The sequence below is a fragment of the Triturus cristatus genome, chromosome 11 (genome assembly GCF_964204655.1).
Source record: "Triturus cristatus chromosome 11, aTriCri1.1, whole genome shotgun sequence".
NCBI classification, from domain to species: domain Eukaryota; kingdom Metazoa; phylum Chordata; class Amphibia; order Caudata; family Salamandridae; genus Triturus; species Triturus cristatus.
Genome location: NC_140594.1, coordinates 924,300,440 through 925,453,872, shown reverse-complemented (window position 1 = coordinate 925,453,872; position 1,153,433 = coordinate 924,300,440). Strand labels below are relative to the sequence as shown.

The window sequence follows — 1,153,433 nt, the reverse complement described above, 5'->3', positions numbered from 1 at the left end:
AGTATTTTTTAAGTTTTATTAAAAAAATAAAAAAATAAAATAAATGAGTAGTATTATGAGAGATTAATACTTGAGTATTTTTATCTTTCTAAATTGAAACGTAATTAATAATATAAAGTATTTAAAAAAAGAAAGAGTACTTTTGGAGTATTTAAAAAATAATTAATTAATATTTTATTATTTATATTAAATACTATATTTAAAAAATATGAAAGAGTAATTATTGTGTATAAATAATTTAATTATTAAGAAAAATTTAAACAAAAGAGTAGTTTAATAAAAGATTAATACTTGAGTATTTATAAAATATGAATGAGTATTTTTTAAGATTAATTAAATGAATAAAAAAAATATACTAAATGAGTAGTATTATGAGTGATTAATACTTGAGTATTTTTATGTTTCTAAATAAAAAAGAAATTAATAATATAAAGTATTTAAAAAAGAAAGAGTACTTTTGGATTATTTTAAAAATAATTAATTAATATTTTATTTTTTATATTAAATACTATATTTTAAAAATATGAAAGAGTAATTATTGTGTATAAATAATGTTATTATTTTGAAAAATTTTAAAAAAAGAGTAGTATAATAAAAGATTAATACTTGAGTATTTTTCACCTTGTTATTTAAAATGTAAATTATTAAATAAAATATTTAAAAAAGAAAGAGTACTTTTGGAGTATTTAAATATTAAATATTAATAATGTTTAAAAAAAAATAAAATAAAATATTATATTTTAAATATTAATAGAGTTATTATAAAATAATTTATCATGAAATTATACCAATAGAAAATAGAAGTAAGAAAATAGAACTTACTTTTAAAAAATTCCCACGCTTTTGCATTGAAGTCTATGTGCTAAATTGTCCTTCATTTATTTTGGCAGCTTAAGAAGATACAACCCGCGGAACAAGAAAAGAAGGAGAGAAAAGAGAAGAAAAAGCAAGTTTGAAAGGAAAAAGAAAATAGAGTCGAGGTAAGGAACACATTTAGTAAATTTACATATTATAATGTACATTTTACATATTTAAATAAAAAAATAATAATAAATAACAGTAAACAAATAAGGTTTATTAAATATATCTTTATTTGAAATAACATATAAAAAACATTTTTGATTTATTGTTTTTTATAACATAATGTACATATTTTAGAAAAATATACATAATTTATTATTAATTTTAAACATATATTTATTGAAATATTACATAAAATAGTCCTTTTTTAACATTGATGCACGCGATGACGTCATGACGTGAACGTAAACGTAAGGCGCCATTTTGAAGAGCATCGGAGGAGGAAGCAGCAGGAAGCTGATCTGCGTCCAGGTAGGAAACTTTTTCACATTTATTTATAGATATAAAGTTAAAACAAGATACATATATAGTAAAAAAAGAATAAGGAGAGGTTGCGGAATAACTAATTGATGTTTAAAATGTAAAAAAGCATGTCCACGTTCATGTCATTAGTGTATGCCTATGTCGGGTCGCGAAAATTTATTTATTCATAAAAAAATGTAAGTAACTGTAACAGTAATTAAAGTTACTATTAAAAATTATTATTTCAAAACTTCAGAACAAATAACAATGATTTATATCTTCATTTTTTTTTTTTTTTTAAATTCCGTATTCATAATTTGTGAAAAAAAAGATTGTTATTAATTTGGTGTTTATGCAGCAATGTGCATTTCGGAAAATTGTTTGACTTCTGAAAATTTGAAAAGGTAGAGTTTTTTTGGATTTTATGGATGGTTGTTAGTTAGGAAGTTTTCAAATATTTATTTACTTGCAATTGATCTTTGGAAAGTTGGTCAAATATTATGGAAAAGTTGTTTTGGATACATTGGTTGTTTGGAAAAAAAATGAAGATTGGGGAAAAAAAAACACAAATTAGGAGACCCGACTCGTAATTTTGAAAAAATGTTTGAAAAATATTTGTATGCCAATTGTAATTAAAGGATATTTAAATTTGAAGCAAAGCAGGAAAGTAAGTACATAACTATGTTTAGAAAGAAAGAATGTTAGCAAGATTTTCCAGGTAGTCTAGAGCCACACACAACCTAAATTGTTGTAAGATAGCCAATAGTCTCTCAGACATTTCCTTAGTTTTGACAGTTACTCGTGGGTTTAGACTACCTGCAAGTGTTTGGGCAAGTCTCATTTCTTGAAAACTTTGCTCCTTCTTCAAAGTTTCCAAGAAAGAGTAGAAATTTGGATGAGGTTTGCCAATTGTATGGTTGAAGGAGTTATGCCATCCCTCAATGGCATTATTTGTTTTTGCTTCTCCCTCTAAACAGCTCGTGTAACAGTTCCACCACTCCACATGGAAACGTGGCTTCCTCCTGCGACCCGATCTGCTTAGGTGCCCAATCCATGTGTCCTCGAAATAATTTAGGATGGGTGCCAATTTCTCTTCATTACTTGTATAAAAAACAGATTCTATAATAGCAGTGTAGTACTCGTCCACACTATCGGGAGGAAGAAAACAAAGTGCTGTTAATTTTTTTAATTCAAACTGTAGTTTGCTATCTCGACAATATTCTGCAACTAGGGATGTTTTTTGTAATTTACGCCAAAATGCCTGGGAAAAATGGAAAAAACATCCCTGAATTTGGGTATCCGTGTACGTTTTATTGATCACATTGATCATGCTCAATTCAAAATCTATTATTATTTTCCTAGGACTTTGAGAAGTTTTACTTTTAATAACTGATAAAAGTTCAGAGTATGTTGCAGAAGTCTTATCAGGTAGCAAACTATATACTAAGGGGATTACACTATTGTTAATTTTTGCATGTATAGTGTAAATTTGAGTGAAAGGATGGGGTGTACTTTTAAACGTCCCATCCATCATCCAAATTTCACTATTTTCTAACTTTGCTAGGTTACGTGGGGTACTAAAAATAAGAATTCGTTTCTGAGGGTTTTGGTTATCATGCAGAAGGAAAGGTTCATCAGAAAAAGAAATAGAAAGATCATGTGGAATTCTAATATCAGAAAAAGTATGTGGTGTAGATAATTGGATGTTACTTGCCTGCTTTTGTCTTTGAATAATTCGTCTCAAATTAGGAATTATAGGCATGTTACTAGCAACATGACTGGGGACATGCTATGCAACCTCTCTTAAAATGGATCCTGTAGAATCATTGGAGGTGCTTGCAATAGCTTTCATTTCATTAACAGTTTCTCTAATTTCTACCTCCATTGCAGAGGCAGAGTGGTTATGTTCTGTTGTTTTTACAACTAAATTATCTAGTGTAACCGCTCTGCCACTGCAATGGGTAGTGTAGTATTGCACACACCTCCAATGATTTCTAGGAAAACTTATTCTTTCCTTACTATATATGTATCCTGCATGGTTTAATAAATGTTTCCCTTTCTTTGATTTTATGTATTTTGCTGCCTCAAGAGTAGACATTATCTGTGAAGAGAAGAAAAGAAAAACAAATTAGGATGTAAAAGTAAATACACTAGCTCTAATGTTACCCCTACACCATCCAACACTTTCCCTACTGCTGCACCTTCCAGGAGTTAGAATAGTAAATTATACCCATACACCATCCAACACTTTCCCTAATGCTGCACCTTCCTTGAGTTAGAATAGCAAATATTACCCCTACACCATCCAACACTTTCCCTACTGCTGCACCTTCCTGGAGTTAGAATAGTAAATATTACCCCTACACCATCCAACACTTTCCCTACTGCTGCACCTTCCTGGAGTTAGAATAGTAAATATTACCCCTACACCATCCAACACTTTCCTTACTGCTGCAACTTCCTGGAGTTAGAATAGCAAATATTACCCCTACACCATCCAACACTTTCCCTACTGCTGCACCTTCCTGGAGTTAGAATAGTAAATAATACCCCTACACCATCCAACAGTTTCCCTACTGCTGCACCTTCCTGGAGTTAGATTAGTAAATTATACCCCTACACCATCCAACACTTTCCCTACTGGTGCACCATCCTGGAGTTAGAATAGTACATTATACCCCTACACCATCCAACATTTTCCCTACTGCTGCACCTTCCTGGAGTTAGAATAGTAAATTATACACATACACCATCCAACACTTTCCCTACTGCTGCACCTTCCTGGAGTTAGAATAGTGATTTATACCCCTACACAATCCAACACTTTCCCTACTGCTGCATTTTCCTGGAGTTACAATACTGAATTATACCCCTACACCATCCAAGACTTTCCCTACTGCTGCACCTTCCTAGAGTTAGAATAGGAAAATGTATTCCAACTACAAACCATATTTAAAGCATTGTGGGATCTTACTTAAAATAATAAATAAAAGGTTTGACTAATATATGGTTGGATTTATAACAGTGTTGATTTAAAATACCTTTGTTTTTGGCTTTTTTTCCTTGGTGAGGCTTCTGCTGTGGTTTTGCTCTGCTGGCTGGAGTTTTGAGTTATGTGTTAAACAGATTTCTTCCACAAAGTTGAAAACAAATGTCTGGGAAAATGAACATAATAAAAAAATAAAAATTAATCATTTTGACAACGTTGGTGACAAATGCAAATTTTGAAAAAATGTGAGAAATGATGACATTGTATATAAGTGTAACTACAAAACACTTTCCCTACTGTTGCACCCCCTGGAGTTAGATTAGTAAATTTTACCCCTATACTATCCAACACTTACCCTAATGTAGCACCCCCTGGAGTTAGAATAGTAATTTTTACCCATACACCATCCAACACTTTCCCTACTGCTGCACCTTTCTGGAGTTAGAATAGTAAATTATACCCATACACCATCCAACACTTTCCCTACTGCTGCACCTTCCAGGAGTTAGAATAGTAAATTATATCCATACACCATCCAACACTTTCCCTAATGCTGCACCTTCCTTGAGTTAGAATAGCAAATATTACCCCTACACCATCCAACACTTTCCCTACTGCTGCACCTTCCTGGAGTTAGAATAGCAAATATTACCCCTACACCATCCAACACTTTCCCTACTGCTGCACCTTCCTGGAGTTAGAATGGCAAATATTACCCCTACACCATCCAACACTTTCCCTACTGCTGCACCTTCCTGGAGTAAGAATAGTAAATATTACCCCTACACCATCCAACACTTTCCCTACTGCTGCACCTTCCTGGAGTTAGAATAGTAAATATTACCCCTACACCATCCAACACTTTCCCTACTGCTGCACCTTCCTGGAGTTAGAATAGTAAATATTACCCCTACACCATCCAACACTTTCCCTACTGCTGCACCTTCCTGGAGTTAGAATAGTAAATAATACCCCTACACCATCCAACAGTTTCCCTACTGCTGCACCTTCCTGGAATTAGAATAGTAAATTATACCCCTACATCTTCCAATATTTTCCCTACTGCTGCACCTTCCTGGAGTTAGAATAGTAAATTATACCCCTGCACCATCCAAGACTTTCCCTACTGCTGCACCTTCCTAGACTTAGAATAGTAATAGGTATTCCAACTACAAACCATATTTAAAGCATTGTGGGATCTTACTTAAAATAATAAATAAAAGGTTTTACTAAAATATGGTTGGATTTATAACAGTGTTAATTTAAAATACCTTTTGTTTTTGTTTTTTTTTCCTTGGTGAGGCTTCTGCTGTGGTTTTGCTCTGCTGGCTGGAGTTTTGAGTTATGTGTTTAACAGATTTTTTCCACAAAGTTGCAAACAAATGTCTGGGAAAATGAACATAATAAAAAATTAAAAATTAAACACTTTGACAACGTTGGTGACAAATGCAAATTTTGAAAAAAAGTTTGAAATGATGGCATTGTATTTATGTATAAGTATATAACACTTTCCCTACTGCTGCACCATTCTGGAGTTAGAATAGTAATTTTTACGCCTACTCCATCCGACACTTTCCATACTGCTGCACCTTCCTTGAGTTAGAATAGTAAATTATACCCAAACACCATCCAACACTTTCCCTACTGCTGCACCTTCCTGAAGTGAGAATAGTAAATTCTACCCCTACACCATCCAACACTTTTCCTACTGCTGCACCTTCCTGGAGTTAGAATAGTAATAGGTTCGACTATTACATTGTTGGATTTATAACAGTGTTAATTTAAAATACCTTTTGTTTTTGGTGTTTCTTATCTTGGTTTGGCTGCTGCTGTGGTTTTGGCCTGCTGGCTGGAGGTTTGAGTTTTTTGTTTAACAGATTTTTTCCACAAAGTTGCAAACAATTGTCTGTGAAAATGAAAAAAAAATTAAAACAACTTTGACAAGGTTGGTGAAAAAAGCAAAATGTGAAAAATTGTTTGTAATTCTGACATTTTATTTCAGTGTAACTACATAACATATCATACTTTCCATGGTGCTGCACCACACTTGAGTTAGAAAAAAAAATAGGATTGGTACCCCTAAACATACTAAACTTACAATAATGATGGACCATTAAGAACTAAGAGTAGTAATGGATAACCCTACACCATCCCTCACTTTCTCTTCTGCTGCACCTTCCTGGAGTTAGAATAGTAATTGTTACCCCTGCACCATCAAACACTTTGGTGCCGATCACGATCCGGTAAAAAATATCCCCGTGCGACTCGTATCCGGTCTTTTTACCGTACGAATCGTACAAGTGCCGTACGAACTGGCAATCACGATTCGCATGGTAAAAAGTCCATACGAACCGCATTGGGAATCATTCCCCACACGTCCTCGGGTCGGAAAATGTGTCCGACACGTCCTCGGACGATTTACCGTACAAACGTGAAAGGTGAAGTCCGACCGAGGAATCACGATCCATCCCGTGCGTCCGAGGTTACAACCGGATGGAAAAATCACCGTCCGCACCGAACTCCCATAGCAACCATGGAGACGTGCCCGCATACGCGCCCCCAGCCCCCGTAGGTACGCGCCGACCCCCCCCAGCCCCCATAGGTACGCGCCGACCCCCCCCCCAGCCCCCATAGGTACGTGCCGACCCCCCCAGCCCCCGTAGGTACGCGCCGACCCCCCCCAGCCCCCGTAGGTACGCGCCGACCCCCCCCAGCCCCCGTAGGTACGCGCCGACCCCCCCCCAGCCCCCGTAGGTACGCGCCGACCCCCCCCAGCCCCCATAGGTACGCGCCGACCCCCCCCCAGCCCCCGTAGGTACGCGCCGAACCCCCCTGTATGTACACCCGTGTACGTGTCGAACCCCCCGTGTACGTTCGAGTCGAACCCCCCGTGTACGTTCGAGTCGTACCCCCACCCGTGTATGTACGGTGCGTACCCCCAGCGCGTACGCACCGTACATACACGGGTGGGGGTACGACTCGAACGTACACGGGGGGTACGACTCGAACGTACACGGGGGGTTCGACTCGAACGTACACGGGGGGGTTCGACTCGAACGTACACGGGGGGGTTCGACTCAAACGTACACGGGGGGTACGCACCGTACATACACGGGGGGGTACGCACCGTACATACACGGGTGGGGGTACGACTCGAACGTACACGGGGGTACGACTCGAATGTACACGGGGGGTTCGACTCGAACGTACACGGGGGGGTTCGACTCGAACGTACACGGGGGCGTTCGACTCGAACGTACACGGGGGGGTACGCACCGTACATACACGGGGGTACGCACCGTACATACACGGGTGGGGGTACGACTCGAACGTACACGGGGGGGTACGACTCGAACGTACACGGGGGGGTTCGACTCGAACGTACACGGGGGGGTTCGACACGTACACGGGTGTACATACAGGGGGGTTCGGCGCCTACCTATGGGGGCTGGGGGGGGGGTCGGCACCTACCTACGGGGGCTGGGGGGGGTCGGCGCGTACCTACGGGGGCTGGGGGGGGTTGGCGCGTACCTACGGGGGCTGGGGGGGGTCGACGCGTACCTACGGGGGCTGGGGGGGGTCGGCGCGTACCTACGGGGGCGGGGGGGGGGTACGGTGCGTACCGGGCCACCTACTCTGGTCGATTCGCGCCGTACTTCGCTTTTGCGGCACTTTTTGGGTGCCGTGAAAATATTGCCGTCCGGACTGCTGTCGGTTCGAATCGTAATTCCTGGGTCGTGAAACGCTGCCTGAAAGCGTCCCGACGTCACGTCGCAGCATTCCCGGATCACATTCGTATGTATATTTTCGTCGGTCGGTGTTTATTACGATTCGTACGGAAATGGTGTTTCCGTGCGAATCGTAATTCCATGTTTGTAAAGTTTTACGACCGGGTACGAGTCGGACGGGGAAAACGCTCCGACCGACGGTTCGTACCCGGTTTTTACCGGATCGTAATCGGCACCTTTCTCTACTGCTGCACCTAAGTGCAGTAACCTTAGTAATTGTTACCCCTGCACCATTACACACTTTCCTTTATGATGCACCTTAAATGTGTAAAAATTATTATTTATCCCTACACCATACTACACTTTTGCTAATGCTAAAAAAAAAATTTTTAATAAAAAAAAATATACTAAATAATTTACCTTCACAATAACAAAGGTGAGTCGAGTAGGTTGAGGTGAAGATAAATTAGGCAAACGATATGTTGCTTTTCAATGAAAAACAAATTTCTGTTTTAGGAACAAAAAAAAGATGCTTTTAGTTGGTATATATTAAAGTTACTTCAAAGAAAAAAAATTGGTTAGAGTACATTTTATAAAATATTAAAATTATTTTTACATCACTGTTTGGATGGAAATAAAACATGATTTAGGACAAAACAAGGTGTTAAAATATAATAGTGACTTACTAGTAGTTGGAAAGATAGAATGCTTCTCCAAAGGATTGCAGTGTTCTCTCAGTCGAGGTCACAGTCTAGGTGTCAAAGGGTCAGGTTTTTGCGTCTGGTCTCTCTGGTAGTTGATAATCAACTGATTGCAAAATGGTGTCTTGCTGGTATTTATAAGTTTTAGTCAGTGTCACTATTAATTTTTTTAAAAACAGCGTTCGTTGTGTTTTTTAATATACTTTTATTTGCTGTGGAAAATGATAATTTAAAAAAGCATTAAAATATGTATTGTTTTCATTCATTTGCTCCGTTTTGGCATCCATTTTGGAACATGTCTTTTGCTATTGTTTTCATAGAAAGTGTTGTAGGACAAGTTTTAGAAGTGAGATGGTTAAAATGGCGACTATGTGTATGTGTCTTCTGTTTTAATCCATTTACTTATTTGCTGATATAATCATTATTTAAATGTATATGAACTGTTGTTTAATTATTCGTTATTTGTGTAAAACTTTTAAATGTGTTAAAACGGATTTTTTTGGAAAATAGGAGTATTAATTTTAATACTCGGGTATTAATTTTAATACTCACGCATTAATTTGGTAATGCATTTCAGTAGATTTACGTTCAGTTTTGCTCCACATTTTAATACACTTCCCCACCCTAAAACCCCTAATTTCCCTGCATCCCGTGCCAGATTTTATTGTACTTTTTATTAAAAAATATATTTTTTGGCGTTGTAATGGTATGCGTTGTAATGGTTTTCGTTGTAAAAGCACTTTTAAGTATTTTACTTAGTTTTGCATTGTAACAGTATTCGTTGTAAAATATTGCGTTGTAATAGTGTTTGCGTTGTAAAAAATGCGTTGTAAAGGTATGCGTTGTAATAGCATGCGTTGTAACGTCATACATCCATCTGGGGTGAACCCTGCACAAAGGGCCATGTCCAACAACCAATAATATTGCCAGTCCTGGGCCACCTGTAAAGCATTGGGAAATGGATTCAAATCACACTTGCTACCCTCCCATCTCAATGGCGGCCCTTCATCCATCATCAGACTAATTGCATCTGGATGCATAAATGCTGTCTCTGTTCCTCCAGCTTTTTATATTTTCTCGCTGGATTGAGGCACATCATTGTACAAGGACAGATACTATCACAATAGAGTAAATGCTAATCTGAGATTTTGTACCTAGGTTTGGGATCTCCCCTTGGCCATACAGTGACAAGGGCTCTAACTTTGAACCTTCAGTTCAGGATTTGTGCAAGGCTTTGGAGTTCAAGCAACACATCTGATGTGCTTAGTACCCCATTTTCTGATAGAATCTGTCCTCGTATAATGATTAGTTTAGACCTTAAATGAAGAAGCAAAGCAAGAGGATTTCATTTGCCATCACCCATTAGCACAGGAAGTGACATCACTGGATCTCTCATCATCCATTTGCACAGACAGTTAATTTCCCATCATCCATCTGGACAGAAAGTTACATTACTGGTTTTCCCACCAACTCCATCTTCAAAAGAAGAAGCTAAGCAACAGGACTTCCATCACCCATAACCACAGGAAATTACACCATGGCGTCTTGCACTCCTGCTCCCTCCCAGGAGGTACTAAAAGGCAGCTGCAATGTGGCTGCGTGCAGTGGGCGCACCATTGGTGCGTCTTTGGCACACCAGGGGCAAGCCCATGTGCACCTATCTGTGCATTGACCACCAGAACCCTGATCCAATCACCACCCAGCAATACTCTGCAGCACTCCTTAGGTCGCTAGACACTGGATGCCCTTCCCCCAACTGCTGCCATGTCGTGCCTCACACCATGGGTGGAGCTTTTACCTGTGCCCACTGTTGATTCTCCAGCAGCCACCGCTCACATCCCACACGCAAATACTAAAAATGTCCTTAACACCCCCTATCAACACATACACTACACACACACCAGCAACGCCTACACCCTCACCCTAGACCACACACCGCAGCAAATCCGCACGTCAACACCAAATCGCAAGCATGCTTCACAACACTTGATCACTCAGCAAACAGACAACCAAAATATGGGACCTGTAGAGCAGCAATGCACCCAACATCCTCTTCATCACAGAAACCTGATTCGACCCCTCATCGATGCCCAACATTGCCGCGACAATCCTAGAATGGCTACAAGTCCGCTCGACATGAGAGCCTTCCTCAGCCAGGAGGAGGATTCGCTATCATCCACAAGGAATCCAACAAATGCACAACCTCCACAAAGAATGCCACTGTTATATTTCATTGTAAGGCCCATGTAGTGAGGCAGCCTATTTCTTACATTATCCTCACAAAAACCTCTTCAGCTGTGACCTTTTGCACATATTTGCGTGCGCGACTATGTTGAATTAGTAAACTTGTTTCTACATCTAGCTTTGTACAACATTATCATAATGCCCCGAACATCATGTACAAGGTCTCTTTTTGCACTATGTACAAATGTCATCTCTATCTTCATCCACAGGGCGACAGGGCTAGCTACATATCCATACCATCACTAATCTATACGCACATCGCAAAGCTGATTTCTATTATAAAAGATGAGAATCCCGATAGATTAGCAGAGGAGGCTCTTCCGCTGACAAAGAGGGACCTTGCATGCTCAGACATCATCACGTGGTGGTCTGACATCTTGTGAGGGGTTTCCAGTTTGTGACCAAGACCGGGTCCTACATTCTCTCCCATCAGGTAATGGGGTTGGATCATCCCTTGGAGGGATTCTTGGCTCTACACCTACACTCAATCTAGGTACACTTAAAGTAGGTTTCTCATAGTAGGAGTTCGCTCGATTACTGTTTTATATGCTTGCATATATACATTGCTTTAGCACCATGGTAGAACTATATCTACTATTTATGCTTTTGGTACTTGCAATTACGTTTATCTACTTCTGTCTACTAATCATTGCAACAAATGTATTTTATGCAAGAATAACTTTGGTTCAATAAATTTATTGAAAACTTCCCACTGTGTATTCTCTATATACTTCTCTGAGAATGATGAAGCCCAGGTGACTGAGTGTAAGGTTCTGTACTGTTTCCACGATCCCTGGGGGGTCAGGGTTGTCATGTTCAGTGGTTGCCAGAAACCATTCGCTCCCAGGTAGGTTAGGGGGGGCTTATGGTAACACTGTGTGCTAGCTGGTCTAATACGCGAACATATCCAGCGGGGTGTCCGGAATCAGTCTTGACACTAAGCCCCTAGTTTATGTTGTCCAAACAATGTGCAGATCCTATGGATTAGTAGGAAATACACAATACCACCCCATTCATGGAACACCTGCACTTCAAGATGCAAATCTCTTAAAGGTTTACTCTGAACGAAACTTCACCTAACGATCACCTAGATCACAATCCACCTTTACCATCCCCATAACTAGCTTCATCGCTCCGCTCACCATTGACTCCAGAGCCCACATTCGCCTCGGTGACCTCAACTTTCACCTGGAAGACCAAAACGACCCCTTCTCCTTGAAACCTTGAGCAACATCGGACTCACCAAGCTCATCTCAGACCCAATACATAACGCAGGACACACACTTGACCCCCATCTTCACCACAAGCCACAGCATCAAATACAACTTCACCACACTGCTCACATGGACCAACCCCTCCATCATCCACTTCCAAATCAACACACCTCAAGGCAACACCCCTATCAGGTTCATCATTCCAAGCCACAGACGGGGCAAAATCACAGAAGCAGACTGGCTCACCGCCCTCAGCACAGATCCACCTAGCCCCACAGACAATCTAGCCAAGGACATCAACATATTCAACAAGTGGATCAAGAACTGCATGGTCCCCCTCGCACCAATCAAACCCAACTAGCATAGTAGATCAAGCAATCAGGCCAGCTGGTACACAGAAGTCCTCCCAGACACCAAAAGACACTGTAACCAGCTAGAAAGTGCACCACATTGAAGGAAGCTCCGACAGCTGCAGGGAGATCTTCTTGATCATTAAGGATTTCACCTTGCCCTCACTCACTGTCAACAACATTGCTGGCTCCCATAAACACTGTGACAACCTATCCAACTTCTTCCACAGCAAAATGGCAAATGTCTAAAGCAACATTGCACACTAACCCAACCCCATAGAAATCATTGCTAATCTGCACACCACCTACCAAGACAGTCACCTAACGGATTGGACAACCATAATCAGAAACGACACACTGGCAATCATACAGACCATCCACTCAGGGGCCCCAATAGATATTCCCCCACCACCTTTACAACCTGGGAACATCACAAATTGGCACCACCCTGACCCACATCAATAACACCTACATCACGTATGCCACATTCCTGGATGAAGCAAAACTTGCAGAAATCAACACCCTCCTCAAGATGCCAACAGCTGACCTTAGTCAACTGATCAACTTCCGACCTATTTCCCAGCTCCCCTAACCAGCCAAAGTGCTGGAGAAGGCCCCCAACAAGCAACTCACAACCTCGAATTTCACAATTTTTTACACAACACTCAATCAGGATTCAGAAAGAACCACAGCATCGAAACAGCACTCAATGAGACCACAAACAATATTTAAATCATTCTGGACTGAGGAGAAACAACATCTTTCATCCTGATTGACCTCTTCATCACCTTCAACACTGTCTCCCACACCACACTCATCAGAAGACTCCACAATGTTGCCATACAAGGATACACTTTCAAATTGATTTGTTCCTTCCTCAAGAGAAGAAACCAAAGGGTCAGGCTACCACTCTTTGCATCAGAGACCAAGAAATTGATAAGCAGAGTCCCACAGAGATTACCCCTCAATTCCACCTTTTTCAAGATACTCATGACACTGCTCACCAACATTATCCGATCACAAGACATCACCATCATCTCCTACGCCAATGACCCCTAGCTCATCCTCTCCCAGATGGACAAGACAACTACCACCAAAACCAACTTCACCAACTGCATGACCATGGTAGCAGACTGGATGAGAATTAACTGCCTGAAGCTCAACTCTGACAAGACGAAAGTATGGGTCTTCGGCAACAAAACCCCCACATGGGACTTCATCTGGTGGCAGGCTCAACACCCACAGACCATGCAAGAAATTTAGGGATCATCCTAAACTACAAGCTCAACATGACGGGCTTAAGTCAATGCAGTGTGCACCTCCTGCTTCCACATCCTATGCATCCTGCAAAAGATCTTTCTATGGTTGCCTCAGAACACCAAAGGGACCGTCATGCAAACACTCATCACCATCAGGCTGGACTATGGCAACACTCTTAATGCTGGCATCTCCAAACAACTCTGACATAGACTACAGATCATCCAGAACTCTGCCACAAGATTCATACTTGAACAACCATGCCACACCCACATCAAACTGCATCTAAGGAAGCTTCACTGGCTCCCCATTCAGCACATCTAATTCAAACTTCTCACACACACATACAAAGCCCTACACAACACAGGACCAGATTACCTGAACAGCCACACACACTTTCACCAACCTGCCAGATACCTACTGCCTCACTCTCACTAACATACACTCCCCGCATCCCTAAAAGCAAAACTGGAGATCGCTCGTTCTCCTACTTCGCACCCAAGACATGAAACGTCCTGCCTAAACACATCAGAGCCTCCTCCTCACTTCTTGAGTTACGCAAGAAGGTGAAGACCTGGCTCTTTGTATAACCGCCTTGGGGAATACACACCTATTCACCTGCCCAAATGCCTGGAGATCCTCTCGAGTGATTAGTGCACTATACAAATCAACAAAACATAACATAGCATAACAAAGGGCATCACTTTAAACTGATACAGCCCCTCTTGTGAAGAAAATGAAGTCTTCTCTTTAGCATTTGGAGCCAAAGCAACCTGCCCATGGCCAGTGGTCAGATCTAAGGTTAGCAGCGGTTCCTCCATAGGAGCAGAGGAGCGTCGCCCTCCAAACTGCTGCAGTAAGTGTGAAAAATAAAATGTTAATAAAATTGTTTTATTACCATGTTATTTTTTACTCCCTGACAAATGGAGTGTGGGGGCAGGGCCAGTGTGTCATTGCTGCTGATTAGCAGCAATGAGGAGTGGATACTTTCGTTTAAAGTGCGTATGTCGGCTTGGCAGGCTATCTTGCTACGCCCAGCCCGATATGCCCAATTCATACCTCCTCAGCCCAGTTGTCTTAGACAGCTGGGTTGGAGAGCAGGGACAGTCCTCCAGTGCCTTTCAGAGCGCTGAGCAAGTCTGCTCCGGCCAATCCAGATGCTTCACTCATACTAATTACTAATATAAGCAGCATGAAAGAAGCCCCTGGAGTGGTTAGGTTGGGAATGGGGTTCTGATCTGGGACACACTCTCGATTGTCGTCATACGTTTTCAATTGTTCAATTACCCCGTGGTACTGGCTGTGATCTGAAGTAAGGCTGAAAAAGAAATATCAGCCTAACTCTGAAAAAAACGGGACAAAACATGGAAATCGGACACAATAAACATAATTCATTTGAAAACAAAATCCACCAAGCCTGGTATGTTCTACTGCACCAGAATTTAAAATGAATGCACCACAAGTAAATAATTACAGGAAAAAAGAATCACTTGCAAAGCAGTTAACAAAAAAAAAAACCTATGGGGCATATCATCAAGGCGCCGCGTCCGGTTACGGGCGAAAAGCGGCGATCATTTTATCGCATTATCAGCAAGGTCACGCTATCACGTGAATCCTTGTCTTAGCGCCCTTTCCCTCAACGCCCAGCTTTGCATCTCTAATGAGATGAATAGCCCAGCACTTCCGATAGCAAAAATAATGTGAGAAATGTCGCTAACCGACATTTCTCTTATCAACAAACCTCCCGCTAACTTGCATGGTGAAAAGAAAATTAGCGCTAACCGCGCTTATCCCTACTTTTATTACGCCTGCTTTCAATCTGACTTAGCCATTATATCCAATGGAAGGTGGATATAATGGCTAAGTCATTACGGCTAAGTCTGCCCTATCAACAACGTATCGTCAATCGTTGTGCGATTATCACTGGATTTCCATCGATAATCGCACATTTGGCAGCTAACTCTGGAATTTTTATCGCTTTGGTGATAAGCGCCGCTGATAGTGCGCCATCTCCCCGATAAAATCCAGCAATAGCCGGCGATAATTATCCTAGAACTAAGCGCGCTTAGCGATAATTATCGTTGGTTGTTGCTGATATGCCCCTATGTCTTTAAGGAGGAGGCTGAAGTGTAAGAACTGTGAGCAGCCCCAAGGCTGGTTCCTGCGTGTTTATTCCTTGAATCTCAACCTCTTTGTGACATTTTCAATGGCCAGGTGCTCTCCATAGCGTCTGTGCTGCAAGAGGAGGCTGGCGTAGTGCTTGGTGTGAGACACTCCGAGTGCCTCCCCCACAGGAATCCATTGTAGCGTTCGAGACAAATGTTAATAATAAAGCGTTGTGTTTCATGAAGCCCTCACTGCATCACAAACGCACCTGCTCTATTTATGCTGAGCAAGCAGGGTCTGCGTCCTGTACCGCGAAACGTTTGGATGCAACAATCACTTCGTTCTGCATCAAATTTCAAGACTGAGTGTATTTTGAACAAATCAAGAGTTCTGATTGCGTGCAATCCCAGTTCATAAGACACACGGGTGTCACTTATCTCTGAAAAGTTATTCTGCAAGTAAAGTTTAACAGTTCTGTACATGGTGTTTGACACAACAGACAAAGGATTTGCTAAAACACACATTATGTAATTGTGGGGGCAGGGGCGACTCCTCCATAATGGCGGAGGAGCGTCGCCCCACTAGTCCGAGTCCATCACAGAAAAATAAAATGATATTAAAATAATATCATTTTATTTTTCTGTGAGGGGCTCTGGCTGATGGTACATGCATGTGGGGCAGGGCAGGGCAAATGCAGGCAGGAGTGGGGGGCACATAGAAGTGCATATGGAAGTTAGGCCGGCCAAAAAGACATGCGCACTTCTATTTCTCCAACCCATCTGGGTCCACAGACGGGTTGGAGAAAAGCCGCAGGCTCCAATGCTGTGTCTGAGTGGCAGACCAGGCTGCTCGGACCAATCCTGGAGGTGCTCTCATAGCATGAGAACAATGTTTGGATTGACTAGGCAGATTGTGCCTGCCCAGAGACTGCAGAGTGAAGCTCCAAGGCGGCCATCTGCATCGGTGCAGCCAGAGATAAACTTTTTTTAGATTTTATTTTTACCCTCAATCCCCCTCATCCTTCCCCTACCCCTGCTGCCCCCCCCCCCCCCAAATTCATTGTGTGGCAGCCTCCAATGTGTGGGAGTTCAGGAACGGGCTACTCTATTAATAACAGACACACTCTTTGTCATGTCTTAGCCTCTAGCTCTTGGCCCGGGTAGAGCTTGGTATAAAGGCAGGAATGTGGGAAACCAGGACAGTCTGACATGCTGCAGAAAGCCCTTCAAGTGCACTGAATCATGTCCTTGCCTCCAGCTGAGCAGTTTGGCTCCTAATTTTATTCAGCAACACCTGAAGCTTGTTTGTGCATGGGCCCCGGAACAATCCTACTGAATAAGATGCATAAATGGCAATTGGCACTTGGAATAAAACACAATGTAAGTTAAAAAGCACACCAACACAAAACAGAAAAGAGATGCAGGCTACAGGGACCTTAAGTGACCTGTGTTGTGCGGTCCACACTTTGCAATGAGCCACGTGGACAGAGAGTGCAGTGGTACTGGAGTGAGGGCACTGCAGGAAGAGGTTGCAAACCAAGGATGTGCCGCGGGCAGCTACAGTGAGGGAAGTAAATGTCAACATTTTTAACATTTAATTGTAACTTGAAAAAGTTCAGGTCACTTATTTAGTTCCTGTTTACATTGCACGTGTTAATCTTGCATAGTTGCATTCCCTAAAAGTGTTAGCTATTTTAACGATGTAGTTTCTGTATTTTTTTTCGTGTATCACATTATTCTTGTACAGTGCACACTTTGACCTGAATCGCACCATTTGAGAGCTCCAGCGCAGAGGCTGAGGGTACTGCAAGTTTCTCACAGTGCCTGTCAGTGAGTCAAAAAGCTGTTCAGGAAACGTGATGGTCATCCAATACTGGGCCTCTCTTCGAGGCGCCCAGGGCTGTGGTCATGTGTTCCAGTTCTAATTGTGATTCTGTGCATATGGGTCTGATGGGGTACACTTCTTTCAAAATAATGACATGGTAAAAGTAAAAGACAATTTAGTGCTCACTCACTACTTATAAGTCATCCCTAACTTTTACGCCCTATCACGTTCAAAAGTCAACAGACTACTCTGCCGAAGGTGCTCATGCACTTTGCAGCACCCAGCCAATCTATAAGCTCATCCGCTCTGGGAAGTGGATGGGCATTGGTGTTGGTTACGTCATTGAGAGCTCCTTCCTTCTGATGTTCTGTGACAGAGTTCCCATCGTGCTCTTTATTGCTGTGTTAAACTGCCCCACCAAACCATTGGCTTGTGGGTGGTAGGAGTGGGGAAGTGGTTAGTCACACTGGATTGTGCCCACATCTCTCTCATATAGGAAGAGATAAAGTTGGTTTCCCGGTCGGAAAATAGCATCCGTGGAAATTCGACCCTTGAAAAAATCCCCAGTAGAGCACTTGCTACCTTTGCAGTCATGCTCCTCAGAGGTAGAGCTTCAGGGTACCTGGTTGTGTGATCCACCACAACCAAGATGTACTGATTGCCTGACTGTGAAGGGGGTGTTAAATGGACCAACAATGTCTATTTCCACCCACTCAGATGGATCACCCACAACTGGTAGAGGCACTAATGGTGCCTTCGTCTTCCCTACCGCTCATCTGGGAAGCTGGACAGGTTCTACAGCACCTCTCTATGTCTCTGCGTATCACTGGCCAGTAGTACAGAGGGTCCAACCTATCCTGCATTTCTCTATTCCTTAAGTGTCCTACTAAGGGCACTTCATGGGCCAGCAACAACAGGACATTCCTGTGCACTAATAGAATCACTAGCCTTTTGCTAGTACCTGGCTCAGGATTTACCGGTTCACTATACAGTAAACCATCCTCTCAACCGACATAGTGTTTTCCGACCACTCCTATGCTGACCTGATCCTGGGCTTCCTTCCGGAATTCAACAAGCATAAGGCACTCCTGCTGTGCCTTGCGGAAATTTTCTCTTGTAGGCCCTCCAGCAGATAACAAACCCTGCAGTTCTGGAAGCGACCTAGACTTCAAACAATGGTCAGCTTCAGGAGCATCATCCTCCTCTCTCTCTGGAGTAGAAGTGATGACCTCCATGAACTCCACAGCCACTGCCTTCCAGAGTCCGCCTTTTCCTACAAACCACCTTGTCCTGGTTCCTGAAAATCAGAGGTGATCTCAGCGTCACTCTGAGACTCGGATACAGCCTTTCCTATAGTCAACACATCTGAAGTTGTCCAGGCCATAAAGGCTTCTGGTCCTGGCACCAAGCCTGGGGCAATCAAATCATTGCTTTTCCCTTGCTCCGACACCAATCATGGCCGCCTTGCCATTGAGTATAATCTCAAGTCTGGCAAGTAGTTACTCCATGCCCTCTTCACTGACAACCAATCCGGTATCCTTGGCTCCAGAGCGCATGTCCTCAGGCTTAAGGAATATCCTCTTAACTATAGTGTGGTAGGTTCCAGTATCACTCAGGGCAAGCACTTTCTTCCCATTGATACTTAACTCCTAAACAAAGACCATTGTATTCACAACATCTGGGTCCCTCTCCCACATGTCCATAGCTACAAGGTTGAATGCAGTCGACCCTTTTTGGATACCTTCACCCACATGTAACAGGCTTGCTATCACGGGTGATGCTGTGTCAACTTCCTTCTGTGGACAGTCTATATTGTAATGTCCCACCTTGAGGCACTTAAAACAAGTCACCAACTTGGATCAAGAAGGGTTCTCTTGCTTTGCCTTCTTATGATTCTCTTTCCCAGGAACAGCATTACCATTACCATGTTTCCTGGGCACTGCTTGAGTCCCATGAGAATTACCCAGGTCCTTACCATCTGATTTAGAGCCCCTCTATGGAGAGTTATTTTCCCTGTTGGCTTAGAACCATGCAGTACCAGCCTCTTGTGAACCCTGTTAGCAAGCCACAAGTTTTGTTGCATCCATCTCTGTAAAGATTTCACAGGTATTGCCTAAGTTGGGAAGAGCACTGTCACCATCAGCAGGTTAAGGTACCAAAAATCCTTGGACTTCATCCCTCTTATCCACTCATTCCAATCAAGTGATATACCATTAATCCAAGTCTCAAATGGAACACAATCAGCTCTCTTGCCGTATCGAACTCTGTACAGGTATTGAGCTGGCTTCAGCCCAAACATCCTAATGAGAGCATCCTTCATTCACTCATTGACCATCAGGACTGCTACAGGGGTCCTTCCAATGACGGTTGTCCTTTCCAAGGGCATGTGCACCATTAAGCCAGTTGCCTTAGATACCTCATTTAAGGCCTGCGCTTTACAAGCAACTCAAAGCTCACAAACCATTTCAAAATATCCGCACCTTCAACATACATATACACAAGATCTTTTGGAATCTTGACCAGAACCTTGGCTGAACTGAAAGTAGAGTCACTTATCCGAGATAGAGTTGTCATTGTTCCCGTCCTAAGTTTGTCTCTCTCTAGGGCTAACCTTTTCCTTTCCAACTCTCTTTCCTTTTTCTTCTGTTTCTCCTCTTTCTCTAGCAATTTCTCTTCCTGTGCCCTTTCCTCCTGTGTCTCCCTCTTCCTCTCCTCTTGTTCATGGCGAGCTAGTCTTAGCTTCTCCCTCTCAAATTCTCTGGCTTGCTCAACTTCCTCAGACTTAGCTTTCTATTGTGCCAACTGCAAGCTCAGGGTCTCAGCTGGACTCAAGTGTCCAAAGTGGTTTACTCCTGGAATTGGGCACAATGACACCATAGAAATTCAAGATGGTGTACACACCTGAGACATTCTAGAAAGAAAGGTGGTGAGTGTCTTGGTGAAACTATGGAAAATGCTTTAGGGGACATGCTCGGCGTGTGTCTGGGAGATTCATGTGCTAAGGCGATCCTGGAGACTGAGTCTACCATGGTTACCTCCCCCAAGGCAGATACAGCCTCCTCCCTTTCACCAACTATTGCAAACTGGTCCCTAATGAAACTAGCAAGGACCTCTCTGTCCCTACTCCTGGAAATCTTCGCCTCTCTCTTCCTACATAAATCCTTCATCTGATCTATGGACATGCTGCCGATGGCAATTCCCAAACCTGTGTTCTCTATTGTCTATGCATGTCACCTTTGTGCATAAAGGAAAAAAATGAACTTATTGCAGTACGGATGCAAATTGGAATGGGCAATGCTACCTCTGTATCTTTTGATACTAAACTTTAGGATGCCCACTGCTTGCTGCCAGTTGTCAGAACCCCTTTCAGAAGGCCAGGAACCATGCAAGAGCTACTGGGCCAAAACATGGAGGTTGACTTCTTTTTCTCCTGATGTCCTGGAGCCCAAACTACCATGGATCTCACTCACCTGGCCAAGTACCCCTTCTGCACTTGTCTCTCTGTGGTAGCTATGGACAAGCAGTCAAGGCTCCCTCGGGGTGTGGGATTGTAGATACAGGTCAGTGAACATGACTCATAACTCAAAATGCAAACAGTACAAACAATAAACCAATGCCCAGCCAAATACTTGCTTTTATAAGAAAAGTAGTATTTTATTTCTAATTCTACACATGCAAGGGAATATGACATTCAGAAGCAACAATACAACCCCCCATGAGGTCAGGGCTCTTAGAGTTGTCAGGCAAATCCCTGTTCCACCCTCCTTCATGTAACGTGTCCAGGGTTATTCCCCATTCACGGGTGGCCGCATCAGCGAATGCAAACTATTAGGCCGTGCTCTCCCTTCTGACCTTTTAGGAACTTAGTGCTCAGTGGCTATTGTACCGCAGCCCCATTAGAAGCAAGTCCTCCGGGACCCCAAAGACCCAGTTTAAGTCTTACCCATTTTGCAGTGTTCAGCGGTGTAGGGAGTGCCCTCTCCTCAGGTGCTTCCCAGTCTGTTTCCTGTACGGAAAAGTTGGACCGCTCACAATGGAAGCGCCAACACCTGGTCCAGCTGCGCTGCTGGTCGGTTTCCACTGATCGAAGCTGCTCCTGCTCAGTGGACAAAAGAAAACGTAAGTTACTCTACTTTCTAGTTGGGGGGATGCTTTTGTGATCCTCTGACTCCTGGCTGGAACTCCAATGAGGGTGCCACCTCCTGGGCAGAATCTCAGAGAACCTCAGGGACTCCTCAGGTGCAGATCATGGCATGCGGCCCAAGGGTCACAGCAGTTCTTATTCACTCCCGGGTAACAACACAAACTCTACACAATAGTGAAAATGGCAGCTCTTACTGGCATACATGATTGCCATGATACTCTCAATCATGGCGCAGACTCTCCTTAGGCGATTGTTCTTCTTACGGCAGCCCCTCCTGGCATACAGGGTCACCGATCTCAGCAGTCACAGGTTCTGGACGCATGGCATAAACTCAGTTTCCCCGGTGACCACCTCTAGCATACCTGGTCACCATGGCATGGCAGTGAAGCTTGGTGCTTCCCTCCTAGCACTTCAGATATTCCTTAGAACAAATGCAGCCCTATCCTTGAATACGTGGGACACAGGGCTGATACTGCACATGAACAACAACCTGATCTGTGAACAGCCTCACACCTTGCTGAGGGTATTGTTGTATAGTGTACCCCACTGGACCTTGCTCCCTCCAACCCTCTCCCTCAGAGGGCACACTGGTCTTGGGAAGCAGGCAGACAATGGTGCTCCAGGCTCCGCAACAGATGATCTTGGTATTCAGGGTGATGTCCCTTCACCCAGCAGGGAGACTAGAATGCCTTTGCCCCCAGTCCTAGGAACAGGCAGTAGTCTTGAAGAGCTTCCTCTTCTCATACAGCTCATCTGACTGCTTGGTAGATAACTATTTATGGGGAATCAACTCTTCTTATAGTTTTTTCCAGACCCAAAATGTGATTTAGGGTATGAGTCTTTGAAGTTTTATGTTGGGGTTCTTTTTCTTCTGAAGTGAGAACTTCTCCTTATCATTGCCCTTCTAGAAAGATGTCTGCCACAGCAAGCTTAACTCTGAAGCTGATTGTCCATTTCATAATTCATGGGAGTGACAAGAGTTTACACCTGGATGTTAGCCACTGTGATATGCTCACCAAAGGGTTAATCCTAGACCCCTGTCCTACTCTGTACGATACTCTTCTAAGCCCCATTTCCCATCCTAAGATGTGCCCAGGTCCCTTCCTTGTGATTTATCACTGAATGAAAGAGCAGTTTTTGAAATGCAAAGGGAGTCTGTTTCCTCTAGTATTTAACCACCCTGCTCACAGGAATGCAGCAATCCACAAATCTGTCTGGTGGGAAGCCTCTCCTGCTCATGTCTTCACCAGTCAGGCCCAGGCTTCCCAATATGGAACCCAGGGTACTCTATGTAATGTACCACTGCAGGCACACACACTCAGTGTACATTCATAGCACACTTTCTTTAATACATGCATTGCACCCTCACATGTACCCATGCATCCAGCGCACACACTCAATTTGCATGCATTGTTCAGCACTGAAGCTTTCCTATCTTTCACTATGTGCGTGCTGCACAACTCTTCACCCTTCATGTATTATACTTCAAGCAAGCACACATACATTCAGCAGATGCAGTCCTTGCGCATGCACTGCACAGCACTACATTTCTCATGTAAGGTATTCTTCTCAGACATAATACACCCATCACATGAACTAACCACACATGTACTGCACAGTACTTCACCGTCCTTGTACTGTACTCTTCCAAGGCACACATACAACTAACGCAGACTCACTACTCCTGCACTATGCAGCACTCCACATCTGCTTGATGTAGGCACATGCGATGTGTGAGTTAAGCACACAGCAGCGAAACTTTAAATAGGTGAGATGAGCCTGTAGGCCTCACTCAAGTGACACAGGGTAAAAAGGTCATGTTCACTACTACTGATCTTTACATGGTATGCTGCCACCACAACACTCATGCTGCTGAACTCCTGGTGAAGGTGATAGCCTTCCACCACTATGAGGGTAGCCCTGTGGGCGCCCCTCCCAGGTCCAACAATACCCGAGAGAGGCTTATTTAATGATGGACACGCATGATCCGTGCTCACCAACGACAAAAAAATCAGCAGTAGGGATCCAGAAAGCAGTACAATTGGGCGCTCAGAGCAACGGTACATGCCTCATACCATGCAGACAGCTTTTCCGTCCCAACAGTGTCAAAGCCTAACCCATTGATGTAGTGCTTTGGGCTGGCTATATACCCAGACCCACTTTGATTATGGTGTGAGGCTGTAGTTAAGTGCAAAGGTGTCCCCTTGCAATCGGGTCTTCAAAATGATAGGTGACCATTGTAATTTTAATTTTCTTGGTGTGATCCATATGACAGTTAGCAAATCACATGTAGTAAGTGTGTTGATGTGTGCTCACTGGTGTGTAAGTATGGTGATAGTTTTCCATAAGTGCCTCTCTGTGTTTTCCCTCCAGGAATTTTATGCATGCGCCTTATGGTGAAAGTGGTGGCTTTTGCACCATGCCTATTCTATGGCCTAGACATGAAGTTGACCTTCTATGAGGACTTTTAAACATGTTATTTCTGTAAACTTCTTGTTTGTATGACAATTTGGGTGTTGTCTGAAAGTAAGCCATTTTGTTATTTACAATTCGCCCTTGCGTGGAATGCAAATAGAAACTAGTTCATATTTGGGGCTATTATAGCCATGTTCATTTGTCCTTGGGGGATAACTTGGCAGTGACTTCAGTTTGTGCCTATGTGGTGATGTGCAGACATCACATTTTTACCACTAGGGTCAGTACAAGACGTTTGTGTGTATGAACCTGCACATGGCAGCTGACATTTGTTGTTTCTGATGTATGTTAAATGGTGCATTGGCGTGTCTCTAAAATCACAATATTTACTGTGATTTTGATTTTTTTCATGATTTATTTTCAAGCAGCTATTTAGTTCATTATGCACATAGGGGGCCTAATGACAAAGGCAGCACTGTTTTGTGCACTCTTATTTGCATTTATGAATTAGCCCCAAAATATATCTAACATGTGAACACAATTGGGAGTATTTATATACAATTAGTACAAATAGAATGCCTTGTGGTTTCTTTGCAGTTTTATTGGTTGGGGTTTGGACATTTTGGAGACGATTCACAAAGGCATGTAGGAGTATGTGAAACAGTACTATGGTAGGACTAATTCCCATACTCATAAAAATGCTTTTGTGAATCAGCTCCATAGATTTTAGACTTACATTTCTATTTAGTGAAGACAATCTTCACAATTGCCAGATAGTCTCAGATAAAAGGGCTCATAATGTTACTAAAAATCATGAGGTGAATTTTTATTTTATACTTTACAATTTACTTTCAAAGGAATTTATTAGTGAACGCCAATAATGTTGCTTTCAAAATTATTGCAAAGGCCTGAATTGAATCTGAAAAGCATACAAAAAGTGATGGATGGAATGCTTGAATTAATCTCAGCCACTGGTAATTACTGGGGGCCATGCCCCAGTCCATCGCTATTTTGCACACTATACCACCTCAGTTTGGACACATCCTTATGCAAATCAGTCTTGACCCTACTCTGCTGGGAATGCTCCAGCCTGAACTGCCAAGCCAGGTCCTCCCTGAACCGGAACACAAGCAACTTCGGACCATTTTGACCCAAGCTAGGGCTCAGCAGTCAGGTATAGCTTGGTTCCAATGACAGGAGCCATGTCTGGGCATACTCGCCCCACTTAAGGTGACACTTAAAATGATATAAAAGGTGATGGATGGAATGCTTGAATCAATCTCAGCCACTGGCAATTGCTCAGGCAACATCCCAGTCCATTGTTATTTTGCACATCATGCCACCTCAGTTTGGACCCAGCTATATGCCAATCAGTCTTGACCCTGCTCCACTCGGAACAGTTCAGACCAAACTGCCAAGCCAGGTCCTCCCTGAACCGAAACACAAGCAACCCAGGACCAGTTTCACCTTAGTTAAGGCTCATCAGCCAGGTACAGCTTGGTTCCAGTGGCAGTGCAATGGGAACCCATGTCTGTGCATACCCATCCCACATAGGGTGACACATAAAAGTATACAAAAAGTGATGGATGAAATGCTTGAATTAATCTCAGTCACTGGTAATCACTCAGCTGCATCACGGTCCACTGTTATGTTGCACATCATGCTACCTCAGTTTAGACCCAGCTAAATGCAAATCAGTCTTGACCCTGCTCCAATGGGAGCAGTCCAGCCTGAACTGCCAAGTCAAGTACTCTCTGCAGAATGCAGCATACTTAGAAAGAGGAAACAAATAGAAATAAAGATATTTCTCCTCGTTGCTCCTCTATCAGGAAGGCATATCATTTTGATGCATTCCCAGGCTTACCAGTCTTGGTAAATACCGGGAATGCTTCAGAACCCATTGGTGGATGCATGGGAACACCCATGCTCTACCCATGGATTTCCTATCAAGGGTAGAGTAATGCAAGGCAGCGACTTGTTCCACCTTGCTTTACTCCAGATTTACCAAGCGACACAGAACCATGCAAGGTGGCCTTGCTGGCTTGGTAAATCTGACTTAGGAAATGCATTGCCCTTGCAACCTCATGCATGAAGCAAGAACAAAGCAATCCAATGATAAATCTGGGCCTAGGTGTTAGCAGAAGTTATTCTTATGTTAGGCATGAAATAACCTATTGGGGAAAAGTGTGTAGTAAATGTGGTAAAGCTGTTTAAACTGCAGATTTACCACCACCGAATGGCTGTTGAACTTCCTGGTACATTTGGTCATCCTCTGCATAAATTCATCCACAGCCAGGTCGATCAGCAATAAAGAAAAACGTATTAAACATGTAACTGCTGAAATTGATACCTACTAATGAGTCACTTCCTTGTACCAAAGCACTTTGCTTTGGCTCTTTTCCAGCTACGCGAGTGTGGTGATTGTTCCTGCTGATGTCCTGCCCCTGCACTGACATTACATATGGGAACTTATTCACATGTACAAATCTTAAAGGGCCAGTCCATGTCATAGCATGAACAAAAAATTTCACCCCTTAGGTCATTTTGACAACTAAGCATTTTTGGTGGACTGTGGAGTATGAGGTCTGCAATGCAGGTAGGGAACATGTTTCCTCCAATTTCTACTCTAATTCTTCTATAAAAGTCCTGTGCTAGTTCATGACTGCTATAGGTTCTTGGTAGAGGAAGAATAGAGCACATCCAAGTGGGAATAAGGGACACACTGAAATAGTTGCCTGCCACAATTCTCGTGCATAATTTATGCTCAGGGAGGATATGTATGCAAAAAGCAAATAATATGCACATTAAATATTGCACAAGGACACATTTTGTTTGTTAATTAGCACCTGTAGAAAAAACACTTTTACCCACTCTGAGCTGATGCAGGTCAGTGGACTGTTCTTGTGGATATGGCTGTGGATCTGTATCATCTGGAAGATTCTCACCAGCATAAGGTTTATGAATAATAATTCTCATTGACATCATTTACTAATGAATTATGATATCTGTCTTTCAAGAGATGTTCTTTGCAATACAGCAGTAGTTTGTGGAAGATATATTTGACTTTAACTTCAGCACATGACATTTGTAGATATTTTGACAAACAATATAACTTTTGAAACAATCCTCTCTTATCTGTGTGGAAAAGTGTGTGTGCCACTGGTAAACCGCCCCAAAAAAAATATTTGCCAAGCCAATTCTTGTCATTCTTTTGCATCTTCTTGATATTTTATGGGTATATGTTTTGGTCAAGTCGGACAATGGTCATTTTTAAAATAATCAAGATCTTGATTGTTTTATGTAGAAATACCTCTGTCAGTTTGGTATTTAGACAAAATATCGAAACTAAAATATCGTCATACCAAATATCATGTCTAAACTATTGTGTTCTAGAAATATCGTCTTCAAGAATATCATTGCTAAGAATATTGATATTAAGGTAAGTAATATCGATTTCGAGAATATCAAAATCATTAATATCGTTTACAAAACTATAGTTGTTTCTAATATCGTTTTTTAGATTATTGTTATGTATTTTAGAATATATTTTAAATTTATATTTTATAAGTGTTTGGTATAAATATTATTTTTAATATACTTGTTAAATTTTTAATAGTTATTAAATTTAGATTAAAGCATTTTTGTTATGTTTGGTACCGTAGCGGGATGTGGGATTTATAGGGGTACTGGGTCAGAAGTAAATTCATTATAATTATTTATTAATCAATTTTATATTAATATGAATTATTTAATGGATAATTATGTTAATGGCGTGATTAATTTTTTTATGTAACATTTTAGGTGTGGGTTGTGGGGTTTGTAGGGTTATAGGGTGGGAAGTAAATTAAATATCATTAATTAATAATTCAATTTTAATTAATATTAATTACTTAATTACAATATTTATGTTAATTCTGTAATTATTTTTTTAAAGTTAAGTTTCAGGTGTGGGTTGTGGGTTTTGTAGGGGTGTAGGATGGGGAGTAACGTAATTTTAATTAATTAAAATGTATTTTTAAATTAATATTAATTATGTAATTGATGATTAAATATGCTAATTGTGCAATTCATTTTTTAATGTTACGTTTTACGTGTGGGTTGTGTGTTTTCTAGGGTTACAGGGGTTGCACTGACTGAAGTGGGAATAGTGAATTTTACCCCTACGCAATCCAACAATTTCCCTACTGTTGCATACACTAGAGGGGGAATAAAAGTTTTACCCCTTTGTAATCCAACACTTTCCCTACCGTTGCACTGACTGGAGTGGGAATAGTAAACTTTACCCCGCCACAATCCAACTTTTTCCCTATTGCTGCAGTGAGCGGAGTAGGAATAGTACATGTTACCCCTCTGCAATTCAACACTTTCCCTACTGTTGCACTGACTGAAATGGAAATAGTAAATTTTACCTCCCCACAATCCAACACTTTTCCTACTGTTGCATACACTGGATTGGGGATAATAAAGTTTACTCCTCCGCAATCCAACACTTTCACCACTGTTGTACTGACTGGAGTGGAAATAATACATTTTACCCCTTCTCAATCCAACACTTTCCCTAATATTTCCCTGAATATAGTGGAAATAGTAAAGTTTACCTCTCTGCAATCCAACACTTTCCCTACTGTTGCATAGACTGGAGTGGGAATGCTCAATTTTACTCCTCTGCAATCAAACAATTTCCCTACTGTTGCACTGACTGGAGTGGGAATAGTAAATTTGACCCCCTGCAATCCAACACCTTCACTACTGTTGCACACACTGGAGTGGGAAGAATAGACTTTACACAATCCAACACTTTTATTACTGTTGCACTGAATGGAGTGGGAATAGTACATTTTATCCCTCCACAATCCAACGTTTTCACTACTGCTGCATAGACTGGAGTGGCAATAGTAAATTTTACCCCTCCACAATCAACCACTTTCCCTACTGTTGCATAGACGGGAGTGAGAATAGTAAATATTACCCCTCCGCATTCCCACACTTTCCCTACTGTTGCATACACTTGAGTGGGAATAATACATTTTACCCCTCAGCAATCCAACACTTTCCCTACTGTTGCATACACTGGAGTGGGGATAATACATTTTACCCCTCCGCAATCCAACACTTTCATTACTGTTGCACTGACTGGAGTGGGAATTGTACATTTTACCACTCCACAATCCAAAACTTTCCTTACTGTTGCATAGACTGGAGTGGCAATTATACATTTTACCCCTTCACAATCCAACACTTTCCCTACTATTGCATACACTGGAGTGGGAATAATAAATGATACCTCTTCGAAATCCAACACTTTCACTACTGTTGCAATGACTGGAGTGGGAATAGTACATTTTACACCTGCAGAACACTTTTCCTACTGTTGCATATATTGGAGTGGGAATAATAACTTGTACCCCTCCGCAATATAACACTTTCCTTATTGTTGCAGTGCATGCTGTGTAAATAGTTAAATTTACCTCTCATGAGTCCAATCATTTCCCTACTCTTGCACTGACTGGAGTGGGAATACAAAATGTGAACCCTCCGCAATTAAACATTTTCGATACTGTTTTACTGCGTGCAGTGGGAGTAGTAAATTGTAACCCTCCTGAGTCCAACATTTTTCCTACTCTTGTATAAATTGGAGTAGCAATAGTATTTGTATTATTTTTTGAATTTTATAGTTTAGTTTACTTTATTTAAAATTAAATGATTATGTTTTTGTTTATGTAAAAATAAAACGATAATTTTTTTTTTTTTTTTATTATTGACTATATTTTTAGTCAATTGATAGTTTTGTATGTTGTTTACTTTTTCTAATTGGAATTAAATTGGTGTGTTTTTTATTTCGTTGTGTTATTAGGTGTGTGTATATATATATATATATGTTCATTTATTAAATTATTACATTTAAAATACATTTTTTAATTAAAATATAATTGAAAATATTAGTTTGAAACATTATTAATTATATATATATGTAGCTAAATATTTATAAATAATATATATGTGTGTTTTAAGTTTTTTGATTAAGTATAATAGTTATATTTAGTTCAAAATTATTTCAACATATTTAGTTTGCATTATATTAAGGTTGCTCATTAATATATTTAATAAACAATATTTATATTCATATATATTTTAAAACAATATTTTGTACAATGGTATTAATGACAGCGATATTTTAAGTTCATTATTTCGGTAATTTACTTTATAAAGATAGCATAATGATATTTATGTGGAGATATTTTGGTATGGCGATATTTCTAGAGGCAATATTTTGTCAGCGAACTGTCATTTTGTGAATATTTTTACTGTATATGTATTATAGATAGACTTACAGGTCAAAATCTGTTAAAGGCATTTAAAGTGGGACCCATATTTGAGAAACTTCATATTCCTTCATGAAACACAACAATAACATGGCTCTCTCCCATCTTCCTCATTCATTACTCCATAACTCTCTTATCCGCAGGGAGCCTCATGTACAATTGTGCTGGCACTATCTGAACTACCATGCCAATGTACTTCCACCTCCAACTGCACCTCCACCTCCACCTCATCAACACCTGTAAGATCTAGGTCCATGTCACATTCCCCTTGACCAAAGCCCTGATAGATTCTCTGGTACTGAAGAAACTGATTTATTAGGTTGAGCATTCAAGACCTCTTGTGTATACTTTAGTATATACTTTTATGTGTACGTACTCTGTGGGCTCAGGATATCATCCCTAGGACTTGTCTGCTTCCGCTTAGGGACTTTTTTTCTGTTCAACTGCCTCTATTTAACTGTCTTGATAGAAAACGACCAGTAGAGGTCAGTAAAATACCAGAATTGCTTTCAGCTGAGGGACTTACTTTTTTCAATTTTTCTAGCAACTGCCTCTATTTAACTTTCTTGATAGAAAACAACCAGCAGAGGTAAGTAAAATACCAGAATCACTTTAGCATTCTCTAGATTCCAGTCCATAGAAATTGTCTTCCATGAGCACCCGTAGACAATATTATTTTTTTCAAATCTTGACCACCGAAGGCCCTGAATTTAAATTAAAAACAGAGCTTTGGACTATACCATTTCCAGCTGAAAGGCAATATTTCTCGGTATGTGTTCCCATACCTGGCGTGTCTTCCCCATGTTAAAGAACAGTAGATGTTTCGGCACCCAGGCTAATGTGCTGCATAGCTAAATACAACGTCCCAAAGGCAAGACCGATTGCATTGCAAATGCTTGTTGAAAAGGTTATCTATTGACCTCCTGCAGCACTTTTCCTCCCCCAATAGAAAGTTCTCCACCTTTCCACCCGAACCCTGTTTTAATCTTGCATGTGCCACATGCTTTATGCACAACCTGATGATTAAATGCTCACAGAACCTTGCTAAAATTCCTTACCTTCATCTATAGATCCAAAATTGATGTTATATGTATGATCTGATTGATAGATGTACATATAGAAGACATGTGGTGACATTTGCATTAGTGACGTGAATTAATACATGCCATTAAATACCTATGACAATACCGAACTAATTGACAACTTGTGCAGAACTTTAGATATTTGCCATTTGTATGTAAAATGTAACCATACATTTGAACAGTAGCAATGACCATACCACGTTGTTTGTGTACAGCTATTTGTCAGTTTATGTAAAAATCATCAACAGTAACAAAAAAATATTTTTTTAATAAACAGTTACTATGTACAGGTAGTATTCCATATACAAACACATTGCAGCGATTGCCTGGATGCTATGTTTATCCTTCAGTAAGTTCACAGAACACTCGGACTTCTGATCGCCGCACACTGTGAAGAGAGCGAATGCTTTCACTCCTGGATTTGATACTAGATCTGTTGAACACCCTCTGTGAAAAGGATTTGCACATCAGAAAGTAAATGATAGGATCAAGACATACATTGCACGCTGACAGACAGAGCGTAGCTTCCTTGCAATAATACAGAATCCTGTGTGCAGGGTCACCTAAAAACGTATCTAGCCGGAGAAACATGAGTGGGATCCTACACACATGGTATGGCACAAAGCATGTGAAAAACACAGCCACAACAACACGGATACTTTGATTATGCTTACGCCGTCTACTTGATGAGCTCGAAAATTGCTTGCTGGATTTTCGGATATGCCGGGAAATTGAAATATAGCAGGCTATTAACACAATAAGCACTGCTATGAACACACACATGTCTATGTAAGTTACTGCTTCGTGCCATGCAACACCAATTGTGCTTTTAAACTGAATGCAGTCTTCTGGTTTGTCTTTGATTGGCCAGACGTTGGTTAGGATCACATTTGGTAAGGCCAGAGTGATCATGCCCACCCACACACATGCAGACACAATATTTGTGAAGCTCATGTTATACATCTTTGAACTTCTGAATGGTTTTACCACTTTGAGATAACGATCGATGCTGATCAGTCCAAGAAATATAATGCTGATGTACATGCAGGTGTAAAACAAGACCGTTGCGTATCGGCAGATAAAAAAATCCAGGTTCCATGGTCCAATACCTGCGGTTTGGATTATTTTAAAAGGAAATGTCAAGGTCATCAGAAGGTCGGCGACTATAATGTTTTTCAAATAGAAGATGAAATTTGTTGTACTTTTGATGTGGAAGAACACCCATGCTGCTTGACCATTTAGGAAGATACTTCCCAGGAATATGATGAGATAAAGCAAAGGCAACCCAACTCTGACTATTTCGCTTTCATGTGCAGAAATCCCACGTCGATCCACAGTAAAATTATATGCCTTTGTGATGACTTGGTCCATGTAATATGCTGCAGAATGTAAACAAGAAAGACTACATTAGTATATCTACCTCTTACGAACTGACAATAACAGAGATTTGAGGTCACACTAATGACAACGGTCCGCTCTAGAAATTAAAAAGACAATGCAAAGAAGAAACTCTCTGAAAGTCACCTTTATCAAGGAGGCAACAAAGCATTAAATGCACAGATTTACATTGTTTTGTATTCTTCAAATTGAAACGGCTGTTGATAGCTAGCAAAACTGTAATGTAATGGTGACTGGTGACATTTGAAAATGGTGGGCGTAAAGTAAGTGTTATACTGCACTGCGGCGAGCGAGCGCAGCGAGCGAGCGTGAACAACCTACGGGGGTTTTCCCCCCCCAAGAAAATTTTGAAAAAATGAGTGAACATATGGTGCATTTTCTAGCATATTTGAGAAAGCAGGAAGGTTAGTAAAGCAATTGTAGATTTGTTCTAACAAAGACAGTGATTGGCAAAACTGTCAGTCTAATTTGATGCATATCAGACGCCACGTACTCTGTCTATTTGTGTTGTACTCTGCAACACGACGTGTCCTGTGTCAATAAATATGCGGTTTCAAACTAGTCTGTTCACCTTTGTGCAAGCCTGTCAGGCGGCAGCTGTAGTTTTATTCCACGCCACGAGATATATTGTGCTCTTTTAGGAACTAATTCTTTCTGAAATCTCTGAAAGCTAGTGCTGTCAAATGCCAGCTCATTTTGGAGATTAATATATATCTTCTAAAAAGGGATTGTCGTGACTACTGTGTGAATAAACCACTGCAAATACTGTATTGTTCATGGCTCTGCCGAGGATGTGCATTTCGTGACCTCTGTGGGCTAGAAAACTGTAGTTCTGATAAAATGTCTTTTCAGATCAGGAGGTAGTTTTGAAATGTTAACAGCTCTAGCCTAACGCTGCCCACATACCGCCCAGAGTGTATTGCGTAGTGACGGGCGTCTGTGTTTAACTTGCAGGCCAGAGGTTCAATACTGAGTAAGACAGAAGTGGACTCTTCATGACCCCGCTCTGCACAAAATGAGAGGCGCAGAAGGGGCCATGCACCTCTTTCTGAAGAAATTACTCCAGCATGCACACGCTAAGATGGCTGCTAGATTTGGGCAATCTCAGAACCTACCATACCACTCTACCGGTTGTTGTGCTGATACTACCATCTCCTAATTTTAAAGGAACGATCCCTCAGAATCATGCAGTTACAGGTTTCCCTGATGTAGGTTATACTTTTGATGTTTCCTTTCTTATCCAGCACCTTCAGCACTTCATCCCATGGTCTGGTACATATCAATATTTCAATTATTAACTGTTTCTGGATAAATGTTTTTAATCGCACTAACAAAAATAAAAGTTAATGAAAACATACATTTAATGTGCATGTTCTAACCGGGGTGTCACGAGTCACCCTCTTAAGCAGCTTAGGTGGCTGGGGAGTGCATCTGGGCAGTTCAGATGAATGTAAAACAGAAAACGTATTGCTTATAGCTTATTTCCATTTGATTGGAGAGCACTGGTCTAGAAACGGGAGCTCATACACACCAGTGGGAGAAGATCGAATGATGCAGCTGTGTGGCGGAAAAATACATGAAAGAAAAGAGTATGGAAGAGAGGGTGCGATGACAGATAAATGGATAGACGGTGAGATGGATAGCTAGAAGGACGGAAGCAGAGATAGATGAAAGATGGATGGAGAGCGGAGAGAATGGGTGAAGACTGGATGAATGGAAGGAAGAAGGATGAAGGCGAGAAGTGTGGATGATTGCAGAGAAGTATGAGAGGATGAAGAGAAGGATGGCATGATTTAAAGTAAAAAGGAAGAACACAGATGGATGCATGGATGGAGGAAGAAAAGAAGGAAGAAGACAGAGGGATGCAAAGAAGGGAGGATGGTTGAAAAAATGAGGGCAAGACTGAAGGATGTATTGAAGGGTGGAAAAGGGACAGGAGGAAAGATGAGGGAAAGACAGAAAGAAGGATGGAGGATCGGAAGGACAGTCCCCTGAACAGCTCCTGAGCTCGCTCATCACACTCGCTCATTAATTGGTTTCAAGCAGGGCGTACTTTATTTCTATGGCTACTCCCTTATGGTCTATGATAACTCTTTTGATTTTGCAATTTTCTAAAGCATAGCATATCATTGATTTAAGAGAGATTTTCTCTCTAGAGAGACTTAGAGAAATTCACACACTGTATTGAAATGAGATGGTTTGGTTGTCCAGTTATTTGAGCGTATGTTATAGCAATGTGCGTTTAATCTGCAGGTTCCCATGTCATATGCTTATAGCAGGAGGGTGACGGTTTGAATGGTGGAAATGTAGGACGCTGTAACAAAATGAATTTTGCAGCTTGAAAATTGTCATTTTATTCAATTCACTGGGCATTGCTTTCACATGGAGTTGGATTGGCCATATCAATTGAGCCTGTGTGAGGTACCCAGAAAATCCAGTTTTTACCAATGAGACAGGCTTTGATTGCGTCGTCTTTTTCTAACATTTTACCTTTGTTATGTCAATAACAAAAAACATAATATTTTGGGACTGAGGGAGTTAGTACTGCAGAGGCGGCTCCCACTTGAGCACAGCCTCTGCTTTCCACAGATACATCCTAATCCCGCCACATTCTCACAGTCCACGACATGCAACGTGCACACTGGTAGCTAATCCAGATCAGGTTGCCTCTGAGTACCTGGCAGCACGCTACTGTGCAATGAGCTAATATCAGAAGAGATTGCTTTTAGCGAGCATCAGGTTAATCCACGCTGAGTGCCTGTCTCTGTGCGGCGAGGGCATTAGAGGTTAGAAAACGCTAAGTGCCTCACATTCCTACTAGCACAATATTCCCAGCTCCTACAGGGGTTCCTTTTTAATGATACAAAACATGTGTGAGGAAATTAATAATTTTCGGTATTCATGTTGTCACCCGATGAACTACGGTGATTAATGTGATATGGCGTGCGGTGCAAATTGTTTTCTGCTAGGGATTCAAGCACATGTCGTCCTGCGATAGGTCACCACTGGCAAAACAGACAACACACTTCAGGGAATCACACGTATTTCACCTGCAACTAAGAATGTTTGTTGTACAAGGAGTAAACACATTAGAAAGTTTACTGTTGTAATTGTGAGCTTAATGACTCCTATAACGCATGCGTGGGCTGGAGGGCGCGTGTCACTATGCTGAGTGCTGGTGTCTGCACACTGAGGCAGTGCAGGCCAGTGTCCATTACCCCTGCCCTCTGAAGCCCATTATTTTTTTTCGTGGTCACACGCACAGGCCACACTTCGCCAATTTCCTGGAAGCAGGACCCCGTGCGCTACGTCACTGTCCGAGGCCAGGAGCAGTGACACACTGGTGGCTTTGGGGGTGCCTGCAGGAGAGGGGGGGGGCAGTAAACAGGCTTCCTGAGTGGAGGTACCAACGCTTCAGAGATAACGGTGTCGCGTTCAGAGGAGGCTGGCGGCAAGCTCTGTGCTCAGGAGCAGGGCGGGGGGCAGCGAAGGGGGCACTGCCAGGGAGAACTGAAGGTGCGACCAGGAGGAGAGGGCACTGCCAGCTGGCTGCCAAGGCCGGAGCCCGCCTGCTCCATTAGGCCTCTTCTCGGCACTCGGAGCGGCTGTATTCGGAGCTTGCTCATAATCATACACACTGTTGTCGCCCCCTGGGGCCTGCTATAAAGTCCCCGCGTGCACTTCCAGAGTAAGAGCCCCCCCCTTCCCCCCATGTGTCTTGAGCCACACAACCAGAGCTCGACGCCGACCTTCTAGCTTGAATGCTCCACATATATTGTTAATAGCTGATTATACTGCTATAGAAGCGCCTTGTCAGTAAAGTAAGCGCAGTATAAATACAACACTGAATGTCCTCTAGAAGCTGCAATGAAGTGAACTAACATTATCCAGCTCCATAATACTCACTGTCTGTACAGTCAAGCTACCTCCAGGCCTGGCTACTTCAATCCTACGAGCTTGATGTTCTCTCGCGCTGGGCTCCGACTCCTGACTGAGTGCAGGAGACAGCGTGTCTCCCAATGACGCAGGCAAACTGGAAACTGCTGGATTAACCCCTCCCCCAGACCCCAGCACACCAATCACCTCAATAAACAAAAACTGTTACTGGGTCTCTCTCGAGGAAGAGGCCACTGCTACACCCCACTACTTTCCCGGAAGCGGACTGGCCTGCCCCCAGCCACTGGAATTAATGGGGAGCTTCAGGCTCCTCCCTGGGCTTTACGAAGAACGCCCAAATTAAAAGCTGTATTCTGGCAGTGATACACAGATCCTGCCTACCTGTGTGTCATCACTGCTCTGCTTTCTGGCTCCAGGTCGAAGAAATCTTCGCCCAGCCAAAAGCATGCGCAGCAGAGGCAGCCAAGAGCCCTCATCCCCAGACCCCCACCCCCTCAAAGAAAAACGTGGATTTGCCCATGTTTGTTCACCAAGCAGCCAGCACAATTTATTGCTAGCTGCTCGGTAGTCCTGCTCACATTTTTATAATCCCCCAAGGGTGGCAGGGCGGCGCCCATCTCGCCCATGAACACCAGCCGCACCTGTCACGATGGACACAAATGATTACTTTTTAGTTGTTCAAAACTCTTCCCACACAGATTTCTGCAGAGAGGTGTTGGGCTAAAATCTGTAGTTGCTCAGACTCACAAAGAAGACATTGAAGATCTACAGAACTGAAAAAGGTAGTTGCTTCCCAAAAGGAGGTTTTCAAAAAAAGTCTGGGCAGCAATTAGTGGTGACTGTACAGAACTGCAACTTAATTTTTAAAAGCGGACTATAAGTCTTGATATACTAAAACACAGAAGGAGGGCTTTAGTAAATACATTTCCATAGTGCAAATTGTTACATTAAATAAATTGTATTGTTTATAAAGCAGTCTATTACCTTATCCAGGAACTAGGGGCTTATTTACAAGCCACTTGTGTCGCTGGCAAAAGACACACAATTGATGGATGGAATGCAGAACAAATCAAAACATTCACCCCCAGTCAAGAGATCTGGGTTAAATCCATCATTCTTTTGCTCACCATGCCACCCCGGTTTAGACATGGCCATATGCAAATCAGTCTTGACCCTGTGCCTCATGGGAACAGTCCAGCCCAAACTGCCAAGCCAGGTCCTCCCTGGACCGGAAACAAGCATCCTAGGACAATCCCATTGGGCACAGGGTCAAGAATCAATTGCATATGGCTGGGTCCAAACTGGAATGGCATGTTGAGCAAAAAAACGATGGATTTAGGCCCCGATCTCTGTACTGGGGTGAATGTATGACATTGTTTTGCATTCTGTCCATCAATAATTCTTTTTGCACTTGTGTCGCTGGAGCGTCACTTTTAATATGTCCTAATGCTATGTTACTACAATACAAAGGTGTGTGAGATAGGGAGAATAAGTCAATTCTTAACATTCTCCTGAAGTGCAGAATGGAGGAAATAGTGCTGAAAGGTAGAGGCAATGAGGGTAACTGTTTTGTTATTGGGAAACTTGTGGGGAGTCCAGAAGTAGGCATTTATTTGTGAAGACATGAGCCTTCTTCTGTACTCCTCCTGGCCTCCCTTCTTGTATTTCAAGCGGGACCTGCGCTTGCCTAACACATTTGAACGCCAAAATAAAAGAGGGGATACGTGTTTCTCTCAGTTTCCCCGTCTCCACTTTTAATATCTGGACTAGATTTAAGGTCAATGACTACTTTCATTCAAACAGTTTTACTGCTTGGATTTTTTGCTTTATAATTGAAATATATTTTTGGAAAAAAGAATAAAATGTACAGACAAAAATGACTTTAGATGAATATTCATACACATTTTTACACATAAATGTTTGCCATTAGAAAAATCTCAAGTAAAGATCACACCATGCATACATGTTCCTCACTACAACTTAAGGTGAGAAAACAGGTGTAAACCCACCTCATGCCAGTCTTACAGTAAGCAGGATTTTGTTTTTGAAAATAAAAAAAACAATGACCCCGTGGCCTTGGGAGTCTTCTCTCATGGTGTGCGGGTAAATTTGCAGTTTTTACTGCCCCCTAGGATTTCTCCGATGGTGAGTGAAAACATGCCATTTGTCCGCCCACTCAAAATAGGGCAGGTGGCCAAATGGCAAAACCTCCGATAGCCATTGGTCGGTTGGGCCATTGGACGTGTATGTCAGCTGCGAAGTTGAAGTAGCCTCTGTGTCAACCGACAGAAGGGCCGCCCAACACAAAGGAGCCTATTACGATGTTGGACAGATGGGCCACCCAACACAAAGGGGCTTATTACGATGTTGGCAGACTTGTGTCTGTCCGACACCGTCTCGGAAACGGGACTGACAGACCTCTGGTCGGATGTCCCGACCACCTTGTTATGATGCGACCGCACATGGTGCAGTTACATTCCGACATTTCCCTAAGGGAGAATGTGTTACGGCCGTAAACCATTTAGTTTCACTTTTCTGGGAATGTTTAATTACATACTATTTTCTTAAACCAAATCTCATTATCCCAAACATTACATTATACATATCACTTTTTAAATGCTGCAGTGTGTATAACCAGTTCAATTTACAAATTATAAAATTTACAAGGTGATTTCCAAATTATAATAGCTTGAAAATCTTCGCCCAATGCATTTCGGGATGAAACAAGTCTCTTCATCTGGGGCAATACCTGTTGAAAAACACATGTACATAATATCAACTTAAAACGCTCATAAGTGTTCGGTTTACACAGTAATGCTATATTCAGTCAACGGTTAATAAAGTCACCCTCATGGGGAGTCCAGTTCCGTATTTTAGTCAAAGCTACGCTATTCAAATCTGGGAAACAAACAAGACAGTCTGATTTCCAAAAGATCTTCCACCACCGTGCCCCTGTGCCAATCACCTATTGTGCTTCAAAGAGCACTTATGTTAATATTCGTTAAACAACCTTAATGTTTAAAGCCACCAGGTCGATCATGCTCTGCCTGTATGTATAAAAATAACATACTTTGGTCACATACCTATATATTACGATGACTTCTTAAAAACAAAACGCTCGTCATTATGTGAAACAAATTATAGCTGTGAATTTACACAGTCATGAGGACATATCTTCGTGTGTCTACAACACTATCTCGGCATTTATCACCAGCGTGAACTATCAAATTCCTACGCCAACGGATAACGAAGCATGACGCCTCCCAGTACCGATGTAAAACATTCAGTGTTTCTGAAAAAATGCAAATGCCACCATTATCAGAACCAGACCGCTACACTTAGTCAGAGTAATCCCAATGTGCCTTCATCAAGCTTACCTAACGATTTCCATGTGAATCCGCCGCTTCACAAAACCGATGAATCCACGTAACGCCTTCTTCCGGTAGCTCGGCTATATGCAACGCATCGTGTGTTATCGCGAGACAAAATTTCCCAAGGAAAACCATCGGCATCTTAAAGTGTCCAATATCGTCTGTGAATAACAAGTGTACACCGTCTATAGCGTCGCCTACAATCCCTCAATAACACAATAACGTCAATGTCAGTCATGAAAGATGTCTTTTTAACCACTATGTTCTGTAAGAGACACACATCCGTGATCATACATAAGTTAACACATGCTATTTCTAACTGCTTATGTTATCATACACTGTCAGTATTTTTCTGTATGTGCGATTTTATTTATAAAAAGCATGACATCTCAAATTTGTGATTGAGTCCTGTTGGTGATAAAGAATGTAATTTTTTTATCCAGTAAGCTACAGGTAAGCTTGATGAAGGCACATTGGGATTACGGTCCGGTTCTGATAATGGTGGCATTTGCATTTTTTCAGAAACACTGAATGATTTACATCGGTACTGGGTGGCGTCATGCTTCTTAATCCTTTGGCATAGGCATTTGATGGTTCGCGCCGGTCATAAATGCCGAGATAGTGTTGTAGACACACGAAGATATGTTCTCATGACTGTGTAAATTAACAGCTATGATTTGTTTCACATAATGACGAGCGTTTTTTTAAGAAGTCATCGTAATATTTAGGTATGTGACCAACGTATGTTATTTTTGTACGTACAGGCAGAGCATGATCGACCGGTGGTTTTAAACATTAAGGTGCCGATTACGATCCGGTAAAAAAATTCCCCGTACGACTCGGATCCGGTCTTTTTACCGTACGAATCGTACAAGTGCCGTACAAACTGCCAATTACGATTCGCATGGGAAAAAGTCCATACGAATCGCATTGGGAATTATTCCCCACACGTCCTCGGGTCGGAAAATGTGTCCGACACGTCCCCGGACGATTTACCGTACAAATGTGAAAAGTGAAGTCCGACCGCGGAATTACGATCCATCCCGTGCGTCCGATGTTACAACCGTATGGAAAAAACACCGTCCGCACCGAACTCCCATAGCAACCATGGAGACATGTGCCCGCATACGCGCCCGACACTCCCTCCAGCCCTCATATGTACGAGTCGAATCCCCCTCCCGGCCCCCGTATGTGCGCGCCGACCCCCCCAGCCCCCGTATGTATGCGCCGAGCCCCCCCCAGCCCCCGTATGTACGCGCCGAGCCCCCCCCAGCCCCCGTATGTACGCGCCGACCCCCCCAGCCCCCGTATGTACGCGCCGACCCCCCCCAGCCCCCATACGTTCGAGGCGTACCCCCGTGTATGTACACCCATGTACGTGTCGTACCCCCCGTGCATGTACACCTGTGTACGTGTCGAACGTCCCGTGTATGTACACCCGTGTACGTTCGAGTCGTACCCCCACCCGTGTATGTACACCTGTGTACGTGTCGTACCCCCCGTGTATGTACACCCGTGTACGTTCGAGTCGTACCCCCACCCGTGTATGTACACCCGTGTACGTGTCGTACCCCCGTGTATGTACACCCGTGTACGTTCGAGTCGTACCCCCACCCGTGTATGTACACCCGTGTACGTGTCGAACCCCCCGTGTATGTACACCCGTGTACGTGTCGAACCCCCCCGTGTATGTACACCCGTGTACGTTCGAGCCGTACCCCCACCCGTGTATGTACACCGTGTACGTGTCGTACCCCCGTGTATGTACACCCGTGTACGTTCGAGTCGTACCCCCACCCGTGTATGTACACCCGTGTACGTGTCGTACCCCCCGTGTATGTACACCCGTGTACATTCGAGTCGTACCCCCACCAGTGTATGTACACCCGTGTACGTGTCGAACCCCCCGTATATGTACACCCGTGTCAAACCCCCCCGTGTATGTACACCCGTGTACGTTCGAGTCGTACCCCCACCCATGTATGTACACCCGTGTACGTGTCGTACCCCCCGTGTATGTACACCCGTGTACGTTCGAGTCGTACCCCCACCCGTGTATGTACACCTGTGTACGTGTCGTACCCCCCGTGTATGTACACCCGTGTACGTCCGAGTCGTACCCCCACCCGTGTATGTACACCCGTGTACGTGTCGAACCCCCCGTGTATGTACACCCGTGTACGTGTCGAACCCCCCCGTGTATGTACACCCGTGTACGTTCGAGTCGTACCCCCACCCGTGTATGTACACCCGTGTACGTGTCGCACCCCCGTGTATGTACACCCGTGTACGTTCGAGTCATACCCCCACCTGTGTATGTACACCCGTGTATGTGTCGTACCCCCGTGTATGTATACCCGTGTACGTTCGAGTCGTACCCCCACCCGTGTATGTACACCCGTGTACGTGTCGAACCCCCGTTTATGTACACCCGTGTACGTGTCGAACCCCCATGTATGTACACCCATGTACGTTCGAGTCGTACCCCCACCCGTGTATGTACACCCGTGTACGTGTCGTACCCCCCGTGTATGTACACCCGTGTACGTTCTAGTCGTACCCCCACCCGTGTATGTACGGTGTGGGTACGCACCGTACATACACGGGTGGGGGTACGACTCGAACATACACGGGTGTACATACACGGGGTGTACGACACGTACACGGGTGTACATACACGGGTGGGGGTACGACTCGAACGTACACGGGTGTACATACACGGGGGTATGACACGTACACGGGTGAACATACACGGGTGGGGGTATGACTCGAACGTACACGGGGGTACGACACATACACGGGTGTACATACACGGGTGGGGGTACGACTCGAACGTACACAGGTGTACATACACGGGGGGTACGACACGTACACGGGTGTACATACACGGGGGGTACGCCTCGAATGTACGGGGGCTGGGGGGGTACGACTTGAACGTACGGGGGCTGGGGGGGTCGGCGCGTACATGCGGGGGCTGGGGGGGGGCGGCGCGTACATGCGGGGGCTGGGGGGGTCAGCGTGTACATGTGGGGGCTGGGGGGGGTCAGCGCGTACATGCGGGGGCTGGGGGGGGTCGGCGCGTACATGTTGGGGCTGGGGGGTACGGCGTGTACCGGGCCACCTACTCTGGTCGTTTCACGGCATACTTCGCTTTTCCGGCACTTTTTGGGTGCCGGGAAAATATTGCCGTCCGGACTGCTGTCGGTTCGAATCGTACTTCCTGGGTCATGAAACGCTGCCTGAAAGCGTCCCGATGTCACGTCGCAGCATTCCCGGATCACATTTGTATGTATATTTTTGGCGGTCGGTGTTTTTTACGATTCGTACGGAAATGGTGTTTCCGTGCGAATCGTAATTCCATGTTTGTAAAGTTGTACAACCGGGTACGAGTCGGACGGAGAAAACGCTCCGACCGACGGTTCGTACCCGGTTTTTACCGGATCGTAATCGGCAACTAAGGCTGTTTAACGAATATTTATGTAAGTGCTCTTTGAAGCTCAATAGGTGATTAGCACTGGGGCAGGGTGGTGGAAGATCTTTTGGAAATCAGACTGTCTATTTTGTTTCCCGGATTTGAATAGCGTAACTTTGACTAAAATACAGAACTGGACTCATCATGAGGGTGACTTTATTAACCGTTGACTGAATATAGCATTGCTGTGTAAACTGAACACTTATGAGTGTTTTAAGTTGATATTATGTACATATGTTTTTCGACAGGTATTGCCTATGATGAAGGGACTTGTTTCGTCCCAAAATGCATTGGGCGAAGATTTTCAAGCTATTATAATTTGGAAATCACCTTGTAAAAGTTTATAATTTGTAAATTGAACTAGTTATACACACTGCAGCATTTAAAAAGTGATATGTATAATGTAATGTTTGGATAATGAGATTTGGTTTAAGAAAATAGTATGCAATTAAACATTCTCAGAAAAGGGAAACTAAATGAGTTGAAATTTTGATGCAATTGTTGTATATCGTAAATGCTGTGCTTACTTGTGTCCAGGTTAGTGACCACCTGGCCTTCACTTACTTTGTCACACGTGCCTGTCAGGCATAAGACAAGCAGTGCACGCTAATGTTTAAGGTTGTTTAATAAAAAGTTATTATTAGAGCTTGAGGAACAAAGGTAGTGCCGAGCTTTCCCCCACATTTTACTGAGTATTTTTCTGTCATTTAGTGAGTTCGAGCACCCAACCCTTAAAAAATGTATTTTGAATCAATAGCGAATATTACAGAGAACAGAGCCTTCACGAAGGCATACACTACAGTAGAAGCTGATGAGATTTATAATTTAATTAAAGAGACAAAAGCATTTGATGCTCAAAATGGCTCAATTACACAGCAACTTAAACAACTAGAGATTTTATCTAGAAGAGAACTCAACCAACGACTGCACGTGGCCACCCTCATCCAATATCATAAAGTTAAAAGGACCCTGTGTGGCTTACGCTTACCCATAAAACCAATGTTGTTTAGATTACAACACAATCAGTTATTCATGGAAAAGTGGTTTGCAATATTAAACAAGTGCTCTCTTAATTTGATTCTTTTATCCAAAACCATTCGTGATTTAGAAGAAGAGATCTTCAACACACGAAAAGATCTATCGGAAAGAATTGAGGAAGGTCCTTGGAAACAATTTTTAGACGACCTAAACAACAAATTAGAAAAATATGGCAAAGAATTACAAGAGACGAAGTTGAGGAAGTTTAAACGAGACACGATCGATTACAAATTGAATGAGGCCTACACATGGGCAGAGGTATACGCCCAAAAACGGTTCCGCAGGAGGAACCCAAATCTATCATCAGATGAGAGTGTGGCTTCGGACAAAGATATAGATACAGCTAGTCCACCATTGAGGACAGTCCCTAAACAAGGGGGCAGAACCGTGAATTTGGATAATAATGATAATACACCAGCAAGTACATCAGCTGTGTCTTTTTTAGACCAGATCAAGGATTCAGGACAACCTCCAGATACTACTCTGGAGAAACAAGATACCATAGGAAAAAGACAAGGAGAGGACAAGGAAAAAGAAAAAGTGAAAAAAGATTTAGGGAGGCAAAACAAAGCCTTATAATCAACATTTCCACAAAGACCTTGACTACAGGATAGGAATCTGTTTTGAACAAAGGAATGTCATTTGTTCCTACTTACCACAGTACACCATTGGAAAATGAAGTGTCCTTTTTTAAATTCATGAGAATTTTAAGACCCCGGAACTTCTTCACTAATGTGATTCCTATCAACACAGAACCTCCTACCACCAAGTTTAAGCCGAAAAGCACATTCATGGCGCCAGTATCTCAAAACATTTTAGATACTTTTGAAATATTAGTAAAAAAGGATTTTGAAAAATTAAATTACAAGAAAGCTCGAAGAAACCAAAGTAATTTCAGTAGGAGAGAATCCAGCATATTACATGAATTAGCTCGTGATGAGGGGGTTATTTTTCAAACAGCGGATAAAGGAGGCAGCCTAGTAATGATGGACAGATCTCTGTACAACAACAAAGTACATGAACATGTGGACAACATGGACACCTATGGGAAATTAGAGAATGATCCAACTTCTGAAATATCTAATCTTTTAAAGGATATTTTATCCAAAGCAGTGGAATTAAATTGGATAGATGAAACCACTAAACAATATTTAACTACTCAGCATCCACGTAGGCCGAAGATTTATATGCTCCGCAAGGTACATAAGAATCTGCAAGATCCACCATGCAGACTCATAGTATCAGGCTGTGGATCCGTTTTTGAAAACCCTGGGAGGTACATTGACGCATATTTGCAACCTATTGTGAAGAAATGGACAACATACATAGAAGATACAACAGACTTTTTAAGGAAACTGCAATTACTGCCACAGGAGGAGCAAAGAAATTGGATATTATGCACTATGAATGTAGTTGCATTATATACATCGATCCCCCATGCACTTGGTATTGAAGCGGTAGAATGGGCATTATTGAGAGAAAGTGATGAAGACATCTGAAAATATTTCATACCGGAATTATTGGAGTTCTGTTTAAAACACAGTTACTTCGAATGGAATACATAATTCTATCTACAACTGAATGGAACTTCAATGGGGTTTCCCGGAGCCCCAGTATATGCCAATATTTTTATGGCAAGATTTGAAAATGATCATATTTTAACAAATCCAGCATGGATGAATGGATTAGTCTTTTTTTGTCATTTCATAGACGATATTTTTCTAATTTGGAGAAGCACAGAAGTTGCTTTATTGGAGAACATAAGACAATTGAATGAACAAGATGACAGAATCCAATTCACTTATACAGTTAAAAAAAAGTGGATTATCGTTTTTGGGATGTTTGGATTGAGATGAGAGATAATCAAATGAGCACACAATTATTTTTAAAAAACCTACAGATCGCAACAGTGCATTATTGTTTCAAAGTTTTCACCCATCATCACTAGTGAGAAACCTTCCGTACCCACAATTTCTCAGAACGAGACGGATAACTACAGAAACATCGACGTGTGAAGAAACTATCAGTACACAAGAAAAAAACTTTATGGACAGAGGATATCCGACTGAACTGTTATCAGAACATAAAAGAAGAGCTTTATCAAAGTTAAGGGAGGATTTATTGATTAAGCAAATGAAAAATGAAGGGAATAAGATGGTATTCATATCCAAATATTCCACAGTATCAAGCCAGATCAAAAGGAATATATTGAATCGATGGGAACTGTTAGAAGAAGAAGAAGATTTCCACGGTTTATTTTGCCACAAACCTCTATTTGCGTTTACAAGATCAAAAAATAAATCCACAAAACCAACTAAGTTTAGTGGCACCACTAAATGTCCTAATTGCATCCACTGCAATAATGTTATACCTGGAGATACACTTACTCATCCCTTGACTGGAGAACGCATTAAATTAAGACACTCCACTGACTGCAATTCTTGCAACGTAGTGTATAGTATCAAATGCCCCTGCGGACTAATATACATAGGGAAAACAGAAAGGAAAATAAAAATCCGACTTTCAGAACATATAAGCATGATAAAGAACAAAAATCAAAATTCTAGTGTTGCCAGACACTGGGAAGTACAGAGACACAGCATAGCGCAATTAAAATTCCAGATCATAGAGCAAACACCTAAGCAGGAGGGTGTTGATAATGCCAAGAGACGTCTACAAAGAGAAGCATACTGGATAAAAGAATTAAATTCTTTATCACCAACAGGGCTCAATCACAAATTTGAGATGTCATACTTTTTATAAATAAAATTGCACATACAGAAAAATACTGACAGTGTATGATAACATAAGCAGTTAGAAATAGCATGTTTTAACTTATGTATGATCACAGATGTATTTCTCTTACAGTACATAGTGGTTAAAAAGACATCTTTCATGACTGACATTGATGTTATTGTGTTAAGGAGGGATTGTGGGCAACGCTATAGACGGTTTACACATGTTATTCAAAGACGATATTGGACACTTTAAGATGGCGGCGTTTTTCCTTGGGAAATGTTGCCTCGCGATAACACGCGATGTGTTGCATATAGCCGAGTTACCGGAAGAAGGCGTTACGTGGATACAACGGTTTTATGAAGCGGCGGACCCACATGGAAATCGTTAGGTAAGCTTGATGAAGGCACATTGGGATTACTCTTACTAAGTGTAGCAGTCCGGTTCTAATAATGGTGGCATTTGCATTTTTTCAGAAACACTGGATGTTTTACATCGGTACTGGGAGGAGTCATGCTTCGTAATCCTTTGGCGTAGGCATTTGATGGTTCACACTGGTGATAAACGCCGAGATAGTGTTGTAGACACACGAAGATATGTCCTCATGACTGTGTAAATTCACAGGTATGATTTGTTTCACATAATGACGAGCGGTTTTTTAAGAAGTCATCGTAATATTTAATTATGTGACCAAAGTATGTTATTTTTATACGTACATGCAGAGCATGATCGACCTGGTGGTTTTAAACATTAAGGTTGTTTAACGAATATTTACGTAAGTGCTCTTTGAAGCTCAATAGGTGATTGGCACTGGGGCGCGGTGGTGGAAGATCTTTTGGAAATCAGACTGTCTTGTTTGTTTCCCGGATTTGAATAGCGTAACTTTGACTAAAATACGGAACTGGACTCACCATGAGGGTGACTTTATTAACCGTTGACTGAATATAGCATTGCTGTGCAAACTGAACACTTATGAGCGTTTTAAGTTGATATTATGTACATATGTTTTTCGACAGGTATTGCCCCTGATGAAGGGACTTGTTTCGTCCCGAAATGCATTGGGCGAAGATTTTCAAGCTATTATCATTTGGAAATCACCTTGTAAAAGTTTATAATTTGTAAATTGAACTGGTTATACACACTGCAGCATTTAAAAAGTGATATGTATAATGTAATGTTTGGATAATGAGATTTGGTTAAGAAAATAGTATGTAATTAAACATTCTCAGAAAAGTGAAACTAAATGAGTTGAAATTTTGATGCAATTGTTGTATATCGTAAATGCTGTGCTTGCTTGTGTCCGGGTTAGTGACCTCCTGGACTTCACTTTATTTGTCACACGTGCCTGGCAGGCATAAGACAAGCAGTGCACGCTAATGTTTAAGGTTGTTTAATAAAAAGTATTATTAGAGTTTGAGGAACAAAGGTGGTGGCCGAGCTTCCCCTCACATTTTACGGCCGTAAACCACCCATAGTACATGCTCCCATAGTGAAATGTGAGGTGGCTTAACAGGGGGACACGGTCACCAACTGGAGGCTGCAAAGAAAAGGGGGCCCTGCTATGGGCTCCCAAACACACTTTCTGACAGGGTTTCCATGTTGGAAAGGACGGCATGAAAACCCTGCCAGAAACTGGGCATCGTAATCCAGATGGCGTAAACCGTTGTCCATTTGGATTACATGCCGGTTACGACTGTCCGATGGGCTCCTTGAGCCCGTAGGAAGCTTGCCGGAATGACCACCGGTTGCAATTCCGATCGTCTGAATCAAAATCAGCCGGTCAGAATTGAAACAATGGTGGTCATAAGGCCTCCGACATGAGGTCGGAGGCCTTACAACCGACATCGTAATAGGCCCCTAAATTGGGGGGGTAGACTTTCACTTTGGTGGAATGGGTACTCTGTCGCCACTGTGATTCAGTACTTTCTCGACCAAACTTTAAATTAAATCCATAATTTTTAACTAAATTTAATTCATAATAAAAATTAAAAGGTTAGTGAGGCAGTGGATTTTATTAGTAGAAAATTATCATTTATAAATTGAATTTATGTACTTAAATTATTTATTTATTTATTGTACATTTATTTTATTAGTTAAAGATTAAAATAAATATTGGAACTTAAATTTAGGTTACAAATTAGGATTTTTTAAAATAATCTTTAAAGTATAATACATGTTGATATTTTTTTCTGTATACTCTCCCATAGGTAGATCTCTGTCATTGTGATGGTGGGTCACTCCACTTATGTGTGCAGTATTACTAGTAGTAAATTCACACTTGTAAATCCTGCTGTAGGAGGCTTCACCCCTTGATTTGACGGGGTGTATCTACATCTAGGTGTAAATCTACATTGAGATGGATAGAAAATTACATTTTGGTGTGAAGTTGCATGTGGGTGTAGTAGTAAATGTGCATGTGAGTAAATACACATATTTACCTCTGTGAATAGGCCTTAAAGAGGCAAACTCATACTCCATGTTGCTCATGAACAAAAACACTATTACAACCTTAATTTGTGAAAACGAGTAGATCACGTACATCTTTGATGGCAGACACAACCTTACATATGACTAACAAATAACTCTCTTTGGTGCAATGCAACTAACATCAGGACAGCTCTGGTGTCAGCATTGTTTTTATGTACAGTCCACACAATTAAAATAATAGCAGTAGATCTGGCATTGATAAATTGCCTAGAACTATATCAGATTTATCAAGCTACTAGTTCCATTGCAGCATAGAGAATACAGACTTTGGGATCTCATACAACTTAGAGATGCTTTCGCAGGGACACACATAGTAGTTCCTGCTAGCCTCTACTATACCAAACATCTCTGTCTCTCAGACTTTCTCTTTTAGTTAATATCACTCTCTTTCTCTCTTGCTCTCTGTCTCAGCAGTGGCGGCTCCCCCATTGGGGCATGGGGGTGTCGTCCCACTACTTTCTCACGGTGCGAGAAGGCAGAAACATAAACGGTAATAAAAACTACCATTTATGTTTCTGCCTTCTCGCATTGCGAGAAAGCAGAAGTGCCTCCATACCTGGTTGGGGGCGGGTGGGCGGTCCTGCTTGAGGGCAGGGGGGAGTGGCTTGCCCACTGTTGTGGGTACTGACTGTTTGGTCGGCCCTGGAGCCGACCAAACAGTCAGTACCCACAACAGTGGGTAAGCCACTCCCCTCTGCCCTTGAGCAGGACCGCCCACTCTCCCTTTTTCTCAATGCACAGAAAATGTCCCAGCTGGGGCACTCTCCTGCTGTGACTACCAATCACAACGCTGCCATTGCAGCGTTGTGATTGGCTTCTGTAGGGGAGGGAAGCTGCCTGCTGGTTCCTTCCTGTTCCTGCAGCAGGAACACGTGACCCAGCTGCCGCTGAGAGCTTGAGTTTATATACAGTGGATCTGTTCTAATCAAAGCAAGTTTTGACGCTGCGATTCAGTGGCTGCCTGGCTAAAACATAATGTGCGCTTCGTAAACAAGGTAATGACGTGTATTAATGGGAGAAGGGAGTAACTGGGTTGGAAGGCCAGAGGCTGTCGTTCTTTACTGATGTGCAGTGGCATAGGGCAGTCTTAGCTCCATGACACCTGATATGGGGCAACCATATCTCCTTGCCACCCTCAGCCCCTCTAACAAACATTGTGAGAGGCTTCAGAAATTACAATATACCATGCACTAAGTCCGTAGGCCCAAGAGGAACCGCTGTGTCACAGAGGAAGCAGAGGCCTACATTATGTGCCGGAGAGGATCCTTTCTCACACATGCATTACACAATCGGAGCCTCGGCGCGCACCAAGGGGGTTGTGTTTATAAAGAGATTTGTGTGGTGCGTTTGTGATTTTCGACATGCCTCGCCGAGATTGAGACCCCGTACCCGACACTAAGGTTTTTTTTATTTTAATTGTTTTATTCCCCCAACACCCACCACCCCGAGGACAGAATGAAGCTCGAGAAACTCTTTGCAATATTACTTTGGATATTGGTGGGCGCGCTGTTTATTAACGGACAGAGACCAGGTAGGAACATTTTGTCAATAAGGAGTTATTTATTATCTGGAAGTCTTCGCATGCATACTTTTGAATGTAGCTAGTGCCTTGAAGGAAGGTTCATACGTCTCGGTGCCGCAGATACCTTGGTGCAGCAGGTGCAGAGGCCAATTTAACCCAGATAATTACAGTATGTTGCTACTCTATTTGCATGCATTATTGCTTCACTACTGGTGCGCGCGCGTACAGCTAATTCGTCTTTGCAATTTTTGTGTGAAAACCTGCGTGGAGCGACGGTGACATAGACATATTTTCTTAATTTTTATGCATCTGTTACTTTACTGTACACAAATGGAGGGCACTTCGAAACATACTGGATGGCACTTTCTAAGAGCGAATTGATTACAGAAACGGTAATACAAGTGAAATTTACTTCAAGTAAAAAAAAATGTTAAATATCTTGTGTTTGCATTTGGGCGATATAGTCGTAATATTAATAAGTGCCTCCCTTAACTGTTTTCTTTTTAAGATAAATGGAACTTGAATGGCACCACAGACGTTTTCCACACTCAGTGACTGGTCTGTGAAATGCGTGGGTGTATGGATATTTTCTTCAAATTATTTGAGTACATAAACTGCGCTGAGTGGAACTAATTTATTAAGAGAGTGCCAAATTAAACAGGGTTGGTGTACTGGTGTTTTGTCCAGTTTTGTTTTACAGAATTTGCAGTGGTATTTAACTCGCAGTGACGTATTTTGTGCATCAAGTACATAAGTAGTGTGTTTGGAAACTACAACTTTCAGGGTCACATAGTGGGGCATAAAGTTTGATTACCTTCTCCTTGTGTTCTTAATGCCCGCACGTGATTTTTTTTTTGTTTTGATTTATCATACGGCTATTGGATACGTTTCCGTTTAAAACCCCAAACCCCCTACCTTCGACCCAGGGGACATATATTTTTACTTTTCTGGAAGTCGCTGGGTGTATAGTTCAGCATTTCCGTTGTGGAAGGCAAAAAAATACAATATAGTAGAGCTGCCTTAGTATAAGAGTGACAGATGATTAGGACTCGGAGGTCTGAGGAATTTGCATTTATTAAAGAGATAATGGTAAATTTGTTATACTTTAATGGTTGCTCAATACCTTGCCTCATTTCTTCTCATATCGATCTGTTTACTCGTGAAAGGGACCACCAAACATTAATTCAGCTTGTCTCCGCTAGTACAGTATGTTTTGTGTTTAACATGTTCATTTATTTTGACAATTCATGACAACATTGCTCTGGGGTCTCCTTTTCTCTGTTCAGTGGGGGTTCCAGACTCCTCTTAATTGTTCACTCCTTCAGCACTGGTGCTGCCCATTCTGTAGTCAGTTCCTTATCAATTATTCATTTTAATGCTTGTGTAGCTGAACTAAGAGTTTAAAGAAACAATTAGCGTTGCGGGACAGGCCCAGCCCCCTTTCAGGCACCTGCTATAAGTGTGCCCCACTGTGTCTTGAGCCCTCTATCACCGTATTGCTGGTCAAGGAAGGAAATCAATATTGTATGTAAGCTTGTAAAGGTTCTGACATAGTTTATGCTTTTGTGTTTCATTAGCATGCTGCTAGCTGGCTACTAAAAAACAAAAGCGTAACACTTGTCAGAACCTTTATGCGCTAACACACTATGTGATGCTGTACAACAAGGTGTCCAACGCAGATAGGTACAAGGTCAAGTGACATAAATCACCCCTAACCACCCAGTACCAATTGAATCACCAGGTCACAAGTGACCTGAATGAGACAAAGTTCCTTGTAGGGTGCTCTACTGCCTTTTAATACTGTCTCATTTTGTCCAGTCTGAGAAATCCCAATAACTTCTAATCCATAAATAAGGAAATCTGTGAGGTACTCAGCATTGTTGCCTCAAAGTGTGGTATGAAATTCTCTGATAATACTGAATAAGCAGGACCCTTGAAGCTGTGAATAAGTGGTTTTACTGAAGGTACTGACCGGACCTGGGCCGCTGCTCTGGTTCCTTAGCCCCGCTGGTGTTGGCAAACTCAATCCACCGTTGCTCCTTGCCACACCCGCTTCGCGGGTGCCGCTTCGTGGGTGCCGCTTCGCGGCCTGGACATTGGGAGACGCTGTTTGGGGACTCTGCGTGCTTGTGGCGGTGAGAGGCTGATTCAGGGGTGGAGCGCTCTAGGGACTCACTTTCCCAGGAGTCCCTGCGCGGCCTTTAGACATCTGGTCAGCGCCCCCTGCTAGCCCCGCCCCCAGCACGCCACACTTCCTAATAAAACAGCTTACTTATACCGATGCGCGGGACGCGCGCGGGACGAGCCGGGCGAAGCCTGGGCAAAAGGTGGGCCGTCTGTGGCCGTCCGGGGCCGGCCAAGGCTGGGCTGGGCCACCCCCCTGATAAGTCGTCTGCGGATGTATGTTCAGTTAGTGATTTTCTGTGCTTTGTCGTCTTCCAGCTAGGAGGTCCTTACTATAGGTACATTCCATACATACTGGTTAGAGTGGCCAAGCTAATGTCTACCCGTTCGGGTAAGAGTTTGAGAGGGAGTGGTGGGGGAGGCCCTGCTTGTGTAACGGGTACCATGGACCAGTTTATTACCCGTGTTGTCACAGTTAGCGAGAAGGAAATCGCCATGAGAGAGCGGCGTCTTTCTCGGGAACATCTTGCTGACAAACGGTCATCGCTGGGTCCGCTGGCTCTAGTGCCATCCCCAGTACGTCCACTTGATCCCTTGGTGGCTGCTTCACCCACTTCAGATCACCCACGGGTTGCAGCTCTAAGGGCCAGCTTGGACAGGCTGGAGAATTTAACAGCTATAGTACAGCTTAACGATGATAATGCTGCATCAGACCCACTCCCTAGCGAGACCCTAGGCCCCATGCTCCCTCTTGTTATTCCCTCTAGCAATGGGGTCTCCCTCCCTCAGCCAGTATTGGCAACGCTGGCAGTAAATAATCCAGCCCTTAGCAAAAGAAAAAGAACTGCTAGCCCACGCAAAGGAAGTTATGCCAAACCCTATAAGAAGCCTAGGAGGTCAGGTGCTAGGGGGGGCGGGACCCTTAAGAGAGTAGGGCAGGGTGTTAGTTGCCCCCAGGGGGAGAAGGGGGAGGTACCCGAAGGTGTTATAGTAGAGAATACCTGTGTTGACCTGACGGCTGGTTCTGTTGAGGCTCCATCCTACGAATCTCTCTCCATTGCCAACCTAGAGAAAATGATGAATTCATTATTGATTCCGGTTCTGGAGAGAGTTAAGGGGCTCACAGAGCGGTTGGATAGGTTTGAACAGGTAACCCTGGACAATTTTTTCTCCATAAAATCCCTTATTAAATTACATTCAAGAATTAGGGAGATGGTCTAGAGGGGAATTTGTACCCCGGGAGACACCTACATCCCCACAAGGCCCCGCCACTGTAGCCGTATCAGTACCCGGGGTGGTTGTGGCAAATGTTCCCGTTGTACATCCTGTGGCTTCCTCTGGGGCCGTCCGGAAGTTAGGGTTGGCCAAAACGGATGGCATAGTGCGACCCAAGACACCTAAGGCTAGTACCATCCCTACTAAAAGGATCGCACGGTCAAAGGACTCTGGTAGCAGTTGTCCAGTCAATTCAAATAATTCTGGAAATAGTAATGGCCCTGAGACGAATAACGCTAGTATAGACAATCTGATGATAATCCCTACCCCACAGCCAGGAATGGATTCTGACACAGGGCCGGCCCTTACTGTCAATATACCCCCTGACTGCCAGCCTTTTGTGGCAGTTCTTACCGGGGTGCCAGTCCTTAAGCCAGGCAAATATGAGACTTATGCCGAATTTAGGAACAAAACAGTATTCTGGCTAAAGGAAAATAGACCCTTGCCTAGTTCGATGGGTGGCCGGGTCATCCACGTAAGGAGGGTCAGCTGGATTGGCACTAGGCCGAAAGATATAAGGGGGGACTGTATTATAATTAACTTTGATGATCCTAGGGTTGCCAGCTATGTGTGTAGTCTTTCCACTAGAGAGGGCAGTCCAATTGGAGGTAGTGGAGATATTGGCATATACGACCTCAGCAACTTTAATCCCCGAAAAACCTTTGCTAGGCCAGTCAGAACCCCCATTTGGGAGGGATGGGCTGGTAGACAAGCCCACCAAAACTTGTCACAATTTAGCCTGTTTCATAATAATCCATGTCCACCGCCCAATTGGTCATGGCATGGCTATTGACACGCTGTCTGCCAATCAACAGCGAAGCCATTCGCAGTGCTTGGGGAGGACGATTGCGGTAGTCAAGCCACAAGAATGGAAGTAGTGAGGCCATTTATTTACCATCTTTCACCTCCTGTTATTAATGTCGGCCTTTCAGAATGGGAGTGTACTGAACATCCTGAGCCTGCTACGCCCATCTTGGTGGTCCCTAGCGGGGAGGGCCTAGTTACAGGTGTGACATCTAACTCTGGCCCTCGGGATAGCTCTTTTGTAAAAGGGTCTTCACCGGGGCAGACTGTAGATGGCAACAGGGCCTTGAAGGTTGTCAGCTGGAACATAGCTGGTTTGGCACCCAACATCGACATACCCGAATGGAACTCATTTATTGAATCATTCGGGATATGCATGTTCCTGGAAACCTGGTGTTTGGAGCCCCGACACAAAGTGGGCTATACTAGTTACTTTGTACCGGCTATCCCATCGCCCGGAGGGAGAGGTCGAACCTTCCGGCGGCCTACTAATCTGGGTAAATATTTCCTTGGGCTATTCCATTTGGTGCATAGATACTAATTCCCTGGACTTACAGAGACTAACAGTTAGAGGACCACGTGGGGGGAGGGCGCTTGAGATTCTTAACATTTATGTTAGAGGTACTAGGGGTGGTATGCCGACTTTGTCCCTTACGGGCGTTGATGACGAGCTTGGATCTTGTGGTGCTGACTCGTTCGTCATGCTCGCTGGAGACTTTAATTGTACCTTTGAACCCCTAGCAGCGGAAGATATACTGGGCACCCAGGAGGACGACGCTAGGAGAGGTATTCCCCATCTCTCAGTATCACCAATTAAGAGATGGACTGAAAGCGCCATTGATCTTAATGCCCTCTCCTTGGAACACGATGTAAGGGCTGCAAATGGCAGGACGAAGTCAGATTCTTGCGGGGCACATACGTTCAACAGGGTAGGTCAATCCTCCAGAATTGATTATATCCTCTTGAACTATAAACTTTGGGGTCACTTGATGGATATGGTGGTTCTCCCCTCTACTGATAGCGACCACAATCCCCTGTCCTTGTCACTGTCCCTTTTGGGGTCGGCAGGGACTAATGAACAAACTCCACATGATTGGAAGTCAACACGCGAAGTATGCCCTTCAAATTGTGGGAGGCGGCTAAAATGGAGGAATATTGTTGGCAATGAGGACAAGATGCTGGAAGCAAGATCAACCATGGCAAACGTCCAGTCCAGTTTGGACCTTGCCACAATTAGCGCCCACCAGATCTCCACGTTGTTTGTCCAAACTACTAAAGCCCTAGGCGACCTCTTCTCAGTTCGCAATGTAAGCACTAGGGCCAAAAACAGATGTCGCCCTAAGGGCAATCCCGGTTGGTATTCGCTTGCCTGTCGTAACGCCAAAAAGGACCTAATTAATGCAGTTAAACTTAAGGACGGTGGTTTGATTAGTACTGCTGGGAAAAGTTAGAGAGGTGCCATCTCTAGGGCAAAGCTAGAGTGGGAGAACCAGTATTGGTGTGATCTGAAACTGGCAAGCTCCGCTAGGGACTCGAAGGGCTTTTGGGAACTGATTAGAGCTAGAGACAAACCTGTGGACTCGCTTATAACATGCAATATCCCTGAGGCCTTGGGGTTCGACCACTTTTCCCATCTATATAATGTGGTAACGGGTAATGGAGACGTTTCCATTGATGCCCCTTTATTAGACCACCTTGAGCTGAGTATAGACTCTTTGTTTACGGTCAAGGAAGTGGTGGACGCAATTAAGTGTCTTGTCCCCAACAAAGCTGCGGGGCCGGATGGCCTACCAGGGGACCTGTTACGCATTAACCCGATAGAATGGGGGAAACTTATTGCCTCATTATTAAATGCTAGTTTTGCAGACGCAGCTCTCCCAGAATCTTGGAGGGGTGCTGAGGTCGTCCCGATTTTCAAGAAAGGGTGGCGGGACGACCCAGCAAATTATCGCCCTATAAGTTTATTAGACTCCATGCAGAAGGTGGCAGGAAAGGTGGTCCTGGGGAGGGTTTTGCAGTGGGCAGAGGAGAAGGGTATCCTGTCCGATTTTCAGGCAGGCTTCAGAACAGGTACTGGGACCATTGAGAAAACATTCCGGTTGATGATGCTCTACTGGAAAGTGGTTGTACTGGGCAAAGGCAGTCTGTACCTTGCATTTATAGACTTGCGGACTGCCTTTGACCTGGTCCCCCGTAGCCATCTCTGGAGGGTGTTATCTGGGCTGGGTTTGCCCCCATATTTATTGTCCCTGTTAATCAAGTTGCACGCTGAAAATTTTGGGCAGATTAGGTGGGGAAACCAGGGTCAAAAGACATCACAAATACCTATAAACAGAGGTGTCCGTCAGGGATGCGTTTTAGCCCCCACTCTGTTTTCATTGTATGTTAACGGAGTGGTGGACCACCTTTTACAAACCCCTTCAGATGGCCCATCGTTGGCAGGCAGGAGGGTACCCACCCTTCTGTTTGCAGACGATACCCTCCTGATTTCCAAGATCCCGGCAGGGCTACAGAGCCTTTTAACTAGCTTCCAGTCTTTCTGTGATTTGAGTGGATTGGAAATTAATACTGGAAAGTCCAAGTATTTGGTCCTGAATCCCCCAAAGAAGATTGGTAGGCCACCCACATTAAAATCAGTCCCCCTAGAAAGGGTCAAAGAATTTGACTATCTAGGAATTCGCCTCTGTGATACCATGAGATGGAATTGCCACCTCCACAAGATGCTGTTGAGCCATAAGAGGGTGGCGGGGGCACTACTTAAAGAACAACGGGCCTCCTCCCTTAAACTAATCGCTCCGGTACTTGATATTTATAGGGCAAGAGGCGTGAGTGCGGCGCTTTATGGGGCGGAACTCTGGGGTGCGCAAAATGTGGACCAGCTGTCTTGTTCAGAAAATACAATTCTCAAGGACTTAATGGGGCTCCCATATAGCACTCCAACCTTACCACTACTGCTTGACATGGGTAGCTGTCCCATTAGTGATCAGGCAAGGTTGCGTCCTCTCCTTCTTTGGGCTCGCATTTGGAGAGTCCCCGAACTGGCCAGCTACACAGACGGTTTGAAAGAGGTCCTATTGATGCCTGGTTGGCCCAAAACTAGCTGGTTGAGGGAAGTTAAGCGACTACTGGTAGAATTGGGTCTAGAAGAAGCTTGGCAGTTAAGAACTGCTCCCCCCAAGTCTGTCTTGAAAAAACTGTACTGGAGATGGGTGTTAGACAGGCGAAACACTAATCCAAAACAATGTAGGTCCACTGCTGAATTTCTTTTAGTGAAGGAGGTCCCATTTTGCGAGCCCTACCTTGATATTATATCAAAACCCAGAGACAGGGCATTGTATTTTAAATTTAGAGTAGGAACACTTCCCGTGGGTGATCTAACTGCTAGGTGGAAGGCCCCGGCCCAGACGATTCCTTTTTGTCCGCATTGTATGACTAGGATAGAGTCAGTTCCCCACTTCCTATTCGAATGCCCTGCTTATGAAGCTCCACGTCGCAGGTGGTTGAAACCTCTTTGTAGAGAGTTAGGCACCAGACACCATAGGGAGGCCTTGCGAATTTTGAAAACGGATTCACGGCCCCTTTTTGCCTGTGGCTTGGCGAAGTTTTTAAGCTGGGCGTGGCTGATCAGATCAAATAGGCTTTTGTATCTTGTTTAATCCTGGTTTTACAATGTACCTTTTTATGTAATTTATTGGCGCCTTCGTACTATGAATTGTATGCATTTTTTGCTATGAACTGGCTCCTTTTATTTAAAAAAAAAAGAAAAAAAAATGTGTGTATATGTATTGCTTTTCAAGACATGCTCTTTGTCGAAATAAAGCCTCTTTGGTTGGTTGGAATAAGCAGCTACATGCGTCATTATATGAAATCTCTTTACTGATTTCATAACAACACTTTCACAGTTGCTTTATTAACCTTTTTGCTTTCTCAAATTTTGCTTAAAATGAACCATTTCCCACTCTTTTTTCAAACTTTTCTCAGGGGAGAGCCCCTACCCCCCCAAAAAAACCATCTTATAACAGCTGGGCTCACTTGCTACGCTTGCTCGCCACAGGCCACTCATCCTGAACCTTTACGCCTCACCACTTTCAAATGTCACCAGCCACCACTGTGTCTCAGCCACTGGCCTCTTACACACATGCATGAACTCTCTCTCTCTCTCTCTCTCTCACTCTCTCTCTCTCTCTCACACACTCACACATACACACACACACGCATGCAAGCACTCACACGCAAACACACATGCGGCCACACACACACAAGTTCTTTTGAAATATTGCTTAAATTATGGCACACTCCTGAGAGATATAAACTTCCTTTTTTGTGTTCCAAGGATCATTTTCCAGTTCCACCTGTTAGCACATGTTTTATAACTCCTGCACACTTGACGTCCAATGGCTAGTTCTGCCTACCTGTAAAGCCTGAAAAAAAACTCTGTTTTGGAATGGAAGTATCAAATGCAGCTCCCTAATGTGTGTATACCTGCATTAACATCCGCAAAAGAAATCCCCTTTTGTGAGCAAACCAAAGCAGCTAATTTTCATAAGAGTAGACAATCGCTGGCAAAGCTATTCGCTTCGCCATTCACTTCGCCATTTGTATCTAGTATTTTGGTTGTGTTGCAACAACGTTGTATGTATATGAAATCCTGTAATTAACCAGCCTGTTCCTCCCATTCAGGGAAAGACACAGAAAGGGTAGATTTGTGGATGTTTATTTCAATTGCACCATACATTAGAAGATTGCACATAGGCATGCATGGCTTAAGTGTTGTTACAATTTCTGGATGTTCATTATCGCAATTCTTTTGGACAATGTTGGAAAGCTTTTATCGCTTTCTTCGGCAATCAGAACTCTGTTCTTCATATTTTCGACCATTGCATCTGTTGAACTGTAAAATAAGATTTAGGGGCATATGTGCAAGCCCCTATTGCCATGGGAACGTTTAGCGTGAAAGGGGCGTGCAGTGGGTTTTGTGGTGGGCGTTCCACCGCAACATCCATTGTATTTGATGCTGCCCCCTATGTACAAGGGTGGTGTACATAGGAGGCAGCACCAAAATTAAGACCAGAAAAACCCTGGCCTTAATTTGGCGAAATGAGGAGAAATGCATTATTTCTCCTCGTTTGTGCTTTTTCCATGTGTGCTGCCTTGTGCAGCACACATCGAAAAACCAAAATGCCATGTTTCTTTTATGTACAGGAAGGTGTCCCTTCCTGTACATAAACAAACCTTTTTAAAAAATGTCATTTTCTAACTTTCATGCGTGCTGCATGAAGCAGCACACATGAAAGTTACAAAATGGTATTTTAGGATTGTTTATGTGCAGGAAGGGACACCTTCCTACACATAACCAATCCTCCCCTGCACACAGACACCCTTGCACTCTGGTGCAAGGGTGCCTGTGTAGGCACTAAGTTGTTAAACTTAGCGCTATTGCAGGGGGACAAGCAAGGCTGCACCACATTCTTGTAAATATGGTGCAGCTTTGCGTTTCCGAAGTGGCAGAGCGTGTCGTTAAGCCCACGCTCCGCCATTTCATTGTTCATATCCCCCTTAGTATCCCACAGGGTTTCACTCCTAGGCTATATCATTCTTCAGCTTATAACTGTTAAGATGTGCTACGAAAGACTATACTCTAGTTCAAAGTACTTACAATATTGAATTCAAGTTGCCTTCAACCTGATGGAAGTCCTTTTATGCACAAATCAATGTAGGCAAAAGAGTCACTTCTTAAAAATTACATTTATTTCGGCTCCTGTATAAAATGTTAGAATCAATAACACATGTTAGAACCCACATTGATTTAAAACCACTTTTAGTTTACTGTATGAGCTTGGAAAACAGATATTGAAGTGCTGAAATATGAATGTAATATCAATGGATTATTAAGAAATTTAGATGTAAAATTCGTTGAGCAGCCAAGAAACAGTTCAGCTTATGTCTATGAAAACCATTTCATACTATAAAATAAAGTTTGCTTAAAGCCCATTTGGCTTTTTCCTACCTTACTTTCTGTAGGAAAGGACTACCTTCATGTTGAAGGTTGCTTGAAATCAATCTGGTGAAAAATGTCATCCTAATTCCACTGCCCATATTTAATATCCCTTCCCTCCACCTTCAGAGGTACGATTATCCAATCATAAAATGACCTTCCATTTGCTTAGTAAGAGGATGGAGACAGGGTCAAAGGGAGGAGTGAGAGAGAGAAATAGAGAAAAGGTGGACAGAAAGAGCAGGAAACAGAAATCAGCTAAAGATAGAGAAAGAGAGAGAGTATGCGATGGAGACAAGTGGAAAGGAAAAGCAGAATAAGTGAGCTGTCAACAGGAATATAGACCGATTTGAGAAATGTAAGAAAGTGAAAATTGCCAAGAAGAGCGAAATAGCATCAATGGACGTCCAGAGTGGGTGGAAGCGAAGACCGCTGATTTTAGGCAGAGTAATGCAAAGAGTGGAGGCTTATGGGAGTTCCCTGGCAAATTGCCATTGCCATTGATAAACTTTATTTTCGGCTCTATGGCCATAAAAGCGACATAAATTATCACAGTACACAATATAATAAAAGGAAAGATAAAAACACAACCAGTCAATTAATATTTGGAAAATATTGCAAGTACATTCAAATAAAACAGGGAAATATTTGGGCAAAATGGTTAATTATAAAAATTTCCTACGTGATATCCATACAGCATTAAGGAACCGGGAAACTGCAAAGACTATCGGGGGTTTGGTATCGTACTTTAAGACTCTCATTGCTTTTTCGCACTCTCTGAAACCAAGATTGTTGCATAAGGGCTTGATCCAACGTTTTCTTTGGGGTAAGTATATTGGGCAAAAAAAGAAAACGTGTTTTTCATCCTCCAATATATGGCTACAAGCCCGACAGGCAGTAGTATTGTTGGCATCCCAGCCAGATGTGAATGATCTGAGCGGGAGACAACCCATTCTCAATTGGCAATAAAGCTTCCTCGCGGCCGGAGGACTAACCAGATCTAGAAACTCCTCTCTCCTGTAGTTGTCTTTAATTTGGAGGAACACAGCCGTCAGCCTGCCGATCTTAGGGCATTCATAAAGGCACGCAAGATGGTAGTTATTAAACTGTTCGACCAATTTTACTTTGGATAGAGCCGGGCATGAGACCTCCGGAGAGGTCCATAATTCAGGAAGGCCAATCTTAGTGCAGATATCCCTAACGAATCTCAACCAAGGGATATTCTTGCTCTTTAGTTGAGGCCAGACTCCCTTAAATTCCTCACGGTAAAATCCCAACTCATCATTGGACCATAGTCTCTTCCAGTGTATCAATGGACGCAACATTACCACTTGTTCCATGGGTAACAACCCACAATCCAGCCTGATAGGGGTCAACGGGGAGCTAGAGGGAAGACCCAGCAGACTCCTCACGAATGAATTTTCAGACCCAATCAGGCTGTGTATTCTAGAGTGGCCCCACAGTTCTGCTCCATAAATGGAGGCTGCTCTTACTTGTGTCCTATATATTTCTAGTGCTGGGGACACTGGTTTGGAGACCGAACCTCTGAATACTTGGGATATTCCCCCGGTAGTTTGGGCAAGTTTTAGCACAGAATTGGCAATTTGACCACCCCAACCAAAATTTTCTTGTAATAAAATCCCCAGATAGCCGAATGTAGTTACCCGCTCAAGGTGAACGCCATTCAGGACTGGGTTTGGCTGTGTGTGTTTGGGGGGATTAAGGATCATGTATTTGGTTTTAGCTAAGTTGATCTCTAAGCCTCTTTCTGCGCAAAAATCCACAAAGCCATCCAAGATACGCTGGATGCCAGTTGATGTTCGTGACAACAAAAGAGTGTCGTCAGCGAACATCAACACTGGCACCATGCCCGTGGCAAGTCTTAGCGCATCTGTGTCCCTAATACCTTCCAGATGTTTAATGAGCCCGTTGATATATAAACAGAATAGCGTGGGTGCCAACACGCATCCCTGTCGGACTCCACGATTGACGGGAAAGCGGGAAGAAAGCTCACCATATTTGCCACATCTAACCTGGGCGAAGTTTTGCATATGGAGTCTGCAAACAATATCCAAAAGATATAAGGGGACATTGAGGGCCCGAAGCACCTTCCACAGATTTTCTCGCGGGACCAGGTCAAATGCCGACCTCAGGTCAACAAAAATGAGGTAGAGGCTGCCACCCTCTAAACTCACGGTCTTCCAGTGTATGACCTGAAGTCGGAAGATCTGGTCGACAGTGGAGGTGCCCTTTCTGAATCCTGCTTGCAGGAAGCTTAAGATGTTATTGTCGGTCTCCCAAGCCTGGAGTCTGTCCAATATTATACGCCCAAACAGCTTCTGTGTGATATCAATTAGGCTGATGGGCCTATAGTTTGACGGTTTTAAAGGACAGCCTTTCTTGAATATAGGCACGATCTCCGCACCTAGCCAGGACTCTGGGAGATCACCACCCGTCACAATGAAATTAAATAGGGCACAAAGATACGGCGCCCAGATCATTGGTTCCGAACGGTAGAGGTCGCCAGGGATTTTGTCCAATCCCGGTGCTTTGTTGGGTATCAATAGATGTATAGCCATTTCCACCTCCTTTGTCGTTATCGTCGTTGTAGCTTCAGCTTGAATAGGGAGTCTGGGAGGAGAAATGGGCGAAGGTGGTACATTGTTGCTTGGGCTTGAATAAAGACCTCCATAATGAGCTTCCCATACCACTGGGGCTATGTTTGGGAATGTGATTGTTCCTGCTTCTTTCCTGCCCTTGCTGACAATAGTCCAGAAGCCCCTAAAGTCCTTCGCTACCAAAGTCGATCTTAGTTCTTCCCAGATATCAAACTCCCATAATTTTCTAGCCCTTTCTAAGGTTTGTTTGTGTTTGGCCCTCAATACTTTGATCCTGCCTCTATCTAGGGCCTTGATGGCGGTAAGTAACTCGCTCTTCGATTTCCTGCACTCGGCAGAGTACCACAATTGCCTTTTGGGCAAATGGGGCCTCGCGGACCCAGTCAGACAAAACGCCTTCGAGAGTTTATCTACTAACTGTAGGTGAATGCCTGTTGGTCCAGTTGCCTGTTCTGGTGGAGATCGAGATAAACCCACCTCAGACATTTCGATAAGATGAGGTAGGGCAAGGCTATAAATTTCTGAGATTTTATTTGGGCTTGCGGCGATACGGGGCCATCTCACCCTTCGTTTGTTATTGTGTAATATGGGGAGTTGTGCGGTGGTGGATGATGGTACATCATAGGTACTCATGCCCCCACAACCTGGTTTAAAAGTTACAGCTAAAGCGTTGTGATCGCTATCAATTCGATCTAACACCCTAAAATCAAGCACCTTGTCCCAAGATCTAGTTTCAATGAGAATATAGTCAAGGATAGAGGTATGTCTGGCCCTGTTAAAATTAGCTCTTCCTGGTCTGTCAGAATCAAATCTCCCGTTGCAAGCCCTCAATGACAGGGAAAGGGTGAGAGCGGAGATCTGGAGGACCAGAGGGGTCCATGCTTTGACCTTTAAAATCATTGGATCGGGGATATTCCGGTATTCATTCTCTGTGGTTGGATCGTCTAAAGTCGACACACAGAGTGGTTCGTATTGGCAATTAAAGTCGCCACCTACAACCACAGAATATTCTGGATCCAGAGTCGGGATAAATTTATTTAGCAGTTCCATGACCTCAGATTCCCGACCACCCTGAGAAGATCTTGAGTAGACGTTCAGGAGAGCCAAGTGGATATTATTTGGCAACTCAAGTAAGGTACATTAATTATCTTCTGAGTTAGTATGAATTTGCCTTGCCAAGGCACCCAAATGGAGTGCCACCCAGGTGGTAAGGCCCCCTGAAGGTCTACCCCTACCACTAGTTACATCCAATATATTAAAGGATACAAAGCCTACCCTATGTGAATTTTCCAATGCCCATGTCTCTTGCATTAGACAAATATCAAAATCGTCTATAAAGGCACCCCAGTCCTCACAGTCCAGTTTGCTCTTAAGACCTGCCACATTCCATGACAACAAACGAGGACTCGGCTTTGATTTACTTAGAATTGGGATCTGGTCAGCGACAGAATTAGTGGTAGATGGTGAACTCGTGACCCTTTCTATACTTTCCCGCGTAGGCCAATTTGCCAGCCCTTCCATTACTAGCTGTTTCCCCGGGACTAATAGCAGTTTCAAAATACTAGGGTTCGAGCGTCAATCCACTTGATCGAGGGTGCTATATCTATTAAAATGGTAGAAAGCTTCAAGCGGAAGTGGGCAGAGTCGGTCTTGGCCTTGAATTATATTAAAATCAAGAGGGGGTAATCCAACCCTACCAGTTCGCACATTGTCCACCCTTCCCCTGTTGAAATCATTAGTACTAAGGTACTGGGGTCCTTGGTAGAAATAGATAAGGGGGAGAGCTCTAATTACTGAGTGGGGACTGGAATTGGGGCCTGGCTGGAATGTACAGATATACCTAACCGTATTTGGGTTCCTAAAATTAATGACTACACAATCTCCTTGAACATCTTTGGCTCTGTGTCCAACCCAATTGATTCTCCTAGCGAATAGAATCTCACTTGAGCACTGTTTCGGGAGCGGTTTGTTGCAGTTTAACCAGTGCATACATTTATTCTTTAAATCGAGAAATGTCTCCCTTGATCCTTGGTTCAAAGTAGGAACACCAGCAAGGATCACCACATATGGTGCAGATTCAGGGGGGAGATCCAAACAAGGTAACTTCGGGTCAAGGGAGAGCTCTGGCTGCTTGTATGGAGATTGAACGAGCCCAATAGACTTTGTTAGTGGGATATTGGGTATATTGGTAGTTGCAGGGCTCGCTCTGTTCCTGGGACTCCCTGTACTAGCTGGAACATAGGGGACTGCTTGTGGGACAGTAAGCAATCCCTGGCTCTGACCCTGTACGATAAGTTGTTCTGCAGTAACTGTCAGAGCAGTAGGTGGGTTGGAGACAGAGACACCAGTTTCAGCAGAGCTTTCTATATTACCCCCTCTATCCCCTGTACCCTTAGTCCTGGTAAATGAAACAATCATTGATTCCAAATTAATGAGACTGTTTTCTAAGGAATCGAGTCTATTACAGATAGGGCGACAAATCGCGGTAAAAAGCTGTTCCATCTTTTGCCAAAAGTCATTGTTCCGTACGGGGCCCAGCGGTGCCTCGGGGCCTTCAGCCATCAAATCTGTGGTAGGCACGGGTTCAGATGCCCCATCGTTTGTCCGTTTTTGAATTTTAGATCTTTTGTTGGTCGGCACTGGGCCACCCCTTTTACGTTTCACCGCCTTCTCCGAAAGCTTAGTAGGAATAGCATCGGGGCGTATGGGTTGGCCAGATCTGGTAGTGCCTTCAAAGATCGTGGGTATGGAAGAGGCGGGGCAAGAAGAATCACCGGGTTCAGTCACAATACAAACGCTGTTGTTTGCTGCACCATCGACATTTTCATTTCCGCTCAAGGATGAAACATAGGTATCGTGGACTAATGTAGGTAAAGGGTTTGTAGCTACCGGTGATTTGACTGAAGCAATATTGCCCAATGAAGAGCGCTTGTCGAGCACTAGATCGAGAGACAGTCTTTTCTCAGTAAGTTCGATTTCCCTCTGTAAGACTGACGCAGCTCTAGTTATAAAATTATCCAGAGTTCCGACTACTCCGGACCCGCTCAGAGACTTCCGGCCCTTCTTGGTGCCGGCAGTGGCCATTATCAGTTAATGACGATTAAAAGAATAGCAGCAAATCAGCACTGTGGTGTGTCTACAAAATCGCCCGAGGTTGTTGTTTGGACTCAGACCGCTACACAATATAGTATAATAACTCACTGGCGCACGGCTCACCTGTTCACCTGTAGAACCAAGAGGTGTGTCCCGTCCCGGCCTCAGTCGGTCTCTGACGGGCTCAGACGGGCCCGCCCTTGTCCCGGGCTTCGCCCGCGCTGCGTTCCGCGCTGTGGAAATATGTGCGCGGAAAGATATAGTCACGCCGGGGGGCGGGTCCTGAGGAAGAGGCAGGCAGCAGCAGCAGGAAGTTGGAGGGCTGCTGGACCTCGCAGTCCTCGGTACGGGAATCCCAGGGCACCAAAGGTCAGTTTCTCCACGAGCGGCTATTGCTATATATGTGCTAACTCCAGTTTTCGCACATGTCGCAATTATGGATTTGACGGCAAACACTCCAGCCTGGAAAGTTTCTAAGATAATATTGGCAGGTCAAACCAGCTGATATTTTCTGGAGGAAAAAGGGCTGAAAAGTATTGGGTCTTGCATATTTTGATGGGGTAAGTGACAAAATCTGCATGTTATGCCCCCTTTTCACAGGTACAACTTATGATCAGATTAATATACTGCATCCGATATTTAACAATGCCCAAGGTATTGTTATTTAAGGGCTGCAATAAATAACAATGCAGTACTGTGGCACCCATAATCAGGCCTTAAAACATGATACTGCAACAGTCCACTTCTACACTCTGAGCCCAGGAGCCCTTTCAATCACTTGTTGGCTGTATCTTTGTCTTTGATACTATACAACACTATGTTGCCTTTGAGCTAGGTTCATGCCATGCAGATACCACTTACATACAACATCTATGTACAAGACCTGCACCTCTATTACTTTGTGGGCTTTCATGTCAAAGCTCAGTACAGACATCAGTGAAGCTAAAGTAAATTCTCTGTTTGTTTTAGAGCTTGACTATTGCCTATTGCATCTCTTGGTAGTCACCACATATCAAATCTTGTGGGTTTTTTCTGGTCTGAAGCCAAGTTTCTGTGCCGGTCTGCATTGTAATTGTCCTTGAGCTTCTGCTTCTCGAACAGATTAATACATGGCGTTATTCGTTTCCATGGAAGCGATAACAGTCAGTTCAAGTTGTTAGAGTGATAATGCATCTACAAACCAAAACACTCCCAAATTTAATAGCTCTGTTTTTATATTCTGTGGGTAGATTAACCTGATACCTAGGTGTAATCACTCATTACACTGATACTCAGCTGCCCCCAAACCACCCTTTTTCATTATTTCTGTCTTTTTTAGGGTCTTAAAACTGTTGTAGAAAGGAATGCAAAGCCAGACTAAAGCGGGGAGCCTTGTCAATTATTCATTTTTCTTTTAGTAACATTTTTGTCAAAAACCTGTTTTTAATTGCATCTTCCATTTTCCTGTACTTTTATTCATAGATGTATGGTAAACTTTTTTATGCATGACTTTGAGTATCTTTAACAATGACCAATGAAACTTACTTGGCCACAGGTCTTTGAGTGAGAGAGAGGATTCATGAGTAGGGAAGCTTTCTTTAAATCTTCAGAACTGCATTGTTTTCCCAGTGGCACTTAGTAAGAAAAGTCATGCTCCTGTTTCCCACTTTTGACTCATTGCTCGCGTCAAGGCAAAGATTGTGATGCCGTAATGATTTTTATGTGTCTCACATGGCACTCATGGGCAAAGACCTATTCCAGCAACCCTATGTACTTGTCCATTGTAAGGATTATCACTAATGAGACCCTAGAGAAGCTTACCTAAGGAAATTAAAGCAATTTTAATCTAACATAATTGGAATGTTTGGAGTTCTGCCCCTTCTTCCATCTTCTATCAAGAACGGAAGATTTGTCTGCGCCTCTTATGAATGCTGTAAAGGGCGATTGTATCAATCCTTGAATGATAGGACAGGTCTAACTGTTGTGCTGTGTGTGGTACACTCTTGAGTGTCTTCTCTAGGAAAGTTAAAGACAAAGCCACAATCTTGGACAGCCCCAGCATGGGATGCCCAATTGTCCATACAATGAACAGATATGTTGTACACCACAGAAGGGAGCATCAAAATATCACTGTAAGTAGGGATTGACAGACAGCACTTATTTTAAACGCACCACCTGTCTGGGTCTCTTAGTGTTGATCTCACATAAATCAGCTGAGTCAAATCGGCTATTTTTCAGCTTCGCCTGTGTTCGACATCTTTTGCGTGGTTTCCCCTGACGTTTTGCCTCTACTTCCTGTATTTTTGATGCTGTGCTGGATTTCGTTTTTTCTGGCTTAGATGCTTCGGGCACTTTAACACTGCTGATCAGTTTCAAAGTGCAAGTGCTCCCCATGTAAATTGTGCTCACAATTGGTTCTCCCTGATTGGCATATGTGATTTACTAGTAAGTCCCTAGTAAAGTGCACTGAAGTGTTCCAGGGCCTGTAGATCAAATGCTCTAATGGGCCTGCAGCTGTGATAGTGCCACCCACATGAGTAGCCCTGAAAAGGTATCTCAGACCTGCCATTGCAGTGTTTCTGCGCAGTTCTAAACTGCCATGTTGACCTGGCAAGTACACCAACTTGCCAGGCCCTGACCTTCCCTTTTCTTACATGTAAGGCACCCCTATGGTTAAAGCTGATTATCATGACCATTTTTTGAATGGGCAGTGAATACATCCTTCGCCGAACTTATTAAGCTGTATGTTTGTCTATTTGTGTATGTCAGTCCTTTTTAAAGGTGTGTGTCCAGAGAAGGTGACCCTTGACCCCTTCTTGCCCTGATGAATTTGCCACAAATTTTATTGGCAATGAAACATGTTGGCCGTCATTACTAAGGTATGCAACATGCTGTGTTTTTAACCTGTGGGATAGACTCCTATCCAGAATAAAACAATCATTTGAGAGTCTATATACCCACACTATTTTTCACTGTCTTTGTCTGCACAGTTTATGTGTTTCTCTGTTTTACACGACACCGTCTTGTGTTATGTGTTTTTCCACTGGACACTGCACACTTTTTTTCTTGAGAGAGAGTTGCCGATGATGAAATAAACGTGGGCAAGCTGGTGAGAACCAACCAGTAGCTGCTCTGGTGGTGCGCACGTGAGGTACTCTCTCTCTCTCTACACATTTTTTCACCTCTTTAACATTGAGGGTTTCTGTAGAGTGTATCTTCTTGTGGACTGGCTGCACATTCTTTTTCATTCTGACTTTTCCTACCCACTTAACTTTTTAATTTTGTAGCATTCTGGATGGGGTGTCTCCATATAAAACAAATGAGCGTTAGGAGGTTCGTGATAAAGCACACTTCCTCTACCTAGTCCAGAATAACAATAAAGTTATGCTACAGTGTGCCAGGACTTTTTGTGTTGAGACTATTGTTGATTGGAGGGCGTTCTGGCACGTTTTCCCTCTCTAGCTCCTTTGTGATTGAGAACCCCTATGGTAGGCCCAAGGTACCCCCCCCCCCCATGGGAAGGGTGCAGTGTATGTGAAAGATAGGACATGTACTGGTGTATGTGATATGTCCTGATAGTGAAATACTGTCAATTTCGTTTTTCACTATTGAAAGGCTAACTCTCCCTTAGGATAGAAGGGGAAATTCTTTGTAACATCTTACAAGTATAACTTCCCATTGGTACAAGATAGGCAAATACAGTTTTGTCTCTCTGAACTCAGAATAACACATCTTTTACTAAAGTAGGCCTTTTCTTGTTTAACCATTATGTGTGCCTCTCCCTGTTTGTGGATTGACTGTCTGGTTTTGGGGTGACAGGGGATGGGGATGTGCATTCACTGTAGACAGCCTTGGAGGGGAGTTGAGATGTGCCTGTCCCTTGCTGGATGACTCAGAGCTGAGCTGAACGGGCCTTGGCTGCATTTAGAGTAGTGGGAGGAGATTTCCTTGCACCTGAATAGGGCCTGTTCTCCCTTGCACAATGCTGTCTACACCCCCTGTGGTCATACTGCACCAATGAGTACAGAACCGGTTTGTAATGGGCTCACAGACCCTTGCACAAAGAGAACAAAGAGATTTGGGATATAAGTACTACATCTAAAACCCCAGAACTTTAGATCAGTTCTGGATTCAAGTGGAAGCTTTGCCAAGGAGAAGAGCTGAAGAGCTGTGAGAAGGAGTACTGCCCCTTTGCTGTGTGCTGTGTGGGGTTGGCCTGCATTTGCTGTTTCTGCCAAGGAGAGGACACAGACTGGAACTGTGCTTTGAACCTGCTTAAAGAAGATATCCAAGGGCCTGTGTGTGCTTGCCTCCTGTTCTGAAGTCTCAGGGACACAAAGACTTCAGCCCAGCTACCCTGAACTCTGCTGCTAAGAGTTCTGACCTGCCAGGAGGTGCCTGTTCCAGTACTGGGCCTCTGGTGGTTGTTCCTGATGATTGGGAGCTGGAAGAGAAGAAGAACTGAGAAATCAATGCATCGCTCTTCTTGTGGCTGTTTTTCTGACGCAGTACCGCTGTGCGAGAAGAATGTCCACGCTGCTGCATCGAGGGATAGCAGCTGAAGAAAGTGATGCAGCGCCACTATATGCCGCTGCATCGCTTGCCAACGCATCCCGGATTTCAACGAATTGTACCTGTGTGGCAAGTTTTCCCGACGCATCACCCATGGACGAGAATCGTCTTGGAGTCGATGTATCACTTCCCCCTACAGACTACATTTGTGCATCATTTCTCTTGCATGCAGCAGAACTGTCGCATCGCCTCCCCATGGTCTCAGGAACTAACACATCTCTTTGTTTCTTGATGCTTCCCATCTCTGCAGCTGTTTGGCCCTGTGAATTGTGATGCATCTACAGGTACTTTGTGAGAAATCACGCATCAATAGTTTTCTTTGGACCCAGTTGCTTGAAACCCTTCTAAAGTAATATTCTTATTACATGTATGTTGGATTTTTGTCGTTTTGGTCTTGTTGAGTTTAGATAAACATACTTTATTTTTCCTAAACTGGGGAGGTGTCCATTTGTGGTGTTATTACTATATTACTGTGTATTTTGAGTGCAAATACTTTACACATTAGTCTGTCTGCTCATGCCAAGCTAGCCAGGGGGTGAGCAGGGGTTATCTAAAGTGTGTATTCCCCTTACCCTGACTAGAAGCAAGGGTCCCTATTTGGACACAGGTACCTACCTCTGCCAGCTAGAGACCCCCATTTCTAACAGCCCTGAATATAGCCATTATGTAAAACAGCGTAATGTTCAAGGGTAGGTGTGGCAGAAACATTGTGTCCACCACACAAGGCAAGGTAACATTGAACACCTAGTGACACATTCTTGTCATTGCTCTGAAGATTAGGGTTATGCAGTTGATATAGTTGTGATCTGGAGGTAGGATATTATAGGACTTGGCAGTTAGGTATTTGAATGGAGGCTTTTTTAAAGTGACTAAGGTCAAATGCTGGCATCCATTGCAGTTACCTCTGGGCTGAGGACACCTTATCTCTGTGTCTGAGATCAGCTATTACGCTTATGTTGGTGTTTTGGTCTGGTTGCAGTAGCAGCAAAAGAGTCTAAGAGCAACACAGTGGTTCAACCAGGAATAGATATTTGCTCTGACAAGTACTAATATAGCTCTATGTTTTTAGATAGTTATGGAAGAATGGGACTTTTTGTTAACTGTCTGTGACATCTGCTTACCACTGCACTAATTTCTTGTTCCTTAGAGGCATTAGAAACAAAGATGACACTGAGATTTTTTACTTTTTCCTTAAGCTTACCGTTGAGTTTGATTAATTTGGGGGATGGTTGTCAGTGACAAATTCACCTTTACCCAAATATGATGAGAACTGTATTTGCAACATAAAAATGCAGATTTTTGAGTGGCATCCAGTCCTGAATGTCTGTGAGAAGACATAAAAGGTCTAAGCCTGGTATAAAACCTGTGGAGAATTTACTATGTACCTCTGTGTCATCAACATAAGCCTGAACTAACACCTGTGGTCTGTGAAAAGATTAAATATAGGATGCAGGGCTATCTCAGTGCCATGACAAGATCTGAAACCAGATTGAATTCAGGACAGTAACTAGTGAAAATCAAGGAAGTCCTCAGGCTGCTACCTAGTGTATTTTTGCAGGAAACTTGGCTAGAACTGAAAGATTCGCAGTTTGCTCCGAGTTAGACAGCTCAAAGGAGGAAAAGGTTGAAGCTCTTTAGACAAAAAATCACTATGTGTTCTTTGAATGAGGCAGGCACATGAGACTCCTTGATAGAAAAAACACTAAGGAATCGCCAGCAAGTTGTACCTAATTACTCATTAAATAAGTAAAGATGTTTCTGTGCCATAGAAGGGGTCATCAAAATATTGCTTGAAGACAGGGAGCAACAATCCATTCATCTGCCCTGTATTTCGAAGAACTAAAAGGATCATTATTAATGCATTAGCAGTCATCTATCCCTGGCATGTGCTGACTGGAGAGCAAGAAGATCTGAGGTGAAAGGAGCACAAGATAGATAAACAGTTGATGCCTTTTGAAATCATCTCCAGTGGTCATTTAATTCTGATGGAGACAGTAACTTCAGTTGTCACCACACATCCGAATTATGAGATGTTTAGTTTCAACCTGAGCTTTTCTGTTGCTGAAAGCTGATGAAAACTCTCAGTGAAAGTCTGGGCCAAAATGACGAAATATTTTGAAAGAGATTGTACTGCTTCATTCTGAAATTTTGTGATCCTTTGTGCACCTTCATGGTCCAACTTGTAACAGGTCTGATTTTCCCCCATCCCTGGAGTTAGCAGTATTCCTGCTATTGGTAACTGTGACATTGGTGAAATAACGGTCTATTTCTCTGTCTCTTTATAATAATGCTTTAAGAGCATAACTCTGCGGTGCAGAACAACCAATTGTGCTCTTTTCTGTAAGTGTCTAATGTGTTTAACTTTGCAACATAATGTTGTAGTCCGAAATATCAATTAGGTAATATTGTTACACATAAATATTGCAGCCAAAATATCAAGGACAAAAATATCAAAAGGTAGGCATAGACACAGAAATAAAGATTTACTCTTCTTACTGCCACATCTATGTACTTATAGATATATATTTTCTCAAGGTATATAATTATGGAGTCAGATATGGAAAATGTACACACACTTCCCTGTAAATGCTTTTGTCCTCAATAAAATGTGTACGATGTTGAGGTATGATGATATTCCCTACTCGATATTCAAGACCCACACCACAGCATACTTGTACCACTTTGACAACAGTCGTCATCCTAAGTCATCACCCAAGAGGCGGAAATATTTTGGGCTGTGTGGTAGAACTTACTACTTAAAATCAGTAGCAGCTGGCACGGATCAGGGTGGCAGGGTTGGGGGAGGGAAGGAGGAGGAAGGGGAAGGTAGAAAAAAACCACTTACCTTATCGAACCGTCCCGTGTCTCTGCTCCATCTTTCTTCCGTCTGACTTGGGCCGAACAGCTACCAGGAAGCACACCCAGGCCCCCCTGACCAATCACAATGCTGCAATGCAGCGTTTTGATTGGTCTGGGTGCCGTGGTTCGGCGCTTAGTGGGAGACTGGGGGCCTTGGCATGTTCCCCACACAGGCTGTAATGCAGCCTGCATGGAGAACATGCTAAATGTGCATGACTGTTTGGCGCATTCATGTGCACTTGGAGTGGGCAAACCACTCATACCCTGCTCTGAGAGCAGAGCTGCCCTGCCCGCAAAGCAGCTGGAAACAATAAAATGATATTAACAACATGTTATTTTAATTTTATTTTTCCTTTCGTCACACTGCTTAAAAGCAGTGTGGCGATGCTCCTCCTCCTTGCTTAAAATGACCCCTTATAATGCATAGACAGTGAGGATACCTGAAGTGAAGGTTAACATCAACTAAAAGCTCTTGTAGAGTGAAAAAGAACAAAGGAAAGAGGTAAGAAGAAAGGGTTTCTACAAAAGAATTGAGAAGAGCATCAAAGGTAGTTGTTTTGCTCAAAATAGCTATCGTTTGGATGTATCATTAGCAATGCCTCAAGAAGCACCGATTTTAGACTTGAAAAATCAAAGATCAGCATGTAAAATCATGGGTAGATGAAAAAAAGCTTAGTTCACGGATACAAACAGAGTTTAGTGCCAGCATGGGGACGGTAACGATTTTTTTTTTTAACTTTATTTACCGGTTTCTCAAGTAAAACATTGAGTATGTTAATACACATTGCGAATTACATAACATCGTTTGAAAAATAGACGTCAATAAAGTACATCCCCTCTATCTGACACATTTGACAACCACTGCAAATTATGATAAATGACAGCATCACTCCTCCGACCCACCAACCCGTCCAACTGAACGTATCCTACAGGCTACACCAGGACCCGCAAAGTAGCTTCTAGATACAGACATTGCACTAATTGACGGATCAATCGAATTTAGTGCCCACATCATATTCAGCCCACTCCCGCTGGGACAATCCCATGCTCCTGTTGTGAGGTATTTAAGGACCGTGATGCAGCTACATAGTTTTTAAGAGGACCCCAGATGTCTTTGGTCGAGATGACCTGGATAAGGTGCTGCAGTACAGTTCACTATTAGTATTACAATATGTAAGGCTATTTAACCAGCTGTGTAAAGTTGGGGCAGGCTTTATCCCCCACTTTAGTGCAATCTCCCTCTTTGCCAACAGTAACCCCAAAGCAATAAATTTGTGGATCCCCTTCGGAAAATTAACCACATAACCCATCAATGAGACCTCTGGAGAGGGTGTAATATCCATCTCCACCATGTTTACCAATGTTCGAAATATTTCTACCCAGTATGTTTTGACTTTGCCGTAAGACCATGTGAGGGAAGCAAAGTCCGCGTGTGGGGCCCAACATTTCAAACAAAAGTGGGGTCTGTTCAGGTCAATCTTGTGAATTTTCTCTGGAGGTACATAAAGTCTACGTAAAATTTAAAATGTATAAGTTTGTGCCGGCTGTTTAAGGAAATTTCCTTTGTCTGCATACAGCACGCAGTCCATTGGTCATCTGGGATCGGGTGTCCCAGATCAACCTCCCATTTCTCCAGAATTTTGGAACTGGCAGTTGGGATGATGTCTGTGCATGCCCTGTATAGTTTAGAAGTGAGATGTTCTCCCCCTTTGCACTCAAGAACTATAGAGAGTGGAGTGAATGGTTCCGGCACAAGTGGGAATACCGGAAGCAGCAGCCTCATTGCTAAACTTACCCGTTTAAGAATGAACTGATCCATGAACTTTGCCTCATTGAATTTTTCTTCCTCAGCTATAGGGAAAAGCTGCCCACCAGTAAACAAGTCAACGACATATTTGGAGAGCATTTTTTGCACCAGTTTTTCATCGGTGATTGGGATCCAATTTTTATTAATTATCGGGAGTCCAGGAGAGTATAGTATGGGGGCCTTCATGATTCTAAACAGTTTTTTCCAGGCCCAGCTGGTGGTTGAAACAGTTTGTATGTCATTAGGGTCTCGAGGGAGACCCTGAGGCAGCACCATGTTTAGAGAGTCAGGGAGGACTAAGTCAGTCTCCGGACGCAAGTACGGGATTCTGGCATCGGGATGGAACCAAGAGTGTGGGTAGCTGCACTGCGCTACTAAATAATATAACTGAAGGTTGGGTGCCCCAAATCCGCCTCTACCATAAGGAAGCATCATAACCTCCCAACTGGCCCTAGGTCTCTTGCCACCCCAGGTAAGCCTAATGAGGAGAGTGCGTAATGTCAAGAAGAAACTGTTAGGGAGCGGTATAGGAATATTATTAAACAAATAGAAAAATTTGGGGAGGATAACCATTTTAATTAAAGCAAACCGGCCAGCAATCGAAAGGGGGAGTTGTATCCATTTTTCAACCTGTGTCTCAAGATTGTACACCGCCTGGCCATAATTTAGTCAGATTATTTGGGCAGTATCCAGGTGAATATGTATTCCTAAATATTTTGTCGAGTTATTTCACCAATCCAGAGGAAACTCGCAATTCCAATGTGTAGTGCTTGTGGTGAGAGGAAATATAACTAACTTTTGCCAATTTATCCCCTATCCTGAAAAGCGCCCAAATCTAATGATTTCCCTTATCAAGGGTTCAAGGTTTGCCAGTGGGTCCCGAACTTACAGAATGACATCATTCGCATATAAGGAAACCAGCAGGGGACCCGTGCAGAACTGGAGTCCTCTCTGCAGATGCCTCTCCTGAAAGTGGCGGATGAGGGGGTCCATTGCCAGAATAAACAGGAGCGGTGATAACGGACAGCCCTGTGTGGTACCCCTCTCTCTCTCTCTCTCTTTCTCTCTCTCTCTCTCTCTCTCTCTCTCTCTCTCTCTCTCTCTCTCTCTCTCTCTCTCTCTCTCTCGAGAGAGAGAGAGAGAGAGAGAGAGAGAGAGAGAGAGAGAAGGAGCGAGATACGGTGCCATTTAAACGGATCCTGGCTGTCGGGCCACGATACAGGAGAGCAGTGAGGTTAATGAATCCAATGGGCATTCCCATCCTGCGCATAACCAAAAGAAAAAAGGGCCACTCCAGGGAGTCAAAGGCTTTCTCTGTGTCTAGGAGAATTGCCGCAGCTGGAGTCTCAGGATTAATTCTGTGCAATACTGCGAACAGTGTTCTCAAATTCAGGGAGGTGGATCGATGGGGCACAAACCCCAACTGACCGGGGAAGATTATTCTATCAAATAATTAAGAGAGCCGCAATACTATCATCTTTGCTAGTATTTTATAGTCTAAATTTAACAAAGACAGCGGTCTGTACGAACCACAAAGTAGAGGATCCTTCCCAGGCTTAGGGTGTAAAACAATCACAGCCTCTTGGAGCAATGGGAGTAACTCATTTTGCTCAAGTGCTTCATTGTAAATCTCTAGCAGTCTGGGAGGCAGTAATTCTTTGTAGGATTTGTAAAAGTCACCTGTGAATCCATCAAGGCCTGGTGCAGTGGATCTGTTTAGGGCCTCAATAGCGCTTATAATCTCATCAGAGGAGAAGAGTTCAGCTAGAAAATCTTGCATGTATTTTTCTAGATATACCAAGGCAATTTCGGAAAAATATTCTTCCTGTTCAGCGGAATTATGAGTGGTCTTGGGAGTGTAAAGTGTACTATAATACGTCAAGAATTCGTCCCGAATTTCAGTAGTATCAGTGAGTTGTTGCCCTGACAGGGATTTGAGTTCTGTGATATAGGAGTTACCATAAGGGGGTCTCAACAGACATGCCAAGGTGAGCCCTGGCCTCTCCCCCTCACCATAGTGGCAAGCTGTTGCATATTTACTCAGGAAGTGGATTTCCCTTTTGGCCGCCTCGCGGAATTCAGTGAGCAATGCTAGTCGTTTCCTGGCACCATCATGGTGAGGGGAGTGGAGTAGCTCTCTGTCTATAGCATCTAGTTGCTGTTCTAGGCGGGCCAGGGTCGTCCTAAGATCTTTCAATACCCCTGCATGCTTGGCAATGCACACGCCCCTAATGTAAGCATGAAAGGCCTCCCAAAGTACTGCCCAGGTGTCTACTGATCCAGTGTTTAATTCAAAATATTCAACTATGGCCTCCCTAATCTCGGTGAAAAACAGGTCATCATTCAAGGCCCTGCCCGAAATCGCCACTGTCGTTCGTGTCCCTCCGGCCTGGGGCCATTAACCTGTAACACCACCGGAGAGTGATCGTAATATGTTCTAGGGAGTGTCTTGGTGGTCTTGTACCATGTGGCTAAGCCCGGAGAGCAAAACCAGTAATCCAACCTGGGACATGTATCGCGTTATGCGGAGTAATGTGTGTAAGCATTGGAGGAAGGGTTGCGTCATCTCCAACTGTCAAACAGATTCAGTGAGTCACGCATTTCTATGAGGGCGCGCCGAGCACGTGGTTTAGTGTCAGGGGAGGCGGAAGATCTATCTAAAACAGGGTGAAGCAGTAGGTTGTAATCGCCACCCATTAATATAAGATCAGAGCCCATGCGGATAACCAAAGAATGGAGTTTGTGAAAGTATTCGGGGTTGTCAATGTTAGGGGCATATAGGCATACCAGTGTAACATCGTGGCCCATCAGTTTTCCCATTACTATAATGTGGCAGCTATCTACATCACATTGGGCCTTGTGAAAGTGAAAGGGGAGCCACTTATGTATCAGTATTGCTGTGCCCCTGGCATATGAGCTGTAATTTGAAAAATAGCGATGTGGACCCCAGCTAGCTGCAAAATGAGTGTCAGTGGACTTCGGGAGGTGTGTTTCCTGTAAAAACGCCACATCAATATGATGCCTTTGTAAGAATTGGAGAACCTGCTTCCCTTTTTTGTTGTTGTTGAGGTCCCTGACATTCCAGGTAATCAAGGACAGGCAAGATCAGTCAGATAAGTCAAGTGTCGAAGTCATTCAAGCAGTTTATATGAAAAAACAGTATTTCATCAGTGGAGAAATACATTTCAACATAGCAACAAGCCTTCTGCAAACTATAGCTAGAGAAACAAATCTGTGAATATTCCCCTGCCCCACACCTCACCTAGCCTCACACCCGCAGGCGTCAGGCACCAACCCATTCATACCATAACCAAATGCATCCAGTAAACATCCAAGTTGTAAATGCAAATGAGCAAACTGATGCATTATTATCAAGAAAACCGATAGCATGAGAAACACTCTTGGGGAGAGTCAACGCCCCGACAATTCCCAGCATTGTAAAGTAATGATCAATGATACGTATTCTGCCTGAGCATCCATGAAGAGATCTAACCAACGAAGCTTCAGCTTAGAAAAAATTGAAAGAGCTATTCCGTGGAGTAAAGCTCCACACTTGCAACCGAGCGACTATGTGGGGGGGACGAACCAGGCCCAGACTCTTTCAATTGGCTAATATTCTTCTTGTAGGACCTGCAGAATTCCTGCCCCGCAGTAGGGGAATCAAAGATGCGAGAACGGCCGTTGACATCAACTCGTAAGCGAGCTGGATATAATAGTCCATATCTAAGGCCTAAGTTGCCTTAACACCATTGTACTTTCGCCGTGCTTCCTGCACCATCGCAGTGAAGACTGGATACAGTGCAACTGTTGAGCCCTGCCAGATGGTCTCACCGCATTCCCGTGCTAGACGGAGAGCAATGTCCCTGTCACGGAAGGTCATTATTCTAGCAATAATGGGTCTCGGCGGGCATCCAGGATTGGGGCGCGGGCCCAGGTAGCAGTGAGCGCGCTCTACAACAAATCCCGGGGTGAAGCCATCTTTCCCAAAGAGGTCGGTGAGCATTGTTTCTGTGAAGAGGTCCATGCAGCCAGTGTTCGTGGATTTGGGTACCCCGAGAATGCGTGATTCTAAGTCCTCATTCTTGATAGCAACGTCTTTTAGGAGTTTTTCCATGCGCTCCAGATGTTTAGTAGATTGCACAGCTCCTTCTTCAAGGTCGGACACCCTCCCCTCTGCCGTGTCCAATCGACGCTCGTGTGCGTCGATTTTGGCACCCGAGGTATCCAGTCGAGTGTGTCGAACCTGCCGTCCAATGCTCTGAATCCGGCCCTCAATTCTGCCAAGAGGGAAGACTGGGTTGTGGTCAGGTCAGTAGAAGGGGCTGTGTCCTGACCTCACTCCGCCGTGTTAATGTCTAGCTCCTGTGTTTTCTCCGCAGGCTTTTCAAATGTGGGCAAATTTTGTTTGGGATCCTTGCGGCCCATTCCGCCCTGCAGGCGGAGAAGGGGGAGCCAGCACAGGCATGTATAGAGTAGCCGGAGGGGAAGCTGGGCCAGAAGGTTCAACTCCAGCAACTAATGCGTATAGCAAAGCAAGTGGACCATCCAAAAGCAACTTGAATAGAGAAGGGCAATTTTTAGTGCAGTGGTAATGAACCACAGGCAGTGGAGCGACTACAGTGGGACTCAGCAGGGCCAGGCACAACAAACTGATGGTGGATTCGAGAAGGCACGCCAAATGGGTCAGCACGTGCTTCTTACAGGTGTAAAATCAAAGGGGGTGGAGGCCGTTGCAGATCCAGTAATTCCCTTACTGTACCCGGATCATGTAAGATGGCGGTCGGACAGCATGTCCTCAACGGCCCATCAATTGGCACTCAGCATGTCTCCCAGCTCTAACCGCAGCTTTTGTTGGGCGCCGTGCTCCTGATTTGGTAGTGCAGAGTGCGGCCCGCTGGCGGTAGACCCCAGGGTGCCATGTCCCCCCCACCAGCATAGTGCATACATACGGATGGCTGTCTCCCTGGCTCTCCCGTGGTCCGTGTCACCGCAGGGCCTCCAGGAGTGGTGCAAGCCACTCGAGCGCTCGCCGGTCCCCGCCAGGAACCGGAGCGCGTCGAGTAAACTTCAACTGGAGGAGCCATGGGGGGATAGGCTCGCCAAGCACCACACTCACCAGGTCAACGTCCCGATTTGAAGTCCTGGAACCGCTGCCCTTTCGGCCCAGGTGTCACATGAGAGGCTGGGGACACAAGGCCATTCACAAGGCCGCTCTGGGAGGATGGATATGGCCACGCCCCAAGCCCATTCAGGGCCCGATAAAGTCAATTTTCTGGCATTTCGTGGAGTCCGCTACCACTCCAGGTCTTCCCCGCACAGTGGGGGTGGCAGGATCAGGTACAGATGGAAGCTGCAGTCGTCAGTTGGTAGACAGAAAGAGCTTTTGCTGAAAGAGCTTGGCGGAGCTTCAGTGCAGCGTGGCAATCGTGGTCGGCTGCCTGGCCATGCCCCGACGGTAACGAATTTAACAGCATTAGCTCTCTTAGTAGAGAAGGCCAAAAATAGAAAAACGCGGCTATTTGCATGTTTTGTAGATCTCAAGTCTGTGTCTGATCGAGTTCCTCAACGACATCTATGGTCAAAACTGGAAGACTGGGGTATGCCAAGCAGCCTATTGAGGGCAATTATAGAACTGCACACAGGAACCCAGGCCCTGGTCAAAATTGAAGATGGTAGCCGAGTGAGAAACAAAATTGATAAAACAGCCTTAAACAGGGGTGGATCTTGGCTCCAAGTCTGATTAATTTATACCTTGCAGATCTTACAGGCGCCCTTCAACAGGATCGGCTGCCACCTGCCAAGCTTGCTTGCCTTCAATATGCAGACGATATAGTCCTACTAAGTCAAACTCCATAGGCCTGCAACGTAGTATGAATGCCCTAAAAGTTACATGGACAAGCAAGCGCTAGAGCTAAATTTAAATAAATCAAAAGTGGTATGGTTGGTTGATTTTAAATTCACTTTCCTGGTTTATGGAAGGGGAAAAAGCTGAGGTAGCAGTTACTTATAAACATCTATGATTTAATGTGAAACAAAAAGGCCCTTTAAACATTATTCAGCCGCCATTCAGGCAAAAGCACAGTCGCGAATTTATGGTTTTAGATTATTATAGAAGAAATTGAGCTGTCCGTCATTTACGCATCTGATCACAGTCATGTGTACTCAGTGAATGCCAATGGTGACTTATGGTATGGAAATTATGCAGGGATGCAAAGCAGGCATCCTCAATAAGTATATAAAACCGAGCCAAAATCATCCATGCCAGCCCAGGTACGCCTCGAGTTTGGATTGAAAAATCAAATATTTCTATGCAAGAGTGCTCATATCAAACTGTGCTGCGCCTCTGCGAGAGGCTGCATCAATAACTTATGCTGACAGGATATTGAGAAGCAAAAACACAGAAAGTAAAAGGCTCCTGGGGGTTCTGTCTAAACCAGGCTATCAAGGATGTAGGCATGCAAGAAGCCTGGGGTGTGAGCATGGGAAAAACTTCATTTTATCAAGCGAAAAATGCTTCAACTCAGTTTTTGTCTTATAAAACAGATAAAAATGCTCTTGCATGAAGATGCCACGCCTGGGCTGTGATAATTTCAAATAAAAAATTACAGCCTCGGGAGTACCTCTCAGTGCACTTTTCACAGGCCCTAAAGCTTCAGTTCATCTTATTTCGTTTTGGCATCATGGAGACCAAATATCTTATCTCCACTTGGAAAGACCAGTCGCAAAATCAAGATTGTCGATGTTGCAGGTACAAGCAAGAATCGTTAGTACATATTTTGTGTGTGTGCCCGGGGCCCCTGGCGGAAAGGAAAAAATACTTGAAACCAATATTTATAAACTTGAAAATTCTCTCTTGCAGGCAAGCGGTAATCACTTGATTAAGAAGCACCTCAATTCCCCTGGCGCGCAAGGGGGTAACATTTTTATGCTGATTTTTAACAAAATGGAACAAGTGAATGAGCAATTTGTTGTCAGGGGTAAATAAATAAGGGCATATTTTATCAAGGAAGCGATATAAAATTATCACCGCTTTTGCGTCCGTTTTCGGACGGAACGCTGCGATAATTTTATCGCCTAATCAGCAAGGTCACGCTATCGCATGAATCCTTGCATTATCGCCCTTTCCCGTAACGCCCATCTTTGCATCTCTAATGAGATGCAAAGTCGGCGTTCCTGCCCTGACGTAACTGGAGAAATGTCGCTAAGTGACATTTCTCCAATTATCAATGGGCACGCTAACCTGCAGAGCGACAAGCAAAGTAGCGATAACCTCTGTTATCGCAACTTTCCTTCCGCCTGCTTCAAGACTGAGTTAGCCATGATAACCTTTGTAAGGTGGTTATCATGGCTAAGTATGCCTTGCCCTATCATCAAGCTATCGCCAAACTTTGTGAGATTATCGCTGGATTTCCAGCAATAATCTCACATTTGGTAGTTTGCGCTTGGAATTTTATCGCTTTTGAGATAAGCGTTGCTAATAGCACGCTATCTCAGCGATAAAATTCCACGTTACCCGGCGATAATTATCCTAGCGCTAAGTGCGCTTAGGGATAATTATCGCCGGTCCTTGATGATATGCCCCTTAGTAATTTCGTTTTCATTCAAGACAGTTGAAATCTACAAAGCATTAGCACTTTATTTACAATTGAGCTGTTTATTAATTTAATGTTGAATGGCTGGTTTCTAGGTTTGCACAAGGCTCCTGCACTTTAAAAGAGAGCAAGCACAGGGGTACATTATCTGCTGCTCAGGGGAAAAAGAATTAGCAAGGTGAGATGATGGGTTTTATCCATTACGTCATTTAAAGTTACATGTTTACAGGGGCAATATAGCTCGATAAAGGACATAGTTTTACATTTATACTAAGACTTAGATTTATTCTTACTAGATTCTAAATTTGCACAAGGCACTTGTACTATAAAAGGGAGTAAGGACAGAGGAAAATGATCTGCTGCTAAGGGGAAAAACGAATAAGCAAGGCGAGATGACGGGTTTTTCCATTGGCCTATTCAAGATGACTTGTTTATATTTGCAATAATGGTCAAAAATGTAAATTTTTTATATTTTTTCTCAGGTTCTACCTTTACTATAATTGAAATTTTATGGCAGGATAAATTGCATAGTTTGTAGCAAAAATCCTTAACAGATTTTAGAGTAAATGGCTTTTAGTGCTGCAATTTTGTATTTTAAATAAATGTATTAGAATGGTTTTATAGGTATGCAATGGTTTTAACTAACTATGCAAATACACTTCACTTGACTTGAAAGATCAATATATTTGTATTAACCTAGGGAGAACTCTGTTACAGAAACAAAACTAAACATCTACATTTGTCCAGGAGTATGTGCTAATCGGCCTCCACTGGTAGTTATTCCCAATTGTGAGACTTCTCAGCTAAGCAGGACACTAGGAAAACCATCTGTAACAGAGAATTTACCTCCCTTCTCCTCCTTCTGCCTCTGGGTAGATGTAGAGGACACAAGACACAATGCACCACAAAACAGTAATGGAACACCTAACAGTAATAAAACTAGGGGCCCTGACTAAGCAAACAATATAGTACCTGTGATCACTTAACAACTATGAACATTTCCACAATCCTGTTGAGTAAAGCACAATAGAACATGTGAGTTTACCGAAATATTTGTAAAGTTGAAAAATGTAATCAAACGTGTAATGATCAAAATCACTAGTTGACTTTGACCAACACACTGCAAAATGGATGATCACTGTCCTCCAGCTATGAAGCTTCTTTATTATGAATCAGTAACATTTAGGGGCCTATTAGGAAGTACGCCAACCACCCTAGCGGTGCTGGGACCGGCCGCCAGTGGTGCGGCAGTCCCGCACCAGCAATTAGGATGCCACCGCCATGGTCGCGGTGGCATCCAGCATACATTGCATTGTGGCGGGCGGTGCTGGAAGCAGCACCCGCCACAATGCAATATATACATGTTGCACATTTGCATGCACAAAGTGGCAGGCACCGTGCGGTGCCTGCCACCTGGTGCATGCAAATGCAGGGGGGCACCATAGGTACCCCCCATGTGCACCCCCCCAACACCCTGGGGGCCCGCAACGGGCCCCCAAAGGAAATAACGCATGCCTTTTTTAAAAGCTATTGGTGTTAGTCATCCAAAATGGGGATATCTAGCTATCTACCTAACTAGGATCCCTAGAGGTTGCAGGTCAACGTCTTCTCATTCAAGGAGTTTCAATCTTGAAGATGAAGAGAGCTGACTACTGTTTGGCCTGTGAATCACTTGTAATCTTACAGACGCAAAAAGTGTCTACTAAGCCACACACACAACTCAATATGTCTAGCTGGCAACTGACAACTCCATCAACCACTATGGACAATGAAGGAAGAAGAATATAAAAAGTTAGTATAGTGAGTTGAGCTTGTGAGTTTACTAGAGAGAGTTACGACTCAAATCACCTAACCTTGCAAAGTCTCATTCTTGTTGGACCCTCCTACCGATCTTTGGTGATTGGTGGAGATGGCTTTCAGGCACTGTCCATATCTATGAACTCCTATTATGTTTTGAGGATGTAGCTCTGCTGTCCCTGAATAACTACAAAGTGGACAGAGATAGACATGCTGCGAGTAAAATGGGATTCGGGGAGGGACAGGTAAAGGGACAGGGAAAGAGACAGAGAGAAATTAGGAACTGGGGCTCACTCCCAGCTGGAATTGTCTTAGTCAAGGTAAGGCACTGTGTAAGGTAGATGTTGTGGGATTAGTTTATTATGCACCTGCTGGAAAACAGAGCATATTGAACCAGCCGGTGAAAAGATGTGAATGCAGATAAAGGTACAAGGTTACCAGTTTTGGCAGCTGAAGTTGTCGAATTGAGCCTCAGACTTATCAAGAATCTATCCAAAAGCCCAGGATACTAATCCAAGCACATCAGTGAGTATGAACCTACACATGGCAAACACACAAAAGGAACTAGTGGGTCAAGAAGGGGAAAGACCAAGGGATTCGAAAAAGGAAACTACAGCAATTATTATGGACGGATACAAGTACAAACTAGTATGTAAACAGAGAGAACCTGTGCACCCAGCAACACTTTGCCAAGTGAAGACTCTGAACCTTGAATGATCTTAAATAGGGGTCTGCCACTGTTGATCCATACGAGACCTTAAATCAGGAAGAGAATGTATAAATTCAAGTAATCACTAAGGCTTCTGTCAAACTGTCCTACTTCCTAGCTCTAAGTCTGATTAATGTTGTGAAATTGGATGAGGTGGTCTCATTAATTTAATGGGGCATGCTTCATCATCGGCCACCTAATCCCACCCTGGTAAGATAGTACTACCAGGGTGGACTCGACATCAACCGGGGATATCTTGAGCAAGTTCTTAGATATTTGTTATTCTGGATAATTTACCTGGGATACAGTTTCTATCAGCTAACAATACCTCAGTGTAATCCACAAAGAATACTTTATTAGCAGGTACCCAGGGTATATATAAAAATACTGAAAAAGTATCCTCAGAGCTTGTTATTGGGTGCTTTGACCATTACGTATCACTGTGACTACAGAGTCGCCCATCCCTGGACAGAACATGAGGCACAGGGTCTCACTTTACTCTGTAAAATTACCTTGTGACTCTCAAGGAGAGGTAGGTCCTCTCCTTCATTCCTTTAAATGTTATCCCATCGAATAGCATAGGGATCCTTAAGCTATTCTATCCTGATGAATGCCTGCAACCAAGCGAGGCTAACCAAGGGCAGAAACATGTTGACACTACAGAGGTACATAACGGTCATGGTACACAATGACATCCTGTGAGGACCCCAGCTCCTTGTATTCTTTCTTATCTCCGAGGAGACTTACCGTCTTTTACGCCCCTCATGGTGGGGCCTGGGGAGTTCAGGATACTGGTCCTGGTTTGAGCGGTGCTACAGGTGGCTATGTCCCGAATGGTTGGCATGTTCCAGGTTCCCCAATATAGCAGGGAAGGAGCGCTGACAATTGGACACCATGACGGTGTCCGGCAGCCCTGAGGTGGGTGGGGCTGTGCTTCCAAGTCAGCATCTCAGCAAGGCTGGAAGCATTGGGGAAATGCTGCAAGGCACCAAATGCGGTATGTTTATGCTTCCAGGACCAGTAGGAATGGGTTTTGGCCCATTTTTCTTTCTTTTTCTGTAGTAAATAACTCATGGGGAGCCCCTGATTGGTTGAGGGGGTATGTTGTACAGCTTGGTAGCTACTTATTGATGGTTCTTGGAGTTTCATCCCATTTTTAAGGATTGCTGTTGGGGGGGTTGTTTCTCTGGTTTTGAACATGGAGAGAAAGAGGGTGAGGAATAGGAAGCATGTACTGTCGACTATTTCTTCCTCAGAGGAGAAAGTTCCTATCTCCTGCAAGTGGACTCGTGAGCTTCAGAGTCCTCATGGGGGAAATGTGCCTCTCATGTCTAGGGATGAGATGTAAACATGATTGAGGCGGCAGTGGCCAAAGCCCTTAATGTGTATCCTTGTAAGTCTAGTAATGCAGCTAGGCCTAACACTTTTGGGGCGGTTAATGATTCTTCTGCCTTGGCCCTTGGGTCTCCGTCAACATCTTCTGGTGGAAAGGATGTCTTAAGGGAGGATATTTGGGACATCCTGTCCATGCGTGTGAGAACTTGAGTTTTCCTCACTTCCAAGCTATGGGTGAAGGGGTGCTCTTTTTCCCTAATATGTTAAACACTCTAGACTTGCCATGCCCTATCAGGTCTCTGTAAGGGATATGGTTATGAGGGAATGGAAAGATATCAATAAGATGCATGTCCCTCTGGTTTTGTTAAAGTTGTTGTACACTTTTCCGCACTCTGTGGGTCTTGACTCTATTCAGGCTATCATGAATAGTAAGACTGCCATCAATCCGGAGGACTGTACTCTCGCTGATGCCATTGATAGGAAGGTGGACTCTGGTCTTTTGAGGGCTTTTGCGGCTGAGATTTTGCAGTTGAACACTAATCCTTTTTCAGCTTATCCTCCCCAATCTCAGGTAAAGGAATTTGATAAATTGGCTGTGGCTTCTCAGGAGGGTTGGGAGTGCTCTGATCTATTGGCAGCCATGGAACAGCAGGCTAAGTTGCTTGCAGACATTTGCTCCTTGGCCATGTCCATTGGCGCCTCGGTTGCGGGCAGTGGAAGGCAGATCATGGGGAGAAGCCTGCCTTGCCGAAGATTCCTTTTGAGGGTCAGGCTCTCTTTGAAGAATAGTTGCCTTCCATGATATCTAAAGCCTTTCAAGTGAGGAAGCATGTCTTGCCATATAAGGGTGGTTAGGCGGCGGGTAAGTGGTGAAATAAGTACTCCAAATCATCCATGGAACATGAGGCCTGTCACTCTTCTTTTAGGAGGCATAGGTTCCACACATACTTTTCCCTAAAGCATAATGTCCAAGATCAGAAGGGGGCATCAAAGAAGTGCCCCTGACAATCACAGACAGTGGCACCGGATCCTGCATTTTCTTTCTATATGGCAGCAGACTGTTTCACATCAATGGGTCCTGGACATTGTGGCCAATAGTTATGTAATCGACAGTGACCACGTTTCCCCAGATACTGGCATCCTGCCGACCCCGGTTTTGAAGGCTGAGGGAAAGACAGGGGATCTGCTATGGGTAGTCATGATGGGTAGTCAGGGACTTACTGCAAAAGGGTCCATTTGCAGAGTACTGGCAGCAGAGTTGGGCACAGGGGCCTATCCCAGCCTGTTTATAGTCTGGTAGATCTTAGGGGCATTTTAGCCAGTCCTGGGTCTGAAGTAGGTCAACTCTTGGATAAGATCTGTCATTTTCGAATGTGGACACTTCAGGCAATCTTTCCTTTGATAGGGCCGGAAGATTTTTGGGCATCATTGAATCTCAAGGATGCCTATCTTCATGTCCCTGTTGCACTTCTCTCTCAAAGATTCTTCAGGTTTGCAATAGGGGATGATCATTTCAAGTTCTGAGTTATCTCCTTTGGGCTCAACTCGTCTCCCAGGGTATTTACTAAGGTTCTGACTCCTCTGATGGCTATCCTTCATGCTGAAGGGGTGTTCGTTCATCCCTATTTGGACGATCTGTTGGTACAATCCCCAGAAGAGTTGCAGTTGGTGGCTCATGTCGACAGGGGCTTGCATGTTCTGCAGGGGCATGATTTTTGATAAACTGAGAGAAGTTGTCCTTGGTTCTGTCTCAGGACATGGTTTTCATGGGAGCATGGTTACTGACTCACAGGGGCCGAGTGACTCTTTCGAAGAGGCGATTGTTCAGCTTGCAGGATCAAGTGCAGGTCTGTCTTGGTGTTGTAGAAGGCTCCTCTGGCTGTGGAGTGGTTAAGGGTGCAGGGTCACTCAGAATCAACTCTATTTCTGGTTTCATGTGCCAGATTTCACCTGGTCAATTGGATTTTCTCCCTTTGGTCGCCAGTTACTCAGGGTCTTCTCGTCCATCTCCAGATGTCGGTGCAGGTCCAAGGGGATCTGTTGTGGTGGCTGCAACAGGATCACCTCATAAAAGAGGTTCCTCTGTCTCCCTGAGCTCTGGTGGTAGTGACGACGGATGTCAGCCTCTCCAGGTGTGGGGCTTGGCTGGAATTGGAGCAGGTCCAGGGGTTTTGATTGCTCTGTGATGGCACCGTGAGAATTGGTTCCCTCTTCTGGTGTTATTGAGGTGGGGTCACGGATGAGATCTTCCAGTTGTCCCAACTCCACTGTTCATTCTGGCTCTTCCAGAGGGCTCCTTGAGCAAGTTGCACTTGATGGCATGGAGGTTGAGCAGAATGGTTTAGCTTGTCTAGGTTTCCCTGGGAAATTGGCAGTGACTTTACAGGCGTCTAGGAGGTCATTTACACAGCATTCTTATGTCAGGCCTTGGAAGGCATTTTTGGTCTGCTGTTCGGAGAAGCAGGTGGATCTGACTTTGGTCAGTCTTTTTCTGATAATGCAGTTCACATGGGTGTGTCAATTGCTACTTTGAGGGTTCAATGGGCGGTGATTCAGGCATTTCGTGGTTCTTGGCAAAATTTGAAAGATGAGTATGGGCTGATGCCTAGGTTTTTCCAGGGGCTATTGAACTTGTTTCCTAGGACGGTGTGGTCTTTTCCTAGTTGGAATTTACAGTTGGTCTTTGAAGTCTTGACTGGTCCTCTTTTTGAGCCACGTGAAGGGGTTTATTTGAAACTCCTGACTTTTAAAGTTTGCTTTTGGTAGGTGCTTGAGAGAATTGGAGGCTTTATCTTGTAAATATCTTTTTTGTAAGGTGTTTCAGAAGAGGATTGTCCCGATCCTTTCATTGGTGCCTATGGTGAATTCAGCTTTTCATGTTAATCAGGAAGTCATTTTACCTGAATTTTGTCTAGAGCCTTATTTGGATAACAAGTGCAAATTGCATTATTTGGATGTGAAAAGTACCTTACTGTGGTACTTGGATGTGGTGAAACAGTTCCAGAAAGGGGACACATTATTTGTAAATTTTTGTCCTGCGAGGAAAGGGGAGTAGACATCTATGGCCAACTTGAGTAGATGGATACGTTCCTTGGTCTTGCTGGTATGTGAAGTAAAGTGTGTGGTTCCTCCCTTAAGAGTTCAGGGGCACTCTACTCACAGTATGGTGGCAGCAGTGGCTAAATTGTGACTGGTCTAATCCTTCAACATTTTTGTCTCCACTATAGGTTGCTGAGTTGGAATGCCTGGATAATGTGTTGGGTCACAGAGTTTTGTCCTCTATGAGGGAATAGATGTGTTTCTGTATACAGTTTGGGCAATGAATTAAAATTGGATGTTCATGACTCAGTTCTCCATCTCTGTTTACGTGCTATGTCTCACTGGTTAAGAAGGAAGGCGAGAGTGGGACAGGAGGTAATGCATCCATTACTTATTGATAATGGCATTACTCCTACTCCTACTCCCTCGCCTTCCTTTATGATGCCCCCTGCCCTCCCAATATGGAACAACTGCATGTCTGTTGGCTTGTTTATGTACAGGAGGAGGTGAGGGAGGGGTCTATTAGGGGCAAAGGAGCCTTATTGGTTAAGAAGGAAGGCGAGGGACTAGGGCTAGGAGTAATGCCATTATCTAATGGACGCATTACTATGGCATACAACGTGTGGCATGAGAAAGTGCCAGAGACACTCAGACAAGAAGAGAGTTCAAAATGATGGATGCTAGCAATGGTGAACAAAGCCCACCCTAATCACGGTGTGCAGACAGAATATCGAATTTAAAATATCGAGTTGCACAAATATCGAGTCAGAAATATCGTGGCTCTGAAATATCTACAGCAAGAATATTGTGGTCAAGAATATTGACTAACAGTAAGTAATATTGATTTAAAAAATATCAAAGTGTTTCATATTGTTTGCAAAAATATAGTTGCTAAAAATATCGATTTTTTTATTAGTGCTATGTATTTTAGTATGTTTTAAATATATGTGATGTATGTTTTTTGTATAAGAATTGTTTGTATTTTTAATATATTTATTAAATTTGTAGTAGTTATTAAAAAAAATTATTTGAATTTTGCGTTTTGAGTTCTGTAGCGGGTTGTGGGTTTATAGGGGAATAGAGTGGGACGTAATTTAATTATAATAAAATAATTGTTTATTTTTTATTTATTAATATTTGTTTGATCGGGATGTTATAGTGTTAAATGTGTAAAGTAATTATTATTAAATAATTAATAATTTGTTGTTAATTAATAATAATTCGTTGATTTATAATTAATTATGGTAATTATGTAATTAATTTTAGGTGTGTGTGTTGATGTTTATAGGTGTAAAGCGTGGGAAGTAATTTATTTCTAATTGATGAATTAATAATTGGTTGTTAGTTTAAATTAATTAGTTGGCAATTAATTATGGCAATTGTGTAATTAATTTTAGGTGCGTGTTTTTGTGTTTATAGGTGTAAAGGGTGGGAAGTAATTTATTTTTAATTGATGAATTAATAATTGGTTGTTATTTAATTATAATATTTAATTGGTAATGAATTATGGTAATTGTGTAATTAATTTAAGGTGTGTTTTTTGGGGTTTATAGGGGTAAAGGGTGTTGAGTAGTTTATTTATTTTTTATTAATAATTATTTGTTAATTGATATTCATTAAATTAACTAAAAATATAGTATGGCAATTGTGTAATTAATTTTAGGTGTGTGTTGTGCTGTTTGTAGGAAGGTGGATATCTGACTATCGTTACCCCCAACTTTTTGCCTAGTGTCTAGCTGGTTTTTCAACTTAGTTGGCCTGAGATCCTGCCATTCAGGGTCTCAGGCTGTCTGCTCTCTCTTTAAAATGGACTCCATGTACCCTAGGTACATACCCAATTGGTAAGGATCACCTTATTGGACCCTGTACAGTGTACCCTAGGTACCCAGGGCATAGGTGTACCCTAGGCCTACCAGGGGCTGCAGCATGTATTATGCCACCCCTGGCCTGGCCTTCCATTATGACACAACTGGCTGATCACTCAGCTGGGGCAAGGTCGTGTAATCACCCCTTGCTTAGGTGTAGTATTCCTATACCTACCTTATATATAGACACATGTGTACCTATCAGCCACTCCTATAGCAGGCCTTAACAATCCTGGAGGCAGAGTGCTTGGTCAAATGTGAGATGGTGCTCTAGCCTGAGCTGAGCCTGTCTGCAGCTTTCGGAACCAAGTCCTTGTAGCTGTTCTATGATATAGCCTACCATATACTCTTAAAGTGCCTTTTAATCTTAAACGGTTATGGTAACTATGGTTTGGCTTTATCAAAACATGTCATGTAAGGTGTCTAACACTTTGGAATAATACCCCCATCCTATTTCTGGGGATGAGGATATTATCCCTCCCTTCTAGAGGGAAAAGACATGTTGAAACCTACTTACCCGGTTAAAGTTAACCAGAGCCCCAACATCACAAAATGGATGCTGCTGACACGACACAAGTCTGACCTCCTGCTGCTGGGAGTGATCCCGGCACGGGAGGCTTGGACAATAGGTTTCCTGCCTTGGGAGGTGCGAGCACCACCCCAGACAGGCCTTAGTGTATTGGGGCAGGGAGGGATGAAAGAAACGAGACACTGCCTGGGGCACACAATGTGTCCCATGCATAGTCCAGTTCAAACCGGTGCTGGGGCACTCCAGCCCCAGTCCTGGCGTGAAACTGGACAAAGGGAAGGGGGTGTAACCACCCCCCTCCCAGGTCCCACCCATAAGTCGTGACCTAGCAGGCAACCCAGCCCCCCAGATTAGTATAAGTGTAGTAGCTGGGCCCCAGGAGATTAGATTATCCTGAACCTGCAACTTGAACAGAAACTCTGGACCTTCAACATTCGACGAAAGAAGAAGACTGAAGAATCTCCCTTGTGGCCAAGGAGTGGCTACCCTGTGCAAACGCGCACCATCAATAGACTTACCCTTTGCTTTGCTGAAGTTCTACGAGGGACCGACTGCAGAGCCCGACCAGAGCCTTGACTTCCAGACTTCTCCCACCCTGATCCACATCCACAGCCGAGCTGAGATCCGTGGAGGCGACGAGAGACGTGGGACCGGCTACCTGGGAAAAGTGGCAAGTATCTTCCAGCGCAGCTTCTGAGGTACCCTCGAAGTTGTGCACCGGGGATTGAGAAGCCCCAACCCCAAGCACCATCTGCACCAAAGATCAGCCCCCCACACTCCACGAGTCCTGCGTGGGGCCCTTCTGCATTTTCCTGCTTGCCGCATCTGTCCGGTTGCTTGCCCGTTGGCTAGCGGCCTTTGCGACGACACACCTTTGAATCTTCACTGCTGGTTTGGCTCCTCCAAACTGGCTCCCGCTCCTCTGCAAAACAGAAGTACCCCAGACCTTCCTGGTCTGCACCAGAAGCAAGTCCTCCATTCTTCGTGGGTTCCGCTTGCCAAGGCTTGGTGAATCCTAGTTCAACTTTGACGCCGCCGACAGCAAGAGCCTTCATGGGACAGCTCGCCTCCTGGTCCTGGTCGTCCTCGACGTCTCCTGGTACCCGTGGCTGCTGCGACAAGCTTCACCTCTTCACCTGCAATCTTCACGACATCGCCTGGTTCCTTCCTGGTTCCACGTGGTCACTGGCTAGTGACCCAGACTCTGTCCCTTCTGCTTGCAGGTATCCTCTCTTCTTGATCCCAGCCTTGGGATCCACTGGACACTCTTCACTGACTGCCTGTCAGCAACTTTCCTTCAAGCATCCATAGAAGTCCACGACGAAACACGACGCAAGTTCACACCTATGCACCCGCAGCCCGTGGGCTAGGTAACTTGGGTACTTCGGTGCTCACAAGGGTATTGACTATCCTAGGGTCTAGTTTCCGAGTCTCGACTTTCTAGCTGTACCAGAAGTGTCCTAAAACTGCTTATTACTAACTGCAAGTGATTCTATTGACTTTTACGCATTACGCGTGAGTGTTTCCACTCTGCACCTGAATCCCGTGGGCCTCCCACTTCCTAACTGTTGGTAGTGTAGTGTAGCCCCAGTGATTCCCTAGGCCTAGGCCTATTCTATTTCCGTGACAGTGGTCCTTATACCACTTCTTTAGTATATGGTTTGCGTGGCCCCTAGGGCCTAACTGTATTACTTACCTGTGTGACTTAATGTATGCTTAAATAAGACTGTGTTGTACTTACCTCGAATCTCATAAAGAGTGCTGAGGGTTTGACTAGAATAAATACACTTTATTTTATATATATATCTGTTGTGGTGTCCTTTCATTTGGTATTCAAGGGATTATATATGGTATCACAGCTGGCTTCACATGCCATTGAGAGTTTAGCCTAAGACTGCTCTTGTCCATGCTACCACTAGGATAGCTGGTCTATAAGGTTGACTTTACAACCAATCACCATAAGGGTTGTTTGGACTGATATAAGGTGTACACTAGAACTAGTGACATCATACATCAGGCCAACTTCTCACATTGGTGGCAGTGGTGGGATCTGAGCTTGCTGTTGTAATACCATTGTAATCTTGAGATACTAAATTGAAAGATCACATAAGATATTGTTTAGGTACATATAACATAGATTATAAATACTTAAGTTCTACTGGACTTAGTTGTTGTAGGTTGAAGGGCCTAGCACACCCTGACTACAACTACTAGAGAGGTTTAGTAGATACAACTAGTGTAGGTAGGTGCACACACCACACCCTCACTAGAATCATGTCCCTGAATGGAGATCACACTGATACTCCCTCAGGAGAGGAGAATCCTAGACAGATTCCCTCTAGATATGATGCATTCACTTTCCAGGAGATGAGACAAATGTGTACCTCCAGGAGATTAAAACATGGTTCCAACCCTACCCTTAGACAGCTAGTGGAGCTTCTGGAGGCCTGTGATGCTGAAAGAGCTGCCAAGTATGGTGCCATAGCTGTAGATAAGGGCCTCCCCTCCACAGAAGAGACCCCTGACTTAACTGATACAGATGAGTTAGAAGAGACCTCAGAGGAAGAGGGAGGTAGCAAGACCCCAGTCAGAAGACTTAGTCAGGCTAACTTAAACTTGCATGGGAGCTTGCATGGGAGCTTCCCTTACAGGCCCCCAAGTAATCTTAAAAAGAGAGATAGGAGGGGTAGATCTCCCTCAGGGGACTCTCTCCACTCCTATCACTCTAGAAGCTCCAATGCTTCATCCCACAGGGGGATGACTTCCCCCCAGAGGAGAGAGCCTGAGGCCAGAATGAAGGAAGCCAAACTGAGGATTGAAAGGGAGGAACGTGCCCTTGCCAAAGAGAAGCTTGCTCTGGCCAGAGAACAAAAATTGTGTGGGTCAGAACCCACTGGTGGCAGCAACATTCCTAGAGATAGGGATAGGTCTTATGACCATAGAAACCTAAGCAAGATAGTCCCCCCATATCAGAATGGGGATGACATCCACAAGTGGATGACTGCTTTGGAGAGGGCCTGCAAAGTACAGCAGGTACCCCAGAGTCAGTGGGCAGCTATCTTGTGGCTCTCCTTTTCTGACAAAGGTAGAGACAAGCTCCTCACAGTTAGTGATGAGGATGCTAACAATTACAAAGTCCTGAAGAGTGCTCTGATAGATGGGTTTGGCTTAACCACTGAGCAATATAGGTTGTTGTTCAGAGACACCCAGAAGACACAGACACAGGACTGGTCTGATTTTGTGGATTGTGCCACTAAGGCTTTGGAAGGTTGGTTAACTGGCAGCAAGGTGCAGGACTATACAGGATTGTACAACTTGATTATGAGGGAGCAGATCCTTAGTAATTGTCAGAACCAGCTTCTCCATCAACACCTGGTAGACTCAGATTTGACCTCTCCCCAAGAATTGGGAAAGAGGGCAGATAAATGGGTCAGGACCAGGATTAGGCCTAAAAATCAGGGTGGTGACCAAAAGAAAGATACCACCAAGCCTCAAGAGAAGGGTGGGGATAAAACAAAAGAGAAATCTTCCTCAGGGCACCCAAAACTCCACACAGGGTGGTGGGCCCCAAGCTCCCTCCTCTACCACAGTTAAAACGCCTTACTGCCATGAGTGTACAACTCCTGGGCATTGGAAAACTGACAGCAGTTGCCCAAAGGCTAAAAACAAAACGGTTCCTCCAATTATTCCTGTCACACCACCTATTACTGTCAGCAGTAATACCCCAGGTGGTGGGAGTGCCCCCAAAACTTTGGTTGGGTTTTCTTGGGGAACACAGGAGGACCCTGGCTTAGCCAATTCCCCTACAGCAGCTACTCTTGTCTGTGATGGTGGCATGGGGTTTGCCAACTTCACTGCCTGTCCCAACACTTTGGGTAGGTACAGACAGGAGCCCTACATCAATGGTAGAAAAGCTGAGGCCTACAGAGACACTGGAGCTAGCATCACTATGGTGGCCCATAGGCTAGTTCCCTCTGAGCAGCTTTTGCCTGGTTTCTCATACCAGGTAACTAACATTGATGGCAAACAAAACAGTCATCCCATGGCAGAGGTATGTCTCAGCTGGGGAGGTGTCACTGGCCCTAAAAGGGTGGCAGTGTCCCCAACCTTGCCTGTGGACTGCTTACTGGGGAATAACTTAGAACTCTCAGCTTGGGCTGGAGTTGAACAAGACACCCATTCCAAAATGGTAGGCCTTTCAAAAAAGGGTAGTGGGGTTGTGCCAGCCACAACCCCTGTCCAAGTAGATGTCCTCCCTGAAAAGGTTGGAAGGGCAGTGGTAGCCACAGCCCAGGCAAAGACAGACTTCCCTGTAGAGACTGGCAGAGCTGTGACAGTCACAGCTCAAACCCAAACTGAGTGCCCCCCTGAAAAGGTTGGCAGGACTGTAATGGTCTCAGTCCATACTCAGACTGACATAGGTGTAGTGAAGCCTGAAACTATGGATCACTCCACACAAACAGAGAGCAGTGGGGAGGAAGAAAAGTCTCCCTCTCCCCAGACATTAGGAAAAGGTCAGCCTCCTCAGGGATCTGACCTCACCCCTTGTGACGGAACTGCCCCAGAGGTAGCCAGGCCTGGCCTGGCAGAGCCTCTGATGTCAGTGGCCCCTTCCAAGGTGGGACTCAGTCTGGTGCAGGTAGCCTGCCTCTTTCTACCCTGCCTCAGTCAGCCCAGGGCTGCAGAGGTCAGGGAGGCCAGTGGACCCCAAGAGGGCCCCTGTCCACAAGAACCCCCCATCAAAAGAATGAGGATTGCCTGGCTAGTAGCCCTAGCCAGGTGATGGTTAAAAACATTCCTGAGGGATCTCCTTTACAGGTAGTTTGGGACCTCCCCCAGAGGGATTCTGTTGGGCCCAGGCAAACATGGGACATTAGGGCCCCAAACCTTACCTGTCCTTCCAGTAAGCCCACAAAAGGGACCCAGCCTCCAGCTTTAGGTAGCCAGAGGCTGACCCTGAGAGCACAGTGCAACTCAGTTAAGGAAAGAAAGGCATCCATGGTGGAGGATGATTGGAGGAAGCTGAGGCCTCACTTTGAGGACACTCACTTCAGTACTCCATCTCAACACCAGCCTTTTACTTTGCAAAGACACACCAAAGGTAGAGATTCCCTATGGTGGAGACCCTATGATACCTTTAGGGTGAGGGATTGCGCCATGAGACAGGGGGTAACCATGCCAGTTCTGGTTCTTCCTTATATGGCCACTTTGGCAATAGAGGCTTACCTTGTCCAGGACAGCCTTATCTCCTTTCGATTGGGTGGGGGGGGGGGGTTGTGTAGGAAGGTGGATATCTCACTATGGTTACCCCCAACTTTTTGCCTAGTGTCTAGCTGGTTTTTCGACTTAGTTGGCCTGAGATCCTGCTATTCAGGGTCTCAGGCTGTCTGCTCTCTCTTTAAAATGGACTCCATGTACCCTAGGTACATACCCAATTGGTAAAAATCACCTTATTGGACCCTGTACAGTGTACCCTAGGTACCCAGGGCATAGGTGTACCCTAGGCCTACCAGGGGCTGCAGCATGTATTATGCCACCCCTGTCCTTCCATTATGACACAACTGGCTGATCACTCAGCTGGGGCAAGGTCGTGTAATTACCCCTTGCTTAGGTGTAGTATTCCTATACCTACCTTATATATAGACACATGTGTACCTATCAGCCACTCCTATAGCAGGCCTTAACAAGCCTGGAACAACAAACAAATGATAGACGGAATGCTGACAATGCAGACATTCTCCCCCAGTCAAGAGATCTGGGTTAAATCCATCGTTCTTTTGCCCACTACGCGAGCCCAGTTTAGACATGGCCATATGCAAATCAGTCTTGACCCTGTGCCTCATGGGAACAGTCCAGCCCGAACTGCCAAGCCATGTCTTCCCTGGACCGGAATCAAGCATCCTAGGACCGGTTTCTGGCTATCAGCCGTCATCAGCCAGGATAGCTTGACTCCAGTGGCGTAGTGAGCACGGGTACCACGTCTGGGAATACCCATCCCACTTAGGGCGAAAAGCGTTACAACAAACAAATGATGGACGGAATGCTGACAATGCAGACATTCTCCCCCAGTCAAGAGATCTGGGTTAAATCCATCGTTCTTTTGCCCACTACGCCAGCCCAGTATAGACATGGCAATATGCAAATCAGTCTTGACCCTGTGCCTCATGGGAACAGTCCAGCCCGAACTGCCAAGCCATGTCTTCCCTGGACCGGAATCAAGCATCCTAGGACTGGTTTCTGGCTATCAGCCGTCATCAGCCAGGATAGCTTGACTCCAGTGGCGTAGTGAGCACGGGTCCCACGTCTGGGAATACCCATCCCACTTAGGGCGAAAAGCGTTACAACAAACAAATGATGGACGGAATGCTGACAATGCAGACATTCTCCCCCAGTCAAGAGATCTGGGTTAAATCCATCGTTCTTTTGCCCACTACGCCAGCCCAGTTTAGACATGGCCATATGCAAATCAGTTTTGACCCTGTGCCTCATGGGAACAGTCCAGCCCGAACTGCCAAGCCATGTCTTCCCTGGACCGGAATCAAGCATCCTAGGACCGGTTTCTGGCTATCAGCCGTCATCAGCCAGGATAGCTTGACTCCAGTGGCGTAGTGAGCACGGGTCCCACGTCTGGGAATACCCATCCCACTTAGGGCGAAAAGCGTTACAAAAAACAAATGATGGACGGAATGCTGACAATGCAGACATTCTCCCCCAGTCAAGAGATCTGGGTTAAATTCATCGTTCTTTTGCCCACTACGCCAGCCCAGTTTAGACATGGCCATATGCAAATCAGTCTTGACCCTGTGCCTCATGGGAACAGTCCAGCCCGAACTGCCAAGCCATGTCTTCCCTGGACCGGAATCAAGCATCCTAGGACCGGTTTCTTGCTATCAGCCGTCATCAGCCAGGATAGCTTGACTCCAGTGGCGTAGTGAGCACGGGTCCAGCGTCTGGGAATACCCATCCCACTTAGGGCGAAAAGCGTTACAACAAACAAATGATGGACGGAATGCTGACAATGCAGACATTCTCCCCCAGTCAAGAGATCTGGGTTAAATCCATCGTTCTTTTGCCCACTACGCCAGCCCAGTTTAGACATGGCCATATGCAAATCAGTCTTGACCCTGTGCCTCATGGGAACAGTCCAGCCCGAACTGCCAAGCCATGTCTTCCCTGGACAGGAATCAAGCATCCTAGGACCGGTTTCTGGCTATCAGCCGTCATCAGCCAGGATAGCTTGACTCCAGTGGCGTAGTGAGCACGGGTCCCACGTCTGGGAATACCTATCCCACTTAGGGCGAAAAGCGTTACAACAAACAAATGATGGACGGAATGCTGACAATGCAGACATTCTCCCCCAGTCAAGAGATCTGGGTTAAATCCATCGTTCTTTTGCCCACTACGCCAGCCCAGTTTAGACATGGCCATATGCAAATCAGTCTTGACCCTGTGCCTCATGGGAACAGTCCAGCCCGAACTGCCAAGCCATGTCTTCCCTGGACCGGAATCAAGCATCCTAGGACCGGTTTCTGGCTATCAGCCGTCATCAGCCAGGATAGCTTGACTCCAGTGGCGTACTGAGCACGGGTCCCACGTCTGGGAATACCCATCCCACTTAGGGCGAAAAGGGTTACAACAAACAAATGATGGACGGAATGCTGACAATGCAGACATTCTCCCCCAGTCAAGAGATCTGGGTTAAATCCATCGTTCTTTTGCCCACTACGCCAGCCCAGTTTAGACATGGCCATATGCAAATCAGTCTTGACCCTGTGCCTCATGGGAACAGTCCAGCCCGAACTGCCAAGCCATGTCTTCCCTGGACCGGAATCAAGCATCCTAGGACCGGTTTCTGGCTATCAGCCGTCATCAGCCAGGATAGCTTGACTCCAGTGGCCTAGTGAGCACGGGTCCCACGTCTGGGAATACCCATCCCACTTAGGGCGAAAAGCGTTACAACAACCAAATTATGGACGGAATGCTGACAATGCAGACATTCTCCCCCAGTCAAGAGATCTGGGTTAAATCCATCGTTCTTTTGCCCACTACGCCAGCCCAGTTTTGACATGGCCATATGCAAATCAGTCTTGACCCTGTGCCTCATGGGAACAGTCCAGCCCGAACTGCCAAGCCATGTCTTCCCTGGACCGGAATCAAGCATCCTAGGACTGGTTTCTGGCTATCAGCCGTCATCAGCCAGGATAGCTTGACTCCAGTGGCGTAGTGAGCACGGATCCCACGTCTGGGAATACCCATCCCACTTAGGGCGAAAAGCGTTACAACAAACAAATGATGGACGGAATGCTGACAATGCAGACATTCTCCCCCAGTCAAGAGATCTGGGTTAAATCCATCGTTCTTTTGCCCACTACGCCAGCCCAGTTTAGACATGGCCATATGCAAATCAGTCTTGACCCTGTGCCTCATGGGAACAGTCCAGCCCGAACTGCCAAGCCATGTCTTCCCTGGACCGGAATCAAGCATCCTAGGACCGGTTTCTGGCTATCAGCCGTCATCAGCCAGGATAGCTTGACTCCAGTGGCCTAGTGAGCACGGGTCCCACGTCTGGGAATACCCATCCCACTTAGGGCGAAAAGCGTTACAACAACCAAATTATGGACGGAATGCTGACAATGCAGACATTCTCCCCCAGTCAAGAGATCTGGGTTAAATCCATCGTTCTTTTGCCCACTACGCCAGCCCAGTTTTGACATGGCCATATGCAAATCAGTCTTGACCCTGTGCCTCATGGGAACAGTCCAGCCCGAACTGCCAAGCCATGTCTTCCCTGGACCGGAATCAAGCATCCTAGGACTGGTTTCTGGCTATCAGCCGTCATCAGCCAGGATAGCTTGACTCCAGTGGCGTAGTGAGCACGGATCCCACGTCTGGGAATACCCATCCCACTTAGGGCGAAAAGCGTTACAACAAACAAATGATGGACGGAATGCTGACAATGCAGACATTCTCCCCCAGTCAAGAGATCTGGGTTAAATCCATCGTTCTTTTGCCCACTACGCCAGCCCAGTTTAGACATGGCCATATGCAAATCAGTCTTGACCCTGTGCCTCATGGGAACAGTCCAGCCCGAACTGCCAAGCCATGTCTTCCCTGGACCAGAATCAAGCATCCTAGGACCGGTTTCTGGCTATCAGCCGTCATCAGCCAGGATAGCTTGACTCCAGTGGCGTAGTGAGCACGGGTCCCACGTCTGGGAATACCCATCCCACTTAGGGCGAAAAGCGTTACAACAAACAAATGATGGACGGAATGCTGACAATGCAGACATTCTCCCCCAGTCAAGAGATCTGGGTTAAATCCATCGTTCTTTTGCCCACTACGCCAGCCCAGTTTAGACATGGCCATATGCAAATCAGTCTTGACCCTGTGCCTCATGGGAACAGTCCAGCCCGAACTGCCAAGCCATGTCTTCCCTGGACCGGAACAAGCATCCTAGGACCGGTTTCTGGCTATCAGCCGTCATCAGCCAGGATAGCTTGACTGCAGTGGCGTAGTGAGCACGGGTCCCACATCTGGGAATACCCATCCCACTTAGGGCGAAAAGCGTTACAACAAACAAATGATGGACGGAATGCTGACAATGCAGACATTCTCCCCCAGTCAAGGGATCTGGGTTAAATCCATCGTTCTTTTGCCCACTACGCCAGCCCAGTTTAGACATGGCCATATGTCTTGGCAGTTCGGGCTGGATTGTTCCCATGGGGCACAGGGTCAAGACTGATTTGCATATGGCTGGGTTCAAACTGGAATGGCATGGTGAGCAAAAAAACGATGGATTTAGGCCCAGATCTCTGTACTGGGGTGAATGTATGACATTGTTCTGCATTCTGTCCATCAATTGTTGTTTTAACAAGCCTGGAGGCAGAGTGCTTGGTAACATGTGAGATGGTGCTCTAGCCTGAGCTGAGCCTATCTGCAGCTTTCGGAACCAAGTCCTTGTAGCTGTTCTATGATATAGCCTACCATATACTCTTAAAGTGCCTTATAATCTTAAACGGTTATGGTAACTATGGTTTGGCTTTATCAAAACATGTCGTGTAAGGTGGCTAACACTTTGGAATGATACCCCCATCCCATTTCTGGGGATGAGGATATTATCCCTCCCTTCTAGAGGGAGAAGACATGTTGAAAACCTACTTACCCGGTTAAAGTTAACCAGAGCCCCAGCATCACGAAATGGATGCTGCTGCCACGACACAAGTCTGACCTCCTGCTGCTGGGAGTGATCCCGGCACGGGAGGCTTGGACAATAGGTTTCCTGCCTTGGGAGGTGCGAGCACCACCCCAGACAGGCCTTAGTGTATTGGGGCAGGGAGGGATGAAAGAAACGAGACACTGCCTGGGGCACACAAGGTGTCCCATGCATAGTCCAGTTCAAACCGGTGCTGGGGCACTCCAGCCCCAGTCCTAGTGCAAAACTGGACAAAGGGAAGGGGGTATAACCACCCCCCTCCCAGGTCCCACCCATAAGGCGTGACCTAGCAGGCAACCCAGCAACCCAGATTAGTATAAGTGTGGTAGCTGGGCCCCAGGAGATTAGATTATCCTGAACCTGCAACTTGAACAGAAACTCTGGACCTTCAACATTCGACGAAAGAAGAAGACTGAAGAATCTCCCTTGTGGCCAAGGAGTGGCTACCCTGTGCAAACAGGCACCATCAAGAGACTTACCCTTTGCTTTGCTGAAGTTCTACGAGGGACCGACTGCAGAGCCCGACCAGAGCCTTGACTTCCAGACTTCTCCGACCCTGATCCACATCCACAGCCGAGCTGAGATCCGTGGAGGCGACGAGAGACGTGGGACCGGCTACCTGGGAAAAGTGGCGAATGTCTTCCAGCGAAGCTTCTGAGGTACCCTCGAAGTTGTGCACCAGGGATTGAGAAGCCCCAACCCCAAGCACCATCTGCACTGAAGATCAGCCCCCCACACTCCACGAGTCCTGCGTGGGGCCTTCTGCATTTTCCTGCTTGCCGCGTCTGTCCGGTTGCTTGCCCGTTGGCTAGCGGCCTTTGCGACGACACACCTTTGAATCTTCACTGCTGGTTTGGCTCCTCCAGACTGTCTCCCGCTCCTCTGCAAAAGAGAAGCACCCCAAACCTTCCTGGTCTGCACCAGGAGCAAGTCCTCCATTCTTTGTGGGTTCCGCTTGCCAAGGCTTGGTGAGTCCTAGTTCGACTTCGACGCCGCCGACAGCAAGAGCCTTCGTGGGACAGCTCGCCTCCTGCTCCTGGTCGTCCTCGACGTCTCCTGGTACCCGTGGCTGCTGCGACAAGCTTCACCTCTTCACCTGCAATCTTCACAACATCGCCTGGTTCCTTCCTGGTTCCACGTGGTCACTGGCTAGTGACCCAGACTCTGTCCCTTCTGCTTGCAGGTATCCTCTCTTCTTGATCCCAGCCTTGGGATCCACCGGACACTCTTCACTGACTGCCTGTCAACAACTTTCCTTCAGGCATCCATAGAAGTCCACGACGAAACCCGACGCAAGTTCACACCTATGCACCCGCAGCCCGTGGGCTAGGTAACTTGGGTACTTCAGTGCTCACAAGGGTATTGACTATCCTAGGGTCTAGTTTCCGAGTCTCGACTTTCTAGCTATACCAGAAGTGTCCTAAAACTGCTTATTTCTAACTGCTAGTGATTCTATTGACTTTTACGCATTACGCGTGAGTGTTTCCACTCTGCACCTGAATCCCGTGGGCCTCCCACTTCCTAACTGTTGGTAGTGTAGTGTAGCCCCAGCGATTCCCGAGGCCTAGGCCTATTCTATTTCCGTGACAGTGGTCCTTATACCACTTCTTTAGTATATGGTGTGCGTGGCCCCTAGGGCCTAACTGTATTACTTACCTGTGTGACTTAATGTATGCTTAAATAAGAATGTGTTGTACTTACCTCGAATCTCATAAAGAGTGCTGAGGGTTTGACTAGAATAAATACACTTTATTTTATATATATATATATATCTGTTGTGGTGTCCTTTCCTTTGGTATTCAAAGGATTATATATGGTATCACAGCTGGCTTCACATGCCATTCAGAGTTTAGCCTAAGACTGCTCTTGTCCATGCTACCACTAGGATAGCTGGTCTATAAGGTTGACTTTACAACCAATCACCATAAGGGTTGTTTGGACTGATATAAGGTGTACACTAGAACTAGTGACATCATACATCAGGCCAACTTCTCACAATGTTTATAGGGGTAATGGATGGGAAGTAATTTGTGTTTAATTAATTGATATATAGTTAATTAATGTTAATTATTTTATATTTATTTCGGGTAATTATTGATTTTTTAGTTTTAATTGTGTTTGATTATTTTATAGTTTAATCTAGGTGTGTGTTGTGGACATTATAGTGTTAAAGTGTGTGCAGTTAATTTATGATTATCATTTTTTTGTTAAATTATATTTTTTTATTGATTATTAATTATGTTAATTATGGAATTAAATATGATTTAAAATGTTGAAGTGTGTTTTTATTGGTGTGGTGTTATAGGGTAGGAAATAAAATAAATACATGTATGTATTAATTAATGTTTTTGTTTGTAAATAATTTCTAGTTGAACGATTTTTTTAATGTATTTATTATTTAATTTTATATCATATTTGTAGGTATGTGTTATATATAATTAACATTATAATATATTTTCTTTTTATATATTTAGTATATATTTTTTTCAATGTTCAAAATAATATTTATTTAGTTTTCATAATTTTTCTTAATTTTAATATATATATATAGATATATATATATTTTTTTTATTTTTACTGTTGGAGTGTGAATAGTAATTTTTGCCTCTCTGCTATCCAACACTTTCCCTACTGTTGAACTCATTGGAGTGGGAATAGTAGTTTTTACCCATCCACTATCCAACACTTTCCCTAGTTTTGCACTCACTGGAGTGGGAATAGTAAATTTTACCCCTCCGCTATCAAAACTTTCCCTACGGTTGCACTCACTGGAGTGCGAATAGTAAATTGTATCCCTCCGCTATCCAACACTTCCCCTACTGTTGCACTCACTGGAGTGGGAATAGTAAATTTTACCACTTCGCTAGCCAACACTTTCCCTACTGTTGCACTCACTGGAGTTGGAATAGTAATTTTTATCCCTACGCTATCCCTACTGTTGCACTCACTGGAGTGGGAATAGTAAATTTTACCACTTCGCTAGCCAACACTTTCCCTACTGTTGCACTCACTGGAGTTGGAATAGTAATTTTATCCCTACGCTATCCCTACTGTTGCACTCACTGGACTGGAAACAAGCATCCTAGGACCGGTTTCGGGGTTTCACCCCTCTTCAGCCAGGATAGCTTGACTCCAGTTGCATGGAGAGCACAGGACCCACATCTGGGCATACCTGTCCCACTCAGGGTGACAAATGCAAAAAGAACAATTGATGGACAGAATGCAGAACATTGTCATATATTCACCCCATTACAGAGATCTGGGCCTAAATCCATCGTTTTTTTGCTCACAATGCCATTTCAGTTTGATTTGCATATGGCCAGATCTAACGGGGGTGCAAAAGACACACTATTGATGGACGGAATGCAGAACAAATCAAAACATTCTCCCCCAGTCAAGAGATCTGGGTTAAATCTATCATTATTTTGCTCACCATGCCACCCCAAGTTAGACCTGGCCATATGCAAATCAGTCTTGACCCTGTGCCTCATCGGAACAGTCCAGCCCGAACTGCCAAGCCAGGTCCTCCCTGGACCGGAAACAAGCATCCTAGGACCGGTTTCAGGGACTCACCCCTCTTCAGCCATGATAGCTTGAATCCAGTGGCACAGTGAGCCCGGGACCTACCTCTAGGCATACCTGGCGCACTTAGGGCGAGAAAGCAAAAGACACGCAATTGATTAATGGAATGCAGAAGAAATCAAAACATGCTCCCCCAGTCAAGAGATTTGGGTTAAATCCATTATTCTTTTACTCATCATGCCAGCCCAGTTTAGACCTGGACATATACAAATCAGTCTTGACTCTGTGCCTCATGGGAACAGTTCAGCCCAAACTGCCAAACCAGGTCCTCCCTGGACCGAAACAAGCATCCTATGACCAGTATTGGGGTTTCACCCCTCTTCAGCTAGGATAGCTTGAATCTAGTGGCACAGCGAGCCCAGGACCTAAGTCTAGGCATACCTGGCACACTTCGGGTGAGAAAGCAAAAGACACACAATTGATGGACGGAATGCAGAACACATCAAAACATTCTTCCCCAGTCAAGACATCTGGGTCAAATCCATCATTATTTTGCTCACCATGCCACCCCAGTTTAGACCTGGCCATATGCAAATCAGTCTTGACCCTGTGCCTCATGGGAACAGTCCAGCCCGAACGGCCAAGCCAGGTCCTCCCTGGACCGGAAACAAGCATCCTAGGACCGGTTTTGGGGTTTCACCCATCTTCAGCCAGGATAGCTTGAATTCAGTGGCACAGTGAGCCTGGGACCTACGTCTAGGCATACCCGGTGCACTTGGGGCAAGAAAGCAAGAGACACACAATTGATGGATGGAATACAGAACAAATCAAAACACTCTCCCCCAGTCAAGTGCTCTGGGCTAAATCCATCATTCTTTTGCTCACCATGCCACCCCAGCTTAGACCTGGCCATATGCAAATCAGTCTTGACCCTGTGCCTCATGGTAACAGTCCAGCCCGATCTGCCAAGCCAAGTCCTCCCTGGACCGGAAATAATCATCCTAGGACCGGTTTTGGGTTTTCAACCCTCTTCAGCCAGGATAGCTTGAATCCAGTGACACAGTGAGCCTGGGACCTACGTCTAGGCATACCCGGCGCACTTAGGGCGAGAAAGCAAAAGACACTGGGGTGGCAAAGAGAGCTAAAGAATGATGATGGATTCAACCCAGATCTGTGACTGGGGTGGGTGTTTGAAAAGTTTCAGCACTCCGTCCATCATCTTTTTGTGTTTGCTTTGTTCGCCCTAACTTGGCAGGGTATGCCCAGACGTGGGTCCCTTGCTCACTTTGCCACTGGATTCAAGCTAGCCTGGCTGATGAGGGCTGTTAGCCTGAAACCACTCCCAGGATGCTTGTTTCCGGTCCAGGGAAAACATGGCTTGGCAGTTCGGGCTGGACTATTCCCATGAGGCACAGGGTCAAGACTGATTTTCATATAGTTGTGTCTGAACTGGGGTGGCAAATTGAGCTAAAGAATGATGATGGATTCAACCCAGATCTGTGACTGGGGTGAGTGTTTGAAAAGTTTCAGCACTCCGTCCATCATCTTTTTGTGTTTGCTTTGTTCTCCTGAAGTTGGCAGGGTATGTCCAGATGTGGGTCCCTTGCTCACTTTGCCACTGGATACAAGCTAGCCTGGCTGATGAGGGCTGTTAGCCCGAAACTGGCCCCAGGATGCTTGTTTCTGGTCCAGGGAAGACATGGCTTGGCTGTTCGGGCTGGATTGTTCCCATGAGGCACAGGGTTAAGAACTGGGGTGGCAAAGTGAGCTAAAGAATGATGATGGATTCAACCCAGATCTGTGACTGGGGGTGAGTGTTTGAAAAGTTTTAGCACTCCGTCCATAATCTTTTTGGGTTTCCTTCATCTTTTTGTGTTCATCTTTTTGTGTTTGCTTAGGTCTAATGGGGGTAGCATTGTGAGCAAAAGAAAGATAGATTTAAACCAGACCTCTTGACTAGGGATGAATGTTTTGATTTGTACTGCATTCTGTCCATCAACTGTGTGTCTTTTGCTTTCTCGCCTTAAGTGCACCGGGTATGCCGAGACGTGGGTCCCGGGCTCACTGTGCCCTTGGATTCAAGCTATCCTCACTGAAAAGGGGTGAAACCCTGAGACCGGTCCTAGGATACTTGTTTCGGTCCAGGGAGGACCTGGCTTGGCAGTTTGGGCTGGACAGGGTCAAGACTGATTTGCAGATGGCCTGGTCTAACCTGGGGGGGCATGGTGAGCAAAAGAATGATGGATTTAACCCAGATCTCTTGACTGGGGGTGAATGTTTTGATTTGTTCTGCATTCCATCCATCAACTGTGTGTCTTTTGCTTTCTCACCCTAAGTGCGCCAGGTATGCCCAGACATGGGTCCTGGGCTTACTGTGCCACTGGATTCAAGCTATCCTGGCTGAAGAGGCGTGACACCCCAAAACTGGTCCTAGGATACTTGTTTCTGGTCCAGGGAGGACCTGGCTTGGCAGTTCGGGCTGGACTGTTTCAATGAGGCACAGGGTCAAGACTGATTTGCATATGGTCAGGTCTAACCAGGGGTGGCATGGTGAGCTAAAGAATGATGGATTTAACCCAGATCTCTTGACTGGGGGTGAATGTGTTGATTTGTTCTGCATACCGTCCATCAACTGTGTGTCTTTAGCATTTAGGAAGAGGCACTGGCCCTAAAGCAGAAAGTTTAGCTTATAAAAGAGGCGTAACGTGGTGCAATGTGTTGTTCCTGTTTTCCCACGTAGATACCACATGATAGTGCTAAACAGGAATTCTATATATATTTATTAACTGTCTTAAAATAGTGCTGTTCTTACTCACTTTTTGTGTCCGTGCACTTAACATACCATATTCTCAATCTAAACTTGTCAGGTAATTTTTAGACAAGACAATTCACAGTAAAACTGTACAAGTTGAGATAACATACCATACAAAAAGGTTAGTGGCTGTAAGGTTTTGAAGTGTGCCATTTTGCTGTCCCAACATAAGTGCATGGAAACCCCACTGGTCATAAAATAAAGAGAGCGAGGACTGAGGATGTGCGCAGAAGGTTTCCTACCAACTAATATTTTTTGGTGATCGAGCAACATGGAGTTTACTGATGCACTGATCAAGAGTGCACTCACCCCATGAAAACGAGCTTTCATAAGGATGAGCTACTGACTGATTACATTATGTAACTGCCTCACTCGTGCTAGTGCCGTTATTGCCTACCTGAAGACCATATTTCAGACATGATGTTTCTGCAGTCTCATAGTAAACCCCTGACTTCAGTAGATGCAGCGGGAGTTCCCGCTGTTCTCCGTGTCCCACTCTGCTGGGACAAGCTTCGGGTCTGATTTAAAGTAAGGAGAAGAAAGACAATAGATGAAACTGGGGAGGAGACAGAGAGGGCGAGACAGAAAAGAAACAAAGACAAAGCAAGGAGGAGAGAAAGGGGAAAAGTGTGAAACAAAGCAGGGAAGGTTAAAATGCGGAAAAGGATGGAAGGTGCACCCTTTCCAAGCTCCCCGGTCAGTCTCTGCACATTGGCGGCATTTAAGGGTTTTTAGATTATTTCGTGAATATCCATTCAGAACTGCCTAAAACGCCTTTGTGTTTTGATCATGAATTTGTATTTTTTAATGATCATAGGAGGAGAACACCCCATCAACTCCAACACCCCCTTGTCAGTGCTTAATTTGTAAAAGAATAAGTGGGTGGGTCCGAAGTTTTGCTCTGTAGCCTGCAGTCGGCGCTATCGACGGTCGGCGTGGCGAATACCATGGCTACAAACTGTTTATTCTACCTTATGTCTCTATAATGCCCCACCAGATATATAGCCTTTCCCTTCATCTCACTCTTGCTTTTTGTTTTTATCCAGAGTCTCTCACTTTGCCTCTGTTTTCCAGTTTTTCTGTTACTCCTTTATTGTTTTTCTCTCTATCGTTTGGATAAACTTCTGCTGTACAAAAATAAGTGCTGGTTCCTAAAAAGTGCCGGTGGGCCCCACCTGCAACCACCAGCTCAAATTAAGAACTGCCCCTTGCGCAGTGCTTTAAATGGGCCGGTACTCACCGGTACTGAGTACCGGCACTTCTCATTTTTACCGCTCTGAGTACCGGCACTTCTCTGCTGCCAAGGAGAGTACCGGTACTCATCAAAGGTAGGGTCATTGTTGCTTTGGCTCAAGCGCACGAACGAGCCTGTCTGACAGCCAAAGCGCCTCTAGCCCAAGCTGAGCCACCTTTAAACAATTCAGTAGGGCTCATCGGCATAATGTCCTGTGTTCACCACCACTCTGTGTTTAACAGAGCAGGGTCCATTCTGGCCTTATGCTGTCAATCACATTCACAACATGGTGTGCATTTGTGCACACACTCGAATCCAGGCATCCCGCTGACAGCAGCAATAGCAGCAATTAAGAAATCCATGGGAGATAAGGGGTGTAAAATGGCCTTTATCCCACCTGAGTCTTTGTGTGAGTGTCTGTCTTTTCTGTGTTTGGATGTTTGCCTGCTTGTGTGTGCTTGTTTGTGTGTGTATGAGAGAAAAGCAAGTGAAAGAGGGAGAGAATCCACACTAGGGAGGTATTTTAAAGGACATTCTTGGAATGCTTTGTGTGAGCATTGCTGCTTGTTTCTGTGAGTGCGCACTCAAGAATATATAAGTATTCGGCCACATAGTAGAAGTGTCTTATGTCTTATCCTTAGCCCCGCCCCTAACCCCGCCCACTTGCTACACTCATTTTAAGAGTACCTGCACTTATTTTTTCCCATTTAAAGCACTGCCCTTGCGGAACGCTTCTATGGATGGTCAGGCTCTCTCACTTTGCTCATTCTCATACTGCCTTGGAGCTTTTTTCAAATGTGTGCAGATTTTAATTTCTTGGCCACTCCCTTGTCTCTCCGCTGAGGGAAGCTTGTCAAGTTGCTCTTTGTGAGTCATGGGAACTTTGTGATGTCAGCGCTACTCTTTAGAAACAGCTCCACATCCCAGGCTAAAGTGACTTCAAATCATTTGTGGTGACGTTTCATAAAAGTTTGAATGCCTGTGAGGTAAAACATATATAACTGGACCTTCATAAATGAAGAAACCGTTACGAACATTCGCTGTACTCAGACAAAACATAAACATCTTTAAATGACATGTTGCAGGTTTGAGCAACGTCTGTTCTCTTCACTGTAATTATGGGCGCACCGGGGCAGGATTACTGGGTGGGTGGAAGAAGGAGGCAGGTTTGCTTGTGTCACGTTTCTCCTGTTTGAAGCTTCACCATGGAAAAAGTAACTCCCCCGAGGAAAAACAGCGCGGTGGTTCCATTGTATTTCTTTTATTTTACAACTGCAGCAACTCATGGGATTAGCTTAAATCAGCAGTACGTGTTTCTAACTTTTTTTTGCCGGTAATCCTACTTGCCCTAACACAGGCAGCCACAGGACATATTTAAAGTGGAACAAAAGAGAAAAAAATCAGTGATGTGTGAATTGGTTTGGGTACACCTGCAGTGTGTGGAAGCCTTAATACAGGATTGGAAAATGCATTAAGGGCATCATGATGCGCTGTGCAGGCTCAGTGCCAGGCTGAACACCAGGGGCCGTATTAAGTATTGGCATTGTTTGCGCCTGGTGCACCTTGGACAGTGCCTAATTTGTAAAAGTAGAAGTGCCGGGGCTCTCGTCGGGAGGCCACTGCAGCTTGCACCTCACATAATCCATGCCAGCGCTGCCAATGACAGTACATACACAGCTACTAACCTTCACACTCCTACAAGTGTGACAAGTCAGACTATTCCAGGCCCTCAAAGCCAGAAGAACGGCTTGGGAGGCAGGTATTAGTCATTGTTAATCTAAATTGAACAAATAAACCGCTATTGTTGTGTTCATACCGAAATTAGGTGGACAGCGCCACCATGTGGCAGACTTTCATAGACCCGGTGCTGAAAATAAGGTGCAGGTGCGGAGCACCGGGAAGCACCGGCTCAAATTAAGCACTGTCATTGGAAAAGGTGCGCCGGGCGCAAACAATGCCAATGTGCCCCATTATAACAAATGCGCTGCTCCCAGGGCAGAGCATTCATGCGAAAACACGGAGCAGCCGCTCCGTGTTTACACAGTGCGGGCAGGCACCCGTCTGCACTTTCAAAGGGAATTAGAGATCCCCTTGCAGGCGGGTGTAGTCAGTGACTGCAACCGCCTGCAGGGGGATGTCTTGGATGACGTTGGGACCCCCTTTACCCCCTGCAGAGGGCTGCTCTCAGGGGGGACACTGATAGCGCGCCACCTTTTTTGACTCTTTTCTTTTTTTTTTGACACCTTGTTTGACTCTGCGCCCGTGTGTGTAATATCGCACCGGCGCAGAGTCAAAGGAATTCCCTCATTTGCAACACCCTCAGTTGATAGCGCTTGTGCTTTAAGTGCACCAGCCCTATCGGTATTATAGAAGGGGATGCACATATATATATATACCAAAGTGCTCCGGGGCGTGCAAAGCGGGCGCAAACGCCTGTTGCGCCCCGACGCAAAACGTATGTAATACATCGACCTTTAGTTTCACGAGAAATCTAAAACTCATACATATCACTTGGAATCGCTCCAAGCTAATGCACAAATTTGGGACAGAGGAAGCTGCAAACAGAGAGAGGCAGTCTCTGCTCACGGCATGTCCTGTTAAAATTTCATTCATTAATTCAGAGAAATGCCAAGTTATATGTATGAACTTTATTCCCCTCACATGCAAACAAGAGGCGCTCACCCCTATCCTGAGCCAATGCACCCGGTCATAAGAAGGCCCCAAGTATCTAATAGTACACTAATAAGAAAGTACTCCATTGTAGTTAGCTCTTGAAATCGTGGACGGTATCATGAAAATGTGCATTGGTGCGGCACAGACCTATACACTGAGGCCCAGATTTATCAAGCTTTTACATTGTCCTTGTGTTGCACAAGGCAAATGCAAGGGCAACGCAAAGGCTTCAGTAATATTTACAAAGCAATAGAAATGGTGATTTGCGCCAGCTTGCATTGCTTGGTAACGCAGCAGCTTGATCTGTGGTACATTACATTTCAAGCTCGCAGGCCTTCCATGGGTGTAGCATGGGCTTTCCCATGCATCCACCCATGGATTTTGCAGCATTGCCAGATTTACTAAAGCTAGTGAACATCGGAATGTGTCAAAATGCTACGCCTTCTACAGTGAGGCGTACAATAAGAAATATGTTTATTTCTCCATGTTACTTCCTCTTTCTATGCATAACATATTCAGCATCACAGCTAGAGATAGGAAAACGCCTCTAAGGATTGACTTTTTCCAGGAAGGTGCTCCTACCTGCACAAAAGTAATCCTGCCTGTAAGGCAAGGGTGCCTGCACTGGCACTAGGCTACACACAGCATGCCAGCAGAAGGGGAGAGCAGAAATGTTTCACATTTTTGTAAATATGGAGCATTTCTGCACTCTACCTTACACGCAATGCAGCACAGCAACTTTCCTTGCTGCCTTGTGTTGCATGAAAGTTTTGTAAATATGATCCTGAAATTTAAGACACTGCACTGAATCTGATAAGTTTAAGTTGCACATTTTCTAAGTGTGTACGTTTCGCACAATTCAGAAACAGAGAGCAGCAGTCAGCTTGTATGTTTACAAGATATGCTGTTGCAGGTCATGTACTAACTGAGAAATTCCAAGTTAAATGTATGCACTTTTAGACAGTGGAGTGCTTTAGAAACAGGTGTGCAGCTCTGCTATATGCCAGCGCCTAATTTCATGATGCGGCCCTGGAGATTTTTAGTTGCTCAAATGGCCTGATTTGGGGTCTAGCTCCTTTCAATGTAAAACATTAGCCACTGGGCAGATTCCCTAATCTTTAGTTGTACAAAGCTAATGTGCCCTAGTAGGTGCCAACCTCCCTATCATTAATATTGTTGGACCGGGAGATTGTCCTAAACCTCACTATACACATTAGTAAATGGTGGGACAACTGCCTTTATGGGACAGAAAGACCTTTGAGTCCATGCTCAAGTACAAAATGTCACTGCAATTCCTGAAGGGATGGGATCACGATACCACAAAAGTGGCAAATTGAAAACAGGACATTAGGGAAAATAGGCAGCAGACCTTTCGCTCAATGTCTGCTTGGGAGAAGGACCACTCATGATGTACGCTGGTGTGTGGAAAAGGCTGCTTTTTTGGAAGCAAGCAGAGCTCACAATTATTCACAATCCTCCAACTCAGTAGCACGCTAGACATCCTAACAATGTTGTGTCATCACGAACTGAACCCATCCCTGTACCATTAAACACTACCCTCCTATTATGACTCCTCGGTACCCTCCTGTTTTTAAGTTTCCAACTTAACGCTTAGCTAATAATCCTGACTTGCAACTCGTTTGACGTTGAATCTCCAATGTGTTCTTTTCCCACCTGTTGCACTATGCTCAAGCAGTATCCTGCTTCTTCCTCAATCAGATCTTTTCCCATACTTTTCTTCTCTTAACCTTCCCATCTCACCCCATGCGTTACCCTGAGCTCTCTATTTGTTCTACTTCCAGTGACCACATACATACATATGCACATAAACCCCCCATACCAGGGTCAATGATGGTGTTCCTATCGCGCTGTGAGACTGTATTATTACTCACATGCACAGAAACACGATTATGTGATGTCCAGGTGTCCAACAAATCCATATGCTCTTCATCCTTCCATAGCCTCTCCCAAACTCCCCGCATGGGTAGGGCACTTCCTGCTCCGTCCATGTAGGGCAATCCTTGGGAGAGGGATCACGCATGCCGCTCGCTTATTTATTAAAAAGACTGCTTTATTGGAAGTAAGCAGAGCTCACAATTATTCACAATTCTTAGGCATAGCTGCATATGCGCGACTCGCTAACAATGTTCTTATATCACAAACTGAATCCATTGCCCTACTCCTAAATATCATCCTCCCTTTATGGGTTTTAACTCCCCTCCCTTTTTAACTTTCCACTCTAACATTTTTGTAATAACCCCTATCTCCAATTCTTTTATCATTGAGTCTCCAACACTTTATTTTTCCACCTGCCCACAATGGGTCCAGGTGACCTCCTACTTCTTCGTCACTTATATCTTTGGCATAATCCTTTCTCCTAACCTTCCTATCTCTCTGCCGCCTTTATCATGAGCGCTATTTTCAGGCACCAGAGAACCCTCCAAAGAAGTGTTGTTTCTGTAGCCCATGCACTGCTCTGTTTTCCTCTACTTCTCCAACACTTTCCTCATCTTTATTTTTAAAACCTGTTCCTATGCAAAGACTAATGCAGCCTAGGCCTTACTCCCCAAACATTCTGCCTGTGAACCTCCAAATGCTATCCACTTTGCCAAAAGTCCTTCACTCTCTTGCCCATTCACTTGCACGCTGTGCGCCTGGTGGCCCATTTCCAGTCACTCCTCCATGCTCCTTTTTTCAACAACAGTTCCCTCAGTATTGGTACATTTCCAGCACCCACGTATCCTTGCCACATTGTCTTCCAAATTTCCCCTCTGTCTCTTTCTTCCAGGTTCACACTCACCAAACCTGTTTTCATCTCACCCCATTATCCCACAACTCCGCTTGCCCCTTGATCTGTCTTCTTCTTGCCCACCTCAGCCCCCCTACCGGTTATATTCATGTGACCTCCAGTTAACGCCTCCCCCCAAAATACTTTTCCCAACTTTCACAGTATTTCAATTACCTAGAATGGTCAAACGTTATCTTTCTCCAAAAAGCCATTTTCCTAGGTGGACGTGTGTGCATCTCTCTCCTGTCCCCATACTGCCTACTTCCTTGGAACCTCATTTCTGCTTTCACTGCCAGATGCCCTGAGTCATAATTTTAGTACTTTCTCCCCAAAATGTTCCCTTTCTCAGAAAACATTGTTTCACCCACTGACGAAGCTTTGGCAGTTGTGGGCTTCCTCTTCATTCACAATTTTCAAACCACACCCGTTAGCTTCTAATGTCTCTTCATAAAAGATGCCTCTACTGTACTCCAACACTAACCCACCACTGACTGAACCAGCCCGTCTGTAATCCTCCCTTGTCTACTCTGCCAGTAAACCTATGGACATGCTCTTAACACTCCACTTCCATCCATTCATCGCCTCCTTGATACCAACTTGTCCATAGGCCACCGTAACAGCATAAACACCCTGTCAGTTCACTACCTGTGGCTTTTCTGGCCATTTGGGGGGAAGCACTAGCTCTGCCTTCACCAGCACCCCCTTTCATGAGTCCTGCAAGACTAAAACCCACCACAACTACTGCGGCCTCATGGTGGTGAGGGGGCAGGGCACAGAGGCTCGGACCACACAGAAATCTTCCTTGATACTGTGGCCCAAATAAGGGGCATATTAAAGCGGCGATAATGGGCTTGATAATATGCCCTTGAGAATTCCAATAGAAGTGCATGTTCTGGTGTCAACATGGGCTTCTATTGGAATTCTCCAGGGCATATTATCAAGCCCATTATCGCCGCTTTAGCGGCAGTTTTCTGCCACTAAAGCGGCGATAATTTTAACGCCGTCCTTGATAATATGCCCCTAAGTTACTGTAGCGCCCACCAATGTAATCCTCTTTGGGTCCGTCTGTGGAGCCTCCCAAACTTATTAGATTGCGATGGCAGTTCCCATCCCATCTCTGCAGGACTTTTCTCGATGGGCAGACTCCGCAAACAGACTACACACTGGCAGAAATGGACTGTTTACACTTCTCTAAGGGTTAAAACCTGCTCTTTTCACTTACGCATAATGTGCTGAAATCGCAAGGAGGAAGGGATTCCTTCTGGGTCACTCATTTCCATTGCAACTTGCAAGGGGTTGAAACGAGTTCATTGCAATTCACAATGGCAATTCTGAATTACAATGCAAATTTGTGTAGTGCAAATTGGTACTTTTCTTTGACAAAATCAACTACGATTGATACTTAAGTTACATTTTGCATCAGACCAGCTGAATTTTTTTTTATTGCAGATTACCTGTACCTGCTATTCATTTAGCTTTGCACATTTACACTTGACCGGGTACATTTTATATATGTGATCATTCTGCTGCACTGACTGCCATCTTGTTCCTGCTCTTAAAAACCATGGTCACAAACAACGAGTGGTGGAAGAAACGCTTCAAGCCATTGGCGACCCTTGGAGCCAGAGACGTTTTAATGGGTAAAGTGGACTCAGGCCCAAGGCCCCAGCTTTTCAGGGATGGCCCAGATTGAGCCAACTCTCTTCTATAGAGAGTCTTGCCCTGATGACCTTGAATAATTCTGAAACAGATTGTTTTAAATAACATTTTCCTTTAATGTGTTTTTAGTGTGGGTGATTTGTGAAAGTCTGTTACAGACATTTTGCAGAGAAATGTTTTTGTTTCATGTAATATCCATAAAAAGTTTCTTTTAGATGACAATAGGCCCTCGCAGATGAGAAATGGGAGGGTGTCACAGAGATTATTTGCAGAAAGATTAGTGAACCTGCTACTCCTGAATATTAGCTACAATCACATTTAGTATTTTCACCAGTGTGCCTATGCACTGTCAGTGGCCTGGCTAAACAAGCATTGGCATAGCCAATAGGTCTCGCTTTTGGGACCTTATAAGTATTTAGTTATGTAGCACAATATCCTTGGTGCAATAACATCAACTGTTGCATGGCTATAAACTTATAAGGTCCCAAAGGCGAGACCTATTGGCTATGCCAATGTTTTTTTTGTTATGGGGGTGGCATAAATAACAGGAGGGTGAAGGTTATTCAGTCACTTATTTAGGTAGTTAGCGAGAGTGATTTTCGAGAGTAAGTCAGTGAGAGAGAGTCAGTGAGAGGGTGAGAGAGTTAGTTAGTCAGTTAGTTAGAGTGAGAGAGTCAGTCAGTGAGAGAGTGAGAGTCAGTTAGTTAGTGAGTGAGTGAGTGCCGCCGTTTCTAATAAAATGGGTTACATTTTGCACAAACTATACGTTTTCCACTGCAGAAAAAGAGGCGCGCTCAGAGAGCTATAAAAACCTTTGCCCATTCTGCTTCCTGGAATAACATCAACCCCGAAAGCTGCCAGTGAAAATTTACAGCCGTTGCCATCTGCTAAGCGGAGCCTGGGAAGCGTTCACATTGTGGATATGGTGTGTACGCAGGCAAGCTAAATATAACAAAGCAAAGGAACGACTACATGTTGAATGTGGAATAAAACACTGATGCGATTTTACTAAAAACATGTAAAATATGCGAAAACAGACCTCAGACAAAAACCAGAAAATAAACGTACTTATGCCCGTGCCAGACAAGTGTATTCCGCAAGGCAAACGGCCACATCTATTACGAACAACATAATACAGGGAACAAGCATTGGCACACGAGTGGTGCGCACGAAAGTGAAAGTGATTGCATGCTCTTAGGGTGCTGCGAGCGCTTAATGAGCCAGGATGGAGAGCCATGCGCGGGGACGTGGCAGTCTGCTCTTTTAACAAAGCACATACTCTTGCTTGTGGCGCATGGCTGCACACTCCCGCAAGCCGTATGCCGCCACAAGCACGAGTATGTGCTTTGTAAAAAAGAGCTGCACGACGGCTAAAGATCTCCTGTGCAGTGCATAGGCTCTGCGGAGGCGAGACCTAAAAAAAAGGGATGAAAGTGCTGAAATCGAATTATAAATTCAAAGTTGTTCCAAACAGTGGCCCCCAAAATACACTTGGCCCAGGGCCCCCAAAATCCTTCAGATATCACTGCTTGGAGCCACATTCCAGTCCACAGCTGCAGACAAATGTAGCACTCTTACGGTAAGAAATACATATGTTGTTCTCTTCTTAAGATACATGATGGAAACATGATTCGAGCAGTTAAAGTTCAACGCATTCCTCAATTAAATGAAGCGGGGCAGATATCTTTCAGACAAAATTTATGCAGAGAGGGTTGTTTGGATATGGCGGCCTGCCCAGCATGACATTTCGAAGGGAAATGCTCCACACGAGCAGCCAGAAAACTCACTGCTCTATAGGGCCATTGATTTATGTATGTGTTTTTTTGCTTCTCAAAAACAGTCCTCCTCAGCAAGTTTGATTCCGTGAAACAGTAAATCATGAGGCCGCCAAGGTACTACATTTCTGACCTAAATACGTCTACTGTATCAGAAAGCCCCCGTCTCTATGACAGGGTGTCACTTGATTTTAGGGGTGCCGTCTGCTGCGGGGCGAGTGGAGGTAGGGCCTCTGTTTCTTAGCCGTCTAGCTGGCCACCAGTTGAGGTCTAAATGTACCCAGAATCTTTAATCAGTGCTGCAGTAATGCAGGTAACCATTATTCAGTTTTGGCTTACCACAAGTTACTTCAAATAATTTTGGAAGATTAAAGTATATGTTCACCACATATAGTAGGTATTATATGATTTTTACAATTCGAATTCAAACTAAGATTGCATAAGGTTTGCCCTTGTCTATTTGTAAAAAAATAATAATCATAATTTTTGCATTCTTCATCAATGCCTTTCAAAGAAAAAACAAATAATGGAAGCAAACGTCTGCTAAATGGAAATTTGTTTAAGAAACACTGCAACAGAAGAAAAACATTTTTGGTTTGAGAATTGGAATTTAGTTAGAAAGTTGGACAGAGTTGTGAAACTTGGTGAACTTCACACTCTGCAAAAAAGGCACAGTTTACTCCCCTGTCTATAATACAAAGACTATAATTGTCAGAACATGAATATTTTCTTTGGAGTTTGGACCCACAGTATCACACACCTTTAATCCACTTTAAACCCTAAAATGTAATCTCTGATAGGAGTACGGAAACTCCTACATTCTTCACACTTTTTAAGACCTGCTGGAAAACAAGTATATAAAGTTTCACAACCATCAAATAAAACAACAAAGTCTAACTGTTGTCATGTACCAAGTAGGCACAGCTAAACTGGTTGTAAATTGGTAGAATATTAAGGCACAAACAAATGAAAATGGAGCAACGATAGATGTGGGAAGTTCTGCGGAGAGGCGTAGTTAGGTGCCAGGTTTGTTCAAAGTGTGATGCTATGAAGGGCTTAGAGTGCTGAGAAAGAGGAAGGGTGGTAGGTTGCCATGAATATTTTAAATATTTCAAAATATCTCAGGGGTAGTCTTAAAGATGTGGGGAGGAGGCTGTTGACCTCTATTTTAGTCTTTAAGAGTAGATGGATGTGATTAGGTTGGTGGAGGTTTGGCTCCTACACTCCTGATACCTCTCCTGGTCACTTACTCTTGAAAATACAATTGTACATTTGAAATTATCAATAAGGCAATATGTTCCACTTGTGGCGCCTTAGGAAACTCTGATTTCACTACTGGTGTCTGTGATATCACTTAATGTCTTCCTGCAAAAGATACCTGGTGTCGATACATGCCAATACACAATTATACAATGGCGAATGAAAATGGCTCACATGCCGTCATCCATCGTAGGAGCACAGACCTGTGAATAAGGGAAGACCTACTCTATTTAAGGGTGTTTTCAATTCTAATCTTTCTGTATCAGAATACATGGTGGACCCATGCTTGAAAAATTAGCAAATATGCCCATGAATGGCGAAGAAACTCCAAGCATGTAGGACCATTGTTTTTTTGCTTCACAGACACAAAACACGGGTTTGGCACCCCTCTCCATAGTCAGGGACACGCAGGCTCCAGGCACTCAGAGCAATGTGTTGCATCTAGTTTACTTGGAATGATATTAAAACATTCTTGAGGAGAATGACTGGTTTGGAGAAACTGGGCATGTGGCTGGCAAGCTCCCTCCTGATAGCTACAAAATCATTAAAGCTCTTCTACTTAACTGCTGCCTTGTTCTTTCGAAGGGACATTTCACTAGTGATGAGTGTCCCTTTACCAGGAGGAGAGAGTCTGAGTGAGGGACCACCAACAGTGCATCTTCTCTCAGTGCTCCTGTCCTGTTGCTGCAATAGCTGCAACTGGGGTTGCCACACCAAAGGTTGTTAAGCAATTACTTTTCAAAGGTTTATTGGCGTTTTCAACTAATCTGGCTCCTGAACGCTCTGCAACTGCTGGGCTAAGGTAATTTGCAAGATCCATGTTGGATGGTGTAGAACCTGGGTTACTGATTGAGGTGGGTGAAAGCCTACTCAAGAAGCAACCACGAATCCTGTCAGGGTGAAGTTAGAAGCAAGCCCCAGATTAACCTGTGCTTAACCTTCTCATAGCTTGGCACAAAGCAGTCAGGCTTAACTTAGAGGTAGTGCGTAAAGTCTTTTTGCAGTGCTTCAAACAGTAATACAGTGAAAACACGCTACAAACAAAACCACCAATTTACAATAATAGAGTAGAATTTATGAAATTATTTGAGACAAAATCAACACCAATATGTACAACCAGAGATATGCAATTTAAAAGATTTAAGTGAAAACAGTGCTTAAAAGCACAACGTGCCAACTGTGGTTATCTGGTCACACCAGACTGGGACAAAGTCACATGTTCAGTTTAACCACATTGGAGAGTGGGCCAGGCACAGGGACCAGGTTAGGCCAATCGAACAGCGTACCTTAAATTGGGATTGTGGAGTGCTGCGCGATCCCATGAAGAGAATTTGTCATGCATCAATGATTCCGATGGGCGGCAAGGCTGCGATGCAAAGTCCTGCATCAAATGCATAGTGCAGTTCCGAGGAGCTGCAGGGTTGCGATGTGAGATCTTACATTGAAATATGTCATGCAGGAGCAGTTTCAAGGAGCTGCAGGGCTGCGATGTGGAGTCCTGCATTGAGGATGCGTTGCGCAGCGGCAATTCCAAGTATGATCTGCGATGATACGCGTTATTCTGTGTCGGTTCTGCCCTCAGGACCACGGTTGGGCTGGCAGAGCACCTTTATGCCCGCTTCCAAGGGTCCAGGACTGGGGTCCACTACTGGGGGGGTGGGCTAGACCTGCAACAGACATAGTCCAGGTGCTGGGGTCAAGGTGGTTGGGGCCCTTTCTGTCCCTGCGGCTCTGATCAGAAGGACAGCCTATTAGTCTTTGAAGTCACTCTAGTGGTCCTGAGATTAAAATGCAGGTCCATTCTTTTTTACTTAGGCAGCAAGGCAGCAGGTCAGAAGGGCAGCAGAGTAGCAGGGTAGCAGATTAACAGTCCTTCTTGTAGCAGGGCAGCACAACAGTCCTTCTGAGTTTTCCACAAGTCCAGAGGTTTACTTAAGGGGTGGGTCTGAGGGTTCAATATTTATACCTGGGTCCAGCTTTGTCCCAGAAGAAGGTTCTAGAGGTCTCCACTCCAGAGGTGTCTGGCATTTTCTGCCTACCTGCCCAGGTCCCAGCTTTGCTGGGGGCAAAAAAGAATAGTGTTGAACCGTTTGTGAGTGTGCTCAGACACAGCCTTTGTGATGTGCAAGTGTAGTAAGTGACAGCACCTCTCATCAAGTCAGAGATGGCCCTTCCTGCCAGCACCTATTCCATTTTTTTCTCACTGTCTATGAGCAATACACCAAGATCAGCTAGCCATTACACCTAGTCATGTGACCCAGGATACAGCATTTAGGCACCAAATAGTTGGGGCAAGAAAATGGCAACTTTCTTGAAGTGGCATTTTAAGAATTGTGACTTCAAGTCTGAATTTACCATTAATGATGGATTTAAATTACAATTATTTAGACACAAAACTCTACATTACATCTTGCTCTCAAATGAGAGTTATCCTACGGGAGAGGTAAGCCTTGCAGTGCGGAACAACAAATGTAAAACCTTTTTATTACCAGGACATGTAAACGTTAAAGGTACATTTCCAAATGTTTTAATACGCTGCACTCTGCCCTGTGGACTTTGAAGGGCCTGCCCAAGGAGTGACCTATATGTACTGAAAAGGAAGGTTTAGGCCTGGCAAAAGGTTTATTTTGCCAGGCTGAAATGGCAGTTTAAAACTGCACACACAGGTTGCAATGGCAGGCCTGAGACATGTTAAAAAAGAAAAGAATATTTAAGTGGGTGGCACAATAAGTGCTACAGGCCAACTAGTAGCATTTAATTTACAGGCGATTGGTACATGTAGAACGACATTACTAGGGACTTGTATTTAAATTAAATGTGCCAATTGTGTGTAAGCCAATGTCACCATGTTTAAAGGAGAGAGCACAATCCATTTATCACTAGTTATCACTAGTTATCATTGCAGAGTACTAAAAGCCAATAAAAGCAGGTTCAGAAACAGTACGGTGAAGGCAAAATGTTTGGGCTGATCCTGAAGAAAGGACTAACTTCAAAAGACATTACATAACAACTTCCAAACTATGTTAAACACGAAGTTCAAGCAGATGCGTTTTGGGCTGTAATCAACCTCAGCTATTTTTCAGAGAGCAATGCATCAATTGTTCCATTGCAAGACAAACATAACTTATTTCCCAAATGGAACTCTAGTGTTTAGTGAGAGTGGAGAAATTCATGACAGAGACCTGAATAGGTTGTTAAACATCTTGATAAAAAGTGGTTTGACAATAACACTGGATACACGCAAAATAGGGGTGAAAGGAGTGAAGTATCATGGACAATGGTTGGATGAAAGTGGAGTATCCCCAAAAAGGAAATTTGCAAAAGCTATTGAAGAAGCCCCATCAACACACTGTAAGGATCATTTTTAATCATTCTTAGGACTAGTAGAATATTACTGCTGTTCCATTCCCATGTTTACAGGTAAGTTAAAATGCATGCATAAATTGATGTTAAAGAATGCTAAATTTGTATGTAATGAGTGCAAAAATTAAAATGTTGCTTTAAAGAATTATATAGCTGTTGCTACTACATTGAAAGCTTTCAACACACACTACAAGAGCATCATTAGCATGGATGTAAGTAATGTGGGTCAGGGGGCTCTGTTGGTGCAACACTCTAAACTAAAGGAGCGTATCATAGTGTACATGTACAGACCTTTGGGACACTGAATTGTCATACTCCACCATCGAGAAGAAAGATTTGGCAAGTTGGTGAAGAGTGAATCATTTCAGAGGATTTTATGGGAAACGAAATTCAAAATCCACACAGATCATCATCGCGTAGTGAATGTTCTCACTGTGAAATGGTTGACAGAACTTCTGCTAGAACCTCCCTTTGGGTAATAAGAATGAATGGCAAAAACTTACAACATGGTGTACATTTCAGGGAACAAGAATGTTTTGGTGGATTGTTTGGCTGTGTTATCAGCAGGGGATGCCAGTGAGTGCAGAGTAAAAGAAGATGGGTATGGCATGTGTAAATTAAGTCACTTCGGGACGCATTTCTCATGAAGTATGGGTGTGGCCATTAATTAACCTGATGGAACTCCACTGGCTCTCAATGGGTACCGATACACGAGTGCACACACTTTAAACTCCTCACCCACATCTACAAACCACTTCACACATTAACCCTTCCTACTTTAACAATCACATTTAATTTCACAAATCTTTCCAACACGCTTCCATTCTGCCAGTCTCTCACTAGCACTTAACCCACGCTTACACTAAAGCAGAGTTGGGCCCTTACCTTCTTGAGGGGTTGTGTGTGCATTTGGCTCATGAGTGATACATTGGGATGAGTGCTACTAAACGTGGAGTCAGAGCCGAGTATTAGTGGCCAAAGTTGAACTGTGACGTTAAAAGAAGCATAAGAGGATGTTTATCATGTGCATGGAGAGATAAATCTCAGAAAGTTGTGGAATATTCTCAGTAGAAACAGACCAAAGAGCTTTCCATGGAAAGAAATTGAATTGGATATAACAGCCATAAAAGGTGATAATAAGCTGGGTCTGGTGGCTCAGTGGTCTAATACATCCACTGTGGGGGCCTGTGTTTGACCTCATAGTTACAGGTTCAAATCCTGGTGGGTCTACTCAGCCTCTCATCCATCTGAGGGCAATAAAATGAGTATTTTTGAGTTAGGTAACAATATAACATCTGTTATTCATCACCAAGATACCTATGGGTGAATGTGCACTTTACAAATACATGTGTTAGGTGCTTTTCCCAAATATGCTTTGGTTGATCGTTGATTGTTATTGTAGCTGTCTAGAAGTCCTATTTACTAATCAAGTAACTATAATTGATGTGATAATGTTTCTAGGAGAGTTGTAGGAGAAGAAAGGCGTACCCAAGCTTACTGGAACTGATAATGGGTAACAGTTCAAATCTCAAGCCATGAAAGATTATTTTGGAGACAAATAGTGAGGAGCACATAAGCACTGCAGTTTATTATCCACTGAGTAGCAGATTAGTTGAGAGGTAGAATACAACATTGAAGGAAGGATTGCAGTTGGCTCTGTTTCAGGGCAACAACTTGGAAGAGAGCCGTAGGTAAGTTAGAATGGATATACCGCACCACCCATCACAGTGTTCAAGGTAAGATTCTGTTTAAACTCGCGAGAGGTAAAAAATAAAGAGTGTTGTTATCCAAGAGTGCGGAAAATCGCCAATCATGTAACAAGGATGGGAGAGATGGTCAGCGTGCTGTTCTAAAAGGTTTGTGTATAGGTGATGGTGTGTGCGCGAGGGACAGGTAAAGGAGGAGCAAATGTTAGAAAGGTACATTTGTGTACTGTTCTTTTACGTGAGTGTAATGTGTGAAACCCAAAACAAATAATGAGACTGCCATCACATCTCACCAAGAATATGAAAGATCAGTGGGGTAAAGACAAGAGTTCCCCTTAACTAACACACGTCTTGTCCCAGAAACGTTTGTGTTGAACTTTCAAATACATAGATGGATTTGTAAGATACTGATGCCAATTCTATGTACTTTTAGTGGTTTATAGTGGGACTCCATTTCTTTCTTTCTTTATTATTTTTTCTTATTTACTTTACTGTATCAGTGTTTGCTAACAATGTTCTTTTCTTAGACTATTGCATTACGTATTTAAATGTGTTCAATTTTGTTGATATTTAAGGAAGGGAGATGCGTTGCATCTTGTTTACTTGGAATGCTGTTAAAACATTAAAGCATTCCAGTGAAGATTGTTTGGGTTGGAGAAACAGGGCAGTTGGTTATCAGGCTCCCCCCTAGGAACTATGAACTCAATAAAGCTCTTCTACTGACTTCCTGCCTCTTTCTTTTGAATGGACTTTCCACAGTGTCATCCAGAGAGGCATGTTTGATGGTAAAGGTGATGATGGGTATATTCTTACATATAATGCCAGGCTATATTGTGTTCTAATTTGCATTTCTGTCTTGGACAGCTGGAACAGCTGAAAGTATTTGTAGTTAACACTGGGTGCATACTGTCTGTGATACGACAGTTTGTATTGTGTATGTGATACAATTGGTGTATTTTAAGGCACATAGGGCTGTTTATTGCCATGTTGACTGATCCATTGGCTTGCACATTGCTTGGTACATTTTCCTGCACATTATTTGCTATCTTCTATGGCAATGAAAAGCAGGGATAACATCCATGTTTGTACAATTATTCCATTAAAACAAAAGAAATCTGAAAACCTGTTGAAATGGCAATTTAAAAGCTGTATTGGGAGCTTCCAAGGCCAGTATGCAATGTATGTGTTACTTATATCAACGTTACAGATGTTTTAGTGAGTGCCATTGACTTCACTCAAGCTAGGGCCCAGTTTAAAAAAATTATTTTAGATTTACCTTTGTCAATTTCTCACTCAATATCAGTCATACTCTAACTTGTTTTAACTTTTATAACCTTTCCCTGCCCTAGTTCTCCAAGCATAGAGATTTATAGCTGAAAGACTTCCAGGACTTGCAGAAATAAACAACTGATCATTAGCGCTGATTTAATACTGAAAAAAAGTATTGCTCCTGCTTCTATTACAGAATTTATGAATAGCCAGTTTTCACTTGTCAGGGGATCTAAGCTCAAAGCAGCAGATGGAATATTAACTGCCAAGAACTGAGATGCAAATGTGTGAAATAATACACCATGCTTTGCTAGGCCCTACTGGAGGGAACTTCTAAGCTTCGATACTGGACTAATCTTTTTCCAGACAAAAACCAGGCATCCGACTGCTTTATTTATGACCTGTACTTGTTTTATGTGGTGGGCTGGTAGTCCTTGATTTAACACAATGCCTTAGTCCACTTTTGGAGTTGACATCAGGCCTGATTTGGAGTTCAGCAAACGGGATTACTCTGTCACATATGTGACCCATATCCTGTCCGCCATATTACAATTCCATTATATCTTATGGAACTTGTAATACAGTAAAAGAATATCCGTCACGTGTGTGACGAAGTAAGCCATCTACCAAACTCTTAATCAGGCCCTTAATTCTGCATCACCATCAAGCATGGAAGACAAATCACCAAAATGTCAGAGGGTGCGGATGTGACATCACAAATAATTTGACCTCAATGGCATCATAGGAAATGAAGTCATGTGACCTTTGACCCATTAATGTTTGGCGAACTAATATAATAACACATCAGTTACTAACACAAATGTATGTTTTAGGTCCACATTGTATTTCAATAGGGATGCTGGCATGATGTGCCTAGGAAACATTATGCATTTATTTTTATTTTAAGTACGGATATAGTGACACGAAAAATGTAACAACATTATATACCAAAAGAATGTCTACCAAAAACGGTTGTGGTGTATTAGTTCCCCGAGTGTACATCAAAAAAGGAAAATATATTCATACATTACAGGAAAAGGCTTTCAAAAAAGGATAACGTTAGCTGTTATGTCCACTTCTATTGATCTAAATGGAATATATACTGACTATGAATGATGTTATTGGCTAACAGTATTTGCTATCGTTGTTAAAACATTTTGATTTATTAAAGCTTAAAAGACACTGTCACTCTTGCTAGAGGGAAAGGGTAAGGTTTTGGTCAAACAAATAATTTTTTCATGTAGTCAAGAGTATGAAAAATGATACATTGCTTACCAATGTGCGTTCCTATTTCACTTTATTCTTTTTTTAGAAGAGTGTGATTTGCCAGTCTGAATTTATTTTATAGAAGTGGATGCTAGTCTGAGCAGCTGACAATAAACCGCGATCATCAGGAGAGTGTTTATCTTCTGCTCTTGCGACTGCTTTTGCCACCTGTGAGACCAAGGGTCAGAGGGGCAGTGCCAGCGCAAGGGGCAAGCCATGGGTCTCAACTGTGACCCCCGGCGACCCCTAAATGACTTGACCATACCATCAAGTGTAGATCTGTAGACATGTAAGGTAAAACCTGATAAAGTCCTCCAAGTCATGAACATTTCTCCTGCATAACAGAGTTAATTTGACCATTCCCACTAATTTTGGAGTCCTACAGTTGCCACAAATCTGTTCTTACCCTACTAGAATAGAATGTCAGATGAACAAAAAGCAGATAAGTAATTGGTTAAGGGAAGTTGTTTGCCAATTCATGGCCTGGCCCTAGCAGCAAACATTCCATTTAAGTAGTATTAATTCCTCACCAGGTTTCTTCGGAACAGAGGACCCAAGTTCTCTTGGTCCTATTTAACTAATGGACAAATCGGCAATTAATTTATGCTGAAATTGAAAAAAAACTCTGGACTGTTAGCTCTTTGTAGTTTCTTAGGTTGTGAGTGTCTGTATGTACTCTGTGTGCGCAACATAGTGGAATGCCGAGTGGCAGAGATCTGAAGCTTGAAAACCTGGTGCATGTTAGAGTAAAGGAAAGCTAGAGATGGTGTCAGATGGAGCCCTGCTGAGCCCTATTCTGGGTTTGCTGCTCCTGTAGACAAGAGTTACACGGCAGCTTGTCATGGCTAATTCCTATGTAGACTTTTAAAATATTTAGCTATTATAGAATTAGAATTTCATAGCAGTTGAAGATAAATGTTAAAAAGTAGGTGTTGGAACTGTAAGGAGGACACTGGAGACTTAGGACATTGCTCTTCTACTGCAAATGCGTTAAGCATTTTTGGGACAATATTTTTGACTTTTTCTCTAAACTTCTTTCGTGTTCCCCTAAAAGAGAATTCACCACATTGGTTTTTGCTCCCCTTACTATGGAGGATCTAAAGGACAATGATAGGGCCCTTTTAGACCTTCTCCTGATAGCAGCAGTTAAAGTTTTACTAAACAATTGGAAGGATACAAATAAGCGTTGTTGAAATGCTGGCTAAATTGAGGAACTCACCTTAGAGGGGCTGACACAATTTCCCTCCAAAATTCACCTTCGAGACCCCCCCTTAGACATATGTGGGATAGCCTTGACATATATTTTGAATCACACAAACCGCTGTGAAGTACACATTTACAATGTTGTAAATTTCAGTCTGATTGTGCTTGACCTGTACCAGCTCCCTAACTATTCTCTACTATAGATAATCACCTGCAATTTGTCACTGCAATATACATGTAGATGCTGATTGTTTTTATTTGCTTTATGTTCTCTTGTTTTATCTCCTCTTTCTTGATTTAGCACACTCTGCAGTATTATATTGCATTTAGTTTCTCTGTTTGATGCTGTATTTCTGTACTCCTATGTTCAAGAAAGCAACCAATAAAAACAGTTGAACCATAAAAAGTAGGTAGTTGCTTAAGGGTAGGGAAATAATGGGGATTTGTTAGGGACCACACAGCTGACCATGAGCAGACAATGTGAAGGATCCAATTAAGACACACTGATAGCAGCCCCCCTCCAAGAAGAACTTGATCCACCCAAGAGAACCTTGTATACCCTAGTCATTGAGGGCAGATGTTCTGACAAGAAGCACTATCCCTACAGCCGACGTTTACTAGCACAAATAGTCACTGTGACTAGAATTATTTCTACTTTAGGCAATACTGAATATTTATTCCCACAGTTGCATTCAGCAACACGTTTCAAATCAATAATATAAGTCTATTAATTTGAATCTTTTTATTTCATGCATGAAAGCGATTTGCACGCTTCCTGGTGCTGGGACCACAGTACAATTCATAATTTCAATTTAACCTGCACCATAAATCGCAATGAACATTGTGGAAGAAGTACAGCACTGGTACGACCAGTTGTTACAAATGTCATAAAAAGAAACTTAAATCTGCTTCCCCCAAATTACCCACCTGCCAAGAACCTACATTTGTTCACCGTGCAGCTACTACAACAATACGCCTTCAGACGACTGACACACGAGGAAGGCCAATGGACGTCCAGTGTTCCTGACTGTAATAGGCAATGAACCCTAGCCTGAGGGCAAAACAGTGTCACCTCTGGATCAAAATACTCATAAATAACACACTTTTAAGGTGACCATTCTTCCAATGATTTGTTTAAAAAGGGGCAATGACAGAGGAACACAGAATGGGCCTGGACTCCTAGTAAGGTCATACTAGATCGACCCTTTATAAGCCACCATGCAATGCATGTATTTTGTCTCCTAAGGACACTGCAGTCAGTGCTTAATTTGTGGGGGTGGTTGAAGGTGGTGGGCATTGTCACTCATTTTTTGGGGACCAGGACTTATTTTCCATCATCAAACTTTCACCCAGAGCAAGAGATGGAAAGGCATAAAAGAGAGAATGGAGGAAGATAAAGTTACGCAAACAGTAACACAGGGACAAGGAAGGGATGAAAAACAACCTGAAAGAGGGAGCTAAAGGCAAAAGAAGTGTAGGGTGGTGGAAGAAAGAGGCATGAGTTGGAATAATTGCTATTTCCCCTTGTTATTCCACTACCATGAAATTCAGCAATGCTGGCCACAGGCCCCTAAGGAACTGTGACCCCCCACTCCATTTATTTTCAATTGAACTCTGCCTGAATTGCCCGTAAGACAATTTGCTAAAATAAATAAATATTTAAAAAATAATGGTTTTTCTATAATATGCGATAGCCCTAAGGACCTTTAAATGATCATTCTTACGTTCTACGCGTTTCGGAGGGCTACTACACAACAGGAATTTGTGCTCATAATCGCAGAAAGGACCGGATTAAATGTACAACGACAGCACGTCAAAATCAACCGGCTTTTACGTTAAATGCTTGAAAGCGTTCTAGGCTTCCATTAATGAAGGCATTTACCTCGGTACAGAGACAGCGAGTCCCGTGCCACGCGCACCCACCAGGTGGCAAGGCCCGAACACAAACATGACAAGAGGCATTACGAAGAAAGAGAGACCCACCTCAACGTGTCACGATGGAAGTAATACAGCCCGCCTTAGAAACGTCGAGGAGCCCTCCGGAACATGATGCGTGTTGAATTCAGCCCTTGATAGCGACTGCCCGCGTGATCACGGGAGAACCGCGCCTCGCCCAACAGGTTCTGACATGATCTCGACGTGAGGAGAGCACGCTTAACTACCGGCTTTGCGCCACAGGGCTTCGTCTGTGTTATTAATGTGTTTACTCCGTTCTAACATCGCCATTCTTCCTTTCAGGCAGAATAAAAGTGTATATTTCAGGAAAGTACTAGTTAGATGTTGCGATGTGCATGCCTTTCCAAGTTTGAACTGGAAAAGTAGTCATATAAATAGTGGAGCAGCGAGGGTGCAATTGTCTCTAGAGCAAACAAGGAAAATCCACCCCTCGCCTGCTATTGCACAGTACAAGGGAGCCCTAATTGAGGTGCACTGGCCTTTCAACCCCACACCCTGCGCCCGGTACCGCTGCACACGCTGCACTATAACAGATGCCTCTGAATATAAAGCAGATTAGCCTTTCTTCATTCAATACATTTTTGGAAAACGGGAAGGTTTATATTTAGGTGAAACCACGAAACTAGAGTTTGAAGGATACAAAAATGTTGATTCGCCTTATAAAAAAATGTGGATCAAATTTAACTTTAATATTTTGTTCCTCCAGATAGGGATGGCAACATGCTGTGGAAACATGTCCAGACACATTTTCCCTGCTGTAGAACATTCGTAATATCAAAAGAGATGCATCATTTATTTACACACAAATTGCTATGTGAATGTGCCTGGTCATGTTAGTGCATTAGTGCTATACACCCTCATCTTTGTTAATTGGTTCTTTGTGATGAAGTAGATAAACTGCTGAATCATTTCACTGACGTATAAAACGATGTTGACACTTTTGAGAGAAAAATGACAAACCTGCATCAATTGTGCTAATTACACCTTGAAGAATTATGAGAAATAGATCATGAAACGACTTAGTTACTGCATAGTAAAGGCATGCAGATAAACTGTTGGTTAGATGGAAACATATACATTAAATAATATAGGTTCATAGTATAAACGTGTCAGGTGCTAATCTTATGTGTATCAATAAAAAGGGTAAATGTGATGCATTCAGGTGTTATAAGAATTCAAATCATGCTTATCAAAATAGTGATGTGGGTGGAGAATTAATGACATCTAACATGGTTTAGAAATATTTATGTGTACATTTGAAAGGTTTAATTCTAAAAGTCCATATTTGCATATGTGAAATTGTGCACCACATGAGAAAATGGTGCTGCACTTTTATACTAAAACCAAATGCTCTGAAACTTTCATAGACTGATCTTCATATATGTAATAATTAGAATCACTAGTAACGATAATAATTTATGTTTTGAAATAATTTTACACGTTGGTACCTTGAAAATGCAATAATATGTCATAGTTACATGTGCTGAGTTGGCGTGGTGAGCGTGGAGAGTGGAGCGGACCGAAGGAGAACTGCGTCTGAAACGTATGCGATTTCTCGCCCATTTTTCACCACGACAGCGATCCGGTTTTAGACACGGATACAGAAGCGGATGAATAAATCGGACCATGGAATCTCAGCCGGCCGGTCTTTGATATGCGTGGTGGTTGTGGGAGCTCGCTTCTGCCGTCTTTGCCTACGCCTCAAATTGCTGTCTACCGCTCGAGGGCAAATCTGTGGGATCCCATCCTGGGCCTGGGGGTCCGATGCGCTGGTGTGAGTTGAAGAGCCGAGGCTATTAACCAACAGCTTTATTGCAATCCCTACACCTTCATCGCTTAGTGGGGTTTGTTTTGCACTTTGGGGTTTCCCTCGGACTCCTGGTTGTTCGAGTAGCCGAGCTGGAGTGGGGAATTGTGTGGAGCTGAATGGATTGAGATCGTCGTCGCTTCACTGCCAAAGTCTGAGGAAAGAGCAGTTGGACTGTTTTCTGCAAGGTGAGGAGGGGAGGCGGTGTCAGGGAGGTGCAGTGGCAAAGTCGTGTTAGTGGAGTGGTTGAAAGAAGCCGCTCGAGTGGGAGTGTTTGGTTCAAACGGACTTATGCATTCGAGGACTGCGAGGCCCAGCAGCCCTCCACCTTCCTGCTGCCGCCTCTTCCTCCGGACCCGCCCCTGGTTAGCTCTTTAATCCTCGCGGCCCCCGCTTCGCGGGGGCCGCTCGAGTGGGAGTGTTTGGTGCAAACGGACTTGTGCATTCGAGGACTGCGAGGCCCAGCAGCCCTCCACCTTCCTGCTGCCGCCTCTTCCTCCGGACCCGCCCCTGGTTAGCACTTTAATCCTCGCGGCCCCCGCTTCGCGGGAGCCGCTCGAGTGGGAGTGTTTGGTGCAAACGGACTTGTGCATTCGAGGACTGCGAGGCTCAGCAGCCCTCCACCTTCCTGCTGCCGCCTCTTCCTCCAGACCACGCCCTTATTGCATCCTTATAATCCCGTTCAAGCACTTCCGCAGCACGGAACGCAGCGCGGGCGAAGCCCGGGCCAAGGGCGGGCCCGTTTTAGCCCGTATGAGACCGGACCGGGCCACCCCTATTGAGTTTGCTGTATGATTCGTCCCTGCTGCTGCCTTCTGTAACTGTACTTATTTTTTGACTGTTTTCATCTCCAGTTCATTGCTAGAATGTCAGCCAGGGAAACTCGTAGCAAATGTCCCCTGCCCAGCTCTTCCGTTTCTGGCACGTTAGATTCTTTTATAATAAGAGCTAATTCTTTGTTGTCTAACGAGATAACTATCCTCGAGAAACGCCTTTCAACGGGCATAGAAAACGCTAAAAGATCTTCTTTGGGTCACATTGCTAACGCTAGAACGCCTGTAAACGAATCCAGACCCCGTAAGCACATTTCTCCTACTGCTAACCCCCAGGTGAATTCTCCCCCAGATAATGAGTCCTTTCCTGATTCTATTCTTTCTGTGACATCTCCCGCAAATGGCCCAATCCCTACCTCTGTCTCAAGTCAACATTCTAAGGCTGGCCAGAAGCGCCCTAGAGACGCTAGGGAGGGGGCAATTCAAAAGAGGAAAAAGGGCCCTCCACCAAAGAGGAACAGAGTCCATAGGGCACCTGTTTTTACTACATACTCAGTTTCTCCTTGTAAGACCAGTGTAAACCCGATGGGGTCTCCTGTTGTTGTTAACGAACCTGAGTCTATAGTGGCTATTCATTCTGATCAGGTACCCCCTGTGCAATATTCTAATAGCACAACTAATACTGTTAACATGGGCACAATGACGGATTTTCATTTCCAGGATATAGAGGCCCTCTTTAAATCTGCATTGAATCCCCTTTTTACTAAAATTGATCTCCTACAAGATCGATTGGCAAATTTGGAAAGGGCTATTGAGTTGAATTTTTGCCCTACTCAATCTTTAGCAGGAAGGGGTCAGTTAAATATTGCTCTAAATAATGAACGACCCGGTACCAGTTCCTTACCATCTTTACAAGTCCCTGAACTTTCTCTTCCTCATCACCAGGCATCCACTCTTCCCACTAACCCTCCTATTTCTACCTCCTTTTCAGGGGCAATACCTAATACACCTACTAGGGTAGAGATAGAACAGCACCCGGATACGAACATAGTCCTTCAACCCACGGGAGAATTCCAAACCTTAAGTCTTCCCCCGGAGGCAGCACCCTTGGTTGTTGTCCTCGCAGGAGTTCCCAAACTTCCAGAGGGCGCAAAGGAATCTTTCGCATCACTTAAGAATAAAGTGGTATGTTGGCTTACAAAACATAGACCACTCCCATCAAAATATAGGGGTGAAATTCTTATTGTCCGAAGGGTTCAGTGGGTGGGACCAACAAAGAAAGGTATTAATGGGGACTGTGTGATTATAAATATGAGGGACAGGGGTGCTGTTTCTTTTATATTAAATTCCCCTCATAGGGAACTACCAGCCACTATTAGGACTTTCCCACTAGCTTTCTTTTATCCTCCTACTGTAAGAAATATGGATTTAGATTCTCATCAAGGCTGGACACGGGTTGGACGAAGAGGCTTTGCTACTAACAACCCAATTAATAATGACTTCGGGGGTTCTTTATCGTATTTTGGGGACTGTAATCGGTTCAGATGTCTAAGTGAGATTGACTGACTAAAACCTACGGACTCTCACACTGACTTACTTGTAGATAATAGTCAAATTTCATTATTTAAATCAAACCATAGTAATACACTATGCCCATGCGCAACCAGACTGGGACTGGCTAAAACTTTTTTGCCAATCCCAGTAAGCATTAACCAGCATCCAATCTCACCTAAAACAACTAATAGGCCCCCAATGGTTGAGTTGTTCACAATTCCAAACAACAATTCTCTCCATGTGAACCCTTTACCAGACTCTCTCATCGGAGAAAATTCGATTGATCAGTGCGTTATTGATCTTGCAATTCGAGGCGATGTCCAAACGGTCATTTCAGATTCATTATCCATCCCTCTTAAATTAAGGATAATATCTTGAAATGTAGCGGGTTTGCCCAAAAAATTGGGCTGCCCGGACTGGGGCAACTTTGTTGACTCCATGGACATCTGCCTCTTCCAAGAAACATGGGCAAGGGAAATATATTCCCGTAGCGGCTTTGCCTCCTTTTCAATTCCAGCACAGTGGCACGGACGGGGCAGACCATCGGGGGGACTGACTATCTGGGTTCGTACGCACCTCGGATGCATTGCGACCGAGGTGAATACAGAATCTCCAGATATTCAGTGTGTGATCTTGACCTGGCCGAATGACGTTGCTCTTACTTTGGTTAACGTTTACTCGAGACCAGTGAATCCGACCGCGGAGTCAAAAACTATTGCCCAGCTTTTGTCTTGGCTGAATACTCTCGCCGAGTGTTCTAACCTGTTAATAGGAGGCGACTTTAACTGTCACTTTGAGCCGCTTCCGGGAATAATAGATACTGACATCCAAGAGGAGGATGATTATTGGAAAATACCTCCTATAATGGGCAAGCCTCCGAGGGCTTGGTCTCCGTTAGTACTCCAGATTACGGCCCTAACATTGCAACTTTCTCTTAGGGCTTGTAATGGACGTTCTAATTCTGACGCCCCAGCTAAGTGTACTTTTAATAAGCCCGGCCAAGAATCCTTTTTGGATTACATATTTGTTGAGACACGCTCCTGGGACAAGGTACTTGATTTTAAGGTCCTTCATAGGACCGATAGTGACCATAACCCCTTGTTTTTATGGTTCTCCTTACAGGAGGTTGTCACAACCCTTGATAACGGAATTGATTTGAACACTTCTGATACAGGCCTTATCCTATCTAGTAATAGAAGAAGGGTGAGATGGGAGAAAGTGTCTAACATCCCTGGTGCAATTCAGGATTTGTACTCTAAGGTAATTCCGTCATTGGAAGCAGTAGGACACCTCCCTCTCCAATATCCCACCAAGGATACACTCAAAAAATTTGAGAATTTGAACCTTGAGTTAAACACCATACTAGCTAGCGTGTTCAATCCTGTAACAACTAAGGAAAGTAAAAGCTCTGCTCCACCAAAGTGGTATAACGCACAATGCAGGCAGGAAAAGATCCAACTCCTGAGTGCACTGAAATCCACCAATAATAAATCGTTAATAAAGCAGAGACGTTGGGAATACAAAACACTAATTGCACATGCTAAAGCAGATTGGGATACTGACAATTGGGATAAACTAACGCAGGCACTTAAATGCAATGACCCGCGAACTTTTTGGCAAATTGTTAACACGGGTTCGTCTGCCCCCACACCAGCAGTTGTTTCCAACATAGCTGCAGGAGTCTGGGAGGCCTATTTTTCAGCGCTCTATGCTTGCGCTCCTCCCTCTGACGGTGTGAGTACAGAGGCTAGTTTAGAGCTGCCCGTTGCACTCCAGTCCTTGGAAGAGTTCGGGGTTCATGAAGTTGTTGATATTTTGAACACTCTCCCCACCGGGAAAGCCCCGGGACTAGATAAGCTCCCTGGTGACCTTTTTAAAAACGAACCGTTAATATGGGCTCCCTATCTAACGGCACTATTTAATGCCATTTTAAATGGCATGGCAATTCCTACCACGTGGTTTGGAGCTGAGATAGTTCCCATTTTTAAAAAAGGCTCTCCTCTACTTCCAGTAAATTACAGGCCGATTAGTCTGATAGATGTACCTCAAAAAAATTTCGCCCGCTTGATCTTAAATCTTCTCCAAGACTGGATGGAAGAGTGTTCCATCCTTAGTCCCTATCAAGCTGGTTTTCGGAAGAAGGTCTCTACGACAGATCAAATTTTTCGGCTTATGCTTTTACATTGGAAAACTGTACATGTCGAGCTGGGATCATTGTATACCGTCTTTGTCGACCTGCGGGCGGCTTTTGATCTTGTTCCAAGATCAAAGTTATGGACTGTCTTAGCTAACTTGGGTGTACCTGCCCCGCTGTTGAATATCTTAATTCGCTTACATCAAGCGAATTTTGTTCAAGTCAGGTATGGGAAGTTTGGAACACTTACTCCAAGATTTGCTGTAGAGAAAGGAGTCAGGCAAGGATGTGTCCTGGCCCCTACCTTATTTTGTCTCTACGTTAATGGAGCCTTCCCCTACCTAGATAAGGTTATAGACAGCGATGCTCCCAAGTTAGCCAGCAGCAGGGTTCCGGCGATAATGTTCGCTGATGATACCCTTCTGCTTTCGAAATCCCCCTTTGTTTTACAGAGGATATTGGACGCGTTCGAATTATTTTGTTTGGACCATGGGCTGGAAATCAACACATTGAAAACTAAATTCATGATTTTCAACCCACCTTCTAAAACACGTCCAAACCCCTCTATAGGTGGTACAATTTTGGAGAGAGTTAATACCTTCGACTATCTCGGTCTCACTCTAAATGAAGGATTCTCTTGGGCCCTTCATCAAACCAAGGCCCGTTTAAAGCTAGCCAAGTCAATTGGTGGGATTATGAAGTTTTATAACTCTTCTTCTGCAAAACCACTAGCGCCCCCACTCGAAATATATAAGCTTCAAGCACGTGGTCGTATTTCTTACGGCGCTGAACTTTGGGATCCAAATGTTGCCCAGAGATTGTACGTGCGGAATGTAAGTTTTTAAGACACCTTTTATTACTTCCTCAAAGCACTCCTTTACTTCCTTTAAGACTTGATTTAGGTGTACGTCCTAAAGATGAAGTCCTCGGTCTGAAACCCTTGATCTTCTGGAGAAGGATGTGGACAACCCCGGAGTTACAGCCTTATAGGAATGAATTAGCGGAAATATTGAGTTTCCCGAGTGCAGGCAAATTTCCCTGGCTTCAGTATATTAGGACCCAATTTGATGCTCTTGGACTTTCTGATCTCTGGACAACTCCAGCGACAGTCTGTTTCACTATTTCCGCTAAACAATTGACTTTTATTTACTATGCGGCAAAATTAGCTAATGCTATTACAAAATCTCAATCTTCTACTTTAGCCAAAACATTTTTAACCTCAAAAGATGATTTTCACTTTGAAGAGGCACTCAGTGAGATTAGACCCCATCTTAATAGGAAATTATTTATCCAGTGGAGATTTGGCACACTTCCTGTAAGAGCATACACAGCCAATTGGTCTGTCTCCACTCTGGAAAATTGTCCTAGCTGCGATGCTGCATCAGAGTCTGACCTACATATATTGTTTTTCTGTCCGGCTTATAAGAATAGCAGGAAATACTGGATTATACCTATTTGTAGGAATCTTGGATTCATACACTGTAGGGAAGATTACAGAGTCCTTAAGACTGATTTATCTAGACAAATAGTGTTTGCAGTATCCTCATTTCTTGCATCAATGTGGAGGATAAGAAGACTAAATGTGCCCGCTATTTGATCCTATTTTGCTGGTCCTATGTTTAATATAATCTATGTGCTATCAGATATTTCTTATCTCCCATTTATGCTTTGGTAATGAAATATCCTTTGCATATGTTTGCCTTTTCATTGTAATATTTTATAATTCGTCTTTTACTGTTTTTGTTACATGTATGTGCTTTTATGACTACTGTGTCGAAATAAAGCTGATGATGATGATGACATGTGCTACTTTCAATGAAATTAAAGTGGTTTAAGAGTGCAAATAAGTTGAAAGAAAGTATATAAGGTCCGAAATTGTCTAAAGGAAATGTTTATTTACTTCATTTTATATTCTGTATTTCATTAACTGAATCCAACCTAAGCCTGCATTTGCCTTACTTTGCCTAATTTTGTTTTAATAACTTCATAAACTTCATAAACTTACCATGTGAAGTGAAACTATGTTTCATAGAGAGAGTTTCCATGCTCATACTAGGACTGCTCCCAACAATTTTGCTACCTTGGGAACATCTGCCCTGAGAAACTGTCCTCTTAAACTCACTTGTGCTTTTGTAAAGGGACCATTGTTGAAAGCTACATACTCTGAATGGTTCGACAACTTGCTTGATGATCACCACCTTTTTGCTATAATGTGTGCCTTCTTCACAGTGCATGACAATCACCCTATACAAACTACTAATGGACTGAGTGGTCTGACCAGCCGAGGTGACCCAGGAAGTGTCACCCCGGAACTTGAGGATTATATTATACATTGTATGGCGGAGAGAACTTGCTTTTTGCTGAGTGAACAAAACAACATTTGCGTTCTTGCGGACTATGTTGGCTGCCGCCTACGCTGTGGGTGCTGGTCCCAGACTGCTTTCCCTATTCTGGGAGTGTGCCTTTGAACTGTAGTTCTTGATCAGTTAGGGTCATATCAGTGAGGTTGATAATAGAGGCTTTGTTACTTTCCTCTACTTCCTGTGCCCTCTCGGTTTCTCCGGCCCTTCTTCTTCGGTTGGCACCTATCCACCTCTTGCTCCTCTGCCTCTTCCTCTTGGAGGTTTGATTGTCTGTATTGGTTGCTTGGTCTTAAATTGAACTGTCTCTCCTCCCGTAAAAAACAAACTCATCTATGACTGATGGGACTGGTCTATTGATTCTGACATTAACGTCATCCTCTAAATCTGTGTCTATTTCAGAGCTCTGAAGGCTACTTTGCCCTGACTGCACTTCTTGCAAAGGTTTGGTGGCAGTTGTTAATTCATGTTTCCGGATTGTATCGAACTTCTTTGCAAAAGTGTAGATTTGGCCTCTGTCATAGTCTAGCTTATCACGCAGAAATGTTGGCGCTTTTCTTTCTCTTATTGTTGTTTCCAACTTGCACAGCCTTTCTTTCTTTTCTGCTTTGAACTTGGTCACTTTCTCTTGGTCCGGGTCTGTGCTTAAAATTAACATAAGGGCATCTATTTCCACCAAAATTCTTTGTCTATCCTTAGCAGCATATTTGATTAGGATTGCAAGCATCCTACACGAGGAGTCATTGTTGTTAGCCGCCCAATCACGCAGCATTTCAGCATTTATGGGGCTACCATAATTCACAGCCCTCTCGGAACTCGTTGCACTTCCAGATAACTGTTATGAAATTGCAATACATAGTCAAAAGTATTTTACAAACAAAACATAGTGATTATTAAAACTCGGTGCTTTATTATGCCAGATTAGGGAATAACACACAAAAAACGAAGAGTCTGTTGTCACTTTTTATTGTATGGTAGTTTTCACGTGACACGCTGAAATCGCAAGTAGTACTGTTTTAAAAATGGCCGCTTTCAAAGCTTTACTGTCAGTGAGCAAGGAGCATAACACCCCGAAATGCGTTAGACTGAGGCCAAATAAAAGGACTTTATTGCACCACACAAGGCGTCGTCATTCCTGATTTGAAAGGAGTTGTGCACGGATATATATATACATACAGGACACCACAGACTTTCTAAGGCTGATGCATGATTTTAAATGGTAAGATGATTATGTGCTAATATCTATGGATGTGTCTAACTTATACACTTCTATCCATCACAGGGATGGGTTAAGGGCATTGTGTTCAATGCGCGGTAACAGCACTTTAAAAAATTCCGCTCCCTGCTTCACCATCAAGAGTGGTTGAAATTTATATTAAAGCCAGGGTTTGGTGCACAATAACGGCACTCCGTTCGCCTATTACGGTGGCTAAAATGGCTTTAATATAAATTTCAACCACTCTTGATGGTGAAGCAGGGAGCGGAATTTTTTAAAGTGCTGTTACCGCGCATTGAACCCTAGCATGAACACATAATTTTCACGAAGGTTGGATGGTGCAGCAGGGAATAAATAGAAGAAAGCGGCCTAAGGTGCTAAACCGCTTATGTGAGAGATATAAGGATATTACCCAATTAAAGAATCTTCTGTGTCGTGAAGTCTTTTTAGACTCGTTGGAGATACATCTAAGGTTCTCATATAATCACCGTGATTGACTCATTTTTAACCGCCGATTGAGGAAGACGGACTCAGCGGTGATACTTGCATGGACACAGCCTCTTATGCCAATAAGATTGTTGATTTTAATGTAACTACAATTGGGACTTTATGTTAATCTTTCCTGATGAAGGTGTTGGCCGAGAATTAATAGCCCACCGAAACGCGTCGATGCTCTAATACGAGGAAACCACACAAAATCTGTGACTATAATTCTTTGTGACATAATCATTGGGAAGTAACATTGACTAGGGTCACAATTAATGAATTGTTGGTTTGGTGATTTTCCTCTGTCAATAGGACTATTTTTGTCCTTTTTATGGTGTCCCTAATCTTACATTTTATGATATATTGTGTTTTCTTTGATGATGCTTTTTATTGTGTACTGATATGTTTATACTGTCATTGCTTCCTTAAATAGCCATATGACAATATATAATACTGTGTTTACAGTTTTTTTATGTATGAAATTGATAATAAATTATCTTGATTTAACAATTTTTTCTCTCAATTATTGTGACCACATCTGTGCTGTCCATTTTCGTCATTGCAGTGTGAAAGGTATGTTGATTGTTAGGTATTGATTGCTTTGTATTAATGACAAGGAGGCTCTGTTTTTTGACTACGGTCATATTTGGTACCCCTCTCCTTTGTCTTTGGGGTCCCTCTCTCCTCTTTTGAGGTAATGTGTATACATACAGGAAACAAAATCTAAAACTGCATACAGTCTAGTTTGGTAAAAGCAGAATTCAAACGGAAAGTCTGTCTTTTATATTTATGTTTGCACGTAATGCACGGTGTCACATTAAAAATGGGAGTAAAACATAAGCATGTCATGTGATCAAGGGCTCTGGTTAGCCCGAAACGCGTCATGGCGGTGAAAGCCCGAAAAAATTAAAATTATTGAATCACTTACTAAGTGGAGTCCGTTCCGTTTCTTTGGGATACAGAAGAAGGAGTATCTAAAAAAAAAAAATATATATATATATATGTATATATATATATGTATATGAAAACTCCATCCAACTCCCACAGAGAAAACCATCAAAGTAGGCACGGACACGAGGCTGTCTGGGTACGGCATCAGTTTATTCATTCAGGACACCCTCAACCCATGAGGTAGAAGAAGAGACGCGTTTCGGCTTTACAAAAGCCTTTGTCAATCTGTATATTACCTACTGGCAGTCGCCAGTAGGTAGTTATAGTTAGGACCTATTTTCCATAGGAAATCCGCAACATTCTATTTGGAATAACGTTGGCGTCGATTGATGAATCTTCGCGAAATTTTCCAAACTTTTGGCCAGCTCCGGTCTGCTTCTATCCTGAAAATTTCACAGTGATTTGTCAAGCGGGGGCCGAGAAAAAATGAGGGTCCCAAAACGCATTTTCCCCATGCATTTTCCCATAGGACCTGTTGACGCAGCTACAGCCCGAAGTGCTCAACGGAATTACACCAAATTTGGCAAAGAGGTAGTCCTCAGTTCTGACTCGTGCCTTTTGATTAAATGGTGTAAATCCGTTCAGTAGATCCTGAGAAAATCAGTAAAATCACATATATACCTGGGCGGAGCCTAACCACACATCTCATCATGAGATCTGATTGGCTGTCAGCACTTCATTCAAGAAGTGTTGGCAGCCATCTTGGGACCAATATACATGATAGCACCTCATTAAAAAGCATTGCAGTTAATAGAAGGTTTTAAGACTTCAGTTACATTATACATCATTTGTTGATGATACCATACTCATTTTTGGAATTGTGGTGTGTTGTAAGGTGATTTTACCATGTGAAAAAGCCTTCTGCTGTGAAATCATGAATCATGTTTGAGAGAAAACTATTTTCTCATGCTTTTCCCACAGAGGTTTGGAAGGTGATCTGTAAGCTAAACTGAGAGCATATTTTCTGTAAATTCACATTATCTTTCTCAGTCATGTGAGAATGAAGTCTGACATTCTCAGTAAAATATGTACATCCAACAAGGGCAGAGACTGTCAGTTGATTCCTTTGTGTTCTACTGCAGCTTCCCAGAGTGTTCTAAAGAACAACTAGAGCGCTAACAGTCCTACTTATGACAAACGTATAGCACACCTGAAGCCATCTTGGTTGGCATAAAGTGGTAACTCTTAAAACATTTAATTTAAAAAGGAACAAAATGAGGGGGTTCATTTTGCCATAGAAAGTATGATTAGTGCAGCAGAAAGAAAAATTAGGGCACATTTTGAGTGACTTCTCAAATCCTCTTCTATTTCATTAAAAAATTCTGACATGCAGCAGACTGAAACATGCACTTTCAATACCAGCAGCAGACTTCCCTGGTGAGCAGTAGCTTTACTACAGTGATCTAATGAGCAACTAGAGTGCTAACATTCTGAATTTATGGCAAATGTGTGACACATCTGAATTCCTTCTTGATGGAATCAAAGTAAAAAACTGAAAGTATTTCCTACTGAGGAGACTGTAGTAAATGAGGAAATTAGGAAACTTCATAACAAATAAATCTCCCAAGATGGCCACCAGAGACAAAAGAGCCCAAATGTAGCTCAAATATCACCCAGATGTAGCCCAAGTATAGCCCAATGACAGAATTTCCCAGAGTGTTCTAACGAACAACTAGAGCGCTAAGAGTCTTACTTATGACAAAAGTATGGCACACCTGAAGCCATCTTGATTGGAATAAAGTGGTAACACTTAAAACATTTAATTTACAAAGGAACAAAATGAGGGGGTTAATTTTGCCATAGAAATTATGATTAGTTCTGCAGAAAGAAAAATTAGGGCACATTATGACTTCTCAAATCGTCTTCTATTTCATAAAAAAATTCTGACATGCAGACTGAAACATGCACTTTGAATACCAGCAGCAGACTTCCCTGGTGAGCAGTAGTTTTACTACAGTGATCTAATGAGCAACCAGAGTGCTAACATTCAGAATTTATGGCAAATGTGTGACACATCTGAATGCCTTCTTGATGGAACCAAAATAAAAAACTGAAAGTATTCCCACTGAGGAGACTGCAGTAAATGAGGAAAATAGGAAACTTCATAACAAATAAATCTCCCAAGATGGCCACCAGAGACAAAAGAGCCCAAATGTAGCCCAAAGATCACCCAGATGTAGCCCAAGTATAGCCCAATGACAGAATGTTGCAGAGTGTTCTTAAGAACAACTAGAGCCCTTACTGTCTTACTTATGACAAAAGTATGGCACACCTGAAGCCATCTTGATTGGAATAAACTGGTAACACTTAAAACACTTAATTTAAAAAGGAACATAATGAGGGGGTTCATTTTGCCATAGAAATTATGATTAGTGCTGAAGAAAGAAAAATTAGGGCACATTTTCAGTGACTTCTCAAATCCTCTTCTATTTCATTAAAAAATTCTGATATGCAGACTGAAACATGCACTTTTAATACCAGCAGCAGACTTCCGTGGTGAGCAGTAGCTTTACTACAGTGATCAAATGAGCAACTAGAGTGCTAACATTCAGAATGTATGGCAAATGTGTGACATATCTGAATACCTTATTGATGGAATCAAAGTAAAAAACTGAAAGCATTTCCTACTGAGGAGAATGCAGTAAATGAGGAAATTAGGAAACTTCATAACAAATAAATCTCCCAAGATGGCCATCAGAGACAAAAGAGCCCAAATGCAGCACAAATATCACCCAGATGTAGCCCACATGTAGCCCAATGACAGAAGTGTGCAAAACACTTATTTTTTGTGTATTTGCAATTTTATATAGTGCAGACTTGTCAGGTATTGGAGTGCTTTACATGAGCATTGGTTGCATCACACAAGATCAAATTCATTTTGGTTGTAGACATGGGGAGATTAAGTGATTTGACCAGAATCACAGAATGTTGAGCTGAAGCAGAAACTCCAACCTGGTTCCCCAGTTGCAAAGTCTGAAGCTCTGGAAGTAACACCACATCCTCTCCCCTAGGTGCAACATTTAATCAAGTGGTCAACTGGATACAAAAACATAAAGATTACAAAAATTTAAAAGTTCTTCGTCGCTATTTGAAAACTCAGAAAATATGTCCTCATTTTAGTTTTTTAGAGCACTAACCATAATTTTGATGCAAATAAGACCCTCTCATATATGTAATTTCTAAAGGAAATTCTCTAGGTATTACAGTTTTGATTACATCAAGATGACATCAGGCGTTCCACACTTTTGTAATAAATATAGAATGTTAGCAATCTAGTAGTTCATTGGGATACTGTTGAGAGGCAGAGGCCAGGGGCACGGACTCTGAAAATTGAAGGCAGGTCGGAGAGTGCAGATGCAACAATTTGACCACACTGGGCAGGCAGGAAGGGCAGTGGCAGCACAACAGACTATGGAGGGCAGTGGAAAGGGGGGCAGGGGCAACAAACCAACAATACAGGACTGGCAAGAGAGGCTGTGGCAATATAATAGACCATTGTGGGCAGAAGGAAGAGGCAGTGGTAGTACAACCATACATGCCAACAGATCCATTTCAGCCAGGAAACGTCCAATGTTTTTAAGCTCAAATGGGCTTTATTTGATCTGTCTCCTGTCTACAATCTCCTCTTTTTCAATGTAACTCAAAGGGGAAACTCAATACCCCAGTTTGTTTTCAAAATCTCCCTCTTACCAAGTTCAAAATGTTCGCAAGTATGGTACATTGGATCATGGTAGGCAGGAGGAATTGGGGTAGGGACATGGACTCGGATAACAGAGGACAGGAGGGACATGGAGAGGTGCACCAAACTGACCCTACAGGGCAGGCATCAGGGTTTGCAGCAGCACAATACACCACACAGCGCATGCGGGACAGGAGTGCAGCACAACAATTCATGGAAAGCAATAGGGAGGGGACAGGACCATGCACATGGACAACAGAGAACAGAGGAGAAAGAGCAATGGTAGCTAGCTGACCATAATGGACAGACAGGAGAAATAGCTGCAGCATAACAGACCTTAAAGGGCAGGAGGGACGGATCAGGGGCATTACAATGGAACAGACAAGCCAGGAGGGAGGGAATAGGGGTCTGCACATGGAAACAGAGGGCTGGGGCAAGGGGGCAGGGCAGGAGCAGTAAGATGACCATGGAGGTCAGGCAGGTTGGGCACTAGAAACAAGACACACCATGGAGAGCAACAATGAGACTATGATGGCATACAAACAGACCATGGAGGGAAGGTGGGAGGGGGTCAGGGGCAGCTAGCTGACCACACAGGGAAGGTGGGAGGGGCCATGGCATCACAGAAGACCATGCATGGCAAGCGGGAGGGTTAGTGGCAGCACAATGGCTATGATGGGCAAGAAGGAGGGTGCAGGGGCATGCACAAAGGACCATGGAGGATAGATGGGAGGGTCAGGACCTGGGCACAGACAAGAGAGTTCAGGGGAAGGGGCCTCACAACAGACCGCACGGGGCAGGCAGGAGGAGTAGTTGCAGCACAACAGACCAGGGAGGGCAGAAGGGTGTGGCAGTAAAATGGACCATGGAGGACAGGAGGAAGGGGATAGGGGCATGGCATGTGAACAGGCAGGGTGGAGGTGCCAGGGACAGGTTACAGTCATCTGACAATGCTAGGCAGGTGGGGCGGAGTGGCAGCTCAACAGAACACTAAGAGTAGATAGGAGTGGCAGGTCCATGGAACATGGTGGGAAAAAAGGATGGAGCAGGGGCATGCACAAAGACATCAAAGGGCAGGGGGAAGGAGAATAGGGGCAGCAAGCAAAGCACAGAGGCTAAGCAGGAGGTCAATGATGGGCCATAGAATTGTGCAATGGAGGGCAGGAGGAGTGGACTGGTACATCATGCTAAATGGAGGGCAGTGGCAGCACATCAGACCATGCATGGCAGGAGGGAGGAGGCTAGTCCATGGATTCAGACAACAGAGGATAGGGAGGAGGTGGATGGGGCAGCAAGCTAACTGTTCAGAGAAGGTGAGTATTAGGAACTTTATTGATTTTTAAATGTGTGTCTGTGCGAACTACTTAAAATATGAACAAGTATGCAGCATAATCTCACTTTTATTCAGGAAGAAGAGGACGTTTGTGACTGTGACTCCGGGCTCACTTGGCAGAAAAAAACCCTGACCCTCCACCCCCCATCGCAAAATGTAATGCCCGTGAACAGGGTAGGTGGACACAGTGTTATATAGAACATGGTCCTGAGAGCACGATTGAAAATGAAAACTAGATATAGTATATGGTATAAACTATGCACCAAAAAGTGTGATATAAGATGAACAGGGGCGTGAAATATAATATGCAATACATTGTGCGCAATGACAGATTCATTGGAGAGCGCAAGATAGCACAGGCACTAGCGCGTGCTATGCGATATGCGCCTTGGAGTGTAATATGCACAGGGCAGTGTTGTGTAACCTAACTAGTCTCTAAAGTTGTAATATAAAATATGTGCTGGGGAGTGTAACGTTGCATATGCACTGTGACAAAGATATGGATCCCAGATTGTAATATGTATGGCATAGCGCTGTGCGTTATAACATAGGCATCGAGGAAGGCACGTTAGATGGGGCAATATAACCCGTGCGAAGGCAAGTGTGACATGACATATTCACGGGGTGGTGTTACAGTGCACATGGGCTAGAGAGTGTCATAGCATACGCACTAGCTGGTGGAATACAACACAGAGGTGTGAGGCACTCGGCGGGCACTGGTGGGTGTAACACAGCATTGGGCTCAGCCAGGAGCACGCTGTGACTCTCAAGTGAGGTTCGTCTCCTTTCCAGAGAGTAAAATAAAAAATATGACACATCCGGCGGTGGATGTGTGTTTTATTAACCGTGAGGGGTGGTTTCTTGCATAGTTTGGTCGAATTTTTGTCAAATCCCCTTTGAATGGCTTGGTGTGCGTGTATATTAAATTTGCCCGTCAATAGCTACCCATGTTTGTATAAATAAACGACAAGGGTGTCTACTTGGAGAGTACCCACCGGCAGGGGCGCCGGGATTAGGCACGGTAGGGGGTCAGACACGTCAGAGCTTCACTAGCGGTGTAAATACATTCCATGTGGATTCAGTCTATGCATAGTCACCTTTTAATGAATATCACGCAAATCGTCATGGTGATAGGTACATACGGTTTGTCCAGCATGTCCTAGGTGTTTCTATAAATATATACTTTTTTAAAATAATAAAAAACAAAGGCCGGACCCGGGGGATGGGGTCCCCGGGGCCATAAGTGGCCTGAGGAGGGGGGCAGCGCAGCCACCTCCTAAAGAATTAAAAAAAAATAAAGGCCATGACCCGGGGGTTGGGGTCCCCGGGGTCGATTAAGGCCTTGGGAGGGCCAAATTAAGTTTATTTCAACAAAAAAAATTAGGGTTCAGGCCCTGGGGATGGGGTCCCCAGGGCCAGTAAATTAGAAAAAGAAGGGGAGCCACACAGCCCTCCTTCTTAAAAAAATAAAACAAATAAAAGACCGGCATCGCGCCGGAGGCCACGCCCCCTCCTTGCAGCACTCTGCAAACACGCCCCCTGGCCAGTTGTAAGTTGGGGAATTAATTCCCCTTCAATACTGAGGGTCCCTGAGGGACAACTAGCCCAACAGGTATCTCCAGTATGTGCCAGGGAGCTACGTTGCAGACAGGTGTTCTGAGGCCACGCCCCTTTTTACACCTCTATGCAATGCAGCTCTGTGGCGCTTACTGAAGGTACCTAGTGGGCTAGTTTGACCCTAGGGACCCTTAGGATTCAAGGGGACTTAATCTCTCAACGTAGAACGGCCACAGGGCGCGTTTACACAGCGGTGAAGGGAGGGGACGGGGCCTGAGGTGACATGTGCAAACACACCCTGTGGCGCGTTTTAAGTTGGGGAAATAATTCCCTTTCAATCCTGAGGGACCCTGGGGGCCAACTAGCCCGCCAGGTGCTTCCAGTAAGCGCCACTGCTCTGCGTTGCAGAGAGGTGGTGCAGGCCGTGCCCCTTTTTACACCTCTCTGCAACGCAGCTCTGTGGCGTTTACTGGAGGTACCTAGTGGGCTAGTTGGACCCTAGGGACCCTCAGGATTCAAATGAACTTAATCTCCCAACTAAAAACGGCCACAGGGCATGTTTACACAGTGGTGAAGGGAGGGGACGGGACCTGAGTTAACGTGTGCAAACAAGCCCTGTGGCGCGTTTTAAGTTGGGGAAATAACTCCCCTTCAATCCTGAGGGACCCTGGGGGCCAACTATCCCACCAGGTGCTTCCAGCAAGCGCCACTGCGCTGCGTTGCAGAGAGGTGGTCTAGGCCGTGCCCCTTTTTACATCTCTCTGAAACGCAGCTCTGTGGCGCTTACTGGAGGTACCTAGTGCTCTAGTTGGACCCTAGGGACCCTCAGGATTCAAGGGGACTTAATCTCCCAACTTAAAATGGCCACAGGGCGTGTTTACACAGTGGGGAAGTGAGGGGACGGGGCCTGAGGTGACGTGGGCAAACACGCCCTGTGGCGCGTTTTAAGAGGTAGTTTTAATCCCCTGCCCTATTATATACTAGGGGCTTACTGAGGAGGTCATGATGATCACAGGGGGACCCCAACGCTTAGTGTTCCCTAGTGTATGTAGGTGTTTTCACTGTATTCTGAGTGTCTTTTAACATAGCACTGGCTCTAGGACTGGTTAGTCAGACTCAGTTACCACCAGTATCCGTCTGAAAAAGTTGAGGGTACAGGATGATTTTGCAACAAGGCTTCTTTCTGCTCTTCTGTTTGTTCTTTCTGCACGTTATCCTTCTTCCTGCACTTTTCTTCGTCTTTGAGGACTTCTGTTGCTTCTTTCTGCATTTCTTTTTTTCTTTCTGTGCGTTTTTTCTTCTTTCTTCACATGTCCTATCTCTGTAGGCATAGTTAGAAATTAGCATTTAAAAAACCTTTGAAATTCACTGAAAAAACCATAGGTTTCAGGCACGTTATAGTTAGGAATTAGCATTTAAAAAACCTTAGAAATTCACTGAAAAAAACCATAGGTTTCAGGGGCGTTATAGGTAACTGCACTTTTCACTCGTACAAAACCATTGAAATTCCCCCGTTATAGTTAGTTCAGCTAACTATAACTCGCTCGCCCGCAATGCACTGCTGATGACGTCACATATTACATCACTCATGACATGGTCAGTGACATCACTCATGACATCACTGATGATATCTCAAATGACATCACTGATGACATCATCCTTGTGATAGAGTGGCAGACCTCCTCTCCCCCTAATATAACCTTTGATACACACATTCAAAAATAGAAACTAAAATTTTCAAAACAATGGACATATCAATATCAGTTACAACAACCTATTCAGTAATTCTAAGATCCACATACATATCCACTCATTCACCAACAGTCCTATACAGTCACTCATACATGTACTCACTCATCATATGTACTCATACACCTATACATCCTGTTACACAACGCCACTCATCCATAGAGTTACTCACACACATAGTCACTCATAAAGAATCAAACATCCATTTACTTGCATATACAGTTATACACACACCACCACACTTACTTCTACAGAAACTTACACATACTTAGTCTTTTAAACAATCACTTATAGAAACACATACTTATTCATACAGGAACTCTTTCAATCTCTCACTCTCACATATACTCACTTATATACACCAATAGTCACATATACTGGTTTAAAACATATGTAGTTACTCATAAAGACACTATTGAGACAGTCATTCACTCAATAACACACCCATGCACACACTCATCCACCCATACAGTCCTGCACACATGCTGTCTTCAACACATACAAACAGTGAGTCACTCATTCATGCACCTATGCACTACGTAATACCCCCCACCGAACCATACAGACACTCAGACACTCATACTGATACTCAAAAAACCAAGTAATAACCTATATAGACACTCATGTAGCTACTCACCAACCCATGCAGCCACTTATACACAAAGTGAGAGACTGATACAGATATTTACATATTTAAACATTACTCACTAAGCCATGTATTCACTAAGATACACTTAATCAGTCAGTTATACAATCAATTTTTCAAAAACAAATCATCCATTTAGAAACTTATATACCCATTTATTCGTCCATCGACCTTGAGATATACATATATAAAACATATGTAATTTTCAGAAAAACATACATTCACTGGATGATGTCATCAGTGATGTCATCAGTGATGTCATTTGAGATGTCATCAGTGATGTCATGAGTGATGTCACTGACCATGTCATGAGTGATGTAATATGTGACGTCATCAGCAGTGCATTGCGGGCGCGCAAGTTATAGTTACCTGAACTAACTATAATAGGGGAAATTCAATGGTTTTGTACGAGTGAAAAGTCCAGCTAACTATAACGCCCCTGAAACCTATGGTTTTTTCAGTGAATTTCTAAGGTTTTTTAAATGCTAATTCCTATCTATAACGTGCCTGAAACCTATGTTTTTTTCAGTGAATATATATATACACAAACACATACATACACACACATATATATATATTACCTACTGGCGGTGGCCAGTAGGTAGTTATAGTTAGGACCTATTTTCCATAGGAAATCAGCAACATTCTATTCCCAATAACTTTGGCGCCGGTTGACGAATCTTCGCGAAATTTTCAAAACATTTGGCCAGCTCCGGTCTGCTCCTATCCTGAAAGTCTCGGGGTGATTTGTCAAGCGGGGATCGAGAAAAAAGGGGGGTCCCAAAACGTATTTTCCCCATGCAATTTTCCATAGGAACCTTTAGTCGCAGCTACAGCCCGAACTGCTGAACGGAATTACACCAAATTTGGCAAAAAGGTAGCCCTTGGCTCAGAGCTGTGCTTTTTGGTTAAATGGTGTAAATCTGTTCTGTAGTTTTAAAAATATTAATGGAAAAAGAAACATATATATCTGGGCGGAGCCTAACTACACATCTCATCGTGAGATCTGATTGGCTGTCAGCACTTCATCCAAGAAGTGTTGGCAGTCATCTTGGGACCAATATACATGATAGCACCTAATCAAAAAGCATTGCAGTTAATAGAAGGTTTTAAGACTTTAGTTACATTATAAATCATTTGTTGATGGTGCTATACTCATTTAAGGAATTGTGGTGTGTTCTAAGGTGATTTTACATTCTGGCATGCAGACTGAAACATGCACTTTGAATACCAGCAGCAGACTTCCCTGGTGAGCAGTAGCTTTACTACAGTGATCTAATGAGCAACTAGAGTGCTAACATTCAGAATTTATGGCAAATGTGTGACACATCTGAATGCCTTCTTGATGGAACCAAAGTAAAAAACTGAAAGTGTTTCCTACTGAGGAGACTGCAGTAAATGAGGAAATTAGGAAACTTCATAACAAATAAATCTCCCAAGATGGCCACCAGAGACAAAAGAGCCCAAATGTAGCACAAATATCACCCAGATGTAGCCCACATGTAGCCCAATGACAGAAGTGTGGAAAACACTTTTTATTTTTTGTGTTTTTGCAGTTTTATATAGTGCAGACTTGTCAGGTATTGGAGTGCTTTACATGAGCATTGGTTACATCAAACAAGAACAAATTCATTTTGGTGGTAGACATGGGGAGGTTAAGTGATTTGACCTGAATCACAGAATGTCGAGCTGAAGCAGAAACTCCAGCCTGGTTCCCCAGTTGCAAAGTCTGCAGCTCAGGAAGTAACACCACATCCTCTCCCCTAAGTGCAACATTTAATCAAGTGGTCAACTGGATAAAAAAACATAAAGATTACAAATAATTTAAGAGTTCTTTGTCGCTATATATATGAATCTAATTATGAGCTTGTAGGTCAGTTACCCAATTCCTGGTCCTCACTGGATAGCTGGAGTTGGATCCCCTATGTCCAACCTTCTCTCAGCACGATTCAAGCTCCATCGGAGGACCAAAGGAATGAGAACTAAATCAGTGATATATGATCAAAATGAATGATCAAAAGGTCCCAGTAATGCTACAGCATTTGTAAATGACAGCACTTCGTTTTAAAACAGCACTGATGTTTACGGCTGTATGATTTATTTTTTAATGTAATGAAAAATAAAAACAATCACTGCACTAAACAATTTTTTTTCCAGTCAAGTTAGGTTTGCGAATCATTTTTTTCCAGAAATCTAACTTTTAGCTACAATTTAAGTTATTTTTTTATGAATGAAATAATTTTGGGCACAGATTGACTTGTTTACACAATAATTGATCAATGATTTCCAAGAATTGATTGCTGTAAAAATCGCAGAGTTTTTACTGCAAATTTGATGCTTTTTTTTACATTTTCTAAATGGACTTTAGGTGAAGTGGAGGGTGATTCGTAATTTAATTTGAAGCAAACTTTACTCCAAAATCTATTTTGTTTTGTAGTCAATGTGATCGTTGGTCACTTTTTTTTAAGCATATTGACTTTTCAGGGAGTGTTTGAGAGGCAGAACAGACACAAACAAGAAACCACATTTCTTATAATGCTGTCTGACTAATTAGCAATAAATACAAATAGAACATTCCATTTTTAAGGCTTAATGTATTTTAGTTGTGGATTTGGAAAATTAATAAAATGATGTAAGTGCATCTAGAATTAAATCTGCTGTTACCTTGTTGGCATCGATTCCCATTAGCAGTCTCAAAACCCTCTTTAGAATTCTCCATTATGACACACATAATCTCTTTACTGAAAAAGATGACGTCAAAAGCCTGTTACTGCTGGAGATAAATCTTCCCTGACAGAGCACATTTACTGTGTTTCCCTACTGTTTAATATGGAAACCTGATCCATTATCTAACTATAATGCATAACAAGCAGTGGCAAAGCTAACAAGTCTTGCCTATGCAAGAGCTATTCGCTTAGGCAATGTATTTTAGCCATGTTGTACACCAGTGTGGATCATGTTCAGCACTGCTAAATGTTAGTGGTGTGGAGTGGGCTGGGGAGGGATAGAATGGTGTAGATTGGAGAGGGGTAGATTGGAATGGGGTTGATTTAGATAGAGTGGAGAGGGGTACAGTGGGTAGAATTGGTTAGATTGTAGTGAGGCAGAGTGAGGTAGACTAGAGTGACATAGATTGGGATATTATGGTGGCATAGTGTGGGGTACATTGGAGTGCTGTGGTAGATTGAAGTGAGGCAAATTGTATTGGGTAGACTGGGGTGGAGTAACATAGACTGGAGTGGAGTGGGGTAGACTGAGGAAGATTGGAGCGGAGTGGGGTGGGGTAGATTGGAGTAGAATGGGGTAGGTTGGAGTGGGTTTGAGTAGATTGGAGAGGTGTGGAGTGGTGTGATAGATTGAAGTGAGGCAAACTGAATTGGGTAGAGTGGGGTAGACTGAGGTAGATTGGAGTGGAGTGGGGTGGGGTAGATTGGAGTGGAGTGTGGTAGATTGGAATACAGTGAGGTAAATTGGAATGAAATGGGTGGAGAAGATTAGGGTTGGGTGGAGTGGGGTAGGTTGGAGTGGGGTAGATTTGGTGGATTAGAGTAGGGTAGATTGGATTGGAGTGGGGTATATTGGAATGGGGTAGATTGGAGTGAGGTACAATGGAGTGGGGTAGATTGGAGCGGGGTAACGTAGAGTGGGGTTGAGTGGTGTGGATGCAGATTGGGATGGAATGGGGTGAGGTAGATTGGAGTGAAGTGGAGTAAAGTGAGGTAGATTGGAGTCAGGTAGATTGGGGTGGGGTTGAATGTGATAGGGTAAATTGGTGTGGAGTGGGTGGAGTTGGTGGATTGGAGTGGAGAGGGGTAGATTGGGGTAGAGTGCAGTGAGATAGATTTGAGTGGAGTGTGGTAGATTGGAGTGGAGTTGGATAGATTCAAGTGGAGTGTAGATTGGAGTGGAGTGGAGTAGATTGGATTGTAGTGGATGGGTTGGAGTGGAGTTGGGTAGGTAGGGATAGAGGGGTGTAGTGTGGGGTACATTGGTGTGGTGTGGACTGGAGTGGGATTGATTGAGGTGGGGTGGGGTAGATAGAAGTGGGGTAGATTGGGCTGGGATGAGTTGGATTAGAATGGGTTGGATTGGAGTAAATTGGAGTAGAGTGGGTAAATTGGGGTAGATTTGGGTGGACTGAGGTAAATTGAAGAGGAGTGGAGGAGATTGGAGTGGAGACGATTGGAGTGGGGTGTGGTAGATTGGAGTGGAGTGGGGTAGATTGGCGTGAAGTGAGGTAGACTGGAGTGGAGTAAATTGGGGTGGAGTTGTATAGACTGGGGCAGATTACAGTCATATACATGCTGACCCTCGCACCAATTTCAAGGATAGTCTCCCGCCTCCCAAGTCCTCCATGCAGAATTCTGATTCCTGTGCGGACGACAGAGATTGGTCTTGTGTGATGTAGAGCATGCAGTGCCAGTAACCTGCTCCTGCAGGCCAGTACACAACCTATATGTCACGCTCTCTCTGCCTGCCATAGTGCTTTCTCTGTGCTCTGACAGGGAGGGCAAAAACGGTATGTTTGCATTTCAGTGAGCCAATCCTGCAGCTGCACAGTTGCCAGTCCCATATGTGCCAATAGACCAGATTCAGGTCATAATAGAAGTCAATGGGAGAAAGACATACTCCCAATTAAAACAAAATCTCCCACTTCCCTTTCCTAAAATGTTGGCATGTATGGTGTGGAGTGGGGTAGATTGGGTGGAGTGGGGTAGATTGGACTGGAGTAGATTGGGATAGATTGTAGTGAAGTGGAACGGGGTAGATTGGAGTGGAATGGATTGGGGTAGACTGGAGTGGGATACAGTGGAGTAGATTGGAGTGGAGTGGGTTAAGTGGTGTGGAGTGGCATGTTGTAGAGTGGAGTGGAATTCCATAGAATGGAGTGGCATGGTGTAGAGAGGAAGGACATAGAGTGGAGTAGTGTAATAGAGTGGAATGGTGTAAAGTAGAGTGGCATGGTGTAGAATATTCATGGTGCGATAGAACACTGCCATTAGAGACAGCACATTTTCAATAGAAATCACCATTACATTTGCACTGACATACAGTTTCACTGCGCACAAATGATAATGTGTGGGAATGTCATCACCTAGTGTATTGATGTGTTTTGATTGTATTTATATATTTGTTTCCACGACACTTCAGAATTACAAAAATGTGCTTTATTTGTACTGTACTAATTCTGATATATTCTGAAATATAATCACTGTTCATTTTGTTGTGTTAAAGAAAAAACAAAATCCTACATTCTCTCGTTTCCCATGGGAACTCAGCCAAATTGTCAAATAAATTATCTCACTTTGAAATCAGAGAAGGCAAAGTAAACATCAAGCTTCCTTGGAAGACAGAGCCCAACTTTGACTTCTGTCTTTGAATGCACAGCAAATGTAATAAGATAAGAACAAGATTAGAAAGCGAGTACTCAGAAGGATACAGTAAACAAGGGATGCTCATGGGAGTGACAAACGCAAGTGGTACAGTCTAAAACAAATAAAGTCAGAAAATACAAAGCAAACAACTGTGAGTGATAAACCACAAAGTCAATAGTAAGCAATGGGTGAAATGCATTCGCAGAGAAGCTTTCAGAATGCCCACAAGAAGTGTTAAGCAAACCAGACAGCTACACTTTCTAGTAGGCTTCATCCTAAAACAAAGTTTCAGATGTTTCAATGTGTACCATTGCTTTTCATACACTTGTTCACAAATGTCACATGAAATTGTCTTCGAAAAAGTACAAAATTAAAATATTTGTTCCCGCTTACAAATCACCCTGAAAGGTCAATAAACATCACCTGGTTTACTGCCTTTTTCTGTACAGGTGTGGGATCAGACAGATCATCTGGGAACTGCAACAAATGCTCTCACGCACACCATTTATGGCAAGACATTGGGCAGTACTTCATTGAGGAGTGTCAACCTCGCAAGACAGGCATACCTTACGTAGTTATCCAAATGTTTTCCAAAGGTATAGCCCTCCCTCTCAAGAGGCCCTTTCTTGTTTCAAAAGAAGCAGTGAAGGGAAGTGTTTCCCCCACAATATCCAGTGTAACCAGTACTTAATTTTAACCTGTGGTTTTGGTGTTTGGCACCTGCCCAATTATCAATCAACACCGGCACTTAGGACAGTCCACCACATGGTGGCGCTGTGTGTGCAATTTAGAAATTTGCACAGCGACAGTTGTTTTATAAATCAATATAGAATAAAAATGATTAATGCCTGCAGCCCAATTCATTGTACTAGCTTTGGGTGGCCTGGAATAGTCTGATTGTCACACTTATAGGAGTGTGATGGTTAGTACTTTTGTTGGTAATGTCATTGGCAGAGCTTGATGCTGCAAGCTACAGTGGGCTCCAGAGAAAAGCCCTGATACTTACATTTGACAAATTAAGTACTGAGTGCAATCTCCATAATCCAACGGCCCAGTTAGGCAGGGCACATCATAAGGTCAAAGATGAGGTCGGCAGATTTCTTTTCTTTTTTTTATAAAATCGAATTCATTTGTGTGGTTAAGATTATTGGTCTCATCATCAAATGTTTACTTACCCTTCTTTAATCACAGTTCTCACGTAATTGAAGATATACCTGAGTTATCTTCCTCTTTAAGGCACAGTCCACAGAAATGTAGCCTACAACCCCAAGTGCCTGCCAGCACATCTATTCTAAAGCAGGCCAAACTGGAAAAAACACAATAAATGATCTCTGCAGCTTGGAAGATAATGTCCTAGTGCCAAATTCTATGGGACTCTTTTCACCCTAATCCAGCAGTAATGGGGCATCATTTTATAGGCACAACAAGCATGACTGCATTAAAAATATCTGAAAGAGCCTTTAACTCAAATGTATCTGCCTTGGCCCATTTACGAAAGTGCGGTCTTTACATGTGTTAATTTTTTTTTCTCCTGTCCTCAGCTACTTAAGGTGAACTTTAAGAATCTGGTCCATTCTTAGATGCTCCAAAGTTAACAAACTAGTCATCGTAGAGACTGTAAGAGGCAAAGCAATCTCAGTAAATGTATACCCTCCTTTTCACAATTAGGCAGAGGAGCCTATATGTCTCCTCTGAGACCAACCTGGGAAAAAGAAAATGGCAGTCCTGTGAGAAATTGGGTTGCTGGTTGATGGGGCTGTGAACCTTGGTCAAGCAACAGCCACAATACATGGCAGGCTGAATCACAAAAAGTCACTAAATTAACCTGTGCTTAACCTCAGATAGCTTGGCACAAAAAGCATTCAGGTTTAACATAGAGGCAATGTGTAAAGTGTTTATGCAGCACACAAACAGCACTAAAGTGAAAATACAACACAATAAAAATCCCACATCTGACACGGAAACAACAAAAGTCAAACCAGTAGAACCGGAGTTAAGAATTCTTAAAGTTTTAGTGAAAACTAGTGACTATCAAAGCGCCAACCACGGACATCTAGTTATGCGAGATCAGGTTGAAGTAAAAAAATATGGCCAACCGTGATGGAGCATGGGTCAGACATAAGAGGTGGATTGAGCCCGGTTGACACTTACCTTCAGACTTAGAAGTATTCTCAAGAAAAATGTTCTGAGAGTGTAAAGTTCAGTGGGGCAAGGCTACAGGCGGTGTCTGAGGAGGGAACGTCAACATCGGGGTGCTGCTGGACGAAGCCGCGATGAAAATTTCTACTTTCTGACTATTTTGAAAGTCAAAAATGTACAGTAGGATGAGGCAGGAGGCTGCAGCTGAAGCAAGTTTCACGAGGTCCAAAACCCCTTTGGCAAAGGACTACTAACAGTATTTGCTGCTGTGGAGAAGAACAAAGCTGGAGCAGTCGCAAAGCAAGGTTCCTTGGACGAATTGACGAGCAGCTTGGTTCCAGTCTTCCCTGGGTTCTCAGAGCTTTTTTCAGCCAAGAACTTTCTAAATCCCAAGTATTAGATTGTGACTATCTGGGCGCCTTTAGCTCCACAACCAAGGGTCCTGGACTGGAGGGACACCACTTGTAGATACAAGATTTACTAAGGATGGGTTCATATACAGGTTCAAGATGGAGTGAGCCTTTTCTGTCCCAGTGGCTCTAAACAGGAGGCCACCAAAGTAGCCGTTGGAGTCACTCTTGTAATCCTGGGTTCAGGTGAAGATGCAGGGCTCAAACAACAGGGCTGGTCTCTGAGCGTTCAAGGCTGGATTCAAGCAGCAAAGCAGTCGTTCCAGCTGCAGCAAAGCATCTTGTGGCCTACACAGCAGGCCAAAGCAGGAGGCAGTCATCTGAGACTCCTTCTGTAAGTTCAGAAAACTGAACTTAGGAGTGGGTCTGAAGGCCCATTTTTTATACTAAGGGCTTCATTTGAAGTTAGGAGACATTTCCAAAGGTTTCTCCTTGAAGTGCTTAGATTTTGTGGACTCCATTGCCCTGGCACCAAGCTGGCTGTGGAGGAGAGAATCCCTTGTTTGAAGGCAGAGCACAGCCTATTCAGTCACAAGTTGGGCTGTGCCCAGCTCCACCCTCCATCTTGCCAGCAGATGGCCCATTCAGGCACACCTAATCGCTCATTTGTTTGACTGTCTGGGAGGAACTCGCAAAGTCTAACTGTCAGTTACACCCACTCATGTGACCCAGGAGAGCCTGTAGACACCAAATTACCAAGTCCAGGAAAATGCCAACTTTCTAAAAGTGGCATTTTCAAAATTGTACTTTAAAATCCAACTTTACCATTAAAGAGGATTTTTAATTACAATTTTATTGATACCAAACATGAAATACTTATTTATCCAAAACCAAAATGTAGCACTTATTGTATGTACTAAATATAATAACGCACCCCTATATTATCCTATGGGACAGATAGGTCTCACAGTAGTGAAAAACGATTTTTTACTACCAGGACATGTAAAACTTAAAAGTACATGTCCAACCTTTTATTTACATTGCACCCTGCACTATGGGTTACCTAGGGCCTACCTTAGGGGTGACATAAATGCAATCAAAGGGGAGGTTAAGGCTTGGCAAGGGGGTTGAATTGGCAAGTCGAATTAGCAGATAAAACTTCATTCAGGCTACAATACCAGATCTGGTACATGTGTATAAGGGGCTACCTAAGAGTGTGGCACAACATATGCTGCAGGCTTCTAGTAGCATTTAATTTACAGGCCCTGGATACATTGTATACCACTTTACAAGGGACTTATAAGGAAAACTAAATGTATCAATTAGGTGTAAACCCAATTAACCATGTTTAGGGAAGTGGGCACAAGCACTGAAGCACTGATTAGCAGTGGTAAATTGCACAGAATCCTATGGCCAACAAAAACAAATTCCAGCGGAAACATTGAGGCAAGTAGTCAAAAAAGTTTGGGGGAAGGCCACTATAAGGTTTAGAATTTTAGCAGTTCCCAACAAGCCCCCAGGGATGCACTGCCATCCTGCAACAAAAACTTTCCCCCAGGTCCCCGGAAACACAGCAGTCCTTTGGGCCATCACCCCCAATTCAAAGAAACTGGTTTTCAGGCACTTTAATACTGAAAGGAAGATTGCTTTTCTCTCCGAGCGAGTGCACCCCAAAATGGGGGCTATTATCGGAATACTGCAGCACTGAAAGCATGGATCAAGTTATTCCTGCTGGGAGCTTGTAATGGCCCTGAACAAGTTCCTGCATCCCCCGCATGAAGAGCCACCAGAGGGGACTGCCCACCCGAACAATAACAGCCCGAAAACTTCCACCGTGTTGGACTCCGGAGCACTGTGAGCAATGCTGAGGAATTGTGGAGCTGGTGGAGGCCCACAGTTGAATGGCAGTAGGACTCGCAGCGACATGCCACTCCACCCGTAAAGGAAGGGAGTGCAGCCAGAACGCAGCAATAATTAGACGTGAGCCTGCTGGCTGGGCTAGGTCCAAGGATAGGTGGTAACGGGAGGGGCCCTGGTGAGCCTGCAGGGCCTTCTGAGGTCACTTGTGATCTGCTTGGGAGAGACAACGTGTTTGGCCTGTGGTGGGGACCGTGCCTGGAAAGTTTTAACCCCCCGAAGCTATCCTGTCAATCCACTGTCTCCCTGTCTTGGGTTTTGCAGTTCAGGGCAGGCTGGTACACTGTTCCCTCACAATAGTGCCCCTGACACAGGGTGAGGATGGCCAGAGGTCACCAACATATTTAAGGGGGATCCCTTACACAGGTAATCCAGTGGTAAGGGAGATCCGAATCAGACCCGCTATCACCAGAGTTCAAAGCAGGCACCAGCAACATGGAATCTGGGAAAGATGTTAAATTAGGAAGTAATGTACGCTGGACGACACGTTTCGGTGGACACAGCCACCTTGATCACATAGCGCGGCTGAATTACAAAGCCTTTAAATACCACTTGACGATGCACGACAGGTAGTGCCCACAGAAAACATACTAGATTGTGTGCAACAACGGATAGTGAAGAAGCACACACGTTTCATTGTAAAATGCAAAGCATGAAACATTGTAACTTATCAATTTGTGGCAAATATGTCATATACATCAAATATATGATGTTACTTAGCACACCGTTACTCCGCAGGTATTTACTTCGAAGTTTTTACTTCGCAAATACCTTTACTACGAATGATTTTAGTGCGCATGCTTTTACTTCGCAAATATATACAAATACATAAAAAATGCTTTTACTTCACAGTTAATTATTACGCATACCGTTACAGCGCGTTATTGGTACTTTAAAACAAAACATTTATCGTAACAGTAACCTATCCCCTAGCATGCACCCTGAACCCTAAAAATACCCCCTACACCCCAAAACCCTATCTCACCCTAACCACTAAAAATATCCCAGTACCCTAAAACCTAAACACACCCTGAACCCTAAAATTACCCCATACACCCCAAAACCCTAACCCACCCTGACACCTATATTTACCCCAGCACCCCTAAACCCACCCTGAACCCCAAAAATACCCCAGCACCCCAAAACCTTAAACGCACCCTGAACCCTCAAAATACCCCATGCACCCCAAAACCCTAACCCATCCTGACACCTAAAATTACCGCAGCACCTCAAAACCTAAATGCACCCTGAAACCCAAAAATACCCCAGCACCCCAAAACCTTAAACTCATCCTGAACCCTAAAATTATCTCCTACCCCCTAAATCCCTAACCCACCCTGACACCTAAAATTACCCCAGCACTGCAAAACCTAAACCCACCCTGAACCCCAAAAATACCCCAGCACCCCAAAACCTTAAATGCACACTGAACCCTAAAAATACCCCCTACACAGCAAAACCCTAACCCACCCTGACACATAAAATTACCCCGGCACCCCAAAACCTAAACCCACCCTGAAACCCAAAAATACCCCAAAACCTTAAATGCACACTGAACCCTAAAAATACCCCCTACACCCCAAACGGTAACCAACCCTGACCCTTAAAATTACCCCAGCACCCCAAAACCTAAATGCACCCTGAACCCCAAAAATACTCCAGCACCCCAAAAACCTTAAATGCACCCTGAACACTAAAAATACCCCCTACACCCCGAACCCACCCTGACAACTAAATGCACCCTGAACCCCAAAAATACCCCAGCACCCCAAAACCCTAAACACACCCTGAACCCTCAAAATACCCCATGCACCCCAAAACCCTAACCCACCCTGACACCTAAAATTACCCCAGCACCGGAAAACCTAGACCCACCATGAACCCCAAAAATACCCCAGCACCCCAAAACCTTAAATGCACCCTGAACCCTTAAAATATCCCTACACCCCAAAACCCTAATCAACCCTGACCCCTACAATTACCCCAGCACCCCAAAACCTTAAATGCACCCTGAACCCTAAAAATACCCCCTACACCCCAGACCCTAACCCACCCTGAACCCTAAAAATACCCCTGTACCCCAAAACTTTAATTTGCACAGTAACTCCATTATGCGTAGTAAGTGCATGCTAAGTAATGGATCATGCGTAGTAAATGCATGCTAAGTAATGGCATCTGCGAACTGAAATATGCATAGTAATGGTAATACGAAGTAATGACCGTGTAGTAAAGGTAGAATACCCTATAAAAATAATAGAATTCTCAAATAATAAAGAAACACGCACACTGCACACACGCCTCCACGACGCCGGGATCCAAGAGAAGGCCCTGGACTGGACCACCTCCTTCCTCTCCGGCAGAACACAGAGCGTCCACCTCCCCCCTTCTGCTCCGAAGCCGTGGAGATCATCTGCGACGTACACCAGGGCTCATCCCTCAGCCCAACGCTGTTTAACATCTACATGGCACGGCTCGCCTTCGTCGCCCGGCTGCACGACCTCAACATCATCTCTTACGCCGATGACACCCAGCTGATCCTCTCCCTCACCAAGGACACCCACACCGCCAAAACCAACCTCCACGAATAAATGAAAGCCGTTGCCGAGTGGATGAAGAACAGCCGACTGAAGTGCCTCCTGGTGGCCGACCATACTGGGAAAAGCTCCAACACCCACCGACCACGCAACCAACCTAGGGGTCATCCACGACTCCACACTCTCCATGACAAAGCAGGTCAACGCCGTCTCCTCCTCCTGCTTCAACACCCTCCGCATGCTCCACAAGATCTACAAGTGGATCACCCACCGAAACGAGAAGAACGGTCACCTAGGCCCTCATCAGCAGCAGTTTGGACTAGGGAAACAACCTCTACACAGGAGCCTCAGCCAAACTCCTGAAATTACTTAAATGCATCCAGAATACCTCTGCACGCCTGATCCACGACATCCCTCGCGGCAGTCACATCACATCCCACCTGAGAGACCTACACTGGCCCGTCAACAAGAGGATAACCTTCAAGCTCCTCACCCACACACATAAGGCACTCCACAACACCGGACCAGCGTACCTCAACAGATGACTCAGCTTCTACACCCCACGCTCCACCGACCTCGCCCTCGCCACAGTCCCGCGCATCTGAAGAGCGACCTCCGGCGGCAGATCGTTCTCCCACCTCGCCACCAAGACCTGGAACACCCTCCCCATCCACCTATGGCAGACCCAAGACCTGCTGAACTTCAGAAGACTCCTCAAGACCTGGCTTTTTGAGCAGTAGCAGCATTCTCCCCCCCCCCCCCCCCCCCCCCCCCAGCGCCTTGAGACCCTCACGGGTAAGTAGTGCGCTTTACAAGTGCTATGATTGATTGATTGATTGATTATGAAACTTACCTTAAACCAGTGCAGAGCATGACAATTTAAGCTGCAAAATTACCTACATTCAGACAAACGCGCAGTCTGCCTGGAACAAACATAAAAGTTAGAGAACTCGTGATGTGGCATGGCCCAGCTTGAGAGTGAAAGAAAATACGAGAGCCTACGTAGGACACAATGTTACAAACAGGGATCACAGCTGCAGATAACTGCACTCAATATAATGCTGCAATGTACTACATGAACCAACAGGGCTGGATGGACCCTTGTAGCCAAAATGACTATGCGTCTGTAAGTTCCAAGTAGGCATATACTAAACAACCGGTTAAAAATGAATTATGCCAACATGCTGTGAAACATGGATTATTGAACAAGTGTCCAATACGTATCTCAGTGGTCCAGACATTAAAGAAATACTCCCCTGGACCGACCACACATGCCACAAGGTGTTCCATATGTAATACTGCTTGACAAAAGTGAAAAGAGTGAAAATCAGTGCTTGACAGGTATAGTGACACTAAACCCACCCAAGTGAAAAAACCTAAAAGGAAGAAAAAGGCCGGCAGAAAATTCTGCATGCAGCTAAAAATGCTTGAACTGGGCTGAAGGAACGCAGGGTGCACTCCTGGTGTAGCTGGAGAGAGGAAATCTTACAAATGAATGTACAATTCCTCATCTGAGTTCAGACCATTGGGGATGTTGCTATTAAGCAAAATGATGTAGCGGGACCGAGTCTACACAATTAAAGCTCCCTAGTGCCACCCCTGCTGTGACTGGGCACTGAATCTATGACAAAGTACACCAGATCTCCACTATTGCCCCCATGAATTTCATTGACGTGTCGTGCAACATGGTACGTCTTGTCATACTTGGTAATAGCACGTAAATGTTGGCGAATCCTGACGTGGGCCATGTGTTTGGTGCTGTCCACGTATTGTTTAGGACAAGAACATTGAAGCACATACACCACAAAGTCACCCCTGCAGTTGAAGGAATGACCAATTCTAAGAGTAGTATTACTCCCCTTACGCTGATGTCAATGCCGTTTATGACGAGTTCACCAACTGGTTAACGACACCCTTGGATTCTCTTGCCCCTCTTAAGAAGCACTATGTGGCAAGAAAGCGCCCTTCAGTTCCATGGTTTTCTGAGAGGTTGAGAAAGCTCAGACAGGTTTGCCGACATCAGGAAAGAAAGTGGCGCATGGACCCTACTACAGCTGAAAGGGATCTGCATAAACTCAGGCTAAGGGAATTAAGCAAGCTATTAATGAGGAAAAGGTCTCCTACTATTCAATGATGATGGAATCTATTAGATCCCCATGGGAACTTTTCACTATGATCATTTCCCTTTTAGCCCCCTCAACTAGTGTTAAAACTGAGGTCTCCCAGGACCTTTGTGATAAAATGGCAGGTTTCTTCTATGCTAAAATTAAGGACATTTACTCCTCTTTGGAGAAGTCAAACTCTGCGGGAGCTAAAACTAATCCCCTATCTGATCCTCTGGTAGTACCCCTGAAGGACTGCCGTTTGCGCTTTTTTCCTCCTATTTTTCAAGAGGATACTGAGTTGTTGTTAAGTGGGATTAGATCTGACTCTCTCCTTGAGCCCTGTCCTCTTAAGATTTTGAAATTAGGAAGCGAGGCCATCACACCTCCTCTGACGACTATCCTCAATACTGTTATCTCCTCTGGCCAATTTACCACCACATGACCCGACAGAATTAATAAACTATCGGCCTATTTCCCTGCTGCCCGTTCCGGCTAAGATCTTGGAAAAACATCTTAACCGCCATCTCAGTTCTTACTTGGAGGAACACCAACTGCTCGATGGCTCCCAGCATGGTTTCAGGAGTGATCACAGTACGGAGACGGCATTAACCGCTGTCCTTAACAACATCCGACAACAGGTTGATGCTGGTCATACCACCCTACTGATCCTCCTGGACCTGGCGGCAGCCTACGATACGATCTCTGGCAGGCAGGCTTCGGGAAATTGAGATAGAGGACTCTGCACTCAATCTGCTTTCATCGTTCCTCTTGAATCGCTCACAAAGAGTTAAAATGGGCCAATTTCTTTCTGCCCCATAACAATTGTTTTGTGGAGTCTCCTAGGGATCCTCATTGAGTCCTACCCTCTTTAAAATCTATGTAACCCCGCTCGCCGCCGTGGTAAGGTCTTTTGGCCTAGAATTGCTTTCCTACGCTGATGACACTCAGATTTTGATTTCCATCACTGAGAGTGTATCCGCCTCAGCAGTAAATTTTAAAAACTGCATGCGGGCGGTGGCTGCATGAATGGTTGAGAACTACTTAAGACTCAATGGGGATAAAACAGAGGTCCTAATTTTCGGAGACAAGATGGATATTTGGTCAGAGGCTTGGTGGCCTGACTCTCTTGGATCTTGACCCGGCCCCTGTCTTAGTGCCAAGAATTTAGGCATCATTGTGGACTCCTCTCTTTCCCTGGGCTTACAAATAAATAGAACTGTCTCTACCTGTTTTGGGATGATACGGACTCTCAGGAAGATCTTCCGTTTTCTCTCCCTTCCATCACGGAAACAGGCAGTGGTGGGCCTTGTGGTGTCTAGGTTAGACTACTGCAATGCCCTTTACTTAGGGATAAACAAGGGACTTCTTCATTGACTTCAATTGGTGCAGAATGCCACCGCTAGGCTGGTGATGGGTCTCCCTAAATTCCACTCAGTTTCAGCTACCATCAGAAGCCTGCACTGGCTCCCGTTGGTGAGGAGAATTGTGATCAAAGCCTTATGTCTGGTTCACAAGACCGTCCACAATAGGGGGTCAGAAGGCATCAACAAAATGTTTCAAAGATATCTTCCCGGCAAGGACATGAGATCTGCAAGCAAGAACCGGGTAATAGTTCCCAGGGCTAGGAAAGCCAGGTGGGGGGGGGGGGGTTTCTTGTTGATAGGGGCTAATCTGTGGAATTCCCTTCCTTCCCCAATTTCCACTCTGGAAACCCATTCCTCATTTCATAAGTCCTTGAATACTTGGCTTTTCACCTGTCCTTAATCTTTCCCCTGTCCTAACCTTTAAGTTCTGAACTCTATAGACATCTCTTACTCTGATCTCTTTCCGCAGCGCCTTGATGCCCCTGGGCTATGTTTGCGCTCTACAAAACCTATATTCATTCATTCAAGAACATTATAGCACATACACCACAAAGCCACTCCTGCAGTTGAAGGAATGACCAAAGGAAACCTGGGGGTGATGCCAACCACTAAAACCCACACGCTTCCCACAGTGCATTTCTGAATACAAGGGCACCACACCCTGCCACAATTGTGGTAACTGTAACAACATTATTAAAGGTAACAATGTACAGCACCCAACTAAGGGTCATAACATCAAACTCTTTGTGTCAGCTACCTGTGATTCCAAAAACGTCGTGTACATGTTGAAATGCCCATGCGGTCTTCCGTACATTGGAAAGACGGAAAGAAAGATGAAAACACGATTAAACGAACACAAAAGCAACATTCGCAATAACAATCTCAAATCCACAGTAGCAACACACTTCAATGAACACAAACACAACGTCAGTCAATTACGCTTCCTAGTGTGTGAGACAGTCCCACTAAGAGATGGATGTGACAACCGGAAATTTCTGATCCAAAGAGAAACATTCTGGATTTACAAAATGAACTCGATGGTACCACATGGCCTGAATGACCGCCTCGAACTCAGTTGCTTCATTTGACTTTGTATTTGATGCCTATGAGAAAATTCATCTACTAACGTTTAATTCCATAATGCTTGGATTCATTCCAATATTTTTGTCTCTTATTTTAATTGTCCTTTAATTCATTTTATTTTTATTTTGTTCTTGTTATTATATCTCAATTCACCAGTTGCTTTTAACCTCTCTTAATCTTCATTTTCCAACCCTCTTTTCCAACCTTTTTTTCAACCCCCTTTTTATAAATTTTTTCCAACTTTATTATTTTTCAACTTTATTTTTTCAACTTCATTTTTTCCAACTTTATTGCTTTGACATGCCTTGACATTTTTGACATCTTCAAGCTGCTTTGAAAACACCCTCATTAATCCTCCGTCATCAATTAACCGCTCGTATTATTCACGATTTGTTTTTTCACCGGCCACATATTCATTCACATTCGTTTTTAAACACTATCATAACAACTAACACACCTCGCGTCTTCAAGATGGCCGCTGCATTTCGAGTCCTCTTTTTCTGTCAATCACTCACTTCCCTATTTAAGATGGCGACCTTTGTAACCTACGACCTTCCCGATCGGCACACTTCCACCATGCCCGTTTAACCAACAAATCGAGGTAATTTTCGTCTTTTATTTTGGTTCTTTGGATCTCGCTTCGCTCACTAACTTGATTGAAGCGCTCGAGTACTTTCGTTACGTACCGAACCACCTTAGCGTTATATACGTATAACTTGACACGCGTATGCTTTGATCACCAATTGCACCAGGGCACTAGTATTCGATCTCACATTACCTGCCCAACGCCTGAGCACTTCGTTTATGTGTCGAACCTATTATAGCACTATATAATTTCATACGCGGTGTTTTTTTCATTAAATTTCACTCGCGCACCATCTGTTAAGTTCACCATCACTCGCGCACTATCTGTTAAGTTCACCATCTCTACGTATCACCTTGCCTTATTATTTACCTTAGCACTATCACTACGCCTCACCTTGCCTCAGCATTTACCTTAGCGTTGTTATCTTTTAGGACACTCTCTTGGGTGACTCCATATTATAGTGTGTTTCCACATTTCAATTTTGATTTCTTGGAAGGGACATGTCACACAGTTATTTACATGTTTTGTTAATCATCCAATCTTTAAGGGGGCTAGCAACATAATCTCCTATTTCTGTTATAGGATTCCTCCTGACGAAGGGTTTTCCCGAAATGCATTGAGGATATCCCTTGATATTGTTGTTATTGAACATATGAAGTTTACAATATGGCAAACATATATATTTTTCATCATGAATAAATGAACTCTTGATTCAATTCACATTTGGAAAGACTGGTAACTTCGTTACCCCACAGCATTGTAATCAAGCAACCGGCCTGCATTGTCAATTCTAAATCGTTTGCTGGAATTAATTGCTAGTCTCTTTAAGTCCATAGAGACCAGTTCAGAAAATACGTCCAAGCCATCTCTAGGCATGACGGCTGTGAATACTGAATTAGGCTTGATCGGTGAATGTACTCTGCACCCAAGATCAACCCCAAGGGTCGTACCAAGAGGTCTGTTGTCTGTGCGAATCTCTCTTTCTAGTTGGTCCAAATCTTGTAGGATTCCAAGTCTGCCACCTGCAAATTTGGAGACAGATTCGTAACCTCAGTTCCTGGGGTGTGGGAGTGGAAATGTTTCTGTAGTTTTAGTTTTCTTACATACTTGATCAAAGTCAATTTTTGTCTGCACAAAATTGAAATTAGTTGGTTTGCAGAATGAGAGACCTAAAAATAGAATGTCCTTTTCTTTGCTGCTTATTCCAGTTCGAAGAGATTGATCACTGTTTTGGCATTCTTCATACTCATTTCTTGGAGCGGGTCTGTCTTTAAGCGGGGGCTGTTTGGTGCTTCCTCCTTCTGTTTTTCCTCTGCCTCTTCCATTGGGATTGCCAGTTTTGTCTTTTCTCGGATGCCAGGGTCTTAAAATTAATGTCCGATCCAGCCGTAAAAAAACGCAACTCATCTGTATTAGACGTCTGTTCTCCACTAGGGCCCTCATCTAGGTCTGTTTGTACCTCGGAGCTTAGGTCCGAATTGCTAGCAGCAGTCTGTTTCTGGGTTGCTGAAAGTGTTTTGTCAGATAGCTGTTGACATCTTAGGTTGTTGAACCTGTGCGCAAAGGTGTAGACCTGTCCCCTTTGATAATCAAGCTTGTCTTTCAGAAACTTGGTGGCTTTATGGATGTTTATAACTTGCTCATGTTTTTGTAATCTAATTAGCATATCCTTTTCAAACTTGGCTATTTCATGTCAGGGTGCTGATTATTGTCACTTTGCAATGCCTCAATTGCAGCCAGGATCTTTTCTCTGTCACTTTGGGCATATTTTATTAGAATCCGTAGCATTCTTTGTGACGATTATGAGTTATTGGCTGCCCATTCTTTGAGCATGTCCTTATAAGGGTTCTATATATATATATATATTACTGGGCTGGTTTCCTTGATGAATGTGTGACTACAGGGACCGTCCTTTGTACTCCCTGGGACTGTAGAGATCCCTTTCGTAAGGTAACATATAGAATAGTGAACAATAGACACCAACGTCCTTGCATTGTGCAATTCTATCAAGGATAAGAACACCTTGAATTATACAGTGACTATAACTGCTGAGTAAAATACACTGAGAACATTAAAAGCGATTTTTGAAAATGTCAATAATGTATGTTTTAAAACAAAAGTACATACATATATACATACACATTATATGTATTATTTCCTTGCTGACAGTTTGTGGGCTCTCTCTGGAGAAGAAACACTAAATGACTTGCATTTGCTAATCTGACCGGACTAATTGGTGCTTACAATGTCACAGGGACATGTGTGCCTTCCTTGTCTTTGGGGATTACCTTGCTCTTTATTGAAGGATTTCTGTTCTTTTTATTTTAAGTTATGAATAGTCCTATTCAGCACATTATCAGTTTAAGGGGATTCATGAAAGAGATGAACAAGGAAGAAGCTTTCCTCCTTGTTCTCCTTGAGATATATAGCATTCTACTGAATATTCTGTCACTAGGGATTGAATGGGAAAAATTACAATGGTTCTACCTGGCCGAGTACTGTTAAGTGGTTGAAGTCTGTGGCATCCTCACCCTCAACTCCTTTGCCTTTCTGCATACCTTACTGTTCTATCCTTAGGTTGATCATCTTCAAACTGTATATCAAGTCATTAGGAGACCTTGTGAATGATTGTGCATCTTTCATCAGCAAGATAATGATTAGAATCAACCATGCCTATGAATCAATTACATTAAGTCAATTGACCACCTCAAGCATATGGCGACACATAGTCATAACGGTATAACTAAGAATACTCAAAGTGAATTATAAAAAATCAATTTCCATATCTGTTTTAACCCTAAAAATACCTTAGTTAATGCCTGGCAGGACAACATGTGAACATTTGGTATTTCCCAGAAATAATCTCCAGCACCCAATCGTTAGGTTGTATTCTGGACATCAAACTCAACTTGGAATTGTATGTGAATACCATTGTACACATGTCTACTCTCTACTAAGACTGTTGAGATCTATCAAATCCTTGATTTCATGAGGTAATCTCAACCAAGGCATACAATGATTGAACATTTCCTGGCTACATTTTGGGAACAAGCCACTCATGTGCCTTTGTCAGACTTGACTTGAACCTTTCGAGTCTATCCTATAAAGAGCAATGACACTGATATCTGACATAACTATGATCACATAACCCCTGAATAAAAGTCACTCATCAACTCAAACTACATAATTTAAAAAAACGTAATAAACAACACACAAAAGTAGCTGAAAAGTAAATTTAAAATCCCACAAGGAATGAGACTGCTCCTTAGCAAGGCACCTCTGAATCTTTAAATCCCTCTTTTCGCAATATGAAATCCATCATGACTGAGCCACTTTGTTTGTTGGTCTTTACGTGCAATCTGTTGAATAACATAACCATTAAAATAAGGTAAGCAATATCTTTATGTTCTTCCAACACATTCTAAAATAAATATCTACTTAGCACATAATTGTATTCACGTGCATAGCACCTATACCATGATCTCTACATAAATCAATGTCAGCATACCTCTGATAGCTAGAAAAACTTCTATATCTTCATGCATCTTGTTTCACCTACCTCCAATACTCTACTTTTTCTATTGATACTTTTTTCACAATATTTAAATGTAAAAATCGATACATAGACTGTGCAATCTCACCTTTTTTTAAATTTGTATATCCTAACTAGTTTTATCAGTACATATCAATAAATCTCCATCTGTTGTTTATGTTACTGAAATTCTAAACTGGATGCGTAATCCCACAATCTTATTATTTGGTGTATTAATGAAGATATGTTTGTATACTTGAAGTTATAGACACCTAGTCAATTAATTAATTTCACCCTGGAACGTTTCTCAGGACTTACAGGCACATGCATCATGCTAGGACTTTGCAAGTCCTTAATTGCGAATATTAGGGATTCGCAATTAAGGACTTGCAAAATCCTATGCATGTAGGAATCGCTATAATAATAGGGATTCCTACACATTCCTTATTTGCGACTCACAAATAGCGAGTCGCAAATAAGGAATAGCTTCCTATTAATTCCTATGGGCTTGTAGGCCCATAGGAATAAATGGGAAATTGCAAGCGCAATTTGCGAGTACCAATTGGTACTCGCAAATTGCTCACGCAATTTCAAGAGTGCAAGGGTGTCAAAAGGACACCCTGTTGCACCCCTGAAATTGATCTGTGCACAAATGTTGCGCACACACATGTCCCAAGGACATGTGTGTGTGTAACCTACAACTTTGAAAAATGCACTTTAGTGCATTTTTTAAAGTTTTTGCAAATTACCATGAAGTTCAACTTCATGGTAATTTGCGTCCCCTAGTAGCGAAATCGCTACTTCAAAGTGGTTCTTGCATTGCATTTAAGGTATGCAATCACAATTTGAGAACTCGCAATTAATTGCGAATTCTCAAATTGCGAGGGCCTTGATGCATCGCAAAAGCTAATTTTGCGATCGCAGACGGCTGATTTTTGCGAATCGCACCGCTTGCGATCGAAGAAAGCTTTGATGCTTGTGCCAGTAGGTGTATCTGTGCTATATAAAATATAATAAAGAGTAAATTAACTATACCTGCACCATCATCAGCGATTACTTTTACTGATGGATCCAGTAATAAGCTGAAAGGCAAAGCTGTTTTTGTTAAAACAATAGCATTATTTTCTCAGATTTTGATTTGAAAAGCACTTTGGGCACAAAAACAGGACCTACGATTGACAAATATTAACTACGATATTTCAACCATAGCAAATAATTAGCATACGTTGGAACATTAACAAATGTGACTCAGCATCCCACTCACTATTGAGCAATGCCAGGACATTGAAGAGTCTAAGGGTTTGACATTGTGCAATTTCCTGAAAGTCCACAGTGTTTTACCTTTTAGGGAAACACTGTTTGGCATTTGATCCTGGACTTTTCTATGGCATGCCTAGACTGATTTCCAATCTTGCTGATTGAGTTCTGTTCATGTGTCTCCCTCCATTCCATGCTTCCTGCTTTCAAGTGTGTTCAAATGACAATTAATGACTAAGTGGGGTATGGATAGCTCATTGCCAGTCAAATATCCTTTTATTCTGTTTATACGAAAATAAAGAATACAGGCACAATTAAAAACACAATGAGAAGAAAACAAACATAGTAAAAGCACAATAACAATTTAATGCTAAAAGCATGTTAAAATCCTATCCTTAATTTCGAACGAGGGATAGAAGGAACTATAAAGAATTGATGAAACAATCTTCAAACAAATCTATCAATAGTTCATTGAAAGCCTCAATTTGACTGCCCTTCTCAAGATACCGGCCAAAGAAAACACAAATATGGTCGGTTGCCAACAATTGTAGAAAAACTATGACGGTTCTTACTTGAATAAGATGTAGGCCTTTTAAAAGTGGGGCTATAAATTTACTCTTCAAGTGTGCATAAAACCTTCAAAAGAATATAAAGTGCAGTGTGTCTTGTTTGGAAATAGAATCGCATTTACAAGCGTGCAAACTGGCAGACTTATGCCAGCTACCTGGGAGCGCTAATAGCAGCAGCGGCCCGTGGAGGGAGTACCATGGGGCAGAGAGGCGGGGTGGCGGAGGGGCAGGGTGGGGGGTACTAAAAACCGGAATATGGATAATTGGAGCTAAGTAAACAATTAAATAAATAAAACGAATTTCGTAGCGCCCGCTGCATTGCATTTTGCGATGCAGCGCGCGCTACGAAATTCGTTTTATTTATTTAATTGTTTCCTTACCTCCAATCATCCATATTCCGGTTTTTAGTACCCCCCAACCTGCCCCACCCCCGCCCCGCCTCTCTGCCCCACAGAACTCCCTCCACGGGCCGCGGCTGGCTAATAGTCAATTTTAGCCTAAATCTGGCCAAAAGAATTTGCTGGCTCGAGCTACAAACCATAATCAAAGAGGGCTCCATAAACAGAGTAGATTTCAGGAGAGCGTGGGCAGGTACTGTAGATTTCTCTAGCTGCTCCGTCTCCCTTCAGTTATTTTTATAGACCACAAATGCAGACTTAATCCACTTCAGATCTGATCTAGTTGCACTTTCAGGGTTTTGAAATTAATTGGGGAGCCCAATAGCAAAGAACATCGCCTTAACATAACTCAACCATTCAATCCAAGTTTCCCCATCCAGCTCTAAATAGCTCCTTATAATATCTTTATTAAGGAAAGGTCCATTTGCTGCCTATACAGATAACCACCTAAGCAAAGGGTGGAGGGCAAGCACGTCCAAAATATAACCCATTCCTGATTCCTCATTGTAGGACTTGGCCCTTTTTGGCTTAAGTTCCAAAAACATTTAGCTTTCCCCCTAGACCTTTTTCCTAACAGGGTGTTGCCAACTTAGATGCTTTGGACACTTTGCCAATGCTGAACAGTGTCAAAGTGCAAGTGCTCCCTGTATAAAGTGTAATGGTAATTGGATGTTCATGATTGGTATGTTTGCCTTACTAGTAAAGTCCCTAGTAAAGTGCACTATGTGTGCCAGGGCTGGTAAATGCAAATGCTACTAGTGGGCCTGCAGCACTAATTTTGCCACCCACACAAGTAGCCTAAAAGGGGAACTCAGGCCTGCCACTGTTGTGCCTGCGTGTAGTTTGTTGAACTGCCTTGTTGTTTTGACAAGTGCACCCACTTGCCAGACCTTACCCTTCCCTTTCTATGAACATCAGACACCCCTATGGTATGTCCAGGGTACCCCCTGGGCAGGGTGCAGTGCATGTGAAAGGTAGGACATGTACTAAAGGTGTGTACCATGTCCTGACAGTGAAATAATCTCCATTTTGTTTTTCACTGTTGAAAGGCCATCTTGCCCATAGGATAGAATGGGAAGGCTATGTAATATGTTTTTCAGCCTATCTTCCCAAAGGCTTCAGATGGAGAGGTGAAGTTTAGTGTGCCTGAACTCACAATTTAATAACACATCTTTTTATGAAGGTGGTTTTTGCACTGTGTGTTTAGAAGCCACTCTTTTAGAAGTGGCTGGGTTTTTGTGCTCTAACTTTTTTGTGTGTCTCTGCCTGGTTGTGGATTGACTGTCTGGGTTTGAAAGTGATAGGATCTGGGGAATGTCTTGACCCAGGGAAGTAGGTGAGACAGCAACATGCAGACCTGCATCTGGAGTGTAGGGGGAGGAGTAGCCCCTAGAGGTGAAGAGGCCTGGGTTGCTGCTATAAAACAATTGTCCCATCTCCTGCTGAATGATTGAAAATCCAGATCCCCACTAATCAAAGGAAGAAGGTGTCACTGGAAGGGAAGCTCCCAGAATTGGTTTAAACAGGGGTCAGTGCCCCACTGAACACACAGACTTCAAAGCCATTGAGGGGTATACCTATGAGAGCTGAATCCCCTGAAATTTGGAGAATGGCTTTATCAAGATTGAACAAGACTGAAGCTACTTCATGGTCAAGAGGAACCTTTGAGAAGGAAGAAACAACTGAAGAGACTGAAGGAAAGGACTGACCCTTGCTGTGTGTTCTGGGGCTGGCCTGCAGTTTGCTGTTTTAACTAAGGAAAGGCTAAAGGGACTTTGCTGTGTGCTGTGTCCCCCTGCTTGAAAGGACTTTGCTGTGCTGTGTCCTGAAGTAACTTATCCCCAAGGGCCCGAGGTGAGCTGGCCCCCTGTTGCGGAAACTCAGGAACACAAAAGTTTCCAGGAGAGTCTCAGCGGCGCTGTGTGCATGTACTTGTTGCAGCCTGAGATTCTCATAAGAAGTGCCTTGTGATCGTGGGCACCCGGAGTCCAAGTGAGGACCAGCAACGGTTTTGAAGCCTGACCCTTTGTGAGGGTTGTCCAGTTATCTTGTGCACCGGAATCCAAGTGAGTCTCATCGACGCTGTGTGCATGTGCTTTGTGCAGCGTGAGACCTTCGTGAGGATTGCCTTGTTATTGTGCACACCCGGAATCCACGCTGTGTGCGTGTGCTTTGTGCAGTGTGAGACTTCCGTGAAGATTTCCTTGTTATCGTGAACCCGGAGTCCAAGTGAGTCTCATCGACGCTGTGTGCTTTGTGCAGCATGAGACCTTTGTGAGAATTGCCTTGTTAATGTGCACCAGGAGTTAAAGTGAGTCTCAGTGACGCTGTCCACATGTTCTTCATGCAGCCTGAGACCTTTGTGTCGAGTGCCCGGTGATCGTGCACCCAAAGCTCAAGGGAGTCCCAGCGACGCTGTGTGCATGTGCCCTGTGGCAGCCTGAGATCTTCGTAGCAGTAGCGGCCCGGACAGGCAGCCCCGAAGGAGCGGAGCCACCGGCCCGAGCCCGCCGTTGCCAATTCACAAAGATTGCATAGGAGGCCCAAGTCGCTGGACGAAGGAGAGGAGAGTGAGTTTGTGCCCCCCAGGTAACGTGTGTCGACTCCTGGTGTGGGGTGCGGACTCGGAGGGAGATGCTCTCGGCCTCTCTCTCATTCTGGCAGCGTGAGCCTCTGCTTCAGCTCGTATCATGGCCTGTATTGCTAAGGGAGTGGCAGTACCAGGGAAGGAGTGCAGAGCTGCACTTTTTGTTACACCATACCCGTGTTGGGGGCAACTATTGACAGAGGCTGACTGCGAGTCAGAAGGAGTGGCGGAGAGACAGCCTAAGGCACCGTGATCGGTGCCGGAGTGTATTACGCAATATCTTATTCCTGCATAACGGAGACCTGATTGTCGTATTACACATTGCATCATTTCTGCATAACGGAGTACCTGATTAGCGTATTACACATTGCATTATTCCTGCATAACAAACTACCTGATTAGTGTATGACGCATGGCATTATTTCTGCATAATGAACTACCTGATTGTCGTATGATGCATTGCATTGTTTCTGCACAACAAACTACCTGATTAGTGTATTACGCATTGCCTTATTTCTGCATAACAACGTACCTGGTGGTTGTATTACACATTGCATTATTTTACATTGGAAAGTGCCTGATTGTTGTGTTACGCATTGCATCATTTTTACATTGCATAGTGCCTGATTGTTGCATTACGCCTTGCATTATTGTTACATTGCAAAAGTGCCTGATTTTAGCATTACGAACTGCATAACATTTTTTTAGGATTACAGTGGAATGTTTAGAAGTGCTCATTAATATCGTCAGAACTTACAAGGGCTGGCTGGCCTAACGACCAGCCAGGAGAAATATTACACAAACTCATATGTTGGATTTATATCATGTGGTCTTATCATATATCTTTTTATATAAAATTTATACTCGTTTTTATAAAACTCATGTGGAGTCTATTTGTGGTGTCATCATTGGGTTGCTTTGAGCGTGGCTGCAAATACTTTACACATTTGCCTTGAAGATAAGCCTGGCTGCTCGTGCTAAGCTACCAACCTTCCTTTCCCTCACGTGGAAACGCGGGTCCCTATTTGGCCCAAGGTACCTACCTCAGCCAACCAGAGATCCCGGGTCTAACATTTGGTGGTCAACGGTGTGGGATTTGAATGTGTTATTTGCAAATTCACTCAGAGTGATTGGTGTACATCCCAAGTTTAGCGCAGACCACGACGCAACCACATATTGTGTTCTTGATTTGTTGGTTTTATTTTTGAGCAACCTTTAAGCCACACATCATGTCTTAGAGGAGCCAGGTAGCCAGTGAGGTTGCAGAATTGGAGTTCGACATTGAGGCATTGATTGCCTACAAAGTTGATCAATTGAGGCAATTCTACAGAGCTTTGGTATGTCCCATGAAAAGTAGCACCAAAAAGGAGGAGTTGCAAATGGCCTTGAGGGCCTGGTGGGAAGTCAAAGGGGCTCAGGAGGCGGGTGATGTTGAGGTGGATGAGGATGACCCAGGGAATGGATTTGGTCCACAGGATTTGCCAGTAGAGGGACCCGCTTCAGGGGCCGGTAGTAGCCATTCAGCGAGGAGTTTTTCACTCGAGGAGCTGGAGGAAAACCAAAGGGTCAGAGAGCATGAGTTGGAGGTTTTAAAACTTAAAACTCAAGCAGAAGAGAAGATGCTGCTCATTGAAAGTGAAAAGCGAGCAGAGGAGAGCAGGCACGCTCTCGCCTTGGAAGAGAAAAAGATTCTCTTAGCTCATGAGTTAAGCATGAGGGAACTGGACATTAAGGTTAAAAAGGCAGAGTCCAGTTTGAATGGTGGCAGCATACAGCCAGTGCCAAGTGTGGATAAGTACAAGCGTGCACTGGATGACTGGGTGTTGGTGAGCATGGCAAATGATTTAAAGGGGTTGCTCAACTTTACCCCTAGGGAGCCTAGGCTTAGTAATTGTTTTCCAGGATTGCACCAACCCGTGTTAGGGTGGGAGCTCTTTGATTCCCAGGAGCTGGCACAAGAGCCGGACCCCTAGTCATGGGTCCAAAGGCCTCAAAAGGCCCTAGAGAGGGAAGAGAGGCGACGTAGAACCATTAGGTCCCAGAGTAGTCGGGGGCATGTGGGCAAGCGCCCTGTCTCAAAGAAGAGGGAGGGAGTGTGAGCAGCGTCCCTAGGGGTTCACCACCCCTCCCCAGAGACTGGAGGGTTCCTTACAGGAGCACCAGGTGGGAGGCCTAGCACCTACTTGCCAGCTGTGCGAGGAAGAACCTCTAGCGTCAGGAGGGCATGGGGCGTCTGTCACCTGAGCTCTCCCGGTCCTGAAGTTGGTAGGTGCCATTCCTAAATGGCAGGCACAGAAATCTAAATGGAAGGTTAAGGGAGGAAGGTGTCCCCCCGTGGGATAACCAGTGGGACCGTGTCCAGCCAGTAGGGCTGGGTCCCCTAGGAGTGACCAGGGTACACCAACGTCTATCAAAAAAATCAAAGGGGGAGTGAAGAGGAAAAAAGTAGAATCGTCCTCCTCTTGATATTGTTATTCAACAAAGGGATTCTACCATTATCTACATAAACTTATATTCGTGCATATGTGTGTGCTTAATCTTACTGAGGGTGTTAAGCATACATAAATGATGGTGTCAGAAAGAATCTAAGGGCCTTCTTTTACTTACAGGAAGGGTAGTGTTAAAAAAATTATAAAATACCCCTCACACACTGAAACCTGATTCAGTGTCATGCATCATCATTGGGGTCTTCCCACCCCTCTACGGGACGAGGCGTGCTACAACCTACATAGACGCGGGAACACCTAATTTAGTGATTAGTGTATATGTGTAGTGCGTGGGATCGTGAAAAAATATGTGATGGTTTAAAAATTCTCTGGCTAGTGGAAAAAAATATACTTTATTGACTTCCCTAGCTGAGAATAGTAAAAATGGGGAGGTGTAGATGGTGTACTTTGATGAGTCACCCTCTACAAGGTCGACATGTTTCAGAAGCCATCTCCTTGGCTTTCTTCCTCAGGACGAAAATGATCCCTGTTGCACCTCACTGGGTGATATTATAAATGTACATATGCCTGCTGGTCACAAGTACTGTTCTCTGTACCCTCATAGGGCAGTTGACAAAATATACCATTAGTATATCCTGCAAAACAACATTCATATATTAACTTTATCGCTCCATGAGATGTCACAAGAGGTGTAAGGGCGGCTTCGCATAGACAATGCTGGCGGGTGCTCAGTCACCAGGAATTACCTTCTCGTGGCTCTCGTGGCGATCCGTTACCAGGAATCAGGGCTAACATTCTACATATAACTGAATCAGCCAAAGATAACAACATTAGAATGAACAAGGAAGCTCTATATCTGAACAATAGCCATCCACGCACACCTGTACTGTATGTCTTGCCTAAAATCCATAAGGACCAACAGAATCCGCCAGGCAGACCGATCGTATCTGGTTGCGGCTCAATCCTGGAACCAATAAGAAAATATATTGATAGCATCATCAAAGAGTTCGTGCCCCTAACTGATACCTATGTCCACAACAGTATGGATCTCATCAATCTAATCGAAGACACTCCCTTTATCCCTGGAACAGAATTGATGGTTGGTATGGACATCGAGTCATTGTACACAAATATCTCGCACCAAGAGGGCCTGGCGGTCATAAAGGAAATTCTGGACAAAAGACCACAACCGACTAGAATCCCAACTGACTTTGTAATGTCCCTCTTAGAAATCGCCTTGGGGAACAACTACTTTCTCTACAAAGATACGTACTATCTCCAGGTTAAAGGTGTGTCGATGGGCGCGTGCTCTGCCCCAAACTTCACCATTCTCTATGTACACCATTTGGAAAACACCATCATTCTCACTGACCTCAACCCATTCAGAAATATTATAACTTTTTGGCGTCGCTACATAGACTATATTTTACTTTTCTTGTCAGGAAATAAGACGACCCTCCTCCAATTCGTGGACTGGCTACATACCCAACAAGAACACCTAAGATTCACTGTTGACCCCAAAGAGAATAATTTACCATTCCTATATCTATCTCTTCAAGTAGAAGACAACAAGATTGGAATTGCATTGTTCCGAAAACCAACTGAGCGAAACACCCTATTGCACTATTCCAGCTACCATCCGCGAGTTTTACGTGATGGTCTACCTTTCTGACAATTTTTACGGATTCACCGTAATTGTAAGTGGAGAAAGGACTTCTTCAGGGAGGCGAAGCTCCTAACAGAAAAACTCATCACACGCGGCTACCCTAAAAAACTGGTAACAAGAGCGAGGAAACGCGCATGGTACAATCACCGTGAAAACGTACTCATACCTAAGGAGAAAATAATTAATTCCCGCATCCCCCTTGTCTCTACTTTTTCGCCTTCCAGTAATAAACTTTCAAAAGTCATCAGAGAAAACTGGAATATACTGACTCCCCTCAACATATTCAACGAACCACCATTGTTCTCATACCGGAGAGGAAAAAACCTCTCTGATCATTTGGTGCATGCCATTACATGGCCTGAAACGACTACCAAACAGACAACCGTCAGAGGACTATGGGATCTTCCACCTCTTGTTGGACACAATAAATGTCAAAGGTGCTCTGTATGCCCACTAACATTGAACACGAAATGCTTTGAACATAATGGACAAAAATATGATCTAAAATCATTCACCAACTGTAGATCACAGAATGTCATTTACTCAATACGCTGTCCATGCAATCTCTTATATATTGGACAGACCACCCAGATGGTCAAAGACCGAGTTCTACAACACCGCAGCCACATCCGATGCGGGGTAACTACTGCACCATTGGATACACACTACCAGGAACACAACCACAATGAGAATGACATCATCTGGATGGTGATCGACCAACCTTCCATCCCCAGAAGAGGTGGCGACATCCAGAGACTCCTAAATACTCTTAATATTATTGAACTGGGTTTGAACACTTTGGATGAATGGAATACGACACTCTCCTAACCTCATCCATACTCTTCACGTCCCTTTCGGTTGACTGAACTCCCTTTTCTGCAGCCCGAGGGAATACACGCCTCGCGGACACTCCCTCTGGCCTCCCACCCCGGATGGTTTTCCAGTACAGACATTGTGACTCACCAGTCCCCTTCCATTCTACTTGCTTTATCAGCTGTACCAATGTACCACATGGCTAAGAGCGCCAGTTTGATTCTATATGCTACTATCACCAATTGTCTAATTTCTGTATAATTTGTTATTACTATCCTTATAACTTGCTATTACATTCCTTTGCTCCTTATGTCACTGCTTCTTGTGGGGGCACCCAAATACCAACCTAAGTATTTCCTCTCGATCTAGGAATGTACCACAATGATGTATATTGCAATTTGTCAACAAAATTAATGTATGACTAGTATTGTCCGTCACCCACAGTGACTGTTAATAATTGTAATTTCAAATTACTTATTTAAAACTGCTTCATTAATAATTATGGCAACTCATGGAGCACCTCCCTATGTTTTAAACATCGCTTCTCTTCTCCTTTATTCTGTTTTCACTACTTCCTTCAACTCTACCAACGCGTGCTCTAGCTTTTCAACCCTGCCCCATCACATGGTTTGGCTAGGCGCTCTTATCGCGCCCTCCTCCACTTCCGCGTAAACTCAGCCTGACTCTTGCCAGCGCCCTGCAATGAATTCCTGACACACCAACAGACCCATAGGATGATCGCTTGCCCAGCATCCGGATATATCAGTAAGTAGTCCGCTGCTTGTAATTTCTCGGTTTTCGAATCCCGGCTGACTAGTAGCCCCGGGGTCCCCTGCATTATCGCGCCCCCTTGCCCCTGGCCGTTATCTATTGGTAGACAGCATACAGGCTTCCCGCCTTCGCGTTGTTTCACTCCAGCGCCCTCAACAATAACCACATGGTTCCCTCCCTCTCCCCTTGACCGGTACCTAGCGGTAGACATTACACACCTCCCGCCATCGCGTTGTTTAACTCCAGCGTCTTTAACGCTAAACACATGGCTCCCTCGCCCTTATTGTCTATACCGACAGGTGTCATTAGTACCCGCCAGCCCCTCGGCCCCCCGCTCCAGCACATGCATGGCTTTCACCCTTCCCGTTCACTTCATTCGCAACTACGATCATTACCGGTTGCTGTCTTCATCAGACATCTGCTGTTGTCCTTTGCTTCCAATAGACACACAACGTTGTCACGATAGTTATCGCCAACTCCCTTAACATCTCACTCTACACCACCATCATCCCCTTGATCCATTTACCGCTTGTCTGATGCCTCTCACACACATGCATACCCCTTGCCTGCTTGTCTGAGCGTTAATTCTTTTCCATAGATATCCTTTTAATTGAAGCTCTTCAGCAGCAATACCATGCTCTGCGAGAACTTAACTACTTCTTGGACTAATCCCTCCTTGGTATTATGAGTGAGTTCTTCTCATTCCCTTTCAAGCACTTTCCTACCCTCTTATTTTTTCAGGAGCCTAGACACGAGATTCTTCAAGCAGCGGTCTTTTTAACCCTTGTATCTATCAGAGCTCCACCTCTACCCCTCTATTCTCATTTTAATCTACCTCTCCCTCTTGGTCCACTGAGTATATGGAGCCCTCCATATTTATCCTTCTTTCCCCAGCACTGCAATTGAACTAATGTAACCTGTCCTGATGATGGACTAAGACTTTTGCAGGCCGAAACAACGTCGACTCCCAAAGTGGAACTCTTGGTCCCCCTACCCACGGATACCCTACACAATTAAATTTGATTTCTCATGTCATTTATTGCTGCGGTATCCTGAACATGTAAATCATAGTTTTTTTGTCTCACTTGCTGTTGCGCCCATCATTCTCACTGTTTGTACCACATCATGTGTCACTTGCGCCGTCACCACACTTCACAAGCACTTGTGCACAGTATTTTGTTGGTTACATGCCATTGAATGTAACGCAGTGTTACTGACCAATTGGCTTGAACATATGAAGTTAATATGTCCAACATGTCTACTAAATTAAATATATTCTACATTTACATGAAATGTTTCCCTGGTTTCTTTCCTTTACTAATTAAATCCTGTGTAAGTAACTGTGCCATCACACATGTATGTATAATTGTCCCTTGAAACAATACCCTTGAGACATTGTTGTTTGTTACAGATTATTGCCCTGGTCTTTTTGGGTTCATGGGCTACCTCCTGTAGTCTGTTACTGTTTACTTTGAAGATAAGCCTGACTGCTCATTCCAAGTTACCAAGGGGTTGAGCGGGGCTATCTCAGAAGGTAACCTTCCTTTCCCTGATGTGGAAACGCAGGTCCCTATTCGGCCTAAGGTACCTACCTCAGCCAACCAGGGATCCCGGGTCTAACGCTCATGAACTATAAAGCTAGCGGTACTCGTATACGTGCCTGCGTAGCCTCAGATGCCACTACCACATGCATTAGCTGATACATATTTGGCTTGGTATATCTTAAGTATAATCAAAAGTGGTGTGCAGCCCAAAACTGCTGCAATGTAATGAGGAAATAATTTTTTTTTAATAGATAACATAGTAGACCATGATCCTGATTGAACAAACTGGACTCCCAAATAAGAGACTGCAGATGTCCTCATGATTTAACTGCCAGATATATAATGCCAAACACACAAGATGATGGACGGAATGTTGCAGATTGGCAAAACATTTACCCCCAGTCACAGATCTGGGTTTAATCCATCGTTATTTTGCTCACCACGCCACTCCAGTTCAGACATGGCCATATGCAAATCAGTCTTGACCCTGTGCCTCATGGGAACAGTCCAGCCCGAACTGCCAAGCCATGTCTTCCCTGGACCAGAATCAAGCATCCTAGGACCGGTTTCGGGGTTTCACCCCTCTTCAGCCAGGATAGCTTGACTCCAGTGGCGTAGTGAGCACCGAACCCACGTCTGGGCATACCCTTCCCACATAGGGCGAACAGCAAAACACACAAGATGATGGACGGAATGTTGCACATTGGCAAAACATTCACCCCCAGTCACAGATCTGGGTTTAATCCATCGTTATTTTGCTCACCATGCCACCCCAGTTCAGACATGGCCATATGCAAATCAGTCTTGACCCCGTGCCTCATGGGAACAGTCCAGCCCGAACTGCCAAGCCATGTCTTCCCTGGACCGGAATCAAGCATCCTAGGTCCGGTTTCGGGGTTTCACCCCTCTTCAGCCAGGATAGCTTGGCTCCAGTGGCGTAGTGAGCACGGGATCCACGTCTGGGCATACCCTTTCCACATAGGGCGAACAACAAAACACACAAGATGATGGACGGAATGTTGCACATTGGCAAAACATTCACCCCCAAGGAGAACAGGGTCAAGACTGATTTGCATATGGCTGGGTTCAAACTGGAATGGCATGGTGAGCAAAAGAATGACGGATTTAGGCCCAGATCTCTGTACTGGGGTGAATGTATGACATTGTTCTGCATTCTGTCCATCAACTGTTGTTTTTGCAGATATATAATGCCAGCAACATTTTGTAAACTTAGGACCCACTATCATGATTAGGGATTTACTTGGATTTGTAGAGAGAGCCAAAGAAGTCATAAATTATTTAAAAGAAATCGATACATGTTTTAAACCGAGATGTCTGGACTAACAAGACTGCATCATTGGAATATAACAGTGCCAAATTGGGACTGGTGCCTACTCAGTGCAAATCTATAGCATTCTGGAGTAAAACCAACTCGAGGAGGTTGATATATTGTGTAAACAGAAAAGGGGAAATGATACATACGTGGCTAACTCCTCTCTTCACCCCAAATCTGACAGTGTATTGACCATTCAAGCAATGTCTTACTCTAGAGGACATGTGCTTGTACAAACCTCTTAGAAAAATTGAAAAAGGACAATGTCCACATGCACCCCGATTGAGATCAGCAAATCCCAAAGTTTTTCCCTATTGACACAATCGAAAGTGCATGTGGATCCCTAAAAGCCAAATGCAAAAGGCTCCTCTTAGTCACTACATATTTGTTAATAAGTTAACAGAGGTTCAGATATTGATACATGGTGCTTCGACCAGGTCTAAAACCCTAATTCAGATCTGCAAGAATCACATTGTCATCGGCCCAGGATGAAAGCCTGGCTATGACCACTTGGCCAATCACTTTGACAACTGAGTCAATAAGCGATATGGGTCTATAACACCATGGATCACCCATAGCCTCCTTTTTTATAAATAGGAATTATGATAGACTGCCCCCCAGAACTGGGAAGGTCATTTCTGACTGCAGTGTTAAAAACTGGAGTGAATAAAAGTGCCCAAACCAAGGGTTCTAATAAAAACAGATTGCCTCACACATCATCTGGGCCGGGCACCCAAAGAAAACAATATGCATGACCTCCTGGATCCAGCTCAGAAGCGGAAGTAGGGCTGCCGCTATGAGCCTCTTTATAATGACTCATCCACATATCAGGTGAGATATCAGGACATGTAGTGTTCCCAGCATCAGAGTAACCAGAGGATGATTAACAATTTCCCAGAAGAGGGTACTCTGGGAAAATGTACAGGTTAAGAGAAGTTGATCAAAAGCCTACTCTTTCACAATACTTTTCCTCTCCTTAATGTGCCATACATAAGCTTGAAGGCAGGTTGCAACCCGATTTCGGTCCCTTGGATGAAATTTAAAGCTTTCTCTAAATCTCTTTGGGCCATAGAACACTTACCATTGAACACCTTGGGTAAGGGTGAGATAGACTTAACGCTTTACTAGTTAGTGCAGAGTTCACTTTACGACAAATATTACTATAGGCAATCTGACAGTCCTCATCTCTAAAGCTCTCAAGGAGGCACTTTTGAAATTCCGTAAAGCAATAGGCAATCAGGGTACAAGAAAAGGTTGTTTGGGTTATTTTTGCCCACTTTAGCCAACACCCTTGATCTGTTAGAACTTGTAATGTATCCACCAAAGTAGGAGAGTTCAGGCCATATTTACTACCTCAGCTAATCACTTACAGGTACATGCATCAACTATTTTTGCAAGCGCAAACGGTGAAATTCGCAAAAAACGGCCGTTTGTGCCCGCAAAAAGAGCATTTGTGATGCATCAAGGTTCATGGCACTCGCAAATTGAGAATTTGTAATTAATTGCGATTTCTCAAATTGCGATTGCATTTAAGGAATCACATTTTGCTATTCCTTAAATGCAATGCAAGAACCACTTTAAAATAGCGATTTCGCTACTAGGGGGCACAAATTACCATGAAGTTGAACTTGATGGTAATTTGCAAAAACTTTGAAAAATGCACTAAAGTACATTTTTCAACGTTGTAGGTTACACACACACATGGACTTGGGGCATTTGTGGGCGCAACATGTGTGCCCAGATCATTTTCAGGGGTGCAACAGGGTGTCTTTTGACACTCTTGCACCCTTAAAATTGCATTCGCAATTTGCGAGCACCTACCAGTTTGTGAGTCGCAATTAAGGAATGTTTGGGAATCGCACATTTTATAGCGATTCCTACATGCATAGGCTTTTGCAATTCCTTAATTGTGATTCCTTAACAATCGCAATTAAGGAATAGCAAAAGCCTACATTGACGCATGTACCTGATAGACCTTCTTAATGCAAGAGGTATGGGATTGTGGTCACTTAGCCCTTGCTCTAAGGCTGTAAAATGTATTATTGAAGATGCTAAAGAGGAGAAGATAAAAATAAAATCAATTGCTGTAGATGTGTATCTGCCAATAAAAGTTGGAGAATGTACAAAAGCACAATCTACAGGATTCTCTTGCAGTGTAGTAAAAATTAAATTCCTTCAAAATTAAGGTAAGAAAATACCCCTCTGTGGAATGCTCCATATACGGGACATCAGCCATGCACCCTTCTAACCCTGACCTAAACGGACAGTTCTTCGTTCTGAAAGAATGCAAATTGAAGTCATCAACTAAGAGAATGGGAGTAAGCAAAGTGAAATCTTCTCTACAACGTTGTAGAATGGACTGCAGGGCCGACAAATGGATGGTCCTATTTCCAACAGAAGGCAAAATATAGAAATTGATAATTAACAATCTGTTAAGTTTTGTAATCCGCAAGAGGACAGCCAAGATTCACTGTGAGAGGGTAATCAGCTGTATTAATTCACACCCAAGCTTCAAAGAAATCAGTGTGATTAACCCCCCTTTATTTTATTTATTTTATTTTTAGTATATGTAATAGCTCTAATTGTTACATTCTGTGGATTATGCAAATTTAGTAGCTGGATGATTTTTCCTTTACTTTGATAGCTGCTTTCAATGTCAGCATGAGGAGGCAATATAACACTGGCAGACAAGTTTAGTCTATTGGATGACTATTGATATAAAATCTGCACTGTCTATAATTTCCCTCAGCCACTGGATCCTAATAAGCAGCGCAGAAAAATGATCAACTGTTGCATATAACATTTTATGTTAATGCTGTTCCACTGTAAAAACCTGAAAGGAGTTTGGTCAAACCACTTAATTATTGATACCTTTTTTGGGGGTGGGAACCCTTTCATGAGTGTTTGAAATGTCATAAATAAAACAACAATCAAAATGCAAAGAGAGCGTTATGACTAGCTTTGTGTAAGTTGGTGACTCATTACTTTTGGAGTGTGAGCAGTTATCTTGAAGGCGGAGCTTGGCCTCGACGAAGATGGACGGCTTTTGAATATCTCCACTGGGCCAAAATCCTAAAGATGCATAATAATCATGATACGGGGTGCCAGACCGATCACAACTGACAAGATTTATGATGGGGAGCCAGTGAAGCCGAAACAGATCCAGGATTAAAAAGAGAGTGCACCCTGCTAGCCGTAAACTCAACACTGCAGCAGTTGCAGCGATGCATGGCAGATGGTCAAGGTGGATTTGGCAACTCATTTCCTGGGCTGTAGACGTACTCCATGAGACGTTGTGCTAGAGTTGCTGGTTCTGCCATACTCTATTGTTACGGTAAGCCACCCCTAAGGGATTTACCATTCCCTGGCCAGAGACCTGCCGCAGCTCTGCATTCATAGACAAAAGCGCAAGGGGGACCTGAGCCGCATACCTACCTTCTATGTTCCCCACAGCACCATATCAGTACCTGAGGGGAAGAAAACAACAAGTTGCACCAGCTCTCCCCCACTTGAGGGAAGATGTCGCACAAAAACGTCAATCACGTTGGATCGGGACAAGAGCGGTAATAAACTTTTCAGATCAAGGGCAACATCTGCAGTTTGGCAGTCCCCCTTTTCACATGAGTGGTCATCCATCACTCATAAGAAGGTGCTGGTGCTACCACAGTCTATCTTCCATTGCATGCCACTTTCAATACCCCACACATGCCACAGATGTGCATCAAACTCCCCTAAAAAAGGATTGGCAACAGGAGAGGCCAATGAAGAGTGAGACCTGATTTAAATCAGCTCAGTGGCATACAACCTTCCGATCACTCTTTTGACAGAGTTAGAGACCAAACATGTTGTCATGTTTCAATCAGCCTCGCCATCACAAGGGACCGCAAGCCATAGTTGGCTGCCATATTGGAGGGGACTACCGCTTGGGCATCACGCTATGCCCAGGAAGATCAGGACATAGGTGGTCCACTTGAAATTCCAGAGAATCCCCAGCATCCAGCTCCACCAACTGAAAGAGTTGATATCACACTGAAGGCTACTTGGATTCACCGTCTTCAATCAATTTCTTTCCTTTCTACACTTCTGCCATGCACCTAAATGTTGAAACACAAATCACCCAGACAATTAAACATTTACAGAAGCTCTAACTGCCACAAGGGGAAACATCAACCATTCACTATGGCAACACATCAAAATATGACCCTAGATACACTAATGAAGGAACTTAAAGACATTAAGAGTTCGATGCAGACGGTGGAATACTTGTTCATAGCCAGGATGAGTGAACTGAAAAATATCCATGCTGAACTGTCCTCATTCAAATCCAAACTCAATATGTCAGAAGTGAGGATCACCAAGTTGGAAAACAGACTGTATAACTCGCCACATTGAGAGCAGGCACTCTGGCACTCACAATGGAAAGTTACTTACGCAATATTATCAGACTATATAGGCTACCTGAAAATTAAGAGGTCAATGATATCCATGGTTTCCTGAGCGGTTTCCTTCCATGCTTACTGAACACTGAATTCTAAACATCTCTTGAACAAACAAAAAAACAGAGGATGAAAAAATGCTTGGTAAATAAGGGATACACCCTCACTTGCTCCGCAGAATGTTCATAGAATGTAGAATACCAAATTGATTATTTTTTCCTGAGCACAACTCTCCTCCCGAAACTTCAATCTTGTGGGATAGGAACCCAATGAGTGTCAGACTATGCACCTATCTCACTAACATTAGATTTCCAAATACAAATTAGATGGGAAAGTGTGTGGAGGATGGATACTCTACAGTGTTGACTCCCAGACGAGAAACAGAAATAGAAACTTTTTGGCTATCTACGGGACTATGTGGAGCTTAACAAGGACTCAACTCTCTCCCCTCAAATTTTATGGGCCGCAGGAAAAACCTACATGAGGGGCTGATGATATGAGATTCACGGGCAGCCAAAAATCTGGTCTGTCAATGAAAACTTACCTTGGGAGGTGAAATTAATATCCTAATCTGTATCTTTTGGCATAACCCATCACATGACCCTCCCCAACCTTACAGCAAAAATAAATATGAACAAAATTTCCTAGTCACATCAGCAGTGAGGAAGCCGTTCTAAGACTTCAAAGCAGGCACTACAAATGAGGAGACAAGCTGGAAAACTATTTGCCTTTCAATTACATCAGAAAACAGCGCAATCTTCTATACCTGCACTGCGAAGGTGCAACAGAGGGCTTCACACGTGCCTGAGAATTTTTTTTTAATAATTACCTGAGTAGTGTTCCATCCGCTACCTCTCAGAAATTCCCCAATGACATGACAGAAGAAAAGCACTTCTACAAAGGCCATCTCTATTCTACACCTTACTCAGGCCAGTCAAAGGGATCTGTACCGTGAAATAGAGGATGAAGAGAAAGCAGAAGCCTTTAAGAACATACCCTCCTGCAAATCACCTGTAGTAGATGACTTCCTGATAGAGTTCTATAAAATCCCTGCTCAGCACTCATCCTATTTCTGGGGTAATTATTTTGAGGTGCTATTTCTGAGGGGAGCCCACTATTTGAATATACCTAAGCGTTGAGCTCTTTAATCTCATTAACACTGCAAGAACTATCATGTGATTTGACTCATCAATTCAGATGTGAAGATCATGGCCATGGACTTGGCAATTTGATTAAAAAATTCAGTCCATCACCTGCTCATAGCAATCAAGTGGGGTTGGTACCTAGCTATTCTTCTTGCAACCATCTGCAGACCCTGTGACACTTCATCTGGACAGCCCCTCCAAAACACTGAACAACAAGCATTAAAAATGCAGTAGGTCTCGCCTTTGATTAAGTTAAAGCCATTTGCTTTGTTATACAATACCATTAGCAAAGCAAATTGCTTTAACTTAATCAAAGGCGAGACCTATTGCATTTTCAATGCTTGTGCAGGGCATACTGTGCACAGAGTGCCTTCTCTGGGTCTGGATGTGCTCAACTGTCTCACGGTGTATGTCAGTAGGTCACATGACCTGATCATCCAATCGTTGGCCTCTCTGTGAGATTATTTTTTTCCTGGTGGCTCTGAGCCAGTGGGGCACTGCTCCTCCACTTTTGCGGTGGAACCGCCACTGTTCTCCTACGCTTTCCCGCAAATCTACACACTGTTCTATCACTGGGAGGACTCTGACAATATGTGTCTATGTTTGTTTCTCACCATTTGTTTATTTGTCTTTTTATCAGGGCCATTGGAACTATGGGGCAGAGGAGGGCTAAATTATACAGCACTGTAGACTAAATTACACAGCAATAAAAGCCACATTATGCGGCACATTTTGTGATAGTATTATTTCATTATTTGGTCATTTTTACACCTGGTAACAGTGTCTAAGAAAAGTGTTCACCTTAATTAGTACCAATACAACACCCAAATAAAGCAATAAGCAAATGAAAGCTGACCATTTAACCTTTGCGAAAAGTCTTCAGGTGCGCAGGAACACAAGTTGGCATATGTTTTATAACTCTTGATTAATTTGAGCTAGAAACAAATTTTTGGGGGTGAAGTCAGCAGATTATGTGGCAGATAATGGATTATGTGGCAAATGCAGCAAATCCATAATTAAGCCAAAATCGCCACAGCCGCATAATTCCAGTGGCCCTGCTTATATTGTACTTTGATATACTGCCTACCGTTTTATAACATACCTTCTACTACTATTCTTATAAAGCACTCTGTCATCCGAAAGGGTTTTGATCTCGCTATATAAAATGCCAAATAAATAAATACATTAAAAAAATCTTAAACCAATCCTGCTATTGTATGCAACAGGTGTACTGCATTTGGGGACTTGTAGTTTCGTATTTAACATTTTAAGAACAGACTCAAATATTCCAGCACGCAAAAAGTGTTTTTGGATGAAATGCCAGGACTAGATGGAAGGGTCACACATTACATGAGGATATTAACCACCTGGGTACAATAATGTAACACAACAAAATGCAACGATGAACATAAATGTTTGTCAACATTTCTTTTCACCCTTTACTCGTTTTAGATCCTTTGATCACAATGGTTTTTCAACATTATACATAGGGTTTTTTCCGAGACAGAAGCATGACAGAATTTATACCATTTGGATAATTCTCACTTGAAACGTTTGGCTTGCTAGGTTTTACCCTTCATGTATCTAGCACGCAAAGTTGAAACGCACCACTGCAAACCAGCTTTGTCTACAATTGTTACAAAGTGTGCGCTGAATTGAGGGACCCAGTGAAATTATTTTACTCAAGTCGGGCCGCGGGCGGCTATAAAAGGTTCTAAAACCATTACACTGGGGAGGAGTGTCGGGGTGGGACACTTCCACGTGTCATCTGATGGTGGACATCATTTATTCACGCCCATGATAAATAAAAAAAAAGTGTGATTGACCTTTCTTGTGGGTGCCAGGGACCCCCAGAACTACACCCTGTTTTAAATGACTTCACCTAATCACGACCCACGGTTTCCAAGAGCTTCCCAGAATGGAGGTCTGTAGTAAACGCAAATGCTCAGGTCAAGGAAAAAAAACACTGTCGTTGTTTATGACAACCACTTTCCCAACCTCCAATTATTAAACAATATGTCTTCAAAACTCATTTATTTTATGAAATCCATCATGCTTGCTCATGCGATAATCACTCTCAGCTATTTGGCTGAACGGCAGAGAACACGCAAGGTGTTTTGAAGTGATCTATAATCACTCTATTATTTACGAGTTTGTTTTTTTAGTATTTTCCCTGAATCCGCCTTTCTCACTTTTGAAGCTCTATCCCTTCACACGACGCATCCCTTGTGTGCGCGAGGGGGCAACCGAGGTCCCCACAGCATAGGGTAGGACGGAGGACAAAGCGGGACGCGCACTGAGGCAGCACGCAGGAATGTCCCAACTGGAATGGGAGTGGAGGCGGTGTGCTGCGTCGTGTCTCAAGGACCCCTGGGAGCAGCTGGGACGGGCAGCAGGGACCACTCCAAGCCAAGGCACGAGGGCAGATGCGGCAGCATCCTTAGCTTGCCACTGAGAATCCAACGTGAACAAATGGCCACATTAGGCATAGGCAGGGCTTTAAGTGGGCCGGGTCCCGCCGGGCCGGGTCCCTAATGGACAGTTCATTTTTGCCCTCAACCTCGGGGTGAAAAAAAGAAAAATCTTAACTCTGCAGCCGTACCACCCTTCACTGCCTTTGAGGTCACTTTAAATAGACTTGTTATAGTTCTTTCAGTCTTGTCATTTCATTACAGAAGCATTTTCAATATCATATCCAACAAAGCCATAGTTGTTGCTTATTTATCTTATACAACTAACGGCCATTGACATAGCCAATAACCCTTGCTTGTTGAAGGAGTAATAAAACTTGTTGTATTATATACCTGGATGCAATCACAGAAGCAGCAAAATACCAGTCAAGCGGTATACCATGCCTAGCACAGATTTTTATTTTATGCGTTTTAAGCCACGTTATAAACTATGCCCTTAATCCCATCAGCCACGTCTCTTTGAGAGACCCTCCAGTTTTTCCCCCCAACTTATGTCACGTCAGCAATCTGCCTACATGCAGAGAGGCGTAATCACTTAAAAAAAATGTCTCACATGATCACTATGCTAAGGATCAGCATGAAATGACCTTGTATGCCGCTTTCTCGCTTTTAAATTTAAATAGCTCAAACTAAACGGTCCTTTGTTTATATTAAGTTGTTTGAAATTTAACACTTTCCAAGATGGCGGCCCGGTTTTACACCCATTCGGCCTCATTTAAGGTCCTAATTGAATACAGGTGCTGCATAGGGGAACTATTTAAGGCTGAACTTCTTGCTAGTCTCATTAACACGAGGACCATGGCCTGGAAGGACTACTCTTGAAACTGGGAATTTAGAAGTAAGTGTTAATAGGGAACTTCCTTTGCTCATCTTAGAACATATAACTAAGTTTAAGTTTAATTTGAAGCTGGGGATTTTTGAAGCAACTGGTAATAGGGAACTTTCTTTATTTATCTTTGAACATGTAATCAAGCTCAAGCTAAATTTGAATTTTGCACTAGTCCTGCTAACTTAGGGACTATGTGCTGGTAAATTTTAATCCTGAAATCTGGAAGTTTTAACATATACTTATATGGAACCCTTTACAACCTGTTCTTTATTGATCAACTAATATTATCCTAGCTAACTTCTTAATGGGTTGCCCTGGGTAGCATGTCCACAGTTATCATGTTAATCTGAATGTACTTTATGCCTATGAACAGATCTTGCCCTTGCAAAACTACAATATAGAGCTTGAGCATTAACAGAAACCCTGCTGCTATGAGTATTCCCTCAAATCTGTGTGATATGGCTGTAACATAAAGATTTTCTTCCACACTCATCCCTGATAGATATTGAGTCTGCCCCTACATGGGATATGTCATATTGAGAATTCCACAAAAGAACACTCAACACGGTACACTCTATTTTGATATCAAAATTAACCAATGGATTAATGGATCATATTGAGAATATCGCTAAAGGACACATAATACGGTATGCATTGTTTTGATATTTTAAATTAGCCAATTGATTAATGGATTGGGTCCTTCTGTGTTTTTATCGCACACAATGAAGGAGGATCATATAAATAAGATAAAAATTTGATATTGATGAACACATATATATGGCCATATCATGTTGCCACTCATTGTATCTGTAGATCATAAACCACTTTGGTCCATATAAGAAAGAACGCACTTTGACTAAAGACTTGTGAGAACACATAAAGAAGAACTCGATGAAATAAGAATTTTGGTAAGAAAAATTCCCCATTCCGCCTATTAAGATATAAGTAATTATATGTAGATACCATCTAAACTAGACAAGATAGTTTTTTAAGATACCTTTGGGATAGGATTATTTCCAACCTTTGAAATCATTTTTTCTAACAAAAATCTACTCAACTCAAATAATATACTCTGTTCTCAGCAGGTTCTAAAGGATTTGTCTATGCTTCTGTTAATTATGTATGATGATGTATATTGTAATATAGGGTTTTAATTTGTAAATAAATTGTAAATATTATGCTGTTTAAATACAGAGCACCTTACTTATTGTTTACATGTATGTTTATGATTACTTGTAGGTACAAAAGGGGGTGGTGATGGATGGAGCATCAGAACCAATCAAACACTCACACCCAGTCAACAGATCTGGGTTTGATCCATCACCGTTCTTTAGCCCACTCTGCCACCCCAGTTCAGACATGGCTGAGCATACCCTGCCAACTTATGACTGGGGGTGAGTGCTTGCAATGTTCAACACTCCGTCCATCATTTCCTTTGGTTTTTGCTTTGTTCGCCCTAAGTTGGCAGGGTATGCTCAGACGTGAGTCCCTTGCTCACTTTGCCACTGGATTCAAGCAAGCCTGGCTGAAGACGGCTGAAATGCCAGAAACCTGTCCTAGGAAGCTTGTTTCCGGTCCAGGGAAGACATGGCTTGGCAGTTCGGGCTGGACTGTTCCCATGAGGCACAGGGTCAGACTGATTTGCATATGGCCATGTCTGAACTGGGGTGGCAGAGTGGGCTAAAGAATGGTGATGGATTAAACCCAGATCAGTTGACTGGGGGTGAGTGCTTGCAATGTTCAACACTCCGTCCATCATTTCCTTTGGTTTTTGCTATGATTACTTGTAGCCCTGAAGAAGTCCGTAAGGACGAAACACGTTGGCTACGCAGATTTTAAAGAAGAAAATTGAATAAAGGATTTTTTAAATGGAACCTGCTGATTGGACTTACCTTTGTTGGAATTTACTAAATTGTACTGTATATAACTTCTATGGTGTGCTGGATCAACTTATCTTTGTTTATGGTTCCATTGGAGATTTAGAGGTATTGAATCTCAGATCCTCAGCACCCTAAACAAGTCTTTTGACCAAACTCAATAATAGGTGCAGATAGAATTGCCTCATACCTCATTACCTGTGTGACTGTCTAGAATGATACACATTCTATAGCCCTGCACCATTATGCAACCCTAGTGAGAAACAGTATGGGAGGTACTCTTGAACTCCACAAACCTCCTCCTCCAACCTTCCCTGGATCTGATGCTCCTGCATGTTACACAGGAGTTACATGACATCACAAAAAGCAATGGCTAGCCACTTTTTTGGCGGTAGCTATGGCTTTAGCTATGATATGTATTCTAAACATTGGAAGTCTGCAACACCACAGACTGTAGAAAAATGGCTGATGGCACTGACAGACACATTCTCCAACTAGAAGGTCATACATAAACTGAATGACAGTTAGACATATTTGACAGTTGGAGGAGAGGAGTTTTGGCCTCAACTTAGAGTTACAGTAGGAGTGTATGATAATAACAGATAGTTTGCACTCACATATATTCTGTGTGACTAAGGTATTAAAAAGAAAAGGGGTATTGTATATATAAAGTGTTTCCAAAACTAATGCAAATCTTACATGTGTTTTAGAGATGTAACTGACTAAACTTGTGGTGCTTTACATTAATGTTTGATCAAAAGATTAACAAATGTGTTCGTAAATGTGTTATACTTATCACAATAACTTTGTAGGGGTTAACTATTCGGAAATATTGGAGTATATGTTGAAAGTATGGTTCATGTGCATGTAGAAGGGTGCGCATAATGTAATCTGTGCGTTAACTTAGCCTAATGGTAGGCCTGAAGCACATTTCTAATTCACTCTCCAGCTAACATTTTAATCCGCATTTTGCTTGCACAATGGACTGTTGCATGTATTTTGTGTTCCCACTGCAGGTGGACAAGGCTTCGTTAGTTGAGAGAAAGAGTAATTGTTCTTGGTAGATAGGAGGGCCTGAGGAGAAGAAATGCAATAAGGGATGAGAGACAAGTTCTCATGGGAGCAGATGGCACCAAAAGCAGCCAAAATAACTCATTGTGTGAATGGAGAGGTGGGGGAGGTAGCTGCAGAATGTTGGAATGGTGGAAATTTACTAGCAGAGTTCAGGGAAGTGCCTGGATTCAACAATTGCTTCTGTTGTGACATAGATAGGCATAGCGGGTACTTTTCTTTAGGATGCCCTGAGGTACAGAGCTCGTTCTTGACTATTATCGCCTTATGCTGCATGACCCATGTTGGAGTTTCTTCTATGGAATACTCTGAAATCCTGACTCCTTTTCATCTTTTCCTAAATTTCGTTTTTAGTAAGAACTGCCACTTTAGAATAGTGTAAGGACATACAGGGATTTTGTAAGGATTCCCGAATTGAGTATTGATGCAATCTAATGTACATGTTTGAATTCTTATTACTGATGTAGCTGTGATCAAATTAGTTGTTTTCTTTTAGCTGTATGGGGTGAAACGTTTTAGGAGATTTGGCTTCATCCCGTTTACTTTAACTCTTAACTTAGACAGTGGGGTGAGAGAGTATCATCCTTTACCTCTCATACTGCATAAGAAGAACCATTACTGAGTCGCTGACAAGAAGGGCCCCTGCTTCACCAGATGGTAGCCACAGAGGATAGCTGTGCATTGGCAGTGAGGACTTAGAATTGAATGAAATAATGCCTCCTCCTTTCAAAGCATGCTGCACTGAACCCACATTCGCTCTCCGCACCTGTACCGCTGTTAGTAAGCATTGTTTTGAGTTTATAGACAGTTTTTGTAAACCTGCTGAAATGCCCCCTCCTTGAGAAGCAGAAACTTAAAATTTTCAACCTGGACTTGTATTGACGCTGTGTCAAATTTGACTAATTCGACTACGAAACGTACAATCCTTCAAGCAATTTCCGTGGGGAAATTGACTCACACTAGCCAGAGCACTGCACATTTACTTTCCTCAGGCGGGACGGTACCTTGGAGCCGTAAATTGAGGAAGAGAAGCGCATTCTACTTCATTCAGGGTCGGGGCGAGGAAACGATTCGCGCGCTCCCACATCATAACACTTCTAACAGGGAGCGTCCTCAGTTATTCCTTCAACAGCCTGTTCTCTTAACATCACTCGAGGATCTGGTGGAGAGCACATTAGAGAAAACACTTTTCCCTTGCCTAAACCTCATAACTTGGGCACCATGGAACTGTAAGCACCCCTCAGACACAGTGAGAGGCCTCCTGTCAACCTTTCTATAAAAACACATAAAGGAACACTCATGCAACCTAATTTGTGGCTTAACTACTGGCTCATTGATTGAATGCAAGCCACAGTAGATTCCTTCTCCTCCTCCTGAGGCTGCACTCCCGCCTGCTCGCTCACAGGTGCACATGCACTGCGGAAGTGAAGCCACAGAATTACGGAAGCAGAGTGGAGGTGGGTGCTTTGAAGCATTGTTGTTCCTTCCCCCCCTGGACCCACAGGCCAGAGGCTCTTGAGCCGTCTATTCCAGCAACCTATTCAAGCCACCACTAACTCAGCTCCACCACAGCCTGATACAGGCATAGAGCCCGAGTGGCTGTTTGCTTTGAGCACCATTGTGCTGTCACATTCATTGCTGTGTCCTCCGCTCCATCACTGTGTCCATTCTAACCCTGGGTGTTGTTTGCGTAGTAGCGCTACGCGTAGCAACGCTAAGTGCACTTCGCACTACGCAAGCTACGCGAACTGCGTAGTGCACTGTGCAAAATGCTGTTCGCACTGTTTGCACAGTGCCGGATGCCTGTCCGCACTGTGCAATCATTGCAAACCGCATCTTGCGCAGAGGAAGCGGTCGTTTTCTGCCGCTCGAGTAGATGTGTTCTCGAGCGGCAGCTTTCTCAATCCGGACTGGTAGTTTCCCATCGCGAGCGGTCGCAAGCATACGCGACCCCTCGCAATGAGGAACCTGACCTCCCAGCGTTGAGAATCTCGCCAGGAGGTTTATTTTCCACGCTCGCGATCGCCAACTTGATGCTGCTGATCGCGAACCAACCAAAAAATGCTCGCTACGCATTTTTGCACTGTGCTATGTGCAATTCGCGTAGCGCGTAGTTGTGGAAACTAGCGTAGCGTAGTCCTATGCCCAGGGTTAGTCCATTCCACTTGCGGAGGCAGGTGATTTGGGTGTATGGCAGGATGAGGTGATGGGTGTGGGGGTGCCGGTAACTCGTACCACACTGAATCACTGCAATTGACCTTGACTCAGATTTTAGGGGGTATGCTTGCATAGTGAAATCTCTGGCCTGGCAGAGAGGCTGTTGCTGGGGGTGGAGAGAGAGCTGCCCTTAAAGGAGAATCAAGGAGGGCCTCGGATGCCTGGAGAACTAGATACTAGAGACTTTCATATCTTAAGTTCACGCCTAAGTTCCAGGCTCCAGCCTTAGCCCCAACTGTTCCTGTTGCCACCTATCTGATTATTCTACAATCAACAAACTACAGACCGCAACACAGCTTTTCCTTTCATGTGGGTGGTGGCAGCGGCACCATCAAGAGCAGGGGGAGGAGGTAAGTGGATGTCTGCTGGTCACTCACAACTCATACTACACTGTACCGCTTTGTACTGTATACTGCATAGCAACTTCATGGCGTGACTTCATGGTGCTGTATGGATGGAAAACAAGGTGTAGACCTCTAATAAATGCTGTGATCTGATCCTTGAGGTAAGCAGAGGCCTGCAGGATGCTGAGGAATTGATGGTCCCGTTAGTTCTCCCTAAATGTTGTTGCATTTGAGGTTCTTTATCTGCATTTAAGTCTTTTCTCCTGCCATTGACTCAGGGCAACATATACAATGGTAAAAAGGAAAGCCATGGGGGGTGCCTCTCCAATTTCTCTCACTCCAAAGACAAACTCGATAGACAGGAAGCTGCAGAGAGCTATGGGAGTTATCTCCATGGAAATAGAACTCATGTTGAGGAGACTGCCCCTGGGTTCTAGACACTCGCAAGCACCAATACCAGTCGTAGGCTCTATTTTCCCACCCATTCATAGCATGCCAGCATCTGATAATTTGACTGCACCTCTGGATTATGATGGAAGAGGGATGCCCTTCCCTGATTTATCACAAAATCCATATGTTTTCGAGGCACCACCGGAGGCAAGTCCCCAACTATTGGTGTGCGCCAAGCGACCTAGGTGGTTTGCAAAGGCGCAGTCATCACCCAGATACCTCTAAGAAGTTGTAAAACTGTTCCATTCCTGGCAGCAAGGACTCCAAGAGAACCACCAGACTTTCTAAAAAATGCTTCCGTATGCGAAGGGCAGACTCCACTCCTTCTTGGGCTGTCTACATAAAGAAGGACTGCATCACTGAGTTTAAAAATCTACTTGCTACTGCTTTCTCTCCACTTTAAGTTTGATTGCAGGTGATTGAACAAGGGCTCCAGGGTCTCATATCAAGTCAGCCCTATGCTCCCCAGGCCTCAAGTACTGCCCTTGGAGCTACAGCCAAGCCTGGCCAGCCTCCCTCCATAATCCCTTTGGCTTCCACTGTATCTGATGGAGTGGTAGTAAATAGCCCTATACCTATTCATCGATCCACACATGGCTCATAGCCCATAATTCCTTCCCTACCTCTCAGCTCAAATGAAAACTTGGGCTGGCATTAAGCTAATATGGGTAGTAACGGTAGTGTACTTATATCTAGACTGACCTTGGCAGATGGCAGTGCTCCGTTTCAGAGGCACCCACTGATTAACCTAACTCCAGCTTTCTGCCCCTATGTTGGAATATTTGTAGGGGTCCCACAGTTGCACGAGGGAGCTCCTGGGTGAGCTTACAATAAAGTATTGGATTGGTTCGTGAGCAATATAAATGTTCCCCTTTCCCAAGCAAATAAGATCATACTAACTCATAGGGTCAGGTGGTTGGGCCCTGGCAAGCCAGATACATTTGTAGACTGTGTGGTCATCAATTTTAGGCCTCCCTGTTTAGTGGAACACCTATTGATTGGATACCTCAGTAGACTGGTGGGCTATTCAGGTATTGATTTGATGCCATTGGGCTATTTTTAGAAACCCTTTAATAGGTCAGCAGACCCCCCCCACATCCCCTAACAGCCCCAAAGTGCTCAGTGGGTCTCTGCCCTGGTGCATTCATTGTCCGTCCCAGCTAGTGCACAAGGCATATTTGTCTTTTCCACTTCTTACCAGTTTGATGTGTTTGCTGATTTTGATTGACAACCCCCACTAGCTAGCTTTTATAGATATGTTCATTCTGAGATAATGCACATTGGAGGTTGGGGAGTTGTGATTGAACCGACGGGTTCCACTAGGTCATGCTTGAGCGATTTTACATCCCCAGGAAGTATGTATCCTGATACCATCATGACTGGGCGGCCTAAGCTGGTTGAACCGGGTGACTCTCTAGTTTTGAGCTTTCTGGGGGTAAAAAGAAGTTTAAGGCAGAGGGCCTTGTCAGAGATAGACTCAATCACAGAGTCACCCACACCCAAAGGGGTCCCAACTGATACTGTCTTCATACCAACATGGCACTGACTAGTCTAGGCCTAACTTTGCAATAACAAGTTGGATCCTCCTACTAGAGCATCCCCAGTTCCCAGTCCCTACAGAGAAAGGGAAGGGAGGGCAGAGTCTGACTTTACAAATGTGTCAGCTCTAGCTAGCCCAGCTCCCCATTTGCAACTACTGTCTTGGAATATTGCAGGGCTCGTTTCTAAGCTGGATTGTCCCAATTGGACTCAGTTAATTGATTTATAAGACCTCAGTCTATTTCAAGAGACTTGGTGTATAAAAGTGATGCGCTGGGTGGGATATGTAAACTTTTGTAAGGCTGCTATATTTTCTAGTAAGGGAGACCATTGGGGGGTCTAATTATCTGGGTGCATACAGCCATATCCTGCAAGATGGAGGAACTTACAATTCGTTCCGCAGACATTTTATGTCTCTCCCTGGTTTTCTCGCATTTCACTGTACATATTTATAATGTGTATCTCAGACCTGGAGCGCCAACAAGAGTTTCCCCGACCCTAGAGCTGTTAAGCACACATTTGGCATCAGCCACGGCTGGAGTTTGGAAATTAGTGGGAAGAGATTTTTATTGTCAATTTGAACCGCTAGAGGGCAATTTAGTGGCATTGACACAGGAAGAAGATAGTGTATGGTCCATTCCCAAGCTAGTAATTCCTCCAATTAAAAAATTATCATTTTTAGCTCTCCAAATTTCTGCCATAACATTAAACCAGGGCCTACGAGCCTGTAATGCCAGAATTGCATCTGATAGAGATGGTAAACATACTTATAACAGCCCTTCTAGCACTAGCCTTATCGATTATATTGTGGTGGATGTGCAGGCCTGGCCTTATTTAATTCATATGAAGGTCTTTCCGAAACAGGATAGTGATCATAATGCACTCTTTAGTATCATAGCTCTCAAATTCTGTAGTGTTGGACCCGGCCTCGTGGCGTGGTCCTTAACCCCCTGGATTGTGCCCGTTCCCCGCCCCGGCCGTCACGGGCCACCCGTCTGAACTGCACCAAGGCCCTTCACCCGGAGCTGCACGTGGACGCATACTCCTCGTGGCTCCGCCATCTTGTTGGCATCCACGTCACACCGTGCACCAGCCGGCGCGACCCCGCTCAACCCGGCCTCGACCCCAGCGAAGCCCCGACGTCGAGGCACCACGAACTAGCCAGGGGGTGCCGCAGGAACCATTCATCGCCCCCGGCGGAGGACAGTATCGATGGGACCCCCAACTGTCCTCCCCTCTCGAGGTGTGATCGCCCTGCAACTCCCATGGGCCTGGCGCCTCTCCTGCTGGGCGTCTGGCCACCTCCACCCGGCCACTCCGCCCCCTCGGGCGCATAGGTCCGGACATCAAAGGGCTCCAGACCTATATCTGGGGCGACCCCACCACAGCTCGGCAGTTGTATCCCGGAGTCGAGAGCCCTGCTGATTGAATCGCGGCTGACCCTACGGAGAAGAACTCTTGTCGGAACCATCACGAGCCCTGCTGACTGCGTCGCGGCTCCTTCCTGTGAACCCTTTCTGAACCACCTGGAACATCGGAGCCCTGCTGACGCCGTCGCGGCCCAACCTCGCTGAAACCTCCCTCGGAGCCCTGCTGACGACGTCGCGGCTCGAGCTGAGCAGAAACCATCTTGAGAGCCCTGCTGATTGGATCGCGGCTCTCCACGAACTGTACGCCAGAGCCCTGCTGACGCCGTCGCGGCTCAACCCCTCCGAGATCCGGAGGTCTTCCAGCTTGAGGATAAGAACTGGGCCCCAGGTACCCTCGTACCGCATTCCTGCCAAAGACTGTCCCGCTACCCCGACCCTTCCAAAGAGACACTGAGACTTTTGGTGGATCCCTCGATCCCTTCGTGTAAATATTGACCTCGTAACCTTTTTATTGCTGATAAAGAATTGCTTGTCACAAGACAACCTCCTTGAGTCCTGTGTGGTGGTGTTACTGTGCTAGGACGTGATAGGAGAAGGATCTCTCAGGAGACTTCTCGGCAGCGCTCGGCTACTTCGTGCAGTGTGAGGGCCCCCCCCCTTGGTGGTCGCACCGACTCCTCGGGGTCCGCCTTCCAACATTTGGTGGCCAGCGACGGGATCCGAGCCGAACGCAGTACGTACCAGCCAGAACCCACTAGCTACCCATCCAAACGAACAGCATCATGAGCAGCCAGGAAAACAACGCGACAATGGAGTTCCAGCCCGAACGGCTGGAAGAATATACGCACAAAGAATTGAAACAGTTCTGCAAAGACAAAGGCATTGCAACCACCAGCCTAGGTACCAAAGAGGAGATGCAGAAAGCTCTGAGGGCATGGTTGGAGGCCGGGGCAGGCCCCTCCCAGGAAGAAGGGCCCTTGCCCCTGACTGAGACCGCAGCAACCGCACGGACTCCGGCAACCGGAGGAAGAAAGAGCCTAGAAACCGGCCTCTCCGAAGAAGAAATACGAGAGCGGGAAAAGGTCCGGAGCCACGAGCTAGAGCTCGCCCGACTGCGGCTGGACGGTGAACTCCAGCTGGCAGAAAAGAAACTGGCCCTAGAGCAGCTGCGCCTTCAAGAAGAGATAGAGGAGAAGAGACGACACCGGGAGTTGGAGGAAAAGAAACTAACTCTTGAGCACGAGCGCAGTCTCAAGGAGCTCGAGATCAAGGCCAAGAACGGAGGGACTGACACCCCCAGTACTAGAGACACTCTACCGCCTTCCGAGGCCAAGGTACATATCCCGAAAGAAGTCGTCAAGGAGTATTACAAGAATGACGACATCCAACAATGGTTCAAGGCCTACGAGGTGGCCATGACCTCTCATCGGGTGCCCCGAAAGGACTGGGGCGCGGGCCTGTGGGGGTGGTTCCTGAGTGAGGGGCGGGACACGCTGCTCCAGCTACCGGAGGAGGTGATGACCTCCTACGATCACATGAAGGAGGCCCTGCTCACCCGCTACGGGCTAACAGCGGAAATGTACCGCCAGCGGTTCAGAGACTGCAAGAAAATCCCGGGTACCACATGGGTGGAATATGTGGACTTTTTCAGTCGGGCCCTAGAAGGGTGGATCAAAGGGAGCAAAGTAACCACCTACGGGCAGCTGGTCGACCTCATCGTGTGGGAACACCTTTCCAACAATTGCTTCGTGGAACTGAGACAGCACCTCCTCGACAGCAAAATGACCGACCCGCGAAAACTTGCCGTCGAGGCCGATCGATGGGTCAACTCCCGGGTCCCCCGGAACTCAATGGGGGAGTACCAGAGGAACCCCAACGGACCCCCCCGCCAGCGCGGTGGGGGGGAGGGCCGAACAGGAACCGAGACCCTCCCGCCGGGGCCCCCAGGAGCCCCCCTCGAGGGCCACCGCAGCCACAGCTCTCCCCGAGCCTAGCCCGAAAGGTGGGCCCGGCCCGACCCGGACCACGGCCGCCAGTGACCTGCTACGGCTGCCAACAAACAGGACACTTTGCCAGCGATCCGGCCTGCCCTCTGAACCGAAGAAACGGGGCCGGCGGGCACCCGCCCCGGCAGCTGACAGCCGCCGCCTTGGGGGGAGGAGAAGAGGAAGAGGAGGCACTCGACCGAGAGAACACTGAGTGGGAGCCGGCAGCCATGTCCCTGGTCTGCCTGGGTAGCCGAGAGATGGTACCCTGCACCCCCATCCCAACCAACACCCAGAAGTACCGGCAGCAGGTCACGGTCAATGGACAACGGGCCGAAGCCCTTCGTGACACAGGCGCCAGTATCACCGCTGTCCGCTGCCACCTGGTGACCCCTGGGCAGATTCTACTGAATGTGCTGTGCCCCGTACGGACGGCCGACAACAGTGAAAGCCTATGCCAGATGGCCCTGGTCCCCTTCGAGTGGGGAGGGGTGACGGGCCTGCTGAAGGTGACAGTGCGCGACGACGCCCCGGTCGACTGCCTCCTGGGGAACGACTTGGAAAGTTCCCCCTGGGCTCAAGTAGAGCGACGAGAGCACCTCCGAATGTTGGGACTGGCTGATTGGGCCTGCGCCATCACCCGGTCCATGACCGCCCAGGCCCCCCGCTCATCCTCGACCTCCGGGACCGCCCAGCCCGAGGGGCTCACACCCCCTCCCACCAGCCGCGAGGAGGAGGCGGACACCGACCCTGGACCCAGCGAATCCCCCCCCGAAGAGATGGCTTCTCCGAGCGCCCTCCCAGAGCTGACACAATGGCGACACGAAGGGGGCCCCACCCGAGAGCAGTTCCAGCAAGAACAACAGTCCTGTCCCTCTCTCGAAGGGGTCCGACAACAGGCGACCGCGCAAGCCAACGGTGACCAGACCGGCACCCACTGGATCTACTGGACCGAGGGCCTGTTGTACAGTGAACAGAAAGTAGCAGAACTCGGGGCCAGCCGCGTGTTGGTGGTCCCCCTCCGCTTCCGGGAGTTCCTTCTCCACCTGGCCCATGATGTGCCCCTCGCCGGACACTTGGGGCAAGACAAAACGTACAGTCGTCTGGTGACCCACTTCTACTGGCCCCGGATGCGGAGAGATGTGGACAACCACTGCCGGTCCTGCCAGACCTGCCAAGCCAGCGGAAAGACGGGGGGTCGGGTCAAGGCCCCCCTCCAGCCCTTTCCAGCCGTCAGCACCCCGTTCGAACGGGTCGGAATCGATATTGTGGGACCCCTGGACCCCCAAACCGCCCTGGGCCACCGCTTCATCCTGGTCCTCGTGGACCACGCCACCAGGTACCCGGAGGCGGTCCCGCTAAGAACTATAACGGCCCCTGTGGTAGGCCGGGCCTTGATGGGGATCTTCTCCCGAGTGGGATTCCCCAGCGAAGTGGTGAGCGACCGCGGCACGAACTTTATCTCCAGGTACATGCGGTCTCTGTGGCAACAGTGCGGGGTCACATACAAGTTCACGACCCCCTATCACCCTCAGGGGAACGGACTGGTTGAGCGGTTCAACCGAACATTAAAAGGGATGATCCAGGGCCTGGAAGAACCCCTCAGGCGGAAATGGGATGTCCTGCTGCCCTGCCTCCTGTTTGCCTATCGGGAGGTCCCGCAGAAGTCCCTGGGGTTCAGCCCGTTTGAACTATTGTATGGACACCCGGTCCGCGGACCGCTCAGCCTGGTCAAGGAGGGCTGGGAGATGAAGCCCCGAGGAGCCCCTCCTGACGTCTACCGATACCTCCTGACCCTCCGAAACCAGACCCGCAGGTTCCGAGCCATGGCCGAAGCCAACCTCGAGGCCAGCCAGGAGGACATGAAGCGGTGGTACGATCGCAACACCTCTACTATAGAATTCGAGCCAGGACAGAAAGTATGGGTCATGGCCCCGGTCGAACCCGGCGCCCTCCAGGACAAGTGGACCGGGCCCTTCAAGGTGGTGGAGAAGAAAAGTCCCGTCACCTACCTGGTCGATCTGGAGTCCCCCCGGAACCCCCTCCGGGTCCTACATGCTAACAGGCTAAAACCCCACTTCGCCCGGGCCGAACTGAGCCTGCTGCTGGCGACTGACGAAGGGGGCGAGGACGACTCCGAGCCCTTGCCCGACCTCTTGCAATCCGACATTCACGATGGATCGATCGAAGGGGTCCAACTCGCCTCGTCCCTGACCCCGGAACAGCGCAACGACTGCCAGCAATTACTGCGGGACTACGCAGCCCTCTTCTCTCTCACCCCGGGGGTGACCCACTGGTGCGTCCACGATGTCGACACCGGGGAGAGCCCCCCCATACGACACAGAGCCTACCGGGTGCCTGACCGAGTGCGGGCCTGCATCCAGGCCGAAGTAGCGAAGATGCTGGCCCTGGGGGTCATCGAGCCTTCCGACAGCCCGTGGGCCAGCCCTGTCGTCCTGGTGCCCAAGGCCGCAGCTCCCGGTCACCCCCCGGAGTTGCGATTCTGCGTGGACTACCGAGCCCTGAATGCAGTAACCAAGACAGACGCACACCCGATACCCCGGGCCGACGAACTCATCGACCGCCTAGGGGCCGCTCGCTACTTGAGCACGCTGGACCTCACCGCCGGGTACTGGCAGATCCAGCTCACCCCCGGCGCCCAAGAAAGATCCGCCTTTTCGACCCCGGATGGGCATTACCACTTTCGGGTGATGCCCTTCGGAATGAAGAACGCCCCGGCCACCTTCCAAAGACTGGTGAACAAGGTTTTGGCCGGGCTTGAGGCCTTCAGCGCGGCCTACTTAGATGACATTGCCGTGTACAGCAACCACTGGACCGAGCACCTTCTACACCTGAAGGCCGTCCTGGCCGCCCTTCAGCGGGCCGGGCTCACAATCAAGGCCAGCAAATGCCAAATCGGCCACGGATCCGTGACCTACCTGGGCCATCAAGTGGGGAGCGGGCAGGTGGCCCCTCTCCAAGCAAAGATAGATGCCATCCAGACCTGGGAACCCCCCACTACCCAGACCGCTGTCCGGGCCTTCCTGGGCCTCACCGGATACTACCGGCGGTTTATCCGGGACTATGGGAGCATTGTTGGCCCCCTCACAGAGTTAACGTCCAAAAAGCAGCCCAAGAAGGTACACTGGACACCCCGCTGCCAAACAGCCTTCGACACCCTAAAGACAGCCATGTGTACTGCTCCGGTGCTGCAGGCCCCGGACTACCAGAAGGAGTTCGTGGTACAGACGGACGCCTCCGAGTATGGGATCGGGGCCGTCCTATCCCAAGCCGACGAAAAGGGGCTCGACCGACCAGTGGCCTTCATCAGCCGACGACTACTGCCCCGAGAGCAACGCTGGAGCACTATTGAGCGTGAGGCCTTCGCTGTGGTGTGGGCCCTCAAGAAGCTCCGGCCCTACCTCTTTGGCACCCACTTCCGGGTCCAGACCGACCACCGGCCCTTGCAATGGCTAATGCAAATGCGGGGCGAGAACCCCAAGCTGCTGCGGTGGTCCATCTCGCTACAAGGGATGGACTTTGACGTCGAACACCGGCCCGGCAATGACCACGCCAACGCCGACGGCCTGTCCCGCTTCTTCCGCCTTGACGAGGAGAATCCCCAAGGAGATGGGTGACTCTCCATGCCTTCGGCTGGGGGGGACGCCTGTTGGACCCGGCCTCGTGGCGTGGTCCTTAACCCCCTGGATTGTGCCCGTTCCCCGCCCCGGCCGTCACGGGCCACCCGTCTGAACTGCACCAAGGCCCTTCACCCGGAGCTGCACGTGGACGCATACTCCTCGTGGCTCCGCCATCTTGTTGGCATCCACGTCACACCGTGCACCAGCCGGCGCGACCCCGCTCAACCCGGCCTCGACCCCAGCGAAGCCCCGACGTCGAGGCACCACGAACTAGCCAGGGGGTGCCGCAGGAACCATTCATCGCCCCCGGCGGAGGACAGTATCGATGGGACCCCCAACTGTCCTCCCCTCTCGAGGTGTGATCGCCCTGCAACTCCCATGGGCCTGGCGCCTCTCCTGCTGGGCGTCTGGCCACCTCCACCCGGCCACTCCGCCCCCTCGGGCGCATAGGTCCGGACATCAAAGGGCTCCAGACCTATATCTGGGGCGACCCCACCACAGCTCGGCAGTTGTATCCCGGAGTCGAGAGCCCTGCTGATTGAATCGCGGCTGACCCTACGGAGAAGAACTCTTGTCGGAACCATCACGAGCCCTGCTGACTGCGTCGCGGCTCCTTCCTGTGAACCCTTTCTGAACCACCTGGAACATCGGAGCCCTGCTGACGCCGTCGCGGCCCAACCTCGCTGAAACCTCCCTCGGAGCCCTGCTGACGACGTCGCGGCTCGAGCTGAGCAGAAACCATCTTGAGAGCCCTGCTGATTGGATCGCGGCTCTCCACGAACTGTACGCCAGAGCCCTGCTGACGCCGTCGCGGCTCAACCCCTCCGAGATCCGGAGGTCCTCCAGCTTGAGGATAAGAACTGGGCCCCAGGTACCCTCGTACCGCATTCCTGCCAAAGACTGTCCCGCTACCCCGACCCTTCCAAAGAGACACTGAGACTTTTGGTGGATCCCTCGATCCCTTCGTGTAAATATTGACCTCGTAACCTTTTTATTGCTGATAAAGAATTGCTTGTCACAAGACAACCTCCTTGAGTCCTGTGTGGTGGTGTTACTGTGCTAGGACGTGATAGGAGAAGGATCTCTCAGGAGACTTCTCGGCAGCGCTCGGCTACTTCGTGCAGTGTGAGGGCCCCCCCCCTTGGTGGTCGCACCGACTCCTCGGGGTCCGCCTTCCAACATGTAGCATGTTAGCTGGTTCTCCTGATCCTTTTAACAGCAGATTGAGGTCATCCAACAACATGGGCAGAGTGAAATGGTCTCAAATGTCTCACTCTGAGTAAAGGGTGGGGGCAGTCTATAAAACAGTAGTAGAACATTTGGAAAGTCTACTACTCCAGTAGAACTCAAGGTGAGTGCAGGCCATACTAAGTTGTGTGGAGATCTCTAAGACTCTCCCTTGTGAAAGCTAAAAATGTTGTAGGGCAGCAGTAACCAACAACATGATGTAATCGCTCATGTAGGCAGACCAGGGCTGCCTTGATGCAAGCCATCAAGCAGCAAGATAGGTTGGAGATCCAAACCAAAAGGGTTGCTTACAAAAAATACCATAGGCCAAGCCAAAAGGGAGTAGGAGGCAGCGGAACGGCAAGGGCTCCTAGAGGCAGTGCGAAAGGGGGATCAGCAGTCTTTTCTGGAATTTGGTATCATCAGGTTCAGCAGAGGGATTCCATATTGAGGAGTCCAATGTCCCTGCTGCTGATGGGGTCACACATTTTTAGATCTCACCTGAGCCAGCGCATGAGCTGCTCTGCGAGACATTCAGTAGTGTGCTTTGAAAAGTTCTACCACATGCTTTTTGCTGGTATGGAGCGTGCGGTTACGCGCGCATGCACGAGCGGAGGCGCCATTGCGCACGCACCACTCGTGTCCTTTTTTTTTCTTTTAGCGTGCGCATGCCCACAACTCCCGCTTCTCCCCCACCACATATCACGTCTCGCAGCCGCTCGCACGCGCCTGGCCAATGCTTGTTCTGTGTTCCAACCATGCAGGTGGTATTTTTACAGTTTGCCTCTTCCGTGTATGTGACTGTTTAGACAGTCATGTTATGTTTTTTGGTGGGACGTTTTCAAGCTGCACACTTTTTTAGTGTTGGCGATACATACCTATAACCAATGCCAGACACTGCCATGATCGTATTATCACTTTAAAAAAAAAAAAAATTAAAGCAGAAGATTGGCGCCATTTCGGACGTTATTCGTAATACCCTTCCCTCCACCATTTACGCCCAGGACAACAGCACTTGTTTTTTTGCGTGCCCGGGCTGATCTTTAATCCCAATCCAACCCTGTTCACACCCAATCAATACAGAAACTGTCTATGTCCAATTAAGGCAGCAACAGCTGCACGCGCTTCAATGCCCCCGTTTACACATCTCACCTTTACTTTTCAAAACATTTTCTGAAAATTGTAAGTGCTGACCTAGGCGATGGATCGTGCAAATAGCGGCAGAAGCTTGATGCTGAAAGGGTCTAAAAAGTGACTTCTCGCGCCAAACATACACAGGTTGACACTACAATATTATGTTAACAGCACAAAGCCGCACAGAGTAGATCACCAGACGAGAACCCCCAAAACGGCATATTTTCATAAATATAAAACTTAGAAAGCACCCTGATTTGTTCAGAGTCCACAACCAAAGCATTAATGCTTATACTTGTATTTTTTTCTGAATATACTTTATGAGATTAGCGGGATATCGCCTATTTGAAATTAAAATAATTTAACAATTATTCGACCATTATACAAGTCCAAAATCGGCAGGTGGCTCAGCCATCCCGATCAACTCATTCGGTTTAAAAAATGGACACGCTCATGTATTCAAAATTATTTTTGCTTATTTTTATGTGCTTTTATTTCTGTCATCTCAGCCGAGGTGGTCCTCGTGCCAATGTTGTCACACACACAAAAGTCAACACCTTTCTGTTGCTAAATCTCTTGGGTGTTTTTAAAAATGACAATGTTCGAAATTCGAAAGTTCCCATACATAAAAAAACAAACGCGAGTCATTCAGTGTTCTAAACACAGTTCGCCGCTACATTCACAGAACAAGTTGTACCATCATTCTTGTTTTAAGTGTTTTTTTGTTTGCATTTGTCGAGGTAGCACGTGTTCCACCGTTGTACCGTTAAACATCAGCCGCTGCATTAATTGCTTACAAAGTCATCAATAATTATATTAGTACAAACCCGGCAGATGCCAGATGACACACATGCCGAAAAATAGTCCTATTTAAAGAACGGGCTCCCTCTATTTGCAGCCACTTTAATATTTCCCTTTGTTTACTTTCTTTTAACAGATGGCCCCATGAATGACAAACACACTTTTCTTCCAGACTAACTCATGGCTGCCCCAAACGTAAACAAGATGCCTTTTTAGGTCGAGGACCGCCGGTCTGCCAAAGGCAGAACCGGAAGTTGGAAATTTAATGACTTGGAGAAGAGGGGATTGAACCCGCCCCTCTTCTCCCCTGTTCTCCATTGGCTGGCCTCTTCAATGCTGGCCAGCCATTGGAGAAGAGGTCCCGTCACTCCGATCAGGCCCCGTCCTTTTCGGATCGGGGGGCGTGTTTTTTGCAGAAAGTCTAAAAAACCCGCCCCCGAATCCGAAAAACTACGCTGCGTTTCTCCGAGGCATTTCTGCTCTGCCTCGGAGAAAGGCGGCGGTGTTCGATGACTGCTTGGAAATATGCTTTTTACAAAACGCTGCAAGTACTGACATACCGAAGATTCTCTGTTGCAGCAAGGCACTGAGTGGCGGTAAAAGGAGTTTGATGTAAATATACATGCGTCAGCAGCGGAGGTGCAATAGGTGTACTTGCTGATGGTGCAGTGTTGTGGATATATCTAATTAGTTGTCGATATTCCCTCTCGCCATGCCAGCCTATAACCCTCTAAATGCCCCCTGGTTCTTACTTGGTAAACTTCTCTGAGCCCGCACCAGGTCCTCAGGAGGTGCCCACCCCCAGCCGGTCGGCGTACCACCTCCGCAGCGTGGACATGGTCAGGTTCCACACGAAGCGGCTGCCGTTGAAGAGCAGGCCCCCCACGCCGCACATGAAGGCTGAAGCCATGGGTCGGGCGGCCCCCTCCTCAGAGCCGCGCCGCGCGCCTGTGCCTCCGCCGAGGGCTCGAGCCGCACTCCGCGCTCTCATAATTAGGATGAGAGTCAGAAGCTCCGTTGACATGAATTGGTTAAAAGTAATAGCATGCTGTAGAGATCTATATAAAAATTGTCTTTTCATTGTACTGCTGCTCTCCTTATTTGCTAACCTTTGTCAACATGCAGCATGCTTCCTCCGCCCTGAACGGACTTTCCCTTCGACCTACCTCCCAGTGGTATTTTTCATTGGAGCCTGCGATTCTTGCAAATAGAAAGCGTAAGCGTGTATCTCAAACAGAAACTGAAACTTCTCTATCAAGGGGAAACATCACTGCCAAAGTTCAGAGCTTGTGAAAAAGCGACCAGCGAAATCACTTGCTAGTTAATGTTCGGGGGGGGCTAAGCAAATATTTCGGGGGGGGGCTGAATCTTTAAACAGTAGGCAGAGTGGCGCTGATTTCGGGGGTGGGGGGGCTGAATCTAGGCAGAGTGGAGCTGCGGGGGTTCTTAGAAGGGGTGAACCAACAGCGAGGCCTCATTAACATGCAAATGGTCTTTTTAAAGACCTGTGAAGTGCTCGGGCGCGGCTTTGTGTCTGCCAGGGAAGCGGTCTCATCCCGGGCTGCCACACACAACGGGGGGGGCTGAAGCCCTTTGAGTTCAATGGGTGTTGCGCGCCTGATCACAGGTAAATGCGGGAGAGAACGGGGTTGTTGAGCAGGGCCGGGCTGGCTTGCCCGGGCATCGGGCGTTTCCTGTAGCAAAAGTGCTTCACAGTTAACCTCCCCCATGACCCTCCAGCTGGTCCGACATAATTGCCAGGCCTACTTTGGGGTTCCAGTTCGGCCCTGTTGTTGAGTATCCTACCCAGGGCTTTAAGTGGGATAAAAACAAAATGGATGGGGGTGGGGGGCGGTGTTGCGCGGGGTCTATACGACTTGTATTTTGCTGTCTCTTTTGTCATTGCATCCAGGCATAATGATACAACAAGTAACATGATACCTACAACAAGTTAGGACTATTGGCTTTGTCAATCGTTGTTAGTTGCATAAGATAAATTAGCAGTAACTGTGGCTTGTATATAATATTGAAAAAGCATCCACTTGAAGCCCTAGTGACACCACGACAATGTTACTGCTCCTGAGTTTCAAAAAGAGACAACAATATAATCATGCAGTGGCTGAACTCGACAGATTAAGAAAAATATCCCAAATTATATATAACAGTCGGTAGACGCATGCCTCTACAGTGTTCTCTTATATTTTGAAACCAGAATTGGTCAAGTTCGAATCCTTTCAAAGTTCCCCTTTCAAACAATCATTATCAACGCCAAGTCTGGCCCTGGCACGGTAGTGCGATTTTTGTTTAGTATTAATAAGATTTGACACTTCAGACAGCAGTTTCAGCAGAGAGGAATGGGCATGGAATCCAAATACTAATCATGCATATTAGTCTGGGCCACTGGCATTTTGCGATGCTGCAGCGTTTTCCTCATAAGTATAGATTTGCCAAACTTCCCAAATAATGCTCGCATAATAAATCTCGCTTTTGAGAGTGATTAAGCTATTGACATTGTAAATAACAATGCCGTTTCTTTAAATGTTTTAAAAACAAAAACATAAACAAAAATAATGTCATGAGCAATGCCAATAGCTCTAACTTTAACAATGCCGAGACCGTTGCATTGTAAATGCTTGTTCAAGCATGAGATGACGTGAAAACACAGAACAAGACAAGGGGTGCTTCAGCCCTCGGCCCTCTTAATTGGGAGCAGAGCAAAATGGAAAAAAACAAGCATTGGCATAGCCAATAGGTCTCACCTTTGGGACCTTATAAGTATTTAGTTGTGCAGCACAATATCATTGGTACAACAGCATCAACTGTTGCATGGCTAAATACTTATAAGTTCCCAAAGGCGAGACGTATTGGGTATGCCAATGCTTGTTCTAGTCTATATTCTGTAATAGGAGAGGCTATTTCCTCTCTGGCATCTTCTAGCTGTGATATCTCAGTGAGCGTGAGATATGTGCATGACAGAGAGGAGCTACCTAATATTACGCTGCAAGAAGTCAGATCTGTGATGCTTAAGATCATCTCCAATAAGGCTCCAGGCCCAGACAAAATCCCAGGTGACCTTTATCGCAGCGAGATGGATATTTGGGGTCCATATTTTACAGTTGTCTTCGAAGCCCTAGTCCTATTCTGGCCATTTGGCTGGGGGCAGAAATTGTCCCCTGCCCATCACTTCTGTCTAATTATAGGCCTATAGCCTTAGTGATTGTTCACAGGAGTTATTCAGCAGCATCCTTCTAGGAAGACTTCAAGATTGGCTAGCCGCTGAAGAAGTGCTGTTCCCCCTAAAGGCTGGTTTTAGGGACAGGATAAACACGTTGGACCAGGTCTTTTTCCTCCAAATTCTTTTTTGGAAGTCAGTAGTCCTGGAAGGTGGGAGGTTGTATGTAGTATTTGTAGACCTTCGGTCAATATTCAGCCTGGTCCCGAAGTACAAGCTCTGGAAAGTTATGGCCGATATTGGTGTCCCTAAATAGAGACTGAGCAATATTATAAGACTCCATGAACATAGTTACGCCCAGGTAAGGTGTGGTCCTTCAGGTGAGTTGACAGATCTTTTTCCTGTTAAAATAGGTATAAGACAGGGCTGTGTTTTAGCCTCCACTCTCTTTATAATTTATGTCCACGACCTGATTGATCATCTAAATGGGTATCAGGGTGATTCTCCAACTCCTGCAGGCATCAGGGTTCCCGCCATGATGTTTGCAGATAACACTTCATTAATATCTAAATCGCCCATGGGGCTACAGAGGGTTTAGATAGCTTTGATAACTTTTGCAACAAGAATGTACTGGAAGTGAATGCCTCTTAGACAAAGTACATGGTTCTTAACCCCTGTTCTATGACCAGATCTAACCCAAGGTTCAAAGGTTGAATATTGCAGTGTCTGCAAACCTTTGAGTATCTTGGAATAATCCACAATGAGCAACTGGAATGGCAATGCCATATCGACAGGTCCAGACTAAAACTTGAACCAAAAGCAGAGGATTTGGCCTAACGGCTAGGGCGGTCGAACTCGAATGTGGGGAACCAGGTTCGAGTCTCGGCAATGACGCTGAACATCCTGTGATTCTGGGCAAATCACTTAATCTCCCCATGCCTGAAATAAATGAATGTGTCCTCATGTAACGCAACTGGCGCTATGTAAAGCGCTTTGATACCCAATACCTTCGGGTCAAGTTTGCGGTATATAAAAATCTGTAAAAAAAGAAATTGGATGGCCTATCAAAGTGAAGAGCAGTTCTAGATTTTGTCCAATTCTACTGGCTCTGCAAATTCATAATTAACAGGCCATAGGGACTGTCCTCTATGGGGTGGAGCTTTCAGGTCACAAGAATGCAGTTGCCCTTACTCAAGTAAAACATCGATTTCTGTGTAGAATGACAGACCTTCCTGTTAGTACTACTTTACTCCCCTTTAGGTTGCGAGTCGGCATCCAGCCAATTTCATAAGAGATAGGGTTGAGACCAGTCCTTTATTGGCAGAGGCTTTGGGCTCCCAATGAGCTTATAACATAGCGGCAGGATTTGAAGGAGAGTTTGGGGCTGTCTGGTTCTAGTAGAATTCATTGGATAAGGGATATTAAAGACACACTGAGAAAATTGGAATTGGGGATATTGTGGGAAGATGCAATGACAGCTGGGTCCATCAGTAAGAATACTATTAAAGCAAATGATGGCCAGCATGAATTGGATCTAATGCAGTCACAATCCTCTTTCAGCCCCCTCTATGATGTCGTCCTTGCGGTACAGAATGAGTTTAAGAAGCTGTTGCTTGATGAGATTGAACCTGTGGGAACCAGGCATCTTTATCTTCAGTTTTCTTATGGTACCTTCCTCCTCTTTTCCTGCACCTCAAGCTAGGGCCGTCCTCAGTAATGAGAAAGGTGGGAATGTCACACCTGTGGTGCTAGTAAGGAAACTGTGTAACACATCTTATTTGTTGTCCTGCCTATGTCAAGGGGAGGAAAAAATAGATTTTCCTAGTATGTTGAATATTATGGGTGAGAAATCATGTTGGGGCCCTCCGCATTTTGAGATATTGCACAAGACAAAGTATTGTCTTTGCTGTCTCTTGATATATCCTGGTGATGGAGAGGACTAAATGCATGTTTCTCAAGTCTATTGTGGAGCCTGATATCACTCTAGAACAGGGGGGTTTCTACTGACCTTGTTCACCCCGCTATACTAGTGCCCTGAGAGGCTGTAGCATAAGACCGTATTTGGCCAATAGGAAAGCTTAGGGTCTTTTAGAGGCTTCTTCCCCTTTTATGAACTTGCCCTTTGAGAATCCATGGATTAAGATGTATTTGTTTACACCTAAAATATTTATGGTCCCTCTAAAGTCCTCGCTTCCCTCTTGTATTCATGCTTCGTGAACATATGGATTAAGTTTGTATTTATATCACTCTATGCTTCTCTTACTAAGGTTATGAAATACTTTGGCCCTACGGATTTTAAATCATATTTTCTTATGATGTTATTTTAAATAGGTTTTATTGTTTTTGTGGTATTTGCTTGCATGATTCTAGTGTTTTATTCTATATTATGTCTTCATGTACTGTTATGGCTTTAAGCTGAAATAACGATTTGAAAGAAAGAAAGAATTAAATCTAGAATATTTTGGAGCCCAACCCCAGTGTTCCTAGTCTAGAGCCCAAGATCAAAAATTGGACGACAAACTGAATTCCGCTGACATGTGGTGGAGAAGTGAGTATGAATAGGTTTGGTTGTGTGACAGTTATGTTAGATTGCAGGAAAAAATTGGTTCTGTGATGTCTGGCAGAGATGTGAGAGTGGTGTGAATGTGGTGATAAGTTGCTGTTAAAGTGTTATCGGTCCATCGTGGCGTAAGATCCCGGGATATATACTAATGTAAAGAAGACACTGTGTTGTATTTGTCTGCTAGGTTTTGTGGGGTTAGTCGTGAGACGTCATTGGCAGACCAATTGAGACAGTGAACTTTGTGTGAATGGCACAATTGTGAATAGTGTGGTGGATCTTTTGCTCAAAAGGAAAACTACACTGATTCAGGTGAATCTCCGCTGGTCCCAGTTTCATTCATAAATGTGTGTTCTTTGAGTGGTTGAATTATTTCAATTCTTTTAGTGATGAAGATTCTTGTTTGAGAGATACGTGTGTGTGCAAAGAAATTGTGATGGAGGGTGTTCCCTGCTAGGAGGAGCGAGAGTGATGTCAGAGCTGAGATAGGTTTGATTCATTGTATTGTGGTTGGAACTCCGAAAATTAAAATTTTAAAGTTGACTTCTTTATGCCGAATGAAAAGGGTAAAATAGGATGCTTTAGAGCAAACAGAGATATGTTTAGAGGAGATGTGGATGTGTTTAGAGAAGATGTGAAGGTTCCTACTAGAATGGGTGAGACAGCACCACCAGAGGGTGCACCAGCTCATTATATGGCAATGAACTTAGGGCTTTACACTATCACTTGGCTTAAAAATTGCCAAACACAAGGAGATAATGGACGGAGCGCTGAAACTTTTCAGACACTCACCCCCAGTCACAGATCTGGGTTGAATCCATCATCGTTCTTCATCTTACTTCGCCACCCCAGTTTAGACCCAGCCATATGCAAATCAGTCTTGACCCTGTGCCTCATGGGAACAATCCAGCCTGAACTGCCAACCAAGGTCTCCCCTGGACTGGAAACAAGCATCCTGGGACCGGTTTCAGGGTAACACCCCTCATCAGCCAGGCTAGCTTGAATCCAATGGCAAAGTGAGCAAGGGACCCTCGTCTGGGCATACCCTGCCAACTTAGGGCAAACATAGCAAACATAAGGAGATGATGGACGGAGCACTGAAACTTTTCAGGCACTCACCCCCAGTCAAGCATAATATTACAGAGAAAGAAGGTGCATTGACATTTCCATGCTATGGCACCTTCAATTTGAAAATAATTGATCATCTGACGGAAATGTTGTTTGGGATTAAGCCATTACCTAGAACTACACAGTTTGAAGCGATTAATGCATAGGAACGAACAGTACATGCCAAAATGAGAGACCAATATAAATGGAAAATGACGAAAGCAATGCGTGCATATGCAGATGCAAGGTGGGATGGACTACAAAAGAAGTGGAGAGTAGACATGATTGAGGGAGCGAGATTGTATCCTGCATTAGTGACCGATGGAGCCAACATGGGCAAAAAAGGAAAGAGGGAAATGAAAGGTAGAAGGGTAGAGGGACGAGAAGGCAGTGACAGTGACACTAGTGATAGTCTCTTGGATGGATAGTTGGCAAAACGCCCATCCCCGTATAGCCATTCGCATCGCGGGAATGGAGAAAGCATGGATACCGCCACTAACACTGTAAGTGCTTCAGGCAGGTGGCTCCTAACCTGGGTTATGTGGGGTTCATTTAGACAGGGAATTCTCAATTGAGAACAGGTGCCCTGGAAGTCTCAGGACATTGTGATCCTAGTCTTGCTTTGAGGATTCAGAATGCTCTTACAGTACCGGTTGGCATTGGTTCAATTATTGCCCTGTATGATCCAAATTTAACTAGGAATGAAACTCAAAAAAAGTCTGTAGTTGCATAGGGGGAAACACCAAAAGAAAGAACAGAGAGCCCTCATGCTAGATTTGTTCCATTAACTCCGTTGAATGTGAGTACCCATTGTGCAGCGACTGCAGATTCTACCGTGGATCAGATGGGGCCGAGACCCATAAAGTCTCTTTCTGGACTAACAAGGCTAGATTCACTTGTGTGGAAAACACTTCTGAGAGTGCGTAACAGCACGCTCCGAGAACCACTACTATGCATAGGCCAACTGAGAGTCATAACATATTTGATGTTTTAGATTTAGAGAAATGGTTGAAAGAATGTAACAATACTAATGAGAGTCAGAGCACTGAACTAAGTCAGAAGACAATTAAGTCAGATGTAAAGTTGGATTTAGTGGATGTGCTCTATCTAAAAACTGAGTTGGATGCAATGATAAGTGAAACTTCAGAGCTTTATTGAATAGAATCTTACCAACAGAGTGAATTATTGATCATGAGTTAAGATGTTACTAGAAGGGCAAAACAGGCACATGAAAAATTATCTGAATTGGCCAGTTATTATAATGTTGACATAGAACGAGCTAAGGCTTTGCAGAAGAACCACCGACTTCATTTAGTGATCAAGATATAGAGAATCTGAGAGTGCCGGGACTCAAACAGGAATTCGGTAGCTAATATTATACATTAGAATTTGAAGCACACTGGAAAGGTGGGAAGAGAGATCGGTGAAAAGGAAGAATGCCAAAACAATACTGGGAGATTAAGGAGAGGGTGTTCAAGCTATTCCTTTATGCGCGGGTGCCGCATCGCAGGAGGCGTAGGGAGGTCTTTGCTTGTGTGGAGTCCAGGATAGCCGAGCAGACTACAAGACCCAGCAGTCACTCGCTCCAGCCCCTCCCGCCAGTCACTAATTCACGCCCCGCGGCACCCGCTGTGTGGGTGCCGCATCGCAGGAGGCGTAGGGAGGTCTTTGCTTGTGTGGAGTCCAGGAGAGCCGAGCGGACTACGAGCCCCAGCAGCCACTCGCTCCAGCTCCTCCCGCCAGTCACTACTTCACGCCTCGAGGCACCCGCTGTGCGGGATGCGCGCGAGTGTGCGCCGGGCGAAGCCCGGGCCACAGGCGGGCCCGTTCAAGCTCATTCGAGATCGGGAAAGGTCGGGTCGGGCCCCACCCTCTGACACAACTACAACCATAAGGTCAGTATTTGTGACTTGATTTTTTTTTTTCGGCGTGCTATCACCTGCCACTTTGACTCAAGGTGTAGCTGTAGTGCTGGTTTCGCCTATGGCCTCTAAAGGAGGTAAGGGGAGGATCTCTGTCACAGGGGGGTCAGTGGTGGGGTCATTGGACCGGTTCATTACTAGAGCTACTTCAGTACTGGACCACGAAATTGCCTTGACTGAGCGGCGTCTATCATTAGATCCCACGTCCTCAAAGCGATCATCTCTGGGCGAGATCATGCATGTTAGGTCACCAGAGCAACATACCGCCATGAGTAGTAACACTTACCCTCTTTTTGAAGGAAGTCATCAGCCTTCACAGGCCCTAGAGAGTTTTACCATCATTCCGTCTCTATTGGGGCCTGCTCCTACCATCGAGTCTGTTGACCCGGCACTCAAAGAGCCTGTCTCTCGCTCACCCCCCCGTCCATTAACGAGGTCAATCTGTAATACCTCCACCCAAGTTGTGGTCCAACCTAAGGAACCTGCCACAAAGAGAAAGCGGGGTGGGGGTTCGCAGAGGAATACAAACTCTAAAAACCCGAAGATCCAAATACCCAGTGGAACGGGTGTGACGGAGCTTATAGCATCACCCCCTGGGATGGAGGCTCGACCATCTTCTCTTTTGACGGGTCCATTAAACTCTGTTACAATGGATCCCCTTGCACATCTAGTCGGAGAGGATTTCTTGGTGAAAATGGGAACTTTACTTACCTCTTCACTTCAACCACTTCTTGAAAGACTATCTCTAATTGAGGACAAACTCTCATATTTAGAACTATCTCTTACAAACAATCATTTGAACACTAATTTGTCACTGGGGGGGACATCCTGGGTCATCTGATGTAACCTCCAATTTAATTGCTAATCTCCCCACTCCATCTAGTTTATGCCCCCCCTTTCCCTCCCAATACAATATTAGCCCCTTCAAGGGGGTCTGTCGAGTTGGGCACCATTGGGAAATTTGGCAATGCAACACATGGTGAGGGAGCTTCTAATAAGGTTACAAAGCAAGTGACTTCTCCCCAGGGGGGTGGTCCTATGTTAGGCTCATCGAGAAATAATAAAGCTGATGAATCCGGTAGGTGCCCCCCAAGTTGTGATTCAAAGAGCTCTAGTTTGCCACGTGTAGACTTGCCGCCAGAATCAATCCCATATGTTGTCGTCTTGGCTGGTGTGCCGGGATTGGATCAAGGTAAAGAGGAATCGTATTCTGATTTGAAAAACAAGTGCACCCAGTGGTTAAATATCAATAGACCACTACCACCACAGGTGTACAGTGAAATTTTATTTGCTCGTAGAGTAAGTTGGGTAGGGCAAAAAAAGAAACATATTGAGGGCGATTGCATTCTGCTTAACTTTGCTAATTGATTATATATGCAATTGGCATCAGACGTGGGTGACTAAAGGGATACGGTCCCTTTCTTTAACGTATTTCTATCCCACCCACCCTCTCCATCTACCATTAAATAGTTGGGGGCAACGAAGGGAAGGGAATGACTTCATGCCGCAGGTGGAGAGAGTAATCAACAGACGATGTAATTATGCTAAACTCCCACATTTTGTTCTCCCTCTATCTAATAGATTTAGTTGCCTAGATCATGTAGATTTACTGACTTTGAACAGCCAAACCTTGCGAATTGATGAGGGAGATGTGGTTAATGTCCAGACATTCACTTTGAACAGGGAACCAGTGAGCAAAGAAACAACCAGGGAAAATATTGGTGATTTCGAGGCGGCTGTATATCACAGCCCACCTGGTAGGATGGGGAGTCAGCAGGGTATTAATATTATCATGGGCCAACCTACCTTTCCTCCCCAGGCTATAATAGCCCAATTATCCCAGGGAGTTATGGCGCTTGATAACTCTCTATTGATAAGCAACAATAGGGCATTTAAGGAGTATGCTAAAGGGGAATTAGTTAGTCACCAGGATGCTACTGTGGAAAACTTTGGTAGCTATGAGGAGATGACCCTGTCTGTGGCCCCTGAGAGAGGGATCTCTATCATGGGCCTGTAGAGTTCTAAGGCAGCCTCACCATCAGGGCTAAGTATGCTGTCTTGGAATATAGCTGGGTTAACCCCTAAAATGATTATTCCTGAGTGGGTTGAATTTATCGATACCCATGAGATATGTTTATTTCAGGAGACCTGGGCATTGAAGCCTTTGCATAGAGTATGGTTTGCCACTTATTGTAAAGCGGCAGTTCAGGGGCCTAGGGGCAGACCATTGGTGGCCTGGGTATGTGGATCGGTACACATCTCGGCTGCCTAGTTAAGCCGATAGAAACCCACTCCCCTGATATCTTATGTATTATTCTATCTCTTAATGGTTTCCCCAAAGTGGCTATCATTAACGTTTACTCCCTCCCCGTAAGGTATGGGCAGACTTCACAGACGTTAGATTGTCGTTGCCTGAGCAAGTTCTATCTATTATCGGTGGAGACTTTAATTGCCCCTTTGAACCTTTACACGGGTTATCCCACCCTATAACGGGTGATGAGGATTCAACATGGGGAATTCCAACGTGTAATCATTATTCGTTGAGGGGCTGGACTCCCCTAGCCCTACAGTTGACCTCAGTCACTCTTAATTATTCGCTGAGGGCATGTAATGGTCAAATATATGCAGACAATCCAGGGAAACACACCTTTGAAAGAAACGGTCAGGCATCCACAATTGATTATATCTTGGTGAAGGTGGATATCTGGCATAGGATAGTGAACTTCCTGGTACAGTGTCATCCTGAAAGCGATCACAATCCGCTGGTTGTTACCCTGAATTGGTGTCAATTGGGAGCAGGGCAAGCTGAGTCTACCGCGCCCCCTTCTAATTTACTTGTAGCAGAGGGAGGTAGAAGAATCCGATGGGGAACATTTTTACAAACACCGGAGGCAAAGGCTGCACTGTATAAATCTATTATACCCTTTTTGGTAAAGGCCAGCTCTATTACAGATAGATGCGGTGGTACTGATTTTTCAGAGGAGTTGGGGGACAACCACCAGGATCTGGTTGAAACCCTGGCAGAGTTCTTCTATACTACCTCAACCCACTAAAGAAAGGAACAAAGAGGCATTAGTCCCTGGTATAATAGGGCCTGCAGAGATGCAAGGAATGCTCTGTTGACTCAACTACGCAAGGGCGATATTTCACGCATTAGGGAGGCAAGGGCTTTCTTTAAGAAACTCATATTAGAAGCAAAATCTGAATGGGAAATCGACAGGTGGCAGGCCATCAAGAAAGCCTTGGACGTTAGGGACCCCAGAGGGTTCTGGAATTTGGTGAAGACAGGCAATCCTGATGGTAAGAATGCAATTGAGCCAAACCTCGGGGAGGAAGTCTGGCGAGCTCACTTCCAAGTGTTATACACTAAGTCCCAAATAGGAACCGCTGTAAATGGGCTGCTAGTAATTGATTCTATTTATGTTCCACCCACAGACATTTCCCTTTGTTCCTTGGCTGAGGTGAGAGTGGCCTTGGCCAAAGTCTTGCCAAACAAGGCACCTGGATTGGAAAGGGTTCCAGGAGATTTATTTAAAACTGATCAGGTAGTCTGGGATCCATACCTGCGGTCTCTTTTTAATGCAATTCTTTTTGGCCTGTCACCCCCCCCAAATGTGGGTGGGTGCCGAGATTATTCCCCTCTACAAGAAAGGTTCTCCTATAGACCCAGTAAACTATAGGCCTATTAGCCTATTTGATGTATCCCAAAAGATCTTCGCACGTGTTCTTTTGGGAAGACTCCAGATTTGGATGGAAGACCATAATATACTCACCCCTCTCCAAGCTGGTTTTAGATCCAAAACTTCAACTATAGATCAGTTATTTAGATTACAATTAATCTATTGGACAACCATCACGTTGGAGGGTGGTTCCCTCTACCTCACTTTTGTGGATCTCAAATCAGCTTTTGATTTGGTAGATCGAGATCAGTTGTGGGACCTCCTGTTACAGATAGGGGCTCCAGTTTATCTCTGTCAACAGATAAAACGCCTCCATGAAGGCAATTTCGCTAAAATTAGATTTGGGAATAGAGGGGAACTCTCTGCTCCGATTCCTGTAGAGAAGGGCGTGAGACAAGGTTGCGTCCTCGCACCAACTCTCTTCTCCCTTTTTCTAAATGGGTTAATTGAAGATCTCTTATCAGTTAAGGATATAGACTCCCCTAAACTTGCCAATCGTAAAATTCCTGCATTAATGTTTGCAGATGACACGTTGCTCCTATCTAAAACACCTATGGGAATGCAACGTGTCTTAGAGAAGTTTGGCTCGTTCTGTAAGAAAAGGAATCTTGAGGTAAATATAAAGAAAACAAAGTATATGGTTTTCCATGCCGACCCCACAATTTGCCCACACCCCAAAATGGACCAAGGGCCTTTAGAGAGGGCCCCAGTCCTTGATTACTGAGGCCTTACCATAAATAATAAAATGGAATGGGGGCCGCAGATTACTAAGGCGAACTTAAAATTTATTCAAGTTAGTAGGGGGATTCTAAAAGTTCATAGGAGCTGTGCCGTAAGGGTTATTGGCCCCCCTGTAGAAATGTATAAAGTCCAAGCAAGGGGTGCCACCCTTTATGGAGCTGAACTATGGGTTCACTGCCAGACTAAAACCCTGGCACTGACCGAAAAAAAAATTTTAAGGCAACTCTTGGGTCTCCCTCAAAGTACCCCTTTAGTCCCTCTAAGGATGGACCTGGGTATTTTCCCCATTACCGAAGGGATAGCCTCTCGCCCACTATTGTATTGGCGACGGCTATGTAGTACCCCTGAGCTGGTTATATACAGAGAGGAACTAGAATCAGTTATGCACATCCGGGGGGCGGAAAAAATCCCTTTGTTGTCCTATATTCGGGATACCTTTCGTCAAATCGGGAGGAGTGACTTGCGGTTTTCCCCCGAGGAATCTTGTCTTGATATCTCCAAACAGTCACTAACCTCTGCTCTAAAAGAATACCAACTGATGTGTATCAGTAGGGTGATTAAAATTGGAGCCAGCTCTAGATCTCATTCAACCCTTTTTAGCCAAGAAACTCCTTCTCCAATTCCGACACGGGACGCTCCCTCTTTATGCATTTACCAATAACTGGGCGGGGGCCAACAAACTATTATGTCCTGGGTGTAATGAGACAGATGAGACTGAGACCCATGAAATTTTTTTTTGTCCTGCATATAAGGCTGCTAGATCTAAATGGGTTTTTCAACTCTGCAGGAATTTGGGAATCAGAAATTTTAGAGAGGTTTTTAGGCTACTAAAGTATGATACACATCCGGTCCTTATCGCTGCTATATCCAAATTTCTTTTTGCTTTGTGGTGCAAGCGCAGATGTTTAGTGAAAAGTTAGGGTTGAGATTTGGATGGTGCTATTTTAATCGATTCTGTTAGCTTGATTTTAAAATGTTATTACTGACGCTTATATTTTAAATCATGTTTATCAGCTTATTTATATTTTTTAACGGTATTGTGCAAGAGGATGATATTTTTCCATACATGGTTGAAAATTGCTCCATTTAATATACCGCTCCTTGTCCAAAGATTGCAACGACTTAATATTTTTGTGGGAGTGAGAATATTTTTTATTGTTATCTTCCTGTTAGCAGGGTCTAAAATGTAAAAAGCACCATTATTTGTTCCTACGCCTTATCTTTTTACATTTTCAAGTTATATTACGATGCTGTATTTTTAATCCTATCTTATTTTGCTTTTATGGCAGTAATTGCCGAAATAAAGATTTTTTGACTGATTGAGGATGTAAGTTAATTGCTGGTTCCCAGGAATGTTTTTCTCTTCAACAGCCCTCCCATGATACCAGATACCATATTTTAGTACCTTTTTTTAAGGGAATCTAAAAATGTTTGCACTTCATATTCTTCTGCCCTTTTACCAACAATGGGGGTGGTTGAGACGTACATTTTTGTGTCACAGGTTTCAATAATGACGTATGGAAAACATGATGAATTTTCAGTTGAGGGTTAAGTTTCAAGAGATATGCAAAATAGTTATTTATCAAATGACTGTGTATGGACCAATATATTTAGGATGAAATGCCTTTTTATGACGAAAGGTAATATTCTTTGTGGAGAGCCAACCCTCATCACATGGTTTGTATCTGGCTCCTGGATCATGTCGCTTATCATAGGCAATATTATAACGTTTCTTTGCCTTTGTTAGGTGTTGTTGCACTTGAGCAAGGGTCTTGAGAATGTTCTTGATTCCAGTTGTTACGGTTGGAACTCTATCGGCTGTTGTTTTTGGGTATTGCACTGGTAAGTAATTAGGTTGGAAACCGTATGTACACTCCAAAAGTAAACTTACCTTCAATGCAGCTCTCCGTGAAGGCAACCTTGTGGGTCCCATGAGGGTTGTAACTACTGCCTTCCCTCATTTGCTGACCTGAGGGAAGACAGCAGTCCCTACCCTGTCACAAAGGGGATGAAGGTCAGTGAGACTGCAGACACCCCCCACTCTGTCACGCAATGTCATTGATTGACACTTGGCTCTGGACACTTTAGAGCTAAAAACTGAAGTGCCCAGGTCTGAGGCAATCAGTAGCCCTCCCCTCATCATAAGGGGGAGTGCCTAGATGCCATTATTAATGTTAATGCTAATGTTAGTTATGCTGGAGTGACCACAAATGTCAAAAGGCATGATTTGATCCATTTTAAGTAACATCTCAGGTTAATGATGATCTGTGTGACAGTTACATATTTACATGCATTGGTCGGACCCATATGTATAAGTAATACACTGTATTATTATAGAAATGTGAATTTTTACATATATGATGTTTTCTTTGGTTGGTCCTATAGTTACAATAAAATTGTGAATGCATAATTTTTTTCTCTCACTTCCTGATCAGTTTGTACATTTTAATGATAGTAGTGATATACTTTAATTAGAAATATAATGTGTCTCAATTTCAAATGGTTTCAGTAGTCATAGTGCAATACGATGTTGCTGGTCGTGCTGTACCTGTTCAGTATAACTTGACTGACTCTTTTAACTTTGCAAAAGCTGAACATTTTTGCTTTGTCAATGTGCATATTTGCAATTTTTGTGTTTTTGTATCAGGGACAGTTTAATGGCCTCAATTGTTGTTTGCCATCATGGAGGGTGTGGGAAGATATGGGTGGAGGAGCTCTGAGGGATTGATAAAACAGTGAGTCCACACCTCTCTATGGAAATGTTTGGTTCTGCGAAACAAGCATACAAAGTTGTGTGGGATTAAACTTCCATGCGCATAGCCGGGTGGAATTCAGACTTCTGCAATTTCATTAAAATGCCAATATTTTTTTTATTCAATAACTCCTATGGTGAGATTATTATATTTTTGTTTGCAACTTCTCCAACCCCATGTCACTTTGCTGGATTTGCTTTCAGTATCATAATTTGCAGAAAATCAATCTGCAAAAAGTAAATTTCTACAACTTAAAGTTAAATTTTCTCAAACCTCATATTTGCACACAACTTGGGGGCATATCAGCAACGAGGTGATAAAATATTATCGCCGCTTTTGTGTCCGGTTTCGGGTGAAAAGCGGCGATAATTTTATCGCCTAATCAGCAAGGTCACGCTATCGTGTGCAACCTTGGATTAGCGCCTGAATTATGAACGCCCAGCTTTGCATCTCTACTGAGATGCAAAGTGGGCATTTCTGCCCTGATATGACTGGAGAAATGTCGCTAAGCGACATTTCTCCTATCATCAAGCCCCACGCTATGAAGCATAGCGGCAAGAAAAGTAGCGATAACCCCTGTTATTGCTACTTTCCTTACGCCTGCTTCAGGACTGACTTAGCCATGATATCCTAAGGAAGGTGGATATCATGGCTAAGTTTGCCTTGCTCTATCATCAAGCTAACGCCCTACTTCGTGAGATTATCGCTGGGTTTCCAGCGATAATCTCACGTTTGGCAGTTAGCGCTAGGATTTTTATTGCTTTTGAGATAAGCGTTGCTAATAGCACGCTATCTCAGCGATAAAAATCCACGTTAGCCGGCTATAATTATCCTAGCGCTAAGTGCGTTTAGCGATAATTATCTCCGGTCCTTGATGATATGCCCCTCGATCTTCCATTTAAAACTGGAAATGCTTGGTTTTCACACAATTTCGTTAAATGCAAATATAATAACCTGTTAAAAAATCTTTAAAAAATTGTCCCTGCACTGCAGTGGGATCTTATGCTGATGCTCATTGCTAGGAGTGAAAGGTGCTTAACTTCCTTCTTGGTAACAGAATGTTCCCTCTCCTTTCCTTGCCAGTGCCAGCAGTCCCATGGTGTAAAAAACAAATGATGTGGCCCAGTGCAGCCACTGTGTTTCCACGTTGCCACTCTGGAACAGCGCAAATCCCTCTCTAAGCTAATGTCCCACGCTCATTGGGCAGTTTATAAGGGGCAGATTTACAAGCCCCTTGCGACACTTTTGCGTCACTTTTCCCATGTTAAAAGTGACGCAAAAGTGGCGCAAGGGGCTTGTAAATCTGCCCCGAAGTCTGCAGGGATGGGTAAAGTTTACCTATGCTGTCATGCGCCAATTCGGGAGCTTTGTCAGGAATGAAATTCCCCAAATTTGCCTAACTGAATCGGTGTAATCAGAACGATATCCACTCCTAGTTTTTTTTCTCATGTTATAGTGTACAATGCAACACAATTTTATATCATTTTCAGCCGTCTCATATGAAAAAACCTTTTGCCCGAGTTTACACTTTCGCAAACATTTTTCCAGAAAGCTCTTTTTAAAGAAGGCTAAACATTCTACTACACAGTGCGGCACTGTAGCTTGTGATTTATGAGTGCTAATCCGTACGTGGGAGAAGGTAAAAAACATTTGGAACTCTTCCTCCTACGCAGTAATTAAATATGCACTCCATCCAGGGGAAATGAATCATAAAATAATTGTTCCATATTTTTGACAGCAAAGGCTCTGTTTTTACTGTGTATGTGAATTGAATGATTGGGGGAGACCAGGGCTTACAGACATAAATGCACCACCACAGGCACTCAAGAAACCTGTTTTGGGCAAAAAAGAGAAAAGCATCACAAAAGGCGACAAGGCTAGAGTCAAAAACATGCCATGGAATATGTGACATTTTAGGTCGGCCGTTAGCCAAGACCTTTTGTTATTACGAAAATTATATGTATGATACACTTACTTAATGAGGCTTTCAGCCAACTCTCTTCATCCATTGGCCTGTTTGTGTGTCATTCACATTTTGCTTTCGCCCACTACAGTATACACCATGGGGCAGTGGGTTAGCCTACTTCAGCCACTCTCTTCATCCATTGGCCTGTTTGTGTGTCATTCACATTTTGCTTTCGCCCACTACAGTATACACCATGGGGCAGTGGGTTAGCCTACTTCAGCCACTCTCTTCATCCATTGGCCTGTTTGTGTGTCATTCACATTTTGCTTTCGCCCACTACAGTATACACCATGGGGCAGTGGGTTAGCCTACTTCAGCCACTCTCTTCATCCATTGGCCTGTTTGTGTGTCATTCACATTTTGCTTTCACCCACTACAGTATACACCATGGGGCAGTGGGTTAGCCTACTTCAGCCACTAGCTAACTTCACTTTGAGTGACTGCATTTTGCTTTTTCTCAAGGAGCATGTCCACAGAAAAGGTAGTTCCTTTCAGTGCCAGTGTTTTTGTTTGTACTTAACTATTACTTTAGTGTTCCCTTTGTGTTAGAGCCTGATGTGATAGCTGGACACTTTTTACCAGCTCCTCACGTCATACGGCACATTCCAGCTTTATCATATCCTGCCTCCTGCTAATGATTTTGTAAATTCCTTTTAGAGCTGCCTTTTCTGCTATTTCAGAAAATACCAGATTGTGCTCACTTGAATCTATTCTTTATAAAGGAATTTTCTTTTTAGAATGCATGCTATGAAATGCATTTATAACTGCACTCCTGTATGTATTTTAATTGAGGACTTCAGCTATACAGGTAGTCTGTATGTCCTGCTTGTGTGTCTATTTAGTTTGCTTTCATTGCTCTTGTTTGTATATAGATATTGAACCATTATATTAGATATTGAACCTGTATTAACTATCTATCTATCTATCTATCTATCTATCTATCTATCTATCTATCTATCTATCTATCTATCTATCTATCTATCTATCTATCTATCTATCTATCTATCTATCTATCTATCTATCTATCTATCTATCTATCTATCTATCTATCTATCTATCCATCCATCATTCCATACAACCCGCTCTGTCTGTCTTTGTAATCATCTGTATCTGTTTTGCAAGCCTCCATATTTATCTATCTTTTAACCTTCTCTAACTATGTGTAATACAGATTTACAAAATCTTTACAAAAACACATTAGCAGAGGTAAGAGGCTGGCAACCAACAAAGGTTGATAGACTTTTTGTGGTCGGTGTTAGGTTGACGTTTGATTTTACTCAAATTATGTGTATTAAATAGTTATTTATAGGGGCTTTCAGGCAGACATCATCCATAAGTCTGTGATGTGTAATTCACATTTTTTTTCCACCCGCAACCCATTTCAGCAATTTTCTGACTTCACTGTGAGTTACATGATTTTCTTTCACAAGGATTACATCTACACACAAAGTAGTTCCCTTTAGTGCCAGGGACTACTATTGGAAAGTGTGCCTTTTTGGACCGAATCAATATTTTTTCCTTTGCTCAATGGGGCATATTCTCAAGCCCCTATCGCCACGGGAACGTCACTATTTCTGATGTTTCCGTGGCGATGGGGTCAGCGCCTTATTCTCAAGGCAGCGTTAACCCACTTAACGTGGCTTTAAGCCATGTTAAGTGGCTTAACGCTGCCTTGAGAATAAGTCCCCTTTCACGCTATATTTAGCGTAAAAGGGGCGTGAAGTGGGTGTTGCGATGGACGTTTCACTGCAACACCCATTGTGATCGACGTTGCCACCTAATATCAAGGGCGGCGATAATAGGTAGCAGCGCCGAACTTAAGACCAGAAAAATCCTGGTCTTAAGTTGGGGAAACGAGGAGAAATGTTTAACTTCTCCTCGTTCTTGGTTTTTCCATGTGTGCTGCCTTGTGCAGCACACATGGAAAAAGCAAAATGGTATTTCAGGAATGTTCATGTGCAGGAAGGGGCACCTTCCTGTACATGAACAACCCTCCCCTGCACACAGGCACACTTGCAATCTGGTGCATAGGTGCCTGCATTGGTGCTAAGTCGTGAAACTTAGCGCCATCACAGGGGAAAACACCAGGCTGCACCTCATTCTTGAGAATAGGGTACAGCCTTGCGTTTACGGAGTGGCGGTGAGAGGCGTTAAGCCAAGGAGGCTGACACCTCTCACCGCCACTTCATTGAGAATATCCCCCAATGTTTTTAGATTGATGAGGGTCTACCAGCTTCCCAACAACAATAACATTTTGCAAAAACCAAGACAGAACAAACCAACACTTTCCAAACTCAAAAGGCTGGTGACAAATGCCAGACCTCTCGGCTTTGCCAATGCTTGTTTCCTAATGTGCACCATGAAGGTTTTCATCTTATTTTCTAAAATATGCCACTAAATTGATTGTGACTTTCTGTTTGTTCGGTGCATGCTTTTGCATAGGACAACAGCTTAGAGATAAGCCTTTTTAGGCCTCGTGCTACCCAGGACTTTATGATTTTAATAAATGTATATGCATATTGTACTTACTTTATATATGTGGGCTTTCAACAAGCCCTCTTCATCCATCGGCTGCTGTTGTGTCATTCAATTTTTTCTACCCTCAATGTCTTACAGCATAAGCCAAGTGGTCAGCTCACTTAAGCCATTGGCTAACTTCACTGTGAGGGGCAGTATTCTGCTCTTTCCCAAGGAGCACTTCAACTGCAAAGTAGTTCCCATTGGTGCAAAGGACTACTATGGCAATGTGTGCTTTTTGACACCAAAAATATACTTTATTTAGATTGGTGTGGGTCCATTAGCTCCACCCAAAAATAAAGTTTTACAAAATCTGTGACAAAATAAAACAAGCATGAGCAAAAGGTAAGCAGTCAATGCCAGACATATTGGCTTTTTCAATGCTTGTTTGTAGATCATATAAGTTTTGTAGCCAATGCTGCCAAAGCATGGAACGATCTCCCAATATACCTCAGAACTATGACCAATCTCCTGGCCTTTAGGAAAGCATTAAAACATGGCTTGTCACTAAATAATATCAGTGTACTTCTTCCATTTTCTTATTGTTGCGGCAGGACTTCATACAGCGCCAGGACACTTTCGGGTAGCAGTAGCGCTCTAAAAATGTCAATAACAATAAAACTAATTAAAAAGCCTATTACTTTACATCGAAGCACATGCTGACTTAAATTAGTCAGTGTTATGTTGTTCTACAACACCTTTTAACACTTTTAACTGTGTTTAGCAGATGTTTTCTAAGCCAAAAACCATATGTTGAAGGCAAAATTGTGCAATCCTATATTTAGAGTAAAACATCAGAACATAGTTTACATAATGCAGCCTACAGTTCCTGTATTTACTTGAAACAGGCACAAGCACTGATGCATCCCTGCCTGGTAGATTCTGGGAAGGCCAAAGATAGTACTTTTTTAATTAGCGCTGTAATATTTCTTTCCAAAGCACTTGAAATTTCGCTGTTTACGTTCTAATTACATTTGGCCAGTTAAATGCATTTTACTGTATCAATTTCTAAGTGGTCCAACGCTGAGTCAACCTTGTTGAGATCACATTCAGACACCCTCGGGTTTTGAAAGATGTCTTGACCACAGAACTTCCTGTTCTCCTGTGATATCACTTCCCTCTCTCTTCGGCGATTGCAAGCACTGCACAAACCATAAGGCAGCCTAGAGAAGAAAAAAAACATTTCAATATGCAATTGTTGAGATTGAATGTGCCACAAATCCCGAAGCTGGTCTTCTTAGCGCTGCTATTTTCTTGCCCTCCATCTTTGCCTTCTTTTCTCCTCCTCAGCTCTCATTATAGGAACTATCTTGGAATCCCCATCATCTTTTTTTGAACCACATTTTATAGCGTGTTTGTTGTATTCCTTTACCTGCATTTCAAAGCAGTGCGCACACAGCACTCAACTAGAATGAAAGGCTAACCACTTATTGGTGCATTTAAAAAAAGCTTTTATTGAACCAAAAGGGTGAAGGATTTTTTTATTAGTGCCTTGGTCGTGTAGTGCCTTCACGTCAGAGGAATTAGTAGGTAGTGCTCTGCACAAATGCTATCCATTTGTTGAACAGGCAATCTCGTGCGGTCAAGAATGTGGTCCGTCGGCTACGCTGTCGCCTCTGGTGCAGGAAACCAGGGTTCGAGCCTCGAGGTCGCGTCCACATCCTGTGATTCTGGGCAAATCACTTAATCTCCCCGTGCCTGAATGTGTACCTTCGGGCCGAGCTCGCGCTATATAAATATGCAAAAAAAGATGAATAGACGAACTGTTGCCAAAGTGCCTCGTACACTTACAAATTCAAAAACTGAGTGACAGGGTGGGAACAATCATACTGCAGACAGTCCAAATAAGAGTTTCTAGACCTGTAGAAGAGTTAGTATGTTAATGAGTTAGACAGGAGCAAAGGTGGAGACGATCGCCAATTGCACTGTTAAAATGTACAGAAAAGCTTTCAGGTTGAGTAATGTTTGTGCCATTTATGTGTGCCATTCAATATATAGAATTATAAATGGTGAATTACGAGATATGTTTTTCACCTAGGCGGGTTCTGAAGTGACGTCAAGTAGACAAGAGCGAAACTCGAGTTGTCTATGATGTCACCCATCCCCGTAATTAACTTTTAACCCCTCTATAACTTTATGTTATGTATGGCCCCCAAACTCATTTGCTCCTGCCTTCGACTACTGCGCAGGGGCAGAGGATAATGTGAGAGTTAAACATAACATGCCTTCTCCTCCCTGACTCAAATCTGAAAAATAAATATCTTACCTGCTATCCTTAACCAATACCCGTCACTTCCCACCACCTCCCTTGACTTTCTACGCCCTCCTGCAGCTGTGCTTTCTGCTTTCAGTCAAAGGAGAGAATCAGGGCTGCGCTGACAAGCTCTCAGAGAGCCCTGGCACCTGGCCTGGAGGGGCTTTATGACATCACAACAGTTGATAACCAGTTTTGTTATCAACTGTAGTGATGTCATAGAACGGAGTTATGACTTTCAGAAACAAAAAAACGATAAAGAGAGATATGAGAGCCACACATAACATCCTGGTTCAATGATCTGAAAACAATCTTAGGTTTGCATTCAGACACTCATTTTCACCCAGCTCCACACACTTCATTCATTCTTCATTTCCATTCTCATTACACATATTTTGATTCTTCTTATTTAACGATTTTCTCCTTAGTGGTCCAGGATAATACACATGCCAGGGTAACCAATATTTAGTCCTTTAATACTTGGACAGTGATGGAACCTCAGAGATGAACCTCCCAAAGGGAATTGTGTGAGATGTCACTGATGTTCAAAGCAGTCCTGGCATGCGCTTCAAGGTCCACTGGTAAGTCTTCACCAATGAATTACACAGAGGATGCGCATAGGCAGCAATCAGCTATTGCCATAGTGCCAAGTCAGCTATATTTAGAGGGCTCCTGAACTTTCAATAGATGTCTCCTGGGTGGTTCTGTACGGATTAGCATTAGCAGACAGGAGGTGGCTTGGAGAGGCTAGGGAATATCTGAAGTTCTCCAGTCATGAATGGAACTGTGACCTGACAGATTTAGGGTAGTCTCCCACCAAACATTTTGCCTTTCTCCTTCAAATACAAATAAGTCACCCTAAAGTAGGCCTCGGACAACCCAGCAGGCAGGGTGGAAAGTATTTAAAAGGCAGGACATGTAATATTACATTTTACATGTCCTGGTGGTGAAAAACACTAACGTTTGTTTTTCACTAGTGCAAGGTCTATTTCTCCCATAGGGTAAAATTGAGATTACCTTATTACATTTTATAAGTGTAATTCCCAATTGTGAAGAGACCGACATTTCAAGTTTAGTGTCCCTGGAATCACAAGTAAAAATCTTATTTTGAAATTGGATTTTAAATTGCAATGCTGAAAATGCCACTTTAAGAAAGGTAGTGTTTTCTTACTTTAACCACTTGGTGTCTGCTGCCTGTCTCCTTATCACATTTCTGAGGTGGGTGACAGTTGATGGGGATCATTACCTGTGTGGGGTTCCCCAAGGACGTTGTGTCTGACAGAGGCACTAACTTCATGTCCGCGTACATGAAGTCCATGTGGGATGAGTGTGGTGTTTACCACACCCTTTCACTCTGAAACCAATGGTCTTGTGGAGAGATTCAAAAAGACATTGAAAGGCATGATTATGTGTCTGCCTGAGCCCATGACACGTAGGTGGGATGTCCTCCTGTCATGCCTTCTTTTTGCCTACAGTGAGGTACCACAGAAAGGAGTAGGGTTTAGCCCCTTTGAACTCGTTTGTGGACACCCTGTTAGGGGACCTGTGAGCCTTGTCAGGGAATGGAGGGAGCAAGATCCAAGGAGTCCTACCCAGGATGTGGTCAGCTACGTGCTAGGCTTCCACAACCAGAAGCACCACTTTTGGAAAAAGACAAACAGTAATTTGGAGGTCAGTCAAGAAATCATGACGCTCTGGTATGGTTAGAAGGCTACTTTGGTGGAGATTCAGCTTAACCAGAGAGTATGGATCATGGAACCAGTAAAGTCCAGGGCTCACCAGGACCGCTGAACTGTCCCATATGAGGTAAAGGAGCAAAAGGGGGAGTCTACCTACTTGGTAGACTTCCAAACCCCTAGAGATCCTTTAAGGGTCTTCGAGAGGTCCAAAGTAAGCATGCACTTTGTGGAGAGCCTTCCTGGGACTCACAGGATACAACCAACAAATTGTTGAGGGGTATAGCACCATTGTTTCCCCTTAACAGAGCTGACTTCTGAGAAGCAGCCCAGATTGGTGATCTAGACAGAGGCTTGCCAGAAAGCCTTTGATACCCTCAAAGAAGCCATGTGCACAGCACCTGTACTCAAGGCATCTGATTTCTCCAAACAATTCATAGCACAAACTGACGTTTCAGCGCATGACATAGGAGTGGTCTCAGCACAGTTGAATGGAGAAGGCCTAGGCCCAGCAGGTAGCCTTCAGTAGCAGGAGGCTACTTCAACAGGAGCAGAGGAGCGCAATTGAGTGAAAAGCTTTTGCTGTGATCTGTGCATTGAAGAAGTTGAGACCATGCCTGTTTGGGACTCACCTCTTGGTTCAGACAGCGACAGGTGCTTCAGATGGCTCATGCCAATGAGGAGTGAAAATCCCAAACTGTTGAGATGGCCCATCTCCCAACTGGGAATGAACTGTTCGGGGTCAGAGCATGCCATTGGTGATGGTCTCTCCCTGTTTTTTGCCTTAGTGAAGACAGCTCCCAAGGGATTGAGTAGCTGTCCCCAATTTCAGCTGTGGGGCTGTATAGGGAAATGCGTTAGACCTGACAGACTTAGGGCAGTCTTCCCCAACCATTTGCCTTCCTCCTCCACTTTTCTGTTCTCATTTCTGTTGGTATGTGCACTTTACCAACACTATCCAGTGCTAAAGTGCCTGTGCTCTCTCCACTAAACATGGTAATATTGATTCAGTTCCAATTAGCATATTTAAATTACTTATAAGAGCCTAGCAAAGTGCACTACGTTTGCATTAAAGGCTACTAATGGGCCTGCAGCACTTATTGTGCCACTCACTTAAGTACCCTCTAACCATGGCTCCAGCTTGCCATTGCAGAGCCTGTGTGATTAGTTTACACTGACATGCCCACCTGGCAAAATATTCCTTTTACCAGGCCCTAACCTTCTCTTTTTTTACATATAAATCACCCCAAAAGTAGGGCCTGAGCAGCTTTGGTGGTGGAGTGCAATGTTTTTAAAGGGAAGGACATGTACTTTTAAGTGTTACATGTCCTGGTAGTGAAACACACTAAAATGTGTTTATAACTACTGCAAGGCCTATCTCTCCCATTAGATAACATTGGGATTCCCTTATCACATTTTATAAGTCTTATTCCCAATTGTGAAGCAATAGACTTTTCAAGTTTGGTGGCACTGGAATCACAGGTTAAAATCCATACTTGTGGTGAAGTCAGATTTTAAATTGCAATCCTTAAAATGCCACTTTTTGAAATTTCCCATTTTTTTACTTTACGCATTTGGTGCCAGCTGCCTGTCTCTGATCTCATATTTGAGGTGGGTGCAAGTTGAGCATTGTATATTCCCTCTAGGCAGCCACACATAATGGGAGCTTAGGTGTTACTTGTTTTGCCATCCTGGCAGGATGGTGAAAGGGAGGAGCTAGACCCAGACTCACTAACACCTGAATAGGCTGTGTCCTGTCTCCAAACAAAGGGCTTCACACACCCCTGTAGTGAGTCTGGAGCCAGAGTGTGATGGGAGGACCTCTATGCACTTCAAATGCCTGTTTTCAAAGTCTCCCCCACTTCAAAGGCACCACTGGGCATGAGTGCTGGACCTCAGACACCACCACTTCAGTATACTGTTGAACCTGCAATTATCCACCAGGAAGAAGGAGTTCTTGGCTGCTGAAAGACTGCCACTCTGCTGGACTGCTGCTTTGCTGGATGTCTTCTCTGCTGACCGGCTGCCCGGCTCCCCTCCTGTCTGGGTGAGAAGCACTGGACCTCCATTGCATGACCCCAGAACCCAAAGTGACTCCAAGGGCTAGCTGGCTGGCCTCCAAGTCTCAGGGACATAAAAGACTTCCAGCAAACTTGTTCTACACCTAGACTCTGCCAACTGTGAGTCTGCCGAGCTAAGTGGTGCCACCCCAGTCATGGACCCCTGAAAGTAGGCCTAAGATGTATCTCCAGCAGAACTGCTGATCAACGCATCCCTGAGGAGAACCGACACATCTCCTTGGCTGAGTGATGCATCTTCAAGCAGAAACGATGCTTGCCGCTGTTGCATCGATTGTGCCATCGCAAGAGACTCAAATCACAGCAGGCTCCTGCATCTGGGACTGACGCATCACCTTCAGAACCAACACTGTGCAATGTTCTACCTGGTGCAAGCTCCCAGCATCCCTCACTGACGTGCAGCCTTGACAACAACTATGGATCTCTTCATTGCAGCTTCAGCGCTCATCAGATCCCTCTGGGGCACCACGTTGTGCTGTTCGCACTGATTGTACAGTGTGGAACAAGTTCCTGGCTCTAAACATCTGTGTGAGCAGCACAACGTGCTGAATTCCACCAGCTCACTGAACTCTGTAGAATCTTGCAGAGTTTATATGTAACTCCCCAGATTTACGTGGAGTGAAACTCTGTGTGTTCCGCCCAGCCTTAATTTTTACTTCAAACTATGAAATTCAATAAAATTCAATATCTCAAGTTCTACTTATCGGATTTTTGTCATTTTGGTCTTGTCTTACTTATTAAATTGAGCTCCATTGTTCTAGCCTGGTAGGAATTTTGTTAGTGGGTGTTTTCACTGTTTTACTATTAAGTGTATTTCACAAATGCTTTACACATTGCCTCTAAGTTAAGCCTGACTGCTCTGTGCCAAGCTATCAGAAGGTGAGCACAGTTTTATTTAGGGTTTGCCTGCTTCTTACCCTGACAAGGATTGTGGCTGCTGCTTGGCCAGGGCTCATACCCCAGTCAAACAACTTCCCAACTTCTAACAGGAACCATTTGTAAATAAATATGGTGATGCACATTTTTCTAACTGCCACAAATAATTACTCTGTCTTTAGTCTCTTTCAAGCTTTATTTTGGTTATTAACCATAAAAGTTACATTAAAATACATGTCTCCATTTAAAACAATGGAAGAAAATAAAAACAGATTCAGATAAACAATTAATTAATTATTTAATAACTATCTTGGTTGCTCAAAGGTATCCTTTGCAGTTGTCACAATACACACGTGGGTAGAAGCAAAGAGGGCAAATAGTGTACAATTGGGCAATACCTTGCATGTAAAATTTGATGTAATCTCAGAAAAAAAGGGTGTGTACCCTGCAGATAGACATGGGTTGTGGTTACTGTTTTCTGATACATTGCAATAGTTTTTCAAATATATACGGTCACAATTGTGTAGAGTACAGTACGTGTGCACCAAGTAGTTGAATAGTTTCTTAAAGTTCACACACGTCACCCAAAAAGAAGCCAGTGTTATTTCTAATAGATTCTGAAGAAAAGGATTCCTATCACTTGAAATATCTTGCAAAATTATCTCATGAAACATTAAATGTCTACATTGCCTCATCAAGTATTGGAAAACTCTAAATCCCATGACTGAGAAAGAATGTATTATTGTAGTAAAGCATTTGTCTATGCATGAATCAGATAAATTACTGAAAAGGTTGTTATGATTGTTCATTGCTCCATGGCACAAGTAAATACATTGGAATTACAGGTGTGGTCAGGAAGAATATTGAGGCTCAATCTGCTCAGAAAGAGGAAAGGTTCAAAACAGTGATTACTGTCACTTGAAAGAAGAATTTATTTCTTAATGTTTAGCCCCATCATGGTTGCAAGGTAAAATTCAGAGAATTGGAATCTGAGAGTGTTATGAAAACATTCTCAGTATGTATCTTTTGGTGGGTGTCTGACATTTTCTCCCAATCTAGGGCTGTTAGGGACTACTGGAGAGTACCTTTAGTGAGTACTACCATTTATCCCTAGTGCCCCATGCCTAGCGGTATTGGTACTCCGATAAAGGTGAATCACTATTCAGTTTATGTGCTTAACTGTCAAATGGTAGTTTGGTAAAGCACTCAAGGCTTACATTAGGTGGACGGCAGTTTCTTGTTAAGCAGTTCACAGTTAGACCTCAGCTGTGGTCTCAATATCAAGTTGGTTTTGTACAAGCATGAGCCAGTGAGACAATCTTATCTTCATGCTGGCAGTCCCTCACTGGATCATGCTGTTTGCATGTCACACAGGCTTGGTCGGAGGCTGAAGGAGATCAGTGACTGAGTTACTGTCCAAGTCTGCTATTGCATCCCAGCTTCTTCCAGGGGCAAAGCAAACATGAGAAACAGCCTGCAGAGGATTAAAGCATGTCCAAATTTGTGGCCGTAGATGGGGAGCCAAAGTCCAATAAAGAATCGTGCCTTGTTTAGAATTCAAGCCCCCCAACCAAATAGAGCCATTTCCAGGACTTTCTACTCAACGAGTAGGTGGCAAAAGTTGTGACAAGAACAACATTTGCCAGCTGGATGTGTTTTACAAATCTCGGCCAGACCTAGGGCCCGATTTAGATCTTGACGGTAACGGTCCCACTGTCGATTTACCATCAGATGTCCCGCCCACCCGATTTAGATGTTGGCGATCCCATTGACGAAAGACCGCTGATGAACCGCCGTCACTGCCATGAATCACTGTCACCATCGACAGCGCCATAGGCAAAAGCGGCGGGCGGAGGGACTGCAGTTCCTTTTACCGCTGAGCCAATCACAATGTGCATTTCCTCCAATCTAACTGTGGCGGCTAAGCCGCCACAGCTGAGGTGGCAGATTGGTAGGGATAAAAGCACAAAACGTTCCTTTTCACTAATTTTCCCATTTCCCGCTGCCATGAATCTGATTGTAGAACTCCTGCCATTGCTTCTGCTCCTGGGCCAAGAGGAAAATCAATCCTGTGGTTTGATGTGTGACAATTGTCATGTTGATGCCAAATAACATTGCTGTAAATTGAAAAGGTTAAACAACAGTATTAGCTCCATACAATAACTCACCCGCTTGATGCTGCAGTTGGGCCCTCAACTACCATCAAGTTCCGGGTAGGCCACTACAAGGATGCAGACCATTAGGGTGGTCAGGCTGCGGTGCATGTGCATGCCTCATTGCGAGGCCTTGCCGAGCTGTACTTCTGCTGACTTCCTGGTCCAGTGACAGAGGCTCTCCCATCCCTACCTGCAATGCAGGTGTCTCCGCTTTAAAAAAAACAGGGTTTGTACCTTCTTCGCGATGGCCTCCCACAAATGCTGCTTCTGATGGGCATTGACTTGTATGGATGAGAAGAAAATACAACAAAAGTTGTTTTAAGTGATTTTGTCTGTAGTGCAGTGACACATTTTTTTGCGATCTCTCACATGCATTCCCAGTACAGTCAGTACAGATTATTTATAAACATTTCAAAGCTCCTAAGAAACACTAACTTGCAGTGATCTGTAGAGTAGCTTCAGGGATAAGAAGAAATGTTTCATATAGTGAGACCCACTCCATATTAGTCTAACTCATTGTTACCTAAGATAGGCTATACAACCGCTACATTATTTGCACATAATCACACGCACAGCTACATTTTCTTCATGCTTAACTTTCTAAGAGTCAGATACTATGGTGTGCATCACATACAGTTATTAAGGGCAGAATGAGAGGGCTGCCATGTGTCTATAAGAGTATGGTTTTGGGTGATGTATGAACAAGTGTGTGTTGTAATGGGACATACATGTCTGGCTAATTGAGAGGTGTTGTGGATAGATCTCAGGACACTTCTAGTTAGTTACATGTATGTTTATTGTAAGACACAGCTGAGAGCACACCTCGCCAGCTGACCAGACCATCAACTGACAAGAGTGGAACACTGGTACAAGATAGAACACACATAGGTATTCTGTGAGGCTAAGGCGGTAAGAACACAAAGGAAGGACTAACGACCACTGCCAGCCATGTTAGAGGAAAAACTAATTTACAACAAGAGGCATGGGTCATTTAGACTGGCAGCACAGAAAATACCTTTCTCCATATGTGGCACCATGACATATTTAACACATGAAGATACTCATGTTCCAAAATATGGGCTGTACATATACTTGACAGGACAGCATCTGACAACTCTATAACTTTAGAGATACTACTTGGACTTTACATTTCTCTCAATTCAACCTGGGCTGTATGTTTCCACTTATATGGGTGCTAAAGTGGCTACTAATCCCTGGAAGTAAGCTGCCTGCAGTTTGCCTACTAGAAACTGGAATTGTCTGTAACATGCACTGAAAATCAAGCTAATACCTTCAGGTGTATGTTCATTTCAATGCACAGACATTTGTTACATCCTCAAACAATACTGTACTTATCTAAATCATTCAGTTCACTACACACAAAAACGGAGCAAATAGCCTGTGGACAAAGAGGGAACAAGTTACTTTGGCAAACATTGACCATTCAAACATGTACCTGTTCCTCTGGGTCCCCATACAGCTGGCTGGACTGGGGCAGGACCTCCCTGGTGAGACCTCCAACTCCTGAGGGGAGAAGGCAGGGGTACTCTCACCTGCTTTGCCCAGCATCCTGGCTCCCAGAGGTCAGGAGCAGCAGAAAATACTGCATGGAGGTCTTGTTGGCATACACAGTGCACAGTGTACACAATCCGCGACAGAGGCAAGCACAGGTATTGACTTTCGTGTGCAGCTGTCACACACGTTAGGCTATGGGGCCGTCATGGAGTGTTCCACCTACTACATGGTTAACTCTGGCATGGCCGTTGAATAGCCAATGTCCTGATGGCACCGACCATTTTAGGACGTGTAGCTGTGTATTTTTAAATAGTTTGTTCATCACCAGCACTCAAAATGGTGGCAAATTTGTATACATATCTCAAGTATGTACAACACTATTTGTGGCAAGAAATGACACATAAAACAGTGAACCGTTACTGTGTTTGACATTGATAGTGCTGTGTTGTATGTAATACTTCAGCTGACAACAATTTTCCAAAGAACAAATCTAAAAAAAAATTAAAATTGCAAATTATACATTTCAAAAGTATTATTCACACATTATTTGTGACACAATAAGATCACTAATCAAACCTAGACATGAGATGTGTGTTAATGGTGAAAGTCTTATGTGACAATATTTATTGACTTACATGCAGACATATGAACACAGGGATGGGTAGAAGAGGGTGTCCTCAAGTCATCAGACTGTTTCCAGCCCTTATCACAATAGAGGAAAGGGACATAATCAAAAAGTTCAGATTGAATGGTCACACTATGCTGGATTTTTTATCAGCATCTGGAGCCTAATCTCATGTCTCACAATAGGAACACAACAGTAATAACACCAACAGAGAAACTCATAGAAGTACTTCATTATGTGGCCACTGGCTCATTTCAATGCCCTGTGACAATATGTGAAAGCATTTAACAACCAGCTTTCAGTAGTATTCTATAAGAAGTCATTGCTTCAATGATGAGACACATCAAAAGCTTCACCCAGTTTCCTAAAGCTCAGGCCAATGAGAAGGGAGAATTTTATGATTTGGGTGGCCTACTACATGTTGGAGCAATTGATGGCACACACATTGCCTTGGTGACACCACACACCAGGGAACAGGTCTTCATCAATGTGCAAGTTCTCCGCTTACCAGATTTATACATCTTATGTGTGTGTGCCCAGTTTCCTTGGTCAACACTGATTCCTTTCTACTACGGAACAGCACCATACTCCTGCAAATGTCACAGCTTGGACCTGTGAGGGCCTGGCTTGTTGGTAAGTACGAAATAACTTGAGGATCATTTTCTGTAATCCTACTTGAGGAATGCACAATGGTCTGATATGATATTATTCTATCAATGTATTCCTTACATGTAGGAGACTCAGCGTTTCCTAACCGAAAATGGTTGTTGGCACTGCTGAGGAATCTAACAATGCCATGGGAGGTCCACTTCTATGATGGCCATGGAAGAACAGTGAGGCCAGTGGAGCAGGCTTTTGGGCTCCTGAAGTTCCAGATTTAGGTATCTGGACAATACCGGTGGAGCCCTCCGCTGCTTACCCGATAAGGTGTGCCTGCCTGCAATGGAACATCCAAATCATCTCAGGGGATGGAAATTGTGATTGGTCAGTACAAATGTGTGGGTAATTGACTGGGGTCCCATTGAGAAAATTGTACTCTGTGTACAGAAATGTACGTTACTTTTGTTCACTTATAAAATGTATAAAGAAAGAAAAAATGGAAAAGATTAACAATTATATGTACAGTTTTTAACTCTTTTGAAATCAATAATGGAAACAAAATTATAAAAATGTTTTCATAAAGTGATAATGTTATAAGTAGCATGTCTCAGAGTATACACCAATCGCCCATCGGAGCAGATTTAGCCCTAAAACTAAAGAGAGAGAGGACAAGTAGGAGGTTTTTGGATATTGTGCTGAACAACATTGGCCTGCGACGGAACATACAAATAATCGCAGAGGATGGAAATCGTGAAGAGCCTCTGGGTGAGGATGTTGGAATGCCCAATGAAGATGACAATGGTGAAAGGAAGGAATTGTTCTACGTCAAGATGTCATTGACCACGTCTTCACCTGAGTGTAAGTGCACCCTTGTATATTGTGACATCCAATGTCAGAACAACTTGTGACATAGGGAACATATCAGTATGCGATGGGAATTTGGTAGGAATGGTCAGATCAGAAACATTTTAAACAAACATTGGAAAATACTGAATGTCCATGATGATGAGGAACAAATACAGCTCCCTAGAGCAGCATACAGAAGAAACCGTAACCTTAAAGATGTATTAGTGCACACTAGGAACAGGCTTGATACCAAAAATAACCAAAAGACCATAACTGGCCTACCACCTATTATGGGAAACCATAAATGTGGCTCCTGTCATGCATGTGATACAGCCATTGTGACTGACTGTTGGGAATATAATGGTAAGAGTGGCAAACTCAAAGATATGACTAACTGTAGAAGTCAGAACATCATCTATATATTGTTGTGCCCATTCCATCTGGGGTACATTGGGGAGACAGGCAGAGAATTCCGTGTGAGGTATAGTGAACATAAATCTGCAATCCGCACAGGAAGAATGTCTGCTCCTATTGTACAACATTGCTACGACAAAAAACACTCTGACACAGATTTAAAATGGTACATCCTGGAGAAAGTAAGATCAAAAGCAGGTGTATCCACAGAACAGATCGGCAAACAAAGGGAAACATTTTGGATTTTAACTTTGAATACAGTCAAGGAAGGACTCAATGAAGAAATTATCGGGAGCACTATCCAGAAATGAGATTGACACCATGTGTAAATAGGTTTTAGATTCTGGCTCTAACTCCACTGACTAAAATCTGATGCCATGAACTTTATATGTCGGCATCTGACCTTGCAATATGTATTATCAATCCAAAGCAGGCCCTTCCAATAAGTAGGCAGTGATCCTTAAACCACATTCAGAACAAACTTATGTATGTGGGTAATAGTAGGTTTCAGAGAACACCTTACCGACTAGCCTGCCTTTCTTTATCTAATTTATGTCAACAACACAGAAGATTATTACATAGATAAACACAGTATCTGCTGATAGGTAGCAAATACCATTACTACCATTTTCATTAGTCATATGCGTTACATGTGAAATAATAACGCATCTTCAATTGGATGTGTAAACTCTAACATGTATTACCCACTCCAAGATGTCACTCATGGAACACTGCCCTTATGTCTGTAGTGTTGGTGACTTTGTGGCCTAAAGGAAGACACAAATGCTCGGGACACAAGGTATGCTTACTGGGTAGTCGTGGACTGACTCCCGCCCAGAGCCCTGGGCACTTTATTTACTTGGTCACGTGGTCTCCTCTGGGGCGAGACCATTACCTACACCTTTAGTCACGGGGGTCTCCTTCTCCTGAAACACTCCCCCCTGCTACGGCGATGGGTGTGGGCTGACCCACGTCCCATCGCGACACTACATTCCTCCCCAACTCAATAACAACCAACACAACTGGTATAACATCATAACAAACAGTCAATTCTAGTCCATCAGTACCAAATGCCTTCAGCAGTCACTTTTGGCTCAGTTCCATTAGCGTCAGCCCACCCGCACCAAAATGAAACAGTCTTACTTGTGCCGTGGCTCCGGGCCACTGGTCCCAGCTGCGACTCGATCCCCAGTCGCCGATTAGCCACTGGTGACATAGTCCTTGTACTTCTGGGACGGCCTGGGGCAGGGGCGGAGATGATACCTGCTCTGGCTGTCTCTTGACTCTTGAGCCGGCGGCAGGGTGCCCCGCAGGTGTGGTGACGCGATGCCGGGGCGTGGTGAATCTTGGCCCGTCGCGCTGGTCTGTGGGTCCGCTGGTCGTCTGTCGGGGGCTGCTCTCTGGACCGGCGAGCTGGAGGGTGCTGTTGTTTCTGCAGGTGGGACTTTCTTGAACAACGAGACATTCCTGGTGATGACTTCAGGACCTCTCCGAGCCGTGACCATGGTACCTTTGACCGCCGTGACCGTCCACGGATCCTTCTCGTAGGGTGTCCTGAACTTGCTGGCGGGGTGTCGGTCTTGCACCAGGACTTGGTCCCCGACTGAGATATCCGGCTCTTTGGCGCCTCTCCGCTGGGACGCCGCTTCGTTGGTCTGGGCTCGCTTCAGATCCGATCGGTTCACAGGGGTTTCTGCTCGTTTCCACAGGGAGTGGTGGGGAATGGTGTCCGTCACCATCCGACCAAAATACAGGCGGCTCGGCGATATCCCTGTTGTGCAGTGAGGGGTGAGCCGGTATTCTCGCAGGAACTGATAGACAGATTGCTCTACGTTGCGGGACTCTGACACTGCGATTTGGATCGTTTTGTTCAATGTTCGCATTACACGCTCAGCCTCCCCGTTGGCTTGAGGCCATCGAGGTGTGATCTTGCGGTGCTTTGTTCCATGGGACGCGAGGTAATCGGCGATTTCCGAACTGGTGAATGGTGGCCCATTGTCCGTCCGCAGTTCTCCGAACAGCCCGTGGGTTGCTACCATTTTCTCGAGCTTCGGGATGACTTCTGCCGCCGTCGTGGAGGAAATGAACTCTACCTCCGGGTATCTGGAGTAGTCGTCGACTACCACCAGCATGTAGCGTCCACCTGGGAGGCTTCCAAAGTCCGCACTTGCCCTTTCCCACGGCCTCTTAGGTCCCTCTTCGGTGATCACCGGCGCTGGTTTACTCGGGAGACTGGTGGCCAGGCACGCGGGACACTGTTGTACTAGCGTCTCAATCAGGTTGTCAAGGCCTGGGAACCACACCTTGCTTCTAAGGCGATTTTTCGACTTGACAATTCCCTGATAGGTGCCGTGGGCTAGGATCGCCGCCCGTTTGGTAAGGTTGGCCGGTAGGACTAGACGTGGGCCTCGTAGGAGACAGCCTTCTTCTGACACCGACAGTTCATGCCTCACTTGGTACAGCGCCCTGAGCGTGGCCTGGGCAGTCGTCGTCCGCAGGGGTGACGGACTCTGGAGAGGATGCCAGTCCCCTGACCGGACGGCCTGTATCGCTAGTTGGAGGCAGTCATCGTCTTGTGTGGCTGCCACCACCTCCTGCAGAGACATCGGGAGCGGGCGGGAGCGCTCGACCACCATCCGGACGTAATCTTCCGTTGCCGCGGCTTCCGCTGCTTCCGGCGGCGTGACTGGCCTGGCATGCCGCGAGAGGAAGTCTGCTGGGTTCTTTGAGCCGGGCCGGTACTCCACCGTCAGTTGGAATTCTTGCAGCTGCAGGATCCATTTTTCGATCCTTGGCGGGGGCTGGGACGAGGACCCTTGGAAGAGCGGCACCAACGGCTTGTGGTCCGTCACGACCGTAAATGGGTGACCGTACAGGTAGATATGAAAGTGGCGGCACCCCCACAGAATGGCTATCGCCTCCCGCTCTATTTGTGAATACCTTTGTTCGGTGGGCGTGAGGGTCCTGCTGGCGTAAGCTACCGGTGCCCATTCTCCGCAGCTCTGCCGTTGTGCCAACACCGCTCCCAGGCCTGTGGGGCTAGCATCGACGACCAACTGAGACTCATGGCGCGGATCAAAGTATACCAGCGTGGTGTCCGCCGACAGCGCCGCTTTGGTTTGCTGGAACGACTGTTCCTGCGGCAGGCCCCAGGTCCACTGAGCCGTCGACTTGGTGAGTTCTCTTAGGGTCCTGTCAGGTCTGATAGGTTCTGGATAAAGCGGCCACAGTAGGTGACCATCCCTAGAAAACTCCGTACGCCGGTCACTGACGTAGGGGCGGGTGCTTCCTGGATATCCTTGACCTTGGCGGGATCCGGTCCATTCCCCTTATCCGAGAACCGATATCCGAAGAAACTGATATCTCTCCGCAGGAACTCGCACTTTTCGCAGTGGAGCGTTAGCCCCCGGTCTTGCAGGCGGGTGAACACCGCGTTGAGACGGGTGATGTGCTCTTCCAGAGAGGGGGCGTGGACAAGAATATCGTCACTCACATTGAGCACCCCTTCCAGCCCTTGGAGTACCGTCTTGATGATGTTCTGGAACACCTCAGCCGCACTGGAGATTCCGAAGTTTAGGCGCTTATACCGCCACAGGCCCGTGTGTGTGGAGAACGTGGTTATCGGGCGCGAGTCGGGGTGGAGCGGGATTTGGTGGTATCCGGAGCGGAGATCCATCTTGGAGAACCACCTGGAGCCGGCCAGTTCGCCTATTATATCGTCCACCGTGGGCGTAAGATGGCGCTCTCGCTTGATCGCTAGGTTCGGGATGCGCATATCGATGCATATGCGAACTGCATCAGGCTGTTTTGGCTTCTTTGCGACCAAGATGGGGGATACCCACGGCGTGGGTCCGGTCACCCGCTCTATGATCTCTGCCGCTTCCAACATGCAGAGTTCTGCTTCCACTTTTGGTCTGAGGTGGAATGCAATCCTTCTGTGCCTGAGGGCCACCGGGCTGATTGTCTTGTCAATGTGCAGTCGCACCGCAGGACCTTGGAGGCATCCGATGCCTTTGAAGAGGGGTGCGAATCTCGCGACCAGTTGGTCTAGGCCCGGTGACTGGAGGGCGCACGCGAACTGTATGAGGCGCAGTACTACTGCTGTGCGACAGCCAAGTAGAAACCCGGACCCTTCTCTGGACACATACACTTTGGCTGTTAGGCAGGACTCGTCGTGAGAGAGCTCCGTTTGAAAAACTCCGCACATCCGGAGAGGGGTATGGGTCCCAAAAGCGTACACCTGGACATTGGTGTGGTGGAGGGCCGGCGGATCGGGCAGCTGTTTGTACGCGCTGAGTGCCATGAGATTTATCGTGGCTCCGGTGTCGATAATGGTTGCTACTGGGTGGCCTTTCACTTTCACGGTACACATGGGCGCAGATTGTGGATTGTCCGACAGGGCATGCAACATGTGCACTACGTGCACCGTCGCGGCTTCATCGTCATCCATGTCGCTGTCCGATGATCCTCCGGGACCTTCTTCAAGAGCGCGTACTGGTCTTGCTGGGCCGTGCGCTCGCCGGGCTGGTTTTGAGCGGCACACCTTAGAGAAGTGGTTAACCTTTCCGCAGGCACTGCACGTCTTCCCTTGCGCTGGGCATGCTCCGTCATGCGGGAGTGGGCCTCCGCACCACCCACAGAGGCGAGGCTTGGGACTCTGTCCGGACTCTTGAGCTGCTGCTTTTTTGGGCTTTGGCCGCTGGCCACGAGCGTTGGAATGGATGGCGCACACCGGCTCTTCTTTGACAGTCACTGGGGCTTTCAGTTCCATGTGAGCGGCTCTCGCTTTAGAAAGCTCTTTTGAGCGTCCCAGGGTCAATATATCTCTCATTGGCATGTTGTGTTCTTCTAACACGCGCTCCCGTAGCTTGGACGAGGCGTACCCCTGGATGAACTGCGCGCGCACTTCATCATCCTCGTCGGGTAGGGTACACGTGCTTGCTAGTTCCCTCAGCCTGGCGTAGAACACGTCAACAGATTCCTCCGGAAGCTGCTTTGCTTGTCGGAGGAGGAAACGCTCGTAATCCGGGTTCGCATAAGGCTCGAAATGCGCCGTGATCGCATCCCGCAGCGTAGCGTAGGTCTTCGGGGGTCCAGCTTCGTTGACAGTTTTTGCGATCTTGTGGATACCCTTCCCTCCTAGGTGGAGCAGCATGGACCGTTGACGCCGTGCCTTGATTTCCGCGGCCTCGAAGAAGGTTTCTAGGCGCTCAACCCAGTCTTTCCACCGCGCCGCTTGAGACGGCGGCGGGCCCGAGACTTCAAACGGCTCCACGGGCGGGACAGTGGTCATGGCAGGGCCGGACTGCAGCAATCAGGCAGGAGGCAGGCAGCAGGACAGAGGCGGCGGAGAGCTGGAGCGGCACAGGTACAATGCGGCAGGCGCAATGCGTCCACTCAGCAGGGCTAGTCCGGGCGAGGAGCGGGTGTGGTGGCGACAGGGGCCACCGTGGCGCACTCAGGCAGGAGTGACGGTACGCCGGAGCATTCTCCCACTGGTGAGGCAGGGCCAGTAGCAGCGGTGCAGGGGCGTCGGGCCGAGCTGTGGGGCAGGAGCGCTGGAGTGCAGAAGCAGCACGTGGTGTAGGTGCCGGTGAGGCAGGCAGGGCCGGGCGCGTTACCACTGACGGCCACCAGGGGGCAGCGGAAGGCACACGCGCTCACTCACCGGGTCTCCCGGGACACCGCAGGTCTCCGCTGTCCACACACAGGCCGGACGGCCGCAACGAAACAGGCAGGCGAGGGGAGGGGGGCGCAGCGAGGCCGCCACGCGACACTCCCGCTGCAGTTGCGGAGCGGGAGGCACTCGAATCGGCAGGCGGTGCTCCGGGGACGTCGCTGACGCTGCAATGGAGGCAGCGTATGGACACGAGGAGCACGGCGGGTGATCGGAGTCACCACCGTCGTCGCCAGTGTAGTGTTGGTGACTTTGTGGCCTAGAGGAAGACACAAATGCTCGGGACACAAGGTATGCTTACTGGGTAGTCGTGGACTGACTCCCGCCCAGAGCCCTGGGCACTTTATTTACTTGGTCATGTGGTCTCCTTCGGGGCGAGACCATTACCTACACCTTTAGTCACGGGGGTCTCCTTCTCCTGAAACACTCCCCCCTGCTACGGCGATGGGTGTGGGCTGACCCACGTCCCATCGCGACACTACAATGTCCTTACTAACTGAATTGCACCTATGGTGGTCTAGTGATTCAACCTTAAATGGATCCTCGTTTGAGAACCAAAAAATGATTGCCATAAAATGATTAAACTGACTTTAACCCATATCGAGTTCTAGTGTTGTAGTTTGTATTATATCTAGGGTAGGTACCTCATTCTTCAAGTTCCATTTGTGAGAAATTATAGACCTATTACATCCGTATTCCATCAGGTTATTAATTACACTTCAGTAGAAGGAGGCTCCGATAATATAAAGAAATGTTTGACTTTAGCCTAAATTGTTTCGAACAGACCCTTAAGGTTTAAATATACATTCTAACATGGCGCCTTTCGTCACACCTAGCATCAAGCTCAGTATCTCCTACATACAACCACTGGCGCCATTTGATGTAATCGGCACAACGTAGGTTACGCCTCCTTTCAGGAAATAAAAGGCTGTGTGGCGGCAGGCGTCTTTGAACCACGGCGTATCGACCGTATTGGTTTCCGAATAACTGAATGCAGAATTGCCCGTGAGCACAGTTAAAGTTATTATACACTTTTAAATTGGTTTATGCAAGGATGCTCTATTTATGAGCGACATCCCTTTATGATCCCTGTATTATCAACACTCCAAAGACAGGCACCCATCGGGGGCTTAGGTTGATAGCTCTTAGTTGCCGACAATGGTTGCAAAAAAATTTCAGTCATTGACATGCTGATACGTAAGGATGGCAGGGCTGTATATACCGACAACCCGATGTTAACATAGAGTAATATTAAGATTAGTGGCATAATAATGGTGAAAACCCAGCATCAGGTCAATCGAGTGACCTGCAGACATATTATGTAAATACACTCTCTGTTTCAATATAGTATGCAATAATAGAATGGGGTAACAGTGTCCCCTTAATAACCACGTAGTGAGTCTTGCCCCCTTGGTATCTACCGCTATTTACAACCAAGCTGGAGGTGTCTGATGATATTTGCATTTCAATCAAAAGCCAATCCATGTTGATCCGCACAGCCACCCCCGGGTCAGGCATGCTGTGAATGATACACAGCTGTAACAGACTTAGAATATACATTAATCATGTGTTCTTATGGCAAATAAATACACTAAACCTCTGCATGCTTTAGCAAGAACATTTATGTACATCATTAGTAAACTTGTCGCATTAGGGCAGTACACTATCATTGACTGAATACCCCCTTTCTGTCTTTTTTGTACAAATTATGAACTAACTAGCGAGGACTGGAGACCTGGGAAATTCTCGTGATAGCTTCAACGTACACTAATATAAAGTCAAAGTTGATATGACTTTACAATCTATGTCTTAGGAAGAAGCACATAAACAGGTGTGTATGTATGTTCACGCATGAACTCAGTTACCTATACATCACCTTACAAGTGATGGTAGTGAGAGCTTGGATTTAGTGATGGTACACGACTTACCTCATGCATTTAATCTAATTATAACTGCATTTCCATAGGCATTGATGTTACTCCATACCAAGTATTGAGCGGTCTTTGAGAAAGACCGGACCAAAATTGTTTATTTGAAGTGAAACTGTGCAGTGGGATCTTATTGACATCAGGTAGACCAAAATAGGATGAAATATATAGGTGACTGTAAGACTCTGTTTTTAGATGTATGACGCCTCTAACATTTTCCTTTACTACTCATAGTGTAAAACAGATCCATACACATTCTGCGTAAATGGAGAGGCTCAATTATTACTCAGATGGCACGTTTACATCAGCGACTCAACAAGCAGTGGTGCCTCTTGGAGTTTTCCCCCCATTGTATTTTTTATGTAAGTTACTCACTTGTACCATCATGTGCCTTCCTGGGATACACGTAACACAATATATTAAGAGATCACTAAGGAGCTGAATCTGCATGTTTACAATGCTATCAGATTGGTCTTTTTACTAATTTATGCTACGGTGGCAAGGTAATTTCTGGGCACATCCATGTCCTTCTGCTTCTTCTTTCTCTGATTATTATTTTTAATTGCCTGAGCCCCTAAAGGCCAGCACACATTTATGGCAATTTTGGAAGGAGGATTCTGCACCCTATCTTTTTTGATTTTAATCACTTTTTGGAACTTTGTTTGGTTCAATCAATTCAGTGTATATTATGAATGGGTTTTCTGAGACATGTTATTTCAAATATTATAGATACCCCAACCACCCGACGAATGTTTGTGAACTCTGAAGGTCCTGAAGAAGGTGGTCAATACGAGACTAATACCACCGAAACTCGCGTCGATCCATTTGTGTATGCACCAAGCCCACAACACGGTCACGGAGACTTAAAACATCTTTGACCCTATATTGACCAGGGTGTGTATGTGCTCTTGGGTGGGTTGTTAGTGTGGATGGTATGGAAGAATATGACTGTGGATGTGATTGGTCAGTACAAATGTGTGGGAAATTTAATGGGGTCCCATTGAGAAAATTGAACTTTGTGTACACAAATGTACATGACTTTTGTTCACTTATAAAATGTATAAAGAAAGGAAAAATGGAAAAGATTAACAATTATATGTACAGTTTTTAACTCTATTGATATCAATAATAGAAAAAAATGTATAAATATGTTTTCATAAAGTGATAATGTGGTAATTAGCATGTCTCAGAGTATACACCAATAGCCCACCGGAAGCAGATTTAGCCCTAAAACTAAAGAGAGAGATGTTAAGTAGGAGGTTTTTGGATATTGTGCTGAACAATATTGGCCTGCGACGGAACATCCAAATAATCGCAGAGGATGGAAATCGTAAAGAGCCTCTGGGTGAGGATGTTGGAATGCCCAATGAAGATGACAGTGGTGAAAGGAAGGAATTATCCTACGTCAAAATGTCATTGACCACATCGTCACCTGAGTGTAAGTGCACCCTTATATATTGTGACATCCAATGTCAGAACAACTTGTGACATAGGGAACATATTAGTATGCAATGGGAATTTGGTAGGAATGGTCAGATCAGAAAAGTCCAGGGCAAAGATGTTTGTGGATCAGAGTTTCCCTAAATTGACTACTGTGTCTATTGACATAGATTACCTTTGCTTGTGCTAAGTATATGTGTCCTACTAACTTATAATTTGAGTCAAATTGTAGATGTGAAATCATACATTTTCTCTTGTTATTATGTTTCAGGGTCCTTCACCATGTCATCTTCAATTGAACATTTCAAAGTTATGACATTTGCAGTGATACGTTGCTGTTTGAAAGTACAAAGGGACCATGGGTTGATCCTGGGACAGACACCCACTTGAGATGGACAAACCATGTACAGGGACAACTTGCTCTGTGATTGAATGAAAGTTCTTGAGATTGTATCAGACCTGTTTTCTGTTGGATGTTGCGACAAGTGCAATATGTGCTGCTTAACTTGATCTAATCACATGTGTATGTCAGGGCATTGCATACTGGTTCAGTGTAGGAAGCTGTTGATGTATCGCCTCATAGTTGAAAGAATTGTTTTTAGCACACCACTGAGTGGTGGTTGTGACATGGATCCAGATACTGCCATAGTGTCAGAAAATGGCAACGTGGCCTCAAATGTATTTGCTGCCATGATGTAGACTATTGGTGTTGTTGATGCAGGATTTCTGTTGTGAGGGCAGGATGTCTGACTCCAGCTGAGTTTATGTACCATTATAGTTGGCCCATTTAATTTGATTCCATGTAATATCCCCTTTCTTCCATGGTGTTAAGGTTCTGGATTGTCATCTTCTAAATGTCACAGACTGTTTAGCTTCTGTATAGTTTGTGGAATGCATATTTGATTGTGTCACAAACTTGTTACCTAGATATGTATGCCACCAATACATTCAGATGTCATTGTTTCTTTTTCCATCATATTTAAAAATGGGAATCACATTACCAAGCTGGTATCTACTACGTGTTTTAGTATCGTATTGGTTGACAGATTTAAAAAATGATGATGTACAGAAGACATAGAAAATGAATTACCAAATAAATACACCACCAGTATTTCACTTTGTTTAATGTGCATTTATTTTGAACCCAAAAATGAGAGTAATAGCTTTGAAATCAGAAAGACAATAATAAAAAAAGGCCATCATGGTTGATGAAACTATATTTGTTGAGAACAACCAATTTACAAAATACATCTCTACTAAGAAAAGGAAAATGTGTCCACTGAGTGAATGATAGACACACACTGGAGGAAATTAGGTGCGTCGTCTCTTGGAGGTGGTGGGGCAGGTTTTGCCATCCTGTCCTGGTGGTTCGGATGCACGTCCCCTCTGGGAGGTGGGTGGACCAGTTTCCTGTGTCTGTGGCTGCAGAAGGTATATTGTGTCCTGATGTCGAAGGACCACAGACAGGGGTGGATTGTACAGGAAAAGTTTGTAGCTCAATATTGGGCTTCCTCTGCACCTGCTTAAAGTCCCTGATCTCTGTTAGGACCTGACCCAACACATTTTCAGACTGTTGTATTGTTTCCAAGACGTGGCCATGTTGTGGCTTTACTTATACATCTAACTCTGTTTCCTTTCCACTGCTCTTTTGCCAGTGCAGCTGGTTTGCATTCCATATTCTAATGGTCATTGGCCTGGCAACAGAATGCTGGCAGAGCAGAGTGGAAGTTAGTATTGGTGGAGGCGGTTAGCTGTTGTAAGGACTGGTGGTTTCTATCTGCAACTACTGGAATAAAGGTTACTAAATCCTACTGGAAGCGTTATGGATTTCTTGGACTTTACACTGGCGACGAGTGACCTGCTTGGGGACAGGAATTACCACCAGTCTCCCCATATCGAACCTACGGCCAAACGTTTTTTTTGTCGACCATCTCAACAAGATCAAGTTGCTGATGATGACAACAAGACTGTATCTGTGCTGTTCATTCGAGTATTGAGCCTGGATTGTCTGTGGACAAGAGGAGACCTTCGACTATATACCACTGGATGTCAAGTCTAAAGGATTTCCTCAGTAAGCGGATGTTAACGGCTGAGTTTTTTTTTTGTAGTGTTGCGCTGTGATTTTGCTGTACGATACTGCCATCCCATTGTGAACTTGTGACGAGTTTTCGTATTGAACGGAAGGAAGAAAACGGAACGTCAAGTTCTTGGGATTGGTGTTGCAGTTTTGCCTATCGTCAACGTTCATTTTGAAAACTAATAATTTCACGTGCTAGACTCACCTCTGCAGCGCGTGTACTCCTGTGGATTGTTTCTTGTAGAACGGAGAGTGAGCGGCAGCGTTGGAACAGAGAGTGAGCGGCAGCGTCGCCTAGGACCACCCGGCTCACGTTGCATCAGCGTCGAGGTTGACGTCACTCCTGACTTCTCGGGTGTATCGAACGGAGAGTGAGCGGCAGCGTCGCCTAGAACCACCCGGCTCACGTTGCATCAGCGTCGAGGTTGACGTCACTGCTGACTTCTCGGGTGTATCACTGATATACGCACTTTGAACGCTTTGTTATTGTAAGGCGCATCTTCAAGGTCTCATGTGGGCATTTGTGATGCACGCATTTTGAACGTTTCGTTGTCGTGACGCGCAGCTGGGGAAGAATTTGTGGTGTGTATCGGTGATGCACGCTTTGGGGAAATGATGCAGAGAAATTGCACAAGGGGATTTTGAACAACGTTTTGGTTTATTTTTTTTATTTATTTTTACGATTTACATGCAGTTGCTACTGTACAAATGCTAATTACATGGTTTAGTAGTTAGTATTTATGAGAAAGTATTGTGAGAGGTTAAAACGCTCTCTTTATGTGTATATCAGCTTGTTGTAATTTTAGTGCTTACATTTCATAATGGCCGCGTCTAGCATGTCTCAACCCCCTCAATTTTTAAGTGATGTGGGTGACCCTATTTTGCCATGGAAGAGGTGGAAGCCTCTTTTCGATTCGTATTTACTGGCTATAGGAGGAGAAAAGTTCTCAGCGGTGCGAAAACAAGCTACACTGTTGCATAATTTGGGGGTTGAAGGTAGGCATGTGTATGATAGTCTTGATGAAATTCCTTTGGGACGAGGTGCGGGTGAACCTGAGAATATTTTTGACATGACTGTATTGATGCTCGAAAATCATTTTGGTTCCAAGATTAATGTTGTTTTGGAACGTCATAAATTTTTCTCCAGAATTCAAGGTAAACAAGAGAAAATCAGTAGTTATGTAGCTACTTTAAAAACCCTAGCACGCACTTGTGAGTTTGAACAACTCACGGACTCCCTCATTAGAGATCAAATTGTCAGGTGTACTAATGATCAAAAAGTACAGCAGAAGCTTCTAGCTAAAAATCCAGATCTCAAAGACACGTTGTCCATTGTAGAGAGTATGGAAAACACTAACATGTGGGTACGTGAAATGAAGGTGGAGAAAAATTCAGGGGTATCAGTTGATGAGAAGACAGTTAATGAGATAAAGAAAGAAGAAGTTGTGAAAGCAGACGTTAAGGGTGGAGTCAAGGATAGTCATGAGAAGGACAAGAAGTTTCATGGTTTGGAACAACCTAGCTTCAGAAACAGGTCTTCTGACTCTGAACAGTTTGGATTCAGAAATAACAGGGGTGGTTTTAAATGTTTTAGGTGTGGGAGTGAAAATCATTCACCCAACAGTCCCAATTGCTTTGCGAGATCTGTGGTTTGCAACAAATGTGGGAAAAGAGGTCACTATGCACGAGTGTGTCGGAATAGTAGGAATCAAACTGTACAGTGTGTTGAGCAAGAAAAAAAATGTGTCTGCTGCATCAGACAAGATGGTGTTGTTGATGGTGATGCTCTAGAAATGCCTGAGTGTGACGTGCTGATTGGTGGTGAACGGTTTTCAGTGTTGGCAGATTCTGGATCGCCTTACACTATGGTTGGGGATGCGAATTGGGATGCTGTTATTGGTCTGAAGAAGACTGAATTGTTTCCCCCGGACATTAGTCCTGTTGGATATGGGGGAGTTAAAATTGATGTGTTAGGTTTTGTTGTAAGGAAAATTCAGTTCAAGGATAGAGAGACTTTTGGAAAAGTGTATGTGGCAAAAAGAGGGGATAATCTTTTCGGGTGGAGACATCAAAGAGATATGGGAATTAAACTAGATCCGAACTCCCCAGAAAAAGTTCTGCTTATGTCTCCCTCTTCTATGCCTACTGATATATGTTCGCAATTTCCCAAAGTTTTTTGTGATGGGTTGGGTTTATTAAAGAATTTTGAGCATAAAATTATTCTAAAAAATAATGCACAGCCTTTTGTCAGCAAGGTTAGGAAAGTTCCACATATGTTGATGCAGCCTTTGGATTTGGAACTTAAAAAGTTGTTGTCAGCTGGGGTGATTGAGGAGATCGAGTGTTCTGAGTGGTTGGCTCCCATTGTTTTCGCGTCCAAGGATGGTGGGAGGGGGAATCAGGATGTGTGTGGACTTACGCGGATTGAACAAACACATTTGGGTTGATCGTCAACCTTTGCCCAATATCTCCCAAACACTTGCTTTGATCAAAGATGCCAAATGGTTCAGTGTGATGGATCTCTCCTCTGCCTACCATCAGGTTCTATTGCATCCTGATTCTAGGCATTTGACTTCTTTTGTTACACCTTTAGGAGCTTTCAGGTTTATACGAATGCCCTTTGGGTTAGCTTCTGCTGCGGCTTGCTTTCAGAGGGTGATGAACAAAGTGTTGGCCGGGTTACCAAAAGTTTTGGTTTTCCAGGACGACATTCTGATTTATGGTAAGGACGTGCATGACCATGACAATGTACTTTGGAGTGTTTTGCAACGGTTACAAGAAGCTGGTTTGGTTATAAAAAAAGAGAAATGTAAGTTTCGTGTGTCGTCTGTGGATTATTTAGGACACACCATTTCTTCTGAGGGTATCAGTCCTAAGCTTAACTTGGTTGAGAGTATAGTGAAGGCCCCGGTTCCTGTCAGTAAGGATCAAGTTCGTTCATTTTTGGGTTTGGCTGAGTTTTGCTCCAAATTCATACCTAGTTTTGCTGAAGTTTCCTCTCCTTTACGAGAGTTGCTAAAAAAGGGTAATCAATTTTTGTGGTCGAATGAGTGTTCTTCTGCCTTTGATTCTATCAAAAAGACTATCAGTCTTATGCCCACTTTAGGACATTTTGATACTAGGAAAAAAGCGATCTTGTCTACGGATGCGAGTATGTTTGGGTTGGGAGCTGTACTTTCACAAATTGCTGATGGAGAATTGAAGATTGTTGCTTTTGCGTCCCGTTCACTTAAGGGTGCTGAGGAACGGTATTCTGTGATTGAGCGGGAGGCATTGGCGGTATTTTGGGCTATGCATCATTTCAAGTTTTATCTTTGGGGACTACTGGTGACTGTCAGGTCAGATCATCGTCCGTTATGTCAAATTTTTACTTGTAGGGATGTTGAAAATGTTTCACCAAGGATCAAGCGTTGGGTTGAGGGTCTTGCTGATTTTAATTTCATTGTTGAGTATGTCCCTGGGGCTATGAATGTTGTTGCGGACTGCCTATCTAGGTTACCTGTCGATCAGTCTGGTGCTGAGGTTGATGGATCGTTGGTTGGATGGGTACATGAGTCTGCTGTTAATCAAGAAGAGTGGTCTTTGATTTCTCACGATGACAGTGATTTGGAGATGCTTAAGGAGTTCACGATTAAGGGTTGGCCAGCGGTGGTTGACATTCCTGAACGGTTGAGGAATTTTATCAATGTGAAAGAGGAGTTGTGTGTTTTTGATGACAAATTGTTGAGGGGAAATCGTGTGGTGCCTCCTAGTGAACTAAGAAACAAGTTAATTAACTTGGCCGATGAGGGGCACTTAGGAAGAAACTTAACGAAAGCTAGAGTTCGCGAGTGGTATTGGTGGCCAACGATGGACAGACAGGTGGAGGAGGCTGTTAAGGATTGCTGGGAGTGTGCCAATAATGATAAAAGCAAGAAAAGTCGTATGGCACCACTCTCACCTGTTCAGATTCCGGTTGCACCATGGACCAAGTTGGGTTTGGATATTGCTGGTCCTTTTGAGTCTTTCGCTTGCAATGAACGTTATGTGCTACTTTTGGTAGATTACACCTCTAAGTGGGTGGTTAACAAGTGTGTACCAGCGGTAAATACTAGGACCGTTATTGAGTTCTTATCTGAGGAGTTTTCAAGAGAGGGTATACCAAAACAACTGGTCACAGACAACGGTGTTCAGTTTGTCTCTCATGAGATGAATACATTTTTTGAAGGAATTATCTATTGTGCATTTTAAGACAGCGTTATATTCTCCACAATCCAATGGCCTGGCGGAAAGAACGAATAGAATTGTCAAGTCTTGTGCTCAGAGAGCATTGCAAACGAGATCCTTATTGAAAGAGATGCTCAGAGAAACATGGTGGGTCTACCGTAACACCCCCAATTGTGTGACTTCGGTTTCACCTTTCTCTGTTTTGAGAGGGAGAAAACCTCATGATAAATTGAGTCCTGCCTGGTTGGATTTAAAGGTTGATGGTGTGCAGTTGGATGGAGATGTTGTTTGGAGGCGGAAATTTCATCAAGATAAGTATAAGACCAGGTTTGATTCCAAGAATTCTTCTATTGTTAGACAATGGAAATTGGGTGATGAAGTTTTGGTGAAGAGACCTGGACTTCTGAGAAAAGGTCACTCACGGTATATGGGTCCTTTCATTATTAAAGAAGTGAGGAAAAATGTTGTGGTGTTGGATTCTGGAGAAGTGTGGAGGATGTCTCGTCTGGTTAAATGGGAGCCAAGTTCTGAAGGTGCTGAAGATGTGGGTATGTCTGATGAGTCTACTCATGTTTCAGGGTCTGCTGATCACACCAGCATTCCAAAGACTGACCATCACACTAAGAATCACCGCACGATGAGGTTTAGGCCATTTTGGCATGAAGACTATAAAATGTTTTGATTTCTGCTTTTATTTTGTAAATTGTAAACTGTGTGTGGTTGTGCTCATTTGTTAAATCTTTTTGTAAGTTAATGTTTTTGATATTGTGGGGAGGGAGATGTGTTGTGGCTTTACTTATACATCTAACTCAGTTTCCTTTCCACTGCTCTTTTGCCAGTGCAGCTGGTTTGCATTCCATGTTCTAATGGTCATTGGCCTGGCAACAGAATGCTGGCAAAGCAGAGTGGAAGTTAGTATTGGTGGAGGCGGTTAGCTGTTGTAAGGACTGGTGGTTTCTATCTGCAACTACTGGAATAAAGGTTACTAAATCCTACTGGAAGCGTTATGGATTTCTTGGACTTTACAGGCCAATCATGGTCGGGTGACAATAAAGCCAGTGGCCCCACTTTCCTGGCCTACTGATTCCCTCCTATGATGGCTTCCCCCACTACCCTGTGCCCTTGAGGCAGTGTGGCCCATTCCTCTGGGTACTGGTACAACTGGAGGTGGTGGTGGTGGTTGCTCAAAAGCTGCCAGGACTGTAGGACCTAGTGAGTGAATGTTGATATGATTGGAGTTAGCGTGTAGATTAATTCATATTTCATGTTTTCTGGTACTGTCTGAAGAAAATAAAACATATTTAGTATTTTTCTAATAATTTGTTCCTTCAGTTCATTCAGAATTATTGTCTATTTTTGATCATTACTTAAGTTGCCTTAGGACTTTACATTTTGATACCTGCCTAAAGGAACTTTCCTTGTTCAGCAGGGAGCCCTTGTTTCTTTGCAAATCCATAATTATGCACAAAAGGCCACAGCTGCAAAATTACATAATTCCAGTGGCCCTGACTATAAATGCACCAAACTTTAAAAAGGAAACTAATCAATGTGATTGATAACATGGTAGTTCTACAATGTTATCAAGGAAGAGATTCAAGGGCATGCTTGGGGGTCACTTTATGGGAGAGTTTTTTCCAGTTATGGACTACAGCAGTGAGAACTGTAGTGATACCGGAGGTCACTAGACAAGGCTTAGGTAGGAAAACATTGCGTACCTCATCCCTGTATATCTGGTAATACCCTTTTGGATGTAAAAAATGTTTTGCACACCAATTGGCATTAGTGATAGTATGCAAATTTCACACCAACAATGATTTTTCTTCACACTAATTTTACTACTTAACATTTTGCAAACTGTTGGCAACTGATAGTCTGTGTTTTGCTGCTCAGGACGTGAGGAAAATGCAGTTATTTTGCATTATACCCATCTTCAAACTTGGAATGAGGAGTTAATGCTGACTTTGGAAAAATCATACCATACTGTATAGCTATTTTTATGGGTGTTATTACCTTCTGGCATTAAAATCACACAATAAAAAAGAGCCAGTCCCACTCAGGGTGACAAGTGCGAAAACAACAGTTGATGGACAGAATGCAGAACAATGTCATACATTCTCCCCAGTACAGAGACCTGGGCCTAAATCCATCATTTTTTGCTCACCGTCCCATTCCAGTTTGAACTCAGCCACATGCAAATCAGTCTTGACCCTGTGCCTCAGGGGAACAGTCCAGCCAAACCCCTTTGGTATCGCTTTGTTCGCCCTAAGTTGGCAGGGTATGCCCAGATGTGGGTCCCTTGCTCACTTTGCCACTGGATTCAAGATAGCCTTGCTGATGAGGGTTATGAACCCGAACCTGAAACCGGACCCAGGGCGTTTCTTTCCGGTACAGGGAAGACATGGCTTGGCAGTTCGGGCTGGACTGTTCCCATGAGGCACAGGGTCAGACTGATTTGCATATGGCCATGTCTGAACTGGGATGGTGGAGTGAGCTAAAGAATCATGATGGATTAAACCCAGATCAGTTGACTGGGGGTGAGTGTTTGATTAGCTCAAACGCTCCGTCCATCATCCCCTTTGGTATTGCTTTATTGTGAGAGCCAGCAACCAGTGTTAAAGGCAAGTTACCTAGCATCATTACAGCTTACGTTTAACAAGGAAAACAGGAACAGGCGTTTTCCTCTTGTTCATTTTGTTTTTTAAAGAAAAGCCATCATTAAAAAGGGGATTTTTATGCAACCTTTATTTTCAAGGAAGGAACTAGCTGCCCAACTGTAATAAGTTATTCTAGATGAGTCCTGACATCAGAATGCCTTCTGCCAGAGCCAACAGACAGGGTGAAAGGCAGGTCACCGAGCATCATTGCAATTTTAGTTTAAACAAGGAAAATGGGAACTAGCTTTTCGTTCCTGTAAAAATAAAAATAAAGCAATTCAGTAGAAAGGGGATTTTTATGGCAACGTGTTTTTTTTTAAAATAAATGAAGAAGCTGCCCATTTGGAATAAGTTAATTGAAATCAGTTCTGACGTCAGGATGTCTGCTTACAAATCTAACAGCCAGGGTGAAGGGCAGGATCATTACAACTTTGACTTAAAAAAATAAAACGGGAACTAACCTTTCTTTCTTGTGCTCTATTTTTCTAAAAAGAAATAGCAGTCAGAAGTAAAGAGATTTTTATTGCTGTAAAAATATAATTTGTGCATTTTTCTACTCAATGTGAGCCACTGCATATTTACATTTTATTTACATTGCACAAGATGTTTTTTAATTGATTATGGTGCACATGCATCAAAATACTGAAAAGCGAGTCCTTATTAGCGATAAATAAGGAATCGCAAATAAGGATTTGTTGTTCGGGATGCATGTACAGATTCGGTAAAATCTAGCGATTCCTTAAAAATCGCTAAAACTTACTGACAATGGGAGATAGAGGGAAAAAACGCTCTCGGTGGTGACTTGGAATGTGAATGGGATGGGGGACAAAATTAAAGCGTGGCACAGTCCTCCAGTATCTGAAACGCCATGCTCCGGATGTGGTACTATTGCAGGAGACATATTTGGTGGGGAACAAGAGCAAGGCCCTAACGAAGTGGGGATACAAACTCCTGGTGCATGCTGATTACACTTCCGGGTCTAGGGGGACGTGTATCCTCGTAATGAAAAGCCTCGCCCTAATGGTGAAGCGAGGATGGACAGATCCTAGGGGTAGGTTCGCAGTCCTAGAAGCGCAATGGGAGGGACAGCCACTAAACATTATCTCGGTGTACATACCGCCGGCGTTGGGCAAGGAAGCGCTAGCAGACCTGGGCAAGATACTAGTTGACCTCCGAGTGGGCCCCCTGATTCTGGGTGGAGATTTCAACCTGACTATGAACGACCTGACAGACAGATGCCCATGTAGAGAGGGGGCTAAACCAAATGTACTTATGGGCGAATTTACGTCAGCAATGGGATTGACAGACATAGGGTGTTTCCGACAACCTGACGGAATCCAATACACATATTTTATCAATGCCCACAAAAGTTCGTCCTGAATCGACTATTTTCTGACATACACTACCCATGTTGGCAAGTTCCGCAACCCTCATGCCCTTCCCAGGGGCATTTCGGACCACTCCCCGGTCAGTATTGACTTTTCTCATGGTGAAAAACGGCCTCAGGTCTCGTTCACCATTAACCCTTGGATTTTGAGAATCCCAGACATAAAAACAGAAATGCACACCCAGACCGTAAACTATTTTAAAGAAAATGTAGGATAGGTGGAGTCATCGGTAACTTTGTGGGAAGCATTTAAGGTTGTCCTAAAGGGGCAGGCGTGTGCACTACAGGCTGGATACTCTAAAAATAGACACCAAGAGATAGTGCAGTTAGAGAGTGAGCTTCAGCAACTGGAACTAGATAACGTCACCACACCCACAGATGAGGTCTTCCACCGCCTAGGCCTTAAAAGGGAGGAATACAGCATAAAAACCAGGGAACAGGCCATGGCTAAAATACTTCATACCCGCCACAGAGTATACGAATTGGAGGATAGGGCGGGCAAGACCCTAGCATGGCTAGAGAAGCGGGACCAAGGGGACAGGTGGGTACCTAAACTTATTTTGAAAGATGGCACTCCCGTTGTACACCCTCATGATATAGCGGAAGCCTTTGCAGATCATCTCGAAAGCATCTACTCCTCCTCCACGACCTACACAGCAGAAGACTCTCGCCAGCTTCTCTTAGATAGTGATATACCTTCTCTCTCTGAGAGAGACAGAGACACCCTTGAGGAATATTTATCAGAAGAGGAGATCCAAAAGGCCATTGGCAGCATTCAATCCGGAAAAGCCATGGGACCAAACGGGGTTCCCATTGAGTTTCTACATCTGGTGGCATCCCAGGCGGCACAGCATCTACGATAAATGTTTGAGGAAAGCTTTGAGCAAAGGGTTCTGCCTGAGGACCAGAGATTGGCATTCATAGTGGTACTCCGCAAGTCAGGGAAACCGGCTGAAGTATGTAGCTCCTACAGACCAATATCTTTAGTGAACGTGGAGGCTAAGGTATTAGCGAAAATTCTGGCCTTGCGCTTGGTTGGGGTCATTTCCTCTTTGGTTCATCCGGACCAATCCGGCTTCATGCCGGGGAGGAACACAGAACTTAACATCCGACGCCTTCACAACGTTCCGGCTAGGTGGGAAAACGTAGAGGAGGGTGCCGTAGTGTTGTCCTTGGACGCCACTATGGCATTTGATTCAATCGAATGGCCATACTTGTTTGAAGTCCTAAACAGAATGGGCTTTGGACCGAAATTTAGGGGGTGGGTACAACTGCTCTACACCGACATAAAGGACCAGGTGCGAGTTAATAATTGCACATCACGAACGTTTACACTAGGAAGGGGCACCCGGCAGGGATGCCCCCTCTCACCGCTGATATTTGCCGTTATGCTGGAACCACTGGCCGCATGGGTGCGAAGAGATGTCATGATAAGGGGCTTAAAATGGACGGATGACCACGATGACCAAATATCGCTATATGCAGATAATATTCTGCTATACCTTGCCTCTCCCTATAGGTCTCTCCATGGGGTGTTAAATATTTTTACAAATTTCGGAAAATATTCTGGTTACGCCATAAACTGGAGTAAATCAGTGTTTTTTGTACTCAGGGGGTCAGTCCCGAGACTCCCCAGAGGACGCAACGTAGAAATAACCACAGTAGGGTTCAGATATCTTGGGATATATAGCACCACAGACCCCAACCTTTTCTATGAGCACAACCTGGCACCACCGCAGGCCAGACTGAGAGCAGACGTAAAACACTGGAGATCTCTGCCTCTTTCCCTCCTTGGCCGAGCGGCCCTCTTTAAAATGTTAGCTCTCCCACGGTTTCTATATATAATGCAGAATTGCCTGCAACATTTCCAAGATACCTACTTCTCTGGAGTAGAGAGTGAAATCCGGACGCTACAATGGGACGGGGGGCTCCCCGTATAGCTCTGACAAAACTGACAAAGGGGTGGTATGACGTGGGTATTGCCCTCCCAGACCTTCAACTGTACTATTGGGCATCGCAACTGGTGGTGATAAATCACTGGATATATCGTTCCCCGGTTGATCCAGCGTATCAATTGGATAGACACCAAAGAGGAAGATTGGGATATTTGGGGGCTCTATACTCCAGGGCTTGAAAAAACAGATACTTTGGGCCCACCTCCCACACGGTCAGGATATGGCACCAGGCAAATTCCCGATTGGGGTGGTCCAATAGAATAACAAAACACACACCCCTGTGGTATACTCAGCAACTAGGGCTCCTGTGTCACCAGCCTGGATTTGACAAGTGGGACATAATAGGGATATCCACAGTCGGGGACTTAATCAACAAAGGGTCACTCCTCAGGTTCGACGAATTATGGGTAAAATATGATATGAGCCAAGGAGAAAGCTTCCGATATCTGCAAGTCAGACATGCCCTCACTACGGCGATACCAGACCTTAAGGACATACCAGACTCGTCCCCACTAGAGGACAGATTGCTCGACGGACCGCTCCAGACGAAAGCGATATCACTAACGTATAGGAAGATTTGTAATAACCTACCAGACCCATTTAGCAAGCTAAGGGAGCAATGGCAGGGAGATGTGGGGATAATGGATGACGAGGACTGGCAGTCAGCACTAATGTCCCCCAAAGAAGCAGCAATTAACTCCAGATTCAAATTGATACAACTTCGTATTCTCCATAGGTCCTATATGTCGGGCACTACGTTAGCAAAAATAGGGGCTAGACCAGACATGCTTTGTCTTACGGGCTGCTCACAACCAGCTACTTTCTTCCACATGGTTTGGGAGTGCCCCGAGTTGAGACACGTATGAGAAGGGGCAACGACGCACATACAAAATGCCCTGGGGAAAGAGATACTCCTTACTTCAAGATTGGGACTCCTTAATATTTGGCCCCCCACAGATCTCACAGAGGTGGAGCAACAGCTTACCTCGCTGGGATACACCCTGGTTAAACGAGAGATAGCGAGAAAATGGGGGGCGACAGATATACCTTCCCCCAACCTGTGGTTGAAAGAACTAGATAGGTGCATGGTCGCAGCGATGGAAGTTTTTAAAACACGAGGGTGCCCAAAGAAATGGGACAGAAAATGAATGAATACCGGGGTATCCTATGTGTCTCCCCATCGAAGGAACTTGAAATGCAGCGTAATAGAGGAAGAGATACGGACTCAATATGATCAGACTGTTACCCACCGGCGCCAATGTAATGAGAACTGGGACGACCGTGCTGTACTATATGCAACATGTATGTATGCTACTGTTGAACTTAATAAAAAGATTATATATAAAAAAAAAAATCGCTAAAACTAACCGAAAACACAATAGCAATTCCTTAAAATAAAGATTAGCAAATACCGAAATCGGTAATATCGAATTCGGTATTTGCGAATTCGGAGATAGCGAATTCGCAAAAAACGGGTCGCACCTAAAGCAGGCTGATGACATCACAACCAGGAAGTCATCCAGCCCATGCCTCATTCAGTGCCCTGAGGAGCTCAGAGGAGAAGGCAGAGCATACAAGCTGAGCCAAGAGACTTCACCCTCAGAACCCAGCCAGACTACAGTTATGCAGGATGAACAAGAATGCATCTAATCCATCAGCCACGCCCAGGAAGAGGAAGAGAAAGTTCTCTGGCAGGGAACTGGAGCATTTGATCGAGGGGGTGAGCAGCAAGCATGATAAGCTGTTTGGGAAGCTGTCACTCAAGGTGCCCGAAGCCAAAAAGCGTAAGATATGGCTTTGCATTAGGGAGAGGGTGAATGCTGTTGGAGTCACGCACCACAGCATAGACAACCTTAAGAAGAGGTTGTATGACCTCAGGAAAAGGGCAAAGGAGCGCATTGCCGAAAGGGTGAAGGAAGCAGCTGGCACAGGAGGGGGGCCATCCAGAGTGCCTGCCAACACAGCCCTGGAGGAGCTCGTTGAGGGGACCATTGAGCCAGAGGCAGTCGTCGGAGTAACCCAAATGGACACCTCCGGTGCAGCAACCACAGAACAAGGTAAGATGCATGCCTGCGCTTATACGCTACGTATTGTATACCCATGCCCGTCCCCCCAGGTTAATCACAGTGTGCAGGGAGAAGTGCATAACACATATACCCTCACATTAGTATTGCATCATGGGAGTTGTAGTCATGTTAGCCAAGTGTGCATGTATGATCACCAATGCACAATAAATGAGACCAGCAGTACAGGCCCAACAGTGTGTCTAAATGTGTCATTTATTCTAGTAAAAATATGCGGAATGATAAACAGATATAGTTACAAAATAAACTAACAATGCACTGTTTCACACACAGATGCATCTCCGGTGGACTCTGATGACAGCGAGCGCCTCATCATCTCCGAGACACTGGCAGAGACCGATGGAGAGACTCCGCAGTAACGTCAATCCACACCACCACCACGACAACACCACCACCACCACCGACAACACCACCAAGACGCAGGGCACATGTCCCCTCCCTGCAGGTGATGGATATAGAGCCGAGACCAGCACCCACAAGTGTTCCCAGTCAGACACGTGTCACTCCGCCGGCTCCAACACCAGCACATGGCTGAGTCACACAGCGGCACAGGTCCATGCACAGTATTGCTGAGCTCACCGAACAGCCAACAAACGTCTATGGTGGTGTAGAGGCCCAGATGCTGCGTGTTCAGCGCCTGCAGGGGAGACATATGGGAACAATGAACCTCAACCTCTCCAAACTGACAAAACACAGGTGCACTTTGACAGACGCTGTGCGTCACATGACCACAGTTGTAGCTGAGGGGAATCGTGACATCAACAAGAGCCTACAGGAGCTCACCCATGCCCTACTAGCAGGACAACACAGCGAGCGCAGAAGGAATCGGCAGAACTTGCTCCGTACTACTGCATCTACCAGGGCCATCACCAAGCTCTGCAACAGCACTGCAGTTTTGTCCCGCCGCTCCGTGTCACTGCAGGTGGACCTAAGGCATTACTGTGGGGATGTAGCGAAGGCCTTAGGCCAGGTGACTACTGAAGTTGAACACTTACAGTCTGGCACATTTAGTGCCAGCAACTTGGGAGGGGAGGAGGGCAGTGAGGCAGCATCAAGTGTGAGCAGCGTGTCCGTGCCGGAGACCAGTAACAGGAGGCACAGTTCGCGCAGCTCTACAGCCACAGACACACAGCATGGTGAGGTAGAGGAGAAACGCAACAGGAGGCTGGGGATACGTGGGAAGCGGCACTAGACATTCAGTCCCGCATCTTTGTCCATGGTGGTGTAACCATGGGCCGCTTGCATATTGCGTTTGTACTCCCGTGATGCCAACTGATCTGTTTTTTTCTACAATGTGTAGAATTACTATCATTTATTCTACTCATGTAAATTCACTTTGACAAGTGCTCATGTGAAGTAAACATTAGCACTCCACAATATATTGTCATGGCTCATTCTTACCTGGCTCTGAAGTGATGTTGTGTGATGTATGTCCGCCTCCTTTGACCTTCAGCTGTGTTTGGCACGTGTGACTGTCGGTGTTGTGCGGGTGGTTGGTCATCCCGATCGTTGTCATTTCTGTCCATCTCTATGGGTATCCCTCTTCTGGCTGCAATGTTGTGCAGCATGGCACATACTGCTACAATCCTGCAGCAGGTCTCGAGGTTATATTGCAAAGCACCACCAGTCTTATGTAAGATCCTGAAGTGACTCTTCAGGATCCCAAATGTTCTCTCAACCACATTTCTGGTGCTAATATGTGCCGCGTTGTAGCGTTGCTCCTGTGGTGTAGCTGGGTTAAGGTAGGGGGTGAGGATATATTCTGCAAGGCGTATGCACTGTCACCTACAGGGGGGGAAGCAAAGGCATAGCGGCAGTAATGCAAATACATATGTGATACTGATGAAATGAATAGGTATGAGTATGTACCAAGCAGGAGTCCCTGTCCGAATTCACCATTGAGCAGACGCCTGTGGATGCCACTGTGTCTGAATATATATGAGTCATGTGTGCTCCCTGGAAATTGTGCCACTATGTCTGTAATTATGTGCTTGGCATTGCACACAACCTGCACGTTGATTGAGTGATAGGACTTCCTGTTACGGAAGATGTTCTCATTGGCTGAGGGGGGACAGATGGGGACATGCATCCTATGACATGAGGGAATTGGGCCACCTGGTAGAAGTTCTGTTTGGTCTGGTCCAACTGCTGTGGGGTTGTGGGGAAGGTGATGTGGGTATGTATCATTGTCAGCATGGCATCAATGAATTTACGGAAGAAGCGTGAAAGTGCGCTTTGTGAGACGCCTCCCGCTACCGCTACGATCCCCTGGAAACTTCCAGACGCCAGTAGGTGCAGGCTGCATAGGACCTGGACGTGCGCAGGAATGGCATTGGTCCTACGGGTCTGGTGCTGCAGTAGTGGTTCCAGGTCAGCAATTAGGCGCATTATCATGGCACGATTCAGACGGTACTTGTCATATACTTCATCCTCACTTTGGCCCAGCAATGTAATGCGCACTCTGAATACCCTCTCCTGGATCCTCCTCCTGCGCTGTGCTGCTGCATTTATTCTCATCCTCCTTGCGAGCACGTAGAGGGCTGCCATTTTGGAAAAGAATACAGGGTCTCCAGGCCCATTTTTGAAGGGTTTCTGTTTCATTACACACTTGAAATTATTATTATTATTTTTTTTGGTGTTTTAGCAACTTTACCTCCTGGTTGAGATTTCCCTTGTTCTGCACATGCTAAATAGCGAATTTGATGCTTTTCGGTATTAGCGATTTTTGACGCATTCTTTTGCAATTCTTTGTTGGCTAATCGCTATTGGCAAGCGCAATTGGTGTTTTCGCTATTTCCGGTTCTTCATTTTGCAATTCTGTAATTTACCGGGGTTTATTTTAGCGATTCTTTAGTTTTTTCGCTATTGGGGTTGATGCATTGGAATCTGTTGTTTGGCGCTCGCTAACGGCCTATTTTAGCGATTCGCTATTTGCTATATTAGCAAGGACAATTTTGCTTGATGCATGTGCCAGTTAGACCTCTACGGAGGTCAACAATAAAAAATGTAAAACTAACTTTAGTAAATTTGCTTAGTTACCATAGTTTCATCTACTGCTATTACAATGGTAATTTTAAAACATTTATATACACTATTAAAATTAATTTATTAATTTAGCGGAACATTAATAAGAGCCTTCATCATAAATACATTTTCCTTAGCATAAGCATTAATAGTTCTTAATTTCCATAAGTTCTTTATTTGCTAGTCAAAGGTTAAAAAGGATTTTAAAATTGTATTTACATTATTACAAAAACAACAGTTGTTGGACAGAATGCAGAACAATGTCATATATTCACCCCAGTACAGAGATCTGGCCCTAAATCCATCATTTTTTTGCTCACCATGCCATTCCACTTTGAACCCAGACATATGCAAATCAGTCTTGACCCTGTGCCTCATGGGAACAGTCCAGCCCGAACTGCAAAGCCAGGTCCTCCCTGGACTGGAACCAAGCATCCTAGGACCGGTTTCGGGGTTTCACCCCTCTTCAGCCAGGATAGCTTGATTCCAGTGGCATGAAGAGCACGGGACTCCCGTCTGAGCATACCCGTGTCACTCGGGGTGCCAAATGCGAGTAAGGATGTTATTCAGTCAGTCAGTCAGTCAGTCAAAAGTACTTTATTCGGTTAATTAAAACCATAAAAGCATTTCATACACAAAATTTAAATTAATAAAACATTAATTAGCAGCAAAGATGTTTACACAAATGATGAACATTAAATATTGGGGGACAAACAATCTAAAATATAACATTGTGAAAAACCTTGGTTCATTAAAATCAATTGATATAAACTAGATCATAAAGATCAATCTCGATATTTTCCCCCATGCTCTATAGCATTGATTAGCAGCAAAGGTATTACACTAATTATAAGCCTTGAGTGATCCGGGAAAGACAATCTAAAGTGTAACATTATAAAAGACCTTGATTCATTAAAATCAATTGCTATAAACTAGATCATAAAAATCGCTCAAATTGTTTCCTCCTTTTTCTAACTGCTGCGATAAGAAAACTTGCTATGCTAAAAATTTCCCAGACATTGGACAGCAACTGTAAATACATAAGTGCCGGTTTTGCTTGTAAAAAACCTTTATCTTTTAGAATTGGGAGAATGAAACGCTTCTGAATGTACAAAAAATGCTCACAAAATAAAATAAAATGTAATGTATCCTGCGTAGAAAAGTTATCACATGAGCATACGCCCAAATCCTCCAACCTTCTCCATCCCGGAGGGTCAGCAAGAAGAAAATGTAGCTGATTCAGCCCAAATCTTATCAGGAGGAAGCGGTGGTTAGGATTAGATACCACATTCAGATACGGTTCAATTGCACAAGATGTTTTTAGTAATTGGTGGGCGCGTACAGTTTGTTTTACCAACTCCCTTTCTTCTCTTTCCATGGAGGCCATATATAAGTGAGATTGCTTCACCCACTGCAGGTCACCCTTTACTAGTTTATCTGGCGAATTAAATAGCTCTGGCCGACCCAATTTCACTGCCAACCTTTTAACGTGACTCAGCCAAGGGATACGGCTCACTTGATCTAGAGCCAAACAATCTCTTAAGACTTCACAATTTAGTTCTAGTTCGGGGTTTAACCAAGTTGTAATGCATTTCAAGAGAGGTGCTAATACAATTAAATCTTCAACAAAGCCAATCCCAATCTCTTGATAGATTATATATGTTGGTGTGTTTGGTGGCACCGATAACAAGTTTCTTAAAATCTTGTTCTCAACAACTTGAATTCCACTTGCCTCTCTAAAACCCCATATATCCGCACCATAAGTTGCAATGGAGGTGCATTTTGCTCCATATATTTTTAGCAAGGCTTGCATTGGTTTAGCCCCTAACCTACGTGCGAAACCTAAAACAGCAGATGTGGATCTGGCCAATACATTTCTTTTTGCATGTAATTGCGGTATCCATGTGCCTCGGTCATCAAATAAAATGCCCAGATAGGGAAAAGTGGTAACCCTTGTAATCACGTTACCCTCGCAATGGAGAGTTTTAACCCTTTTAGGCTTAGAGCCAATTATCATTGTGTGCAATTTTGTAAAATTAACACTTAAATCCAAGGATTTCATAAAAGTAACAAAGGAATTTAAAAGAAGTTGTAAACCAACCGCTGTTCTTGCCAAAAGTGCGACGTCATCCGCGTATAGGTGTGCCGGGATCAATCGCTCCCCCACACGCGGAATGTCTTTGCTGGCTTCCCCTAAAACTTGCTCCAGGTTATTAATATAAAGGGTGAAGAGTAAGGGCGCCAGAATACACCCCTGCCTAACACCGTTAGCGATACATATTCCCTTGGTGCAATTCCCCCTTTGGTCATACCTCACAGTGGCAGTCAGGTCCCTATGCAGATTGGCAAGAAAATGAATGATATTTCTATCCTCACCTAACTTGAGGAGCATAACTAATAATTTGGACCTATTCACTTAGTCAAAGGCCGAGGAAAGGTCCATAAACGCCAGGTAGAGTGTTCCCTTCTTGGCAATGAAATACTTTCCAATTAATAGGTGCAGGTTAAGGCACTGATCAATAATGCCTCTTCCTTTCCTAAATCCGTATTGCAGATCTGATAGTGTTTGATTCAGTTAACCAAGCTGTGAGTTTACCAAGTACCGCCCTTCCAAGTACCTTTACGGCAGAGTCAATAAGCGATATTGGTCTGTAACAGCTTGGGTCCCCTCTATTACCCTTTTTGAAAATTGGGACAATCACTGACTCTGACCATGATCTAGGTAGTCCCATTTTACAAGCAGTATTAAAAACGTGGGCCAATATCTTAGACCAAAACATTATATAAAACTTGAAAAGATCAGCTGGGACACCGTCTGGTTCAGGGGCTTTGTTACTGGTCATTTGGGTTATAGCCTCCGCTACTTCTAACTCCGTAAACATCAGAGTGTATGCCTCAACTTCAAAGGTGTTGCCTGAGGGTCCTCGATTAACCTGATCGCCGTACATAGATTTAAAATGATTATGCCAATCTTGCTCCTGTATGTTACAGTCAAGAGGGGAAACAATAGATTCTTGAAAAAAAGGTTTGTTAACAATGTCCCAAAATTTTGCACTATTTTTAATAACATCAATAGACAGTAGGTCATTCCATGCCTCATGTTTAATCTCATTTTTGCGTTTATTTATTGCCAATTTATATATTTTCCTTATAGCTGCTATGGCGCACTTATCTTGTGGTTTAGACTTTAAGGCCACTAGAAACTTTCGATGAGCAACTGAACAATTGTGGTCAAACCATCTCTCCCCTTTGTTTTGATGTTCCCTAAAAGGGCGTTTAAGATCAGGAGCCCCCTGGGTACAGATTTTGGTATATGCCATAAGGACCTCTTTGTCCCTCGAGTTGTCATCTAGACAAAGGTTCATCTCTCTTCCAACAGTATGCGACAAATTCGCCTGAAAATCCCCCGGCACTACCGAACACCATTTGAGTCTACGTGCCTGGTCTATAGGTCGAATAATAGAGATACAAGCAGATCTGTTGGGTTTTCGGGTTTTCTTAAGACCACCCGCCAGTATCAGACTTATGGGATTGTGGTCACTATACACAGACCACTTGGCAGTGTAGTCCATCACCCGTGGGGTCAGAGCTACACTAATAAAAATATAGTCAATGGTGGAATGCGCTCCCCTACCTTTAAAGGTGGGGACATCCTCACCATCATGCTTTATATTGGGATAAAAAAGGCGATGATCCGCCAGGGTGCTCTCCAAAAAGCCACCCTGTAATGAATGTTCAAAATGCATCTCTGACTAATTAGCAGCCCAGGCTATCCGAGACATAGCAATTTAGACGGCAACAATGTACATTAAAATCGCCTAAAATAATAACCGAATAAGAAGTAGTTTGTTTCCTACTATATGAATCAAGGAAACAGTTCAGACTGACCAAATGTTCATTTATAGTGATTTTATCAAATTAATTATAAAAATTAACAATGAGCAGGTTTGGAGCATTTAAAAAAGTGATCTGTACCACCAGACAATTCAATGAGCCTGAGTCCAATTTACAATGGTTGCCTGCAACTTTTAGAGAACTCAAGGTCGAAAGACCACCCTTTGCCCTGCCTGTTACAGAGGGTTTAGCTGGTTCCGTATAGATGGTATAACCATCCATCCAGAAGTTGTTCTCAGTGTCCCAAGATTCTTGTAACCCAATCATGTCAAACTCGCTTAGGGAATCTTTCCACCTGGTGTCATCTGACTTATTTTTAAGTCCTGCTATATTCCAGCTTAAAATCTTTGTACACTGTCCTGAGTAACTCTTTGCCCCCTGGGTAGGTTCACTCAGACAAATCATGTTATTGACTCCTGCCCCGTTATGCCGTTCGAAACAGGGGTCTAGTCAGTCATTATTATCCAGCTGGCTTAATGAGGCAAATATATTTGATGTCACAAACCTACTCTCTATGGTTCTGTTGTCTGCAGTGGTATTCCCTTTTAAGTGACCTCATGTTTGATCCACAATATTTGCCCTGGGGAACTGAGTAGCATTATACATAGTTTGGGAGGTAGATCCACATAACCCTCTTCCTACCGTATATCTTAATGGCCCCCTGCTGTCTCTACCCCTTGTGCCCATATCAGGTGAATAAAAGAAACCCAGGGGTAAAGCTGTGATCCCTCCCCTGGCCCTATTAAAGCTCCCGTGAAGGAGCCACCCTGCCACATCTATCCAATCAAAATTGATCACTATGCAGTCGCCATCTTCCGTTTTAGGGCCATTTCCCACCCAGCCTACCCGCCTTGCCATTATAATGTGTGTAGATGCTTTTAGACCCCCCTCAGAAGCCCACAGTGCACCAGAACATGGCTTTGCGAATGAGCTCCTCAGTTGTCTCAGTGCAATTACTTTTAAGAGGAGGTACCCCCACACTAAGACCGCCACTAGAGGAGAAGCCTCCGGTGGCAGATTCAGCACTACTTGTTTAGTGGATGCTCCTGATGGTGATAAATTTGACCCTATAAAAGGTAATATATTGGGCTTCCGCTTGGTGGAACTCACAGCTCCTTTAGCGATAACGCCCATTTGGCCACTACATGCGTCATTCTAGTGAAAGGCCCCAAGGGAGTCGGTGTCGGTATCCTATCATTATCAGGGATTGTAATGTGAGATATTAATAGACTCCTGGCATCCTCAGCTTTACCTGTTTTATTTCCCACAGCATTTATTTTATGAGCCTGGCTCCCTCCCACACTGAGGTCATCAAGTTTGGATTCTATTTTAGTTAGCCTGTCCATCACACAATCTAAACCAGATTTGACACACTTAAATAAGTCCTCTTAATAAATCCACATTGGCCAAATTAGGGGAAATCAGTGTCTCCGTGGGCCGTTGATCAGCACACTCCTTCCATGTTAATGATTTCTTTGTGGCGGGGCCTGTTTTTAAACATTTTTTCCTCCCTTTTTTAGCAGAGGCTACAACCCGTCTCTTAATGATTCCGTGCTCCCCTTATTCTCTAATTCACCTTTGGGGCAAGATATAGAAGCAATGTCATTATCTCTAGTGGTATTGTTTACAGTCACATCTATTATTTGGCTTCGGTCTGGATCTGTACCTGTAGCACCCTCGGTGACAATTTCAACTGTTCCATCAGTCCCCAACCCCAACTGAGCCTCCACATCTTGGTTCTCGTTAGTTATGGCCCCCTCAGCTTGTCAAATAAGAAATTATAGAGGCACAGTTGCGTGGTATCTTTGCCTTGGATTTGGTGGAAACGGCAGAACATAGGTCTTTTCGCTTACCCATACAGGTGTCGTGGTGAAAGAGGGATAGCCCGGTCCGGTCTCAGCCGGTCGCGGACGGGCGCAGACGGGCCCGCCTAGGATGTTATTCATTGAACGTATGGGATTTAAAAAACAATGTTGAGCCTCTACTATCTCTCTGTTTGGACATATATACATCACATGAGCTAGGTTTTGGTCCCCACCATTACAGAGATTACATACTCCTGCTTTGCAATGTAAAGTTTTCCCAATGTTTAGTATAGGAATTCAAAGGCAGGATCTCTAGACGTATCAGAATTATGCTTCATCGCACGCTTTGCGGGAGAGTGAATTTCAAGTACTTCTGGTAGATCTTATACTCAAGGGAGGCAAGATAAAACCTAAAATGGGATAACTGTGATCAGTGGGCTAAGTCTAGATCAAAGCTAATATGGGGGGGGGGTCATATTCTTTTTAAGGTTTTCAAGTGAGCCCGCGAACAAGTCGATAAGAGTGAAGTTGTGAACTTAAAATGTGATAGAGCTACTGTGAGATTTTTGTTAAATTTATTTTTTTCCGAGCCACTCTCAAGACTTTAAAGTTTTAATAAGGCTCTTACTGTACCCTTTGTCTGCATGTAGCATATTATATACCCACCTGATTATATTGGCCAGGGCGATTATATACGCCAGGCTTCTCCAAGGAGTAGCTCGTGAGCTGTTGGTAGCTCTCCAGATACCTACGAGTAGCTTCCAGCATACCAAATTAGAAGCTTTTGTTTGATTAAGTTAATGTATGTATATGAAAATTGAAAAACATGAATTTAGGATGAAAATGTGTGTATTTTCAGAACTTACAATGTTTGGAGAAAAATGGATGAATTTCCAAAATATGTGTAAAGCTGATTTTTGAGTGATAGTTCATTTGGCTTTGGGAAGACCTAATATTATTATTACCTTAGTGCCCAGGACATTGCAGCTAGTACGTATCGCTCATGTAGAGACATTCCACATACACAAAAGCTTTTTCTACATTGCTACTGACAGCCATGCCTGATTAGATGCAGTGATTTCTGCTTGTATATTGCATATGGTTGCCACTAATGTCTAAAGTGCTCACATTAGGTCACTATTAATATGAGAAATTCAGGATGATTGTCGCTCAACATAAGTAGCTCTTATTACAGAAAAGGTTGTAGAACCCTGGTATATGCACTCATCAAAGAAAGTTGCAGGCGAAGAGCCTGAACTGGAGTGGCCTGACTAGTATTTGTTATTTTCCGCAGAAATTTCCCTTCACATTAATGCAAAAAGTGCAATTTTTTCTGTGAATTATTCTAAGACATATGTCAAAGTAGGTTGAATCTTCATACAATAGATTTCCAAAAGGGCTTGGAAATGTCTCTTTCCTGAGTAGGTGTATAGATTTTTTAAAGCACCTACATTGGATGTTGCTTTTGATTCTATATGGCATGGATGAGAATTGTTTTCCAGTGTCTGTGAAACTATTCGCCCTTGGTAGACATACTCCTTTCCTATTTCTACAGGTTTAGCACCTCATTTCCAATTGAAATGTATTTGGTGCTTCTTTACCCTAAAATGAACCACCTTTGTCTTTAAAATATTTATTTTCAAACAGTTATTTTCAGTGTGGGTGAAGAGAGCATCTAAATTATGTTGTAGGCTGTTCGGGGTTAAATCTAGGATGACAATGTCATCGGTGTACATCAGGGTATGTACTTCATGTGAAGCTATGTTAGGGGCAAAATGTTTTAAAACTACTCAATATTCCGGTAGGTCGCTTACATATAAGGAAAAAAGTAAGGGGGGCAACAAGCAACCTTGTTTAAGGACATTCAAAGTAGAAATCCCATCAGTTAGGCCCTTTTCTCCTCTCATCTGCACTCTACACCACGTTTTTGTATGTAGGGTCATAATCAATCTTAATAAAACACCAGGAATTCCCATTTTCATCAGCTTCCTCCATAGGCAAGGTATATCGACCTTGTCAAAAGCCGTAGAGAAGTCCACAAATACACTATATACAATCTGTGACTTCATTATCACATATTTATCAATTATTGATTGTAGCAGACCGATGTTATCAATCTCTGAATGCTTTGGACGGAATCCAGCCTGAGCCATTGGAATCACACCCTAGAGGAGACCCATTCCTTCAGAAGGTCCAGGATACTTGCCGCAAAGATTTTTCCACTTCCGTCCAACAGAGCTTTCTGCCTGTCATTGTTCATAGAAAATCTTGAGCCCTTCTTCAAAAGGGGGATGACAATACTCCTGGTCCATGATTTTGGTATTTGACCAGTTTTATATATGTAGCAGAATAGAGGTTCCAGAAGTTTACTCCAGGCTTTGGGATTACATTTTAGGACAGTGACTGGGATCCTATCTGGGCCCATCACTGATGATGATCTAAACCTTCTGATATATAATACAATTTGTTCTTCCGTCGGAGCACTTATCCCATCTTCTTCTGGCAGGGTTCTTCCAAATTTGCCTTATAAAGCGTTAGAAGATACTTTCCCAGTCATTTTGAGAGACTGGGTTTGCTGTTGGGGGTTTTTGAGCTCCGGCCGCTTTTGCTGTTTGTCGCCAGAACTTTTGCTTATTTGTTTGAGTACTTGCTATCTGCAAGTCAATCCAGTTTTTGTCCATACATTCTTTTTTCTTATTGGTAATTATTTTCTTTCTTTTTCCCTTAGCTTAGTTATCTCTTTGTTGTTTAAGTCAGCAACGTTTATGAATTGCTGTCTTATTAAACTATTTAGGGGCATATCATCAAGGACCGGCGATAATTATCGCTAAGCGCACTTAGCACTAGGATAATTATCGCCGGGTAACGTGGAACTTCATCGCTGAGAGAGCGTGCTATTAGCAATGCTTATCCCAAAAGCGATAAAATTCCCAGCGCTAACTGCCAAATGTGAGATTATCGCTGGAAATCCAGCGATAATCTCACAAAGTTTGGCGATAGCTTGATGATACGGCAAGGCATACTTAGCCATGATATCCACCTAACATAGGATATCATGGCTAAGTCAGTCTTGAAGCAGGCGTAAGGAAAGTAGCGATAACAGAGGTTATCGCCACTTTGCTTGTCGCTCTGCAGGTTAGCGTGCCCATTGATAATTGGAGAAATGTCGCTTAGCGACATTTCTCCAGTTATGTCAGGGCAGGAATGCCCACTTTGCATCTCATTAGAGATGCAAAGATTGGCGTTCAGTAATCAGGCGATAATGCAAGGATTCACGCGATAGCGTGACCTTGCAGATAAGACGATAAAATTATCGCTGCTTTTCAGCCAAAAACGAACGCAAAATCGGCGATAATTTTATATCGCCTCCTTGATGATATGCCCCTTAATCTTCTTGTAATGTGATCTGTAGAATTTTGCGGCGTATGTAAAGATTTTTGCTGGTGCCAAGGAGTTTTGGGGCATATCAACAAGCAGGCGATAAAAAATTATCGCCGTTTTCGCGGCCGTTTTCGGCCGAAAAGTGGCGATAATTTTATGGCCTAATCAGCAAGGTCACGCTAACGCGTGAAACCTTGCTTTAGCGTCAGAATTCCTAACGCCCAGCTTTGCATCTCTAATGAGATGCAAATTGGGCGTTCCTGACCTGGCATGACAGGAGAAATGTCGCTAAGCGACATTTCTCCTATCAGCAAGCCTAACGCTATGAAGCATAGCGTCAGGAAAAGTAGCGATAACCCCTTTTATCGCTACTTTCCTTACGCCTGCTTCAGGACTGACTTAGCCATGATATCCTATGGAAGGTGGATATCATGGCTAAGTTTGTGAGTCCCTATCAACTAGCTAACGTGAGATTATCCAGCGATAATCTCACGTTAGCCAGTTAGCGCTAGGATTTTTATCGCTGATGAGATAAGCGTTGCTAATAGCACGCTATCTCAGTGATAAAAATCGGCGCTAGCCGGCGATAATTATCCGAGCGCTAAGTGCGCTCAGCGATAATTATCTCCGGTTGTTGTTGATATGCCCCTTTGTGTGGCTTGAACTACTGCCAAAAGGGTCAATTCAAAATTCAAGACTGGATTATTTTCCATTTTCAACTGAAACAGCTGTTGTGAATTAATCAAACTATTCAGCTTCTTCACACCTGAAGTATTCCAAATAATTCAGCCCTTTTCATGGGCTATAAGGGAAATGCCCATTCATCTGTGTTAAAGACCAGGAAGAGGAACAGGGGAGAAACTGTTGCATTTTTAATATCAAAATTGTGTGATCACTATTTTGTGTAAAATACGTGCTCATGTGCTGTATTCTCTTCTCTCATGACACTGATTCTAATATCTTTTAGAAATTATTATTAACTGCTTTTTGCCTTGTATAATTTTTCAGATTCTCCTTTTATTTTTCATGTCTTCAATGAACATGAAATATCAATACACAAAGGATTTGAGTGGATTTAGAGAAGGGTAATGATGTGACCATGTATTATGAGGAATACACTTCCTTCTGCCTCACATTAAAAGGATATTGCAAGCTAACTCAGAGATCCATAACTATTTAAGGGAACTGGGCCTTTGGCCTCGATCTTCTATATGGTTGTGAATTCCTCGGTGACTTAATATATGGTAGGAGGTAATTTATACCATATAGGTCAAATAATCTATCACTCATTAGACATATTTGTATGTGAATCAGTGGTGATGGTCCTTTCAAACCACATGAGCAGAAGTTGGGTCTTCATTAAACAGTCTCCCACTAAAAGTAGGATGTATATCGCTGGTCCAACATGGAGGTTACAGGGGCAATATGTAGAGGAACCGTCACAGGCAGATACATAAACCAAGATGGTGGTGATCGCATGTACGTACACACATTTGTCTTGAACTCACTGGCAGAACTGCCAGTATCCCTGTATAGATTCTAATATTGTCAGACACTGGTCTTGTATCAACTATGTTGCTTTTCCATAAATTACGGTTTATAGAAGCAGCACTTGCATGGAGATAGTCAAGGATATGTGCAAGCTTGAATAAATGGAATAGAGCGAGTTGGGTCACTTACCAAATAGGCTAATGGCGACCACTGATCTCATAACGACTCTCCCATAGACACACATTAAACATAAAAAGTCAAGCTCTGAAACTCACAGAGAATCATATAGAGAGAGCTAGGGGGCAGACAACAGCTTCCTAATCCGTTCAATGGGTATATTTCAGCGATCACCTCTTTAACCATGAGCTAAAAGGTAAAATCAAACTAGTAATTTCCTGCACTAAAGGGTAGGTGGGAATGCCACCCATAATCTCTCCAAATCCCCATTCTTATATTTCTCTCTGTGACAATTCAAAGGGGGAGTGAGCAAGAAAATGTCGGACTAATAAGTGGAAGGACAAATAGGTGCGCACATACAGATTGGGTGGATCTGGTGTTGGACAGCACTACAAAACCTGCTGTGAGAGTAAGTTAAATAAGAATTGGCAACATCAGTTGGTCTCACATATGCAAGATCTATTGACTTTATCAATATTTTCTATGTTAACTTTGTCAATATTTTTTAATTTATGTTATATAGAATGATATGGTATGGTATGCCATGATATGGCCTGTCACATTATGGTATAGTACAGTATTTATGAAATTGTTTGGTAGGCTACGGTATGGTATGGTATTGCCTGTGATTGGTACGGATTGGTATTGCATGGCACTTTTATGGTATGGTATGGTACTTTTATTGTATTGTATGGTATGGTATATTATGATATGGTATGGCCTGTTGCTTTATAGTATGGTAGAGTATGGTATGACCTTGCATTGTTTAGTATGGTATGGTATGGCCTGTCATGGTATGGTATGGTATGGCCTGTCATGGTATGGTATGGTCCATCTAGTCAATGTATGGTATGCTATGTTATGCAATGGTATGGTCATTGTATGGTATTGTATTGCCTGTCATTGTATGGTATGGTATGATATATCTCCTGGTCAGAGAGGCCTTCTTGGTTGAAGGACTGGCACATTGTTTTGGTAATAATTATCATTCTTGGAGGTCTGGTGCAGAGTTCTACCTAACAGTCAGCTGCTTGTTCATCTGATAAGAACAGACTTGTAAATATGCATTCTTATTAAAAAAGGCACCGTTTTCTCTGTAATCACAGACTCCTGTGATATTCGAAGCATCTCAATGGCTCCTATCCCGCCTCCCGCTGTTGTTTTTCGTGCCCTCTCTTGATGAGTGTGCCCACAACCAAAATTAGATCATTAAATTAAAAACAGGGCTAGCTGCTGACTGCCTAGTGTTATCTCGTACCTTCTGGTTTGGCATTTTTTGTTAGTTTGTACAGGTTTCCAGGCGCTTCTCTTTAAAACAATGGTCCTCTCAGACACCCTTAGAATGAACACTTCAGCATTGGTAGTGGAGGCTGTGAAAGATCTCCCCTGACTTCAGTTAAGGCGGCAAAGGGCTGAATACTGTCCTGTCTATTAGCCAACTGATAAAGTGAAAAAATAATTTTCATGATTGTGAAAAAAGAATTTGCATGATTGCAGAGGGGTGATTTAAACAGCTCTGCAGACACCACTGTTGGAAACAGAGCTGTGTCTGGTTTGGAAACAAGCACGTTCCCGTGGTCACATCACACCAGAGCAGCTTCAGCCGGAGGGACCCTGAAGTTAAACAGGAGCCACATTTAAAAAAAAAAATACGGAGTTAAATTACAAGAAGTTAAATTCAACTGTACGCAACTATGTGTCTAACCCAATGTGAAAATGGAAGCTTTGGTCATTTGGGGGCATATTATCAAGCCAGGCGATAAAATTATCGCCGCTTTAATGGCAGAAAAGTGCCGCTAAAACAGCGATAATGGGCTTGATAATATGCTCTATGGAATTCCAATTGAAGCCCATGTTAGATGTGAAGAAAGTTAAAGCGGCGATAATTTTATTGCCTGGCTTGATAATATGCCCCTCAGTCCTTACCCGCCTGTCTCAGACCTCCAACTCTTTCTGCTCTTGTGAAGAGATGGCTTTGTAGCATGACAACACTGCATGATGAGAAAAGCAACAATTAAGCAAGGGCCTAGCAGGTGAGATAACAACAGTGGAGTAACGAAACGTGATGAGGCCCCCCTGTAAAGTACATGGAGGGGCCACCTTCCCCATCCCACCACCTACGACTTTGGTCCCAGTGTACTGTGCTGAGGGGGTCTCTTGGAAGTTCGGGGCCCACTCACACCGCAGGGTTTGCGGAGGCTAATGCTACACCACTGGGTAACAAGGGGGCTGGGTTTGTAAAGCACACACAGATGATTCCCTGCAGTACTTAGGTGAGTGTGATGAATCTAAAGAAGATGAAACCCAAATCCTCCAAAGCTGTCTGCAGGGAGAACGGCAATATGACACCAGCTGACCAATGAATAGAGAAGAAATGAGAGTGACAATTAAGCCAGCCAATGGAAAGCAATGGGCGGTCTCAAAGCCATTTTTAAGGGGTTTTAAAAAAAAACACTCTGTAAGTGACAGCCTCATGCCCTGTATCAGGAGAGATCTAAAAAAGACTGGGTTGGTAGGAACCGAGTCTACTTACCATCATCAAGATGTTTAGCTCTTCTTCTAGCTCTATACCAGAAGTACATGGTTCTCTGACATGGAAAAAGAGCACATAAGGTCACCATCTCTTCAGCCATATGGAGTAGCCACAGAGCCAATGAGCAGCCACTCCATGACAAGATATTGCCTAACCAATTAAAAAGCCACTGCACTTTTCGCCACCACCTTCTGAATATACTTGTTCATACCTGATTGATTATCAGCGTTGGGTAGAACAAGATATATCCCTGCTCGCTGGAGTTAGGGAACAAATATGTCCAATTAAGAAAGTACTCAACACCTTGCAACAGTTGTACAACTTAAGAATTGACTGCACAACCAAAATGCTAATTAATTAAGCCTTTTTGACAAATAATATAATAATAAGTAGTACTTTCATAGATCCTGTAGTTTATGGAATTAGCGAAAATCTAGGATGTTGCAGAACTCCAGTGTGACTTGTAATATCCTTATAATGCCCAGGGGATACCTTATCCTATATGTTATAAACAAATTAGTCAAATTCACATAGATCTTTTTGGACAGCACAAAAAATATTTAGCAATTTACACTGTATCTATTTCCCAAAATATATTACTTATTAGAACATGTATATTGTTTCGTACTAAATGCAGGAGTTATAAATCACATGCTAGAGGGATGAGGCAAAACATTCTAGTACTTGGAGGTCAGGCCTAGGGAAACAAATATTGCTGTCCACCCTTGAGGAGGGCAGGTTCAGTTTTTCTTATGTATGGATTCAATCAATCCATCAATCAAATCTTTATTCAGCTGGGTATCAGCCATAAAAGAGTGCATTAGAAAAAACATTTACAAGTTAAAAGGAAGAATACATACAGTGCAATATTTTCCGAGGACAGTAGCAGTTTCAGTGTCTGAATTTCAGAATCATAATTAATAGTTTACATAAATAACATCATAAATCAAGATCAAGGTCTAAATGATTTCATAAACAGCCCCCTATCCCATTAAGCAGCAGAACACAAAAAATGACCCTTTGTTAAAACAAGTGATAAAATCATTTTCCAACAATGTACCGCGGTCGGACAGCCGAAGAGATATATCTGTAAATCATTAAACATGTAAATTCATTATTTAAAAGCTGTAGGTGATGTAGTGCTGCCCGGCACTTCCTGATATTTAAAAGAATTTAAAAGGGGAATAATAAAATCGCGCCTTGATATATTATAAAGTTTAAAGAAAACATAAAATGTAATGTGGACTGAACAGACTTAGAGTCACAGGGGCACAGATCTAGTTTGGCATCGCAATAAACTTTACGAGGGTACGAGACCAAAAAATGCGAGATGTCAAATCTGAATCTTATAAGATAAAAAAGTTTGGCGTGGCTGAAATAGTGTGCCTAGTGTGCAAACTAGCAGAGAGTGTTCTAGGACACTCTTTTTTGCCATCTCTAGAGTTCCTCTGATTGAATATAAATTAGTTAAAAAATTCCTTTTCAATTTCACTTTTGGTATCTTAGCAATGCTACCAGGATTATATAAACCGTCCTCCTGCCCCATGGTCTCTAGCTGTTTTTTATATATCTGAGCCTAGGTATTTTTGCCGAATGATCCAGTTTGAGCCAATCTAAAATAATAGCGCGATTTAGGACTGGTTCTTCCTTTGCCCAGATAGAATGCCACAGTAATATCGGTGCTGACTGTATACGAAAGGACAGAGGTGTCAAAGCTAATTGGCTGTGACAGATAGTGGCAGCAAGACTTTTGGGAACTGTCAACAAGCGTTTCATGAAGGAGTTCTCGGCTCTTTGTAGGCCCCCTACGTTACAAAACCCCCATACTCCAGCACTATAGAGAGTAGCAGAACAAGAACGTGCCTTGTAGATGTTAGTAGTTGTATTGATTGGTTTAAGAACCTAACCTTTTCGTAAATCTAGAAATCGCCTCCAGATTTTGATTAAAACTTCTGATCCTTGAATCTACTAAATGAAGCTAGGTACTTTTGTGATCAAAAATAATTCCCAAATAGGAAAAGGTGGGGACATAGGACAACTTTTCATTTTTATAAATCAGGATGTTAAAACGGTGGGGGTGGTTTGCCCACCACCATAGTATAAGATTTCCCTACATTGGTCTTTAAACCAAGTTCATTAATAAAATCATTAAACCTTGTCAAAAGCTTCTGCAACCCCACCCCAGTTCTAGACTGCTGGAAATGGGATCTCTGGTTGGCTAAGGCTTATGCCAAAGCCAGGCAGAGACCACTACTCTAGTCAGGCCAAGGGAGTCACACGACAAAGATAACCCCTGCTCACCCCCTTGGTAGCTTGGCACGAACAGTCAGGCTTATCTCGGAGGCCATGTGTAAAGCATTTGCACACGCACACAGCAACAACATCCCAGGCACACTACAGAAGGAACTCCACACAAGGTTATATAAAAAAATAGCCTTTGTATTATCATAACACATTAGAATAGTAAACACATATTATACACGGTGCCACCTGGCACTAAATTATATTATTATAGATTATATAGATTAAATTATTATTATTTACACCTGACAGGGCCAACTGGACCACTGTCAGAACCATCACAATGTGAACTTAGTAGACTTAGAACTTATCATAAACATAGAACACAATCAGTAACTACTGGTAACCACTGTACTCAGCATCAGCCTGTAACATAAACCACATTATGCACAGTATCACATTAGGCGCGAATACATTCTGCGCCAATCTCACCAGCATAAACACATTATGCAATTCTCTCATAAGTCTAAACGCATTAGACAATAACCTCCTAAGCATAACTCACATTAGGGGCATAATTCACACAGTGAAACCTAATCTCACTAGCATAAACCCTAATATGCAAAACAACCTCATAATTACAAGAACCACATTTAGAGGTATACAACAGGGTGCGTAAATCATACTACATGAATCACATTTCCTAGCACCACAAAATCACATTAGGGCCTGGAGCCCTACAAACCTCCCAGTCCCCCTGGCCAACTGGCCTTCTCACTGGGGCCCAAGATGCCATGTGTCCAGAATGTCAGGGCTGCTACACCTGCAGCAGAACAAAACGCGCGCCATTGCTCTAGGGCAAAAGGAGTGAACCTCACTCCTGTCTCACACAACATGCCCCCCAAGAGAACCTTGCCTAAACGCTGCAGCTGGCACTAAGTGCTGCGCAGCTGTGAGGACCACATGTGGGCCATGGGCACTCACTTACCCTCTAAACAAATGGAGTCAACCGTTGCAGTTGCCCTCTGTCAAGCAGAGCAGCTGGCGCAGCAGCACGAGCACCGACAATGTGCTCCGATCTCGGAGGCCCCACTGGGCTCTCTGGGATGAAATTACCCCATAGACGTTGCAGCTGCCCTCTAGCAAAACGGGGCAGCTGTGGAAAGAAATGTGGCCACGGAGGGCGGGCATCGCTAATATGCCCCAACAGGCCCCTCTTATCAGGGACTCTCAGGAGAAAGAAATGGCCCCCAAAACACGGCAGTGGCCCGCTACGGCATCGCCACTGGAAAACTGGCCCCCTCGTTGGAGCGGCACAGGCTCTAACCATAAACATGCCCGCCTCGTTGGAGCTGCCCGCTGCCATCCGGGGCCGCTCTGACTCTGCACTTACTGGGACAGGCGATCTCTAGGTCCGCCCAGTTACACTGCAGCTGCCGCGGGGCTCTCCTCACCAACATGGGAGCCCGCCATCCTCTGGCATTCTTCTCTCATCCCGCTCGATCTCCTCGGGACTTGCGGCAGGGGCAGGCACCGACAATGTGCCTCGCGCCCCCTCCTTCTTTGCAACAGCCCTTCACCGGGTCCCTCTCCTGGGACCGGGACTTTTCCATCGAGCCCGCGAGGCTCCTCTGCTTCCTTCTCGGCTGCGCTGCCATTGGTCAGCCGGCTGTGAGGCCCCGCCTACAACCAGGCAATAGTGCCTGTCTTCCGGGTCGCATTTGGCAGCGGCCCAGAGGTTTCCTGCTGCACTCGGGCCGCTGTGGTGATTTTCTATGCAGCCATTACGGGGTAGGCTCCCGTTGAATAGGTATGCAAAAGCGGGGTGGCACCCGCCTTTTAATTAAAGAAATAAGCAGGGTGGCCACCCGCCTTTGAATTAAAGAAATAAGGGGGGTGGGCACCTGCGAGCGAGCACATATGTGGGGTGGGCAACCGCGTTTAAAATATAAAGATAAGCGGGGTGGGCAACCGCCGATCAAAGCACCATAAAGCGGAGTAGGCTCTCACTGTTTTAAATAATCAAGAAGTGGGGGAATCCCCTCGCTGAGATTCCCTTGAACAGCAGCTCCGCACTGCTAAGCCCACACTCTCCCTCTCCTTGGAGGAAGATGCAAAATAAAGCGTGCACAGGGCGCAGGACGCTGCACAAAGCCCTGCAGATATAAAGAAAAGCAGAAGGGTCCCAAAAAGTCCTCCAGTCATCAAGGGGCAAGGCAGGGGCCAGCACACAGGACCCTCCAGCAGGGAGGCAGCCCCCATGGCGGTCCCTCCTGGGCGCTAGCAGCAGCAAGACCCCCCTCCATCATGATCAGGAACAGATAGCAGGCAAAGTCCAAGGAAGGGGGTTCAGGGGCAGAGCTGGGCCCAGGGGCCAGCACACAGGGTCCTCCAGCGGGGAGGCAGCCCCCATGGCAGTCCCTCCTGGGCCCCAGCAGCAGCAAGCCCCCCCCCCTCCAGTCAAGTGGAACTGAACAATTTCATGGGGTCACAGCCCCTATATTTATATGCCCTTTTCCTTTGTGACACAGCACAGGGCTTGAGATACCAGTAAGAACTGGTTTAGGGGAGCTTTGGAGCACTTGTTGTGCTCAGCTCCTCTCTCCTTTGTCAGGTGGGGGCTGGGTGCTCAGACCCACCACAGGGGGCGGAACCAGCTTTGTGGAGGGAAGGCACAGCCCTATTCAAGTCCCAGGTGCAACTCCTCCCTCCCATCTGCATGCAGATCTCTCCATTTACCACCGGGCAGACTCACCCTGGCTCCTGGAATTTCCCAGCCCTCTCATCTCCTGTCAATCACAAGCAAGACATGCAATTCACATCAGGCAGGCAGACACACAGCACACAGAAATGCCAACTTCTAAAAGTGGCACTTCTCCACTAGTCACCATAAATCTGCACACAACATTGCGCAGTATTTATTCTCAAGAGTTTGCACATACTAAACTCGACCCTGCACTCCTCTCACATCAGGAATTACCATGGACACACATTTACCCCATGTATTCCTATGGGAGGGCAGGTCAATCTCGCCACATGCACTCTGAGAGCGCATGCACTTTACACTGGACCACCAATACCAGGTCACAGGAAAGGCAAAATGTTTAGGGGTGAACCTGCCAAAAGGGCCAAGTCCAATATAGACATTAAAACACATTCATCTGCATAAAGTAATGCCGGCAACATCCTACAGCCTATCATGGGGGCATCCACATTCCCATGATTAATAACATTTTCTAAGTCATTTATGTACAGGCAGAATAAAAAGGGTGCAAGAACGCAACCCTGGCAAACCCCACGATTCATTTTTATTGGGGCCTTGAGTTCGCCACCTGCTCCATACCTGACTCTCCCCATCACATCTTGATGCATAGTAGCTAGGAAGTGGACAATAGATGGTTTGATGCCCATATTCAACATTTTTTCCCACAATCTCCCTCTCGGCACCCAGTCAAATGCAGACGTTAGGTCCATGAACACGTGATAGAGGAATCCAGGCTTAGCTAGTGTGTACTTGCTTATGACCAGGTGCAGATTAAGGCATTGTTCCACCGTTCCCAATCCCCTCCTAAAGCCATATTGTATGTCTGAAAATGTCCCACTGTCGGTTACCCAGGCCTCCAACCACTCTAATATAACCCTGCCCATCAGTTTGCAGGTACAATCAACTAAAGAAATGGGCCGATAACATTTTGGGTCGGACCTGTCCCCAATCCTAAAGATGGGGACTATTGTCACAGATCTCCACGAATCAGGAGGTCCCTGGGTTGCATAACAACTTAAAATGTTCGTCAACAGTGGGAGCCATAGGGGGGATTAGCTAAAAACAAGTCTGCTGGGATGGCGTTGGGCCCGAGGTCTTATTCTTCACAGTATGATTTAAATCCCTTTCTACCTCATCAAGTGTTGGGCGAGCCAATTCTGATGCCCCATAATTTAAATTAGAATGCGGCTCACCATTATAGCTGTATAAGCTAGAGAAGTGTTCTACCCAGACTTCAGGCATAATTGTAGCGTCTATATTGCTGTTGTGGGAGCAATTGAAGAAATCCAAATTTACGGTTTTCCAAAAAAGTCTGGTATCTTTGCTCTTACATGGAGTTATTCCCAGGCTTCTTTTCTTATGTCTAATTTGCGTGGATTACAGATGCCCTCTGTTAATACTTGTTAGTTCCCAGCCCCAGAACTACTGTAACCATGAGTTCTGGTAATTCCAGGGTGGCAAAAAAATGGGGTTACAAGTTTTATGAAAAAAAATGCAAGAATTCAAGGGCCATATTATCAAGGAACGGCGATAACATTATCGCCGCTTTAGCAGCTGGAAACTGCCGCTAAAGCGGCGATAATGGGCTTGATAATATGCCCTTGTGAATTCCCATAGAAGCCCATGTTCCGGTGTGAACATGGGCTTCTATGGGAATTCACAAGGGCATATTATCAAGCCCATTATCGCCATTTTAGCGGCAGTTTCCTGCCGCTAAAGCGGCGATAATGTTATCGCCGTTCCTTGATAATATGACCCCAAGTTTCTGCACTGATTCCCACATGTTTTTCACTGGTATTTTTGGCCAAAAATGTGTTTTTCTAATTGGCCTGGTATATCCGGTTTCTGTGCCAATCTGAATTGTCGGGCCTCTTGCAACCAAGGAGTTTGTGAATGATCTCTGCATTGGGCACTGCATGGATGTTAGAGTCCTACATAAGCATTTGTGGTTGTGCTTATCAAAAATCAGCATAGCTGGAAACACAATGTGATGCATGTGATTTTACCACAAACCGCATTCTTCCTTCTCTGTTTGGAAGAACAGCGGAAATCAATCATGCCTTTCATAAACAAGGTTGTGCAAGCTAAATACATTGAGTGAGAACACTGCATCCGTTGTTACAGTTTATTTTTCATTTTGAACACACTGCAGAGCAGGGGGTGTCAAACATAGATTCCAGGTGCCCTGGAGGATCCATGGTAGATTTTCAAGGTAACCCTATAGAGGGTAAATAAGTTCAGATTATAAGAATTATATGCGAATGTCTTTTCAATGATCACCCTGAAAAAGCACTTTGCATCTGTCCCCCCGTTCACTGTTGGACACCCCTACTCTAGGGCACTCTACTGACACCAGCACCCAGTGGATGTTTCAAAGACAACAACATTTTACAATAGCAAAGTATTTTCAGAATCATGCTCCTGACTTCCCCCTCCACACATGTCCCTAAATTACAGAAATTTGCTGGAATCCATTGTATAATGTTTTTACAGTGCTCATTTTATGGATCAATAAAAGATTCAGACTTAAATCATTGTCAAAAATTACAGAGCAGGCACACAAAGGCCCAAATTGACAACTTTCTAATCGAATCCAGCTGTGCGCCAGGTCTCTTTATTAATAGTCACCAAGTATATTTCATTAATTACATATGCAACTTTTTTAGGAGAAAAAGCACATGTTGTCAATGTTTTACCATAGTGAAATGAGAGAAATATATATTTAACAAGCTGTATGGTAAGAGGAATAGGAAAAGATTATTTGCAGTTCTTATCTTACCTTATGTTCTTTAATCATTTACTTTTCTGCAATGATCATTCTCCCAAGTCCCCATATAGGCGATGGCCTCTAGCACTCTCTATACATTTACTTCACACTCACCAAGAGAAGCCCAGCATGAGTCAAATACCAGCAGGCATGCTTTCAAACTCACACATCACCTGCCCTGCACATTCCACGTAAGCATTTATTTGCATAAGTGCATACATGTTGTTATTATTAAATGTAGGACAGTGCAGTTTAGTTGTAGCCTAATGCTAATTATTGCACTAGTCCAAAGGAGGTGCAAGTCCATTTAAAGGCAATAAGGTCATCGTGAGCTTGGCAATCAGTCAAACATTCCAGTTGTAGAGCAGAGCCAACGAGAAGTGGACAGTGGTGCAGGAGGCCACAGAGAAATGGCTGACTCCGCAAAATATAGTTTTAGCTTTCTGTGATATTTCGAATTATATTGACAAGTAATGTATCAGCAGAAAGATGCAGAAAGCTTCTCAGAGCTGATGCAGCACTGATACCTCTCTCTCACAATAAGCAGAGCTGGTGGGCTCTCTATGGCTTTGTTTCTGTTGTTTGAACTGGTTCCATGATGGAATATCGTCAACATAAATATCGTCAGAAATAAATATCGTCACTAAAATATCGCTTACATTAATATCGTCATCCTATACTTAAACAAGAATTCACACAAATATCGATTTTTTTTTATCGACAACCCTAATATCGTTCACACTAATATCTACAACATAAATATCGACTACTACATTATCGACTTTATTTTAAATATCATTACCTTAGACATTTATATCGACTACACTAACATCGACGACCTATCTGCTTATAGAAATACACAAAAAATATCGTCTTTTTATTACCAACTCGATATGCACGATTCTTTTATTTTACTCACTTGTTTTTACTATTTTACTTTACAAAACTATTCACACATATAATTATTTAGTTTTCCTAATACTTATTGATATAAAAATATATAATATATGTTAAAAAAAATTACATTTACTGATACTATCATACACTCCGATGGCCTAAATGTGAAACACATTTCATTATTTTCTACATATAAACTATTTACATATAAAACAAAAAAGCACATATAAAACTTTTTACAATGTACTTTAACAAACAAATAGTGATGCAACAAACTCTTACGAAAATAACGGTTTTCTAATTCGAAATTACGTTCTCGACCAATGATTTTGAAATTTCACTAATTGAACCAATCAAAAGCTACCATTAATTAACTCACTAATATAAAAACAATTATACACTTAACTTAATTTACCATTTTTGGCACAAACTTGGAGAAAAACGGTTACCTTGCTGAGAGAAGAGAATACAAACCTACGACTACAACTACAAAACGTCATACTACACTTCAAGTAAGTAAAATCCCATTGCTTTTTTCATTCGAACTTAGCAAAAAGTAGATAAACTCCCTAATTTAAAAACTGTTCTTCTTTAGAGTGAAAACAAAACATGTTGAACTTATCAACAACGACCAAAAAATTAGATGTAAAAACATTTATAAACTACCTTATCCATGTCTACTTAGATAGCTGATAAAAATTATTTAAACTTGCTAAGTAAATGTACTATTTACTTCATATGTTAACAACTACTATCATCCAAATACTATAAGTAACACAATGATTATTTTTTCCACAGACTCTACAAAATTATTTACATATCTACAACTACACTACCAACATCTTCTACTACATCAAGTAAGTATAGTCACTGAATGTATAACAATTCTGAAAGTAAAATCAAACACCTATAACACTAAATCATGTCTTTCAATTATTCTTTAACACTATTACAGAACTTAAAAATAAGAAAATTCAGAAAGATAAATAAGAATAAAAGAATTACCAGTGAAGCCACATAGTAAGTATATGTTCACGCTTTTTCCTGCTCTTATACACATCTCTGTAAATCGTCTTCAATGTTCTTAAAAATACATATATATATTTTCCACAGATCTACCTTAGACATGGCAACTGGAGCTACTTTCATTACTTCGCAAAAAGGGAAACTAATGCTGAACTACATGGGTTACACCTACACCCAAGAAAGAGTAAAAGCGAATAAGACCCATTGGAAATGTAGCAAATATTACTCAAGTGCATGCTATGGTAGAGCAACAACTGTTGATAACAATGTGGTAAATGTACGTGAGCATAACCACCCACCAAATGTAACAGAAGTGGAAGTTAGAGAAGCACTGGAAACATTGAAAGATGCTAGTAAAGGATCACAAGAAACAAGCACTAGTATTTTGAAAAATGTTTTAAGCAAAGTGCCAGAACATGTGACAGGACAGCTACCTTCTATTCCCAACTTAAAAAGATTAATTTCAAAAACTAAACGTGCTTCAGATCCAACTCCACCAACGCCAGAAAGTTTTAAGGATATAAAAATATATCCTGAATATACCATTACACATAATGAGGATAAATTCCTAATGTATGACAACCAGAGTCATGACAAACGAGTTTTACTTTTTGCTACTAATAGTAATTTGCAAAAACTTAAATCATGTGAAACATGGATGATGGACGGGACTTTTAAAGTTTGTCCCAAACCTTTCTATCAACTTTACACCATCCATGGAGAATACCAAGATACAAATATCCCTCTAATTTATACTCTGCTGCCAAACAAAACAAATACTACCTACGTTGAACTTTTAACAAAGATCAAAGAATTAACAGATAATTACTATCCTCAAAGAATTATAATTGACTTTGAAATAGCTATGATTCAAGCTATCCTTAAGATATATCCCCATACCTCAATACAAGGTTGTTATTATCACTACAACCAAAGTATATGGAGGCACTTACAAAAATCTACCTTAAGCATTGAATATTGTACAAACAGTCACTTTGCTTATCAAATAAAAAAGTTGATTGCATTGGCATATGTACCAACAACAGAAGTAGCTAACTACTACAATTTATTAATTGACAGCCCTTTCTACCGCACCAATGAGAAAATACTAACTCCCTTCTTGGACTATTTAGAAGATACCTGGGTTGGAAGATTACATCGTTCAGGCCACCGTAGACAACCTAAATTTCAAATTCCATGGTGGAATGTGTATGCTAGTACAATAGCACAGAAAGCTAAAACTAACAACGCAGTTGAAGGATGGCATAATGCCTTCCAAGCCACTTTAGGAAGAAGTCAACCAACACTTCACAAACTAATCCAAAGCATTAAAAAAGAACAAAGCTACCAAGAACTCAGAATAGAGCAATCCCTTTCTAAAATTGGCCCTAAACTAAGTAAACAAACATTAAATATGTACGAATATCTCCAGCAAAAAACTAGACTGTACCCAAGTATAGAAGGTCTAGCATACTTAGACCTAATAGCTAAATCCATCCTTTAAATATAAATTTACCATGTTTAGTAATAATTTACTTTTTATTCTTAAAAAACAAATGAATATTGTAAAATATACATTAATATGTTCAATAGAATTATATATTAATTGTTTATTGTATATTAAAAAATGTTTTTCATTGTTAAATATTTTTCTCAGATGTTAAAAAATGTAAATTTATGTTATGTACATATCGTGATAAAATCAATGTCATAAAAAATATGTAATATATTAAATTTTTATAAAAAATATAAAAATTGAATATACTAATGTATGCATAATTGAAACTGTATTTATGTACAAAACTGCAATATAATTTGTTAACAAAAATTATGTTAAATGTTTTATAAAATGTTCAAAATCTTTGCAGTAACAAATTAAACTATGAATAAAAAAAAGATCTAAAAATTGTTATTTCTTAATTTAGAAACTTGTCATATGTATGTAAAAATGTTATAAAAATGTTTTTAATTTATATTGTTGAAATGAATATTACAACATGACATATATTATTCTTATTAAAAATAGTAAATAGATAATGCTGGATAATAAACCATAATAATTAACTATTCTAACTCCAATCCTACGTAAGTCAGGGTAAATGGTGGATAGTAAACCATTATAATTAACTATTCTAAGTCCAAACAAAACATAAGTCAAGGAAAGTGCTGGATTGTAAACCATAATAATTTACTAATCTAACTCCAATCCAACATAAATCAGGGAAAGTGCTGGATTGTAAACCATAATAATTTACTATTCTAACTCCAATCCAACATAAGGCAGGGAAAATGCTGGATAGTAAACCATAATAAATTACTATTCTAACTCCAAACATAACATAACTCAGGGAAAGTGCTGGATAGTAAACCATAAAAAATTACTATTCTAACTCCAATCCAACATAAGTCAGGGAAAGTGCTGGATAGTAAACCATAATAAATTACTATTCTAACTCCAAACATAACATAAGTCAGGGAGAGTGCTGGATAGTAAACCATAATAAATTACTATTCTAACTCCAATCCAACATAAGTCAGGGAAAGTGCTGGATTGTAAACCAAAATAATTTACTATTCTAACTCCAATCCAACATAAATCAGGGAAAGTGCTGGATTGTAAACCATAATAATTTACTATTCAAAGTCCAATCCAACATAAGTCAGGGAAAGTGCTGGATAGTAAACCATAATAAATTACTATTCTAACTCCAAACATAACATAAGTCAGGGAAAGTGCTGGATAGTAAACCATAATAAATTACTATTCTAACTCCAAACATAACATAACTCAGGGAAAGTGCTGGATAGTAAACCATAATAAATTACTATTCAAACTCCAATCCAACATAAGTCAGAGAGAGTGCTGGATAGTAAACCATAATAAATTACTATTCAAACTCCAATCCAACATAAGTCAGGGAAAGTGCTGGATAGTAAACCATAATAAATTACTATTCTAACTCCAAACATAACATAAGTCAGAGAGAGTGCTGGATAGTAAACCATAATAAATTACTATTCAAACTCCAATCCAACATAAGTCAGAGAAAATGCTGGATAGTAAACCATAATAAATTACTATTCTAACTCCAAACATAACATAAGTCAGGGAGAGTGCTGGATAGTAAACCATAATAAATTACTATTCGAACTCCAATCCAACATAAGTCAGGGAAAGTGCTGGATAGTAAACCATAATAAATTACTATTCTAACTCCAAACATAACATAAGTCAGGGAGAGTGCTGGATAGTAAACCATAATAAATTACTATTCTAACTCCAAACATAACATAAGTCAGGGAGAGTGCTGGATAGTAAACCATAATAAATTACTATTCTAATTCCAATCCAACATAAGTCAGGGAAAGTGCTGCATAGTAAACCATAACAAATTACTATTCTAACTCCAATCCAACATAAGTCAGGAAATGTGCAGGTTAGTAAACAATATAAATTTTTCTATCTAAATTATTTTTATACCCTATTACCCTATAATAAAATAACGCTTCTTCAATATTAATTTAATATTTTTTATTAATATTAAAAAATAAATTTCATGTAAAATTTAAAATTTCGAAGTTAAATTTTGATTTCATGATAAATTTCTAATTTATTAATATTTTCTACACTTTTAAAACATGACATTTTTAAATTACTACCCACCCTAATCCCCTATAATACCAAAAACCCGCTCCTAAAATTTTTTGGGGGAAGTTTAAAATTTAATTACGAATTTAATTTGGTGAACAATTCGAAATTTCTAATTAAAATTTCGATTTCTTAATTATTTTCTAATATTTTTATATTTTAGAAATTTTGTAAAAACCAAATTTTAAATTACTACCCACCCTTATCCCCTATAATACCAATAACCCGCTCCTAAAATTTTTTGGGGGAATTTTAAAATTTAATTACAAATTTAATTTCGTGAACAAATCGAAATTTCTAATTAAAATTTCGATTTCTTAATTATTTTCTAATATTTTTATATTTTAGAAATTTTGTAAAAACCACATTTTAAATTACTACCCACCCTTATCCCCTATAATACCAATAACCCGCTACTAAAATTTTAACAATTCTTTTGTAGAAAATATTTTTTAACACATATTATTACTAGTAGGAGTTTTGTAAGTTTTTTAAAAACATAATACATATTTTTTTATAAATTTTATAACAACTTATATTTTTCTGTCGATATTATATGAAACGACATTTTGATCAACGATATTCTGTTCATCGATATTTTTACTTGACAATATTTTTGTCATTCTCAAGAAACGATATTTTTTACAAAGATATTTTCTATTACGATATTTTTCACAGTCGATATTCTTACCACGATATTAATGCTAGTCGATATTTTCCCGTCGATATTCTATCTTTATACCGTTTGAACTCACTAACATATCCTTTGCACATTCGCGTTTAGCACTCCACACAAGGGAATATTCTACCCAGGAGATAGTGTAGGATGCTATAGTCGTTGTAGGACGCCATGTAAACATATATGGTCATCATTATTTGTATCTTTATTTATATTGTGATGTATATTGTTCCACAGTGTGTCACACGATGTCGAGTCTCTTCAAATGCTCTTCCAACGAAGAGCTGATATCATAAGGTGAGCACACATCCCCTATGAAAGTAGGTTTCCAGCTTGTGTGTCAGAGGCTCTGTGCTTTCAAAGTCCATTAAGTAGTTTTTATACCATGCAGGACACACATTTAAGAAGCCTTTGTTGTTGGAGTCTTAAAATGCGTCTTTAGCCATGATAGTCTCTAAGCCCCGCCCCCTTCCTACTGCCCCTCCCCTTCTGTTTCCCCTCTTGGACTCGAAGTGAAAGCCCCACCCACCCCCAGCCACTGAAAAAGTTTTCTGAGTTGGCAGGTCTGCGAATAAGCCACTGCACCTCAAACACGTGAATTAGGGGTGAGGATGTCTTTCAAACCCCATGGACATAGGTCAAGACTTCATAGTGCTCGCCTGATATGAGGTAACTGCTTCATGTATGGAAGTTAGATCACTTACCTCATACCCAGACTAACATCTTCAGGGTGGTCCCTTTATACATGTGCACATATGTGCCTGGCACAGGCTAAAACAGTCGTACAGAGTCTATGTACAGACTAACATGGGCACACAGTGAAATCTTATAAGCTTTGACGTCATGAGGCAGTGGGTGACCGCTCAGCCCTCCACAGGGCTTGGTCGCCCCACTCACTGCTGCCGCTCCTGCCTGCATTTGCCGCCTCCTGCCTGCAGATTCCTTCGCTCGCTGCCCGCTGCTCCTGGGAATTTCCCGCTGCTCCTGGGAATTTCTCGCTGCCCGCTGCTTCTTGGAATTTCCCGCCGCTGCCTCCCTGCGGCCCCGCCCCCCTGTGATTCCATTCGCCGCCCCGCTCCCTCCACCCAGCTGCTCCTCCCTCCCGGCTCCTTACTTAAGGGGACCGTAGGGGACCACAGAGTGTGACCGCTCAGCCCTCCACAGGGCTTGGTCGCCCCACTCACTGCTGCCGCTCCTGCCTGCCTTTGCCGCCTCCTGCCTGCAGATTCCTTCGCTCGCTGCCCGCTGCTCCTGGGAATTTCCCGCTGCTCCTGGGAATTTCCCGCTGCCCGCTGCCCGCTGCCCGCTGCTTCTTGGAATTTCCCGTTGCTGCCTCCCTGCGGCCTCGCCCCCCTGTGATTCCATTCGCCGCCCCGCTCCCGCCACCCAGCTGCTCCTCCCTCCCGGCTCCTTACTTATGACGCCCCCAGAGCGACCGCGCAGCGGACGCGCGCAGCGGGAGCGCCGATTGAGCGCCGAAGGTGCGCCAAAGGTAAGCCCGTCTGCGCCCGTCCGCGCCTGGACCGCACCCAGCGCCAGACCCCCTGCACATCTACGACGCCAAAACCCTCCACGCACTCAACGCCGGCCGAAACACCGCCTGCTACCGAGCCACCCCGAGACGCACCCACGGACCCTTCACCTGCCTGACCTGCCGCTTCACCGGCCTCCGACCCAACACCGCACCTGCTAAACCGAGCCCCAGCAACAAACACCTGATGTGCATCCTGCTCAACACCCGCTCCGTTCACAGGCATGCCGTCGAACTCTGGAACCTCCTCGACTCGACAGCACCAGACATCGCCTTCCTGACGGAAACCTGGATGAACGCCTCCTCAGCCCCCGACGTCGCCATCGCCGTCCCAGAAGGCTACAAAATCACCAGAAAGGACCGCGTCTCCCAGACAGGAGGAGGCATCGCCATTATCCACAAGAACACCATCCGCATCACGACCAACTCCGATGACACCTTCACCTCCGCCGAACACCTCCACTTCCAGATACACACCGATCCCAAGACCACGCTCAGAGGCACCCTCGTCTACAGACCACCGGGACCACGCACACAGTTCAACAAAGACATCACAGACTTCGTCAGCCCGCACGCCATCAATTCCACCGACTACATCCTCCTGGGGGACCTCAACTTCCACCTGGAGGACAACAAGGACCACAACACCACTGCTCTGCTGGCCAACCTGGCCAACCTCGGACTCAAGCAACTGGTAACCACCCCCACCCAATACGCCAGCCACACGCTTGACCCAGTCTTCTCATCCAGCAAATACGTCACCTTCAGCCACTCCACCAATCTCCAGTGGACTGACCACAGCTGCGTCCACTTCAGCTTCAGTAAAACGACGACCCACCACCACCCTCAACAAGCCCCCCACAGGAGCTGGAACAAGATCACCGGCGACCAGCTCACCACCTTCCTCAGCCAGAACCCCCCCACCAGCTCAACGGACCCCAACGAAGCCGCCAACAACCTCACACAGTGGATCACCAACTGCACAGACGCCCTCGCACCATTGAAGAAGAACCCCCCAGCAGACACGGCAGCAAGAAAGCCTCCTGGTTCACCGACGAGCTCATCACCTCCAAGAAGAACTGCCGCTCCCTGGAGAACACCTGGCGCACCAACCAGACCACAGACAACATGACGGCCCTCAAACACGCCACCCGCAAACACCACCAACTGATCCGCGCCACAAAGAAGACAGCCTTCAAGGAACGACTGAACAACAACACCCACAACAGCAAGGAACTCTTCAGCATCGTCAAAGAGCTCTCCAACCCCGACGCCGGAAACAATGACATCACTCCCTCGCAAGACCTCTGCGACTCCCTCACAGCCTTCTTCCACGACAAGATCGCCAACATTCACAACAGCTTCGGCCCACCAACCACGAACCCCACCACCGAACCGATGCCCCCCACCGCCACCCTCCGCACCTGGACCCCAGTCAGCACTGAAGACACAACACGCACAATGAACACCATCCATTCCGGATCCCCTACGGACTCCTGCCCACACCACATCTTCAACACGGCCGACCACATCATCGCATCCCACCTCCGCGACATCATCAACGCCTCCTTCAACACCGCCACCTTCCCGGAGTGATGGAAACACGCCGAGATCAGTGTCCTGCTGAAGAAACCAACTGCAGACCCCTCCGACCTCAAGAACTACCGCCCCATCTCGCTCCTCCCGTTTCCTGCCAAAGTCATCGAGAAGAAAGTCAACAGACAGCTAGCCGCCTTCCTCAAGACCAACGGATCCCTCGACCACTCGCAATCCGGCTTCCGAGCCAACCACAGCATGGAGACCGCCCTCATCGCAGCCACAGACGACATCAGATCCCTAATGGACAACGGGGAAACTGCGGCCCTCATCCTCCTGGACCTCTCCGCAGCGTTCGACACTGTCTGCCACCGCACCCTGGTACAGCGCCTGAACAACACCGGCATCCAGGAGAAGGCCCTGGAGTGGATCACCTCATTCCTCGCCGGAAGAACCCAGAGAGTCCGCCTCCCCCGTTCCGGTCAGCGGCCACTGAAGTCATCTGCGGCATTCCACAAGGGTCATCGCTCAGCCCCACCCTCTTCAACGTCTACATGAGCCCCCTCGCAACCATCGCACATCAACACAACTTCAAGATCATCACCTACGCCAACGATACCCAGCTGATCCTCTCCCTCACCAGCGACCCGGACACCGCCAGAGCCAGCCTACACGAAGGGATGAAAGACGTCGCCGAATGGATGAAGAACAGCCGCCTGAAACTGAACTCAGACAAGACGGAGGTCCTCATCCTGGGATCATCACCCTCCGCCTGGGACGACTCCTGGTGGCCCCCCGCCCTGGGAGCCACCCCCAAGCCAACGGACCACGCACGCAACCTAGGCTTCATCCTGGACTCCTCCCTCTCGATGACCAGACAAGTCAACGCCGTCTCGTCTTCATGCTTCAACACCCTGTGCATGCTTCGAAAGATCTTCCGGTGGATCCCCACTGAGACCAGGAAGACGGTCACCCAGGCCCTCGTCACCAGTCGGCTGGACTACGGGAACGCCCTCTACGCCGGCACCGCCGCCAAACTCCAAAAGAAACTCCAATGGATCTAGAACGCCTCAGCACGACTCATCCTGGACATCCCCCGACACAGCCACATCTCCGGACACCTGAGAGACCTGCACTGGCTCCCCGTCAACAAAAGAATCACGTTCCGACTCCTCACCCACGCACACAAGGCCCTCCACGACCTGGGCCCCAAGTTCCTCAGCAGCCGCCTGACCTTCCACAAGCCCACCCGCCAGCTCCGCTCCGCCAGCCTCGCTCTCGCACCGTCCCTCGCATCCGCAGAGCCACCGCCGGAGGAAGATCCTTCTCCTACCTGGCAGCCAAGACATGGAACTCCCTCCCCATCCACCTCCGGACAACGCAAGACCATCTCGCCTTCAGGAAGCAACTCAAGATCTGGCTGTTCGAGCAGTAGCGTTCCCCCCTCCCCCAGCGCCTTAAGACCCTCCGGGTGAGCAGTGCGCTATACAAATGCCTATGATTGATTGATTGATTGTATAAACTGGGACACAGAAAAACCTTGGCTTCATTGAGACTGTCAAAGATGGACTCCAGTCTTTCAGACCTTCAAACGAGAGGCTGACCTCAAACTGAGAAGTCCACAGATGAGCAGCGGCATCATAGGCCCTGTTATTGAGACAGACTGGAAAAACAACACTACATTGCATGTATAGAAATCACCTTTGTGTTCCCTTCCTTGAATACATTTCACTGGTTATCTTTTTAACGATCAGTGCTTAGTTAGTAATATAATAAGTACCAGGGCCCTGACCAGGAGGCCACTGCAGCTCGCTAAAGACAGGACCAAAACAACTACTAACTATCTCTCTCACCTGCAAGTGCGACAGTTTAGATTATTCCAGGTCCCCAAAGCTAGAGGAATGGCTGGGGAGTTAGGTGTTAGTAATTTTAATGGTAGACTAATCAATAAACCACCATTTTTCTGCTCATCTCTAAATTAAATGTGTAGCGCCACCATGTGGCAGAGTGTCATAAGTGTGGCATTGACAATTAAGTGCAGGTGCCGAGCGCCGGAAACCACCGGCTCAAATTAAGCACCACAATGACTTATCAAGAAAAATTCTAAACAACGGACTTCTCTGCTAATAGGGGAAATGATCTAATGGGAAAAATTCACAGTAATCCGCTAACTCCCCATCTACAATTTTGTGTGTGTTTCAGGACCACTTGTCGGGAGGAGCACAGCTCTGGATCAATAGAAGGGAGAGGAGAGAAGGGTGGAGGAGGTGATGTGCCTGTGACGCATGCAAAGGCCAGGTAGGCGGCCATAGGACAGCACCACAGAAGCTGGATGTGTAGAACCAGGCATATCCACCATAGGGCAATGCCTACTCATCACCCTCACCTGTAGAAGATTAACCAGCTCTTCAAGCTGAGTCAGAGATGGCAGTGGGGTGTTGAGATGGAGACAAGCACAGGCAGTCAGCATCCCTCTGCCAACCTCAATAAAGGTGACTGTTGGCCAATGAGCAACTGGGAAGAGCTTCTCTTATGACAAGACATCCCCTAACCAATCCGTTGCCTCCATACTTTTCAACAGTACCTACAGAATATGATTTCACCTACTTGTTTGGTTGTGAGCACTGGATACATTAAGAGTTAAAGCAGTTTTATTTTTAACCTTACACTCGACTTAACACCTTCCCACAGTTTTAAAACGTTCTTAATAATTGAATCCAATAACAAAATGACAGATAAATGCACGTCTATGACAAATAATATAAGTATCATTATAGCATTATTACTGCTTCTTAAGCAAATGTTCAAAATCTACAATATATGGAAATTTATTTTTAGGAGTGCCCTACTTTTCTTGCATGGAAACGAATATTAATTGAGCACTTACTAAGAAAAGGCAACATTTTAACATGTTGTTTTAGAAAGTGAAGCAGACAACCACTCGAGGAAATATCAATCTTCATTAATGCTGGAAAATCCCCTCATTTGCACCCTTAGGGAAAGTGATATGTCACACTATTTGAGTGTAGGTGCAAAGGTTGGTGCATCATGAACCAAAATGTCCTTTTCTTAAGACTAAGAGAACCTTTCACCCATGCAGTACAAATGTGCATCTGCGCTTGAACATAAAAGGAGAACATTTCAATATCAGGATCTAAATGTCAATTTGTGATACTGAATTTATTTACAAATACAACAAATAAATACAATTGCATAAAAAACGCAAAACTTATTTTGTAATGCATGCTATATTGTTTCCTTGATGTTATTACTCCACAATATTGCTTAGTTTGATGTGAGGTACAGGACTAATTAAAAAAATTACATTTTAAAGCTAGGAGGAGAAGGCAGAACATGATGGTGCTTGAGAGCTGACATACTAGGAAGAAAAAAGAAATACTGCAACACAAGCTTGATGCGAACAGCTTCAGATCGCTTTTGCATCTACGTTGCATTTTTGGGTTTACTTTAGGTATTGAATACCATGCTCGTGTCCTATACACATATAGGGGGATTGTACCTAACATGGCATTTTCGTTTTAAAAAAACTTTTACACATGTTTGCTTAGTTGGCAAACCGCATTCTTCCGTCTCTATTTCTGCAACTGCAGAATTTATGCATCATTGACAAAACATGGTTCTGCAAGCTAACTATACTGAGTGAGAATGGTTTCGCTGATTTTTCTTTTATCTGTAGCAACATACTTCTATATCGGGGTGCTTAGTACGGATTATGGGGGGCTTGATCAATGTCAGAGGTCCAGGTAAACAATGACCAATAACAACTGTAAATGAGTTTTAATTACATTCATTTAATGAGAATGTATCTTATGTGCTTACCTTCAAAATGTGGCATGGAGTCTTCCCTCTTGGACCTACGTTGGACACCCCTGCTGCTGAGCCTTCTGTTTTGACACTGATGTACAATAGATGTCCCAAACACAACACAGTTACACAATAGTGAAAGGTTCTCTGATCGAAGCTTATGACTACCTGGAACACAATGTCTATAACAAATTTGTAAATCAGAATGGACAGGCAAAGTCTCATTGATGACAGTCCTATTTTTCTACTGGAAATATAAGAAATAGAAATGTTTATGAATAATTGTTTTAATGTTTTACATTGTTGTTTCGTTGTTGATTTCTGTGGCTGCCGTGTCCATACTTAAGTTTTTAGCCTTTCTAAATGTCGTGTTCAAAAGATTTTCCCGAAATGGCTTGCACAAAAAAATGTAGATCAGTGGATCCATGCAGATATTGCTAGCTGCCAACCAAAGAGTACTCTCCTTTGCCAGAAACAATTGGTTTTGGACTGTGCAGTCTGGGATTCTGTAACGCCCTGAACGTCTCAGGATCGTTTAACAGACACGACAATGAGGACGCAACCACTAGTGAAGGGTTAGTTGTTTTAATGAAGGCAAATAGAATACAAAGAATAAACAAGTTATAGTCACTGGAATCCTCCAGGCTAAGTACGTTACCAGCCCACAGCACGGATGGTCCTAACCGTCCTCTGCATATACGCCGGTCCCGGCGTATGCCAACAGAGGGCAGAAATGAAATGGCCGACAATGCCAATCGGTAGGCTGTGAGGGGCACGAAGAGTGTTGGGGAGAATTGAGGAGTCAGGGAAACACCCAGCCGGGGTCTCTACCTGAAGGGAGCAGCCGCTCAACCTCTTCCTCAGACTGCACCGGGACGCGGAGTCACCTCCTGGTGATGCGTCACCAATACCCCAATCACAAGCAAGAAGACTGAACCGAGAGCAGCCGCTCGATCGATCCTGTGGACTTCCGAGTCTGTAACGCGGCAAACACCTCCTGGTGTGCGTTACAGCTGGCAGTCCCTGTGTCTCTGGTCGGGCTGGGAGTTACGACTCCAACCAGCAAAAGCGCCACTGCGCTTGGACTCAGCCGAGTCAAAAAGCGAAGCTCAATGGTTGACCGGTAGAGCTTCCGGGTCCTTCACAGGTGACGATGGGGCAAGACACGGCCCAGGGAGTAACGACTCGACCTACCTCCGTTCTTGCCTTACTGGAGCACCACTCCGGAACACTGCTCTTCATGAAGCAGGTACGTCGGTGTGAACACAATATCCGACAGCGTTGTACCTCCCGGTTCCTCCCTTTATAGGGCGTGTTTTCCTTGAGTTATGTAACAGCTCTCCTGTTTACATAAGGGCGTGTTTCCTTGAGTTATGTAACAGCTCTCCTGTTTACATAAGGGCGTGTTTCCCTTGAGTTATGTAACAGCTCTCCTGTTTACATAAGGGCGTGTTTCCCTTGAGTTATGTAACAGCTCTCCTGTTTACATAAGGGCGTGTTTTCCTTGAGTTATGTAACAGCTCTCCTGTTTACATAAGGGCGTGTTTCCCTTGTATGACAGGAATTCTTGACAGATTCCTCCAGTCTGGCTCAGCGTGTATGGCACTCTTGTAAAATGGAATGGGCCAAAACACACGAAGAACACGGCTACGACAATGAACACTTTAGCCTTCATCCTGTTTTTGGTCTCCCTGGCCTTCCTCTTGAAGTTCCTGTAGGATTCATAGACCTTCTTGCTGATAATTGTGTAGAACAGGATTATGAGTATGAAGACCGTCCAGAAGATGACCTGACACACATAGTTGACTGCGGAGTGCCATCGCAGGCCCAACTCTGTTTTCAGAGAAGAGCATTTCTTCACAGAGGAAGGTGTAGCTTTCTTACTTGATAAAATGATGTTTGGAAGCGAGATGCCAAATATCACCAGCCATACACACGCGGAAATGATCTTGGCATGGGTCACGTTTTGCATCTGGGTCTTTCCAAATGGCTGCGCGATCTTCAGAAATCGATCAAGTGCTATAAGCCCAAGCAGGATAATGCTGATGTACATCATCTCATAGAAGATCACAGCTGAGAAGCGACAAACAAACGCCTTGAGTTGCCATGTGGCTATCCCTGAGTCAGTGACTATTTTGAAGGGTAGCATTAGGGTCATCACAAGGTCAGCAACTAAAGTGTTCTTCAGGTAGACAATGAAAATTGATGTGCTGGGAACCTGGAAGAAGACCCAAATGGATAAAGCATTCAAAATAAGCCCAATGAAGAACAGCACAGTGTACAGAATAGGAAACACAATATGGCTGATTGTCGTGTCCCTTTTGCAGCTGGTTGCAAAAGATGATGTCTCATTTGAAAGGTTGTAAAGAGTCGTGTTCATTGCTAGGAATAAAAAAAAAAATCAGAAAAGGTATTTAGTGTCATGTTGTTCGACATGTGGATATGATAAATAATGCACCATTTATTACTTCTTGTGAATATCGGTAAACAAAAATAAATTTTGCAATGAAATATGGCAAATATTTGTCCCTTGCCCATATTAATTGTTAAACTATAGAATTATTTATGGGACGTTTGATAATATAATGATGTACAGGTGTATTTCTCCTTATGAATTACAATCCTGTATTGATATCGTATAAAAATATAATAATAAACTACTTACAAAAAGAAAAGGGAAAGTGTCGGATTGTGGTACACATGAGATAATACTTTTCAAAAATGTTTCTGGCCAAAATGTTTAATATTTGAATATCTTATCAGCTTATGGCTTTTGCGTACTCAAAACCAAACCTTCAAATCAGCCTTTGTAGTCAGTGGTAAAAGTGGAAATTTGCTGGTATTTTATTAATTTTAATACTTCTTGTTATTGTAATTTTTAAATGCTCACTAAATATCAATTATTCCTTTGCATCCTTCCATCCATAGAAAGAGGATCAAGCTATGTATATTAAATTAAATATCCCAATACACTTCACATCTCTTTTCTAATAAATGAGACTGAATAATTGCAAAATTGGTTACAAATATGAATGAAAAACAGATTCAAATGTGTCTTGAAAAGGAGCTATTTCTAACTTGCAGAATAGAGAAGGGTCACTTTTACTGATTTAAATAAAATGTGTTTTACACAAAAGCCACATTTTATGTAATCTCACTCTCATTGCATGAACACAGTTGCTTTTAGCTTAAAAATAAAGGTTATGTGGAGAGTTTTCAAGTAGGATTTGCATTCATTCATCAAGCCTTTATTAAAGGGCTTCTCTACTTGTTCACAATAATTTATTATGTTGCACCTTACAAAATAATGCTAGCCTTTCTATAGCATCATCTAGAGTTCAGACGGAACTGAAAATCCAACAATTTTTGGTGAGTTACCTGAAGTAGAATCCACAAGCTAAATTTCCTCCACCGTAAGGATATTGTTTTACACTTTAGACATTAATTAGATAGAATTTCTTCCAGAAATTTGAGGATTTTCAGGTGTCCCCAAAGTCTAAGTGAGGCCTTAGTCTATAGTTTAATTAAATAAATATACAGTTGGAATGATGAAAAATAAACGTTTTTACCTTTTTCTGCATCAATCTTGGCACTGTTGCCGTTTGCGAGGTGTCTGGTTTCTTCTTTACTGGAGCAAATTTGATATTTGGTTAGGCAGCTGTTTGCTTTTGTTCCAGTTTCCTGCTTTATTAACAAATTTACTTCCTCATTTTGAGCACCACACAGACTGGCACCTCCCTCCCAATATGTGATTTCAGGAACTATTAATTTTACAGGAACAGATGGCCTAATTTAAAAAAAGGGACCACATTTCATGAAGTGAGAACTTGAGGGCATGTACCACATATGTGAGCAATGGTGTGCTAATTTAAATCATGGCATCTGCTACAATTTGGGATTGACAAGTGTTAACTATTTTAAGAGCTGGAAAAGCTAAATATTCCCACCATGGACTGTTCTTAATGGATGCTTGTCACGGGAAGTTTAAATGAGCATGCTGATTTTGGCTGGAAATGTAGCAGCATGTGTTGCCACATCTAAAGTAAAATCAGAGCACAATATGACAAAACACAATAGCATACATCAGAGCAACATAACAGCACAACTAAACCGGAACAGTGCACTGCATAATAAAACAGTTAAAACAGAATGCAACACAAAACAACACGAAAATAGCACAATTTAGTAACACAGTACAAAAGGAAACAGAACAAAAACACTTCACACATGTAAAAATATTCTTTTCACACATTATTACCAACACATAACAGCTTTTACAGTTTGCTGGTGAAAGGTGTTTGCATCAATCAATCCCTCTGCTTACCACTAAATGCATGTAATAGCACCAGTCAAAAATGTTTTGTGATCCAGCCCTTGGTCTTTGCGTACATATTCAGCGGGAACAACTCTTATAGAAAGAGAAAACGCAACACAAGAAAATCACGACACCAATTTAGAAAAATACAGTTACACTTAATAAATTATTTGACAACAAAACAACAAAAATCCACCAAGTAGAACCAGAGATATGCAGTTGTAAAGATTTAAGTAAAAATAGTGCTTAAAGGCACAAAGCGTCAACTGTGGTTATCTGGTCACACAATCTATGACAAAGTCAAAAGTTCAGGTCAACCGTGATGTAGCATTGGGGGGATACAAGAGCCCAGTTAGGCCCTCTGAACAAAGTACATTAAATCTTGGTTGTGGAGCATTGAGAGATCCTGCGTTGAGGATGCATTGTGCAGCAGTGGTTCTAAAGAGCTGTAGGCAGCAATGCAAGGTCCTGCACCAAGGTGCTTCACACAGTGGTAATTCCAGGTAGCAATGTGAGGTCCTGTGTCAAGGATGCACCCCACAGTGGCGGTTCTGAGGAGTTGCCAACTCCATTGTGAGGTCCTGCATCGAGGATGTGTCATGCAGTGGTGGTTTTGAAGAACTGCTGGGTCTTGCATCAGAGATGCAGTGTGAGCGGAGGTTTCGATGCAGAGCTGTGAGGAGATGCATTGCATGGTGCAGTACTGCCCAATAGACAACAGCAGGGCTGGCAGAGCTCCTTCAGGTTCACTTCCATGTGTCCAAGACTGGGCTGGCACAACTTGGAGGCAGGACTTACAGCAGGAAGAGTCAATGTGCAGAGTTCAAGAAGATTAGAGCCTTTTCTGTCCCTGAGGCTCTGATCAGGACGCTTGCCATCTAACCCTTTGAGTCATTCTGAGGGTCCTGAGTTCCCGGTGCAGGTCCAATCCTTCTCACTCAAGCAGCAGGGCAGCAGGGTAGCAGGGTGGCAGAGCAGCAATCCTTTTTGCAGCAGAGCAGCATAGCAGTCCTTCTGAAACTTCCACAGGTCCTGATGTGTACTGAAGAGTTGGATCTGAGGGTCCAATATTCATACCTAGTGCCCACTTTTCAGTGGGAAAAAGTTCTAGAGTGCTTCCCCCACAGTGGTGTTTGGAATGTCCTTCCTCCCTAACCAGGCACAGTTCGCCTGGGGACACAAAAGACTAATGTGTAACGTGTAAGTGTGGTAGGTGACAGCTCCGCCCCCTTATCAATCCAGAGATGGCCCATCCTGCCAACAGCTATTCCCCCTTTGTCCCACTGTCTGGAACTAATACCCAAATACCAATTGGCAGAATACCCCAGAATGCAGGCTAGAAGCTGCCAAATTGCTAGGACAAGAATGTGCCAACTTTCTAGAAGTAGTATTTTCAGAATTGTGAATTAAAAGCTAACTTTACCATTGAAGAGTGTTTTTAATTACAATTCTTTAACGACCAATATCCACCTTCCTACCTGCTCCCAATTGAAAGTTATCACTTATTAAATGATTTAAGGTAACCCAATATTATTGTTTGGGAGAGGCAAGCCTTGCCGTACTGAAAAATGAATGTATGAGTTTTTCACTGCCAGGACATGTAAAAGTTAAAAGCACATGTCCCACTTTTTAAATACTCTGCATTTTGCCTATCAGCTGTATAGGGCCTACCTTAGTGGTGATTTATATGTATTAAAAAGGTTTAGACTTTGCAAAAAGTTTATTTTGCAATGATAGAATGGCAGTTTAATACTGCACATTGTTAGACCTGGCATCTTTTGCCGTGTTTTTCCCTGTCTTTTTGCTTTCTGGCATCCTGGTTTTGACTGGTTTAGCGTCTCTGTGCACTTTCTCACTGCTGTCCAATGTTAAAGTGCAAGTGCTCCTATTGTAAATTGTATTATAGATTGGTGTTTCCATGACTGGCATATTTGAATTACTGATAAGTCCCTAGTAAAGTGCACTGAGAGTGCCAGGGCCTGTAAATCAAATGCTGCTAGTGGGCCTGCAGCATTGATTGTGCCACCCACACGAGCAGCCTTTCAAAGGGTTCTTAGACCTGCCACTGCAGTGTCTGCACACACTTTTTACTGCCATGTTGACTTGGCAAGTGCACCCACAAGTCCCAAACTTCCCTTCTATTACATGTGAGTCACCCCTAAGGTAGGCCCAAGGTACCCCTGTGGGCGGGGTGCAGTGTATTTGAGAGGTAGGACATGTACTGGTGTGTGTGACATGTCCTGATAGTGAAATACAATATATTTTGTTTTTCAAGTTGAAAGGCTATCTGTCCCATAGGATAGAATGGGGAATACTTTGTAAACATTTTACGAGTATATCTTCCCATTGGGACAAGATGGAGAAATGGAGATTAATATGCCTGAACTCAGAATTTAGAAATGCATCTTTTAATAAAGATGATTTCTTTGTTCTGTGTTTGAAAATGCCACTTTTAGAAAGTAGGTATTTTCATGCTTAGCCATCCTGTGTGGGTTGTGGATAGACTATCTGGCTTTGGAGTGAAGGGGTCAGGGGATGTGAATTCTCTTCAGACAGCCACTGGGGAGGTCGAGACCTTGGTCTCACCGATAACGTCGCTGCATGCTGACCTCGACACCTGTGACTACACTGTGGTTTGGGGGCACCGCTCATAAGTCACACGATGCACTGCCCCATCCCTTACCACAGTCTGGGTCGATCAACGGCAGCTCCCATCAACCGGCACTGTCACTTGCACTCTGACCTGTCAGTGCTGCCACTAACACAGCAGCCCTGGTTTCACGACACAGCTTGGCGACCGCCACCAAGCCTTTGCCTGCACAGCAAGATGAGGTCACCGCACGTCGCACCACTACGCTTCACATCACATCACAACCGAGATGGTTGCCACGACCGGCCCGTACCAATGCGATTGGCCGCATCCTAAGGTACTGTTACAAGTCTGCTGGCACTAATGCCGGCGGGCACCGGCACGGTCGGCCGAAACTGTTGTATTCTATTGTTTTCAGCACTCTGGTACCCCTGGACAGAGCTACTGACCTAAAGGAAGTGTATTTTAAAGTCATTCTTGCAAAGTGCATATTTTGGATTACTCTATGTTGGCTTCTTATCGTTTTGGTCTTGTTTACACAGATAAATATTGGTTAGTTTTTCTAAGACTGGTGTGGTGTCTGGTTGGAGTTTTTTCACTGTAAATGCTTCACACCGTGCCTCTGAGTTAAGCCTGACTGCTCATGCCAAGCTACCAAGGGGATGAGCAGGGGTTATTTCAGTAGTGCTTCCACCTTATCCTGACTAGAAGGAAGGGTCTCTATTTGGACAAAGATGCAAACCATTGCCAACTAGAGACCCCATTTCTAACAGATATACAGGCTGCAACTTCAGGCCTGAGACATGTTTAACATTTATTTATTTTTTTGAAGAGTTTTATAAAGCGCTGGCTAGACCCAGAGGTATCGGAGCGCTTTACATGAGGAATATTGTTACAAAAGAACAGTGTTACATAGTTATGTGAATTACTAGAGAAAAACAGAATAGAGAAGAAACAGTGTTGCATAAATACATCCGTTAATAGAGCAAATATGATAACATGGAAAACAAGTCATAAGGGGCATAGATGGTAGAGGGGGAAAAAGTACAAGGGTTTGAATACGGATCAAGTGTGGGAGACCGGACATGGAGAAGAGAACTTCATGGGGTACCATAAAGGTCAGATTAAGTGAGTCAAACAAACCGGAGAGGGTGCAGGGATCAACAACAGCCAGTGCTGGACTTCTTCACTGAGACGGGTAGAAAATTAGATATGGAAGGGGAGAGAAGGAGGGGCCGAAAGGATGCTTCCCAATGCCAAACAAGAAGAGAGGGGTGTAGCAGACTCAGAGGAGGTCGACATAGGGCAATGGTCACTTCGGCGGCACAGGTCACTGACCCACGGCATGAGTCAATCAGGGGGACTGTTGAAAACCGCAAGTTGGCGGATCCAGGAAAAGGACCCCGATAGCTTCGTAAACAAGATGGCGGAAATTGTGGGAAAAACAAAAGTCCGAACGAAAAGCCGATATTGACATCTACCCCAGAAGTAGAGCAGAATGGATACCAAGCAACAGTGAATTCAGTGTTTCAGTTTATTTTCTTATCCGGGAGGCATTAGCGGGGCCCAAGAGAGCGCTCTTACCCCGACTCGAGAAGTAAAAAACAAGCTTGGGGGCAATTAGATTGTAGTGCCGTGGAACTCCCTCAGCTGCACCCATGCTGGGGGAAACAAACACTCGCTTGTCCCAGTCACTAATCCGGAAGGCGAAGCAGGGGGTCAGGCCACTGAGGTTAAACCCGGGAAAGGCAGGAGGCGGCCGGAGGGTAGATCCCCAGCCATCCCCTCCATAGCGACCCATGCAACTCTATCAGGCGTCGGCAGCTCGTACTTGCATCAATCATCGGCAGATCCTCGTGCGTTCTCAACAGGCAGGGGTAGAGGGAAACTGTGAGAGGAAGGAAAGTTCACCCTATGTCCGGCTGGTTAGGTGACGGCCGAGGAGGTGATCCGCAGCCATTCTCCCTTATAGCTGCCTAGGTAGCTCCACCAGGCATCTGTCACAACGCTAGGTCTCCACGTTCGACGGCACAACAAACGGTCCCACAGAGGTTGCAGAGGCAGGTCTCAAAGTTTAAAACCTGGGAAATAGGAGAATCTGAGGATCGCAGTCATAAGAGCACAGGCGAGTGAAAAAGGTCCACGGAGGGGCAAGATTCTAGGGGATTTAAGCCAAAAAGTCAATCCCTAGCCGGGGAGCTCCCGGTCGGAGCGCCTCATCTGTCGGCCATATTGGATCTCTGCACTCCAGTGACCGCATCTGATTACACATGGAGATTTACATTCATAATAAAGCAGGCTGCTTAGCTTTGTGGGATAAAGTCCCCATTGCACGAAACACCGGCCATGCTAATTGGCAAAGTTACCTGTGGATTCCTCCCTGCAGCCTCTCTGGCGGTGCCCGCCTGCAGTGCTCCCGGGAGCCCGCCTGGCGGTTCTCGTGTCGATGGCTAATTGGTGGCACAGGGACTGCTACAGAACCCACTAGTAGCCTTTAACTTACAGGTCCTGGGTACTTGTAGGACCACTTTACTAGAGATTTACATGTAAACTGAATGTGCCATCTGGTTGTAAGCCAATTTCGTCATGTTTAAGGGAGAGTGCACACACACTTTAGCACTGGTTAGCATTGGTAAAGTGTACAGAGACCTAAAAGTCAACACAAATGCATTCAGAAAACAGGAGGGTGAAGACACAGTTTGAGGATGGCCCTGCTGAAACGGCTAACTCCAACAGGGTACATAAAACATGAGTGGTGGTGAGAGAGGCAGGGAAGGAGAGCAGTGATGTGTATTTTTGCTCACATGAAGTACAACAAGTACTAAGTAGGAATTACTGCATAGAGCCAAAGATGTTGTCTAGCTATCTTTAAATTAGAAAATAGTTTTGAATGGGGGAACTCTTTATATTACAGGCATAACATATGCTAGTGCATAGTAAATCGTCACTGCTAAATAGAGTAAACGTCAAGTATAAGGACACCCAAAGATCATAATGAATAAACTAAAATATTAGGGCTACCCTTAGGGACACCTACTTTATTTGGCAGCTTGGATGGCATAAGGTACTAAGCAGACAGCCCTTCAGGACATGGCAATGATAAACAAAAATGAAGTTAACACCAATGTTGAAGCTATGCAAGATTTAGAAAAACAAAAAACAATAGTTGTTGATGTAATTGGCATTTTGAAACTGCTGCCACTCTAATGAGGCAAGGTGCACAGAGAAAGCTATCACATGAAAGGAAAGGGAACATGTATTCATTTTATTGTATGCAAACATATCTTCAAGTATGTATGTATTTATTTTATTGTGTATACAAGGCTATAAAATTATAAAACAATAAATAGAAAACATTATGCTTTTCACCAAACACACTAGTAAGATTTCATAAAACAATCCACTCTTCTTTAAAAGTATATCACTTTCCGTTTATAATTCACACCATTCAAATTTGTCAAAGTGGAAAGTGTATCTTTTATTGATGCCATATGTATATATTGATTCAGAAGCTTAATTTGTATACCTCTCAGTGCTTTGCACCATCACAAACTAATATGAGTTGCATCTTTTTCAATGTAAAACAACTCATCCTATTCCTAAAAGTTAACGTGGCTGAAGGGAAAAGTCCACTTTTTATATGGTTTGCCCAAACCTTTACATTTATATGAATGAATTGCTGGCATATTTGGATGTCTTGGTCCTGAGCGTATGCTAAACACCCCCAGTGCTTCTGCTAAGGACCCTAAAATAAAATGAATGATGGGCAAATCCCAAGTGGCATATTTGACTTTTAGTGAAGTCCTCAGTAAAAATGCACAGGTGCCAAAAACAAGTCAAATAAACATGTGGAGCACTCGGTGGCCTTGCATTAGCATGAGAGATTTGATAAAACATGGCACCATGTTTGCCCCAACAGCCCTTAATTGCTGTAAGACAACTTTTAGCTTTTAAATGCCAAACTAAAATGCACTTGAAAAGTTTAGAGCCTACTTCTAGCATTGAAAAACATATCTTAAAATGGTGCCTTAAAGTTAGCAAGGCCATGGTGCATAGTGTGGTGCACAATGTGCACAAGTGTGACAAGAATTGTTTATAATTTCCACATCTCTGCTGCAACACAATTTAAAAGCGCTACTTACCACACAGAGTAAAGCATTCATACCATTTGCAAAGCCCTGCCGTATTTATAAAAACATTTAATGAATGAACTGGTGCAGGGATCAAATAGAAAACCCAGCTTTGCTGTATTGTATTATTTCTTGAAAACGTAATTCATTGGCCAAATTATATGTGTTTTACAAATTATGCAAAAGATGATTTTTAGGAAAGTTGCTTATGTCTGCCTACATCATGGCAGACCCTAAATTAGTCCTGCTGAGCGCCATCCTCCTGTAGTGACTTCAATTAGATTTTCCACTAACCCAGAACTGTCCAGAAAAAGGTGTCAGAGGCTGTTGGTTGGGTGTGCCAGTACAAATAAATGTCTTATGGTTCAGCTGCACTGCAATGGGACTCCTTTTAGCAAAACAAGGTGGAGGGGTGGGGCAACAGCATGACATCACACCCCCTGGAGACACCAGACTCCATGCATTGGAGTAATATGAGAAAAGGATTGGAAAGTTGAGGCAAACTGGCAAACAGTAAGGGCAGGCCATTTCACTTTTATGCCAAGGTTATAATAATGCCAGGACAGTTATTTAAAGCAGGCGACCCCATTGCCATACCAGCACCTCTCACTCACAGTGTGATAGTGAACAAGGCCAGTTTGAAGAGCTTTCCATGGTGGGGAGCTGAAACTACTTCATTTTAATAAACAGACTTATAAACAGGCCGACGGAGCTCGCTAAACTGAAATATCCGGCTACTATTTTGGAAAACACAGAAAACAGAGCTTTCTGTGATAGTGTGGCCATAAGCTGAAGGAAGTGATGAAATATTGGAGGTGGCCCTGTATTGGTACTTTGCAAGGATAGGTTGAGGGCCTCCACTCACCATTACTGTGTTATGGCTGCATGTTGGCTATCCAGCTTCCTGAACATCCAAACACCGTCTTCAGTTATGAGAGGCTGTGAGAGGATTCCAGCTTGCCTAAGGAAGGAGGGCTCTACATAGGAAGGGAGCAAATCTGAAGAAATGCAGCTTTTTAACAGCGAGTGTCCTTCTAGAAAAGATGAGATCTCCTGCAAGACCTTTCACTTGGGCCTCTATGCTAGTCGAGTAAGCAGCTCCCATCAACCGGCACTGTCACTTGCACTCTGACCTGTCAGCGCTGCCACTAGCACATCAGCCCTGGTCTCACGACACAGCTTGGCGACCGCCACCAAGCCTTTGCCTGCACAGCAAGATGAGGTCACCGCACGTCGCACCACTACGCTTCACATCGCATCTCAACCGAGATGGTTGCCACGACCGTCCCGCACCAATGCGATTGGCCGCAACCTAAGGTACTGTTACAAGTCTGCTGGCACTAATGCCGGCGGGCACCGGCACGGTCGGCCGAAACTGTTGTATTCTATTGTTTTCAGCACTCTGGTACCCCTGGACAGAGCTACTGACCTAAAGGAACTGTATTTTAAAGTCATTCTTGCAAAGTACATATTTTGGATTACTCTATGTTGGCTTCTTATCGTTTTGGTCTTGTTTACACAGATAAATATTGGTTAGTTTTTCTAAAACTGGTGTGGTGTCTGGTTGGAGTTTTTTCACTGTAAATGCTTCACACAGTGCCTCTGAGTTAAGCCTGACTGCTCATGCCAAGCTACCAAGGGGATGAGCAGGGGTTATTTCAGTAGTGCTTCCACCTTATCCTGACTAGAAGGAAGGGTCCCTATTTGGACAAAGGTGCAAACCATTGCCAACTAGAGACCCCCATTTCTAACAGATATACAAGCTGCAACTTCAGGCCTGAGACATGTTTAACATTTTTTTTTTTTTTAAGAGTTTTATAAAGCGCTGACTAGACCCAGAGGTATCGGAGCGCTTTACATGAGGAATATTGTTACAAAAGAACAGTGTTACATAGTTATGTGAATTACTAGAGAAAAACAGAATAGAGAAGAAACAGTGTTACATAAATATATCCGTTAATAGAGCAAATATGATAACATGGAAAACAAGTCATAAGGGGCATAGATGGTAGAGGGGGAAAAAGTACAAGGGTTTGAATACGGATCAAGTGTGGGAGACCGGACATGGAGAAGAGAACTTCAGGGGGTACGAAAAAGGTCAGATTAAGTGAGTCAAACAAACCGGAGAGGGTGCAGGGATCAACAACAGCCAGTGCTGGACTTCTTCACTGAGACGGGTAGAAAATTAGATATGGAAGGGGAGAGAAGGAGGGGCCGAAAGGATGCTTCCCAAGGCCAACAAGAAGAAAGGGGTGTAGCAGACTCAGAGGAGGTCGACATAGGGCAATGGTCACTTCGGCGGCACAGGTCACTGACCCACGGCATGAGTCAATCAGGGGGACTGTTGAAAACCGCAAGTTGGCGGATCCAGGAAAGGGACCCCGATAGCTTCGTAAACAAGATGGCGGAAATTGTGGGAAAAACAAAAGTCCGAACGAAAAGCCGATATTGACATCTACCCCAGAAGTAGAGCAGAATGGATACCAAGCAACAGTGAATTCAGTGTTTCAGTTTATTTTCTTATCCGGAAGGCATTAGCGGGGCCAAAGAGAGCGCTCTTACCCTGACTCGAGAAGTAAAAAACAAGCTCGGGGGCAATTAGATTGTAGTGCTGTGGAACTCCCTCAGCTGCACCCATGCTGGGGGAAACAAACACTCGCTTGTCCCAGTCGCTAATCCGGAAGGCGAAGCAGGGGGTCAGGCCACTGAGGTTAAACCCAGGAAAGGCAGGAGGCGGCCAGAGGGTAGATCCCCAGCCATCCCCTCCAGAGCGACCCATGCAACTCTATCAGGCGTCGGCAGCTCGTACTTGCATCAATCATCGGCAGATCCTCGGTGCGTTCTCGACAGGCAGGGGTAGAGGGAAACTGTGAGAGGAAGGAAAGTTCACCCTATGTCTGGCTGGTTAGGTGACGGCCGAGGAGGTGATCCGCAGCCATTCTCCCCTATAGCTGCCTAGGTAGCTCCACCAGGCATCTGTCACAACGCTAGGTCTCCACGGTCGACGGCACAACAAACGGTCCCACAGAGGTTGCAGAGGCAGGTCTCAAAGTTTAAAACCTGGGAAATAGGAGAATCTGAGGACAGCAGTCATAAGAGCACAGGCGAGTGAAAAAGGTCCACGGAGGGGCAAGATTCCAGGGGATTTAAGCCAAAAAGTCAATCTCTAGCCGGGGAGCTCCCGGTCGGAGCGCCTCACCTGTCGGCCATCTTGGATCTCTGCACTCCAGTGACCGCATCTGATTACACATGGAGATTTACATTCATAATAAAGCAGGCTGCTTAGCTTTGTGGGATAAAGTCCCCATTGCACGAAACACCGGCCATGCTAATTGGCAAAGGTACCTGTGGATTCCTCCCTGCAGCCTCTGTGGCGGTGCCCGCCTGCAGTGCTCCCGGGAGCCCGCCTGGCGGCTCTCGTGTCGATGGCTAATTGGTGGCACAGGGACTGCTACAGAACCCACTAGTAGCCTTTAACTTACAGGTCCTGGGTACTTGTAGGACCACTTTACTAGAGATTTACATGTAAACTGAATGTGCCATCTGGTTGTAAGCCAATTTCGTCATGTTTAAGGGAGAGTGCACACACACTTTAGCACTGGTTAGCATTGGTAAAGTGTACAGAGACCTAAAAGTCAACACAAATGCATTCAGAAAACAGGAGGGTGAAGACACAGTTTGAGGATGGCCCTGCTGAAACGGCCAACTCCAACAGGGTACATAAAACATGAGTGGTGGTGAGAGAGGCAGGGAAGGAGAGCAGTGATGTGTATTTTTGCTCACATGAAGTACAACAAGTACTAAGTAGGAATTACTGCATAGAGCCAAAGATGTTGTCTAGCTATCTTTAAATTAGAAAATAGTTTTGAATGGGGGAACTCATTATATTACAGGCATAACATATGCTAGTGCATAGTAAATCGTCACTGCTAAATAGAGTAAACGTCAAGTATAAGGACACCCAAAGATCATAATGAATAAACTAAAATATTAGGGCTACCCTTAGGGACACCTACTTTATTTGGCAGCTTGGATGGCATAAGGTACTAAGCAGACAGCCCTTCAGGACATGGCAATGATAAACAAAAATGAAGTTAACACCAATGTTGAAGCTATGCAAGATTTAGAAAAACAAAAAACAATAGTTGTTGAGGTAATTGGCATTTTAAAACTGCTGCCACTCTAGTGAGGCAAGGTGCACAGAGAAAGCTATCACATGAAAGGAAAGGGAACATGTATTCATTTTATCGTATGCAAACATATCTTCAAGTATGTATGTATTTATTTTATTGTGTATACAAGGCTATAAAATTATAAAACAATAAATAGAAAACATTATGCTTTTCACCAAACACACTAGTAAGATTTCATAAAACAATCCACTCTTCTTTAAAAGTATATCACTTTCCGTTTATAATTCACACCATTCAAATTTGTCAAAGTGGAAAGTGTATCTTTTATTGATGCCATATTTATATATTGATTCAGAAGCTTAATTTTTATACCTCTCAGTGCTTTGCACCATCACAAACTAATATGAACATCAGGATTTGATTTCCTTTCCTCCCCTTTCCTGTCAGGATCTTGAAATCCTGCTTGATAAAACTAAATCTGGCTCTCCGTTGGATGTCTGCCCGCTAAAGATCCTCAAGCAGTGCAGAGAATCTCTCCTTCCTCCTCTGGTTGACATCATGAACAGAGCGATGAAGGAAGGCATTTTTCCCCAGCAGTGGAAGAATGCTGTTGTAAAACCTTTGCTTAAAAAGCCTTCTCTGGACCCCGGGGTGTTAAAGAACTTTCGCCCCATTTCACTGCTCCCGGCTCCCGCAAAGATGCTCGAAGCCCATCTAAATAAACATCTGGCTGCATTTGTGGAGAGCTCGGGCTGTTTGGATCTCTCCCAGCATGGTTTCAGGAGGGAACACAGCACTGAGTCTGCCCTCACCATAGTGCTGGATACCATCCGCACTAGAGTTGATGAGGGTCAGACCTCCCTCCTGATCCTTTTAGACCTCACAGCGGCCTTCGATACCCTGTCTCCTGTGGTGTTAACATCTCGCCTGAGGGAGATTGGGGTCCGCGGGCCTGCTCTGGGACTCCTTTCCTCTTTTCTCGACCATAGAGAACAAAGGATAATGCTGGGATCGTTTCTATCTCCATCCCTGTCTGTGCAATGTGGGGTCCCTCAAGGGTCAGCGCTCAGTCCTACCCTTTTTAATATCTATGTGACCCCCCTTGCCAGACTCATTAGATCTTTTGGGATGGAGGTAGTTTCCTACGCGGACGACACCCAGATCTTAGTCTCTCTCTCCCAGCCAGCTACATCAACTGCCGCCAATTTTAGATCTTGCATGGAGGCAGTTGGCCAGTGGATGATCCACAATTCACTAAAACTGAATGGGGAGAAGACGGAGGTGATGGTCTTTGGAGGAAAGGAACCGATCTGGTCGGCGGAGTGGTGGCCGAACTCGCTGGGCGTATGTCCCGAGCCCACCTTGTCAGCAAAAAACCTGGGAGTTATGATCGACCCCAACCTTAGTATGTGCCATCAGGTCAACAGGACTGTTTCGACCTGCTGGGGGATTATCCACATTCTGAGGAAAATCAGGCACTTTTTGTCACCCCAGGCAAGAAAGCAACTTGCTGTCGCTCTTTTGGGTTCGCGACTGGATTACTGCAATGCGCTGTATGCAGGGCTGAACAAGAGTCTTCTACAGCGCTTGCAGGTGGTCCAGAACGCGGCAGCGAGATTGGCTCTTGACCTACCAAAACGTGCCTCTGCCACCGAAGCCCGAAAACAACTGCACTGGCTCCCCGTTGAATACCGGATCCTTTTCAAATCCATGTGCCTGGTGTATAAAGCCTTAGCTAAACCCAGCCCTACAAGCATGGGATCCATTCTTTCTCGGCATAACCCCAGTAGAAATCTTCGCTCCAGTCACAAACTTCTCCTCTCTGTACCCCGTGTCAGAAAAGCAAGATGGGGAGGCAAGGCCTTTTCCTTCCTGGCACCTAAGTGGTGGAATGCCCTCCCTTTGGAAGTAAGATCCAGTCCCTCTCTGCAAACTTTTAGATCCGCGCTTAAGACTCACCTTTTTACACGTGCATTCCCGTAGTGGTGCTTTGTATATTCTGTTTATTGTTTATTGATTTTGATAGGCGCCTTGATACCTTCGGGTTTAGTCTGCGCGTTATAAGTTGCATAATAAATAAATAAAATAAATAAATAAATATGAGTTGCATCTTTTTCAATGTAAAACAACTCATCCTATTCCTAAAAGTTAACGTGGCTGAAGGGAAAAGTCCACTTTTTATATGGTTTGCCCAAACCTTTACATTTATATGAATGAATTGCTGGCATATTTGGATGTCTTGGTCCTGAGCGTATGCTAAACACCCCCAGTGCTTCTGCTAAGGACCCTAAAATAAAATGAATGATGGGCAAATCCCAAGTGGCATATTTGACTTTTAGTGAAGTCTTCAGTAAAAATGCACAGGTGCCAAAAACAAGTCAAATAAACATGTGGAGCACTCGGTGGCCTTGCATTAGCATGAGAGATTTGATAAAACATGGCACCATGTTTGCCCCAACAGCCCTTAATTGCTGTAAGATAACTTTTAGCTTTTAAATGCCAAACTAAAATGCACTTGAAAAGATTAGAGCCTACTTCTAGCATTGAAAAACATATCTTAAAATGGTGCCTTAAAGTTAGCAAGGCCATGGTGCAGCAGAGAATTGACCAGGGACCAGGGTTCAATTCCCGACGCGGCAGGGTCGTGGACCAGGGTCAAAACGGACTCAATAATTCTCGCCTCGGTACCTACTCTAACCAGGAACACACTCGGCAACTCTGGGCATTAAGCTTGCCTTATCTCTACAACGGCCCCCCACAGACGCTGGGGATGCCTGGTTTCACCTTGGAGATACCCAGAAAGGGACCATCTCACAGGGATAGCCAGGAAGGGTTCCCCAGCGGTCTATAGCGCCGGGACACCTCCTCGTGAGGTAGCTGTTCGCGCTCTACAAATATCAGTATTATTATTATTATTATTATTATAGTGTGGTGCACAATGTGCACAAGTGTGACAAGAATTGTTTATAATTTCCACATCTCTGCTGCAACACAATTTAAAAGCGCTACTTACCACACAGAGTAAAGCATTCATACCATTTGCAAAGCCCTGCCGTATTTATAAAAACATTTAATGAATGAACTGGTGCAGGGATCAAATAGAAAACCCAGCTTTGCTGTATTGTATTATTTCTTGAAAACGTAATTCATTGGCCAAATTATATGTGTTTTACAAATTATGCAAAAGATGATTTTTAGGAAAGTTGCTTATGTCTGCCTACATCATGGCAGACCCTAAATTAGTCCTGCTGAGCGCCATCCTCCTGTAGCGACTTCAATTACATTTTCCACTAACCCAGAACTGTCCAGAAAAAGGTGTCAGAGGCTGTTGGTTGGGTGTGCCAGTACAAATATATGTCTTATGGTTCAGCTGCACTGCAATGGGACTCCTTTTAGCAAAACAAGGTGGAGGGGTGGGGCAACAGCATGACATCACACCCCCTGGAGACATCAGACTCCATGCATTGGAGTAATATGAGAAAAGGATTGGAAAGTTGAGGCAAACTGGCAAACACTAAGGCCAGGCCATTTCACTTTTATGCCAAGGTTATAATAATGCCAGGACAGTTATTTAAAGCAGGCCTACACATTGCCATACCAGCACCTCTCACTCACAGTGTGATAGTGAACAAGGCCAGTTTGAAGAGCTTTCCATGGTGGGGAGCTGAAACTACTTCATTTTAATAAACAGACTTATAGACAGGCCGACGGAGCTCGCTAAACTGAAATATCCGGCTACTATTTTGGAAAACACAGAAAACAGAGTTTTTTGTGATAGTGTGGCCATAAGCTGAAGGAAGTGATGAAATATTGGAGGTGGCCCTTTATTGGTACTTTGCAAGGATAGGTTGAGGGCCTCCACTCACCATTACTGTGTTACTGTCAAGAATTCCTGTCATACAAGGGAAACACGCCCTTATGTAAACAGGAGAGCTGTTACATAACTCAAGGAAAACACGCCCTTATGTAAACAGGAGAGCTGTTACATAACTCAAGGGAAACACGCCCTTATGTAAACAGGAGAGCTGTTACATAACTCAAGGAAACACGCCCTTATGTAAACAGGAGAGCTGTTACATAACTCAAGGAAAACACGCCCTATAAAGGGAGGAACCGGGAGGTACAACGCTGTCGGATATTGTGTTCACACCGACGTACCTGCTTCGTGAAGAGCAGTGTTCCGGAGTGGTGCTCCAGTAAGGCAAGAACGGAGGTAGGTCGAGTCGTTACTCCCTGGGCCGTGTCTTGCCCCATCGTCACCTGTGAAGGACCCGGAAGCTCTACCGGTCAACCATTGAGCTTCGCTTTTTGACTCGGCTGAGTCCAAGCGCAGTGGCGCTTTTGCTGGTTGGAGTCGTAACTCCCAGCCCGACCAGAGACACAGGGACTGCCAGCTGTAACGCACACCAGGAGGTGTTTGCCGCGTTACAGACTCGGAAGTCCACAGGATCGATCGAGCGGCTGCTCTCGGTTCAGTCTTCTTGCTTGTGATTGGGGTATCGGTGACGCATCACCAGGAGGTGACTCCGCGTCCCGGTGCAGTCTGAGGAAGAGGTTGAGCGGCTGCTCCCTTCAGGTAGAGACCCCGGCTGGGTGTTTCCCTGACTCCTCGATTCTCCCCAACACTCTTCGTGCCCCTCACAGCCTACCGATTGGCATTGTCGGCCATTTCATTTCTGCCCTCTGTTGGCATACGCCGGGACCGGCGTATATGCAGAGGACGGTTAGGACCATCCGTGCTGTGGGCTGGTAACGTACTTAGCCTGGAGGATTCCAGTGACTATAACTTGTTTATTCTTTGTATTATATTTGCCTTCATTAAAACAACTAACCCTTCACTAGTGGTTTCGTGTCTGTTAAACGATCCTGAGACGTTCAGGGCGTTACAAAATATCCGACCTTAATAACACTAACTGTCTCCCGGTCGATAACAGACATGGCAACACTTGATGATGTGCTGGCTGCTTTAGCGGCCATGCAAGTTGAAGTGGCTGCCTCTAGGCAAGAAACAGCCGATGTAAAAGCCAGACTGGATGCTATCCAATTGGACCCGCTCACGCCCAGCACCTCCCTCACGAATCAGACCCCTGCGGTAGTAGTGGAAATGCCGGTAGCCATCCCCTTGGCGACACCAGAGAGGTACAGTGGGGATCCTAACACAGTGCAGGTATTCCTCACACAAGTGGCGCTACATTTATCGTGCAAACCAAAGGCGTTCCCCACGAGTCAGGCTCGTGTGGCTTTCCTTATATCCTATTTGGCTGTAAACGCGGCACAATGGGCCGTACCTCTGGTGAGCAGGGACGACCCCCTCTTATGTGATTGGGGTGCTTTTCGCGAGGAATTCCTGAAGGTATTCGACAGAAGGGCTGACTCGTACACGGCGGACCGTGAAATGCTTGAGTTGAGACAGGGATCCAACGACCTGGTGCAGTATCTCAACGCGTTCCGAAGGCTGGTTGCGGAAACCAAGTGGCCTGTTGCTAAACAGACGGCGCTCTTCCATCAAGGGCTGTGCGATGAGCTCAAGGACGCCGTGGCTCATATTGACCCTCAACCCAAGACATGTGAGGGCCTTATCAACCTGGTATTACGGCTGGAACATAGGCTAAGTGAAAGAAAGGGGGATCATGGGAGAAAAGGAAAATCCCTTCCATCCTATGTGACGGTGGGAAGTCCTGAAACTTCCACCGCATCCAAGGGAGAACCCATGGACATCGGCGCAATACGAGCGAGCCTCACAGCCACGGAGAAAGAGTCACGCCGTAAACAAGGATTGTGCCTATATTGTGGCAAAAAAGGCCACTACGTACGTGAATGCCCTGCCAAACCGAAGACGTCACGTTATCGGGCCAACCGGTCGGTAACAGCCGTGGTGGACATACCGGCGGAAAACTAGAGGACTCCAAGACCAGAGAAGGGGCATCTCGGAGTCACTCAACCATCCCTTCACTTTCCAACTCGGTCACTAAGGGACAACGACACCTGTTTAGCACGGTGCACGTGGGAGTGCATGACCAGTGGATACCCGTTGTGGCCATGGTGGATTCAGGGGCCACTGGCATGTTTATGGACCACAACGAGGCATGCAGGCTAGGGCTAGTGCTTCTTCCCAAAGCTGTACCCGAAGACGTCTATGCTCTAGACGGAAGGCGATTGGTGACGGGGCCCATCGGGCAGCACACGGGGGTCCTTCCGATGAGATATGGGTGGAACCATTTGGAACAAATCGATTTTAACATCATCCGAGCGCCCCAATATGGCGTCATATTGGGATTGCCGTGGCTACAGAAACACAACCCCTTTGTGGATTGGCCAACACATCGCATCGAAATGACGTCACCGTATTGCATCCTGCATTGTGGAATACGAACGGAATCCCTTGACGCAGATGAGAGCGGGAGTCAGACGGTGGCTACAGCGGCAGAAAAAGATGTGGCTCTCCCCCAGGCTTATCACAGTTTTGAGGATGTATTTGATGAGGTGAAGGCGGAAGTGCTACCACCACATAGACAGTTTGACTGCCAGATCGACCTGGTGCCAGGGGCCAGCGTTCCCAGCGGCAGGCTGTATGCCCTGACGGAGCCTGAAAACGTGCATCTCCGGGGGTACCTGGATAAACTCCTCAAGCTAGGATTCATCCGCCCGTCCAAGTCTCCGGCCGCCTCGCCACTCTTCTTCATCCCGAAGGCTAATGGGGAGCTGAGAGCCTGTGTGGACTTTAGGGCATTGAATGCGATAACCATAAAAAATCGGTACCCCTTGCCTCTCATCAGTGTACTTCTGGAACAGGTCAAGAAAGCTCGTATCTACACCAAGTTGGATTTGAAAGGGGCATACCATCTGGTGCGCATGAGGGACGGAGACGAGTGGAAGACCGCCTTTAAGACCAGGTTCGGCCTTTTTGAGTACCTCGTCATGCCGTTCGGTCTGTGCAACGCCCCGGCAGCCTTTCAGTACTTTTTGAATGAGGTATTCAGAGAGGAGTTGGATATCTACGTGGTCGTATATATCGACGACATCCTCATCTATTCGTCCAGTGTGGAGGAGCACGTACACCAGGTCAAAGCTGTGCTCCAAAAGCTGAGGGAAAACATGCTGTTTTGTAAACTCAGCAAGTGTGACTTCCACGTCACATCCGTGGAATTCCTCGGAGTGATGCTGAGTCCAGAGGGACAGGAGATGGCAGAACGAAAGATCAAGGCGGTGAAAGAATGGCCGGTGCCCCAAAGCGTGAAGGACGTCCAAAGTTTCATTGGCTTCGCCAACTTTTACAGGCGGTTCATAGATGGATTTTCAGGAGTGGTGGCCCCAATCACACAGCTACTGAGGAAGTCCAAGGAGTTTGTCTGGTCCCCTGAAGCGAACAAAGCCTTTGAGGCCCTGAAAAGCGCCTTTGGTAAGGCGCCGGTGTTGGCTCACCCCGATCCGGATCTCCCCTACGTGGTGGAAGCGGACGCGTCGGATGTGGCGCTGGGGGCTATCTTGTCCCAACGCAACCACGACACAAGGGTGCTTCATCCCGTTGCGTACATGTCCCGCAAACTCAACGACGCCGAACGCAACTACCATATTGCGGAGAAGGAGCTTCTCGCAATCAAGGACGCCTTCACCGAATGGAGGCATTGGTTGATGGGGGCAAGACATGTGGTATCGGTGTACACGGACCATCGGAACCTACAGTTCATGACTGCCACTAGACACCTTTCTCCCAGGCAGCTGCGGTGGATGATCTTCTTTGCGGGGTTCAACTTCCGCATCACATATCGGCCGGGGACGGAAAACCGAAAGGCGGACGCCCTGTCCCGTCAATCTGCAGTTAAGGAACCATTGCCTGCGACCGAGCGTTCCATCATTTCCCCGAGGATGGTATTGGGGGTTATCCAACCGGATACTTTCCTGAGGGGAATAAAGAGAGGGATCAGGTCATTCGCATGGCGGAGGTGGCTCCTCAGTCACAGAGAATGGCAGCTGAAGGACGGGATACCCCTGAAGGGCAGGTGCCTATTGATACCCACGCCTAGGCTAAGGAAACAAGCATTCATCTGGTGCCATGACTCTCCATGCGCAGGTCATTTGGGCTTTGAAAAAACGGTGGCTAGCATGGGACGGCATTTCTGGTGGCCAACCATGAGAGTGGATGTCAGGAGGTGGGGACAGGAGTGTCCTACGTGTGCTACCATGAAGGCCGACCATGGCCGAACCCAAGGGCTCTTACATCCACTTCCAACCCCGGATAGACCATGGGATAGCATATCACTGGACTTCGTGGTGGGCCTACCGGTAGACCAGGGGATGACGGCAATACTGGTGGTGGTGGATTACTTGACGAAAATGGGGCACTTCATCCCCTGCAAGAGAGTCCCTACGGCCGGGGAATTGGCGTCACTACTCCTAAAGAATGTGGTACGACTGCATGGATTACCTGGGGTGATCGTGTCGGACCGGGGGTCGCAGTTTACTGCACAATTCTGGAAGACTTGGTGCACTGCGCTGCATGTTAAGACCGCCCTGTCCACCAGCTACCACCCTCAAACGGACGGCCAAACCGAGCGCCTGAACCAAACGCTCAAACAGTATCTGCGATGTTTTGTGGACCAGGGCAGGGAAGAATGGGTCAACTTGCTATGGGTTGCAGAGATAGCCTATAACAACGCCACTCACAGCTCCACACAGTCATCTCCGTTCTATAGCAACTATGGCCAACATCCCAGGTTCTTGCCATTTCTACATCCGTTCAGAGAGGACAGGATTCCCGCCACAGCGGACAGGGTGGCACACATAAAAGACACATTGATGCGCTCAAGGGCTGTCCTAATAGAGGCCAAGAGAAGATACAAGGCTGCGGCAGATAGGAAGAGAAGGCCCGGGCCACTGTACCGCACTGGAGACTACGTCTGGATATCCACAAGAAACATGAGGTTTCGAAAGAACAGTGTGTTCCATCCCAAGTACATGGGCCCCTATCGAATTACCAAGTGTATGGGTCCCGTGAACGTGAAGGTGTGCTTGCCCCAGTCATTGCGGATACACCCTGTCTTTCATGTATCATTGCTCAAACCAGCACCCTCCAAGCCGTCTGGGACACCTCGGCCGGTATGCGTGGAGTCGGAGGTGGAGTATGAAGTGCCGGGCGTACGGGCGTCCAAATGGCGCAGGGGGAAGCTGTGGTACCTGGTTGCGTGGAAAGGCTATGGCCCGGAGGAGCATTCATGGGAACCGGCTGAAGGGGTTCATGCTCCGCGCTTGGTCTCCTTGTTCCATCGGCGTTTTCCTGCCAGCGCTGGACCCGTGGGGAGCCGCTGAGAGGGAGGATGTACTGTCAAGAATTCCTGTCATACAAGGGAAACACGCCCTTATGTAAACAGGAGAGCTGTTACATAACTCAAGGAAAACACGCCCTTATGTAAACAGGAGAGCTGTTACATAACTCAAGGGAAACACGCCCTTATGTAAACAGGAGAGCTGTTACATAACTCAAGGAAACACGCCCTTATGTAAACAGGAGAGCTGTTACATAACTCAAGGAAAACACGCCCTATAAAGGGAGGAACCGGGAGGTACAACGCTGTCGGATATTGTGTTCACACCGACGTACCTGCTTCGTGAAGAGCAGTGTTCCGGAGTGGTGCTCCAGTAAGGCAAGAACGGAGGTAGGTCGAGTCGTTACTCCCTGGGCCGTGTCTTGCCCCATCGTCACCTGTGAAGGACCCGGAAGCTCTACCGGTCAACCATTGAGCTTCGCTTTTTGACTCGGCTGAGTCCAAGCGCAGTGGCGCTTTTGCTGGTTGGAGTCGTAACTCCCAGCCCGACCAGAGACACAGGGACTGCCAGCTGTAACGCACACCAGGAGGTGTTTGCCGCGTTACAGACTCGGAAGTCCACAGGATCGATCGAGCGGCTGCTCTCGGTTCAGTCTTCTTGCTTGTGATTGGGGTATCGGTGACGCATCACCAGGAGGTGACTCCGCGTCCCGGTGCAGTCTGAGGAAGAGGTTGAGCGGCTGCTCCCTTCAGGTAGAGACCCCGGCTGGGTGTTTCCCTGACTCCTCGATTCTCCCCAACACTCTTCGTGCCCCTCACAGCCTACCGATTGGCATTGTCGGCCATTTCATTTCTGCCCTCTGTTGGCATACGCCGGGACCGGCGTATATGCAGAGGATGGTTAGGACCATCCGTGCTGTGGGCTGGTAACGTACTTAGCCTGGAGGATTCCAGTGACTATAACTTGTTTATTCTTTGTATTATATTTGCCTTCATTAAAACAACTAACCCTTCACTAGTGGTTTCGTGTCTGTTAAACGATCCTGAGACGTTCAGGGCGTTACAGTTACGGCTGCATGTTGGCTATCCAGCTTCCTGAACATCCAAACACCGTCTTCAGTTTTGAGAGGCTGTGAGAGGATTCCAGCTTGCCTTAGGAAGGAGGGCTCTACATAGGAAGGGGGCAAATCTGAAGAAATGCAGCTTTTTAACAGCGAGTCTCCTTCTAGAAAAGATGAGATCTCCTGCAAGACCTTTCACTTGGGCCTCTATGCTAGTCGAGTAAGCATTAGTCAGTATGTTATGATTTAAAAGAACGAGAGACAGGCTTCCCTACCCTCTAGAACAAGCATGGCAAGGCACCTGACCTGTTGTTGCTGTATCAATGATAAAACCAAGATTCACACACCTGAAGAATATTGTGTTTAGATAAATGTGAAGAATGTTGGTTTGCTTCACACCTCTAGAGGATCTTGATCAATAATCTAATACAGGGAAAGTGCTTCTTTACACTACCTGTTCCAAGGAGCAATTATGAGGTAATCAATACTTCACATTTGGGGCCAATATTGACAAAAGGCATGTACTACTACCCTAGTTGTAGCACAGAATGGCTCAAATCTACTCCATACAAGCCTTGGAGTAAGTCACACCACCCATGTACTGCAAGTGAATCACATCCAACCCAAATGAGGCAGTGAGTACTGCTATCAGTAGACAGCTCAAAACTTTAAAAAAACCGTAAAAATAAATTAAATACAAAAATTGGCAAATGATTTGACACATTGCATAAACAAACATGCAAAACAGTGTACAAATCACATTATATGAATGTGAACATAACTGGTGCAGATATATATTTAATTGCATATATGTAAATTTATTAATTAAAAAAACAAGACTCCTCTCACACCTAGCATTACACTAAGCAGACTCAAGACACATGCACAAAATACACTCACACATACACACTCACACATCAGTAGTAGTAGTGGTTCTTTATTCGATCAAAATAGAGATCATTTACAAAATTGTAAACAATAATCCTCCTAATAAATGACATTATACAATATTGAAATAGAAAGCTCACATTCACACACACACATATATACTGATGAACAACACAATTGTAGCTGATGTCTGGTACTCACAATGACAAGCAGCAGAAGAGGACGAGTGTGGAGCCCAATGTTTGGGCAGGATGTATATCTATGCTTCCACTTGTAAGGATTGTCTCATGTGCATTATTTACCTCAGATTATGTCTGTTTCCCTATTCTTCTCAAGTAATTCTACATGGTGTAGAAGATATCTCTGATTATGATAGGCAAAATTACATTTTTGAAGTTTTACATCTAAAATACACCAAGGAAGCTGCTTGTGGTAGCTTTATGGTAGTATTTTGAGTTTTATGTGTCCCACCACTATTGTACGAGGATAGGGCACATGTTCCTATTGCAAAGTAGGAATCTCCACCCAGAGTTGCTGAGTTGCATTTATGCAAAAATGTATACCTAGTAATAGGTGCAAATCTTGAATATGTGCAAATTCCCGCTCATAGACTTTGGGGCATATTTATAAGGGCCTTGTGTCACGCTTGCACCACTCAGTGTGGTACATGAACGACACAAAGCTTCAAGTCATACTTATGAAGCCATGCAATGCCACTTTGCGCGGCTTTGAATGGCTTCATGAATATAGAGTAATGCAACGCACCTCAAAATGCTGCGTTGTATTACTTTGTGTAAGGGACGGGAGGGGCTCCATGGGTGGTGCAGTCTTTGTTCCCACACATATCCCATGGTTTTTGACGCATTCCCAGATTTACCATACCTGGAAATCCTGGGAATGCGCCAAAAAGATATGCCTCCCCAGGTGAAGCATAACAAGGAGAAATATGTTTATTTCTCCTCGTTTTTTCTTCTTTCTATGTGTCCTGCAGAATGCAGCAAAAAAGTACACCTATTAATAGGTGTAAATCTTGAATATGTGCAAATTTCCGCTCATAGACTTAGGGGCATATTTATAAGGGCCTTGTGTCATGCATGCGCCACTCAGTGTGGTGTATGAATGACGCAAAGCTTCAAGTCCTATTTAATGAAGCCATGCAAAGCCACTTTCCTGGGCTTTGAATAACTTCATGAATATACAGCAATGCAATGCAGCACAAATTACTGCGTTGCATTACTGTGTGTAAGGGAGGGGAGGGCATCCATGGGCGTTGAAGTCGGTGCATATCCCATTGTTTTTTAAGCATTCCCAGATTTACCAAACCTGGTAAACCTGGGAATGTGCCAGAAAGATATGCCTCCCCAGATGTGGCTTAACAAAAAAAAATATGTTTATTTCTCCTTGTTTTTTCCTCTTTCTATGTGTGCTGCATTCTGCAGGACACATAGAAAGATGAAAATGCCTTCATGGATTGTTTTTGTGCAGGAACTCAAAACATTCCTGCCTACAGGCTCCCTTGCACCATGGTGTAATGGTGCCTGCATTGGCGCTAGTATGCCAAAACAGTACATGCACAGGGGTTAAGGACAGGAATGTACCGTATTGGAGAAATTCGTTGCATCCCTGCCCTGTGACACAGGGCAGTGAAGCAAGGTAATTTGCTGCACTGTCCTGCACACCATTCCCAAAAATATGTCACTTAATCTTTATGATTTAGGTAGTTAGGGTTAAGATCTTTTTTACACAAAAGAAAAACAATTTTAACATGACTGTCACATAGGAGTGCTCATGGATGTGATCATCATAGAAAGGTTCTTCTTTTGCCTTAAGAAAAACATTAAAGATGCCATATTTTAATGATTTTTCTTTGAAAAACAATAACCATTCCGAGATGGCCAGCGCTCGCATGCAGGCACTCAGCTTGGAATAGCTTCAAATACATAAAATGTAGTACCACTTGGCATTGTCTTTTGCACACCATTCATTATGTTGGCTTTTCAAAGTTCTGATTCAATGTCACTAGAAAATCAGCTGTGCAGTGCTGCTACCTGCCTCTGACGAATACAACAGCAGGTTGTGATGTCAGCTCGACAGTGCTGGTTATGTAAATCCTTTGGAGGTAGACTATTTTAAAAGTTATGCAAGGTTATGGAATTAGCAGTTTAAGGATGCAACTCATTCTTTCAAAAAAGTAAGAGTAAAATGCTCTTTGATGGGGGACAAGCACCAAAAAGGAAGGATAGCCATCAAATTGGGAGCAAGGGAGGGAAGCAGACAAGAAAGCCATCAAATCATGAGCAAGGGGTGAACAAACCCCTATCTAAGTCTATGTAGAATACAATAGGTCTGGTATTCCAAAAGACAGATGAAGCTGCCAGTAATCGAGACCTAAATCTGAAACTCTACAAAGGTGTCTTGAAACTAACACACAAACTTCTTAGGTCTGATTACATTTGTAACAACCCAGACAGGATCCTCTCAAAAGTCATTCCCTCTAAAGCACTGTGCGACTCACTAAATGATTATTTCATTGAAAAAATTACCACCATTAAAGCCAGCATCCCTAAGCAGCCCTCCTTGTAGACCGCCGTCCCCATGCACACTAACAATTCCATACTTCGCTGCTTCCCCCTATTAGCATCAAGATATTTCAGGAGCTCCCAGTCAAAGTTAAATCAGGAGCCCCTTTGGACTGCTGCCCACCTCACATACTCAAAGACTGCCTATCAATCCACCCGGGCCCAGCACTCACGCTACTGAACGAATCACTTTCGTCCGGTCAAGTTTCTACAGCATTCAAAAAAGCTATAGTGGTCCCCCTGCTGGAGAAACCCGGAGCTGACCACACACTTCTGTCTAATTACCGCCCGATCTCCTTGCTCCCGTTTCTGGCAAATGTGCTAGAGACTCACGTAGCCAAATGCCAGTCCACCTTCCTGGAAGAATCTAACTACCTCAACTCTCATCAGGCAGGGTTCCGGCCGGCACACTCTACGGAAACTGTTATCCTGGCTGTTTTGGACCCTCTTCGTCACAATGCGGATAAATGCTCCCCTCAAGCTCTGGTGCTACTGGATCTCTCCGCCGCCTTTGACACGGTCGACCACTCCATCTTGGTCGACCGTGTCAAACAAGCAGGCATCCAAGGTGCGGCGGCTTGTTGGCTCACCTCTTTCCTGGAGGATCAGGCCCAGGCCGTCCGCCAAGACCACTTTTTGGCCCCATTGCATAAAACCAAGGGGCATATCATCAAGGACCGGCGATAATTATCGCTAAGCGCACTTAGCACTAGGATAATTATCGCCGGCTAACGTAGATTTTTATCGCTGAGATAGCGTGCTATTAGCAAAGCTTATCTCTAAAGCGATAAAAACCCTAGCGCTAACTGCCAAACGTGAGATTATCGCTGGAAACCCAGCGATAATCTCACGAAGTTTGGCCTTAGCTTGATGATAGGGCAAGGCAAACTTAGTCACGATATCCACCTTCCATAGGATATCATGGCTAAGTCAGTCCTGAAGCAGGCGTAAGGAAAGTAGCGATAACAGGGTTTATCGCTACTTTTCTTGCCGCTTTGCTTCATAGCGTGGGGCTTGATGATAGGAGAAATGTCGCTTAGCGACATTTCTCCAGTCATGTCAGGGCAGGAACGCCCACTTTGCATCTCATTAGAGATGCAAAGCTGGGCGTTAAGAATTCCGGTGCTAATGCAAGGTTTCACGCGATAGCGTGACCTTGCTGATTAGGCGATAAAATTATCGTCGCTTTTCGCTCGAAAACGGACGCAAAAGCGGCAATAATTTTTTATCGCCTCACTGCTGATATGCCCCCAACTGTGGCGTCCCACAGGGCTCCGCTCTTTCTCCCCATTTGTTCAATCTCTACATTGTTCCCCTGATTCAGTCCCTTAAAGATAGGAATGTGACGGTCTATAATTATGCGGACGACCTGCAATTGGTGTTCTCGGTAGATAACTCACATAGCTCCATCACTGAATTTTAGGCCACCATGCTAGATATTCAACAATGGATGGACCATAACCACCTCAAGCTAAACCCCGGTAAGACGGAGGTTGCTCTTACTGGGGACAGCCATATGTTTTGGGGCCCACACTACTGGCCATCGGAGCTAGGACCTCCACCCTCCCCCTCCCCATCAGCCAAACTTTTAGGAGTCACCCTCAACAGTGACCTGTCACTGCAAACTCAGGTTGGTTCGGTAATTTCTAAATGCTTCTTTCAACTGAGGAAAATTAAGAAAATACACTGCTTTCTCACACAGGAAGCTATGATCCAAGTGGTAGTTGCCACTGTCCTATCGCACCTGGACTACGCTAACTCTGTGTATTTGGGCATGCCAATCTATCTGTTTAAACGGCTGCAGATGGCCCAAAATCAGGCAGCCAGAATGATCCTTCGCCAACCTAGATGGCAGCCAGCTACCCCTCTGCTGAAGAATCTACACTGGCTCCCGATCCCTTAACGCTGTGCTTTTAAGGTGGGTTGCCTTATATTCAAATCCCTGCACGGCAATAACCCCAAATTTATTATCAGCCTGATACTCAGGCACACCCCCTCTCGGAACCTACGTTCTGCCCACCTCTCACGCCTCACCATCCCTGCTTTCAATCGGGTACGTCAAGGAGGCCGAAGATTTGCCACAATAGCCCCTAGATTGTGGAACCTCTTCCCGCTGGAGATCCGGTCCTGCACCAATCTATTGCAATTCAGGAAGTCCCTTAAAACGTGGCTATTTGCACAAGCCTATAATTAAAGCTGTTCATTGTTAGCTCTCAGAGCCTTCATAGCACCTTGAAACCACCCGGTGTACGCGGGCTTTCCAAATCATTATTAACATTAACATTAACATTAACAATGCTGAAGCCAAAATAAAATTACACACTTTGCAGTTTCAGGTGAATGCCTGCCAGGAATGCAAAATGTATGTTTTTCCCCCTTAATTCAAGATCCTTGAAATACAGCACCTCAAAACCACTGATATTTAAAACCAATTTCCACACTTGCTATTTCCAAACCAGAAATTAAGTCAGCTGACACTGTTATAGACGTGATATTGGGGTCACATATTATCCCTGGCACTGTCCGCTACCCCTTGCAATACCTGGCCATAAAGGGGTCAAACGCAAAACCAGGAAGAGAGCACCTCAAAGCCATTGCTATTTAAAACCAATTTCCACACTTTTGCTATTCCCGAACCAGAAATTCAGTCAGCTGACACTGTAGACGTCATATTCGGGTCACCTATTATCCCTGGCACTGCCCGCTACCTCATGCAACACTTTGCCATAAAGGGGACAAAGGCAAAACCAGGAAGAGAGACATTCTGCTATGCAAAATGGTCCAGGTGTTTAGTAGCTGCTCACAGCATAGCTAGTGTTAGACTATTGATTACAGTTGCAAGTTGCATATGTTACAATCCAAGGTGTCACCTAGCAACACAACTTTAAGGACCCAGCCAGCCACAGCAAGATCTAAGAAAGTAGATGCATTTTCTCAGCGGACTGGGAGACCGTTGGTTGCATATGCTGCAAGCGTCAATGTTGTAGCTTTTCTGCATAACACTCACTCCAATCTGTGCTGCTGCTAATTTGTAACATTGTAGCCGAGCAGTATGGGATTCATAAAACAGCATAAGAATGAAAACCCTAAACTGTATGTGCAGACTAGGAGCTGTAGATGTTCGGGATTCAATAAGGGGAGATATTGGAGGGGGAAAAAGCATGGTGAAGAAATGGATCATGGTTGCCTGAGGCCAGGAAAAGAGCACATAGGGAGAAGAAATTGAGAGAGAAAACGTTAGAAGATGAAAGGAAAAGGGAAGTCAAAAGGAGAGAAAAAGAACGGAGAAAAGCATAGAGGGGGAAAGTAAAAAATGGTTTGGCATCAAGAAAGCAATCGTGAAGAAGCAAGTAGAAAAATGTTTAGGGAGAAATGGAGGGAAAAGAGCTTTGGACAAGCTCACAAGAACAACGAGAAACCGCAGAAGGTAGGAGGGCATGGAAAATATGAGAAAGTACAGATTGAAGAATGTGGAAGTCATATGGCGGTACCCTCTGCCGAAGACTCTCTTACTCAGCTGTAGTACCCTCTGCCCTGTACCTCTCCATACCCATCGCACTTGGTTGTTCTTGGGTACCTCTGCCACATAATGGCACCCCCGCCTGTACCCCATGGCCTTGTTGATTAGTTCATGCACAAGTCTGGTCATATGGGGTACCCCCTACCATGTATAAGTTTGTCCTGGACCCCACACCCCTTTCACACAGTGGTTCTTGCATTGGTCTGCCCAGACACGGATATCCCTTGCTGTGTATACATCGCCATGGACCCCCATGTTGCCCTCACCTGGTTGTTCATGCACAGGGCTGGCCAAACGGTGGTGGCACCCCTGCCATGTACACACCTGCCCTGCATCCGCATGCCTCCTCACCTGGCTGTTCTTACCAAGGTCTGCCCATATGCTGGTGCCATCCCCACCCGCATCAGCACATGGTTGTAAAGAAGTAGATGCCTGAGATGAAACAGGTGAACTTGCCCGTGGTGGGGTCATAGTGGTTGCCCAGATTGGTCAACACGTCATCACACACATGAGCAGCACGTAGTCCTTGTGCTGGCACTTGAGTCCGATGTAGACGTGATCTTGGGCTCTGTGCTGTAAGTGACAGCACTGATGGTCCCCCTGCATTGAGCCGGGGGTCCCCGGTGGGCTTTGCAGCCCCGGGCAGCCAGGCTTGCTGCGCTCCCCTGGTGGCCTTGTTCCCCCAGTGGGCCCTGTGGCCCAACTTTACTCTTGTGGCCTTGGAAGAAGGTGGGCAGGGACTGCTGCAGCGGGTCCGGGGGCTGGCAGTGCTGGGCGCCTGCCGGGTCCCATACAAGTCACAGATCATGCGACAGGTGCCCAGCATCTTGTGTGCTGAGGGGTCAGCTAAGGTGACCAGCACCTGGATGAGGATGACCAGGAGCAGTACCATGACCACCCCCAGTGCACCGGCCACCACCAGCCTCTGCTGGCACACCAGCTAGCTCAGCACTGCCCTATCCTCCGGAAGGCTGCTGTGGACCTCCTCAGACCCATAAAAATGAGCACCAGCTTTCCTAGAGGGAGGGGCAGGGGCGATATAGGATGTCCCTGGCAGTGCAAGTCTTTGGGCACACTCTCCATTCTGTACCTCAAGCGTCTGCTCAGCAAGGCACACTGTTCCCCTCTTAGACCTCTACCCCCTTTGTGAGCTAATGGCAAAGGAAAGCCAGATTTCGGTTAAGAGAGAAAAATACAATCTTTAAATTCCCCGCTCCTCAAGCACTGTGGCAGAGAGCGCCTAGCAGCCTACTGGTACCACAACATCACTCACACTTTTATGCACTAATCACCATTGAATTTCTGCCTAATTTTTTGCAGAATCTGCTAGTTCTGGTGAACTTTCTCTCTTCCGCTGTCTTCCTTTTTTTGTCAGCTGCTGGGGGGACTCACTTTTCCTCCTCTATGTGTTTTTTGCCAGAGTGAAGAAATAGTACAGATAGAGGACACTCCTTGAGAGAAGAGCTGCTGCTGGGAGGGAGCACAAGATCCCTGACCACTCCCACCACTCTTGCGTCAAAGGTGTCTGTGGGAAACAGACATTCTTGGGGGCACCCTGAGGAGGGAAAGCGGAGGTGGAGACCTGAGTAGCAGGTCAAAGGGGAGTGGTTTATTGGCAAAATTGGAGACAGGGAGAAGGATGTAAATAGATGATATGTACACATGAAAGAAGAAGGTATATAATTTAAGGAAAAAGATTTAAGCAATAGTGAGAAATCGTGGGATGTGAGAGCGAGGGCCACTGATCGGTGCTCCTACCAAGCCATGGCAAACATCAATGTACCAGGGGTGAGCACACCGGGACATTGCAGGAGCCGGCCCTGGGGGATGGGTGAGGTAACAGAAGATGTTGCTGGACCCCAAGGACCATCAGCAGCCAAGGGGACTTAATCATCTAACCAGCAGCGTGCCAGGAGGTGCGTTTGCAGAGTGGTGGAGAAAGGGAACAGGGCCTCCAGCGAGTTGCTGGCTTTTTGTTTTGTTTTTATATTTTTTAGGTAGGAGGATTGCGTGCCCCCCTTCCCTACACCATTTTGGACCCTGGAGACCCCATTGCCCATGGCCTGCAACTTTAAAAAAAAAAAACCTCTTGGACTATATTCGTCCCCAGGGGCCTGCCCCATTAAAAAAAACATCCTTTGAAAAAAGAAGTGCTGCATGGCCCCCCTGGTCCATTTTCGGCCCGGGTACCCCTCCCCTGAGGCCCATCCTGTAGTTTGGCCACCCAGGACATCCACATTTTCAATGTTGTGGACTACGGGGAGAGCGCAAAGGCCCCGCAGTCCCTGCCAGCTCCCTGTCTCCTGTCGGAGCTGCCATTGCTTTGAGACCCAGTAAACTGCTAACATGCAGCTCCCTGGATCTCAAAGCAATGCTAATGTTTTCTTGCTTGCGTTACAGCGGGCAGGGAAACAGACATGCTCTTCTTCCGGCAAGAAAGATCATTTTCTGCTCTTGCTTGCTGAAAGCAGAGCTGAGTGTGTTATGGCTTGGCTAGAGCGGTGCTCCCACCAAGCCATAGCAAACTGTAATGTTGTTGGAGCTGGCCCCCCTCCTTTAGTCTTTTAGGGTCTGCCCTTGGAAGTCCGGGAGGAGGGGCCACACTGCCTACCTCACATTTTAGAGTTTTGCTCTGGGAGGTGGTGGTCCCTGGGGCCATATTAATGTAATTAGCCGGGGAGGTGGCGTTCCCCAGGGTTGCAGGCGTGCCTAGTGGGCCCACCCGCATACATAATAAAAAGTGCCCTGAGGAGGTGGTGGGTCCCTGGGCTTTGATAAGCCCCAGGAGGGGGGCCCTGTATGCCCTCTCCTATATTTATGGTATGCTGTCGAGACCTGTCTCACCTGGTGGGTATTAAAAAGCAAGCACGGAAGCCTGTGCTCGCTTTTTTTTTAAAAGAATCATGAATTCTTGAATATTGAGATTTGGCAGGAAATTATTTTAAAAAAATGCTTTTATGCCATTGTGGGTTGCCAGGGCTGCACTGCTTTGGCTTATTTTTCAGTAATTCATAGGACTAATTCGAAAATGTACTTTCCCGCTGCAGTGTGTTACTTCCTGAGTGACTATATACTATCAGTTCCACCTTTAACAATAAGTTCACATTTTCAGTTTTGCAACCACGTAACATGTACGTTGAATGTAAGTGACTGGTAGGTCATTCTCTTTGTTCTCGAATGCTGTGCGTGATACAATTTTATTCATAATAAGATTAGTTTAAAAAGCAAATAAAGGCTAATATGATCTACAGTCTGTATGAAAATATAGGGCCTGATTACAAACTTGGTCGACTGAGTTACTCCGTCAGAAACGAGACAGAAATTCCATCCCACAAATTGTAATATTATATCCCATCCGCCAAGTTCGTGATCAGGCCTATATACATTAGCAATACGGTTTGAAAAAATCCCTAAAATCAGCACATGTAATTGTTCATAACTTTTTGTTACATTATATGCCCTTTACGAAGTGGACTGCGGAGCTGCAAAGGGCACAGTGAAATTATAAATACTGCTTTAAGGGCCCACTTCTGTCTGGTGTCTATGAAGAACCTCTTAAATAACATTTCAACATGATGCTGGGATAGAGGTATGGTTGTGGTTTGAGACGTGGCAATGGAGAAATAATGATAGAGGCAAAGAAAGAGTACTAATGAAAAATTGTGATGCAATGAGAAAGAGAGAGGAGAAAGGAAACAAAAAGTATAGTGGTAAAATAACCAGGAAACAAAGAAAAAAAGGAAAGGTAGAAAAGCAGAGAAAGAGTTCTTAACCCCTTCAGTGCCCATGACGAGATAGTCTCGTCATGGAGCGCGGTTGCGCTGTGCCCATGACGAGACTATCTCGTCATGAACCCCGCCCGCTAATGAAACGCCCGGCACAGGGCGTGGAAAGGGCGGGGCACTGAAGAGGTTAAGAGCAGACTACCACTTGTTTACCAACACATACGTTCTGTCAGACTCCCTCACTTTGCTCAGCCAGTTGGCCTTCATCGTTTCACTCACTCGGTGTCTTAGGGGTATGGTCAAAACGGGTATGTTTCAATTTTCTGGCTACTCCATTAATATGTGTCCACAGTTCATCTGACAGAGGAGACAAAAACATTGCTTTAGAAGCACATTACTTGTGGAGAAGTTGATGAAGAGCAATGTGAACAGTTGCTGAGAAGCAGTACTAAGACTGCTGGTGAATGGTCAGTCATCTTGCATTTGTCAGATTAATTTAAAAGTCAGTCCATTCTCAAGGTTGTCTGTTACATTTCAAGCTTCAAGGAAATAAACAGCCAATAATTTTAAGAAACCGGATCATCATTGGAATGGGTACCTCCCCTCTTTAAGGACTTAACTTAGCATAATGTGTGAAGTATTCATGCAGTACCAAAACCGTAATGAAGTAGATATGCTAGCCAAAAAATCCCAATCCAAATGATAAAAATAGAGTAAATTTAATGAACAAATGTCAAAAATACAAGAAGGGTAATTGGAGATATGATTTTTAAAGTTTAAATAGGCCTGGGCTAAAAACTCTTCTTTGTTCATGGAGTTTGAGGAATTGTGCAATTCCATGCTCTGCAGAGAATGGGGAGTTACCGATAAACTCCACACCTCACTACAGAGCAGAGTTTATTTCCGTTGGCGCTCTCCAAATGTTGTTTTGTGCACGTCTGGATGCGATGAGAAATTTGTCAGGTGCTCACGAGTGCCTATGAGATTTTCTAGCTGCCTGCGAGCTCCTGCAAGATTTTGCAGCCTGTGCACGGCTTTAGTCCACGACAGCGGCTTCTGGCACTTCTTTTGTGTCATACGCAAATGTGATTGAGCATGATTGACTGTGGCTGCAACCTAGAGAAGATACTCTCCTGGAGTATTAGGTAAATCTCCCCAAAAAGACAATTTGGAGTTAAAAACCTTCTAAAATGGACCGTTCGCGTTGTTTCTTTTGTGTGTGATGCCTTTTTTAATTGTACTTTTTTTTCAACTTGGAGTAAGTGCCCCATCTTCCTGTCCAGCAGCTCCTCCCAATGCTTTGTCCACCTCTTGGTCACTTCTCATTTAGTTTGGGGCTGGAAGGATCACTCTGTGTGTCTGCTGCATATACACCATTGGATTTGAGGACTTTGTTTTTGTGATATCACAAGCAAGTTCAAAAACTGTTGCATAAGGGTATTGTTTGTTTGATAGAGGGCATACACCAGGATTTTGTGTGTACTTTTATTCAATTTTAAAAATGTATTGTGGTGGATGGCCTGCAGTTTCAGTAGAGGCCTTATTATTTTTTTGCATGTAATTTTTCTTCTTTTATAAAGAAAAAATGTTGCATATTTCAATACATTTCTCCATGTTTTTATCAAATTAGCAATATTAATTCAATTTAGTATGTGGCCTAGTCTGTTTCTGTGGTGTCTGTTGAAATGAAACATTATTTAGGTCATTGATACCTTGGATTCAATTTCAAAATGTGTCTTTGGGTGTATTTCTAATTTGTTTTCTGCAAACAGTGTATAGGTGGGATAATATATTTGATGCCGTTGGAGGATGTGTATTATTGTAAAAATCTTTAGCCCAGTAAATTTTTGTTTTCGGCATTGGTGAATTAATACTGTTTTCTCCTGTGTTACCATGCCTCCTTTGCCTGACCAGTGTGTATGTGTGTTTGCCATAGGGCACCATTTCTCTTTGTTCCCCATGCCATGTGGCCAGGGGCCATTTTTTTACATGGTCAGTGTCCATAGGCTTGAATGTGTTCTTTGTTTTTCTTAACTCCTGCTTGTTGTTTGACCATGTGGCTGGTAGCCATTTTGTGTAGGCAACCCGTGTACTTTTGTATCACGTCATTCTACGGGACTTTCTAAAAAAAAAAAGATTGAGTCAGAAACTTACTGCCCACCTGCAGATTAATCTGCTTTCATTTCAGCCATTCTTTTAAAGTCGAGGATCATTCAGAATGATAATAACATGCCAGTTAAAGCACTCATACAGGAGGTGCCAACACAATGGAACTCTACTTATTACATGTTACAAAGTCCGTCCGAGCAGTACAGAACGATCATTTGAATATATCATGCAAAGAGGGGATGCAACAGTGAAAGGTATGATCATTGAGAATGGACCAATGGGGCCTAGTCAAATGCCTGACAGAGATGCTTCTTCCTTTTGAGGTTTTCTCATGGGAAGTCAGCAAGGAGAACAATACCATAGGCCATTATGGCATCCTGTTGTTAAAGGAGATGTCTGAAAAGTATGCAGGTGTGGATGAAAAAAAGATGCGCATGAGTTGGTGGAGAGCTTAATTCTTTGATTACCTGTTAATAAATGGCTGTTAAGAGACATCTTGTCATCCAAACATGACATCTGTGCCACAATTCTTAATCCATGGTACAAACATTTACTGGCCACTTTAATTCCTTAATCAGACGGGGATGTTTGAAACTAAAGGACGTGGTTAGCTGAGCAAGACAGTGACCCAGAAAAAGAGCGGCTGGGAATTAGAGGCCCACTCCAGGGCACAACTTCTGAGGTTCAGGTTTCAACTTCCATAGAGCCTGAGGTCTGTGCTGTTGGTTCACTGAAGCTAAAACTAACAACAAGAACACCAGCAACAATTGGAGCAGGAGCATTGGCCCCAACATCTCCATTTGAATGGTTTCTAAAGGCAGGGCTTACATCCAGTGCAGAGGTGAACGCAAAAGAGGTCAAGCAAGATGGAGCAACAGAGACTATTGAGAGAACGGTCCAGGCCTATCTGGATGAGCCAATATACGTCTATCTTGATAAAAAAAAACATTGGTGTATTGGTATGGGAAGAGGTGCAAATGGCCAGTGCTCAGCAGGCTGGCAATAAAGTATCCTGCTTGCCCAGTAGCCAGTGTGTGTGCTGAGCATGTGTTAAGTGTAGCTGGTGTAGTTGTCACAGCGAGAAGTACCAGTCTCTCACCCCAAAATGTGGAGGGATTAACTTTATACTACAGAATTACAATGTACCTAAAGTAAGAAAAGAAGAGGTTTGGGGTGATTGGCCAGACTCAAGTCATGGTAGTGTGTTAGCTGACCAACTTATGGGTGAACTATCTGAGTTTGAGGACAAACTCTACTTCCCTGACTACTGAGTAGGCCTGGGCCACCATATATCTTTCTATCGCCCATCTGCTTTGACAAAAAAAAGAAAAAGAAAAAAAGGATATAGCTGGGGGAACACTATATTATTTTTGTTTGTTTGTGTCTCACTGAATAATGCAGTACCACTGTTTTAGCCACATGTGTAGCCAGATTGGACTTGGACCAGTGTGCAGTGAAGAAGCCTCCCCCAATCCCTTAAAGGACATTGGAGAGAAAATGTCAGCCTCTGTCCCATGCCTATCCTTTCTTAAATACCTAGCAATACTGGCCAGACCATTTGATTGACAAGACTGGCAATGTGTGTTTCATGAATCAAAAAGGGTCTGCAATGTACCACTGTGCTTGAATTGCAACAGGTAAGTGATACACTAATGTGTGATATATGAGTGATTGTTGCTTGTGAGTGTTCAGATGATTCATGTGGTGGCAGACAGTGAGAGTGGGAGCTCAACCATAATCATAAAGCTTGATTGTGTTTGTGATGGTTTACAATGTTGGTGGCCTAGTGGAGATCATTATTTCCTGAAGGTAATTTTCTCCTTCCCCTTTCACACTTAGTGAGATTTGTTTGCCGGGTCAACACTGCTTTATCTTATTTTTCACACTCCTCAAATACCTGACCAGTCTGTTTAGCTGACAAACACAAATGTAGTCTACACAAAAAAGACTAAATTTTTCTCTTGTTGTTCATCAACAGCATTGCACTACAGGATAGTCTCTCACATTTGAGTATGGACTGCAGTCGGGACGGCATTTGACATATTCGTTACTTGGAGCCAGGAGGATGCTGGAAGGACTCAGGGCGAGACTGCTTCAACAACTGTCAGAAGAAGGAAGTTATCAACTTCATGGAAACCAACATGGTGATGACTCTAAGAGGCCTACTCAAATCTGGTGAGAGGAGCGTTGATTACTTGATTTGTAAAATGCAATGCTGCTGAGTGTATGTGCTAGCTTGCTCAAATTTGGAACTCAGTGATTGGGTGGGGGCCTGTAGTTATAGGTAACTGGAGTCAGAAATGTGATGTTGGGGGGGCGTGGCTAGGCGCCGAGGTGAATGGCCGCCTGATCCCGGAGCTCCGCCGGGACCGTTGGTGTCCCACCGAAATCCGGACCTAATCCGCGCTGCGGGGAGTGCCCTTGTAGCTCCCCCGGCTCCCCCTGACCCAGTGCCCAAGAGGGCGGCTCGGTGACCCCAGGCGACGCTCGCACGACCCAGGAGGGTGGCCGCAGTGGTTGGCGGCGGCCGGACGCCCCGGCTCCGGAACTCTGCTGCGGCTCCCGACGCCACTTGAGGCCCCGGCGTGGGCCTGCCCGCTGACACGCACAGAGCGACGCCGCCATAGGAGAAAGCGGTGCATCGCGAATCGGAGCCGGAGATCATCGGCTTCCTCGGAGCAGGTGCGGGATCGCGCCTGGGGCCGCGACGGACTGCTTCCCTGGCCGAGAGGAGGACGCCATTTTGAGGCCGCGACGGAGCGGAGGGGGGCCTGCCGCTGAGAGACGCCCTGCCCTACCCTCCGGTGAGACCTCGGGACGCGCCTGGGGCTGTGAACCGCCTGGCTGCCCGGAGGTGAGACGGACCGCTCTACTCTTTCTCGGACCCGGCTGGTGGCGGCGGAGACCCTCTTCCCCCTCTCGCTCCCTGGCAGAGCGCTCTGGGCTTCAGCCTCCGTCCGTTGACCCAGCCCGGATCAAGGGGCGCCTGGGCGATGCGCAAGGAACCACCAGTCGTCCTAGAGAAGGTGCACGCTCGTGACTGGGGCTGCGGCGGAGTGACTCCCGGGCATAGAGGGGGACGCCATTTTGTGGCCACAGTCGAGCAGAAGGTGGCCTGCTGCGTGGGAGCGCCCGGCCCACTCACCCGGTGAGGCCCACGGCCGCGACTGGCTACTGCGTACCGCCTGGCAGACTGGGAGTGGGACGGTGTACTGTAACGGATTCCGGGCCTCCTTTGTGGCGGCGGGGGTCTCCCTCCCTCTGTTGATCCTTGGGCGAGAGCGGTGGGCCAAGGGCTACGTCAGTGAAAGCTGGTCGGACCTCAGGACACCTCGGTTCTGCGGAGGGCGGTGCCGCCTGCGGCCCACAGGGTGCCCGGACCGCCATGCAACCCAAGACTGGAGCCGCAACGCAGGCCAACAAGCTTGACCAATATACAGTAGCCAAGGCGCCACCCCCGGCGGAAAGGGCTCCGAAGGATGATGCAGACCCCGCGGACCCTTCCCTGAAGTCCATCATGGCTGCGATTCAAACCCTGGGCACGAACTTGGAAACCAAGATGGACAAGATCACTATTGAAGTGGCCCTTCTCCGAGCTGACCTAGGGAAAACCACTGACCGATCCAAGACTAATGAAGTCGACATTAAGGCCCTACAGGACTCGGAGAAGCGGCTTGAGGGCAGGGTGAACGAACTAGTACACCAGCACCACCTAATGGCCCTGCGGCTCGATGATCAAGAAGGGAGGGCTCGGAGAAGTAATATCCGCGTCGTGGGGGTGGCGGAAGGCCTTGAAGGAGACAGTGTGGAGCTTTTCCTGGAGGATCTGATCCTACGACACCTCAAACCCAAGCGTCTCTCGAAGCTCTTCACCATTGAGCGGGCGCACAGGGCCCCTATCCCACGACCCAAGCCTGGAGCCATGCCACGGACGATCATAGCCAAAATTCTGAACTTCCGGGACCGGGACGCAATTCTTCAGGCGGCGAGACAGCACGGTGACCTACGATACGAGGGGGCCACAATCCGGTTCTTCCCCGACTTCACGCTCCAGGTCCAACGGGAAAGGCGCTCCTTCCAAGGGGTCAAGGCGGCGCTCCGCGAGCGTGGGATCAAATATATGATGTTCTTTCCCGCCAAATTGAAGATCATCGTTGATGGGCGATCCCTCTTCTTCACCACGCCGGAGGCGGTACAGGAGTGGCTGGATGGGGGAGAGGCGACGCAGGACTCCCGGAGTGGAGAACTACAGCGGCAAGATGCGGGCCTGCCCGCCACGGAGTCGGCGTCAGGCCTGCCCGCCGAGTCAGCGGTCCTGGCGTTCCAGGTCCAACAGCCCCCGCTGGGGCTCGTCCAGAGAAGGGACGCCACGCTGAGACCACGAGCAATAGCGCTGGAAGACATCGGACTGTAATGTATACCTCACGTGCCTCTATTTTGAGATTTGTTAACTCTGGGGTACTCTGGTCGCCTCACTGCCTCCATGGGTGGCTTCCCTCCATGGGTGACTCCGTGACAAGGGGGATGAACGAACTGGGACACCACGGGCGGGCGACCACAGGGGACTAGCCCACGAACTTCCCAAATTGAGTTTCTCGGTGGGTTCACCGGGGGGGGTGGGGCGACAGGCGCTCTGCTAATTGGGGTGGTGGGTAGTTCTAGACCCACGGAGCAGGGGGCAGGGTGGGGGGAGTTGTTTTGGGATGGGGGGGCCGGGAGGTCGGGGCCAGCTCCGGGAGGGGGGGAGTTGAACGTCCGGCCGGTTGGGATTGTTGTCATTTGTATGATTTATCATTGTGGGGTGGGACCCAGGGAGGGGTGGGAGTTGGGGATCCTTTACGGTCACGCACATTATTCTCACATAACGAATGCCCGGGTGGTGGGACAAGACACCCTCTTACGACACAGCCATGGCTAGACGGTGGGAAAAAAGCCTTAAGATTCTCAGCTGGAACGTCAACGGTCTAGGGGACAGACTCAAGCGCACTATAGTTTTGCAGTTCCTCAAACGGCACCAGCCAGATGTGGTGCTACTGCAGGAAACGCACTTATTGGGTAATGTCTGTTACGCCCTAAATAGATATGGGTACACTCTAGCAGCGCACTCAGGTTTCACCACTGGATCGAGAGGAGTGGGTATACTCCTGCGCCGCTCGCTGCCCCTTCATGTAGACACCACCAAGACCGACCCGCAGGGCCGCTTCACGGCTGTGTCGGGGCGCTGGGAGGGCCAGGCGCTCAATCTTCTTTCAGTCTATATCCCCCCAGGCCTACAGGCCCGGACCTTTGAAGACCTGGGCTCACTCCTACTATCGCTACCCGAGGGTCGGCTCGTTCTGGGAGGGGACTTGAACGCTGTGGCGTCGGGAGCCCAAGACAGATTACCATCTAGAGACCTGCCCCAAGGGCAACGGTGGCTGCCGGACTTCCTCGAGTCTTTCGGGCTGACGGACGTTTGGCGCCTACTCCACCCCACTGAAAGTAGCTTTAGTTTCTTCTCCGGCGCACACCACTCCTTCTCATGGCTGGACTACATCCTCACCCTGCTCCAGCACGACATGGCGGTATTGGAGGCCGAATTCCTCCCCAGGGGTATCTCCGACCATTCACCGCTCCTTGCACAGATTACATTCGGAAGTAGGCGGGAGGGCAGCACTGCGCCAATTAATCCCTGGCACTTGAAACACGAGGTCACTAGAAAACACATATCCACTTCAATCACGCGCTACTTCACAGAGAACGATGGGTCGGTCGCCTCCCCTGCCACCCTGTGGGAGGCGTTTAAGACTGTGGTGCGAGGCGAGGCTCTATCGGCTATCGCGGCTCGGCGACGGGAACGTAGCCAACAGACCGTAGCGCTAGAGGAGCAACTTGGGGAACTAGAAAGGGAGGCACCGACTAGCGGCGACCGGGAGCTCAGGCACGCGATGCAGCTTAAGGCGGCGGAGTACAGAGCGCTGGTGTCCCAGGAGGCCCAGACGGTGGCTCGGCATAGAATTGGCAGGATATATGATCAGGGGGACAAAGCCGGGAAACTTATCGCCTGGCTGGAACGGAAACAACAGGCCAGCAGGGTGGTGCCGGAGTTGCGCACTGAATCGGGGAGAGTGCTCACGGAACCCCGGGAAATAGTACAACAGTTCGCCGACTATTACCGGCAGGTTTACAGGCGAGAGTCGGACAGGCCGGAGGAGGACTCCATGGACCTCCTCGCGGACATACGACTGCCTACTCTCTCGGACACAGATCGGGAGGCTCTTGACAGCCCGCTTACTGAGACTGAGCTCCAGCAGGCGATAGGGGACCTCCGTCCTGGCAAAGCGCTCGGCCCGAACGGCATACCCATAGAGATCTACAAACTCCAGCCAGACGTCACCAGTAAGCACCTCAAACTCATGTTTGAGTGCAGTAAAACACTAGGGCGGCTGCCCCGGGACCAGCGGTTAGCGACCATAGTGGCGATCCCGAAAGAAGGTAAACCCAAAGACGCTTGCGCATCATACAGACCCATCTCGCTTCTAAACGCGGACCCTAAAATACTTGCCAAGACGCTGGCCAATCGGCTTAAGCCGGTGCTCTCGTCGCTAATCCACCCTGACCAATCGGGATTTATGCCCCACCGCAACACGGCCCTCAATATTAGGAGACTGCATGGGGTGCTGGGGCAGTGCCACAGTCTTCAAGAGGACGCGGTGGTAGTCTCGTTGGATGCCACAATGGCCTTCGACACCCTGGAGTGGCCCTACATGTTCGCAGTCCTGCGCAAGCTGGGCTTTGGACCCCAATTTATCGCTTGGGTGCGATTGCTGTACGCGGAACCCCTGGCGCAGGTGCTGGTAAATAATAAGGTGTCTGAAGTATTCCCGCTGGCCAGAGGAACTCGACAGGGCTGTCCCCTGTCCCCCCTCCTATTCGCCCTTTCCCTCGAGCCGCTCGCGGCCTGGATAAGACAGGTGGCCACCGTGCAGGGCATAACATGGGCGGAGGGATGGGAGGATAAGATATCTTTATATGCCGACGACATACTTCTCTACCTCTCGAAGCCGCGGGGGTCACTGATCGCGGCGCTGAATATATTGGACAGTTTCGGTCGCAATTCTGGCTTCCGGGTCAACTGGGCCAAATCGCATCTATACGTCCTCCGCGGGGACCCTCCCAGGCTCCCTGATTCTTGCCCTATTCGGGTGGCAGAGGACGGGTTTAAATATCTCGGAGTGTATATCACTGTTGACAAGGCTCTGCTTTACGAACACAATCTCAAGCCGCCGCTCCTTCGGCTTCAACGGGAGGCGAAATCCTGGCAGCATCTGCCTCTGTCATTGTTGGGCAGGGCAGCCCTATTTAAGATGCTCTCGCTCCCGCGGTTTCTATACGCACTTCAAAATTACCCGCACCTGGTCCCAAACAGCTACTTCCTAGCAATCGAAGCTGCGCTGCGCGACCTCCTCTGGGCCGGGCAGCCCCGAATCTCACTGGCCAAACTGACACTGGGGTGGTACGATGGGGGAATCGCTCTCCCCGATATTCGCAAGTACTACTGGGCGGCCCACCTATCTGCAATCAACCAAGGGACATACGGGGACGGGAATGACCCGGCTTATGGCATGGATAGATGGCTGCTGCCCGGAGGGAACTACGAAATAGCACTCTACTCTAGACGGGGGGCGCGCAAACTCACCGGGCCGACACTGCATTCGGTACAGCTGTGGCACATCGCACAGAAAAAGCTCGGATGGTCCGGAGTCCTCACGATGGCCACGCCACTATGGGCCTCGGAAGCGTTGGGAAATCTGCGCCGCACCAAAGGATTCCGCAATTGGGATCTTATCGGCATCTCTCAAATCAAAGACATGTGGGGACCTGCCGGGGTCCGCTCATTCGCCCAAATGCAGGAAGCCTACGAACTGGCAGATGCCGAATACTACAGATACTTGCAGGTGCGCCACTCCTTGCAGGCTAACATCCCACAGGAGGTCAAGTTGCCGCCAGCCTCCCCGCTCGAGGATAGACTGCTTGACGGACTCCTCGCGGAACATGCCATATCCCTCACCTACAAAAAACTTGTTAACAACCCCCCAGACCTGCTCCTTCCCCTCAGAGACAAGTGGGTCGCCGAAGGGCTGGAAATAGATGACGAGGAATGGATGCACGCTTTGGCTTTTCCACGTGAGGTCGCGATATCGGCCAGATTGCGGCTCATCCAATTGAAGATCCTACACAGAGTCTATATATCTTGCACAAGATTACATATGATGGGTAGGGCTGACACGACGCTATGTAGGAGGGGGTGCGGAGGTGATGGAACCTTTTTTCACGTGCTGTGGGACTGCCCCAAGGTTCAGAGGTACTGGAGGAGGGTGGTGCGGGAGATGGAAGAGGTCTGGGAGGTGGAGATTCGCCCCGAAGCCAAGAGGTGCCTCCTCAACATATGGGAACCAACGGACCTGCCGCCCAAGGGGAGGATCTGGGTGACGCTCGGGCAACTGGTAGCAAAAAGAAACATTGCCAGGCTCTGGGGCAGCGCTGTATCACCGAAACTCTCAGACTGGACCAGCGACATGGACTGGTGCATGCTGCAGGAAAAGACAGTATATGTGGCTAGAGGGTGCCCGCGCAAGTGGGTTGAGGTGTGGTCCAAGTGGAATGATTTTAGGGGGGGAATCTGCGAACCTCCTTCCATTGTGCAAGATGACCCCGGAGACGATTAGACCCGTGTTACCGCGACTCGGGGAGCTGGGAGTGGGGGGGGAGGGTGCTGGCTAGCTAAGGGCACACATAAAACGCAGTGCTGACCGATGTTTCGGGAGGGGGAGGGGGGGGAGTTGGAAGTTTTGGCACTTTATGCCTCCTGGGTAACCTGACCAAATGTGTGATTGTTTGCTTAAGTCTGAGACAAGTAACATTCTTCTCTACCTCACGATACGTGTACACTCCTTAACGCCGCCGTACCTCCGGGCTGACGGCATGGGGCTGTGTGATCAGATATGCATCCAAATGTGTTTTTCGCGGCCGGCCCACTGGGTTGTAGGCTCTTTGCTGTGTACCGTACTGTTTCAAATAAAGGTTTTCAAAACAAAAAAAACAAAAAAAAAAAAAAAAAAAAAGAAATGTGATGTTGTCATATCATCACAGTATTCAAATGCTAGGCTAAATATTAATATTATGATCATGACTGATGTGAGTTTGATCAGCCTGATACATGCAGCCACTTGTTTGTGATTGTTGGTTGTTATAATTGCTCTCACTTAATTGATCCCACATCAGTCATAAAATGAATGATTGCAAAGGATTTTCTTGCTCTGCCTCCTAGTCTTCATGGTAAACTACTCATTAAGTTCACCTTCTGTCCTTCTCCTTGATTCTACAAAATCATTTCTGTTTTATAATCTGAAGGCCTTTTTTCCTCCTGTACTAAAGGCAAAAGCACCATAACACTCATGCTTACCTTACCAGGCTGCTTGAGCCAGGCACCCAAGATTGACGGACAATCCTAGAAGAATGCAGATGCACTGCTCTATTTGGCAATACAGTATCATTTGTCTTTTAATAATACATTTTTAGAACTGTGGGTATTGTTTGCTTCACTCTCAAATAATTAGTATTTTCTATTTTCCATACCTAGGTGACAGAACATTTAGAGGGCACTACACATGGCTGGCCAAGAGCTCTCTTAGGTGCCCCTCCATCTGAGTCTGCTGGGCTTCAATCCTCACCAGCCTCAACAGTACGTGGTGTTGGAATGTGTGGTATGAGGGGGGAAAGCAGTGATGAATTGGCAGCAAGCGTCATCCAGCAGCCTGCTGCACCGGTGTTGTTGAGAGACTGGAGGTGCTGGGAATGGCTGGGTCCCTGAGCAGCTGCCTACTTCTCCTCCTACTCCTCCTGGGCCACCAGCCACTGGTACTCTGCCCCTGTGGCCTCCAGCTTCTGCTGCTGCAGACAGACTAGTGTAGACAGTTTGAAGTCAAGTACAGAAACTTGAAATATAGAAAAATATTTAATAGGATAATGCAGGTATAAGGAGAATTTAGGAAACAGAACGAAGAGGAGTTGGAAAAAAATTAGGAGACAGGGGCAGTAAAAAGGAAACATAATTCTAAAGATGGAGCAATAAAAGTTAGAAAATATTAATAATACTAACAACAGGAGGACTTCCTGGGGCTAGCAGAGCCATCTGCAGAGGCACTCGTGGAGACACCTCCAGCTCGCTCAACCATCTCTGTGGTTCCAGGCCCATCCCTCTTCTTGCTCCTGGGTTCTGATATAAGTAATATACAGAATAAAATAAAAAAAGATAAGTGGTAATCTCCCCCAAAATATTTGCACAGGGAAAGGCAAACATAGTAACATTGAACTAATCTAAAATAGATCTCCTGCAGTACTAGTATTGTGGACCTATTCCTACTTCCCTAAACCTATCCCTATTCCAAATTTCCTAAACTACATTTTGGAACTACTAATAAATTGCACTAAATAATCTTTGCTTCTCATATGATTCTCAATCTCTTAGTCTCATCCCCATTTAACTGGCCAACTCAGCCATCATTTTTTTCAATGCAGAGTGCATGCATATTACACAACACTGGGAAATTACTTGGGTTGGGACTGTACGAGCTATAATAAAAAAAAGGCACAGAGAAGTGAGAGAATGCGCTAACTCACTAGTACTAATAACTACCACTATCTTAGTGAAAGGACAGAGGAGTCTCAGAATGACTTCTTCAATAATCAGCCCAAGCGAGAGCCAATGAATAGGATTAGGTAGCGCCGCAAGCACCTGTTGAGATGATGATCACATAATATTTGTAACATAAACTTAACTTACCTGAATCTGAGCAACTTGCTTGCTATTTGGGAAAAAAATATTAGCATAGAACACAACAAATAAATAATTATTGCTCAACAAGTCCCCCCAACCTCCATGCCCAGCAGATCAAGGAGGTCCTGTTCCCTATCCAGGATGTCGGTCCATCGATGCGTATGTAGCTGTTGGGGGCAGCGGACTGCAGAGCTGCAGCACAAACCCCAACGCATCCTCTCCAAGTGCTGCCTACACTCCCGGAGGCTATATACACTGCCAGGCCTGCCACCTGCAACCAGGGTGGAGTGGAGGTGGCGCGGCACATACAAAATGAGTGCAGCCACCCCCACCTCTGAAAAAATGGGGTGGTCCTTAACCCATTTCGTGGCGGCGCCGACCGCAAGGTAGGCAGCTGGTGCTACCTGTGGTTTGGGGGGGGGGGCTGGCACTGCTGCTCCCCTGCTCTGCCATGGCACTGGTAGGGGGGAGAGAAGAAACAGGAAAATGAAGGAAGGAAAAAAAATAAGAAAGTAAAACAAAAAAATTAAAATTAAAAAGTATATGCAAAAAACAGAAACAAATTCGAAAAAACGTAAAATACACATGGAGACATGGTAAGATAAATAAAAGTGAGGGGTAAATAAGTTTGAGAGAAGTAGGATTAAAGAGATTAGTAGGAATTCAAAAGTAGGCCCCAGCACCATAAACAGAGCAAAAACAAGACAGCAGAGCCCTTGCAAACCATGTGGTGACATTCACTTGTGATTTCAGGTGCGAGAACGCACTCCACATTGCATATAACATAAAAAGTCTTTCAAACAGGGACGGTGTGCAACTCTGCCCACTCACAGAACTCCACGTATTGTTGCAGAGTTTTTGTGATACTTTGCAGTATTCAGCGTAGCGTGACTACGCAAACTCCGCCATGGCCTAGTTTTAAGTAGGAATGGTTCCAAGTAGCACATGGTTCCAATGATGGTCAATGCTTGCAGGATATTGGGTCCTAGACACAACTTGATTCTGATGCTATGGGGCTTGGATCAGATACACCAAGCAGGTTTGTGGGGCCAAATATTTTACCTTCTGAGTTACTCCTTAAGTCCAAATCCTCTACAGGATTAAACTTTTAAAGCATGCAGAAACTCGTGCAAGGTATTTACAGACTCACAGGGTGTCAGGCAGAGGCCAACAGCAGGTCCTGTCCAGGTCAAGTTGCCACTGTTCAGCTGGGCAGTTGCAGGAAAATGACTCTTGTAGCTTGTTGTGTTCCTATAGGTTTAACAGAAAGTCAGCCTTATGACCCTTGGAGTCCACTTCTTTTTCCTGAGAACATAAGAGAGAAGGATAATACTTTTAGGGCTCTTCCCAGATTGCAGACAGTAGGTTAGACACTGCTCTTCTGATATTCTTCAGGTCCAGAAGTATTCCAAAGTGGGGGCCTGGAGATGCTATATTTAATTCTAACACAAGCCAGTGAGTGGGAATGACTCCTGGGCACACCCTAATCAATGGGGTGAAGGTTTGCGATCTTAACTCTTACCCCTTTGGGCACTTTCAAGATGGTGAAAGTCTTCTGCTAAACTAAACTTGGACTCTAGGTATGTGTGTGGGGAATAGAATGTGGTAATCTTGGTGTTGTATCCATGTCTAACACGTAAATACAGTTTTAGGCAATCAATCCACCCCCAAAAAACCACAGAAAGAGGTCTGATATAAAAAAATCAGGGTTTTCCATCAACCAAACAGTGGATACACAAGAATTGTCTGTTCTGTCCCTTTAATGTTAACCCCATATGTGTTACATGTAAAAGCCCAGCTGACCTTTCAAGCAAGATTTGATATTCAAGCAGGATTTGATACTATGATGTCAAAATGATACTCACAGCCGCACCCTGAAAATTTTGTCAGGTTCAAGGGGGTCATCTCTTCCTATTTAGGGCAGACCAATTTTTGGTCCTGGGAAGCATTTCACACCATTTCACACCTAATAAAATGCTAATTACTGGCTGGCAGAAGTGGTAGAGCAAATACAAACGAGCCTACAGAGGCTTTAGGCAGGGAAAAGGGAATTTTCTAAAAGTACCTTTTACTTAAATTTTATCATAAATCTCAATTTCCCATTGAATTTGATTTTTTATTACTGTTAAAAATAGCTGTGTAATTATTTTTCTAACTGTTTCATAACCAAAATTAGTTTTACAAATGTAATAATGTAACCCAGTGTTTTCTTATGGTACAGCCGGCCTTACTACAGTGAATGAAAAAAGGTTTGGGGGCTTTTTTATCTCTAAGGACATGTTCAACATTAAATTCCTACATGTTTTACTTTTAAATACAATGCACCCTGCCTATGGGAAATACAGCATACATAGGGATTGCTTACATATGTTCAAATAAATCTTTTTGACCTGCCAGAAGGGGTTCTTTCACAGGTGGAATTTACAGTTTACAACTGCAACGCCCTGTCTACAAACCATAGGGCTGCCAGTCATTTTTGCACTGCAACCATAGTGGGTGGCACCATGGGTGCTGCAGTCTACTAGTTACATTTAACGTATGGGCCTTGGGTACTCTTGTACCACGTATTAGGGACTAATAGGTAAGTTAAATATGCCAATTAAGAGTATGCCAATTTCACCATGGGGGGGCCAGGATCTTTATTACTGGTTAGCAAGGGTAAAGTACACAGAGGTCTACAGCCAGCAGAAATATAGGGTTTTGCAAACGGGAAAATCTAGGATAACCATGTAGAAAGAAGCAAATGTTCTACAACAATGTAAATAAGTCAATATGTGACCTTTAAGAAGAAGCGGGCAGTTTCTGCAGCACCAATATCTGCCTGACAATGTTAGCCTTTTTACCATCTGACTGCCGATCCCAGTCAGACCTGCACCCTCCCATACTCCATGTTCCATCTCATTTATAGGGATATGTTATTGTACCCCAGTTATCCGTCCTTATTATTTTTGCCATTGCTGCTATCGACACACCATATCATTTTAAGAGTGCCTGCTTAGATGCCTGATACATTCCCATTACCCTTTACTTTTCTTAGCCCTCCCTTTACACTGTGCCATGAACATAGTTCTGGATGTCACCACTGAAACTGCACAATATGAGATTGGCGGTCTGTCTATCTACATCCTTTCATGGTTATTCCTGAAAATGTCTTAATTTTTGGGAGGTCAGTTTACATGGGATATTGTGCCATGTGTCTCAAGGCCTTTATGTAAGCTTTTACCTGCCTTCCTTAACATTTTCAGACGTTCTGTGTGCAGCCTAAACACTATACTACCCAATTATATTATAGGGTTCCCGGTTTTATGATATTTATTTCCTTAACATTTCCATCTGTATTTATCCGTGTTTATTGTTTGGTCATTTTATTGGTATTTATCCATAATTATTTTGTATTTTGAGAATAAATGGAGCCGTAAAATGGTATATTTCCATGTTTATTTAACTCTTGCACGTGCACTCATACATGGATGCCTGTCACATTTTAGCAAGTTAAGCAGACAAGTATAACAAAAAACTACACTCACAGGTGCATATTAGCATTATACTGAAAATATGTGTTAACATAGGCCTGATTTAAGGAAATTTCATCCTGTTTTTTAACTCTCCATGATGTCTATCTGCTCAGCTGCTGCCTGGAATTCATGAAAGACAGCATGGAGAGTCACCCACAAGAAGCACAATTTTCCGTAGTTTTCCACTTAAAAAAATAAATACAGACAGGAAACACATTGTTTGCTGTCGGTATTTATCTGTAAAAATCAGTAAAAACAGAAAACTGGAAGCCTTAATTATAACTGGTCTTCATCCAGAATCATCTTTGCCTAAGTCTTAAAGCACTTTGGAACTAGGTGTCACTAGTACCGGATTTAATGATCTTGCTTCCATTGACAAAATAATTATTAAAGGTTGAGTTGATTTACCAGTATGTAAACCATAGACTACATGTAATCTGTACACTTTTGCTGGGTGGTTACTGGCTCCAGACGTTGAGCAAATGTTTTGACGGGCTGACTAGTGGCCTTCCATTTTGGGTATGAACATTCTGTTGCACTTTAAATACTCTTCCTAGTTCTATTTTGTACATGAGTTATAGACAAAGGGGCAGATTTACAAGCCCCGTGCGTCACTTTTGCGCCATCGTTGCGTCACTTTTGTGACGCAGCGGCGGCACAAAGCTAGCGCCATGCTGCGACAGATTTACAACGTGACGCATCTAGGGAGATGCGTCACGTTGTAAAGCCCTGCGCCACATTAAACCTGTGTAAGGTTTAATGTATGCAGGGTGGGCGTTACGTCGGAAAAAGCCTCGGAAAAGTGACGCAGTGAAATCTACAAGATTTCATGCAGTCACTCTTCCGACGCTGGTGCGTCAAATCCTTACGCCTGCTTCAAGCAGGTGTAAGGCGTGAAGCACCATGTTAGGGATAGGGCAGGTTGGAACAGTGCTGGAGTTGCGTCGCGCTTGCGACAGAACTTCAGCACTGCGCCAACCTTACGCCAGCAGATGCGTCACGCATCTGCTTTTCCTTGCGCCACGATGCACCGCATTGTAAATGCGGCGCATCTGCGGTGGCGCAAGGGCAAACTTGCATGACGCATCTTCCCTGGGGCATTCCTGCTGATTTGCAGGGATGCACCAGGGAACGTAAATCTGCCCCAAAGACTTGGGGGCAGATTTATGAGCCCATTGCGCCACTTTTGCGTCACTTTTAACATGGGAAAAGTGACGCAAAAGTGGCGCAAGGGGCTCATAAATCTGGCCCCTGGTCTAAAGGCCAGAACTGCCAACTGTGGAAATGGGGAACCAAGTTCGAGTCACAGAGTCAGGTCACCATCCTGTGCAGTTCACTTATCTCCTTATGCCTAACAAATACTTTCTTTAATGTAATCTGGTGATCATGTCAAGTGCTCTAATGCCCTGGGACCACATTTGCATATTTTGTAGATATCTGCACATTTTTACACTATGTGGCAAATATGGCAAATTAACAACTATGCAGTAAACACTGCTGCCACAGAATCGCCTAAGTTCACTGACCCTGACCATTGCCATTGTTTTATAAACAATTTAGGGCCAGATGTGGGAAGCCAAATAGCAAGCACAAACACTGACATTCGCAGAATTTCAGCATTTGCGATCGCTATTTGGCTGCAAGCAATGTAGGTAAGTTGAAACCTACTTGCAAAATAAGGAATCGCAAAATTGCGATTCCTTATTTTGCGCTAGCATTTAGAGAATCGCAATTTGCGATTCCCTCAATGCTATGCTGGTAGGTATCGCAAATTGCGATTTTGCCTTAAGGAATTGCAAAATACCACCAACTTCAAGTTGGTGGTATTTTGCGATTTCATTTCAAAAAGCACTTTTTGGCTTTTTACAAAGTGCCATGTGGCACACATACATGCCTTTAGGGCATGTATGTGCGCCACATGTGCACACATGCACATTTCAGGGGTGCAACAGGGTGTCCTTTTGGAACCCTTGAACCCTTAAAATTGCGCCCACAATTTGCGAGTGCCTCCTGGTGGCTCGCAAATTGCAGGCGCACATCCTATTAATTCCTACAGACCACTTGGCCCATAGGAATGAATGGGATGGGATTCCTTGATTGCCAATCTCAATTTGCGATTTTGGAAAAATCGCTAATAAGGACTTGCAAAAAAGTTTAACAAAACCTAAACATTGTATTACCAATCAGTGCATGTTGTTAGCTGCACTTTGAAGGACACAGCCTTTTCAGGCTAACAACTCCAAAAGAAACATGTAATGTAATCATTTCAAAACGGGTACCATATGTAATATTTCCATCTAGGGTTCTGGTGATATTTACAAATGCCTCAGCCTTTACTCTGCTGGGTTTCTTTTTCACCAGATGACCTCTATGGCAATATTGGGTCATATTATCCAGTTACCCTTTCTGTATCCTCTATATAAATATATACAAATATAGGCACCACTTCATGAAAGGATTGGAAAAATGTCTCTTCCAGTAAATTGTTTTGGACGTAGCAATTTAATAAACACTGAAAACCACTGAATTTCAGAAGTTGTGAAAAAACTGGAAAAATGCAGCTGAAACTGACAATCAAAATCTAAAAACAGGAAACCACGACTTCACTTATTATGTCAAATGACAAGTTCATGGAGTCTAATCAACCCATTTTTCCAAGTCTTTGGTGTTTTACCTAACAACTATTGTTCAAGACAACATTTGGTCAGGATGTTTTCAAGATAATTCTTACAAAACGATAACACAAATACTTTCTAAAAAGGCAAACAATACCTGAATGGTAGCCAGCTTTATTTCATGCCATGTTATTATTAAAAGACAATTTATAGCGCTCACAATTACTCACAAGGGCATCCTTGTGCTAGGTAAAGCAGCAAAAGCTGATGGCACCATGCCCAAAGAACTTTGGGGCATATCAGCAACAGCGGGCGATAATTATCGCTAAGCACGCTTAGCGCGAGCGTAATTATCGCCAGCTATCGCTGGATTATATCGCCGAGATAGCGTGCTATTAGCAACGCTTATCCTCGATGCGATATATAATCCCGCGATAGTTGCGAAAAAGTGTATTTATCGCTGGAAATCCAGCGATAATCGCACAGCGACAGGCGATACCTTGTTGATAGGGCTGGGTGGTCTCAGCCCTATAATCCACCACCCATAGGTTAAAAAGGGTTAGTCATGTTACAAGCAGGCGTAATGAAACCTGCATTAGGCGCGGTTAGCGCTACATTTTTTCATCGCTGTGAAGGTTAGCGTGCAGCTTGCTGATAGGAGAAATGTCTGTTAGTGACATTTCCCACGTTATTTTGGTGAGAAACGCCCACTTTGCATATCATTAGAGATGAAAAGCTGGGCGTTAGGGAAACGGGTGCCGAGGCATAGAATCACGCGCTAGCATGTTCTTGCTGATAGTGCGATAAAATTATCGCCGCTTTTCGCCCGAAAACGAACGCTAAAGTGGTGATAATTTTATCGCTTCCCCTTGATAATATGCCCTTTTTTCCTTTCATTTTTCTTTGTCTGCCTAATATCCTTGCTCTTTCGTTTCGTGATGTAATGTATACTCATTCGACTTTGTACACGTTAAGCTTTTACAAGTAGGTCAAACCAGAACTACTGGTTCTCAACAGGAACTGTGTGCTTCATTTCTGAAACTATTTCTTGTTGAAAAACACATTGTGCAGTCGTTGTCTGCCACCTACTGAAAAGCTTTTAAAATTGCAATTTTTTTGGTATAATTGCAATAATTACAACTGACTTTTTCTTTTTTGTCATTTCGATCTGAATGTATCTATTTTATATTTAATAACTTCATTGGTATAGAGAAACTTATATTTTAAAGTTAGAGCAAATATATTTAAACTGTAACTATGCAAAAATTGTACAATTGCAAAACTCGTATTGAAAATATCTTCATCATTTACAAAATGCTGCTTGCGTTTTGTGGCATGACATAGATTATTGATGCTTCGGGTGGCTGCTGTTTCTACCTGATACGGTTCAATCAAATTTTAACCCGTCTATGGCTTCACTTGGTAGTTTCCCACTTGAATCTAGCATGCCCTTCGCAAAATTTTTGTTGTTTTTAACCAAGATCGCTTTCCCAGTTTAAAATAGCCTGATTTTGCTCAGTTCACATGAAGGTGCCACTTGTTCTGGCAGCAGGGCCGGCTCTAGGGCAGTGCCACCGGTGCAGCAACACAGGGCGCTGACCTGTAGAGGGGGGCTGACCTCGGGGGGGGGCACTGTGTTTAGCAATAACTCATAATTGGAGAGATGAGGGGCACTTTTGCCCGATGGTAGTGAGAGAATCCGAGGAGGTGGTCATGGGGTGTGGGGGTGCCAAAAATGATTTTCCCACCAGGCGCCACCAGCATTAAAGCCGGCCCTGTCTGGCAGCTTACTGTAATCAGGGAGATTGGATTCATGGTCTATAGCTCCTGACACATCAACCTACTTGTAATTTTTTCCAGTTCACAATAGGTGAGAATGTGCCCCCTCCATGGTTTTATCTTTATGAGATGGAAATGTTTATGATGTAATGTGCAGCACTTTCTTGGTATAGTGAAAGCCAATGTCTAGTCCGTCACTTAAAACACTTCACTTCCGCTTGCCAGAGGATATACCTGTGTGTTACTCCGCCCCAGGGAGGCCTTCCGTGGATGGATCGTGAGTGTTCCCAAGTATCAACCCATGTATTTTGGAGCATTCCCAGTTTTACCATGAGTGGTAGGCCTGAATTTTTTTTTAAATGCTATGCCTTCAAAGGGGAATATGTCTAGTTCTCCTTGTTTTTTCACCTTCCTACACGTATAATGAGGAAAAAGCCTCAGAGCATTGTTTTGTCCAGGGAGGGGTCCCTCCTGCCCCAAAACAATTCTACCTACAAAGCAGGCATCCTTGCACCATGGCACAAGACAGCACATTGTGTGCCAGGGCAAGCAGAGGACAGGAATGCACCATATACTGTTAAACCTGCCCTCTCCCTTTCAAGCAGTGCAGCAAGGTGCCTTGCTGTGTTGCGTTGTATGAAAGCTTGATCAATCTGGGCCTAAATGTTCTTTTGAACCAGCGTACATAGCCTTTAGTGGTACAGCTCCTACTGCTGATTCCACACATCTTCCTGACTCCACACAGTCTTCTATTTAATGTGCTTATCTCTTCTTCAGCATCAAAGCAAAGAAAATGGTATATTGCGGGAACATATTGTCAAACAAGACTTTAACACAATGAGTACATTCATAAATGGAGGTTACTAAATCCCATAATTAGTACATGTAAACAAACAAATCCATGTAAAAAAACAAGACAGCAATTGACAATTTTGAAACCTTACAGCTCTGGGCCTCTTTAGGACAATGGAAGAGTAGAAGTACTTATTTTTCATTTTCAGCCCCTTTGACATATCCACAACACACATGTTTTTTTCACTTGTGTGTCTTATGCATGTCAAGTGGGTTTCTGATGTACAGTCTAATGCCAACATAATGTAAAATGCTGTACAGTCACAACCGTTAATTCCACTCACTGCGGTATGTTTGACCCAGATGAACAAGGCATGCTCTTATGGTAAGATCAATTGGAACACATTTCACGGCAGTGTTATTTAATTTTAGAATGGAACACCTCTGGTGCATGGCACCATTGGTTCTGCATGTCAGAATTCTACAGGTACTTTATACCTCCTTTTTAATCCCTTGGGTACACCATAGTAATATTTGTACCAGTAATATGATTACAAGTTTCAAATAGCATTTCAATAGATACCTTTACTCTTCTATTGTCCTGAAGAGGCCCACAGCTATAAGGGCCGAAAGGTGTCGACTCTCTTGATTGGAGGACCCTCTCAATTAAAATACTTTACAGTATCATTTGGAACACACACCAAAGGAAAAGGGGGCAATTTTGTTCTCTGTGTGTGTACTCCCTTGAAGACTACCTTCTAGTGTGGACTATGGGCTCAAATTTGGAGAAAGCCATACATCTTTAAATCAACTGGAAGACTGAAGAAAAATTTCAAAGTTGTCATTTGTTGTCTTGTTTGATTACATAGATTTGTGTGTTTACATGAACTAATAATGGGATTTTGTGCCCTTCATTTATGATTTGTGTTAGTACTGTATCGTTACGTATATGTACAGTAATATGTCAACCCTTATGTCAATTTGCATGTCATTGCCAGGTAAGAGTACTGAGAGGGAAGGTTATTGAGCTTGTTCATAATTAATGAATAAATCAGGGTTGATGATAAATAGACAAAAATACTGGTGATTAATTTGAGTAATCAGGGTGTTAATGTCTTGTTTGACAATCTGTTCCCACAAAATATCAATTTCTCTGTTTTGATGGTTTGATGCTCAGGTATAGTGGGGTAATTTGAACAAACCCCTATAGCATGATACTAATCTCTTCTTTAGCAACTGAAATACCTCTTTGCTACTCATGAGCCATACCACTCCTGATTTCACCTTTTCCACTGAAATGTGCCTGCCAACAACCAATCAGGCACTGCACACACATGGGGGCAGATTTACAAGCCCCTTGCGCTGCCAGTACGTCACCTTTTGTGACACAGTGGCAGCGCATTTCCCTGCCCCATATTTACAAGGACAGGAAAAGCCACCCTGCGTGGCTTTTCCTGTACTTGTAAATATGGCCCCTTTACACGCAGCACTTTGCTTGAAAGGGGTGTTCCATGGGTGTTGCTGTGGGTGTTCCCACGTAACACCCATGGAACGAAACTAATTTTCAGATTTACGAGGATTCATAAACCTGCAAATGCATCAGTATGCTACGCCACCCTAGGGGTGGCGTAGCGAGGTGCAACGAGGTGCAACGAGGAGAAATGTTTTCATTCCTCCTCGTTTTTTTCCTCTTTCAATGCGTGCTGCATTCTACAGCATGCATTGAAAGACGAAAATGCCTTTAGTGATTGTTTTTCTGAAAACAATCACCCCATGGCATAGGCATCCTTACACTATGGTGCAAGAGTGCCTGCGCCTACGCATAGCAGCTGTTTGTGCACCAGCGCAGAGGAGAGCACAGGAATGCGACATATCATTGTAAATATGTCGCATTCCTGTGCTCTGAAAGTGCCGCAGCATGGCGCAGCCAAAGGGCTTTTCGGTGCCGCGCTGCGGCACTTTCTTGTAGATCTGCCCCATGGTTTATTTTATGGTTCAGAGTGCAGGGCAACAGGATTTATATTAGTGAAGTATGGTATAACACAGAGAACATTGGGAAAAGGACTGGTTAGTTTCTTTCTTTTACCTTCAATTCTTAAAGTATATTGTCCTGATAAGAAGGGTCATGATATGAGATTTGTGTTTGGGGGCAGCCGAGGAAATACGTTGTGTCAGTTACATTATGGCTTTAAAAGGCGGCGTGTCTTACCTGATGAGGGGAGTCATTAGTCCTCTCGAGAGGTGTGTCCAAGTGTGACTGAGTGACAGCGTGTAGTTTTCAGTTTGTATGACAAAGTATGTCTAGCTATTGAAGGAAACTGTCCATTTTAAAGGCAATGATTATAAATCTAGCATCTGTCTCAGGTCATATGAAAGTGTAGTGCTACTGTGTGTCTTTGATATAGCATAGGCGCCATTCTGGGAAGGCACACAAGGAGGGCGACTCTGGGGGAAAATGAGTTTTGTCAAGAGTTTGTAGAGTGATGTTGGCTTTAGGAACCTTCTTTGGTGTATACAGGGGAGAGGTTTTCAGCAGGGTACAAATGAACATATACATTAATTAAGCCTATCTTCCTGAACATGAGAAGTGAATGGAATGCTCCACCAAGGTAAACTCACAAAAAAACTGTGTATAAGAAAAGCCGAAGGAGGATCAGTTATATTGAGCCTTATTTATGAAAAGTGTTGAATCACTGGGGTGAAACAGTGATGCAACACTTTTCAGTGCGCCATCCTGGCGACACCATGGATGAGCTGTATTTACTGAACAGCACTCCATGTCTCAAGGATTTACAGATATGTCAGGAATCATGTGGTATCTATCAGCACAAAAATGGCACTTTTTTGAAGCATGTCTGGAAAAAGATGCAACTCCAGCAATGTGTCATTTCACATGGGTCAAGCCCCTGTGAAAAGGCCTGTGTCACCCCTTACACTTGCTTCAAGCAGACGTAAGGATTTGACACAGTGATGCCGTAGAAGTGATTCAGTGAAATCTCATAGGGCCTTATTTATGAAAAGAGTTGCAACGCTAGGTTGAAACAGCAATGCAACACTTTTCAGTGCGCCATCCTTGCGACACTATGGATGCGCCGCATTTACTGCAGAGAGCTCCATGTCACAAGGATTTACAGATATGTCAGGATTCCTAATGTATCTGGCGCCACAAAAATGGTGCACTGCTGGAGTGTGCCTGGACACAGATGCAGCTCCAGCAATGTGTCATGTTACATGAGAATAAACAACAAATTTGCTAGTACTGCAACTGAAATTGAACCTCAACACAACTTATGAGGGCACATTTTGGGAGACAACAAAATGCGTCTGAGATCTTTCGTCGACTTAATCCATCATTTTATTTATATCAAAAATAATTTATCAACCTTCCATATTCCAAAAATCAGAAAGAATGTTACACCTCACATCAATGAGACATATTTTAAACAATCTATTTCACACCATTCAGTCATTCATTTCAAACATTCTTGACACCAAACAATTCTTCACTCCAAGCACACTGGTACCACTAACCATTCATTCATTTCAATCAACCTGTCACAAAAAAAACCTGAACAACTAAATATACTTTTCTGGGACCACAGACAATATTGCTAGACAAGTTGCTCTCAATATTATTTCTTTAACAGATTCAAAGTTCAAAAATCTTGTGATGTGAGGTGTAACATTCTTTCTGATTTTTGGAATTATTTTTGATATAAATAAAATGATGGATTAAGTCGACGAAAGATCTCAGACGCATTTTGTTGTCTCCCAAAATGTGCCCTCATAAGTTGTGTTGAGGTTCAATTTCAGTTGCAGTACTAGCAAATGTGTTGTTTATTCTTATTACGGGTCCAGCTTTACTGCCTTTGGCCTACCTCCAGTTTTGGTTTGGGTCATGTTACATGAGGCAAGCCCCATTTGAAAAGGCCTGCATCACCCCTTACGCCTGCTTCAAGCAGGCATAAGGATTTGACGCAGTGACACCATAGAAATGACGCAGTGAAATCTCATATATTTCACAGCGCCACTTCTACAAGGCTTTTCTGTGTCGGAACGCCCACCCTGCATACATTATACCTGTCGCAGGTATAATGTAGTGCAGGGGTTTACAAAGTGATGCATCTGCCTAGATGCGTCACTTTGTAAATATGGCGCAGTAAGGCACATTTTTACGCCACCGCAGTATCACAAAGAGTGATGCAATGGTGACATAAGGGCCTCATAAATGAGGACCATAGATTTAACAGTACAACTTCCACGAGGCTTTTCTGCATCTGAATGCCCAGGCTGCATACATTATACCTGTTGCAGGTATAATGTAGCGCAGGGGTTTACAAACTGACACATCTGCCTAAATACATCACTTTGTAAATATGCTGCACTGTGGTGTATTTTTTACGCTGACCCAGCGTCACAAAAAATGATGCAACGGCAGCGTAAGGGCCTCATAAATGATGCCCAATGTTTCTGTAGACTGCCAAGTCATATGACGCAGCAATTAATTTTGATTTTTCTGAGGAAAAATGTGGCTGCAATCTTGGGGATGACAAGAGGTTCCTATGTCCGTTGAATGCTAAAATTTATATTGGAGAAGAAAAAAGGCATTTATATCGCATTTTTCAACAAGGGCAGGTAGTCAAACAATAAAAGGCTGAGTGCAAGAGAAGATGAAAGATTATTAATAGAGATTGAGTGGAAGCCAGTTAAGGCCAAAGAATTTAGGCATTAGTGCTGTATGTCCACTACACATAAAAGGTAATATATTGATCCAAAAACAAATATATCCTTGTTCAATCTATACATTGTACTCAGTCATTCATATGAAAATGATTGTTTAGCCTATGCATTGTAGTCAACAAATAATTTTCACATAGACTTATGAAGTTTTAATAATTATACATAGTTCATCATCAATTCGGTAGAAAGCCTGATTTCAAATTAGATCTTTTTGAAATGTTATGTCTCAAAAGCATACACACAACAGGAATGTGCACTATCTAATGTTCATGAACTTGCAGAATTGTAGTGATCAAGTCCACGCAGGTAGAGGTGGGTCAATGAGGTTTATTCAAGATAGTTGCAAGATCACAATCAGGACCCCACCAGGAGCAGTCAGCATGCTGCTCAGCCCAGCCAACTGTGAGTATTTCACTCCCAACATTCCATGTTATGTCATTACGCCAAGATTTAATTAGCAGGGCTAGAACAACATCAGAGTCAAGATACAACATATCCCTCTTTCTTCTAAATATAAAAAAAACAACAATGAAGAAACAAAGAAAATGGAGGAAATAAGAAACATGAAACCATTAAAAGAAGAGAGCAATAGGAAAGGATAAGGGAAGCAAATAAGAAAGGCAAACCAAGATATAAGAACCCTCCTCCCTTCTATACACAAAAGAAAAAGAACAAAATAACATTGTCAGAGAAAGGGAGAAAAAGAACCACAAATAACTGCCCCAAAACATACCCACTGGCCAGAAAAGGAATGTAAGAAGGCAGAAGAGGATGTGGAAAACACAGAGAAAGAAAACACGGGTGAAAACATCACAAAAGGAACAGAAAAGAAGAAAGAAAACAAGGAAGATGAGGAAAAGTAAAAGGATAATCCTCACCCAAGTCAAACACCATTATCAATTCATAATAACAAAATATAGTGTAAAGACAACAGTGCGTATTAATAATAGAAAGTTCAACAAAATGAAAACATAACTATATGTGAGGTTCGGGAGGACTATAACCCGAAAGCAAACCCTAAAAAGATAAGGGATTACAGCAGTAACAGATAGCACTAAGATCCATAGAAACCATAGTCCTTGTAAAATTGACATTGTGAAAACAAAAAGAGGTTGAGTAAGTCACCAAACAGATATGGGTAGGAACCCATAAATTAAAGTAGAGAGGTTGAGCGATGTCAAAAAACAGATCTGGGTAGGAACCCAATTAATAATGCAAAAATGACTAAAACCCTTGCATAGCTCCTAGGAGTTAGACAGACTATAGTTGTGCACATGTGGGACATGTAAGACCCACTGCGATTCCCGTGTAGGGAATCTTAAAGCATGCATTAGACAGTAAGGAAACAATATACTCTTGACGGCATGTACCATGATAGCGTGTACCTACATGGTGTAGACCTAGGGCCCATAAACTAATTGGAAACCAAAATCTGTGTAATACCAACCCTCGTGTAAGGGAAAGTGAGAGCACAGTACAAATGCAAACCCAACACATCGTGTAGGGACAAATATTGTGCACTGTACAAATATGGACGACACCCCACAGAACACACCTTGTGTGGAGGTAGGAACATTGTGCACTGGTTGGGTTGCTAAACACTTAGAGTAAATGTAGGGTAAAAGTATAAGAGATAGTGTACAAGCGACCTTGAGTAAAAGGTCTCTTGATCTGCATCATAACGTAGAGACTGAACATACTGTACACCCCATGTGGGGTAAAGTACACTAGAGAATGCTGTGAAAATGTGTTGTACTAGATAATAATGTCCAATAAACTCTGCACAAATTTAAAAACGTAACCTTACTGGTTCTGTGGCTGAGAATGCAATAAAGCACAATTACAGTATGCATCCCTAGGGTAAGGCAACTTAAACTGAGAAAGTTTAGATAAATGTGCTGTGAATATTACTTGTAAATGCAATAATGAATATACTCTGTAAACAAGCATCGAACAGAAAACAATGGCTAAAGGAAATGATACGACAAATGTCAACGCCGGTGAGTGCCTTCTCACCCGAGATGCACTTCCATTGCTAATGTCTTCAAAACAAAGCTACGTAACGTAATGTAAGAATACACCCTGTTGTACAAATCATATTAAGCACACTGTAAGGTAATAATGTTAAAACAAACCCTAGGAGATTGACAGAAGAAAAGCTGGTCGCCTGTAACTAGAGTCAAGGATAGACACGCTACAGCACAAACCACTTGTTGCAGCGCAAACAAAAATGTGCATCAACCTCGAGCAAATGTAACACGGTAATGGAAAAATCCAGGGAAATGCGTCACAAGGAAGAGTTACTAACAACCGTGGACAGTTGCTCCAATGTCATACTTGACGATCCCCAAACAGTGACGGTGCCAGTTCGGGAGAGGACAGCTGTTAAACATGAGAGTAAGATCGTACTTGCCGATCTCCAAATAGTGACGGTGCCAGTTCTGCGGAGGGGGTACTCTGCCTCTGTCTCCTCACACTTGCTGCATCCAGACCAACACATAGAACGAGGTTGACAAAGGGAAAATAGGAGACAACTCTGAGATGGCGGCACGCAGTATAATGCTGGCGCGGTGTGGTTCACGGCAGATGCGTGGACCAAAACGACCATAGTAGACCAGCAGGCGTCAAAAAGGACTTGTGGGGCAGAAAACCCAGGTAACACTGAGGATTCTACAGAGCTGCACGCGCCATGACACAAGTAGGTGCGCGTGCTGGTTGAGACACGCGCCTCATTTTTAAACCAAAACAGACGGTTGGACAACAGCGAAAGTCTTGATGTCTCGGAGGCGGCCAACAATAACAGACACTGAAATGCCTCACCTCACACGTCCTCCAAAGTGTGCACTCTGTAGTTCACGGTGCGTCATCGTGTTGGGGAGATCCTCTTCTCTTGAGTAAACTTGTGACACCATGAAGATGTTTCCCAAACACGGGGTTGACTTCCTTGTGGCACTGGTTAAAATAACTACAAACTGCTATTGTGCGGAAAAAAACAAAAATTGGTGTGTGACACTTAATACAGTAACACCTCAGGGCAGTCCAATACTTTGATTGTTGAGACGGTGTAGGGACAGCAGGGACTGAGTTCTTGAGACGTTGTAGGGAGAGCAGGTACTGAGTTTTTGGGGCAATGTAGGGACAGCATGAAGAGACTTGAGCTGCATTTGAGACAGGAGTTCACACTGTTGTGTGCGTGGCACTGAGATAGTAATACAGGCTTACCCACGCTGAAGGCACAGCATAAGTAGACGTAGGAAAAACTGGCAGACTGCTGTGGGCGACCAATGTAAAGGTCACTGGTGGGGTCAAGGATGCCAGTTGCTGTAGGTTAACTTGAGTTGGTCTGTACCTTAATGTTGCTTGAGGTTTGATGAGGTGACAGACACAGGTTCGTTTCAGGATCGTCTCCAAAAATTGTAGTGATCAAATCCACGCAGGTAGAGGTGGTTCAATGAGGTTTATTCAAGATAGTTGCAAGATCACAATCAGGACCCCACCAGGAGCAGCCAACTGTGAGTATTTCACTCCCAACATTCCATGTTATGTCATTACACCAAGATTCCATTGGCAGGGCTAGAATAACATCAGAGTCAAGATACAACACAGAACCTTACAGGAAAGGGACCATATCAAGAAATCTTTAACCTCATAGTAAAAGAACAAGGAAGTGTCAAGGTTACTTGGTTACCGGTAAATACATCAAAAGTATGGGAAGAGTAAGACTAGTTCTTAGGCCTGGAGAGTTGACATCAGGATTTGTAGCAGAATGGTTAATAGTAACAAGTGGAGTAGGGCTGACTAGGTCTGAACTAAGTCCATGATTCACAGTGTCTAAGTGCCTAATACATTCACTTTCTTCCTGGCGTAATTGTAAGTTTCTACTTCAATCACATAAGGATTTTTTGTTTATGTATTTATTAGAAAAAAATTGAAAGTCGTGAATGTGTTCATTGTATTTGCTGTAATGATCAGACATTGGCTTCCCTCAGCTTTTCCCTGTGTGGTTTTATGGATATTGTGCTAGTGTTTTTGTATGTGAACTTTTAATAGATGGGTGGTGCTTCCAACAGAATAAAGACCACATGGACATGATATGATGTAAATAACATGTGAAGCCGTTCAGTGAAGATATTCTCTTATTTTGTATTCAGTACCTTTATGGTCCTTGAAGTGGATGTTTTTGTTGTTACCAAGTTTGTAAATAAACGCAGCTATGACAGATGTAGAAATGAGTTAGTCTCTGAAGAAAGTTTGTGGGCCCTTTTCTCTTTGGTTTATTAATTCAGAACTAAATAGTAGATTTTGAGGTTTCTGGCCTGTGTGAAAGTTCCATGTGGTCATTGGTGAATGGCGCCCTGAAGTGAAGAGTTGTCTGAAAGCAAGTACCAATTATTTTGCATTCAATTTCTTATGAGGTGATGGATCTTACTGCATTCTAGGCCAAACCTAGGGTGGATACTTCTGTTTGCTCCATGTTCATTTATCTCATTGAGTAGAGTGAGTATATTTGGTTTTCTAAATTACCTTCCATTGGGATTTGAGATTGTTCCAGTCATAGCCTCACTAGGTCGAACAAATAATAATTCCATTGCCTTTTGGATATATTCTTCTTCTTCCCTACAGTTTCTCTGAAGGCACAGCATTTCACCATTTGGCATGTCAATAGTTAGCTTGGAATAGCAGCTGTTAGCTTGGAAAATTGAGTTGGATGCAGTTGCTTTCTGGTCTATGATTGCTCTTATATTGCCATCTTTGAAATATATAATTTAAACTAAGAAAACTATCATAATTTTGGAGATATGTAAGGTAAGATTCAAGTTAAGGTCATGTTGGGAATGCCCATCTTTTGCATGGAATTCCCAAAGATTGGTGCCTTTTGTTGCTAAACCCATTTTTGTTGGATATAGGACTCTGTACACTTTACCCCAGCTAAACAGAGGCAACATGCTTGTGCCCACCCTTTCAAACAGATTAAAATTGGTAAACACCTGATTGGCACATTTAATTTGCTTGTAAGTCCCTAGTATATGGTTTCACATTTACCCAGGGCCTGCAAATAAAATATTACTAGTAGACTACAACACTCACTGCACCACCCACCAAAGTAGCACCATAAAACATGTCTCCAGGCTGGGCCATTGCAGCCTAATTTTGCAATTTTGAATACCATAAGGACCTGACAAAATAAATCTTTTACCAAACCGAAAACTTCCTTTTTAATACTTTATACTTATACATCACCCCCAAGGTAGGCCCCCATGGAGCAGGGTGCAATGGTATTTAAAGGTAGGGCATGTATATTTAATGTTTTACATGTCCTGGCAATAAAAAACCTCCAAGGTTTGTTTTTGTCCGTAGCAAGCCTGGCTCTCCCATAGGTTAACACTGATGTACACTATTTTATTTAACAAGTGCTAAATTTAGTTTGGGAATAGCTAGAAAAATATTTCAAGTACTCATTTTAAAAGTAAGTTAAAGTACAACTTCATGGTTAAGTCAGATTCTATATTACTATTTTGGAAATAACACTTTTATAAAGTTGTCATATTCCTGTCTAAACCCAAAAGGATTTCCTACCAGTGTCCAGACTCCTACTGGCTCCCCTGTGGTGAGATGCTCATTGCTCACAGGCAGGCAACAAAGGGCTCTGGGTGTGGGGTGGGGGTCTCCTCCCTTGACAGTATGGCCTGGGGCTGTGCCAGCCCATTCCTGAGCTTCAAATTATACCTTTCCCATCACTATCAGATGAAGTTCACAAGTAGCCCTGATTTCCTTGTGTCTCTCTAATCATGCTGGCTTAAAACCAAGTGGGAGGGGAGGAATGGGCCAGAACTTGATATGGGTGTGGACAGAGGATTACCATCCACCCACAGGCTGGCACTGAACATAATCATGAACCCCACAGACCTCTCCACAGAACACTACTGGTACTGTAAAGAATCAGAAGCAGGACTGCCACGCTGTATGAAGAACTTGATGGTAGACTGGACTGGACCTTCTTGCCTAGAACCCAGAATCACAGACGTGAGTGCTAAGGTCAGTTGTCTGACTTCCTGTTTTAGCTAAAGGGGCACATCAAGCGTCTGCTTCTAGCAACTGCGACTGTGATCAGTTCCAGTTATACCTGTGCTGGACCTGGCTGCTAACCTCTGTTAGAGTGAGCCCTAACTCAGAACACAGTTCCTGGATACTTGGCTGATTTTAGAGGGAACTTCTCCTGTCCCCAGACTTAGAAGCTTTTGTCAATTTTTCTGCTTGGAGAACTGAAAGGGACTGGTGTCGCTTTTAAAGCCACTGCCTTCAACGTCAAATCACCTGGCAGACTTGACAAAATACAAAGGTGGCTCTGCCAAGCACAAATGCACATCTATTAGCTAAGTTGCAGGATATGATAATCAACAATAAATAGTAGTTGTGGTGCTATAGTGGTACTAGCCCCCCCAGCCACCCGGTACACTCCTAGAGAAAATCTCTTGGGCTAAACCTAAACAACAATTAGTACCGAAGCACACATTAGTAGTCTGTATAGTAATGCTAAATCATGGCAAATAAAAGTAGAAAGACAAATGCAGTCCATAGTGTTTCTTCTTTTATGTGTGGTTTTATTCTTTGTATGTAACTCAAATCTTGATACATATAGCAAAAAAGAAGCTTCTTGCCCCACAAAAGGAGATCCGAATTTCAGAAAAGTTTCTAAGTCTGAAAGTATTACGGCACACCTGGTGTTTCCACAGGAACGAGAGGCAGGAGACAGTTGCACAGGTCCCAACTTCCCACTACCACCAGCCTGCCCAACTACATCAAAATGAAGCTAGTGTGTAGGGGTAGAGGGGAAACAAAGGAGGAGACAACTGCAGCAGGACCCTCGGCTCGATCAGGGCAGCAGGACCACCGGAAAGATAACACCTCGGTGCGACCTGGGCAGCAAGAAGTCATCACTGGAGACGTCGTGTTTGTATGAACAAAAGTATCATCAATAATCTACTCTAAACTGTATACTGTGACAAATAACATCCCCATACTTTGCCATACCACAAGGAAAGCAGAAATGACTACCTGATGGCTTCCCATCTTCCACTGATGTCCACAACCTGTAAAATCAGAGCTTCTGATGGAACGCTGCCTAAATAGAGTATAGAAGTGTTACTCAAAGCACTGTGCCTAGTAAAGGTTATTAACTGATATGATGGAAGCTTACTAGTGAGGGAATGTAGACAAAAGGAAAACAGCCCAAAAATAAAAGTGACTGACTGCCAAGTGTCAGTCTGAGGAAGGAAAATCAAAAAGGTGCAAAAAGTGCGGGCTAACCTATCTCGTATCTTGGTGCCTGCTGAGCTACGAGATATATACAGCTACTTAACTGTCAGCGTTCAATTAATCTAAAAAACTCCTAAATCTCAGAATAAACTGTGAATACAGGAAACCACCCTTACATCAGGAGATATCCCTTTTGCTTAGTAAAAATTATGACAAAACAAAACATTATGCTCCCTACAGAGAAATGCAGATGCCCATGAAGGGCCCCAACTCGTGAGTAAGACAATATACAAAAAAAACTCACACAACAGACGTCTGCCACTCATTCACTGCACAAAGCACATTACCGCATGGTTTTGAGTACTTCGATTGGTAAATTCCAGACATGTGGTTGAATAATAAGCAGATTGCCAGAGAAAGCTGCCTAACGGACCCTTGCATGAGTCCACAAGGCTCACGGAGGACATGCAGAGCCCCAGAAGTGAGGAACCAGGCATTTGTGGATATGGCAGCGACCGTGGAGACCCCGGAAGTAGACACAACACCACTCTGGACAAGAAAGGAATGCTAGGAAAGCTAGAACGCGAAGCACTCCTCCCGCCCGGAAGCAGGGATTTACCTCCCTTCAAGCCCTGTCCCGTGCGCTGACGGCAGCCGAAGCAGGGCAATACTGACAGAAAGTAGAGGGATTCACCGGGACTGAAGTCGAGGCCTTGCTGGGCATGGATTTCAGAGCTCAGAGCTTTTGTGCCTTCTGTGCCAATTTCACTGGGACCCCACTCTACAACAGCTTGCAATCGTTGAGCCCTGATTCGGGTCTAGCTTGCAGCTTGCCTCACCAAAGACTCACCAGAGACTTTCTCCACAAAAGTGATTAAGTCAGAAGGTAATCTTCCTAACTGGATGACCCTACTCTATGTATCTGAATAGTGTTCAGCCCAGACCAGAGTAGGTTTATCCAGGTGTGAAGCACAACTGTAAAATCTAGGGGTATAGTACAAATATTGGAAGCAACATGAGAGGTCCAACAAGATGCTTTGATGCAATTGATCAACGTTGAAAAAGCCTTTGAAACACTGAGCGTTAAATGTCTTCCTTGCAGTAACTGACAACACAGGACTGGGTGCAAGGCTCTGGGCATGGGCAGAGCTTCTTTAAACAGAACCTACTGTCAGAGCCAGTACAAGGCAAACTATATTAAAAGCATCAAATATCACAGGAGAATGTAAATTGGCATACCCATCCCACTTAGGATGACAAACTGAAGTATAGAAAACAGTGATAGATGGAATGTTTGAATTAATCTCAGCCACTGGTAATTGCTCAGTAATAAATAGGGTGGAATGGTGTACAATGGATTGGGATGCAGCCCAAATTCTTACCAGGGGCTGAGATTAAATCAGGCATTCCATCACTGTTTGATATGCTTATTGTGTCACCCTATGTGGGACGAGTATGTCCAGAAGTGTGTCTGGTGCTTGCTGTTTCACTGGAACCTAGCAGTACCTGAGTGATGAGCCCATAACTAGGGTGAAACCGGTCCTGGGTTGCTTGTATTCTGCTTGAGGGAAGATCTGGCTTGGCAGTTTGTGCTGGACTCTTCCTATTGGAGCAAGGTCAAGACTGATTTGTATACAGCTGGGTCTAAACTGAGGTGGAATGGTTTTCAAGTAAAAATGGATTGGGATGTGGTCTGAGTGCTTTCGAGTGACTCAGATCAATTCAAGCATTCCATCCCTTACAGTTTTATAGACTTAGGGCTCTATTACAAGTCTGGTGGTCCGAGGACCGCCAGACTTGCGGTGGCACGGCGATTCCAGCCACTGCCGCACCAGCGGCCCAACCGCCCTATTACACTTGGGCATTTGGACTCCCCTGGGACCACTGGCTGCGCTAGGGAACTGCCATTCCCTGGCATAGGAGCGGCGGTCAGAGGCTGCAATACTCTTGGCAGGACAGCCACGGTCCCACCATGCATATTACGAGTTTCGTCTCAGTCAGGCTTTTCATGGCAGTTCCACCGCCATGAAAACCTTGGCTGAGAGGAAACAAAGCAGGACCTACAGGGCCCCCCTATGCCTCAAACATATGTGGATGCTCAAAGGGGGGCATAACATGTGCCCCCCTGTGTGCATGCACATAGATTCCTGCATGGCATGGACTTTCGAGTCCATGCCGTGCAGGAGACTTGCAGTGTGTTCCCCTAGCAATGCTTTTTTAATGACACCGCCACCTTTAAAAGAGGCACCCTCATGGGAGCACCACACCGCCCGCCTTCCAGACTACAGAAAAGTCATAATCAGGCAGACGGGCAGCTCAAACTTTTGCGGAGCGGTGGTGTGGTGGTTTGCACTTGCGCGCCACAGATCCACCAAAATCTCATTATCAGGGCCTCATTGCCATAAACATCATGTCTCAGAATCTCTCAGATAAGAATACCATTTTTTAAATTAATTTGTGATATTGTTCTTAAAAATATAGTTGTGTGTTATATTGTAATGATTTATAGAATTTTTAAGTGCATTTGTTGTTTTTTGTTTTGTTTTGATATTTTGTATTTGTTATAAAATTGTTTGATTTCCTGGGAATGCTGGGTTTGTGAAAAAAGGAATATTTTCAAATGTTAAATTTTTTAAGTTTTGTGTTTAAAATTGTTTTTCTGCTGAATTATTATGAAATTAGGAAACTATTTTAATAACGTTTTTATTTATATAGAAGTGAAATTTTTAAATGCAATATTTTTAAAACATATTTTTAAAATATCGTTTTAATATTGTGTTTTTTTACCATTTCTAATAATTTGTAGATTTGGTTTAAAAGTTTAATCAAAGGTATTTTTTATAATCACTTTTTTATTGTGTTTGATCACAATAACACAAAAGAACCTCATCTGACAGCAAACCACCTACCTAACCACACCTCCCACCCAAAGCCACTCCCCTTTGTCATCCTCCCAGTCAACCAGCATCTCTAATAGTTAACATCAATCCAAAGAATTCCCACCACCTGCTCCAGCTACTGGCGTGTTTCTTGTTGCATCCTCGGATTCAATAAATCGGCTCCTCCTGTTGTGAGCACCAGTCCATTTGTACTTTCCATTTTGATAGTGTGAAAGGGTTAGATGCTCTCCATTGCCATGCAATGTCTCTCTTGGCCAACACTTTTGCTAATCACACCAGGGCATGCTCCCTTCTAATTCTCCCGAGGTCATCCAGTAGCCCTAGTAACGCCATCCTTGGGTTAAGTTGATATGTATGCCCATCACTCGACTAAAGGCTTTTGCTATCACGCTCCAGTATATGGCGATGCCAGGACACAGCCATTCCATTTAAAAACACCTGCATACAGATGGGTGCACCAGAAGCACTCAGGTTCAGGAAGCCTGCCACAATGCTACAGGTGTTGTGGTGGAAGGTAAGTTATGTGTAAGTAGTGCAGCTAAATTAATCGGATCCTGGAGGCTATTGTTATTTCACGGGAGCCATACATGCCTCCTTCCACTACACATCATACGGGGGTCCCAGCCAGCCCTCCCACTTCTCCTTCAGGGGTGTAAACCTGTTAGGTGAGTTGTTTATGATTGATAGGTATATCTTAGACACTGTATTTCTTTCTGTAATAATTTTAACTATTTTTAAAGTCACTTAAAATAATTGAAAGTTATTAATGTAAATACCCTTATCGGTTTTACATGAAGGCATTTTTGGTATTTTTAATTTTTAACATTGGAAGTATTAATTGTTTTATTTAATTTTGTACATTAAAGTATGTAAGCTTTTAAATACTTTTGTTTGTATTATTAGAGTTATTAATGATGTTTACAGTGGATTATTGTTATTTATTAATTATTTTAGAATTTACAAAATTATATTTTTTTTATACTGTGTGAATTCATTTTAGTGTAATACATTTTATAAATATGTGGTATTAGTTAAATTTCATATTTAAAAATACGGCATTTTCCCTAATGTCTTTAAGTTGGAGTGGGAACAATAAAGTGTACCCCATCCCACCTCCATCCCCACAGACCAACACTGTACCTATTGTGGTTAAGTTTGGAGTGGAAAAAGTAAATCAGAACCACTCAAAGTCAAACTGTTTGCCCAATGTGGTTACGTTTAGAGTGGAAATAGAAAAGCTGGCCCAACTCCAAACCAATCACACTTTCGTCAATGTGGTTGGTTTGGAGTTGGAATAGTAAATCAAACCCCTCAAAGTCAATCACTTTCCACAATGGGGTTACATTTGGAGTGTGAATAGTAAATCTGAACCCCTCAACAGCCAATGCTTTCACCAATCTCGTTAGGTTTTCATGGGGAATAGAAAATCTGAACCCACAAATGTCCAAAACTTTCCACAGTATGTTTACATTTGGAGTGGTAATAGTAAATCTGAAGCCTCCGGAGCACCAGAGTTCACCAAGTTTGTAGTGTGAATAGTAAACGTGGCACCTACAAATCTCAATGCTTTTCTAAATGTGGTTAATCTTGGAGCCGGAATAGTAAATCTAAACCAACTCCCACCTTGCCAAAACTTCAACACCAGTATGGTTCGGTTTGGATTGGGAATAGTATATTTGAACCCCTCAACACTTTCTACGTATTTTCTGAACATGTCTTTTAAATTATACAATTTTTTAATGTCCAGTTTTGAAATAATTAGTTTTTGGGAATGCTTTTCATTTGCAAGAAATAAATTGTTTAAATTGGGATGATTGTAATCACAAATGTTATAAAGTTGTAGTGTATATATATTTTTATTTGTAATTTATAATTTCATTTAAACATGTCACAGGGTAATTTTTATGAAATGTCACCACTCTTTATACATTATTAACATATTTAAAATATTGCTATCTTAATAATTCATTGCATTTTTTTATATTTTCATGAGTATTTTTGATATATATAGATATATCTCAAATAGTTTGTACATTGTATTAAATGTATAAAAAAGTATCAATAGTTTTAACATGTTCTTTAGTATTTTAGGAAATTTTATTAAACAAAATATTTTTAACATTAATATCTATGAAATGGAATCTTTCTTAAACTTTGTGTTTTGACATTTTTGCCTATTTTCCTGGATTATGTATTCTTTCCTCCCAATTGCGGGATGTTTCTGGAGCTTATAGTTGTGGTTTACCATTGGTTGTCTCCAGTTTAGGTAAAACTATATTATGCCTATTTTATCAGCTTTTAATGGCAAGGTGGAGGCGTTTAGATGTAGTGCAGGCTGGCCTTTGTAATTGGTTCATGCATAGGTGAATTTGTATTTTGTGTATTATGTGTAAGGTAGTCTACAGTATGCTGTAGGCCATATTGTGAATTGTAATAATTAATTGCATTTTATGTGAGTGTTTTATTTATTATTGATTTTTATACCATGTTAGGGTGCTTTTGTTTGTACTATGCTTCAAAGTGTTTTGTGGCTGTACTTATGATGTTTTTTTCTTTACAGGTTTTGATTTTTGGAAGTTGGACTGTATTTTTAATCTGGATTCATTTTATTCTTTTTTCAAGGAAAAGGCAAGGTTATGTTTTAACGAAAATTCCTTTCTACTTCTGCTTTTTTTTCATGTTTTGGATAGTTTCTGTGGAATATTGTACTTGTGTCAGATGTTCTATTATTATATGGTTTAAGTCTGCATTTGTTTCTGCTCTTTTTTATTGATATTTTTAGATTGTATTTTTTGGCTCGTATTTTCACTTACCGGGACGTCAGCTGGAAAATCATAAGTATTATTTTATCTATCTTTGGTATTCGATGGGCAGTGTTATTTTTTGGGATGCTATGTTCCAGCATTTATTATCTATATACAAATATTTGTATTATGTTAGTGTATTAGTTGCAGCCTGAAAGATGATCAATGGATGCTCCAGATGATGTGTTGGCCATGCGGGTGAAGTCCAGTTGAGTCCTCTGTCCACAGGTGAGTGGGGGCAACTCCAGCCATGGATCTCAGGGTCCCACAAAGTCTTCTATTCAGGGGTCAAAGGGCTGCTGATGCAGGCTGTTCATTCTTGTAAGACAGTGGTCATGGTACAAACTTTAGGTGGGGGCTAGTGTTCCTTGGGCTGTACAAATCTGGTCACAACCAACTTTGTCCCCAATGCCATTCTGGGGGGCCAGTTAACTGATCCTTGGAGTCTGTTCTAGATTGGGGCTGGAAATCAACTTTTACCACAGCAAGGCATGGAGAACAGGGTCAAACTCTGCTAGTCCAAAGTGCAGCATGTGCAGTCACATCAACGTCATAGCCTCCTCTTGTGAACTTCCAATGGTTGCAAAATGGTCTTCTTCTCATTCTTGATCCAAATCCAGCAAGTTCTCAAGTCTTTGGTGCTAGGAGTACCCATTATATCTCAGTAAAGTGCCCCAAGGGGACAACGTGGTTACTAGCTAATGGTCAAGTAGGTCCCCTCATATCTGGTGACATAGTTCTGGTGATGTGTGGGATCTGGCTATCCCAGAGTGCAACTCGCATTCCACAGACAACATGAAAGAAATGTTCCTTGAGTGTAAGGACCTTGAAAGACCACTCCCAGGAGTATGGCTGCTATGGACTGCACGCCCATGGAAAACTGGTTCTGAAACTGAATTTCCCTTCCTTGGCTCTACCTTGTCCAGCAAAAACAAAGAGTGTAGTTGCAGCGGCCCTTCAAAAGTGGCATGATCTTTGGTGCCTGCCTTTCAGGCTAACACACTTTCAGCCCATCCTGCATCCTTTGTTCTTGACCTAGGAGTCATTCACAAGCCACCCCCCCACCCCCAGGAGGATGGAACCCTGTCTCAGTCCCAGTACCAGTGCCTTTGCTAAATCACTGGAGCAGCCGGGTCATGGAATGGCAACTTTCTCAAAAGTGGCCAGCATTAAATTTGACATAAATGCCGACTGCACTATAGAGTCGCATATAATGGACCTTTTAATTTTTAACCTTACACAACATAGTTAGGTAGCCGCTGTAAGGAGTTAGACGCATTGGAATGTCAACCAGTAATCCTGCAATTACCTTATAAGGCACTTAACTGTCCTCAGCAAACACCAACATTTTAGGCTTTTGCTGTACAGACATATCAAAAATACATGTCTATCTTAACAATGTACAGCTCCTTGTTTCTGATATACATATAAATATATATATATGTATATATAGCACCAGTGCAGTTCCATAATAAAGGGTCAATGTTACAATATGTTATTTCCATAATTGGAAATACCCTGAATGGGTTGCCATAAATCCAGCTGTTACACATTTGACGGCACTAGTACGTCACTTATTCTTGCATGTCCTTACGGCGCTGCTTGAATTATCATTGCCAAATCCAGGATTCCGTACCTCTCGTCCTGCCGCGTATCCATGTTTCCTGAATATATGGTCACCAGAAGGATTAGTCCAAGTACTGCACCAAGAGAGTAAATATTCCCTGACTTTGTCGTCAATAGAAAAGTCAATCTCCATATAGATTGCGTTGTTTCAGGCAACATCCAAAATGAATCATACAACCGCTCCACCAGGAACTTGCCAAACTTAGCGGATGGGCGCTCGGCTGAGGAGCGTGGAACTCACGAATACATTTGTTTCAACACTTCCAAGAAAAGAAAAATAGCAGGCACTCACGGGTTTTCCAATTCATGGTTTCTTTAATGAAAAAACGAGCAAGCATTTCGGCTTCTTGCCTTTATCAATGCTCGTATACAATCAAGAAGCTTTGTCACAAAATCAATTTAAAGCATCCCAATTAATGCTTTACTTAGAGAGTTCCTTAAATGGGAGCAAAATAGAACTGCCATCCTAATACTGATACTGATATTGTGTTGGTTTGTCTGCCATATTGCATGATGTTTGTTCCTTATGCTTCCAGCACCAAAGCATTTCCATAATAAACCGTCAATGCCACAATATGTTTTTTCGCCATAATTGGAAATAAGATGGAAGGTCACAGTGTCCATTCATGTACGTGTATATATGGCTGATTTTATTCTCTTTCATAATAAGACCCTGAATGGGTTGCCAGAAAGTCAAGTGTTACACTTTTGTATGGAAGCATAAGAAACAAAAATCATACAATATAGCAGCCAAACCAAGATGAGGGATAGTTGGCCCACAAGGATGTCCTTGGGGAAACTACTCTTCTTGTTACCTCCAGTAAGTCCCACACAGTGGGATCGCTAAGAGTCTTCGGAGGCCATGCCCCCGTTTCTCCACTACTCTGCAAATGTGCCTCCTGGCGCAGTACTGGTTGGGGGATGAGGTCCACTTTACTCCAGAGGGACCTTGGGGCCAAGAAGCCCTCATGGTAGGTCCTGTAAGTCCTATGCAGGAGAATTCCTGAGAGCTGGTTGGAGGCCCAGCCCCTTTTCTCACTACTCTACAAACGTGACTGCTAGTTAAAAAGCCTTAGAAATTCACTGAAAAAACACAAAGGTTTCAGTGATGTTATAGTTAGGAATTAGCATTAAAAAACCTTAGAAAGTCACTGAAAAAAACACAGGTTTCAGGGACCTTATAGTTAGGAATTAGCATTTAAAAAATCTTAGAGATTCACTGAAAAAATCAAAGGTTGCACAGATGTTATAGTTAGGCTGACATTTCACTCGTACAAAACCAGAGAAATTCATTAATTAGATTTAGCTGTGCTAACTATAACTTGCCCCCCGCAATGCACTGCTGATGGAGTCACATGATATATCACTCATGACATGGTCTGTGACATCACTGATGACATCATCTAGTGACTGTGAGTGTTTCTAAAAGATTTAAGAATGTTATATATATATATATATATATTTACCATTTCAATAAATCTGCAGCACACCCTGGTTTATTCTTGTTTTTAAACTCATTATTTACCTCAAATTTGGCGTGCATACACTCCAAGTGCACTCCACTCCTTTTAGTGCACGAGTATTGCAATTTCAGTCAAGAAGTTGTGGCACTGTTGTTTCAACATGGTGTTGTGCACAAGGCGGTTTTACGGTTTGAAACAACAGCATAATGATTACAGGTACAAACTGGGGTTTTGGGGCGAGTAAGATACTCGGTATTACCGAGCAGTTGCATGACAATGTTATGGATTATTAGATCTGGAAAGGGATTGTAGAGACATCCAGTGTAAAGTATGTGGAGACTCAAATGAGACCACCAGCTGTGTATCATCTGCATATGATACCATGGAGATGCCGAACTCCAGGACCATGTCAGCCAGTGGAGATGCTGAACTCCTGGACCATGTCAGTCAGCAGATGCATGTATACAGTAAGCAATGTTGGACTGAGCGAGGAGCCCTGTGGCACCCCACAAATTAGTGGCAACTTGTCTCAAAGGAAGCTAGATTCCATGACTTGGAAAGATCTGTCCCTCAAAAAGGATAGCCAATTCAGGTCTTTATCCTGTATACCGGTTTCCCTGAGTCTGTTTTGCAAAATGCCATGATCCACAGTGTAAAATGGTGCACTTAGATCTAAAAGCAGTACAGCGGCTGAGCTGCCTTGGTCAAGAGTGTTTTTTAATTCTTCTGAAACTTCTAAAAGAGCGGACTCTGTGCTATGCTGTTCATGAAAGCCCATCTGTGTGGGTGAAGGCTTGTTTTCTAGATACTCAGATAGTGCTCCATTTCCATGTTTCCCTATAAGCTTTTCAATGAATGGATGTTTGTGTGGGTGGGTGAGAGGGTGTATGACTCCCTGCATGGATGTGGGAGTGGGTGATTCACTGGGTGTATGGGTTCATGCATGCATCTGTGAGGGGCTGTATTGGTGAGTGAGTGTGCATACGGCTTTGTCAGTGAGTAAATGGATGTCTCAGTTGTATATGGGTGAGTAAATGCATATGTAAAAGGCAGTAAATGTGAGTGTTGGAGTATATAAGTGACTGTATGTGTTAGTGAGTGATTGTGAGAGTGGCTGTATGGATGAGTGTGTGCTTGTGTCAGTGATTGTATAAAAGAGTAAGCATGTGTTGGGATCTGTATGAATACGTGGGGTGGTGTGTGTATAACTGTATAGGTGAGTAAGTAGCAGTGTGATTGACGCTTTGGGTGAGTGACTAGGTGTGTGAGTAGTTTTATACGTGAGAGGCGGTGTGTGAGTGTCTGTATGGGTGTATGAGTGGATATATCAGAGGCTGTATTGGTGAATGACTGTGTGTATGAGTGGCTGTATGGGTGAGTGAGTGGATGAGTGTGTGGACCTATGAATCAGTGAGTGGATATGTACATACTGGTATCGGTGTGTCTATGGTTTTGAGAATGGTAGTCTGAAATTTGGAGTGGGTGTGTGAAAGGTTATATTGAGGTGTGAGTAGGTACATCAGAGATTATGTGGATGTTGTCATCAGTGATGTCATTTGAGATGTCATCAGTGATGTCACTGACCATGGCATGAGTGATGTAATATGTGACGTCATCAGCAGTGCTTGTGGGGGTGCGAATTATAGTTAGCTCAGTTAACTATAACAACTGTATTTCTCTGCATGCACAACTTACTTCAGATATAGGTTTACTATATCTAAGGGTCACTGCACTTAAAACCTATAAGTCACCCTAATAGCAGGTCTTTACAATCCTGAGGGCAGGGTGCTTGGTTCTAAGTGAGAAGGTGTCCCTGCATGAGCAGGACACCCCTGCAGTCTACAGGGTCCATTCTCCCAGGTTGTCAGTGAAGCAGGCATATACTACTATGGAGGGGCATTACGCGACTGCGTGATGACCAACTCTAAAACGCCTAAAACAAACCCTATCTTGTTTGGTGTCAAACATGTTGGAATCATACCCCCACACTGGTAACTGGTGTGGGAGGCATGATTCCACCCCTCAGAAACATCCTTTGTGGGGCCCCTGGTGTTCCCGGTATCAGCCTTCTAGCTCTGGACAGCACAAAATGGTTGCTGCTGACCAGAGACACATTTCTGTCCTCCTGCTGCTGGGCCAAGCTTGAACAGGGGAAGGCAGAACAATAGGCATCCATTCACAGGGAGGTGTGGCCACCTCCCAGATAGGATTTAGTGTATTAGGGCTGGGTGGGTGCGCTTTCCAGTGCCTGAAAGTCTGCATGAGGGGCACATTTGGTGTCCCTGTGCATAGTCCAGTTCAAACCAGTCCTGGGAGCCGTTGGCGCCTGCTCTGGCATGAAACTGGACAAAGGACATGGGCGTAACCTCCAGTGGGTACTCAGGGGCATACCTGGCTGCATGACCTTAAATTTGTCGTGGACAAGATGCAGAACAGAAACCACTGCATTTCGACAGTCTGGGCACTCTGGACTTTGCAGGACTTTGTTTGGGCCTGACTTTGTCTCCCTCTCAGTCTGCTGCATCGTCTGTGCCTGTGCACCATATAGGATCCGTGTAGGCCCTTGGAGCATCCAAGACACCTGAAGATAATCTCCCTTGGAGTGAAGGAGTCACTCGCCTGCATTTGTAGGCACCGCAACTGAAGGTCTGCTGATCCCAAGCTCCTACGTACTCCGAAAGGCTCAGCAACACAGGAGGTGGGTTTCTACGTCCCTCACTGAGTTTGAGGTCAGAATCCCTCATGGGGGCTGCAATACCAGAACCCCTGTGCACAGCGTATTTTTGCAAGTGTATGTGCTTATTGACAATCCTGTAATAAATGCATTGGGCTGCAAGTAGCCTCAACCTCTGGCAACTCTTCCTCCAAAGATCTTCAACCACCTTGCACCGTATGCTCCGTGGCCTGTTGTTTTGTGAAGCTGCTTGAAGTCCTCTTGCCACTCCTGTACCTCTGGCCTGTGGGTCCAGTTGAGTGTCATCTTTGTTTTCCTTGGGCTCCTCTGAATGCTTGGGGCCTGCCCTGACTCCCCTGCTTGTGGCTTGCTGGTCTGAACCGTACACTTCCTTGACTTCCTGCATAGGTTTCTTTTGCCAAGGCTTGTTGGTGCTCCCGCCGGACACCGACCCCTCAGCACTCGACATCCTTAGTGGGACAGCTCGCATCCATCTCCTCTTCATCCTCAACAACACCTGGTCCCCGCAGCTGCAGAGTCAAGGTCACCATCAACTATCCTGAAGCACCCAACATCTGTGGCCATTCGCCACTTCATACCTATGCACCCAGCTTCACTGGGTTAGGTCACTTGGGTACTTCAGTATCCACGGGTGGGGTGGCTCTCCAACCTTCTGTTTTCCATGGGGTTTCTTCGTAGTCCACTGGGAAGGGTCCTTAATCTTTACAAATCCATGCGCGACTTACCCATAGACTTGTACGGAGCGCGCAGTTGTGTACTCTCACTGCACATGCACTCTGTGGGGTCCCTATCTACTCACCTAGGGTGGTTCCTTTGGGTCCCAGCAATTCTACGGCCTCTCGACATTGTCCTGACTTGAGTCGTGGTTCCTATACCAGTCTTTTACTATATGGTTTTGTCCCCCCATGGGGCCCACTGTGTATTAGTGTTATTTACTGTGATTTGTTTGCTATACTATTGTGTGCTTTTTGTCTATCTCTGTGTGGGAGATACGAGAACATACTAGAGAGTATTCTGTTATAAATACATATTTTTATAAATACCTTGTGTGGTTCACTTTCATTTAATCTATACTATAATATTGCATTCTGGTAAAACAAGCTGCTTTACACTCCTTCAAGACTAAGCCTGAAGGCTGTTCTCCACAGCTACCACTTGGATAGCTTTCTAAGGTTGTCTGAGACCTCCTAAATCACCATAAGGGTTGTCTGACTGGTGCAGGATGCCCACTTATATTAGTGGACAGCATATACCAGGCCTGCCTCTCACAATTGTGGATTTCGTCAGTGCATTCCATATATATTTCACCCATTATTTGAGAGTGACTTGTCTGGCCTCTCATATGCTGTGAATCATATTCTAAAAACAGGAGTTAATTCACAAAATATATCAGCTAGAGAACTTTGGAAACAAAGTTCAAGGAAAAGATGAACACATGTAATACAATCTAGTAAGCCTAATGGCATGTCAGCCTAGGACTAATGAATATAGGTATCAGTGTCATGGTGAACTCAAGTGCATGTTGAGGAACCTTGGATCACCTACTTGGTTCCTGATGCTGAGTTGTGCTGAATATGCTTGGGATGACCTGCTAGAATTTTTGCAGGAGACAAATTGAAATATAAAAGAGATTCATCTGAAGACGAAAGAACTGTACTCACTAGACCCTGCAAATGTTTGCAGATAATTTAATCATAGATTTTAAGCAATTATGGCTTTTACCTTGAACAAAACAAAACCTCCTCTTGGTGAAGTGATTGATTTATTTTGGCGTAAAGAGTACCAAGACAGAGGTGCTCCCCATATTCACATGCAGTTGCGTGGAAAAGATGGCCCAAAGTTTGGAACAGACAGGGATGAATCTGTGTTGTCTTTTATTGAGCAGTATGGAACTTGCTCCATCCCAAAGTAGAGTAGTGACAACATTTTAAGTCATCAAGTTCTATGATTCCAAAATCAAAGATGCGGAAAATACTGTCAGTGAAGATACAGAGCTAAAGGTAAATTCAATACAATATGTTGTTTTGGATTCCCATGACCTTTCATCTCACAAGGAAAGGTCAATAGCTTTTTGTCTGCAGTCAGACATATACTTACAAGGAAATCATTGAAAAATAACATACTACCTAAGAAGAACAGAGGCCTCCAAGTACATTAATGACTAGAGCACTGTGATGCTGAAGATGTGGAATGCAAACATTGATCTGCAGTTTGTTGCAGACAACTCAATTGCTGTTGCTCGGTATGTTACATCTTATATAATAAAGTCAGAGAAAACTGAGATGAAAGAAATGTGGGAGGAGATTTCTGCAGAAAAGTGTCTTACGAAGAAATTGTACAGTTTTAATTTGAAAATGCTTCTCGGGAGGAATGTGGTGGAAGGAAGATGGCGGATTGATGCTGCCATGGAGAGCAGGCACAGAGAGTAGCTCTCATCCACTATATGCCGCAATACTAAGATGTAGGGATATTGAGAAGGGAGAAATGAAAAAAAGCAAGACAATCATATGTACCTGGGCTAATGTTACAAATGGATGTTTGCCTCAGCTACAATGGTTGCCAGACGGCTCTGGCCATCATCCTGGCTCGCTCGCTGGTTTGCTGGTTCACGCCACTCAGCCATCCACTGGACCGGTCTGGCCTCAGCTTCGGCTTCACTCCTAGACAGGGACATAGCTCCTCCGAAGCCTGTGTTCAGAGGAATGCACGCAGCCTGAGACTCTGCAACTCCGGGAGGAACTGTTTTGCATGCAGCAATAAAGCATCTATTGCCTAGAACACAGAAGGTGATTGTACCGAGAGGAAGCCCCTCACGAGTGGGTAAGCCACTGATGAAATTATTAAAGTCTGATAAAGCTGCGGACTTGCTTTCATTTGGTGAGATAACAGAAATGCCAGCTGGAACGAAAATTATTGATACACTGATGAGGGCGATTCCATTAGGCCAGGCAAATATGGCAGATACCCATGAGGAAGGCTCATTAGGACTCTTGGAATGCTCAGAGCGGCCAGGGGCGGCAGGCTGTCTGCAGAAGGCTAAACAAGCGGCAAATACAATGTCTCTATCTGACACCCTGTTCGAGGTTGGACACAATGTCGCAGTTAAAGGTGGCAGCAATACAATAGTTAAAGATGATCAGTCGGGGCGAGAGTCACGGCGGGGCTACTGTTACTTAATACATCAGTTAGCTCGTTAGAAGGCTATGATACCAAGCTGGACTGCTCTGATATAGGAGGCCCCAGGATAGCAAATTCAGAAGTTCATGGGATGCTGGGCCATGAAGGGAATAACGCCGATGTGGGCACACCTATTAATAACACCGGCCATTTAGGCCAGACAGTGGTCCAGGAACCTCTCCAGGCCAATGAGGGAGCACACGGGGGGCATATGGGGCACAAGATAAATAACAGCTCAACATTAACTATGGTGTCATGGACTGAGTTGGTCCCCTCTTCAGACTCTGCAAAACTAACAGAGGATGCATACTTAGGGTCAAGCCCACCTTCTGTGAAAAATAAAGGAAAAACTAAGCTGTTCAAAAATTAGAAAAAGTTACTGAACTATATGGCAGCCATTGACATAACAGCTCTACTATATATATAAAGGATACTTCAGATGGTAGCCCCTTGCGTATATGGGTTCAATCTAAGGGGGAAGTGAAAGCTTTGATATCTTGGCTTTCAAGTTAAGGGATGGGATGCAGCTCAGACTTCAAGCTTGTAGCCCGCCCCAGCTTAGACTTACCTGACCTGCCCGCCTCCCCGGCGCAAAGCCCTGACCCACTGGGTCCTCTGCCGATATCTGGTTCTTCCAGTGGGGGGGACGCTATTGCGAAACAACTGTTAAAGGGCACATAGAGTATTAAAGAGCCTTCACTCTCCCTAATTTTACAGGACATGCAGGATCAAAGATCGGGGGCCAAGAGCACTATATGCAGGCCAGGGCAGACCAAAATAGAGGAATTGGAGAACCGGCAACTCTGCAATAACTTAAGACTGTTTGGGGTTCCTGAAGGAAAGGAAGGATCTGATCCACCAAGCCTTTGTGGTCCAGTTATTTCAAAAGGCTTTCCCCGATCTTGCGGATTGGGATTGGGACTGTCAAATATAGCATGCACATAGACTACCAATTTCTGTGCACAAGCCGAGCCCTCGCTATCCTAGAGCATTGCTGATTTGTTTTGCAACTTTTTATTAAGGCAAGCAATAGCTATCAAAGCTCGCCCTGGCTCCACAGTAGTGGTTGATTCTCTCTCTCTTTTTTTTAGGACCAGATCTATGCAGAGCCACCAATAATAGACGCTGGAAACTAAGACAGCTTATTGACCCTTTAAAGGCAGAAGGCGCACAGGTCTTCCTACAGGAGCCTGCTCGATTAATGGTTATGAAAGGTGGACACTCGCAGTTCTTTTTCACTGACCAGGAGGCCAAGCAAGCTTTAAGTCAATGGCAATTAGAGGCAGCCGCTAAAAAGGCTTAGTAGCTGAGGCTAACTGGGGCTTCAGCTCTGAAATTAAGCTTATTTATATATGTCTTTTTACCATTTAAGTATGGTCTTTTTTCTCTCTTCCTCTCCTTCTCTTTTTTGTTGGTTTGTACTCTGGGCATGGTTGGACACGGGGGCATTTTGGGTGTGCTGCCTCCTGATAGCTGTACTTCCATCGGCAGCTCACAAGGGGGGTGATTCCTTCTTCGCGATGCTGGGTAGGGGAGGGGGGAAGGGCAGGATAAGGAGGGCTGGGAAGCTGTTGCAGAAGAAAATGTCAAAAGGAGCACACATAAGTGGGCAGGCATGGTGACAGGGAGCTGCATTAGAGAATACAGGAGTATAAACAAGACGGTTAGGTATCTTAGTAAAGATGGCTTGAGGATGGATCACGGCTTGCCCTCAAAGTATATGGCAGCAGCATAAGGTTTCAATCTCTATGGGACTGATTAGATGTATGGCCTGGAATGTATCAGGCCTAAATAATGGAGTCAAATTCCAATTTGAAATTGTATAAAATTCACATTGTTCTTCTTACAGAGACACATTTGGCCTATAAAGACAGAGGGCTTCTCAAACATCTTGGGTATCAAACAATTGTATGTACATCCCAGAGTGCCTTTATAAGGGGAACAGCCATACCAGTGAATAAGACATTTGATTATACAATTCTTAAGTTCTTGGTGGATCAATGCGGAAAATGGGCATTGGCGCAGCATGAGATAAATGGTACAAAGTATGTGTTTTGTTCACTATATGATCCTATTGTTGATGGCCTCACTGTTATTGACTTTGTAAATCTAGAGTTATTAGATTGGCATGGGGAGTGCTTTATTATGGGAGATTTTAACTGTGTAGTGAATTATGCTATTGACTCTACAAACCGAGCAGCTATTTCTATAATGGGGAAGGTGAGGGCTTCAATCCTCGAAATGGGGCAGTTGTATTGCCTAAGGGACATTTGGCGGGCACTTTACCCAGCATTCCTAGGGTACACATACTATTACATGCAATAGGTCTAATTAAATTCCCGTATATTCAGGGTGGGTTAGATCTTAAAATGTATTATTGGCCAACGTTCGTGGGCCCTCTCCATAGCCTCCTAGACCTTGAAAATCAAGATTTTTGCCATCGTGTGCTTCTGGGGTCTGATAGCCGGATGTTACTATACGGAACTGTTGACCCTAACTACTTTAAACAAATTTGCTTTAAGACCTATAGGGACAACGTATATATATATATATATATATATATATATATATATATATATATATATATATATATATATATATATATATATATATATATTCACTGAAAAAACCATAGGTTTCAGGGGCGTTATAGTTAGCTGGACTTTTCACTCGTACAAAACCATTGAAATTCCCCCGTTATAGTTAGTTCAGCTAACTATAACTCGCGCGCCCGCAATACACTGCTGATGACGTCACATATTACATCACTCATGACATGGTCAGTGACATCACTCATGACATCACTGATGACATCTCAAATGACATCACTGATGATATCATCCAGTGAATGTGTGTTTTTCTGAAAATTACATATGTTTTATATATGTATATCTCAAGGTCGATGGAACAATAAATGGGTATATAAGTGTCTAAATGGATGATTTTTTTTTGAAAAAGTGATTGTATAACTGACTGATTAAGTGTATCTTAGTGAATACATGGCTTAGTGAGTAATGTTTAAATGTGTAAATATCTGTATCAGTCTCTCACTTTGTGTATAAGTGGCTGCACGGGTTGGTGAGTAGCTACATGAGTGTCTATATAGGTTATTAGTTGGTTTTTTGAGTATCAGTATGAGTGTCTGAGTGTCTGTATGGTTCGGTGGGGGGTATTACGTAGTGCATAGGTGCATGAATGAGTGACTCACTGTTTGTATGTGTTGAAGACAGCATGTGTGCAGGACTGTATGGGTGGATGAGTGTGTGCATGGGTGTGTTAGTGAGTGATAGACTGTCTCAATAGTGTCTTTATGAGTAACTGCATATGTTTTAAACTAGTATATGTGACTATTGGTGTATATAAGTGAGTATATGTGAGAGTGAGAGATTGAAAGAGTTCCTGTATGAATAAGTATGTGTTTCTATAAGTGATTGTTTAAAAGGCTAAGTATGTGTACGTTTCTGTAGAAGTAAGTGTGGTGGTGTGTGTATAACTGTATATGCAAGTAAATGAATGTTTGATTCTTTACTAGTATGAGTGACTATGTGTGTGAGTAACTCTATGGATGAGTGGCGTTGTGTAACAGGATGTATAGGTGTGTGAGTACATATGATGAGTGAGTACATGTATGAGTGACTGTATAGGACTGTTGGTGAATGAGTGGATGTGTCTGTGGATGTTAGAATTACTGAATAGGTTGTTGTAACTGGTATTGGTTTGTCCATTGTTTTGAACATTGTAGTTTCTATTTTTGAATGTGTGTATAAAAGGTTATATTAGGGGAAGAGGAGGTCTGCCACTCTATCACAAGGATGATGTCATCAGTGATGTCATTAGTGATGTCATTTGAGATGTCATCAGTGATGTCATGAGTGATGTCACTGACCATGTCATGAGTGATGTAATATATGACGTCATCAGCAGTGCATTGCGGGCGCGCGAGTTATAGTTAGCTGAACTAACTATAACGGGGGAATTTCAATGGTTTGGTACGAGTGAAAAGTCCAGCTAACTATAACGCCCCTGAAACCTATGTTTTTTTCAGTGAATTTTTAAGGTTTTTTAAATGCTAATTCCTAACTATAACGTGCCTGAAACCTATGGTTTTTTCAGTGAATTTCAAAGGTTTTTTAAATGCTAATTTCTAACTAAGCCTACAGAGATAGGACATGTGAAGAAAGAAGAAAAAACGCACAGAAAGAAAAAAAAGAAATGCAGAAACAAGCAACAGAAGTCCTCAAAGACGAAGAAAAGTGCAGGAAGAAGGATAACGTGCAGAAAGAACAAACAGAAGAGCAGAAAGAAACCTTGTTGCAAAATCATCCTGTACCCTCGACTTTTTCAGACGGATACTGGTGGTAACTGAGTCTGACTAACCAGTTGGGAGATTAAGTCCCCTTGAATCCTGAGGGTCCCCAGGGTCCAACTAGACCACTAGGTACCTCCAGTATGCGCCACAGAGCTGCGTTGCAGAGAGATGTAAAAAGTGGCACGGCCTAGACCACCTCTCTGCAACGCAGCTCAGTGGCGCTTACTGGAAGCATCTGGTGGGCTAGTTAGCCCCCAGGGGCCCTCAGGATTGAAGGGGAATTATTTCCCCAACTTAAAACGTGCCACAGGGCTTGTTTGCACACGTTAACTCAGGCCCCGTCCCCTCCCTTCACCACTGTGTAAACACGCCCTGTGGCCGTTTTTAGTTGGGAGATTAAGTTAATTTGAATCCTGAGGGTCCCTAGGGTCCAACTAGCCCACTAGGTACCTCCAGTATGCGCCACAGAGCTGCGTTGCAGAGAGGTGTAAAAAGTGGCACGGCCTGGACCACCTCTCTGCAATGCAGCTCAGTGGCGCTTACTGGAAGCACCTGGTGGGCTAGTTGGCCCCCAGGGTCCCTCAGGATTGAAAGGGAATTATTTCCCCAACTTAAAACACGCCACAGGGTGTGTTTGCACACGTCACCTCAGGCCCAGTCCCCTCCCTTCACCACTGTGTAAACGCGCCCTGTGGCCGTTCTAAGTTGAGAGATTAAGTCCCCTTGAATCCTAAGGGTCCCTAGGGTCCAACTAGCCCACTAGGTACCTCCAGTATGCGCCACAGAGCTGCGTTGCAGAGAGGTGTAAAAAGTGGCACGGCCTGGACCACCTCTCTGCAATGCAGCTCAGTGGCGCTTACTGGAAGCACCTGGTGGGCTAGTTGGCCCCCAGGGTCCCTCAGGATTGAAAGGGAATTATTTCCCCAACTTAAAACACGCCACAGGGCGTGTTTGCACACGTCACCTCAGGCCCAGTCCCCTCCCTTCACCACTGTGTAAACGCGCCCTGTGGCCGTTCTAAGTTGAGAGATTAAGTCCCCTTGAATCCTAAGGGTCCCTAGGGTCAAACTAGCCCACTAGGTACCTCCAGTAAGCGCCACAGAGCTGCGTTGCATAGAGGTGTAAAAAGGGGCGTGGCCTCAGAACACCTGTCTGCAACGCAGCTCCCTGGCGCACACTGGAGATACCTGTTGGGCTACTTGGCCCTCAGGGACCCTCAGTATTGAAGGGGAATTAATTCCCCAACTTACAACTGGCCAGGGGACGCGTTTGCAGAGTGCTGCAAGGAGGGGGCGTGGCCTCCAGCGTGATGCCGGTCTTTTATTTATTTTATTTTTTTAAGAAGGAGGGCTGTGTGGCCCCCCTTCTTTTTCTAATTTACTGGACCTGGGAACCCCATCCCCCAGGGACTGCACCCTAATTTTTTTTGTTGAAAAAAAATAAATTTGGCCCGCCCAAGGCCTTAATCAGCCCCGGGGACCCCAACCCCCGGGTCATGGCCTTTTTTTTATTTAAATTCTTTAGGAGGGGGCTGCGCTGCCCCCCTCCTCAAGCCACTTATGGCTCCGGGGACCCCATCCCCCGGGGCCGGACTCTGTTTTTTATTATTTTAAAGATATATATATATATTTATAGAAACACCTAGGAAGTGCTGGACAAACCGTATGTACCTATCACCATGACGATTTGCGTGATAGTCATTAAAAAGCGACTATGCATAGAATGAATCCACATGGAATGTATTTACACCGCTAGTGAAGCTCTGACGTGTCTGACGCTCTACCGTGCCTAATCCCGGCGCCCCCGCCGGTGGGTACTCTCCAAGTAGACACCCTTGTCGTTTATTTATACAAACATGGGTAGCTATTGACGGGCACATTTAATATACACGCACACCAAGCCATTCAAAGGGGATTCGACAAAAATGTGACCAAACTATGCAAGAAACCCCCCTCACGGTTAATAAAAAACACATCCACCGCCAGATGTGTAATACTTTTTATTTTACTCTCTGGAAAGAAGACGAACCTCACTTGAGAGTCACAGCGTGCTCCTGGCTGAGCCCAATGCTGTGTTACACCCACCAGTGCCCGCCGATTGCCTCACACCTCTGTGTTGTATTCCACCAGCTAGTGCGTATGCTATGACACTCTCTAGCCCATGTGCACTGTAACACCACCCCGTGAATATGTCATGTAACACTTGCCTTCGCACGGGTTATATTGCCCCATCTAACATGCCTTCCTCGATGTGTATGTTATAACGCACAGCGCTATGCCATACATATTACAATCTGGGATTCATATCTTTGTCGCAGTGCATATGCAACGTTACACTCCCCAGCACATATTTTATATTACAACTTTAGAGACTAGTTATGTTACACAACACTGCCCTCTGCATATTACACTCCAAGGCGCATATCGCATAGCACGTGCTAGTGCCTGTGCTATCTCGCGCTCTCCAATAAATCTGTCATTGCGCACAATGTATTGCATATTATATTTCACGCCCCAGTTCATCTTAAATCACACTTTTTGGTGCATAGTTTATACCATATACTACATCTAGTTTTCATTTTCAATCGTGCTCTCAGGACTATGTTCTATATAACACTGCGTCCACCTACTCTTTTCACGGGCATTACATTTTGCGATGGGGGTGGAGGATCAGGGGGTGTTTCTGCCAAGTGAGCCCGGAGTCACAGTCACAAACGTCCTCTTCTTCCTGAATAAAAGTGAGATTATGCTGCATACTTGTTCATATTTTAAGTAGTTCGCACAGACACACATTTTAAAAACAATAAAGTTCCTAATAGCCACCTTCTCTGAACAGTTAGCTTACTGCCCCATCCACCTCCTCCCTATCCTCTGTTGTCTGAATCCATGGACTAGCCTCCTCCCTCCTGCCATGCATGGTCTGATGTGCTGCCACTGCCCTCCATTTAGCATGATGTACCAGTCCACTCCTCCTGCCCTCCATTGCCGAATTCTATGGCCCATCATTGACCTCCTGCTTAGCCTCTGTGCTTAGCTTGCTGCCCCTATTCTCCTTCCCCCTGCCCTCCGATGTCTTTGTGCATGCCCCTGCTCCATCCTTTTTGCCCACTATGTTCCATGGACCTGCCACTCCTATCTACTCTGAGTGTTCTGTTGAGCTGCCACTCCCCTCCCACCTGCCTAGCATTGTCAGATGAGTGTAACCTGTCCCTGCCACCTCCACTCTGCCTGTCCACATGCCATGCCCCTATCCCCTTCCTCCTGTCCCCCATGGTCCATTTTACTGCCACACCCTTCTGCCCTCCCTGATCTGTTGTGCTGCAACTGCTCCTTCTGCCTGCCCCTCGCGGTCTGTTGTGAGGCCCCTTACCCTGAACTCTCTTGTCTGTGCCCAGGTCCTGATCCTCCCTTCTATCCTCCATGGTCCTTTGTGCATGCCCCTGCACCCTCCTTCTTGCCCATCATAGCCATTGTGCTGCCACTAATCCTCCCGCTTGCCATGCATGGTCTTCTGTGCTGCCATGGCCTCTCCCACCCTCCCTGTGTGGTCAGATTGCTGCCCCTGACCCCCTCCCACCTTCCCTCCATGGTCTGTGTGTATGCCACCATAGTCTCATTGTTGCTCTCCATGGAGTGTCTTGTTTCTAGTGCCCATCCTGCCTGACCTCCATGGTCATCTTGCTGCTCCTGCCCTGCCACCTTGCCCCCAGCCCTCTGTTTCCATGTGCAGACCCCCTATTCCCTCCCTCCTGGCTTGTCTGTTCCATTGTAATGCCCCTGATCCGTCCCTCCTGCCCTTTATGGTCTGTTATGCTGCAGCTTTCTCTCCTGTCTGTCCATTACGGTCAGCTAGCTACCATTGCCTCTTTCCCATCTGTTCTCTGTTGTCCATGTGCATGGTCGTGTCCCCTCCCTATTGCTTTCTATGGATTGTTGTGCTGCACTCCCGTCCCGCATGCGCTGTGTGGTGTATTGGGCTGCTGCAAACCCTGATGCCTGCCCTGTTGGGTCAGTTTGGTGCACCTCTCCATGTCCCTCCTGTCCTCTGTTATCCGAGTCCATGTCCCTACCCCAATTCCTCCTGCCTACCATGATTCAATGTACCATACTTGCGAACATTTTGAACTTGGTAAGAGGGAGATTTAAAAAAAAAAACTGAGGTATTGATTTTCCCCTTTGAGTTACATTGAAAAAGAGGAGATTGTAGACAGGAGACAGATCAAATAAAGCCCATTTGAGCTTAAAAACATTGGACGTTTCCTGGCTGAAACGGGTCTGTTGGCATGTATGGTTTTACTACCACTGCCTCTTCCTTCTGCCCACAAAGGTCTATTATATTGCCACAGCCTCTCTTGCCAGTCCTGTATTGTTGGTTTGTTGCCCCTGCCCCCCTTTCCACTGCCCTCCATAGTCTGTTGTGCTGCCCCTGCCCTTCCTGCCTGCCCAGTGTGGTCAAATTGTTGCCTCTGCACTCTCCTACCTGCCTTCAATTTTCAGAGTCTGTGCCCCTGGCCTCTGCCTCTTAACAGTGTCCCAATGAACAACTAGATTGCTAACTTTCTATATTTATTACAAAAGTGTGGAACGCCTGACGTCATCTTGATGTAATCAAAACTGTAATACCTAGAGTATTTCCTTTAGAAATTACATATATGAGAGGGTCTTGTCTTATTTGCATCAAAATTATGGTTAGTGCTCTAAAAAACTAAAATGAGGACATATTTTCTGAGTTTTCAAATAGCGACAAAGAACTTTTAAATTATTTGTAATCTTTATGTTTTTTATCCAGTTGACCACTTGATTAAATGTTGCACCTTGGCGAGAGGATGTGGTGTTATTTCCAGAGCTGCAGACTTTGCAACTGGGGAACCAGGTTGGAGTTTCTGCTTCAGCTCAACATTCTGTGATTGTGGCCAAATCACTTAATCTCCCCATGTCTACAACCAAAATGAATTTGATCTTGTGTGATGTAACCAATGCTCATGTAAAGCATTCCAATACCTGACAAGTCTGCACTATATAAAACTGCAAATACACAAAAAATAAGTGTTTTGCACACTTCTGTAATTGGGCTACATGTGGGCAACATCTGGGTGATATTTGTGCTGCATTTAGGCTCTTTTGTGTCTGGTGGCCATCTTGGGAGATTTATTTGTAATGAAGTTTCCTAATTTCCTCATTTACTGCAGTCTCCTCAGTAGGAAATGCTTTCAGTTTTTTACTTTGATTCCATCAAGAAGAAGGTATTCAGATATGTCGCACATTTGCCATAAATTCTGAATGTATGCACTCTAGTTGCTCATTAGATCACTGTAGTAAAGCTACTGCTCACCACGGAAGTCTGCTGCTGGTATTAAAAGTGCATGTTTCAGTCTGCATATCAGAATTTTTTAATGAAATAGAAGAGGATTTGAGAAGTCACTCAAAATGTGCCCTAATTTTTCTTTCTTCAGCACTAATCATAATTTCTATGGCAAAATGAACCCCCTCATTGTGTTTTTAAATTAAATGTTTTAAGCGTTACCAGTTTATTCCAATCAAGATGGCTTCAGGTGTGCCGCACTTTTGTCATAAGTAAGACAGTAAGCGCTCTAGTTGTTCTTAAGAACACTCTGGGACATTCTGTCATTAGGCTATACTTGGGCTACATCTGGGTGATATTTGGGCTACATTTGGGCTCTTTTGTCTCTGGTGGCCATCTTGGGAGATTTATTTGTTATGAACTTTCCTAATTTCCTCATTTACTGTAGTCTCCTCAGTGGGAATACTTTCAGTTTTTTATTTTGGATCCATCAAGAAGGCATTTAGATGTGTCACACATTTGCCATAAATTCTGAATGTTAGCACTCTAGTTGCTCATTAGATCACTGTAATAAAACTACTGCTCACCAGGGAAGTCTGCTGCTGGTATTCAAAGTGCATGTTTCAGTCTGCACGTCAGAATTTGTTTATGAAATAGAAGAGGATTTGAGAAGTCAAAATGTGCCCTAATTTTTCTTTCTGCAGAACTAATCATAATTTCTATGGCAAAATGAACCCCCTCATTTTGTTCCTTTGTAAATTAAATGTTGTAAGTGTTACCACTTTATTCCAATCAAGATGGCTTCAGTTGTGCCATACTTTTGTCATAAGTAAGACTGTTAGCGCTCTAGTTGTTCGTTAGAACACTCTAGGACATTCTGTCATTGGGCTATACTTGGGCTACATCTGGGTGATATTTGGGCTACATTTGGGCTCTTTTATCTCTTTTGGCAATCTTGTGAGATTTATTTGTTATGAAGTTTCCTAATTTCCTCATTTATTCAGTCTCCTCAGTAGGAAATACTTTCAGTTTTGTACTTGGTTCCATCAAGAAGGCATTCAGATGTGTCACACATTTGCCATAAATTCTGAATGTTAGCACTCTAGTTGCTCATTAGATCACTGTAGTAAAGCTACTGCTCACCAGGGAAGTCTGCTGCTGGTATTCAAAGTGCATGTTTCAGTCTGCATGTCAGAATTTTTTTATGACATAGAAGAGGATTTGAGAAGTCAAAATGTGCCCTAATTGTTCTTTCTGCAGCACTAATCATAATTTCTATGGCAAAATGAATCCCCTCATTGTGTTCCTTTGTAAATTAAATGTTTTAAGTGTTACCACTTTATTCCATTCAAGATGGCTTCAGGTGTGTCATACTTGTGTCATAAGTAAGACTGTTAGTGCTCTAGTTGTTCATTAGAACACTCTGGGACATTCTGTCATTGGGCTATACTTGGGCTACATCTGGGTGATATTTGGGCTACATTTGGGCTCTATTGTCTCTGGTGGCCATTTTGGGAGACTTATTTGTTATGATGTTTCCTAATTTCCTCATTTACTACAGTCTCCTCAGTAGGAAATACTTTCAGTTTTTTACTTTGATTCCATCAAGAAGGCATTCAGATGTGTCAAAAATTTGCCATAAATTCAGAATGTTAGCACTCTAGTTGCTTATTAGATCACTGTAGTAAAGCTACTGCTCACCAGGGAAGACTGCTGCTGGTATTGAAAGTGCATGTTTCAATCTTCATGTCAGAATTGTTTTAATGAAATAGAAGAGGATTTGAGAAGTCACTCAAAATGTGCCCTATTTTTTCTTTCTGCAGCACTAATCATACTTTCTATGGCAAAATGAACCCCCTCATTTTGTTCCTTTTTAAATTAAATGTTTTAAGAATTACCACTTTATTCCAACCAAGATAGCTTCAGGTGTGCCATACAGGACTGTTAGCGCTCTAGTTGTTCTTTAGAACACTCTGGGAAGCTGCAGTAGAACACAAAGGAATCAACTGACAGTCTCTGCCCTTGTTGGATGTACATGTTTTACTGAGAATTTCAGACTTCATTCTCACATGACTGAGAAAGATAATGTGAATTTAGTTACATTATAAATCATTTGTTGATGGTACCACACTCATTTTAGGAATTGTGGTGTGTTCTAAGGTGATTTTACCATGTGAAAAAGCCTTCTGCTGGGATATCATGAATCATGTTTGAGAGAAAACAATTTTCTCAGGCTTTTCCCACAGAGGTTTGGAAGGTGATCTATAAGCTAAACTGAGAGCATATTTTCTGTAAATTCATCATCATAAAGCTTTATTTTCGGTTAAAAACCATAAGAGCACATATATACAATACTTATTGCATATTAATAGGGGTTCATGAATCATGCTATTCCACAATACATTAATTAAAATACATAAAATATACTAAAAAGATAAAACTTTAAGACAATCAAGGGCCAATTTGAGTACAATAAATATCAGAGTAAAGCAGAACTAGACACCTTTTAACTTGATCATTGCACTTCTTGCATACCACATAGAAAGGAGGAATCTCGAAGTTGCGAATACAAACACAGGGGTCGTGTCATATTTTAATAATCTGTAAACCTCCTTGTAGTCCCTGAGGCCTCTCGATTTACAGAGGGGAACAATCCATTTAGTTTGTGCCCCGATGTAAGAGGGACAAAAAAGCAAAACATGCAGATCAGTCTCTTCTACAGAGTCACAACCAGGGCAAGGGCTCCACATGGAGGAAGAGCCCGACCATTTGTTTAACAAGGCCCGCAGTGGGAGAGATCCGTGTCTGAATTGAAGGTATAATTTTTTTGCTAGCGAGGGTTGGATGTCATCCAGAAATTTTTCAAAAAAATAGTGATCTTTCACCTCCAGAAATCGGAGGGACAACCTGCCCAAGCTTGAATTCAGATCACGGAGATTCAGGTGGCACTGTTTAAGAATAACCCCCAACGCCCTCTTACTAATCAAAGGACAAGATGTTTCAGGCGAAGTCCACAGATCTTCCCTATGCAAATCATAGCAGAGCTGTTTTACATGTTTGAGCCATAAGATGTTGGCCGATCCCCTTATAGACAGTAGATCGATTAACTCCTCCTTATAGCTCAGCAGCTCTGGAGTAGACCAGAGTCTCCTCCAATATAGCAAAGGTCGGTGTAGGATGGTCTCCTGGATAGGAGCCAATCCCAAGTCCAATCTTAGAGGGGTCAAAGGAGTACTCTTGGGAAGGTTTAAGAGATGCCTGATGAAGTTATTCTCAGTAATGGACATAGAGCTGGCGTTAACATGGCCCCAAAGCTCTACGCCATATAGAGCCGCTCCCCTAGCCTGTGCCCTATATATTTCAACTGGGGGACCTAGAGGTTTATAGGAACATTCATTGAAAACCTTTAGGATTCCACCTGTTGATTGAGTCAGCTTAAGGTTGGCCTTAACCATATGGGAATCCCACTCCATCCTATCATTCAGGGTGACTCCCAGATAATCAAAAGTGGAGACTCTCTCCAAAATACATCCCTCTAAGTGTGGGTGGGGATAAGTTGATGGTTTAGAGTTGAAAACCATGAATTTGGTTTCTGAGAGATTTATCTCCAGATTTCTAGATCGGCAGAAAGAACAAAAGGCCTCCAAAGTTCACTGGACACCCATAGGAGATTTTGAAAGTAGAAGGGTGTCATCAGCGAACATTAGGGCAGGTATTCTGCGCGCTGCTAGAATCAGAGAGTCTAGATCTTTTGCCCCCAATAGATGTGAAATCAGACCATTGATAAACATGGAAAAAAAGTGGGAGCCAACACACACCCCTGCCTTACACCCCTGTCTACCGGAAAGGGAGCAGAGAGCTCACCATTCCTACCATAGCGGACCCTCGCATACGTTCCAGAATGGAGACGCTTAAAGAGGTCACAAAGGTTTGGGGGAACACCCATCTCAAATAAGACTGACCAGAGCTTGTCCCTCTGAACCAGATCGAATGCGGATCTAAGATCCACAAAGATCAGGTAGAGGGAACCCTTCCCCAAAAGCACCGTCTTCCAGTATACCAGCTGTAACCTGAACAGTTGGTCAGTTGTTGCAACCCTAAAGCGAAAGCCCGCTTGAAGGGAGGATAGGATATGATGTTCATCCATCCAACGTTCAAGCCTAGTTAATAAGAGACGGGCAAACACTTTCTGTAAGACGTCAATAAGGCTGATGGGCCGATAATTTGCCGGGTCTAGTGCAGAGGCCTTCTTGTGGATGGGAATAATTTCTGCGCCCTTCCAAGTATAAGGGATGTCCATACCCAGGAAGATTGCATTAAAATATAACTGTAGGTATGGTACCCAAACCAGCAGTTCACTTGTAATTAAATCCCCGGGAATCCTATCTAAGCCGGGAGCTTTACCAGGGGAAAGACTCTTTAAGGCAGCCTGAATTTCACAAGAAGTGCAGAGTGGTGGGTCAGACACCCATACTTCATTAAGCACTTGGGGAGATAAACCAGTCAAAATTGGTGCTGATTCAACTACGATATCACTTGTCGGGAGCCAAAAAAGAGGCTTAAAATGCCTCAGCCAAACCTCTTCACTCAAGCCGGGAGTTATAGCAGAAGATCCCTCTTGTCTACCACACCTAACTAAATTCCAGAAGGTCCGGGAATCATGGTTATCCAGGGCGTCCTTTATACTAGCCCACCTGGCAGCCTCCCAGTCTTTTTTAGATTCCGATGTTATGGATTTATACAAGAGTCTGGCTCCTCTAATACTGTGCGGGGTACCACTTTTCACCTCCCGCATAAGTGCCCGTTTTGCATCCCTGCAACTAGAATTAAACCAGTTAACTTGTTTCCTCACCCCATTCGGCTTGGAGTTGGCCGCAACATAAAATAAACTGGCGGCCATAGTAATAAGTTTAGTGTGGGTAATCTCTAGCTCTTGGAAGTATAATGGATCCTGACTACCCTCCGTGAGAACAAACGCTTCAGCTAGGAGGTTGGCCACATGGGAGTAAAGTACGGCGATTTTATCTGGGGTAGTCAAAACCTTTGACCACCTGATACGACGGCCACCTGCCACCACTGTTAGATTAGGTGCTATGGATTGGTCCGGGATCCCTGGAACTCGTTTGGGGCCCAAGTAGTGCAGTAATTCCAATCTAAGGAGGTTGTGATCACTATCAGCCCTGTCCACTATGGTAAAAGACTTGAGATGGGGCCAAAACTCCACGTTTACCAAAATGTAGTCAATAGTTGAGCTTTTGCCCAATCTATTATAAGTACACTTCCCCGGGGCATCAGGTACAAGTCTGCCATTACAAGCTCGAAGAGAGTGAATAACTAAGAGCTTGTTGATCTCAATAGCCAATGGTGTTAAACGTATAGCAGAATACATAAGGCAGTCCTGAATATCCCAGGTTGAATCCTCCTCAGAAGTAATAGAGGGGATACCAGCCAGGGGTTCAAAGTGGCAGTTAAAATCACCCCCAATGACTTTGTAGGCAAATGCAGAAAACAAAGTCAACAGGTCATCAAGGGCGTTAAGAATAGAAAGTCCCAACCGTAGTGGAGTGGGCCGTAGATAGATATTGATTACCAGTACCGAGGTACCGGCCCAAATTTCAAAATAATGCAAAGAATATCTAGTGAGTGGGAGTCGATCACTCTCACTGTACACCCCAAGGGGGTAGCCACCCAGATACATAGACCCCCCGAGGGTTGCCCCCTGGGGCCCTGCACCGCCGGAATACTATAGGAGGCGAAACCAGCCCTAACCGGAGAAGTCGTCATCCAAGTCTCTTGAAAGAGGCATAGGTCATAATCATCTACCAATGCTTCCCAGTCAGGATTAGAGAGCTTGGTGCCCAACCCTGCTACATTCCATGACCCAATTAGAGAGCCAGAGTTGACATCCCCGTAGGAACTACGGGGTAAAATTTCAGGACCTGGAGGAAGGCATCGGTGAGTCACCAAGGTCAAACCTACGTCATCGGAAAGATTACCAATACTTGAGCCAGAGGAAGTCATAGATGTATTTAGATAATAAGCAGTGGGAAGACCAGCCTCTACACTCTCCCCCATCATTTTGGTGGCATTGGCCCTGCCATGTATTAAACCTGTAATCCCCACACAAGGGACTCGTCAAACCTCGCTGCCCAGTATGCCAAAGGAGTTGGCAACTGGAACATTATAGACAGCCGTCTGCAGGCCAAAATGAGAATTCCTTAAAGCGGGTCTGGCCAAACCAACCGGCCGTTGATAAAAATGTCCCAAAGGGAGAGGTAAAATCGGGCTCTGGGAAGGCGAGCCTTGCCATTCAATAATGTAATTAACCACTCTAGGATCCCTGAAGTTAATGATAACACAATCACCTCCCTTATCTTTTTGGTTCAGCCCCAACCAACTCACCCTTCATACAAACAAAATTTCCCCGTGGCCCCCTCTTGGCAAAGATCTAAAGGTGTTCAACCAGTGGGTAACCTTGTTCTTCAACTCAGGGAAAGATTCCTGGCGTGCACCAGACAATGGGGGGATGCCTGATAGAACCACCACATATGGCGAGGCCTCCGGAGACAGCTGGGGAAGAAGTGATGGTGGAAGTTGCCCAGTGCTATAGTCATTCCCATCTATAGAATGGGGTATCAAATCACAGTCCACTCTCCTCTTGCCAGATGCTAAAATAGAAAAAGAAGAGAGGGGTGGGGACAAGCTAGATACGGACACAGATGGCCTGGAAAGTGGGGGAAGATTGGGTACATTAGAACTTATAGTGGGAGAAAGTGTATTCGTAGTAGCTGATACCCGCGCCCCATTATCATTAGAACTAGGTACAGATACAGTAGGACCAGTGCCTTGATGAATAGGCATAGAAATCACAGGAACCGTATGAGTAGTCCCACTTCCGGAAGGGGCAGATAAATGCCCAGCAGTTTTGCTATTAATTAAGGAAACAACTCTATCGATTTTGCTCATCAGGCTTTTAAATTGAGAAGTGATGAGATGTTCCAATTGGGTTTTCAGATCAATTAGTAGGTGGGTAGCCCATACCGGAGGAGCTAGAGAAACAGACGGTTGTGTTGGTCCTAGATTTGAAGATACTCTGAGTGCAGAGCTATTTATAGAAGGTTTATTAGGTGGCTTTACCTTCTTATTTCTGCCGCGAGGCTTTTGAATCCTGGGAGTTTCTTGAGGGACCTGGAATAATGATATATTATTGGGTGAACTAACCACTGGGCTGGCCGCTGAGTTTGCTTGAGCACAGGGAAGCTCAGCAAATGAGGGCACAAGCAGCGAAACCTGGTGGTTATCCGTAAGAATGGAAACATTCCCAGGTAATGGAGGAGAGAGTAAGCTTGGAGTAAGAGAAAGACGTCTCTCTGTATTCTCTATTGCAGTTGCCACCACCCCTATAGTTTTTTGCAACATTTTGTCAATAGCAGTGAGACTTGGGAGAGGAGTGTTAGAGACTACATTTTGTCTAGTGCAGGGACGGCTAATCACTGGCTTAGTTTTGCCCATTGTCTTTAGCCTGATAAAACGAAGTGAAGACTAATAAAGAACCCCCAAATCAAGGACAGTAAAACACTATAACATCCCTCAATAACAATAGCAATTTAACCAACAGGGTTGCCAACAGGAGAATGAGACAAATTGTGCAATCACCCTGCTTAAAGCACACAACAATCCACAATAGTAACGTTACACAACCTGAAACAGTCCACACTTAGGTAGCCAAGAGAAGTTGCCCAGCCCGGCCTCCTTCGGCCTCTAACGGCCTCGGACGTCCCGCCCTTGTCCCGGGCTTCTCCCAGCGCGTCCCACGCATGTCCCACGGGACGAGATTCCACACAGGCCTTTATGCGCCTCTTGGTGCCTGGAGATAGCGTCAGAGGCGTCCTCATCACAAGCGGGATTGCTGGGGGATGTAGTCCCGACCACACCATACAGCGAAGCCAAGCCCAGCTGATGGAAAAGTCACAAGGAAATGATCCCCTGCAACAGCGTATAGCGGAGCCAAGCCTGGCTAAAAAAAGAGTCACAGGTAAATCAGGGAAAAAATCCCCCACAGCAGCATATATTGATAAATAGCGGAGCCAAGCCCGGCCAGGAATAGTTTCTCAGGATAAGTTGCACAAGGGCCTCGGCCCCACACAGGCCTTTATGCGCCTCCTGGCGCCTGGAGATAGCGCCAGCGGCGTCCTCGTCACAAGCGGGATTGCTGGGAGATGTTGTCCCGACCGCACCATACAGTGAAGCCAAGCCCGGCTGATTGAAAAGTCACAAGGAAATGATCCCATGCAACAGCGTATGGCAGCATGCAGCAGAGCCAAGCCCGGCTACAAAAAGAGTCACAGGGGAATCAGGGAAAAAATCCCCCACAGCAGCATATATCGATAAATAGCGGAGCCAAGCCCGGCCAGGGATAGTTGCTCAGGATAAGTTGCTCTTCTTTTCAACCACTCACTGTTATGACTTTGCCACTGCCCCCAACTAGCTCTAATCTCCTTGGCACTGCTTCCCTCCTCTCACCTCGTTTTCAGAAACCAGAAACCAGTCTCACATCGTGTGCTTTGTTTACTTCGGTTTTGGAAAATGAAGCAGCAGCGGCGGTTTCAATCTACTCGGCTCGGCTCTGTTCTGCGTCAGCATCGGCAATGGCGGCAGAGTGAACTCCAGCAAACTCCAGCAAGCCGGTAAAAAGTAGTATTGGCCTCAATCATGCAATACAGCTACCGCCCGGTCGCTTTTGGTTCATCTGTTTTCCGTAACTAAGGAGAAATCCCCACCTTGCGGAAAAAGTGGACGAAAAACCACTTGGAATTGTCAGGATTGCCGTTGCTCCGGAACAGGAATACATCGGAGGCCTGCGCATGCGCAGACAAGTCAGGCAACCTTAAAAGCCTGACTTCCCGCGGAACACACGCTTTGCGTTCCGGATCCTGAACTCTCCGCTTCCTGAAGCCCGTCCCTTGGAAGATTCCAATCCTTTGCCTGCGTTTTTGATCGGAGTCCCGTCTCCGTCCGTGACACACTGCCTCTGCAGTGTCAGTTCAGATTATCCCCCTGTTGACTCTTACGAGTCCTATATTTGGTCAGCTGGTAGTGTGGAAGGGAGCTCGGGAGGAGGGTTCCGGTAAGAGCGGTTCAGCCCCGAAGTTGTGTTGGAGGTTGTCGAGCCCGCCCACGAGCTGGATTAGTGCCCCGCTCATTGGCCGGAGAAGTGGCTTACCACTGGACTCGGTGTTGGACGCTCTGTCCCGGGGTCCCATCTCCTGCTCCTTACTTTCCTGCGCCAGTCTCCGGAGTCCCAATTCCTATCCCCTTGTTAATAGAGGCAACATCGCTCCCCCCTGCTGGATGAGTAGGAGGATTGTGGACACTGCGGCACCTACTCAGCCTCTCCGGTGTAATCTACATGGACTTCCGTATATGAAGCACACAAAAGCAGTACACCGGTAACAGCGGAAGTTCCGCTGCTTCATTATCTTCTGTTCTTCATTATTGTACATACCTTATGTTTTCTTTAAAGACTAACTGTATTAGTCGATACCTAGTGAATATCCATGCCCTATGACATGGTGGGCTTTTGCCTAACTCACCTGGGTGACCTACTTGAGAATTCTAGACTCTTTTCACCAAGACAGCGAGCATATAATGTGGTGAGCGAAGTATATGAAGGGGACACATATAGCTATATGAAACATTACGCTGTGTGTTGATTCTGTTTCTGTTTTCCTTGTTTATGCAGCCTCGCTATTGCCTTACCCTACCTGAGAGTAGTCAGGGATCCCAGATGGGAAGAGGGAGTTATTAATGTATGAGTTCAAAGGGTTCAAAGAGATAAAGGAAGAGCAAGGCGTATATTCTGTGTTCTAAAACCTCCTCTTTATTACAGTTACGTTGAGGAACATACTCTGGAAGCAGTGACGACCTGAGGACTTCCTTCCCCTTTTTTGTCTCTTCCTTTCCTTGTTTTGTTTCCCCTCTTCCCCGGGTTGCCCTTGTTACATAGAGTCTGATATGTGCAAGTGGTAATCAGGGGACGTGGCGGATCTTGTCGACAGTTCCGGGGCGCCTCTGCAGAAACAGGTGAGACAGAACGCAAAGCCTAAAACAAAATAGACGCATATTCTGCCCAGACGCCATGGAACTGAGTCAAGTAACATTGGCTGATTTGGCCAACATGATAGGGAACCTACAAGTGGAAACCCAGTCTTTAGCCACTAGGGTGGATGCTCTACAAAGGAGTAGGAGAATGGACGGCGATACGATTCAATCTGGTACAGGCTCCTCTCCTTCGGTGATACATGTGTCTACCCCACAGGCAATACCTTTAGCCTGAGCGCTTTTTGGGTGATTCAGCTAAATTCGCTGTTTTCATTAGTCAATGCCAATTGCATTTTATGTGCAAGTCAACCTGCTTTCCTACCGATCAAGCCAAGGTGGCCTTTGTTATTTCTTACCTAGGGGGGGTGGCAGCTAATTGGGCCATCCCGCTCATAGAGAGAGATGATCCATTATTATATGATTATAATGCTTTTCGCAGGGAGCTCAGGAAACTGTTTGACAAACATACATTTACATATTCAGCTGACACTGAGCTATTGACACAAAGACAAGGGACCAAAGATTTAGCTAGTTATATCACCTCCTTCCAGAGATTAATAGCTGAAGCAGGATGGCCTGAGGAGAAACGTAGTGCTCTCTTTTATAAAGGTCTGAGAGAAGAGTTGAAAGATGCACTAGCTCAAGTAGTCGATCCCCCTGACTCGTGCCCAGACTTAATCGATCTGGTGGTGAAATTGGATCATCGCCTTACTGAGAGAAGGAGGGAGAAAGGCAGGGGTGACAGTAGATGGGTAGCTTTGCGAGACAAGAAGTCTGACTCAGAGAAGGGAAGTGACGACCCTGAACCCATGCAGATAGGAATAGTAAAAGGGCCTATATCAAGCGAGGAAAGACAAAGACGGAGAGAAAATAAATTATGTCTCTATTGTGGAAAACCTGACTACTTTCTTCGAGATTGTCCTGTAAGGCCAAAACAGAAAAGACCGGCGGAAAACTAATCCACCCGAGGCTTAAGGAGACTAAGCCCTCGGGTTCCTCTGGATTAATTGTCTCCCTGTCAGACGTTTTTGTGGGTCCCTCTCATCATTTCTTTGTCTCGGCCTGTCTTTTCTGGGATCAACAAAGAATAGAAGTACAGGTGATGATAGATTCTGGTGCCTCCGGCACTTTTATGGATCTCGTTTGGGAAAAGACAAACAAGATCAGACAAGTATCCAAAGAGGTGTGGGAAGATGTAATCACTATAGATGGAAGTACGTTATCCTCTGGTCCTGTTACCCACAATACGATTCCTCTTCGACTAGACTTAGAGAAGAAGCATACGGAAGAACTGAGTTTTGACTTGATTGACGCACCACAATTTCCTGTCATTCTGGGTTTACCCTGGTTACGTCACCATAATCCACTAATTGATTGGACAAACCTAACCCTGGAATTTAAGTCAGACTCATGTAAGACACACATACCCATACGTCCCAAGATGGAACATACCCTAGTTGCCTCATCAACACTAGAAGAAGGGTTCCTACCCCCAGTATACCAAGATCTGCACTCTATTTTTGATGAAAAGGAAGCCACTAGTCTCCCTCCACACAGAATATACGATTGTCGTATTGACCTACAGGCAGGGGCACGTATACCATGTAGCAGAGTGTACGCACTCACGGAAAAAGAAAAAACATCTATCTCCGAGAATATCTGGACAAGATGCTACAAATGGGGTTTATTCGTCCCTCTTGCTCCCCTGCCTCTTCCTCTCTGTTTTTTATACCAAAACGCGAGGGTGGTCTACGTTGTTGTATAGATTACAGAGCACTTAACAACGTCACTTTCAAGAATAGGTACCCCTTACCATTGATCTCCGAACTACTTGATCGAGTAAAGAACGCGAAGGTGTTCACAAAATTGGATTTGCGGGGCGCCTACCATCTTGTGCGAGTTATGGAGGGGGATGAATGGAAGACGGCCTTCTGTACTAAATACGGCTTGTACGAATATTTAGTAATGCCGTTTGGGCTGTGTAACGCCCCTTCCGCGTTCCAGTTTTTTATAAATGAAACCCTCAAGGACATGATTGAGAAATACGTCATTGTCTATATAGACGATCTCTTGATTTTTTCATCTTCCATGGCAGATCATAAACAGCATGTGAGGAATGTGTTAGAGAGGCTCTTAGAAAATAAACTTTACTGTAAATTGGAGAAATGTATATTTCATGAACAGGAGGTGGCTTTTCTAGGATACATTGTTACCCCACAGGGTCTGAAGATGGATCCAATGAAGGTGACAGCGATACATCGTTGGCCAATCCCACAGACAGTAAAAGAAATTCAAAGCTTCCTTGGCTTTGCCAACTTTTACCGGAGGTTTATCCGGAACTTTTCCCATATGGTCTCTCCCATCACACAGTTGTTGAAAAAAGGAGCCAAGTTTAGAAGGACTCCAGACGCAGAAGAGGCCTTCCAACATTTGAAAACTGCGTTCACCCAGGCCCCAGTCTTACGCCACCCAAATCCTGCCCAGGCCTTTGTGGTAGAAGCAGACGCCTCCCTGGTGGCCGTGGGGGGGGGGTTCTCTCTCAACCAGACCCCCAATCAGGAATACTACATCCCGTGGCTTTCTTTTCTCGTAAACTCACCCCTGCAGAAATCAATTACGCCATAGGAGATAAGGAGCTCCTAGCCATTAAGAAGGTCTTCGAGGAATGGAGACAATATTTATTGGGTGCCAACCAAACAGTGACGGTACTAACAGACCACCGTAACTTGCAATTCCTCAAATCAGCGAGAGCCCTATCCATGAGGCAATTGCGCTGGACTCAGTTTTTCAACGAATATGATTTTATCATACGTTACCAAGCAGGAAGAAAACATGGGAAGGCCGATGCCTTATCCCGATTGGGTTACGAGTATGAGGAACAGCCCTCAGAACCGCCATGTATCATAGCCAAGAATAAGATTGTGGGAGGTATCAGCTCCGAAGATGACTTCTATAAGAGAGTACAGCAAGAACAAGCCTCTGCAGACTTGGAACAGATGACAGAGTCCCACGCAGTTGAGGGAGAGTCAAAAAAACGTTCTGTAGAAGGGGGTTTAATCCTTCCAACGAAAGAGTTACAGCAGCAAGCTTTAGAGTGGAGCCACACTCATCCCCTGGCAGGGCATCTTGGATTTTTGAAGACATTAGAGTTCATGCGAGGTCGTTTTTGGTGGCCTGACATGAATAAAGACACTAAAACGTACATTAAGCAGTGCCACGTGTGTGCCCAAGGCAAAGCATCCCATCAAAAACCAGTAGGTCTACTACAACCTTTACCTACGCCCCAACGTCTGTGGCATACAGTTTCTCTGGATTTTATAGTTGAGTTACCACATACAGTCAGAGGGAACTTGGTAGTCATTGATGTCTTCTCCAAGCTAGCGCATTTCATCCCTTTACCACGACTCCCCACCTCACAGACCTTGGCTAAATTATTTTTGCAACACATAGTCCGCTTACACGGGCTCCCGTCAGTGTTGATTTCAGACCGAGGGGCTCAGTTTCTATCCAAATTTTGGAAGGGACTATGTGCTCTGTTACAAATAGATGTTCGTTTGTCATCCAGCCACCATCCATAGACAGATGGACAGACAGAAAGAGTTAATCAGTGCTTTGAGCAATACATTAGGTGTCAGAGTCTGCAGACCCCGAGCGAATGGGATGAGTTGGTTTGGTTAGCAGAGATAGCTTATAATAACAGTTACCATGCTTCCATCAAAACCACCCCATATATGTGTACGTACGGTTACCACCCAAGAACCCTATGTAAACCCATGTACTCCTCTTGTTCCACACCCACAGTTGTAGAAGTCATACAGGAGTTACAGGTAATACACCAAGCAGCAAGGGCGAATTTAGAGCAGGCCAAGGCCGACTATAAAAAGAGGGCAGATACACACAGAAGACAAGAACCAGAGTATAAACAGGGAGACAAGGTATGGCTATCTACAAGAAATCTAGCTTTGAAGGGCTCCTGTAAATTCAAACCCAAATATGTAGGACCATATGAAATAGTAAAGATCGTGAACCCTGTAGCAATGAAATTAGCACTCCCTACATCACTAAAGGTACATCCTGTCTTCCATGTTTCCCTCTTAAAGCCTCTAGAACCAGGGACTCGCCTTCCCCTTCCTCCTGCACCTGTGTTTATTGAGGGTGAACCCGAATATGAGGTAGAGAGAATCATAGATTCTAGGAGAGTCAGACGTAAATTACAGTACCTAGTACACTGGAAGGGGTATGGCATAGAAGACCGCACTTGGGAACCTGCTAGTAATGTTCATGCACCCCGTTTACTACGTACATTCCACAGACAACATCCAGAGAAACCCAAGCCGGTTGGAGGGTCGTTGGGAGGAGTGTACTGTCAGGATTGCCGTTGCTCCAGAACAGGAATACATCGGAGGCCTGCGCATACGCAGACAAGTCAGGCAACCTTAAAAGCCTGACTTCCCGCGGAACACGCGCTTTGCGTTCCGGATCCTGAACTCTCCGCTTCCTGAAGCCCGTCCCTTGGAAGATTCCAATCCTTTGCCTGCGTTTTTGATCGGAGTCCCGTCTCCGTCCGTGACACACTGCCTGTGCAGTGTCAGTTCAGATTATCCCCCTGTTGACTCTTACGAGTCCTATATTTGGTCAGCTGGTAGTGTGGAAGGGAGCTCGGAAGGAGGGTTCCGGTAAGAGCGGTTCAGCCCCGAAGTTGTGTTGGAGGTTGTCGAGCCCGCCCACGAGCCGGATTAGTGCCCCGCTCATTGGCCGGAGAAGTGGCTTACCACCGGACTCGGAGTTGGACGCTCTGTCCCGGGGTCCCATCTCCTGCTCCTTACTTTCCTGCGCCAGTCTCCGGAGTCCCAATTCCTATCCCCTTGTTAATAGAGGCAACATCGCTCCCCCCTGCTGGATGAGTAGGAGGATTGTGGACACTGCGGCACCTACTCAGCCTCTCCGGTGTAATCTACATGGACTTCCGTATATGAAGCACACAAAAGCAGTACACCGGTAACAGCGGAAGTTCCGCTGCTTCATTATCTTCTGTTCTTCATTATTGTACATACCTTATGTTTTCTTTAAAGACTAACTGTATTAGTCGATACCTAGTGAATATCCATGCCCTATGACACGGTGGGCTTTTGCCTAACTCACCTGGGTGACCTACTTGAGAATTCTAGACTCTCTTCACCAAGACAGCGAGCATATAATGTGGTGAGCGAAGTATATGAAGGGGACACATATAGCTATATGAAACATTACGCTGTGTGTTGATTCTGTTTCTGTTTTCCTTGTTTATGCAGCCTCGCTATTGCCTTACCCTACCTGAGAGTAGTCAGGGATCCCAGATGGGAAGAGGGAGTTATTAAGGTATGAGTTCAAAGGGTTCAAAGAGATAAAGGAAGAGCAAGGCATATATTCTGTGTTCTAAAACCTCCTCTTTATTACAGTTACGTTGAGGAACATACTCTGGAAGCAGTGACGACCTGAGGACTTCCTTCCCCTTTTTTGTCTCTTCCTTTCCTTGTTTTGTTTCCCCTCTTCCCCGGGTTGCCCTTGTTACATAGAGTCTGATATGTGCAAGTGGTAATCAGGGGACGTGGCGGATCTTGTCGACAGTTCCGGGGCGCCTCTGCAGAAACACAGGTGAGAAGTTGCTTACCTGCTAGAACCTGACAGGAATTTAGCCGTTGTTCTCCTCCGGTCCGCTTCACTCTCCGCATTCACCACGCCTACTCTGACTCCATCTCAAGGGGAGGGGCTGCACCACTCAAAATTTAGCGAGGGCGGTGTTGTGTAATATCTGGTATCCCCTTCTGTAAATTCACATTATGTTTCTCAGTCATCTGAGAATGAAGTCTGACATTCTCAGAAAAACATGTACATCCAACAAGGGCAGAGACTGTCAGTTGATTCCTTTGTGTTCTACTGCAGCTTCCCAGAGTGTTCTAAAGAACAACTAGAGCGCTAACAGTTCTACTTATGACAAACGTATTGCACACCTGAAGCCATCTTGATTGGAATAAAGTGGTAACTCTTAAAACATGTAATTCAAAAAGGAACACAATGGGGGGTTCATTTTGCCATAGAAAGTATGATTAGTGCTGCAGAAAGAAAAATTAGGGCACATTTTGAGTGACTTCTCAAATCCTCTTCTATTTCATAAAAATATTCTGACATGCAGACTGAAACATGCACTTTCAATACCAGCAGCAGACTTCCCTGGTGAGCAGTAGCTTTACTACAGTGATCTAATGAGCAAGTAGAGTGCTAACATTCAGAATTTATGGCAACTGTGTGACACATCTGAATGCCTTCTTGATGGAATCAAAGTAAAAAACTGAAAGTATTTCCTACTGAGGAGACTGTAGTAAATGAAGAAATTAGGAAACTTCATAACAAATAAGTCTCCCAAGATGGCCACCTGAGACAAAAGAGCCCAAATGTAGCACAAATATCACCTAAAAGTAGCCCAAGTATAGCCCAATGACAGAATGTCCCCGAGTGTTCTTAAGAACAACTAGAGCGCTTACTGTCTTACATATGACAAAAGTATGGCACACCTGAAGTCATCTTGATTGGAATAAACTGGTAACACTTAAAACATTTAATGTAACCCTTTCCACGTGCCCGTCGGCCAACGGCTGTGGCGAGCACTATCTCCGTAGTGCTGCACACGTCTGTTGGCCGACGCGGCCCCGCCCGCGCAATCAATCACCCGCACCGCGGCGGATTTTACGCCGCGGTCAACGGGTTAAAAAGGAACACAATGATCACCCAGATATAGGCCAAATGTAGCCCAATGACAGAAGTGTGCAAAACACTTTTTATTTTTTGTGTTTTTGCAGTTTTATATAGTGCAGACTTGTCAGGTATTGGAGTGCTTTACATGTGCATTGGTTACATCACACAAGATCAAATTCATTTTGGTTGTAGACATGGGGAGATTAAGTGATTTGACCAGAATCACAAAATGTCGAGCTGAAGCAGAAACTCCAACCTGGTTCCCCAGTGCAAAGTATGCAGCTCTGGAAGTAACACCACATCCTCTCCCCTAAGTGCAACATTTAATCAAGTGGTCAATTGGATAAAAAAACATAAAGATAAAAAATAATTTAAAAGTGCTTTGTCGCTATTTGAAAACTCAGAAAATATGTCCTCATTTTCGTTTTTTAGAGCACTAACCATAATTTTGATGCAAATAAGACCCTCTCATTTATGTAATTTCTAAAGGAAATGCTCTAGGTATTACCGTTTTGATTAGATCAAGATGACGGCAAGCATTCCACACTTTTGTAACAAATATAGAATGTTAGCAATCTAGTTGTTCATTAGGATACTGTTGAGAGGCCAGGGGCACGGACTCTGAAAACTGAAGGCAGGTAGGAGGGTACAGAGGCAACAATTTGACCACACTGGGCAGGCAGGAAGGGCAGTGGCAGCACAACAGGCTATGAAGGGCAGTGGAAAGGGGGGCAGGGGCAACAAACCAACAATACAGGATTGGCAAGAGAGGCTGTGGTAATATAACAGACCATTGTGGGCAGAAGGAAGAGGCAGTGGTAGTACAACCTTACATGCCAACAGACCCGATTCAGCCAGGAAACGTCCAATGTGTTTAAGCTCAAATGGGCTTCATTTGATCTGTCTCCTGTCTACAATCTGCTCTTTTTCAATGTAACTCAAAGGGGAAAATCAATACCCCAGTTTTTTTTCAAAATCTCCCTCTTACCAAGTTCAAAATGTTCGCAAGTATGGTACATTGGATAATGGAAGGCAGGAGGAATTGGGGTAGGGACATGGACTCGGATAACAGAGGACAGGAGGGACATGGAGAGGTGCACCAAACTGACCCTACAGGGCAGGTATCAGGGTTTGCAGCAGCACAATACGCTACACAGGGCATGCAGGACGGGTGCGCAGCACAACAATCCATAGAAAACAATAGGGAGGGGACAGGACCATGCACATGGACAACAGAGAACAGAGGGGAAAGAGGCAATGGTAGCTAGCTGACCATATTGGACAGACAGGAGAGAAAGCGGCAGCATAACAGACCATAAAGGGCAGGAGGGGCGGATCAGGGGCATTACAATGGAACAGACAAGCCAGGGGGAGGAAATAGGGGTCTGCACATGAAAACAGAGGGCTGGGGGCAAGGGGGCAGGGCAGGAGCAGCAAGATGACCATGGAGGTCAGGCAGGATCGGCACTAGAAGCAAGACACACCATGGAGAGCAACAGTGAGACTATGATGGCATACACACAGACCATAGAGGGAAGGTGGGAGGGGGTCAGGGGCAGCTAGCTGACCACACAGGGAAGGTGGGAGGGGCCGTGGCAGCACAGAAGACCATGCATGGCACGCTGGTGGGTTAGTGGCAGCACAATGGCTATGATGGGCACGGGCATGCACAAAGGACAATGGAGGATAGAAGGGAGGGTCAGGACCTGGGCACAGACAAGAGAGTTCAGGGGAAGGGGCCTCACAACAGACCACGCGGGGCAGGCAGGAGGAGCAGTTGCAGCACAACAGACCAGGGAGGGCAGAAGGGTGTGGCAGTAAAATGGACAATGGAGGACAGGAGGAAGGGGATAGGGGCATGGAATGTGGAAGAGGCAGGGTGGAGGTGGCAGGGACAGTTTACAGTCATCTGAGAATGCTAGGCAGGTGGGAGGGGAGTGGCAGCATAACAGAACACTCACAGTAGATAGGAGTGGCAGGTCCATGGAACATGGTGGGCAAAAAGGATGGAGCAGGGGAATGCACAAAGACATCGGAGGGCAGGGGGAAGGGGAATAGGGGCAGCAAGCTAATCACAGAGGCTCAGCAGGAGGTCAATGATGGGGCATAGAATTGGGCAATGGAGGGCAGGAGGAGTGGACTGGTACATCATGCTAAATGGAGGGCAGTGGCAGCACATCAGACCATGCATGGCAGGAGGGAGGACGCTAGTCCATGGATTCAGACAATAGAGGATAGGGAGGAGGTGGATGGGGCAGCAAGCTAACTGTTCAGAGAAGGCAGGTATTAGGAACTTTATTGTTTTTAAAATGTGTGTCTGTGCGAACTACTTAAAATATGAACAAGTATGCAGCATAATCTCACTTTTATTCAGGAAGAAGAGGACGTTTGTGACTGTGACTCTGGGCTCACTTGGCAGAAACACCCCCTGACCCCATCGCAAAATGTAATGCCTGTGAAAAGGGTAGTTGAACACAGTGTTATATAGGATATAGTCCTGAGAGCACGATTGAAAATGAAAAGTAGATATAGTGTATGGTATAAACTATGCACCAAAAAGTGTGATATAAGATGAACCAGGTCATGAAATATAATATGCAATACATTGTGCGCAATGACAGATTCATATAGAGCGCAAGATAGCACAGGCACTAGCGCGTGCTATGCGATATGCACCTTGGAGTGTAATATGCACAGGGCAGTGTTGTGTAACCTAACTAGTCTCTAAAGTTGTAATATAAAATATTTGCTGGGGAGTGTAACGTCGCTCGCTGTGACAAAGATATGGATCCCAGATTGTAATATGTATGGCAAAGCGCTGTGCGTTATAACATAGGCATCGAGGAAGGAACGTTAGATGGGGCAATATAACCCGTGCGAAGGCAAATGTGGCATGACATATTCACTGGGTGGTGTTACAGTGCACATGGGCTAGAGAGTGTCATAATGTACGCACTAGCTGGTGGAATACAATACAGAGGTGTGTGGCACTCGGCGGACACTGGTGGGTGTAACACAGCATTGGGCTCAGCCAGGAGCGTGCAGTGATTCTCAAGTGAGGTTTTTCTCCTTTCCAGAGAGTAAAATAAAAAGTATTTAACATCCGGTGGTGGATGTGTGTTTTATTAATCGTGAGGGGGGTTTCTTGCATAGTTTTGGTCAAATTTTTGTCGAATCCCCTTTGACTGGCTTGGTGTGCGTGTGTACTAAATGTGCCCGTCAATAGCTACCCATGTTTGTATAAATAAACGACAAGGGTGTCTCCTTGGAGAGTACCCACCGGCGGGGGCGCCGGGATTAGGCACGGTAGGGTGTCAGACATGTCAGAGCTTTACTAGCGGTGTAAATACATTCCACGTGGATTCATTGTAAGCATAGTCGCCTTTTAATGAATATCACGCAAATCGTCATGGTGATAGGTACATACGGTTTGCCCAGCATGTCCTAGGTGTTTCTATAAATATATATATTTTTTAATTAAAAAAAACAAAGGCCAACCCCGGGGGATGGGGTCCCCGGGCCATAAGTGGCCTGAGAAGGGGGGCAAAACAGCCCCCCTCCTAAAGATTTTTTTTTTAAATGGCCATGCCCCGTGGGTTGGGGTCCCCGGGCCCGATTAAGGCCTCGGGAGGGGGGCCAGGTGTCCCCCTTCCAAATATTTGTTTCCTAAAAAAAAAAATTACAGGGCATGGGGTCCCCAGGGCCAATAAATTAGAAAAAGAAGGGGTGCCACACAGCCCCCCTTCTTAAAAAATAAAAATAAATAAAAGACCGGCATCATGCCGGAGGCCATGCCCCCTCCTTGCAGCACTCTGCAAACGCGCCCCCTTGGCGAGTTGTAAGTTGGGGAATTAATTCCCCTTCAATACTGAGGGCCCCTGAGGGCCAACTAGCCCAACAGGTATCTCCAGTATATGCCAGGGTGCTGCGTTGCAGACAGGTGTTCTGAGGCCACGCCCCTTTTTACACTTCTCTGCAACGCAGCTCTGTGGCGCTTACTGGAGGTACCTAGTGGGCTAGTTTGACCCTAGGGACCCTTAGGATTCAAGGGGACTTAATCTCTCAACTTAGAACGGCCACAGGGTGCGTTTACACAGTGGTGAAGGGAGGGGATGGGGCCTGAGGTGACATGTGCAAACACGCCCTGTGGCGCATTTTAAAGTTGGGGAAATAATTCCCTTTCAATCCTGAGGGACCCTGGGGGTCAACTAGCCCACCAGGTGCTTCCAGTAAGTGCCACTGCTTAGCGTTGCAGAGAGGTGGTGCAGGCTGGGCCCCTTTTTACACCTCTCTGCAATGGCGCTTACTGGACGTACCTAGTGGGCTATTTTGCCCCTAGGGACCCTCAGGATTCAAGGGAACTTAATCTCCCAACTTAAAACGGACCCAGGGTGTGTTTACACAGTGGGGAAGGGAGGGGACGGAGCCTGAGGTGACGTGTGCAAACACGCCCTATGGCTCGTTTGAAGTTGGGGAAATAATTTCCCTTCAATCCTGAGGGACCCCTGGGGGTTAACTAGCCCACAAAGTGCTTCCAGTATGGGCCACTGCGCTGCATTGCAGAGAGGTGGTCCAGGCCGTGCCACTTTTTACACCTCACTGCAATGCAGCTCTGTGGCGCTTACTGGAGGTACCTAGTGGGCTAGTTGGACCCTAGGGACCTCAGGATTCAGGAGGACTTAATCTCCCAACTTAAAACAGTCACAGTGCGTGTTTACACAGTGGGAAAGGGAGGGGACGGGGTCTGAGGTGACGTGTGCAAACACGCCCTGTGGCGCGTTTTAAGAGGTAGTTTTAATCCCCCTGCCCTATTATATACTAGGGACTTACAGAGGAAGTCATGCTAATCACAGGGGGACCCCAACGCATAGTGTTCCCTAGTGTATGTAGGTGTTTTCACAGTATTCTAAGTGTCTTTTAACATAGCACTGGCTCTATAACTGGTTAGTCAGACTCAGTTACCACCAGTATCCGTCTGAAAAAGTTGAGGGTACAGGATGATTTTGCAACAAAGCTTCTTTCTGCTCTTCTGTTTGTTCTTTCTGCACGTTATCCTTCTTCCTGCACTTTTCTTTGTCTTTGAGGACTTCTGTTGCTTATTTCTGCATTTCTTTTTTTTCTTTCTGTGCGTTTTTTGCTTCTTTCTTCACATGTCCTATCTCTTTAGGCATAGTTAGGAATTAGCATTTAAAAAACCTTAGAAATTGACTGAAAAAACCATAGGTTTCAGGGGCGTTATAGTTAGCTGGACTTTTCACTCGTACAAAACCATTGAAATTCCCCCGTTATAGTTAGTTCAGCTAACTATAAATTGCGCGCCGGCAATGCACTGCTGATGACGTCACATATTACATCGCTCATGATATGTTCAATAACGAATATTACCGAATTATTAGCTACATATGAAATACCGATTCCTAAATACCGAATCAGTAAAATTTGGTATTTAGGAATCGTTATTTCATATTTACCTACATCGGGCCCTTAGTCTTTTAAACAATCACTTATAGAAACACATACTTATTCATACATGAACTCTTCCAATCTCTCATACTCACTTATATACACCAATAGTCACATATACCATTTTAAAACATATGTAGTTACTCATAAAGACACTATTGAGACAGTCATTCTCTCACTAACACACCCATACACACACACTCATCCCCCATACAGTCCTGCACACATGCTGTTTTCAACACATACAAACAGTGAGTCACTCATTCATGCATCTTTGCACTAAGTAATACCCCCCACCGAACCATACAGACACTCAGACACTCATACTGATACTCAAAAAACCAACTAATAATCCATATAGACACTCATGTAGCTACTCACCAACCCATGCAGCCACGTATACACAAAGTGAGAGACTGATACAGATATTTACATATTTAAATATTACTCACTAAGCCATGTATTCACTAAAATACACTTAATCAGTCAGTTATACAATCAATTTTACAAAAAAAGAAATCATCCATTTAGGCACTTATTTACCCATTTATTCTTCCATCGAACTTGAGACATGCATATATAAAACATATTTAATTTTCAGAAAAACACACATTCACTGGATGATGCCATCAGTGATGTCATCAGTGATGTCATTGGAGATGTAATCAGTGATGTCATGTTATGAGACATCTTCAGCAGTGCATTGCGGGCGCGCGAGTTATAGTTAGAAATTCACTGAAAAAAACATAGGTTTCAGGGGCGTTATGGTTAGCTGGACATTTCCCTCATACAAAACCCTAGAAATTCAACCGTTATAGTTAGTTCAGCTAACTATAACTCGCGCCCCTGCAATGCACTGCTGATGACGTCACATATTACATCACTCATGACATGGTCAGTGACATCACTCATGACATCACTGAAGACATCTCAAATGACATCACTGATGACATCACTGATGACATCACTGAGGACATCATCCAGTGACTGTGAGTTTCTCTAAAGTTTAAATATGCTTTAATATATATAGGGAAAGGCGTGTTGAAGAATGAGTGGGTATATACGAGTCTGACTGGATGATTTACTAGGTGTGTGACTGACTCTATAAGTGAGTGATTAAACATAACTTACTGAATGCATGGGTTAGTGACTAAACTGTGTGAATGTCTGTATCCGTCTGTCTGTTGGTGTGTAGGCGGCTGCATGGGTTTGCGAATAGCTGCATGAGTGTCGATATGGGTTACTGATTGATTGTCTGAGTATCTGTATGGGTGCCTGAGTGTTTGTGTGGGTGGGTTGTGTATGACTCTGTGCATAGATGTGTGAGTGGGTGATTCACTGGGTGCATGGTTTTAAGAGTGCATCTGTGATGGGCTGTATGATTGGGTGAGTGTATGTATGGGTGTGTTAGTGATTGAATGTATATCTCAGTGGTACATGTGTGAGTAACTACATATGTGAAAGGCAGTATATATGTGTGTAAGAGTATATAACTGGCTATATGTGAGAGTGTGTGATTGTGAGAGTGGCTGTATGGATGAGTGTGTGCTTGTATCAGTGATTGTATAAGAATCGTAAGAATGTGGTAGTATTTTTATGAGTAAGTGAACTTGTGTGTGTATAACTGTATAGGTGAGTAAATGGGAGTGTGATTAATTATTTGCATGACTGACTAGGTGTGTGAGTACCCCTATGGATGAGTGATGATGTGTGAGTGTCTATATCTGTTTATAAATGCATATGATAGTCCTGTACTGAGTGACTGTCAGTATCAGTGACTGTACAGGTGAGTGAGTAGATGTGTGTGTAGACCTAAGAGTCAATGAGTGTGTATGTAGTTATTGGTATTGGAATATCTATGGTTTTGAGAATGGCCGTCTGAAATTTTGAGTGGGTGTATCAAAGGTTATATTAGGGTGTAAGAAGATGCACCAATTTATCACATGGATGATGTCATCAGTGTTGTCATTTGAGTTTTCATCAGTGATGTCACTGACCATGTCATGAGTGATGTAATATGTGACATCATCAGCAGTGCATTGTGGGGGGGGGCGAGTTATAGTTAGCTGAACTAACTATAACGGGGTAATTTCTAGGGTTTTGTACGAGGGAAATGTCCAGCTAACTATAACGCCCCTGAAACCTATGGTTTTTTCAGTGAATTTCTAAGGTTTTTAAAATGCTAATTCCTAACTATAATGTGGAAGAAACCTATGGTTTTTCAGTGAATTTCAAAGGTTTTTTAAATGCTAATTCCTAACTATAACATACCTGAAACCTATGGTTTTTTAAGTGAATTTCAAAGGTTTTTTAAATGCTAATTCCTATCTATAACTTACTTCTAAAGCTATGATGTTTAATGATTTTCATAGGATTTCTAAATCTTTATATTTCAGTGTGTCAATTCCTTTAATTATGTTTTTTTAATATTGTTTTTCAAATTTTTTAAAGTTTTTTTCCAATTAATTCTTTTAAAAATTAAAAAATATTGTTTTGAATTTTTTCTTTAATTTTTTTAGTATTTTGTAAACAATTTTTTATATTTTTTTAATATTTTTTAAACTATATTTTTAATACTTTTCATTTATTTATTTTTGCAATTTTTTTGGGATTCGCTCACCCTATGCGCACCTTTCTTGATCCCTGCGTGGAACATAGTCGCGATTTTACGATTGTAGTGTAGGATCCGCGTACGGTATGCGATGGGTACGTATTTTTGTGCGCGATTGCTATGCGACCGGTACGCGACTCCAAGCCCATACGCAACACGTACAAAGTATGTTACGCGACGCTCGCGCGCTTCCGCAAAATGTCATGGGCGTGCTTAAGGCGGTGGGTCCGCGATTCCCGCAAAATATTTTAAATGTAAAAAAACATATATATATATATGTATTTCTTGTGAATATTAATTGAAGAAATAATCTAAACTGCTCATAAAATTAATATACTTTTACTTCTAATCCTATATTCCTTTTAAATGCAATTTCGCGGATTCACGCTCGGTGTGTGCCGCCTATGCGCACGGTGCGCGGATCACATGTGACCTGAGAAAAAGAGATTTGATTGGTTCATTACATTTCCTATTCTAACTATTGAAAGGCCCCACCCATTTCAATCATTCTTCTTTGACCTTCTTTGGAGGAGCATCTCTCTGTAGAGAAGAACTTTTTTGGGGAGATTTCCACAGCTGCCATTCATTTCATTATGAAGAAAATGGCTTCTGGACAGCAAGCACCATCTAATTCAGAACATTCTTCAGATGATGGGTTTCTTCCTGAACCTCCACGCCCTGAACAATCCACTTCAGTGGTATGGAAAATGTTTTCCTTTCCTGAAGGACAAGCAAAAACCAATGCAACTAAGGTGACATGCAAAATTTGCCAGAGAGTCCTATCGAGAGGAGATCCAACCAAAAAATACTTTTGCGGGACCGCAAGTATGATTAAGCACATCAGGACTCTCCACCCCATCAACCTGGCAAGGGAAGAGTGCAGAAGAATGCGTCACAACCCTCCGCCAGCAGTGGCAAGTACATCTGCAGCACCGCCATCTGTTGTTCACTGTTCACCCGGACATACGCCCCAAATTTGGACAACTTCAAATTAGTTGCATTAAATGCAGCAAACTGCTCTGTTATGGTGAGCAGTCCATTGAGCTTATCTGCAGGGCGCAGAGAAACCATCAGTGTTAATTTTTTTTCTTCTTTTTTCCCTAAAGTTCACTATCTTGTTCATCCTGTTCCCTTTTTTTGTTAAAAAAAAAAAAAAGACAAAATCGTTGAAAAAAGCACAAAAAAATATAAAAGAAAAAAGAAGAAAAAAAGTTCTTGTCAGAACTAACTTCTCTGTTTAAAATAGAGCTATATTTGTATGTTAGTGTGTGAAAGCTTAGATGAATGTATGTGTAGTGCGTAATTGACTGAACGAATGCATTAGTAGCGTATGATGAATGTATAAGTGCAGAACTATAAGGAAGTGCTGCAGCATCACACAGTAACCTCTTTAACTGTAGTGTGCTGTAGTACTCTGATGCAACATATGTACATAAATATGTTGCAAGTCTATGCTTCTCTCTGCATGGCTGCAAGGATATCTGTGTCATGTGGAGTTTGTTTTTGTGCAGGAAGACACCTTCCTGCACAAAAACAATCAGTAAAGGCATGTTTCTCCTTCGATGTATGCTGAGCATTGTAGCATGCATTGAAAGATAAAACATGAGGAGAAATGAAAACAATTCTCCTTGTTGTGCTTTGCTACACCAATTGGAGAATGGTGCAGTATTCACACACATGTAGAGATTTCTGATTTCTGATACATCTGGAGATGTTTCTTGTTCTATGAGTATTCTGTGCAATCACGCACAGCAACACTTATAGAACGCCCTTTCAACGCAAAGTGGTGTGTATGATAAGGTCGTATTTACACGGAGAAGAAAAGGTACACAGAGTGCCTTTTCCTCTCTTTGTAAATATGAAAGAGTGTCTTGCGCTATAACTATGTTACAAAAAGTGACATATTTCTGTTTGGAAAATTGCTTACGAATGATAGGAGGTAAGCACAGAGTTTTGTCTGCAAAGATGCTCAAAGAAGAATGATTGAAATGTTAGGTACAATTGGAAATATTATGAACCACTCAAATCTGTTTTTTTGCAGGTCACATGATATCCTATGACAGGGAGATTCCAAAACTACATAGGTAAAAACAGGGTGTTTTGAAAAACGTATTCAAACTTTGTAGCTTCTTGCAGATCTGCCCATTCTGCATATTAGTACTTAGTTAAACTTACCTTCACAGTATTAGAAATAAAAAATGGTACACATTTGTTTCAGATGTTTTTTGTAATGTAAATTGGGGTAAATTGCTTATTTTAGAATTAGGATCTGTGAAAGAAAAGAAAAAATAGTTATAACTTGTAATAATACATTTTTAACAACACAGCATAATTTAAACAAAGTAATTTGTTTGCCTTTTTTGCTGTTCTCAGAATTTATTGAATTTCACTAGAAATAGTGATTTCAATCGTACTCATCACATAACAGCGGGCAAAAACCCAACATGTTATTCTCGGTAAAATACCAGAAAATACAAATCACACATATATGAAATGCTTATGGCTAACAAAATTTTATAACTTGAACTTGTAAAAACTGTAAATAATGTCGCTTTAAAATATTCACGAAAAAGTCCATAACTCAAACATATACCTTTCCTTGAGGCCAAATGGTATTTTTGCACTCCTTTTTATGTAAATTGTCCAATGGTAATCCTATTAAATTATAATAATAAATTCCTCAGAGAGTGAATCATCTTCCTAAAACTTTGGCTTTAAAAATATTAGGTAGGAATTTGGTAATTCACTAGGCAAACGTTGTTTGAAAACCAACTGGGCATCATTACAAAGTGTCCAGCCTTTGACACATTTTAGATAGGCAGTGTAATGTCCAGATGTTGTGGAAGGACAATCATGGAAAATTATTGCAATTGCTACAAAAGTCCTTCCTGATATTGATACTTGTGTTGCTACAAATTGCTTTATTAAAGTATTCAATTTTCTTCCATCAGCTGTACAACGTTGCATCATTAAAATTATGTATTTTCCATATTTTGTTAAGAATAATGTGGAGAACATTTCTGATTTACATTGGCTACACTCCATGTTTTGATTTGCACCTTTAACTAATTTATTGAAAGACACTGATTTATTATTTATTTTATTTATTTTATAGAACTTATAATGCGCAGCAGCTACCCGCAGTGGGTTTCCCGGCGCCAGGGATAGACTCAAGAAGAAAAGAAAACACAATACAATGTCAGGACCAGCTAAAACAGCAAAAAGGCTATAAAAAAAGCAGAGTCTTAAGTTTTTTCCGGAAACCAAACAAGTTGGCTTCCAGCTTAAGGGCAGTAGGCAGTGTGTTCCAAAATTTGGGGCCCAGATGGGAGAAGGACCGACCACCCATTTTTACAAGTTTAAATCTTGGGACAACAATATCGCCATTTGCCGAGGATCGCAGCAAACGGTTAGGTTTGTAGGTTTGAACAAGACTCTTTAAATATTTTGGGGCCACGCCATGTTTGATCTTAAAAAGATAGCAAAGGGACTTAAATTTTATGCGGCTAGGGATTCTCAGCCAATGCAGATCGCGGAGAGCCTGTGCAGCCGAGGATCTCCGTGGTAGATTGCAGAGAAGTCGTGCCGCCGAGTTTTGTACCACCTGGAGTTTATTCAAGGTAGAAGTGTCGGCACCAAGATAGAGAACATTACCGTAATCAAGGCGAGATATAACTAACGCCTGTACGACGGTTCTCTGAGTAGAGTGGGGAAGCATCCACAAAATTTTCTGAAGCCATCTTAAGATGGCAAAACAAATAGAGGCAACCTTGGTAGTTTGCTGTCTCATGGCTAACTTATCATCTATAAGAAAGCCAAGGTTACGAACTACAGAGACCGGTTGTGGAAGGGGTCCCATATCACTTGGCCAGTGCTGCGGGCCCCATAACTCTTTGTTCTTTCCCAAAATGACGACCTCCGTCTTGTCGCCATTCAACTTAAGTAGATGCATTTGCATCCACTCGGCGACACGCGATAATCCGTTCTTCAAGACAGATTCACAGTTGCCTTCACTGCTGGAAAGAGAAAAGACAATCTGGGTGTCATCGGCGTATGAAAAGATTGTCAGCCCAGCGTCCTCTACGATGGTAGCCAGGGGTCTAACATAGATGTTGAATAGCAGAGGGCTAAGTATAGACCCCTGGGGAACGCCATGTGCCGATGAACAGATGGCCGAGGAGGCTTTCGCTGAAAAGACCTGAAAAGTGCGCTCACTCAAAAATGAGGCAATCCAGGCAAGTGCAGGGCCATCTACTCCTAGGGACCGGAGAGAGTTTAAAAGGATGGAATGGGACACGGTATCGAAGGCCGCACTCAAATCCAATAGGATGAGTTCAGATGTTTCCCCTCGATCAATACCGTGCCGCAACCTCTCCGCAACCCCAAGGAGAGCGGTCTCAGTAGAATAGTGTGCTCGGAAGCCGGATTGAGAAGGATGCAGAAATTCCGAACTTTCCACTAGTTGGTTTAACTGAGAATTAACATGTCTTTCCAGCACCTTTGAAAAAAAAGGCAACAAGGATATGGGTCTAAAATTGGACAAGTTAGAAGTGTCCGCACCAGCCTTCTTTAGGAGGGGGACAACCATTGCGTGCTTCCATTCTGGTAACACATGAGACTCAGTCAGGGAAGCATTAAGAAGTCTCATTAGAACCCGACGGGGTTCAAGATCCAATAACTTTAGAACTCTTACTGGTATTAGATCCAGGGGGGATCCGGATCTGACACTGTTCAAACAAGTGAGGAAGGAGATATCATCAAACAGTTGCCAGTTGGTAACCTTCACCAAAGGGGAAGGTAATTCAGGCACAGCCAATTGCACCAGGTGAGGATCCATTGCTGTCAAGGGAGAACTCATAGAATCATATATGCGTTCAACCTTGGCAATAAAATACTCGGCAATGGCTTTACATTGATCTTCCTCCAAAGCTGGAGGGATCGGGACAGTGTCTGCTCCTGTTAGCTTTTTTACAACAGAAAAAAGAGTACGTGGGCAATTCTGTGCCTGCGTCACTGTACTCACAGTGTAAGTAGCCCTGGCTTTTTTACATTGGGAATGATACCCCTTCAGGGCTTCTTTGTATTCAGCCTTACAAGAGGCAGAGTAGGAATGCCTCCATTTCCTTTCAAGTGCCTTGCACTTGGCTCTTAAGATTTTCAAGTCTTCCGAGAACCAAGGTGCAGGGGGATGATGTAATCTAGTGCGCTTAGGTGTTAAAGGCAGTAAAGTAGTTATAGCACTAGTGAACCAGTGAGAAATTGCCATATTAAGCTCTGAAACAGAAGCATTGGTGTTGGGACAGGTATTGGAGAGGTACTGATTGAACTCTACAATATCAAGTTTTCCCCACTGATGGATCAGTTCATCCTTACCACAGCTACCCTTGGCTGGACTCTTAGAAAGGGACAGGGAAAAATGAACTGCGAAGTGGTCAGACCACTCCAACGGACGAGCACTTTGAGAACAATCAAAGTGTAAATTAGAAAAAACAGGGTCCAACAGGTGACCGGCAGAATGAGTGGGCCCAGAGTTCCGTAGTGATAGATTCAGGGCTTCGAGATCATTTAAGAAATGCGTACTAAGAGTGCAGCGAGGGTCTTCAAGGTGTAAGTTAAGATCACCTAAAATGGTGAAATTTGCCGCTTTAAGAAGCAAAGGAGCTATAGAATCGGCAAAAGACGACGTCCATGTACTCGCATTACCGGGGGGCAGATAAATCAAAAGACCTGAAAAAGTAAATTGAGGATTAATTGCCAATTTAAATAAGGCAGCTTCGCAACCAGGTAGAAGAAAGGCTTCAAGCTTACACACGTAGCTAGATTTACAAATTATAGCGATGCCCCCTCCTATTCCGGAAACTCTATCTTGCCTTACTATGACATAGTTGCCAGGGACAGCAATGGCTACATCCGGGCCAGAACTGTCCTGAAGCCACGTTTCCGTACAAAATATTGCATCCGGCCTCTCATCGATAATAAAATCATGAATATGATATTTATGTTTCGAGAGAGACCTACAATTGATATTCCAAAATTGAAGTGGAGGACGAGTGAGTAGAGTTTTAGCAGCTCGTCGGCTCCCACGAGTTCGAGTGTAAGTCGACGCTTTACATCTAGTCATTTTACATGTGTAAAAATTACAACCAGAACATTTAAAATTATGAATCGGTAAAACGCAGGGAATACAGTTGACATGAGGAGGGGGGCGCAGATTTTTTAATGCCTCACCTGTATATGAGCAGATTCCTGCGAGTGAATGGCTAGCTGCCATGTTTAGTATAAAATGAGTGGCCCCTGGACCCGTACAGACGCGGACGGGCGCAGACGGGCTAAACTTTGGCGTAAACTCCGGCTGAAATCCGGCATCCCGCTGCGCGTATCCGCTGCGCGTTGGTGTGGCTTCCTTTTGCAGTGGTCTCGTGTCCTTGTGACCCTAGACTGCTGCAAACACACAACAGGCACCGGGCGAGATTCCCTCACCTAAGATGGCCGCCAATCTCGAGTCGGGGCAGAAGGACCCGCAAAACGCGGTGGTTTGGCAATTTTACTATGCAAGTGAGCTGAGGTGAGTGCGAGTCTGCGGGCAGCACTTAAAAACAGGGAAAAACAAATTAAATAAAAAATTAAATACCTAACGGGATTTTTTTAAAATTAGTACCAAATGGACAAAATGCTCAACTAACATGTGTAGTCAGAGCGCTGCTAAAAGATTTTGCTGGTGGTAGGGCATAGATGCGTTATCAGATGACAAGACCGATTGCACGATTTGTCTGCCTTTTGTAGTGGTCTCGTGTCCTTGTGACCCTAGACTGCTGCAAACACACAACAGGCACCGGGCGAGATTCCCTCACCTAAGATGGCCGCCAATCTCGAGTCGGGGCAGAAGGACCCGCAAAACGCTGTGGTTTGGCAATTTTACTATGCAAGTGAGCTGAGGTGAGTGCGAGTCTGCGGGCAGCACTTAAAAACAGGGAAAAACAAATTAAATAAAAAATTAAATACCTAACGGGATTTTTTTTTAAATTAGTACCAAATGGACAAAATGCTCAACTAACATGTGTAGTCAGAGCGCTGCTAAAAGATTTTGCTGGTGGTAGGGCATAGATGCGTTATCAGATGACAAGATTTACAGTCTGGTAATGTTAAATATAGAAATCTTTACAATTATTTAAAAATTTTACATTTACAGTCTGGTAATGTTAAATGTAGAAATCTTTCAGTGTCTACATTAGTGCGAGATGTATACATGCAATTTTCACAATGATGTTCCCATTTGTAAGAAAGGCCAAAAATATTTTCTATTTCTACACCTTCATTTTTAAAAATGGTAAGCATATACATTACAAATTCTTGAGCATCTTGTTGGATATTTTGCGTAAATTGTGTAGAACCAGAACACACATCCAAAAGATTACGAACATCTGAAACAGATTGTATTTTACTTGTATCTGTTGTCAATTTTTCATAAACAGAATGCAACAAAGAACAAAATCTTTTTTGCCGATTCTGCATAATTTGTTCTTGCAAACCTTCAAGATGAAAAACAACAGTGACCACTACATTAGCATAGCAGTTGACACCAGAACTATTTTCAAACTGATAACCAACAATCTCTTCAATAGTGTCCTTTTTCTTTTTACTTGCAATCACAACATTATCTTGTTCTTTTCCCTTCTCTACACCTTCAGTACAGATATTCTTAAACCTTCTTTTTCGACCTACCACACGCTTTTCAAATACAGGATATTGACATAAATTGGGAGCTTAACCTATTATACTCTTTTACACAGTTTGTATCAGCAGTAACCTTTGTCTCATCAACATCAATCAAAAACAAACCAGATAATGTTCTGACTCGCGACAAGGCAACATATGCCATACCCTCTTTAAACACGGTAGATCCAAAGTTCACCAATGCAATGTCTACACTTAATCCTTGAGATTTATGAATAGTCACTGCATATGCCAGAGAAAATAGAAATTGTTTCCTACAGACATATAAATCTTTAACAAGCAAAAAACGAACTGTACAATGACCAATTTCTTTAACTTCTTCAATCTGATCAAATTTAATTTTTAAATTCAAATTCCTTCTTTTTTCTGATAATTAACAAAATCCACCACTTTACCCATTGCTCCATTAACTAAACCTTTTTCTACAGCCAAATTACGCCTTAAAATTACCCGACAGTTTACACATGCATATAGAGTCTTTTCTAAACCAGCTGTTTTAGATATTTTTTTTTCTAAAGAATCCAGTTTTGTTTTCAATTTTCCCGTCAAAATAATAGTGATTCCTTCATGCTCTATTTTATCGATGGCTCCCATTTTTATAATTTCTTCATTTTCCAGTTTCAATAGTTCTTCGTTGAATATAGAACACTCGCGCAGTGTTGGCATTAAGCAGATCACTGATTTATTTTCTGCAATTTTCATGTACAGTTTCTCAGGAACTACATTTTCGTTTGGAAATAAATTGGAAAGTAATCGACTCTCCAAAGCTTGTTTGCCATGTTCTGTCAGAAGTCCAATTCTTATATCTTGAAGAATACTTCCATATTCAGCATCATTTGCCTGTTGCATATTTGATGTCAGTTCTTTGTATTCAAAATATGTCCAAATGTTCACGTTACCAACACTACCAAGAGACTTTCTGGTATCTTCATGTGCAAGTGTTTTAAATACCGGTTGTCCTTTTACCGGAGTCAGTTGCAATAGATCTCCAAAAACTATGATGTGTTTTCCTCCAAATAAAACGTCATACTCTGTTTTAAGAATTTGCTGCATTCTTAAATGCACAAAGGCAAGCATCAAGTTTGAGACCATGCTTACCTCATCAATAATGAGAAGTTTCATTTTCTTCAGGACTCTTGAAACTTCACAACAAGCTTCTCCAGATAGCTCATGCTCTCCTGGTAGCATTAGTAAACGATGTAAAGTAATTCCTTTAATGTTATGTGCTGCCAACCCAGTTGGAGCAGTGACAACACAAGACAAATGCGACTCAGTTGTTGTCTGCAGATAACTTGTAATTACTTTAATTAAGAAACTTTTTCCTGGTCCAGCTTGACCACTCACATACATTTGGATAGGTTGAAATGATGTACATAAGCACCCTTTCTTTTCATGAAGTAATCCATGGTCAATCTGCTCTTTCACTTGTTGATATATTTGTTCCTGTTCAACATTTAGTTGTTCTTCCAAGCTTCCTAACTGTGTTACATCTTCTTTAGCTTGGCACATTGCTGTTTCCACCTCATTCATGGCAATTGCTGCTTCATTTTCAACAATTGGTTGTCCTAGTGGATCTTGACTCAGTTCAGCAGAACTTTGACTGTCTTGAGAACTGTCTCTAGCAATCTCAGCTGCAATTGTAGCTTCTTGATCAATTTCATCATTCAACATTTTCACATCATTTGCAAAAGCACTGCATTGTATACTATCTTTACAAGCATTAAATCAATCTTCATAGTTCTGAAAATCTCCAAGTAATTCCAGTTCTGAACGCCATGGTTTGAACATTTGCAAAAGGGCCAAATAGTAAAATTCCCATTTATCAGCAGTGTCGCAACTCAGTTTCCTGTGATTAATTAAATTTCCTTTCCTTTGTTTCACCAAACATCCTTCGGAACCAATCACTGCATATCTTCATTCATTGATGTTCTCTGTAGTATTCCGTTTAAAAGTGTAGTTTTGCAGCACTTCATAGAGACACATGTTCTCAAGATGATGAGTGCTGTTTGGGTAATATGTGTCCAACATATTTGTTTTCAAAATATCTGTACTTTCTGGTTCTTTTTCTGCTAAATATTCAATTTCTTGAACATATTTCAGTACCCGACTTCGTGTTGCTGCAAGACCTAGACTCACCCAAATGATTCTTCTACTTTTGGAGTATAGATTTGCAGATGATAACCGATCTGAGCATTCATATGCTCCAATTTCACGATGCGATAACATCTTCAAACTGAAACTGTATAATTTCTTACTTAGAGTGTTCTCGTGAGAAATCTCTTCCCACATTTCTTTCAATTATGTCTTTTCTGATTTAGTAGTGTAGGACGTTACATATCGAGCAACAGCAATGGAATTGTCTGCAACATACTGAATATCCATGTTAGCGTTCCACATGGATAAAATAACTGGATTGTAGTCATTTATGTATTTTGACTCTTCGCTTCTTCTTAAGTTGTAGGTATTTTTCTGAGACTTTCTTGTGATGGTATGTCGCATAGCTGACATAAAACTGTTCACTCTTCCTTTGAATAATACAGGACGTGGAAATCCAAAACGACCTTTGGTATAGAACTTATCCTTTGACTTGTACTTTCGTCGACAGTATTTTCCACACCTATTGCTTTGGAATCATAAGACTTGTTGTTTTAAGTTTTTATCTTCTCTGCTATTGGGTACAGCACATGTGGCATAATCTTCAATGAAAGACAAAACAGTATCATCTGAATCTGTTCCAAATTTGGGGGCGTCCTTGATCCATAACAACATATGTATATGAGGAGCACCTCTTGCTTGATACTCCTTGTGCTTTGTCCTGCCTTCACTTTTGCTGTGATCCATCATTTCACCCATCATCCCGCCGTGAGGGGAATGGCTTTCTACACCGCCTCTGGGGCCCGCTGACAACCTTGCCGAGAACTTGCCTGCCATGAGGGGAACGGCCCAATAAACTACTGTTCCCAGCATTCCCTGCCCGGGTGCCTGCCAGTGACGTCATCAGGCAGCGCCGGGGAGGGATTTAAGCACGCCAGGCATCCCGCAGCGCGGGTTGTGCTTTGTCCTGCCTTCACTTTTGCTGTGATCCATCATTTCACCCATCATCCCGCCGTGAGGGGAACGGCTTTCTACACCGCCTCTGGGACCCGCTGACAACCTTGCCGAGAACTTGCCTGCCGTGAGGGGAACGGCCCAATAAACTACTGTTCCCAGCATTCCCTGCCCGGCCGCCTGCCAGTGACGTCATCAGGCAGCGCCGGGGAGGGATTTAAGCAAGCAAGGCATCCCGCAGCGCGGGACGCGCGCGGGGGAAGCCTGGGCCAAGGGCGGGCCCGTCCTTGCCCGTCTAAGCCCGGAAAAGACTGGTCTGGGCCCATTCTCTAACTTCCGCCCTAGGACACCATCAAGTTTGTCAGGACATTAAATCTTGAGTGAAAGGTATTGTGGGGTGATAGCAGGGGGAATCTTGCAAGATTGTTATATGTCTTGTATGAGTAATTGCTTGCATAACACTTTGAATAATGGGCAAACATAAATCTATGGAAGGAGGGGCCCATCAGTCTAACACAAAGAAAGGGAAAAAAATAAGAAAAGATATTGCTTCTAGTACTAACTGTGCCCTGACCCGTATTCAAAATCTTGTTACCGACTGTGAGGTTATTTTAGCTGACAATACATCACACCATGAGGTAATTCCCAACCTTAATATAGAAGAGGTAGGCCAACATAGAGGGAAGGTGATCCCAAATATGTTTAGAAATCAAAAAACATCGCAATCCTTACCAATTTGCTCAGTGCACATCCAACCGGGGACTAGCTCTGTGCCCACTGCACATGGATCATCGTGCTTTATAGACAATGATCTATTAATTACAGAAGACATTAATACTGACAAGGGACTACATCGTTATGCCTAGGGGATATCACAATCCCATGTAGTAACAAATATGCCGTCTTGGAAGGGGAAACAGGTAATGTGTCACAAGTAATCGCTCAGGCGTCTAAGAGGGGTTTAGACGAAAACATGATAGATACATGCGCAGAAAGACCCGTGGGCTGCCCAAATTGTCTTGGTACCAACAAGGCTATCCTGTTGAAGCTAGAGAAACTCGAACAGGATATGATGGATATCAGGAATTTGTTGGCGACACTATCCCAGAAAGGGAATGTAGCTGGGATAAATAAAACACTGCGCACTGGCAGCCTCACTATAATACCATCACCGTTATCCCATTTATCATTCCCCGTCCCTAGGCCCCCAGTTGAGGGTGAGTGCCCAAAGACTTTATCGTTGAGTACCAAATCTTGCACCAAATAATACGCGGATACCATGAGATCGCATGGTGCAGATTTGTGTAATAAGCCCGGTCTATCATCTGTGCTACTGGCTAGTCATGGGAGGATGGAAAATGATAGAATCATGAAGGGGAGGACAACCTTTTCATCTGTGATCAACACCAAAATAAGTTCTAATAACCTAGTATATATGACTGGTGTCCCTAAATTAAACAATAAACAGGGCTTTGAATCTAGGGAATCCTTACATAATAAAGCCATTCATTGGCTCAGACATGTTAGGGGCTGTAGATCTATCATTAGAGAAGACTTGGTAAATGTCAAGAGATTGTCCCTACACAGTTCCAACAGTGACTGTATTGAAATTCATCTAAACAACCAAATTATGGCGGATGACTTGGTGAATTTGGAGTTTCGGTCCTCCCCGCCCAATCATTCTAGTATACAGATTAGGCGTCTCCCCTTATGGTCCACTTTAGGGGTAGATGATGATTCAGGTCTTAATAGAATAGACTGACTAATAGCCGCCAACCATAGTCCTCATCAAATCCTTGGGCCTGAGCTTAATCCTGTGGTGAATATCCCCACGGCACTGATTGTTCCCCCTAGTGTTCCCAGTATGGATCCGCTAAACCAGACCATGAGTGAGGAAGGTGATGTAGGAGAGGGCAATTCTGGAATAATCCACATACTCTGCTGGAACATTGCAGGTCTCAAGAAGAATCTGGCAATCCCTGATTGGCATGGTTTTGTTAATAAATACGAGATCTGCATGTTCCAGGAGACTTGGAGTCTGGAACCCCTCTACATGTCTGGCTACTCCACCTTCTATATACCGGCCGTAACCCAGGGTGTGGGCCGCCCTTCGGGGGGATTACACATTTGGGTTAAGGTAGCACTGAATTTGGATATTAAAGTCCATAATGCCAATTCAGAGGATATTCTCCACTTATCTTTTAAAGGGCCATTGAATGGTACCAGAGTTGACCTTTTCAATGTGTATGCTAGAGGAGGTCCTTCTAACCAAAATTCTGTTACCATTTCCTCTTTGGAAAAGGTCCTAGCAGGTATCCCCCCACTTTCTAATATTATCTTGGGAGGTGACTTAAACTGTACATACGAACCTTTAAGTGAGGAAGATCTTTTAGGGACCCTTGAGGACGATATAAAAAACTCCATCCCTATTCTAAATCTGAGTCCCATTAAGAGGTGGACAGCGAGGGCATTGCAGATCACTGCCCTAACTATGGAATTTAATCTTCGGGCACTAAATGGAAGAACTATTTCTGACCCCCATGGGGCTATGACCTTTAACAGATTAAATGGGCCATCACGTATTGACTATATCATTCTAGATACAAACTCATGGGGGTATGTGGTTGACATGAAGGTCAAGCAGATGCCAGATAGTGATCACAATCCACTCTGTGTAGATATTAGATGGCAAGCAAGGGAAAGCACTACAAACGCACATTTAGTTTCAAAAGCAGTGATCCCTACAAATTGCAATAGAAGGCTCAAATGGCATAAAGTGTCCTGTCATGAGGATATCCTATCTGGTATAGGTCTCCAAGTGGCCTCTAAGGCAGCAGAATTTGCTTTGCTCAACTCCATGCTTGCTGAGAAGAATAGTGTAGACCTGAGTAATTCTTATAAGGAATTTATAGAAGGTATAGGCTCTCATTTTAAAACAACGGGGTCTAAGGGTGGGACAAAACTAATAGCTAAAAAGGGTAATCCATGGTTCACTGCAGAATGTAGAGATCGGAGAAAGGCCATTTCATCAGCCTTACAGAAAAAAGATCCTATAGCTGTAAGGCTGGCTAGACAAGATTATAGAAAATCTATAGATACTGCCAAACGGGCCTGGGAGGAGGATCATTGGCAGGAACTAAAGAAGGCGGCCTTTTTAAAAGACTCTAGTATTTTCTGGACTTTAATAACCCAACTAACTAAAAGAGGCTCAGACCCTATCCCCAACAACATAACTGACCAGAAATGGTTTCTGCATTTTTCTAATCTTTACTGCAGTGAGGTAGAGTCTGACCATTTCTTGACTGCCAATTCAGACCCCGAATCAGTACCTATGCAGTTTGAACCAATAGATTATTTTACTCTTTTGGAGGTACAGACAGCTATTAAAAGTATAGCACCTGGGAAGGCTGCAGGTCCGGACGGGCTGCCAGGAGATTTAATTCTTCACGACCCTACAGTATGGGCAAACCTTATTCTCAATTTGATGAATTTATTGTGAAAGGGCTATGCAGTTCCAGATTCCTGGAAGGGCGCGGAGGTAGTTACAATTTATAAGATGGGTGCGTGAGAGGACCCTGCCAACTACAGACCGATAAGCCTAATTGATGTCATCCAAAAGGTGGTTGGCAGGGTCCTTATCTCCAGAATGGGGACCTGGCTAGAAGAGGGAAACTTTTTAACACATCTACAAGCGGGTTTTAGACAGAAAATAGGTACTATGGACCAAGTATTTAGATTTACAGCCACTTACCGGAAGACTGTTTTAATCGGTAAGGGGTCCTTGTACGTGGCCTTTATTGACCTTAAAACCGCTTTTGATCTTGTCCCCCGAGTCAAACTGTGGCAGGTATTGCACGATATGGGCCTTCCACGATACCTTCTGGAACTTATTAAAAGATTGCATGATGGCACGTACGAGAGAATCAGATGGGGGAATGAAGGCCAGCTGACTGAAAAAATACCCATGCAGAGGGGGGTCCGCCAGGGATGTGTGATGGCTCCGACTTTATTCTCCCTCTTTATAAATGGGGTGGCAGACCATTTGAGGGAGGACCCAGCGGATGCCCCTGCCCTGGCAGGGGAAAAAATTACCTACCCTCCTCTTCGCAGATGACACCCTCCTTATGTCTAAAACCCCCTCTGGCCTCCAGAAACTTCTAGACAGGTTCAGTGCCTTCTGTAACAATCGTGGTCTTATTGTCAACACTACGAAAACCAAATTGATGGTTCTGTCCAGAAACAAAAAACCTAAGAAAATTAATATTGTACTAAATGGCACTTTATTGGAGGAAGTTAATGCATTTGATTACCTAGGGGTCAGGTTAAATTGTAAAAATGAAGTGGGATTCTCACATCGCTAAGATGTTGTTAAATTTTAAGAGAGTGACAGGAGCAATCGCCAGAGACCATCGCTTGACCTCTAGTAAACCTATCAGCCCTGTCTTACTAGTTTATGAGGGTAAGGCATTATCCGCAGCAACCTATGGCTCCGAACTGTGGGGATATGAAAGAGCCACTGACTTAGTTATAGCGGAACACAAATTTATGAGAGAGTTAAACCACTACTTCATGACCTGGGACGTTGCTCAATTAAAGATATTGTTGGACTCCGGCCTTTACTGTTTTGGGTTCGTCTTAGAAGGACACCGGAACTTAGTAACTATGCCGCAGTCCTCGATGAACTCATTGATTTGAATGGTTTTGGGGTGATCCCTTGGCTGAAAAATTTAAGGGACCTGGTAATCAATCTGGGGTTAAAAGAAGAATGGCTATCACAGCAACCCCCAGCCAAAAGATACCATTAAAAAGCTATACTGGGCGAGGATAGAAGCAAGGTACTTGGGAAACCCCAAGTGGGGCGCTTTAACCGACCAATTTTTGTCCCGTAAGCCAGTACCGAAGCTGGAATCGTTCCTTGATTTTATCTCCACACCAAGAGATAGATCCTTGTTCCTTAAAATGAGATTTGGTACGCTACCCCTGAATGTCTTTACGAATAGCTGGAAAAATGTTAAGCTCCACCAAGCAGTTTGTCCGGGGTGCTCTAATCCAACCGAATCACTGGGCCACTTCCTGTTTGCCTGTAGGGCATACAGGGGGCCCAAGAAAAGATGGCTAAGCCCAGTGTGTAGAAAATTGGGAACTAGGCAGTGTTCATTTGCCCTTCGCATCCTAACAATGGATACTACATCTTTGATGGTAATTTGTGGGGTTGCTAAATATTTGGGGAAAGCGTGGCAAATACGCACTAAGCTTGCTGAATTGAGTATTGGGTAGACCGTTAAAGCGTGTAATTGTGGCGTTTTTTGAATTAGCACTTTATTAATTGACATCTTTGGCCCTGCTACATTTCCCCGGGCTTGTTGTTCTTTTTACTCTTAATCATGAATTTTAAGAAAACTTACTTTTAAATGCTCCTTTTTAGTGTGTATTTGTATACTGTTTTTTAGCAAGTTATATCAATTTATGATGAAATTGTTTTTATTCAATCTAATTCGATCTATGTTGTACTGTACTTACTTTTATGATACCTTGCTATCGAATAAAGTATTATACGATACTCCTTTCTCCAAAAGAAATCTACAACTTCTCCAAGAGCAGGATTCTTTTTATTGCACATGAAAGACATCATAGCTTCAAATCTATGATTGAAATATCTGCATACATTAACAGGATCCAAAGAGCACAATTCTCCAGGTGTCTTGTATTCAATATTTTTTATATTGGAATTTGCCTCTCGAAGAAATTCAAGTAAATCATCCCAAGCATACTCAGCACAGCTTAGTGTAACGAACCATGTAGGAGCATACATTTCAGTTCTCCAAGACGACAGTACCAATATTCATTAGTCCCACGCTGACATGCCATCAGATTAATCAACTGAGATTCTAAATGATCATCTCTCTGATGCACTTTATCTATAAAATCCTTTGCAGTTACATTTTGCAGATGCATTCCAGTTTTTAAAATGTGATTTACTGCATATGAAAGTCCAGACAAGTCACTTTCAAACAGAAGATGAAACATATAAGGGATACATTGTCGAAATCTTGGATCTTCTGCATATAATCTTGTTGTCCGATATTCAGATGCAGGAATCTGCACAGGACGTTCATCATATCGTCCACCTTTTCCTGTTGGAAACAACTGCGGGAAACAACGAGCTTCCAAGCTCTCTTCCCATACACTCATGGGACTTCCTCTTGCTTATTTCATTTGGAACAACTCAATCGTATTCCCCATCACCTCTTTGGAATGAAGTGGATGTACACTGTAAAGTTCGTAGATTTCTTCAAATCTGGACATGTCTGCTTTTTCAATTTGTCCACTTAATGTTTCAGTATCTTCTGCTAAATCTATTTCTTCTTCTCCTACAAACACATTTCTATAGTTCTCATTATTTTTTATCAGATACAATGATGCCTTTTGCACTTTTCTAACATACAATAACTCTTGCCAGATTTTCTTATTCTTAGTAGGAATACCATTAACTAGAATGACTAGTGGTTCATTTTCTGCATGGTCTACACCAATAGTTTCAATGTTTTTCTTTAAATCTAACGGTAAATACACAACTGTTCCTTTCAATCCTCTTTGTAACTCTGATGGAGGTAATTTACCTGTTTTAGGCTCCATACGAAAAATAGCCTGAAACGGGTGCACACATTGAATGAGAATAGACTCAACATATTTAAATCTATCAGCTCTGGAGGAATAGCAAACAACTCTAGATTATTATGAACAGCTCTAGCAGGCATTTTATTCTCATCTAATTTGTTATAACAATATTTGGAAATACACTGCTCAGATCCCAAATCAAAACAATCCTCTACCAGCAAATAAGTTGCAAATTCCTTCCACTTATCATTATTTCTATTTCACTTTTGAAATACAGATTGACACTCCTAGTCTGATTTTTATAGTGACTTCGCCGACAACAAATACAAGAAACATTCGGTCTTTCACCTGAAATGACCTTCAACTTTGTGATTTGATCTTCAAAATTTTTTGTAATCACGAGTTCTACATTGTCTTCAACATATTGTTCTACTAATGTGTCAGTGTCTGCACTCTCTTGCTGAGGACCAAAGTAACAAAACTCAATATCATCACAAACCTTCTTTACATCTGATACTGACCCACGCAAAAGAGGACTGTTCAACTCATTTAACTTTAGTGCTGGACTTTTTGCATAATACAATCTTCTCACTAACTTCCGCATTTGAGTATGATGTACTGCCAACATCCTGAAATGGTGAAAAACACTTTGACAAACTTTCCTAGTAAGGCAAGCCAGAGAATGACCTTGCAAACCAGTATTTTTTCTCACTCTGCAAGGGTTTAGTCCTTGCAACACCTTAATCTTTTGTTTAACACTTTTTTTGCTATATGCTCGTAAAAAACTACATAATTTATCAATAGATTCTTGTCGTACACTACAAATACTACTGCAATCCCAAGTGTACACAGGGTGTTTAGGACGTCTCCCTAGAGCTTCATCAGCTATCACTTCTTCTGCATTTCTTTCAACCATTTTCTCTTTGTCAATTGGACAACCATCTCTAACCTCATAACCTCGACTACTGGTGTCAACTGCATGCAATAAATTATTGCTCTGTAAATAACTCTCTTCATGAAAGAAGGGCTCTGAACTGGAACTGTGTTTCCATTCTCCCAAAAAAACATCACAGAGATGTGTTCTATTAATTACTTTGTTCCTCCTACTTTTGGCCTTCATTAAATGGACTGGTTTATCTAGTGATCGAATTCTGTTTAATACTAAAATGAATGGTTTCCTTTTTACTTCAAAAGCCTTTTCAACAATGGTTTCAATATGCTTCTTCTTTTTATAATATAGAGTTCTCTTTTTATATTTCTTCACATCTTTCAGCAAATTATGTACTACTCTCTTGTAAAATGTTTTTTTGCGTATTTCCTTATAATGATTTTGCCTTCTTTTGCCATACTTTGTCTCCTTTGACTGTCCATTTGCTTTTTTGCTTTTCCTATTATTTTGAATATTTTTTCTAGTTGAAGCATTCTCAGAGGTTTCAGCATTCTGTACATTCTGTCTGGTCCTACAAACATTTATAATAAATTGCTTTGTGATCTTACCAGAAGATGTTTTCTTTTTAGCCACATTATGTTGTTCATTCAATACTTTTGGTTGATTTTTCTTCAAGTAACTCTCCTTTCTCTGTTCTTTTCTTTTTCTTTTTTTTCTGGCATGATTTCTCTATTTTAATGGTGACAAACAGTATCTGTAGAAAATAATAGCAAATAAATGTATATTAATAACTTTAAAATGTATACTTTTCTATTACTGTACAAACACATTTTATATAAATACTGACTAAGAAATTATAGCCCTGAAGCACAAGTGTGACGATGGTTAAAACACTACATGCATAGTACATACTTCTTTGAAGCAGTTCATGACCTAAAGCCTGCCTCACTGAAAGACTACATGCTTACCGACTGAATGATTACAGTACTATAAAGAGAGACACTGGCTGAGTGACAGGGTGTTTGCTAGAAGTGTATGGATACTGACTGGGATATTGATGGTGTGAAAGACAATTGTGTAGGTGGTTAGAGGCCTTCATGCATAGTGGATAGGCGTTTGAATCAATCCATGTGCTAAGGCCTGTCTCACTCCAATAGTACTTGGATACTGACTGAATGTTTTGAGTATTGCAAGGAGAGTGCCTGGATGAATTTATAACTATTTGTTTTTTGGCGTAGTAAATACATTAGTACATGGTGCTGAATGAGTCACTGAGAAGTATAAGGGGAGTGACAGGGTGTTTGTGGGAACTGTATGAATAGTGACTGGGGTATTGAAGGTGTGAAAGACAAGTGTGGAGGTGGCTAGAGACCTGCATGCATAGTGGATAGACGTTTGAAACAGTCCATGGAGTAAAACCTGGATCACTGCAAAAGTACCTGGGTACTGACTGAATCATTAGAGTACTGCAAGGAGAGTGCCTGGGTGAATCTTTTTAAGTTTTTGGGTTTTGCCGCAGTGAATAGATTAGTACTTAGTGCCAAATGAGTCAGTGGAGGTGTGCAATTGAAGTGACAGGGTGTTTATTGGAGTTTATAGATACTGACTGGGAAATTGAAGGTCTGAAAGACAATTGTGTTGGTAGTTAGAGGCCTCCATACATAGTGGAAATGCGTTTGAATCAATCCATCTGCTAAGGCCTGCCTCACTCCATTAGTACTTGGGTACTGACTGAATGATTAGACTATTGCAACAAGAGTGCCTGGGTGAATTTATAAGAGTTTCAGTTTAGGCGCAGTGAATGCATTACTACATGGTGCTGAATAAGTCAGTGAAAGGTGAGTACCAGGGTGTTTGCTGGAAGTACATGGATACTGACTGGGGAATTCAAGCTGTTAAAGACAAGTGTATAGTAGTTTAGAAGCCTGCATGCATACAGGATAGACCTTTGAAGCAGTCCATGTCGAAATGCATGGTTCACTGCATGAGTACCTGCGTACTGACTGAATCATTAAACTACTGCTGGGAGACTGCCAGGGTGAAACTTTTACGTTTCTCGGTTTTGGCGCAGTGAATAGATTAGTACATGGTACTGGATCAGTCACTGGAGGAGTGCAAGATGAGTGACAGGGTATTTATTGAAGTATATAGATACTGACTAGTTAATTGAAGAAGTGAAAGACAAGTGTGTAGGTGACTAGAGGCCTGCATGCATAGTGGATAGACGTTTAAACAGTCCATGAGCTAAGACCTCAGACACTACATGATTACCTGGGTACTGACAGAATCATTACACTACTGCAAGGAGTGTGCCTGGGTTAATCTTTTTAAGTTGTTGTGTTTTGGTGCAGTGAATAGATTACTACATAGTGGCAGATGAGTCACTAGAGGTGTGCAAGTGGGCTGAAAGAGTGGTTACTGGAGTTTATAGATACTGACTAGTTAATTAAAGAAGTGAAAGACAAGCGTGTAGGTGACTAGAGGCCTCCATGCATACTGGACAGATGTTTGAAGCACTCCATGGGCTAAGGCGTGGGTCACTGCATGAGTACCTGGGTACTGACTGAATCATTAGAGTACTGCAAGGAGAGTGCCTGGATGAATCTTTAAAGTTTTGGGGTTTTGGCGCAGTGAATAGATTAGTACATGGTGCTGGATGAGTCACTGGAGGTGTGCAAGGGGAGTGACAGGGTGTTTATTGGAGTATATAGATACTGACTAGTTAATTGAAGAAGTGAAAGACAAGTGTGTAGGTGACTAGAGGCCTGCATGCATAGTGGATAGACGTTTAAACAGTCCATGAGCTAAGACCTCAGACACTACATGATTACCTGGGTACTGACAGAATCATTACACTACTGCAAGGAGAGTGCCTGGGTTAATCTTTTTAAGTTGTTGTGTTTTGGTGCAGTGAATAGATTACTACATAGTGGCAGATGAGTCACTAGAGGGAGACATTGACTGACCTGTGAGCGCGAGCTCTGTCCTGCGAGGTCCTTCCTGTTGGGCTGTTTGTTCTGCGGCTGCACCTCGCGGAACCCGCTCCGCGGGTCCCGCTTCGCCCGTGTGCCTGGGCGCATCGTTGCTGATTCCTGACAGGGGAGCTGCCTGAATCTCGGGGAGCAGGGCTGCGAGCGCCAGGTGAGGATCAGGGACTCCATTGCCCAGGAGTCCCTGTGCTGCCATCATTTCCTGCACCTGGACGCTCTCCCTGCTGGCCACGCCCCCTAAGCACAGCTGAAAAGAGCCTGCTTGTCCCTAGCTCTTTGGGAGACATTGACTGACCTGTGAACGCGAGCTCTGTCCTGCGAGGTCCTTCCTGTTGGGCTGTTTGTTCTGCGGCTGCACCTCGCGGAACCCGCTCCGCGGGTCCCGCTTCGCCCGTGTGCCTGGGCGCATCGTTGCTGATTCCTGACAGGGGAGCTGCTTGAATCTTGGGGAGCAGGGCTGCGAGCGCCAGGTGAGGATCAGGGACTCCATTGCCCAGGAGTCCCTGTGCTGCCATCATTTCCTGCACCTGGACGCTCTCCCTGCTGGCCACGCCCCCTAAGCACAGCTGAAAAGAGCCTGCTTGTCCCTAGCTCTTTGGGAGACATTGACTGACCTGTGAGCGCGAGCTCTGTCCTGCGAGGTCCTTCCTGTTGGGCTGTTTGTTCTGCGGCTGCACCTCGCGGAACCCGCTCCGCGGGTCCCGCTTCGCCCGTGTGCCTGGGCGCATCGTTGCTGATTCCTGACAGGGGAGCTGCCTGAATCTCGGGGAGCAGGGCTGCGAGCGCCAGGTGAGGATCAGGGACTCCATTGCCCAGGAGTCCCTGTGCTGCCATCATTTCCTGCACCTGGACGCTCTCCCTGCTGGCCACGCCCCCTAAGCACAGCTGAAAAGAGCCTGCTTGTCCCTAGCTCTTTGGGAGACATTGACTGACCTGTGAGCGCGAGCTCTGTCCTGCGAGGTCCTTCCTGTTGGGCTGTTTGTTCTGCGGCTGCACCTCGCGGAACCCGCTCCGCGGGTCCCGCTTCGCCCGTGTGCCTGGGCGCATCGTTGCTGATTCCTGACAGGGGAGCTGCTTGAATCTCGGGGAGCAGGGCTGCGAGCGCCAGGTGAGGATCAGGGACTCCATTGCCCAGGAGTCCCTGTGCTGCCATCATTTCCTGCACCTGGACGCTCTCCCTGCTGGCCACGCCCCCTAAGCACCCTCCCCCTATATCAGGTGCAGCTTCTTCCGCGGCGCGGGAGCGCGCGGGAGGGCGCCGGGAGAAGCCCGGGACAAGGGCGGGACCGTCTGTGGCCGTCCGGGGCCGAAGGTGGCCGGGCTGGGCCTACCCTCTTGGATTGTGCTTCCGACCCCTGGTCTCTTACACTCGGTGGAGCCGCCCGCCGAGTTTAATTTATTGTGAACATTATGCCGTCCCCTGCAAGGGAGAGCACCCCACTAAAACCGGGTGGAGCAAAGAATAGGACTCTAGAGAATTATTTCTCCCGGGCAGTGGGGGAGGGGGACAAAGAGTGTAATCTGTCCAGGTTAAGGGCAGAACGGAGACGCTCAATAGATAATATGAAAAACACGCCCCTCGGAGACCAACTTATTTTACCAAGGGAGGAGTTGTCCCGAATTGATGATGTCCCACTATTGCTGAGGGATTGCACTAACATGTCACCAGTTGAAGCCTTGAGTATAGCCCCAGAAATTAGTTCTAGCCCCCCAAGGGTGACCATTGATTTAGTGTCCCAACCCCCTCCGGCCCCTCCAGCCTCGAAGATTAGGAAAACTAAATCTAAGCCAACTAACACACAAGTAGCCTTTGGACCTCCTCCAAATAAACGCAGGAGGAAATCGAGGGGAGTTCAAGGAAAGAGCAAACCCAAGGTTCCACACTCGGATTTTGGGAAGTTTTTAAAAACCCCCACATTAGTAGAGAAACCATTGGTCAATTTACACCCTAAACCCATTGCTCATGAGGATCCAGCTCCTACTATGATAAAAGACACAGGAGTTGGTATTGCTAATATTCCCTTGTCTGTTGTCCCGCTGGGAAACCTAGAATTTTTGCTAAGGTCCCTGTTATTACCGATCAGCGAGAGTATTAAAAAGATTGAGATCAGACTAACCATTTTAGAGGCCACATTGGGCAGTCTGAAAACTCCAGCTGGCAGACAGGGAAGGCAATCAGAGTCCACTCCCTCCACTGTAGCCCTTAAGCAGTCGGCAAATAGTGTCACCTATCCAGTCCCTCCACAAGCTGTGAATGTGGCACCCTCGCAACAACCCACAAGGCCAAAGCCTGCAACAGCTAAACCCCCTAACACCAATATGCCCAACCCTCCTTTAGGATCTGTACCCCCGGCACAGCCGGTAGACAAGAGCACCCCGACCCCTTTAATGAAGCTCACCCTGAGACCACGCAGACCCAATTTACCTCCAGAGACCAATGCTTTTACCGTCGTTATGGCAGGTGTCCCCCCACTTGAGGAAGGTGAAACGGAGGACTTTTGTGCCCTAAAAAGTAGGGTAATCAAGTGGTTAAACATAAATAGACCCCTCCCGACACACTTTAATAACGAAATTATAATGGTAAGAAGGGTACCATGGGTGTGAAGAACACAAAAATCCATTAAAGGGGACTGCATACTGGTGAGTTTTAGGGACACAGGAACGGTGTCCCATATATGTCAAGGGAAAAACAGATCTAGGGAATCCACCATCCAAACCCTCCATGTGTCGTTCTTTTTTCCCATCATCCCATTCCTATCTCAGCAATCCCAAACTCATGACAACTGGGAGAGGGTTGGCAGGAGGGGGAGTCACCAGGCCTTTAACCCTAGGCCGTTTTTTGGCCGACCTGAACAACCCTTTTTTTCCTATAACCGGTTCCATTGCCTAAAGGGCCTTGAAGGGGTCGATTGACAGACAGACAATGCCCCCCAGGGTTGTATAGAAATTGGAGGTACGGTAGAAAGACTGGAGGAGCAAAGATCCAAGGCTCAGCAAATCCAGGTGGTTGGTGAGGGGGAATCAAACTGCGTTGTGCCAAAGGAAATAGTTGTAGACAAGACAGGAGGGGGACATGGGCAGGGAATGCAAAGATCAATGTGGGAAAGAAGACCAAGGGCCCAGGGGGGTGCTGAATGGAGTGGAGAGGGTGTGAGACTTATCTCATGGAATATAGCGGGTATAGCGGGCGAATTCAACAATAAGGAATGGGTGGACTTCATAAGAACATTTCACATTATATGTGTACAGGAGACATGGGCTGTGGAGAATAACTACCATCTGCAGGGGTACAAGTGTTTTTTTGTTCCCGCCCGAAAATCTAGCTCAGGGAGAGCAATGGGCGGTTTGTCCATCTATGTAGATTTAGACCTGCCAGGCACCTGGTCCTTTCCAGACTGGTTCTCATATGGGATACAGGCGGTTCGGTTCCAGGGAAAGGGGTTACGTTTCTCTGTTTTTAACATATATAGCACCGAGTTAGAAAATAGCCACACCCCGGTATTAACTGAACTCGACCAAAGGTTAGGAAAAGAAATCATATCCCAAAATAAGGGACCGTCTGGTGGACTGCTTGTGGTGGGGGATTTTAATTGTCACCTTTGTCCGGCACTGGTCAAAAAGAACACAGATTGGGCGCAATGCCCAATTGAGTAGGGACCGCATTTTTCTCACTCGCCTACTAGGTCGGCTCTTAGGTTGCTTCGGCTTAAGTACGACCTAGAGCACACCATTAATATGGTAGACCCACAGTCGGATGGTACACTCCCACCAACTCTTAAGGGCAGGGGCTGCTCGTCTATTATAGATTATATTCTGGTCTCGAGATCCCTGGTTAATAAAGTAGTCAGTGTAGGGATAGACTGGAACACTTTCAGCGACCATAACCCGCTTGTTTTAATGCTCGCATATAGGGCGGGTATTGGCTCCAATGCCCATCGTTCAATCGTGGAGAGGGTCACCGATCAAGGCAGGAGACTGAAATGGTCAAAAATAGATGGGGCAAAGTTCTATAAAAACCTGAGCGATAAGGGTCTGCTGGCCATAAATGAATGTTTGGATCTGGAAGTCCAGGGACCAAGGTTATTAGAAGCATTTAACCATATTGCCAACCTGATAGACGGATTACTAAGGTCCAGTGCGCCCACGCGTAATCTGGTCAATCCCCGGTGGTTTGATAAAGATTGTTCCAAGGCACTGAGGGAACTGAAATGCTCCCTTAAGTCAAAACCACGAGATCCACAAGTAATCAGGGCATGCAGAGAAAAATATAAAAAAGAGACCAAAAGGAGGAAACTCACCCTGCAGGCAGAAGCTTGGGCAGATCTGAGAGAGGCAGGGGAAAGAAGGGACCTAGCGGGGTTCTGGAGAATCATCAATAAACCGACCTTTCAAGAAAATGATTCTCCGGAGATAGGGGCTAACATCCTCCCGGAGCAGTGGGTTACACACTTTAGGAGCCTGTATAACCATGAATCGGGTCCCCACGTAGAGTCATCAGTAACCCCAAGTCAGGCTCCTCCGGTAGTATTTACCCTTAAGGAGATCACGGCAGGGATGGAGAGTCTAACTAAGAATAAAGCCCCGGGCCCAGATGGAATTCCCCCTGACCTTTTTCTTAGTAATATAGATCTTTGGGCCCCACTGATGACCAGGGTCCTAAACACTGCTATCACCTGCGGTCTCCCTCCATCATGGTCTAAAGCGATCATTGTGCCAATCTTTAAAAAGGGCAACAAGGACGACCCCAAGTGTTATCGGCCTATTTCCCTGATTGACGTCTCGGCTAAACTTCTGGGAAGGGCACTCCTGAACAGATTGTCCGAGTGGACCGAAGAGAACAACATCTTCTCGGACACTCAATATGGGTTCAGGTCAGGGAGGTCCACTAGCGACCAATGCCTGAACCTATATATGCTGACTGCCAAATATACTCTGGTTAGTAAGGAACCCATTTATATGGGATTCATGGACCTGGCAGCAGCATTCGATCACGTCAACAGAGGGAAGTTGTGGGACATGATGGCAGGGTTGGGGATCGAGAGCGGCCTAATTACCATACTAAGAGAGCTGCATAGCGACACCACGGCTAGAGTTAGATTTAACAGGGAGGGAGGTTTGACGGACTCCTTTCCATGCAAAAGTGGAGTCAGACAAGGTTGTATTCTTGCCCCTTTTTTGTTCTCCCTTTACATTAATAATTTGGAACAGTTTCTTTTGGGCTTAAAGGCAGATTCCCCAAGGGTTGGGACGCGGCAAATCCCTGTCCTGCTTTACGCAGACGACGCGGTCTTGCTGGCGCGTACACCACGAAGCCTACAGATTCTGATAGATGGGTTCGTCAAGTTTATGAGCGATCTGGACTTATCTGTCAACCTAAGCAAATCTTACGTGCTCCTGGCAGGCAAAAAACCTTCCTCAAAATTTTCTTACACAATAGGCTCCCATTGTTTAGAGGAGGTTAAAACGTTCTCCTATCTCGGAGTAACCTTTGATGGTGCTCTTCAATTTAACTCCTTGGTGGAAGAGCGCTGTAACAAAATGATTGCCTCGAACGGGGCAATAGCCGGATATGGCAGGAGGTTGGGCAGATGGAGTCCGGAACAGGTGATGAACCTGTACGGCTCCATAACATGCGCTAAAGTAAGCTATGGGGCAGAAGTTTGGGGCTTCGTGAACACCTCTAGAATTGACCAGGAAGAGAACAAACATCTGAAATCTATCCTGAGGGTACCACCCAGCACTGCTGGACTCATAGCTCACAGGGAGCTAGGGAGGCCATATCTGGTCGATTTGTTAAAACTTAGGCCAATTGTGGCGTGGCTAAAAATCTGGGTAAATCCAGACGCGCATCTAAGTAGAAAAATCTTACTGGACTGCCTAGGTAGGACCCACTGCATGCGCATCCCATGGCTCAAATATGTGAGAAACACTCTTGAGGAACTAGGGTTTGGAAACCTCTTCAAGAACCCCACCACCATTTCAGCACAGCACAAGAAACAAGTAGGGGAAATTTTCCTAGAGCGGAAAACCCAATGCCGTGCTCTGGCTGAAGGGGAAAAAAAGTCAATAAGGGCTCATACTTTGGTGAAGAGTGTGGAGGGTATGGAGCCCTACCTGTATCTTGTACACAATACACAGGACAGATTTCTTATGTGCCGTTTCAGACTGAGCCTACTTCCTTTTATGTTGGCCTCGCCAGCAGGTTTTACCATGTCAATCGAGCAGAAGGGACCCTGCGGCTGCGACAATCGGTCTCCGCAGGACTCCCTTCATTTTACTTTGCTCTGTCCCTATTATTCAATGCCCAGGCGTAGATTCCTAGTAGACATCCTAAAAAAGGCCCACCTGGAACATGCCAGAGATGCACTAATCTACTTGCAAAAAGCTTCTGACCCGCTAACCTTGTGTTGTGTTATGAATTTTATCAAGGTTGCGGTCCGACTAAGGAAGACGAGGGGAGAGGATTAAAAGACTTGTGACTCCCTGTTTTAAATTTACAGCCTTGTATGTTAGTATTTTATTGTTATTTATGCACAAGGATCTTGACTAATATTTAATGCCGTTTTATCTATGTATATGTATGTGTGCTTTTATGGTGTTTTTTAATCACCGAATAAAGATTCTTGAATTGAAAATTGAGTCACTAGAGGTGTGCAAGTGGGCTGAAAGAGTGGTTACTGGAGATTATAGATACTGACTAGTTAATTAAAGAAGTGAAAGACAAGCGTTTAGGTGACTAGAGGCCTCCATGCATACTGGACAGATGTTTGAAGCACTCCATGGGCTAAGGCGTGGGTCACTGCATGAGTACCTGGGTACTGACTGAATCATTAGAGTACTGCAAGGAGAGTGCCTGGATGAATCTTTTAAGTTTTGGGGTTTTGGCGCAGTGAATAGATTAGTACATGGTGCTGGATGAGTCACTGGAGGTGTGCAAGGGGAGTGACAGGGTGTTTATTGGAGTATATAGATACTGACAGGGCAAATGAAGGTGTGAAAGACAATTGCATAGGTGGTTAGAGGCCTGCATGCATAGAGACATTTGAAGTAGTCCATGTGCTAAGGCCGGGTTCACTACATAAGGACCTGGGTACTGACTGAATCATTAGAGTACTACAAGGAGAGTGCCTTGATGAATTTATAAGTGTTTGGCTCTTAGGGCGCAGTAAATGGATTAGTACATGGTGCTGAATGGGTCACTGGAGAAGTGTAAGGGGAGTGACAGCATGTTTGCGGGAACTGTATGAATACTGACTGGGGTATTGAAGGTGTGAAAGACAAGTGTGTAGGTGGTTAGAGTCCTGCATGCATATTGGACAGACGTTTAAAGCAGTCCATGACCTAATACCCTGGGTCACTGCATGAGTACCTGGGTACTGAGTGCCTGGATGAATCTTTTAAGTTTTTGGGTTTGGTGCAGTGAATAGATTAGTACATGGTGCAGGATGAATCACTGGACGTGTGCAAGGGGAGTGACAGGGTGTTTATTAGAGTATATAGATACTGACAGGGCAATTGAAGGTGTGAAAGAAAATTGTGAAGGTGGTTAGAGGCAACCATGAATAGTGGATAGACGTTTGAAGTAGTCCATGTGCTAAGTCCGGGTTCACGACATAAGTACCTGGGTACTGACAATCATTAGAGTACTACAAGGAGAGTGCCTCGGTGAATTTATAAGTGGTTGGGTTTTGGTGCAGTCAATGGATTAGTACATGGTGCTGAATGGGTCACTAGAGGAGTGCAAGGGGAGTGACAGGGTGTTTGCTGGAGTGTATAGATACTGGCTGAGGAATTGAAGGTGTGAAAGACAAGTGTGTAGGTGGTTAGAGGACTGCATGCATAGTGGATAGGCGTTTGAAGCAGTCCATGTGCTAAGGCCTGGCACAGTGCATGAGTACTTGGGTACTTACTGAATGATTAGAGTACTGCAAGGAGAGTGCCTCAGTGAATGTATAAGTGTTTGGGTTTTGGCGCAGTGAATGGATTAGTACATGGTGCTGAATGGGTCACTAGAGGAGTGCAAGGGGAGTGACAGGGTGTTTGCTAAAAGTGTATGGATACTGACTGGGGAATTGAAGGTGTGAAAGACAAGTGTGTAGATGGTAAGAGGACTGCATGCATAGTGGATAGGCGTTTGAATCAATCCATGTGCTAAGGTCTGCCTCGCTCCATTACTACTTGGATATTAACTGAATGTTTACAGTATCGCAAGGAGAGGTCCTGGTTGAATACATAAGCAATGACTGGCTTCTAATGCTACCAAAACGTGAGAACAGGAAAAGTTTTTAAGCACTTATGTGTATGCAAAGATATGAAGTACCCAAATGCTTCTTTCACAGTGGTTCCCAAATGCACACAGACTCACAGGGTGATTCTAGACAAGCAACACTATCCCTTGGACTTTACAAAAACTCATTCACTACTCTGGAAGGAGTAAGGGGACTGCACACAATCTACATATTTCAGTACTGCGCTTTAGTGTCAAAGCCTGACTCATTTTATCAATACATAAGCAATGACTGACTTCTAATGCTACTAAAACTTGACAACATGACAGGTTTTAAAACAGGTATCTGTCAGCAAATGCATGATGTTACCAAATGCTTCTCTCACAATGGTTACCCAAATGCACACAGACTCACAGTGTGATTCTAGACAAGCAACACTATCCCTAGGAGTTTACCATACCTCATTCACTACTGTGGAAGAGGTAAGGGGACTGCACACAATCTACATATTTCAGTACTGCACTGTAGTGTCAAAGCCTGACTAATTTTATAAATGAATAAGGCTGGCTTCTAATGCTACTAAAACTTGACAACATGACAAGTTTTAAAACAGTTACCTGTCAGCAAATACACGATGTTGCCAAATGCTTTTCTCAAAATAATTGCAGGTTCGTGCAAAGGGTTTATTCCCATTATGAAGTTACAGTAGCAAAAGAAAGAGCGCTAAAGATCAAACGATCCTCCACCCTGCAATCAAGGACAAAAGTTGTACAGTCCACATCACCCATTCGATTGATAACAGATTTTACTCCACTGAATATGATCCTTCGCAAGAGTCTAAATAAGCACTGGCATATCTTACAAGCTGATAATACTTGAAAATAATACCTAACTGATAAACCTCAGATTACCTATCGCAGAGGTAAAACGTTGGGCACACTATTGAGTCCTAGTTACCCACAGACCAGACAGAGAGAATCTTGGTTAACAGAACGCACTAAGGTTTTTTTCAAATGTGGCCATTGTGGCATGTGTAAACATGCAAAAGATGAAACAAAGCACTTCACAGATAAGAATGGCAATGTCTACAACATAATGACGAATATCAGTTGCCATACCAAATACGTTGTTTATATCATTACTTGCAAATGTGGTCAAATATATGTAGGCAGCACAATTAGGGCTTTGAAAGATCGTGTAAGTGAACATATGAGAGCGGTAAAATGTAATGACATCAAATATCCCATTGCAGAGCATGTATATAATTGCATAGCACAAGGCCGAACGAAAACTTTTCACTTCTTCGGTATAGAACATGTTAAACTGGACTCGCGAGGAGGAAACAGGGAATTAAAGTTGCGGAGGCATGAGGCAAGGTGGATCATGCGTTTGCGGACTGTGGAAGATGGTCTAAATTATGACCAGGAGCTTCAATACTTCTTAGGGGATTCATTTAGAGAGATATATCGGATCCTCTAGCGGCCATGAACGCGCATTGACAGGAAATCATAAAATGAATCAGTATACAAATACTGGATATATGAGGAATTTGGTGATTGCAACGACAGGAGTACGAAGCACATTTGGGCAAATTTAGTGAGATGCTTACTGTATAACCTTTATGCTAATGTGGTGCTTGTGATTTTAGAAAATGACTGAAATAAGCGGTTATAAATGGTTGTTATGTCTATATCTGATTTGACAGATTACCACATGAATGCGATTGTTAAGTGGTAAATGATATACACTGATGGTCATAATAATTTCATATAAATAATTGCAGGGATCACCTTAATTTTCTTCTGTTTATTTATAGGTTTTATTGTTTTTATTATAATCAGTCGCGGGATATTACCCTTCAAGATGGCGCTGGACGAAATAGATCGTTCTGAGAACAAGTAGCATTATATTCATAGTTGGTATTACTGTCATAGTGCATTTGGCATATTTAGATTGTCAATCTTATGCGATGTTTGGGCAATTCTGGTATATATTGTTTGTGAATCAAGGTCCTAAAGAGCATAAAATAGTTGGCTTGTTATTGTTTTAAGATGGCGCCTTAATTTCCTGTTTATCTATGAGCTTCATTTGTTTTATTGTAATCAGTCGAGTGATACGATCTTTCAAGATGGTGCTGAACGAAATAGATCGTTCCGAGAAAAGCAGTATTTTATTGATAGTTAATGTTATCGTCATAGCGCATTTGGTATATTGTGATTGGAACTCTTATGCCATATTTGGAGAAGTGTGGAGAAGTGTGGCTCAATGTTTAGAGCGGCAGACCCTGATGCAGAGGTCTAGCCCGGGACCAGGGTTCAATTCCCCGCCTCGGCGGGTCTTGGGCTCAAAATTCCACGGACCTGATAATTCTCGCCTCGGTGCCATTCCAATCATGGAGTCCCACTCTGCAACTCTGGGCAATAGCTTGCTTAATCTCCACAACGGCCCCCACAACGCTAAGGATGCCTGGCCTCCACCTTGGGGGTGCCCAGGAGTGGACGCCTCACAGGGAAAGCCAGGATGGGTTCCACAGCGGTATTCGTACAAGCGCCTTGAGACCCTTGCGGGTGAGTAGTGCGCTATACAAGTATCAATTTATAATTTTTTACAATTTTATTTGGGCAATTCTGGTATGAATTGTCTGTGATTATAAGTCTTAAACAGCATAAAATAGTTGGCTTTTTATCGTTCCAAGATGGCGCCTAACTAGAACGCTGGGAAAGGGGAGGAAATATATGCATGCCTCCTTTGTCAGACGTTGTTGAAGTCTAGGATATATATTAGGAGCGCTGTCGTTACCGTACATCTGCTGGGTTACCTGTAAACGGGTGACTAGAATGCAGTAGGTATGTACTTACTCTGTGGGTCTAAATAGTGGTTCATAATAGTGAGCGCGCCCGACTGATATGCTGGCATTGCATTTACTTGTAGGTCCCCGTACTTCAGGGACGTGTAAGCTTCATTTACGATGTCACACTGCAAGCAATAATTTTGGATTATAATGCGGTGAGATCTATTTTGAAAGATATACAGAAAGAATAGTCGAGGTAAGAGATTACATGACATGGAAATTTGTAGCATATTTGTAGGATATCTTCTTTCGAAAAGCGGAGTCAAATTACAGTTGGAATTCATACTCGAATATGGGAGGTATGATGGTTCAGTTTTGGAGTTATGAGGTGATCGATGCGTACTGTGAAAACTTGCCCCATGTGCTCCGTAACTCATCCGATTATTATATTTGTGATCCTTTGATTTCAGATACATGATTTAAGTGAAGTCTAAGGTACTGACTATTTAATTATTTGCGTGGTTTGCGCACATTGGATACTAATGGTGGCATGATGACAATTCAAACTTTTGATTGATAATCACTTTAGGAATATGAGATGATATATACATATTAACCTTAGGACACAACAGTATACTTATGTTACTACTAAATAAAAACTGTAGACCAGTAGAACACTGCACGTGTGTTTACTGAGCACTGGAAATGGTTGTGTTATAACGCATAGTGTTTAGTCCTCATGCATGAGGTTTTCTTTGGGTTCACTTTAGCTATTATTTTTATTCTTACATATTTGTTGGTACTGCAATTGTGGTTGTTTGTTGCTTCCAGCCCTGATGAAGTCGCACGGTTGATTACCATAGCGACGAAATGCGTTGGGAATGGAAGACTTCGGAAATAAAGAAGACTAAAAGACCAAGAGCCCAATTGAATTTTGTGCTATCTCAGGAACCTGTACACTATAAATGGACATTAAGCGTGTGCATCAGCATAATTTGTGATCTGCACTTTAGTGTCAAAGACTGACTCATTTTATCAATGCATAAGCAAAGACTGGCTTCTAATGCTACTAAAACTTGACAACATGACAGGTTTTAAAACAGTTATCTGTCAGCAAATACACGATGTTACCAAATGCTTTTCTCATAATAATTGCCCAAATGCACACAGACTCTTGTAGACAGCCAACTATCCCTTGTACAAAATATATTCACTAGTCTGCAAAATGTAAGGTGACTGCACACATTGCAGAACGTTTTCTACTACACATTAGTACCAAAATGTTTTTCTCAAAATGATTCCTAAATGCACACAGACTCACTGTGTGATTCTAGACAAACAACACTATCCCTTGCACTGTACCAAAACACATTTCTTAATCTAGAAGAAGTACTACATTTTAGTGTAGAAACATGACTCATTTTGCAAATACATAAACAATGACTGGTTTCTAATTCTACCAAAACATAAAAACAGCACAGTTATCTGTCTGCAAACACATGAAAAACATAAATGCTAATCACAGAATGGTTTCTACATGCACACACACTGTCAATAATAGTACTCCCTGCACATTTTGCAGGAGAAATACATTAGTCTGATTAAAATCAAAATAGACCACATACATCCCCTCACATTTAAATAACTCACCTTTCAAGTTGTTTTGTAGATTAAGAAGTATGTCAGTCACACGCCAGATTTTCTTATACAGAATCTCTGCACTGTGCACCTGTCAGCAAAACCAAAGAATGGCAAAGTTTCCCTCTCATTTTGCACACATATACATGTAAACATCAAATCACATTCCTTCCCACATTAATTCAAAAGCTAACACACATTTCTATTGGTTAAACATTTCAACCCTTTCCAAATGATATAAATTTGGAACCTACCCCCAATCTGCCTTCTGCCTGTCACCATAGAAACATGTCATGGAACAGTTAACTGAACACACAGGTCACAAGTTCAGCACACAATGTTGCTAATCAAAACAGCAAGTGTGCTTGACTTTTCAACATATCAGCTTATCATATATAATGTTCCTTTCAATCAGTTTTTGTTAACCAATAAGAATCATGCGTTTAAAAACAGAAACATGCACCCTAGTTTTCAGTGTAGAAGGTTGTCAAACTACCAATGATTTCTTCTCTTTTTTCAAAACTGCATCTGAGCCACCATTTTAGAAAAATCTTACTTTTCAAACTGCCATTTCATTTACAAAGACCATCTGAGTGCATCCAGCCCTCCCTTCAAGATGCTTAGAGTGTGGATTGTGGGACACAGTTATATTTTCTGGAGCCAAAGGTATGCAGAAAACAAAGGCATTCACAAAGACCTAGGTTTGCCAAATGTAGACATTAAATGGATTGGACAGAGAGGGTTAAAGTGGCGCCAATTGATGCCATTGGTAAAATCCTTTATGCATCTCCAACACCCTTACCTCATAATAGTGCACTGTGGTGGCAATGACCTAGGCGCGTTGACTGGGGTAGGTTTGGAAATGCTTATGAAGAACACCTTTGCAGAATTGATTTCACTTTTTCCCAAAAGTGCCTTTGTGTATTCTAACATATGCCAAAGGCAGAAATGGAACTGGTCCAATCATTTTTGTCCACAGATTGAGAAAGCTAGGAAACATGTGAATAAATCTGTTTCTGCTTTTCTCCGAGACTATAGAATGGGGTCCATTTACAATAACAATCTGCACTTTCATATGCAAGAGATGTATAGGAGAGATGGAGTACACTTTACTGATGAAGGAAACAGAGTCTTCCTCAACAACTTTAGACTCTGTATAGGTACTTACTTATAAGTACCAAAAACTCTCAATGAACACAACAGCTCTTTTTAGAGCCACTCAAGAACAAAACACTTAAGCTTGATTTTTATCTCCCAAAAATGTCTGTTTTTTTTTCCTTGGAGTCGCGCACCCAACGTGTTAGGAACCGCGCACCCTACGCGCGAAAAATCGTGCACCCAACGCGTTAGGATGCGCGTCTCCTAATTTTACCGTAAAAAAATAAATAGCCCCTATCACTAATTTTTATTATCCCCGGGGACCTCATCCCCCGGGGCTTATAAAAACACGTTGGGGTCCATGGGGGGATATCCAACGCCCCCACGGTCCCAGCCGGCTCCCCGCGTCCTTCGGTAGCCGGCATTGCTTTAACACATGGGGAACTGCTGACATGCAGCTCCTCGTGTGGAAAAGCAATATCTTTGGATTTTGAAAGGTTTCCCTGCTCTCTCTTTCAAAATCCAAACAAAGTTTGCTATGGGAGGGCGGGAGACTCCCGCCCTCTCAAAGCAAACAACAGTGTCCTGGGGGTGAGCACCCCAGGACACTGTAGGAGCCGGCCCTGGGGGGTTGCGGTCCCCAGGGCCCTCGAACGCTCCAGGAGGGGGGCCACGCAGCCCCCCTCCCTCAAAAAATAAAGCCCCGGGGGGTGGTGGTCCCCAGGGCTTGGGGGGGCTGTTCAGTCCCCCACCCTATTTATATTGTAAACCCAGGGTAGCGGTCCCCGGGGCCAGGGGGCCCCCCTTTTAAATTTTTACACATTTTGCCCCCAGGATTTGGCACCCCGGGGGCTAATTATTAAGGAAGTGCGAAAGACCGCGCTTCTTTTTTTTTTTTTTACGGCCGGATCCACGCAACCTGCGCGCATTTTGCCATTTAAAAAAAAAAAAGGGGGCCCCGGGGGGTCCTTCTGGGACCCCCTAAGCAACACTAGAGGGTCAGAGTATTTCTACCCTGCCCCCTTTACATCTTTCACACACTTATTTCCCTTACTTCTTCAGCCTAGCTTCTACCGAGGCACAAAATTGCTGCCAACAGTTCCTGGTTTCGAATGTTGACAGACACTAGACAGCCAATTAGCATTCAGCGCGTGATCGGGAGGGTGCGCGCACGGTTCGCAGAGGGTGCGATCAGGGTGTGCATCGGGTGCGCGGATCCTCCGAGGCCATAGATATATATGTACTTTTAACTCTAATTTTCTCAGGAACTACTGAACGGATTTACACCATTTAAGCAAAAGGCATCAGTCTGAAGTGAGGACTACCTCTTTGCCAAATTTGGTGTAATTCCGATCAGCAGTTTGGGCTGTAGCTGCGTCAAAAGATCCTATGGGAAATTGAATGGGGAAAACGTGTTTTGGGACCCCCTTTTTTCTCGGCCCCCGCTTGATGATTCGCCACAAAACTTTCAGGATAGGAGCGGACCGGAGCTGGCCAAAAGTTTGGAAAATTTCGCGAAGATTCGTCAACCGGTGCCAGACTTATTGTGAATAGAATGTTGCGGATTTCCTATGGAAAATTGGTCAGCTCCTATCCTGAAAGTTTCGGGTCGATTCGTCAAGTGGGGGCTGAGAAAAAAGGGGGGTCCCAAAACATGTTTTCTCCATGTTCTTTCCTATAGGAAACTTTAGACACGACTACAGCCCGAACTGCTGAACGGAATTACACCAAATTTGGCAAAAAGGTAGCTCTTGGTTCAGAAAGAGACCTTATTTTAAATGGTGTAAATCCGTCCAGTAGTTCCTAATAAATTAAAAAAATAGAGGTCAAAAAATCAATTTCCCATAGGAAATTTTAGACACGGTTACAACTGAAACTTTTGAACGGAATTACACCAAATTTGGCAAAAAGGTAGTGCTTGCTTCATAAAGTGATCTTTTTTTAAATAGTGTAAATCAGTTCAGGTAGTTTTCGAGGTATTAAAGGACATTTTTTGTTATATATCTGGGCGGGACCTAACTACACAAGCCCGAGCTTGGCTCTAATGGGCTGCCAACACTTCAATCCAGGAAGTGTTGGCAGCCATCTTGGTGCAAAGCTTTTTAGGTCTCGCCTAGCGACGCAGCGCATGCGCTGCCCACTACACAAACACCACTGCACTGCCCTAAACCATAAAACACTACCCCAGCACGACCCCTACACTGCATGACCACCACTGCACTGCCCTAAACCTTAAAACAGTACCCCAGCATGACGTCCTACACTGCCCGAACACCATTGCACTGCCCTAAACCCTGAAACACCACCCCCAGCATGATCCCCCACACTGCCCGAAAACCACTGCACTGCCCTAAACCCTGAAACATCACCACCAGCACGACCCCTACACTGCCCTAACACCACTGCACTGCCCTAAACCCTGAACAACAAGCCCCAGCACTACCCCTACACTGCCCGAACGCCACTGCACTGCCCAAAACTCTGAAACACCAGCCAAAGCACGACCCCCTACACTGCCCGAACACCACTGCACTGCCCTAAATCCTGAAACACCAGCCCCGCACGACCCCCTAAACTGCCCGAACACCACTGCACAGCCCTAAACCCTGAAACACCAGCCCCCGCACGACCCCCTACACTGCCCGAACAATAATGCACTTCCCTAAACCCTGAAACACCTGCCCCAGCACGACCCCCTACACTGCTCGAACATCACTGCACAGCCCTAAACCCTGAAACACCAGCCCCTGCCTGAACACCACTGCACTGCCCTAAACCCTCAAACACCAGCCCCAGCACGACCCCCTACACTGCCCGAACACCACTGCACAGCCCTAAACCCTGAAACACCAGCCCCAGCATGACCCCCTACACTGCCCGAACACTACTGCACTGCCCTAAACCCTGAAACACCACCCCCAGCACGACCCCCTACACAGCCCGAACACCACTGCACTGCCCTAAACACTGAAACACCACCCCAGCACGATCCCCTACACTGCCCGAACACCACTGCACTGCCCTAAACCCTGAAATACCAGCCCCAGCAAGACCCCCTACCCTGCCCGAACACCTCTGCACTGCCCTAAACCCTGAAACACCAGTCCCAGCAAGACCCCCTACACTGCCCGAACACCACTGCACTGCCCTAAACCCTGAAACACCAGCCCAGCAAGACCCCCTACACTGCCCTAACACCACTGCATTTCCCTAAACCCTGAAACACCACCCCCTACATTACCCAAAGACCACTGCACTACCCTAAACACTAAAACACTACCCCCAGCACAACCCCCTTCACTACCCAAAGACCACTGCACTACCCTAAACCCTAAAACACAACCCCCTGCACAACCCCCTACACTACCCAAAGACCACTGCACTACCCTAAACCGTAAAACACGAACCCCTACACTACACAAACACCGCTGCACTAAACTACACCCTAAAACACTACCGCCAGCATGACCCCCTACACTGCACAAACACCACTGCACTACCCTAAACCCTAAAACACTACCCCCTATACTACACAAACACCACTGCACTTACCCCAAACCCTAAAACACTACCCCCAGCATGACCCACTGCAACTACCCAAACACCACTGCACTACCCTAAAGCCTAAAACACTACCCCGCGCATCACCCCCTGCAGTACCCCCTACTCTACCCAAATACCACTGCACTACCCTAAACCCTAAAATACTATCCCCAGCAGTACCCCCTAAACTACCCAAACAGCACTGCACTATCCTAAACCACTACCCCAAGCATGACCCTCTACACTACCCAAACACTACCCTAAACCCTAAAATACTACCCCCAGCACGACCCCCTACACTACCCAAACACCACAGCACTACCCTAAACCCAAAAAAACACTACCCCCAGCATGACTCCCTACACTACCCAAACATTACTGCACTACCCTAAACCCTAAATCTACCCCAGCACGACCCCCTACACTACCCGAACACCACTGCACTATCCTAAACCCTAAATATACCCCCTGCACGACACACTACACTACCCAAAGACCACTGCACTACCCTAAACCCGAAACCTACACTCAGCACAACCCCCTACACTGCCCGAACACCACTGCTCTGCCCTAAACCCTAAAACCCTACCCCCAGCACGTCCCCCTACACTGCCCAAACACCACTGCACTTCCTTAAACGGGGTCTGCCCGAACACCACTGCACTGCCCTAAACCCTGAAACACCACCCCCTGCACGACCCCCTACACTACCTGAGAACCACTGCACTGCCCTAAACCCTGAAACACCATCCCCAGACGACCCCCTACACTGCCTGAGCACCACTGCACTGCCCTAAACTCCAAAACACCACCCCCAGCATGACCCCCTACATTGCCCGAACACCACTGCACTGCCCTAAACCCCAAAACACCAACCCCAGCATGACCACCTACTCTCCCCGAACACCACTGCACTTCCATAAACCCCAAAACACCACCCCAGCACGACCCCCTACACTGCCCGAACACCACTGCTCTGCCTGAAACCCTAAACCACCACCCCCAGCACAACCCCCTACACTGCCCGAACACCACTGCGCTACCCTAAACCCTAAAACACGACCCCCTGCACGACCCCCTAAACTACCCAAAGACCACTGCACTACGCTAAACCCTAAAACACTACCCCCTACACTACACAAACACCGCTGCACTACCCTAAACCCTAAAACACTACCCCCAGCATGACCCCCTACACTACACAAACACCACTGGACTACCCTAAAACACTACCCCCTACACAACACAAACACCACTGCTCTACCCTAAACCCTAAAACTACGCCCAGCACGTCCCCCCATACTACGCAAACACCACTGCACTACCCTAAACCCTAAAACCCCTACCCCAGCAGTATGCCCTACACTACCCAAACACCACTGCACTACCCTAAACCCTAAAACACTACCACCAGCAGTACCCCTACAGTACCCAAACACCAGTACACTACCTTAAACCCTAAAACACTACCCCCGCATGACCCCCTATAGTACCCAAAAACCACTGCAATACCCTAAACCTAAAAAAACACTCCCCCCAGCATGACTCCCTACACTACCCAAACACCACTGCACTACCCTAAACCCTATATCTACCCCAGCACGACCCCCTACACTACCCAAACACCACTGCACTACCCTAGACCCCAAATCTACCCCAGCACAACCCCCTACACTGCCCAAACACCACTGCACTACCCTAAACCCTAAATATACCCTCAGCACGACCCCCTACACTGCCCGAACACCACTGCTCTGCCCTAAACCCTGAAACACTACCCCCAGCATGTCCCCTACACTGCCCGAACACCATTGCACTTACCCCAAACCCTAAAACACTACCCCCAGCATGACCCACTGCAACTACCCAAACACCACTGCACTACCCTAAAGCCTAAAACACTACCCCCCGCATCACCCCCCGCAGTACCCCCTACACTACCCAAACACCACTGCACTACCCTAAACCTTAAAATACTATCCCCAGCAGTACCCCCTACACTACCCAAACAGCACTGCACTATCCTAAACCACTACCCCAAGCATGACCCCCTACACTACCCAAACACTACCCTAAACCCTAAAATACTACCCCCAGCACGACCCCCTACACTACCCAAACACCACAGCACTACCCTAAACCCAAAAAAACACTACCCCCAGCATGACTCCCTGCACTACCCAAACATTACTGCACTACCCTAAACCCTAAATCTACCCCAGCACGACCCCTACACTACCCGAACACCACTGCACTATCCTAAACCCTAAATATACCCCCTGCACGACCCCCTACACTACCCAAAGACCACTGCACTACCCTAAACCCGAAACCTACACTCAGCATGACCCCCTACACTGCCCGAACACCACTGCTCTGCCCTAAACCCTAAAACCCTACACCCAGCACGTCCCCCTACACTGCCCGAACACCACTGCACTTCCCTAAACGGGGTCTGCCCGAACACCACTGCACTGCCCTAAACCCTGAAACACCACCCCCTACACTGCCTGAGCACCACTGCACTGCCCTAAACCCTGAAACACCATCCCCAGACGACCCCCTACACTGCCTGAGCACCACTGCACTGCCCTAAACCCCGAAACACCACCCCCAGCACGACCCCTACATTGCCCGAACACCACTGCACTGCCCTAAACCCCAAAACACCACCCCCAGCATGACCACCTACTCTGCCCGAACACCACTGCACTTCCATAAACCTCAAAACACCACCCCAGCATGACCCCCTACACTGCCCGAACACCACTGCTCTGCCTGAAACCCTAAACCACCACCCCCAGCACAACCCCCTACACTGCCCGAACACCACTGCGCTACCCTAAACCCTAAAACACGACTCCCTGCACGACCCCCTAAACTACCCAAAGACCAGTGCACTACCCTAAACCCTAAAACACTACCCCCTACACTACACAAACACCGCTGCACTACCCTAAACCCTAAAACACTACCCCCAGCATGACCCCCTACACTACACAAACACTACTGGACTACCCTAAAACACTACCCCCTACACAACACAAAAACCACTGCTCTACCTTAAACCCTAAAACTACGCCCAGCACGTCCCCCCATACTATGCAAACACCACTGCACTACCCTAAACCCTAAAACCCCTACCCCAACAGTATGCCCTACACTACCCAAACACCACTGCACTACCCTAAACCCTAAAACACTACCACCAGCAGTACCCCTACAGTACCCAAACACCAGTGCACTACCTTAAACCCTAAAACACTACCCCCGCACGACCCCCTATAGTACCCAAACACCACTGCAATACCCTAAACCTAAAAAAACACTACCCCCAGCATGACTCCCTACACTACCCAAACACCACTGCACTACCCTAAACCCTATATCTACCCCAGCACGACCCCCTACACTACCCAAACACCACTGCACTACCCTAGACCCCAAATCTACCCCAGCACAACCCCCTACACTGCCCAAACACCACTGCACTACCCTAAACCCTAAATATACCCTCAGCATGACCCCCTACACTGCCCGAACACCACTGCACTACCCTAAACCCTAAAACATCAGCCCCCACACTACCCCCTACACTGCCCGAACACCACTGAACTGCCCTAAACCCTGAAACACCAGCCCCCGCACCACCCCCTACACTGCCCAAACACCACTGCACTGCCCTAAACCCTGAAACACTAGCCCTCGCACGACCCCCTACACTGCCCAAACACCACTGCACTGCCCTAAACCCTGAAACACCAGCCCCAGCACGACCCCCTACACTGCCCGAACACCATTGCACTACCCTAAACCCTAAAACATCAGCCCCCACACTACCCCCTACACTGCCCGAACACCACTGCACTTACCCCAAACCCTAAAACACTACCCCCAGCATGACCCACTGCAACTACCCAAACACCACTGCACTACCCTAAAGCCTAAAACACTACCCCGCGCATCACCCCCCGCAGTACCCCCTACACTACCCAAATACCACTGCACTACCCTAAACCCTAAAATACTATCCCCAGCAGTACCCCCTAAACTACCCAAACAGCACTGCACTATCCTAAACACTACCCCAAGCATGACCCTCTACACTACCCAAACACTACCCTAAACCCTAAAATACTACCCCCAGCACGACCCCCTACACTACCCAAACACCACAGCACTACCCTAAACCCAAAAAAACACTACCCCCAGCATGACTCCCTACACTACCCAAACATTACTGCACTACCCTAAACCCTAAATCTACCCCAGCACGACCCCCTACACTACCCGAACACCACTGCACTATCCTAAACCCTAAATATACCCCCTGCACGACCCCCTACACTACCCAAAGACCACTGCACTACCCTAAACCCGAAACCTACACTCAGCACAACCCCCTACACTGCCCGAACACCACTGCTCTGCCCTAAACCCTAAAACCCTACCCCCAGCACGTCCCCCTACACTGCCCAAACACCACTGAACTTCCTTAAACGGGGTCTGCCCGAACACCACTGCACTGCCCTAAACCCTGAAACACCACCCCCTGCACGACCCCCTACACTACCTGAGAACCACTGCACTGCCCTAAACCCTGAAACACCATCCCCAGACGACCCCCTACACTGCCTGAGCACCACTGCACTGCCCTAAACCCCAAAACACCACCCCCAGCATGACCCCCTACATTGCCCGAACACCACTGCACTGCCCTAAACCCCAAAACACCAACCCCAGCATGACCACCTACTCTCCCCGAACACCACTGCACTTCCATAAACCCCAAAACACCACCCCAGCACGACCCCCTACACTGCCCGAACACCACTGCTCTGCCTGAAACCCTAAACCACCACCCCCAGCACAACCCCCTACACTGCCCGAACACCACTGCGCTACCCTAAACCCTAAAACACGACCCCCTGCACGACCCCCTAAACTACCCAAAGACCACTGCACTACGCTAAACCCTTAAACACTACCCCCTACACTACACAAACACCGCTGCACTACCCTAAACCCTAAAACACTACCCCCAGCATGACCCCCTACACTACACAAACACCACTGGACTACCCTAAAACACTACCCCCTACACAACACAAACACCACTGCTCTACCCTAAACCCTAAAACTACGCCCAGCACGTCCCCCCATACTACGCAAACACCACTGCACTACCCTAAACCCTAAAACCCCTACCCCAGCAGTATGCCCTACACTACCCAAACACCACTGCACTACCCTAAACCCTAAAACACTACCACCAGCAGTACCCCTACAGTACCCAAACACCAGTACACTACCTTAAACCCTATAACACTACCCCCGCATGACCCCCTATAGTACCCAAACACCACTGCAATACCCTAAACCTAAAAAAACACTCCCCCCAGCATGACTCCCTACACTACCCAAACACCACTGCACTACCCTAAACCCTATATCTACCCCAGCACGACCCCCTACACTACCCAAACACCACTGCACTACCCTAGACCCCAAATCTACCCCAGCACAACCCCCTACACTGCCCAAACACCCCTGCACTACCCAAAACCCTAAATATACCCTCAGCACGACCCCCTACACTGCCCGAACACCACTGCTCTGCCCTAAACCCTGAAACACTACCCCCAGCATGTCCCCTACACTGCCCGAACACCATTGCACTTACCCCAAACCCTAAAACACTACCCCCAGCATGACCCACTGCAACTACCCAAACACCACTGCACTACCCTAAAGCCTAAAACACTACCCCCCGCATCACCCCCCGCAGTACCCCCTACACTACCCAAACACCACTGCACTACCCTAAACCTTAAAATACTATCCCCAGCAGTACCCCCTACACTACCCAAACAGCACTGCACTATCCTAAACCACTACCCCAAGCATGACCCCCTACACTACCCAAACACTACCCTAAACCCTAAAATACTACCCCCAGCACGACCCCCTACACTACCCAAACACCACAGCACTACCCTAAACCCAAAAAAACACTACCCCCAGCATGACTCCCTGCACTACCCAAACATTACTGCACTACCCTAAACCCTAAATCTACCCCAGCACGACCCCTACACTACCCGAACACCACTGCACTATCCTAAACCCTAAATATACCCCCTGCACGACCCCCTACACTACCCAAAGACCACTGCACTACCCTAAACCCGAAACCTACACTCAGCATGACCTCCTACACTGCCCGAACACCACTGCTCTGCCCTAAACCCTAAAACCCTACACCCAGCACGTCCCCCTACACTGCCCGAACACCACTGCACTTCCCTAAACGGGGTCTGCCCGAACACCACTGCACTGCCCTAAACCCTGAAACACCACCCCCTACACTGCCTGAGCACCACTGCACTGCCCTAAACCCTGAAACACCATCCCCAGACGACCCCCTACACTGCCTGAGCACCACTGCACTGCCCTAAACCCCGAAACACCACCCCCAGCACGACCCCTACATTGCCCGAACACCACTGCACTGCCCTAAACCCCAAAACACCACCCCCAGCATGACCACCTACTCTGCCCGAACACCACTGCACTTCCATAAACCTCAAAACACCACCCCAGCATGACCCCCTACACTGCCCGAACACCACTGCTCTGCCTGAAACCCTAAACCACCACCCCCAGCACAACCCCCTACACTGCCCGAACACCACTGCGCTACCCTAAACCCTAAAACACGACTCCCTGCACGACCCCCTAAACTACCCAAAGACCAGTGCACTACCCTAAACCCTAAAACACTACCCCCTACACTACACAAACACCGCTGCACTACCCTAAACCCTAAAACACTACCCCCAGCATGACCCCCTACACTACACAAACACTACTGGACTACCCTAAAACACTACCCCCTACACAACACAAAAACCACTGCTCTACCTTAAACCCTAAAACTACGCCCAGCACGTCCCCCCATACTATGCAAACACCACTGCACTACCCTAAACCCTAAAACCCCTACCCCAGCAGTATGCCCTACACTACCCAAACACCACTGCACTACCCTAAACCCTAAAACACTACCACCAGCAGTACCCCTACAGTACCCAAACACCAGTGCACTACCTTAAACCCTAAAACACTACCCCCGCACGACCCCCTATAGTACCCAAACACCACTGCAATACCCTAAACCTAAAAAAACACTACCCCCAGCATGACTCCCTACACTACCCAAACACCACTGCACTACCCTAAACCCTATATCTACCCCAGCACGACCCCCTACACTACCCAAACACCACTGCACTACCCTAGACCCCAAATCTACCCCAGCACAACCCCCTACACTGCCCAAACACCACTGCACTACCCTAAACCCTAAATATACCCTCAGCACGACCCCCTACACTGCCCGAACACCACTGCACTACCCTAAACCCTAAAACATCAGCCCCCACACTACCCCCTACACTGCCCGAACACCACCGAACTGCCCTAAACCCTGAAACACCAGCCCCCGCACCACCCCCTACACTGCCCAAACACCACTGCACTGCCCTAAACCCTGAAACACTAGCCCTCGCACGACCCCCTACACTGCCCAAACACCACTGCACTGCCCTAAACCCTGAAACACCAGCCCCAGCACGACCCCCTACACTGCCCGAACACCATTGCACTACCCTAAACCCTAAAACATCAGCCCCCACACTACCCCCTACACTGCCCGAACACCACTGAACTGCCCTAAACCCTGAAACACCAGCCCCCGCACCACCCCCTACACTGCCCAAACACCACTGCACTGCCCTAAACCCTGAAACACTAGCCCTCGCACGACCCCCTACACTGCCCAAACACCACTGCACTGCCCTAAACCCTGAAACACCAGCCCCAGCACGACCCCCTACACTGCCCGAACACCACTGCACTGCCCTAAACCCTGAAACACCAGCCCCAGCACGACCCCCTACACTGCCCGAACACCACTGCACTGACCTAAACCCTGAAACACCAGCCCCAGCATGACCCCTACACTGCCCGAACACCACTGCACTGCCCTAAACCCTGAAACACCAGCCCCAGCACAACCCCCTACACTGCCCGAACACCACTGCACTGCCCTAAACCCTGAAACACCAGCCCCAGCACGACCCCCTACACTGCCCGAACACCACTGCACTGCCCTAAACCCTGAAACACCAGCCCCAGCACGACCCCTACCAGCCCCAGCACGACCCCCTACACTGCCCGAACACCACTGCACTGCCCTAAACCCTGAAACACCAGCCCCAGCACGACTCCCTACACTGCCCGAACACCACTGCACTGGCCTAAAACCTAAATATACCCTCAGCACGACCCCCTACACTGCCTGAACACCACTGCTCTGCCCTAAACCCTGAAACACTACCCCCAGCATGTCCCCCTACACTGCCCGAACACCATTGCACTGCCCTAAACCCTAAAACATCAGCCCCGCACTACCCCCTACACTGCCCGAACACCACCGCACTGCCCTAAAACCTGAAACACCAGCCCCCGCACCACCCCTACACTGCCCAAACACCACTGCACTGCCCTAAACCCTGAAACACTAGCCCCCGCACGACCCCCTACACTGCCCAAACACCACTGCACAGCCCTAAACCCTGAAACACCAGCCCCAGCACGACCCCCTACACTGCCCGAACACCACTGCACTACCCTAAACCCTAAAACCCCTATCCCAGCAGTATGCCCTACACTACCCAAACACCACTGCACTACCCTAAACCCTAAAACACTACCACCAGCAGTACCCCTACAGTACCCAAACACCAGTGCACTACCTTAAACCCTAAAACACTACCCCCGCACGACCCCCTATAGTACCCAAACACCACTGCAATACCCTAAACCTAAAAAAACACTCCCCCAGCATGACTCCCTACACTACCCAAACACCATTGCACTACCCTAAACCCTATATCTACCCCAGCACGACCCCCTACACTACCCAAACACCACTGCACTACCCTAGACCCCAAATCTACCCCAGCACAACCCCCTACACTGCCCAAACACCACTGCACTACCCTAAACCCTAAATATACCCTCAGCACGACCCCCTACACTGCCCGAACACCACTGCTCTGCCCTAAACCCTGAAACACTACCCCCAGCATGTCCCCCTACACTGCCCGAACACCATTGCACTGCCCTAAACCCTAAAACATCAGCCCCCACACTACCCCCTACACTGCCCGAACACCACTGCACTGCCCTAAACCCTGAAACACCAGCCCCCGCACCACCCCCTACACTGCCCAAACACCACTGCACTGCCCTAAACCCTGAAACAATAGCCCTCGCACGACCCCCTACACTGCCCAAACACCACTGCACAGCCATAAACAGTGAAACACCAGCCCCAGCACGACCCCCTACACTGCCCGAACACCACTGCACTGCCCTAAACCCTGAAACACCAGCCCCAGCACGACCCCCTACACTGCCTGAACACCACTGCACTGACCTAAACCCTGAAACACCAGCCCCAGCATGACCCCTACACTGCCCGAACACCACTGCACTGCCCTACACCCTGAAACACCAGCCCCAGCACAACCCCCTACACTGCCCGAACACCACTGCACTGCCCTAAACCCTGAAACACCAGCCCCAGCACGACCCCCTACACTGCCCGAACACCACTGCACTGCCCTAAACCCTGACACACCAGCCCCAGCACGACCCCCTACCAGCCCCAGCATGACCCCCTACACTGCCCGAACACCACTGCACTGCCCTAAACCCTGAAACACCAGCCCCAGCACGACTCCCTACACTGCCCGAACACCACTGCACTGGCCTAAAACCTAAATATACCCTCAGCACGACCCCCTACACTGCCTGAACACCACTGCTCTGCCCTAAACCCTGAAACACTACCCCCAGCATGTCCCCCTACACTGCCCGAACACCATTGCACTGCCCTAAAGCCTAAAACATCAGCCCCCGCACTACCCCCTACACTGCCTGAACACCACTGCACTGCCCTAAACCCTAAAACACCAGCCCCCGCACCACCCCCTACACTGCCCAAACACCACTGCACTGCCCTAAACCCTGAAACACTAGCCCCCGCACGACCCCCTACACTGCCCAAACACCACTGCACAGCCCTAAACCCTGAAACACCAGCCCCAGCACGACCCCCTACACTGCCCGAACACCACTGCACAGCCCTAAACCCTGAAACACCAGCCCCAGCACGACCCCCTACACTGCACGAACACCACTGCACTGGCCTAAACCCTGAAACACCAGCCCCAGCACGACCCCCTACACTGCCCGAACACCACTGCAATGCCCTAAACTCTAAAACACCAGCCCCAGCATGACCCCCTACACTGCCCAAACACCACTGCACTGCCCTAAACCCTGAAACACCAGCCTTAGCACGACCCCCTACACTGCCGGAACACCACTGCACAGCCCTAAACCCTGAAACACCAGCCCCAGCACGACCCCCTACACTGCCCGAACACCACTGCACTGCCATAAACCCTGAAACACCAGCCCCAGCACGACCCCCTACCAGCCCCAGCACGACCCCCTACACTGCCCGAACACCACTGCACTGCCCTAAACCCTGAAACACCAGCCCCAGCACGACTCCCTACACTGCCCGAACACCACTGCACTGGCCTAAAACCTAAATATACCCTCAGCACGACCCCCTACACTGCCTGAACACCACTGCTCTGCCCTAAACCCTGAAACACTACCCCCAGCATGTCCCCCTACACTGCCCGAACACCATTGCACTGCCCTAAAGCCTAAAACATCAGCCCCCGCACTACCCCCTACACTGCCCGAACACCACTGCACTGCCCTAAACCCTGAAACACCAGCCCCCACACCACCCCCTACACTGCCCAAACACCACTGCACTGCCCTAAACCCTGAAACACTAGCCCCCGCACGACCCCCTACACTGCCCAAACACCACTGCACAGCCCTAAACCCTGAAACACCAGCCCCAGCACGACCCCCTACACTGCCCGAACACCACTGCACAGCCCTAAACCCTGAAACACCAGCCCCAGCACGACCCCCTACACTGCACGAACACCACTGCACTGGCCTAAACCCTGAAACACCAGCCCCAGCACAACCCCCTACACTGCCCGAACACCACTGCACTGCCCTAACCTCTAAATAACCAGCCCCAGCATGACCCCCTACACTGCCCAAACACCACTGCACTGCCCTAAACCCTGAAACACCAGCCCCAGCACGACCCCCTACACTCACGGAACACCACTGCACAGCCCTAAACCCTGAAACACCAGCCCCAGCACGACCCCCTACACTGCCCGAACACCACTGCACTGCCCTAAACTCTGAAACACCAGCCCCAGCACGACCCCCTACACTGCCCGAACACCACTGCACTGCCCTAAACCCTGAAAAACCAGCCCCCGCACGACCCCCTACACTGCCCGATCACCACTGCACTGCCCTTAACCCTGAAACACCAGCCCCAGCACGACCCCCTACACTGCTCGAACACCACTGCACTGACCTAAACCCTGAAACACCACCCCCAGCACGACCCCCTGCATTACTGTAACATTCTTATCTTTCTTCTATTTCTATCTATGCCCTTTATTTCTTTCCTTTACAGTTCCCTATCTCAATATTCTAGAATCCGTCTTGATTCATTCCTGCCTTTCTTTCCTTGGAGCTAACAGCCGCTCTGCTGTGGGTCCGGTATTTCAATACTTTTAAAAAGACTAAATTAAGTCTTCAAACCTACAAACTTCTCTTCTGGCATTTTTACCTCGGTACATAATTGGTACCAGGAGTGGGGTCAAGAGGAATTGCATTATTTCTCATTTCCCACCAACGGACATTTTAAATGAGGAAATGCCGCAGCGGACATCTGAAACTTTGTTCCATTGAGCCTACGTTCCTGGAAGGATACTTTGTTTCTGCTACAGACCCACAGCAACTACTGCGGACTATTGCGGACCACAAGCATTCAGGTCTGTTTTCTTGATATTTTTTTCTTCGGCGCTGTTTTCCTTCAAACTTCAACTGTCAAGCCAGCGTGAGCTAATTTATTGCTCCCCACGCACTTTGCTTTAGACGCGCCGCCTAGCAACCAACTGCCTTTGACTCCTCGGGCCAGCGCGAGTTTAATTATTCTATTCACGCTCTTTGTCTCTGCACGCTGTTGATTCTACGTCACTTGGGAACCATAGAGCGCTCTGCAAGCAGCTGTACACGCGCTTATGATCAAAGGTCTCCTGGCAACTGAATTGTACATCGCGAGTTGCTTCTCCTGCGAGTGACGTTATTACAGCATATTACAGCATTGTCAGAGTTCTTTTAGAACGAATTGGTTACACGTGTTCCAGCATTTTAAGGCATTCTTTCAAGCTTACATTCAAGAATGTAATTTCCTGCTACAGACAAAGGCTATCATTAAAAAGGTTGAATACTTGATTGACATTTGTTTTATGGCAGTCAGAATTCTTTTCTTCAGCATTTATACAGCTCCATTGTTGCAAAGTTCTACCTTATTGAAGAGTATTATTTATGACATCATCTTTTATTAACTCAGCTTCCTTTAATTATACTGCATTGTGTATTGCTGTATTGTGGTTTTGGCTAGTTATTTTTTATCCAAACCCAAGGAAGTTTTGCTTAATTTATTATCTAAGAAGCTATGTCATCTTTGGACAGCGCTCTACATCCTCCACCATTTTTACAAAAGCCGGGCAAACCTGAAATTATGTGGAGACAATGGATTCATATTTTTGAAAATCATCTTGTCGCCATTGATGGAACAGAATATTCTCCAGAAAGGAAAAACGCTCTTCTCTATAATCACTTGGGTGTAGCTGCACAATTTTTTTTGATAACTTACCTCCTTTTCCTAGACCTTCTGGTGATGGTACCTGGAATATTTACATTGAAACTAAAGGAAAACTTTAAAAACTTTTTTCGGATTAACCCAATGTTCTTTTGGAAAGACACAGTTTCTTTAACCCCTTGCATGCCCGCCCCTTTCCCCGCCCAGTGCCGCGCCTTGCATTAGCGGGCGGAGTTCATGACGAGCTGGACTCGTCATGGGCACAGCGCCACCGCAGCCCATGACGAGTCCAGCTCGTCATGGGCACTGAAGGGGTTAAAAGAAAACAAGCCAGCGATGAATCTGTTGAAGAATATGTGGCTGCTCTTTGGGTTCTCGCCTCTACATGTGAATTTGATAATTATACAGATGTTTACATCAGGGACCAATTTGTTTTCAACTGTTTTTCAGAAAGAATGCAAGAACACCTTTAACTTGTCGTAATCCTTCTCTTTCAGAAATTATTGGCATAGGAAAAAGTATTGAAAGTTCTATAATTTCTTCTCAAGCTTTATCAGGTCAAGGGGCCATTCTCCTATTTCTTATGTTTCAGATAATTCTGAATTTTCAACTGTTTCTGCCATCAGAGTTCACAAGGAAGTTAAACGTACCTTTTGTTTTCGCTGTGGTTCTAAAAACCATATTGCAAATCTTCCCTCTTGTCCTGCCTTGGGAAAGAAATGTGGTAAATGTAAGAGAACTGGTCATTTTCAGGAATTTTGCAAATCTCGTCGTTCTTTTCCAATGGTTAAAATTCACAATGTAGGACTACAATCTCCCTCCACCTCAGCCTCTGTTTCTTCTGTCTCTAACTGCACTAATACATTTTCTAATCTCCTTTTATCCATAGATGAACCTTCTGATTCTAGTGATTAGGAATGGCCTCTCTGCCAGGCTTTCATTAATTACAAATCTTTACAAGTCATGGCCGATTCTGGAGCTCCCATCACTGTGTTAGCTGATACCACTTTCTTTAACATTTGGGGTCATTCCATTCCACTTTAAGCTCCAGACATCTCTACCAAAGCTTTTGTTGAAAAGGATATTGATCTTCTTGGTTTCTTTCTTGGTTCCTTACAAATTCTTGGCAGATCCACTGATACTAATATTTATGTTGCAGTCAGAGGCAGAAATGTGGTGGGTTGGAGAGATCTAGCCAGATTAGGAATTATTATAAAACCTGGCCATAAAAATCTTATTGTTTTAGGAGATCTTCCTATTCTTGCCATTGACAATTGTTTTGAAAAGTCTTGTCCTATTGATTTACTCAAAAAAGAATTTCCTTCGGTGTTCAGTAGTAATATTGGTAATGCCAAAGGTTTTGAACATGTCATTAGACTTAAGCCCAATGCTACACCGGTCACCCAATAGGTCAGACCTGTTCCAATTAGTGTTAAAAATGATCTAAAAAACAATTGGAAAAACTCATTGTAGTATTACCACTACTGATTCCTCTGAGTGAGTATCTCCCATTGTTCTAGCTAAAAATAAAAAAATGGGGATCTTCGTCTATGTGAAGACCTCAGGTCCCTAAATCGCAACATTATTGTTGACTGCCATCCTCTTCCTCACATCCAACAAAGGCTCTCAAACATTGGTCACTCTAAATATTTTTCGACCATTGACCTGCATTCAGCATATTACCAAATACCCTTGCATGCTGATTCTCAGGAACTTACCACCTTTGTCACTCCTTTTGAAGTATACAAATACTTGAGGTTGCCTTTGGGTTTAGCTTTGGCAGCCTCAGTATTCCAAAAAGTCATGGATGTCCTTTTTAAAGATGTTGAAAATGTTCAAGCGTTTCAGGACAATATCCTTGTTTTTACTGAAAGCAAAGAAACACATTTGGACACGTTACATAAAGTCTTTTCCATTTTAAATTCAAGGGGTATTACTGTTCAACCTAATTAATGTACATTTTTAGCTGAACAAATTGACTATTTAGGTCACACCATTACACCCGAAGGTATCAAACCCAAGTTTTGCAACGTGGAAGTCATTCTCAAGGCTCCACCTCCATCTGACAAAGATGTCCTCAGATCTTTTTTAGGTCTTTGCGAATACTACGCTCGCTTTGTACCTGATTATGCCTCTTTTGTTCACCTTTGAGATCTCTTCTCAAAAAGGTACTGCTTTTGTTTGGTCAAATGATATTAACACAGTTTCTATTAACATCAAAAATCTAGTTGTAAATGCCCCTGCACTTAGTCCTTTGGTTCATGGTCATCATTGCACTGTCACAGTTGATGCCAGTTTAAATGGTCTTGGTGCTGTTTTTGGTCAACAAAATTCTGGTAAGGATCATACTGTTGCTTTTGCATCTAGATCTTTGTCTGATGCAGAAGCCTGTGTTTGGGCTGTTTCCAAATTTAAAACCTATCTTTGGGGTAGTCCTTTTATGATATACACCGATCACAAACTTCTGTTTTATCTATTACAAGGAGACGGTTTAGGCAAAGCTTCTGCTCGTCTTGTACGTATTCTTTAAAAATTGCAAGAGTACAATCTTACTATTAAATACATACAAGGCGGAAAAAATTTCAGGGCTGATTGTCTTTCTCGTCTACCTTTAACATTAATTGATGACACTGTTGATGAGTTTGACTGCGTTGTGGCTTCTATTGATGCATCTTCTCCCTCAAATGGTGCCATATCGGAAAAAGATTGGCTTGAAGCTACTTCTACTGATCATGACTTAAAAAGAATTTCAAATTTCATCGTCAATGGTTGGCCTCCCATTCGTAATATTTCTCATGATTTCTTCAGAATTGTCTTTAGAAAATTATATTTGTACCAGAAATGGTTGCTTTATTCCTCCTTCCTCTCTCAGGAATAAACTAATTTCAATTGCACATGCAGGACATCTAGGAGTTACTGCCACTTGTAAAAAACTCAGAGAAAATTATTGGTGGCCCTCCTTGAATGCTCAAGTGTCCTCTTTTGTAGATGTATGTCCCCAATGTGTTGTCTCTGATAAACATTGGAAGACTACACAGAATCCCCTTCGTCCAGTTTCTTTACCAGACAGTCCCTGGACGAAAATTGCTTTAGATTTCGCTGGACCTTTCAATCTTTTGCCTAATTCTTCTAAATTTGTATTAGTATTCATTGACTACTTTTCTAAATGGATATATTTTTCTTTTGTTGAGTCAGCCTCCACTCATTCAGTTTTGCAATTTCTTAAGAATGTCTTTTCTCTTGAGGGTCCTCCAAAAGAATTAGTCACGGACAATGGGACTCATTTCGTATCGAATGCCATGCAAGATGTTTTGAAATGTATGGACATTAGACACATTCAAGTAGCTTTATATAGTCCTGCTGCAAATGGCCTAGTTGAAAGAGCTAATCGTTTTCTTAAAGAAGGAGTTCAAACTGCTCTTTCTTCAGGTTTAGATTTTAACCTCTTTCTTAAAGACAATGTCAATGCTTATCATAATTCATCTCACTCAACACTGGTTTCACACCTTTCGAATTGTTAAGAGGCAGAAAATGTCGCACTTTACTTCTGCCTTCCTGGTTAGAGCGACATTCTTCGACTTCCAACAGTTCCAATAATTCCAACAAAGATGTTATTTTGGGTCAATCTGTTGCTTTAACACAAAGTAAACAAAAATTTAATTTTGATATTCGCAAACATGTTCAAACTAAAAATTTTATTTCTGGTTCATGGGTGCTTATCAAGAAACCTTTTTTGTGTCAAAAAAGGAGAATCTTCTTTCACTTCTCCTTACAAAATTTTGAAAGTTGGACTTAGTGCTTGTTTACTTCAGGATGGGAGATGGTGGAACAAAAGTAGACTTGTTCCCATCTCTGACGAACAAGCTGGGATCCATTCTACTTTACCTTCATGGAGAATTTGTAGATTACCTGCTCATTTTAAAGATTTAGTTATGTCATAATTTCTCCATTGTGAAGAACATGTGTAGACATGTTTTATCTAAAATGTGTTAAATAGAATATTTGATTGAATCCTTGAACTTTAAGTTTTTGAAGTTTTCTGTTTTGTCTTTGTTCCTCCGTTAAGGGTAAGATGTGTAACATTCTTATCTTTCTTCTATACCTATCTATGCCCTTTCTCTCTCTCCTTTACTGTTCCCTATCTCAATATTCTAGAATTCCTTGGAGCTAACAGACGCTCTGCTGTGGGTCCGGTATTTCAATACTTTTAAAAATACTAAATAAAGTCTTCAAACCATTTTTACCTCGGTACAATTACCCAAAGACCACTGCACTAGCCTTAACCCTAAAACACTACCCCCAGCACGACCCCCTACACTACCCAAAGACCACTGCACTACCCTAAACCCTAAAACACGACCCCCTACACTACACAAACACCACTTCAGTACCTTAAACCCTAAAACACTACCCCCAATATTATCCCCTACACTACACAAACACCACTGCACTACCCTAAACCCTAAAACACTATGCCCTACACTACACATACTCTAATGCACTACCCGAAACCCTAAAACACTACCCCCAGCACGACCCCTACACTACCCAAACACCTCTGCACTACCCTAAACCATAAAACACTAACCCCAGCAGTACCCCCTACACTACCCAAACACCACTGCACTACCCTAAACCCTAAATCTACCCCAGCACGAACCCCTACACTGCCCGAACACCACTGCTCTGCCCTAAACCCTAAAACATTACCCCCTACACTACACAAACACCACTGCACTACCCTAAACCCTAAAACACTACGCCCTACACTACACAAACTCCAATGTACTACCCGAAACCCTAAAACACTAGCCCCAGCACGACCCCTACACTACCCAAACACGTCTGCACTACCCTAAACCATAAAATACTAACCCCAGCAGTACTCCCTACACTACCCAAACACCACTGCCCTACTCTAAACTCTAAAACACTACCTCCAGCAGTACCCCCTACACTACCCAAACACCATGGCACTACCCTAAACCCTAAAATACTACCCCCAGCAGTACCCCCTATACTACCCAAACACCACTGCACTGTCCTAAACCACTACCCCATACGACCCCCTACACTACCCAAACACTACCCTAAACCCTAAAACACTACCCCCAGCACAACCCCCTACACTACCCAAACCACTCTTCACTACCCTAAACCCAAAGAAACACTCCCCCAGCACGACTCCCTACACTACCCAAACACCACTGCACTACCCTAAACCCTAAATCTACCCCAGCACGACCCCCTACACTACCTGAACACCACTGCACTACGCTAAACCCTAAATCTACACTCAGCAAGCCCCCCTACACTGCCCGAACACCACTGCTCTGCCCTAAACCCTAAAACATAACCCCCAGCACGTCCCCCTACACTGCCCGAACACCACTGCACTTCCCTAAACCCTGAAAGACTACCCCCAGCATGACGCCCTACACTGCCCGAACACCACTGCACTGCCCTAAACCCTGAAACACTACCCCCAGCACGACCCCCTACACTGCCCGAACACACTGCCCTGCCCTAAACCCTGAAGCACTGCCCCAACACTACCCCCTACACTGCCCGAACAACATTGCACTGCCCTAAACCCCAAAACACCACCCCAGCACGACCCCCTACACTGCCCGAACACCACTGCACTGCCCTAAACCCCAAAACACCACCTACAGCACGACCCCCTGCACTTTCCGAACACCACTGCATTGCCCTAAACCCCGAAACACCACCACTAGCACGATCCCCTACAGTGCCCGAGCCCCACTGCACTGTCCTAAACCCCAAAACACAGCCCCCAGCACGACCCCCACACTGCCCGAGCACCACTGCACTGCCCTATATCCCAAAACACCATCCCTACATGACCCCCTACACTGCCCGAGCACCACTGCACTGCCGTAAACCTCAAAACACCACCCCCAGCACGACCCCCTACACTGCCCGAACACCACTGCACTGCCCTAAACCCTAAAACACCCCCCCAGCATGTCCCCCTACACTACCCGTACACGACTGCACTACCCTAAAACACCACCCCCAGAATGACCCCCTACACTACCCGAACACGACTGCACTGCCCTAAACCCTAAAACACCACCCCCAGCACGACCCCCTACACTACCCAAACACCACTGCACTGCCCTAAACCCTAAAACACTACCCCAGCAAGACCCCCTACAGTACCCAAACACCACTGCACTACCCTAAACCCTAAAACACCACCCCCAGCACGACCCCCTACACTACACAAAGACCAAAGCATTACCCTAAACCCTAAAACATGACCCCCTACCCTACACAAACACCACTGCACTACCCTAAACCCTAAAACACTACCCCCTACACTACACAAACACCACTGCTCTACCCTAAACCCTAAAACACTACCCCCAGCACGACCCCCTACACTACCCAAACACCACTGCACTACCCTAAACCCTAAAACACTACCCCCAGCAGTATGACCTACACTACCCATACACCACTGCACTACCCTAACCCCTAAAATACCACCCCCATCAGTGCCCCCTACAGTACCCAAACATCATTGCACTACCCTAAACCCTAAAACACTACCCCCAGCAGTACCCCCTACACTACCCAAACACCACTGCACTATCCTAAACCACTACCCCCAGCACGGCCCCCTACGCTATCCAAACACCACTGCATTAGCTTACACCATAAAAAACAACCCCCAGTACGACCCCCTATACTACCCAAATACCACTGCAATACCCTAAACGCAAATAAACACTCCCCCAGCACGACTCCCTACACTACCCAAACACCACTGCACTACCCTAAACCCTAAATCTACCCCAGCACAACCCTCTACACTACCCAAACACCACTGCACTACCCTAAACCCTAAATCTACCCCAGCTCGACCCCCTACACTGCCCGAACACCACTGCACTACTCTTAACCCTAAATCTACCCCAAGCACGACCCACTACACTGCCCAAACAACACTTCATTGCCCTAAACCCTGAAACACTAACCCCAGCACGACCCCCTACACTGCCCAAACACCACTGCACTGTTCTAAACCCTGGAACACTAGCCCCAGCATGACCACTACACTGCCCGAACACCACTGCACTGCCCTAAACCTTGAAACACCAGCCCCAGCATGACCCCCTACACTGCCTGAACACCACTGCACTGCCCTAAACCCTGAAACATTTGCCCCAGCATGACCCCCTACAGTGTCCGAGCACCACTGCACTGCCCTAAACCCTGAAACATTAGCCCCAGCACAGCCCCCTACACTGCCCGAACACCACTGCACTGCCCTAAACCCTAAAACACTACCCCCAGCAGTATGACCTACACTACCCATACACCACTGCACTACCCTAACCCCTAAAATACCACCCCCATCAGTGCCCCCTACAGTACCCAAACATCATTGCACTACCCTAAACCCTAAAACACTACCCCCAGCAGTACCCCCTACACTACCCAAACACCACTGCACTATCCTAAACCACTACCCCCAGCACGGCCCCCTACGCTATCCAAACACCACTGCATTAGCTTACACCATAAAAAACAACCCCCAGTACGACCCCCTATACTACCCAAATACCACTGCAATACCCTAAACGCAAATAAACACTCCCCCAGCACGACTCCCTACACTACCCAAACACCACTGCACTACCCTAAACCCTAAATCTACCCCAGCACAACCCTCTACACTACCCAAACACCACTGCACTACCCTAAACCCTAAATCTACCCCAGCTCGACCCCCTACACTGCCCGAACACCACTGCACTACTCTTAACCCTAAATCTACCCCAAGCACGACCCACTACACTGCCCAAACAACACTTCATTGCCCTAAACCCTGAAACACTAACCCCAGCACGACCCCCTACACTGCCCAAACACCACTGCACTGTTCTAAACCCTGGAACACTAGCCCCAGCATGACCACTACACTGCCCGAACACCACTGCACTGCCCTAAACCTTGAAACACCAGCCCCAGCATGACCCCCTACACTGCCTGAACACCACTGCACTGCCCTAAACCCTGAAACATTTGCCCCAGCATGACCCCCTACAGTGTCCGAGCACCACTGCACTGCCCTAAACCCTGAAACATTAGCCCCAGCACAGCCCCCTACACTGCCCAAACACCACTGCACTGCCCTAAACCCTGAAACACCAGCCCTGCAATGCCCTAAACCCTGAAACACCACCCCCAGCACAACCCCCTACACTGGCCAAACACCACTGCACTGCCCTAAACCCTGAAACACCACCCCCGCAATACCCCTTACACTGCCCGAACACCACTGCACTGCCCAAAACCCTTAACCCCTTGAGTGCCCCGCCCTTTCCACGCCCTGTGCCGGGCGTTTCATTAGTGGGCGGGGCTCATGACAAGATAGTCTCGTCATGGGCACAGCGCAACCGCGGCCCATGACGAGACCATCTCGTCATGGGCACTCAAGGGGTTAAACACCACCCCAGCATGACCCCTTACACTGCCCGAACACCACTGCACTGCCCTAAACCCTAAAACACCACCCCCAGCATGACCCCCTACACTGCCCGAACACCACTGTCCTGCCCTAAACCCTAAAACACCACCTTCAGCACGACCCCCTACACTGCCCACACACTACTGCACTGCCCTAAACCCTAAAACACGACCCCCCACATGACCCCCTACACTTCCGAAAGACCACTGCACTACCGTAAACTCTGAAACACGACTCCCTACACTACACAAGCACCGCTGCACTACCCTAAAACCTAAAACCCTTTCTCCAGCACGACCCCTACACTTCACAAACACCACTGCACTACCCTAAACCCTAAAACACTACCCCCTACACTACACAAACATCACCACACTACCCTAAACCCTAAAACACTACCCCCAGCAGGACCCCCTACACTACCCAAACACCACTGCACTACCCTAAACCCTAAAACACTAACCCCAGCAGTACCCCCTACACTACCCAAACACCACTGCACTACCCTAAACTCTAAAAAACTACCCCCAGCAGTACCCCTATACTACCCAAACACCATTGCACTACCCTAAACCCTAAAACACTACCCACAACAGTACCCTATCCACACTACCCAAACATCACCGCACTACCCTAAACCACTACCCCCAGCACGACCCCCTACACTACCCAAAACCCTAAAATACTCCCCCAGCACGACTCCCTACACTACCCAAACACCACTGCACTACCCTAAACCCTAAATCTACCCCCAGCACATCCCCCTACACTACCCAAACACCACTGCACTACCCTAAACCCTAAATCTACCCACAGCATGACCCCCTACACTACCCAAACACCACTGCACTGCCCTAAACCCTAAAACACTACCTCCAGCACGACCCCCTACACTACACAAACAACACTGCACTACCCTAAACCCTAAAACTATCCCAAGCACGACCCCCTACACTACACAAACATCACTGCACTACCCTCAACCCTAAAACACTACCACCAGCATGACCCCCTACACTACACAAACACCACTGCACTACCCTAAACCCTAAAACACTACCCTCAGCACGACCCCCTAAACTACCCAAACACCACTGCACTACCCTAAACTTTAGAAAAGTAACCACCACCCCAAGCCCAATCCCCCTTACCTCTCATTCCTCGTGGTTCCACTCTCCTCGTGGTTCCTGCTTCATGTCGTCTCTGAGGGGTGGTGCACTTTGTTGTGAGGAAACAGAACAGCCTCTGTTTCCTTACAATGACGTGAATCGTCTACATTTTTTTAGAACTCATGGTCATTTACAATACATACCTTTGCAACAAAATTTGTTGTAAAGGCATGTGTGGTAAATGACCATGCGTTCTAAAAAAATGCGTAGTAATAACTTTGCGATGTACAACGCATGCGTGGTAATGCATGCGTTGTAATGGTATCGCGAAGTAAAAAAGGCTGTTTACCGATCAAATCTGCTCCCTGTTCTTCAGTGAGTCGTTTATTTGATAAATTAGGAGGAAGGAATGTGTTTTTTTTACCGAAAAGGTGAAAGAGTCTGTTTGGATCTAAAGGGGTTCTGCTGTTGGACGGGGCCGGCGCGACACTTCATCAGAAAACACAGCTAATGGAAAGCGTTGTCCCCGAAGTGTGTAGCAGTGCCAGGAGAGGTCAACGAGTGTGCGTCCCACCGCAGTATGACCGTACCGCGTGACCCATGTGCCGCCTCCAGTGTACGGAAGGCAGAAGCGGCATCCATAGCAGGTCCTCTTGAAGACCGTTGTAGCACTAATTCTGCATTTTTGAATTAGGGCATTTTAACCTTGTTTTCTGTGGGTAGTGGTGCTTGTCACGTCGCTGCCCTGCCGGTGCACACGACTGGGCTCTCCACCTCGTGTGCCATCTACAGGGCCTCTGCCCTCGGATCACTGGTTTCGGTTTCTGGAGTGGCAACATAAACAGTTGCTCCCAAAGGACTAGCCTGAAAACTTAGGTGAATAACCCCTGTGCCAGTATTCCGCAGAAATTCTTTCCTAGCTCTTCCATGTCGACAACGATGTCATAATAGCACGGCTCCGCTCGCGACACCGTGTCACGTCATAGGAGCCATAAGAGGACCTCGTCGGCGTGCTGATGTCAGTTCCACCCATTTTTTCCGTGCCACCGAGGTAAACAGGTGGACCGACACATTTTCAGATGTATACATAGTATACTAAATATATATATATATATATATATTCACTAAAAAAACCATAGGTTTCAGGGGCGTTATAGTTAGCTGGACATTTCCCTCGTACAAAAACCTAGAAATTCCCCTGTTATAGTTAGTTCAGCTAACTATAACTCGCGCCCCCGCAATGCACTGCTGATGACGTCACAGATTACATCACTCATGACATGGTCAGTGACATCACTGATGACATCACTGATGACATCTCAAATGACATCACTGATGACATCACTGATGACATCATCCAGTGAATGTGTGTTTTTCTGAAAAGTTTAAATATGTTTTATATATATTTATAGTGAAAGGCCTATGGAAGAATGAGTGGGTGTATAAGTGTGTGAATGGGTGATTTTCTAGGTGCGTAACTGACTCTATAAGTGAGTCATTAAATGTATCTTACTGCAGACTAGTGACTAAACTGTGTGAATGTGTGTATGTGTCTGTGTGTTGGTGTATAAGTGGCTGCATGGTTTTGTGAATAGCTATATGAGTGTCTATATGGGTTATTGATTGGTTGTCTGAGTATCTGTATGGGTGCCTGAGTGTTTGTGTGGGTCGGGTGTGTGTGACTCTGTGCACAGATGTGTGAGTGGGTGATTCAGTGGGTGCATGGTTTTAAGAGTGCATCTGTGATGGACTGTATGGTTGGGTGACTGTATGTAAGGGTGTGTTAGTGATTGATTGTATATCTCAGTTGTACATGTGTCAGTAACTACATATGTGAAACACAGTGTATATGTGTGTAAGAGTATATAACTATTTATATGTGAGAGTGTGTGATTTTGGGAGTGGTGTATGGATGAGTGTGTGCTTGTATCAGTAATTGTATAAGAGCGTCAGAATTTGTTAGTATTTTTATGAGTAAGTGAACTTGAGTGTGTTTAACTGTATAGGTGAGTAAATTGGACTGTAATTAATTATTTGCATGACTGACTAGGTGTGTCAGTACCTCAATGGATGATTGGCGGTGTGTGAGTGTCTATATAGGTGTATAAATGCATATGATTGTCCTGTACTCAGTGACTGTAAGTATGAGTGACTGTACATGTGAGTGAGTGGAGGTGTATGTAGACCTAAGAGTCAATGAGTGGGTATGTAGTTATTGGTATTGAAGTATCTATGGTTTTCAAAATGGCCGTCTGAAATTTTGAGTCGGTGTATCAAAGGTTATATTAGAGTGTGAGAAGATGCACTAATTTATCACATGGATGACGTCATCAGTGATGTCATCAGTGATGTCATTTGAGATGTCATCAGTGATGTCATCAGTGATGTCACTGACCATGTCATGAGTGATGTAATATGTGACGTCATCAGCAGTGCATTGCGGGGGCGCGAGTTATAGTTAGCTGAACTAACTATAACAGGGGAATTTCTAGGTTTTTGTACGAGGGAAATGTCCAGCTAACTATAACGCCCCTGAAACCTATGGTTTTTTTAGTGAATTTCTAAGGTTTTTTAAATGCCAATTTCTAACTATATCGCCCCTGAAACCTTTGTTTTTTTAGTGAATTTCAAAGGTTTTTTAAATGCCAATTCCTAACTATAACGTGCATGAAACCTATGGTTTTTTCAGTGAATTTCAAAGGTTTTTTAAATGCTAAGTCCTATCTATAACTTATCTCTAAAGATATCATGTTTAATGATTTTCATTGGATTTCTATATTTTTCAAATTCAGTGTGTCATTTTAAATAATTATGTTTTTTTGAAATTCTTTTTATCACCATTTTTTTAATGTATTTTTTTAATTAATTCTTTTAAAAATTAAAAAATATTAGTTGTGTTTATTGGGTTTTTCAAACATAATTTTTTATATTTTTAAAAATATTTCTTTAACTATATGTTCAAAACTTTATTTTATATATATTTTTCCCATGTTTTTGGATCCGTGCACCCTATGCGCACCGTTCTCGATCCCTACGCGTTAGCATCCGCGCATGGTATGCGTTGGGTACGTGTTTAGTGCGCGATCGCAATGCGACACGTACGCGACTCCCAGCCTATACGCGACACGTTCGATGTACGTAACTCGCCGTTTAGGCGCTTCCGCGATGCGTCCTCTGCGTCTATGACGCGGTAGGTGCGCGGATCCCGCGAAATATTAAACATTTAAAAAAACATATATATATGTATTTCATGTGAATATTAATTGAAGACTAACTCTAAACTAGTCTTAAAACTAATATATTTTTACATCTATGTGAACGTGGGGTTACGGCGGGCTGGAAAAGCAGGCGAGGAGGCCGGATATATTGGGCAATATTGGTCTTTTATTGCACACAAGCCAGTTCTTACAGCCAAAAATAAAAGGGACCCTGATATGGCTCAAGGAAGGAGAAGGAAAATAAACTGTGCAGTGTTCTTCTGCCGCTGTCGTCCGGGTTGGTGCTCCAGGGACTTCAGGTCTCGGTGGTAGCCGTCTGTAGGAGGTAGGGGCGGCTCCTCGGAGGGCAGTAAGAGAAAGAAAAGGAGCCGTTAGTCCTACTGGGGCTCGATGTCCAGTACCATAACCACAACCAGGGGTGATAAAGGTGTAGCAGACCGTGATGGAAAAGGGAAGAGAAGGGGAAAGGACAAGACTTGGTAAAGATGGAGGGGTGCTCGAAAAGGGTCGGGGGGGGCGGTAGTTACACAGTGCACGATGCTGTATATTATTTACAAGGTGTCTATCTGATTGATGTGGCGTGCCTAATATAGAGGGAGTATTTACGTAGGAGTCGTACTATTTACACAGAGCACCTAGCGTGCTTTAAAGAGGGTAGCTGGTACTCACGCGCTCCGCCGTAACTCTCCTCCGAGTTACGGCCGCTCTTCAGCCACCTCCGGGGGATTCCACCAGTCTTCGGACCACTCCTCGGGTTCTCCACTCCCGTCCTCTCCTTCCTTCACACCTCCAGTCGAAATCTCCTGCCACGATACTCTGACGCCGTCTGTCTCTCGTCTTCCGTCTTTTCTCTGTCCGGCCATCAGCATGGAGGAGGGATTTCCGGGGTCAAGGGGCAGTCCTTCCGGTCCGTCTTCTCTCCGGATTGGATCCTGTAACAGAGAGAGGGGCGGGGTCTCCGTTGTCATGGGCGCTTTGGTTATTATTCCGGATTGCACGCCCTGGAAGGGAGAACATCGGAGGGGAGATAATCCTGGCGGGGTCAGTACGGGTCTTGTGACCCTGGGTGCTCTATCACAATCTAATCCTATAATTTTTTTTTATTCCATTTTGTGGATGCGCACTGGGTGCGTACTGCCTATGCGCAGGGTGCGCGGATCCCATGTGACCTGCAAAAAAAGAGATTTGATTGGTTCATTACACTTCCTCTTCTAACTATTGAAAGACCCCACCCAATTCAATCATTCCTCTTCGACCTTCTTTGGAGGAGCATCTCTTTGCAGAGAAGACTATTTTTTTAGACTAAGTTTACACTTAGCTCTAACTTTTTTCAACTAAAAATGGCTCCAGGGCAGCAGGCATCACCTGCATCTCCTCATACATCTGAGGATGAATTTTTGGAGGAGGCACCACGCAAAGAACGTTTTTCTTCAGTGGTGTGGAATTTTTTTTACTTTTCCCGAGGGGCAGAATAAGACCAATGCCACCTTGGTCACATGCAAGATTTGCAAAAGAGTGCTGTCGCGAGGGGATCCTTACAAGAAATACTCGTGCGGCACGGCTAGTATGATGAAGCACCTAAGGACCCTTCATCCAAACAATCTTGCACGAGAAGAATGCAGACGGATGAGAGACACTCCTGCTCCTGCGCCTTCCACCTCATCGCAGCCGAGCACTTCAAGAGTGCATCCATCAGCCCAAAATTTGGACATCCGTCCTCAATTTCAATTTTTAAAAGTGCTCTGCACTAAGTGCAATGCGACTTTGTGCTACGGTGAGCAGTCGATCGATCTGATCTGCCGCTGGCAAGAAAGTCACATTTGCTAGTTTTTTTTTTTTTTTTTTTATTGTTCCCTGAAGTTCATTGTTTGGTTCCTCCTGTTTTGTTTTTTGCAGAAAAACCAAAAAAAATTAAAAATTGTTCAGAAAACCCCCCAAAAAATATAAAAGAAGAAAGAAGAAAAAAAAAGTTCTTGTAAGAACTAACTTTCCTGGTTTAAAAATAGAGCTAAATTTCTTTGCTAGTGTGTGAAAGTTTAGATGAATGTATGTGTAGTATGTTATTGACTGAATGAATGAATTAGTAGCGTATGGTGAATGTATAAGTGCAGAACTATGAGGAAGTGCTGCAGCATCACACAGTAACCTCTTTAACGACAGTGTGCTGTAGTACTTCCGAAGCACAGGGATGCAACATATGTACATAAATATGTTGGAAATCTATGCTTCTCTCTGCACGGCTGCTTAAACTGCAGCCATGTGGTGCCACAGGCACCCTTGCACCATAGTGCAAGGATATCTGTGTCATGTGCTGTTTGTTTTTGTGCAGGAAGACACACCTTCCTGCACAAAAACAATCAGTAAAGGCATTTTTCTCTTTCAATGTATGCTGAGCATTGTAGCATGCATTGAAGATATAAAAATATGGAGAAATGAAAACAATTCTCCTTGTTGTGCTTTCCTACACCAATTTTAGAATGCTGCAGCATTCACACACATATCGAGATTTATGATTTATGATAAATCTAGACATGTGTCTTGTTCTATGAGTATTCAGTGCAATCATGCACAACAACACTTATAGAACACCCTTTCAACGCAAACTGGTGTGCATAATGAGGTTGTATTTACATGGAGTATAAAAAGTGCACAGAGTGCCTTTTCCTCTCATTGTAAATATGAAAGAGTGTCTTGCGCAATAACTATGTTACAAAAAGTGACATATTTCCGGTTTTAAAATTCCTTGCGAATGATAGAAGGTAAGCACAGAGTTTTGTCTGCAAAGATGTTCAAAGAAGAATGATTGAGATGATTGTGGTCCTTCAATAGCTACAATGGGAAATATTATGAACCCCTCAAATGTCTTTTTTTGCAGGTCACATGATATCTGATTATGGTCAGATTTCAAAACTACATAGGTATAAACAGAGTGATTTCAGAAACGTGTTTCAACTTTGTAGCTTCTTGCAGACCTCCTCATTCTGCATATTGAGACTTAGTTAAACTTACCTTCACAGTAATAGGAATAAAAAATTGTATACATTTTTTTCAGATTTTCATTGCAATCTAAATTCATATAAATTGCTTATTTTAAAATTTGGATCTGTGAAAGTAAAGGAAAAAAAATTATAACATGTAATAATACATTTTTTACAACACAGCGTAATTTCCAAAAAGTAATTTGTTTGCCTTTTTTGCTGTTCTCAGAATATATTGAATTTCACTAAAAATAGTGATTTCAATCATACTCATCAATGCCACCTTGGTCACGTGCAAGATTTGCAAAAGAGTTCTGTTGCAAAGGGATCCTAACAAGAAATACTCGTACGGCACGGCAAGTATGATGAAACACCTAAGGACCATTCATCCAAACAATCTTGCACAAGAACAGTGCAAACGGATGAGAAACACTCCTACTCCTGCACCTTTCTGAGTTTCTTTTCTTTTTCTGGCATGATTTCTCTATTTTTACGTTGAAAAACAGTATGTGTAAAAAAGAATCACAAATAAATGTAGATTAATAACTTTCACATTTATACTATTCCTTTACTGTACAAACACATGTTATATAAAAACTGACTAAGAAACTATAGCCCTGAACCACAAGTGTGACGATGGTTAAAACACTACATGCATAGTGCATACTACTTTGAAGCAGTTCATGCCCTAAAGCCTACCTCACTAAAATACTACATGCTAACTGACTGAATGATTACAGTACTATAAGGAGACACACTGGGTGAGTAACAGGGTGTTTGCTAGAAGTGTATGAATACTGACTGGGGAATTGAAGGTGTGAAAGACAACTGTGTAGGTGGTTAGAGGCCTGCATGCATTGTGAATAGGCATTTGAAGCAGTTTATGTGCTAAGGCCTGGCTCACTGCATGAGTACTTGGGAACTGATGGAATGATTAGAGTACAGCAAGGAGAGTGCCTGGGTGAATATATAAGTGGTTGGCTTTTGACACAGTGAATGGATTAGTACTTGGTACTGAATGGGTCACTAGAGGAGTGCAAAGGGAGTGACAGGATGTTTGCTGGACTGTATGGATACTGACTAGGGAAATGAAGGTGTGAAAGACAAGTGTATAGTATGTTAGAATACTGCATAGACATTTGAAGCAGTCTATGTGGTAATGTATGGTTCACAACATGAGTACTTTGAAACTGACTAAATCATCAGACTACTGCTAGGACAGTGCCTGGGTAAAACTTTTACATTTTCAGTTCTGGCACAGTGAAGAGAATAGTACATGGTACTGCACTTTAGTTCTAAGATGCATTCAAAACTCATTCACTAGTCTAGAAGAGGTACGGGTACTGCACACAATCTACATATTTAAGTACAGCACATTAGTGTCAAAGCATGACTCATTTTATTAATGCATAAGAAAAGACTGGCTTCTAAAGCTACTAAAACTTGACAACATGACCGGTTTTAAAACATTTATCTGTCAGCAAATACACGATGTTACCAAATGCTTCTATCACAACCCTTACCCAAATGCACACAGACTCACAGTGTGATTTTAGACAAGCAACACTATCCTAGGAGTTTACCAAAACTCATTCACTAGTCTAGAAGAGGTAAGGGTACTGCACACAATCTACATATTTAAGTACAGCACATTAGTGTCAAAGCATGACTCATTTTATTAATGCATAAGCAAAGACTGGCTTCTAAAGCTACTAAAACTTGACAACATGACAGGTTTTAAAACAGTTATCTGTCACCAAATACACAATGTTACCAAATGCTTCTCTCACAGTGGTTCCCAAATGCACACAGACTCACAGTGTGATTCTAGACAACAACCACTATACCTAGGAGTTTACCAAAACTCATTCACTACAGTGGAAGTGGTAAGAGAACTGCACACAATCTACATATTTCAGGACTGCACTTTTGTGTCAAAGCCTGACTCATTTAATCAAAGCATAAGCAAAAACTGCCTTCCAATGCTACTAAAACTTGACAACTAGACAGGTTTTAAAACAGTTATCTGTCAGCAAATACATAATGTTACCAAATGCTTCTCTCACAGTGGTTCCCAAATGCACACAGACTCACAGTGTGATTCTAGACAAGCACCACTATCCCTAGCAGGTTACAAAAACTCAATCACTACTGTGCAAGGGGTAAGGAGACTACACACAATCTACATATTAAAGTACAGCACATTAGTGTCAAAGCATGACTTATTTTATCAATGCATGAGCAAAGACTGGCTTCTAATGCTACTAAAACTTGACAACATGACAGGTTTTAAAACAGTTATCTGTCAGCAAATACACAATGTTACCAAATGCTTCTCTCACAGTGGTTCCCAAATGCACACATACTCACTGTGTGATTCTAGACAAACAACACTATCCCTTGCACTATACCAAAACACATTTCTTCATCTAGAAGGAGTACTACATTTTAGTATAGAAACATAACTCATTTCACAAATTCATAAACAATGACTGGTTTCTAATTCTACCAAAATATAAAAACATCACAGTTATCTGTCTGCAAACACATGAAAAACACAAATGCTTATCACAGAATGGTTTCTACATGCACACACACTGTCAATAAGATTGTAGAGAAAAAATTACTCCCTACACTTTAGCAGGAGAAATACATTAGTCTGATTAAAATCAAAATAGTCTACATACATCCCCTCACAATGAAATAACTCACCTTTCAAGTTGTTTTGTAGATTAAGAAGTATATCAGTCACACACCAGATATCAGTCACACACCAGATTTTCTTTTACAGAATCTCTGCACTGTGCACCTCTCAGCAAAAACAAAGAATGGCAAAGTCTCCAATTCATTTTCCACACATATACATGTAAACATCAAATCACAATCCTTCACACATAAATTCAAAAGCAGACACACATTTCCATTGGTTAAACATTTCAACCCTTTCCAAATGAAATACATTTCAACCCTTTCCCCAATCTGCCTTCTTCCTGTTACCATAGAAACAGGTCATGGAACACTGCACTGAGCACACAGGTCACAAGTTCAGCACACAATGTTGCTAAACAAGACAGCAAGTGTGCTTGACTTTTCAACATATCAGCTTATCATATATAATGTTCCTTACTATCAGTTTTTGTTAACCAATAAAAATCATGCCTTTTACAAACAGAAATATACACCTTTTTTCTGTGTAGAAAGTTGTCATACAACCAATGATTTCTTGTCTTTTAAAAAAAAAAAATCCTTGGATCCGTGCACCAAACGCGATAGGATGCGCGCACCCTGCGCGCATTTCACCGTTTAAAAAAAAAAAAAGGGGGGCCCAAAGGGGGTCCTTCTGGTACCCCCTAAGCACCTCTAGAGGCTCAGAGTATTTCCACTCTGCCCCCTTTATATGTTTTACACACTTATTCCCCTTGCTTCTTCAGCCTTGCTTCTACCGAGGAAGAAAATGGCCGCCAACAGTTCCTAGTTTCGAATGCAGACAGACACTCGACAGCCAATTAGCATTCAGCGCGCGATCGAGAGGGTGCGCGCTCGATTCGGGGAGGGTGCGCTTACGGTGCGGGTAGGGTCCGTGGATCCTCCCCGGCCATAGATATCACTAACATTTTTACCCTAATTGTCTCAGGAACTAATGAACAGATTCACACCATTTATGCAAAAGGCACGAGTCTGAACTGAGGACTACCTCTTTGCCAAATTTGATGTCATTCCGTTCAGCGGTTCGGGCTGTAGCTGCGACAACAGATCCTATGGGAAATTGCATGGGGAAAACGCGTTTTGGGACCCCCTTTTTTCTCGGCCCCTGCTTTACGAATCACCACAAAACTTTCAGGGTAGGAGCGGAGCGGAGCTGGCCAAAAGTTTTGAAAATTTCGTGAGGATTCATCAACCAGCACCAGACTTATTGGGAATAGAATGTTGCGGATTTCCTATGGAAAATAGGTCCTAACTATAACTATCTACTGGTAACCACCAGTAGATAATATATATATATATATATATATATATTCACTGAAAAAACCATAGGTTTCAGGGGTGTTATAGTTAGCTGGACTTTTCACTTGTACAAAACCATTGAAATTCCCCCGTTATAGTTAGTTCAGCTAACTATAACTCGCGCGCCCGCAATGCACCGCTGATGACATCACATATTACATCACTCATGACATGGTCAGTGACATCACTCATGACATCACTGATGACATCTCAAATGACATCACTGATGACATCACTGATTACATCATCCAGTGAATATGTGTTTTTCTGAAAATTAAATATGTTTTATATATGTATATCTCAAGGTCGATGGAAGAATAAATGGGTATATAAGTGTCTAAATGGATGATTTGTTTTTGAAAAATTGATTGTGTAACTGACTGATTAAGTGTATCATAGTGAATACATGGCTTAGTGAGTAATGTTTAAATATGTAAATATCTGTATCAGTCTCTCACTTTGTGTATAAGTGGCTGCATGGGTTGGTGAGTAGCTACATGGGTGTCTATATAGGTTATTAGTTGGTTTTTTGAGTATCAGTCTGAGTGTCTGCATGGTTCGGTGGGGGGTATTACGTAGTGCATAGGTGCATGAATGAGTGACTCACTGTTTGTATGTGTTGAACACAGCATGTGTGCAGGACTGTATGTGTGGATGAGTGTGTGTATGGGTGTGTTAGTGAGTGAATGACTGTCTCAATAGTGTCTTTATGAGTAACTACATATGTTTTAAACTAGTATATGTGACTATTGGTGTATATATGTGAGTATATGTGAGAGTGAGAGATTGAAAGAGTTCCTGTATGAATAAGTATGTGTTTCTATACGTGATTGTTTAAAAGACTAAGTATGTGTAAGTTTCCGTAGAAGTAAGTGTGGTGGTGTGTGTATAACTGTATATGCAAGTAAATGTATGTTTGATTCTTTATTAGCATGAGTGACTATGTGTGTGAGTAACTCTATGGATGAGTGGCATTGTGTAACAGGATGTATAGGTGTATGAGTACATGTGATGAGTGAGTACATGTATGAGTGACTGTATAGGACTGTTGGTGAATGAGTGGATGTGTATGTGGATCTTAGAATTACTGAAGAGGTTGTTGTAACTGGTATTGGTATGTCCATTGTTTTGAAAATTTTAGTCTCTATTTTTGAATGTGTGTATCAAAGGTTATATTAGGGTGAGAGGAGGTCTGCCACTCTATCACAAGGATGATGTCATCGGTGATGTCATCAGTGATGTCATTTGAGATGTCATCAGTGATGTCATGAGTGATGTCACTGACCATGTCATGAGTGATGTAATATGTGACGTCATCAGCAGTGCATTGCGGGCGCGCGAGTTATAGTTAGCTGAACTAACTATAACGGGGGAATTTCAATGGTTTTGTACAAGTGAAAAGTCCAGCTAACTATAACACCCCTGAAACCTATGGTTTTTTCAGTGAATTTCTGAGGTTTTTTAAATGCTAATTCCTAACTATAACGTGCCTGAAACCTATGGTTTTTTCTGTGAATTTCAAAGGTTTTTTAAATGCTAATTTCTAACTATGCCTACAGAGATAGGACATGTGAAGAAAGAAGAAAAAATGCACAGAAAGAAACAAAAGAAGTGCAGAAAGAAGCAACAGAAGTCCTCAAATACGAAGATAAGTGCAGGAAGAAGGATAACGTGCAGAAAGAACAAAAAGAAGAGCAGAAAGAAGCCTTGTTGCAAAATCATCCTGTACCCTCAACTTTTTCAGACGGATACTGGTGGTAACTGAGTCTGACTAACCAGTCCTAGAGCCAGTGCTATGTTAAAAGACACTTAGAATACAGTGAAAACACCTACATACACTAGGGAACATTATGCGTTGGGGTCCCCCTGTGATTAGCATGACCTCCTCTGTAAGCCCCTAGTATATAATAGGGCATGGGGATTAAAACTACCTCTTAAAACAGGCCACAGGGCGTTTTTGCACACGTTAACTCAGGCCCCGTCCCCTCCCTTCACCACTGTGTAAACACGCCCTGTGTCCATTTTTAGTTGGGAGATTAAGTTCATTTGAATCCTGAGGGTCCCTAGGGTCCAACTAGCCCACTAGGTACCTCCAGTAAGCTCCACAGAGCTGCGTTGCAGAGAGGTGTAAAAAGTGGCACGGCCTGGACCACCTCTCTGCAATGCAGCTCAGTGGCGCTTACTGGAAGCACTTGGTGGGCTAGTTAGCCCCCAGGGGCCCTCAGTATTAAAGGGAAATTATATCCCCAATTTAAAACGTGCCATAGTGCGTGTTTGCACACGTCACCTCAGGCCCCGTCCCCTCCCTTCACCACTGTGTAAACGCGCCCTGTGGCTGTTCTAAGTTGAGAGATTAAGTCCCCTTGAATCCTAAGGGTCCCTAGGGTCAAACTAGACCACTAGGTACCTCCAGTAAGCGCCACAGAGCTGCGTTGCAGAGAGGTGTAAAAAGGGGCTTGGCCTCAGAACACCTGTCTGCAGCGCAGCTCCCTGGCGCATACTGGAGATGCCTGTTGGGGGCGCGTTTGCAGAGTGCTGCACGGAGGGGTCATGGCCTCCGGCACGATGCCAGTCTTTTATTTATTTTAATTTTTTAAGAAGGGGGGCTGTGTGGTTCCCCTTCTTATTCTAATTTATTGGCCCTGATGACCCCATCCCCCAGGGCCTGTCTCCTAATTATATTTTTTTGACCCCAATCCCCAGGGCCGGCCACTGTTTTTTATTATTTTTAAAAAATATATATTTATAGACACACCTAGGACATGCTGGACAAACCGTACGTACCTATCACCATGACGATTTGCGTGATATTCATTAAAAGGCGACTATGCATGCAATGAATCCACGTGGAATGTATTTACACCACTAGTGAAGCTCTGACATGTCTGATGCCCTACCGTGCCTAATCCCGGCAGACACCCTTGTCGTGTATTTATACAAACATGGGTAGCTATTGACGGGCACATTTAATGCACATGCACACCAAGCCATTCAAAGGGGATTCAACAAAAATTCGACCAAAACTATGCAAGAAACCCCCCTCACGGTTAATAAAACACACATCCACTGCCGGATGTGTAATACTTTTTATTTTACTCTCTGGAAAGGGGACGAACATCACTTGAGAGTCACAGCGCGCTCCTGACAGAGCCCAATGCTGTGTTACACCCACCATTGCCTGCCGAGTGCCACACACCTCTGTGTTGTATTCCACTAGCTAGTGCATAAGCTATGACACTCTCTAGCCCATGTGCACTGTAACACCACCCCGTGAATATGTCATGCCACACTTGTCTTCGCACGGGTTATATTGCCCCATCTAACGTGCCTGTTATATATAAATATATAGATATATATATATTCACTGAAAAAACCATAGGTTTCAGGCACGTTATAGTTAGGAATTAGCATTTAAAAAACCATAGAAATTCACAGAAAAAACCATAGGTTTCAGGGGCGTTATAGTTAGCTGGACTTTTCACTCGTACAAAACCATTGAAATTGAAGGGGAATTATTTCCCCAACTTAAAACGCGCCACGGGGCTTGTTTGCACACGTCACCTCAGGCCCCGTCCCCTTCCTTCCCCACTGTGTAAACATGCCCTGTGGCCGTTTTTTAAGTTGGGAGATTAAGTCCCCTTGAATCCTGAGGATCCCTAGGGGCAAAATAGCCCACTAGGTACGTCCAGTAAGCGCCATTGCAGAGAGGTGTAAAAAGGGGCACGGCCTGCACCACCTCTCTGCAACGCAGAGCAGTGGCACTTACTGGAAGCAACTGTTGGGCTAGTAGGCCACCAGGGTCCCTCAGGATTGAAAGGGAATTATTTCCCCAACTTAAAACGCGCCACAGGGCATGTTTGCACACGTCACCTCAGGCCCCGTCCCCTCCCTTCACCACTGTGTAAACGCGCCCTGTGGCCGTTCTAAATTGAGAGATTAAGTCCACTTGCATCCTAAGGGTCCCTAGGGTCAAACTAGCCCACTAGGTACCTCCAGTAAGCGCCACAGAGCTGCGTTGCATAGAGGTGTAAAAAGGGGTGTGGCCTCAGAACACCTGTCTGCAACGCAGCTCCCTGGCGCACACTGGAGATACCTGTTGGGCTAGTTGGCCCTCAGGGACCCTCAATATTGAAGGGGAATTCATTCCCCAACTTACAACTTGCCAGGGGGCGCGTTTGCAGAGTGCTGCAAGGAGGGGGCGTGGCCTCCAGCGCGATGCCGGTCTTTTATTTATTTTATTTTTTTAAGAAGGAGGTCTGTGTGGCCCCCCTTCTTTTTCTAATTTACTGGCCCTGGGGACCCCATCCCCCAGGGCCTGCACCCTAATTTTTTTTGTTGAAAAAAATAAATTTGGCCCTCCCAAGGCCTTAACCCCTGGGTCATGGCCTTTTCTTAATTTAAATTCTTTGGGAGGGGGCTGCGTTGCCCCCCTCCTCAGGCCACGTATGGCTCCGGGGACCCCATCCCCCGGGGCCGGCCTTTGTTTTTTATTATTTTAAAAATATATATATTTTTAGAAACACCTAGGACATGCTGGACAAACCGTATGCACCTATCACCATGACGATTTGCGTGATATTCATTAAAAGGCGACTATGCATAGAATGAATCCACATGGAATGTATTTACACCCCTAGTGAAGCTCTGACGTGTCTGACGCCCTACCGTGCCTAATCCCGGCGCCCCCGCCGGTGGGTACTCTCCAAGTAGACACCCTTGTCGTTTATTTATACAAACATGGGTAGCTATTGACGGGCACATTTAATATACACGCACACCAAGCCATTCAAAGGGGATTCGACAAAAATTCGACCAAACTATGCAAGAAACCCCCCTCACGGTTAATAAAAAACACATCCACCGCCGGATGTGTAATACTTTTTATTTTACTCTCTGGAAAGGAGACGAACCTCACTTGAGAGTCACAGCGTGCTCCTGGCTGAGCCCAATGCTGTGTTACACCCACCTCACACCTCTGTGTTGTATTCCACCAGCTAGTGCGTATGCTATGACACTCTCTAGCCCATGTGCACTGTAACACCACCCCGTGAATATGTCATGCCACACTTGCCTTCGCACGGGTTATATTGCCCCATCTAACGTGCCTTCCTCGATGTGTATGTTATAACGCACAGCGCTATGCCATACATATTACAATCTGGGATCCATATCTTTGTCACAGTGCATATGCAATGTTACACTCCCCAGCACATATTTTATATTACAACTTTAGAGACTAGTTAGGTTACACAACACTGCCCTGTGCATATTACACTCCAAGGCGCATATCGCATAGCACGCGCTAGTGCCTGTGCTATCTCGCGCTCTCCAATGAATCTGTCATTGCGCACAATGTATTGCATATTATATTTCACGCCCCGGTTCATCTTATATCACACTTTTTGGTGCATAGTTTATACCATATACTACATCTAGTTTTCATTTTCAATCGCGCTCACAGGACTATGTTCTATATAACACAGCGTCCACCTACCCTTTTCACGGGCATTACATTTTGCGATGGGGGTGGAGGGTCAGGGGGTGTTTCTGCCAAGTGAGCCCGGAGTCACAGTCACAGCCGTCCTCTTCTTCCTGAATAAAAGTGACATTATGCTGCATACTTGATCATATTTTAAGTAGTTCGCACAGACACACATTTTAAAAACAATAAGGTTCCTAATACCTACCATCTCTGAACAGTTAGCTTGCTGCCCCATCCACCTCCTCCCTATCCTCTGTTGTCTGAATCCATGGACTAGCCTCCTCCCTCCTGCCATGCATGGTCTGATGTGCTGCCACTGCCCTCCATTTAGCATGATGTACCAGTCCACTCCTCCTGCCCTCCATTGCCCAATTCTATGGCCCCTCATTGACCTCCTGCTTAGCCTCAGTGCTTAGCTTGCTGCCCCTTTTCTCCTTCCCCCTGCCCTCCGATGTCTTTGTGCATGCCCCTGCTCCATCCTTTTTGCCCACTATGTTCCATGGACCTGCCACTCCTATCTACTCTGAGTGTTCTGTTGAGCTGCCACTCCCCTCCCACCTGCCTAGCATTGTCAGATGACTGTAACCTGTCCCTGCCACCTTCACCCTGCCTGTGCACATGCATGCCCCTATTCCCTTTCTCCTGTCCTCCATGGTCCATTTTACTGCCACACCCTTCTGCCCTCCCTGATCTGTTGTGCTTCAACTGCTCCTCCTGCCTGCCCCACGCGGTCTGTTGTGAGGCCCCTTCCCCTGAACTCTCTTGTCTGTGCCCAGGTCCTGACCCTCCCTTCTATCCTCCATGGTCCTTTGTGCATGCCCCTGCACCCTCCTTCTTGCCCATCATTGCCATTGTGCTGCCACTAACCCTCCCGCTTGCCATGCATGGTCTTCTGTGCTGCCATGGCCCCTCCCACCTTCCCTGTGTGGTCAGCTAGCTGCCCCTGACCCCCTCCCACCTTCCCTCCATGGTCTGTGTGTATGCCACCATAGTCTCATTGTTGCTCTCCATGGTGTGTCTTTTTTCTAGTGCCCATCCTGCCTGACCTCCATGGTCATCTTGCTGCTCATGCCCTGCCACCTTGCCCCCAGCCCTCTGTTTCCATGTGCAGACCCCCTATTCCCTTCCTCCTGGCTTTTGTGTTCCATTGTAATGCCCCTGATCCGTCCCTCCTGCCCTTAATGGTCTGTTATGCTGCAGCTTTATCTCCTGTCTGTCCATTATGGTCAGCTAGCTACCATTGCCTCTTTCCCATCTGTTCTCTGTTGTCCATGTGCATGGTCCTGTCCCCTCCCTATTGCTTTCTATGGATTGGTGTGCTGCACTCCCATCCCGCATGCGCTGTGTGGTGTATTGTGCTGCTGCAAACCCTGATGCCTGCCCTGTAGGGTCAGTTTGGTGCACCTCTCCATGTCCCTCCTCTCCTCTGTTATCCGAGTCCATGTCCCTACCCCAATTCCTCCTGCCTACCATGATTCAATGTACCATACTAGCGAACATTTTGAACTTGGTAAGAGGGAGAATTTGAAAATAAACTGGGGTATTGATTTTCCCCTTTGAGTTACATTGAAAAAGAGGAGATTGTAGACAGGAGACAGATCAAATAAAGCCCATTTGAGCTTAAAAACATTGGACGTTTCCTGGCCGAAACGGGTCTGTTGGCATGTGTTGTTGTACTACCACTGCCTCTTCCTTCTGCCCACAATGGTCTATTATATTGCCACAGCCTCTCTTGCCAGTCCTGTATTGTTGGTTTGTTGCCCCTGCCCCCCTTTCCACTGCCCTCCATAGTCTGTTGTGCTGCCACTGCCCTTCCTGCCTGCCCAGTGTGGTCAAATTGTTGCCTCTGCACTCTCCTACCTGCCTTCAATTTTCTGAGTCCGTGCCCCTGGCCTCTGCCTCTCAACAGTATCCCAATGAACAACTAGATTGCTAACATTCTATATTTATTACAAAAGTGTGGAACGCCTGACGTCATCTTGATGTAATCAAAACTGTAATACCTAGAGTATTTCCTTTAGAAATTACATATATGAGAGGGTCTTATTTGCATCAGAATTATGGTTAGTGCTCTAAAAAATATTTTCTGAGTTTTCAAATAGCGACAAAGAACTTTTAAATTATTTGTAATCTTTATGTTTTTTTATCCAGTTGACCACTTGATTAAATGTTGCACCTTGGCGAGAGGATGTGGTGTTACATCCAGAGCTGCAGACTTTGCAACTGGGGAACCAGGTTGGAGTTTCTGCTTCAGCTCAACATTCTGTGATTGTGGTCAAATCACTTAATCTCCCCATGTCTACAACCAAAATGAATTTGATCTTGTGTGATGTAACCAATGCTCAGGTAAAGCATTCCAATACCTGACAAGTCTGCACTATATAAAACTGCAAATACACAAAAAATAAGTGTTTTGCACACTTCTGTCATTGGGCTAAATGTGGGCTACATCTGGGTGATATTTGTGCTGCATTTAGGCTCTTTGTGTCTGGTGGCTATCTTGGGAGATTTATTTGTTATGAAGTTTCCTAATTTCCTCATTTACTAAAGTCTCCTCAGTAGAAAATGCTTTCAGTTTTTTACTTTGATTCCATCAAGAAGGTATTCAGATATGTCACACATTTGCCATAAATTCTGAATGTTAGCACTCTAGTTGCTCATTAGATCACTGTAGTAAAACTACTGCTCACCAGGGAAGTCTGCTGCTGGTATTCAAAGTGCATGTTTCAGTCTGCATATCAGAATTTTTTAATGAAATAGAAGAGGATTTGAGAAGTCAAAATGTGCCCTAATTTTTCTTTCTGCGGAACTAATCATAATTTCTATGGCAAAATGAACCCCCTCATTGTGTTCCTTTTTAAATTAAATCTTTTAAGTGTTACCAGTTTATTCCAATCAAGATGGCTTCAGGTGTGCCATACTTTTGTCATAAGTAAGACAGTAAGCGCTCTAGTTGTTCTTAAGAACACTCTGGGACATTCTGTCATTAGGCTATACTTGGGCTACATCTGGGTTATATTTGGGCTACATTTGGGCTCTTTTGTCTCTGGTGGCCATCTTGGGAGATTTATTTGTTATGAAGTTTCCTAATTTCCTCATTTACTGCAGTCTCCTCAGTGGGAATACTTTCAGTTTTTTATTTTGGTTCCATCAAGAGGGCATTCAGATGTGTCACACATTTGCCATAAATTCTGAATGTTAGCACTATAGTTGCTCATTAGATCACTGTAGTAAAGCTACTGCTCAAAAGGGAAGTCTGCTGCTGGTATTCAAAGTGCATGTTTCAGTCTGCATGTCAGAATTTTTTTATGACATAGAAGAGGATTTGAGAAGTCAAAATGTGCCCTTATTTTTCTTTCTACAGCACTAATCATAATTTCTATGGCAAAATGAATCCCCTCATTGTGTTCCTTTGTAAATTAAATGTTTTAAGTGTTACCAGTTTATTCCAATCAAGATGGCTTCAGGTGTGCCATACTTTTGTCATAAGTAAGACAGTAAGCGCTCTAGTTGTTCTTAAGAACACTCTGGGACATTCTGTCATTAGGCTATACTTGGGCTACATATGGGTGATATTTGGGCTATATTTGGGCTCTTTTATCTCTGGTGGCCATCTTGGGAGATTTATTTGTTATGAAGTTTCCTAATTTCCTCATTTACTGCAGTCTCCTCAGTGGGAATACTTTCAGTTTTTTATTTTGGTTCCATCAAGAAGGCATTCAGATGTGTCACACATTTGCCATAAATTCTGAATGTTAGCACTCTAGTTGCTCATTAGATCACTGTAGTAAAACTACTGCTCACCAGGGAAGTCTGCTGCTGGTATTCAAAGTGCATGTTTCAGTCTGCATGTCAGAATTTGTTTATGACATAGAAGAGGATTTGAGAAGTCAAAATATTCCCTAATTTTTCTTTCTGCAGCACTAATCATAATTTCTATGGCAAAATGAACCCCCTCATTTTATTCCTTTTTAAATTAAATGTTGTAAGTGTTACCACTTTATTCCAATCAAGATGGCTTCAGGTGTGCCATACTTTTGTCATAAGTAAGACAGTAAGCGCTCCAGTTGTTCTTAAGAACACTCTGGGACATTCTGTCATTAGGCTATACTTGGGCTACATCTGGGTTATATTTGGGCTACATTTGGGCTCTTTTGTCTCTGGTGGCCATCTTGGGAGATTTATTTGTTATGAAGTTTCCTAATTTCCTCATTTACTGCAGTCTCCTCAGTGGGAATACTTTCAGTTTTTTTATTTTGGTTCCATCAAGAGGGCATTCAGATGTGTCACACATTTGCCATAAATTCTGAATGTTAGCACTATAGTTGCTCATTAGATCACTGTAGTAAAGCTACTGCTCACCAGGGAAGTCTGCTGCTGGTATTCAAAGTGCATGTTTCAGTCTGCATGTCAGAATTTTTTTATGACATAGAAGAGGATTTGAGAAGTCAAAATGTGCCCTAATTTTTCTTTCTACAGCACTAATCATAATTTCTATGGCAAAATGAATCCACTCATTGTGTTCCTTTGTAAATTAAATGTTTTAAGTGTTACCAGTTTATTCCAATCAAGATGGCTTCAGGTGTGCCATACTTTTGTCATAAGTAAGACAGTAAGCGCTCTAGTTGTTCTTAAGAACACTCTGGGACATTCTGTCATTAGGCTATACTTGGGCTACATATGGGTGATATTTGGGCTATATTTGGGCTCTTTTGTCTCTGGTGGCCATCTTGGGAGATTTATTTGTTATGAAGTTTCCTAATTTCCTCATTTACTGCAGTCTCCTCAGTGGGAATACTTTCAGTTTTTTATTTTGGTTCCGTCAAGAAGGTATTCAGATGTGTCACACATTTGCCATAAATTCTGAATGTTAGCACTCTAGTTGCTCATTAGATCACTGTAGTAAAACTACTGCTCACCAGGGAAGTCTGCTGCTGGTATTCAAAGTGCATGTTTCAGTCTGCATGTCAGAATTTGTTTATGACATAGAAGAGGATTTGAGAAGTCAAAATATGCCCTCATTTTTCTTTCTGCAGCACTAATCATAATTTCTATTGCAAAATGAATCCCCTCATTGTGTTCCTTTGTAAACTAAATGTTTTAAGTGTTACCACGTTATTCCATTCAAGATGGCTTCAGGTGTGCCATACTTTTGTCATAAGTAAGACTGTTAGCGCTCTAGTTGTTCGTTAGAACACTCTGGGACATTCTGTCATTGGGCTATACTTGGGCTACATCTGGGTGATATTTGGGCTATATTTGGGCTCTTTTGTCTCTGGTGGCCATTTTGGGAGACTTATTTGTTATGATGTTTCCTAATTTCCTCATTTACTACAGTCTCCTCAGTAGGAAATACTTTCAGTTTTTTACTTTGATTCCATCAAGAAGGCATTCAGATGTGTCACAAATTTGCCATAAATTCAGAATGTTAGCACTCTAGTTGCTTATTAGATCACTGTAGTAAAGCTACTGCTCACCAGGGAAGTCTGCTGCTGGTATTGAAAGTGCATGTTTCAGTCTGCATGTCAGAATTTTTTAATCAAATAGAAGAGGATTTGAGAAGTCACTCAAAATGTGCCCTAATTTTTCTTTCTGCAGCACTAATCATACTTTCTATGGCAAAATGAACCCCCTCATTTTGTTCCTTTTTAAATTAAATGTTTTAAGAATTACCACTTTATTCCAACCAAGATGGCTTCAGGTGTGCCATACGTTTGTGATAAGTAGGACTGTTAGCGCTCTAGTTGTTCTTTAGAACACTCTGGGAAGCTGCAGTAGAACACAAAGGAATCAACTGACAGTCTCTGCCCTTGTTGGATGTACATGTTTTACTGAGAATGTCAGACTTCATTCTCACATGACTGAGAAAGATAATGTGAATTTACAGAAAATATGCTCTCAGTTAGCTTATAGATCACCTTCCAAACCTCTGTGGGAAAAGCATGAGAAAATAGTTTTCTCTTAAACATGATTCATGATATCACAGCAGAAGTCTTTTTCCCATGGTAAAATCACCTTAGAACACACCACAATTCCTAAAATGAGTATGGTACCATCAGCAAATGATTTATAATGTAACTAAAGTCTTAAAACCTTCTATTAACTGCAATGCTTTTTAATGAGGTGTTATCATGTATATTGGTCCCAAGATGGCTGCCAACACTACTTGGATGAAGTGCTGACAGCCAATCAGATCTCACGATGAGATTTGTGGTTAGGCTCTACCCAGATATATATGTGATTTTACTTTTGATTTTCTCAGGAACTACTGAACGGATTTACACCATTTAAGCAAAAGGCACATGCCTGACCTGAGGACTACCTCTTTGCCAAATTTCAAGTAATTCGGTTCAGCCGTTCAGGCTGTACCTTCGACTAAAGGTCCTATGGGAAAATGCATGGGGAAAACGCATTTTGGGACCCCCCTTTTTCCTCAGCCCCCGCTTGACGAATCACCCCGAGACTTTCAGGGTAGGAGCTGAGCGGAGCGCCCCATTAGTTTTGAAAATTTCACGAAGATAAGTCAACCGGCGCCAAAGTTATTCAAAATAGAATTTTCAGATTTCCTACGGGAACTCGGTCCTAACTATAACTATTTACTGGCGACCGCCAGTAGATAATATATATATAAAAGGGAATCCTAACTAAATGTGCTCTCTCACTTATCCATGATAACCTCCCTATGTGGGCCAACCCTATGCTACCGGAGGTATTTCAGGAACCAGTAAATGGAGGTACTATAATACCAGTAGCCTTAAGTTGCATGTGAAAAGTCTCTTTGCCACTAAAAAAATCCCCTTTTCTTTCTGCTACAGCAACTCCTGCATAGCACTATAAGTTATGATTTTCATACATGGACTAAGAGCATTTTAGACATTATTTGGCCAAAGAGGGATGATGTTTACAAAAGAATATTATAAAATGAAGACTGTTTAATAATTGTTGGACATTTTGTCCCAGATAAATTAATATCAGAAACAATTCTACCATATGGTTGTTTTCATTAAGGTAGTAAGCTATCAGCAAGCCAGTATTAAATTAACTTGCAGTGAGTGCTCTGAACAGTATGACATAGTTGTAATGACCAACTGTGCACATTTGTTTTTGTTTTATTTTTACAATCCTTTGATTGATTTTTCCCATTGTTTCATACGGAGTCTTCATAGAAACTACTGTTGAAAGTGAACAAGCATGTAAGCTAAAAACAGGAAAACATTTGTCTATGTTGAATTAAAGTTTTGCTTACAAAATATTGTGTTATTTGTATGTTATTTGGTTGACTACTATTTGAAACTATATTCTAATACATTTTTGTCTTTTTTATTTTTAAGCAATGGTTGGAGGTTGTGATATCTTACATGTGTCAAATAACGAATCTAGTAATGGATTCATTGAGTTACTACTAATGTACACATCCCATTTCCCATGCGCAACAGTTGCACTAGTGAAATCATCCAGCCACTACCAAAGCAGTCATCCAATCACTCAAGTACTGCACTTGAATCCATCTAATCTACCAGCCACTACTCAGGCACTTATTCAATCACCCAAGCACTACCCATGCACTATGCAAACACCCAGACACTAGGTATGCACTCATCCATTCACTGAGGCACTGCCCATGCAGTCATCCAGTCACCTGGGCACTACTCATGGACTCATTCAATCACCCAGGCAGTACCCATACACTCATGCAATCCCCAAGTACTATCCATGCACTCACCCAATCATGCAGACAGTATCTCTGCGTTCACCCAATCACCCAGACTCTATCTGTGTATTCACCCAATCAACCAGACCCTATCTGTGTACTCACCCAATCACCAAGCCATGACCCTTGCACTCATCCAATCACCCAGGCGCTACTCTTTCACACTTCTCGTCGCGTATGTGCTGCTCATGAACTCATACATTCAACCACACACTACCCATGCACTAATCCAATTACCCAAGCAGTGCCCATGCAATCATCCATTCACTCAGACACTATCTATGCACTCACAAAATCACCAATGCCCTATCCATGCACTCATCTAATGACCCAAGCACTCATCCATTCACTGAGGCACTACCCATGCACTCACCTAGGCACTACTCAAGCACTCATACAATCAACAATGCAGTACCCTTGCACTCATCCATTCACTCACACACTACCCATGTGCACATCCATTTACTCAGACACTTCCAATGCACTCACCCATTCATTCAAGCACTACAGTTGCACTAATGGATTTACCCAGGCACTATATTTCTACTAATCTGTTTACCCAGGTACTACCCATGCACTCATCTATGTACCCAGACACTACCTGTTCCATCATCCAGTCCCTCGGGCACTATCCGTACACTCATCCATTTACCCAGGCACTACCCATGCACTGATTCATTCACCCAGGCATCATCCATGCACTCATTCATTCACTCAGGCTCTACCATTGCACTTATGCATTCACTCAGCCACTACCCATGCACTCATCCATCTATTATGGCACTAGCCATGCACTCATCCAATCCTCCAGGCACTATCCATGTACACACTCAATCATGCAGGCACTATGCATTAACTCACCCATTCACCCAGGTACTATCTATGCACTCACCCAATCACTCAGGCACTATCCTTGCACTAATGCAATTACTGAGGCACTACCTTGCACTCATCCAATCACCCAGATGCTACTCTTTCACACTTCTCGTCACCTATGTGCTGCTCATGAACTCATACATTCAACCACACACTACCCATGCACTAATCCAATTACCCAAGCAGTGCCCATGCAATCATCCATTCACTCAGACACTATCTATGCACTCACACAATCACCAGTGCCCTATCCATGCACTCATCTAATGACCCAAGCACTCATCCATTCACTGAGGCACTACCCATGCACTCACCTAGGCACTACTCAAGCACTCATACAATCAACAATGCAGTACTCCTGCACTCTTCCATTCACTCACACACTACCCATGCGCACATCCATTTACTCAGACACTACCAATGCACTCACCCATTCATTCAAGCACTACAGCTGCACTAATGGATTCACCCAGGCACTATATTTCTACTAATCTGTTTACCCAGGTACTACCCATGCACTCATCTATTTACCCAGACACTACCCGTACACTCATCCAGTCCCTCGGGCACTATCCATACACTCATCCATTTACCCAGGCACTACCCATGCACTCATTCATTCACCCAGGCATCATCCATGCACTCATTCATTCACCCAGGCATCATCCATGCACTCATTCATTCACTCAGGCTCTACCATTGCACTCATGCATTCACTCAGCCACTACCCATGCACTCATCCATTTATTATGGCACTATCCATGTACTCACTCAATCATGCAGGCACTATGCATTAATTCACCCAATCACCCAGGCACTATGTATGCACTCACCCAATCACCCAGGCACTATCCTTGCGCTAATGCAATTACTGAGGCACTACCTTCCACTCATCCAATCATCCAATCATTCAGGCATTACCCTCCCACTCATTCATTTACTCAAGTACTACCATTGCACTGATTCATTCACTCACGCACGCACTATCCATGCACTCACCTATTCACCCAGGCACTAACCATGGACATATTGAATCACCTAGGCACTACCTTCTAATCATCTATTCATCCAGGTACTACCTGTGTATTCATCTATTCACATAGCCACTATCCATGCACTCATCCAATCACCCAGGCACTATCCATACACTCATTCATTCACCCAGACTTTATCCATGCACTTATCCATTCACTCAGGCAGTACCCACTCACTCCTCAATTTACCCAGCCACTATGCAATGCACTCATCCATTCACCCAGGCACTACCCATAAAGTCAATCATTCACCCAGCCATTATCCATGCACTCAGACATGCATCCATGCACTACCCTTGCACTCATCCAGTCACTTAGGCAGTATACATATGCTCATCCATTCACACAGGCACTACCCATGCACTCGTGTGTTGAACATTGCAAGCACTCACCCCCAGTCAACGGATCTGGGTTTAATCCATCACCGTTCTTTAGCCCACTCTGCCACCCCAGTTCAGACATGGCCATATGCAAATCAGGCTGACCCTGTGCCTCATGGGAACAGTCCAGCCCGAACTGCCAAGCCATGTCTTCCCTGGACCGAAACAAGCTTCCTAGGACCGGTTTCTGGCATTTCAGCCGTCTTCAGCCAGGCTTGCTTGAATCCAGTGGCAAAGTGAGCAAGGGACTCATGTCTGAGCATACCCTGCCAACTTATGGCGAACAATGCAAAAACCAAAGGAAATGATGCACGGAGTGTTGAACATTGCAAGCACTCACCCCCAGTCAACTGATCTGGGTTTAGTCCATCACCGTTCTTTAGCCCACTCTGCCACCCAAGTTCATACATGGCCATATGCAAATCAGTCTGACCCTGTGCCTCATGGGAACAGTCCAGCCCGAACTGCCAAGCCATGTCTTCACTGGACCGGAAACAAGCTTCCTAGGAACGGTTTCTGGCATTTCAGCCTTCTTCAGCCAGGCATTCTTGAATCCAGCGGCAAAGTGAGCAAGGGACTCACGTCTGAGCATACCCTGCCAACTTATGGCGAACAAAGCAAAAACCAAAGGAAATGATGGACGGAGTGTTGAACATTGCAAGCACTCACCCCAGTCAACTGATCTGGGTGTAATCCATCACTGTTCTTTAGCCCACTCTGCCACCCCAGTTCAGACATGGCCATATGCAAATCAGTCTGACCCTGTGCCTCATGGGAACAGTCCAGCCCAAACTGCCAAGCCATGTCTTCCCTGGACCGGAAACAAGCTTCCTAGGACCAGTTTCTGGCATTTCAGCCGTCTTCAGACAGGCTTGCTTGAATCCAGTGGCAAAGTGGTTGGTACTACCCATGCAGTCATCCAATCACCCAGGCATTGTACATGCCCTCACCCAATCACGCAGACACTATGCATTCATTCAACCAATCACCCAGACACTATCCATGCACTTACCCAATCACCCAGGCACTAACCTTGCACTCATGCAATTACACAGGCTCTACCTTGCACTCATCAAATCACTCAGGTGTTACCCTTCCACTCATTTATTTACTCAGGCTGTACGCTTGCACTGATCCATTGACTCATGCGCTACACATGCACTCATCTATTCACCCATGGACTAACCATACACATATCCAATCACTCAGGCACTAACTTTGCACTCATCCATTCACCCAGACACTACCCATGCACATATCCAATCACCCAGGCACTACTCTTGCACTCATTCATTCACTGAGGCACTACCCATGCACTCATCCAATCACCCAAGCAGTACCCATGCAGTCATGCATTCTCTCAGGCACTATCTAGGCACTCTCCCATTCACCTAGGTACTACCCTTGCACTCATTCATTCACTGAGACATTACCCATGCAGACATCCACACACCCAGGAATTACTCATGCACTCATACAATCACCCAGGCAGTACTGATGCACTCATCCAATCAAACAGGCTCTACTCCTATATTCTTCCAATCACCTAGGCACTACCCTTGCACTCATCCATTCACTCAGGCAGTACACATGCGCTCATCCATTCAATCAGCCACTACACATACATTCAGTAAATGATCCAGGCACTGCCCATACACTCATCCATTCACTTTGGCATTATCCATGCACTCATCCATTCACCCAGGCACTATGCATGCACATATCCAATCACCCAGGCACTACCTTTGCACTCACCCAGTCACTCAGGCACTATGCATGCATTGATCCATTCACTCAGGCACTATCCAAACACTTGTCTAATGACCCAGGCACTACACTTGCACTCATCCATTTACTCATGCACATTCACCCAGACACTAACCCTGCACATATCAAATCACTCAGCTAGAACCCATACACTCATCCATTCACACAGGCACTAACCACACAATCATCCATTCACCCAGGCACTACCCATGGACACATCCATGCACTCAGGCACTACCCTTGTACTCATCTGTTCACTCAGGTACTATGTATGCGCTCATCCATTTACTAAGGCACTACCCATGCACTCATCCAATTACTCAGCCACTATACTTGCAGTCATTCATTCACTCATGCACTTACTCAGACAGTCCCTGTGCACTCATCAATTCACTGAGGCACTGCTCATGCACCCATCCAATCACCCAGGCACTACCCTTCAACTCATCCATTCACGCAACCACTACTCATGCACTCATCCATTTAACCAGGCATTTTCCATGCACTCATCCAATCACCCAGGCATTATCCATGCACTCATTCATTCATGCAGCCATTATCCATGAACTCATCCATTCACTCCGGCACTACTGTTCCACTCCTCCATTCACTCAGGCACTACATATACACTCATCCATTCAGGCACATACTACGCATGCACAAATGCAGTCACCCGAACACTAAGTTTGCACTCCTCCAGTCACTCAGGCACTACTTATGCACTCATATGATTACTCAGGCACCACTGCCACACTCATTGTAACATGCAAGCACCATTTGTGCACTCATTCAACTATCCAGACAACAGTCATACACTTATTTCAGCATATATACAAACGTTATCTTTTTTTAACTGTAAAAGCCGGTTCTAACAGGAACCTTTTTTTAAGGCTTTTGTAAGGTTTTAAAATGTTTTTTTTTATAATAACAAAAATGGCAGCTAGGACAGCAGGAAATGAAAAACACTTGCACTGAAAAATGTGCAAAACATATAAAAGAGGAAAGAAATGAGCATGTTTGCTGTTTTGCAGCATTTTAAATAGCTATAAGAGACTGTTCATGAGCACTTATGACAACACTACCGTCCATGCAGTACATGGCCATTCTTCACATCTCTGGAGCCATATATGTTGCAGTACTCTGCACCTCAGGAGGGAGTTTTTGACCAGGAATTGTTGCTGCTGCCACTGAAGTAGATGGTCGTCAAGTTTCCCTCTGCTTGATCACCAGTTGGAGAGGTTTTTTATGATGGGTTTTTAGATGGTATAAGATGGACATTGTCCCACATTAATATTTCTTGTTGGTTCCTCTAGAGAGGGTCTTCTTGCAGATTGTGCATTGCACAAGTTTGCCAGCTGTTTTTGATTAACCTGATGGATTGTAAAAATATCCCATGGCATGTTGGCTCTCTTTTGTGGAGGTTCCTTTTTTTATACATCTTCAGTGTCTGCCTCCTTCACGTCCTGGTCCAGCTGTGTTTCCTGCTTACCCCCATCTCCTTGCTGTGTTGCATTTTCAGATATAAAAAAAGACCAAAACGTTTGCACAGCAAAATGAATCCACCTGCTCAGAATGAAGTTCTATGAAAGAAGATTTAAGAAGGAGCAGTGGGTGTGTACTCCCTATTGATTTTATTGAAAAGTATATTATCCAATGATATTCCTTGCTTTCTCGGTCATGTGATATTCGATGTGATCGAAATAGGCGCGTTTACCAGGGTGAAGTGGAAATGCAAAATATAAGTTTAATGTAGCTTTGTTCAAAAATAGAAAAAAAGCAGAACTTTCAATATTATAATAGTGAACAGTTATACTAAACTTGTTCACAATACCCCTACACACGCGTTTCAGAGTTGTTTAAAAACATGCGCAATCCATGATTACCGACATCATCGCGACTTCCGATGTCTTTAGTACACTAATTAGGCTCTACTGTTAAATATACTGTAGAATATGTCCATATGCAGGTTTTACACTTTTTATAAACCACGCGCTCTTCACAACTATCGACGTCATCGTAATCATTTCTGTAGTCGCGATTATTTTTTGTTGTTGTTGAAAAGGTGTCTTTTGCACTAAATATTTAGAGTTAACCTTTATTTAGAAAATGGTTTTTAGTGTATTTGTCCCTAGGTGAAATACAGGTACTGATGACAGAATCTCCACTGTAAATGCAACAATGTTGTGCAAACTTACAAAATTATTAAGCACCACTTATCAATGTATAATCTGATAAAGTCATATGAAATAAAAAAAAAAAGTGGTGTATTATTTAAATATAATACACAATATCCAATTATAGAAAAAAAGTACTAAAATCTTACAGGTTCACTTTCAAAAAAATGGACATTACAATTAAGAAATAGATTTTTTTTAAACTTAGAAATTGTAAAAAACAAAGGATACAGGTACGTTATAGTTAACAATTAGCATTTTAAAAACCTAAGAAATTCATGAAAAAAAAAAGGTTACTGGGACTGTATAGTTATGGAATAGAATTTTAAAAACCTTAGAAATTCACTGACAAAACCAAAGGTTACAGGGACGTTATAGTTAAGCTCGAGTTTTACTCATACAAAACCAGAGAAATTCAGCAGTTATAGTTAGCTAACCTAACTATAAATTGCACACCCATAATGAACTGCTTATCACCTCACATATTACAATGCTGCTAAATTTCTCTGGTTTTGTATGGGTTAAACTTGAGCCTAACTATAACTTTCTAATAACATTGTCACATACACATATACCTTTTCAAACACTTTTATCTCAAAATTAAATGTAATTCACATACCTGAAAATTAAGTTTGCTGATCAAATATGATTTTTTAATCTTATCAGATAGATACAATACTGTCAGGAAATGTAAAAACAAAGCATAAGAATGGCACACCACTCTCACACAATGCAACCATTAATGACTGCATTTTCAACTTATAGAGCAGAGGGTAGCAAATAAAGACATATTTTTCATGTTTTTATTTTGTCACTCTATTCCTAAATGGTTAGCATGTGTTCAGCCTTTCATGCACTTTTATAAAGATGTCCAATATATGTGGCTGTTTTGCACACTTCTGACAGTGGGCTATACTTGGGCTACATGTGAGTGATATTTGTGCTACATTTAAACTCTTTTCTTTCTGGTGGCCATCTTGGGAGAGTTATTTGTAAAGAAGCTCCCTAATTTCCCTGTTTACTGCAGTGTCCTCAGTAGAAAATGCTTTCAATTTTGTACTTGAATTCCATCAAGATGGTGGTGTGCTGTGCCACACTGTTGGTATATTTTCAGAATGTTGGCGCTATTGTTTCTCATTAGAACACTGTAGTAAACTACTGATCAACAGGTAGTTAACCGGCAGTCGGCTGTTGGTGTTGAAAGTCCATGTTTCAGTTTACATGTCAGAATTTTTTAATGAAATAGAGGAGGAAGATATGAGAGCTCACTTAAAACGAGTCCTAATTTTTCTTTCTACTGCACTGACCATCATTTCTAAGACCAAATTAAACTACTCATTGTTTTTCCTTTCTAAATTAAATGTTTCAAGTTTTACTATTTGATTTAATCAAGATGGCTTCAGGTATGCCATACTTTTATCAAATGTAAGACTGTTAGCGCTCTAGTTGTTCTTTAACACACTATGGGAGGCTGCAATAGCACTCACAGGAATCAACTGGCATGCCGCTCCTGTTGGAAGTACATGTTTTACTCAGAATGTCAGACTTCATTCTCATATGGCTGAGAAACATTGTGTGAATTACAGAAAATCTTCTCTCATTTTAGCTTTTGGAGCAACTACCATTACCGCTATGGTAAAATCATGGGAAAAAGAGGGCTTTTTCACAGGGAAAAATCACCTTAGAACACGCCACAAGTCCTAAAATGTGATTGGATACAGTGTATATAATTTTGGGGTAGGTTTATAGACGATATTTTGCTAATATGGACTGGAACAGATGAACAATTGCATGCTTTCAAACAGCACTTGGAAAGCAACCCCTATAATATGGCATTTACCATGCATTACAGCAAACAGGGGATTGTATTTTTAGATGTAGAATTGTATATACTTGATCATCATCTTAACAGCAGGATGTACAGAAAAGAAACATTGTGCAACTCGGTGTTACATGCCATGAGTGCGCACCTTAAGCATCAGATTGCAGCAATACCATTCGGTGAGATGGTTAGGGCAAGGCGCAATTGTAGCTCTAATGATGACTTTATGAGCAACATTGAGGATATAAAAGTTAGATTTAGAAATAGGGGCTATGGAGAACAGCTTATTAAAAAAGCCGCCACCTAAGCGATGAGACTGAATAGGGAAGAAACACTCTTTGACAATCAAAGAACCTATACAGGACAACAGGACCTTATAAAACCAATCATGTCCTTTGGGAGCAAAATAGGGGACATCAGTAGAATACTGTAAAGACATTGGAGATAAACATATTGCCCCATTTATTCCCAGGAATCCGAGCATTACCTTCCATAAGGGGATAACGCTGAGAGGTTTGATCAGCCCGAGCTATCCAACTCAGACTAAGAGACAGGATTGGCTTACACTACGGAACAAGGGATCACATCAATGTGGGAATTGTTTGTTATGCAGATTTTGTGTGGTTGTCAAGTAATTCTCCTATAATAATAGTCAAAAATTTCTAATCACTGCCAACATCTATTGCTACACAAAGTCTGTAGTTTATGTTTTAATTTGCAAATGTGATCGAATATATGTGCATAGCACTATCAGAATGCTCAAAGATAGGATACAAGAACACTTTAGGGCAGTTAAACAAGGTGAGCCCAGCTATCTATTTGTAGTGCACACAATGACCTGCGAGAAGCAGGATAGACATAGGACTTTTCCCTTTCATGGCATTGAAATGGTACCACCTCTTGTGAGGGGTGGGAACAGAGAGTTACGATTACGTTGTCAAAAGGCGGTGTGGATAATACACCTCAGAGCAGTTGAGGATGGTCTCAACATTGATCAGGAGTTACATTACTTCCTGGGAGACTAACTTCTGTACGGTTTAATCTAATACATTACACTTTAAGTGTATCAAAACCATCTGTGATATCTGTCTGTATTTTTTTTTTTTTTATTGTATTGGCCAATCCCAAAAAGAAAATAATATTTTAGATATGAACTATGCATTGATATTGCTTATGATAGCAACTTGCCTCGTAACCTCTACTGATCTGCAAATATGTATTTGGATAAAAGTGGCAATAGGTATGCCCAACATGAAGAACATGATGTTGGAAATAGTGATGTACATGATATAATTTTGGTTAATGGGCAAGGTTGTGCCACTCATAAGAATGACGAAGCTGTTAATATGTTTCTATTTACATGTGATATATACTTGCATTGAATGATGACTATTGTATTATCAAGAAATTAGAAAATTATCGTTCTCTATCTTTCTCCTGTTGCATGAGTTTCGGAATCTGATTACTATTGTGGTACAAATGCCCCTTTTCTTTTCCTTTTTTTGTTTATATCTTTGTCTTTTTTTGGTTCGGGATTCTTATGTAATATTTACTAATACACTCTGTTTATTACCGTTGGCGTGCGGGTAGGATCGCGACTAGTGAAGCGATGGTTTACATGAAACGCTGATATAGAATAGCTAAACGCGGACATGGAAAAAGTATCACACTATGATGTTTGGACATGTATGTGGATATGGCATTCATACTTATTGCTTTCAATGCAAGTACTCTTTGCATGTTTTAAATATGAAATTGAGTTTAAAGAATGGTATATGATACTTAATACCATTTGAAGATTACAAGATGGCTGCCAATAATTATGGTTCTTTTAGTACTTTGTCTATATTGATGATCAACTCTCTCGTTTTTCAAAAACAAATTTACAGATTTAAAACACTTGTACACGTACCATGTGTTTTATTACTTTTAATGCAAGTACTCTTTGCATGTTCTATTACGAGATTGAAGTTGAAGAATGGTATTTGGTATTTAATACCATTTTAAGGTTACAAGATGGCTGCCAGCAATTTTGGTTCTTTTAGTCCTTTGTTTATTTGATGATCTACTCTCTCGTTTTTCAAAATTTACAGATTTAAGACGCTTGCTACACGTACTTTGTGTGTTCTAATATCAATAAGCAGCTCAATAGACTGGGTTATGTATATATTTTTTGATACATGTTAAGTGTATACACACTAAAATATGGCTGCCATTTACGATAGATTCCACTTCCGGCCCCGGGTAACTTGAAATTGCGAGTGCAAGATGGCGCTGATGCACAACGCTGGGAGTTTTTCAGCTGACGAGAACAATCTACCTATCGGTATGTGATGTTAGTTTGTTTGTCATTTAATGTTAATCAAGCACGCCATAGGTATTATGGCCCTTGCTACACGGCATGTAGTTTTTTATAATTTTGGAGGCCGCTCATGCCAAGTTATCGGGTGATTGTATATCATTGTTTTATTTACTTAAGAATATAGGCACAGCCAAATAGTGACGTGTAGAGAGAATGTGGATACAGTGCGAGTAATAGCGCATTGACTTTAACGTTGAAGTGGATAAATATAATTTAGCCTGGTATCTTGATACATACGATACTGACGCACAATTTCAATGAGATTACGTGCAAGTGACACAATATTCATTTGACCCTACAGGATGCAAAGTGGGATTATACTAATAACTATAGAGTCTGTAATCAAATATGGACTAACAGACGGGTGAGTGCATTCATTGTTTGGATGGACTGCATATATAACCGGATTGTTAAAACGCAAGTGTTGTATACTGGTTCTTACCTTGATAATAGAATATAGGACATAATAACAGTTGCTATGAGGTGAGCGAAGTGCTGAATAATGCGACTTTTTAATGGCATAGTAATATCGAGCACGATATGGGCCTTTTGTTTACTTTGAAGGATGGGGGCATTTTGACACATGTATGGTTGATGAGGGATTTATCACACTCGCTCCCTCACTTTCACGGCTTTCTGTTCCATGACTAATGTGGATGAATTACAGAACTCTGCTACCACTACTGTTGCAACACCTGGTGACCTGGTGAAAGGTTTTTTGCAACTCATTGACTTCCTTCTTTCCCTTACTTTATGATTCCGTTCATTTCAGCCCTGATGAAGTCCAGTTGTAACTAAACGGAAGAAACCCGTGTTGGCTTGGCTTGAAGTTGCTGTCGCCAAGAATTTTGTTCAGATGAAAAAATAGAGGAATAAGAACTTATGTCTGAATAAAAGATGTTGAAAATTCATCACCGAAATCACATTTGTTATTGTACTATTGAATGCCTGGAGCTTATTCAAGAAAAAGTCCTAATATTTGTATGGTACCATCAGCAAATGATTCCTCCTTTTGTAACTCTCAAAAACTGCATTAACTATAATAAATTTCAATGGGTGTTATCGTGTATATTGGTCCCAAGATGGTTGTCAGCCCTTTCTGGTTGAAGTGCTGACAGCCAATTAGATCTCACTGTGAGATTTTTGCTTGGGCTCTGCCCAGAAATTCTTATTTGCTTTCCCTTACATTTCTAATCAACTAATGAACGGATTTAGAATAAATAACTGAAAGCATGATCTGCAAACCAAAATCTACCTTCCTGCTAAATATGTTGTAGTTCCATCCAGCTGTTTGGGCTGAAGTCCTGTTTAAAATCTCATATGGGAATTAACATGGAGCACTTTGACCCCACTTTTTCTCAGCCCCTGCTTGACGGATTACCCCAAATCTTTCCATGCACAAGACACACTGTGACTTATTTTGAAAGAATTTGTGAAGATTCGTCAAACCACGCCAAAGATATAGGCAAATCAAAAAAATGCTTTTTATGAAGAAACATGGTCCTAACTCTAACTACTGGCAATGGGTATGTAGTACTAATGAGGAATATGATAGAATGAAAGCAGAGATGAAACATCGATTCATACAAAGGGGGTACATGTTACCTTTACAAAAAACAGCCTCCTATAAAGCAAAGGCCCTTAACAGAGAGAACATACTTTTTTATCCTTCTCAATCAAAGATCAAGAGAAAATCCAGCAATAAAATATCACATAGACTTCATAACAACATACAATTCTCAACATGCCAAGGTACGAAGGGTCCTTGATAAACATTGGCATCTGATAAGAGAGGAACCAGTAGTAGGTACTCTGGCTACTAAACACCCACAAATAACATACAGGAAATCGAAATCCCTGAATGGCTACTTGGTCCAGAGTGAATACACTACAAATACACCAAGCAGGGCATGGTTAGCACCATGCAAAGCATGTAACAGCTGGCAAAATCGGAATACTCTGGAAATACTTTTTAATAAAACTATTAAAATCAGGGGCAATCTCACATGCAGATCTGATTGTGTGGTGTACATATTGGAGTGCCCATGCTAGAAAATGTATGTGGGGAGTACCACACTACCTGCACATAAGCAAATCCTAAAGCATCTCTGAGCTATCAGCAATAATGATCACAGCTGCTCCATTGCTCAACATTTTGAAAAAGTCCACCAAAGTGACCCTGCAGGGTTAGGATATAGTTGTATTGCTCACATCCCCCAAAGAAGGAGGGTGGAGACAGAGAAAAGAAGATACGGAAACTTAAAACTGATTTTTTTTATACATACACTGATATAAGAAGCAATACATTGTGCATAGGCACCACAGATCTAGCATACCAAAACCTTACATTTTGATTTTTTTTTGTTTTGGATTAAGTACTTACACACATACTCTCATTGAGATTTATTTAAAGACATGAGATATAGAATAATCTCTTCAGTGGTTATAATTGCATTAGGGTGTGTTATTATACCCCATAATAATCTAATTTTAACATTTTTGGGGCATTTTTAGCTTAGCGATTTGACTAGGAAGTATGATTTTTATATACTCCTTGGTATTGTGTGGAAGATGGTATCAATGTATACTCCAAGACATTCTTCGGGTTTTGGGTTTGTTGTTATTTGAGAAGGGAATATGAGCCTTATTTGAATAAGAAATATATAGAATTAAGCATATGCACTTTATTAAATCTGGAATATTTAAGACTATAAATATGTATATTATAATGTTTTTATAATATATAAGGTGTGTGCATATATGTTTTGATAAATATAATATTTATAATCGTTTCTTTATTTGTTGTTGGTTGGGTTAGACTTTTTCCTTTTGATTAGTTGTTTTTATGAGGTTGAATGTCAAATCAGTTTAGAGTAAACACTTGTTACAGGAATATTGCAATACAGGTTCTTGTAAATTCCCTGGCACCTATCATATATGGATCGTATAATAAAAAACATATATAATATTATCAGAACTGATGCTGTACTTTTATCTATTTCTTGCAATAATTATAGCACATGTCCAGGAAACACTTGACCAAAAAATGCATTTTATTATGAGAAATGTATATAAAATGAATAGTTATGCATTCGAATATGTAGCAGTGAGATATATAAACATTGTGTTTTTGATATGAACATGTTCAAAGATGGTTACCGTAAAAACGAGGCATCCAAATTCACATTCTTTGTTTCCTTTTACTAGGTTTCCCTTTAACAATGTATAAAATGAAATCGTAAAATGGTGCTCATGGTCGTGAACAAGGCTGTACTGACCACTTATGTCTCTTAAGACCAATAACTGAGGGTCACGCGAAACCTCCAAGTCACATCGAGATGTCAAAAACAAGAGCCTATGTTATTTTGCTATAAGGCCCGAAATTGCTCTTTCCATTCGGTGGACACCACTCATCCTTCTACTGAGAAACCACAGAAGAGGCCAAAATGTTTAGGGTAACCTGAGGTTCACCAGACTGTTGTGCTAGACATGACTTGAATCGAACTAGGGTATGCATCCTCCAACTCACTATTAAGTTAGTAGTAAAGAGTGTATCAGTTGAGATAACCAAGCAAAGCTTGATGACTCGACTGAAGTTACCCCTGCAGAGTCAAAGAAACTAAATATGTCTTACTAACCTTTTAAAACAATATAATCTAGTGGTCTGGGACAGTAAGGAGAAATGATGGCACCAGTCATTCATACTGCCCAGTGCTCCTCACCTGCCTCAGGAACTGGAGTAAAAGCCTAAAAATATGCTATGTCAGTTGAGTCATGTTTTCGCCATTTGTTTCAACAAAAATGTATATGCAAACTAAGAAGCTTTGAAACTGAGCCTTGATTAAAGGGCTTTGATGAAAAATGCACATTAACTGCAATTTTAACCATAATCTACCAGTGTGTTATGCTTGTTCTAGAAGGGTCAAATACCAGGGAGTTACAAACAAGAGTGTGTATAGGGGTCTGAAAACACCAACCAACTCATAATCAGTCATGTATTCCTATATATATTATTGTTTTATATAAACATGACGAAGAGTTATGTGATATATTTTACAATTAAATATGCATGTTGTTTCCTTAAAATGTGGAGTATCCATTGATGACTAGTTTGCTTGCTAGAGGGATTTTTGAAAGATTAATTATCTCTTTATTGCATTGATGAATTATATCCCCCTCCTCGAGAATGCCTTGCACTTCCTCGGGGAAAAGATCCTGCCACCTGCATATTAGCTATTTTTTCACTGAAACTAACACATTTCTGACACTTTATTAGGTTCCATAGAATTGTTGTGCGAGAAAACCTATATAAACCATCCTAAATTCCATGCATATTTCTAGTGAAAGCTTTGTTCAGTTGAAATGACAATTGTATCTTAATTATTTTGCTGTGATGCTTGCTATTGAGCATTAAACTCAGTTTAGATTTAGGCTTCCCAACATGTTGTTTTTTATGATTCACAATAGAATCATAACATATAAAAAGGTGAAATAACATAAAGGGAATTGTATAACCAGCTATTGTAAATAAAATGAATATCCAGAATTTAAGATTAAGAAAAAATACTTTTGTTATGTAGAGATGGAGATGAATCGCCACTTGCCTCGGCTCATGTTGAAATTTGTAGGGCTTTACTGATGTGATTTATGAATGTAGTTAATGAAATACTTACAGATCAATTTATTGTTTACATGGCTGTATTTGAAGCCGTTTTGATAGCGTGTGTGTAATTCTTTTAGAGCATTTAGCCAAACATTTAAATATGCTTTTTAGACAATATACGGATTTTGATTTACAGACCATTTTAATAAGGAGGAAAACATATGTTATTTCCATGAAGAATAGATCACTTCTGAAACAAGTGTTGGCAATGTTTGATTCCTAATAAAAGATCATTGCACAATTCAGAATGAATTATTCCTAAATCAAATGATAAACACTACTGAGATGTAAACTTCAACATATGACCAGTGTGAGGATAAACTATGTATTTAAAGTGGTATGAAATTAGCAACAAATCATGCCAAACAGAAAGGGCAATTTTATATGCCATAAAGTGTGGATTACTACAACCGTGTAGTGTGACCAGCGACACATGACATTTCTACATACAATTTTGAAGTTCCAACATAAAAGACCAATTAGAGTGTGTGGAGCATGATCTTGTGTTGTAACAATCAGTAAGAGTGTGAGGTACAAAGTCCTATGAGGACCAAAACCTGTGTGCCCTCATTCAAAAAGAGATGTCAATAAGGACCAGCCCTTCATCCCAGAAAGGAGTAGTTACTGAATACAGGCTAGGGGAGCATGAAACCTGTGAAATTGATGTGAACTCTGGGTTGTGAAATGAAGAAGCAGATAAACAAAGAAAATATGGCTTTTTACTGCATAAAAACATTTAATACCAGGCACAAAAAGGTTGAATGTCAGAATATCATATACACAAATATCGCCTGTACTATATATAATTTACAGAAATAATATCCAAGTAGGTGTAATTGATCCATTAGCTCCAGCAGGGCAATATTTTTGTAAACCATATTCAGAACATGACATCGATGCCCAGAAAATTTGATACATTTGTGACTATGATATTCTTGTAACATACTCATGTAAAAGTAAGGTCAACACTACCACCTAAGGAGAGTTGTTCTGTTGGTCAGTGAGGTCTCAACTTAGACCATCATTATACAAAGTCATAAGTAAAATATTTACCTACTGCACAGGCAATGTAACATAAAGACAGATGACTTTATCAGCAAAGTAGACTAAGAAGCTTTGAAACTGAGCCTTGAGTAAAGGGCTTAGATGAAAAATGCACATTAACTGCAATTTTAACCATAATCTGCCACTGTGTTATGCTTGTTCTAGAAGGGTCAACAAATACCAGGGAGTTACAAACAAGAGTTTGTATAGGGGTCTGAAAACACCAACCAACTCATAATCAGGGCCATAGTGTGAAAACAGTCATGTATTCCTATATATATTATTGTTTTACATAAACATGATGAACAGTTATGGGATATATTTTACAAAAAAATATGCATGTTGTTTCCTTAAAATGTGGAGTATCCATTAATGACTAGTTTGCTTGCTAGAGTGATTTTTGAAAGAATAATTAGCTCTTTACTGTATTGATGAATTATATCCCCTCCTCGAGAATGCCTTGCACTTCCTCGGGGAAAAGATCCTGCCACCTCCATATTAGCTACGTTTTCACTGAAACTCACACATTTCTGACACTTTATTAGGTTCCATAGAATTGTTTTGTGAGTAAACCTATATAAACCATCCTAAATTCCATGCATATTTCTAGTGAAAGCTTTGGACAGTTGAAATGACAATTGTATCTTAATTATTTTGCTGTGATGCTTGCTATTGAGGATTAAACTCAGTTTAGATTTAGGCTTCCCAACATGTTGTTTTATATGATTCACAATAGAATCATAACATATAAAATGATGAAATAACGTAAATGGAATTGTATAACCAGCTATTGCGAATAAAATGAATATCCAGAATTTTTAAGATTAAGAAAAATTACTTTTGTTATGTAGAGAAGGAGATGAATCGCCACTTGACTCGGTTCATGTTGAAATTTGTAGGGCTTTACTGATGTGATTTATGAATGTAGTTAATGAAATACTAATGGATCAATTTATTGTTTACATGGCTATATTTGAAGCCGTTTTGATAGTGTGTGTGTAATTCTTTTAGAGCATTTAGCCAAACATTTAAATATGCTTTTTAGACAATATACAGATTTTGATTTACAGACCATTTTAATGTGGAGGAAAACATGTTATTTCCATGAAGAATAGATCACTTCTGAAACAAGTGTTGGCAATGTTTGATTCCTAATAAAAGACCATTGCACAATTCAGAATGAATTATTCCTAAATCAAATGATAAACACTACGGAGATGTAAACTTCAACGTATGACCAGTGTGAGGATAAACTATGTGTTTAAAGAGTATGAAATTAGCAACAAATCATACCAAACAGACAGGGCAATTTTAGTTGCCATAAAGTGTGGATTACTACAACAGTGTAGTGTGACCAGCAACACATGACATTTCTACATACAATTTTGAAGTTCCAACATAAAAGACCAATTACAGAGTGTGTGGAGCATGATCTTTTGTTATAACAATCAGTAAGAGTGTGAGGTACAAAGTCCTATGAGGACCAAAACCTGTGTGCCCTCATTCAAAAAGAGATGTCAATAAGGACCTGCCCTTCATCCTCGAAAGGAGTAGTTACTGACTACAGGATAGGGGAGCATGAAACCTGTGAAATTGATGTGAACTCTGGGTTGTGAAATGAAGAAACAGATAAACAAAGAAAATATGGCTTTTTACTGCATTAAAACATTTAATACCAGGCACAAAAAGGTTGATTGTCAGAATATCATATACACAAATATCGCCTGTACTTTATATAATTTACAGAAATAATATCCAAGTAGGTGTAATTGATCCATTAGCTCCAGCAGGGCAATATTTTTGTAAACCATATTCAGAACATGACATCTATGCCAGAAAATTTGATACATTTGCGACTATGATATTCTTGTAACATACTCATGTAAAAGTAAGGTCAACACTACCACCTAAGGAGAGTTGTTTTGTTGGTCAGTGAGGTCTCAAGACCATCATTATACAAAGTCATAAGTAAAATATTTACCTACTGCACAGGCAATGTAACATAAAGACAGATGACTTTATCAGCAAAGTAGACATTTTTTGCGGGCATCTAAATCCCATGTTAGCAATGAGAGGGAGGGACTTTGAAGATGCACCCCTCCTAGACATAGAGAAGGAATATCTGGGTCTCTCTGCAGAATACTGTATCCAGTTTCAAGGAAATTGAGCAAGCTGTTGTTAAATGTAATGTTAGAGAGTGGAGGACAGTGATGGCAATTATCAGAAACAGTAGGCCTACACCCTCCGCTTCAAGCCCTTCGTTTGAGAGCATGCAGGAACTGTTCCAATTTCTAGAGGATGGGTGTAGAACATGAATACATTTCATGGATATTGTACATGAAAAGAGAAAGGAAATTAAAAGATTTGTGAATTATCACTATTGAAGTAAACCTATGTATGCAAAATATCTGACATTCAGAGTCCTCGCTTGTATTGTCGGGATTATACGTGAACATCCTATTTGTCACATATTCAGAGTTTTAGGACTTGCTCTTCTTGTAGTTTGGAGAACAAATGAGTGCAAATGTGCAGGTTCTTCAAATTGATTCAAAGTATGCAAATAATGGAATAGTGAAACGGTTTCAAATATTCCAGAACAAGACATGAAACAATAATATTTTTCAAAACCCTTGTCCAAAAAGTAAATAAGTGTCTAAATATGTAGCATAGAAACATGGCCTTTAGGCATATTACTGGATTATGGATGTAAGGATTTTTTTTATTCACCTCAAAGCATCCAGGCTCATAAATAAATATTTGAGAGTTACGAGTTAGGATCTTTGTGTTTCCAAAACAATTCTTCAAAATAAAAACATTCTAGGAGTCTAGCTAGACCAAATGCTTATTTCTGATGATCAGATCAATTTTTTTCAGCCAAATGCTTTGGGATTCTGAGATGCTAGAAGAAAGTGTTATGGCTTTACCCTCTTCAGCTCAGAAAACTGTAGTTCAGGTTTTGGCAACCTCACGACTGGAACACAGTAATGTTCTTTACTTAGGTATCTCCTGGACAAGGCTAAATCACTTACAGAGAGTTAAAAACTCAACAGCTCGATTGTTACTGAATATCCCTAGATGCTTATCTAGCAGGTCAGGTCTGAGAACTTTGGGGCATATTTACAAGGGCGTTATCTCTACTTTTTTGGCTTTTAAAGCCAAAAAAGTAGAGATGAAACTATCGCCCTATTAACAAGAGGGTGCTAACATGCATTAGCGCATGTTAGCACCCTTTTACCCAACGCCTCCCTTTGCATCTCTATTGAGATGCAAAGTGAGCGTCACTGGGCAGGACAACCTTGTAAATATCGCTGATGTGCACATCGCGATATTTACAAGGCTGCCCCAGCATTTTAGTCCACGTTAGTTTTTGGGGAAAACCGCTGTTTTCTTCAAAACTAACGTCTGCTAAAATGCAGACTTACCTATCCCTAACATTGGGGTGGATTATGCTGATACGACACTGTGGGTCGTATCCGCAAGGTTATTGCCCTTTTGCAGGGAACATCGCTGGAAAACCAGCGATGTTCCCTGCAAAACGGCGATAACCTCGCTATCTCTGGAATTTGTATCGCCCTGGAGAAACGCGTTGTTAATAACGTGCTACCAGGGCAATAAATTCCAGAGATAGCTTGCGATAACAAAATTATCGCTACGCACGGCTAGCGATTGTTATCGCTGGCCGTTGATAATATACCCCTTTATTGGCTACTGACCGGCAAGCGGATCCAATTTAAGGCCACGTGTTACACATCTAGGACACTTTCTAACCTGCGGTCCATGCTATCTTCAAAGCTTAACAAAACCTTACACCCCCATAAAATCACGGTGTTCGAATATGCACAAATGACACTACCTAGGATCCATACAGCTAGATAAGTGGGTGTTTTTTTAAAAATATATCTTGCTCTAAAAAGGAATTGCATACCACAAAGTTTGTGGACTATCCCTACAGAAGTAGCCTTCCGAAGACAGCTAAAAACATGGCATTTTATTTAATTCCAATATTTTAATCTTTCTTGCTGAATTAAGGCTGCCCTCCGATAATCAGAATCCTAGCACTGGAAGGTTTTATAAGAAGCAGTCAGGCACTCTTCAAATTAGCATCATCATCATTTGCAGACATTGAATTTGAGCCAAGCGCCTTACTTCACATAACATACTTTATTACTACATAGGAGTTTCCTCGGAATAATCTGCGTTCAACATATCTTTCTTTCTTATTGTGCATTCGTTTGTTTGTACAATGTCTTTCTTTCTTGAGAACATGTTCATAAGAGAATCCTTAAAAGATTTGCAGAGAAAGAAATATATGAAAGGGTCAAGACATGCATTTAGAGACGACAACAACAGGGTGCTCTCCTTCAGATAAAACAATACCCTCTTGGAGGAACATGCGAAATATAAGTCTCTAGTTTGACTAATAGTGTAGGGAATTCGAGCAAAATGGAATGGGACAAAGCATGTGAAAAATACAGCAATCACAATAAATACTTTCATGTTCACATTTTTTCTGGGTCCCTTCCGAACACCTTTCGTCCTTTTGTACGATTTATATAATTCCCTGGTGATAAGCACGTAACATACAATTATTATAGCTAAATTGATCCAGAAAATAAATTGACAGATGAAATTGACAATTTCGTGCCACACCAAACCAAAATCGGACTTCAGGTATGCACATTTCTTTACATTTGAAATGGTGGTCTTTTTATTTGTCAGAATCATGTTTGGGATGGAAAGAGCGAACATTATTATCCATATCGCAGCTGACAAAATCTTGGCATACCGGAGACTGCCGGGGCCAGCCGTTTTAAAGGGGTTGACGGTTTTCTGGTAGCGGTCGATGGTTATCAGTCCGAGGAATGATATGCTGATGTACATGGTGGTATAAAAGATCACTGAAGTCACCCTGCATACGAAAGCCCGGAGGGACCAGTGTGCCAGTTCAGAATCACTCAGAATCTTGAAGGGGAACGTCATGATCATGAGCAAATCGGAAATTACTGAATTCTTGAGAAAAATGATAAAGTTTGATTTGCTGGGGATTTGAAAGAAAATTCGCATTGCCAAGCCGTTCATGATGATTCCTACGAAGAACAGAACTGTGTAGAGAATTGGGAAGACAACTTGACTGACGTAGTTGTCTCTGGAGCAAGCATTCTCATTAGTGGTGTGGTTGGTCAAGTTGTAAAATGACTGTAGTCCTGGAAAACAAAAAAAGATTGTTAACTTTCTGCATAGAGTTTTGAAGTTAATTAATCCACTGCTATAATACACAAGCATCTTGGAATGTAATGGCTATATTTTGTAAACTGAAAGCTGATTGGAAGAAATATCCTTTAGTGATCAAGGGTAATATTTTATTTTGCTCATGACGTGTTAATGTTAGCAGGGTCAAAGATCCAAACGTTTTCCAATTCAAAGTTTAAAAGGCTTTTTTTTTATTCCTCGCAGACTTCCTAAGGGGTTGCTAAGTTTAAAAAAAAAATGTATGAAACAAATCTCACAAAAGTAGATGTTTTCTGCTAACAACTGCCATAAAAAAGCTCAGAAGGCGAATCTTCATTCCAAAAATGTATCTGTAGGAGAATGTTTTTACCCAAAACGTGTTTTGCAGGAATTTTCACTTGCAAGTGAGGTTATGTGAAGGTAAAAAACTTGTTGAAAATATAATTCTGTACATATGTGATTAACACAGTCAAGCAGCGTAAATGTATTCAACATAAGGGGAGTATCGAAACTCCCGCTTTGGCAGCTAAAGCGGGTGTGTTATTTTTGTATGGGCCTCTTCTGTCTACAATTAGGTAGACAAAAGCTCATAAGTAATCAAAGAAAATGGGTGACTAGAAAAGGGAAAGAAGGACGGAGGGTTAAAAGGAAGGATAAATGAAAGGATGCATTGGTAGGTAAAATGATGAGCGAAAGCATATATATGTGAAAGGATGGATAGGTGAAAGAATAAGTGAAAGGGTAGATGGGTGAAAGGATGTGTGGGAGGGTAAAACGATGAGTGGATGGGTGAAAGGATCCATGGGTGAATGAAAGGTTGGGTGAATGGGTGTATTGGTGATGGGATGCGCGGGTGAATGAAAGGATGGGTTATTCTGCTGTGGCTCCTCCATGATGGTGGAGGAGCGTAACCCCACTGCCTGACTCAGAGCCAGCAAATGAAAAATAAAACAATGTTCTCAAATCGTTTTACTTTTCATATGCCAGCTCTGAGCCTGCTCTGTAAAGAGGTGCGTCGCTGAGGCATGGCAGGGGAAGGGGGAGTGGTATGTGCACTCCCTAAAAGAACATTAGTGTTTGGCCAGCCCTCTCAATCCTATAGTAGAAGAGAGTCAGAGAAAGAAAATGAAAGAAAAAAGCAGTAGCTAGAATTATAGGATAGGAGAAAGACAGAGTGAAAGTGAAGGCAGCAGAGAACAAATGGTGGCAATGTCAAGTAAGCCAGCAAATATCAAAAAAGCATTTGCAATGCAATAGGTCTCGCATTTGTCAGAGTTAGAGCTATTGGCATTGTAAATGAAAATATCTTTTACCTATGTGTTTTGGTTTGGAGTGTAGTGGATGAATGAACAGAGACACAGTGTCAGCACTGACTAGAGGACTTAGAATGAGGAATTACCAACTGGACCAGAGAAGCAGCGAGCAGCACTGTCTAGAGGACTTAGAATGAGGAAGTACCACTGGGACCAGAGAAGCAGTTGCAGCGCTACCTAGCGGACTAATAATGAGGAATTATTTAATGGCCCATATGACACCAATTTAGCTGGTTCCAACTTGTTTTCTCAATGGTGGTGAAATCTAGGGCTGCACCAATGGGGACATAGTCTTCTACTGCTCTCAAAATAATGTGGTCCAAAAGCACACGGGGGGGACTGTATATTAGCCTTATTGCGGTGTATGTCCCCTTGTAATCCTCCTCTAAATTATGCCCTAAGCCTTTCGTGCAGGTGTGGCCTTGGTGCTGCACTGGTGTAAATGGTGATACCCTGTAGATAATCTGTGATGATAGCTGCCATTATTTAAATGAACTCTGTGATCATGTGACCACAGCAGGACTCGTCTGCATCTGGCTTTGTGACACAAGGACGGGAAATGGCGACACATCTTACTTCTCTCTAAATAATGTTGACATGCAAAATGAGATTTAATTCAGGCACCAAGTCAATGAGCTTTGCTGGTATTAGCCAGCCATATTTTTTCCGGACCCTGTTGTGTCAACACTTTGAAAAATAAATCAATGTGAATAGTTTGGATAAAAATGATGCTAACTAAGCTATAAGCAAAAACACCCCCGCGCCCAGTGCTAAGGACGATGACACATACTGCAGACAGAAGAAAAAGCAGCTAACGGAAACAGGCATATTTTCAAAAAGTTTCACTATTTTCTGCAAACATCATACTAAAAAACTCTCTGAAGTAACAAGGAAGCATTATTGTTTTTATGTATAGCAGTGGTGGGCCCAACATGCTACTGTCTGCAAACCCTGTCAGTATATGATCTCTGCTGAAGAGTGTAGGACTGGCACAGGTCCAGACTTCGAACTCCCAGATTAAGAATGAATCATGGACTCTCCAGACCCAGAAGTTCTTAATGATTCTTCCTATTAAATGAATCTGTAAATCCTACAGGGAAGTCCCACAGAGACGTAGCATTTCAAAGATTCTTTACCGTACGTAACCCCTGCCCTCTACCCTTTTAAAGGATTAGATCCTGCTTGACAAAATCTTATTTATATGAAGAAACTGTTTTACATTAAGATGCTTGGTGTAATCCAAAGACATGCAAATATTTGGATGCCTGCATCTCCATGTCAACAAATTATACATAAAGGGGAGATTAACTAGCATTTCGTACTTGAATACATTTGTAAAAAGAATTACATTATTGTTTTGTTTTTTTGGCTAAACATTAGCGTACTTAGATTTTTGTTTTTGAAGTGTGGGTATGAGTTTTCTGTAGCTTTGTGGCCTATGGGAGCTTCTGTTACTCACATGTCCAATAATCACATTCTAACACTAATCGTGTTTAGGTCAAGCACTCCAGAATAAAGGAAAACTGAAGCTGTGGTATACTGGACCATGGATCAACCCATGCTCTCCAGGCAGAGATGAACACACAGAGGGAAAGAGCAGCAAGGCATAGTTAATCCACCAAAGGAGACAAATCTAGTAAAAGAATAGAAAGAGATATCCTGGTGGAGGCTGCCATGCGTGCAGGGAAAGACCACTCAAAGGAATGCACACTTAAAATGGTAAAGTGGATGGTGATACCTGGGTCTGCCTATATACCTACAACATAATAAAACAGATGCTATAGGGTAGATCGAAAGAAGCGCGGAATTGGCAGAAAGGATACAGTGATCCACTCCCAAACAAATCCACAGATCTTTAAAAAGTGATCATCAGAAGCAACGGCTTTACATGAGCACCAGTTACATTACAGATGCAAGCATTTTAATGGTGTTCTAATTACACATTGTTGGACTTGGCATCTTTTGGTGTGTTTCCCCTGACTTGTTCTTTCTGACCTCCCAGTTTTTACTCTGTTTTTGCTGGTTTTGTGTCTCTGGGCACTTTATCACTGCTGTCCAGTGTTAAAGTGCAAGTGCTCCTGTTGTAAATTGTTCTTATGGATTGGTGTTTCCATGATTGACTGATTTGATTTACTAGTCAGTCCCTAGTACAGTGCACCGTGAGTGCCCAGGGCTTGTAAATCAAATGCTGCTAGTGAGCTTGCAGCACAGATTGTGCCACCCACACAAGCAGCCTGTAAATGAAACTCTGGCCTGCCATGTCGACTTGGCAAGTGCACCCACTTGCCACGCCCTAACCTCCCTTTTCTTACATGATAGTCACCCCTAAGGTAGGCCCAAGGTATCCCTGTGGGCAGGGTGCAGTGTATATGAAAGGTAGGACATGCCCTGGTGTGTGTGGCATGCCCTGATAGTGAATTAATGCCAATTTCGTTTTTCACTATTGCAAGGCTACCTGTTCCAATAGGACAGAATGGGGAGTTTGTTTATAACATCTTTTAAACATAACTGCCCCTGGGAACAAGGTAGAGACGTAACGTTTAGTATGCCTGAACTCAGAATCTAAAGATGCATCTTTTAGTGAAGGTGATTTTTACATACTGTGTTTGAAGATACCACTTTTGGAAAGTAGGTCTCTTCTTGCTCAGTCATCCAGTGTGCCTCTGCTGGGTTTTGTGGATTGACTGTCTAGCTTTGGAATGACAGAGGCTGGGGAGGAGCAGTGGGTCCAGAGAGTCTAGATGGGTCAGGGGTGGGCTGAATAGACCTGGGCTGCATTTACAGTTGGGGGAGGAGATTTCCTTTCACCTGAATGGGCCTGGGGTGCCTCTGTCAAACCTGTCGCCACCTCCTGCCAGGAAGCTGCACCAGAGAGGACAGAACTGGTTCTGGCTGGGGACAGACACTCTCTGCCTGAGAGGACAAAGAATTTTGGGCTATAAAAAGTGGGGCCCAAACCCCAAACTTTAGAACTCTTTTGGACCAAGAAGACTGCCAAGAAGAAGAGTTGGTGACGCTGTGAGGAGGAACTACCACTTTGCTGAGTGCTTTGTTGTGTTGGCCTGCTGCTTCTGTCTTCGGCAGTGAAAAGACTGGACTTGAACTTTCTACAACTTCTTTATTGAGTTCTACAAGGGCTTGAGATAGAGCTTGCCCCCTGTTCAAGAAGTCTCAGGAACAGCAAAGACTTGAAGTTCTTCTGCCATCAGGACAGGGGACTGTGTGTTTTGTGCTGCAACGGACAAAAAGCAACCCAACGCCGTCTACGATGCTGCTGCCGATTCCGTGTCCTGCAGGCTCTGCAGGGGGCACCCCCGCAACGCCGCACTGCAACCCTGGTCTAACCGATTATGCCAGCTGATGCTGCCACCAAGCTGCTGCTTGCACCGCAACCTGTGGGCACCGCACTCCGCACCGCCTTACTTCACAACATGGCCCTGGTATCCCCGACGACGCCACTCCATGCTGACATCAACACCGCTGCTTGCACCGTGGTTCAAGGGCACCGCTTGTAAGTTACAAGATGCACCGACCTCACCCCGCACCGCCGCATTGGCCTACCGGCACCATTGACTCCAGTTCATCAGCCGATGACTGCGCTTTTGCAACGATGACGCTAGTTACAAGATGCACCGACCACACCCCGCACCGCCGCCTTGGCCTACTGGCACCATTGACTCCAGTTCATCAGCCGATGACTGCGCTTCTGCAACGATGACGCTACTGCTTGTGCCGTGACCTGCCAGCTCAGTGACGAGCACCGCATCACTTTGCACCGCAGCCCTGGTCTTACCCATGCTGCTGGACGACCGTCACCTAGCCGCTGCCTGGACCATGACCTCCGGGCACCATACGCCACACCACTGCACTTTGCACAGCAGCACCCGACGCCTGTGACGCCAGCGCTCCTGACTTCAACTGCGAGGAGTTTGATCTGCAACGTGTGTGACTTCAAGGCCTGACGACTCCTGAACCGACCTCCGGAACCGACGCTTGCGGACGCCGTGCTCTCGGAGCTCAACGGGAGTTTGCCGACGCCCTGCATTTCTAAAGGTACTGTTTGCGGGTCTTCCTAACAACGTTGCTGGCCCGTGATGTCGCGGCCAGCCAGAACTGTTTGGATTTGTTGTTCACGACACTGTGATAGCCCCAGACAGAGCCATCGACTTCAAGGAACTTTATTTTGATAACTGAAGATTTCTAAGTACTGTTTTGTGGATTTTTATTGTTTTGGTCTTGTCTTAATTATATAAAAATATTGAATATTTTGAGTGGTGTCCTTTTGTAGTGCTTACACTGTATTACTGTTGGTTATGTGCAAATGCTTTACACACTGCCTCTAAGATAAGCTTGACTGCTCGTGCCAAGCTACCAAGAGGGGGAGCTGGGGTAATTTTAGGAGTGTAACTCCCTTATCCTTACTAGAAGGAAGGGTGCCAATTTAGACAAGGTGCAAACCATTGCCAACTAGAGACCCCCATTTCGAACACATATTAATTTTTAAAAGTTTGTACTGTGGGCGGTTAGCTGCCAGCTGTTCATGTAATTGCATACATTAACTTGCATACCTTGAATATACACAGAGAGCTGAAGAATGTATACACAGCTCTATTTCATCCTGTCTTAGTCATCAGTTAAATGTAAAGAAGCGGGCGTGTCCTTGTTTCCCCTTGATGATTTGCTTGTCCCGGCCAAGACACTGCTGTGATAAAAACAATTACTCATTGTTTTTAATCTTTTGCTGTCAGGCGGGGGTGAGGAGAGTAGGAGCAGGATCCTGCCGGCTGCAGCTGCACATGGCACATTTAAGGTGATAGTGTGCCAATTGCCACTGTGCCCCGGTGCTGCTGGGATGGGTTCAGGCTTTCCCTGTCCACTGAACAAATCTGCCACGTTTCATTGACTATCTTGTGCTTATTTACATAAGCAAGGTGTTTTCAATATGCTTATACGAAGGGCATAGATGGGGAGGGATGGTGAACAATGGTGTCCACTGATTTATTTAATTAACACAATGTTAATAATGTTCGGAAAAAGGGTAAAAATGGCCCATATTTTTTATACTTAATGTAACGATTTAAAATAACACCCATAAGTAATAACATTAATTTAATTAGATTATTTAAAATAAACAGATAAATATAAATTATTAAACTGCAAGCAACGGTTTATTTGAAATCAGAATGAAGTCAGCAACAGCAAGGGAGCCCATGCAGGATTAATTGACTCTGATATCATAACATAGCAATAACGTTCTACAAGAAAACACATAAACATCCAAAACGAAGAAAGTGAAACACCATTACATCACAAAGCCTACAAGCTTACCATACAAATATAGATACAAGTTTGTTAAGGTTGAACACAATTAGATTTTCTTAGGTTACATGTAAAATGGCATGGAGACATGTAATGGAAGAGCAAATCATTTCTATGCATATATTAATGCTTTTGGATTTGCTAATTAAGCATGCTACAATTGACTCTACAGTCCCTATCTTGCTCTACATTTATGTTGATGGCAATAAAAAATATATTTAAAAATAAAAGGATTTAGATAGAAAATTCCAGACATCTTCCCCTTTCAAAAACAAGCATAATCCCAGAATGTTAAGATCATATCAATCTAATTATTTGTGATCCTAAGAATGCACAGACCTTTTAAATCCAATAACTTGCAAGGTACCGTCTTGGCTCACGAACTTCTATTAACAAAGGAATCACATCAACCCAATGACCGAGACATCCTGAACCTTGTTGTAAAGAGATTCCCTGAGATGTTCAGCTTTAAACATGGGTATATTATGAACAGTGCTTTGAAGTGTCCTTGACACCTCATCATCATTTTCATTCAGACTTTTCCCACACTTGTCTGCACAAGATACATTCCATCACTGGAGATCAGCAACACACAGCAATACCATTAACATCTACCACATGTACCAGATCTCTGAACTTAGAATACCCTTTTCTGTGCAACAAAGACTCTTTATATGAACCCAATCACCCACACAAATCCTTGGAACACTCCTTTTCTTCCACACCACATCTTGTTCACATTGCATGACATTACATTTGCCACTAGGGTTCTTTTCTTCGCTACTTAACTATATCACTTGACACTTGAGTTTATGCACCTTAACTATCCAAAAGGACAAAAAGCTGAGGTGACTTTCCTTCCTATCTAACTCAAATGGATTTTTTCAAGTCACAGAATGCAGCACTGCCCTATTGTCCAGAGCAACTCTTACTGCAGACACACAATCCGCTTTGGCCTTAATGACATTATGAATTTTACCAACATTTGTTAAACCTCAATGACTACCCAATTCAGTTAAGGTGAAATAAGGTTGCATGCAGATGTTTGACCCCATACCGGTTCAATAACTTTTTCATAGATGCTGAAGTGAATTGCACACTAATATCAGTTTAAATCTTGCTTGGAACTCCTTCTTTGGCAAATAAACTCTTCAAAGAAAACAATCACACTTGACCTAGTTGGTTCTGCCACATCTGCCAGAAGTGTCTTCCACCCATCAAGACACCTAAGCACAAGAACAATAAAATGCCTCATCTGGCTTGGAGATTACAACAAACAGGGGGAGCCCTACTCCCCAGAACCTGGTGCCAATGAGCAATTTTATAGTAATTAGAACATATTAAATAAGGTGCCCACAACAGTTAAATGAAAAAACATGTGTTCTTGGAAGTTATTTCTAAGACACAAGAGCAGTACAATAGCCAATTGGTGCTCACAGAGTTTCACAAGACATACATATTAAAATAATACAGAATACAGTGTAAACAAATAGACAATGGCAGATAAAAAAGAAACACAAAGATAAGTCTGTCAAGTGACAGGAACACAACACAATATATGCTTCCTCTTAATTTGCCAAAGGAAGGCGTCAACAGCGCTTTGACCTTTGATAAATCATTAGGTCATCATCAGGAGAAAGGATCAAACGTTGATAGCAACCAATAAGGTCAATCTGAAATTGGAGACAATTGAATTTATGGGGGTGCCAGATTACTTAATGCAGACAATTTGATTGAACATAACCCGACAAATCAACTAGGATTCGTGCATGTCATGATACATGTGTAAAAATAGCAAAGACTCAAATAGTAATAGAAACCATCACTGACCTATATACTACTGAATTTATGCAATCAAAATTAAAATTAGTTTATCTAAACGTAGAAAAACAGTGCTCCAAGGAGTGCCCAAATAGTGAAAATGGGGTCAACATCTTCAATAATATATCCCCAGTGTAAAGAAGTTAGGGATAAATATACATACTTGTAAAAACTAAAGTCAATCAAAAACAAAACTCTGACTCAGAAAATTATCCATGGTCCCTACAATGAGAAATTATTTAATACAGAGACCAAAGACTAAGCTTAAGGACCAGGACTGTACATAAATAAAAAGACAAGGACTGTACATAAATAAAAACACACTCACCAAGTAAAGCATGAGTCAGGTTAATTTGGCGCATGGGGGTCCTAACAACAAATTTAAGGAAACCTCCTCCGAGTCTCAATCACCCTCCAGCATAATGCTATTTAGAAACGAAGGGTGAATTCAATTCAAATACCAACTCAAAAACTTTAAAACTTCGAGAATTGTGGGCCACTAAAGTGAGGAAACAAGTTACAGGGTGGCTAAGTCAACTTCTCTCGCAAGTGTCTCCCAAAGCAAAATGATGGAGACACGAGCGGTGCTACGTCTAAAGTAGCACTGCTCTCATAGACAGGGAAAAGAGACTGCATGTGTAAGAAGTTTGGGAGTTGGTTCAACACCTCTGCATGTTCCCTGCATTCAGAACCCCACAATTGAAGCTGGTGCTGTGACAAGGGGAACCAGGACTCTAATATGCAATATGGAGTGCGCCTCTCAGGGGAACATCGTCAACAATTATATGAAGTGTGGATTACGGACAGGGGACTGAAGTGCATTGCGCATGCACAGACCAAGAAACGCTTACAACCACTATTATAAATAGAGGGTACCATTTTTGTAAAATGGAGCATTTAACCAAATTAATAAAAACCTTGCAGAACTGGTTTGCTAAAAGGGTAGAACATGCATAGCGAAAGAACTGTAAAGATGCAAAATTGGTTATTCTGGTGTTGTTAGACCCATCAATGACAAATCTAGGTGCTTACCACCAACCTAAGGGGCCCATTGCACTGGAAATAAGGATGTGTCACATGTCATAAGCATAATAAATATGATTAGTATAAAAATACTAGACAAAGCTTGCCTAATCAAGGTGATGTAGATTTGTGATTGGCAATATTACGGTCAGGAGATTAGAATAGAAGGAACATTAATGCAGAGCCACTTTCCTCCAGTGTCTTAAGACCTTTGTTAATGCTATCACATTTCAAAATCCATCGAAATTCCACCCTATTCAACATCATCTGAATGTGCCTACCCCTTATTGGTTTCAATAAGGTTCAATAACATGCCATCTGATTCCATTAAAAAAGTGTCTATGCTCTAGAAAGTATGACACCAAAGGGGCATTAAGAGTTCTAAAACATATTCAACATTTATGTAGTGACAGGGGAGGTTTTGTGTTTTTTTGAATTGTCTGTCCTACATAAATATGGTCACAAGAACACCAGATAGCATAAACCACATTTTGAGAGTTACACTTAGTATGATCTCACAAACTGTGAACAATGTTGGCATGTAGAAATTGCTTGGTTTAAACACCAGGGTTTTACTGTGGAACAATACAATGGGATATATGTGTTAAACATTTTAGTAATCAAAAACGGTTGCAGCTGAGGCCAGTCCAAATGGCATCTGGCAAAACTGAAAAGTACCATCAGGAGTTAAAAATGCAAACAGATGTCAAGAATCTATGTCTAGTCTGAAGAGCAATTTTGACCGATTCACAGCAGTGATGAGGTCCTTAATATAATGTAGAGGAAAGGTATTCACCCAAACGGCATTGTTTAGACATCACAAGTCAATGCACAAACATAACTTGCCTGCCATTTTTTTTAGCCAGAACGACAGGCAACAACCAAAGAGTAGCGTCAACATTCTGAAAAACACCATCTTCCTGCATGGTCTCAATAGTCTTGTTCTCCCCCCACACATCCACATACACACACACACTGTGAAAAACATTGCGAAGATGGTGTTTAACAGGAACACTTCCCTCTTCAAGATAAAAATGATGCACAAAATATTTGACATTACAAATCCTTTCCACAAAAACTGGTCCAAACTCTATACACAAATAATAGATTTGGCATCTATGCAAGTTACAGGATATGTCTCACCAGGTCTTTTCACCATTCCAAAATGAGCTTGAGGCCACCACATTTACACTATTTTGAGCAACTTACACTTTGCCATGTACTCATTTGTTAAATCGAATTTCTACCCAAAGTAGCCCAAGTCTGTAATGCTGCCATCAAAAACTGTGAGAACCATATCCAAAGGTAACAAAGTCTTTTTTGCTCAGAAGTTCTTGTACTTCTGATATAATAGTACTTTTAGCCCACAAATCTAGTAATTAAAATATACTAATGTTATCAATATCAATAGTGATAGATATACATGGGTGACTAAAGGTTGCATGTCCTTGCACACTGCCTATGCCTAATTCTTCAACAGAAAGAACTAATTAATTTAACCTTTTTCCTACAGAATTGTTTTCTCAACTGATTCCTCCTGATCAACTGTTCTACTAATATTCAATAACTTAGCACCGCTACACACCTATTCAAAATGGCCTTTTTTGTTACAATTCTAACACTCCAGCCCTGAGGCCGGACAATTCTTAAAATTGGAGGTATGCGTAGGTGAACCAAACCTAAAACACTGAATTTTATCTACAGGATACGTATAACTCCATATACTGACATTATTGTTACACCTACTGAGTGTGTGTTATTTATTTACAGTAGCAACATGGGTTATAGAATAAGGAGTGCATGTAGTTGTGAATTTTCTTGCAGACTTTCAATGCTCTTTGCTATGTCTACTGCCACATCTAAGATAGGATTGTTCAAAGCCAAATGTCTTCCTAAAACCTTCATAGAATGACATCTTAACACCAGGTGTTAGTATATAATTTGGGACATAAAACCTTCAATATCACAATAAGAGGATAAAACACTCAAGGCTGTTATAGATGAATCCATATAACCAGTAGGTCCCTGCACTCTTATAAGGAATCTGTGGCGAGAAATCACAATGTTGACTTTACATTCAAAATATGTTTAAAGCTTCTTCACAGGTACTTGATATTTATCTGTTGCCTCATCTTCTGATGGCGTGTACTCAGGTAAGTGATATTTTGACCGCAACTCCCTAAATGATAACACTGTAAATTTATTTTCCTATTTGCTCAAACCTATGTCCATCAGTAACCCCTAGATATGGGTTGAATGAACAGAACCAAAATCTCCCCTTCAGCCCAGGTTTTACAGGTTCTTGACAGTGCATGCCGTGCTCAAGCCACTGCAAACAATACAATAAGTGCTGTTGGTTCGAGGGCCTTTGCACATGCTAAAATGATCCACTTGAGAAGCACAATGCAGAGCTAGCAAACAGAGGCAAGTTTGCAACAGGGGACCGTTACTTAATGCTTGCGCTCTCCTTAATTAAGAAATAAATACAGCTGACTAACTCATGAATCTAGTACAATTATGTACTATTGACAGCAGGAGTAAATTCAACCGTTGGGCTTCCACAATGCAGGTAAGGAAAAACTCCAATGCACTTTTCACAGGCAAAACAGTAATAGCAGTCCATTGACTTAGGTTTGTAAATCCTGAGTCAACTCGTTGCCAAATGTGAAGTTAAGCAATGCGACCAAACAGCGTATTGAAAATGCAGGAAGTAGTTTAATTTAACACAGAATTGCATCAACTACAGCAATGGAGTCCCCACAAGATCAACTGACCCTGGTTCATTACATAATGATAAGGACATTATAGTGAACATGTAAACATCTAATAGGAATAAAGTGTAACACTATTACATCACAACTCACCCTAAGCTTAGCATAAAAATATAGATACAAGATGCCACACATCTTGTAGTGCTGAAAGCTGGAAATGCAAATTCTTATTATAGCTGCTCAGAGCAGCAGGGGAGCCGTCTGGCATCTAAAAGTTCTATAAGTGCCCTATGATAGAGGCATGATGAGGCTGGGGAGGCCTGCTTAATTAAGTAAGTCATCTTTTCTTTTTTTAATGGGATGCTACACAAATTAAAGGAATTACCGAGAATCCAGCCACTCTCATGGGGCATTAACTTTTGCGAGCTAATAGTGGAGAAATGCTCAATGGTGGTTATCTTTTTTCCAAAGCTTCCAACTTCAAATGAATTTAACTTTAACATGCATGATTTCACTTGCAATCTTCTCATGAAAAACAGCACATCGCTGCCTTCCTGGTAACTGGAGCTTTGGAGGCAGTGATGCTTGTACAGGTCTAATGGTGCTGGGTTGGGGTGGGAGCACTCAACATTTAAAAAATACACATAAAACAGAATTAACAGCAATGTGTGTGTGAACTTTTTTTAAAGTAGTTTGCAACCACTGTATTCTCTGTGCTAATGCCACTGCTAGTGGACAACCTCTACAGCCAATGCCAATGGCTGAAAGGACCTGTCCAAAGGCTACTCTCCCTAACTCTATGTATGTGTACAAGGTGTGTGTTCTGTGTGTGGGGTGAATCATGACATGAGCTTTCATCAGACAGCTAAAGCTGTCTTTCTGAGAGATCTAAAAACCGAGGTAATAGAAAGATGATACCATGACCCGCATTACTTATTTAGTGGAGGGTTAAATTTATAATATCGCCCATTTACATTGCTTACTTTTTTCAGATGTATAACTTTCAGCTCCAGGTGCTTCCCAATAAGTGACAAAAACATTCTCATCAATTAATTTCGTAGTTCACTACGTGATCACCACTTTTTGATATCATATGACCCAAACTACTGCATTAATAAATATTTATTTCCTTCTGCTTTAATTAGTGCCAATTAGTATTTAAGTAAATCTGACCCATTTTACGTTTAGAGAAATTATGTATCTTCCGAAAATGCTTGTTGATTTACATTTTCCTTATGTAATTAGTATAAATTTGCAGGTTTGCATCCCTTCTACTTCATTTGAGCCTTTTTTACACGCTTACAAAATAGCATCAATTTTAAGTTGTTCCTGTTTTCAGGCCTGGTTTGACAGTGCAGCTGTCTGCAAGACTGTAAGAAATTGAGTTATTGGTTGAGGAGGAAAAACCCCTTCTCAAGTAACAGCCACCATCCTTGTCAATCTAAACTGCAAAAGTCACTACATTTACCTATGCTGAACCCTCTGGTAGCTGGACTGAAAAGCAGTCAGACTTAACTTAGAGGTAGTGTATAAGTATTTACACAGCACACAAACAGCAATAAAGTGAAAACACAACACAACAATAATCCCACACCAATTAAAGAAAGTAGAGAAACATTTAATAAAAAACACCAAGGTAGGAAGGTAGGATCTGATTGCATGGTTACCACCACGTTTTGCCTGGTGTTTTGTTGGTTTTTGACTAGTCTGACTGGGATCCTGCTAATCTGGACCCCAGTCTTTCTGCTTCTCCCAAAAATGTTATACCTGTTCTTAGGTAAACTTCAGATTGGATATTGAGGTACCCTTATCAGTCCCTAGCATATGGTACCCATGTACCCAGGGCATAGGTACCACAGAGGCCTACCATGGGCTGAAGCATGTATTATGCCACCCATGAGAGGCCGTGCAAAATGGAACTACAGGTCTGCCATTGCAGCCTGTGTAAGCTGGTGCTTGCACCACTTACTATAGATATAGGTTTACTATATCTATAGGTCACTACACTTAAAACTTATAAGTCGTCCCTATAGCAGGCCTTAACAATCCTGAAGGCAGGGAGCTGGGCTTTACGTGAAAGGGTGCCTATGCATGAGCAGAGCCCCTCTGCAGCCTTCGGAGACCATTCTCCCGGGTTGTCTGTGACTCAGCCAGACATATAGGTAGAGGTTCATTATAACCTCGCGGTAAGTGCTATCTCGAAAACGGCTGAAACAAAACATGTCGTTTTTGGTATCAAACACCTTGGAATCATACCTCCACACCGGTAACCGGTGTGGGAGGTATGATTCCACCCTTCTGAAGCAAGCTTCGTGGGGTCACTGGTCGGTCCGGTGCCAGCCTTCTCGACCCGGCCAACACAAAATGGTTGATGCCGGCCAGAGACAACTTTCTGCCCTCCTGCTGCTGAGCCTAGCTTGAGCAAGGGAAGGCAGGACAATAGGTATCCTGTACCAGGGAGGTGTGACCACCTCCCAGACAGGATTCAGTGTATTGGGGCGGGTGGGTGCACTTTCAAAGTGCCTGAAAGTCTGCACAAGGGGCACACTTGGTGTCCCTGTGCATAGTCCGGCTCAAACCAGTTCTGGCAGCCGTTGGCTCCTGCTCTGGCACTGAAATGGACAAAGGACACAGGAGTATTCTCCCAACTGTCCAGACCCTTCCCTATGAGGATCCCCTGAATCTGTCCAACCCTCTCCCGTGGGTACATAAGGGCTCACCTGGCTGTAGGACCTTAGATTTGACGTGCACAAGATTCTGAAACAAGAAACCACTGACCTTCGACCATCTGGACTTCGACTGGGCCCAACATCGTGTCCCTCTCTGTCCAAAGCCTCGTCTGTGCCCGTGCCCCATACAGACTCCATGCAGGACCTATGGAGCATCAAGGACAACCGAAGAATCTCCCTTGGAGTGAAGAAGTCACCCCCCTGCATTCGCAGGCTCCATAATGTAACTGATCAGTCTGCTGATCCTGAGCTCCTGCAAACTCCGAGGGCTGCAGCAACACAGGAGGGAAGTTCTGATGTTCTTTGAGGTTGATATGCCCTCTCACTGCGTTTGAGGCCAGCATCCCTTTTGGGGACCACATAACTTGAACCCCTGTGCACCGCATACTTTTGTAAGTGCATATGCTTGTTGGCAATTTCCGAGCTTGTGCTTTGGACTTTGAGTAGTCCTGATCCTGAGCAGTATTTCCACCAAAGAACTCCGGCCTCCTCGCACAGATCTTGCTTGATGTCCCCTCGCAACTCCTGGTCATTCGGCCTGTGGGTCCCCCGGAGGGTCATATTGAATTCTGTTGGGCTTTTCCTGGCTGCTCCAGACATTCCCTGACTCTCCATGGCTTGGTGAGTCCCCTGGACCATGCTGGTCCACACTGTAACCTGCTTGACCTGCCTGCGTGGGTTACTGTTGCCAAGGCTTGTTGGTGCTCCACCCAGACACTGACCCTCAGCACTCAACATCCTTCATGGGACAGCTCGCATCTACCTGTTGGTTGTGCTCAAAGTCTCCTGGTCCTCGCAAGCTACAGAATCAAGCATCCCTTCTTTGCACCTGAAACATCTGACATCGGTGGGCATTCGTCTACTGAGCCCCTGCTCACCCTGAAGCGACCCAGACTCTGTCCCCTCTGCTTTCAGGTTCCTTCCACCGCAAATCCACCCTTGGATTCCCACTGACACTTTCTTCCTTCCCGGCAGCATCTCTCCTTTGACGCCTCCACTGAAAATGATGGCGGTTTCCACCACCACTTCAGGCCTATGCACCTGGCTTCCCTGGGATAGGAAACTCGGTTTCTCTGGTATCCACGGGTGGGGTGGCTCTCCAATCTCAAAATTTACAAAGGGTTTCCTCGAAGTCCACCGAGAAGGATCCTTAAACTTTAAAACTGTAACCGCGACTTCCCCTATAGAATTGTACGGAGCTCGCGGTCGTGTTACCACACTGCACCCATCCTCTGTTGGGTCCCTATCTACTCATCTTGGGTTGTTCCTTGGGGTCTCAGCGATTCTGTGTTCTAGACACTGTCTCGACTCAAGTCATGGTTCTTATACCACTATTTTAGTATATGGTTTGGTCTCCCGCTGGAGCCCACTGTGCATTGTGCTACTTACGACTGTTTCTTTGCTAAAGAATTGTGTGCTTTGTGGTGTACCCTCATGTTGAGGATACAAGAGAGTGTTATATAAATAAATACATATTTTTACAACTACTGTGTGGTTCTCCTTTAATTTAATTAATACAAAAGGTGATATTCTGGTAAAACAAGCTGCTTTACATTCCTTCAAGATTAAGCCTGATCGCTGCTCCCCACATCCACCACTAGGATAGCTTTCTAAAGGTTATCTTTGACATCATACATCATAAAGAGCATTTGGACTGGTGAAAGCTGCCCACTTTAATTAGTGGACAGCATAAATCCAGGCCAACTTCTCACAACCAACATTAATTAAATCCAATCAGTATAACCGGAGATATGAATTTGTAAAGTTTTTAGTGCCTATATCAAAGAGCCAACAATGGGTATCTGGTCATATGAGATTGTAGTCGAATGTTAAGCCCCACCACAATGGAAAGCTGGTTAAATGCATGGATTGGGTTGAGCCCAGTCTCTACTTACTTTCGGATTTAGAAAATTTCATGAAGAAAGATCCAGGAGAACGTTGGTTCATTGGGGAATGACAACTGACGGTGTCCGAGGAGGAGGAATCCTTCTCGTGGAGCTGCTCGACGAGGTTGAGGGGAAGATGTCTACCTTCGCACTTAGACAGCTTTTTGGAAGTCAAAGATCTCCAGTGGGACAACGCTGCGGGCTGTAACCAACGAGCGCTTCATGAGGCTGAATACCTTTGCTGAGAGGTCCCGTTGACCAGGATTTACTGCTGCAAAGAAGAAAGTACTGCAAAGTCAGGCCGTCCGGCAATGCACCTCGGGTGGATGAGCTGGAAGATAGGTCTTGATCTTCTGTCAGTTGTCCAGGCACTTTGTGTTGAAATTTCTTCTCAGTGCCAAGTATAGTGTTAGGCAGGAGCAGTATTACAAACACCACTACCAAGGATCCATTACCTGGGGAGAAAGCACCATGTGGGGTGTTAGGACTCACTCTAACAGAGGACAGCTGTGGAGTTAAAGGTCTCTAAAACTTGTTATATCTTTATTGCTCACACAGAAGGTCAGACAACTATCCCTTGGAGTCCCTTCTGGTGATCCTGGGATCAAGGAAGGGATCCAGGTCTCCTTCAAGCTGCAAGGCAGTCCTCTGGTAGAAGCAGGGCAGTCCTCTAATGGTCCTGGGAGTACTTCTGAAGTTTTCCACAGGGCAAGGAGTGCACTAAGGAGTTGTTCTGAGGATCAAATATTTATACCAGATACCAGCCTTTGGAGGGGAGTGTTCCCCATCTCCATACCACCCCAAATCTAGTTCTGGAAAGGTCTTCCCCTCCCTTGCCAAGGCTCCAAGAAGTCTGGGGTGACAAAAGACTAGTGGCATGTACCTTTGTGTGTGATAGAGACAAGCCCTGTGACGTTTAAGTGGGACAGGGAACAGCTCTGCCAGAAGGGACGGCCCTGCCAAAATCTAGCCCCATTTTGTCCTACTGTCTAGGGGGACTACACAAAACCCAATAGCAGAGACATTTGCAGTCATGTGACCCAGAACACTCACAGAAGGTTTAAATGATTAGGAGAAGGAAATACCGACTTTCTAAAAGTGGCATTGTCAGAATTGTAACCTAAAATCCGACTTTTCCATTAAAGAGAATTTTAAAGTACAATTTGTTTGAGCCTAAACATGGCAGCACTACCTGCTCCTAATCAAAAGTTAGCAGTTACTAAATGTAATAAGGCCACCAAGCATTATACAATGTGAAAGATAGGCCATACAGTAGTGAAAAACAAATTTAGGAGCTTTTCACTACCAGGACATGTAAAGCTTTATACCATGTGTCCTGCTTTTTAAATACAATGCACCCTGCCTTATGGGCTTTTAGGGCCTACCTAATGGGTGACCTATATGTATTAAAATGGAAGGTTAAGACGTGGAAAAAGGGTTTATTTTACCAGGTCAGATTGGCAGTTTAAAATTGCACTACTATAGGTTGCAATGGTGGGTCTGAGACATGTTTTAAAGCGCTACTTTAATGAGTGGCACAATGAGTGCTACACGCCCACTAGTAGCATTTAATTTATAGGCTCTGTGTACACGTAGTACCATATACCCGGGACTGAAGTGAACTACATTTTCCAATCAGGTGTAGAGAGAGAGCATAAGCTCATTAGCACTGGTTAGCAGTGATAAAGTACACAGAGTCCTAATGCCAACAAAAACAAATTCAGAAAATAAGAGGGGTGAAGGAAAAAACTTTGGCGGTGACCCTGCAGAGAGGGCCAAGTCCAACAAAGACCTATTGTTGTTAGTGTTTCCAAGTATATAGGGCCCAATTCACAAAGGCAAACTGAGAAGAAAGTCTAACTTTATAACTCTCGGTATTCAAAAAGGGCATTTACGAGTCGTAGTTAGACTTTTGTCGCAGTTAAACTTAAGTTTTGGTCTTAAGTTTAACTGAGACCAAAAGTTCTGGTGTCAGTTAAACTTGAGACCAAAACTTACATTCAAATCAGACAAAAGTCTAACTTTATGACTCGTAAATTACCTTTGTGAATACCAAAAGCCGTAAAGTTAGACTTTCATCTCAGTTTAACTTTGTGAATCAGGCCATAGAGAGTGGGCTTTTTAGCTGCCCACACTTTTTCGCTGCCCTCCCACTGCATGCGATTGGCTGTTTGGAGAATTATCGCACACCATATGCAATACTTACATTGAAATGCATGAGGGACCATTTTACATCTTAAAAGTACACAGAATCAACACTAATAAAAGTATTTATCTCATAGCTGCATTGTATACAGAAAGAAATTGCATTAAGTTGTGCTCTTTATACCTTGAAATACTTTCCTGCACTTGCTTTAATGGAATTTGATCTTTGAGCTACTCTGCTGGGCCAACTGAATTACTCAGCCTTCCAGCTCTGTGCTCCAAATGAACAACAGATCCGCCCTGAGAAATTAGCCATCTCCTGTGAGTGGAAGGTGAAGTTGAGAAACCTTCATAAGGTAATTAACTGACAATGCACCCTGCCTTATGGGCTTTTAGGGCCTACCTAATGGGTGACCTATATGTATTAAAATGGAAGGTTAAGACGTGGAAAAAGGGTTTATTTTACCAGGTCAGATTGGCAGTTTAAAATTGCACTACTATAGGTTGCAATGGTGGGTCTGAGACATGTTTTAAAGCGCTACTTTAATGAGTGGCACAATGAGTGCTACACGCCCACTAGTAGCATTTAATTTATAGGCTCTGTGTACACGTAGTACCATATACCCGGGACTGAAGTGAACTACATTTTCCAATCAGGTGTAGAGAGAGAGCATAAGCTCATTAGCACTGGTTAGCAGTGATAAAGTACACAGAGTCCTAATGCCAACAAAAACAAATTCAGAAAATAAGAGGGGTGAAGGAAAAAACTTTGGCGGTGACCCTGCAGAGAGGGCCAAGTCCAACAAAGACCTATTGTTGTTAGTGTTTCCAAGTATATAGGGCCCAATTCACAAAGGCAAACTGAGAAGAAAGTCTAACTTTATAACTCTCGGTATTCAAAAAGGGCATTTACGAGTCGTAGTTAGACTTTTGTCGCAGTTAAACTTAAGTTTTGGTCTTAAGTTTAACTGAGACCAAAAGTTCTGGTGTCAGTTAAACTTGAGACCAAAACTTACATTCAAATCAGACAAAAGTCTAACTTTATGACTCGTAAATTACCTTTGTGAATACCAAAAGCCGTAAAGTTAGACTTTCATCTCAGTTTAACTTTGTGAATCAGGCCATAGAGAGTGGGCTTTTTAGCTGCCCACACTTTTTCGCTGCCCTCCCACTGCATGCGATTGGCTGTTTGGAGAATTATCGCACACCATATGCAATACTTACATTGAAATGCATGAGGGACCATTTTACATCTTAAAAGTACACAGAATCAACACTAATAAAAGTATTTATCTCATAGCTGCATTGTATACAGAAAGAAATTGCATTAAGTTGTGCTCTTTATACCTTGAAATACTTTCCTGCACTTGCTTTAATGGAATTTGATCTTTGAGCTACTCTGCTGGGCCAACTGAATTACTCAGCCTTCCAGCTCTGTGCTCCAAATGAACAACAGATCCGCCCTGAGAAATTAGCCATCTCCTGTGAGTGGAAGGTGAAGTTGAGAAACCTTCATAAGGTAATTAACTGACTTTGCACCTATAGAGGCCTACAAAAGAGGGCAAAGAGAGAGATGGCTGATCTCTGGAACCACTCAGCATATGTGATTCATTTGAAGTCATGAAAGGAAGAAACAAGATCTGATTGATAAGAGTCTGGCTCAGTCTGCCATCTTGAAACTTTTCGGAATGCTGTAGACTGTGAACTGATCCCTGGAAGTGAAAGTTAGGGGTAGAGGGATGATGACAATCTCTGAATTAGGTAGAGGCTTTCACCTTCTGTAATTCTCCACCCTATTTATTAAAATCCTGCACAGGGAAGATCCCTTGAGAAGAAGATGAATTTCAGAAGAGAAAGAAAGTCTCACAACATGGATAAATGCCAGTATGGAGTTGCCGAACACTCTGGACTTGTTCTTTTTGGACTTCTATAGGACTCTCAAGGGTAAGAGGCACTGATTCTGCACCTTACTCTTTGAAGCAACAGGGGGTGGACTTGCTGGAGACCCTGAAGAAAGGGGGGGTTCCCGTGGACTTCAATTGATGGGTAATGGCACTTCAGGGCGGGGTACCCCTGCTGGACACATAGGCACCTTGCAAATGGTGAGATGCTTTGGGTGCTTGGGAAGTGCAGGCAGGGAGGCAGATGTGCCTTGAGAACCGTGAGGGGGTTGTTGCACCTTGGGGACTGCTGCATGAAGATCTCAGGCCAGGAAACTGCATAAGGGTGGACAAGATGGCACATACCAATGTCTTGCAGCCCACTCCTGCTTAGAGGAAAAGGGAGAAGTGCAAATCAATCATTTAGGGGCTTATAAAGTGTGGCTATTCCACTGTGAGGGTCTCAAGGTGCTGGATGGGGGTGGGGGGGGGGGTGATGTTCCCTCTGGGAGTAGGATCATTCAAAAAGCCAGGTCTTGTGGTTGTTTTTTAATTGGGTCAGCGATGCCGATTGCCTGAGGTGGAGGGGCAGGATGTTTCAGGTCTTGGCGGTGAGGTGGGAGAAGGATCCTCCTCTGGTTTGGGTCTTGTGGATCCTGTGAACGGAGGCAAGAGTGAGCCGTGCGGAAAGGAGTTGCCTGGAAGGCATGTGGAATGTGAGGTGGTTGTTCAGGTATGCTGGTCCTTCATCGTGGAGAGCTTTGTAGGCATGTGTGAGGAGCTTGAAGGGGGTTGTGAAAAGCACTGGTAAAGCATCCATCCAGAAAATCAAAAATGTGTGGGCCAGGATGTTCCATAGAATCATTCCCGGTGACTGATGCACAAACTTAGAAGCAGAGTGCTGCAAACTCAATCAACAAATTATCTATGCAAGCAGCGTTTTTTCAACCCTGGGAGGGTTCCTCGAACATAGGAAGCACACACACTGCCACTCCATTTTGCCCTTCAGAAGCCAAACCACAGCAGGAGAAGTGCAGTCAGCTTTACCATTAGTCCCGGGTCTCTGCAATGTGCCAGCAGGTGAAAGAGATGGCCATTATGCATGCATTCACTAACTTTTCTCCAATTAGGCAATAATTCATCAATAATTAGGCCTGGGTAAAAGTGTTATTGCTAGTTTAATTAGAAACTGGCTGAACTTTGATAATTTTGTTGAACAAAATTTGAGTGACATTTCTGAGACTATGCCATTACATCACCGATACAGCAGTTTGACCCAACAAGAAAGAACGGACAAACCCCATTTTCTTCAATGCCGCTCACAGGTACAGCCACTCCAGAGAGTCAAACGCTAGCTCCACATCTAAGGTCAAGAGCATCACAGGATCCCCAATCCTCCACTAGGCACCAGACAGTCAAACAAGTGCCTAAGATTGTGTTGCATCGCCCTGTGTGGCATAAAGTCCAACTGATCTGCATTCACAAAGGAATCCACCGCCTGTAGAATACGACTTGTAAATGGGAACAATCAGCATCTGCCACAGATCCTCCAGCAGCTCCCCCCCCCCCATTTCACGCACATAAGTAACTTCCCCAGGTTAGGCAGCATACAGTAAAAAAATTCAGACAGGAAGCCAGTCAGGCCCGGAGCATTGCTCTTTTTCAGGTAGCTCAGTGCCTCTGCGATCTCTGAATCAGTATTTTCTGCCTCTAGGGCCTCCTGATCCTCCTCCACAAGGGTGGAAGTCAGAAGATCCCGGATGACTCCGAGCAGCCCCTTCCCCATCTCATAAGTGTGCAGCTGTAGACGGGCCTCACATGGGCCCCCATCACATAAGCAATGGCTACATGCATCGCCGCCAGGGCTCTGTCGCTCCCTCTCAGGCACTGTACCTACCTCTACCCTTCCTCACATTTAGTCAACCAAGCCACAAGTTTTACAGCCTTAACAACTTTGTGCACCCTCCCCTGCTTGGCCAAAAATCGTGTCCTAGTTTCCTGGCGTGCCAGGGCTCCGTACGCCTTCCTGGTCCTTTTCAATACTGATCGCCAGGTTTGGTGATGGTGAGACCACATATTCAGCCTCCCCTTGCACTAGCTTCTGATGTAGGTCAAGGCACTCCCTCTCACTCTTTTTCCCACCGTGTGCAAGATCAAATGACCCCAGACCACAGTCATATCGGCCTCCCATACCACCACCCCTGACGACACTGATCCCTTGTTCTTTTCAAAGTACCTAGTAGACGTGTCCACCAAATTCTTCCTGGTGCCCCAGTCCATTAATTTCCATGGATCCACACCCCCTCTAAACAGGCCCCTCCAGGCCCCCGGTACATTGATATCATCAGGGAGTGGTCTGAGAAACCTCTCGGAAGATATTGGACATCCCCTCACTAGCTAGCTGGTCTGATGCAGTAGGACCAGAAGATAGTCCGACCTGGAAAGCGACTGCATAGCATTGGCTGCATACGAAAACTGTCTCAGGCTCAGATGCTGCACCCGCCACAAATCTGCCAGATCCCTAGACCCCAGGAATGTAGCCAAGCGCGTATCTATTCTAGGTGGATGGCAGGCCCACAATACCCTATCCCATACTCCCTGCGCCATAGAATTAAGATCAAACCTAATTTTGTGAGGGCTTCAGACACTGCCACCATCCCGTCATCCATTTGTGCAAGCCCTCAGTCTGCAGTCCTGGAGGGAGGTACCAAGAAACTTTAAGGAGGGGAAACCCATTCCAGGTACCGGCGGCCCTTGCCTTACACCCATCCAGGGAAGCCCACGTCTTCACCACATGGAATGGGACAGTCTTCTAGAGCAGAATCCTTACCCCCTGGGGCCCCAGGAGAACCCTGTATGGACCACTAGCCCATAAGGCCTTCTGTGAAAGAATCCACACCTATTGCCCACCAAGTGGGTCTCCTGCAGCGGAACTATATCTGGGGCATGCCTGTATAGAAATGTGCTAACCACTTCCCTCTTGATACTGCTACCAAGGCCATTAACATTCAGGAGAGGGCCCTCAGGCCACCAACCTCTGAAGTATGGGAGTCCGATCCCCCTAACCCTTGTGCCCTGACTGTAGCCATTCAAGACCTGCCCCTAAAAGTATGATCCCCCATAGTCTCTATCTATCCCTAAAACAACAAAAGCCCCCGAACAAGAACTAACCCCACCCAACCCCACATCCTCGCGCAATGAGTTTAAAACTACCCACCCTTACCCATGGTTTGAGATTCCTGTTGCCCCCCCACCCACAAGTGCATAGTGATCCAGTCTGTCCAATGGTACAGATCAAGGAAGAGACAAGGCGGCCGCTGCCAACAGAACCAGTGTCCAATCAAACAATCTAGTTGGCAGTCATGGGGATTACCAGCGGCAGCCCCCCTCCTCAGTGTCCCCCCTATGGCAGAAGGCTACCCATATGTCATCTCACTGGCAGCCTCTTTATCCACATTCAGTGCCGACCACCAGTTATTCTAGCTCTCTGCCACCAAACTCGCCCTGTCAGACTCAGATTGCAGCTTGGTGGAGTTAGTGCTAGGCCACCATCGCCACTCCATCTCGGTCTCTGGGTCAGCCAAGTGTCCTTATTATCATCATCCGGCTACCCAGCACCTGATGCCCCTTAGCCTCTAGCCAGTCCCAGGCTTCTGTCCCAAAGAAATGAGAGTCCTCTGAATACATAACGCGAAGCAGGGCAGGAAACAAAAGTGCAAATTTAAGATTTAAGGACCTCAGTTGCCTCTTAACATCAATAAAAGACTTGTGCTGCCTCTGCACCCTCATTGTATAGTCCGGATATATGATCACAAAACCACCACCCAACTGGCAAGGCCTGTGAGCTCTCCTACCTGCAAGATGTGATCCCTGTCACAAATGTTTAGGAGTTGTGCCACAATCGCCCTCAGTGGAGCACCAGGGTCTTCCGAGTACCCTATTGTCCTGTCCCACAGTAAAAAAGCTTTGATGTTCGTTCCTCCAGCACCACTAAGCCCAACCAGTCCTCAACATATAACTCAGCCGACAGAACCTCCACCAGCTATAGGACTCCCACCAACCAAATGTATTTATGGCGGGAGCAGTCCTCCAAGTCATCCAGCTTTGCCACCATGGCCACATTATTCACTAGCAGCTTTTCAAGGTGGTCCTGCCCCCCCCCCCACAACAATGGTTAGATCTATGTGAGGGTGTGTTCTGTGACCCCACAACTCTCTGCCAGTGTCCTATGATCAACCCATAGCAGACCCACCTCCTGAGTGACTGTCAATTTTAAGATCCAGGGAGGTCTTGGTACCCAAAATGAATGCCAAAATTGCCACAGTGTGGACCCTTTGGCTTTGGGTCCCGTGTCTGAAGGATGGCTAGCCATGCCCCCAGCAGGTACTCAGGTACTTCCTGATGCACCTGTCTTTCTCCTTTCATGCAGCCCTTCAGGGTACTGCACTCTACATGCTCTGCACCAGGGATCAGAGAGACCTCAGTGACTAGGAACCGGAGGCCAGTCAGGCACTACCACAGGTCACCAAGGCATCACCTCACCACATAGTCCATCCAGCTCTTTCATGATCCAGGCAGAGCAGGCTGGGGCTGCCTCAGAGGTGGCATGCCGCAGCCCCCCAGGAGCCCACACTGCTCCCGCACACTGTCCGCAGCCGACTTCCTGACTACCACCCTTGGGTAGGCACTGAAAGTGATTGCACACCAGCCACTGATGTGGTGCCACAGCCACCACCACAGGGCACAAGCACCCCAGCCCACCCCTCTCTTGCTATTCACCGGCAGCACAGAAGACCACAACAGCAAGGTCCCAGAGCCCCTGGGAAGGCAGCAACGTTCTAAGCTCCTGGGTCACTTCACGGCAATCTTCTCTGATATCTCAGGAACGCACCAAGCCCAGACAGCCGTCCCCTCCAGGCTGGGCCTCCTCTGTATCCTTCTATTTGGCCCCCAGGACCCTACTGGCAGTAGAAGGCTCCCGCAAGGGTCCACCAGCCCCACACCTCAACTGACCCCAGACGATGGCCACATGTCCCTTTCACAGGCCACCAACCACATAAGGCAGCCTGTGCTGCATCGCAGGCCCCCAAAATGCCCCTGCTTCACACAGCCCCTGTGGATGACTTAGTGCCTGGCTTTCTCGGCACACACGAGGCACTAAGTCATCCACGACAGCCCCCAGGTGCACCGGTAGTTCTCGAATTAAGGGAATTCTTTGGGCTGCCCTCTAAGGGTCCAGGCAGATCATCCACTGCAGTGCTGCTGGTCACGGGACTCAACCTTGCAGACTAAGCAGCAAACACAGACTGCTGGCAGCCTCAATTTACCACCGCGGGCATCTGCTCAGGATCCATCTCGACTGCCCACTGCCATCTTGGCTCCACAGATGCCGATCAGCACACTGTGCACTCTTCGGCTTCAGGGAGTCTCCCCAGATGGGGAAACCAGCACCACTAGACGCACCTGGGCTCGGGCATCCAATCTTGAGTTTTGGGGCCTCCTGGCAGCCCCTAGGCTGCAGGATTAATGCAGCTGTGGGCCAACACTGCCGGAGCTCTACAAAAGCTCGGCCAGCTCCTTGCGGTGCTAAGTCACATCGTTTGGGTGATTTTTTAATGCAAATTTGCAAATTCAAATGTGAGTGGCAGTGATTTGAATGTGAGCAACCAGACGTCAACTCAAAATTACATTTTCTAGTTTAATTTTTACTCAAACTGACCGTTTGGGTAGTTTGTAAGTGTGAAATGCAGTTTGCATAACTATGCGCATTATCACATAATTTTTGGGCAATTGTTTCAGAATTAAGTTACCTGAAATTATGCTAGTTAAGCCCTCCCTATAAATAGTAATCTGTATAAAACAAAAAAATCTTAATGTTAATGTCAATGTTATTGGTATTTGCACAGCGCAACTGCCACCCGGAGGTGTCCTGGACAAAGTATTGTAGCCTTGGTGGTTAGAATCTGCTGATATGCAAACTGCCAAAGGTGACTCTGGCCTATGGGGTTTAGTCCATAATTATGGGATTATTTGACTTTTGTGACCTTTCCTTAGGGTGCGTCATCCGTACTTTACAAAGTCTTTTGGAGTGTTGTATATATTTGTAAATCTGTGCAGGTTATTTCATTTGTGTGTTATAAAGCACTTTGTATTTTTAAAGAAAAAGCACAGACTGGGCATTGAATGATTGAGTGTTAATTGTGTTGTAGATTTCTAAGTCTCTAACTCAAAGCATGTCCCAGAGTAAGCCTTACACTGCTCTTAATCCCTACCGTGCATGTCAAGAGCTAAAAGAATTACTTGGATTCCATGTGGGTGTTTGCAGTAAGAGAGAGCCAGAACACCAGAAGCAAAAGACTAAAGATATTAAAATTGGGGTTCAGTAACATCTGATTTAGCTTAAGCACTTCGAACCAATTTCCCACAAACAGCAATGACTTTCTTGTAATACATAAATAAAACCCATCTGCAGTGTGCAAAATTGCAGTTTTCCTTTTAACACATAACTATAGTCATCACCAGTTCACACAATTGCAGATAGCCATTCCGATGGCACCTTTAGACAAATGAGCATAACAGATTACGGATTAGTGTTGTTTCTGTTTCTGTATTGCAGCCTCGAGTACACAAAAATCAGACAATACATTTGTCACTAATCCAAACAATTAGCCCAAACTTGCAACTCCAGATGACAAAATATCTGCATTCTAAACAAAGGGACTATTCACGTTCTTTCCCCAAAACTCAGGGTCTGATTATCAGTTTGCATGGGAGTTTGTATATCACTCCTTTATAAAGGTAATAAACTTAATGTGGAGAACATCTATACAGGAGTTCAGCAGTTCTGTGAGCCATTCAAAGTTGGCACTATGGCTTGCAGTACAATTCAAAGTCACCATAAAGTTTTCCTTCAGGGGCTTGTTTATAAGACAAAGGGCCGGATTTAGATCTTGACGGGACTACAGTTGTCCCGCTGTAGCGGCGGTTCCAAGTACTCCATCAAGCTGACTGCAGTCCGCCCATCATATTTGGATGTGGCATCAACAGATTAGTTCTCGAGGGGGTCTTCTCAGCTGGCAAACAGTATTTCATCGCCATCAGGCCAGCAGGTTTGTGCAAAGCCGATTCAGATGTTCCCGTTGTGCTGGAGGTGTCCTGGAGGTGGAATCCCGATGTAGTGAGGGCATGGTGGTGTGGAGACAGGTAAGTACTACTTATCATTATCTCACTACACATATATGTTATGAATCTGTCAATATGTCTATGCAGGTAATGTATAATGTCATTCATTTTATATATACCATTGTTCACCAACAACATACACACCCTATTGTATGTACACCCACAGTCACCACAAACACAACACCCACAACCACCACTACCCAATAAATATTGTTTTAAGTAACCCTGGGCAAAGCACTACGCTATGCTCGCGTAGTTTGCGAAGTTTGCGCTACTTCGCACCACGTGAATTGCACGTAGCACAGGGCAAACATGCGTAGCGTCCTCAACATCAAGTTGGCGACCACGAGCAAGCAAAATGACATCCCGGCGAGACTTTTTCCTTGTTCGCGATCAGCAACATCAAGTTGCCGATCGCGAGCGTGGAAAATAAACATCCCAGTGAGATTCTCAACGCGAGGAGGTCAGGTTTCTCATTGCGAGTGGTCGCGTATGCTCGCGACTGCTCACGATGAGAAACTACCAGTCCGCGTTAAGAAATCTGCAGCTCGAGTAAAAATCTACTCGAGCAGCAGAAAACTACAGCTCGCACTGTGCAAGATGCCGTTTTCAATGATTGCACAGTGCCGGATGCTTGTCCGCACTGTGCAATCATTGAAAACGGCATCTTGCACAGTGCGAACAGGGTACTACGCAGTTTGCGAAGTGCTACACGTAGCTCGCGTAGTGCGAAGTGCACTTTGCGTAGCTTGGTGTAGTGCTACTTCGCGAACTACGCCCAGGGTTAGTTTTAAGTGTTACTACAGGTGTGTGCATTTTACCACAATAAGTCGTAAGATGAACACTTATACATGGCACATTAAAAAATTGAATGTAAGAGCAATGTAGAAATAAACTAGGTGAAAATGAATGTTAAAACAAATGATTCATAGTGATACAAGTAACACAGAAGCCTACCTTAGGTTCCGGCAACAATGGGGTTGCTGGGCACCGTGGTCAAGCAGCAGCAGCAAGGAAGGACCTGGACAATGGGGTTCAAGACAGAAACGGAAGTGGAATCTTGAAAAAAAGGTATGTTTTCACCTGTTTTTCTATGTTTCCGCCAGCCAGAAATTGGAGACTTCACCACCACAGTTGCCTCGACAGAAAGACACATCATAATTGGCTCGTTGGTATTCTTTGCGGGACTCCCTCCTACAGCCGCTTCTGCCTATGATGCAGTTGACACGGGAGGAAGATTCTGGAGGATACAGAAGGGACTCTGACAGTCTTCCCTCCAAGGCCCCACCAACATCTATATACAGCAGATGGACCGCCAAGCCGGTGGGCAGGAAAACCGTCACAAAAGTGATGGCGGGACCAGACCCCAAACCTCTAAATCAGACCCAATGACTTGTTTTGCCTTCTTACCAAAAATGCCAAAGCAGTGCATTGCAACCAAAACTCACTGTTAAATTCTTAGATAGGTGTGAATTATATGTACTCACTACACTTCACTGGGAGAGCACTTCTGTAGTCAGTTCGGCAAAAGTTCACAAGCACACCTTTATACTTGATTATAACAAGTACATGGGAAGAGGGAATGAAAAAGACCAGGGATTTCAAACATATAATGAGAGTTGTAAAACTTGCACATGGTATAAGAAGTTGGCTATCCAGATGATACAGCTGACAACATACAGTGCATTTCCTGTCTATCATCAGAGCGCAACAGGACGATTAATATCCTTCTTGACTTGCAGATACTCTTTATTGATCATCTTACTGATGTAGAAGCAGTAGCCTCTACTTTAGTGGTTGTGGCGGACCCTTCAAGGTGCAGGATCAAAAATTTGCCGACTGTGTTCCTATAGGAGAGAAAAAGATTCAACCATATTACAATGCAAAGTTTTCTCCTGCCAAGAAAAGAGACACGAGGCTCAGTATTACTGTCCCCAGTGCCCATCTCAGCCAGACCTGTGTATTCCACCTTGCTTCCTTTGTACCACATAAAAAGTTTAATTCTGGGAAACTGACTAAGGTGGACCATTCACATTAATAGTATGTGCAATAAATAGCGATACATGGATATATACCAAGTACATGACTAGCTGTGTAGCCTTTCAGATAGTTCCATTTAATGTTACCTTTCAAACTTTTCCATTTAATTTGAAAAGTACCAGAATCCAAGACTTTTTTCTTCCAAATTTATATTTGAGCCAAAATTGCTTTACTAACTCCAGAAGTAGTAGTAAAAATGTTATTTCAGGCAATGGGCCATAAATGTACAAATATAAAAGACAAACACAAACAATAAACAAACGAAGTACACAACTTTTTGGCAGATTTGCATTGTCCAACAGTGCATTCTAATACTGAAGATTGAAAGCACAATAAAAACATTGAAGACCAAAATGAATAGTGCTCAACTGGAAGAGCAAACATGCAAAAGATCTATTGACATAATCTGATTGAGTACAATGTAGAGCAAAAAAGGGTCATTGTGGCTAGAGACACTAATCAAAAGAATAAAAACATTGAACATTAAAAACTGTGGCAGCAATTTAACATGCAAACAAACAGAGAGCGATTCAAGTGAAGCTTGCTGGATTAAGTGTGGTAAGAGAAATAAAACATATGCAGAAGGACAAAAACCTCTTTTCGGGTTCACTAGGTGCTCCAATCAGTGTTTTAGCACTCCTAGACATCTAAACCCCACTTTGGAAGAAATTGCCACACTATCAATAAGAGTTGTGCAAAAAGCAAATGTATAACATCATTTAAATGGTGTTTAAGATATACCATCTTCATAAAATAATAATCTAGTTTATACAGTTTCTGCCATAGGGGATGGAATGCAAGCTTGAAATAACAATTTCAGAAAATGCCACAGAATACTAGCATAATAGAGATATATGTCAATACGGTGGCTATTGAAGTCTAGGCAATGATATGGACACATACAGGGAAGGAGTCAATTAAAAGCACTTCAGATCGTAAGTAATATGGCTGTCCAGTCTAAAGAAGACTGATCTTGAGTCGATAATACCTTCCCCAGTATTATCCACATCCAGCCCATACATTTTGCAACTGAGCAAGCATATAAAGGGTTAGGGTCAGATCTCAATATTCAAGGGCCACATCATGACGGCAGGTACCTTGTTGCCTGCACACTGGCTTGATCCATAAAGACAGTGGGTGGGCATAAACCTTGCAGGTAAATAAAACGTTCCATAGTTTCTTTAATAGTTTTGCAACATAGGCAAAAACACTATGGAGGATGATCGGGCATCGCATTTAACAATGAAGGTCATAAGGGGCAGGGATCCCACCATAAATTGAATATACAACATCCTATCCATTGGCTCTGTTACATTATCCATGTATTACTCATATGCACCAATGGGTTTGAACTGAGCGAACTCCCTTGCCAATATCCCACGAGCGGGTTTCAGCTTATCATTTTGTTCTACCCATGCCCAATAGAATATCTTCAATTGGGCTTTAGATTGAATCAGATCAGGACACCATGAGTTCCAAGCCTCCTGCAAGTCTAGGGAAGACAGGGATTTTTTGACATTGCCAAACCATGCTATTTTATGTAATTTGTCCAGCCTGACTACTTCCTTAAATGCTTCGCTGTAAGGTGCTAGTTCGGACGTGGTGAGAAGTCTCCTTCAGAACAAATGGGGTTGTAGCCTGGCTTTTTCTTGTACTGATTTCCTGACCTTGTCTAAATGTACAGGGAGCAGGGGAGCACTAGCTGGCAATGATACTAATTTCCTTAGAAAGTTGGTTTCTGACCTCGTTAGGTCTATGATTTTGGGAAAAAACAAAATTCAGCCCTATTGAGAGCTGCGCCCACTGCCTTTGCATCATATTTCTGCAGAGCGTGTCTAACTGGCTTGCTATGGGATGAGCAGTAGCCTTTGAGTAGGGCACCTACAACCTGTCTATGTTTCAGACCTTATTTATCTAGATGGTGCTTCCAAGATGTTTTGGTTGATAAATTGATACCCAAGTAATCAAAATCCTTCACCTTTTTGAGTTCAGCCCCTCCCCCATATAAATCTTGTGCAGGTTTATTGCAATGAATTTGATTTTTGTGGGTGTTTATGTCTAATCCGCGCCTGAGGCAAAATTCCTCAAACGGATTTAACAATTGTTGAAGGACACTTGGGGTTTTAGAGACCAGCAGTGTGTCATAGGCGAAGATGAGCATGGATATTTTTTCCTTAACATGAGTAGACCCCCCCCATCCACAACTACTTCTGTGCCAGGCCCACAGCCCCTCTCTGCGTCTTGGCTTTGACTTACATGTAAATCAGTGGACAAGAAACAACATATTTGGGCAAAATGCCATCTGATTCATATGACAGTATGAATAGCCCCAATTTCAGTGGTGTATAAATATGCCCTATTACTAAACTCAGTATCTTGTGCACATTTAAAAAATACATTGGCTTCCTTCATACCCATGTTTTTCATTATGTTTCACCATATTAATTACTGCATGGTCAGTACACAATGAAAAATCCTTATAAACTGCAGCTTGGTAATTGGCTCTGGATATTATAGCTCTACATCTCTGTGACCAGAGGGGTCTCACAGACAAAACAGTATGTTGCTTTTGTAAATTACCCATCGGGGAAAGTAATTACAGATGAAAATGTTTTTCAATTCAATAGCTATTGTTGTAACTGATTTTCATTTTTTTCCATTTTGATGATTAGTTTCTGTGATCAAGCCATAATCAATCTACACAAATATTCCCTAGCTGAATGCAGATTTTTTTTTTTTTCAGTAATGCTTTCTGGGTTTACTTATGGGTTTCACACTGCTTCCATACCAAACTACAAGAAACGTAGGGGCAGATTTATGAGGGACTTGCGCCCCTTTTACGCCGCCGTTGCGTCACTTTTGTGACGCAGCGGTGGTGTAAACCCTGTGCCACGTTGCGCCCCATTTACATCGTGACGCATCTATGGAGATGCGTCACGGTGTAAAGCCCTGCGCCACGTGAAACCTGCGTCAGGTTTCACGTGGGTGTTTCGACACAGGGGGGGCATTCCGTCGCAGGAACGCCCCTGAAAAGTGACTCATTGAAATCTATAAGATTTCACTGAGTCACTTTCCCAACGCTGATGCGTCAAAACCCTGCGCCTGCTTGAAGCAGGCTTAAGGCTTGACGCACCATGTTAGGGATTGGGTAGGTTGGAACAGTGCTGAAGTTGCGTCGCAACTTCAGCATTGCGCCAACCTTATGCCGGCAGATGCGTCACATATCTGCTTGTCCTTGCGTCACGATGCACCGCATTGTAAATGCGGCACATCTGCGGTGGCGCAAGGGCAAACTTGCGTGACGCATTTTCCCTGGCGCATCCATGCTGATTAGCAGGGATGCGCCAGGGAACATAAATCTGCCCTATAATGCCTACAAAAACGAGGAATATGGACAACCACTTAGGAAAATCCAAAAACTGTGCTAAAATATTTTTTTTTTGTCAGCTTATTTCTGAAAGCTGGAAAAATGATGATTTTAGAACAGCAAAACGTTTATTGATGTCATTTAAAAAACATAAATAAATAATACACTTTCTTGCACAGCACTTTTTTTCCTGTTTTTCTAACAGTAAACAAATGTTTGTTATATTTTGGCTATTTCCTCAGTTCTCTCTTGGGGAATCCAAAGACCCTAGGTACCATTAGATTCTCCACCTTGTGGGAAAAAGGGACACACATTTGGTGTGGATATCTTTTGTTTAAACATTTTTTATGGAGGTTTAAGTCCTAAGTGCCCCGAACGTCAAAAGAAAGGCTCAGAACTGGAGAGGAAAAAGCCTCCACAGCTAATGTGTTAATATCAAATACTTACGAGGTTTAAATGTGGATATCTGTCCAGTGTTTTTGGAGAGATTTGATTATGGTTATCTAGGACATTTACAGATTCTGACTGCAAAGTTTGATTTCAAAGGCTGGCTGGTTAACACTATTGTAGGCTAGGTTCTTCATTGTTGTGTGATGAAATGCTTAAAGAGTATCTAAGGGCAGAGATTCAAGAGTTTTTGCCAGTAGTAAGAATTTATGCATGGTAGATTTGGTTTGGCACTACTACGTTGGCTGGTTACTTCTCATCAAACATCGTTCAGACATACTAGAAACTTTAAGATACACATTCCATGGTCTCTGCTTATCATGTTTCAAGGGAAACTGTTTAATGGTTCCATAAGGATTTGAAAGCCCACATCAACATTGTGTAGGCTTCATTAAAAGCAATATTAATATCAAGTAAAATTGCCAGCTATGCAATCGACAAGCAAAATTATTTTAAGGGGTGAAATAAGAACAGTCATTTTTGGACCGGCAGAATAAATTGCTGGTTACTTCAAATATCATTTTAACAACAGGTGTCCATGTGGCTCTCCTGTTGGGATCATCTATCTCTGAACCTCCCTTCTATTGGTGCATTGTCGAAACTCTTTGGTAACATAGGGAGCAGTGTTCCTTCAAAGGTGTGGGGGCTAGTAAGTGGCAGCCTTTGTTCCTGGAGAACTGATGTGTCTAGCGGTGGCCCTGGTTTGTCTTACAGTACTTGTGTAATGGAATTGGGGAATGGAACTATTGGTCCTTTGTTTGCTGCTGTACCTTCTGGTGCAGATAGCTTCTTTCTAGGATAAGTGAATTCAGACTTATTAGGTGACATTTTTGGGGGATTTGGTTTTGGGGTGGCCTATCAGGGATTTGAGGAATGGGATGTTGTACAGGATCTAGATATTGTAGTGAGGCCCCATTAGATGGGTAGACCTTTGTGGTGACAGGGAGCCTGTTCTTGGCTGTCAGTATCCTACTTGTATCAGGCTGAAATAATAGCTATTGGTTTTACCCACATTCCTTTCCTGCTTGAGTGGGCAGGCCTGGGATTCTTTGAAGCTGAGTGGTAGCTAAAACCTGTCTTGATCCTGTTGCCTCAATGTACCATGAAGTTGCTTGTGTTATGGTTCAGGGAGGACCTGGCCTGGTAGTTGAGGATGGAATGTTCTCTTTGGAGGAGGGTCAGGACTGATCTGCATAGGACTGGAAAGAAATGGAGGCGGCACAGAGTATAAAACAATGATGGATTTTGAAGCGGTCCCAAGTAATTGTCAGTGCCTTCAATTAAATCAAGCATTTCATTCATCGTTTTTTTTAATACTTCAGTGCGACACCCTAAGTGGGTCGGGTATGCCCAGACATGGGTCCCGTGCACACTGCCACTAGATCCAAGCTATATCTGGCTAATGAGCCCTAATATGGGCAAAACCAGTCCTGGGTTGCCTGTGTTCCGGTTCAGGGAGGACCTGGTCTAGAAGTTCTGGCTGGACTTTTCCCATAGAAGCAGAGTGAAGACTGATTTGCATAGAGCTGGGCCCAAACTGAGGTGGCATGGTGTGCAAAATAACGATGGACGGGGATGCTACACCAAATAATTACCAGGGGCTTAGAGTAAATCAATCAGTAATCTTATCTTATTTTATAGAGCGCAACTACATGAGGGTCTCAAGGCACTGAGTGGGGGTGGTAGTCTGTGGTACAGTCAAAGAGCCATGTCTTGAGGACCTACTTGAATAGCGACAGCGATGGTGAGTTCCTGCGGTGCAGAGGTAGTGAGAGCAAGCTCTTCGCAGCTAGATAAGAGAAGGATTTTACTCCATCCGTCGTCTTGCGGATCCGTGGGATGGTGGCCAGGGCCCGTTGGGCTGAGCGATGATGTCTGATGGGAGTGTAGGAGAGGCGATGGTTGAGGTATTCAGGTACGGCATTGGGGAGGGCTTTGCAGACGTGTGTGAGGAGCTTAAAGGTGATTCTTTTGTTGACAGGTAGCCAGTGTAGGTCTCTCAGGCTGCCGGTGATGTGGGTGCAGTATGGAATGTTCAGGATGAGTCTGGTGGAGGCGTTCTGGACATTCTGCTGTATGTTTTGGAGTTTCTGGGTGGTGCCAGCATTGAGTGCATTGTCGTAGTTGAGTCTGCTGCTGATGAGCGCATAGGTGACTGTTTTCCGGGACTGGACTCAGTGGGGATCCCCATGACGATCTTACGAAGCAGGCGGAGAGTGTGGAACCAGGAGGATGAAACAGGGTTGGTTTGGAGGTTCATTAAAAGCGAGGAGTCCAGGATGATGCTGAGGTTTTGTGCATGGTCCAGGCATAGTCCGTGGGTGTGTGGAGGGTTCTGAGCACTGCAGGCCACCAAGAGTCGTTCCAAGTGAAGGGGGAGGAGCCCATGATGAGTACTTCGGTCTTGCCAGAGTTACACTAGTGGCAGCTATCCATCATCCAGGTTGCGACTGCCTTCATCCTGTTGTAGAAGTTGCCCTTGGTGGCTGTGGGTTAGCCTGAGAGGGAGAGAATCAGCTGTGTGTCACTGGTGTAGACGACGGTTTTGGGTTTGTAGCTTCTGATGATGGCTGCAAGTGGGCCCATGTAGATGTTGAAGAGGATGGGGCTCAGGGAGGATCCCTAAGGCATTCTGCAGCTGATCTCTGTTGGTTCTGAGATGAACGGCGGAAGTCTGACTCTGCGTTTGGCCAGTGAGGAAGGAGCAGATCCATTCTAGGGCTTTGTCATGGATGCCAGCATTGTGGAGTCTTGCAAAGAGGGTGTGGTGAGAGACAGAGTGGAAGGTGGCTAAGCGGTCCAGGAGAATAAGGACAGCATTCTCACCTCGGACCAGGATAATATGGATGTGGTCTGTAGTGGTGAGGAGAGTGGCCTTGTGCTGTGGTTGCTTCTGAAGCTCGATTGGGAGAGGTTCAGAATGTTGTTTGTTTTGATGAACTTGGAGAGTTGGGCGTTGATGGCTTTCTTGATGGCTTTGGACGCGAAGGGGATTTGGATTTGGATTGGATTCGGATGTGGATTTATAGAGCGCATAGCTACCCTTGGGCATCCCAGCGCTGAGAGGACTTAGTTTATTCCCAGTGGGGTCGTAGCAGGAAAATGTTTAGGGGAAGAGCCAGGTTTTTAATTTTTTCCGGAATGCTAGTAAATTCTGCTCGCTCCTCATGGGTAATGGGAGGGAGTTCCATAGTTTAGGCGCGTTATAGGCGAACCTGCGACCACCCGATCTTGCCTTTTTTATTCTCGGGATGGATGCCAGTACAAGTGAATCAGATCTTAGTTGACGACTAGCTTTGTGAGGTTTCATCAAGGAACGGAGTATTGGGGGGCCTTTATCTTGCAGAATTTTGTGCGATATACAGAGCGCTTTGAACGTAATGCGCTCTTTTACTGGGAGCCAATGTAGGCTCTTGAGGGCAGGTTTCGCCGAATTCCGTGCTTTAGTTCCCGTGAGGACTCTAGCTGCGGCGTTTTGGGCCACCTGGAGTTTTTGAGTGACTGATGCAGGGGCTCCCAAATATAGGATGTTACCATAATCAAGTCTTGAGTTGACCAGTCCCTGCATCAGTAGCTTCCTGGAATGGAAAGGGATCAGGTGGAGGATCTTACGGGCCATACGGATTAGGCCGAAGCAGGTCCCTGATGTTTTCCTGGCCTGGGTTTTGAAGTTAAGGTCCTGGTCAAGCCAGATGCCTAGACTTTTGACTTCTGTTTTGGGAGTAGGGTAGGTGCCCATGCAGGCAGGCCAGGAAAGGTTGACGGGTAATTTGTGTTGATTGCCCAGTAGGAGGATTTCGGATTTGTCACCGTTAAGCTTGAGTCTAGAGTCCGACATCCATTGTGAGATCCCTTCTAGGCAACTGGCCAAGTTTCCTAGGCTAGAGTCGGAGTTGTTAATGGACACGACCAACTGGGTGTCGTCAGCGTACATCACTGACTTGACACCAAAGGGAGTGATGATGTCTTCGAGAGGTGCCATATAGACATTAAAAAGTGTGGGGCTAAGGGAGGAGCCCTGAGGGACCCCACACTGCATCGGTCGGGGTTTGGACGTGGAGAAGCCGTCTGAAACCTGGAATGATCTTCCCTCGAGGAAGGATTTAATCCATGCAAGGGCCGAGTCAGTGATTCCCAGTTGGCTCAGCCGGTGGACCAAGATGGAATGGTCCACCGTGTCGAAGGCGGCACTTAGATCGAGGAGGATCACTGCCACTGATCCTCCTGCGTCTATGATGGCTCTCGCCTCTTCGACAACTGCGAGCAAGGCGGTGTCGGTGCCTTGACCCGGTCTAAAGCCAGTCTGGGAGTCGCGCAGTAGGTGATTGGACTCCAAAAAGGAGGATAGCTGTTTGTTAGCTATTCGTTCAGCCACTTTACTAATCCCTGGGAGGAGGGAAATCGGCCTGAAGTTGGAGGGGTCTAGGGGGTCCAGGTGGGGTTTCTTCAGGAGGGCCTTGACCGTAGCCTTTTTCCAATTGGCTGGCACGGTGCCACTCCTGAAGGAGGCGTTTATTAGATAGGTGAAGGGTTGGGCAATGGTGGGGGCGACCAGTTTCATCTTACTGATGGGGGCAGGGTCGGCTGGTGAGCCACTTTTAACAGCTTTCAGGGTTTCTAAGAAAGCTTCCGTGGAGATCTGATCAAAGGCTCGCAGGCAGGGAGCCTCCGGCCGAAGTGGGGGTGAGATAGGATGGAGAGAAGCAGAGGGTGCGGGGAGTGAGGTGAGTATTTTGTCGATTTTTGCGGAAAGAAGTTGGCCATTTGATTACATCTCACACCTTCAGGGTCAGGAGGGGGGGAGGGTCCTGGATTTTGGTGAGGAGCCGAACTATGCGGTATGTTTCCTTCGCTGAGTTAGCAGCTGCCGCAATCTTTCCTTCAAAGAAGGTGGCCTGGGTGGATTTAATTGCGGCTTTGTAGAGCTTGATAGCGCTTCTGTATTCGATTTTGGAGGCTGTGGACCAATTTTTCCTCCAGGCGCGTTCTAATTTTTTGCAGCTCTTTTTTAGGGAACGGAGTTCCTGGGTGTACCAGGGATAGTTGGTCGATTTGTTCCTGCCAGGCATTGGTTTGGGTGGCAGAATGGTATCAAGGGATTGATGGATCCAATCCTGTAGCTGAGTTTCTGCTAAGGACGGGTCTTCATCCAGGAGGGGGGGGGGTGGAGGATAGAACCTGAGCCCAGGCGCTTTTGTCCAGTTTTCTCCACGGGCGATCTGGGGGTTGGGGAGGGGGCTTACCCGTAGGTTCTGTGGATAGCAGTAGCTCGAATGGAACCAGGAAGTGGTCTGACCATGGAGTGGGGATAGGGGGCCTAGCTGTGAGACGGGGGAGGTTGGAGAACACAGGATCCAGCAGGTGACCTTTGATATGAGTCGGGAGGTTATTGAGTAGTTCGAGGCTAAGTGAACCTAGGTCGGCTTTGAGGTCCATTGCCGGTTTGTTGGAGGGGTCGTCGAGATGGAGATTTAAATCTCCCAGTATCGTAAAATTCGGCGTAGTACAGGCCAGGGAGGAGACAGAGTCAATAAGTGACTCGCAAAAGTGGCGGATTGGTCCAGGGGGGCGATAAACTAATAGTCCCGAGAGTGTGAGCGATGGTGGGCGACTCACTGAGAAATGGATGTTTTCGCAGTCCAGTATGGGACTATCTCTGAATTGACATGCGAAGTAGTCTCTGTAAATAACAGCGATTCCTCCGCCGATGCCTACAGGTCTGTTGTGAAATTTAATCAGGTAATCCGGTGGGAGTGACTGAACGATATCAGGCTCTGATCCTGCTGCGAGCCATGTTTCCGTAAGGAATAGGATTTCAATGTCGGAGTCTTTCAGGAGCAGATTAATTTCCGTTTGATGCTTTGGGAGGGATCTGCAGTTAAGCAGGGCCATATTGAGGGAGGTGGGTTTCAAAGTTGGCTCTAGATGGAAACTGTACGAGCAGGAACGACAGCGAGAGTTCCCTTCAGCGAGCGAGATCGAGTTGCTGCAGGAGGGGGTTGGGGGAGTTCGGAGTTCCAGCAAGGTGTCCCTGGAGTAAGTGGTGGTCTGGGGAGGGCGAACCAGGGGTCCGGGCTCTGGCCGCGGTCTGGCGTGGACGGGCGCAGACTGGCTTGCATTAGGCGCGCCTTAGGCGCGCAGACGGCGCTCCCGCTGCGCTCGTCCGCTGCGCTTCCTGAATAGACACATTTTAGTAGAGAGGGGGGGCGTGGTCAGCGAGGTGGGCGTGGCCTGAGTGCTCGACCAGGTGTCGTCAATTAAGCAATGTTCCCAGCGTCAGCGCTAGGGTCCGCTGCGTGGGGGTGCTCAGGGAGCAGAGAGATGGGTCTGTAGGTCTTGAGGTCTGTCAGGTCGTCAGAAAGTTTCGGAGGGATTTTATTATGGTTATCTTGGACATTTACAGATGCTGACTGCAAAGTTTGATTTCAAAGGCTGGCTGGTTAACACTATTGTAGGCTAGGTTCTTCATGGTTGTGTGATGAAATGCTTAAAAAGTATCTAAGGGCAGAGATTCAAGAGCTTCTTGCCATTTATCTTCCGGGAAGGTTCCGGACTTGCTGGAGCAGTTGAGTAAATCAGGCACTCCTTCCATCACTTATTTGTATACTTCAATGTGATGCCCTAAGTTGGACAAGTATGCAGAGGCTTGCCTCTCTTGTACACTGTGCCACTGAGCCAAGCCGTACCTGAATGATGAGCCCTAATAAGGGTTGATTGTGTTCCGGTTCATGTAGAACCTGCTCCGACAGTTTAGGCTAGACTGTTCCAATTGGAGCATGGCCAAGACTGATTTTCATATGGCTGGGTCCAAACTGAGGTGGAATGGTATGAAAAATAACGATGGTCTGGGATGCTGTCCTGAGGAATTGCCAGGGGCTGAGATTAATTCATTCATTCCATCCATCACTTTTTTTCATACATCAATGTACCAGGTCAAAAAGGATTGGGTAGGAGTTAGCAGAGTTATTTGAGGGCTGTATCAATTGTAATTGGAGAAGTGGAAGCTGGCTGTCAGTCTCCCTACTGTTGTCACTGCCTGCTGCTTTTGGGAGTCCGTCTTCCCTTTACAAGGCAGCCTTGTTTTTTTAGGTGGGATTCCCTTTACCCCGACTGCTGCCTAATGCTGCCTTCTTGTAGCCACACAAAACCCACCTACTTTACCCGAGTGATAGCCCTAGTTGTGAACTTCCCAAGCTGGATCTGTGGTGGTTTGCCTTGGGCTGATGGTGGCGGCACAGGAGGCAAGTGTGGTTGTTGGGTTTTGAAGTAGGTTGACTGAAGGGTGCAGTGCCTATCAGAGGCGGTGGTCAGAAATCGTCGAGTAGGAGGAGAAAATAGAGTCACTCCTTGCTTAAGTATGTGAGGAAGTTGTGGAGTAAGCACGGCCAGGGGACAGAGGTTAGTGCCCGCTCTGCATTTTCATTAGGGGTGGAAAAAGAATTTTACTCTGCCCATAGAGTTTGGCCCACTCCACAATCCTCACAGAGTAAAGAGTTCTGCAAAACTCCGTGAAGTGACGTGGAGCAGAGTTTTTTCTCTCAAACGGCTTGCCAACTTAATGTTGGCGAACCGCTCAAGAGAAAAAACGTTAAGTTGGCGAGAGCCTGCGAGAAAAAATCATGGCTAGACCACCTTCTGGAGAGATTTTGTAACGCTGGTGGTCGCGGCAAGTCGTGACCACTCGCATTGAGTAATCTACTGCTCGTGTTGAGGAAGTTGCCGCATGAGTAGAATGTGTACTCAAGTGGCAGAAAGCAGCAGTGTGGGACAAACTTCCAGTGCTAAAAATCAGGGCGAGCAGCGTGACCTAACAGACTCCGCACTGGTGGAATTGCCAATCAGATAGTCCGAGCAGCCCTCCCAAAATCTCAAAATATGACGATGAGAAGTTTTCTAAATCTGCCACCTATACAAGGTCACCACAAATGTGGTTTATGCGTGTGCTGTGAATCAACTATGGAAGGAGCACTCTTCACACACAAAGAAATCCATTGGAAACACGACAAATTTACAAACTGTAAATCCAAGTATGTTGTGTATGGAATAGTCTGCCCATGCGACAAGCTATATATTGGCAAAACCAATCAAGAAATCAGATTAAGAATCCAACAGCACAAATCGAGAGTACGTAAAAAAGTCCAGAATGCACCATTGGTCAACCATTGGCTGGCCCATAATCATACGGATAAAGACATCAGATGGACCGTGATTTCAAAAGTCGAACAAGACATGAGAGGAGGCGACTTAGATTCCAAACTACTAAGACGCGAGGCGATGCTCATTGTCAAATTTAACACATCCATTGAAGGGCTGAATGAATTATCTGAAATCTACAACCTGTAACGATCTTTCTTATATATAATTGGAAGAGTTGAAGACTGCGTCACAGTCCTATTCAGCACCAAATGGTACATAACCTGCACCCTCCTCATATATATCTTGAGTTTTTGCCACTATGCTGGCTACAATGTCTGTCCGAACATTACCAGCGTATACATGAATATACATTTAATCAGTGTATTGTGTTGTCTTAAGAAGCAGCGTACAGATATCAACCCATCGAACCAATGTGGGTTAAAGTGCAATACCACAAAGATCCTTTCTATGTAGGGGGCCACCTTTTTAATACCAGCTATATGGCTTCCATAACAAGGACCGATATCTATTCAATCACCATAACTGAGTCAATTCAGCTTACTCACACGCGTATCCGCGCGTCATCGAACCGCAGTGTCCAGAGGCAGTTGAAGACCGCTATAATTAGACGATATAGACAAAGTCTAACATCAGGTTTAATGCTAAAGGCTCCAAGGGTATGAGCAGGACATCATTTCACCAATACAATATAATACAATAAGAGATCAGCACTCGGTTAACTCCCATCTTATTAAGGCTTCCATGTAGCAATTAGGCATCCACATAAAGAAGATAGTGTTGTTCATTTAAGCACCAGTATCGAATAAAGTTTGTTTACATATACGCGAACACAGCACGATTCTGAACTACATTTCCCAGAGGCAGTAGAAAGATCGCGAGATCTGAACGGCACATAGGAAGTTTAACACCAGGAAGACGCCAATGTGTTGAAGGCAGCGAGTAATACAACACGCCGGAAACCATTGCAATTGAAGGTAAGACCTGCGCGAGTAAAGAAAAGAAGGCTTTCACCATGGACGTGAGTTGATTAGACTTGCGTAGTCAGCCATGCGACGGCACCCTAATCGGTCCGTTTTTGTTCCTCATAGAGAGAAGTAAATGCCAAGGACTTAGAAATACCGATCGTCCTCTGTTTGCTCGACCAAACGCTACGATTTAAGGTATGTTTTCAATAAAAGGAGTTCCAGAGTTTCTGAATAAAACTATGTTAACCTTTGTACTCACAGTAACACGCCCCTTTTTCCATATAACAGAATCCTCAACCTCCCGCCCACAGTTGGGTCCACATACTGCCAAGACATCACAAGTAAGAAGTTATGATTAAACACTGACTACAATGTACGGTTTAGGAGGCTGTCAATGACTTTTAATCAAGTACGGTAGCATTAAGAGACCTTGTTGTTACCCCCCCTTTTTAGGTCCATATCGGAATAAATTCCGTTTAGGATTTTTACTGCAGCAGTGCAGGTAAGAGTTAAACTTAGCGGCTTGGAGCCTTAGATATGCAATGCATTGGGTCATTTAGTAAACACAGTTTTTTGTTTCTGTTTGTTTCAGTCGTACATTGGTCCTGATGAGGATCTCTCCAAGAAAAGGGATCTGAAACGCGTCGACCTTTAGTCTGAGGCCAATCCTCGAGCTAAATCAAAATAGAGTTCTTTGTGAATGATATATAATTTGTGCTGATGGCCTCTATAATTCATTATGAAATATTTTGGTGTGTTTAGATATGATTGGTATGAATGAGTATGAGTGACGTATTTAATGTGGGTCCTGTATAGAAAAAAGTTTTTTGTTGTGTCTTTCCCAAAAAGTCAAATATGTATACAAAAAATTATGTACATCACTTTAAGAGGAGTCTTTTGGTTTGGGGTACGATGTAGTGTTATGTGTTTTTTATAATTCAAGTCATTCAAGATTAAATCTGACAGAAAAAGAAGTCATCAGTGTTAATTTTTCAATGATTACACTTTGAATGTGAATATGTGTCAAATAATGGGCAGCATTGGCATCCCTGAATACTGGCATGTGTATCTTTAAGTGTGACAGGTCGTGTGCACGATTGTGGCACGTTTTGATGCATCAAGTTGGACTGATGCACATACTGTATGTACTCTATTTTGGGTTTCTTTCCTAGGTATCCATCAGGAGCATTTGCAACCTTTCACCACCCTGTCTGGGTACATGATGTTGGCTCGCCCTGATTGATTATGGGGGTATCTGTTTTTAAGTATTCACTTTACGTGCACTTAACTACACTTTGTTTTTTATCCTGAAGAAGCCCCAATGACCCTTGTGGCAATAAGGGCACAAAACATGTTTGTCTATAACAGGCATATTGTGCCTGCGGGGGTAACTCCTTACCCATGGGGTTCTAATTTTATTCAGGCAGGTTTCCCGTTTTATTATTATTTTTTTGATTTAGTAACCCCTGTTCAATTTTTCACTCACTGCACGCATTTATCGCCCTCCTTATTGGACCCTCGCCCCACATACCCACATGCACCATCTGGCATTCCCTAAGAAGATCTATGCTAAAGTGACCCTTCGGGGAACCCGTTGGGCATTGCAGCGCCGGGCTCGACGAGGAGCAAATGCCCGATGATGAAGCATGACACCATTCGGGGTGTGTGGGCAACAGAAGGGAAGACTCGTTGTTCCTTCTTATCAGGGAGTCCCTACCATACCTAGGTCTTGTTCCTTTTCTTGCTTTTTCTTGATTAAGATGATTGGGTAACTTGTTGTACCCCACCTTAGGAACAGTGTCCTCATGTTTGTTTAGTCTAGTTTTAGTTTACTCACTTCCTTCTCTGCCTTACGCGGGGTGCATGGTTATACCTCCAAAATATATACATCCGGTAGCCTGGGGCCTTTCCGTTGACAAGGGTAGTTGCAGCTATATGGTACTGTTATTTTGATACTGTCATCTTCTTGCAGCTTGGAGAGGGGCTACTGTTTCCTTTCTCCACTTCTCCGATTTACCCTTCCCCGTCTTCCCTAAGAGGGGACAGGCTTCTGAGGGCAGGTCAGTGATTCAGTGACTTGAATTCGTCTGCCCTGTGCAGTAGTGAGCACTGCGGCCGGGTTCCTCCGGTCTACCGGATTCAAATCACACCCTCTTCCTGATGGTTGATGGAGTGGAGGGTGGAGAAGAGAGAGGTGTGGTGGCAGATAGGCAGGGGGCAACTTACTTGATTATTTGACCCTTGACCCTTGATCCTTGTTACATGCAGGCGGGCTGTCAAAGTCAATGTAAAATTTCCCCTTGCACCCCTTGATCCAAGGATTGTGTCCCTTGGGCTATTGAACTGTCCTGAGAATGAGAAACTTGCAGAAACTGACAAGACAAGCAAAAACAAACAGGACTAGCAGGACTAAAAGTGACAAGTGGGGCCTCCGGTAGCACTCTGGCCCACCATTCTCCCTGCTCTTTCTCTGGTTTTCTGGATCCGTGATGGTGGGCACAGTTGCAGCTGGAGCTGCCGGAGCTGCGAGGTGGATTGCTGATTGCCGAGAGCCTCCATTGCCTGAGAAAGGTATAGAAGCAAAAGAGGAGCTTCATTCATAAGCAGAAATCCCCTAGTCCCCCGAAGTAGTACAGTGGGCCTGATTCACAAACTCACTTTTGCAGTACATTAAGTAGTAATACAGTAGTGTTACTGACATAATACAAAACACTATTTGCTAACCTACATGCTACATGCGGAGATCTCGGTCTCCACCACACCAACCTTTCTTTAATGAGCCTTCCTCCACATAGGTATACATTTTAGTTTTAAATATAAGGGAAGGGGAAAGGGGCTGGTAAATAGTGAATACTTACATCTGAATGGGTGGAGTTTAGAGAGGAGTAAGGAGAGTTACAGGTACTGACTGTAAAAAGATCCCATAGCAGCAGTAAATGTATTCTAACCAAGCCTTGGAAAAGGTCTCACACCACCCACTGTCACTTATCGGTACTGCAACACCCCAGTAGAATTATTGTAATTAAATAAAATAATACCATGTTTTCAATATTTTGGTCCCTTTTTGCTCTATGTTATTACAATGTGTATTTAGTGAATAACACTAAGCTTTCTCTTTTGTGGATGGGTGTTTTTATTTGTATGCCCCTCCATAAAAACCTCGTTAGTTTCCCTAAAACCCAACCTTTTAGGTATAAGTATTCCCCTATTTTCCAGCTGCTCCCTCTGTTCCTCCCGCATGTACTACTAAACTACAAAAACAGGTGTGCCCAGAGCCTGTAAGTTAAATGTCACTAGTGGACTGCAGCACATGTTGTATCATCTTCAGACTTACCATTGAACCCTGACTGCAGCAGTGTAAAAACCAATTCAACCTGTCAAAATAAATTTCTGGTTCCCCTTATTGGAGTGTTGTCATGTTGGTGCAATTAGGATCAATTTCCCAATTCCATTTGGAATTTGTATTGTGCTGTGTTTTGACTTCATTACTTTTTTGGTACCACATAAATGCTTTACACATTGACCTAAGTTAAGTCTGTCTGCTCTGTGCCATAGCTGTTAGAAAGTTGAGCTCTAGTTAATTTAGTGACTTTGAAGGTTGACCCTGACAAGGACTGTGATTACTTGAAGAGGGTAGTCACCCTACTCAACTATTAACCCAATTTCTAACATTGGTGTTCAGTAGTGCAATCCAAGGCTTGTGATTTTCAGTACCACACAGTATTTTATGTTGAAGGTGAGGCCATAGTTTGCCCTCCTTAGGGCTGGAGAACAGACAGGCAGGGAGGGATTTGAAATTGCAGCTGGCTACTCTTTGAAGGGAAAATGCTGCTCTTAGCTGCTGAAAATAAAAGGCTGCCCTTGGCTGCTAAGAAGAAAGGTCTGCTGAGAAGAGCAGGCTGGCCTTGGCTGCTGAAGAGAAAAGGATGATCTTGGACTTAGAAGAAAAGAAGGCCTTACTGGCTTATGAGTGGAGCCAGGGAAATGGACTTGAGGGCCTGGAGTCCCTATGAGTCTAGTGAGGATGATGGCAACCAGAGTAAAAAGCCTATGAGAGGTAAAAGAGTCCACATACTCAAAGAATTTGCACATAGATATGTTGAAGTGGAAAGTATAGATAAGTGTTTTTCAGCATATGAGGTAGCCCTACGTATGCATAAAGTCCCAGAGGAGGGCTGTCGTGCTCGCCTGTAGAAGCACATGTCCATTACTGGTAGGGATACCCTACTAGCCCTTGAAGTAGCTGACCAGATGAAGTATGCCGATGAAAGACACCCATATCATTAAGTTTGGCTGGACTCCTGAAAAGTATCACCTGAATTTCAGGGATATCCAGAAGCAGTCATGGCAGTCATGGGTGGATTTCGGGAATTCTTCTAGCAAGGCTCTAGATGGTTTTGTGTGTATGATGGCAAGGTAAAAGATTATGATGCGCTGTACCATTTGGTTAGAAAGAAACACATTGTAATTGTTTTATATAGTTAAACCAACATCTGATAAGCATCAAGATCACTGTGCCCCTAAAGATTGGCGAAAAAATTTACCTCTGAGCAAGTACACGAGTGGGCCCAATCAGTCAGTCTATTATTGCTTCATGCGAACATTTCGACCCTTAGCATACAATTTAGACAAGGTCCTAATCATGATGTAGGTTTGGGAAGCACCGAATGAGGAGAAAGCGTGTACTAGAGGGGCTGCTTACATGAACATAGTTTTAACATTATACTTGGTACTTTTGGGAGGGCCAACTAACCTGCCCAATGTATAGGATGAATGCAGAGATATTTCAAAGTGCTACTGATGCATGAGATGCTTCAGAGAGGTACTTGTGCAAGGGATGGGATGGCTCAGCATTGGCTGGGAGTAGAGCCTGGACACGTTGACATGACAATAATAGTGAATTGTTTTTATTATGTTCTGGGGCATTTCACTCTGTGACAGAGTGTGTTCCAACCACTTGTGCATCCTTGATCAGTTACTATTTTATGTACATATTTTATATAGCACCAACACACTTTACATTAACTTATTTCACTTTCACTACATCATTGCACCGTTTGGGATCACCTTCTTACTTGCAAATTGATTTAAATATAAAATTGCAATATTGTGTTTCTATTGAGTTGGCCAGGTGGCAGGAAGACCATCCCAGGTAGAGTTCTTCAAGGTGCAGAGCGAATGTCTAGGGTCTTCGGTGATGTGGGATGACAATGCGATTACCTACTAGTTCTCCACACTGTACCATCCCCAGATAAATATTCTTGTTGATAGATTCAACAAGAGCCTGATGGGCCTGATTATGTGCCTGTCTGAGCCTTTAAGACACAAGTGAGACATCTTGCTACTGTGCTTGTTGTTTCCTTACAGAAAAGAGTTGCCTTCAGTCCATCTGACCATCTATTTGGGTACCCTGTAGGCGAACCTCTCAGTATTATGAATGAAGGGTAGTAAACCACCCTCATAAAACACCCAAAATATGTTGTTGGCTACATACTAGCCCTAAAAAGCAATCCAGGGTGCTACATAAAAGTGGCCACTAAGCATTGAGAAGCCACTGAGAATTTGGAGGCCAGCCAGGAGATGATATATCAGTGGTATGACCAGAAGGTCACTCTGGTTTAATGCCAACCTGGACAAAAAAAGTGTGAGTGATGAAGTCTGTGGATCCATGTGCCCTCCAGGACCGGTGGACTGGGTGCTTTCAGGGCAAAGAGAAGAAAATTGAGGTCGCCTACCTGGTAGACCTACAGACATCCAGGAAGCCCTTTTGTCCTGCATGAGAACAGATTCAAGCAACACTATGAGAAGTTAGAAATCACCATTATCATGGTGACAGATGGGGGTGAGAAGGAGAAGAATGAACCCCTACTAGACCTCCTGTCATACAAGGAGGAAGATGGGTCAGTGGAGGGGGGAGTCAACAGCAAGGACTGTTGCCAGTTGCTGGGCCAGTTGCCCTCTTTATTTCCACTTACTCCTGGCTCACTAGTTGGTATACCCATGAGATTGACAAAGGGGACAGCAAACCTGTCAAAAGCAAATTTTCCAGGCTGCCTGATAAGATGAGAGCCAGAATCAAGGACAAGGTGTCCAAGCTTTTAAAGTTTGAGGTGACTGAGCCTTCTAGTAGTCCATGATAAGGCCTAGTGGTATTGGTATGAAAGGCTTCCCCACTGGCTAACAACCCAGGACAGCAGTTTTGGGTGGACAACAGGGGACTCAATTCAGTCACCAAGAATGATACACATCCATATGTTATGTTATGTTATGTTAAAAAAATATTTATTCAGCGCACATTCACCAAACGGTTTCTTGGCACTAAGCAGAGTCAAACAGTTGAGAGAGAAATATATTAATTATGAGCTTGAATGAACAGCTAGGTTTTAAGAGCGGATCTAAACTGAGCATAAGAAGAGGATGAGCGAAGATCAAAAGGAAGGGAGTTCCAGAATTGAGGCGCCAGGAATGAAAAACAAAGACCACCGTGTTTCTTGCACTTAAAAGAACAAGGCGTCAGAAGATTCATGTTTGAAGAGCGTAGTACACGAGAAGGAGTATAGCGTGACAGTCTAGACCTAATAAAAAACGGGCCAAGATCCAAAGGGCTTTGAAAATGGTACATCCTAATTTGAAAAGGCAGCGTTGAAAGACAGGGAGCCAATGAAGATCCTTCAAAATGGGTTTCACATGGTGAAATTTAGGCTGGCCGTGTGCAAGACGAGCGGCTTGGTTCTGTACCAATTGAAGTTGATGTAATTGATAGGCGGGAATGCCAGCGTAGAGAGAGTTGGCAAAGTCAATACGCGACATCACCAGAGCAAGGACGGCCTGAATCCGGGCCTCAAAAGTCAGAAATCTGGAAATTTTGCGAATCCTTCGAAGATGGAAGAAGCAGGCAGATACCACCGATTTAATCTGCGCTTTCATTGAAAGATCGCAGCTGATTACAATTCCCAGACTTTTGACTGATTTTGCTGGAGATGGAGGACGACCCAGGGCGTTAGGCCAAAAATTGGAATTCCAGGGGTTTCCCGGGCCCCCGTGAGGATCAGCTCAGTTTTGTCTGGGTTTAACTTAAGCTGACTGGCACTCATCCAATTGCTAATAAATAGCATGACCGATTGAAAGTTTTCAATAGAAGAGGGAGAAGAATCAATATGAAAAACTAATTGAAGATCGTCAGCATAGTTGAAGACGGTCACCTCTCTTTTTTGGAGGGCCGAGATCAATGGGTGAATGTACAGATTGAAAAGAAGGGGGGAGAGGGCAGAGCCCTGGGGGACACCGCATATCAATTTCTTTTTCTGAGCCAAAAAACTAGCCAAACGAACCGCTTGAAAGCGGTCACAGAGAAAAGAGGAGATCCAGTCCAACGGGGGGCCCCGAATCCCGGCGCTCTCGACACGGTCGACCAAAAGGGCATGGTCCACCGTGTCGAAGGCCGCAGAGAGATATAAAAGTATCAGGGCTTGCGTGGAACTCAAGTTGGCCCCTCTACGAAGTTCATCAAGAACTGCCAGAATAACGGTTTCCGTAGAATGTTTGGGTCTGAACCCCGCTTGATGGGGGTCTAAGTACGATGACTGTTCAATAAAAGCGCTGAGACAGTCAGCAACATGAGTCTCCAAAATTTTAGCCAAAAAAGGCAACAATGAGATGGGGCGAAAATTGCTGAGAATGGAGGAATCAGAACCAGCCACTCCCCCTCCATTTCTATTCCCCAGTGTATTAGATTGGAGAATATAATAGTTGTCTGGAAGGGCGGCTAAAATATCCGGAGTAGAGTCTTCCGTCAGCCAGGTTTCTGATAAGAGAAGAATATCCGGTCTATTGGACTCCAGGAAGTAAAAATTCTCGAGTTGATGTTTCACCATCGATCTGGTATTGAGATAGCAAATAACCAACTGCTCTTGTCCCGAATGTGAGGCAACTGAAAAGGGGATGGGGGGAACATTAGACATACAAGGAGTATACAGTACAGAAGAGATAGAAGGTAATGTATAGGTCGTGCGAACAGTACAGGAAATTTTCAAACAGTCTAACCGTTGTAAAATATAAGGGTCCAAAGCCCAGTTTCCCCAAAGGGCTCTAAGGTTACAGGAAGAATAAACATGGCGGCAAGCAGAGACCTGGGCCCTAGGCCCCGGCAGGCCACGGACGGGTGCAGACGGGCTTGCCTTTAGCGTGCCCTCGGCGCGCTGACGGCGCGCCCGCTGCGCGCGTCCGCTGCGCGTTCGCCCTTGCATTCCCAATTTATGGTTTCCCACCCGGAAATGAGGGCTTTCCCCAGCGAGGCGCCAGCCACCACCAAGATGCTGCCGCCCAGCGTGAGCCCGGGAACAATTGCAGACTGAAGGCAGACCCTCTCTGCGCAACCGGAATAACCGTGGCGGACCAGAGGGTGCAAACAAAATTAATGCAACAGGTAGGAATTATCACTTTTCGACACAGGATAAAAGCGTTTTGTTGTTTTTTCTTTAAAAATTATAGAGCAAATACAACATGAAATTAGCAGCAGAGTTTAGCAGCAAAAGTAAGAGGCTTTAAAAAGGTTGTAAACATTTGTTTTCATTAAAATAAGATAGCGTTTCAGCAGCTGACTATCCATACTCCATAGAGCTGATATGCATATTGGGAGATTAGAAGCTGACAAGTTGACTTGACATCAAGCTATTGACAAGATTGCTCTGACGGACCCAAGGAGAGGTCTGCATTCTCTGCACCAGAAGGGCTTTTCAAGTTCTGGGTCATGCTCCTTGGGTTAAAGAATGCCCCCACTACCTTCTAAAGTTTGGTCAACAGGGTACCTGCTGGGTTGGAGGAATTCACCGCTGAGCCCGGTCTGATCCAGTTCTGTGTGTTGCTGGAGCACTTTGTTTTCCTGGCCTCTACATTCTTTTCAGAGTGAGGGGCAGAGTCGTCAGCTGCCCAGCAGGAGGTGGAGCAAGCAGTGTGGCAGGCAGGCACAGCCCTATTCAATCCCAGGTGCTATCTCCTCCCTCCACTCTCCTTGCAAATGTCGCTATTCAGCAGAGGGCTGACTCAGCCAACCTCCCGGGGGATCCCCAGCCCCTGTCACTCTCAAGCCAGACAGTCAATCCACAAGCACACCCAGGCACACAGAAGGGTCAGACAAGAGAACAGCTACTCTTTAAAAAGTACTATTCTCCAACTCAGGATTTAAAAACAACCTCTCCTAAAAGATGTGTCATTAAATGCTGAGCTCAGGGATATCAAACACTCATGTCTTATCTTGTTCCTATGAGAAGATAGGCAGATAGCCATTGGCACCAGCCTCCCCCATGTTAGCCTATGGAGCAAGATAACCTTATTTTTTTTTTTTTTTATTTATTTAGTAGTCTTATAACGCGCATAGCTGCCCCAGCAATGGGGCGTCCCAGCGCGATCAGAGACGCAAGAGAGAAGCTAGGCAGGTAGGCATTATGCCATTTGGGGGTAGAGCCAGGTCTTAATTGCTTTACGAAAGGTCAGATGAGTCTGGATTTCTCGAATTGACAGCGGGAGTTGGTTCCAGAGGGTCGCCGCAAGGCAGCGGAATGATCGCCCCCCGGCTTTTGCTCTTGCAACCCGAGGGACAATTGCCAGCATCTGATTGGCCGATCTAAGAAGTCGCTGAGGCAGATACGGTTGCAGCAGCTTGGCCAAGCCCAGAGGGGCCTGTTGGGTAAGAATTTTATGAGCGACACAGAGGGTTTTAAATTGAATTCGTCGCTGAACCGGCAACCAATGTAGTTTTGGTAGAATATGGGCAACTGATGCCGATCTCGGGAGTGCAACCAGGAGCCGAGCTGCGGCATTCTGAGTCCGCTGCAGGCGCCGGATGCAAGATTTATTCGCCCCAAGATACAAAGAGTTTCCATAGTCTAATCTGGATAGTATTGTTGCTTGGATGATGGTCTGACGAACTTTGGGGGGAAAGAAGCCTAATATCGGCTTCAGGCCGCGCAATAAACCAAAACAGGTCCCGGCCACAACTTTAGCTTGGGTATCAAACGTCAGCCTACTATCAATCCAGAACCCCAGATTTTTAACTGCCTCTTTGGGTACCGGGGCAGGCTTGAGATTGTCTGGCCAGCATTGGTTGTCCCACATGTCCCGGTCTTTTCCCAGCAGCAACACCTCCGACTTACTGGAGTTTAATTGCAGGTAGTTTTTGGCCATCCAGTCTGCTACCTCTAGCAGATCATTCTTGAACCTGCCTAGATTGGCATTGTTCTTCTTAGAGTAGGCGATCACCAATTGGGTGTCATCAGCGTATGACACCATTGACAATCCCCTGCTACGCGCCACCTGAGCCAGAGGTTGCATATATATATTGAACAGGAGGGGGCTCAAAATAGAACCCTGGGGTACTCCCTGTTGTAAAGCATACCTCTGGGATTGAAAAGGTGGCATCCAGATCTGGAAGGTTCTTCCTGTAAGAAAAGCTCGGCACCAATCTAACGCAAGATCCCTCACCCCGATGTCATGCAAACGTTTCAGCAGGATTTCATGGGAGACCGTATCGAAGGCGGCACTTAGATCGAGAAGAACTAAGGCCGCCGAATCCCCAACATCCAGGATCCCTCTAATTTCCTCCGTTACTGCCAGCAAGGCAGATTCCGTGCCATGACGGGCTCTAAAGCCATTCTGGGACGGGTCCAAGATTACATTCTGTTCGATGAACTCCGTCAGAGTAGTATGAACGTGTAATTCCAACATTTTCGACAGAAAAGGGAGCTGCGAGATGGGGCGATAATTGCCCGGCTCGGCTGGATCCAAAGACGGTTTTTTCAACAGTGGGATCACTTTGGCGTGTTTCCACGCAGCAGGTATTATGGCGGAGGACAAAGAGAGATTCACCAATTCCAGGTATACTGGCAGGAGCGTTGGCATGACTTGGCAAAAGAGCTTAGGAGCCAGTGGGTCTATGGGTGATCCTGATTTGATTTTCCTACATATGATCTCCAACCCTGCTAAGGACATTTCTGGAAATGATAGCAAGCTGTTGAGTCCTTGGGGAAGCGGGACAGCAGACCCGATCTTCCCATCAGAATTAACCCTTGGGGGGAGGTTTTGATATATTTTCTCCACTTTATTAATGAAATAGTTGGCCAACTCATTGCATTGACTATTCGAGGAGATGGGTGAACCTTGCAGCAGTGAACACACAAAATGGCCGTTGTTCACTACCAGAACATGTTACCTGCACTAGTACATGCTCTACCTTTTACATACACTGCACCCTGCCCAGGGGGGTACCTTGGGCCTTCCATAGGGATGACTGACGTGTAAAAAAAGGGAAGGGTTAGGCCCGGTCAGTGTGGACACTGGCCAGGAGGACATGGCAGTCCGGGGACTGCAGGCAGGCCTGCGGTGGCAGGCCTGAGACACCGTTTTAGGGCTACACAGGTGGGTGGCGCAATCAGCGCTGCAGACCCACTAGTAGCATCTGTCATCACCAGCCCTGGCACACACAGTGCACTTTACTAGGGACTTCATGGTGATACAGATATGCCAATCAGGTATATCCAATCAATATGATATTTTACACAGGGAGCACTTACACTCTGGCACTGATTAGCAGTGGCAGAGTGTCCAAAGCATCTAAACCAACAAAACGAAATCCAGCACAGCATCAAAAATCCATGTAGCAGAGGCGAAAGATAGGGGAAAAATCCACGCCAAGGATGTCAGGTCTAACACGTGTCCCCTCCAGCTGAAAGTGGGGAGAACTACCCACCCTCTTGGGAGTTCTCATCACTAAGGCGGAAAAACCTGGACAGACCATCAGCATTGGCGTGTTCTGTACCGGGACGGTGTTCCACCGTAAAGTCCATTCCCTGTAGGGAGATGGACCACCTCAACAGTTTTGGATCCTCACCCCTCATCTGCATTAACCATCTGAGGGGCCTGTGGTCGGTCTGAACACGGAAGTGAGTCCCAAACAGGTAGGGCCTCAGCTTCTTCAGGGCCCAGACCACAGCAAATGCTTCCCTCTCAATAGCGCTCCACCTCTGTTCCCTGGGGAGTAGCCTCCTACTAATGAAAGCTACTGGTTGGTCCCCGCCCTCGTCGTCCATCTGTGAGAGTACTGCTCCCACACCTTGCTCTGAAGCGTCTGTTTGCACTACGAACTCACTCGAAAAGTCAGGCGCCTTAAGCACCGGTGCTGTGCACATTGCAGTTTTCAGGGCATCAAAAGCAGTTTGACAGGCCTCGGACCAATTCACTTTCCTGGGCTGATTTCGAGAGGTTAGTTCTGTCAAGGGGGCAACAATGGTGCCGTATCCCTTGATGAACCGTCTGTAATACCCGGTGAGTCCTAGAAAGGCTCTCACCTCTGTCTGCGTCTTGGGGGGTTCCCAAGCCAGAATGGTATTGATCTTCGCCTGTAGGGGCGCCACCTGGCCGCTCCCCACCTGGTGTCCCAAATACACCACCGATCCCTGCCCTATCTGGCACTTACCGGCCTTGATAGTGAGGCCTGCCTTCTGCAGCGCCCTCAACACTTCACAGAGGTGTTGCAAGTGTTCCTCCCAAGTGGAGCTGAACACAGCAATGTCATCCAGGTACGCGGTGCTGAATTGCTCCTGCCCGGTCAGTACCCGGTTGACCAGTCTCTGGAAGGTGGCAGGGGCATTTTTCAATCCAAAGGGCATGACGCGAAACTGGAAGTGCCCCTCTGGCGTGGAAAATGCCGACCTCTCCTTTGCCCCTTCAGTTAAGGCAATCTGCCAGTACCCCGAAGTCAAATCGAAGGTGCTGAGGTACCTGGCAGCTCCCAACCGATCCACGAGCTCATCAGCTCTGGGGATGGGGTGCGCGTCAGTCTTGGTGACCGCATTGAGCCCGCGGTAGTCCACACAAAACCGAAGTTCTGACGGGCCACCGGGTGTAGCAGATTTCTTGGGAACGAGGACCACTGGGCTAGCCCAGGGACTGCTAGAGGGCTCAATTACCCCTAACGCCAACATCTTGGAAACTTCTTCCTTGATGCTGGCCCTGACCTTGTCAGCTACTCTGTAAAACTTCTGTTTCACAGGCAGGCTATCTCCAGTGTCCACATCATGGACGCACCAATTGGTGACACCTGGTGTCAGGGAGAACAGGGAGGCAAACTGACCCAACACCGGGCGACAGTCTCTCTGCTGCTCTGGGGTCAGGGTGGGTGAGAGGACCACACCATCCACTGACCCGTCTTGCTCCTTGGTTGCCAGGAGGTCAGGGAGAGGATCACTATCCTCTTCCCCACCGTCATCTGTAGCCATGAGCATCGTCACTTCAGACCTCTCGAAGTGGGGTTTGAGGCGGTTCACATGCAAGACTCTAAGGGGCTGCCTAGGAGTCTTCATGTTGATCAGGTAGGTCAACTCACTCTTGCGCTCTACCACCTCATATGGCCCGGTCCACTTGTCACGGAGCGCACAAGGCTCCACCGGCGCCATTACCCACACTTTCTGCCCCGGATGAAAATCTACCAGAGTGGTATTCTGGTCGTACCATCTTTTCATCTCCTCCTGGCTGGCTTCTAGGTTCTCCTGAGCGAGCTTCCTGAAGCGCTGTGTTTGGTTGCGGATGGCCAGCACATAGCTGAACACATCCTGGGGGGTTTTTCCACTGGATTTCTCCCACCCCTCCTTCACCAGTGTGAGAGGTCCTCTAACAGGGTGGCCATACAGCAGTTCAAAGGGGCTGAACCCTAAGGACTTCTGAGGCACCTCCCTGTAGGCAAACAACAGGCATGGTAACAAGACGTCCCACTTCCGTCTCATGGGCTCCGCTAGGCCCATAATCATACCTTTCAGGGTGCGGTTGAACCTTTCAACCAACCCATTTCCTTGAGGGTGGTAAGGAGTGGTGAACTTATAAGTTACCCCACACTCCTCCCACAGAGACTTCATATACCTAGAGATGAAGTTGGTACCTCGGTCGGAGACCACCTCTCGGGGGAACCCCACACGGGAAAAGATCCCCATCAATGCACGGCCCACCACGGGTGCTGTGATTGTCCTGAGAGGGACTGCCTCCGGGTACCGAGTGGCGTGATCCACCAAGACCAGGATAAACCTGTTGCCTAAGGCGGTCTTGGGATCCAGGGGCCCTACGATATCAATGCCCACCCGCTTGAAAGGGGTGCTCACTACAGGAAACGGCTGGAGGGGCGCCACGCACTTCCCTCCGCTCTTACCACTGGCTTGACAGGTTTGGCAGGACTTACTGTAACGCCCTGAACGTCTCAGGATCGTTTAACAGACACGATAATGAGAACGCAACCACTTGTGAAGGTTTAGTTATTTTAATGAAGGCAAAAATAATACAAGGAATAAACAAAGGTTATAGTCACTGGAATCCTCCAGGCTAAGTACGTTACCAGCCCACAGCACGGATGGTCCTAACCGTCCTCTGCATATACGCCGATCCCGGCGTATGCCAACAGAGGGCAGAAATGAAATGGCCGACAATGCCAATCGGTAGGCTGTGAGGGGCACGAAGAGTGTTGGGGAGAATCGAGGAGTCAGGGAAACACCCAGCCGGGGTCTCTACCTGAAGGGAGCAGCCGCTCAACCTCTTCCTCAGACTGCACCGGGACGCGGAGTCACCTCCTGGTGATGCGTCACCGATACCCCAATCACAAGCAAAGAAGACTGAACCGAGAGCAGCCGCTCGATCGATCCCATGGACTTCCGAGTCTGTAACGCGGCAAACACCTCCTGGTGTGCGTTACAGCTGGCAGTCCCTGTATCTCTGGTTGGGCTGGGAGTTACGACTCCAACCAGCAAAAGCGCCACTGCGCTTTGACTCAGCCGAGTCAAAAAGCGAAGCTCAATGGTTATCCGGTAGAGCTTCCGGGTCCTTCACAGGTGACGATGGGGCAAGACACGGCCCAGGGAGTAACGACTCGACCTACCTCCGTTCTTGCCTTACTGGAGCACCACTCCGGAACACTGCTCTTCACTAAGCAGGTACGTCGGTGTAAACACAATATCCGACAGCGTTGTACCTGCCGGTTCCTCCCTTTATAGGGCGTGTTTTCCTTGAGTTATGTAACCGCTCTCCTGTTTACATAAGGGCGTGTTTTCCTTGAGTGATGTAACAGCTCTCCTGTTTACATAAGGGCGTGTTTTCCTTGAGTTATGTAACAGCTCTCCTGTTTACATAACCTCTCAACCGCTAAGCATCCTGGGAGATGTAGTCCGTTTTCGCTGGTTACCGTTTTCCTCCCCTCGTATGACAGGAATTCTTGACACTTACAAAAGGTACCGACGTGCTTCTTCATCTGGGGCCAGTAGAAGTGGGTGACAAGCCTGTGATAGGTCTTGTCTTGCCCCAGATGTCCTGCGAGAGGCACGTCGTGAGCCAGACCCAGTAAGAAGTTCCTGAAGCGCTCGGGTACCGCCAGCACACGGGCTGCACCGGGCTCAGCGAACTTAGGCTCACTATACAGTAAGTCATCCTCCCAGTAAATCAAATGTTCCTTGGACCCTAGGCCTGCTGCCTGGTCTGCAGCCTGCTGCCGCACACCGACGAGAGAAGGGCACTCCTTCTGAACCTGGCAGAATTCTTCCCTGGAGGGGCCACCCTCTTGCTGCCAATGGGTCAGCTCAGGCAACTCCCCCAGTAGGCCACCTGCTCCCCTGTAGGTTCCAGGGCATCCCCCTCAGGTTCTGCTTCCTCCTGGACCGTGGGAACAGTGGGGGGCGGTTTCCCGCGCCCTCTGCCCCTTCCTCTCTTGACAGGTCCCTGGGCCATTGTTCCAGGCTCCGGTTCTACTAATCCACCCTTACTGGCTGTCATGGCACATGTGGATACGCAGATCCACGCTGGCAGTCCTAACATCTCCAAGTGAGTTCTGTGCTCTACGTCCTTCCATGGAGAGCTCTCCAGGTCGTTACCCAACAGACAATCTACCGGCAAGGCATCACTGACACAGACTTCCAAGGTACCAGAGACTCCCCCCCATGTAAAGGGAACACGCGCCATCTTGCAGAGGCGCACTGAAGTGTCAGCTGCCACTACTGGGCGGAGCACATTGGGAATGACTTGCTCTTCAGACACCCACTGACACCTGACAGATGTCACACTAGCCCCGGTGTCTCTCAGAGCCTCTATCTCCCTCCCATTGATGGTCACCTTTTGCCCGTATTTCTTAGTGTTAGCGGGTATCAAGGTATCCTGGACCATCTCTTGGTCTCCTAAAGAGACAAGGGTCATCATAGCTAATCCCTCCTCCCCACTGGAAATCAAATCCCCTCCCAAAGCTACACTAGCTAACCCTGGGACTGGAGCAGCAGCTGGTGCTGGGGGTTTCTTGGGACATTTAGGGGCGATGTGCCCCACTTCCCTACAAGCACAGCAAGTAGGCGGTGGTCTGTTGCCCTTAGGGGGCCAAGACCTCTTAGGCTTGGGGGCTTGGGACTCCTTCTTCTGGGAACTGTTTTGGGGCCCTTTAGAGAACTCCTTACTGTTACCCTTGTCCTCCCCACCTTTCTGCTGGGGACCCTGTCCACCCTTGGCGGGGATACTTACCACCCCTTTGTTGACCCTGGTGCTAGTCCAGCGGTCTGCCTCTTTAGCAAGCTCACTGGGATCAGTTAACTTGCTGTCTAAAAGATGCTGGCGCAGCTCTGGAACACATAGACTACTCAAGTGCTCCCAACTAATCAAGTGACACAACCCCACATAATCAGTAACTTTGCTGCCCTTTATCCAACCTTCCAGTGCACGCGTGTACATACTCACACACTCCACCCAAGTACTTGAATCAAGTTTCTTGAAGTTCCTAAACTTCTGGCGGTACTGTTCTGGTGTAAGCCCATACCTGAGGCATAAGGCCTCCTTCATAGTGGGGTAGGTTAAGGTCCCTGCTGCTTCTAAGGGTGCTAAGGCATCCCTTCCAGAGGCCTCAAAATGCTTCCACAAACCTGCTCCCCAACTCTTCTCAGGCACTTCATTCATCTTCAAGGCAAGCTCATAGGATCTAAACCATGCATAGATATCCTCACCCCTCTGATAATTCTGCACCAAATCTTTCGGTATGTATACTTTACCCGCCTGTACTGGTTGTGCGCTGCCACCATTCGGACTGGACTCCACTTGTTTGGCTTTAATGTCCAGCTCCCTCATGCTCAACTCATGAGCCAACTGGAGTTTTTTCTCTTCCAAAGCGAGAGCATTCCTCCTCTCCTCCGCCTCTTTCTCACTGTCAAGGCGCAGTTTCCTTTCTTCCGCTTGAGCTTTGAGCTTAAAAAGTTCAATCTCATGGGCCCTAATCCTCTGATTTTCCTTCAGCTCCTCTGGAGAAAGGCTCCTACTGGAATGGGTGCTGCCAGCCCTAGACGCTGGCCTATTCACTGGCAGATCATCGGATCCAAATCCGTGCTCCGGTGTGCCATCCCCTCCGGTAGTTTCCTCGGTTGCGCCATTCTTGGCCTCCCACCAGGCCCTTAGAGCTTTCTGTAGCTCCGTCTTGTTGGCGCTGCCCTTCGCTGGGCATCCAAGCTGCTTGCAGAATTGCTTTAGTTGCTCCTTCTTATATTCGAGCAACTTTTTCACTTCGAATTGCAATTCCGACTCCTCACCTACTCCATTCAGAGACATGATGCTTCGTCGATCCTCCAAGAATAGTCTTCGCAAAAACTTTGTGCAATGCAACTGCTTACTAGATTAGTGATGTACGAAGAATCACTGCAGGTCAAGTGCAAATACTGGTTCTAATCCGCACCGCTGACCACCAATGTTAGATCTGGGGGTCTCTAGTTGGCAGAGGTATACACCTTAGACCAAATAGGGACCCTTGCTTCTAGTCAGGGTACAAGGACACACACAGTAGATAACCCCTGCTCACCCTCTAGGTAGCTTGGTTCGAGCAGACAGGCTTATCCCCAAGGCAATGTGTAAGGTATTTGCACGTAGACACCTCAATGATCCCCCTTCCGTACAGCACAAACTTAGACCACACAGGTGAGGTATATCAAAATTAATATACCTTTATCTAGTTTCCGCAGTTGAAATCAAGCATCACAGGTTTATACAGTATTCGCTTTCTTGGTTGGTCGGGATCGTAAGACGATAGTCTCTAGTCTCTTGTGTGATTCGATACTCACTGAGAATGAATCAGTTTGTAGGCTCTTGATGTTTAGGCAACTACGTTGCTCCGGCGGTGTCGCCGCACTCGTTGTAAAAGCGCTCCTCGGGCTGTTCGGTGCAAGGTTTCCACAACTCCCTCGACGAGCCCCCAGTGACGATGTCGACGTCACCGGAGTCAGCCACTCACAGCGCGGCGTCGTAGAGCAGGGAAGTACGACTCTCGATCTGCTTCAGGCCCCCGGGTCGCAGCAAGGCACGTGCCGATGAGCACGTCGGTCTTCTTGATGCGGCAACCGGTGTCAGGCCCGGGTCAGTGCGGCACTCTCCAGCGAGACAGAGAGCAGCCAGCCCACTTCACAGGCAGATGTCGAGAAGCTTGGTAGAACAGTCCCCGGTCCCTGCAGCACAGAGCAGCGCAGGGGGGACACAGCAGAGTCTTGAGTTCTTGGCAACCTTTCTATCCCTGGGTTGCGAAACAGGAGGCCAGCTCTTCTCAGGCCCTTGGAGATTCGGTTTAAGACACAGCACACAGCAAAGTCTTGTTTGGTCAAGTGGGTAGGGTCAGCACACAGCAAGACCCCTTCCCCTCCTCAGCTTCAGTTGTACAGCAGAACAGGTCAGCCCTTCGAGCACACAGCAAGGCAATCTTCCTTTAGTTCTTCAGCGGTCCGTCTTTCAGCAGAGGTTCCTCTTGATGGTAGAATCTAAAAATCTGTTGTCAGGGGTCTTGTACTTATACCCCTAAAAGTCTTTGAAGTCTTTGTGCAAGTGGGTCCTGAGCCCGGTCTGATCCAGTTCTGTGTGTTGCTGGAGCACTTTGTTTTCCTGGCCTCTACATTCTTTTCAGAGTGAGGGGCAGAGTCGTCAGCCGCCCAGCAGGAGGTGGAGCCAGCAGTGTGGCAGGCAGGCACAGCCCTATTCAATCCCAGGTGCTATCTCCTCCCTCCACTCTCCTTGCAAATGTCGCTATTCAGCAGAGGGCTGACTCAGCCAACCTCCCGGGGGATCCCCAGCCCCTGTCACTCTCAAGCCAGACAGTCAATCCACAAGCACGCCCAGGCACACAGAAGGGTCAGACAAGAGAACAGCTACTCTCTAAAAAGTACTATTCTCCAACTCAGGAATTAAAAACAACCTCTCCTAAAAGATGTGTTATTAAATGCTGAGCTCAGGGATATCAAACACTCATGTCTTATCTTGTTCCTATGAGAAGATAGGCGGATAGCCATTGGCACCAGCCTCCCCCATGTTAGCCTATGGAGCAAGATAACCTTGCAGCAGTGAACACACAAAATGGCCGTTGTTCACTACCAGAACATGTTACCTGCACTAGTACATGCTCTACCTTTTACATACACTGCACCCTGCCCAGGGGGGTACCTTGGGCCTTCCATAGGGATGACTGACGTGTATAAAAAGGGAAGGGTTAGGACGGTCAGTGTGGACACTGGCCAGGAGGACATGGCAGTCCGGGGACTGCAGGCAGGCCTGCGGTGGCAGGCCTGAGACACCGTTTTAGGGCTACACAGGTGGGTGGCGCAATCAGCGCTGCAGACCCACTAGTAGCATCTGTCATCACCAGCCCTGGCACACACAGTGCACTTTACTAGGGACTTCATGGTGATACAGATATGCCAATCAGGTATATCCAATCAATATGATATTTTACACAGGGAGCACTTACACTCTGGCACTGATTAGCAGTGGCAGAGTGTCCAAAGCATCTAAACCAGCAAAACGAAATCCAGCACAGCATCAAAAATCCATGTAGCAGAGGCGAAAGATAGGGGAAAAACCCACGCCAAGGATGTCAGGTCTAACACTCAACAATTTTTTATTTTCAAAAACAAAATCCCAAAGCGGAATTATCCAATCAAACATAATTAAAAAACAATGACCCCCTCACCATGGAATGTTACTCCGATGGCATGGGGGTCATTTAAAGGTTTTTTCATTTTCACATACCGCCATGTTTTGTATGGTGAGATGTGAAAGCTAAAAGTAGTCATGTGTTCACCCACTCTAAACATGGCGGGCGGTCACTTGGCCAAACATCTGATGGACCTTAGGCCATTGGAGGTGAATGTAGATGACAGACTGAAGTTCTGCCTCACTCGAATTGAGAAGGGCGGAACTTGGCTTCGGTGTTGCCATGTCTAAATCAGGTCCGTTGTTTTTGAAATATAGAAACTGCTGAATGTTTGGTGTATGGCTCCGCCATATTGACGGAAGTGTCCATCAAAATGTCAGTGTATTTACAGTAACTGCCATGACGGCAATGGTAAGAGATGTCCGCAGGACAGCATACATCTGGTGGATGGAGTATCCTCACCATCGCTGGAGTAATTTATTATGCCAAGGAGAAGGTATATACTCCATCCATCAAACTCAAAATCAGGCACTAAGTGCCATTAGCTTTAGGCACAAGGCCCTTAACACCAACATTGTGGTAACTTTCTTTCCAACTATGACTGACCAGTTAATATTCTCGGTAGGCTGACAATTTAAAAAGATCCAGAAATTCTCCTCTAACTGCATATTTTTTCAGTTCGAGTTTTACTTTAGAGAACCATGCTATAACGACTACTAATGCCAAAGTAAAGGTAATTCAGATTCAAAATGTTTTCAGCCTTAAACCTTTTGTGGGAAAATGGCTCTTCTTACACCCTTTATTTTGGCAACAAAACACTTTGAGTTATAATCTATTCTCTCCTTCCAAATCATTCCTGTCTAAGCTTCCGCACACATTAGATTAAGCCCAACCTTCTTAGCCACAACTTTTTTCTGATGAACCACAGTAGCTTTGCATCTACTCACCCTACTACATAACATCCATCCTAAGAAACAGATATAAAAAAAAATTCCAAGTGTGTTTTTTTTTTTATTATATGATATTGTTAAGCCTTAGTTTTCATCAGAAGATCCTGTTGCTGTGGGACTCAGTTGGGTCTTGCAAAGTACAGTTTTTAAAAAGAAGCCCCACCTCTCCAGGTAACATAACAGCAATTTTGCAATATTTTCCCACCAATTTCGAATAGTGTGACCAACCTGTATTAGGCAAGATCGACAAAGGGTTTTATTTGTGCAAAGGTATGGTTGTAATTCCCTATCAGCGCTAATGGATCGTGTCACTTGCAATACGCCCATTAAATGGAATAGGGAGCAAAGAGGTTCACCATGCCACATGATGTTCAAACGGAATTATTCTGTTACCATATGGTGTCACTGGTCAACAGCACTTTTTTAAATCAATTTCATAACAGCTGCATTGCTGGCATTGCTGCTATACATGAAGGGACTTTATACAACTCACTACATAGGTATGCCTTGCCATTTTTATTTAGCTTTGAAGAAGGGGTTTCTACAATTTCAGTGAGGGTATAATGATTCTCTTTATAATTCTCATATATTTTAACCATATATTTTCCAGTGAGCATAAATCTGCCTATGAGACTTAGACCTTCATTTTATGTGAACCAAGAAATGGGGTGGTATCCCCCTTCACCCAGAGTTACTGACAGAAGTCATACTTGTAACTCTGGGGAGAGGGATCTGGTCCCTTAATGTAAAATGATCAAGGAATCAGAAATACTGTGCTTAATTCCCCGTATAATTTCTAATTATCCCTTGGTTTCCTTTGAGAGATTTCCCCTGCTTGAGGCAGTTGTAATCTATAAGAAAATAATAGGAGTTACAAGACCCATTGGTATTCTGGGTTATAGAACTGATGTCCTTGGTGTGGTTTTCCCCAACGTTTGCGTTTCAGCGTCCTGTTTTTGCTGCCTTTTTGTGCTGGCTTTAGGACTCTGTGCACTTTATCACTGCTAACAAGTGCTAAATTGTGTGTGCTCTCTCCTTTAAACATGGTAACATTGGCTTATACCCAATTGCCATATTTAATTTACTTGTAAGTCCCTAATAAAGTGGTACTACATGTACCAAGGGCCTGTACATTAAATGCTACTAGTGGGCATGCAGCACTCATTGTGTCACCCACCCAAGTAGCCCTTTAAACATGTCTCAGGAGTGCCATTGGAACCGGTGTGTGCAGTTATAAAACTGCCATTTTGTCCTGACAAAATAAAACTTTTGCCAAACCTAAACCCTCCTTTTAACGCATATGAGCAATCCCTAGAGTAGGCCCTAAACAGCCCTAGGGTAGAGTGCAGGGTATTTGAAAAGTGGGACATGTACTTTTAAGTTTTACAAGTCCTGGTAGTGAAAGCTTCTTACATTAGTTTTTCGCTATTGTGAAGCCTACCTTTCCCATAGGATAACATTGCATTAACTTATCACATTTAATAAGCGATAACATTCAATTGGAAGTAGAGAGGAATGTCTGGAATGGTATCTGAGAAATTATAATTAAAAATCTTCTTTAATGTTAAAGTTAGATTTTAGGTTATCGTTTTGAAAATGCCACTTTTAGAAAGTTTGAACTTTCCTGCCCTAACCAGTTGGTGCATTGAGCCTGTTCCTGGGTCACATGACTGTGTGTAGCTGACACTTGCATTTTGTTTATTCCTCCCGGACAGCCTCCCAATAAAGGGATTAGGTATACATGGATGGGCCATCAACTGGCAGGATGGTGTGGGTGTGGAGCTGGGCACAGCCCCACTTACAGCTGAATAGTCTAGGTCCGGCCTTCACACAAAGGACTTGTCACCAATGGATTGTCCATGCAGCCTACTTGGACCGTGGACAGGGGAGGCAGGGAACTTCAAGGACTTCAAATTGAATTCTCTAGAACCTTCTCCTACTTCAACATGGGCATCAGATAAAAATATTGGACCCTCAGAATCAACTCTTCAGTATACCTCTGGACCTGTGGAAGACTCAGAAGGAGTCTGGCTGCTCTGCCAGAAGGACTGCTACTCTGTTGCCCTGCTGCCCCACTATCCTTCTGCTTTATTAAGAAGGACTGGACCTGCATCCTGATCCCAGGACCACAAGAGTGACTCCAAGGGCTAGTTGGCTAGTCTCCTGATCAGACGTCTTACAGACAGAAAAAACTCCAACCAAATTGAACCAAGCATCTGGACTCTGTCTACTATGAGCAGTGGCCCCAAGGTGGTGCAACACCAATCCTGGACCCTTGGAAGAGGGACTGAAGGTGCTGTGTGCCAGCCCAGCTGTGGTCTTGTAAGCAGAACTAAGACAGTGTGACACAACTTTTTGCAGCCACATCAGAACCGCCACATTGCAACACATCCTGATGCTTGATCTCACATCGCAGTGCAGTATCTCTAGAACCGCCACAATGTGACTCATCCTCGAGGCAATCCTTCACATCATAAACCCTCCTCTTCAATGACGCAGAACTCCACAGAATGCAGCCTCTTCAGAATCCATTGGTGCGTGGTGCTTCTTTGATGCAGGACTTCATATTTGAAGCCCCCCATCAACGCCATCCTTGACAACAACATAGGACTCCATGGAACCGGATGGAAAATATTTGTTCAGTGGGCCTAGCAGAGTCCCTGTATTCATCCAGCGCTCTATCGCAGTCTGCCTGAACTTATGACTATGTCCCTGTCCAGCATGACCAGATACCCACAGTTGGCGCTTGTGCTTCTAAGCACTGCTTTCCCTTACAATCTTTAAAATGTCATAACTCTGGTTATACTGATTCAATTTGATGTCAAATGTTTTTTTTTATTTGGTGTGGGTTTTTTGTATAGTGTTTTTACTTTATTACTGTTTGAAGTGCTCCATAAATACTTTAAACATTGTCTCTAAATTAAGCCTGGCTGCATTTGTGCCAAGCTACCAGAGGGCTGAGAAAAAGTTAATTTGGGGTTTACTTGTCCCTCAAAGAGATTGTGGCTGCTGCTTGAGTAGGGTTTTACCCCCCTCAACTATTAGCACAATTTCCAACAGAGGCCAATCATAACGAGGGTATCAGGGCTCATTTTGAGGTTGGCGAGAGACCCAGTAGGCCAATGATCAGAAGATGTCCTTGCCTCTCCTACCCTTCCCTGGTTATGGGCTACTCACTAAATTTAGAGACCCACCTATCTGGGGGGATCTTTTTGCAAAAGTACATCAGCTGCTACAACAAATGACGTTTTGGCAAAGCTGTTGTTAGTACCTTCTCCGCATTCTTATTTGCTTTTCAGAACAAACCCTAAAGCAAGGAGTTGTTTTTGAAAATCAAAAAGTGGGACAGAGTGATGAGGGACTCCTGTCAGAATCCAGACATGCTTCCCCCTACCAAGTGAGGTTGGAACACCACGGGTTGGGAAGGTTGGGGGCCTTGCCAACTTGCAGTGGGCTCCTCTTCTGTAAAACCCCAATTGAGGGCTTTAGAGTCCACTGAGCCCTTAGAGATCTGTTGCTAAAACTACAGCCAGGTTTTCTTCCCAAAATCTTCTCATAAACAGAGTAGTTGGTTTCTGTAGGCAGGTTTCATTCATTGATAGACATTCAAGACCTCCATATCACATTGATTTCTTAACATCTGCTTTAATGAATGCTGCAAGTTGCTTTCTTTTTATCAGTCAATATGAATGTTGCCTCAGGACTTCCGAGGCCACTGCGCACAACTTCTGATAAGAAGTTAGTGCAAACATCTTTCAAGAGGCTTTGTCTCTAACATAATGCCCTAATTTGAATATTATCATCCCTTTTTCAGGAAAGTGATCACTTTCTGATCTATATATGATAAAAGAAAATCATCATATCCCTAATATGCATACGACATGAAGATATGGAAACATGGAAAAATCATCCAGACTAGTCACATAACACAAAAAAGTAAGAAACAAAAGGTGAGTTATCCAAAAATGTGGTTTCCTATTTTTTTTTGTTTTAAGTATGAATTGAACAAGAAAAGGAAACAAAGCAAGTTTATGAGGCTATTAGAAGAAACTAAGGTGGAGTTAGACTATCTACACGAGACATGTGTAGTTAAGGTATTAAAGTAATATCCAGGGGTTGTGGATATTTATCAATTTAACATAACATGGACAATTGAAGGACTGGCTACAATCCTCTCTCAAGGCATCGGGTAGACAATAAACACAGGAGAGCCATGATACAGCATGTCAATGGGTTATCCTTGTTGCGAGTAAAGGAGACTTTCAAGTAACCCTTCGCTACAAATAAATGCCCTCAATGAGTTATTAGAATTGGCTCAATTTCAAAATTCCTTTGTTATTAGAATTTATTTAACGTGTCATTAGAAGAAATAGATAAGCGAACAACCAGGGATAGACAGATTTGAGAAATGAAAGAAATACACTGATGAGAAAAGTCCTTTAAACCATTGCAGAATATTACAAATTATCACATTGTTAGAGAGAAATACATAAAAACTAGGGAAGCTTTACATATGCATGTCAATGATTTAGAAGTCACTCAAAAATTGATCTGCTTTTGTTTGGGTATTGTCCCTCTCATGCTCTCAGATCATGCTTTAATTTTGGTTAGTTAGATATTCATAGTACTCAAAGATATAGATCGTTATGGAAATTCTGGATAGCAAATTTGTCACTGATTGATTGCTTGGAAATCAAGAAAAAATGGGCAATTAGCTTAAGGAATATTTCAAACTTAGGTCCTGATTTAATTGTTGGTGGTAAGCATACTCCTTCACAACAGAACCTCTTAGGCCAACAGAATTAAGGACCAATGAGTTTTCAGCCAAATTGATTTAAATATATGAAAGGAAGAAGAACATTGGTTTCTGTTTTCCCAATTTACTCAGGCAAGAGTGCTATTAAATATCAGACCTCTTCCATACACCACAGCTGCTGAGGAGGATAGCTTGCCCCAAAAATATATAGGACCAAACTTTTCAACAAAATATAACAAACATTGAAATTTCCATCAACATTTACCCAAGGAAAACTGGTCATATTTTTAAACCCAAGTAAAGACCCATTACTTTGCAGCTCTCATTGACCTATAAATCTTTTTAATTCAGAGTATAAACTCCATATGGAATCTCTGAAGACAAGACTAGCTTGTTTTATAAGACAGTTAATAGTCCTAAATCAAACCAATTTTATCCCAAGAAGACATTTAGTGACTAACATGCATTACATATGAGAAGCGATAGATTATGCTGAGATCAAGCAGGCCCCACTGACCTTCTGGTTCCTGGATGCAGAAAAAGAATTTGATCAAGTAAATTTGCAGTTTTTAGTTTCTGTATTGGCTGAGATGGAATTTCCTAAGCACTTTCTCATGACAAATGAATATTTATATTACAATTCCTACTCTGAAATAATGCTTGGGGGCTAAGGGGATGGCTCTGTTACTATCAGTAGAGGAATCCATAAACGTGCTCTATTTGACCGTTATTTTTTGCGGTTTTCATCAAACTACTATCTCTTTTAATTTCACAAGAACAATGCATAATAACAGGTCCTCTCTTTTCTGTTCATCTCCACTATCAAACGTTCTGCTACATGCTGACTGCTGTATTATTTAGATCCAGAAATGGATAGTTTTACCCAAGCATCTGAACTAATTGAGGAATTTTCTTATGTATATCAGGTATCGAATAAAAAAAACACAAATAGAAAATAATCTGATCAATTTTCTAAAGAAAAATTGAAGATGGCGTTTCAAATAATAGCGAAATCTAGATTTGGTTTTAAGGTAGGAAACTGAATGTTGAAGATGTATCAAATAAATTGCTTCTCCCTAAGAAAGGATATACAAATATTGCATGCAATATCTCTTTCATTGGTAGAAGAAATTAACCTCATGCAAAGGGTGGTATTACCACAATGCTGGTTTGCTTTCCAAGTCTGCCATGTGTTTTTTAAAAAGCTTTTTTTCAAAGGCTGCTCTCTATGATCAAATCTTTTATTTGGTCAACAATACCTCAAACCTTTCAAGTGTTAAACACTCCATTCAATCAATGTGGCTAGTTAGGCTCTACCAAATTTTTAAATGTACTATTTGGCGCCCTTCTCACAAAAACTAAGGCAAAAGTTATTCCTAGCCTACTAGCACAGATTTTTTCAGGCATCAGAAACCAAATGATGGAGGAAGAAGTAGGAAATTGGGGTACACTTCGAAATTGTCTGACAAACATTTCTTTAAAAAATCTACTTTAAAGTACTTCAGATCCTCTGCAGGGAACATCTAGGATGTGGGAAACAGTTTGAGCTACAACTGGAAAGAGATTTTTTCCTTTACTGAACCTAATTATTCTTAGGTGGCTGAGGAGTTACCTCTGTGGGCAATGAAAGGTATAATATGTTATGTGTACTTGTAAAGTGCACTTTAAACCGTGAGGAAATCCTGACACTGTAACGGAAATTGATCTACTAGTTAGGGAACATTTATTTTTATAATTTTCGTAAATTTAGGATATTACCTAAGGCAGGTTTATTCAAATATTTCCACCTTTGTTGCTATTACTACAAGCATCTGAATAGAACCACATCTCTGGTTTATGAGGTGTTCCACTAATATTTCAAGAAATTCCACATGGGTAGAGTATATCAGGTATTAACGGCCAAGAAAGTTCCAGACCACATTAGTATACAACCCCATTGGACCTCCGAATCATATTGCACAATGACCTCTGAGATTTGGGCAGAATTGAATAAGGATTTTCATCAAATTTCAGTAAATGCAAATCTAATACAAATTCAATTTCTTTGTATTTATGAACTTTAACTATACACCAGAGACCTGGAATAAAATTAGGCCGGGTATTTGAATGAAATATAACCATTGTAACCAAGCGGTGAGCACATGGAAACATCTATTTTGCGACTGTACGTAAATTAAAACATTGTGGTCTGAAATGTACGCAGAAACAAAAAGATTCACTGGAAATCAGCTAAACACACGGTACCATCCAACTACACACACATTAAATGAGCCCAGCACACAATAATCTTATACGGTACGTCTATAGGCGTGTGGCATGAGGATGCACGGATCATGAAGATGTGCAAGTTCAGCTAATTTATTTCCATGTGCAAGTTCAGAAAACCTCCATAATGAAATGCATTAGTGTATATTCCTTTTGTTCTCTTGTGTGCTAACTCACGCCTGTCTCTGAACAAATGTAAGACTGGTTTGCATTCCATATTATTTTAATTTTTACTTTTTTGATGCCATTAATGAACAAGCAATGGGGGATAGGGGGTGATACAAACAAATTAAAGGGCGCTAACCAAATAATCTTTCTATTTTTGATGGTTAAGACATGAGCTCTGGTAACAGCTAAGGATGTTTCTACCCAGGACAGGCTTTAGGGCAGTATGACCGGTGTGGCCGCACTAGGCTTGACTTGGATGATGGGCATAAACCTCAGGGGGGTGATGTGCTTAGCAATAACTTACTATTTAAAAGCACCTGCTACAGAGTTCCTTGTGCATCCAGCTTTTAGGCAGCAATAAAAATGTCAAGATAACTCTTATGATCAATGTTCCTGCTAGAGAGGGGGATCAGAGTTTTATCTAATGGCAGTTCTGACTCGCCATAGGGTCAATATGCCTGCTGCAAAAAAAAAAGATACGCATTTTATGAGGACAGCTGAGTGGACTAGTAAAGTCAGCCCTTACTAGTGTTTATAAAAGAAATGAAAGGTATGTGAGCGAAGGACTATTGAGAGATGAGGGACACATTCGCTGGGCAGTTGTGAGGGAATCAGAGGAGGAGGTCATTGGAGGAGTGGGGGGGGTGCCAAAAAAGATTGTCACACCGGGTACCACCAGGACTAAAGTCAGCCCTGCTTCTACCCAGAACTAAACCTGTCCATGGGTGTCTTTTCTTCCAAGTATTGTCTCATGCTTTCTGTGAAATTTGCACCCCGGTCCTTAAGGTGTCAATGTAAAAATACAGAATGGTGAGTAAAAAGCAATGCACGTGCATGTGAATGTGTAATGATTATGAGGCTGATTACGATGGCGGTCAGACCGCAACCGACAGCTCTTTGGTTACGTTCCGACCACCATTTGCTGCTGGGGTCAGAGGCAGTAGGTGGAGGGACCGTCCAACGAAGCCTGTCAGACTGTCGGAACACAACATAATTCCTTTATGATGGCGGAGCCAGGCTCTGCTCTGCCATTGGGATTATGATGACAGTTTCCGACAGCCATTTCATGTTGGCCTTTCCGACATGAAAAGGCTGTTGGAAAGTGTCTTTGGGGGCCCCTAGTAGGGACCCCCTGACCCTCTGCAATGGGGCGCCTCGACACATCCCTGCACCATCGGCAGGCACCGCATGGTGCCTGCCACACAGTGCAGGGATGTTTGGAAACATCCATTTTTCAATGGAGGCTTGCCCTGCAGGCCCTTTCCCCCCACCGCACAAGCTTCCATTGGAAAATGTATGTTTCTGACTGCCCTTTGGGCGGTCGCATCCAAATACTGAGGTCGGAACCACCTACCTAAGGTCGAGCAGTTCCCAAACTGCAACGGTGTCGAGCAGATATAAATTCGCTCAACATCGTAATAAGGCTCTATGCTGGTTTTCATCTCATTTGCTTTGCATATTCCTGTTCACCCCCATTCACTTGGCTGGAAAAGTCAACCATTTCCCCTATTGGTGCAATACAACTCAGAATTAAAAAGATCTGTCGGCATACCGAAAATGCGCAATTTCTTAATTTAGGTGTTAATACTGAAAACTGACCTTTGGTTGAATGCCATAGTATTATATCCCAAAATTTCGATCTGCAACAGTATATAGACTGCAAGACATTTATGTAGTCAATATTGTCACAGTAAGCATACATATGGGGGAGAGGATTTCCTGGTCTAACTCCACAGTTGGTTACTTTGATTGTATGGTGGAACATATATTTGAGACGATATGGTTGTTGCTGCTATATATTTTATAGTTGATAATACCACACTGGAATATGTGACGTTCACCAAGTGCAGTTCTGATATGTCGATAGATAAACTTTAGTGAATCGTGTTCAAGGGCTTTATCTGTAATTTTATCGAACCATTCCTCAGTGTCTCAAATTTCACAAAATAATGTTGCATACAGGTGACCATTCCTCAGTGTCTCAAATTTCACAAAATAATGTTGCATACAGGTGACCATTCCTCAGTGTCTCAAATTTCACAAAATAATGTTGCATACAGGTGACCATAAACAGATATAAGGCATAGTCAACAATCATGCAAAACACAACAACAAAAAATACATTTATTTGAAGGGAGTCAAAAAACAAAACATATTGGTACTTTCACCTCTAGGTATACCGATTTTAGCAAAACTGATTTTACTATTGCTCATTTTGTAAAGCTTAGAAAACATAAGAATATGCAGGGGCGGGCCCATAGTTGTTGATAAGGGTGACTAACTTTGAGTCGATTGCAAGCCGCATTTTTAAACCACTTAACACTTCCTGTTTCTTTAACTCACTCTTTATTTATTCATTTTCAATCACAGTCCCTCTTGTTGTTCTCTCCTCCCAAACCCCCCTTTCTCTCCTTTGTGTCTTTCTCTCTTCCTTTGGGTCAAAATCTGATTAGGGGAAATAAATGTTGCTTCCCGAAGATTGGTGTCAGTGACCACCTCCTGCAGCCACCGGCAAACATTAAGCACTGGAGTGTATATTCCATCTCATTGTTTGAAATTAAATGGGAGTTGCGCTTGGCACCCAGCCAGTGTGCTATGTGTTTGTGAGTACAATTTCACCACGAGTCAAAAAACACAAAAACATGAATTTTGCACATTTGCTGTTTTAATTGGTTCGCATTGAACTGGAGCGTTAGGAACACTGCGGATGATAAGGCCGTTTCCTTGTAACTTTGTAAGAATGCCCGTTATATACTTGATAAACGACCTTACAAATCATTGGCCATGAGTGTGGGTCTGTTACCATACCTACAGTTACGGTGACAATCTGCGCACAGCATTGTGGGTAGTTTATAAATTCCCACAGTGAGTGGTGTGGCAACGGTGCCATGGCCTCTGGTGTAAACTGGGAAAATGGGCCTCTGCCTGCTGCTTGGGTCGTAAAGTCCAGCCCTAATTGGGGTGCACTCATCCCCTAAGGCCACAGGAACCCTGTGCCACTGCACCTGCTGAACTACTGGCATTTTCTACTCTGAGGTCTCAGCCGTGGATTTTGGCTAACACCAGAACACCAAAAATAGCTTAAAATGGGAACAGTTACCTGAGTGGTTCATTTTATAATCCGGGGTTTGAAACTCTGACCTTCTAGGTTATTCTGTGGATCAGATGTGCAAAGCGCGCGCCCTGCGGGGTCGGTCGGGTTAAAATCGCTGCATGACGAGTTCTTGTAGACCGGTGTCTTCGTTTGCTGCAGGCCTCCTTCTGGAAGAAAGTAAGGAGCGAGCGGCTGTGCCCTCTCCCAGTCCCTTCATAGGGCTTATTTTCTATTTTCACTGCAATAGTCCCGATGGGCAGATCATTTCCATGACAAGCTTCACGCTTCTGCTTTTATGTCCTTAAAACAGACAGAGAGAGAAAAAAAGAGTTGTTTTTAAGGTTTCAGCTCTTGGACTTTTGCCATGGCATACAACATTGAACAGCATGTGTACAGTTTTACTTCCCTGTAAAATATAATGATTTTTTGAAAGGCTTTTTGAGCACACTATCGGGAATTGTTAGCCTAAAACCACTTGTGTTGAAAGGGTTAAGACCGTCCCTTGATGTACATCCAGCAGAAATTCAATTAAGTGGGAATCTGGTGATCTTATCCAGTGTTTTACCGCGCCCTTCTCGCCCATGACGAGGCGCTAATGTACACGTAATTCAATCTTGCATTTAAATCAAATCTAAATGTGGAGGGAGGTGACCGGCTTCACCCTTGATAAATGGCACACCATAAACGAAAATAATATGTCTACCCACGATTCACCGCCATTTCAATGTTTGACGAATTCAGCTTTAACATTGTGTTTCAATGTGCAGCAGATTGGTTAATGGAAGAACGCCCGTAGTCACTTCCTTTTCCTACTTGCATTTATAGCGTGCAGTTGATAAAAGGAGCCACATAATGGCAGAGCCACCTGTCATTACTAATTAAGGATGTTTTTGTTTTATATCAGGCAGCCTTGGTTTAAGTCAATTGAAGTGCTTTCTAAAAGAGAAAGTAGACAGGGGCAACTGCAGGCTAGAGGGAAAGAAAATTATATAATTTGCGTGGCACTGGTTCTCGACATTCATGTCACCTCAGCACGGTATTTCCAGCTGAAATAGAATAATGTTGAATTATTTACTAGTAGGTTGGATAACAAAGAGTCCCTATCTCTCTTTTAACAGTTATTGCTAAGGGGCTGATTAGGAGTTGTGGGTGTGGTAATTCTGCAGGTTTCTGAGTTACCACTCAGCATAACTGCAATTTTAGCCATGTGCCACATTGCACCCAGTAACAACAACTGCACATGCACTCACATTTTCCACCTGCTTAAAGCAGGTAGAATATGTGAGAACAACAGGACCTGGAATTTGGAAAAACATGTGTCTACTTCAATTATTTTTACATGCAGCATTTCACCACCACAACTTTTCTGCGTGTATTCGCCTCCTCAGTTGGTCTCTGAAGAGGAAAGTTTCTGACTTGCAGAGGTAAGAATGTCGGGGATATGGATATTCACAAGGGAGGATATGCCAAAAAAGATTGTGTGATAGAAACATGCATGCCGAAACCATGCATGCCTTAACAACATAGTCTGAATAATGAGTGAATCATTAACACGCGTTCTTTAGCATGCAAGTCGTTACAACGACTAGTCCTGGGGAAGTGCTAGACTTTGCAATAGTATAATTTACTATTCCAACTCCAGTATGTGTATCAGTAGGGAAGATGTTGGACGTCCAACACCACAATACCTAAAGCAAGTCGTTGCTAAAGGAATACATGGTAAAGACACAATCATTGTTTAGCCTACATTGTAAAGGTACTGCATGGTTAGACCGCGTGGTAAATGATGTTTTCCTGTATAAAGAGTCTGATTTTGAGTTGCAGGGTAATGGAAAATCCACTGATTGGTTGAGAAATTGTTGAATGCAGAATCCACTTGCCGAATTTTGAGCACTATAGAGTTAGTGCCACAAGTCTGAAGATCTGATGTTCCCACACAACACTAAAGCAGGCGAAACATCTATAGAATATCATTTATTAATTAAAAAATATCAACTCATTCCCCTTTTTTGGCAACATCCTGAATAATTACACATTACAACTTCACACATTGTGAACCACCTGAAGCATAAGAAATCTGCATTCCCCAAGAAGGGCACCATTCAACTTCATTTGAAAAGCTGACTAAACATGCTTTGTGAAAACCATGTAGTAGCTTTCAACAGCTCTCATGAGCACAGACCACATCTCTTCCTAGAAAGCAGCCATGTTTCTATTAAATCAACACTCTGTGCCCAATAAAGCCCCTTCGACATCACTATAATATTCCAAAGCTCAAAGTAACAGATATCAGTTTGAAATATCGGCAATATTTTTGGATGAATAACAGTTACTACTGTATATTCCAGCAGTGATTAAAGATACACCTGATATCCTATTGAAACTTGAGGAAAGTACATGTGAAAGTAATTAAATAATATACACATTTGATATAGAAAACCTTTATGGAAGTAAACTTTATGAAGAGGTAAAAGTAGCAGTGGGGAAGAACTGCTATTAAAGAGTGTAAATTAACAACAAAAAAGTGTGTTCCTTTTACAGGTTTGATACCATATCCTATACCACTCATACTTCAGATTTAATAGGCAATTATATCTTCAAACCAATGGAGTATCTAATGGGGAGCAATTCGGCCGCCACATTCATAAATATTTACATCCATAAAATTGAAACTGAAAAAATACTTCAAAATGAAAACTTGAAGGTCCACATTAATAGTTGATGGTGGGATATAGATGAAACTTTAGGTATCTGGAAAGTAGCTATGAACCAATTGAAACAATGTGAGGGGTACCCTAATGGATGTCATGAACCTATCAAATTCACCCTTGAAACTTGAAGTCCTAAAAAACCATGTGTGGGATTAAATAATTGCATTAGAGACAGGACCTGTGTATGATACATATTTGTGAAACCATCAGATAAAAATAGCATCTTGGATGCCACAAGCTTCATCCAAAACAACTCATTGAAACCATACCATACAATAAACTACTAGGACTTGGAAGGAGTATCGCTGAGAAAGAAAGGTGAACTAAGAGAATGACAGATGTGTGAGAAATTTATTCTGACAAAGTACAAAATAGAGACTATACAAAAAGAAGAATAAGGGCTAAATACATACACAGAAGAGACAATTTACAAAGTTAACCTAATGAATAAAACCCTACCCTACTCCAAACAGAGGCTCAATATAATTCAAATTATACTTAAACACTGGAGTCTATTAGAAAATGGTGAAAAACTACAAGATATAAATGAACAGTCCATGCTGGTTCTTAGTTGAAATAAGAACTTTAAATATATACTTAAAGTTTTTTTGACAACTAACACTAGGGGAACTTTTCCATGCTTAAATTGTGCTCATGTCATCACATGACCTTTTATACTACACCCCAAGACCGATAAGTTTTGGGTTAAACATAATGCCACTTGTGAAACAAAAAAGTCATTCATTTTAAAAAATGCCAATACTATATGTTGGAAAACTTCGCAGAACATGAGAAAAAAAAACTTTGGGAACATGTCAGGCATTCACAATACAAACTTAAAAACTATACACTAGACAAGAGTCGGAAGGAAATGCCGGTGTGCGGACATCCGGGTCTGTTGGTAACTCAAGCACCTTATTACTCCATTCTGACATGTCCTAAAGGGGTTACTTCCTCTCCGTGAGGGGTTTGTGACAGATGAATCGGACCTCGCAGCAGCAGACTTGTTCTTACTCCTCCAGTCTCAGGACAGGTATTGGAGAGAAAGAAAAATGTGTTGCTAGCAGCTGGCATATTCATTTCTGTCATCGCCGGCGATGCTTGCTTGTCAGAAGCAGGCGTCCATTAAGGTCTCCGCCCTTTACCTTCTTTACCCCTCCCGCCTGTCTCTGTTCCCTCCTCTTTCTCTTCTTCTCCGCTTCCGTCCATCTGTCGCCTCGTTCACCTTCCACAGTTCCTCTGTGACACTCGCGCTCTCCTTTCTCCTGCACCTTGGCTCCTCCCCTCTATGCCTCACCTTCGGCTTCTCCCGTCTTTCCCTCCTATGCTCTCCTTGCTCCCAGTTTCAGCGCCGTCGGACCTTGCCCTTGCGCCTCCGTGTTTCACTCGCAACGTTTCCTGTTAGTTCTTCTCGCGTGCCCTGTCTGCCGCCGTCCAGCTTTCTTACTTCCAGTATCTCATGCCTCACAGAATAATTCTTGGATGTGCACGTCGCCACTGTGCTGCATCTGTCCCTGATGTGTGAGGGTAGCACAAGGTATATAATGGACGACTGCTTCCAAGCCACCCTCCTTGCCACCCCCTTCAATAGAGCTTGTAGTATCCGGCTGGATACAGTCTAGTGTTCCATTGTGCCTGTAACCCACACTGAACACCCACCCACCACAGGCGTCACCAGTCAGGTGACCCTGACAATAAAAGGGGCCGAGCGCACGTGCTCGTGGCCAGTTTACCGCACCAGTAATCCTGTGTCCTGTGTCAGTCATTATCTGCATGCGGGCCTGAGGGCCCAATCACCACATTGGCGGGCGACGAGGGGGCTGTGCCCTGGCGTGCAGCAACCCAGCACATGAAAACGAAGGGGGAGAGAGCTGCCCGTGTGACGGACACCCCCGTGAGTAGGCGAGCAATGCCTAATCGCCGGCGGGGCATGTGAAGAGCCCCCCGGCGTGCAAAGTGCCTGGGGCGAAGGCGAGGAGGGCGGGAGCCCACCCCGCACCTCAGGTGTCCGCAGTGTCTCCACATCCAGTGCAGAGGCGCCAGGTGCCCAGCGGGGCATGCAGAGAGCCCCGGGGCGTAGACAAGCGGCGGGAGCCCACCCCGCCTCTGAAGTGTGTGCTGCCGAGCTGTCCGGTGCGAAGAGAGGCCCGGGATGGCGACGATGCAGCGCGAGCAGTGCCGGACTGCCAGCTTGCCAGACACCGCCGCAGACCGCATGGAGTGAGTGGCGACCTGGGCAGAAGGTGAGCCCGTAAAAGAAGCGGCAGTAAAGTGAGCCGGTTGCGAGGCGGACGGGGAGTGGAGTAGCTACCCACTCCTCCGCCACCCCTAGCGAAAGAAAGTGACTGGTGGTCGGGAAAGCGCCGGCCGCCCACAGCGCCAGCCTATGCCCCAGTGCGGCGGAAGAAACTGAATGACAGAGCGGAGCCCACCCGCAGTCAAGCAGCAACACCGGCACCCCTGCCCGCCGCGCAGCATATGAAAGGTGAGGCTGCTGCGGCGGGGTGCGAAGAAAGAGAGTTTTTGCGGCCCGCGGCCGTTCAGGAGGTGTAATGACACCCCCCCCCTAGCGCAGCCCGCGAATGAAAGGAGCCTGCGGGTGGAGAAGGGGAACAGCAACGTCTGGCCCGTGGCCGGAGGAGAGCAGCAACCACCCCCCGCAGGGCCCGTGGAACGAGGAGGCCTGCTGCAGGGGCGGAACGAACCGCAAGCGAAAGCGGAGCCCACCCGCTGCACCGCGATCAGCGAATACCGTTTCCTCCGCCCGCTCCCCCGCGCAGCATGTGAGCAAAGCGGAGCTGCGGCGGACAGGGAGCGGGAATCGGCACACAAGGCTGCTCAGCTGTTATTTTTCCCCCCCCAAGAACACTGAACAGGCATTGTGCCCCCTGCATGGCTCGGAAATAACGAAAGGAACAATAGACTCACCGCAAAGGCAGAGGGGGGTCCTGCTGCAGCACGGCCGTCTGAGGATGTGCCCGCTCAGGGGGCACTGAATGAGAGACCATCAGGAGTCCGGGGGGGCAAGCCTCAATGTGCCCGGTGCACAGTCTGGAAAAAAAGTGGAAGCACACGAAGCCTGCAGCGTGTGAGGAGCTGCCGAGGTTACAGGGAAAAGAATGTAGCACTGCCATCCAGTGGCCAAAGTGTAGTATTACGCCCGCTACATTAAAGACTGCTACAGTCAGGGCACATGCAATACATTGAAGGAGCTGGTGGTCCGGGAGGTGAGCTAATGTGCCAGGGTGGTGCCAGGCTACCACACAGCTTTGAGGATGAAGACGGATATGTGCAAAAGGGAGCCCTAAACACCGCTAGAACGAAGCGCAGCGGCACCTGGTGGCCACAGGTTGTCGCAGCAGCAGAAAAAGACAAGAGCATCACCAGAAAGACAAAAGGCGGTTCAGGGACCCAGCTCCAAGCAAGCGAGCAACAGCACGAGACAGCGGCTCCAGCTCCAGGAATGCAAGCACTGAAGAGAGGTCGCAGTAAGTGTGTCCACGGAAGCAACTAAAGAGCGCCGTCAGAAGCGCGCTGAAGCACTGCCACTGCGAGAGAAGAAAAGAAATGGTCACACGACCACCAGAAGCCGACCAGCAAGATGGTCGCAAGGAGGAAGCAGCCGACCAGCAAGATGGTCGCAAGGAGGAAGCAGCGGACCAGCAAGATGGTCACAAGGAGGAAGCAGCCGACCAGCAAGATGGTCGCAAGGAGGAAGCAGCCGACCAGCAAGATGGTCGCAAGGAGGAAGCAGCAGACCAGCAAGATGGTCGCGAGGAGGAAGCAGCAGACCAGCAGATGGTCGCAAGGAAGACGGAAGCCGACGACCCAGATGGTCGCACGGAAGAAGCCGACCACCCAGAGGGTGGCATGGAGGAAGCCGACCACCCAGAGGGTCGCACAGAAGAAGCCGACCACCCAGACGGTCGCAAGGAGGACGGCGCTGACCACCAGTTGGTCGCAAGGAGGATGCAGGCCTACAAGAGGTCGGAGAGCACACTGACCTGCCAAGGGTCAGAGCTGGAGAGAAGAGTAAGACCGAGCCGGAGAGAAGAGGAAGTCCGAGGGGACGTCAATGAAGAGGCCCCCATGAGAGGTCCGCAAAGAGGACCAGGAGGAGTACGAAAAGAGGTCCAGCAACATCACTTGACATCAGAAGCAACTACGAGACAGAAGGTCGCGACGACCGGTCCAGTCACAGAGTGAAAAGAAGACAGTGTCCTAGTGGCGGGACAAGACCAGAGGGAAACGCGTAGAGTGCACGCTACATGAAGAAGCCTGGTAAGGACGAGCAAGAAGGCAGGAAGACTGGATCACGTCGCAATGAAAGGAAAAGGAAGACAGATCCTGAGTGGCACGACGCCACGACGAAGGAGGAAGAGAAGAGGAAAGGAGAAGAGCACAGAGGTGTGCGTGACCGATCAACACACACACCAGAAGGGGAACACCCGAAGAGGAAAGGAGAAGAGCACAGAGGTGTGCGTGACAGATCAACACAACACACACTGGAAGGGGAGTACCCGAAGAGGGAAGTGAGAAGGTGCATGGACAGCCGGACTCAGTACCTGGGAAAACCATCAGCACCACTGGGAGTATACGTCGATGAGCAAACCCGAAGGTCACCCGGGGACGACAGAGGCGAGCAGGCCGGTCCGTTGGTAACAACCACCTCTGGGACGTCACGGAAACAGGACCGTGGACATCCAAGGGGCAGAGGCCTCAGGGACACCGGTGGCAGCGGATCCCTAAGACGAGAGATGGACTGTTGAAGCTGGCTCTGGAGCTCCTGGGAGAACAAAGGCAGAGCGCGAAGGACCAAGTGCCAACAGCACCCTTTCAGGCGGAACTTCGGACACGGAAAGAGGACCCGTAGTGACTCCTCCAACCCGAGGGGAGCGACAAGGCGGCGGTCCACCGGTCCAGTGGAAACCTGGCAACAAAGGGCCTCCGGGTCGTCCAGTGAGAGGGGACACCCACGAGAGAGGGATATCCATGAGAGGGATATCCTGCAACGGTGAGTCCGGGAAGAAGACAATTACTCAATTGCTAGTCGGAGGAAACACCTCTACCAGGGCGCACAGCGGAAAATTGAATAACAATGGTCCACCATCATTCCACCCCCACTTCCACCGACGGCGGTACAAGAAAGAGACTGTGAGGCGCACTTCCACGATGTAAGTCCAAAAGAACACATCCGTAGAGCACTCAGACATCGTGCCAAGGAGACAGAGTGGTCCCGGCTGTCAGAACACCCTCGCCGGCAGTTGACCATCAGTAAAAAGACTACGTGGAAGTCCTGATCACCAATTTATGTTTTATTTGTAACTTGTGTTTACTCCCACAGGTTCGGACTTCATTTTGGTTGAACTTTCATTAAAGTTTGGGAGGGATGTAGTATCCGGCTGGATACAGTCTAGTGTTCCATTGTGCCTGTAACCCACACTGAACACCCACCCACCACAGGCGTCACCAGCAGGTGACCCTGACAATAAAAGGGGCCGAGCGCACGTGCTCGTGGCCAGTTTACCGCACCAGTAATCCTGTGTCCTGTGTCAGTCATTATCTGCATGCGGGCCTGAGGGCCCAATCACCACAGAGCTGACAGGAGCTGTCCTAAACCCTAATTGTGCATAATGTCTCCATTAAGGAGCCGATTCACCACAAAAGTAATAATTATTTAAGTTATGGAACAAATATACACAATCAGGGTCAGACTTGCCTAGCGCCAGGCTATTGCAATTATGCAATTCTGTTGTGCTGTGTTTTTCGCAGAAGTATGGATTTGCCTCATTTTCCGCGCAAGCCTTCATTTGCTGCATAATCTGTAGATGTTAACAAAACAAGATTTTGTTTCTAGCTCAAATATATCAAAAGTTACTCAAAATATTGTGTTTTGTGTTCTCATGCAGTGAAAGGCCAGTCGCAAAATGAGACCAGTTATCTTTCAGTTGGTTATTGCCATATTTGATTGTGAAACTGGTACTAATGAGATGAAACCTATGCCCAGACAGTGTTACCATGAGTAACAAGTATTGGCATAGCCAATAGGTCTCGCCTTTGGGACCTTATAAGTGTTTAGCCATGCAACAGTTGTTGTTGCACCAAGGATATTGTGCTGCATAACTAAATACTTATAAGGTCCCAAAAGCGAGACCTATTGGCTATGCCAATGCTTGTTTTTAATGGTAGTGATCGCCGCTAAGTGGGGGGCATTACCAGTCCATGATGTCCTAATAAAAGAGAATGCCTTGTGCAGTGCTACGGTCTTAAATTTAATAGCAGCCCGGGCATTTTTTAATGGCAGTTCGCCCCCATTTGGTGATCATTGCAGAATTGTCGTGTTGATCTTGAACTTTGAAACGGGGCACATTTGCAATCAGAAGAGATGGAGTGAGGCAGCTCTCTGGTTCATGCCGTGCCTTAGATCGTCACATGAGGGGCCATTTCATTTTAGAGGGTCTTGCATATGCAAGGAGTCCCTGCACAGCATGGTGATTCCTGCTCATCGTCACACGTACAACTAAACCCAACCCCCTATCCGAGGCCTGCTTCTATGCTCTGTGAGGGTGGCATGTCGTGAAACCTTGGCCGCTGGCTCATTACGGTGCGCCCTCCAGTCCTGTGTTTATCACAGTACCTTTGTTTATTCATTTTTGTATTATGTCATGCTTTAGCTGGCTGTTCAAAAATGAGAAATCCTGGCTAGACACTGTTTCAGTTTATCCTTTAAATTCATGTCATTTCACAAGGCAATAAGCTCTCTCGGTATCGGTGTGTGTTAACACATTGAGATGTTATAACGAGCTGTTAAGATTGCATGTGGATGGAAGGGCACAAGGAGCTCAGGCCATTATGTTTCTAATTTAGATCAGCATACACTGCAATGGAGCAGAAGAGTCCTTCTGTTTAACCACATTTTCAGGAGGTCAGGATGTGGCCTGCAGAAGATGATACCTGTGAAAATAAGCAGAGGCCATGACCACTTACTCACAACGGAGACAGAGATATATATGTGTTATGTGGTGATACCTTGTATACCATCTTACTCTCAGTAAGACAAGCTGCCGCACCTACCACAATCTCTTGCTGACTGAGGCCTGTGTGTAGTGATTGTCCCTCAACTGTCAGTGCTATGGGTGTCTACCATCAGCAGTTGTTCTGAGCCTATGCAAATACCATGGCAGGCCCAACATCATTAGACTGGACACTAAAAAAATGGATGCTGCACCTGAACTTGGTTGACTTCCTCTAAACTTTGAGGTGTAGCTCTTAATCTGAGAGGATGATCGGCCTAGCACTGACTGATGAAACCTTGAGCTAGAAGCACGCCCAGAGAACACCTCACTTTTCACTCCATGAAAAGGCTGTGTGTAAGCACCGAAGGAGGATTGGCTCAGAGGCAGGTCTCTATGTTGCTGATTTTTTTTGGTACCATTGACAGTTTTATAAATGTTGCAGTAATTTGAGAAGGTGAAAGTAAACTACCAAGAAAATTTAAGAAGTTGACACTCATCTGTTGCAAACCTGCTGTGATGCAAAAGAAAACAATGCGAAGACAGGAACACTTCTGCCAATGCTTAGCTTATATAGCCTAGATTGGGTGAACACACACGGGGACGGGCAAGCCTTTCATGATCATTAAGATTGCTGCTTTCGGTGGCTATCATGCCAAAGAGTATTAGTATTTTATTCTACTTTTGAACGTACTCTTAAGCAACGGCCTATTATTTCATCATTAACAAATTGCATTGATCTGACATCCTATTACTTGTGAGTTACCGCAGTATATAAAGTATCTGTGATTCCAATCTTAGGTACCCTCTAAGAGTAAGGGCATGATTTAGTTTGGCTAGCCTTATTTAGACAAATGCAGAGGAGTGCCCTGCCGCCCACCAAACTCATGGTTCACCAGCTCTATTTTGATTCGGACAGACTCTTATGTTTCTGACGGTGGTCCCTCAGTGTTTCTGCCAACAGAAACCCTACACTGACAGCCTGATAGAGTTGGGGCTGTTGGGGTGGGTGATTCAGATAATCTGCCCAATTTTGATAATATCCCCCACAATTTGGGGGAAAGCTCACAGGGATTAAGAGTTGCTCATTTTTTGTGTTTCAAAAACAAACTCCGCTTTGGAAGAGCGGCTGTGACGGTGGCTTGTCTGAAGGCACAGACATCTCAGCCGGGCTGGACCAGAGCTTTAAATATGGTGATTGAAGGTAATTATCTCTACCACTTTTACGGTTGTCAAGCCATATGCCATTTGGCAAATGAGGCTCTAGGTCTTTGACTAATCAGTCCCACTAACCTCTAAAAGTATAAACCCGGAAAAGAGGTTCTAGTCATTTGAGTGAGCTGCATTTCAGGACTGAGTATATGAGGTCAATAGTGAACCAGAGAAATTGACATGTAACCCTGCTGTTCACCTTCTTGCCATTCAAAAGGATCACACTTGTATGGAGGCTGGTAATTGTAGCTATCACAAAGGTGGAAGAAACCATTTTGACATCAACTGTGGTGTGTTTGGCTAGAGTAAATTCATGCTGTATAGGAAGTACAAGTGTCTGCATTTGATTGGTTAAATGTTTGGCTAAGATTTTAGAATATATTTTAGCACCTGTATTTGTTAAGAAGTACATTTCATTCGATATTTAGCGTTTTAGGGGAAAATCATTCTTTCTTATATCATGCCATGAAAAATTTACTTTGTTAAATTGATTAGAATTCATTATCATTATTAAGCTTTATTCGAACATTATTCAATGATGATAAAAGTAGACATTACAAAATGATATAATACACTCTTTAAAAAAACATCAGCATCATATATATACCCCATGCAGACATAAACAGATAATAAATACAACCAAATATCCCAGTAAAACACACTTCAACATCCTACACAAGACCAGCTTCATAGACAATTAAAATTGTTAATACATCTCAGATAGCTTGTCTACTGGAAGACGCTATATTAATTTATACACAGAAGCTAATTTAGTAATGGCTGTTAAGTCGATAGAGACAGGGTTGTGATGCAATAGTGTTTTTGAATGAACATGCATTTGGGACTGATCGGGTAACCTTTTTCACATAGAATTTTATGCAGATTTTATAACTAATGATCATTCTAACTCTTTATCACTCAGATCTGTTTCTCTTTGTTCTTGTTATGACTCTTCTTCAATGGTTTCTAGTTTATTCTCTTGCTCTGCTGCACTCAAGCCATCCACCTTGCATCAAGCTTTCATCTTCAGACCTATTTATTACAACTGCTTCATCTTCACTTGCCACTTTATCTGTGCAGCTTTCTACTGGAACAGCTTAATTTGCCATGGAAGTTTTGAAATGTTAAACTTTTCCTTCTGATTTTCTTGTTTGCTGGCATGCTGGTTGTTCTTGTAGAACCTGATCTTCACCACACCTCTCTGTATACACATAGAAAACTCGAGCTTGACATTGTGCATTAGTGGTTGATATCAGCGCTTCTTCATTTGCAGTCTCTACTCTTTTTGTGTGAGATGCATGGATCAATTCAGGTAAATCTGCACACTTTACAGCACTATTCATCACAGGTATGACTTTATAGAGTGCACGCCACCTTGGCTTCAGACAGTTTTTCTAATGTAATCCTTCACCACAACCCATCACCAGGTTCCAAGTTGTGGCAGGGATCTTCACTTGCTGAAGGTGTTGACAACTTTACCAGGTGAGAGACAGAACATACCACATCAGCCAGACCATTGCAATAATGGAGAACAAGATCATCAGAAATGTTCAAAAGTGCAGCTGAAATAATAGCAGGAATCCACTTTGCTCTGACCATAATCAAGTAATGAGGCAAGGGGCCAGTCTCTTTATTTATTTTAGAGTTTTTGTATAGCGCAAACTAGACCCCTGAAATTGGGTATCGAGCCCTTTACAAGAGCACCAGTTTTGTTACAGATGGACACCTTCATTTTTGTTAAGCATGGGGAGATTAAGTGATTTGCCCAGAATCACAGGATGTTGAGCATCGTTGCCGAGACTCGAACCCGGTTCCCCAGTTTCGAGGTCAACCGCTCTAGCCGTAAGGCTACATCCTCTCCCCTTCATGTATTAAACTCATTGGTACCAGTGGTAGACAGCCTGCCTATTTTATTGACATAGAATTGCACACTTTGGGTAACTTTGATTTCAAAGTACAATTTATTCGCTAAACCATTGGTTCTTAACCATTTGACTTCAGTGGAAACTCATTTAATAATTATTGGAATCCAGCGAAACTCCCCCACACTAAATCATTATTGGAATCCGGGGATATTCACTAAGTCATATTTGGAATCCGTAGACACTGAACGAAGCAGTTTCAATGATTTGAACCACAAAACAATACACACCAATACAGAAAGAAGCATTTCCTTCTATCATCTTGTTGTGTTTGCTATAGTTGCCTTAAGTGGCAAAGGGTATGCCCAGACGTGGGTCCCCATCTCTCTGTACCAGGTCCCAGGATGCTTGTTTCCGGTCAAGTGTGGACCCAGCTGGGCAGTTCGGGCTGGACTGTTCCCATGAGGAACAGGTTCAAGACTGATTTGCAAATGGCTGGGTCCAAAGTGGGCTGTTGTTAGAGAGCAAAAGAACAACGGATTTAACCTATATCTCTTGACTGGGGGTGAATGTTTGATTTACTCAGGATTCCGTCCATCATTTGTGCTGTAATACTCATTTTTCAATATGGCCTTGCTGCATTAATCAAAAAATAGAATTTTCATAATGTTTTTGGAAGAAAGATTCCTTTGGTCAGGTTCGAAAAAGATATTAGATTTCCCAAATGATTCAAGTCATCTTATATATATTTTAAGCCAGGGATACAATGAACATTCTCCAGTACTAAGCAATACATTATAATCATGTGGTTCAGTTTGGCATCTTCTTTTGGCCGAATTGTAAGGCAGAGGGTAAGTGGCCGTAACGTAATCTAGTCCTCCACTAGTTAATCCCCAATTCAGCGCGGCAAATGATATTGGAAGTGCTTTTCCGAACAGAGAGGAGTCTTTGTAAGAAAATTAATTGTCAATTTGTTGTAAACCGTTTCACTCTTTATGTACCCTAAATTGCGAGGGAACTACATTTAATTTTGTAGACGGTAATTATCCCATCTAAAGGTTTCGGGCCCAACTTGCTGGATAACTTGATGACTGCTCCAATTGCTCCCTCCTTGTGATGCGTAAGTGATCTCAGCTCAAAGATGAATCACAAATGACCTCTAGATACTGAAAACAGTCATCCTTCTGTATGGGGATGTCCTGCACAAAGTGGACCTTGGTTTTAACTCTGAGCTGGCCGCAAGTCATCACATAGGATTTTGCAAGATCTGGCGGTCAAGGTTCTCCATAAATTGAGCAAATGAATCAATGAAAAATTGAAGCCTTTTTTAAATGTGGGATATTAGCACAGCATCAGCTCCATAGAGGAGTACAGGAAGTGGGCATGACCCAATTTGTGGGATGTCCTGACCCTATCCCATAAAAAAAGCACTCACGATTTGAATGTAGGGTAAGGAGAAAGGGTCAAGACACAGCCCTGCCAGACTCACCTAATGCTCTTAGAAGAGTCTGTGCATTCACCCTTGGGGCCATAGCATATGGGAGCTATAGTGTCTGTGTGCATCTGAATCAAAACATTAATAGCAGAATCTGAATAAGTCATATTAGGGACCTAAGTGTTCTATGTTGTTTCACATTCCCCATCTAATGAAGATGATTCAAGTAATGAAGAAGAGGTAGGTATGCCTAACATACCTTACTCCATTATGGGCCACATAAGGGGTTTCCATTGTGATATTGATTATTTTCTATTTCTTGTCAGCTTGCCAGCAACAACTTTCTATAATTCCTCTCCACTCGTCTGGAAACTCTGGCCCTTTGTGCCACTGGCAATGCAGAGTTGGTGTTGCTGGAATGGTGGCTTCCTTAAACATGTTGTGCATGAGGCATTTGAATCTGGAACATTTCTTAATGGAAATATAAAGCTTTATCTCATCTACAAGCCATGGTTTTAAACAGACACAAGCATGAAGCTATGGATATACATTTATGGACTCAAATTAGTGTTGGACAGTTGGCCGACTGTAAAAACCTCTGCTTCACTGGGGAACTACCGTCTTTATATATAGATATCTACGCCGGCCTGTTGGAGACGTCTGTGCATTCAAAGGAGCTTCTGCCTCAGGAGCTTCTGTCAGGGTCCTAAAGATTTGCTTAGCAGCCACCATCGTCCCATTTGTGTAAGGCGGAGCCAGTAGGGGCACAGCAAGTGGAAACAAGATGGTCCACTTGACTCTAAATAGAGTAAGCATACTGTCAGTTTGGCGGACTGAGTATTTCATCATGTTTGTGGCAGAGTACCATCTCCACCAAACTCTAAATAACTCCTTATTTCATTATAAAGAACACAGAGACAAACCTTAAAAGAGACATCTTAATTTTTTACTTTTCCTAATATTAGGAAAGTGCTGAAATAAATTAATTTGCAACAAAATATATATCTTCCATCTTTTCTTAAATTTAATGTAAGCAGGTTACTAATCCTCATGGCTCATCTAACTCTGAATCAAGCACTAAAACTGGTTTTCTTATCCTATACTAAATCCTAACCCTTATACTAACTCTAAATCTAAAGTAAACCCTATGATTTCTCCCTTTTTCTAATCTTTACCCATCATGTTTTAGCTTCTGTAGCTCTTTTGTTAATTTCTCTTTTTTACTATTATCGAAATAAATATAATTTATAAATTTGTTTTTTACAATAAAATACATTTCGCTGTGTGAATTTGTTTCTTCATTCATTTTTCTCTGTAATAAAATAATTGCACTAAAAGTAGAACAAATACAAATTAACTAATTACCTAAATATCAATATGCAAATGGCAAGAACAAAAGGTTGTTCAGCAGGCTGCAGGTATTCCAAGTTGTAACACTAGGGTGGCCACTACTACCTTAAATAACGTCCCTTCCTCCACAAAATGGGTTATTGGTTTAAAAGAATGAGAACCCAACTCAAATAATAATCACAATTCTTGTCAGGGTGTACCTTTAAATCCACTAAATACACCTGAGCTGAACCCCATGGTACCTTGGTACACAGCAGTCAGGCTTAACTTAGAGGAAATATGTAAAATATTTATGCAGTACACAAATGGTAATATAGTGAAAACAAAACACAAGATTAAATCCCAAACCAATTGAGCAAAATAAGGAATATTTTAACGAATAAAATTATATCATCAAAATGACAAAAATCCAATAAGTAAAAACAGAGACATAGATTTTCAATGTTTGAGTTAAAAATAGCATCTAAAAGCGTAAAGCACTAACCACGGGTTTCAGGTCGCTGGTTTGGGTCAAAGTCAGAAGTTAAGGCCAACTACCATTTATCACCGAGTGGATACAGGGACCAGGTTTGTCACGATTAAAAGTTTACCTCCAATCTGAAGACTGTTAGGGAGGTCGAAAGTCTTCAGCTGGCTTAGGTAGCCGACTGGAATTGAGGAAGAGTTCGACAATGCAGGGGAAACCACTGCACGAGTTCGCAGCATACGAAGCTGCTCAACATCAGGTCTTGTGAAGTCATCAACAAAGGTTGTTGCCGTTGATCGAGTGCAGCTTGATGTCAAGCCTGGGGGAGTTGATGATTAGGTGGTGCTTGGAATTGATGCTTGGCATCGGTCCCAGTGAAACTTTCAGTTGGGCACGAAGGAGTACACTCTGACAACTGCCAAGTGTCCAGGACCTTAAAGATAGTACCTGGGGGGTCAGGGCTCAATTACACAGAAGCCAGCAGCGGGGACCAGGTCAGGTCAAGTTGGGACTCAGCAGGAAAGCAGAAAAATGCCTCTGGAAGCTTATAGTGTCCCTGTTGCTAAAACAGGAGGTCAGATAACTGATCATTAGAGCCCCTTTTGGGGTTCTGGAGTCAAAACAAGCAGATTCAGTTTTCCTTCAGGATATTCAGAGAATAGGGTAGGATTATTTTAATCCTTCTCAGATGCAGGAGATTTATGGGGACGCCACATGTATGCCAAGCTCCTACCGGGGGAGGGGGCAATCCTTTATCCATCCTCTAAATCAGTTTTACAAAGCCCCCTTCCCTCACTGGGTTTCGAGCCAGCATGACTAGAAAGACAAAAGGGAGGCAGGTCTAGGTGTTAGCGTCATCTGCCAGTAGTGTTTAATTTGTAAAAAATAAGTGCCCGGGCTCTCATCAGGAGGCCACTACAGCTTGCACCACACATTGCCCCTGCTATGCTGCCAATCATAGTAACACACAACTACTAACCATCACACTCCGACAAGTGTGACAATTCACACTATTTCAGCCCCCCAAACCGATGAGAATGGCTAGGGCGGCTGGTAGTAATTTTTAATGCATATTGAATTAATAATTAACTGTTGTTGTGGTAGTCGCTAAATTAGACAGGCAACGCCACCTTGTGGTAGACTTTCACAAACGCCGGTGTTAACAATTAAGTGCCGGTGTTGAGCACACAAAACCACCAACTTAATTTGAGGGACTTGCTGCCAGTGACAGGGTAGACATCGTTTGAATCTCAGGAAAGGGCTGGGCACAGTCCCGCAAGCCATCCTGTCATGGGGGAAAGTTTCCTCCCCACTCCAAAGCTCCATTCTGGGAGCAATACAGAGCTCACCACAGTGTGGCTATCAGAAGTTGATAGTTGGACTGTGGCAGAAAGGCATTTTTGTTTTAGGCAGGAACAAGACAACTTTCTAAAAGTGTATTTTCCAAAATAGCAATGGAAAATAGGATCTTAAAATTACATTAATTTTTAAATTACTAATAAAATGAGTCCTTGAATTATTTTTGTAGCTGTTGCCAAACTGAATTTAGCACTTAAGTTTAATAGTGGAAACACGTGTTGGCATGCATATAGAGAGCCAGCCTTGCCAGTTAAAAACGACTTTGGAGGTTTCCCACTTTCAGGACATGTAAAACAAAAAAATACACATGTCCTACTTTTAAATATCATGCCCCCTGCCCAATGAGCATTTAAGGCCTACATTTGGGGTGACATAAAGATTAAAAAGGAAGGAATATGTCTGTTAAGATGGTTATTTTGACAGGTCGAAATGGCAGTTTAATGTTGCACGCCCAGGCTGCAGTGGCAGGCCTCGAGACAGGTCTTTATAGTGTCACAATTAGTGCTTCAGGCCCACTGGTAGAATTTAACTTACAAGGAGCTTATCACAATAGCCAACCAATCAAATTTGTAAATGTTTACTCATTAATTCAATATAATAAATAACAAGTTAATAAGAGAAAAAATCACATTGAGCAGTCCGCTCTTATATTAAAAACAATACCACACCAATGCATTCAGGGTTATTGCACAGTAAAATACACAAAAAAGTACATATTAAAAACAAAGTGCACATCAATTATGGAAACCAACATTAACAGTCCATCCTAAATCGGAATTAATGAATAAACATTTACATATTTGATTGGTTGGCTATTGTGATAAGCTCCTGGTGTCTGAGGGAAAAGTGAGAATTTGGTGTGTGATTGATGCTTCCCAAAGGGATTCATTTGTTAGACATAGTGTCAAGTTGGTGCCCTGTCCCCTTGGAAGAGTGGGACCCTCTCTCTTATTGTAGAGTAAATTCAGGAATAACAAACGTAAATGCAAAATTACTGAAGCACTGCCATTTAACTTAAATTTTGCCCGTGTCTAGTTATTCTAAGTAATTTCACCCATTGGCACAATCAATAACAATGCAGAAGTAAATTTCATCGCACTTTCTGTAACTGCTTACTATAAAATTATAGTTCTTGACAACCTACTAAACCAGTGCTTTAAATGGGAGAAAATAAGTGCAGGTACTCTTAAAATGAGCTATGAGTGTAGAAAGTGGGCGGGGCTAGGGGCGGGACTAAGGACAAGACATAAGACACTTCTGCTATGTGGCCGATTGCTTATAATTGTGTGCGCACTCACAGAAATAAGCAGCAATGCTCACACAAAGCATTTCAATAATGTCCTATAAAATACCTCCCTAGTGTCTGGTTTCTCTCCCTCTTTCACTCGCTTTTCTCTCACACACACATGCGCACACAAGCAGGCAAACACCCGGACACCAGTAAAGAGACACTCACTCAAAAGACTCAGGTGGTATAAAGGCCATTTTACACCCCTTATCTCCCATGGCTTTCTTAATTGCTGCTATAGCTGCTGTCAGCGGGATGCCTGGATTCGAGTGTGAATGTGATTGACAGCATAGGGCCTGAATTGACCCTGCTCTGTCAAACACAGCGTGGTGGTGAACACCGGACATTATGCAGATGAGCTTTGCTGAATTGTTTAGAGGTGGCTCAGCTTGGGCTAGAGGCGCTTTGGCTGTCAGACAGCCTCGTCTGTGCTCGTGAGCACTAGCAACAATGAGCCTACCTTTGATGAGCACCGGTACTCTCCTTGGCAGCAGAGAAGTACCGGTACTCAGAGCGGTAAAAATGAGAAGTGCCGGTACTCAGTACCGGTGAGTGCCGGCCCATTTAAAGCACTGTACTAAACCAGACTACAATAAAAGAGAAAACCCAAAGTACCAATTGCCGTAGAACTCTGAATTATTCCCAATGTAGATCTCATGCTCGGCAAAGTGAGATTTGGGCTGATCACTGATGTTCTTAAGAGGGAATTGTCTCATAAAGGATAAAAATAGATCAAACGTTTTCAAAATACTTCAAAAGACCGGGGATAACTATTGAATTCAAATAAAAATCGGAAAATGCAGGTCTACTGGGTACAATCCTTTCCAGGTTTCCTAGAAACCGAATGAGCCAGACAAACACAGCCCATCAGGCTGACATAATGACTTGTTAAGCATCAATAACAATATTGCAGGAGAGCATGCTTCACTGAAAGCTTTGCATATTAGATGTGCAGTGTGACTGCGTCTCATAAATCATGCACCAAATGGGTTGCTGCAGAGTACAGCAATACAAGGCACAGCATCTCGTGGGAGTAGTTTGAAAAAAACATGTTATTTAGGACAGTTTATGGTGCTTGCCAAATGAAGGTGTATTTAGAAGATGAAGTTAATGAGTTTTTAAATGCCTCGCCGTTAAACAGAGACTAAGAGTCTCAGAACTTAATTTAACTGACAGATAATGTGGACACTTATGTAACGTATTTGATGCAAACTAGCTCTGAAATGTGTAAGTGCTGTGCTGCTTAGTTACTTCCAGGACGTGTGTCCTTGTGGCCAAATTGTTGACTTGTGAACACAGAGGCCATGGTTCTAGCCCTGTCGTCTTCCCTGTTGTGTCATTTGGGGTAACTCCCGTAAACCCCATGCCTTAATTTGCAGATGTGTACTGCAAAAAAGGATTCTTTGTTTAGAGTTCATGGAGATAAATAATGATGGTGGTGGCCACAAAAAGGCGGCCTAGCTGCTTGGATGATGCAAAATTGTTAAATGTTGCCTCTCTCAAGGAGCACCTCAAATAGGAGGGACAAACTGAAGTAGCTGGGAGGAAGTAAGTGAGCAGAGTAAAACACTCGGACTTGACTGCCTTTAGACTGAAGGCAGGGAGGTTGAAATAATCAGTTTATTAAGAGGAACTGCCGTTCTGCTTGGTTTAGGGCGTGCCGTGGATCAGTTATGAGCTGGGTGAAATACGATCGCCCTCTTTGGGTTTTTCTGTGAAAGCTTTGTCCTCTCTTTCTGATTGTAGTGTTGAGGGCTACCACCTTGTATTGCCTCTTTGGGTTTTTCTGTGAAAGCGTTGTCCTCTCTTTCTGATTGTAGTGTTGAGGGCTACCACCTTGTATTGTCATTGTCTCTTTGGGTTTTTCTGTGAAAGCGTTGTCCTCTCTGTCTGATTGTAGTGTTGAGGGCTACCACCTTGTAAACAAGTCCCATGACTAGACATATTGTAGTTTGATGCAGGATAACTTTGTGGTCCTTAAAGTGGCCACGCTTGTGGAGTAGAAGGCTTACAAAAATATGACAGTGTGTATTGTAAGTAACACATAATGTACTGAGATTGTATTGTCCCACTAACCTGCATTACAGATCATTAAAAGCATGTGTCACTCTGTGAGCTAAAGTACTACCATAGTATTATGTTTAGAGCCACTGACAGAAATGTTTTATAGATAAATAAATTAATTTGATCATAAATGAAATCATAAATTAAATGTGAGTCGTCAAATTCTCAGACACCACTGCAAGACCCAGGTTTCCCACTTGACTTTTCAATTGTTTAGTATTCCCACCTTGTGGATTGCTGATGTCATCCTAGATGGGTTTCTATTTTATTTTAAAATATGAAATTAATCAATAGATCATGTCTATGGTGGTGGTAATGGTCTGCTACAATCTCCTATGGTACATGGTAAGTAGACTATGGATCGATGGTGTGACCTCATCACAGTCGTGACACAGCTGATACAAAATAACTGTGAGAAAGACAATTTCACTGATATTTCCACAAGGATTGCCTGCAGGAAACGCAAATGCCTACAGTCTCCCAAATCTTTCAAAATACACATACAGCGTACCTTTACAACTTCAATACTCGCCTGGTTTGCAAATGCGGGTCATGTTTTTCAGCTATATGAGTCGCTAATGGGGATCACATTTATTTTGGTCCCTGGGGCTATTTTTCAGCCCACTCAGACCCTGCACACAGACTGTGTGCCCAGAGACTTTTCAAAGGTGACACATTCCTATTCAGAAATTGCAATAGTAAATATTTGCAGAAATAATATTACAGAGGTGGTCATCTGAAGAAGAAATCAAAAACGGAGGGCAAAACGGTCTATGGCTGCGTAGATTCACACAAACACAAGTATGGAGCATCTAACATTAAATCTGATTAGCAGACTATGAGATATGTTGCATCACAGAAAATGCCAAAACAAATGCGTAAATGCTTTATTGAGTTTTATTCTAGATGTACATACTCTCAGAACATTACTTCATGTACTGTGAATTCAGCATCAAAAAGACTTGGGTTAATTGTCTCTTGAGTTCTAGTGTCCTGGTTGATAGCATGGGTTGCTACAAGGCTAATGGTGCTCTGCCCCTCCTTCGCACATTGATTCTCTGCCCTATATGGGGTCTCATACATCCATGAAGAGAAGAGGAGGCTCTTAATATAGGTAATGACTCCCCAAAGCGGCTAGATCAGACAGGTCCATTATCTTTAACCGGACACTTATTTTTCCTTTTGTTCTTTCTTATATTCTGGTTCTTTGAAATTGGCTGTCCAAGTGAAAGATGGAGATGAAACCTCTATTGACCTATCCTGCCCTTTTCCAGCTCACAATCATGATGGTGGATGGACATGGAGGTCCTTGGTTATGCGATGGCTTGATGTATCCCCCTCTAGCCCTATCAGAGTTATGGATCATTTCCTAGAGCAGAGCTAAAGTTTCATGATGTATGCAGCTCACCCACCGGCTCCCATTTACACCCGATCCCAGAACCGACCCACCCACCGGAGAACTTAAACAAAATATTTATGAGAGGGGTATATCTTGGACAAGTACATATTACATCAAAACTTCCTTTCTCACATTTTTGATCGTTTACACCAACTAATCACACCGTCAAATATAGCAAAAGGTTGAAAGTCCCATTGTTCATGAAGTGTACAAAACTAAATACTTCAATTATTCATGTATTTAGATGATATAATGTATAAGATAACATGTAATACACTGTGTACACTATATTGCAGCATTCCTAATTAGTTGATAGAATAGAAATAAACAAAGGCTAGGTGATAAAATAAGGAACAAATGTCCATGGGGTCGATTCAGCAAAATGCCAGAAGTAGCAGAAGTGCATCACATTTTTTGACCCTAGTAACATCACAGGTAGTGATATCATAGAGCTTTTGACACACTGTCACCCTCCCCTCAGCTGTTTGTGATCTGTCTAACTGTTCTATTATCTGTTAAGTCTTTCTCACCTGTTGCTGACTCTTATTCACCCCTTTGTCTATTGTAACTATGTCTTTCCCTCACTGATCTCCTTATAATACGTTTTCCCATCTCTCTCTGATCTAACTTTCTCACCTGTTCTGTCTCTTTGGCCACTCTATGTTATCTTTCTCCCTCCTCTGCTACTCCCTTATCTGTCCTTTTTCACCTGTCTATACAACAGTATTATTGGTGTTGCTTTCATCCCTCTTTGCCTCTCTCAAACATACATCCTCCTGTGTTTGTCTCTTGATTGCTTACCTTTCTCTCTGTAGTGTATTCATCCTTTTGTTATTTTACCCTTATTTCGACTTAAACCCTTTTACCTCTCTCCCTTTCTCTCACCTGTAATACTTTCTTACTCTCTCCACAAGCTATAGGCAGGGTCAGATTGGTAAGGCGGGCACTCTGGGAATGGCCCAGGGGCCGGTATCTGAGTTGCAGCTGTAGGCTGCTTTTTTGGGCATCCTGGGGGCTGATCTGGGCGGTGTCTGTGCTGTTTGGATGCCACCAGCGGCCCTGTGGGTGCCTGAGTGGCCTTTCTGGAGGCAGAGGGGCCTCTATTACCTCCCTTTTACCAAAGGGGCGGAGGTGTGACTCCCTGTCTGTCGTTGGGCCGGCCCATTAGTGTATGCAGATTGAGTGGGGGTAGGGGGCCTGAACTGAAGTGGCCTCACTTGTATTCAGGTGTAGTTCACCAGTGTGAACTAATCTGTGCCTCTTTTTTTTTAATCTAAGTGAATTTATCAAAATATGCCTCTGTCAGAGACCTTCCCCTTTCTTTTCATAAAACTTCCCCAAAGCTGTGTTTTGTGGAAAGGCTATCCGCAAATTTAGGCCACTTTTATTTAGCCCGGCCGGGCCAATTTTTGATCCCAATCCAACCCTGGGTATGGGGCAGTGGGAGGCACGGAGATGATCCACACCATTTGGAACAAGAAAGTATTCTTTTCCAAGTGAACTACTGTCAGGGTTGGATTGGTAACGCGGGCACTCAGGCAATGGCTGCAGGGCCGGTAGCCGAGTTATAGCTGTCGGCTGCTTTTTGGGGAAGCCTGGGGGCTGTCTGTGCTGTTAGGATGCGGCCAGCGGCCCAGTGGGTGCCCGAGTGGCCTTTCTAGAGGCAGATGGGCGGAGGTATCACTCCCTTTCTCTCGCTGGACCAGTCCATTACTGTATGCTGGTTGAGAGGGGGCAGGGGGCCTGAGCAGAAGTGGTCTCACTTGCATTCATGTGTGGCTCAGCAGTGTGAACTAATCTGTGCATTTTTTTCTATCTAAGTGAAGTTAATAAAACATGCCCCCCACCCCCTTTCTTTTCATAAAACTTCGCTGAAGCAGTGTTTTGCGGAAAGGCAAAACGCAAATGTGGGCCACTTTTGTTTTGGTGTGCCCGGGACGACTTTTGATCCCAATCCAACCCTGACTACTGTCCTCTGAGGTCAGGAGGTCGCAGGTAGGAGGCAAGTCAGTAGTCACTGCTGGAACCCCTGGCAACACCTTAATGATGTCCATTCGAATGTCCCCGGTTTTAGCAAATAATGTGTACATGAAAGCCGCGGTCGGTAGTAGGAGTAACTGCAGGGCGGTGACGTGGGGAGGGGGAGGGGCAGGGTGGGGGGTAGTAAACTATGGATTCCGGAGGTTTACAGGTAAGTTAACATAAATTAATAAAACGAATTTCTTTGCGTGCACAGCATCGCATTTGGGGATGCTGTGCACGCAACGAAATTCGTTTTATTAATTTATATGTTAACTTACCTGTAAACCTCCGGAATCCATAGTTTACTACCCCTCACCCTGCCCCTCCCCCTCCCCACATCACCGCCCTGCAGTTACTCCTACTACCGACCGCGGCTGATGAATTGTTTGAATTTATGCATTTGCTATCAATGACATTAAAGAGCGAAGCGCCGTGAAAAAAAGCTCATACAAATCTCTTTGACTGACTCACTACATATTTACCACAAGCATTAATCTAAAGGTTTGCTTCGCGTTTTTCAGTCTTTTTGCCTTTTTAAACAACAGTCCCAGTGCACTTCTCAGTTATTACATTAATTTATCGCAGAAAAACGTGTACTTTACTTCGCTCCACACCCTTCACTCCTACCTACAGACCTTGCTTTCCTGTATGTAAAATTTCAATGCCAATAACACTCACCAAGATGTCATCTTTGTTTTTGTTGATTTTTGTTTTGTATGGATTATTCTAGAGACCTCGGTTTTGATACACGTTCACCCATAGAAACACAGTAGACATAAAAACACTGAGCAAATAAGTGAGCAGTTGGGAGGCAGCCTAGTTATCCTGACACATCGTTAAGGGGGCTATTTCGAACAGATCATCTTTGTCAGTCACTTCTTGCACCACAAGATGACGTCGGCCATGTTTGAGAAGTATAGAGCAGTTATCACCGCACACAGTGTGATTTTATTTTCTTTGCAATGCAATGAAATAGATATATCTGTCCTCGTGGCATGGTGTACGTGTACCCCACATAATGTAGTCTTGCTATCTCATCCTGGCTTCTATTCTTCTCTCATCACAAGCCCTGCCCAATGAAACAAATACTGCCACACGTTTAACAGACTAATGCATATTTATCAGCTCAGCGCTGGAAATTGTATTGCGCTGCTCGTTGTTGGCACCTGCAGATGAGGTGGCCCCTGTGCTCATATATGCACATAACACTGCAGGGCTGTATATTTGTTGATAACAAGACCCATTGTAGGTGCACTATATTTCTTTCAAATAGACAAAAATATCTCAGTATGGCAGGCTAAACCATACTGTACAAAACCATTCTATACCATATTATACAATGACAGACCATGCCATATAATACCATAACATACAATCTTGTGACAAGCCGTACCATAACATGCCATACAAAGACAGGCCAAACCATACCACACTATACAAAAATAGACCATACCATACTTTAAAATGATTACTCATACCATACCATACAATGCCAGGCCATACCATAGCATACAAAACCAGATCATAACATATTATACAGTGCCATACTATACTATATATTACCATACCATACAATGCAGTGACAGGCCAAACCATCACATACCATACCACAGAAGAGAGGCCAAACAATACCATACCATAGTATACAAAGACAGGCCAAACCATAACATACTATAAAAAGAAAGGCCACACCATACTATACATTAATAAGCCATACCATACAATACAACACTATGCAAGGAGAGACCAAACCATACCATAGTGTACAGAACAGGCCAAACCTTTCCATAATATACAAAAACAGGCGAAACCATACCATACTATACAAAGACTGACCATACCACACTATACAATTATGTCATACCATATCATACCACTCTATACAATGACAAGCCATACCATACATTACAGTTCATACCATACTATACAATGACAGGCCATACCAAACGGAGTGCGCATGTCACTTACATTTTCTGACTGTTTAATTTGTTGATGTATTGCAGACATGATGTTCTGTTGCCTCTCTCCCTCCATCAGACCGTGCTGCCTTTACCCGCTTCCTCCTATCCTCCATCGGTATGCCTTTGTCACCCTCCATCCCCACCCTCATTCCCATGGTCCATGTTGCCTTTGCCCACCTCCCTCCCTCCATGTGGCTTTTGACACCTTTCTCAGTATCTCTGTGTTTGTTACTGCTTCAAACACGCTGCACCATACTTGAGAACATTTATTTTCAGAATGTGTGTGTCACTTATATTTTTCTGACTTTTGTTGTTTTAATTATATTGCAGAAATGATATTCCTTCATGTTGCCCTTTCTCCCACTGTGTTGCCTTTGCACCCCCAACCTCTGTGCCTGTGACTTTTGACCCCTCTATCCGTATCTCTGTCTTTGTTACTGTTTCAAACACGCGACACTGTAGTTAAGAAAGTTTTTTTTAGAGTGCACGTCTCACTTATATTTTCTGACTTTTTTGTTTTGGTTATATTACAGACATGATATTCCTTAATATTTTCCTCTCGAGCTCCATACGTTCGTGTTGCCTGTACCCACCCCCTCTCACCCGCCATCTGTGTGCCTTTGCCCTCTTTCCTCCTCTCTTTTAGTTCTGTGGCTTTTGCCCAGTGGTGGCCGCCATGAATAAAGGGTGGTGAGGCATGAAGGGGGAGCGCGGGAGGGGGGAGGTCGCTTGGGGAGGTTAGTAATAATATATTAATTTAAAAATAAAAACTTACCTTCAGCAGCCAGCCCCCTTCAGCGTTGCGCTGCCTCTCCTTCCTGGGTCCCAGCAGCCCCTGGGATAGACTCCCATCAAATACTCATGCTGCAGAGCAGTGTAGGTATTGGCGAGAGTGGGCTCAAATGATGCCCTGCTGAGACCAGTGAGTCTGGTGTTTCTCCAGCCTGGATGCTCGATGCAGCTGGGCGCGAGAATACCTAAGTAGGCATGTGTGTTTTGTTTGGCCTGAGACGGCTGGCCAAACACACATGAGCACTTAGGGAGAGAGTGGACGTAGCACTCCTCCCCCCTCCCATGCCTAGGCCCCGCCCCTCCCTACAGCGCTGGCAAAAAGGCAGCAAATGCAAAATAAAACAATGCAAGAACATCGTTTTATTTTACATTGGCTGGCCCTGAGCCAGGCAGTGGGTGAAGCCGCTGCTGCTTTTGACCCTCTCTCTGCTACCATACCATACTATACAATGACAGACCACACCATACCATACAAAGCAATGACAGGCTGCACCATAACATACCACACCACACCACAGCACATCACACCACACCATACCATTTACCAAACCATACCATACCATACAATGACAGGCCATGCCATAGCATGCTATACAGTGACAGGCAATACCATCCCATACCATACCAAAAGATACCATTCCACAACATACCATACTATACAAGAACAAGCCATACCATACTATACAATGACAGGCTATGCCATACCATATGCCATCATAAAATATCATATCATACTATTCAATCACATACCATACCATGACAAGCTATACCGTACCATACAACCGCCTATACTATATTAACACAAAAAGATGATGGGTGTAATACTGAGCATTATCCAGGAGCGACCCGTGCAGTGAGCAGTGAGGCGGTGGGGGCGGGTTGGGGGCATTCGACAGATGACCACAAGGGAAAATTAAATAAATGCTGGCATTATCAAACATTCACCCCCAGTCACAGATCTGGGTTAAATCTATTGTTTATTTGTTGACTATGCCACCCCAATTTGGACCCAGCCATAGGCAAATCAGTCTTGACCCAGCTCCCCCTGGGAACAGTCCAGCACGAACTGCCAGGCCAGGTACTCCCTGGACAAGAAAACAAGCATCCTGAGACTGGTTTCGGGGTGTACCATATTATGCCTTACTATATACAATGACAAGCCATCCCATCCCATACTATACAATGCCCAGATCCTGCACTGTTATACTACATGGCTAAACAAAACAATGACAAAGCCAATAGATCTTGCTGCACAGGTGGACCTGTTGGCTTTGCCAATGCGTGTTCCATCCAGAAGCAAAACTGCCGGCAGTTTTGCTGTTTATGCATCTGCCTGCACTGGGTTTGAAAATGGGAGAACCCTGCAAATCAAGAAATCTGCTTTCTGGCCATTGAGGAATTGTAGGCAATAGGAATCCTTGTGCCACCCACCACTGTCAGGGGCTGGCTATTGAAACACAGTTAACTGTAATTACATGACCAGTTCTTTAAATGGGCTGGTACTGTCCGATACGGAGTACGGCACTTTTTTTTTATTTTGAGAGAGAGAGTACTTACACTTTTCAAGAGAAATGCTATACTTTTAATTGGAGAGAACTGGCACTTCACAGAAACAAGCAGGTAGTCTGGTACAGAGTACCTGCACTTCTATTTTTCATTTCAAGCACTGTTAATAACAAAGGCTGCCCTGTCAGTGCACTCAAAGAAACTTTCCAAGCAGTGGAGTTGGAGTGTGATGCCTGTCAGCCAGGAGGACCCTGCAGGGAGGTGCTCCAGACAGACTTATCCTGTGAAAGTTGCTTTGAAGTGGACAGTCAGGGGGTTGGGCCCTGTACTTGCATGAATGCAACTAGCATTACAGTAAATACATTTGCTATAGCCTCATTTTTGCTGCAAAAGAAAAAAAAACAATGGTCCTTTTTTGCACACAGAGCAGCAGATCAGACCCAATTGCGCCCAGCAGGTAGAAAAATTCGGCGAAATTCCCATCTTTCATTTTCAATGTAGGAAGTTCTCCCAACTCTACTGATATTGAAGGGCGAATTGCATGTGGCCATTTTTGATATTCAGGGCCCATATTACCCACGTGTCCTGAGAGCACATTGGGTTTTCGTAGCCACTTTTTCTCTTCCTGGAAACTCCTGTTACAGAAGGATCCAGGGAAGCTCGCGCCGGCCCTCCTGTCATACACACTGCAAGAGCGCTTATTCCACACACACCGGCAACGTCAATGAGGCGCGCGCTTGTTTGCGTGACGCCATCACCGGGCATACATGAATGCTCACCATAGTCCGTGTGTCTGCACTATATTACAGAAGAGTAGGAGGGCAAAAAGGAACATGGGTGATGCGCTAATTACTTGATGCCTGACTGGTGCACAGTACACGTGCGCCGCCTTCAAACAGTGCATGGAGGATCCGGACGCCCCCCTGTGCCCCCCCCCCCCCCCTGCTTCCCCTCTCCATCCATTCCCAGACACACCTCCGTCAGAGAGTTGCAGTAGCAGATTGAAGCCCCCTGTGGGATGTCTCTAGGCTCCCTCCAGAGGCAGGCAGAGCCCATCAGCACAAATGTGTACCGTGTGCCCACTAATGCAAACCCTGAACCAGATGTGTATTCCAGGGCAAAACAATTACGTAACTGTCTATACAAAAACGAATTGACATTTTTCCTAAGACGAAATTCCACTCGTAAATGTAATAAAGGCAAATAACAAGTATATCTTTATAATGGCTATCACAAAATGAAGCTTCAACACTTTTTACCCATAAAATAGTTACTTCATGCCGAGTTCTGAAGCACATTAAATAAACAAATGTATTGAATGTAAGCACAGATTGGACTAATGCACAGCTAAATAAGCTATAAGAAAATAATCGTATATCTGCGTTTAGTCTTTCGTTACATTGACGTCTATTTTGTTTTCATCGAAACCAAAACTTCATGGATCCTGATTAAATATAACTACCGTACACAAAAAATACAAATTCCTAAGTCGTTAAGGACAATACCGAAGCCACGCAAGAGAAACATCATTTTGTTAAATGGCAGTGAGAGAATGAACAAGTCGCAGTACACAAAGTACTGTGTACAAAGTACAAATGTACACTGAAGTCGTCATGTAATGTAACTGGTTCTATTGTAAAGCCCTCTGACACCTTCGGGTAAAGTCCGCGCTATATGAAAACGCAAAAATAAATAAATAGAAAGTAAACACACCCTCTTTTTACCATGCGCTTTTTAGGTTAACAAAAAAAGAAGTTAATTATAGCATTTAAAGAAGTTAATTATAACATGCTCTCTCCCTTGTTTGCAAGTTCTCAGCAAAAGTATAACTGGAAGGCGAAGAGCCGGTATTTTGACACTTTACCTGCCTCGGAGCTGCAACTCGTGAATCCTCCGTCCTCCCAGATCCCGCACATCTTCCACAGCCCGCTTTCAGCAGAATCAGGTCTGAAACGCGCCTTCTAGTGCCGTCCCCGCCGCCTACCCAGCATGCCTCCTAATGAGTTCTCGCGGTCTGCCGCGTGCCCATTAGCCGTGTTCATTAATTTATCATTGCATGATGCTAAGAGCCGTTTCCTGAGGCGGTTCTGCCACACCTGGGGACGCGCGCGAGCCCGTTAGTGTGTCCGGACTGGTTGGTTGGGTTTGAAGGATGCATGGCTGCCTTATAGAAGGACATCTATGTTGTCCCATGAGCGGAGCGCCAAAATACAGAGGGTAAATATTGCATAAACGTGCGGCACCTAACCACAGCGAAGGAATCACTGTCGCAGCCAGGAACACAACTGTACTTGGGCCCAGAGCGACTCGATTCATGAATAAATACTTCATGGGAAAATCGGTGAGTCTTTTTAAAGTTCATGGCATCTAACCCAGTAAGAATGGGACGTGTGACACACAATTGATAACGTCAGACATCTTCAAGCAAGAGCGCATTTCCCACCCCAGTCTGAGATTATGTAAATAAAGTGTACGCGCGTTAGTGTCCAGGGCTCAACTCCTATTGAACTGACGGGGCCTAATTTATGTAGGTTTTTAACAACGATGTCAAATGGAGCGACGGCACAGGAAATGACGTCACATCTGTGACGTCACAACACTGATATATTTCCCTAAAGAATTCGCCTACATTATAGTTAAACCTGTTATCCTAAAACAAAGGAATGCCAAACTTGCTATATGGCGCTTTGGAAAGATATTTCAAACTCATCTAGCTGGTGTTGGACAGGATAAATCAAGTCAACGGCATTTATTTTTGAGACAGTGAAGACGTGACATGATGCAGGAGGGTTTTGATCGTGTTCTTCTTTCCTTAGAATCTCCCACGTGGCCGCCTGAGTGGAAGCAGCACAAAAACAGAAGCTAAACATAGCCACAAAACACGAAAAGAACATTTACGGCTTCTTTTAAATGCATCGCACGCTTCTCACATATAAAATGGAAGCTGCGTAGAAAATAATTGACTAAAAGTGAAAACAGTTGAAAAGAAACTGGGGTTATTCGGTAGTTAGCCTTTAACAACTATAGTTAAGGTGATGAACTAAACCGTGTTGGGTATTGTTTGTAAGTGATAATGGCTTGGTGCTTCATTTTCGTTTGTTTTTTGTTCTCATGCCAAAGACAGAGCACAGACGCCCCTCTGGGTGCTTTGCAGCCACTCTCATATCATTACACAAAGAAAGTGTAAGTGACAGGCAAATCCATTTGATCGTAGCTTAAAAAACCGACTCCCGCCCTGCTCTCTCAGGGATAGAGAAGGCGACAGTGGGTGAAGGCATTCTGGAAAGCCATGTGTGTAGTGTAGGGGAGGTTGTATTTATTGGCTGCTCATAGGATCTTTCTCTGTTTTCTAAGCACAAGGGAATGCCAGTACTTAGATACACTTATAGGACTCGGACCTCCCAGGTTTTCCCTGTCCCACCCCCATAAATCCCACAAATCAATGATTTGCCATCAAGCTTTGTGGGTGAAAAGAGGCCATGTTTATTACAAATAATCCTCACCAATAAACATGACAATACATCTCTTAAGCATATTCCTATTCCAATATGAAAATAACATTAAAACACTTTATCACAATAATATTTACAAGCAAATTCTTCTTCGCATCATGATCAACACCTAAGAAATGGCAGAATCTAATTTTATATAGAAGACGTTAATTATCACTTCAGCACCAAGGGGCCTTCAGGCTCGCACCCCCCAAATGAGAACCACACAGGTGCAACCCACTTGCGTCCTTGAGAGGTGAGCCCCTGCCACCTGCTCCTTGTCCGCAACCGTAGGGGCCCACCCCTCCACCACCAGGCCGCCCCAAGGGGGGGCTCGTAGGGGATAACAAGGGGCAACAGCCCTTTGCCCTAGCTTGTATCCTGGTGCGCTTGCCCCCCAGCCGGTGTACCCATTCTCTCTGGGGTGAGCCTACCATCTCTCCCCCTCAGTGCTGGCCTAGGGATAATGCAGGAGGACTCCCCTTAACGATGTAAGTCAATCTATGAGGCCTCCTTACCGCCACAAGGGCGACCAGGTCAACCGGACCTTCACCCCCCACCACAAAACAAATTCTGAACGAATGACCAAATGCCATCAGTCCATAAGTCCGTGCCAATGTTTGACAAGTACACGCCGTCGCAATGGAACATGTGATCACCCCAGAGCAACTTGTGTGGTATGTGACACAGGCGGCCGTGGCCTGCACACAGCTTAGCCAATTCCGCATTCAAGTACCTCACTGAAACGTTCAATGTCCTGGACCACACCCCAGATCCCCACTTGCGCTGTTGGATCTTATGAGACCATGCGATCCAAGCCCAGGGGAAGATCCCCCCCAACCAAGCAAATTCTGCCAGCAAAGCTTCTCAGACAGCCCGATGACCTAGCTTCACCATGTCGTTCCCGACCACGTGCAGGATGATTAAGTCCGGGGACTGGAGTCCCTCATGCTCCCCGTCTTTTCTACCAACTGCCGTAGCTGCCCGATTTGGAGGCCCCCAACACCCGCCAATGGAACGACATCCCGTCCAAACACGCCGGTTTTGACTTATGCTGCTGCTGCAAACGACAAGCTGCCGCACAAACGAGTTTCCCAACACCCATATCACCTTACAGGGCATGCTACTGTAGAAAGAAGAGACAAATATAAGAATGGCAACGCACAAACTTATTTTTACAAAACTTACAACAACTCGGGACGCACATAGCGCTGGAAACATGAAGAGGACCACCGACCAACGCGCTGGACCTCTTCAACAGAGAGGGATGGTCCTGTTGCCAAGGTCGCCGCCCCGATTCTAAATGAATGGGAAGAATAGCCAGCGAGGTCTATACACATACTTCGCAGGGTGCTCCTGAAAACTGCAGTGATCTGATACTTTGATAGGCACTACCCATTCTCATGGATAAACAGGGAGCAGGCCATCCCTTGCGGGCGAACAGGCAAATAAATTCCCATCCATGCCACTGGGCACACTACAGCTCTTGTGGCAGGCCTAAGCCAAATCGAGGTCCCTCTACACAAGCTGTCTGTTTTCGATGTACGCAATGTGATGGAAAGCCCTCCCTGCTCCAATTTAACATCCTGCAATTGTAGACCAGCTGCAGTATCCAACTTTGAAGTCCCCACTAATTTGCCCACTCTGAAGGCCCCATAGCCTGAACTGGCCTGGCTCTTTCTTAAGCCCCAACCCTAGTGGAGAGCAAACATAGTCATGCCATCGTGCAGTAACAAAAGGGTACAAAAGGGGGTGGTAATGGACGGAGCATCAGAACCAATAAAACACTCACACCCAGTCAACAGATCTGGGTTTTTATTCCATCACCATTCTTTAGCCCACTCTGCCACCCCAGTTCAGACATGGCCATATGCAAATCAGTCTGACCCTGTGCATCATGGGAACAGTCCAGCCTGAACTGCCAAGCCATGTCTTCCCTGGGCCGGAAACAAGCTTCCTAGGACCGGTTTCTGGCATTTCAGCCGTCTTCAGCCAGGCTTGCTTTAATCCAGTGGCAAAGTGAGCAAAGAACTCAACGTCTGAGCACACCCTACTAACTTATCACGAACAAAGCGGTACAAAAGGGGGTGGTGATGGACGGTGTTGGAAGGCGTTCCCCGGGGAGGCTACGGAATGCGTTCCCGACCACCCGGAGGCCCACCTTACCCAGAGTTAGGCCGAGCAAGAGCGGGGAGGCCCTTCCTGGAAGGGTCTCGTACCTAGGATCGCACACGCTGCGCTTACTCTCTCTTCGGATAGAGGGACACCACACAGTAATTCGTTGTAAGACAATGCTTTTATCGGTAGTTTGTCAGGGATCTTTATGATCTGGCAGGCAGGTGCAGAAGTAATGCCACAAGCGGCAGCGATCTCGTGAGGAGGGAAAGGGTAGCGGGACAGTCTTTGAATCAGTTTCTCTGCGAGGTATCCGGCGCACAGCTCTCAATCCTCGAGCTGAGGGGATGTTGCTTCTCTCGGCAATCTCTGCCGATTCTCTTGGAGGAGCGGGCCGCGAGTCACTCAGCAGGCACCGGAGGTTCGTAGTTCGGGGAGCCGCGACGGCGTCAGCAGGGCTCAGATGGTTCAGAGTTCGGGGAGCCGCGACGGCGTCAGCAGGGCTCAGATGGTTCAGAGTTCGGGGAGCCGCGACAGCATCAGCAGGGCTCAGATGGTTCAGAGTTCGGGGAGCCGCGACAGCGTCCGCAGGGCTCAGATGGTTCAGAGTTCGGGTAGTGTTCTTCGGTTCGGTGAGCGATCGAGCCGCGACCAGGTCAGCAGGCTCTCGTCAGTCCAGGTCTTCTCTGCTCCCGTCCCTTCAGCACCCCTTGTTATACTCCCCCTCCTCTTTGAAGTCCGGAGTCCTCGCGGAGAGGGGTCTGGTGCCTGGGGGGACGGTGTGCCGGGGTTTCCTGTCGCTCGGCCCTTTGATCTGTTCAGGTGGGTCCGGGAGGGACTCCAGACACCCAGCAGGCGAGGCGCCCGCTCACCGGGGGCCTGGTGGTCGATCGAAACCTCCCTCGGGGGAGAGACCAGAGGTGTGACAGGGTCGGCGCCTCTCGGTTTGGTTTGGGGGGGTTTCGCTCTCCCTCGGCCGGGCATGCGTGTTGGGGATCTGGTCGGTCCTCGGGATGTTGGCCCACGGGAGCCGGAAGGCCGTGTCCACGGGGTTCGGCGTGGTTGTAGGGTAACTTGCTGGTCGGGAGGGCCCACGCCACGAGGCCGGTCTCACACGTGCCCCCCCCAGCTGAAAGGCGGGGAGAACTACCCATCCACTTGGGGGTTCTCCTCGCTGAAGCGGAAGAATCGGGACAGGCCAGCCGCGTTGGCGTGGTCCGTCCCGGGGCGATGTTCCACCGTGAAATCCATCCCCTGGAGGGAGATGGACCAGCGTAGCAGCTTGGGGTTTTCCCCTCGCATCTGCATCAACCACCGCAAGGGTCGGTGATCCGTTTGCACTCGGAAGTGCGTTCCGAACAGGTAGGGCCGTAGCTTTTTGAGGGCCCAGACTACTGCGAAGGTCTCTCTCTCAATGGTGCTCCACCGCTGTTCTCGGGGCAGCAACCTTCGGCTGATGAAGGCTATGGGCCGATCTATGCCCTTGTCGTCGAACTGGGAGAGGACTGCCCCGATGCCGTGTTCCGAGGCGTCCGTCTGGACCACAAACTCCTGGGCGTAGTCGGGTGCTTTGAGCACCGGAGCCGCGCACATGGCGGCCTTTAGGGTGTCGAACGCCTTCTGGCAGGAGGGAGTCCAGTGTACTTTCTTGGGGTGTTTTTTGGAGGTTAGTTCTGTAAGGGGGCCTGCGATGCTGCCATAGTTTTTAATAAACCTTCGGTAGTAGCCGGTGAGGCCCAGGAAGGCCCTGACTTCCGTTTGGGTTGTGGGGGGTTCCCAGGACAAGATGGCGTCGATCTTCGGCTGGAGGGGGGCGACCTGCCCACTTCCCACCTGGTGCCCCAGATAGGTTACGGAGCCGTGCCCAATTTGACATTTGCTGGCTTTGATGGTGAGGCCGGCCCGGCGCAGAGCCAGCAGGACTTGTCGGAGGTGCTGGAGGTGCTCGGTCCATTGGGAGCTGAATACCGCTATGTCGTCGAGGTATGCTGCGCTGAACCCCTCTAGTCCGGACAGGACCCTGTTCACCAGCCGCTGGAAGGTGGCCGGGGCATTCTTCATTCCAAACGGCATCACCCTAAAGCGGTAGTGCCCATCCGGGGTGGAGAAGGCGGAGCGCTCCTTGGCTCCCTCGGTGAGGGCAATCTGCCAGTATCCACTAGTCAGGTCGAAGGTGCTGAGGTAGCGAGCGGCCCCGAGGTGGTCAATGAGCTCGTCGGCACGGGGGATAGGGTGAGCGTCCGCTCGGGTGACCGCATTGAGTCCTCGGTAGTCCACGCAAAACCTCAGCTCGGGGGCAACACCCGGTGTAGTCGCTTTCGGAACCAGGACTACCGGGCTGGCCCAGGGGCTGTCGGAGGGTTCAATCACCCCGAGGTCTAGCATCTTTGCCACCTCGGTCTGGATGCAGGTTCGGACCCGATCAGGGACCCGGTAGGCCCGATGTCTCACTGGCAGGCTGTCGCCGGTGTTCACGTCGTGGACACACCAGTTGGTGACCCCAGGGGTCAGGGAGAAGAGGTCCGCGAACTGCCTTAGTAGCTGGCGGCAGTCGTTGGACTGTTGGGCTGTGAGGGCGGTTGACAGTCTCACCCCCTCCACGGACCCATCGGTCTCTTTCGCCCCCAGGGGGTCTGGAAGGGGCTCGGTGTCTTCTTTGGTCCCATCGTCGGTGGCCAGGAGTAAACTCAATTCGGTCCTTACAAAGTGGGGTTTGAGGCGGTTCATGTGGAGAACCCGGAGGGGGTTCCGCGGGGACTGCACATCGACGAGATAGGTGACTTGGCTCTTCCGTTCGACCACCTTGAAGGGTCCAGTCCATTTATCTTGGAGGGCGCAGGGTCTCACCGGGGCCATGACCCAGACTTGTTGGCCCGGCTGAAACTCGACCAGCGTAGCATTCTGGTCATACCAGCGCTTCATTTCTTCCTGACTAGCCTCGAGGTTCGTTTCTGCGAGTTCTCTGAATTTCCGGGTCTGGTTGCGGAGCGCCAAGATGTACCGGAACACATCCGGAGGGGTTCCCAGGGGGTTGTTTCCCACCCCTCCTTGACCAGGCTCAGGGGTCCCCGGACGGGGTGTCCATATAGTAGTTCGAATGGGCTGAATCCCAGGGATTTTTGAGGAACCTCCCGGTAGGCGAACAGGAGGCATGGGAGGAGGACGTCCCACCTCCGGCGTAGGGGTTCCTCGAGGCCCATGATCATTCCTTTCAGTGTTTTATTAAAGCGCTCGACTAGGCCGTTTCCTTGGGGGTGGTACGGGGTGGTGAATTTGTACGATACTCCGCACTGCTGCCAGAGGGACTTCATATATCGGGAGATAAAGTTCGTACCCCGGTCACTCACGACTTCGCGGGGGAACCCCATGCGGGAGAAGATCCACATCAAGGCCCGGCCTACCACGGGGGCCGTCATGGTGCGGAGAGGGATGGCTTCGGGGTAACGGGTGGCATGATCCACCAGGACGAGGATGAACCGGTGGCCCTGGGCGGTCTTAGGGTCCAGTGGTCCCACAATGTCGATTCCTACCCGCTCAAAAGGGGTACTGACGACGGGAAAGGGTTGTAGCGGAGCCTTGCGCTTGCCCCTACTCTTTCCGCTGGCCTGGCACGTGGGGCAAGACTTGCAGTGGGCCTCCACATTTGCTCGCATCTTGGGCCAATAGAAGTGGGTGACGAGTCGTTGGTAGGTCTTATCTTGGCCTAAGTGTCCGGCCAGGGGTACATCATGGGCCAGGCCCAGGAGGAGACTTCGGAAGCGTAGGGGTACCTCTAGTACTCGGGCCGATCCCAACTCGGCCGACTTCTGTTCGCTGTACAGGAGGCCGTTCTCCCAGTATACCCAGTGGGTGCCAGTCCGGTCGCCTGCTGCTTGGGCCTCGGCCTGTTGTCGGGGTCCAATGAGGGACAGGCAGGTGGATTGTTCTTGGCAGAATTCTTCACGGGAGGGGCCCCCTTCGCAGTGCCACTGGGCCAGTTCTGGCAAGTCCCCGAGTTTGGTCAGGGTTTCGGGCTCGGAAGGCACGGACCCTTCGTCGGGAGCGGTCGGTTCGTCCAGAAGGGGGTCGTTGGCCTCTGGTGGTGTATTCTGGATCTCGGGGATGGTGGCGGTGCTTAGCGGCATGGCCTCTCCCCCCTCGGAGGAAGGCGCCCTGAGAGTCATCGAGCGCGTGGTGGCGCATACCCACTCGGGTAGGCCCATCATCTCGAGATGGGCTCTTCGTTTCACTTGTCCCCACGGGGAGTTCTCAAGGTCGTTGCCCAGGAGGCAGTCCACGGGCTGGGAGGTTCGGACCGCCACCTTTAACTTGCCGGTGACTCCCCCCCATTCGAAGGGGACTAGGGCCATCCGGCAGAGGCTCTCGGAATTGTCTGATGATATGACGGGACAAAAGGCGCCAGGCAGGATCTGATCTTCAGAGATCAGGTGACAATGAACCGCCGTGACACTCGCCCCCGTGTCCCGGAGGCCCTCGATGCGGTGACCGTTGACCGTTACCTGCTGTCGGTACTTCTTCGTGTTGGCGGGAAGGGACGTTACGGGGACCATCTCCTGGTCCCCTAGGGAGACCAAGGCCATGGCGGCTGGTTCCCATTCTTCGGAGTCTTCCATCTCTTCCCCCAGGGCTACGGAGGCCATTTGTCGAGCCGGCGGGGTTGTTGTGGCGGTCCGCTGGTACAGGGGACATTGAGGGTTGCTGGCATAGTGTCCGGTCTGTTGGCAGCGGAAACAGGTGATCCTCACTCGGGGCCCCGGCCTCCCTGGTGGCCCGGTGCTGGCCGGAGGTGGAGCTGGAAAGGGCGGAGATTGTCCTCTGGGAGGGCTGAGCGGGGATCCCCCCGGGAGCTCCCTTGGCCGGCCTTGATTCCCTCCGCCCCTCTGGCGGGGGGGTCCCTGACTGTGGCGACCGTAGTCTCCCACGGGGCCCCGGGAGGCCCGGGTGTTCACCCACCGGTCAGCCTCGACGGCCAGTTTTCGAGGGTCTGTGAGTTTGCTGTCCAGGAGGTGCTGGCGCAGCTCTACGAAGCAATTAGCGGACAAGTGTTCCCATGCGATTAGGTCGAACAGCTCCTCAAAGGTGGATACCTTGCTGCCCTTGATCCATCCGTCCAAGGCCCGGCTGTAAAAGTTTACGTACTCCACCCAGGTGGTACCGGGTATCTTATTGCAGTCTCTAAACCGTTGCCGGTACATTTCAGGGGTGAGCCCATATCTGGCTACCAGGGCCTCTTTCATGTGACTGTAGGAGTTCATCACCGTGGAGGGCAGGTCCAGCAGGGTATCTCTCCCCTCGCTCAGGAACCGGCCCCACAGCCCAGCCCCCCAGTCTCTCTGCGGGACTCGGTGGGAGGTCATGGCGACTTCGTAGGCTTTGAACCATTGCTGAATGTCGTCGTTCTTATAGTATTCTTTCACCACATCTTTGGGGATGTGGACCTTTGGCTCCACGGTGGAGGAGATGGGTTGGGTTTCCGAGGGTCAGGCCTCCGCATTCTTAGCCTTGAGCTCGATTTCTTTTAGGCTACGTTCGTGCTCTAGTTGGAGTTTTCTTTCTTCGTGTTCTCTTTGTCGTTTCTTTTCCTCTAGTTCTCCTTGTAGGCGTAACTGTTCTACCGCCAGTTTTTTTTCAGCCAGTTTTAGCTCTCCTTCGATTTTTAATTTTGCTAGTTCCAGTTCGTGGTTGCGACCTCTTTCTCGGTCCGCTAGTTCCTCTGGGGATAGGCCCCCCTCGGGGGCGCCGTTCCTCCCCGGGGTGCTTCGTGGTTCTTTGGGAGGCTCCCCTTCTGTTTGTGCCCGGGGAGTCCCCGCCTCAACCCAGGTTTTTAATGCCCCCTGGAAGTCCTCTTTCGTGCTTAGTCCGGTGGTAGCGATTCCAAAGTCTTTGCAAAATTGTTTCAGTTCTCGGTGCGTATAAGATTCTAACTGGTCCTTTTGGAATGTCGTGCTCGGGTTGGTGCTTGCGGCACCTAGGGAAGTTTCTCCTTCCATTTCTTCTTGGTAGTGCGTAAGCTGTCTACTGCACGATCTCTAGGTGTTGGCTCGGATCCCGTCGCCTGCCACCAAATGTTGGAAGGCGTTCCCCGGGGAGGCTACGGAATGCGTTCCCGACCACCCGGAGGCCCACCTTACCCAGAGTTAGGCCGAGCAAGAGCGGGGAGGCCCTTCCTGGAAGGGTCTCGTACCTAGGATCATACACGCTGCGCTTACTCTCTCTTCGGATAGAGGGACACCACACAGTAATTTGTTGTAAGACAATGCTTTTATCGGTAGTTTGTCAGGGATCTTTATGATCCGGGTGGCAGGTGCAGAATTAATGCCACAAGCGGCAGCGATCTCGTGAGGAGGGAAAGGGTAGCGGGACAGTCTTTGAATCAGTGTCTCTGCGAGGTATCCGGTGCACAGCTCTCAATCCTCGAGCTGAGGGGATGTTGCTTCTCTCGGCAATCTCTGCCGATTCTCTTGGAGGAGCGGGCCGCGAGTCACTCAGCAGGCACCGGAGGTTCGTAGTTCGGGGAGCCGCGACGGCGTCAGCAGGGCTCAGATGGTTCAGAGTTCGGGGAGCCGCGATGGCGTCAGCAGGGCTCAGATGGTTCAGAGTTCGGGGAGCCGCGACAGCGTCAGCAGGGCTCAGATGGTTCAGAGTTCGGGGAGCCGCGACAGCGTCCGCAGGGCTCAGATGGTTCAGAGTTCGGGTAGCGTTCTTCGGTTCGGTGAGCGATCGAGCCGCGACCAGGTCAGCAGGCTCTTGTCAGTCCAGGTCTTCTCTGCTCCCGTCCCTTCAGCACCCCTTGTTATACTCCCCCTCCTCTTTGAAGTCCGGAGTCCTCGCGGAGAGGGGTCTGGTGCCTGGGGGGGCGGTGTGCCGGGGTTTCCTGTCGCTCGGCCCTTTGATCTGTTCAGGTGGGTCCGGGAGGGACTCCAGACACCCAGCAGGCGAGGCGCCCGCTCACCGGGGGCCTGGTGGTCGATCGAAACCTCCCTCGGGGGAGAGACCAGAGGTGTGACAGGGTCGGCGCCTCTCGGTCTGGTTTGGGGGGGGTTTCGCTCTCCCTCGGCCGGGCATGCGTGTTGGGGATCTGGTCGGTCCTCGGGATGTTGGCCCACGGGAGCCGGAAGGCCGTGTCCACGAGGTTCGGCGTGGTTGTAGGGTAACTTGCTGGTCGGGAGGGCCCACGCCACGAGGCCGGTCTCACAGACGGAGCATCAGAACCAATCTAACACTCACAACCAGTCAACAGATCTGGGTTTGATCCATCACCGTTCTTCAGCCCACTCTGCCACCCCAGTTCAGACACGGCCATATGCAAATCAGTCTGACCCTGTGCCTCATGGGAACAGTCCAACCCGAACTGCCAAGCCATGTCTTCCCTGGACCGGAAACAAGCTTCCTAGGAACGGTTTCTGGCATTTCAGCCGTCTTCTGCCAGGCTTGCTTGAATCCAGAGGCAAAGTGAGCAAGGGACTCAACGTCTGAGCATACCCTGCCAACTTATGGCGAACAAAGCGGTACAAAAGGGGGTGGTAATGGACGGAGCATCAGAACCAATAAAACACTCACACCCAGTCAACAGATCTGGGTTTTTATTCCATCACCATTCTTTAGCCCACTCTGCCACCCCAGTTCAGACATGGCCATAAGCAAATCAGTCTGACCCTGTGCATCATGGGAACAGTCCAGCCTGAACTGCCAAGCCATGTCTTCCCTGGGCCGGAAACAAGCTTCCTAGGACCGGTTTCTGGCATTTCAGCCGTCTTCAGCCAGGCTTGCTTTAATCCAGTGGCAAAGTGAGCAAAGAACTCAATGTCTGAGCATACCCTGCTAACTTATGACGAACAAAGCGGTACAAAAGGGGGTGGTGATGGACGGAGCATCAGAACCAATCAAACACTCACAACCAGTCAACAGATCTGGGTTTGATCCATCACCGTTCTTTAGCCCACTCTGCCACCCCAGTTCAGACACGGCCATATGCAAATCAGTCTGACCCTGTGCCTCATGGGAACAGTCCAACCCGAACTGCCAAGCCATGTCTTCCCTGGACCGGAAACAAGCTTCCTAGGACCAGTTTCTGGCATTTCAGCCGTCTTCCGACAGGCTTGCTTGAATCCAGTGGCAAAGTGAGCAAAGGACTCAATGTCTGAGCATACCCTGCCAACTTATGGCGAACAAAGCGGTACAAAAGGGGGTGGTGATGGACAGAGCATCAGAACCAATCAAACTCTCACACCCAGTCAACAGATCTGGGTTTGATCCATCACTGTTCTTTAGCTCACTCTGCCACCCAGGTTCAGACACGGCCATATGCAAATCAGTCTGACCCTGTGCCTCATGGGAACAGTCCAGCCCGAACTGCCAAGCCATGTATTCCCTGGACCGGAAACAAACTTCCTATGACCGGTTTCTGGCATTTCATCCGTCTTCCGCCAGGCTTGCTTGAGTCCAGTGGCAAAGTGAGCAAGGGACTCAACGTCTGAGCATAGCATGTCAACTTATGGTGAACAAAGCGATACAAAAGGGGGTGGTGATGGACGGAGCATCAGAACCAATCAAACACTCACAGCCAGTCAACAGATCTGGGTTTGATCCATCACCGTTCCTTAGCCCACTCTGCCGTCCCAGTTCAGACATGGCCATATGCAAATCAGTCTGACCCAGTGCCTCATGGGAACTGTCAAGCCAGAACTGCCAAGCCATGTCTTCCCTGGACCGAAAACAAACTTCCAAGGACCGGTTTCTGACATTTCTGCCGTTTTCAGCCAGGCTTGCTTGAATCCAGTGGCAAAGTGAGCAAGGGACTTAACATCTGAGCATACCCTGCCAAATTATGGCAAACAAAGCGGTACAAAAGGGGGAGGTGATGGACGGAGCATCAGAACCAATCAAACACTCACACCCAGTCAACAGATCTGGGTTTGATCCATCACCGTTCTTTAGCCCACTCTGCCACCCCAGTTCATACATGGCCATATGCAAATCAGTCTGACCCTGTGCATCATGGGAACAGTCCAGCCCGAACTGCCAAGCCATGTCTTTCCTGGACCGAAAACAAGCTTTCTAGGACCGGTTTCTGGCATTTCAGCCGTCTTCAGCCAGGCTTGCTTGAATCCAGTGGCAAGTGAGCAAGGGACTCAACGTCTGAGCATACCCTGCCAACTTATGGCGAACAATGCGGTACATAAGGGGGTGGTGATGGACGGAGCATCAGAACCAATCAAACACTCACACCCAGTCAACAGATCTGGGTTTGATCCATCACCGTTCTTTAGCCCACTCTGCCACCCCAGTTCAGACATGGCCATATGCAAATCAGTCTGACCCTGTGCCTCATGGGAACAGTCCAGCCCGAACTGCCAAGCAATGTCTTCTCTGGACCGGAAACAAGCTTCCTAGGTCCAGTTTCTGGCATTTCAGCCGTCTTCAGCCAGGCTTGCTTGAATCCAGTGACAAAGTGAGCAAGGGACTCAACATCTGAGCATACCCTGCCAACTTATGGCAAACAAAGCGGTACAAAAGGGGGTGGTGATGGAAGGAGCATCCAAACCAATCATACACTCACACCCAGTCAACAGATCTGGGTTTGATCCATCACCGTTCTTTAGCCCACTCTGCCACCCCAGTTCAGACATGGCCATATGCAAATCAGTCTGACCCTGTGCCTCATGGGAACAGTCCAGCCCGAACTGCCAAGCCATGTCTTCCCTGGACCGGAAACAAGCTTCCTAGGACCGGTTTCTGGCATTTCAACGTCTGAGCATACCCTGCCAACTTATGGCGAACAAAGCGGCACAAAAGGGGGTGGTGATGGACGGAGCCCATTATCCTACCTAGCGCACCCTCCTTTTCCAATTTTTTAGCTACGACAGTGGAATGTGTCTGTGCCGACAGCAGGTTCTCACAATGCAAAACTGTCGGGACACCTTGAGCTGGTATGCAAAAGCCTATAGAAAAGCCTTTGTAGAGCAATTTGGCTGCATTCCTATTGGGATACTGGTTCAGCCAAAACACCAGTCTCTCAATCGCTACCGGAGTGGGCAAAGTCCTACTGAGATGATGACTTAGGCCGTGTACAGATTTTCCTATTGAATGCCCAGCAAGACCCCTTTTTCTCACATGATCCCCACTGCATTTGAAAGGACTGCTTTATCGGTGTTTTGTTATATACACTTTTTAACCACAAATTGACCTCTGTCTGATCCCAACCGATCTCAGGGTCCTCAACCTTTACCCACCTGAAATCCCTCTCATAGTCTAGCCAGATCAACCCGCCATTTATGGCATTCGCTTTCAAAATCTTATTAGAATAAAATATCTTTGGCTCCGCCAACTCAGGCCTTTTTTCTAGCATTACAGTTGCGAATACATTAAAACCAAACAGCCAATTCGTTATTGACTCCTCTACTTTCGTTTTTTTGTCTTTGGAGGAGCTATCTTTCCCCTCCTTCTCTTTTGCCTCCACTTCCCTTCGTTTAGACCTGATTAGCGAGAATATGTCAATGAACTCGCCTTTCCAAATGTTTTCTTTTACCTCCACTGGAACATGAGAAGCTAACTTTCCAGGCTTAGAGAGTAACGTATCCTGGCCCCCCATTGGTCTTCCCCCCACTACTGGGATTCTTATCTGTGGACTCTAACCCCTTACCTGTTGAGACAACTGTGGCTCGATTGGGTTGAGCAGGGGCCTCCTGACCCACTGACCGAAGGGCTGTACTTGTACCTTCCTTTTCCTGTGCCCTAGCCATAAGTTCTACCTGCTTCTGCAATTCACTGATCATATTCCCCAAATTTGGGGACATTAGCGCAGACGATAGCGTGGGCACTGCCCCTGCGGGTGCACTCTGTGCAGACCCCCCCAAGCCCACTGTCTGGAAATTCACCGCTGGCGCCTGCAGTGCCGCAATCTGGAGATTGGGGGGAGAGGGGCCTGCCCCACCTAAGCTAAATGGACCAGCCTAGCCCCCCTGCTCCGCAGTCGATGCAACCTGTCCCTGGGGTGCAAGTGCCTGCAACGCGCCACGGATATCGGCCAACGCTGAACCCTCGTCCACCGACCCGGATACCACCTTCTGTGTCATAGCCCCAGGCAATGGCAACACCATATTGCTGGACAGACCCTGGGTACCCTCACCTGAGGAAGACTGGCCCGCCTGCCCGGCCCCACAAGTTAGCTCTACCACTTTGCCCCCTTTACTACTGACTTTTCCTTTGCTTGGGCGTGTCCTTGCCTTCTTTTGGACTGGGGGGAATGCTGCCCGAGGAGGCACGTTGGCCCGGCGAGGGCATTCATCCCCCACAGGTGCTGGCTCGAGGTTGTGCAATGGCCCTGGCTGTTCATCCTCCACATCCTCCCTATTGCCTAATTCAGCCAGCAATAATTTCAGTAACTGTGACAACTCTGGATCACTATCCTTTCTTTTGCCAATCCTCCCTCCTTTTGCAGGTATGACTCTCGATACAAAGGCGGAAGGAAATGAATTCTAAAGGTGCCACTAGCTGCGTGCCGTCCTTCTTCTCTTATGAATACTAGTATTGCTTAATCCCCTGCACTACCCAGAGGACAAGCTGATGATAGTCATATAAGGGATATGTCCCTGAATACCAGTAATGCCTAATCCCCTGCACTACCCAGAGGACAAGCTGATGGCAGGAATCTAAGGGATATGCCCAAAATTGTGAAGGTCGCACCGGCACTATCTGGGGCGAAGCCTTCAATTAAATATATCCTAACACACTGTGCTAATGCGTGCTAACCCCCGCGTTATTCCCAAAAACTAATTGGGGAGAAGGCCGGGAAATTTTTTCCCGCGCATGTGCGCTCAGGGTGCCTGCACTGTACAGCCATGGTGGGGGGGCACACTGTAGAATACCAATATATATTATAATGCCATCGATGATTGGTGCAGGGCCAATCTCGCAATTCCCCCGTGACCGCACAACCCAGGAAACCAAAGCCCCCCTCCCCTTACCTCTGTGTGCCGAGAGCACACCTCCGTAAACTCCTGCCTGAGGAGGAAGCGCTACACCTCGCGCCTACCGCCGGAGACCGGAACCGCCACCAGGGCCTAGCATGGGTGAGTAATCTTAGGCCTGTCCGGTTCCCAGTCTGGCAGAGCGTTTGGAATAGATGCAGATGAATCCGCTTGATGTGCGCCGTCCACCGTAACAGAATCTTCCTCGCCGATACTCCAACCTGTAAAGGGAGAAACGGAGACAAAAAGGCAGAGAAAGCTGCTCCGAAATGGCGAAGATGGAGACCAGAAATGAAGACACTCCACTGGACACGGTGCCGGCACCGAAGGAAAGAGGTTACTTTTTTTTTTGTTCACGAAAAGAACATTTACAGCTTCTCTTAAATGCATTTCACGCTTCTCACATATAAAATGGAAGCTGGGTAGAAAATAATTGACTAAAAGTGAAAACAGTTTTAAAGAAACTGGGGTTAATCAGTAGTTAGCCTTTAAGAACTAAAGTTAAGCTGATTAACTAAACCGTGTTGGGTATTGTTTGTAAGAGATAATTGCTTGGAGCTTCATTTTAGTCTGTTTTTAGGTCTCGCCTATGCAAAGTGCATGCGCTGAATAGGAAAAAGACCTTTAGCAATCGATTCTGTTTTTCAGGCAAACATGTGCACGCATTGCATTGCTTTGAATGCAACGCACGCACGCACGTTTGGCGACTCCCTGATGGGAGCGAGCTTTGAAACCATGTGTTTGTAATTAAAATATGGTTCCTGCTCACTCCGCAAGGGAAACAGGCGCAGGCCCCCTCCTCTCTCCCCTCCCCCTGCTTCCTCCTCCTTTTTCAGCACGAGGCGGGCGCGATTGTTCTAACTATATTTACGGTTCCAGTCCTTTGTTTTAGTTGTTACAGCATTTCACATTTTTTCTCTAGATTTCAACTTGATGTTCTTTTTGTGGTTAATTGTTTCACTTGGGTTCCTGCTCACCAAGGGCGCAACACTCTTAAGAACATCTTAAGTGCTGATTTCCGTTCCCCTGGAAGGAGGCGTGGCCACTGGAGTGATTTCCGAGTAACTCCAGGGAGCTAGAGAGGGTGCATGATGGAATGGCCATTACATTATCACAATAAGGAGTTATTAAGTCACATGGAGTGTGGTGACACTGTAGGGAACTATGCAGCAATGTAATGTCATAGGCATCACAGTCTAGTTGTAGGGAGCGACTGCGATCTCTCTATTACAGTAGATTAAAAGCAGTTCACCTTCAGAAAGAGGCTGCCCATGAATCTTCTTTTGTTTATAACATGATAAGATTGAGCATAGAAGTAATGAAGTAGAATAATTATTTTAAGAAAAATCTCGCTTTACCCCTCCTAGCCACCCTAGAGAGTGGACACTCTGGCTCCCAAACCGTCTGCTTCTAGGCACCCGGCAGCCTGATCTGCAGTTTTCTTTGCAGTTTTATATAGCGCAAACACGGCCCGAAGGTAGTGGAGCGCTTTACATGAGCACTAGTTACAAATAAGGACACATTCATTTTGGAGTGCCAAGGCACATACTGCTGGTCTGCGGAGATGGGGGGGAGAAGGGTGAAGCTTCTGTTGTTACATTCAGGTGCTGTTAGTTGGAGGGAATGAGTCATGTGTGTCACTTCCTCAGATCACACAGCGGGCAGGGGGCTGAGTTAGCACCTGGTTCTGAGAAGAACCCGGCCCTGGTCTTGATCTGGCACTGAGTGAGGAGTGAGCATCAGCCGCCCCAGGACTGCTGTCATTCGGGAGGGTCCCAAAGCCTCGAATCAGAGGGCTTCCCACCAAGGGCACATAAAGTGTCTGAAGTCTAAAAGGCAACACTTGGCAGACCTCGCTTCTCCTGCTTGAAACCATATCTGCCTTCATTACCGGGATATCAAATACCAAGGAGAAGCGATATTTTTTTATAAGACCTTTTGGGATCGATGCGTGCATCATTGCTCACGTTTTCAGCGAGTATTGACCGCGAGTTCTACCAACCTTACAGGTCAGCAGAGAATACTGTGCTACTTTGTGAGTCATCTGGAAAGCATTTTGTATCTGGTGTTTTATTAATCAAAAACACATTTTTCTACTTGCCAAAATCTGTGTGAAAATTTGTCTCTGCTATACCGATTAGCATTGAAGCCCAGCTGAACCCTATAACTAAATGTCTTGCACTTTTCCACCGCTTAAGTCAATTGCAAAGCATTTTCTCACATAAAAGTAATGCTGAATTACTTATGTGATGTACCAGTTAACCGACGACAGTCTCTATATATCTCACAAATCCATTGTGAAGCACTTCTCTGTCAGCACTTTATAATCACTCAGGTCAACGGAAGCGTAATGTTCTATCATCCAAGTCAAACCGGATGCACTTGTTCACCACAAAAAAAGAACATATTCTGCAACATAGGCAAGTGATGCTCAAAGTTAATGGATCAGCACTTTTTCAACTCACAAGCCTATAACAAGCATTGACATAGCCAATAGGTCTCTCCTTTCGGACCTTATAAGTATTTAGTTATGCAGCACAATATCCTTACTGCAACAACATTAACTGTTGCATGGCTAAACACTTATAAGGTCCCAAATGCGAGACCTATTGGCTATGCCAATGCTTGTTTGTTTTTATGCCAAAGACAAAGCACAAACGCCCCTCTGGGTGCGTTGCAGCCACTCTCATCTCATTACACAAATAAAGTGTAAGCGACGGGCAATTGCCTTTGATCTTAGCTTCAAAAAACGACCCCCTCCCTGTTCACTCTGATAGAGAAGGCACAGGGGGTGAAGGCATTCTGGGAAGCCATGTGTGTAGTGTAGGGGAGTCTGTATTCATTGACTGCTCATAGGACCTTTCTCTGTTTTCTAAGCACAAGGGGACAGGATGTGATCTGACGGCTAGACTGCCGACTTTGGTGCTGGAAACCAAGGTTCGAGCCTCGGGGTCGCCTCCACATCCTGTGATTCTGGGCAAATCACTTAATCTCCCCGTGCCTGAATGTGTCCTTGTGTAACGTAACCGATTCTCATGTAAAGCGCTCCAATACCTTTGGGTCGAGTTTGCGCTATATAAGTCTGCGTTAAAGTGTAGTGCTGGGTTTGCGTGGTGATAGAAGACACATATACGGGTATATTGCCTTCTAGATTTATTACCGCTGGAGAGCGCCGGGGTCACTCCTGCACTGCCGTACTCACAGCGCAGAACATGGCCGCCGCTGCTCCCAGCATGCACCAGGCATCACGTGGTGTTAGCGACTAGAACGCTACACCACATATCTCTCTCCTTTAATAATGCCATAACAAGAACTGTAACAATGTGTTGTGCCGAGGGTGCCCGGTCACTAGTGCTATAACAAGTTAAAATACATCTGATAATAAGTGGTGCAATTAGGGAAGACAAACACAGCATACCACAAAGTTACATCCTATTCTCTGTATCGTTTGGGTAACACTACTGCCCTGCCTATGCGGGTGCGTGTAGTGGGTGCTTCTGTTGTGTGCTTCTCTCTCGGGTATGCTCTGGATTCCCTTGGACTCCCTTGCTGGTTACTGTTGGGAGCTGTGGGGGCTTGTTCCAATGTGTCTTGTTCGCTGGTACCTTGGTCTTCTTGTGGCCTGCGTTGTCGTGTAGTTTCTGAGCTCCTCTGTTCTTGTGTGTTGCTGCTTCTGTCTTCGTTGTCTCTTGTTGTGCCACTTCTCTGTGTGTCTGTCTCTGGGACGTACTCCTCATTATCTGACTCCCAACTAGTGTTGCTGGTGCTTGGTGGGGCATCTCCCTTGCCCCATCCCATCACTTTATTGCACTTAGCCATCGTGCTTAAGGACCATACTTTTCCATCACTTAATAGGGCTGACCGTGTGTAGGCTTCTTTGACTTGCAGATGTTCGCTGAACTTGCAGTCGCCTTTTCTTCACAGTTGTGCCAGCTTTACTCGAACCCATTCCCCTTTTTCTAGCAAGACGTCGCTCATCCTGTGTGTAGGAAGGTGGAATCTGACTATATGGTTGCCCCCACTTTTTTCCTGGTGTTTTGCTGGATTATGACTTAGTTGGACTGGGATCCTGCAATTCAGGGCCCCAGTCTATCTGCTTTCTCTGTAAAATGGTTTGCATGTTCATTAGGTACATATCTAATTGGATTCTGGAGTGCCTTATAAGCCCCTAGTATATGGTATACTATGTACCTAGGGCATGGGTACCTAATAGGCCTACCAGGGGCTGAAGCATGTATTATGCCACCCATGGGAAGCACTCCAAAATGGCACCACAGGTCTGCTACTGCAGCCTGGGTAAGGGTGTGCAGTGGTATAGGCTACCTATATCCACCTATCTATACAGACACATATAAGTGCATTATAACCTCGCGGTAAATGCTAACTTTGGGATGCCTGCATCAAAACATGTCGTGTTTGGTGTCAAACGCTTTGGAATACTACCCCCCGCCTGTTGTGGCGGCGGGGGTAGCATTCCACCCTTCTAGAAGGAGAGACATGTTCACACTGGTGAAAGCCGGTAGGACTTTCCTGAGCCCTGACATCACAAAATGGAGGCCTCTGCCACAGACACGGGTCTGGCCTCCTGCTGCTGACCGAAACTCCGGCAGGGGAGGCCTGGCCAATAGGTTTCCTGTCGAAGTGGGGTGTAACCACCACCCCAGACAGGCAGATGTGTATTGGGGCTGGGCGGGAGCACTCTCTGGTGCTTTGAAGTCCTGCTCTGGGGGCACATTTAGTGTCTCTGTGCATAGTCTAGTTTAAACCGGTTGCAGGGGCTACCTGCCCCTGCTCTGGCGCAAAACTGAACAAAGGAAATGGGTGTAACCACCCCTCTTTCCAGACCCACCCATAGGTGGGGCCTTAGAGTTAGTCCATCCCCTAAACTTACTATAAGTATAGGAATCCAGTCCCTAGGACTTTAGATTAACCTGGACAAAACTCTGCAACGTACATCCTGGACCTTCGACGTTCTATCCTGACTAGAAGACTGAAGAAATCTCCCTTGGGGTCAAGGAGTGACTCCCCTGCTTGGCAGGCACCAAAGAAGCAACTGACCGGTCTGCATCGCTGAAGCTCCCACCGGACGCCGAAGTCTGTGCATCACCAGAGATGGATTTCCAGACTTCTCTAGGCTACCCTGAGTCCACAGCAAAGCTGAGACCCGTGGCTATCGTGGGTGATGTGTAACCATGACCTCTGGACACCGTGAACCTTTGCAGCAACACTATCTTCCTAGGCCTCCTCGAAGTTGTGCTTTGGGCTCCTAGTAGCCCAAGCCTTGAGCACCTCCTGTACCGAAGATTGCTGGCCTCCACTGCACGAGTGACCCGTGGGCCAGTTTCAAGTGCGACCACTTGAGGCTCCTTCGCGATCACTAGCCTGTTGGCTAGCAGGTCCCCATGAAGGCAACTCCCCTTCTGCTTGGGCTTTCCTGGTTGCTCCAGACATGCCCTGACTTACCCTTGCTGGGTGAGTCCCTCAGACCTTGCTGGTCTGCACCGCAGTCCTTTCTCTAAATTCCAGTGACTTGCCGTTGCCAAGGCGTGTTGGGTCCATTCTGGTCGCCGACACCGCAGCACTCGACAGACTTTGTGGGACAGCTAGAATCCGGCTCGTGGTCTTTGTCGACGCCTCCTGGACCTTGTGGCTGAAGAGTCAAGACACCCATCAACTCACCTGAAGCACCCAACATCTGTGGGCATTGGTCCATCCTGCCATCGGTCACTGGCAAGTGACCCAGACTCTGTCCCCTCTGCTTTCAGGTTCCTTCCACCCTAGATCCAGGCTTGGATCTCTTCGGACACTTTTCCTCTTCACGACAGCAGCAGTTCTTTGCAGACATCCATTGCAATCGACGACGCGACCCGACACCAAAAGACACCTATGCACCCGTCTTCCCTGGGTGAGGTAACTGGAGTACTCCAGTGCGCCCGTGGGTGCTAGCCCTAGAACTTCTTAAGTCCAAAAGGGTTTGGCCCTGACTCGATCAGAAGTGTCCCTAATCTTTAAATTTCCAACCGAGACATTGCCCATAGAAGATAACGGGAACCTGCGGTTGTGTTCACACACTGCATACAGTCCCCGTGGGTCCCCTGTGTCCCTACCTTGGGTGGTTCCTTGGGGTCCCAGCGATTCTACAGGCTCTAGGCCTTGTGTCTAATTCAGTCGTGGTTCTTATACCACTTTTTTGGTATATGGTTTGGTACGCCCCTCGAGCCCAAACGTGTATTTGTGCTATTACTGATGATTGCTCACTTCGAACTCCAGTCTCATAAAGAGACTAGAAGGGTGTGTTTTAACCTAAATACATATATTTTAAATATATACATGGTGTGGTTGTCCTTTCATTTGATCATTCAAGAGATTATAGACTGGTAAAACAAGCTGCTTTACATTCCTTCAAGACTTAGCCTGAAGGCTGCTCTCCATAGCTACCACTAGGATAGCTTTCAATAAAAGTTGTCTTTAACCTATCACCATAAGGGGTTGTTTGGACTGATACAAGGTGCCCACTAGAACTTGTGGACAGCATATATCAGGCCACCTTCTCACACTGTGTTTCTTATTGTAGTGTTCAGTGTAAATTTCCTGGACTTTCTCCAAATTGCTCCGGACTACCGCTGGGGACCACTTACTTTGTAGCATCAGGTTCATCCACACTGTCTTGTCTCGTGTGAACGGGTCTCTGCCCCATAGAAACGTGAAAGGGCTATACCCTGTAGCTGTGGGAGTTATTCGATACGCCCATATGGTGTGTCTAATTTCTGTCTCCCAATTCTTTCCCGCGCTGATGGCTGCTTGCACAGACCCCATAATCACCCGGTTAAACCTCTCTGCTAGACCATTTCCGGCAGGATGGTACACCGGGGTGTGTTTGGTCACTATGCCATTCCTTTTCATGAATGCAGTCCATTTCTCGGAGGTGAACTGGGGGCCATTATCGCTCGTAATGACTTTCGGGATGCCCTCTCTCAAGAATGTGGCTGTAAAGAAGGGTACAATCCTGTCCATGTCCACGTTTTCGCACAGTTCTACTTCCGGCCACTTGGAGGATCGGTCCATCAACACGATGGCGTACTTGGGGACACCCCACGTGTCGAGGATGGGTCCCAGAATGTTGACCGACAGTTCTTTCCATGGGCTGGTAGGAGTGGTGAACTTCCCCAACGGTGGTCGTAACATGGTTTGTGCCTTGTCCGCATTATTGCATTGCTCGCAGGTCCGTACATGCTTCTCTACTTGGTTGTCGACTGCGGGCAACCAATAAGATTGTTTGACGCGATTTTTCGTCTTCACGATTCCTAAGTGGCCCTCGTGCAAGATTGTGAGCAGGCGTTTTACTAATTGTTGTGGAGGTATCACTTTGTCTCCTTGCAAGAGGAATACAGAGTTTTCGCTAATGGACAGCTCCTCCCGCACTTCCCAGAATGTCCGGAGGTCAGCGTCTAAGTGCTTCTTCACTGGCCACCCCTGCGTGACACATCTTTTCACGTTCTCAAGAAGGGGGTCTTTGTCATATGCTTCTTTCCAGTCCTGTGCGCTTATGACCTCTTCCTGATCATTTGTGAAGGCAATCGTGTTCTCGTCCCATTCTGTATGCGCGGGCGCACATTCCATCGCTGCCGATCTGCTGAGGTAGTCCGCCACTTTGTTCTTATTCACAGGTATGTATTCGACATCATACACAAAGTCCAATAGCCTGAGGGTCATTTTTGCAATGCGCGGGGTTGCACTGGCATGTCCACTAGACGTAAGGACTTTAACAAGCGGCTTGTGGTCCGTCCTGAGGAGGAACCTGGAACCCCAGAGGAACTGTCAGAATTTTTCCATCACCCAGATGGCCGCAAGCATCTCCTTCTCGATGACACTGAACTTCTCCTCGTTGGGGGCCAGAGAACGAGATGCGAAGCTGATGGTAGTTATGGCCCCTTCCGTGGACCTTTATGACAGAACTGCTCCCAGTCCTTTGTCGCTGGCGTCTGTGGTAAGGATGGAGAGGGCAGATTGGTCGAAGCCATGTAGGGGCACAGTATCACAAATGTCTTTCTTGATTCTCAAAAAATCTTCATTGGATTCACTGGACCATACAAAGGTATTCTTTTCTTTGAGGATCTGGCGTAGATGGTGTGTCTTGGTGGCGAAGTGTTGTACAAACTTGCTATAGAATTCGGCCAATCCGAGGAAAGAACGTACTTCTTCCTTAGTTTGAGGCGTAGGTGCTGACATGATTGCTTCCACATTGGCACTCTTGGGAGAGATGCCTTTATCGCTTATCTCGTGTCCTAAGTAGGTGATGGCCAAATTTGCACTTGTCCCACTCTGCTGTCAGGCCGTTACGTGACAGGATGCATAATACCGTAGAGAGCTTCGCGTCGTAAGCTTGTTTGGTCTTGCCCATGATCAGGATGTCGTCCTGGAAGTACTGCCCTCTGCTGTTATCTTTCAACAGCTTGTGCATCAGCTTCTAAAAACCGCTGCAGCCGACGCTAGGCCAAAGGGCATCCGCCGGAACCTGTAGCAGCCGAACGGTGCGATGAATGATGTGAGTTTCCTACAGGAGGGGTGCAGTGAAATTTGATGGTAGGCCGCTGTGAGGTCGATTGTCGAGAACCATTGATTCCCTTGGTCTGGGCCAACATTTCATTGATTTTGGGCAGTGGGAATTTATCCACTATGATGTCTTAGTTGAGTTCCCGCAGGTCGATGCAGAGGCGCACTTTCCCGTTGGGCTTGCGTGCGACCACCAAGGGCGCCACCCATTCCACACTCTCGATTGGCTTGATCACCCCGTTGTCTTCGAGGCGCTGTAGTTCCATTTGCACAGCCTCCCTGCAGTTGAATGGAATGTTCCTCACTTTATGGCATACTGGCGTGGCTACTTCCTTGAGGTAAATTCTGTGTGTGAACTTGGTGAGCTTGCCTATGGTGCCTCCAAAAACTGCTGGGAAGTCATTTTTCCATGCTTCGTCTTCACTTGTCTATGAGTTGTCAGTCATGAGTACCTGTGTGGCACCACCTGGATTCAGTTAGATCCCCAGTGCCCCTTGGTCTGCCCAGCCTAGTACAGAGGGCCCTTTTTCCGCCACGTACAGTTTCCCTTCCGAGGTCCTACCCTTGAACTCAAAGCCTAGTGGGCTGAAGCCTACTATGGGAATTCTCTCCCCCGTGAAGGTGACGGGGTGAACGTCTGTGGGGTGTAGGTGAGTGCCTAAGATGTGTACGAAGTCCCTCTCCCAGATACTACGCTGGATGATGGTATACGGTGACCCTGAGTCTGCCACCATGGATACTTGTACACCCCCTATGGACAGTAAGCCAGAGGGTTTCTTGGTGCTGTTACAATCAATACCCAAAACTTGGTCATTAATGCAAAGAACACTGTCCTCATCAGCTTCACCCTCCACCCCTTCAACGTCAGAATCCTGCAGGACGCACTTTACAGAAGCGTTGCTGGGTTTGCGTCTGCATACTTTTCCAAAGTGACCCATCACCCCACAATAAGAGCATTTTACACGAAAGGCTGGACATCGTCTGTCATTGGCTGTGTGTGTCTGACTGCCACATCTGTGACATGTATTCTTGTAGTCATTGGGTGCCTTGTGGGTTCCAGCTGCTCTGGGTAGTGGTTTCCTGTTAAACTTGGTCCCACTGATGGGTGGAGGTTTGCTGTCGTGGGATTTGCTGTCAGTCACCTTGCACACTGTGGCTTTACTGGCACAGTCCTTTTTCGTAGCCTCCGCACACCGTTTAGAAAGTTCAGCTTTCTTGATCATGGCAATGATCTCATTCAGGGGGGCATCACCACTAACCCACAGCTTTTCCTGAATGTTAGTGTTGACAGTGTGCATTATTATCTGGTCACGTACCAGGTCATCGTGGAGGTGTCCGAACTTACACGTGACTGCTAACCTTTTAAGCGCTGCCACGTAATCTTCCACGGACTCCGTGTCTGTTTGCTTCCATTGGAAGAAATTATAGCGGTCTATGGCTGTACGCACCACTGGTTGGTAATGACTATCCAAGTCATCCAGTGCATGGTGAAAGACATCATCGTCGTTGGGGAGTCTAGTCTTCTTTACCATATGCTCATACACTCTAAGACCTTCCGACCCCAGATTATGCAAAAGGACTTTCTTCCTGCGCTTGCTGGAAAATGCATCCTCTCCTTCGTCCTCCAGGGCTGATAAGTAATTTAGAAAATACCCCTTCCAGTCCTCCCATTTCATGGCAGGTTCACCCAGTTTGGGCAGAGAGGGGACGGGATTTGTGAGTGAAAATGTCTGTGCACACATCTTGACTGGGCTCTGAGACCTCAATCCACCTGGTGTGGGCTGGTGACACTTGGGCAGCAGCAAGCTGGGCGGGGATGCAGAGACCGCTCGGTGCACGTGTCTTGTTGCAGCGTGTAGGCTTGACCCTTGTGCTCAGCGGGCTAGTGTTTGCACACATCTCTCTTCTACTCCTGCAGTGCTCATGGAGGTGTCTTGGGAGTGTGATCAGTCGGACCACGAGTCCTGATGGACCCTGTGTGAAATCGTCCTGACAGTCCTGTCGCGGGCACGTGTGCAAGGACTGCTTGTGGCAGCAGGGTGAAGGAGCGCAAGGGGTGGTCCCAGTGGGAGGGTTCCTCTTATGGGCAAGCAAGCAGGCACTCCCGGCACTTTCTTGGGACGTGCCCTTAGGCTGGAGCACATGGTGTAGGTCCGCAGGGCTCTGGCAGCTGTGCTCTGCTCTGCAGTTCCAGCATACGTCCACTTGGTGCAGGCCTGCAGGCTGTGGCAGCTGTGCTCTGCGCCGCAGGTCACGGGTGCTTCCACGTGGTGCAGACTTGCAGGTTCTGGCAGCTGTGCTCTGCTCATCAGTACACTTATGTTCCCCTGTGGAGTTGATACGCCCGCACTGTCTAGTGCGCAGGGGGCTGGGACTCCTTCTCGGCCGCGCAGGCTCTCCAATGGGGCCCTGCTCACACCCCCGACCCGCTGCCATACTCTCCCGCTTCAAGATGCGCCGCGCTGGGCGCTACTGGCCGTCGTACCGCGAGCGTGCGAATTGCGCAATGGTGTGCGAGTATTCAAGCAACCTCGTCGCCAGTTTGTAGTGCTGGGTTTGCGTGGTGAAAGAAGACACAGATACGGGTGTGTTGCCTTCTAGATTTATTACCGCGGGAGAGCACCGGGGTCACTCCTACACTGCCGTACTCACAGCGCAGAACATGGCCTCCACTTCTCCCAGCATGAACCAGGCATCACGTGGTGTTAGCGACTAGAACGCTACCCCACATAAAGAAGAAAAAAAGACTTAGATACACCCAGTGCACTTCCGAGCTACAGTGAAAACCCTTTCATCTGACGTACAACCTTCGAATATTGGCAGAGTGAAGGAATGAAAGCGTTTTAAGCGACCTTGGTGTACATGGCCTCTCCTGTGGTGGCTCTGAGAGGCCAGGGTTTGTTTACAAGGTAAACAGGAGGGAGACGGTTTGACATAGAAGGTGTCGTAGATGCCAGTAAGGAGGAATGCGAACAGCACAGAGAAGCAGGCTCCAAATCCACAGAGATTGAACGCTGAAGCCATTTATGCATCTTTGATGAAGGCAAAGAAAGGACACAGATAAACATTAAACTGAAACTCCATCTGAACCAGTCACTCACTCCCTCAGAAAGTTGACAAATAGTTGCACGAATTCGCTTGAACTTACCATTATGGTTGCTTTGTCGGACTCAAGGTTATCGTGAATAACTAATTTAAAATAACATGAGACGAATACTTAAATATATAACAGTCAGCACTACGGGCGCTGAGCAATAATGACAATATAGTTATACGTGAAGCGGACAAGGGAGGTAATGTGGTAATTATGAGGAAGTCAGATTATATGGGAGAAATTTCAAGACAATTGTCAGATACCTCCTGCTATGAGCCACTTCGATCCAACCCCATTGCCGAATTGACATTTCATATAAATGTGAAGTTGGAGGATTGGAAAGAAAGAGGTTTGCTGACAGATGATGAAACTAGATATCTCATGGTCAGCAAACCCAATTTTCCATGCATATATGTCCTCCCTAAAATACACAAGGGGGGACCCTTTCCCCCGGGTCGACCGATAATAGCAGGTATTGACTCACCCACAGAACGACTATCTGAATATGTGGATTCCTTTTTGCAACCGCTAGTAAAAAACCTACCAGCATATATACAGGACAGTAAGGACATCCTTAACAAATTTGATGATGTAACATGGGTGGAGGGACTATCTTTTGTCACCTTTGATGTGGTCAGCCTATACACATGTATTAAAAAAGAGATAGGCATACGGGCTGTAAAATACTTTCTTAACACGAGATCGGCAGAATGGTTTGAACACAATGACATGCTACTTGAAATGACGGAATTGATACTCTCAAAAAACTTTTTCTTACATGACAAGAAATGGTTCCATCAACTACAAGGTACCGCGATGGGAGCCAAATTTGCTCCTTCGTACGCGGGCCTTTTTATGGGACTATGGGAAAAGGAACATGCCTGGGGTAGAAATGCCTCCCCCTGGATGGAAAATATCCTTTTCTGGGGGAGGTATATCGATGATATCATTGTAATTTGGAAAGGCACCAAGGCTGAACTTGATGATTATTTTAAGTTCTTAAATACCAATGCATGCAATGTGACCCTAACCATGTCATACTCTACTGAGAGGATAGACTTTCTGGATTTAACATTTGTGGCTTGTGACAACAAGATTCAAAGTACTCTGTACCGCAAACCAACCAATAGCAACAGCATTTTACATGCGACCAGCGCACATCCAAAGGCTACCATCAACAGTATCCCATATGGGGAAATGATCAGGATACGTAGAAATTGCAGTGACAGGACATCCTTTTTGAAGAACCTGAGAGATACCAAACTTAGGTTCAAACGAAGGGGATATAAACAATCGACTCTGAACAATGCAGAAAAACGTACCCTAGCCAAATCCCGTGAAAGCACGTTGGCATGTTCCAACCAAATGAATTCTATTGAGAATAAGGCCAAGAACCTATCGGTCCCAATAGGACTGGTGACTAGGTTTAATAAGCAAAGTCAGGATATATATAGAATTTTCTGTAGACATTGGCCTCTGCTCCATGAAATACCTGGGGTTAAGGAAGTAGTCACCCAGAAACCTAAGATCACATACAGACGGGGCAAAACATTGAGAAAAATGCTTTGCCCTAGTTATGTATCCTTTAAGGAAAACATTGGAGCCACTTGGTTACCTGGACCATTGAATGGTTTCTTTACGTGCACAAACTGTAATGTTTGTCAATTTGGAAAGAACAAACTTAAGGAGTTCAGTTACAACACACAACGGAGCTTTACCATTAGACATACTATCACGTGTAAAACAACATACGTGACATATGTAATTGGCTGTAGCTGTGACATGATTTATGTGGGGAGCACTATCAGACTCCTTAAAAACAGAATTCAAGAACATGTACGGGCCATTCGTAACCGGGATACCAGATATCCAATGACATTACATATGAACGAACAACATGGAGGTAGACCTGAAATTTGGTTCCACGGTATTGATCATGTTCCTATGAGAGCATGGGGGGGGGATAGAGAGACTGCATTAAGACGCAATGAAGCGGGTTGGATTTGCAGACTACGGAGCACTGATAAGGGACATAATAGTGATGATGAACTACACTATTTTTTATAAAATCAGGCTATGATCCCATTGAACTAACAGGCACTTTGACAATATAATGTCCAAAATTGGATGACCCTGTAAGATAAGGTGTTCCTAAATGTAATAATCAAGATATCGGTTGTTTATGAAAGTAACGGTAGTTGACCACTGATTTTCGGTTGGTCTCAAATCACAAACACCAGGGAGCAAGTATTTCAGGATTCAAAATGTTGGATGCTTGACACTTTGATAATACACACTTTGCAGGGGGTCTCTGTATGTTGAGATTGGTACAGCAGGTTTGTTAATAACCCCCTTTTCTTTCCCTTTATTCAATCTGGGATCCCATGGTATCATAACATACTGAAATTAAACATACTAATCGTACTAATCAGGTATGGGTGGAGGCAATCTCCTCCCCCCCCCCCTTTTGGAACCAATCTGTATGATTAAGAATATATGACTCGACTGTATTGGCCTTTGATCACCAGCTATGGCCAACTACATTTTAAAGTAGGAGGTAACTCATACTCATATCAGAGGTACACGCTAAGGGTTTTTGGACAATTACTATCAAGTGTCTGGACACATTTTGTGCATAAAGCATTATTATTCAAAATGCAATATGTACATAGATCTTTGTGTTAGGGATCCTTGACTGTGACAAACCTAAAATATAATGGTTGGAGGTATTAGTTGCTTTATTTATATAATAATTAAAGTGGTTTGTGTGACCGAAAAATGAATTCTTATAAATTTATAAAATGGACAAAATATGTAACTCTCGTAATAAGTGTGGCACAAATGGTTCTGATATAACAACAGTATCTTTCTCGTGCATGGCTTTTTCTGAACCCTTTGGTTTTTGTTATTTAGAGATGGTCCCTTACATGATTGCCAAAACGAACGTAGGCCCATGTGATCTACGTGATTTTTTACTTAAATTACGGAAAGACGCACGCGCGCTCTCATTGGAGACCCGACAGAGACGGATAGACGATCGATAGCGTATATTGCTTGGAGGTGAGAAGGGGTAGATGTTGGCCCTTCGGATAAGCTGGGACTATGGAGTGACATGTTTTAGTTGGTTTCTTTTAATTTAATTTAATTTAGAGACGCCATTCCCGGACACGCGTGGAGTTGTAACGCACGCATGGTTTTGGTCTTAACTATATTAATAATGGCATATATTAAGACGTGCGGGTTTAAAACGACCTCTTGGAGCATTTCTATTTTGTAATTTCGTACTTCGGTAGGGGTTTTAAAATAACATGTCCTTTCTTATATATAAGGACGCGTAACCTCAGCATTAAAGCATGTAGGGACTGTTAATTTGAAAGCCCTGCCCTTTGACATGTATAGCGTGGGGCTCACAGACATTGGAGGACTTAATGTCTTGCATTTGTTAAAACTGCGGGTGCGAGAGGCCCAATAAATGCTTTTTATCAAATGTTTATTAATGACGAGCGTATAGCGTGGGGCTCACATACATTGGAGGACTTAATGTCTTGCATTTGTTAAAATTGCGGGTGCAAGAGGCCCAATAAATGCTTTTTATCAAATGTTTATTAATGACGAGGTACAGCCTCATAATTTACAGTGCCGAAAATATGGAGGTGCACTTTATTTCGGGGAAATGCGAGGCGTAACACACGTTTTCAATTATAAACATGTGCTACAATCCAGCGAGTTTTATATAATGATGAGAATCCCATGGCAGTAAGATATACAGTGCCAATTGAATTGCGGCTGCTCTATTTATTTATTATATGCGGCTAGGAAATAATCAGTGATGGGGAATAGGATGAGGTCAGAATAAAAGACCTTGATTGCTTAAGACCCCTCTCGACATGGTGTGATTATATTACAGGCACACTAGCCCAGTGACACTCGTCTTTTGAGCAAGTATAATACGGAGGGATCAGCATACCTAACAAACTCATAAGGACCAGAAAATCAATGGTTCCGTCCTATACAGTGCACAATCAATGCTTTCTACACTTCAAAGTAACAATTGGTAGGTGCATTTACGATAATTTTTACAATATGATCTTAGAGTGATATGGAACCTTGGTGTTCAGAGAAAGCCATGTTCTTAAACTAACTGGTCTATGAACCTTGATTGAGTGCTTTTTAAATGTTTAATTAACATCATACAATGAGATGCTCCTCATATGACTTGCCCTATTAGAAATATGTATATGAGATAGAACGGATTACCAATCTAGCAATTGAACCTATATAAATTGTAATGTACCATTCAGGACATGTGGAATCTACTAGTTGGATGTTATCCATAACTTCTGTCAACAGGTCTTTGCGATTGATTCACAATACAATTGTATCATGCTTATTTTACAATCTTTTTATTGTAGTTGGAATTACATATGTGTTTTTAAAATGTTTTTTTCAGCCCTGACGAAGTATTTTCTTAAGAACAAAACGCGTTGGCTGTCTATGAACTTTTACATTATAAGAAGAATAAAGAGCAAGATTTGAAAATATAAACATCACTGGATGGACATTGTTATTTGGACTTGTTAAGGTGGTGCGACCTTCAGTGGGCTATTAAATATATAATGTATTTACTAAAAAAATTAAATAAAACATGTAAGCTTTGGTAGAAACGGAATAGACCGAGTTGTGAAAATGGAAACAACCACTCTAAAATAAAAGGACTATTTAGAGTTAAAAGATTACTGGTATTTTTATAAATGTCTTTAAGTAGTACATTATGAACACAAGTAGGTTAAACTGGTCTTCCACCACCTGGAATCTAAATGACATAAACATTATGAAGAGGATAGCAAAATCAAGTTTATAGCTGGACTTGCAATATATAAATATAAACTGAATTGTGCAAAAAACGATTCCTGTTCTAAAACAAAATCATAGAGCACATAATAAACAGAAATATGTTTTTGGAAATATGGGGGAGCCAACTTCAGCAGAAAGAATTAATCTGACTATAATTGTACGTCACCAGTTTTACAATAACCTTAATGACTTATTTTTAGATGAAATAAAAGTAAATACGGACAGTAATGAGTATTTCTATCCCTGGAGTTGCTAAAACAGCTAGTCGAAATCATCCTGTTCTTTCATCCTTCAAAGTGATTGATGAAGAGCAGCTACAAGTCTTGATGACAAAACTTAAATCTCGCTCCAGACTCAACCCTTGTTCTTCATCTCTTTTAAAATTTGACGACAACAGTATAAAAGGCCCCACTTAAATTTCCTGACCAATCCTTAACTCGGGAAAAATGCTGCAGTTATTTCCTTTCTAAAAAAGTAGGGGGGAGACCCTAATCCTTGAAAACATTACAGGCCAATTTCATTGCTCCCATGTCCAGCAAGCCATAGGAAACATATGAGACACAAGACATTTCCAAACCCCTGTTGACAGCACATTATCTCCATCCCTTCCCGGCAGAGTTCCGCTCAATACACAGTACAGTCTGTAATTCTATCTGTGGCGGATATTTGAGATGGGATGACATTCTGGGATTAGCCTTGGCATTGGTGCTGTTCAACTTGCCTGTGGTCAATGACATGGTCGACCATAAGATATTGGTCATGTATGAGGAGGTCGATGGTCTTCAAGGTCCACCCTTGAACTGGATCAATCCATTCTTGAGAGAGTGCACCCAGGCAGTTCATCTCTCACAGTTTTTAGCGACAGTACTACCTATTTCGTCAGAATTCTTCGATGTCCTACAAATTATTTAATTTATAGATTAAGCCTTTGATCCAGGATCTAGAATTTAGGGGGTGCAGGTGTGATGACTATGAAGACAATTTCCAATTACTTAATCGCCTAGATGTCACTATGGCCACTCATTTGGAATTAAAGAATACTTCTGATTAAGGCATTAAGGCACATAGCCCACTCCTACCTCTTGAGGTTAGGAAAATGATAACTATGGCTAACCTCCTGCCCAGAAATCACTATGCCAAAGGCATATATTTAGGACTACCTAATAACACCCTTAACAGACTACAAGTGGTCCAAAATGAAGCTGGTTGTTTAATTTCCAAACTTCCCAGATGTATCACCCCTGTGCTTAAACAGCTACACAGGGGACTGGTAAAACAGCAAGTTCAATTTAAAACTTTTTGTCAGTTTACTGTTCTAAGGGGAACTGTACCCTACTGTCTAGTCAGGAGAATTTAAATTACATCCTGTCACACTTCTTAAAATGTGCACATTCTAATTTCCTTATCACCCATGATATCTGAAAAAAGGTCAGGTGGCTTTCATTTTTCTGTTCAGGCACCACTATCATGGAATTTCCTGTCTCTTTCATATTCGCTTTCCTACGGGCTGTCCCAGTGCAGGGTAATATCTGGTTCTGCTAGATGTAAGGATGCATACCTTACATCTACCGTTTTTTGCGTAGGTCCATCCAGGTTCATCCAGTTTTGCTGAATGGGACAGATCGTCGAGTTTGTGGTATTGCAATTCAGACTCTCATCAGCACCATGATGTTTTGCCAAACTACTCAGGCCTGTGGAGCAGGTTATGAGGTGTAGCGGGATATGCTTCCTAATCTATCTCAATGGTATTCTGCTGATGAATGAGTGTCTTCTGACGATGAACTCTTACCTAAAAAAAAAGAGGTCTCCTTTAAAGTTTGGCATTCATGATCAATGAAGAGAAGTCCAAATGGTGCCCCAGGCAAAGCAAAACTTTTCTGTGGATTTGAATAGATTCTAACCTGGCCACTTTATGGCTCCGTGTCAAAAAGGTCGTAAGCATCAAGAAGGAGCTGAGGAAGATTCTCTTCATGGACTGATTCTGACTAAGACTGTTGGCCACGGATTTAGACTTTCAATCAACATGATCTATGCAGGCCCTCTGTCCTAACAAACAGGCCAGAGATAGGTTTGACTTATTCGGATCTGGTGACTCTCTCGGGGAGACCAGGATGCAAATCAAGCCAAAATGAATCCTGGAAGCGGAAAGCAACACTCAGTCGCTCTTTGGACTTGGTGATTGAGTTAGATGCAGACAGTGTTGGTGGTGAGCATAATGTGGAGAGTTGGCCACTGGAAAAAGGTGGTAAAATGAAAGTCTGAAGCTCCATATCAATTGTCTGATGATAATGGCAGGATCCATTGTTAGTGAACTGGAGTACGCAAAAGGACAAGGTGTCCTATTATATTCTCTTAAAAATTGTCAATATCTTAGCGGTTCAATTAATCAACCATCTGGGGAGGTGGGTTAGGGATACAGTCAAAGATGCTGGCAGAACTGACCAAGGGATTGCAGAAATGCAGATCTCTTTGTCAACTAAAGCATGTACCAGATATTCTAGACATCTTCAGGAGGTCAATAACTGAAAGTTGGGTCAGTGAGTATTCCAAGCACTGACTCACAAGCTCCCTTAGAAGTACAATCCCAGCTGAACCCAGGAGCAAGTGGGTTAATGTATTCCTGCAGGATGGGTCATAAGTGATACATTACACCTTTCCCCCAAGCTAGGATTGCCATAGAAGTGGTGCGGGTTCAGAGGCAGGTAGTGGAAATAACCCTGGTGACTGCAATATGGAGATTTCAAGTATGGATTCTGGTTCCACTGTAACTTTCTTGGGATTTTCCAATCCCTGTCCTCCACTTGAGAGGACAATGAGAGACAAGCAGGGTTACACTCTGGCTGGGTTTGGAGGGGTAATTTCACCTCATGACCTGGAAAAACACAGACTTTTCAGTCCAACCTGTTATCTTCTGGGAAAGAACATGGTCAATAGGTACAATCAAGAGATACCAGTCAGCCTAGTGACACTGGTCACATTTGTTTGTGGGAAGGGACTTGAATATCTCCTTGTGTAACACAATTGGTGCTCATGTAAAGCACTCTGATACCCGATATCTTCGGGTCAAGTTCATGCTACATAAAACCCTGAGAAACCCTCGGCGGACCACACCGACCTTAAAAACTACAGACCCATCTCCCTTCTCCCGTTCCCAGTGAAAGTCATCAAGAAAGGAATCAACAGCCACCTCGCTACATTCATCGAAGAGCACAACATCCTCGACTCCTCCCAATCCGGCTTCAGAAAAAAACACACTACGGAAACAGCCCTCCTCGTCGCAACAGACGACATTCGCATCCTACTGGACAAAGGAGAAACAGCAGCCCTCACCCTCATCCTCCTCGACCTCTCAGCGGACTTCGACACAGTCTCTCACCACACCCTAATACGCAGACTCCATGACGCAGGGATCCAAGACAAGGCCCTTGATTGGATCCGCTCCTTCGTCTCTGGCAGAACGCAGCGGGTCAGACTCCCCCCTTTCCTCTCAGACCCCACACCAACCACCAGGGATTCTCCCTCAGCCCTACGCTCTTCAACGTCCACATGGCTCCGCTTGCCCCCATCGTCAGAACCTACAGACTCAACATTGTGTCATACGCAGACGACACCCAACTCATCCTCTCCCTAGCCAATGAACCCAACACCGCGAGCCACAACTTACGAGAAGGCATGGAAGCCGTCGCCAAATGGATGAAAAACTGCTACCTAAACTAAACACCAACAAAACGGAAGTACTCATCATGGGCCCAAACCCCAATGCTTGGAACGACACCTGGTGGCCCCCCGCCCTCGGAAACCTGCCCACCCCCACAGACCACGCACGCAACCTGGGAATCGCCCTGGACTCAGAGCTCAAAATGGACCACCAGATCAACTCTGTCTCATCCTCCTGCCTCCTATGTAAGACCTTCAAATGGATCCCCCTCGAACACAGAAAGACCGTCACTCACGCCCTGGTCACCAGCAGACTCGACTACGGCAACGCACTCTATGACAGAATAAACAAAAACCTCACCCGCAAGCTATAGAACATCCAAAATGCTGCCGCAAGACTGGTCCTCAACCTGCCAAGACACTGCCACATCTCCCAGCACGTGCGCACACTCCACTGGCTCCCCATCAAAGCTAGAGTCACCTTCAAGTTGCTCACCCACGCTCACAAGGCCCTCCATGACACGGACCAGCATACCTGAACAGCCGACTCAAATTCCATGCACCCTAAAGGACCCTACGATCAGCCCAGCTCTCCTACGCCTCAGTCCCCCGCACCAGAAAGACCAGATCAGGAGGCCGCTCTTTCTCCTTCTTCACGGCCAGAGCCTGGAACAACCTTCCACTCCACCTCAGACAGACAACATTGCTCCCCATCTTCGCTAGAAACTTAAAAACCTGGCTCTTCGACAGATACCCTCCTTGATGGACTGGATCCTGCGACCCCCCCCCCCCCCCGTCCCCCCAGTGCCTTGAGACCCTTACGGGTGAGTAGCCGCGCCTAACAAACACCTTGATTGATTGATTGAAAAAGAAAAATAAATTCTATGGTGGTGGGGGGCATTGCCTACAAATGCGTCAGACTTAGCAGAAATCAGGTCTTATGTTTCAGCGGGACAGGCAGAGGTCAACGACAAGGCAGGAACTTGCCCACCCATTAACTCTGGATTCCATGCGTGTCAGCCCTCCCAATATTGGAATTTTAACTATGACATATGGTTTACTCTGGTTTGAATTTCTAAAGTGGTAATGATTATGTGGATAGATCAGTGTTGTGATTATTATTCCATCATATGCAATGATCAATGTAGTTACTTTACCACATTGTATGAATTTTACATATCATGTTTGTTTTGCATGTTCAGATTAGAAGCAGAAATGACATGGGAGGTGATTTTGTAATGACTAGCTACTTCACACGAAGAAAGAGTAAATGCTGATTATTTTGCGAGATTATGTTGTTTGACTGAGTACCCTGGTTGTTATGGTTGTTAACATGTTTGTTTTTTCAAGGAGTTTTGTAAAACGTAGCCTTGAAGATTGATTGTAGTATTACTGTTCTTAATGGCTGCTAACCTTGTTAAAAGAAGAAAGATATGCACAATTCTCTTCTCCATTTTTTAAACCAAATTGATACTTTCCTTCATGCTTGTTTGGATGTTGTAAATTTACCCCCCTTTCCTTTCCCTTTGAGAACTTTATCTCTAATTAGTTCCTTGAACCGTAGTGCTCAGTACTGAAGTTTTTCAAGAGATTCAACAAGTGAGTTACAGATTCACCTGAACTAGTAAGCAACTCATTTCTACCTCTGAACTTGCTGCAATATTAATTCCATCTCAATAACAACCTTAATTGAATTGTCTTTGGTTCAGAGGGAAGGATAAGAATCTACTACTGGAGACCAGCTTTGCCTCATATGTTCATGCACTGTGTGTTGCAGGATAATGCAGATGACGTTACAGTCCGGACTTCTTCAGATTGTTGCCTTGAAGCATGAAGTTCTATTTAGAGTTGAGACATGAGACCTTAACGGTACCTGTGAACTGTGTCTACTGCACTTTTTCCTCAATTTTTCTATCAATTGATTATTTCTCTACTTATTAATAATACTAAAACAGTAGAAAGCAGCACTTTCTGTGGTCCCCAGCAAAAAAACATAGCTGATTTTTTCATATTCATAATTCCCCAACTAGATAAGACACAGGTATAGAGATGTGCAATGTAACAAAAACATAAACTTATTTCTCAAATGATATTTATATTAAATACGTGCTTCATTTATGATAAAGGTAATGACGACCTTTTCACCTTCTTGCTAGTTCTTATTTTTGATATTAATAAGGTCATCTTTATGATTGATGTAGATTAATGCAATGATGATTGGCTTTAGTAATTGATGCTATTGCCCATATAAATTGATGGAATTGTTTGAAAATATGTAGAGAACGATACAGATGAAATTGCATTTATTGTATTCTAGGTCTGATAGGATTACATTAACTGTTGATTAGCAATACGAATGAGGTATCATAATTTTGTATGCCACATTTGAATAATTTTATTATTATTGGGTTTTGTCGCTCTAATTGAGTTTTATAGTGATTACAAAACCTCTGTGATAAAACCAGTAAGCAGCAATCCATCCCATGGTCTAAGGAAGGTAGTTAGTATTCATCAACAGAACAAAACATTGATTATCTCAGTGGTACAGATCACTGAAATTATTAATCCAGTACTTTCCTTTATGATGGATATAGCGCATATGTCAATTACCTTTTATCCTTCAACCCATATATCTGACACAGTCAAATTCCTTCTTTCCTCCTGTGGTATACCCAAAACCTTGAATAGGGGCTTACACTTGGGTTTCTGTGCATGCCATTGTTTATTTATTACTATGTGTTTTTGGTTTGTAACTGGCAGGAAACTGTTTTCTTTTGTATTAAATAAAAAAAAACTTTGTCTGGTTTTTCCACAATCCAATACCAACAATATGGTTTCCTCCAAATTAAAATACATATAATTTGAAACACACCATATTGCAGCATGAACAAGTTGCATATATAGAAATCATAGTGGGGGTATTATATTTGAGAACTGTTTAGTGAATTATTATCAACTAGTTATTTGCATCACATAATGTCGAACTAGTAGTCCTTTAGGTTTGTCATTATACTGACAAATCAGCCCACAGTGAAACCACAACTCTAGGTGTGCTTCTGGATATTGAATTCAGCGGATCACTTAATATTATTAATTGATTTGCTTTAGGAATATTTACATCATATGAGAAGGCTTTTGTTATCACGAATAAAATAGGCATACAATCTGTTTTCTGTAATTGTTTTCCTTAAAGGCTGAGGGGTAGGTGATCTTGCACTGAACACGTGTGTCTTTGCCCTCATCACAAACTGCATTTTCCCTAACTGGACACAAGTGATTGCATTGTACTTCTTTCCTGCTGTAACCAATGCAAACATGCAGTTTTCTTTATTAACCTTAATAAGATATTATCCATAATATCTTAGCTAATTGCCAGTTTTGGAAGCTGGCTTCAGCTCAGAAGGACAAAACAAACCCAAAACGTGACAGGGGCTATAGCCCAGCAAACTTGGTACCTTTGTTAATTCCCTTGTAACAAAACTATAACATATTTGATTTTTTCAATGTTTTTATTGGCTTTCGAACAGGATGTCGTCTTCTGCAAAATAATATGTCACTATGAGAAAAAAAAGGTTGGAAGAGGACAAGGAGAAAGGAAAAACAGAGAGGAGATATTACAAAACTTTAAATGAATGTTAGAAGGACAGGTTTGAAGTTTTATCAGAGAGTTCTTTCAGTGTTGTCCTCCCTTAGATTTGTTCTTGAATGTCTTTTGAGTAGCAGTTCCTCTAAAGCCACTACCATATTCTTGGTCTGATGTTCCCTGTTGTCCCTCATTCTAAATGCTCTCATTTGACACACCAGTTTCTAGTTACTTAAGATGGAGATTCGTCAAGAAATTGTAGATATCCTAAAATCCTGCTGTAGAGCAAGAGCATGCATCTGTGTCACTGATTCCCATATTGTGATACAGTTGTTAGTTGGTAGGAGGTCTTTCTAAGCAAGAGTAAATAATTGTCTCATCTCTACATGAGAGAGGATCACTATGTTTGGCTGGATTTTTGGAATGAGAATTTACCACAGGGAAATGTGAACTTACTGCGCTGTTACCTTTGATGCTTCTCAACATCTTTATTTGAAGGCTATGTTCAGAGTCTTATTATTTCTGAAAAACATTGTAAGACCATTATTTCTTGAAACGATCCTTTAGTAGCCAAATGTTCACAATTTGCCAAATTGAATTTGGTAGCATAATGAAACCCGGTGTTATATGTTGTGTGCCCTAAATACTTTGAGGGCAATGATAGCCTACAGATAGGCTGAATGAAATGCTTAGTGAAGACAACAAAGATTATTTCCAGAGCTTCCTTGCATAGTTCCCAGGTTTGAGGGGTCATCTCCCTAAAACCAGTGCATTTTGTCACCCTTCTAAAACCTGCATTATCATTCTTTTTTGTCTTTGGTGACTTGAATATTTGAATGGATGACTCAATGACACACCAGAATGATTTTCTCCAAAAATAATATATTTTCTTTTATTTAGTGTAACCACAGCCTCATTGACTTTTTCCTAAACTTTAAGACCACATTATCTAATTTCTATGCTCATATTGTTTCATGCAGAAGCTCACCGTTTCCCTGATCACCATGGTCTTCTATTGGTTAAATGTATGTTCCTTCACATCCTTTATTTAGCTTATGTAAGTGCTGTGTTTCCACATTCAATAAATATGGACATTTCACACACAGAATACAGATATTCCATTGAACAAATTAAAATGGGTACAGGATCAAACTGCTCATAGCAGCAACATTTTGACATTCTCTGTAGACAAATCAACACAATCATCAACCCCGCTCATTATACTTCAAATAATATTATTTGTCAACAACTTTACAATAATGTAACTCATTTTCATCTACAAATTGAAAAACAAGAAACATCAAGGGTGTGGCTGAAAATGGTTTGACTGTGCTAAATACATGATGTATTCAGGACATCTAAGCACTGATGGCTTTTCTTTCACTTGCTAATCCAGTTTACACTTAAAATGTTCTCTTTCAATTAAACACACTAGTTTAGTAGTAAACCCTTACCCATTGTTGAATAACACATTATTTTACTCAACCCAGTGTTTAACGTCCGGCTAATTCTCCTTATAACCGATGTTCATCTCCCCACATTCTTAGAAAATGGCACTGATATCATCTATTAAAGAAACCCAACCTGGATCATTGAAAGTGTAAAATTTCACTCTATGATTACATTGCCCACTATGGCCAAATTCACTGACCCCATTGATGAAAAGTACATGTTTTAAGTTGCTTGCAAATCTTTAAGTGTCTGCATGGCATTGTGCTGTCATACTTTGAATATAGTCCATCTTTGTGTTCTATCTGGTTGGCTTTGCACCCTTCCCTTAGCCTGTTTATCATAATGTTCCATTTAAATCTGCTGTCTAAATGCAAAGCCAAATGCTGCAAATTTGTCAGTGCTGTTCTCATTTTGAATGATTTACCAGCTGATTTTCAATCTTTAAAAGCATTCTGAAGCCTCTAGACAGGCTGAATGGAATCCTTGGTGAAGACACAGAAACTTATTTCTGGATCTTCCATTACATACTTCCCTCACCAAAGTTCGAACACTTTATTTGCCATCACAGAGAGATCGAATTAGAGAGCAATAGATAGATAGATAGATAGATAGATAGATAGATAGATAGATAGATAGATAGATAGATAGATAGGAGAGAGGATGGAAGAGAGGAAAGAATGTGCTAAATGACAAAAAAAAGCTCTCCTCAATCTTCTTGACACTATGAACATTTCTTGTCATATGCTAAGGCATATTGATCATAAAGAAACTTATCACTCAGCAACCCACAAAAAGGCAGCATTCGAGTCTTCGTCTTCACTGCCATCCAGACTCTCAACTGCCAGCTACTAAACAGGCCCAACCATCGGTAGAGGATGTGGCCTAACGGCTAAGGTGATTGACCTCGAAGCTAGGGAACTGGGTTCAAGTCTCGGCAGGGACGCTCAACATCCTGTGATTCTAGGCAAATCACTTAATCTCCCCGTGCCTAACAAAAATGAATGTGTCCATCTGTAACGCAATTGCTGCTCATGTAAAGCACTCTGATACCTTTGGGTCTAGTTTGCGCTATATATATATAAAAAAAAATCACAAATTACTAATCTTAATCTGGTACATACCATCAAACACAACCAACAAGGCCCACCAGTCAACAACACTACACTTTCAAAAACTTCCACATACATTCTCTTACACAATATCAATCAGCCCTAGTTGTATTTCAGTTGAATTCAATCAACCACATACTGCAAGACAACCTTGGCACACATACCATAATTGTTATACAGAAGCAGACCTCTCTTTAAGAGCATCAACCATTGAAACAACACAGCCACAGAAACCCCAATACCTAACCATGCTGATACATGCAATAACATCAGCCAATTCTTAATTTAGAAAATCAAAACAAATCTGAGATGACATTGACAGCAACAACAGTGATCATTATCGCTCTCATCCCACCATGCAGCATGCCTTCATGGCTGACCTTCAAACAGTCACACTCACTGGCCTCATCAGCACTCTGAACGTCTTCAAATCCACTAGCTTGTTTCAGCCACATTCACAATTTCGAAACCCTTTTTTGGAAAAGCCTTCATAATCTTCCTTTACACAGGCAACTTCTCACTGGGACAAGGTATCTTCCTCATCATATCAAACACATCTTACCATTACTGTCCCATTTCACAACTACCCTTCCTCAGTAAGATAACAGTTGAGTCATTCAACATTTAATTGCATAATAAATGAAAGCCAAAGACTTTCTAAATTACTGTCAATCAAACTTCATTCTGGGCCACTGTACCGAGACAACAACTAACATGAAATATATCATGCTCTGCTCATCACTGGTAGGGGCCAACCACAACTTGTAGTCCTCCGTGATTTGTCAGGTGCTTAACATAGTTAAATATCTATGCAAATGAAGATGGCTACACTTAGTCAAAAATGAACCTGGATACATAAATTATAATAAAAACAGTGGTTCATCCTAATTAACTAAGCCTTCATCATAAATTCAGCCAGAACGGTCTGTTAAATCCATGCAAATCTTACTTAATTTAAATTAATTAGCACATCTAATTAAGTCTTAAAAACAGACTGTCGTATGAAACGGATCTGTATTAGCATTTTCATACAGATGTTATGTTTCATAAATTAAACAAAGTGGAGCAGTGCTCAGGGGCTTGTGATGTAGACAGTGGAACAAAAAGAATACACTTTTTTACAAGGTCATATCTTTGAATCCTTCAATCACGTTAATGGTTGATATGTCCACTTTGCGTGTGGTTGACATATCAGTGCTTTATGGCTTATTAATCTATGAGTCGTCACCAGGGCAATAATTATAACTGCACAGCATCTATAAGACAAATTAAGAAACTATTATTGTATTCAACATACAATACTTCACAGGCTAAAAACAAATAATGTATGCAAAAAGGGTCACAGTGAAGCTCACAACTGCTAGCCGAGGCAAGAACGCCGCACTTGGAAAAGTTGAATAATAAAAGGAACTAGTTAAGAGTAGGAGTTCGCTGAAAACTATTCAAAAGTAATGGTGCCTACAAATGTAAGCTTACCAACAAACGTCTTTTATGTTAGACAACGCTTAAGGTGGGAAATAGTACGTCTTCTGGGCTACCAAGTGTAAAGGCAAGTCCAACCATGATCTCTCCTATGAAGTGAAAGGAACCCATTAAGAGTATGACTCTCACCATCATAGTGCCATGAAACAAAGAAAAAATACTTCGGGCTTACCAACAAGCATGAAAGATATGATTTACTTATGTAATGAGCAAAACGCAAACAAAGGTAGCAAATGTAAAGTCAAAAACACCTGATTGGGCATGTTATGTAAACATTTAAAAGGAAAGCTCAGTCTCACTAGTAGCAAGTGCATAACATCTCGCAAGCGCGTCCTCATCAGCCAGTGCAAAATATAATACTGACGCATGCTTGAAGACCCACTAATAATGAATGAATGAATGAAGGAACATTTATAGAGCGTGTGGTTACCCTGAGGCATCCCAGCGCTAAGGCACCCGGTAAGCTATGAAGGAATTACTGGAAGAGGAAGGTTTTCACTAGTTTTCTGAACTTAAGAAGGTCAGGTTCAGAGCGTATATGCAATGGAATACTGTTACAGAGTCTGGCCCCATTATATGAAAACATTCGGCCTCCACTGCAAGCATGTTTGATCTTAGGTACACAGATTAAACCTTTTTTCCCTGACCTAAGATTTCTGTTGGGAACGTACAGTTGATTCCAGGTGCGGATCAAGGGTGGGCCCATTCCTGCCAATGATTTATGAATAATACAAAGAGCTTTAAATTGTACTCTTTGCTGGACAGGAAGCCAATGAAGAATGGCAAGGGCCGGCCTAGCAGAGGAACGTTTAGGAATGTTCATCAGCATACGTGCCGCACAATTCTGTACGATTTGTAGTCTTTTAATAGTGGCCAGGGGGGCTCCCAGGTATAACGCGTTGGCGTAATCAAGCAGCGACAGTACAATGGCATGTACCAGTAATCGTCTCTCTGCAAACGGAAGCATTGGAAGTATCTTTCTAAACCTTCTGAGCAGTCCATAACAGTTTGCTGCCACTATACGCGATTGCTCTCTAAAATCCAAGTTGCAATCGATCCAGACTCCTAAACTCTTGACTCGATTTTTTGGGACCGGGGGGGGTGCGCCTAGGCAGTTAGGCCACAGGTGGTCAATATTAGAAGGGGCGGAGTGCCCAAAGAGCATAAGCTCGGTCTTGGATCCGTTAAGCTTCAAGAAGGAGCTGCTCATCCAATCAAAAACTTTCTGAAGGCAGGTGGCCAGATCAGGATCTGATCAGTTGAATTGCTTTAGGGAGACAATCAATTGAGTGTCGTCGGCATAAGAAACAACCTGTACCCCAAATGGGAGTACTGTTTCTGCCAACAAACTCATATAGACATTGAACATTGTGGGGCTCAGGGAGGATCCCTGAAGAACCCCACAAGTCAATGAAATAGGCTTTGAAGAGCACTCTCCTTCAAAGACCGTATATACCCTATTTTGGAGAAAGGACTGTAACCACCTAACTGTAATTCGAGTAACATCATATATTGTGTAAACTGTCCATGCAAGAAGTTTTACATTGGGCAAACGACTCAGATTGTAAAAAAACGGATTTTACAGCATAAGTCAAGAATTAAATGTGGGAAACAGGGAGCTCCCTTGGTCCAACATTTTCTAAGTCATAACCATTCAGAAAATGATTTACATTGGTCTGTACTGTTGGTACTTCAAGATGCCAACAAAGATACTCTCCAAATGAAACTGAACAGACTAGAAGCAAGGTTAATAGAAAAGTACCATACAGCATCGCAAGGCCTCAATGACAGGGATGAAGTGTTATCGTTACTACAAGATTTTCTAACATTTTCGAGTTTTATTCTTTTGTTACCCTTGCTATTGAGCTGTTTTATTTATATCTGGCAGCCTGAACCATTATTACTACGAAATAAATGTGGTCTGTATCACAATTGTAACCTTAGGGTTGAACGTGTGTTGATAGAATAGGAGACAGTTCGATCCTTAATGTTTGTGAATCTGAAGTGACTTGTGCAGCATCCGCTTAGTAATATTGTTTGGAGTGGCAGAATTAATTACTTGACACGGGGTGGCTTGCTAATCCTTTTGAATTCTTTCTATGATTTATTTTCTTTCTTTTTTCAACCTACTTTATGTTTATATTATAATTTTTGCCGGTGTAGTTTTGGTCTATGCAGTAAGAGGAAGTTAGTATTTCTTCCCTCTTCCTCTGCTGGCACGTTAGATGACGTACGAGTCCGTCATCCTTTTTTGGATTTATTTGCTTCCGCGAACTCCGGTCACGTGATTCCTTTAAGGAACCGTGTGGAGAGGCGGATTTGATTGCGCCGAGCTTGTTAGAGAGTGAAAGGTACGATACCAATAGATGGTTCTAACCTATACTTCCCTTTTAGAGAATAATCATTGGTCGGGTTTCCCCAGTATTTATGCGCTGTTCCCTCTTTTCTTTTCTTCGTGTTAGAATCTTCATAAGCAATACATTGCAGCTTGGAGTTGCGATTTACGGGTTCCCCCACGATGCGTCACTCGATGAATTGGTCCCAATGGTAAGATCGAGGCTACCTTGTGTTATTTGTATGACCTTGAGATACACGTTTTGGTATTCATTTAGTATTTAGTATTTTGAATAGGAATAAAGTGATGTGCGTTTGTTTTCTTTTTCTTACATATTGTTTAGATCGCATAGTCCTTTTTATTGAGACATAAACGCAGGTGAATTTGACGGTCCGACACGGATTCCTTCCCGAATGGTAATATCACAGTGTTCTTAATACGGCGCTTTTAACTAATGAGACTCACTCTTGTAGTAACGTTTATTTCCTTTTTCGTTAAGTTATTCTTTAATTTGATTTTTCAACTTTTCCGTGGTGCATTTCTACACGGGGGTGCAAATCTTGTAGGTGTTGTGGTTTCTTTCCCTACACGCTTTCTGGCTTATTATACTTGAACTTCATTGGGACTGCCCCTCCAAGAGAGGATTTGTTTATCACTGATTTCTTGTGTATAATATGTAATATGTATAATATGTATAATATATATATATATATATATATATATATATATATATATATATATATATATATATATATATATATATATATAGTTGTACATATTGTAAATAGATTTTTATATTATAGGTGTTGTCCTGGGAGAGATATCCTTATAAACCCTAGTCCTGACGAGGCCCTAAAGCAAGTTGGGCTGAAACGCGTCGACTTTTGGACATAAAGAGCCCCTCATAAATTGAAACCATCTGTTAAACTGATATACGAAGTACTAACAAATTGTTTAGAGGTGTACAAGTGTTATTGCCTCTTAGTATTGCTGAGTGGGGCTACTTTAAACAAATGGAATGCTCATAGTAAAAAGGAGTTAGCATCCATAGTCATTTATAGGGGAATAAGGAATGGATGATATGTTCCTTGTTTATTTGTATTTTGATTTTTTCCTTGTTTTCTTTATTTGATTTATGTTTATTAAACTATATGTACAATTGAATATTTGACACTTCATGTGTATATTGATAAAAGGATTTGTTAAATGAAGCTGTGTCCAGACAATGATATTAATATATGATTAATTCTAAAAGTAAGTAATTTATCTTGAAGGAATAATTTATGGTATCCTTCGCATTATGTGAAGAAAGTATATGATCTGTTCCATCGCATCACTGTGTCTTGGTTATTATTGTATTACCCAGATGCGGTTGGAATATTGGGTGACCCCTGTCTATATACTGTGTAACCACCTAAGAGCCAGCCCTGTCACTCCAGCATCCCTCAGTCTATGTATCATGAGATGATAGTTGACAGTATCGAAGGCTGCGCAGAGATCCAACAGGATAAGGGCAGCGCAGCCTCCACTGCCAAGGGTTTTCCTGATTTCTTCTGTTGCCGCCAAAATGGCTGTTTAAGGTCCTTCTTGGGGTCTAAAGCCAGTCTGCGTAACATGTAGACACTTATTGTTTTCCAAACAAGCAGATAAAATACAGCTAGATGACTCTTATAAGGAATTATCTTTGGTGTAGAAGTGCATCAAAAATAGAGAAGAAAAAGAGAGCTCTCTCACGGGACTAAGGAAAAGTTAAAAAAAACTTATCAATTAAAAAAGAAATCTGTAAGAATAAACAATTTAACAAAAACGTTTTGAAAAAGACAGCGAATTTGTTTCCCATGACTATGAAAGACAGACTATACTATCTTGCCTATCTAATTGCGCTTGCAATGCAACTGCTTAAAATATGCAGAAGTGGTGTAGACAAACATATGACATAGTTGCCCTGCTCCATGAAGTGAAAACTTTTGAAAGCTAGGTGGACAGCCGGTGCTTGTTTGGCATGCCAGGCAAGTGGAGGGACATGTCGTGTGCCATCTTGTTTCAAGTGTAATAAACTTGTTATCAACCACAGATCGCATCTGCTTTCAGCCTTGACCATTATTCGGCACACTAGAATATAAACCTGTCTGAAGTTGCAGCCAATGTTAGGTCACCAAACTGGCAAAGTATGCCTATTATTATGGTTAATTAGTGGACCATACTTTCTATGTCTGCATTCTATGTTTGATATTAGTTTGGGGAGCACTAATTGCACCTAAAGTCGATGCTTGCTTTCCACACCAGAAAATACAGAGTGTTTGATTGCTGCAGATGTCCAGTTTGGTATTCCCACTGGGAAACATGGATGATTAATGCTAGAATGTAAAGACTACAATTGGAAACTAGTTTCAATTTTTTAGTGGTCTGACCCAGCAAGTGCAAGATTTGGACACGTGTACCATCATTTGGAACATTACTCATGCAAAAGTAGAACATGCAAACATGAACCTAACTTTTGCAATAGGTGGTCAGAACCGGAATGTGTACTGTGGAGAGTTCTGAATCTGGTAATTTGTGTCTCCTTCCTAGAAATCAGAATAATATTACATTCATATAGAAGGAAGAGGTTAGCACCTTACTGAGTTTAGTTAAAGTATATTTTCTCTAGACTATTTCTATTCTATTTATTTCTAAACTGAATGTACATTCAATCTTCTTATCCTACTCCTGGCCTACTGCCACAAAGCCAAGTAGCCGAAAAATAATACACTAAAACATGTAATCTGGGTAGTAATAAACAACCCCATGACAAGCTGGCATAGCTACCTAAACCTCGCATTGGATGCCTTGGAGGTTCGAGAGATTGGGTCAAGTGACCCCCTTGTATCCCCAGTCTCAAAACTGTTGTTTAAGCAAGCTAAACTAATATCAAGGCTACAACACTGTATGATCCAGGGGTCCTGCTGACCTACCTCTCACTGCCTTTTGGTAAGGTCATGAAAAACAGATGATGAGTCTACGATTTGGACGAATCCCTCTGAAAGCCTACTGCTATGGTCTGAGGAACCATGACGACACCAACTGACAATGTTGTTTCTGTGCAAAAGGAGAGGAATCTCTAACTCATATTCTCTGCACCTGCGAAAAGCTGCTCCCGTTAAGAAAGTTCTGGTTGCGGCCAATATGGCGTACCCTAAGTATCAGGACCTGCCAAGGCCCCGTGCAGGCTTGCCTGAAAGGTGACTCATCGCATCTTACAGCTCGATTTCTGAAATTTATGAAAACTGTGCTGGCACCTTCTGTTAACGTGGTGGACTCTGAATTTTCGATATGCTGTTAAAAACTAAAGACTAAAATATTGCACTTTACATGGGCATTAAGAGTTAACTTTGCACATCAGATAACCTAGCACCTTAGGTACTGGGGATACAGGCGAACTGAATGCTATATAAGGGTGGGCGTAGTTCGCGAAGTAGCACTTCGCGAAGCTACGCAAAGTGAAGTTCGCACTACGCGAGCTACGCGTAGCACTTCGCGAACTGCGTAGTAACATGTTCGCACTGTGCAAGATGTTGTTTTCAATGATTGCACAGTGCGGACAAGCAACCGGCACTGTGCAATCATTGAAAATGGCATCTTGCACAGTGCGAGCTGTAGTTTTCTGCTGCTCGAGTAGATTTTTACTCGAGCGGCAGCTTTCTCAACGCGAACTGGTAGTTTCTCATCGCGAGCGGTCGCGAGCATACGCGACCCCTCGCAATGAGAAACCTGACCTCCTCGCGTTGGGAATCTCGCCGGGAGGTTTATTTTCCATGCTCGCGATCGCGAACAAGGAAAAAGTCTCGCCAGGATGTCATTTTGCTTGCTCGCGGTCGCCAACTTGACGTTGAGGACCGCGAGCAAGCAAAAAATGACCGCAGCACTACGCAACACTACGCTACGCGTGTTCGCACTGTGCTACGTGCAGTTCGCGTAGTGCGAAGTAGCGCGAACTTCGCAAACTACGCGAGCGTAGCGTAGTGCTTCGCCCAGGCCTAATGGTATATGCCCCTCACGGACGTTTCACTCGCCCGCATCTGACCAATTTAGGATTTGTTCCCGTCCATCGATCAAGTCACCTTTGGACCGACTTGCTTTAATTTTTTCCGAGATTTGTCTCCAATGCCCGGCCCCCGGACTCCTATTGTTCCCGGTTGCAGCAATGTTTGATGCTGACCCTTGAGTACTTATACCATTGATTACGCGCCGATTCATGCCCGCGTTGGTTCCACTTCTATTGGACTCATTGTACTTACCGATACTACGCTCAGCACACGTTTAATTATGACCATTGTCCTGATGATGGCCTGAAATTAATCAGGCTGAAACGCCGTCGACAATCCTCAAAGAACTTTGGCTTTCCTGTGGTCACCTAAAATTTGTTCAAACCAGATTGTATAGAATCATTTTCCTTGACCACATAGTTATTATATTATTCATTTTTCGCCATTCACGCTGTCTTCACCCATTGTGTCTCTGCGCCGTTCACTATCACTAGCACGCCCAGTGCTCACTTTTGTGTATTTTGGTCATTTGTACCTTTATTGTACTGTAGTTCTGTAACAACTACCTACAATATATACCACTTTTCTATTTTTCTTGTGGTCTCCCTTCCTTTTTTCCCCTTCCCTTTGTGATTTACATCACTGATTTGAAACTTGCTATTTTAAATGATATCCAGTTGAGACGTTGTTGTTTTGCTAAAAACTATTGCCCGGTCTCTGCTGGGAAAAAGGGCTTACTCCTGTTCATTGTTTCATATGCCCCTCAAGGTCTTTATGATCATGTGGCCAGATAATATTATCCACATTGTAGGCCTTTTAACCCATTACATTTAATTGCCTCCAACTAATTTTTAAGTTAATATACCATAAAATCCTTGCACTTTCTTGGTCCATTTAGTACATGTAAAAAGAGCACTTTTTGCCTTTGGAGGCTAGACACTAATACCGGGGAAAGCTAAACCAAAGGGAATGATGGACGGAGTGTTGAACATTGCAAGCACTCACCCTCAGTCAAATGATTTGGGTTTAATCCATCATCATTCTTTAGCTCACTCCGCCACCCCAGTTCAGAAATGGCCATATGCAAATCAGTCTGACCCTGTGCCTCATGGTAACAGACCAGCCCGAACTGCAAAGCCACGTCTTCCCTGGACCGGAAACAAGCATCCTGGGACCGGTTTCTGGCTAATCAGCCGTCATCAGCCAGGCTTGCTTTAATCCAGTGGCAAAGTGAGCAACGGACCTACGTCTGGATTAAACCCAGATCAGTTAACTGGGGGTGAGTGCTTGCAATGTTCAACACTCCGTCCATCATCCCCTTTGGCTTTGCTTTGTTCGCCCTAAGTAGACAGGGTATGCGCAGACGTGGGTCCCTTGCTCACTTTGCCACTGGATTCAAGATAGCCTGGCTGATGAGGGTTATGAACCCGAAACCAGTCCCTGGATGCTTGTTTCCGGTCCAGGGAAGACATGGCTTGGCAGTTCAGGCTGGACTGTTTCCATGAGGCACAGGGTCAGACTGATTTGCATATGGCCATGTCTGACCTGGGGTGGCGGAGTGAGCTAAAGAATGTTGATGGATTAAAACCAAATCAGTTGACTGGGGGTGAGTGCTTGCAGTGTTCAACACTCCGTCCATCATCCTCTTTGGTTTTGCTTTGTTCGCCCTAAGTAGGCAGGCTATGCCCAGACGTGGGTCCCTTGCTCACTTTGCCACTGGATTCAAGATAGCCTGGCTGATGAGGGTTATGAACCCGAAACCGGTCCCAGGATGCTTGTTTCTGGTCCAGGGAAGACATGGCTTGGCAGTTCGGGCTGGACTGTTCCCATGAGGCACAGGGTCAGACTGATTTGCATATGGCCATGTCTGAACTGAGGTGGCGAAGTGAGCTAAAGAATGATGATGAATTAAACCCAGAACAGTTGACTGACTGGGGGTGAGTGCTTGCAGTGTTCAACACTCCGTCCATCCTCCCCATTGGTTTTGCTCCCTAGACACTAATACCTCCAGAGAAGGCCTCTTAATTGAACAGGTTGTCAAATCCATTGCAGTTTAAATATATTGCACTTTACAAAGGCATTAGCATGCAAATTTACAACCGAGGCAAATAGAGCATTCCTGAGTCTGGTAGGCCAGGTAATACTATATCCGAGGTAGACCTCCAAATTAATATTCAGTTAAAACATTGCACTTTAAACACACTTCATTCACCTAGGCCTTAACATTCAAACTAATATTTGAGGTAAAGTTAGCATCTTAGGTACTATAGCAACACAAAAAGATGATGGACGGAATACTGAACATTGTCAAACATTCACCCACAGTCACAGATCTGGGTTAAATCCATCGTTTTTTTTCTCTTCATGCCACCTCAGTTTGAACCCAGCCATATGCAAATCAATCTTGAGCCTACACCCCATGGGAACAGTCCAGACTGATCCATCAGGTCAGGTCCTCCCTGATCGGTTCTGGGGTATCAACCCTCATCAGCCAGGCTAGCTTGAATCCAGTGGCATAGCGAGCACCGGACCCATGTTTGGGCATACCCTTCCTACTTACGACTACAACAGCAGCACAAAAAGTTGATTGATGGAATGGGTAACATTGTCAAAGATTCACCCCTAGTCACATGTCTGGGTTAAATTCATTGTTTTCTGCTCACCATGCCACCCCAGTTTGGAACCATCCATATGCAAATCAGCCTTGACCCTATTCCTCATGGTAACAGTTCACCCCAAATCACCAGGTCCTCCTTGGACTGAAAAACAAGCATCCTGGGGCAGGTTTTGTGGTGTCACCCCATATCAGCCAGGCATCCATTGGCATAGCAAGTACAGGACCCACGTCTGGGCATACCCTTCGTACTTAGGGTGACTATTGCAACACAAATTATGATGGACGGAATGCTGAAAATTGCCAAACATTCACCCCCCAGTCACAGATCTTGGTTAAATATATTGTTTATTTGCTCACAATGCAGACCCAGTGTGGACCCAGTCAAATGCAAATCAGTCTTGACCCTGCTCCCCATGGGGAGTCCAGCCCGAACCACTACTGGCGTGGCATGGTGAGCAAAGAAATCATGGATTTAACCCAGATCTGTGACTGGGGGTAAATGTTTGGAAATGTTCAGCATTACATAAGGTATATAAAGTAGGTGGTAAGAAAGGAGTGTGTTGCTTAACTACAAGAATGCTTTCTTCCACACCTTCTGCACCTGTCTGTCAAAAGTGAGTGTAGGTTCAAAAATCACACCAAGGTTCTTAACTATACCAGTTGAGGTCCTCTAAGATAGCCATAGATCCGTGTAAGGGCTCATCACCTTGTTTGATGCCTATAAGACACTACACCTGCGGACTGATGCTGTTGGTAGAAGTTTGATCAAACCAAAAAATCAGCTCGTTGACATTGGCATATGGGAATGTCTGAAAGCCAAAGGACTGCATTAGATTCCCAAGTGGCTGATCATAAAGAATAAAAAGTGCCAGGAAAATACCTGAGCCCTGAGTCACACTGCATTACAGTCAGATTGCTGCAGACATGAACAGAAAGAAAGAGACCACCTGAGTTTTATGAACCAGGAAGGAGCTGGACCTATCTAAAGTAGAGTGAGATAACCCCCAGCCAGTCGACTAGAAGTTGGTGGTTGACTGTCAGAAAGATGGAGGGCAGCTCTAACAGCAGAAGTCCCTCTTGTACACCTGCATCTCTTACGGCTAGTAGCTCATCCAGAATTATTGTCTCAGTAGAATGCCTAACACTGAAACTTCCTTGCATGCAATCTAGGAGGTCCCGGGCCTCCTGAGAACTGGATAGCCACCTAAAAAGGTGTTTCTCCATGATCTTAGATAAAGCAGGAAGCATTTCAATGGGAGAAATGTTTTTCGGTACATCTAAATCAGATTATGGTTTATTTGATAGGGAGATAACTAACAATCCCATGATACTAGGTCTGCAGCACCTTCCATAACTAATGCGCCCAAAAAGACATGTCCAACACAGGGGCATAATACAGGCTCCTGCTGCCTCTGCTGTGCATGGGGGAACTCCCCTTTCTGCCGGTCCCATTCAGAACAAGCCCTATGAATGTCAGTGAGATATTCAGGGTCAGACTGTGACAGAAAATAGGCCAGGGCACCAAAGTAAAAGTAGCCCTTGTTAGCGAAGCATATAGTTGAAAAAGTAGTAATATATGCTCACTAAACAGTAAAAACAGGCCTGTCTGACAACAAAACTATCCCAAAACTGCAAAAAAAGCGTCCCACACACTGATCTGTCAGACCATCCCATCGGGCAATGCCTGATTGCCCTATAGGCCAGTCCGACCCTGGATATGGGAGACTCATTGGCTCTCACACCATTCAACATGGGAGCCCCATCATCTTGCATTATGCCTATCGTGGCCGGCGTAACTCGCGAGTGGGGAGGCCCGAGGTTGCATGGGGAGGAGGTCGCGCGGGGAGGGGGTCGCACTGAGAGTTTTACTTTACATTTTTTTAAAAACTAACTTACCTTCGCCGACCTGGTCCGGTCCTGCATCGTCACTGCTTTTCTGCTCCTGACAGGAAGCAGCCAGCTTCCCTCCCCTCAGCCAATCACAATGCTGCAATGGCAGCATTGTGATTGGCTGGGGTGCCGACCTCACAGGCATCTATGGGGAGGCCATTTTCTCCATGCAGCCTACATGGAGAAAATGCAGAGTGCGTATGACTGGTTTGGTCGGCCCTGGGGCTGACTTTTGTAACTGAAGAAAAGTGCTGTCATCATAAGTAGACCAGGTGCCAGAGATGTATTTAAGTAGATTTATTGTTCAAGTAAGATGGTACAGGATTGCCCCACCGGGAGCAGCATCCTGCTGCTCAGCCCCTTCAATCTAACTGATCACACACTCCCAACATTCCATGACATCACACTTATACAGGCTGAGCAGCCAGGACTAGGAAGTATAGGATATAACACTGACCAAGCAGTCAGCGCCCTCAGAGTGGACACACCACTCCTCCACTGCACTAGAGAAGACCCGCCTACCCGAACGGCCCCAGCCAAACCCTTCTGATTTCACGCAGTGCGAGAAGCAGAAACATAAAATGGTATTTATTTAGAAAGCGGTGGGCGACGCTCCTCCACCCACTTGGAGGAGCCGCCCCTGATTAAGCCACTTGTCCAGCTGGTAACACAGGAATAAAAACAACAGCAAATAATAATGAGCTATTCAATGTCCAAATTAGTGAAGTGATTATAAAATTAAACTTTTCAGTTCTACAACGACGGCTCACAAGAAAATATATGCTAAAGGCTGGAATGCGTTACGGTTTTAATTTATTATTGGGTCATCAAAACAAATGATAACATGGCATGTGATTATATAAAAGCAGTAGCCTGTCTATAAGCTCATGTTTTGAAAATCTACATATAAATTACGTGTGTGTCAGTTCATATGTGTGCTTAGTGTCACCACAAGCAGACAGGAATAGTAACCCATTGGAATAGAAAAAGTACGCAGTTACAGTCTCTCATAATGGAGTGTTAGCAGAAAAACACGGAAAATATAAACATTTTGATTCATAACCGATCCACTTGCATACATGATTTAGGAAATAAATCCTTCTTTCATTAGTCAGAGCTAACATTTGAGCTATAATCGAGTAATAGTTTTACGAAGTCTATTAATCATGTACCCCTCTAAGTTTGCCTAAAGAGTGTGCCTTTATCGTCATTATTGTAAGCATTCGCTTCATCAACACTAATTAACATATTTACCCACATTGCTGCGTTGTCCCATCACGGTAAAGACATGAGTTTCCCCACACTAGGCACGAAGGTTAAATCCAGCCGTCCATCTAAATGAATGAAAACACACACAGGAGCGAAGGTGCTCAGATTTCTGAAGCTGTTATGTCCGTGGCACCCAGTGCCAGGCCACTGTGTAATCAGGATTGAGGCAAACACTACTGGCAGGTGTGCTGTACATTTGACTTTAGATTAATTCTCTCTGCATACACTGCTGTGAATGTATTACAAATGGCGACGAAGGCTTCCCTCAAAAGTACCTTCGAGTTGTATATTTAGTTTTTTGTATATATATTTTTCAGTACTGATATTCGTACGAGGAAGGGGATACAAATGCCCTCACACACATCACTGTGACCAGAGCACAAGACCCCCTCCCAAAAAATGGGGGGGACTAACCAAGTTAGGCAGTATGCAAGTGAAATCATGGTGTGTGACGCCACAGCGCATGACGTCACAGTGCATGACCTCATGCATATGTTTAGCAGGTCTATCATGAGTTCATTTAAGCGCATTACTAGATTTAACAATTTAAATATTGGGTCGGGGTTGTGCCAAAAAAGTGGTGGAACCTGACGCAAAATCTGGGTCTCAACTAATATATTTTTTTTAAACTCTGTCACAAAGAAATTGGCAACAAGGAGACATATGGCAGTATATCTGTTCTTCTTAATTGGTTGCAAAGTCTGCATTTTAAAATATCTTATGGGGTAAAGGCACTTTCTGCAAAAATGTTTCTGTGCCCAGCACATTTCAGGGAATATTAATAATGGAAAGATAACCCTGGAGGTTAATGCATTTGCTGGAGGGATCTGTGTTTTGTCTAGTCCCAGTTTTGAAACAAAGTAGCATATATGACTAAAGTGTCACCTTGCTAGCATATCATGTAACATGCAGATGACAGATTTTTATTTTATATAGATAGGTAAGTGGGTTACTGCCTTTAACATAGAGATCTTTTTGTTACTTGCAGTTCATAAATTGTAATCCTTCTATTATAGCACAGTGAGCTATGAAGAACATGTGACTTCTATACTTTGTAACCTTCACTGTGTTATTTGACACATCTTGTACATTGATCTATACACTTACATGAATTATTGTCGATATTTAATGTTTACATGTGATGTAAAGTGCTCTGAGACCCTGCGTTGGGATGAGTGGTGCTATAAAAGAAATGAAATAATAGTATTTACATTTTTATTTCTGCAAAAAACTAGGGCAGACCTACTTATCTCAAATTCTTTACAGTGCATGCATATGTCTTATATACAGGAGGGACTGAACAAAGTCCAAAGCATACCCTCCCTTAAGTACTTGTGGAATGATATCATAAGCTGTGTGCCTTTGTTTCTGCTTTGTTGCATTTGAATCTAAGTGTGAGGCACCAGACCTCACCCAGCCAGGATACAGGAGCAAAAGGAGGCCTGCTGGCCCCTTAACTTCGACGTTGCATGCTGGTTGCTGCTGGAAATGGAAAGCAGACAATGTGCAGGCGCTGCTTAACGTGTCCTGGTGTCTGAAAATCACACTGGGACAAGTTCAGCATAATATGGTGGTGCCCAACTTCTTGGCTGGGTGGACAGAGCCTACCCTGTCAAAACAGTGGGTAAACGCCATTTACCCACATGCACCACCGACTTGTGCCCTGACTGTGACTGTACCGGTTACTCGATGCATCACATATAGGGCTAGGTTCTACACACTTAAATCCTGTCTTCTTTCTTGAGCTGAACCGTTTTGAATGTTACAGCAAGGACTTCTGTGCTGTCGAACCCGTGCACAAGTCAGGCATGGACACAAGTGTATGGAGTGCCCCACTATGTTTTTCGAGGGGGTATTTTTGTCTCCCGAGCCAAAGCTGAGAGATGTCATCACGTGACCCACCACTGCAGCTGCTTGCAGCACTGTATGTGTATGTAACGTCCCTCAGGGTGTTTCGAAGCCTCCCTTCCCACTGGAAACATACCTTATATTTGTGAGAGAGCCCCCGTGAGGAATTGTCTTTGAATTTCTTTTCTTAATCTATATTTGCAGTATAACGCTAATATGTACCTGTGAGTGTAGAGATTTGTTATACGTGGCTGCTTAATTTGCTGAAACGTGAAGGCAATCATGTATGAGAGCACATCCAAGAGATAAATAAAAGTGGAAATATACCATTTTGTAGCTTGATTAATTCTCAAAACACAAAATAAATACGGGTAAATACCAATAAGATGGCCAAAAAAGGAAAAAAAAACGATAAATACATAGGGAAATGTAAAAAAAAATATACCATAAAACAGGGAACCTATTCATAATATCCATCCTAATTTTCACCACTCTTTGAAACCTGGCTTGGATTATCACATGATCCCAGCCCTACTATGTCACCAAATCAGTTCCCAAACACCTAGCACATTCAGGTGACGTCAGCTTCAAGAAACAATTGCTAACCTTCCCTCATTACCCCAGCCTTCTGTGTATGGTGTTTAGAAATGACTAGGTGTGTTTTCTGATCTAAATTGAGACCATACCAGTGACTCTGTTACACAAAAAGTCAGGGTCCTTAGTAGCTGAAAGATAAATACAAAATAACAGGGGAAATCTGCGCATATTAGGAACATTAACCCGTTCCCCGCTCATGACGGAACCACTCCGTCATGAGCCACGGGTGCGCTGTGCTCATGACGGAGTGGATCCGTCATGCTGCGGCCGCTCCTCCCACGCGGCGCTAATTCCCTGCCTGTGCGGGCGATTAGCGCAGTGGGTGGAGTCATGAGCACAGCTCACCCGTGACTCATGACGGCGTGGCTCCGTCATGAGCACAGCGGCGCCGTCAACCCCCCCCAACCCCACCAGCGCTGCGGCGGAATTCGTGCCGCAGCGAAGGGGTTAAAACGTGATTGTGATCACAAATGGCACTGTCATTCTTTGCGAGCAGGCTTTGCATCATACATCACATGGGGCCATAGCATGTATTAGGGCGCATTTTCCCTGTTTGCACCTTGTGAGCTTAAAACAGGTGCGTCGGGTGCAAACAGAGAATGTGAGCCCTATTACATAGAATGTGCTACTCCCTGGGGAGCTGCGAACTCGTGATGCCCTGGGGGCAGTTCGTTCAAGTGAAATACGGAGCAGCTTTGAAGCAGGCGTGCCGTGTTTTTCTGTCAGTAACTGCACCCGCCTGCAAGGGGATGTCTGGGTGGTCCGAAGGACCCCCTTTACTCCTAGCAGACAGCTGCTCTCAGGGGGCGTGCTGACAGTGCTCCACCTTTTAGGTGGTGCCCTGTCATTGCGCCGCCTGACAGCTTCTTCGCATTTGCATACGTATCTGCTGCCCAATCTGTAATATTCCAGTGCCTTGGGCTGTGCAGAGCGGGTGCAAACACCTGTTGTGCCCCCAGAGAACTTTGTGTAATACAGCCCATGTCGTTTTAAAGCCATTCTTGTGTTTCTTCACAGGCTGTTTTATTAGATGTTCTGCTACTGCGAGGTCTCTTTCCTACAGACTAATACTATGTCCATGCCAGCAGTGAGATGGCTGGAGAGGTTGTTGCACACAGCGAAATGAATGCAAAATGACAAAACTCATGTGCTTTTTTTACTGCCTCTTGCCCTGCTTACTTCTTTGTCAGAGATACATTTTTGTCTCACAATGCTCTGAGTGGAGGAGCTGTAGCCTTCCACTAATGGCTTGTGGAGAGCTTATTTCTTACCCTTTCAGCGCTCATATTAGTGCATCTCTTTCCTTAGTTTCTCTTCCATCCACTTGTTGCTCTGGACATTCCAGTGCTCACGCCTGAACCCTTCTTTCTATTTACTACCCTCCTCAACTCCACTCATCTGTGGCTCCCTGAATTGTATTGGACCACTCCCAAACCTGTTCCTTCTTTTTTTTACAGGGATCTGCCAGCTGCCTCCATTTTTCCCTTTTTTTCCCTTTCCAAAATATCAATTAGCCATCTTTGAGGCGTAATTTAAAAATAGCAAAAATGGCAACCACTGCCTCACAACGCATGTACGCATGCATCACAACGCATCTGCATGTATGGACAAGTGGATCTACTTGCATGAGTATGCATCAGTGGCCATCTTTGAAGACTTACATGCAAATGTGTGTGTTATGGTGCACACTTATGGATGAATCATGGCGCAGGTGTGCAAATCAGGAGTTTTTTTTAATATATGATAACCCACTCCAAGATAGTGGCCCATGCATTGGCATATGTCCACATGTATCATGACACACTGGTAGCTATTCTGGCATTAGTTATGTCAGTGCAAACAAACATTGGCAAAGCCCATATTCTGGCCTTTTACAATCGTGACCTATTGTCGTTTCCAATGCTTTTTCTCTTCCTGGACTGACTGAACCCATATTTATACCAAACAATTTTAGGTAACACTTGTGGGCGTTTATTTAAGAGCCCCATCACAATTCGAGGTTTTCTATTTCTAGAGCTCCTTTCTCTCATTCGTGAGTTTCTGTTTATGCTACGATTCATTTTCAAAGAAAGCTGGTGGTCCAGTTAGGGTCCAAAACATTTGTAGCATTAACAATGTTGGCATAAACTTTCAGTGTCTAGTTTTAAAACTGTCCTCCTCACACTTAGGCACATAACAGGCCATGGAGGTGGGCTCATCTGCTTAGCATCCATCCTTCTGTGGGAATTCCATGTTTTCTTGAGCCCATTTCTGGTGATCTTGTCTTCTTGGACAGTCCCTCCATTTCTAGGAAAGACACTAGGGATGCTTATCAACCAATTTTAAGGCATGACCCCAAATTAGCGTCAACCCAGACATTCTAGAGAGATCCAAAAGAAAATAGGAGACTACAACATTATAATTTGCTGCTGGTCTCGATTTCTTCTGACTTGCGTATGCTTGCAGTCCTGGTTTCTATTCATTCTATTCAAACATTATGGTCCTACTAGGAGAACACCAAGGCAGAAACTGGAGGATCAGAATCTTCACTATGGAAAGATTTGCTGCTTTTAGTTAGTCTGGCTATGGATTTGAACAAAAACAGCAACTTGGTGCCTTGGTTGACTATGCTCTTACCTTGGCTCATTCTAGATTGATCAGGTCAAGAGTGAATCACATATGAATCTTGTCACCATATTGCAGGCAACATTTTACAGGATAGATTTTATAAGACTTTGATTCTTCATTTTTCAATTGCCATGTTACGTTAAGCAACCTTGTCCGTAAGAAGTGGTAAGGCAGGTGGTCAGACTTCCTAACAAATATTAGAAAAATTCCTGTGTTACATTCCCATTCCCCTACTTCCTTGCTCTTACTTTCGCAAAGAGCACGTCACAGACTTTAAAGTTTGTGTTGATGTCCAAAAAGTTACAAGAACAATGTAAAATATTTTAGTTTACCTACCAGATGCCACTGTCTATACATTATAATCATTATTGTATGATAAGGTGCTTGCAGATTTCAAGGTAGAACGAACTCGAAGATCTCTGACTCCATTTTATTCCTGAAGATTTGTACCTTACTGCACGAGTACCACATATATGTTGTTCCTGTCTGCTAACTCTTCCAACATTTGGTGGAGCCACAATTGATACAGGTCTGTCACAATTTTAAGACACCAGAAAAAGCATAACATATAAACGCTTTTATTTTTTGAGTAAATTGATGACTTGACAGCTTTCACAAAATCACAGGACTATGATTTCTCCCTGATCCAGTTTTGTTTCAGACTGTCACTATACCTTTAACAAGCAGGGTCATTGTCTAGTGCTTCATACTGATGTTTCCTATCTGACGAGTCCTGCATAACAACCCATTCAATGTGGGTACGTTTTCTTGCGTCCTTAGCTTTTATCTCACTAATATCTTAGATGAATATAGACAGATCAATCTTTCTTGCTTTATTGAAACCCCTGCTTGCATGATGTTGAATGTTTCTACATCAGCCTAAAGATGAACATTTAATGTTTTTGAATGGCACTCAATGATCAAAACAAAATGGTGTAAAACCTATGTTGCCCTCTATGTGGATGAGCGATTATGCAAATGAGTTCACTGCATAGGACTGACTGCTTTGGCCCCTATCAGAAGCTTGTTAAGGGGATGCAACATGACCCCATATCCGTTTCCTTTAGTGACTCAGCAGATAATATAGCATAGCTGTTTGTATCATACAAGTTCTATCAAATGCTCTACTACTGCCCCTGTGTGGAATTCTTAGAGATTTTACTATGGCTGGTTACGTTGTTGCTACTCCTTTGATGCTTCTGGATGGACTCTGAAAAGGATATGGAGGACGATGAACGTCTGGTTGATTCTTATCCGAATCTTGGTGTTCAGGAGGATGGTGAAGACCTGACTTCTTCCTACTGGATCTATTGGAAATTGAAAGCACTGCCTCACTCTATCACCTTTCTATCAGGATGGGAACCATTGCATCCCAGTTCGTACAAGCAGAAACATCCAGTTCACACAGCTCAGCTGAGTTGTCTTCCTACTATCATCCAGTGCAGGAAAGGCTATCTAAATTCATATCACAACGGGAAGATCAGTCTGCAGGCGCGGTAATCACAGGTAAGAGTGGTAGTGCAGTGGGGCGGGGCGCGGTGGGTGGTGGTGGAAGTTGACAGGTGACGGTATAGGTAAAATTAAATAAAAACATGAATTAAGCCACTTACCTTGCGCTTGCGGCATCGGCATCTCGGTGAAACGGCAAGCGCAAGGTTAGTGGTTTTATTTAGTTTACCTATTCCCATCGTCTGTCGACTTCCACCACAACCCCCACCCCGACCCGCCCCCGACCTGCCCCACTCTTACCTGTGCCAGCCACACCTGTGGAAAGTCTCAGGAGAAACATTGAATAAGCTCTGACTTGCAATAATAAGAAAAATTAAATGACAACAGATAGGGTGTCTTTAATGAGGCAGAGCTTACTATTATCTTACTCCATTCAATTATTCAACTGAATACTTGTGAATCATTATTGCATAAATGTACACTCTGCATGACCATTGCTTGCTGAGCTATGTGCTCTCCTTTTTGCCATTCACACAAAGCACAAACTACAAAATGAATAACATGAACTATAGCTTGAAACAAGCTTATTTATCAGACTAATGGTCCATGTTATCACATTCCTGCATTACTAGTCTATTCTCACAACTAATGGCGTAAAGAACTGTTGATTAAAGGTGAGCAAACATCGTGTACCATCCGCTTCAGTGCCTCACCAGTGTTAGTCAGCATTTAATACGCATCTCATATCTATCATTCCAATAGGGTGTAAAGGCTGGCCCCTAATATATGTACAAAATTGATTTAGCTTGAAGCACAGGCACAATGCAGAGACAGGAGGTATGAAAGTGCTTAATGACGCCTTAAAGCTCACAGGCAATAGCAACGTCTGCCTACTTTTTCTACTACTCTGCTCCACACCATGGCACTCCAAGTAGGTGTCGTGCCATAATCCTACCATGAAACAACACTAAATGGTGAAATAGGGCCAGATTGTCCAAATCGCTCTACCTGTTAGGTGAGCCACTTCAAGTAGTAGTGTCACTGAGCTGAAGAACTAACTGGCCTCCTGGAAAAGGCAACCACAAGGGTAACCCCATTAAGACAGATGTGTTATGATTGGTAATGCCAACAAGTAAGTATAGGTACAGAACACACATTTGGATTAGCCTCAACTCCAAATCTCACATTGAGCGCTTACTATGAGCTGGTGGTTGCTGGTGGGGGCCACCAGTACTTATTTTTAGGGAACAGCAATTAATTTTCACACAAATTGGAAGAGCAGAGGAAGAAAAAGACAGAAAAAACATTATAAAGTGAGAATGCAGGATTGCAATAATGAGATAAGGGGAAGTGGGATTGGTTAGTGGAATAAATAGGACTGTGGTGGATTTAAGACTGTGCAGCCCTAGCATTCGTTATGTATTCGCCATTTAGTTGAGCCGGCAGTCGACTTTGGACGACAGCTTTGGGCACCTGCACTCATTCTTTTACAAATTAAGCACTGCCCACATTGGACACAATGCAAAAACCGTGCAGCATCACTTTTCCATGCTTCACAGGGTGAAGCCTTTCCTCTCGGACAACAGCTTCATGAAGGCCGGCAGCAGCATTTCTCATCAAACATCTTCAGAAATCTGAGAAGGTAACACGAAAGCTCAGAAACCGCTACTGACTTCTTCATTCTGCCCACATCACATTCAATTGCTGCTGCGTGAACCGCAATGGTGTGCGCAGTGGTGCCCTTCCTGCTAGGCAAGACACACAGCAGCTGCAAGACTTCAGGCCAGGTAGGACCAGACAGAAAGGACCACACACCAGGGCGTCTTTCAATCAATCAATCAGGAGTTTGTATGGCATGGTTTCTCACCCATGAGGATCTCAAGGGGCTGGTTCTTTATGAACCAAGGGTCCAGAATCCATTCCTGGTGACATTCACCAGGGTGCTTTTCTCCAACTTTTCTGAGAGAAACTCAAGATTCTACTCTCAAACAGAAACTAGTAGTTCGCTAACTTCACAGCCACCATGTAATCCACTTCAGGCAGCATGACCCTAGTGACCTCAGTACATGCCGCCACCCACCCCTCTCCTTCTTTACCACCCACCCTCCCTCCTTCAAGCTCTTGCCTCACTCCGCCCCCTGGAAGTTTAGTTGTTTTCAAGATAACACTCCATAGCTTTCTATATAGATTCACAGGATATAAAACCACATAAATAGATATATTTTAATAATAATTTACTGTACCTTTGATGTCAAAGCCTATTGGAATAGTGCAGAGTGTCGGTGTACTTCACCATATAGTTAAAATGTGCATACATCAGTCCGGATGGTTAATTGAAAAAAAGGTACAGGCGATCAGCTCTGCCCAATATTTATTTATATTGAAAAATGATGCGAAAATCACAAGTGTAAGACAAAAACAAAGTAGGGAAAAATAAGCAACACCCATTAATAGAAGCTCAGTTTTAGCGTGCATAATGTTCTACAGCAGGCTTCTCCAACGAGTAGATCATGAGCTACTGGTATCTCTCAAGCTTCCTGTAAGTAGCTCTTCTATGTGCAGGAGCACAGCCTACTAAATTTAGAAGTTTTTCCTTGGTTGAATTAATAAATGTGTACCGAAATTGAGAGTGTATATTTGAGACAAAAATGTGTTTATTTACAGAGCTCATCGCTGATATTTGGTGAAAAAATGGCTGAATTTCCAAAATATATTTAAAGCTGATATTTGAGTGATAAATAATGTGACATTTGGGAGACTTTTCCCAAATGTTATAATCTTGATGCTAGAGATATTGCTGCTGCGGCTGTTGGATATTACCCATGAAGCAGCATTCCGTATTAACAAAGTCTTTTTTACATAACTGCTGACAAACAAGCAGGATCGCTGGTTGTAATCTTTCATGTTATGGCCACTAATGTAATCTTTTCTGATGTGGTCAGTATTACAACATTAATAACATTAGTAGCTCTCAATGAGTTTCATTGAACATAAGTAGCTCTCATTACAGAAAAGGATGGAGAGACCTGCAGACAGGATGCATCTGAGTGCTGTAAGGTGGTACGCCAGTGCAGCCTTTCAGCCAGCACAATCGAGAATGCTATTCTGTCTGTGATCTTTCACCTCGAATGATGTTTCTACATCAAGATTCCTTGAAAATGAGAGTCTACAGGCAGTGTTCCATTGGTATTGTTGTAGCATCACAGGGAGATGGGAGAAGGCAAACAGGCAGCATTGGTTGCAGAACAATGGAGTTGCTTCTGCAGCAGCTGCACTGCCTTCCCTGACTCAGCCTGGTGGGAACTCCCAAGCACGGTAACTTGGGGAGACACTTGAATGTATCTGTCCAAACATATTTGTGTCTTGGCTCTTCATATTTAATGATTTCCAACCTTTGTGCATGCCTAAACAAACCAAGTGCTAAATATGGGAGTGGACAAATGTAAGTGCTTAGGTAAAACTTATCTGCTTCCTTCAAAGAAGTGTTGGTACTGCAATAATAGAAGCATGGCAGACCTACATAAGAGCATTGATATTGTCCCAACACAATCATACCAGTCCTAAAAAAGAATGCAGGTAGTGTCTAGGCCTGGGCTAAATTTGCGTTATGCTGGGATAATCAGTGTAATTTCAGTAATTTGGTCTTACGCTTGTTATGCAAAGTTTCCAAAATTACGCTATTAGACCACATAGTGTAAGTGCGCGCTGTTCGTGGTAGAATGTTACAGCAAATGTGCCGTTTGCTGTAAAAATTGCACAGGAACAATGCAAAAGACAGAGGGGCATATGCACAAGCCCCCATCGTCATGGAAATGTCACTTTTTGTGACTTTTCCATGGCGATAGAGGCTTTGCCTTATTTACAAGGCAGCTTTAAGCCACTTAACATTGCTTATTGCTGCCACGCTATGCTTAGCGTAAAAGGGGTGGGCAGTAGGTGTTGCAGTGGGTGTTCCACCGCAACACCCATTGATTTTGATGCTGCCCCCTATTTACAAGGACAACGTAAATAGGAGACAAAAGCCAAAATTAAGACCAGGGGAAACCTGGTCTTAAGTTGGCGAAACGAGGAGAAATGCTTTATTTTGCCTCGTTTTTTCTTTTTCCATGTGTGATGCCTTATGTAGCACACATGGAAATAGCAAAATGCCTAGAATTGTTTCTGTACAGGAAGGTGACCCTTCCTGCACATAAGCAATCTTTAGAAAAAAATGAAATGTTATGACTTCCATGTGTGCTGCATTAAGCAGCACACATAGAAATAACAAAATGGCATTTCAAGCTTGTTTATGTGCAGGAAGGGGGACCTTCCTGCACATAAACAATCTTGCCCTGCACGCAGACACCTAGTGCAAGGGTGCTTGACTTAGCAGTGTAGCGCCAGGCCAAGGAGGAAACGCAAGCCTGCACCATATTGTTGTAAATATGGTGCAGCCTTGCGATTTTGAAGTGGCGGAGTGAGGCGCTAAGTAATGACGGCTAACGCCTCACTCCGCCACTTCTGTTGTACATTTCCCCCAGAGTGTGAGTGGCTGTTGTTTTTGGTGCTTTGGTTTTTTGGCACAATTTGTTTTGAGTCAAATGCACCCTTATATCCAAAATGGACACACAAACGTATTTTGCACTAAAATACATAGCCAAATGCCAGTTTTGTATTTTGCATACTTTATTGGAATTTTGGCCAACATTTCATGTAAATATGCCAAGGCAGTTAAAACGAATTTTGCACTACCCTAGTAGAGTACTGTGAAAAACACAGTGCTCTTGAATAAAAATGACAATTATGTTAATTAAAAGTATAGCAGCCCTACTGAGAATGCCTTGCACTGTTCAGAACTAGTACAGGTACCTTGCAGAAAAATGCCGTTATTGGGCATTACTAATGAAGTGGTGACATGATGGATTCCTGATGCACACTTCAACTCGCACAGTAAAACGAGATAACTCAAAAATGACAGTCTCTCTGGAATGCACACTTGTGAAACTTTTGTTCACAAAATTGCTCTTTGGAACTAGGGCCTATTTGTGGCCAAGTGTACTGTATTTTGGGTTTTCTTCTACCAACAAGCATTGGCAATTCCAGTTGGTCGAGATTACGAATGCACTGTCAAGCCAGACCTAAAGATCCATGGGCGTTAATGACTGCTTCCTCCTATCTGTGCTGCTGCCACAGAAAAACACCATACATGCTCTATTTATTTATTTATGGTATTTGTAGAGCGCATCACTCATCCCGAGGGATATCACGGCGCTTAAACCAGATGAACACAGCTAATAGCTATATCAGAAGGATGTTACTGGGAAGAGGGGAGAAGGTGCGTTTTCAGCTTTTTACGGAACAGAAGGTAATTAGTGGTGTGTCTGAAATCATCTGGAAGCTCGTTCCATCTTTTGGCCGCTAGGTAAGAAAAAGAGCGGCCGCCAGTTCTAGCTTTATATATACGTTTCGTCCTTGCTAATGCTGATTGAGTGGAGCGTAGGTTCCTGGTAGGGACATAGAATTCCATTTTGTCCTGGAGCATGATGGGACCTGTCCTGTGCAGGGCTCTGTGGGCATGACAGAGAAGCTTGAATGCGGCCCTCTGGCACACAGGAAGCCAGTGGAGAGCTTCCAGGCATTCTGATGCCGAGTCTAACTTGCCTTTATCGCAAATCAGTTTGGCGGCGGCATTTTGCAGTACCTGTAGGTGAGAAAAAAGATGTTCATTCATCCCTACAAATAGTGCATTCCCGTAGTCAAGACGACTGACCAGTAAGGCCTGGGTACCTGAGCGTCTGCAGTTCAGCGGTATCCATGGGAATAGCCTCGCTAGGAGTTTCAAGATGGCAAAGCCCTTGCCACAGAGGGATCGCACATGATCTTTCATGGATAGCTCATCATCCATGATAATTCCCAGATTCCTGGCGTGTTGTTTGGGGGTGGGGGCCAAGCCCAACGTGGGAGGCCACCACGTGGCATCCCAGATTCGCTTGGCTCCCCCAAATAAGAGGATCTCCGATTTTCCAGCATTTAGCTTCAGGCAGTGAGAGTGCATCCATTGAGCCATTTCCGCAAGGCAGCCTTGTAATTTAGTTTTAATAATTTCAGATCTTTCATTTAAAGCCACCACTAACTGCGTGCCGTCCGCATATGAGCACATGCCGATGCCCCACTTCCTTCCAATGTCAGCCAAAGATGACATATAAACATTGAAGAGGGTGGGGCTCAGCGATGCGCCCTGGGGGACCCCGCAGTCAATGGAGGTAGAGCTGGAATGAGATTGGCCCATGTGTACAGTCTGGGTGCGGTTACTCAAGAAGGAGTGCAACCAGTTCAGGGCATTGGACTGCACTCCCTTGTGGCGAAGTATTTTCAACAGACATTGATGGGAGACCGTATCACATGCTGCCGACAGGTCGAGCAGTATTAGTGCCACTGATCCTCCTTGATCTATGGAGGACCTAATACTGTCCGAAACTGCCAGCAACGTAGCCTCAGTGCTGTTGTTAGCTCTGAAGCCTGTCTGGGTAGGATCTAGGAGAAAATTAGTTTCTAAGTATTTGGTCAGTTGGGCATTGACCAATTTTTCTAGAACTTTAGAAAGATATGGGAGCTGAGAAATAGGTCTATAGTTCTCAGGGTTGGCAATATCGAAACCCAATTTCTTCAGGAAAGGGATCACAGCTGCATGCTTCCAGACATTAGGAAATATGGCAGTTTTGAGAGATTTATTAAAAAGTTGAGTGACCAAGGGGCAGAGCGTTAGTGCAATCTTGGAGAACACAAAATGAGGGCAGGGATCCAAAGGAGAGCCCGATTTAACTGATAACATTGCTGTTAAAACATCTTCCACTGAGAGTGGTTCAAAGTCCGCTAGACAGGGGATCGTTCCCATGTCTGGGGTATCTGAATCTGGTATGGTGTTAGGGGATTTTTCTATATTGATATTAGCAGATCGGGGGGAGAAGCTTGAGTAAATTTTCTTGATTTTTTCTGAGAAAAAGGTACTAAAGCGGTTACAGGCCTCAACCGTGGGAGTAAGTGTTTGAGAGATGCTGGAAGGTTTACTCAGTTCTTTCACTATCTTATATAGTTCTTTCGCGGAGTTACTGTTCTCCTCTATGTGCTGAGTAAAATGAACTTTCTTAGCATACTTGATGGCTAGAGTATACTTTTTCCGATTGTGGATATAGTTATGTTTAAGTTTAAGTTTGGCTGTCTTGTCCTTGGATTGCCTCCAGAGATGTTCAAGCTTTTGGCATTCCCTTTTAAGACTTTTGAGATAAGGGGTATACCATTTTTCTGTTGGAGCCTTTTTCCTAGTTACCCGTATAGGGGCTATTTTATTTAAGGTTTGTAGTATACCGGCATCGAGGGAAGCGACGTCCGTACATACGGGAGCGTCGATGGAGAATTGGAGATCGACCTCCTGAAAATGTGTGTCGAAATTCGATTCCTCGACTAATCTCCATGCTCGTTTGGAGATTCTTTGAGCTTTATTGGGTTTCTGGGGCTTACAAGGGACATCAAGTAGAAAAGATATAAGAAAATGGTCTGACCAAGATAGAGGCTGAACCTCAGATACATGAGTTGATGCAATGTTGGTAAACAATAGGTCCAATGTGTGGCCGGCTGTATGAGTGGGGCCTACAATCCATTGCTTCAGATTTAATATCTCCATATCCTGTTTTAATTGGGAGGTTCCCAATGCCTCCGCTATTCCGTAGTGAATGTTAAAATCGCCAACAATGAGGTAATTCTTAAATTTTAAGCAGAGTGGCAGGAGTTGATTGAGCAGTTTGGCTCCAAGATTGGTTTGTTGTCCTGGGGGGTTGTATATTACAGCTCCAGCCAGTATGGTAAGGCCCTCGTGGAAGACTCTGAAAGATAGGGTCTGATGTTCACTATAGGAAACTGTTGGTTTCACTAGGTAAGTTAACTGCTCTTTAAATATCACTGCCACTCCTCCTCCTCTCTTACCAGATCTATCTTGTGTGATGATTTTATAGTTAACGGGGAGAGCATTGTGGTCGGACAGCCAAGTTTCAGTAATAAAAAGTAGGTCTGGAGTTTTAGAAGTAAGTAGGTCCCAAACATCTAAAGCGTGTTTAGTTTAGCGTGTCTAGTTACCTAAACGCTTTAATAGGATTACCATGGCATATGTGTGCGCCCCTAAAAGTTCAAGTCAGGCAAGTTCAAGCTGGATAAATAAACAAAACTCTCACAGCTGTGTGGAGGCAGAGCACTTTTTTTGTGGATGCACACAATGTGTGTCCAATCAAAACAAGCTCTCGTCCACACATCAGTGAGATAAAATCTTTCTGCACACGCACCTTAAGGAATTTATTTAAAAAAAAAAAATTCAGGAAACAAGGGAAGAGCTTCCCTCATCCTGAACTTATGTGTTTTTTGTTGTATTACAGGTCAGCATACACAGCATATTGACTTCATCCAAGTAAAGTGCTTAGCCCGCAAAACATATTACACATCATAGCCCCACAAGTCTGTCTCTCTCATGGATCCCCAAGCAACCCGTTGCTTGGGGATCCATGCAGGAAGCTGATTCCCAAGCAGGGATCCAACCACTAGGTATCAGGGAGTGTGCTGGGGAGTGATTGTCCAAGGCATGGGCAAAGTGACCCATTCAAAAAGAAAATAAGAGTCTTGGATCTGGGCAATGGGGGGGATTTGGCACTAGTGCCAAAGAAAGGGAGATGCAGCATCAGCGCTCCGCTCCTATCATTATGACTACAAATTTGCACGCGGGGAGCTCTGCTTTGAATATATATGTTACAACAAATACTAAGTAAAGATTTTTGTTTAGTGCAACTCCGCACATTTCCTGGCCCTTTAACCTACCAGAAGAAACACAGCCTACTGCCATTTGTACTGAGCAAACAAAGTCTATGGTCTGTTTAAAAAATACAATAATTAAAAACTAATAAAGAATCAAATTCCTTCTGGATCGATCAAACCACGTGAACCACTGATAGAGAAAATAATTCAAACAGCTTGGTTGTATAGGCCGGAATACATTTACATTTTGTAAGATTGTGGTGCTTATGTCCTTGCCTGTGCGTGGTGCCAAAGAGAGTTGCTTGTGCCCAAAAGCTGTCTTTGTTCAGATTGTGAACCGGATTCGGCTTTCAGGCTCTCTAGTTTCACAATTGCAGATTAACACGTTCACCAGCTCCCTCCCTTCTCCTACAGTTTGCCCCCACCCCTCCTCCTGGCTTTGAGTAGCTAAAAAGCACACAAAAGACGGGCACGCCCGAAACTTTTATGTGGTATCTTGTATTCGTTGCCATGCATCTTTCCTGCTTCTCTGCCTTGCTGCTCAGCCAGAGTGCATGTGTTCTGTGTGGATGTGTTGTAGAATGCTGGTGCATGTGATGTAATGGAATGTTGGGGATGCCTGGTGGATGAGTGTCAGTTGGAAGGATGGGCTGAGCAGCAAGGGAGCTGCTCCTGGTGGGGTTCATATATGCTGATCTTACCATCTACAATCTTAATCAATAAACCATCTTCATTTGATTTACATCTCGGCATGAATGGACTTATTTATATTATAACATTTGGCGACGATCTGGGATCACCTACATGTACCTGATGGATTACAAAAAATTGAATTCTGAAGAAGTTACAAGGCAAATTCAAGAACCTTGTGAAATTTCAAGCCAACTGCAAGTATCCTTTGAAACTACAAAAAAACGATTTCCAAGACAAGGTAAAGGACATTTCAAAATTTTCCTGAAACATTTATTTAGCATACTGGCACCCCTGAGAGCCCCACCAGTGACCTTTCCACCGGTCGCCCACATCCCTTAAGTGCCAGTCCCTGCTGTAATTTACCTACATGCTTCTCCTAAAATCCATGGAGAATTATTCTGCCTTGCTGTAACCTCCTGCCTGCTTGCCTTCTACCTGCTGGTCACTGTTTGCCTGTCTTGGAGGAAGATTGCCTCTCCATCAAATGCAGAGCAACGACTTCCCCTGCTCCTTTGTTTCTTGCTGCCTGCCTGCCTTGCCTCTCTGCTTCTTTAGGAGTGGTGTACTTCCCTGCGGTGTCTCCGGTGTGCGTGACCACACCAGCGTGTCTGTTGAGGTGTTTCTGCCGGTTCCTTGAAGACACCCCTTCACGCTACCGTTCAGGACCATTGAGGTGTGTTGGAACATTTTGCTGTGCAGTTCCTGATTCAATGTGCAACATGGGTAAAATGTCCCTGAAGTTACTGCCACTAATGAAAGTGTGGATGTGTTTCAAATTTAAACTGTCAGGTATACCTCCTGTGACTACTTTGCGCATTTTGATGGTCACGTATTTCCTAATTCTTACACCTCTAGTTCCTCCGAAGTTGCCAGTATTATTTTTAAATAGAAGCTTTAAATTACACACTTTCCTTCAACCGCCGTTCACACCAGCGCGAGCCGTACCTTTTGAAAGTGGCCTCACGCGCGTTGTTCACTCCTCTCCCTCGAGACTCCATGACGTTTCCTTTCCTGGCAATGTTTGCTGCACTGTGATGCCGGTAACCATCCGGTACGGCGTCACTGTGCGTGCCGCCATCTTGTGGCTGGCAGTTGAATTGGATTACATTGGATTCTGCCATTTGATACTTCCTTCTCGATGGAGAATTACTGCCAACCACGTTTTTTCAAGTGCAGCAGCAGCGTCAAACTTCCTCAAGAGCAGCTTTTCATATGAAATCTGACATCGGGGACGTGTATTCAGTGCCACTGGTCGGACAACCAATTCAAAAGGCAGTACTGTGCTTTTCCTTTTATTTGCTTTAAAGCTATCGAGCTTTTGTTATCAAGTTTTTTTTTTTAAAGGCAGCAATGTATTTTGGGACTTTGCAAACTTCAGTTCTTTTTGAGACTTTGTTGGCGTCTCACACAAGCTTTTCATTGGAACTTGTTTGTCCCGATTTACAGTACTTTGTGTTTCCTTCACCACTTCTTCCTGCCACTGTCCTGGACTTCGGGTGAGAAATCGCTCACCGGAGTGAATCATCATTTATTTTAAATGTTTTGCTAATGTTTAATTCCTTTCTCTATTGTACAATGCCTTACTGTGTTTTTACTTATCATTCTCATTGATCTTTCTACTTTATTATTTTTATAATGATTAGTCATTATGTGACTTTCCATTTTCTGCTTAAATATTTTGTGGATTAGTCACCTACTACATGTTAATTTAGGTTTTACTAGCCTTTTATGGTTATGTTTGGGAATTCTTCCCTTTAAAGTGTTAATGATAGTCGTTTGACTATGTGACTTCATATGTCACCTACTTTCACATGAATGTTATTTACATTAATGTACTTTGTGTTTATTAAGTGATTTCTGCTGTTTGAAGTGTGATTTATTATAGTCTATTCGACTATGTGACTTTCAGTGTCACCATAATACGTTATGTTACAGCATGTTTTCACAAGCTTAGTTACATGAATTTTTGCTTTTTGAGGTACGCTTTATATAGCCCTGGCTATGTGACTTTCCACCTGTTGCAATTTGTTTTTGCGTGGAATTATTACTTAGGTTACTTACATGATGAATTTGAATTTTAAACTTTGTTTTGCTAGCTAGCTAATTTTTCTTTAGGGGTTCCCCTTTTCTATGTGTTTTGTTTGTGATTATAGCATTTGCTATGTGACTTTGCTTTCTCTTCAAATGATTTTTGATGCATTAGTCACCTATTTCTAGTTTTCTTTGTTGGGAATTTACCTCTGGCAGAGGTATGTGATGCGATAGCTCTGTAGCTATGTGACTTTTGTCGCATTTTTCCTTGTGCGCATTTTTCCTTGTTTAGTGCATTTTATTCTTCTTTATAGTGTTTGATGGATTTGTCTTAGTTTTGGGATTTTTCCAAGGTTTGGTACATTCTCGATTATTTTAGGCACTTTTGAGGCGTGTGTATTTTTTCACTATTAATTTTTGCTGTGTGTTCAGCAGTGTACTTTTTGGTTTCTGTTCTTGGAAGTACTTTTTTTTTGCCTTGTTGGATACTGCACTTTATTTTTCATTTGTTGGCGTTCGTTCATTATTCCCTTACTTACTGGTCTGGCCAACTGGTATGTACTGGTGTATTCTGGACGTTTTGTCCTTTGTTATCTCTTTGTGTGTTTACTTTACTGTGTTGGTCAGAATTTTGCTGCATTATCAGTCTCTGTTTTTAGTGTTCTCTCCAGCTTTCAATTTTATTATTTGTATTCACTCATTGTAACCAGGGTTTACATCCTGTATTTTCTTATTGTTGTTTCCGTTAAAGGGGAAGAGATGTGTTATGTCTTTATTGATTCATTATTGATTTATTGTTTCACTCTTTTATCTTCCTTTATTGTGATCTGTTATACAACTTCATTCCATTGTTTAATTGATTCTTCCCTTTACATGCTCTTTGCTGTTCTGCTTATGATATTGTTGAGCAGCATGTATTTCTTGTTGTGATTTGTAAAGAGGGAAGATGTGTGGTATCTTGTATTCGTTGCCATGCATCTTTCCTGCTTCTCTGCCTTGCTGCTCAGCCAGAGTGCATGTGTTCTGTGTGGATGTGTTGTAGAATGCTGGTGCATGTGATGTAATGGAATGTTGGGGATGCCTGGTGGATGAGTGTCAGTTGGAAGGATGGGCTGAGCAGCAAGGGAGCTGCTCCTGGTGGGGTTCATATATGCTGATCTTACCATCTACAATCTTAATCAATAAACCATCTTCATTTGATTTACATCTCGGCATGAATGGACTTATTTATATTATAACATTTTATCTTTTTTTATATGTTTCTAGTTGGATTCAGAGATCCCTCTGAGTCCATCCAAATAGGCGTTATTCTGAACAGCCAAAAGGGAATGACATTTTTTGAACCAAGATGCGAGGCACTATTCAAGTTAGTGGTGCCGTCAGAGTGAAATCATGTTCACACACACAATGTCCCATGTCAGGAGTGATTAGTTGTTGCCGCCCTATGTTCTCGAACTGCCCCTACTTAAGAATCATTTTCTCACCCATGCTGTACCTTTGGTTCAACTGTCTTCACATAACACCCTGCAAACCTCATTTCAACGCCTATTTGTTTTCCTCCCTTGCAAGCCCGCTGTTCAGTTGTCACGTGGCACCCTGCAGCGATTCCTTGCTTTTTACAGAACTAAGCATGCTGGGAATTGTAGGCCCTTTAATTGAAATATCAATATACGTTAAAGAACGCAATTTACTCGACGACTAATATACTTCTGTATGTACTATAGGAAGGGAACCGAATGGCGCTATACTGCAGGTCTAGCTCCCTCAACTCATAATTTATTTATGTCGAGGAGAGCTGTACAGTTAGGATTTGTCCTCTTCTGTGCAAGGTCAGGTTATGTCCACTGTAAACACACTCTAACTTTTGACTTGGCTTGGAGAGATTTAAATGCTCTGCCCAGGGCAGAGCAAAGTGGTTACTTATGTCTGTGCAAGGCGGTCAGTGTCTGAACATTTCTGTGCTTAAAGCAAAAAACAAAATGAATAGGCCGGTACTAACAAAGGAATTTAGATTTACAGTGACTTCAAAGCTCGGAAACACAAGTGCTTCAACATGTTCGCTTACTACAACAAGTAAAGGATAAAGCGTGGCTCTCATGAAACGGGTGCTGCACTGAGAGTTTAAGTACGTCACAATTGATGAAAAGCATGTAGGTGGGTAAGCCATGCTGCGCAAAACAAAAAAAATGGTGCAGCCGCACTGCTTGCAGATATAGCTCGGCATGTCGCACTTCAACAATTAAAAAGAAGCTGTGTGAACAAGGAGCACTTACAAAGACCCCTGCAGCTGGGAGCAGCGACGTGGGAGGGAGCCAAGCTTTGTATAAGGCTGTAATGCCCATACAGGAGGAGGGGGCCATCACACTGTGAACAATGTGATGACCAACCAAAATGTATGCTTAGTGAAATCGCCAGGCAGGGAACTAAGCACACAAAGGAGGGACATTTATACGAATGCACCAAAAACAAGCCAGCAATTCTGAATGCCACAGATAGCAGCCAATGACAATGGGTGGGCAGTGGTCGCTCCTCGAGGGAGTGCTGCAGGGCGGCGGAGGAGGGGCAGGGTGGGGGTAGTAAACACCGTCATATGGCTGAACAAAGGTAAGTAAATAAATAAATAAAATGAATTACATTGCGCTCGCTACATCGCCAAATGGCGATGCAGCGCGTGCAATGTAATTCGTGTTATTTATTTATTTATTTACTTACCATCGTTCGGCCGCAAGCCGGAGTTTACTACCCCCAACCCTGCCCCTCCCCCGCCCCGCTCCACCGCCCTGTAACACTCCCTCAAGGAGCCGCCACTGTGGGTGGGTGTGTCAAAAGCTCATAGAAGAGATACAACAGGTTGAGGCTCAACCTAAAAATGAGAGCCAGTGGTTGGAAAAACATCTTGTTTCACTGCAAGAATACAGCAGACCTTAGCACCTTGAACTGTTTGATATAATGGAGTATGTCAACAATCTATCTTATTGCTAGTAATATTTTTCCAGTAATCTTCATTGATGTGGAAGTTGCATTAGTAAAAAAAAAGCACATTCTCTTGCCTGGGCAAAAGAAAAAAAAAGAAAATTCAGGAAAAGCATGAAATTAGAAAGGTAAGTGAATAACATACTCATGTGCCTCAACAAATCAAACTATAAAAGTTAGGGAGTCATAATTTATAAGTGATCAATCAAGTTTGTACATTCTGGATGCTTGCACTTAAACTTATAAATGGTAAATTTCGATTGCTATGTGTATTACTATTACTTTTATGCTATTACTGTGTAACATATTTATAGGCATATCTTCTTCTGATTTAGAGGGAGATGTTTCCTATCAAGCAGTGTCAGGACACAGTAAGATCCTGGTATGGTCTACATCTTGGCTCAGCCACCAGTACAAATTAACTGCTTAGTATAACAGAAACTGAGACATGATGTAAAATCGCATTATATTGAAATCCCCTCTGCCACTCCTACATCAAATGATGTTTAATAAGACACAGGGACATGGTGTGAGTTTGCAACTTGGGGTGCACTCACAGTTTATCTGTATGGATTCAAGGACAGCTCTGAGGACTGTCTCACCCTAAAGGTAAGTGACTTCCTTTGCCCTCAAATTGTAATACTTGAGCACTGTCTGATTATCGTATGAAAGGCAAATTGTGTTTTACTTCCTTTGCTCAACCTTATGCTCCCCCCTCAACATATGGCGAGTCCTTGTGCTGGAGCTTCCTGGGCCTTGTACAGATTTCTTTCTATGCCAAGTTGTTGAAAGTTACACTCACACATTTTCTGGACCTTTTTAGCTGACATGAAGCATTGACATGGAGAAAACTTTAACGATACTGAGAGAGCGTCACTGGTGTTAAGATTTGTAGGGGTGCACCATATTCACTGTTAGTCAGCACCCGCATATAATTCAAGAGTGTTTAGAATTATCATAGAAATATATTCGTGGATACAGAGATGTAAAAATGTAACAGGCCTTGAGATAAATAAAGGCCATCAGTTATTATGAAATGTATTTGTATTACGTTTAATGTTTTAGTTCTGCAAAGATGTGATGCATTAAGTAATTGTAGGTCATGGTAAAAAGCTAGGATGTAGGTTGCTCGGGTATAGGTATAAGATGATTATGCTGAAATAATGATTGTAATGCGTTTTATTTTGCAAGGCCTAATTGTTGATGTAGAAGAGAAGGCCTCTTCGTTCCTTATTTTAGCTATGTTTATTAGGCTGACAGGGCTTTTAGTAAAGCTTAAATTGCAGTGAAATGTAAAACTTCATGATGCGAGGGTTTTTCCGTTCCCTGTTTCTATTTCAGGTGCAAGGACATTTAGCTCGTTAAGTTAGAATCAGTCTTTGTTTTAGGAGCAGACTGGAGGGGAGTGAATTGGAATATGAAATCGCAACTCCTAGTACGGAAGGAGCCTGGGACCCAAGGTCGAATTAATGAACAAAGGAAGATGAAAAAGTCTGGATGGAAATTTACTGAAGGAAGACCTGTCTGAAGGGGTGTGCTGAAGGGCGTGTACAAAGATTTTGGGGTTTTGTATTAGGGACAGTGCCCCGTGGGTTGAGCAGACGAGACTTAGGAGGGAGGCTAGAGGGAGCACCATAGATCGAGCTCTCATTAAGTGAAGACTTCTTAGGAAGTTTCACTGCTGACACCTTCTATGCTTTTCTCACCTGAAAGGGAATGTTGTGTAGGGATGTTACTTTAGAATAGAGTAGGGACAGAAATGCTTTGATTAATGACTTTGAAATTTGACATCACGATAGCAATTTTGTACCTGATGCTTTTAGAAGCTGTAATCCTTTTTATCTTTAGTCGAATGCCGATACTTCGTAGAGTAGCATTTGTGTTAGTTCCCATTTATCTTTTGTGCCTTGTATTGAGGTGCCTATATATTCAGATGTTTTTGCTGATAATAAAAGGTCAAACTCTTAGATTTTGAGTCGTCTTTTAAGAATAATGTCAAATTGCGGTAGATACGTTCCGATAATTGTGTTTCTTCCCTCTACGCTATTTGGCAAGTAAAAAGATCCTGGCGACCTGAGTGGGTTCTTGTAGATAATTGGGTAGAGACAAGAATCCGGCTTTCCCAGTTGGTAGCAGAAACGGATGGTTTATTTCTGGTAGCGAGGGAAGATTTAGACTAGGATAAGTGATCCTTGAGGCCCATAAATGTTAAGTGACGTTGAATCATCAGAAGGTGGGCAGCAGACGACCTGGCGGACGGACATTGATGGCGAGTAGCAGTGCGGCAGAAAGCAGCAGTTCGAGGAGTGAGTATGAATAGGATGCGATGTTGTAGATTGCGGTGTTGATTTGTGTGAGATGTTTTGCGTAGTTGGTGTGAATGTTGAGTGATTGTGAGATCAGGCTGTGAGCGTGCACAGCCCGGGAAAGTCTTAGGCGATGAGAAGCCTAAGCGATTGGGTGTAGAATACACCTGTGGTAGATTTTGTTGACCACCCGAAGGGGATCGTGAGGTACCATCGATCACCTGGACCGAGATAGGGGGAGCGAATGTGTGAGTGTATGACAACTGATGCTGGTCGTGGGTTGCAGTATGTGGATTTGAGTATTTGTAACCTATCAGAGGCGATCTGTCTGCCCGGACGGGGACAGATAGTTGCCAACCGAGGTCGACAATTTCGAGAGACTGTGGACGGACAGTCAGAGGCTGAGGATGGACAGCCAGCGAAGTAACTTGTTTGGGACAAACGGTTATTTCAGTGTATGGATGGGACGAATGCAAGAGTAAGAAGTGAGTTGGGAATAGGGAGAACGGCTGCGAGTGGAGAGAGAAGTGACGTCAAGAGGTGTCGCGCTGCGATAGGTTGGTTGGTGTGTGAGACGCTGTCATTGGTGGACAGTTACCAGGAAGCAAACAGAAAATTTTATGCGTTCAGAATTGGGCCATTATGAAATGTTTTAAAGTTTTTCGAGAATTGTGTAGAGGTGATGAACATGTGGTTACTCGTGAGGGAGAAGAAGCCCCTCCTGAGGATACGCCAGCACACTAAATGGCAAGAAATGTGGGGTTGCATACTATAATTTGGCTTGAGAATTGGCACAAATTGACCCAAAGTGAAGGAGAGTTAGCTTTCCCGAGGTATGGCTCATTCAGGCTAGAAGTGTTTACCAGTTGAAGTCCGTGATGGCTGCTTTAAGACCTTTGCCGAGGCCAACACAATTTGAAGCATTACATGCGTGGATTAGAGCAGCGCATGATAAGAATAGAGATAGAAACCAAGAAATAGTGAAAAAGTCGATTAAGGCGTTCCAGGATGCTAGATGGGATGCGCAGGAGAAAAGATGGAGAGTACAGACAATAGAGGGACACAGACTGTACCCCTTGTTAGTACAAACTGACAACATAAAAGAAAAGTTCAAAGAGGAGGAAGAGGGCAGTGATACGAATGACAGCTTATTGGAAAGGTTGTTATCCGAGAGACCACCTCCATATAACCCGGATGCCTCAGGGGGAAATGAGACAAAGGAAGAAGAGAGTAGGGGAGTACTACCCCGATCAGAGGTGAGGGTGGAAGGAAAAATCTTGATAGGAACTGAGAATACGAGGAATAAGCCTGTAACTAGCTTAGAGGTTGAGAGAGGTGTGAGGTTACCGGATGCTTTGAAAATACCGGTTATTATTGGACCCATTGAGTCGATGTATGAACTTGAGCCAGAGAAGGTGGGAAGCTCAGAGCAGTCAGAGGTAGGGGTGAGGAGTGTGGCCGAAGGAAGTGGGTCAGCGAGGAGAATGGAGCAGACTCCGAAGCCTATAGAATGGAGTACGCCGCTGCCAGCTACAGCTGACTCCTCGAGAGGACAAGGAGAGTCGAGACCTGGTAGACCAAGGTCTTTAGCTGAGTCAAGATCAGACTTAAGAATGTGGACACCACCAGTGAGAACCCAAAGTCAGGGCGTGTTGGAAGCAGAGAGGGAACGAGGGACGATTGTAAATCGTTCTGTTCCTATGGGCATGTCAGGAGAGAGTAGGCCACTGGAACGAGAATGTGGGTACGACGAAAGAGATGGTGCAGGTTGTCGAGAAGTCCTGAGGGGAGCCCTGAGAGGGAGGATGCTGGATGTCGTAAGACTAAAGGCAGAATTGGACGAGATAATATGCGGAAATTTACCCCTTGAGAGAATGTTAACGTACGACCAGGATGAATTACTCTTTGTAGCTAAGGATGTGACTTGCAAAGCGCGCACAGCTCATGAGAAATTGTCAGAGCTGTCAAAGAGATATGGGGTGGATTTGTCGAAGACTAAAGCATTGCAAGGAAATCATAGGTTACAGTACAGTGATCAGGAACTGGAAGAGAAAAGAGTCATGGGATTGAGAACCCATGTCAAAGATCTAATCATAGCAATGCGGGCATGGATCATGCTTGATAAATGGGAAGAAAGGTGGTTGAAGAAGAAAAGCTCCAGAGGAGTAGTAGGGGAGACGCTACCTCCGGGTGGAGGCATGACGGAGATAGGGAACCTCCCTTTACGGGAGGTACAGAATGGAGGGTACGTCCATGTACCTTGGAGTAGGGGTGATTTGGCTGCCTTTACAAATGATTTTCCCAGTTTGAGGGAAAAGCCTGTGGAGTGGTATAAGCAAGTTGATCGCTTTGTCAAAATCTCGAAAGTACTGTGAATTGATTTGAATACTTTGTTTGACATAGTGGTTCCGGGTGATCTGTGGTCGGCATGTAAAATTGCGGTTGAGTGGCCGGCCTCAGAGCCCGACAGGAACCCGATTACAAATGGTCCGTCGCCGATAGTGATGAAAAAGATCGAACAGGTAATAACATGGTTGAAGTTGAAAATCTCACTTCAAGACATTGACTGGGTGAAGATAGATAGGACAGTGCAAGAGCCTAAGGAGACAGTGCATGAGTTTTACGAGAGGCTTTTGCAGGCTTTTAAACAGTACAGTGGCCTGGATGCGTTGGATACCAAAGACATGGGACAGTTTGTTTCTAAATTTGTGTTGGGATTGAGGCCAGAGGTTAGCCTCATGATACAGCAGCATTTGATTTGTTGGCAGAACAAGCCAGTGGATGAGATTCTATGGTATGCTAGATGTTGTGGCTCACCGTAGAGCACTGACAGCCCGAGGGCGACATGCCCGTAGGAGACGGGCGTAAGGAACTACATATCCCAGCGCGCTTTGCGAGATGACGCTCCGACGTCATCGCGCATGGCGCGAAGACGATGAAAAGGAACTTCCGGCATCAAGCGGGTGCCGGTTATTTTGGATTTCCAGGTTCGAGTGCGGACGAGATCGAGTGCGGACGATAAGTGGCGTTCTGGTAGGGGTGCTTCGCACCAGCCTTGACTTCCCGCTGCCTTTGTCGCGCACTAGTGTGTGTGCGGTCCTTGCTAAAAATCCGAGGGTGAAATAGAACCGCTGCGGTTCCGTTGGACGCCTTTCCAAGGCATTGCGGGATCGCCCGAGCGGTGAGACATTGCACTGTGTTTATGGTAATTGCATACCAGCAACTCCAAGGATTGGAGCCTTTCCTATTTTTCCTGCTGTCAGAGGGAAACCTTCTCGGAGAACGATAGTAGGCACACCCGCTGGGGTTCTCTTTAGTTCACGCTATCCCAGGAGTATGGGAGTAGCGTTCTAAGTTTGTACAGAAGCCGGTGACGGAGCTGCAGGCACCGAACAGGGCTTAAGCTTCGCTGCACCTCAATTGTTTATTTGTATCCAACAGGGGCGGAGAGGACTTCTGACATACGTCCTTCCCCACCCCCTGTTATACCCGAGGTTCAGGAATTGTGGTAGGTCCGTTTGTTCTGGGGATAAAGGAGAAGGAGGGGAAAAGCAAGTAGGGGTATCTTGTGGCTAAACCATGTCCTTTCTATAGGTCACAAACTGCTTTGTTCCTCGGCTCTCCAGGTCTCCCAGTCAGGAGTGCTTTCTTTCCTTTACAGGTACAGCAGGGGAAAATAGGGGAAACATTGAGTACGGGAATCTAGGGGTTGTCCTAACCATATTGCCTTGTGCTTTTTCTTTCAGATCTCCCTCCCCGCAGTCCCCTTCCTTTCCTTCCCTCGCCTGATCACCCTTTTGTGTCTGTCATATACATACCAGACCAAGGGGCTATCGGGAGGTGGACCCCTTACAGCATCGTGCGACCCTGAGGACGTTGGACTGCGACAAAATAACCGGCCCACGAATAGCAGTCCTCCCAGTCGCACGGTGGGATGGCCACCTTAGAGGACGTGTTGGCTGCTTTGGCCCTGTTACAGGCCGAGGTAGTCACCTCTAGAACAGAAACTGCCACACTACAGGCGCAGGTAGACCGCTTGGAGCGTAACCCCTTTGACGCTGGCACCCCCCGCGCTATCCCAGCTGCTCCTGTGGTGGTAGAAATCCCCACGCCTGTTCCGTTAGCCACTCCCGAAAGATATAACGGGGATAGCGGGAAATTACAGGTCTTTCTCACACAGGTAATGCTACACTTCACCTGTAAGGCCCGGGCATTTAACACCAACCATTCGAAAGTCGCCTTCTTGCTCTCCTATTTATCCGGGGACGCTGCACAATGGGCCGTTCCATTGGTGAGAAGAGACGATCATATCTTGTATGATTGGAACGCCTTTTTGATAGAATTTGAGAAGACCTTTAATCGACGAGCGGCCACGCTCTCAGCCGACAGAGATCTCCTGGAGTTGCGTCAGGGCAATCGGGACGTCATCTCCTATCTCAACGATTTTAGGAGACTGATTACGGAAACTGAGCGGCCTGAAGGGAAACATGCGGCAATCTTCCACCAGGGTCTGAGTGAAGACATGAAAGATGTGTTGGCTCAGATCGACCCGCAACCCTCCTCCTGTGAAGATCTCATTAGTTTGGTCCTAAGGCTGGACCATCGCATGAGCGAACGTAAAGGGGAGCACCGAAAGAGGGAGAAACCCGTGCCAAGCGTGGAATACTCTCGATCTACGAACTCCGGGGTACAGAACAAGACAGAGCCCATGGAAATAGGCGCTGTTCGTTCCCCGCTATCGGCGGAAGAAAGAGACTACCGGAGGAAGCGAGGGCTGTGCCTGTACTGTGGTCGAAAGGGTCATTTTATACGAGAATGCAGCCTAAGGCCGAAGGTCCCCCGTCCAGAACAAAAGGCCGCGGTAACTCGCACAAACAGCTCTACTGCGGGAAACGACTCTGCTTAAAGGAGGAGGAAGGGAGTCCTTTGAGCGCAATGTACATCCCTTCTTTGGAGGATTTACCTCTACACAACAAAAACCACTTCTATGTCGAAGTACACATCCTGGTGGACGAGGAGTGGATTCCGGTTAGTGCATTGGTGGATTCGGGGGCCACGGGGTGTTTTATGGATCAAGCCCAGGTGGTAAGGCTGGGGATCTCCTTGCAAGAGAAAGACAAGCCTGAAATGGTGTTCGCCGTAGATGGGAAGATGTTGGAGTCCGGTCCGGTGAGATATCATACCGAGCCATTAACGATGAGACAGGGGACTGAGCATCAGGAACTTCTTTCCTTCAATGTCATACCGGCACCCCATTATGGATTAATCCTGGGGTTGCCGTGGCTGCGTCTCCACAACCCTCTCATCAATTGGCAGGAGAAGACCGTATGTTATACCTCAGGCTACTGCTTGGCTAATTGCAATGGCTCACCCAAGAACCCAGCCTCATCATTGGCTATCTGCTATCAAGTAGCGACTGCAGTAGAACACGCAGTCACCTTACCAGAAGCATACAAGGAATACGAGGACGTCTTCAATGAGGACAAGGCAGAAGTCTTACCACCGCATCGGTCGTACGACTGTCAAATCGACCTGATCCCCGGAGCGGTCATTCCAGCTGGACGCGTATATGCCCTAACGGAGCCCGAAAATAAACACCTCAGGGAGTATTTGGATAAATACTTGAGCTTGGGCTTTATACGAGTGTCGAAATCTCCCGCTGCATCGCCTCTCTTTTTTATCCCTAAGGCGAACGGCGAGCTGCGCGCGTGTGTGGATTTCAGGGCCTTGAACGCCGTTACGGTGAAAAAACCGGTATCCCCTTCCATTAATCAACGTCTTGCTGGAGCAGGTCAAAGAGGCAGTGATATACACACGTCTTGACCTAAAGGGGGCATACCATCTGGTCCGTATGAGGAGAGGAGACGAGTGGAAGACCGCATTTAAAACGCGCTTCGGTCTCTACGAATATTTGGTTATGCCGTTTGGGCTGTGTAACGCCCCAGCGGCGTTTCAGTTCTTCTTAAATGATGTCCTTCGTGAACACCTTGACCGCTTCGTCGTCGTATATATAGACGACATCCTGATCTACTCTACGGACACCAAAGATCATCCACAACATGTCAAGACCATTCTGCAAACCCTGCGACGACATCACCTCTTCTGCAAGATCAGTAAATGTGAATTTGGGGTAACATCGGTAGAATTCCTAGGAGTAAACCTCACCCCTTGGGGTCAGGAAATGTCGGAAAGAAAGGTAATGGCCGTAAAAGAATGGCCAACCCCACGTAACCTTAGGGATGTGCAGTGTTTCCTGGGGTTTGCAAATTTTTATCGTCGTTTCATCGACCGCTTTTCGGAAGTGGCCAGCCCTCTCACGCAACTGCTGCGTAAACAGTCGACGTTTCAGTGGACTGAAAAAGCCCAAAAAGGATTCGAAGAGCTAAAGGAAGCCTTTTCGACAGCCCCGGTATTGGCTCATGCTCACCCGGAATACCCCTTCATTGTGGAGGCGGACGCTTCCGACACCGCGGTGGGAGCAGTCTTGTCACAAAGACATTGCGAGAGAGGACGCTTACATCCGGTGGCCTACATGTCCAGAAAACTGAACCCCGCTGAATGCAACTACAATATTGCAGAAAAGGAGCTGCTAGCCATCAAGAATGCCTTCAGTGAATGGAGGCATCACTTGATGGGCGCCCGACATGTAGTTACGGTCTACACGGACCATAGAAATTTACAGTTTATGACTGCAGCCAGACACCTCACACCCCGTCAAATGAGGTGGACACTCTTTTTCGCAGGGTACAACTTTCTTGTCACTTACAGACCCGGAAAGGATAACAAGAAAGCAGACGCTTTATCCCGGCAAGCATCCCAAGACATCACCTCAGCTGATACGACAGGAGCCATAATCAGCCCAGAACACGTAATTGGGGCGACTTGCACGGATCCATTCTTAAAGAGCGTATCACAGTACGTGCGGACACCAAAGTGGAAGAACTGGCTGAAGGACAATCCTGATTGGAAACTAGTACAGGGGCTACCGATAAGAGGAAAACAACTGCTCCTGCCCATCAGATCATTAAGGCTACAAGCGTTCAAATGGTGCCATCAACTGCCCTGTGCAGGTCACAACGGCAGGGAAAAAACACTTGACAGAATCCTGAGACAGTTCTGGTGGCCGTCGGTTCGGAAGGATGTGATCACATGGGTCCAGGACTGCGGGGTTTGCAATCAAATGAAGGCTTCCCATACCAAACAAGCGGGTTTATTGCAACCTCTTCCCACACCCGACCTCCCTTGGGAGAACATCTCGGTAGACTTTATTGTGGGTATGCCGCGTGATAAAGGATGCACAGTGATCACGGTGGTGGTGGATTATTTAACGAAGATGGCGCACTTCGTCGCCTGTAAAGCTCTGCCCTCGTCAGGCCAGTTGGCGCACTTGCTCTTGGAGAACGTGGTACGCTTACACGGATTGCCTAGAAAGATTATTTCCGATAGAGGCGGCCAGTTCACTGCTCATTTCTGGAAGGCCTGGTGTTCAGCCTTGGGAATCGAATCCAACATATCCACCAGCTTCCACCCCCAGACGGATGGGCAGACAGAGCGGGTTAACCAAACCCTTAAGCAATACCTTCGGTGTTACTCCAACGCTTCTGATAACGAGTGGGTGGATTTCCTATGGTTGGCGGAGGTAGCATATAACAGCGCTACGCACACGTCCACCAAACTTACACCTTTTTATTGCTCTTATGGGTTCCATCCTTGGTTTTCCCCTTTCCTGAATCCAGCGCAGGTTACCAAGATCCCCGAGGCGCAGAGTAGGATAGAACGCATACAGGCAAACTTACTCGTAGCAAAAAGCAATCTAAGGGCTGCGAAGCGCAACTACAAGGCATCCGCGGACAAGCACAGAAGGTCAGGGCCTGTCTATAAAGTAGGTGACTACGTGTGGTTGTCCACAAGACACATACGTTTTAAACGCTTCAGCATTTTTAATCCCAAATTCATCGGTCCTTATCGGGTGCTTCAATTGGTAAACCCTGTGGTAGTGAAGCTATCCCTCCCTTCAACGTTACGCATCCATCCTGCATTCCATGTATCCCTAGTGAAGCCCGCACGGGTAGGGCCCGATCGAAAGCCTGCACCAGTGGTGGTACAGAGCGAGGCAGAGTACGAGGTGAGGGGTGTGTTGGACTCCAAGATTTACCGCAACAGGTTGTGGTACCTCCTTGCGTGGGAGGGTTACGGGGAGGAGGAAAATTCTTGGGAACCTGCCTCACAGGTCCACGCTCCTAAACTCGTTGCCCTGTTCCACAAGAAACATCCCACGAAAGCGTGCTTATGTCAGTGCTCTTCGGGGGAGGGATGTACTGTTGTGGCTCACCGTAGAGCACTGACAGCCCGAGGGCGACATGCCCGTAGGAGACGGGCGTAAGGAACTACATATCCCAGCGCGCTTTGCGAGATGACGCTCTGACGTCATCGCGCATGGCGCGAAGACGATGAAAAGGAACTTCCGGCATCAAGCGGGTGCCGGTTATTTTGGATTTCCAGGTTCGAGTGCGGACGAGATCGAGTGCGGACGATAAGTGGCGTTCTGGTAGGGGTGCTTCGCACCAGCCTTGACTTCCCGCTGCCTTTGTCGCGCACTAGTGTGTGTGCGGTCCTTGCTAAAAATCCGAGGGTGAAATAGAACCGCTGCGGTTCCGTTGGACGCCTTTCCAAGGCATTGCGGGATCGCCCGAGCGGTGAGACATTGCACTGTGTTTATGGTAATTGCATACCAGCAACTCCAAGGATTGGAGCCTTTCCTATTTTTCCTCCTGTCAGAGGGAAACCTTCTCGGAGAACGATAGTAGGCACACCCGCTGGGGTTCTCTTTAGTTCACGCTATCCCAGGAGTATGGGAGTAGCGTTCTAAGTTTGTACAGAAGCCGGTGACGGAGCTGCAGGCACCGAACAGGGCTTAAGCTTCGCTGCACCTCAATTGTTTATTTGTATCCAACAGGGGCGGAGAGGACTTCTGACATACGTCCTTCCCCACCCCCTGTTATACCCGAGGTTCAGGAATTGTGGTAGGTCCGTTTGTTCTGGGGATAAAGGAGAAGGAGGGGAAAAGCAAGTAGGGGTATCTTGTGGCTAAACCATGTCCTTTCTATAGGTCACGAACTGCTTTGTTCCTCGGCTCTCCAGGTCTCCCAGTCAGGAGTGCTTTCTTTCCTTTACAGGTACAGCAGGGGAAAATAGGGGAAACATTGAGTATGGGAATCTAGGGGTTGTCCTAACCATATTGCCTTGTGCTTTTTCTTTCAGATCTCCCTCCCCGCAGTCCCCTTCCTTTCCTTCCCTCGCCTGATCACCCTTTTGTGTCTGTCATATACATACCAGACCAAGGGGCTATCGGGAGGTGGACCCCTTACAGCATCGTGCGACCCTGAGGACGTTGGACTGCGACACTAGATACTGTAGCGATGAGATAGAATCTAAGCACAGGAAATTGAAAGACAATTTGCTATTGGTACAGATGCAGACAGCCCAGGGACAGCCTAACGGAGGAACCTTGGGAAGGAGGCAGGGAAATTATCAAGGAGGAGCACAGAATGCCCAGGGACAGGGAATGCCAAGGGGAATAGACCCTAGGACAGGAATAGATGTGGCGGTATTGAAAAAGACCACTGCTTGTCATCTTTGTCATCAGATTGGACACTGGAGACGCGAGTGTCCTTTCAACCTGTTGAACCAAATGCAGCAAGAAGGGGAGATAGCTCAGGTTCCTGTGGCGGACACAGTCCCTACAGTGACGCGACCTAGGATGACAAAAGGGGGGACGGGTGCTCCGCAGGTGCAGGTTCCCCAACCGCCCAGGATACCGAATATGCAGCAGGGAGCTCGGACCTATGTGCAGATGCCCCTGTTCGAAGTGAATGGGGAAGATGACCCAGATCCAGTGGCGAGACCCTGCTGGGAAAGAGAGAATGATTGTACGCTCGGAGCTGTCCTAGAGGTGGATCAGAAGGGGCCCTTTGTGGAAGCTGAGATCGATGGTCACCCTACGACCTTTTTGGTGGATACGGGTGCTACGCGATCGACTGTAAGGTCTGCAGCGGTTCCGGATCTACCCCTTTCTGGACAAATGATCCAAGTTATTGGTGTGGCAAATAAGAAACTGACTAGCCCACTGACGGAACCCATACCCATCAGGATAGGGAATTTCAGGGATCGACACCAGTTTGTGGTGTGCGATTCTAGCCCAGTCTGCTTGTTAGGAACAGATCTATTGTGCAAGCTTAACTGTACTAACTACTGTACCCGAAGGGAGTGGAAGTGCAGACGAGGGACGATGATGCGACCTTTAAGGTTGCGAACCAACGTTGGTGTGTGGAAATGTATCCAGCACTAACGGTGGAAGAACTCCCATTCGACCTGAGGGACTCCGTGTCAGTTGATGTATGGGACCTCAGTGGTGAAGAGATCGGACTAGTTAAAGGAGTAGATCCAGTGAAAATCCAGGTCAAACCAAACGCAGAGTACCCAAGAACACCCAAGTATAAGTTATCACCTGAAACTATTGAGGGAATTAGACCTGTAATCGAGTCTATGATTAAGCAGGGAATCTTGAGAGAGATCATGGGTAGCCCATGTAATTCGCCCATTATGGGATTACAGAAACCGAGCGGAAAATTCAGGATAGTGCAAGATTTGCGAAAAATCAATGAGATAGTTGTCCCATGTTGTCCCGTGGTACCGAATCCATCTGTGATCCTGTTCCAAATCCCATGTGAAGCGGAATGGTTCACAGTGGTCGCTTTGTGTCAAGCTTTTTTCTCGATCCCTCTGCATGAGGAGAGCCAATTTCTTTTTGCTTTTCGGCTGGAAAATCGTGTGTTAACATGATGTCGTATCCCACAGGGATATGCTGAGAGCCCTTCTATTTTCAATCAGAGTATGAAAAGGAACCTTGAAGGTCTGGTGCTTCCACAGGAGTCTGTCCTTGTGCAGTACATTGATGATCTGCTTGTGGCGTCAAAAACTGAAGACGCCTGCAGGATTGATACAGTAGCGTCGTTGAACTACCTGGCGGAGAATGGGCATAAGGTGTCTCCAAATAAATTACAGTACTGTCTGAATGAAGTGCAGTATTTGGGACACCGGATTGAAAAAGGTAAAAGGAAGGTGTCACCATATCGTACAGATGCTATTTTGAAAATGCCTGTTCCGACTACCCAGAGGGCAGTTCGAATGTTTTTGGGAATGGTTGGTTATTGTCGCCAATGGATCCCAAACTTTTCCTTTGAAGCGAAGCCCTTACAGCGGCTGACGCGCAAGGATGTGAGTGATCCGGTACCATGGGATGAAGACTGTTTAAGGTCATTTTTGAGACTGAGAGAGGCCTTGTGTTGCGCCCCAGCTTTGGGGATGCCGGACTATAACAAGGCGTTCGCACTATTCTGTTGTGAAAAGGAAGGTTGCGCATTGGCAGTGTTAACTCAAGTTCATGGGAATGACCGTAGACCAGTTGCCTACTTTTTGGCTACTTTTGATCCAGTAGCCTCTGCGTTGCCCGGATGTCTCTGATCCGTTGCTGCAACAGGTGTCAGTATCGAAAGATGTGAGAGCATTGTAATGGGTCACCCGCTTACTGTGCATGTGCCACATTCTGTTGAACTATTGATGATCAGGACTAAAACACAGCACCTCACGAACAATAGGTTGACGCGTTATGATCAAGTCATCCTTGCGGCAGAGAATGTGACTTTGAAGAGGTGTTCTGTTTTGAATCCTGCCACATTGTTACCTACCCCAAATGTAGATGATGAAGATTGTGAAGATCATGACTGTCTCGATGTGACTGAATTGTGCACCAAACCTAGACCTGATATTGTCGATGAACCACTTCCAGATTCAGATGAGATATTCTTTGTGGACGGTTCATGTTTGAGAGACAGTGCTGGTCAGTTGAGAGCAGCGTTTGCTGTATGCACCATCACTGGAGTGGTTGAAGCCGCTTGTTTAGAAGGGGTATACTCCGCACAGGTGGCTGAGCTTATTGCCTTGACTCGTGCCTGTTTGGCTGCTGACAAGATCCGCATAACGATTTATACGGATAGCCAGTATGGGTTTGGTGTCGTTCATGACTTCGGACAGCTATGGTCCCAGAGAGGGTTCATGACATCATCTGGGTCACCCATCAGAAATAGGGGTTATGTGAGGCAATTGTCGGAAGTGTTGCAATGTCCAGATGAAATTGAAGTTGTAAAGTGCTCTGCTCACACGAAGGGAAATGATTTTGTGTCACTAGGTAATAATTATGCAGATGAGGTTGCTCGATTTTGTGCAGAACAGGGATGTCATTTCATGGAAAGACATATTGAGGGAAGCCAAGAGAGAACCGACTTTGGTGTGATGTTAGCCATGGCTGATACATGAGAAGAGCTAAAACAGCTGCAGGACGAAGTGTCTGACCAGGAACGGGATAGCTGGGTGCGAGCTGGATGGGAGAAAGGAGACGTGGATGTTTGGGTTTCCAGTGATGGGAGAGCTGTGTTACCGGAATGTCTGCTGGACCCAATGGCAAGAGTAATACATGGTGCTGTACATCTTGGTAGAGATGCGATGGTACGAGTGTTTCGCCAAACTTGGTATAATACGAAGTTTCGGGCAGTTGCCAAAGCTGTGTGCCAGAGGTGTGTCACTTGTCAACAAATGAATGTAGGGAAGAGAACAGCTGTGACATTGAGTCATATAGGGAGGTCAGGTGGGCCTTTCAACAGGATGCAGTTGGATTTCATTGAGATGCCAAAGTGTAATGGGTTGAGGTACATATTAGTCATAGTATGTGTCTTTTCTAGATGGGTGGAGGCTTACCCAACACGTAGATGTGACACACTAACTGTAGCTAAATTACTGCTGAGGGAGCTTATTCCGAGGTTCGGGTTCCCGACCTCTCTTGAATCAGACAGAGGAACGCATTTCCACAGCGAAATCATGAAAATGCTTTGTGCTGCCTTAAATGTAGATCAAAGGTTGCACTGCAGTTACTGACCTGAGGCTTCTGGGATAGTGGAACAAGTTAATGGGACATTGAAGGCCCGGATGGCAAAAGTGTGCTCTCCGACTTCTCTGAAGTGGCCAGACGCATTGCCTTTGGTTCTCATGAGTCTCCGGAGTGTGCCTGATAGGAGAACTGGATTGTCACCCCATGAGATCCTCATGGGGAGAGCGATGCGTGTGCCAGCAATACCTGCCTCTGCTTTGATTAATATCACTGATGATGTAATTCTCGACTACTGTAAAGGCCTGGCTGATGTGGTCCGTTCTGTGTCCCAGCAGGTGCAGGCAGTAGCTGTTCCCGCCGCAAGTGACCTGTGCCATGACTTGTGCCCAGGAGATTGGGTATTGGTGCGCAAACACGTGAGGAAGAGTTGCTTGGATGTTCATTGGCGTGGGCCATACCAAGTCATCCTGGTCACGAACACGGCAGTGAAGTGTGGGGGATTGCCGAACTGGGTGCATGCCTCCCATACCCGTAGAGTCCCAGCACCCTTGGAAGATACAGCCCCTCTCGTGAACGAAAACCCAGCTGAGGTGGCAGAGCCATCTGAGAGGGCAAGTCAAGCTGTAGGGGTGGCTGACGCAGCTGGTTGTGCACTGGATCGAGCCGAAAAGGGATGTGAGAGTAACCCTGAATCGGAAACGGAGGAAGGAGAAGTTGCAGTTGGCAGTATTGAGTCAAATTCTGCCGAAGAAGAGAGCAGTGCACAGGGTACCAGAAGGGAGAGCAGCGGTGTCACAGAAGCAGAAAGAGTTTGGCCCGCGAGCCAGAAATGGGTAAACTTGAGATTGGCACCAAGAAGAGATCTTGCCCCAGTGTCTGAAGTGACGGAGTCAGAGCAGAGTGACGAAGATCAAGCCCCAGATGCTCTGAGAAGATCGAGGAGAGCAAGAGTGCCGTGTCAAAAGTACGTCTCGCCAGTGTGGACATACGTAGTGACAGATGCCAGGTTTGCAGAGTACGGGGAGGCTGATATCGATCACACTGGTCAGCAGTTATCCGACTCCGAAAGTGGAAGTGCTGCTGGGATATTGACCATCAATATTCCGGATCCACCGCTTCTGAGTAACGTCCGTGGTCTGATCTTGGATACACTGGCTTTCCCGACCTTTGCTGTTATACCCGCTCCCCAAGAACTGAAAAATCTCAAACTTGAAATCTTACAGGGGGTCCTAGAGCTGTTGGGACCGGCAGTTATTTTGGACTAATGATGAACTTTGTTGAGTATAAGCTCGAAAAGAAGATAACCTAGACCCAAATGGAAGAAGAATAAATGTAGGGACTTTTCCGTTGGAGATATCGAAAAAAGGGTTAAGGAAGCCTTTTCTGAACCGAGTAAATAAGGAACTGAAATTTTGTTAGGGAACACTAGCTACAGAAGACGATTGCCCTGGGTTGAGATGCAAGTCTGGATGAGAAGGAGACTCTTGCCCATTGTCATTGAACTGGACTTGGAGCACAGTGGTAAGATGGCTGAAGCTGGAAATTCTCATCGTAGAGCCAAATTAGTGATAGGTACACTTTTAGGGGTAGTGATAGTTGCTATATTTGCAGTAGTTATAGCGTCTTATGTAGTGGCACACAAGCAGGAGGAGGAGGTTCAGGGGACACCTACACCTACCACTTCCAGTAAAAAGGGGGATACCATAGGAGCCCGAAGAGCTTTGACGCTAGAAGAAAGTCGTATGTTTCATATAGATCTGTCTAGAGGCGATTTCAAACTTAATGCTTATGCGAAGCTGTTGTATGAGTATGTTGATGCGATGGATGCGAAGGATTGCTATGTGTGTATGTAGCTGCCTGCTTCTGTAGATGAGGGTATTAGATACCATCACCTTCCATTAACATATGGGATCTCTTGAAGTTTATTGCTTAGCCTGTTCTATGAAAGGAAACAGTTTGAATATTATTTCTCTAATTATAAGTCAGAAGAAAGACTTCGGACTTATTTCATACCGACTACAAGTTTAGATACAGCTTATGCGCATAGACATAATCTGACGTGTTTTTTATCAGACACTGAAAAGAAATTTATTGGTCAAGTTGAAGACAGGTATAGAAAATTAACCCAGAACCAAGATAAAGGAAAGAAGTCAGTAGACTGGACTGATGAGGAAAAACTACATAAGTCAAAAGGAAGTTATGGACCCATAGCTTTAGACCATGTACAGAAGGGGAATTTGTGTGTTGCTCGTCCTCAGTCTGATAAGGACAAAACCTGGGTTGGACATAGTACGTGTGATCATACCTTTACTATGGAAGATTCAGCTAGGAATTTCTTGCAAGGTCCGGTACAAGTGATTCCGACAGTGTATTATGTATGCGGAAGGAATGCGTACGTGAGATTGCCTGCGCAGTGGTATGGGACCTGTTATTTGGCTGTTATTTTCCCGAAGATATATCACGCAGAAGATTTGAATCTGCTGGAGACTGGACACCATTCTAGAGTGCGGAGAGCTGCAAGGGCAGAAGCAGTGATTGGTGATATTTTTGGAGCAATGATACCCAGTTTGGGCGTGGTCTTGAATGATGTGAAAATACGAAAGTTAGCAACCGTGGTTGATGAGCTGTCAATGAACACCGAAAATCATTGCTGTTGGTGGATGGAGAGATGTTATCGATAAGAACGATGGTTTTGCAAAATCGTCTTGTATTAGACGTATTATTGGCAAAAGAGGGCAGAGTCTATAAATTGTTGAAAGTTCAGGAATGTTGCACGTATATTCCAGACAATAGCAAGGAGTTGAGGAAATATATAGTTAACATTACTACGATTCACCAAGAGATTGCAAGTTTGGCGGAAGAGAATGTGTGGGAAAAGATTGGCAAGGGATTTGGGCACGTAGGAAACTGGTTTGCAGATTTGGGGAAAGGAGTTCTCGGATACGTGCTCAAGCCAATAGTCATTGTGGTGGTTTGCGTGATCTGTTTGTGGGTACTTTTAAGAGCGTTTAAGTGGTACAGAGGAAATAGGGCTGAGAGGACTTTCAGAGCGCATGAAAGACAAATGGCGCATATACAGGATAGTCAATATCAGGACCTTAAAAGAATGGAGGGTTTCCGACAGAGCAGGATGGCTACCACTTCTGTTTAGATGGATTTCTTCAGGATGAAATGAGATTGAGATGATATGATGACAGTTGTCATCAAAGGGGGGAACTGAGAGAGCGTCACTGGTGTTAAGATTTGTAGGGGTGCACCATATTCACTGTTAGTCAGCACCCGCATATAATTCAAGAGTGTTTAGAATTATCATAGAAATATATTCGTAGATACAGAGATGTAGAAATGTAACAGGCCTTGAGAGAAATAAAGGCCATCAGTTATTATGAAATTTATTTGTATTACGTTTAATGTTTTAGTTCTGCAAAGATGTGATGCATTAAGTAATTGTAGGTCATGGTAAAAAGCTAGGATGTAGGTTGCTCACGTATAGGTATAAGATGATTATGCTGAAATAATGATTGTAATGCGTTTTATTTTGCAAGGCCTAATTGTTGATGTAGAAGAGAAGGCCTCTTCGTTCCTTATTTTAGCTATGTTTATTAGGCTGACAGGGCTTTTAGTAAAGCTTAAATTGCAGTGAAATGTAAAACTTCATGATGCAAGGGTTTTTCTGTTCCCTGTTTCTGTTGCAGGTGCAAGGACATTTAGCTCGTTAAGTTAGAATAAGTCTTTGTTGTAGGAGTTGAGATAGAAGGAGCAGACTGGAGGGGAGTGAATTGGAATGTGAAATCGCAACTCCTCGTACGGAAGGAGCCTGGGACCCAAGTCGAATTAATGAACAAAGGAAGATGAAAAAGTCTGGATGGAAATTTACTGAAGGAAGACCTGTCTGAAGGGGTGTGCTGAAGGGCGTGTACAAAGATTTTGGGGTTTTGTATTAGGTACAGTGCCCCGTGGGTTGAGCAGACGAGACTTAGGAGGGAGGCTAGAAGGAGCACCATAGATCGAGCTCTCATTAAGTGAAGACTTCTTAGGAAGTTTCACTGCTGACACCTTCTATGCTTTTCTCACCTGAAAGGGAATGTTGTGTAGGGATGTCACTTTAGAATAGAGTAGGGACAGAAATGCTTTGATTAATGAGTTTGAAATTTGACATCACGATAGCAATTTTGTACCTGATGCTTTTAGAAGCTGTAATCCTTTTTATCTTTAGTCGAATGCCGATACTTCGTAGAGTAGCATTTGTGTTAGTTCCCATTTATCTTTTGTGCCTTGTATTGAGGTGCCTATATATTCAGATGTTTTTGCTGATAATAAAAGGTCAAACTCCTAGATTTTGAGTCCTCTTTTATGAATAATGTCAAATTGCGGTAGATACGTTCTGATAATTGTGTTTCTTCCCTCTACGCTATTTGGCAAGTAAAAAGATCCTGGCGACCTGAGTGGGTTCTTGTAGATAATTGGGTACAGACAAGAATCCGGCTTTCCCAATACAATTTAACTTGTGAAGCCCATGCGACTTCACAATAAGGACCAGGAATCACTGAATATAGTTAAAGGGTTTTATTTGGATAGCCAATCAATCGAGTCATTATGCAAAGCATATGCAAATACAGAAAGTACATTAGTACTATAAGTAAAGTAAAATATCTTGGTTGGTTGAGATGCCGTGGAATGATACACAATATTGTGACAGCCACTGTCATATAATAACAAATAATTCAAAAAGGTTTTCCATAAAGAAACTGCTTTCCTCTACTCTTATATGGGTCAAATATAGGATCATCTATTGAAGGATTCTAATTCGGGAGCATACAAACAGAGGGTGCAGCATGATCAGACTGCAGTAGAAGTTCAAAGAAAACTAAATGAGTGTTCAGCACAAAGCCTCACACTCACAAGAACAGGGAAAGCAAAGCACTCTGTACCGCTCTAAGTCTAATGGGGATTTCTGCTAACACCTAACTACAGACAGCCTCATTCAAAGCTGTGAGAGCACCAACATAAAAGAAACATGAGATTCAAATGTATTGTATCCTGGTTCACATCACCAGCATCCAATCAGAATGCTGTTCATGCGCTTCTGCAACATTGCTCTAAGTTCCCAACACATCAAACTGCGGTTCTGAGCCTTGAACATCTTGCCATCTTGCTACACAGTGAACAAAAGGCTTCTTCCAACCATTGTATCTCCACGTTCAATGTGAAGTCTCTCTCAGGTCTCCTTATCAGTCCACTAATACAGACAACAAACCTTTAACTAACTATTCAAATAATAAACCTGAAAGAAAAGGAAAAATAATGCCCACCAGAAAAATATATTCAACTGAGGCCTGTACAGACTAACTTAATTGAGCATTTAATGTGCACTTCCATTTCATGATTTTACATGCACAGGTGTAACTTTAATAAAACTGCAAAACGTGAACAAAAGAATACATGTTTACGTAAGCAAATATAATTTGAAGTGTAAGTGTAAAACCTGAATAAAGAAAGCATGAGTCATGTTTATACTAAAAATTTGTGCACATGTTAATAAATCTCTAAGTATCTACAATGAATACATTTCTGTAATGCATTTAAATGTTCCACACACTTTAATAAAGTTAAGGCACATAGTGAATATATTGTCAGGTACACCTATATAATTGTACTTCTGTGACGTGTAAGGGAGGAGTCCAAATTACGCTGCTTCACTTGCACCAAATGAGACAAACCTACACTATATCAGCACTTTACCTTACGTCCACTAAATTTATCAAAACATTTATTGAAGTGACCTTATGTTTTAGCATGCACTTATTCTTTTAACTGATAGTGTACTGGTTAATACTGTGTGCACATGTCCTGTAATGGTTTTAACAGACTAACATTATGATTAATAAACTGAAAAGTTAATACCGCTATTACAAATCAAATCATAGTTGAATGCACTATGTCAGCTTTTGAACTCAGCATCATTTTCCTCCTTTATCAATTTGCTCTATGGTCTCCTTACACCTTCTCTACCCGTCACGATTTTTGCTTTCCCCTCACTGTTTTGCCCCATGTAGATTATCAGTCTTTGTACTTTTCACTAACCTTGTGACTATTTCTTTTGATGATTCTGCTGCAATGAATGTCCTACTTTAACATGCCGTTGTCAATTTATGATTGCTCTGCAGCACTTTGGAACCCAGTTGAGTTGAATCTGCCTTATATAATACACTTCACAATGTGAAATTAATCCATTCAAATTAGCGTCACTTTAAACCCTTTAGAGGGACGTATGTCTGTGGCTACTACAGTCACCTTTAAGATGGTTGTATTTGGCTGTTACAATGTCTGTTTTTCCGGACACACTCGAATTTCAGATGTTCTGTGACTTCTAAGGTATCTGTCTGTGGCTTACACAGTCACCTTCAGGGTGTCTGTTCAGGGCTGATGTCACACACTGTGCCAATACCTTTGTACAGAACATATTCTGAGACCCTGCCTTGAATCAGTGATTCCAAAGGCAAGAGTTCCTCAGTGAGAGGTGCACCCCTACATCTTTATAAGGCTTGATTACCCATCGCTGTGGTAGTGTTGGCTGAGGTGTAATATTTTCAGCTGCCTTTAGTTGGACTCCTTCACTGCTCCTCCGCTTGTTTTCTTTTAATCAGCAATGCCCCTGCTCCTGTCAATGCCCCTCTTCAGCCCTAAGGGGTTTCACCAACCTTTTCTCCCAGCACCAACACCTGCAGATGTCACTTCCTTTAAGGCTTGTGAAAATAAAGAGGAGGGGATTAGGAAAATGTGTATTTATATCCTGTCAGGCCTTCTACTTTCCAGAGACAACTCACTTTTATCATCAGGAGCAAGGCCGATGCTGGAAGGGGGTGGGAGCTCAGATGAAAAAATGCATTGGGTCAGGTAGAGCTCTAGCAGGACACTGCTAGAGAAGGCCCAAGGTCCACATGGCAGGGTAGGTTGTAGCACCCATCCTTGCCCCACCTGACCCATCCTAAATAGCTGCAGCCTACCAACCAAGGGAGGCCAGCTGAGGCAAGCAGTGTGGATCGTCAGTGAATCCTGAAAGTTGCATGATGGCACAATGCACTGACATGGTTTCATCATCGTGACATCCCCAGTGGATGTCATTCAGACTAACACAAAATTAGTATTTGAGAAAATGAGGCAACCCAGCAACCCAGGGACCTGGGCTGGATAATTATTACCAAAAAGGTGGTCCCTATAGAGGAAGTGGAGCCTAACAATTCAGTGGCAATCGTATTGATACTATTGCCAGGGAAGTCTAAGGTTACACTTCTCCCATAGGGACCACCATTTCGATGTTAACACAAAGTGAGTGGCATGAAAGTCCGGCCTGGGTGGGCCTGAAGCCTTAAGCAGCTGTTCTAGCTGAGGCAATTTCTCAACAGGCTTCAGCCAGTGGCTGAACTTCCCAACCTCCACACACAGGAGTGGCAAAAAGAGTTGTGCACTAGAATAAATGCCAGTGGTGTCCACTCCCAACCACTGGCACAAATTAACCATGTAAACCCAGCTATAGAAGAGGTTTATCTTTCAACCAAAGACCAGGTAGCCTCAGCCAACCAGGAAGCTGACAATACCATCAGGTTTGCATGAGTGACACAACAGGCTTACATTTGGGAACAGGTGCTATCTAGAAACACTTCTTTAAAACACAAACCCTTTTGATGTCCTGTCAAATTGCCGTTAAAACACTGGGTCAATATGAGACAACCTGCATCACTACTCGCTGCTATTCATGTCTTCCTTCACCTGTGTTGGTGACGAACATATTTAGTTTTTAGTGATCAAAGGAAACTAAAACAGTCTGGACTTCTATTTTGTGCCCTGCTGTGGACAAAGGATGAGTCTGTTCTTCAAAACCAAGGTGCTTTCTTTTGCAGGCAAGCTACAAGATTGAGAATTATTGCAGAAAAGTCAAAGGGCACTTATAATATTTTGCTAATATTTTGTCTACACGTCGACATGGTAACTGTTTTAACCACGCTTGACACAAGAAAAGGGGGAGGAGGATAGCACCTTACTTGGACCTCCTCAGGGTAAACCTCATCACACATGTAGAAGTAGAAGTAAGGCTTTTTAAAGTCGCAATTTTTATAAAGTAATACTCAAATTATAAAGTGTAGCAATGTGCAATACTTTGGCAAAACTGTCCTCACCCACAACGAGTTGTGGCATGTTTCATCATAGGGCTGCTACGACACCTCAGTGCAGACCAACGCTAGAGGTGGAGCAATAGGGTTGGGAAGACAATACCAAACACATAGAAAAGGCGAAGGATCCAAGAAGAGAAACTGTGCAGATTATAAATTCAAATCTACCTAAGGGATATCCTCATAATATTTTTATTCCTGGATTCCCCTGTTAGGATTAAAAGGTATCTCACTGCCAAAGGATGGTGGTGAAGTGAGTGTATTGGGCACCCATCACCCCTCTGCATAAAGGTCGACATGCTAGGGATTACGTGTCTTTACCGGCATTCTTCAGAACTGTCGGATCCCTGTGCTAAGTCCCTTTCTGTCAATATACCTGTTGTATATCAGATTACTCCACCTGTAAATTATGAAAATGTGGTAGGTCCAGTAATCAAATTCCTAATAGGATCGAGTTCCACTTAGTGTATCGCTAGAACTGGCACGAGGGAAGAGGGAGACCCCTTGTAGTCACACATTCATCAAGGGTGGTGCGCCTCCACTCTGTGGTCCCTCCTGGTGCTGTGTAGGTAACCGTTTTAACTTGCAAATTGATATAAGCATTTGCTTACGTGCAACCTGACTCATTACAAAGGGCGGAATACGAGTGTCTTTCTGGTATGTGTGGTAATTGGATTTCACCCTGTACGATAAATATTGAACACCAATCTAGGGCTTTCATAATGAGCCATAGAAAAATAAGCCCTGCAAGCTTAGTGCCCCAAATCTGGGTATCTTTCTTGCAATAATGAAGGAAAAAATGTATGCCAAGATTCTGTGTGCATGTGTTTGGGCACTTTACTTACTTTCTCCAGTATCTGCCTTCATTGGATTTTGTCTTCCTGTGTGTGCCCCTAAGAAATATAGGAGCAAACATGCCCATTGCCAGAATGGCAGACATTATCAAGATTTCAAAAGGGTGTTCTGGTGTAGGACTTGAATCAGAGCTGGGCCAAGGTGATGCATCACACTTCAGAGGTCCTCATTATTATGAGTGTCATGTTAATCCTTCTGTTTCTGGTGTTAGCACCAATGCTAACCACACAAAATTACTGATGCCCATGATACCTTTAACTAAATACCTCACTGAATTCTGGTCTATTTGTATTGGATCTCAAGGTAGTTTTTTTGTTGCTGAGGAGAAAATCCAGTAGATTGGTGTTTGAAATTGGAACCCTGCTTAGATATTTAATAGTACTTGCATTTGGAACAGCAGATTAAAACTAAGGTCCAGTCGCTACAACAGTCATGCATATTGATTCCTGCTCTGATTGTTCTTGACCGGCACAATAAACCTGGCGCTACCAGTTTTTTTTTTGGGCATGTTGAGCCGTCCCGCGTAGAAAAAAAAAATGGGTGAATATTGATACTGTTTGAACTTTTTGGGTTCTAGAAACATTTATTGCAAACGACTATGCAGGACGTTGATTTCTTCTGCCATCTACACTCAGCCATCTTAATGTGTTTTCAACTCTTTCTTTTGCTCCTTTCAGACCATTGTGGAGTTATCATTGTTTAATATTGACGCTGCATGAGGCCTTTTACACCTTCAACCCCAAATGGAATCTTGTGTTTAGTATCTAAATGGTTCTGGCAGTCTTCCTGCTCAGTCACCAGTGGTTACTGCGACCTCAGAAAAATGTGGCCTGACTAATTTACCTAAATCTTTTTTTGGACATTGTAGACAAAGCGTGCAAAACACTAGGAAAAATTATTTTTTGGAAAGAAGCATTTCTGCTCACACAGTGCATGAGTAATGTCTGCCCTTGGTGAGTTGGGCATCATTTAGAATAAGGTTGATACGTTTCTTTAAGTATGAGTAGAATGTTTTTGTCTGAATCTTTCAAATGTGTTTGGAGTGATCGCAGGTCCCAATGAAGGCATGACTAATAAAAACAGCTTGGGCAACTAATATCCCTGCATGAATGTACCGACATCATTATTTGCACACTTGTTTGCTCAACCCTATCCTAGTCAAAGCCGGGAGCTTAACCTTTGACAGAAATACTTCCTCTTTGGCTACAGAAACTTCTTGAAAAAAATGGCAAACAGCAGAGGTTTCTACTCCATCCTTTATTACTAAGCTAGAGAATGCTATAAGGAAAAACATAAGGCTTCAAATGAAAACTTAGCTTCAGACCAAATCTTCTAGGCCTAATTTGGATTCCTCACAACCCATCACTAATACGTAGATTGACTTTATTTTGTGGGAGTGTAGATGACTTCCTTTTTTTTTAGCTCGATGCGTTAAGTCATTTAGAAGAATGCTTCTCCAGTATGGGGGAGTGTTTTTATTTTATTCCACTCACCATCATTATTAAATAGATGCTGAAATTTGTATTTTCATTCAAATTTCCTCCAACGTCTGCTTTCAGAGCACCCAGTGATTCAAAAATCGCTGCTTCGGCTTCTGCATTAAGTAAACTGAACAAGCTGCTGACAGAGAGAGTGCTGTGACAGCGTGCCTGGTATGACCAGAAGTTGAGCTGGGCTAAAAGAAGGGAGCTGCTCATGCCAATCCCTGGGGGCCGATTTTCTAGTTAATGTTCCGATTTCTTGTAGGTACTGACATCAGGACTTGGCAATAAAGGCTGGTGGCAGGCTGGACCACGGGAGGACCTTGAGGTCATGGAGATTAGCTTTGGTAGCTGTCTGCTGTCTTCAAACCTATCAACAGTGAGGGTTAGGTGTATACGCTGATGTATTAGTGATATAGACCTTCCAAACCTATTAAGGTCTTTGGGGCAAATGGAGACACGCCTTTGTCCTTCAGGCGTCCCTTCTCCTCCCTAACCGAATGGTGCTTCAGGCTGGGATTAACAAACCTAATAGCAATGTCAACCATTGGTTTGTGTGTACAACTGCAGTCTTCAGGTCAGGTGGAGGTTACGGGGAGGAGAAAAGATGCACACTTATGAGTGGTCAGATGAAAACTTTGGAGCCGTCCAGTAAGAGATATTGCAGACAAAACTGTGCCTGTTTTGCAGCCAAAGTGGCCTAAGCCATTCTAGAAACACAAGGAAAAATGGATGTTCAACACTTGTACTTGGAATCCGCAGGACGCTTGTCAAGAAAGATGCAATCATACCACAGTGTTGACCCAAATGTAGCCAGAACGTTTTGAGTCCAACTTTGATTTGTAACCTGAACTTCGTGGTTCATGGACAGACATGCCTGTAAATCCCCCACTCCCCAATTGATTGTTATTTACTGTTTATTGCTGGTTTCTTATTCCATGCCATCCCCAGAGGGATTACCATTTATCCCACTGATTGTCTTTTATTGCCCATCCTTTAATAAAATTGTTATTTGGTACATTGTAACACCTAAATGCCATCCTCACGCCTCATTTTGACAAAGCTCTGGAATTCTTAAGATGTTCTTTTTCTATTTTGTCTTGCTTCAATGGAAGTTTTTTTTTTTTATGCAAATGTGTTTGCTAGAAGATCCATGGTGTGGAATTGCAAGGACAGGATAGTCACGAGAACCAACCCATGTTTCCTGCAAAAGGCAATATCCCATTTTTTTATAAGTTAAACCGTTAAAATACTGAGTTTTTTTCAAGGACCAAAGACTCAGGTCAAAAGAGCACTGCATACACTGGATGTCCTTATTGTGATAATCTACTTTCTGGAGAGAACAAAACCAACCAGGAAAGGAAAGGAAAACAGTTTTTTACATCATTCGCAGACAGCAACAAAGGGAAACATGTCACCAAGAACACCACCACAAGATGGATAGCCCAAACAATTCAAGTGTCACAAAAAAGCTGCCATATAGCTAGTAACTAAACTAAGACCACACTCAACAAGGAACAAGGGAGCTACATTAGCATTCCTGGCAAATGTTCTTTTGAGCAATGTATGTCTGGCAGCTACATGGCCTTCATTACACACATTCACAAAACACTACTGCATTGACATCCAGGTAAAAAAAAGAAGCACAAGTGAGGCAAAGAATGCCGAGGCATTTAAATACAAGCTTAACCTCCTCTCCGACCCAGTCACCACAGTGAAGAAACTGTTACAAAATCAATGCACAGCATACGAATCCAGGAAAGGTTTGCACTGCAAAACTAAATGTTTTTTTACCACTAGGAGTAGTTTTGCAGCTTGAAGAATTTTCTGGATTCACATGCGACCCACCGCCTCACCAGGAAATTATGCGAGACAAAGTAAACAAAGGCATAAATGAAACATTAATGAGGTACAAACCAGAAGGAAACCTAAGTAACATGGAATGGACAGACAGTCGCCAGAAACAAGAATCTAAAGATGGTGACCATGCGCAGGGGCTTATGGGATGGGAGTCTGATGTCAGAAGAAGACTGAAACAAGCGCGAAATGGTGAGGACAGTCTACGCCGAACAACAGCAACAAATAAAGAGAGAGAAAGAGTACGACAGGAGGAGAGTTCCAGACCCAACCACCAGGTTGCAGACTAATGCACATCATGTGAATCCAGAAAAGTCTTGATGCTGCAAAACTACTGGTAAGTAACCATTTCATTGCCTGTGATCAAGACTATTGCTTTAGTATTGTCTGGATAGGCTGTAATGTCATTTGCACCAGATGAAACAGAGGGGTCCTATAAGTGTGGAACAATGGAGGTCTCAAGAAGGATTCCTGAGGCACCCCATAGTAAAGATGATAGGTCAGAGGTAAGAAAGGGTGTAAGGACATTCTCTGCTTTTGGCCAGCTTGAACATTTTAAAAGAATTGTTACAGACCCCCAGGTCAATGGGTCGGTCTAGAAGAATAAGGTGTTATTCTATATTGAATGCTGCATATAGGTCTAATGAAATCTCTGCAGCTGAGCACCATTGTACAGACTGGAAGGTAGATCTACAATGCCAGCCACTAAGTCAGTTTCGGTGCTGTAGGAGGGTCTTAATCCAGAGTGAGAATAGTCCATCAAAAGTTTGGCTTTCAGGTAGTCGGAGAGCTCAGTGATCTTGGGGATAGCTGGAAGCAGCAAAATCTGTCTATATTGAATAAGACCAAAGGATCTACAGTTGTTTTTTTTTTAGGAAATAAATAAATAATACTAGTTTGTTCCTATGTAGTAGGGACTGTACAAGATGCAAGAGATTGCAAAGCTGGTAGAGAAAAGGGCTGTGTGTATTTCCTGACCTAGCTTCAAGATATGTGGTGTGCAAGGGCCATTAGCTGAGCCTGAGGAACAAACAAAAAGGTTTGCCTAAATATCATCCAGGACAACAGGCCCAAGTGCTCAAGCTGGGGACTGTGAAAAGAGGTGGGAAGGGTGGGGCAGGGTGAAGGGGTAGTATTGAAATTGGATATAGAATTTGTGGGGCAGTTAGGAGGCAAAATTAATGTAAATGTAGCCATTTATTTCCCCCAAAAACTACTAAATGATCATAGTTAACTGCAAATTAATAATCTGTTGTCGACAGGCCTTCTCTTGAAGAAGAGGTTTTTCAATAGAAAGTATTCCTTTAGCAGAGTGAGCTGATGTGGTCTGCCTAAAGTGGTGCAGGCCTTTTGAAAAATCTATTTATCAACAGGCTTTGCCCACTTTAAAATTAATAGTGAACTTGCAAAACACCAGCCTGGGCTTTCCTCAGAAAATATTTGTCAGGCAGTTCCAGACCAGACAGCACAATGACTTACTCAATGCTGGGAACTAGTCTAGTTCTTCATAAGGATAATTTCAGACTAGATAGTTAAAATTAAAGATATCCAAGAATCTGTTCAGCATCATGGCCTTGTGCACTTTTTGTAGTATTGTTTACTTGATCCTCTCGCTTCAGTAATGCCTAGATGACAATTACGGTCAAGCTATAAGCACACTGGTAAGGTCAGGTGTTAGTGACACAAAAGTCAACCCCAGCTGCAATCAAATAAGTCAGATATCTGACTGAAATTCATCAGAAAAAAATCACCAAATTCATTCAAAAAAGGAACCTCCACTCCAGATTGGCACCTCACCTTAAAATCCCACCAAAAAAGAGAAAAAACATAGGTGGCACATCTTTCTCTTTTCAAGCTGCCATTCTAAGGAATTCATTACCCCAAACATAAGTTACACAAATAACTATCTTATTTTCAGAAGACTACTTATGAGTTGGCTCTTTCCTACATAACCACCATACTCAACACAAATGCCCAGCATATCCCTGTGCATATAAATATTTAATGTGATTATATGTGTGTATCTAGTTAAGTGTCTTTCTTGATATAAATATGTAATTATGTATCTATATATTTATTACTTTAACCCTACTGTAATAAAAAAACTCTGACTCTCTCTGATGCGCTACCCTATATTTCACCCTATACTTCTCTCAATATATCCTCTACCTCCACTCTCTCGACTCATCCAAAACCTCATCCTTCTACTATGACCTCCAAAATAACCCTTTCTAGACTCTTCCCTCTTCTATCCCTCCTTGCAGTAGTTCCCAAACTTTTGACTCATGAGGACCCCCATTGAGTCACCCCTGGAAGCCGGGGACCCCCAAGCAATTTGTAGGATTTAAATTTCAAACATTAAAACAGTAATTCGAAAAAAATTAACACACGTGTGCACACAAAACAAATACTCGAATTACTAATGATTATAGGTGCATATTTACAAGCCCCTATCACCATGGGAGCATCACTTTTAGAGACGTTCCCGTGGCGATAGGGGCTGCGCCTTATTTACAAGGCAGCGTTAAGCCACGTTATAAGACCCCCTTTCACGCAATGCTTAGCGTGAAAGGGGTGGGCAGTGGGTGTTGCGGTGGGCGTTTCCTCTGCAACACCCATTGATTTTGACGCTGCCCCCTATTTACAAGGGCAGCATAAATGGGAGGCAGCGCCAAAATTAAGACCAGGGAAAACCTGGTCTTAACTTGGCAAAACAAGGAGAAATGCTTCATTTCTCCTCGTTTTTGCAAAACGCCTTGGATTGTTTATGTTCTTGAAGGTGACCCTTCCTGCACATCAATAATTTTTTTTTAGAAAAAAGACATTTTGTAACTTCCATATGTGCTGCATTAAGCAGCACACATAGAAGTGACAAAACGACATTTCAAGATTTTTTATGTGCAGGAAGGGGGACCCTGTTAAGTGTAGCACCAGTGCAGAGGAAACGCAGGGCTGCACCATATTCTTGTAAATATGGTGCAGCCCTGCGTTTCTGAAGTGGCGGAGTGTGTTGTTAAGCCAAGGAGGCTAAGGACACTCTCCGCCACTTCTGTTGTATTTTATATTGAAAGAATTTGCAAGAAAACAAAACAAGTTAATGGGAATGTTGGTGCTACATCTCCGTGACTAACTTTTCAATGGTTGGTTTTATTTCGCAGTACAAGGCTCCTGCCAGGGCCAGACTGGAAATCCAAAGCAGCCCTAGCAAATGATTTCAGACCAGTCCCCATACAGTGCACACCAAGTGAGTGAGCCTGACCACTACAAAGGGGGCTTTGGGAGGCTCTCCCCCCAAAACATTTAGGAAACAATGGTGCAGTCTACAACACATTTATCATTATATATTGAATAGTAAATGAAGACCTGAATATGCACCAGAATACGACAATCTTTCTGGGGGGTCTTCAATGATTCCCCCATTATCACCTGCCAACAGTGCTTCTCATCTCCCCATATCCCGTCTGTCACCTGTATTTTATTTTTTATAGCATCTCTCATACCATTGTAGGATGTCAGAGCACTTTACATCACACACATATAGAGACAGTGAATCATACGTGTAAATCAGTGTATATAAAATGTAACATAAGGCAAAGTGGACTACAAGGTGTAAGATTCACACGTCATTCATACTGGTAGGCATTTGTAAAGAGTGCTTTGTCTGGAGAAGCACAAACTCAGGATTCAGAACATAACACAGTGGTTAGCATTGACTTTAACAATAAAAATGTATTTCCACCCAAATAAACCTTTTTAGCAGCATCAGGATAATGAAAGACTGGGGAAAAATCATAAGTCACTAACTTGTACCTTGCAGTTTGCAAGCAGCTGTTTGATGACAGTTTATAGGTCACTGTGCTAGATTATGATTGTCACTTATGAACTACACAGTAACAAAAGAATCTCTCTGACAAAAGCAGTAACCCACTGACCTATGCATATAAAATACTGTTTTTTAAAACACGTGGTACACATTCTTTGCAGAAGGCATATTAACCCTCTGTGCTACATTAGATAAGTCAAAGCTGCCACTGGACAAAACTCTCATCTCTCTCCAGCAGGGACACTAATCACTGGTGTTATCTTGACACTTTTATTGTTCTTTGAAAACTGCTAATTAAACAAGATACTTTGCAGTGCTTTCAAAACTGCTGCCTGCGGACCCCCTAGGAATGTGTCAGGGACCCCTGGGGGTCCGCGGACCACAGTTTGGGGAACACTGCCTCCTTGGATCACCCCAAACCTCATTTTAATACTATGATCTGCTAAACAAACCTTCTAAATTCTTTCCGCACCTATCCCTCCTCTGAGTCACCCCAAAACTCATTTCACTACTCCAAATCCATTTCTAGAGATTCTTCCCTTCATCTCTCCTTATACACATCCCAAGCCTCATCTTACTACTATGATCTCCCAATAACTACTTTCTAGACTCTTCCCTCTTCTATTACTCCCATTCCCCCAATTATCCTTTTCAATCCAACTAACAAAGTCACATGCTCACCACTCAAATAACTCAAATTTCACTATACCAATCCACCACTAATCCTTTTTGGGTTCCGGAGTAGCATGCTACTCACCGAAAAAAGATTCAACGCCTTGTCAGGGCAAACATCCATTATAACTCAGTCATTATATTGCACAGCTTTTACAACACAACTTTTACAACGCAACTGCCTTTACATTGCATGCCATTACAACGCATGCCATTACAACGCATGTCACTACAACGCATACCAGTACAACGCATACCATTACAACTCATGCCATTACAACGTATTATAAGGTACGTAATGGAGATTTTTAAGTTTTAGAGTGGGTATGGGTTTTGGGGTAGTTGGGAATAATAATTTTTACCCCAACACTCTCCAACACTTTCCCTACTGTTGCACTCACTGGTGTGGGAATAGTAATTTTTACCCCTACACTATCCAACACTTTCCCTACTGTTGCACTCACTGGTGTGGGAATAGTGATTTTTACCCCTACACTATCCAACACTTACCCTACTGTTGCACTAAAAGTATTATGCGTTGTAATGGTATGCGTTGTAATGGTATGCGTTGTAATGGTAGTTTTTAAAAATACGTTGTGATTGCATGCATTGTAAAAATGAGCGATGTAATGGTAGTTGCTGTGAGACCGGCCTCGTGGCGTGGGCCCTCCCAACCAACAAGCCACCCTGCAAACGCACCTGATCCCCGTTGTCACAGACTTCCGGCCGCCATGGCCCAACAACCCGATGGCCGGCCGAGGCCCCAGCAACCCCCAAGACCCTACCACGCATGCCCGGCCGAGAGGGAGAGAAGCCCCCGAGCCAGACCAGGAGACGCCGTCCCTGTCACACCTCTGGTCTCCTCTCCAAGGAGGGTTTCGATCGGCCACCAGGCCCCCGGTGAGCGGGCGCCACGCCTGCTGGACGTCTGGAGTCCCTCCCAGACCCACCTGAACAGATCAAAGGGCCGAGCGACAGGAAATTCCGACACACCGCCCCCAGGCACGAAGACCCCTCTCAGCGAGGACTCTGGACTTCAAAGAGGAGGGGGAGTATAACAAGGGGTGCTGAAGGGACAGGAGGCAGAGAAGACCTGGACCTATGAGAGCCCTGCTGACCTGGTCGCGGCTCGATCGATCCCTGAACCGAAGAAACGCTCCCCGAACTCTGAACCATCTGAGCCCTGCTGATGCTGTCGCGGCTCCCCGAACTCCGAACCATGTGAGCCCTGCTGACGCTGTCGCGGCTCCCCGAACTCTGAAACATCTGAGCCCTGCTGACGCTGTCGCGGCTCCCCGAACTCTGAACCATCTGAGCCCTGCTGACGCTGTCGCGGCTCCCCGACTCCGAAACCACCTGTGCCTGCTGAGTGACTCGCGGGACTCCCCTCCAGGAGAATCGGCAGAGATTGCCGAGAGAAACAACATCCCCCAGCTCAAAGACTATCCCGCTACCCCCATACCCCCATCACGAGACCGCCGCCGCTTGTGGCACTGATTCAATACCTGCCTTTCGGATCATAAAGATCCTTTGAAACTATTGATAAAGTATTCTGTCTTACGAAGAACTACTGTGTGGTGTCCCTCTGTCAGATAGTACAAGCTCAGCGTGTGTGATCCTAGGTACGAGACCCTTCCAGGAAGGGCCTCCCCACCCTTGCTCGGCCTAACTCTGGGAGAGGTGGGTCAACGGGTGGTCAGGAACGTATTCCGGAACCCCCCCGGAGAACGCCTTTCCAACATTTGGTGGCAGACGACGGGATCCGAGCCGACACCTAGAGATCGTGCAGTAAACGGCTGACGCACTACCGAAAAGAGATGGAAGGAGAAACCTCCCTAGGTGCCGCAGGTACCAACACAAGCCCGACATTCCGAGAGGACCAGTTGGAATATTATACACATCGAGAATTAAAACAATTCTGCAAAGACCTTGGAATCGCTACCACCGGATTAAGCACGAAAGAGGATTTCCAGGGAGCATTGAAGACCTGGGTCGAGGCAGGAGCTTCCCTGGCCCAAACATAAGGAGAGCCACCAAACGAGCCACGAAGCATCCCGGGGAGGAGCAGCGCCCCAGAGAGGGGCCTATCCCCGGAGGAGCTAGCGGACCGAGAAAGGGGCCGCAACCACGAACTAGAACTAGCAAAACTGAAAATCGAGGGAGAGCTAAAACTGGCAGAGAAAAAGTTGGCGGTAGAACAATTATGCCTACAAGGTGAACTCGAGGAAAAGAAACGCCAGAGAGAACACGAAGAAAGAAAACTCCAACTAGATCACGAACGCAGCCTGAAAGAGATCGAGCTCAAGGCTAAAAGTGAGGAGTCCAGACCCTCGGGAAATCAACCACCCTCCTCCACCGTGGAACCAAAGGTCCACATCCCCAAGGATGTGGTGAAGGAATATTACAAGAACGACGACATCCAGCAATGGTTCAAGGCCTACGAGGTTGCCATGACCTCCCACCGAGTTCCGCAGAAAGACTGGGGGGCTGGTTTGTGGGGTCGGTTCCTGAGCGAGGAGAGACATACCTGCTGGACCTGCCCTCCACGGTGCTGAACTCCAACAGTCACATGAAAGAGGCCCAAGTAGCCAGATATGGGCTCACCCCTGAAATGTACCGGCAACGGTTTCGAGACTGCAAGAAGATACCCGGTACCACATGGGTAGAGTACGTGAACTTTTACAGCCGGGCATTGGACGGGTGGATCAAGGGCAGCAAAGTCTCCACCTTTGAGGAGCTGTTCGACCTAATCGCGTGGGAACACTTGTCCGCAAATTGCTTTGTGGAGTTACGCCAGCACCTCCTGGACAGCAAGCTCACTGACCCTCGAAAACTGGCCGTCGAAGCTGACTGATGGGTGAACACCCGGGCCTCCCGGGGTCCCGTGGGAGACTACGGTCGCCACAGTCAGGGCCCCCCCCGCCAGAGGGGCGGAGGGAACCAAGGCCGACCAAGAGAATTCCCGGGGGGCTCCCAGCACAGTCCCCCCAGAGGCCAACCTCCGCACTTTCCAGCCCCACCTCCAGCCAGCACCGGGCCACCGGAGAGGGCGGGACCCCGAGTCAAGATCACCTGTTTCCGCTGCCAACAGACCGGACACTATGCCAGTGACCCCCAGTGTCCCATGTACCAACGACCCGCAACGACAACCCCTCCGGCTCGACAAATGGCCTCCGTAGCCCTAGGAGAAGAGATGGAAGACTCCGAAGAGTGGGAACCAGCCGCCATGGCCCTGGTCTCCCTAGGGGACTGAGAGATGGTCCCTGGAACACCCCTACCCACCAACACGAAGAAGTACCGACAGCAGGTGACGGTCAACGGTCACCGCGTCGAGGGCCTCCGTGACACCGGGGCGAGTGTCACAGCGGTCCGCTGCCACCTGGTCTCCGAAGACCAGATCCTGCCCGACGCCTTCTGTCCAGTCATATCTTCGGACAATTCCGAGAGCCTATGCCGGATGGCCCTGGTACCCTTCGAATGGGGGGGAGTCACCGGTAAATTGAGGGTGGCTGTCCGAACCTCCCAACCCGTAGACTGCCTCCTGGGCAACGGCCTCGAGAGTTCCCCGTGGGGACAAGTGAAACGAAGAGCCCATCTAGAGATGATGGGCCTGCCCGAATGGGTATGCGCCACCACGCGCTCTATGACTACCCGATTGCCTTCCTCCGAGGGAGTTGAGGCCATACCGCTGGACACAGTCGCCGTCCCCGAGATCCGGGACGCGCTACCCGAGCCCGACAACCCTCTTCCGGAAGAAGAAACCGTTCCCGATGACGGGTCAGTGCATCCAGGTCCCGAACCACTGACCGAGCTCGGGGACCTGCCCGAGATGGCCCAGTGGCACTGCGAGGGAGGTCCCTCCCGAGAAGAATTCTGCCAGGAACAAGCCACCTGCCCTTCCCTCATTGGACCCCGACAGCAGGCCGAAACCCAGGCGGCAGGCGACCAGTCCGGAACCCACTGGATATATTTGGAAAACGGCCTCCTGTACAGCGAACAGAAGTCGGCCGAGCTGGGATCCCCCCGAGTACTGGTGGTACCCCTGCGCTTCCGAAGTCTCCTCCTGGGCCTAGCCCATGATGTTCCCCTGGCAGGACACTTAGGCCAAGACAAGACCTACCAGCGACTAGTTACCCACTTCTATTGGCCCAAGATGTGAGCGAATGTGGAGGCCCATTGCAAGTCCTGCCTCACGTGCCAGGCCAGCGGAAAGAGTGGGGGGAATGTAAGGCTCCGCTACAACCATTCCCCTTTGTTAGTACCCCTTTTGAGCGGGTGGGAATCGACATCGTGGGACCCCTGGACCCCAAGACCGCCCAGGGCCACCAATTCATCCTCGTCCTGGTGGACCATGCCACCCGCTACCCCGAGGCCATTCCCCTCCGCACCGTGACGGCCCCCGTGGTAGGCCGGGCCTTGATGGGGATCGTCTCCCGCGTGGGGTTCCCTCGCAAAGTCGTGAGTGATCGTGGCACAAACTTTATCTCCAAATACATGAGGTCCCTATGGCAGCAGTGCGGGGTATCATACAAGTTCACCACCCCATACCACCCCCAAGGGAATGGCCTAGTCGAGCGATTTAACAGGACCCTGAAAGGGATGATCATGGGCCTCGAAGAACCCCTATGCCGGACATGGGACGTCCTCCTCCCTTGCCTCCTGTTCGCCTACCGAGAGGTTCCCCAGAAATCTCTGGGGTTCAGCCCATTCGAATTACTGTACGGACACCCCATCCGGGGACCCCTGAGCCTGGTCAAGGAGGGCTGGGAAACGACTCCCCAGGGGACCCCTCCTGATGTGTTCCGCTATATCCTGGCGCTCTGCAACCAGACCCGGAAATTCCGAGAACTCGCCGAGGCAAACCTCGAGGCTAGCCAGGAAGAGATGAAGCGCTGGTATGACCAGAATGCCGCGCTGGTCGAGTTTCAGCCGGGCCAACAGGTCTGGGTCATGGCCCCGGTGAAACCCTGCGCCCTCCAAGACAAATGGACTGGCCCCTTCAAGGTGGTCGAGCGGAAGACTCAAGTCACGTATCTAGTTGATGTGCAGTCCCCGCGGAACCCCCTCCGGGTCCTCCACGTGAACCTCCTCAAACCCCACTTTGTGAGGATGGAGTTGAGTTTGCTCCTGACCACCGACGATGGGACAGAAGAAGACACAGAGCCCCTTCCAGACCCCCTGTGTGCTAAAGAGACAGATGGCTCCGTGGAGGGGGTGAGACTATCAACCACCCTCACCTCCCACCAGTCCGACGACTGTCGCCGGCTACTAAGACAATTCACAGACCTCTTCTCCCTAACCCCTAGGGTCACCGACTGGTGTGTCCACGACGTAGACACCAGCGACAGCCCGCCCATGAGACACCGAGCCTACCGGGTCCCTGATCGGGTCCGAACCTGCATCCAGACCGAAGTAACCAAGATGTTGGCCCTCGGGGTGATTGAACCCTCCGACAGCCCCTGGGCCAGCCCGGTAGTCCTGGTCCCGAAAGCGGCTGCCCCTGGTGTCGCCCCCTAGCTGAGATTCTGTGTGGACTACCGGGGACTCAATGCGGTCACCCGAGTGGACGCTCACCCTATACCCCGCGCAGACGAGCTCATCGACCGCCTCGGGGCCGCTCGCTACCTCAGCACCTTCGACCTAACCTGCGGATACTGGCAGATTGCGCTCACTGAGGGAGCCAAGGAGCGCTCCGCCTTCTCCACCCCGGGTGGGCACTACCGCTTTAGGGTGATGCCGTTTGGAATGAAAAATGCCCCGGCCACCTTCCAGCGACTGGTGAACAGGGTCCTGTCCGGACTAGAGTGGTTCAGCGCAGCGTACCTAGACGATATAGCAGTATTCAGCTCCCAATGGACCGAGCACCTCCAGCACCACCGGCAAGTACTACTGGCCCTGCGCCAGGCCGGCCTAACCGTCAAAGCCAGCAAATGTCAAATTGGACAAGGCTCAGTGATCTATCTGGGGCACCAGGTGGGAAGCGGGCAGGTCGCCCCCCTCCAGCCGAAGATCGACGCCATCTTGTCCTGGGAACCCCCAACGACCCAAACGGAAGTCCGGGCCTTCCTGGGCCTCACCGGTTACTACCGGAGGTTTATTAAGAACTATGGCAGCATCGCAGGCCCCCTCACAGAGTTAACCTCCAAAAAGCACCCGAAGAAAATACAATGGACTCCCCCGTGCCAAAAAGCGTTTGACGCCTTGAAAGCCGCTATATGTACTGCTCCGGTACTCAAAGCCCCCGACTACTCTCAGGAGTTTGTGGTCCAAACAGACGCCTCGGAACACAGCATCGGGGCAGTCCTCTCACAATTCAACGACAAGGGCATAGACCAGCCCGAGACTTCATCAGCCGAAGGTTGCTGCCTCGAGAACAGCGGTGGAGCACTATTGAAAGAGAGACCTTCGCAGTAGTCTGGGCCCTCAAGAAGCTACGGCCCTACTTGTTCGGAACCCACTTCCGAGTTCAAACGGATCATCGACCCTTGCGGTGGTTGATGGAAATGAGAGGAGAAAACCCCAAGCTGCTACGATGGTCAATCTCCCTCTAGGGGATGGACTTCACTGTGGAGCATCGCCCCGGGGCTGACCACGCCAACGCGGACGGCCTATCCCGATTCTTCCGCTTCAGCGAGGAGAACCCCCAAGTGGATGGGTAGTTCTCCCCGCCTTTCAGCTGGGGGGGGCACGTGTGAGACCGGCCTCGTGGCGTGGGCCCTCCCGACCAACAAGCCACCCTGCAAACGCACCTGATCCCCGTTGTCACAGACTTCCGGCCGCCATGGCCCAACAACCCGATGGCCGGCCGAGGCCCCAGCAACCCCCAAGACCCTACCACGCATGCCCGGCCGAGAGGGAGAGAAGCCCCCGAGCGAGACCAGGAGACGCCGTCCCTGTCACACCTCTGGTCTCCTCCCCAAGGAGGGTTTCGATCGCCCACCAGGCCCCCAGTGAGCAGGCGCCTCACCTGCTGGGCGTCTGGAGTCCCTCCCAGACCCACCTGAACAGATCAAAGGGCCGAGCGACAGGAAATCCCGACACACCGCCCCCAGGCATGAAGACCCCTCTCAGCGAGGACTCCGGACTTCAAAGAGGAGGGGGAGTATAACAAGGGGTGCTGAAGGGACGGGAGGCAGAGAAGACCTGGACCTACGACAGCCCTGCTGACCTGGTCGCGGCTCGATCGATCCCTGAACCAAAGAAACGCTCCCCGAACTCTGAACCATCTGAGCCCTGCTGACGCTGTCGCGGCTCCCCGAACTCCGAACCATCTGAGCCCTGCTGACGCTGTCGCGGCTCCCCGAACTCTGAAACATCTGAGCCCTGCTGACGCTGTCGCGGCTCCCCGAACTCTGAACCATCTGAGCCCTGCTGACGCTGTCGCGGCTCCCCGAACTCCGAACCATCTGAGCCCTGCTGACGCTGTCGCGGCTCCCCGAACTCTGAAACATCTGAGCCCTGCTGACGCTGTCGCGGCTCCCCGAACTCTGAACCATCTGAGCCCTGCTGACGCTGTCGCGGCTCCCCGACTCCGAAACCACCTGTGCCTGCTGAGTGACTTGCGGCACTCCCCTCCAGGAGAATCGGCAGAGATTGCCGAGAGAAACAACATCCCCCAGCTCGAGGATTGAGAGCTGTGCGAAGGATACTCCGCAGAGACACTGACCTCAAAGACTATCCCGCTACCCCCATACCCCCATCACGAGACCGCCGCCGCTTGTGGCACTGATTCAATACCTGCCTTTCGGATCATAAAGATCCTTTGAAACTATTGATAAAGTATTCTGTCTTACGAAGAACTACTGTGTGGTGTCCCTCTGTCAGATAGTACAAGCTCAGCGTGTGTGATCCTAGGTACGAGACCCTTCCAAGAATGGCCTCCCCGCCCTTGCTCGGCCTAACTCTGGGAGAGGTGGCTCAACGGGTGGTCAGGAACGTATTCCGGAACCCCCCCGGAGAACGCCTTTCCAACATTTGCGATGTAAAAACCGTGTTGTAAAAGCATGTGTTGTAATTGTTTGCATTTAATGTCATATATTCCTCGTCAGGGGTAGTAAGCGCTATATAAATACAATTCAAAAGAATTGTCAGTCAAGTGATTGGGGCAATGTGACCGAATGCACCTCTCATATTCAAATGGGTTGCACTGATAGTTCTCATGCCATTCCTCAAAATTATATTACATATTTAATACAGATCCTTTTGTGTATGCAATAAGAAAATCATAGATATTTGACATATACATATCACTAAATAGCTTCAGAACATAAGTGAAACGAATAACCCTTAACCCCTTCAGTGCCCGCCCCTTTCCCCGCCCTGTGCCGGCCGTTGTATTAGCGGGCGGGGTTTATGACGAGCTGGTCTCGTCATGGGCACAGCACCACCGCGGCCCATGACGAGACCAGCTCGTCATGGGCATTAAAGAGGTTAATTATTTTAACAACTCTATCCTTGATAGCAGTCTTTTAGGGGATGTGCCTTCACTGACCGCTTTTGAGTTTTGTAAATGGATTTAAAAATAAGCTTGCAAGTTTTTTTTTCAAAGAACGCAAGGTTTAAAAACGACTTAATCTTTTCTACTCAATGATTGCTTTGGCTGAAGTCCTAATGCTTTTCCTTGAACAGAATGTCAGACCATTCATCATAATTAAGGTTGTTTGAGCATCATTTCTTGCACTTCAATGTGCTCTGTTTAATTGGATTTTAAAATGTTTATGTGATAGCTGATGGAATCAGGTGTATGGGACGTGGCATACCTCGTGTGCATGTATGGCTTCATGCCCTGCTGCTTTTTCGTTTGCTGAAGCTATAAACAAAGGTAATTAACCATAATCAGTGCATAAGATAGTAAATCAATAGGGTGAGAGGAACGTTTGGCTGCAGTTGTTTTTTATCCCTTAAGGAACCCAGATACATGTGTGAATATGGGTTCCTTTCATCAGGGTCGAGGAGGACGTTACCTTTGCCATCCTGATTGACTACCATCTGTCAAATTTAGAGATGACTGCCAACCCAGCAAAGATCTCTGTACATTAAGGGAAACCACTGTGGGCTTGCAGTTTCTTTCAGTGCACAAAAAATGCGCTGTATGTCAGCCATCGGGGGTCAGTCCCCAAACTTTTTACCACTTTTTTGTTTTTCAGAAATAAACTCACAACACGGGAGTTTTTTTTTTAACAACAAAAAACGAATGAGTTTTTATCCCAGGGTGTGAGATCATTCTTTTTTCCCTGTCCCTCACTGCCAGGTTTTTCCTGGCGATGACAGACAAAAAAAAAAGACATTACACCTGCCATCCATAATATGGCAGGTGGTGTGATTTCCTTCCTCTGATGGCCCATACCTCGTGGGGTCATCGGACGATGCATTCTGTCAATAGAGTCATTGAAGTCTCTGTCGATGGATTACTTAACGTCCGTTCATCTCCAAATGATGCCGGCAGACAAATGGCTCGGTTGCCAGGGTACTCATCACTTTGTGATAGAGTACCCTGCCCGTCAAGCTGTACATTGGGCCCTTAGTCTTCATCTGTCAAATTTAGAGATGACTACCATCCCAGCAATGATCCCTGTACATTAAAAGGAACCTCTGTCACTGCAGTTTTTTTTAGTGCACAAAAATGTGTTGTATATCTGCTGCCAGTTTATGACAGGCAGTCCCCAGACTTGTTTGCTCTTTTTTTGTTTTTCAGAAACAAACTCCCAAAGCGTGAGGTGTTTTTTGAACAATAAAAAACGAAGGGGTTTTCTCCCAGAGTATGAATTTGCTCCCTGTCCTTCGCTGGCAAGTTATTTTGGCAGGTGGGGCGATTTCTTTGTTCTGATGGCCCGTACCTGGTAGGGCCATCAGAGGAAGTATTCTGTCAATAGAGTCATCGAAGGCTTCGCCAATGGATTACGTAATGTCTGCTCATCTCTAAATGAGGCTGGCAGACAAAAGGCTTGGTTGCCAGGGTATTCAGCACTTTGTGACAGAGTACCCAACCCGCTAAACTGTAATATGGCCCTTAGTTTTCATGCACATACTGTGCTCATGCAGGCACGCACACACATTCACTGAAAAATAAAGTTTAAGTGACATTATGGCTAGATGTTGAATTAAGGAAAAAACAAACATTTAAAAAACAAAAAATCCTTTCAAATTCACCAATTATAGTTTACTGAGCTAACTATAACTTACGCTTCCCCATGCACTACATATGACCTCAGATATTACATTACTCACGTCATGTTAAATGGCAATATTGATGACATCCCTGATAACCCCTCAAATGGCATAATTGATAATATCACTGATAATATCATGCAATTTTTGTCATACCATCCTGTAGGGTTTGTGTACTTGAGGTAATTCAACTTGCTACACCTGTGGACAATTTTCTGTTCATCTTAACCTCTTCCATGCTCATGACGGCTCCCGGTCGTCATGAGTCACAGTAGGCGTGTGCTCATGACAGCCGGGAGCCGTCCAAATGATGCCGCTCCGCCCACACGTGATTAATTCCCTGCCTGTGAGGGAAAGTTAATTAGTGGGCGGGGTTCGGACAGCTCCCAGCCGCAATGAGCACACACCCACTGTGATTTATGATGGCCGGGTGCCGTCATGAGCACCGCGGCGCTGTGCCCAACTCTGCCCCCCCTCGCACCCCGGCGAAATTCGCGCCGCGGGGAAGGGGTTAATGGAATTACCCTCTTAAAGACTTCACATTACTTGCAATTTTAAGTCAAGAGGTTACCAGGTATACCTTTGCCACCGTAAAAACACCTTCTGTCATGCCATATGGACAATGCTCTGTAGGTTAGTAAAAAGAATTACACACACTCTTGAAATGGGCATAATAGCATACAACTAGGCATGGGTGAAATTTTGATTCAATGGAATATTCAGAGCAATTTTGGTAATTTTGTGTTACTCATGTGATGCGAAATTCCCGAAAATTGCTTCTGTTTGCATAATTTAGAGTAATTTAGCTAAACAATGCCTACAGAGCACAGGAACAGAGCACAAGTTGGTGCTGGCTGATGCTGTTCATGTTCTGATGCATTTAATGCAATTTTCTTAGAGCTAAATCCATCCTCGAGTCCATTTTAGATGCAACCTTATTTTGTGTTATGAATATAGCACTAAATGCAGGGTTACGATCCGCACATAATTTTACGTAATTTCTCATAATTACACTACAGCAAATTAGGTGAGTTATGGCCACCCAAAAATCCAACCTTAGAGCCATGGGATAAACCACGTCTAGGTGGGACCGAACCTATATTCTACTTTATTTAATAACCTGCAGTGCCTCAACATTTTTAGTAAATTTCTGGAAATAAACATGAACTAGTCATAGAATTTGTCTGTGCCACTGTATTACAACTATTTAACAAGGGCACATGCCTGGATATTCACTGTTGGTAATGTACTGCCAACAGCAGCTTTGGCCTTTTTCACAGATTTGTAAAAATCAGGCTTTAGTATTAAGCCAGAGCCTTCTTACAACATACCTCTGTAACCCACATCAGGTGAGCTCGGCCTTTACATTGTTTAACACAGAGTACTTCTTGCTCCCAAACTTCATTAGTTTGTAAATGGTACACCATATAACTTTAAAAATGCATAACTACACTTGTTTCTAAGGTTTATGCTATTTCTGTGGCATAGACCCACATGGGTACACTCGGTAATGCTAGGCTGTATACGACCATGGTTTCATCACAGATGTTATCAGCGATGTCATCAATGCTCCTATTCATCCTCTTTCAAATGTCTGGCTCATCATCTTTTGCCATATGGTTCTCTACATCTGGCTTGTTACTAAACCCTTAATCCTAGGATTTCAAACTTCTACACCAAGTTAATATCTCATCTTGCAGGCTGACGACTTCCCCCACTGCCACTGCCCATAGCTGGTATTTAGCTTGAGAGAACACTGCCTGATATTTTTATTTCTTCATCTTTGTAAATTACATGTCTTTCATGCTTATTACTATTCCGTCATATGAATATCCACCTTAGGATCCTAATTTCTAGTTTGATCAATCCTAAATCCTGTAAAATATGTACTCCCCTAATTGCTCCAAAGCCTCTTCACAGAATTTCAAGCACCATATTTTTAGGAAACACTCAAAAACTCTTTTTGTTGACTAATTCCACAGTGGCTACAAATGTAAACTTAAAACTGATCTTATTTTCTTCATTCAAACGTTACATTGTTTGCTGAGATTTTCATAAAGGATTTTAGGGCCTAATTTAGAGTTTAGAGATAACTGCCATAGGACATACTGCATTTGTAACAAGGTGGGTAGGCTATCCATCACATTTGGGACAGAGTAACCCATTTGTCAAACTCAAAATCAGGTCCTAAATATTTAAGTGAACTCAGGAATTCCACATGGTCAAAACGTGTCTGCCACTCAATTATCATCTCATGTTGAGGGTTCACATTCTATTTCTACCTGTAGTAATGAGAAATCATGTTCAATCCTCACACGGCAATTTAACTTTCTTTTGCTGTCTTTTTCTTTTTGCCTACTCTCCTGTAGCCTTGGAAATTGCTCACCTCCCTTCTTCCTGCTTCTGTATCATTGACTACTGATGTTTGCAATGATCATCTATTTTCATTCCCTACTTTTAGCTAGCACCATAATCCCAACTTGAAAGCTCACTCCTCACTGCCTTTTGCTCAGAGCTTAATAATTGCCACTGCTCTTCTTATTTCAGCATGCTTACAGACCATACACTCTCAGCTCCCCAGTATCTCCCCTACCACCTCTCCATCTCCTACACCCCTGCATATTTCACTCGCCCTTCTCCAGAAAACCTCCATGTCTTTCTGGTGCACTGGCCTCTATCACCTTCCCTGAACTCCTTTTTTACATCTCAAATCCTTTCCTAAGACCATATTCCCCTGCACACTTTCTACTATCAACAACCCTCATCTGTGCAGCACTTTACCTTTCTCCATGCTCCCCATTATGATATTCTCCTTCTGCACCTGCAGATTACACCTCTCTTCCACGTTTACTTTTTTGTGCTGATTCCTACCAGTAAAGTAATGCTGTCAGTATTACCAGAAACACTGTTTGGATAAGGTGTGCCCACTTGAAGGATCTTGAACTGATGGTACATTACCATGCTATTGTCAAGACCTAATCAATGGTTATCCTTATTGGTGACTACAGAGAGGCCCAATCATAACTCACCATAGAATTGGCCAAGCTTCCATACTACCTTTTATCAACCACCTGAAATCCCCTCTTCGACCTGTCTGAAGTGATCCCAAGCATGACCAGGAATACTTCCCAGCCCCTGTCTCGGTATGATTGCTCAGTTCTGACAACTATTGTTCAAACTCCATGCTACTCTTCTCCCTTCAGGCTTTCACCTCTCTCACACTCACTCGAGTTAATATTCAAATATAATGCATGAAAAACTACTCCAAGGAGCACCGCAATCTTTTTCCCTACATAGCAACATCTCCCCTCTCCAGAGAGGTTATACATGTCTTTTCTAAGCGCTGTGACCACCTCTCCCAGCCCAAATTCCACATAATCACGTTCTCAGCTTGTCTTCAAGATGTTCATTCCATCTGTGAAAGAATACAGGCCCATGCAAAAAGTCATTCCACTAGAAAAGTAGACTACAGCAAAGTGAACCAGATCAAGGTGAATTTGGTAATATCCCTTGTAAAAATAATAAACTCTTCACTGCGGTGTCTTCAACATAATTGTAGAAACACAGACTGAGCATTGCTGCTGTCATTGTTAATCAAATTCAAATTAAGCTTTATTCGATTTTAGTTGTTTAAAATCACAAAAGCATACATAGTCATTGTTAATCATTATCTTGAAGTCCCTAAACTCACTGAGACATGGTTCAATAACACATCACGGAATGTCATGGATTTTCTTCTCCCTAAAGATATTTATCTTGGTTGGAAGGGCAGATCCAGTGGAGGAGATGTGATTATGTACAATAATTCTGTTCAGAATAAGAAGATTGCTAACAATACATAGTCCTCCTTCAAATGTTTGATTGTAGAAATTACATTGAATCTCTCCTCGGGCTTAGGCTGAACATCATCCTTTTATCATAACACTTCTGGCAACAATGTGTCGAAGTCTGAATGGACCATATGACCAATCAGTTAAATCTACCAGATTTTAATGTCTTTCTAGGTGATTCCAAGCCTGACTAGAGTGATGCTAGCGATGCTGCAGTAAATGTAGAATCATATATCACTTAGTTTGACTTGATATATCACTCCCATAAACCTACTCACACCAAAGCATCTACTTGTGTCCTCATAATCACTAAGCCTGATTTGATTTAATCTGCGGATCCCCATAGACTGGCCTCATTATCATTTCATCCTAATCTCTATGCGCGTCAAGGATGTCTAGTCAAATGAAAAAAGGTATTCAACTGGCTTCAGCCCACTAAAAATGTGGATCTTTGAACATTTGCTGTTGAGACTTTAAACAAACTCTCCCCTATCTCACCTAACAATGAAATTAATGTATTTTCCTCCAATTTTGATGATGCATGTCTGAGGTTTTTGATAAATCTACTATGCCCTGGTTCTCCAGAGATCTCTTTGATCATAGAAAATACTTAAGGTCACTAAAAGCAAACATAAATAGTCTCCCTCCTCAACTAATCTGGAAATGTTAGGTCAGCTAGAAGTGGACACTACAATGGATACATCTTCAAATCCAAGGCTACTCATAAAATGAACACTGCTAAACTTCCACTGTAAAATCTCTTTGATATAGATAAGACAGCAAACAATACTCTATGATGCAGATTTTGAAATTCCACAGCAAAAGCTGAATAATTTGTGGAGATATTTGTTCATTAGGTCAAATGCATTGAACTATGAGAATATCACTTCCCAGATTCATCAAAGGTTTTGGCCCTCACATGTAAAAGCAATTTGAAATGACTTAAGTTTGACTTTCTTACTAAAATCAATCATGTAAAAACCGATATAAAATGTAAGCCCTAAAACCATTTCCTGTATTGTTTCTGGGGGAATTTGTTAACAACATGACTTATCATATTTAGCTGCACCTGATTAAGTTAATAAATGTTGCTCTTACAAAATGGCAATTATATGACTTTCTCAAAATTATCCAAGTCACTCCTCTGTTGAAAACAAACGATCAGCAGTCTAGGATGAGAACAATAATTTTGGCCTGTGTCAGGTGTCCCCTTCTTGGTGACAATCTTCGAGATTTGTACCACAAATAAACTCCCATAGTAAATCTCAAAAATGAGATTTTCACTGAATATCAGAAGGGGTTCAGACAGGGCTGCAGCGCTGGAAATGCCCTGGTCAAATGATAGATGACTCACGTGGAATCCCGAACTCTGGCAGCTCCTGCCTCCTGTCTTTGTAAGCCTCTCAGTGGCAATTGATACTAATAATGTTGTTTATTAAAGTTCTTAGAGAGCTCATGAGCATTTAAAGCACTCTCCTCAAACAGTACACTTCCTACTGTCTCAAAAAGGAACTGCAGATTAAATTGGCAAATCCATTTCCATAATTCAGAAAAAGTTCAAGAGTGAAATATGGCATATCAGCTGAAACTTAACCTTCTAAAACTATGTGCCTCTTCATCTGGTTCACACACTAAACCTCCTCAGTTCAACATTGGCTAGACTCCAATAGTGCACTGGACTACAAACCAACAATCATTGATCGGGCAACATCCCTATGTTCCATACTTGATAAAAGAATCAAACTACAACCAAAAACAATACAATGGATAAAACTACATACTTTCAAGTAAGAATCATTTGGTGAATTCACCTATGTATCCCAGAACAAGAACACAAATGTTTGGTGCAATAGCTTGTGCTGTTAGGGATTCACTATAAGAACTTATTGCCTGATCTTCCCAAATTGCACCTCCCTCCTGAAAGCAGTTTTCAATGCTGCAGACCTCTTGATCACAGGAACCAAAAAATGTCAGTATATTTCTACTGTGGGCTTAATAATGCAATGGTTTTCCCTAGAAACCATGACACTCTATAACATCGGAATGCATTATCCACAAATTGTACCAACCTCCATTACTGTTAATTAGCCTCAGAAGTTAACCTCTTCAGTGCCCATGACGAGATAGTCTCGTCATGGAGCACGGTTGCGCTGTGCCCATGACGAGACTATCTCGTCATGAACCCCGCCCGCTAATGTAACGCCCGGCACAGGGCGGGGAAAGGGCGTGGCACTGAAGGGGTTAAAATATGCAATGGACTAAAATCCTACGCAGTACAAAAACTCTATTCTTAGAGGACTTTTCTTTAAATAAGGAATGATCAATGGCCTTGTCCTTTTCTGGTAGTGCCATTAGAGAGAATTTGAAATTCTCTCCACCTAAGCCTGCCCACAGCAAACTTGCTAGACTCCTTCAAGAAAGAAATGAAAACTCTTGGGCCATATTTACAAGCCCTTATCGCTACAGGAACGTCACTTCTAGTGATGTTCCTGTGGCGATAAACCCTTCGCCTTATTTACAAGGCCGCATTAAGTCACTTAACGTGGCTTAACGCTGCCTTATAAATAAGGCCCCCTTTCGTGCTATACTTAGCATCAAAGGGGCATGCAGTGGGAGTTGTGGTTGGCGTTCTGGCGCCAGGCAGCTGAATTTAATGCAAGCGCAGGTAGAAACGCAGGGGTGCACTGTATTATTGTAAATACGGCCCATTCAAGAATTTCGAAAGTGACGACACGCACCATTAGCAATTCTGTAGCTATCCTGCATTCTGCCACTTTATATATATGCCCCTTCTCTTTCAAAGATACCTCTCTGTAAGTCATTTATTTATACAGTGATCTTGTTTCCCCCTGCCACTCATTCCACAATCTATCTAGTTATCTTAATCTCACCTCCTCCTTATTCCGCCCTTACAAATTCTGTCCTATTCTGCCACTGTTGACACTTAGCAACCTTCCTCTCTTGTCTGTTATCGTCCTGATATCCTTCTGTGAAAGATGCATCCTTTAATTCTCTCTCATGAATGTCCCCGTCCAAACTGTGGAAGTGCAGCACAATGGCTGCTCGTACATTTGGATTACTCTTACATTGTACAATCTTACTTTTAAACAACTACAAGTTTGTTATGATTATGATTACAATTTTTTCACTCTTTTTTTCCAGCATATGTTCATTTTCTATTTAACATTTGTTCTGTTTGCATTGCAATAATTCCAGGTAGATCTAATTCATTCTGTACTCTACACTCACAGTTGTAAAGTACTGTAACTCCCGTGGGCCATGTTTGCACTATGCAAAAATGCATAACATAAATTATGTGTGCTTCTTAGACTTCTGACTTCTACATTCCCAACCAGGGCCATCTTACCAAAGAATTTATCTCTTGAAGTAATACACTTGGAGTCAGACATACTGGCAGTGATACCACTGCGCATGAGCAGGCTGCTGCTCAGCTGGATGCAGCCCTAACTGCATATGCACTGGGGGAGCTGCAGCACATGCTACTATGTGCTCACAGGAATCAATCACAAAATATCAATGCACAATATATCTATTCTCAAAAATATCAAAATATAAATATTGTCGACAATAGCACAAAATATTGCCATCCTAAACTTAACTAATAAAAACACAAATATTGAGATTAAAATATCGCTGTTAAAAATATTGATTTTCGCTTATATCGCTATCATAATATTGGAAACAAAAATATTGTAACCTTTAAATAAACATATAAATAGTCTAAAATATCACCTAACACAATATTGATTACATTAAAATAAAATATTTAAACTATAATGACAAAATATAAAAATAATACAATTTTACGTCAAAGAAAATATGACAATAAACATTACAAAATATATAAATATTTTAACAAAATTATAATCATTTTACATGAGTGAAATAAATATAAATCACCCACAAAAAAAGTAAACTTCAAAATATCACAAAATAAGTATGAATATTTAATCATTAGTCAAAATAATTATATATATATGGGAGTTATACCTAGGACCTAGTTTCTTTATGAAAAGCTTTTTTTTGTTTTACCAATAACTTTGGCGCTGTTTGATGAATCCTCATGAAATGTTCAAAACTAGTTTGCCACTCACTTCAGCTGTTGTCTTGAAAGGTTCAGGGTGATCCGTCAAGCGAGGGTGAGAAAAAAGGGGATCTCAAAATCCAATTTCCCCATGGAATTTCCCATAGGGATTTTAGACACAGCTACAGCCTGAACCGCTGAAATGAATTACACCAGATTTTGCAGAAAGGTAGATATTGGTGCTTTTTTCTGATTTGGTGTAAATCCCTTTAGTAGTCTTGGAAATATTAAGGGAAATTAAAATATTTATATATTGGAACCCAGATCCTCCGATTATTTATTTATTTATTTATTTATTTGATAAGTTTTATATTGCGCTGCAAGACCCGGGGGTAGCAGAGCGCTTTACATGAGCATTACGATTCCAGTCGGTATAGTAGATTCAGCTGGATCCCAAAAATATACAGACATTACACATTGAAAACACTTCTTAAATAAGCAAATAGGCTAACAGTTATGGCCCTGAGTAGAACGAGATTATTCAACAGCCCCTGTGCTTAAATCCAATTGGCTGCTAGCACTTCAACCAGGAAGCCATCTTGGGACTCGCCTTTCATCAATTCCCAAAAGTAGTTGTTTTTAAAAAGAGATGGAGGCAGGGTAGGAATACCCTGCCACCTAGGCCCCTTGGTCCTGGTATTTTTTTAATTTTTCAGCGGGAGTCTCGTGGATCCATGGCTCCCACCAAAAAGGCCCAACTACCCCTCCTGATCCCTTCAGTAAGTACCACACAACAGGTTCGCTGAGAGGTTGTCAGAGGCCATGCCCCCTTCTTCACCACCCTGCATAAGCACCTCCTGGCGCACTACTAGTTGGAGGCTGAAGTCCCCTTAGCTCTTGAGGGTCCTTGGGGGCCAACTACCCCTCCTGTTACCTCCAGTAAGTCCCACACAGCAGGGTTGCTGAGAGGTTGTCGGAGGCCAAGCTCCCTTTCTTCATCAATCTGCAGACGCGGTTCCTGGTGCACTACTTGTTGAGGGATGAAGTCCTCTTGGCTCTTGAGGGTCCTTGGGGGCCAACTACTCCTCCTGTTACCTCCAGTAAGTCCCACACATCTGGATTACTAAGATGTTTTTGGAGGCCACGCTACTCTTTTCCACCACTCTACAAATGCGCCTACTGGCACACTACTGGTTGGGGAAAGAAGTCCACTTTAGTCCTGAGGCCTTCGGTGCCGGCAAAATGGGAGCAAGCATCCTATCAATTAAACATGAAAAAGAAAGTTTTGTACACCATGCTTTCAAGCACACCAAGTGCTTTATTGGAAAGTAAAACAAATGTGTCAGCTCACTCTCCTGATGCATTTCAGCTTCGTGCATTATTCATAGGTGAGCAGTCTTTTTGAGTTCAAAGGAAACATACGCTTTTAAAGACAAATCATGGTTTCATTAGTTTGTCCTTGGCTTCTTTTAACTTAGCACATTGAAAAATATGTATTGGATTTAGGTGGACTGCAGCGCAATTCAGAATAACAGTCCCTTGCACTGCAGCCCCAAATTACTGTCAGGAGTATATTCAATGGTCATAATGTAGCTCTCACATAGCAAACACGTCACAAAGTTCCAGATCTTTTTGATGCACGATCATCTGAAAGCCCCTATTACTCTCTTGCCGGCAACCACTTTAATTTTGTATTAGGGTGAATCATCTTGTATTTCAGTAGAAGCGAACGGGTCAGGTCCCCAAATTAGATACCAGAAGAAACAGCATTTTTGTTTAAGGGAGCCCCAGACCCTGCAGAGTGGCGTTAGAAAAATGGGAATGAAGCATCCCATCAATGATCATGAAGAAGAAAGCACTGCACACCATACTTTCAAGGTCACCAAGCTCTATATTGGAAAGTAAAACAAACGTCAGCTCACGCCTCTAACACTTTTCGGCTTTGTGCCTTAATCATAGGTGAGCAGTCTTTGTGAGTTCAAAGGAAACACAAGCTTCTAAAGATGAATCATGGTCTCATTAGCATGTCCTTGACTCTGTTTAACTTAGCACATTGAAAAACGTGTACTGGATTCAAGAGGACTGCAGCGCAATTCAGAACACCCGTCCCTTGTACTACAGCCCCAAATTACTGTCATGTGTATGTCCAATGTGCATAATGTACCTCTCACATAGTAAATACACCACAAAGTTCCAATTCTTCTTAATGCACCAAAGTCTGAAAGGGACAATTAGGGATGCTTGCTGACAGCCACTTTCAAATTGTATTAGGATGAATTCTCTAGCATTTCAGTGGATAGGATCAGGCCCCCAAATTACACACCAGAAACAAATTCTTCATTTAAGGGAGCCCCAGACCCTGCAGGGAGATGTCAGCAAAATGGAAACGAAGCAAGAAGCGCAGTACACCATGCTTTCAAGAACACCAAATGCTTTATTGGAAAGTAAAACGAATGTGGCAGCTCACTCCCCTGATGCATTTTGCCCTTGTGCCTTAATCATAGTTGAGCAGTCTTTGCAAGTTCAATGAAAACACATGATACATGTATTTCGATGTGGTAACTTAAACAGAGTCATGGGCATGCTAATGAGACCATGATTCATATTTAAAAGCACTTGTTTCCCTTGAACTCGCAAAGACAGTGGGTGTGTGAGTGACTCTATGGGTGTGAGTGGTTTTCTGGGTGTAAGTATTTTTGAAGAATTCAAGATTGTTAAACATATATACGAAGCTACTAAAAAGTAAAATTAGTACACTAGGTGTATATCAATGGGTGATACTACTTCTAACATACATTAAGTGAGTGGCTGTGTGACTGTATGTATCCATGTCTGAGTGGGTGTCTGAGGGATAGCATGGGTGTGCGAGTGACTGAATGGGTGTATAAGTGGGTGTGTGAGTATCTGTGTGGGTGTGTATGTGGCTGTGTAAGTAAGTGGGTATGTGAGTGGCTGTATGGGCGAGTGAGTGGGTTTTTGAATGACTGCATAAAGGAGTGACTGTATGTGTAAGCGGCTGTATGGTTGAGTGAGTAGCTATTTGAGTGGGTATTTGGTTCAGTGGGTTGTTGTGTGTGTACCACAACCTCGTCTATTGGGGGTGATGGGATCTAGTATAGGGGGCACAGGGGGTCCAGATGCACATCACTTGGATGGCCTAAAGGTACATGGTAATGACACCGGGGCGAATGCAAAGGCGCCTTTAGTCACTAACTCACTGACTACCCAACCAACGTTTATGCCATCAATGGGTATTGCGAATGCACAGGCAACAGTACAAACACAATATGCCCAAAATAATAAGCAGAATATTGCAGGAGGGACCGAACTAGGTGGGAGAAATAGACCGAGGTGGAGTGAATGTGTAAACCTCCCTCCGGATTGCGTGCCATATACGCTTGTACTAACTAACGTTCCGGAGATTGATAGTTGTCTGTCTGACTCAAGGCAAGAAACATATGTTGCCCTAAAAAACAAAACGCTGGCCTGGTTGAACAGGAATTGTGGTTTTCCGTGTGCCCTTGCAGAAGACATATTATTCACTCGTCGAGTTAGCTGGATTGGCAACGGTAGGAAGAACATAAGGGGGGACTGTATTATCATAAACTTCAAATATCCCCAACACGTGGCAACAGTCCTCCTCAGGGCTGCCGTTCTGCCAACCGTGGAAAACTCGGTACGTGTTAGACCTCTGGGTTTCTTTTATAATCATTTGGACAATTCTCAACACTATTTGCCTGTACAGCATAGGTATCCTGGTCATGGGAGGGGGCCAGTTGGTTCTGTTGCAAATGTGAATAGATCTTCCTATCAAAACAGTGGGGACATGCAGGTTCAGCAGTTTCCAAACAGTCAGCTGGGTAATACTTTATTTCTCCATAATCGTTTTTCTGTTTTATCATCCCTGGAGGAAAACGACTGACTGTCTGAAACACCAGTGAAGTCGGCACAGCCAACAGTTTCATCCCTTAAAATTGCCACATGGAATATCGCCGGCATAAAAAACAAAAGTGGGATTGATGAATGGTTAACATCATTAAAATCTTTTGACATCATTGCCCTACAAGAGACTTGGGACAATTCGAACAGTTTTGCCTTGGATGGCTATTCCCATTTTTTTGTTCCAGCAACGTGCAGTGTGGCAGGGAGGGCTAAGGGGGGTCTGCTGAGTTTATTCAAACTAGATTTGAAAGGGACCCTATCACAGTGTATGTCGGGCTCTGAAAATTGCTTGGTTGTTGAATTATTAACCCTAGATAAGGTCAGGATTTTATTTGTAAATTTTTATAATACACACGCTAAGGAGTGTACTAGCCAAAACCTGGAAGTTTTGGACAACTTCTTGTCGGTCTATAGTGCTAATGTAAATTCTTTCGAATTAATACTATTAGGCGACTTTAATATACATCCGTGTACCCTCCCCTGTATTAGTCAAGAGGATGAAGGCCCCCCTCTTTCCTCACCGGTCCATCTAGAACATACCAGGTCTGGGGAGCTTTTGGAAATCTTTTTGGCTAGATGGAACCTATATGATGTGGGAAGGGAATATATAGAGCTCCTACTTTTAAGGCAAAGGATACAGCTACTATAATTGATTATATTTTTGTGTCTTCTTTTTTGTTGCATAATGTGTTAAATTATTATACAGAGGTTTCAGTTTTTAGCGATCACAATCCCGTTGTACTTGCAGTAATGCAAACAGATTTAATCTCACTTAATAGAGCAAAAAATAGAGGGGGTGTAAATCTGAAGGCAAAAGACCAGAATCGACGGCTGAAATGGACTAAAATTGTGCCGGACAATTTCTTACGAGATGTGTTGTCCAAAGTAGAAGAAGAAGTCACAATATGTTTAGAGAGTAGTACACAACCGACAGATAGTCTAATGGCTTTTGAAAACATCTGTAAGGAATTGAACCAGGGTCTTCAGAACAAATCGAGTCAGAAGCCCGTGATGGGAAAAAGATGGTTTGACAAGGAATGCACGAAAGCACATGGAGTCTTATTAAAGGCACTTAAAGCGACCCCTACGATTCGCGCTGATATAATCAGTGCAAGGTCTGTGTATAAAAAAACCATCTTAGAAAGAAAGAGGGTCTTGAAAGAAAATGCGCTGATTCAACTCCTCGAACCAGAAACTTTAAAAAATAGCAGCTTATTCTGGAAAATAATAAATCAGCCATTTTTCTGTGATGATTCCAATAGCCCCTTGGAGGCAAATATCCCAGATGAAGACTGGATCAAATATTTTAGCCAGATATATTCAGCAACAATGAGTGTGGCTGCAAATGATGGGATCCAGGAAACTGACGTAGGGGCACCCTCTACTGGTGACACTGCTGTCACCTTTGATATAGTAGACGTTGAAAGGGCGATAGATCTAACTCAAAAAAATAAAGCCCCAGGACCTGACGGGGTGCCTGGGGATGTCTATAAAAGTGAGCCGAAATTTTGGGCAAAAATTTTATGTAATGTTTTTAATGCTCTCTCTAATGCAAGAATCCCAGATTCCTGGAAAAAATCCATCATTATTCCTGTCTTTAAAAAGGGTAATAGACAAGATCCTTCCTGTTACAGACCTATTTCCCTGATTGATACCTCAGTGAAAATATTGGGACGAGTTATCTTAACAAAATTGAATGAGTGGCTTACAGAGAAAGGGGTACTGTCAAATGCCCAGTATGGTTTTAGACCAAAAAGAAGCACAATAGACCAAGGGCTTAATTTGCATTTACTAGTTGAAAAATATACAAGGGCTAAAGAGGGTTCTATGTACCTGGCGTTCATGGACCTCTCGTCAGCGTTTGACCTGGTAAATCGCTCTAAACTATGGGAAATTTTGCTAGACATTGGTCTAGATAGGGCCCTTGTTAATCTATTAGCAGACCTACATACTGATTTAACAACCTCGATCAGAGTAACCTCAGAAGGGCGCTGTACAAGTCACTTTAAGTCGGATAGGGGCGTGCGGCAGGGGTGCATTCTGGCGCCGCTATTATTTACCATTTATATAAACGCCCTGGACCCTATTCTCAAAGATGCAACCCTAGACATCCCACGCGTAGGAGATCTTGGTATTCCAGTTCTCTTTTATGCCGATGACGCTGTCCTGCTCTCACGCACTGGGGTGGGTCTACAAAGATTATTGGACGCATTTGAGAATTTTATGGGATCATTGGACTTAAAGATTAATGCTAAAAAGTCCCAAATCATGATAATGGGAAAGAATAAAAAGAGTAAGATCTCAAAGACATTTGTTTGTGGGAAGCAAGAGCTGTGTAAGGTAGCTACTTTTCCTTACCTGGGGATTACATTTGATGAAAGAGGCACTTGGGGCCCCCAGATAAAAACTAGAAATATTGCCCTAGCTAGATCATCTTCAGCCCTTCAGGGATTTGGTAAAAAACTAGGTGCTAGGCGAATAGCGTCGCTACTCAAAATCTATAAGGCAAAATGTCTTGCTGTTGCCACATATGGAAGTGCTATATGGGGCAATTGCAATTCTGACAGTATACAGATTACTGAAAATAATTTTTTGAGATCGATACTCTCTGTACCGCAGTCTTCTCCCACATATATTGTCCATACAGAACTGGGAATGGGTTACATTTCAGACCTGATTAGAGTAGCTCCGGTCGTGGCCTGGTTAAAAATATGGCTGAATCAAGAAATTCCCCTCAACCACATCATTTTAAAAGACTGTTTGCAGTTGGATAGAGCCATAAAAATACCGTGGCTAGTTTACATTAAAAATTGTTTTGTTAAATTAGGGAGAGTGGAACTTTTTTCCGCCCCGGAACTGATCACTGCGAAAGACATTGGTCTTATTAAGAGGATGATGGGCGAGTTATTAAGCTCAGAAAGAGAAAGAGTTGAACTGGAGAAACCTTTGGTTCGGGGTAGCATCATTTTGAGTACCCACATAGGTACCGAACCTTATTTAACCATAGTAAATCTTCCTTTTCACCGGTTCCTTTTAACTCGTTTCAGGTTTAACATGATTCACCTAATACTTGGACACTTCCCAACCTGGTGTATCACAGAAAACGCCAGTCCGTGTAAATGTGATAATTTTTCGATTCAGGATACTACACATTTCTTGATGTTCTGTGACTTTTACACTGCCCCAAGAAAGAAATATTTGCTTCCTATTTTAAGGGAGGCTGGGTTTATTCAAGTCAAGCTTGCTATCCTTTTTTTACAGCTTTTACAAACCCCCAGGATTATGTATCATGTAGCTAGTTTCCTGGTGGGGGCTATTAGGATTAAGAAAAGCAAGTCACCCAATAATTAGACAAATACCAACCTAGAATGGTGATTTTACTAACACTGTCAGCTGGATCTTGTTTCTTGGGGGATTCATGTATATAAATGTAATTTTTTGATGGATGTAAATAGATGGTTTTATCTGACTGATCTCTTTTTTTAATATTTTAAATGATTGAGTTGTTTAATGAAATAATGTCTTTTTATGAATTTGCATTGTATTGTTCCTATGTCTTTTTATGATATTTATTTATCGAAATAAAAGTACTTTGACTGACTGACTGCCTTCTCTGCTCGTTTTTCTGCCTTTTGTTTTGACTTTTTCTGCTAGTTTTTCATCCCTTTGTTTTGCCTTTTCTGCTCATTTTCTGCTCTCCATTTAACCTTACAGCTATTTTTTATGCCTTCTTCTGCTGTTTTACCTTTGCTGCTCATTTTTATGTCCTCTGTTTTTCCCTTTCCTGCAATGGGGAGGGGGACTGTGCGGGTACCCAGTGTGTATCATTGGGGACTGTGTGGGGCTCAAGGTACCCGCGGTCCCAGCCAGCTCTGCACCTTCTGCAGTAGCCGGCATTGCTCCTGCATGCAAGGATCTACTTGTAATGCATCTTCCTGTGTGCCGGAGCAATTCTTTGATCTGTTTCCCTGCCCAAATGACAGCAGGCAGGGAAACAGAAGAAAACTCCACTCCAAGCAATTAGGAGCATTTGACAGCTCTCTTGCTGAGTGCAGAGTAAGGGTCTGAGTATGAGTTTGGCGGTCCAAGGACAGCCAGTCTCGCTGGGGCACGGTGGTGGAAGTCCAGCCACCACCTCATCAGCGATCTAACCACCCTATTACAAGTTGGGTGGACGGACCGCTGTTGCACCGCCTTAACCGTTAAGGATCAGAGATCCCTCATGGTGGTACATTGGTCTTGAGGCTGTAATATGCTTGGCAAGAGCACCAGGGTCCTGCCCAGCATATTACAAGTTTTCTCTCCACCACGGTTTTCTTGGCGGTTCCTACTCCGTGAAAACCATTGTGGAGAGGAAACAAAGAGGGCCCTACAGGGTCTTAATCTCTCAAAACCCAAAAAACAATATTATATCCACCACATATAAAGTGACCTAGATAACACCACCCTCAAAACCCCCCCAAAAACGTAAAAAAGGTCTTTCCTCTCCAGACAAAATTCAGCACCGTCCAGCGCCTTACAGTCAGGAAAATAGACTAAAAACGAGACAAACAGGCTACACAATTAAAGGTAGCAGTAAAAAAAAATGGTTGCTAAATCAAACTAAAAAAAAGGCTAGCTTCCCATAGAAAACAATGGGACTGTTGGTAAAAATGTTTTAAAAGTTAAAAAAAAGTAAAAAATAATTAAATAATGTAAAGCATGTAAACAGTTTTGATAAAAATAGATAAAAAAAATTCAATGATAATCTAAATAATACTATAAAATTAAACCAAGTGTTCATAGATACAAATCACATTTAGAACTATAGGAACTTGAAGAATGACTTTCACTGCTCATAGGGATGGATTCAACACTTCGAGACACCAGCTTTTACAAATTCCTAGTGTGAAGGAATTGAGAGACCCTGCTGAACTGCCATTTGGTGTGGATATATACATCGCCAAGGAAAATATATTTTTGTCCTCCTTTATGGTTCCTCTTTTATGGTTGAAGACGACCTTTTAATATATCTATGATGGGAACAGTCTTCAAGGCCCGACAGCTCTAAATGTGATGCGTAACTATGAACACTTCATATCCGGAGACTGTTTTGAGGTATAAAAAGAATATTTCTTTCATGAAGTTGAGATATTGTGGTCCTGCCTACCTCTAAGTCTATGTGTGATCGTTTTTTGGTCTAAAAGATATTCGTTTGGAAGGAGCAGATTAAAAAATTGGTCCTAAAAAGGTGGTATATTTCGACTAAATCCACCGCAATGTGTCTACAGATTTTATGAACATGACCCACAGTGTTGGAAAAGTATAATATGTCATTGAACATAGTCAACGATATCCAATGACTCACTCATTAGGAGTGTTACCTATTCTTAATAATTGATTGGTGTTAATTTGCCTCCCTTTTGGTTTTTAATAATTCCTGGATCTATTGTCTCTATTTATATGTATAGCTGTTCATTGTTATGCACATGTGATGTATTGTGGATGGTATTTTGTTTTTCATCTTTATGAATTGTGCATTTATTAAACGATCTGACCATATTTAGTATACGTGCTTTCATAATGTCCTGTGGTAGTAAATTTTGCTGAGTGTGTGAGCCTGGATGCAAGAATGTGTTTTTCAGGTGTTGTAAGGGGAACCCTTTGGCAATTCGTGGTTGATTTAACCGCTGTCCATTGCATTGTGAGGGGTTTCTCTCTTTGCTTTGAAGTTACATTTACTATTCCTACTCCAATCAAAACTATATTGGAGAAGGTGGTGAACATCAAAAGGGTTACACCCACTTTACATACCCCATAGTCAAACATAATAAATGTTTTCTATCAAAATAAACAAAACATTACTTATAGCACACTGTTACCAAACAAACAATGTTTACATATTAAACATTACAAATTAACCTATTAAATAATTTTTTATTATATACACAATGCAATATATTATGCATTATATTTAATAATATGGCAACATTTAAATGCCAAATAAAAATAAATATATACATAAACAAAATATTAAAATCGTAAAATATCGAATACTATATATATATAAATGTGTAAAACATATTCAGTAAAAAGACATATAAAAATGTATAAATTATGTTACCAATTACCTATTTTATAACAAATATGTACATCATGTTTTTCAATTAACAATCTAAACAGTTTATTTTTAAATGATATTACATATAAAATACAAATATGAATATAATTTTCTATAAATACATTAACTTTTATGCATATTACAATTTAACAAATTAATAAAATAATATTTATGAAAATATTATACTATTAACATTTAAAAAAACTATTTTTATAAAAACTTCTTAAAAATAAAAATAAAATATTCAACATTTCAAAAGGAAAACCAAAACATATATAATATGCTTAAATGATATCAATTGCATTTTCTCAAATGATGAAATTGACATAAATATTTTCAATAAAAAATTAAATATTTTATTTTCAAAATTAATTTGTTCCAAATATATTTAAAATGAACAATATTTGTTAAAATAAAATTCACATTAAAACATCCAAATTACACTAATGGGGAGAGGAGTTGGCCTAACGGCTAGGGCGTGACCTCGAATCTGGGTTCGAATCTCGGCAATGACGCTGAACATCCTGTAATTTTGGGAAAATCACTTAATATTCCCATGCCTAACAAAATGAATGTGTCCTCATGTAATGCAATTGGTGCTGTGTAAGCGCTCTGATACCCGATTCGGGTCAAGTTTGCGCTATATAAATCCCGTAAAATAAATAAATAATGTTGAGATGTGCACTAAAGTGACACAGTGTCCCGTAATTATCTTTGGGTGGTTTGTCAAACCATGAATGCATTAGAATACTTCATGAATGCCGATTGCTTTTTCGCAGATTTTTCTGAAAATGTGCAAATAAAGCGCCATATTCCTTTTTTTCAAATTTTTCTTGGTTGGGGACAACCCTCCAAAACGTCCATGAGACAGTTGAGTTTTTTCCCTTAACTCACTCTCTGCAATCTGCAACAGGTATAATGCCCCACACTTTCAAAGATCACCACCTTCACTGGGTTCTGAAGTCACTTCAGGCCTCATGTACTAAAATGGGTTCGGTAAAAGTGGTGGTAAAGTGCGCAACAACTTTTATTGACTGCATTTATTTTTTGCAAATCCACCTATATACTAGTTGGTCGGTTCACAAAGTACAGAATTGTAGGGGACTGCAATTCGATCTACCTCATAAATACTAATGAGGTAAGTTGCAAATTGCAACCCACTACGATTGGCTACAATCACAGGCATAGTGGCCTGCTGTAGCTAGCAAATCACCATATCTGGGATTGCTTTTAGAAAGAGCAGTCTTTAAAAAAAATCCAGCCAGTTTTGTTTCAAAAAATGAAAACGTTTACGAACTTTTTTAAAGGTAAGACAGAAGTCCAAAGTTTTTCACTATTCACAAAGGGGAAGGTTTCGTCTGGAGGCCACTTTCCCTGTCAGTTTATGGTAAAATATTACTGTTTTGTAACAAGATTTAGCATTTACATTTACAAGCCCCTTGCGCCCCCAGAGCGTCACTTTGTTTGACGGTCTGGCAGAACACATCCCAAAATCATATCTTTGAGCCCATGCAAAGCCACTATGCGTTGTTTTGAATGACCTCATGCATATGGAGTAAGGCAAGGCAGTGCAAATCGCTGCGTTGCCTTCCTCTGCACTTGGAAGGTGTTCCATGGACTTTGCGGTGGGTTTTCCCATGCAACACCCATGGATTTTAACAGTTCCCCAGATTTAAGAGAGCATGTAAACTTGGGGAAGTGGCAACACCCAATGGCTGCTGAGGTGAGGCGTGACGAGTAGAAATACATTTATTTCTCCTTGGTTTTACCTCTTTCTGATGGTGCACTTTGCAGCACACCAGAAAGAGTAAAACACCTCTGCCCAACTCCAATCCCCATAAATGAGGGCCGACATGATGTAGGACAATTCCAAAGATACATGTGTTTTTCAATGGAATGATGTGCTTATATAAAATTATAGTGGATGAATGAGCATGACTGCATGGGTATTTGGGAATGTTCATTCCACACAGTCAGGGGTGTGCATTTGGGTCAAATTTGATTTTTGGGTGTCTTATGGGGGCTCAAAAAGGAATTCCAGGGTTCACGGTTGGGTTTGGGGTGCAAAGGTTAGTTTTGGGTTGCACTCACTGAAGTGGGAATAGTGATATTAATGTCTCCACTATGCAACACCTACTCTACTGTAGCAATGTGCCTAGTATTATTATGCATTGGAATTGAATGCGATGTTATGGCATGCGTCGCAACCACGTATGTGCCTTTGGCACACGAGTGGTCGGCCGCCATTGAGAAGTGCTAGGTGGGGCTGGACAGCTGTGAGGTGTTAAACACTGGAAAGAACACTGGATGGGGCATGGACGTGGGGATTTGTGTGTGAGCGGGTGGTGTAAATATTTTATTAAGGGAAGACTTACCTCAAAGCCGGGTCCCGTGTCTTCATTGCGCCTGCTCTCCTGCATCTGCTTCCAGGAACAGGAAGTAGGCAGCCAGGCTCCCTCCCCTGAGCTGTGATGCAGCAGTGGGATTGGTAATTGGCAACAGGACAAGGCATGCAGCCAGGGCTGGAGGGGTGGGCATGTTCTCCATGCACACTGTAATGCAGCCTGCATTACAAACAGGGAAGTGCGCATGACAGCTTTGGGTGGCCTGAGTGGGCCGACCAAACAGTCATTGCGCACTTGAGTGGGCATGCCAATCTGCCCATGCCTTGCCCCGTGCTTTGAGCAGTCCTACCCACCCTCCCACCCGCAAAGGAAACATAGCACGGTTACATCAGTAAGTTATCATCATGTGATGATTGTTCCTCTTCTGCACTGCTTGAAAGCAGTGGGGCGACGCTTTTCCACCATAGTGGATGAGCCACCACTGGGGGTGCGTCATCTCCGCGTGCTAGGCATGGGCGACTTGACCCCCAGGCATCCTGCACTACGCGTCCTACCTTCTCCTTACCTGGAAATTGACACCGTGGTGCAATCCGCTGCACTCTCTCCAAATCTGTGACTTAGCCGGCAGGAGCCTCAGCCAGGTGGGATTTCACAAGCCTGAGTGCAGCAGTCACCACCAAGTCTGCTGGTGAACCTCCCGATGCAGTTGAGGCAGCAGGGCCCCCTTAGGCGTGAAGTTGTAGCACTCCCACTACACATGTTCAGCACAGCTCAGTGGCCTCACTCTTGACAGTGTCAGGCCAGCCCAACATCATCCAGCCTGTGATGCAGAGAGGCGGCACCCGCTATTGTAATCCCCTCCGTGCACCCCGGTGTAGTGGTGGGTCGTAGTATACGATGCAGACCTCCCTACATTGTGGCGCAGGAGCGCCTCTACTATTAACAGCTCTAAGGTGCATAAGGCGGCCTTCTCACACAGGTCAGCAACGTGTCTCCATGCGACCTGCCAGACTTCACCACCAGGTACGGGTGATCGTCGCACCTCAATGACTACCGCCACGGCTCATCAACTCCACAGCTCCTCTGCATCCCACTCCAGACACAGGTCCAGTGAGGCATCCAGGCTCCAGACGCACGTCCAGCGAGGCACCCTGGCTCTCATCCTGGTCATCCTGGATGTTGGGTGGCTTGCAGGGATTGTTGATGTGTGCTGTACTTGGCCCAGGCTGCTCCAGTCTGCATTTCTATGGTTTTTATGCCTATTTTCTATTGGATGTTGACTGATAGGCTATTTTTGCAGTAGAGGCAAAAAAAACTCACGTTGGGCTGACTAACATGAGTTTTCTTGCCGCTAATGAGCCCATCGATAGTTTTGCCTTTGCGCTGATGTTAGCAGCAGTTTTCACCGCCGTTCCCTGATACTATCGCCATGTAGCGAGGACTTGTTAATACGCCGCTGGCATGGCAATAGTTTTCAGGGTTAGGCGACGATAAAAAAGCTGCTGCTAATTGGCGTTTGCGTTAGGTATCGCCAGTCCTTGTGAATATCCACCAATATTTCTTATTCGATGTTCTGTCTATTGTCAATATTGCTTCTACATGCTCATTGAAAATCAATTAGCCTGTAATCATTCTATTAAATATTTGGGCTCATGTGTTTTTTTACTTCAGGTCCTCTCTGATCTGTCACACTACTAAGAAAGCAGATACATATCAAATTTTACATTATTTATAAAAATAACGACACATTTGTCAGAAATTGGTCAATGCGAGCACAACCATGATAAAATAACTAAAACAATAATAATAATATAGCCTTATAGCCCGCCGTAGCGGGCTATACCGGCTGTTAAAGGCCCGCTGCAACGTTAAAGGCCCGAGCCGAAGGCGAGGGACTTTAACAACAGCAGCGGGACTTTAAAAGCCGGTATAGCCCTGCTACGAAGGGCTATAAGGCTATTAGAACATTCTGCCACTAGAGGGCAGAATGTTCTAACAAAACGAAGCCTTCAGGGAGCGCGAGGGGATTCAAATCCCCTCCGGCTCCCTGAAGTCTTTGTTCACAGCCAGAGCTGTGAACAAAGACACATTGGAATGTTGGCGCTCCGGGCTTATACCAGCCATTATAAGCCCGGAGCGCTCCATTGTTTTCAATGGAGCTGCCAACATTCCAATGTTCTAATAACAATTAAAAAAATAGAAATAATGATAATATGTGTTTAATTGACATTGAGGGTCGTGCACAACGTGACTTCATTTAGCATTTAATCATTTTATAAAGAATTGTAACTCCTTTGCCACAAACTAAATAAAGTTGGTGAAACAAATTACAAGAAAAAGTAGTTTTCAACATTGATAGTTTTTTGTTTGGATTATTCTATAAATAATACAGCTTTCGCAATATACATCAGGCAAGTGAGTCTCCTCATTCATCAAACTGAGGTTTGTTCTACCAGCTTGTGTTTCACGGCAGCAAAAACTGTTCCATGTTCTTGTTAATTGCATTCTAAAATATTGATGTTTGTTGGAGGCATTTCAAGACTCGTGTTCATGTTGTATGACTCATGGCACACATTAAGAGGCAGCAACGAGATGTTTAAATTAAAAGGAATGGATTTTCTGAAAAATAAAAACATACATGTGCCCAATTCGCACTTGTCATGTGTTTCCGTACAAAAGGGCTGGTGGTGTCCGCTGCAAAATCTTTTTTTTGCACCCCCTAATGGCCTCCTCTTCCACGTATTCCCTCTCTGCCACCCACCAACAGTGCCTCTCATCTCTCCATAGCCCCTCTCTCAGATGCGTTTAATTTGTTTTATGGTGCTACTCATAGGAGTTTAGGAAGTGTATGGAGCACATTACATCAAACACACATTAAACAGAAACAATGTACCATACGGATACAAATCAGTCTACTGGAAATGTTACATAAAATATTTAGGATTACAAGATGTAGGAATCATATGTAATCTATGCTAATAAGCAGTATATTTTAACGCTGTTAGGTCTGGAGAAACACTGGTTGGGGGGGCTGAAACCCTTCTCAAGCAGTCAGCACATCTTTATTAGGGTGAAGTAAAATGGAACCCCAAATTAAGCTGTGTTTAACCCTCTGGAAATTTGATACAAAAGCATTCAGGTCATAGCTTAAAGTCAATGTGTAAAGTATTTATGCAGCACTTCAAACAGTAATAAGCACTGGTGTCACTAAACTTGAGGGGGGCCCTCCTTCAAGGTACGAGGAGGGGCCCCCTCCGGACTTAATCAGGAGATCGTCAGCCAGAGTATTGTGCTGAGAGGGCTCCTGGAGCTTGGGTGCCCTCACACCGTGGGGCTGTGGGGGCCTGTGTTACACCACTGGTAATAAAGTGAAAACACCACACAAGAAAAATCCCACACAAATTTAGAAAAATAGAGCAAGATGTAATAATTTGACACCAAAATAGCAAAAATCCAATCAGTAGAACCAGAGATATGCAATTGTAAAGATTTAGGTGAAATAGCATCAAAATGCACTAAGTGGCACTGATAGATATCTGATTTGCCAGACTGAGCGAAAGTCACAATTTAAGGCTGACCATAGTGGAGTGCGGGCCAGATTTAGGGACCACGTTAGTGAAGCTAAAAGAGATACCTTCACAGTCCAGCCCAAAGAGTTCTGTTTGCGGTGGAAGGGACTGCGAGGCAAAGGGAGAGTGTCACACATGGTCATCCAAGCAGTGGGAAGAGCAGGACAGACGTAGCAGATGCTTGTCACTGTAGCATGAAGATCCTGTCAGGTATCACGGACAGTCTCGGGTGGAGCTTCACGTTGGAAGTCCATGTGAGCTGTAGATCCTGTATAGCACAGTGCCGCTCTTGTGCTGCTGGGCATTGATGACAGTCACTGTAGCGTGAAGAATCGGGTTCACTGGAACTTCACATTGGTAGTTGGCTCAGGTGGCAAAATTTTGATGAAAATGGGCCCGTTCATGTTCGCGAAGAGCTCAAAACTCCAAGGGAGCTCAACTAAGGCCATACCAAGGGTCCAGCACCTAAGGGGCACAACTTGAGGGTCAGGAACGTACTCCAGCATAGGCCAGCAGGGCTCAGGCAGGTCCAGGCAGCAGGCAGTTGGGAAGTTGCAGGGAGCCTCTGAAGCTTGTTATGTCCCAGTAGCTCAGAACTGGAGGTCACCTGACTGGCCCAAGGAGTCACTTCAGCATAGGATGAAGAAGGCAGGTCCAGTCTTCCTTCTCAGGAAGCAGGGCAGCAGAGCAGCAGAGTGGCAGTCCTGACAGCAAAACATGTACAGCAGTCCTTCTTCTGTAGAATCCTCAGGACCAAGAGTACACTGAAGAGTTGAGGTCTGGGGTCCAATATTTATACCTGGTGCCTACTTTGAAGTAGGAGAAGCTTTTAGAGTTTCCACCCCCTGAGGTTTAAGGAATCCCATGCCTCCCTGACCTGGCCCCCAGGTTGTGTTTGGTCACAAAAGACCAGTGTCCTACTGTGATGGTTCCCCTGTTCTGGGTTCCCGCCCTCCCCTTTTCGCCTGTCAGATTAACGCGGACTACTTTAGAAAGAGAAACTCTTCCGTTTATTGGCAGCGTTTGTTAACCCCTTGTGTGCCCCGCCCTTTCCCCGCCCTGTGCCGGGCGTTGAATTAGCGGGCGGGGTTCATGACGAGATAGTCTCGTCACGGGCACAGCGCAACCGCGGCCCATGACGAGACTATCTCGTCATGGGCACTCAAGGGGTTAAAGTCACACACGCTATATATGAAGCACAATACCCAGTCTGAAGGTCTGGGAAGGGATTTGTAGTTCCTTGCTTGCTTAACGACGTCGTCTTGGGTAGGGGTTCTCCGCCCAGCGACCAGCACTCGAGGACCCAAAAGAAAGAAAACAAGAGGATATGCTTAGGAGGGTTTCCACGATGTAAACAACAGACGGGGGGGGGAAGTGCACACCGTCACCAAACCCTGATATCTGTGCTGTGCCTATCGTGTAGGGAATTAGTGCTCTATCTAGGTGCGCCCCTCACACGTGTCCAAAGCCCCTGTAGGATGGAAGAGCATACGCCCGTCACTTGCCTGCTTCCACGACCCCCATGGGCCGTGACGAGGGGAGACCCAGTCTCCTTGGTGTCCAGGAGATCAGTGGTCCCGAGCGCGGTGCTCCTCGAGCTGTCTCCTTCGTTGTCGGCTTCCTCCCGATACAGAGGTCGATATTTCTGGGTGGTCCCTCTACTCCAGGCGACGGTCTCTTCTCCCTCGTCCTCTCCCTGGCTCGCTCTCCACTCTTCGCCGGCTCCCGTCTCCGCTCTCCAACTCTCGCGCCTCCACTCCTCCTCACTGCCATCCGCTTTTGCAGGCATTTCCGCTCCGCCCCCTGTGTCCGCTAGAGCGCTGCCTTCATCTCCGGGTGTTTCGGTGGCGGCCATTTTGGGTTGGGCTCCGCTGCTATCGGATGGTCGCGCACCTTCACACTGCCCTCCCCTTGGGAATGGACGATCGGGCCATTCAAGGACAGGATATCGGGAGAGGTAGTCCGCATTCGTCTGGAGTGTCCCGGGTAGGTGTATGGCCTCAAAGGTGAAGGGCTGTAATAAAAGAAACCAACGTAAGACTTTGGGGTTTGAGTCTTTATGGAGTGCTAACCTGGTGAGAGGGGCGTGGTCGGTCAGCAAGAGGAAAGAACGTCCCAAGAGGTAGTACTGGAGGGCTTCCATAGCCCATTTGAGAGCGAGGCACTCTTTTTCGATAGTGGCGTACTTAAGTTCCCGAGGGAATAATTTCCTGCTGAGGTACAAAAAGGGTCGTAAGTCTCCCGCTTCATCTGGTTGGGATAGGACGGCCCCAAGGCCTCTTCCCGAGGCATCTGTTTGGAGGACAAACGTCTTCTTAAAGTCTGGGCAGACCAGGACAGGGGCCGTGCATAGGGCCCTTTTTAGCTGTTGAAAACTTTTTTCTTGGGTCTCAAACCAAGGGAGATGTTTTCCTGTGTGAGCTTTTGTCAAGAGGTCCGTGAGGGGACTGGCGATTTCAGAAAAGTGAGGTATGAACCTCCTGTAATATCCCACCAACCCCAGGAAGGAACGAACACTCTTTCTACAGGATGGTCGGGGTATGTTGGAGATGGCTTCTATTTTATTTACTTGAGGTCTAATACAACCGTCCTGTATGTCATACCCCAGGTATTCTATGTGGTTGGTGCCAAAGGTTGCCCTCTGTGGGTTGAGGGTAAGACCGGCTTGGTATAATGTTTTTAGGATAGCCTCTAGATGTCGTAAATGAGTATCCCAATCAGGGCTATATATCACAATATCATCTAGGTAAGCAACAGCGAAGTGTCGGTGCTGTGCTAATATAGTGTCCATCAAGCGCTGAAAAGTAGCGGGGCCCCGTGGAGACCAAAGGGGAGTACCTTAAATTGATAGAGGCCGGAGGGTGTTGCGAAAGCCGTCTTTTCTCTGGCTGTAGGGGTCAACGGGATCTGCCAATAACCTTTTGTTAGGTCTATTGTGGACATCACTCGGGCGTCCCCTAATCTTTCGATTATCTCATCCACTCTCGGCATGGGATAGGCGTCGAATTGAGAAACTGAGTTCACACGGCGGAAGTCTATGCAAAAGCGGATGCTGCCATCCGGCTTTGGTACAAGTACAATGGGTGAAGACCACTCGCTATGTGAGGGCTCAATTATGTCGGCCTTCAGCATGTCTTGCACTTCCTGATTCACTGCCTTCCTCCTGGCCTCCGGGATACGATATGGCTTTAACTTAACCGGCTGGGAGGTTTTTGTGATTATATCATGTTCGACTAATGTAGTTCTCCCTGGAGTCCGCGATAGGACGGAGGAATATTTGGCACACGGGGCCTTGATCTGCTGTCTTTGGGTTTCTGTGACTTGGGGCCCTAGCTGTATAGGAGCTTCTTTTTCCAGTTTTTGGGGGGGAAAGGACACCTCTATCGGTCTGTCCACGGATATGTGGTGGACGGGGGCGTCTGAGGTTGACGCGTCAGTATGGGGTTCCTCCCACTCTTTAAGAAGATTAACGTGATATATTTGACCAATATCACGTTTATGGGGTACGTCTATCCTGTACGTGACAGGAGTCACTTTTTGTAGGATTTTATAGGGGCCTTGCCATGTGGCGAGGAGTTTTTTGTCGGACGTTGGTAGAAGGATAAGTACTCGATCCCCGGGTTTAAACTCTCTGAGTTTGGCATGGCGGTTATACTGTCTCTGTTGTCTCTCTTGTGCTTTTTCAAGGTTGGTATGTACCTCTTCCCACAGGGTCGACAAGGTCTCTTTCAGGGAGGAGGAATACTGAAGTAGGGTTTTCCCTTCATCTTCTTCCTCGGTCCACTGTTTTACTGCCATATCCAGAAGAGTTATGGGGCGTCGTCCGAACAGGAGTTCGAACGGAGAAAATCCGGTCGAACTTTGTTTGTGTGTCCTGATAGCAAATAGGACTAAGGGTAGTTGGCGGTCCCAGTCCCTACCGGCTCTATCTACACTCTTCCGCAGGATAGTCTTAATAGTCCGGTTGTAGCGCTCCACCAGTCCGTCCGTTTGGGGATGGTACACTGATGTGCGTATTTGTTTAACCTTAAGTATGGAGCACACCTGCTTCATTAACCGAGACATAAAAGGCGTCCCTTGATCAGTTAATAACTCAAGAGGGAACCCCACCCGGGAAAAAAACCACACCATGGCATGGCTAACAGCTGTGGTTGTGGTGGATGAGAGAGGTATAGCCTCTGGGTATCGAGTCGCATAATCCACGAGGACTAGTATGTACTGATGTCCTCGGGCTGACGGAATCAGAGGGCCAACCAAATCCATCCCTACTCTTTTGAACGGTACGTCTATGATCGGGAGAGGTTGTAGTGGTGCTTTGGGTATAGAAGGGGCATTGATTAATTGACATCGAGGACAGGCTGCACAGTAGCGGGCTACCTCTTGATATACCCCGGGCCAGTAGAATCGAGGTAACATATACCGTAAGGTGTGTTCTTTGCCATAGTGTCCCCCTCCCGCTTGGCCATGGGCTAGACATAACACCTGCTCCCTAAAGGGACGTGGAACCAGCAGTTGCTCTTTTCGGTTACCCCGTTCATTAGAGACCCGGTACAGGAGCCCCTTATGTACCCAAAAGAAGGGGCCTACCTTATCAGGCTGGTCTTCTTGGACCTGGTCCCAGGCATTTTGAAGAGTCGCATCCTCTCTCTGGGCTGTTCGGAAACTCGGTCCGGAACCAGGAGGTGATTCTGAGGAGGAAAGAATAGGTAGGGATAACACCTGTGTTGTCTGTACATACCGGGCTCTTTCTCCTCTTTTCTCTCTACGGGTTTTTGGTATTCTAGGGGACGTGGTGTGTATCTCTGCATTGTGGTATGGAGCATCGGTTAACCACGACACCGGGGTTGGGGAGGGGGAGCTGGCCTGTAGGTATTCATGGAATCTAGGAAGGTCTGTTCCCAATAGGACTGCTTCTGGAAGATTCAATACCACCCCCACTTTCCTCAGCATGGACTCTCCCTCTATGTCCCTCAGAACTTCTGCAAGGGGGTACAGTTTCTTTTCACCATGAACACAAGTCACTTGTATGGCTTCGTCGTCCCTAAGTTGGGAGTCCCGTATAAGTGTCCTATCGACCACTGTATGATGGCACCCTGTGTCCAAAAACGCTAGAACCAGTTTCCCGTTTATGTGTATTCTCTTCCTATATCTGTCGGGGGTTTGTCCTGTCACCATGATCCTACCGCGAGTATACCCGACCTCCATTGGCTCAGGAGGGGAAGGATGGGAGGGGCAATGTCTCGCTATGTGTCCCCACTCGGCGCAGTGAAAACATTGTGGGCCAGGTGGGGTTGGACCGGGAGGGATTGCTCTAGGTTGTGGCCTACTAAATGATTGACTTCGGGACTCAGAGAAAGACGGGGATGGTTTGCTTGGTGCTTTAGGGGCTCCTAACTGAATCCTAATCGAAGGGGCTTTAAACTCAGGAGAATGATGATAGGCACAAGCTGGGGAACAACCTTTACAACGCAACTTTTACACCGCACTACCATTACAATGAAACTTTTACAACGCATGCGATGTTACAACGCATGCTTTTACAACGCAAGTCTTTACATCGACTTGCACTAGATGGCGTGCTAACATTAGAAATAGTGTAGTTTACTATCCAAACACCTTCCCTACTGCAACGTGGACTGGAGTTAGAATAGTAAATTACACATTTCTAATGTCAGCACGCCATCTAGTGTATGTCGATGTAAAGACTTGCGTTGTAAAAGCATGCGTTGTAACATCGCATGCGTTGTAAAACTTTCGTTGTAACAGCATGCGTTGTAAAAGCATGCGTTGTAACGTCATACATCCGGCACAAGCTAGGTCAACAGCAATAGCTACCGAGAGATTAGGATGTTGTCGGATCCAGGCCCTGGTATTATAGGGAAGAGCGTCCAAATATTGTTCCAGATAGACTTTTTCAGTGATTTCATCAGGGGAGGATGTGGTGGGTTGTAAGTGTAACCATCTATTACCTAGATCCCGGATACGGTAATATAGAGCCCTCGGGTTGTCCCTCACAGTCCATTTCTCTTTTCTAAACCGTGACCTGTAATACTCCTGATCGCAACCTAGTCGTTCCAGGATAGCCCTTTTTATATCAACATAATCGGTAACGCCGGCTGGATTAGCAGCTTGGTATGCGGCCTGTAACTCGCCGGATAACAATGGAGCGATATACTGTCCCCATCGCTCGGGTGGCCAGGCAGCTGTGGATGCAACCCTTTCAAAATTAACGAAGAAGTAGGCCGGGTCATCCCCTTGTTGGAATTTTTGGAGTAGTGACCCTGGGACGTTGGGGTGTACTCGGGCACTGGCTATGGCATCCGTAAGGCGTAGTACAGCCGTGTCCTGTACCTGCTGGTTTGTTGTTAACAGGACGGCTTGGTCCTTTAGGGCAGCCTGTAGAGCCTCTCTCTCTGTTTGTGCCTGTTTTGTTTGCTCCTCAAAGACAAGCTGCAAATGTCGCTGTCCTTCAGCTAACTGGGTGATGATGCCCTCCATTTCAGGGTTCTGTCTTTTTCCAGACTGTTACTATCCCACTTCTGACACCACTTTGTGATGGTTCCCCTGTTCTGGGTTCCCGCCCTCCCCTTTTCGCCTGTCAGATTAACGTGGACTACTTTAGAAAGGGAAACTCTTCCGTTTATTGGCAGCGTTTGTTAAAGTCACACACGCTATATATGAAGCACAATAGCCAGTCTGAAGGTCTGGGAAAGGATTTGTAGTTCCTTGCTTGCTTAACGACGTCGTCTTGGGTAGGGGTTCTCCGCCCAGCGACCAGCACTCGAGGACCCAAAAGAATGAAAACAAGAGGATATGCTTAGGAGGGTTTCCACGATGTAAACAACAGAGGGGGGAGAAAGTGCACACCGTCACCAAACCCTGATATCTGTGCTGTGCCTATCGTGTAGGGAGTTAGTGCTCTATCTAGGTGCGCCCCTCACACGTGTCCAAAGCCCCTGTAGGATGGAAGAGCATACGCCCGTCACTTGCCTGCTTCCACGACCCCCATGGGCCGTGGCGAGGGGAGACCCAGTCTCCTTGGCGTCCAGGAGATCAGTGGTCCCGAGCGCGGTGCTCCTCGAGCTGTCTCCTTCGTTGTCGGCTTCCTCCCGATACAGAGGTCGATATTTCTGGGTGGTCCCTCTACTCCAGGCGACGGTCTCTTCTCCCTCGTCCTCTCCCTGGCTCGCTCTCCACTCTTCGCCGGCTCCCGTCTCCGCTCTCCAACTCTCGCGCCTCCACTCCTCCTCGCTGTCGTCCGCTTTTGCGGGCATTTCCGCTCCGCCCCCTGTGTCCGCTAGAGCGCTGCCTTCATCTCCGGGTGTTTCGGTGGCGGCCGTTTTGGGTTGGGCTCCGCCGCTATCGGATGGTCACGCACCATCACACCTACCATTTGTGAGAGTTCTCAGGCAGAGCTTTTGTTATGTGCAAGTGTGGTAAGTGACAGCTCCTCCCTCTCATCAAGTCAGAGTCGTCCATCCTGCCAACACCTATCCTCCCTTTGTCTCACTGTCTGGGATCAATACACAAAGACCAACTGCCAGCTACACCTAGTCATGTGACACAGAATCAGGCTACAGGCACCACTTGGTTTAGACAAGAAAATGCCACCTTTCTAAAAGTGGCATTTTTAAGAATTGTGATTAAAAATCTGACTTCATCATTAAAGGGGGCTTTAAAATACAATTCGGGCACCGGACTCTATCTGTGGACCTGCTCCCAATTGAAGGTTATATCTTATTAAATGTAATAAGGTAACCCAATGTTAATCTATGGGAGAGGCAGGCCTTGCAGTAGTGAAAAATGTATTTGAGTTTTTCAATACCAGAACATGTAAAACTTAAACATACATGCCAAACCTTTTGAACACACAGCACCCTGCCATCTGGGGTGCTCAGTGCCTATCCTAGGTGTGACATGCAAATTTAAAAAAAGGTATGGGCCTGGCAAAAGGTTAATTTTGCCTGGTCAAAATGACAGTTTTAAACTGCACAAACAGGCTGCAGTGGCAGGCTTGATACATGTTTGAAAAGGGTACTTCAAGTGAATGGAACAATAACTGCGACAGACCCACTGGTTGCATTTAATTATCACGTCCTGGGCACATGCAGTACCACTTTACTAGTGACTTACAAGTAGATTAAATGTTCCAACTGGATGTAAGCTAATTCTGCCATGTTTAACGGAGCATGGCACAAGCACTATGGCACTGGTTAGCAGTGTTAAAGGGTGCAGAATCCTAAAAGCCAATAAAAACTGGTTCAGCAACCAGGAGGGGGAAGGCAAAAAGTTTGGGAAAGACCCTGCAAAAAGGGCCAAGTCCAACATGCACAATCTCTGAATTTAAAATGTACAACAGTGGTTTGGGTTGGTTTTAATAATAGGAATATATTTCTACACAAACTAACCAATTGTAACAACTTCAGGATAAAAATAGACTGGGGAAAAACATAACATTCTAAGCTATTCCATGCAATTTGCATGGAGCTCTCTAATATAGCAGTTCAAATATCACTGCTATATTAGGATCTCTTTGATAAAAGAAGGAACCCACTGAGCTATTCACATAAAATAAAGTTCTGTGATCTGCAGAGTACACCTTATTTGCGACATGCATTTTAACCCTCGGCGCTACCTCATTATGAGTCAAAAGTGCCACTAGACAAAACTTTGATAACTTTCCAGCAGGAACATTAATCACGAGAGTCATCTTCATATTTTTATTGCAGCCTGAAAACTGCTGCAAATACATGGAACTATTCAGCAGGTGCTTTAAACCCATGTTATTTCTAAACACAGCACCCCACAAGCTCAACACTAGGTACGGCTGCACCAGTCACACTCTCCTAAAGCCGGCCTTGCAACCATTTTTCTCTTTAGTTGTGCATTTTATTCTCAGTCCCTCCTTGAAATACACCAGTGCCACTGTACCGATCTTCCAGTGCAATGGTATTGATCTTCCACTTGCTTTGAATGGGATGTATGGGGAAGAAGATGTCATCTGATTCATTGAACTGTACGATAATGAATTAGCATAGTTTTTAAATGGTTCCTATGGTCAGGTTGAGGGTACAAAAACAGGCAGGTTAAAACTGGCCAATAGTACCACCTGTCAGTGCCCGAAGGGAAGGTCTGTCACATCAACGTATGGGCTATTTTTTAGCTGTTTGAGGCCTATTTTGTGGTCTAGCTGGCCTGTTTTTACAGTTGATTTCCCTATTATTAGCATACACATTAACTGCAGCAAGTGCAAATGCATGCAATCTCCCATACCTTGTGAAACACCTATATAGTGTGTCGTCACAAATTCAAAACTTCCATGTTTTTCAAATGTGGGGCATTTTTTAGCTATCTGATTCACTTATGGGGACATTTGTTGCTTCACCGCTGGAGGGGGCCGGACCGGACCACGAGCCCCAGCAACCACAGAGGTAAGACGCCGCCAGGGGTGTTTCCACACCAGGAAGCACGCTATATATCACTGACAGGCTCCCGCAGTGCTGGAGTTGTTGCTTCACCACAGAAAGGGGGCAGACCGGACCACCAGCCCAAGCAACTACCGAGGCAAGATGCCACCAGGGGTGTTTCCGCGCCAGGAGGCGCACTACATAGCTCAGCCAGGCGAAGAGCGGGCCCGTCTGGCCCTGTCTGTGGCCATTCTGGGCTGGGCCTACTCTCTGAGGACTCTGTTAATATGTCCCAACGCCCTCAATCTGACCCTGAAGCTGTCAAAGCCGCAAAGCCACTGTCTGGAAATTGAGTCATCATTTACTGAGAGGTACTGTTTTTTATTATCAATTGTTATTACTGGTCTCCTCCCAGCCCCAGGCTTCCAGTTGGTGCAGGCTTGACGCTGCTGCCTCAGTCCTCCCCTTTAATCATTTGGCCATTTGTCGGGACTAAGGGCAAAAGAAAAGGGTATTGACTGTGGCACAGTCTTATTTCCTTTAGTAAAGCCTACCCCAAAGTCTACCCCATTAGTCTGCCACAATTGACCAGATGCTTAAACAAGCCGTCAGCGATATCGGTAATGAAATTGCCTGAACTGAACAGAAGCTCTATATTAATTTAGACAGTCTAAGCAGGGGCTCAACCTGGCCTGTCACCTCACCTGCCGTCAGACATGCCTATAGTATAAGCCCAAAACAGTGCTGACTCTCTCTCCACACAAGGATCTACATTAAATTGTATACCAACTTCTCCCATAGTTACTCCCTCCATTAACTTCAACGGTGTAAATAATAAGTTCTTGCCTACAACATTTCCAAAGAGAGCTAAATACGCAAGGCACGTAAACAGGTGACTAGCCCTCTTTTATCCCCTCACAAGACCTTACAAGTGTCTGTGTCTGTGCCCGTGTCTGTTTTGGCACCAAGTATAGAAGCCCTAGAAGCTCCAGTGTCAACCTCACTTCTACTCTCACAGGTTGACAAATTTATTTAATCGATTCCTTCAACGATCGCCTGGCTGGCCATCTAAAGATTTTCTCAGAAAAACTGTGCTCAACCTTTAACACTGTACTTTCTCCTCTGGTTGCACGTCTGGCTACTATTGAGTTTAATTTGGTCGCACTTGGTATCAACCTCTGATGCCCTGCCATAGGAGCTTCAGTTAGTAGTTCCACCAGGCACTCTACCTGACCAAGAATCTTGATGATCCTCCTGGGAAGCATATTCCAGCAGCACAGGCCCGCTTACTTCTAGCAATATGCCAGTCCACACAGATCACTCTAGCAATAAGAATCTCTTTACTGGGCAGAAAGCAGTTCAATTGTCCACTTTCACTTCCTATATTGATAACACCACAAGGGAACCAGAGGGCAGAGCAGCTTCAGTTCATTTCCAGTCACAGTCACAACTACCAGTTATTAACCTCCCTCCTGCTGCATCCCCATACGTGGCTGCCCTGATAGGGGTTCCCCCATTGTATTCGGACCAACACGAATCCTATGAGCAGCTCTAGAACAAAACCTTCGACTGGCTGGTACGAAATAGAGGCATGCAATTTCAGCATGCTATGGACAGCCTGCAAGTGAGGAGATGCGCATGAATTAGGCCAAACTGCCCAGATCTGCATGGAAATTGTATTGTGATTAATTGTAGTCTTCCAGACCTGGCATATCACCTGCTATTTATTGCTAGACTTAGTAAAAGGGCACTACCTCAATCTCCTTGATCCTGTTAGGCTTTTTCTATAGACCCACCTTTCACAATTGGCAGCGTCCATCCAACTCAGCTTTAATTTGTAGCGCATATGATGTAACTCCATCTAACTGCCACGGGGTCGCCAACACACACCTAGACAATTAAATACAGACAGTCACAGTTAGCCAACCACTCTCTAATGTCTTGTTGGCAGTTCAGGCACCACACCACGCTTCTCCTGTCTCATGCCCTTTACCCACATTTAATAGATTTGATGCACACTCTGACTTGGATTGACTTACAGGTCCTACAGCAGCCTTGACATCTCCTACTTCTGATATTCAATCTATGAATGACAATCTTTTAATGACACCCACCGTCACCCCCTTCAAGGGCAATGGCAGTTGCAATGTACACTCGCCACACACACACTTCAGAACTCTTTCTGTCCTTAGCCGGAATGTGACAGGCCTTAAAGGGAAGATTAATACCAAAGACTGGAGGGCATTTATTTCCCAGTTTGACTTAATCCTGCTGCAGAAGACCTGGCTCACTGTTGCACCACAATTTGAGGGCTATGCCTGTTACTCAAGTTCTGCTAATCCCTCCACTCGTGGCCATGCAGCTGGTGAACTAGCTATAACAATTTTTTTACCAACGTTAGCTGTACACACTTCAACAGCTATTTAATTTTCTATCCCTACTACAATCCAAAGTCGATAACTGAGTTCATTTTTTTCATTGCGGGAACTTTAACACTGAGATTAATAGGGGCTTTAGGTCACGAGACCCTGACATGAATGGGCACTGCATCATGCAAGATGCATGGAGTGCAGCGCTTTGTAAGTATCTTTCTGCTCATGGCCTTTTTGACCTTCTTAAAAAACTAGGGGGAGCATGCAACACGCTGATGTAATTTAGAGGTGAGGGGGGAGATCTTCCCTTATGGACTATATGTTTGTCAGCTCTGATTATTTTATCTTGGTTCTCCAAAGGAGAGATCTTGTCCACAGATTAGGGCCATCACAATGCTTTGAGAGCCTCTATATTCTTACCGCTTAAGGACCTAGCCCACAATAATAATCATTTAGTTAAATGTAGTGGTATTGGTCATAGGTACGTCTGGCGCTAAAAGGGAAATTCACATATTATATGTTGACATACATTTATCTGACGGTGCTGTAAGGTGTAGAGAAACCACCAACTCTACCCAGAAGAGCAAGAGCTCCGCGTAACAGTTTAGCAAATCCCCAGCACTCGTAATAATCACAATTTCATAGCGTTTATGACGTGTAAGTCAGAAGAAACATTAACAATAAATTTCATATGCGAGGTTTGTCTTCCTTGTTCTTTATTTTCAATGGAACATCCTAGTCACAGCCAACACGTGTTTCGTCGTGTAGGGACATTTATCCCACGACTTCCTCAAGGCTGTGTGAATTAAAAGACAATACATACCATATGGCATTATAAACTTCTAAAAGAGGGGTCGTATAAGTTAGCATTGCAAATTCAGATTAACTCTTGAATAATTACAAAGAGGTTTCACATGCAGTGAAACAATATACAAAGTTATATGAACAGCAATCAATTTGAAATCCGATGTGAATAGATGCACATTGTAGGTACATACAAATAATCATTTAGAAAGTCTTGCTGTCTTGCCATTCACTTCGTCACCTTCACGGTAATCACGACTAGCACCCTAGTAACTGAATCTCTTACTAGGCGGGACCGGATCACGTTATTTTCGGCATGCTGTTTTGCCATTTACTTCGTCACTTTCACGTTAATCACGACCAGCACCCTAGTAACCGATTTTATTACCAGGCGGGACCGGATCACGTTGTTTTCTGCACGCCCTTCCGCTTCTCTCCATCTTCTTTTGGTCGCTAGTTTTATCAGATACCTACTATAAATTTGATCTCTTTCACTTTGGTACACTTCTTTCTAAATGATTATTTGTATGTACCTACAATGTGCATCTATTCACATCGGATTTCAAATTGATTGCTGTTCATATAACTTTGTATATTGTTTCACTGCATGTGAAACCTCTTTGTAATTATTCAAGAGTTAATCTGAATTTGCAATGCTAACTTATACGACCCCTCTTTTAGAAGTTTATAATGCCATATGGTATGTATTGTCTTTTAATTCACACAGCCTTGAGGAAGTCGTGGGATAAATGTCCCTACACGACGAAACACGTGTTGGCTGTGACTAGGATGTTCCATTGAAAATAAAGAACAAGGAAGACAAACCTCGCATATGAAATTTATTGTTAATGTTTCTTCTGACTTACACGTCATAAACGCTATGAAATTGTGATTATTACGAGTGCTGGGGATTAAACTGTTACGCGGAGCTCTTGCTCTTCTGGGTAGAGTTGGTGGTTTCTCTACACCTTACAGCACCGTCAGATAAATGTATGTCAACATATAATATGTGAATTTCCCTTTTAGCGCCAGACGTACCTATGACCAATACCACTACATTTAACTAATTGCTATTAGTAGGTGGCAGCACTAGGGACACAATGACTTCAAGAGATAAGGAAGCTGAAGATCTCTTCAGTAATATTGCTAAAAACGCACCCCTGAACACACTCTTACAAGGGGGACAAAGTGCGAGAAAAGAAGGTCTAAGGGAGAAATTCACTAGACTAGAGAAATTAAAGAAAAGCGAACTATCACGGTGGTGGGATGCTGCCACCTTAAAGCAGTATATTAAGCTGAAACGAATACCGAGGGGTTTAAGATCACAAATCCTCCCTACATACGAGGATCTGGAAGCAGACCTATTGAGTGAGTGGGAAAAAGAATTGAGTAGCAACTCAAATAGACTCATGGGTATTCTGATAGAGAACTGCGAAAGAAAGGTTGTGCAGCTCCAGAAGGACATAGACACCTTAGAATCAGAAATTAAAGATCTGAACATACCGGAAGGCACTTTTAAAAATTATGCCATCTTAAATGAGATAATAGAACATCACGTCTCAGACATAAAGATACGAAAGGCTCGCAAACTGAGAAGGGATGAACGTGACTACTGCGAAGGTCGAGTCTTTACGTTCGCAAAGAAGTATGACCATCTAATACCGCAGACCAAACCACAGACCCAAACTGGCGGTGCCTCATTAGGCTCTAGTTCTACTTCCCTCAACACGACACACACAAGTGGCAGTGAGGTAGAAGATGAGAGCATTACCCCCAATACTGGCAATAGTTTTTTATTGGAAGTGACCAGGATCAAGAGAGGCAACAAAGAGTACAAGCGACCCCAACAAGGAGAAAAACAAGGAGGGGTCAGAGAGGAAGTAAGGGTAGAAGATACACCAGGTGTCAGGACCAGGTCCTGGAACCAGAGGAAATAGACAGTATAAACATAATTAACATGACTGATCTACAACTCACAGAGGATGCCATATCTGTACTCACTAAAGGAATGAATTTCTGCCCTAAAAATGTTGGTAATATATGTGATGTTAAAATCGACCTGTTCAAGATTGTCAGACGCATGAAATTGAAGAAACATTTTGGCTCTACCGATGTTGTTAATAAAAGCATGAACAAAAATTTGGGTATGTCTACATTGAATGAAAATTCAATACAAGATATTCTTGACACGAGAATGTTGCTATCCATTACTGATAGTGAGGATGAAGTGATCACTACAGATTCTATCATGAGGGATTTGGAGATTACCACTGATTACAGTATTTCCAGTAGTCTAAAGGAGAAGTCCAAATGGACACCAACGTTGACTACTGGTAATAATGTGGATATTTTTCACAGATTGGTTCTGGCAGACTTGGATAAACATGAGGATAGAAACACAATATCTAATTCCAAAGCAGACAATTTAACTGTCAATGAACGAGCTGCTCTTAAAGAACTGAGTGATAATAACGACATCATTATACGCGAAGCCGACAAGGGTGGCAACATGATAATTATGCGGAGTATAGACTATAACAACGAGATTTACTCAAAACTTGCTGACTTAGAATGCTACGAGCCCCTACAGACCAACCCCATTTGGACCCTTACGGAATACATCAACACACATTTAAAACGTTGGCATGGACAGGGCCTAATTGATGAGAATGAATTGACATTTTTAAAGATAGACAGGCCAAGATTCCCATGCTTATATACATTACCCAAAATTCACAAGAGTGCAGCATTTCCCCCAGGAAGACCCATTATATTGGGCATTGGGGGTCCAACTGAACGTATGTCTGAGTACGTGGACACTTTCCTCAAACCTATGGTGGTGAACCTCCCGTCTTACATAAGAGACACCAAGCACATCCTCAGCACCCTAGCCGATTTCAACTGGGAAGAAGATATGACATTGGTGACCCTTGATGTTACGGCTTTATACACCAGCATCAAGAGGGAGGGAGGGATGATGGCCGTCAGAAGAATGCTGAATAACAGGTCAGCAAATACTTGGGAACACACCGAAATGTTAATGGAGATGGTGGCAATTCTATTGGACAACAATGTATTTTTATTTCAGGACAGATGGTACAGACAAAAGCAGGGTGTGGCAATGGGTTCCAGATTCTCTCCCTCGTATGCCAATCTCTTCATGGGATGGTTTGAGGCGACGAGGATCTGGGGCCCATCGGGTACACAATGGAATGATTCGATACTATACTGGGGGAGATACATAGACGATTGTTTTATGATATGGACAGGATCCCAGACCAAACTCATCGATTTTATCGGACATCTCAATTCAAACGATCTTAATATTCATTTCACAACTGAACAAAGCAAAGAGAAGATCTCATTTTTAGACGTAGAGTTCTATGTAGAAAATAAATGCTTACAAAGTAGACTGTTCAGAAAACAAACAGCCTGCAACTCCTTACTACACGCATCTAGCTCACACCCACCACATCAAATTAGGTCCATCCCTTATGGTGAATTGGTGAGGGTGAGACGAAATTGCAGCACAGATACCGATTTTGAACTACACAAAAAGGGGACCATAACTAGATTCAGGAATAGAGGCTATGACCATGAGACCCTAAGAAGGGCAGAGAAGAGAATTGAGACAGTCACAAAAATAGATACTTTGAAAGACCGATCAGTGAAAGACAAAGATGACAACAAGATACGTTTGGTCACTAGCTTCAATAATTGGTCAGGGATCCTCAAAAAAAGCCTCAATAAACACTGGCATCTACTGAAGGCAGACAAAACCCTAGACGAAGTAGTCACTAACAGACCAGATATCACCTACAGACGAGGCTTCACACTCAAAAATATTCTGAGCCCCAGCTACCCAATACCAAAGCATGTGGACAACTGGTTGTCACAACACTCTATTGGTTTTTATGGCTGCGGCCGTTGCATGGCATGCAAATGGGCGCTTCCAAGGATCACTGAATTTCAAGGACCAGGTGGGAAAACATTTAAAATCAGACATAATATTACATGTCTGACCAAATTTGTGATCTATGCCATTAAATGCAAATGTGGGAAGAGATACATTGGGAGCACTATCAGACCCTTAAGAAACAGAATTGGGGAACACATACGAGCGGTAAAAAATGGAGATATGAGATACCCCATAGCGGCACACACATCTATCTGCTCAGAACAAACAGTGAATAAGAGCTTTGAATTCTATGGCATTGACCATATACCTAAACACCCGAGGGGTGGGAACCGAGAACTGACACTTAGACGCAAGGAAGCATTATGGATTTTAAAATTGAGGAGCACAGAATGCGGCTTAAATATTGATCATGAGCTTCATTACTTCTTGGGCAGGTAATATGCATGCCCTCTCATGTTCATTTCCTTGTGTTTCCTATGTAGACAAGATGTATCAGCTACTATGATTAAATGATGACAGTAATAATGTGTATTGATGGACATAATGATCACAAGCTTGTTCAATATAAGATGAAATAATCATATAGATCATTTACGATCTGTGATATGATGTCTATGTCTTTAGGAATGTACAACCATTCGATTATACAACTCGTTTCATTTTTTATGAAACAAAGACACCTTTGTTGTAAGACCACAACTGATGGAGAGAATGGAGGAGACACAATTGATACTGAAATCTGAATGCAACAGCTCAAGTATGAGCCTTTCACTCAATTCATACCACAGACTTGGGGACTCAGCTCTGGAGCCGGGTCTCTGAACAACAGGTATGTAAAAGGACATTAAGCATGCTGTCCTTCTTATACAGAACATGGGATATCCATGAAACACAACATTTGAATGCACACTGGATTCGGAGGTTTTTGTATTTCGGTTTGGCGATAACTTGGAACTATAGTGATAATAAAAGTCCTGACGCTCACATAGTTCTTTTTTAAAAAAGAGATATGATTTTTCTAGAACTACTAAATACAGAACTTAATTATAAACTCTTTCAAAGTGGTGATCGGATATATTTCATATTAGGTATTCACGGAGGTTTAGTTATTTGATCTACGTGACTCGGCGCAGTCTTATTTCTATTTCGATTGTCTTGACGCAAGACGTTGCACGCGACCCGGAAGTATATTTGCTAGGGTTCGCTCGTCACACCAGAGAGATCTGAATTCACGGATAGCTGCACTCGGCTCGCCCGTAACGGTTTGGATGGGAAGTTTCAAGACAACGTGAAACCGACTGAAAAGTTGGGTAAGGATTTAACTACTTTACCGTAGTGTGTTCAACGTCTATTATGTTAGGGATTGGAGAATTGTGAGTTAATTTGGCGAGTATAAGAAACGGAGAGAACCAGATAGAAATTAGGAATCCAAGCGGGATCTGTTCTGTTTGACTGTAATATAGAAAGCGCTCATTATAGTCGGGATCTGGTGACCGTCAACAACAGCAAGCAAAGATAGTTGGGAGCTAAGGATAGCTAAAGGATTCTGGATAATAATTAATTAATAGAAATTATGACAGCCTTGACAATCAATTGTCATACAACAATATTAGATGAATAAACATATATATGAGAATATAGCTCTAGTCATTAACACTGACCGGCGCATTTACTATTTACAGCTCAGCGCGAAACACACGCTTCGTTGGTTAAGGAACCATAGAATTTGACTGTTCCCATCTTGGATTTGACCCCCATGTGGTCTGGAATTTTAACCACATAACAAGTAGGTTTGATTTGTAAACACACGCCTAAGAGAATCAAGTATACTTTGTGGACTAGACCACTAACGCACTTGCGCCTTGATTGTGTTTCCTTACAATAGAGATCCTATTGAATAGAAAATAGGTAACTATGCTTGGCAATTGGCCTCGTTATGAGTGGATTCACTATGATGGGCATGCTGTCTTGCCATTCACTTCGTCACCTTCACGGTAATCACGACTAGCACCCTAGTAACTGAATCTCTTACTAGGCGGGACCGGATCACGTTATTTTCGGCATGCTGTTTTGCCATTTACTTCGTCACTTTCACGTTAATCACGACCAGCACCCTAGTAACCGATTTTATTACCAGGCGGGACCGGATCACGTTGTTTTCTGCACGCCCTTCCGCTTCTCTCCATCTTCTTTTGGTCGCTAGTTTTATCAGATACCTACTATAAATTTGATCTCTTTCACTTTGGTACACTTCTTTCTAAATGATTATTTGTATGTACCTACAATGTGCATCTATTCACATCGGATTTCAAATTGATTGCTGTTCATATAACTTTGTATATTGTTTCACTGCATGTGAAACCTCTTTGTAATTATTCAAGAGTTAATCTGAATTTGCAATGCTAACTTATACGACCCCTCTTTTAGAAGTTTATAATGCCATATGGTATGTATTGTCTTTTAATTCACACAGCCTTGAGGAAGTCGTGGGATAAATGTCCCTACACGACGAAACACGTGTTGGCTGTGACTAGGATGTTCCATTGAAAATAAAGAACAAGGAAGACAAACCTCGCATATGAAATTTATTGTTAATGTTTCTTCTGACTTACACGTCATAAACGCTATGAAATTGTGATTATTACGAGTGCTGGGGATTTGCTACACAATAATAATCAGTCTCCATTGTGCATCACTCCTCGGATGCCATCCGACTAGTTTGGTGCCTGAAAAACGGATGTATGATGTTACAACGCATGCTTTTACAACGCATGCTGTTACAACGAAATTTTTACAACGCAAATGCAGTGACAACGCAAGTCTTTACAACGCAAGTCTTTACATCGACTTGCACTAGATGGCGTGCTAACATTAAAAAAGTGTAATTTACTATTCTAACTCCAGTCCACGTAACAGTAGAGAAGGTGTTTGGATAGTAAACTACACTATTTTTAATGTTAGCACGCCATCTAGTGCAAGTCGATGTAAAGACTTGCGTTGTAATGGCATGCGTTGTCAATGCATTTGCGTTGTAACAGTTTCGTTGTAATGGTAGTGCGTTGTAAAGGTTGTTCCCCCTGAAAAACCCCACAGATTCATTAGCTGCCTTACTCAAGTCACACTTAAATAAATTTCTCTACTGCCTAGCGGAGAACACACAGGAATCTATGGTTACACATTATGATAAGCTAATACACACAATCAGGGATTCCATGCTTAAGACAATTTGTATCTCTAGCTCGGACCCAAGATGGTTTGACAGGAATTGTTACCTGGCAAACAGGAAGTTGAGGAAAGCTCTAAACGCCCGCCCCAGGAATAGAAGTGAAATCTCCCTGGCACGTACTGAGTACAAAATTGCACTTACAAACAGGAAGTAGGAAGTATGTAACCAAGATTGGGAACTTTTGGAACATGCATCCCGGGGAAAAGACAGTAAATCCTTCTGGGACTAAGTAGAGTTAATTCAATTCAGGATCTCCCCCATCAATCCCGTTTTGCAAAACAATATCTCGGGCATGGACCGGGTTACCCATTTCACCTCCATCTACCACACTGAGGACTTGCCAACTATGTCTGCTACCCTTCTCAACAGATTGCAGATCTCTCGCCCACTTTTATTAATTTTGCAGGAAGTCGAGTTGGCCATCCATCACACTAAGTGTGGGAAAGCCACAGGCCCAGATGGGGTACCAATGGATTTGCTGAAATCCATGCCCGGAATTTGGTGTCCCCTCATAATGAATACATTCACCACTTCTTCATCTACTACTATCCCCCCTCATGTTCTAACACAACGATAGTTCCCATATTAAAAAAAGGTGACCCTACGTCGCATAAGTGCTATTAACATATCTCACTTATCGACAGTACCATTAAAATTATCAGCAGAGTTATCTATGATCACTTGGTCGAATGGGCAGCTGATAAGGACATACACTCCCCTTTTTAATTTTGATTCCAGCCAAAATTAGGAACCAATGAACAATGTCTGAATGTGACTCTGATTATTTCTAAATACACGAAGGCCAAACACTCCCCCATTTACTTAGCTTTCATGGATCCATCCACTGCCTTTGATTCTGTGAACAGAACCAAACTCTGGCTAATGTCACTGGATCAAGGCATGGACCCCCGTCTGGTGAATTTCTTGTACTCCCTGCACTCACACCTTTCAGCTCGGGTTTGTATAAATCCTCATCGGGAGCTTTCTTCTGAATTCCCTCTGAAGAGTCATGTGAGGCAGGGATGTATACTGGCAATTTTATTATTTATTTTATATATCAACGGATTAACAGCTCATTTATCCACTTCTCATACAGATAATCCCAGAATCGCAGGCTCCTCAATTTCCGCTTTTCTGTACACTGATGACGCAGTATTGCTAGCCCTCACTCTAAAAGCACTGAGGCATCAGGTGGACTGCTTCGCTTCTTTTATGCACAATCTGAACCTAATTACTAATTATTCTAAGTCACAAATTATGTATTGTGGCCCCGGCAAACTAAGTCTAAAAAAAAAAATCAGTATTAATGGGCATGTTTTGACGACCGCTGACAATTTTTGTTATATAGGATTAATTTTTAGTCATCAGGGTCATGGAATCCCCATCTTGTTCAGGCCAGTGTTAAATTAAACAAAACCGCGGGTACAGTCTGCAACCTCATTAGACCGCAAATTAGGGGGACGGTGTGTCCACCATTGCAAGTTTACAATTCACAATGCATCAGTGCAGCCTTCGATGGAGCTGTAGTCTGGGCTTTCAGTAAATGCTGCTCTCTTCAGGCCGTGCAAAACTGCTTTTTGCAACGGTTGCTAGTTCCCCGCCATCCACTTCTAGTCTCATCACTCATTTTGTGTTAAACCAGGGTTTCATAGAGGGTAAGATTCAGCTGGCGCCACTTTTATTATGGGTTAGTATTTGGTTGAACCCAGCCGCCAAGCCCTGTAGTACCATTATATCTAATTGCCTGATGCTGGATAAGGCACGCTCCATACCCTAGCTGAGTTACATACGGGATACTCTTACCAAAACCCATCCGTATCCCCAAGAATACCAAGATGGAGGTGAAAACAGTATTCAAGAACCATTGTGCAAAATTAGGTTGGAACATGAGTTATCTGTGGAAATTTAGCGTGCAAACTGAACATTATCTGCGCCATCTTGCCTCTCCCCAGCGCCACGCACAACGAATGCACGGCCGCCATTTTAGGCACCCCGCTCTCTCCCCGCTCACTCTCGAACGCCAGCGTTTTCCCTTGGCGCTGCAAGCATCCCCCGCGCGCCGGCCACCCCCGCTCTCTCATACAGGCCATAAACCCTCTCCTTCTGCGCGACCCTGCTACGGAACCACTTCCAACCGACAACCCATACATGGTCATGCCTCTCCTTTGATAACCCCCTTCCTCTGCGCCCCATTGTCTGAACTGGTCCCAGGCCATCACCTAGCCCTGCGGATGCAGTTTACTGCCCCTACTGTAAGGGAAACACCCCACATCAAAGGGATTACAGTAGATCAAAGCCCCTACCCCCTGAGACCCGGCCAGTTGCACACACCCCCGGGAATTAGCGGAATTCCCTACTGCGCGATAGCCATCTCCCACTGCGGGTAGGGTGGGAACTTCTACTGTATCTATGTGTGGGATCGGATCTGAGCCGGGGCTTCAGGGGATGTTCTTTCAGGCATCAAGGGAATCTCAAGAATGTACTATGTGTAATAAAGCAATAAACCAGTGTATAAGAGACCAGGTCTCAGAGATGCAGTTAGAGCACCTCGTGACGATACCTTGCTGTCTGATCTGATGTGTTCTGCTCCGACGGAATAAAACTTTGTTTCCTGCCTTCCAGTCTCCGGCGCCTGCCTCTTTTATTGGTAAATTATCGAGTGGTATGAGAGGCGATTACCGCCGGGCAAATACTTGAAAGATTATCAACTGAAACTGCCGCTACCATTTAACAATTGGCGTCCCAAACGTGGGGCCCATCAGCGACACGTGGATCCAGTGGGAGAGGTCCCGACGACAGAGTGAACGACTGCAACGATCGGGAGAGCTCCTGCCCAATAGACCCTCGTCTGGCAGCCGATCATCCGAACTTCACTGGTTCCGAGCAGACCTCTCTCGAGTGATCTACGGTCCTGACTGGGAACCATCAGGAGTGCCGCGGCAAATACGGAGAATAGAGGACGATCGGGCGCTGGAGGCGGAAGACGAGAAACTGTCCACGCGGTCCGGGTAAGGTCGTGAAATACGACAAAAGTGCGAAATAATTGATTGATTGTTTGAATACTAGTATTGCTCATTGATTGTGCTCATTGATTGTTCTCTTTGAGATATTCGCTGTCTACAAACGGGGAGGAGTAGAAATACTCTCTCTCTCTCCCTTTGCAGATGGTGAAGGGTAGGTAACGCAGACTTTTGTCCCCGTTGAAACCCGTCGTGCCTATCTTTATCTCCCCACTGATTGATTGTCCGAACATTGATTGTTTTGAAGAATAGTACTTTTTGAGATATTCTCTGTTTGCAAATAACGTAGAATAGGAATATTCTGTCTAGTCTTTGCAAATAGTGAAGGGTAGGTAACGCAGACTTTTGTCCCCGTTGAAACCCGTCGTGCCTATCTTTATCTCCCCATTGATTGATTGATTGATTGTCCGAACACTAGTTGTTCGATATTGGTTCTTTGGAGGTATTCTCTGCTTACAAATAACGAAGAATAGAGATATTCTGTCTAGTCTTTGCAAGCAGTGAAAAGATAGGTAGTGCTGACTTTTGTCCCCGTTGAAACCCGTCATGCCTATCTTCTCCCCACTGATTGGTAGTTGGTTCTGCCCGGACCGCTTATTAGAGGTGAACCATCCGGCTCCACTGGAAGGCACCCCTAATAAGGACATGTTCACTAAATATGGACTAGTCGCCGTAGCTTATAGCAAGCTGTGGCATAAATATACCAAGAAGGACCCCGAAAGTCAGTGGCCACTGATGGGATCCTTCGACGACCATAAGATAGAAGCGCTAGAAATAGCTCTGCGTAGCAATAAGACGACGCCTACTATGCTTGACAGTATCGGCATGTGGCGCAAAGAAGCAACGCAACGGAAAAAGAGGGAAGAAGTAAAAGCAGAAAAGGAATTACGAAAGGCAGCTCACCTTGCCGCTAAAAAGTTAGAAGAAGACATAAAAGAGAGAAGGGAAACTAAACTAAGACAGGAGCCCGAAACCTCAGGCCAGTACGCTGTTAGGACCCCTTCTTTGCTCTACCCTGTATTGTCCTCCAAGCAGCAAACGAATGACGAATTACTGTTAGGTCCCCCGACCATTTACATGCCCCCTCCGTATGCACCCTCCCAATCGGTAGTGCAACACCCACAACCCCCGAACACGAACGAAAGCAGTACAGGGGCCTCGGCCCTCACGGCCTCCGCGCCGGCTGAGCCTCTTGTACTGAACCTAACGTCGACTACAACGCTAGACGACCATGAGATAGGAAAGAAAGAGTCCACCAGAATGAATCGGTTAACTAAAGATGAACGAGCAGGAATTGACAAGATAGTAGGGACGCTGGTAGAGCGAAAAGAAAGTGAGGAGTATATAACGGACGTGTATAAATCGTATGCCGACAGCCGCAGACGACACTTCGTCGTACGGCTCTGTTATCACACCCTGAATACATATGAGGATAGGTACCACGATAAAGGTCCCGAAGGCCTAGCGGCCCTATATAGGAAGGTAGACATTGGGGAAGAAAGAGAGGGCGATGTAACGAACCTCTTCACTCGTACACTCGAGGTCTACCGACACCTTAAAGAACATGGACAGACAACCAAAACAGAAACCCCCATAGCAACTAAGCCCCAGGGAGGAAGGGCCGATGCCATGATGCCCATTAAAGAAGCTGCCCCCTATTGGGTCCCCCCACGGGGTCAGGGAACGCACGACGACATCAACCACCAAGATGCGAAGGGAAGGGTTGTATATAACTGGGTCTACCAGCCGTGGGACCGGCAAGATATTTTGACCTTTAGAAAGACCCTACCCGACTTGAGAAAGAACCCGACTGCCTTCTACACTGAATTAGGCACAGCCTTAGGCTCAACGATAATGACGTTAGCAGATATCGACTTGTTCTTTGGGCTATGTCTGCCGGCTGATGTGTGGAAACAAATCCGGAAAGTTGACCACGCTGAGCCGTTCGGATATACCTGGGTACAACTCGATACCATAGATAAACAGCGAGAACCTGGACAGAAACCCCCGAAAGCCATCTTAGAGCTCCCAGACAAGATTGTACAAAAGCTGAAGACTTTAATCCCAGAAAGAAAGGTAGACTGGTCGATAGTGACGGCTTGCCGCCAGAAACCCCAGGAGGATGTGTCTGAATACTTCTCCCGATTCGAGACTGTGTTTTCCGATTACAGTGGCCAAGACATGACCACCGCAACCGGACACCACCTCTTTGTCCAGAATTATGTAAAGGGTCTGTCTCAAGAAGTCTCCCAGAAGCTACAGACCAGCGAGAGTAGTTGGGCAGCCTCCAAACCCGCAGCAATTCTCCAGATGGCCCAATACTACGAAAATCAGAAGAACGAGAACGATAGGGCGTCAGAGAAGAAGAAAAAGGAATTAAAGGAGAGGGTGATGATAGCGCAGTTGCAAGGGGTGACCATAGGAAGGGAACCCCCAAAAGAGAATTACCAACCAACCGCCCCTAGAAAGCTACCCCCTAGAGACCATACACCTACACCCTACAACGGACGGAGAGACTTAGATGGAAATCAATGTGCGTTCTGTAGAGGGTTCGGACACTGGAAATCCCAGTGCCCGGTCCTTCTGGAAATAAACAAGAATAGGGACCCCAGAGACGCAGCATACGACCACAGAAATAGAGGACAGGGACGAGGGCACACGAACAACACCATCAACGACAGGCCAGGCAGACCAAACACCTTTGATCGCCCCCGCCAAAACCAGTGTCAGCAGTCCGACTATGAGAGCACTCATGACTTCGCATAGGACCGCCAGGGGCAAGGGAGGGATCCAGTCGAACTCCGTGTTGACCAGCAAGGTCCTTACGTCACCGCTAAGGTCTTGGGCACAAATTCTCCATTCCTGGTAGATACTGGGGCGACACGTAGTGCGTTATCTAAACGACTGATTCCTAGGGCACCCTTGTCTGGCTCACACGTAACCTCAATAGGCTTTGACGGAACGCCCTCCACTAACCCCTTATCAGCACCAATCTCCTTTGACTTAGAAGATAACACCACTGACACGACCTTTCTGCTCTCCTCCAACACCCCCGATGCTATTATGGGACTTGATTTGCTAAAACATTTTCGAGCCACTATCAGATGCTCCCCAGACGGAGTTCGAGTCATCCTACACGATAACCCAGATCTGTCCAGACCCTGTCACACTCGGCGTATGCTCTCTATAACCGATGCTGATATGTCCCTACTCGACACATTACCTTCACATCTATGGGCTAAAACCGACTCAGATGTAGGGCGCATGGTGATCGACCCGGTACACATAACCGTCCGACCGGACGCAGTGCTCCCAAAGCTTCCACAGTATCGGATATCACCCGAAGGCGAGAGGGCATTGGTGGAAATCATCGAGTCCCTGGTCGAGGCAGGAGTGGTAGAAGAAGTAGTGAGTAATGTTTGCAACAGCCCTATCCTACCCATTGTAAAGAAGCAAGGCGAGGGGGATGAGAAAGCCTACCGTTTCATTGTTGACTTGCGAGAGGTTAACAAAGTAGTCATACCCCAGTACCCCGTAGTCTCAGACATCACCACCATCCTCACCCTGATTCCATCCACCGCCACCATCTTTACTGTTATTGACCTCAAGAACGCATTCTTTTCCATCCCCATCCACCCAGACAGCCGCTACCTGTTCGGCTTCACTTTAAAAGCCCGTTCGTACAGATTCTGCAGGGCACCCCAGGGCTACACTGAGAGTCCCAGTATTTACAGCCAAGCCCTCAAGAGGCAACTGGATGCAGTCCAACTGCCCGATGGAGTGGTATTGATACAGTACGTCGATGACATTCTTTTGGCGGCCGACACCACTCCTCTTGCCGTCACAGCCACCATTCACCTCCTCCGCTTCCTTGCGGAGAACGGTCACAAGGTCTCCAGAAAGAAATTGCAATTCTGCCAGCCCCAGGTAACTTATCTAGGCCACCTACTATCCAAAGACGGGAGGAAACTTACCCCTGACCGAATTCAAACCATCCTAGAAACCCCTGTTCCCAAAACTCAGAAGCAAGTACGATCCCTAGTGGGCCTCACTTCCTTTTGTCGACAGTGGTTGCCAAACTTCAGTCTCACCATAAAGCCTCTGCTTTCCCTGCTGGCTAAGGATGTCCCCTTCCCCCTCCCCTGGACACCCGAATGCCAATCCTCCTTCAAAGAATTACGAGACGCCCTCTGCTCGGCCCCAGTCCTAGGAACCCCAGACTACACTAAACCTTTCTCCCTCTACACCCACGAAAGGGAGGGATGTGCGTTGTCTGTCCTAACCCAGTCCATAGGTCCTAAGCAACGCCCTTGTGCCTACTTCTCTGCCACTCTCGACCCCGTAGCCAGAGCCTTGCCCGCCTGCCTTCGAGCAGTAGCCGCCGCTGCTGTCTCTATCCGACAAAGTGAGGGGATCGTGCTCTCGAACCCCCTCACAGTATTGGTACCCCATGCTGTTGATACCCTCCTGAACCAAACCAAGACTCAACACCTGACTAGCGCACGACTGACTGGGTATGAACTGACTCTGCTTGCACCCCATATCACATTGAAACGATGCACCACTCTGAATCCAGCTACTCTACTACCTCTCCCTGACGCTGACCCCAATGCATCCCCTATACATGACTGCGTGACCCTCACCGACGAACAAACCAAGAGTAGGGTTGACCTCCGGGATACTGCCTTCCCGGACCCTGACGGAGAACTGTGGGTGGATGGCTCATGCATCAAGCTCCCTGATGGCACCACCTCAGCTGCCTATGCAGTCACCACAGCTCGAACAGTTGTTGAGACAGCCCGCATCACACAGCGATCCGCACAGGCGGCTGAACTAATTGCCCTCACACGAGCCTGCATCCTGGCAGCAGGGACAACCGCAAACATTTACACAGACAGTCAGTATGCCTTTGGGGTAGTTCACCACTTCGGGCTCTTATGGAAAGAGAGGGGATTCTTGACTTCTCATGGCACACCCATCCTGCATGGAGACCTAGTCTCTGCCCTGACCGAAGCAGTCCTCCTCCCCACACGGTTAGCTGTGATCAAATGCCAGGCACACAAGAAGGTGACAGACATTATAGGTCAGGGAAATGCACTAGCTGACATTACTGCCCGAACCACAGCCGAGAATAGGTCCACGACCCGTATGTACGTGACCAGGTCACAAACTGAGAAATGGAAGGATGCTAGGGAAACGATTAGGGATATCCAACTAGCCAGCACACCACACGAATTAACTGAATGGGCCCGGGTAGGATTGAAGGACGATGACGGTTGTTGGCGAACTAAAGACTCGAACAAATGGCTGCTACCCGACTCATACTTGATCCCCATGCTGACCATGGCACACTCCCCCGCACACATAGGGTCTGCCCCCATGATCGAACTCATCTCCAAAGTCTGGCACAACGACAGAATACCAGACTCAGCCAAACGTCTGGTCCAACAATGCCTAGTATGCCTCCAACACAACCCTGGGAAAGGAACTGCTGTACCCCGGGGAGGGTTTGGGGTCCCCAATCACCCCTTTGAAGTCCTACAAATGGACTACGTCCAGCTAGAAAGGTGCCAAGGTTTAAAGTATGTGCTTGTCGTTGTATGTGCCTTCAGCAAGTGGGTGGAAGCCTACCCGACCCATGATAACACCGCTATGACTACCGCAAAAGTACTACTGAAGGAATTCTTCCCCCGATACGGCCTTTGTCGAATTTTGTGGAGCGACAATGGCCCCCACTTCGTAGCCGAAGTTATCCAACTCATCTTAAAAGGGTTGGGTGTAAAACAGAAGTTCCATGCGGTCTTCCATCCCCAATCTGCAGGCCTGGTTGAGCGACACAATGCCACATTGAAGCTTAAGATAGCAAAAATAGTCGCCACCACAGGACTAAGATGGCCAGACGCTCTCCCACTAGCATTGCTATCAATGCGTTCCACCCCCACCAAACACCACTTAACCCCCTACGAGGTCGTCTTTGGGCGGCCCATGAACCTTTGGACTGCACCAAAACCATCATCCATCCACGACGTCCCGGACGTCCTCATGTCTGACTATTTGTATAACCTAACTAAGACGTTGTCTGTTATCCACCAGCAGGTGCTGCACGCCATTCCCGATGTTTCCAGGGGCCCGGGACACGACATCCAACCCGGTGACTTCGTCTTAGTGCGTAACTTCCAGCGCACCAAGAGTCTGGAGCCCCGGTGGACGGGCCCCCTGCAAGTCCTGATCACCACCCGAACAGCTCTTCGAGTGGAGGGGAAACGCAATTGGCTGCATGCACACCACTGCAAGAAGGTATCACCGACCCTGACAACCACGGACAACATCACCACCCAAGAGGAACTACTGGACAAAGACCGACCATCCCTGAACCGCGGCCCGGATACAGAGACACTTGAGTTGATTGAATATCCCGATCCCACTGTACCATCCAAAGAAGGGTATAACTTGCGACGAAAGGAGAGAACTTCGGCTAAGCAGACCACAGGCTAAGTGGAAATCTCAGAACGGTAGCCTAGTCACCTAAAAGGCCACCAGGAGAGAAACTAAAACAAAGTCTGTGGTTCTGCCCGCTACCGAGTCTCTTGAAGGTGATGGAAGCGCCCGACATGAAGATGATGGAAGCAACCGGACGTCCGAAGATCCACTACAGAAACCCAAAGACTGACCGAATGCACAGCTTAAAGACTATTGCACTTTTCATTACCCTTCTCTTTTGCCTTCTCCTCATGGTCACCTTCTGGATCATGGAGGAGAGCACACCCGCTCATAAGACATTACTGACCACCGTTCAACCTACCACCACGAAAGAACATCATCTGATCTCGCTTTCACCCCAACTCCGAGAAAGGCGTAAGGAGTTCTGGAATAACTCTTTTGTGCAGTTGCTCCACCAACACAATCTTGCTACCAACGCCACTAATTGCTGGATCTGTGGACTGCTACCACATGCCACTGGACACTCTATCCCTTTCATCCCTTCACCTTTTTCTGTCCATGGTTCCTGCCTCGCCTGGCTAATCCTCCTGCAAGAAAGCTACAAGGACAATGCCACTTCCGGCAGAACCATGTCACACTTTTACCATGGGTTCTGGCTGAACAAAACTGGAAGAACTTCTGCCCTCTTCTGCCCTCTGAGATCGAACACTTCCTTTCACATGGACATCCCTGCCAAAGAACGAGTTGAAATGCAAGTGTTCAACAATCCAGCCAGACCCACCTTCTCTTACCTCCGGAAACGGACGGCCGCCACCCTAACAGTGGCCCTGTCCGTCATCAACATCACTGGGTCTGTATGCCTCGAAGGCCTGGGGGCACAGCTGGTGGGCCACAGCTCCTGCCTCATCACCCGAACATTGGACTCAGTTGACCCACCCTCCTTTGTTGCCTCCCCGAATATGTACTTCGTCTGTGGTACTAAGGCCTACACCTGGCTTCCGAAAGGTTGGGGAGGCACCTGCTACATCGCCTTTGTCCTTCCTCCGACGTATGTGGCTCCAGCAAACCATCACCGACAGAAACGGGCCAAAGACATTGTGCAGGCCGACTCCACCGGAGCGCAGTTCATGGACGCAGTCAAAGGCCTTGTTCCACTCTGGGGTCCGATGGCAAACAGCCGTGCCATCCGCCACTTAACCCAGGCAGTCGAAACGGCAATGAACATTACAGCTGGCGCCCTCGCCAACAACACCGCTGAGCTTCAGGCCGTCCGCCTGGTGGCTCTCCAGAACCGCCTTGTTCTAGACGTGGTTCTGGCAGATCGTGGAGGAGCATGCCGCATCATTGGGTCCAGCTGTTGTACCTACGTACCGGATAACTCACCCTCAGTCTACAAAGCAATTGAACATCTCCACAGACTGTCCGCAGAGGTTCATCAAGAACAAGAAGAATGGTCACTGGGGAGTTGGTTTTGGGACACTATTAAAGGTTGGGGATGGAGACTGTTTTCATTTATCCTGATACCGATTGTATTACTATGTGGATGTTGCTTGGGGATTCAGTGTCTGCCACCTTTATGTTCGCTTTTTATGAACTGCATCTGCCCTAAGACTTTGGACTTTGAAACTGAGCGGATGAAAGCTCTGAACGAGGTGGAGGTACGGGGTATTATGGGGATAGATCCAAACTAGGCAAGCTGGCGAGACATGTTAAAAGGGAGGACTGTGGAAATTTAGCGTGCAAACTGAACATTATCTGCGCCATCTTGCCTCTCCCCAGCGCCACGCACAACGAATGCACGGCCGCCATTTTAGGCACCCCGCTCTCTCCCCGCTCACTCTCGAACGCCAGCGTTTTCCCTTGGCGCTGCAAGCATCCCCCGCGCGCCGGCCACCCCCGCTCTCTCATACAGGCCATAAACCCTCTCCTTCTGCGCGACCCTGCTACGGAACCACTTCCAACCGACAACCCATACATGGTCATGCCTCTCCTTTGATAACCCCCTTCCTCTGCGCCCCATTGTCTGAACTGGTCCCAGGCCATCACCTAGCCCTGCGGATGCAGTTTACTGCCCCTACTGTAAGGGAAACACCCCACATCAAAGGGATTACAGTAGATCAAAGCCCCTACCCCCTGAGACCCGGCCAGTTGCACACACCCCCGGGAATTAGCGGAATTCCCTACTGCGCGATAGCCATCTCCCACTGCGGGTAGGGTGGGAACTTCTACTGTATCTATGTGTGGGATCGGATCTGAGCCGGGGCTTCAGGGGATGTTCTTTCAGGCATCAAGGGAATCTCAAGAATGTACTATGTGTAATAAAGCAATAAACCAGTGTATAAGAGACCAGGTCTCAGAGATGCAGTTAGAGCACCTCGTGACGATACCTTGCTGTCTGATCTGATGTGTTCTGCTCCGACGGAATAAAACTTTGTTTCCTGCCTTCCAGTCTCCGGCGCCTGCCTCTTTTATTGGTAAATTATCGAGTGGTATGAGAGGCGATTACCGCCGGGCAAATACTTGAAAGATTATCAACTGAAACTGCCGCTACCATTTAACATATCCAACCCCTTGGTGCTTCATTATTATAGTCTCTTATACACAGATGAACCCCCTTTGTCTCTGTCTTTGGACCTGTCAAGATGGGAGCAGTCACTTATTTTCAACTTCAGAGCAGGGTCAATCTATTGGTCTATATTTCTCATGCAATTTTTGGACCCAGTGGGGAATACAGTCTCCTCCTGCCCATGTGACTATCATTCTGCACAATCTCTATTGCACTTTATGTTCTTCTGCAATTAGCACAGCCATGCAAGAAAACACTTTTTGATACCCTTGTTACAGAGGCTAGGCCTCTGCCATTTTAGACCAGCTCTTCTTCATTTACAATCCCTGTGTTCACCTGAAATTGTTTTCACTGTTTGTGCCTTTTTGAAACCAGCACTAGACACTCAATGATGGGCTAGTCTGTTAGAATGTTATGTGCACTGTGGCTCAGTATATGGCAATGGCAAAGATGTTGGGTTTACTGTTGGGGGATAGTAGGAGCGTAAGGCGGACCCTATTTGCAGTTTTTGTTCTCTCTCTATTCCCTTCTCATGCTTTTTTTAACTACACCTACTGATTAGAACATTATAATGACCTGTGAAATCTGAATTCTACTCGCACTTTCTGTTCATTTCAAGCACAGTTATTTGAAGTGTTAATGAACCATAAAGTCCCTGGTGCACTTATTTTATTGGTTTTTAATGCATGATCATTTTTACACTTGTATGTGTGACTATAGCTGTGTGCAATATTTCTATGTACTTTTATGGCCTATTGTTATTTAGACCACATAAAGTTCTTGAATTAAATTGAATTGAATGGGGACATTTTTATTTAATTGCCGCACCTACTTTCTGTCCCAGCCTCACCCTGGAGAAGGCCTTCAAAGGGGATAAGCAGGGGTTGAGAGAAACGGGTAGAGACTGACAGGATGATATATGGAAAGAGAAAGGTCAAGGGTAAGAGGAAGAAGCCTAGTGACAACGAGATGTAGAAGGTTCAATGGGAGACCGAGTGAGCCAAAATATAATACAAAGAGGCAGTGGTTTAGAAAGAAAACCGACAGAGTCCAGTGCTAATGGTGGAGCTGGGCAGAAGCAGTGAGTGAGCCTGAAAGACAGAGGAATGGCATGAGCATTGAAAAGGGCTATTAGAATGTGTCATGGAATGTGTTAGAAATTAGGTTTCAAGTTGGCAGAGGTATACACCCTGTCTGACCAGGAACCTTAATCCTAGTCAGAGTAAGTCAGATACACACTCTAAATTTACCTGTGCCCACCCTCTTGTAGCTTGGCACAGAGCAGTCAGGCTTTCCTTAAGAGGCAATGTGTAAAGTATTTGTGCAACACGTCAAACAGTAAAACAATGAAAACCACAAACAAAGAGATACCACACCTGGTTAGAAAATAGAGCTTAATTTATTGAAAAAACTAGACCAAACAACAAAAATCCAATAGGTGGAACCCAAATTGTGAATTTTTAAAGAAAATTTGGAAATGTAGTGTTTAAAAGCATAAAACTCCAACCGAGACGATCTGGTTGTTCTAGACCAGGTCAACTCCAATGGCAATGGAGCATTGGTCAAATACAGGTACCAGCCTTGGCCCTCTGAAACAGTACCTTGGTTCGGGGTTGCATCGAGGATGAGCTGCGAGGAGCAGAGGAGGTGATGAGTCAGTGCATATCCTTAGTAAGTAGGCGATGCAAATCGGAGATGCATCGTTGTCGAACCCCAAGGAATAGGTGATGCCTCATAGTCGAGCCGTGCAGGTCAAGGATGCGTCGGGAACTAGAGGCACGGTGCAGCGCAGTTGGGGATGCAAAGTCTTCAGTCCTTGCAGCAGCGGTGATGAGTCGGCATCGAAAGCAATGTGTCGGTTCTGAGCAGCGCAACAATGGTGATGCGTGCATTTTGGGGGTTGCAGCCCTTTAGATCCATTTCCAATAGCCTAGTTCTGGATTTGCACTACTTGGAAGGACAAGACTCTCAGATGTCCAGGTGCAGGTGATGAGTGGAATACATTATTTGATGTCCTGAGACTTCCAACAGAAGGCAAGCAGACAAGCACTTTGAGTCACTCTGGTTCTGAGTTGGAGAGATGGAGGTCTAGTCCTTCTCACTCCCAGGCAAGAGGGCAGCAGGCAGCATGTCAGCACAGCAGAAAAGGAGTCCAGCAGAGTGACTTCAACCTGGCTGAGTTTCCACAGGTCCATCCATAGGCGTACTGAGTTGGTGGTGTCAGGGGTCCAGTACTTATACCCGGTTGTGCCTTTGAAGTGGGGGGACTTCAAAGAGAGGCCTGCCTTTTCTGCCCTGGCTCTAGACTCAGTACAGGGGGTTATGCAGCCTTTTCTTTGGAGACAGGACCCAGCCTATTCAAGTGTAAGTGTCAGCTCTTCCCTCCCGTCCTGCCCAGGATAGTCCATCAGGATGTGGATGGCACATCAGTCACATCTAAGCTCCTTTTGTATGTTGCTGTCTGAAAGGAATGCACCAAGCCCAGCTGTCAACCACCCTGACGGTTATTTAGAGACGAACAGTTGGCACCAAATGGCTAAAGTAAGAAAATGACAACTTTTTAAAAGTGGAATTTTCAGAATTACAATTTAAAATCTAACTTCTCCATACGTTAACATTTTTAGTTATTATACCAGAGACTCCAAATGTGGGGATCCTATCTCTTCCCAATTATAAAGTACATTTATAAGATGTAATAAGGTAATCTCAATGTTAATGTGTGCGAGAGATAGGTCTTGCAGTAGCGGAAAGCAAATTTAAGAATTGTTTACCTCCAGGACATGTAAAACTGAAAAGTGCATCTTCTACTTTTTAGATACACTTCACCCTGCCCATAGGCTGTCCAGGGCCTACATTAGGGGTGATGTATATGTATTAAAAAGGAAGGTTTGATCCTGGAAAGAGGGTTAACTTGCAGGTCGACATAGCAGTTTGAACCACACACACAAAGTCTGCAGTGCAGGTCTGAGACATATTTACAGGCTATTTAAATAGGTGGCACAATCAATGCTGCAGACCCACTAGTAGCTTTTAATTTAAAGGCCTTTGGCACATATAGAGCACTTTACTAGGAACGTATGAGCAAACTAAATATGCCAATTGTGGATATGCCAATGATACAATGTTTTAAGTAGAGAGTGCATGCACTTTAGCACTGGGTAGCAGTGTTAAAGTGTACAGAGTCCTAAAGCCAGCAAAAATTAGATCAGCAAAACAGGAGGTCTGAAGAAAAAAAGATCAGGAGAAACCACGCCAAGGATTCCAGGTCTAACTGAATGGCAACTGTGTGTGTGTGGGGGGAGGGGATTGTGCGCACATAGAAATCAGTATTTTCAGATTTTACATTTTAAAGCAGGTTTGTAGGGATTTGAAAATAATGACATCAAACACTTTCACATGTCCACACAATCACAACATAAACACCTAAAAAGCACAATAACAGTGCAACATAGCAATACATTTATACAACAGAACCCCATTGTACCACACAAGGTAACACCAAAAAACAACACAAAAGGACACTACCTAAACACAACAAAAAGCACAAGATCCTAATAACATAACAATATAGCAAAGTAGCCCACCACCAAATCACAACAAAATATACAACACAACAAACCAAAATGAAAGTACAAGGTAATGAGTAAGCACATAGAACATGAATTAACACCAAAACACAATGACACAAACATTTAATAACACAACAAAGATGCACAGAGTAAATGTAGATCATATATCAGCATAACAATAGAACACTTGATGACAATATAACCCCACACGACAAACAGCAAAAGGCAACACAACATAATTACACGACAAAACAGAAAACACAAAAAAGAGTACAAAAAGCACAAAAACATAACACAATAATACAAACCACACACCATAACACCACAACAATATAAACAACACAAAAAATAAAATAATTTAACACAGTCCCACCTCACACGCAAATGCAACATAAAACTCAGCAGCATAATACTACACCAAAGTGAACCCACTACCAATCAACCTTCACCATCATTCAATGTATATTACGTCAGCATTTAAGGCCTGATTTCTAGTTTGTCGCACAAGTAATATAAATTAATTGTATCCGAATGCACTTGAAATAAGGCAGATGGAATTTCTGTCACATTTGTGATGGAGTACCCGTCCACCAAACTCTAAACCAAGCCCCTACTGTTGTATAATCCATATAGTCAAAACTGTAAGCAATTTGAGATGGAGAAAATTGCATTGAGGGGTTTCATGTATGAAATATGACTGCACTTTTCATGTAAATAGTGTTTATCTACAGCCTTCTCAGTAAATAAAAGTTGCAATTTAGCCCCAAGCCTGTAGGAAAAGGAAACACAGTGGCAGCTGGCTTGTACTGGGGATTGTAAGGCACAAAAGAAAATAAATAAATACATTCACCTACCTTTATAACTTTCAGCGCAACGTTGTCCTCCCTCGGGTGCCTTCTCTCCTCCTGGAAGTTCTAGGCCAGGAAACTGCACTACCCAATCCTGGCGCTGCTCGCACCGCATGAAAGCAGTGCAAAGATTGGATAGAGCAGGCTCTCTCAGCGCTCCTAAGAGCACTGGAGGTCTGTGCTTTCTCTCACCCAGGTGTCTAAGACAGCTAGGTTAGAGAACTTTAAAATGTGCATCTCTGGCATGTCTGTTCCAAGACGGCCAGCCAAAGGGACATGAGCATTATAAAGCGTACATCTCCATGCTGCTGCCACTCTGCAGCACTGGCCCCACCCTGTCCAGACACTTAGTTCGGGACGGGTCATGGGCTGCTGAAAAATAAAATGGTAATAAATAAACTTTGTTACCATTTTATTTTTTAGCTCTGGGGCTTGAGGAGCGATGCTCCTCTACTCAAATGGAGGAGCTGCCCCTGAGGAAATCCTGAAACTGTTAAAAAAAATTCACACAAATTATATACTCTGTAGAGTTTCACTATTGTACGCCGTTTAATTAGTAAGAGAAAGCTGGAAACATCTCTGAGCTTAACCATAATTCATTGTTTGATTAACAGTCTATTTGTGAAAGTCAAGAAACTTTTCAAACGCAATTAAGGTGTTCTGCCATTGCTGGCAGTGACTTCAAAAATCCCTGAGTATAGCCTCTGTCTGAGGCATATTTACAAGGACTTTAAAACCAGCGCCCTATTTACAAGAGGGTGCTAACATGCATAATCGCATGTTAGCACCCTTTTCCCCGACGCCTCCCTTTGCATCTCCAATGAGATGCAAAGTGGGCGTTACTGGGCATAACTCCGATGGACTACCTTGCAAATATCGCTGATGCTTACATCGGTATATTTACAAGGCAGCCCACATGTTTTTAGCACACGTTAGATTTTGGCGAAAATGGCCGTTTTTGCCAAAATCTAACGTCTGCTAAAATCCTGATTTAGCCACCCCTAACATAGGGGGTGGATTATGCTGATACAACCCTGTGGGTCGTATCAGCAAGGTTATCTCCGTTTTGCAGGGAACATTGCTGGAAAACCAGCAATGTTCCCTGCAAAAGGGCGATAACCACGCTATCTCTGGAATTTTTATCGCCCTGGAGAAAAGCGTTGTTAATAACGTGCTACCAGGGCGATAAATTCCAGTGATAGCCTGCGATAATATTATTACCGCTAAGCACGATATATGCCCCTCTTTTGTTTAATCAACAGTTACTTTTTGAAAGCTGAACATTCTAATTGCACTCGAGGCCCATTGTAAGCTCAGCTTTTCTGACAGTGGCTTGCCTTGCTGGAAGCAGCTTGAATAATCTCTGAGAAAAATCACTTCTATTTGTTTACTCAATTATCTATGCAAAGAAGCTGAACATTCTAATGGCAATCAGTACCCGTGTGTGCCCTGCCTTGATAGCAGAGCACTGATTTCTATAGCTACAATGTGTTTTTGAAGACAGAAATCTATTTTTTTAAGATGAAACGTTGCATAATAGAGTTATTTTCTTTTGGTTTTACTACAGACAATGAAATAGTATAATCTAGTATAATATTTACTGTTTTCAATCAATCCTCCCGTAGTTGAAACAAAAACTGTCAACGTCAATAGTTTCATCTGTCAAATATGGAAACATGTTGGCTTTTCCAATGGTTTTCTTCCCCTTATATCGCCATCGCACATGCCCGCACAGGCATGGTAGCCTTCTTGTCATGTTTTTGTTGAAGCACAAGAAAATCACTTAAGGAAATCTATCATCCATATGTGAGCATGTTTCTTGGCCACCTTTAAATGTTTTTTGTTTTGCTTTAAGAAAAATAATTAAAAAGATGGCTGATGATTGATCAAGCTAAGAAAATAATGCAGTTGTGTCAGAGGACAGGGAGGCACTCCCCTGGAGTGCTGAAAGCAAACTATAAAATACAGTCCCCTTATGTTAGCAACAGGAGGATACAACTACTTCTGTCATAATACAGTGTGGTCAAAATGCTCCTTGGAAGGCAAAAGCACAAGCATTGAGAGGAAGGCTAATGATACAGGAATAGGAACCCAATATGGTCAAAAAGTCATCAAATCATCTGCAGGGGCGTACTCCAGATAAACATTTAGTACAATAGATTTGTGTGACAAAAGATAGCTGTAGCTATGTATGCAAGACCAAAAAAAAACACTGAGTCGATTCACAAGCGCATTTTTAATTATGCAAAGTGATACTCCAACAGTGCAACTTTACAAACTCACATACACAATTCACAAATCTCTGGCTGGAGATCTCCATCTCAGGCTGTCCTATCTCTTATGCACTCTGGGGCAGATTTACAAGCCCTTTGCGAGACATTTACGCCGCCGTTGCGTCACTTCTGTGACGCAGTGGCGACGTAAACCATGTGCCATGTTGCGCCTTATTTACAACGTGACGCATCTAGGGAGATGCGTCACGTTGTAAAGCCCTGCGCTACATTAAACCTGCGTCAGGTTTAATGTATGCAGGGTGGGCGTTCCGTTGGAAAAAGCATCGGAAAAGTGACACAGTGAAATCTACAAGATTTCACTGAGTCACTTTTCTGACGCTGCTGCGTCAAAACCTTACACCTGCTTGAAGCAGGCGTAAGGCATGACGCAGCATGTTAGGTATGGGCAGCCCCTGAGCATTGCTGGAGTTGCGTTGTGCTTGCGACACGACTCCAGCAATGCGCCGCCCTTATGCCATCAGATGCGTCACGCATCTGTTTATCCTTGCGCCACGGTGCGCTGCATTGTAAATGCGGTGCATCTGTGGTGGCGCAAGGGTAAACTTGCGTGACGCATCTTTCCTGGCGCATCCCTGCTGATTTGCAGGGATGCGCCAGGAAACATAAATCTGCCCCACAGTTCTCAGCTATGAATGCAGAGAAGTCTTTGCTTTTGGTGTAAGTGTTTGAGGGATAAGGGGAAGAATTTGGAATATGGGAAATATATAATACCAAACAGGTGGGATTAACAATTAGCAGAAAATTAAGGAGAGGGTTAGAGTGAGACATGCAAATACCCAAACGCACCCACAAACGTTTAGTCAATTTCTATTCTCAAACGTTACACCAAATTTTAGTACAGCTGTACTACTGACAAAAGCACACACCACACATGGCAGACTGCTAGTACTGCAAAACACTCTTATAGAAATCAATGAATGCAGGGAATAACACCAATACCTTATAGGGGAAATTAAGGAAATAACAAAATACATTTGTATAACAGTATATAAAACAGCACCTTTTGTCCTAGGATTATGCAGTGAGAGCACTGAGGAGCCTATGCTGCCCAGAAATAGACAACTACAAGAGACTTTCCTGTTTTTGTTGCAGAGTTTTATATAGCGCGAACTTGACCCGAATCCAATCAGGTATCAGAGCGCTTTACATAGCACCAGTTACGTTACATGAGGACACACATTCATTTTGTTGTTGTTTGTTTTGTTAGGCAGGGGCAGATTAAGTGATTTGCCCAGAATCACATGATGTTTAGCGTCATTACCGAGACTCGAACCCAGTTCCCCCAGGTCCGAGGTCGAGCGCCCTAACCGGTAGGTCAACTCCTCTCCTCTTTGTATTAACAGCTCCTCATATTGCTCAGCAGACAGACCTTCTACCAAGGTCGCCATGCTGCCTCACTAAGGCTTCCAAATGTTCTCTGCTAGATGGGAGAGAGGTGGGCAACCAGCTGATCAATGCAGCTCAGAGTCAAATCCGGCAGAACATTGCCATGCACTGCAGTGGTTGTACATACATGTAAAAAACAGGGATTTTTGCTCAAGCTTTGGGAAGACCTTCAGCATTAAGCATGCCTGAAGGCCTGTGCTGAAGTATCCTAGTAGCTGCATATGGGGCACCAGAGCATTACACCTCTGCAGAGGAAGGACCTGGCACAAAGCATAAGTGCATATATGGTTCGAAAGTGTTGTAATGTCTCATGTGTTATGTGTTTTGGTATATCTTGTTGAATGTACTATACACTTTTCTATAAAATGTGTTACTGATTGAATTTATTTTGATATTTTTAAAAAACATATTGTTAATTGTAGAAGAATATGTTGACACAGAAGAAGGGTGTAAATAGAAATCATTTGTGTTTAAAAGAAACATGAAGGTCACCATTATTGTGAAGCCTGATTTAGCAGATGAGAGACATCGTCTTTGTGATACCTACATAATGTTTATGATATATGTATTTAGCATCATGTCAGATACAGATGTGAGACTTCTCTCATGTCTCAGACATATTGAGAGTTATACAAACAAAATAGTCATTATAAAGAAATGTTTGTAAAATGAATACTAGTGAGTAACCGCGATCACATGGGCAGAAAGTATCCATGTATGTTTAATCTATCAGTCCTCATCTCTTGGCCACTATCTCATTATCTAGGTTCCTATATATAGTGAATGTAAGGGTGACATTGATAGAGTGAATCAAGGCATCCCATGTGTGACGATGACTGTTTGCCATATAGAAAATAGACAAAGGATAACGACTGAGAGTGTAGTAACATGTGCTTCAACTGCTTATTGTTTAATAATAGCCATCAAAAAAGACAATGTGAAAATAACAATTTTGCATTGCTTAGGGGAGTGGCATGCTGGACTCTTTGTCACATTTATTCTTGATATCGTTAAAAAGTATTTCAATGGACATGTACCCTCATCATTTCATTTTTTGTGTCACCAGTCCCTTTCAGACTCGGTGGCATCATTCCTTCTGAATGGGTAGTGCATGCAAAACCAGAGGGAACCAAGACCAAGAAGGACCTTAGCTGCTAGGTGGTTACTCAAAGACTTCCGCATCAACAGTGTCGAGGATACATTTTATACAAGCAAAGAGAGTGTGGCCGCTCAGAGAGCCAGTTCCCCTCAGTTTAAAAGACCCTGGGTGGAGGCTATGGAGCCCACTGAGTAGGTGGAATAGATAGACACCACATGCCAGTGGAAGTTAGATGATGGGGCTAATCCTGACACTGAAGAGGAAACATCAGCCTTGTCCCAGTTGCGGGTTTCAACTTCTTCAAGGAATGAGGACGCCCCCTCATCAGTCAGAGGCCTCCAGCTGCACTCCCTACCACACATCCTCCTCTTAAAAGTGCCTGCCTAGACCTTTGGTGGCCGAGAGTAACACTTATGTGAGCATTGGACATTATAGTTTGTTTTTGAGTCCCAGTTGACTAATGCTCATACTTTGGCTGTGTAGATTGATATGTCATTTATCATCAACATGCCTAAGGCATGTTGCTTTTCATCTTTCTCCTTTCGCAAATGAAGATTTTCTTGGAGAATCTTTGTCTTTTTTTAGACTAATGGTTTAACCTTTTCCAAGGCATGAGCCTGTTTCTCCAGCACCCTTGGTACATCAGCTTGGAAAGATTTGATCTTGCCTCCATTTGTTCAGCATCAGCCGTACAAAAGATTGTTGTTGGAAAAACGATTCCTCACAGACAACAGAATTTTTCCCTGCAACACCCCATATGCATAGCTATTTAAGAATGTCATCAAGTTTCCATTATGTAGGGGATTGGCACTTTGGTAGGTTGCAGGAGAGAGATTGGTGAATGAGGGAAGGTTTTCCTCACCACAGATTTATTTTCTCTTGTTATCCAAAGAGAAAACTGGAGCTGTCTCTGTGTTGGAGAGTGGAGCAGGTGAAATGAACTGGGATACCACTAGGCTGAGATGTGGGTTGATGAAAAGTCCTGAACAGCAGGTACAAACATCTGTTTATTTGTACCTGTTGCCTCGGGATTTCCAATCAGTTTGGTGTTTGAGGGAGGGAGACTGCTGGCTGGCTTTGGGGTCTTCTTTGGGATGTTTTCTTGAGTAGGTTCAACATTCTCACCTCCCCTCCTCCTCATCACCCAGAGCTGAGTTGGCAGCAGGCATGCCAGGAACATTTTCTCCTATGATTGAACACCGTACTGGGCTTGTGAATGATAAGACATCATCGTTAGGCTCTTTGTCCTCGGGAGCTAAAGTAAAAGTGCTTTTAAATTATTATCAAACGCTTAAGTCGTTTTATTCATTTTGTATATCCCTAAGGTTGACAGTAGATGGAAGTTCCATATATAATACCCACTCACAAACAAAACCTAAGTTTTTCTATTATCTTATCCATCTATCTATCTATCTATCTATCTATCTATCTATCTATCTATCTATCTATCTATCTATCTATCTATCTATCTATCTATCTATCTATCTATCTATCTATCTATCTATCTATCTATCTATCTATCTATCTATCTATCTATCTATCTATCTATCTAGACCGTCCTGATCGCATGTGTTGCCTTGCACTAACCTGTGAGTAATAAACATCAACTTGAAGTGTCGTTCGTGGTGCTGTGATCCTTGTCTGCAAACCTCTGGGAGACCAAGGGAGAAGCGGAAGGAATTGGCATTTAAAAAACCTTTGAAATTCACTGAAGAAACCAAAGGTTTCAGGGGCGTTATAGTTAGGAATTGGCATTCAAAAAACCTTCGAAATTCACTGAAAAAACCATAGGTTTCAGGGGTGTTATAGTTAGGTGGACATTTCCCTCGTACAAAACCCTAGAAATTCCCCTGTTATAGTTAGTTCAGCTAACTATAACTCGCGCCCCCGCAATGCACTGCTGATGACGTCACATATTACATCACTCATGACATGGTCAGTGACATCACTGATGGCATCACTCATGACATCTCAAATGACATCACTGATGACATCACTGATGACATCAACCAGTGACTGTGTGTTTCTGTAAATTTTAAATATGTTTTATATATTTATAGTGAAAGGCCTGTGGAAGAATGAGTGGCTGTACAAGTGTGTGTGAATGGATGATTTTCTAGGTGCGTAACTGACTCTATAAGTGAGTCATTAAATGTATCTTACTGCAGACTAGTGACTAAACTGTGTGAATGTCCGTATGTTTCTGCTGTTGGTGTATAAGTGGCTGCATGGTTTTGTGAATAGCTATATGAGTGTCTATATGGGTTATCGATTGGTTGTCTGAGTATCTGTATGGGTGCCTGAGTGTTTGTGTGGGTAGGCTCTGTGTGACTCTGTGCATAGGTGTGTGAGTGGGTGATTCTATGGGTGCATGGTTTTAAGAGTGCATCTGTGATGAACTGTATGGTTGAGCGAGTGTATGTATGGGTGTAATAGGGATTGAATGTATATCTCAGTGGTACATTTGTGGCTAACTACATATGTGAAAGGCAGTATATATGCGTGTAAGAGTATATAAGTGGGTATATGTGAGAGTGTGTGTTTGTGAGAGTGGCTGTATGGATGAGTGTGTGCTTGTATCAATGATTGTATAAGAGCGTAAGAATTTGGTACTATTTTTATGAGTAATTGAACTTGAGTGTGTATAACTGCATAGGTGAGTAAATGGGAGTGTGATTAATTATTTGCATGACTGACTAGGTGTGACAGTACCTCTATGGATGATTGGTGGTGTGTGAGTGTCTATGTAGGTGTATAAATGCATATGATAGTCTTGTACGGAGTGACTGTAAGTATGAGTGACTGTACATGTGAATGAGTGGAGGTGTATGTAGACCTAAGAGTTAATAAGTGGGTATGTAGTTATTGGTATTGGAGTATCTATGGTTTTGAGAATGGACGTCTGAAATTTTGAGTTTGTGTATCAACGGTTAAATTAGGGTGTGAGAAGAAGCAGTAATTTATCACATGGATGATGTCATCAGTCATGTCATCAGTGATGTCGTTTGAAATGTCATCAGTGATGTCATCAGTGATGTCACTGACCATGTCATGAGTGATGTAATATGTGACGTCATCAGCAGTGCATTGCGGGGGCGCGAGTTATAGTTAGCTGAACTAACTATAACAGGGGAATTTCTAGGGTTTTGTACGAGGGAAATGTCCAGCTAACTATAACACCCCTGAAACCTATGGTTTTTTCAGTGAATTTCTAAGGTATTTTGAATGCCGATTCCTAACTATAACGCCCCTGAAACCTTTGGTTTTTTCAGTGAATTTCAAAGGTTTTTTAAATGCCAATTCCTAACTATAACACCCCTGAAACCTATGTTTTTTTTCAGTGAATTTCAAAGGTTTTTTAAATGCTAATTCCTATCTATAACTTATCTCTAAAGATATCATGAAAAGCATTCTTTTTTAAAAGTAGGGTGCACATTAGTTTTGTGGAAAAGCATCTTTGTGATTGGTTAAGAAAAAGCAGTTTCAACGTGGAGTACATATCATAGGATAAAATTTGCTCAGCTCAACCACACCTGCTACTTGCATTTGGAAGGCACTGTTCGAACTTAAAACAATCGTCAAATTTTAACCTGCACGTGTCATTAAATGTTCAAGAAAATGTTACAAAAAGATAACGTAAAGTTTTAAAAAATTGATGAACTTTTAACCTGCACGTATTGTAGAATGTTCTAGAAAGTGTGTTGATAGAATACGTTGCACTTCTGACTTCTATGTGTTGTTGAATATTAAAAAAACGGTTCATATGGAAAATTAAAAAGAAACCAATAGAGAAGTTTTGAAACCTAAAAGAATCAAGGAACTATTCTAATTTATTTTTTACATGTATTTATGTGTGCAGCAACAACATTATAGACACAACAGCACTAGGAAGAGGAAGAAGCAGAGAGTGGGGGGAGATGGGCAGAATGGCACACATGCACAATTAAGTACAACACACATATAGACTAACAATGGCCAAAATGAAACACACCAACAAGGAGCACAAGTCACACAACCCACCAACATCACACCACTGAACGAGCATAGAAGTGAAAACCACGCTGCATTCATACAGGATGTGTACAAAGGCCAGTCGTTGGTGTTGTGGGATGTCTGCGACCGTGGTCATCATGGATGAGATGCCCAGCACGTGGCACATGGGCGAGTTCACTGTCTGTTACATTGCCAAACAGCTGCTTGTCCCTCACACGAGCCCCCACACTTATGTACGGTGCGCTGTTGTATCTCGTGCACTCGTACGGCACAACATTGTAATGCCTATTCGCGCATGTCCTGCTCCATTCCAACTACACCATCACAGTGCCGTTTGGAGGTGGTGCATGCCACTTTACAACATCGACTGCTGCGGCCCTTGTGGCAGGCTACACCAGAACACAGAGACACACTTACCGCACTTTCTGTACACGGACATGTCCGAGACACCCCGTTCCCCTTGCCGAATAGGCACACCACTGCGCTGACCTGTGTACCCCGGACCAACACACGCCGGTTGTACATGCAGGAGGATGCGTGCGTAGCTATATGTCCAGGCTCACTGCCAAAGCTGAGGTGACAGCACACTGTGATATTGCAGGGCTCGTGCCTATCATGCTAACACAATGACCACAGGGACACACTTGCTCAGATGTGGGTTTGGGGTGCATTGGCGGTCCTGAAGTTGTTGCGATGAGTCTTGTGGCCCTCATGGGTATCCCTGTATCATGCTCATTGACTCTATGGCACCTGTGGGTGTTCTGGTGTGCCTCTTGGCTGTGTTCCTTTTCATGGTGCAGGTAGTTGTCCTGCTTAACAGCAGCAGAAAGCAGGTGTAAAATCCCTGGTGCTAACGTGTCTTATCGCCGGAATTTGTTTCGCATTGCAATTGGTGTGAAAGTTGTGATGTGATTTTTTTCGTGTGCAGAACAATATACAAACTGAGCAGTGTATCTCGTCAAGATCCAGCACCTGACGCACTATTCCCAATCAATATAAATACAATGAGATTTCTTAATAGATTTTGTATGTACACTGTAAGTGCAGCCAATACCTCAGTGCAATTCAATACAGGATTTTAGTATTTAGAATAAATCGGAAAGGTGCACCTCGTGTCTTTTTGCACGGGAACGGCTACTCTCCATTTCATTATCAGCACTTTAACGGAAGTAAAGTTGAGATAAATCTAACACACTATTCGGAAGTTGGTGCAAACTGCAGTTATCACCAGTATTCCAGCGATAAGTGTCCCAAAATTTAACACCATGGTGGACTCCATCAAATAACAGTAATAAGAACAAGAAAGAGTCACACAGCAGTTAAGAAAACAACCCAAAACGTTATTAATTTTTTTTTCAAACTTTATTTTTTATAATAATAAATATATAAATGATAAACTATTTTCAAACTTTATTTTTTTATTAACATATATATGAACAATAAACTAATAAACAAAATGTAACAACAATAATACAAAACAACAAGGCGGAAGACTCCTGTGGGAATCATGGATGCCGACGACAGACCTGGAAAATCAGAAAGATTGTTAAAAAAAAAGCAACATGGTATTCTCAACAAAATACCACAAGAAACAAATCACAGATATATAAAATGCATACAGCGAACAACATTTTATAAGTTTAACTTACAAAAACTGTAAATATTGGCGCTTTAAAATATTTACCGAATCTGAGGAATTTTTTTTGCAGAAGGCACCACGCCCACAACGTTTTTCTTCAGTGGTGAGGAAATGTTTTACTTTTCCCAAGGGGCAAACAAAGACCAATGCCACCTTCATCACTCGCAAGATTTGCCAAAGAGTTCTGTTACGAGGGGATCCTAACAAAAAATACTCGTGCGGCACAGCAAGTATGATGAAACGCCTAAGGACCCTTCATCCAAACAATCTTGCACGAGAAGAGTGCAAACAGATGAGAAACACTCCTGTTCTGTATCTGTAAAAAAGAATCACAAATAAAAGTATATTAATAACTTTCAAATTTATACTATTCCATTATTGTACAAACACATTTTATATAAAAACTGACTAAGAAACTATAGCCCTGAACCACAAGTGTGACGATCGTTAAAACACTACATGCATAGCGCATACTACTTTGAAGCAGTTCATGCCCTAAAGCCTACCTTACTAAAAGACTACATGCTAACTGACTAAATGATTACAGTACTATAAGGAGACACACTGGGTGAGTGACAGGGTGTTTGCTAGAAGAGTATGAATACTAACTAGGGAATTGAAGATGGGAAACACAACTGTGTAGGTGATTAGAGGACTGCATCCATGCTGCATAGGCATTTAAAGCAGTCCATGTGCTAAGGCCTGGCTCACTGCATGACTACTTGGGTACTGACTGAATTATTAGAGTACAGCAAGGAGAGTGCCTAGCTGAATTTATAAGTGCTAGGCTTTTCGCACAGGGAATGGATTAGTACTTGGTACTGAATGGGTCACTAGAGGAGTGCAAAGGCAGTGACAAGTGCTGGACTGTATGGATACTGACTAGGAAATTGAAAGTGTGAAAGACAAGTGTCTAGGTGGTTAGAAGACTGCATGCATAGTGCATAGGGGTTTGAAGCAGTCCATGTGCTAAGGCCTGGCTCAGTGTATGAATACTTAGGCACTGACTGAATGATTAGAGTACTGCAAAGGTAGCATCTCGGTGAATTTATAAGTGTTTGCGTTTTAGCACAGTGAATGGATTAGTACATGGTGCTGAATGGGTCACTAGAGGACTGCAAAGGGAGTGACAGGATATTTCCTGGAAGTGTATGGATACTGATTAGGGAATTGAATGTGAGAAAGACAATTGTGTAGGTGGTTAGAGGACTGCATGCATAGTGGATAAGGGTTTGAAGCAGTCCATATACTAAGGCCTGGGTCACTTGATGAGTACTTGGGTACTGACTGAATGATTAGAGTACTGCAAGGAGAGTGCCTGGGTGAATTTATTAGGGTTTGGCGCTGTGAATGGATTAGCACATGATGCTGAATGTGTCACTAGAGGAGTGCAACGGCAGTGACAGGGTGTTTGCTGGAAGTGAACGGATACTGACTGGGGAATTGAAGGTGTGAAAGACAAGTGTGTAGATGGTTAGAAGACTGCATGCATAGTGGATATGGGTTTGACGTAGTCCATGTGCTAAGACCTGGCTCAGTGCATGAATACTTAGGCAGTGACTGAATCATTAGAGTACTGGAAAGAGAGTGTCTAGGTGAATTTATAAGTGTTTGAGTTTTGGCACAGTCAATGGATTAGTACATGCTGTTGAATGGGTTTCTAGAGGACTGCAAAGGAAGTGACAGGATGTTTCCTGGAAGTGTATGGATACTAACTAGGGAATTGAAGGTGTAAAAGACAAGTGTATAGTATGTCAGAACACTTTTATTGGAAGCAATCTATTCGGTACTTAGAAACTGACTAAATAATCAGACTACTTCTAGGACAGTGCTTAGGTAAAACTTTTAAATTTTCAGTTCTGCCACAGTGAACAGAATAGTACATGGTACTGCACCTTAGTGTCAAACCCTGACTAATTTTATCAATGCATGAGCAAAGACTAGCTTCTAATGCTACTAAAACTTGACAACATGAGAGGTTTTAAATTAGTTATCTGTCAGCAAATACACAATGTTACCAAATGCTTCTCTCTCAGTGGTTCTCAAATGCACACAGACTCACAGTGTGATTCTAGACAACAACCACTATACCTAGGAGTTTACCAAAAATAATTCACTACTGTGGAAGTGGTAAGCGAACTGCACACAATCTTCATATTTCAGGACTGCACTTTTATGTCAAAGCCTGACTCATATAATCAAAGCATAAGCAAAGACTGGCTTCTAATGCTACTAAAACTTCACAACATGACCGGTTTTCAAACAGGTATATGTCAGCAAATACACGATGTTACCAAATGCTTCTCTCACAATCCTTACCCAAATACACACAGACTCACAGTGTGATTTTAGACAAGCAACACTATCCTAGGAGTTTACCAAAACTCATTCACTACTCTGGAAGAGTTAATGGTACTGCACACGATCTACATATTTAAGTACACCACATAAGTGTCAAAGCCTGACTCATTTAATCAACGCATAAGCAAAGACTGGTTTCTAATCCTACTAAAACTTCACAACATGACAGGTTTTAAACCAGTTATCTGTCAGCAAATACATGATGTTACCAAATGCTTCTCTCACAGTGATCCCAAATACACACTAACTCACAGTGTGATTCTAGACAAGCACCACTATCCCTATGAGCTTACCAAAACTCATTCACTACAGTGAAAGTCGTAAGGGAACTGCACACAATCTACATATTTCACGACTGCAATTTACTGTCAATGCCTCACTCATTTAATGAAAGCATAAGCCATAACTGTCTTCTAATGCTACTAAAACTTGACAACCTGACTGGTTTTAAAACAGTTATCTGTCAGCAAATACATGATATTACCAAATGCTTCCCTCACAGTGGTTCCCAAATGCACACAGACTCACTGTGTGATTCTAGACAAACAACACTATCCCTTGCACTATACCAAAACACATTTCTTCATCTAGAAGTAGTACTACATTTTAGTATAAAAACATAACATAACTCATTTCACAAATTCATAAACAATGACTGGTTTCTAATTCTACCAAAATATAAAAACTGCACAGTTATCTCTCTACAAACACATGAAAAACACAAATGCCTATCACAGAATGGTTTCTACATGCACACACATTGTAGAGAAAAAAAGTACTCCCTACGCTTTAGCAGGAAAAATACATTAGTCTGATTAAAATCAAAATAGTCTACATACATCCCCTCACAATTAAATAACTAATCTTTCAAGTTCTTTTGTAGATTAAGGAGTATATCAATCACTCACCATATTTTCTTTTACAGAATCTCTGCACTGTGCACCTCTCAGCAAAAGCAAAGAATGGAAAAGTTTCCCTTTCATTTTCCACACATATACATGTAAACATCAAATGACAATCCTTCGCACATAAATTCAAAAGCAAATACACATTTCTATTGGTTAAACATTTCAACCCTTTCCAACTGAAATACATTTCAACCCTTCCCTCAATCTGTCTTCTGCCTGTTACCATAGAAACAGGTCATGGAACACTGCACTGGGCTCACAGGTCACAAGTTCAGCACACAATGTTCCTACACAAGACAGGAAGTGTGCTTGACTTTTCAACATATCAGCTTATCATATATAATGTTCCTTACAATCTGTTTTTGTTAACCAATAACAATAATACCTTTAAAAAACAAAAATATACACCCTACCTTTCAGTGTAGAAAGTTGTTATACAACCAATGATTTCTTGTCGTTTTTCAAAAAACGTTGCTGTGGATCCGCGCACCCACCGCGAGAGAATCCGTGCATCCAACGCGATAGGATGCGCACACCGTGCACGCATTTCGCCGCTTTTAAAAATAAATAAATAAAGGGGGGCCACAGGGGGTCCTTCTGGGACCCCCTATGCAGATCTAGAGGGTCAGAGTATTTCCACTCTGCCCCCTTTATATCTTTTACACACTTATTCCCCTTACATCTCCAGCCTCGCTTCTACCGAGGCAGAAAATGTTCCTGGGACCGGTTGCAGGGTTTCACCCCTCTTCAGCCAGGATAGCTTGATTCCAGTGGCAGTTCGGGCTGGACTGTTCCCATGAGGCACAGGGTCAAGACTGATTTGCATATGGCTGGGTCCAAACTGGAATGGCATGGTGAGCAAAATACCGATGGATTTACGCCCAGATCTCTGTACTGGGGGGAATGTATGACATTGTTCTGCATTCTGTCCATCAATAGTTCTTTTTGCATTTGTCACCCCGAGTGGGATGGGTATGCTCAGACGTGAGTCCTGTGCTCTCTATGCCACTGGAATCAAGCTATCCTGGCTGAAGAGGGGTGAAACCCTGAAACCGGTTCTAGGATGCTTGTTTCCAGTCCAGGGAGGACCTGTCCTGGCAGTTCGGGCTGAACTGTTCCCATTGGGCACAGGGTCAAGACTGATTTGCAAATGGCTGGGTCCAAACTGGAATGGCATGGTGAGCAAAAAAACGATGGATTTAGGCCCAGATCTCTGTACTGGGGTGAATGTATGACTTTGTTCTGCATTCTGTCCATCAATAGTTCTTTTTGCATTTGTCTCCCCAACAGCAGTATTATCGCAGTGGATGTCTAATCCCGCTAGGGGGGGCAACGTGCTGTATTTTTATACATATGTGTGTATATATATGTGTGTGTGTGTATATACAATGAAAAAACGAAAGGTTTCTGTGACATTATAGTTAGGCTCCGATTTCACTTGTACAAAAACCATAGAAATTCAGCAGTTATAGTTAGCTGAGCTAACTATAACTTAGGCCCCCGCAATGCACTGCTTATGACTTCACATATTACATCACTCATGACATGGTCAGTGGCATCACTGATGACATCTCAAATGACACCGCTGACACCGCTGATGACATCATCTATTCTGTGTAAGTTTCTTGCAAGTGTTTATGATTGTTAAACATATACACTAAGCAACTACAAAACTTAAATTAGTATACTAGGTATACTACTAATTTGTGATACTACTTCTAACATAAATTATGTGAGTGACTGTGTGTATCCGTGTGTGAGTGGGTGTATAAGTGGCCACATGAGTGTGTGAGTGGATGTGTGAGTAGCTGTATAGGTGTATAAGTAGATGTGTGAGTAGCAGTGTCAGTGAGTGAGCAGCAGTGTCAGTGGATGTATTGGTCAATGAGTGTGTCTGTCAGTGGTTGTATGAGTGAGTGAGGGGCTACATAGGTGGGTGAGTGGGTGTCTGAATGGCTGTCTGAGCGAGTGACTGGGTATGTAAGTGGCTGTATGGGTGAATGAGTGGGTCTTTGAGTGGGTGTTTGGTTAAATGAGTTGGTGTGTGAGTGGCTGCATTGGAGAGTGGGTGTCTGTGTGAATGAACTGATGTGTGAGTGCTTGTATCGATGTGGGAATGGGTATGCTAGTGGTTGTGTGGGTATGTAAGTACTTGTATGGGTGAATGAGTGACTCTGTTGAGAGACTGTATGGGCTACTTAGTGGGTTTGTGGGTGGCTGTATAGGTGAGTAAGTGGGTGTGTGAGTAGCATATGGGTGAATATGTGACTGTGCGAGTGGCTGTATGGGTGTATAATTGGTTGTATGAGTACTGTATGGATGAGTGTGTGGTTTTGTGAGTGGCTGTATGAGTGTGTCAGTAGGTGTGTAAGTGGCTCTATGGATTAGTTAGTGTTTATGTGAGTAATTCTATGTGTATGTGAATGCTTGTGTGAGTGTGTAAGTGGGTGTAGGAAAGGTTGTATAGGGCATTTGAGTGGTTCTGTGGATGATGATGTCATGATTGATGTCATTTGTGATGTCATGAGTGATGTAATATGTGCAGTCATGAGCAGTGCATTGTGCGGGCATAAGTTATAGTTAGCCCAGGTATTTATAACTGCTGAAATTCTATGGTCTTGTACAAGTGAAATCTGAGTCTAAATATGATGTTCCTGTAACCTCTGTTTTTTTACAGTGAATTTATAAGTTTTTTTAATTCTATTTCCTAACTATAATGTCCCTGCAACCTTTGTTTTATTGTGAATTTCTATTTGTTTTACATTTTATATCCTAACTGTAGCCTTTAAATGTTGAGAGAGGGTGGGTTAGTGGCTGTATAGGTCACTGCCTTGGTGTGTAAGTGGCTGTAAGGGCCTGCGAGTGAGTGTATCAGTGATTGTATTGGTCTGTGAGTAGGTGTGACAGTGGCTATATGAGTCTGTGAGTGGGTGTATGAGTGGCTGTATGGGTCTGCAAGTAGCTGTGTGAGTGTCTGTATGGGTCTGTGAGTGGGTGTGTGAGTGAGGTTGTGGTTCTGTGTGAGAGTGCCTGTGTGGGTCTGCAACTGGGTGTGTGAGTGGCTGTATGGGTCTGTGATTGGTATGTGAGTGGTTATGTGGGTGTGTGAGTGGGTATGTGAGTAGCTGTGTGGGTTTGTGAATGGGTGTGCGAGCGAGAGGCTGTGTTGGTATGTGAGTGGGTGTGCGATTCCCTGTGTGTGTCTGCGAGTGGCTGTATGGGTCTGTGACTGGGTGTGTGAGTGGTTATGTGGGTGTACAAGTAGCTGTGTGAGTGTGTGAGTGAGTTTATGAGTGGCTGTATGGGTTTGTGAGTAGGTGTGTGAAGGGCTATTTGGGTCTCTGATTGTGTGTGTGTATGGGTCTGTACAGTGGGTGAATAAAGGAGGCACGGCCTCTGATGAGCTCTCAGCAATCCTGCTGTTTGGGACTTACTGGTGGTAACAGGAGGGGTTCTTGGCCCCAAGGACCCTCACCATCCAAGGGGACTTCATCCCCCAATGAGTAGTGTGCCAGGAAGTGTGTTCGCAGAGTGCTGGACATAGAGGGCAGAGCCTCCAATGACCTCAAAGCAATTCTGCCGAGTCAGACTTACTGGTGGTAACAGGAGGGGCACTCCCACATGTTTTTTATTAAATGGCCTGAGAAGTGGTGGTCCATGGGGCATGGGTGGGTCACGTGCTGTAAAGCCCCAGGGAGGAGGTGGCCCCCAGGGCTCTAAAGAGACCGTGGAGGAAGGTCTGTGTAGCCCCCTCCACTATTTTAACAAAAGCCCCGGTGAGGTGGTGGTTCCAATGAGCCCATGGAGTGGGGTCTACGTGGCCCCCCTCATATATTTAAATTTAGCCCCACAGAGGTGGTTGTCCCCTGGCCTCGAAGAGCCGTAGGTAAGGGGCCCATGCACCCACTCTTTCTTTTTAACAATCCCCGGGGCCTGCCCCTTTTTTTAAAAAAATTGTAAAAAGGAGGGAGGCACCGAGAGCTTTCTGGCCCCCCTCATGGGCCAGTTTTTGCCCCGTGGACCCCATCCACCGAGGCCTGTCCCATATAAAATAAAAAAAATAAAAAAATAACAAGGGAGGGGTCCATGTGGCCCCTTTCCCGGGCTGATTGCGGGCACGCGGACCCAATTTCCTTGGGGCCCAGCCTTCAGTGTAAGTGCCCTAGCCCACCCAGGGCACCCACATTTTCAACGTGAGGGACTGTGGGGGTAGCCTGAAAGCCCCCTAGTACCTACTGGCTCCTGCGGGATCTGGGATTGCTTTGAGACCCAGGGAGCTTCTGTACCTTACAATATCTACAAGAGGTAGTGGTGGTATATGCAGTAGCACATCAATTCCAAGCAACATATTCATTTATATTTATGTGTAGAAAGTTACCAGTGCTGGTGCCCCTCAAGGTAACAACAAGAAAACACTCCACTACCACGGATGTCACCACACAGAAGTTCAGCCGAACTACCGTGCTAAGCTTAACAGAACAACTGTACCTCGGCACTCTCAAAATTCACATCTTTATTCATGAATAGGAAAACATATTCATATATCAAAAACCCAATGTGGCAGCTCACAGGAAACCAGTCTGGGGAAACAATTATGCAAAGTTCTATTTAGTTTCCAACGACAGCGTTTCACTCAAAATACAGTGACCTGTTTGGTACAACACAATCGAAAAAAACCTATATTGTTTCACATTAGACAATATTATTACAAATTAGCACATGGAGGTCCCATTCTTGAAACCTCCTTGTTGGCAAACGATGAAGGCAGCCGACAAGTGTTTTGTTACAATTGTAACTTCTTCAAGGCTTACTGTTAATGGATGTTGACTCTCAAAATTTGGACTGTCGACTCAACGTGTAATATTAAAATGTCGCACAACAAACAGAGTCCAGAGACCCTTAAGTTAGATAATGCTGGTATTGGATCAATCGTAGAAAACATCCACATCAAGAAGAGTAGGTCCTGGGAAGGATGAGTTCAGCCCCCAGTAGTAGGCACATGCTCTATCTAATGTATCACCCACTCAGATGGGATGAAGAAGAGCGTACTTAGGACCAATTCAATGACATAACAATCAGGTAAAGTATTCTGTGAGAGGTCTCACTCGTTAGTTCAAAAGGGGGTGGACCCCAAAGTCAAATATTTCCAATATCACCTTAAGAACTAATACGGTTGGGGGCTAAAGTGTGCCCTTGGAAGTGAAATGGAGGAGCGAGGGTTGTGATATTCCCCTGCTCTCGGCTTGGGGGTGGCCCGAGCACCCCCAATACGGGGAGGTGGCAGTCCACGGGGCTGCGGGGGCCCCAGGGCCCCCTGCATCTCCATCAATATGTTTTCCCCAGGGAGTTGACAGTCCCCTGGCTCAGGGTTGACACATGGACCCCCCCTGCATTACTAAATACACTTGCCTCTAGGGCCTGGCTCACCTAGGGGCCTATATTTTATGAAGCATGGGATCCCAGAATTCATTTAAAAACTAAATTTGCCACCGATTCGCGGATCCACCAGCGAATCCGCTGCAAATCTAAAATAAAATAGAAAGCTTTTAAACCCCAGCAGGGTCCCTGTACGAACCTCCACCATATCTGGGGGGTCAGGGTATTCCTATGTTGCCCTCTTATCTTTATTTTTTACGTTTGTTTTGGGACTCGACTTTGAGCCGAGTTCCTAGATGGCTGCTTCCTGGTTGAAGTGTTGGCAGCCAATCAAATTTTAGTCGGATCCACGAGTCCACTGTAAGGACTCAAGTCCCCAGATATCTATATTTTTTAAACTTTAATTTCTCTTAAACTACTAAAAGGATTTACACTAAGTCACAAAAGCACCTTTTCTGGACCAAAAGCTAGCTTTCTGCCAAATTTGGTGTAATTCGGTTCAGCAGTTCGGGCTGTAGTCGTATTCAAAAAATGAAACTCCCTATATATATATATATATATATATATATATATATATATATATATATATATATATATATATATATATATATATAATATGGGGAAACTGCATCTTGGGACCACCATTTTTTCTTGACGGATCACCCTGAAACTTTGAACACAGCAGCTGAACCAAAATGGGAAAGTTTTGTGGAGATTCGTCAAGCGGCGCCAATGTTATTGGCAAAACAAAAAAACTATTTTCCTATGGAAACTTTGTTCCGAACTATAACTACCTACTGCCTACTGCCAGTAGGTAATATGTATATCTATCTATATATACTGCAAAATTATGAGTAACCATCAGGTAGACCCCTGAACAATATGTACTGGATATATCTTATTAAGGATATCGGATTTAATGAAGGGTAAGAGTACGACTAGGTCTCACCGAATGATAAGGAGTTGCACAAATGAGTGGGCACATCAGATCATTGTGTTGTATTCATCAAGATGTGCATCCAACTAACAAGTATACCAAAGAGAAAAAATAGAAGATGGTGATCATGTTCCTAATTCTTTGTAATAATTGAGATGTCACCAAAATGAATTTAGATTACTGGGTGTGACATCAGAAATCAAATGTAAATGTAAATGATTTTTACTGAAGAGCTCAGCAATAAAATATATGAATTACAAATTATTATAATTCAAGAGTAAGGATGCATATGCACGCTTCCTGCAGTTACAAAATGGCCACTGTACTTTTTAACTGTGTTAGAATGAGTAGAAATACTAGTCCTCTGTTTATGTTTACCTTTTTAAGATTTCCAGAGCACGGTACATCAGAGGTGTATTTTAATTCTTCAGGCACAATGGTATGGTGACATTGAATAAGGCTGGGGAGTCAAAACGTGTTTGTCAGCCAAGGTTACGGGTAAAAAATGAAATAAACATTAAGATAAACAAGCCCGGAGTGCCCAGCTTTTTTTGGGGAAGAGGAAGTGTTTCGCGACTCCGTCCTCGCGTGCTATGAGCACCCTATATGCTGAGAGCCGTAGAAGGGAGTTTAGAAGGGCAGTGGATAGTTACAGTTAGGACCAAAGTTTCCATAGGAAAATCGTTTTTTGTTTTGCCAATAACTTTGGCACGGCTTGACAAATCTCCACAAGACTCACAACACTTTCCCATTTTGGTTCAGCTGCTGTGTTAAAAGTTTCAGGGTGATCCATCAAGCGGGGGCCGAGATTTATATATATATATATATATATATATAAACCAAAGACCTCCCTCGAAGAAAGGATCCAAGCACACACAGGCGTGGACAGACTGGCAGCTTTATTAGACAAGCATGACGCGTTTCGTCGAAGTGACTTCTTCAGATGCTAATGAACAACCAGTGTTGCCATTGTCCAAGTTTTTAAAGGCGCTAGCTTTGCTACGATTGGCAGAGACCCAAGAGTGGGCGTGGCAGAAACCCCGATCCCTGCACTCCGGGTTCATGGGTGCGAGCGTCTCAGGTAAGTACCTTTTGTCCCATGTGGGTGGCGCTCCTCTTCTACTCGCATGCACCGTTGGCCCAAGCACCCTGCTGCCAGTCTTTGACACCCAACATCCTGCCGCTTTTCAGCCTCGAGGAAATCCCGGACTGGCGTCAGTCCCAACAAGTGTTGTCAAAATGCTCTTTCACGGGCTGCGGCGGTGCGGCAGTTCTCCAAAACATTGAAGGAACACCAGAATGCCACAACTGCCTGCCGCACTACTTATAGGATGGGCGCTCAAGGTGCTGTGTGGCCAAGCACCGAAATACAAAAACCAAAGACCTGCCTCGAAGAAAAGATCCAAGCACACACAGGCGTGGACAGACTGGCAGCTTTATTAGACAAGCATGACGCGTTTCGTCGAAGTGACTTCTTCAGATGCTAACGAACAACCAGTGTTGCCATTGTCCAAGTTTTTAAAGCCGCTAGCTTTGCTACGATTGGCAGAGACCCAAGGGTGGGCGTGGCAGAAACCCCGATCCCTGCACTCCGGGTTCGTGGGTGCGAGCGTCTCAGGTAAGTACCTTTTGTCCCATGTGGGTGGAGCTCCTCTTCTCCTCGCATGCACCGTTGGCCCAAGCACCCTGCTGCCAGTCTTTGACACCCAACATCCTGCCGCTTTTCAGCCTCGAGGAAATCCCGGACTGGAATCAGTCCCAACAAGTGTTGTCAAAATGCTCTTTCACGGGCTGCGGCGGTGCGGCACTTCTCCAAAACATTGAAGGAACACCAGAATGCCACAACTGCCTGCTGCACTACTTATTGGATGGGCCTCAAGGTGCTGTGTGACCAAGCACCGAAATACAAAAACCAAAGACCTCCCTCGAAGAAAGAAGGGCTGTGGGTAGTTACAGTTAGGACCAAAGTTTCCATAGGAAAATTGTTTTTGTTTTGCCAATAACTTTGGCACGGCTTGACGAATCTCCACAAGACTCACACCACTTTCCCATTTTGGTTCAGCTGCTGTGTTAAAAGTTTCAGGGTGATCCATCAAGCGGGGGCCGAGATTTATATATATATATATATATATATATATATATATATAGGTAGATAGATAGATAGATCGATAGATAGATAGATAGATAGATAGATAGATAGATATAACAATATTCTGTGTAATGATATTTTTATTGATGATATTACTGGAATTTGCATAGACAGTATGGAAGATCAATATTTTTGTTAGCAATATTTTTTACACAATACTGCTGTGTTCCGGTATTTTGGCCCCTGATATTATATTACATAACTGTGTTTTGTTATTGCTGTGCACACGATATGGTATATGTTTTATGATGAGGGTTGAAAGTTGAAGGAAAAATGTTCTTGCTTCCACTATCTAAAACAAAATCAATTAATAGATTACTAAGGACATTTTGTATTTATTGTACAATGCTGACATTAAAAATACCTGCTATAGGTTATGTAATTATTTAAATTATTTATATATTTTTGAACTGTGTGTAGCAACAGCAATAATAACAATGTATTAAGGATCAACTATGAATGATTTTAACATTTTTCTTTAAAGTTCACTATTTGCTGTATTGAACTTCAGCTATTTAGAGCATTTCTGTATGCTGGTGGAATAGTTGGAGCAGAATCTTTTAAATTATTTACTGTCCTTTAAGACCAGCCGCATGCAGCATTTTTATTTTACAGCTAATGTAGATATTATTTATGCATATATCCTATGTAGTAATTTGGTACTGGAGCAATTTCTCTAGTGTATCTGCGGGAACGGCATACACAGGCACCAATATACATGACCCCTAAGAGAGTTTTATTCTCAAGGCTGCTGACAGGGTGATTTGAGATTCAGGGGCCTATTCACAAAGGTAAGTTTGGTCTAAATGTATGTTCACGATTGAATATTCATTACTTATGCCTACCAGGTATTCATAAAGGGATATCTTGCAGACGTAAGCCCATGTACAGGTGTGGAGTTTTCTACGGCTGTAAATCACATGAAAGCGGTAGGAATATGGGCATTCAGAGAGTTGTTAAGGCATGGTTAGTCTTGGAAGTTTGTAAAAACCCACAAATTGTGGGCATTCGCAAAGTTCTGGTTTGGCTACTTATAGAGTGAAACATTCACCCTGTACAGGCGATCTTGGCGCTAAAGAGCTACCAGTCCAATCTGTAGTTGTATTCCCAGAAAACAGACGAGACACAGTTAACATGAATGAAGAAACAGCAATGGCTTTAAACCTTTTTTAAACTGACGTCAGTCATCTATCTGCCGCAGATGCAAAGATGGAGAATTCTATTTAATTGCTGCTGCAACTGAGAACCCACAGCCAGCAAACGTTCTGTACTGATACTTGGAAATTTCCAGAAATAATTTGCCCACAGATCTAAGATGTTGTTTAAGGTGGTACAGGTTGAAGCACTACACCTTCACAAAGGAGACAAACCAAAAGACAACAACACTTTGTGCTCAAAGCGCAAAGATTTGAAAATGACTCTGTGCCCCCTTGATGGGGAATTGGCGTAGGGCAAGTCTTCTGGCTCCACTGCCCTAGACGAATGTGAATGGGAAGGAATTCCTCCATCAATAAAATACGGCGCATTCCTGTCCTTTCCCCTGCGCTGGTGCACAATTTGCTGCCTAGCGCCAACACAGGCACCCTTGGGCCGTGGTGCAAGGGTGTCTGCGTTGCATGCAGGATTGTTTAGTGCAGTAAGGGGCCCCTACCTGGCCGAAAACAATCCAGAGAAGAGTAAGGAGACACAGCGTCTTGCACTGTTTTTTTTTAATCCATATCTATAAAGCCATGCAAAGCCATGCAGAGTGGCTTTGCTTGGCCTCATAGATATTATTGAGAGGCTTGCACCACTGGAGGTCGAGAAAAGTGACGCTTCGGCAGCACAGGCCCCTAATAAATGAGCCCCACAGTCTTTAACAGGAAACCGGTGCAGTGTGGGTAGCAAGGGAGTAGGCAGAACATTACAAAACTCCCCCACCTGAAACATATCTGTAATCTAACTGAGTGTGTCAGGTGAACAAATGGGACCTTCCTTGGAAGAGTTGCTTTCTCCCTCCTTCCACTTATCCATCCATGTTTCCTTCCATATATTCATCCATCCATCTGTTAATCAGTTCACCTTTCTATCTACCCACCCATTTCCCCATCCATTCATCTATTTATCTCTTCACCCCGTCCACCAATCAATATATTAATGTATTCATACATCTTTCAACCATCTGTACACTCACTTTTCTCCATCTGCCCATTCATTCAGCCATCCTGCCATCTATTCACATTTTCTCCAGTCAATCATTTACTCTTCCATCCTCAGTCTCTTCATACTCCCATCCAGTCATTCTTTCACCCTTGTGTCCTTCCTTTCACATTTCTTTGATCTTTTCTTTCACATTTCTTTCCTTCCTGTAACCATCCTTTCTTTTCCCTTTTCTATCTACCCATCCCTTTGATCTCATCTTTACTTTTTCTTTCACATCTCTCTCTCATGCTTTCATGCTCATATTTTCCTGTCTTTTCACCTATTTAGTATTTTTGTTTATGTGTTTCCCTCCATGTCCATGTCAGCTGAAAGCCCACAACACTGTCATCCTATTTCCTGGCAGTATCATTGTTTAGCTTTTATTACCATTTTATCTGTAAACCTGCAGATGCAAGAGGCCAATAAACAACTAGTTCATGTGGACCCAGTTCAACACTTTCAATGCACAGGCATTTGTCATATTTAAAACAATATGACGTATCCCTGAGCCCTTCACTGGCTCACAATTCGCTGCCATGCGTCAACGCAGGCACCCTTGCACCATCGTTAACGGGCGCCTGCTTTGTGGGGATGATTGTTTTTGTGCAGGAAGAGAAAACTTCGTGCACAAAATCACAAGAGGTGTTTTCCCCTTTCTATGCGTGCTGTAGAAAACAAGGAGAAATAAAAGTATTTATCCTCGTTCCTCCTCCTTATGCCTCCCCTGGGAGACGTAGGATTCTGACGCATTCACAAGTTTATGAAACGTTGTAAATCTGGGAATTTGCAGAATCCATGGGTGTAGCATGGGAACACACACATCAACACCCATGGCATGCCCATATCACGCAATATGATGATGAAAAGGGGCCATATTTTCAAGGCCAAGAAAAGCCACGCAGGGTGGCTTTACGTGGGCTTGTAAATATGAAGCACCACAGTGTGTCGACAGTACATCAAAAAAAGGGATGAACCATCGGCACAAGCAGGGAAAGCCTGGCAGAATAGCTCTGACTAAGCTGAAGCTTTCAGATCTGATGATATGTGATGTTATAAGGTACTTATAGAGTGCACAGCAACTCGAAGAGTGTCCCAGTGCTAAGAGAACCATATGGCTGGTCTGTTGCAGTCGTACACAGAGGGAGAGACCTCAAGTTGTTGATGAAACAGCCAGGTTTTAAGTTGCCTCCTGAAAGTCAGTAAATCAGGCACCTGTCTGAGTGGCACTGGCAAAAGATTCCAAGCCTGGGCAACCTGCACTTGAAAAGAGCGACTGCCGGTCCGAATACGAGAAAATTTGGGATCGGCCACCTGCTGTTGAGAGGATGATTTCAGGGTTCTGCCGGGTGCATAGTGTAGGACTATCTTTCTGATGTAGTGGGCTCCTGTGTCGTGGAGTGCCTTGAAAGCCAAGACTAGGGCCTTGAAGCAAATTCTATTTCAGACAGGTACCCCGTGCAAGGCCTTCAGATGAGGAGAAATCTGTGTTCTGGGTCCAAGCATGAGAACCGCCCTAGCGGCCGCATTCTGGACCACCTGAAGTCTGTTTAGTAAGTACTCTGGAATGCCCTGGTACAGAACATTTACATAGTCCAACCTGGAGGCAACCAGGGCCTGGATTACAGTCTTTCTGTGTGAAAGAGATATCAGGGGGAGGAATTTCCTGAGCATTCCGTGGAGGCCAAAACAGGATCCTGCGACAGTCTGAATTTGGGCTTTCATGGATAGAGTGTCGTCCAACTTTACCCCCCAATTTTTGACCGTATTTGCCGAAGATTGGGGGGATGACATGTTAGAAGGCCACCATTGTTTCCACTCATCCTGAGATGGAGAACCAAAGAAGATGATTTCAGATTTCTCAGGGTTGCATTTTAATTGATTTTGTCTAAGCCAAGTAAAGACTCCGGTCAGGCAATTTTTGATCTTCTCCCCTACGAAATCCTCGCCCTTCTCACATGTGAACAGAAGCTGCGTATCGCCAGCATAAGAAATTATTGTTGCGCCACATGCTTCAACCAAAGGGGTGAGGGGGGCCATGTAAAGATTAAAAAGTGTTGGGTTCAGGATGGAGCCCTGAGGAACACCCACTTTCAGAGGGGGGATAGGAACGGCAAAAGGAGGGGACCACACCTCTTGGTATCTATCCTCCAAAAAGGAGGAGAACCACTTGAACACTGTGCCTCTTAGGCCGCATTCCTGCAGTCTATGCAGGAGTCTGTCATGGGGCACGTTGTCAAAAGCCGCAGATAGGTCCAGAAGGATCAACACCGCTTTACCTCCTTTATCTAGTTTCTCCTTTATGGACACCGAGATTTCCAGCAAAGCAGTTTCCGTGCGGATATTAGGTCTGAAGCCAGACTGGCTCTGGTGGAGAAAGTTATTAGATTCTACGTAGTCCGTGATCACTGAGTTTACATATTTCTCTAGGGTTTTTGAGAAAAAAGGGAGGAGTGAGTTTTGTCTATAGTTAGATGCTGCCAGGGGGTCGACAGAAGGCTTATTCAGCAGTGGGAGGATTTTTGCACTCTTCCAGTTTGGAGGCACCTGGCAGTCACTTCATGACGAATTCAAAACAGTTTTGACAATTGGATTAATGATCTCGGCCACAGATGCCAGTGTTTTAGCCGGTCATGGGTCGGTAGGTAATCCTGACTTTAGGCCTCTCATTATCTTCAAGGACGTCTCAAGTGGAAAGGGGGGGGAACTGTGTGAAGGAGGGATCTATTGCAGGAGCACCAGAAGGTAAAGAGAAAGTGTACCTTTCCTCTTCTGGAAGTGGCTCCACAAAAAAGTTTTGAATAGTTATAATTTTCTCATGAAATAATGAGGCAAGCTGATTTGTCCATTCTGAAGTTATAGTGAAGGGTCTAGCTACTGCACTTGGGGAGGAAAAGTCTCTTACAATTTTAAAAGTTTTCTTACTTTTGTTTCCAGATGCCTCAATTTTGGATGAAAAGAAATTGTTCTTTTCCTCGTAAATTTTATTATGGTAGGCCTTTAAGGCTGCTTCATAAATTTCTTTGTCCTCCGTATAAAAATGTTTGCTCCATGTTCTTTCCAGACGTGTGCATGTACTTTTGCTCTGCCTGAGAGCTTCATTAAACCATGGAAAGGATCGTCGAGCGGATTTAAGAGTTCGCGTGGTCGGAGGTGTGAGCGCCCAGGTGCATTGCTGCAGCCATTTCTCTAGACAGAGGGCATCACTCTCTGTTTTGCCACTGAGTGAAAGCGGGTGCAAGACAAGCTCGGCGCTAAGGGCTTTCGGGGTAATTCAGTAGAAGGGTCTTGACGTGTAGGGACAGTGCTTATCATGGGATTGAGGGCATCTTGCCAATTTGCACACCCTGAAGCCTATCAAATGGTGATCCGTCCACGTTAAAGGGACAGACTCCTCTGTTTGAATCTTAACATTGGAGTAAATTTGATCAAGAGTGTGGCCCTTGTCATGGGTGGGATGGAAAATATAGGGGGATATGTTCAGAATATCAAGGGACTCAAAGAGAGAAGTGGTCTCCTGCTCTGCCGGGTTATCCATATGAATATTGAAGTCACCCAGTACCAGGAAATGCTTGTATCTGGGGACTAGCTCGCAATTGTATTGTTAAGGGACTTGAGGAACTTCCCGGCATGACCAGGGGGTCTGTAAATCAAAGCTTCGGACAGGGATTGGTGAGGTGAGAGCACACAATGGAAACCGAAACATTCTACCCCTTCCATCTCTTGCATGGGAACTATGGTACTGGAAAAGCCCTTTTAAATAATGATCGCTACTCCCCCCCTTTACCCCAGTACGGTCCCTCCTCAAGATCTGATATCCTGGGAGAATGGCGGTGGCAATAGTGGGGTTGGAGGTTTCCTTGAGCCAAGTTTCTGTCAGAAATAAAATGTCCGGATTGGACTCTTGCAGTAAGTCAGAAATGTGTAAGTCATGCTTATTTAAAGAGCGAGTATTAAGTAGAAAAGCCCTAATGTTTCCAATATTGTAAATCAGTGAGCCGGTACTATGAGCCCAGGTACCATGTACCTCCCCCCCCGAATTACTCTCCCCGTTGCCTATGGAGGCCACCCAATTACAATTGTTACACTTAGAGGTGCTACCATCAGCGTTCAAAGTGGTGGGATTATGGCAGCATGAGTTTTTACCCATCTCCAAGAGCGTAACTCTACTGAGCACTGTGCGCTTACCTTGGTGGGGTGTGGGACCGGCAGCATGGCTAGCGCCAGCCGCCTCCGGGACTCTGACGGGCACAGACAGGCTTACCTTAGGCAGGCCTTTGGCGTGCCAGCGGCGCTTTGGCTGCGCGTTCGTGCAGCGCCCCGCCTTTTATTCTCCAGGGCCGAGCAGCTGGAGAAGATGGCGGCACTCCGAGTCTGCCACGAGAAACTGCCTATGTCAGGCTGGCAAGTCAAGGTAGACTGAATTATAGTAATACAGTCATGACGATATAAACACATTCAGAATTTGTATCTTGTGTGAAAAGGAAACAAGTGCAGAACGCGTTTCAGTGCCTGGAGCTGGAAGAAGCAGGTTTTACCAACAGCCTTAACCTGGTTTGCCATTGTCAAGACGGATTCAATTTTGATGGCAGGGCTTTCATACTGGTTGCCAAAGTGGCAGCCTGGTCTAACGAGGAGAGCAAGAAAAGCAAATACCAAAAGGGGAGGGTCTGAGAGGGAAGACAATCTCTGTCTTGTTACATTAGAGTTTTAGGTGGTCAAAACTCATCCATCTCTCCACCTTTGAAAGGCACTCAAACAACCGAGCAGCAGTCTCCTTCACATTACCTTCACATCACCCAATGTTTGTCAAATTATCTGCATGTCATCTGCACAAAGAAAAGGATTCAAGCCTAAAGATTGAATTATGTGTGCCAAGGGAAGTGAGTGCAGATTAAACAACAGAGGGAACAAAGCAGATCTTTGGGTAACAACGGACAGCAAATCTCTGATGAAACAAAGAGAGCAGTTGATTTTTGAGGTGTTATACCCACTAAAAATCTTGAAAACCAAACGAGTGCTACTACTTTGACACCCATTAAGTCTGCTCAACAAAACATGAGAGATGACTGCGTCAAAAGCCTCTGGTAGATCCAGTAGAAGGGGAGAGGATCTGGTCCTACAGCTAGACAGCCAACTTTGGAGCTGGGAAACCAAGTTTCAAGCCTCGGGTCGACTCCACATCCTGTGATTCTGGGCAAATGACGTAATCTCCCCGTGCCTACCCAAAAAATGAATGTGTCCTTGTGTAACGTAACTGGTGCTCATGTAAAGCTCTCCAATACCTTCGGGTCGAGTTTGCGCTCTAAAAATCTGCAAAAAAAATAAAAAATAAAAAGGGCAGCAGGACCAGTAGCATATGTACAGCATCACAACTCATGTAGTGCCAACACAAAAGCCAACCCTGTGCTGTCGCCAGGCAGAGACGTTTTAAGGCATGGGCAAAGTGGGCTCTGGCTCAGGGCCCCAGCTTTTCTGGGGCCTCCTGACAGAGCCAGCTCTGTTCTGCAGAGAGTTTTGCCCTGATGACATTGAATAATTGTTAAACACATTGTTTTAAACGTCGTTTTCTCTCCATTTATTTTGAATGTGGGTGATGTGGGGGTGTCTATTGCAAACATTTTGCTGAGAAATGTGTTTGTTTCATGCATTATCCATAAAAAAAGATTATTTTAGATCCAAACAGGACCTCACATATGAGAAATGGGAGGGTATCACAGAGATTATTTGCAGTAATATTAATGAGCTGCTTCTGTGTTACAATATTGAAAACACACATCACTATCCCTGAATATTAAATGTAAACACATTTAGAATTTGGATGTGTGTGCCTGTGCACTGTCAGTGTCCTGGCCAAAGAGGGCATGAAAAGCTAAATTTGGATCATAAATTCAAAACGGTTCCAAACGGGCCCCCAAGATACGTTTGGCACAGGGCCCCCAAAATCCTTAAGATGTCCCTGTCGCCAGGGTGAAAGTCCCTTTGTGAGGGATGCAGGAGCTTTCACATTCCCTTTCCACCCAGGCAAAGGTCTGATTTTTGCTTGTGACCACTGCTGGCATCATTTGTATTTCGAGGATGGGACGGGGAATGAATTGCCCCCAAATTTGGTGAGGGCGCAAGAGAGGAGGTTTCTCCACTGGAAACATATTTGTCCCTGAGGAGGAAATAATGTGCATCTCCACAGTGGGTCCTATTTCTCGTGTGCAGAGATCTCTACTGTTGGGAACCCAGCACAGAAGGAATGGGATTCCTATTGAAATATCACATGACCTTCCCAGAAATGCACATGTGCATGTGGGTGTAAATCTAGGGTGTAGATTTACTAGTTTCATTGTGAATCTGCCCTATACTTTCTTTCTAGGCACTTTCCAGAAATTATCTAGAATTAAATAACTCGCATGGCACTCCCTAATAACAATATTGTCAAACCAAATGATGAATTTGTCTATTTGTACAAAACAGAATTATTTTGTTGGACCATGCGAGGATCTCCTTTACTTGTACTGCTACCTTTTTGACGAAAGCACCCTTTAATTTTCTCTGCAATAGGGTTATCATTGTCACAGAGATATTTAATTGGCTCTTAGTAATTCACTTATTATCCAATCATAATTGGGTTTACTTCTCACATCAGTAGCCCTCTGTTTTAGTAAGTCTACTGCTGATTTCTTTAACACATGTTGAAATCTTAGAAGTTCTATTGACTGATGTCTCAGTGAACCAAGGTTGCTTGTTATAGGTGCTTTTATGAATCCATAAAGTGATATTACTTTATTTTGTCATTCTTGTTCACAGACACATAGTAGCTGCTAAGACAGTAATACTGATAATATTTGACAAAAAAATTAGTTACTAACAGGAATTGGTCAACTTATGTTATCTTATGCTAGGTAGTTAGTTCCTTCAAAAAATATGACATATTATATATGTTTTCCTATATGATTTACGGGCAGCTCTATTTCCCAATTTATTTGGTAGAATATTCTTTTGCTGTTTTACAGCTACTGTCAAAGAGTAAAATTTATAGCAAATCGCATGATATCATTTTCTGAGGTTGTGCTTGTCATATTTCCCTCAAATATGAAATATTAAATTGGTGTTTGTGGTTTATTCATGAGGTGCCGTTGAAGCATACTTTCAACTTAATGAGTTTTTGTCATTAAGAAGATGTTACTTGAACAGATAACTGGTAAAAAAAAAAATCACTTGATTATGCATAATGGACCTAGACGACCGCAGAATTTACTTAAATAAATTGACTGACTGACCGGCGGTCCATGTGTATAAGAACAAATAGAATTAATGCTTAATATCTTGATCACTAGAATCATACATTCCGCTTAAAATGGGATTTTCTGGGCAGTTTTTTCTGACAGAAGTCAGAGTATTGAGACAAAGGCTGTGACCGATTTGCTTAAGCTTGTAATTAAAGTGGCACAATCAACCAAGACATTAAAACATGGCAGAAATGGTAGAAAGAGGTGTGGAGTAATATCTGTGGTTTCGGGCAGTGGGCATGTAGGTCATCTGGGGCTGGCGAGGCTGGTGCCTGGTAGCGGGGTTCCTTCGAAGTGCCCCCTGTAGTGTATGAGGGGGTAAGATGGGGCAGCAGGCTATTATTGTACCCGCTGACCCTTCCCACACCTTGTTAATTTTTTCTGGCTGGTGAAATCGGGTCTGGTGTTTCTATAATTGTAACACTAGACATCTCATGTTCTTGTGCAGCGGCATCCCTCCTAGGGATAGGACTCTTAATCAGGCACTTAACAATAGTAAATACCCAGAGCAGCTAACACAATGACAATGTTATCAACTATAGCAACAACAGAACTTATCAGAGATAGAAACAAACCTGTACCTGCTCACACCACTGGCACTGGAGAAAACAGCCCATCACCCTCATCTTCAATGAAGGAGTGGAGTCTCCCTTGACACTTTCACCCTCTGCAAATGGTGCTCCGGATCAATATAATCTCAGGAGAGCATCAATAATTGAATGAAGAACCTTCTTAGAATAGGGAAACTGAACACACAGATACATTTGATCGGAAATGCAAGCTTTATTATGCCTCCTTCCAGGGAAGAAGGTGACATGGAGGGTTAGAGGAAAAAGGAATTGGGAAAAGTGAGTTATGTTCATGAAAGGCAAGCACATTGCCTGGTACTCAGAGTGCTGGTGCAACTCATTGAGTAATAAGGTGGATAACGAATCATAAATACAGCAGTGCTGTGCTTGTCACTCGCGTTGTTGGTGAACCTCATGGGGAAATAAATAGAGGAGACAGTGTAATTGTAGGAGCATAGCCCCTACCACCCAGGGTGCTGACCCACTTGGTAGCCACTTGGTAGGGACAGGGAAGGGTAACTATGGCAGAGCATTTGTTGTCACTTTCAATGTGAGCTCACATTATGCAGTAATAGCGAGGAAGTGTAATTTGGCAGCGCAGTGCCTATCACACAGTGTGCTGGAGTACCTCACAGTGTAATAATGAACTGGGAAGTGATTCCAGGGGGAAACAACCTTTACAACGCAGTCATTACATCGCACTACCTTTACATAGCAGTCATTACATCGCAACATCCTTTACATTGCATGTCACTACAATGCATGTTATTACAACGCATGTCACTACAACGCAGGCATTACATCGCAAGTCAATACAATGCATACCATTACAACGCATAGAACCCTTACACTATCCAACACTTACCCTACTGTTGCACTCACTGGAGTTAGAATAGTAATTTGTACCCCTCACTATCCAACACTTACCCTGCTGTTGCACTCACTGGAGTTAGAATAGTAATTTTTACCCCTTCACTATCTAAAACTTACCCTACTGTTGCACTCACTGGAGTTAGAATAGTAATTATTACCCCTATACTATCCAACACTTACCTTAAATGAGATGTAATGGTATGCATTGTAATGGTATGCGTTGTAAAGGTATAATGCGATGTAATGGAATGCGTTGTAAAGGTAGTTTCTGAAAAAGCAATGTAATGGCATGCGATGTAAAAGAATGCGTTGTAAAGGATGTTGCGATGTAAAAGCTGTGTTGTAAAGGCATGCATTGTAAATGTATGCGCTGTAACGTCATACATTCGATTCCAGGAGGTAAGTATACCATGGGGACACACTGCACATTTTACTTGGTATTATTGCAAAGCTTAAAAAAAAGAGATAAAAGGGCTCGCAACTAGAGCTGTTCTCTTGTTGGGTTAAATATGGCCTGGTATTGCTGAGTCCCCACCCAAATGTCAACATCCCTACCAACAATGAACCCATGGGTACCACAACCCCCTCTTCTCCTTTGAGGCATAGATGGACATCAACATAATTTCTTGGATTAGGGGTCGTACTACTACTAGCCCCGGCCATATTTTATTAAGATTAAAACGTATTAAAAATGTCATATTTTACAATACGCAGAAAACTTGTCCATCAGTCCTGAATATTCATACACAAATTTTCTTATACAATGTATTCATATTGTTGCGTATGGCTAACTTTATTATCTAGTACATAGCCAGTCCTAAACTGAACTAAAATTATTAGTTCAAAAAGAACAATTGATGGACAGAATGTAGAACAATGTCATACATTCACCCCAGTACAGAGATCTGGGCCTAAATCCATCGTTTTTTTTGCTCACCATGCCATTACAGTTTGGACCCTGCCATATGCAAATCAGTCTTGACCCTGCGCTCAATGGGAACAGTCCAGACCGAACTGCCACACCAGGTCCTCCCTGAACTGGAAACAACATTCTTGGACCAGTTTCGGGCTTTCAGCCCTCGTCAGCCAGGATAGCTTGACTCCAGTGCCCTGGAGAGCACGGGACCCACGTCAGGGCATACCCGTCCCACTCTGGGTGACAAATGCAAAAAGAACAATTGATGGACAGAATACAGAACAATGTCATACATTCAAGTTGTTAGATTATTGTTTTCTGCTTATCCCGAATCGAGCCTACGGGCAAGGTCATGACTGGTCCAACTATGTGCTCGGTCCACACCCTACTACTGGAGTGATCTTGCGCAGGAGGCCCAGTTGCCCAGAAGATGACCTCCTTCGGGCACTAAGCCCTCAATAATACCTCGCCAGGGACTGTGCTGTTATGCCAATTTGTTGCCCATGCAGATTCGCGGGGATTGGCCCCAAGGCCTACCGGAAGTGGAACTCCTCTACCCCCTGCACCCTCCAGCCTACTGGCCGTAAACACCCCCTGGAGTTCTATGAGGGATCACTGTCCCCCCCAGGCGTCCCCATTAACAATCGTGATGCCTACTAAGGACCGTAAAATGCCCCACCAATCATGACCTTACTGCCACAGTCCGGCATAGTAGACTGACTATCTGCCCCCCCAGCATCTTAAGGTCATGTCTTGCCCCTCATCCCTACCACGCATGATACCAGCGGCCCGACCAACTCACCCCCCTTGCCATTGGCGCCTGGGGATGATGTGGGACAATGTCCACCCTGCTTGCGGGGACCTCCTAGTCAACCATCCAAGTTTTGAGGGATAAGAGCCTCAACAATGCCTTTTCTACCCAGGAGCACCTGGTCGTTGCCCCCCGGTGCACGATTAACGCTGTGGGGGCATGAGAATCTTACCCTGCAGAGCCTTCAAACAAGCTCCCAAAGTGCCCCAGGCGTAGACTACCTTGCTCAGCAAAGATGCATTGCAACCTAAAGTGACCCAGGCGTAGACCACCTTGCCCATGCGAAGAACCCTTGCAACCTGCCCGACAGGGCCCTCTCCTCATACCTGCCTGTGGAGAGCCTTGTTTCAACATGTTCATAAATGATTGACCAACCATCCAGACTTTATTGTCCCCCTCCCCCACCAGACGGGGACCTGGGCTGGATGAGGTTCCAGCACTTGACGCACATGCACAAAGGCCAGCTTCCTGCCTGCGGGACGGGAACAACACCTTGCTGGCCCCACTGAGAGCACTTCCAGGTTGTATCACCAGCCATCTTGATCAAACGACATGAGATAATGGCTGGTCCGCTCTCCCAACTCGTGTGTGACCCACATACCCTTGCGAGCCTTTCCATGCCAGCATCTGTCTGAAAAAGAATAACAAAAACTTGAAAAGTTCCCCCCCAGCCCAGCGCCAAATTACAGCCTCTTGCGAGCACTAGAGAGCTGAAAAAGGCACCCCAAGGCCTTACGCTCTGGGGACTCCTTGTATTGCCACTGCTTGGGGGCAACCATGGGAAAAAAGATCAACAGGCTTGCCATCTCCCATAGCCCAAACCCTCTCAGAGAAACCTCTTACAAGAAAAAAAGGGGGGGGGGCAGTCCCTTACAGTCTATGGCAGTATAAACCCTCGCCACTCGTGTCGTGCATGTGAGCAAATTGAGCCCTCCTACCCTCATGCTTTAGTTTGAGGTGTTGGACCAGAATCCGGTGATGCTGATCTGAAATGGAGACTCGAAAACCTGCTTCCCCAGCCCACAAGCACACAACTCAGGTCTTAGCGCCACATCTTCTCCCAATTCACATCGGCCCCCACCGCCTGGACTGAAAACCTTCTTTGAAAGCACATGTTCACCCTGAATAGAAACTAGTACTGCACAACCGATGCTCACCATCGCCAAACTTAGTGGCCCTTACTCCATCACCTCGGAAGTCTACAATGCCGAGTTGAGCCGCTGAGATTGGAAGCTGTGGCCTTGAGGTCACACCCAGGCTCCTACAGCTGGCTCATTATTCCGCAAAGGCACCCTCCCTAAAGGTAATGGGGCGCTTTACAGGGGCAGCATTAACATTACACAAAGACTTTAAGTAAGAATCACAGGGAGTTGAAGGTCTGTAGTCAGGCTCAAAACCGGCTCTCTGAATCTGAGAATCGGCAGCTTTTTAGCTTTACGCTACAAACCTCGCCCACATTTTCCAAAAGTAAAGACCCCCCAAGAAACACGTTTAACCGTTGAAATAATGGGGGCAGTCTCCCAACAACTGTGCCCCCACCTCCCCTGGGCTCCCTGTGCTGTAGCCACCCCGCATGCGACACCACGGGACAGGTAAGTAATGGACTCAAGCGTGAGCGCATCCCAGACTTACGGCCCCATGTTGCTCCATTGATGCAGAGCCCTGGCGGAAGTCCCCAAAATGTTTTGCAACCGGCGTGAGAAACTTTGCATTATCTTCACCTGCATCCCGGGGTTGATGAAGGTTTCATAGCAATTCTGAAAAAAGGTGGGCCCTTCCCAAATAAGGTGCCCATTAATCTATATTACCCCATAGGTGCAACGGCGTCAAAAAATGGAGGAAAACCATCAGAGAAGGCTCTTCAGAGATAAAAAAAAAAACACTGCCTCCCTGCGACTGAGTGAGACGGGAGTTCCTGATCGGAGGCATGAGGGGCACTGATGCCCAGTGGTAGTGAGAGAATCTGAGGAGGCGGGTATGGTGTGTCAAAACTGATGGTCGCAGCGCTGATCCTATTCCACCTAGACACTGAGGGGCAGATTTATGTTGCACTTGCGCCACCTTTGCGCCGCCGTTGCGTCACTTTTGTGACGCAGCAGCGGCGCAAATCCTGCGCCATGGTGCAGGGTATTTACAACGTGACGCATCTGGGAGATGCGTCACGTTGTAAAGCCCTGCGCCACATGTAGGCGTTCCAGGGCAGGTGGGGGCGTTCCGGCGCAGGAACGCCTCCTAAAAGTGGCTGAGTGAAATCTACAAGATTTCACTCAGTCACTTTTAGGCCCATGCTGCGTCAAAACCCTGCGCCTGCTTGAAGCAGGCGTAAGGATTGACGCAGCATTGTACAGATAGGGCCCCCCAGAGCATTGCTGGAGCTGCGTCGCGCTTGCGACGCAACTCCAGCAATGCGCCACTTTTACGGCACAGATGCGTCACGCATCTGTGCCGTTTTTGCCCCATGGTGCGCCGCATTATAAATGCGGCGCATCCATGGTGGCGCAGCTGTGGCGCATAATAACTGGCGCATCCCTGCTGATATGCAGGGATGCGCCAGTTATCATAAATCTGCCCCTCAGTAGCTTGCAACTGTTCCGGCATGTGCCCCAGTGTCTGTTGCCAGTAAAAAGCACCACCCATGTGGAAACGCAACACTACAAAGAAACAATCATGAGGTGTTGGCAAAGGAGCCAGTGAGTCCACAGTAAAACAAGGCATCACAAACCGGTATGAACTCACTCTGAGTCTCTGTTCCGTAATACCAGCTAAGTGTTAGCAAATATATGGCCTCTCATGCATTTACTTGTTTGTCATGTTCATGGAGTGCTCAGATGTGCTCATGGTCATACTCTCCTTACATGCCCATGAATCACGCACCATGAATGCTCAGCATATGCCAGGTGTACCACCGGATGCCAGTGATACCCATCAGAAGTCAAGGATGGCCACGAAGTGTTGATATTGGCCACCATGATGCTAGGGCTACCATTCAGCTAGAGGAAGCCATCATTATGCCAAGAAAAGTGACAATATCCCTCCCCCACATCTCAAATGTTGTGTCTCTCTTAAACATGTTAAAATTGCACAACCGCGCTGCACTCGTTGCAACAGAATATGAATTATTTCTAAATACCAATAATGGCATTTTGAATCACACATGAATTTGCACTCATGAATGATCGCATTTCCTCGGCCTTTGTGAACAGGGTGCATGGCCTAGCTAACACCAGGAGGAGAGGAGACTAAGAGTGAATCACAAGAGGTAATCCCATTCGCTGTAGGGACTCAAACCTATGTTTACATAAAAATTCGAAGTGTAAACTGCTGCTTTCATTAGAATGATGGGTTTGATATACATACACATGATATGCAAATTCAATGGGATAATAGCAGGATACCATGACCAGTATTCCTCAATTCTTGCCATTACTGTGTGTGAATTTGATCTCCTTGCTCAATTGCTCATGACATACCTATCACACTGATGTAAACCAGAATTACTCTTTTCCCAAAATGCCAATCTGATATAAGCAGGCCCGAGGAATGTCAGCCCTGCCTCATTCCCTGCTTTCTCCCTAAATTCAAAGGCTTTCAAGGGATCAGTGTCTTCCTTCCAAAATTCTTGATAACTTGACAGAAAATAATCAAACAAGTGAAGCACAAAAAGACTTCAACGATAATCAGTTAAGTTCAAACCCTTGACAGTTTTTGGGTTCCGTTCTGAGCTCTCATCACTGCTTAAAATATAATTGACATACAAATACTGAAGCGAATTTGTGCTGCTATGCTACCATCTTAGACTCAAAACATTGTAAATACACCTTTCAATGACTTAAAAGCGCAAGAAACCTATATTTGCGTTGTGTTCTCTCTTACTGAAAAAACGAGTTCCAACTACACCCGGATGAGTCATGAACCTGCTATGGTGGCCATGTTACACGAAAAAAGGCCACTCTGCAGGTCCTACATCATTGTCAGGGTCGAGAAAGTCCCCAGCACACTTAGCGCTAGGATAATTATCGCTAGCTAGCGTGGATTTTTATCGCTGAGATAGCGTGCTATTAGCAACGCTTATCTCAAAAGCGATAAAAATCCTAGCGCTAACTGTCTAACGTGAGATTATCGCTGGAAACCCAGCGATAATCTCACGAAATGTGGCGTTAGCTTGTTGATAGGGCCTCACAAACTTAGCCATGATATCCACCCTCCATAGGATATCATTGCTAAGTCAGTCCTGAAGTAGGCGTAAGGAAAGTAGCAATAACAGGGGTTATCGCTACTTTTCTTGACGCTATGCTTCATAGCGTGGGGCTTGATGATAGGAGAAATGTCGCTTAGCGACATTTCTCCTGTCATGTTAGGTCAGGAACGCCCACTTTCCATCTCATTAGAGATGCAAAGCTGGGCGTTAAGATTTCGTGCGCTAAAGCAAGGTTTCATGCGTTAGCGTGACCTTGCTAATTAGGCGATAAAATTATCGCCGCTTTTCGGCCGAAAACAGCCGCAAAAGCGGCTATAATTTTCTATCGCCTCGTTGCTGATATGCCCCCAAGGGCCATATCAGCAACGGCCAGCGATAATTATCGATGGCCGTGCTTAGCGATAATTTTCTTATCGCTGGCTATCGCTGCTTTTTATCGCCCTGGTAGCGCGTTATCATCAACACGCTGCTCCAGGGCGATAACAATTCCAGAGATAGCGATGTTATTGCCGTTTTGCAGGGAACATCGCTGGTTTCCTAGCGATGTTCCCTGCAAAAGGGCGATAACCTTGCTGATACGACCATGTGGTCGTGTCAGCATTATCCACCCCAATGTTAGGGGTGACTTAGTCAGGATTTTAGCAAACATTAGTTTTTGGAGAAAACAGCAGTTTTCTCCAAAAACTAACGTCTGCTAAAATGCAAGGGCATCCATGCTGATAGCGCAAAGACGCGTTATTGCTCTCCTGACATGTAGTGTATGTCAGGAACACCCACTTTGCATCTCATTAGTGATACAAAGGTGGGCGTAGTGTAAAAGGGTGCTAACATGCGAATACGCATGTTAGCACCCTCTTGCTGATAGGGCGTTGGTTTTATCTCCGCTTTTCTGGCTTTTAAAGCCAGGAAAGCGGAGATAAAGCCCTTGATGATATGCCCCCAAATGACCGAAGAAAAGAAAACGTGACTCAAATGGAGGGCTACGTATTAGAAAGCAACATTTAAAAAGCAGCTTAGTGAAATAAAGCCTTTTAACCGTAGTGTAAGTACACTCGGGGAGAGCGCAGGGTGCAGTAAAACATGCCCATTTGCTCCTCATCAAAGCGACCCGGTTGCTCTCATTACCAGCATACCTCCCCTTCTTGTTCCATACTTATACTTATGGTTAACTGGGCCTTCCTGACCTCTGACCTTTGTCAGCCGAGGTGCCATACGTACAGACGCGCGCGCCTCCTGTCTGGGTGCCAATTCTCTACTTCCAGTTGTGTTCTGGCAATATTAAGACACATGATGTGAAACCACATCCATGTCCTATGCGCCCGGGCCGAATCATCCCAGTGTGCATTTCATGCCCCAGGAAAGAGATATTCACCAACCACCGGACGACCGCCGTGCACGGCCCCAATATATTCAGACCTTATCTTCCTACCAGCACCCTTTGCTCCGACTCGTCATGGACAGTCCTCATTCAGTCTATCATGAGAGCCAGGAGGGGAGGTACGGGCTTTTTGTATCACGCGGTTAAATCCTGGAACTCCCTTCTCCAGGACATATGCACCACACGCGAGCCGGCCCACAAACACGACCCACCATCTTTGATTTCTCTTCCATTTCATTCCTCACTCAAGAAGTGATGAAGTGCATTTATACAGCCTTAAAAAAACTGCATGACTACTGTGCAAATCAGTCAGTATATGTAGAGCGGACACTGTCACCCCTAGGGGCATCTGGGCGCTGAGGTGCCGTGACTCGGTCGAAAAGCCAGGCCTTGAGCTCCTTTCTGAACTCTGCCAGGGAGGGAGCTGGTCGGAGGTGGAGGCTTTGGACGCACCAGGCTTAGGCGCGATGTAGGAGAAGGAGCAGCCCCCTCTGCAGCTGCAGTGGATACATGTGTGTGTGTGTGCGAGGGCAAGTGAGGAAGAGCGCAGGAGTTTTGCGGGCAGGTGGAAGTTCAGTCAATGGTTGATGTAGGATGGTCCTTGGTTGTGTAGTGCTTTGTAGGAGTGGGAGAGGATTTTGAACTGGCATCTTTTTTGGATGGGGAGCCAGTGGAAGGCTCTGAGGTGGGGGTAATTTGGATCCATTTGAAGGGGTCAAGAATAAATCAGGCTGCAGTGTTCTGTATGGTCTGGAGTCTTTTGAGGAATTGGATGGAGATTCCAGCATAGAGAACGTTGCTGCTGTCTAGGCATCTGGTGACAAGGGCCTGCATGGTGAAGATTCTGCGGAGAATTCTGAGGGTGTAGAAGCACAAGGAGGTGACTGCATTGACTTGTCGTTTAATTGTCAGTTGGATGATGATGGCGAGGTTGCGTGCGTGGTCTCTCAGTGTGGGCATTGGTCCAAGTTTTGTTGGCCAGCAGCTGTGGCCCCATACTGAGGTTTTTTTCTGAATATCAGTACTTCTGTTTTGCCAGAGTTGAGCTTGAGGCAGCCATCTCTCATCTATTTGGTTGCGTCTGTCATGGCGATGCAGAAGCGGTTTTTGGCATTGGTAGGATCCTCAGTGAGTGAGAGGATGAGTTGAGTGTCGTTGGCGTAGGAGATTATATTAAGGTCGTAGGATCTGACAACATTTGCGAGGGGGCTCATGTAAATTTGAATAGGGTGGGGCTGAGGGCTAATCCTTGAGGTACGCCGCAGGTGATGTCCTTGAGTGAGGAGGTGTAGAGAGGCAGTCGGATGCTCTGTGTGCGACCTGAGGTGAAAGAAGTGATCGATTTGAGAGTTTTCTGCTGTATGCCGTGTGGAGTCTGTAGAGAAGAGTGTGGTGGGAGACGGTGTTAAACACCATGGAGAGGTCGAGGAGGATAACAGTTTCTCTGTGGTCGAGAACAGATATGATGTAATCTGTGGCAGCAATCAGCCTTGGTGCTGGGGTTAGAGCAGAATCCAGATTGTGAGGTGTCGAGTAGTTGGTTGAGTTCCAAGTAATTGGTGAGATTTGATGGCTTTCTTGAGTACTTTGGCCAGGAAGGGGAGTAGGGAGACAGTTCAGGGGTAGTTTTTGAGATCGCTGAGGTCGGCCAAGGGCATTTTCAGGAGAGGTCTTACCTCTCTGTGTGTCCATCCGTCTGGAAAGGTTGCTGTGGAGATGGAGGTGTTGAGGATGCTGGTGAGCTCCGTGCTGATTGGGTTTGCTTTGAGGTTGAAGAGATGGTGGGGGCAGCGGTCAGTGGATTCCCCAAAGAGGATTGACGACATCATGGTAGAGGTGATCTGTGCAGTGAGTGGAAATGAGGTGGTTAGCGTTTGGCTTGTAACTGATGGTGGCTTGAGGTTGTTGAGACTGGGAGTAGAGGGTTGGGGGTTGAAGTTGCCGTACATTGCAGCTATCTTGCTGAGGAAGTAGTCATAGTGGGAGTAGCAGAGTTCTTGGGAGGGGTGGATGGTGTTCTCTGTGGCTGCAGGGTTGGTGAATTACTTGATGATCTTAAAGAGCCCCTTTGTGTGGTTGGCCACAGTGTTGATGCAGTCAGTGACGGGTGCTCTCATGGCTTCTTTGATGCACCGGTGGCAGTCACTAATGGGTGCTTTGTGGGCAGCTCTGTCAGACGTGTCCTTGGAAGCACACCATCGCTTCTCGAGTCAGTAGCAGTTGTGCTTGGTGGTTCTGAGCTCTGGGGTGAACCATCTGTCTTGTTTTGAGGTTCGTTTTCGCTGGCCTCAGTGGGATGACTTTGTCAACGCATTTGGTGATCCAGGTGGCAAAATTCTGGCGACATGGTTGAGCTCTGCTAGGGTTTCAGTTTGTGTGGTGCTAAGGGACTGGGTCCATTTCATCTTGGTAACTTTTCCCCGACTGTGGTGTGTGGCACTGTGGTTCTTGGAGGTTGTATGTTGAGCTCTGCCAGAGAAGGTAAAGTGGACAATGGCGTGGTTGATCCATGCAAGCTCTGTGACGTGGGTGAGTTTTTGAGTCTGTCGCTGGAGGTGAAAATGGTGTAGAGTGTGTGTCTGGCTTTATGCGTGGGTTTGGTGAATTATTGGGTCAGGCCAATGTTGTTGAGGTTGTTTAGGAGGGAGGTAGTGTTGGTGTCATTGGGGTCGTTGATGTGGAAATTGAGATTGCCAAGCTGGACATATTGTTGGGAGTCAATGGACAGGGAGGAAATGAGGTTGGAGACAGCATCGCAAAAGGCTGGTCAGGTTCCTGGTGGTCTGTAAGCGAGGGTGTCCCTTATTGTGGTATGGTGTCAATTTGTAGTGTGACATTGAGGTGAAGATATTTATTTTATTATTTATTTTATAGTTTTATAGAGCGCGAACCAGACCCGTGAGGGTATCAGAGCGCTTTACAGGATTGAGGGGGAGGAAAACAAAGCATAAGGATGGGAGGGATCAGAATGGGAGAGAAAGGGATACATTATACAGGAGAAGCACGCAGTCTAAGGTCCAAGCTACATGAGGGAGAAAATTGAAGCATGCAGATAAAAAAAAAAATACAAGAAGGTTTTCTTATCCACTAGGTGCACCCCGTCTGGGGTCGAAGCTACAAGTGGGATAAAAATTAGAGCGGGTAGTTATAATATACAAGAAGGCACGCAGTCTCAGCTCTTGGGGGGATGCCCAGGAGTCCAGAAAAATGTGTCATCCGTGGAGGTCGTGGATAATGCAGAGGTGGAGGGTGGAACAAGTCTATGAGGTAATTGTAAAGTATTCATTAGATGAGGTATTTTCCCATTAAGAAAGTTTTGGTCTCCTTCTTAAAGTGTGCCAAGGATGGAAGTCTTCTGATGGAGGGTGGGAGAGAGTTCCAGATTCTTGGAGCGGCCCCAGAGAAGGCTCGATTGTAGGTTTTTTTCTTCCGGAAGCGAGCTGGCTGCAGCAGCATGTTTTTGGCAGATCGGGAGTTTCTGGCCCGTCCAGATATCACGAGTTTTTGTGCAAGAAATGTAGGTGAATTTGCGTACAGAGCTTTGTGAGTTATGCAAGCCAGTTTACATTGTATTCTGGCCTCCAGGGGAAGCCAGTTCAGAGCTTTGAGGTGGGGAAAGATGTTGTCAAATTTATTTGAACCCGTTATGAGTCTGGCGGCGGTGTTGAGGCAGGCTTTCAATGGGGCCAGAGAGTTCTTGGGTAGCCCTGCAAGAGTAGAGCATCCATATTCAAGTCTGAAAATGACTAGGGCCTGGGTTGCCATTTTAAGGTCGGAGACATCGAGGAAGGGTTTTAGGTTTCTTAGGTAGCTCAGGTGGAATCTAGCCGTTTTGGCCATCGCGTTTATATGGTCATGCATATTCAAGCTGCCGTCAAGTGTTATTCCCAGGGATTTCGCAGAGTCAACAGTGGTAGGAGGGCAGTTTAGTGCAGTGATGGTCTTGATCCATTCCTGGATGTCTGGATTTGGTTTGGGTGGGGAGATCAGAAGGAATTCCGTTTTGTTTGCGTTGAGTTTAAGCTGGTTGGAGGTGAGCCAGTGGACTGTCAGCTTCAGTGAAAATGTGTTCAGGGGAAGAGATTTTTATTGAGACCTGTGTATCATCGGCGTACATAAGGTAGGAGATGTTGGCGGCACGAAGCACCTCGGTGAGAGGTTCAAGGTAAAGGTTGAAGAGGGTAGGGGAGAGGGTTGATCCTTGGGGGACTCCAACAGAAACCGGAGAGGGGGCGGATAGATCACCGTTGATGAGGACTCTCTGTGAGCGGTTTTGGAGGAAGGATCTAAAGCATTCAAGGACCATCCAACCCCATCCTGCGTTTCAGGCGTTCAAAGAGAATTTCGTGGTTAACTGTATCAAAGACGGAGGAAATGTCTAGAAGGATTACGAGACAGGTTTTGCCTAGGTCTAGGGCTTAGAGAGCGTCATCGACAATGTGGAGGAGGTGGATACCGTGCTGTGTCCAGGTCTGAAACCTGATTGAAAGTCATCTAGCAGGTGAAAGTTGTTGATGTGTAGGCTTAGCTGCTGTTGCACACATTTTTCCGATGTTGGATATAGGTCTATAGTTCTCGGCGGAGGCAGGGTCCAGCGTGGGTTTTTTGAGGATGGGGACAATTTGGGCCGCCTTGAGCGAATCAGGAATTGAGCCCTGTAGGAGGGAGGCGTTGATTATTGAGGTCCAGGAACGGATGATGGCCTTGGAGACGGCAGCTAGGCAGTTAGAGGGGAGAGGATCATTAAAGTGATTGTTCGGTTTTAAGGAGGCAAGAATTCTCGAGATAGAGTGATCGTCATAGATTTTAAAGTTAGACCAGTGCGCTAGGTTTTTGGGTGAGGTTTGAGAGGACAACACAGAGAGAAGAGGTGTAGCTGGCTGATTTTGATTTTGGTGGTGGGTTGCAGATTTAAGATCATTTCCTAGGGCAGAGATTTTGTCACAGAATAAGGAAGAGAATTCCTCGCTTGATATTACGGGTTTAGGTGTTTCTTTGGCAGTTTTCACTAGTTTGTTGGATTGGTGTTTGACCAAGTCGAACAGCTTGCGAGGCCGATTTTTAGTGTTCTCCAGTTCATTTGAAGAATTCTTTTTTAGTGTTGAGGATTTTCTTATTGTAGGCATTTCTGGGCTGTCGAAGGAGTTTTAGATGTGCTGCAGATGGGTGTTTTTTCCAGATTCGTTCTGACTGTCGAAGGGATCGCCTCTCCTTGTTGAGGGATCCACTGAACCAGGGATTTCTGTCTTTGATCTGGGTTCTTTTTAGTGTTAGCGGTGCCAGGTCATCAAGAATGTCGGATATGGTGGAAGAGTAGTGGTCCGCTAGGTTTGTGACCGATGTGCACTGTGGAGGGGGGGGAGGTCAGACTCACAATGCGCTGCCAGTTTCTCGTGGTCGAGGTTCTTGGTGTCCCTAACCCATTGTTTGGGAATCACGGGTTGGGGTGCCCATGATTTGTGGGTGCTGGGCAGGAGGAAAGTGATGGCGTGGTGATCAGACCAATCACAAGGATCAATGGAGATAAGTTTGACCGCTGATTCCTTAGCAATGATCCAGTCAAGGGTGGCACCTTTCAAGTGAGTAGAGAGGGAGCAGGCTTGGGTAAGGGCTTGATCGGCCAAGAGGTCTCTGATGGCATTGACCGCTAGGTCCGATTTATGATTCATGATGAGGTCGGCGACATCAGATGCATGCTTTACAGCTGACCGGCAATTTATTAGGAGGCCGGCTAGGGAGGGGTAGGAGTGGGTGTCAACAGTAGAAGCAGAGGTGGGAACTTTAGCTAGGTTACTATTGCCCACCCCTCTGACGCGGCGGGTAGCAGATCTGTTAGGGTTGGTTGCAACCGTGCAGAAAGGGTGTTCTCCTTCTGGGTCTAAGGGGCATGGGGCTGTCAAGGCAGAGTTGTAAATACGGAGGAGGTCAGCCACTTCTTCCTCCGTTAGTTCTGAGGAATTAATCATGTCAGGGGAGCGTTTGTAGGTGTGGAGGAGAGTAAGAATTTCCTCCTCAGAGAGGTGGCAGGGTTGCTTGCGAGGGCACAAGTGTCTCTGGGATAGAGGTAGAGGGTGAAGGATGGGCTTCGTGAAGGGGATGTGAGTCGCATTCTGTGAGAGCCATAGTTTAGAGAAGGAGAGTTCAGTGATGTGAAGGAGGTGCTTTAGGTCCACAATCGATTTGTGGATGCTCAGTGTTAACTCGGAGGATCTACGGCGGAGAATATCAATGTTCTGGTAGGCCGGGGGCCCGTTGCCAGGGAGCGGTTCTGATGGTATGTTCAGGGAGCCTAGCGGTGGGTTCAGGCGGGCTGAGGGCTGGTAGCAGGCGAGCTATTGGGAAGGAGTGAGCGGTTCTGATGGTATGCTCAGGTAGCCTTGAGGTGGGTTCAGGCGGGCTGAGAGCTGGAAGCAGGCGAGCTATTGGGATGGAGTGAAGGGGGCTAGGTCGATCCGTGTCCCTATGTGAGGGGAGGTCTTGTGGGCAGGGGGCCCAAAGGGTGGGGGCGATTTCGTCTGATTGAAATTGCAACCTAGTGGAGGGGCTAACTCGACCAGAGTTCTGGGCCATATTAGGTGTTTCCATATCAGTATTGTAAACCCTAACGGGAGTTAAAGAAGGCTGGTAGCAGGCAGTTAAGGGTTTGGGGACGCTTCTGGTGTGTGCTGGAAGCGTGATGGCGGGGCTGGGTTGACGTGAAAGGTGGGCTTTAGGGGGAGTTTCGGAGTTCGATGGAGCGGGGATCACTGGGAGGTCTAGGTGCAGTGGTAATGGGGCACAGTGGATGGCATGCATGGGTGACAGGGTGGCAGGGCCGGGTCGCCCCAAGGCAAGGTCACTGGCAGGGCCGGGTAACCCCAAGGCAAGGTCACTGGCAGGAGTAGTTGGTGAGAGGCAGGGTATATTTGGCGGAGTGGGCACGAGGTGGAGCGACAGGAGCGTGGACTGAAATGGGTTGTGAACATGCTTTTTAAGGAGGGTGAAGAGGTCTGCAAATTTGATGAGGTTTTTGGGAGGCCCTTGAATCAGGATGGTGCCGCTGTTGTATAAGGTGATGGAAAGGTCTGCAAGCAGATTTGCAGAAGGAGTGATTGTGAGTTTTTTTCCATGAGGTATGTCCCTTGTTTCTTGGACCTTGAGGAGGCTCGAGAAGGCATTGCGCCAGAGGGACGTTTTCCTGGAGTGGAAGATGAGGTAGTTGATGACAGTGCCCTGGTTTACGCAGAGACGATGGTCAGATATCAGCGTTTCAGGATGACTTTTCAGGATGGAGTGTTTAAGGGTTTTGGAGGCAGATTTAGAGACATTAGGAAGGTAGATAACGGTGCAATAATTGGTTCCCGTGCGTGTCAGGCACGGCTCAGCCATGCTGGGTAGAGTAAAGAAGTTGCATCCCAGTGGTCGGTTTGCGAGGCGATATGAATCCACAAGTCTGCCCTACAATCAAGGTATGCTTGCGGAAAGTGCTACCGCGTCAGATGGCCTGCCTTAGATGAGTAGTGAAAAGCAAAGAGCAGGGCAGGTGTGGCCAGTCCATTTTTAATAGCTAAGGGTGGTGCAAGTGGGTTTCCAGAGAAGTAAGTTGAAGAGGCTGGAGAATAAAAGTCGATACCCAGATGACCGCTGTAGAAGTCTTCTCTCTGTTGTTGTAGAGGCTTCTGGCTTAGTCCTATCTTTGTTGTTATAGGAGGGTTCTGCTTAGTCCCCTGTCTGTTGTTGTGGAATCAGCTGTGCAGTCCTCTTTCAATTACTATGTATGGGGCAAGTGATGATCAGTCCCCTTTCACTTGCTATGAATAGTGCAAGTGAGGACATCTTCAATTAAAACTCACAATTAATGCATCCAAAACAAAAACGGATTAAGATGCCCATCGCAAACAGTTTCAGACTAGGGTGATTGTAAAGTAGTGTTTCACACATAGTTAAGTCGGTGGTAGTGGTTAAGTCGAACCGAGTATAAAATAAAGTAGATAGCCATGAAGATAGCCATGAGGGGTGTGGGATCGTCATTGGTGATGGTGTATCGGATGGTTTATTATGGTTATGCAGCCACCATGTCTGTTTGTGTGGTCTCTCTGAATCATTTTGTAGCTGATGGGTGGGAGTGGCGGTGGTGATGTCAGGGATGGCGATTGGGTTGAGCCACCTTTTGGAGATGAAGGGGAGAGGGTGGTGATGGTGTTCTAAAGGTCAATGGCATGTTTGCAGAGGGAGAGGGCATTGAGCAGGATACATTGGAGTGGTGCCGGGTTGTGCTTAGCCTCGTGCACATGGGGTCTGGTGCCGGCCGGTGGCCATGTGCAGCATGAGAAGTGGCAGTGGTGGCATGTAAAGGGCCCTTTGGTTGATTGCGGAGAGGCCGTGAAGCAGTTTTTGTTGCGGCATCCGGGTTTAGGGCCAGGAGGTCATTGGCCGTGTAGCAGTGGATGGCGGTATGGCATGGGGTCCTGGGGCTGGGTACGGTCCAGGTGCAGACAGGCTTCCTGTTGGAGTTGCTTTGGTGCACCAGCAGCACTGTCGCACAGCAGCCTCCATAAGTAGTCCTGGGGATGGGAGGGGCTGGGTGGGAGGCAGGTTTTGGGAGTTGGTGTAAAACGGCGGTAGTCAGAAGAGCAGGAAATAGCAGGGGAACAACTTCCATTCTTCCTCAATTGCTTTAATTTTACTCAATTTATAGCTTCTCTGCCTTACACATGTTGCCAGATGGATGACTTGGCTTTCTCTGGTTACCTCTTTTATGTGTCCATGCATACACACATACACACACACACACACACCACGCACCACACTCACATGCACATGCACACCACACACCACACACACACACTATCCTCCCTAGCCCCCCTAGCCTCCCTAGCCCCCAAGTCCCTTTGATTGCATATATGTTTTATTTCACCTACCCTCGTACTGGGCTGCATTTTTTTTGGTAATGTAAACTACAAAAGGTCAATCTTAGCCTCTTTCCCCCCTTTTCTTTTCACTTTGCCTGTTCTCTTAGAGACTCACAAAACATTACAGAGTGGTTGACCCAGCCGATACAATCAGTATGAGATTTTAACTGAAAGCATAACAGAAATAATGTAAGAGAGTACAGAATCTGCATAGAAAATTTTAAAGATCTGCTATTTACAATTATAATTTTTGCACCTTCCTTTCACACCTCCCCCTCTCTCACACTGGTAGACGATGCCAAAAAGACAAGACAAGAGCACCTCTCAGGTACCAAAATACCTCTCAAATAGGATAATACTACATTCTGCAGACCAGGCACTCCTACATAGTGTAGCATGCTACCCATCCCATAATGCACTTCACACCCCAAAATGTGTGAAGTGTGAAAACAGAATATACTGACAGGACTGCCAATGACATCAACATGATCTCAAGGCCCTTCACAAATTAAGTGCCTATATGCACCTCACCTATGGGTGACAGGCAAAAAATCATAATGCCCATGAACCTCTCACTGAGTGTGTTCACACAATTGTGGCAAACAAGATGAAGAGGCAGACATTAGCATTGTTGCACTATTATATTAGAACAGCATCTATTAACAAAACATAAAGAAAACCAGACAAGGTCCACGTTTGCACATTCATGAGGTTCACCGATAGATTTGTGCACATGATAGAGGCTGGCAAACAGGCCAAACAGAAAACCACGAATGCACACATTCAGAATGCTTACGTCTGCAGCACTTCTTTACAACCGTGGCCTCCTGTAGCAAAATATTGTAGAAGCTTTTGCACCTCTCAACCATTCGCTTTTATATAAAACCTGGAAGAACACTCAAATCTAAAAACTCCCCATGCTACCTCCTCTTTTACTCCCCAAGGGTCCTAGTGGATGGTCACAAAAAGATTTAAAACAAAGGAAAACATACAATGAGAAGACAGACCCCACTTCAGCACAGTGGCGTAGCAAGGTCAGGTGGAACCCGGTGTGGAAAATGTCTTGTCACCCTCCCACCCACATTGAAATTATTAAAATAAGGAAAACAAAGAAAGTTACACATATTTTTCCCATTTTGTCACCCCTCTCGGTGCCATTTTGTTACCCCCTTCAGCGATGACACCCGCGGTGGTCCGCACCCACAGCACCCCCGTTTCTACGCCACTGCTTCAGCAAGTGAATGTTAACAACGGCTCGTACCAGCCCGATCAGTGATGGCCACCAACTTGGCCATTTATCAGTCCCGATCTTTGCCAACTGGGGTGCTTTACAAATTGAACCCCCGGTCCCTGTCCCATGGTCTGACAATTTTGCGGTCCCCTTTAGAATCATGTTGCCCCAGTCTGATGTACTGTCAAAATTGGGCACCATGAAACTGTTGAGGAAATGGGCCAAGTTTTCTACGCCTAGTTTTAATGTGGCCCTACAAAAGGGTGGGCCACCTGGGGGTACAGAAATTAATTCTGCATGTGATGCACTTGATAAATGTATCCTGGAGGCACTGGATAGCACGGCTCCTTGGTCCTCGAGAGCGTCGGGTAGGCAGCTTAAAACCGCACCTTGGTTTAGCGATGAACTCAGAATTGCTAAATCAGTCTGTAAGCGCCTCGAAAGAGCTTGGAGGAGGAACTTCGATGAGCCCAGGAAAATTTAATACAAATCTAGTCTAAAAAAAATATCATGCTCTGATCAGGAAAGCGCTGGCCACCTACTACAGTGACAGGATTGAGACAGCTGAGACCTCTTCGAAGGAACTTTTTACTATCTTCAAAGAGATCTCGTCACTAGCAAGAGTGACAGCCCCTGATATTATTAGCTCTGCTGAATCCTGTAATAAGATAGCGGACTTCTTCGCGCAGAAGGTGGAAACAATCTATTCCACTTTTCCTGATCCAGCATGACATGAATGTGCAGATAGCAAGGTGATATCCAGGATATCAGAGGCGGAATGCCTCTATGAATGTATAGTCTACAGGGGGGACATACTTAAAGACGTAGCCCTTAGCATTAAGACTGGCTCACCTAGAGATCCGGCCTCCCCTAAGATCTTAAGAGAGAGTCTACTTGTATTAGAGCCTGATATTAGACACCTTCTTGAGCTTTCGTTCTCCTCTGAAATTGTCCCTAAAAAATGGAAAGAGGCTATCATCAAACCCCTAAAAAAGAAACCAAACATTAGCATGAACCAGCTGGAAAATCTTCGTCCCATGTCTCTGCTGCCTTACTTTGCTAAATTAGCAGAGAAGGTGGTTAACATACAATTGACGGTTCACATTAATCACCATAACCTACTTCACCCTACTCAATCAGGTTTCCGTGCCACTTATTCTACCGAATCGGCATTGCTCTTATCTACTGAAACCATCTGCAGACATGTAGATGCAGGAAAGACGGTTACTCTAGTCCTTCTTGATCTCAGTGCAGCACTTGACACTGTTGCCCATCATATGCTACTTCAGCGCCTAAGGGAAGGAGGCATGGCTGGTAGGTCGATGGAATGGTTAGGGTCCTTTCTACATGACCGCAGCTTTCAGGTGTCGCAGAAACCCTTCCACTCCAAAAGCGTTAAGCTGGAACAAGGGGTCCCTCAGGGCTCCATACTTAGCCCCACCCTCTTTAATCTCTACATTACCCCCCTGGCAGAGATTATAGGGAAGTTTGGTGTCAGTGTGGTATCATACGCTGACGAGACACAACTGGTGGTGACACTAACTCAAGACTCTGAGGAGGCAGCTATTAATTTCTCAACGTGTCTTCATGAACTGGCGTCATGGATGGCTGATAATTGCCTTAAACTTAATGGCAATAAAACAGAGGTTCTAGTGATAGGTAAGGCTCCCTCGATCTGGTCCTCTGCATGGTGGCCTCAGACATTGGGTCCAACCCCATCCCCCAAGGATCAGGTAAAAAATCTAGGGATGTGGCTGGATACCAAATTATCTTTTGAAACTCATACCAGGAGGGTGACGGGAAACTGTTTTGGGGTCCTGCATATCCTCCGGAAGACCTTAGATGTTCTCCCTGTGTCAGCGAGGAAAACGATGGTCCATACTCTCGTGACATCACGTTTGGACTACGGGAATGTTCTTTATCTAGGAGCAAATATTAAGGGGCAGATTTATGTTAACTGGCGCATCCCTGCATATCAGCAGGGATGCGCCAATTATTATGCGCCACAGCTGCGCCACCATGGATGTGCCGCATTTATAATGCGGCGCACCATGGGGCAAAAACGGCACAGATGCGTGACGCATCTGTGCCGTAAAAGTGGCGCATTGCTGGAGTTGCGTCGCAAGCGCGACGCAGCTCCAGCAATGTTCTGGGGGGCCCTATCTGTACAATGCTGCGTCAATCCTTACGCCTGCTTCAAGCAGGCGCAGGGTTTTGACGCAGCATGGGCCTAAAAGTGACTGAGTGAATTCTTGTAGATTTCACTCAGCCACTTTTAGGAGGCGTTCCTGCGCCGGAACGCCCCCACCTGCCCTGGAACGCCTACATGTGGCGCAGGGCTTTACAACGTGACGCATCTCCCAGATGCGTCACGTTGTAAATACCCCGCACCATGGCGCAGGATTTGCGCCGCTGCTGCGTCACAAAAGTGACGCAACGGCAGCGCAAAAGTGGCACAAGTGCAACATAAATCTGCCCCTCAATGTTTTCAGAGACTCCAGTGCATCCAGAATGCTGCAGCGCGTCTCGTTCTAATGCTCCCAAGGAGAGCCTCATCCAATAAGGCCCTGGCTTCCCTTCATTAGCTCCCGGTGAGGGAACAAGTTCTTTTTAAAGCTATGTGTGTTAGCCACCGCATTTTGCAGAAGAAGGGGACCTCCTATCTGCATGACCTTCGTACCCCGCACATTCCCATCCGCTGCTTGAGATCTAGTGGGACTGGTCAGGTCAGCATTCTGACCATCAGGAGAGCTAGGATGGGCGGGCATTCCTTTTGCTTTTTAGCGGCCACACACTGGAAGGAACTCCCGATAGGGCTCCGGCTGGAATCCTCGGAGATTATTTTCCGGAGAAAGCACAAGACGTGGCTTTTTCCATCTGGAAATCCTCCTGTTTGACCCTTTCAGCTTTACCTCTCTGCCTGGAACTAGTTCTTGTTGCAGCGCGGGGACACACTAGCTAGTGTAGCCATGCGCTTTATAAGCTTGTATATTATTATTATGATAATGCTCGAGAAGTATTCCAACCTTTCTCATCTAGAAAATCAAGTGTAGCCCAACAGCATATGGTAAGGGGGAGTTTTATGCATGAAGTCAGACAGAATGGACTAACTGACAGTGGAGATAGGAAGGGAAGAGGATAAGAAGCACAAATCTACTCAAGGAAGATTTCTGATCTACATTTCAATGAATCTCTTTCTGTAAATGTTTGAAGACAGGGAGCAGCAGATGAGGGTTTTGTCTGTGGTTGAAAGGTTAGATATTAATAAAGTAAATCTTTAAAGACCCTCTTTGGGAGACAGGAGGAGACTTATTCACAGAGCACCTGACCTACTGGGCCTACTACTGTCTGGCAATTTGGGAGAAGGGGGGCAGTGGTTCCCACCAGAAGAAACTTTGAAGAGCCTAAGGGTTGAGTGCTGGAGAACAAAAAATAAATGTGAGATGTACTTTCACGGAAAACTGTGGCTAGGATATGCAAATTCATCATTAGTATGTAATCATACATCACGTATATCACTTCGAGGGGAGTCCTCAAAATCTGGAAGACTGGTATCCATGGGATGAAAATACACCCACTCTTATGGAAACTCAAATCAGTAAAATTCAAATCAGTAATAGTGAGAGAACGAAGGGCCTGGACTCACTACAGACTGCACTAGCCAGTAGTTCAAGGCAGATAGGTAGCGGACAGAAATTGCCCCTTGAGATCAAAGAAGGTGACAGCAATAAATGGAAGAAACAGAAAGCAACTGCAAAAATAAGCCTGTGTGAAAAATCATCATGAACTGTTTGATTGTTTGTTTTAATTGCATAGAGTGATGAGTTATGTTTTAAAAGTATTTTAAGTGTATGGTTGAGCTACTCTTTTATGGTTATGGTAATAACTGAATAAAAAAAGACAGCCTGTGTGAAAATATCCAACCTTTATTGTAGTGGCCGAGGAATAGCAGCAAGCTGGTGCTCAATAGAACACTCAAAAAGACAATATAATCTAAGAATATACCCTTGCTTGGACTAGTGTGGCGCATTGTGAGCAGTCATGTGCACAGATATGAGAAGCCCAGCGAGATGTCAAGCAAAGAATTCACCAATTTAAAGGAAACATTCCTTGAGACACTAAGAAAATACAGGCAAATCCCAAAGGTGGGAAAACACAGATATCTGCTCCTAAAAACCAAATTTAATTGCCGGAAATCCAAGACAAAATGATCAAAAACATATCAAAATAAGAGAAATCTAATCATTCTGAATGTGGACAGGTTAAAACAAGAGTACCTTTGGAAGTCCTCAAAATTAAAGTACATGCTGCTCTTCAAGGCAAAATTGCCAAGCACAAATTAGATTTCAGAAAATAAATGTAGCTAGAAGACTATAAATAGAGAAATGGTTATAAGAGAAGGACTGCCTAGTGGTAAGTGTGGTGGTGGCAAACTAATCCACTCTTGACAGCTGAAGACGACCTGAAATTTGAAAGTTCAAACTCAAAGCAAGTGCTGGACAAAACTCTTGCAAGAACTACAGTACAGGAATTTGGGGCACATCCCTGCACATAAACAGAAACACTGGGCCACTTTGGAGTATTTTGTGAAACGTCTCAAGCACTTTTCCTAGTTCAATGGTCTCCAGGATTTTGCAATTCACCCATTTACTCCCCGAAACTCGTAATTTTGTGTTTCGTAATCACTGTGGGCATCTTGCTTTCTTGCTTTTATTCTTATTTCATTGTCCCTACATTTGTAGGAAAACACATAACACTCTGCTTTTGTTGTACTAAAAAGCTGAGGCAGAGAGGTATTTACTTTCATGAACTGTGTTACAACACCTCGAGACCCTCACGGGTGAAGCAGCCGCGCTTTACAAATCCTGATTGATTGATTGATGGTTGAGTTTTATACTGCACGCCTAAGACTATGTACTGACTAGTTGTGCATCTCTATGCAATGAAACAAAAATGACACCTACCTATGTCAGTTTGCACCATCATCTCTGAGATGCTGTCATGAACCCATTCCACACCTCCACAAACATGAACAAAGGAGGCATGGGTGTCTGCAGGATGGGGCAAGGCAGAGCGCTTGCTCTCACCCCCTCCACCCTACGGATTTTCACTTGTCCTTTAGTGACTATGCCGCTGACCTTTGACATTGTCACAAAGGATCGGAAGATGGACGGCGTTAAAATAATGGCCCAGTCTGAAAACATTTCTGCGGGCGCCCATGAAAGGAGGCAGCAGATTTTACAAGACTGCACCATGACAATGTGAAGCAAGGCAGAGCGAAGGCTTGGGAGGATATTTACTTCGAAGAGCAAGTTTTGGGCCCGTTTTATGACCAAGAGGGGCGTTTTTCACTGCTGATTTCCCTGACTTAATGCATGCTGTCTTCTGTACCTTGCAAACACAAGGAGATGATGGACGGAGTGCTGAAACTTTTCAAACTCTCACCCCCAGTCACAGATCTGGGTTGAATCCATCACCGTTCTTTAGCCCACTCTGCCACCCCAGTTCAGACACAGCTATATGCAAATCAGTCTTGACCCTGTGCCTCATGGGAACAGTCCAGCCCGAACTGCCAAGCCATGTCTTCTCTGGACCGGAAACAAGCATCCTGGGACCGGTTTCGGGCCACCAGCCCTCTTCAGCCAGGCTAGCTTGAATCCAGAGGCAAAGTGAGCAAGGGACCCACGTCTGGGCATACCCTGCCAACTTAGAGCGAACAAAGCAAACACAAGGAGATGATGGACGGAGCGCTGAAACATTTCAAACACTCACCCCCAGTCACAGATCTGGGTTGAATCCATCACCATTATTTAGCTCACTTTGCCACCCCAGTTCAGACACAGCTATATGCAAATCAGTCTTGACCCTGTGTCTCATGGGAACAGTCCAGCCCGAACTGCCAAGCCATGTCTTCCCTGGACCTGGAAACAAGCATCCTGGGACCGGTTTCGGGCTACCAGTCCCCTTTAGCCAGGCTAGCTTGAATCCAGAGGCAACGTGAGCAAGGGACCCACGTCTGGGCATACCCTGCCAACTTAGGGCGAACAAAGCAAACACAAGGAGATGATGGACAATCACCCCCAGTCACAGACTGATTTGCATATAGCTGTGTCTGAACTGGGCTGGCAAAGTGAACTAAAGAACGATGATGGATTCAATACCTTGAAAAATCCATTACAGCGTGCTTTACAAGTTCAGAACTGGCCTGATGTGGAAATGTGGGGCATTTCTTTTAGCTATCTATTTTGCTAATGAGGGCTTCTTTTATTGACTGATTTTTTTCTCACAGTCTGACCCTGGTCATAAACCTATATTTACGAGAACAAATACCAACATTTACACATGGTACATATTCACCAAAGGATAACTTGCATTTGTACATTTATTTACTTCAGTGTGAATGTTCCCAAAAATTCATCAAATAAGCAAAAGTAAATGTCACCCTGGTGGTGGGTAGTGGGCATAACAAGGTGCGGTTAGCCACGCGAGTTTGCGAACACACACTAACCAGTCAAGTTTGAGCTCTCTCTGACGCATTTCCACCTTAGAAAGGTCGGAGTGTTACACCAGCGAAACGCGGAAGTAAATCCATTTCCAGAAAGGGAACAGGAAAAGCCCACACCAAATAAGTTGGATGACATTGCGAGGTGTACTGGAAAGATGTGAGAGTCTGCTACTGTGATGGTTTGCGAAATTGCATACGTACAAGTGCTTCTGTGGATTGCCACTTGAATCAAGCGCCCAATGCCCTTCCATCTTCCAAAGAAGTGAGCGCGCCTTTCTGCTTCCCATGCATCCTTTCTTAAAAGAAATAATGAAAAGGTAGCCATTGTATTGTAAACGCGCCCATGTTTCCCTATATTTCTCCCTAGGTTTAACCTTGTTTCCATTTATGCTACTTTGTTTCAGAATAGATTTATTGGGGCAGATTTATGAGCCCCTTGCGCCACTTTTGCGTCACTTTTAACATGGGAAAAGTGACGCAAAAGTAGCGCAAGGGGCTCATAAATCTGCCCCATTGTGTTTTTAAAAGTTTGGCGAAGCTTAGGACTTTCTATTATTGACACTACAAACGAGAGACAGGCACCGTTACATAAGCTATTTAACAACATCACAAAATACAATAATGCTTGCTTTGCTCCATAAACTATTCAAAACATAACGGTTTGTGCTCTTTGTATCTTCTAACAAATTTCAAAGCACAAAGAAAAAGCATCTAAATTACTTGCAGACCCAAAATAATTGTTCTTCTTTTAATCAATTTTTAGAAATCGAGCAAATTCACCTCAGAGTAACAATATTTTGACCGATTAATAATTATAGTTCCATAGGAATTCATGTGTGTACACTCCATAGCTGAATGAATTTGTAAACGTTTCCTCCTATCTCAATAGATTATCTCTAGGCTCCATGCTGTACATCTGAAATAGGAAATAGTCAAGCTATGAGTAGGCAGACACTATGCACGGCATTCGCACACATGGTAAGCCTTATGGGTTGTTAGTGACAGATTTATGTCGGTGTTTTTTGAAGTTCTGTTGAGACATGCATTATTGGCTCTGGAAAGGCTCCATTTACTATAAATGGGAGGCTGCTTTCAGTGACCCGCCCGTGACATTTTTTAGTTAAATAAAATATTTTTTCAGCCGCTGTAAAAAAACACTGTACGGGCATGCCGGTCCCGACTGCAGACCTAAAGCCAATAATCCACTTTACCGCTAAGTACCTTGAAACAACTTTTTTTAAATAATCTGCAAGTGACCTAAACATGCTGCTTGGGCTCTGCTTCTGACTCACTAAAATGAAAGATTTGTGTGCAAATCGCCTTTGAGAGAAACTATTGAATGGTTGTCTCTTTTACAGAGGAAGAACCTATGTAAACTGGTCCAGACTTTTGTTTTTCTACCAGCATTAATACCAGATGCGCCCCTTCACAGTTACTGACATTCTTATAAATGGCTATGGATTTATTTTAATTTTTTTTTTATAAATAAAAACAACTATTTCTCATCTGTGTGCCTCTTTTAAAAGAGTGAATGACCCCGGTGTTTCAGGAGCATGCACCAAAATGGAGCTATAAGAGGCAGATCTACAAGAAAGTGCCGCAGCGCGGCACTGCAAGCCCTTTGGCTGCGCCACGCTGCGGCACTTTCACAGCACAGGAATGCAACATATTTACAATAATATGTTGAATTCCTGTGCTCTCCCCTGCGCTGGCGCACAAACATGTGCCATGCGCCGGCGCTGGCACCTTTGCACCATGGTGCAAGGATGCCTGCGTCATGGGGAGATAGTTCCTGCACAAAAACAATCACTACAGGCATTTTCCTCTTTCAATGTGCGCTGTAGAATACATCACACATTGAAAGAGGAAAAAAATGAGGAGAAATGAAAACATTTCTCTTTGTTGCGCCTCGTTACGCCATCCACAGGAAGGTGCAGCATTCTAGCTCATTTCCAGGTTTAAGATTCCTCGTAAATCTGGAAATGTGTCAGGTTCAAGGGTGTTTTGTGGGAACACCCACAGCAACACCCATGGAATGCCCCTTTCACGCAAAGTGTTTCGTGTAAAGGGGCCATATTTACAAGGCCAGGACAAGTCACGCAGGGTGGCTTTTCCTGTCCTTGTAAATATGGGGCAGTGAAATGCGCCGCCGGTGCGTCATGAGAAGGCAGCATTGGTGGCGCAAGGGGCTTGTAAATCTGCCCGAGGTGTCTCTGTTTAGTGTCTTTGAAATTCCCTTTTTCACCCCCACAAAGCGCCAAGTAGATAGGATCTTCAATTTGCCCATTTCACACTCTGCTACTCAGAGGCTGCCTGATTGATTATCGTGGCACTTTCGCCCACCCAATGCCGGCAGAAAGTAAGAAGTCCATTGATCTTATGTCGATCTTTCTGATTTGTTTTGACCAATCTAGGCACAAATGAGAAGTTCCACTTCTCCCTTTCCCTGTGTTTGAAAAAATACAAGGCAAGAAAAGACCCAAAAGGAACTGAGTGGATTTTTCCTTTTTGCTTATTTGAGACATGTTTATCCACTCTTTCCGCCAGATACTATATTGCATACAGTGCCCTGTGTGCGCAACAGGCAGGTGCCCCCAATTTTTGTACACCTGGGGCACTGCAATATTATAGAAGGGCGGTCCATTCTGTAATACAGATAGCACTGGCCCACATACCACACCGGTGCTGGCTTAAGAGACAGTTGCCTATTTGCTTGGAGGCATGTCCCTATGCAACTGAGGGAAATACTTTGCCTCAGTGTCTGTACTGGATTATGGACGTGGGTACAGATGCAAAGAGGCCGTCAGGAGAGCTGCTCCTTCGTTTTGAGCAGAGGAGCATCGCCCCACAAGTACGGATCTTAGCCAGAGCTTAAGAATAAAATAGTAATAAAGTTAATTTATTACCATTATATTTTTCAGCAACTGACCCGTCCCGAATTGAGCAAGTGGACGGGGGTGGGGAAGGGGTAGTGCTGCCGAGTGGCAGCATGGAGCTGTGCATTCAAAATGTGCATGTCTCTTTGGCCAGCTGTCTTGCGACGGCCAGCCAGACATGCACATTTTAAACTTTTCTAACCCAGCTGTCTTAGTAGAAAGCTGAGTTAGAGAAAGCGCAGGCCTCCAGTGCTCTTGAGAGTGCCAAGTGAGGCAGCTCCCTCCAGTCTTAGTGCTGCTCTCATCCTGCCCCTCCCTCTTTCACTGCAGCCCCTCCCCAATATCTCCCCAAACTTCTCACACGCTTAATTTCATGCTGGTATTCATCCGTGGCACTGCTTCGACATGGGCCTCTTTTCAGGGCTGCAAACGAGGGCGCGATTTGCTCCTGTTTTACATACAACTTTTCACAGTGACTCATTTTGGAATATGGCTGAACCTCAAGTAGACTCTCTGCAGTCTGCAATCATCTGAAATACATGGTTGAACCATATGGATACCATATGGATAGATAACCTATCACTACCTAGGATATGTTCTTTCGCTCACCTGATTCAGCCCCACAAGGCTTACATGGACTAACTTAATTGCCAGGTATTAAAATTCATCATTATGCTGTTGAGTTTTGTTTAAGGTGAATTATTTATTGTCCTGATGATGATCCCATAGTTATAAAGATTTGAAATGCCGTCGACCCACACTTTGACCCGCTAGACTTTGTATAAACTTTTACATTGGGTGCAGAAGTGTTTTGTTCGTGAAATAAGTGACCCCGACTTTGCACATAATTGTGGGTCATACTTTATTCTTTGCCTGTATATTTTTTGCTTTGTCTGGTTTTAACACTTGTTTTCTAATTACTCTGGTGGGGGTATATTCCTCAATGTGACTCAAAAAAACAAAATATTTTTCCTTACAGTCATTGGAACAATCTCTGGGAATTATTACTTTTCCAACAGCACGGTATCCATATTAATTCTTTAGGGTCCTTTGTTCCTTTAACAACAGATTACCCATGGTCCCTAATGATCTTTGCTTTCCCTTGTTTTTGAAACCTCATGCTGCTGAGAGCAGTGCCAGGATTGGTTAGGAGTGTTGGCTGGGTCCCGCGTTAGAGACAGCCTTTAGGGAAGACTGAAGGAAGAGGATGTTGCGTCATGCAGGAAGGCAAGTGTATTTTTTTTTGTGTGCCTCCCGCGACCCCTCCACCCTCGGCACATGGCATCTGCCACTGCACTGACTGAATGCAGAAAAAAGGTGGTAGTCAATACGCCCTCAGATGGCAACATTGTTGAGGAGGGAAAGGGGGTCCTTTGCCCTCCACCCACAAACAAATCCCTGCAGAATGCTGAAGTTACTCACTGAACCCACCTGCTTGGGCCTTCTTTGTCCTCCTTTGAACTGCCACCTACACAATGAAAGATGGAATGGCTGCTCCAAACATGCACTCTGTCGTTCACTAATGCACTGCTCTCAGGGCAGCAGCGAGTTTACATCTGCCTTGGGGGCAGTGCATCATCAGTATTAGGGTGCACTCTCCCTGTTTGCACCTGGAATACCAATGTGAAGGTGCCCTCTGGCACAAACATGGACAGTGCACCCTATTGGTAATGAAACCCCATATATCAACATTTGGGCTAAAAAGAAAAAAGTGGTGGGATGACAAATGAGGTTAAGTAGACCTCCATGGGGGAGGAGGAGCCTAGCGCGCAACTAAGATGGCCGCCTAGGTGCGAGGCTCCCGAGGACCTCCGCAACCTCCTACGATTATCCTGAAATTATCCTGCCCTGGATGAGGGGACTATGTTGGTGAACCTGAGCTGAGGTGGCACCCGTTTCCCGCTTCCGAATCGGACCTCGGACACCGGAGTGAGCACTGATTGAGGTTTGCGGCCTTCCCCTCGCCGGACCCCGGATTTGCGCTGTGGGGTGATCCAGTGACAAAGTGAACAACAGCGGCAGGCAGGGCCTGGCGACTCGCGTACCCCACACTTTCGCTTTCGCTTTCACACCCCCTTGTCGTCTCTGCGAGGTTGGGTCGCGGAGCCCTTGGTGTTGGTGTGGCCTTGCTGGGAGACCCTGCCTGCCTGCAGGCTGTGATCCACCCGCTGCTTTGAGGGGGCCCCCCCCCGGAGCTCGTGGCCCTGCTTTCCTGCCCTACACGACGTGGCTGGTGCGACTGGGAGACTGGTGGCCATGGCCACGAAACAAGATGGAGACCGGGCAAAGACCAAATCGACCCGGCGTGGCGCCGTCCATCAGGCTAACAGTATGGACCGCTATACCCTCCAGAAGGGATCTCCCGATGGACCGCGCAAGTCCCCTGAGAGCCCTCCTGATGCCCCAGACCTGCCCGCAGATCTGACTCTGCGAGATGTCATGGGCACCATTGCCGAGATGAAGGCCTCGGTGGGCCAGCGGTTTGATACACTGGCGCAGAAGATCGACTCGGTCCTCGTGGATGTTGGCCTGGTGAGGGCCGATCTTTCCAAAACCAACGACCGAGTGGATTCTTTGGCCCACACAGCATCGGGCCTAACGACAGATGTGGCGGCCTTGCAAACAGAGGTGCGCCGGCTTAGTCAGGCGAGTGCGCTTATGGATCGACGCTTGGAGGACTCCGAGAGTCGGGCACGGAGGAACAACATCCGCATTATCGGGGTGCCCGAGGGACGCGAGGAGGCGGCGGCGGATCTCTTTGTGGAGGACCTGATTGCTACCCATCTCCAGCCACGGGGGCTGAGCAAACTCTTCGCTGTGGAGAGGGCCCACAGGGTTCCCGGGGGAAGGCCGAAGGTCGGAGCCCCTCCGAGACCTCTCATCGCCCGGATTTTCAATTTTCGGGACAGAGACGCTATCCTGCAAACCTCCAGACTGCATGGACCGGTCAAGCTTGACAATATGGAGGTTAATTTTTATCCTGATTTCACCCCAGCGGTCCAGAAGCAGAGACTGAGCTTCCTAGGCGTCAAGCGCCGTCTTCGGGACCTAAACCTCAAATACGCCATGCTCTTCCCAGCCAAGCTGCGAGTGGAGGTGGATGGTCGCACACACTTCTTTGATCGTCCCGAAGCAGCCGGGGACTGGCTGGATACTCTGCCCGGAGATCGTGATCGGGGGGCGGGGGGGGGGCGGCGGGGGGAGACGGCACGCTGAATCGGGACTGAGGGTCTAATATTGGGCCTCACTCTGGACGAAAATGATGCCACTTTCGATTCTGCGTCAGTTTTTGTAAGTTCCCCTCCTATGGAGGTTGTGTTGGGTCTATTGGGGGTTCTCCCTCCTCCTCTAGGGGGTCTAGTTAGTCTAACTATATATGGGGCGACAGGCACACTGCACGTTGGGGGGGCTGTTCGGGCTCATGCAGGGGTGCAGGGAGGGGGGAGTTCTGTTGGGGTGGGTGGGTAGGGATGGGGTGTTGTTCGTTTTTATCACAAGGCAAACGTATTTTTGTGTTAGTTCTAAAGTGCTCTCCGGGGGACGAATGATGGCTTCTGTATATGATGGGGGGTAGGGAATTAACTTTGTTGTCTTGGAATGTGAATGGACTGGGGGACAGGATCAAACGAGGTGTGGTCCTGCAGTTTTTGAAGCGAACCTCGCCCGATGTGGTCTTTCTGCAGGAGACACACCTCATTGGCAACTCCTTCTGCGCCATGAATCGGCGTGGCTATTGCCTAGTGGCTCACTCGGGCTTCACGTCTGGCTCAAGGGGTGTGGGCATCATGGTGAAGAACTCGCTTCCGTTGGAGATTGATGAGGTGCTCCACGATGACAGGGGACGTTACACGGTCTTGGTGGGAAGACTGGAGGGCAAAGTGGTTGTCTTAGTGTCAGTATACATCCCACCGGGGCTGCAGTCGACCACCTTTGCGGACCTTGGGCGCCTTCTCCTTGGCCTTCCGGGGGGGCTTTTAGTTGTGGGGGTGGATTTTAATGCGGTGGTATCTGGGACTGTGGATCGTCACCCCCCTAGGGACCTCCCCCGGGCACAGGCGTGGCTGCCCGGCCTCTTGGATACATTTGGATTAGTGGACTGCTGGCGTTTAAAACACCCCACGCAGCTGCAGTACACTTTCCACTCGGGAGCCCATGGTAGTCTCTCACGACTAGACTATGTCCTTGTCCCGGCGGCCTATGTTGGGAGGGTGGGAGAGGTGCGCCATTTGCCACGGGGTATTTCGGACCACTCCCCGCTCCTACTGCACTTTGACGTCTTTCCGAGGGGTGAGGGTAGGGTGGTCCCAATCAATCCTTGGTACCTGCGCGACCCCACCATTCACGCTGAATTGATTAAATCCCTTCAGCGATATTTTGATGAGAATGTGGGGTCCGTGCCTTCGGCGGTACCGCTATGGGAGGCCTTCAAGACAGTACTCCGAGGGGAGGCCCTATCCCTTATTTCCCACGCCCGGAGGCGCGAGCGGGAGGAGGGGACCCGGATGGAGGCTGAAATAGCCGAGTTGGAGGGTAATTTAGAAGGTGGGGTGACGGATGCCGCATTACATGTCCTCCAACTCAAGCAAGCGGCCTATAGGGCCCTCGTCACGGAGGCGGCCAGGGGCCTCAGTAGAGAGCAACAGGGGCGACTGTATGATGTGGGTGATAAGGCTGGTAAACTTATAGCGTGGTTGGACAAAAAAGAGAGAGCGAATTGTGTGGTCCCGCTGATTGAGAAAACGGATGGTGTGTGTGTAACTGAGCCACAAGAAATCGTCTCCTGTTTCGCGGATTATTTCCGTGGGGTGTATTCCCCGGTGTCTCCCTGCTCGGAAGAGGATTCCCGTGCCCTGCTCAGTGATATCGCGCTGCCGTCCCTTTCCGGGGATGACAGGGTGTCGTTGGACGCCGCTCCCACCTCCGACGAGATCGCCCTCGCCATACGCTCGGTCGCTTCCGGCAAGGCCATGGGTCCAAATGGTCTCCCTATCGAGTTGTACAAATTGCGACCGGATACGCTGGCACCCCATCTCCGGGCTATGTTCCTGGCGGCACACTCGGTGGGCTCCCTCCCGCTGGACCAGCGTCTGGCTACAATCGTGGTCATCCATAAGGAGGGGAGACCTCGGGACCGGGTTACATCCTATCGGCCCATTTCGCTACTGAATGCGGAGCCCAAGATTCTCGCCAAGGTACTGGCCAATCGGCTGGTCGGCGTGGTGGGCGATTTGGTTCATCAGGACCAGTCTGGCTTTATTCCCCATCGCAGCACAGCCCTTAATCTGCGGCGTTTGCACGGTGTGCTCGCACGTGCCCCGTTCATGCGGGAGCCGGCCATTTTGGCGTCTTTGGACGCCACCATGGCGTTTGACACGCTTGAATGGCCATATATCTGGGCGATGCTTGCGAAGTTTGGATTTGGCCCAGGGTTTATCAGTTGGGTCAAATTGCTGTATTCGGGCCCATTGGCGCAGGTGGTGGTGAACGAAAGAGTATCGGCCCCGTTCGAGCTGGGCCGGGGCACACGGCAGGGCTGCCCCTTATCGCCGCTCCTCTTTGCACTTGCCTTGGAGCCCCTGGCGGAGTGGCTGCGGTGGGAGCCTTCCATCCGTGGTCTCCGCTGGACCCCTGAGTATGAGGACCGCATATCCCTATACGCTGATGACATCCTCTTGTACCTAGCTTCCCCACGTAAATCACTCATAGTACTGGTTGATGTTTTGCATTCATTCGGTCGTAACTCCGGTCTGGTCATCAACTGGGCTAAATCGTGTGTGTATGTTCTCTCCGGGGAGGCTCCTATCCTCCCGCGGGGCTGTCCGATCCAGGTCACCCCGCAGGGATTTAGGTACCTGGGGGTCTTCATTACTCTGGACCCGGAGGCTCGGTATGATCGGAACTTGCTTCCCCCCTCCAGCGTTTGAAAGAGGATGTCGCGTGCTGGCGGCGTTTGCCGCTTTCGCCGCTCGGCCGGGCGGCATTGTTTAAAATGATGTCGCTGCCGCGTTTCCTGTACGCGTTGCAGAACACTATGGACCTCGTCCCAGCGCGCTACTTCCGCGAAGTGGAGAGTTTGCAGCGCCGCCTGTTCTGGGACGGGAGGCCACGTATTGCCCTGGCTAAGCTGACGCTCCCATGGTATGACGGGGGGATTGCCCTCCCGGATATTAAGCGGTACTATTGGGCCTCCCAGCTAGCTGCGATTAATCAGGGCCTATACGGGCCCACCTTAAACCCGGCGTTTGCAATGGATAGGATGCTACTTCCAGGTGGTGACCATAATCGAGCGCTCTACTCTAGCGCGCCCGACGCTCGCCTAACGGGCCCCACGCGAGTCATGGTGCGAGTGTGGCACGCGGCCAATGCAGCTATGGGGTGGAAGGACCGTTTGACCCGGGCGTCACCACTATACGCGTCTGAGCGGTTGGGCTCCTTGTGGACCTCGAAGGGCTTTGAGAAGTGGGACTTAATAGGCATTAGCAAAGTGGGGGATCTCTGGACGAGGGGAGGATTTAAAACGTTTGAGATGCTGCAGACGGAATTTCAGTTGCAGGGCAGCGAGTACTTTCGGTATCTGCAGGTCCGGCATGCGCTGGGCTCCGTATTTCCGGACGTTGCCTCCATCCCGGAGTGCTCCCCCCTGGAGGATAGAGTGCTGGATGGACACGTCCCTGACAGCACGATCTCACTGATCTCCGCGGTGGCATCCCCGAAAGAGGTGGCCATCCCGGCCCGCCTTCGTTTCGTCCAGCTCAAGATACTCCACAGGGTCTACATGACGGGGCCAAAGCTCCTGCGTATGGGCTATGCTGAGGACGGTTTGTGTAAGCGTGGGTGTGGTGTGCTGGGGACTTTTCTGCATATCTTGTGGGAGTGCCCGGAGGTGGAGGGGTTCTGGCGTGGTGTGCATGAGGTGCTGCGAGTGGTCACGCATGTGGCGCTGTTGCCCGAAGCGAGGAGATGCCTGTTGAATGTGTGGGAGCCTACCGATTACTCGGTGCCGCAGACGTGGTGGGTGACTCTGGGGTATATGGTTGCCAAGCGTGATATTGCCCAACTGTGGGGATCCCAGAGGCCCCCGACTGTCTCGGCCTGGAAGGAACATATGGATTGGTGCATGTTTCGGGAAAAGGTGGTGTATGTGGCGAGAGGTAAGCCTGTGACATGGGTGAAAGTATGGGGCCCCTGGAACGCCTACCGCGGGGGAATCTGTGCTCCACCGTTATTGCCTGATCCGTCGCCGGCCCCGTCCCCTTAGCCAACTCATCCTCCCGGTACCTGGGCATCAGGTGTACCCAGCCCTAGTTCTGATCTCTCCCCCCTCTTGAGATTCCTATGGATGGCTAGGATCCCCCCTCTAGGGGGGGACGTGTTGCTATTTCCGATTGAGGATTGCCTTGTGGGTTTGTTTGTATTTGTCGTTCTTTAAGTTTAAAATGGAACCGTATAGTGGGGTCTGGATAGTGTGGCTCGCAACGATGTTACCTCCTGTGCATGCTCAGCCGCAGCACCATGTGTTTATAAATGTATATCGTATGCTCCTTTCATTGCTAGCGGCCGGCCGGAAGGTTGTAGGCCCATATTTGTATATTTTTGAGTCTTGTAATAAACGGTTTCAAAAAAAAAAAAAAAAAAAAAAAGTAAACCTCCATGAAGAATAGCTTTTCACATAAAACATGCATAGACAAAATAACTGCAAACAGGTCCTAGTGGGTAAGTGCAAGCACAATGTGAAGACTGCTGATGGGCAAAGAAGAGGTTCTGGGTCAAAGGTGAAGGCTACAATGAGGAGGGAAGGGTGATATGGGGCTGTTGTGTGGTCACGATGCACAGGGCAGTCTCTGGAACACCCTGCCTAAGGACTGACAGCCCAACAACAGCCGATCCCCATAGTGCCAATAAGTGGGTATGAGGATGTGCCAAAGCTGGCATTGAAAGTGACATTGTGTAATCCTTCCTCAGCCTGCTGGCTCACCCTCACAGGATACTTACACAAGGTGGCTGGTAGTTCTTTGTCTTGGAGCGACACAAAGGAGTCCATGTGGTAGAAGGGAGCTTGCATGAACTCACTCTTGACTTGCTGATACATCCCACCTAATTACCAGTTCACTCTCTTCACTCTTTGTGGCATTGTGTGTGGCAAATTGATGGCACATAATGTGGGTGGCGCCTCGTAGCGGCCAGCTGTGCATCAGCGCCCCCAGGAGACTGTAAACCTGATTTTATGGATTGAAGCTCTGACCATGAGCCCATTTAAAAGTTTGGCAGACAGGGTACTCCATCACAAATGTGGCGGAGTACCCCCGTCCACAATTCCGACAATCTACCTGCCCTACTCACCAGTGTCTGTGTCCCTAACTGGCTCCACCATCAGTAAGCTTACTCTCATGGTCCGACAGAGTAGGGGCCATCAGGGGAAGGACATCAGATCACTGACCCATTTAGGAATTATGTTTTAGTTTTTTTTCTGCCCATTACGGACAGGAAAAACTTGCAAATACATGATGGGAAACAAAAAAGAACTTATCCACACCCTGGGGTCACTAGTTTTTTGTTTTTCAAAGACAAACTCCCACTTTGGGAGTTAAAAAAAAAGAAAAAAAGAAATATTAAGAATGCAGCCACCAAACCTGTAGTGCCTTTAGAGGAACCATGATGTCGGTTGGTGGCCCAAATTCTTTTGCCCTTTCCACCGCCCTCCCAACAAAGACCAGCGTAAAGGATGTAACTAAATTAAAGACGTTAGTTGTAAAATGGAAGAGATGTGAGAGAAAACGAATGGCCGGGAGAGATGATGGGTGGGGAGAGTAGCGAGTAGCAGAGAGGCTTTGGGATGTAAGACTCAATATTCATCAACACAGCAGGGCTTAATCAAAACACATCCAAATATTAGACCAAACTGCACAGTTCATCGGTTTAGAGGGGCAAAATGTAAGACCTATCATCACATGTGCGTGTCATCAGACAACCCATATTTGTGTGTCATGGGACAGCATATTTAGTTTTGTTACAGATTACCAAGTACCACATAAACACTGATGGCAGCTTTGGGGCACCTGGTCGCAGACAATGCCGATACAACCAACAAATCAGACAGCATCTCTGAAAAAGGAGAGGGTAGGGTGCAAAGTATTTTAGGTAATATATGAGAAGGGCTTGGAAAATAGTTGGGAAGAAAGGTGGTAAAAGAGACAGGAGAGGCAATCAGTGCTCTGTGGCTGCAGCTGCAGTGGCGTTAATTGCAGCTGAACATTGTAGAAAAAGTGGATAAATAAAAGTAAGTTGGAGGACAATAATGAATGAGAAAAAGGGAAGTGGAGAAATAAGAGGGACGCTGGTGGGAGAGAGGGAGATAGAGGCAGAGCGATTGGAATGATGAATGAAGGATCTGAAGATATCACAATATCAAGGAGGAATGAAAGATATTGGAATAGGGATGAAGACAGAGAGAAATGAAAGGAGAGGGATGAAAAACTAGGCAGAGTAGAAGAACAATGGTGGAACTGATGAGATAGAGCAAAGCAAGACAATGGGGATATGGTGAAGTCATGTGAGTTTTGCAGCTCAGACCACACCCTGGCCTAGGTCTTTATAAAAGTATTAACTCCTCCCACCTTCCCACAGAAATGTTAGGAATAATATTACTGCTCCTAGGGTTAAGGTGATTTGTTTCAACTATCCTTTCGCACTTCTAAATAGAAGTATTTCACCACCTTCTCTTAGCAGTGAAATACGTATTACTTTGACACAGCAGTTGTGTTGCTTATCTTACTGATCTTCAGGGACTATGTTCCCTATTGGTTGTATCCATGCTGTTTTATGTAAGGGTTTGCTAAATATTTCCCGGGCATGCAAATAGTATGTGGCCTAACCGCTAGACCAGCAGACTCTGAAGATGGGGAACCGGATTCGAGTCTGTTGGGAGACATGAACATCCTGTGATTCTGGGCAAATCACTTAGGCCCTCATTACGATGTCAGGCAGATTGCGGCCTCCCAACACCATTGCGGGAAGGAACCACCCCACCATAGGTCAACGGGTCCGACACCCTAATTAGGATGCAACCACACATGTTGCGGTTGCAGATTTTTATTTTCCAATGGGAGCTTGTGCAGCGGGCCCAAACGCCCGCAGCACAAACTCCCATTGGAAAATGGAAGTTTGTAAACATCCCTGCACCGTGTGACATGAACCTCTCGGTGCCAGCCACATGGTGCAGAAATGTAGACGCTTTGCAGTCTGCATTCACCTGAAATACATGGTTGAACCATATGGAGGGATAACCTATCACTACCTAGGATATGTTCTCTCACTCACCTGATTCAGCCCCACTGGGCTTCCATGGACTAAATTAATTGCCTGGTATTAAAATTCAGCATTATACAGTTGAATTTTGTTTCAGGCTAATTATTTATTGACCTTATGATGATCTCATATTTAAAAAGGTTTGAAACGCCGTCGACCTACACTCTGACCCGCCAAACTTTGTAGAAACTTTTTCACTGGGCGCAGAAGTGTTTTGCTCTTGAAATAAGTGACCCTAACTTTGCACATAATTGTGGGTCATAATTTGTTCTTTGCCTCTATATTTGTTGCTTTGTCTGGTTTTAACACTTGTTTTCTAATTACTCTGGCGGGGGTATATTCCTCAATGTGACTTTTACTCAAAAAATAAAATATTTTTCCTTACAGTCATTGGAACAATCTCTGGGAATTATTACTTTTCCAACAGCACTGTATCCATATTCATTGTTTAGGGAACTTGATCCTTTAACAACAGATTACCCGCGGAATCCCCTTGTGGTTTTCCATCCAACTGCCATGATCAAAATACAGTTATCAGATGGAAAACTCTGGATATTGGGCGGAGAGGCTCTGTCTGCAGATCAGAGTCTCTCCACTCAACATCCAAATTGGGCCCCTAATCTCCCCATGCCTAAAAAATGAATATGTCCATCTGTAATGCAACTGGTGCTCATCTAAAACACTCTAATACCTTCGGTCGAGTTTGAGCTATATATAAAACTGCAAAAAGTGGACCTATTTTTCCAACCTTACGTTTAATGGCTTGTCACATCATGCCAAAGCCCCAAAAATGTCATACTGCGCTATTGTACATTCAGAGAGGTTATTTTCGCTGTCCCGCTGCACCATTGCCTTCCTTGTGTTCTTCCACTCACTGAAGAAACTTGGTTCCACAGACTTCACCCTGATGTGACCAAGAGCAACAGATATGAGGCTGGTGCAGAAGTTCAGCATCGTTAACAACATTATGCATGTAACAGATTGCACCACCGCTTTTATGTTGGCGGGTTAATGTCTCAGTAGTGTTTCAGCTAAGGCACGTAGTCCATGTCACATGTGCAGTGACAAAGTCAACCACAGATATAATAAATAGAGGCGCTGGGGAGGGCTCAAAAATGCAGTTAAGAGTTTGGAATTATTTTATTGCCTGGGTTCTGGAACACAACAGCCTCTTTCATATGTTGGGCTGCAAACGTAATGCACATTTTTTCCAGATTTATATAGTGCAAACCAGTCCAGATTGTAAAGATATCTGGCATTGATGGGGAAGTTTAACATTGTTCGAGCGAGGTGATAGATACAGGTTTTAGGTCGAGCCTAGAGTAGGAGCACAAGCTTAGCTCTGGGGAAGATCTGCTGTAGTTCAGTACATGATGGAAGCCCCGCCCACTCCCCCGCCTCTATTTTTCATTGGCTTGTGTCTTTGTCCTTCGTAAATGCTGTCTTCTGATTGATTATGAGGCTTGTTAGTCCTTCCTTATTACAGCCATGTCGTCATTATTACCCTCCCATGGCTACTGGCCGCTTTACTTCGAGTGTTACACAGTACGTGTTATTTAGACTGTGAGCACTATTTTCCTTAATGAGGTTCTTCTACTGCCTTCTCTACTCTCCCTTCCCTCCCGGTATCTGTGCCTTCTCATCCCCTCCCCCACCTGCACTCCTGTTGTCCGTACCTTCTCGCCCCCTACCCCCTCCTACCGCCCACACTCCTGTTGTCCTTGCCTGCTCCCCCTGCCCGCACTCCCATTGTCCATGCCTTCCACCCGCCCTCCCATTGTCCGTGATGCAATGCGCATGGAATCAAACCTGGGACAAGCTGCACCGGGATCACTGAGAATTCAATTCTGTGCCTGTTCACACTGCTCCACGTGTCGCTTGGGTATTAATGATAAAATGTGTTCACTATTAGATGGTTCGCAGCAGGAACACGCCACCCATTGGTCGTTTCACGGGTGAGGTGCAGAGTTCTGTCCCTGGACAAGAGCATCTCAACACGAAGTTACAGAACACAAGAACGGTCTGATTTACTTGACATCTCTACTATCCTTCCAGCACCTCCTTTCTTTCAGCATGAATGGCCACATCTAGGTCCTGATGAAATGCGTGCTTGTCTGAAACCACTAGTGTTTGCACAACTACATCATACCAAGCCCAGAATGCAGTATTTCCACAGCCCTTGCACATCAGTAACGGTTGTGCAGCATGGCCAGGACAAGTAACATGTATGTATGTATGCATGGATGTATGCATGTATGGTTGGCTGGTCTGCATGGATGTATGTATATATGGGTGGGTGGGTAGATAGATGCGACATCTGTAGTGCGTGAACGTAGCCAACAGCAGGGAGTTGAACCATGTCAAAGGCACCAATATTGTCAGTCAGTGATTGTAGGGACTGATGGTTTCTGACACCGAGAGTGGACTGGTACCGTGTTGTCACGTAGTGTTCGTTAAAACAAAGCGCCACAGCATCAGGTCGGTTCTCACCGATACAGGATGCATTGATGGAGGTGCTTCCATCCACGCCCTCTCCGTCATGTAACATGCAGGGTGGGGGTTAGCTTGGACATTAATGTTTGCTGCACTAGGGGTGTGAAGTAGAGCTTGGGTCCATGTGCTTCAAAGTGCCTGCATTTATTTGAGCTCCAGTGTGTGCCCGTGATCTATGCAAGGGGTGCATGGAAGGCTCAGGGCTGCAGTCACTGAGGTACTGGGGTGCTAATATGGATGGAGCAATGGTCTGTATGGGGCCAAGGGAAGCTGGCCTACTCCTGTCAACCTCAGAGAGAACGCTTTCCAGGACTTCATGCACTAATGTTCCAGAGCACTAGGAACCAAGAGCTTTTAGCTTTCCGACACAGAGAGAGATTGATGTATAAAGTCTGGTGTTAGTTACTGTTACACTTGAGTGTGCCTGCACCCCACACGCATTTCCTCAGCGTGACCCTTGTGTTGGTGCACTGGTTTATGGTGAGTGTGGTGGACAGGTGGAAGGTTGGGTCTGGTTTGTTTACCACTGAATTAACCCTAGTAGGGTTTCACATTGGTAACTTTCATGAAGCTTCCTGACACCCTGCATCAATGGCAGAGGCACGTATCTGGGGCATGCGTTCCATTTCCATGGGCATGATTCGCAGAAGAGTGGGTGTCAGTCTAGGACCGGAAGAAGATCCCACGATCACCTATGATTTTCAGGCGGTATAAATAAGACACAGCAGAGATTCTGTTTGCCACCCTCTCATGTGTGGGGTGTGGTTCATGGATGTTGATTCACCAAACTGCCAGGAGTAGTGGAAGTGATGCCACATGCCCTTCGGACTTAATGACCTCTCCCAGAAAGTGATGTCAGGACCATAACCCTGATGATTCTCCAATAATTGACATTGCTGAAGTTCTATAATAACTGAATGATTAATATAACTTCTGTTGTCGGTTTTAGAGGCCACCTATATTAGTGTACCGACACGATCTTTGAAAGTGGTAAAGAGTATCACTTTATTCACAGTGCACCAGTGAAGCGAGTGAGCCAGGCCTATTCTAGGAGAGCTCATGGGGGTTATTACCCGAGAACATGTAGAAACAAGCATTTGCAATGCAATGGGGCTCACATTTACCCGAGTTTAATCTATTGGCATTGTAAATGATAATGTGTTTTATTTATGTTTCAAAAACCAACACATAAATAAAAGGCATTGTCATTTACAATGCCAATAGCTCAAACTCGTGTAAATGCGAGACCTACCGCATTGCAAATGCTTGTTTATGGAGTTTCTGAAAAAGTGCTGTTTGAGATGCCCTTTGAAGATAGTCTGCTTGATATGTAATGGAAGAGCATTCCATACCTTCAAATACCACATTTCCATATGGGAAACAGAGTTTACAATGCTGCCATTACATCGCTTTCCTTTTACAACGCGGTCGTTACAACAACCGCGTTGTTAGAGCGCGATACCCTTACATCGTCAAGTCATTAGATCGAATTACTGAAGGGGGCACTCTAACCTAAGGAATAGTATAATTTACTATTCCAACACCTTCCCTACTGTTGCGCACGCTGGAGTTGGAATAGGAAATTATACTATTACTAAGTCCAGCGCTCCAGGGAGGGGGGAGGAGAGAGAGAGAGAGACAGTGAGAGTGAAAGAGATGTGCAGGAAAGTACATTCAAAAGGAGAGAATGAGAAGACGGAAAGTCCACGATGTATGAAGGATGGAGGTGAAGGATTTCAGAAAGATGGGACAAGACAAATGGCATAAATGCCTAAGAATGTGAGATTGCAGAGTTCAGTGATGTGAATTTTAAAATTTAATATGTTTTCAAAGTTAGAACGGTTGTTACTAATTTATCTGGTACTGCTAAAATGCATTGGAAAAGCAAATAATTATGGCTTGTTTTTTGCACGTGCTTGTTGCTCTGTGATATGTCTGACCTACAGTTAAGCGTTGCTAGCGACAATTCGTCTAAAGAAAATGTTGTGAGACAAGGTCCTTAAGTGGGTCTGTTCACTTAGAGGCACTGCCTGAGTGGTCCGCACAACTCCGCTATCAATTTCAGAACCAATGCCTCAGTCATATTGTGAAATGAATCAGAAATAGTGTTACAAAATGTCAATGTGGGAGAGAACCTTCATTGGCAAGCTGTGGGTAAGATAAAATGATAAATAATTTTTAGATATTTATCTCAGATCGTTTACTGCAGAGGGAATTTGACCAGCATGAACAGCCTGTGGGAACCACAGATGCCATAGCTGGTTCGTATGTCTCCATCAACCAGGTTTCTGTGAGGGAAACCAGGTCCCACGTATCCATACCTAGGAGGTAGTGAATGCCTATCGCATACTTTGGCAGGGATCTTGAGCCAATCATACATGCCAGGATCCTGTTAGGTAATGGATTCCTATCTTCACTACTATGGGCCTGATTTAAATCTTGGCGGCCTGACCGCTGGTCCGCGACCACTGTGGTCTCTAAAATACAGTTGAGTTGACAGCAGTCCGCCCTCCCTATCTAGATGTATTCATGAGAGACAGAAGACCGCTGTGGTGGCGGGGGTCTTCTGTGCTGGCGAACTGCCTGCCGTTGCCATCCTGACAGCGGGATCCAGCCGAGTAGATCTGGATGTACCGGTTGACCTGATGGCATCCTGTAAATGAAGTACTGATGGGGGGGGTGACCCTGGAGGTGGAAGACAGGTAAGTGACTTTCTGTTTTAAACGCAAATCACATATATGTTGTATAGGTGTACCTATGTGTCTATGAGATATGTGTTGTGTGCATTATATGTACATTCTGATCTGCACACCTCTAACATATACACACTATGCAATGTATACCCACACACACCACCAACACTTACCTTCCAGTCCATCAAAATGGGATGCTGGTCAATCGTTGTCAAGGTACAGCATGACAGGGGGTACCTGGATGAAGGAGAAGAGGAGGAAACCACAGCTTAAACCCCTCATAAAAGTTGAGTATTCACCCCTTTTCATCCAATTCTGCCGACTCAAAGTAGGAGGGATTCCCATTGCAAATTCCCTCCGAAACAAGCCTGAACCAAATTCCGAAGGCCGTAATCCAGGCTGGAGTCCCGCTGCTGTCTCCTACAGCCCATCCCACCGAAGGGGGCGGGAGCGAAGTCCTGGTGGAGTCAGCAGGACAATGGCGGTCTTCTTGCCCATTGTAATGCAGCATCTAATTTGGGACCGCCAGGTAGGCGGGCGGGAAGACTGCCAAAAAAATCCACTCCTTCATGGTCCAGCCATCATCTAAATCAGGCCCTATGTTTGGAGGAGTTTCTCAGGCTATCTTGGTGTTCACCACAGTGTCAAAGTGTTTTAAGATACAAATGAAAAATGGGGCAGGATTCCAATCTAATCAAGGACCGGACCTTCATATTAATCTGGCAGCTCCACTCTCTCCTAAGTACATGGATCTCCTCCCGGCTATAAGCATTTTTACTTACCAGATGGGGGCTAAACCAGCAGCATGGCTGGTCCTGAATACAGGCCAGACATGGACTTGCAAAGAGGGGCTTGCCTGATGGCCGTATTCATGTGGGTCCATGCCTTTTTTGAGCAAATATATGTATGAATGTTTTATATCTATAGCGCACACCTAGCTCTAAGACAACAGAGTGCTGTACAGGGTCAAAAACAAGTGCAAAGTCAGTGAGAGATCGAGAAGTTGGCTTATTTGTGGACTATTAATGCTTTATGATGTGGTGTTCTCTAAAGAGATGTGTCTTCACCTTTTTCCTAAATTAGAGCAGTGTTGTTACAGTCCTGAAGGATACTTAGATGTTGCTTCAGATACTGAGTGTATAGATGGAAAGTGCCTGCTGCCTTGCCTTTTTATTTTTTGCACTTCTTAGTCTGCAGTTGGTTGATGTTTTGGCGGCATGTTTGCTGAGAACTAACAGAGATGGTAGGCCTGCCTACAAGATAAGCAGAGTTTCTGGTAGCAAAGGGTTTGGAAATGAGGGTTTTAAGATGGTACAGGAAGGGAAGCCAATGGAACCAGTGGAGTTCCATCAGGATGGAGGAGATGTGATCATAGGTCATCAAGTCCTGGAGAGACATGCTGCAGTATGCAGGATGACCTTAAAGGGTGCCAGTGTGGCATCTGGAAGACCGTGAAATAGTGTATTACCACCACCCAAATGAGTATGAGGGCATGAACAGCAGTTCTGATATCACTTTCTGGAAGAAACTCATTGACTTTCTTTAGAAAACAGCGTTGGTACCAAGGCCTCTTTGTTTTTTGGCATTGTGTTCCTTGAGGGTGAGGTTAATGTCCAGGGTGATTCCAAGTGATTTTACATTCAGTGACAGTTGGAGTTCCAGCCTAATGTAATTGAGCCAGGTTTGCATAGCTGGGCTATGGGCAGACAGGTAGGATTCATTGGCCTGCTTATGCCTTTGTTAACATTGATATTTAAGCTATGTGGGGCAGGTATTATGAGAGCTAGCTCTTGGCTCGGCTTCAATAAGATTCAAGGGCAGTCTTCTGGCCCAGTCCATACAAAAGAGTACTACTGTTTTGATTGAATTGGGATGTGTGGTTGACCTTTCAAGTTAGGATTGCATTTCAATTGGTTATTTTATACAATTGGTATGTTGCTGATGACTTGTTCTATATATTGGGCATGTCTGTGAAAATAGTAGGTTTTAGAAACTGGGTCTCTAGTTGGCAGAGGTATGCAAACCTGTCCAAGTAGGGACCACAATCCTTGTCAGAGTAAGTCAGATACTCACCCTAAATTAACCTCTGCTCACCCTCCGGTAGCTTGGCACAGAGCAGGCAGGCTTAACTTAGGAGTAAATAGGTATTTGTACAACACTTAAAACAGTAAAACAGTAAAAGCACAATACACAAATAATCTACACCAGGCTAGAAAAATATAGTTTAATGTAATGAACAAAACAAGACCTAAATGACAAAATCCAATAAGTAGAACTGGAGTTATGAATTTTTAAAGATTAAATGGAGATATAGTGCTTAAAAGCATAAAGCGCAAACCCGGAACATCTGGTCACGCTTGACCAGGGTAAATCTAAAAGTTCTGGCCGACTACGATGGAGCGTGGGTTGGACACAGGAACCAGCCTCACCCTGCTGCAAAGAGTACCTTACGAGGAGGATGTGTCGATGTCGTGGATCCGATGATAGGAGCCTATGAGGTGATGCATCATCGTAGGTCTGGCTGGATATAGGCAATGCAACGGGTCTGAGCCATACAATCCGAGATGCATTGGCTTCCTTGCGAGGTAGGCGATGCATTGTCATCAAGCGTCACAGCCGGCAATGCGATGTACTTGGTTGGCAAAGCGGCGGTACCGGAGGCGATACATCGGTTCCAACCTTCGCAACAACGGCGATGTGTGGATTTTGCAACCAAACGTCGTAAAACCCACTTACAAGGGCCCAGGGCTGGATTGGCCCCAGGCCAATGCTTGGCCTTTCGTTTTGATTTCTTCCAAATGGGCGGGCAACCTCCCTTTGCGATTAAATAACACTCTAAGATACCTATAAGCATTGGCAGGTTCAACCTTGTCTCTTCCCAGAAACCAAGTGCGGTTATTCAGTCTTTTTCCTTGGAATATTAAAGTGTTATTCTTTTTCATGTTTATAGCTAGGCCATTGCTCTTAGAATATTACAAAGTTGTGTCTAGGAGCCATTGCAGCCCCACCTTGGTCCTGCTGACTAGCACTAGGTCATCTGCATAGAGTGGATGGGAAAGTTGAATTCTGCCTAGTTTTGGAGCATGGCTATTTACATTATTTAGGAATGGTGGAAGATCAGCAAGAAACAGGTTGAAGTGGGCTGCAGCCAACATGCAACCCTGCTTTAGTCCTTGCATTGTTAGAATGGCACTAAACCAGTGGGAGCCATCCCCCAGTTTCACCCGGATCCGCGTATTTTTATGCAGCATTTGTATTGCCCTTAGGAGATGATCAGGAATATTTTATGCTATTTCTATAATTTGCTCTGGTCAACACTGTCAAAGGCAGATTTATTATATATGACACATAGATACACTGGTTGATTATACAACATTGCAAAGTTGTTCAACAGGGAAAAAGCCATGATATTTGTTATTGACCCTATTTGTTTAGTAAAGCCGTTTTCATTCAAAGGATTTATAGTATTTTCCTCAACCCACATCTCTCGTTCTTCTAGAAAGGTCCCTGCAAAATAGTTGGCTTCTTTGTCTATTAGGGCCACTAGATGATAGTTTTCTGGGTATACTTTGTCTTTCCCTTTGGAGATTGGTAAAATAATAAAACTGTTCCATGAACCGGGGGGTGTTTTAGACAGAATATGGGAAACAAAGATATTGTGGGTCAACCTATCTTGTCAAGAATATTAAGGACACAAATATTATGAAGGTACGTGTGTATAGGTAGGCAAAGTTTTACTATATATCACTCCACATATATGTACCTTGACTATCTATATATATATATCTTCAAAGTACATAGATCTGGAGTTAAGAATATTTAATCTCTAGATGGCCTCTGGGCTGATTGATTGCTTTGCATGCATAAAACGTTCCTGGCTGTTAAGAGTTGGAGTCTCAGAGGTGGTGTATGTATTCATTGATGGTTTAACTATATTAAGGCCTGTGGGGTTATTAGCCACCATGTGTTGCATGTCCTCCCAGGCTCACCAGGCATTTTCTTTATCCTCATCAGCTGTGTGTGGCTGGGCTTCAATTAGGAGATTGAGCTTTGAAATTCCTCTCTGGGCTCATTAGGCGAGAGGGTGTTTCTCTCAGAGTGGACTGGCCCACCGAGTTAAAGTACCACGCTAAGAAGTACACCCAGGTAAGTTCTGAGATATTTGAGCTTGCAACTTTGGGTAAGGAAATATTAATACTGTTCACCATCTGCCAGAAGTTGACAGAGTTGTTTCTCTTGATGTTGCACAGCAGTTTCACCCAGAAGGAGTTATTCCAAGTTCTCAAGAACTCCGATTTTGACTGTTTTAGGGCTTTGTTGGCTTTCCTTAGTTCCTGGCATAAATCCGGGTCACTCTGTGTCCTCTTCAGTGCCCTCCAGAGTAGGTTTAATCACCTTTTTATTTCCCTGATAAGGGGATTCCCTTCTAGGAGCATAGGTGGGGACCTTATAGCCAGACCCTCCCTTCTGGCAGGTACTGATGAAGCTTACAGACCAGCAAATGTAGTAGTAAAGCATTCCCAGTTGCTCAAGGGACTTTGCCACACCTTCACCATTTGCAGAATTTGCTTAGCACTGTGAGTGAGATGTGGCAGAGACGTCTGTGTGCATCTAATCTGCTTATTGTTGATTGTTCAACAAAAATGTCACCTGCTTGACTGGGACCTCATATTCTCCTACGGCAATTGACAGAACTATCTTCTGAGGACAGTGGTCACGGACTATTCTCTTGCAGAAAACCATAAGAGATTACGCATTGCATTAGGGAAGGCACAGAAGGGTGTGCTCTATCAGATATGCTCATGTTTTGGAATGGCATGAAAGCCCTGGTGGTTTATCTGGGGCAATGTAACCGTTCAGTACGCAAAGGCCAAGATGCATCAGGTTCCTTAATAGTGACTGGCTTTTTTTGTAATTTTTGTGCCATAGCAATTTATCTTGATGCGGTATTGCCCAATATGTGTCTTGGGCTCTCAAGATTTCATTTGGGGAAGATGGTCCCATGAGACACATGTTCAAGTTCCCTGAGACTTTTAACTCAATGTCATCTCTCTCACATTTAAAACTCATGAACTTGTCTGCCAGACTTGACGAGAGCTCCAGTCTTGCTTTTTTATGAAGGTGAATATTTACATTCACTATAACAATGGTGATAGAGGACCCTTCTGGTGGCTTTAGGGCCAATTCCACAAGTTGCAAACCCTCCTTGTTGCCCCTAACTTCTTTTGCTTCTATTTAGTTGGCTGTTGATATGTAGATTGCAAGGCCCCCTTTATTGTTTCCGTATTTGAGGGCTTTGGTAGCATGGGTAAAAAAGTTAATACAGGCCTCCAGCGGCACAGACTTTAATGCCCAGGTCTCCTGTAGCAACACCATGCAGAAGGAGCATAAGTAGAACAGAGTCTGTGAATCGTCCAGCTTACTAGCGAGCCGTTGATGTACGAGGAGCATACTCACAGAGTATTGGCTGCCTGGATACTTTTATTTACTCCTTGTCATAGCAGCTTTCTGGTTGGGTTCAAAGTGCTTGATAGTCAGCCCCAATCAAGTTCAACACCAATTTGTGGAGCAGATTTCAGGGCAGAATCTCTGACCAGGCTCATGGTAGGCTCAGAGGATTTAACCAGGACATTCTTATGCACTGAGTAGACACTTGGCTGATCAGGCTGTGCTCCCTCATTCTTAAGAGCTTCGAGTGGATGCATGTACCCAGTGCTCTTTGTTACTAGTAGTGAGCTACCCCAGTATTTCAAGGTGCCTGCATCCTTTAACACCTTCTGAGCCAGGCCTACTGAGCCCCAGGTAACCCTAGTAGATTTGCTGTGTAGTCCCAGGCCCAGGTTGAGGAACTCGATTGATACAAAGTCCTTAGATGAAAATTCCCCCAATGTTGGAATCACACAGATGAACTTCAAAATATGGCCCCTGTTTAAGATGTCAAAAGATCCTTTAGATATGTATTCTGGATGGAAGAGCGTACTTCCCCCGCATGAGTATCCACAATTCTTACCCCGGAGCTTGTGGCTGCCTGTATCATTGTAGGAGATGTATTTCCAGGTTGATGGATGTGTTGGCTGAGTTACGAAGTCGAGTTATCTTTTGCTCTTCTCAGAAATGCAAGTGCCTTTTGAGGTTCCTTTGTTGAGGTGCAACACATGCTCCTTGCCCCATTTCCTGCTGTTCCCCCTGTTTTGTCTTTGGCACGTCCACTAAGTTACAGTTTTTCGAGGAGTCTGTGGGGGGGGTGAGCTGTCTTGTTTGTAGAGCCTTTAGAAAAGAAAGCCCGTGAGGACTTTAAAATATAGTTTGAGATTGTTATGGACACCTCATTGACTGGCTGTGTGAAAGGAGGCTACCTGGGGCCTGACCCTCCTTCTTTAGTTAGTCCTTTGGGCTCATCACTGACGTCACTTGTTCCTTGCTCTTCTGCAAGAGCCAGATCTGGGACTGTGTGGAAGACTCTCTTGATTGTCTGTTAAAGATTGGATAATTAGCTATCAACTTTGCTATTTGGAGTCTTTAATTACACCTCTTTCTCCTCTTGGCTCTATTGTTTTTCTTCTTAGCCCCTGTCATGTTGGTCTCACTTTCTGTGCTGAGGTTTTGTATTGTTACATTAATTGTTCCATGTACCAGTCCCCTTATTGCTATTTTCTTCTGTGGTAGTTGCCGCCGTGGATCTTCAGCTTGGGCCCCATTCATTGGAGGAATGTCAAGCTCTGAGTGTGCTATTTCTGCCCCAGATCCCCCGTGATGGGTAGGGTGTTAAATTCTGGAATCAAATTTAACCCCCGAAACATTTAGTGCCCTTTGTGTAGAGTACAACTTTAGCTCGTTAAGAAGCTGAAATATAGTCTCAGGAAGAGTCATCAGTTTGTTCAGGACCGGAGAACAGTTACAGCCTTGCCATGCCCCCTGTGGACCGGCTTGCGCTATTCTTATAAGCTTGTTCAAGTTGCAATTTTATCATCTATCCCTGAGATGTGCATAGCCTGGATTATTTAAAAGTCTGATATGAATGCCCATTTTATTTGCTTTGTAATGCAGTGCCTCAACTGAGCATTGCAGTGTTCTAAGGAGGAGCACCCAGTAGCCTCCTCGTGGTTCCTTGCATTCAGTTGGGCTGGGGCTAAAATTGGTTGAGCCATCTTTGGCATATGTGGCTAGCAAGTTTTCCCACTCTTTGGTGTTAAGATATGTGAAGTATTTTGCCTGACTCGGCACACTGTCAGTAAATGATGATCTCTTTTCATGATGAGAACAGAGATAGGGACAGTTTGCTTTTGCTCAAAGTTCCCTCTCAGTCCTGATTGCCCTCGCAGCTGTCATTTCCAATTGGGTGGCCCTCCCGTGTGAGTTTCTCACCAGTTGTATGTGTCCCTGTCTTCCCAAATAACTGCAGCCTGGCCTCCATGTCTTCCAGATGGTTTATTAGGAGAAGCAATTCATCCACTCCCAGAGAGGAGCTGAGCCAGGGAGGAGCTGAGCCAGATGATGGTAATATCCTGCTCTAACCTCTTTGTGATCTTTGGTCTAGGATTGTTAGGGGCTCTGGGGAATGATTCTGGCTGTTCCTCTTGTGGAGGCGTAGTTGATTTTGGAGATTTATTTGGGGCTTCTTCCCCATCTGTACTGAAGAGAACCACATTGGCCAGGTCATCAAGAGACCCCAAGTAAGCATCAGAGGCCCCTGTACCAGACCTTTGAGTTGGCTGATGCTTGTCCAGTGACCCCTGCTGCCGTTGCACCACCACAATAGGGCTAAGTGGGGGAGGGAGTCAAGTGATGTTACTATTACTTGAGAAGATTGCCGCCCCGGCACCCTACATGTACTTTTTAAAAGTTGCAATGGGCTTGATTCCACCGTGGGTTGAGGAAATTCAGGTAATTTGACCGACCACTCCTGGCCGTTAAGGAGCTACTGACATTAGTGGAGTGGGCTGTTCTGTGACACGTTCAGGGCCCTTCTCCTCCTATGGCTCTGTGTCACTACTGGTCCCTTGGTTTTGCCGGAGCACATAGTGCCACTGACTCCTGGTGTTGGATTTCCTTCTTGTAGTAACTACAGCTGCAGCTGTGTGGCTTGTTGAGAGTCCTGGTTTGCTTTAAGCTGGTCCAGGTCTAGTTCTCAAAGTGAGCTCTTGTCGTGTGAGTCAGTGCATTCTGGTCAGATTGCAAATTATATAGTGGGGAGTAGTAAGCTGTAAGTTTGCTCCACCAACCGAGGGGTTCCTGGGTTTTGCAGAGCAGTTTATGGCAGTTTACAAACCCAGATAGTATGAAAGACTGGGAGTGGCAGAGTATAGCAAGGAGGCTATTGGCCAGATGGCAGACCAGATGCTGAGTCAGGTAACTCTGTTTGGAGGTTATGGTGCTCAATTGTTAAGACTCTGCGTCAGGGCTGAGACCGGTAAGTAGGCATGCCAGCCCCTTTGCAAAGCACAAGACACACCAGCCTACTGCCAGCCTTCTCTACACCGAGACGGCCAGCGGCCTATTACCAGCCCTCACTCAGTCCCAAAGGACCCTCAAGACTCACCACACTCTGAGGCTGCCAAATGGCTGCTTCTGCCTATATTCTAGCAGCTGCTCCTTTCTTACAGCTGCTACTCTCCTGCGTTCCCCCGCTTCTCTCCTGCGCTTAAGGCGCAGCCGGGATAGGTTTGGAGTGTGAAGTAGAACAAAGCATGTGGGCCGAATAAAAGGGCAGCATTTCTGTCCTTTCTTTGCGCTATCACACTTTTGACTGCTTAGCACCAACGCAAGCACCCTTGCACCATGGTGCAAGGGTACCTGCATTGAAAGCAGGATTATTTTTTTGCATGAATGGACGCCTTCCCGCACAAAAACAATCCTGAGAGGCATTTCCCTCTTTCTCTATGTGCTGTAGAATGCAGGACACATACAAAAGGCAAAAATTAGGAGAAATAAAGATATTTCCCCTTGTTACGCCGCCCCTGGGGAGGCATAGAATCTTGACACATTCCCAGTTGTACCACTAATGGTAAATCTGGAAATACACCAAATTCCATGGGTGGATGTGTGAGAACACCCCATGGAAAGTCTCCTTCGGGCAGAGTAGTACTGCCTCTCATTACTCCAGATTTATCAAGCCATGCATGGTCATGCAAGGTGGCCTTGCATGGCTTGATTATCCGACTTTAGTGTTGCGTTGTCCTTGTGCCTCCTTGCATGGCACAGAGGCGATGCAGTACTGTGATAAATATGGGCCAGTATGTTCTTTGCTCTGCTCTGCAATTTTATGGGCTTAAGGAGTGTATTTTTTCTAAGAATCATGGTGTTTATTTTTAATGTTGTGTGCTTATGAAAAACCAACTATATTGACCAATAAGGCAGTAAATGCTGATAGAGTATGTGGCTGACGATTGTGGAGCACCAATGAAGTCACCCTGGGCAACAAAGGGAAAAATTCCAAAATGTCAGAAGACTGGCGCAGTAGTGGAGAAAAGCACACCGTTGAACAGTATTCCATTGCCCACATATACCCTGAGGACATGAGCACAACATCTCTAGAGTGACCAGTGGCAAAGCAAATTAGTCTTGATCTGGATTCTTTAAACTGAAGATGCTCCTCATTAAACCTATTAGAAGATGGCCACCGTGGATGCATGTAATTACACAGCAGCCATCTTTGAATATTTCTTCAAATATTGCAACCACAAATCTCAGCAAACATTGCATATTCATGCATGTGCACCCTCTTGGATGGCCAACTTGAAAGGGTTAAAATCCCATTCCTAGATAAATGCTATATAGAAAACAACACCCTTTAATCATGATCAAAGGACTGACCCAAATCTCAATCAATGTATATGGGAGCAGTAAATCTGGCCCACAGTTAAATATGTAGCAGAGACCCAAACAAAGTAACCACCTTACCAGCCTGCAAATGCTAGGCCTATTGAATTTGCCAGTGCCTGCTTTGGTTTCCAAACACATCAAGATGTTTTCAAGATGTTAGCTACTTCAGCAGTATTTTTGTATCCTCAAATGTCTTCGGAAATAAAAATAATTTGTTTAGAGTCTGGTGCTCTACTCCAGTGAATATTTTATACTTAAAAATTGTTACATGAAATCTTGTTTGACATCGGCATTTGTGTGGTCTGTCTACATTGGATATATATTTGGGAGCACAGCTGGTGTGCATTTTGACATCAAAAATAAAATTGCCACCCACAATGCGCACAGTGCTAATACTGGGAACCGCAGCTATCCTCACCATCTACCTGAAGTGCCACCAGAGAATCCCTCACACACTAGCTAAAAACATTTATCAAGCAATTATGTAATCTCATTTGTCAAAATAGTTTTTGTAATAAATTACAGTTGCTGAGGCTAATTCTTTTTAGAACATACTGCAGATGCCACTAATTGCCCTTAATCTATAGAAGCATAGAAGCAATAAGGTTACATTTCTTGGGATTGACACCACAACACTACATACATATTTTTCTTTGCAATGTATCCCATCATGCAGCCGCGGCCCATGCAGGTAAGATTTCGACAGACGAGGGAAAATTATTTATTTATTTAATTTTCCCTCGTCATCGTCCGTAAAAATCCCCCCAATCCCTCCACCGGGCCATACTGCTCCGACCTGCCCGGGCCGCAGCTGCCATCATGCTTTAATCCATATAGCTGTTTCTGTGTTTATCTCTGTATCTTACTACTCAATATATTTGGGTATATTCATAAGGACATAGCGCAATGCAATGGCAAATTTTGTAGTGCCGCGCTACATCAGTTCAAAAACATAGGGATGCGCTGTATTCACAAGAACAAAAATAGCTGCCTAGAGCCAACACAAATATCCTTGCGCTATAGTGCAAGGGTCCCTGTATTGCAGGGAATCATCTGTGAAACTCAGGCCTGGGGTGAGATGGAGAAATGGTGTCCACAGTCATCAGTGGGGAGATGGTGGCAGGAGTTGGGGGACCGGACACTGATCTACATGACCTGACCCAACAGCAACAGGGTGAGTAATGACCAGGGACTGGGGGGACGGGGGGAGATGGACAAAATGGCACACATGCACAATTAAGTATAGCACAGAGCACACCCACAATGACTCTGGATCATTCTCCTGATCCCCTTGGCATACTGCAGCACACATAGAAACAGCAAATAGGCCCCCGTCGACAATGTGACCAGAGGGGGCCATCCTCACACATCACAAATCTCACAACAAACCCATGCACATGTGCTGAATCCAGCAAAGCTGCGGGTCCATGAGCCACACTGACAATGCAAGTGACACTGCATGACGATTGGCATGGCTGCAGTCCAATTATCATGACATGGTGCACAACACGACACTGAGGTGGCTGAGTGTGGACCACATCCTTAAAGGAGCAGGTCACACTCTGACACATCCACGTGCACAAACAACCCCTGACGTCAACAAGACATCTGTGGACATACCATGCCCAAGAGTCCGAACTCCCACCAAGAGCCCAAATTACCCAAGTCTGCAACATCTCAGCACTGTATAAGCACAGAAGTGAAAGGCACACCGCCTGAAAGGGATAATGGCCAGCAACATCAGAGCTGCACGGGCGACTCTCCCACAATGCAGCACACACACATAAGAATCAGAGCACATCAACATTGACAACAATGTGGTACAAACTGCAACACTTTCACAACAGAACAGTGGACACAACTGCTGCTGCTTGTGTTTAGAAACTGGCCAATCACATTTGGCATAGCAGGAAACTGTGAGATGAAAATGTACAAGTACAACCCCACATCCCTGATGGTGTAGAAATGTCCAATATCCCACATCAAATAGGCATCTCCTCCCAAACAGTCACAATGTACATTGTCATACAGTCTGTCTGTAAATGTGTCCAAAGTGTGAACATACATGGAACACACTATTAAAGTGCATCTCCCATTTACATTGCTGAGGGAGAATCAACACCTCCTGCAGAGCACACCGTACATCTCTTCACTGATGATGAAGAGGACCCCCACACCATTGACAGTGACGCCCTCCAACAGCTCATGGACACCCTCAGCACCCCACCCACAGGAGCAGTATTGAGGAGACCCCACTCCCTGCAGAGACCACACAGCAGGAAGCACCCACCACCACGGCTGTCTCACAGGACCCCCTCAACCAATACATGGTATTCCAATGCTGTGTGTTACAGGGCCAGAAGGAGATGGCTGATCAGGTGCCGGTGGGGTTCGACCTCATGGCAGCCAAACTAGATGCCATACATGGGTGTCTAAGTCCCATCAGGGACCACTTACAGTCTCTAAGAGACATCCACAGTCCGTTCCAACAATCCATAGCTGACATCGCTGGAGTCATGACTCTGAGACAAGAACAACTGTCTAGTTATAGTGGCTCCAGCGATGTCACCTGGGAGTTGAGACACATGCAGAGGATCATGGAGAATATGGAGCGGATGCAGGCAGAAAGAATGGCTGCCACGGCTGCACACTAACGAGATGTAGCTGAGATCTTCCTTGCCCTGCAGATCCTCATTATGGCATTGCTGTCACAAGGCCTGGCGCAGATGAATGCTGCTGCTACTACTCCATCCACAACTCCGCCCCCTGATGTGTCAATGCCTCACAGTGCGGCTGACAATCCACCTCCGGCCCCTGATGTGGCACTGCCACACAGAGTGGCAGACATTCCACCTCCGGCCCCTGATGTGTCAGCGCCACACAGTGCGGAAGTCAAAACACCACCACCCACATGTGAGGCACAATACACATCAGAGGACGATGATGTGGATGATTCTGCCATTCTGGTAAGAAGGAAGCAGTAGCATTCATCTCCATCATATGGCCTGTTTCAGCTTGGTTCTGCCCTCTGCATCATGCCCTGGAATAACACCTTCCACTGTCCCCCGATACACTCTGCGACACTCACCTTGGCCCTCGACATGGACTGACATATGTGGTTTGGTTACCAATGACACAGCAATCAGACTGCGGACTGAACTCTTCCTCTTTTGATGAACTTGTCAATCCCTAAAGGACTCAGGCTGGCCCTCCACGGGGGCAACAATGTAAAGTGGGGTTTGCATGGCCATGTACTGGTCCAGCTTCAACACTCCACCGAATGTGATTAAAACATTCTAATTCACACAGATGTGTCATGTCTATGATCAATCAAGTATGGGATTGAGGCTAGGCCTTTGGGTTATGCTGCGACAATGAAGATACACACACAACAGTTAGCATGTATGAGCCAAGACCCCGACCGGTCTTGCGCTCCTTTTTTTTTCCATTCGGGCGAGCCCGCCCTCTGGGTGCATGCTACATTGCAACATTGTCGATTAAGGTCCGGGTGGCGCCGACACTACAACAGAGACACATGCCATAGTTACATTTGCGGCCAGCCCAGAACTGAACCACGCTCAAAGCCCAGAACTGAACCACGCCCAGACCCCAGAACTGAACCATGCCCAGAGCCCCGGGACATTTCTTCACACTCCTCACACGCCTACATGTGGGCTACTGCCGCAGCGCTGGGATGTCGTACGCTTCGGAGTACGTCTCCAGACGTTCTACCAGGCTTTCCAGCGGCCTGCCATGGACGGAGGTGGCTCTGTGACTGTGAAGGGTTCCAGTGGCGTTACCCAGGACATGCTGTTGGCTGCTGGAGGCGGACTTGTGGGGTAGCCCCATGGGACGATGACTTGCAGTGCGCTGAGTTAGTCCCACCTGAAGAGCTGAGCGGGTGTGCAGCCTGTGATGATGCAGTGGCCTGGAGGCTGGACGGTGACTTGTGGTGCACTGAGGTAGTGGCACCTGAGGCACTGCGTCCGGCATGGGCCTACTGCCACGTGGCAATGACTTGCGGTGCACTGAGTAAGGCCCACCAGAAGAGCTGAGCGGGTGTGCAGCCTGCGATGATGCAGTGGGCCTGTTGGGCCGGCCTGGAATGGATTTTTCAGAGACCTGCTGGGCTGGGGTGCAGCAGGTGCACAGGATCGCGCAGGCACCACCGGTCATGGCGGCGGCCTCGTGGCAGGGTGAGGGGCGCCGCCCTGGCAGACACGCCGCTGTAGGCGATGACGAGCTGTGCACCGGGTGTTGTGTGACGTAGCCACCTCGTCGCCGGTGTGAATTTGGCCGTTGAAGGTGGTCAGCCACATGTGTGCAGGCCAATGGTCAAGATATGGCGGACACAGATACACACGCAGAAGGGCCGCTGTCTTGTTCTGCGCTGCCTCAGTGGTAGTCCGGGGGGTGGTGGTCCTGGGATGGTGGCGATGGGTGTTGTGGCCCTCTTGGGTCTCCAAGCTTCATGATTAGTAGCTCCATGGCATCTGATGGTCTTCAGATGTGGCTCTGGGCTGGGCACCCTTTATACTGCAGGTTTTCGTCCTACTTAAGACCAGAAAAAAGCAGGTCTTAAGTCCCTGCTGCTAATGTGCCTTATCGCCTGTTTTTGGACTGCATCATCGATCTGTCTGGTCGTTGAGAATATTGCGAAGTGGTGTTATCGTGAGTTTTTGGACGGGAATGCCTACTCTGCATATGATTAGCGTTAGTTGTCGCTGTCAGCCTTGGCGATGTTTTTAGCGCCAGCTGACGATGTTGGCTGTTAGCGCAGGCTTGTGAATGGGGTGATAAATCTATCGCCACTTTCATGGTGGAAAAGTGCAGCTAAATTAGCGATGAGTCCTTGAGAATATGCCCCATAGTGCCTTAGCGCCGCTTTTTAATATGGTGCAAGGCATTGCGTCACTGGAACATCGAAAAAAGTGGCATTCTGGTGGCGCAATCCTCTTGTAAATATGCCCCATCATTTTTAAAATTGATACCTTGAAATCTGGTAAATATGCAGTTAAACTGCGATTTATTTTTTTCAGTGTCTAAAAAATAATTGAAGTCTTATTTGACATCTACATTTGAAAGGGGGCATTCAGTGTAGAGAAAACACAGTTCTCTTTGCTCAGTCCTGCATCACAAAAAAAATCACCAACAATAGACATTCTGGAATGCTTGTTTGTTTGATGATGTCAGCTAAGGTTTTGAAATCAATTGTAACATCTTTCACTAAATGAGTCCTTACACCATCTCACATTTGGCAGTGTGCATCATTAAATGTCTACTGCTCACCTGTGTACTACACCACAGAGAATTGATTTTTAACTGCTGAAAACAGTAGAGGGCATGCATAATAATGAATGTACTAAATGTTTGTGCATTCTGTGCCTACCTTGCAGGGTAAACAAGGTCCTATCCAGTGGCCCATTTTTCTTACCACACATACCTAACTTCCATTCGGTGGAAAATGATCTTCAGCTCTGCCGGAGTTAACTTATCACAAGAGGGCTATACTGCTCACCAAAGAATCTCTGCATAGCCACCAAACAGTGAGTGTGGTGAATTCATAGGATGTTACAATCAGTCTACACAGATGCAGCAAATCACCCTTGCTGTGGATTTATGCTACACAACCACCCCATCATTGGCATTCCTGTAGGAAGGTGGGTTTCTGCTGCAGTACCTCTCCCCCACATTTGCCTGACTCTGATGCATCTTTGTCAGAGTGTGCACTGGGTTCCTGCTAAGCAGGTTCCCAGTGCATGGGCTCTTTCTCAAAATTGACCCATTGTTTCCACAATTGGTATACCTCTGGCTCACATATAGGCCCCTTGTATATGTACCAGTGGTACCACGGGCATTGTGACCAGAGAGGATCTCAAAGGGTTGCAGCATGTATTGTGCCGCCCTAAGAGACCCCTCACCAACCCAGGCATACTGCAACCGCAGCCTGCTCGTTTTGGGGCAGATAAATGTGAAGAGTCAACCTGACTAACATCACCGTGTGCCAACCTTACTAGCACTGCAAGAGGCATAGGTATGTTACCCTTACAGCAGGCCTTACAGCCCTAGGGCAGGATGCACTATACCTCCTAAAAGGGCATAACTGCATGAGCAGATATACCCCTATGGTGTCTAAGTCAATTCTTAGTCCACAGTGAAGCCATAATGAGTACATGGACTGGGAGATTGTCACTGTGATGGACTGGGAGCTTGTCACTACTCCATGCCCCCATAATGGCTTCACTGAATTCCAAGATGTTTGGTACCAAACATCTCAGCTTAATAAATGCACACTGATGCCAGTGTTGTATTAATTAATAAAGGCACTCAGGGGGCACCTCAGAGGTGCCCCCTGAAAACCTTCTAATCCACTAGTGTGTGCCTGGCTGGTCTGCACCAGCCGGCCAGCTCTAGACACGTTTCTGACCCCCTGAGGTGGGAGCCTTTTGCTCTTGTGGGTCAGAAACAAAGCCTGCTCTGGTTGGAGGTGCTTCACACCTACTCCCAAGCAGGAACAGCATTGTTAGGCGGTGAGCCTCAAAGGCTTCCTTTCCTTTGTTATGCTGACCAGGGCCTCTCCAGCTAGTGGAGTTGCCCGCCCCCTGACCAATCCCACTTTTGTGGCAAGGTCGAAGAGAAAATTAGTAAGCAGGAGAGGTGTGTCCCCTCTCAGCCAGCGCCACCGCTAAGGTGCCTTGAACTAAATTGGCTATTACCTTCTTACCCCTTTAACGCTCCTAATTTGAGAATTTAGGGGCACCATTGACCTTAATCCTCAGATTACTGAGCATTTAGGAAGAAGAGGACAAAGAAGAGCTGTGAAGCAGCTAAGACCGAAGACTCAAACTGACTTGGCCCCAGCGCTACTGGCCTGTCTGCAGCCCTCGAAGACCCTGCTGAAGAAGAGCGACCGGTCCCGCAGCCCAATGTAAATGTAAATGTTGTAAGCTTGTAAAGCGCACAGCTGCCCACCAACGGGGGCGTCCCGGCGCTGTGGACCGCTGGGGAACCCGTCCTGGCTATCCCTGTGAGATGGTCCCTTTCTGGGTATCTCCAAGGTGAAACCAGGCATCCCCGGCGTCTATGGGGGGCCGTTGTAGAGATGAGGCAAGCTTAATGCCCAGAGTTGCCGAGTGTGTTCCTGGTTAGAGTAGGTACCGAGGCGAGAATTATCAAGTCCATTTTGACCCTGGTCCACGACCCTGCCCAATGACCTCCAGAACCCTGGGAGGACTGCCTTCCTTTGAAAAGGACTCCTAATCTCCAGTGGACAGTGGACCTGTCCAGAAGAAAACCAAACTTAAAGACAAAGTGCTCTGCCTGCAGAACCATGAAACCTACTACCTCTGCACCCGATGCCATGGCCCGAGCTCCAGAGGCCCACCGGTCCTGCAAATATTCATCTGCGATTTAGAACAAGAGTCCACCACGGGAAAACCCCTGCCGTCAATGCCTGCAGCCTCTGCACGAGGACCCCCTCTACCACTACCTGTACTGGTAAACTGACTTCCGACATCTAAAGACACCCTTGCAGCCGGATCTTGAGGTGATCTACAGACTGTGTTCTGATGCTCCAGCACACCCCAACTTACCTGTGCAGCTGTAGATTTTTTTTGTCCAGCCTCCTGGCCTGAGACTGTAGTCTTTTTTCAAATTTGAGATTCTCCATTAGTTTGCATTGGGTGCCCGAAGTTGTGTTGGCACTCTGCACCCAGCTGCCCCTGTGCCACTTGGTGCTGCTTTGTGGCCCCCCTGTGCTCACCATAAGCTCCAGAGCCAAGCCTTTCCATGTATTTGTTAGTAGTACCACTTCAATTGTCACCTTTCTCCTTTTGATAACATTGGTACCAGATTCTCGAGTTTGGCCTCTGCACCCAGTTGCCCCAGTGCCGCTAGTGGTATACAACAAACGCTTAGCACTGCCCGGTGATAAGCCTACTGCTTGCGCACACTACCACAAGAGCATTAGTACTATTTACTTTAACCTCTGTAAAGCCTCTGGGGATCCACTGAACTCTGTGTACACAATGCCTCACTTTGGTATAGTATATACAGATCCAACTTCCTACAACTTCACCTTCTAATACCATGGCAGCACCCACAACATTTAATTCAACAATCCCTTACTGTGACACCAGTCCGCAACACTATACCACAGGCACTGCAAGACCAACCACAACAGTGTCACACCACAGCCCAAGCGTTACAGCCACAGCCCAGCACAATATCATGTGACAACACTCTTACAACCTACCTAGGAATGCACCATCATCACCTACCACTGTGACACCGACCACCAGGACCCGACCACCACATGTGCTGCAGCCCCTCTGCACTAAAACCAGGGTTTTTGATTATTTATAGAGCTAATGCATCACCATTGTGGAGTACAAATTCAAGAAGTATTTATTATATGTTGAAACACGAAATTCCAGCTTGAGCAATCATGCCCTGACTCGTTCCTTCCGCTCCAGCAACTCCTCCAATGTTCTAAAAAAAGGATCTAGAACGTAGAAGAAGCAACTGATGGCATGGAAGAGGCCTTACAAAAATAAACTCATATCAGCAGAACAGTATTTACCTACAAACTTAAAACAAGTTCCACAGAATAAATTAAATACAATATTTAGTATAACACAGCAACCATCAATGGTTAGAGGAAAATTCTGATGGGAAGAGAAAACTAGACTTTCCATTGGTCCATTGCACAGTGGATTTATTGATGTTGTAGCTGCATCTATGTGCAGCTATCAAACAGAAAAATCCTATTCAGAGTGCTGACTATGGGGCATATCAACAAGCAGGCGATAAAAAATTATCGCCGCTTTTGCGGCCGTTTTTGGCCAAAAAGCGGCAATAATTTTATCGCCTAATCAGCAAGGCCACGCTAATGCATGAAACCTTGCTTTAGCGTCAGGATTCCTAACGCCCAGCTGTGCATCTCTAATGAGATGCAAAGTGGGCGTTCCTGACCTGGCATGACAGGAGAAATGTCGCTAAGCGACATTTCTCCTATCAGCAAGCCTAACGCTATGAAGCATAGTGTCAGGAAAAGTAGCGATAACACCTGTTATCGCTACTTTCCTAACACATGCTTCAGGACTGACTTAGCCATGATATCCTATGGAAGGAGGATATCATGGCTAAGTTTGTGAGTCCCTATCAACAAGCTAACGTCAGATTATCGCTGGGTTTCCAGCGATAAACTCACATTAGCCAGTTAGCTCTAGGATTTTCATCGCTGATGAGATAAGCGTTGCTAATAGCACGCTATCTCAGCGATAAAAATCGGCGCTAGCCGGCGATAATTATCCGAGCGCTAAGTGCGCTCAGCGATAATTATCGCTGGTTGTTGTTGATATGCCCCCAAGTTGGTCTCAGACAAAGTGTCTCATATCAGTGGAGTGGACATTATCATTTTAGTTGTGGGCCAACCCCAACATGACTAGTTGCTGATCAACAAAATATTGCTCCACAATCCCCAGTATGTCCTCACTGCACACAGCAGTTCTCCACTAAACCAGCACCACCTTCTAGCACTGCTTCAAGGACCCCAGTTGTGCAGCATTACCAAAGACTCGAGCCCCACACATTAACACGATGTCGCTCTGCCAAATAGCATCACCATCCTCATTGCCACACCACTACACCCAGCATTGCATTAGTCCCCAAGAAAACACCACAAATGTTAACATTGTATCAATAACCGAACAGTCAGCCACTAGATGTAGACCTTTACATTGGTGCTGCCATGTCATGTCTAGTAACATAGTACCATTCCCAATCACTGCACTAACAGCTATGACTTCAACAGTTCTAAACCACCAGCAACACCCCACTCCTCACAAAGCACTGCCTAGCAAAGGTCATTCTACTGACACACACACTATATTAAAAACTTGCTTTCAGGCTCACCACTGTAGTTATACTTTTTACTAAAATAATGCCTTTTGGTTTTGCCTGGCAATTTGAATATATAAAGAGCACGATTAACATCCCAAAATGAGGTATTTTGGAGCAATAGCACAATGCCATAAGAGACGCAGACTGCACAACTAAATAAACATCTTTTATATCTTCTAGACCTACTATGTACAACACTAATACCTACAGTGGGACTTCAGTCAGCCGATTGCTTATCATTGGTTGGCTTTCATGTTAATTTCATTTTTTTATTTCTTATCGGAGGAGAGGTGTGGCTCAGGGGCCAGAGTGGCTGACTCCAGAGAACGGGGCTCACGGTTCGATTCCTGACACCGGCAACAGCTCAGCTCAGCATCATGTGACTGGGCAATAGCTCACTCAATCTCTCCGACGGCCTCCAGCGTCTCGAAACCTTAAGCAGGTGATATGTTTGTGCTTTACAAATGGGAATTTTTAATATTATTATTTATTCAATAGCTTCCCTTACTCTTTTTAGGTCAAGCCTAGCGCAGCGCGCATGCACTGCTCTGCTCGACTTTATGTAAGGGCTTTAGAAATCTCACCACACTCTCACCCACGCTCGTGCGTGTGCTTTTGGTTTTGTCCCAGGCTATTGGCCTTTGCATGTGTCTTTTTACAAAGACAGCAGGCAATTGGGCAAAGGCGGGTGCATGTCCTGCCTTTGCTCCGCCCACGGCCTATTGCGTGCGGTTACCCGCACAGGCACCATCTGGTTTGAATTATCGTGCCAAGACGCGTGCGCGATAATTCAAACTAGATGTCTCGCTGTGGTGCACGCGCACCACTCGCATGCTTGTTTGACGCTCTCATTCCATAGGCTCGCTTCTACCTTTCTTTGTTTTATTCCCTCTGCCCCCGCTTGCCTTCTTTCATCTTTTTACTCCCATCGTTTCCTTCCTCTTGTTGTTTGCCTTTCTCACACTCTCTCCTTTACTTTCTTTTCGCGTCTCTTCACTTTTTGGTTCAACACCCTTTCTGCGTTCCCTCCATTCTCCTCGCTAGCCCCGCCTTCACATCCAGGATGCATCGCCCTGGTAACAGAATGCGGCCCAGCGGCTCCATGGTTACTAAAGCAGAGCGCGCTTCTGCCTTGTACGGCCCTTCTGTACCCTCAGCCTGGACCCTCAACCAGCACCATGGCACGTCTTAACATTGAAGAGTACTTCCGCACCGCCCTGGAGGACAAGCTGCTAGTCTAAGAGGAAAGAATGGGGTGTTCTGCGGGGAGGAGGAGGGAGCGTTGCGTGGGGACATGTAGTGGTTGTGCCTTTTACTATCACTGGCAGCATGGCGGGGCAATGTGTCGTGCAAGCTGCTGTAGCCTCCCGACGAGTGCCGGCCCCTGACACCCTGGCATTGTTTTACAAATTAGGCATTAGGCCTATGGGCTCCCGTGCCACTGCACCTGATGCATCCATGGGAGCTACACCCCTACTGGTTACCGAAGTTTGGGGCCTGTGCATTTCAGCCCAGAAACGACGACGTGAATGGCAACACAAGTGCTCTGTGTTCCATAACTGTGGGGGCTGGGGAGGGCCAGACCACAGGCTGTTGACGTCATTATCCATTTCCCAGTGTCCCCACCCGCTCCCCTCTGTCTGCTTCATCCACACGCTGCTGAAACCCCTCTTTCATGCTTCCAGTAGCCAACAGTGATAGCAATACAGAAATTCATTCAGTTCTCTATCTGATGATGCCACAACACAGTATACCACCTAGGCAGGTCACCATGTTCTCGATCCCAGTGCATTCTGGGAGATATGTTCTTTCTCAGCTTGGGTTGATGTAGCACACCTGGTAGTACTCTGCATGAAAGTCGAGGCCTGGGGTCCTCCATGCGGCTGGGTATACCCGAGACCTTATGCAATATATAATCACTCCATGGATTCCCATAGTATGTGGAAGTGTGTATTAAATCAGAGTCTCGGCAGTTGTGGCTATGTATGACTTAAAGAATGCAGGGAGCCGGTGTCCTGGCATAAAGCAGTGAGCTGTGAAACGTCTTGCCTCTCCTTGCATGGCTGGCGCAGTAAGACGACCCTGTCCTGCACAGAGCGCTCTGTGCACCTGCTGATCCACAGGCTCTTCACCGGACGGCTCATGGAACCGGCGTGCACGCATACCATTCCTGATCAAGGCACAGCCTTTTCCTAGTCCGTACACAGACAGTTTTAGATCAGTGTAATGCTCCAATCAAACCATAGGCTGGCGAGCTCGACTACAGAGACTTGTCTGAAAGTAAGCCCTTAGGTCGGCTTCGGCCAAACCCTCAGGCCGCAGTAATGTTTTCACTTTTCAAGACACACACACTGCTCCAGGGCAGTGCACACTGACCCTGCTGTAGGGACGTGTCCACATCCCTTGGGGTTGCCAGTGACTGTGAGCGGACACTGGGACCACAGCATCTTATTCATTGTGCAAACTTCGACGGAAGCCTGGTGGGGCAGGTGGTGGGGCAAAGGTGGGTTGTAGCATGAGCCAGGGTCATCTGAGGGATTGGAAAATAGCTAGTACATAAATTGTGTTCGGTTTTAACTCACATTTAATGTTCCAGTACTTAACTGCCTTGGTCGTGTGTATATAAAGCTACCAAATATCTAATATTGCACCCGTTCGCATGGCCATACGGGTGCAGATCTACTATACAGACGTGGAACATCCTTTGTTTTTGGGAGTAATTAAGTATGTACAGTAAATCCACACAGCAACGAGGTCTGAGCTTTTAAGTTTCTCGCGTACAGGCGTGGGTAACTCATCCAGTCTAGAATTTTGGGTTGCATCGTGGGACTTGTAGTTTATTTTTATACCATTAAAAAAAAATCAGGACTACAAACACCAGAATGAAAAGAAACAAGCATTAGTATAGCCAATAGGTCTCGCCTTTGGGACCTTATAAGTGTTTAGCCATGCAACAGTTGATGTTGTTGCACCAAGGATATTGTGCTGGATAACTAAACACTTCTAATGTCCCAAAGGCGAGACCTATTGGCTATGCCAATGCTCGTTGTATTTGTTGCTCACCTAGAGAGTAGCTTCTTAACAACATTATTCATTAGATGACTTGCATCCATCCATGGCTTCCACCAAGGAACTAGTTTGTCTTTGCACAATCCATAGGAGGGCCTGTATTTTCAAGTTCTCACACCATATGCTCCTTCACCCCTAGCAACGAACCCCCCCCCCCCCCACTCTATCTGTATTCCCAGCACCCCTGTAAAAGCAAAGCATATTTTGTCTGGGTTTGATTAAAGAACAGACTTTATCGGGTCGATTTTTTAAAAATCTCCTTCATTACACATGTTGCAGGAAAGGCAAGGCCTTCCCACTCGAAGGCACATTTTCTTATTAAACTTGTGACATGTAAACCAAGAAATAGGAAAAGGATTTCCTTTAGTAAGGCTAAAAAACCTCAACAACACACAGAAGAACTATCAAACAAAAAACTTGAAAGGACAATATTTGAGGTCAGAGGTAAAGCATTGATCATGGTGATGGGAGCTTAATTAGATTTTTCTCTTAATGTAAATAATTAAATGCAATGTCTGAAACAAGGCAAGACTAGTTCTATTTCTAAGGATTCGTTATATTGTTATCTTTCAGATAGAAGGAGCATAGGCCAATGTCTTGAAATAAAGAAAAAGGGAAATCTCTCTGAATGATTACAAAAGAAGAAAATATCTGCATTAAGTTTTGGCATGATAACTGCAGTCCCATTCACGCTCTCTCATTAAGACATTAACAAGACAGAAGTGGCGTAGCGTGGGCGGGGCCACAGGGGTAGTTGCCCATGTGCGAAATTCTTGGGGGCATTGTTGGGGTGCAGGGGCATTCTTTGGGGCACACATTTTTAAAAGAAAAGTGGAAGGATACTTGCCTTGCCCTGGGCGCTGGCAACTCACGCCACGCCGCTGTGAGACAGGTAACTTTTATAGACTTTTGATACCTAACACCACATGTAAATACCTTGACAGTGTGTATATTGTGAAAGTACACAGCTGTGGAGTTTTACCTCTGTGCACTTACCTCATCAATATTTGGATTTTCATTATTTTTGTCACAAATAGTCTGGCCACTCGATAGCCCATCCTTAATTTTGTGGACTAGAATATATGATTCAACGGATTTCTTCCATCCATAGCACCACCCTGAGTGGCTTTTCATGGCCTTGTAAAGAGGGCCCTTTTTCATGCATTACTCTGTGATAAAGGGTTTTTCCATGGATGTTGCTGTGGAGGTTCTGTAGCAGGGGAGGAGTTGAAAGGGTGCAACAAGGAGAAAGCCCTTTATTTCTCTTAGTTATTTTGCTCTTTCTATGTGTGATGCATTCTGCAGCACAACTAGAAGGAAGAAAACACCATCAATCCTCCCTGCAACTTAGAGACCCTTGCACCTGGGTGCCTGAGTTGGCTATAGGCAGCCAGTTGTGAACCAGCGCAGAGAAAAGCACACGGATGCATTGTATTGCTGTAAATACAATGCATCGCTGCACTTTCCTAATGACGCAGCTCGGCGCAGCAAGACGGTTTGCAGTGCCGCGCTGCATCATTTTATAGTAAATAGTCCCCACTATCTTCATGCAGTGGCTGAAGATGATTTCCCAAAACCATCAATGAATAAAGATACATTTTTGGCGTTGATGACATGACAACAGCTAAAGGTGTTATTAGCCAGGACTAAAATATATTAATAGAGTTTCTTCCACTGTAGAATGCATTTCTGAAACATACTGATTGCAAATTTGGCGTGTTTTTATTACAAACATAGTTGCAGTGTTTCCAGTTCAAAGGTTTTGAAATGTGATAGAGCTGGACAGAAGGCAGTGCATTCTAAATCCATTATTTGAGGCTCAGTGCTGAAGGAGAAAAATGGGGAAAAAATCTGATTTTTTAGTATCTGTTTCCTGTATTCTAGTAAAAATACCATGCACAATAGACTCTTGTCTGCTCAATTAGTGGAGGTTGAGAAAAAGTATGTTGGGAGAAACAGAGATGGAGGAGACCCCTGGATTATGGTTTCACTTCTGGTGGGAGTACGAAACTGCAGAGAGTTGAATGAATGTCTGAAGAGGGTAATGAAGGAAAATGCCAGACTTGCATGTAAGAAAATGGTGTTTAATGTGACTCTGAAAGCTGGAATGGAAAGGACTAAAGTAACATTTGTTCATTTTATATGTTCCTTATGCAAACTTTTAGGAATATATATCAAAACAGCTGCGCGTGTCAGACATCAAAGGGCGTGAGATTTCTTCTGCTTAAAGTTTCGTAGGTTTCTGAAGCACAAGCATACTTTCAAAGGTGTGCAGATGGCCCAACAAAGTAAGCTCCTTGTGGTTGGTGTCATCTCTACATTTATGCTCTACAGGTACCTCTGCTTGTGCAGATGATATATTGCTATAAGTGCTAGACTTGGCCAATCCATTGGGACCATGTATCTTAGCCACTCCTTGGCTCCATGCCTTAGTTTCTTTCTCCCAACTCCAGGGGTCTACACAAGTAGTGCCTCCTGTGGTGTAGCTTTGGGGGGGGGGGTGGTGTTTGGGGTGTTACAGCCCTTTAATAAATACATGATTTAGTAAATAGTTGGGTACAGGAGGTTTCAGTCAGGCATAGTAAGGTGTCTGTCGGATTTCACCTGGGATTTTAAAATACTCACTCAGACAAAAACCCACACACACCCTTCTGTTTTGAAGGTCTTAAAACCCAGGTATTTTACAAAACCCTTCACAATCTGCACTCCTTTCCCTTTCCATTGGCCCTTAAGCTCCCCTCATGTGCAGCTTCTCATTTAATAGTTAACATGATGTGCCAGAGTGATTATCGGAAAATCTGAAGCTCACACCCCCAAGTCTTACTGACCAAGCTACGTCCTTGAGTGCCTCATAAATTGTGATAAAGGTAGCCTCCTCCCCTGAGAAACTTGCATCCTCCTAATCTCAAAAGAAGCACGCTCCCAAAGGAAAGACTAAGTAACACATAGGCAAAACCAACTTTAAAATAATTCCACAATCTTTTTTTTTTTTTTACAAATGTATGATACTGAGACCACAATCAACAATTGGCATAGCTGTAGTCAGAACTAAGAAGGCAACGAGAACTGACGAACAGCAGAGTGAAAGTACTACCACTCTGACTACATTTTCTTTCTGCCTGTGTACGGATACGTTTCCCCAATTGTAAAATGTATTTTTTCATTTCACCGCAAATGTTTACGCAACATATAATCAAGCTTATTACAATGGTATTACTTGTACGTAGCAATTATCCCTTATTGTACGGTTTTCAGCAACATTGTAAGCAAGAATGTTTACCACATCTATGTTTTGAAACAATATAGCACACTTTTACATTTTTATTTCAGATTTATTCTCCAGAAAAGTAAACTGAGCCATTGATGGAAAAATGAGATTTTTTACAATCTCATTGTGCCTGGCCCGCAAAATACTGCACACCACTCATTTCCATTCAAATGACACAGTCATGGCATCTCTAGCAGTCAACTTTTCCGTTAATTATTAAGTTTTTTAAGTTTTAAACATCGAAAAAGAACTCGTATTCCCACAACTGCACCCAACATATCCGACCACTGATGAGTTATTTTAATTAGAGTGCTCAGCATTTTTTCTCTACATGTTGGGCCCAAGCCACGGAAAGTAATAAATGTGCACCCCTAAAAGCACTTCTACAAATGGGGACACTTTACTACCTTGTGAAATTTACAAACTTTGGAAGTATACCTGGAAAGACTAGACGACTAATCAGTCTTAGGTTTCCAGGGGTGGTATTATACATTGGGCTTCGGGGCGCAGTGGGCATGTGCACCTGCTATGTGCACCCTGGGACACAATGGTATTACCGAAGTGGCCACAGATGTTTTTCCTGCCCCTTCTGTAATACTGATAGCACTGGCTCACATATAGTCGAGCACTATCATGAGAGAGTGTTCCCTCATTTGCATGGGGCGTGCCTATAAGTTTACACAGAGTCAATTTACACATTGACCCTGCTGTGCAACTTATGGTTTTATTCTATTTTTTTTATCTCCACATGTAAAATGTTCTATCTCAAAACCCCCATGAAGCTTTGGCTCTTCTATACCTCTTCCTACTTATGAAGGGGATTTACCCAAGATTTTTACTGGCTCTTACTGGAGGAAATCTCATACCATTTCCAAAGAGTGAAAGGGTCACTGAGGAGATAATGAATGTCAATAGGTTTATGAGTTTGTGGACACTCACAAACTCTCAAGACAAACTACACCATGATCCATAACTCCCATCCCCTTGTGTGGGGTTTGATTACAACCAGAGAGTAGTATATTATTTTATGCTTGCTAGGTCTACTTTTGTGGATAGCTCACAGGCCAACATGGAGCCATTTTAGACAGTAAACTTGGGTTTGCTGGTAAAACTAGCTTTGTGAATTGGTCTATGATTGTCTATTCCTAAAGCTCACTTACTTTTCACTAAAAATAACGAACATATAGCTATGGCTTTGTATAAAATTAATATCTTATCATTGATTTAAGGTGTGAATAGTACTTCTTCTGAGTAGCTTGGAAACAGCAGAGACTGTCAGACATTTATCCTTAAGCGAGATAACCTTCCTTGGGACAAGGTTGAATGTCTGCAGAAGCATCTCCTTTGTTTCCTGGTGTTCAGTAATATTTCCTGCATTATTTGATAGCTTCCAGGGTACTCTGGCTGAGGAGCAGCTAGGGGTCATGCTGCCAAAGGTTTGTTCTGTTTTTAAATGAAAGATTTTCAAAGCATCAAAGATGAACCAATCAGCAAAGAGAACCAACACCGTGAAAGGCTTGCAATCTACCCTGTGTAGAAGCTCAATATTGATTATGAAGAATTAAAAAATGCGATACTATTGTGTCCATTTTGTTTTTGGAGCTTGACATTTAATAGGCTGATAAGTGTTATCTTCAAAGAACAAAAAATCGAAAGCGCTCCTCCAATTTATTCTGAAGAACGATACAACATGAGGATTTGTTGTAACACTGAAACATTTGGCCTCTAATAATCATTGCTTAAGGTAGAATGAATCTTAATGAACGATTCAAGAACTTCAAGCAAAAAAAAAACGTATCCTTGTAGCAGTTTTCCACACTCAATTTTCAATATGTTTGAAAATATTCAAAAAAATGTTCATAGAAAAAGATTCAGACATTTCCAACCTCCTGAAGCAGAAATCGAGAGGCTTATGTTGTGTCCCTCACACTCCAACTCCCTCAACTTCCAAAACCTCTTAAAACTCTGTGACTCCCTCAAGTACACTTAAAGCAAAAATGCCACCAGTAGTAAGAAAATCACTGGGGAAACAACCACAAACATGATAAACATCAGCAACGCCTTCTTCACCTAAGATACCTTTTCTGATGCTCTTAAATTGTCCCAAATCTCAACTTGGAAAAAGGTCAAACTCGACCCTAACTACCTCAACAGCTACACCACAAAATTCTCAGCACCGTTGGACATTGTTGACTATATAATCCTTATTCATGACCCTGATCTCTGGAAAAGGCTTTGTTGCCATTGCCATGCAGTAGTTCATCTTTTTCGCGTCTACAGGTACTAGTTCACCCAAACAATCACATCTATATTACAGACCATTTTTCCATGACCTACAGCGTAACCCCAAGACTCTGTCCTTTTATCAGTCATCATTAAGCTCTCCAATAATTTTGTTTCAGGGATTCTGCTCAGTAACAGAACTATTTTGGGACCATGGAACACCAGTATGTAGGGACTGAGTCACCATACCACCTCAACATCCATGAGCTCAAGCCCGACAAGCCATAGAGCCTCACTTGCACTCCTACCCTTACCAGCGAAGCAAGTGAATTGGCACCCCAGAACACAATACTCTGGACCCTCTCAGGGATCGCAGTAACTGTACACAACCTTTCACTCTCTCACTGGTACTCTTCCAAAATTAGATAAACAGGAGACATGAAGGAAGTTTGGAATATGTATTTAAACTATTGTGCTCTGAAATGCAGTTTTTGTGCCACAATTAGAAAACAAATGCATACTAAAAATACTGTTAGCTTGGTTGATAAACTGTATACCATAAAAAGCTCTGTCATTATATACGACAGAGTAGCTTAAATCCCCCTTCCCTGCTACTGAAGCTAAATAATTATATATCAAAGATCTCTAGAATTACTGGCGGACATCGTACCTTAGCATACACAGATGAATGTTCTACATCTCGGCAGACACGGTATTCTTGTCTCAGAACGCTCGTTGGATGTGTGTTTTTTAGCTTCTGTACTCATCTATATATAAGATATGTGTGCACATAAACAGCTGCATTTTTGTGTTATGTCTAGGTGCTAGTGCCCAGCCAGAAAGAAAAAAAAGGGACATTGTTGCTTGACCTTGTCTGTAGTGTTCACACTAAATCCCAGGTAAAGAACAGAATGCAAAAACATATGCTGGTTCATTGTGAAAGTACAATGTGGCAGAAAGCAAACATGTTTAGATAGTAGTGTGCACAGCTAAGCCAACACAGGGAAAAGGACAGGGAGCCGTGCAGAAAACAAAGGACAAATTGAACATCAAGATTCTTGATTTAATGTGTCTCACAGTTGTACCTGGAGGCCTCAGTTGGAGCAACATAAACTGCATGAAGGACAACATTAAATCTTCGATGCCATACATATAGTTGAAGCGGACTCCACAAATAAAGAGTTCCTCTTTATTGAGAACATTAGCAGACAGGTTCAAGTACTAGCATGGCTCACCATAATGTACCCCTCAACTGTCAGACAGCAACGACCGTCTAGAATGTCAAAATAGGAAAGGCCTCAGCTTTAAGACATTGATTTCAAAGAAGATGTCTATTTTGCAATCCTCCCTCTCTTTTTTGCAGTCTAGAGGGTATGTCTCCCCCAACCAGGTTGCGGTACCTCAAAGAGCTATCTTCATTTGGGAGCATGGTTGAAGAGAAACATCGGAATCAATCAATTTCTCTAGGATCTCAATTGGCTTCTCTCATTGCATCACATTCAAGATCTGCCCACCTACCTTCAAAACACTGCACACAATGACACAAACTCCTAGATGTGCATGATAGCACTCAGAAATTATCTGATTTTCAAATTTCTCATAAGTCATTCTGACAGATATTCTGAAAGCTAGAGTGAGACAGTGTTTAGCTGCTCTTGTTATGTGCTTTTATATTTTTTTCATATAGGGTGTTTCCTAATATATTTGGGTAATATTCATATTTTTCCACATACAGAGGAGTTACTCCCCACCCCCCATGTCAGTAGACTTTGAAAATAAAACATGTTGAAGCTTGGGGCACGTGGGAAGTGCAGGATGGATGTTGTGTTTCTGTGCATAATATCTGCATAAGTTATGTAATACTAAGGCCAGTGTTTGATGTCATTCACAGCAAACAGCGATTTCATTCAAAGTATGTAGGAACTTTCTTGATACCTGAAAGCTGATGTAAATTAGGATGCCTGAACTGACTCTACTGGTGATCCTTCAGTGTGCATATCAGTTCCTTGTTTCCATGTTTTGTACACCCGCTGAAGGTGTGAATAGCACCTCCTTCTGGGTAGCTTGGAAATACCAGAGACTGTCTGGCATTTATCTTTAAGGAAGATAACCTTCCTTGGGACAAGGTTGAATGTCTGCCCCAGCATCACCCTTTGTTTCCTGGTCTTCAATAATATTTCCTGTATTGTCTGATTGCTTCCACGATACACTGACAGAGGAACAGCTAGGAGTCATGCTGCCGTAGGTTTGGTCTGTTTTTGAATTAAAGATTTTCAAAGCATCAAAGATGAACCAATCAGCAAAGAAAACCAGGACCAGCAAAGGTTTTCAACCGACCTTATGTAGAAGCTCCGGATTATGATAAACATGCTGAAATTTAAATTTCTTCTAATCAGATTATAAATGCCTCTTGTAAGATTATTATAAAATATATTTTCTTGCATTGAGGTATTTCTGAAGCTCTAAAATAACCCCACAGGGTAGCAGAACACTTTAAATCAAATCTGGGATTGGGTCCATTACATGTTAGTTTCAGATGCATGCAAGATGTTTGGAAAAGTGAACATATAAACATCATAGTCTGAACTGCAGAGTAGTCACACATTTCAAGTAATAGAGAAGTATTCAATTAATCATTCTTTATTTCGGGGAAACCCCATAAATCCTGAGAGAAAAACATAAAATAACCAGTTAATCCCTTATAAGATAACGTATAAAACATCGGTAAAAAAATGTATTTACTGGGATGCAGTACAGATACACCATCCAGTTTACGCCAAACACACAAATGGTCACCCTTCTTCATATGGCAACTAAATTAAACTAAATTTAACTAAACAGGTGAAAATTCAAATAATGATATAGCAGCCAAAGCGTGCTTAAGTGCATTGTGTATTTCTTATCATTAAAGTGTATACTCTTGGTCCCATAGCTCATTTCACAACTGTACAATAGACAATTCATATATTAAACTAACAGATATGACAAATAAAGTGTATCTAATATTTCATGTCAATAAAGTGCTTGAGTCACTCTGCCAAGTCACTCAAATTTCGATATGCCTAGTTTACGTCTAGGTTAACCCACATTTACAAATCAAACTAAATACATCGTTATCCCCTACATGAAGCTTCATTTCCCATCTTGTTTGCTCTTAATTGACCGTAAGTGCCATTCAGAAAACAGACATTTAACCAGTCCAAAGACTAGGTAGAATGCCCAGTCTAACTTTCATGTACACATTTTTTGCGTCAGGAAGCATTATATCGCCCATTTGGCTTTCAGGTTTTGAGCACTGATAGAAATTGGGTTTCTGGTTGGCAGAAGTATGCACCCTGTCCAAGCAGAAACCACAATACTTGTCAGGTTAAGTCACAAACACACCCTAAATTAACCTGTGCTCACCCTCTGGTAGCTTGGCATAGAGTGGTCAGGCTTAAAATAAGAGGCAACTTGTAAAGCATTTGTGCAACACTTCAAATAGTAAAACAGTGAAAACACCACCCACAAAAACATTCCACACCAGGTTAGAAAAATGACTTCATTCAATAAATAAAACATGATAAAAATGACAAAAATACAATTAGTAGAACTTGAGATATGATTTTTTAAAGAATGAACTGTAAAAAAAAAGTGCTTAGAAGAATTAAGGGCCTATTTGGGATATCTGGATCAGGACAAAGTCAAAAGTTCAGGCTGAGTGTGACACTTAATTGGATTATTTAGTTTACTTATGAGTCCCTAGTATATTAAATGCTACTGGGGGGCTACAACAATCATTGTGCCGCCCACTAAAGTAGTCTTGTAAAGCGTGTTTCCAGGCCAACCTTTGCAGCCTGTGTTTGCAGTTCTGAACTGCAATTCTAACCTAGCAAAATAAAGATTGTGTGAGGTCTAAATCTTCAGTTTTTAATACTTATGAGTCACCCCTAAGATAGGCCATAAGGGCTCATAGGGCAGGGTGCATGGTATTTAAAACGCAAGTCTTGTGTACTCAAGTGTTTCATTTCTGGATAATGACAGTCGCCTAAAGGTGTTTTTCACTAGAGCAAGGCTAACTCACCCGTAAATTAACACTGGCTTACCTTATTACACCTAGTAAGTGATAACTTCAGCTTGGAAGCAACTAGAGAAGTTCTCCTCCCACACATTTGAATTGTAATTGAAAATCCTCTTTAATGGTGAAGTCAGATTTTAAGATACTATTCTGAAAATCCCACTTTTAGAAATATGGCATTTTTGCCCAACCCAAATGTGCCTTTTTACCAGTGTCCAGGGTAACATTACTGTTATTGGCTCTCCTATGGTGTGTTGTGTATTCCTTCCGGACGGGGGACTAAAGGGGCCTAGGTGTAGAGGGAGTGGACGGTCTTTCTGACAGGATGGGTTGGGAAGAGTTGAGCCCTGCAGCTGTACTGAAACTGAGCAGACAGGCACTTGATGCTGTACCTTGAAGCACATAGATGGGTGCTTGCATCTTCATTTTCTTGTGCTTCATTGTCGCTACAAATGAACATTGAATTTTTGTGAGCATCGATGCAGCCTATGAGTACCCTTTGGTTTCCGATGGTGTAGGTCAGGCAATGGAGATAATTAATTTAATTTCTCTTCAGGCATTATGTTTATCGGTGCAACACTGTTAATGATTAAAGGAATTGAGCAACCGTTTATTTTCAATGTAATCTTCAATGTTTCTATGACTAATCTTCAATGTTTGTATGACAATGCTGTTTTTGCATGCAACTTTTCTTTGACTGACATTTTTCCTCACATGAAGTCAGTCCGAGATGTGCCCACATTTCTCTGTGGTAAATATCAACATGGTTCAACCATCTTCCTCACTTTCACCTGACATTGGGGAGGAAGTACTGTGTGACATTGATTTAGATGACAATCGACTTCATTCAGTGTCAATTTACCTCAATTGATGTCTCCTCTTGGCCTTGTGGGTTTGCTTTGAATGCTGCTTTCGGAATGTCCAGTCGACCATTTTGTCATCGCGCAGCAACGCACTTGCATTGGCTTTCGCTTTACAAACCATCACAAAATGGTTCTCTTTCACACAGCCTTTACATATCTGTCCAATGGCAGGACATTTATCTTCGTGTGAAAACAAAATCTAAAATATAATTTCTTTTTACTTGTAGACAACACTTTGGGGCCGATTCCGATCCGGGTTGGAAAGCATTCTGATCCGGGTCGGAAAGCACACCGACCGAGTCGGATCCGGAGTGTTTTCCGACCGAGCCGGACCCCTACAGTCCGACCGAGCGAGTACGATGTGCACGTATGCTGTCGGACTCGGTTCGGTCGGACTCCCATAGAAGTCAATGGGAGCCAGTTGTACGACGCGTACATGCGCTCCCATTGACTGAATGGGTACGTCTCGAACAAGTGCACCCCCTACAGTGGGTACGCATCGGTGCCATCCGCACCGTACATGCCTGTGTTGGGGAGACCCATAGGTCTCCCCCTGTGTCCGAGTCGTAGGGCTGCGGGTGTCAGGGGGTCCGACGCGGACCCACAAAGTCTGACTCCGGGAGCTTTTGTGAGCCGGACACTCCGGCTCGCACAGGCTGTCCGACGCGTGCATCGTACTGGCTCGGTTGTAAATCGCATCCATTGCACGTCACGGTTAGCTTCCAACCGAGACGTATGGAGCGGTTCGGACCCGGAAACGACTCGGTCGGTGAATCTCGCATAGCTCGCATCATACTTGCTCGCTCGTACAGCTGTTCAAGTCGGCCGGAAAAAACGTGTACGGCTCATATATTTTCCGGCCGGATCGCTTTCGGGACCCTTCCAACCCGGATAGAAATCGGTCCCTATTAGTCCTTCAGTCTTTTACTTTGGCTTACTTTCTATACTCATGATTGATTCACTCTGGGCACCTCCGGCCTCCATATCAGCAGCTTGTCTTTCAGCACGCCCCTCAGCTCTGGCCACCATCAACACTCACTCCAGACTAAGAGTTTCTCTCACCATTTGTCATTTGAATGCATCCGTCAAGCATCCATCAATCACTCTAAGACACAGAGCTTCTTCATCATGAAATTCATTGAAATTACAGTGTTTTTGGAGTGTATCAAGTCTCTCTCCAAATTCACAAATGATTTCATCAACTTTTTGCAATTCTTGATTAAAAATGTATCTTTCTTAATCAACGTATGGATTGAACTGGAGATTCAGCGTTTCTTTAGTCTAACAGTATGTGATTTCTTTGGCAATTTGCAGCATTTTCTTTATGACTTCTTTCACACCTTCACCAGCAAGATTTTTAAAATACTTGATAATCTTTTTCTTATCAGTCTCTTCAAGTGCATCAATGTTATCATCAGATGTCTCTATCTAGGCAGTCCATCTATAGTCAATATTTTGATTTTTGATGGTTTTTAAAGGTGGTGGTGGTTTCAGGAATGCAGCAGCATTGTAGACCAGTGTGGAACTTACTTACACTGCTGGTAAATCACTGTGACTTGGTTTAGGCAAATCATCTCTGAAACCTTACTATGTGCTGGTCTCTGAATCATCTTTAATGATAGCTGGAAACAAGACTTTCTTCACTGCCATCTGAAAAATTGCACCATTCCGAGAGTCGCTCTAGGCTCTATATTCTTCGAAGACCTGTGAAATTGTTCTGAGCCCCACTCCGCAACTTTGTGAATGAACTGCTTTGGGGATGGATGGCTCCATAAGTACAACCTGAGCACTTTTCCTATATCACCTTCACCAAGTGCTGTGGTCCGATGACTCCCTTCATTGTATTCAGTAAGTCATTTATTTCTTCTCTTCTAAATGCCAATTTGCATTTTCTGACACCTAGTGAATCTCCGCCTTGCAATGATTCTGTTTGCAGCGTTATTTGCAAGTTATGATTATCAGCAGATGCACTTTGTAACTGAGTTGAATCCGACTTCAGCAAACACTCTGTATAAGGTACAACTGAATCTTGTGTTGCAGCATAGTACATTTATATATGGCATAACCAGCAGGTTCTCGGCCAACAAGTAGATTCTTGTCAACTCTTTAGTTGACTTCACCTGCTCAACAGCACATGGAGTTGCACTTTGACTCCACATGCATGAAGCATCAATTCTGTTTTTTAACAGCGACACACATGGCACGTACTAGCAGTTTGCTTGGACCACGGCAAACACTCTGGGAGAGCACGGTCATTCTTAGGGGTCACTTATCTCCTATCTGGTCGCTAGATGTAGTGTCCTTCCCAGCCTGGGCACCCGCCAATGACTATGCCACACACCAAGCTTAATATTACACATCTTTATTAGTCTGTGTGTAAATGCAAACTCAACATTCTTAAATAAGCTTTCATTGCATTTCGCTCTGACACCTATGTCATAGCTCTACGGAGTCTGTTGAGAGCCAAAATAATTTATCATAACTCTCAAGACACTACACACAGCATTCTTCTTTACAGCCACATAATACATCAAGGCATGCCTAACATAATTTCCTTTCCTCTCTGTGGACCAGGGACCAAGCATTGATTGATTCTACTTAAACAGTACCTGTCTGCTGCCTCCGATGTGATTGTGTTACTATTTTGTTCTGTTTAATGTTAGTGCCATGCGAGCATAAGGCATGTGACTGGCAAAACATGCTCAGTAGGATAAACAAAATTGCTAAGATTTATTTTCTATAGTTAACTTTCTTTTATTTTGCCAAGCTTTTGTTTCTCACTTTGCACTCATGTTTTCTATTGTTTTTGTTGTTTTCAAAAGATGAGGATTATCATATCGCAAAGCGACGTAGTTTCCGTTTTATGTGTAATTTCTGAAATGATGCTTTTACATAAAATCATGCAGTACACCCCAATTCACACCACCCCAATCTGCCCCACTCCAATCCACACTAATCCACCCCACCTCACCCCCCACCAATCCACCCTACTCAATACAATCCTCCCTGGACCAATCCAATCCACTGTACTCCAATGCAAATCACTCACCACAATCCAATCCACCACACTCCAATCCTCCAAACCCACCCCACTCCAATCTGCCCCACTCCAATTCGCCCCATTCCAATCCAAAACAATCTGCCCCTCTCCAATCTTCTGCACTCCAATGTGCCCCACTCCAATCCAAGACAATCTGCCCCACTCCAAAACAATATGTCCCACTCCAATCCAAAACAATCTGCCCCACTCCAATCCAAAACAATCTGCCTCACTCCAATTTGAAACAATCTGTCCCACTTCAATCTGACACACTCCAATCTGCCCTACTCTAAATCCAAAACAGACTGCCCCAGTCCAATCTGCAGAACTCCAATCCAAAACAATCTGCCCACTCCAGTTTTTCTCAGTCCAGCCCAAAACAATCTGCCCCACTCCAATCCAAACCAATCTCCCCACTCCAGTCTGCCTCACTCTTATCCAAAACAATCTGCCCCACTCCAATCTGCCCCATTCCAATCTGCCCCACTCCAATCCACAACAATCTGCCCCAGTCTAATCCATCCCACTCTAATCTGCCCCTCTCAATCCAAAATAATATGCCCCACTCCAATCCAAAACAATCTGCCCCACTTCATTCTAAAGAAATCTGCCCACTTCAATCTGCCCCACTCCAATCTGCCCCATTCCAATCTAAAACAGTCTCTCCCACTCCAATATGCCCCACTCCAATCCAATACAATCTGCCCACTACAATTTGCCCCACTCAATTGAAGACAATCTGACCCACTACAATCTGCCTGACTACAATTAAAAACAGTCTGCCCCACTCCAATTGGCCTCAATCCAATCCAAAGCAATCTGTCCCAATCCAATCTGCTCGCTCTAATCAGACCCACTCCAATCTGCTCTCTCTAACCTGCCCCACTCCAATCCATCCCACAGCAATCCAAAACAATCTGCCCCACTGCAATCTGCCCCACACCAATCTGCCCCAATCCAAAGCAGTCTATCCACTCTAATCTGCCCCTTTTCAACCAACTTTAATCCAAAACAATCTGTCCACTCCAGTCTGCCCCACTCCAGTCCAAAAAAATTGGTCCCAATCCAATTCTTCACACTCCGATCAGCCCCACTTCGATTTGCCCCACTCCAATCTGCCCCACTACAATCCACCTCACTACAATTCACTCCACCTATCCCACTCCAATCCACCACACCCCAAATCACCCTCTCCATCCCAAATCACCCCACTCCAATCCACCACAATCCACCCCATTCTAATTCACTTCACATCAATCCAATCCACCTCAATCCAGCCCAATCCAATCTGCTCCACTCCCATCCAGTCCACCTCACCTCACCTCACTCCAATCCAATCCACTCCGCTCGCCCCCCAAACCACCCACTCCGATCCAATCCACGCAACTACAATCTAAAACAACCTGCCCCACTCCAATATCCCCCTGCAATCTGCCTCACTTAAATCCAAAACAATCTGTAGCACTCCAATCTGTCCCACTCCAATCCCCAAACCTCTGCCCCGCTCCAATCTTCCCCACTACACTCCCAAACAATCTTCCCCACTAAAATCTGCCCCATTCCAATCCAAAACAAACCACTGCACTCCAATTCACCCCTTTCTAATCCAATACACCTCACCCCAATTCAACCCCCTACTCCAATCCAATCAACCCCACTCCAATCCACTCCAACCCCAATCCAATCCACCTCAATCTAGCCAAATCCAATCTACTCAACTCTAATCTACCCCACCCCACTCCAATACAGTCTTGCCCACCCCATCCACATCAATACAATCCCCATCTCATTCCAATCTACCTCAATCTAATCCACCCCACCCAATCCAATCCACCTCACCCAATCCAATTCACCCCACTCAATTCCACCCCACTTAATGCCACCCCACTCCAGTCCAGTCCACCCCACTCCTTTTCCATCCACCCAACTCCAATCCAACCCAATCAAGTCTACCCCACCCCACTCCAACCCATTTCAATCCATCCCACTTCAATCTAATCCACCCTATCCAGTCCACCCAGTCCAAACCACCTAACTCCACTGCAGTCCAATCCACCCCAATCTACTCCTATTCAACCCACTGCACCCCAATCCAGTCCACCCCATCACAGTTCAGCCCACCTACCTCAATCCAATCCATCCAGCCCACCACACTACAATCCACTCCACTCCAATCCACCCCACTCCACTCCAGTCCAATCCACCCCACTCCAATACAATCCACCCCACTCCAATACAATCCACCCCACTCCAATACAATCCACCTCACTCAAATCCACCCCCTCCAGTCCAATCTACCCTTTCCACTCCTCTCCGATTTACCCCATTCTAAACCACCCTACTCTAATCCAATCCACCTCACCCTAATACAATCCACCCCAAACCAATCTAATCCACCCCACTTCAATCCACCCCAATCCAATCCACCTCACCCGATGTCAATCCACCACACTCCAATCCAATCCATCTCCTTCAGCCTCATACTCTAATCCACCACACTCCAATCAATCCAACCCACTCTACCCCAATCCAATCCACCCCAATCTACTCCAATCAAATTCACCCCACTACCTCAATCCACTCCTCCCTATTCCACCCCACTCTACTCCACTCTACGGCTCTCTATGCCACACCACTCTATGGCACTGCACTCTGTGACACTGCACTCTATGACACTCTCTTCCACTTTACCACTGAACTGTACTCCCTTCTATTCAACTCTACAACACTCTACTCCCCATATTCCACACTACAACACTCTACTTCAACAAATCCAGTCTTCAACACTCTACTCCTTCCACTCATCTCTAGGACACTCCACGTCACTAACTTTCAGCCACGCTGGACAGCAGCCACATTGGTGTACACCATGGCAATTTCACATACCTAAACCCAATAGCTCCTGTATAGGTGAGACCTATTGGCTTTACCAATACTTTTGTTTTAGAAGATGTAGTGGAGGATATGAAGGATGAAAGGTGGTAGCTGGCCTTAAACTAGGGCATTCACTAAAGTTCTTGTCCTCTAAAGGGTCTTGCACTTAATTCAAATTTGCTCTGCTTTTGACATTTTCAGTGGGTAGCCTTCGGCCCTGAGAATTTTTCAGTCAGAACTTTTAATTACAATATACCATCAATATGTGAAAATCAGGATCTATTAGAAGTGTACGCATATTTGAGCAACTGATCAAAAGGAATCTCTTTAAACGTTTAAAAAATTATTTCTCTATAGAAAAAATTGGTCGGTTTATCATTTATAGTGTTTTAAGTGTAGATTTTAGAGTTTAGTAGACTCCATCGCATATTATTTTAAATGCAGTTAAACTGCATATTTTGCAGAATTTAAACAGAAAAGATATCTCCTTTCATAACTATAATAATACCTCACTTAAGTGCAGCAGCTATAGAGATATCCTAAAAGTCAACATATAACCATTTTCCTATAGCATTTACCTTTAGCCAGTTGAAAAAGTTTAAACAGAAATGAAGGATAAACTAGAGAAAAATGTCATGCTGTTTTCCTCCATGTGTTCACCTAGATTATTCCCTTCTGTACCTCCCTAATTCCCTCCTCAAAACCTGTACTGGAAACCAAAATCACTCTTGTCAACAATGCACAAACCGTCCCCTCACTACAGGATACCACTACTAGAATGTGGCCATCAGGACATTGTTGGGTCACAGCAGCCCATCCCGCTATGAATGCCCCACAGCCTGCAGTCTAAGAGGCAAATACCAGAGTGGCAGAATGGCTAGTCTAGTTTTGCCCCCCTCAGCTATTGGCACCATGATATCTGAAGCATGTTGACTAGTAGAAGGTGGATAAAATCCACCTAATACTGTTGTGTAGTCCACGGAGGCCTTGTACCCATGTAACCTGTGTACAATTGGTGATGTTTGATCATGAAGATACGCCTTGACAATGTTTTTTTGTTGTGCAGGGATCAATTTGCATAGCTTTTGTATTTTTCTGGATTGACTGACTGTTGTGCTGATACATGCAACATCATTCTTCCTTTATCGTCCCTCACACTGCACTGTTATAATATATGTATGCATTTTGTATTGTATATACCCACCTCATTGGTAAAGCACAGGCTTCTCCAACGAGTTGCTCGCGAGATACCAGCAGCTCTCCAGCTACCTGTAAGTAGCTCTCCTGTGTCTACTTCAGCCTACTAAATTAAAAGCTTTTGCTTAACTAAATATATGTATACAGAGATTGAAAAGCGTGTATTAGTTACAAAAAATATGTGTATTTTCAAAAATGATAAGCTGATGCTTGAATTTCGAAAATCTATTTAAAGCTGATATGTGAGTGAATAATCATTTGGCATTGAGAGAGCTTTCTACTACTAATATTACCCTGCTGCCAGGGGCATTTAAACCATGTGAATAGTACATTAAGGCATTCACAATTGACATTACTGCTGGCAATCCTGGCAATCCTGCCTGACGCGGGTAATTTTGCATAGGGTGACCACTAATGTAAATTTGTTTGATGTCACTATTACAACACTAATTAAATTTGCAGGACAGGATGATTTTTATTAATCATCAGTGGCTCTTATCACAGAACAGGCTGGAGACCCTATGGTACATTAAGTGGTGCAATTTCAACTCACCATTTAATTCCTTGACTACTAAAACGGATAGTCTTTGTTTAATCTTGTGTTTCTATGTTTTTTTGATGGGTTCACTTAGTTTGCTGATGTGTGCAATTGTTCCTATGTGTTTTAGGAGGCATAGAAGAAACCAGAGGCCTGATTTATGAAAAGTGTTGCATCGCTGCTGTAAAACAGCGATGCAACACTTTTCATTACGCCCTCCTTGCGACACCATGGATGCGCCGTATTTACTCTACGGCACTCCATGTTGCAAGGATTGACAAATTCGTTAGAAATCCTGACGTATCTGTCAACGCAAAAATGGCGCATTGCTGGAGTGTGTCTGGAAACAGATGCAACTCCAGCAATGTGTTGTTTCAGATGGGGTAAGCAAAGTAAAAAGGCCTGTGTCACCCCTTACGCCTGCTTCAAGTAGATGTAAGGATTTGACGCAGTGAGGCCATAGAAGTGTTGCATTGAAATCTCATAAATTTCAGTGCAACACTTTTACAAACCTTTTCTGCACCAGAACGCCCACCCTGCATACATTATACCTGTCGCGCGGGTTACATAGTAACACATCAGCCTAGATGTGTCACTTTGTAAATATGGCGCAGTGTGGCACATTTTCTACGCCGCCTCAACGTAAAATAAATTGACCCAGTGGCCGCATAAGGGCCTCATAAATAATGCCCCATAAGTATTTTTATTGTTCACCAAGACGGACACATGTCAACATTTCTTTATCACTCATATCTGTGACATCTTGCAAATGTGAAGTTTTCCATTCAGCTCCTTTCTCATCGATAGCTTCATATAGGAATTAACCAAGTAAATATGGATCATGTATTTTCCTCCTGTCTGTACTCGTGCCACTAAAAAGACTCTCAAAAGTTATTGGCATTATGATACTTGTATAAAAAAGATCCCTTGTCCAGGGAATTGTTTGAAATCTATGAAATATGCAGGCTTCACACTATTTCTAATATGAAACAGCTCTTGCCTGATTATCCCTCTAACCTCTGACCCATTTTGAACCACTTTTTCCTAAACAAAATGCTCTAACGGCTTGTCAACAAACAAATCCGAACACATGTTAATTTCTAAAATTGCATTGATACTACTCAATCTAACTTCTACCCGGGACATGATACAGAACCACTGTTACCTGTCCAGGAGCACATATTATGGACTTCATATGAAGGTCACCTGGCAGTTACGGATCAACAAGACCACTCAACAGTTCCCTGTCATACACCGTATGTCTGGTTTTTCTGAAACTCAACTCTCTCTACTTCAATGTCCTCCTTACTCATCCTTTGTCCACGGACAAGGACCTTAACATCCAAATGTGTGCCAGTGACTTTCAGATGGGCGGTAAGGTGAAAGTAACCTCCAGCCAGCCAAGTCACTGCTTCCTGTGCACCATCCATTAGAAGATGAAGAAATGCTGGCTTGTCACTACAAACATAAGACTGATATTCTTCGGAGGAGCGCAAAAACAATGTATATTTCTACTCTTCTGATGATGTGGGAGAATTCCTTATTCTTAAAACAGTAATAAACAACGTGATGTGAAGTGGTGGAGGGCATAGAGACGCTGGACTTATCAGAATTCCCCCCACTGGAGGGACGGCTGCTACAAGAATTGCCATCCAAAGGTATATCCCTCACATACAAAACACTCAACTTCAACATGATGGATAGTCTGACCAAATTGAGGGAATGGCAGTGCTTAGAGTTGGGGGGCCTGGAGGATGTGAACTTAGAGGTGTCCCTGATGCAGGCAAGAGAGGTGGCAATAAAATCTCCCCTGTGCCTGATATAACTTACATTTCTCCATCTGGTATATTATGACTGGGACTGGTTACTGCATATGGGGAAGGCAGCATCCCTTGACTGTCTCCGATGTGAGGGTGTGAGGGGTTCTTATATCCATATGCTCTGGAGCGGCCCGGCTACTCAGACATACTGGATATGGGTGGTGAGAGAATTGATTCGGTGGTGGGTGAAAACATTTCTCTTGATCCAAAGTGTATCCTTTTGGGAGTTCCAGGAGATGTTGACATCCCTAGGACACAACTCCTTTTTTGTAATTTCGGACAGATAGTTGACAAGCGAGATTTGGCATGGTATTAGGGGGCACCTGAATCCCTGACATTGCTGGAATGTAAGAGAGGGATGGACCTATATATGGCGGCTGAAAAAGTTATGTACAAAAACTGGGGCTGTCCGTGCAAATTCCACAAAGTGTGGAGGGCACCCCGTGAGATATTATGATATTCATCTCTCACGGGGAGCTGCGACTCCCTTGACATAAAAGTATTGTGGCGCTATGTGTGGGAGCGTATCTGTAATCCTCATTGTGATATCTCCTGTATATGGAAATGACAAGCAATTGCCCCTTCAGCTTGAACGGATGGGTCTGAGTGTGTGCATGCCTCCTTCACTATTTAATATTTATTGTTCGGTACATGTTCTGCACCCTAATACAATGTTTGCTGCATTATTCATGAAACACTGAAAAAGCAAATAAAGATTCTTTTTTCAACTTAATGCAATTTATAAGTGGAGAGGTGTGGCTCACTAGTTAGAGGCGGCAGACCCGTAAGCAGAGAATCGGCCAGGGACCAGGGTTCAATTCCCGACGTGGCAGGGTCGTGGACCAGGGTCAAAACGGACTCGATAATTCTCGCCTCGGTACCTACTCTAACCAGGAACACACTCGGCAACTCTGGGCATTAAGCTTGCCTCATCTCTACAACGGCCCCCCACAGACGCCGGGGATGCCTGGTTTCACCTTGGAGATACCCAGAAAGGGACCATCTCACAGGGATAGCCAGGATGGGTTCCCCAGCGGTCTACAGCACCGGGACGCCCTGTTGCTGGGGCAGCTGTGTGCTTTACAAGTCTACAACATTTACATTTACATAACCGAAAGGTTTCGCTTAGCTACCAAATTAGTCAAGGTGTTGAGACCTGCAATCTCCACCTCTGTAGTGCCATTTTCTCTACGTGGATCAGAGCATGTATTGATGGAAACAGGCTTTGCAGTTGCTTCACAGAAAAATGTTTTGGAAGTAAACATCATCTCACACTCTTTTTAAAAATACTTTTTTGGTTTTATATTTAACAGTTGTATCATTACATTCAATAGTCTTTGCACAATAGTACAGCAGTGATATCATCACAGATTCTAGCACAATACAATAATATAAACAAGTGAATCTGCTTTTGGATTCATCCACTTAAACTCATGTCAACATGTACATCTAGCCATCAGATGCCTTCCTGTAGCTCCCAGACTCCATTGACATCAAAATGGTGATCATATACACACATTTTTTAGAAGAGCTCCCGCAGCCATTCTTCCAAAAGTACCACATTCACAGTACTTTAAAATCCAGTCTAGTCAATATCCCCTTCAAGAAGAAATCAATATATGGTAGCAGAAGACTATCTGGGCCAGGCACAAAGCTACAAGCGGTCTTTGCAATCTCGATCAATATCATGTGGAATCATCCTTTATCCAAGAAGAAGCTCTGACTTCACCACATTTTTCTCAATCTGCATTTATGCCTTCATTGCTTTTCATTCTGGTTACCATCTTGGACACAGTGCTGTCTAAAGCAAAGTGCAAACAGTACTGTGAGGGTCACGGGTAGTACAAAAGGAAGAAGTGACAGACAAAGACTTACCTGATTTCTTGTGATGGTATGTGCCAGATTCCTAACCTATAATACAAACAGGAGAAAGAGTAGATATGAGAATAGAAGGGGACAGGCAGAAAATAAAAAAGCCCAGAAACCAAGAAAGGAGTCTTCCCCCAACAGGAAGAAGACCTGGACAGTGAACAGGAGTAAGGACTACAGAAGGAAGAGGAGCGAAGAACAGCAGGGGTTCTGGAAGATGGGTGGGAGATGGCGAAGGTTCAGGTTGACAGGGAAGCTACGGTGCGAACGGGAAGACAGAGGATAAACAGATGACTGCTCTGCTCACAGAAGGGTCTCCGGAGCGGCCCTCTCTCCAGCTACGCTTCAGGAGGAGCGTGGCTATCCCAGGTGCTTGAATGGGTACAAATGTGGAAGAAGCAGGTGGGGGATATCAGCTGCAATATTAATCAGAGAGGGAAGGGGTGCGGTGGGGTAAACCTTACAAGGAGAGCGAGCAAAGGAAGTTTGACATACAAGGCAACAAGAGCCTAGACGGAGTCAGAAAACGTAGTGAGCCCTGTGACTAAAGGATAACATGGGTTACACTAAGAGAAACAGAACAAATGAAGGCAAGATGATTTCAGTTGGAAAGATTTTTTTTGGGGGGGGGTTGTTTGGGGAGTTCTAGAAGTTTCCTTTTGAAGTCAACAGGTTTCCTCCCTTCCCTGCCCCAGCTCCAAACTAATTATAGGTGGTATGCTGCCCTTTGTGTGGAGACAGGACACAGTCTATTTGAGTATAAGAAAAGCTGTGCCCAACAGCGCCCTATCATCCTGCCAGTGATGGTCCATCCAGGCACATATAAACTCTCTATCATGTGTGGCTGTCTAGGAGGAATACACAAAGACCAATTGTCAGAAACACTCAGTCAAAAGTCCCAGAGATAAGCTGCAGGCACTAGTTGGCTAAGGCATCAAAATGCCAGCTTTCTAAAAGATGCATTTTTAAAATTGCAATTTAAAATCCAACGCCACCATAAAAGAGGATTTTTCATTTCAATTCCAAAACCACCAAACTAGAACTGGTTAACTGTTCCCTATGGGAGAGGTAAGTGTAGGCCGTGCAATAGTGAAAAATAAATGTAAGAGTGTTTTACTACCAGGACATGTAAAACTTAAAATGTACCTGTCTAACATTTTAAGTACACTCCACCTTGCCCTCTGGGATGTCCAGGGCCTACCCTTGGGATGACTTATATCTATCAAAAAGGATGTTTGGGCCTGGCGAATGGCTGATTTTGCAAGGTCGAAAAAACTACACACACAGGCTGCAATAGGAGGCCTCAGATCTGTTTGAAGGGGCTACTTAAGTGGGTGGCTGGCACAATCAGTGCTGCAGGCCCACTAATAGCATTTAATTTACAGGGCCTGGGTACACATCGTACCACTTTACTAGAGACTTATAAGAATATTAAATATGCCAATTGGGTGTGAGCCAATGCTAGCATGTATTAGTAAGAAAGTACAAGCCCTTTAGGACTGGTTAGTAGTGGTAAATAGTGCAGAGTCCTAAGGCCAACAAAAGCAAGATAAGAAAAAACAAGAGGTGTGAGGGCAGAATGTTTTGGGGAAGACCACTTCAAGGCCGACAGGTCTAACAATGCAATTCCCTACCATTAAGTAAAAACTCCTTCGGTGCTCATGACGAGCCCAGCTCGTCATGAGTCACAGTGGAGCTATGCTCATGACGAGCTGGGCTCGTCATAACGGCTGCGCTCCACCCACACGCGATTGATTCCCCGCCTGTGTGGGCGAATTAATGAGTGGGCGGAGTCGTGACGAGCCAGCTCGTCATGAGCATAGCTCCACTGTGACTCATGACGAGCTAGGCTCGCCACGAGCACTGCGGCGCCATGCTCACCCCCCCTGCCCCCCCGCACCGTGGGGGAATTACCCCCGCAGCGAAGGGGTTAATATCTTTAGTGATAACAACTTCTTATTGATAAACACACAAACGAGGCAATTAAATCAGCCTACTAGCACCTCAAAAATGTATTACTTTCACAATATTAGCCAAAAGAATGCTCCTACATGGATTCATTACTGGCCTTTAACTTAGCTTGGTAGCATTATTTTTTGTGGAGGCCTCCATTCTACATAAAATTACCAAATGTAAAAAACACATAATCTTCGCTGCACAAGAACTGTAGTGGCTTTCTGCCGCACCATTAGATTTATTTTAGTTGTTGGTGTATAAGTACAAGGAAAAGTAATAATAGTAGCATTAAAAATAAATATATTTAGATCATGGTCTTTAAAAACGGAATAAATACACCAATATATACAATATCATAATCATATAGACACAACATTTTTAAATGCCTCTGCAATGATAATCTTTAAAAATCTTCATACAGCACATGATACCTCTAAACACTCCATGTTTATGGGTAGAGAAATTGCCTCACTATAATGTTGACTTTTATATTTTAAAAAGATTGACTTAAACATAAAACTTCTATTTCTATGAAAATAAAGGCAGTCTATCAATAAGTGAACATTAAATCTGTTGAACCATAAACCACATGAACAATTATCATCCTGATCAAGGAAAGTATAACATTTTCCATAATTTAAAAACAGAAAGTTCAAACCCACTCAGAATTTCGGTAACAACAGACGCAAGTGAGGATTAGGTAACAAGGATATATACAGGTACATCTGATGTTCCTGCCAAAATTCCAACAAATATCCTGCTGATGGTTTCATCGATAAATATAGTAAATAAGAAATTCTTGATTCAATCTTACAAGCATATTTCAAATCCTTTTTTGAGGATTGGACTGGATCTCTAACCTTAAAGTTTGCAATTTTCAGTTTTGTTGCCATATATTCTAATCTGTTTCTAACCCTTCCCGCCTATTTTAAATCACTAGTTGCTACTTCTATGGCACAAAATGATGAGACTTTTAGTTCCTCCACAGCCCAAAGTTTATCCCAGAAATGCAGAGTAGATTTACAAGAATTCCATGACTGTAGAACTACCAAAAGTCTTATGGCCAGACTGAAGGCACCCTTTGGTAACTCCAACAATATTTCAAGACATTTACCTTCTCATTTATCCCACTTTGGTTCAAAACTAAGGCATAGTAATGCCACCCTATATAAACATTGTGTGTGGCATAGCTTTATATGCTGTGAATACTGGTGTTAGGGATGGCAGTCTAAAATCTTTTCAAATTTTCAAAAGATCTCCAATTGTAGACATTACGTGACCATCCCCAAATTCTTGTAAAGGGACCAATTTAATTTATCATTAAATATCATACCCATTTACTTATGCAAGGTTACCAACTCATCAGATTTTCCCCTAGAAACCACTTACATGGTCTTCATTTCTTGCCAAATGTTATTATTTTTGTTTTATTGATATTGATAGTATAGTCATTTACCACACAGTACTTACTAAAAAGTACAAGTTTTCTTTGAAGATCCACCCGAGTCAAATAAATAATTGCCAAGTTGTCTGCATATAAGATGCACAGGAGATGTCTCCCCCCTCCATTTTCACTCAAATAGATTTTGTTTCCAACAGGACTTGTGGCAAGTCTGCGAGGTACAAAGAAAACAACGTAGGCACTAATATACATCCCTGCTTCAACCCGTTTTCAAGCGGGATTCTCTTTGATAATGTACCCGGTAAAGCTATCTCCACTTGTGACCAATTATCTAGGTGTAATTATTCAAGGATAGTGAGGAGGCATCTAGGAATACCCATATTCCTCATCTTAGACCACAGAATTTACGATTCACTAGGTTGAAGGCAGAACAGAAATCTATAAAACAATAAAATACATTCTTAAATGTTTTCATCACCTTTTGGCCAATGACCCACAAGTTAAACCAATGATCTATTAACAAATGGCCCTGCTTGAAGCCTTTTTGATCAATGGCCACCAGCTTGCTGTACTCTATCCAGTCCTTCATTGACAATAAGATGATAAGATGACTTTAGAATATAATTTTGCCTCTACGTCAATCAGACTTAGTAATTGAAAATTACTGGGCTGTGCTAGATCCTCTTTCTTAAGGTTTGATTATTGCTCCCTTCCAGCTAGGTAGAAAAGCACTTATTTTAGAAAAAACAAACCCACCATTTTGGTTTGGATTTTAAAATAATTGCCGGTAAATTACCTGGTCTGGCTGTCTTTGTTAACTTAAGAGAAAATATTAGTTTACTTAGAGAATGCTTAGTAAATGGCTTCAATAACTCCCCCTCCTCTGGGGGTATCCACATCCCTCCATCCATTACCTTCTGGACTATATAGATGCTACTTAAGTAGGATACCCACTCATCCTCCGGGACCATACACCTTATTTGTTTTCTTTCCTTTTTGCACCCTTCTTGAACTAACTCACAAATGTTTTTCATGTCTGTAGCAAAAAGAACATTAACCATCATTTCCCAGTTTATTTTATAAAAATATTGTTTTTTTAGCTTTAAGCAATGTCTCAAATTCCTTTTTTTCCTTTATTGTACATTTCGCTTTTTTTCGTAACCATGACAAAAGTTTTTTAGTTCTTACTTTCAACAGTCTCCTTTTTACTCAAAGACATTGGTTATTGAAACAGGGTTTATTATTTGCCAAGGAGGGGCAGCAGCCCCCCTCCAACAAAGAAGGCCTTGATACTTGATATTGGGCTAGCCGCATGATGCACGTGCCGTATCCTAGTTGTCAAGCTTTTTGGAAATGTTGCCTCCATAGCAATCACGGTTTTACTTGAGTAGGAGGCATGAAGCTCGAAGCCCCACACTTGTAAAAACCTAAAAGGATAGGACAGCTCTGAATTCTGCACATAAATGTTTGGGCAGCCAGATTTTCATCCTTGAGATGCCCATTTAAACAGACAAACCCTAACTCAGCTATGTGCTTAGCTATATGCCAGGCTCTCTTTGAGTGGGAGCACTTGGGAAATATTGCAAGTGAAATCTCGTAACCCTCAATCATGTCACTATATACAATATTTGCCCGAACTGTGGTCAAACGTTGAATAAACTCTCCCACCATCAAAATGAGGGGGGGGGGCTGGTAGTTCCAACAGGATTAACAAATCACTAGCAATCAGTTGACATTGCCGAACCTTCTTTCATGCCTCCCCGTTTCACATATCAATTAAAAATTTGTGAAAATTTAGTTGAGAGATATCTGTCATACAAATGCAAAGGGCATACCAATAACCAATCACAACTAGAATGCATTAAAACTTCCCTTTTAACACATTTAAATGAAATCATTGTCAGCAGCCTCCCTTTTAGGCGCCCTGCCCCTACTTTAGTTGCATGTTTTGCAGATTGGGTTAAAACCACCATATTTCAGCATGTCACCTGCTAACCAAGTCTCCTGGAAGCAAATCATTATAGTTTCCTCCCAAACCTTTGTGAGATCAACTGTTTTTTGCAGGCGTTCAAACTCAAGTGCATTCCAGGAGAAAACATCTTGGTTAGCTGGGGGACCCTTTACCTAATCCACTTTTTCTACAGAAGAAACTCTCTCCTGGCAAACACTTAAACAAGTATATCAATTGTGTAGTGGGAGAGGATACACTGCTCTATCTATTGAGGAGGTAGCTTTGGTTACTTGTAAGCTACCTTGCTTATACCCCACCAACCAGCTTTGGGGTGGTGAACTTACCAGTTCAAATACCAATTTTAGCTGCTCTCAGTTTAAGCCAGCATGATTACTTAGGAGGGGTTTATTTGCCTGCTGGTTCTCAACTTCCACTAAGGTACTAAGCTTAAGTCAGTTTCCTTAAGCTCATATTCAACATATAATTAATTTAACAAACACAGGCAAGCTGAAGCTAACTTTTGTGACTTACCTCCCATTTAGAGTTTTCCTGAAGGCAACTTGCTCTTGATGTAATCTCATCTAATGCCTTACAAATTCTGAAAGCCCTCGGCTAATTTGATCTGAGGTTTCTACTTATTCACTTTTTTACCCCTTCTCAAAAACATTCAGACAAACATGATGTGATTTAAGATACCCTCTATGCTTGTTTGCTAATTTCTGCTTCGTGTCAGGCTCCATATAAGTATCAACTTTGGATGCAATAGCAGACTCATACTGTAAGTAATCTAACCAGGACAGAAAATCAACCTCATAACATAGTAGGTGTCACTTCCTCACCCATCATTGATACCACCTATTTACCAACATTGGCCATCTGGACTGATATTCAGAAGGATTTTCCCCCTCCTCCGTAGATTTAATGGACCCGGAGCTCAAGAACTGGTGAGGACACCGACCTTACTAATGATGACATACACCAATTTATTGATTTTAAGAGTCTTGCCTCAATTTCAAGTTATTATTTGTTATGACCATCAATTCCAGAAGGCCTTATAGAGTCTTTTGATTTAAAAGGAGGACATCCAGCATCTGTGAGAGTCCAAAGTCAGAGGATTCTAAGTTTGAAGTAGACAGATCTGGATTTTGTTGACATCAGCCTCCCCCCCTTGTTGATTCGGTCTTCTTAACTCGGTGTCCTTTGAAACTACTCTGCCAAAAATGTCAACATCTTTTAATGACAGTTGCTTCTCCAATTCACTCCCACCTTTTACCCCGCACACGACTACTCAAATCTTGTCATCAGAGGCAGCAGAACATAAAAGAGGGACAGTTCAAACAAGGTGATGAAGATCAACGAGAGTTCATCATAACCATATCCACTAGCATATCAAGCTCCAGCCTCTCCTGCATGACCTGCACCTTCTGCTCCTCTATGTGGCAATTCGAAGGCAAAACCTCATGTTCTACAACAGCAGGTTCCTGTGTCATTTTATTCCCGAAATGTTTCCACACAAAATCCCTTATAGAGGAGGCTAAGGCCATTGCTGAAGTGTGTGCTGTAGTAGACTGATTAAAAGAAATCTGATCTGATTGTGGAGCAATCATGGGGTTATCACTCGGAGAAAGTAAATTCTACACCTCATTTTAATGCTTGATGACTGCTTCAATCCCCTTCACATTAACCACTCATTTTACTGTCTTAGCAGGAGCAAGTGGCTTAATAGCTCTTTTCCTTTGAGGAGGCAGTGGCGTAGCTAACCCTTTGGCCGCCCGTGGCATTCCCTGAATTTGCTGCCCGCGGCAGCCAGAGTGAAGAGTAGGAGGGCATGCTGCGGCAAGACCTCCAATTTGTTTTCTGCCCCGCGGTGGCCGATTGAAGAGCAGAGGGAGTGCCCGATCGAGACTGCTGGTAAGAGTGGTGGGAGGCTGCTGCCCCCAAAATTAATGCCACCCGGGGTGAACCGACCCCCTGCCCTCCCTTGCTGCGCCACTGTGAGGCGACATACCTCCATCCTTTCCAGCAGGTGACTGCAACTGCTCCACCCCACCAGCCACAGAAGAACCAGGATATAGGACAGATTTCTGAAAGGGAGGATTGAATCTTCAGAGCTTACATAAGCTAACTAGAAGAGTAATGTGAAGCACTCAACAACACTTTTAATGCCCTTTACAACACTCCCCTCCTCTTACTGGTTTAAAATAGACACTCTATGTAGGCACTGCCACCACCATTACATTGTGGTCTTGGTCCCAATCTCGATCTTAGGCTCAAGCTGAAACTTTACCACACAGCTCAAGGGACCCCCTTTCACTCTGCCCATTGTGCTCCACAGTACAAAGCTCCCTGGAGATCAGCAGATACATGAGGAGAGGAGGGGTGATCATATGCTGCCTCTGAGGGGCCTCCGGGGTCAGCACCCTATCAGTCCCTAAGGGCAGGAGCAACAACAATTGGAAAAAGGATGCGTGGCACTCCCCTGAGCTGCCAAAACACTCCAACGGTGCCAGTGGCCAATGGCAAGCAGAATAATCCATTTGACATTTTTGGAAACAGCCAGGATCTAAAGTTTGATGTGTTCCACAGCGGCGTCCAGCAATGTGTGGCCACGAGCATGGACACTGAGCGTACATGGGTAAGGTGGGAACATCTGAAACTCATGTGAGGAGGATTCCACTTCTATATAACGTCTTACAAGCACAAGAAAGAGTGCTAATCAGCCACAGAATTTCTGAAAAACAATTTTATCAGCTGCCACCAATCACAAAGACTTAGGTCTTCTTCCAGGTAGCAACTGTTTATTCCTCACTTCCACGGATCACCTGTTAGAGAAGCAAGTTATATGTATCAAGGCGAAATGCGATCACAAACGCTGAAATTCAGCGTTTGCGATCGCAATTTGGCCTAGTGCTATGTATGAAAGCACAACTGTCTCGCAAATTAAGGAATCGCAAAATTTGCAATTCCTTATTTTGCGAATGCATTTAAGGAATTGCAAATCGCGATTCCTTAAATGCAATGTATGAAGCACCCAAGTTGTGCGAATATGGCATAAGGAATTGCAAATTACCACCAACTACAGGTTGGTGGTAATTTGCAATTTCTTTCAAAAATGCACATTTTTGCATTTTTCAAAGTGGCATGTATGTGCGCCACATGTGCCCCCATGCTCATTTCATGGGTGCAACAGGGTGTCCTTTTGACAGCCTGGCACCCTTGAAATTGCATTCTCAATTTGCGATTCTCTAATTGAGAATCGCAAATTGAGAATGTCTTCCCATTCATTCCTAAGGGCCTCTAGGCCCATAGGAATGAATGGGGAGGTATTCCTTAATTGCGAATCGCAATTTGCAATTCGCAATTAAGGAATATGTAGGATTCACAAAATTATTTGCAAATCTTACATACATAGTGTTTCGCTATTGTCAAATAGCAATTCGCAAAAAATCGCTATTTGAGAATCGCAAAACCAAACTTTCATACATATGGCCCTAAATCTCTTTCCCCAGCACTTCCACCGTCCTCCTGATCAGAAGCTCCCATTCAAATGTAATCAGTGCTCTACTGCTTTGGCACACTACAGATTTAAGAACTGATTAGCTCATATTAGCCAAAACTCCTTGTTGAACTTGGCCCTTTCTGCAGAGTCATCTCCAAACTTGTTGCTTTCCTCTTCCACTTTTTACTGAATTTATGTTTGTTGGCCTTAGGACTCTGTGTACTTTAGCACTGCTAACCAGTGTTAAAGTGTTTGTGCTCTCTGCTTAAAACATGGTAACATTGGCTTATATCCAATTGGCATTTTTAATTATTTTTATGTCCGTAGTAAAATGTCACTATATGGGCCCAGGGCGTGCAAATAAATGCTGATAGTGGGCCTGCAGTACTGTGTATTAAAGAAGGAACTCAGGCACCAACTCTTCAGTACACTTCTGGACCTGTGAACACTCTCCCAGGACGGACTGCTATGCTGCTACAAGGACGGCCACTCTGCTGGACTGCTACTCAAAAAGGAACTGCTGCCTTGCTGTGCTGACATGCTGCATGCTGCCTCTTGCCCGAGGGAGAAGACCCGGGCCTGCACCTTCATCTTGGACCCAGGACCTGAGAGTGACTCGAAGGTCTAGTCTGCTGGCCTCCTGATCTAAGCCTCAGGGACATAAAAGGAACCCCAACCAGTTCCTGAACCCAGGTGCAGTGTGTTCCTGACCCCAAGTGGTGCCTCTCAGGTACTGGACCCTTTGTGTGGCTCACAAGCTCTTGAAATCAATCATTTGGGCTCTTCCCGACTGTGAACTGGCCCATTTGCACCAGAACCATGCACCGAAATTCAGCCCTGGCTGCCACCAGCCCGTCTCTTTGCACAGCAAGCATTGATCGCCCATGGAGGACCGTCAACATGAAGCTCCAACCTGCCTGCCCACGATGCCGGGCCATCTCCTTGCTCCATGCCCACCACTGATCACAGCGCTATTCTTGCTCCCTGCCAACAGCAATGTGCCTCCCAGACCATGAATTTACATGCATTTTTTAATAAGAACCTACATAAGTCTTCCTATTCAAGTCCAAGAATGGACTTTTTTTCTTTCGTCATTTTTTTCTTAATAAAAAGTAGTGCCCTGTATTTGATTTCTAGTTCTAAAGAAAATCTTTTGCCAATAGTTTGCCAAATTTGTGTTTATCTTTTTTCTTATTCAAATTATATACACATTTATACATATACATAGATTATTTACATATTACACCATAACAATAGAAGACAGTTGGTATGTAACATTTTTTTAGACAACGTACAGCACTTTAAATTGCACAAATGTTACCTTTACAGAAACATAAAGATGACTGACAGTACGGTTCTACATTACATATATACAAAACATATTTACAAACTCCTCACACCTCTAATCTTTTGAGGATGAATCCTGCGTGTGATCAAGCATCAATTATTATAATTAGCATCTTTATGGTGGTTATAGTGGGTACTTAATTTCCTTTGGTCCTCTAACTTATTTACATATCAGTACTGTTCTGTGACCCTAGTGAGGTCAGAGCATTTGGTATTAGGCCGGGGTATCATCCCAAATTACGATTTCCGTGGTGCAGTGCCACTTGTACACTGACTGTAGCAGTGATTGCACACGTGTATCAGCAGTAATTGCATGCGTGTATCATCAGAACGACAGGAGCACCGCTACATGAAAAGAAAGAGAATGGAGGAAACGCGACCGCCAGAAAAACGAGGAAACTAAGTTACAGAAGCCGCTCGAAAAGGCTCACAGCCATCAGAACCTGGCATGATAGACAGCCTTCCATGCAAGGAACAGGCCACATCTTAAGGTTCCAACCCATTTACCAACCAGTAATACATGTCCCACAAGAACATTTGCCCTTGAAGAAGACTGCCCTCATAACAACAGCCCAGGTCCACCCCAGAAGGTTGAAACGCTTTGGCGTAACCGACATTGAGGCCAAGAGCTAGCAATTACTGCAACAGTCAGTGCACAAGTGGCACTGCACCACGGAAATTGTAATTTGGGACTATACCCCTGCCTAATACCAAATGCTCTGGCTTCACTAGGCTGTGTGGAGCGACATTTCACCCTAGACCCAGTAGCACAGCCAAAATAGTAGATTTGCAATAATGCTCCAAATTGTTTCATCCATTTTTCTCCATTTACTCAGTGCTTAATTCCAATATTTATGTTTTTCATCATTAGTCCACATTCTTCCAATGCTCAAGATGTGCCAATCCAGACCTCTATCAAGAACACAATAGAAACGCATGATTTGTCCAAAGCAGTGTTCTTTATTTCAACCCAATGCATTTCGGACTTCACAAGCCCTTCTTCAGGGGTAACTGCAAATATCAAAAAAACATTCACTGTTACTACATTATCCTTTGTTTTACATAAATGATAATCCACACAGTCTATATTATATTAACTAAAATGAAACCTGTTATGTTATGTATTTGTATTTACATCTTTTAACTGAACCAAAAAAACACCCCCATGTGCCTAACATAATCTCACTACATTCCTCCTTAACCCCATGATGCTTTGTGTGTCATCTCCTCACCCACTTCCACTCTACATACTTTCAACTCACAACTCTCAAATCAGACCACTTTTCCTAACAAACTTTCTAGATGCTCCTCACCTGCGCACTTCATTCACCTGATTACAACCAAATTCACACTGCTTTCACCCCCACTAATCTCTCACACCCCAACCTAGCCTACTCTTCGTTTCACGCTCACCCAGCCTCTCATGTTAACACGCTGCAATCACCCCCTTCTCCCGCACTCACACCTCTTTCAACTCACAACTTACAAAACAAAACCCCTCTTCCTTACAAGCTTTCCAACTTCTCCCTGCCCTTTCACTCCATTTGCCTAAATGCAATCACACTCCCTAGCTCAGTCTGCTCTTAGCTTCACACTCGCCAAGCCTCTCTTATTCACACATTCCAATCTCCTTTGTCTTCAAATCTCCGATGCAATCAGCATTCTGCATCTACTACAACAGCAAATCTTCATGTACCGGCAATAACTGATTCTCACTTCTGTCGCGACATCCATTTCCATGAAAGTGTTTCCCTCCGACCATGATCCACCCGTTTTTAAACCGCGAACTCACACCCAGGTCCCTCCCTCCTTCGTGCTCCCTAATTAACCACCTGATCTTCCCTCTACTGCCTACACACAACCTCAGTTACAAAAATACAACTCTCACAGTCCTTTGTTGTACTGGCCTCACTAGGGTCACAGAACAGTGCGGGCAGTTCTTTTTATTTAGAAGAAAATAACGAAAGAAAAAAAGTCAATTTTTGGACTTGAATAGGAAGACTTTTGTAGATTCTTATTAAAAAATGCATGTAAATTCGTGGTCTGGGAGGCACATTGCTGTTGACAGATTATTTGATTCCAGCCTCCACAGCCCTTAATTGAATTACTCCCCAATAGGAGACTCTTCCTGCTCCCTGCAACACTCTCGAACATGAACGGGACACTTGGCACAAAAACTTGAGAAGGTAAAACTTCAGCGGGACTAATCTGGGACTGTATCCAACCTGTGCTTCATCAGGGTCGGCCTTAACTTTTTTAGTTTTACATGGTCCAACGCGACCATATAGCTGCGATTGGCGCTTTCTGCCTTTAGGCACTATTTAACCATGTATTTAAAAAATTCATAGCTCCAGTTCTACTGATAGGATTTTTGCCATTTTGTTCTTGGTTTATTTATAAAAGTAAGCTCTATTTTTGTTACCTGTCGAGGGATCTTTTTGTGTGCTTTTTCACTGTTTTACTGTTTGAAGAGTTACATAAATACTTTACACTGTGCTTCTAAATTAAGCCTGATTGCCCTGTGCCAAGCTATCAGGGGGTTAAGCACAGGCTAATTTGGGGTTTACTTGTTCCATTTACTGACTAGGATTGCGGTAGCTGCTTGGCCAGGGCTGACACCCCAGGAAACCAGTAACCCAATTTTTAACACTCCTCATTGCGAAAGACACAGACTCCAATCTATACAAAACTAAAGAATCTGGTGGAGGCACACATACTGGATGACGGTTAAACAAAACCATAATAATAATACTGTGCTAAGCATGTACAAATAACATAACATTGATACATGCATTAAGGATAGAACTGGGGATCTAAGTATTGTATATAAATCTTATGATGCTATAGTAAAAATTTAATGCGCTAAAATTGTTTAGATATAAATTCAATCTGCTTTTGAGTATATAAGGACTTTGTTAATAAGACATCTTCATTCCTATATCTTGATGTTAATTCACATTTGTATACAGGAAACTAGATCTAGAATTGCCTGATCTAATGTCTACAGATTGAGATCTTTGCAGAACGATGTTCATCTAAGTAAGGTATTGATAAGCATCCAACAGAATTACACCATGTGCAGGGAAAAGATTAATCTAGTAACAGCATGCTAATCTGGGAAGCCAAGGCAAGTGTAAAACATTTGAGAGCCCCATACACACTGTTGTGAGAAGAACTTTTGAAGCATTTACCTGGTAATCCATCACATTTTTAGTTATCTAGCTCTTAGGTGTCACTTCTTTTAAATTTGTAAATTTGCCTGCTTTGCGGAAACATCCCTCAAAATATGATGCATGCATTACTTGTATACAGCAATGTGAAAGTTGAAAAAAGGCACTTGTTGCGGTCACCTTGTCTACAAAACGAAATAAATAAAAAATGCAATCAATACCTTGCATAGTTTGTATGAATTCAAATTCAATCTTGTGTTTTAACTCCAGGTATATGTGTGACTTACTCCTAAACTACCAGAAGACTCACTTAGTCAATGAAAAACAGTTTGTGCATCAGGTCCTCAATAGCTGTCTATTGCTTTATCTATGCTGGAATAAAAGCAGGCACCACCTGCCCTTGGTATATCAGCAGAGGGGAGAGGTGGCAGGGTTCACACCACTGCCAGATCTCTTGTAGACTACTGTTCATCCCCTATTTCATGTCATTGATATGGGTTGTGAAAGGTGTACTGAGTTTCCCTCCATTCATACTCTTCAGCCCAACGACTGGATCTCCTTTATGATGTTACTAAGGGACTGACTGAGCAGGAACATTCTAAAAGATGCATGCTGACAGTAATGAAATGAAAATATGTTTTATAAATCTCTCGATTGCCCAGGGGCGTCCTGGCGCTGGTAGCACAAAAGATAGATGATATATAACAGCTACATTTTGAAGCTATGAGTTAAAAAGCCAGGTATTAAGATTCTTTCTAAATGACAACAAGGAAGAAGTGGTCTTTAAATTGGTGGTAGGGCATTCCACAGTTTGGCTGTGTCATACATGAAGCTTCTACCTCCCCAGTGCATTCCTCTGTACTTGGGCACTTTCAGGTTAACTGCTGAGGATGATCGGAGTGACCTAGCGGGAATATATCGTTAAGGTAGTCTGGGCCTTCAAGGTGATACACAGAGCCTTGAAGTCTATCCTCTTGACAACTGGCAGCCAATGAAGTTCCTCAAGAGCCTTAACTGCTGAGCTTTGTCTAGGTATTCCCAGCAATAGGCGCTGTGGAATTCTGTATGATTTGTAGTTTGCCCAAGAGACATTTCTGTATATTAATAAATAAACCATTGCAATGGTCTATTACAGATAGTGTAAGGGCATTTACCACTAGTTTCTTCAGCTCCAAAGGGATAAAAGGTAAAATCTTCCTCAGAATTTGTAACGTAAGGAATGCGCTTGAGGTAATGGCATTCGCCAGCTTATCAACAGTGGATGATTGCCTGCACCCTCACGTCTAAGTGATGGAAACTTACAGCCCCCCCTGTTTTGTACCTGCTCTGCGTGTGTTAGAATGTTGTGAGAACACAGATGCTTAAAGATCACCGCATCACGATGCAGTAACAGGACACCTCTGCTCCTAGAATTAGAATATAACCACCTCTCCAATGACTGTTACTTTGCCAGTGGGCATGTGCAGCGCTCTACTACCGTTTTGTTAGGTTTCGTCTATGCAAATACCACATACACACACGCATTCATCCATTCATATACTGCAGATGCTGTATGCGAATGATGTATGTGCTCTGTTGAAGGTCCGGAAACCTATATTGCTTATGTCCTCATGTGGCACCTGTTCTATGTGTGCATGTGTGTTGACAGACAGCAATACCCGTATGCAATAACCATTCTGACTTTTCTGTATTTGTGAGGGGAGCTTGCACTTCTGATTCTCTTGTGCTATCTGTTCTGTGTGTTGGGGTGGTGGAAGCATGTACTTCCGCTGCTGCCCTCATTGCCATACGGCTAAAGCAAGGTTTAACCCTGTGCTGCATTTCCCGTCCATCTGCCCCTGTGCACCCTTAATTCTTCTTTGCACCTCCCTTTGTTTTGTGCACTTCTCTCTGCACTCTACCCACCTTCTGCTCCACTCCACCTGGGTGTGTGAGGAATGCTTGAACTGCTGATACCTATATGCTATCAGTTCTTCATACCACGTGATACCTATTCTGTGTTTGTGAGGGATGCATGCTGTACCGGCGACCGTGTGTCTTTCTTTTTTAGTTTTACATAGTGCTCACTAGACTAGAAGGTATCAAAGCCTTTGTATGAGCAGCAGTTGCGTTACAGATGGACACATTCATTTGTTGGTAGGCACGGGGAGATTAAGTTATTTGCCCAGAATCACAGGATGTTGAGCGTCCCTGCCCAAAATCAAACGGGTTCCCAGGCTTCTAAGTCGACCGCCCTAGCCGTTAGGCAACACTTCCCTGTGTGTGTGGGAGAAGCTTTACTGATGATGCTGTGGTTCGTTATCTCTGTGGGTGTGTGTTGAAAGCAGTCACTATTACAACCTGTGCTGTGCCTGTCCTGGCTGTGCAAAGTAATCTCAGAGACTGAGCTCCCTATTGACCTTTTATGTGATCACCCAACTTCACCAGCAGGACGGGTACACATAAGGAACAGTGATTGGTGTTGGAGTGGCCAATACCAGTTGACAGGTGTCCACTGAGTAGCTTCCGCATAAGCATAGAAGAGGGACAACAAATGCAGGAGCAGTGCAATGCTCCAGTGTTTATGGGAAATACGCATGTGCTAATGATGCCCGTATGTTTCCTTATCTGCTTATTCCTCAGTCTTGCAAAACCTTTTCAATGTACAGATTGGAAATGGTTATTACTGCCAACAATCATACATTTAAGTTCAACAAAAGGTAGTTTAAATTGTTAAAAAGGTATTGTATTGTATCGATAGTCTTAAGAAATACAATTTTACATGTTTTGCTGCAATTTTGTGCCATTTCGGAATAGCGAAGTTGCTAATTAAAATTGACATTTAATTTCATTGCAATGAGCGCGAGCGCCTACCAATAACGGCTCACCTGGGAGTAAAGCCTATCAAGTGTATTGACACAAGCAGCCATAAAACCATTTTAAATAGACAGATGTGTTTACACATGATTGTTGTAAAGTGGTGCCTGCTATCAGATTCTGTGCAAATAGCAAATGTGTTTTTGACCAAGGGCGTCTTTATACTGAAAACGAATCTAGAAGTCAGGAACTCACAGCAAAGGAGGATTTATGACAATGTTTTCAGGAGACAAAGAGAATTTCATTATCTTGGGAACAGGTGGATAGGTATGAGTCAGATATATTTCTATAATAAATAAAGACCAAACAGCTTACATAGGATATCACTGTAATATTGGTCTAAAATATATTTTTGCTAAGACTGTGTATTTATTGGGTGTCTGATTCGCTGGGTAGTAAATGACCAAGGGCAGGGATATATAGTATGTGTCACTGTGCAAAATTAAAACGAATTATTCCCTTTTAATTAATTCATTCGATTTGTTTGTTTGCTTAATTGTTCATTGTTGTTTTGGATAACATTTGATTTCCTGTCATTAAGCGTGTGCCTGGTCTCTTTATTACCCCTGCTCCCCGCCTTTAATCCCATATGTTTTTTCGCTGCCATGAATATTCAGCTAGTAGTTTGCTGACCTCTCCAAGATGGTTTTAATTTTGTTTATTAGTTTGTCCCTTTGGTATTCTACGTCTGCTCTTGTGTTATTTTATCTGGCATTTTTCCCGAGCCTTCATTTTTCAATACGAGTATACCAGTTGCGCCTGGAAACCTGCCCGGTGAACTCTGCCTGTGTGGTGCTGGCGGACTGGGGACTACATTGTCCAGAATACCGGACTCCCAGGAGGGAGGAGAATCACCTGCTGACGCGCTCATAAGCGCGGGAGACCAACGCAGCGCGGGACGCGCCTGGAAACCTGCCCGGTGAACTCTGCCTGTGTGGTGCTGGCGGACTGGGGACTACATTGTCCAGAATACCGGACTCCCAGGAGGGAGGAGAATCACCTGCTGACGCGCTCATAAGCGCGGGAGACCAACGCAGCGCGGGACGCGCCTGGAAACCTGCCCGGTGAACTCTGCCTGTGTGGTGCTGGCAGACTGGGGACTACATTGTCCAGAATACCGGACTCCCAGGAGGGAGGAGAATCACCTGCTGACGCGCTCATAAGCGCGGGAGACCAACGCAGCGCGGGACGCGCCTGGAAACCTGCCCGGTGAACTCTGCCTGTGTGGTGCTGGCGGACTGGGGACTACATTGTCCAGAATACCGGACTCCCAGGAGGGAGGAGAATCACCTGCTGACGCGCTCATAAGCGCGGGAGACCAACGCAGCGCGGGACGCGCCTGGAAACCTGCCCGGTGAACTCTGCCTGTGTGGTGCTGGCGGACTGGGGACTACATTGTCCAGAATACCGGACTCCCAGGAGGGAGGAGAATCACCTGCTGACGCGCTCATAAGCGCGGGAGACCAACGCAGCGCGGGACGCGCCTGGAAACCTGCCCGGTGAACTCTGCCTGTGTGGTGCTGGCGGACTGGGGACTACATTGTCCAGAATACCGGACTCCCAGGAGGGAGGAGAATCACCTGCTGACGCGCTCATAAGCGCGGGAGACCAACGCAGCGCGGGCCGCGCCCGGGCGAAGCCCGGGCCAAGGGCGGGCCCGTCCTTGCCCGTCATAGACCGGAAAAGACTGGACTGGGCCATACCCTCTTCAACTAAGGAAAGGTGAGCTCTGTCTATCGTTCCATATTTGATCTCCAGTAACTGTGCCATCCTGCATTGTATTATTGTTGTTACCTCCCGCTCATAAAAAAAGAAAAATAAATAAATAATGGGGAAGCGTATAAACGCACCCGTAACCAAATCTGCAACAACGTGTATTGAAAACATGCTGGAGAGGGCTGTTAGCATCGTGAGCAACGAAATCGAGCTCACTGAGAGACGTTTGTCTCTCGGACTAGGACAACTTGCACCACCCTCGGGGCACATTACCGAAGTTACTGAAGCTACTGCATGTGTCTCTGTCATTCCTGCCGTGAACTGTGAGGAGGCTTGTGATGCCATTACATCTGACTCTACTGAACCGAACTCTGCAATTAACAACACCCCTAACAAAACTCCTCTTTTAGGGGCTAAGCGCAAAAGGAAAGCCGGGAAACCTGTAAATGTGAAGAGGAAACAACCCATTCGTCCCTGTTCTACCCGATCAACCTTAAAGTCATGGATCCACCCCACACCAACAACTATAAAAGCAACCGAGGTCCTTGTACATGCCCCGCCGATTGACTTATCTACCCACGCAATTGGAACTCAAACTGAGAGCGAACATTTGTTTCCTTTTATGGAAAATGCCAACTTAAAAAGTGCAATTGATATCAGTTACTTATCTACTGTTATTACTGACTGTGTTAAGACGGCTCTAGATAATTTATTTCCTTCCTTATATGAGCGCATTGTTAACTCTTTACCCCCCCAGCAAGTACACCCCACACCGCAGCACTTGAATGAAATGTCCCAGGTTATTGACATTATATCTGACCCCAATCTTAGCAGTAGGTCAATCGTGCCCATCCCACTTCAAAATACCAACGTACCCCAACCACCAATTCAAGGAGTCAACGACTGTGTAATTTGTAAAAGGGTTCGTACTTGCTTTGAATCAAGGGAAACCAGGGACGCTAAGGGGCCATCGGCTCAAACATCCAACTATATTAATGGCAAACCATTAAATAACTTTGCCATTGATGTCCCCTCAAACAGACCCCCTAGCGACAATCTGGTTAGGACAGAGCAAGTAGTTGAAATTGACCCTGACCTTACAAATAACACTGAGGGCAACAATGTGATAATAAATCTGCCCCCCGAGGCATGCCCATATGTTGTGACCTTAGCAGGGGTTCCCCCTTTGAGAAAAGATCAAACAGAGTCATGGGAACAATTACGCTGTAAATGCGTCGATTGGCTCACAAAACACAGGCGATTTAGACCCTCATTAATAGGTGAAATTATCATGGTAAGACGAGTGGGTTGGTTAGGAAAATCTTACAAAAACATTAAGGGAGATTGCATCATCATCAACTTCCGGAGGCAATCGGTAGCCAAAAACATCTTGACACTACAGAGGGATCAGACTAGTCATAGCACCAGCATATGTACTTTACCCCTGGGTTATTTTTATAAACCTGTACTTGAGTCATTGCCCTGTAACTTGTATAGTCCCATCCCGACCTCGAATAAATTCTCACTACTCTCTGGCTTAGACTGCCAAGATTGACTGCCCATACAGGTAACCAATGAAGAAAGCATGGACGTATCTACTTTAGCACCAATTACGTGCAGTTCCCAAGCTCTCAAATCTGACCCTTTAATTAAAATAAAAGAGGATCATTCATTAAAAATATTGAGTTGGAATATTGCCGGTCTGAAATCTAAGTTAAACTTACCAGACTGGAAAGAACTAATTCATTCTCAGGACATTGTCATGTTTCAGGAGACCTGGGCTACTCAAGATTTGCATATGGAGGGCTTTGAATGTATTAACATCCTGTCCCCCATTCCCACATCTGGCAGACCTGTTGGCGGCCTTTCAACCTGGATAAACATTAACTCAGGTGGACATTCCAAAATTCTATCTACTAATAGTGATAAATTTCAAGTAACCCTCTATACTCGGGGGGACTCCATTTACTTGATTAATTTTTATAATGATGATTTTAAATCAGTCCCCAATGTGAACTTTTCCTTGTTGTTTAACTTTATTTTAAAATTACAACTAGCTAATTGTGGTACCCAAACTAAGGGTATATGCCTAGGCGGAGATTTTAATGTTAAAATCCCAAAGGACATTTATTCCGTTATGCGGCTTGCCACTGATGCATCATTAAGTAAAAGAGGGGAACAGTTAATGAATCTTTTAAGTACTCATAACTTTGTGAATGTTATGCAAACCACTGCAATTCCGCCACCAGACGAATGCGTGATTCCAACTTATAGAAGTCGAGGTTCTACTTCTACTATTGATTATATCTTCGTTAATACCCCTCTCGAAGATAATGTTTTAAGGGCTGAAGTTATCCCCACCATACATGGGGATCATAACCCCATTAATACTATTCTAAGCTTTTCGCGCCGACCAGTGTACAACCGTACACCTGGGGCCCGTGATTTAACGCTAACTACAGATAATCTTAGAATTGTTTGGCGTAACATCGATAACAACGCCCTTTTTGAAACAATGATAAAATCATATCCTACCCTAGTTAAAACATGTCTGATGTTTAGTACTGGAAATATAGAGGTAGCTGCCGCTTTCTCAAAACTATGTAACGGGATTAAACAATTACTTTCTAAACCAATTAGAACATTTAATCCCGAACCTGGTTGGTTCAATACAGAATGCTCAGTGGCCAATAGAGAATTAAGAAAGGCCCTTTTAAGCAAACCGAGAGTAAGCTCCCTCGTGACCTCATGCAGGTGTAGTTACAAGAAAGCCATTACACGTAGAAAGGAGGAGCTCATTAATGACCATTGGGCAAATCTTCTCCGGGCAAATGCCCTAAAAAACGGAAAAAACTTCTGGAAGGCAGTTAAAGACATGAAAAATGTAGGTATTATTTCCTCACCGCTCGGATGTAATATATCCAGCGAATCCTGGGAGGCTCATTTCACTAAGATCTATGCCTCCCCAATCTCTAACGAACCTGAAAAAGTTTACACTTTTACCTCTGGAATACAGATTGAATTAACTGAGGTTGAAGAGGCCATAAGTCAAAGTTCAGGAGGCAAAGCACCAGGTCCAGATGGGCTCCCGATTGACTTAATTAAAGATAAACCCGACTTCTGGGCACCACTTCTTACCAATATTTTTAATAATCTTACCGATTCATTTATTCCTGACTCTTGGTCATATAGTACTATAGTCCCAATTTTTAAGAAGGGGGACCGGACGGATCCGAGTTGTTATAGGCCAATTTCATTGATTGACAATACCCTAAAAATTCTGGGTAGGGTATTATTTAATAGGATCAGCCTATGGGCAGAGGAAAATAAGGTCTTGCACCCATCCCAGCTGGGGTTTAGGAGTAATGTTGGCACGGTTGAACAGTGCCTTAACCTTCACCTGATTATTAGCAAATATACTATAGCTAAAAAAACACCTATGTACCTAGCTTTCATGGATCTCACGTCAGCCTTTGACTTTGTCAACAGATCACGGCTGTGGCAAATTCTTTTGAACTTTGGGCTAGACGACCAACTGGTTTTCTTTTTGGCATATTTACACAGAGACCTGAAAGCTAGGGTGCGTATAGGAAGGAATGGTGAGATCTCGAAGGCTATTAAAATTGGCAGGGGGGTGAGACAGGGCTGTGTCCTGGCCCCGCTTCTTTTTATATTGTACATTAATGATCTAACTAAATCACTTTTGCCTACAACTGAAGACGTCCCAATTATCAAGGGAAACAAGATCCCCGCACTGCTTTACGCCGATGACGCCGTGCTAATGGGGCGCACCCCTAAAGCTTTGCGCGCCTTGGTTCATGGTTTTGTGAATTTCATGGCAAATTTGGGCCTATGTACTAATTTTAAAAAATCATTTTTAATGTCATGTGGGTCCAAGAAACACTCCAATTTTACTATTGTTTTAAACTCTAACCAATTGATTAGCACATGCACTTTTCCTTATTTAGGCCTGGTATTTGCATCAAATGGTTTATGGAATGATCATATTGCTCACTGTAAAAGGAAATTTACCAATTCTATTAATACAATCTTGAGGCTACCAAAGCCAAAAAATATAGGGGTAGTTCCTTCTATTATTAAAATTTACAGATTACAATGTGTACCAACTGCTACATATGGTGCAGAGGTATGGGGGCATTCCACCTGCACACCTATTCAGTGCGAAGAAAATAGATTTTGTCGTAAAACTCTGGGAGCCCCTTTCTTTTCTTCCACATATGCTAGCCATAGCGATTACATCTGCCGTATATAGAAGATTTTATAAAGGCTCGCCCGACATTGTTCTGGTTAAGAATTTGGAAGAATAAGGCTGCACAATTGACCAGAGAGATAATCATGGATTGCATGAATTGCGACAGAGGGTTGGATATACCGTGGCTGGCAGGAGTACATAAAAGTTTGACTAATTTGAATATGGAACATTTGTTCCTAAATCCCTCAGATTATAGCCCTGCTAATATTAAAATTATAGAAAGCTCACTTTATGCATCTTTTAAAAAAACTAGACTAGCAACTGAATATAATAAGACCTCAGTTGTTAGATATATGCAAGTTGAGTCTGTAACCCCAGATTTGCCTAAATATCTCTTAAATCCTGTTGGTCGTTGGGAAAGGGGCTTATTCTTCAGGCTGAGAACAGATACAATGAAATATTTGTTGTCTTTTCCTACTGGCTATACTGCTAACCTTGAATCCTCTGTCTGCCCATGTAATAATAGCTCGAAACAATCAATGCTACATTTTTTATTTTTCTGTTCTTTCTATTCCTTCCCCACAAAACATTTTTTGATCCCGTACTTTAAGTCACAATGTGTTTCAAACTATAAGATTGCTTATGATATGGTGCTTGCTATCAATAATGATGAATTATGTTTTAGAGTTGGATCCTTTTTAAAATTGGCGGTACGCACTCGTAATACTATGCACTCGATATAATTCCGCTATTTTATATGGTTATATTAACCCTATTTTTCATAATGTGTTTTGTTTTAATTGTACTTTTATGGATATAATGTATATCCGAATAAAGTTCACATTCATTCATTCATTCATTTTGGTATTCTACGTCTGCTCTTGTGTTATTTTATCTGGCATTTTTCCCGAGCCTTCATTTTTCAATACGAGTATACCAGTTGCTAAAGTGTCTTTAAATTCATTTAATTTTAAAACTCATATTTTTCTTTGCTTTAACGCATTATTGGTTTTCTTTTCCTCTGCACTGGAGTTGCTTGGTATCCTTGTCAGCCAATACTTTTCCCGGTGGGACTCTTGAACAGTGTCTGGACTCCTGAAATTCAGATCGTCGTATTTCGGCTTAAATTAATGGCATCTATTTATTTTTTTCACAGAGTGTACATGTAGGCACAGGGACTGGGTATGAGGAATTGTTGGAGCAGGGATTAGGCAATTGAAAGAAGTGTTGAAGAACATGCCTCTAGAATGTAGTGTAGCTTTCTCACATTGCTACTCAATTTACTGTTGTTTTCATTGTTCATTCGCTGTTGATGTTTAAAACAAAGTGCATTTTGCACAGCGAGCAATATGTATAAAAGATATGTAATGCACATTGATGCCGGCTGCAGGCTGATGGCAACATCCTCTTTTGAAAGTATGAATCTGTGTGTTACATGCCAGAGTCAGCACTATTTTGAGGAAGAGCATTACTTTCACACGGTAGTTTTCTCGCTGTCTCAATTGTTCCATCCGGTTTACTGTACTGTCCTTTCTAGTGTGTTGACTCAGCATAAGACTAGCATTAAGTGGTAGCCAAGCAACCAACATAACACATTTGTGTTGTTCTGTGTACATGAGGGCTACCTGTTAATTTATGTATTTGCCTGGGGTGTCTATATATGCATGATCTCTGTCAATCAATCAATCAATCAATCAGGACATTTGTATAGCGCGCTACTCACCCGCGAGGGTCTCAAGGCGCTGGGAGGGGGGTGCCGCTACTGCTCGAAAAGCCAGGTCTTGAGGTGCTTCCTGAAGGAGAGATGGTCCTGGGTAAGACGAAGGGGGGTGGGGAGGGAGTTCCACGCCTTGGCCGCCAGGTAGGAGAAAGATCTTCCTCCGGTGGTGGTTCTGCAAATCCGTGGGATGATGGCGAGGGCGAGGCTGGCGGAGCGGAGCTGGCGGGTAGGTGTGCTTTGATGTTGTGTGCATGCATGCAGGTGAGCAGTCACTATGCAAAGGTCAAACCCATGGCTTTGTCAGCGCTGCTTTATGTTTGTTTTCCCTTTCTCTGGAGGCTCGATTAGAAGTGACTGCCCATGTTAGTTAGGTGGGATGCTGACTATTGCGCGACTTATGTTTGTATATCTTTAGGCGTAGCATTGGCCAAGATTGTTGGATTTTCCTAAAATTACATCCATAATATGGTTTCTTATAGCAGCGTCAAGTCTGTTATCATGCCTTTCACATTTTCCTCCCACCCTCTACAACATACAGCATGGGCAATAGGTCAACCTACTTGAGCCACTGGCTTCACTGTGAGTAACGGCATTATGCCCTTTAACAAGGAGCATATACACACACAAAGTTGTTCCCTAAAGTGTTGTGGACTACTATGACAATGAGTTATTTTTCACAAAAAAATAACATTTTGCCTTTAGTTATTGTTTTTTTAGATCCATGAGGGCCTGACAACCTTGTAACAATGTTTGGAAAAACTATGACAAAACAAAACAAATATTGACAAAGCTGGTGGCCATTGCATATCTATTGTCTTTGCCAATGCTTTTCTCCTAAGCTTTTGGTTTTCTTTTTGTTAGGGACCCCTGCTGAACAAAATGATATAGAACCATTAGAGCCCTGTCCTCAACCGCTATATATTGATGAGATATGAAGTAGATTGCTTTGGTCTACAATGTTGAATACAGCAGAGAGAATGAAGTGCAAAACAGTTGAATCCTTGATCTGATTCAGGGCAGTGAGCAACAATTTATAGTTGTTGGCTAGGGTGTCTCACCTCTAATAATTCTAGACTATAGTGTGTGGCAGTCCAAAGAGTACGACAATATCTTGTGGGAATATTAGGTGTTCGGCAATCATACAGTCATTAAGACGGAACTCCCTGATGATGGAGGAACAGGGGCTAATTTGTTGTATGTAGCCCATTACTTGTTATTAAAGTGGGTCTTAAAGGAGGCTTTTTTAAAGTACAGATGCTGAGCTTTTAGTAGTGATTGATAGGATAAACTGGATTGATGTTTTTTGGCAAACCATTATTGTTCATCACGTTTGCTAAATGGCTTTGTATTTAGTGAGATATGTCACCTGGTTCAGACTGATCGCATAGTTCTTCCCACAGAAGCCAGGCCCTGCCCTCAACTCCCATGTGGAAACTGGGGGTTGAGACTTCTGCCAAGAAGGCCGCCCGGTGAGGAGCTCCGGTCGGGAGCTCCTGGACAGGGACTGCCGTTCTGGCTTAAACCCCCCTTTTCTCCGTAATTTCTCCAGTATCCTGACAGCGGGCACTGAGTAGACATGGCCAATGCCCGGTGGAGCCGCTTGGTTCGGCTAAAGAGGAGTCTGGCCCAGGTTTCTCCCGCTGCCGTCACCTACCCAGCCGGACATAGGTCATGGCATCCCTCGTCCCGCTGCTGCTTTCTTCCGCCTCTGCTGCCTCCCTCGAAGCAAATCGCTGCAGATTCATGACGATTGTCCAGCCTCGGCACAGCTCTGGCACCTTCGGATGGCTCTGGATGGCGTCGGATTGCTCGGGGCGAGATTCCACTCTTCCAGGACATCGACATCTTGCTGCTGTTTTCTCCCTCTGCTACCTCTCTCGGAGCGAGTCACCGCAGATGGCTGATGATTGGAACAGCTTTGGCGCAGCTCTGTCCTCATCGGCTGTCTTCCAGTCCTCGCTGCTGCCTCGCTGCCTCCCCATGCTGGATGTCTGCCTGGATGTCCTCAGCTTCGGCTCAGACTTCTGAGACCCAAGAGACCTTTCCAGATATCGGGGTGCGGGAGCTAAGAACGGTGGATTGCCTACACCGATGCCCCAGTGGTCCCGAACCTGCACGCCTCTTCACCCTTCCACTCGCCTTTGATTTTGAAACTGTGTCCCCTCCTCTGACTATTTGCACTTAAATTCTGCTCTCTGGTTCTTATTTATGGACTTTCAACTTTTGCTCAGCCCACCATTTTGTTGTTGGCCACCGTCGATTCCCACGACCCGGACCCGCCATCTTGTTCGACCTCTGTCCTTTCCCCCTTTCCTCCGGTCTCCCCCTGACGATCCTCAAATGTTTTTCTCCCTCTTTCTGGTCTGCCTTAACTCCATCCCCCCTCTGGCTCCCTCCTCTCCCCTCCCCCTCTCTCAGAACACTACTCTTGTCCCCCTCTACCTTCGCTCCCCTATATGATTTTTCCACTCACATTGTTAAAACTGTGCAACTAATGTTTTTAAATTACTGTATCTTGTCCTTATGTTAATCGCTCTGATACCTTGACTTTTGATTCAAACATTTTTCTCTTTTAGCTTGACTGCCTTTACTCCCTCCCCCTCAGGTTCCCTTCCCCCCTCCCACCTATTCTTAGACTCTTATTCTTGTCCCTCCTTCCTTCTCTGCCTATTATGATTTGTCATTCACTTTGAAATTTCTGTGAAAAAAGTTTAAATTATTATTCTTGTAACTGTTGTTCCTTATGTAAAGCGCTCTGATACCTCCGGGTCTAGCCAGCGCTATATAAAACTCAATAATCAAACAAACTAACAAACTGCTTTCAACCATAGGAAGAGAGTGTTGTGCACATGACCCAGACTCAAACAATACCTTGCATCCAGATGCAGTGTGAGCATAAGCAACAAGATACAGCCATTGGCCATGCCCACTGGGTGTTGAGCACAAGCCATGACCCTGTGAGGACATAATGCCCTCTACACAAGTTGTAAGCCTGATTCAGCCAAAACTGCTTTAAGAACCCACATTCGGATTGTTGCCGGAGTAGGAGTGAGGCCCTCCATGTTTTCTTCCTGTACAATATAATTTGGTAAAGATAGATAGATAGATAGATAGATAGATAGATAGATAGATAGATAGATAGATAGATAGATAGATAGATAGATAGATAGATGGATAGATGGATAGATGGATAGATGGATAGATGGATGGATGGATGGATGGATGGATGGATGGATGGATGGATGGATGGATGGATGGATGGATGGATGGATGGATGGATGGATGGATGGATGGATGGATGGATGGATGGATGGATTGATAGATATTGTGTCGAGTTATTTAAAACCATCACAATATAAAAACAGATCTGGATAAAACAGATCAACAGGCTATTCATAGCGTAATCCGTTGATATATGTAGCAGCACATGACTCTGTAGGGAGCCTGATCCACTAAAGTGCAAGGTGGGATGACGTCAACATGAGACTAAATGGGCCATCAAATAAAGCGAAAATAACAGCCTACTCTATACACAGAAGGATTGCCAAATAAAGTACAAATAACAACCTACTCCATACACACAAGGTTGTGTGGGTTACCACAGGAATTATAGAGAGGAAATGTTTAGTAGATAAATTCTTGTTACTAAACTGCACCAAACAAAACCCTCAAACAAGGTCTCTGCAGCTTTTCCAATGGCAGCAACACAGTTTCCACTAATATTTAGATAGAATGCCACAGTGGCCTACTAAGAGAACTGCATTTTGGCTGGGGTCTCCTAATCAACTTCAGTATGGGTCAGGCCATGGACAATTACACCTTGTTCTAGGACAAGGGCAGTGTGCTCTAGGAAGTAATACTGTGGCCAATCTAAAGAAAAGATCCACAGAAGCTACACTTGCAGTGGTAAATTCTGTAAACATTTGCTATGATGGACAGATACACTCTGTGAAATGTAAACTTACAGGGAACAATTCTTCCAGCACATTTCAGCATAGCTGGGTTTAATTACAGAAACCCTCATCTCGCTATCAAATAGATCTCGTTTCTATGAGCAGAGATAAGAGTGGCACTGACAAAGATGAAAACAATGAATGAAAAAAATCTGAAACTTTTCTTAACTTCAGCAGCAAAAAATCATTGCACACCCCTTTTACAATACCCTTTCTATAGTATATCACACCATTAGAAAAACACCAAATGAACTTCAGTTTGAATGTACAGCTTGTATGTGTCTAAACACAAGAGAGCAACAAACCTTCAGAGACTCACCAATCAGACGTGTCTTAATATAGTGCACCATTGTTTCGCCTAGAAGAGGATTGTTTTACCTATATCAAAGTATTACATTCTTCCTTCCCAAAAGGACATTGATTTTCTCAAAGATCCTTATCTTATAATGCTGATGATGTGATATATTGAGAGATTTCCATTATGCCAGTCTGTATTCACTGAGCTTGGGCAATGCTTACATTCTGATTGGTTGATATGGGGTTGGTACAAATTGTTTTGATGCATGTTGCTGTCAATGAAACTGGGAAACAAAGGTTGTAATCTTATAATGTTTTATATTATTGCCACTAAGAATGGTTGACTGGGCCACACGTACGTTTGTCAGTGGAGCTCCCGAAAAGAATGTAACAAGGAAGAAGATTTCACATCAGAATTTGTGGGAAAGAGAGTAATCATTTAGATGCTTGAAAGACTCCAACCAGGATATGAGTGGTGAGTGAGTGTCCCCTATATTATGCAAGAAGGAGTAGTGATTAGATCCTCATCATATTTATTATCGATTATGCCTTCAAGTAGGTTTTCAGTGAAATATATGGAGTAATGACAGAAACATTCAATAGGCACAGCACAGACTTTTCTTTCAATTAAAATCAAAGTAAAATACACCAACAGTAACAATTATAAGGCATAATGATAGGCTTGTCATGGAGATCAATAATGACCTACAAGCACTGAATGGACAAGGAGAATTCATCTCAACTCTTAAAAGCAATAATAAGGTATATTGGTAATCACAAGGGCAAACCTTTCCCTCCTCGGGGTTACCTTAGAACTGTACACCCAGCCCTCCACAAAATTTAGTGAATTATGTAGACCTAAACAATCCATTTGACAGAACAAATGCATTCAGTTTTTTATCAGAAGAATAAGGTATGCATTCTTATGTAACTATAGAAATACAGTTCTAAAAGGTGTATAATTATGTCATGAACATCTCATCACCAATGTTCAATGGAGAGGGTGTACTATTTATCCATCTGAACTCTGTTATTTATTGAAAATCAAATTGATTGTTGTTTCTAATAAAAATGGTTTTATGTGGGACAACTATATGACTAGAATACGAACAACTTTATTTAGTGATATCAGTTATCTGCAAAAATATGCTTGCTGGCACAGACACATCATCATGGACTTAGATTGAATCAGGCACTATGAAAAAAACTTATTGATATTATAATTAGGATTGTGCTGATTCACAGATTTTGTTGTGCATACATAGAACTAGTATTATTACTTTTCACTTACTACAAAATGCAATTTCTAACCTCCAGTTATTGCCCTCCTCCCCTGTCTCTCTTGCTATTTAAGTGTGGAGATGTCCACCACAATAGCAGAGATTTCAGGGAAAGTAAGTATAGTACTTTGAAGTAAATATGGGAGGGATCAAGGGAGTGGTAGGAAAATGGAAAACAATCACTCAAAAATGGAAGGGCTGAATGGAAATGTAAGAAGGGTTTAGGGAGGGGCTTGCTAATATAAAACACTCACCAACAACAAAGTAGGAACACTGAAATGCATTAAATATGTATCTAAAGTTATACAACCCTGAAAGTGTCAAAACAGGCTTAAATGTACTGCAGGAAAGCCTTAAAGCCAAAAGAGGTTTTGAGACCTGACCTCCCTACAAGATTTACTAACAGTGCCTGAACCTTACTCTCCTCAGAGTGGGCTGGACTCCCACAGTTCATAGGACTACGCTTACCCCTAACTTTGATGAATAGATTTGCTTGCATGCTCCGAACCAAGTTTACTCTTGTCTACCTCAAGCTACATAAGTCTCATATAGGAACATGTCAAAGTTCCTCAATGATGATAACAATCCATCAGCTATAGAAAATTACTATTTATAAACTAAATATAGTTTTACGAATTTGAAAACTTTGAAAAAAACGTAGCCCTGCGCGTCTTGTTAGGGCAAAACATGTGTTGTAATAAAATGTTCTTTACAAACCTTAACTGGTAGAAATGGTTGTCTGAGGTATGCACCCAGGCTAGGCAGGAACCACCTCTCTAGTCAGGGTAAGCTAGAAACATACTAAAAGATAAACTGTGCTCACCCTCTGGTAGCCTGACAGAGAGCAGTCAGGCGTTTCTAAAGAGGCAATGTGTAAAGTATTTGTGCAACACACTCACACGGTAAAACAATGAATACACCACCGAAAGACTCCACACCTGTTTCGTAAAATAGATTTTTATATTCTGAAGAAAACAAGACCAAAATTACAAATTCCAATGTATAGAAGTTGAGATATTGAAGTTTAAAAGAATAAATGCAGTAAAGTGCTAAGAGGCAAGTAGTGTTCTTGCTGCTGCCGCTTTCCAGCTTTACTGCGTGGGGACCACATGCCCCAGAATCCAAAGCTCCCAGGAGGGAGGGGCCAGAAAAGCGCTTAAAAGCGCCAACTGACTCCCGCGATGCAGGATACCATTCTTGCTGCTGCCGCTTTCCTGCTTTACTGCGTGGGGACCACACGCCCCAGAATCCAGAGCTCCCAGGAGGGAGGGGCCGGAAAGCTCTTAAAAGCATCAACTGACTCCCGAGACGCGGGACGTGCCCGGGCAAAGCCCAGGCCAACGGCAGGCCCATCCTTGCCCGTCAATGCCAGGCAGGGCCACCCCTCGTACGTTTGGACGTCTGCAGTCCTGCGCAGGTCGATCCTCGGCTCCTGAGGTACTGTGTATTCTTGACACAGTCTATTCACTGGCCTCGGCCAAGGTTAGGGCTTGGATCATTGGTGCAGCAAGCAATCTGGTACTGTCTACTAAGTTATTTCATGACATACTTTAAGGACTGTGGACGTTAGCTATTTGCTTTTGCCAAGACCCTGGACCTTGTATGTTAAATTAGTTACTTTTTCCTGTGGCTGCCTCCCCCAGGACTTTGCATCGGTTGTACCATTGCTACAGCTGCAGGAGGAGAGTCATCTAGATAGCTTATGTTTTGCATTGCCTCAAGAGTATCTCCCCTTGCTTTGTTTTAATTATTCTTCTAACCATTTTGCGGGGTGGTCTACACTCCTCTGCTTGTCTAGGTCAATTGTTGGGCTGGTCGCTATCATCGTGGCCCCTCCATTTTAATATCTTGTTAGATTGTGTTGGACAAAATTTAGACCGTAGTTGGTTTTTATCCACCTTGGGTTGTGTCCTCCGAGGCTTGTGGGATGGGGAAGAGAAAATCTATGGAGGGCACGGGTGGCAGGCAACCTGGGAGACGGAAAAAGGTCAGAAAATATTTAAAACATCCAGCCAGCAAAGGCGTATTAGACCGCATTGATAACCTGATAAGTGAGTGTGAAGGTATTTTAGATGTAGAATCACCTGTTTCTTCACTCACCCCCACTGGCAAACCCTCTCCCAGAACCACTAGCCCTAGCCATTCTCCTGCCATCCCAGCTATGTTTAAAAAGTCAGTTCCTAGGGGGACCCTTGCACATAACCATGAGGCCTCATTCCACATCGTGATGACTCACTCTCTTTCTCCCCCTCCCAATTCTCTGAACCCTCCCTGTAGCACACCACCACAGTTAGAACCCACCATTCCCTGTGCCAACAGGTTCATTTACATCTTGGCCCTGCCCGGTGAGCGCAAGGAAGACCTTCTCCAACAGCCTCCTGAGTTTTCAGATGCGATCACATCAGAGCCACTGAACTTGATCACCATCCAGCTCATCATTTACCTAAGGGCCGAAGTAGGGACCTTGAGAGTAATGATCGATGGTCTTACCACACCAGTCAAATCATTGCTACAGAATGACTCACCACTCGCATTGTTTGTCAAACCCACGTCGTGAGACAACACACAACCCAATTGTAACCATCCTATGCCCCATCTGCTAATTTTACACCAAAGGAATACTTCCACCTACGGCCCCCCCCAGTTACACCCTGCTACAGTCCCCCACACTGAAATATTTTCTAACCCAACTGCCAATCGTGTCAATTACCCTTTCAATCCAACGGTTGTGTATGGCCCCTGTAATTACCCGGGGATTAGCATCACCAACCAGTCTCAAGGGCAACTATTGTTTTATCATGGTAGGGACCACTCATTACAACCAGCCCCTCCTCGTATGACACCTGTCCAGAAAATATTTATGGTTAATGTCCTGAAACTTGGCATGAGGAATGGATATGAGGGGCAAGACGCCTTGATCAACAAAGTGATCCATTGGATCCGCCACGTCAGGGGCTGTCGTTCGGTGATTCCTGATGACATCATCAGGGCGCACAGATGCACATTACTAGCTCAACCATCCGACTGCATCGAACTGACATTAAAAGGGCCAGATTTGGCCAAAAATCTCCTCACCCTAGAATACCGATCTTGTTCCCCTGACGCCTCTTCAATTCAGTTCAAGTGTTCTATACCCCTCAAGCCAACTCCATCTCCACCCCTTGACGGAAGACTTAGTGGTTCCACCTCAGAACTTAATGATTGACTCCTGAAGGGAGATCACCAGCTCCCTAGATCATGCCCTCCAGGCAGGTGCAAGTAGTGCCTCCCTAGATCATGCCCTCCAGGCAGGTGCAAGTAGTGCCTCTACTAACCCTAGTGGGTCAGAAGGTGCGCTCTGCCGTGCGGATTATAATACTCAAATACCAACTCAGGTCCCTACCAACTATTTCCCCATCAACCCAAATGTTATACTGTCTCCCAGTCTGGATTCCAATTGACAGTTTAGGATAATATCATGGAATGTGGCTGGGTTAAGTAGCAAAATGCCGCTCCCTCATTGGGATGCTCTAATTGAGGTATACAACATTTGCATCTTCCAAGAGACCTGGAGCTTGTTCCCCCTATTCAACCAGGCTATGCATGTTACAGTTCACCAGCAACAAAAATAGGGAGATGGCGCCCAGCAGGGGGGTGATCATTTGGGTGGGCATTGCACTGGGGTGCCAGATTACCCTCCATCCTAGCTATAGTCCTGATATTTTGGGGATTGGTATTAAGGGACTCATGAAGGGAGAGCCCATTGATTTGTTCAATGATTATGTGACAAAGAGCAAAGGGGGCTGAGTCTCACCCACTCTCATCCTATTGGAAGAAAACCTGGCCAGTTGCTCATCCAACTCGAAAGTAATAGTAGCAGGCGATTTCAATAGCACATTTGAGCCTCTACAAGAGAATGCCCATTAGGCAACAAGGAAGATTACCTCAAATGGGCTGTCCCTCGTCTAAACCTATCTCCAGTTAAAAGATGGACTCAGAGGGTGCTCCACCTTATTGCCCTAAGTGTTGAGTTTGGCTTGAGGGCAGCAAACGGCAGAACCCCATCAGAGGGGCATGGTGCATACACATACAACAGAGTTAGCTGCCCATCCCGCATCGACTACATCTTTCTCGAAGTGAGGCTCTGGAGAGATGCGGCCAACATGAAAGTTGTTGCGACAACAGAGAGTGACCACAATCCTCTTTCAATAAGTATGAACCCTCTGTGGAAAGCATCTTACTACTCAGAGAGCAATTTACCCCCGACCTATACCAGAGAGGTCCTTCCCTCCAACAACATCCTTAAAATGTCAAAAGGTGGCTGTACAAGAAAGTAAGAATAAAGGCTTACAGCATGACCTATTAGTAGGCACTTCTGAGCTTCAGTCCTTGGTTGCTAGACAACGTGGAATGGCTGACGTAGCCACAGCTCTTTCGCGGACCTTCGACCGACTTAGCTCATATTTTTTAGCTTCTAAGTCGGATCGAAAGTCCTGCATCCCTACAGGGAGAACATATTTATTGTATACAAAGGAATGCAGTCGTGATCGACTTCTAGCGTCAGCAATTAAAGCCAAGAATGGTCCTTTGATCAAAGCATCTAGGAAGCGCTACAAGGCCACTTTGCACACAGCAAAAATGGCTTTGGACGAATCCCACTGGCTGCAGCTTAAGGAAGCTAGCGCAGCTAAGGACCCTAAGTCATTGTGGTCCCTAGTCCCCTGGGGTAGGGGCTCGAGATCCCAAGTACCCCCTACCTTTATCACTGGCCAGGCTTGGTATGAGCATTTTCGGAAGCTCAATACAACCTCTGGTGAAATGCCTAGTGTGACGGCGGGTGATCTCTAAATCATCCCGGCGGATGATGATTTTTTCACCCAGAGAGACATAGAGGTCGCAATAGGTAGAATAGGGCTTTCCAAAGCTGCAGGCCCAGATGGAATCCGGGGGGTTCTATTCATCACTGACACTCCAAACTGGGCCCGCTACATCTTGTCCCAATATATAAGAAAGCAGCTAGAGATGAATCCTCAAACTATAGGCCTATTAGCCTGATTGACACCCTATGGAAGGTCTTCTGCAGAGTTGCGCTGCAGAGGATCCAACTATGGGCGGACGATAATGCAATCCTATCCCAGTACCAGGCTGGCTTCAGGGTAAAGACGGGGACCATTGACCAGGCATTTTGGCTTCTGCTTCTTTATTGGAAGGTGATAACAATCGGCAAGTGCAGTCTTTACTTAGTCTTCATCGATCTAAAGACTGCCTTTAATCTAGTCCCCAGGGGTAAACTATGGCTGGTGCTAAAAAAAATGGGCATTCCGCCAACCATTCTTAGGGGCATATCAGCAACAACCGGCGATAATTATCGCTAAGCGCACTTAGCGCTAGGATAATTATCGCCGGCTAGCGTGCTATTAGCAACGCTTATCTCCAAAGCGATAAAAATCCTAGCGCTAACTGCCAAACGTGAGATTATCGCTGGAAACCCAGCTATAATCCCATGAAGTTTGGCGATAGCTTGCTGATAGGGCCTCACATACTTAGCCATGATATCCACCTTACATAGGATATCATGGCTAAGTCAGTTTCAAAGCAGGCGTAAGGAAAGTAGCGATAACAGAGGTTATCGCTACTTTTCTTGTTGCTATGCTGCTTTGCGTGAGGCTTGTTAATAGGAGAAATGCTGCTTAGCGACATTTCTCCTGTTATCCTGGGGAGGAACGCCCACTTTACATCTCATTAGAGATGCAAAGATGGGCGTTAGGAATTCAGGTGCTAAGGCAAGATTTCACCCGATAGCGTGACCTTGCTAATATAGCGATAAAATAATCGCCGCTTTTCGGCCTAAAACTGCCGCAAAAGCAGCGATAATTTTATATCGCCACCTTGTAGATATGCCCCCATATCTGGTAGTTCGGCTCCATGAAGGAAACTACGCACAAATTAGATGGGGGGGGGCGCAGGGGCAACTGACCGATCGCATCCAAGTAAGCAGGGACGTCCGACAAGGTTGCGTCTTGGCTCCACCCTATTCTCCCTTTACATGAATGGAGTGTTGAGCTTCCTGCAAGAAGAACCTGCAGACACACCAACCTTGCGGGGTGACAAGGTACCGACCCTCTTGTTCGCAGATGACACCCTGCTGTTGTTGAAGACCCCAGCGAGGTTGCAGCGACTTCTCAATAGATTCCACACCTTCTACGATGCTAGGGGTTTGGTTATCAACACAACTAAAAGCTTCAACCCCCCCCCCCCCAGGTCCTACAAAGGCAGCCCCATGCTAGGTGGGACCCCCTAGAAAGAGTTGGCACCTTCGATTACCTCGGTGTCCGACTCTCACACAAAATGTCATGGAAGCCCCACCTAACCAAGATTCTGATGGGTCACAAGCGAGTAACGGGGTCACCAGGAAAGGAGCACCATGCTTCACATAGCAGGCCAGTAGCCCCAGCCCTTCAGGTGTATGACGCAAAGGCTGTTAGTACAGCCCTGTATGTTGCAGAGCTGTGGGGATTCGACAAGATCATCGACCTTTGCAGATCCAAGCATACATTTTTAGGGGATTTAGTGATGTTGCCCCAAAATATCCCACTCACACCCCTAATGCTCAACATGGGAAGGAGTTCCATCAGTGACATAGTGAGGCTTCGTCAGCTGCAGTTTGGGCTCGCATTAGGCAGGCCCCAGAGCTCCTACCCTATGTGGAAGCTCTGTCTGAGGTTATCCGGCTAGATACAAGCAAAGAGGTAGGCTGGATCACCAATGCCAAGAAGCTTATGTTTGCACTAGGACTCCAAACCCAGTGGGCCAAGCAGGATCCGCTAAGGAAAGATGTGCTCAATCGTCATTAGTGGGACTGGGTGAATCAGCAAGAATCCAGCAAACCTAGCTTGGGGCGACTAAGCGCACAATTTCTTCTCCAGAAACAGACTAGATACTTGGAAACCTACTCAGACATAATCCAGGTCCCTCGGGACAGGATGTTGTACATCCATTTTAGATTTGGAACACTTCCTGTATGTGAAGTAACATCTAATTGGCACCCACGCAACATAACACAAAAGGATTGCCCATGCTGTAAGAACCCGGTGGAAAGTGTTGCCCATGTCATGTTGGCTTGCCCGGCATACGCTAAATCGAGATTGAAATGGCTTTTGGGCATACGGAACCTTTGGATCGCCTTGCGCATCTTAAAATCTGACCTCAGACCACTTTTTGCTTGCGGAGTGGCCAAGTTCATAAGCCACGCATGGCTCATAAGACGGAAGGCTCAGATAAGAACGTCATAGCACACTTCAGGATCGGGACCACACACAGTCGCACCAGGGCCCACTGGACAGCACTTTATCTTTTTACCCATATGTTATGCACATGCACTTTGGCACTTATAGCCCCCTTCCAATGTTGTCCCGAGGATGGTCGGAATAATCAATATTTAGGCAGCCTGGGTATCGGGAACTGGGTTAAATTGCAAATGCCTCAAATGTGAAAATCTTGTGCCGCCCCTTCCTCTCTTTTATATTGTTTTAACATATGTTTTATTAATTTACGTTGTTTTAAAATTGCTTCTTGACGTGTTGAATTTTATACTGCTCTTCTGTGGTAGCCACACATAAGATTAATTGTTGTATGTTTTTAAATGTAATAAGTTGTTGCATGAGATGTTTACTCCTTCATATCTTTCTATTTTTCTATTTGGTGCTTTTATGGCTTTTATGACACGAGCTTTCGAAATGAAGCATATACAACAACAACAACAATAAAGGTTACTTTAGGTTGTGCTGGACTGGGGCAAAGTCAAAGTTTGGGTGGACCATGATGGAGCACTGGCCAGCCACAGGATCCACACAAGCCCCTGTAAACAAAGTACCTTTCCTGGTTTCAAACAGCAAGATGCGTCGCTGTTGAGGGCCGCAGGATGCATCGATCTTCTCCACGCAGCGAAGGCGATGCGTCAGTTCTGAAGAGGGGCACTGCAGACGAGAGGCGACGAGAAATGTGCCAGATTCTGATGTGTTGATCTCTGGAGGCAAAGTGTTGGTTCCAACGCAATGCACTGATTTTACTTCCGAAACAGGATCGATGCACCACGTCTGCTATACGCATAACGGAGAAGTGTTGAAATCCTTGTTGCAAGTATCTGGACCACCTCCAGTGAACCAAGCACTGGAGCAGGGTATAGGCTTTTATATCCCTTAGTCTCAAGCAACAGGAAGCAATCCAAAAAGCCCTTGGAGCACACTTGGATATAGAAGCAGAGTCCAGCTAGCTCTCCTGCAGCACAGTCAGAGAGCAGCAGGCAGCTGGGCAACAAACAGAAAAGCAGGCCTTTCCAGATAAGCAGTCCAGTTGAGTCCTCTAAGCAGCACATCTGTTCTTCTGGCAGATCTTCAGTTACAAAATCAGTAGTGTCTTATTTTAGGGGGAGTCATAGACCTAGTACTTATACTCAAAAGTGTCTTTGATGTGGGTGTGGCTTCAAAGCAGCTATCTTTAGTGCACACGTATCCCTTTCAACCCAGGCCTGTCTGCCAGACTATCTGTAGGGGGTAATCAGACCTTTGTGTGGGAACAGGACACTGCCTATCAAGTGAAGTGTTAACCCCTCCCTTCCATCCTGCTCAGGCAAAGCCATCACAATGTAGATATATGTAGATGGGTACTCAGACACATCTATCTTTCTTGTGTTGTGGCCGTCTAGAGGTAATGCACAAAGAATAGCTGTCACCCACCCCAGACGTGTATTGAAGACAGGCTGTCAGGCACACAGAGCAGGCAGTGCAGATAAATGTCCACTTTCTATAAGTGGCATTTTGAAAACAGTAATGTTAAATCCAACTTCACCATTGAGGAGGATTTATCATTACCATTCCAAAGATATGGAAAATGAAAAAGCTACTCCTCTCTGATCAGGAATTACAGATTAAAGGTGTATTAAGAAATTCCCAATGCAAGTCTATGAGAGGGGTAGTGAAAAATGAAAATGGGTGGTTGTTACTACCAGTACATGCAAAATTAAATACAAGTCCCACTTTTTACTCACATTGCACCCTGCCCTTAGGGCTACTTAGCACTTAGGGCCTACCTTAGGGGTGACTTATAGTTCATAAAAGGGGGGGTTAAGGCTTGGGAAGTAGTTTGAAATGGCAAGTCTAAGTGGCAGTAAACTGCACACAGGTCCGCGAGTGGCAGGCCTTAGACAGGTTTGGAAGGCTACTTATATGGTTGGCACAATCAGTGCTGCAGGCCCACTGGTAGCATTTACTTTACAGGCCCTGGGTATATGCTATACCACTGTACAAGGGACTTACTAGTAAATTAAATAGGCTAATCAGGTATACACCAGTGTCACTATGTTTAGAGAAGAAGCACATGCACTTTAGCATTGGTTAGCAGTAGTAAAGTGTTCAGAGTCCTAATACCAAACAAAATGAATCAGCAAAATAGGAGGTAAAAGTCAAGAAGTCTGGGGAATAACAGGTCTATAATTAACCTTGAATACATTTTCGTATGTTTTACATCAAATGTTTACTAGAAGTAAGTCTCACGTGTTATGACAATAGTTGCCCTTTATTATCTTGGCACATGCTTCTACTTACCATAAGGATTGACATTAATTAGTTTTAAGGGACTTTACCTAGATTTAGTGCACATTTGATACCACATTCTTTACCTTTTGTTTTGGAAAGTAAAAAAGAGAATTGTAAAAGATCATACATTTATGCTGATACATAGTTATACTATTTCACAAAGGCAGAACAGATAGGTAAAAAGATATTGCATTATCCCTCACAATATTGTAATCGATTAATCCATTGTGAGGGAGGCCCCAAATCTTTTCCTACTTTTTACTAGCTGCTTTCCCTTTGCATGTATATAACAGATATTATATATAAAAGCTGGCATTGATGTAACATAGGTGGTTCTGAATCAAGCTAGTTCAATGCTATATGGGTGTGTCCAATAACTGTAACCACAGAAATCATCTTTCGAGACAAGGGTATTTCATCGGCTATATTAGCAATACCAAGCAACATTAATTTCAAAGAGCCAGCTATTTGTATGTTTAATAATATTCCCAGAAATCCAAAAATTGCTCACCCAAAAGAGTACAATTTAGAGCAGCTTGAAAACATACATATTATATCTGCCCCAGGTGTTGAGCATCAGGGTAGCAATCCTACGGCCTGATTTGCAAAACTAAACTTACACTTTTGTGTAAGTTTAGGATTGTTTGCTATTCAGAAAAGTATATTACACGCAGCATCTTTACGACTGCGGTGGAGACCCTGCGGGGCAACAAAGCTGATGTACAGGAGGCATTTTACACAACTTGGAAGTACTGGTTCAAGAAAAAGACTCCAAACAAATCAAAAGGTACCACCCTCACCTGTGTGCATAAATGATTTAAACAATTAATCAATCAATCCATCCAACAATCAGTATATCTTTATTTCATAATTAAAACCATATAGATAAAACAATATAAATCCATAAATCTGTGACAATACAATGCAATTGAACACCACAAAGTTCTATCTTTTTATGTTCGGAGACTCGGCAGTCATAATGATGCTACTTGTAAAATATCTAAATATATTTTATAAGGGTGACCAATGCTTTGATTTCTGCATTTAGCCAAATTACCTACCATGAGCATTGTGTAATATTTAATTGATTATTGTATATTTGTAAATTTTTTAGAATAAAAATTCTAATTTGAATATACTTAAAGATATCTTCTTTTGGAAGTCTGTATAGCTCCTGAAGTTGAGGAAATGAATATATTGAGGATTGGTCCTAGATATCTCAGGGAGTTTGATCCCAGCTTCATCCCAGATTTTCATGTAGGTGTCTCAAAACACTGCGGGAAATAAAGTAGAAGTCCAAAGCGAGGAATGACAATTATATTGAGTAATATTTAATGTCTTGGTCCACATTTTCCATATTTCAATGAGTGTAAGGACTACTTTGAATGAGACTGTCTCAAAATTGCTCTATTCTGTGAAATCAAGTTGAATACATATAACAGTTTTACCTAACCTTAATTCAAATATGAGGGCAGTCGGTTTGACCTCAAATCATCGAAAGTATTACCCATAATTAATAAATGCACATGTTATATTATCAGTGAAAAAGTAGTATCTAAAATTAGGAAGTACAAAATCACCTCTATCAAGGAGTAGTCAAAGGTATTTAAGGCTCTACATGGGTGTTTATACTCTCATTAAAACTACTACACATAAAATCAATTTTTGTTCACCATGTAGTATTTAGATCAAGGGGCAGTGCTCGAAAAAAATATAACAACCGAAGTAAGATCACCATCTTCAAGATGCTGCACTGTTCTAATAGTGTAAGATGTATATTTTTCATTTGTTTGCAGATCTTTTTTAATCTTAGCTCAAAGTGGTTCATAATTAAGCATTACTTTCTGATACATATTCATTGTTAAACCAACCCCCAAATATATTGCTTTCTGGACTATCTGGATATCATGTTGGGTATGATGTCATTTAATATAACTACTGAGTAGCACCTGTGTTTTATTTTTGTTCAGTAGATATCCTGATATAGACCTGTATTTGCTTGCCTCAATTTAAATAGCTGTGATTGCTAATTTGGGTTATGTTGTCATTATGGCAACATCATCCGCATATGCCAGAACTTTGGTCGAAGGTCCATTGCTCGCTCAAGGTGCAATCATCAGATTTTCTGAAAGCTTTTTAAGAAGAGGATCCAAATAAATATCACATTTTTTGCATAACTTTATATAGCTCAATAGTTGCTATTTGACATCGAGTGGGCATGTATCTCTCCTAAGCATTTTTAAAGATGCAAGGACCTTTTGGAAGCTAGTGAAAACAAAGGGTATGTATCTAAGACTAAAGCGCACATTGATGCAGAAGAAGGTAAGGACCTCTCAGATAATCTGTCCTCGGAGTCTTCTAGCAACAACACGCTTTATATCTTGGATGTTTAATCAGAGATGACTGGTAAAAAGACAGCTTTTTATGCAAGTGGAATTAAAACCCTGAAACAAAATAAGGTTCCTTGAACTGATCATATTCATATAGATTTCTATATATTGTCTTTTAGTCTGCAGAAACCTTTGCCATTACGGTAAAAATGATGTTATACAAACTAGGCTTATTCCTAGGTTGAGGACATCTGTTAGCATTGTCCATATTCGTAAAGAAAAATGCTCATTTGAAATTTTCCATCCAAAAATAAACTAATTACCCGCTGAGAAAAGACTGCCAAATTCTTGTATAAGGTCCTCCTTTGCCACATCCACAACTGATTGGGTGACAGTCAGAGTTATATGTCAGAATATTTACTATGAAAATACCACTAACAATATAGTGGTAAAATACCATAGGCCAAAATATCGACATTCTGTACTGATAATGTAAAGTACAGCATAGCACCAATTAGAATAAAGGCATTAAAAATATTTAAGGATAAGCATAACAATTTGCACTACAAAAGGTAGTATTTAAAAATAACAGTACACTTTACCAAAATATCTATTGAAAAAATATACTGTATAAAAATATGGGAAAATAATGCAAAAATATTTCAAATTAATATAATCTAAATTTAGAATGAAAGTGTAATTGTTTTAAAGATATGTGTTTTATTTGTTTTTAAAACTATACAAATATCAAAAATATAATTGAATACCCTGGCCATGAAATTATTGTAAAAAATTTAAATAATAAATAGCTAAATAACAAAACATGTTTCCAACACATTCATACATAATCTAAACATCTTTAAAATAATTATGCACTACAAAAGGTAGTATATAAAAATAACAGTAGACATTACCAAAATATCTATTGAAAACATTATACTGTATAAATATATGGGAAAATAACGCAAACACATTTTAAATTAATATAATCTAAATTTAAAATAAAATTGTAATTGTTTTAAAGATATGTGTAATATTTGTTTAAAAAACCTATACAAATATTAGAACTATAATTGCATGCACTGGCCATAAAATTATCATAAACAATTTAAATAATAAATAGCTAAATAACAAAACATGTTTCCAACACTTTCATAAATAATCTAAACATATTTACAAATTTTATGAGTTTTGAACTACAACAGAAAGTCGACAAAATAAAGTAAAATTAAATTATACAATAAACTGTATTAATTATAGTTGTACAAACATAAAACAATTTAAGTTGATGGGGGTGAGATTTATTATTCTAACTCCAGGGCAACAAGCAATGGGGAAAGTTCAGTCATATTAAAGTGTTAAATGTGCTATTACAACCACATTTTAGTAAGTGTATACGTTAAAACTGGTGGGATTTACTATTTTAATTTCAGCCTCACAAACATTTTATGAAATTCAATAGATGAGCAGAGTCGAGGTGGGAAACACAACATTGTGAAATTACCATTGGAGTGTCATCCATGCAAGCAAAACAAAATGCCCTTTGCCGCCAATAGATCGTGTAAAGGTTTCAATTCAATAATGAATAACACAGGGAGAAGGTGGAGACTCTGTGGAACAATAAATGTGATGCAAAGGTGGTATTTTTCACACCTTGAAAGTACTGCTTCAAGAAAAGAATCCAAATAGATCAGTAGGTGTCCTGCTATCGTTACCTGTATGCATAGATGATTCAATCAATCAATCAAATCACTTAATCAAGCCATCAATCAGTATATCTTTATTAATTAACGAAAACCATATAGATAAAACAATAAAAATCCATAACATTGTTACAAGCCAATACAAATAACCCTCCAAAAAACAGAAGTAAAACAACCAATTTATGTTGCAGCGAAGCAATGAATCACAGAAACATAAAAAGAAATGCATTAGAATAACAGACTGTTCCTTTACTTAATTGCACCATTAGGATAACTGATCATCACTGAGTACGTTAGCTCATCAGGAAACATTTATAAAAAACAGGGGAGTGATGGGATTGTGCAAACTTCACTGATTTAAGAAATAGAATCAGAAAGCACCCGTGAGTACATGTAAAAGTCTACAAAGCCATGTTGAATGCAGGACTTATTGAAAAGAAACCCGGTCTCAGATTCAGGGCAGAAGATGGGTGGGCTAAACCCAACCCTTAGGGAAACACAAGAGAAAGTGCACTATGCCCAGTCTAATAGAGGTTTGCATGTAATTGTCTCAAAAAGTTGACAATGGTGACCAAGAACCCAATGGAAAGCATTATTAAACACAAATTTGATCTATTCGCTCAAACAAAAGGTGCGCTTAGATCCTTAAGGGCCTGGTCAATAGATTCTTGTTTGACAATAGGGTATTTATTAATATTGCACTATACAAATTGACCAACATAATTTTTGTGTATATCTACTGTTTATTATTAAGGCTTTTAAGTATAGTATATCAGTGGCCAGTGATTTAACATTTCTCTTCAGTATGATGGCCACTAAGTACAGGGTTCCCCTTCAACTTCCCATAGGTGGAATGAATGGCTGTGATGGCAGAAAAAAAAGAACCTATTAAAGTTAAAATGTGAAAAGGCCCAAATTTCGTGCAATAGCAGAACACCAAATTATTTTATAAAAGAGACCCATTCTCAGCTGTCACACTTAGGGGTGGATTACGATGTCGGTTGAAAAGGCTCCGAACGGCATTCGGTTTGTCCGAATCCGATTCAGAAGTTTTGTTTCCGACCGACTCTGAAACAATTCTGAATGATCGATTATGATGTTTGGAAACTGTTCGGACTTTCTGACTCGGTTCCGAACGGCATTTGGAGTAACTGAGTCGGTGAGAGCTGACTCGCACAGGTCTAGGGACCGCGTTTCCAACTGAGCGGTTAGGATGCCGGATTCAGACAGCCTTTCCGAATTGGTTGTTCCGACATGGATCGGCTGTCGGAATCTGACTTTGGGGGCCCATAGCAGGTTCTCCTTCACCCGGAAGCCTCTGAATCAGGCCCATGGGTCCCCCCTTTCCAACCATAAATAGAGTGGCAGGCACCTTGGTGCCCCGCCACAGGGTGCACGATTTTCAGCAACCACCCCTTTCTTCATTGGAAGCCTGTGTAGTTGGTCCGAAGTCATGCTCCTATTGAAGTCAATGGGAGTCCAACCGAACGGTGTTCGGAACGATTGTAATCGGTTGGTCGGACTCCCTCAATCCGATTTGGTCGGAAACCATTCCTAAACCGATTCGGTCAGAATGCTTTCTGACCGACATTGTAATTGGCCCCTTAGTCTTCTGGCATGCAACATTCCAGGAAATAACTTTTATAATTTCTCGAGGATGGAGTAAAGTATCTAAGTTTTCTAAAAGTTTAGGCCTGACTGCTCCTATATCAGAGATGTCAGTGACAGAGTTCCCAGAAGGAAATCAGTTGTTACAATCCAGTGAAGACAAAAGTGCAATTTTGATAAAGGAGGAGATGGTATAACAATTAGAGATAAGCAGCCTGGATTCCCTCCCAAATGACCTTTGTAGCAGTGTCAGGATTATTAAAAGTGTTAAAAAATTACCAAGCAGAAGCACTTTAGTCAAACCCCCAGATATTGGGGCAAAGATTTGCACATTTTGTGGCACAAAAACTGACATTTTTCAGCAAAAAATGAAATATTGTGGCATTATTGCAGCACTTTATTTTACTCGCAATCATCCCTTTTCAGCCGTAAATCAATAAAAACTATTTTGCAGAGCATTCCACTTTGCAATAGGCATGTTTAAAGTGTCTGAGAGTGTTTGTTATGTTTGCATTCGGTATTGCCACAGAATTACTTATCACCAGACCGAATTTCGGGTCACAGATTGTTTGAAAAGTTACCATTGAACGTGAATGGATAATCTCATCAGCAATTTGGTAATTAACAGACTCTCATCCTGATGACTCGTGTCTATCAAGGGGCAGAAACAAGGGTGTGCAGGAGAAGCGAAGGTTTAAATAACGTCTGGAAAGACAGGTCTCGGGCACTGAAGTCTCTGGAATGTTTTATTTGTCCATGTGCGCAGTCACCCTTTCGAATGAGGCATCAAGAATAATATGCAATGTACCGAAGTGTGATCTGTTGAAGGAGATGTGGCCTAGTGGAAGACTGTAGAAAATGTTTTCTACTGTAGTAAAAGTGGTCAGTGTCACAGATGTGTCCCATTGGCTAAAGAACATAGTTGGGAACTAGTAGACCTATGTGTAATCTTAGCTTCGCCATGTAAACAATGTTTGTGATTTTTGCGAAAATCACAATCTGCCTGAGGCACAGGTTACCCATCTCTCAATGCTAGGGATTCACCCATCCTTCCTGGCTGTACCTCTTTCCTTTTTTGACCTCCTTTCTTTATCTTCTTTTTGTCCTTTTCTTTTTCTTATATTCTCACTATCTTCCTTCTTTCCATTGAGCTAGTGTTTCTTGATATGCCACTTACGTTCTTTACTCATTCACTATTTTCCCTTCCTTCCTTCTTCCTTTTAGATGCATTGTTAGCTTAAGGTGGGCTTAAAGCCAGACCATTGCTTATCATTGGTTGGCTTCATAGTACTCTCAGTTTCTTGCTTCATATTCATTAGCTTGTGTGAGCTGTCATTCCTCATCTTTTGTTTGTCAATTATCTGGAGCATCAACATCTTTCTGTGTCCTAACACTGCTCACTTTTTCATGCACTACTTTTTTCTTTTTCTTTAAACACTTCAAAAGAGTGCATGTGTTTCCACCTGTATTCCTAGGGTTTTTCTCTTTCCCTCTCTGTGCTGCTCTCTCACCTGTATGCTTCTCCCCCATCTCCCCTCGGTGATGCGCCTGCCCATGTGTGCTTACCCTCCTGCATTGTTTTCTTGCATGGGTACTTTTCCCCTCTAACCCAGCTCCATGTTACTTTCTCTCACCCTCCCTCATTTGCTCTTCTTCCACCCTCCATGCTTCACACTGCTCTCCTCTTGCTCATTTCCTCTCATCTACGTCCTCCATCCACCATGTTGGTTACCCTTTAAACGCACCCTTTTGTCGCTTTCGGACCTCGTGCTGCTTCTGCTCCCCCCAGTTGCCCATGTTGCTTCGGTGAAACCCTGCTTGTACTGCTTCTTCCAACCCTCTTTGAATCTTGTTACTTTTACACCCATGTCTCTTAAAAAATGCTTTTTTATATGTTGGGGGATTGTAACGGCGCTACTCACCCATAAGGGTTTCAAGGCACTGGGGAGGGGGGGGAGGGGTTGCAGATCTGCTTAGTTGAAGAGCCAGGTCTTGAGGGTTTTTCTGAAGGTGTTCAGGGAGGGAGCGCGGCTGATGTCTGCCAGCAGCTCGTACCACGTCTTGGCTGCAATGTGGGAGAAGGATCTTTGCAAACTCTTGTTCTTTCTTTTTGTCTTAATTCTTCTTTATCCCTTCTTGCTATCTTCTGCCTGCCTTTTTTCAGTTGCATCTTCTCTCTTAGAACATTTATTTATATAATCATTTCCATCTCTAGTGTTTTTTGGCCAAGACTTTCTCAGCGTACAAAACTGCTGCCTGATGCACCTTTAAATAGCATACTCTAATGTAAACCTTTCGATACAGGAAGTTCTTTGCAACCAGGTGGCAGAAGACCTGGAAACACTGCAAACATTCTGCCACAAATCTCACATCAGAAATAGGTGAAGGACTGCGGGGACAACAGTCAAACAACAAGCAGTCACACTTTCCCAATGGGACCGTGCACATACAGTGATGGCATTGATCACTCCCGTCAGTGTCCCAACCCCAGAAAGCCCAAGGCATGGAAAATCCTTGGTAATAAATTGCACACAATCTACAGCAGGGGTTATTCTCTTTATCCCTGGAGGAATAGACTCTCACATTTAATACACAAATAAACAGTGCTGTATAAACTAACGATGGCGAAAGGTTGCAAAAAAATTATCGCATTCTCCAAATTTCGTAGGCAGTTTTGTAAAAATCGCAGCCTTTTTACAAGGCTGCTGATTTCATGATTTCCTTGCAAATCGCGATATCGTGAAATCCTGGAGGGTTTGTTTAATTCTGCTATGAAGAAACTGGATACGAGATAATTTAGAAATCAAATTCCCCACCACAACAGCCTGCTGAAAGTTTACCCCAATACAATCACCAGACCAAGGTTTTGTGTGATTTACAATCCAAGAAACTAGTCCAAACTAGTTTATATCATCATAAATTTGAAAGCCACCTCTTTTGGCTCTTTTGACCGTAAGTTAATATCTGAATAAAGAGTGGGTGCAATCAAAGGGACTACAGAAGCATCCTGCTGAAAGGTAATGTGGTGCGACCCGCAAATAATGGGCCAAATAAAAGACTAAGCAGGGGCCCGTTATTTGCATAATGTTTAGCAGTCTCTGCTTGAGATGCAAAATTTCTAACAGTGAATCTGGACAAAACATTGTCAAAAAGTCTCTTAATCGATGAGTTTGACCGTTATCTTCCTCAGCCAATGTAGGGCATATTTTAGCTCTTTTAGATTGCATGTTGGCAGTGGACTTGGAATTCTCCGATTATCTTCTTTTTGTGGAAAAAGACGCACCCTGTGATTTTGTTCCTACAGAAACATAAACTTAATTATCAATAGAGAAGAGTTTGGTGAACATACACAGATTATCATTTGTTACAATGGGTAAGGAATTTTCCCCAGAAGTGGTGTTACCAACACTGATAAGTCACCTCACTGGTCCAAAGAGAGACACTCTGACTCTGCTCCACGGAGTCAATTTCATCATTTATGGTGCCTAAAGAACTGGTTAAAAAAGTTAACTGTTGTGGATGTTGGATGAATCAAGAGAATATCATGATTGATGATACTGAGAGTGGTTAAGAGGTCAAAAAGCTTTAAGAGGCCTGCTGTTTACAAATCCACAATCTCAAGGAAATACTCCCAGATTCCTGGTAATACTGACTTGGTACGACTGCCTGGTCAGTGCCCAGACTAGTATGGTAACTATGTATAACAGAAGTTGGCTAATCACCAGCTTCACCAAAATCTTTACCACAAAAAGTGATGTCTGCAATAAGACTGTTGCAGGCTTAGTCATCTGAGTTCAAAGGCAGTTTATTTGAGTAATTATGTCACCGCAATTATGTCACCCGCCACTTTTTGTGGCTTTTATGCACCTCTGTATTGTTTACGTAGCTTGATCATCATTTCCTTGCTTCTCTTCAATTCAGATTTCATAACTTTTAAATGGCTTGCCTTAGTGTGCTCTTTACAGATCTTATAACCATTATATAGCACTTTTGAGAAGATCAAGCTTTTTCCCTCATAATGACTTCTCCCTGAGGGGCTAAATGGTCAGAAACATCTATAAGGATGGAATTATGCATGCCCACCAAGTCCTCAAACAAGGCTGGCGATTGTTATGTTATGGCCTTGGCTAACAAAAGGTATCACATGGGCCAGTCTCTCTTATGAGTCTTTCTGCAGGTGCCTGTTGAATAATGTTGCTGCATAACCAAAATTGAATCTATGCAAAAAAAGGGAATGATGCCACAAGGTAGAAAACAAGTTTCAAGGTAGTCTAAAGACAATTTGTTTGAAGTCACTATTCAGTTCAACGTATAACCCTTCTTCTAAGTCAAACTGAATACACATTGTTTTGTACTAATAGCTTTTGCATAAGCTAGGAAATGCAAGATTTCAATATTTTCCCTATGAATTTCTCAGAGGGTAAAGTGCAAAATGAGCCACAAGGTATTGGTTGGAACCCATGAGGATATTAACAATCTCACTAAAGGCAGTGCTGACTTTCTCCTGGGGGGACACAAAAGATGTCTACCAAAGCCTCAGTCATATTAGACTATTATTCACAATTAAGGCCACCCTGTCACCACTCTGGTTGGACTGTTTTTGTTGTTGTTATGGAATAGTGGATAATGTGTTTGACATTCATTATTGAAGGGCCAGAATACCACGTTTCAGAAAGGTCAAACATGCCCTCTGCTCCTTGGTTAACAAATCATAAAGGTTGTGGTTATGAGTGGCTATGGATTGGGTATTAAATACCTTAATAGAAAGCTTATCTTCAAAGTTCCTTAATGGGATGTGGCATGGTAAATTATGACTCGGTGATTATGGTGAAGCAGTAGATCCAATCCGTTTGCTTGTCATCAAGAATAATAGTTGTGTCCAATTCGAATTCAAGACACTCAGCCCTACTTATACTCTGGCTGTTTATCTGAATGAACTTTGCTTTCAAAATATTAGGGTGCCAAGGAACACAGAGCCTCATTTAGAGATAGAAAATAAAAAAGAAGTTTGTCAAAAACAGGATTTGTGACCACTCACACCGCTAGGTCCCCACATAACCTGTTTCTCATGATGGATGTACAGAAACCTCCTTTGTAAAAAAAAAATCGTAGAGGACCAGCCACCATACTAGTGCCAGACCTTTGCATAAGAAGACCCTCCCAATTTAGGGCAATTCTTCTGATGCTGTTTTTGCATGTCAAAACAGCTACGCTGGAAATGATGGACCCAACAACAAAAAGCAACAATGTTCCTCACAGTCTTGAGAGAAAATTCACAGTGTATGAGAGACAGTGATTTTAGTTTTTCAAACAAACCCCTGTGTTGTTTTTTTCTGAAAAGGAAATATGTCAACCATTACATACCGACCTGGCCATTATTGCACAGTTCTCAAATATTTCAAAGGAAGCACTTTTAGGGTATATTCCCTGACTGTTCAGTAAGAAACTTAATTGGGTGGGCAAGCTGCTGCTGGCTGAGTAAAGCCAAGTGGAGGCGCCGCCAATCAAAGTTAGTAGCTAGCCTTCCATGGCCTAACTGTGGCCTATAATCTTTGTATTTAAATTATTGTGTTTCATCCCAATACTACTATCCATAAATTCAACAAGATGTTCAAGGCAATTAATTTTTTTATATGAGAAATTAGTCTGCACACAATAAGAATGTAGATGTCCATGGCCAATTTTTGAGAGGGTCACAACTGCAACCATTGCCTCATCTAGCAGGTCGTTTTACAGAGTTAAATGGAAGAGTGTCAACAACCAGCCTTCACACAATTTTCTAACTAAGCAGAAGAACACAATATATTCTGAGTAATGTCAATATATTACTAATGCACACTGATAAAAGTGGATGTATTGCTATAGTAGGGGGTGCAAAATTTGCATTATGTGCTTTCATGTAATAATGTGAAATTACGGCAAAATTACGTGAAATTATGTATAATTACACAAGATGCAAATCTATAAGTTTGTGATCTATTTTACCATAAAATGCGTCCTTGTGTCAGTTTATGGTGTGAGGAAACATTTAATTAAAAGCACTGCGAACAACAGCTGCTTGTGTTCCATTGTTCCTGTGCATTCATGGTAAATTTTACCACAAGCTTGCACCATTCACAGCAAATCTTTACCTGAAATGGAGTGTAATTATGTGAAGTGTTGTAATGGTGTATTTTTATTTTAGTTTTCAGTAAGAAGGATATTGAGTCATTCTAATATTACATGAATTATGCCGGTGTAATTTAAATTTCATCCTGGCCTAAGTAGTAGCACAAGTTTCTTTTCCTTAAGCATAATTCTCAGAGCCTCTCCAAATTCGGACCTTTCCACCAAGTCATATGTGGAGGAGTAGTCCATAAATAACAGATGTAAGACCCTTCTTTACAGCTCCATATTTACTAATCACCAGGTGTACATTAGTGTATTGATTCAAACTCAAAATCTACAACTGTAATTATACATCTTGCCCTTGCCATTCTTCAAGCCTATCAAGCAAAATCCTACACATTCATTTTACAGCTGTGGCAATTCATGAGACTTGCCTATACCAGCAGGGGTCAGTGCTGTCTCTATTCTTAAAATTGTGAACAATTATGCCCCCCCCACCAAAGAAATCCAAGAGTGTAACAGATAGCATTTTGAGCCCTGGTCAAAAGGGGCACCCACAGATCCAAACATGAATTATGCATATACAAGTGTGACCCATCAAGACCGGGGATCTTCTAAGATGGGCTTTCATTTCTTACTTTGCCACAATATTATTGCGAACGTTATTTTCTCTAAGAGGGATGAGATACAGTGATATTAACCATTCCGGTAGAGCCATATAGGCTAGAGGAGTGGGCTAGCCAGTAATCATTGAAAATAACTACTTCAAGGATTTAAATAATTGCTTCTAGATTACATTATTGTGGTCGCACTAAAGGAGAGAAACAGATGTGGCACTGCTTACACAGTGAGTGACAGACCCACAAAGATGTGAAGTGAGGAGAAAAGACATAATGAACTGCCAATTGCTAGGATACGACTAAAATAGTCAAGGGATTACATGTCAACCTCGATTCCTGGGTGAAAAATATTGCTGTCAAAATATTTTCAATCAAAATGTTGACTTTACATACACATAGAGTACAAGAATATTGTCTGCTAAAATGTAATTGGCCAAAATATCGACAGTGGATTGGTATGTTTATGTTTCAATGTATTTAAAATTATTTGTGTACGTACGAGTCGAACCCCCACCCGTGTATGTACACCCGTGTACGTACGAGTCGAACCCCCACCCGTGTATGTACACCCGTGTACATACGAGTCGAACCCCCACCCGTGTATGTACACCCGTGTATGTACCAGTCGTACCCCCACCCGTGTATGTACTGTGCGTACCCCCAGCGCTACGACTCGTACGTACACGGGTGTACATACACGGGTGGGGGTTCGACTTGTACATACACGGGTGGGGGTACGACTCGTACGTACACGAGTGTAGATACACGGGTGGGGGTTCGACTCGTACGTACACGGGTGTACATACACGGGTGGGGGTTCGACTCGTACATACACGGGTGGGGGTTCGACTTGTACGTACACGGGTGTACATACACGGGTGGGGGTTCGACTCGTACATACACGGGTGGGGGTACGACTCGTACGTACATGGGTGTACATACACGGGTGGGGGTTCGACTCGTACGTACACGGGTGTACATACATGGGTGGGTTCGGCGCGTACTGACGGGGGCTGGGGGGGGTACGGCGCGTATGCGGGCACATGTCTCCATGGTTGCTATGGGAGTTCGGTCCGTATGGTGCATTTTCCATATGGTTGTAACATCGGACGCACGGGATGGATCGTACTTGCGCGGTCGGACTTCACTTTTCACATTTGTATGGTAAATCGTCCGGGGACGTGTCGGACACATTTTCCGACCCGAGCACGTGTGGGGAATTATTCCCAATGCGATTCGTATGGACTTTTTCTCATGCGAATCGTACTTGGCAGTTTGTACGGCACTTGTACGATTCGTACGGTGAAAAGACCGGATACGAGTCGTACGGGGAAATTTTTTCCAGGATCCTAATCGGCACCATAATGATAAATAAACATTAAAACACATAAATAACCAATAAAAATATAAAATAATTAAAATATTAATCAATTATCCTTATTAATATATAAAAAAAACAGCACTATCAATTTTCCAAAAAGCCAGAAAAATAAGCATACTACAACATATAATTAAAAAATAACATACATTTAACAATAGCATATAAAAAAGATAATACAATACAATGAAACACAAACATTTAAAAAAACAATATTCAAATAAAATATATTTTAAACTTCAACACTATAGTTAATCAGTACAAAACTATATATTTACTTTCATTACCGTGTTCAACAATATGTTAGTAGTCATGATATTTGACCATGATAATATAGTCAAACAATTTGTTTGAGTCACTATGTAGTTGGAATTCCCATCTTGTCTTTGAAAAAGCCTTTAACCGGCCTCACTTCAGCAAGGGTATTTTTTGCATGCTTATCCTTTACACAGGGTCTCCCATCTATGCCCTGGAGACATTAGTAGTACTCCCTTGCGCACTGGCCCGTCAGGAGATGTAGGCCAGTTAGTCAATAGTCAGAGATTAGTCTAGTAGACAGTGTAGAGAGGAGAAAAGTAGGTCGAACAAGGAACCTTGCTGTCTTTGTTGCTGTTGGGGGTGGGAGCTTGAATGTTTCCCAGATGGATGTCATTCAAGCATCTACTAAAAGAACTATGTTGTTCTAAGAAAATGTTAATGAAAGTAATTGAAATTAAGAGACTTGGGGTCCTTTATTCACGGGAATTGGTCCATGACATGATTTAGTTTCATATTGATCACTCCTATGGGAATGTGATGTGCTGATTGCATAGTTTATGGATTATGAGCAGCCGGATCAAGGGTACTGGTGTGCAAAGAGACTGGCAGTCAGTAAGGTATCACTGGTATGCATGCAGAAATTGTACATCTTGCAATATAGCTGGTTGGCATTTCTGCTTCGGGGTTTAAGAGGTGTGCTAGCTTTTATTTTATTTTGGTTGTTTGAAGATCTGTCACTAACCATTGGAGCAATGACATCTTGCTTACCTTGGAACTTTATTTTTGGACCATATCACTTTTACCATGTTACAACTATGATTTTCAGTGACTATGATGGTCACGATTTCTTAAGCTAATCAAGGGAAGAAGCCTCTTAACTCCCACTGAGGAAGGTGATCTCACTTGCTTTACTTGCTGCAATCAATCTGACATTGGGCATTGTCGATGTGAGCAACAACGGCACCAGTTGAGGAGGAGGTGGTACCACTGGAGGAAGGTGGTAGAGGCATCCTAAGATAAACATTGTACAATTGTAGTAACTTCATTCAAAATTAAGTATAGTAACTAAGGGCCTGATTACGAGTATGATGGTAGTAAGACCGCCAGTTTCGAGGTGGCCCGTCCACCGAATTACGACTTTAAAAGACGTTGCGGCCACCGGCTGCACCAAGGAACAGTCATTTCCTGGTGGTAGCGGAGCTGTGCCACAATGTAACATGCTGAGCGGGACTAGCTCAGTCCAGTTCAGATTATTATGAGTTCCTCCACCACCAGCCATTTCATGGTGGGAGCCCCACCATGAAAAGGCTGGTGGTGGAGAAACAGGCCCCCATGTCCCCCTCACCAAGGGGATATATTCAGGAGTCACAACATCTGCCCCCCTGACTGTATTCCTCCAAAGTTCCAGCACGGCATGGATGTCACTGTCCATGCCATGCTGGAATATTTTTGCTGTTCCTATAGTGGTGCCTGTTTTCCAAGCATCGCCATAGGAAAGGCGAAGTACCGTCCGCCGTACATAAGTTCAATACGGTGGGTGGTCCTTAAGCAGCTTTGGTGAGGCTGTGTCGGCGGAGAGCTGGCGCAACTGCACCAAAGTTGTAATCAGCCCATAAGACTCCACCCCAAAATCCATAAAACCATGTGCACATGCAAAACGTTCAATTAAGAGTGCAAAGTCACTTTTGTAATTCACAAAATGTGGCTTTGCACTTGTAAAGGAGCTTACTCATGAAGAATATATTACCCTATTATGGTGCAGTATTTTACATGAGTAAATGCACACTAGGTCCAGGCGAAAGTTTTGAGACAATCACGAACCCGTCAGTTAGTGGATGTTCACAAACAACTCCATGACCCGTTCCTGTCCTGCAAACAATCAGAGAATTGTAAATCGTTGTTAAGGGCAGGAGGAAACCCCGGAACGAGCAGGGAACTCCATCAAAACTAGTCGTGGTATAGGTAAGGGGGTTTCGTCCCAATCAAAAATATATACCCCATGGAAAACTAGAAGAGAATAAAGTGTAATTGCCTTCATGTGAAGACATCTCCATGCACGTATTTGTAGACAGTGTATTTTGAGCATGCAAAAATGGCTCCACATTAATGTTTTTGTGAATTCTTAGGGGCTGATTTACAAGCCCCCTGCGCCACCAGTACGTCACCTTTTCGTGACATACTGGTGGCGCAGGGGGCTCCTCCATATTTACAAGGACAGGAAATGACCCTGCGTGACTTTTCCTCTCCTTGTAAATACGGCCCCTTCACACGCAGCACTTTATGTTGAAGGGGCGTTCCATGGGTGTTGCTGTGGGTGTTACCATGCCACACCCATGGAACAAGACACATCTTCAGATTTACGAGAAATCGTAAATCTGGAGATGCGTGTGAATGCTACGCCACCCTAGAGGTGGCGTAGCGAGGCGCAACGAGGAGAAATGTTTTAATTTCTCCTCGTTTTTTCCTCTTTCAATGTGTGCTGCATTCTACAGCAAGCATTGAAATAGGAAAATGCCTGTAGTGATTGTTTTTGTGCAGGAAGGTGCCCCTTCCTGCACAAAACAATCTCCCCATGACCCAGGCATCCTTGCGCCATGGTACAAGGGTGCCTGCGCCAGTGCATGGCTGCAGTTTGTGCGCCAGCGCAGGGGGAAGCACAGAGATGCTACATATTCTTGGAAATATGTTGCATCCCTGTGCTTCAGAAGTGCCGCAGCGTGGCGCAGTCAAAGGGTTTGCGGTGCCACGCTGCGGCACTTCCTGGTAGGTTTGCCCCTTAAAGATTTTCTAAAATTATACGCGGAATCCTGCAACTCTCTGTTGCAGGTGTCTAAGTGGACTTTTGAAAAAACTTTGTGAATAAAACAAGAATTGAAAATCGGCACCTTTGCGAGGAAGTAAACCTTCAGGTGCAGGTATACAAATAGACCCCTATGTTTCAATGTGAAATATTAATAATATTCATGAATCTTTTTCTTTTCCGATGTAGACGTGAAATAAAAAACACATTGTAACAAGGTAAGAATCTGATTTTATTTGAACTAAACAATGAGTTAGATACCAAAGATTTGTATTCCTTTGGCTCAGAATTTATTAAACCGTCATTTTAAATTGCTGAACATCAGTTTCTTGCTCAATAGGATGTTTAGCCGATAACCTTTTGCATGAGAACAAGTGTTGGTTATTACATCAGTCCTTATGTTCTCGACTAGTCTGCTTCCGCTTGTATTTTCCTTTCATTTCAGACATAATGTACCTTGTGGTTCTCCCTCACTGTCGAGCGTGTGTTTTTTGGGGGGATGTGCATTATCTTCAGTTACAACATATAATAATAACAACCGCACATGGAAAGACTTGAAAAAATATATATCAAATGTGGTTTGAATTGAACTAATCTCTCTGTAAGTAATGGAAAGTAAAACCACATGCAGATATTATATAACAATTTAGTGATGTATTGATGTTTTTAATGAGACCAGTTGAGCAGTTTGTAATACATGGGAATTACAGTAAAAAATTACAGAAAATACAAGAAAAGATGTTCCATTGCAAGTTGGGCTATAATAGTAATGAGAGTCATAAATTCTCTCTGCATTCTTTTAGATATTGTTAACATAAGTCTCCAGCCAACAAGGGTGAATGTAAAACACATTGGTATCAACATCATTTGATGCCTAAAAAACTGCAGGTGACTTCATCACTAACCAATCCTTTGGCATTCTCCTGTTCAAAGAAACATGGTTCATTGATTCCTCAACAATACACCTTCAAATATTTAGTTCCCCAAAGCTACACTCTCTCCTACAACAACAGGCAATATGGGAGAGACAAAGCAACAAACAACCATCCCAGCACTAAAGTGACTCTCCCATTTATCAGCGCCTATGCCCTTAGCATACCTGATCAAATCTCACCAAACAAAACCCTTGTGCAGTGCTTAATTTGAGCTGGTGGTTGCAAGTGGGGGCTACCAACACTTATTTTTGGGGACCGGCACTTATTTCCCGGCATCAGATATGTATAGAGTGCAAAAGAGGGAAAACACAGAGATTGGAAAGACAGAGCAAGATAAAGACATCAAAACAGTCATAAAGGGAGAAAGCAAGACCCTGTAAGAGTGAAAAAAAGGGACAGGAAGTGTTTGGCAGTGGATGTAAAACTGCCCAGCCTTGATATTTGGCACACCAACATTTAATTGCATCAGCCACAAGCCTCTGAGCATTTTGTCAGGCATCAACACTCTTTCCTTCCTAAATTAAGCACTGCTGATGCGATACTAATTTAATAATGTACAATGGCCCAACCCAAACCTTTTTTGAGTATTTTTCTACTGTCTTATCTGACCAGTTCCTTACACATAATCACTTACTGTTAACAGGTAACTTTAACTCTTTTCACTAAGACCTAGAGCCTCAGTACAGGAAGCCTCAGACATCTGGATACAATGGTACAACACAGCCTATAGATCCATACTTAACTACTTCCTCTGTCATTTAGCTTCACAGCCGCAAAATCTTCTTAAGGGTCTTTCTCATGAAATCACTGACAGCAGATAAAAAAAATAGAACACCACTTTTATTATCCGATCTGAAAAATTTAAAACCTTACTATTGAAAACTTCAAGTGGAAACTGGCTGAAACGTGACATCGGCCAACATAAGAATGCCACCCACCACTCCCTGGAACCCCTTCACATAGCCATAGCCAAAACAGTGGACACATCCATTCACCTCTAGAAAGGTCCACTCACCAAAAAAATAAAAAATCTCTGGTTCTCAGTATCTCTGACGCAGCTCAAAAGACAATGTCACAACATAGAAACTGCCTTTTCACTGGTCCTGGGACATGCTAGATCTTCCTACCACTGGGCTATTTTTCCTGCAAAAAGATAACTACTCTTCTCAAGTCTATTAGCAGTCAACAGCCAATGTTAGATATTGAAAGCAGTCCTCTAAAACTCCAAAAACCTTTAATGTGCCATCCCTGTCCTATGCACACCAGTCCCAAGACATTTGCAACTTCCTAGGTTCCTTTTTCATTGGGGTCAAAACTCTGGCATGCTTTAGAATGCCATATCAGAGCTGAAATGAACTTTTTATTTATCTACGAAACTTGTAAACATTATTTTGTTCAGAAAACTTTTGCCTAAGATTGTTCCAAAGAGCCGTAATGAAGAATGACAGACATTAAAAATCATTCCACCCAACAGAACTCAATTAGTGTGTCTATAATTGCTATCTACGTATATGCTTTGCTCCATTATTTCTGTATTTGTTAGTCCCCCAAAATAATTACAGGAGAATATCTGGCACTTTACTTAATAAATACATTGAAAACGTCAGCCCAAGCATTGGACCTCACTTCCTAGATCCACACTGGCAAGCCTTCCACAATGCCTAAAAACAAGGGCCACCACATACCTTCAGCTTTTCTGAAGTAGCCAGGTCAAACATCTCCACAACCACTTAATGGCCTCAGGTCAAGCAATGACTCAGGACACAACTACCAAGGAGATCCGACCTCTAAAAACAAGAAAACTCTTGCTCCGACAAGCACAATATTCATAAACAAGTGCCTTCAATTGAAAAAAGACCCATCTCTGCTCCTTCAAAACAATGAAGCATGCCAGTCTCCTCCACTGGCTGCAGTCAGTGGCCCCATCAATGAATGGTTTTAATCTATCCTAGAGGCATGTTCACAAGAAGTTGAACAAGGTTCCGTGTCATTCTTTCTATGCCTTCAACCTTTGGGGTACCTTAGTAATCCCCTTTGTCACATCTATTTTCTTTAGCATTTACATTAAAACATTAGTGGGGGGCGTGACCGACACCTTGAACAGACGCGTAGCTGGAAGCTCCGTCCAAGGCCTACAATACATCCTGTGATTCCCAACTGTGTGGTTGGCTCTGTGGCATCCGGGGGGTGAAATATCCCCAGGAAGACATGGTAAAGATGCGGAGGGGGTGACTCTTATTGCACTCCAAGACGAGTTCCAGAGGCAGACAAGACCGCGAGTGGGTGATGGCAGTGTAGGCCTACGGCACCGATGCAGTCAAGGCAACTGAGAGAGAAGGCAGTATGTGAGGCCCAGAATCTGCCCTGCACCTCCCGCTATACTCCATCTGTGGCAGCTGTGGGCGGCCCCAGGGTCTCGGAGGGCGAGACCGGCCCGCACAGATCCAGAGGAATCAGCGGGGAGAATGCCCTGGGAGGCCCGACAGGAGGCTAAGAGGCCACGGGACGTTGCAGGCTCACGCACCGTAGGGCAGTGCTGGAAGTGGGAGCCTCGGAGAGCTTGAGAGCTAATCCAGGGAGGTGACAGCAGCACGGTGGAGGCAGAGTGTGAGGAGGCCCCCTATCCCCCAAGTTTGGGCCACCTGAGCCTACTGCTCCAGGGTGTTGTGATGGCCCTCCGGCTCTGGGACTCAGACGTGGACCTACACAACAGCAGAGGCTCTGCCTGGAGGTAAGGAGAGACCCAGGATAAGAGGGCAAGTGAGGCAACTTTTCCCTGATGGGAGAGACAGGTCCAAGGAAGAAACCAACGTGGGAGGTCGGGGCCACTGCTGGAGACCGGAAGTGCTGCTGACTTGCCCTCGGTGATTGAGTGAATGCGGCATTCAATAGATCATGCCCGATCTGGTCGGAGGTGCTAGTGCGGCCCCTCTGACAAGCGGGACAGGGCTCACAACAGGAAGTGCTGGGGGTGGCTTTACTTCCCCTGTTGTGTGAGACTGGCCTGGGCTGCATGCCTCCCAGCAGTGGAACACCCAGATCGAGGGAGGAGAGCCTGCTTCCCCTGAGCTGTGTGCCTTCTGGACCTGGGCGACCCGGGGGGGTGAGAGGACCTAGGGTTGCCCAGTAGGCTGATACCAGCGATTCATTTTTAAGCCCTTGCCCCCTGCAATTGCCGGCACTGGCATAACTAGGAGAAGCCCACAAAGTGACTGCCTAATAGTGAACTCTGGACATGAGAATTATATATATAAACTGCACACTGGGATTTGTACGCAGAGTCTCTTAGAGGTACTAGGAGCAACAGCCCCCCAGGACAGAAGGAGTGTAGCTGAAGACAACTACCTACTCTATCCCAAGACCTTATTCACCCATGTACCACAATGCGCAGGCAGAAACTGAAGCCTGGAGGCACACAGACCAACACAAGAGAACCCTCCCCACTACCCCCAGAGAAGAATGACAGCAAGACTGCTGATACAGTAGCCTCGCTCCACCTGCACCTTGACAAAGTATTAGCTGAAATTGCTGACACCAAGGTGACTCTACAGCAAGATATTGGAGCAGTTTCAGTGGGCTTGGGGCTTCAGGTGGAACACCATAAACTAGCAAACAGAGTAAAGGATGTGGAATGTGCAGAGGCGAACCTCCAACTGGAGCAAAAGTCAAGAGCCTCCAAATTGGAAGATCTCACAACTAGGGTGGGAGTGCTGGAGCGGCACGCTGAAGATGATGAATGGCGCAGTAGACGCAACAACATAAGGGTTGTGGGTATCCCAGAGGGTGCTGAGGGCCCTGACATGGTTGCATATCTGGAAAACTGATTGAAAACTGAAATGGCTCCAGAGTGCCTCTGCCGGTTCTTCACCCTAGAGATGACACGTTGGGTCCCTGCGCTCGCACCCATGACCAGAAGGCCTCCCCACCTTGTGGTGGCTAGGCTCTTTTATTTATTTATTTTAAGCATTTATAAAGTTTTGTGTAGCGCAAATGTGACTCTGGAGGGTATCAGAGAGCTTTACATGACGAGAAGATGAGCAACAATTGGTCTGGCTGACAGGAAAACATATGCGTGAGAGCTGAACATATTATACAGTAAAATAGGATAACAGAGATTGAATTGGGTTAAAGTCAGTATTAGGAAGGATTGTCAACATAAGAGTTTGGTATCTGTACCTTTTCAATGTCATCAATGTACTGACTTAGAGTAAAAACTTAGTCAGTGGATAAGATTTGGCTTCTTTTTTGAAGGAGGCGGAAGAGGAAATTAGGCGAAGGTCCGGTGGTAGGGAGTTCCATATCTTGGGTGCGATAGCCGAGAATTCTCTGGCACCCGTTTTCTTTTTCTGGGTTCGTTGGGGTTTCAGAAGCAAGATGAGCGCACTTCTTGAAGGATCTGCTGCCACCTGATTTTTCTAGCTTTTGGGCCAGGTAACTGGGGGTATTGAAGTGTACCGCCTTATGCGTCATGCAAGCAATTTTCAGTTGGATTCTTGCTTCATATGGTAGCTAGTTTAAGGATTTTAGGGCTGGTGAGATGTGCGTGTTTCTTTTGGTTCTGAGGACGAGACTTGCTGCTGCGTTGAGGGAGGCCCTTAGAGGAGCCAGTTTCCATCTAGTCAGGCCACATAGAGTGGCATTACCATAATCCAGTCTGGGCAATACTAGAGCGTGGACCGCTTGTTTTACGTCTTCATGTTGTAGGTAGGGTTTAAGTTTCCACAGAATGCTCAGTTGGTAGTTCGCTCCTTTGGTGGCTGCACTAAAGTGATCCTGCATATTTAGGTGTTTGTCTAATGTAATACCTAAAGATCTGGCTGAGTCTATGATGTGGGGTGAGCATTTGAGGGCTGTAAGATGTTTCATCCACAAATCAATCTTGGGGTTCTTATTAGGCGGAGAGATGAGAAGAAACTCAGTTTTGGCAGCATTGAGTTTGAGATGGTTAACCATGAGCCAGAGGTGCGTGGTTTGTAGGATGGAGTGGGGGTATATGATGTCCTCTGGGGAAGCGATTTTGTGATACAGCTGAGTGTCATCTGCGTACATATGGTAGTGGATGTTTGAAGTTTTTAGGAGGTTTGCCAGTGGTTTCAGGAATAGGTTAAAGAGAATGGGTGAGAGGGGAGATCCTTGAGGAACGCCAAGAGTGATCACGTGGGACTTGGAGAGAGATTGATTCATTTTGACTCTTAAGGATCTGTTTTGGGGGGGCGTGGCTTGAACGCCGGGGGAAGATGGCGGACCCGGCTTGAGCTCCGCGTCGTCGTGGGACTCGGAAATAATTATTGTCGTCTTTCTGGCAGTAGGGCTGCTTTGAGGGACGGTGGAGTGATGAGGACATCGCGGTGAGTCTTTCAACCGCTTCCGTTCTAATTTTTTATGCACCTTGAGACTTTTACTCGTATCGGCGATTTCTCCTCATCAGAGATGCGAGCGGCCGCCATTTTGTCCCGTTTTTTGCAGCGCTTGCTCTCTCTTCATCAATCTTTGTCGTTTGCTCAAATGAAGCTGTGTTGCCTTCTACCAGCTCCTTTGTGATGCCTGAAGCCCACTTCTGGATGTTTTATTGATATTTTTAACCGTTTTTTATTTCTCTTCACCTCTACTTGATACTGCAATGCTCTGGCCCGCCTCCTACTTCAATATGCAGGTGCTCTTTGTCTATAATTGATGGACTTTTTGCATTCAGTCTTGGGTACACTGTTTTTATTTTTTATACATCAGTGCAAAGTCCCTGGGGTACCTCGGTCCTGTTCAAGCCTAAGCTCAAGTCCATTCCCAGTCGTCACTCCCTGAGTTGATTCAGTGCACCTGTGTGAGTGGCGCACTTACCTCCCTGCATTGCAGCTCTGTCAAAATTTTGCTGCTTTGGTCTCACTTTCTCGTTTTTCTTTTTTGGTTGGACTGGCTGTTGTTTTTGGTGATGGCTAGTGAATCCCACTTGTCCAGACCATCGGTCTCTGGCACAAAACCGAAAAGGCACAAAAATGATCCGCCTTCACCAATTTTGTCTTCGCAAAATCCGATCCTGGATACTATTTTGGACGAGGTTCGTGGCCTTCAGCCATTCATGACTGCCACCAATGACAAGCCTAGGCAAATTGAGGAAAGATGGATTGTTATGGAAAGTAAAGTTCTTGATCTTGAACAACGAGTTAGTGACATTCAAGATATCTCTGCTAAGATTCCTCATCTTGAACAAGAAATTGCGAAACTAAAACTCCACACTGAGGACCTTGAAAATCGCAATCGCAGAAACAACCTACGCCTTTTTGGTCTGCCAGAAAATGTTGAAGGGTCTGACTTGGTTTCATTTTTACAGAAATTTCTTCCAGAACTTTTAGACCTTCAGTCATTGTCTCATCCTCTCAACATACAAAGAGCGCACCGCTTGGGTCGACTTCAGCCATCTGCTAGTAAACCTCGTGGTATTATAATGTTGTTCTTGGAATTCACCGAACTAATGCACGTTTTGAAGGCTGTCAGAGTTAAACGTAGCCTTACTTGGTCTGGTCATAACATTTTCATTTCTCAAGATATATCTAATGCTACTAACGCCAGACGCAAAGAATTCCTTGCTCTTCGGCCTCAAATGCGACAACTCAACATTCAATATGGAATTCTTCATCCATGCCTCTGCAAAATCACTCATGAGGGTCGCTCTCGCTCTTTTGAGGATCCGGATAAACTCAGACTTTTCCTGCAGAACTTTTCTTCGCATGGCATGGACACTGGCTCCTGAATTCATTTACATTATCGGATTGTTCCTGCTTTAATTGTTCTATTTGACTTGCTTGTTTTCTTATGTTGATTCCCTGTCCTTCTTTATTCTTGTGAGGCTTATAGCCCATTTCCTATTTTTGTCCTCTGCTACTGCTTTCATTGTGGTCCACGTCCTTCGGTGTCACCACGTTTCCCTGCTCTTAGATCTCCTTTCTTTTTTTTCAGATCTGAATGTTCGTTCTTGATCTGTTTGCTTTTCTCTTCTTCCCCTTTCCTCATCTCCTTCCTCTTTCTTTTCCTCCTTTCTATTTTTCTTTCTTTCGTTCTCCCTCATTTCTACTCTTGTTTTCTAGGTCTGGCTTAGTTCATAAGATTTGTCTTCATGTTTTACTGATTGTAACATGTTTTCCCTTTTTTCCTCTTGTCAACCCTGCAGTTTTATGGTCCTATGTTCGTACCTTCCCCTGGTCCCGGAAATATGGTTAATGTCGTGTCTTGGAATGTTCGTGGTCTGGGTCACCCCGTCAAGCGTCAAAAGGTATTGTCTCATCTAGCTAAACTTAACACCCAGGTTGCTTTTTTACAGGAAACTCATTGCAATGATAAAGAATCACTTAAACTCAAACGTCAATGGGTCAATCAGATTGTTTTCTCTCCTGCCAATGACCGACACGGTGGTGTTGCTATTTTATTTCATAAATCCATTAATGCTCAAATCCTATCATCTGAATGTGATCCGAATGGTCGTTGGGTATTGGTTGAGGTTATCATTAATAAACGACAATTGACTTATTTCAATATTTACGGACCTGTTAAACCAGACATTGAGTTTTGGAATTCTGTAAAATTGAAATTATTGTCACTTCCTAACTCTAATATTGTGATTGGTGGTGATTTTAATAATTGGTTAGACCCGTTCACTGATAGGCAATCCAAATGCAAGTTCAAACCTGACAAATCCCACAAATCCTTTCAAACAGCCATTTCCTCTCGTCCGCTATTCGATACTTGGAAAACTTGTAACCCTGATACCTCAGAATTCACTTTCTTTTCACCTGTACATCATACTAGATCTCGTATTGATTATATTCTTGTTTCCAAATCACTGCTACCTTGTTTCCAGTCATCTGAGATTGGATCTATTTTTATTTCTGACCATGCTCCTGTCTCCACCCACATTGACTTATCCCTCACCACTTTCAAACAAGGTAGATGGCGTTTCAATAACTTTCTTTTATCAGATCGCACTTTTATTTCAGAGGCGACTGCTTTTATTAAGGAATTTTTTTCTTTTATTAAATCCTTAGATACCTCCCTACACAACAATTGGGATGCTTTTAAAGCATCTTTCAGAGCCTTTACTATTGCCTATTCCTCAAAGAAGAAAAAATTGCTGCATGCTAAGTATAAAGAAACTTTAACCCACATAAAAGCGTTAGAGCATAAATATTACTCCTCCAAATCCTCTTCATCTTTACAAGAGTTAATCAAAGCCAAATCCACCCTGAATAAGATTGCCACAACGGAGGCCTGTAATATTCTCCTCAAGGTTAAGGCGAAGTATCATGGAGGCCAAAATAAAGCCGGGAAAATGTTGGCTAACTACCTAAAAATTCAATCAGAACGAAAAGCCATTGGCCCAATCCACTCAGAATCTGACGACTCTCTCCTCTCATCTGATTCAGATATTATTGACACATTTCAATCGTATTATAGGCTACTTTACACGGAAACCACCAATCCCTCTGAAGATGATTTTGCTACTTTTTTCAGTGATATCCCTAAACCTCAAATTTCCCAGGATATGTTTCAACCCCTTGAAGATGAAATGTCCTTACAAGAATTATCTGATGCACTTAAATCTATGAAGAAAGCAAAAGCTCCAGGCCCGGATGGTTTTTCAATTGAATTACTTTCTGCTTTCTCCTCAATTTTTGCACCCAAATTATTAGAACTTTTTAATTCTTTTATCTCCAATTCCCAAGCCTGTGGTTCTTTTTTGGAAGCTCTTATCATTGTAATCCCCAAACCAGATAAAGATACCTCCTATTGTAAAAATGTTCGTCCTATTTCATTAATTAATTATGATTGTAAAATCTTTGCAAAAATATTGGCTTCTCGTTTAGAGAAAATTATTCCCCATCTTATTAATCCTGACCAAGTTGGTTTTGTTAAAGGTCGCTTGGCCTCTGACAATGCCAGAATGTTTTCCAATATCCTTGCTCTTAGTACAAAATATCCCTCCCCATTAGCGGCTTTATCCCTGGACGCTGAAAAAGCCTTTGACCGTGTTAATTGGGAATTTCTGCTTCACACCTTACGATGGTTTGGCTTTGGTCCGAAGTTTATTTCTTATGTTAAGTTGTTATACACCAACCCCAAAGCTTGTATTTTTGTTAATGGTCTTTTTTCCCCTTATTTTTCCCTTCAAAGAGGTACACGCCAGGGCTGCCCTCTTTCACCATTACTTTTCCTGTTATGTCTAGAACCATTTCTGGAACGTATCAGAAGTAATCCTCTCATTACTGGTTTTAATCTTAAATCTCAACAAATTAAATTGTCCGCATATGCTGATGATGTCCTTATTTATATGTCTAATCCTGTATCCTCCCTGCCCCCTTTTTTGAAGGAAATTGCAGCGTTCGCTAAGGTTTCAGGTTACAAACTGAACTTCTCTAAAACTGAGATTTTACCCTTAAATCCTTCATGTTACAGATATATGTTTGAATCGTCTAATTTCCCTTGGTGTCCCCAGAAAATAAAATACCTTGGTACATGGTTTACCCCCACCATTCGTGATACACTTGTCCAGAATTTCTCTGCCTTAAAACTTAAAATTACTAATTTGTTGAATTTATGGTCTCCATTGTTCCTTTCTTGGTGGGGCAGACTTGATACAATCAAAATGATGATTGTTCCTCAAATTTTGTTTATATTATCTATGTTACCCTTCAAAATTCCTAAATATTATTTTTCCCAGATTAATTCGCTATGCACAAAGTTTCTTTGGAATAACAAGCATGCACGTATTGCTCTAGCTAAATTGATTCGGCCTAAAAATGAAAGAGGTGTAAGATTCCCTGATTTTAATTTGTATCATAATGCATTCTTGATTCGTCAATTTTTTGCCTTGTCTAGGGATTATCAAGATTTGCCTAAGCCTGCGTGGGTTAATGTTGAATGCTCCTTGCTTAATGATTTTTCAATACGAGATGTTGTACACATGTCTAACTGTACTTTTATTTCTAAATACCCTATTTTGAAACATTCCCATATGTTGTTGCATACACTTTTCTTTAAGAACATGAATAACTATGAATCTTTTCTAGCGTCATCCCTTTGATTTAATAAGTACATTAAATTTCGCCACAAGTCATTCTATTACAAACAATGGAAAGAAAAGGGCCTTCTTTTTGTACATCAGCTAATTGTCAACAATGTAATTCTCTCTTTCCATCAGCTACAAGTTACCTTCAATCTCCCTGATTCCTGTATTCTGCAATATGATACACTAGTCCCAATTTTGCAGGAGTGTCTACAGAAATTCTCTTCTCCTCCAACTCCTCCTTCTTCTCCTTCTGACTCTTCATTATTTCACACTTCTTTCGATACTACTCCTAGTGCCTCTTATATCTATAAATCTCTATCTACTTCTATCTGCACAAGGGTTAAATCTAAGGTGGAACTAGAATGGGAACATGGCCTCTCCTTGACTCTATCAGTATCACATTGGGATAAGTTTTGGCTGAAACTTTTCAAAACCTCCAAAGCTGCAAATCTCACACAGTCCCTCTTTTTTATTTTCAATAGAGTCATCATTACTCCTCTTTTACTTCATAAATTTAATCACTCTGTCACGCCATCTTGTTGGTCTTGCTCTAATGCTGAAGGCTCATTAGTACATCTACTGTTTTACTGTCCTAAGGTTTATGCCTTTTGGAAGGAGATTTGGTCAAAGTGTTCTCGGATCTTTTCTAATAATGTACAACTTAATATTCATAATGTATTTTTGGGCTCTGTTTCACCAGATTTTGATCTAGTCACTCCCCCCTCTCCGTTGTTAGACTTATTCCTTGCTGTGGCCTTTAAAGTCATTCTCACTTGCTGGAAAGATAATTCTAAACTATCCTCTCTACATTGGTGGAACTATATTTGTGATGAACATAGAATTGCTTCTATCCCTCAGTCTTCCATTCATGTACAAATTAAGTCCGACCTACTATGGTTACCCTTTACATCCTTCTTATCAACATCATCATAGTTTCTATCTATTCTAACATCTTGTTCTTCTCTCTTCTTTTTCTGTCCTCTCTCTTTCCTATACTTCTCTTTTCTCTCTCCTCCTATCCTTTTTCTTTCTCACTCTCCTTCTCCCCTTTTTCATAAAAATGTTCGCTCGCCTACTTAAATTGTATATCTGCACTATTACGTTTTTTATGAGTTTTATACCTCTTGGTGTTTTATTATGCTTTACCTATTATTGTTTATTCTTGGCCAATTGTTAAGTTTTTTCACTGTTTATAGTACTTAAACTTTGTTTCCTCCCTCCGTAGTATTAGCTTATCGTATAGACATCCTCTATTTTTGCTGACATGTTTTACAATTTACTTACTCCTGCTGGCTTAATTTGGATTGCTTATCTTGTGTGCTTTTATCTTCAATAAAAACTACTTAACTAAAAAAAAAAAAAGGATCTGTTTTGGAGGAATGAAGAGAACCATTGTAATATGACCCCTGATAAGCCCATCCTTCGTTCCAGTAGTTTCAGTAGGTTATTGTGTTTCACGGTGTCAAAGGGAGCCAAAAAATCAAGCTATATTAGAAGGCATGATTCATTATGATCCAGCATTTTTAACATGTCATCTACTATATGAGTAAGAGCAGATTCTGTGCTGTGATCTTGACAGAAGCCTGATTGGTGTTGGTCGAGGAGTTGAAAGTTTTCTATGTGATTGCAGAGTTGGTTCTGTACCCATTTTTCTAAGAACTTTACCAATGTGGGCATGTTGGAGATGGGCCTGAAGTGTTTAGGATCAGAGCAGTCTGCCATAGTTTTTTTTAAGATGGGTGTTACTTGTCCTACTTTTAGGCAGTCAGGGATAGTGCCTTGACATAGTGGGGCATTTACAATCTCGGACCATAGTGGAAGAATACAGGTTTTGTTCTCTTTGAATAAGCTGGAAGGTAGAGGGTCTGTGAAGTGGTTATATGGGTTTAAAGAAGAAAGAATGTTGTACATTTCCTGTTCGCTGATAGGGGAGAAGTTGCTCCAAGTGCCATTGTTTTTGGAGGGGGACCAGGGTGGTTCCTTCCCTTCCATAAATTGGGAGGTGTATGAGAGACTGACTAGGGTAGATGGTAGTATTTCCTTCGCTAGTTTAAGTTTGTTCTCTATTTTTTTTGTTTTTTCCTTGAAAAAGGTGGCCAGTTCTTCGCAATTTAGAAGGGTGGTGGATCCAGAGTCTAGCAGGTCTGATGTGTTGCGTAATTGTTGCTTGACTATTTCGAATAGTTTTTGGGCCTATTTCTGGCTTGGTCGAGCTGTGTTCTGATAAAATTAGCATTCCCTGTCTTTTTCTTCTATTGTAAGTGTTCCTTATTGATTTTAAGCATTTTAGTGATTCCACGGATGGGGAGTATCTCCAAGCTCTTTCTGCTGTTCTTAGATTGCGTCTTTCTGTGTTCAAGTTATCATTGAACCATGTTTTTGAGTTTTTATTGGAATTAATGTTCTGTTGAAGGGGTGCAATGGAGTCCATGACTCCCAGTATAGAGGTATTGTTGTAGTGTGTGAGGTCATTGACATCCTCCATGTTTGTCTGTGGAGTCAAGGTGTTATTGCATAGGGTGGTTAGTTCATTGTGGTTTATATTACGAAGATTCCTTTTTCCATGTTTTCTTTTCTTCGGTTGGCTATTCTTGGGGATCTCCTTAAAGTTGATGAGGAAGGTGATGCGATAGTGGTCTGTACAGTCACATGGGGTAATAGACTCTAAGTAGATAGTGTACGACTTAGAGATGATAAGGTCCAGAGTCTCACCCTTGTTGTGTGTTGGTCTGTCGCAAATTTGGGACAACTCATGGTTTAATAGGAAGGATTTTAGGCTACTCACCGAGGGGTCGTTCAGGTCATTCAAGTGTATATTAAAATCACCAAGGAAGATCTGGGGTCCTTGAAGATTATCATTCATTGTGAAGATTTCCATGATTTGTTCAATGAAAAAAGAGTTATCGCCCGGAGGGTGATAGAAGGCATGTATATTACAAATGGATTTGTTGTTGCAAGAGATATTGATGTTAATATATTCCCATGTTGTTACTGCTATTGTTTCCAATTGGCAAAATAAAAGCTTATTATGATAGATACACGCTATTCCACCTCCCGTTTTCATGTGTCTATCTAGTCGGATGAACTTGTGACTAGGTGGGGCTAGTAGATCTATGATGGGATGAGATGAGTTGTTTAACTGCATTTCTGTGAGGATGACTATATCGAATTCATGAGAGAGAATGAGGTCATAGATATTTGCAGCGTGTTTATTTGCTGATCTGCAGTTGAGAAGCATGCACTTTAGCTGCTTATTATTATGATGTGAGGCCATTTGTGATAGATTGACTCACTTGAGGTTGTTCTTGTTTATCCCTCTTTGATAGTGATTCGTTTCTCTGAATGGGTCCGCTTGGATGGTATGGATTTGATTTCTATTAGCAATGCTCGTATTCTTTTCGGACTGATAAGAAAGGAGGAGTTATTGGATCTCATTGTTCGACAGATCTTGATTTGATCTCTTTAGGCAAGAGGCATCATTAGGGGAAGGTGTAGTAGAAGGGGCGTGGCCAAGCCGGCTATCATGGCGGCTGCATCTTGCTAGGGCTCCGCGATCGGGCCGGACAAGTGGCCACTTCCTGACGTTGCACCCCCTCGGAAAACGTACCGCTGGGTATCGGAGGGTCCCAGGCATCCGCTGCTCCGTTGCGGTGCACCGCTGAGAGGGAGAAGCAGAGTGGCGGCATGAAACAGCTCCGGACCGGGACCCGGGAGCGCAAGATGGCGGCGAGCGGACCCTGAAGTCCGCGTTCGAGGGACCGGAGGACCACTGGACAGCGGGTACGGTCGGCACACCTACCCTGTGACCCCCGTTGAGCCTCAACTGGTACCTGCATACCACGGTGGGATGGTGAAGCCCCGGAGACAGGCTGCAAGTGTGGGCGTCCCCTTCCCTGCCCGGGCGCGAAGGGGACGCCCACCCTATTTTGAAACATTCCCATATGTTGTTGCATACACTTTTCTTTAAGAACATGAATAACTATGAATCTTTTCTAGCGTCATCCCTTTGATTTAATAAGTACATTAAATTTCACCACAAGTCATTCTATTACAAACAATGGAAAGAAAAGGGCCTTCTTTTTGTACATCAGCTAATTGTCAACAATGTAATTCTCTCTTTCCATCAGCTACAAGTTACCTTCAATCTCCCTGATTCCTGTATTCTGCAATATGATACACTAGTCCCAATTTTGCAGGAGTGTCTACAGAAATTCTCTTCTCCTCCAACTCCTCCTTCTTCTCCTTCTGACTCTTCATTATTTCACACTTCTTTCGATACTACTCCTAGTGCCTCTTATATCTATAAATCTCTATCTACTTCTATCTGCACAAGGGTTAAATCTAAGGTGGAACTAGAATGGGAACATGACCTCTCCTTGACTCTATCAGTATCACATTGGGATAAGTTTTGGCTGAAACTTTTCAAAACCTCCAAAGCTGCAAATCTCACACAGTCCCTCTTTTTTATTTTCAATAGAGTCATCATTACTCCTCTTTTACTTCATAAATTTAATCACTCTGTCACGCCATCTTGTTGGTCTTGCTCTAATGCTGAAGGCTCATTAGTACATCTACTGTTTTACTGTCCTAAGGTTTATGCCTTTTGGAAGGAGATTTGGTCAAAGTGTTCTCGGATCTTTTCTAATAATGTACAACTTAATATTCATAATGTATTTTTGGGCTCTGTTTCACCAGATTTTGATCTAGTCACTCCCCCCTCTCCGTTGTTAGACTTATTCCTTGCTGTGGCCTTTAAAGTCATTCTCACTTGCTGGAAAGATAATTCTAAACTATCCTCTCTACATTGGTGGAACTATATTTGTGATGAACATAGAATTGCTTCTATCCCTCAGTCTTCCATTCATGTACAAATTAAGTCCGACCTACTATGGTTACCCTTTACATCCTTCTTATCAACATCATCATAGTTTCTATCTATTCTAACATCTTGTTCTTCTCTCTTCTTTTTCTGTCCTCTCTCTTTCCTATACTTCTCTTTTCTCTCTCCTCCTATCCTTTTTCTTTCTCACTCTCCTTCTCCCCTTTTTCATAAAAATGTTCGCTCGCCTACTTAAATTGTATATCTGCACTATTACGTTTTTTATGAGTTTTATACCTCTTGGTGTTTTATTATGCTTTACCTATTATTGTTTATTCTTGGCCAATTGTTAAGTTTTTTCACTGTTTATAGTACTTAAACTTTGTTTCCTCCCTCCGTAGTATTAGCTTATCGTATAGACATCCTCTATTTTTGCTGACATGTTTTACAATTTACTTACTCCTGCTGGCTTAATTTGGATTGCTTATCTTGTGTGCTTTTATCTTCAATAAAAACTACTTAACTAAAAAAAAAAAAAGGATCTGTTTTGGAGGAATGAAGAGAACCATTGTAATATGACCCCTGATAAGCCCATCCTTCGTTCCAGTAGTTTCAGTAGGTTATTGTGTTTCACGGTGTCAAAGGGAGCCAAAAAATCAAGCTATATTAGAAGGCATGATTCATTATGATCCAGCATTTTTAACATGTCATCTACTATATGAGTAAGAGCAGATTCTGTGCTGTGATCTTGACAGAAGCCTGATTGGTGTTGGTCGAGGAGTTGAAAGTTTTCTATGTGATTGCAGAGTTGGTTCTGTACCCATTTTTCTAAGAACTTTACCAATGTGGGCATGTTGGAGATGGGCCTGAAGTGTTTAGGATCAGAGCAGTCTGCCATAGTTTTTTTTAAGATGGGTGTTACTTGTCCTACTTTTAGGCAGTCAGGGATAGTGCCTTGACATAGTGGGGCATTTACAATCTCGGACCATAGTGGAAGAATACAGGTTTTGTTCTCTTTGAATAAGCTGGAAGGTAGAGGGTCTGTGAAGTGGTTATATGGGTTTAAAGAAGAAAGAATGTTGTACATTTCCTGTTCGCTGATAGGGGAGAAGTTGCTCCAAGTGCCATTGTTTTTGGAGGGGGACCAGGGTGGTTCCTTCCCTTCCATAAATTGGGAGGTGTATGAGAGACTGACTAGGGTAGATGGTAGTATTTCCTTCGCTAGTTTAAGTTTGTTCTCTATTTTTTTTGTTTTTTCCTTGAAAAAGGTGGCCAGTTCTTCGCAATTTAGAAGGGTGGTGGATCCAGAGTCTAGCAGGTCTGATGTGTTGCGTAATTGTTGCTTGACTATTTCGAATAGTTTTTGGGCCTATTTCTGGCTTGGTCGAGCTGTGTTCTGATAAAATTAGCATTCCCTGTCTTTTTCTTCTATTGTAAGTGTTCCTTATTGATTTTAAGCATTTTAGTGATTCCACGGATGGGGAGTATCTCCAAGCTCTTTCTGCTGTTCTTAGATTGCGTCTTTCTGTGTTCAAGTTATCATTGAACCATGTTTTTGAGTTTTTATTGGAATTAATGTTCTGTTGAAGGGGTGCAATGGAGTCCATGACTCCCAGTATAGAGGTATTGTTGTAGTGTGTGAGGTCATTGACATCCTCCATGTTTGTCTGTGGAGTCAAGGTGTTATTGCATAGGGTGGTTAGTTCATTGTGGTTTATATTACGAAGATTCCTTTTTCCATGTTTTCTTTTCTTCGGTTGGCTATTCTTGGGGATCTCCTTAAAGTTGATGAGGAAGGTGATGCGATAGTGGTCTGTACAGTCACATGGGGTAATAGACTCTAAGTAGATAGTGTACGACTTAGAGATGATAAGGTCCAGAGTCTCACCCTTGTTGTGTGTTGGTCTGTCGCAAATTTGGGACAACTCATGGTTTAATAGGAAGGATTTTAGGCTACTCACCGAGGGGTCGTTCAGGTCATTCAAGTGTATATTAAAATCACCAAGGAAGATCTGGGGTCCTTGAAGATTATCATTCATTGTGAAGATTTCCATGATTTGTTCAATGAAAAAAGAGTTATCGCCCGGAGGGTGATAGAAGGCATGTATATTACAAATGGATTTGTTGTTGCAAGAGATATTGATGTTAATATATTCCCATGTTGTTACTGCTATTGTTTCCAATTGGCAAAATAAAAGCTTATTATGATAGATACACGCTATTCCACCTCCCGTTTTCATGTGTCTATCTAGTCGGATGAACTTGTGACTAGGTGGGGCTAGTAGATCTATGATGGGATGAGATGAGTTGTTTAACTGCATTTCTGTGAGGATGACTATATCGAATTCATGAGAGAGAATGAGGTCATAGATATTTGCAGCGTGTTTATTTGCTGATCTGCAGTTGAGAAGCATGCACTTTAGCTGCTTATTATTATGATGTGAGGCCATTTGTGATAGAGTGACTCACTTGAGGTTGTTCTTGTTTATCCCTCTTTGATAGTGATTCGTTTCTCTGAATGGGTCCGCTTGGATGGTATGGATTTGATTTCTATTAGCAATGCTCGTATTCTTTTCGGACTGATAAGAAAGGAGGAGTTATTGGATCTCATTGTTCGACAGATCTTGATTTGATCTCTTTAGGCAAGAGGCATCATTAGGGGAAGGTGTAGTAGAAGGGGCGTGGCCAAGCCGGCTATCATGGCGGCTGCATCTTGCTAGGGCTCCGCGATCGGGCCGGACAAGTGGCCACTTCCTGACGTTGCACCCCCTCGGAAAACGTACCGCTGGGTATCGGAGGGTCCCAGGCATCCGCTGCTCCGTTGCGGTGCACCGCTGAGAGGGAGAAGCAGAGTGGCGGCATGAAACAGCTCCGGACCGGGACCCGGGAGCGCAAGATGGCGGCGAGCGGACCCTGAAGTCCGCGTTCGAGGGACCGGAGGACCACTGGACAGCGGGTACGGTCGGCACACCTACCCTGTGACCCCCGTTGAGCCTCAACTGGTACCTGCATACCACGGTGGGATGGTGAAGCCCCGGAGACAGGCTGCAAGTGTGGGCGTCCCCTTCCCTGCCCGGGCGCGAAGAGAGAGAGCGGCCATGACACCAGCGGAACGAGTCCCACGCAGCAATCGGCCCCGCAGCTAAGGGGACGAAACACACCAGATGAGACCCGGCGCTTTCCCTGGGGGCACCTGGAGACTACGACGCCCGCGGTGAGTGCGGTGCTGCGGGGGGGCGCCCTGGTGGGTCTGGAGACAGGATCGGGACGCCTGACCCTAAGATGGCGCCCGACGAGACGTCACCTCATTAAGGCCTGGAGCCCATCACTGAGAGCGGAGGGCGCCGGTATTGTGGGAGAGCGGCCTACATTCCTCCCGGACCCTACCCGGGATACCCCACCCTGCGGGGCGGCACAAACCCGGACGGCACCCAGACCTTGAACATCACCGATAGGGGTGGCCAGCCTGGGAACCTACCGAGGAGCGCCGAGCGGTGGAGTGCCTTGCGGGGGCCCGCTTTGAGGGAAGACACGAGTTGGGATGGCGCCTCTCATATGCTGTGAATAAACGATCCCTGAGAACGCCGGACGGCGGCCTCCTCATAGCGCACAGACAGGAGCAGAATAGCGGAGGATCTCGTGGAGCTACGGAGGCCTGTGGCGGAGCACGGAGAGCCCTGGTGGGGGCACCAATCCTTGGCGAAAGCGAGATCGGAGCAGAGGCGCGCCCCCCCCTGCCTCTTCGGGAGGGGAGGAAGCCCGCGTCCCCCAGCAGACGGGCGCAGAGGATCACGCGGAGCTGCGGAGGCCGGTGGCAGAGTGCGGTGGGCCCCGGTGGGGACATAAACCATTGGACTGAACGAAACCGGCGACGAGACAACCCCCCTGCCTCCTTGGGGGGAGAGGGAACCCGTGTCCCCCAGCAGACGCACCTCGCCCGCAACCATGGGGAAGCCCCGGGGGACCCAACAGACGGCGGTCCCCGAGACTGCCCCGGAGAAGATGCCCAGAGCCCGGACATGGGTGGGCGCGACGGAGTCGCTGCCCGACTCCTCAGTGTCTGTCAAGTTGGACCAGGTTCTGGCCGCCATAGAACACTCCAGGGTCTCGATGGAGGAGCGGCTCGGGACACTAGCGACGGACATTAGCCTTATCCGGGACGACCATCGGAAACTGGTGGATAGAGTGAAGGACGGGGAGAAGAAGATGGAAGAAGTACAGCCAACGCTCGATAAACACCAGCAGACGCTCCAGGAGGTGCTGCATCGCCTAACCATCATGGAGGAGCGGGCGGACGATTTAGAAGGGCGCTCACGACGCTGCAACATTCGCGTAATAGGGCTACCTGAAGGAATCGAAGGCACGGACTCCCTGCAATACGTAGAGACCTGGGTGAAATCCTTCACCCCGGATAAGGATCGCTCCGCATTCTTTTCTCTGGAACGAGCCCACAGGGTCCCGGCCCGCCGACCGCCCCCAGGGGCGCCCCCGAGGCCGCTGCTAGCGAAATTCCTCCATTTCCGCGACAGGGACGCGGTGCTACGCGCGGCACGAGCGGCGGGCACCCTGCGAGTCGACAACCAACGTGTTATGGTGTTCCCCGACTATGCACGAGCAGTTCAACAACAACGTGCCTCCTTTCTGAATGTAAAGAGACGTCTGCGCGAGAACAATATCCACTACTCCTTGCTTTTCCCGGCCCGTCTCAGGGTGGTCTATGCGGACTCTACTGTGTTCTTCACGAACGCCACGGAAGCTCAAGACTGGGCAGACCAGCACTGTATACGACAATCCAGGGCGGAGATCACAAGAGACCCGCATCCTAAGCCTCCACGATCCGGAAGGCGGTCGCAACGACGCCCACGCGAGGGCGCGAGTGGCAGAGCACATGCCCGCACCCAAGACTCTCCTGACCTTGAGCAAATCGTGAAAGAACGGAGGGAGGCCTTGCAAGCGGTGATCGACCTGCAGGCGTCTCCTCTACCGGATGACATTGATCGGCCACCGCATATCTTTACCTCGGAGGAGGAGAATGACAGTGATGGAACAGGGACGGGGGAGAACTCCGTGACACCCCCCATGGTCACTCCGCAGACGGCGGACCTCATTCTAGATGGACAATCTGGCTCCCATGCGAAATGAAAAGGGGACTCTTGTACCTACCATTGCGCCAAATGTACTTTCTTCCCCACCTATTGAACTTTGGCCCTTCTATCGTAGCCTGCTGTAGCAGGTGCAACGTCCTTTTTCTCCTACTACTGGCCCGATTCGTTTCTGGCCCAGCATGCATGCACCGCCGCCCCCCTTCATATATTGTTGTATTTCCCCTTAAGTGGGTGAACAGGTTTGGACGCACCGTCCTTGATGATGGGTCCCAGGTATTGGGGATGTTCCCCGACCCCTTTGGTTCAGTTGTATACCCCAGTTGCACACCTTTCCCACCCCTCATATGGAATGAAACAGATCCAACCATCTCCCACATATGCTTATGCGGCGTCGGGGGGCGCATACACCCTTAGCCACCTGGAGCGACCGAGGTATACGCACCTCAATAGGCGTAGTCCCTGCGCTAGGCGAACAGACACAGACCATGGCGCATCACACACCACACACTGATGTCACCATCCTTACCCTGAATGTTAGGGGGCTTCACACTCCGCGCAAACGATATGCGGTGTATTCCTACGCAAAGCGTCACAACACCCCGATAGTCTTTTTGCAAGAGACGCACCTCATTGCAAAAGAGGTCGGGAAACTGCAGTTGAAATGGCGGGGTCTCCTGTGTGCCACAACCTACTCTGCGTATGCGCGCGGGGCGCTGATCTGGGTGCGACCGGGGATTCCCTTCCGGGAGCTTCGGAGAGTAGTCGACAAAGAAGGTAGATATGCACTACTGGAGGGTCTTTTAGACGGACAAGTAGTACTTCTCGGTAGAATTTACGCCCCTAATGTTGACCAGGACAAGTTTTGGGACCATCTCACGGGGGTCCTTGCCCCATTTGCTTCTATACCCTGGGTTCTGGGAGGAGACTATAATTGCTCACTTGACCTGCACCTTGACCGATCGCACCCACCTCCACTGCACTCCCCGGCACATAAACAAACCACTAGATTCCGGGCATGGATTTCACACTGGTCGCTAACTGATGCCTGGCGGCTGCGCCACCCCCAGGTCCGCTTGTATTCTTTTCATTCCATCCCACACAACTTGCGCGTCCGCCTTGACCGCTTCTTATGTACGGCGACTATCCTACCCAGGATCACCCACACAGACTACCTGGGCAGGATTATATCCGATCACGATGCTCACATTCTCCAGTTACGCTGGCGGCCCCCACACCCACCGGTCCCCACGTGGCGCTTGCCACGGGACTGCCTATCGGACCAGATCTTTCGTCACGATCAGGAGGGTAGCATCCAAGACTATTTCACGCGCAACTCGGGGACGGCATCCTCTAGGTTGGTGGAATGGGATGCGTTTAAAGTGGTGGCCCGGGGAGAATGCCTGCGGCAAATAACGGGTGTTAGACGCGTGTTGGAACAGGCCCTCACCACCGCGGAACACCGCCTGGCGACCCTCACCAAGCGGGACGCTACGTCCGAAGAGGAGACGCGGCGTATAGCAGAAGCCAAAACAGCCTATCACTCGGCCTCCGCGGATCTGCGAAGGTGCAACTTCCGATCATATGCTACCCGGATGCATAAAGAGAGGGACAAGACGGGCACTCTACTAGCGTGGTTAGCCAGGCAAGACACGGAAGTCAAACCCATTACCGAGATACTGGACCCTAGGGGGGTGTTAGTGCACTCCCAGGCGGAGATTCTGGGGGCCTTCCGCGACTACTATGCCGAGACGTATAGCGACCCCACCTCTACCCCGCAGGAAGTAGTGGATCGCTTTCTCGATCCTTTACCTCTCCCAACAATCACGAGAACAGAGCAAGAGGCCCTAGATACCATACTAGTTTCGGCGGATGTGACGCGGGCCCTGCGTGCCCTGGCCCGCAATAAAGCTCCGGGGCTGGATGGGTTCCCCCTAGAATATTACACAACATTTTCAGTGCACCTAGTCCCTCGGTTAGTGGAGGTGTTTGCGGCGGCGCTGAAGAAAGGAGAACTACCGAAATCCATGCGAGAATCCGTAATCGTGACATTCCTGAAACCACATAGGGACCCACAACGAATGGCCTCCTACCGTCCGATATCGCTATTGTCTGCCGATTGTAAACTCTTCGGGAAGACCTTGGCGGATAGATATGTCCAAATTATACGCTCTCTGGTTCACCCGGACCAGTGCGGATTTATACCAGGCAGATGTACGTCCCAGAACATACGTCGAGTCTTCCACATTCAGGATCAGGTACAGGGGATATACCCTCGAGCGGCCTGTCTCATCTTAGACCTCGAGAAGGCCTTCGATTCCCTCACGTGGCAGTTCCTGTTCTCGGTGCTGCAGCGAGTAGGCATAGGGCCCACCCTCCTCGCCTACACGCGCTTATTGTACACCGGACTGACCTCGCGGGTGCGCCTAGGCCGATGCATATCGACGGAGTTCGCGGTTCAGAGAGGCACGCGACAGGGCTGCCCGCTGTCCCCTCTGCTTTTTGCCCTGGCGGTGGAGCCTCTGGCTGTGCGGCTCCGGCGGGAGGGAGGGGGCTGGGGCATCCCGATAGCAGGCACGGTGCATAGTGTTTCCTTATACGCAGATGACCTACTGATCTATGTGCGGGACATTGCGGATGATCTGACACCCCTCTGGGAAACCTTGCAGGAATTTACCATGGCCTCAGGACTACGAGTAAATTGGGATAAATCCACAATTTATCCGCTGCATCCGGGACTACCTCCACAGGTGGTTCACATAGGAACCCAGCGAGTACCCTGGAGCGCGGAGGCCCCCCGGTACCTTGGTATTCGTCTCTACCACTCCACCGCAGATATGTTCGAGGGTAATCATTGCAGGGCTCTAGCGAGCATTAGGGCTTCGATCGGATTTTGGAAGAGCCTCCCATTGGCTCCCATTGGGAGAGTGGCATTGGCCAAAATGATCATGGTTCCGAGATTGCTGTACTTTTTTACCAACCTCCCCGTAATCCCGCCCAGGACCTTTTTCCGGGACCTAGACTCCCTTCTTAGTGCGCTCATCTGGGGGTCCAACAGACACAGAATAGCCCTGACAAAACTACAACTGCCCACCACGCAGGGTGGCTTGGGAGCCCCATCCTTCGAAGCCTACTTCTTAGCAGCACAATTGCAATGGCTGTCTCATTGGACAGCAGACAGGTACACTGTGGAAACTCATACCATCGCGGGACGGGTATCGGTTCCGGAGATCCGTCGCTTGCTCCTCCCTGGCACACGCCCAAAGCCCACGTACCCCTTACAGGTGTTGGTCGCACGTAAGTGTATGCTGCGGATACACCGCATGTCCCCGGGGACCCCGTTGTACTCCCCTTTACTCACTCTAGTAGGATGGCCCAATCGGGAACACTACTACACGAATAGCGCGCTTCGCACATGGACGGGATGTGACTTAACAGAGGCAGCGTCCCTTTTCGAGGACGGGCAATTAAGACCGTTCCTTAGTTTGGTGGAGGAATACGGGCTTCCCCCTGGGCAGTTTCTGCTCCACCGCCAACTCCTAGACAGCTACCGGCCACATCAGGACCTAAGTAGCGGGGAACCACACCCACACCCAGTGCTACACACGATCCTACATATGGGAGCAGGACGCCATTTAACTACGTGGCTTTACAAAGCCATACGGGAATTGACTAATAAACCATTGGCGACCCTCCGGGCCACCTGGGAGGCAGAAATCGGGCGGGTGCTTCATGACGGGGAGTGGGGGAAGGCTTTGAGATACCCTAAGAAAGTCTCCAGAAACGCACGGTTTAAAAACATCCAATATTATATCCTACACAGGGCCTATCTCACACCTGCACGTCTCCAACGATTCTACCCTGACACTCAGTTCCTATGCCCCAGATGTCAAGAACAAAACGCAGACTTTCGACATATGTTCTGGAGCTGCTCCGTCATTCAAATCTTCTGGCATCACATTCACACCGCTTTGGGCACCCTCACTGGGCTAACCTGCATGAACACTTGGGAGGCCAGCGCCATAGGCATCTTTCGCATCAGTAAGCAACACAAGGTGCAGACTCGCTTCCTCTCCTTAGCGGTGCTCTTGGCCAAACGCAGCATAGCCATGCATTGGCGTTCCCCCATCGGCCCTCCGGTGGCAGCGTGGGTGGGAGCTACACTCAAATGGGCGGCGGCGGAGGAGGAGACATTACGGGAGGAGGAGGTGAAAGGGACCCGCAAGCACCCTATATCAATGGAATGGGCCATGTTACTATACCAATTTAGGCAGCTCTCCCCGGGGGCGGACCCGCCAGGTGACGCATCTACACAACTAATCCGGAGTACACAATCACAGGCTCTGCCCACCTGAACCCGTAGGCTCCCAGCCGTGCGAGACCCTGACAGAGCCTAGCTCCAGGCGCACTGTTACGATTTTCGGTCGCAACGACCAGGATAGGCACACATGGTATTAGAGGTACCTCACCATCACGACGCTGCATTCCTCCCCTAGTGCAATTGGATATATTCTTCCATATTCATCCCCTAGTTTACACCTCTGTTGAACCCCAGTTCCTTTGCCATATATGGAACCCGAGATTGTAGGCTGTGAACGTCACGATGATTGTATACACTGTTTAGAACTCTTGGTAACGAATCATCAATCAATACCATTGTTGAGTAACCTTACAGGATGTATGATCGGATACGACCACTTGACGAATATGTATGATGTACAATATATAAAATGTGAAAATGGCAATAAAAATAAGTTTAAATAAATTAGGGGAAGGTGTAGTATCTGATCCCCGATTGGCTGTGTGAGGATGGAGTGGGCAGATGTCTGTATGGGCGTCATTTCTGTTTATCATGTAGCTATTTGAGCTTCGAGAAGGTCAACGATTGGCTGCAATGGCTGTAAGTCTCTGCAGATCCTCTTTAAGGTGTTTTCACCTTAAAGAGGATCTAATTGAATCGCATTGCCCAATACTCAGGTTTAAGGGTAGCGGCGGGCTGCGTAGAGAGGTCTGATAGTGGTGGGATGTACTAAGGGTTGCCCAGTTGAGAGAGGGAATCATTATTAGCTGGGCATTTTTGTAGTGGATAAGTGTGAGGAATAGTGGGTGAGATAGGAGGAAGTGTAGTTCTGGATGTAGTGAAGAGATTAGGGGATCTAGTTGATCTAAGGTTGATTTGGTGAGGGGCTATGGGTTTGTGGACATTATTGTTCCCTGAAAGGGGGGACAGTGAGGGTTTGATTGGAGAGCCCTCATTGGTGCGAGTTGATCTGAGGTTTATTTGGTGAGGGGCTATGGGTTTATGGACAGTATTGTTCCCTATATGAGGGAACAGTGAGGGCGTGATTGAAGAGCCCTCATTGGAGGGAGGAAGTTCCATGACATCGGGGTCTAATCTAGTCTTGAAATTGGGGGGGGAGCGGGAGAGTTGGTTTGACTATTCTTAGTAGGGTTCTCAATCATTGTTTGGGAGGGTGGTTCTGGAGAAGGAGAGGTGACAACGTGAGTGGGATGGTAGTCCCCTGTGATCGAAAGTGAGTTGATTGAGATAGGAGGGCCATAAGCGTTAAGGGGGATGAAGGTGATCCATCAGGACCTATAGGGCGATTTTGGGTAGAAAGATTGGGCTTGTTGCAGACCCCCTTTTTCAGAATGGGGAAGATTTTGGCGAATAAGGTTACATTTTCATTTGACGATTGTATTAGTATAATCCCATTATTATAAATGGATATGGTAACTTTTGCATTGCAGAAGGGAGAGGGAGATACTGATAATCTAAGTCTGTGGGGTGTTTTTCTGGTGTCAGTGATGCTCAACATGGAGAGTAAAATATTTCTCCATCGGGCTCTTTTTTTGTATGGAATATCAGGTCATTATTTTAGGTTCCCTTGGAGATACTAAAATAAGGGTCTGAGAGAAGCATTTCTGAATGAGCTTTGAGTAGTTAGTGTTTGAGTTTTTTATGCGTTTTTGGAGAATTTGGGGGTATTTGATGAAAAAGGCATTGTTGCCCGATGGTTCCAGTTTCATGTACATTTTTTGATGCTGGCAGGTGCCTCTCGGATTGAAAAAGTTCTGAGGTGGTGTTTCTGACACCCCTTCTGCTGTTGTAGGTTAATGAATGAATACGTGACTAATGTAGACCATATTAAATGTTCTAATAACACTGTTAGTGGTAATTTAGAGTCTTGGGAGATAGAGTATTCTTCTTGTCAGGAGATCGTTCCTAGGTGTCTAGTTCAAACATAGAGGGTTAAGTATGAAGGTATGCCAATGACTAATGTGCCTTTTAAAGATGTCTGCCCATTTTGCAGGGTCTTTTGTAGTGATATACGAAACAGTCCTCTTTTTGTTTCTCGGTCTGGAGGTATTCTTTTCTTAAATCCGACCGCTGGGGGGTGCCATCTTGTGTGGAATTGAATGAATGAGACTTGGTGTGGACAAACTAAAATGGTGGGATGATTTTTTTGCTAGTCATAGCACTCAGACAACTGGAGTGAGCAATCTGCATTTACCCCTCCTTATTAACCACGTCTTTTCATTTTTAATCCCTTTATTTCTTTTCTTTTTTCTTTCCTAAATCACACTTTTGTGCGCAATCGGTAGCTCTTGTTTTCTTTTTTCCCGGATGGAACTCGTTTTCCGGATCAAACCTACCAAGCTGGAGAAACCTCCCTGCCATCCATTGCTCTAGAGTGGCGAGGAAGCGTGGGGCTATGCGGTATCATGGAAGATAGAGTGATGTCGAGGAGTGGTAGAGAAGACAGTGAAAGCGAGTCCCTCCTTTTCTCTCTACTCACCAGCCAGTGGCTCAAGTGCGGCGAGGAAGCGTGGGGCTGTGAGGCTTTGGGGAAGTGAGAGAGATGCCGTGGAGAAGATAGAGGATGGAGGAAGAGGGTCCCACACCCTTTCCCTTGACCCATTAACCAGCGGCTCTCTCTGGGGATAGTCCTCCCGTAGCACAGGCAGTTTCGAGCTCCGCAAAGAGGCAGGGCAGGGAGAGAAAGCACTCACCCATTCTAGGAGATTCACACAGGTGTGAAGGTTCATGGAGGCATACCCTAAATGTGCCAACAGGCCCCCCGTGTAGCCGGATCCTGTGAGCAGTGAGCGCTATATGAGGCACTCACCCGTTTCAGGTACTCCATAGTGCAATGGCCCTGAAGGTCGCGGAGATGCTCACGGTGCTCCCTCCGTCCCACCACGAACTTGAACTCTGTAGAGCAGGATATAAATCAGCATGCCATGCTGAGGGTCCCTGTACCAGTCCTCCTGGATTTCACAGAGCAGCTGGGGTAGCATAACCGCAAGGAGGACCGCTGAGCTTCCTTTACTATCAGGACTGTAATACGAAACTGCAACAGGCACATGGCCCCTAAACCTTAGACAATAGCTAAGTATTGTTGATCCCAGATTTAACAGCTTCAGTGCAGGCACAGATAGCATCCTTCATGGAAGCCAAGAGAGCTCTCCAAGAGGCGGGACTTTTGTATTCCCTTGTGCTGCCAGTCAATCCCCCGAATCATCCTAAATGGAGCCACCCACTTCTGTGACTCTCTGGAAGACACATTGGCCTTGCTCGTGGTGTATAAAAAAGGGACGCCCCTGCCTAAACCACAGTCAATTCCCCGTGCGACAAAACACACTGTCAGGATGAGGCAATGGTGATCAAGGAGAAAAACACAATTGCAGAAACCCACAGCATCCCAAACAAAGCAGGACAAAAAGGAGGTGCTACAGGTGGTGGCACAGAAATCTGAGAGAGTGACAGATACTTCCTCGGAACTGAGAGACCTAACAACGGACTCCAAAGACCTTACAGGCAATGAGTCTCCCTTGCAGAAAGTGACTCCTTGCCCAGCTAAAGACATTATAGAATTGGTCCAAGTACTGAGCTGCGGCATATGTAAGGATAGTATCCTGGAGTGAAGGCATAAACTCATGCCTGGGAGCCAACTGGCCAACACCCAGCATACATTGTGAGCTGGGACGGGCCCCACGTCCCTAATCTACCCTAATCCCCCCATCGGAGTGACCCGCAGATAAGTTAAAGGCAGCGTTCTCACTGCAATTGGGTTGTTTGTTTGCAGGTATGGGCAGCTGGTTGTTGCTTGGCTGCTCTTGCGATGGGGAGTTGTGGATTTGTTGTTTAATACTCGGGGTCTATGAAATATAATCCTGCTCTCATGCCGGGACCAAATCAAAGGAAAGAATGGCATTTGGAAGGGCAGAGGGGAACACCTAATACAGACATGACAACCGGGACTACTACCACCAAGGAGGTTAAACTTCTGTCCTAGAATATTCAAGGTATTGGTTCCCCCACTAAATACTATATTATCGATATCCGCCGTAGGGGTGTGCAGATAGTCCTGCTACAGGAAACGCACCTCATGCCTGAGGAAGGCTTCGGCCTCCGTCGTAGATGGCGGGGACAAATATTCGCGACCGCATACTCGCCATATTTTAGAGGTGCCCTGGCTGAAATATAGCCAGGTACTCCCTTTCAAGCAACATATACAATCATTAACCCAGAGAGACGGTAAGTCATAGTGAAGGGTAGATTGATCGGTAGGGAAGTTACATTTGGGATCATTTATGCCTGAATCAAGATCAGACCCAGTTCCTTCAACAACTATTCAAAGCCCTACCAGGGGTGGCGGCTTGCGACTTAATCCTAGGTGGAGACTACAACTGTGTTGCAGACGTAGGCATGGATTGATCCACCCCCCCACTGCATGGTACAGCAGCGGCTGAGAACTCCAAAGGTCTTCCGTATTGGATGAGTCAGTGGGAACTCTTGGATATTTGGCGACTACACAATAGTCAACAGAGAGATTACTCATTTTATTCCCCACTCTATTGCTTACACACCAGGTAAGACATGTTTTATGCTCAACACAGGTTTTGACAGCTTTGGCAGGAGCAGAGTACTTTAGGAATACCCTCTCGGATCATAGTCCACTGCTCCTAAGATTCTCCCCTTCTCCTGACAGTGTGTCTCAATCCTAGCCTACTGGACAATGACTGCTTTAGACAACAACTATCCACCTTCATCTCAAACTATTTTCAATTAAATCAAAACACTGCAAACACCTTCCTAATAGAGTGGGACATTTTTAATTAGTGGTGAGTGGCCAATGTATAGGACTGACAGTAGGCATGCAGCAAGAAATTAACAAAGAACTCCATACGCTGGAAACACAAATTCATTCCTCAGACACTAGACTGGGGTGGACGGTGAGGTCCAGAGACAACTCTCGGATGCCAAAAGTAAGTATAACATAGCTCTGGAATGCTTGCGTTTATGAGATCTGTGGGCCTATCAGGAGAGACAACAAGTCGAGGGCGGAAGGGCTGGGAGAATACTAGCATGGCTGATTAAGGCATAGAGCAGAAGCACGCCAATCACCAGTCTTTGGACCACTGACGGGCAAGTAGTCTTTGCACCTAAAATCATTAACATCACATTATAGGAATACTACGCTACTCTCTATGGTAAACCGGGTGATGTGCCAGTGGACTCTATGGTGGAATACTTAGGGTCCTATGCCTCTGCGGGGTAGAACCTGCTAGACAGAAGATTCAGGGAGAGGAGGTATCCACACAGGAAATACGATTGCCGATTAAAATATGACCAGAGGGAAAACCCCGGGGCCAGATAGACTCCCTGCAGGGTTTTACTCCACCTTTGCCTCAATAGTGACACCCCCCCCCCCTTGAGAAGATGTATGCCGATTCATTGCGTTTGAGCCAGCTGCTGACCTGTACGAAAGGCACTGGTGGTCCTTCTGCCCAAAACTAAATCAAATCTGCCCGGCACATTGGACTTCCCCCCACTCTCCATGTTGAATTTAGATTTCAAAGTCCTCAGTAAACTTTTGACCACGAGGTTACTGTCATACATGCCGGATTTGGTACATGCCGACCAAAACGGATTGATTCCATCTAGATCGACCTCCAGGAATCTAAGATGGCTGTATCATGTCTTATTCCATCAAGGCATTTCTGCACCTAGAAAATGCATTTGACTCCCTGCAATTGGACTTTCTAATGCAAGTTATGAGAAGGATGGGGCTAGGGGAAGGGTAGTTATAGATGGGTACAACTGCTCTATAAGGGCACAGTGGTGATTCCACAGAGATGGATCAGAGAGTTGGACTCACTGCTATGAGATCCAGTCTGGGATGGGGCGGAACAGGGTATCTCTGACGGTGCTGCGGTGACCTCTGGTTGCGGGTGGCCTGGGGATGCCAGATTTTGAAGCCTACTTTCTGGCAGTACAGCTCCAATGGCTGATCCAATGACTAGATAGGAAAGGTTTGGAGACACTGGGAGCCTCTGGACTACACCTTCGAAGATGGCTACTAGCCAAAATTCTAAACTGTTCCAGATACAGAGTACTGGGGTACTGTTGCAGGTAGCTTCAAAATGTTGGATTAGATGCACCCGACGCAGGTCTGGGGCCACCCTGTATGCGCCCGATCTACCCTTAAAAGAGTTACCTCGAGGTGGAGACTGCTCCCCTGTTACAAAGGGTCAACTGAGAGACTGGACAGTGGTGGGAGTGATGACAGCTTGTTACTGTTATCAAGACAGAGAGCTAATTCCCCTGACCGATTTCCTTACACAATGCGGTCTATCTCCAGGGCAGTTCTTAAATAATCATGTTACGATGGGAACTTTTACTCCACTATGGGGAAGAGGCAGTTATGAACCCGACACACATGCAGTCCTACAGGCAGTAGTGACACTTGGGTAAGCAAGGAATTTATTCAAATGGATATATGATTCGATTATGGCCATGATGGAACAGCCCTTGGCCCACCTACAGGAGAAATGGGGAGCCCTGTTGGGAAGGAACCTCTCTGATACAGAGTGTGGGAAAGCCCTGAGTAGCCCAAAGAAAAGCTCCAGAAACTCCAACTTTAAGTTCACGAAATTTAATATTTTGCACATGACCCTTACTCCCCACAGGCTCAATATCATGTACGGAGACGATAGCCAGAAGTGCCCTTGATGTGGAACCCCGAATGTTAGATTTGCACACATGGAATGGGTGTGCCTGGATATACAAGCGTATTGGCATGGGATCATGGGGTTCTAAATGAAGTGGTGGCAAGATCTTTACTATGCAGAGCAGAGGTTTGCCTGTGGCTCAAAGCGAAAAAGGGGGGCACTAAATTTGGTGATCTCGCACTAGTACTGGCAAGAAAACATATTGCTCTCAGATGTTGGGCAATAATAGCACCCAAGGTACTCCACGGGGAGAGAGATGTCTCTGCCTGGTCTAGGGCGGAAGAGAGGGCCCTGCTGCAGGAAAACAAATTAAGCAAAAGGCGTAGACCACTTGCAGAGCTCTGGGCCGAGGTGGTGTGGGCGTGGGATGCAGAGGGGAGAGGGGACGGAGAGAGCTCTGTGGGGACCCCCCGAGGAGTAATCGAGAACCCTGCCCAAGCGCTACTCCCGAAAGTCAGTAGAAAAATAATTCACCATATCTTGCGATAATCCACCTTGAGATGTCCTTAACAATGGGACCACCGAATACATCAGAGAACCACAATTGATACACAATGATGATATGTGTATACCATTTCAGACCCTGACCCCAGGTGCGTTATTTGTTATTGGTTTACTATGTTTGCTGATTATGTTTGATCTGATTATAACATAGTGAGAAATATATTAAGGGACAATTCTATAGGGCTCCCCTGTAATATTGCTTATAGATGAGGAAATGTGCTGCACTTTGCAGATACCATGTAAGCGTGAAGGTTAGCAGACTCTTAGTAGCTATCTCCAAAGAAAAAGGGAAAAACAAAAACAAATAAAATACAGATTGTACTGTGTACCATGTAGTAATCGCCCTTTTCCCTTTCTTCTGCTTTAGCATCGATTTCCATTGTGCCTTGCCTTCCTATTTGTATAACTTGCTATATAACTGGAAAATGCCAATAAAAAGATATTTAAAAAAAATAAAAATACATTAGTGGACTTCCTAAGATCCCACAACCTACTATTTTTCTCCGACAGGAATAAAACACAAAAATACCTTTGTGTCACAGGTGAGGAGAATCAATTTCCACATTACTTGACTGACTTAAATTGAAACTTTGATAAACCAAAATCGCCTATGACGTAATGTTTACGAGACAGAAATCTTGGTGCTACTCTTAAAGAAAATTGACTCGGTTTGCTCTACTCCAACTTACTTTGGTGTCACTGTCCCAATCAAAACAGGTGAGAATCATTCAATCATAATCCTTTGCCAGCCTTGTACTACTCATCACTTCCTTCCCACCAAAAACACAAATAATGCTAACTGGAATACATCAGTGCACTCACGCAACACACCACAGCCTCAGAAGTTGGTGGGTCACACATCCACTATCCTCCTGAAATCAATAGCCTTGAATCCTCTGTCATCTCCCATTACAACATGCACCCCAAGAAAAAAGTAAAAAAGACCAAATAGAAGGCACCAGTACACTCCCCCACTACACTGGGGAACTAGAGGAAGACAGGTATTGTGGCATCTTGCAAAGCACTCACAAAGACACCAACCACACTTAACATCCATGCAGAGCCAACCTCAACACTTGCAGACAGATCCCTTACTTCAAGATCAATGTAAGAAACATAGACGAAACGTATGCTGATCAGCCCATACACCAGAATAGAACAAAGAGGTGACTTTACAGACTCAATCACCACACATAGTCGAGAGTTTGGGGTGGGACAATGGTGTCGAAAGAGTGGCTGGGGACATGGAAGGAAGTGTGCTGACAGGAGGGGGGGGGGGGGTCACACAGTGCTGAATCTGTACTGCTCCACAAGTGATTGAACGGTGACATTTTCTGCCCAGTAAAGTTTGGCTGTAGGGGGCATATTAGCAAGACCGGCGATAACATTTTCGCCGTTTTAGCGGCAGGAAACTGCCGCTAAAACGGCGATAATGGGATTGATAATATGCGTTATAGAATTCCAATAGAAGCCCAGGTTAGATGTCCTGCACATCTAACCTGGGCTTCTATTGGAATTCTATAACGCATATTATCAAGCCCATTATCGCCGTTTTAGTGGCAGTTTCCTGCCGCTAAAACGGCGATAAATTTATCGCGGGTCTTGATAATATGCCCCTATATTCTCGAATTACCGAGGCCACTAGAGACCTGGTAGATTGGTATCTCGCCCAGGGAAACCTCTCCACCCAAATCGTAATCAGCCCTTCTATTTTATCCAGTAGTCAGTTGCACATTTCTGTGGTTTCTTACCACAAAACCTGTCCCATATCTACATTGTCACATCTTCCAATTTCTGAAATGTAATTCCGAAACAATAGTTTTGATGAGGCAAAATCTGGCTTCAAACTCCCTTTAACAATCCGTTTGTTATACAACCAATCACTGTCTTATAATATTCAGTCCTACTTCGAATCATTTTCATGCCAAGAGCAATCATTTCACATGCTGCAACTGAGTGCTTATTTAGGAAGTCGCCGATTATTCAATTAGTTAACAATGTCAGTGTCATGATGTGGTGCATCATGGGTAATGTTAACTTCAAGAGAGTGTAAAATTACGTCCCGTGCAAAATTTTACGCGCATAAATTCTTTTTTTTTAAGTCATGCAAATCAAGTGGTTTTGTTTGCATTTGATCTCTCTCATGTTGGGAGTGTATGAATACGATTTTTCTCAGCCACTTCATAAAAGCTGATTTCAAACTATAGGGTATTGCAGAAAACATATCGTGAAACATTTCCTTTTTGAAATTATTCGAGAAGAACGTAAATGAATCACTATCGACTACTGTCGATGTCTTCAGTTACAGAGCACTACACGTTAATCAACCAAAACTGTCAGTCACTTGATTAATAAAGGAATCTGTTTTGTGAAATATGCATAATAAACGTATTCACTTTCAAAAGAAAAACAATTCAAAATCATGGGTATTGTAAAATGATTTTTAAACGCTGCTTGCATTTTAAAAGATAATGATAGTATTTGTCGTCTTGAGGACATTCTACATAAATAAGCAAAGTGATTGGCTGTAAATCATTTTCTTTTTTCCCCTCAAAATAAAAACAATACAATGGCATGCTAAACACATCATGACACGCTTATCACGTTCTATTAGTGAGGATGTCACGGATTTACATTATTTTTACTCCGCATTGCAGGTTGCTGTGTGCATTATAAAATGTGGGGTTTGTCAGCTTCGTGTCCCCGTTTCTGAACATGTTGACATTTTAAGAAACTGATTTACCTCTGACTGATCATGCCATCTCAGTAAGCTGCATTTTCCTCCTCGAAGGCGCTGTTTCTAAATGTATAAATTCTTATAATCTCAGAAGCAGGCTCGTTCGAAGCTCGGCGGTTTCACTGAAGGCATCTTCCATAATTCAGAAATTAACTTGAAGAAGTACTTCCCTAATTTACAATGATTTTGCTTTTTTTGGGTCTAGCTACTTCCTAAATGTGGTTTGCATTACTCATAAGAGAACAGACACGAGTTTATAGAAACAGTGCTCTATTACTTACCAGTAAGCTTCATTACTCTGGGTCCCGTTGTCCTCGTCCCATTCATAACAAAGTTTATGAATGGGACGAGGACGAGGACAGGAGGGACCTGGGGGTAATGCTCTATTACTTACCGGTAAGCTTCATTACTCCGGGTCCCATTGTCCTCGTCCCATTCATAACAAAGTTTATGAATGGGACGAGGACAGGAGGGACCTGGGGGTAATGCTCTATTACTTACCGGTAAGCTTCATTACTCCGGGTCCCGTTGTCCTCGTCCCATTCATAACAAAGTTAATGAATGGGACGAGGACAGGAGGGACCGGGAGGCAGCCGCGGTCGGTAGTAGGAGTAACTGCAGGGCGGTGACGTGGGGAGGGAGAGGGGCAGGGTGGGGGGTAGTAAACTATGGATTACGGAGGTTTACAGGTAAGTTAACATATAAATTAATAAAACGAATTTCGTTGTGTGCACTGCATTGCATTTGGGGATGCAGTGCACGCAACGAAATTCGTTTTATTAATTCATATGTTAATTTACCTGTAAACCTCCGTAATCCATAGTTTACTACCCCCCACCCTTCCCCTCCCCCTCCCCACGTCCCCGCCCTGCAGTTACTCCTACTACCGACCGCGGCTGCCGGGGGGTAATTCTCTATTACTTACCGGTAAGCTTCATTACTCCGGGTCCCGTTGTCCTCGTCCCATTCATAACAAAGTGTATGAATGGGACGAGGACAGGAGGGACCTGGGGGTAATGCTCTATTGCTTACCGGCAATCTTCATTACTCCAGGTCCCGTTGTCCTCGTCCCGTTCATAGCAAAGTGTATGAATGGGACGAGGACAGGAGGGACCTGGGGGTAATGCTCTATTACTTACCGGTAATCTTCATTACTCCGAGTCCGGTTGTCCTCGTCCCATTCATAACAAAGTGTATGAATGGGACGAGGACAGGAGGGACCTGGGGGTTATGCTCTATTACTTACCGGTAATCTTCATTACTCCGGGTCCCGTTGTCCTCGTCCCATTCATAACAAAGTTTATGAATGGGACGAGGACAGGAGGGACCTGTAGGTAATGATCTATTACTTACCGGTAATCTTCATTACTCCGGGTCCCGTTGTCCCCGTCCCATTCATAACAAAGTGTATGAGTGGGACGGGGACAGGAGGGATCTGGGGGTAATGCTCTATTACTTACCGGTAATCTTCATTACTCCGGGTCCAGTTGGGCTCGTCCCATTCATAACAAAGTGTATGAATGGGACGAGGACAGGAGGGACCTGGCAGTAATTCTCTATTACTTACCGGTAATCTTCATTACTCCGGGTCACGTTGTCCTCGTCCCATCATAACAAAGTGTATGAATGGGACGAGGACAGGAGGGACCTGGCAGTAATTTTCTATTACTTACCGGTTATCTTCATTACTCCGGGTCCCCTTGTCCTCGTCCCATTCATAACAAAGTGTATGAATGGGACGAGGACAGGAGGGACCTGGGAGTAATTCTCTATTACTTACCGGTAATCTTCATTACTCCGGGTCCCGTTGTCCTCGTTCCATTCATACACTTTGTTATGAATGGGAGGAGGATAGGAGGGACCTGGGGTAATAACAGTAGTATAGTTCCATGGCTGAGTTCATTATAACATTATATGCTTAACAACACGGGAACACCAATTTGCACAAATATGTGCTTTACTTCACTTACCTTCGAGTGATTTTAAGGCACATGCCTTGATTTTAAGTGGATCCGATTTTTACGACCACAGCGAAAAACCATTGTTCACTCTGGGGCTTGAATTCCGAATTGTGTGTAATTCACCACACCTGGTAATTTCTAAGTTACAATAAGGTTCTCACTCTTCATTAAATTCCGACAGATCAAACTTGTCAGAATATAAAGGGGAAAAATGGATGCTTGTTTGAGGGTGGTGAGCACCAAATTCTGCCTGTTATTTCTCCAAAATTCAGTATAAGTGCAATTTATCATACCTGATAAATTCTGAATCGCCAGGAGTCAGATTTTCTCGGGTACAGACCATTTCCAATTAGGGTAAAAGTGTAAACAAAAGACATTAAATACTATTTTGCCATTTTCAGGATTTATTAAAAATAAAATGTGATGACTATAAAATATTTTTGAACTGTACTCAAATTCTTATCAGGCGTAAATAAATATTTATTCTAAATGATGTTTGTATATAAAAATATTTTTACTCTTTTCATTAATTTCTGTACTTTGTTCTATAGAGCACAACATTGGTAGTCCTTGGTTTCAAATGCTGTGATTGATAGGAATGACGACACACCCATGAGTAACGACCTTTAAACCACAGTATGACGCAGTTCCCATAAAGAACTAATTTTAGAACCGTGTGCGGACTTTATAGACTTAGGCCCTTATCATGAGTGACTCAGAAAATGGCCTTTATTTTCACATCCTTGAGTTATCAGCAGCCGCGGCCCGTGGAGGGAGTTCCGTGGGGCAGAGAGGCGGGGCGGGGGAGGGGCAGGGTGGTTGGGTACTAAAACCGGAATATGGATAATTGGAGGTAAGTAAACAATTAAATAAATAAAACGAATTGCAGCGCGCGCAACGAAATTCGTTTTATTTATTTAATTGTTTACTTACCTCCAATTATCCATATTCCGGTTTTTAGTACCCCCACCCTGCCCCTCCTCCTCCCTGCCTCTCTGCCCCACGGAACTCCCTCCACGGCTTATCAGTTAATCCAAGGAAGTGGAAAATCCAAGACAAAACAGGTTGACTATTTCCATCAGAGTATATGGAAGTGGAATTAACTTAGGAAGATATGTTGACAATAACATTCAAATCAGTCAACATTGGAGTGATAGAATTAATATAGCATCATATTTATATACCACTTCCGAACAGAGATACCTGCGGTTAAAGAAATGAATCCCAAGATGTAGGGCAAAGCTGCAGGCAAGGTCCTCTATCAAGGGCAACTCCTATAATGAGAAGTATAGGCTGATGCAGAAAGGCTCCAATGCTATGAAAAATTTACTCCTTGAGAATTTACAATGTGTAAAAATGAGCAAGGAGAAATACAAAGAAAAGCATTGTCTTTGGAGTAGAAGGACTACACCATCTGTAAAACTGACCCTCTGCCACTCCATTGACTTTAACGGAGTCGACAACAATTCAGTGTTGCAGGAAGGAGAAATTAGGGCAGGGGTACTGCTTAATGCATAATCTAATGTTGTAATTGACTGTTCAGTGGAAACTGATTGCAGGAGGCTAGAACTAAGCAAACAGAAGACAGGCTGTGCTGAAGGATGAAAACATGTTGTGGTTCTTTCTTGAAAATGAAATGGGAATTGGACTGATGTAGTTTAGAAGTAAGGTCCAAATTTTCAGAGTGCATTCTGAAAAAGATTGAGTGAAACTGTTTCACGTTATCATTTTAAGACATATCCTTTTGAAAATATTTCTATTTCAGGCTTTTAACTTAATTTCTTACATCAGCAATATAGCCTTTATTAACCTCTGAAGAAGTTCTCCCATTAATATGTTTGCTGCACTTCCAGTGTGTTTATCTGATCATATACTGTTAGAAATTGGGTTACTGGTTGACCGGGGTGTGAGCCCTGGTCAAGCAGCAACCACAATCTTAGTCAGGGTAAGGCACAAGCAAAACCCAAATTAACCTGTGCTCAACCCCTTGGTAGCTGTGCTCAGAGCAGTCAGGCTTAACTTAGTGGCAATGTGTAGAGTATTTGCGGTACACTTCAAAGAATGACCCAGTGAAAACGCCACACAAAAATAATCCCACACCAGATTACAAGAATTGAGTTTAATTAAATAAAACAACACTAGAACAAAAGAAAATACAAATAGTAGAACCGGGTATATTGAATTTTAACGTTTGTAGAGAAAATAACCCCAAAAAACAAGAAGGCACAAACTGTGGATAGCTGGTTGCAATGGACTGGAATGATGTCAAATTTTCAGGCCAACCACGATGGAGCATGGTCCTGCTACAGAGACCCAGTTAGGTCCATTGAACAAAGTACCTTAAATCCTGGGTTGGTGAGCATTGTGTGAATCTGTGTCGCAGATGTGCAGCGCAGCTGAAGCAATGTATTGTCCCGAGATGCAGAGAGGCGCCGATGTGAGGACATGCATTGTTGTTGAGGATCCCATCAACAGGGCTTCTGATACAAAGTCTTGCATTGAGAATGCAGTGGGCAGTCGGGGGAATGCGTTTGTTCTAAAGAGCTGTGAAGTAGCGATGCAGAGTCCAGCGTCATTGTCGACTCTGCTGTTGCTGAGGGATGTGAGGGCCTGCGCTGAGGATGGTCACAAAATGGCAGTTCCGAAGGTGTTACGGTCGCAGTGGAGATGTGGATCCCTGTGATGGGTCCAATCCATGCAGCAGAGGAGATGCGTCAGTTCCACTTGATCCACAGATGCTGGTAAAGGGCCCAGGACTGGAGTGCACCACTTGGCAGGATAGGAACACAGATGGCAGAGTCCAGGTTCAAATGCAAGGTTGTTGGAAGCCTGTTATGTCCCAGAGGCTTCAGATTCGGAGGGCAGCCAACTATCCCTTGGAGTCACTCTGATTTCTTGCTTCAAGAGATTCAGGTCATGTGCTTTTCACCCAGGCAAGAGGCTGCCGGCAGCATATCTGCATAGCAAAGCAGGAGCCCAGCAGAATGCAGTCCAGCAGGTTGGCAGTTTTTGTAGCAGCACATCAGTCCTTCTTCCTGGCAAAGTACTACTGGTCTAGAAGTGTACTAAAGTGATGGTATCTGAGGTCCTTCTTTTATACAAATTTGTGGCTTAGAATTGGGGAAAAGAAGCTTCTAGCTGCATGCCTTTAAAGTACACAGGAGCCCTGCCTTCCTTAACCTGGTTCTAGGCTGACTACAGGGGGTAGGCAGCCCTTTGTTTAGAGATAGGACACAGCCTATTCAGGTGTAAGTGAGGCTGGGCCCAGCTCCTCCCTCCCATCCTGCCAGTGATAGCTCATCCAGTCACACCTAAGCTCCCCTTTGTATGTGGCTATCTAGAACGAATACACAAAGTCCAGGTGTACCCAGGGACAGGCTACAGGCACCAAACTGCTAAGGCAGAAAAACACCAACTTACTAAATGTGCATTTTCAAAATTGTAATTCAAAATCCAACTTTACCATAGGATTTTAAATAGGGATTTCAGGGACACTAAACATGAATTAATTATCTCTTCCCATTTTGAAAGTACACTTATAAAATGTAATAAGGCAACTCCAATGTTATCCTATAGGAGTGATAGGCCTTGCAGTAGTGAAAAACAAATTTAAGAGCTTTTCACTACCAGGACAAGTACAATTTAAAACTACATGCCCTACATTTTAAATATACTGCAGCCTACTCTTGGGGCTGTCTAGGGCAAACAGTAGGGGTGACATATATGCATTGAAAAGGAAAGTTTAGGCCTGTCACAAGGTTTTTGTGCCATGGCAAAATGACAGTGTAAATTGCATACATATTCTCTGCAATGGCATGCCTGAGACATGTTTAAAGAGCTACTTCAATGGGTGGCACAATCCATGCTGCAGGCCCACTAGTAGCATTTCGTTTACAGGCCATGGGCATATGTAGCACCACTCTTATAGGGACTCCTAAGTACACTAAATGTGCCAATTGGGTATAAGCCAAAGTTACAATGCTTTAGGGGAGGAGCACATGAACCTTAGCACTTGTTAGCAGTGGTAAAGTGTGCAGAGTCCTAAGGCTAGAAAAAACAAAGTCAGCAAAAAGAGGTGGTCTGAAGGCAATAAAGTAAGGGGGCAACCACACCAAGGATGCCAAGTCTAACATATACCATCACTAATTTTTCTTCATGTGTCAGGCCAAACAAAATCTACGTTTCTCTCTTCTTTTCAGCGATACTTTCACCATGAATGAACAGATTTGCTTTTTTTTACACTTAATTCTGAACTCCTATGCTTCTTTTATTGTGTAATAATCAGTGGCAAATATTATTGCGTCTGTGATGAATGGACTGTCTTCTGACTCCTTTTTGTATTCTATATTCTTGCTCACATATAAGGTATTTTATACAATAATTGCACCTCTAATTGCAGTATAAATGTGTCCCCTATTTTTGCCATCGAGCCTGTTCCACTGTTCTGAATAAATGAAAAATATCCACCTGTATCATAGTCAGTGTTAATTCCTATGTACATTGAGATTAATTAATTATCTGTTCTTCATCTATATGGCATCATAACCAGTCCCCTGCCTATCTGTCTGACAAATTCATCATCTCCCATAGCACTCGGCATACCCGCAAACCAGAAACCCATTGGACTGGACACAAAGAAGTGTAAAAAACAAAGGCAACATGCCTTTTCATCTATTCACCCAGAGAGCAACATCCCCATAGCACCATGGCCGTCCCAACCCGGCTTCCATTTAGGAAAAAGTTGAATACACAATTCTTTAGAGAACACTACACTAAGATGAAGTTACAGTCCACTTCTGCTCCAAGAATTCAGCTAATTCTGGAGTCACTCATTGACATGATCTGTGCCTTTTACCCTGTGTAGTGCTGTGCTGCCTTTTGTCTAGATTTATGGTAGACAAATACCAAATACATAGATATTATCGAAATGTTGCTTTTTTTAATGTTTTATCCTCCTCAGAAATCTCATTTGTGATTCTTTCAATTGCATGATATGAAAAAATGATAACTGAGTAAATAACTAGGAACAATCTATTTCTCTTTAAATAAGAAAGTGATGCAGTTCCATTGGTAAAAGCTATATTTTTTGGAATATTAACAACTTTCATCATCTTCTTGATGATGCTTCCTCCATATAGAAATTAAACTAATTACAAGTATTCAGCTGATGGATGGCTAGACATTAATTTGACATTCTTTGTACCTGTTGCTTACGAATATATGACGTTACAAGGAATACATTTACAACGCATGCCTTTACAACGCATTCTTTTACATCCCACGCCATTACATCGCATTTTCAGAAACTACCTTTACAACGCATTCCATTACATCGCATTCTACCTTTACAACGCATACCATTACAATGCATTCCATTACATCGCATTTAAGGCAAGTGTTGGATAGTATAGGGGTAATAATTACTATTCTAACTCCAGTGGGTGCAACAGTAGGGTAAGTGTCGGATAGTGTAGGGGTAAAAATTACTATTCTGACTCCAGTGAGTGCTACAGTAGGGTAAGTGTTGGATAGTGTAGGGGTAAAAAATACTATTCTAACGCCAGTGAGTGCAACAGTCGGGTAAGTGTTGGATAGTGTAAGGGTACTATGCGTTGTAATGGTATACATTGTAATGACTTGTGATGTAATGCCTGCGTTGTAGTGACATGTGTTGTAATGACAGGCGTTGTAGTGACATGCGATGTAATGGCTGCGTTGTAATGACAGGCAATGTAAAGGATGTTGCGATGTAAAGACTGCTATGTAAAGGTAGTGCGATGTAATGTCTGCGTTGTAAAGGTTGTTTCCCGTTGGTTACGTGTGCAATCAAAAGGTTTATTCTACAAAATCCCAATACTCTTTCTATTTGAGATGACACATCTCAGTGTTCATCAGAGGAAGAAGCAATTACACAAACCTGTTGTAATATGAATTTCTCAAACATTTTCCCCACTTACCAGGTATATGTATCCCTTGAACCGTCACATTTGCACAAGAGATCTTAAGCCATGCCATATTACACTTTTGAGCATTAAAAAAAAATATTTCATTGAAAGGACCTATGTCTTATATTTATACACAATTTTTATTTATGCATGCCAACGGAGCAACATATGGAGTGTAATAATTATAATGCTGTCTAAAAGGTACACAGCATTAGAAATGAGGACAATAGTCAGATCTAAAAGCATTCCTAAAAACAATTCAGATTAAAGCCTTGAACAGAAAAAGCATTTCAATGATAAGTGATCAATCTGACATGAAAGGCAATACAGTCCTGCAAAGGTGATAACAATATGTATACAGGAATCCATTCCTGTATTCATATTGTTATCACCTTCCACCGGTCCACCAAACCAATGTGAAATTGAGGTATTGTATTAACAATTGCAAATAAAGCAGAGGATCAAGAGAGGCAACATTTCCCATGCAATGGGGCAGGATTTGGGGGGGAATAGGTGTGTTGATTTCCCAGTCAAGAAAACTATAAGAAGGAAGGGGCGAAGTAGCAAATAGGCTATGCTATTGTGTGGTCAAGCGAAAATATAGTATCAGATCTGGCTCATCAAGTGAGGAGGAGTCAATATATCAAAATTAAAGGTTACGTGCCTAAAATCAATGGGTAAATATAAGGGACCTTGGTACTATGTTATTGGTAGTATCCTATATTAGAATGTTTCACAAAGAGGGTATTAACCGATAAAGATCACAAGAAATGTTCCTGGAGGTGCCCATCTACAAATCCCATGAGCAAAGCATTAGAGTAAAGCCACAGTAGGTGTCAGGGTGGCATGAGATGGCCTAGTTGTTTACCTTTTGATGGGGCATCTTAAGGTGATGCTCATGTAGGTGGTAAAGGTTTTTGGGAGTCTCTCAAACTCATACGTTCTTAACAATCTTACCTTAACATTAACAGTTGCAGATGTCGGACCTGTTTCCTAGAAGTGTTCTCAAGCCACTTCAAAATAGGTACTTAGTCAGCCTATAAATCAGACATACGTAAGGTGCCGCGGACAGCATGTCTTTCATCTGCTCAGTTACTGGGGGTGAAAAGTGTGTTTCATTTCCTTAGGATACACAATTTTGCCACAGCAAGTGGAGTTCCATACCGCCTTCTCCTGTGAGAGTTCATGCCCAGACTTTTGACAATGTCATGTTGTCGTGCCAGCTGGGCATTGATGTTGAAGGTGGTCTGCATGTGAAGTCTGGTCTGCTTCCAGTACATCATCAGATTTAGGCAAACCCTCTGTATGTGGATTTAGGGCCTGTTTACGAGTTTGGCAGTGCGGGACCACAATGCCGGCATTCTGCTCCCACACTGCCAAACCCGTGCAAACACGGCCCACCAGATTATGACTTTTTTTGTCACTGGCTGGAAGTTCTGTGGCATTCCCATGGTGGTGCTTATGAAATAGGCTTTGCAATGGTAACGTTAAAGGCAATACCTGCACGGCATGGACTAGTACAGTCCATGCCATGCAGGTACTGCGGTGCAAGCACACAGGGGGGTACAACATGTGCCCCCCTGCATGCACCCCATGGCTCAGAGGCAACAGGGGGCCCCGTAGGGGCCCTTTTGTTTCCTCTCAGCCATTGTTTTTATGGAGTGAGAACTGCCATGAAAATCGCGGCGGGGAGGAAACTCTCCCTCCAAGCATATGGCAGCCTCAAGACCACTGCACCACTGCCAGGGATCTCTGATTCCTGGCCACTGCAGCAGTGCAATGGCGGTCCAACCGCCCAGGTTGAAATGGGGCATTGGACCATCAGTGCGGCAGTGGCTGGACCACCACTAACGCGCCACCATGTGTCTGGTGGTCCTTGGACCCCAGACTCATAATCCGGCCCTTAGTCGGAGTCAGGTAGCTTCCATCGCCAGTGGAGGGAGTCAGGGCTGGGACTGTGTCTCTTTAACCTAGCCGAAGACCAGTGCTAACCATGTAGGATTTTAAAGTGGCTGACTTTTTGTTTCACTTGTCTTAGTCTTTCACCATGGTAAAGCATAAGGTCTGATCTCTTCTACATTTCCCAAGTCCTAATCTCTCCTGCCAAGGCAGAAGTAATGCTCTTTTTTTAACTTGAATTCTCTTTTTTGAAAATGTATCAAAGACACTACAGAGCATGTCCCAGCATCACATGCTGAAAGCTCAAATATGCATTTATCATATCAGAGCAGAACAATTAGGTGCATCATATGAGACATTCAATCCAGGGCTACCTCTAGATGACAAGACATGTCAGGAACACTCAAAACAAATTATAAACATGGGTCAGCAGCAACAGGGTGGCAATCGCCTCCATCATCCAGGAAACCCACAGTAGGGCCCGTCTGGCTCATGGGGCGGGCCTTCGGGCATAGGGGGGCGTAGAGTAATGCCCTTTTAAAAGACTCATGAAATAAACCTAAGATCGTGTAGTTAAAAAATCTTACACCATTTCGTAATATCCCGCTCAGGTTGGCACACCTGATATGTTGATGCCATGCAGTTTTTCAAACAGTTTCAGACGCATGCACATTACAATGAAAGTTAAATCATCATCAATCAAAAGACCTTTATTCGAATTACTTGAATTCATAAAAGTACAGACATAAAAACAATTCATCATTACAATATACACAACACAATATCTCTAAAAGTTATAAGGAACTAAAACAACAGTCTTTCAGGGATTTTCCATCATATTGCGTACACGGATTATTAATCTTAAAAAGGTGCTAGTGCGAAAAATCAGTTCCTCAGAGTCCAGGGAGAGTAACATTTGACGAGACTCCATAAGAGAGAGGGGTCTGTGTTTTCTAAAATAGGGTGTTAAAAACCAGTTAATATATTTTAGATAAAATTTACAAAAGAATAAAAAGTGTAACTCATTCTGCTTACTGGTGCCATCACAGGGGCAGGGGTTGCGGTCAGTAGTAGAATTGTAACCCAAAGGGAAACCCAGCATAAATTTTATAGAGCCTGCCCTTAATCGAAACAACAAAGACCTCTCCCAACTAGTCATTGGAAGAGTAAGATAAAGTGGGAGAGGTTGCCTGGGCAGGTCATTCTCAATATATCTGATAACCGTGGCTTTCAATGTTTCCCTTTCCAACCGTTCTGCCTCATAAAGTGCATATAGTGCTTGTTTAACCTCTACCTTATCTTGACAACCAATACTGGAGGGATCTACAAAGAGGTCGCCTTTATTCACGGCGTTTAATGATTTTAAAACTCCAGCTAACCATGGGATTAAAAGTCCGTGATCACATTTAAGACAGTCTTTAATTATATCTTGTGTTAGAGAGGCTGCGTTATTCCTCCAGATTCTCAACCAGAATAAAACTGGTCTGCTTCTGATGAAATCACAGACATAAGGGAGGTTTAGCTCTTTGTGGCAGATAAATTCAGAGGACGAAATTGGGGCACCCAAAACTTTTCAGCAAAAACGTGTCTCTTCTCGTTGGATGCCGGGATTTTTAGCAGTAGCCCAAACTTCGGCCCCATAGGTGGCAACAGGGACACACTGTAATTTAAAAATTTTTAAAATAGCACTGGTTGCACCTAATTTCTTAGGGCGTGGGAGACTCAGTATTGAATTGATGGCCTTCGAGAACTTGCTCGTGGCGTGGGCAAAATGCCCACTCCATGAGTTGTTCGCAGCGAAGGCCACCCCTAAATATATAAAAGAATTTACAGAGTCAAGTTTGTCAGACCCGATATGGATGGTGTTAAGTTTCCGTTTACCAGGTCCGCATGACATAACAAAGGATTTTTTAAAGTTCACGCGCAGGTCTAGGCCCTCCATATGATGTACAAAATTTTCCACAAGCACACGGAGGGCATTAGGGGTGCGGCCCATAAGGACCGCATCATCTGCGTATAATAGAACTGGCAAGGGGTGCCCCTGAATAGTTGGGACATCTCTAGTTACTTGTTTTAAAGCCTTTGCTATGCCATTAATATAAATGATGAACAACAGGGGTGCTAAAACGCACCCCTGTCTGACCCCCCTGCCAATTTTTATAGCACCAGAAACTTCTCCTCCCGACCCAATCCTGACTTGTGCCCTGAGATCGGTGTGGAGATGTGCCAAGAAGTGTACTAAGGGCTCGTCCAGTCCATAACTAAGAAGCATTGACCACAATTTTGATCTGTTTACCAAATCAAATGCGGATGAGAGATCCATGAAAGCGAGGTATATAGGAGAAGATCGGGCGACGGTATACTTATCAATTATTAATTTTAAATTCAAGCATTGCTCGACCGTGCCCACCCCGCTCCTGAATCCCATCTGACATGGGTCCAATAGGTCAGAATCTTCAGCCCACTCTACCACCCTGTTGTAAATAACTCGCCCAAGTATTTTTAGAGTATTGTCCAAAAGCGAAATTGGTCGGTAGTTTGCTGGGTCTGACCTGTCGCCCTTTTTATAAATTGGAACAATAATACTAAGAGACCACGTCTCGGGGATGGGCGCTCTTGACAAACTATTAAAAACATTATATAAAATGGGTGCCCATAAATCTGAGTTGTGTTTTATAAAATCTATAGGTAGGCCATCTGGTCCAGGGGCCTTGTTGCCAAGGCTCTCTCTAATGGCTGTCGCCACCTCAGAGGGGTCAAACCGTAAATCTCCCAACTGTCTCAGATCCGGGGTGATTATTTCTTCAGTGGGAGCAGCATAAATATTGGAGAAGTGGGCTTCCCAGGTAGGGCCAGTTATATTGCAGCCAATAGGGGATAAGTTTTTACCCATATCGCGCATTTTCCTGACAGCGGACCAAAATTGCCTGCTGCTCTTCAAATTGGCGCTATCAACCAGGGACTCCCACTGTTCCATCAAAAGTGCCGCCTTCCTTTCAGCTATTTTTTGTTTATAAAATTTCCTAGCTGTTTGTACCTCCGCTGTGTTCCTTGGTTTGGTTGTTAATGCCCTACGTAATTCCCTATTTGCCGTGGAGCAAGCCGAATCGAACCATCTAGGGTCCTTCGTCTCAAGGGGTATGGGGACTAACAAATAGTTTTTAATTGCCACGCATAATTTACCAAAATCGGTGACTATTCTGTGGCAGTCCCCATCCATTGATAGACAGGAGTTTACCAATGCTAGGTGATCGTTCTTTACGCGGTCAAGTAGGGCTTCACAGTCAATTCTCCTCCATTTAAGACGGAGACCGTCACCCGATGGCGTGATGTCTCTTGCGCCATTAAATTTAGCATATACTGGGCTAGGGCCCAAATACAAGGTGACTGTAAGGGGATTATGATCTCCATATACGGTCTCTACCACATTTGAATCAGTGACACAGTCTGTTAGGTGGGGGGATGTAAAAATGAAATCAATCGTCGATTTTGAATCTCTCCCTCTAAACGTGGGGGCGCGGGTCAACCTTGGGGACTGGCTTGCTTCCATAACATTGCTAAGAATGTGTTCATTTAAAATCTTAACAAGCTCAATACCTCTGCGATCTGCTAGATCGGGGCAGCTTTTGTCCTCTGATTGGTATTTACCTGAGATTTTTGCGTTAAAATCACCCCCAATAAGGATCCCTGACTTCTCGCCTGGGCCTATGTTCATGTTCGTATCAAGGTGTACCAATAAATTAGAAAGTGCTGCGTAATTCCTATTTGGTGTTGAATTAAAATCATTGTTATAAAAATTGATTAAATAAATCGAGGTCTTTCGTTTATATTCGAGAACCTGAATGTTTGGGTTCCCGAATGATAAGTCCTTAAAAGTGCCACCAGCCAATATTCTGATCCCAATAAAAAGTCCTCCCATTGCTCGACCGTGAGCGGGCTTAGAAGCGGGTACACTAAAACAATGATAGCCCTCTAGGTACACATTCCCTATAGCCCAAGTCTCTTGAAACATAATGACATCTTTGCCGTCCAATAGCTGGACCCACTGGGGGTCAGACAGTCTTGATTCAATGCCTGCAACGTTCCAGCTAAGGATAGACAGGTCATAACCGCTTGGCCTGCCTAAGTGCTTGACACTGGTGGTCTGCCTGTAATTAATTTGTGGCGTTAATGTTACGTCCTCACATGCAACTGGGAATTTAACAATGGTAGGCTGTGTGGCCATAGGTTGAGGTGTAATAGTGTTAAAAAATGTAGTTCCGGGCTCCACTGAAATCGGGGATACTAACGTGATGCTAACAGTAGGGGCCGGTAGATCAAAAGATCTGCTGCGGCCATTCTCCACCAATGATGTGTCAATCGAGGTTCCAAGGGCGTTGGTAACATTATGGGCTAATAAATTATCCAAGACAGCCCGATTGTTCAGTGGTCCGTCCAATTCAACAGCAGTCGAGGTAGGTAGCTTAGGAGAACTGCAAAAACCACAATCCACAGCCGTTGGCTTGTGACTAGGGAGTCAATCGACCCCATCCAAGCCATTCAGGCAATTAAAGCGATTAAAATGGAAGTAGGGCCTGTCCTGCACCTGAAGATTTGGATGTTGTACACGATCCCTATATCTATGTCTATATTCCACCCTCACCCACTCATCTTGTGTCGGGATATGATGCATATGGGTAGGGGGGAAGAAAAAGGATACTGGCCTGGTCTGGATAGTAGAGTCAAGTGACCTATTTATTCCTTTACAAATGTGCCGCACAGTGCCCGGATCCGTAAAACTTGTCAGGATACAGTCCCCTATTATTGATTTCCTAGTTTTACCTAACCAGGGGACCCTTCTTACCATGATAATCTCATTGTTAAAATGGGACGGTAGGGGTCGATTCCAATTCAGCCATTTGATGACCTTGTATTTTAGTGATTGGTAATCTTCGATCTCCCCTAGTCTTAAGCGGGGGACGCCTGCTAGGACCACCGTTAGACTATTAGCCTCTGGTGGCAAGTCTGGTCTCCGTGGGCTTGGAGCCGGCCGACCCGGGGAGGGTAGAGAGATACCACCAGCTTCTAAATTGCCGTCAATAGTCCCTGAATGGGGATTTTGAGAGGCAGAATTCGATGTCTCTCTGGGCCTATTGGATACATTGCAGCGCGGTGCATGGTCTAAAACAGCCATTAATGGTTGTAAAGGAGGGACAGTAGTCGCACTCTGGGGGGAGACTTTGTTATTACCCTTCGTAATTCCCTTTTTAGTAAGGTTTTCTGCGGGGGGATAAGGTCCCATATTATTGGATTGCTTACTCACTAAGGTGTTCAGATTAGTAAAAGCTGTTTCCAATAAGGTGAGCCTACTCTCTACTTTTATCAGACTATCGCTAATGGGCTGTAGAAGAGAACGCAGTAGCGATTCTAGGCTCCCTATAGCTGTAGAAGGGTTAGGTATATCAGCCACTGGGATGTTTAGAATAGTAGCTCTAGTTGGACTAGAGACCTTTGAGAGAAGAGCAGTGGGAGCAATCGTATTATCCCTCCCAGGCTGGGGTGCAAGTGTGTGTTTTTTACCGAAATCTAGATGCAACGGTTTTACTTTCCCCCTGCCCCCCGTTGACTTTTTACTACGTTTGCTTGGTGGGGGCCTGTGCATCTCTACCTCAACTCTTTGTTTAGGCTTGCTTTTCTTGGCTGCGTGCGAAGGTGGGGTTTGGGTGACCAGATTAACAAGAGTAGGACAAGTCCCAGAAGGGGTTGTATCTAAGGGTTTTCCAGGGGCCAACTCAGGGGAAGTGGGAATGTCCCGCAATAAAAGAGGAAAGTCCTCAGGGGTCAGAGGTTTTAGACTAAGTGGGGGCGTGCCATCCTCTTGGGTAATGGGATACGGGATGATCTCTGGCAGGGGCGTATTCTTCATGGAATCAATGGAGCGCCGCCGCTCAGCCCTGCGTTTCTCCAGTGAATTTTCCTTACCTACATCTTCTTTGGTAGGTTTGAAGTACTTGTCCAACGTCCCTGCATTGCAGCCCCCTTCCCTGGCAGTCGATTTGCAAAGTCCTGGAGAGGGCATCCTCCTGGGCTGGTTGTGTTTGGGAAGAAAGGGGTATGGCCCGGCCCGGCCTCCTTTGGCCCCTGACGGCCACAGACGGCCGCCCTCTGCCCGGGCTCAGCCCGGCGCCGCCCGCGCGCATCCCGCGAAGCGGGGCGCGACGTGAGTTATACGCGCCTCCTGGCGCAAGTGTGGCGTCCAAGCTCCGCGCTGCCGCAGGGACCGCCGGGAATTGTAGTCCCGGAGCGGCGGTACTGGATTCTCCTTCCGTGTCGCCCTTTGACTCTTGGCGATGGACCGGCAACCAGGGAGCAGCTCCACACGCTCCACACGCAAGGATGAATGCCCCCTCACTCGTGGCGGTGACGGCGTGCACAACGGCACAGGTATGACAAGTTTCCCCCCGCTCCGCCGGGCGCGACGTGAGTTATACGCGCCTCCTGGCGCAAGTGTGGCGTCCAAGCTCCGCGCCGCCGCAGGGACCGCCGGGAATTGTAGTCCCGGAGCGGCGGTACTGGATTCTCCTTCCGTGTCGCCCTTTGACTCTTGGCGATGGACCGGCAACCAGGGAGCAGCTCCACACGCTCCACACGCAAGGATGAATGCCCCCTCACTCGTGGCGGTGACGGCGTGCACAACGGCACAGGTATGACAAGTTTCCCCCCGCTCCGCCGGGCGCGACGTGAGTTATACGCGCCTCCTGGCGCAAGTGTGGCGTCCAAGCTCCGCGCCGCCGCAGGGACCGCCGGGAATTGTAGTCCCGGAGCGGCGGTACTGGATTCTCCTTCCGTGTCGCCCTTTGACTCTTGGCGATGGACCGGCAACCAGGGAGCAGCTCCACACGCTCCACACGCAAGGATGAATGCCCCCTCACTCGTGGCGGTGACGGCGTGCACAACGGCACAGGTATGACAAGTTTCCCCCCGCTCCGCCGGGCGCGACATGAGTTATACGCGCCTCCTGGCGCAAGTGTGGCGTCCAAGCTCCGCGCCGCCGCAGGGACCGCCGGGAATTGTAGTCCCGGAGCGGCGGTACTGGATTCTCCTTCCGTGTCGCCCTTTGACTCTTGGCGATGGACCGGCAACCAGGGAGCAGCTCCACACGCTCCACACGCAAGGATGAATGCCCCCTCACTCGTGGCGGTGACGGCGTGCACAACGGCACAGGTATGACAAGTTGAAATTGAAATGAAAGTTAATTCTGCTAGGAAATACAGTAGAATCCTACTACACAGGCTTCGTAGTGAGTACTATTCATAACTAATCACAAAGTGGTGTTTGATTCTCCTCTCATTTGCAATGGATTCATATGTTTTTGGATTGTTTAGCAGAGTTTCGGCAACATCTATTCGCACAAACTGCAGCTCTTTATTTTCACATTTGCAGAAATGGAGGTATTTTGAAACAAAAGATGAGAAACTGGCAGGAAACGTTTCCAAACCACGATTTTTGATGATTTATGAGAAAGTCCCCCATTGGTATAACACCAATATTGCTAAAAAAGAATAACACTGTTGCTGGACGTTATTGTTGACACATTTTTTTTAAATAGAATTCCTAAAAAAGCAGAACTTAATCTGTAGCTGCACGTTCTTTGCCAATTACCTCTTTTGAACTTTCATAAGGGAAACGAAAGTTATGCTGTCAGCGGACACCACGGATACTCAGTCCATAAATAGGGGTGGAACAGCTGAGCGACTGAACATAACCTTTTGGTTTTGGGGTTTAGACTATTTATTCAGTCTCATTCAAGGAATCTTTTTCTTTCCATAGTGTTCGGTTTTAGCTAATTTACTACCTTTAAAACATGGTGGAAGACGATATATGTGTAAATGAACTCCTGGGAGGTGAGTCTACTTTTTTAAATGTTATTGTCTCCGACCATTAGTGCGAAGAAAGCCACACTCACAAATTCCACTCAAAGAGATGGAAATCGAAGACATGGTTTGCCTTGAAATGATGTGGCTGCCCACAAACATTATGGGGCATATCAGCAACAACCGGCGATAATTATCGCTAAGCGCACTTAGCGCTAGGATAATTATCGCCGGCTAGCGTGGATTTTTATTGCTGAGATAGCGTGCTATTATCAACGCTTATCTCAAAAGTGATAAAATTTCTAGCGCTAACTGCCAAATGTGAGATTATCGCTGGAAACCCAGCGATAATCCCACGAAGTCTGGCGATAGCTTGCTGATAGGGCCTCACATACTTAGCCATGATATCCCCCTTACATAGGATATTATGGCTAAGTCAGTTTCAAAGCAGGCGTAAGGAAAGTAGCTTTGCGTGAGGCTTAATAATAGGAGAAATGTCGCTTAGCGACATTTCTCCTGTTATCCTGGGGAGAAAAGCCCACTTTGCATCTAATGGGATGCAAAGATGGGCGTTAGGAATTCAGGTGCTAAGGCAAGGTTTCACGCGATAGTGTTACCTTGCTAATACAGCGATAAAATTATCGCCGCTTTTCGGCCGAAAACAGCCGCAAAAGCAGCAATAATTTTATATCGCCGCCTTGTAGATATGCCCCCATATCTGGTAGTTCGGCTCCATGAAGGAAACTACGCACAAATTAGATGGGGGGGCGCAGGGGCAACTGACCGATCGCATCCCAGTAAGCAGGGACGTCCAACAAGGTTGCGTCTTGGCTCCACCCTATTCTCCCTTTACATGAATGGAGTGGTGAGCTTCCTGCAAGAAGAACCTGCAGACACACCAACCTTGCGGGGTGACAAGGTACCGACCCTCTTGTTCGCAGATGACACCCTGCTGTTGTTGAAGACCCCAGCGAGGTTGCAGCGACTACTCAATAGATTCCACACCTTCTACGATGCAAGGGGTCTGGTTATCAACACAACTAAAAGCTTCAACCCCCCCCCCAAGTCCTACAAAGGCAGCCCCATGCTAGGTGGGACCCCCTAGAAAGAGTTGGTACCTTCGATTACCTCGGTGTCCGGCTCTCACACAAAATGAGGTTATCGCTACTTTTCTTGTCGCTATGCTGCTTTGCGTGAGGCTTGAAAATAGAAGAGATGTCGCTTAGCGACATTTCTCCCGTTATCCTGGGGAGGAACCCCCTCTTTGCATCTCATTATAGATGCAAAGATGGGCGTTAGGAATTCAGGCGATAAGGCAAGGTTTCACGCGATAGCGTGACCTTGGTAATATAGCGATAAAATTATCGCCGCTTTTCGGCCAAAAACGTCCGCAAAAGCGGCGATAATTTTATATCGCCGCCTTGTAGATATGCCCCTATGTTCGCGGGCATTTCGAAACTCCTCTACGGCCTCTTCTCAGCCCTGGAAGTGGAGGGACATTGATCCCAGCCAGTGCCTGGAGTGACTCCCCTTACAGGATGGATAGGGGAACGGATCAGACCAATGTTTGGTGAGGGTGTAGAGAAAGAGTTTTCACCATGGGGTTTTTCCTGCAGAGAAAAATAAAAGTGTGTGCTTGTACAGGAGGTTCCATTCCCACCATGTGATCTTCTCCACTATAGGGAACTCCACACAGGACGAACAGGAGCCAAGGGCAGTAGAGTAGCCAGTGTGCAGTAGGCCCTAGTACAAGGAAGAAAATTGGCCCCTCTAGCTGTCTGGGCCCCTTAGGCTCTGGGACCTGGTACCACTGCACATGCTGCACCAATGGAAGCTACTTTTGTGGCCACAGAAAGAATCATTTAAGTTTTTGAATAGTACACCTCGAAACCTTAGAATGGTGCAGTTTACCTGTTGTACGATTGGAAATAACAGTGAATAACCAAAAATATGTAAATCGCACCCACATGGACATGTAAATTTATTGGTGCATATTTATTGCTTTTTAGTGATTCAGGCTCAATATATTGTCTCCTGTTCAACGCAGGTCAAAAGCCATAAAAAGACATTAGATCTAAATACAGGGACATAAGAGACCCTTTTTCTAAAAACATTCAATTGAAGTTTCAAATGAGGAAGGATGCATAGTTAAACTTGAGTACCATCACAAAGGGATGATCTGCAGATCTTTTAAATTTTAGCTTCACGCATGGTATCCTGGCATAACCAGATACAGAGTTTCAAATTTCTGATGGGAATTTAACAATGGTGTGGTAGCAGCGATTGTGATTGGGGACTTGTGTAATCATACACAGACACGTATGACATGAAGCTTGCACAGTCTCCACCCGGGGGAAGAGATGGGGTAATTCTGGGTTAGACTGCTTAGTTGACTACACAGTGTTGGACAGACCCAAAACATCTTGAATACAAAAAATGATGACATTTGTTCCTATGGATCACCCGTGACTGAAGCCTTAGTTTGAAAAATTTGGAAGGTAGGGTTATTTGCACTTGCCCAAAATCAAAGATGTCAGCACACCTTTGGGCAGCTTAGTAATAATTATAAACAATGAACAAACTGGGGTAATGCAAAGAACCATTGGACACACCAGAGTAAAAGCAGAATGTGGTACCACTACTGCCTGCCTGTGATCCAATATGCAGGATGTCACCCATTGACATGGCAAAGCTGGTAAGTCTGATCTCTTTTAACAATGTGTGAAATTCATGCTATTTCCTTTTGTGTAAATACAAGAAATGACAGGAAAGCTACACAGCTTGCCTGTTGTCAAGAAATAAATCTTGATGTCCATTTTTGGACACTGGGACACTACAAATAGTGTTAAATTCAACATGACACAAGTCACAGCCACCTGCGTTCCGTTAGTTCACCTGTGTCCGTGCTCCAGCGATAGATTTTGATACGACTAAAAAAAAGACGAACAAATGCCAAAATGTTTGAGATAACACTGTTTTTAAAAAAAATTGCTTAGGCCCTCAACAAAGTCTAGATGCTCTGCCTGGTCAATGAGTTTAAGTGTGGTTGTGAACTACTATAAAATCGCGGCCAAGACAGTGCTGCTCCCAGGCCCAAGTTGACAGACTTATTGTCAAAGAGAAACAGGACAAAAACTGGCAGTAAAAACTTATTCCATCTTGCTAAACAATGATACACAGGAAAGCGTGACATAACTTGATATAAGATGTCCTGGCACTCTGTAAATAAGGTTGTTGAAAATCAGCCAAACAACAGCTGTGCCATTAGCATCTTGTGACGTTATTACTCATAGTAGAGACCTTTTCTGAAATAAGGATTTTGTTAACTCGACACATCTTAATGGGATCCTGCACAACTCTCTAGACATTTTCTGTGAAAGGTCTGTGATGAAAAGTGAAATGGAAAATACTGATTGTGAGCAACTACTAATGCTTTAGTATACTGTTTAAAATGTTTATAACAGCTTAGTTGTAGCTATCCTTTGTACCAGTGATGCTTTTGAGCTTCTATCTTAAGCAACCGTTAATCTGTATTAAACCAAAATACAGTGTAAGGGTCCCTAATAACTAGAAATGTTTACTTTTAGACTAAACAGTGCTGAATTTGAGCCGGTGGTTGGTGGTGGCAGCACCAGCAGTTATTTTGGGGAACCAGCACTTATTTTATTCATCAGAGGTTTACTGGGTGCAAGAGAGGGAAAAACATAGAGATCGGTCATAAAAGGAGAAAGCAGGAGCATGAAAGGGCGAGAAAAAGGGGCAGGGAATGTCTAGCAATGTATTAAATACTGCCAGCCTTGGTTTTCAGTGCGCAAACGTTTAATAGCATGGACCGCCAGCTTCTAAAGAGAGCTTTGAGCTGTGGCACTCTTTCTTTAAAAAATTAGGGACTGGAAGACATGTAAGCTGCCTTTCATCAATGCGCTGTCAAAAACTTGACAGGGTTTAACTTATGGATAGGAAGACTCCAGAGAAGTCCAGAGTACTTTTGCGTCACTGTTTCTCCAGTTCCGGCACAGAAACTGCTCAAGAGCTGATCTGAGCAAATGGCAGGATTGTCCTTGAGTCAAACAGTTGATTCAGACCAAACCAGATCATAAATGGGGATCCCTGATAACAACATCAAAATCGCAAATTAAATATCACTAACAAAAATATTGACTTGCTATATTTAATTAGCATAGCAACAAATATCGAGAATACAAATTCCATTGTTAAAAATTTCGATTTTTACCTATAGCGAAACAGAAATATGAGAAACAAAGATATTGTTACCTTTAAATAAACATATAGGGGCCGATTCCGATCCCATTGGGAAAGCCCTCCATCCGAGTCGTATCTGAAGGGTTTTCCGACTGAGCCTTGCCCCTGGAGTCCGACCCAACGAGTACGATGCAGCCGTATGCTGACGGACTCGGGTCGCTTGGACTCCGATTGAAGTCAATGGGAGCCGGTCATACGACGGCTGCCATTGACTGAATGGGTATGTTGCGAACAAGGGCGCTCCTTGTAGTGTATACGCGTTGATGCCATCCGCACCGTACATGCACCGACACCCGAAGTCCGCTTCCTGGTGCGTTTACGTGTCGGAGGCTCTGACTCGATCCGGCTGTCGAATCATGCATCGTACTGGCTCGGTCGGAAATCGCCTCCATTGCATGGCATGGTTTGCTTACGGATGAGACGAACAGAGCGGTTCGGACCCGGAAACGAGTCGGTCGGAGATTTCGAAACAATTATTGGAAATAAACCTAAAACATTTTATACACTTATAAATTAAATATAAATATATTACATCAACAACATCTTTATCATTCACCCAAATAAATTATTATAGCTTTGCATGCAGGAATAAGTACGTCTCACATGCAAGCAGAATTCAAAAGTAATACAAAATTAGCAAAGACGTTTTTAAAAGAAACACCATTATGGAGTCCTAGTACTGTGATATTATAAAAATCTTGAAGAAACTGAAAAATCACACAAATTCTTCCCAAACATAGGGTTTGAGTTAGACATTTGTTACAGTAATTACTTCATAAGGGTGACGGAGTAAAATAAAACATACTCTGTCTCCCTAATGGAGTAACCGTACTCTGAATTTAAAGATGTCGACCGGCCTAGTGGGCATCTCTTTACATAGCATGTATTGTCAATCATTTAAAAGTTTGCTGAACAGTACAGTCAAAATGATAGTACTGTCCGTCAATCTTTTAACAGATTTTTGTTTTTCCAAAATCAAGATTCTTAAGTGGGCTTTGCTTTCTGAAAAACAAAACTAATGACCCCCACACCATGGGATTGTTCTCCCATGGTGAGAGAGTCATTTAATTGTCACATACCACCACTTTTCTTGGTGATAAGGGACAGTGAAAGCTGTTTATTTCAATGCCTACTCTAAATAAGGTGGGTAGTCGAAAGGGCAAACCTCTGGCGGCCCTTACTCTCTTGGGCCATTGGAGTTGTTTGTCAGGGACAGATATGGAGAAGTCTCTGTTGCTGGCACACTTAAGGACTGCCCATCTGTAAATCAGACTTTGCTGCTGTCGTGACTGAGTACCCTCTCCCCCAGAACTCAAAATCAATTCCAAAATAACAAACTAAAATCAAAATGAAATTAATTATTTTACTCAAAGATAGAGATATTTAAAGTTGCAGCCAGTGTGCCCAAACTGCTTATGATTAAGATAACAAATATTTGAAAGGTAGCTTTGATGTAAAAAAAACAATTTTTGGAGAAATTAATGAAGCAGGAGGTTGGACCCCAAGCATCTCTGGAGCCCCAATGGCTCTTATTGCATTATAGATGGCTCACAGCATTGGTCACCCAAGATCTGTCTGTGTACTGTGATCGTTAGAAGGTCATACCCCTTAGAACTTTGGTGCTTTTCCAGACTTCTCCTAAGACAAATCACAGGTTAGTACTCCAAAGTGGTAATCATGTAGTACACTTTGAATTGTAATTTGTAGCACCTCTACTCTGTTGCTTTACTAGATCTAAGGTATAATAAAACATAATTTTTGCAGCCCTTTTTCTCTTAAACGGTGTGATCAGAAAGGACTGAAACACAAGCAAAGCTTTACCAAACACTTTACGGCATAGCATGAATAATGACTATGTTGAACACAAATTATGTGCAAATGTACACACTTCAATGGTGAATCTAAGGGAATATGTTCAGGAAGTGAATGCATGCAGCCATGAATGTGATGTCCAGTAGGTGAATATACCCTCTTACCAGTTTTGGAAGGAAATGAAGCTGACAGTCCAGCAATGGAAACATCATCATTAGAAGGTTCAATTCAATTTAAAGACTTTATTCAGCAAGTAAATACTGCTATAAAAGTACATACAGTTATCGAACAGTGTAAAAATGTATTCATGCAACACAATCAATACAATCCTTCAGAATATCATTACATAACATAAATATAAAATCATAAGCCCTAGAGGATATCTAACAAGGTACATTTCCTTTAATAAATAGCTGTCAGAATAAAAAGGGTAACACTAAAACACAAACATTGATCATTTAGTGCAAGCAAAACTGTCAGTGCATCTTTATAGTTTCTTATATTCTGCATAATAAGACGGGGTTTCCGATATTGACATTGCAACTCCTTATAAAACTTAAAGAACAGAATAAAGTGCTATATGCTTTGCTTACTCATTCCATCGCAAGGACAACGGGTTTTGTCAAAGAGATAATATTTCATCTTCGGGAATGCAACCAAATGATGAACCATACCACAACTAACTCTAGTTAAGACATATTGATGTTGATTATTTTTGACACACATCAAATACTCCTGACACCCCTCCCTTTCCGCTAAGGACATATACATAGCAATCATTGTTTCATTCATCTCTACACATAGTCTAGATTTTGACCTATGCTGTAGAAAATTGACCTTAATGGAACTTTTAGTTGATGATAGTACCTGGGATGGCTCCTCCCCCACTGCCAAATTAAACATGAACCTGAACGTAGAAACTATATAAGCCAGCCATGGAATGCGAGAAGCATAATCCAATTTTAAACAATTGAGTATAATCGATTTAGTAAAGATGATTTCTTCTTTTGTACCTGGGATGGCGTCTTCCCCACTGCCAAATTATACATCAATTTGAACATAGAAACTATAAAAGCGTTTTTTTTCGTCCAGATGGAGAGCCAAAGCTACAGTGGTTTCATTAAAAGGAGGTGTTCCAAATAAAACAAGCCCCCTCTATATGCACAATCAAAAATGGAGCTGAGACAGACAAACAAAGCAACTGATTTGAAAAGGTGTTTTATTTAACTTCAAGTGATTTGCTAGGAGTGTAACCGCACAGTCCGGCCACAAATATGACAGCAGGTAATTCTTTGGCCTTTTAAATCTCAATCATTATGTTTCCTTAATGGGACCCTGGCCCAGTTTAGATGAAAAGTTAAAAATCCCCTCACAAGCCTGATCATTTTCAGTTTAGATATTGCAATCTGTTGAGCCCATATGCCCTGACTTATAAACTGGACCCCCAAATAGCAGAATGTGTGCACTCTATTGATTAAGGAGCATTCAATACAAAAGCCCCTACATTTATTGGATTATTTTCCACATACCATTGTGAAAGTCTTCGATGTATTAATTGCTATGTTTTTAGATGCTATAAAATCACTAAAGGTTTCAATCAATTTCTGCAATCCATCGGGGGCCCTTGATGTGAATACGGCATCATTGGCGTATAACAACACCGGAATAGTGCGTCTAGAAATGAGGGCTGTATCTGCTGGTAACGCCTACAAGACTTCGTCCACTCCATTGATAGAAAGGGAAAACAATAAAGGGTATAGTACAGTATCCCTGTCTAATTCCCTTTACTACACTAAAATCAGGTGAGCATTCACCCCGTGGGCCGCAACGGACTTTGGTCGATAAATTCTCATAAAGAAACAAATAATCTCCAAGGGAGCACCTAGGCTAGTGAGGGTTGACCAAAGGATAGAATGATTAACTAGGTTGAATGCACTGGTTAGATCGACAAAGCAGAGGTACAAAGATCCTGGCTTAGCCCTGGTATATTTCTATATTAACAAGTCTAGATTAACACACTGTTCCATTGTCCCTAAGCCCCTCTGAACCCATATTGTGCCGGGGAGAGAATAGAATTCTCCCTGGACCATTCCTCCAGCCTGTGTAGCAGAACCTTGCTCATCACCTTTACAGAAGAGTCCAGGAGGGAAATGTGACGATAGCATTTGGGATTCGATTGGTCACCTTTTTTAAAAATAGGCCCCCATAGTTCTTTGGATGCCTTAAAAACATTTACTGGGAGCCTATGAGGACATGGGGCCCTTCCACTAGCACTAGAATTCATGGCGCTAATATCTCCATCAATAGAAATGTTCAGTGGGATTGGATACCAACTACAGGTTCTTCCAGTCCCCATTTCTCTACCCACATTTAAGTTATCATAAAAAAATTCTGAAAAACGATCCAACCATGCATCACAAGCTACAAAAGAGTTAAGCTCTGTGATCTTATCAGAGTTCAGGAAAGGGGCATTAATCGTATCCCAAAACAACTTACTATCCCTCGTCTCGGGGGTTTGCCTCAAATTGGACCATGCCTCTTGCAGAAACCCTTTTCTATCAGCAAGTACCTGCTTATACTGCATATAATTATTGCAGAGAATCTTAATTAACACAGTATCACTGGGTTACCACCTCACCCAGGCAATAGATAATCTTTGTTGGGTTCCTCCTAATAAATTCTTCTAGGCTATTGGTGGATCTACTCCTTTATAACTGCAAAATGAAAAAGGTAATACAATTAGGTTATGTCACTGAGTACAGATGGAATAATACTAGGGGTACCAAATTTGTTACTAGCGGCCATATACACCAACACATGATCAATAAGAGTACAGGCAGCTCTACCAGGGAATACGTTCCCCATATATCAACTTTTGTTCTCAAGCATAAGGAGGTCATATTTAAAAATAAGTGAATTCAACCTATCGCCATAGTCATTATGACAAAAATGCAACAGATCATCTCCATCCCAGTTTTATTATCCACAGACCTGTGAAGCAGGTAAAAGCCAACACTGAATGTTAAAATCCCCTGCCCATATTACAATAAAAACAGAATGGATTGGACATATAAAGCTTACAGGGCAGTATCTAAAGTATGAACCACAGAACTACGGGTAGAGTCGAAAACATTGTTGTAAAAATTGCCCAATACCACATCAGGTTCCCCTTTGGTGGTTAACCACAGCATCTGGATATGCGGTCCAGCTGATGAGGATCGTTTAACCATAACACGGAGGTTATTAGAAATTAAAACTTGTAACCTCCTTTTGTCCTTCCCATAGGGGAGGGGATAGCACCTACAAAATGGAAAGAATAACCCTCAACATGAAATGGAGTCGCGCACCAGGTTTCTTGGAGGCAGATAATATTTAGCCCAGGAGTAACAGTAGACCATTCTGACTCACCCACCATATTCTGCAGCCCACATATATTCCATGTAGCAAATAAATACTAATCCTCAAATCCATTGTTTGTGGTAACCGTTGGACATTCAACACAAAATGGCACATTGGGACTACAAGGCTCAGCATCTATGGCTAGACTAGGCCAAAGATTATTTTTCCCAGTAATATTCTCCAAATCGTTTAAACAGATTGTATTAGATTCTAACAGCCCAGCTACAGGCTTACTCTTGTTATTTCCAGCTCCTACTCTTTTCAGTTCAATTTTTTTTATTAAAGGCAAAGGTAAAAAGGTGGCAAAAAACAATACATGGTTTCAAACAGAAAGCAATACAATATAAGGTATCCAGCAGAAATAAACAAATGAGGATAAAAAACAGGATCACAGCAGAGGGAAAAAAAAAGAGGAATGATACAGCTCACAGTTTGTAAAAAGAAATAGAAAAGCGACAAGAAAAATCATGGAGGTTTAAGAACTTCTTGTTGAGATGGGAGTTTTAAAAAATGTTGCAATGTACATTTGTCAAAAAAGGCAGTAACAGGTGACCATAACTGAAGTCTTTTCGTAGCCATTTGGAAAGGAAAAATAAGAAACGTATCTAATCTATGATGATGACAAACATCATACCCCCAAGCTTTGAAAGAAATGTTTGCAAAATCTTTCCAGTTTCTTGTAATCTGCTGAAAAGCAACAGCTAGTAACAGATCTACAATTTTAACATTAATTTCACAATTAGCCCAAATTGGTGAGAGGCTTCCCAGGAAAATGTCCCTTACGGAAAATGAGAAATTGGTGTCAAAAATTGAATTAATTTGAGACCAAACCTGTTTCCAGAATTGACATACAGGGGGGGGGGCACAAAAAGAGCATATGAAAAAGGGTGGCATCAGGAGACGCACAAGACCAACAAGTATTTTGTACAGTGGAAAACCTTTTATTTAAAGAGTGTGGAGAGAGCAAGATCCTGTTATAAATATAAAACAATGTTTGAGTTAAGCTTGCCGTTCTTGAGGTTTTGCGTATTTTAATCCAGATCTTGTTCCACATTGGCAGGGACCAGACTACATTAAAATCTGTCTCCCAAGCAATTTCAATCTTGGATTTTTGCCTCGATATGCCTATGGACTGAAGTAAGGCGTATAAAGTGGAAGCTTTAGGCTTGGTGCGTAGAATAGTGGACAGTCCAGAGGGCGAGGCAATAGTTGAAGATTCAGCAGAATTACTAGGAAGTTGATTGTATATGTCAAGTACTGTGGTACGGAGAGTGTAATACTTAGACAAGAAAGAGGCAGGCAAATTATAAGTCTGCTTAAGCGAAGAAAAAGGAATAAAGCCATCATTTGAAAACAATTGATGGACCCATAATAAACCTTGTTGTCTCCATGTTTTCCAATAAAAGGGTTTATTATGTATTAGTAAAGTTTTATTGTGCTAAATAGTGGAGGCTAAAATAGAATCAAGAGTATCATGAGTCAGAGGATATAAAGGGCAAAGAAGTTTGAAAGTGAGTTTGAAAAGGGGAGTGGATAAAGTTTGGGGTTTACGAGAAAAAGAAAGATATTCCTTAAACGAAAACGGGGATAAAAGCGAACATTCAACTGATGTCCATAAAGGACAATCTGTTGAGGAATCAAGTAACCAGTAAGAAGCCTGTCGTAATAAAAAGGCTTTATGATAAGAAGGAAAGTTAGGAAAGTTAACTCCTCCCTCGTCTTTAGGACCTGATAACTTGTAAGCAGATAATCGTTTTTTTTTTATTCCACAGAAAAGAGGATAATACTGATTTAATAGACTTAAATAGTTTAGTAGGAATTGGGACCGGAATATTGGAAATGGTATATAAAATTATAGGGGAAAGCATCATCTTTATTGTATCTAAGCGACCCCACCAGGAAAGATAAAGGGGATGCCATTTAGTAGTAAGCTCTGACATTTTTTAAAACAATTAGTCATACAAAGGGTTTTACAGTGTCTTTTATTGTGGACTTGAAATATAGACCTAGATATTTGATGTGGGAAGAAATTGATTGAAATGAAATCAGCCTTAAAAGTGAATTTAGTTAAAGGCAAAATTTCACATTTATCACTGTTTAATTTGTACCCTGAGATCAGTGAAAAGGCATGTACTTCCTGTAAAAAAGCGGGAATGGATTCAGTAGGATTATAAATAAAAAGCAAAATATCATCGGCATATGCTGCCAGTTTGATATTAGTATTTGGTGTCTTAAAACCATGTATTTGTGGATTCTGACGTATTTTCGAAAGAAAGGGTTCAAGAGCCAGATTAAAATGAAAAGGGGATAAGGAACAACTCTGACGCACACCTCTACCAAGACTAATGAAAGAAGATATGAGACCATTGGCACAGACGACAGCACGCAGATTGCAATATAAAAGGGAGATCAAGGAGATAAACTTAGGGCCAAAACCAGACCACTTAAGGGTATAAAATAGATATTGCCATTCAACTCTGTCAAATGCCTTCTCAGCATCTAGCGCTATAGCTGCAAGAGAGTGTTTTAAATATGGGGCTTTAGATAAAATATTAAAAAATAATCTTGTATTATCACTAATAACTCGCCCCTTCACGAAACAAGACTGCTCCTTGCCCAAAATGGAGGGCAAAATTGGATCCAAACTCAGGGCAAGTGCTTTAGAAAAGATCTTATAGTCTATGTTTACAAGTGAAATGGGTCTGTAATTTTGACAATATTTCAAATCTTTGCCTTCCTTGGGAATTAGGCATATGTGAGCATCTGAAAAAGAGCCGTCCGATTTCCCCAAAGAGGCAAAGGAATTAATCAAAAGGTATAATTTGGGAAGTAATAACTTAGAAAAATGAAAATAAAATTCGACAGTGAAACCATCAGGTCCAGGTGCCTTGTCTTTCTTTAAGTGTTGGAGTGCAATCAAAAGTTCTTGTTGTGTTATGTCTGTTTCTAAGGAAGACAAAGCGAGGGAGTGCTGTTGAGATGTGTGCAAGGAGGAAAAGAAAGCTGAGAGCATGAGGTTTGTAGGATCTGTTTCAGAAGCGTATAATGATTTGTAAAAGAGAGCAATTTCATCCAAAAGTTCTGCATCTTGAGCTTTAAAGTAGAGTTACTATCATAAATAGAGTCAATATTCAATTTGTTATGTTTGGTTTTCAGATAATTAGCTAAAATTTTCCCGCCTTATTCTTCCCACCATAATATTTTGCGCTAGACTTCAGTAAATACAATGAGGCATTTTCAGTTGATTCCTTATTAAAGAGTAATTTTGCTTTTATAAGTGTATCAAGAGCAGCTTTTGAATTAGATGTATTAAAAGAATGCTCCAGTCTCTTGATATGCTGCAATAAAGAATACGAGCGCTTGCGAGCAATATTACGTTTTCGGGCCACAAAACCTATAATAAAATCTCCTGTTGAAGCCTTAAAGGCGTCCCATATGATGGAAAAAGGTAGAGAGTTAGTATCATTTATGGAAAAGTATTCCTCAACAAAAGTAGAAAAAGAGGAAGAAAATGTTGAATCCAACAAAAGGGAATTATTAAATCTCCATCTAGTGAAATTAGCTTTAGGTAAAATGTCTAAGTCAATTGAAATAGGTGCATGGTCCGATAATAATATGGGTCCTATCTCTGCCTTTGTAAGTGCTTGTGATAAGTTATGGGAAACAAAAAAGTAATCAATACGTGTTTGAGAGTGATGCACAGGGGAATAAAAAGTATATTCTCTAGTAGTTGGATTGCACAACCTCCAAGCATCTAAATGTTTGTGCTGAGTAATAGCGTGGACAAAGGATTTATGTGGCTTATTGGGGATAAATGATACTTTAGAGTTCCTGTCCACAAAAGGGTCAAAAATCTGATTGCAGTCTCCTGCTAGTATAAAATTATCTTCCATACAGAGAGTAAGCTGTTGAGCAATTGAGAGCCAAAAGGAGGAATCACCACCAGTAGGACCATAAAAGTTAAAAAGAGAGACTGGAACATCCTTCAACATCAACTTAACATTAAACCAACGACCATCCACATCGGACTCCTGTGAAAGAAACGTGAAATTAAGCGACTTACGACATAGTATCATGACTCCATTACGCTTAACATCACCTTTGGAATAAAATACTTCCCCCACCCAACCTTTTTGTAGTTTTAACGACTCATTCTCCATGAGATGAGTCTCCTGCAGGAATATTATATCTGCATTTAGCTTAGCTAAATGGGTCAGAACTCTTTGTTTTTTTATGGGGGAGTTCAGCCCTCTAACATTCCAAGACATCAATTTCAACTGCATAATGGATTAGGAGTATTAGCATATGAGAAATATGGAAAATAACCGTGGAATTCAATAAAGGAGTCATAAAAAAGAATAAAGAAGAGTAAAAGAAACATAGGCATGGTTATTAGGAGTCAGGTTAGAGAGAAAAAATAAATGGAGAGTAGTAAAAGAAAACACCAAGAGTCCAATGGAGAAGCAGAAAAAGCATGAAGAAGGATAACAGGAGCTGTGATTCAGTAAGGAGAAAAAAAAGTGAATGAGAAATAAGAGAAATAAGTAACATTAGAAGCTGGAAACAAACCACCTCGAAATTGAAGTTAAGTGGAGCAGAAAAGGAAATGCCATGCAAAAAAGAGAGAGAAAGAAGGAAAACAACACAAAAGATGAGAGGGAAAGGAATATGCGGAAAGAATAGGAAAGAAGAGATTAAAAACATGAAAGAAGTGGAACTGTGGGAGGATGACATACCTACATAAGGAAAAACCAGGTGAAGATGAGGGAAGGGGTGGAGCCACTTGGAATGGACGAATCATCCAGGGGTCGGCTAAACGGACAGCCGGGAAGACATCATGAGACATGAATAAAAATTTTCTGCAGAGGCAAAACAGAGTAAACATTAGAATACATATAACGAAACGAAGCAATAACTGTAATACCGAGAATAAAATAAAACAGGCAATCAAAAATTAGGACCTACAAAAGTTCAACATCATTGAGACCAAGAACATGGGAAGAACCCATTCTGAGCCATGAAAGAACATATTATGAACAATAGCTACTTAAGTAACAAGTATAACAAATAATCACATCAGGCATTAAAAGAAGATGCGAGTCCAGAGGATTCCATAGCAACCGGTTTGCATGAAGTGATGTAGCTCTGTAGTCGCAGAGGATCCTCATAAGTAGTTGTTCTATTATTATGTGTAACTTTAAAGAGGCAGGGATGAAAAAGTCCATATCTGGGTCCTATTGAGCGTAGATCGGCCCACATGTTTAAAAATGCTTTACGACGGTTTGCCGTAGCTTTAGCATAGTCCTGTGCGAAATACAAATATGAACCAGACCATGTGACTTTCGGAGAGGCTCTTACTGCTGAGAGGACCTTCAACAAGTCTGTGTACTCCAAGAAGTATAAGATAACTCATCTAGGCCTTGATGAGGACGTGACCTAAGATGGAATGCGGCCTAATCGATGCGCCCGTTGAATATTGAGTATCGTTCCCTCTGGCATGTGGAGCAGGTTTGGAAGAAACGATTTGAAAAAGGAAATAGAGTCTGTCCCCTCAAGACCTTCTCCCAGGCCATAAATGCATAGATTATTCGCCTGTTGCGATTTTCCAAGTCCTCAACTTGTTTCTGAAGTATAGAGACTTGAGAATGGAGATGAGAAACAGTGACGCAAGTTTCTTTAAAGGAAGAAACATTTTGTTCAACAGAAGAGACCCTTGCCTCAAGCTGAGACCAATTATTAAGGTTTGCAGTTTAGTATTAGTTTCTTCCATGAAAGGCCGTGGAGCTCTTATTTCCTCCAAAAGTAGCTCCATTGACACAGGCGAGGCTGGTTTGGGTGGTGACGGAGGGTCTTTTTTTAATCGTTTAGTATTGGACTTCCCTGAAACTGTGGACGAGGGCTCAATTGCAATGTCCAAATCTTGAAAAGAGAGGTCTAAAGAACCCTCTAATTTAGAGAACTCAGAGAAAATCTTCGAATTTTTAATAAAAATGCGTCTTGGCATGGAAATTGAGGAATGAGAAAGCTTTGTTCTGCCCATAAAGCACACTCCATACACTCCGTGCTGATACAGGCGGTGTAAGAAGTAACCGCAGTGATGAAAATGATGCAAGGAAAAATGGACTCACAAATAGAAGATTCAACGTGCTGAGTAATAGACCACACCGTCAAAATATGGCAAGAGCGACTCTCTCATTGAAGATGGGAATCTTCAGTCAGCCTTCAAACATATTTCATGCCCATTGAAAAACCATAAAGCAAGGGAGGTGAAAATACCCAAGCTAAAGAGCTGAAAAAGATTCCCATAAGGGCATAGCACAGCGTACAACACCAGTGATGTAAGTAGAGCACCAGCAAAAACAGGAAATTAGGAAAATGCCATTAACTTGCAGAGTAGCACTGTTCACTTCCAAAGCTGCTAAATTTGTCACGATAAAAATAGTTCATGCTCAGGGGACAATATATTGTGAAGGTAAATTGTGAGAGGAAATGGCTACCAATTGAAGTATATCAGAGAGGCTGCTGGAAAAGTAAATGTAAAAAATGCATCACTTAATAATTATATGCCCATATGAAAGGACTTCCAGAATTTAATTCTGAAATGCAAACAGCGTATGGAAAACAAAAGCAGTTTTCTGCTCCGTTTCATGAAGACGCGCACACGCGCGTTAAAACAAAATGGCGGCCGCACTGAGGAGACATCCGCGGCAAAACTCACTGGAATAAATTACATGTTGTAGCGTCGAATGGAGATCCGCGGGCATTCCACAGCACGCCTCAACATATTATGCAACCAAGTACGCCTCTTGAGAAACATCAAGTCTTCGGGGCGAGCTGGGAGACTCACCCATAAGCCGCCATTCAGCTCGGCGCCGAAACCATGCCCCCTGCTCCTACTCTTATATCATACCTCTCCCTCACTATACCATGTTCAATTCAGTCATTATCCTGTAGTGAAACCAGTGCTTGAAACCTGTTTGACTTGGTTAGTGGGGGGAGAATTTGATAGACCTCTCTGACCACATGATGGCTATTGACCATATCATTAGGCCCTAATTCTAGAGGTCACAAATGCCATAATGCAATATTCCTAGAGAAAGGGGAGATAGGCAAAGACCTTGCTAGGATTTCTCCTGCAAGGTCTGGATGTTGTAAATTAATGATAATAAAATCATCTTTAAAGGCCTTCCTTAAAGGCCCTACCCACCCAACTCTCTCAGTCATCAATATTTCATGTGATCTATTAGATGGTAAAACATGATTCTTATTAAGCCACTGAACAACTGTATTCTTTTGAGAATCAGAAGATTCATTCTGACCTGAGTTCAACAATGATACATTACCCATTACTTCTATGTAAGGGCAACAGGCTGGAGGTAAATTAATTGTTATAGCGTGATAGTGAGTCGATTTCACCTTAGTTACTGGAGCCAGTGTCTGGATCTGTGGTTGCCCTCCTGTTTGCATGGATGTCATAGAAGGAAAAACAGGGGTAGGAATAGAAGGTATCACAATATTGATGGGCACTGGAGTGGTACTACAACCTGCCATGGATGCTGATGCTAAAAGGGGCGCAGAAGCACATACTAACTTTGAATTGGGCGGAGAAGTTATCATATTATTAGGTCATTCGGATCTAACATTACAAATAAATTCTTTAGTAGCGTCTAGACTCTGATTAACAGGCAAAATAAATCATGCAACATCTCCTTAATGGTCCCAAGCAGATTGTTAAGTGCAATAGTCCAATGTCTCAGATAGATCTAATAGAGTACCTAGATGGGCAATGGCCAGCTGCTCCCTCTGGCTTAGCACCAGACCCAGGTCCTTTTCCTTTAGGCCCATAATCCCTTTTCGTTTTGGTCAGGGGACCCTCATCAAAGGATTTCTCTATACTTGGAATTATTTGGCAAAGAGTGTGCTGTATTGCTTCCGCTCTATGGACTTCATGGCTGGGGGTATTCGGCGCAGCTAAAGCATGTGAACCAAGAAAGTGTCCATCATCTATAGACAGATTTGAGGACTCCATTTGTTCCTATCATTTTCTCCAGGTTTTGCGGTTTGCCAGACGCCAGGTGCCGTGATCGAGTGTGAGGAAGGCGCTCCGCTCCCTGCAGCTGCCTTCAGCTCCCTTCTACCTTCAGCCTTACCGCTCGGGCGTTGCTCGCTGGGGGTCCACCGGGCACCGCTTGAGCTCCGCTGGGGCCTTCCACCTTTCTGCGGACCTTCCGCGCTCCCGGCCCAGTCCGCCGCCCTCGCCACTAGGGGCACCCAGCCTTGGCTTTTGGACCTCATTGACAGGCGGGAGAGACGGCGGCGTGAGGCGGGAGCAGGAGCCACCGAGTATTCCTGCTCGAGTGCTTCCAGTAGCGGCGAGAACCCGCTGCGTTAGGATCCGCGAGAGCGTCCTTGCAGCGGAAGCAGGAGGCAGGTGTGTCCCTGCGGTGGCTGGGGCAGTTGGTGCGGCTTGGCGAGGGAGCTACGATTCCTCCCGCAGTGAGAGAATGCCACGAGAGCCACACGAGCCGAGGCTTCTGTCCTGATCTTTTGCGACCCCTGGCACCGGACCCCGCAGCACCAGTCGGTCCAGCGGTGGTGCGTACTGACGAAAGCAGAAGAAAATAGAGGTGAGCAGAGAGCGGGGGAGTCCTCTCCTAGCTCCAAAATAATTGAAAACACTGTAATATCTGAACCTTTACTTACCTCTCCATGACCTAGCACCTAGCGCCAGCAGAAGCTGTTGGAGATTGACATTGCTGGTCACTTCCAGCAGGTCCTCACCCCATTCAAAGTGACTGAGTGGCCCCAGTCCAGGCCAGGTTTTGCGGCTCGCCAGAGGTCAGACGCTAGAAGTCGTGTGAGCGACCGACCGAGTAGGAGCGAGGAGGCTCCTCTCCAGCCTCCCTTACGATCCCACCGCTGAGCGGTTGCCGCCGTGGTTGTCAGGGACTTACCGCCCACCGCACCACCGATCCACTGATCCACCGACCCACAGAGCTCTGTTGGGGGGCCTCTTGTTTCTCTGCTAGAGCCCGTGGCGGATGTATGTCGTTACAACGCACACTTTTACAATGCATGCACTTACAATGCATTTTTTACAACGCAACATCCACTACAACGCATTCCATTACATAGCATGACACTACAACGCATGTTTAAAAACTACCTTTACAACGCATTCCATTACATCGCATACTACCTTTACAACGCATACCATTACAACGCATAATATTAAATTGCATTTAAGGTAAGTATTGGATAGTATAGGGGTAAAAATTACTATTCTAACTCCAGGGGGTGCAACAGTAGGGTAAGTGTTGGATTGCGTTGTAATGGTATGCTTTGTAAAGGTAGTATGCGATGTAATGGAATGCGTTGTAAAGGTAGTTTTTAAACATGCGTTGTAGTGTCATGCCATGTAATGGAATGCGTTGTAGTGGATGTTGCGTTGTAAAAATTTCGTTGTAAGTGTAGTGCGTTGTAACAGTTGCGTTGTAAAGGTTGTTCACCGCCTGGGGCTCGCGGTCTCTGCTTGGGGTGGCAAGTTCTGGTCCCTGCTGACAGGCGGAGGTGGCGAAAAAGCGGGACTGCAGTAAACTGGCGAGTGCAGTGCCCAGGAGAGCGAAGGAGTCTTGGAGCGCCGGTAGCTGGCACCAAATTTAAAGTCAACAATAAGCCACAAGCGGGCATTAAGGAAATGAGATCAGGAACAAACAGTCAAGAGCCACCGAGCAAAGCCTCATGGGGCAAGAAGGCAACAAAATTCAAACTAAACTCCGACACAACCCTCCACGAACATCACACTCTAGAAACAGCACAAACGGGAGGGCCAGCAGTCCTGAGGACAACGACGGCGGGAACAGCTTCGACACCCGCCAAAACTGGTCATAACCCAGGAAAACAGCAGAAGATCAACAAATTCTTTTTTTTAAAAGATCCAGTTTCTGCACTCTTTGCGTCAACAAAGGAGGCGCAAAACCTACCGAGCCCTACTCAGCCAGACAAGCCTTTCAAACCTTTGGAAAGTTCAATCCCGGGCAAATGGCCAACCGAACCATCAACTGACGAAACAGTACGAGCTCTTCCATTTTTACCTGTAGATCACTTGGGTAACCAACTTTCAGGAAATTGCCTGGTAACTGCGCAGGCCCAAGTTCACAACCGAAACCAACCTGCTCCCGAAATCAACTCTACACCTTTGCGACAAAAGGACCAGATACAACTCAACCCCCAAACAAGTAAAAGAGTCACGAAGAGTGACCAACAACCATCACCGATTCTTTTGACATGCTTAGAAAACAACTCCTTAGAGAACATCTTCAACAGTTCGGATACAACGAATACAAACGGTCGCAGAAACAATGGTGACTTGTCAAAAGACTTACACCAGGGAGCAATTAACAAACCACAAAAACAGAGAACAGGAGGGGAGGACGTTTGGCCACATTCCCCTCAAGCAACAAACGATTTAAAATGACAAAAAACAATAAGTACAAGTATTCTTAAAATATCGGCGCAAGGGTCTATTCTATCACAGGACCCGCCCTTCAAGGAGTCTATGTTGGGCCCCGCCGCCTCCACACCACACAATCCGGTGGAAAATACAGACAACCAAAGAATCTGGATAGAAGACAGCACCAGTTACGGAGGAATAATCAGCAAAGAAAACATGCAGCTGCCTATTTCCATCTCATCAGCAAGTAAGACTTCACTTCCAGACAAACTGGACGGGTGCACAGGTAGCCAAGAACCCAATGTTCACTGGGGGAACGCACTAATAAGTACGCTTGATCAGGCTATAAGGGCACTCAACTATCAGTCTGACAAAATGGACGTCCAAATGGATCTCATAAATGTAATCGCAGAGTATATTGCCCTCATTAGCTCCAAGTCTGACACAAAAATATCCATTTTGGAAAACAGACCAAGTGTGGGGGGTCCCTTAAACAATTCCTTAAACCACACCTTAAACAAACTTTTAACCAACAAATGAAACATCAACCCTTCACCAACTAATTGCGAATGTGGGAGTATTATCGAGAGATTAGCATCTCTCCCAGAAATTTTAAAAGAAATATTAGGAGTAGTAAAATCAACAAACAATAGAAAAACCAACCAAGACTTACCAGACAACAAAAAAAAAAACTTAGAGAAGATAAAAGTATTGATTCAACTGCTCAAAGCAAAAAGACTAGCAAAGGAGAGGACAGATCACTTAACCAATTAGACCTTGCTGAGAACCAGTCAAAGGAACCTACCATTCTCGAACTTCATCCAATTAAATCCCCGGTCAATCTCAGCCCTCAACCCCAACTCAAACTAACAAAAAGGCAAAGGAAACGAGTTAGGAAGGGAAGGTCAAAAACAAAAAGCAACCAACTATATGCTTCAGATCACCTCTTTCCGATATTTAGGAACAACCCAAGAACCGAACTAGAAAAGTCACACAACCCTCCGAACATTTTGATCAACAGAACGAAGGCTCCCGAGCCGGATAAAGCAAGCCCTTCGAACAAGAAACTGATGACATTGGAGTCACTTCAAGAACTAGACTCTACGCCTTCTGAGAGCATAATCCAGGGTCCGTCACCACTAACACCCAGAATTAACACCGAAAGGTCTGGAAAACAAGCAACGACAACGGCCACGCTGGTTGAGGATGTACGGAACAAGCACTTAGTAAACCACCATTCACTCTCAATCGACTCATTTACATCTATCGAGGCCTGTTTGCCCCCAAAGGACCGGAGCACAGAGACAAAGCAAAAAAGGGGCGGTGGACCATACGATAAAATCTTCAAACAACCAAGACACGAAACTAGGGTTGCCAACCAAGAGCTTGATTTGACCCCATTGAAGATTACAAAGAAGGGAAGCACCAGGCATCGTTCGGTCCGAGTACAAGCGGATACCAAGACAAAACCAACGGGAGTGAAGGGATTTACAAGGGACAAGACCCCAATTAAGATCATAAAAATAGAAAATGAACGCCAATGCATAATACAAAGCAAAAGCCAAGAACAAGCCAAAAACTTTCAAAACACAAAAGGAGAACAGACTTTCTTCTGAGATAAGAAAAAGGTAGCAAGTTTAGGACAGGCTCCAACTAGGCCAACAAGCGAAGGCGAACCTCTTAAGTCGGATTCCCGAGGAAGTCAATTAAATCGCAAAGACGACATAGAACCAATTCTATCATTTATACCTGAATACGTAACAAAAGGCAGGCAGGACACACTCAACAGAGGGAACATAATAAAATTAATCAATGCAATTCCAGAGCTAACGGGAATAGATTCTCAAGACATGATGGCCGTGGAATTTCGACAGAACAAACACTCTCCAGACATAGAAGACTGCGTGACCACCTGGGCCTCAAAGGACATAGCAGCCAAAATCTTTGCTAATAAAGGATCGTTTGAGCACTGGGGAATAACTCTGATTCAACACAGACGCCCTAGATATCCCCATCCCCTAACTGGAGGCACTTCTTCACCAAAAGGGACTGATTCAACTGGCCGTAAGCACAAATCATGTCTTCGAGGTGTCCGCTCCACTACCCAGGAGAAAACCCCTGGTACAATGTATACTCCTCCAACCCTGCCCTGCAAAAAAGGTCTTCTTAGTTTAGTCCAGGACTGGTCGTGAATCCCCTCGACACTGAACCAACAGAGTCCCTAAAAAAGACGCAACATTATTTTCAAACAAAACTATCCATAACCTACATACTGAAAAAGCTCATCCAGAAACAATTAATTTGTGCTCATGGAACACACATGGTTTTAGTAGTATGGACCAGGACCACGAGACCCAATCCTTTTTACAAAAACACGACATACTTCTCCTACAAGAGACCTGGAACCTGACACACCTTCCAATTCCAAGTTTTGCAGAACATCACATATTGGCTAAGAAGCCATCCAAGTTTGGACACCCATGTGGAGGGCTATCGACATACGTATCACAGAACTTCAATTGGGAAACCGAGATGTTGGATGTGGGGTTAAGCAGGGTTCAAGTAGTAAAAATTACCAGAAAGTTGCTACAACAATTTTTAACAATAAACGTCTATATTCATCCCAACCGGTCAACCAAAGAAGAAAAAATGAAAATACTAGCCAAACTTATCAAAGTCCTACAGAAATCAAATGAGCAATGCCCACTGATAATTTCAGGGGACTTTAATTCCAATCTAACAAGAGGCGGGACACCTAGTTGCAAACAGACCACAAAATCTGGATTGGGATACGATGCAACTTTTTTAAATAAATTAGAAACACAGGGCTTGACAATCCTCAGAAGGGAGAAATGGGGAAACTCAACAACAGGACCTACCTACACAAGCTGGAAAGTCAAGTCCACCATTGATTTTACATTAATTAGTAAGAGCATTATAGACAGCATTGTAGACTACGACATCGTCCAGCGTACAGAAAGTGATAATTTTCCCCAAATTATCAGGATGAAAACTGCGGTGACCAGGTCCATCAAGATAAATTCCCTGTCTCATTTACCGGAGAAATTTAACTTGTGAAAAATCAGATGGAGAGGTGGAAAAACCGAATAAATTCAGGCAACAGCAAGCAAATTTATGTCAGAACGTGAACAACAAGAAGACGGAGACCACGTTAAACACTGGGAAAACCTGGTTGAGGTTTTAATCCAAAAACATTCTGCTCTCCCAGCCATACACAAAAGCTCAAAAATTTTAAAAGAACCATGGTTCACCGAAGAACTAAGACTGGAAAAAAATATATATCCAGGGAGCTACGGAATGTTCACACAACCAAAAAACATGGAACTAAATCAAACCACACTCTGTTAAGGAGTTTGAGAAAGAACTATCGAAAAAAGCTGTGGGCGGCGAAGGCCAAACACAAAGAATCAACGTGGCTAAAGCTCCTGTTAGCCAGTAAAAAGCAACACTCTTGGGATTTCTGGAGGATCATAAACAATTTGAATAAAGGTGAAGAGATGTCTCATGACCACGGTATCACTGCAGATGGCTGGGAAGACCACGTAAGGAGCCTTTACGCAACAAAGAACATTAGATCTTTTAACAACATGCTATGGGCTCCAAAAGAATCGGTTCCGGGTAATCAAGAGGGCTCCCAGGAAAGATCAAAAAAGTTTAACGACACGGACAATGAAATTCGGGAACACGACCAGTCAGTATTGACATCCTGCAAAAGTGTATCAAAACTTATATAGAAACTAAAGCCCGAGGGTGCAATGGACTACCGACTGCTGTATTTAAATCAAACGAGGACTTTTGGTCTAACCACCTAACAGCTCTGTTTAATCAAATTTTTATCCTTGGCTGCATGCCAACATTGTGGAAAGGAAACATTATTCACCCCATCTACAAAAAGGGCAACAGAAGAAACCCAGGGAACTATAGGCTGATTTCTCTAATAGACGTGGAAGGAAAATTGTACGCCTCATGCCTTTTGGAGCAGGTTCAAGAATGGGTAGAAAATAACAATTTACTTCCCATCTTTCAAATTGGCTTTAGACAGGGGATGGGGACATCAACAAACCTGACGACACTGGCTCTTCTAATGGAGAGAGCCGAGAAAACGAACCAACGAGTATATGGGTGATTCATAGATATAAGAGCAGCCTTCGACCGAGTGAGCAGGTCAAGATTATGGGAAAAGCTTAAACACCGGGGGATGCCCAGGATGCTACTAAACGCAATAATCTGCCTTTACACCGACACATGGGCAAGGGTTAAACTAGGCCAGGGATCAAGCTTAACATCCAAATTCGAAACACAGGATAGCTTAAAGCAGGGCTGCGTCCTGGCCCCATGCCTATTTAACCTGTTCTTGGCAGACCTGGGCAGCAACCTAGGACAAACAAACAGTCACGTACCCAAACTAGGGAACGATCACATTCCAATACTGCAGTTTGCCGATGACATTGTTTTACTAAGTAAAACGCCAATAGGTTTACAACGCCTAATAAACAATCTTCAATCCTACTTGGAACAAGAAAAATTGGAACTAAACAGGGAAAAAACAAAAATACTCCGACTAGTGGAGCACAAGAAGATCAAATTTAAATGGACAATTGCCAAGTCAGCACTGGAAGAACAGAACCACTATCGGTACCTAGGCGTGACGATCGGGAAAGGCAATTAATAAAAAGAACACATTTTGGCAATAAAAGCCAAGTCCCAAACGCTAATTTATGCATACAGACAACTCCAACTAAAAATGGGGGGTCCAAACTATACACACCTCCTTAGGGTAATGTCTGCCCAAATTCAACCCACATTATCATATGGATTAGTGACCTGGCTGGGAGGTGAGGCCAAAATCTTAGAGGAACTACAGACCAAAATATACAAATCTGTGTTCAAACTGCCAAAATCAGCATCTGCTGCCCAAGTCCGTCTCGAATTTGGATTACAAAACCAACACCTACGTTCAATGTCAAGGTTTGTAAAATGGTGCCACAAACTTTGGTTAGCCCAACCTAAGTCCATGGACCACGTTTGTTGGCAAGAGATAAGCACCCAAGTCAGAGAGCCCAATGGAAATTCTTGGGCAACCTACTTGAACTCCTGTTTGATCGAACTTGATCTCCTCGAAATTTGGAACAAAGAAATCGACCATGTTTCCTTTTGCAAAATAGCCAACAGAGTGGCAAAAAGAAAATCTTTACTAGAGGATAAATCAACACTGGCTACTCGTCGCCACGCTTGGACCGTAATTTCTTCCTACACTTATCAGAAACCGCAGACTTACTTAGCAACTCACTTTAGTCAACATCTAAAATAAACCTTCATTGACTACAGATTGGGTTTGCATTATTCTAAGGACTTAAGACCGTCTTGGAAATACCAGAAAGAAAGCCTTCAATGTAGACTATGCGGATACCATAACGAAACCCTAAGTCATCTGTTCTGCGTGTGCCCAGCGCTAATGACATTGAGAAGGAAACACTTACGTGCTATTTTGATCAACCTGAACATAAAAACATGCCGGCAAGCGATAATATCCTGGTTGAGTGGTTCTTCTTCCATTCTAGCCTGCCGGGGGCTCAAATTCATGACTGAAGTAAAAAAACTTCTCCCGGACAAACGAGTAGTTCTACATTAGACTCAAAGTGGAATATAGTGACCAAGGCCGGATGTTTAATCACGTGACTTCAACTTAACACGCTAGACCAAGACTCAGAAACTAATAGAATACTCTTTTGGGGACCACGTGACACGGTTTTATTAAAAAAAAAAAGAAATAGAGAGACGAAATTAAATATTCACGAATGTAAGTTTTATAACAGGCACAGCTTTTATACTAAATGTGAATTGTAATAATTTTTATTAATTATGCAATAAACTTGAACATGATATAGACAGATTAACAGGTTGCATACTAGGAACAGCTAGAGCAGAATTTATGGGACTTCCATTAACCAAAGCTGCAGTAGCATGTTGCGACTGTTGTGGCTGCTGTGGCTGAAAGACAGCATTCCACACATTCAATCGCCATGTTAAGAGCCCCTACAGCTTTCCTCATATACCCATTCAGCGTTAAATCACAGGCCTTGGTCTGGGGTAGAGCTTTCCTTTTACCTTTACTGACCATCTAAATGTGCCTTAGGAGAAGGTGGAGAAAACACCTGTTTTGGGAGCCAAGGGAGATGGCCCAGCCTGACTTCATCCGGTCTATGATGGTCTAAGAAGGGACAGTCTTGGCCCAGTCTTCACCTGGGCGCAGTCCCAGGCGTGCCATGTGCGTGTCCAATGCAGCGGGAGCACCAGCAGGATTTGTTGAGAGCCTCCAGGTGCGAACTATCAGCATCGGTGGAGTTCAGTGTCTACTAGGGCTTCTGGTCTACCCCCAATTACTAGCTGCAGAGTCCTCACTCGCTACACAGTGGGAGCACCCAAAAGATTTATACAGAATCTCTGGTGCGAATTATCAGCGTTGGTGGCATCCTGCCACCATGTTTACTGGGGCTTGTGGTCTGCCCGCAGTTACCGGCTGCACAGTCCTCGCTCCCCATACAGCGGGAGCACCAGCAGGAATTGTAGAGGGCCTCCGGGCACAAACTATCAGTGGCGTTCTGCTGCAGTGTCTACTGGGGCTTGTGATCTGCCCCTAGTTACTGGCTGCACTGTAACAGTTAATTACAAACACACAATTAACATTTGCTAATTTTGGGGCTTATTTACAAGTCCCTTGCCCCACTGGTACGTCACTTTTTCCCATATTAGAAGTGATGCAGCTTTGGCACACAGAGCTTGTAAATACGCCCCTTAATGTTATGAACATTTTTATAAATTTCACACAAGGAGATTTAGCATAACTTTCAACTGAGGAAAACTATTTAAGATGTCAGTGGTCTCCACATATACCAGTGCACTATCTCTCTCTTTCAGTCCCCATGTGTGCCTTCTCTCCAATGACTGCAACATCCATACTCTTTCGGCACAGTCCCTTCTACACTTGCCCAGGGTTCCACCCTGACAGGGGCTATCGAATTAACTTGTACATGTGCACAGAGCAGAGAAGTGTGGCTTTTAAGACATTGTGTGCTGTCTAAAGCGAAAACACTTAACACAGAGTTACTTCTTGAGCTGCATACTTTGCAGCTTGAATGTCGTGTTCCGCGGCGCTTGCCGTATCCCTGCCAACGCACACACAGAAACGCCGGGAGACTCACTTCCGGTTGGAGGTCGAGTCCCGGTCTAGTCTCCTGCCTCGCGCAGCTCCGGTCGCTCCCCCAGGCTCCCTGAACTCTGGGTATCGTAGCGCTAGCTTCCTGATTGCACCCTTGGCATTTTTGCTCCGCATTTTGATTTACATTCTCTCATGCTCATTACCTTTGAAACTGCGCGATTTTGAAAGCTAATTGCATATTGCCTGCAGCGCTTGTGCCTAATGTTGTGTCAGCCCGCTTTCAAGTCTAACTGTGCCTCTGCCCACTTGCACGTTTCTTTTCCCTGGCTGCCGATCTTAAAATATTTGCTGTGATTTACTTCCGGCCATTTTGTTGTTGTTCTGCCTGCCAGCCCGCCCCTCCACCACGATCACACCTCCCTGCAGCCCCTCCCTCGCTCCGCCCCCTCCTCTCTCCATTTATGTCTGATGTCCCCACGCGCAGCGTCCACGCCGAAGGTGCGCCAAAGGTAAGCCCGTCTACGCCCGTCCGCGCCTGGACCGCGCCCAGCGCCAGACCCCCTGCCCCTCGCGCTGCTTTGCCCTCCCGCATCACCTACGATGCCGCCACCCTCCTAGCCCTTAACCCCGGTCGCGCCCCCAACTGCGTCCAAGCCGCTCCTGGACACACCCATGGACCTTTCTCTTGCTACTCCTGCAAATTTAGCGGCACCAACTGCATCTCCGCTACGACCACACCACAGATTCCCGACCCCACCCACCTACAATGCATCCTTCTCAACACCCGCTCGGTCCACAGACACGCCATTGACCTATGGAATCTACTAGACACCATCTCTCCAGACGTCGCCTTCCTAACGGAAACATGGATGAACGCTTCCTCCGCCCCAGACATCACCATTGCCATCCCTGAAGACTATAAGATCACACGCAAGGACCGCATCGGCCACACAGGAGGAGGAATCGCTATCGTCCATAAGAAATCTATCCGCATCTCAACCAGTTCTGACGCCAACCTCGCCAACTCCGAACACCTTCACTTCCAAATACACATCGACCCCAAGACCACACTCAGAGGCACCCTCCTCTACAGACCACCAGGACCCCGCGCAAAATTCAGTGAAGACATCACGGACTTCGTCACTCCACACGCGCTCCCCTCCAAAGACTACATCCTTCTGGGAGACCTCAACTTTCACCTTGAAAAGATCAACGACCGCAACACCACCACCCTCTTGGACAACCTCACCAACCTCGGACTTAAACAACTAGTCACTTCCCCCACCCACATCGCAGGTCACACACTCGACCCCATCTTCACCTCCAGCAATCACGTCTCCTTCAGCCACACTACGGATCTCCTCTGGACTGACCACAGCTGCGTTCACTTCACCTACAACAAGCCAAAACCCACCAACCACCTCCAACCAACTCTGCAAAGAAACTGGAACAAAATCACCACCGACCAGATCTCCGCATCGCTCCTTCTAAACACCCCAGCCCACTCCTCTAACCCAAACCAAGCCGCCGCTAACCTCACCCTATGGTTATCCAACACCGCCGACACCTTAGCACCACTGAAAAAACGTCAAAGCAAACCTGGCAGCAAGAAGGCCTCATGGTTCAACGATGATCTTAAGAAGTCCAAGAAACTCTGCCGCTCCCTTGAAAAGGCCTGGAAAAAAGACCCAACCACTAGCACCAAGGACGCCTTCAAAAACGCCACCCGCACTCACCACCAACTAATCCGAAAGGCCAAGAAAACAGCATTCAAGGATCGACTCGACAACAACGCCCACAACAGCAAGGAACTTTTCAACATCGTCAAGGAATTCTCCAACCCCTCGGCCAACTCCAACGACATCACCCCCTCTCAAGCCCTCTGCGACTCCCTAGCCTCATTCTTCCACAACAAGATTGCAGACATCCACAACAGCTTCGACAACCAACCCAGAGACCAACCCACCCAACCATTTGCTGAACACTCTCCCCCCGTGAACACCCTTAACGACTGGAACCCAATCTCCACTGAGGACACAATCCGCCTGATGAACTCCATCCACTCAGGATCCCCCACAGACCCATGTCCTCATCACATCTTCAACAAAGCAGACTCCATCATAGCACCGCACCTCCGAGACGTCATCAACTGCTCCTTCAATTCCGCCACCTTCCCGGAAGACTGGAAACACGCTGAACTCACCGCCCTTCTGAAAAAACCCACAGCGGACCCCACCGAACTCAAAAATTACCGCCCCATTTCGCTCCTTCCATTCCCGGCCAAAGTCATCGAGAAAGCCGTCAACAACCAGCTCGCCGCTTTCCTCGAAGCCAACAAATCCCTCGACGCCTCACAATCTGGCTTCCGAGCAAAACACAGCACTGAGACCGCCCTCATCGCAGCAACAGACGACATTCGAACTCTACTGGACAATGGAGACACAGTCGCCCTCATCCTCCTCGACCTTTCTGCAGCCTTCGACACAGTCTGCCACAGCACCCTGTTACAACGCCTCAATAACATCGGAATACAAGGAAAAGCACTTGAATGGATCACCTCGTTCCTCACCGGAAGAACCCAGAGAGTCCGCCTCCCACCATTCAAGTCCGAGGCCACTGAAGTCATCTGTGGCGTACCACAAGGATCATCACTCAGCCCCACCCTCTTCAACGTATACATGAGCCCCCTCGCGGCCATCGCCCGCCAACACAACCTCAACATCATCTCTTACGCGGATGACACTCAACTAATCCTTTCTCTCACCAATGACCCCAGCACCGCCAAAACTAACCTACACGAAGGAATGAAAGAGGTTGCCGAATGGATGAAACAAAGCCGTCTGAAACTGAACTCAGACAAAACAGAAGTCCTCATCTTAGGTACATCCCCCTCTGCATGGGACGACTCTTGGTGGCCGGAAGCCCTTGGAAAAGCACCCATCCCGACAGACCACGCACGGAACCTAGGCGTGATCCTGGATTCTTCACTTTCAATGAACAGACAAGTCAGCGCCGTATCCTCATCCTGCTTCAACATTCTCCGCATGCTCAGGAAAACATTTCGCTGGATCCCCACCGAAACAAGGAAAACAGTCACCCATGCTCTAGTCACGAGCCGACTGGACTACGGAAACACCCTCTACGCAGGTACTACCGCTAAACTCCAGAAGAAACTCCAACGAATCCAAAACGCCTCAGCCAGGATCATATTAGACATCCCGCGCAACGAACACATCTCTGGTCACCTGAAAGACCTCCACTGGCTACCCGTCAATAAGAGAATCACTTTTCGACTACTAACCCACGCACACAAATCACTCTACGACATCGGACCAGAATGCCTCAACTCACGACTGTCCTTCTACACCCCCTCCCGCCAACTACGTTCTTCCAACCAAGCCCTCGCCACTGTACCTCGCATCAACAAGACCACCATGGGAGGCAGATCCTTCTCATACCTGGCTGCTAAAACATGGAACTCACTCCCCGCTTACCTTCGCCTCACCCTGAACCACCTAGCATTCAGAAAGCAACTTAAAACGTGGATATTTGACAAGTAATCCTCCTCCCCTTTCTAAGCGCCTTGAGACCCTCTGGGTAGGTAGTGCGCTATATAAATTCTCTGACTTGACTTGACTTGACTTGAGAGGACGCAGAAGCACTTCCGGGGGAAACACTTAAATTCGTGTTTCCCGCCGGCTCCGTGCTTCGGATTCTCCTGGATTCCCCAAGTGACGTCAGTGCTGTTCCCGGAGCTGAGTCGCGTCTAGGAAACCCTGGTGTCTTCCACGCCGAGGCGCACCGGTTGACCCTCCTCGCCGCGCTGGAGCGCACATCGAGGTATTGAACCTCCCCCGACTTCTGAGTCTTTGATTCCATAGCGCAGGAGCGCTTGTGGGATTACCTTGCTTTGATTCCATAGCGCAGGAGCGCTTGTGAGATTACCTTGCTTTGATTCCATAGCGCAGGAGCGCTTGTGGGATTACCTTGCTTTGATTCCATAGCGCAGGAGCGCTTGTGGGATTACCTTGCTTTCCATAGCGCCGGAGCGCTTGTGGGATTACCTTGCTTTGATTCCATAGCGTTGGAGCGCTTGTGGGATTACCTTGCTTTCCATAGCGCCGGAGCGCTTGTGGGATTACTTTGTTTCCATAGCACAGGAGCGCTTGTGGGGTTACTTTGATTTTCATAGCGCAGGAGCGCTGCAATGGGGAATAACTCCACAGAGCTGGAGCCTTGTTCTTAACCAACCATTGCCTTTCAGGGATGCCACTGTTTTAGCTTGCCTAATTGTTTCAGCAAGATTGCGCAGGAGCGCCATTGCTCATGGTTTTGACTTTTTCTTTTGGCACGTTGCGCAGGAGCGCTTTCCTTTGGTTTCACTGAGGTATCCGTGTTCTGGAGCACCTCGCCTGGATTAGCCTTCTTTGGAGCAGCGCTGATTCTGGGTGCCGTGGTCCACAGAAGCATTGGTGAGTCCCCGGAAGGAAATACTTTCTGTGTGTGTGCTTTAAGGGTTGCTTAAGAACAGGGGTTGGGGTTCTCTACTGATCTAGTCCTTTCCTGTCTTCCAGAGGGCACCGAGATCCCCCACACACCAAGCCACTACGTCCTTTCTGGCTCCCTTCCCTGCGTCCATCTCATCCCTGCTGGGTCCTACTGTCCACGAGGGTCAGGTGGGTACAGGGACGGGTGCTCTTGTCGTCTCTGCGGAATTGCTTCACAAGCAGCGGTAAGTCTTGTGAGGCATCTGACATTGAAAACAGGGACACATCCACTGATCCCTGTTTTCTGAACTGTGCTGTCTGCCGCTCACACTAACTTGGATAAGTTCCGAGTGAAGGGTATATGCTTTAGACAGTGCAATGTCTTAACAAATGTTTGGATAGCTTTGCGATGTGTCACCACACCTGTTCATGATATGACTCCAGGTCTCATATTCGGGACCACCCAGAGGTATAGCAATGGCGTCATTGGACAACCTGCAAACACTGAAAGTGATCCTGCTGGTACACCAGTTAAATAGCAAAAGATAGTCTGAATGAGGTGCAGTGGAACTTTGCCTCGGTGCTACTTTACCTGCTGCACTAAAAAGATCTAGGGCAACGGTCCAACTGTCTCAGTTCTGGGTCATATAGTTTGGAGAATGGCAGAGTCAAGTTACTGTACGTCAGCTACAAATACAACAAAATAATGAGTTTCATAACATAACAAAAACCAAATTTCAGTGGTAGTGAGCTCTTAATAGAAGTAAAACAACCAAATTTTTTTCCAGAAAGAGATGTGACATAAGCACTAGAAACGTATAATGCATCAAGTACTTTAGTAGAATTGTTGTTCTTTTGTTTACATTCTCTTAGGATAGCACAATAAACTTGAGGAAAAAAACATAACTAATTAAAAATGTCTTCCAGGAGAGACAAAGTCTGCTATGTGAACTGTACAGTGAGTGTTTGGGTGAAAAGGTCAAATCTGCCACTAAATCGCACTGCCACACGCAGATACCCAAAGGCTACACTTTTAACAACGTAAGATTTATGGCTAGAGTCATGCTTTATCTGGTATAATTATGACAGCATGCTCAGAGTGAGATAAGAATGACAGTGCTGTTTTATTGTACAGGTGATTTACAGACTGCAGTTTTACTCTGGAGCCGGGCACTATTTACTTTATTTTAATGTGCCATCCCATACAGTACTCTGAGTTTTTTTCACATTTCTGTGGGTAAGCGAACACATACAAGATGAAAAATATGAATTGCAAAGGATGTAATGTTAACATTATTATTGTCGATTAAAGTTTTTGTTCATCCACGTATTACTAAGACAAATAACACATATCTTTAAATTAAAAAAACGCGAGATTTTTTGTTTTGTTTCAAGGGTTATTTGTCGTTTCTTTTAGGAGGGTTTCTACTTAATTTGTTGCTTTTACACATAAACAATGACAGGTCCGAATGTTTCCCATGATGGCAATCTGCGTTATGTTCAGTTTTTAGGATTGAACTGTTTACAATGCTCTGATTTTCTTATTTGCGCCCATAAAATCGTTTAAGTACAGTTTAATTGCAATTAACTTCAAAGCCACTTATAGCCATTTCTTGTAAAGGTTCAGGAAGCAGTAGTGTTTATACTTCAGTCTAGCAACTAATATTAATCTTTTCCCCATGAAACTGAATATTACCTTTACAGTGTGCAGGAAATGTACATCAAGAGAACATTCCACTTTAATTGCTAAATTTACTTAAAGTGCTCTAATACAGAAAAAAAACTTGAAATATTGGTGCTCTTTCAAGACATGGGAAATACAGAAGGATTGAGGAAGCTATATTGTTGTATACTCATCTACATGTTAAGTATTATAAAGACACAAAAACATAGATATTCACAAATTGCTTGTTACAAATCACCTCAGGCAATGTTGATGAACTTTAAAGGTGTGATCAATGTAATTTTACCTTGCCAGTTTACACCCCCTCATTTGTCTGCCTAATTTTAAGAATAGGGCTTCAGGTCTGTCTGCATCCATATTTATTTTTTGGCAATCCTATTGGTGTTTATCCATAACCGTTTTATATTTTGCGAATAAACAAAGTTGTGAGATGGTATACTTCCAGATTTATTTAGCTGATAAGGATGCATTCATATGAATGTTTGGTGTGGTTTAACAAATTAAACAGACAAATATAATACAATACTACACCCATAAGTAAATATTAGCATTATACTACACATATATGTTAACATATGCCAGTATTTAAGGAAATATCACCCTGTTTGTAAACTCTCCATGCTGTCTATATGCTCAGCTCTTGGCCTGGAATTCAAGGGAGACAGCATGGAGAATTGCTCACTAGAAGCCCAATTTTCTGTATTTGACCACATTTAAAGGTAAATACAGACAGGAAACACATTGGTTTTTGTCTCTGTATGTATCTGTAAAAATCAGTAAAAATTGAAAACTGGGAGCCTTGTTACGTTTGAGGTCCACGTTTTCAAAATAATGTAATTTTCTTTGTCTACTTGTTTTTCTAGACATACTTGCACTGGCTGCTGCCACTGAAATTGTTGTAGCTTTTAGATCAATTTGTTGAACATCATCCAAATGCTATAGTAAATTGTTATGGTCCTGCAATTATGAGAACAGAAAGACACTCAGCCAGTAATTGGATGTGGATTTATTTGACTATGGAGTATCTATTGCCTTTACTAGCTATAATGAACTTAAAAGCTAATAGGAGGGTACCTCCCAATCAGCGAGGACCCACAAGCAAGAGACCAAACAGAAACAACAAGTTGATCCGAGACAATCTTTGGTTGACTTTTGAGAATTACTCTCAAGCTGTATTTATTACATTTATACAAAAAAAGAAGAAGAATCATAAGACCACACTTTTAGTTTCACGTCATGAGCAATGCAGTATGAGTGAACAACAGCATTATCTTTGCAATACTTTTTAAATCTACAAGGAACTGGGCCCTTAGTTGTGTGGCTTAAACAAGTAATGGGTCCACATTCGCCCTCCACTGGGAAGCAAACTCCCTATTGCAGAGCTTGTCTCTCTCGAAGAAGTGGAGCAACAGAGCAGTCCAAAGCATACTCAAGGTGGGTGGTGTGGGATAGTGATCACAATTCGCTGCCGTGCAAGACTAACACTCAATAACTAATTGTCCAGTCAGGGATTTTTCTTTAGAAAAGAAAAAGTACATTTATTACACACTCATTTCAATTCTGTACAGTAATGTACAAATATAAATAAGGCTGGTGGAAATCCCTTTGATGACTGCATAATTAACTCTGACCCTCTAAAGGGGCCAAGATTAACAAACCATATGTCAAAAACCATCATTCTAGGAGTAAATGTTATAATCAAAAAGAACCATGTGTGAATGCACTTATTATTGTTAATAAAGCATGCACATTTGGATCAGCAGTCACTGGCAGCATTATTATTTCATATATAAGTGTTTACAAATGAGCTCCACATTTGTCTTTCTGCGTTTTTAAAAATAATTTCAACCATTGAAAATTCAATTACAAAAAAGCCCCTAGAGAACATCACATTTCGATCACACAATATGTTATCATAGAATTCGACTCCAGACTAGAGAGTGTCGTGCAACCTATACCTATCATTAGACACTATCAGGCCACAATAACTGCAGTCATAACCTCAGCCCATAGAGAGCTCTGCCTTCCCACTTGAAAAGTCCTCTCTCTAGCCTAAGGAGGACTTTGAAAAGGTTGGCAAATCCTGGCAGGGTCCTGGATTTATTGACCCTGTAAACATAGGGTCAGTACTTTGGAAAAATGTTTGGAGGGGGGAGCTGCTGTGATTCTTGCAGCTCTCCACATGCCTCTTTCGCATGGGCTGGGACTACCGGCCACCCCCCTCCTTACTACACAAATTGCATTACTTAATTCAGCAGGTCCACACATGGGTCTTTGGAAGGCAGGGGTCAAGGGACCCCTGGCCGTATTTATTAAAATATGAAAATAAAATGAAAATTTTATAAAATAAACATTTTTGACAATTTTTAGAATGCACATTTCAGAACATTAGATTACATCCATTTTTGACATTGTAAGATGGGCTAACCTTAACAAATATCTAGTACAGCGTGTTTCCTAACCGAATCTAAACATCCTGAAAATTAAGCACTCTAATAATTACGTCGGACGGCAAGGTCGCTAACCGGTGTCAGATCCCTTACAGCTACGCTCTCACGTTCGAGATGCGCATGCGCAACCCAGGGCACGTTTCACCCCGTGCGCTCTGAACTCCATTAAACCATAACAGGAGGGCCCACACTTGCGCACCTTGATGACGTCATAGTGTCTGTGAGGGGTGGCTACCAGCCTGAGGAAAGCGTGGACTCCCTCCCCCGCACCCTTCTAAGTAATGGATATCATATCCTGCCCCTGAAGTTCTGGGAGAGACCAATGGCCCCTCCCGATGGGCGGCCACTTTCGTGACTGGGCCCGCCCCCCCCTAAGGACCTTAAAATGCTGCTCACCGATTATGACCTTACCGCCAGACCCACATAATAAATACGACATTGCTATTCTAAAAGGGAAAAAGGGAACTAAGGAGAAAGTTACTTAAAAACCACAGCAACACACGAAAACATCTACATTTGTACATTTCCTGTAAAACGGGAAAAAAGGCCTAAGGAGAGAATCAGTTACAAACCACAGCAAAGCACACCACATTTACATCTGCACAGTCTCCTGTAGACGGGAAAAAGGCCTAAGGAGAGAATAAGTTAACACACAGCGAAGCACCAAGCATATATCCCTGCATATCCCCCTGCGAGCGGGGGAACGCCCGAGGCAGCGATCATGCCATTCTTATGATCACGCGACAACATTAAACAGTATACTTACCATTGTCATCACCCCATTTGCTAACCAAGGGGACGGTGGGTGGGGAAAATAAAGAGCCCCACGGTGGGGCGAGGAGCGAGCCTGGGGAGCGCGGGCACAAAGAGGCCGCCTCCCGCGCCCCCCCAGGCTCTTAACCCCTTCGTGATCGCGGCCCCGCCCCCCCCGGCCCGGAAGCACACAACTACTTCCGGGGCAAGGGGGGGGCGGTAACAGCCACCACGAAGGGGACGGGATATGGGAGGGGCCGGGCCCCGCCATGCCTGCGTGGGGGCCGATTGGCCCCCCCTTTTCTCATGGGCTGGGACTACCGGCCACCCCCCTCCTTACTACACAAATTGCATTACTTAATTCAGCAGGTCCACACATGGTTCTTTGGAAGGCAGGGGTCAAGGGACCCCTGGCCGTATTTATTAAAATATGAAATTAAAATGAAAATTTTATAAAATAAACATTTTTGACAATTTTTAGAATGCACATTTCAGAACATTAGATTACATCCATTTTTGACATTGTAAGATGGGCTAACCTTAACAAATATCTAGTACAGCGTGTTTCCTAACCGAATCTAAACATCCTGAAAATTAAGCACTCTAATAATTACGTCGGACGGCAAGGTCGCTAACCGGTGTCAGATCCCTTACAGCTACGCTCTCACGTTCGAGATGCGCATGCGCAACCCAGGGCACGTTTCACCCCGTGCGCTCTGAACTCCATTAAACCATAACAGGAGGGCCCACACTTGCGCACCTTGATGACGTCATAGTGTCTGTGAGGGGTGGCTACCAGCCTGAGGAAAGCGTGGACTCCCTCCCCCGCACCCTTCTAAGTAATGGATATCATATCCTGCCCCTGAAGTTCTGGGAGAGACCAATGGCCCCTCCCGATGGGCGGCCCCTTTCGTGACTGGGCCCGCCCCCCCCTAAGGACCTTAAAATGCTGCTCACCGATTATGACCTTACCGCCACAGGCCAGCATAGTTGACCGACTATCTGGCCCCCCCCCGCACATCTACCTCTAGAAAGGTCATAACCTACTTCCAAAGTCCTCAACCCACGCCAGGATATTCCTTATAAAAAGAGCATTCCCTGCCTCAGTTAAATGGACCCCGTCCCGCAGGTAAAAGTGCTCCCCCCAGATGCACCCATGAGGTATGGTCTGTAAGACCGGGGTTCTAAATAACCTGTCCAGCTTGTTGTTAATCCTCCTTACTGAGTGATTCAGGGCGCTAACAGAGTCCCCGCCCCTCCATTGCATTCTTGGTATCAATTGTGACCATACAATCACAGACCCCGGTAACCGCTTTGCCACCCACCCTGCTGCTGCTATAATCTCTTCCAGGAGGACCCTCCTACCCAGGCCTGCCAGATCATTCCCCCCCAGATGAAGGATCACCGCCGAGGGAGGTGCAGTATGTCGTTTTAGTAAATCCAACATATAATCCCTGAACTGACTAAGGCGAAGCCCCCCCCTGCCGTGGAAGGAGACCGTGCACCCCCCACTCTCCGCCCTCCGTCTACCCAAACCTGCAAGAAAAATTGTGTTAGCGCGCTTCACAAATGAATGTCCTATTACCCAAACTACCCTTGTCTTCTTTTTGTCCTCTGGGCAATTCCTTGATGTTGCTGAGTTGATGAGATGGTCCATGGGAAGTTTCCGTCCTGCGTCGCAGGCCCGTGAAACTGTAAATAACCAGACAAAAAAAAGGACAAGTGTCAAGACTCAAAATGGCAACTGTTCTCACAACATGTGCAACCGCACGTAACCTTTGTACTTATTAGAGGACCATCTCCCAATCCTTTGCACACTGGTTGAGTTCAACCCCCTGGCAGTTGCTTCTGTGGCTGCCCCTATCCGAAAGGAGTGCGTCCCAAACTCTTTGTGGTTAAGACCCGCCCTGGCCATACTCATGGCCAGCACCCTCTGGAACTGAAACTTAGTCAAAGGTGTTCCGTCCCCATGCAGCAGCAGTGGCCCCCTACATTCCTGCGCCCGCTGTCTCAAGAGCTCCTCCACTAGTGCCACCGGGCAGCAGACATTGCTCCGTGCCCGGTGTAACGCCAAGGTTTGGCCCCTGGCTTCTTGATCAGTCTTTGATTTCCTGATGGTAATCCACATTGTGTCACCCCTCATGCCGACATCATATAGCTGAAGGCCGCCTACCCTATCACATTTGTTGGCCGCCACCAGTTCGCTTACCCTGAATGCCCCATAAAAGGCTAATGAAAATGCCGCTTTAAACAAACATACCTCGGCCGCGGAGCTACATGTATCCGGCAGCGCGAGGAGCACTGCCGACAAGCGCTCAAAACCTATCGGCTTCCTAGTATCTGTGGCCGGTGCCTGCATGCGCCGCCATCCCTTCAATGCCCTCTGCGCTAAAAAACTGTTCGTGGGATCCCTCACCCCTTTAGCACGTGCAAAAAAGGAGATTGCAGCCTTGTGCCTGCCGGCTGTTGCGGCCGTGCGCCCTTCCCTGTGTAACGCGCTCATGTAGTTATTAAAGCTAGCCTCCACAAACCACCCGCTCTCCCAGCCCTGGCCCAGAAAGTGACAGTAAGACCTGAACGCCCCTTCATATGCTTTTCTTGTCTTGGGTGCTATGCTGGCTGCCACGAGGTCATGTAGTTGGGGGCACCAATCTGCCAGAGAGACGACGGGAAAGGGGCCGGGGTGGTCTCTGCGTCCGGCAGGTGATCCCTGAACACCTGCATCTTAAAGCGAGAAAGAGCATCAGCTGCATTGTTCAACACCCCTGGGACATGTTTTGCCCTGAAAAGTATGTTTAATGTCATGCAACACAGCACAATCTCCTTCATCAGGCGCAATATGAATGGACACCTTGCAGCTTGTTGGTTGATACATTCCACCACTGACATATTATCTGACCAGAAGATTACTGATCGGTTGGCCAGATCCTGGGGCCACACTTTCAGTGCCACCCAGATTGGGAAGAGCTCGAGGAAACCAATGTTCATCGTCAGCCCGCTCTCCTCCCACCAGGCGGGCCACTTCTGTGCCACCCATTTCCTCCCAAGGATTGCCCCAAAACCTACACTGCCTGCAGCATCAGTCCATAAACCCAAGTCCTCCGAGGACAACGTGGGTGCACCCCACAGCACTCTGCCATTGAAATCCTCCAGGAATGCAATCCATATCCGCATATCCTGGCGAACCTCTGCAGATAGCCGTGTCCGGTGATGCTTCTCCCGAAGACCCTTCATGGCCTGTGCAATCGAGCGTGAAAAAGGGCGCGCCATGGGTATTACTCTCAATGCAAAATTTAACTGACCCACTGTCTGCTGTAACATTTGTAGAGTAACCTTCTTAGCCTGTATGCATGATCCTAGGGTATTCTTGAATCTTTGTATCTTCTCCATTGGTAATCTAAAGCAACCCTCCACTGAATCCAGTTCAATTCCTAAGAATTCCAAGCATGCCACTGGCCCGACCGTTTTTCCCTGCGCCAGGGGTACCCCGAAAGAGCGCATGAGCACGCAAAATTCCTGCAATGCTGACGCACACTCCCGTGACCCCGCCGGACCCAGGAAAAGAAAGTCATCCAGATAATGCATGACATACTGGTGCCCTGTAGATTGCCTTAGGGCCCATTCCAAGAAAGAGCTGAACTGTTCGAAATATGCACATGAAATGGAACAGCCCATGGGCATACACTTATCCATGTAGTACTTCCCTTCAAAGGAGAAACCTAAGAGGCGCTGATCCTCCGGGTGAACAGGGAGTAGTCTAAAGGCTGACTCAATATCTGATTTGGCCATCAGTGCACCCGCGCCTAAGTCCCTCAGCATGTCCGCCGCCTGATCAAAAGATGCATATTTAACGCTGCAGATTGATTCATCAATAGCATCATTCAAGGATAGGCCCCTAGGTGCAGATAAGTTGTGGATAAGCCTATACTCGCCCTTCTCCTTTTTTGGCACTATGCCCAACGGGGAGCATACAAAATTCTTAGTAGGAATGACATGAAAAGGACCCGCTACCCTACCCAAGCACAACTCCTTTTCTATTTTGCTAGCCACCAGCGTGGGATTGGAGAGCACTGACAGCTGATTCCTGCACTGCGGTGTCCCGACATAACCCCCAGCTGGAATTCTGAAACCATGAGTGAACCCTTCTTGCAATAATCTAGCAGACGTGTGGTTGGGGTACCTGTTAAGCCATGGGATCATAACCGACAAAAGAATGGGCGAATGTGCTATAATGGGATGGATCCTGTTACTCTGGTTTCTTCCTTCCCCTATTCCCAGGCCCACTGCCCCACGGTGGGGCGAGGAGCGAGCCTGGGGAGCGCGGGCACAAAGAGGCCGCCTCCCACGCCCCCCCAGGCTCTTAACCCCTTCGTGATCGCGGCCCCGCCCCCCCCGGCCCGGAAGCACACAACTACTTCCGGGGCAAGGGGGGGGCGGTAACAGCCACCACGAAGGGGACGGGATATGGGAGGGGCCGGGCCCCGCCATGCCTGCGTGGGGGCCGATTGGCCCCCCCTTTTCTTTTTGTTGGTGGTGCCCTTGCCATCATGGAGTCAACATGAGGAGAGAAAATGTGCATTATTGAAGAGTCCCACAGGGCATTATGGGGCGCTCCTCCAGAAGCAGTGAATATTTAATGAGTGACTCTCCTGCTGGGCTGAGGAGTACCGCTGCTTTGCTTTTCATTGTTTCTCAGGCTACGCAACCTCGCATTGCATGGCTGCTTCTCTTTACTTTGGAGTACCAAGTCCCTCAAGGGCACCCGATGCATCCAGTAGTTGGGGACAGCCCAGCAGGCCCTCCCCTGACTGTCCTGCCATGCTCCCATGTGACCCACAAATATGTGACGTTACAACGTGATCAAAATGATCGCGGTACGTTACATCACAATTTTTACAAAGCAAGTCCTTACAACAACTTGCGCAGGAGGGCGCTGGACTTAGGAATAGTATGATTTACTATTCCAACACCAGCCTACGTACAGTAGGGAAGGTGTTGGAATAGTAAATCATACTATTCCATAGGTTAGAGCGCCATCCAGCGCAAGTCGTTGTAACGACTTGCGTTGTAATACCCGCGATGTAAAGGCATTGCGATGCAATGCCCGCATAGTATTGGATGTTTCCCGTGACCCGCACCTCCATGTACCGCCTCTGGATATGGCTTTGTCTCCTCTCCTGCCCGCTCCTGCAGGCATGGCTGTTTTTCATTGTGGAGGTGGCTGTCCGCTCCACCCAGACATGGGTATGGGGAGTTGGGCAGTCCCATAACTAATGGGGGTACGATAGAGCTCCCCCCATCAATTCTTGTATCGGGATGGGGTCCTGGCCCCCTCTTAAATAAGTGTGCCCAGGAGAGAGGGGTACCCGGGTGATAGGGAGAGTCTGGTGAGGGGGCTACATGCACACCCCCTCCCTGGAGGATTTTAAAAGTATCATGATGCCCCAACCCCTGGGCCCTAGCCCACTTTGGGGAAATGCTTGGAACTGTGTCAGAGCTCCATGTGCTCCGGGAGAGGTCAAATGTGGGCAGTCTTCTGAATTCAATAACAGAGGCCCCACCGGACTGATTTCCATGATCTGGGGCTCATTTTGCTCTCGTGGTGAGCCTGAGCCATCTGGAGCACTTTCCTCAGGCCTCCTGACCTCTAAGGTGGCAAACTTAGAAGGGTCTGTATCCACTGCCTCACTGCACTAACCTTTCCCCTGTGTTTCCTCTAGAGCTTCTCACCTCCTTGGCGCAGAAGCCCAGTGTTTCCCCAACTAGACCTCAGGGGATGCAAGGGGGCCAGCTTCTCTGGTCCTGGGGAAAGCTTCACTGGTCCTGGAGGCAACTAGAGTTAGAATCCTTAGTCCAGTTGCATATCAGGAGGTTCCTCCTTCCAGATGTCTATGGTGACCCCCTTCGGCCCCAGTGTCCAGAAGAAAATCACAACTAAGAGAGAGCTCTCCCACTTGTGCAAAACCTTTTAAGTGGGGGCGGAATGTTCCAGAAGTGAGGTAACTCTGGCCTATCCTGCCACATCACTGCTCCACCACTGTCCCTACTCTGCTGCACAGCCTTTTGGGACATTTCAAAATGGTGTCACCCAAGAGTCATTAGTATCATCTGTTCTGGGGCATACGGTCCCACCCTCGCTGACATCACTGCCAGGGGTTTTCCCACCAAATCTTTAATGGGAGCCCCCTCCTGTGTTGGCTCCAGAGGTCTGGGCTCCCTCCTTTGTTCAGTGGGCTAAGGCCCACCCCTGGTAAAGTGTGACAGCTGAATAAATGATCTGGATCCTTCATCCCCACCCCTTTCCTCCTCAGGAGCTCAGTCAAGCACTTTTAATTGCTCACTTTGTGTGGGGTGGCGTTTGTTCCTGCTGCTGGAGAAAAATGTAATTAACGTGGCAAAGCAGGGTGACAAAAGGCGCGGGCTCTGATCCTGAGCTGAGCCACAGGAATATGGGAATCCTGAATGAATCATAAGCTGTACAAATATCTTTTTGGAACGTTCATATTTTGGTTTGGCGTGCAGATTTGACCCTAGTTCAATAAGTCGCTAGCCTCTGTAGGCCAGAGAGAAGTGAAGCTCCATTCTAAGGCAGTATTCCCCATAGGGGTACAATGGAGTGTCACTGCAGACAAGATAGTAAATCACACTGGCTCTTTCTATGAGTGTACACTAACATAATTAGGCCTACTCCAGTTCAATATCCAATCCTGCAGAGTCCTCTCTGTGCTAGGCTATCTGTGCACATTTAGAGGGCTGCATATGACAGAAGTGCGCATGCACAGCACTTACACATTCAACCAGCCAAGTGCCCCTTACCCTTGTGGTGTTGCAGCAGCCTTATCTTAAAAAGCAGACACTGACACTAAACATACGCAGTGCATTTACCATGAGTTTGCCAAGGGTGAATCACCAGTGGTAGGGCTCAACCATAGCAATAAGGTCACATATCAGGTGGTCAAAAAGCAAAAAATCAGGGCAGATTTGATGGACAGAACCCACCTCCTTACACAATTCTAAAACAGAAGCTTCTCAGGAAATACTCCGCACAATAGAGCCAGAGCATTGGTGCTGACCCAGGCAGCAGTGCTGACGTGCAGGTTTTGTTCTCCACGGAGGTAACGATGCATCTGTTCTGTTTGATCAACCACCTTAGGCCCACTTCCAAGGGTCAAGGACAGGGTGGCACCACATGGCAGGATAGAGTCACAGATGGCAGAGTCCAGGTGCAGAAGCAGGATAGTTGGAAGTATTTCATATCTCTGAGACTTCAGATCAGGAGGCCAGCCAACTAGCCCCTGGAGTCCTCCTGGATTCTAGGTTCAAGAGATGCAAGTCCAATCCTCCTCACCCAGGCAAGATAGCAGCAGGTCAGCACAGCATGGCAGCAGTCCTTCAGAGCATCAGTCCAACAGAGTGGCAGTCCTTTCAGCAGCACAGCCGTCATTCTTCCTGGCAGAGTATTTCCAGGTATATAGAGTTTTTTTTTGTTGCAATTTCAGCAACTACAAACATGAACTTGTTACCTGTTCCTATTTGGAAATTATACTTATAAAATGTGATAAGGTAACTCCAATGCTAGTCTATGGGAGAGGCGGGCCTTGCAGTAGTGAAACATGAATTTATGAGTTTTTACCACAAGGACATATATAACTTAGAAGTACATGTTCTACCTTTTGAATTCATTGTACCCTGCCCTCTGGGCTGTTCACGACCTACCCTAGAGGTGACCTATATGTTTTAAAAAGGAAGATTTGAGCCTGGCAACAGGTTTATTTTGCCAGGTCGAAATGGCAGTTTACACTGCACAGTCACAGGCTTCAATGGCAGGCTGCACCATGTATAAAATGATGCACCATGTATAAAATGCTACTTAAGTGAGCGTCACGTCAGTGCTGCAGGCCCACTAGTAGCATTTAATTTACAGGTCCTGGGCAGAAGTACTGCCACTGTACTAGGGACTTACAAGTAAATGATACAAGTCAATTGGGTAAAATCCAATCTAAATTGTTTAAAGGAGAGGACGCAAGCACTTTAGCACTGGTTAGCATGAGTAAAGTGTGTAGAGTCGTAAGGTGAGCAAAAACAAAGTTTCAAAAACAGGAGGTTTGAAGGCAGAAAGTCAGGGTGAAATCCACGCCAAGGCTGCAAGTTGTAACACACATCCATTCAAGGAACGTACTGAAGGTGCAGGACATTGTATATACCAGGAACGAGCATTTACCGAAAAAAGAAGGAGCCCTAAATTTGGAAACCCAAAAGACAGGAATCATCAGGCAAGACAGGTAACAGACAAACACATCTAACTCTGCATCTGCCTTCACTAAGAGGATCGATTCACCCAGGGATCTTAGCATGGCTATGAATCGATCTAGGGAAGCGTATTTGACAGAGCAGAGAGCCGGATCAACTGTGTTATTCACCAAAGCACCTTTGGGAATTCACAAATTATGCATTAGTCTGAATTCCACATGTTTTTTCTAAGGAACAATCCCCAAGAGGAGCACACAATGTTCTTAGGTGGTTCTGCCTCAAAAGGACCAGTTACCTTTCCCAAGCGTCCCCCCTTATGCTTTCTCTTGGCCACTTCTTTCTTGGTGAACAGAGACTGCTGGCTCTTAGACAATTTCTTCCCTGGCATCCCAAAAGCAAGTATTCTTCCCCCTTCCCCACCCACTGGCACAGTGACGTGCTTGTGCCCCTTATGAATAATGACAATAGTTAAGGAAAGGGATCGTTCCTTGAGTATGAGTAGAGAATAAGGTGCCTTAAAGAGCAAGTTTGCCTCTACATCATTTCTGGTCTTACTTCTTTTTGAATGTCTTAAAACATTTGATCTTGTGGTGGGAAGGAAACTCACAAAAGGAGCAGTTATGCTTGAATTTTCAGATAGCTGGTAATGTAAGTCTTTCTTGTTATGAGCCTGGCAAGCCCTTTTATTTCACCTCCCAAATGGATATTGTTCCACATCTCATGCCATTTTTAAACATCATACATTTTAGCCATGCATTAACATCTGGCTGATCCCAATACATGTTTTGATTAGATGACTTCTACAACTGGAAAGCGCTATCATATTTCTCCCAGTAATTACCATCAAACTAATCTTGGTCACCAACTTACTTTTCGTAATAATAAGATATATGGGGTACCCATGGTGCCACTTCTGAAGCAAAGTGGACTGTTTAATTGTACACCCTTTCACCCAATTAGTCAATACGCCTTCTACATTAGTCTTGTGATGCACATCTATGCACTCTTTATTGCCTTTGCTTTATTCAGCAGTCACATTCTCAAACACTAACTGAAATATGTCAATAAAGCCCCCATTTAAATCTTTTGTTTCACCACTTCTTACAAATGAAAACCCTAATTAATCCCTTGGCAAAAAGACAAGGTCAGGTGACGGGTCAGACCAAGGCCTTTCCTCACCCAATTTAATGTAATTCACCCAATGAAACAATAACACATAATAAGTGAGACAACATGCAGTAAATCCATCATATCTAAAGCTGCTCAACAACACCCAGAATTACCAGAACTGCTCCATAAAAATGAGGCCTTAGGAGAATTTTGATTATGACGGAGTAATCGTAATAATTTTGGTTATTCTGTGTTACTCTGTGCTGTGGAATTATCGATAATTACATGGCTACTCTTCCTCACATAACAAAGAGTAATTTGGGGGATAAAAATCCTACTGCAAGAGCACATTTATATTTATGTTTATGTTTAGGTTTGTAAAGCGCATGGCTGCCCGAAGGCTTCCCAGTGTTGTTGAGTGCTGTCTGTAAAGCTATACTTCTAAATGCACTTAATGGGGAAACAACCAAGTCTTTAATTTTTTCTGAAGGAGGTTTCATTCGGTAGGGCTCTGATTTCAAATGAAAGGGCCTACCATAGCCTTGGTACCAGATGGGCAAATGACCTGCCTCCCCTTCTAGCCCTTTTGGCTCTGGTTGTCTTGAGGAGCTGTTGCTGGGAAGATCTTTAATGTCTAGTCGGGTGTACCTGGATATCAATTGTTTGAGCTTTAGTGGACCTTTTTTGTTAATGGCCCTGTATGCCATACAGAGGGATTAGAACTTGACTCTGGCTTCGATAGGCAACCAGTGAAGCTGTTTAAGTGGTTCTTTAATAGATATACGTGGTTGGGAATTTTTAATAAAATTCTGGCTGCCGCATTCTGCACCACCTGGAGTCTAACAAGCGTGAGCAGGCATTCATGCTCACTATTCATGTTCTGCTGCATTTTGTGCTGTTTCTTAGCGCGAAATACATCCTCATGCCCATTTTGGCCACAAGGGTGCATTTTGCATTAAGAAAATAGCTTTAAATGCCCTAAGTAAGTTGTGGGAAAATCCTACCCCAAGAGCACGTTTAGCGATCATGAGCATGTGCTCATGCTCACGATTCGTGTTCTGTTGCATTTAGTGCTATTTCTTAGCACAGAAAACATCATCCTCATGTTCATTTTGGATGCGAGGGGGCATTTTTGTGCATTAGAAATAGTCCTTAATGCAGAATTACTCTTCTCGCATAATTCAAGCATAATCTTAGGGAATTCTCAGGTAATTCTGCATGATTACGCTACACAGAGTTGCACAAGATACACCCACCCCTAATACAAATGGCACCATCTGACAGTAAGTAGTGAACACAAGTCTCGCAAAAATATTAAAAATAGGGGCAAATCAGAAACATTAACATTATGGCAAAAACAAATGTCATTTTAGCTGTTGCTGTAGATGCTTGTAGGTAAAGCTATGATATTTACTAAGTGTTTGAATATGCTATGAAATGCAATTTGATCAGAATTGTAGGCCAGCATTTCAGCAGGACGCCAGTTGTTTGTTAAATGCGGATAGATCCAGGGAAATATAATTAATGGCTAGCTACCCTGATGCAGTAATTTTTTCTCTTTTTCCTGAAGGCACCACGTCTATGGATGGCAGAGCTAGTCTTTAACTGTTTGGACCAAAATCTGGTTAAAATTCTGAAATTCAGTTTTATAATTACTGTATTCTCATCATGTTACGAAATCGCACACTTAGACCGAGCGTTAAAGACTGGCAAGCAAATATCGAAGGGGCGAACTGTAACATTGGGCATCCTCATAATAATCCCATGCTTCCAAACAAATTGTGTGGCACACTCCCTGCAGGAAAGGATGACTGTGGAGGCCCAAGACAACTCTTCAGCACATCCTGTAACATCTAATCCAGATCCATGGAATTCTACTAATCATGCTAATATAGCCTGGGAGGGCATCAGAGATAGAGCCAGAGTCAGGGACACCATAAAGCATGATGCTAAACTCTTCAAAAAAAGATAAAGTGACCCAGTAAGAAGGGCAAGGTCCTTTTGCAGACATTATCAATAGGAACTTCATCTAAACTGTTCTCAGTTCTATCTCTCTGGGTTTTGGAGGAGTGCTACTTGTCAGCCATGGACATTGCACGAGTGTTGGCATTGCAAGGTAAGGAGAGTGGCGCAATAGGTCCTGGGGAGGAAACCAAGCATACAAACATAATTTAGCCTTATGGAGGCAACCCAACCCCATACATAAACAAATACTGAGGTACTACTCCTTATTTCCTTTGTGAATAGTAAGGCATTGGAAAATGACACAAAAGTGTACGTTTACCTTTGTGACTTAGGCCCACAGTCTATATACGCCTTATCCGACTCGATATTGCAGGTGATGACATGAATGGAGTTGCTGGATAAGTAAGGAACCACAACCGCAACTCCGATGCTGGAACCTGGCGCATACTCCGATTACATGTTAGGCTTATTTAGCTGTGGAGATCCCAAGTGACCAGGCTTGACCTTTCTAGTTGGTATTTCTACACCTAAAAACTTCTATTGTGAGTTACAACCCCCGGTGCCATAGCAGGTAAATAACGGCGATACCGAGCTCCCGCTTACCGCTCATGCTACGTGTGACGTTTTCTCCCTGCGATCTCAGGACGAGTGCTCGTCCTGTCGGATGGCAGAACGCTTCTCTCAAGTGCCGACACGTGCCTGCCACTAATACCACAATACCCGATAAACATCTAAAAAACAGCTTGGACTATTGGCTTTGTCAATTTTTGTCAGTGAGCACTCTGGAGAGAGGCCAAGAATTGGAAGAACATGTATTCTGTACACCAGAGGCGCAACTAGAGCAAAATTTCGGGGGGATATTAAAAATTTCGTTGGGGGGCTGATTCTACCAGAAATATGCAGAGTGGAGATGCAGGGGCTCTAAGAATGGGTGAAAACACAACAAAGCCTCGCTGGCAAGTAAATGGTCTTTTAAAGACCTGTGAAGTACTCGGTGCGGCTGTGTGTGGGCCCGGGAAGCTGCCTCAGCCCTGGCCAGGAAAAAAAATACAAAAAACACAACAACCTGGGAATTGTTAACACTACACTCAAATGGAGTGAAAGATTCAGTAAAACATGTGAATGTAAAACGGAACTAAATCGCCACCGACCTGGCTATTCATTACATGAATTATTCATTTATCGTCAGTGTTTTTTCCAGTAAAGATAGGACACGATAGGGCGGGATAGGGAGCCAATTCAATGTCTGCTCTAAAGTACTGTAGGGTCTGAGGGGAGGGGGGGGGCAACCAAGGCCGGACTGGCCGAAGCGGGCACCGGGCAATACCCCGGTGCGCCGCACGGGTGGGGGCCGGATTTGGGCCCCTGGGGGCCGTTTTCGTTACAGGGCCGTTTTTTTTGCAAAATCGGCCCTGTAACAAAATCGGCCGAAAACCGGCCCTGGCAAAAAGCTCGGCGGCACCCCACCGGGAGGGGGGCCGGCCGAGCACTTTGCCAGGGCCGGTTGTGGTTCCCAGTCCGGCCCTGGGGGCAACACACTTAAAGCCCTGACTTTGCTCCCCATCCGGCCACTGAGAGCCCAGGGCAGCTGTTGAGCCACAACAGTTGCTGCTACCGGACACGTCACTCTTGCAGAAAGTCTGACATTTCTTTGCAGTGAGACCCATAGCAAATGTATCGGCCATGCATGGAGGCCCTCCCGAAACTTGTTACCATAATACACTCTCCATAAACCACACAACGTCCCGTGGTGGTGGGAGGACTGCATAGCAGCAGCTATGAACCCGCCTACTGGTACTGGCCAATCAGATCCTGGAGAGCCAGACACTTGCAGCTTACTGTGAGCCTAAGGTGACATAGTGAAGCAGACGCCAGAAGTCACAGAGAAAGAGAACACGTTCAGATTTTTGATAACATGATTTGCGTGACAATTTCTGTACCTGCAGGAATGTGGTAAATACACCTGTTATGCCTTAATCTAACACAAAATGTGTGACACTTGGCAGGGTTGAGCTAGGGAGAGTGGTAGAAAGCAGGGATGTGTCCTGGCAGAGGGAAACATTACATGTCTCCCTACGTTTTAGTAGAGGTCGGGTGCGGCTAGGCTGACTTGCAGCCCAATCCTAATTCTATTTTACCATCTCGCTTTTCATGCTAGTAAAAGCAGGTCCTGTGTTCCCACAACTGAGAAATTCAGATGTTGTAGCACAGGGCTCAGGTCATGGTTAGAGAATTGAAGACTAATTATTTTAAAGGAGCAAAAAAATTATTAATGTACATAACGACATAAGTCAGTTCATGTGAAACATTTATTTCCACAACAATAGAATTCAGGTGCTCACACAATAAGCTGCCAATATGTTTACTTAAAGTCACTCCCAGTTCATATTTGGAAAGTCTTGGGAGAGGAGCTCAGCGCGTCATGCTGCTTGGGCTGTCCGCGTTTAGTGCGGACAGCCCAAGCAGCATGACGCGCTGAGCTCCTCTTCCAAGACATATTGGCAGCAAATCATTAAGCGCAACTTATACAGCTGACCCTGCCTTTCAAGTTTACACACCGGTGATATTCTCACGCTCGTACCTTCAGCGAATTAATCTGGGTGAACTCGTTAACCCTCAGCTGTTTTCTGAAGCCCTCAATTGCTCTTCCTTGCGCTACGAATAATTGCATCAATTCAGCTTGCTCATCCGTTATATGTCCTGATGATGATCTCGAACAATTGAGATCGAAACGCCGTTGACCACTTTACAACAAAACTCTTCCCATTCTATAAAGTTGCTTGAGGAGTTTTACACTATTGTTGTCAATGCAATGCCGTTATTTTAAACTTCACCATCACGTCACGCCTCTTTCACTTATTGTGTGAGCACCTGAATTCTATTGTTGTGGAAATAAATGTTTCACATGAACTGACTTATGTCCCTATGTACATTATTAATTTTTTTGCTCCTTTAAAATAATTAATCTTCAACTCTCTAACCATAAGTTCTCTCCTTAGGATCACTTTATTATTGGACCTTTTGGCCACACCCGAACCATTGTTGTTTTACCGCTTATTGTTTGCAATGACCAGATCATTTCAGTGGTTTTCAAAGATTACATTGCAGCCACAAGGCCACAAAATATCAAAGAAGACACAATTAATTTGTACCATGTGTTATGCATGCTTTCTTTTCCCAATTTGTACTCTCAGTTACCACCAGCTAAAATGTAGTCTCACTACCGAGCAAATGCAAATACAATATGTACATAGCTCTAAACTAGCACTTAGGACACAACAGACAAAATCCATTTTTGGCCCATCTTTTACCTGGTATCAGGTTGTCATTGTCCATCTTTTATTTATTGTCCCTGGTGTGACAAAAGCAACTCCCTTGTCTAAAATACTTTAAGGGTGGTTTTCTGAATGCTTATCACTGATGATTTAGCAAAAGAAACTTGTGATACAGTCTGTCATTGCTTTAGGCACCGCCTTGCAGGTATGGAACTAATTTAGTGACATACTGACGACCCTACATGGGTTACAGTAAGTATTTCGTTCCATGTCTGGGTTGTGTCTTTCACAGCACAGACCATTATGAAGCCTGTTCACAAGAATGATGATCTCACTGCTGGAGAAGGGATATAATCTTGTCCAAAGCAAAAGGGTTATGTCTTGCTCGCTAAATTTGTCATTCGAACCAAGCGGTGGAGTGCTCAATATTAATGATGTGCAAGCCAGGGAAGCTTTAAATAAAACTGAGTTTGGCATTGGTGGAAGGAAAACATCCCTGCAGCATAGAACTTCTATGAGGCATTTATTGACTACTCAGAGGCTGTCTAGTGCAATCAGCTAATTTCTTAGTTTACATGCATGAGTATTTAGTTTGATCAGTGCTTTTAGGGTCGAAGCTCCAGACAGAGCAGCTGTCTGTTTGCTAAATACTATTGTGAACATTCTGAAAGCTAACCTAAGAATGCATTCCGTCCACTTCTAACCATTGGCTTTGTGGTTTGTAACTTACATTTGCTTGCTTTCTATTTGCTGGCTTTATTTGTTTTAGGCTGTCCAGCATTTTCCTTTTCCCTTCCACTTAGCATATCCCGTTTATTCTTTCACTAGTGCTCACTTTCTGTAAACAGGCCTTTAATTTTTCGATTATCTTGTAACATTTGCTGTGCATTAAAATACAGAGGGCAGATGTCAGGCTCTGCTGTCTGGGGGAGCTTGGTGTTTACATTTCTTTCTCTGATTTCAAAGTGAGAGGGTTTATCTGACAATCTGAGGGTGTGGAAGGAAAGGTTTTTTTTCTAGCACACAGACAAAATGTAAATGTCTGTAAGTAAACTGTGCAAATATTTCAGAATATGTCAGAATTAAGAAAGAACAAATGAAGCACTTTTTTGTAATTCTAAAGTGTGTTGGAACACAAATATTTGAATATGATCAAAACAAATCAATCCACTAGGAGATGCCACACATTATCATTGGTGCGGAGTATAGATTTATCAGTAAAACTGTAAGTCTGTTAAAATATAATGGTAATTTCAATTGAAAATGAGTTGTCTGGCATAACATTACACCACCACACCATGCACACTCTCCTCTGCGCAACTCCACTCTATGACACTCTACTCCACTCTCTGTTGCTCTGCACCCCTCTACCCTAGAACAGTCGATGCCACTCCACAAGACTCCACTCTATGCCATTCTACTCTACTCTACGCCACTCTACTATATACCACTCTACGCATCCCTACTTCACTCAAATCCATTCCACTCAATGCCACTCCACTCAATGCCACTCAACTCTGACACACTACTCTACTACACTCTGTGACACACTATTCCACTCAATGCTACTCCACTCCACAACACTATTCATGGCTGCTGTTCAGCATGGCATAGAGGAGAGTGGCATGCAGTTGAGTGGATAGGAATGTTGTAGAGTAGAGTGTTGTAGAGTGTAGAGCCACAGAGTGTCATAGAGTGGAGTGGAGTGGCATAGAGTGTCATGGAAGTGTGTGGAGTTGAGTGGAGCGTTGTGGAGCGGATTGTTATAGAGTGTAGTGTCTTTAAGTGGAGTGTCATGGAGGAGAGAGTTGTGTCCTGGAGTAGACTAGAGAGGAATGTTGTGAGTGGAGTGAAGTGTTGCTGAGTGGTGTGTCGTGGGGTAGCGTGGAGTAGAGTGAAGTAGAGTGATGTTTTATGGAGTAGAGTGGAGTGATGTGGAGTAGAGTTGAGTAGAGTGGAGTAGAGTGGGTTAGAGTGGAGTAGAGTGGTATAGTGTAGACAGGAGTGGTGTAGAGTGGAGCGGTGTAGAGTGGAGGGGCGTAGTGTGGAGAGGCGTGGAGTTGCAGATTCCCATAGATTATGCTAGGACAAATATCTGGGTGTAAAATGGAATTAACAGCAGCATTAATGGTCGGATAGAGATAATGGGGCTTTGGGGGGGCGGCCGACCGGCAGCGAGGCTCGTTCCCCCCGGGGTTTTGGGGCTGGGTGGTGTGGCCCGAGCCCAATTGGGCTCACTATTGTGCTACCTTTGGTCTGGGGGGTATATAGCCGGACATTTTGGGAGCCGTGTCACCATTTTGGAAGGTGACACGGCTGCCGAAATCTCCGTAGTCAGGGAACGTTTTTGGTAAAGTCTGTGTTTAGTTTTAGGGAATTTGCTTTGCTTTGGGAGTTTCGCCTGATGCATAAGATGATGGCCAGAAATGACGCGAGGATACAAGAGACCATGCGGCTCCTGACCGAAGCCGGCCGCATGGACCTCATAAGAGGCACCGCAGAGAGGCGGGGGCAAAAAGTGAAAGGGCACAGAAGTACGTGGGGCAAAGGCGGCCCCACCACGGAGGGAGAACGGGGAAAGAGCGCTATGAAGCCCCCCCTGGATTTCGTGGAGGGGAAGGGAGGAGCAGTGCCCAAAGGGAAGCGCAATGAGGGCACGAGGCCTTTGGGGCCTCAGGGGCCACAAGGCTTGTTGAGGATACCTGTGGGAGAGGGAGGCTTGAGTGGAGGGATGGGCCCCTGAGATGCGAGGACAGGAGAGGGGAGGGCTGCAAAGGTAGTTCCTGGGCAGGTGGAGGGGAGGCCCAGTTTTTAGGGAGGGCAGGCACCCCCTCGTGCGGGGCCTGGGGTGCTCCAGGTGCCCATAGGGGAGCAAGTGGAGGGGAAGGGGGTCCAGAGAAACAGCATTGGCGGCTCTGGACATTAGGGGGTGGTTAGACAGGGCCCCCTGGGGGGTGAGGGACAAGTGGTCTGTGGAGGGGGGTGGGTGCAGGGGTCACTGTGGGGAGGGCAGGGGTGACTGGGTAAAAGAGGGGAGGCCCACCCAGGTCGGCAAAGGGGAAAGAGGCCAGTTTCCCTTTTAGAATGGAGCGAGGGGGAAGAGGAGGGGTGGGAGGGGTGCATGAGGGATCCTTGCCAGCCAGGGGGAGGCTGGGGTGGGAGGGTCAGGAGGGGGTGGGCACGGCAACAATGGGGGTCACTCAGCAGGGCCGGCCAGAGAGGGGGAGGGGTGGTCAGGTACAGGGGGTTGCCCAGAGGCACCGCCAAGGGCCAGAGGTGTGAGGGGTATTGGCAGTGGTGCATGGAACGGGGCAGGTAGGGACAGACAGGGACACTAACAACGGCATGCCGGACCTTCCATTTGCATTGCAGGTACAGCAGGAGCAGGGCTCTTGCATGGTGGGTGAGTTGCATGCGGCTCCTCGCTACCGGGAAGAAGTGAAGGCAGGGTCTCGGGCAGCCAGCTGGAGCATGGCGAGGGACCATGGTGGCCAACTTGAAAGAAGGTCTGCATTTACACAGTGGGGCGACAGCCCAAGTGGGGCACAGGTGCACACTAGGGCGGGGATGGCCGATTTGGTAAAAAAGGTAGTACACGATGACATGGTCACGAATAGGTGACAGCCCGGAGGGGCAGGGCCCTCCAGGGCGGTGGTGACAGAGCACAGGCAGAAGTGGAAGGCTGAAGCCACAATAGACAGGTTGTTGGAAGAGGCCAGGCGCATGTGGGTGATGAGAATGGAGGCAGAGGGGGAATGGAGGACATCCCACTAGATTTTGATGAGGTTAGTTTGGAAGAAGGGGAGATAGTGGTCGAAGAAGGTGGGGACCAGTAATGTTGTGCCTAGCCTGTTGCAGGAGGTGAGACTGGATGTGGAGTACGCTGCGACGGCTCGAATCGCTCAACCCTTGGCAACACTGGTTAGGCGGTGGGATCCGGTGAGGACACCGACCTTGACGCCAGGTAAGAAAGGAGGGCAGAATGGCATGAATTACACAAAACAGAGGTTGTCCACAGGGACCGGTGCAAGGGGAAGGAAGGGGACAGCAGGCTCAAACTATGTAAGGGTAGGTACGTTAGAGACACAGTATGGGTACTGAAGGGCAGACGATGGTCAAGGAGGCAGAAAAGGAGGGGTCAGGGGGGATGACGGATGAAGCGGCACAGAATGACATAGAAGTGGTTAACTGTACAAGTGACAAATGTGAAGGGGGGCTGGTCAGGTGACGGAAGGCAAGGGAAGTAAAGAGGTACGATTGCCAAAATTGCCGTACATGGGGGTGACAAAACCATTGGGAGCGCACCTTATGTTAGTCACGAAGGAAAAAATATGGAAGGATGAATATGTAGCTATGTGGAAGTTGCCTCATAGGGAATTGCGCTCTAAGGAGGGATCCAAGGAAGAAGAGCTGGAGTTATCCAGGTGACTCAGGGTACCCATGACTATAGAGAACTGGATGTCAGTCTTCTTCATTTTTGCGAGTGTGTACTGTGAGAAGTACCCAGATTGGTCAGTGGCTTTGTTTAAATACATGGATGTAGTAAGGAGGCCACATCTGATGTATGGGCTACGCCTGGTCACACTATGACGAAGAATTTAGTGTCAGGCTCGCTTGGGACCTGGAGGCAAACTGGGGGGAGATCGATGTAGATCTCTACCAGCAGACCATGGGGCCGGTGAAGTTTGGAAATACAACTAACACGGCCAGCGGTTTGCCATTGGTTTACCGCCCCTTTCAAAACCGTCCCACCCGGGGAGGGTGGGAGACACACAAAAGCCCATAGGAGGAGGTCCGGGGGCCTGATCGGATTATAACAAGGGCATGTGTGCATGAGACTACTGCAGATTTCAGCCCGAGTGCTCAAAATGTGTGGGGAGACACCCCCTGGTGCAGTGTATCGGGCCAGGTTCTGCAGGACAAGGTCACGCCGAGCAGCAGAATGCCATCAGTGGGCAGCAGGGGATGGGAGGCAGGGGTGGTATGGGGCACAGGGTTATATGGGCAAAGACTCATACACCCATTAACTTCGATTGCCTAGAGGCCTGGCTCGCACATTACCCAAACAAGTAGGACACGGAGATTCTCAGTGCAGTTTTCAGAGAAGGTTTTAGATTGGGTTACGAAGGACCGAGGTTAGTGCTGAGTGGAGAACCTCAAATTAGTGGCAGGTCACAAAACAGTTGTTTGGGAGAAATCCCCAAAAGAGGTACGGGAAGGGCGCATGGAGGGGCCATTTGCGATCAGGCCGATCAGGGACTTGATTATTTCCCCGTTCGGGTGGTTCAAAAAGGAGAGGGGACAGTATCGTCTGGTCCAACACATGTCATGGCCGCAAGGGGTGGGTCAATCAATGATTTTATTGCTGATGACTTGACATCAGTCTCTTACTCTTCAGTGGACATAGCTAGGCACTGGTGGAAAGGGTAGGACAAAGAGCGGAAATGGCAAAATGCGATATTAAGGCTGCTTTCCAGCTCTTGCCAGTATACCGGGAGGACTTCCAGTTGCTGGGCATTCAGGTTGATGGCAACCTTTTTGGTTGATAAAGCGTTACCCATGAAGTGCTCCATATCATGTGCGCTGTTTGAAAAGTTCATTTCATTCTTGCAGTGGGTTTTCTGTTGGAAAACGGGTAAAGGTACAGTGACACATTATCTTGATGACTTCTTCCTGGTGGGCCGGTCTGCTTTGACAGACTGCCAGCGGGAGCTGTACAGTTTCCAGAAGCTCATGGGGACACTGAGTGTCCACCAGAGAAGACGCAAGGTCTAAGCACGGTTTTGTCATTTCCAGGGATTGAACTGGATTCTGTGGCCATGGAGGCCAGGTTGCCGGAGTACAAAAAATTGCAAATGCGACTGTTGATTGATGATGTGCTGGCCAGAAAGAAAGTGACAGTGAGAATGGTGCAAGTTTCACTGGGGCATTTGAATTTTGCATGCAGGGTGTGGAGAATGGGACCGACATTTTGAAGGAGACTGGGCAGGGCACTGACAGGCCTCACGCTGCCACACCACCTTATGCGTTTGTTGGCAGGGACGAAAGAAGACCTAAGAATGCGGTGCAGGTTTTTGGAGGATTACAATAGGATATCCATGGCAGCTCCAGAAGAGTGGGATTGGGATGCTCAGATATTCTCTGACGAGGAAGGATCAGGAGTTTTTGGTTTATATTGGCAAGGAAAATGGTGTCCCGAAGAGTAGCCAAATCATTGGAAAAATGGAGGCAGGAGCATTGCTTTCCAGGAATTGTTTCCACTTGTCGTCACAGTTACCCTCTGGGGGTGGAGCCTGGTGCACAAAAAGGTCACTTTCAGAGTGGACAACATGGCAGTGGTGCAGGTAGTCAACAGGCAGTCCGTGAGGGACGAGCAGGTCGTGAAGCTATTGCGCATATTCATGTTGGGTTGCTTGCAGTACGACATTTAGTTCAGGGCGATGCACGTACCGGGTGTGGACAATGACATTGCGGAAGCTTTATCTCGTTTGCAGTGGGAGAGGTTCCATGGGCTGGCCACCGAGGCGGAAACTCATATAACTCCAGTGCCTGACATGATGTGGTCTGTAGGAGAAAAAGGATGCTGCAACTGATGGTAGGGTCTTTAGCACCTTCCATGAGGAAGGCCCATGTGCTCGCGTGGCAGGAGTTTCTGCAGGGAGGTGTGAAGAGGAGAAGTGAGACTTGGGCCAGGGAAGAGGATGTTGTTCAGTTCATTTTGGACTTGATTGGTTAGGGTTTGTTGAGGGTTACCATAGCGGCGAGGCTGGCAGGGATATCTTTCATGGGCAAGCTACTGTGGGGTTATTCTCCAAGGCGGGCGAGCTGGGGAAAAGGTTGATGGAGGGTTGGGCCAGGGAGTCGGGTAGAGGACAGCGGGTTAGGTTGCCAGTGGCCATTGTGCTATTAGGCAGACTGATAGCAGTGCTGCCAGAGGTGTGCTGAGGGTTGGCAGGAGGTGTTACTGTATTTGGCGCTAATGTCTTGGCTTTATGGTGGAGCTTTCTGCATATCGTAGTTGCTGGGAAGGAAAGGGGTCTCATGGCTACATTGGGAGGAGGTACAGGGTTGTGAAAGAGAGAGTGATGCAGTTTCCATCTTTTTGAGGTGCTCGAAGACAGATCAAAGGGGGATGGGGAGGTTGGTGACACTGTGGGCTAGAGGGGATCTGATGACCTGCCCTGTGAGATGGGTGTGCCTTTTGCGGGGTGGTGCAAGGGGGGAGGTGGGGCTAGTTTTCTACAGGCCATCAGGGCATGAAGTCACGGCATCATGGGTGATGAGGTGGGTGTTACAGTTAGTGGGGGAGGTGCCTGAGGCTTTTGGCACTCACTCTTTCAGGATTGGGGTGACTTCAGACTCGGCAAGTTTGGGGTGGGGCTCAGAGAGGTTGAAGCGGCTGGGACGTTGGTCATCAGATTGTTATACATGCTACATCAAAGCGGTGAGGTGGGGGAGGGGGGTGGTGAAGTAGAGGGCATGTAAAGCTTTTTCTCATGCATGTGTCTTTTTCAGGTGCAGTGGCTGGGCCTGAGTCAGAGGCGATCGCTATGTGGATTGTGGGGCATTCCTTTGTAAACGGGGCGTAGAGACACAAATGTAACAAAGGACAAAGAGTAAATTTGGAATTGGACCCGGGTTTGTTCACAGTTACTTGGCACGGAAAGGGAGGCATGTGGTGGCACAAGCTTTTCCCTAACATCAGGATAAGCTGCGAAGCACATAAGGCAAGATATCACAATACGCTGCATTACTTCTCATTTAGAAAACCAATTCTCATACCTTCCGATATCCTCTCAGATGTACTTCGTATTGAATACCAAAAATCTCCACATCTGTAGTAATTCTATGATTAATATTCGTGTGTACATGCCAGCTCAAATAGTACTTCGCGTTTCTCTATTTCTCCTGCAAAAGTAAACAAATACGCTAACTATGAACCACCCAATACAGTACCAATTGTCTGATATCTACTCTCTTATATCCCTATTATACTACACAATATACATTCACCAATGCTCTTACCTCGTCCGTTATTAACATATCAGTATGTTGGGCCGCAGAAGGTATTCATAATTCCATTTTATTATGCCACATAAAATCAAGTATAAAGTTCGTGTCCCTGGAGTACGGGGGCCTACGAGTAAATAATAATGATAATAAATCTCAATCCCACAAAATTAGGTCTTCGAACTTTAGTAAAACTGTATTTTGATTCCCAAATAGTACATACCTATCAAGTCTCGGCACTTCTTATCAACAATGCAGCGGCGGTATGACGTAGTCCACGCTAGCGTTATATGCCGATTGTAGAAATCAATGACGCCTACCCCATGTTAGCGTTCTGAATAGGCGCCATCTTAAAATGGGAACATTTCACGAGTAATGATGTGTACCAATGGTTACATACCATAACCTGTAATACCAAGCCACTAATACTCATTAACCCATAAATAAAAATAGTACATATCTATCAAATCTCAGCACTTCTTATCAGCAACAAGAGCGGCAGTATAACATAGTCCATGCTAGTGTATATGCCGTATGTAGAAACCAATGACGCCTATCCCCGGTTGGTGTTCTGAATAGGCACCATCTTGAAATAGAAACGTTTCACGAGTAATAATGTGTACCAATAATCATATACCATGAAGTATAATATCAAACCACTTGTACAGATGATACATTATAAAGATATAACACTCCATATTTATAATCTATGACCAAAATCCCTCCTATAACATGTAATGTCATTGTGATGACAGATATTATATTCAATCTTCCGCCGTCCTGTATAGACGACACGTCAAAAGCGTATCTTAGAACTCTACAAATAATTAAAAGAATATATATATCCAAACTCATAGTGGACAATAGCCAATATAATAGCCGTCATTATTTGCAACTATAATGAAATCCAACAGTCTATCTCAAATACTACCATCTCAAATAATATCTCTGCGACACCTTAAAATAACAGTGTATAAAGAGGCAAATAATGGACGTTTTGTCTATTAGTCAACAAATTGAATCTACCCAATTTGTCTCACAATCCTACCCTAAGTTTTAATCCCCCTTCGTGAATGTCTCATATTTATGTCTAAATTCAACATAAGAATATCGATTTACATTTCTCGTCATAGCAGCCAGAGGGTTCGACAAACCTCTACATCTTAATCTCCTAAAAAATACTGAAGTTCATGATCATAATTAAGACCATCTTCCACGGCCCGCAAGCGCATGATCCACCTTGCCTCATGCCTTCGCAACTGTAATTCCCTGTTACCTCCACGTAAATCCAATCGAATATGCTCAATGCCAAAGAACTCAAAACATTTTGTATGACCTTGTGCCATGCAATTGTATACATGCTCTGCAATTGTGTATCTTGCATCATTATTTTTCACTGCCCTCATATGTTCACTTATACGGTCCTTCAAAGCCCTAATTGTGCTACCTACATAAATTTTACTGCATTTGCAAACAATAATGTATATAACATATTTTGTACAACAATTAATGTTCATCATTATATTGTAGATTTCCAAGAATATTCAGAATATGTTGTGTGTCCTTAATGTAAGATGGTAAGTTACAAACTATCGGTTGTAAGAAAAGGTCTACAAATTGTGATAACCGCTCCGTCGGTCCCCCTATTCCTGAAACAATAGGCCTCCCAGGTGGAAATGGGAGGGCTTTATGTATTTTAGGCAATGTATATAAACAGGGGTACCGTGGGCGATTAACAGTTAGGTATAAAAAATCGTCATCATCCAAAATGCATTCATCATGCCATTTCTTCAAAAGACTATTAATCTTTGAAATTAGAGAGAACATAGGGTTATACGCTATTCTCTCATAACATTGTGCATTGTTCAACTGGGAGTAAACTTCTTGGTCATAATCAATCTTAATATGATGTCCAAATGGTGGGACGGTGCTACACTGAAACAGTATATGAAGTTAAACAGAATTCCCAGGGGTCTTCGGTCCCAAATCATACCAACTTATGATGATTTGGACGAAGATCTCCTGGGGATTTGGGAAAAAGAATTAATATCTAGCTCTATGAAACTCATGGAGATATTAATAGAAAAAGCTGAAAGAAAATTAAAGAAATTACAATTGTAAATACAGCAGCTAGAGGCAGAGACAGTATCTCTTAATCTGCCAGAGGCAACAGCAAAAAACTATGATATTCCTAAGGAGGTGCTATTAAATCATCAAAATGATATTAAGCAAAGAAAAGCACGCACGTTAAAAAGAGATGAGGTAGACTACAACAGTGGAAGAGTTTTTACCTTTTCCAAGAAGTATGATTATTTGGTTATAACAGACAAAAACAAATCACTTCCTGACTCGACCCCAATGAGTTCTAGTAATGCATCACTGAGTACAATATATACAAGCAGTAGTGATATAGAAGGAGGTGCTGGAGCCATGGCTATACAACTACTCCCTTTGGGAAGCTCTTCTTTTTTACAAGAGGTAAACGGTATAAAGAGAGGGAACAGGGAACAGGTTTTAAGAACGGGTACTATAAGAAAACCAGGAGGGGGAAGAGGAGTGGCAGCAGAAGAAGACAGGGCAGGAATGAAAACCTGCTTGTGGGACAAGAAGCAATAGATACACAGGAAGGGCTTGATGTTGAGGTTATCAACCTATCTGATCAGGAGCTTACAGAAGAGATGGTTACACTTTTGAAAAAAGGTTTGGGATTTTGTCCAAGATATAAAGGGGATCTATGTGATACTAAAATTGACTTATTCAGATTTATTAGAAGTTTGAAGTTGAAGAAATACTTTGCTTTGAATCCCAAACCCAATAAAAGGATTTCAAGTTTACCCAGTAACGTCGTATCTAATGTACCAACTATTGAGGATATTCATGACACAGTAACACTACTTTCAATTACGGAATGTGAAGAGGACCCAGTTACAATCAGTAGGGTTCTAGAGGACTTGGATATTAGACCAGACTTTTCAATAACGAGTGGGTTAAAATCTAAATCTCGGTGGTCCCCCAATCCAGCAAGTGGCAATAATATTGAGATTTTTCATACTTCAGTTGCCAGAGATTTAGATAAAGCTATGAATAATATCAGACAACCCCCTGGAAACTGTAATGACAATCTGACCCCTGGTGAGCGCAAGGCATTAAAGCCTTAATGGATAATTCTGACATGATTATAAGAAAAGCAGACAAGGGGGGAAACATGGTTGTCATGAATAAGATTGATTATGAACAAGAAGTTTACTCCAAGCTGAACAATGCACAATGTTATGAGAGAATAGCGTATAACCCTATCTTCTCTCTAATTTCAAAGATTAATAGTCTTTTCAAGAAATGGCATGATGAATGCCTTTTGGATGATGACGAACTTTTATACCTAACTGTTAATCGCCCACGGTACCCCTGTTTGTATACATTGCCTAAAATACATAAAGCCCTCCCATTTCCACCTGGGAGGCCTATTGTTTCAGGAATAGGGGGACCGACGGAGCGGTTATCACAATTTGTAGACCTTTTCTTACAATCGATAGTTTGTAACTTACCATCTTACATTAAGGACACACGACATATTCTGAATATTCTTGGAAATCTACAATATAATGATGAACATTAATTGTTGTACAAAATATGTTATATACATTATTGTTTGCAAATGCAGTAAAATTTATGTAGGTAGCACAATTAGGGCTTTGAAGGACCGTATAAGTGAACATATGAGGGCAGTGAAAAATAATGATGCAAGATACCCAATTGCAGAGCATGTATACAATTGCATGGCACAAGGTCATACAAAATGTTTTGAGTTCTTTGGCATTGAGCATATTCGATTGTATTTACGTGGAGGTAACAGGGAATTACAGTTGCGAAGGCATGAGGCAAGGTGGATCATGCGCTTGCGGGCCGTGGAAGATGGACTTAATTATGATCATGAACTTCAGTATTTTTTAGGAGATTAAGATGTAGAGGTTTGTCGAACCCTCTGGCTGCTATGACGAGAAATGTAAATCGATATTCTTATGTTGAATTGAAACATAAATATGGGACATTCACGAAGGGGGATTAAAACTTAGGGTAGGATTGTGAGACAAATTGGGTAGATTCAATTTGTTGACTAATAGACAAAACGTCAAATATTTGTCTCTTTATACACTGTTATTCTAAGGTGTCGCAGAGATATTATTTGAGAGGGTAGTATATGAGATAGACTGTTGGATTTCATTATAGTTGCAAATAATGGCGGCTATTATATTGGCTATTGTCCACTATTTGTTTGGATATATATATTCTTTTAATTATTTGTAGAGTTCTAAGATACGCTTTTGACGTGTCGTCTATACAGGACGGCGGAAGATTGAATATAATATCTGTCATCACAATGACATTACATGTTATAGGAGGGATTTTGGTCATAGATTATAAATATGGAGTGTTATTTCTTTATAATGTATAATCTGTACAAGTGGTTTGATATTATACTTCATGGTATATGATTATTGGTACACATTATTACTCGTGAAACGTTTCTATTTCAAGATGGCGCCTATTCAGAACACCAACCGGGGGTAGGCGTCATTGGTTTCTACATACGGCATATACACTAGCATGGACTATGTTATACTGCCGCTGTTGTTGCCGATAAGAAGTGCCGAGATTTGATAGATATGTACTATTTTTATATATGGGTTAATGAGTATTATGGCTTGGTATTACACGTTATGGTATGTAACCATTGGTACACATCATTACTCGTGAAATGTTCCCATTTTAAGATGGCGCCTATTCAGAACGCTAACATGGGGTAGGCGTCTTTGATTTCTACAATCGGCATATAACGCTAGCGTGGACTATGTCATACCGCCGCTGCATTGTTGATAAGAAGTGCCGAGACTTGATAGGTATGTACTATTTGGGAATCAAAATACAGTTTTACTAAAGTTCGAAGACCTAATTTTGTGGGATTGAGATTTATTATCATTTTTATTTACTCGTAGGCCCACGTACTCCAGGGACACGAACTTTATACTTGATTTTATGTGGCATAATATAATGGAACTATCAATACCTTCTGCGGCCTAACATACTGATATGTTAATAACGGACGAGGTAAGAGCATTGGTGAATGTAAATTGTGTAGTATAATAGGGATATAAGAGAGTAGATATCAGACAATTGGTACTGTATTGGGTGGTTCATAGTTAGCATATTTGTTTACTTTTGCAGGAGAAATAGAGAAACGCGAAGTACTATTTGAGCTGGCATGTACACACGAATTTTAATGATAGAATTACTACAGATGTGGAGATTTTTGTTATTCAATACGAAATACATCTGAGAGGATATCGGAAGGTATGACAATTGGTTTTCTAAATGAGAAGTGATGCAGCGTATTGTGATATCTTGCCTTATGTGCTTCGCAGCTGATCCTGATGTTATCCATTGGTTGATTTCAGGTCCCTAATCGGTAATTGAAGTCTGAGGTACCCACCAGTCATTACTATATGGTGATATATATTGTACACTATGGTGGCTTGATGGTGTTTATAACCATTCAGATTTATAGTCACTACATGTTTGGAGGTGTGATATGTATTCTACAACATTAGGGATATCCTGTCTCTTCGCAAATTGGACATCTTTTCAAATTAGGAACCACATGTTGGTGTAATTGGTATACTTGTGTATTTGAAGCACTATCAAAGTTTATTTTGTCTCTACATACTATTAATATGTGAGCATGATATTAAGTCCTATGCATGAGGTTCTCTAGGGGCTCCCCTTTAATTAATTTAATTTTATGTTGATTTCTTTACTTTGTACGTTATCTGTATTACAATGGAAGTTGTTTGTTGCTTCCATCCCTGAGGAAGTCGCTGACTACCATAGTGACGAAACGCGTTGGGATTGGAAGACAAAGAAATAAAGGAAGACAAAAAAGAGAAGGAGCTCCATTGCATTTTGTGTTGAATTCAATAACTGTTACTGTTCTTTATTATTGAGTGTGTGCATCAGCATAACTTGTATATTATCTTAGAGGCAGTTTGTAAAGCATTTGCACACAACCAACAGTAATACAGTGTACGCACTACAAAAGGACACCACACCAGTTTAGAAAAATAGCCAATCTTTTTATATACTTTAAGACAAGACCAAATACGATAAAATATCCACAATACTATACTTAAAAGTTCACAGTTCCAAAAGTACGCTGATTAAGAAGTGTTCCTTGTGTGAATACCTCCGTCCGGGCTACCACGGCGTCGTGAACAACAAATCCAACAGTTCTGGCTGGTCGCGGGGTCACGGGCCAGCTACGGTGTTGGGAAGACCTGCAAACAGTACCTGTGAGAAATGCAGGGTGCTGAGACCCTTGAAGTCACTCGCGTTGTAGGTCGAGTTCCTCTCTGGTGAATCAGGAGCGCTCACGCCGGTAGACGCCGGGTGCTGTGATGTGGAGTGCAGCGGTGCGACGTGTGGTGCCCCCAGAGCGTGGGGCGAGCAGCGGCTAGGTGGCAGTGTCAGATGGCGTCATCGGTGAGACCAAGGTCGAGGTGCGAGATAATGGCGGTGCTCGCTACGGTGCTAGCAGGTCACGATGCAAGCAGCGTCGTTGTCATTTCCGAAGCACTGTCGTCGGCCGACTAACTGGAGTCGATGGTGCCGGCATTGGTAGGCCATGGCTGCAGTATGGAATCAGGGCGGTGCATCGTGTAACTTACGAGCGGTGCCCTTGAACCACGGTGCAAGCAGTGGCGTCGATTTTGGCGGGACGTGGCGGCGTCAGGCCGCCAAGGTGTCCTCATGAAGCAAGGTGGTGCAGAGTGCAGTGTCCACAGGTCGCAGTGCAAGCAGCGGCTCGGTGGCACCGTCAACATGCGTTGTCAGTGAGACCAGGGTTGCTGTACAGCGTTGTGGTGGAGCTTTCTGCTGTGCCAAAGCTTCGGCATGAAGCGAGGAGGTGAGGAGTGTGGTACCCACAGGTCGCAGTGCAAGCAGCTGCTCGGTGGCGGCATCAACAGGCGTCGTCGGTTAGACCAGGGTTGCGGTGCGGCGTTACGGCGGTGCCCTCTGCGGTGCCTTCAGGACATGGAGTCAGCAGTGATGTCGTAGACATCGTCAGGTTGGTGTTCTTCGGGTTGCAGCACAAAACACACAGTTCCCAGTGCTGTGGGTCGAAGAACTTGAAGTCTGCTGTTCCTGAGACTTCGTGAACAGGGGGTGTGGAAATTTAGCTTGCAAACTGAACATTATCTGCGCCATCTTGCCCCTCCCCAGCACCACGCACAGCGAACGCACGGCTGCCATTTTAGGCACCCCACTCATTGTCAATCGCCAGCGCGGTCCCCTTGGCGCTGCAAGCATCCCCCGCGCGCTGGCCACCCCCGCTCTCTCATACAGGCCATAAACCCTCTCCTTCTGCGCGACCCTGCTACGGAACCACATCCGACCGACATCCCATACATGGTCATGCCTCTCCTTTGACAACCCCCTTCCTCTGCACCCCATTGTCCGAACTGGTCCCAGGCCATCACCTAGCCCTGCGGATGCAGTTTATTGCCCCTACTGTAAGGGAAACACCCCGCATCAAAGGGATTACAGTAGATCAAAGCCCCTACCCCCTGAGACCCGGCCGGTTGCACACACCCCCGGGAATTAGCGGAATTCCCTGCTGCGCGATAGCCATCTCCCACTGCGGGTAGGGTGGGAACCTCTACTGTAACCATGTGTGGGATCGGATCTGAGCCGGGGCTTCAGGGGATGTTCTTTCAGGCATCAAGGGAATCTCAAGAATATACTTTGTGTAATAAAGCAATAAACCAGTGTATAAGAGACCAGGTCTCAGAGATGCAGTTAGAGCACCTCGTGACGATACCTTGCTGTCAGATCTGATGTGTTCTGCTCCGACGGAATAAAACTTTGTTTCCTGCCTTCCAGTCTCCGGCGCCTGCCTCTTTTATTGGTAAATTATCGAGTGGTATGAGAGGCGATTACCGCCGGGCAAATACTTGAAAGGTTATCGACTGAAACTGCCGCTACCATTTAACAATTGGCGTCCCAAACGTGGGGCCCATCAGCGACACGTGGATCCAGTGGGAGAGGTCCCGACGACAGAGTGAACGACTGCAACGATCGGGAGAGCTCCTGCCCAATAGACCCTCGTCTGGCAGCCGATCATCCGAACTTCACTGGTTCCGAGCAGACCTCTCTAGAGTGATCTACGGTCCTGACTGGGAACCATCAGGAGTGCCGCGGCAAATACGGAGAGTAGAGGACGATCGGGCGCTGGAGGCGGAAGACGAGAAACTGTCCACGCGGTCCGGGTAAGGTCGTGAAATACGACAAAAATGCGAAATAATTGATTGATTGTTTGAATACTAGTATTGCTCATTGATTGTTCTCTTTGAGATATTCGCTGTCTACAAACGGGGAGGAGTAGAAATACTCTCTCTCTCTCCCTTTGCAGATAGTGAAGGGTAGGTAACGCAGACTTTTGTCCCCGTTGAAACCCGTCGTGCCTATCTTTATCTCCCCATTGATTGATTGTCCGAACATTGATTGTTTTGAAGAATAGTGCTTTTTGAGATATTCTCTGTTTGCAAATAACGTAGAATAGGAATATTCTGTCTAGTCTTTGCAAATAGTGAAGGGTAGGTAACGCAGACTTTTGTCCCCGTTGAAACCCGTCGTGCCTATCTTTATCTCCCCATTGATTGATTGATTGATTGTCCGAACACTAGTTGTTCGATATTGGTTCTTTGGAGGTATTCTCTGCTTACAAATAACGAAGAATAGAGATATTCTGTCTAGTCTTTGCAAGCAGTGAAAAGATAGGTAGTGCTGACTTTTGTCCCCGTTGAAACCCGTCATGCCTATCTTCTCCCCACTGATTGGTAGTTGGTTCTGCCCGGACCGCTTATTAGAGGTGAACCACCCGGCTCCACTGGAAGGCACCCCTAATAAGGACATGTTCACTAAATATGGACTAGTCGCCGTAGCTTATAGCAAGCTGTGGCATAAATATACCAAGAAGGACCCCGAAAGTCGGTGGCCACTGATGGGATCCTTCGACGACCGCAAGATAGAAGCGCTAGAAGTAGCTCTGCGTAGCAATAAGACGACGCCTACTATGCTTGACAGTATTGGCATGTGGCGCAAAGAAGCGACGCAACGGAAAAAGAGGGAAGAAGTAAAAGCAGAAAAGGAATTACGAAAGGCAGCTCACCTTGCCGCTAGAAAGTTAGAAGAAGACATAAAGGAGAGAAGGGAAACTAAACTAAGACAGGAGCCCGAAACCTCAGGCCAGTACGCTGTTAGGACCCCTTCTTTGCTCTACCCTGAGTTGTCCTCCAAGCAGCGAACGAATGACGAGTTACTGTTAGGTCCCCCGATCATTTACATGCCCCCTCCGTATGCACCCTCCCAATCAATAGTGCAACACCCACAACCCCCGAACACGAGCGAAAGCAGTACAGGGGCCTCGGCCCTCACGGCCTCCGCGCCGGCTGAGCCTCTTGTGCCGAACCCAACGTCGACTACAACGCTAGACGACCATGAGATAGGAAAGAAAGAGTCCACCAGAATGAATCGATTAACTAAGGATGAACGAACAGGAATCGACAAGATAGTAAAGGCACTGGTAGGATCCTTTTTGACCTTACAAAAACTAAAATAACGCTAGGAGTTAGCCCTTTGTGGGACATATGAAACCAAGGGAAGGAGTCAAGCTCACGGTCGAGACGACCGCGAGGTAGCCCGACTCCATTACTCTCGCTACCTAAACATGTCTGCCCTACTGCCCACCCCGCCCAATAAGCATGACAAAATCCCGCACAAACGGAAGCCTGCTGACACCCACCATCGACGTCACCAAACTAGGGCTAGATCGCGCACAATTGGGCTATGTTATTTTTCCGATTGCACAGTAACCTCCTTGTGCTCGTCAACAGACTACAAATATGTACAAACACTCCAACGAAGTAATGTAGTTATAACATTTTAATAACTTATAGGATATAACAAACACACCAACAGGGTAAACAGGTTAAAACACGTTTTAAAACAACTATTTACATGACAGTCTGCTGCAACCTCCATCCCAAAGCCTTAACGTCCACGTGACACCGTCCTCGCCTCTCCTTCCTCGAAATTGCAACATTGGCCTGTTTTGGGCGGTCCCTCTTAGTTGACTTTGGGCTATAAAAGCCATGCAAAAATCCATTGACATCAGTGGCGAGCGATTGTGCGAATAGGCCGGAGGCTATACGAAGCGCCGAAGTTCTGGCAACACCAAGGCGGAGCCCGCCACGCTGTGCGGGCCTTTCCGCTTTCTCTTCTTCTTTCTTTAATGAGGTCTGGTGCCCTGGCGGGGGGAAGCGACGCGGACGGGCCTCCCCCACCTCCCCAGGTGGAGGCTCGCCGGGCACCCCAACCGTCTTTGACTCACCGGCCAGCTAAGCTGCACCCAACCGTCTTTAATTCGCCGACCAGCTAAGCTGCACCCAACCGTCTTTCACTCGCCGGCCAGCTAAGCTGCACCCAGCCATCTTTTTCATCGGCCTGCTGAATTTCACCCTGGCACGCTGTGCGGGTCTTCCCAGTCACTTCTTCCTTCAATAACGGAGGGTGCCCTGGCGGGGGGAGGCGACGCGGACGGGCCTCCCCCACCTCCCCAGGTGGAGGCTCGCCAGCAGATGAGGGCACCCCAACCGCATCTTTCACACGTCAGCCAGCTGAGTTGCGCCCTGCCACTTCATTCGCCGTTCGGCTGAGCCGGCACCCCTGCACGCGACCGCCAGGCAACCACCCAGACACAGGGTTCACCAAGACTGCCGCTAGCACCCGACGCGGGGAGTGGGCCCCCGCAGCCAAGTAAGTAGGGGCCCACTCCGATGGTGATACCATCCGAACTGCTGTTGTCGCTGCTACTGGAACCACTCCGGTGGCAATACCATCTGAACTGCCGCTGTAGCTGCTGTTGGCCCCTCTCCGATAGCCGTACCGAAGAGCTGCTGCTACTGCTGCCATTGAACTCCGGCGGTTGACCCCTCCGGTTCCAGGCCTGGCCCACCGTGAGACAATTCTGGACTCGAAAGCTTGTTTGCTAGGGCATGGGCCCCACCCTTGACAGAACGCTCCCCTCAGCCTTGCAGAATTGGTTGGAGTCATTTGACATTCGACTCCTGCGGACTTCCGGTAAGGACAAAACCACCGCCATTGCTCTTTTGCCCCCGGGCGGCAGCCGCCTTGCCTCCGCTTGGTGCAGTGAGAAAGTAGAGCGTCGGCGGAAGAACCCGCCTGCTGCCCCGCCCTAAAAACGAACCATGGCATTGCTACAAGGTTGCAGTGACGCCATGCTGACGCAAAGTTGACGCTAACGAAAGTTCTCGAACTACCGAAAGGAATCCTGGTTCAACAGCTAATTCATGGAAAGACTTAGACTGTGCACTGACCCGACCCCGCCCCAAGATGGCGCTGATGTAGGAGTGGCCTACAACTCCTTGTGGCGTTCCAGTCACGTGACATTTGTGTTAAAAAAGAGAGATATATATATATATATGCGATGCTTACACACATGATGGTGGGGAAAAGGGGGGGAACCGATTTTTATGTTAATCCAGTGTTGCTCATGTTGCTCGACGCCTCTCACACCGTGGCCGGTCTATGGCGGCTGTAGGCCCGTACTTCCATACTGACATTGTTTTAAATAAAGGGCTTCTTAAAAAGGAATTACGAAATCAGTGTCATGACTAATCATCTGGGTTGTTGAAAGTTTTTTCTTTTAAATAAATGATTGTTACTCCTAAGCGAAAGCATACAGATAATACAGACACAATTTGCCTAAAAATCTTTTTGTTTAACGGAATTTGTACCCATCACGCCTGCCCTTTTTCCAAGAATTGTCAAATCAATGATGAACTATAACTTAAGGTATATGTCGCATGCAAGGTATGGTATCCTGCACCATAATACACGACCAATTGAGAAATACATGCACGACCAGGGAACGCGAATTTAGGAGATGAATGAACTAGAGCATCTTTGCCTCGAACTAAAGAATAATGGGTCCGTGGTATTACCCACCCCTGCGGCTAGCCTGGTACATGGTAGGTAGAACCTTTCGTGTCTGCGCGCGCTGGGGTATTTTGAATACTGCACCTCCCCTCCCCTCTTATTTCCCCTCTATAGGTCACGACGAAGTTCCGACTGAAGAGTGGAGTGGACATGGACCGCACCAAGTTCAATATCAGGGAAAACATAGACAAACGTTGTGAGATAGTGCGTAAAATTACAGACCACCATTGGGAACATGAAAAACTGTATGATATGATTGTGCGTGTGTACTACGATTATACGATATGAATGTGTATGCATTTCATGTTCGGATCACTTGAAGAGAGCGTCATTGTATGATTGAAGTGCGCGTCCACCGATCAAAGGGAGGAGAATAAAGGGTCAGACAACCCATAAGATGAACTACAAAATACTGAAGGTACGCAGCATGCATAGGAATAGAGGACAGGAAAGGAGAGGTCCCCGTGCTCGACGCAGCCCTGAGTCTCCGTCTTGATGCATGTACTGTCACACCCTATCCGGCATTTGTGTGTACGTGATCACCGAATTTATGTCTTTTCCCCGCTTGTGTTTTCTTACATGGAACAGACCCATGCTACTCCATGTTGTGTGTGCACCAAGTGGCCTATTATCTTACCCATCTCTCTCTCTCTCTCGTTTTGTGTCGTATGTATGCCAAAATAGCCTACTTGATGCACACGTCTCTCTCTCTCTCTCTCTCTCTCTCTCTCTCTCTCTCTCTCTCTCTCTCTCCCCCTCCCTCGCAAAAGGCTCTCTCTTGCCCTCTTTTCTTCTTGAATAAATTAACGACATACACCCCTTTGGTAAGTGTATAATTGGCCTGAACACAGTGGTGTTCGAACAAATTGACAGAAACAAAAACGACCATACTTTACCACGTTACTACCTCTCCTTTTTACAAACATTAAGCCTAATCGGCTGAGAAGGAAAGGACAGGTAAGACGACTGATGTCTCCCAATCTGACCCTCAACACGGGGACTATATGTCAGTGGTTTTTGTTCTTAAAGGACACCATCTCCACCACCCAGAATTACCCCTGACCAATTAGCCCGAAATAGAATGTCTAAAGCACCCTGTTCTCCCAGAGATAACTCCAGCCCTATACTAGCCGTCTCAGAGTATCCCGAACGAAACAGCTGATGGCCCTGTTTTAAACTGATAAAGGGTCACCTACTGTATGAAAAGGATACTCATGAACGCATGACAGTAGCACCTCGCACTTACGGGTATTACCAAACCTTGTATTATAAGGCGCAGAAACCGACACCTAGAAGGCCAGACGATGGACAGGGACACCCACAGAACCCTGCACCACAGCAGTAATTAATAGATTAGTAACACGCACATTAACATCAGAGTTAATAGGCACCAATCATGTAGTAACAGATAAGAGCATTTCCGCAACTACTCAGTGGTTGGGAGAGAGAATGAAGTATGTAAATGTCTTCCCTGCCAAGATCTCTAAGACTTTCGTTTCTTATAACCTATTCAAGGATAACCTGCAGCCATCGGAAGAGAGGGGTCGGACGTGACGCACAGTCTGGCTGCGGATCATAAAGCATCTATGACATCGACCAAGGGGGAAGCGACGAAGCAACAAGGGTGTGAGACGAGACACCATTATCAGAACGATGAGCGCGAAGGGCTACATCGAGGCCCCTGCTCACTGACCAGCGTGCCTGAAGTCTCAACCCGTCGGGCCCGATTGATGGGCCCAGTGCTGAAAAGATTCTGCCCCCCTTTGGTCCGCATTTTTGATCCGATCCCATGCCACCCCATTCTCTCTTCCTCTTTCATTTGGACTATGACTTTGACCTACTACCGAGGAACAAAAGGCCGGCACCCTGTCTCAAAAGTACCTGTGGTGAACTGTGTTAAGGAACAGGACTGTGATCAAAGAACAGTGAGTGGTCACACCCTGCCACGTGAAGAAATCGGATTTGAGCTGGACCTTAGTTCCACCGCCGGTGCTCAACAGTGCCAACGAAAGAAGAACAACAATGAGAGCTTACCAGTGATAGCTCTTTATAAAACAAGGACACTGGAAAGAAGAACCCATGTCAAAGTTGAAAATCCTCTCCCAACCACCTTATTATATTAACTATCTTCTTATCAAGTTTTCATGATGTTGCATCAATCACTTCCGACTATACACTGAGAAGTTAAGAAAATGTAACTTTGTATAGTAACATTCATACAACACCAGCCATGTACACGACTATACTGCAACTTTGAATGTACTTCCTCCTCGCCTACTTTATCAAACTGTATGAGACAATGTACAAATGTGTCAGATTACTCCAGCCTACCCTAACGACTCTGTATCTTTAAAATGTGTGACGAACATTGACGATACTGTAACTGAAAGGCTAACAAAGGTGAATATTGGCCGGACAAGCTGGCGAGATATGTTAAAAGGGAGGACTGTGGAAATTTAGCTTGCAAACTGAACATTATCTGCGCCATCTTGCCCCTCCCCAGCACCACGCACAGCGAACGCACGGCTGCCATTTTAGGCACCCCACTCATTGTCAATCGCCAGCGCGGTCCCCTTGGCGCTGCAAGCATCCCCCGCGCGCTGGCCACCCCCGCTCTCTCATACAGGCCATAAACCCTCTCCTTCTGCGCGACCCTGCTACGGAACCACATCCGACCGACATCCCATACATGGTCATGCCTCTCCTTTGACAACCCCCTTCCTCTGCACCCCATTGTCCGAACTGGTCCCAGGCCATCACCTAGCCCTGCGGATGCAGTTTATTGCCCCTACTGTAAGGGAAACACCCCGCATCAAAGGGATTACAGTAGATCAAAGCCCCTACCCCCTGAGACCCGGCCGGTTGCACACACCCCCGGGAATTAGCGGAATTCCCTGCTGCGCGATAGCCATCTCCCACTGCGGGTAGGGTGGGAACCTCTACTGTAACCATGTGTGGGATCGGATCTGAGCCGGGGCTTCAGGGGATGTTCTTTCAGGCATCAAGGGAATCTCAAGAATATACTATGTGTAATAAAGCAATAAACCAGTGTATAAGAGACCAGGTCTCAGAGATGCAGTTAGAGCACCTCGTGACGATATCTTGCTGTCAGATCTGATGTGTTCTGCTCCGACGGAATAAAACTTTGTTTCCTGCCTTCCAGTCTCCGGCGCCTGCCTCTTTTATTGGTAAATTATCGAGTGGTATGAGAGGCGATTACCGCCGGGCAAATACTTGAAAGGTTATCGACTGAAACTGCCGCTACCATTTAACAGGGGGAAGCTCTACCTCAAGCCCTTGGAGAGACTCACAAGTTAGGTTGCAGAAAGTCTAGTCCAGGCCTTTCACTACCTAAGACAGAAGCAGCCACTGCAGGTCATCCCAGCAAAGCACCCAGCAAAGCAGTCGTTCCTTTTCACAGCTTCTCCGGCTCTTCTTCTTGGCAGTCTTCTTGATCCAGATGAGTTCTAAAGTTCAGGGGTCTGGGACCCAGTATTTGTATCTAAAAATCATTTGATCCTTCAGGCAGAGGGTGTCTGTGCCCAGCCAGAACCAGTTGGGCTTCCTCTGGTGTGAATTCCTGGCAGGAGGTGGAGACGGCATTTGCCAGAGGCAGACCAGGCCCTTTGAGGTGCAAGGAAATCTCCTCCCCTTTCCCCCATAGTAGCCCAGGTCTATCCAGCCCTAGACTATCTGGGGCCCCTCCACCCCCCCCCCCCCCACAGCCGTCTGTCATCCAAAACCCAGACAGGCAATCCACATTCCAGCAGAGGCACACAGGATAACTGAGCAAGAAAATACCCACTTTCTAAAAGTGGTATTTTCAAATGCACAATGTAAAAAACACCTAATCTAAAAGATGCATTGCAGCATTGTGATTAGTCAGGGGAGCCTGGGTGCTTACCAATCACAACGCTGCATTCCGTCCTTGTGATTAGTCAGGGAAGCCTTTCTGTGCTTTCTGTGCCTCGGTCTGACGAGGAGAGTAGGAGCAGAGACGCGGAGCCGGTGCAGCAAGGTAAGTGTTTCTTTTACTTTTTTTCTTTTATTTCTTTACCATTCTACCCCCTGTGCCCGCACCCGCCCTGCTACCCACGAACCATGCCAGCTGCCACTGCCTGCATGGCAGGAATGTAAAAAGGAGCTACTAGATACCTGGGACTGATTAGATAGTTTTGTTCGCACCACTTACAGGAAGAGAATACATGGGGATGGAGACAATGCTAGCAGGACGCTTGCCATGCTTATCCAAGTGGAAAACAGATGTGCACCAATAGTAGGACTACGGAACAGTAAGGGCGTATAGTGACCTCGCAATGGGGCATCCCTGAGGTGTTCACTGAGCATCTACAGGAGGTGTACAGGGCACCACAGACAGGAGGCAATCAAGATGGGAGTGCATACTTGGTGGCCATTCAAATGCCCTCTTTGTCTATTTTCGAAGGTACCCTATGTGATAAAGCATAACATAACATGTGTATTTGTAAAGCGCATGTTTACCCCATCGGGGTCTGTTAGCACTGAATAACAGATGTTTATACACAGTAGGTTCTTTCTGGACCTAGACAGGTTTACTGGTGAGTTATTTTGGGCCACCGAGAGACAGAAGGCTAGATTGGCTACATTGAAGCGTACATGGCGGAAAGGTGGTCTGGAACTATCCTGCTTGGAACACAACTATCTGGCTGCACAACTGTATCCAGGTCACTGGCTGAATGACCAAGACAACTGGAAACGCAAACCGTTGAGGGGCACCTGTGGTGGGGATGCACTGCCGGAGATTCCTGAAGCGATTAGACTGGTTTGCGGTGCATGGGAATGGGAAGTAAAGGTTATACTGAAGAGGGCTCCCTATGCATCTGACATGAGCATCTGGGCACTGCACCCATTTAAGCTTTTAGAACATTCTATGTCCCTACAGAAATGGTGAGAGGGCGTCTGTGATGCTTTACGTGATCTCTACTCTAATGATAGGTTTATTACAACGGCAGATGCCATGGAAACCTTCCAACTTGGACTTGGTCAATTCTTACAATTCACTAAAATAGCAGCTACAGCACACACGATTTGGTCATCATTCCCGATGCTCCACCGGCCCCCAGTACACTAGAGACCTTGTTGGTCATGTCAAGGGGCAGGAGGCTGATCTCTCATATATATAGGGCCCTGAGAGAGGATGGTCCCTTGGCCAAACTCTTTGAACAACATAAATGGAATACAAACTTACAGGCACCCCTAACGACGAAAGCCTGGGAGAGGATACATGAAGGAGTAAAAACCACATCCACCAACGTGTGATTTAAATTGTTGCAATATAATGTGATTTACCAGGTATATCTTCCCCCCAATAGATCACATGCTATAGATCCAGAGCGCTCAGCGGAGTGACCCGATGTAACGGGCAGGTAGCAGAATTCCTACACATAATCTGGGGGTGCCCAAACATAGCTTACTGCTGGCAGCCAATTCTCACAAAGCTGAACACGGGATGGGGCAGATCCCTTCTAGAAAGAAAATAGAAATAAAGTAGGAAATTCCTTATTCTGGGGCTGGTGCTAGCAAAGCGTAGGATAGTAATTGGGTGGCTATCACCAAAAGTACTGAAAGTTACAGACTGGCTGAGGGAGTTGGCTGCATGGACGAATGTTGAAAGGAGCCACATGAGTAAGCCGCGTAGGGCTGAAAAACTGGAGGACGATCTGCAGATTTAGGTGGCAATGCTCTCGGAGATGCTCACACGGCCAGATGTGTTACCCCCATAGATCAGAAGGGTTCCATGAAGCGAGGGGTGAATATGATGGTGGTAGACACTCTAAGTGGACCCTCGAAACTTGCTGCATGCTTATGTACTTTGCTTGCATTTTAGTCATTTTCCCCATTACAAGACAATACAGATAACATACTGCATGCACTGAACCTGCATAGAACATGTCAGAGCCTGTGGGGAATGGAGGGAGAGAAGGGGGTAGATTTCTAACTGAAGATTTGCTTGTATACAAACTGTGATATGATATACTCACTAAATGCTGTTATTGTAACTTTGGAAAAGCCAATAAAAATCCATACTATAAAAAACCCTTTGGAATAGTTTTCCAATCTCCATTTTGGCCATTGTGGAGCACTCTCAAATTCAGAAACAACTCTCCACGATGCACTTAAATTAATTTTCCTTGCCAAGAGCCTAAGGGCCCGATTCACAGAACTAACTTAAGACAAAATCCTAAACTTACTACCAATTTGGTATTCACAGAAGGCACTTACTCATTTTGGTATTCACAGAAGGCACTCACTCATTGATGAGTAAGTGCCTTCTGTGAATACCAAAACGAGTAAGTGCATTTACTCATTTTGGTGTTCACAGAAGGCACTTACTCATCAATGAGTAAGTGCCTTCTGTGAATACCAAAATGAGTAAGTGCATTTACTCATTTTGGTGTTCACAGAAGGCACTTACCTCATCAATGAGTAAGTGCCTTCTGTGAGTACCATAATGAGTGAGTGCCTTCTGTGAATACCAAGATGAGTAAATGGTAGTAAGTTTAGGATTTTGTCTTAAGTTAGTTCTGTGAACAGGGCCCAATGTTTGCAGCTCCTGGATATACGTAATACCTCATTGTAGTATCTGTTCCCCAGCACACCCATTGCATATGTTGCACTTAAAAAAGCACTTATAGGGTAAAACAACTTACTGTCAGGTTTTAGCGAGTGGATAAAAGCATCCAAACTGAAGTCAAACGATGTCCTTTTACTCTTCATTAAATTATTTGCAATTGTATTTGACTTTCGTCTTGTTCTGATAAATGGAGCTATGGCATTCAATCTAGTAAATTCCTCCCAAGAGAGATTTGATGAGACAAAGACACTTACAAAATCACAGTAAAAGCACTTAAAGTAACACTTATGACCTCTAGTTTTAATTGTATATTTCTAACTGTAATGGCCCTGACTGTACTCCTTACTTAGTTTTCAATCAGGTTGCCAATGCAATATTTCAGAGATTTTGAGCCAAATAATGTAATTAAATGTTGTCTGCCCAATTGTGGCTTCACATCTTATCTTTGCAAAATTTTATGTTATCTGCGACTTGTAACGTTCTGCTTTTACTTATATGTTTTATTTTCTGAATTAGATAGCAAAGCAAACGGCTCGTTCATAATTCAGCGTTATTGCTCGCACCTGTAGGCAAGAATGGTGGTTAAATCCCTGACCTGCAATTATGGCCCCGAGCTGCAGATCAGGGCCATAATGAGGGGAGGATAATCAGCAGCTGTTATTGGTCCACAGGTTTGAGCAATAGGGTTTTCAGCACCACAGGTGTGTGCTCAAGAAGCAATCACACCTGCAGCTGTAAATGGGATTGTGGTAGCTCTGCTACTCGAGGTTGGAACAATGATGTGGGACAGCCGCGGTCCATGCAGGTAACAGCAGTGGGGCGGTGTGGCCGGGTAAGGGGGATATCGAGGGAAGATGCCCCAGAAAATTAAATAAATAATCAATTTTCCCTCTGCATTGTCCCTCGAAATCCCCCCTTACCTGGCCCCACAGCTGTTACCTGCAGGGACCGCAGCTGATGTTGGAATATCGCTTGAAGGGCCAGCATGGTGTGGGCTCACGTGTGAAGCCCTTGCGGTGATGGAAAGTAGAAATACATACTTGCCTGCTCCCCTAGGTAACAACATCACAGTCCCAATGCATGGCCTGATTGAGGCAAAAAAGAACCACCACAGTCACATGTGATGGTAGCTTCTAGATTGCCACGAGCAGATAGTGATAGAAGCAGTGCTTTAAATGGGCTGGTACTCACCGGTACTGAGTACCAGCACTTTTATATTTTCTCCTCATGAGTACCGAGACTTCTCTTCGAACAAGGAGCCTGGCGGTATTAATAAGGGCCCAGTTTTGACGCCGTTAATGCCGCGCTCATGAGCTCCATCCTTGGCAGTACCATCTGCACTTCCTGCACTGGTTAAAGTGCCTTTCAAACCGAGCTGAACTCGTACAAAAGTGCCAGGACATCAGCTCCTCCCTCGTTGAACACCGAGAGCTGCGCGTGCCTCGCCAGAAGTTATGAGAGGAGGAATATCACTGCATGGTTGTTTCTTTATCTTTAACAGGGGGTCGAAAGGTGACCACAAAACCTAATGGGCATGGAGTGTGGGACACATTGTAGAGGGCAATACAGCTTTTTAGCAAGCCCATTGTGTTAAATGCCCGCAAATCTTTGGCCATATGCAATTTAAATGAAAGGAATTGGCATGAAAGAAAATCGCTGCCCCCTCCACCTATTTCCCTGATTAACCTAAATGAAAAACAACATTAAAAGCAAAATACATTTGTGTTTGTGTGAAAAGAAATGTGATTCAGAGAGTATGGAAAGGGCGTTTAAGTGTGTGAGGGTGCGAGTGTGTGTGTGTGTGAAAGGGGGCACATGTATTTAGACTTTTTCAGCATGTAGGGAATGTGTGTTAACATCTTTTCTAGAGATAATTTTGGGAAATTTACAAGGAGAGTCGAGCCAACGATCTGGCTGGGCTCTTGGAGACCTTGCATGAGCCAAGCCTTGGAAATGTTTGCAATGTAAACATACAAAAAACATCACGTAAAATAGGATAAGGGGTCTTCAAAGTTTAAAAAAAAGCATATTTCTTTAACATGTGGTAGCTTTGACATTACTAAGTCACATTATAGGTTTCTTGAGGTAAAATGAAGGAAAAAGGGAGATTTGTAAAACAGAATATTTGCCTGAGATCACAGAGTTTGATTAGGCGGGTAAGCTGGGATAAATCCCTGGGGGCATATTTACAATAACTGGCGCATCCCTGCATATCAGCAGGGATGCGCAAGTTATTGTGCGCCACAGCTCCGCCACCATGGATGCGCCGCATTTACAATGCGACGCACCATGGGGCATAAACGGCACAGATGCGTGACGCATCTGTGCCGTAAAAGTGGCGCATTGCTGGAGTTGCGTCGCAAGCGCGATGCAGCTCCAGCAATGCTCTGGGGGGGCCCTATCTTGTTAATGCTGCGTCAATCCTTACGCCTGCTTCAGGCAGGCGCAGGGTTTTGACGCAGCATGGGCCGAAAAGTGACTGAGTGAAATCTTGTAGATTTCACTCAGCCACTTTTAGGAGGCGTTCGTTTGCCAGAACGCCCCCCCTGCGCAGGAACGCCTACATGTGGCGCAGGGCTTTACAATGTGACGCATCTCCCAGATGCGTCACGTTGTAAGTACCCCGCGCCATGGCGCAGGATTTGCGCCGCCGTTGCGTCACAAAAGTGACGCAACTGCGGCGTAAATGAGGCGCAAGGGGCTTGTAAATCTGCCCCCAGGTTTTCTTGTTTCACTTTGTATATATCAGCCACTAAATGGGTATCTATTTGTCTCTCTCTTTTAATTCAAACATTAATGTTTTGTTTTTAACTTTGTTCATAAGGGTACAGTGAGTGCAGCAGGCAGGAGCCACATGACATTTTGGCTCGGTTTGGGCTCGAGTTTCCAAGAGAAAAAGAGCCCACCAGCTGGCTCCAGCCTGGCTCGACCTGTAAGTGGCTCACCCACCTCTAGGCAAATGTACTTTAAAAATGGCTACTCATGAGGCCAACACTAATGTTATTAATCAGGCAAGGACCAAGCATTGGCAGCAGAAAGTGGGCGCAGACGCAAAGAGCAAAGTCTGAACGTGTTTATTTTTTAAGAATCTGCACAAAAAGAATTTGACAAGACAAATGTGATAATAGCTTCATTCTGCCTTCCCTAACATCACAATATGCTGCATTTCGAAATTATAGCTGGTACAGAGATCTTTGTGTATCCAGTACAATGGCACTTTAATAACTCTGGTGGTTAATGCACCTGCAGGAAATATCTGTGTGCATTCTTCTAATGAACGGTTCAACTGAATATAAAATTGCAAAGAGGATCAATGTGCCTAATGAAAAGCACTACGCAAACAAATGATGGCCGGAATGCTGAATAAATCAAACATTCACCCCCAGTCAAGAGATCTGGGTTAAATCCATCGTTCTTTTGATCACCATACCACCCCAGTTTAGACCCAGCCATATGCAAATCAGTCTTGACCTTGTTCCTCATCGGAACAATCCAGACCAAACTGCCAAACTAGGTCCTCTATGGACCGGAAACAAGCATCCTGGGACCAGTTTCCGGGTATTACCCTTCATCAGCCAGGCTAGCTTGAATCCAGTGGCACAGTGAGCAAGGGACCCACGTCTGGGCATACTCATCCCACTTAGGGTGAAAAGTGCTATGTAAACAAATGATGGACGGAATGCTGAATAAATCATATATTCACCCCCAGTCAAGAGATCTGGGTTAAATCCATCGTTCTTTAGCTCACCATACCACTCCAGTTTAGACCCATTCATATCTTGACCCTGTGCCTCATGGGAACAGTCCAGACTGAACTGCCAAGCCAGGTCCTCCCTGGGCCAGAAGCAAGAATCCTGGGACCTGGTTCTGGGTATTACCTTCATCAGCCAGGCTAGCTTGAATATAGTGGCACAGTGAGCAAGGGACCCATGTCTGGGCATACCCATCCCACTTAGGGTGAAAAGTGCTATGCAAACAAATGATGGACGGAATGCTGAATAAATCATACATTCACCCCCAGTCAAGAGATCTGGGTGAAATCCATTGTTCTTTTGCTCACCATACCACCCCAGTTTAGACCCAGCCATATGCAAATCAGTCTTGACCCTGTGCCTCATGGGAACAGTCCAGACCGAACTGCCAAGCCAGGTCCTCCCTGGACCAGAAACAAGCATCCTGGGACCGGTTTCTAGGCATTACCCTTCGTCAGCCAGGCTAGCCTGAATCCAGTGGCACAGTGAGCAAGGTACCCACGGCTGGGCATACCCATCCCACTTAGGGTGAAAAGTGCTGCACACACAAATGATGGACAGAATACTGAATAATTCATACATTCACCCCCAGTCAAGAGATCTGGGCTAAATCCATTGTTCTTTTGCTCACCATACCACCCCAGTTTAGACCCAGCCATATGCAAATCAGTCTTGACCCTGTGCCTCATGGGAATAGTCCAGACCGAACTGCCAAGCCAGGTCCTCCCTGGACCGGAAACAAACATCCTGGGACCGGTTTCTGAGTATTACCCTTCATCAGCCAGGCTAGCTTGAATCCAGTGGCACAGTGAGCAAGGGACCTACGTCTGGTAATACCCATTCCACTTAGGGTGAAAAGTGCTATGCAAACAAATAAGGGACGGAATGCTGAATAAATCATACATTCATCCCCAGTCAAGAGATCTGGGTTAAATCCATCGTTCTTTTGCTCACCATACCACCCCAGTTTAGACCCAGCCATATGTAAATCAGTCTTGACCCTGTGCCTCATGGGAACAGTCCAGACCGAACTGCCAAGCCAGGTCCTCCCTGGACCAGAAACAAGAATCCTGGGACCAGTTTCTGGGTATTACCCTTCATCAGCCAGGCTAGCTTGAATCCAGTGGCACAGTGAGCAAGGGACCCACGTCTGGGCATACCCATCCCACTTAGGGTGAAAAGTGCTACGTAAACAAATGATGGACGGAGTGCTGAATAAATCATATATTCACCCCCAGTCAAGAGATCTGGGTTAAATCCATCGTTCTTTAGCTCACCATACCACTCCAGTTTAGACCCAGCCATATCTTGACCCTGTGCCTCATGGGAACAGTCCAGACTGAACTGCCAAGCCAGGTCCTCCCTGGGCCAGAAGCAAACATCCTGGGACCTGGTTCTGGGTATTACCTTCATCAGCAAGGCTAGCTTGAATCCAGTGGCACATTGAGCAAGGGACCCATGTCTGGGCATACCCAGCCCACTTAGGGTGAAAAGTGCTACGCAAACAAATGATGGACGGATAGCTGAATAAATCATACATTCACCCCCAGTCAAGAGATCTGGGTGAAATCCATTGTTCTTTTGCTCACCATACCACCCCAGTTTAGACCAAGCCATATGCAAATCAGTCTTGACCCTGTGCCTCATGGGAACAGTCCAGACCGAACTGCCAAGCCAGGTCCTCCCTGGACCAGAAACAAGCATCCTGGGACCGGTTTCTGGGTATTACCCTTCGTCAGCCAGCCTAGCCTGAATCCAGTGGCACAGTGAGCAAGGTACCCATGGCTGGGCATACCCATCTCACTTAGGGTGAAAAGTGCTACGCACACAAATGATGGACAGAATACTGAATAATTCATACATTCACCCCCAGTCAAGAGATCTGGGTTAAATCCATTGTTCTTTTGCTCACCATACCACCCCAGTTTAGACCAAGCCATATGCAAATCAGTCTTGACCCTGTGCCTCATGGGAACAGTCCAGACCGAACTGCCAAGCCAGGTCCTCCCTGGACCAGAAACAAGCATCCTGGGACCGGTTTCTGGGTATTACCCTTCGTCAGCCAGCCTAGCCTGAATCCAGTGGCACAGTGAGCAAGGTACCCATGGCTGGGCATACCCATCTCACTTAGGGTGAAAAGTGCTACGCACACAAATGATGGACAGAATACTGAATAATTCATACATTCACCCCCAGTCAAGAGATCTGGGTTAAATCCATTGTTCTTTTGCTCACCATACCACCCCAGTTTAGACCCAGCCATATGCAAATCAGTCTTGACCCTGTGCCTCATGGGAATAGTCCAGACCGAACTGCCAAGCCAGGTCCTCCCTGGACCGGAAACAAACATCCTGGGACCAGTTTCTGGGTATTACCCTTCATCATCCAGGCTAGCTTGAATTTAGTGGCACAGTGAGTAAGGGAACCACGTCTGGGCATACCCATCCCACTCAGGGTGAAAAGTGCCACGCAAGCAAATGATGGACGGAATGCTGAATAAATGATACATTCACCCCCAGTCAAGAGATCTGGGTTAAATCCTTTGTTCTCTTGCTCACCATACCACCCCAGTTTAGACCCAGCCATATGCAAATCAGTCTTGACCCTGTGCCTCATGGGATCAGTCCAGACCGAACTGCCAAGCCAGGTCCTCCTTGGACCGGAAACAAGCATCCTGGGACCGGTTTCTGGGTATTACCCTTCAGCAGCCAGGCTAGCTTGAATCCAGTGGCACAGTGAAAAGCACAGCATGAAACATAGAGAGCTCAGTCGGCCACTGTATTTGCTGCTGAGATCATTGTGTTACCTGTAGGTCACAAGTTAAAATGTTTGTCATATAGCTTAGGATCCTGCATCAAGGATATTCATGAAAACTAAAAGGGAAACAATAGGAAACTTTCTGTTTTTTCTCAGTATTTTATTATTCTAAGGTTGCTAAAAAAAGGTTACTTTGTTTAATATTATGGACATTATTGGTAGGTATTATATAAATACTTAGACATTCTTACAATGCATGCATATTTTTTGCATACATAGCTTAGAAAGGTAAAAACATATCCCCGCCCCTTGCCCTACTTTCTACCCCCAAACCAGTGCTTATTTTTGATGAGGAACTGCACTTATTTTTTTGCATTTAAAGCAATAGCTAGAATAAGAGACGGGGTGAGGGCTCACTGCTCCCCAGCCCAACCCATCACATCCTCACAGATCCTCACAGCCCTCACTTTGTCTCTTCCCCTCTACAGCTCAACTCACTTCCTTTGTGGTATTTACTTCCAAGTTTAATCAGTGCTGTTCTCCCAGGAATCCCTTGACCATAAGGGCCGAAATACCATTGATGAAATCAGTGACGCCCCTGTCCCTGGCATAAACTGCCTGGAAAATTAGTCTTACCAATTGACCACATACAAACACTGTGTGAAAATATTCATTACTGTATATCACCTCCTCAGTTACACTAGGCACTGAACATGTACTAAGTGTACACTGTCTCTTGTGAGTTTACTGCATTTAATGGGTATCAGTAAAATACTATTTTTCTTTTACGCAATAAATTGAATTTAATTTGTGTTTTTCCGCTATTTATTCTGATACGATCGTTTTCCAATGTATACAAATAGATTTGCAAAGATAGATTAAAAGGTTAAATATTTAACTCACAATTGTGTATACTACTACCCTCTGAACTACAGTTATTATTTATAGGTTGTGCATCTGCTATAATAGGCAGACTATTTTTCCTTTGGGTCCCAATATGGTGTGCTTCTGTGTCACTAGGAGTTTCATTCCACTGGGTAATGTAGGCGTCCTAGATTTAACCCCTTCTTCCTACTAATAGGTTGAAGCCATACCAAAGCATGTTTTCTGAGTGCCCCCCAAAAAATTCAGCTTTTAACCAGTGCAGATTTCTTAACACCAATGAGACACATTCACCTGTAAAGTGCTGTTAATATGGTGAGAAGGGAGTGGTGTATTTGTTGAATCAAAGTGTAAGGTTAAAACTTTGTTAAACTGCTTCATCGCTCACAGGTTGATCTAAACATGACTCCTAGAATCTAAGCCTTTTCTTGGTGTGTAATATTAGGGTTCTAGCAATTGGGAAGTGCTCAGGGAGCTATCTAATCTTAAAGGTATTATAATAAGTTAAGGAAATAGGGAGACATATTCATTGTTCTAATTCGAACAATTAGACCAGATCCAAGACTTCCAAAACGGAATTGTTTCATACACAGAATACAAATATTTTGCATTGTATTGTAGGGTAACATTTATATAGTTCTTAGTACCCTTATGCAGCATGCAGAAACACTTGCCTACAAGGGCAGCATCCTACACCGTGTAGGGCTTGTAGATGAAAGGGTACTGTCTTTGTGTTGACCCTGTGTGGAAAGTTTTACCATGTCTATCAAGATGACCGCTGAGTTGTGATTATCGCAGGCGCGCAACGCCCATTGGCCTCAAAGGGCTTCAGCCCCCCCATCGTGTGTGTCAGCCCGGGCTGAGACAGATTCTCGGGCACACACACAGCTGCACCTGAGTACTTCACAGGTCTTTAAAAGACCATTTACTTGCTAACGAGGCTTTGTTGTGTTTTCACCCCTTCTTAGAACCCCTGCATCTCTGCTCTGCATATTGCTGGAAGAGTCAGCCCACCCCCGAAATTTTTTGTAGCCCCCCCCCTCCCCCGAAATTTGGCTCTAGTTGCGCCTCTGGGTTATTGTATTATGGGATGCAGCACTTATCAATGTGATAGATTGTAGAATCATGGAGATAGGTGCACACAATATGGTTTTCAGTAAGCTGGCAACTTTGAACAGCTCTGCTCCCATTATGATATTTCTTATGATTGTTGTCCACTAAGCTTGTTTTTGTGCCAAGATGTTGATTCTGAGATTTTTAATTTAGAGTTGATGGTCCTGTGCAAGTCTAGATTTGTGGGAGATGTGGTGGGGAGATCTGCTTGAATGGAATTTGTAACTTTCATCCCATTCATGATAGCCATTGCGAGATGTCAAAAAGTGGTCATAGTATACAGCTAGTTGGGCTCTGCAGTGGTGAACTAAATTAGAGTCCTCCATGAGCCAGTGGTATGTTGCAGATCTCTATAGTTTTCCAAGCCTGTTCAATTGGTGATAGGTGGTTTATTGACATTACTATCCAATAGCCTGGCTAGATATAGGTCAGCCCTTCATTGCTTACCTATCAGTAGAAAGTTGTGTTCTGTTTGGGCTGTTTCATATCTGTAGACTACAGATTGAAATTGAAGGAGTGATTATTAGTCCGGATTCTATCTAGGGTTATGAAATGCTGGAGTTTTCTTGGAAAAAACTATGTTTTCACCTCTCTTATGAAGTTTAAGAGATCCTGGATGTTTGAATTTCTGGCTAGTCAACCAATCAATGTTTTATTGTTTTCAGCCTAACTGGCATAACAATTTAAATTTATTATACAACCCAATTTTTCATAAGCATTACCACAAGTAAAATACTACAGTAAAATTAAAATTTAAAAACTGTAATTACTTTAAAATCGTCATGATTCCTGTTTGCTGTGAATTTGTGGCTAGTAGCAAGTTCCAGAGCTTGGGTGCTTATACTGATAACGCAGTGCCTCCTATGGATAAAGTGGTACGATGATCTGAGTTACAAGTCTGAAGTACAGTGTCCTATTTTGTTTGTATTGCTTGAATTTAACTTGTATATGTAGTGATCCTTTTCCTTGGGAGGCTGTGTGCTTCGTAAGTTTTCATGCATGAAATGTGCAGGCTAAAATTAGTTTGTGTTGTCTGAACATTTTTGAAATTTGAACTCTGTTGAACCAAAAGCTGACATTAAAATGTTAAATATTGAGTTGTTAGAGTTTACCCTGTAGACCATGGCACATAAACAGTGTGGGCTCCAGATGGCAGTCTCCAGAACAAAGAAATGGTTTAGAGAAATGTGAGACTTTCTTGTAGATCCCCATCATCTTATCTGTGCTATAAGAAGAATCTGGTTGAGGGTGTTGGTACTGCCAATAAATACAGTAGTATCAATATGCAGCTCTATATTTCTTCAATCAAAAGCTCAAACCTTCGGGCTCAATGCCCAGTAGGGCTGTTTTAGTTACCCCTAAATTAAGACTCCAATCATGAAACACAAGGCTAGATTCCTGGAATGTTTAAAATTGGATGGTAACAGTTTTCAATTATTTTTGAGAGCAAAACATGTTGATTGTTACACCATTTCCTATTTCTTCAAGACCACTGTTGGACAGGCCACACGAAGGGCTTGCTCCCTCCCCGCACGACAGGGCCCGAGCTCCGGCCCACCAGGCATAACCCACGAAAAGCACCTGTACCCCGTCTCCCGACGGATCTTCTGCCCTCGGACCTCTACTCATCACGGGGCCCAGCCCCACCGGCTCCCCCGGCCGGTTCAAGCCGCCATCTTGGGCCCTGCACCACGAGGCCGCGTGGCCTCGCCCCGACCCTAACCCCGGGCCTGACCGGCCCCGACATCCCGGCACCACCATCCACCCGGGAGGTGAGCGGACCACTTGGCAGGTCAATGGGAGGACGAAGTGTCAAGAGCTCTTCCCCCGCCAGGTGCCGATCGCCTCCAGCTCCCCCAGGCGCTGGCTCCACCCCCTGCTGGGTGTCTGGACACCTTCATCCCGGGCCCTCCGACCTCCAAGTGCGAGGGTCCGGACATCAAAGAGCGCCTGCCCTATAACTGGGGCAACTCCGGAGCAGGAAGGCAGTTGTATCCTGGAGTCGAGAGACACCGAGAGAACTCAGCCTTGACGGACTACTGGCGCTGCCGTAGCCCGCTCTTGTGAACCATCGTCCTGCCTGCTGGCGCTGCCGCGGCCTTCTGCAACATCCATCCTCGTCGGGACCTGCTGGCGCTGCCGCGGCCCGTTGTAAACGACCATCCTCACCGGGACCTGCTGGCGCTGCCACGGACCGTACATCGACCATCTTTCCGGGACCTGCTGGCGCTGCCGCGGACCGTGTACCGACCATCTCGACCGGGACCTGCTGGCGCTGCCGCGGCCCGTACCAACTAAACCACCAAGCTCGAGGATTGTGAGCTAGTCATCATCTCATCCGACTACCTGACTGGTAACCAGACTGTCCCGTTCCCCCTTACCCTGCATTGAGAGACTTGAATCGAGGGGACCCCTGAGTCCAGACCTCCTTGTACCATTCAACCGTACCTTAAGAAGTGCTTATAAAGAACACTGAACCTTATCCGTGTGTGGTATCTGTCTGTGGGGGGGGGAAGTTACTTGTCTGTACGATCGCTGGAGACGGCTCTCCCCGGAGGCCTCTCCTCCTGACCCCGGCCGACCCTCCCGGTCCGTCTACCCTTTCTAACATTGGTGGCCAGCGGCGCGATCCGAATCAACGCGTAATCGTACAGAGAGTAGCTCACCCCACGACAAAAACACGATGTCAGCCAAAGATAGCAGCTCCACCGAGAAATTCCAAATGGATAAGTTAGAAGAATACAACCACCGCGAACTGAGACAATTCTGCATAGAACTTGGCATTGCTACCACCGGCCTGAGTACCAAGGATGATCTGAAGCACGCCCTAGAGTCGTGGACAGAAACTGGGGTCGCCGGACCCTCCGACCAAAGCAGCATCACACCAGAGGGGAACGCCACGGCTCCCGAGGAGCGGGGAACGGGCCTCTCGCAGGAGGAGATCCGAGAAAGAGAAAGAACTAGATTGCACGAGTTGGAAATGGCACGACTCAAGATGGATGGGGAACTCAAGTTAGCTGAACAGAAACTCAACCTCGAGCATATGCGGCTCCGAGAAGAACGAGAAGAGAAGCAGAGACAGAGAGAGCTGGAGGAGAAAAAAATAACGCTCGAGCACGAGCGCCAACTAGCGGAGATAGAACTTCGGAAACAGAATAAAGAACTGGGGGTGCCTGAGCGGCCACACACCCCGGGGCCCATCGAGAAAAAAGTCCACATCCCCAAGGATGTTGTCCGCGAGTATGTCCGAGAAGACGACATACAACAGTGGTTTAAAGCCTACGAGATCGCCATGACCTCCCACCGGATCGACCGGAGTGATTGGGGAGCCGGACTTTGGGGGAGGTTTGTCAACAAGGGTCGCGATGCCCTACTGCAGCTCCTAGATCACCAAATGTCGTCCTACGACCACATGAAGGCTGCCCTCCTCACCCGCTATGGCCTCACACCCGAGATGTACCGCCAGAGGTTCAGAGATTGCACCCGGATCCCAGGTACAACTTGGGTAGAATACGTGAACTATTTTAGCCGTGCCTTCGAGGGTTGGATCAAGGGGAGCCATGTCTCCACCTACGAACAACTCTTTAACCTTATGGTATGGGAGCACCTGTCGAACAACTGTTTCGTCGAGCTCAGGCAGCACCTCCTCGACAGTAAGCTAACTGACCCCCGGCAGCTCGCCGCCGAAGCTGACCGATGGGAAAGCACCCGGGTGGGCCGGAGGGGGCCACACGAACAGAACAGAAGCAACCCAGGCCAGCACCGTCCTCGGGGAGGAGGAGGGGGCCATGGGCGAGGGAGAGACGCCTTGCCAGCAACACCCGTGGCCAGCACCCCGCCTCCGGCCGGCCGGGGCAACCCCCCGTGGCGTCCTGGGTTCCGAGCCAACGTCACGTGCCACCGATGCCAGCAAGTCGGCCACTACGCCAATGACCCGAGCTGCCCGCAGAACCAAACACCCAAGCCCCGCCAGGTAGCTGCCGCCGCCCTGGGGGAAGAGCGATTATCGGGGGAACCAGAAGAGTATGAGCCGGCCCAGCAAGAGTGGGAACCGGCCGCCATGGTCCTGGCGTGCTTAGGGGGAAGAGACATGGTCCCACGGGCCCCCCTCCCCGCTAACACCAGGAAATACGGTCAGTGGGTGACCATTAATGGACAGCGAGCCGAGGCCTTGCGTGACACAGGCGCCAGTGTGACGGCCGTCCGCTGTCACCTGGTGAAGCCCGAGCAGATCCTGCCGAACATTCTCTGCCCCGTCCGCTCGGCAGACAACTCTGAGAGTATGTGTCAAATGGCCTGCGTCCCGTTCGAATGGGGAGGGGTCTCCGGCCTGTTGAAGGTGACGGTCCGGGACGATGCCCCCGTGGACTGCCTCCTGGGGAATGACCTCGAGAGTTCCCCGTGGGCCACCGTTGAGAGAAGAGAGCACCTGGGGATGCTGGGCCTCCCGGACTGGGCCTGCGTAACCACCCGGTCCATGGCTGCCCGTGCCGTCCCCCGATCAGAAGAACCGGAATGGCCAGCACCTCCGCCCCCGGTCGCCCCAGTAGAAGACAACGACGAGGCCAGCCTCCCAGACCCGACGACCGAAGGGGACGCGCAACCCCAGAACCTTCCTGACCTGGCTCAGTGGCGTCAAGCAGGGGGGCCCACCCAAGAACAGTTCCGCCAGGAACAAAAGACCTGTCCCTCCCTCGAGGGACTCCGCCAACAAGCCAGCGCCCAGAACGCAGGGGACTCCACCGGAACTCACTGGGTCTACTGGGATAACGACCTGCTATACAGCGAGCAAAGAATCGCCGAGCTGGGGGCCGGTCGAGTACTGGTGGTACCTCTCCGCTTCAGAGACTTTCTGCTCAACCTGGCCCACGATGTCCCCCTGGCTGGACACCTGGGCCAGGACAAAACGTACAGCCGCCTAGTGACCCTTTTTTTCTGGCCGAAAATGAGGAACGACGTCCTGAACCACTGCCGATCTTGCCCCACATGCCAAGCCAGCGGGAAGAGTGGTCGGAAGCTGAAAGCCCCTCTGCAACCCTTCCCTGTGGTCACCACCCCGTTCGAGAGGGTGGGGATAGACATTGTGGGGCCTCTGGACCCCCGCACGGCACAAGGACACAGGTTCATCTTAGTACTGGTGGACCATGCCACCCGCTACCCCGAGGCGGTGCCCCTACGGACCGTGACAGCTCCGGTGGTTGGCCGGGCCCTAATGGGGATCTTCTCCCGGGTAGGCTTCCCCCGAGAAGTCGTCAGCGACCGAGGCACGAACTTTATATCCAAATACATGAAGTCCCTCTGGCAACAATGCGGGGTCACCTACAGGTTTACGACCCCCTATCACCCCCAAGGGAACGGACTAGTGGAGCGTTTTAACCGCACTCTCAAGGGGATGATTGGGGGATTGGAAGAGCCCCTTCGTCGCCAGTGGGATGTACTACTCCCGTGCCTCCTCTTCGCCTACCGAGAAGTTCCCCAGAAGTCCCTCGGTTTTAGCCCTTTCGAACTCCTGTACGGGCACCCTGTGCGAGGGCCCCTCAGCCTAGTAAAAGAAGGTTGGGAGATGGCCCCCCTAAAGACCCCTCCAGACGTCTTCAAATACCTCCTGGCCCTACGCAATCAGACCCGGCGCTTCAGAGAGGTGGCCAAGGCGAACCTCGAGGCCAGCAAGGAGGACATGAAGAGGTGGTATGATCACAATGCCTCCTCCGTTGAGTTCGAGCCTGGACAACAAGTATGGGTGATGTCCCCCACCGAACCATGTGCCTTGCAAGATAAGTGGACGGGGCCCTTCAAAGTGGTCGAGCGCAAAAGCCCCGTCACTTACCTCATCGACCTGGGGACCTCCCGGAACCCCCTTCGGGTCCTCCACACCAACCGACTCAAACCACACTTTGTGCGCTCAGAACTCAGCCTCCTGATGGCTACGGACAGTGGGGCAGAGGAAGACTCCGAACCCCTCCCGGATCTTCTAAAGACTCAGGAGAATGACGGCTCCGTGGACGGGGTCCGGCTCTCTGACGCCCTCACTTCGGAGCAACGCCAGGGCTGCCGGAACCTCCTGCTGCAGTTCGCTACCCTGTTCTCCCTCACCCCCGGGGTCACCCCTTGGTGTTTGCACGACGTGGACACCGGGGACAGTCCCCCTGTCCGACACCGGGCCTACCGCGTACCAGATCGGGTACGGGCCTGCATACAGGAGGAAGTGGCCAAGATGCTCACAATCGGGGTCATCGAGCCCTCGGACAGTCCCTGGGCCAGTCCGGTTGTATTGGTCCCCAAAGCCGCTGCCCCCGGCACCGCACCTGAACTGAGATTCTGCGTCGACTACCGGGGCTTGAACGCTGTCACCCGGACCGACGCTCATCCGATCCCCCGAGCAGACGAGCTGATCGACCGGCTGGGGGCCGCCCGCTACCTCAGTATCTTCGACCTAACAGCGGGCTACTGGCAGATCGGCCTCACACCCAGGGCTCAGGAACGGTCAGCCTTCTCTACCCCCGATGGCCACTACCAATTCAAGGTCATGCCCTTCGGCATGAAGAATGCCCCCGCCACGTTTCAACGCCTCGTGAACCAGGTCTTGGCGGGGCTCGAAGAGTTCAGCGCTGCCTACCTGGACGATATCGCTGTATACAGCCGCCACTGGGCCGACCACCTCCGTCACCTCCAAGAGGTCCTACAGGCCCTCCAGCGGGCCGGCCTCACAATTAAGGCCGGCAAGTGCCAAATTGGCCAAGGGTCTGTGACCTACCTTGGGCACCAAGTGGGAAGCGGGCTGGTGGCCCCGCTACAACTTAAGATTGCTGCCATCCAGTCCTGGCAGCCCCCGGTCACCCAGACCGAGGTCCGAGCCTTCTTGGGGCTCACCGGCTACTACCGGCGGTTCGTGAAGGACTACGGCAGCATCGTGGGGCCCCTCACGGGTCTCACGTCCAAGAACCAACCGAAGCGGATTAACTGGACCCCCGATTGTCAAGCGGCCTTCGAGAAGCTGAAGGCCGCTCTATGCACCGCCCCTGTGCTCCAGGCCCCCGATTACAGTCGGGAATTCATGGTACAGACCGACGCCTCCGACCACGGCATCGGAGCCGTCCTTTCTCAGTTAAACCCCGAAGGTCATGACCAGCCGGTGGCCTTCATCAGTCGACGTCTCCTGGCCCGAGAACAGCGCTGGAGCACCATCGAGAGGGAGGCCTTCGCAGTGGTGTGGGCCCTCAAAAAGCTCCGGCCCTATCTCTTCGGTACCCACTTCCGGGTACAAACCGACCATCGACCCCTGCAGTGGCTGATGCAGATGCGGGGGGAGAACCCAAAACTCTTGCGCTGGTCCATTTCCCTGCAGGGAATGGACTTCACTGTGGAGCACCGACCGGGCCAAGACCACGCCAACGCAGATGGCCTGTCACGCTTTTTCCGCCTCGACGAAGAGAGTCCCCAAGGAGATGGGTGACTCTCCCCGCCTTCAGCTGGGGGGGACGCATGTTGGACAGGCCACACGAAGGGCTTGCTCCCTCCCCGCACGACAGGGCCCGAGCTCCGGCCCACCAGGCATAACCCACGAAAAGCACCTGTACCCCGTCTCCCGACGGATCTTCTGCCCTCGGACCTCTACTCATCACGGGGCCCAGCCCCACCGGCTCCCCCGGCCGGTTCAAGCCGCCATCTTGGGCCCTGCACCACGAGGCCGCGTGGCCTCGCCCCGACCCTAACCCCGGGCCTGACCGGCCCCGACATCCCGGCACCACCATCCACCCGGGAGGTGAGCGGACCACTTGGCAGGTCAATGGGAGGACGAAGTGTCAAGAGCTCTTCCCCCGCCAGGTGCCGATCGCCTCCAGCTCCCCCAGGCGCTGGCTCCACCCCCTGCTGGGTGTCTGGACACCTTCATCCCGGGCCCTCCGACCTCCAAGTGCGAGGGTCCGGACATCAAAGAGCGCCTGCCCTATAACTGGGGCAACTCCGGAGCAGGAAGGCAGTTGTATCCTGGAGTCGAGAGACACCGAGAGAACTCAGCCTTGACGGACTACTGGCGCTGCCGTAGCCCGCTCTTGTGAACCATCGTCCTGCCTGCTGGCGCTGCCGCGGCCTTCTGCAACATCCATCCTCGTCGGGACCTGCTGGCGCTGCCGCGGCCCGTTGTAAACGACCATCCTCACCGGGACCTGCTGGCGCTGCCACGGACCGTACATCGACCATCTTTCCGGGACCTGCTGGCGCTGCCGCGGACCGTGTACCGACCATCTCAACCGGGACCTGCTGGCGCTGCCGCGGCCCGTACCAACTAAACCACCAAGCTCGAGGATTGTGAGCTAGTCATCATCTCATCCGACTACCTGACTGGTAACCAGACTGTCCCGTTCCCCCTTACCCTGCATTGAGAGACTTGAATCGAGGGGACCCCTGAGTCCAGACCTCCTTGTACCATTCAACCGTACCTTAAGAAGTGCTTATAAAGAACACTGAACCTTATCCGTGTGTGGTATCTGTCTGTGGGGGGGGAAGTTACTTGTCTGTACGATCGCTGGAGACGGCTCTCCCCGGAGGCCTCTCCTCCTGACCCCGGCCGACCCTCCCGGTCCGTCTACCCTTTCTAACAACCACATATTGGCTTTTTAAGTAGGGTTGATACCCAGTTTGCTCCACTAAATGGTGTGCACGTTTGTTCCAATAAATGGTGTAACACTTTTGTTCCAATAAATTGTGTAACATGTTCTGACTTAGCAACGAGTAATAATTTTGAAAAATTGTAGTTAATAATCAGTATGTTTTTAAATGCAAATGAAATCGCAGGGATCATAAACATAATTTATATGGGCTCTGGTCATGTTCCTCTCTATCTAGCATGTGTCACTGTCCCACAGAGCAGATGGCACTTTTTTGCTTTTCTATGCCTTTCAACAATAGTACTAAATCCCCCCTATTTCCAGTGGCGTCTGGTAGGGAATGGTGGCGGGTGCGGTGGCAGGGAGTGTTTAGGAAAAAAAGACTTACCTGTGCATGTTCTCCACAGAGGTTGTGCGTTGGAGCCTGGTGGAGAACATACTAAGTGTGCATGATGGTTTGGCCGACACAAGACGGCCGCCCATACTGTCATGAGCACTTAAGGTGCGGCAACCACTCATCCTCCCTCTGGCATCACGAAAGCCCAGCCCCACCCCCTCCCCTCCCTAATCTGGCTGCAAGATAGTAAAAATAAAATGATAATAACTTCTGGCATTATCATTGTGTTTCCTTTTACAATGTTCCAAGAGCACAGGGGCAACAACCCCCTACCTTAAGGAGGAGCAGCCACTGCCTGTTCCCTCCTGTCAAGAGGTCTAGTCCTTGAATAGATTGAAAGAATGGCAAAATGACCTTATTCTAAAGTGCCAGCAATGTTGTTTCTCTGGTTCCTACTGACAAGCCATTTTATTTTTCCTCATCTCTATCTTTTCTCTATTTTGTCCCCATTAATTTGCATTATAAGCTCTTACAACTGCCTCTTAAAGTTACTACCTCTTACGGCCCTCCACTCACTCATAGTCAACCTTCAGCTACTAATTAGCACTCATCTTTCAGTCCAGACCAGAATACTTGACCGAATAGCACAATGTAAATCCAGGAAACTTTGCATCAATCACAGTTTCCACGTGACCACTTTGTGTGATCCCAGGTAAATACTTTTTTAGGTTGAGCATCAGCACGCATACGCTGTCTGCAAGACCTGTTGTGTTCAGTAAATGTGACTTAGCTCCCGCCTGTTGCTGCCTGCTACTTATCATTGGTGCAGTTCAATGTCCCTCTTCTTTGCTGGCTCCTAACGGGTACACACAGCCAGACGTCACTTCCCTTTTTCTACAGTAGAGCACCGGCCAAGTACAGTCTGATTACGCTTGCAGTGCTTTTCTGTTATTTGAAGAGAACTCTTTATTTTAAATTGTAGCTTTCTACCTGCGTGCGCTTTTCCGCCTGTTGCTGCTTCTTTTTTTTTTCTTTAGAAGTACTTTTCATGAGCGCTGCTCATGCTCGCTGCTGTATGCGCCTCCCAGACTGCAATGCTAACCTCGCCCCTTGTTTTTCAACATCCACTTGTGGACACGGTATTTGTACACTGGCTTTCGTGGGTTTATTTATTTTTCATGGTTTAAAAATGTAATGTTTTTTTTTAAGGTGGCATTTTAATAATTATGGGGCTGGACTTTGTTCTGATCGAAGTTTTGTGCGTGCTTCAAAAGGCATTCTCGCTCCGATGGAGCGTGCACTCAGCAGTCCCCTCGGGGTACAATCAGGCACAGGCTTCAGTGCTTCCTGATCATCAGGTACTTAGTAGTCCCCCTGGGGCCAAAGTAGGCATTCACTTTTGTGTCTCCTGTGAAGGTAAAACTGGCACACAACTGCAACAAAAATGGGGCAGCGGCGATGGAAAAGTAAGTTTTTTCTAAAAGTTAATTGGTATTTTCATTCTTCTTCTGTGCCTGCTACTGCATGGGGCATGTAGGGTTTTAGAAAGTATACTACACTAAGATGGCCACTAATATTACTACTTTTGAATGGATTGTTTCGGAGTGACGTCTCTGGCAAGCTGACTCTTGCTGATTTTTTGGCCATCAAACTGTCCCATGATCCTTTGCGTTTCCTCTTTCTAGGCAACACCTAACAATGTGTATGTGATAGCCGCCCTGCGTTTGTAATCAGTTTCCTCCTTTTCGGTTGTCCACATTTTTACACAAGTTAACAGGTAGAAGATAGCCTAGGGGGGATGCCATACCTATATTTACTGTGCGTTGGTGATATTTACTCAGTTTAGAAGGCGATGATGGATTCTACTACTGTTTGGAGTCTTACGTGTACTCATGACTAATGTAACTGAATGAAGGCAAACAGGATTAGTTGTAGGGCGGATGCCAGCCTTCCATAAAAAAACAGCCTTGCTCCATCCCCTGCTGATATCAGAGTTTACTTCTTCTCTGACTCTCAGCCCTCTAACATTCTCCTGGTTGCTGCTAAGGGATTATTAAGTAGAGGCGAGAAGTCTAACCACAGGTTGTACATGGCTCCTACAGCAACTTATATGTTTCTGCCACAACATGCATGAACTCTGAGAGCAGTGCCAGGGTTACCCAAGGGCAGGCTAGGGGCTGTGGCTGCCTCCTCTTGCCACCCCATAAGATGCCCATGTAAGATTTGACACGTCACTTTTTTACATTGGTGGGCACAGTTTGTCTTAGAAATAATTTGGTGCATTCTGTGTTAGCTTTCGTCTCTTTGGAAAGGCCTCACAAGCCTGCATATCAGAGTGAATGATGCCTCTGCAACAAAAGATTCGGACAGAATATGATTGTTTTGGTATCTCACACAATGACCTGTCTGTCACACCCAGGGATCCTCCTACAGACCCACTGTCAAACTTTTACATATTCTCTAATAAAGTCACCCAATCATGGAGTCCGTTTTTCCACAAATATGTGCAAGTGAGATGCTGGCCCAGGAAATGAACTCTCATTTCAGGCATGTGCAGTGACATCACTCGCAGTAAGCAGGATGTAAGCAAACCACAGGGTAAATGCATCTAAAGCAGATGTACATAGACTAATTTACAGCCCACCTCATCTCGAGGCGTTCTCACCTCTACTCATCTAACGCAAAATAACCTTTCCACTCTAAATGTGCAGGGTCCCCGATATTTCTTTGCCTCAAGATATACATATTCCTTCATATTTTTATTTTATTTTTACTCACAGTAACATTCTGGTCCAAGGCTGAATTTGGAGGCCCTCAGTTATCATAGTTATTTCTAAAGACAGTGGTCCCTAGACAAGGATTAATGAGAGCAGACAATAAATTTAGACCCAATCAGTACTATATTTTACAGCTGTCCAGCCGGACAGGTGTTTTTAATATATAGTTGCTTAAATATACACAAAATTCAGCAAGAAACAGATAAAGTGGGACACAAGCCTGTATCCAACTTAGTGGGAAGGACGTACAACATGAAACAAAAGGCTCAGGCAGAGTAAATTGTTTGTATGAGACACATTTTAGTAGGACAAACAGACTATAGTGGAGACACCATTACACATAATAAGTTTAAAATAAAGAGGTGTACATGGCGTACAACAAGTCGACGGAGTTTCCATCCTTACAAAAGATATAGCATCATCATCAGGACATTAACAATGGTATGCATGTATACATTTTGCCTGTAATAAATAAAACTGTAGGAGGCAATAAAGGATGAAAAAAGAAAAAGAGACATATGAAAGTTAGCTTGGGCGGAAAACAATTTGAAAACAACTTGGGTGCTGGTGAGGGCAGTGTGTGTCAGACCAACGTAAGAGGATCGCACGTGAGTACAATGATACCAGAGAAGTGAGCAGAACGTATAAAATTGCTAAGCAAGAGTAAATGAATTACGCAATAACAAGCAATGTTTCCTAAAAATCATAGTCATACGCGTGCGGTAATAGAATGCGCAATACGGTAGAGAGCTTGGTGAGTGGTGAAAAACTCGCAAAACTAGCGGAGTGCCAGTAAGGCGCTGGTGTTGAAAGCAAAATGGGTGTGGGATTGTGTAAGAGAGACAAGGAATACATTTAAAAAGTGGCAAACACATGCACCGGTGAAGCACGTGTGAAAAGAGTGCCAGTGGGTAGAGTGCTGGAGGGTAGCGAGCGAAAGATACTTAAAGTAATACCTAGATCCAGGTCAGAGTGACTTCGGGGAGGTTTGTTCCAGCTGAAGACCGAGTAGAAGTCCAGGCCAAGTACAAGGAGAGTAAAGGATGCAGATAGCCGCGGTCTGTGCAGTTGGAGGCTGGGTCAGAGTCGACCTTCATGAAAAATTACAAGTGATGTGGATCTAAGAGAAGATCGTAGAGATTGGCGGGACGCCGAAGGAGGAAAGAAGCTTAACTAATAAAGGCTGTAACAGCTTAAAGGAGGCGTTTGAAATGTTCGCACCGCAGGCGGTCTTGAAATCAGAGTGGCCTAAATGAAGGATAGTGGCTAATTAAGAAGGGTGAGATCAAGGAGGGACAGTACCAATTGCAGGCGCAACGAGGCTTACCTATTGCAGTGGGCTGCTGTATATCAGGAATGTCAAGTCAGTAACCTGTGAGCCACGTCCGTGGTCTCTAGTAACAAGGAATGGGGTTGAGGACAATTTAAACAAAAGTTTGTGGAGATTGAGTATTTAGGTAGTAAGGAGGTGAGGCAAGGGGAATTGGGTGCAGGGCACGCTTACCAGTGTACCTCTATAATTTGTTTGTCCTACCAAAATGTGTCTCATACAAACAATTTACTCTTCCTGAGCCTTTTTTTAGGTCTTGCCTAGGTAGCGCGCATGCGCTGCTCTAGGAAAAGACCTTTAGGAATCGGTCTGCTCCTTTTCAGCAGCTCGTGCACGCCAGGCATCCACCTTGCGGGAGTGAGCAGCCATCGGTTGTGGAGGATCATGTTTCCAATTCGCGTTTGCTTTCACTTTTACGGCCGCGTGGCAGCGTTTTTTTTTTGCTCCTCTTGTAACTGTATTTAATTGCCCAATGATGTCCGTTTTTATTCAATGTTCATGCCCACAATGGGCAGGGGCAGCATGATATTTCATTTGCACACACATGCCATTTCCTTTTCACATCGCTGTGCTTTTATCTTTCTCGATGCAAAAACAGTGTCGCAATGTTTAAAATTAGTCAGCCACTGCAAACCTTTATCCAGCACGTACTTCCCTCCAGACAGCCTATGCCTGAAAGCTCTGGTATACTGACTAACACTACTCATGAAGTCATGATCTGACTCATGGCAGCAGGCTTGCCTTCACTGCGGCGGTTCAGCAGTTTTTAAATGACTTGATTACACAGACCTGCTGACCAATGCCACTGATCCTGTCGAACTACTTGAGGACGGGTGCTCCAAAACGTGCACGTGGACGCACTTATAAATTAAAAGGACAAATCGCTTGGAGACAAGGAGACTAAAGTTGCTTGTAGAAACAGGTTAGATGGATTGTTACCTTGGAGACATCTACAATGTCTTGACAACATACTGTGCTGTGGACACACCTCCAATACAAGTACTAGAGCACGGATTTCTGACCTGTGCATTACTCAAATAGTATTTAAATATTTTGTTTCACTGCTTTAGTACTCACACATTGCCCCTTATAATTCACCTATTTGCAGCAAGGCTTTGTTTATGGACAGCTAAGAGGAGAGGAGAGATTTCCCCTCTATAAAATGAAATGAAAAGACAATTTATTGAGCGCGATAGCTACCCTTAGGCGTCCTAGCACTGCAGACAACACGTGCAGGGAAAACAGTTGAAGCTATACAGGTTTATTAAAAAGACGAGTTTTTAGAAGCTTACGAAATGGGAGAAGATTAGGCTCTGGGCGCAGGTGCGGGGGGAGAGAGTTCCAGAGTTTGGCCGCGTTATAAGCAAAAGAGCAGCCACCACATCTGGTTCTTTTTATCCTGGGTACTCTGGCGAGGAGAGAGGATGCTGATCTAAGCTGTCTGTTAGGATGGTAGGGGGTAAATAGCGGTTTGTTGATAGCAGGGCCTGTCTTCCAGAAGGCCCTATGGGCAATACAGAGAGCCTTAAATTTGATTCTCTCCCGGACTGGGAGCCAGTGGAGGTTTTTCAGACCAGGACTGATGGGGAGTCGACTGGGAATTTGAAGGAGTGTTTGGGCTGCGCAGTTTTGGATGACCTGGAGCTTGCGCAGAGTAGACTGAGGGGCTCCTAGTTAGAGGGCATTCCCAAAATCCAGGCGTGACAGAATGAGGCCCTGGACCATGATCTGTCTCGCCTGGAATGGAAGTAGGCGAAGAATCTTCCGGAGTAGTCTCAGTAGACCATAGCAGGTGGCTGCAAGTTTAGCGGCTTGATGGTTAAAGCTGAGGGTGTTATCCAGCCCGCTGCCCAAGCTCTTGATCGTGTCCTTTGGTGCTGGGGCAGGACCAAGGCAAGGGGGTCATAGTGAGTTCATTATGAGCTTGGGGGCATTACCCAAGAGCATAAGCTCCGTTTTGTCTCGTTCAACTTTAAACAGGACACTGTCATCTATTTAACAACCTCCACCAGGCATCCACTCAGGTTGTTATGGGCTGTGTTAGGTTGTTTAAGGGCCACCACTAGCTGAGTGTCGTTGGCGTAAGTGATGATTTTTATGCCGAAAGGACGGACAATCTCAGCTAGGGGGCTCATATATATGTTAAACAACATGGGGCTCAGGGAGGAGCCCTGAGGCACACCGCAACTGAGTGGCTTGCTGGGAGAGGTGGTTTCGCCCTCAAAAACCTGGAAGGAATGGTCCGCCAGGAATGATTTAAACCATTTAATGGCATTTCCTGAGACTCCCAAGTTGATGAGTCGGTGTATTAGTATGTCATGATTTACAGTGTCAAATGCGGCACTTAAGTCAAGGAGAATGATTGCTGCTGCGCCTCTTTGATCCAGGATTTTCCTGGCTTCTTCAGTTACCGCGAGGAGTGCGGTTTCGGTCCCATTCATGGGACGGAAACCTGTCTGGGAAAGATCAAGTAAATGATTGTTCTCCAGGAACTCTGTCAGTATGGTATTAACATATTTCTCCAAGACCTTGCTCAGCCATGGTAACAAGGAGATTGGCTGGTAATTACTGGGGTTGTCTTGATCCAGGTTAGATTTTTTTAAGAGGGCCTTAACCATGGCGTGTTTCCAGGGGGAAGGGACTATGCCAGAGGACAAGGAGGCATTGAGCAAGTCAAGTGTGGTAGGCAGAATGTTACTAATCGCTGGCAGCAGGGCGCATGGGGGTGCCGGGTCTAGGGGGGAACCAGATTTAACCTGATGCATAATGGGTTCCAATATGGCGGGGTCGAGCAGGGGAAGGGTATTCAAGGTGGCTGGGAGACAGAGTTCCACATTTGAGGGATAAACAGGAGTTATGTCAGGAGTGGATGTGAAGGAAGTATAAATTGTTAGTATTTTTTTTGAGAAAACTCTGCAAGGTTGTTGCAGCGGATTTGTGCATCACTGGCGTTGGGTGAGTTTTCGGGGAGTTTAAGGAGAGTTTTAGCAATTTGATATATTTCCTTAGGCCTGAAGGCAGCTGCTTTGATTTTTTCTTCGAAGAAGGTTGATTGAGAAATTTTGATTTTGTTCTTGTACGTTTTTATTGCTTCCCTATATGCGATTTTACTGGAAGGGGAGTAGTCTAGTCGCCATTTCCTTTCTAATTTTTTGCAGCATCGCTTCATTTCCCGTAGACTGGGGGAATACCAGAGTGCAGTTGCGGCGCTGCGCTTTGTTTCAGAGTGTTTTATGGGGACCACGGAGTCCAGGGAGTTGTGAATCCAGTTATTGTATTCCTCGTTGGCTAGAATGGGATTAGGGTTGTTGGGTGGCCTAGAGGTTTCAAGGGCCGTCAACCAGCGGTCATGGGGAAGTCTGGACCAGTTCTGCGTCTTGCGCATGGTCTAGTTAGTGGGAAAGTGGGAATCAGGGGTGATCCATGAAAGAGGGATCAGAAAAGGATCCGACCACGGGAGCGGGGAGGGGATTCCGGCTGTAAGATTTGCACGATTACTAAAAACAGGATCTAATAGATGGCCTTTGATGTGGGTGGGGTTGAGCACTAGTTGGTTAAATTGTAGTGCGGCAAGACTCATAGTCATTTCTGTGGCGATGCGGTCAGAGGCGTCGTCGAAGTGGATATTAAAATCCCTTATTAGTGTGTAGTTGGATGGCCAGCATGCCAAATCGGCTGTAATGGAGGGGAGAGTGTTTAGAAATTCTCCTATGGCCCCGGGAGGGCGATATATAAGTAGGCCAGAGAAGGTAGTTGTGGGGGAGAAGTGGATGGCGAAGAAGAGACTTTCGCAATCTGGTATCAAATTTGAAGAATGGCGGCACCTATAACAATCCTTAAAGATGACCGCTAAGCCTCCCCCTCTGCCCTCTTTACGGGTTACAAAGTTATTTTCAGCCAGACCCATATCCGAGGTACATGAGCGAGACACTCCACCCTTGGAGGAACAAGGAAGGCTCAGCAGTGTCCTAGAAAGCAACAAATCTCAATAGTGGATTAACTGAAAAGTAGACAGTGAATTTTTCATTATCTTCACAACTGGATTGACTTAAGTACAGATACAAACTAGGCAGTTGCAATCTAGTTACTACGTTAAGTTTGGTTAAACTTTTCTGAAATTCAGTAATAACCTCCATGTTTTTAAAACTCAATTTTAGGGGAGGCGAGGCACACAAGCATGATGAAGTTACCTCCATCATCCATGGATCTCTTCTGAACACCATTGCCGTACACAGAGGGATCCACCAAGGGGGTAGAGTTGTTCACCCACCACCACATCCACCACCACCATGTCCACCACCACCACATCCACCACAACCACATCCACCACCACCACGTCCACCACCACCACGTCCACCACCACCACATCCACCACCACCATGTCCACCACAACCACGTCCACCACCAACACCACATCCACCCCATCACCACATTCACCACCACCACCATCTCCACCACCATGTCTACCACCACCATGTCCACCACCACCATGTCAACCACCACCATCACCACGTCTACCACCATGTCCACCATGTCCACCACCACATCCACCACGTCTACCAACACCACGTCCACCACATCCACCACCACATCCACCACCATGTCCACCACCACCATTTCCACCACCAAGTCCACCACCACATCCACCACCATCACCACGTCCACCACCACGTCCACCACCACCATCACCACCATTACATCCACCACCACCACATCCACCACCAACACGTCCACCTCCATGTCCACCACCACCATGCCCACCACAACCACCACGTCCACCACGTCCACCACCACCACCACGCCCACCACCACTTCCACCACCATGTCCACCACCACAACCACCACCATGTCCACCACCACATCCACCACCACCATGTCCTCCACCATGTCCACCACCACCACCAGGACCCCCACCACCACCACCATGTCCACCACCATGTCCACCACCACGTCCACCACCACCACGTCCACCACATCCACCACCACGTCCACCACCACCATGTACTCCACCAACAACACCACCACGTCCACCATGTCCACCACCACCATGTCCACCACGTCCACCATGCCCACCACCACCACATCTACCAGCATGTACACCACCACCTCCACCTCCACCATGTCCACCACCACGGCCACCACCACCACCACGTCCACCACCACCATGTCCACCACCATGTCCACCACCACGTCCACCACCACCACGTCCACCACATCCACCACCATGTCCACCACCACCATGTACTCCACCACCAACACCACCACGTCCACCATGTCCACCACCACCACGTCCACCACCACCACGTCCACCATGTCCACCACCACCACATCCACCACCACCATGTCCACCACCACATCCACCACGTCCACCACCACCATGTCCACCACCACCACGTCCACCATGTCCACCACTACCATGTCCACCACCACCACATCCACCACCACCACATCCACACCACCACGTCCACCACCACATCCACCACCACCACCACCATGTCCGCCACCACGTCCACCACCAACACAATGTCCACCACCACAACCACATCCACCACCACCACATCCACCACCACCACATCCACCACCACGTCCACCACCACCACCACGTCCACCACCACCATGTCCACCACCACCACCACGCCCACTACCTCCACCACCACCATGTCCACCACCACCACCATGCCCACCACCATGTCCACCACCACCACGTCCACCACCAACACCATGTCCACCACCACCTCCACCACCACCACGTCCACTAACACCATGTCCACCACCACCACCATGTCCACCACCACCACCACGTCCACCACATCCACCACCACTACATCCACCACCACATCCACCACCTCCACCACCACATCCACCACCATGTCCACCACCACCACGTCCACCATCACCACCACCTGTGACAGGTAAAGTGTCACTGGAGGGCAGGGGTAATAGGAGTGTCAACCCCAGCTGTAAATGGAACATTTAAGGATGCATTGGGTGCGAGAAGACAGGAATAGGGGCTTGAAGTATTACAACAGACCCAAGATACATTTTGAAGAGGTGCAATGTCACAGGGGCTCCTGTAAAAGCATTCACAGCATCTCTACCTCACAGTGGCATACCTGCATAAGTCACTCACTCAATACAACCATTGGCATAGCCAATAGGTCTCGCCTTTGGGACCTTATAAGTGTTTAGCCATGCAACACTTGATGTTGTTGCACCAATTATATTGTGCTGAATAACTAAACACGTATAAGGTCCCAAAGGCAAGACCTATTGACTATGCCAATGCTTGTTGTTTCATGTTGTACATCCTTCCTGCTAAGTTGGATAAAGGCTTGTGTCCCACTTTATTTGTTTCTTGCTGAATTTTGCGTATATTTAAGCAACTGTATATGAAAAACACCTGTCCGGCTGGACAGCTGTAAAATATAGTAGTGATTGGGTCTATCTTTATTGTTTGCTCTCATTAATCCTTGTCTAGGGACCACTGTCTTTAGAAATAATAGATTACCTAAGGTCCCTGACCAACTTTATTTGCGTTCCTTTGTTCTTCATAACATGCTCAGTTATCATAGTGGCATTCTTTCTGCCATTGTCTGAGGCCCTCAGTTGTATTAGCAGAAGTGTTTGGCCTGCCCCAATTGTACAAGACCCCCAATTGACAGTGGGGGATTAGCCTGTTGCCATTATCAGAGGCTCTCAGTTGTGCTTGCAATGAGGTTCAAGCCTGCTGCCAGTGTCTGAGGCCCTTGTGTGATGCCTGCAGGCCTGGGCACAACGTTTTTCACAATGCACACTTATTGGGATCACAGGCCAACCTATGTATTGTTTAAACATCAGCAAATGCTGGTCTACTAACACAGCAGATGTGAAGCGCCTGGCATAAACAGCAGTACAACATCAGTTTTGTTTGCTATTCATACTGACTTTGGAAGGATTTAAAGCACAGTTGGTACTGCTAGGATTTGAACATGTGAACTGAGGCCACTGTTGGCAGCAACCATTAAACACCGCCATTTGTCTGATATTATAAGTGCTATGTTATAAACCTGGGAAAACTCTGCATCTGCCAAATGAACAAAAACTGGTGACCTCTTTTTAGTATGACTGTTTATCGATTTCTGAAAACGGCTTTTCTTTATAGGAATAAGGTTTTTTGTTTAAATTGCGTGTGGTATGGTATATTGTTTGATAATAGCCCCATAAATATCTCATATCATTTAATAGAGCTCTTTTTCTATATCTCGGAAACATGAAAGGCGAAATAAGGCCGTACCCGGGTTCTCTTTTGTACATACCTGCCCTAGGTAAAAAACATTATCATTTACAATACCAATAGCTCTAACTCTGATAATTGCGAGACCTGTTGCATTGCAAATGCTTGTTTGTAAAGTGCTTACTTTGCCTCTGAGCTAAGCCACAGCAGATCCTTCACCCTTTATCCTTCAAACTCTGAAAGTCAGGGCTACTCGTCTCAACCCGCCAGGAGACAGGAACCAATCAAATGCAAAATCATTTGTGATTGTGGTCTAAAGGGCACACTTTAAAATAATTTGTTTCGCATTGTTTGTTTGTAGAGCACCAAAGTGCTACAGTCAGAAAATGTAGCCAGCTTGGCCCCCTGCACCCACAAGCAGTAAAACTGTCCCCCGCCTTCCAACCCCCTAGGAAAACACCCTGCACCCGTTTGGGCCAATCCAGTCCTGCGTTCCAGACATGCCTTCAAGCTTTCAAAGGCATTTGAGCAGTTTGAGGTAGTTCACAGACACATGCAGCAGACAGCTCATGTAGTCTAAAGGATAGCTTGTCATACATAGTGGGGTTGTTCTTCACTAACTTCTAGTCTTTGTTTAAAAAGCCCATTCTTTGATTTAATACATTCTGTGGTTGTGTAGTGACCCTTTTCTTCAATATCCCTTGTAAGGAAAAACTCAGTAAACACTCAGTAGTACTGAACAATGATCTCTGTGGTCAGAAAATGTTTTCTTTTCCCGAGAGAGTCAATTGCTCAATGTTTTTCCTGGTCAGGGAAAACGTCCTGAGAAAGGGAGGCAATAAGCAGGTCTGTAATATGGTAGGGCGAGTATAGCAATTACTTTCTTAATCGGGCACGCATCAGAGGCCTTTATCTGATGTGTTAGACGATTTGTCTCCTTTCTGATTCTTACAGAGCTTGGCATGTATTTTCCAATTTGAAGTTAGGGCAAAAAGCTTAGGGTCTCATTTATGGGTTTTTTGCCGTAGGGCATGGCAGAAGACCTTGCTGCTATGCTGCCCTACGGAAAAATAAAAGGGCAGGAATGCGCCATATCTATTAGATACGCCGCATTCCTATCCTTTTCCCCTACGCCGGCTCAGAGTGTGCTGCGGTGCACCAGCACAGGCACCTATACGTCATGGTGCAGGGTGCCTGCTTCGCGGGGATGATTATTTTTGTTCAGGAAGGGAAACCTTTCTGCACAAAAACAATCACAAGAGGCTTTTCCTCTTTCTATGTGCATTCTGCAGCACACATAGAAAGGGGAAAAGCATGGAGAAATAAAGATATTTCACCTCGTTGTGCCTCCCTTACGCCTCCCCTGGGGCGGTGTAAGTGTTTGGCACTGCCTCAGACGTACATTTCTTGTAAATCTGGGACAGTGTCAAAAAGTAATGGATGCTGCTGGGAACACCCCCAGAGGCACCCATGGAACGCCCCTTTCATGCAGTTTTCTGCGTGAAAGGGGCACATATTTATAAGGCCATGAAAAACCACGGAACATGGCTGTACATGGCCTTATAAATATGCCAATGGCACATTGCGCCACTGGAATATAAAAAAAGTGACGTTCTAGCGTCGTAAACGTGCCTCATAAATGATGCCCTTAGAGTTTATTTAGATAGTTGTCTGGTAAAAATGGAAGGTTTCAGATACCATGCTTCTGGTCATGCATATCTTGCTTATTTTGACAGTATTATGGCACTGATGGTTGTGTAGTACAGATGTGCCAGTGGTTCATGCTCTGTGGTCTCTGAATCAAACATTTAACAGTTGATCCTATACATTTCATTTGGTCAGTTCTCTGTCTCCACGATATGGCGTGATATCACTTGGCATAATGTTTATGCCATAAATGATATTTACAAAAATATTTCCCCACTGAAGTTAATAAACAAATCTGCAGTTTAGGCACACTGTTTTTTTAAAAACGAAAATTAGCGCACAATTTTGATGACAGAAAATATTTCCGACTTTTATAATGTGGCATACAACCATGTGTGAGTGGCTGCTATTCGTACCACTGGTGTTGTAGGCGCTCTTTTTAATGCCAAAATGTTTCGCCGCATCCAATATTGACAAAAGGGTGTTTTCACTCAGAAATATGGCGCTAAATACCGTATTTGCAACCTCATGAAATTACACACATTTTTATGCAATTTCCCCAAAATGTCGTGTTATTATATGAAAACGAATTGCGCAAATTTCGCGCATCCCTACAAGTTCGTGGTAGTTTTGTACGATCCATGTCAAATTTGCATTTGCATCTGAATAAAAATGTTACTTAATTCAGACTCTGCTACTTTTATTGTTGCAAATAAATATCTTTGCAGCATGACAGTGCTCTATATGCAAACATCTGCATCACTTTGAAGGCGCTCATTTTTATTTTACGAGGAGGTATGTGGGCAATAAAAAATAAGCTCTGCTACTTCATTAATACCTTTTGGACTGAACGTGTGTGGTCCTGTGAAATGTTTATACAACAGCAGGGCCTTTTAGTGCGGGATTAGTGTACCTTACCTTGAAAAGAGTCAGATAAATCATAGACTGTTTGATGGGCTGTCCTCTGCATTGGCGATGAAGCCTTTGAAGGCACAAACAAGTATTAGCTCATAGTCCTGCCGTCCCTGCTTGTGAGACACTTCTGCCTTATGCTGAGCTGGAGCTTAAAGGCATACCGGA

The 1,153,433-nt window shown here is 44.8% G+C and overlaps 3 protein-coding genes and 1 pseudogene across 10 annotated transcripts; all 4 read right to left on the bottom strand.

Moving 5' to 3' along the window:
* Positions 1-31,907: 31,907 nt before the first annotated feature.
* On the bottom strand, positions 31,908-132,475 carry GPR87 (G protein-coupled receptor 87). 2 transcript variants are annotated; one of them, XM_085633528.1, is made up of 2 exons: positions 132,340-132,475; positions 31,908-33,079 (listed from the first exon to the last, which is right to left on the bottom strand). In XM_085633528.1, the coding sequence occupies exon 2, from the start codon at positions 33,069-33,071 to the stop codon at positions 32,040-32,042; it is 1,032 nt and encodes a 343-aa protein (XP_085489654.1). In that variant the 5' UTR covers positions 33,072-33,079; positions 132,340-132,475; the 3' UTR covers positions 31,908-32,039. The 2 variants fall into 2 exon arrangements, with proteins under 2 accessions (XP_085489654.1, XP_085489655.1); XM_085633529.1 differs by having other exon boundaries at positions 132,239-132,376.
* A 173,885-nt stretch (positions 132,476-306,360) lies between these two features.
* Positions 306,361-311,204, bottom strand: P2RY13 (purinergic receptor P2Y13). 2 transcript variants are annotated; one of them, XM_085633515.1, is made up of 3 exons: positions 311,120-311,189; positions 309,123-309,932; positions 306,361-308,056 (listed from the first exon to the last, which is right to left on the bottom strand). In XM_085633515.1, coding segments are annotated over exons 2-3 (810 nt in total). In that variant the 5' UTR covers positions 309,931-309,932; positions 311,120-311,189; the 3' UTR covers positions 306,361-308,054. The 2 variants fall into 2 exon arrangements, with proteins under 2 accessions (XP_085489641.1, XP_085489642.1); XM_085633516.1 differs by having other exon boundaries at positions 307,846-308,066; positions 311,120-311,204.
* Positions 311,205-340,170: 28,966 nt separating this feature from the next.
* On the bottom strand, positions 340,171-340,921 carry LOC146785623 (complement C1q-like protein 3 pseudogene; annotated as a pseudogene).
* A 187,834-nt stretch (positions 340,922-528,755) lies between these two features.
* Positions 528,756-1,026,642, bottom strand: P2RY12 (purinergic receptor P2Y12). 6 transcript variants are annotated; one of them, XM_085634886.1, is made up of 5 exons: positions 1,026,512-1,026,642; positions 935,605-935,640; positions 784,132-784,232; positions 606,537-606,830; positions 528,756-532,327 (listed from the first exon to the last, which is right to left on the bottom strand). In XM_085634886.1, the coding sequence occupies exons 4-5, from the start codon at positions 606,547-606,549 to the stop codon at positions 531,291-531,293; spliced, it is 1,050 nt and encodes a 349-aa protein (XP_085491012.1). In that variant the 5' UTR covers positions 606,550-606,830; positions 784,132-784,232; positions 935,605-935,640; positions 1,026,512-1,026,642; the 3' UTR covers positions 528,756-531,290. The 6 variants fall into 6 exon arrangements, with proteins under 6 accessions (XP_085491012.1, XP_085491010.1, XP_085491014.1 ...); XM_085634884.1 differs by lacking the exon at positions 784,132-784,232; XM_085634888.1 differs by lacking the exons at positions 784,132-784,232; positions 935,605-935,640 and having other exon boundaries at positions 1,026,512-1,026,630.
* Between the last annotated feature and the right edge of the window lie 126,791 nt (positions 1,026,643-1,153,433).

Excerpts from the sequence above, each read along its gene's own strand:
- GPR87 (XM_085633528.1), bottom strand. The coding sequence starts at position 33,071 with ATGGACCAAGTCATCACAAAGGCATATAATTTTACTGTGGATCGACGT.
- P2RY13 (XM_085633516.1), bottom strand. The coding sequence starts at position 309,930 with ATGAACACGACTCTTTACAACCTTTCAAATGAGACATCATCTTTTGCA. Across the intron at positions 308,067-309,122 it reads GAGCCAGACTGGAGGAATCT|GGCGTTACAGAATCCCAGAC; the intron begins GTCAAGAATTCC and ends TGAGACGTTCAG.